The 1,066,835-nt window shown below is 46.0% G+C and overlaps 1 protein-coding gene across 2 annotated transcripts; it reads left to right on the top strand.

Annotated features, from left to right (window-relative positions):
- The first annotated feature begins 547,096 nt into the window (after positions 1-547,096).
- Positions 547,097-1,063,445, top strand: SEMA3E (semaphorin 3E). 2 transcript variants are annotated; one of them, XM_069627817.1, is made up of 17 exons: positions 547,097-547,517; positions 790,455-790,615; positions 798,395-798,454; positions 815,306-815,425; positions 895,055-895,148; positions 971,397-971,516; positions 985,168-985,310; positions 987,604-987,718; positions 999,130-999,199; positions 1,002,800-1,002,944; positions 1,011,709-1,011,931; positions 1,016,704-1,016,795; positions 1,021,638-1,021,679; positions 1,024,931-1,025,097; positions 1,030,047-1,030,114; positions 1,032,987-1,033,126; positions 1,062,470-1,063,445. In XM_069627817.1, exons 1-17 carry the CDS (start codon positions 547,382-547,384, stop codon positions 1,062,920-1,062,922), a joined length of 2,349 nt encoding a protein of 782 aa, XP_069483918.1. In that variant the 5' UTR covers positions 547,097-547,381; the 3' UTR covers positions 1,062,923-1,063,445. The 2 variants fall into 2 exon arrangements, with proteins under 2 accessions (XP_069483918.1, XP_069483919.1); XM_069627818.1 differs by lacking the exon at positions 1,062,470-1,063,445 and adding an exon at positions 1,042,792-1,044,122.
- Positions 1,063,446-1,066,835: the final 3,390 nt, after the last annotated feature.

The following is a 1,066,835-nucleotide window of genomic DNA, read 5'->3' as shown; positions in this document are numbered from 1 at the left end:
CCCGACTGCTGGGGTGTCGGCCTCCGCCTGGGTGTGCCTTTGGGACCACGGTCTATCGCCAGAAGGATCAATGGGACTCCCATCCCCAGATTTGTTGTATACCATACCAGTTTGTAAGGAAAGTACTGGTGTCATTGTTCACCATGGCGGTCAGCCTATCCATTGTATACATGTTCTTGACCTTTTTCATCCACTCTTCCTTGGAGGGTGGTTCCGGGCTTTTCCACTTTTGTGCGAGGGCTACCCTGCCCGCCCGCAACATTGTTTCCCACATCCTTGGGTATCTGTGAACCTCCGATTCCTCCGGGGGGAGGCCCAACAGCATCGTTAGTGGGTTGAGGGGTAGGGATTCCTCTATTACCTCCGCCATCCAGTCCCTCACCCTCCCCCAGTACACCTGCGCCTTCGGGCAGTGCCACCACATATGGCTCCTGGAGCCCGTCTGTCCACAACCCCTTGGGCACAGTGGGGACACTCCCGTGAACATCTTCGACAGTTTCACTGGGTCCCTATGCCACCCTTGTAGGACTTTAAAATTGTGCTCCATGTCGGCTGTGAAAAGGTTCCCGTGGAAGGCGATTTTGAAGGTTCTCGACCAGGAGTCCTCTGAGATCTCCTCCCCAGCCAGCTCATCCCAGAATTTGCGGAAGGATCTTCTCCCTTGGAGGTCATGCGTATTGAGGATTTTGTATATGTTAGAGACCGCCCCTTTCCTTGAGGTCGCTGTGTCTAACAGCTTTTCGAAGGGGGTTAGGTGCCTACTCAGACTGGTGCCCCATGACTGATCACACATTATACCTTTCAGACGGAGGTACTCGAAAATGGATAAGGATCCCTGGCCGAGTGTGTCTCTCAGATCTTCATAGGGTAGGAATTCGCCCTCCCTGAACAGCTGTCCCGCCCATTCCAGACCTTTATCTGACCAGGTTTGTGAGAATCTGAACCCTTTATTACCCAGGTTAAGGGGGTGCCCCCAAAGGGAAGACATAGGGGATGGCCATGTAGTGAGGTGCCTCGTCTGAGGGCCTTCCCTCCAAATGTCCCAGAGGACTCCCAAGGTTGGGTGTGCCCTCAGGTGTCCCGGGATCGCTCTCCGTGGGGCCCACAGGAGGTCGCGCACCTTCAGGGGGTGGGTGTCCATGTCCTCCAGGTACGACCAGTATGTCCCCATTCCCTCCTTCATGTGCTCCAGGAGCACTCTCAGCTGGGCCGCCCGAAAGTACAGGCAAAAGTCCGGGAGACCGAACCCTCCCTCCTCCCTGGGCAGCGTCAGCGTAGTCCTCCTGATCCTCGGGGTTTTCCCCTGCCATACGAAGTCCCTGGTGGAGTTCTGTAACACCCTGAAAGTCTGTCGTGGGACCCCTATTGGGAGTGCCGTGAAGAGGTACAGGAGCCGTGGCAGTACATTCATTTTAACCGCCGTCATCCTGCCATACCAGGAGAGGATCATCCTACCCCACCTCCTTAAATCTGACGTGATCCCTTTTATTATGGGGTCATAGTTCGCAGTGGCCAGCCTAGATAAATCCCGTGTGAGGAGTACCCCCAGGTATCGAATTTCAGTCTTCCCCACTGCAATCCCATTGAGCCTATTCAGGGGGTCTAGTCTCGGGTCACGGGGTCTCATGGGGAGCAGAACCGATTTCGAGGTGTTAATCTTTAGGCCCGAAAAGCGCCCAAATTCCGCTATCAGGTCCAGCAGGGGGGGGAGCGAGGAGCAGGGGTCCACCAAGTAGACCAAGATGTCGTCTGCAAACAAGGAGAGCTTAAATTCCACCTCCCCCCTGCTGATCCCCTTAATTCCTGGGTGGGTTCTGATGGCTATGGCCAGGGCTTCTATCGTAAGGACGTATATCAGAGGAGAGAGAGGGCACCCCTGTCTTGTCCCTCGAGAGAGGGGGAAGGCGTCAGTCAACTCCCCATTTACTTGGACTCTTGCCGTGGGAGCTCGGTAAAGGGCCGTCACCCAGCTCATTATGTGGGACCCAAAACCCATTTTCCTCAGGAGGAGGTCCATATACCGCCATTCTACTCTATCAAACGCCTTCTCTGAGTCCAGGGAGAGGACACTTGCGTCAAGATCTGACTGTTGTGCGTAGTGGAGCAGGTCTATGGTCTTGCGTATGTTATCCGAACCCTGTCTCCCCCTGATGAAGCCCACCTGGTCCCCATGGATCAGTTTCGGCAACACCCCCTCTATCCGCTTCCCCACCACCTTGGCCAGTATCTTAACATCGGTGTTAAGCAGCGATATAGGGCGGTAGGAGGCGCATTCCTTGGGGTCCCTCCCCTCCTTAGGTAATACCGCTATGATAGCCCCCATCATGGAATCTGGTAGGGCCTCCCCCTCTAGCACCGAATTGAAAACTCTCACCAAGTACGGGATTAAGGAGGACCGAAATTTTTTGTAGAAAAAGACAGAGAATCCGTCTTCCCCGGGGGAGGTGCCCGCTTTCATCCCACCTATGGCCTTATCCACCTCATCTTCGGTCACCGGTCCTTCCAATCCTTCAGATATCTCCCTAGGTAGAGCCGGAAGCCGGATGGAGCTCAAAAAATTCTCTATCGGGGGATTACCCTCGTTGTATTCGGATGAGTACAGGACCTTATAATATTGGCGGAAGGCTCCTCCGATATGGGAGGATTCGCAGCCTAAGGTCCCCTGGGCGTCCCTCACTTCCTTCACCATCCTACTCCTCTGGACCTCCCTCAGTTTCCATGCCAGGATCCTGTCAGCTTTGTCCCCCTTCTCGTAATACTTCTGCTTTACCATCTGAAGACTCCTCTCCGTTTTATGGATGAGTAAGTCCTTCAACTGGAGTCTACAATCCTCCAGGGCGGCCACTCGATCGTGATCAGGGGATCGATCTGGGGACCCCCTTAGTTGGAGTTGGGCAATTTTTTCACGCAGGGATCTTTCCTGGGCCTCTCTCTCTCTTTTTACCCTGGCACCTTTTTGGATGAGGATCCCACGAAGAGTCGCCTTGAAGGCGTCCCAGAGCGTGCGGGTGGCCACTTCCCCATTGTCATTTAACTCAAAGAATTCCGTTATGGCATCCGAAATCTCTTGGGAACGAGCCTCGTCCTTCAGTAGGGCATCGTTGCATCTCCAACGGCCCCTGCGTTCCTCGCACCAACCCCCCGATATCGTCACTCTTACCATGTCATGATCGGACCAGGGAACGGGATCGACCCTATAGCCCGTAACGTACGGGCGAAGGGTTTCATCCACTAATATATAGTCAATCCTCGAGAACGAAGTGTGGGTGGCCGAGTAATACGTAAAAGAGGGGACTCCTGTTCTAGGGACCGGGATTGAGTCTACAAGGCCCAGCTCGTCATTCACTCTCTGAAAGGATCGCGCCGTGGGTTCCTCCGAGGGTCTGGGGTTCTGGGGACCCACCCTCTTCCTGTCCATGGACGGGACCAACACCATATTAAAATCACCTCCCACCACTAGTGTGCCCCTCACGAATAATTGAAGCTTCTCTTTGACCTCTTCCCAGAACTGGGCCTGACCGTCGTTCGGACCATACACCACGGCCAGTGTCAAGGGGGCTCCTTGTAGGGTACCCCTCACCATTAGGAAGCGGCCCTCGGGGTCCTGCATGGTGGCCTCATTTGTAAAGCGGAGTCCCCTGGCGACCAGAATGGCCACCCCTCTTTTCTTCCCCTTATAGGATGCGTGAAAGACTTCCCCTATGCCTCCCCCTCTCATTTTGGGTTCCTTCCCTCTCACCCAATGTGTCTCTTGTAAGAACATCAGGTCCAGCTGCGCCCTCCTGAATTCGCGACAAACCAGGGACCTCTTAGTGGGTGTATTCAAGCCCCGCACGTTCAGGGAGCCCACCCCCAGGGCCGGTCGGCCGTCAGCCATACTCTAAAGCATCAAAGCTGTTGGGCACCCGCTTAGCATCACTGTTCGTTGTCTGTTCCCCTAATCGCACTGGTTGGGCATTATTTGGACCTTCCCTCAACATTTCCCCCTTCCCAATCCCCCAACAACAACCCCCTGGTAACTTCTTACCCCCCTCCCCCCTAATCGGCGTCCAGCCATTTAGTTCCGCCATTCCTGGCATTAGGCCGGACCACCAGTATGCTCTGCCCGGCCGGGCACGCTGGACTAAGCTCTTAAACATGAGCCCCTGCCCCCCCCCCATTTGTTTCGTTTTTCTTCTCCCCCCATCTTCTATCCCACCTTACTTGCTTTCCTGGGGAAGTGTGTGAGCAACCGGACCGTCCCTGGATCGACTCTCCAGAGGGCCAGTCGCCCCTGTTATCAGTCATCTGTGTCGTTGCGCTCCCCCTCCCTCGCAGCCGGGGGGGTATTTAGCTTCCTGTATTTTCTCGATCCGGTTTTCCTCTTCCTGGGCCCAGGGTGGCCCTGGGCCCCCTCCCCCAGACCCGCCGGGCCTGTCGGTCCTCTCCCAGTAGTAGGCTCGGTCACATAGTCCTGAATGGCCCCTCTTATGTCCTCCTCCGTGGTTAACGATGTTTTCTGGCCCATATATTCAAAAGCCAGGGAGAATGGATACCCCCACCTGTAGCGTACTCCTTTGTCTTGCAGCAGTTGCGTTAAGGGGCGGCACATTCTCCGCTTCGCCAGGGTGTAGGCCGAAATGTCCTGGAATATCGAGATCTCCGCGCCATTGTAGGAGATCTTCCCTGCTTTCCTTGCCTCCTCCAGGACCTTTGCCTTGTCCGTGTAGTAATGGAATCGTGCAAGGATTGATCGAGGGCTACCCGCCCTGCCGCCCGCCCTATGCACGCGGTCGAATGTCAATTCCGTCGTCATTTCTTTGGCAAAGAGAAGGGTAATTATATCACGCACCACCCGGGTCAAGTCCCTCTCCGTTTCCCCCTCCACCTCCGGGACCCCGAAAAATCTAAGATTATTCCTCCTTTCCCTATTTTCGTGGTCATCCATTTGTCTGGCTCTCTCCTCGTCCCTCTTTTCCAAGGCCGCCAGCCGCATTTCCATTTGCACTTCTTGGATGGCTGAGGACGATTGGTCGGCCTCCACCCGCAGGAGCCTGTCCTCCATCTTATCTACCCGGTTGTCCATTTTTTCCATCTTTTGTGCGATGTCTGATCGCATGTCCCGAATCTCTTGAAGTATGGATGCGAACCCCTTCTCCATGGCTGTGGTGGAGAGCGTAGGGGTTTCCGGGTGAGCCATGGCCCCGTGGAATGTGGGGTTTTCGCTATTTTCCTCAACCCCTTTGTAGCGAAAAGTTTGCAAGGCCTCCTGCCAGTTCATGCGGGCCTTCCCCGCTCCTTTTCCGTTGTGTTCCGCTTGTCCAGGGCCACGGGAGTTGGTTTTCGGGCCCCGGGGGGTCGATGAGAGCCTGCAGGCGGGCACACGCCCCACTAGTGACGAGTGGGGGCCTCGCGCCTGGGGCCGTTTCCTGATTCTGGCCGCTCCTGGGGGGCTGCTGGCGGGCACTCGCCCTGCAGGTTGTTGCAGGGGCCTCCACCTACTGTCCGATGGTTCCGGGGGGAGGGGTCGGGTCCCGTGCCCCGACGCCGTCGTCCGTCTCTACCTCCGTCGCGGGCGTCGGGGGGGCCAGGGGGGGGGGGGGAGCTCGCTGGGGGAGGGGAAACACCCCGAGGCCTCACCCCGTTCGTCCCGAGCTCTCGCCGGGCGGCGGAGCCCGCCCTCCACGCTCCGCTCCGCTACTATGGGGAGGTCGTCTGCTGCTGCCTCATCCGCGCCTGAGCCCCTCCGGGGGCGTAGGCACTGGTGGCTTTTGTCCCGCCCGGGGTTCCCTTCTCTTGGCCTTGCATCGATGATGCCCCGAGGGGGCCTCGTCTTCCGGGCCCTGTCTCCTGCGATGTTTTCGCCGAGGGAGTTCGCGGGTTCCTTCGGCGCGTGAAGCCCGTTCTCTGGCTTTTCGCGGACCCCGGAGTCCGCTCTTTCGCGCGGGGGGTGCGGGGGGGGTACGGTTGCCGGTCCTGCTCTGCGTTGCCGCCGGGGGGGTCCGGGGGGGGCTCAATCCCCTTTAGACGGCCTCGGACGGCGGGAGTGCGACGCTCAGGCTACCATCACCTGTGCGCCCCCTGGTGGCCTCCAGATGTCTTCTTTAACCAAAAACAGCAACAACCAGTTTACAATTATAAGCCCCATTAACAGGAAAAACTGATAAAACCATTAGTTATTTCATAAAAAAACGTTCTATGACACATGATTATCAAAATATTAAATTCAAGAGTTCCCTATATGTCACAATGAGTGAGCCTTTAATATAAGAGCAGCGGTAACATCCTCAGCCAAATTATAAGTATGCAACACGTCATCAAAATGAAAACCATGGCTTCTTTACTGTTAAGAAAGGAAGAAGGCAATGAATATGGCAAGGGAAATGTGCACGGAATCACACAGTGAACAACTTTGAATCTAACAACGTGCTTACAATACCCAAGACTCATGTATACTAAAACCCAGGAGTGCAATAGAGTGAAACAATAATACCAATATATGAAAAGGGATGTGGGGTAAGCACTTAGTACCTCCTTATGATTGAAAGGAAAGTCGGCAAACTCCTTACCCACTATGCTATTACAGATACTGACAACGCTAAGCCCACGTAGAGGGCAAGCAAGGACAGGATCTGTGAGCTGACACTCTGGATGATACTGAATAAGGAACTAAGAAACAGTACTCACGAGGACCGGAAAGACCACTTGAATGTCAGTAAACCCACAAACCCAGTTGATCAAACAGGGACCCTAAAGGCTATAACAGCAATGGGTGGAGGAAACTAAATACATAAGACCCAAGTCAAGGAGCAAGTAGGAATTGTGATTATAGAATAGTGAGGATAACAAAAGGCATTCACACAGGGACTAGTTACAACAGCACCCCACACCTAATAATCAATGGGAAATAAATGGAGAAGTGCAATGGAAAACATGGAATGGATCCCAATAGAAAGTAAGGATCAGGAGCAGGGAAAATGATATCACAAAAGGAAACCTTTCCCAGCCATCCAAGGAGAAAAGGCAGGAAGCTAAATCTATAAAGGGAAAGACTAATGCATCAAGTTTTTCAGTAGCAAAGGACAGCTTCAAAGAAACAGAGAACACAGGCAAATTGGGCAGCATCAAAGGGTAAAGCACAGAGACAGGCTGCCTGCAGACAGAGGAAGACAGAAAGGGAAATCCAGAAAGCAGAAATCAATTAAGCACATAAATTCGAAATCCAGGGCAGAGGAACAAGAAATAGGAACTAGGAACCAGGAACTAGGGACCAGTCACAACAGGAAACACTGCAACGATGACCAGCGCTGGACTGAAGTAAACTGAGGCTTTTAAAGCTCCTTAACGAGCACAACCCTCAGGTGTGCCGCCTGCTGCACCTGCAGCCACAGGTGTTGCCTATCCTCCACCCAAGCTTGTCCTGCAAGGGAGGAGGTGAGGCAGTGAGCCAGGCATTCTGGGAAGCATAGTCATTAGATTAACATAGCATGCTGGCTGCCAAAAACCTGGAATGGATCCGGAAGGGAAGTAACTTGGAAAATAAGGTTTTAGAGCTCCCAATTCCTCACAGCAATGTAGCATAAGGTTCGGAGGAAATGTCCAGTAGGGAAACAAACCCAAAACATGCCCCCAAGTGACAGGAACGGGAGCGAAGGGAGCGAGCCGTGACACTATACCCCCTCCCACGGCCGACTCCAGGCGGTCATCACCCGCACAAAACATCTTCCTTCCATGACAGGAGCGCTTTGTCTTCGTAGGTGGCACTGACGGAAACGATGACTCGCGGGCAAAAGCAGAGGGATTGGAATGAATAGAATCAAGCTGCAGTCTAGAAGAGCCATAGGCAGGTTTTCGGTGAGGAAGAGACTCATGGGTCGAAGAAAGGCATGAAGGACTTGCAGGACCTGAAGCAGAGTTGGAAGGTCCAGGAAGCTCAGTCTCTGGGAGCGAACACTCATACATCATTGAGGAGGGAGGCAGGCTGGTGCAACATGCCTTAGACAATGGTAGATGCTCTGGTAGCCTCCCTGCTGAGAGCGGACACACAGGAGGTGAGAAAATAGCAGGTTTCAGGAAATGTTCATGTTCAGAAAAAGAAGGTGGCGGCCGAGGTAGAGGTTTGGATCTTCTCCCATCATCCATCTGGCCTGTGGTTGAGGGTGAGCAAGGTTCGACTGCATCTGTTCCACGCCTTGGGGGCCTGGAAGTCCAATGGGTTGTACGAGGCTGGCACTCCTGGTGTCAGTCATGTAGCCACCTTGTTGCACGTGGGATACAACCGCAGGGACGTTTGGCATACCGATAGGAGTGATAGACGCAGTACTTGGTACATCAGGCACACTCGCAGCAGGAGCAATAACAGGCACATCTTGAACTGCAGCAGTCATACTCTTCCTTTGGCTACTAGCACCCAACTGGTGCTGCTGCTGGGGGGCCGTGCCCGTCCCCTGCCTCAGGCTCATGTGGGATCCAGCAACAAAAAGGCTGTCAAGCGGCTGATCCAAACCGGCCCCCAAATGCGAACCATCCAGCCCGCTATCCTGGTCGGCTACTTGTTCGGTGACTGGGCCATGGCGGATGGTATCCGTCTCCCTCTCGTAACACTCCAGGCAAGTCCAACAGCCTTGCATGTAAGGCCCTACCGAGTCATGATCCAGCTTGATGTTTCTGAAGAGAGAGCTGGCAGAAGTCTCAGACTCAGATGTTGCATATGCGGGAGGCACTGATTCTACAGTCAAGCAGTTGGGAGAATCAACTTGTGTAAAAGGCAGGCATTCTGGTGATCCCCCTGAAGCATAAGCAGGGCAGGCAGGACGTTCATCCATAAGAAATGGTTGGGATTCAGGAGGTAACTCTGAAGTAGAAGAATATGCAACATGATCAGACAGAGTAGACAGGTGCACCTCCGATATTGGCAGCGAGGCTGAGCAGGATACAGGTCTCTCATGAACTGAAGCCAAACTAGCAGTAGGCTCTGGGACCAAAGACAGGCACTCAGGATGTGCTACCGGAGGCTCCATGGCTGAAGGATAATCTGCTGGATGAGTCACTGTAGCCGAAAACAGTCATGCCAGAGGAAATTCTGAGGGCATGCAAGCTGGAGCCGTCTCGTTAGCTGAAGACAAACTTGTCAAGGTCTTTGGCTCTGACCACGTACATGGTGAAGGCTCTTGAGTGACTGGCAGACATAGCAATTGTTCATTGATTGAAGACACGTTTGACAACGATGACTGCAGAGCCGTGGACTGGATAATCGAAGAGTCAATGGTTGTAGGAGGACAGACTGAAGTCCCAGAAGTCGACAGACACATTTGTGGCTCAGGAATGGAAAACACCTTTAGGGCAGTTGACTCCTTGGCACCAGTAACCAAAGACTGAGCTGTACCCCTGCAGTCCCTCTCCTTAGTGGATGGCACAGAGTCTCTTCCTTTGTAGAAGTCAATATCAACCAGAGGAATCACCATAGTAAAGTCTCTGTTAATGAGGATTTCGTCAATTGTCCATTCCTCTGTTTTAGCTTCTGAAAGTGGCAGATTAACAATCAACAGTTCAGGAATCGTCTGCCAGGTTTTTGGTTCAGTATACTGTGGAATGAGTCCATCAAAACCTGAAATCTGTACTGTCTCTGACTGTTCGTTGTGACCAAAATTGGCAGAAGGAAGAACGAACACAGAGGTAGCATCGTTTTCCGCATCAGCTTGAACGTCTACTTCAGTCTCAGCAGCTAGATCAAGGGCAGAACCTAAGCCTACAGTAGTGACTGATTCTGTGTATGCCGCCATTGTGGATTGTGTTTGGAAATCAGAAGCATGTATGTGTTCAAGCTCAGAATTATGGCAAACTGCTACACAAGAAATCTTAGGTAAAGGAGTGGCTTGTAAATCTTCAGCTAACAGCAATTCCTGACAAATGGTAGAACAATTGTCAGAACCTGTGCCCTGAATAAGTGTTGTGCTAGAAAAAGGACTTTCACTCCCAATAGATTTTACATATTGACAAGTATCATGACGTACAAAAACCTCCGCACTCAGGGACTGAACAGTATTCACTTCATCAACGGATAAAGTTTGAGGTGTATTCAGAAAAGACTGTAAGGTTTTATTCTGCTCTTGTAAAGTAATGTATTCTTGTTTTAACTCCTCAAGTTCAGCTTTTAGCATGCCCCGCCTTAACTGTACATCCCTATCAGTAGGCACAGGGGAAGGCATGGTGGCATCAGGGCCTGATCCTGCCCTAGCCATCCGGATGTGCACTGATTGTACATTGTCATTTACTGCTTGCAGGTTTTGTGATCTATACTCTCTCTTACCGACTTGGTCTGTGTTTCCCTTAAGCAGACTACTGACATCTGACCTCTGGGCATTAGGGACTACAGTAAGTACTTGTGCAGAGGAGTAAGCAGTTGACTGAGGGCTGAAAACAGAAGATATGCAATGAACCCCTCCATTCTTTATGTTTGAATCATGAAACTGTTCAATCTGAGATAAAGCACAACCAGAATCATGGGGTTCGACAACAGAGGTACTCGTGTGTAATAAATCTAGCAGTGTGTTGTTTTCCGCTGCTAAGGCTTGTGCGGACATAGAATCTGGATCAAAATTAAAGACAGAACTAGGATCAGGCAAGGTACGATGGGCCATCCTGTGGGAAAAATACTTTGCACGTAAATACCCATTTGTGACAAGGAGTTCATTTAAGTCAGGATCAGTGATTAGATTGTCACAGGTAAACGTAAGGGAAGGTTTCTGTACAAACTTGTTAGTGGCCTTGCTGCCTTTGTTTCTTAAACTGGCCATATTCAAACGGGAATAACGGCTGGTCATTCTGTTAAGAAAGGAAGCAGGCAATGAATATGGCAAGGGAAATGTGCACGGAATCGCACAGTGAACAACTTTGAATCTAACAACGTGCATACAATACCCAAGACTCGTGTATACTAAAACCCAGGAGTGCAAATAGAGTGAAACAATAATACCAATATATGAAAAGGGATGTGGGGTAAGCACTTAGAACCTCCTTATGACTGAAAGGAAAGTCGGCAAACTCCTTACCCACTATGCTATTACAGATACTGACAGCGCTAAGCCCACGTAGAGGGCAAGCAAGGACAGGATCTGTGAGCTGACACTCTGGATGATACTGAATAAGAAACTTAGAAACAGTACTCACGAGGACCGGAAAGACCACTTGAATGTCAGTAAACCCACAAACCCAGATGATCAAACAGGGACCCTGAAGGCTATAACAGCAATGGGTGGAGGAAACTAAATACATAAGACCCTAGTCAAGGGGCAAGTAGGAATAGTGATTATAGAATAGTGAGGAAAACAAAAGGAATTCACACTGGGACTAGTTACAACAGCACCCCACACCTAATAATCAATGGGAAATAAATGCAGAAGTGCAATGGAAAACATGGAATGGATCCCAATAGAAAGTAAGGATCAGAAGCAGGGAAAATGATATCACAAAAGGAAACCTTTCCAACCCATCCAAGGTGAAAAGGCAGGAAGCTAAATCTATAAAGGGAAAGACTAATGCATCAAGTTTTTCAGTAGCAAAGGACAGCTTCAAAGAAACAGAGAACACAGGCAAATTGGGCAGCATCAAAGGGTAAAGCACAGAGACAGGCTGCCTGCAGACAGAGGAGGACAGAAAGGGAAATCCAGAAAGCAGAAATCAATTAAGCACATACATTCGAAATCCAAGGCAGAGGAACAAGAAACAGGAACTAGGAACCAGGCACAAAAACTAGGAACAAGGAACAAGGGACCAGTCACAACAGGAACACTGCAAAAATGACAGCGCTGGACTGAAGTAAACTGAGGCTTTTAAAGCTCCTTAATGAGCACACCCCTCAGGTGTGCCGCCTGCTGCACCTGCAGCCACAGGTGTTGCCTATCCTCCACCCAACCTTGTCCTGCAAGGGAGGAGGTGAGACAGTGAGCCAGTCATTCTGGGAAGCATAGTCATTAGATTATGTAGCATGCTGGCTGCCAAAAACCTGGGATGGATCCGGAAGGGAAGTAACTTGGAAAATAAGGTTTTAGCGCTCCCAATTCATCACAGCACTGTAGCATAAGGTTCGTAGGAAATGTCCAGTAGGGAGAAAAAAAAAAACATGCCCCAAAGTGACGGGAACGGGAGCGAAGGGAGCGAGCCGTGACATTTACCCATTCAAATTTCATTACTTAAAAATATACCACCTCTGCCATTGCATTCACATTGGTCGATAACACTGGCAGGTACACTTGGAAGAACCATTTGCCTGCTCATGTGTTTATTAAGAGGGAATTGGTTCAAACAAACCAATAACAACACCCTCCTACTAAACTGCATTGTTCCAAGTATACCAGAACCCTTGGTTGAACTTTCCCCAGGTTAAATCTAGCATAACTGTGCCATCTGCATAAAGAAGCACCCTGTGGGATGTATGAATCAGACACAAGCAGAATCAGCGCTAGCGGGCAGCCTTGTTGTTTGGAACAAATTGAGTATTGTTGCCCGTCCTTGAGTATTTCACTGATTCTACAGTATCTGCCTAGGTCATTTGGATTAGCTTTAATAGTCTAGGTGGCATCCCAATGTCCTGTCATTTACACCACAGAATGTTTCCTTCGATTGAGGTAAACGCTTTTTCTAAGTCGAGAAATGCTGGAAAGAGTCTTCATAATCCTGCAATCTTTCTCTGAGGATACTCCCGGTGAAGCATTGATCCACCATACTAAAACCGTGCCTGAAGTCGGCGTGTACAGGCCTCAGAATATAATTAGGCAGGGCCCACTCCTACAGTCTGGCCAATCGGCCTTTTAAAGAAAATCCTACTTGAGGTGTTGACTATGGAGGTTGGCCTGCAGCAATAAGGATCTTCCAAAGGTCCCTTTTTGAAAAATGGCAAAGTTAAGCTGCACTTCCAGGAAGCTGATAACATTCCATACTCAACATCAGTTTCAAATCGATTTCTCAAGATCGCCAACCACCACTGTGGGAACCAGATATAAACATCTGATATCAGGTCCTCGGGCCCCGCATCTTTACCGACTTCAAGGGATCTAATGGCTGCAGCAATCTCTTCCTTTGAGAATGTCATGTCACTATCTACAAAAACTGTTAAGGAATGGTCCCTTTCAATCAATTGATCATAAAAAATGTCCTGAAGTGTGTCATCCACCGAGCTTGCGAGATCTATAGTAGAATCAGTTGAAGGCTGAGGAGGATACTCTTTTTTTTAAAGGTTATATAGTACAAGCAGTTGAAGATAGATGAGGTTACTCTTGTTTGAAGGAAATCTAGTAGAAGAGGGTGAATGTAGATCAGGATACTCTTGATTCAAGGATCTATGGTAGAATCAGGTATAGGTAGATGAGGATACTCTTGTTTGAAGGATATACAGTAGAAGCTGTTGAAGGTAAATGAGTGTACTCTTGTTCGAAAGATCTATAGTAGAAGAGGGTGAATGTATATGAGGATTCTCTTGTTTGAAGGATATACAGTAGAAGCTGTTGAAGGTAAATGAGGATACTCCTGTTTGAAGGATATATAATAGAAGTGGATGAAGGTATACGAGGATACCCTTCTTTGAAGGCTGTAATGTAGAAGCGGTTGAAGGTAGATAAGGATACTCTTGTTACAAGGATCTACAGTAGAAGAGGGTAAAGGTAGATGAGGATCGAGGAAGATACTTGGAGTTTGCTGAGCCACCTTTACATAGGTCATGAGAAGACAGCAGGTATCTGTCCTTTGTAGAACTCTGATGTCCAGGAGAGGACTATACATTCTCAAACCTTCCGGTGAAACTAATACATCAGAAAGAATTGTAGCTAGATTTCTGAAAATTGACCTTGAGTGGTCTAAGTGCATGCTATGGTTGGATGCCCGTGGTAATGTACCCAAAGGAGTGACCCTGTAAAACATGTTGTGTTAGGGATAGGGCCTTCGACTGTTTTCTTTCTTCAATGCTGACTTATTACGGTATTCAGGGCCAGTTGGACACAACTGCTACATGTGAGGCAGACATCAGGGCTGCAGACTCTGTTTATAGTTTCATGATCTATTTGCTTGGAAAAGCCATAACCATGGTGGTGTCATTTTTCTTGTTGTATTTGTGTATTTTATTTCAGTGAAAGGGATGTCATTTACACCTGTGTCACTGTACATAGTACACCCACACAAAGGAGGCAGTCTTAATTTAGTATAACTTTACAGATGTACAGAGAACATGTGGGTATTGGTTGGCTGCTTCTTGGTGATAGGGTGTGGATGTTGAGAGGACAATTTACAACAAAGTATGACAAATGACAACACAATAAAATGATATAATTCATGCCAACGATCCTCTCCAATAGCACCAGGACATGTTTAATGTAAAGTTGTGGTAATGCAGGGATTCCTCTGGATATACGACAGGTGGAAGCACACATTCATCATCGTTACATTGAGGAAATGTCTCTATAACATCGATGACCACGTAAATTCCCTGAATCTAGCACCAGTGTAAGAAATATTGGGAGTGAGTCTGTCCAGCTAAAGAGCAGAGGAGAAGTGTTCACAGGGACCACAAGTAATGGCCATTGAGGTGCAACCAGTTGTCCATCCTTGAGACTGTTTTCATTTTTCTGACATTCCGTTTATGCACACTGTTCCATATTTCAGAATTTTCACGTATACATCAGACGGTCATGATTCTAGGACTGGGTGGAACCAGAATCAGCATCAGGTCAAGTTTGTCCATTGGAGAGAGTAGGATTGCAAGTTCCTTGCAGAAAGGCAAATGATCCAGAATCTCTTAAATGTATTCAGATCTGGAGCTTACCCTGGTGAATTTCACCAGCACCAATATAGGGAGTAGGCTGATAACAAGCTTGCAGGATTAAGGATGTAAAGACACATTCAATGAAAGAATTAGCCAGGCTAATTCCAACTCTAAAGAACTTTTCTCCATCCTCCGGGAAATGGAAAACCCTATTGCTCCCGTAGCCAACGTTCCCAAAGATAAACAGTGGTGTACTAGTATCCAAAATGCCTTAGCCAACAAAATTGCAACCTTGCAAACCAAAATCGCAAAGAATAAAGCATCCTTGAGCCCCACTAAGGCACACATTATCCACTCGACTAACTCACACCAAACAGCCACCCAATACAACTGCCAACCTTTCACCTTCACCAACATATCCATCCTAGAAACCGAAAAGGTGATCCTATCACTAAAGCCCTCTAACTGCCAAGGTGACAGCTGCCCTGCACAAGTCATTAAGGACGCAGCACGAGATTTAGCACCCTTCATCTCGAAACTAATTAATGCTTCATTTAAAACTAGCATTGTTCCATCTAACCTCAAAGAATCTTGGGTTCTACCCCTCCTTAAAAAACAGACGCTCGATCCAGCCATCCCTACCAACTATAGGCCTATCACCACAGTCCCATTCCTCCTCAAAATCATTGATAGAGTAGCCTATCTCCAGATCCAAAACCATCTGGAGACAAACCAATTACTAGGTACTCGCCAATCTGGTTTCAGACCACTACATGGCACTGAAACAGCCCTTATCGATCTCAAAACACAAATCGACGAGCTGAAGGATAAAGGTAAAACAGCTATGCTCCTCCTCCTTGATCTATCAGCGGCCTTTGACCTAGTGGACCACGCAGTGTTATGCAACCATCTAGCGTCTGCTGCCCATTTCTCAAGCGAAGCTATAGCTTGGGTACAATCCTTCCTTGCCAACCGTACGATGAGAGTGTTCTCCCCTTTAGCTTCAGCGGACCCAATACATATCACCTGTGGCGTCCCACAAGGTTCATGTGTCTCACCCACTATGTACAACATCTTCACTAAGCCACTCTTCGACAAATTGGACAGACTAGGGGTTACCTATACCAACTATGCGGACGATACGCAAATCCTCTTACCTCTATCTGGCAACTTTGCCGAAGACACAGCGCTAGTAAATAAGATCTACCTCATCATTCAGGCATGGATGGCCTCCCACGGCCTCTGCCTGAATGACGACAAAACTGAGATACTGATCCTGGGCTCCGACTCTAATCTTAGAAAACTTAGCCCAAACTACCGTGCCTTTAACATTGATGGCAACATAATCAAAGTGGCAACAGAGGTAAAAACACTAGGTTTCTACCTCGACTCCACACTATCTCTCAAAAAACAAGTCAATTCCCTAGCGTCCTCCACAGCCTACACTTGCAAATTAATCAAGGCCTGCAGACCCTACCTCTCGAAATCTAATTGCATCACCCTAGCCAATGCCTTAGTAATGTCAAAACTGGACTATTGTAACGCCCTCTATGCAGGAGCTAGCAAAACTGCTATAAACAAAATGCAAATACTACAAAACAATGCTCTTAGAGCAGCTCTCGACATGCCCTATAGAGCCCACATCTCTAACATCAGAAAAGACCAGCATTGGCTTAAAATCAGTGACAGAGTTCTTCTGAAGACACTTTCCCTCACCCACAAAGGCCTGAATAACAATGCGCCCCCATACATCGCGGCCAGACTGGTAAGAAAATCCTCCACTCAACACACTAGAGCCGCTAACCAATTCCTGCTCGAAACCCCCAGATTCAGACTATCCAAAGCAGGTGGGGCAAGCTTCCCGGTTAGAGCTGCGCGTGCCTGGAATGCACTGCCCACCGCACTGAGAGCCAACCTTCCCTACACCAGATTTAGATACAAATTGAAAAGTTGGCTCTGGACCAACAACGACTTACAATAGCATCAGACCAGGACCCAACCAAACTTCCACCAAACTAGGAACTTGTACTACACTTAACCGTCACCGAATGCACCTTGTACTTTGCTCTGTAATTTCTTCATCAACTGTACTCCCTGTATGTATTCCATGTATGTAACCTAAGCTTAAGTATTCTTATGACTGCTGCGCCCGGCTACCCCTGGGTTTTGTGCGCATTATTAAATAAACAATACAATACAATACTTAGGGGTAGATAAACCCATCCAAGAACCTTGCAAGAAGAAATGAGCAAAGGAAAGGTTATACTCCAAAAGAAACACAGCAATGCTGGAGTAGTGGGAGGGTGGCTACTGGGAGCTCTCCAGTAAGGCTACTGGCTGTCCAAGCTCTGCACAGCACTTCCTGTTGTCCTGAGACCATGCATATCTAGCTGCAGATCAGATGACTTGTCAGGAGTGTGTTCACAGGTGAAGTGAATTGTGTAAGGACACATGAGTAAAAGGCTTTTTAGTGGTTGCTGAACACTTGTATTTAAAAAAAGACAGCGGAATACCTATCTTGCCCCATCTCGAACAGGGGGTTCCCTGCCTCAACAAAACGAAAGGATGTCTGTGTCAGAATGTCCAGAGTAAACTTCTCTGTGCTTTGTCTGAATCCTATCTTGACCCTTACAAGCTAAACACAAGATAAAGTGAAAAAAGGGATTTAATCTTTTAACTGGTATTCTGCAGCTCTTTTCTAGAGTTGCAACATAAAGTTTCAAAAGGGGCAAAAAGAAATAAACAATCAAAGTTCCAGAATCCTCAGGAAATGTTTCCCTTCCCTTGAGTTTCCTGGGTTTATCACAATTCACAGTTTCAGAGGGTATGCTTCTTCCCTGGATCAGTTTCACAATGGAAAGAAATTACTCCTCTTTTCCTGGCTCCTTGGCACAGTTTGCAAGTTTCCAATCACTAAGGGACTGCTTCCCTTTCCTTTGTCACAATATGCATGTTTCAAGTGCCCAGGGGGAATTACTTCCTTTTCTCCTCTTGGTTAAACAGGGTTTCCAAATACTAGGGAGATGTCTCCCTTAACCATGTCACAATCTTCACACCCCAACTCCAGGGGGACATGGATTTCCCTCTGAATTTTACACACTGAAGAGGTTGTCCCCTTCCTCTTGATTTCCTCAGTTTACATGCAGATTCTTAACAAGCATGAGAGTGAGTCCCAGACCCTTTTCTGTCAATCTGATACACTCGCCACCTTTGCTTCCTTCCAATTATCAAGGGATTGCATCCCTTCTATTAATCACAATATGCCTGTTTCAAGTCCTGTGGGATGACTCACCTCTTCTGGATTTCTGAGATCTTCCCTCAGTTTACATGCACATTCTTGACAAGCATGTGAGTGAGTCCTAGACCCTCTTCTGTCTGTCTGGCACAATCCCCTCCTTTGCTTTCAAACACTTATGCTATACAATTGGGTGCAAGTCCCAGACTCACAATCACTTCACCTGGTGTACTCTCCTGCCAGGACTTTCTCAATTTGCTCACTTGTATTTGAGTGCAGGTCCCAGACTCACAATCAGATCAGATTGGCTAGTGTACTCTCCTGCCAGGGATTTCTCAGTTTGTAACAGTGCCATGCTTTTATATTTTCTTCACTCTGCCATTGAGTCCTTTACCCTCTTTCACTTGCTTCATTCACTAATTGATTTAGTGTCCAAGCTCCCCTGTTCAGGTTCACCCAGTTCATGTATCTGTCCTTCAATGGTGTGTGGCACATGCCACGAAGCACTGCAGTGTCCCAACTCCCCTCTCTAGGCTCACCGGACTCTGCTGGCTGCTTTGGCATTCTCCACGGTCTGCAGTTCACCAAGCAGCTTTCTTCCTCCTTTTGCTGGTGTCTTGTCAGCTCTCTGGCACCTGCAATGCTTTGGCTTCCATTCCACAGCCTCCTACGCTCACGACCTCTGTGCAGCGCACCTCCGGCTTCCCAACCTCTCCTTATGGAACCTGCAGGATCTCTCTTGTTACCTGCTGCATCTTGCTTCCTCTCATTTTCCAGACCCACGTGGGGAGTAGTGGTTCTCCATGTTTCCTGGTGTTTTTAAATGTCTCTGCACATTTTGGATCATCCATAAACTAGAACGTGTTTCTGGTTTTGCAACTTTAGTGTGCTGCATTGCCCTTGTGTTCCTCCTCGTCTCATTTCTTTTTCTACAGGGGTATGGAAGAATGTTGAATGTTAAAATAGGCTAGACAGTATTGGGAATTCAAAGGGTTGATGCCATACCCCAAGTGTAAATGGGATTCCATGTTCTAGCTAGTGAGTCCACCACCCTCTATGAGGATTGTATCCCCTGTATGGTCCTCCCTCAGATAGCCACCCCTAGGGTGAGGATCAGGTAGCTTCTGCCATTCCCGGCCAAATGGGAAGAGAGTTTCCCGGCAGAGGCAGTGATGACGTCGCTAGATTCATCACAATAGCTTCTTCCCAATATACTAGTAAGGAACTAAACATCAGACGGAGCTAATGATCATATTACAACTGCAGGCATAAGTCAACCTATCGGCAAAATAATCTTCTTGAATTCAGTAACTGCTGTCGCAAAAAATAAATAGCAACCCCCATTGTTGCGTTTGCCCAATAACAAAGTGAACTATGATTGACGTGGTGTGGCCCATCTGAGCTCAGTAACAGAATTCCATGTTGGTGTGTGGGTCGGTCCTTTGGAAATTGAGATACATTACGAAAAAGCTGCTTCTTTGATTGCAAACTGTGCTAACACGAGGTTTGGGCAAAAGAAAGGAAGACGGCCAACTGCCAGGCTCTCTCATGCCCAAGCTGTAAAAGAAGCAAAAAGAAACGTTAGCCAAAGTGATCCAGATAACACCTCTAATATGATGCCCTTGTAGGCCTGATATGCCTGATACAGGATGTACAGGTGTTCCTAGAAGATGTCGAGGAGCAAGGGGAGGGAACGTGCTGGCTCAGAATGTTGCTGCTAATATCCCACAAGCGTAATCCAAAGTAAAGCAACAAAGGTCCAAAGAAAACCTAATTGTCATCAAAGCAGAAAAGGGTGATCCAAATTCAATCCAGCAACCAAGTCCCAGTCCATAAACACAAAGGTATCCGAGCCAGAATTACCAAACAACAAGACACAATCCAGGAAGGCCAAGAAATCCAGGGGACAGAAGCCAGGGTCAAAGAAACACCAGAAGTATCAACTGAAGTCCAGGAACAAATGGCACTCGCAAGACCGTAGCCAATTTGAGAAGGGCTAGGTCTCTGGAGAGAACGGTTTAAATCCTCATTGCAGGGACGCAGTGTTTGAATTCCGTGGGTGGCGTCATTACGTTGTGGGTCACATGACACATGCTATGTCCTGGCTTAGGATTCTGGGAAACATAGTTTCTGATCCTGTGACCGATCCACCAGGGCAGGTGCCATGTACGCGGAACTCTGCAGAGAATGCTGCAGCAATTGACCAAGTGCTACTGTAATGCTGGTTTAGATCCCCACTCCTCCCTCTCCTTCCCTTCTTCAGGGCATGTCTCAGCCATCTGCTTAACATTTCCACTTAACGCACAGTGTAGCTGTGCTCCCGCATCAAGTGCTACTCAGGAATGTTGTGGTGTTCACAGTGGCCTTCTGCCACTCACTAGATTGTCAATACATTGCTGGCACAATCTTGACTTGCTTGTCACTGCTCCTGCAAGACCTTCTTTGAAGACTCTGCATATGGTTAAGTGGCAGAATCGTGAACTCAAGCCTGAAAACAGCTTCTGCATTCAAGAACAGGATTGTTTCACATGATAGAAGAACCAGTGGCATCTGTTTACAAAAGAAGTTGGTAAGGAGTTTCAGGTAGGAACAATGTTGGCATTCCTGATGTTTGTAACAAAGCAGAATTTGTGGTGTATTATTTTTCCTTTCAGCCTAATAAACAATGGAGATTGATGCCAGTTTACGTCACACAGGTAGGATTTGGATTTCTTTCTCTACAGGACATTTTCCAGTGAATCCAACTTTGTCACAGGATTTACTCAGAGGGATTTCTTATTTGCTCACCACAAAACGTTTCCAGAAATGAATGACAAGGATGTGTGCTTAACCCCTTAAATGCCAAGGCTGTGCATGCTCGCCCTTTTTGCATAGACTTACATAATAGCCTGGCAAGGAATTGGTAGGTCTTCACTGACTCATGGTGCAAGGTGGTCATTATTCCTCCTTTCCGGCCCAGGTGTAGGTGTCTCCCTACAGTTTCTTCTTTTAGGATACAATCTAAAAAAGGGTTACTGCCAGTTTTAGAAAATACATGCCATGATAGAAATGCAATGCGTTGTCACCTTCGTCAGCAAGGCAGGCCACTTAAGAACAATGGGTATAACCTCTGATGCCCATTCTGATCTCAAGACCAAAGGGGAGACCCAAAATTATGAAGATCTTAGAAGAAGTTATGGGGAACAAGGGATATCACCAGCTCCACGTTCAGAAAATGCTGTGTAAGGAATTACGGACAACTGTGTCATGTAGATCTAACATTTATAAGAGTTGAGTGTTGAAAAGGCAGTGTTATTCCTATTTCATGAATGCATTGGTGCAGATATCAATTCTTCCACTTTTGCCATATAGAGAAACGGAATCTGTTCCTCGTGACAAAATCAGATAAAAACCCTATTCTTCCTAAGAAGAATTGCACTGTTTTTCTTACTAATTTTAACTCCAACATTTTTGGTTAAATGATTTCAAATTCCCTGAAAATATTTTGCCATACCTTACGGACGAGGGTAAATCGGTTTGTGTCGAGGGTAATTGTGAGGGTGCAGAAGTTAGGATCAGCCACAATCATGGAATGTTTTGACAGAAACTTTTACTACATGTAAAAAGGTTGGAAAATGCCTCTGTCCCTAAAGCTAAGAGTGGGTTCTCTGCCACAAAGAACACAAAGTAAATTGTCAGAATACACAAAACTATAAAGTCTGTCACTGTTGTGTTTCAAAAAGCCTACTTCTGTCCCTCACACAAATAACTTAAACCAACAGTGCAAGAATGATCTCTTCCCAAGTAAAGTCTTATTTGAAGGTCCAAACAACACAAAAGTTCACAACCTCGCAGGTAATAACAAGTGGTAGAAATAAAGCCATGTTCAAAACTGCAGAACTCCAAGGTTGGGGGCATAGTCCTTTCCTTTAGATACCTTCCCGTAGTGTTTCTCTGCTTGCTTTTGGAACCTCTTAGGCCTGTACTTATCATACAAATGTCAGCAGGGAGTTCACAAGAAAATGCTCCTTATGTTTCTCCTATTTATACCACCAACGTGACACACTCCTTTCAGCATGCATAGCATGTGTTTTCACTTATTTTGGGTGCAGATCCCAAACTTGCATTATTCAGAATGGCTTGGTTTACTCCCCTACCGAGCAATTGTCCTCTCATGGACTGTCCCTCTTTTGGGTGCAAGTCCCAGATTCACAATATGTAGAACTGCTTGGTTCCCTCTCCGGCCAAGCAGTTATCATTTCACAAACCTCTCATTGTGTCGTGGGTCCCAGACTCACAACATTCAAAATGGCTTGGTGTACTTTCCTGCCAAGCAGTGGTCCTAGCGTGGACTATCTATCTTTGGGTGGGGGTCTCAGATTCGATATATTGTTATTGGCTCTGTTTCTCATTTAGATGTGGGACACAGACTCGCAATATTCTGATTGGCTTTTGTTTCTGTTTCTCGTAGCAAATGGGTACCAGACTTGCACTTTGTTCCCAGGGTCCCAGACCCCCGTGTTCCAGCTTCCACCTTCACCCCTTTGCTCCTCTAGACCTCCAGCACCTCTTGGATATCCCGTGTACCTGTTTTCTTCTTCCTTGGACTCATCAGCAAACCTAGCAGCTCTTGCTTCCTGGACTATGTCTGGGTTCTCCTCTGGGTTCTCCTCCTCTGTTCGTGGTGACCCTTCTGCTGGTTCTTTTCTGCTTGGTCACTGCACAGCTCATCGGATTTCTCCTTGGAGGACAATTCTCCCTTTTAATCTCAGCTGATCTGCGATTAAACTCCCCCATTGGAAAATGGAATTTCTTTGGACCAATCACATTTGTTAAAAAGCTAGAACAATCATCTGCTCCTCAAGAGTGATGCTTGGACTCCGGTTTATCTTCTTCTCAGTATAGAAAAGAGTCAGATGCAGCACAGTTTGTATTCTGTTAGGTTTTCACTTTCGTCATGTAGATAAGGTTTCCCAATACTTGGTGTAGACCCATATGCTGTATACTTTGCCTTCTCTGATGTTTGACTCTTGCCAAGTGCATTAGATCAGCTAGCTTGACCCTAGTAGACATTGGCCATGTCAAAAGAAAGGGAAGGAGGATTTAACATTGGAGAAAGGTTTAGCTGTACTAACGCGGGGGACAATACTGCATTCTCTGATGATGGTTGTTACCAATCCCATATGGGGATTCCAGCACCATGTGACCCTCCCTCAGTGCAGCACCTTCAGGGGTACTATGGTACTCTGGGTGCACAGGCCTGGCCCCATCAGAAAGCTCTCCCCCTAGGGGAGAAGGGACTTCATTCTCAGATGCATTGCAGTATATTTACCTTTTTCAAGAGTCATCTTTAATGCAATGTTTTATCTATTTGTAAATGTCCTCAAGATCCACTCACTTTACTTTCTCTAGATCTGGAAAAAGTCCTTAATCATGTTTCCTTGCCTTTGATGTTTCATACACTCAAAAGTAATGGTATTGACCCCCTACTGTTTAGCCCTCATCAAAATGATTTACTCTCCCCCTCCCACCCACACCTTTATTAATATTGCTCTCCTTTCTTTCCTATTCCTACGCGGGAACCCCATCTCTGCAGTATGCTTATAATGAATAATGAGTTTTCTAGAGTTTCAGATTATAAACTATGCCGTAATAAATAACAAATCCTTCCTCTTACCAAGGCTTGTTCTCATTCGCTTACTTATATTCACGAAATTAACTGGAATATCCATATTATGAAATATATAAGTGGCATCCAAACTATGATTTAATCAAATAGACCTTAAATGTTTAGACCTTCAATATCAGGGGAAATTGAAGAGCTAACATTTAAACCATCTCCCATCTTCCACTCTTGGTGCAGACACCTGCACTCTGTTACAAAGATGCACTTGAGGCGGCTCGCCTATTGTATGATGTTTATCTACGTTCTTGTAATGGTTGAATGAGACCAGACCAACTGGCAGAAGTGACTTATGTTGGGCGCAATGGGAGCACTAGGATTGATTGTGTCTTTGGAAGTGCGAGAGATTTGCAAGAAGTAACCTATCTTGAGGTTTTAAAGTGTAGCGAAAGTGACCATTACTCGATCAATAGTGTCATTGGTTGCTTGGGTAGTTGTGCGGCTAATAGTCAGAGTGTATCAAGTGCTACTTCTGTTAATCTATATGGTCATGGCAGGTGTTGTGTCAAGAGGTCCTCTATTGATCTTCACATCTTTAAACATTAAATATATGTTATTGCTAAATTCTTCCAGTCTGTGATTTGCCCTGAGAAAATCAATGCCTTTAGTATTTTGACAGCCTATAATAATCTGGTTATCACCCTGTCGCCTCTTTTTACCAAAGAGCGAGGAAGAATAAGCAGATTGCTCTGATGAACAAGGGGTGGTTCTATGAGAACTGCAAAGAAAAATCTATCAACATATGTAAAACATACAACCGGTATAAACAGAATCTATGAACCCTCAGGACCCATTAAAGCGATGTTAACCAGGCCAAGAAAGCTGTTTTTGCAAACAACAAACGGGACAATCTATTGTTTGCCTGAAGAGCGAGCAACTCGATTGGCTTCTGGAACCTGGTTTCAGGGAAATATTTGAATGCTCCTGAGGTTATGAAATGTCAGGTACCACCGGTTATATGGTATTCTCATTTTGGTGAACTCTACAGGCATACACAGGGTGACCCCCATAGTGGTGTGTTAAGTTGGTGGCAGCTATCCTGTTGGGGAACCCAATGTTATAATAATGGTGAAGGAGGTGGAGGAAGCCATTGAGCACCTGAGTGCGTTAAGGCCCCCGGACCTGATAACATTCCTATCGACCTCTATAAAGATAAGAAGGAAATGTGGCTCCCATACTGTCACATATTTAATTCTTCTGCTGCTATAGGTGTGACTCCACAATCTTGGCAAGAGGCAGAAATATTGCCTAATTATAAAAAAGTCAAAAGAGGCCGCCCAGGGAATTATAGACATTTCCTTGTTGGATGCAGCGGGTAGAATCTACACTACAGTGTGGCTGTTCTGACTACAAACTTGTGCTAATGAATACGATGATATTGATCACCTATAGGATGGGTTCCAGCGGGGTCTAAGCACTGTGGATCAGTGCTTTAGATTGGGTTTGGTTTTGGCAAAGTATATTGCCCTTAGTCGGGTTAAGGTTTATGCAATATGTGCCTTGGAGAGTATGAAGTGGCACATGGCGAGCCTGTGGGATTGCCCTGAAGCATGGAATGTGGGTTTTTGGGTGATTGCCAAAACTGTAAGATTTGATTCAACTCTATGCCAAATGCAGCTAGAATGTATGAACTTGAGCACCAGTCGTTTATACCTAACCCCAAAGCAAGCCACTGGTTTTGAAATGTATTTGGATGTGATCAATCCTGGGTTTGTGCATTGCAATGTATATACAGCGGTGCACCAATACCTTAAAAGTGGCTTCTTTTATAGCTAAATGGAAGCCATGTAATAACTAAAAGTGCCCGTTCTGCGCTGTTGTGGACGAGACACATATTCACTTATTAATATTCTTTGATGGTGATTGTGATTTTAGAAAGAGTTATCTTCTCCCGGTATTCAGACTGAAAATTATCAGGACCACTCGACTAGCCTTATAAATTTGAAAGGATACCAGTGACTTGAATGCTGTCTTTTTTGTTTATAAATATCTACATCGGGCATGGTTGAGAAGGTCCAAGTGGGTGCACTCTGCTAATATTTCATTTGATTTGTTTGCTCTACTTTATATTGACCTGCTGTTGCTCTCTCGATACACTTGCCCCCTCATCAGTGGGATCAGGGCTGTAATTGTGTGGGGGGTTTACATTGAGGAAGATGTGGATCTTGTTTTTTTTATATTTGTTGATCATTATGTTGTTTCCTCAAACCCTTAGACTCTGGCATGATAACAGGACTATTTTATGTTTTGTGTTTTGAAATTTACATTGTTATATGACTGGTATTGAATTAATCCTGGTAAACTGTTTTGATTTTAATATATATCTGTTTTATCTTTTAATGTTTTGTAATAAATGTGCATGCTTTTATGTCAATTGCCGAATAAAGCTATGTAACAAAAGTGAAGGCATCATGAAGCAAGACACAGACAACAGACTTAAAGTTCAAACAAAATATAATTATTAGCTTAAATGTCAGGATGGTAGAAAGCCTAACTTGCCCAATGCTAAGGTGGGTTTTCCCTACCTGAAGGACACTAAGGAAAGTCTCAGTCAAAAACTTCAATTAAAAGTATGCCTGTGTCCAAAACCTATCCTTGCCCTCACAACTAAAGCTAAACAATGTGTAGGGATATCAAAGTCAAAAGAAATGGTGTCCGATTTAAGGTTCTGAGCTTCCTTTCAGCTCCCCTTCCCCAAGCATAAGAAAGCTTCATGAAAAACTCTCAAAATTACCTTTCTCCAGTTCCAGTAGATACAGTTCAAAATCAATCCTTGGGGTCCTCTTCCCCAAGTATCAAGCCACACAATTAAAAAACAAAAGGCTCGAGACTCCATTCTCAAGAGAAGAGTGGTCCCTTAAGCCTCGGGATCTCCTCCCATAAGACTTAACCTTCACCACTTATACTTGTCTCAGTCTTTTCAAAAAATCTTAACAAAACTGCAGGTCAACCTGGCCCTCTTTCTGGCTTACTTCGCCAGTACATTTGCAGTAGTTTTGTTCAGCTGTTTCACAGTGTCCTTTTCTTTTACCATTCAGGGCTCTCTAGTCTAGGCACAAATGTTAGACCGCACAGTCCCCCCATCACAGGTCGCGCAGCCAGGTTCCCTGGGTGCTTCAGCCCACACAGGTTCCTTAGCACTTGCTCCTGTGCGCCAAAGCACCTTTACCTAGCTCTTTATATTGGCCTCTTGGCTTTGTGTATTCATGCACTCCTCTGGCTTCTCCTTGTTAGCCTTGTGGCTCTGCCACCATGTGTCGCACACCTCTTGCTAATCTGTGGCCTTGCTGCACTGCATTCACTCATAACATTCGGGTTTGTGTCCAATATGCACTTATTCTGCTTAGTGTTAGGTTTCCATTTAGTTTGGTATTCAATATACATTTGTATGCTTCAATGTTCAGTTTCCATTTAGTTAATTATTCAATATGCATTTATTTGCTTAAATGTTCAGTTTCCATTTGTTCCGTATTCATTATGCATTTATTTGCTTACTTTCAAGGACCGTTATCATTCACTGTCCCATCGAAGCGCCCTCCCAACACTTACCGGCCTTCTGTGTCTCTTTCCGGGGGGGTTCCTGCTACTTCCTCCTTGCTTCAGAAGCTGGGAACTCCACTGGTGTGAGCCCCGCTAGCCTGTGTTATGCTTCGGCAGCGCCACTCTCACCAATCTCCCTCCACATTTACACCGGCTCACACAGCCCGGGGAAAGACATCGGTGTGGCAGCGTTATCGGTTTCCATGGAGACTGTATGGACGCCGGCATCGGCATCGGCCGTGTCAGCTGACACGTTAATTACGCACAACACGCACACCGATGCTCCACCCCTTGCCTTCTTAACTCGGATCCTCTCGGGGCTCGGTGCTGCTAATTGTAGTTTACACGTACCCCTACGTGTGTAGCCCCGGTGCTATTTTCCTTCTTCAACTTCGTGAATTTGCTCTACCTTCCAACTTGTTTTCCCTAGTTCTTCGACATTGCCTTCCACTCTGACTGCTTACGGATTGCCCTGTTGTCTTTGGTTCTACACGCTGTTACGGCTTGGAACGTTTCTTGGATTGTTGGCGGCTTCCTGTCAGAAGTAGTTTTCCTACATTCTGTAGCCTTTTTGGTTCCTTCCTCAGGGGCTGCAATGGACCGGTCAACCCTGGCAATTTAGGGTTCACTTCCTTAAGTAAGTGTTCCTTCATTTCAAACTGTGCTCATTGCTTCTTGTGATTGTTTGTTTTTGGATAAACACTGCCTGCCCTCGCTGTGAAGAAAACTACACGTTACCTTGGGCATTGTGCTGGATTTGAACTCTTATCTTACAAGTGCAGTTCAGGACGCTTTCCAGTTACATGCACCAACCCATAGCTAGCGCGTCCCTCATGCTGTTCGGGTGTATCCTACCTCACTAACATCCCTGTTTATTATTTTCTCCTGTCGTTGTGTCCTTTCCAGCAGGATTTCCTTTTGCTCCTTATCCATGTCCTTCCAGGTTAGTCGTGCATTTTCTAGGGTTTAAGGGGAGTCCTTTAAGTCTGTTAGTTCCTTATTGTCTTTTGCATTGTCCCTCTAGGCTCTGTACATACTCTGCTTCTCCGAGCAACTTGATATTCAGGTATTTATGAATTGTTGATTGTCCTTTCAATTGCTATTCTCATCTTTACCGCGTATAACCCTTTCTGTGGTTTCTTTTCAGCTGTTGGGCTAGCGGTGTGTGTGTCTACCCCGCTCTTTTATTTGATTGATACCTCTGTCTGTCATATCAACACAGCAGGGGGATACATCATAGAAAAGAGCCCCTCTTCTTGAGGAAGCCTGATTCACTGAAATCAGGGGTAGCTGAGGTCGAGACTGGTTGCTCCGAGAATTCCACCACTTCCGTCTTCGAGGTCCGGTTCCAATCTTCCGATCCTTGGTGTGGTGAGTAACAGCCTGCTGTGTGTTTCTCTCTCGACAGGCCGGCACTTCCAAGGCTTCTTCCTGGATGCTCCTTCTGCTCGCTCTATATTGTGAGTCTCGCAGACCTGTGGCGAATACACAGCCCACATGTTTTGGGTCCCACAAGTGAAATGGGATAACTTCCAGTGTCCTGGATCCTTCTCCAGTCCCACCATGGCTGCCTCAACACAAGGGTCGCCTGCTGGTATCCCTGTACTTGCTTGGCTGGTCTCCCTTTATACACCTGCAGCCCCTTGACAGGCTGCAGGTGTGGATGCTTGACTAGCCCTGCTTGACCATAATTAAAGGGACATGCCTGACCCTCAAAGCTCTTTGTAGGCATCTTCCTCATCCCAGTACCAAAGTGGTGAAAGGGTGTAGTCTTTATTGCTGTTTGTTCCCTCTTCTTCGTCCCAGTACTGTCAAGTGTCACATCTGGGGAAATAGGAGGAGCTGGCTCATAGTAACCTATAAAGGTCAGGAGAATGTTAGGTTGACCCCTCAATATGAAAAGAGGATCCCATGTTTCACCTGTTCTATTCTTACCCCTTCTCTTCTTTACCCCCCTTCTAGTCCTTCTAGAGCAATACCATTTTTGTACATTTTCCAGGTCAATGGGAAAGGGATAGCAGCACCTCAAAACCATTTCTGTGATATAGGGTTCTCCCTGAAATGAAAATGTGGAATATCGTGTCGCTCCTGAGGACATATCATTCCCACTCCCCAAGGACCCTCCACCCAGGTGATCCTTCCTCGCTTTTCCACCCCCCAGGGTAGGGATCCAAGAGCGATGGCCTTTCCCTGGCCACTTGAGAAGGGGATCTAAGGGGAATGTATGTGAGGACGCCCTCAGGTTTCAAACACAACACAACTATGCTTAAGCCTATCGCTCTGTATCCATTGTTTATGCTCTTTGTTTAATTTCCCTCTTTCAAATAAAAGTAGATAGTCGCCTTACAAAAGTCTTATAAAATAAAAAGGTCTGTAGAATTGTCCTTAAGAAACTGAAGATTTTTAAGATTAAAGGTCCCTGTGATGGCCCCCTTTTATGTGATAATAAACAGGGTCTAGCTAATAAGTGTCCTATATCCTCAAATCATTGGCATAAAAAAGGCAGTTTTTGTATTAAACCTGTGATGGCATTGCACCAATAACATTTCCCTTGCTCCTAGATTGTCATTTTAGTTTTATGCATTCAATCATTGACACTATAATCTCCATCAATCTTAAACACCATTTAAATATGTTCAATCTTTACTTCTAAACCCTCCAGTAAAGCTGCCATGCTGTACGTGTTGCTTGCTTGAGATATTGGGCCTCATTCCGAGTATGGCGGTAAGGGATAGCGGCCACCGCTAACGAGAGCGGTGGCGGTAATCCCTTACCGCCATACTCCGAGTTCCCTTTGCGCCATGGAGGTTTTAACACCTGCTTTTAGCAGGTGTTAAAATCCATGGCGCTAAGGGACCTTGATGTTAATTACGCCACCGTAATTTACGGTGGCGTAATTAACGCCTTCCCCACTCCCATTATGCCCTATGGGGCAAAAATGGGAATGGGGAAGGGAAAATGGGGATTGGGGAATTACCGCCCCGCCACCCTTGGAATGGGGCGGTAATTCCGCCATCCACCAAGGCGCTGCCGGTCCGGGTACGGCGTCAACCAAGGCGTTAATAGCGCCATTGGTTAGCGCCGTACTCGGAATGAGGCCCATTGACTTTGGGAATGGTAAATCCAAGGTTGCACTGGATTGGGAAAGGATTTTACATATTTAAATATCCTCTGAAATTTAGGAAACTATTTGGCCTAATTGCTTTACTATTTGTGTTACTTCTAAGCACACACAACACCTATTTGTGTCATGCATCAAGCCTGTCTTTCTGCTCTATGAATAACTAGGTTCACCCCTGAAAGTTCTACATTTTGTTGGTCATATCACTGATCTAATGCTGATTTTACACACATGTGTGTTGATTGGAAATTCTTTTATGCTTTGTGGTCAGATCTGTGTTACATCCTACACAGAATATTTCAATGCGCAGCTCATCAATCTTTAGCCAACTACATTTCAGACTGTTTAAGAAAAACTGATATTAATGGGTTAAAAGCTAATACATATTTTGATGTTTTCTTTATTATTTCGTTTTATGCCATCTCTTGAACTCTCCATTATTACCTCGTGAGATTACTGTTCCACCCTCAGAACTTTTTCTGCTAAATCTGTCGCCTACTATATAACAAATTTAATCTATCTTAAATAAAAATGTTGTTAATAATATGGTTCATTCGACAGAAGGGTCAGTATAATATGAAAAAGTAAGTTTATAAATCTCCTGAAACGTTATCTTTTTTTATTTTTTATTGTATCATTATCCCTGTGTGCCTGTTGTGTCTCTTCCTCTTCTCCTTCTGTTGCTTCATATTTCTCACATCAAATATTATAAAAGTTGTAACAATCTTTTTTATTACTAGATGTTATACTGTTTTTCATTTAAAAAACACTATTAAACTTTCATCTAATGCAAAAAACATACAAATAACTAACAAAAATATTTTTTACAAGAGGAAAAAAAAATATTACACAAAATACCAGAATACCATGCATCCCGTTTGTCAGCAGGAGTGAGAGTGCACTTTAACCATAATCCTCCTTCACAAATTGTATCCTGCCTTGAGAATGTGTCACGATTTCTGTCATATGCACACGCACACCTGTAACGGCCCGGAATCATGTTGTCCCCAGGGCACGACCCCAGCCCCCCTTCCGTTCATCCCTTTCTCCCTCGCCTCTCCGGGACTCACGTGGATTCCCTAGCGGCTTGCACGCACTGGCGCGCCATGTCCGCAACAGAGCTTCTGTCAGGCTACGGCCATTTCTACACTGGCAGCTGCCTTGGCACCTGGGATCGCGAAGGATCGAACATCGGGCTTCCGCGTCGCGAGGCTATACGGTCGCGTGACACACTCGCCCATTCACGTGACCCAGCAGCATACCGCGTGACCAGAAGCGCGAGTACTTAAACACAGGAAGCCCGGGTGCTCGTTGTTTCAGAGCTGTGCTTTGCATCCTGTTTGGCGTTACGTACCTTTTGGACTACTGGCTACTCACGGAATCGACCTGGCTTGTTCTACTGGACTCCTCTTGGATCAACCCTTTGGCTTTGTTACCCGGATATAACTGGCTTCGATCACGGACTGTTATTTGGATTACCTCACGGATTGTCCTTCTTGCACTTGGCTCTTTGAGCTTCCTGTACCATAGCTCATAGTTGGCTACTACGCTAACAGGCAGAAAGCGGACTACTACTTCCTCTGGAATACACCAGTCCACGTTGGTCCCGGATCCGTCCCATAGGTTCCTCACCTCTTCCTTGACCTCCTTTGGTAAGACCTTTTTGCCTTATTCTTAACACTGTGGTTGCTGTTTGTTGCTTGGTACTTAACCCGCATTTTCTTGCAGCAGCTTGGGGTCCCAGAGTTTTGCGGTCCCGGACTGGAACATCTCCGCCTGTGGCCTCAACCGCTGCACAGAGAGTGACTTTGGTTTCTCTCTGTGCGGCATTTGGGGAAAGAGGCCTCTTCTGCCTACACGACACTCAAGTCTCGACAGAATGGGACCAGATCGCGATAGTAAGCTAAGCAAGAGGAGTTGCAAAACGTGCAAAAGATGGTGATACTGGGCACCTTGTAATCTCTATACCTCCACAGATGATTAGCACTGTTGAAAATAAGACAATTAAACTTGCTGAGCTGTGCACCCAGACTAAACCATCTATAAAGGGCTTGATGGTGTCCTCCTAAGGTAGCACCTTCAGGTGTTTGAATGCATGCTTGGCAAAGTTAGGGCATAAGAACCAAATGTTGAGATTATTCTTCAAAGACATGTCACAGGGACAAGTGTTGTTAAGTGCATGCACAGCTTCGATCTCCTGTATGATTCACCCACTTGGAGGGATGTGGTTGAGCACATGGCAAGGAGGTCTTATCTACCTGGGTTGATGAGCATAACCAGATAAGTCTCCAGCCTCCCTCGGTCTGCGATTCTAGGCGGGACACCCACATGTTTCTTGGTACCTATGATCACAGCACTTTTCCTTCAAATTAAGAAGGTCCTAGTGAGGCAGGAAGTCTGGGTAGTCACGTAGTTGAGTCAGGTCCAAGCCCGCAAGACCCTGCCTTGCTATGTCATAACCCATCCGGTTGGGTCCTCATCTCGCTGAGGCATGTCACACATGTAAGGAGGTGCCTGGGGAAAGCAGGAGTCTAATCTAGAAGAGCAGGAGTTTGAGGTCTAATTTGTCTTTGAGGTGATTAAGGGGCAGCACATTTGGACTCTGTGGGGTTGAGGTGGCAAGAGGAATACCAAATGGTGACAATAAAGGGCACTTTCTGCAGCCTATCAGATTGGGCTCTTTACAGAATTCCAGAGTCTGCCTATGTGCAAGGGCACTGTCACAGCCTAACTGCCGTAGATGAAGTATCGGAGTGCCCGCATGTCAGAATTTGAAGTGCAGGGTGCTGCCTGCAGCCTTTTTGGATCCAGATTACTTTTGTAAACCTGGGATTTCCACTGTCCCAATTTGGCAAATCTAATACCCAAGTAGTCAGACATCTACCTGGCCTCATCCTATGATCTCCGATTTCAGTTTTTGATTGCTTACTCCTAACCGTGGTTTTAGTTTTTGGCGTGCTGATGATACTATGTTCAACTTTGTAAATCTTGAACCCCAGTGTCAGTGGGATAGGGTCAAGATGAAAGCCGCAGAGAGTGAAAAAGGGGTGCAGATGTTGTCCATCTTTCTGAGAGCCCCAGTGATGCTCCACAACCCTGCATCAACATCCTTGATCGACCCGTTGAAGTCCTTGGAGCTATCACACAGCCTCGCCTACCTAGCTATCCTAAAGTCTCTGAATTTCTTCTGTCTTTGCTGGAACATCACTCTCTCCCCAGAATCCTCAGGCACGGTTCTTATCAAACCAATGATGCTAGGAGCCCCCCAGAGAGGATCCCTATTGATATAGTCAAAGTGGGCCTTAAGGTCCATTAATGCTGCGTATACGAAGCTTCGGCCTGGGGAGCATTAAGCATAATCTAGTTGCAGTGGGGCCAGTTCCCTATCAGAGTTCTCCTTGAGTAGGGACCAGAACAGCCGCCTGCTCTCAGTCCCACTCCTGGACCCTTCCTAAGGGAGTGTTCCCAAAGATCTCACTCCAGGGGAGATATTATACACTATAAATAGCACGGGAATATGTTCTCCATTCCTAGTCATGGATTCTCTCTCTCTTCCTGTTTCCAGGAGAGTAGAGGGAGCCTGACTGTGTGCTTGAATACAACCAAGAGAACATGAGTGCGTTTCTGCGTTCCCTACTGATTGCTTTCCTGTCTTTCATTGTTCCCACTGTTTGTGCATGTTGAGTGACGTGGTTGGTTTAAATTTAAAGCGAATTTTCGTCGGTATTCCCAGACCTAAAGAAGCGCGGGGCCATGCCTTCTACACAGCACCAGAGCAAGGTACGTGTGTGACTTTCACTCCGTGCGTTTTATGGAAAGTGTGATCAACGGACTTGAATATTCCAGCACGTGTCCCTGCAAACGTATGTGGCACTGCTCTGTCACGCAATGCGCGTGACCTGCCAGCGGCTGTGGCTGGCAGCTCAGAAGAGTGTGAACATGCAATGGTGTTTTCAGATGTCATCTCACGCAAGAGGCGCGGGCGCCTAGAAATATTCTCGCATTATTATGGTGTCTCGGGGGAGGAAGCCGGCTGACCCTTGCTCTCGGCTTTCTTTGCATTTGGCATGTTCTGGAAAGCTGTAGTGTGTGTGTCTAATTAAGCTCCCTGGAAGAAAAAGGGAAGTGGCTTTTATGAGCTGTAGTGAGTGGGCTTCAATTAGAGGCTGCCCCTTGCATGACCAAGCAGCCTGCAGTTAGCACTGCACCTCATCTCAGGGTGCGAAGCAGCAAGGCGGCGTGCACAGGTGCTTCAAATGATGCTTCGCTGGGAGACAACTCTCCCTGATAATCAGCACGTTCTCCGGCGTGATTACTATGCATTGTTTAGGTCAACAAGTGTGAATGCATTTTAGATTATAAATCTACAATAGGCATTGCCAGAAGTATGGACGTGCGGTGGTGTATCCAATGACGTCAGAGATCTTAATAGCACGCTTTGCAATATTCAGTACTAACTGGTGTTCTCCGATTATTCTTTTTTTACAAAAGAGATGTTTTTTTTTGGTCCCATGATATTCTTTAGATGTTTTATTCGCCAAGATACTTCGAAAGCATCCCCATTGGTCTATCTGAAGGCTGTAGGACATGGTCTAGCTCGAAACTCACATTTCGTCTGCCGATTGACCAATAAGAGGCTGCCTCCGCTGTAGCTGGCCGCCATTTTGTGGATCTTGCTTTTTCAGCCCAATGCTTCCTTCCGAGCGCTGGGTCTCTTGCTCCCTGCCTCGCGGCCCGCTCGGGTTCGGTTCTTCCTGAGTTTGCATCATCGCTTCTGTGGTCGGTCAACTCTTCTTTCATGCTGCACCCCAATGCCTCACCGCCCTCCATCTGCACCTCTCCGTCCACGTTTTTTCTTTGTGGCCTCATTGGCTCATCTGCCCTCCTTCTCCTTCATCCGCGAAGGCATCTCAGCACTAATGCATCCTGGAGTCTACATTGACTTGTGTTTCTAGTGTAAGATTCCAGACACATCCTAAGAAATCAGTGTCAGCTTTGAAGGCCAAACAAACTCACGACGGAATTACTGAGAGTCCTCAAAGACCGCAGCGTCACAAGAGGTCACTAAAATGAGGATCTAAAATCGGAGACCTTTCTGGGGCAAAAGGACAAAGGAGGGGAAGGCGTGATGTGATCACATGGCTGCAGAGTCTGGCGTGTAGGTATGTAGCACCGTTTACCTCTGTGTAACTGTGAACATGGAAGCCTTTTCAAAACTCTTCTAGAGCAACCCTCAGAAAAAAAGCCCTTCACCCCTCAAAGTATTCCCTTGTTTATACATACAGAGTACTGTATCTCTCTTGAAAGATTATAAATTCGATGTACAGCACATTGCTGCAATCTGTGCAACTTCCCCTATCATGGAGTATACTTATGCATTTAGGTTGCACCAGATCACCCCCCTGTTGGTCACAGAGCACCTAGGGGCTTGTCCTTGGAGTTGGGGGGATGTGCCCCAGCCAGGAGTGTGTAGACCTCAGTCTACCAGAGGAGAGAACTAGAGCCCGGAGAAGATAAGAGGATGGTGGAGACCAACAGCTACAGTTTTCTCCTAACTCATCTCTATCTACTTTTCAAACTTCTTCAATCACGGTATCAAAGATCACTGGGAATGCACTCTACGCATCTATATTCCGTTATTGCCTCTCCCCATATTAGCAAATGTTACAGAGTAGGCCGCAAATTACTATACAACCCCATTCCCCTATCTGCAACATTGCATGAACAATGCTCCCTCCACATTGTGTGTGTGCGTACGCGTACACGCGCGTTTGTGTGTGTAAAGACGATCTCTGATGCACCAAAGGCTACATTGCTGAATTTTGTGTCAATAAACTTTCACCAACCACCCCACATAGGTGGCACCTTGAACAAATTAAGGGCCTGATTCATGGAATATCTGCAGAAATCCCACAAGAGCTGAAGAGGACACTGAGCAAGCCTGCCCACAGAATAAAAAATGCACGCCCCACATATTCATGAAATTCACGGCGCAAAGTAATCATATTCCCAAGGCGTGCAGAACGCCCCGACACTCCCCGACACTAAGTATAAACAGCCAGAACAGCTACCTGTGTGTGCTGCCATGGGCATGAATACATGCACCCTTCAAACAGTGCATCTGGTCCCCCGCAATCAGTCCTGCATCTTTGGGACCCTGCGCAGGGTCCCCCTAACTGTTGCCAGCACCCCGACAACATGCACATGATACTTCATAACCTGGGTCAAACTCAGAAAATCTGCATGTGAAACGCAGTAAACCCTTCCTGCACCCCGCTACACTGCCTACGTGCACCCCTAATTTAGATCGGAACCCCGGCTGTAGTCACGCACTCCTACATCCGAGATGCAAACCCACCTCTGTGCTACGATTCCAATGCACAAGTGTCTTTACGCCTGCCTTCAGGTTGCTTTGAGATCGCAGGATTTGCGTGGCCATTACTATTGCAAAGGGCTGCATGGGTGGTTCCATGAATACGTGTCGTTTGGCGCAATTGTGGGTGTTAAAAGGATTGCGTGCGGGCCGTACCTCAGAATGCCCACTTTTTCGCATATTCTTCCCCATTTTCTGCGTTCCACCCCCTTCACATCCCTCTGCGCAAAACACGCCCACGCTCTGCGTGGTGTATCGTGCAAGGTGCTTGATGGCTCACAGAGACGTGCCGAGGCTCTGCAAACTCTATACAAATACAGGAAAAGTCCAGCACATTAGATTCCATGAATCGATGAACGGGATTTCACACGCTGTTTGGCACGCAAGTTCACTATATTCCATGCAAATAATTCCATGAATCAGGTGCTAAATATGTTATATCTTTTTATGCTGCGTATTGCAACACTTGCAAAATGTGTATCTGCCATTGGTATAGCTGTGGGATGTCTTTCTCAAGGGAGTTGCACATTTCTGAGATATGAGCAGACTAGTCTGTTAACTTGATAACAGCATTTCACATCATAAAGTTCACATGCCAGGAACATCTGTGCAGAGTGGTGTGCAGTGGACTATGTTAAGCTCTACTATATGCAACATACGAAGGTACATTGTTTTGTCTCCAGATGTAAGTGTGCATTGAACTGCAGAATCGGTCTGTGTGTGCGTGTGGGCAGGTGTGTGTGTACGTGTGTTCAGGCATTAATATTTGTGTAGAAGGTTTAAGAGCAGTTTGTAAAGTGAGCAATGCCTGCAATGGACTTGGATTTTGGATACAACAACACGTCAGACTGCCTCGCTCGATAGATGTATAACACAGAAATAATTTGGTACCACACAGCAGACTATTTACCCATGAAAGCTCTGCAGATCTCAATGTGCAAGGTGTGGTAAGTCAAAATCAGGGTGACGAGCGGGATGACATTTTGTGTGACTAGTCTGTTCATTCAAAAAATACTCCTTACTCTCCCTAACTGACTGGCCCCTTTTCTAAAGAAAATAAAGAAGTCCAAAGTGTTCACGCCCCTCCTCCAGAAAAACCTTTTCTACCCTCATTCCTCAGTAGCGGAAGCAGCTTTTGGTGCCAGAGAGGACAGATAGTAGGGTGCCAGCAGGAGGCTGGGGTGTGCGCTGGGTACCAGGATGGAGCTCGGGGGGGGGCGCAGGGAGGGAGATGAGGCTGGCTCCTCTCTACTCCTCCATCCCTAGTTCTACCGCTGTGATTCCTGTCCCTCGTGTCACCCTGACTGTCCACCACGGCCCATACATTGTGTTTTCCTTTGGCACTTGCACAGTGTTTCTGTCTGAAATGCCTATCAAAACATATTTGCAAATAAATATAATTTGAAGAACCTGCTGTAAACTCGCTTCTGTTCCCCTGGTACTTGTGCATATGCATAAGTGAATAGTGTTGTAATGAACGCATACACTATGAACGTGTGTGATTACCACTTGCGTGATTTAATGCAGTAGAAAGAACGCATAAAAGTCAAGATGTGAAGTCGATTTAGCAGGATTGTAATCCACCCCGTGTCAAGTTCTTCTCTTAACCAGCTCCGCATAAGTCACGGAGAGATGCTTAAAAGCAAATCTTGCAAAGCCGTTTAGATCGGGCATGTCTGGAAAATTGATTTTTTTTAAATGAAGTCATGGGAACTGCTCACATCATATCCAGGGCGCCATTGCCATTTCTCCTTCACGTGCAGGGGTTTCTTGGTGCCCGCTTCCTAAGGGGCGCGGGTGGAGGGTGGGAGTGGGCTTACTTTTCATATGTGACTTTAAGGACAATGTGATTATCAGGCAAATTCTTAAGCAAATTGAATGTCGTCCATTGAAGTTTCATGGCAAATGATATCATGTTTCGCAGGCTGATGCAATGGAGCGATTCTCCAGGCTAACATTAGCGGATATGAGCAAAGTCGACTCCTGTTGGGATCTATTAAAAACTCGATCACTGTTTGGGCCTTTGATTGGCTCTCCACTCCACAAGGTTGATCCTTGCGCCTATCCAATGAGATAGTCTCCGAGCCTCATTTACTGAGGTGTGTTACAATGCTGCATTCCTATAAAAAATGATTTCTGAATCAGGGGCGCTGTCTTAAAACAGGAGTAAAATAAACACTTTCACGCCATTGCTGCTCTGTGGATCACTCAGCAGATGAAGAGCGGCTCATAAGGGATTTTTACTTAGGCGCCATTTTTATTAGTTAAACATGACTTTGTTTTTCATATCCCCAAAATGTTCATAATTTGTGGCAGATGACTATAGCCTTCATAGCATTCATAAAATTTGGACAAACGGAGGGGTGACTTGCAGTAATTTTGAGGTCCGACTGCAAGTGGTCACTCTCCCAATGTCAACACTTTCGTTCTTTCTGTTCAATTTTCAAAATGTTAGAAAATCTATTTTTTTTTACATGACCAAAGAGCTACTGGATACGATGGTTCTTTTGTTTTGCTGTTGTTTGAATTGATGATGGATCCATTTACCATGTTTTTGGGAGATTTTAACTTGACAGATAAAGCAGGTAAATTAGAAACTAAATCAGACCTGATGTCCTGGTGTACCATCAAATCTGTGGGATTAGGCCACTGTCTGTGCCAGGGTTGTCCAATCGGATTCATGTCTGGTTCACAGGATGCCCCTTATTAATATTAATGAGACCATCTCAGGTCTAACTTGGGTCCCTCCTCTCCTCTATCTCCATCTCTACCTGTGATGTTCCCCAGGGGTCGAACCACTCACCCTGGCTGTTCACCCAATACCTGGCAGTTCTTGCCCACCGCATTGACGCTCTCTGCCACAACGTTCAGTGCTATGCAGATGACACTCAACTCATTTTCAGGCTCCCTTCAGCCACCTCTTCTCCCTCTCTCATCTCTGTCTGTCCGCCATCCAGGAGTGGTGTGCCGCCAATGATCTCTGCCTTAATGCCAGTAAGATGGAGATTCTCCTCGTCGGCACACCCACTCCGTTCTTTCCTGTCACTCTCTGGCCGGCCTCTTTTGGCCCTCTTTCTGCTCCCACCTTCGACTCTACACTGTCCTTCTCTCTTCACATCTCTGACATCTCTAAGAGGTCACACTACCAGCTGCACCTACTCAGAGGCATTCTTCCTTTCCTCTCCTTCCCCCAGAATCTCACTGTCTCCAGAGCTCTGGATCTCTGTAGACTGGACTATTGCAACAGCCTCTTTCTAAATCTGCCTGCTTCTACTCTCCGCCCTCTGCAACTCAACCAGAACAGGACTACAAGACTTGTCCTTGGCCTCAAGCCAAGGCATTGTATCTGTCAAGGACTGGAATCTCTGCACTGGCTCCCAGTGGCCACAAGGATTGAGTTCAAAACCCTCTGCATTGTCCACAAGGCCTTCTGGGGCCTAAATACCTTCAACTCCCTCTTCCTAAATATGTTCCTTCTCGAAATCTTCACTCATCCGCCTCCAACTCCCTAAGGGTCAGTCGCTTCTCCAAGCAACGAGTTGGTGGTAGATCTCTTTCTTTGGCTGGTGCCTCCCACTGGAACAGCCTCGCTGCCTCTCTGAAACTTGAGGAGAGCCATCTCCGGTTCAGGAAGCACCTCAAAACCTTTCTCTTTGCTTCTGCATTTTCTCCTCCTCTCCCCTGCTGAAATTCCTGACTGAAACTAAAACTGCACTGGTTACCTGGCAACCCTCTGAACTCAGGCCCAGATCCACTCCCCTCCCCTCCCCTCCTCTGCCAGTCGCACACCTGCACTGCCTCCTGGCAAACCCCCGCACTTAGGGACTGTTTTCTATATCCCTACAGTCCCACTACCAGCACTTAATACCTGATGTCTGCACTTGCCATTGCACTTGCCACCAGCTAGCCGTACTTTTACTTACTGTTTATTTATTCTATTACTCCATGTGCTGCACTGTCCCCTCCCCCTTGCAATTTTCCCCCTCCCCTTCCCCTGCACTTGCAAGATCTCAATGACACCGGGCCTAGTCGGATCGTTGTCTCTGTCTTCCCTCTGTTCCCCCTCGCTTGCCTCGTCGCGCCTTGAAACACTTGTGTATTGGCGTGTTATAAATGCCATATCATATCATACATTTGCATAAAATGTTTCTAAATGTATGCACATTTTTCCTCATGAATATTAATGAGGATATCCCGAAAACCCATCAGGATTCCGACCTTCGAGGCATGGAATTGGACATCCCTGGTCTACACACACGGGGAAGAGAATGCATTGGATTTAATCATGGCTGCATGTGGTTTTCATTACCTGGCTTTTTTTCCATTCACAGTATAGTTCACTTCCCTAAAAAGAAGGGACAGGAAAATCCTGAAGCTATTCAGATAATGTAAAGGCTGCCTGGATGCTACTTTCCACGGTGTGGAGTAACGCGCCTTCTACCACGCCTGTTGATATGCAACTTTCAATCTTAAATGATCCCCCGCGTACATAGGTTAGTCAATATGTTTCCAAGCAAATAGCCCCAAAGTGAGTTTTGAAACATGGCCCCTGTTACAATCATTGATAAGAAGATTTCAGAAAGCTGATCAGGAGCCAGAGAGATTGTGGAGCTAATGAGGCTCTTCTGGGTCTTTGACTCAGTGAGGAAAGGACAGATTAAGGGGGCAGTGCCCTCATGCTATCAGATGACAATAGAGGCAGCAACCAAGCAATTGCAAGCATTATTGAAAACACTCCCTCACTGTCAATCCATTTCAATTACAAACAATTGCTCATTACATAAACAAATCTGAGGATCCAAATGTTTACTTTCTTTGTATGTTGCACAGATTTGGGGAACATAAAACACAAGAAGCATTTCTTCTGGCATCACCTGAGTTGGTATGGATGGGTGTTCAGGAGTTTCTCATAACTTAATCTTTAAAAGCAACTATATATGTTGATTATATCATCCCATCCTGTTTCACAAAAGATTTAAAACTCCATCATTTCTTTACTAATCATCCTGAAACTTTTTCAGACTTCCCAATGCCTCAGGCTTAATATCTCCACTTACATTCTCTGGTTTCTTGCGATATTTTCACGGGTGTGTTTTCAATGTCCCAACATCAATATCGTACTTTTCACAACTTCCTTCACTTAAGGTATGCTCCCTCGGCGGCCTCTGATTCTGCATTACACACCGGTACCTTTGTTCATCGTGGGTGGCGTTACAGGGTTTGGCGCTTGCACAGGTCTGCTTTTTTTTGGTTTTTCATCTCCCAGCTGTGGGATTCACAGCAGCCCCGTTCTTGGCCTTTGAATCTGATGATGTCATCACTTTTTTTCCAGGGGCAGCCTCTTCTCATGTGGCCAGGGGGCAGCAGCTGCTAACTGATGCTGACCCTGGAGGGGGGGCTATATTTGGGAGAATCGCATGGGGGGAGGTGACCCTCAGGGGGATAACACGCAATCATAACAACCAGTCAAATACCCCCTTCCCTTTTAGGGATGTTCCCTCTCTTCCTCATGCCTTGATGGCATATTGTGGCTCTCTTCCTGAACCTCTAATCAAGTCTGCATCAAATATTCCACAATAGGTTATTAACAACTGAGACGAGGAAGAAGCGTGGAGCAGTGATGATTACTCCTAAGGAAGTGCAACGTCACCTTTCTCAACAACGCATCAGCAACAATACATCAGAAAGAGGCCAGGAGTGATGGTGATCACTCCCCACGAGAACCATGATCAGCGGTCTAGTCGCTGGGAAAGGACCATTAGCCGGACATCGTTTAAAACGGTGCTGGGAAGAGGTGCATGGAGTTCTCCAGCTCACGGCAGAGAAAGGTATCAGCGGTGTGCAGGAGTCCAGACAGCTATGAGGTGCGAGATGGCAGCCAGGTGAGCAACGCGCTTTGGAGATGCTCACAGGACACGGAGCACGTATAAGCAAGTCATGCTTCCTGAAGGCTGCCCAGGCTCGGACACTGTACAAAGTGCAGACACGTACCAAAGACGCCAACAGGGAGAGCCGCAGGAGCCATAGAAACACCTGACTCGGAGTTGGGCCTGCAGAGATGCCATAAACAGAAACTCAGTAGGCCCAGGGAAAGGGTTGGGATCCCTAAGCACTGTTGGGCAGTGTCACAAGGCCCTAGACAGTGGGACTGGGGTCTGCGACCCTCAATAAAAACCAGTGGAAGGCCAAGGAGGGAAACCAGAGAAAGACATTGTAAATTGAACCATGATGAAAAGGTCTATCGAAAAGTTGTAAAACGAGCTGAATGAACAGATGAAAAGTACCGAACATACGTTAATGATAATATGAGCACATGAGAAGTACTGATACGCAGTGTTGAAAATAAATGCATACAAGTCCTGGCAGGGGCGTAAACCAGGCAAAGCCAAGTGCAGAAAGGAAATGCCCGCAAGTCCTGGAAGGAGAGTATACCAGGCAAAGCCAAGTGCAGAAAGGAAAAGCCCACAAGTCCTGGAAGGAGAGTATACCAGGCAAAGCCAAGTGCAGAAAGGAAAAGCCTGCAAGTCCTGGAAGGAGAGTATACCAGGCAAAGCCAAGTGCAGAAAATAAACAAGCGTTTGAAAGGAAAAGCCCGCAAGTCCTGGAAGGAGAGTATACCAGGCAAAGCCAAGTGCAGAAAGGAAAAGCCCGCAAGTCCTGGAAGGAGAGTATACCAGGCAAAGCCAAGTGCAGAAAGGAAAAGCCTGCAAGTCCTGGAAGGAGAGTATACCAGGCAAAGCCAAGTGCAGAAAGGAAAAGCCCGCAAGTCCTGGAAGGAGAGTATACCAGGCAAAGCCAAGTGCAGAAAGGAAAAGCCTGCAAGTCCTGGAAGGAGAGTATACCAGGTAGAGTCGTGTTTGGAAGAAGATGCACATATGCACTGGCAGGAGAAATGGATTGGTTGAGAGTATGACATGACATGGACCTATAATAGCTCCAGTATAATGTTATAATAGGGTGCTCTCTCCCACTTCAACTTCCATCTAATTCACGTGGAATAAATAGTCCTTTACACCAGTGTTTGGCTATTTTCCTCCGCCATTAAGATAGACATTATATGATGTCCAGCGTTCCATCCATGACATTAAATCCTTGGCTCTATTAGCTCAGCTTTAGAGCATAATTAATGATGGGGACTTGAGCAGTTCTTTTCACTACGTAACGGTTCACTTCTCTAATGACTTAAACTACGAGATACATGTTTTTCAGCAATCGCTTCTTATATAAAGGAAGAAGAAGGTGCACTTCTCTATCCATCTGTATTCTTACATATCCAACCAGCTTCTCACACCGGGTCCCTATCGAAGATGGCCGCCGGGATAAATGCTGCACCAGCATGTTTTACACTGTTGTTGTTTGTGATTGAATCATATACATCAACAATGTTGTTAGTAACACACGTAGTCTAGCCATGCATTTATATATAATATACATAATGAAATTTAGAATGATTACAACATTGCTTGTTATCATTTAATAATACAGAAGTTAATCAACTCCCCTGGTTGTGTTAACACCCGTAATTATAACCAAGTAAATTATTTGTGTGTTAAAATAAGTCTAGATGAGCGAGAGCAGAAATATTAGCGATGGAGCTCTAGTCTTAACCTAACTTACTAAAAGTATACTAACATCACTATTCAAGCCAATTCAAGATGGCCGCTAGTATAACAAGTTGACTAGTTAGAACTATACAGTACGCATGTGATGCATCCGGCGTTTGTATAGAAAATGGAAGATGACGTCTGAATGCTGGTTTGCGACTAATCTCACGCGAGAGTACACAGCGGACAAGAAAGACAACAGCGGGTCATGTAATTAGCTAGGAAACTATGTATAAATGCGCCATACTCAGAATATAAATTACTCTGAGCCCTTGATACAGGCTTGGATTACGTTAGACAGTTACTATTGCACTATATCATGTATCTAGCTGCTCCGCTGTTTTTGTCTCGTTACACTTGACATATTAGGAGCATTGTGTACTTTACGACACGCAAGGCTGCACTTCCCTTCAACCTTTCAATACTTAACTAACTTATGGCCATTATCTGGACCTTTCCAGTAAGTACAGGAGTCTATTTTGTTATGACCTTTATAACATGGACAGCATCCTAATCGTGTTCATATTGTTCTGCTACGAGGCCTTGATAGCGCCCCAAATAATGTCATATTGGTTCACCCCCTCCCCCACTGTCTTTCTCACTCTAGCTTTCCTACAGACTATCATTGTAAAGGGAATTCTCTGATCACACAATGCATCTCTGTAGACTCTAATATTCGTTTTAAGAGTGGGAGACTGTCGTTCCCAGTTCAAGTGAGTGATATCTGGTGAACTCATTTGAGTCCACCAGATACCTGCATGTGATTATGTTGAGTATGCAATTTAGAATTATTACACACTAAGACCATGGTTAACACTTACAGATATATGTGTATTTACCAGACACTTAATTTACCACTTTATGCACAGTCACGTTTTCAGTAGTAAGCATAACTTAAAATATTTACTTCTTTTGAGTTATGCCAAGTAATGTATTAAATATAATAATTATATAGAGCAGCACTAATAATGACTATTGCTGCACTATGTTTTAGGTGACTACATATGTTAGAAGCTCAGACTCCATCTTTGTTGAGAATTATTAAGAATACCTCTGACCCCAAAGAGTCCTTCATGGAAAGCTATCCTACTGTCAAAGCAGATTTGTCCCCTGAAGAAGTTCTTCAATTTCTGTGAAATCTTTTGGAAGAACGAAACATGTTGGGCATCACTGTACTGTATTTATAGAACAGACACGCTAGCTACGCATTGATTGTGTTGGAGAGCTATACAGTTATAGCTTTAGGCATCGCTGAAACCTTCATTGACTGACACGATACATGAATGTGAACGTGTCTCTCAATGTAGATCTTGGATATTGGGTAGCAGATATTAACGAGCCACTGCTCTCTGTTTTACTAGTAGTTTTAGGCTACTGTGTGTACCTGCCTAAAGAACACTGACTTGTCATTTGTGTTGGTTGCACTGGTCACTTCATATCCAATAATAATTAGTATTGTGATAAAGAGTATATATATTTTGTTATAATTGTTTGTAACAAAAAAAATATATGTGTATGAATAATAGCTCTTTTCATAGTGTCATGTTAATATATTGATTGATTCTAAAATGAAGGGCTTATGTGGGTCATACAGAGCGGGTTCACCCCCCCAAACCTCGGAGGGGGATTCCTCGCAGGACCCTTTAACAAAGCATAGTATCAGAGTCCCTCAGACTATGAATAATACCCTGCACTGAAACCAAGAGTGTTTAAGTGTCAGAGAGCATGATTCAATCCTGTGTGCAAACAGCAGCCATCTTGAAGGAAATCTAATTCTGTGGCTTTATATCTGGGCAATGAACAAGGATAACCACTGTCTTGAGTTGAGGACCTTGCCTCCGGCTTTAGGGGACCTCGGGTAACTGGATCCATGCCTTCGCGCGAGCCGCTTTCACTGCGCACAGCATTCACGTGCCCCTGAATCCTTAGGCAGTGTCTGCGCAAGCGCGGCTTAATGCAACTTCTGTCTAACTTAGACTAACCTGTGTCAGGTGGCCCACGGCTCGTCACTAGACATGCCCTGAACATGGAACGCCCATCATCCCGGTGAATCCTATTCTGGCTAAAAATGCCCTTAACTTAAAAGATTTCACATTACCGCCAAAGCCTTGCATGGCCCTAATACCCAGCTTCTGTTAAGGGACCCCAGTGTTGAAATCCGAATAGAACACCTGACTCAACTCCCATGATTCCCAGCCAGCAGAGCCGGAAGTGCAGGAGCATAGCGTTTGCAGTCTTACCTCCCACCGTGCATAAGGGCCTTCCTCCTATAGACTTTATTTTGGTGCTCCCCAAACACCCACAAGGCTTCTTAGAGCAGGACTACCACTGGGTGCATGTAAAGGGCACTTATTACCTGGTCCAGCACGTCTCCAAGGTCATCAAACAGCTGTTTAATGATGTACCCCTTCTACTGGCTTTGTATGTTTATAGCATGCAAACTTGCAATAACAATTTTACAAGAATCATCTAAAAGGGGCTTAATTTCTTGATGCACTGACGATCTCTGCCACCTTTCAGCAACACGTTTCTTGTGAAGTTGCTCAAATGTGTCCTTCAAACGCTTAGTCCATTTGTTATTAATTTGCAATATTGGAAGAAAGACATATGGACATGTTAGGGTCTTTTGGCACGCCCCTACTCCTGGCCATGATTTGCCATATGTTTCTGAACCCCGCTTTAAAGGTGCAGAGTCAGTATTTACGACAGCAATATCTAGGTGGCCTTGACCCCGCGAGCTGTGCTCTCCACGTCTCTCGTGCAGCTGGTATGTTATGTGCCAGTTAAAGCAGGGTAACGGGCATGGCGTGGCGCGCGACCGGGCTGGCATATTGAGGCCCCTGTAATATAACCCCACCCGGATGTCTGACCCCCTTCCGCCCCTCTGGATTACAATCATCTGCAGGGATGGGGGGAGAGGAAATTGCAAAATGGCGGAATTTCTTCTGTGGAAGTTTGTAAAATGTTAGTAAATGAACTCATGAAATTCACCTGTTAACGTGCTGCTGAAAACCTCTACAAACATGGGTAGTAAATAGCAGCGTCAGTCCGCGCATATAATACATGGGAGTCCAGGCTTGCTTTGTTTACATCTTGAAAATATTAGGCATCGCCGCAAGACTGGGTACCAGGCGATTCACAAATGACTCGGCCATCTAACGGAATGCAAAGCTTACACAAGGCATTCAATGGAACAGAGGGAAGAGTATTTCAACACGGTGCAAGTCTGCCCTCTACCGTTTACTTTTAAGTACTAGTAGAATGTAGATGTTTTCATTGTGCTTTTCGGTGACGTTTTGCTTGGCATTGGGGATGCGTTGGGGGATGTAAAGAGTGAAACACTCGTTTGCTTGTTAATTCATTTAGAAACACACGAGTGGAGTTCAAAAGCTTATATTGTGAATCCCTTTGCAAGAACGTATGCGGGCATCGGTTGCTCTTTAAAACAGCTCTGCATCTATGCTAGAGACATTTTAGAAACCTTATAGAAAAGCAAGTAAAGAAGGTGTATTTGTGATCTAATAAATTATATTATTAGTCTATGAACCTTAACCACCATTTAATCAAACTCCAGAGAACTAAAATTATTTCTCAAAACTTGACTGAACATTGATAATTCAATGACTATTCTGGTCCTCTTTCGGTGGATACTAATTGGAACACACACATGCACTTTTTTAACTTTTTTATTCTATGTAATGTTTTTTTATATCTGTGTTATGCATTTTTGTACTATTGTATTTTATCTTGCATCTGTTGTTTATGGAAAATGTGTTTCCGAATAAACGTATTGATTCATTGATATTATTAGTGTATGGACCTTAACAACCATTTAATCAAACCATCCATAATTGTTTGAATACATCTTTTCTCCTTCAGTCACATATTACGTGTCACTGCAAAAAGGGCAGGTGTCTAGCAACCTCCAGTAGGGAGGCTCCTTGCGGAGGATCAGGGTGTGAATTAGTTATGTACATTTCGTACGCACGTTTTGATTCAATTTTAATGTAAAAAGACAGAACATATAGCACCAAATAAAGCACAATCATAAAAGAATTACATAAAACCTAAAAGACACTGTTAGGACAAGCCTTAAACATCTTGCATTGTTACGTATTAACACCCTCATATTGTCGAAGTGTCAATCAGATGACGTAGATTGCGGGTACATGCCGGTGTTCCCGGCAGACTGGTCACCTCTGCCGCCTGCTTGAGCCCTGGTCACCCCACTTTAGCTCTTCTTTTTCATGTTTGCCACTGTAGAAAAGAAAGACAGACTCTCCTCCTCCCTGGCAGCCACCTTCACTGTCGTTAAGTTGTGTGCAAAAAAATCGAAACTATTGAACATTCTGCACTGCCTACATTTATTTGCAGAAAAATGGTCTTCGCAGCCCAGACATCGTGCTAGGGCGCTAATGTCCACGAAGATTAGGTTAGCGGGCTGCACCTGGTGCTCGTGGCTCGCCATCCTTACTAAAGTCCCTCCACGTCAGGGGCGCCGAGTACGGGGGGGCTCCGGGGCCCGAGCCCCCCCCGGCAAAATCGAGTGGGGGCTGAGCCCCCCCCGGGCCGGAGAGAAGTGATGCAGTATCGATGGCCCTTTCCATCGATACTGCAGCACTTCAATCTGGCCCGGGTAAAAGCGTGAGAATGTCGGATTAAGCCCTCCCCTCTAGGACTCCTATTGGTGTATGGTCCTGGAGGGGAGGGCTTAGGGGCGAACCGGAAGCTTCTGTGTTTTGCTTCCGGTTCGCCCATGTTTAAAGCAGGAGCGGCAGCGGCAGCAATAGCAGACGTTTCCATCCAGAGAAGCAGAGAGAGCAGAACGTTCGGAAAACGGCAGCAGCAGGTAAGTGATTTTATTTTTATTTTGTTGCCATGGTTAGGGGGTGGGCGAGGTTCCAGGGCACACAGTGCTCCACCAGTGTTGCCAGGTCCGCTTATTATAAGCGACTTTGGGCTTGTTTTTGCCCAAAGTCGCTTATAATATTTGGAGGTCGCTTGTCGCGGTTTTCGTCCGCTTGTTGGACCGTCTGTGCGCGTGTAATTGGGCTTGTTTATATTGCTGTTAAGCCCATTACACGTGGCACAGAGCGTCCTGCACTGGGCTGCTGGCAGCACTTGTGTCTTGCTCTCGGGTGCGCCCTGTATTTTGCATATGCTTAAGTGTTTGGCACTGATGGGATCGTTACTTGCCCACCAGGTGGCCCATCAATGCCAAATGCCTAAACATATGCAAAGAAAGCGCACTTTAAAAGTGTTGTCATGCAGGCAGACACATGTAAAGATGTAAAGAAAGGGATTGGTTTAGTTTAGCAAGCGTCACTAGTCTATAGCAATATTATCCTGGTGATATCCCCAGTGCTGACGCATTATCCACTAACATCCTTTATTTATTTATTTTTTTTAAACTTTTTTTGCAAGACTGGGTTAGAGGATTATTGGAATCTATATACAACATTTTCTCAGATGTATTCAGGAAGGCCATGTTTCTTTTCAGCTTCCAATTGGCCATGTTACAATATTATATAGCGCCTTGGATTAAGGCGCTATATAAAACAATAAATACAAATATTTCAGGGCCGTATTATTTTGCAATCTGGGACTTCTAGTCACCATGCAATAAAATATTGTTGTTCTAACACACTATGTCAGTGTTCTGTCTATGTATGTTTTTCTTGTTGTGTTATGTTTCTTACTTTTGAGACCTTTCCACAACTTTTTAGGTGCCCGCTTGTTTTTTCCGCTTATTTGGATGGGAGTCAGCTTGTTTTGGGCTTGTTTTTGAAGGGCATTCAGCTTATTTTTTCCTTCCGACCTGGCAACACTGTGCTCCACTAGGGTAGCATCAGGGGCCCACAGCACCCCAAAATGAGAGGAAGCGGGCACTCAAAGTCCCCCAACTAGGGAGACATTTTTTTTTTTTTTTTTTTTTTTTTTTTATTATTGTTTGATCAAAAAATAAGATTTTACAATACAGACTGTAGGTTCTATCATCATCGTTGTCATCAGAAGCTTTGTCAGGGTTTTTCTCTCTTTTGTGGTTAGGTTCGCACAGTTAGTCTCTATTACAGCGTTCGTTTCATCTGATTCGGTTATCTGTTACTTTTCATTTTCATTTAATAAATTGTTTTCGATGTGTCGGACCATTTGTGCCATTGCAATTTGCCATGTTGTTTTTTCTCCTCCTATTAGTCGTGCCCACCATGTCGCTTCTTCTGCCAAAATGTCAAACCCTGCCATAGGTGCAAGATATTGTGATCTGATACTAGCTGTGGCTGAGCAGCTCATGATTAAGTGTCTTAGTGTTTCTTTTGGAGGGTCAGAATTGGTTTTACAGAAGCGGCATCCATTTGTTGTAACTTGTCCGCGAGTGTGTAGGATCTCCCTTGTTTTGTACAAGTTTAGCCATGCACGCAGGATTGCATTTCGTATATGTTTACTTGGGCATTGATTGACATATCTTTGTAACTCGTTCCTTTTTAGAGTGTTACCAGGGAGATGCAAAGTGAGTTTCAGTTTGGATGCGTTATCTATTGTCATAGCCCAATCATTGTCTTTTAGTTTTTTTAATATTCTGCACGGATTGCTTATGAGCTCCTGATCTTCACATGCGATGATCTTCAGAATTAGTTGATTTTTGTCTTGCCAGTCGTTTAGCATTTTGCATTTTCTGCTGTTCATTTCGCATTTTAGTAGCTTAAAGACTTCGTTATTGTGTGCAATTAGACATTTTCTGTACAACATGAGGGAGTTGCAGAGGACTGTACATTCTAACGATAGTAGACTCAGTTCACGCCTGATTGCTGACCCTGATACTGACGGTGGAAGATGTAATACTGTGCGCCAAAACAGCGCTTCCAACTTAGACCACACGCCTGTTGGCAAGGTGGGCATTGCTTCTGCTAGGGAGACATTTAGAATCTGCAGCGCACCAAGAGTTGAGGTTCACAGGAAAGGCCCCAGGGGCCCACAGTGCCCCAACCACGTCGGTTCCAGGGCCCCACTGTGCTCCACTAGCTGATGTGTCAATAAAAGAGCAGGTCTCTGTAGTCTTTCGTATTGCAAAAGAGGATCTTCAGGTAGAGGAGATTTTTTTGGGCTTTTATCAAACGTCTAGCACTACATCACAAACTCTGTTTGCCATTTTAAAAGATGTTCTCCTGAGGTTTGGCTATGATATGGAAAACTGTTGGGGGCAGTGTTATGATGGTGCTTCCAATATGGCTGGACATCGACGTGGTTTGCAGACATTGGTGCAGGAGGTGGCACCACGAGCTATTTATGTGCACTGCTTTGCACACAATCTGAATTTAGTAGTTCAGGATGCAGCTATGGGCACTGCCAAGTTCAGGGATCTGTTGGTTTTTGTAAGGGAATTGATTGGGTTCATTCGAAATTCCCCAAAACGGCTTGCTTGTTTTGAACGTTGTCAAGAAGAAGGGAGTGTCAAACTGCTTCCATTCTGCCCTACCCGATGGACCGTTCGAGCAAAATCTTTGAAGACTGTACTAGCTAACTACAGTTCTGCAATTAAATTTCTGGGACTTGCAGCCGGTGACCACAATGAAGCGAGAGCAAAAGCCCATGGGTTGCACTTGCAGCTCCATAAACTCGAAACCTATCTAGGTCTTAATCTTCTGTACTTGGTATTTTCCCGTGTTGAAACTGTGAACACTGCTCTACAGAAGGTCAATTTAAGGTTCCATGAAGCAGCAGTTATGATTGAAAACCTTAAGACCATAGTTGCCCAACTGCGTGAGGGATTTGAAGACTTCTTCTCAAAAACCACATCAGCGGCCAATGATTTAGATGTGGAACTAGAGGAACATTTTGTGCAAAGAAGGGCCAGGAAAATCCCACGGCGCCTGGATGAAGGGTCAGTTCCTCATGTTTTTGAGTCTCCCAAAGACCTCTATAGACAAGGTTATTATGAACTCATGGACCTTACATTGGTAGCTTTGTCAGAACGTTTCAATACAACTGCATGTGACCATATGGTTAACATTGAACAATTTGTTACAGGGAATGCCTCCAGTGATTATGTCATGAATTTTTATAAGACTGACTTCCATGAATGCAATCTAGAGTTGCATAGAAATATGTTCCTTGAACTTATACAGAGGGATAAGACTCCGGTTATGTGTTTTCAGGATGTCTTTGACTTGTTCCAAGGTGAAAGGGGTCGTCCTATGCGCAATTTGTTCCCAGAACTGGCACGACTGCTTCAAATTGCAGTAACCATCCCTGTATCCTCTTGTTCTTCGGAGCGTTCATTTTCATGCCTTCGGCGCATCAAAACCTACCTGAGGGCTACAATGGGCCAAGCTCGATTAAATGCTATTGCTTTGCTGCATGGACACAAAGATGAAGCTGCACATCTGGATGTTGAGGCCATTGCAGATGAATTTATTCAACGAACTGTTGTCCGTAAAAATACATTTAGCCTGGGGAAGGTGCTGCAATAAAAACAGTTCACCTGTTCTCCTCTACAGCAGCACTTGCTTGGTAGTTTTTAATGGGTAAACGTCTTTACTTCTCGTTTCCCTTGAATTGGGAACTTTTTTTGTGGTGGTGGTACTCCACCTTGCAGCTGTACCTTCTGTTTAGCAATCATTTCATTCTCCCATGTTGCTCTGCCTTTTGAGGGAGGGCTACTACAACCTGGATGATTATAGAGGGGTGGAGTAGGGGCAGTGATAGCTTACTGGAATGCAACTTGAAGGCTTAAATCTCCTTCTTTCTTGACTTTAGTATATGCAGTACATGCTAGCCAATGTTTCCACTGTTCTGCACTGCGCGCAACCCCACCCCTGCGCGCCATTGCACCAAGTTGGCGACAATATGCAAATTTTCGGTCATGGCCAGTGATGTCACTTCCTGTATTTGAGCCCCCCCCGGGAAATTCATAAGTCGGCTCCCCTGCTCCACGTGCTCAGGCGTATTCACGTGTGCAGCAGAACGTTGCCACTTGCTGCGGGCCACCAAAGTTTTCTTCATGGCCTAATTGAGGAGTCTGCAACTTGCAGCTCTTCCAATGTTTTGGACGAGAACTCCCATGACCCCCCACCATTTACTCTGCTGACTATTGCTGGTTTTGAGTGTGTTTGGTCATTTGGGCTAAAGAAGCTTGGCGCTGGGCCCAGCGTCCCTGGTTGAAGTTCAGCTCCTTCAGAACTCTCACCCCTCTGCCGTCCCCTCAGCCCCTCAATCCCTTCCCTTCCGCTGCCGCCGCCTGCCAGCCTGGCCGGTGGAGATGATGATCTGATGGGATCCACCCACATCCCTTCCGTTTGCTTTGCAATTGCCAAACGCGTGTGTATCCTTCCACCCTTACCCTGTCATTATCAATTTGTCATGCAGGCGAGAGTCTCGCTGGTGTGGACCGGCGGCAGCCACCGCAGGCCTGAGGTGGTGGAGCGCAATCACACGTGACGTAGGTGACAGGTGCCGCGACAGTCTGCCTGGTGCCAGTGCCGTATCATTGGTGCATAGCCATTGCCTGCAGGTAGGCAGCCAGGCGGGCCAGCCAGCCCTAGTCATGCTCACCAGCGCTCGCCTCGCTCGTGCAGTTATCAAAATCATCTCACTGTTTGAGTTTTATTTTATTTGATTGGACATTTGTATGGCACCTATGCACCTGTGTGTGCAGGTCCCACAAGACAAGAGGGGGGGTCATGGGAATCAAAAAAGTAGAACAACAAAAATGGTTATATTGGCCGTGTGGCAATCCTACTGTGCAATTGCATGACACGGTGGTAAATGCTGTGGGAGGGGTAGAGGGAGAAGTGCAGGAGTGTGGTACACCCAAGGGTAGTGCCGGGCATGTGCTGGTCGGGCCAAGGCAACAAGTGCTAGCAGAAGGGGGGAGGGAGGATGTGTGCGGTGGACAAGGAGGGCCAAGTTGGGCTAGTCTGGGGAAGGGAACCAGAGGGCAAGTGCTGGCAAAGGGTGCTGGGGGGACCAGTAGGGGGTGCACTATGGTGGCACTGCCACTTGTGCAATGGCAGTGCAGTGATAATGGCAGTGCTGCTGCTGCTGCCACTGAGCGCATTGCCATGAAAATCACACTATAGTGCGAATTATTGTTGACACTACACTCTGCAATTTCGATAAAATTTCCCCAGGACTGGGCCTGGTGGGCTAGACTAATTGGAGCCACGGCTGACCCCGCTCCAGCACTGCCAGGCACATTTGCTATTAAGTAGCAACCAGCCAGCAGAGCAGAATTAAAACAAGTGCCTGAGAGTAGTCCACATGCCACCACCATCCAATCACGTCGCAGCACGCTCAGCCTCCGCATGAGTCAACACGCAAGACGGTCACCCTTTGGTGGACACACACCTCCACAGACTCTGACTGAGAGCTAGCCTTTGTGAGCAGTGCTGTTCTGTGGCCACTGCCCAGTAGCACTGGTGCCCAGGCCTGCAGTGCCCATTGACCTGACCTTGCCTGACTCCTGGCGCCACCTGCCCCTGCACAGAGAGACCGTGCTGTATAGCGGCAGCCATCCGTTGAAGTAGGCAAAGCGTCAGGCCTCCTGTGCCAGCTGCCCGTTGTGCCCGACCAGCCCCCGCTGCACCTGCTCCTGCCCAAGGTCTGAGCAGCCCCGTAAGTGCCATGGTGCCAGCCTGGCCCCGGCGCAATTGAAAATCCGGATCGAGCTGGACAGAGAGATGACAACAACCTAAACAAGTAAGTGATCTGCTCCACTGCTGCTGCGCCTTGTGCAGCGTGTTTGCGTTTCTCCCCTCTATCCCGGTCTCCTCTCTGCTGGTTGCATGAAGCTGGGGAGCGCAGCCCTATTGCAACAGTTAGCTTAGCTACCATCATGTTGGCTTAGCTCACCGGGTTGGGCGCTAACTTGCCGCGGCGGCCTATCCCTAGACACTGATTACTGACCATTGAACATTTGGTAATAGATTTGCACAGCACCAGTCCCGGGCGGGCCTGTTCTGAAACGCGCCGGGTTGAACTGGGTCATACAATTGTCTCGTGCTCAGACTCAAGTTGCCCAAAGTTGCAAATGACAATTCATTCCTTTTGTGACAGTCTGTTTTGGTACCCATTTTGATAAAATGTGATGATTTCAAGAATATTTATTCGAGAACAACGTTCAAACTACTAGCTGCATTATAGTGAAAGAACTCATCAAAATGGCCCAAAGTGATTGGCCCAAGAAATGTCGCAGTTTAACCCAAAAAAATGGGCCCAACGCTAACATTTTCACATTTTCGGTTCTGCAATTGCCCTGCCAGTCCGAGCCTGGCAACGCGTAAATGTTACTCGTATTACAAGTATCATATGGTAACGTAAAGTTACTGCAGGCGGTGTACTCACGTGATTGCCGCTGCCAGCCTTTGCCATCAGATAACCGCAACAAGTAGTAGCAGCAAGTCTTCCTGGGCATCTGAACAATGTGTTGGCATCGATCGATCGAGCCCGCTGTATGGTGACGTCACTTATAGAGCTTGAGCTCGTCTTCATCGGTGTGAGATGAGTGAGTGAAGTCAATGAGGTGTGCAACGTACGTACACAGCTCTTACTCGTAGGTGAGCAACGGTGACAAACAATGGACATACCGCACGTTTACTCACCATGAAGACTCAATCTTCTAAACAATGGTTTGAGCGAGTGTGAGCGACGCACACACCATTGCTCAGTATGTGCTTCTTAATGTGCGACACTACGACTTTACATGTCACATGGCTCTTAGAAACAGGGCGCGAGAATGGCGTTGTTAAGATGGCTTCAAAACGCATGATAAAACGTTTCAATGTGAAAACCTTTGTAAAACGAAGTTAAAGGATGAAGTATTCTGGGACCTGTGGCACTGGCAATGCGGGTTGGCGGCATCAGCTGAGGGGTTATTTCCTTGCGTTCCTTTAGTTCGGCCGGGCCAGCCGCGGCCCAGTTCTGTACACTGGTGGTGGAAAACAGCAGGCATGTACCCGTGGGTCGGAGGGTCCTTCCCATGCCATGTTCAAGCATGCCAGGTCCATTGCCATGCATTCACTACCAATATTTTAACTAAACACCATGGCGGGCGGTTGCAGTTATATGGCGCTCTCTCTTTCTCTCTGGTTTTATTATGCCTTCAGCCTTTTCTAATATGTATATGAACTGCACTGTACTACCTGCCGTCTGTGGTGTTTTCGGGTGCACATGTGTTAAACATGATGTTATACAAGTGTTCGCACAGCAGCCGGCTGCCTCTTGCACTCCCCATGTACTTAGTCTGAGGCAGTGCGCCACTGATTTTTTCATGAGGCGGCAACAGCCAATTGCATTGCAAGCTTCCACGCAGCCTGCCCACCTGTGCATTGGATTGGGGGTGGCGTGGGTGTGCAGGCAGCTTTGCATTGAGTCATGTAGAATAATTATTTTATTTATTTTACCCAGTCACCAGGTGGCCCAGCCCCATCTAGACTCAGAGACTCCATCACCAAAAGACAGACCTTGCTCCAATGTATTTGTATTAGTATTGTACTTGTTTTGATGTTGGGGGGCAAAGTGTGCCTATATTCATTTTGGACAGAAAAGGCTGATAAGCCACTGCCTCATTGCCACACTGAGGCTCCGCCGGGCGTGCTCATGATGTGACTCGAGGGGGCAATGGTTGTCTGGTTGTCGGGTGTTTCTCCATTGGTGACTGGCACCTGCGCTTGTTCCCAATGCCGTGTCCTCTTGGCACTGTTGTATGGGCTGGAGGCAGCTGCTGCCTCTTTAGCTGGGATTCATTCCTTTTGCGAAAGTCTGTTTGAGTAGTACCCGAGCCTCTCTCTCTCTCGAGAGAGAAGCTTCTTTGATAAAATGTGATGCAAACTGTGCATTTTAAAGAATATTTATTCAGTAACACTGGTCAAAACTACTGAATATTTATTCAGTAACACTGGTCAAAACTACTAGCCGCAGAGTGAAGCAACTTATCAAACAACTCGCCCACAAATAGCTGGTTTAGGAAGGCCCCACAACAAGCCAACGTTGCCTAGAGTCTGGTGTTTTCCTTATTTGCCTTGTAAATTGAATTGAACTCTGTTAAATGCATTGCCATGAAAGAGGAGACATTGTCTGTGACCGATGATCCATTTCCCCACAGGCAATGGCTCACTAATGAATTCAGCATTCTGCTTAGCTCATCACTTTATTACAGAAAGACATTCTCGGTGCATTTCAGCTTGAATCATTGGTAAAATAGCTGTGTAAACTTAACATGCACTAATCTGTGTTCCCTTCTCTTTCTCCAGAACGACATCATGAATCCAGAATCTTTAGTCAAACCAGAAATGTCAGGAGCCATAAGACAAAATCAGGTCAGCAAACAGAAACTTGCCAAAGCCGCAACATCCTGCCAAGATAGTGTGTCTGCTTACAAGAGCCAGCCCAAAGGTTACACTGACAAGCAGGAGCAAGTGTGAGTACTTGCCCATTAAAGTAGTGCCAACGTTTTTTAACCACTGAATGACGTTATTGTAGTTACTAGATTCTTTCATTCCTTGCTTTCAGAACTCAGCAGGAAAGCTCCTCCCTCATATGACTCCAATCTTTGAAGATTCTGCCCAAAGTGGTATTAGAAAAAGGGTTGCAGGTGGATCCTCTGTGGTAAGGCTGTGGGTGGTGTATTGTCCTAGAAGTAACTGTCTGTTTTGCTTTGCATGTTGCTATTTGCTGATAAATAATATGCACTTTTCAAAGGTTTGTCTGATCCGCCAGTGAACTAGATGATACACGGCAGTCATTAGCTTCTAGATAGGGGCCATATTGGTGCAGCCCCACTTTGGCACACAGCAGTGGACTCCATTGCTGCTGGATTACTAAAATACCCGTAAATTGGCCACTGTATGTAAGCACATGTTTGGATGTCTTTCCAGACGTACTTCTTACACAAGGACCATGGGACCATATTCACTGGACATTTCATGCATACTGTGTTTCAATACAAAGTGTCATGTTCCAAATATTAGGCAACAATGATCTGTTGCTGTTCACCGCTCCATAGTTTTGCACAATGCATAGTAACACATTGCACGTGTAGTACATGAGTACTTTCCTAGGTGATCCCCTCCCATGCCCGACTCCTCCCAAAAGGTCACCCTAAAACAATTGTGGGTCACTGATTCAAAAGTCCTGTGACCATCAACATATTCATGTGCCACGCTTGGGGGAATTAACAGGCCACACTCATGTCCTCAAAGGACACCTACCTACTTTTCCACACACAGCTTCTCATAGAATACCCTCCCCCCATTGAGACTAGTAGGAACCCCTCTGAAATAACCCGTTCAACTTCCAGCAAGTGTGTTCTCTCTTAGTTGTAGATTTTCACTGTTAGGGGACAGACGTACAGGTCTCACACAATGGTGGCATAGAGATTGGCAAAGACTTTTATTTTGATATAGAGGTAACGAAAATAAAACCTACCTCATCTTATTTCTAAGAGGGGTTTCCCTGCCTCAACTAAAGGACTATGGGATCTGTCAGGATGTCCAAAGTAAAAAGTCCACTGTCCTATCTCAAAAAACAAATTACTTCCCTGCACTATGAATGAAACCAAATAACTGAGGGGGTTTTAACAGTTTGAAGCTGAGACTGTATATTGCGGTTACAGTCTTGTTCTGAAAGAATATAAAGTTCAGGGTTCACCAAGTTCTTAAAGTATAGAGCACCTTGTGATGTAGGTCTCTTCAGTCTTTCCAAGCAGGGGGATTACTCCCTCCTCTCTGTTCCCAGTTCACCAAGTAAGGGAACATCTCCCTCCCCTTAACCCTCCTCAAGGTTTCACTAGCTCAAGTCTCTGTAGGCGAACTGCCTTCCTTCCCCCATACCTATCTCAGGCTTCTCAAGTAACACACAATGATCACTGGGGGAATGTCTCCATTCACCAGGCCTTACTCAGGCTTCTCACGCAACACACAATGATTGGTAGGGCAATGTCTCCCTTCCCCTGGTATTTTTTTTATTTTATTTTTATTGGCTTTACATGGTTCAAAATACATAAACCTTTTGCCATTTTTATTACATAGAACAGACAGTTACTGATTTCAGTTCAAATTAGTTCATTTCTCTCTTGGAGTTATCTCTTCCATTCTTTTAAAAGTGTCTACCAGTAGCTTCACCAACGCCAACGTTAAAGGAATGGATTTCCCCCACAATCATTTTTGCCACCAATCTTCTACTGATTTAGCACCATAGTTCTTGCTAAATTCTGTCATAAGAATAATCCTTCTCTCTTTCATTGATGGACAAAATAACACCAAGTGGTTTATGGTTTCCACAGAGTTCTCTTCTTGACAAAGTCTGCAGATTGCATTCAATGTGCTTTTTCTCCTACGCTCAGTATCTCTCCAGTAGGGAATAGATTTAACCTGAATCTCATAAATTGGTCCTGAAAAAAACAATTTGGAAATAGTTCAAGGTATTTAGGGAGCTTGTTCAACTTCCTCGCTTCTTGGAAGGGTTTCCCATACAACTTGAGGACAGATCTTTTCTCTTGAGTCTCTTTCCAGTCCTTCCTGTATAGTTTTTTGTTTACTTAGCGGGTCCGATAGCACAGCGAGTAGAACGCCCGCTTTGACATCCGTGCAGAGCCTTCTGATGCAGGTTCGAATCCCGGCAGGGCCAAACTCAGCCTTTCGTCCTTCCGAGGTAAATAAATGAGCACCACACACCGTGGGTAATAATAAGCAGTGCTCAGATACCTGAGGTTTCGTAGCGCTATATAAATCCTAAATTATTTTTTAAAACATTTTTATTTTTTATTATTACTTTATCTGGGTTTGCCCATAAGGTTTGATCAGATGCCCCCAAATCGTCAATGATTGCTTAGCAAATTAGTTTCCAATCCGATAGTGTCACTTCATTGTTTTTTATTAGGGAATTTCTTAGAACTGCAAAGCCTCCTTTCATTGGATTGTCCATGCATTTTCTATACATGGTCAATGATTTCCAAGGGATTATTGTCTTCATTGCCGTCAGGCCTAACTCCATAAGTATCGCCTGAATCAGTGTACTCTTGGGTATCCGAAGTACCCTTTTCCAAAAAGTTCCATCAATCAAGGACCAATTGTCTGCCTCGAAAGTGAACACGGTTTCAGCTCCATATGTCAAAATTGGAAGTACCTTCATGTGATAAAACATGATCAATGGTCTTATTGAGAAGCCACAACATTTCTTCATAAGCAGCCTTCCTTGACTTGCCAAATTTCTAGCTTTTAATTTCAGTTGGTTAAGTCTTGGCATATCCTTTCTGCTTGTGTTTAGGCACACTCCTAAATAGGTAAATGCAGACACCTGTTGAATTTCTCTTCCCATTAGTTCCCATCTATTTTTTCTTTTGCGGCTTTTTCCCACTTGTGTCTCCAGGGTCATAACCCTTGACTTGGCTGGGTTGATTTTGAAGCCATTTGATTCCACATATTTCTGAAGGGCCTCCAATTGACGCTGAAGGCAACCACGTCGTCACTGTACAACAACCGTCCAATTTCAACTTGATTTTAGGTGGAAAGCATCTGATGTTTTTGAACGCCCCTTGAACATCGGAAATAAACAAGTTAAACAGTTCTGACGCCAATGAACAGCCCTGTTTCAACCCCTTGTTGGTGCAGATTGATTTTGGTAGTAAACCCGATCTATCCAATCTTACTCTTATTGATGTGTTTGAGCAAAAGTCTTGGATCACTTCCAGTTTATAATTTGGGTAGCCCCACAATTGCATCTTCTCCCACAGCCTTTGTCAATTTACCATATCGAAGGCCTCGAGGAGGTTATGAAAGCCACATATATTTTCTTCCCTTTCTTTCTTTCCACTTGTGCTTTAAGGAGATTGATAAGGAAGATATTTAATTTTGTTCCCACACCCTTAATGAACCCGGTTTGCCATCTGTCTGTGGTTGGTTTCCATGCTCTACTGTCTCAAGCTCTTCAAAATGAGTGAAGCAAAGACTTTACCAGCCACATTGAGCAGGGCTATAGGACGATAATTGCTCGGGTTTGATTTCAGACCTTTTTTAAAGATCGGAATTATCAAAGATGTTTTCCAAGAGGTTGGAATAGCTTTTTTTCCCCATAATATGATGAAATAAAGTTGTTAAGACTGAGCCCATTGCAATGGATTTTGCTTCAATTGTGCATTTATTTGTCCATCGGGCCCGGGGCTCGCACATTGTTCAACTTGCTTATTACATTCTTTACTTTCTCGAAGTTGATGTCTGGTTGATACCATGCATTACTTTTACTCTTGCAAACTGTTGGTTGAGACACCTCTTGATCAGAGAATTTTGCGAAGTTAGTTACCCACGTTGTTGCAGCAATTGGATTAGAGACCAGTGCATCCCGTGACCATCCATGGTATTAATAATAGACCACATTCCTGATGTATTTTTGTTTAATATTTTACCTAACATAGTTTCAGCATTCTGTTGCATCAAAACCTTTTTCCGATGCTTCTGCCAAGTTCAACAATGCTGTTTCAATTTGACAATCTTAATTGATGACTGGGCTGTCGCTTCTTTCTTCAAGGCACGGACCTGTTGTCCTATAATTTTCTTTTTCTCTCGGGTAACCTGATCAAAGGTATGTCGATGGATGAATCCCGGCTTTTTTCAGCTCCCTTTGGTAACTTCAAATGTTCTAAACAGGACAGTATAAAGTACTGCTTGAGCTGTTTTTTTTTTGTTTGTTTTTTTTTTTATCACTCATCAGCGTTATTACCGATCTGAGTTCTCCTGTTAGATCTGCAACTTGCTTAGTATTAATCCTCAGTCGGTTCCTACCCAGAGTCACCTCGGAGTCCAAGCTACAATGGTATTCCACCACCTGTGTAAGAGAAGCCCACTTCAAATTTAAGAGGTTATGGTCACTTTGAGACATTTCAACCACTTTCATGTTCTTAACTGCCCTCAACATGTTTTGGGATAAACAGATATAATCAATGATCTGCCCTCCCTTATTCCCTTTCCACGTTATCTTGCCCGGCATATCACCCTTTGTGATACCGTTCAGGATCTGGATACCACGCAGTTCAATAGCAGTTCTCCATGCTTGACCCCTTTTTCTTGCCTCTGTCGTTCTTACTAGGTGATCTTCGAAGTTCCAATAATGCGCATTTAAATCTCCACACAGAATAAAGTACGGGCAGTTCCATTTTACTTTGTGGTCATCGATCCAATTAACCACCTGTTCTGGAAAATCCTTTAGTTCTTTATTCACTGAGTTCCAATACATACTCATAATAGCACATGTCTTCTGTTCCTCACCCAGTCCAACAGGTAACAAACCCACCAGGGACTGGATGTATGCGTTTGGATTGTTCTCTTCCAGAATGGTAAAATGTAAGCTGTTTGTTATTGCTATAAGGAGACCCATATTTAGGTCTTCCTCTGGTTCCTTGTATAGCTTGATTTAGATGTACAGTGGGCCTCATTACAATAGTGGTGGTAAGGAAACAATGGCGCCGGTAGTGCTACCGGAGCCTTTGTTACCATGCTGCCACATTACGAGTTCTGCTCACGGGGGCCGCTCTGCACGCTTGGCCAGACCAGGCGTGCAGAGTGGCTCCTGCGAGCAGAAGTGGGTGGTTACAACGGTACCGTTATGAATGGTACCGCTGCTACCATCCTCCCCATTCCCATTGAGCCCTCTGGGGGCTCAAATGGGAATGGGGACGTACCGGTTCCGGGTCCCGCAAAAGGGTAATTACCGAGCCCGCCAAGGTTGGAATGGCCCGGTTATTCCGCTTTCGCGGGACCTGGAGCTGGACCCGAGTTTCGGGGTGGCCATGCCGGTTTAAACAGCATGGCTACCTCCAACCTCGTAATGAGGCCCAGTGTATCCTTTTAAAATTGTGGGCTCTCTCAACCAGGTTTCCTGTAAGCAAATTATATAATGGTTCCCTCTCAATAGATCTTCATTTATGAACAAATGAGAGAACCCGCGCGTGTTCCAACTTGCTAATCTTGTTACAGGCTCCTTGGTGATTCTTGGCATTATGGTTTATTAATTTTTGTGGCTAACAAGCCAGCCAACCATTTCCAATTATCTTCTGAGCCTTCTTTATCTTTACTCAGAATTGGTGAGCCGTATTCCTAGAGGCTCTGCTTATACATTGTGTTTTCCTGTTTTCTGGATCTTGCGTCCTGATTTGGGATAGGTCAGGCTTCCTGCTGGATCGTTTCCAATCTTGTAAACTCTCTGCTTTGTACTCCATTAGATCAAAGCCCATAGGCCTCAGTCACCATGCTTTCTCTATTAACTTGTGTCTAATTAATAGACTTGTGGGAAGGAGGATGACTCGATCCATTCTATCTTCTATTGAAAGTTCTATTGTCTCCAGATCATCCTTCGTTAAGAGTCTAAGATTAGGGAAATGGTGGAATAGCCTGCTATCGTCTGCCCAATTCATAATTAGACCGTCATCCATTGGAATCATTCCCTCCAATATTAGCCCCAAGGCCTGCTTGCCATGGGCTCCTTTCTCAATTTTATTAAAACGTTCTTGATTATGTCCTCTTCGGTCGGCTTCCAATGGTCTGCGTTCTCTTGATTCATCTCGGCTTCAAGGAATTCTTAATGGGGCAATTCGTTCTTCTCCGTTAGCAATTCTTTTAGATTATTCTTGCACAATATTTAGCTGAGCCTGCTCGTTTACTTCTCGATTGCTCCGTCCATTACTTGGTCTGAAGATTTTTAGAGGCAATATCACATATACATCTTGCTTTTTGCAGTTCGTTCTGCACTCCGGTTCCAATTTTAACATTACATGCTGTCCCCTCGGGTTCCTGTTATTCAATTCCTGCACTTTACTCTGACAGTTCAGTGTTTGATTGGATACGTTTCTTCTTTGAGTAATATCCTTAAATGTCATTGAACTTATCCTCCTTTTATCCACAACCTCAAGTTCTAACTGAGCCCTTTGGGGATTACAGGTTGTTTTCTCAATTTGCCGCTGAGTGGTGTCATCCTGCTGCTGCACCTGGATCTTTCTGTTATACCTCCAGTAAATAATTCCCCTCAACACCCTTGATTCTGCCTGCAGGCACAAGGATTCCTCGTTCTCCGATTTTTCATAATTTGTTGGAGCGCTGTTGGCCCTACTGGTAACTTTCCCCATCGTAGTTTATGTGCCCCGAGGGAGTCCCTATCACTGTCTGTTGAATCTGGGTCATATGTATGCTCTTCATGGCCCAAACCTGCTCCATCTACTTCCCCAGGCTCTGATATAGTGTATGGAAATAAATCCATCACATTGGTGGTAGTTATATCTTCAGTGTTTTTAATTTGATGTGAATTCTCCTTAAACTTTATTGTTGATGATATATGTTGACTCTTACCAAGGTCCTTTGTTTTGTCTGTGGTTTCTGCTTTTGCCCTCACAGGACTGATTAATTTAGGTAAGGTCATATTTTTAATGAAAACCTTACTTCCATTCGACCCATCTCTTTTGTCCATAGGAATTTTTTTGGTTTTCTTAAGTGGAATTCTCTTGTCTCCAGTCCCAGCTCTCCGAGGAGGACAATCCTCCTGTTTCTCTCCATCTTTCTGCCTTTTGGGATTTTATCTGTTTAATAAAGATGCCACATATGTTCTGTTGTTCCTTGATGTTTATCTCTATTAGTTCTTCTGGTTTAGTCCCTTTCTGGAGTTTGTCCTTTTAATGAAGATTGGTTCAGCATATTTTCTCCCTCCTCTTTGACCATTGGCTTCCCCGTTGTGGCCGAATCCTTCTTTTTATCCACTCCTGATGTCAACCGAGCGGGATCGCGATAAACGCCTATGCCCGATTTTGCCTGATTTTGAGGGGGTTTGTTGGACCAACCTCTCATTCTTTTGGCTAACCTCCTCCTCCAGATTTCCAACCAGTCTCGATCCCTTTTCTGTTCAATCTGTTTGCATCCCGATAGTTACTGATAGTTTTACATTTGGTGATGTTGATATTTGCATTTCCAATTCGTGTTGGATTCCTGAAAAAAAAAAACTCAACACACACCATCTTCGAATGTAGAAAGGACGAGCACCATTGTTTGATCTTTTAGTTGCTCCCCCAATTTGTTCATACAATTTCATGAATGGTGCTAAGATTGATGTCAGAGTAGCTATTACCAAGAAGTCTAGATCTCTGGCTGGCTCATCAGAATTTGTCTTTTGAGGTCTTCCAGGAGTGGATTCCTCCGTTTGAGTTCCTGATGAAATTGTTGTTTCTGATTTTCGGCCAGACCCCCCTTGTTCCTCAGGCAAATCAAATCTCCTCTGCGTGCCTTGTTGGTCCACGGCAAAGGTCCACGTCATAGGAGACTGAATTGGGATTGATGTTGATATTATCTCCTGTGTGGTCGTTCTCCCTATGTTCTGGTTTAAATTAGTTTTCACTGTTGATTCCAATCGGAGCTCGGACAGTTATTTTCTCGATATGATGTTTATTGCACCTCCCCTTTCCACTCCCAGGGAAGTTTCCAATAACAGCTGATCGAATACTTCACAATCCATTATCCCAGCTGTCCCACCCCACACTTTTGTATTTGATCGATCACACTGGCCATGACCCACCTTACATTCCTTTTTCAGAGCTTGGTTAAAAAAAACATCTCCCATTAACCCTGTCCTGAGGTTTCAGTCCCATCGATTTCCAGATGTTATTTTTTGATAGTCCTCTCACACTTTTTGTTTTCACCCCTTGGGTCTTGTGAAAGGGAGTTCGACATTGCTGATTGAGTCTCTGTGGACTCTCCATACGGACTCTCCATACTCATTGACGGATACCCCCTCATCGTGGGGTGTGTGTTAGGTTTGGTTGTCTGAGCAGGATCACACCCCCCCACCCTCTTCCCTAGTCGGCACAGTTTGATTTCTGTGCATGTCCACAGTTTTTACTGTGCATTCCCCCATATTTAATTCCCTACCACCCTGTTCGCTCCCATTTAAGTGCTGGAATTCCGGTTGGGCAACGTGGGCCAGCTGTTCTGATGTCTGACCAACCAACACATTTCCCGGCCCATCCCATCCCGGTCTGTCGTGGACACCAAATCTATGCTGTTTTTTCTTTCAGACTCCACCAGAGTTTTATCTACTGTGGGCTGTAAAAGTGTATTGGGGTATAAATGCACTCCACCTTGATGTTATCCATGTACATAGCCATGCTGGCTATAATCAAAACCTTGACGTTCCAAGGGGGGGGGGGCAAAGGATACCTCTGTGCAGTTAGGTGTGTACCTCTGTCCCCTGATCAACAAAGAGATCTTACCTCCTTCTTAAACACCGGCAGACATCCCGTAATTCCGACAGCTCCCACATTGGTCTCAGCTGGCTCCATCGCTGATTCAGCGGTCTCTTTACCAAGGTGTAGTGCGTCAGCTGCGTGTATTAACTCATGCCTAAGGATACAGATCGTATCTGTTTGTTCTGTACCTTTGTGCACCTCGGCGCACAGTACTACTTTTTCCACTCGTTCTTTGTGTTCCGCACCACCTCTGCAGGAAATCTCAGCCGAATGGCACGAATGGGGCTAGAGATGACTGAGGACCTTCACCCCTTCACACAGTCACAAAGTTACTCTGCCTCCACTCCGCCTCGGCTCCGCCAGCAGCAGGGTTCTTAAGGAAAACACTAGTAATGGTAATGGTAGAAAGACTACCAGCCGCTGCAGACACCACAAAGTCACTCTGCCTCCACTCCCCCTGGTATTACTCTGGCTTCTCAAGCAACAGACAATGATCACTGGGGGAATGTCTCCCTTCCCTTGGCCTTACTCAGGCTTCTCAAGCAACACACAATGAATGTCTTCCTTCCAAGTAACACGCAATGATCGATGTGGTAATGTCTCCTTTCCAAGCAACACACAATGATCGGTGGGGAATATCTCCCTTCCCATGGCTTTTTTACGGATTCTCAAGCAACACAACATGATTGCTGTGGGAATGTCTCCCTTCCCCTGGCCTTGCTGACGCATCTCAAGTAAAACACATTGATCGGTGGGGAATGTTTCCCTTTCACTGGCCCTACTCAGGCTTCTCTGACAGTTTTGAATTTCAGGGGGAATCACTCCTTCTCCTGGACTTACTCAGGCTTCTAGAGCAAGACACAATGATCAGTGGGGATCAGTGGGGAATGTCTCCCTTCCCATGGTATTACTATGGCATCTCAAGCAACACACAATGATCGGTGGGGAATGTCTCCCTTCCCATGGTATTACTCTGACATCTCAATCAACACACAATGATCGGTGGGGAGTGTCTCCCTTCCCATGGTATTACTCTGGCATCTCAAGCAACACACAATGATCGGTGGGGAATGTCTCCCTTCGCATGGTATTACTCTGGCAACTCAAGCAACACACAATGATCGGTGGGGAATGTCTCCCTTCCCATGGTATTACTCTGGCATCTCAAGCAACACACAATGATCGGTGGGGAATGTCTCCCTTCCCATGGTATTACTCTGGCATCTCAGGCAACACACAATGATCGGTGGGGAATGTCTCCCGTCCCATGGTATTACTCTGGCATCTCAAGCAACACACAATGATCGGTGGGCAATGTCTCCTGTCCCATGGTATTACTCTGGCATCTCAAGCAACACACAATGATCGGTGGGGAATGTCTCCCTTCCCATGGTATTACTCTGGCATCTCAAGCAACACACAATGATCGGTGGGGAATGTCTCCCTTCCCATGGTATTACTCTGGCATCTCAAACAACACACAATGATCGGTGGGGAATGTCTCCCTTCCCATGGTATTACTCTGGCATCTCAAGCAACACACAATGATCGGTGGGGAATGTCTCCCTTCCCATGGTATTACTCTGGCATCTCAAGCAACACACAATGATCGTTGGGGAATGTCTCCCTTCCCATGGTATTACTCTGGCATCTCAAGCAACACACAATGATCGGTGGTGATGTCTCCCTTCCCATGGTAATACTCTGGCATCTCAAGCAACACACAATGATCAGTGGGGAATGTCTCCCTTGGGCTTTCACAGGCTGCTCATGAAACACACAATGATCGGTGGGGAATGTATCCCTTCCCATGGTATTACTCTGGCTTCTCAAGCAACACACATTGATCGGTGGGGAATGTCTCCCTTCCCATGGTATTACTCTGGCATCTCAAGCAACACACAATGATCAGTGGGGAATGTCGCCCTTGGCTTTCACAGGCTTCTAATGAAACACACAATGATCAGTGGGGAATGTCGCCCTTGGCTTTCACAGGCTTCTCATGAAACACACAATGATCGGTGGGGAATGTCTCCCTTTCCATGGTATTACTCTGGCATCTCAACCAACACACAATGATCAGTGGGGAATGTCTCCCTCCCCTTGGTATTACTCTGGCTTCTCAACCAGCACACAATGATCATTGGGGAATGTCTGCCTTCCCATGGTAATACTCTGGCATCTCAAGCAACACACAGTGATCAGTGGGGAATGTCTCCCTTGGGATTTCACAGGCTGCTCATGAAACACACAATGATCGGTGGGGAATGTCTCCCTTCCCATGGTATTACTCTGGCTTCTCAAGCAACACACATTGATCGGTGGGGAATGTCTCCCTTCCCATGGTATTACTCTGGCATCTCAAGCAACACACAATGATCAGTGGGGAATGTCGCCCTTGGCTATCACAGGCTTCTCATGAAACACACAATGATCGGTGGGGAATGTCTCCCTTCCCATGGTATTACTCTGGCATCTCAACCAACACACAATGATCAGTGGGGAATGTCTCCCTTCCCATGGTATTACTCTGGCTTCTCAACCAACACACAATGATCATTGGGGAATGTCTGCCTTCCTATGGTATTACTCTGGCTTCTCAAGCAACACACAATGATCGGTGGGGAATGTCTCCCTTCCCATGGTATTACTCTGGCTTCTCAAGCAACACACAATGATCAGTGGGGAATGTCTCCCTTCCCATGGTATTACTCTGGCATCTCAAGCAACACACAATGATCAGTGGGGAATGTCGCCCTTGGCTTTCACAGGCTTCTCATGAAACACTACTCTGGCATCTCAACCAACACACAATGATCAGTGGGGAATGTCTCCCTTCCCATGGTATTACTCTGGCTTCTCAACCAACACACAATGATCAGTGGGAAATGTCTCCCTTCCCATGGTATTACGCTGGCTTCTCAAGCAACACACAATGATCGGTGGGGAATGTCTCCCTTCCCATGGTATTACTCTGGCTTCTCAAGCAACACACAATGATCGGTGGGGAATGTCTCCCTTCCCATGGTATTACTCTGGCATCTCAAGCAACACACAATGATCAGTGGGGAATGTCGCCCTTGGCTTTCACAGGCTTCTCATGAAACACACAATGATCGGTGGGGAATGTCTCCCTTCCCATGGTATTACTCTGGCATCTCAACCAACACACAATGATCAGTGGGGAATGTCTCCCTTCCCATGGTATTATTCTGGCTTCTCAACCAACACACAATGATCAGTGGGGAATGTCTCCCTTCCCATGGTATTACTCTGACTTCTCAAGCAACACACAATGATCGGTGGGGAATGTCTCCCTTCCCATGGTATTACTCTGGCATCTCAAGCAACACACAATGATCAGTGGGGAATGTCGCCCTTGGCTTTCACAGGCTTCTCATGAAACACACAATGATCGGTGGGGAATGTCTCCCTTCCCATGGTATTACTCTGGCTTCTCAAGCAACACACAATGATCGGTGGGGAATGTGTCCCTTCCCATGGTATTACTCTGGCATCTCAAGCAACACACAATGATCAGTGGGGAATGTCGCCCTTGGCTTTCACAGGCTTCTCATGAAACACACAATGATCGGTGGGGAATGTCTCCCTTCCCATGGTATTATTCTGGCATCTCAACCAACACACAATGATCAGTGGGGAATGTCTCCCTCCCCATGGTATTACTCTGGCTTCTCAAGCAACACACAATGATCGGTGGGGAATGTCTCCCTTGGTTCTCACAGGCTTCTCATGAAACACACAATGATCAGTGGGGAATGTCTCCCTTCCCATGGTATTACTCTGGCATCTCAACCAACACACAATGATCGGTGGGGAAAGTCTCCCTGTCTCTGGCCCTACTCAGGCTTCTCGGTGTTTCAGGGGGAATCGCTCCTTCCCCTGGACTTTTGCAGCGTTTGTTAGACATAGTCAAACTGGTTCACTACCCTGCCAGGTACTGTGACTATGAAGAATGATGCTGTTCTTTCTTCGACGTATGGGTGCAGGTCCCAGACTGGCTTTTCTTATTTGGCTGGCCTTGCTTAGGCGTGTAGGGTAATTCATCAACTGGTGGGGGAAAGTCTCCCTTCCCTTCATTTTAGATGTGGGTTCCAGACTTCTGCTGGAAGACCTGTTTTTTCCCCTTCCAGGTACTGTGACAAAGAGGAGGGAGTGTGCTTCTCTCCCTTACTCGTGCACCTTGTTCACTTCCTGCCAGGTATTCATATGACTGACTTCCATTAAGGTAGTCTATGTATAAGGATTTGGGTCCCAGACCCTGTTTCTCCGTTGTCCCATGCATATGCACTCGCCCCCAAAAACCCTGGTACCTTCCGGTTCAACGCTGATTCTCCTCTGTATTGGCGGGGCATTTCAACTGCTGCAGACCGGATCGAGAAGTCTCCTGAGAGGTATCTGTATCCCAGCTAGCGGTCTCCTCTGCACGCTGGACCGGACAACTTCCTGGCCCTTTGCTCCAACTTCGAGGATCTGAATATTTGTGCAGCACAGCCTCCATTTTTATATTTTCAGAATGTCCGCAAAGACTATAATGCGGTTCTAGGTTTCACGGTGCATTCCTCATTCCTCCACAGTTCTTCTTCGTCCCAGTATTGATATGTACTCCATATAGGTAGTCGATATGCTTCCTGTTCTCAGTATGTCTCATGAGGATGGGATCTTTTCCTCTGCGAAAACATATAGAACTGTTGGGTACGACAGAGGATGGTGTAGGGTAGGAAGCTGAGGGAGGAAGGGGTGAAGGATGTAAATGCAGCATTCTCCCAAAATAGTCGTCACTGGTCCCATAGGGGGTTTCCCTCCACGTGTGATCCTCCCACTCAGCGCCTCCCCTAGGCGGAATATCAGGAGTGGACGCCACTCCCCGTCCCCATGGGAGAAGTGACAATACCGTGGGATTTGTCACATCATTTTACTGTGGATGTGTCATGCTTCCTACACAGGAGTCAGACCAACATGTCGCTGAAGAGTTACCAACCGAGCGCAGTCTTGCATATAGTCAACGCTGACGTATAATGACCTGAAATACCACCCATTATATGAAAGGGGCTGCAGTGGGCTTGTAAATGGAAACCAAAGTGCTGCAAGGCCCATCAGTTAAAGTTCACATATAGTTTAGCACTGACAGAAATTAATCGGGCTGCTCCTGTGGAGGGTCATAAAGGAAAGAGATATGGGCATCACTCAATTGGCGGACCCTTCTCTGGAAAAATATATAGGACCCTCCCGGGGAGTAACTCGGCCTCCTTCAATTGCAAAGAGGCTGCCTTCAGGACTCAGTAGCTGCTTCAAAGCAGAACCTCAGGACTTTTAATCTGATTAATTGTATGCTTTCACTCCTCCTCCCCCAGCATTGGCAAGACACGTGTGGCTGAAAGAGGAGACACATTGTATAAAATGGCTGTCGTTTCAAAATCTCGACTGCTTTAATACACCTATTAGGACCGCTAACTGCGCCACTCCAATAACTCTGTGGACCATTGCACGCTGGTAACATAATAGGGTTCAGATGGGGGCCACAGGGAAAGCTTCCTGAGGGGGTTATTACATGCGCAAGCCTCGCGAAGGTCATGCCACACTATAACCCTAGCGCACATATATCAGCTTCACGTTTAGTCTTCTTTTAAACCTGTTTGTGCAGATATGATAACCTCTTTAAATAACATGTAGGAATACAGTCAGTTTAGAAATCTAACATAATAACCGATACTCATGTACTTGCTCGTTGTGCCACTTCGGATTTAAAATTAATATATTTTTTAAATATATGTCAAAAGGATTATAGCCAGAGCTACCCCTGTTGGTCAACGTCCGTATTGTTTCATGAAAAGGGAACAGAACTTCCAGGAGCACAAGGATTATTGATTAGGGAAGGGCCAGTGGTTTGTAATCTGAAAGTCCAAGTCATTATCAGACACGTGCCTTTTATTTGGACACATGCGTTATCTTGCTAATCACATACACATTTTCCTCAGATCAATAACATGACTGCTGACACCCGCAGCCATCTTTTATTACGCACCTGCAAGCTCGTGGGCGGAGAAGACATTCCCTGAGCATAGAAACATGTCTTCCGCCACGCCCACAGCATGCCGTAATGTGATCTGCCCAGCACGCCACTGCCAGAGTGAGGACCCTTCTACAAAGCAAGCTTTGTGTTATGATAGGTTATTTATAATACGCTTAATACCCAGAGGATTCTAAGCGCAGGCCCGGGGACCGAACCCATGATGCTCCGTGTCTATAAACTATACAAATACAGGAAAAATGTTGGGGTATCAAATATTGGGGCCTTCTGCCATGCACAAGTCATTTGTGGTGGGTACTATAGTGTGGGTGCAACAGGATTACAGACATGGCTCATTAGTACCCTGTGAGGGATGATCAGATTGTTACAAACGATCTGATTGGCCCTTGCTGGGAAAAATTCACCTGAAGCGTTAGGTCGAAGCGCCGAGTCCCAGATTCCGAGAGTTTCATCCCTTTCTTCCCTTGCTGCCTTGGCAAGGGAGAAGGGACTACATGTAGTCTCTTGTCCCTTTCCATGGTGGCCATTTTGTTTGTTTACTTTTTTCTTATAAATTTAAATTTTTAACGGCCACCATGGAAAGGGAGAAGGGACTACTTGTAGTCTTTTCTCCCCGATCCCTTGTAACCGTTTCTTTTTTCATTTCTTTCTCAAGTTGAGCAATGGTTGCAACGCATTACCAGTCGTGTATTGCCCCAGGAGTTACGTTAAAGTCCTCACTTAACTGGGGCTTCTACCCATCGTACTAGGCCAGACGACATTTCAGGTAGAGCTGGAGTTACACAAGGTGAGGGAGAGGAACAAAACAATTGACTAATGTACTAGGCCCAATGACATTTCAGATAGTGCTGGAGGTGTGTTGTGGGGGATGAAGGGGAGACAAACATTTGTTACCATCATACTAGGTCCAGGGACAATTCTGATAAGAGTAAGTGCATAGAAAAAAGTAAGGGGGTATGAGAGGGGAGGGAGAGAAGAGAACAGAATATCAACATTGAAAAGAGCAGAGAAGCAGAGTGAATACTGTTGCAGAGGTCAGTAATCATAATGGTGTCCTGGTTTTACGGGCCACTCAGGAGCCGGCAGGCTTGGCCAGTCCTCCCCCAAAGGCCCAATCCTGGCCCCTTACTGTTTCTTCTCCGCGACGGCGGCACTCTGAAGAGGCCGAGTGCCCTAGGCCCTGCCCCTCTCCTATCGATTTAGACCGTGTGCACCTATGTAACCAAGCAAGCATTCTTAACAGCGCCATGATGCCTGAGGGCAGTTTGTGTGCTTTACAAATGCAAATAAATAAAATAAATAAATAAATCGTCCTAGGGGGCATTGCCCGAGCCGTAATTCCCCCTCCTTATCTGGTTCTATTGCTTCAGTACATAATATTTATTTGCTGCTATAGCAAATGGTAATTAACTGCACCTGGTGGTAAACTGGGAATTGTGCAAGAAACTCCACTCCACCTAAAGAGTTGGAAAGAAGAGCAGACCTCCACTTTCTGACAAATTCTCTCTAGTTCTGATCATTCTTGCACACATTTCTCTATGTGATAGGGGGAGGGGATAGATGTCCAACTCTGAATAGTGGCATTGATGTCCTTTTCCAAACAGGGCCATGGAACAGCAAAATGACCAGCACATGCCGTGAGTCTCTGTAATACCACGGGGTTCCGCACCTTCAAATATGGCCAATTTCACACCAACAGTAAGCTGGCCAAAGGTGTTACTAATTTCCCCTCTGAACTGCCGGCTCCACATTCCTGGTTCAGCAATCACAGCTGGCAGTGTGGTGCAGCTGAACAGACTGGCAGTGGCCATGGCTTGATGCTTATGCGGTCTTCCTACTTGGCTTCATCAATAGCATCACAGGGGCACTCAGCCGGGCTGTCATGTTTCTGCCAGTGGCAGCTACCATCTATAACCTCTGGTTTTCAGTAATGTGTGGTTTGGATCGCAGACCATTGGCCATGCCTACGTGTGGCAGTCCTTTAGTGCCTGCATTAAGGGCCATGTTGCTGTGGTGTTAAACCTGATTAAGAAACCTAACCTCCTGTGCCATAATCATAGGCATTCATACGCATGGATTCTCTGCCACGTAGGACTGGACTCTAAAATGGGCATTGTGTCTTGCCCAATCCCCTAATTCTCTCAGTGTTAGTCATTGCTGATGAGTAATACTTAATGTCTGCCAGTTCTGCATCGAGCAGCATTTTCTGCGGAGTCACAAATGTGAGGAACCTGAGGGCATCCACTCATATACTCCCTCTGGATCTTCCTCTCAGGAGCCAGGGAAATCCATCGCTCTTGGAACCCAACCCTGGGGGTGGATATGCAAGGGAGGAACACCTGGATGGAGTGATCTATAGGAGAGGGGGAGAGGATGTCTTCAAGTAAGACATGCTACCCCACTTTCCCATATGAGAATATGTCATACCCCCAACCCCCGCCATCGTAGGGTATTGTCTTTATCCCTTCCTGTGAAGTCATCATTAAATATGACACAGACACTAGACTTAAAATTCAAACAAAAGATATTTATCAACTTAAATGTTAGGATGGGTGAAGGCCTAACTTGTCCTACGCTAAGATAAGATTCCCCTACCTGAGCAAAACTAAGGAAGGTCTGAGTCAAAGAGTTCAACTTAAAAGTCTGTCCATGTCCAAACCCTATCCTTGCCCTCACAACTGCAACTAACTAATGTGTAGGGATGTCACAGTAAAAGGAAATAGTGATCAACTCAAAGTTCCAAGCTTCTTCCAGCTCACAGCTTACTTTCAGCTCTGCTTCCCCAAGTACAAGAAATTATCTTGAAAAAGGCTCAAAGTTTACCTTTTCCCCAATTCAAGGCGATACAGTTCTAAACCAAACCTTGGGGTTCCATTCCTGCAGTTGTTAGACCACACGGTCAGCCCATTACAGCTCACACAACCAGAGCCCCAGGACTCCTCAGAAACACTCACACATGTCTCCTTGTGACTTATTAATGTGCACCAGGTCACCTTCACATATTTACTTTTATTGGTCTCTTGGTTTTGTGGGTGCTCTTGCACTTCCTTGGCTTGTCTTCGTTAGCCTCATGGCGCTGCTACCATGTGCTTGCCACTTCCTGCCAAGCAGTGGCCTTGTCACACTGCATTAATTCTCAAAAAGTTAATTGGTTCCCCTTATCAATACTCTTGTCTTTGATGTTTGAACCCGATTGTTATGCCAAAGGTTCAGTGTTCAAATGTGCACTTGTATTATTCAGATTTCAAGTTCTACTTTTTGTTTCAATGTTTAAGTCGGGACGGGAGGATAACTCATGGGCAACGCACTCGTCTTGCAAGCAAGATGACCTGGAGCCATACATAGGTTCGATCCCTGGGTCCGTGCTTAGAAACCTCTGGGTATTAAGCACGTTACTTATAAATAATTATAATTATAAAATTATAAAAAGTGTCCCTTTTGTTCGGTGTTCGCAGCGTTTAGTTGTTCAAAGTTTCTCTTTAGCTCAGTATTCAATGAGCATTTAATTGTTCAAAGTTAAGTTTCTCTTTAATTTGGTATTCAATAAACTCCTTGTGGTTTCCATATTGCAGACGGTATTCCATCACTCTCTTGTTGGAGCGCCATGGAACCTAACCTCAAAATGTATTTATAAATTGACAGTGTATCCTAATGTATCAATGTACAACATGTAAATGCATTTCCCAGCTGTACATACCCTGTAACTAAGTACTCTACAAGTAACAGCGCCTCGATGCCCAATGGCTGTTTGTGTGCTATACAAATGTAAAAATAAATAAATAAGACACTCACCGGCCTTCTGTGCTTTACTTGCGCAAGCCCAGATTGCCTACCTCGTACCTCTCTCTGCCACACCGGCAGCTTCAGTTACTCGGTCGGCACGCATGCAGTGTCCTCTCATCTCCCGCTCCATGGCAGCTCCTGTTGCGCGCTCGAGGGTCTGAAAGCTCCCAGGCTTGGGCAAGTAACACGGCCCAGTTGCATTGGGTCCTCCAAGTCTACTGAGCGTATTGCTGGTGTCCTGGCTCCCACAAAGGATGCCTCCTCACACATTGCTCCCCGTCTCACGCTTCTTCTCTCTTTCTCTGTCGGACTGATCTTCATTTATACACCTAGAGCCCCTTGACCGGCTGCAGGTGTGGCTGACCAATTATCCTTGCCTGACCACAATCAGAGGAACATGCCTGATCCTCACAGCTTTTAGTATGCCTCTTCCTCGTCCCGGTGCCAAAGTGGTGAAAAGAGATAATCTTCAGTGCCATGGGCGTAGGACATGGGGGGACAGGGGAGACAAATCCCCCCCACAATTTTAAGTGGGGGGGGGGGGTGTAATGTCATTTATCCCCCCCAGAATAGGTGTTTGGTGTGTCATTTAGGGATCTGTTTTTGAAGTGGGGGTTGGGGCTGCTTACTATGTAAGCTCTCCTCTCCCCCTGTCCCCCAAAGCATGGGGGCAATACCCTGGGGGCAGATGGGTGATCATCTGCCCCCAGGGAAGGGGGTCAAACAAAATGTTTCCGAAAAGAAGACACCTGGGGTAATCCACAGAGGTCTGACTTGCGTGAATTCATTACCCACAATCCCAGACAAAGTGAAAATGGTGTTTTTTCCACTAAATGTCAGACTTTGCCAGGGATTGTCGGTCATACATTATGGGGCGATTCACGCTGGTCAAACCTCTGTGGATTCCCACGAGTGTCTTCTTTTCGGAAATACATGGGGTTCCCTGTTTTCCTTCGTGGCTTCGACACCCTAGGCCCAAATCTGTAGGTTGTCCACATGAGCAAAATTCCGGAAAATCTGCTGTGCGAAAAGACTTGGGGTTACCAGTATTTTAAGCTTTTCCCTTTGCACCCAGGTAGGTACACCCACACATGTGAGGTACCGTTTTCATCGGGAAACCTGTGGGAACGTGGGAAGGTAGGCCATGTGTTGTTGGCTGCGTGTTTCGGTGGGTGACCAGAATGAAATGTGTGGAAATTGTGGGTTTTTTTTCTGTCATTTTCCCGATTTCCCCCCAAACTATGGAATCTTTCCCTACATAGTTGTTGCCTGACCTGCGCAAATCACCCCTTCCTAAACTTGGAATATTGTCTACTTTTCAGAAATGTGTGCCTTTCTGGCTTCCCATTCAGCTTTACTAACCTTTTCTTCCATTCCGTCCATGCATGTCCTTTTGGACAAAAAACGCCAAAATCGCCTACCTCTCACAAAACGGCCTATTAGCATATCAAATTATGTTATTTTGGTTTCCACTCAGTCTGTTCTTGAAAGCCTGGAAAATGGCGAATCCAGTAGAGCAAACTATTTGTTCCTAGCTCTTACGAGGAAAACACCACAGGCTTCTTTGTACAACATTTTATTGGCATTTTCTGAAAAAAAAAAACAAATGTTCTCCTTTTTGGTTATTTTCTCTCACCCCCCTACAGCAAACTAGGATTCCTGGGTGGCGGTACGACCGCCTACATGTGGGAAAAAAGAGGCCAACTTTGGCCGAGATATCTCATGTAACAAAGAAGTTACAAGGGATTGAATGGCGACATACCGAAATCACCAAAAAAGGCCTTGGCACTGGGGGGAAATTACCCATGGCAGTTAAGGGGATAAGACGGTAAAGTCCCAGAGGCGATATCATTTGTAACGTAACTCAGTTAGTTAATTATCCAAATGCAGATTGTGCACAGGAATATATAACACCTGTGTTCAGCACCTGGCTTAATCTTCCGGTGGGATAATAGTCAGAGTGAATGCGTTCAGCTTCCGATGCAACACATCATTTTCCAGGTCAATTGGTTCAGAAAAAGTGGTGGAAAACACTTACTGTTGCTTCTAATTGGCCAGATTTTTGTGCATTTTCTGGGTGGAGTTCGGGAGCCTAGTGGACACATCAGGACCCCATGTATTTCCCGCTCCACCAGACAAATGCGGCCTTACTGCCAGAATGGATTCTCATGCTGGAAATAAGGACAAGGATTCCTCTGGGATCTGCTTGGAAATGAAACCTGGTAAAAGCGGGCAGAGTCCAGAGGAAGCCATTGTCAATTCCGCCAGCAATCGCTAATTGCGAGAGGTATTTACACTCTTCCAAAGTGGAAAAGCAATGTGATTTCACCTGCCTTTTACGCTAAAATCTTCCATTTTGTGGGGTAAAAGTAAAAACGTGCGCCAATGGAAGTGGTCCACTTCATGCAGTTTACGTTGCGCCTAGATGCTTGGGGGGTTTGCGTGATGCTACACATGTAATAAATATAAGATTACATTTACCATGACCTCAGATAAATGCCAATTCGTGATCAGAATGAGTGAGCCTGGCATATCGCTGGTAAGAGGGTGTCCTGTGCTTCTTGAGTGCGTTGGCAAATGCCCTTAATTGCCATCTCGCATTAAGCAGGTGCTTAAACCCATCAGTGTGGCTTGCGCAATAATAAGTCGACAGAGGTATTTCAAATGGCCAATTTCGCTCTTTGGGTGACATGTCAAAGTGGGAGAATGTTGGCCAGCATGTGCCACTTACTCTGCGGAGTGAATTGTGCCCACCCCAACGAAGAAGTGTGAAAAACCCACAAGGTCACTGTGCCCTGCTCTTTCTGTGTGTGTCTTCCCCACAGGACGACAGATGCAGACTCATACATGGGTAAGTCTCAGGTGGCAAGCCTGTACCCTAGTTGATGTGGCAAAGGATTCCAGACTTCTGAGGCTGATAACATTAGTAGCATTGAGTTACATGCCACCTGACAGGTATGTGTGATAAAGTTGCAAAGCAGAGCTGTTAGTGGGCTAAAGCAGGAGGCAATGTCTGCCCATCCTGAAAGGGTACGTACAACCAAAAGTAATAGGCCCCTCCCCCCATCATGGCTGTAGAGGCCATGCTCCAAACCAGGGCAAGAATGCCCTCCAATCATCCATGCCCACGAGTAGGGTACCCCTCGTGCTCCAGGAACCCTGTTGAGCAACCTCTGTGCTTTCCAGGTGATACTAACATTATTTAAATCCAGAAGTCTAAAAGGTAATCGCTTAATTGCAGCTGGAAATTAGCTCTTGGCGTGATCAAAATGTCTTAACCAAGTGTGACATCATCCCCTTCCTTTATAAGCAATATGTGTGTTCTCGCGTTTCTTCCTCCACTGAATTACTGTTAGAAACAAAGGCAAGAGTTGTGTCTCTTGTGTAGGCATTAGGAAGGCAGTTGCCAGCCTCTGTCAAAATATTCCATGTTCTTCCAATATTGGCTAGCTGATGCCTGCTTATGGCCAGGTAGAACCATCATGGCAGTGACTGCCAAATGCCTTTCCCCTGCAGACAGAAAAGCAGAAATAAGAGGCCAATTCAAGACACGGAACAAATAGAAGTTAAGACAGACTGCAGCTGCCATGGTTGTGTTGGGGAGAATATGTTGAGTATTCAAGCAAGGAGGTATGTATTAAGCAAGCAAGCAGTGAGACAAGGGAGAGGCAAAGAAAGGCCAGGGGGGCTCTTTGAATAATGTAACAGGGCAGAGGACCCATGCTCTGCCATCCTAGTAACATATGAGAGAATCAAATAGATCAGGCTTTGCAGCAAATGTTAAACGAGAAAGGAATAGAGTCCAGCTCTGCATTCAGAATAACAAAGGCAAAGAAAGGCTAGGCTTTGAAGCCAGCATGAGATTGAATAAGAGGGACCAGACTCATCGTGAGAGGCTGGCCCGGCCCTCTCAGGGGTACTAGAGGGGCAGCCCACATAGCAGGCTGCCCATTTGGCCACCCCCCTGGGTCCACATACACCCCACCTACTAGGCATCCCCCGGGTCCGACACATCCGGCCGCGGACATGGGGTGTGCCTATAAGGGGGTGGGCTTTCGATCGCTCATCCTACCCCCCCCCCCACCCCGGGAGGACAGTCAAAGCAGCAACATCACACACCTGGTCCCTCTACTTCCTTAACAGGGCTTACTCAGAGGTACAAACAAGATTTCCTATTTCTTTGAAACCCCCATCTTTCCATTCCAAGAGACACACACGTCTCCTTGCCCCACACATAAAAGTAGCAACTTGTAGTTGGTAGAAAAAGCTTCAATTCCTTTATTTGGCAGGAGTCCACCTACAGGTGATCTGCCTCTTAATGCGCTGGCGTCCTAGCTGTGGCCCACTGGAAGTAATTGTTATTTCCTCTCTCTTACTATGAGCTCATAGTCAGATGAATAATACAGAAATGCAACATACAAAGACATGTTCTTTGCTTCTGCATCCTTTAATTTTCTTCTGTTTTCTTCTTTTCTCTTGTTTTATGCAGTGATATTTGTAATTTAATACGTATTGCTATTTTAAATCTAATTTTGTGAAAAGTCAAATTCTTTGACTTAAACACAATTAATAAATAAATAAAGCAAAGTCCCCAAGATGTCCCCTCTCCCCCCCAGATTGTATGCGTCTCCTACGCCCCTGTTCAGTGCTCATGCTGGTCATTTCTTCGTCCCAGTACTGTGAAGTGCCATATATGGAAGGTTGTGGGGAACTGGCTTATAATAGCTAATAAAAGGTTGTGGGAGGGTTAGTTTTGTTGTCACCAGGGAAAGAGTGATACCATGTCTCGCCTAAGGGCACCCCACTCCCAATCCTCAAGGACCCTCTACCCCAGTGATCCTCCCTCACTTTTCCAGCCCCAGGGGCCCATGGTCAGGATCAAATAATGATGGCCTTTCCCTGGCCATCTCTGTGGAAGATTCAAGGGGAGGGGGAGTGAGAATACCCTCAAGTTCCTCACATTCCATACACACAGACTGTCCCACGATCATATGCCTTTAAGACTGGGATGAGGAAGACGCAACTAGGAGTGATGCCCACACTTAGTCAAGTTCACCACTGTGGTACTGAGACGAGGAAGATGACTATTGAGGGTCAGGCATGTCCAGTTAATTGGTACAAGTGTGGTCAGGCAAAGGACTCACACCTACAGCCCATAAAAAGGCCAAAGATGCTTAAAAGGAAATCCCAACAGCGTGGAAAGTGGAACCTGCCTGGTGAGAAGGCCGCATCAGTGAGGTGAGGATCAGGTGGAGAGGACACTGTGGACGAGGAGGTCGGAGCCCCTGCAGTCCACTATGCTGCATGTTCCTAGCTGGAGCTGAGGAACGCAGAAGACTGAAGAGCCATGGGCCACTGCCGCGAGGTTCAGAAGTGGCGAACGCTGCTCTCTGGAGCTCCCAATGCTTTCCGACACATTCCCTGGAGTAAAGTGGAAGCCAGAGAACAGAAGGAAGGCACCTGGAGGAGCAGACAAGCCCCGGTGAGTGTGAGACAGCAAATACTTACACCAGGGGAGGGAATTGGACATTTGCTAAGAGCGATCGAACTGAAACTTATGAAAATGGGGTTTGGAACCCAAATGAAAGACCACTGAATCATAAACAAGTTGCCAAGTATTTTGTGAAATACAACAACATACATTGAATAGGGAATTTCAGAGAAGATGTGCTATTGTGAAAGTATTGAAAACCGTTAAGAAGCAATAATGAAAAAAGCAAAAACCTGTGATGAATATTTATGAACTAAATGAGAAGCAAGAGTGAAAGATAATTGGAATTCCTAAGAATTAAGTGAAAAGCAAGTGTGAAAGACAAGTGGAATTCTTATGAATTAAGTGAAAAGCAAGTTTGAAAGACAAGTTGCTGAACTGGAATGGACAATGTGAAAGCAAGGTGGTGGAAGAGGATATACACCACAGAATGAAGTGAATACAAGTTATGGCAAAGCCAAACGACTGCCATTACACAAGTTGTGGCAAAGCCAACAGACTGCCACTATACAAGTTGTGGCAAAGCCCAAAAGACGGCCAAGGAGATTAATACCACAAACAGTGATGACTAACACAGGTTCAGAGAGAGAGAGAGAACCTGTTTTGTGGAAAGGCTTGACAGAGTGTCTAAAATATTAATTATATCAAGGCCAACCAAGGAAACTGTTAAAGAAACATGGCATTTACTAGTGGTATATGATACAAGATGACAGAGTAGATGCACAAGTTAATAACCAAGTCATCGATTGCAAGACCTGTAATGGGTGAACCGTGTGGTTCAACAACTGTACCTAGACCGAATGACTTGTCCTCTTCTTTTGGAACAAACCAAGGGAAACGACCAGCATCATAATGTGGCAAGGGTTATCGGTTGCGTGACCTGTAATGGGTGGACCGTTTGGTCTGACTAGTGTGACGAGACCAAATAGCATGACGTGGGAAAGAGCCAAGGCAAGCCAAGCTAAGACACTAGACTCTGAGGTATGTGTTAAATTAAAATAAAACATCTGTTCGAACTGTTATAAAGTCTAAAGGATGATAAAGTGAGACTGGAAGTATTATTGAAAGTCAAGAGACTTGAACTTGGTTGAACGTGGTGTAGGGAACCCCAAGATATCCCGGAACTGTATTGAACTTGGGGAAGGGAACCCCAAGCCTTCTTATTTAACTATTTGAAATTGGGGAAGGGAAAGTTGAAAACAAGCCAGAGCTGGAAGAAGCTTAGAACTTTATTTTGAACACTATTTCCTTTATTGCTGGCATCCCTACACATTGTATATCGTTAGTTGTGAGGGCAAGTATAGGTTTTGGACAGACAGATTTCTAAGTTGAACTTTCTGACTACGACTATCCTAAGGGCCTGATTCATGAAACGTTTTCCTATGGGACTGCTCCATTATAAAACACTCCCATGAATAAGGCCCTCAGTTTCTTTAGCGAGGTTATGGGCCACGACCCTAGCCTGAGGCCGCTAGCTACGATCGAATGCCATGGTCATTGTCCCACAGTCTTTTTGTCAAATGGTTGCAAAGACATGGCTGGTGGGATCTGTTTATTTACTTGGCAGAGGGATATGTGCCACCAACAAAGATATAGCAAAGCAAAACCCTTAAAATTTGGTGAATGAAATTCAAAACATTAGTTAAGACAGAGTTAAGATGGTCGGATTCATTGCACCAAAACCCAGGCTATTCGGCGGATGTGGGAAGTGACGAACATCTTATTTCGGAATTAAGCACAGCCCATGAGCGCATACATGAGACTGCATCAGGGATCAACAAAGAGTTACAAAATGACACCATTTGGGGGGCCTGAGAGCTAAGATGGTTGCGCCTTCTGTAAGGTTATTTAGCGTGTTACAACACAGAGTACAGCACTACTGCACAGGATCAATGTGTAGCATGTTTTTTTTTTTGTTATGCAGTACCACTGCATGGGTTTGGTGCATTGCTATGATGCAATTGTTTCAAGCTATGTGTTGCCAGTGTAACATGGACATATAAGTGAGGGCAGGTTATTCAGTCAAAAATGATTTTTACATATAAAATGCAAATCATTTTTTTCACAGTTAAAAGCACACATTTGTACATTCAAAATGTGCACTATTTTTCACCTGAAATGCCTATGTTGCAAGAGACACATTTGAAAATTAATAAACTAACCTCATTAACAACTAACCTGATCATAACCCACTAATAATAATGTGTTCTCCAGTGCAACATGAATGGAAAATGACAGGCTCTGAAAGTCATTATTTAAATGCACATTCAGTTTTTTTTTTTCTTTTTGCTTTGCTGTTCTGTCCACAGTAACTGCAGGAAGCAAAGACCTTGAATAAGCAGGAAATCAGTTTGGTTACAGTTGCAACTGTATAAGCCAAGCCATTGTGTGCAGAGGGTGGTTAGGGCATGATAGAATTTTATTGGTTAGGAACCTTTGGTAGGAGGTAACCAGAATTTTCTTGTATAATCTCGAGGAAGAAGCGAGGGAGAGACATCTTGACACAGCTCGGAGAAGGACTGAGTTGATAGCTGGGGATGCCTGATTCCTAAAGCAGATTGAACTTGGTTGCAGAGACTGGGATTCCCAGTCAACAAGTCCCAATTTGAGTGACAGCAAATGCTTGTCCTTGCTGGGTGAACCCCTCCAGAAGGCGAACAGCCAAAGAAGTTACATGCTGAATAAGCCTGGTAATTATCTCGCTGAAGTGTGGGGGGTGAGTGTGTGCGGAAATATTCAGTCAGTGTAGGAAAGGAGATTCCTGTACTTTACCCACGTTTTTAATGTTGCAAATTGGATTCTTGTTCCCCGCCACTCTCTTCTTAGTGTATCACAAATAATGCTCTTACTGTGCTATTTCATTTATTTCTGTAAAAGAGTGAGATCGTGTTTAAATGCAACTTTTATAATACACAAAAATATCTGAAAGCAGACAGGTGGTGTGTTTTATTTTCTCTTTCATTTGTGCATTTACCAATACAGTGCTGATGATGTGGAGAGATGTTTAGACAGTGCAATTGTCATTTTTAAGGTAGCTAAAAATAAGATTTGGCTGCAGCTGTGTGCATGTCATTCAGTATGAGCAATTATAACTAACTGTGTGTGTTATAGTCTGCCGGAGGTCTATGAGTCGGCAGAAAGGGAGGCCCTGGACATAGCTCACCAGACGTAAATAAGTTGGTGATAAATACCACATGATAGCTCGCTGCCGTAGATAAGACAGCGAGAAATTGCCCATGGTGGCACAATAAAAATGAAAATGTGGTGTTCCTGAAATGCAAGACTGAGGTCTCTCTAGTGATTACACGAAAAATCTAAACAAAAATAAGAGGTTCTGGATATTGGGGCCACAAATAAAACAAAGGAATTATGCTCACCAAAAATACACCAACCACACATGTCTGTGTACTGAAATAATGCATATCCACTGTATTATTATTATACATAACCCAATCTGAATACAAGGAGTGATTGTTGCAAAATTATTTTTCGGCGGTAAGAAAATACCGCCAGGCCCCAAATCTACACAAAATACCCAACATAATTATGGTGCGTTGCTGGCTGGGAAAGTGATCACAGAGGACCTACTGGGCGTGGCAAGTGTGTCTCACACTGCCATCTGTACATTAAAGGGAACCCATTTCATAATAGCAGTGTGTTACTAAAAACGAATTTCAGAATGTCACAAAGGGAAACCACATTCTCAGACCTAGTGCAATATTTAGAGGCAAAGTTGTTTGCACATGGGACGTGGTCGTCGAACAGTACCTTAGAATGGCATGACCACATTCAGGGTGAGGTGCAGAAAGAAAAACTAGACAATATTTTTGCAGAAGGCAGCATAATTCAGGTCTGCCTTACAAGATTATTGAATGCAGCCGATAAAAGTTCAGAGAAAGACTGTTTAATACGGCTATGCGCCAAAATATGGTTTATTTTGAATAGGTCCCTGCGAATGCAGGAAAATGATACCCAAATAATTAACAAATAAAAGACTGAATTGGATGGGGCAAATAAAAATCAGGAAATGTTAAGAGCAGAATTTGATGTATGCCAAAAAGACATGCAATTAAAATGCAGAGATTTTGATGCTCAGTTATCCAAAAGCAAGAAACAATTTGAGGATAGTGAGCAAGAATTGGTACACTTAAAAGCCTTAGTGGACCACATTAGACAGGATAAAGATGAGTTTGTTTCAGAAATGCAGATTTTACAAAAAGAACATTTTGAGAAAGAAAGTGATCTCCAAGGTGCAGAGCAAGAAATGGTTAAAATGATTCAAGAAAAAGACAAGAGAAACAAAGAATTCAATGAATGCCAAATGCAAATGTGCGACATGCAGGAGATAATAAATAAAATGAGTGATGAAAACAACTATCTGCAAAATGAAGCACGCAGGCTCCTTAAAAAGTGCAAAGACTTAGAACAACAAATGTGCATTCCCAGGTCCCAGGAGAGGCGGCAGGGTACCACATTCAATGGAGTGGAGGTGAATTCTAGTTCTGCCCAAAGGCCTAGTGCTCCAGTGACTGGGCCGGTGACTGAACTTGGTTGCAGCGCCCTTGGGGGATTTTATACTCCCATTGGGGGCAGCCACCAATTCCATACACCTTAAACCAGGATTGAATCACAAAGTAGTGCAATTCCATGCATTGCAACAAGTAGCTCCATAAAAATAATGAAATCCATTAAAGCCCTGATCAAACCATTTAAAAAGGGAGGTGAATGCTGCATTGAGGATCACTCATAAGCGGTTCATGACATTTTTAAAGCACTCCAGATACCTAAGGAACAGTACAGACAATATTTTCATTTAACTTTAGATGCCCCGACGGCCAGCATCATAAGGGATTAAATGAACAGTAGAATATGACATGGGTGGAGTTTGAAAAAGAAATTAGGCGTCATGTTTCTCCTTTTCAGTCATTGCAGGAGGCAAAGAAAGTCGCTTACACAATCACTGCTGGGCCAATACATCCCCTCGCCAATTTTTACAAGACTTAAAAAGAGCATTTTCTCGCTTTGATGTATCTTTTGACTCAAATTCCAATGAGTTTAAAACTGCATACTTCTATGGGCTACAGAAAGACATCATATCCCAATTGGTCCGTGAATTTGACCGTGACAAGTCCCTTGAATGGATTGTACATCAAAGCACAAAACTATATGAGGTACTCTATTGTCAGGGTAGAGAAAGTGATAAAATGAAAGATACTAGACCTAAAACTAAAGAACCCTCAGCCACAGTAATGGAAATCAGGTCAGCCAAAATGTCCCTTGAGTCTGCTCAAAGCCCAGGTAAAAATAATGTGACACCTGAACAAAGGGGTAATCAACAAAGATCGCCCTTTCGTGTACCAATGTTCCAATCACATGATCCTAGTAATAGGGAGAGCTACATCAGCCCTAGGTATTTAGGGGACAGACCCCGGGTAGGATATCGGCCTGATATGTCAGGTATGAACAATAACCAGAGACAAAATCAAGATCAAAGAAATGATGGTCTCTACCAGACATTGGGGACACAGAACAGATTTGATCCCAACACCATGATATATGGTAATCAGGATAGACACCGATATGTGGATCGATTTACTGATAATGGAAATCAACATAGGGGCCAGTACCCACAATCTGAAAGACAGGACATGAGGCAGAACATGAACTACAATCCATGTCAGTACAATGATTCCCCACCAGGGGACTGTAATCAAAGGATGGGTGCACCCCGCTCCCCTCCACAAATGAATCAAGAGTTCAGAAACCATCCCAACAGACATCAATCACCTGAGAGGTATCAGAATAGATCCAATCAGGGGGAAAACAACCAATATTGACCTAGGCCAGAGAAAGAGGATTCTAGAGAGATGGAAAGGTTCCAGTGCCTTGAGGCCCAAGTGAAAATGTTAGCTGAGCAAATAGGGAAGCTCTATACAGCGCAAAAACTACCATCTAAAGAGGGGGCTGATGGCCATAGCAATGACCGGGGGGCTTCTGAGAAGTGACTAAGTACTTATGACACCTGCAGTGCCAAAAAGACAGATTGCCCTGATGTAATTTTGCATAATGACTCTGAGATGCCTAATGATTTAAAAGTGAAAGCACCAATAAATGAACATGTAACAGAAAATGCAAATACTTCTAAAAAAAGAGGTACGGTTTAACCTAGAACTAAATCAAACATTGAAGATTTGTGCAAATAAAAAAGAAACACCGGAAATTCCAAAAGTACAAAGAGACAGATTTAAGAAAAATGACTCATGCATGGGGAATACCAGTGAACAGGGAGTAAGTGGGGATGCTATAGCTCCTTCCCTGGGCAAGCAAAACAATGACCAAACACAGGCAGAAAAAGGAAATACTCAAAAGGAGGGTACAGGTCAATCACCTGAAGAATTCTTTGAGCCACATATTTTTGAAGAGGCTGAAAGGGCTGGCATCACACTAAATGATCACAAATGCACAGAATTAAACAATGACAAATTGCTGAATGATGTTGTTACACATGTTCAGTTGGAAGGTTGTAATGTGGTCCCTGATGTTACCCAGATGGATGGGCGAACAGTGGCCACACTCCAAAAAACCTTTGATCATGGAGAAATGAAGTCTCTCGCGCAGAAATGGGTAAAAAGGAGGGAAAAATGTCTTTCCATTTACCAATGTGCTTAGCCAAAAGTGAAAAAGACCTGAGAAAGGTGAGCCCTGAAATCAGTAAGAATTCACACTTCTTATGTGTATTAGAGGAAGTTGAGGACAGATATTATGCACCCATCACTGTAGAAGGAAAATGCCACACATTTGCTATGATTGACACTGGTGCACAGGCCACAATTATGTCCAAGGAGCTGGTAAAGAGTATCAATGAAGGGAGACCCCCACAGAGTCAGATCACAGTGAAGGAAAATCAAGGTCCAGTGCATAACTTTAATGGGGAGGAGGTGCCCATCATAGGTGTAACTGAGGTTGACATAAAAATAGGAAAGCACAGAATGAAACAAGAGGTATTGATCACATCTATTTGTGAAATTCCATTTCTGATGGGGACAGATTGCCTGAAAAGATTGTCTCCTCTCATGGGGTGGATGAAGTGCTGTGGTCCTTAACCAAGAAACCATTGAGACCTAAGAAACTAAAATCACAAAACAGCAACATAAATGAATGTCACACCGATGCCAAAACAAATGATGTTGTGGAGGTATATCTCCAGAATAGTTGCATACCTGGTGTCACGGTTATATTAATGTGTCAAGACACAATGCAGAGCGACAATGAAAGACTACCTGTACAAATATACTTGGACCCAAGGAAAAATTGGCAGACTGCCATAGATGAGCACACATTACGTTTTTTATTCAAAAGAGAAAACATTCAAACAGAATATTGCTCCTAAAACAGATTCAGAAAAACACATTACCACTCTGGCAGAAATACACATGGAAGATGAGCAACCATGGGTTCATGTTGGTATAAATGACTGTTTTAAAACAATAAAAGCCACGTTAGCGCTTGAACAGGAGAGGAGCTTCATTAATGAGAAATTGTTGCAAAAAATAATGGAGAGGGAGGAAATCCCGAAATTTAGGATTAAAAACCAATATGTTTCAGGGTTGGACAGTCCAGACTTTAAAAACCGAATTGCAGGCAGATGCATGCTTAATATTAGCATTGGGCAGAAAACAATTTACCATAATGTATGGATAGTGCGTGGAGCACAAAATGACTTTTACATGGGCAATGACATCATGCACAGAATGTGTATGGTGTTAGATTTCCTTAATCTAAAAATATGGTCACGCCTAGGTGGCCTGGAACCTGAATTTGAAGACAAAAGAAGGGCTTATCATTGTGCACAACTGGTTCCTTATGCAGTTGAATTACAGATGAGGAAGGATACTATTATCCCTGCATTCACCAAACAGTTTGCAATAACACTGAAATACAAAAATGGACAGCAGGTGAAAGGCTCTGATGCATTTGTATGCCTGAATGAATCCATAAAACAGCAAGGCCTGGATAATGAATACATTCCATTGGTAGACATTGGTGAAGGATCTGTAAAAATTATGGTAAATAATAAAGGTTGTCAGGATATTCATTTAGAGGAAAACTCCCCATTAGGAATGGCCATACAAAAATCACATTATACAGCAGATTTAAATAAAATGGTGATTGGAAATATCCCTGAAAAGTATGTAGATGCCAAGGGTGAGTTGCCAGAACACCTGGACTCTCAGCCCAAAGGAATATTTAAAATTCATTCTGTGTATCCTTATGATTCAAATGAGACAGTGTGCTGCCATCAAGAGGATTGCATAATATTTAATTTAAATGAAAATGAAACAGAAAATCAGCCCATTGAAGTGGAAGCTGATATGCCAAAATATTTAAAAGTGGCAGCTTTACAAAAAGACACAGCCACACAGTTAGAGGAAAGCGCCGAGATTCCCTTATCAGAAGATTTTCCAGAATTTTCCAAAATGGTAGAAGAGCAGATCTCCTTAGCGGATGAGTGTGACAGTGATGAGGATAGAAACAATCTGAGGGAGATATTTATGGAGTTTAAGGATGTATTTGCAAAAGATGCTTATGTTTGCGGTTTAACTGATTTACATGTGGCCACACTACCAGAAGGGTGTAGCAGAAGTCCAGTATTTGTACGCCAGTATAGACTACCGCTGGCATGTTTAGAATCATTAGCAGAGATTATAAAGAATTTGGAAGATCGGGGAATCATCAGGCCCATTCATAGCACATCCAATACACCTATTTTAGGTGTGTTAAAGCCAAATGGTCAATGGCGGCTATGTGCAGACGTGAGGGAGTTAAATAAAAGAGTACCAGTATCTAGGTGGCCACTACCATTCATTGATCAGGGCTTAGCTCAGGTACATGGATCAAAAGCTTTACCACATTAGATCTCACCTCTGGATATTGGTGCGTGCCATTGGCAGAAGAGATACATAATTTATTTTCCTTTACATTTGACAGGACTCAATACGCCTGGCTTAGAGCTCCGTTTGGGTACATCAATAGTGGGAGTGAATTTGGCATATTTTTGAGAAAAGCCATGCCAGATGCAGTGGAAAGAGGAACGATAGTTTATGTGGATGAAGTCCTGATAAAAAATGAAAGCCTGAAAAGCCCTTTTGATGAAATAAGACATGTGCTTGGCCAATTGCAGAAAGCAGGCGCCCAAGTGTCCTTACAAAAAGCACAATGGTGCAAGAAAAAAGTGAACTTTCTAGGGCATGAAGTGACTGAACATGGGCTAAATCCACAAAAGAAGAAAATAGAGACCATACAAAAACTAAAGGACCCTAAAAATGTGAAAGAGGTAAAAAGTTTATTAGGGATGACAGGCTATAACAGAAAGTTCATTGAAAATTATGCTGAAATTACTCAACCATTGACTAAACTGCTTAAACTGAATACACCCTGGATATGGGAAAAAGTGCAGTCTGAGGCAGTAGCTAAATTGAAGGAATGTCTTGTAAAGGCACCATGTTTAGCATATCCCATAAAGGGTAGGGATTTCTTTGTAGAAATAGGGTTCTCTGAACATTGTATGTCAGCAGTGTTATCACAAAAACATGATGTGAATCACAAAACGATTGCATATGCAAGTAAAGCATTTTCCCAAGTTGAAATGAAATTCAATGAATGTGAAAAGGCCCTATTAACCACTGTGTGGGCGCTACAACATTTCCGCCCCATTGTTCAGGGAGAAAAGGTGATTATTGAAACAAATCATCAACCTTTGCAGTTTTTAGAGAGTAAAAGAATTAGGTCAGGTAATCTAGCGCAGTCCAGAATCACTTCATGGACGCTGGCATTACAAGGTTTTCCTGTAGAAGTGAGAATTGGACAAAATAAAAAGAGCCCAATTGCTCAATGGTTAGCTGACTTACATGCCTGTGCAGCTGAACCAATACCAAATGAAATGGAAGTGGAAACTAGTTTGCAGGAATTTGAATAATCACCACCCAAAGCTTTTGATGAAAAAACATGCAAGGATCTGCAAGGATGGTTGTGCTTTTCACATTGAAAATGACAGTAATAAACAATTAGTGTCAGGAATAGGGAATGTCTGGTTGAAATGTGAAGGCATCCCCAGTGTAGAAATGAGGATTGGAGCTAGAAGCAGTCAAGTGGCGGAATTGGTGGCCATTTATAAAGCAATTGCTACTGCAGTTGATAATAAATTCAGTGAAATTGTCCTGGTGACTGATTCAGACTATGCACGAAATAGCTTTGTGGAGTATTTACCTGGCTGGAAAGCGAGAGGCATGATTACATACAACAAAAAGCCACTTAAACATGGAAAAATGATACAAGCCATAGACAAATTGGTGTCAGAAAATGATTTGACAATATACTGGAGAAAAATTTGTGGGCATTTAAAAACACCCGGAGAGGATAAGGAGGGAAATGATAAGGCAGACCGCCTGGCTAAAATTGGGGCTGTGATGGGAGAATTGCTACCTATCAATGATCTACTGGGTGAAATACAAATTGATGCAGTAACACGTTCTAAAACACCAAAGGAGACAGATCAACCACTGGTACAATGGGGCCATGACACGCCAGACCAGGATTTGATTGAGGCACAAAAGAATGATCGAATTTTGGGAATCTATTATAACCATTTGATAGATCCTGAACAAACCCTTTAACAGAAAATGAGTGTATGGGAAAAGAAGGGTTGAGGGTGCTATTAAAGAATAAAAAACGAGTTAGACTGCAGGATGGACTCATGATTAGAGAGTCTATAACAGGACAAATACAGTGGGTGGCACCCCTTTCATTCAGAGGGCTAATGCTACACCATGCACATGATGCCATAACTGCAGGCCACAGAGGTTCACAAAAAACATTGGAGATACTAAAAGATTATGCTTACTGGCCACATATGTCCCAAGATGTGGAATTATATACTAGAGGATGTCTAGTATGCGCCCAATTTAAACCTGCTTTACCAATGCATAGAGCCCCATTGATGAAAAGAGGCCTAACTCTCCCATGGTCAGATTTGCAAATAGACTATGCAGGCCCTTTAAAAAGGTCGAGCAGAGGACACTGTTACATTTTAAGTGTGATATGTTTGATGTCGAAGTGGATTGAATGTATTCCTGCACCAGATTGTAGTGCGCAAAGAGCAGCCACATTGCTGGTGAACCATGTGTTCTCAAGGTTTGGGTTGCCACAAAGAATTGAGTCAGACAGAGGAAGTAATTTTCACAAGTACTCTAATGAGTAAGGTATGGCAAATACTGGGTGTGAAAAGGAAACTACATATCGCATATCGGGCAGCCTCTTCAGGTGGAGTTGAACGGAGCAATAGGTCTGTTGTGGATATTTTAAAGAAATTTGTGGCAGAAGCAGGTTCCAGCTGGGATTTACGTTTACCGTTGGTTTTGATGGCAATCAGATCAACTCCTGCCAAAGCAACAGGTGTTAGCCCCCATGAGGTCTTGACAGGTAGGAAAATGGTGTTACCACAACACCTGTTATACAGAACATGTGGGCGGACACTTGTGAGTGCATCTACAGTTCATGAGTACATTGATGAACTGAGGAAGCGTTTGCAACATGCATTTGCTTTTGTGCAGAGAAATCTGGAAAGAGCTGCTGACAGTGCTAAGACATACTATGATAAAAGAACATCAGTGAGAGAATACAGTGTAGGGGATCAGGTGTACAAGTTTCATTTTGGAAAAAGTAAACAGAAACATTCTAAATTTCTAGCAGCCTGGCAGGGGCCATTTCGAATTATTCTTCCCACACCCCCTGGCTTTTCTGTCTACATCTCGCGTGGCGTAATTTCTTTTTTGCGCCCGTCTTGTGACATTACCGTGAGTATTCCACAGGATTTCCTTGATAAGATGACAATGTCCTGCCACAAACAGGCTTTCCAGCCCAGCCTCAACGCTGCAATTTCACATGTGGCTCTCTGCTCCTCCTCACTTTTACCCTAGTGGGAAAATACTCTTTTCCCCTCCACACATCGTATTGAGCACTTTTTCTTGCTCCATTTCTCTCGCATTTTCGTGATGATCACATGCATTGAGCAGCAAAAAAAAAGACTTTTCATTTCTGAAAGGCCTGACTTCTGCACTGCACCAGCAGAGATATATAAATAACTTTTGGGGATTCAGGGCAACCTCGGGTCCATCTAATTATTTAAAACTACTGGCCTGATTTACACCAAACAAATGAAAGGCACATCTGCAGCACTTTTTCTTTGCCTCTTATTTGGTGCAAATCCGTCTAGTGGCTTTCCATCTACGAGTGTTCAATGAAAGCACCTTTCCTCTATGGGGAAAATGAATGGGAGTTGGTTGAAAACAGCATGTTTTCATCTTTTTCTTAAACTTTTTAACCATTTACCAAATGGTCCCAATCTCTTTCCAGTTTGGAGGGTTCTGGGTCATAGTTGTTGCGAAGATGTCACACAATACTTCCACCCAGTCCAAAGCTATTAGCAAAAGTACTTTGTCAAAAGTCAATGAAAACAGGTTTTACCTAAATTACAGGTCAGTGACCGCCACCCTATATATAGACACATTTTCGGGTCCCTCGTCGTGGTAATTTTGGGGAACATTTTTGTAAAGGTGGAGAAGTATGAAGATATCATTCATCTCACGTTCCACATCCCTGTCACAAGTCGCTCTGCAATAGTACACAAATCGGATGAACCAATATCACACCTCGATGACAAGCCCCCACCAGGACCAACAGAGTGTGTGCTTTCAGTGCCTCCCACCACCTAGGGAACAGAGGAGGAGGGGGGGGCACAGAAATGATCTATGAAAGATCAGGGAAGATCAAAACATGTGGTAGCTTATCACGCCAACAATTAAACGTGTGCACCAAGTCGCCCATGCACAACCAGAAGACCTCAGAGACCACCTGTTGGATTTGTAATGTGTCCATCTTGGCATACTACGCAAGCGATGCAATGCTATCACACATTGCTGAAATACTCACAGCATAGACACCAAAGCCCTCTGCGAGTTCCACCTTGTGACTTCAAAGGGCCAGAAACCTGTCCCACACGTGTGCTACAGGATGAATAATGTTAAAAAGATTTCAGCTGCCTGCAGGGTGCTTTATTAGAAGTTCCTCTGTTCTTAACATAAAGACAAGCATACACAGGCAAACACACACTAATGGTCAGGTGAGGGGAGGGCAAACATGCCAAATTAATTGTTGTCATTAATATGTTTATACACATTATTTCACTAGGGAGTAAGTAACAGCATCATAGTGTATGAAAAATATTAAAAGTCTTGCAACATTTTGCACAGACTTTTATTTCCAGTAGTTTATTGAATGCCGGGTTAGAAGTCCCAATGGAACACACTTGTAGTTTAAGTATGTTCGTCAATAAATAGAATAGTGTTTAACTTGCTGTTGGTTGTCCACTTTTTTTACTAGTCTTTAAACTTGTTTAGGTATGTACTAATACTTTAATCAATCCAGCACATTGATTGATTGATTGATAGGTTATTTATAATGTGCCTGTACACACGTGCTTCAAGATGCAACCAGGCAGGGAGGGGAAAACAGGGGAGAACAAGACACACAATCTCACTAGGCCTAGTATCATTTAGATTGTGCAAGTGCCCAGGCAAGAAGTAAAGGGGAGAGGAAGGGGGAGAAGTGCAACAGTGCCCTGGGTTAAGTTCAAGGAAGGCCAGGTGGCAGTGCAGTAGGGCCCGAAGGCAAGTGCTAGGGACTGGACAGGGGGTGGGGGGCAGCTATCCTATATGACTCAGAGGAGCGCCAGGCAGCCAATCAACGTAACTGAGCAGGAGGAAGGGGGAATAGCAGAGGGAAGGCAGAGAGAAAAGGAGGAGGGCAAAGGTTGGCAGAGAGAAGGAAGAGGAGAAGAAGAAGGTCTTGAGGATCTTCCAGAACTTATGGGGGTCCCGCTCAAGGTGGAGAGGGGCAGGGATGCCATTCCAGAAGGAAACACCTGTAGAGGAAAGAAATCTACCAACAAGTCTCTGCTTGGAGAAGCGACTCGCCTGCAGAGAATTGGAAGTAGACCAGCGTAGGGCTCTGGAAGGAAGGTACTTAGGAAGAGAGCATTGGAGATAGTGTGGGCCCCGGCCCCAGAAGGCCTTGTGGACAATTCAGAGGGTCTTGAACTTGATCCTTGCAGCCACTGGGAGCCAGTGGAGGGATTTCAGAGCCAGAGAGATGCGGTCCCTGGGATTAAGGACAAGAATACGTCTTGCGGTCCAGTTTTGGATGAGTTGCAGAGGGCAGGGGGTAGAATTACGTAGATTGAGAAAGAGGCTGTTGCAATAGAGAAGCCTAGAGAGAACCAGGGCTCTGGAGACAGTGAGCTTTTGGGGGAAGGTGAGAAATGTAGAATAACTCTGAGGAGGTGCAGTCGGAAATTGGATTTATTGGAGATGTCTGTGATGTGTGGAGAGAACCAGAGAGTGGAGACGAAGATGACCCCAGGTTGTTTGCCTCACAAGAGGGTGAGGGTTCACTAGGGCCAAGGGACAAGGGAGTCCGGCCAGAGTGAAAGGGAAAAAACAGGAGCAGGGGTCCCAATAAGAAGGATCTCTGTCTTACTGGCATTAAGGCAGAGATTATTAGAGGCGCACCATGCCTGAATAGCGGAAAGAAATTCAGGGATGAGCGAAGAGGCCGAGGGTAGCCTGAAAGAGAGCTGCATGTCATCCGCTTAACAGTGAAAGTTAGAGGAAAAGGTAGAGATCAGGCGGCCCAGGGATGCCAGATAAACATTGAAATACCAGGGCAAGAGGACGAATCCCTGGGGAATACCACATGTTGAGAGTGTGATGGAGGAGAGGAAGGACACAAGTTCAACCTGCGAAGGTTTGTCCAAGACGAAAGAGGATAGCCATGCCAGAACCTGATACGTGATGCCCAGAGTATATCAGAGATCAGGATGTTGTGGTTCACCGTGTCAAAAGCAGAAGAAACATTGAGGAGGATGATTACAGAAGGAGTGTTGGAGTCGAGGTTAGAGAGCACATCTTCACGGATGTTCGGGAGAGCAGGTTCCATGCCTCTGGCTGCTCTGAAGCCAGACTGAAGGTCATGGAGACAGCCAAAAGATTCGGTGTGGAGTGTTAGCTGGGAGATAGCCAATTCCTCCAGGAGTTTGCCCAGGAAAGGAGTGACAGAACTTGGGTAATATTTTTCTGGGATGGAGGGTCGGCAGAAGGCTTTTTAACCACAGTGCGCTGAAGGGAGTACTTGAGAGAAAAGTGGAAACCTCCAGTGGCAAACGAGTGGTTGCATAAATTGGCCAAGGCTGGAGTGAGAGTGTCAATGATGTTCTTAATGGCTCTGCAGGGGCAGGGAGACATCTGTTTGGATGAGACTTTCATAGAGCAGACTTGTCTGGAAACCTCATCAGGTGTGACAGGAGAGAGGGAAGAGAGGAGGAGGAGGAGGGGAGGAGGGACAACCAAGGATGGCCTCAGAGGGGTAGAGGGAGGAAGGGGAGCAAATGAGAGTGAGGACAGGATGTCCTGAGTTTTTGTGGTGAAATGAGAGGCCAGGACGAGCAGAGGGCTTGGGTGGTTGTGATAGAGGAAGATGCTGTAGTAGGATTGGCCTACTACTTGCAGACTTTAAAAAGTTTGGCTGTGTTGTTAGATGCCACAGAGATGCACGCTTGAATTTAGGCCCTTATTGTTTAGAGATGATGGAGACTCTATATTGCCTTTGGAGTAGGTTACAGGCCAGTTTGTCGGAGGGTGAATCTGAAGCTCCCCACTTCCATTCAGCTGCTCTGCACTTGCTTTTCAGGGAAGCCAGGTCAGAGCCGTACAAAGAATTGCACTTTTAAGCAGCCTTCATGCGGATCCTCGTGACAGGGGCAAGGATATCCAGGCTGTTGGAGATGGAAAGGTGAAGGTTGGAAAGGGCTGTGTCAGGATGGGAGTCAGCCGCAGGAGTAGGTGGAGGCAACGGCTGCCACTGGCCCTCCCCTCATGGGTTGGATGACTGTGAAGGAGGGTGGCAGTGCTGGATGGGCCATTGGCATGGGAACAGGAAGCTTCAAGTGAGAAGAGAGGTCAGTCCAGGAGAGAAGAGTAGTGAGAGGGATGTCAGAGGAGTGTCAGGCTAATGTGTGTTTAATGTATTATTGCTCATTTAAATAGGTGCATTATTCAAAACATGGGAGAGTGCACAAGAGCCGATGAGTGCAGAGTGTCTTCTCCCTCCATCTGCACATCATTTAACTTTACTACAGTAGCAACGCAGACCCTCATTCACTTCCATGCTACAGAGATAGAAAGGGCGGGAATTCCCACAATAAGAATCACCAGCTAGGAGCTAGACGGTTCATATTGTCATCCCTGGACGTGAGCAGGTGTCTGCCTAGGCTTGCTCACATTAACTGGATGGGACCTTTCAACTAGGAAGAAGGTTGCCTGCTTACCCTGATTAAGTGATGCAGAAATGCCCTGCGCATTACGTTTCCCTTTCGGGAGCTGGAGGGCGAAATATGCATCGTGCAGATAGAATGTTTATGTGAATAATGCAGACTGACTCCTTTGATTGGATGTTTAATTTCTGTCACTGTTCTTGGATTGGATTAAGTTTTGATTGGCGGACTTTGCATCAATGTTTGAGGATGAGTTTCCCCTCCCATATCTTGCTTCTGATCAGTTGCATTGCACACACTGTTCTTTCTGAACTGTTACACAGCTGTGTCCATCACCCTCAAACCTGAACCCTTCCCAGCAGCCCTACATGCCTTGGCTCTTCATGCATCTGTACTGTGCAATGCATTCCTATGGGTCAGTTGCGTTCCCTTCTGATAAGGAGACATGTACTCAATTCTTCAGACAGCCCATCTTATTTTAAATATGCAACTAGGAAAGCAGTTTGTTATTAGTGTGTGAAGGCCAATACCAACTGTCCTGCGGACCAATCAGAATATTTGGGATGCAGTCAATAATTACTGGCATTTACCTTATTTCAAACACGGTGGCTTCATATACAGGCCCGGGAACAACCAAAATCTGCATCTCTGTTAATGAAACAGCATTTCAATGTCCCAGCTAGAGCTGTTTCAACAGGGTGCTCCTTACGCAGGAGGATTGTGTATCTTTGCACCTTCAACATGACAGTTGACATCCAATGTGATACTACAGGGTGACATCTAAACTTTACAACTCTGCTGGCACCTGTGTATAGAGAGACTGTTCACGTATGCACTATGTCTGATGCATGTCCATGTTATATCTGGCACAGTGCAATCAGTTTTACTATTGAAAAGCTTACCTTTTGTTGTCACAATTCACTCCCTTCGCTCTTGTTCCCGCCCTTGAGGGGCACAATTTGGGATCCATTCCTTATTGGACTAACATTTTCCATTCCACTTCCCTTCTAGATCCATTCCAACTTTTGGCAGCCATATGCTTCTTTATACAAAAGACTAGGTTTCCCAGAATGCCTTGGCCACTGCTTCATTTCCACCCTGGCAGGACATGGTTGGGTTGAGGACCGGGAACACCTGTGTCTGGCAGGTGATAGCTAGCATCACAGCTCAGGCATGTAATGATTAGTCTCCTTTAAAAGCCTTGATTTGCTGCACTCCAGCAGTGCTCCCTCGCTCCTCGTATTCTAGTCTTAGTTTCTAGTTCCTTGTTTCTTGATCCATGGATTTCAAATGTAGCTTCCAGATTTCCCTTCCTTTCCATGTGCATCCCTGCTTGTCATTGCGCTATGATTCTTCTCCAGAGTAAACTTGGTACTAGACACCCCTCATTGGAAAAGGTCCTATTTGTCTACCCTTACCTTCCCTTTGTGGGGGAGTGGAAAGGTTTCAGGCTAGCAATTGTTTCCACTGCTTCTGTTCCTTAACTCCCTCTTGGAGTCTGTCCCTGGGTTTCCCTTGCACTTCTCTGTTTGTCAGTGGTCGAAGTGAGCGGGAGTGGTTGGGAGCGGCGCTCCTCTACTTTTTTTATTTCGTTTTACTGTCCCTATACTTTTAGTTTAAAAAGCAACCATTCCAGAATGGTTTCTTATTAAAATAAAAGTGCACAAAGCAGTTGAAACTTGCACTTCAGTGCATTGCACTGAACGTTCCATTAACCAGCAGGTGCATGTGTTTGGGGGTTTGTATTGTGCGTTGGAGGGGGCGCAGCGATGGGGTCTGTGGGGACTGGGGGCAGGCCATCAGGTAGCATAGTTCCACTACTTCTTTTCATACACTTCAACCACTGCTCTTTGTTCCCTGTTAATTGTTAGGTGTTATCTGCTGGTGTGTCCAGCTCCTGTGTGAATGCCTCTGTTTTTCTCACAATCCCGTAAGCACTATTCCTACGTGTCCCTTGTCAGGAGTCTTATGTATTAAAGGAATGGTTCGCCCAAAGTTTTTTATTTCAAAAATAGATAGGCAATATTAAAAAAAATCGATTGGCATTTTTTTTTCCCAAGTCCCTATGTCAAATTTTGAGCAAATCAAGCTCAAAGAAAGCACATGGGGGCATCCATTTTGTGAAAGGGATGCCCGCCGCTGTGCTCGCTTTGGCTTTTGCGGCACTAATGAAGGAAAAGCCAGCCAGCTGTAGTAAACAAAAGCTACCACTGGGTGGTTTTTCCTTCATTGGTGCTGTACGCGGAGGACGGGGACCAGAGACTACAGGCAGAAAAGCTGCAGCTGCATCTCGGTAAGTGCTATTTTTTTAATGAAAATAAACACTAGCTGTGTTTTTTTTTCTAAGTTTTCCGGGCTGGAGGAGCCCGGAAAACTTAGAAATGAAACTGCAGCTTTAAAAATGTTGTATTTATGTTTGCGGTCACTTTTGAAGCGACCGCAAAAATAAATACAACGTTATTGTGTTTGAAAACACTGCAGGTTTTCTAAGTTTCTCAGGCTCCTCCGGCTCAGAGGAGCCTGAGAAACTCAGAAAGAAAAACTGCAGCATTTTCAAAAACAACCGCGTTTTGTTTCTGCCTGCCATGGCTATCGCTTTGGGTCTCATGTGCTCCCCCCAGGAGCGCACCGGAGACCCAAAGTGAAAGCCAAGGCAGGCAGAAACACAACACGGTTGTGTTTACATGCCGCAGTGTTTCTGCCTACAGCTGATTTCCCATTTGGGGCTCTCTGGCTCCATACGGGGGGCCCGAGAGCCCCAAATGGGAAATACTAAATGCGGCAGTGTTTCTGCCTAAATCTGCTTTCCCATTTGGGGCTCTAAGGCTCCCCGTGCTAGGGCTCGGGTGAGCCTGAGAAACTTAGAAAGAAAAACTGCAGCGTTTTCAAACACAATAACATTGTATTTATGTTTGTGGTCACTTCAAAAGCGACCGCAAACAAAAATACAATGTTTTTAAACGTTTTTAAACGTTTTCCAGCCCGGAAAACTTAGAAAAAAAACCACAGCTAGTGCTTATTTAAAAAAAAAAAAATAACACTTACCGAAATGCAGCTGCAGCTTTTCTGCCTGTAGTCTCCGGTCCGCGTCCTCCGAGTCCTGGCACCAATGAAGGAAAAGCCACCCAGTGGTAGCTTTTGTTTACTACAGCTGGCTGGCTTTTCCTTCATTAGTGCCGCAAAAGCAAAAGCCAGCACAGGCGGGCCTCCATTTCGCAAAATGGATGCGCCCATGTGCTTGCTTTTGCAAATTTTGAGCTTGAATAACTCAAAATGTTACATACAGACTTGAAAAAAAAATGCCAATCGATTTTTTTTTTTTTATATTGCCTATCTATTTTTGAAATAAAACATTTTGGGCGAACCATTCCTTTAAGTTGTCCTCCCTCTGTTGTTTTGCCTTTCTGAGTCCCTGTTTGATCAGCAGTGTTCGGGGTCTTCGCTGACATTTCAGAGTGTTTTTCTCGTCCTTGTGAGTATCATTTTTAAGTTATGTTATATAATACCTTTATGGGTGTTAGCTCACCGACCCTCTCATTGCTTGTCTTAAATGTGAGCTTAGCGACAAAACTACCTGTAATAGCAATTGTGGGTGAACAGCTTGCTGACTTCATTGCAATTATAGGGAGCTTCTAAGTGCTTACCCTATAATCCTTTTCATACATTTCTACCACGTTCTACCTGCACGTCCTGGGTGTTAACACACATGTATATTGGTTTCTGAGTGCATGCAGTTTGATAGGTATTTTATCACTGTGTGATCTTGAGCACATTTTCCTTTCCTATCTATTGCCCTTTGTTTCCACATGACTCTATCAACACCTCTCCTATCTTTTTGTTGTTCTAGTGAACAGCTATGCTGGCGACACCCAGATTTGGATTAACATTCATCCTGGCTCCTCTGAGACTATACACACTTTCACTGACTATGTCATAGCAACTGATCACCGGATGATACTATACAAATGGAAGTTAAATTCTAGAAATGAAGTAGTAGCATGGGGGTCGGCTCACCGCCATATCCAAGCCATTCTGAGAAATGACCACCCAGCCTGGGTCCATGACCTAGGTTGTAACACATCTGGAAATACTTCTCTTGTTGCAAGGAAGAGCTGCTGTGCTACATGTTTCTGAACTGGACATTCACTTTACATGTGTAGGCAGTGGTCATTATGGAAATGTGCATGTGCCGATTTTGTCCTGCCAAATTGTGTGATATATGTCACACGGGCGAGACAACACACAACTACTAACACTGGAATAGGCTTAGAGGGTTTTACTAAACAAAAGCAAAGCAAAAGACCATTGCATGCAAATTGGTCCAGGATGGCTGTAACATGAAGCTTCTTCTGAAATGAAGTCCTTAAACTCAGGATTATTCATAACAGCAAACAAAAGGGCATTCAGAAAGTTGCAGACAGTATATTCTTCTGTTTGGTCTCTCTCACATTCAGTCTTTATCCCTCAGTCTAGGGACCACAAGGCCTCTCCACCTCACTAGACATTTGGGGCTTTCAGGGGATGTAGCTCCCTCTTCACTAGTCTGCACCCGGGGATATACTGCCCTGCTCACTAGTCTGCACACAGGGATATGCTGCCCTGCCCACTAGTCTGCACTAGGAATATAGTACCCTGTTCACTTTCCCAGAGATATAGTGCCCTGCTTACTCTTCCAGGGATATAGTGCCCTGCTCACTAGTCTGCACACAGGGATATGCTGCCCTGCCCACCAGTCTGCAATAAGAATATAGTACCCTGTTCACTCTCCCAGGGATGTAATGCCCTGCTCACTCTCCCAGGGATATAGTCCGCTGCTCACTAGTTTTTAACCAGGGATATAGTGCCCTTTTCACTCTCCCAGGGATATAATTCCCTGCTCACTCTTCCAAAGATATAGTCCCCTGCCCACTAGTCTGCACCAAGGATATAGTACCCTTTTCACTCTCCCAGGGATATAATGCCCTGCTCACTCTTCCAGAGATATAGTCTCAGCTCACTAGTCTGCACCAAGGGATATACTGCCCTGCTCACTAGTCTACACCCAGGGATATACTGCCCTGCTCACTAGTCTACACCCAAGCATCTAGTGCCCTTCTCACTTTCTCAGGGACTTACTACCCTTCTCACTAGTATGCACCCAGGGATATCATGCCCTATTCACTCTCCCAGGCATATAGTGCCCTGCTCACGTTCCAGGGATATAGTGCCCTGCTCACGTTCCAGGGATATAGTGTCCTGCTCACACTCCTAGGGATATAGTGCCCTGCTTGCTCTCTCTTCCCTGTAGCACACCCCCCTCCTAAGTTTAAAGGACTCTCCTCTTCTGCCAAACCCACCTCTTCTGGGTGAAAATCTCTCTCTCTCCATAGTTCTCACCTCGCCTTTCTCTTGAATCTTCCTTTCCTCACTGGAGCCCAGCACTCTTCTGGAGTTTAGGGGGCAGTTCTCTGCCTCACTAGAGCAGAGTCCAATTTTGGGTTTCAGGGGGGCTCAACCCCAAATCACTGGAGCAGACCCCATTCGTGGGGCTCAAGGGGCTCTTCTCCCTCTCATTGGGGCAGACCCTACTTTTGGGTTTCTGGCGGGTACTTCTTCCCCTCACTAGAGCAGAACTGACATTTGGGTTTCAGGCTTCTCTTCTCCCATCATTGGAGTACACCCCTCTTCTGGGATTCAGGCAACACCTTTTCCCTTCACTAGAGAAGACCCCACATTTGGGGTTTAGGGGGTTATTCTCACTGTAGAAGACCCCACTTTTGAGGGTCATGGAAATGATCAGCTTCATTGGAGTACACCACTCCTGTGGGGATCAGGGGACTCCTCTCCCCTTCACTGTAGAAGACCCCACTTTTGAGGGTCATGGAAATGATCAGCTTCATTGGAGTACACCACTCCTGTGGGGATCAGGGGACTCCTCTCCCCTTCACTGTAGAAGACCCCACTTTTGAGGGTCATGGAAATGATCTGCTTCATTGGAGTACACCACTCCTGTGGGGATCAGGGGACTCCTCTCCCCTTCACTGTAGAAGACCCCACTTTTGAGGGTCATGGAAATGATCTGCTTCATTGGAGTACACCACTCCTGTGGGGATCAGGGGACTCCTCTCCCCTTCACTAGCGAAGACCCCACATTTGGGGTTTAGGGGGTTATTCTCACTGTAGAAGACCCCACTTTTGAGGGTCATGGAAATGATCTGCTTCATTGGAGTACACCACTCCTGTGGGGATCAGGGGACTCCTCTCCCCTTCACTGTAGAAGACCCCACTTTTGAGGGTCATGGAAATGATCTGCTTCATTGGAGTACACCACTCCTGTGGGGATCAGGGGACTCCTCTCTCCCTCGCTGGCACAGATCCCACTTTTGGTATTGTGGAGTGTTCTTGTCCCCCTCACTGGAGTACACGCCTCATTTCATGTTCCAGCATCTCCACGCCTCCTCCCTGGAGCCGATTCCTATTTTGGGGTTCAGGGCGCTACCTGCTCTTGCTGGAGCATACCCAACTTTTGGGGTTATGGGGAACACTTCCGCTCACTGAAATATTCTCCTTTTCTGGGGTTCTGGGAACACCTCTCCTTTCCCCTTCACTGGCACAGACCCCACTTTTGGATTTTAGGGGGTCTTCCACCCTTGTTGCAGTATACCCCTTTTTCTCATACTCAGGGCACTTTGCTACACCTCCCTGGGATGGACCCCATTTTTGGGGTTTGGGGGTGTTCTGAACTGGATTTCAGGGGACTCATACCCTAGTACTTTTGGGGTTCAAGGGTCTTTTCTGGGGGTCAGGAGACTCCCCTCACACTCACTGGAGCAGACCCCACTTTTGAGGTTTGGGGGCTTTTCTCCCCATGACTAAAGTGTACCCCTCTTCTGGGTTTCAGTGGACTCTTTTCCCCCTCACTAGAGAGCACTCCTCTGGTCCTCAGTAAACTCTCTTCAGCTTCCTGCTTTAATAATAAAAAATAAAAGATTCTGTGTTTCTTAGTCTCTGGCATAAAGCCCTCGCCTTTCCCACATTGGCTGAAGGAAACTTTTGAATTGATTGGATAATTACCTCCCCATTCCAAGCCAGGTGAAAGAAGTCTTTAAAAGGCTGGCCGCCATCTTGGATTTGTTTCTGTTGGCTTCCAAGTGCTGGAGTTGGTGTTTGTCAGCTGCTCTGTTCCTGCCTTTCCCCTGCACCGAAGTTCATTTCTGGTGTAAAAAGGGGAATCACAATAGACAGGAAAACCTCTAGTAAGTCCCCACCTGTTCAAACATTGTTTTTACTTTGAGGAGGGGGGAGGAAGTATTTCTCTATTTAAATGCTGCAGCTGCAGGGGAGGGATAACGCTGTTTTCCGTTACATGTGTGGCTGCTGACTGGAGGATGGCATAAGTTATGTTTCCCGTAGAGGATTTGCACCTCATGACAAAGGGGTCTCTCTGGATGTGCTAGTGTATCCCCAAGGCGTATCATTCCCTGAATCCTTGATAGTCTGGAATCTGTTACTGGTTGTGGGCCTGTTAACCTGATGCATCTTGGGAGATGTAGTCCTGCATTACGGATTACGTTGGGATTGATCGTTTTTTATTAGTTTGGGAATAGTTCCGGGCTGGTCCTGTCAGTTCAACTCTCTGGCAGATCGGGGGATGGATGCAATGTTTGTACTGTGTCTTTGTCACATGTACCGCCTGCATTGTGTCTAAAATGTAGTAGTCCAAGCCCTCCTGTTTGTTGGCCCTGTCAGACTGGACACACTGCAGCCTGTGCATTAGAATCAGCCACTGCCAGGCTTCTGAAAATGCCCACATCTAATGAGCCAGAGCTTGCTCTGGGCCAGTGGCTAGGAAATGTAACCTATTGTCTAGTGGCCATTTCACCGTCGGAATAGCCTAAAACACATCTGCCCTGCGTCATTTCTTAAAGAGACACACACCCATTTACCTTTTCCACTTCTCAGCTCCCACACTTAAGTGTCAAGAGATCAAAGCCTTTGGTGACACAGTGCCCTGAACAAATAGTCTTTTATAATAATCCATACAATATCATAACTTAACACATTGATCCTCGTTAAAATCGTTCAATGTTGCAAATTATTTGTTTCAGTTAGGCTTTGGATATGTGTATACACATCCCAGACCCTTGACTACTGTTCCACATTGTACCCAGAGCATTTCAGCCAAAGAGGTGGCATTTCTGCCTACGCATCACAGAGCACTGGTGCACACCTACCTTTAGCGCCGACCTGTATACAACCGAAGTATTGTTAAGGTGGCGCGCCTGTGTGTGTTTCATTGCATGCGCAAAGCCAATGAATGCTGACAACAAGCACATAATAGCAAGCATTGCTGATGGCTGGCTTCTCATGCCAGTGTCCATGCTTTAAAGGGCGCCACTATTGTATTTCAGCTGTGTGTAGGCACACGCTAAAGACACATTCATGGCCAGAGCACTGTGTTACACGAGCAGCACAGAACCTAGTATACCAGTGCTGAAGGTGGCAACATTCCCTGGCCCCATGCCATGCGCCCCATCCACTAGTGCGGGTGCAGGCTCACAAGCACAGAGGAGACTAAATGACAGCCATTTTTTAGCAAGTCTAAGTCCCCTTTTATGTGAAGGCATCGCTTTTTTAGGAGCCTGCATCCCTGTGTTTCTGGGACAATGCGTCAGGTTTTTGCAAGCCTGTCCCAATGCACCTGCTTGGCTATAAATATTCTGGGGAGCAGATGCACAGAGAGGACTCCCGAGTAATGCACGTATCTAGTTTAGGAGTTAATAGAAAACTCTTTGAACCAATGCATACATTTTGTATTTACAGAAATTAACAGATATATTATGAGTTAGATGCACAGCTGTGTTAGCAGAGTTCTGCAGTAGTCAGAGCTTTAGGTGGGCTAGGGCCCTGCCGAGCCCACCACCGACTAACTCCAGGCACGCTGACACCACAGGTAGCATGTGTAGCCGACGCGCTGCACGGTTACATGGGCTGCCTGCAGGTGTCAACACTTCAGATTAGAACAAAGAAAAGGCATCGCCCTTTGTTTTGCTTTAATCCGAAGTACTGAAACCTGCACACAGCCCCTCTAACCGTGGTTGGGCATGGGCTGCCTGATGACTCTGTGCCCAAAAACATTAGGAAGGTTGGAGAGCCTGGCTCTTCTATTATCTCTGAGTAAACAGTCATCAGGCAGCATGAAAGCCCTTTAACCATACGGTTAAAGGGCTTTCATGTTGCCTGATGACTCTTTACTCAGAAACAATAGGAAAGCCGGGCCCTCCATCCCTCCTCCTGGTTCTGAGTGCAGAGTCATCACGCAGCAGACAGACCCTTCACTCAAGGAGCCTATGGTTTTTAACCACCCTGCTCCTTGCAGGAAAGAACTGTGTCTCAGAGCTTGCGCACAGTCGTGGCAAACCTTTGGTGCGCCCAGCGGCTCCTTTTGTAAAAGGAGGGGCTGGGCGCCCCAAAAGTAATAATGCCTGTGTGCCCCAACTCCCCTGCTTTCAACAGCCCCCCCCTTATGAGAGGGAGGTCTCGCTAGTTGTGAGGCCTAAGTACACGCATAATTAGACCACACACCCCTCGATTTACCATCCCACTGAAAGCACTGACAGTACTCCTTGGAATAGCTTTGCCATCAGCAGGGTGTAAAAACAGGGTACAGGGCAAAAGTCCCCACCACTGAGGCGCAATGAGTGTGTGAGCCTCACTGTACAGCAAGGAGTTCGATTAGCGAAGCCGGCTTTCATGCACAAAGCCCTCACGTTTACCCTGGCCATGTGTGAGGAGGACACCAGCCCTGCAATTATTCCACCATTTGTATTCTGGTACTTGTAGTTTTTTCTTTCCTTTTTGCAATTTAGGAAAACTACACGGCCCAGAATTCAAAATAAAAACTGGCCTGGATGGCCTTCTCATACCTGGCCATGGGACACTTGAGTGCTGGGTGCACATGTTTGCATTTCTAACGTTATAGCATTGAGGCCTCTATACTTGAACATACGTGATTGCAGTACATAAGCCTGCAATGCAAAAACAGATATCGGGGTACAGGCAGTGGTGTCTGAAAAATGCGTCATGTACCCAAAAGCTCCCCAGAGCTGAGTGCAGAATGGAACCTTTCTCCCTTTCCCTGTGTCAGTTTGCGAGGGAGTACTAGCAATGACAGATGCAAGACAAAGGGCCCAGTGGGCAAAAATGACAGGGGGCCCGCCCCAGGTGGGGGTGTCATGGATGCAGAGCCTAAAGTGGGCCGGGGTCGCCCACCGATGAACTTTACGGGCAAATGCAACTTTTTATGTTTATATTTTTGTGTGGGGGGCTCTGACTCTATCTAGATTCAGCTTGGACCCCACATCAGATTTGGGTGGCTATGGTGATGTTATATTAAAGAGCCAGCGTGACGCCAATACTGGAAATGATGGGGGTCAAGGGAATGGAAGAGGACATTACAGGAGGTGATTTGCCGAGGATCACACATTGTGTTTAAGTGGTGAAATCAGCATTGGGACACAGTCTGTGATTTAAGCACTTGACTGCATATCTTCCCAGTGATAGGTCACACATATATTTCTTTAATGTTTGGCTGTCTTACTACACAGCAACATGTTTCTCTCATGGCATTAAATGTGCATTTTGCCTCGTGTGCATGTTATAGGCTGCCCTTTTCTGGCTGCTGGCCCCTTAACTCAGTGGCGTTCAAACGTTTTCATACTGACCCCCCTCCACACCCAGTAAAAAAAAATAATTCTGAACCCCCTCTTACCATACACCCTCCGTTGGTCCCCCATAGGCACAAAGTATGTATGGGGGCGGGGGCGGGGAGGTAGGCTCATTAAAATAACAGATGCTCTACAGCTTATATTTTTCTATTAAAAGCAGATACCTGAATACCTTTTTTATATTCAAAAGAGTCATCTTAATCTTAGAGTCTGGAGGCCCCCCAGAGCATCCCTGGGGCCCCGAAGTCTGAGGACCACTGCCTTAACTGAAGACCTTAAATGTGTGCTTGGCTGCATGTTAGAGCTTGCCTTTGATAGCATGCTGCAGTGTTTACATCTCTTTGCCTTTTTACTCTGCCTTCATCTGTGTTAGCACCTTGCTGACAGAGCAATGACTAACTTTTCAGTGGCAGTTTAGTGTTTCAGCTCATGTCTGGCTGCCTGCCCCATGAGATTAAAGTGCATTGCTTTGTATCCATTCTTATTTAAGCAACTCAAGGGTGCCACAGACTGTGCCCACACCTCCTAACTCTAGTCAATGAAGCGGGCAGGGAGGTTATATTGAAATGGGGCTCCACAAGCCCTGACAAATGCGCTAAATCACCACCGCTGGTGTTTCAAAGTGCTGATCTTTGCCTGTGTCATGTTGTAACTCTTTCAGAAAGCATAATCCAGATAAACAGTATGCACAATCGTACACATTCAAAATCCTAAAAAGGCGTACAAACATTAATGTAAAGAGGGTGACGTAGCACATTAAATGCATTCCCATATTATAAAGACTGAGGGTGGAGCTTCTCCTGCATGAGTGTGTCTATGCTTAATCACCTCCCCCTCCCAAACCCCTCCATCCCATGCAGATGTGCTTCTGCCAGCAATTACCTGTGATCCTGGGCACGTCATGCCCAGGCCAGCGAGAATCCGCGTATCGCCAAAGTGGGAGAAGTCAAGAGGGGTGATTGATGACGCCCAAACACGTCCCTAATGAGGGAGAGGCCGGCTGGCTGCAATTAGGACGAATCAGGCCATCCTGTCCAATGGCAGGTGACAACTGGAAGAACATTCAGAAAATGGACACCAGTGTGAGCACAACCCGAGGGCCACTCACCTCTCCCCACTGACAGGCGTGCGATTGCAGCATGGGCAGTGTGCTCCTGAGAACAGTAAAGGGCCGTGTGTTATGTGTTTATGATGCACTCTTTGTGGAAGAGGTGTGTGCATAGTGCTTGCTGGCGTTGTGCAGCCGTCAAGTCCTTGATGTATCGTTGAGTTGGAATTGATGAGCCCCTGGGAGCAGTCCCAGGAATCTGTGATGGACTGGTTACCAACGCCTGTTTATTACTCAGGGACTCCTTGTGTCTGCTAGAACGGTCGAGTGGAGTGGGCATGTACATCACACGTCTATATGTGGATCACAATCTCATTTGAAGAAAGGCGAAGGATTTCAAGGGGGCCTTGGCAGCAATGGGAGGTCCCACAAATCGTAGAATCACTTATTCGAATAAGAGAGTGGGGGAGAGGGGGGAGTGGGGGAGGGATCAGTGTAGGAGATAAAATGCCAGGACCGGATTTAGGTGCGAGTGAATCTTGCACCCGGGGCTCACAGAGTGGAGTGCTGCATGATTAACCCCTTAACTGCTGATCTTTAATCAAGTCTATGCAAAAACGACGAGCATACTCGTCCTTTTTACTCGTCTGGTGGTAATTCTTCCAAAATACTGCAATGGTGTGCATGCGGTTCCCTTTCAACATATGATTTTTGTGTTTACACGCACAGCCACTTCTGAGACACACAAGGGCTGCGAGAGAATCAGCAACTGGGCCATTCACCATTCTCGGTTCTTGGCCCAGCCACTCTCCCCTGCACTGCCGCCCTGGCAACCCCTGCACTGCGGGACTGTCTCTGTATCCCTACAGCCCCCCTTCCCAGCACTTGTCTGCACTTATACTGCACTTGCCACCAGCTGGCCCTTATTATTTATCTTGTATTTTACTAATCACTTTGTACTGCACTTTTCCCGTCCCCTCTACCCATGCACTTGCGCGATCTGAATGACACCTGGCCTAGTAGGATCGTTGTCTGTCTTCCCCTTGTTCCCCCCTCCCTGCCTCGTCGCGCCTTGAAACACTTGTGTATAGGCGCGTTACAAATGCCATATCATATCATATCATAACACTTATTAAACATCATACAAAAAAACACAAATATTGGGACCAAAAGTGGTGTATCTCCAAGGTCCAGTCTTCCTTGCAGTGTCGACAATATTCTGGTAAGATTAATAGCCGGTCGAGGGTTTGTAATAAGGGTGACTTCCTCAAAGTGGAGGGTGACCATGATCAGAACTTGAACAATCCTGAGAATTCCTTGTCTCTTGGCAGGAATTGCCCCCACCGGGCTGTGAGGGTCCTAAAGATGGCCTGAGTGTCTGGTCTGCAAATCAGTGATCTTTAGTTTACAGCAGCTCTTTGGCTGGTGCGATGGCGGTCGCCTCCTCTGTGTGGGGCGGTAATGGTAACTGGGGGGCTGATTGAAGAGTGATTGATCAATTGTATTACAAATCTAAAAACAGTTCCATAAAAGTCTTTCACCTACGAAACACCCCCAAATGTACAGAGAAAAAAATACAATAATCAAAACATTAGACACATTTATCACAATACACTCTGCGTAAAAGAACATATAAAGACAAAGTAAGATCCTCAGACTAATTGCACTTGTTCCAGTTTGTGTGTGCAACACTCATGTTAAGTGCGGACCGGGGATCGAACCCGTGTTGCCTTGCTTCCAAGGCGAGCACTATGCCCCTGAGCTATCCTCCCGCGGCAACGTCTGGTGGTAATTCTTCTAAAATACTGCAATGGTGTGCATGCGGTTCCCTTTCCACATGTGATGTTTGTGTTTACACGCACAGCCACTTCTGAGACACACAAGGGCTGCGGCGCTTACTTTGCGAATACGCATTTATGCGAGGAGAAAATACGCTTCACGAGTCGGGTTTCCCCACATTCTTGTGACATTTTATTTTAAATATTCTTTAAATGGCTTTCCCCCCGTGATAGCCCGATAGTTTCACTGGAATGTCCTTCTTTACAGTGCCATGAAACAGGAGTGGGGCAAAAATGCGTGCATTCTGCGCCAACTGCACATGGTGTCCTCCTTCCTCCGTGGCTCGGGTCATCTTTTATCGCCCGGATCTCATTAGCGCGAGGCACTGGGGTAATGCTTCCGGATTTGGTAAAACCTCTTTCCAAGCCCTGTAGGAAGGCAGCGCATGCATGTCTCCGTGTGCACATGTCAGGACACGTTGGTTAATAATGTACCTGGCACATACTTCGCGTGGCACGCGGGTACACGATTGTTTTAAGTCAAAGGGCCGTGGTGTTGAAACTCTGTGTAAATGGACACACTTCTCTGGATAGAAAACTGTGGACAATTGGGAGAAGGTCAGGTTCTCCAGCAAACATTATTATCTTAACAATAAAACATGTTGTGGGAGATTAGGGACTCTTACGGAACACATGGGGCCAGGCAGCGTTTTCCAGTGGTATCATTTGGCCACGCATAGCAGCAATGTATACATCCTTCCTACCCTTATAGGGGCAAAGGCCACTCCTGACCGTTTAATCAAGTCTATGCGAAAAGGACGAGTATACTCATCCTTGGCACTTAAGGGGTAGGCGGCCGCCAAGGAGGGGATGGAGGTCAGGCAGAACCTATCCCTGCAATTGATGGTTGCATTTGGATTCGGGTTAGTAAGGTGCTGACCGAACAAGTATACAGGTGCTATGTGTGTACGCGTGCGTGTCTGCGTATATGACTGAGTATGCAAGTGCAACACAAGTGCACGCATCCGTGGTTGGTGTACGCAATTATATTTTAGTATTTCGTGTTCAATCTGCAATGCGGGACGGGAATAGCTGCGTAACAGCGTCCTCTGCACGCATGGCTGCTGTGTTGCTGAACAATCCTTTTCTCTCAGTGAAATGTGTTAAGCTAGAAGGAGGCTTTCCTTACTAATGCTCTGCTATTTTTTTAACACGCCTTTCCTGTGGTGTCACATCCTGGCTCCTTGACAGCAAACATGTGTCCCTCTTCGTTAATCCCTTTTCTAAATACCTGAGCATGGTCCCTTCACTTTACTGTTTCTGCATTATAGCAGTAACGTGCTGTGACAGAGGACACAAGGGGCGGGGGCGGGGGGGGGGGGGGGGGGGTTGCATTATTCAAGCCCAGTACCTGTTCTTAGTTCAGAACGAAGGATTCCGTACTCTGCTGCTTCTTGTCTTTCTTTTGATATCCTCCACGGCTACTTTTCTCATAAACATATTGTTATTTTAAATGTTTTTTAAGGTATTACCCAAATTGTTCATTTACAATTGTTTGAATGAACAATTGACCGAATTTAAAGGGTCACAATTGACCTTTTCACAATTGACCGAATATATATATGTATATCTGTTTGGTAATATATATATATATATATATATATATATATATATATATATATATATATATATATAGGGGTTTTGGGGGTTTGGCGTTAGGTGGGGGGTTGTGGGGGGTTCCCCCCACATATATGTTACAATTGACCTTCACAATTCGCTCAATTGTGAAAAGGTCAATTGTAATTCGAGCAATTGTCAAACGAACAATTCGTATACATCCTTTTTTAATAGTGAACATTTTCCCATGTTATTCCTCTTGTGCATTTCTACCCTCTTTTCCTCATTTTATGCTTTCCTTCCTTCATGTTCTTCGTTTTCTATCATAAAGTCAGAGATTGTGTCACACTGATGAAACCAAATTTACAGAGCAATATTTAAAGTACACGTATTACACCATAAACACCGCACGTATTGCGGGTTCAAAGCCTTTACCTGGCACACTACTGTCTGACTGCTGTAGGAAGTCAGAATCACGACACAGACGAGGAGACATGATTGTCAAAGGGTTGTTCTCTCTTCTAAGTCAATAGAATTAATTGATCCCAAACTCTGATATATTAAGCCCTACTCTACACAAGTGAAGTTAACACGGGGTGCTCGTCAGTGTGTCAAGATGGTTAAGCATTAATGATGCCCTTTGTCCAGAAATACTAATGCAAGTCAAATAACGGGTAGCAAGGAGGTCGGAATAACAGGAAACTCAGTGGCTCAGATGAGATAGCGAGTAACACTATAAACTGAAGCAGCGTTACAAGGTCAGCTGCTAATTATAGGGTATGGAACGTAACGTCCGAGCACACATCACGTTAGTTGTCATGTGAACCGATCCCCGCATCTGCAACCTAACAGCCTTCTGCTGCTGCATAGACGCCGACGATAGTTTCCAAGGCAACCACCACCACTTCAGCAACAGGGCCGCCATGCAATGACCATTATAAAAGCGGAGTAGACCATAACACACCTGGGGAACACTGGGCGGGGGAGGTGAGAGAACCCTGCGTTGTAACACCCTGTCTCTATTGAACATGGGACATTGCCTATGGTCACAGTCTCCAATCTCCCCCCACCCCGTGGTTCCTTGGATCTCTCCACACAGTGAGACTTGTTTGTTTCTCTCCCCACTCTATGGGTCCACTTTGCTCTCTCCATACGGGGCTCGTCTTAGTCTCCCCCCGCCCCTATGGATCTCCTGGTTCTTTCACCCACTGTGGGGTAAAAATACATCCCCAGAGTGATGGCGATTGAGAGGCCATGCAAGGACCTATTGTGTCAATAAAGGTAGCCGAGGTTAAAACCCATTGGAATACACAGACAGTTCGAACACTGATTTCCAACATGAGGCCTAGTGAATGCAAAAAGTGAGAACCTCCCAACATTACCAAAGTGGGAAGGTAAATGAAATCAGGTCTTAAAACATTAATACGGCAGAATGTGCCTAATACAGTTGCAAAACACAGTTGTCACTGAAAATGCGGTTTTCATAAAATCTAAAAAGCTACAATTTCACTTAAAGAGACAGAAAGAAGCATGTTAAATTGACTTCACACACACAAAGAAAACACTTACTTTCCAAAATACAAAATGACATAATTTAAAAGACGAGGCCTACTTGTTGTAGAAGTGAACACTGGTTTCCTTTGTTAACTGTGTCCTAAGGGTAAATAATACTGAAAGTGAGACTCATATATTTTTTATTATTGTATTAAATAAATAGTTCATTCCTAGACAACAGGCCCAGATGTGAATGTCATGTGTAAAATACATCTTTTCCATTTTAAATGCTATTCTGTTAGAATTATATATGTGGCTTGTTGACCCCACTAAACTGAAAGGTCTGTGCCTCTGAAACTTTGACCTCAAGACCTTTGGGCTGGTTCCACCAGGAGAAGGAGGTCTGGTGTCAAACTTAAAATGCAAAGAACTATAAAGAGTAAATCAGAATTGTGGAGGGTACAGATAAAACGGCCAGCGGATATTACCTTTAAGGTCAGGCCTCCCCATTAACTGTGCATTAGCTTTGAACAGAGACCTTTGAAGACACTTTGGGGGTAATTCATAGAATTCGGTGCACGAGTGGCGCACGAGGCTGGCGTAAAGAGTGCGCATGCGCAGTCTGGGCCAGCCGCGTGCACCAAAACCCATTTAGGCGCACAGCGTATTCATGGATTTATACATCCATAAGCAGCTGTGGCGCAGAGTGGCGCATCGACCCAGCTGCAGTGCCAGTTATGCCCCCAACCCCGCCCCCGTGCGCCAAAAACATCGCACAAATACAGTACATGGCGCACAGACCAGTGGACCAGCATACAGCCCCCCAACCATGAAAAAGCATGTAAAACTCCCTGCGCACCCCTTGGAATACACGTACCCCGCTTGCGCCAGTGAAAATGCATGTAAAACTCCCTGCGCACACCTCAGAATACACGTACCCCACTCGTGCCAGCGACATCACGTGTAAAACTCCCTGCACACCCCTTGGAATACACGTACCACTCTCGCGCCAGGCCTATCGCGTGTAAAACTCCCTGTGCACCCCTTGGAATACACATACCCCACTCGTGCCAGGTAAATTGCGTGGAAAAAGAAAAGTCCCCCCTGTGGTGTGGGCTGCCTGTGGGGTATGCCCAGTGTGGATGGGCTGCCTGCGGGGCATGGGGAGGGTAAATGGGCTGCCTGCGGAGCATGGGGAGGATGGATGTGCTGCCTGCATGTATTCTGGGGGTGCGCAGGGAGTTTTACATGCAATTTGGCATTGTGGGCCCTCTTGGGTGTGCCCTTTCCCCCCTCCCCATGCCCTGCAGGCAGCCCACACCACAGGGGACTACACTACACCCCTGACCATGCCCTGTAGGCAGCCCACATGGCACCATGCACTTGTGAGCCCCGACTCATGTCCCCCCCCACCCAACCACCATTGACGGGCACCTGCCAGCAGGCCCCGACTCATGTCCCCCAAACCACCCACCTACCATTGACGAGCACCTGCCAGCAGGTCCTGACTCATGTCCCCCACCCACCCACCATTGACGGGCACCTGCCAGCAGGCCCTGACTCATGTCCACCACCCACCATTGACAGGCACCTGCCAGCAGGCCCCGACTCATGTCCCCCACCCACCATTGACGGGCACCTGCCAGCAGGCCCCGACTCATGTCCCCATCCACCCACCCACCATTGACGGGCACCTGCCAGCAGGCCCCGACTCATGTCCCCATCCACCCACCCACCATTGATGGTCACCTGCCAGCAGGCCGCAACTCATGTCCCCCATCCACCCACCATTGACGGTCATCTGCCAGCATGCCCCGACTCGCGTCCCCAAAACAACCAACCCATCATTGACGGTCACCTGCCAGCAGGCCCCGACTCATGTGCCCATCCACCCACCCACCATTGACGGTCACCTGCCAGCAGGCCCTGACTCATGTCCCCCACACACCGACCATTGACGGTCACCTGCCAGCAGGCCCCGACTCATGTCCCGTATCCACCCACCCACCATTGACGGGCACCTGCCAGCAGGCCCCAACTCATGTCCCCCACCCACCCACCATTGATGGGCACCTGTCAGCAGGCCCCGATACATGGCCCACCAAACACCATGTTCTAACAAAAGAGACCCATGGGCCTAATGCCTGCACAAATCCCCTTGCCCTCCAGTACAAGCACGCAAGCATCCACTGCCCCCACTCCCAAATTACCCATGCCATGAGAGCCTCAAAATAACCACCATGGCCATGCATAAATGTACAACAGAGCAACACAGTGGCAACACATGACTGAGGCAATGCTCATTGAGACATGGCCAAAACCAATGAGAGTACACAACACCAATAATGAAGAAATATGATGTGTATTAAAATATGTAATGAAAAAACATAAATATCAAACTTGTAAAATAAGAAATGATTGAATAAAAAAAAAAAAATCCAATGTAAGCCAAAAATCCACAAGAGGAAAAAAGGGAAGTGGTCCATTTCAAATGTCCAAATAAAGTACATGAAAAATTAAAAAATACCATTGATCCATGTGAGTACAAAATAACTAAAGTATGTACAAGTCTGTGAAAGTCCGAAGGGACCATGATGCCCAAACAAAATGAAACCTACCAAAAAACCTATAAAAATAACTATTTACATAAAGTGGAGCAAAGTCCATGGACTCCAAAAGAAAGAAAAAACAAAGGAAACCTAACCCTAAATAACTATGTGCAAAGGCAGCGGGCAAGTCCAACGGCTCACTTGTTGATGTCCCGGGCCAAGGCATCATCGAACTCCTCTTCAACGTCCTGGAGGCGGGGCTCTTCCCTGGCCCAGAGGTCTCGCAGGGATGCAGCCATGGCCTCCTCCAACTCCCTGCGAGTTGCTTAGAGGCACTCAGCCCGCCTCAACGCCCTGCCATAGTGAGCCGTGCCTCTTCCGGCCGCCGCCGCTCCGCATCTATTTGCCGGCCCAACCGCTGCCACACGGAAGACACTCCCAATCCAGGGTCCTCCTGCCCTCTGGCCGATGCCTGCCCCTGTGATGTCGATGGCCCTGAGCCATCATTGCTGCCACCTTGAGCCTGCTGCTGCCGTGCATGTGCCCTGCCTGTCGATGCCTGCACGTCGTCCTCCTGCTGGGGTCCAGTTGTTGTGGTGGCCACCCCTGCTGGACATCCGACTCCCGACTGTTGCAGGGATATGTCCTCCACCAGCCTGGCCGCTGGGTCAGGGGTAGCTCCACAGGGTGCCCAGGTGATATGTGGGCAGGAAGATGGCACAGAGGACGACTGGTGCATGGGGGTTCAGTTGAGGAGGGGGTCATTAGAAGTTCCAGCACATGGAGGAACGCAGCACTGGTGACCCGTCATAGTAGGTCGGCCCGGTCAAAGAGGCATCTGAAATAACGTGCATTGTCCTCACGAGAACCCTGCACGTCATCCCGAATGCCACGTTGACACAACACCACCCCAGCCAGGACAGGCTGAACACAATCCCGGATTGCCACATCTGCAGCAAGAGTAAGGCCAGTTGTTGTGTGCGCATCCCCTCCCTGAAAACCGGTCTGGACGAAGGCATCCCTGCTGGTGCCAGATGATGCAGTCACAGGATCGGGGACAGGATTACACACAGGCACCTCTGCGGCCGCCTGTGCTGCTTCCTGTCCCTGCCCCTGGACTGCACCACCAGTACCAGTGGAATCCCCCCTCCAGGCCCTGTGTGTGGCCCTTCCACTGCCTCCTCCTCAACCAAACCCCCCCACCAATCTGGATGACTCCATGCCATCTTCCTCCATAGGCCCCTGTGGGTTCTCAGCTGCCCCTTCTGCTGCTGAGGAGTCCACCTCCACCTCCGACCTCTGCCTCTTGGATCTACCCTCGGCAGCTGCGGCTGTGGATGCGGCACCAGACTCCTCACTCCCCGAAGAGATGTGAACCTGGGAGGGGAGCAGGGCCTTGCGTCTCCGGCTGGCGGTGGGATCCCTGCCACTGTGCTCCAAAGCAACGTCTCCGCCCTCTTCATCAGTTGACGCTGCAGACAGGGAGAGGCAGAACACAGGCACCAGGGCACTGTACATGGTCTGATACACACATGACAGTTGCACATGAGTGGCAGTGTCAAACTTCAGACATGGCATCACACTCCCCAACACACACATTATTTGAACCCACACACATGCGCAAATTAACAGGAATGATGCAGCAGGCAGCACCATCCATACACATACAACAGCATGAGCATCTGAAGGTTAGCCTGACGTCACATGCAACACGGGGAGTGCCAAACACATGCACACACGCGACCAGACATGCATGCATCTGTACATCTCCACCACCTGTCGCAGTGAAATCATCGGCACCCATGTCACATCTGCAAATCAGCCTCCTACATGTTGGTGTCACATACATCCATGGTGTATCACAGTGACACACATGTGAAATACACACAGATGCACATGTACACCATGCACATGCATGAAGGTGGAACCAGCATCCATGTGTCACACCCCAACCATGCCATAGTACATAGACAGAAATGTAAACATGGGATCACCCCCACATGCATTTGGGCATCATGCATTTGAACACATATACCATTGATGGGCCTCACACATGACTGGACTCACATGAGGCAGGCTCATGTTCCTGTACATACACATCCATACATGGGCCTATCAAGACATATGTCCAACCTGCACACTCCTGGCACACCTCAAAATGCACAGCGTCCAATCAGTATGCATGGACACTTACCGCTCGACTCCAGACGGGTCTGCCTCTCAAGGACCTGGAGGTGGAGCGCTAGGCGTATACGTTCCAGGACCCCCATCTGGATGTTGGTAAAATGGGCCCGGCACCCCTCTACATGCGCTGTCTCCAAGAGGCGCCGGGCCTTGCTACGGGTCCTGGACCTGAAGTCCTCCCAGCGCTTCCGGACGTGTCGCATGTCGCAGGCTGCCACCCCCTCCACGTTGATGGCAGCCACCATGTCCTTCCAGATCCTCTTCCGTTCTTCATTTTCAGTGCATCGTCTTCAGAAGAGGGAATCATAATGCACCACAAATTGCTCCACCAGGATACCAACTTCTCTGGCACTGAAGCTGGTACTCTGCCTCTCTGGCTGGGGGTTGCCAGTGGTCGCCGATGGTGTTTTCTGCGACATGGCATCCCCTGAGGCAGGTGTGGGTGGGCAACTCGGTCCTGGTGCTGGGCTGTGGAGCGATGGAACATCAGTCGGGAGTCTTCTGTTCCAGCAGGGGTGGTCACAGCAACTGGACCCCTTCAGATGGCTGACGTGCAGGTACCAAATAGCAGGGCACGTGGCCAGCAGACAGGCAGGCAGCAGCAGATGGCAGGTGGGAGCGGACTCGGGGTTCTGGGGGGCAGTAATTCAGCCTTCTGGGCAGGAGCGTGGTCTTCCGTGTGTTGTCGCGTGGCCAGCTTGATACGGAGTGATTTGGTATGTGAAAATACAGCACGTCAGCGTGTAATTCGAGGAAAGGCCCTTAGCGCGTAAGCACGTCTGTGACATAACGCGTGCAGGCGTTTCCCTCACGACGGGTGCATAGTGATTCAGCATGTGAAAAAACAGCACGTCCGCGTGTTAATGCGTGTAATCCGAGGAAAGGGCCTAAGCGTGTAAGAGAAGTGACGCACGCAGGTGTTTCCCTCAGCACGGGTTAAAGGTGAGTGGAGCCAGCTGTTCGCTGTACGTGCCTTTTGTGGAGACCGACGTGTGTGTTGCTACTTCGTGTAGTTTCGCACTCCATCACAACTTCATAGCGGATCAAGGACGTGTCTCTTCTTTTGGCGGGGGTATTGGCTACCCGAGTTTTTCATTATCACGCTAGTCTGACGGGGAGTCGCGCATGGTATTTTTCCCACTGCGGGTGCCCCTGTGTATCACATGCCCATTTTCGAGGTCATAGTAGCCTGCGTGGGCTACCGGGGGTTGCGTGCACGATTTTACTGCAGTTTTGGGGTGCCTGAGCATTGCTTGACCCGTCACTTTATCACCGGGGTCATATACAGCCTTGCAGGTGCACAGGGGTGCTGTTAACATCTTGTATCCAACCCCCTTCACCCCAATTGCCCAGGACAATTGTCGTGTACACCTCCCATTGGCACTACTCCATCTGTGCTGGCCCTACTCCATCTGTGCCATGGTTGGGAGGCCACGAAAGGTGAGGGGCTCCTCAGCTGGGCATACTCCATGTGGCAGGTGTGGTCAGGGACATGGCCGGGATGACGAGGGAGTAGTGGGACTCCAGGGTGGCCGCAGAGGGGGAAGAGGCAGGGGTGTGCCACTTTGGCATGATGTTGTGCCACATGTTGGTGCAGTCATGCCACCACCCCCTGTGGTTACGGGAGATGCAGTTCTTGCATCTGGCACTGGCGCCCATGTGACCCGGCAGTAGGGATGTAACGGTATAACGGTATACCGTTAAAGATACCGTGAACCACTTAATTGAACAATAATAACCGTCACATTGTTTATACCGTTATACCGTTTATACCGTTAAGTGTGCTTTTGAATCTGATTTGGAAAGGCTGCAGTAAGCAATTGCTGCGCAGTCTTGGTCTTGTACTGTTGGATGTGCCGTCTGCCAAGTAGTTTCAGTTGGAGCAGTTTTTAGTGCCATTCCATCAACCACACGTGCCTGACACAAAATCAATATGTTAGCAATAGGAAAAATAGATACAGTGTCAAGAAGCAAAAGGGTTTACTTTGGGTTGGCGGCTTTGGGGTTTATATATTTATAATGGATAATGTTCTCTAAACATATGACAATGGGGGATTTCCCTGGTTCTATCATTGAATTTACATATAATAAGTCACACTGCGAAATTCACTAATCTCTGTGGGTATTCCCTGCTGCCATACCAAAGGGTAACATGTCTGTGATTACTTAACACCTTTTGGCCCAAGCCTAAATGACCACTTAAGAAAAGCTATTCAGTTTGCTTTGCCAGTCGCCGCAGGGCTCCCCCCCTCCTCCTCTCCACACGTGTGTTTGTTTGGTGGAAGCAAGGGGTGGCATTTCAGTGGAAAGTATGTTGAAAACCCCAATTATGGCCCTGGGTGTCTGGTTTTGTTTGTGATGATAAATCTGACAATTTATGACCTTTTAGAAAATATTTGTTAAGATTAGTCAACTCCACCTGCTATACCGCGATAACCATGATATACCGTCATTTGGCAAGAAGGTTATCGTACTGTCATAAAACAAATACCGTGACACCCCTACCCGGCAGTCCGTTTCATCGACTGCTACGGGCCCAAGGGTGTAGTGGTAGCTGCAGGTGCAGCTGTGGACACCCCCACCCAGGCTCAGGGTGGGGCAGCGCATGCTGTGTTGGCACTGGAAGAGTCCCTGGATTATTTCCAGGATTTCAGGAGGCACAGGGTAAGTGCACGCAGGGCTGCCCTGACCGAGGCACATGTCCCTGGGGCAGTATTGTCATCTGCTTCCCTGAGAAGCGGGGTGTCGGCAAGTGCATGGGCAGATGCAGCCGACACCACCCCTGCTGTGAGTCTACCATCCAGGACAGTTCCGGTCAGTGACCTTAGCACAGCAGATGTTGCTGCGCAGGGTCAAGTCAGGGGCACCCAGCAGCCACCGACGCAAGTCAGGGCTTCCATCCTTGTTCCACCTGCCACTCCCTTGGTTCAATCTACCAGCACCACTGCCCATACTGATCAGGGTGGCATTTGCAGGTCAGGGTCCGGACAAATGTCCAAGAGGAGGAAGGTTGCACCTACAGTAGAGGCTGCGACCCCAGACACAGCTCCGGGCTCTGGCACGTCGAGGAAGAAGCCTTTCTGCGTGCAGGAACTGGACTTCCTTGTGGACTACGTGCGGGACCACAACCGTGATATGCTAGCGGGGCCAAATTGTCACACTACGGCTGTCCATCATATGTCCCACTGGAAGCAAGTTGCGGATTGTGTGAGTGCATTCGGACATGAGGTGCGCACAGCTCAAGAGTGCAAAAAGCTTTGGGATGACCTCCTACGCAGTGCTAAGGTGAAACGTGCCTCCAACTATGCCGTGACTGGGTTGACTGGCGGTGGGTCACCAGCTCAGGAGGAAGACCTCACTTCGCACGAGTCAGTCATTGCGGGGTTCATACCGGCAGAATTGGTCGAAAGAGTGGGAGAGATGCAGGACTTAGATGCCCCGTCCAGTGAGTGTTGTCGCGTGTTTGTCCAGACCATGTGTGTTTTGCTTGTGTGATGTGTTATGCTTGACTGCCACTACATGTCATGTGTACATGGTTCTCATGTGTGAGTCATGCAATGCTTCACTGATGTGTGCCTGCTGTACAGCATGCTGGACATGTAGCACAGACGGGGGCTGTCCTCATCACCACACTTGCACCCTGCCCACATGCTAGTCACCCGGCTACCCCTCTGGTGCATGTTCCAGCTCACTGGCCCTTCTGCATGTAGCCTGGGTTGTCTTTCCTCTCAGCACAAGTCAGTCGTTGTGGGGTTCATACCGGCAGGATTGGTCGAAGGAGTGTGAGAGATGCAGGACTTAGATGCCCCGTCCAGTGAGTGTTGTCGCGTGTTTGTCCAGACCATGTGTGTTTTGCTTGTGTGATGTGTTGTGCTTGACTGCCACTACATGTCATGTGTACATGGAACTCATGTGTGAGTCATGCAATGCTTCACTGATGCATGCCTGCTGTGCAGCATGCTGGACATGTAGAGCAGACGGGGACTGTCCTCATCACCACACTTGCACCCTGCCCACATGCTAGTCACCCGGATGCCCCTCCAGTGCATGTTCCAGCTCACTGGCCCTTCTGCATGTAGCCTGGGGTGTCTTTCGTCTCATCACTAGGACTATGTCATCGCATGACTGATGTGCATGTGTGTTCTGCCTGCTTGCGGGTACTCCACGTAGGCATGCTCCCTTGCCCCTCCACCCCCCTGCACCCCAATTTCACCATGGCACTGATGTGTATCATGTTGGAGTACTGCAATGGCCTGTTCAAGGCTACTGTGTACATGCACACTTCCCCCTGCCAACCTGCCAGAGACATACAGTGGGGTACATCCTTTGTCCTTGATGCAGGGTGTCTCACTTGGACTGTGCAGGTGGCAGATTCTCTGCAGGGGCATGAGTGCCCATTCATGCTCCATGTGCATTCCATGTATGCCCCTGTGTGTCTTTGACTAGATGATCATTGTAGTACGTGTCGAGGATGACCTACATTTTATGGCATTTCATCATCCATTCCATGCCCACTCTGGCTCAGTCCTGCATCACGCACATGTTTAGGGTGTATCAGGCCCCCTGACTCTGTTCTACTGGCGTAGTGGCTTTTGCACACTTGGGTGTACTACTGAGGGTTCGTCATGTGTCCTGCTTACTGTCCCATTATCATCTGCTGTGTTGTCAGTTGACTCAGATTATGCAATTGATGCTAGTCAACACTGTCTGCCAATACACAGGTCTCTGGTCACCCCTTTGCTGCCATGCAATGCCTCCCTGCATTTTCACTTGGGGGGGGGGGGCGTTTGCTTGTAGCCATGCAACCCATTGCATGCACATTGCACATGATGCCTGAACTTGCCCTTGCACTGCCTTCACGTTTATTTATCGACATCATATTGTACTAGTTCATGTAGATAGTGGGTAACGTACACATGTTCTGCACTGCATCAACCCACTTCTGAGCCGTTACACCGTTCTACATGCCTAATCACTGTTGCAATGTAAAAGTGACCTGGCATGCATGGTCAGATTTTCATCCCTTTTCTGTCATGAATGCCACGGGCACAGGTGCATCCTGTGACACATGTACTCAGTAATGGAACTCCCTAGTGGTTGTTTAGCAAAGTTGATTGCTCAATCTGTGGTCTATACCAACTGGCATAGGGCACAGATTGAATGTAGCCTGCCAATGGGGTTGTAATGACTGTGGAGCTGCCTTCACGTGTATATGTGTACACTTCCACATACATCAATGCAAGCAGTGTTGTAGCTGCTTGCTTTGCTGTATTGGATGTTGTTCATGTTCACAATACAGGTGTATGGGGAAAGTTTTTTTTTTAAAATGCTTTCACATGTACATATGCAAGCAGCTTCTGTGAAAACAAAAAGAAGATATCGAGGCTGAGTACCCCAAAAGGAAATACACCAAACACGGGTTACAAACGAACATACAAAAGATCTTTATTTTATACTGAACAGTTTCAAAGGACAAAGCAACATATAGCTATCGGCCCTCAGTACAACACAGCAAACTCCAGCTTGGTTCGGTGTGCTCAGTGAGTGGGGCTGTACATTAGAATAGTCACACTCTTTATACCCTCGAAAACACGATGTTCAACCCATTTCCCAGTTAATATAGGTTAATACATTATGGATCTAGGGTTCGTGCCGAGTTTGTACATCTGTACATTTAGGGTTTACCTTTAATGTATTCACTATCAAGTCTCAATGGCGACAGTGTATCTTAGGATTTCATGTTAAGCCTTCTTAAACAGTTTTATACAATATAGTCAAGCAAGTGTTCACATTTCAGTATTTGAATACATTGTGTTTAACATGTGCTTGCTGTTTAACTTTGTTAGCGCAAGTAATCCTCTACACACAGGTCAGCGAAGGACAAGGTCTCAGTTAATGACCCCAACATGTAGCCTGCAGGCAAGTTATACATTAGTTCATACACTGAGGTCAAGATGACCATGTTGCATTCGGAATGACATTGTCCACCATCTTAGAAGAGTGAGAACCTAAAATGGCGGATAGATCTAAAATGGCGGCTTACACTGATCTAAGGTCAAGACCTTGCAACGCGGATTTCCGCGCAAGTGGCTTATAACCAGCTTGGCGTAGGCCAATATACATATATTCATACAGTATAGGAGGCACGATATAATTTCCCGTTCGACACTTCAACGTTGTGTAGTGCAACATTGCGACTACTCACTTATGTGTGTGTGAAAGTGTTCATTTACACATGTGTCTTCTGCAGCTTTTTTGTTGACTAATATGTAGTTGATTGACGTTCATGCTGGTGAGATTTGTGCATTGCGCACGTTATGTTCAACTGGCACAATCCTGAAGGTTCACTGTTGTGTGCAGTATGTGTACACCCAGGCCCACTTAGCTGATATGGTGGGGCCTGGCCGTGGAGATTTTACACAAGGAATGATGGAATAGGGCACATTCATAGCACAATGTGCTCAATCAGGCCCGGAGGGGTGTTGTGGAGGCTTCATGTCCTGCAGTTCAGACCGTACTGGGCGTTATGGTCCCTCATGCCTGGTTGCAGGCACTCGCTTTGCTTGGGACATTCACTATATCTACATGGCCCATGCCACCCGGTACGGGCCGAGCTGCAGATGGATGGAGCTATTTTGGTGATGATGGTTTAGTGATGCATGTGTACATGAATATTACGTGTGTCATTGTGTGTTTGGATTCACTTGCAACAGTGGTCAATTTGCAGTTCAGACATGCTTATGGTATGTGCCATCTCTTTGTTGCCATCTGTCTTTTCTGCCTGTGGCATGTGCCTGACCGAGGTGTTGTCTGATGGAGTTCATATACTACTTTTTGTACTTGTGTAGGCTTTGCTATTCATACACATCCATTTCTGCTTTTGGGATGTCTTTGCATATCAAGGCCACTGGATGCATGCCAGGTTCTCATGTGTGTGTGACATGTCTGCTTCATGTGTTGGCTGTCAATCTAATGTCTATGTGTGTGTGGATTATGTGCTTCTAACATGTGTACTCATGTTTGTTTGTTTCCCCTTTTCAGATGATGACACAATGGAGCCAGAGGATGGTGTTGTCATGCCAGGCACAGGGTTGCTATCACACCAGCAACCCGGCACAAGTGGGGGTCATGGGGTGGTAGACCACGAGAACCCACTTGTGTTACAGACTATCGTGTCTAGGGCAGGCAATGAGTCTAGTCTGGATGATCACTCTGACGACAATGTCAAGTTGTATGTACGTCAGGTCCATTCGTCCGCGGTGAGTGATTCTGATGGGGACACTCCTCTGTCCGCGACATCTGCACTGAGGGGCCAGACGGTGCTGGGACCTCCGCCTGTGGTGGATCAAGACACAGGGTCACACTCCACACCAGTTGCTGATGTGCCTGGGGCATCACGTCAATGGAGGAATGCATTGCCAACCCAACAAGGACGGCGGCTCCTTGGGCCCCGCAGGTGTCAAGCCCAGCAATGCAGTGGCCACGCGCCACCAGGGTATACAGAGTGGGAGCAAGCCATGGTTGCCAATTCCGAACAACAGGGGGCAGCAATTGATAATATCGCTCAGAGCATGGAGTGTGTGGTCCAATCCGTGCTCCCCCCTGCTATGCAGGTGGATCTCCAGCAGCGGGCGGCACAGTCCATGGCCCGCTCTCTCAGGCTGGGCATGGCGGCCTCAGACAGGGCATGCCGGGCTGAAATGGTGCCTTTGCGTCAAGCAATTGCTGCTCACGCAGAGGCACACATGGAGGCCATGAGGGTTGACTGTGAATCCCTCAGATCTACTCTGGGTGTGCTCTTGATTTCCCAGAGGCAGCGGTCAGAGGAGAGGTTGGAGCAGCTTGAGAATACCATCTCGGCTGAGCTACTTGCAAGAGGAAGCACGTGTATCGCGCGAGGTTCTGCATGCTGACCTACGTGTCATCGCCGCACAGAACCAGGCTCACCCGTCCCTTAGACTTGCTGCTGATGAGGGGCAAGCTGCTCATAGGTGTGGTCAGGGTACTGTGCCACGTCAACCTTTTGAGCCAGAGGGTGAGGAGGTTGACTTATCTCCCACACAGGTCGGGCTGTGCAGGTGTTGAGCCCATGGAGTTTTTTTTTTTTTATCTTAACATCATCGCATGTGGGTGTTGAGGTGCACCGTGTACCTGCCCCCTCCTGGGTGCCTTCGCCCACCGGTCGTATGTGGCCATTTTTGATTTTTATAGTTAGTTTAATTAGTTAATATCGCTTTTTTACAGTTAGTTTAATTAGGTAATATCGTTTTTTATAGTTAGATTTATTAGTTAATATCGCTTTTTTATAGTTAGTTTAATTAGTTAATATAGTTAAAAATTGCTTGTTTATTGTGCATTCATGTGACGGTGTGGTGCTTTGTGACTTTTGAAAGCATCCACTGTCTTTTCCAGCTGGGTCCTTCAAGCTTGTCTCGTGTATGTGTTTTCAGCTTGGGGTCCTGCCTCACATCTGCCACTCCTGCCTCCCCTATCCATGGGCTCGCAAGGATGGTTCGGTGATACAACCATTTACACAAGGGCATTGGACTTTCGTCACATTTGTGGCCTGTCTGCTGCTGTACTACTTGTGTTAACACACCTAGTGGGGATTAAGTAGGTTTTCGCCACGGCATTTCTGCAATCAATTTTGGTGAGTACATAATTGATATGTCCATTTATTGATGTTGATTGTGATGTATGTTCTTTTCTTGCCTCTATATGTGCTTGACTTCATACTGTAGACAGTAGCCTGCACCCTTTGGCTGTCAAAGTCACACTGATGGTGGGAGGAGTTTGGATGTAGGTCTCTAACATGGCCCAGTGACAACCAGCATGAAGACACACACTGGGAACTTTCCAGCATTATTAATATCTTGTATGCCCTTTCTGCAGGAAAATGAGCCTCCAGACTACCTTTCCCAGCAGACACGGGGCCAAGTACTACTGAAACCTGGCCATGTTCGGTGGTGCACATGTGCGCATCTGTGCGCAAGCAGAGCACAGGGCTTGTGCTCAGACGTCCGACAGAAGCAGATGTGTTTCCAGGCGCCCCAAGCAAGGTGAGCAGCACAAGGGGCCACACCCCAGTTAACCTTCCACCAGGCCCCTTGCACATGCATGCTAAGTAGCACCAGTGCGGGGGAGCTTGGCCAGGCATTGGGGAAGAGGCGCACAGTACAGCTAAGACGCGTTGAGGAATAAATGCCATGTAGCTTGACAAGTTCTCAGGGGCACACGCAGGGGCCGTCGCCCATATCCTCTAGTCCCCCATGCTCCATAAAAGCTGAGTTATTAGCGCAGTAGCGTTCCTAGCCAAAAACTAATACAGCGCACGGGGGCACCCAGCGACGCACAGACTCGAGTGCAGTGCATATCATTTGCATGTGCAAATTGCTACGTGCACTACATATTGAAATCCGTTGCTGGCAGAACACGAGTTGTACTGAATTCGCACCTCACCATACACATCTTGCAGCTCACCTAGGGACCATTCTATCATGTGTGATTCTTGACACATTGGTCTTCCATTCACTGCGCGGCCACGTGCGCCTGCCTTACTGCATTGACAGTGTATGAACCATCACAGGGGCAAGCTAAAGTATACGAACAAAGCAGCAGACAAGAGTGTTTGTTTGTGGAGAAGTCACTTAGTTTGAGGCATGAATGGTGTTGTGCGTGTGTTGAAAACACACACAGAATAGTAACTCACGCTCTCTTCGCAGCATTGAACTGCTCCTGTTACTGGACCTGAGAGTGCGCAGACAGGAGGCCAGCACTCACCCCAGAGATAAGTCTCTCTTTGGCTTGCATTTGACTCATTTAGTACAATGTGCATGAAGAACATGGTTTCTCTGAATATGTGTTATTGTCAATAGTTGTATTTTGTATTTTGTCTGCTTTCCCTTGCCAATCCAACTCCCCTCTCCTGCCCCTCTTTCCTGTTATCCTGAATACCAATGCCTATCCAAACAACGGATCCCTGACCTCTTTCCCCGCCGGGTTCTCGGAGGCCTGTGTAAGTTTTACCTTGCAGGTGCCCAGACCACGGAGGGGGTGGTTGGTACGTGCCCCTCCTGCGCCTGGAGACCAGAGCTGTGACACTACCCATCAGTTTTTGCATCCTTATTTTATATTGTGTACTGAACATGGTACCCATCTTGTTGAACCATTGTTGAACTGTGCTACCTTGGTTGATCTAGCATTCTGCTTGTACATGTGCTTGGACATTTTCTGCAACTTCAAGTCATCTACTGGAGACTCTTCCAGGGTTTTTTGGTGGCTACAGGTTTTTTCCCTGGTTTGGGGGTTTGGCTCCTTGGAGTTCTCTGCGATTTGGTATTTTTACCAGTCAAGGTGGCCTCTGAGGGGGCTGTACCATATTTACATGCAAGTTGGAACATGGAGACCAAGGGGTTGGGGGATCCTGTAGCCAGGTAGACTAGAAGGCAGAAGGCTACATACCCCAGACACAGTTGTTCAGAGGGTCATGGTGATGTGTAAATGAGAGATGGCCTTTTGTTGTTCGACTGTAAGGTTGGGCTACAGTGTTTGGACCCTCTCTGACATTGTCATTGTGGGGTACTATGTACATGATGTGTTCTGCTGGTCAATGGCGGCTCCTGTGTTGTGTTTACTTTTCAGGTGTCGGGGGATTGTTGTGGTTTGACATGCTGGGGTGTACACATGGGCAATGTTTGCATGTGATATGTACAGGACACTGAGGGTCACTTGATTTCACATGCATATATTGAGTGCATGTCCCTACTGACAGACACAGTTACACAATGTTCCACCACACGTACAACCTCGCTTCCATGACCATAGGTGTGCACACAAATTGCCTTCTCTGGCACCCTGTGTCCCTTCAACACATGATCAATTACCATTTGGGGAGTGTGTACATGCGTCAATAGGTTATTTTTGTTGTTTGTCCTTTTTATGTGATGCTGAAGGTGTATCCCCAACACAACTGTGCTGTGTGCTGAGCAGTGTGTTGCAGGAGACACACAGCACACGGGTTAGGGAGTAGCTAATTTGGATTGGCCAACGTGCATGTGAACAGGCATTCAGTCTTTTGTTGATGCCGCCACCGGTGACAAGCATTTGTGTATGACTTGGTATGTGTGGGAGGTTGTTGGTCAGTCATTTCATCTGATTCCATGTCAGGCGTGATTGTCTCAGCCCTCTTTCCATTTATCACATGTCACTTTGTATGTAATTGGTCATGTATTGGGCTTTTGCTGTTGCATGCCATGTCATGGTGTGGCAGACAAGGGTGATGTGGGTTGGGAGGGTTTGGGTGACATACCAGTGATTGTCATGGCCTGTTCGGCAGGGAGTGGTGTGATACACACCTTGCATATGTTCCTTTTGGTCAAACAGGATTGATTATCTTTAAGTAGCTAGGTATGCACACAATGTAGCACTTCCGTGGCAACATTCTCAAGGTGGTAAGGTTGTGACAGTTGACAGTTGATGATTGTCACCTGGTATGTGCCAGGCCTGTGTGCACTCTGCAGGGGTGGGAGTTTCGGTGAAAAATGTGGCCACAAGCTGGGTCCGGGCTGACTCGCCATGTGCCCTTTCCCCTCCCATGGGCAGCGCCTGTGCATGTGGTTGGGGATGTGGGGGCACCACCATGTCCACCGGAATGTCCCGCCGTGTTGCAACATTGTGCAGGACACATGCTGCCACAATGATCCTGCACACTACTGGGGGTGCATATAGTAGCTGCCCGACAGAACGGTCAAGGGAGCGGAAGCATGACTTGAGCACTCCGAATGTGCTCTCCACTGTGCCCCTGGTTGCAATATGGGCAGCGTTGTATCTCACCTGGGGTGGTGTGGTGGGGTTCCGGATTGACGTCATCATGTGGTTGCTCACTGTCCCCTGGGGAGGTGATAATGGTTGTGTTTAGTTGGGTTTGTGTATTTGTCTGTGTGTGACATGCATGCAGGTGCACAGGTATTTGTACTCACCTAGGAGCCATGTGTTGCCATGCTTCCCAGCTTCCAGGGCCCGGCTCAGGCACGGGAGACCCAAGGTAGTTTGCATAGACAGAGGTGATGATTCCCTTAGCATCGCATACAAACTGCATGTTGGTGGAATGCCAGTGCTTGCGGTTTCGATAGATGTGCTCAGTGGCCCTAGGGGGACGTAGGGCCACAAGGCTGTAATCTGTGGCACCGAGCACTTTGGGGAAGTGTGCCACCCTGTAAAAGTCCTGGACCACGGCCTGACTTGCTGCGGGTGTTCTGGGCATGTATATGTACCTGCGGACTGAGGGGCGTGCAGTCATGATTGCCAACACCTGGTGTAGCTAGCGTGACTGCGTGGCCTGTGAGACCCCCCCACAATACAGTTGTCTGCTGAAATGACCCAGTGGCCAAAAAATGCAGGACATTGAGCACCTTCTCCAAGGGGCTCAATGCTTGGGAGCACAGGGATGGTGATGTAAGGTCATCTTCCCACTCCCTGACCAGATCTAGGATGATACGAGGTGGAAACCTATACCTGTCATGGACCTGGTCGCCAGGCATCCCAAAAAGGCTGATCCGGGGCAAAAAAAAAGGGCCTGGCTATTCTCCTCCTCCTGCAGTGTCCCACGATCAGTGCTGCGCGCGGGGACGCTTCCACCTGCATTCGTGTGGTGGACGTGTTGACGCCTGTTCACGTCTTTTTGTGTGCGCGGGTTTCCCGTATTCGATTCCATGAATACGTGTTGTTCGCGTGCGTGTGAGCATTCCGTGTGTTTCCCTGCAGTACTTCCCCAGTTATGCCTTCTTTTTCACACGTTGTTAGCCATTCCGTGTGTTCTTCTCTGTGTTCCGCCCCCTTTTTGGTGTGTGTGCCGACGTTGTGCGTTGCACACTGCGCTTGGGATGTTGCTGTGACATGTGTACCCGTGTGCGCCATGCTCAGATTTGGCGCACATCCCGGAGTAAACACGCGCAGGCCCTTCCATGAATCGCGTGTGCGCTTGCTTTTTCACGCTTGCGCCAAGATTTTTGGCGCACATTTGTTCCATGAATCGGCCCCCTTATGGCAGGGTGGAATAACATGAGCCAGGCAGACGTCTGTGTCATGTGACTGGGGAGAAAATAAACTTATCAGGAGAGTGGAGCTGGATGTGAAACTCAGGGGCCCATGTCATGCGTTGCCTATGATGATTAACATTGTACTGCTTTTCCCTTTATAAAAAGAAAATTGTGGATGTCAGTGAGCTCAACCAACCTCATATTGAAGGGCATAAAAAGCTGGCCAGAGCCATGTGAATATTAACCATGTGTGATGTACAGAATGTATGTTACAAAGAAAACCATGATGCTGAGGAAGTGGCAAGTTGGTGAGGTGATAGGCTGTGAAATTAATGTTTGAATTGGGAAGTGGCATTTTTTTCACTATTTCGGCACAGGAGCAAATTGCGAAAACAAAAGCTCCTCCCAGGAAGGGTTTGCTGAAGTGAAATTAGTATTTCACGATTCGCCATAAAATATAGAATTAAAAAATATATATGTACTTGCAGTTATCTGAAAACTAAAGCTAGTTGACATATAGGGAGATTTTAAAAAGACCAAAATTATAAACCAACATGTCATTTTGGAGTGATGCATTTTTCTCCTCCATTCAGTCTCCATAATCCACACGTCCCGACTCCTTGTCCTATCAGCAGGCAGTGGGCGGAACTGGTGGGAAGGGGAGGGAGAGAGGTAGCCATCCAGATCGTGGGAATATTGAATGTGTAAGTGGCATTAACACTATATCAATTTTCTATTTGAGAAGGGATTCTAGAGAGGAGCAACTAACCTGAGAGGCAAGGAGAGCTACCAAAGCCATCGGGGTACCACCTTGCCAGGAGAAAAGCTGTCTACCTGGAGAGGCCTTAAACCTTGCAGTAAATGCAGTGACAGGGAAACCTGGAAGCTAACCAGGCCTGACATTGGAGGAGCCAGATGAGGACTGGGTGCTGGTGACCATCCCTGACAGAAGCCTTTGACCAGATATGTGCTTTCCCATGTATAGCCCTACGGTTTCCCTGAGTGCCCAATAACCAAGGTCTCCCATGTAACTAGATTCATCCGGATGACAAAAAAAGTTTGGGGGGATTCCGCCAGCCTTTATCTCCTTCTTGCATAGTGAGTGGGGGGGGGGGCAAAACTGTGTAGACCCTTGCTATATTTGACTAAAAAGATAATTAAACTAATTCCTCAAATAAAAAAAAAAACTCCTATCCATTTAGGCGCAAAACTGTGTAGACCCTTAGCACATTTAATTAAAGTTAATTCAATTAATTCCCATATTGAAAAGATCATGGGATGAGTTTGGTTACAATTCAAAACTAACACATTTCATGGCCAGTGTGTTAAAGCCATTATAGACAATAAAGTAATCAGATGACCATATTTTGCTGTAACCCCTGACTTCCTTACAGAAGATGGGTGTTGTTAATCCCAAAATAAGAATCCCTAAAAATCCACCTTTCAAGTGAATGTAGTGTGTGCAAAAAAGGTGTCACCTTTTTCCCCCATGTATTCCCAAATCAGAAGCCCAGCACCCTGCATTTCATCTGAATATGTGTTGAAAAATGATGTTCCCATTGAGTTTATGTCCCAAAACCGCTTTCTAATAAAAAGCCAAAATGATTTCCCAACTGCATTCCCACTCCCTGTACCTTGCCTTCAAACTAAAGGGGTAATTTCTAATTGATGCCTGTAGGGTGGGGGTTGCTGGGAGAAAAGAGCATTGGGCTAATAACTGCAACATTGTGTATGAAAGTGCATGGCAGGCCTTTTGATTGGTTGGCAACCCTATCCAACCTTGGAATTTCGGCTCCTTAGCAGCATGTGGACAGAGTGACACCTAGGTGTACAAGCTGTGTCAACGAGTTCTCTTATTTTCCCAATTAGTCCATTGCATTTCATTGACCTGATACTTAGCCAAGGTCTATCATTGGTAGTTGATCTCGTAGTCTGCTCACTATTCTGGGACATACAAGGGACTGTGAGCACACCGCTATTTTAACTCAAGCTCTAATGAATAGTCTTTGTTTTGAGTTCGTCATCACATGTTAGAGGACCACGATGTTGTCAATTTCAGCCTCTCAATTACTGCTATTTGATTTTATTGAATGGGTTGTCATTATCCCTTTTAGCCTTTAGAGACTTGCTCACTCCATCTAAAATAGTCTTGCCTTTGTATTTGTCCAACACTTGGCATCTGCAAATGTCCTTGTCTCTCCTAATCTTAGCAGAAATATATTAGGTGCACAAGGTCTGTTCTTTCCACTCCCTTTGTGCCTTTCACCCATCTCTCGAAATAGCCTCCTTGACTTCAGGCCAACGTGCTCCCTTATTCTTCACACAAAAACAGCCTCTTCATCAATTATTCAATTTGCAATCCTAGGCTTGTATGTTGAGGTTTCTGGGTTTATTCTTTAACACTGGCTGTCATCCATTTTTTCCAATGGCTGTCCTAAACATTGTGTATATAACTCTTTTTAGCAAGCTTCTATATGTGTTTTCTACCTTGCGTTACAGCGTATTTACAGTTATTTGTCAGCAAGTTACTTCATCTTATTGGCACAATTACTTCATTTTTAGGTACATGTTTCTTTTCGTGCTTCAGTTACATCATCAGTGTTAAGTATTTTCTTATCGTTTCAACATAGGTTTGTTATCTTCTTCATGACATCATTCAACGTACACATGACCTACATATGGCACTTAGTCCATAGGCATTGTTACCTGTGATGATATGCTAACTTTTCTATTTCTTTTCCTAATCTGTCACTCCTTTGGTACACTAAGATACTGTAAATAGTTTGTACATTTTTTAATGTAAATATTGTAACTCTGATACCATGTATAATGTCTGTAAGCTTATGAAACTTGTACTACACCGAGATACCTCATGGTTTGGAGTGCCATATAAATGAATAAACAATACAATACAATTCTGTTGCCGTCAGACTTGTGCTTAGAGTTCATCTATAATTCCCACAGCTGCATTCTGGTACTTTGGCCGTGGGCATCCTGCTTGGTAACTTCCTTCCACTGTCTCAACGTGGGGGTATCTTCTGAATGGCTGTCTGAGTGCATATCGTCTTTTCATACAATGGACGCGGTATGGACATGTCGCATAAACTCATGCATGGGTTCCCAATTGTAGCTCTTCGACTGCTACTCCAATAAGACGGTGGTGAAGGGGTGGCAAGAGAAGTGACATCCACCTGCTCCTCGACACCCTAACTCGGGTATGGCTTATATTTACAGTTGTATGTGTCGCCAGGACAGCATCTTCAGGGTTATGTCGTTTCTGGAACAGGGGTGCATATATTAAATGCAGCCCCTGCTCTGCAGAGATGTGGCTGTAGCTGAAGCTGTCAAGGGGGCACCTGCGGCCTCTGAACCTGCTCTGTGCCATTGGTAGAGATGGTGCTGGCTGCCCCTCAGGATACTGACACAGCAGGGCACAAGTACCCACTATGCTTATGGCTTTAGAGTTTATGAGAGGAATCTGGTCAGCAGATCTCCCTTTCAGAGGTGGAATTACCTTCGTCATTCTATTATTTAATACACATTTCTTTTTACATGCAAGGCTTTCATACCATTGTCAGGTGACAATTCATCACACAATGTCCTTAAACATGAATAGTGAACCTCATTAGCAGAGTGGGCAGCACCAACGGGTGTATATCTGCCTGTCTCTTATGCCACATGTTTATTAGTTTGTTGGGGTGTATCTGCCTAAGCCTGTTTGTCTGGAGAGTTGGGTATAGTTAGCTATTTGTTATGCTGTGACCCTCTATACATGATGAAGACGTGTTCTTTCTACACATGACTTCTTGCTTTGCTACTGTGGTCAGACTCCCATCTTCTACAATTATGCCATAGGTCCCCTTCTGTGATGCGAATGCTGCCTCTATAAATTGGCTGTTTTTATTTGTCTGTGTTCTTAGATTTTTTCACTCGGTGCCCAGGAGTCGCAAGCAGTGCAATCTGTCACATAGCCGAGGGAGCACACACGTACTGACACCAGAATAAGCTTAAAGGGTTTAATTACCAAACATAAAAGTACTTCATGGGAATTGGTTTAGGATGTCTAACAGAAAGCTTCTTGGGAGATGGGAGTCCTTGAATTTGGGATTATGAACTACGGACATCAAACAAAGAGGCATTGAGAAATGTTCAGACAGGAAGGTCTCCTGCATAATGTGTTCAAACATTCAATCATTACCACATCTTCTAAGGAGCCAAAAGGCCTCTCGACTTCTTTTGAGATTTCGGCTTCTTCACTGTGTCAAGTGTCCCAAAAAGCCAGCTGTTCACTAGGGCTCTCCTCCTCTTTCACTCAGGGATATGTTGACCTCCTGTTCACACTTGCACACCCAGGGATATAGTGCCCTGCTCACTAGTCTGCACACAGGGATATAATGCCCTGCCCACTTGTGTGCACCCAGGGATACAGTGCAATGTTCACTCTCCCAGGGATAGAGAACCGTTCATTCTCTCTCCCCTTCTCTCTCTCTCTCTCTTCACTGTAGCACGCCCGTCATTTGGGTTCACAGGGCTCTACTGTTCTGCTAAACACCCCCTCTTCTGGGCCCAAAGTGACTCTCTTACTATTCCTCTCACCCTCTCTTCTCTTTGGTCTGATGCATCTTCCTTTTGGTCTCAAGAGGCTCTCCTCATCTCACTGAAGCCCAGTGTTCTTCTGGAATCCCACGGGCTCAACTCTTTTCTCAATTCAGGGGACTCCTTGCCCACTCATTAGTGCAGACCCCATTATTGGGGTTCAGGATGAGCTGTTCACTCTCTTGCTGGAGTACATCCCTCTTCCGGGATTTAGTGCACTCCTTTCCCAGTGGAGCAGACCCTATTTTGGGGTTTCACAGTCACGATCTCCCTGTTACTAGAACACATCCCTCTTCTGGGGTTGAGAGGTCTCCTCTCCACCTCTTGGTGCAGACCCCAGTTTTAGGGTTCAGGGGTGTCCTCCTTATCCTTCTCTCTGGAGCCCCCCCATTCTTATTGAGTTCAGGACATGCCTCTTCCCCTTATTGGAGCAGACCCCCCCTTGAGGTTTAGGGGGATGTTCACCACCTCTGGGTTCGGGGCATTCCTTTCCCCCTCACTGGAGCACATCCCACTGTGGGGATTCAGGGTAACTTTCTCCCTGTTACTGGAACACACCCCTCTTCAGTGGTTCAGGGGACTCCTCAGCCCTTCACTGGATCTCACTCCTCTTCTGGGCTCAAGGGATTCCCTTGCTGTGGGGATCTCTGGCTTCTTCAGCAAACCCTGCTCCTCGGCTCCCTGCCCACATGAGTTTCTTAGCCTCTGTCATGTAGCCCTCAATGCGTTTCCATTGGCTGACCCAAACCTTTAAATTGATTGGTTCATTGGCTTCCTACCACACGCCAGGGGAAGGAAGTCTTCAAAAGGCTTTCCAGCATCTCAGATCTCTTTCAGTTGGTTGGTGCCCATGTACAGGAGATGGTGTTTGCTCTTCTGCTCTTGCCTTGTCTCCTTGCTGTTCCCCTTTAGAGATGCTCATTGTATATGTTCCTGATGTTGAAAAGACCCTCACTAGGGACAGGAAAACCTCCAGTAAGTTCACACCTGTGCAAAATTGTTTTTCCCTTTGGGAAAGAGGAATGCAGTATTTCTCTTAAATACTGCAGCTGCAGAGGAGGGAGACATCTGTTTTCTTTCACAAGCGCTGCTACAGGGCGAGTGGGTTTGCATAAATGAGGCTTTTCCCCATTGAGGAAGAGCACCTGTCTCCTAATATATGTTAGTGTTTCCCAATAGCATATATTTCTCTGATTCCTAAAAGAGACTGCAGAATCCGTTCCAGATTTTGGATCTCTAAATTCGATGCATATTGGGAGATGCAGTCCTGAATGCCCGGTGTCTTTGAGACCTGGTAGATTATAACTAGTTACAGTCTCTGGTTTTGGCAATTGTTCAGGGCTGGTCCCATCAGTCATACTCCTAGGCGGGCCAGAGATTGGATGGGATGTTTCTACTGTGACTTTGTCACAAATGTTGCCTTATAAATGCTGAAGCTTGGACTGCCTGTTTGTTGCAGTGAAGGCTCTACCAGGTGTTTGCGAGTTCTCCTATGTACAGTAAGGCCAATTGCATGACAAGGACCTTGCATTTCATTGGCTGAGGCCACCAGTCGGTGCACTTTTCTGAGGTATGATTTCCATGCAAAAATCCACATGTCCACAGTTCCTTTGTGTCTTTGCTCAGTATCCTTTCCATGGAAGCCTCTCCTTCGGGCTGTTTCAAGTTTTCAGTGTATGACATTTTGTGGAGATTTGTACACGCTCAGCGCCATCTTTGTGTATCTGGGTGCTGGGTGCTTTCCTCATCATGCGTGTAGGTGGTTGTAGTTGGGTGTCATGTTGAATATAGCCAGTGGTTGTCCAGACACATCTGTTTAATGTCCAGCATTATTGACTGGGCAGCACCCCGGCCTGCAGACCTGATTTCGGGTCTTTTAATTTCAGAAAAAGGTTACAGAGGTCAGACATGGTCGTTTTAGACTCTAATGATTATATACGTCCATGATTTGGTCAAGATGTTACCATGTTGTTCCCACTTCTGGTTTTCTTGGAGACATTCAAAGTAAAAAGCATTCCAGAATCATTGAATGGAAGGTTGTCAGAAATACTTGGAGGTTACACAAGGTCATTGCAGACATCCTGTTTGGGAAACAGAAGTGCAGAAACCTGTCCGCTTTCGTGCCTTGCATTATGCTCGGCTTCTCCATGTTCGAGCGCTCCCACTGCTCTGTGTTGCAGTCCCACGCTCTTGCAAACTTTACCTGTTGGAAGTGGTTTAACTCCCATTCCTCCAACCACGGGTCAAGTCCTAAAAAAAGAACTTGGGGACTCCATAACATACCAATTGAATGATCACCAAAAACTAACTTATCAAGGTGCCCTCTAGCAAAAGTGTGGGGACTCTTTAATAAAAGTGTGGGGACTCCATCCACCCTCGACGTGGGCCCTGTTCCACACACTCCTAACATTAATCCTGATGTTGACCACGTGCCAACAATGTAAGGTGTATGCTTCAGGATGCAAGACCCCTCCCAAAATCAAGCGTGTGCTTTACCGGAAGTACACGGGTGGTACTCCCACTTTGCTCTTAGATAACGTGCGATCCAGGAAGGTGTTTTGGCTGCTTTTTAAGTGAATGGAAGGATTTAGAGGGGAACGACCCCCTCTGTGCAATTACTTGACATATGCATTCTTTCTACTGCGCCTCTGGAGTGAAGCGCACATTCCAGAGCGGAATGCCTCGCGGCGCTTCCAGAGTGCGGAATTGCACTTTGCACTATTGCTCATGAGCATTCGAGTAATGGTGCCCCCTCTGTGGACCGGAAGTCACACTTCTCCCCCCTGCCCGTTAATACTGAGGAATGAAGAGAAACCGCATGTCCGGGACATGGGGACTGGTATCTACAAGAAATACAAACAGAATCCGGCTTCACTGTGCCATACACAATGCATGGTTGTGCAGAAAGGGGTCTCTTCTGTACTTGCTCTAAATGTGGAATGAGCGCCCAGGTTCGGTGGAGAAGGGGGTGCAAGTAGTAGAATGAGTGCCTGTGGGGCATTGCATTTTTTTAAAACATTTTTAAAATGGGCACAGCATAAGCAGTACAACGCATGTTTAATGAGATCAGTGTGAGTTTTGGCGTTAGTGCCGGAGCCAAGGAGTGGACACTCTCACACAAGCACTCACAAACATGTGCTCCAGCACACAAGAGTGCCTGTGCTCCCTCCTGCAAACACCCACATTCACCCGCCCAGCTACACAACAATTCTCAGATACATCCAGGGGCGTGTCCTCACGCACACACTATCATAGTCTATCACTGTATACCACACATGTGTGCACTGACACTCTCAACTGACACTCAGGTACTCTGCCCGTGTTCACGTGTTTGCACGTTGTGTCTCCTTGTTGGTGAAACGTGGAGCAACGCACTCTCTCATGCGTCTTGTGGTGCCCCCACTTTCACAAAGGCAGACGGTCACAAACTGCTCGGGTAGCTTGGCGGGTCTCCACTATTACCCATGCCCTGTGCTGCAGAGTAACCATAGGCTCACAGAAAATGTCTTTCTATATAATGTTCGGTACTACAACCAACTTAAAGGCACAAGCATGGGAGCAACTTTTGCCCCAGATTTGGCCAACTTGTATATGGACGACCTGGAACAATATTCCATTTTTGATCCATCAAATCCTTTCTCCAAATCAATCATAACATGGCTACGATATATGGATGATGTCTATATGATATGGAGAGATACACCAGACAATCTGGCACTTTTTCATAAATGGTTGAATACTCAAAACCCTAACATACAGTTCACCATTCATACAGATCTACATACCATTCCATTTCTGGACCTCCAAATACAAAAAACAAATACAGGAGACATAGCAACTAGCCTCTACAGAAAACCGACAGATAAAAACACGTTGCTTAATTATCACAGCTTTCACCCCTTGGGCCTGAAAGAAGGCTTGCCATATGGGCAATTTCTGCGCGTTCGCAGGAACTGTACACAAGTAGAGATGTACAAACAGCATGGAAAATCCTTAAAAAGAAGGCTACAAGATAGAGGGTATCCCAAAAAAACTGTTCATCATGCATATAAAAGAGCACATGAATAGAACCACATGCCTAGAACCGATTCAACGGAACAAAGAAGACAAAATAACATGTAAGTACATACAGCCCTATCAGCAGCCATCTCAGGAAAATAATTAAAAGACACTGGCATATGATCAAAACGGAAGACTTTAATCCTTCAATGTCCCTTTTTGCATTTAAAAGGCAACGCAATATAAAAGACTTTTTAGTCCATACATACCCGAGACTTTCAAGGGCAATCACCACCCAAACCCAATTGTGGGGCTTACCACCGGTGGTAGGTCATCATCGTTGTGGCAATTGTTCTGTATGCGCACAGACTATGACAATGAAAAGTATTCTATTATGTAACACCACAATACAGTTGAAGACTTTTACTAACTGCCTCACCAAATGGGCGGTATATGCCATTAAATGCCCATGTGATTTAGTTTATATAGGTAAAACCAAACGACAGGTACGCCAAAGAATCTGCGAACACAAATCCTGCATTCGAAATAAAATGGACAACAAACCCCTGGTGGCTCATTATATTCGTAAACAGCACAAATACACAGAATTACTTTGGTGTGTGATCCAAGTGATCCAACCATCCCCCAAGGGCCGCAACATGGACCTCAATCTGACCAGATGTGAGCAGAAATGGATATACAACCTTGAAACTGTGAAACATGGCCTCAACATCGCCATAGAATGGAACACACGTCTTTAAGAATGAGCGTAGATATGCTGTTCGTTTGAACTAACAGATATGGAAATAGCACTCCACAGTATCATCAGACCGCACAAACAGTGCTGAGGGTGAGATACCTAACAGAAACAGGTAACAAGTACAATTTAGATCATTAATAAGCACGATTTAAGAGTGTGCTTTTTTGCTGTGCCAGTGTAGAAAACAAAACCGACCAATTAGCCACCGAGGTTGAGGATGTATCACCACAGCTATATACAGTGATAGTCATGAATGGGTTCGCGTAACTCACATTAGCGTACATTTTTTAAAATAAGTCACATTCAAGCAAATCCAGCTTCGTAAAACACACACAAGTGTAATAAAAGAACAAAAATAAACAAATTCAGGTCATTTTTCGTTTCAAACTACCAGTCCCAACATCCTTAGGGCTTGCAGTAATACACCGGTGATCACGTGATGGCAACCCTGAATCATGTGACTCTATTTAAATAAGACTTAGCTTCACTTTTGGACTTGCTGCCCGTTGCCGGAGACAAGTCCTCTTCCCAGCGCACGTTTTGCGGACTAAAAGGTAAATAAGGCTTGCGCCTTTAGAAACTTCAGCATGAAAACGTTATTCATTTAGTTTCTTGTCTTTTGACCTTGCACGAGGAGAGACAGTCTGGGTGTGTAATCAGTTTAAAGGTTACAAAAGGTTTAGATAACCTAGCAGGGGTGTCCTTTCCTTTATAAGACTGTTGTTCACAGCATCTCGGCTAGCGCAGAAGCGAACAAGGTTCAATAAAACATGACGAGATTGCAAATAGCTTAATGGTGTATTTAAATCTAACGGCAAAAAAAAAACAAAGCGCTGTGGTCTTTTAACAATGAGGCTTAAAACAGTTACAGTGAAACGTGACAAAATAGCGTGTTTCACAGCTCGAACAGAGCTCCAATTTATGAGCATTATTCTAACTGGCACATCACGCATTTATGTGCTCCCAGGCTCATTATGTTTCGTTTCCATTGCCACAGGAAATAAACCCATTCACGGCCTTTTGGTTCATACTAATCCATCAAAAGGAACCTGGCAGTATTCAGCAATGACATTAACGACCTTTCATGCACAAACAGCTGATGCCAAACTGTAAGTTATTAGTATTTTTCCACCTATCATCTAAGAGTTATGAGATAAACATCGTTATATCTAAACAGTGGTTTTAATTAACTGCAGGTGCCAACACCGCAGAGGTTAACTCAAGTTACCTTTGAGAGGAGGTTTGAGTATAACAAGTCTAGACAGCGAGACAATCAAAGAATCCTAGTCACACAAATACAAGATGTGGACATGTAAGTGCATTTAATACATGATGTCATTTTGAAAAATGTTCAAAAAAGTTAGATTATAGGGTTTCCCATCTGTTACGAAAACCTGAGACTAGGGTAGTTTCACAGTTAGTGACACCCAATGTCTGATCATTCTCAATAGTCTAAACTGTATAACATGGACTTAGTGGGGTGAAGGCAGGTTTAGAATAACATAAAACTAGCCATCGCTCTTAAATTCAGTTAAAGTTGAGATACACAATTTGTTCTGTCTTTTTTTAAACAAATGTTTTATAGTAGAGTTTTATATGAGATTAATACACGTACACTTATGTATGTATTTTTTTGCAGATGTGCGTGTGTACTAAAAGGGGAACAAGATTGATCAACCACAAAGCAATTGGTGTCCTGAAGATGGCCTATACTTATTCTAGTGACCACTGCTGACAAAAGTGGTATATTATAACTGGCCGAAACATATGTCGACTGTTTAAGGAAAATCCAATGTTTTTTTCCCATGTCAAAAATGCATACTCAGACTGAAATGTTATGCCAACAAAGATTCATATTCACTTTAGAACTCCCCTGTTAGATGAGATGAATGTAGAATGAATGATATGATTGAGTATCAATTTAGAAATGTTTTTTAAGATGTTTTATAATCATTAAAGAGATAGAACTTTTGTTACAAGTTGCAGCGTTCAGTGCAATTTTTCTCCACCGGCGACTTCCTAACCAATGACGCAGTTAGGAGGCCTTTAACTCTCATTTAAGATCCATATAAGACTAAAAGAGAGGGGTAGTCAATCTGTTTTTCATTTTTCTCCTTTATAGATTGTCCCTTCCTTCAGATTAGACCCCCCGTTAACAAAAAATAGGGATTACCCATTACTTAAAACGTTACTGTGAATGGCCATCACTTACTTAAGAGCGAGGCGACGTGGGCGTGGCTGTGGAAGCCAGAGTCCCTCAGGCTGCCCACCCCTCTGTGCATGTGCACGGGCTGGTTGCTTTCCTGCACTTCAGTCTGCAGTGGCTCACAGACCACATGGTGCAAAGGGGGTGGGGGGCTAGGGGTTGCTGGTTGCTCCCGCTGTGGAGACAGTGAGCACATTTGCAGTGTAGACTCAAGGGCTCATAACTGCTTAGGAACAGAGGCAGTGCCGGCCTTAGTGACCGCAGCGCACCAGGCAGGAAAAGAACAGTTTGTTGCACCTCCCTTCCCGTGCCGCTGGTCAATTGGGGTGGGGGCGGCAACCAAATGTTTCTTTTCGGTGGTGGGAGAAGGCGTCCTTTTGAAATTAAATGTGCTTGCAGGAGTGGGCGGCACGCTATTAAGAAGATTATCTCCTCACTACCATACTGCAGCAGGTAGTTAATCACTGGAATAGGGCGCTGATGCAAGTATCAGCACCCTATTCTAATGAAAACCGCCTGCTCCCAGCGGGCAGGTAATTATCTCAATAGGGTGCCAGCACCGTATTGTTGTTAAATGATCCGGCAAGCACATTTAATTTCAAAAGGACACTTCTCCCACCACGTCAGCTCGGGGTAGCCCTTGAAAGGCTCCCCTGAACTGGCACCCTGAGGGGCTATGGTCCCCCGGGCAGTCTCCTGGCCGGCCACGCCCTAAGGCAAGCCCTGACAAGAGCATAGCACAGGGGCAACGCAGTGGTCTTGGAAGCAAGACCATGCAGAGCAACGAGCAACAGAGGTTCAAATCCCAGATCCAACCAAACTCAGGTACGGTATTAGGCACTGTGAAAACAAAAAGAAGATATCGAGGCTGAGTACCCCAAAAGGAAATCCACCAAATGCAGGTTACAAAGGAACATACAAAAGATCTTTATTTTATACTGAACAGTTTCAAAGGACAAAGCAACAGATAGCTATCGGCCCTCAGTACAACACAGCAAACTCCAGCTTGGTTCGGTGTGCTCAGTGAGTGGGGCTGTACATTAGAAGAGTCGCACTCTTTATACCCTCGAAATCACGATGTCCAACCCATTTCCCAGTTAATATAGGTTAATACATTACGGATCTAGGGTTCTTGCCGAGTTCGTACATCTGTACATTTAGGGTTTACCTTTAATGTATTCACTAAAAAACCTAAATGGCAACCGTATATCTAAAATTTCAGGTTAAGCCTTTTTAAACAGTTTTATACAAAATAGTCAAGCAAGTGTTCACATTTCAGTATTTGAATACATTGCGTTTAACATGTGCTTGCGGTTTAACTTTGTTAGCGCAAGTAATCCTCTACACACAGGTCAGCGAAGGACAAGGTCTCAGTCCATGACCCCAACATGTAGCCTGCAGGCAAGTTATACATTAGTTTATACACAGAGGTCAAGACGGCCATGTTGCATTCGGAAGGACATTTTCCACCATCTTAGAACACAGGGTGACTTTAAGAGGGAGAACCTAAAATGGCGGATAGATCTAAAATGGCGGCTTACACTGATCTAAGGTCAAGACCTTGCAGCATGGATTTCCTCGCAAGTGGCTTATAAACAGCTTGGCGTAGGCCAATATACATATATTCATACAGTATAGGAGGCACGATATAATTTCCCATTTGACAAACCCTCCTTTTGGCCTATGCCAAGCGCTAGCTACTTCTGGTCACTCTACGAACAACTCCACGTCTCAACATCCATACACCCTGAATCACTGTCAGAAATATCTCTTGCCATTAGATCGTCTATCAAAATCTCTTCCAGCACATACTGTTTGGAACTCTTATCTGGGGAGTATACCTTGTGTCCTATTGTACCTATCGCTTGTGCGCAACATCCCCCTAGCATCGAACATATACTAGGTAAACACTGTATACAGCAACAAAGAAACAACAGAATTCCCAAAATGATCAGCAAGACCGAAAGCACCTTCCAAACCCAAGATTGCAAGAAGTCCCAGAACCAAGCGCTAAGGTCTTAGTTTCCCTCGGGAACATGCACTTCTGAACTAAGGACGTGCAGATTCTGTATTGCCTTGAAGATAGTTGGGGAGGAATCCGTTTCTGAAGGGCTACTAATCTTATTGCTTCTGTTCTAATGTCATATTATAGAGTATGTCAGTGGTCCGGTTGATGGTTCTCTCCAGTACTCTCGCTTCTCGCTAGTCTCCTGATGTCTTCAGAGTTTGCTATTTATCCCCAAAATGGCACAAGGGATTTTGCTACATCTCCCAGAACCTGTGCTGGAGTGTCACCGTCCTCGTCCCGCCGTGGACGAGCCTTTGAAACCTCTACAGTGCTGGCTATGAATACCCCGGGTAACAGGATGCCTAAATAACAAGTTCCCTGCCAATCCCTGGGTAACCATGGAAGTGCTAGATTACTGCAAACAAAGTAGACAGGTTCGCCTATATACAAAGGTCTGTCTTCCCCAGTCAAATTCGCAACGTTGGCACAACCTTTAGAATATCCCATTGACTGAGTACCATTCCTCTGTATGCAGAAAGAAACTGAATAGGGGCTATGGTTAACAGTGTACGAAGGAGGCACGGCATCCTTATTGCCTATAGGAGCCATCTTAAAAGAAATCAAAGACTGAAAAGGACGAGACAGTATCAGGTGTTGCCAATCCAAAGCCAGAGAAATCTCGACGTGTAGCCGTAGAATTCTCCCTGCCAATGTCTCCCTTTGTATTCCAAAAGGAAAACTACAAAGGTAGCAATTAGCTGAAAGACAGGATCACTGCAGCAGCTGATGAGCAGGAGGCGAAAGGTGGTTCCTTGGAAACCCAGAGGACGACAGATGAAGACCCCCCAAATGGAACTCAGGAGACAGAATTCAGATGCAACTTCACAAGGGTAAGAACAAGGGACAATAAACACAGGGACCAGATCTAACTAGGAAAGAACATAACAGTACACCAACGGACATTAAAGGAATGGGTTTGGACACTTGCCAACAGCTTTCCGATGTGTAGTTAGTGAGGAGCTCGGCACTACCCAGTCTACCCTATACCCGACGGCACGAGGACGCCTAAAGTGTACAGCAGGCAGTCTCTAGTCCATACCTGTCCTGCTGGAACGAGGACGCGTCACGAGCTAAAGCGCCAAGTGGAAATCTCTAGTCCGGGCGCTAGTTACTGGGCAATGCAGGCTCTCGCCAGGTACTAGGTCAGAAAGCTTGACAAGTTGCGGGAGGTTCCAGTTACCATGTAGAAATGAAGTCCGGGTCAGTAATGTGCGGGCACAGAGGTAACCAATTCAAGAGGCGGGGCAAGTCCAGATGGCGTTCCGAGTTGGCAATGTTCGAACAGCGAAGTACAAATTCAGCAGGCAGTTGCAGGTAAGGTGGCGTTCCGAGTCGGTAATGTGTAAGCAGCGAAGTAACCAATTCAGCAGGCAGTTGCAGGTAAGGTAACGTTCCGCGTCGGCAATGTGAGAACAGCAAAGTTTCAAATCAGCAGGCAGTGGCAGGTAAGGTAGCGTTTCGAGTCGTCAAGTTGCAGAAGGGTTCAATGGAGGATCGAGGATACAGGGCGTTTCAGGAATGGATGAGGACAAGGTAAGGAAGAACAAGGTAACAGGAGCAAAAAGGGGAAACAAGAACAAGATTTTGAGCAAAACCAGCTAGCGCTAAGATTGAAACAATCAGAAGCGGCGAGTGCGGTCACAGGGAAGTGTTTTAACGGGTGGCCGCACGAGCGTGTGACTCCTCCCCCATAAAGCACGAAAGCGTTGTTTGTGGAGCGGCAGCCATAATCACCATGGTAACGTGGTCACTGAAGTTTTGCGGTGATATTGGCATTGAGGAAGCTTTATGGCCTTACATGTAGGATACTCGGAAGAAGGAAAAGTTTGAATGGGAGCCTGCCTCGGGAAATTCCTGACAGACAGTTTATCAGAAGGCCTAATAGAAGTAATGTTGAGCTTGCTCCTATTTGCGAAAAGCGAGCATCCCAAGGGCGTAAGAACACGTTTTTCAAAACTATTCAAATTAGTACCATCAAAGTTCCCTGAGATGCTATCGTTCCATCGGCTAAAGAATAGTGCTCTAAGAAAAGCATAACAAGCAGTTGTCAAAGTTAAAGGATGAATATACCAACCTAGCCCCTTATTCCCATGTTGTGGTAAATGCGAACAGACCCAACAGTTGGACTTATTAAAAATGGCATGTGTAGCATTCATAATAAGTAACAATGTATTGTCATAATATCTCTGTCTATGCTGGGAGTCTCTAGGAGACAAAGTATGCAAATGCACAAAAGGAGTAGGGATGCTGGGTACATTTTCAGTCGGTAACAAGGTTTCGAATGGATGCACTTCTTCCAGGTACCAAAAACGTATCACAGTTACTATTATAAAACCAATTGACATTATAAAAACACAGCAGTACGTTTTCGGGACCCAACCAATTTGTCCATTCTCACTGCTGGTCACACGATCATTTATCAGCCCTGTACGAGCGGTTGCAGGCATTGTAGTCTTCAAACGAAAAACCCCAATATTATTTGCTGGCGACCTCCTGGCCGAGCGACTTTTTAATCCTTCCACAAACCTAGCCAACAGAATCCGCTTTTTCGAACAATTACTTGGCCAAAAAGCAAGCCCTCAATGATTTTCCTTTCTTCTTCGAATGCACATCCGAACCGTGCCGTAAGTCTATTTCCTTGGACGCAAATTATACCTCTTTGCCCCCGCTACTGATTGATCCGAGAACAATGTGTCGTCACTTCCCGTTGGATGTGACGTATCAAGAGCAATTGAAGATGCAAGATCCGGAACAACAGTTTCCGGAAACAAAACTTTTGGAAAGTGTGGAGACAAAATGGCTAATTCCCCAGGCCTCACAGGCTCAGAGAAAGACTCTGATGCACTCTCGTTGCTGTTTACTGCTTCGGATCGTTGGTTGCAGTATTGGTGAGGGGTTCTGTTTCTTCTGTATCGTATGGCACTGGGTGTGGAAGTCTCTTGACATGCGTTGTGTGGATCCAATTTTTTTCTGCCTGCGACATGCACCGCAGTCTGTGTGACCAGCAGGACCTGGAACGGGCCCCGCCACTGAGGTGCAAGGCGAAGATTGTCCAAATGCCTTTGTTAATACCCAGTCTCCAAGCCGGATACTATGATCTGGGCCCTCGTATCGTACAGGTAAGGCCTCTCGCACCTGGTGATAAATCCAATACAGGTTTTTAGTCAACTGGCTACAGTAATCTGAAAGAAGTACATTTTCAACATTCTTTAAGGAACGACATTTCGGAAGGTTCCAGATATTTGCAGGTCTCCCCATTACCACCTCAAATAGAGAGAGCCCAGTCTTAGTTTGAGGGGTTGTACGCATAGCTAGCAAAATGATCAGTAAGGCATCCGGCCATTTTAGTTTGGTGCCGGCACACATCTTAGCAAGCTTGTTCTTGATGATGCTGTTGTGTCTTTCTACTAATCCGGCACTCTGAGCGTGTCTGGCCGAATGGAACCGTTTGTCGATTTGTAATGCCGCACATATCTGCAGAATTACAGCAGCGACAAAATGTGGACCATTGTCCGACCAAATTACTCTTGGTAGCCCAAACCTAGGAAAATACTCTTTTAACATATTTTTTGCAGTAGTCATGGCTGTAGCGTCCTTAACAGGAAAAGCCTCAACCCATTTGCTAAAAGCACAGATGACAACTAACACATATTATAAGTTATTACACGGTTCCATTTCAATAAATAAAATCAAAGTGTATAACCTCAAAGGGGACAGAAGGTGGGCCAAAACTTCCCCTGGGAGTTGATGTTCCCTTTCCCACATTATGCTGTAAGCAGATCATGCAATTCTGAACATAACACTCAGCGATTTTAGAGATTTTGTCATTTGCCCAAACTTTCTCCAACATTTGTGTAAGCTTCCAGGCACATAGATGGGTAGGGCCATGAGCCATGATGACCATCATCATTACATATGCGTCAGGAAGTAGCCATTTTCCTTCAACTACATCCACCCATCATCATCAAGTTTCCCCAAGCCTTCTGCCCATCTCTTGGATTCTTCTAGTGTGGCATCGGCTTGGATGTCCTTTACAGAACCAACACCCTCATCCATTACATAGGCATATACGGTCTCCCTTGAAAGGGACATCTCTGTGGAAAGATTGGCGGCAGTCTATTTAGCTATCTGATCAACAAAAGCGTTCCCTTTTCCTATATCGTCTATAATCTTTTGATGTGCTGCACATTTCACGACAGCTAACTGAGTAGGGAGTGCAAGCGCTGAGAGCAGTTGTAATATTAGGGATCTTTGTACCATGTGAAGTTAAGAACCCTCTTTCTGGCCAAAATCTACCAAAGTTGTGAACCACCCCAAAGGCATACGGACTATCAGTATATATGTTTATTGTAAGCCCTTCGGAAAGTTCACAAGCTCGGGTCAATGCTATAATCTCTGCGGCCTGCACAGAGTTATGCGTGATTCTCTTGGTTTCCATGACCATGCTTAATGTGGTGATTACATAAGCAGCTGTGGATGTACCATCCGGAAGTTTAAAGCAGGAGCCCTCGCAAAACAGCTCCCCTTGTGGATTATTCAAAGGAGCGTCCTTTAAATCAATTTTACCCTTTGCCTCTTGTTCGGTAGTGTACAGACAGTCATGTGACTCTTCGTCACTGCAAGCAGTACTTTGCGGGAAAGTTAAGAGTTCAGCCGGATTAAGAACACAACACCTCTTGATTTGTATGTGGGGAGCAAACAAGATCAATTCATATCTCGTCAACCGTGCGGAAGTGAGGTGTTGCATTTGGGTTCTGTTTAGCAGAACATCTGCAGAGTGAGGCACCATCATGGTTAGATCATGGTCTAGGACCATTCCCGCAGCAGCGACAGCTCGCAAACATCTAGGCAAAGCGCATGCTACAGGATCAAGGGCGGAAGAAAAGTAACCCCATGGCCTATTCTTCCCTCCATGTTCCTGCGTTAATACAGCCAAAGCACATCCATTACATTCATGCACAAACAACACAAAGGCCTTTTCATAGTTTGGTGTGCCCAAAACCGGTCCTGAGCACAATGTGTTCTTGAGTAGATAAAATGCTTGCTGGTGCTCCATGTTCCATGGCAATGGTGAAGAAATGCCCTTCTTCGTCAAAGCCAACATCGGCTTAATCACTAGTGAGAAGTTCAGGTTCCATAACCTAAAGCAAGAAGTCATTCCTATTAAGGCTCTAACTTCTTTCTGTGTAATTGGGACAGACATGCCAGAAATGTGTTTTATTCGTTCAGTTGTCAATCTTCTTCCCTCCTTTGACAGGAGATAGCCTAAATAGGCGACCTCCTGACAACAATATTGAAACGTTTTAAGCAAAGCTTTGTGTCCATGTTTAGCCAGATGTATAAGTAATAACACAGTGCCCTCCTTACAAGCGCTCTCAGAATCAGAAGCCAAAAGTAAGTCATCAACATACTGAAGCAATGTGCAAGTAGAGGGCAATTCAAGGGTATTAAGCAGTTCTTTCAAAGCCCTACTATAAATGCTAGGACTTTCCGTGTAACCTTGCGGTGCACGGGTAAAGGTGAATGAGCGCCCCCCTAAGGTGAACATGAACATGTATCTACTGTCCTTGTGTATAGGAATACTAAAGAAAGCATTCTTCAGATCCATGACACTAAAGTAAGTAGCTGAAGCCGGAATCATAATTAATATCGTCGTTACATCAGGCACAATTGGAAATTGTGGAGCGACAACCTTTTTGATGGCACGTAGATCAATTATGGAATGAAATGGAATTGGATTATCGCCTTTTTTGTACCCGGGCAAAATTGGACTATTGCACAAACTACCTGCAAATTCCTCAATCAGCCCTCGATGCACGAAATCGGAAACAATTCATTTCAAAGCTTGTCCACCCTCAACTGAAATCTTATATTGTGGAATATGTGGCAGCTTTACTCCATGTTTCAGAACTATTTTAACAGGCTCAATCTGCAAAACACCAACATCATTGTTGTCAATTGCCCATTAACTCTCTGGTACATCACTAAATTCTGGCAGAAAAGGTCTAGTCAAGAATTGCGAGACAGAAAGTTGCTGTGGTGAAATCGTCAAACGCACTCCGTCAGAAGAACAATGAATTACCACCTTTAATTCCTTCAACAGATTCAACCCCAGCAAATTCTCTCCACAATTTGAAGTCAAAAGGAATGGACAGTGGTCCATAAAGCTACCCAAAGAAATAGGTACCGGTGAAGAAACTGGACAAACAACTGGTGTGCCAGAGAACCCTACAGAAACATTGGTTTGCCCTGACAGTGGAATGTTTGGAACTCGAGAATGATCAATGGAGCACTTCTGTGCCCCTCTATCTATTAAGAATAGATGCTTCCTATTTCCCACTATCATCTCGACGTAGGGACCTTTCTGATTAACGGGAATAGGCGTTGGTTCCAAACCCTGCTTCGGGCAATCCTAACGAAACAGAATATTATCAAAGGGAAGTTCTTCAGAGAGGTAAGCAGCAGAAGGATGGTCAAATATGTTTCTAGTATCCACACTTGGTACCTGATTATCCTGTGAAAAAGGTTGCTGTGGATACTGTGCAAACTGACCTCTACCATGGCCCCCTACACCCGGGCGCCCTCTGGATCGTCTATCCATATTTCCAAATGCATTTTTTGACCTTTGTCGAAGGATCGGGCATTGTGCACGCCAATGACCCTCTTGCCTACAATAGGCACACTGGTTAAGGTTTACAGGACCCAAGGGCACATTTCCTTGTGGAACATACTGACCTCTAATTTGCGAACTAAACCCTCTGGGACTTCTAACAATTTTCTGCAATAAAACTTTTGTCTTCAAATCACCTTTTTTCTTCTCAATTCTTTCCTTCTCATTATTGACATGATTCTCATAGTACAGAGCCATGTGCAGCACTTCGAATTGAGACTTTGCTTGCCAAGAACTCTCAGAAGACATAATTTGCGACTGGATGTCAGGCAACAATCCACGCACAAATTTGTCTACAAATTATATTTTCTCAGACTCTGTGCCTATGTCTTGTCCACTGAAATCCGAGAATACCTGTTTTAACCGATTAAAGAACTCGGTAGCACCCTCAGACTTCCCTTGGACACAGGGCGTAAGCTTGTCCCAAATAATTCTCTTTTCAGGAATTATAGTTTCCAATTTCGCAACGATTCTAACAAGTAAAGTTAGTATCACCTGAGGCGGTCTCTCGCCAGCTGGCCTTTCTCCATCAAGTGTAATTATGTTAGCCCATGTATCTCCTAACCCTATTACATCATCTGTAGTCCTAACTTGCTTCCATAAATCTACGGGTAGGAGTACAGGAAATAACAGAACAATATCTCCTAAGGTGAATATTGAAGATTGCAAGACAGACTCCATTTCTTTATAGAATCCTGTCGGATTTTTCCTAATGTCGGGAATAGATTGTCTAACGGTGTTCACTTCCTGTCTTGAGAACAGGACGTGAACAAACTGCCACACATAATATGCAGGAATTTCTCGAGCAGGTGTACCTGCTACAGCATTAGCCGCAATCTCAACTTTCGGAAAATATGTCGGAGGGACCTCTCTCATAGGCAACTGAGAAGTAGGCAACTCCGAACGCTTACTAAGCAACAGAGCCAAATCGAGCGCTAAAGCAGTCGAAGAAGTGTCAAGTGAAAACGCTCTCTTAAAAATACTCAATAACTCTGTGGGACAACTAATCTTCCTTTTTACACACTCATCCTGCAGGTACTCTACCATTACCTGTATCACTTTCCTCTGCACTTTTGGTGTATACTGACTATACGTGTCATATACTTCAACTGGAGTTGTCGATATGTCTGAAATCCATCTAATCGCATCTTTCACACAAATTTGTGATTCTTCGGATATCGATTTACGATGAGGAAGGAACTGTTTCTTTACATACATACTATCCTCATTATCATCCTCATTCTGTAACCTTTCCAACTCCTTCCTATACTCAAATGTCCTCTAAACATGCTCTGGTACTTTTTCCACAGTGTCTCTAGAAAGCGCTAACGTGTTCAGATCCCTCGTCCCTTGTGGGAGATCTGTATTGCTTAGTGTGCCCCACATTACACATAAGTGTATCCCTAATCCCTCAATAAAAACATTTTTTCCAGGAAAATTGTCCATATTAGACAGTGTGGCAAAAACATTAGCTCGATCATCTCTCTCCTTACAATGCTTAACCCATGCAATCAAGTTCCGTTTCATCTCTGGAGGTACAGTATTACGAGTGACAACCCTTGATCTCACTCCTTGATCAACTACAAGCGGGGCCGTACCACTTGGAAGATGGAGAGCTGGCAAGTTCAATGGAGGTACTATTACTGGTTCAACAGGAAGAGGTGGAGGAACAGGTGGAGGAACAACGACTGGAGGAAGAGGAACAACAGGAAGAGCAGGGACAACAGGCACAACAGCAGGAAGAGCAGGAAAAACAGCAGGGAGAGGCAAAGCAGCAGGAAGAGGAATATACGGAGGTGGCGCAGAGGCACCAGGCCTTCGTTCATTTAACAATTTATCAATACATTTATCAGAGACATGAAAGTTTTTAGAAGGATAGATTTTCTGAATACCAAGTGAGAAAGCCCTATCCATATTAATAGTCGATTCAGAATGTTTATCTTGGTCATATAAAAACGCTTTTTCGGCATTTGTCTTATGACGGTGCACATGTTTTTCTCTACTCTTAAGCTGTGCCAAAGCTTCTTTCTTCCAATTCTGTAAAACATCGAATGCTGCAGGTCTAGCCTTTTTCTTTAATAAAATGAATTCTAAATACTCAATGCGAGGGATTTCAAAAACCATTGATCGGCCACTGAAGTTCGGAAGCAAGTCTGGTTTGTCTGTGCCAAATATCATTAAACACTATACTACCAATGCCATGCTTACAGTACATAGTACAAGCGGCGACCCCTCTTGTGGTGCCAGATTGCTAAATTCCAAAGATTGCCTATCACTGCGGAATAACGCCCTGAAGCAGGTAGACAATTTCCCAGGCATATCAAAATACTGGTGTTACCTGGTCAATAATTGTATTTGCAGATACAATGCGCCAAAACAATATATCAGGATACTTAAGAATCGGGTCACGACTCACCTGATCAATCCTAAGGAGGTCCAATCAGATTACAAAGATTCTTTTCTAACTAACCTTACCTCGTGTTTGGTGATTTCGGCAAATCTGCCCGCCTCGAAAAGTGGACCCTTGTCAAGATGCCGTCTCAGACCACAAGCTAATCGTCCAGGGATCGGGTCGTGCAGCGCTGCTGAGGTGTCGTGTCTTTTTCAGAAAGGGCCCCTTTATTTTGTCACAACATCCGATCCCGGTCCGATAGCGTGTGTCAACCTTCGATGATACGGCATTAATCTTGAGGGTCCCTATTCGGGCACCAACTGTGAAAACAAAAAAAAGATATCGAGGCTGAGTACCCCAAAAGGAAATACACCAAACGAAGGTTACAAAGGAACATACAAAATATCTTTATTTTATACTGTACAGTTTCAAAGGACAAAGCAACAGATAGCTATCGGCCCTCAGTACAACACAGTGAACTCCAGCTTGGTTCGGTGTGCTCAGTGAGTGGGGCTGTACATTAGAATAGTCGCACTATTTACCCTCGAAATCACGATGTCCAACCCATTTCCTAGTTAATATAGGTTAATACATTACGGATCTAGGGTTTGTGCCGAGTTCGTACATCTGTACATTTAGGGTTTACCTTTATTGTATTCACTAACAAACCTAAATGGCAACCGTATATTTTAGGATTTCATGTTAAGCCTTCTTAAACAGTTTTATACAATATAGTCAAGCAAGCAGGACTGGACTGGGAACTAAAAAAGGCCCCGGAAATAATTACTGGGGACCAAAAGAGGCCCTGGAAATAAAGTTCAAAGTGGCCCCATATGACACATTTTCAGCAAGCCCAATGCTTTTCCTATGAGAACATTTGAATATACCACAGAAAAGAGGCCCAGGGTGCAGAGGCCCACCGGGAAATCTCCAGAGTTCCTTATAGGCCAGTCCACCCCTGCAAGCAAGTGTTCACATTTCAGTATTTGAATACATTGCATTTAACATGTGCTTGCGGTTTAACTTCGTTAGCGCAAGTAATCCTCTACACACAGGTCAGCGAAGGACAAGGTCTCAGTTCATGACCCCAACATGTAGCCTGCAGGCAAGTTATACATTAGTTTATACACAGAGGTCAAGACGACCATGTTGCATTCGGAATGACATTGTCCACCATCTTAGAACACAGGGTGACTTTTATAGGGAGAACCTAAAATAGCGGATAGATCTAAAATGGCGGCTTACACTGATCTAAGGTCAAGACCTTGAAACTCGGATTTCCTCACAAGTGGCTTATAAGCAGCTTGGCGTAGGCCAATACACATATATTCATACAGTATAGGAGGCACAATATAATTTCCCGTTCGACAGCACGATATAAAAAACAATTAAATAAATGAATAAATAAAATAAATATGCCTACTTTGCCACTGGAAAAGGCCAGAAAACAGAAACTGTGCTTCAGTGCAACTGCAATGTTGCCCTGTTGCAATGGCACTAGGGTGCTCTCGTTTATACTATACATACATTTCCTCACCTTTTCATACTTCCGAGGTCGATACATTTGAGTTTATGGCCCTTGGAACGTGCATCTATGGTTGGATGGGATTACACCAGAATAATTCTGAGTCCAAATAACCGGACAAACTCGAAAAGGTGGCAAGTTGCTGTTTTATTAACAATTATCTAAAACAGGGAGCCTACAACGAAAATCAACAGATGTACGGTCATTCTCTCCACGATTTCTGCATTAATTATATATACCTTTTTCGTGCGTCAGAATGATGTTAAACTACATGGCAATAGTGAAAAACCTATCAAGGGTGAGGATTGTTTAAGAGACACATCTAGATGTACAATCATATAGGAGTTAAGTTTGTTATTGGTTGCTCAATATCAGGTGGACAACACATGACTATGTCTTTAAACGTGTCATATTAAGACAAATCAGTTAAACACTGCTTCATTGGTTTCTCAAGCTATAAGGTCCTTCATCATATGGACTAATACAATTGTTTGGCACACTTGTGCCATGTCTGGAACATTCAGTTCAATTAGCAGCACGTAAGCCAAAACCCACGTGCAAGTAGATAGGACATGAGGCTGCCCTACCACCCAATTAGCCCAGCATCTCATCACCCATGCCTTCTGCCATGACATTGACTTTGTACTTGGCCTCGCAGAGTATTCTTGTCCTTGGACTGCAATGGGAGTGAGGGCACTCGCTATCGTATCTGGAACTCCAGGGTCAAGCCCTATTTCCATCCTCGACTCATGTGACGAAAGACCACGATTCTGTTCATTCTGCAAGTTTTTAAATGTTTGAAATTAATTAAGACTTGGCATCCTTTGTGTTCTTCCTTGCACCCTAACGTGAAAAGACTCATCCTCTGCACACATGTTCCTCCTCATTGCAGATAGCTGACCTCACGATCTCAGTTCTTGACTTCAGGCACGACGGCCTCCCAACGCAGCTCCAGCAGCCTGTTATTCTACTGCGACACAACCTTTCATTCTCTCTCATGATTTCTTGGCTTAGTTAGTTCATGATACCGATTTCCAGTTTCTGTACAATGGCGGCTCTGCCTGCATTCTATTTACTACTTGTAACTGTCTATACGATGAGTTGATCTACCTTGCGTTTCAGCATCTGTAATTTCATTAAACTTCTGATTTCTGCAGCACTTATTGACGCGTAATCTTCTCGTACACTTTTAAGGTTCACTTGATTCTTTACATCAGCATTTCTGCTCTAGGATCCATACATTGTCTTCATTCAGTATTTCAGGATGTCGTACACACTTTCTTATGACGTCACCAGTCCATGTTCCTAGCCCTTGCTGATATTCCTCAAGGAATTCCTCCTGCAAACTATCATCAACTCGAGGGTGCATTCGGTATGGTCGTCTTTATGGATACCGTCTTCCATATGCGCACTGTATTATTGGTACAGTAGCTGATGTTGGACAGGGCATAGTCTCATGTCTGCAATACAGGGAAGGTAGGGGGGTAGGACCTCCTGCGGATATATACATCTGCTCCTCTGCACACTGAGTACCACTGTGTGGGATAATAATGTCTTCTGTTATTTCAGCGCTCCGAGACCTACGGGTGTGTAGCACTATATAAGAAATACATTATTATTATTAATATTATTAAAGCATATAGCGCCCCCATGTGGTCCCTCTAGGAATATGCACCCAAGCAACTTGGGAGTCCTTCATTTCCCACTCGCTCTCTTTAAAGCACCACTGGAGAGTCCCCTGTCACACTTGGGGCACAATTTTGATTGTGCTGCAGGGACGGTGTGAGGGGCATAGGATATGCTGCCCATGTGCTGCAACGCTGGGGCAGGGCATATTGTAATCCTGCTTTTACCAGCATTCCTTTGCAGCCCATGTAAGGGCCTGATGCTGCCAAACAGTGCACCACAAGCTCAGGTGCCAGATTAACAAAGGACGCCCCCTCTGCAAATTACACCATGCATCTTTGGTGTATTAAAGTAGGAACAGATGGCCCCAATTTGTAATAAAAAATTTGCCCTCAATAGGTTACTGAAAGTGCAACTAAAAGGTGGGCTTGAAGGATATCATTATAGCCGGTCAGATAGCACAGTGAGCGGGGCGCTCGCCCCTGATATATATGGCAGCCTTCTGTGGCAGGTTCGAATATTGGCAGGGCCAACTCAGCATTTCATCCTTCCGAGGTCGATAAATTGAGTACCACTCTGTGGGATATTAATATCTTCTGTTATTTCAGTGCTCTGAGACCTATAGGTGTGCAGCGCTATATGAGAAATACACTATTATCATCCGGCAAGCTGGCTTCATGGCGCTTTTGTTATTTGCAAACTGACGAGCTCACTGGAAGTACTCTTTGAGTTTTTGAGCTATATAACAAAAGCCTGACAAAGCAGAACCAAATCAATAGGGGGGTAAACTGTGATAAGATCAACTTTAAAGTATTTTTCAGATTTGTATCTGTCTATAGGCCCAAATGCACTTCACACAGTCTACACAATCATAACATTGAATCCTGTCTTCACTTGTATTTTCGGCAATTCTTAGTTTCCCATTTAGTTTTGAAGTATGTAAGGTGTATAGCGATGGAATGTTATTTGTTTGCTGCACACCTTTAATAATGCTTTTTGATTTACTGAGGCGGCACGTCTTCTTTTTCATAGTGGTATTTTTCATGGTTGCCTTGCACGCGTTTTGGATTGTCTTTGTGTGTCTTTGTCTATGTGAGAGAGAGAGAGTGTTTGTGCTTGTGTGTGTATGCGTGCGTGCGTGCGCACCATCCCACATAGCAGATATCAGATGCGACCCCGCTTGGGTGGTGGTGGTGGTGGGTGTGACACAATGGCTTCTTATTTGTGCCCTGGAGTACAAGGATTAGTAGTGGCTCTACTGGCTGCTCAGCCCTCACACTTCAAGAGTGACCCCAATCATAAAGGCGAAACAGGCCCAGTTTAGAGAGATACCGCTTTTGTCTTTTGTGGTAACGTGGGCCAATGGAAGGCGACACTCTCAAGAAAGGTGTAAATGTCGTTCAGTAGCCACCCAAACAGCGAAGCAGAAGTGTCCAAAACAGGAATTTCCAATCAAGGTTCTATGACAATATATATACTTTAATTAAACATAATAACAATATGCAATAAAAACTGTACTAGAAAAACACTAACAAAAGCCATCCCTGCAAAGCAAGACAGTGAAATGACAGGTGTAATAGATGGAAGCTCTCACAATCAAGTACCGCAATGTTCAAAATGGATATGCTTTTTATTTGAACGAGCACAAAAAGGGTCTTAGCCACTCTCTACGGTATGAACAAGTGGACCAGTGGAACTGGGGCCTACCAAGCAGTAACTTTTCAGTACTTGGCAGTTTGGTGGCATTGAACCAGGCTTCTCCTCGTTGGGCAAGCAGATTGAACCATGTTCGGGTACAACGAGTTGTAGTTCAAAGCACCAAAAAGGCACTGAGTCAGCTTGAAGCAGCTTCTCAGAGCAGTTTGAGTGCAGCGTTCGAAAAGACAGTTTGGAGGACTCACCAGGGTCAGTTCATAGATCCGGAGGGTTTGTGATGTGGTAACTGCTGGTTGGGGTTGGTAGGTATTCTCGTGGCTTGGGCTGACACACATTTGGAGCCGGAGTACCCATGGTGGCAGTGCTAGCACAAGTCTATATATCCTCAGAATCCATGTGCACTTCAGCAGTGTGCAGCAGTGTGTTCTTGTGGGCCGTGGGAACAGGAACCCCCAAGTGCTCTTTTATTCAGTGTGATCGGCTTCAGTGACGTATACACTTGATTTTGTCAGTCATTCTGGGCCGTGTGGGTGAACGGTTACTGCTGCGCCGTTTAACAGGCCTTGTTGTCATCTAAATAATACAGTAAGTGCTTTGGCCTGTAGTTAGTCCTGAGATAACCTGCTCTCTGGCATTAGACCTGGCTGTGACTCCTGCCTTTAGAAAGTCAGTATTAGTGGTCATCGGATGTTGAACTGGTGACAGTGTGTTTTAAAAATGTTAATGGTGACTGTTGGCTGACTATTATTGAATAGAGAAGCGAGCGGAAAGCCTGAAGGAACAGTGCCGTTGTACCTGTTGCACTCTGAGCGCTACTTTGGTCTGCAAACGTTGTGAACACTTAATGCCCCACATGGTGCGGAGCGCCGTTAAGCGGAATGCCTGAAGGAAGATTGCATTGTCGCTCTTAAAGACTGGGTAGCGGCATGAAGGGGAGCATTGTTCTTACACTGGTACTGACACCCAGAAACCATTAATCGTATTGTTGCACAGCAGGTTGTCAACGGCCTGGGCAGGAAGATTCTGTCTTCAGGGTCGGCTTGGTAGTTTTCTTTGAGTCCTCGTGGTCGCCCCAGTGAGCAGTCTGCGCTGGAGACGGTGGTTGCCACACAGTGGGACGTTTTGAGGGTTTAGCACTGGAGATGCAGGTGAGAACATTTCCTTCAAAATCCTGCAGTCTCATAAATTGATTCCAAGCAGACTCACCTGCCATTCCAAATGATTGCTGGACCTGTCATCAGGAGAAGTGTAACCGGCAGGTTGTCTATGACTGTATTGTAAAGAGGGCTTGAGTTTATGTGGAGCAGCCTCTGTTTAGGACTTCGATCTTCGGGAGTATATACTACAGAGACTGCAGGGTATTACCCTTTGATCTGTAATTTCAATCCACTCATTGATACTTAATAACATCAGCTCCCATTGACTAACCTAGAGAGGGTCTGTGACTTGCCTATTGTAGCTGAAGTAGCTGCTGAGGTTTTATGCCTTGCCGACCCTCATAGAGTTTATTTTTTTTACAGAGTTTGTACTTTTATATACTGCCTGAAGGATGGGCTTGGCACATGAAGTGGGCACGACTACAGAAATATGTCTTGCGTAGCCCGAGTGCACGTATTGGTAAAAGGTTTCGCAGTCCGTAACCAACCATATCCAATTCAGTGGGATTCCGTGTCCAGAAATGGACTAACAGGATTGGAGCCCAGAAACACAAGGTAAGATAACAGGCTATTTTGGGATGGTTGACAAGGCAAGGGAAGGCGCAAGTCCAAATCCAATAGATGTACGTACGGACATCAGCATATGCAGGTCTGAAAATATAGCAGCGTTCTCACCTTCGATTGATAATGGCAATTCCCCATTGAGTCTAGTCTTGGATCTGCAAAAGAATACTCTAGGAGCAGTTGATGGAGTATGCAATTCTTCGAGCAATTTTAATAATGTATTTGGTACCCAATTATCAGTGATTCCTAATTTTGAACAATTTGTGTTTTTGAGTTCCTCTGATATGGACAGGAACGGTGATGTTGATACCTCGGTGCAACTGTCTCGACCTCCCCGTTCCTACCCTGAAACAAAGGAGACATAATTTCTCACTCTGAAGCTGTGCCGGTATCAGTTGACGCCTTATTCGTTTGATGTACAAACATGGCCAAAGACCAACAAGAAATAAGACACATCCTGGCCAGAGTGGTTGATGCTACGCTGGACTCTTATGCGGAGACACGTAACCAATTAAAGGTGCAACAGGATGTGTCATGAACTATTGCCTCAGCGAGGCAGGACTTGGGTGTGGACATTTTGGAGCAGGACATTGATCTGTGTGAGGATCAGCCATTGACGGTTAGTGGCAACACAGAGGTGCAGTCTATGCAAGTCAATTCTGAAATGTATCCTGTAACCAGTGTTAGACTGGTAGGTAAAATGAAAACGCATTAAAGGAAGTATCACAGGCGGCAGCCGTTTTTGACCCAAAAACAATTTGATCCTGCACAAATAACACATGCAACCGCAGGACATCTCAGGAACCGTGAAGTGTGCCCACACAGACAATTTTAGTTGCAATCAGGGTGCAGGAAATTTGACAGCATCTCACATTGAATCTTGGAAAACCATTATTATCAACACTCTTGCTGATGGCTCAGCTAGCAGGTATAACTTAGTGGGTCCGTTGATAAATGGCCAGATATTTTGGGAACAACCAGCAGCTCCCTTAGCCTCAAATAGCACACACGATTCTCAGGTAGGCCCTAATCAGCAACAGATTGGAAGGCTGGTCGATAACTATTTGGTAATTGAGGGAACACATGTGCAAGGTAGGCAAGAGAGGTCCAATGTGTGGGTGATAACCCCAAATGCCAACTCAGGAATAGGAGTTGTTACCTCTGCAATAGATCTATCCTTGGAGAAATGGGCTAAGTTGGAAGCGATGCAACCAACTAGTGATATCCTGTTTATGACCTGAGGCTTCACTCTTTCAAGCTATCCCCAGCCTTAATAACATAAATAGTGAAGACATTGCCCAAGTGGAGTTGCTGGATATTATAATTGCCACTAATTGGGCATTGATGGAATTCATATCACCTGTGGTGACCGCTCTTATACGTTCATGCCATACAGAACCTAAAACATTGGGTTTTCAGTTTACAGTATGTTGTAAGCATAGCCTTCCATCCCGCCCAGCAAAGTGTCTGACGCTCATGTAACTAAATGCTATTCTCCTAACATTATTGTCATGCTTACTTCAGAAAGATTAAGTTTATCTGGCAACAGCAATCGATTCCACAGCATCTGTACTAGGTTCTAGGGTTGTAAACCAGTGGATACTGGACGTTTTTGAGTCTCGCAACAATTGACGTGTTACACGGGGATACCGTTCTTTCCTACGTAACCCTTTGGGACTATATTTACTTGTGTCAAATGATGTCTTCTTATTACAAGAGACTTGGATAATTGACAACTTTTTCATTGATGGTTACACTATATTGTGCAATTTTGCTCAGCAATATTCAAGAGGCCGCCCTACTGGAGACCTCTCTATTGGTGCTAGATCTCAGTGCATACTTAAACCATTTCCATCTGGCCCTGTTTCTCCAAATGTACTGTCGGGTATATTGTGTGATCCTCTAAAACCACTTATCCAAATACTGATGATACATTTGTATGATCCCCCAGGGGCGGTGTCTTCTAGCTCGGTCCAAGGCAAGGTAGAGGAGCTACTCTAGCTTTGGTGTGATCTTCATCCTGAAGGCCTGGCGATGGTGGCCGGTGATTATAATGTCTACATAACAGAGCAGACATCGGCATGCACCTTGGTTCCCACCACTGGAAATACATGTATTGAACAAATGCCTGAAAGGGAAGGACAATGGATGGGGCCAATGTTTCGATCCTCTTGATTTAATCTGCCTCAACTTAAAGGGTAGAAGGGGTGAACCCCTGGAATATACATGGTCCAATCGAACTTCTTATTCCTGTCTGAACTATGCCATCTTGAATCGGGACCCATTTATAAAAAGTCGCTCAGGCAATATCGCTATTCATTAAATAGCGCAAATTGAAAGTACCTTTTTAGAGGATTACGCAGCAAAGACAATGGGACAGTTTGGTCGTATTATAGATGCTATTTTGCAGGAAATACCTCACAGGAACTAAACTCTATATCTGAGAAAGTTTGGATTAACCATTTTACCTCACTTTATTGTGACCAGAATGTGGTTTGTTGTCAAATAGCGATTCTGAAAGAAGCGATTGTGCCAGGCGCATACACACCCACCCAGAACATTCAAAAACACACATTACATCACTTCTCATTCACCCAATAGTCATTCTCAACCTCTCTTAAATCCAATCATTGCCACATGTCACGGCCAGCTCCAACCCCTATTGAGTGTCTCCCCGGCCCAGCATTCAGACGGATGGGTGAGGACTGGGCCGGGGACCCACCAGACTTGTTTTTTTTTTTTTTCAAAATCTTTTTTTCTTTTTAAATTTGGTGTTGTAACGGAGTGCCAGGTGTTGCAAATGACGTCACTGCCTGTGCTGTATTTGATTTAGCTAAAACACAATGCACTTTAGCTTGAATATAACATTACTTGGGCGTGCATTTTTTATTTGATTTTAACAGTTAGACAAGTTAATTATTAGAAAATAAATAAGTACAAGCGCATTCTGTTTCCAGATAGAATTCGCAGGAACCCTTTTCATGCAGTGACTACCTTCCTACTCAATGAACCTAAATCTCTCAGAAGCCCAGTATTGGGGAACCGGGAATCTGTGGAGAACCCCAGCCACATGCCTTTCCCATTGTGCACAGCATCTGGCCTTTATATTATGAACACACAGACTAATGAAATGTTATTTATTAAATGGCTGTGAGGCAGGGCCTTGCCGCAATCCTTTAATAACCTCCAGTTATGAGAAGAGAGCGACCGCAGCTGCTGCGCGTCCGCGGGGCCCAATTTTGCATTTCCTCCAGTTGTGATTTCTCAGATTACAATATGAAATATACAATGCAATCAAGGGGAACATCGCTGGGCCAATCAAAACCATCTGAGGAAAATACTGGAAAAGACACTCCTCAACCCAACCTGTTTAAATAATGGGTGAAGAATCGTTGAGGGGAACACACCAGGGGGTTGACCACTGGTTGAAATATTCTTCATGGAGTTGGCTAATTTAATATTTGACTAGATTATAAATAGTTTGCTGAGGTCTTTTGAACAACCGTCAGGCAGCAGGTGCAAAACGAGTACAGCATTTAACCTAAGCAAGGCGATATAAAAGTGAATTGGCACACATGTATGATTTGTGGGCTTCAAAACCAAATAAAGAGTCTTCAGCCTGAGTTCAGGGAAATGGGAGGAGGGTTTTTTAAATATTTTGACAGCACATTTTGCCCAATATTCAACACTGGCTTGAAAGCGAGAGGGGGCGATTTAATGCACACATACATGTGATTCACTTGAAAAAAAGCCTTGTGGTCATTTGGTTTTCTGGACCCCATGTTAAGTGCCACCTTCTCACATGCTCCCACTGCGTGCAATACTATGCATGTTAAACCGCAAAAAAGGGGCTCGAGGAACTGGGGGAGGAAAGGAAATGGATTGACATCTCTGAATACATTAAAAATAACACTTGAGCTGGAACATAGTGTCTTGAAAGGAGAAGGGCGGCCTTGGCTCAGGTGGGAAACCAAACATATTCCCTCAAAGGCGCTTGACCGCCTCTTTCTCCCCCAGGGAGAGCAGTAAAGGGTAGTTTGAGCAGGCCTTTCTAATGTGACGAGCGACTATTCCCTCTAATTTGAGCCTAAACACAAATATGGAACATGCTCCAAACTTTCAGCTGGTTATTGATTTGTAAAATAATATGAATTTGCTTATCGCCCAATCTACTTAACTAGGAACTACTAAACAACGCCCTGGAACCGTCTTACAAGCATTTTAGGTGTGTCCCCCCATACGAAAGAGTGCTGTGTCCTCATTAGATCCAACATTCTCCAGGAAAATGGAAGCACTCTGGGAAAACGTGAGTAACTGATGAAATCCGTACACATTCATTTAAGGTTTCTCTGCTAGTGTGTACTCCCGCCACCAGGTCAGTGAGGTAATGTCCGCAAGTTTCATCCCCAGAAGCTTGACTTGCTGCAGTCTTTGGTGCTTGGCCGAGCTACGTCAGGCCATGTGAATAAGTTTCACTAATGAGCTAGGAACCTGCTATTAAATATTGAAGCCAACATTATGCGCCAGTTACTAAAAAGGGACTGTTGCAATTAGAACATTATAACTTGATGAATTTCAGCAGGTTATGGTGATGGTTCTCGCAAGAAATTGACTCAGTTTACATCCCAAGGACTTTAATGTTAAATATCTCAGAGCAGCCTCTCTAGTTAAGTATGGACTTTATCGGAGGCCCCGTGTTCTAGGGACATAGAAAGAGGCAGCCAGTAAAAACCGGCTAATGCCAGTAAGATGTCTTCTCATTGGCCAATTAGGATTGCAATCTCTGCTCAGGCATTCAAATCGATCAGAAGTTTTTTTGGGTAGACCCATTTAAAGAGCATTCCTGTACATGGGCCAAAACATGGAATTAAGCAGGCCCACCCGGCCTGAAAATGAGCAAGTAGTACTATTCTGTGCCGGTACCATAGCGGAATAAAAGACCGCCCGAACAGGGACGTCATCTGTGGTGCCAAATACTGATGCTTTATTGCCAGAGTAGTGTAAGGTGTTGGAGGCAAAACAATGTGTCACAGCGCACTCATGGTCGCGGTGGCATCATTGGAGAAGGATCCATGTTTGTGTTCCCTTATGTTTTGCCGCAAGGACCACTTGTCAGTCTAGTTTATTTTCCAAGATGGCTTCCAAGTGTCCTGCTTAGTCCTCTGAGAAGTGCAGCGCCAGTCCGTTGCAACTCTGGTTTTCTGCCCGGGTCAGGCACTAGTGTTCTTTGCTTGTCCTGTGGATGCATTGCCCTCTCGGTTCCCTCTTCCTGTTAACTGAAGGACGGCAGCCTGGGACGCGAAGGAACACAAGTTTGTGAAGACAAGAAGACGTGTCTCAGGAACCCTTACACCCTGAAGATGAGACCACTTCTGCTAACTCTGAGACAATGCTTGAAAACAGGGAGAATAACAAGAATGACTGTTTGCTTCTTATTAATAACACTTAAGATTACAATTGTGGATGGAGGATTCTGCAGCAGCCCACCACCAACATTGTAAAGAGTTTGATCATTTTCAATGGATCCAAAGGCATGGGTTCTGATGTGATCAGTAGCACACAAATAAAATATATACAACTATAAAGACATTCCGATCAATTTCTAGAAAAAGGTTAGATCATAAGTTATAAAAATATTAACGTAAAACTGACCAGATAAATAACATGTTCATATGTAAATCCTCCCAAATGAACCCAGAACATAAAGAGAAAAAACACATATAACAATAGACACACATGATACACACACGATGTACAGAATGTCCTAACCTAAATCTATAGATAGGATAGCAACTTAGAGAGCATTTTAAGAAGCAAATAACATGCACACACCAACAACATACCCATACTAGAAGATGGACTAACATATTAAATACATGCAATTTCCGCAGTGCACAATGGGTGTGATCTTCATGCATTTTTAGAGTTGTATGTATTTATATACAGTAGGAACAATGCTCTTTTGATCACAAAACAACGTACACTAGATAAGTTATCAGATTTGACGGGAAGCACAAGTTTCTTACAATGAGGTGAGTTTGAGGGTCATTCTGAGCACGTTGCGGAGGGGAGTAAATGGAAGACCTTGCTAACACCTAGCTTATCTTTTCACACCGGAGCATTGTTTCCATGAGGCAAACCCAATAAACCTGGCGACACCTATTTGAACCTTCACCCAACATGAGTGGACAGAGAGATGATCAAGTCTGACTTAATGCCTTTCAGTCTTTTCAAGTAGAATGTGTCTCATGCCCCTAGCGTATGTTACATTCTAAAATGTCAACAAATATATTAATCACTCCTATGTACACCCCGTACTCAAGAAGCCGTCTACCGATCCTACCTGCCCGGCAAACTATCACCCAATTTCCATCACCTCTTTCCTGGGCAAACCGTTGGAAAAGATGGCCATCTCCCAGATTACTCTCCAAACTGAATCTGTTGGTTGTCCCCATGACCATCAGTCTGGCTTCAGAGTAGTCAGAGGCATGGCAATTGTGCTCCTGAGCACACATGAAGATCTGCTCTCTAACCTTGATAGCAGCATTTCTTCTGTCCTCATCCTTCTTGATCTTTCCTCTGCTTTCGATGCGGTCAACCACGCCATCCTGATCAATCGACTCTGTGAAAACCTGGGCTTCATGGATCAGGCTCTGGAGTAGTTGGCCTCCTTTCTCTTGGACCTCCCCTCCCAGGTCCAACTTGGTCCCTTTCTCTCCAAAACCTCTCTCCCTACCTGTAGTGTTTCCCAGGGCTCTATCCTCTCACCATGGTGTTTCCACCTCTTTCCGGCTCATTTGGCCCACCTCATCGCTACCTTCTCCTCTAACTTTCAGGATGATACTCCGCTTTCCTTCAGGCTCCCCTCAGCCTCCTCTCCTCTCTTGCTCATTCCTGACTGTCTATCCACGATTCAGGTTTGGTGTGCCTCCAACGATCTCTGCCTTAATGCCACTAAGAAAGAGATCCTTCTCATTGGGACCCCTGCTCCTGCTTTCCCTATCTCATTCTGGCCACCACCTTGGACTCTCTTCCTTTGCCTTCCTGCAAAGCAAAAACATTGGTGTCATCTTCGCCTCCACTCTCTCTTTCTCTCCTTACATCTCGAACGTCACTAAGAAGTCCCACTACCATTTGCACCTCCTCAAAGGGACTCTGCCCTTTCTCACTTTACCTGAGAAGCTCACTGTCTCCAGAGCCCTGGTTCTCTATAGGCTGGACTACTACAACAACCTCTTTCTCAATCTGCCTTCCTCTACTCTCTGCCCTCTGCAACTAATGCAGACCAGGACTCCAAGACTTATCTTTGGTCTCAAGCCCAGGGACCGTATCTATCCAGCCCTGAAGCCTCTCCACTTGCTCGTAGTGGCTGCAAGGATCAAGTCTGGGGCTGGGGCCCACACTACATCCAATGCTCTCTTCCAAAATCCCTTCCTTCTTGATCCTTTCGGTGAACTACCTCCAACTCGCTAAGGTTTAGATGCTTCTCCAGGCAGAGATTGGGGGGTAGATCTCTATCCTCTGCAGGTGCCCCCCTCTGGTATGGCCTCTCTGCCCCTGTCAAACGTGAGCCAGACTACCTGAAGTTCCAGAAGCAGCTAAAAACATACTTCTTCTCTGCTTTCTCTCTCTCCCTCCCCTGCTGACCTACATGACCTACCTGTCTGCTGTACTGACTGGTTGCTTGGCTACCCTCAGATTCTCACTCGGTACCAGGCTCTTTCTTGATCAGTCACCCTTGCACTGCCTCTGGGCCTACCATGCACTTAGGGGCTGAAGCTGTAAGCCTACAGTCCCTTGTTCTCCTTGCACTACCCAGAGCTGCACTGCCCTGGCTGCACTTACTCAGAGCATTTCTATCCTGTTTTCCCCTCCTCTCTCCCTCTCCCTTTCCCCTTGCACTTCTCATTCTCGCACTTGCACAATTTGAATGACACAAGGCCTAGCATGATTATTTGTCTTGTCCTCCCTCTGTCTTCCTTCCCTTGTCTTGTCGCGCCTAGAAACACTTATGTACAGGCGCGTTGTAAATGACTTATCATATCATTACAGATGGACTCTTCTGTTCTATGATCATAGGTACAAATTCAGGACAAGTGTTCCTGAACTGCAGGACTTTAATTGCCCATTGAAAACGGTTCTTGTTTATATTTGAGTTTAGAAAAATGTGAGATCTATGGGGACACAACATCCAAATAGGGCACCGAGAGTGAACTTCAGACAAAAGTCCCCAAGAGTGGTGGGAACACAATGCCTATACACTGTTCCAATCCTAAACTTCAGACATAAGGATCTGAGGAATGGTGGGGGCACAATAGCAAAACACTGTTCACTGCCAGAATATATGTGAGGTTATCAAGAGTAGAGGCAGGACATTGCAAATAATGCAGCTGGAAATCATTTCCCAGACAGTCAACATAGTTTAACCTTGTGTAAGGGTGCAGAAGAAGGAGGCTGACACAAAGGTGCCATGCTTAGGGGTAAAGACTTTTATAAAATAAGAAAGCAATAAGAAAGCAGGAGAAAACCTATTTATTCCTATTCCTAAGAGGGGGTTCCCTGCCTTAACTTTAGATCTAAGGTGACTGTCAGGATGTCTTGTCAACTCAAAATGTCCACTGTCCTGTGTTAGGAAAGCCTTACTGCTGTCCCTTAAACGAGAAACTGAAGAATAAGAGAAAACTGTTCTGGTCCCAGGAGAATGGCTCCCTTCTCCTTGGTTATGGTTGCTGGTTCTTTGAAACAGGTACCTGATCTTAGAACAGTCTCATGTCTCACACATTGTCAGGGGATTGGCTCCCTTCGCCTGTTTGTAAAATTCCAGACACTGCGTTCTCACGGGTTATTAGAGGACTGGCTATCTTCCCCTGATGGTAAAGTTCAAAAGCAATACTCTCTTGGTGTGCCATGAGAATGCGTCCCTTCTCCTGGTGTCCAGTCTTAGATAGTCCACGGGAATGACTCCTTTCCCCAGGCCTGTTTGGACCTTACTGTCAGTTCAGATTACCAGGAGAATAACTCCCTCCTCCTGGTATGCTATTATCAGTTTCTTACTACCAGGGTGAATGACTCAGCTCCCCTCATCTTCTTTTCATTAGGATTCACACCTACAACACTGAACTCTGAGTGTTAGGAGGATCTGCGACCCTAGCTTCTATCCTTCTTTGATCTGACGCTCTTGATTCACTCCTCTACCAACTACTGCCACAAGGAAGACGACTCATATCTCTTTCTTGCTTCGGGTTCCAGACCCTGGTTTCTCTGCCAGTGGGTTTATCCCTGCCACCATCCTAAGGGACTCTAACTCTCATATTCTCTTTATGGTGCCTGGGTCCTGTGGCGAGTCAACTTCCAGGGCACCTGTGGTCCATGGATGAATATTGGTTTCTAAACCAACATTCAGCTCCACCACTCTAGTACACCAGAGGGGATCCAAACAGATTGGAAACACAAGCAAATTATAAACCTCCAAGTCCAATTTTGGTAACGTGGATGGAACGGCAGGCTTATCTCCAAAAAAGGTTGTGGATTGTTGGTTAGTTGCAACACAGCGAAAAAACAATGATAAAAGGGACTGTCCAGTCAAGGTTGTATACAAATATCTACTTTATTATTATTCAACAGACAGTTCTAGCACACTATAAAATACAACCCACCCTGTAAAGGAATGCAAACAACAAACAGTTTCAAAGAAGGAAAAGGGATGCACTCTGGATTCTGACAGGCATGTAGTTGGTATAGTAAATAATCGTAATTGTTCAAGGATACTTGGTTTCAACACAAAGGGAGTAATGTGTTGTCAATTGTCACTAGGGGCCTTTGGAAAAGGACCAGGGCGACAGAACCACAATGTACCTTGTGCTTGTAGAAGTTCTTGGTGCTCGACAGTGTAGAGTCGGTTTCAGAGTGCTTTGCCGCTTCTGCAACAGAGTTCAAGACGGGTGTTAAAACGGATTTCTGAACTCTGTCCTGGTGGCGCAGAAGTTCAGAAGGCCAACCTAATTACTTGGAACAGGGTAACCTCTGGACAAGCCAGACCAATCAAGGTAGCGATCGCGGCGGTCAAGACTAGGTCTCAAGAGGGGTGAGGGTGACTGAAAGCCCGCTATGAACACACAAAGCAAGGACACTTACAAACTACTCCAAACAGGTGCTATATTAAAAATATATACACATTTATTCCAAGGCCTTTAAAACAATGACCGTAGCGAGAAAGCACAATACAACTCTAGTAAACCAACACATACCATACCAATACAATATATATACAAATACAACAAGTCTCAAGCGTTAGATGCACGAAATGTGTAGTCCACCCAAAAGGGAAGGAAAACAGGCAGTGCGAAATAATGCTTAGACCCAGTCCGCCTTAACTAAAAGGAAGTCCGAGCCCTACGAAGCGTGGAGCCTTGTGCTCAAAAGTACCTGCACACGCTGGTGCCAACGGGCAAAAGGGGAGTCTCTTCGAGGGAAATCAGGCAGTTCAGTTTAGTGCACAAATGAAGAAGAACAGAGTTCCGCGACTCAAGCGCAGCCTCCACTGTGGGCAGAAGCATAGCGCGAGTACGGAAAGGCGTGCTGTTTTGACACAGCAGAGAAAAGCTATGGGCTCCTGCAGGAGGGCGACCAGTTCCTAGCTATGCTACTCACCGGTCCCCGATGCAAGCAGACCCAGGCTTGTCCGCATCAGTTTCAGTCGCTGGCAGGTTCAGAAGAGCAGGGGACGTCTCGTTGTCATGTTGAGTCTGCAGCAGCAGAGTTGAGTAAAAGACGTCCCAAACGAAGGATCCCGCACAGTTTGTTACCACAGCAGGGCAACGGAGCGGCCGTGTGTATCTGAGCCAAATGTACACTACTCACTTCAAACCTGGGAACGCCAAGTGTACGAATCGTGTGAGAGTGACAAGGACTCGAAATACTACACAACCTGGCGGCGGTTACAGAGCAAGACTCCTGTGTAGGCTGGTCAGTCTGCTGGATGGCCCAGAGTTGCTTCCAAAGGCTTACTAGCAGGAGATGGTGAAGATGCCGAGAATAGCTGTCCCCGCTATTCCAAGGGTCGAAGTACCAGTACAGGCCTTCTGGTTCGATCAAAGGTGAAAAGGGTTTCACAAGGCGACAGCAGTGCAGAGGAGCAGTCCTTCAGCGGGTCACCAGCGATTCCTCGGTTCAGCCTCTTGGTTGCAGGATACTTGGCTCCTGTATTCCTTCGTTCGTGAGAACTCAGGAGATCGACATGGTAGTGGTGTTTCTAGCCCCCTCTTATCCACGGTTCCCTTTGCGCCAAAACGGAGGGAACCCAATGGGAGATCCGCTCATCAACACTCACACCATACGTGGACCTATCACGGACCACGGTGGTCCCAGGCATTCACACCACCCTAGACTCTCTGGCACCCAGGATGTGTATTGGGACCAGACATCCCAGCCCACATCCTGGAGGCACACACAAGACATGTAGAAGCCCGCGAAAGCATCTGTGTTTCACGGGAAAGTACATGCCCAAATAAGGAAGGCCCCGGGTCGGCTCGACCTGGGGAAGGTGAAGGGAGCAAGACGGTCAGCGGATAGGACAAAGGAGCCTCGTGGTCTGGCCATTTTGGGAGCCAGGCCACCATTTTGGGTTAAGTGCGAGAAACGCGCTTAAAGCGCCAAAAGGAGCTCAAAACACAAGAAACGATCCCTGCCACCATTCCCGTCCGTGGATCACTTACACCGATCAGTTACAATCCTAAATGAGTATCCAGGGCCTGTAGAAGGCTAGAGACCCAAGAGAGCAGTAACTTAGCTTACAGTGCCCTCTTGTGTCATGTTGCACGAAAGCCGCAACATGATAAAAGAAACTACGGAAAACAGCGTTTCCCGGTACTGACTGTCTTAAGGGCATGTCAGTTTCCCCGTAAGAATGGAGCGAAAGCGCAGAGGAGTGCGGCAGAAGGCTGCATTTCTCTGGCAAAGTCGAGAAGAAGGTGAAAAACAACAGCAAAAATTTTAGGGGTTGCCACATGGAAGGAAAATTACCTACAATTACGAAATCTTTCCTAACAACGGGAGACAGCTTCGGGTATCAGGCAGCAGGCAGTTCAGTGAGCGAGGCTGGATGGATGACTGCAGGCTGGCCTACATGGCGGATCAGGGTACGAAATCATTGTCTCATTGCTGGTTAGCAGTTCTGAAGCACTGTTCGAGGTGTCCCGGACAGCTATAGCGACTGCGGTGTAACAACAGTCCGTGGTGCAGTCGGTTGCAAATGTCCATTAAGACGGATGTCGGTAGATGTTTGTCAATGCACTCCTCCTAGCTTCTACGCTGTGCTCGTGTTATCGTTTAAGGCGGACAGTCAAAGCTGAGAAGAGTGTTGCAGGCAGCTGCAATGTCCTTAGTTTGGTTCAAAGACTCTCTGGCACTTCACACCTAGGAAGTTTGCTCCAAATCCTAGTAGTGCCCACTGTGTGCTGGCTCGGGACCAGTTTTGTAGCTGCTGGAGGGTCCTCTGGAGTCTTTATCTCCCTCTGTTCTCTGGGGGATATTTAGCAGAGGGATCTTGCTTCCCTCTTGGAACACCTGGCCTTCCTTCACTGGGGGAAGATGTGAGGTAGAATGAACCTTCAACCTGAGTCCAAATGAGTCCTTCTTCTTACTCCTTTCAAAGTCGTCGGATGATCTGTCAAGTGAGGGGTTCATCCCTCTCTTAAAGCCAAATGGGCCCCTGTGATTGGTGCAGGCTAAGTCTACCTTGCTGAATTGCTTCCAGGTATCTCAGGCGGTCCTCTTGTCTCCTCTTTGGCTTCTCGTTTGGTCCGCTGGTGAGGCATCCAACCTGTCAGCCGGTCCATCTTCGCTTTGGTTTCTTTTGCTCCGTGCGGCTCCTGCTGCTCCCAGTCACAGGGCGGCAGCCGCTTTGGATTTGGTTCTTCCTCACACTGTCCAGCTGAGCCTCTGTGCTGCGATTCAGAAACTTCTCGCTTCTGGCGTCCTTGTTGGCGTTCACACACTTTGCTGACAACCTCACGCTCTGCCACACTCTCTCTGCATTGCTATCAGCTGTGGCTGTGTTAAACTTCCCGGCATTAGTGAAAAGCTTCCAAAGGCTACGACGCAGCATGGGCTAACCGCTTCAAGGCATCTTCATTGCTCCATCTGTCTTCCTCATCTCAGTACTTAAATGGGGCGAAACAAACAAAGCAATTGACTGGAAAAGTCTAGGGTTTCTTCCTCTACATTACAATAGGCCGTACACGTGGGCTGGAAAGGTGTAGCTGTATCATGGGGATTTATGATTGCCAGATTGTGTTGATCTATGATGTTGCAACCTTTCTGGAGTTTGGCTTCACCCATGTGATCCTCCCACAGACAGCCACCCCCAGGGTGTGTTAGGTAGCTTCTGCCCTTCCCAGGCCACATAAGGGAAGTTTCCCTGCAAAGAGTCAATGGTGATATTGCTAGATTTGGCACAGTAAGGTACTGCCATAAAAAAGGATATTGGGGAGCGATCGTGACTTAACTAGTCGCGATGGCCCAAGTGGACTGGTAGGGGAGGGGAAGTTCAGTGTCTCAGTACCCGGATTGAGTTCTTGGTGAGCTGATGCATCAGACCCAGGTTCGAACCTTGATGAGAGCTGATCAGGCTCAGTCAGGCACATAGGATCGTGCACACGCTGGCAGCATGCAAGCATCGAATAGGGTTGAATGCGGGTGCTTTGTGCGGTCAAACAGTGGCGATTAAATGATGCAGGTCAGGGTGGTCCCAAGAACTCTTTACAGTTGGCCAGGCTGAGTCAGGCTTTGGCCACTTGGAAGAGGTTGGCGAGTGACGCTCCGGAAGTTCAGTCGGCGGCGACGGTCATTAAAGTGATGATCAAGGGTACCTTGATGTGCTGTCAATGAGGCAACAATTCTTTGGCTAGCTGTGCCGAGCCATGGTTGTAACCTATGTTCGAATCAGCAAGTGACCCTGATTTGGTGCGGGGTTCCGGCATTCAGCAGTTGCTTTGGGCCTAGCCAGTGACATACTTTGCTAAAACACAATGCAGTGTTGAGCTGGTTTAGATGCAATGCAATAGTTCAGCTGGTTGGAGGAACACAGACAGCAGCAACAGCACCTTCCCTATTGTACAGGATGCAGGGAACACGGAGAAACCAGTTTGGTGCAATATAACAGGGATCTTAGGCTGGTCTGGCCCTACGGTTTCTTTGAGGCCTTCGCAAAGGACTCAAGAACAGGATGCTCCATTTCAGGGTCTGCTTTTCTGGCACAGAAAATCTGTAGCAAAATGGTTGGTCCCGGTCCACAGCACTGGTCACTCCAATGTTCCCTGGGAGTGGTTAGGGAACACATATTCCTTCTGTCTTGAATGGCTCTTTCTTCACCACTGGTGGAGGGCTTTTGACAGTGCAACAGACTCAAAGGAAGAGAATGTTCAGAATGTCTCTTCGGCCTTGATGGAAACTTGAGGAACTGAGTGAGTTCTGCTGAAGTGGTGCAAGACTCCTTTTAAGCATACATTCTTAGGTGAGTAGTCTAAAGCTAGCCTGCTTTAGTGAGGACAAATCCCTGCTCCTGGCTGCGGTGGACTTTGCCCTGTTGATCTTATACCCAAAGTGCTTTGCTCCAGTGGAAGTGGAGGAGACAGGGAAGAGAAAAAGAGACAGTGAGAAACAAGATGGTGGAAGGCTCCTTCCAGTGCACAGAGCACTCCTGCCCCCTTACCCCATACTGACAACAAAGACCTTTGAATATGCAGTACCCTGGTGTGAGGCTACTCCTCCTTAAAGGGTGCGTTCCTATGATACCTGGGCCGAGGACAGCTGTCTACTGTGCAGCTGTCTCTGGAGGAGGGGGTCACCGTCCCTCGCAGGGAGAGAGGCTGAGTCCTTGAGGTTTCTGTCCTACTGTGTGTCATTATCGGCCGATCTGACCCGAAGAAACATTCCCTTCCAGAGCAGAGTTGACTCACAGGAGCCGACACATGTGCAATATCACTCCAGATGTGCGGGACATGGTCATATGTATCGACATGCACTATGCGTAAACTCAGGCATAGCTTATCTTTAGAGAGTACCCTGCCACCAGCGTGGGGGTTCCCATGATCATTATAGTTTTGGTACAGGGGACATATTTAAAATGTTGCTGCAGTGACGTTGCTGTTGCTGCGGTGGTGAAGTGGGCATCTTGTGACCTTTGAACCTGCTCTGCGCCACAAGCAGAGTGGGTGAGGTGGATGAGGCTACTGATGCAGCCGGGCACAAGTGCTTTATGCTTTTGGCGTGGAGTTGTGACAAAGGGGGATCTGGTTAGCAGATTACCCCTTTGGGGAAGGAATGACCCGCATCATTTTAGGTATTCATATAAATAAAAAAAAAAACAGGGCTTTGCGCCCTTGCCTGATGGCACCTTCTATCGCTCCCACTGCAAAAGTGCTCACTGCCACCACATGTGTAGGGTGGCTGACTGAAGCCCTCACACACACACACGGATCAGTGAAGAAATGCACATTCCTATATCTGGCATGTGCCTGAAACTTAAACATGCTTACAGGTGCTGGGCGTGCATCCCCCCTTGCCCCTACAGCTGGCCCGTCATGCAACTCCTAACTCCCCAACATACATCGAGCACTTGGTAAGTGAGATCTGTGGGCTGAGAAGTGCAAGAGTGCACTGCCTTCTCACCTCTTGACCCAGAAGCTCAAGCCTCTGGCCACCAATTAAATGGATTACATTTGAATGTATTTTAGGGATCTGAAACATACAGGTCTCCAGGTGCTGTGAACTACAACTCCCATAAACCCTCACCATTGACTAGGCTGGTTCTTCTGATGGGAGCTGCAGTCCAACAAATCCATCTGGAGAGCCACAGGTTACAGGCCTGAAGCTCAGCTGACCAGGCGTGATGCTCCATTAAGCCGAGAAAGTGTAAGGTAAGGGGTGGTCTACAATCGGTCCACGCCATCGAAGATTTGCTATATACTGACATGGTGGGTATGTTTCAATCTCATTTGTAATCACGGGAGATGGGAAGGGGAGATGTCATGGAGCAGTGATGAAAGACTGACTCCAGCTTCTTGTATTTAATGCTCATGTGCTATTAACAGTTTTCACACATTCAATAAAGCAACTGGCCATATCTTCATAATATCCTACTGCGCCTTTAATTAATTAATCTTGTATTACACGCTTAATACCGGAGACCAACCAGTCTGTATGCCCGGGACTAGGATTTGAACCTGTGTTGCTCTGCTCCAAGACACCTGTTACCCCTGAGCTATCGTCCTGGCCAAAGGGGGGAGTAATATATTATGAATTATTGATTGTGTAATTACAAGAGCTGATTATTCAAGCACACATATATTGTGACACCCACTGCTAAGTTCTACACATCTGCATTCATTCCTGAAACCATAGCCAACATATTCGCAGGGTTTCATTAACTAATGAAGAACAGCTCTGAGAAATGACCCACGTATTAGTGTATTATTGCACACTTCCATGTTGGTAAAAGAAATAATGGGCAAATAAAAAAAAAAAACAATCTGAGTCCTTTCATATGAACATGGCAGTAACAACATATTACATTATGTCGTCTTTAGAGTGCATATATAAAGTTAAAAAGTCAAATGCATCCAGCAAGTCCCAGAAGGGCTCACGTGAGTTCGTTCAGCCATCGTTGGCAAGCATGATCTCACACTGGGAATCAGAGGTCATCTTCCACCAAAAAGAGGTTTTCCAGCTTTATGTGAAAATTGTTTTCAGATTCCAGGCAGAGAAAGATCAGATGCTATCAGGCTCCCCAGTGGTGAGATTCGAGGTTTCCAAGCTAGGAGCAGGCTGAGTTAAGGAGAGCCCGGCCTCCACCACACCATGCTGTAAAACTGCGCCCTGCTTGAAATAAGCCAAGTCACCGAGGCCAGGGGTGGACTGGGAACCAAAAGAGGTCCTGGAAATAACGTTCAAAGGGTCCCATATGACACATCTTCAGCAAGCCAAAGTATTTTCCTATGGGGATAATTTGGAAATCCCACACAAAAGAGGTCCAGGGTGCAGAGGCCTACCGGGAAATCTCCAGAGTTCCCTGTAGTTCAGGGCACCCTTGACCCAGGCTAGAACATTTCAGCTCCTACAGTCATACATGCGTGTGATTTTGTGTTGCCAGCCTTTTAAGGCTAAACATAAGTTTCCATGATCTGTTGAGAGTTTGTTGTTGAACCTCCTTCTTATAATATCCGAAATGCTCAATTTTGAGGACGTTTTAAAGGGACTATATTGATAGGGAATAGCTGCATGGATTGCAGGGCGTTACCAGTTGATAATGGACCGTCAGCATGAGTTCCAGTGCCGCGAGGGCCAGCCAGTAATCATGGCCGCTTGAACCCCAGGAAAAATATTCTAGGTGCGAATGGTACATGCTTTGTTTTGATGAAAAGAGGGTCATGCAGGCGTCTTTCATTAGGGAAAAACGTTCCCAAAGTTTATGACCTTCATGGAAAACAGAAAAGACCCCCCCTTGATATTTCCATGTCAGGGAGGAAGGGGATAGAAAGTCTGACAGGAGCGAGCAGGCAATTGAGATCTCATTTTTATTTGTATTGCTGTAAAGTGGTGTCTGAAAAAGCCCTGTCGAGCCAGCTTTAGACTGGGGAGAAATACCTTCGCCCTCCTTATCTATCCTTATCTCTGCGGTTGGCCCTCACATAGATCTTGGACCCCAAGATTTGGGATATGACCCTGCAGGGTGCCATTTGTCCTGGGGTATCCCTGCCCAAAGGGGACCCCCGCGGGAGAAGGAAGAAAAGTTCAGTAAAGTGATGTGAAATGCATAGTTGATCCCGAGGGTAAATGTGGCAGAAGGGTTCCCCTCAAGCGCAAATTCAAAGCGGAGAAGAATCCAGGCCACATCCAAAGCAGTGGAGAATCCAGGCCACATCCAAAGCAGAGGAGAATCCAGGCCACATCCAAAGCGGAGAAGAATCCAGGCCACATCCAAAGCGCAGAAGAATCCAGGCCACATCCAAAGCAGAGGAGAATCCAGGTCAGATCCAAAGCGGAGGAGAATCCAGGCCACATCCAAAGCGGAGAAGAATCCAGGCCACATCCAAAGCGGAGGAGAATCCAGGCCACATCCAAAGCGGAGGAGAATCCAGGCCACATCCAAAGTGGAGGAGAATCCAGGCCACATCCAAATCGGAGAAGAATCCAGGCCACATCCAAAGTGGAGAAGAATCCAGGCCACATCCAAAGCGGAGAAGAATCCAGGTCAGATCCAAAGCAGAGGAGAATCCAGGCCACATCCAAAGCAGAGGAGAATCCAGGCCACATCCAAAGCGGAGAAGAATCCAGGCCACATCCAAAGCAGACAAGAATCCAGGCCACATCCAAAGCGGAGAAGAATCCAAGCCGCATCCAAAGCGGAGAAGAATCCAGGTCAGATCCAAAGCGGAGGAGAATCCAGGCCACATCCAAAGCGGAGAAGAATCCAGGCCACATCCAAAGCGGAGGAGAATCCAGGCCACATCCAAAGCGGAGGAGAATCCAGGCCACATCCAAAGTGGAGGAGAATCCAGGCCACATCCAAATCGGAGAAGAATCCAGGCCACATCCAAAGTGGAGAAGAATCCAGGCCACATCCAAAGCGAAGAAGAATCCAGGTCAGATCCAAAGCAGAGGAGAATCCAGGCCACATCCAAAGCAGAGGAGAATCCAGGCCACATCCAAAGCGGAGGAGAATCCAGGCCACATCCAAAGCGGAGAAGAATCCAGGCCACATCCAAAGCGGAGGAGAATCCAGGCCACATCCAAAGCGGAGGAGAATCCAGGCCACATCCAAAGCGGAGGAGAATCCAGGCCACATCCAAATCGGAGAAGAATCCAGGCCACATCCAAAGCGGAGAAGAATCCAGGCCACATCCAAAGCAGAGGAGAATCCAGGCCACATCCAAAGCAGAGGAGAATCCAGGCCACATCCAAAGCAGAGGAGAATCCAGGCCACATCCAAAGCGGAGGAGAATCCAGACCACATCCAAAGCGGAGGAGAATCCAGCACACATCCAAAGCGGAGGAGAATCCAGCACACATCCAAAGCGGAGGAGAATCCAGCACACATCCAAAGCGGAGGAGAATCCAGCACACATCCAAAGCAGAGAGGAATCCAGACCACATCCAAAGCGGAGAAGAATCCAGACCACATCCAAAGCGGAGGAGAATCAAGCACACATCCAAAGCGGAGGAGAATCCAGCACACATCCAAAGCGGAGAAGAATCCAGGCCACATCCAAAGCGGAGGAGAATCCAGGCCACATCCAAAGTGGAGGAGAATCCAGGCCACATCCAAAGCAGGGGAGAATCCAGCACACATCCAAAGCAGGGGAGAATCCAGCACACATCCAAAGCGGAGAGGAATCCGGGCCACATCCAAAGCTGAGGAGAATCCAGGCCACATCCAAAGCTGAGGAGAATCCAGCACACATCCAAAGCAGAGGAGAATCCAGCACACATCCAAAGCAGGGGAGAATCCAGCACACATCCAAAGCGGAGAAGAATCCAGGCCACATCCAAAGCGGAAGAGAATCCAGCACATCCAAAGCAGGTGAGAATCCAGGCCTCATCCAAAGCGGAGGAGAATCCAGCACATCCAAAGCAGGTGAGAATACAGCACACATCCAAAGCAGGGGAGAATCCAGCACACATCCAAAGCGGAGAAGAATCCAGGCCACATCCAAAGCGGAAGAGAATCCAGCACATCCAAAGCAGGTGAGAATCCAGGCCTCATCCAAAGCGGAGGAGAATCAGCACATCCAAAGCAGGTGAGAATACAGCACACATCCAAAGGAGGGGAGAATTCAGCACACAGAAAAGAGCTGAGTGGCCAAAGCCAGGGACACCACAGAGGGGTCCACGAGATGCAGTGGAGCTGTGGAAGGAATTATGAAGATTATGAAGCCTTAGAAACCCAGAACCTATGCAGCGGACCCACAAACATGAGATCCTGTAGAGAGGCCCTAGAGATCACCAATCAGTGCCCACGGTGGTGCTGAACATAAGGAAGGAGGCATATGCAAAGCTGGGGCAAACTAGGGATCACACAGGAGGCCATCTGGGAGTGAGGAATTGTGAGAGTCAGAAATCACCACCAGGCTCCACCAGTATGAGGGAGCCAATAGAGCTGGGACACCAGTTCAGTAAGCCCTGGAGGAGCAGGTGGGCTAGAGAGGCTTGGAGGCCTCATCAAGATGTTGGGATTACCCATGCTGAGTGTGCAAGCTGGGCTCTAAATCCCTGAGCGAGCTGTACACCATATCACTGAGCGAGCTGAGCAATATATCCTGGAGCGAGCTAGGCACTATATGCCTGAGCGAGTCCGGCACCATATCCCTGAGCGTGCTGGGCACTATATCCCCGAGCGAGCTGGGCTCTATATACATGAGCGTGCTGGGCACTATATCCCTTAGCGAGCTTGGCACCATATCCCTGAGAGCTGAGCACTAAATCCCTGAATGAGCGGGGCATTATATGCCTGAGTGAGCTGGGCACCATATCCATGAGCAAGCTGGGCACCATATCTATCCTTGAGCAAGCTGAGCACTATATCCCTGAGTGAGCTAGTTACTATATTCCTGAGTGAGCTAGGGACTATATGCCTGAGCGAGTTCGGCAGCATATCCCTGAGTGAGCTGAGCACAAAATCCCTGAAAGAGTGAGGCACTATATGCCTGAGTGAGCTGGGCACCACATCTCTTAGAAAGCTGTACACAATATCTTTGAGCGAGCCAGGCACTATATGCCTGAGCGAGCTGGGCACCACATCTCTGAAAAAGCTGAGCAATAAATCCCTGAATGAGCGGGGCATTATATGCCTGAGCGAGCTGGGCACCATATCTCTGAAAAAGCTGTACACAATATCTTTGAGCAAGCCATGCAGTATATGCCTGAGCGAGCTGGGACCATATCCCTGAGCGAGCTATCCACTATATCCCTGAGTGAGATAGGCACTATACGCCTGAGTGTGCTTGGCACCATATCCCTGAGCAAGCTTGACACCATATCTCTGAGCGAGCGAGGGACCATATCTCTGAGCGAGCTAGGCACTATATGCCTGAGCATTCTAGGCACTATATCCCTGAGCAAGTTTGGCACCATATCCCTGAGCGAGCTGGGCACCATATCTCTGAGCAAGCTAGGCACTATATGCCTGAGCATTCTAGGCACTATATCGCTGAGCAAGCTTGGCACCATATCTCTGAGCGAGCTAGGCACCATAACCCTGAGCAAGCTGGGCACTATATCCCTGAGCGAGCATGGCACCATATCCCTGAGAAAGCTGAGCAATAAATCCCTGAATGAGCGGGGCATTATATGCCTGAGTGAGCTGGGCACCATATCCCCGAGCGAGCTGGGCACTATATGCCTGAGCATTCTAGGCACTATATCGCTGAGCAAGCTTGACACCATATCCCTGAGCGAGCTGGGCACCATATCCCTGAGCGAGATGGGCACTATATGCCTGAGCATTCTAGGCACTATATCGCTGAGCAAGCTTGACACCATATCCCTGAGCAAGCTGGGCACCATATCCCTGAGCAAGCTGGGCACTATATGCCTGAGCGAGCTGGGCACCATATCTCTGAGCGTGCTGGGCACCATATCCCTGAGCAAGCTGGGCACCATATCCCTGAATGAGCGGGCATTATATGCCTGTGTGAGCTGGGCACCATATCCCTGAGCGAGCTAGGCACTATATCCCTGAGCGAGCTAGGCACTATATCCCTGAGCGAGCTGGGAGCCATATCCCTGAGCGAGCAAGGCACTATTTCACAAAACATTGAAGTGGCCACTAACTCACTAAAGGTTGAGAGGAGCACAATATCCCTGGGAGCCTGATAAAGTCAGGTGTCAAAGTGGCGGGGAACTAAAGGGTACAGCAACTTTTTGAAAAATGCATTTTTTTTAAAATGTCGTCCTCATTGGGGGCTCGAACCTAAGCCCTGCTGATTTCAAGCCTGTGCAACATTTCCCTGCGCTATCTCGCAGGCACTGGAAGAGAATTCTTTATTTCAATGGACTGCTTGCGGTACAAAACCCATTCCCAAGCAGCCAAAACGCCCAGTTAGATCACAATCAGCGTATGAATGGCTGTAGGCCCAGACGTGTTAGCAGCCAATTGGAGGGTTGTGTCTGTGGCTGGCCATAGTGCAAATGGTGGGCGGTGAAGGTGGGCGAGGGGGCTGCATGAAGGTGCATGCTGAGTGGGCCAATGAAACACTAATGGATGTCATTTAAAGGCATTTTCTTTCATTGTGTTTTTTGAGTCTAACTAGAACAATGTTTCACAATGTTGTGAAACACAATGTTGCAGGGTGGAGTGGAGGGAAGGAAGGACCCAGGTTTGAATATGGTCAGGGGGTGACTGTGCAGAAAGGGGCGCGGAACAGAGGACTTTGACCACTGGAGAAAGTAAATGAATACTCTAAGCTTAGGTGCTTTGCATTGGGAAAACATAGCGCTATATACCTGATTATGATTTAGGAAAGAAGTGAGCCAGGCACTAGATCCTTTGAATGTAATGTGTGCAAAAAAGGTGGTTTGGGCGCTATATACCTCAGAACATTTACAGACAGGAGATCCAGAGGCAGAGGAGGATGGCCTGGGGAAACACCTCTACCTTTCTAGATTAACCCTTCATTAAACCTTCGGCGTAGATTGCTCCTGGATTGGAACACAATTTCGATTACAGAGAACCCCCTCTTTCACTTTTTTCTCCCCATCACCCCTCCTAAAAAACAATATAATACTGAGGACAACGTTTAGGGGGTTATTCCTTTGAGAACCTATGGATGAGCTCATGTCCCAGGCGAGATCCTTTTCATCAGTAGACTAGCAGCCCGTGCATGCAGAGGCATTGCTGGGGGGGGGGGTTGGGAGGGCTGAGGGGGCTATAGGCCCAGGTCTTTTGGTTGTAGCTCTGGATAGAAGCTCAGGGGCTACAACCAAAAGGATAGCTAGCCCCCGGGCCGGACATTAGCGTAGCCTCAGATCTTTTCCAGACCTAGCAAGACCCCTGCGTGCACGTATAATTGAGCCATTCCTGGTGCCCACTCCTTAGGCACTTCCGAGATGGGAACAAGCTTCTAAATGTTAGATGCACCCTAATTCCCCCAGGCGCTCTTGCCAATCCGAACTCGACAAGAAGGAGGGTTGGAACAGCTTCCTTTGATGCTGTCTGCCTGGGGTGGGAGGGAGTGAGTGCAAGGAGGAGGTGAGTAGGAGGCAGGTGTGGTGGCCGTCAACACTCGGGGCATAAGGGTGATGGGAGCAAACGAGGCCCATTTTTTGAGCTGTTTTGGACTACAGCTCCCATGATCCTCAGATATTCATGGCAGGTGATGACAATGAGCAACAGACGCCTGGCACCATTAACAGTCTAAAGAGACACAAGGCTTTTTTAAACCGTTTTTTATTTGGGGGGGGGGGCTGCAGGGTGTGAGCCGTATGCCAATTGACCTGCAAGGTCCTGAAATGGCCTCACAGTGAAACACGGCAATCTTGCACATACGTATTGCTTCTTTCATCTTTATGACAATACTCTACAATTATTTTTTGAAACACATTATTACAAATCAGTGGTATTGTTGTTAAAATGTCTTGCTTTTCCACAAATGAATTTTTGCTGTGAGCAATTTATGATTATAACATTACCAATTTAAAAATAATAGCCAAAGCTGGGAGTGCAGCAGAGTTCTGTGCAAATTATATTGCATGTGAAAATTTGCATGAATCTCTTTTGAGTAAACATAATTCGCCCAACTCTAGATTCAAAGCAGCATCCCTGTGCTTTCGCTGACCTCCCTTTACATCGGAATGTGCCCTTATGCCGTTTATTTGGCGAAACATCCATCCAGTCTAAGTGTGTTTTAAGGACACACAGCAAATTGGGGCTTTAACTCACACGCGTGTGCACATTTGCAAATATTGTACACAAAAAAGGTCTATTTTATTCAACGTTACTAATCGTAACAAAATAGAAGTTATGTTCATGACAGCCACGAAAAGTGCGAACAAAACACATAATCTTGCTGAACAGTTTGTTCTTAAAGCGCCTTCACTGTATGTTGTAAACTGTGCTTGGAAACAACGTCTCGATAGGGGTCGCTGTGCGCTAACTAGCCCCTGTTCACTGCAGACACGGCGTGTTCGGCGCGAGGCCTCCTCTGCGTCTTTCCACACTTTCCATTGCGTTGTGACTTTAACAGGAAGCAGGTCCCCCCCCCCCACAATCCCCAACCCCCCCACCTCCAGAGCCAGCTTCAGCCTTCAGCTGTGCAGGTCGCCGCCAGCGGCCTGCTGATGACTGACGCCCACAGGCCATGAAGGCAGATGACAGCAGGATGTCTGTGCAGGCATCTTACTGAATGATACATGGCAACTATTCAGTGAAAGCAGACACCGCCGGGAGACCTGCGCAGTGTGTCTCGGGCAGAAGACTGCACATCAGAAGATAGCAATGGTAGGAGCCATTTTCCAAGAACTTTGCAAGTTCCTCTTCTCCTTTTAATGGTTCCAGCTTTCCTCGCTGTCTGGTGAAAATCATCGGTCTGTTTTGGAATTTTGCGCAGTGGTGCCAGTACCACGGCGTAACAAAAACTTCAACTCACCAAAGCGAAATAGGGTATTCCTGGATCTCAAACACTTGCTACATTGGTGCTTAACTTTTTGTACATCAGTCTATTCAAATGTTTTTGTATGTTATCCTATTGGTTTACATACAGGTGCCAGATCACACGCGTGCTTCATTTGATCACAGCCAAGATATAACGCCATGTACAGACTATTCAGATTCTATTCGGGTTTGTAAGCAAAAAGTTTCAAGGTGTGGTGTTTCCCTTTTAAGAACATGCATTGCCCCTTTAGGGAAGTGTCCTGACAACGTCATTACTGACTGGAAATAAAAGGAGATTTCGCGCGCACATACGTTAGGACAGCGGCAGACTCCATGAATGGAACTGTGTCTTTGTATTTCATTTTATTGGGCCGGCAGGCCTCCGCGTGTGATCACGGTCTGGCAGCCCTGGTGATCTGGGTGCCCCCAAATCAGCATGTGTAACCTGGGGGCCCCCAGAGCACAGTCCCTCAATGTAACCGCAGGCAGCTGCAAGTCCAGGAGCCCCCAGCAGGCAATAAGTGTGTGCTGCGTGCCCCCAGCAACACTCGGACTGGCCCGTGTGCCTGTGAGCCAGCTCATAACTGTCACTTCTGAAGAGTATGCTGGGTGCCCCTAACGATGGTCCAACTGGCCTGCGTGACTACAGGTCCAGTCATAACAATGGCGACAAGGGTTTCACGGGCCTGCCATGTTTTTGTTGGCTGCCCATCATCCTGTCCCCACCAATGCTGTTTTCATCTGTTGCTCGAAGGTGCCTCACTTAAACTTTCTGTGTGATGTGCGAGAAACCTGAGGGAGTCCTCCCTTCCTTCTCCTCAATATCCTCTGCTCAGGTGGCCAGGGAAGAGCCAGCGCCCTATATAATGTCATCTTTTTCCCTTTTCTTCTGATACTGGAAAAGACTATTAAGGTAGTGACAACAGGAAGACGTTGAATAAGAGGATGTCTTTAGGCAAGCAATGGGATCTACCTTTCCCTTGTGAGAGCAAATCTTACCCTCCCCCTACCTATACAGGTGGTTGCTGATCACTTCCATTTATTTCCCCTCAGTCACACCACTTTAGTACTGGGACGAGGAAGATGCAACTAGGAGTTGTACACAATAACTTGCAGTTACACCACTCTGGTACTGAGAGGAGGAAGAGGCATGGAAGCTATTGTGAGGGTCTGGCATATCCAGAGAACAACAGTAAGTGTATTCAGACAATTGCACTCAAGGGTTCTCACCTGCAACCTGTTAATAGGTCACAGGTGCATAAAGGCTGGAGCCGACAGCAAGGAAGGGGAAGCCAGCAGGAGAGATGCCGGGCCAGGAGATACAAGCCTAAGAGGCATGAATTCCTGCAAAGAAGAGAGCTGCCAAGTAGGGTCCTGCCTGGATGCCAGCTTTAGCTGTAAAGAAACTGTGACAGTGAGGCCCGAGCGGGACATGAAAGGACCAAGGCTGAGAGAGTCCCTGCTGTCAGGTGCCCACAGCCAGAGTTGTGGGGCACAGAGGACTCTGAAGCTCTGCAGGCCACCGGTAGCATCCACGAGTGAGAGGCGCAGCTAACTGCAACCCACAGCAAGATTCTTAGCAGGCGAACGCTGCTCACAGACACGCAGAGAAGTGTGCGCAGAGCCGCAAAGAGAGAGAGATAGAATGCCCAGAGGAGCCGTCGAGGACCGATGAGTGCATCCAAGAGAACACCCGTACCAGGGCGCTCACGGGCTACTCCAAGTTATATGGTGAAGCGGGTTAAAAGGAAATGCATGGGCAAGTAACCGTGAACCCAAAGAAAGGAATGTTTTGAATTCTACGAACAAACGCTGAACTTTAAAGTGAAGTAACGTAAATGAGAATCATGTATTATTGAATACCGAACTGAAGGAAAGCTTTGAGAAGCACATGGATGAAATAGAAACAAGTGTGAAACACACATAATGAACATTTAAAGGCAAATAATGAAACATTATGAATAAAGTGGAAAGGACGTGATAAACACTTATGAAGTTGGTGAAACAAGGTGGTGGAAGAGAGTGAGCACCACGGAGTGAGTTGTGTGGAAGAAGATACTGTGGCAAAGCCAAAAAGGCTTTTAAGGAGGATTCTGAGTGAATGCAAACTAAAGCACAGGTGTGGTGAAAGAGAAACCTGTGCAAGGAAGAAACATGGGGCTTTCGATTGCGTGACCTGTAATGGGTGCACTATGTGGCCCGACAACTGAGCCTAGACCGAGGATACCCTGACTGGAAAAGTCAAGGAAAGATAAAGAATCTTCACTTGTGAATAAGATTGCTGATGTGAATGGAAAGATGGCACTCTGTGTCAACTGAAGCTGAAGGAATACCAAGGTGACCTGAACTGGTCGTGAGAATGAAGAGACTTGATCTGATTATACATTGGCGAGCTGGAAGAGCTGACGCCTTGGGGAAGGGAAATGAAAGACATTGTAAACTACATGGTTCTCTTAGGGAAGGAACCCTGAAGCCTTTTTGAAACTGTGTTATCTTCATCGGGAAGAGAACCCCAAGGTTTTTCTTGGAAACTGTGTTTGAACTTGGGGAAGAGGACCCTAAGGCTTTTGGAACTGTGTTCCAGCCTTGGGGAAGGGAACCCTGAGGCCTTTTTGAAACTGTGTTGTCTACTTGGGGAAGGGAACTCTGAGGCCTTTTTGGAACTGCTTTGAACTTGTGGAAGGGGAGCTGGAAAGGAAGCCTAGAGAAAGAAGAAATTCAGAACTTTATTTGGAACCCTATTTCATTTGATGCTGACATCCCTACACACTGTTTAGCATTAGTTGTGAGGGCAAGTATAGGTTTCGGACAGAGACAGACCTTTAGGTTGAACCTACTAACTCACACTATCCTTAGTTTCCTTAGGTAAGGAAATCCCACCGTAGCATGGGGCAAGTTGGGCCTTACTCCATCCTGACATTTAAGTTAATAAATATATTTTGTTTATACTTTGACTCTGTTGACTGTGTCTTGGTTCATGATGCCTTCACTGAGGCCACCCTGCTGGTAGGCCGTGGACGTATACGGTCATATAAAAAAAACAGGGTTTTGGGGGGGAACCCCCCCCATTAAAAAAAATAAAAATAAAAAAAAACATTCAGAAAATAAACTTTGGCAAAATTGAGTCGAGAAAATAGCATTTGAAAATATTACATTCGAAAATATCACGATAAACCACCGTGGACAGTGAGCGCCCCTCCGATGCATGCCCAGGCCGCCAAGTCAGTGAGCTGCATAAACTCTGTGAACAGAGTTGGAATCAATGCAGGGTCTGAAGAGGCAGTGCAGTCATTGCCGCACTGCAGCAACTCTGAGGCTCGCCTGGGGGAGAGGGAGAATCAGGCTTGCTCCGCGATCGGAGCGTTGGAATAAGAAAATATGGAAGGTGAGTGCCAGGCCCGGCTCCCACCCCGCAAGTGGCTGTGTTAGCCTGTGGTTCGCCGCCAAAGTCTTCTGAGTTAACCCGAGCCAACTGGCAGTGAAAAGTGCAGTGCTCTGTATCGTAGCAATGAAGGATTGATAATGTGGCTGCCCACATTTGATGGGGTACACCAGTGGCAAGGCATGCAAGATCTTTGCCATGCCGGCGCTCGCCTGATGTTCCTGGGCCAATGGGCAGTGAATAAGGAAATGCTCCATGATCGGAGCTTGGGAAAAAGGAAAATCGAGTTGTATGGCTGCCCATGCTTAGTGGAAACACTGGGCAGTGCCTGCTTGCTGTGTGCCTTTCTGGCAATTCCCCATGTGATGCGCGACCAGACCAAGTGGTGGTGCGTTTCAGGAAAAGAAAAAAAGAGGTGTATGTTTGGTCCATGGAGCATTGGGAGACGACGGGTGTGCGCTCTGGCACAGGAGTTTGAAAAAGGGAAAGTAAGAACTGAACTAGCACCTCCATACCAAGGAGACCCTGCACATGCCCCATGCAGGGGCACAGGAGGGTTGCAGCTCTGTTTGAGTGCTTGTGCACCCTCCACTGCCAGCAGTGTCATGCCTACAACCCCTGCATGGGGGAGTGAAATGCATCGCCCCAGACACCCTGCCACACGTATCTTGTTGCTGCCTGCCCCACCATCAAGGGATGAAGCCGCTATGGTCCCCGGTGCCTCCGAGTGTGGCTTTGCCGGCTCCTGAACTGTGCAATCAACTCTCTTGGACTTGATACAAGTGTACGTTTGAACTGGTTTCCTGCAGTCCCGCAAATGCTCAAAGAGCACTCAGTAAACATGTGCATTGATGCTGTGAGCGTGCATGGTATTGCTGTGCTTAAAGTGGTCCTAGCAATGATATTTATGTGACGCTGTGCTCCTGCTGGTGGTCGGCATAGTCTAAATGGTGCCAGTAGCTGACAATGGTGTCATTCAGTGGTTGAAGTGTTCCGTTCTCCCATGGTGAATAAAGGTTCCCTCAGAATGCGGTGGAACTGCCAACATGCCACCAGCAGTCTGCCATCCCCTGACCATCAACCTCAATATTTGTACAGAGCGCTGAGTACATGTTTTTATGTTTGCAACTGCCTGAGTCCCAATGTGTGTGGTAAATGTTTTATCCTACAATCCCCAAGTGGTCCAAGTATGGGCGTTTTGTAACGGGGGGAATTAGTTAATGTGTAGTGGTATTGGTTTGTTTTGTTTTTTTATGTAAAAGGAGGAGTGTGGTGTTTCCCTTTTAAAAATATGGATTTCCCCTTTAATGATGTGTCATGACAACACCATGACTGACTGGGAATTAAAGCAGCTTCTGCATGCTCCATGAATGGCACTCTGTCTCCATATCTCATTTTGGTGGGCTGGGAGGTCTACCACGTGTGATCACGGTCCGGCGGCCCAGCTGATCTGGGTTCCCCCAAATCATCATTTGTAACCTGGGTGCCCCCAGGCCACTGTCCCTCTGTGTGACCACAGAGCAGCTGCAAATCCGGGAGCCCCTGGTAGCTGGTGACTTGCCCTGTGACCACGACTATTAGGATGTTCCCTGCAATAAGTGTGTCCTGGGTGTCCCCAGCAACCTTCGGTCTGGCCTGTGTGCCTGTGAGCCAGCCCGTAATTGTCACTACTGAAGAGTACGCTGGGTGCCCCCAGCGAAGGTCTGACTGGCCTGCGTGACCACAGGTCCAGTCGTAACACAAGGCACAAGAGAGCACATCCCACAATTGCTAAGGAGACTGGGGGGGGGTAGGTAGGTAGAGAGGGGTTCAATGAAGGGAGGGTAGGGCTGAAATGACAGTAAGTGAAGTTTACTGAAAAGGAAATGTGCTATAGGGTCTGAAAGCGCATATCAGGTAAGTGCTATTGTGGTCAAAAGAGATGGATGTGCAGTCATGTGACCAATCTGTACCTTCGGAACCCGAAAGTCATGTTGCAAACAGCTGGTGTGCAAAGGAGATAAACATTGTAGCAGGTGTAAAATGTTTGTGATGGCATAAGAGGGAGTGCATAACAGTGGTTTTTTTTAATTCTTATTTTATTTTGAACAGCATACGTTGTTCTTTTCATGATGCAGTTTTTAAGGTAAAGAGTTATAACAAATATGGGCTGGGACCACAAAGCAGTAACTCCATATTTGCTATTTGTCCGATGTTTGGATGGGAGGGAAATAAGGGCTCAGAAGGCCGCGGAGCTATCGATGATCAGCAGACCCTGATGGCGTTCCAGTAGAAAGGTGCACCGTGGTCATTGATCGCCTTTTTGGTCAGGTAGAGTGTCTTCAACTTGATGCAAGAGGAGTCAGGGAGCCAGTGAAATTGTGGCACGGGAGTCATTGCATATGTGTGTAGTTTGAGATGTATAGAGTATGCCAGGAGTATTAATGTGCATTGTGGAAAGGTTAGTAATCGAGAATTGCCGATGGCCGATGTATAGAGGGACTTATAATCACCTAATCTATAAAGAATGAGATGAAAGCGGGAGTATGGGAGTCTATTTTCACAATTGATTGGTCTGGCCTGGAAACGAGGAGAATTCAAAGATTATAAACATACTAGAAAGGAAGAGGCGATGGCCCAAACGCAGGAGGGCAAGTGGCAGAAAGTAAGGATGAGTGGGGCCGGCGATGAGGATTGCTGCAATGATCCCTATTTGAGAGTATGTGAGCTCTAACGCTACCATACCTGGGCGTGAGATGCTCATAATGGGCAGGGATGTTCCTGATGTTTCCGGTGTTATCCTCCCTGACTCTTAATGCCAAGCTGCATGTCTATAACATCTGGAAGGGACACAGAGAAGGCCAGCAGCATGCCGTAGCTGACCGATTAAGCAGATGATCGAAGGACCGATTTTCACTTGCTCCAGTGAGTCGGTTAGAAAATACCTCAGCAAGATGAAGGTAGCAGCAATAAAGTCAAACCATGGCTAGAAGGGTTCAAGAATGATATTGTGGTTAGTGGTGCTGAACACAGCTAAAACATCGCAGTGGATTAGAAGGATGGGCTCACCTGCAACAAGTTCTCTAGAAACCTGCCCCAGTCCTCATCATGCTATGCCCAAAAAGCCTGGCTGAACATATATGTTTGAGAGCAAGTTTCTGCATAAACTTTGCTGATAGCATATATGAGCAAATTCTCCAAACACATGTTTAAAGCATTTGCCATATCCCAGATGTTCTGTTTCAAAGCACACTTCGGGTTTTGGGCAAAACAAATACAAATTTTCTTTGTCTCTTTTTAAAAAGTGACCACGTCAAAGCTCACTTTTGTATCCTATCAAAAAACATTCCTTCTAGTGCACATAACGGAATGGTTTCAGGATGTACTGAGGCGCAATGGATTACGGAGGCTGATGAGGAGATATCATTTTGGCTATAGACTTTTATTAAATGAAGTAAGAAACCTATCTCTCCCTACTACTAGAGGGGAGATTCTCCTAACTCAACCTACAATAACTTGGGTGCTCATCAGGATATAAGACAAAATAAATGTATATACCATTCTCTGTCCAAACCAACTACTCTATGCCTGCCACTAAGAAAGTAAACCAAAAAGCATTCGATAAAGTTTTTGTTCATTGAGTGTATTTTTGCATTTAGTTGAAAGTCAAACTTGAGTGTATTTTTGCATTTAGCTGAAAGTCAAACGTGAGTGTATTTTGGCATTTAATTGAAAGTCAAACCTGAGTGTATTTTTGCATTTAGTTGAAAGTCAAACCTGAGTGTATTTTTGCATTTAATAGAAAGTTAAACTTGAGTGTATTTTTGCATTTAATTGAAAGTCAAACTTGAGTGTATTTTTGCATTTAGCTGAAAGTCAAACGTGAGTGTATTTTGGCATTTAATTGAAAGTCAAACCTGAGTGTATTTTTGCATTTAGTTGAAAGTCAAACCTGAGTGTATTTTTGCATTTAATAGAAAGTTAAACTTGAGTGTATTTTTGCATTTAATTGAAAGTCAAACCTGAGTGTATTTTTGCATTTAGTTGAAAGTTAAACTTGAGTGTATTTTTGCATTTAATTGAAAGTCAGACTTGGGTGTATTTTTGCATTTAGTTGAAAGTCAAAACTGAGTGTATTTTTGCATTTAATTGAAAGTCAGACTTGGGTGTATTTTTGCATTCAGTGCATTTAGTTGAAAGTCAAACTTGAGTGTATGTTTGCACTTAGTTGAAAGTTAAACTTGAGTGTATTTTTGCATTTAATTGAAAGTCAAACTTGAGTGTGTTTTTGCATTTCGCTGAAAGTCAAACCTGAGTGTATTTTTGCATTTAGTTGAAAGTCAAACCTGAGTGTATTTTTGTATTTAATTGAAAGTCAAACCTGAGTGTATTTTTGCATTTAATTGAAAGTCAGACTTGGGTGTATTTTTGCATTTAGTGCATTTAGTTGAAAGTCAAACTTGAGTGTATGTTTGCATTTAGTTGAAAGTTAAACTTGAGTGTATTTTTGCATTTAGTTGAAAGTTAAACTTGAGTGTAATGTTGCATTTAATTGAAAGTCAAACCTGAGTGTATTTTTGCATTTAGTTGAAAGTCAAACTTGAGTGTGTTTTTGCATTTTGCTGAAAGTCAAACGTGAGTGTATTTTTGCATTTAATTGAAAGTCAAACCTGAGTGTATGTTTGCATTTAGTTGAAAGCTAAACTTCAGTGTATTTTTGAATCTAACTTTGGCCATTGATTGTAACCTGCAGCCCAGTGGCTGCCCAGTGGCTGCCCAGTGACTGCCCAGTGACTGCCCAGTGACTGCCCAGTGACTGTTCAATACTGCTTCACTTGCTTACGCCTCCCTCTGCCTCCTCTCTTTTCCACTCATGGCGCTCTCTGTCTCTCTTATCTATTCCATCTGCTTCTCTATCAACTCTCCTTCTCTTCTCACTAAGTCTGGAAAAAAGAAATTTAAAAAGGATATCTTGGCCCCAACCCTTTTCTCCCTATTTCTGATACACGTACCAGCGCCTCTTCCAAACAGACCCTTACTGACATCCTCTTTGTTGTCCCTTCGCCGGATCTATGGACTCCCCATATGATCCCTGTGCTTTGCCCTGTCTCCTCCTCTCCCATTAATGGTGGCACTCGCTGGGGTGTCCTCATGGCTTCTTTCGACTCCTCCAGAGTCATCCTTAATGTCTACCTAAATGGCACTGTCATGGTCCAAGGCCCTCATGCCAATCTCCTCCTCTTCGATAGGCGCTTCCATCGCCTCAACAACTTCCTCTCATCTCCAGCTGTCCCCTCCTCTCACTCCTTGGCTACCTTGCCCACTTTTTACTCCACCTGTGCCACTCTTCAGGCTACCTTCACAACTCTGCAGGGCGTACCTCTCGTTTTGACCACCCCCCCAGAAGGTCTTTAAGACTGGCAACCTTCTTCATCTTGCCACTCTCAACTCTCGCTCTGCTGTCAAACACTCCTCCATCTGCCACCTCCTTGAAGGATGGACCTTGACATCCTCGGTCTTACGGAGACATGGTTCACGGCCAGCTCTGTCACAAGCTTTGACACTCTACTCCCTGAGGGCTACAAGATCCTCTCTGCACACAGATACACTTGACTTACAGGGGGCGTAGCCCTGATCTTTCTTGAGTGGATCCTGCCACTATCATCCCGATTCAGATTTACTCCTCTTTTCAATGTCTTGTTTCCCTTACTCTGGCCTGATGCACTCTGCAGGACACACACTTGATGTCTTGATCTCCCCTGGCCTCCCCTCTCTATCCCTCTGACCACTCCACTCTCCTGAAGTGACCACTTCCTTCTCTCCTCCCATCTCTTACTCTCCACCCCCCAAGCCAACCGCACCCCAACACTGCCACTTACTTTCTCGGACATCCAACCTATGAAGCGTGTGTCAGCTGAGGCTTTTGCTGCCACCTTCTCTCCCCCTCCTCCTCCTCTGGCTGACTTACACCCCGACACAACCCTATCCTTCTCTACTCTTCTATCTCTGATACTCTTGATGCTCTTGCCCCTGTCATGAGGATCCGCTTGAAGTCCAAAGCCAAGTGCAATTCCTGGCATGACTCCGACCAAGCTAAGCTTAAACGTAGGTGTAGGGCGGCTGAGAGGAAATGGAGGGCTTCTTGTTCATCCTCTGACAAACTGGCCTGTCACCTGCTCCAAAGGCAATACCCCCTTTAACCACCCCCCCCACCGTCCCTCTCTTCCTTTCCTATTTTCTCTTCTGACGAGGTCACTAGACAAGTCCGATCTCTGAAAGCCTTGTCAAAACAGGTTCCTCCCTGTTCCTCTAAAACCATCAAGGACCACATTGACACGCTCGCTCCAGCCCTTGCCAATTTCTGCAACCACTCCTTTGCCTCAGGATCTTTCCCCTCCTCTCTGAAGCACTCCCTTGTGCATCCTCTTCTCAAGAAACCCACAGCTGATCCTTCGTGTCCGATCTAACTATCGCCCAATTTCCATTAACCCCTTTCTGGGAAAACTCCTGGAAAAGCTGGCCATCTCTCAGCTTAACCTTCATTCAGATTCTGTTGGCTGGCTCCATTACCACCAGTCTGGCTTCAGAGCGGCCAGAAGCATGGAAACTGGTCTCCTGAACATCTGTGAAGATCTGTTCTCCAACCTTGACTCTAACATTCCCTCTGTCCTCATCTTCTCTTCTGCCTTCGACATGGTCCACCACACCATCCTGCTCAACCGTCTACGTGATAACCTGGGCATCACTGATCAGGCTCTGGCCTGGCTGACCTCTTTCCTCTCTGATCAACCCTCCCAGGTCCAACTTGGGTCCTTCCTATCATCTACCTTCCCCTCTACCTGTGGCAACTCTCGCCCACTGCATTGCCATTTTCTGCTCAAATTTCCAGTGCTACACTGATGACACTCAACTCATTTTCCGGCTGGCCTTGGCCACCTCCTCTCCCTCTCTCATCTCTGATTGACTAACTGCCATTCAAGATTGGTGTGCCGCCAATGATCTTTGTCTGAATGCCAGCAAGACGGAGATCCTCCTCATCGGCACACCATCTCCATCCTTCTCCCTCTCCCTCTGGCCGTCCTCCCTTGTCCCTCCTCCTACCCCTACCTGCGAGGCTAAGAACCTCAAGGTCATCTTTGAATCCACACTTTCCTTCTCCGCCCATATCTCTGAGGTCTCTAAAAAGTCAACTTCCTACTGCACCTCCTCAGAGGTACTCTGCCTTTCCTCTCCTTCCCTCAGAAGCTCACTATCTCCCAAGCTCTGGTTCTCTCTAGGTTGGACTATTGCAACAGCCTCTTTCTAAATCTACCTGCCTCTACTCTCCGCCCTCTGCAACTTATCCAGAACAGGACTGCAAGACTTCTCCTTGGCCTCTAGCCCTGGGATCGTATCTCTCCAGCCTTGAAATCTCTCCATTGGCTCCCAGTGGATGCAAGGATTAAATTAAAAACCCTCTGCATTGTCCACAAGGCTTTCCGGGGCCTGGGAACAAAATACCAAGAGCTATCCCTCCGCAAATACCTCCCCTCTCGAGCTCTTCACTCCTCTAGCTCTAACTCCCTCTGGGTCAATCATTTTTCAAAGAAACAAGCTAGAGGTAGATCTCTTTCTTCGGCTGTGGCCTCCCTCTGGTACAGCCTCCCTGCCAATCTAAAACTTGAGGAGAACCATCTCCGGTTCCGGAAGAACCTCAAGACCTTCCTCTTTGCTTCTGCCTTCGCTCCCCCTCTCCCCTGCTGATCTGTTCTCTCTTGGAATTGTGCACCTGGCCACCCTCTGTCCCTTTGGCCCAGGTACCTGCTCACCCTGCCACCCTCCTGCACTGCCTCCAGGCCCCACCGTGCACTGGGGACTGTATCTGTACCCATACTGCTCCCCTCCCATGTTTCTTCTTTTTCTGCACTTATCAGACTTACCCAGTCTGCTGCCTTAAACACAGCACTTGCCACTTGCTGGCTGCACTACCACTGTTTATTTCCTCCATTTTATAGTTATTATTTATTATTATTTATCTGCTCTCCTCTGCGCCGCACTTTCCACTCTCCCCCTTCCATGCACCTTTTCCCCTTTCCCATGCACTTGCACGTTTTCAATGTCACTGGGCCTAGTAAGATCGTTCTTGTTGTTGTGTTCTCCACTGTTCCCCTCCCTTGCCTAGTCGCGCTCTGAAACACTTGTATATGAGTGCAATACAAATAAAATATCATATCATATCGTAACCACCAGGAGAATGACTCCCATATCCTGGTAAAGTACTTCACTGTCAGGTTGACTCAACAACAGTATCTTGCAATAGAGTCTGATTTACCAACTATACTTAGACCAGGAGAAGTACTCCCTTCTCCTGGTCCAGAAGGAAAAGTTCCGTAAACTTGTTCTTGGTGGTCTTTCACACAAGTTTTGAAAAGTCTCTTCAGTTCCTACCAGGGACCTTTTAACAACAGCATCTAGGCATTATTCACTCTTCTCCTGGTTATCAATACTTTACTGGGTAAATAACTTTCAGACAGTTGTTTAGCCTTGCGTGGCTCTCATATATTTTAAAGGTTTTCACTGTGACGAGGGAGCTCATTCCCAAGGCACTCTTGTACTTTGTGACTATTCATCTTCACACTACAGAGGGAGATCACACCCAATAAAGACTTGACTCTTGCTTCTCTGGATATCAATGTTGTGATGAGGTATTTCACTCCCAAAAAATATATTACTCTTGATTCCTTGAGTATCTCTACTGTGACGAGGAAGTTCACTCTCCAGGAATAATTGACTCTTGGTTATTTGGGTATGACTACTCTGATGAGTGAAATCACTCTTGAGTACTTCATGCCTTTTGGTACTTTGGGTTTTACAACTTTGATGAGGGAGATCAATCCTGTCTACTGTGTGACTCTTGGTTATTTTGGGTATCACTACTGGGACGAGGGAGATCACTCCCCAGGAATAATTGATTCTTGGTTATTTGGTTATGACTACTCTGATGAGTGAGATCACTCCTGAATACTTCATGCCTTTTGGTACGTTGGGCTTTACAACTTTGATGAGGGAGATCAATCCTGACTACTGTGTGACTCTTGGTTATTTTGGGTATCACTACTGGGACGAGGGAGATCACTCCTGAATGCTTCCTGACTCTTATCTTCACTTATGCACCTCCCTGGACCCCATCTGGGTCTCCCGCCACTGCTGTTACCTTAACTGTGGCAAGGGCAAGTCACCGGTTCTTCCTGGGGTCTCAGATTGGTTCTTCTGCATGCACCCTCTGTGTGTCTTCTTTCAGCTCCTCTGTTCTTGGTGTGGCTCCACAATGTTGTGGCTTTCCCGGTGGTCTCTGCACAGTTTATGGACTACACGGCCCACCTCATAGAGGTTGTGCCACCACCTAGTTCCTTGTCACTGCCAGGGGAGTCAGGCCTGTACCGACTCACGGAAGGCTTCTCTGTTCCGCGTGCAAGGTCTCCTCGTTTGAGGACCCACTGTCTCTCAGGACTTCCTCTGTTCCGGGTTTGCTTTTCCCGGGCTGTAGTCCAAGAAGGCCACCTTCCCTCATGGCTCTCCCTGCTTCTCCACTCTTCTAGTCATTCTTTAATGTCTACTTTTTACAGCAGGGCCCGCCGAAGCGTAATGCCGACTTTGGCCACCAATGTCTCTGAAGTGATCTTCCCCACATCCTGTGGCCACCTCGTCACAGTTCGTGGTTGATTCCCCCAATTGTTAATCTGAATGTTTATTTGGTTCTTCTTCGTCTCAGTGCTATTAGGATTTACAGATGAGACAGTAGAAACTTTACAATAGCACACTATATTATTCTCTAGCAATGAAAGGGAAGGAGTCAACAATGTTAAGGCTTCTATGGGCAAGGGTTTAGGTAAGTCTCCATCATACGCAAGTCCCCATCCCTATGAGGTCCTCCAACTTTTTACCACCCCCAGGGGGATTATTGGTTTGACTTCACCTCCCTAGTCTCATTCGGAGGGGTTCCTTTCTGGGGCAAAGTGACGGAGCTGGTGAATTGCCACAGTACACTGTGTTATCCGTCCTGAATGAAGTTTGGGGACTATGCCTTTTGCCGTTTGCCAGTGTGCCCATCATGAAAGATATCTTAGCCTGTGAGGAGCAAAATGGTAGTGAGTACTTTTTCCAAGTTATGGACCACTGGCAGGATTGTACCAGCCTTTGGAAACAAGATCTTACCAGGCTCGTTTCAATGTTAACATAATTCCCTAATGTGAGCTGAGAAATCCCTGGCATGTAAAGACTTGATTATGATGGACGTGGATTCCATAGTGCATTCAAGGTAATCCGGGCACCATTCAGGAGACCCTTCACAAATACATAACGGCCACCGGGATCAGTCAAGACCGTTGCCACACGGAAGGCCAATTTGGCAGAGACCAGGATCGCCACCCCCCTCTTTTTCCTAATATAGAGGCTGCAAACACTTCTCCCACTTCCCTGGAATTTAAACGGGACTCCCTTGCCCTCTGCCAATTTGTCTCCTGCCAACACAACCAGTCCAGTTTAGCCCTCTTGAACTCACAGAGAACTATTGACCTTTTGCATGGTGAACGGCGCACTCGTCCATTGAGGGAGCCGATAGTCTTTCACCCAGAGATACTACAATCACGCTGACAGAATATCACACTATTGCCCATGCTCTTGAAATATTCCTCTCGAAGTGCCCACATCCTCTGGGCCCACATGGCACAGGACCACCCCTGCAACAACTTCTTATGGAATTTACTATCCCTTCCCAACATGAACTCCCCCATCCCCAGCATCCAACCTCGCCCATAGACATCACCCAAGATAAGATCAAATCACCAATGGTCCCCCCAATCCAAGGACCTGCCCCATAAAGCTCTTTCCCCTGAGCTCCCCTCCCCAAGGGCATGTCTCAAAACTCTATAATTTACCCCCTCCATGGCACAGTCCCACCCGCCCCGGAGAAACCCGGCCAGTGCGAAAGTAATTGTAATTGTAATAATACCCAGGGGTTTCTAAGCGCGCACCCAGGGATAGAACCTGTGTTGCTCTGTGTGGTTTTACTTCCAAGCCTCTCCAAAATCCAGTCATCGATTACTTTTACCACGCGGCGGGGTGTTAAGCTTCGTTAACTTCCCTGTTTTTTCGAGGTTTTCTGCCTGTCCCTCTGCCATTTGCTACTGGTTGCTCCAACCAATGAAATGAAATGATATTTTATTTATATCGTGCTCGTACACAAGTGTTTCAGAGCGCGACCAGGCAGAAAGGGAGGGGAACAAGGAAGATAAAAAAAAAACAGAAAACAGCGATCTTACTAGGCCCAGCGACATTTAAGAAAGTGCAAGGGAAAAGACAATGGGGGAAAAGTGCAGTTTGGGGGGGAGTGGAAAGTGCGAAGCAGAGTAGAGAAAAACATAAATAAATATTAAATAGAATAAATAATAAATAAGGGCTTTAAACCATAGTAGTGCAGCCAGCAAGTGGCAGGTGAAAGTTAGTCAGAAGGGTATATCTGAAAAGTGCAGATGAAACGTGGGGGGGGGACTGTATGGGTACAGATACAGAAACCATAGTGCAGATGGTGGCCTGGAGGCAGTGCAGGAGGGTGGCAGGGTGAGCAGATACCTGGGCCCGAAGGAACAGAGGGTTGCCAGGTGCACAATACCATGAGAAGAAACAGATCAACAGGGGAGAAGGGGGAAACAATGTTTCCTCCTATCTGCCTGGCTTCTTCCGGGCGTCCCTGATGAGCTCAGCAGAGACTCACTGGATATCATGCTTGGTGGCAAGTCTTCTCTGGGAAATAATGGAATCTCGCCACTACCGTTCCCGGGCCCCTGGAACTCCCTCCTGCTCTGTGAACTCAATCGATTGTGGGTTCATCGATTACATGAGAACCAAATAGAAGCCTCAACATCTCCATTACGGACCGCTTAATATCGCTCTGTCTCCCCCTCCCTCTCTGTAAAACCAAAGAAGGTTGTTCCTTCGCTCCCTATTTTCGAAATCATCCATCTTGGGCTTGACTTTGGATTCCCTTCTTTCCAGTTCCGATAGTCGCACCTCAATCTGCATCTTCATTGTGTCTAGGGATGTTTGATTATTCTCTAGGCCCTGGACCATGTCATCAATTGAGTCCATTATTTGGTTAATCTTGTCCAGCCTCTGGCCCAACGCTCTGACTCTTATTTCGACCATGAGAGCCGCCATGTCCTTTTGCATGGACACTGGGTCCTCCTCCATATTTACCCCTTGAACGGGCTCAGCTGCCTCAACACCCCCAATGGACGGCTGGAATTGGAATTTCTCTAGCTCTGCCCCCCAGGGCATCAATCCTAGGGCGTCGCACTCACCTCTCGGGGTCCAACTCGCACAGATATCCCCTGCTTCAGTGCCCGTATCTCTTGGCCCACTGTTTAGAAAGTCCTCCCTCTCAGAGCTCTCCATGTCTTTACTCCTGGGCCCGGGGTGCTCCTCACTGCAGGGGCTGTACGTAGGCCTCAGGTCACAGGTGAGTCAGGAACCACTGCAGGGGTGTTGCCATCTACCTTCCGTGGCCGGTTGCCCTACGGCCACCCAGGGATGATAGGGGCCCCCAGGATCTGGAGCCTCAGGCTCCACAACGTAGCTGCTCTGTTGATTAGATCACAGGGGGGGTGCCATCAGCAGAGAGACAGCCCTGTGAGTCCTCTACGCCCCCGTATTGTTTCCACCCTGCCAGGCAGGGACCTCACTCACTGTGTCCTTGAGGGGAGTTGCTCCATGTAGCAATCCCTGTGATGCTGCCGCCTTGCTCCACCAACACCTGCACACTGATCCTCTTATTACCCTCTCTGCTCTCTCGTGGGATGCGACGGGGAAGGGGCCAGGAAGTAATTCCCACTGTCTCTGCTCCAGCACACACTGTCGAAGAGCTGATCAACTCGGGGGCTGAAGCCTCACCCAGAGCGAGCTTGGTGGGTTCACTCCCAGCTCCCCAGCAGCTTGGCCTTCACCATCTCGCCTCCCTGCTGCGCCGCGGCCTCAATTCAAGCAGCCGGACCGGTTTCCCGTGAGCCCACAACTGAGGATCTGCCCTGGCTATCTCGGTCACCTGCACATCTATTGGCTTCGAAATCACAGAGCGGGTGCTTCAACCACGCATCTCTGGGGGCAAGCTTCAAATCCTGCCTTTGGACGGGTGAAAGGGGGCACACTGGGATCTTTCCTGAAAATGGCATTCTGCAGCATGTGTCACATGGCTGAGGAAACACACAACCACTGACGCCTGGATGAGTTTAAATGTTTAAAAAAATAAAAATATATAAGTAAAACATAAGGCTATTGCGTGGAAATTGGTTCAAAATGTCTGTAACATAAAGAATCTTGGGCGATGTAGTCCTTGAAATCAGAATAATAAATGAAGGAAAGTAAATAAAAAGGCCTTCAGAAAGTTCCAGACAGGAAAGTCTCCTGTTTAGATTGCTCTAGCATTCAGTCTTTATGGCTACTCCTGGGGACTGCAAGGCCTCGCCACCTCCCTCTGGATTTAGGGCTTCCTCCCATTGCCAAGTGCCCCAAATGCCCGCCCCTTTAATGGTCTCTTCTTCTTCCTGTTACCTATTCCCCTCTGTGCTTTTTCTCAGGTATAGTGTTGCCTGTACACCCTTCTACGCCCTGGGATACAGTGCTCTGCTCATTAACCGGCACGCAGGGAATACAGTGCCTTGCTCAATCTACCAGAAATATAGTTTCCTGCCTCCTACCGCTTCACTGTAGCACACCTGTCCTCTTCTACTACACATCCCCTCTTCTGTGTGCCAAAGTCACTTTCTTTTTCTAATTCTCACCCCTCCTTTCTCTTGAGGCAGGGCTCTCTCTCTCTTCTGCTCTCAAGGTTTTCTCCTGTCGTTCACTGGCGCACACCCTGATTTGGGAGTTCAAGGGGACTACTATCCCTCTCTTTGGAGCAAACCCCACTGTGAGGTTCAAGGGGGGCTCTTCTCCCCCTCACTGGAGCACAACCCTCGTCTGGAGTTCAGGGGGCCTCTTTGTGTCACACTGTAAAGTACCCCTTTTAGGGGCTAAGGCGGGGTTCTTCATCCTCCCACTGGAGCCAGCACACCACGTCTGGGGTTCAGAGGGGCTCTTCTCTCCCTTACTGTAGTGCACGTGCACCCCCACTTCCTGATTCAAGGTGGCCTCCCTCTGTACTCTCCTACATCATCAGCAAACTCCTCTCCTCAGTTTCCAGGCCACCATTCTCCCATTCACTGAGGCAACGTTTAAAGTTCATTGGTTAATTTGTTTACTAATCCAACCCAGGGAGAGGACGTCTTTAATAGGCTTTCTGCCATCTTGGATTCCTTTCGGTCTGCTTCTGCTGCTCTGCTCCTGCCTTGCCTGCCTGCACAGAATTTAGTTTGTTGGGTTAATGATGTTAGCTTCATCACAATGGAAAGGCAAACCTCGAGTAAGTTTTTGCCTGTACAAAAATAATGTCTCCTTTAGGTAGGAGGTGGGGAGTATTTCTCTCATTAAATGCTGCAGCGGAAGGAGGGGGGGGCTATTCTCATCCACAAGCGCTGTAGCTGTATGGGGGGTTGACATATGTTAGGCTTTCCCCATCAGGGATTGATTAACTGTGTTTAAGGGGGGTCTCTCTGGATGTGCTAGTGTTTCCTCATAAGGTATCTTTCCCTTAAATGCTGACAGTCACTCTGGAATCTACTGCAGTTTTGGATCTTTAAACCTAATACATCTTGGGGTATGCTGTCATGAATACCCTATTTCTTTGGGCCCTGGTCGTTTCTAATTAGTTGGTCTCTCGGGCAGACTGAGGCTCTGCCACTCAAAGGCCTGTGGCATTCATTGCAAATGCATGGTCGTAAAATGGCCGGGCAGGTAGGAAAATGGGTACTTCACCCTTTTCTCCACCTGCACAGGGGAACCCCCTTTGCCTGAGCTCTACTGCCTGGTGGGAAAAATGAACATCCTCCAAGAGGCCAGGGGTTTACAGGTTGTTCCCCCCCCTGTGTGCGGCACCACATCCCCTTAAGAACAGGGCAGGAGTAAATCCAGTGTCTGGATGCCTGATGGCTCCATACAGTGAGCGCAGACAGATTGCGTCATTTCCCCGCCCCCCATGCATTAAAGCCCCTCACTCTCTGGAACATTCCACTGGCAGCTGCTCTGGGCTGAGCTTATCCGCCTCGTCAAAGGAGGATATCTAAGTGGCAATTATTTGTTCCATAACACACCAGTAAATTGCTCCTTTATAAATGGCCCACTTATGGAAATGCATCTGGAAATGTTCTATCAGAACGAAGTTTTTCTAGGTGATTTAATAATAAAATATTGTCTATTGGTTACATTTGATATTTGTGTTTCTATTGCCTTCATTTGGTAATACGGAAAAGTTATTCTTTGAAAAGTCGGAAACTATGCAATGCAGATGTTTTCCAGTATTCTGAAATCGGTGTTCACGTGGATGGTGCCTGTTTCTGCAATATGCTTAATGAATCTGATTTTGGAGCATTATACATGTAATTCATGTCGTGCACCAATCTTCAAAAAATAATGTATTTCCACTCTCAGGAAAAATGTTGGAATCTACGTTAGCGCCCGGATTGTAAAATTGGCTGTGTCTATCCATCAGAATCACTGACCTGTGCTCAATAACAGCTGTTATTTCAGAGCCTTTGCAATGATCCTTTGGCAAACACAAGAAGCAAGCAAAGCTCGGTGTGGGCGCCTTCTGGTCCCCCCTAAGCACCCATTCCACTTTGTCTGTGGCTTCTCGCCTGGACGTGTTCTCTGCAATTGTCTTCATTCTGACTCTCTGGGGTGGGCTTGGTCCTGTAGGCAATGCTGCATGTCCACCTGCACTTGTGGTTGCCCTTGTTGCTGCCACCTCTTTTACTAGTGTGTAAGCAACACTCAAATGGGACCTCCCCAGTTGCCATTAGATGCATCTGCAACAATGCTCTTAATGTGATATGATATGATAGGTTATTTATAACGCGCTTAATACCCAGCGGTTTCTAACCGCAGACCCGGGGATCAAACCTGTGGTGCTCTGTGTCGTCTAGCTTCCAAGGCAAGCGCGTTTCCCCTGAGCTATCCTCCCGAGATGCTTTTTCTTCACTCTGGAGCAATTTAGCAAAGGGTTGTTTGAACCGATCAGGTAAATTACCTGTTTTTATTTGTAACCCTCTTTCAAGGATGGGGCTCTAAGAAAGTACACAGACTGGTATACCAAGCCTGAGTGCTTCTATTTGGGGGACTGTGATGATTCACCAGGTCTCGTCACTTCTCCCCAATGGGGAGAACTTCCTCCATCTGGTATACCAAGCCTGAGTGCTTCTTTTTGGGGGCTGTGATGATTCACCAGGTCTCGTCACTTCTCCCCAAGGGGGAGATCTTCCTCCATCTGGTATACCAAGCCTGAGTGCTTCTATTTGGGGGGCTGTGATGATTCACCAAGTCTCGTCACTTCTCCCCAAGGGGGAGAACTTCCTCCATCTGGTATACCAAGCCTGAGTGCTTCTATTTGGGGGGCTGTGATGATTCACCAGGTCTCGTCACTTCTCCCCAAGGGGGATAACTTCCTCCATGAGGCTAGGGTGGTGAGGCTGCTACCCAATAATCCCGCTACGGGTGGTAATATGCCAGAGGACCTTATAAGGAAGGATAAGAACAGCCATTTGGGAAAGCACCCCCCACTACCCGGTCATAAAACACCTCACCCCACAACGCCTTACCCTTGTCTCCTCCCTCCTATTCAATTGACAGTAATACTATTTGTTTTGGTACTATGACTGCGATACACAGAATTGGTAGTACTAGGATGAAGAAGTGTAAGAGAAACATGTGGAGCAACAGTCTGCAAAACCACTTAAGTACTGGGCGAGGTGGCTATCAAGAAACATGAAGATCACTTCATTGATAGCAAGGAAAGTCTTGATGAACTTAACACAGACAAAGAAAACAGACTTAAAAGGAACCAGCTGTCAGGGATAAAAAGCGACAAAGGACTACAAGAAGAGAGAATCCAGTGTACAGCATGGAGAAAGGGAGACCATGAAGGAGCACGCAGAGGCCAGCAGCATACAAATCCTGCCCAGGAGATTCAAAACAGGAGGTCCAGAGACCTGGAGAAGCTGTTCTTCCAGGCGGAGGCCGCAAAGAATGGGACACTGCTACAACTTCCCCGGAGACGGCTGGGAGCCGACTCGCCAGAAAGCAAGAATCAATTGAGGTGGTGGCGCGACCACAGAAATGTGGACTCTGAGGTTTGCAAAAAGTGCCGAGACCCCTAGCTAGAGCTTCCCGCGAAGCTGGGCTGGTGTCAGATAATCATAGAGGACGGAACCTGCGACACTGGGAAGAACCATAACCGTGTCCCAACAGAGAACAAGGTAACGGGAATGGTGGGAAGACTGGGAGGGGTCAGAGAAGCCAAACCAAGAAGACAAAGTGCATCAGGAGTTATCTTCCTCGGCACGGTGGTGACAAACCAAACCCTATCATTGAGCCAGAGTGCATCAGGAGTTATCTCCCTCGTCACAGTGGTGACAACCCGGACCATACCTTTGATCCAGGGTGTTTCAGGAGTTATCTCCCTCGAGCCAGTGTTCAGCCATTACCACTGCTCAAGCAGAGTGTGTCAGGAATCATCTCCCTCATCACACTGGTCAGCCAAATACCACTGCTCAAGCAGAGTGTATAGAGCATATTCTCCCTCGTTGCAGTGGTCAGCCAAACACCACAGCCCATGCAGAGTATATCAGCAATCATCTACCTTGTCGCAGTGGTCAACCCAATACCACTGAGCCAGTAGACTGTGTCGGGAGTCATCTCCCTCATTGCAGTGGAATGGAGGAGTACAAGCGACTAATTCAAGGTTTCTACAAGAGTGCTTAAAGACCACTATGGAGAACATTTATAGGGGTACCACGAGAAGGGAGTCCTTCCCCTGATCCTTTCTAATGGAACATTGAAGAAGTTTCTTCTACTATAATGCTGAAGCAAGAAGCCAGGAAAAGGGAGTCATTGTCATGGTGTAGGAAACTGGAACTGCACTTTAAGACTTATTTTTATAGTGTTATAGTCAGATTAGTTGGTTTCTGACACAGGACGGAGAACATTTAATGTTGACGGACATTGTGACAACTAACCAAGGTTTTCCCAGGTTGAGGGAGGGCAAGCCACTTAAAAGTAGGGAGAGAGAGGTTTCTTTATTGATTTAATAAAAGTGTGTAGCCCACAAGATGGCCGCACCTTGTCAGTCTCGATCTTCTGCACCCTCACAGGACAAGCATGCAAGCCTGTGTCAGGCACATCTGTCCCTATTGCACATTCTTCTTAGCCTAGATTGGTAAAGGTGTTACAGGGTCTGTTTGTGCCAAACCAAGCATCTTCATATGGGTAAGGGATGCTCTCTATGTGTGCCATCTGTGCCCCTGGCAGAGCCAACTGACTGCATATACCACAAATGGCAACAACCTACTGGGGCAAATGCTCCCTTTTGTGAATATTGCCAAAGGCAAAATGCAGGTGTTTTCCTCACGTGTGTGAGCACTTCGCACAAGTCACGTGGTACACACCAGTGCACATCTTCCCTATTGTGGGATATTTTGGATTCCAAGATTTGGAGCTTGAAATCTAACTTATTGCAATGATACCATAATGTTTGTGTGTTTTGGGCTATGGCCAATTTCTTCTCCTGAATGAATCATGCAGTAGGGCTTGCATTACTGAGAAGAACACTATTAGCTAAACCCCTTGGTGCCTGGAGCTGCAGGCTGTGGATTCCTGTAGGTTGCAATAGAGTTGCTGCATAGGAGACATAAAGACTGGTATTGTATTTATCCTGCACCTCTCAGGGAGGTAATGCTTGTGTGAAGTGGGTGTGCTTAATTGATATTAATAAGAGAAGCAGAGAGTTACTTTGTGGCAAGCTGCCATTCTGTATTATCTTATAGGTCCAGTTGTCTCTGTGAGAAACCTGAAGGTGTCTCACCCTCTATTCCCCGGGGATATGGCATTCAGATGGCCAGGACACGGCCATCGCTTTTGGATCCAGTTCCTGGGGGTGGAACAGTGCAGGAGGATCACCTAGATGAGGGGCTGTTCGGGGAGTCGAAGTGGGACACCGGACGGCGAGACGCTGTATCCACTTCCCTGTAACACATTTCCCCCATCCTACCAGGTAGGATACCAAGGGATTCAACCCAACCTCCCTCTCCCCTTCCCGACACAAACACTTTCTCATGGACAGCTCACCGTGAGCGAAAAACGGACTAACACCAGAGTTATATACATGACATATCCCAATAAAATGGTCAGGCAAGGTCAGGTAATTACTGATAATTACGCACATCTGACTCCCATCACACTTCCCCAAACAGATAAAAGGTGGAGCACGAAAGCACACTCTGAGCAAGGCAAAACACGCAAGGAAGAAGCAGCTCCAAGATGGCAGTTTAATACAAGGAAAAAGACAGCAAGAATAGAGAGGGTTGCTCAGAGGGAAGTGCCCTTGGGCTTTCAGCCCGTTACTTTTGTGAACCTTGGAAAATAAGAAACCTTAGACCGGGCCCTAAAGCAGAAGAAGCCTGCATTGTGTGTCGGAGGTACCTGGGGCTCTCCCACGTCGATAACCAAGGTAGGGAGGAATGGTTGCTGATGTGGTACTGTCTGTGGCTCCTACAACAAAGCAGCACCCGTAAAGACAGCACAGCCGGTGAGTCGGAGAGACTGATAGCAGACCAGCTTGTGTTAGAACCAAGGTTGTAAGCGGCAGCATTGTATGAAGAAATCTAAAGAGAACTGTGTATGAAAAGTATGTAAGGAGCGATACCTATATAATTGAAACCCAGAGAAGTGACTGAACTTTTGGAAGCCAAGAAAGATACAGAGTGATCTGTTGCCACATGGGTGGTCATTCAAAGGTCTCTGTTAGGTATCCAATGGGTTTGCAACTGGGAAAAGGTAAATTAGAGATCGAAGTGGTCCTGCAACTGGTCAAGCTAAACCCTGTGCACATTTAGTCTTCGAAAGTTTAATGAAAACTGAAATCGGTCAAAGTCCGGCTGAGGGGGATCCGGGTTGAACCGTGAGTCACCCAAGAAAGAATATTGACTGAACATTGTGAAAAGTGGGATCTGAGCCCAGAAGCGGGGGATTCACAGTAACGATCATGATATAAAAAAGGGTCTCAGCCCAGCTGAGGGGATCCAGGGTGAATCACAATGAATTGAGTACGTAAAAGAGAAAAGGAACTTTGTGCTTTGTTTTTGGTACTTCAGTCCCTCTGAATCAAGACATTTTGAAATAAAGAAACTTGGGTACAGAAGGCCCTGATGCTGGTAATGGAACTGTATCCTTGTGCCGAAGAAGCCAGTGTGTGTGCCTTGGTCGAGTGAACCACCTTGTCCCATGCTGAAATAATGGGTAACGGAGGCCAACGGCCTGAACATCCTGACATATCATTTTGTGAACACTTCCTTCTTTTTCATTAACACTACCCAGCACTGTTTTTGTATTTAGCGGTAAGGATTGGCAATAGTTTATTTTTATTATAGGCCCTTTTACTTTGACAAGACTCCACTAGGACTTCATTATTATTATTTGATGGTCGTAGCTTGCCCCCATCTGTAGATTTAGGGTTATATAGGTGTTTATCACACCATTGTTGAAGTTCAATAAACACTGTTGAACTGTGGTCACTCGTGTCTGTCTTACTGTTGATACCATGCCGTCCTTACATCTCACATATAGTTAGACGTCTCCTCCTTTTGTCAGGATCACTGAGTATCCGGAGTCTGATCTTTTCTCTCTTCTAAGTATTGCCAATCCTGTTCCCTTTCTCCGACTCTTTCACAATTCTCAGCCATTTGTTATACTCAGATACGTTCATCTTTCTCAGTAACCCTCTACGGCTCAGGCATGTTTTAATATTTGAATTCTAGGCTGCGTTCAATCTTGCCAGAGCCCATCTCAGCCTCTAGGTACTTTCTTCTTAAAGTTCACAGTGTCTCCCTCACATTCTAAGCATCTTTCATATTTCTCAGAGACCCTCTCAGATTCTAGAATCTTGGTCACGGTTCTCCGCTCCCCTCAGGTTGCAGGTATTTTTCAGGGTTTTCAGTATCTCTCAGGCTTTTGCTGCTTTTGAGGGTCTCTGTACTGTCTCAGGTTCTTGGTTCTTTCAGTGTCTCTAGAGGTTCCCCAAACATTAGACTTGTCATGTGACAGCCAGGTACTGGGAGTCAAAGGCTGCCTCTATCAGGCTTTTGTGATATCATCTTGCTGAATCCTCCTCCAGTGCCAGACGATGAGTCCTCTCTTTAAGGTATTTTATTGGAGTTTTATAAGGAACTACAATTGCGAGAGGGCTGCTCTGATGGGCCGCATGTTAAATGTTACGCAATGCTGCTGGCTTCTGCAATAATCCTGCCACTCACAAGTACAGATTAGGGAAGGACCCATGCCCTCTTCTGAGGTGAATAACCCAAATACCATTACACTGGATCAAAACAGGTTTTATTCTGACCAAAACAGATTTATTTTTAACCTTGAGCCTATTTTTTCATCTTTTTTTCTTATCGACCGACAGAGGTAATCTGGCTACCCTGCAAAGGTTTGGCTTGTAAGGATCTGGAACATCTGAAATCCAATGGAAAGAATCAAATTGTTCTGGACTACTAAGGGCTTGGGACTGTCTGCAGTGTCGTAGAGTCTCTCAGGCATACACACATAGGCTCTCCACAGAAGTAACTGAGGTGGCTCAGGCGAAATATAAAAAGGCCCTTCGTCAGGGCTCACGTGAGATGCCCAGCTCCTCAGAAGTGTGGAAAGCGCGGAGGTCATGGTGGTGAGATAATCAACTATGGGCCAAAGCTTTTACTTGATGAATAGTTCATGGAGCACTTCTTCAAAGGGCCAGGCACATGCTACAGTGCTGTACCCCTCTGACACCTTCTGCTGCCTCGAGTAGAAGCAGTGCAAAGTTTGTACTGCCGCAGTGGCTGTATGTGTGAGATAGACAAAGGAAGGGCTTTGTGTGTTTGTGTCCTCTATCACTCGAACATACACACATGGGATAAGGGTGAGGGACAGAGAAACCATTTACTCCTAGCAGAATTGAACGATGAGCATTTTTGTTGGAATGTACATGTTAAAATGACAGGGGATGAAATTGCAGGCGATGAAATGACATGGAACCTGCCCACCATGGCCCTCTAAAAGCCATCTACCAATGATCATCACTGGCAAGCAGAACATCAACCACATCAATTACAACCATCGGAGAGAACTGATTGGTTGCTGTCTCAAGCATGCATCATTTTCTAAACTGCTTGCATCAGCTGCAAGTCAAGCATGTCCGACACTGCAGCCTAATGTCGCTGGCTGAGAAACTCAAGTTATCGGGTGACCAAGATAGCTTTCTCAGCCCAGACATCTACAAGCTGAAGCCAAGAAGTGCAGCAAAGGCACAACGAGAAGCAGACTTCCTGCAGTGCAACATCTGGAGGCAGCTGCAACAGGCAAGCTCAGTCCATATGAGATCTCAGTGAAGAACTGATAACTGCATGGTTAGAAGACAACACCTCATCGACACCCGAAACACACAGGTCTTTCTTTCACGTGTACAGACATTTGATCCTTGTGAGTGACTGCAGGCTATCACATTTTTAAGAGCTTCACATAATTACAAAAGTAATTTATTCAGAGTCCAAGTATGAAAGGTGAACCGTATGCAGACATGTTTTTCTCTGTGGAGAGTGCAGTGCCACCGACCATATTTCTTTCTGCAGGAGTGGAATCGAAAGCCTAGTCAACTATAGCCTTCATTTCCTTTATGCATGTTATGAAAAGTGCGGCTCATAAATTGGATTAAAGGCCGGGCTCATATTTCCTGGACTGGTTTTGTGGGCCAGTGTAATTGACTTCAGCTATGTCAGCTTCACGTCATGACTAGCGGCCCGGCATATATTGCCCTCTCTACTGGGAGCATGGTTTTTAAATTGGAAAAACAATTTGTTACAACCTACCTAAAGGTCTGTTTGTCATTCAGGGTAGCAGGCCTTCCATTGGCTTGCTATCCCAGAGTGGCGGCATGAGCGACCAATCCTGTGTGTGTAGGAAGTGATGCTTGTACCCTGGATAGCTCAGTCTTAAAACGTATATACCCTGACGGCACTCAGTTAGAGCAGCTACCCAAAATATATCTCCAGGCATATCACAGGCCAGAAACATTCATCATATCTGAACATGCTCTTGCGCACAGCAACTGGATTAATCAGAGCCGTGACTGCACCCACCAGTTTTAGTAGTGCTTTATCCTTCCTATGCTAAGTGCCGCCCGGGATTTCAAATGCAGGAAACAATCCACAAACATCTTCCTTGGGTCTTACTACAATTTTCGTGGTCATTTTGTGTTATTTCTTTGTACTATCGTTAAGCTCATTTGCCAATGCTGCCACTCGGTCCTGTGGGATTATGGGTAGAGTAATAGCAGTGTAATTCTGAGCAGTGCCGGGGCTAATCAAGACGTCCACATACAACACAAGAACTGCAAGCGGCTTCCTGCTTGCCCCTTTTATTGTCAACCACCTCGTGAAAACGTATGCACCCCTGGGTGACGTGCTTTCAGCGTGAGCACTACCTCATGCCAAGGCAAACCACGCAGCACAAACTACACTTATATGCACTGTAGATATTAGCACTGATAATTTACATGTATACAGATGTAGAGTTGGCTCAGGGGTGATGTAGAGACGACAGAGCACTGACGGCAAGTCTCTGTACAGTAGGGTGGGTGGAGCACTAGAATTCGCAGAACACTGCCCTGATCTTATGAAAGTAAGCAGAACCTGTTGCCGGAGAGGGAGTTCTTGCAAGGCATTGCTCTTCTGTCTCTGCGAGGGATAGAGTGAATTTGGGTTGAAGAACCGGTATCAACCGAGTGCTGATTCAATGAAGTAATGACTCTTTGTATGATTGTATACAGTTTTTACAAAGAATTCAAGCAGTCTTGTCACTTTATATTTGTCGGTGATTTATTAACACACTCAGCCGACACGTGTTTCGACCCAACATGGGATTTTTTCAAGGGTGTGGTGACAGAACAAGGTGTGATGCATATGCAGTTTAGGAAAATAATCACCCGAGTGGAGGTGACCAGTGCAGTGTTTTGGACAGTGAATTTATATAGTTTAGGTGAGAATAAGATATTGTTGCGTCATACTTCAGATTTCAATAGGCAAATTTACCGGCATGGTGTACAAAGTTGTGTGTATGTAGAGGAGGTCCCAGATATGACCCGCACCCCTGCCCCATTACGAGTTGCCAGTAAGGTACTCGCCATGGTACGTGACGTATGAGGAGCAAATGAACCAACAGAGAGCCGCACTGGGACTCTGCCCCTTGTACGTAAGGAGATCAATACCGGTTGAAGCAGCCATAAAGCGACAACCCTGGGCAGCACGATACCCTATCAGACAGCCATACCAGCCACTGATACGAAATGAGGAATACCTGCACACGGTCCACGAGGAGACCCCTAAAGCCTTAATGGAAGGTCAATGAAAATAAACCAAGGGCCCGAGCAGCCCGAGAACAAACAGAATTGGCTACTGAAAGCACGAATGCCAGTACTAGTAACTGCAAGGATAATGATAATGGATGCAGGGGAGAGACACTGTTAAAACGTAAGAAAATGGTGTCATAAGACAAGATGGAAGCAACCGCCCTGCTGAATGTGTGTAAATAAGCTTGAAATGCAAGAGGCTAAGAAATCGATACTGCTTGCAATGCCTAGTAGAAGAGTAGAGCGGCAAGCGCCAACCATATATCTACCTCAATACTGCACAATGTACACGTGCGACTCCATTTTGTGAAAGCAGAAATGTACCCAGGCGGCCAAAGGCCTGACAGGCTGAGTTTAGAAACCCAGCAAAGACCAGAGAAGGAGCGGAATCGAAACTCAACAAAGAGAGGCTTATGCCTGGGAGATCGAGGTCAACCAGAGAAGGGGAGGTGAGCATGAGCTCACGAGACTCCAACTACAGAGAATACCAGCCCGTCCGTGATGGTCAAGATGAGAGAGGCCCATGCAGGTGGCCAAGCGCACACAGAATTAAATGCACAAAAGGTTGGAAACTGAAGCAGATTCACGGTGGACCAGCACGTGACCAGACAGGCGTGAAGATGTACCACCGCCTGATGTCATCCAGAACCAGAGGGTGCCATAACTTTCCTGATAAGAGACTACAGATCTGAGGCCATACCCGGCCAGCTAATTGACACATAGCCCTAAAACACTGATTGATGGAAGGGAGGAAGGGTGAATCTTGGGACAGTAGGAACCTGGGTATCTATCCTGCATGCTGCTAATTAAAATGGAGATTTATGTTTAGGGGTGTAACTTGCCCAATCACAAGGGACCATGTAATCTAGGGTCCTATAGACACTGTAACCAATGAGACGTCGTACTTGTAGTAACGTCAATCACGTGTGGTTTAGAGGGTTGGGTGTAGATGCCCACCCGATAAGAGTTATCCAATCCACTTGCGGTATTTCCATATACAGATATAGCACCTATACTTAAGTTACCTTTTCCAACCAATCGTATTGCATGATGATTTTTTGTAGAATTAGACGTCAATGATGATGGATTTTGCACATAAAAGAGGCTGTTGTACTGAAGTTCGGGTAAGTTGGGGTGAGGCAGGTGTTCGGGATGCTGCTGATTTCCATAAGCTGATGTATGTATCATTAAATGGACTGACTTCCCTTTGCCAATTTACTGAGTCCTGATTATTGAACCTTGCTGGAGTATGTGAATCCTGCACCCTGTCCTCACATGGTGCAGCTATCATGCATTACTAGTTTTCGAGGGTGAGTACTGACCAATGGGCCCATCAGTAATTTCCTCTCCTCGTCAACATGTATACAGAGTGGTGTGAACCAGGTATATATTGGTGGTTGTGGGTGACATGAATACAGTGATTGTGAGTTGTTACAGTTAGGTAGGCATGTAGCATGGATGATTACATATGCTCCGCAATGAAACATGTTGTATTAACATTGTATCGTAGCACTGAGGAAGGAAAAGAGGGAAGGAAGAAGAAATTATGTTGCGGTTAATAATAGAGGGATTCATGCCAGGCCGTATGTTGACGGGTACTGAGCGGTGATGCTTGTGTTTTACCGTGTGTGGTGATCACAAAGCATATATTATGTTTGTTGAGCTCTTGTTGTATAAACCTGCAAAAGTAAATTGAGGGTGGGGACCCAGGATTGGTTCATTAAGGTAGGCTCAGCCTGCACCAGTCGGTGGGGGCCATGTGGCTTTAAAAGAGGGCTGAATCCCTCACTTAGCAAATTATCCAACCACTTCGAAAGGAGTAAGAAGAAGGACTCATTTGGAGGAGGAGTTCCAAGAGGGAAGCAATATCCCTCCCCTAACCATTTCCCAGGGAAGAAAGGGAGATACCAGACTCGGAGACGCTACCCAGACCAGTACCCAGCCAGCCCACAGCATGCCCTAACAGGATCTGCCTGCAAGCTTTCTGGGTGGGAAGTACCAGAGAGTATCTGAACTAAGGACAAGACTTTTGCCTGCAAACACTCTCCTAAGCTTTGGGCCATCTGCCTTGAAAGGACACCACAAGACCTGCAAAGAAGCTAGGAGCATGCCAGACAAGCATCAACCAGTGTCCATCTTTTAAGGACATTATCAAGACAGTTGAGTCCTCGAACTGCAACCAGCTGCACCACTGACTGTTGTCACCCTGCAGTCACTCAAGCCGTCCGAGATGCCTCGGCCACCGTTCCAGATCTGCCAACCAGCTCAGAGACAATGATTCTTGACCCTGAGCCACTGTGTATGGCAGCCTGCAGCCGTCCATTCAGCCTTGCTTGCCAAACTGCCTACCGCCTGATACCTGCAGCTGGCTCCTGTCGCAAACTCTGTCTTAGGAGCTGCCGAGCACCCTGGAACTGCCTTGACGCCGTCAACCATCAAGAACATCTTCAGCACCAGGTACATTGTGGTTCTTCCCCTGGTCCTTCCCTGAAGGCCCCTAGAGACATTTAAGACCCTTTGCCCCTTGGTGCTGACACCAAATAAACTTGAAGAGTACGACTGATTACTTTACCAACTACCCTCCTGTCAGTATCCCTTTCCTTCGTGAAACTGTCTGTCCTCTGCATTCCTTCACAGATTGGGTTGTATTTTGTAGTGTGCTAGAACTGTCTGTGGTAAAAAAATAATAAAGTAGATCTGTTAATACAACCTTGATTGGACAGTCCCTTTTATCATTGGGTAATAATTGTATTTTTGCTGTGTTACAACTAAACAATGATCCACGACCTTGCAGAGATGAGCCTGCCGTTCCATCCATGTTACCAAAATTGGACAAGGAGGTTTATAATGTGCTTGTGTTTCCAATCTGTTCGGATCCCTTCTGTGTACTAGAGGTGTGGGGCTGATTGATGGTTTAGAAACCGGTATTCATCCCTGGACCACTGGTGCCCCGGGGGCTGATTCGTCTCAGTCCCATATGCGGATAATACGTGGGCTTGAAGTGAAAATGTGTTCTGCCTACAACTAAAAACCTCTGCACGTGCAGTCATTTTACATGAGCCAGACTGGTACTAATCGGCGGAAGAAGTGTGCGCTAAATAACACTGACACCTGTGCAGTTTACGTCATCCATCCCTGAATATCCTCACCCATTTATGAGAGAAAGAAAAGAGGAGTTCACTCCCATAGTATGTAGTGGTGACAGGATCAAGTCGAGGCGACTGCTTTTAAATTATTGGCGGACGTAACATTCTGCCTGGTAAATACGTTGTGCACAGGGCAGTCATTCTGGAGGCTGCTGCCAATTGCTTCTAGGAGGCTGGCACCTGCAAATATCAAGAGGACTTCAATTAAGAAATGGCACAACTGATTATTATTGTTAATGCCTATTAGGTAGACTAATAAACCGGACAGGGCAAGTTTGACATCTATTAGGCAGACTCGAATCCCCCAAATTACATTCACTAACAGCTGCCCAGACACGTAAACAATATACTGTTTCAATACAATCATGAATTTTTAACACAAATTCCGCCTAGTTAAAGCTAGATAGTTGGGGAATGTGTCTCTCTCCCTGCCAAACATGACTGCGTCTTAAAAAAAAAACAGAAACAATGTTAAAGAGTTGATCTGTAGCAGAAGCAATGCAATGGCTGCCTTTCTTTAAAAGTCCCATAACACTAAAGTTGTGAGGCTCGTTGCTTTGATGTGTGTGTTACATTAGTTTAGTAACTCGTCACAGGGCAGCTCAGATTGTATCTCCCGTCAAAAGCCCTTATCCTGTTCTAGTCACTTGAAGAGAATGGCGGCGGGGTGCCACTGCATTAAACAGCCCCCGCCCCCCGCCCTTGAGGCATGTCCCGAGGGAGAACCTCTCAGATCCTGACACCGAGTTGTTGTCCAATTGAGATGGGGATTAGAAGACGCCGAGGGTGTGACTGAAGTGATAAGCCTCGACCCTAACCTTCTGACATGTGTATTTCCCATTGCACTTCAAAGAACCCAAGGCTGGAAGGCGGGGGGGAGGGGGGGGGGGTCAGCACGTGCATCTGGGGAAGAAAAGAACGCAGATGATATCCAGCACCTATATGCCTCCGGGTTGGGTAGGCTAAACAAATTGCACAATAAATAAACACACATGGCATTGAAGTGCCGGAAACTGGTATTTAGACAAGCACAGGCGAGTGCTCGTCATCACATATGAAGCGCCTATTTATAACTGTTATACATATATGCAACTTTTTTTGTAAACTCTGAGTGGCTACAGGGCAGGTAGCCTTGGCTTGAATGGTCCTTCTTCCCTTACTGAGCTGATCAAGTTTGGGGTACTTGCTTTCAATGTCACGATTTTCTTTTTTTGTATTGTTTTTAATCGTTTTGAAGCATTCAATAAAAAATAAATGCAAAGTTGTATTAGCTGTGCATATGTCTGTAATTCTGACATGTGGCCTTGATGCGCAGAAGTGTGTTATAATGATGCAATCCCATTGAAAAACGCTGTGAATCGGGCCTGCAGTGGCGGTTGCCCGTTGCACTCACTCTAAGGGATTTGGCTCAATGGGGAAATTTGCAGACCCCATCAATGAACATAGACCAACAGAACTAACATGTTTCTGTTCAAATGAGGCTGAGTGCAGGTGGTGTTACAGAAACCTTAGTCCTACTGAAGGTTTCACAAGTTGTATTAATACAGTGCAAGGGTTGGACTGTTTCTTGAAACAGATCCTTCAGCCGGCAGATAGTTCAATAGGGTGCACCGGCTGGAAAAGTGGTTTGGGGAGAGTAAGGAGGCATTGTATCACAAGTATGACAAGGACACAATAGGTACTATTTGTAAAACCTTTATTGAAGTTTCTGGGGTTGGAACACTCTTACTCTGCCCTATAACTAAGATGGGAGTAGTCTCAACCATCAAATGATAAACAAAATAGTCATAGTAGAGTCTGTAAAGTCAAAATGGCCTGTGCTAACACAACCTCATGCCTGCCCTATCACTGGTACAAAAAAAGTGTATATAGGAAAAATGTATGCAAAGGGAAAATCAGTGTTCAAAATATTAAATATGGCTGAATCAGCACTCCTCCCCATATGCAATATTCTTTTCGCATATGAAAGTTTACTTGATTATTAACTTCGTCATCAGTTTCTGTAAAATCCATGCATTCTCTCCAGGCAGTATCCTCAGGGCGACAGCTCCTCTTTTTGCTCCTTTTCATATTCCTTCAGGGAGCTCCTCCCTGAGATTATCGTCTCTTAGGGGATACATTTGATAGGGTTTTCTCAGTGGCTACCTTCTTTCGAATGCTCTCTGTGGTATGGTCACAACTACTGGTGACAAGCATGGCACAATCTCAAAATTCTAACATATAGCAGGTATGGGGTGGGATTTCCTGCAGAGGCATGTAACTGCTCCTCTACATTCCCCCCTCTGGTCTCGTCATCGACCACCTCTTCAATGGTTTCCACATCTTGATATATTTTCTTGATAAAAGTAATGTTTTGGATTCCAGATCTTCATCACCCCCCTAAGGGTGCTGGCTGATCTGACATGCTCATCTACACGCCTGCTCATGTGGTTGCACTGTCCATTCGGACTACAATAGAACCATCATGATTCTTTAGATACCGGAATGTTGATCCCTCAGGTGCTACAATTCTGGCCTCTATGTATTTTCTGACATCTTCATCAGTCAATTCCATTGGTCCAAACCCAGATTCGACATTGATTGTGATCTTCATTCCATCTGCTTTCTTTGCTGTCTTCTTCCATTGGGCGATCACTATCCTGATTACACAGAATCTAAACATCACCATCACCAATATTGCTCCAAGAAACTTGAAGATGTTTGCCATCCACCGTGGAATCCATGAGAATATAGAAGCAAACCAACTGTCATCTGTAATGTCCTCTGTCTCGTCTTCCATCTCGTTATGCAGGTTCGTTAGCAATGTTATGGCCTCTGTCAAGGTCCCATTCTCATCATCGTGAGAATGTATGACTGTGCAACATGATGGCGCAATTTTGGCGCAAACTCCTCCTCCCATCGATGTGATCATGCCAAGGACATATCTGTTCTGCACGGACATTGTCGTATTGCCTTCAGCTCTTCCTTGATAGCATTGAATCCCGTTATGGTAGTGTTGATCATCAGTAGAAGCTCCCATCTCTAATTTGCAACCACTTGGCATTGGCCATCGTCTAGATCTCAGGCATGAATATGGTCGTAAATATTGAAGCAGTCTTGCTGAACACCCTGTGCTCATACGGAACGACTCATATGGTGCTATTGACTTAGCTGAGAAGTAATTTTCTCTTTGGGTTCGATTGAGAAATTCAGGTGATCTGCTTTTTTCTATATTGGTCATCTACTTTTGGAAATTCTCCAATGTTCAGGTCACTTTTAGGAATCACCAATGCTGGAACATGGATGAGCACCAAGGAGCATGTCCCTCCCCAATCCTTGGGCAGCTTCATGTAGGCCCTAGGCCCACAAGCCCAATATCGATCCATAAAGACAGCTGTCCCTGCGCCCATCCTAGAAACGTCAACTGTAGTTTAGAAGCCTTTGTTATCCCCCATATGCTTCTTTCCTTCTCTTTGGAAGCACAATGATGCATTCGCCAATGGAACCACAATCATTGGACCTGATTCATCTTCTGCCCATGTCAGTAGTTTGGCATGTTTAGCCCATGACTTCAAACATCCATTGTTCACTCTCTGCATCTCTTGTGCATATTCTGGCTTCAGCAGATGAGCGGCACAGGACATTAGTCCTCCGTCCCAAAACTTGAGTTTGCTCCCAACATCCAGGCAATCCAGCTATTTCTGTTATCAGGACAATCCATTCTCTTCATGTCTTCAATGACTACATCTTCCTGCCCTGCTGCAGGATACACAAGCATCTTGCTCTCCAATCCACGTTCCTTTTCCCTCTGTTTAGTCTTGATATTATCATCCTGTAATGGAAACAACCATTTCGATCTCCATCGTAAAGTGACCCAACTTCCCCGGAATTGTCCTCTGGTCATACATGCTGGAAGGTGAACAAAGCACCTGGCTTCGTGCTCTGGGACTTCTCTGGAGGTGAAAGTTTGCACTGTATTCATGGCATAGGGGATGAGAGCGCATTTTTAATACAATCATTACATTTCTTTACGCTTGCAGCTGTAAAACCTGCTCAATTATTGTGATGAGAAGCCTTCTTATCACTAGGTCATTTTTAGGATCCTGTAAAAAAGTGTGAATATCAACGTCTCTTCTGACGAGAGCAGGACAAGCTTGAAGTATATATCCAAAAACAGCAAGCACAAGCCAATGAACATCCTTGTCAGTAAGTACCATATGTTTAACTGCTTAGAACAGGTTTTCACCATGAAATGAATCCGGATACTGATCTTGTTTCCGATTTCTGATCAAGAACTGACATTTAGGCATAACTGATACTTAAAAGTGTTTCTAAAAGTTCATTTGTCAAAATTCCTGTAATTCTCTGCAAATCTTTGCACTCCTGCTAAAATATCTATAAGGAGTGTCCTTTTGAATTTCAGTTAGCTGATAGTTGCTTTATCGTCCTTATTCTTCATAATCGATTGAGTCTGCAGACGCTAAAATTCTTCTTCTTGTCTTGCCTGTGGATCAGCAACGGTGGGAGGGCGGGTCCCACCTTTTATACGCTTTTACATCACCCAGGTGAAGCCAAGCTTGTCTTCCTTGGACCTTTACAGCCGAAGGTGTTTTATTCTCAAAGCAAAAGGGACCATTGTATCATGGTTTATGTCACTTTCTAGTAAAGTTTTTAATGAGAACTAGGACTCCAACATATAACTGAGGTGCCGATAGTAGTTGAATTGGCATAGTTGTTGAATTGTCTTCTTCTGAGTTTTGGGACCAACCCCCTTTGCACTTGACTTGATCTAAAATGAGAGAGATGCTAGAGGTCATACATGTCAAAGAGTCGTGCAATTCATCACCTAAAGTTTTAGCTACACTCTGGGCATCACTTTTACTCCTAGGTGGAGGTGTAAGGGGCATTCTTGTATGCCGTCGTTCTGTCACTAGTTCATGAGGGGTGAGGTGATGGTCTAATCCTGGCTGAAGCTAGGGGTAGGCAACATCACCATTTCTTCTTCAAAGTTAATCAAATCTTGGCAATCCTTTCTTTAAGGAGGCCGCTTGCGGGTGATAAGCAGAAGAAAACGTGTGCTTTATATTCAATAAAAGCCCTATTTGGTCAAATAGCTCATTAACAAAATGTGGGCCATTGTCGGATCTCAGCACTTCACACACACCCCACCTCGGGAAGACTTTGCACACTAAAAATGTTGCTGCGCAAGTGGCATCAGGGTATGTACATGGACATGCCTCGATCCACCTAGAGAAGGGACACACCACCACTAATAGATACCTATATCTATTACATACTTGCAGCGTATCAACATAGTTGATATGTAAATGCTGAAAAAGACAATTTGTTTGAGGTATTACCCCGCTAATTGTTCGCAGTATATGTCCAGCAGTAAACGTTTGACACACGATGCCATTTACCATAAATAGTGCAACGTGTTCCACCAAATTCGGAATAAACCAGTCTTCCGCAAATGTAGCAGCAAGACTCTCCCTAGTTATATGCACAGGGTAATGCCGCTGTACAAGCGCAAACTTTGATAATTCTATTGGCATCACCGGCTTCCAGTACTGTCTTGTCGCCATAATGCTTTTGTTGGGAATAAAGAGCACTGCATTTGCGTCCATAATTCCTGCTCTTCCTGCGGTGCACTCAGTTGAATATCCATTAATTGGTTTATCAACAATGCATTAAAACCTTCTTGCACTAACATGATTGTAAATACGTTTTCTTTAATACTCTCAGTATCAAAACTCGAAATATCTGGGGAATATGCAACCCTTTTGGCTTCTTCATCTGCGGCTTTATTCCCGTAAGAGATAAAATCCTTTTGCTTAATATGCGTTGCGCATTTAATGACTGCGATGGCCACAGGGATTTGTGGTGCTTTAATAGACCTGTCCAATAAGGATGTGTGCTGCACTGGAGTGCCATCTGAATGGATTTAGCCCCTCCTTTTCCAACATGCTAATCCTGCATGTATGATTGATGTCACATAGTTGGGTTTACTGTACAGCATCACTTCTTGCCCTTTGTGTTTCTCGAGCATGAGAATAAGTGCTACTAATTCTTCTGCTTACACTGGAAAGTGAGACCGTAGCCTTCCACTTGCTACAACTTCAAATTCTCCATTTAATCTGTGTCTCACTACTACTACGCCTGAATGCCTTCCCCACTAGTCTGATCAATTTTCAAAGAACCATCAATAAGGAGAATGTCCCCTCCCGCCAAAGCATTCTCGTTCACTCTGGGTCTATCATCATAGAATTCACCATAATTAGCAGAGTCATGCATATGATCGCCTTCTTCTATTGGCTCAGCTATAAATGTGGCAGGGTTCACTATTTTACATTTTACAATTTTAATAGTCGGATTAGAAATCCTTACCTCATAAGCTGAAGCTCTTTAGGATATCAATGTGAATTTGGGTTTCTCTTAAATGGCAAATAGAGCATGCTCCACGAAAAGGGTCATAGAGCAGCCCATAACAATACTTGTAGACTTCTCAATTGCGAATGCAGCAGCTGCCAATGACTGTTCTCAAGGAAAGTGTCCTCTCATAACTGGGTCCAAAATCCCACTGTAATACGCTAAAGGCTTGTACCCCAATGTAGTTCTTGGCATAAGCAAGGTTGTCTTGACTGTCCCATTTGTGTGCAAAAACAAATTAAATTCCTTGCATAATTGGGAATTCCCAAAACAGGGGCTGTACTGATTGTTTTTTTCAGCTCCTTAAACCCTTCCTCCATTTCTTCAGTCCATTCTATTTTTACTTTTTCCACTTGTGATTTCTTTAAAGCTTGCAAAAGGTGTCTTGTGTATGTACTGTAATCAACACCCATGCTCTAACATAGTTGCATAACCCTAAGAACTGTTGGATCTGTTTCACTGTATTTGGCTTTGAGGGTTTCATAATCGCCTCAGCTCTTTCAGGTGTCACCTTCTTTCCTTCATGTGAAATCAGCTGCACGATGTATAACACCTCTTCTTGCCAGTACTGTAACTTCTCCTTCTCTACCTTATCTACTAGAATAGTCATCAACGGAATAGAATCTTGTCTAAACTCATCTTCTGTGGTGCTACAAATTAAAATGTCATAGACTTATTGTATCACTGCACTCTTAAGATCAATATTGCCTAACTAAATCCATCTGTATGACTCTGTTAAATATCGATGGGACGTAAAGGAAGTCAAGTCTTTGTGCAACTGGATCGAGAAAAACAAATTTTTCAAATCGATCACCATGAAATATCGAGCTTCCACCGGGATACTGCACAGTATTGTCACTGGGTTAGGAACTAAAGAAAACTCTGCATCTACAATCTGGTTGATCGGACTCATATCTTGTATACATCTCCACGACCCTCCTTTAGATTTTCTGATTGGATATACTGCAGTATTACACGATGATTCCAGTGGCACCAGAATCCCTTGTTTCATCAATGCTGAAATGGTCTGAAATATACCTTCATCGGCTTCTCGAGATATGGTGTATTGTTTTGCTCGAGGTAAAATCACTTCTGGCTTAAGCTTTATTTTTACGTCCCCTATTCCCTTTAATAATCCTACGGCATAAGGGCATGTGGTCCAAAGGATGCTTGGCACCTTCAAGTCTTCCTGAAAAAATGCTGGACGCTGCCGCATTATCGCCATTCGCTGTAGGACTTCCCTCTTTTCTATCCTTATTCAGTATGTCATGCTCATAAAGAACACCACCTCACCATTTGTTTGGTCTTCTCAGAAAATGTCATCAGTGATGTCAGTCAATCTGTACCATTCCTCGAGAGCTATTACTGTTCTCCATGGTCTACCCTCATTGTCTACTCCTTCGAGCATTGCCATTTCCCTTCGTACTATGGCTGCTTCTAATTCTATAGGGATAGTCTGTCCCCCCTCTTCGGACATTGGTATCCATGGTATAAATAAAAACTCATCAGGTATCCTCACAGTTTTATCCACTAAGCCAGGTAGCCATGTCAATAGAATGCTCACTCCATAAAGAAAAATCTCTGGATCTATTGGAACGCCTCACAGAGCCGCTTGCCCTGTGAACGCCAGTATAGATTTGCCCACATTTAAATAGTGTATTCTTGGAGTGGAGCACACTACCCCTTGATCAGTGAATGAAATCGTCACAGGTTTTGGCATTAAATCTCTTCCCAAAATGTTAACCGGTGTCTGTCGTGAATATAACAAAGGAACAGACATGTCACACTCTCCTATAGAGACTGGTAATTCATTAGTAAAAAGAACTTGACTCATAGCTCCAGAGATCCCTTGAGCGGTCATGGCAATTCCCAACATTGGCTATTTTCCCTCTAGTATACATCAACGAGCAGCTCCAGTATCTACTAGAAGAGAAAAAGATTTTCCCCCTATCGTCCCATCAACCCTTGGTTCCTCTTGGAGGTATGGTGTCAAAGATAGTACAGAACACATCAAGTCACCCTGTGAGCTGTCCTATTGTGAGTACAGGCTAATCCCCATCCCTGTGAAAGGATGCCCTCCTACCACAGTGACACCTCATATTCTGGGTGTCAGCACTTGTCCTGTGTTTGCATACTGCGGTGTCTGCATAGGCGCTTGTTGCGACTGCCCTTGTGGTGGATTCATTTGCACTCGCTCTTGTTGCTGTACCTGCTGTGCTCGTGGCACTTGTTGCTGATAAAATATGTGATCTTGGGATTACCCTTCCGTTGTTTGTGTGCTATATGGTGGAGGATAAGCTGTCCCCCACTTGAAAATTGTCCATTCTCTACATTCCCTTGGCTCCCTGAAATGCATGCAATGTGGCCTGTCATCCCACAATTCCAACATAATGGGGGTGCCTATCTGACAAGTCCCCCTTGGTTGTATCATCCCTGGGTACTCTGATTGTGTTTTCTCTCACAAGTGGTTGAGGGGGGAGGACCCAGGATGTCTGTCCAGAGTGGTGGGAATACAACAAGCAGGAGTCCCAATGAGAAGGATTTCTGTTTTACTGGCATTAACGCACAGATCATTGGCAGAGCAACATGCCTGAATAGCAGTTAGGCAGTCAGGTAGGGGAAGGCAGCTTGAAACAGAGCTGTGTGTCATCTGTGTAACACTGAAAATGAGGGGGGAAAGTGGAGATCAGGTGGGCCAGAGGGGCCAGGTAGATTTTTCAAGATACAAAGCGATAGGGTAGAGCCCTGAGGGACACCACAGGTAGAGAGAGAGGTGGAGGAGATAAAGGGGCCCCTTTGTACTTGGGAAGGTCTGCTTGAAAGGAAGGAGTTTAGCCACATCAGTGCCCGCTCTATGATGCCATGGGTATCATGGAGACGGTTTATGAGTATGACATGGTTGACTGTGTCAAAGGCAGAAGAGAGATTGAGGAGGATCAGAACAGAGGGGGTGTTAGAGTCCAGGTTAGAGAGTAGGTCTTCAGTGGTGTTAAGGAGAGCGGTTTCAGTGCCTCTGGATGACCTGAACCGGACTGGTGGTCATGGTGTCAGCCAGCCATTTCAGTGTGGAGGGTCAGTTGGGGGATGACAAGCTTCCCCATGAGTTTGCCCAAAACATGGTGATAGAGATAAGGCGATAGTTAGCTGGGCAAGAAGGGTCAGCAGGTGGCTTTTTTAGGAGAGGGTGCAAACGAAAATGATCTCTGGGGGGATTTCTTTGTCTGTTGGGGTAAACGTGGATGGGGAGTTGAAAGGAGTTTGTGCATGATATTCTGGACCTCACCTAGCGTGTGTGGAACTGTGTTCTGAGCAGACCAAGAAAGGGAGTCATTCTCTCGGTCATGAAATAGAAGTCTAGTTGGAGACACCAGGAGCAGTGAGTCAGTCCCCCTGGCCTTGTTGTGCATTGTGTTAAGCCATACCAGGGAAGGGAGTCACTCTCCTGCAAAGAATGTTGTATACATACTTTTTGGAACCTGAAAATCGGGGGAAGGGAGTCTTCACTGTTGTGTTTGTTTGAAGGAGCATTTTTGTTAAGCACAAGTCCAGAAACAGGAGACAGGACCCACGCTCCTTCAAGAAGGAACTTTGTTAGGTTACTATTTAGTTACATAGTGTGAGGTAAGGTGCTTGACTCAGGACAGTTGAATATACTTGACAGACATTCTTACAGACCTTTTAAGTATTCATTTTGAGGCAGAGAAACCCCTCTTAGAAGTTAGGGATAGCACAGACCGCTTTTCCATTTTCTAAAATAAGTCTCTAACCAAATCATACCACCTTTGTGTTAGTCTCCTTCTACGACACCCTTATAGAATCCTTGTACAGTTATTATAATTAAGGTATTTATTGAGAGCAGACCAAGCTTCGGGAAGCAATGGAGAGCCTTACAGTCATAGTGGAAAGAATACAGTGAGTGAATATCACCTTTAGGTGTTTCTGAAGTCAATTCAAGAGCCCGTGGACATCCATAATGTCGATGTATCAAGCATTCTTCCATCTCTGGTGAAGGTGGATCCTTACAGCAGTTGTATAATGATGGACTGAAAAGATAAGGGAGATCCCTAACGGACACCACTGTGTAGACTCTGGATAAAGATAGAAAACACAAGGTTCTCCCAGGGCATCACCTCCAAGACGATTGAAATGTCTTAGTAGGAAAACACACATGTTTAGATGGGAAGGCAATCCAGTAAACTTATATGCAGATGGAACGGCATTCGGGGGCTCCAAGGAGGCAGCGGCAGAAAAGGGAGAACGGGAGCAGATGAGCAGGGAATGGAAGTGCCATGAGTAGAGGAGATGTAGAAAAGTGATGAAGAAAGATCAAAAGGAAGATAGTTTGGGGAAAAAAGGGCTGGCAGAGTCTTACCTCTAGTGGAGGGCTTGTGACATAGTGCCCAGCTCCGTGATCAAGTGTTTATGCAGTGCTTTAAGAAATGACGTCTGTCACAACAGGAAAAGCATAGAGCATGCATTTGAGGTGAAGGCATCGTCCCTGCTTGGCGCTGCTTCCAGTGTTGCCATAACGACCACCTAGAGGTGTTTGGGTGACAGTGAAGCAGAGATATCCGGGAGCTAACACATGGAAGGGTGGGCAGTTTGGGAACAAGGGATCTACAGACACATTGAACATTTTATTAAATTAAAGGGTTTGGATTTCTTTTTCCAAAAGAGAGTTTCCCTTCCTAGGAAACCAAAGCTAAAGATCAGTCTTTTTAAATTATGAAAACAGATTGTGTCCAAAACATATCTGACCCTCACACATAAACAAACAAGTAAAGTTATAAAGTAAATGTTTCTGATTTGAACTTAATAAAAAGTGTATGTAAATCAAGCATGAAAATTCACCAAATAATTCTAGAATCGAGGAGGGGTTTCCCTGCCCCTGGATTATTTCAAGTACAAAAACAAAAGTGTCCTCCTTAAAGCCTGGTCCTTTAAGAGTAGTTGAAATGTCTCTTTCCCAAACACCTCCTTAAGGATGGCAAAACGTGTCTTTTTCGAAAAAATGATTCCACAGAAATAGTAGAAATGTCTTTTCCCACAACACTGTTTGGAGGATTGCAAAAATAAGTCTCTTCTAATTTACAGGATGGCAACATGTCTATTTTAAACAACTGCTTCATAGATGACAGAGTGTCTTGTTCACAGAACTGTTCCACAGATTATTCAAATGATTATTTAGATCTCCTGGTTTACTCTCCTGCCAGGTATCGTTCAATATGTCTCTTTCTTTCATGTGCTTTATGGATTACCTGGTACAGTACCCTGCCAGGAATCCCCCTTCTGGATCTTTCTCACGACTCACCCCAAGTTCCCCTTCACTCTAACCTGAAGAGGAAGAGGCGGATGGATCTGGAGGGCATGATCTGGCGTCCTCTGAATGCAGCTTGGAGCCACCCTTCTTATCGAAGAGATAGGGTCTCTTCCGGGAAGTCACCAGTATGCCCTGTGAATTTTATTTTATTTATTTATTTTGGTTGGCTAATTAAATTAACCTTTCAAAACAAAATTATTTTTACAAAACATATACAAGGAAAATAATTTATTAGCAATAAAATTAAAATTAAGCAACTTGACTTAAATATATTAAATAAAACAGATAAAAACATCATACTATATCAACTTATGATTAATATAACTACTCATCCAAATCAAAATCAAAGGCAACACATCAAAAACAAATATGAACACACTGTATACGGGTAGGTATCAAAGTATTAAAAAGTAGTAAGAAAGCCATAGTTTACATTCATTCTCCCGTTCACCAGACATCAAGTTACTCACTAAATTACAGTGAGCACAGTATCTTGTTTAAGAATTGGATAGTGGCTATTCTTACTGTGATCTTTGATGTCGCAAATAGCTCATGCCATAGTTCATCATTGGAGTGTCTTATACAATGGTGCCTTGTTAATTTGCTAATAATGTCTTTTCTCTGCATTTTTAAAGCAACACATTCTATTAATAAATGTTTCAGATTTTCTTTAGCTGTTCCATCATTGCAGAAACGACATAATGAGGAATCTGGCTTAATAATACCCCTCCTTAACAGGATTTGTTTTGTTGGCCATAAATTTAGGCGAAGCCTCAATATTTGATTTCTGAGAGTATGTGAGGGACATTTTAATAAATAATCAGCCGTATGTCGAAATTTTTTATGCCCAAACAGAGCTCTGTCAAAGTCCTTTAATTTCAGACAGTTCTGTTCAGTTAAGTTCCAATCCAATTGGTATAGTTTAGTTTTGGCTTTAGTAGGATTGGATAATAAAAGATCTAGAGAGATGTTCGCTTTCGTCAAATCTAACATCACAGCCTCTCTCCAATTTGATGGAAATAAGTGGTCAGATCGTAGTAAATAGTCTGCCAGAATCTTAAGTACACTATTACTAGATAGGCCAAGAACGCATTTCCGAAATAAACAGCATCTCTTCCAAGATGCTTGTATGTTCACTGAGAGAATTCCCAATTCAAAACGAAGCAGTGCCATTGGGCTAGAGTTTGGAAGATTCAAGACTTTCTTCCAAAACCTTGCCTCTAATTTGTTCCAATAACAGGCCCTCAAGGGTGACCATGCCTCGGACCCATAAGTAACAATAGGAATTACCTTTTGCTGATAAAAGATAAGAATGTGCTTGCACGAGAACTTGCCATACTTATGTTGTAAAATCCTCGCCTGTGATATCAAGGTTGACAGTTTACCCTTTATACTGTCTCTTTGAGGCATGTTTGTGGGCGAGTTACTGAATATAACACCTAGCTATTTATATTCATTAACTACATTTAACTTTTGCTTATTCAAAAACCAACAATACTGTTTCCTTACTCTTGACTTATATCTCCCCAATTCCATTACTTGAGTTTTCTCCAGGTTTAGCGTTAAATTATTCTTTGTAACATACTGACTCAGTTTATCAAGCATGTTCTGCAGGCCACTCGACGTCTGCGAGATAAGAACTAAATCATCTGCATACAGAAGCCATGCAATTCTCTGGTTCCCAAGTTTAGGAGCATCCTTCAATACATTACTAAATTCGCTACCCAGGTCAAGTATAAACAAATTGAACAGTGTGGAGGCAAGAATGCAGCCTTGTTTCAGGCCGCGCTTGGTGAGAATCTCTTCAGACAACAGCCCTTCCAAATTCATTTTAACCTTCATTGAGGTGTTAGTGTGAAGTAAATATATTAAGCTTACAAGCGAGGATGGACAACTAAATTTCAACAATTTTTCAATTAGCAGGCTCCGGTCTACAGAATCAAAGGCTACTCGAAAATCAACATACGCCAGATAAATTGGTTGATTTCTTGTAGCACACAACTCTTTAATTGCATTAAGAGTCGTTATGTTAATGCTGGTTCCAAGTCCTGCAACAAATCCCGTTTGAAATGGATCTCGCTGATTCTCTTCCGACGTCCAAATATTAAGATCTCTCGAGACAATTCTACTGAAGATCTTACCAGGGGCGTCAAGAAGAGAAATCGGACGATAACTTGCAGGATCCGCTCGATCACCCTTCTTATAGATAGGCACCGTAATGGCCTTGCACCATGATGAAGGAACTGCTTCTTTAATTTGCAAAGCTTGGAAAACTTCGTAAAGAATGGATGCCCATAATTCCGGATTTTGTTTTAGAACAAAATTTGACAAACCGTCTGGCCCTGGAGCTCTTGATGCACTAGCTTTATTTATGTAGAATAACACATCTTCTCGATCAAAATTAATCTGAAAAGATGGGTTAATAGATTCCAAATTTAGTTGTGAGATATTATTGTTTGGAAGATCATAGATGCCAGAAAAATAAGTAACCCACCTTTTTTCCGACACACCATTAAGTTGAGCTGTTAATTAGGAGCCAACTGCTCCATTATTTATTAACTTCCAAATTTGCAATGTATTTTTAGTTTTAGCCACCTGTAACCACTTTTCACCATCATGCTGAAACATAACTGCCTTATGACATCGGACCCAATTCTTGTAATTAGTCTTCAATTTGCGTAAGGCAAGCTCTCGATAATGTACCGGTAAATAAGCTATTTGTCTTTTCTGTTTTCGATACTGCGCCTTTCTCTCTCTGATGCCTTGATCAAATATATGGGTGTGACACTTATTACTTTTTTTAGTACCTGAAGTTGAGACGGAGGCAAAAAGATGCATCTTTTCATGATAATCAGCTGAGTCCATACCTCTCAGCAGTCGTAGGTGGTCATCTGTTACACTGCACGCAAATGCGTGCAGTGCATCACCTGACCATTGTAATCTGTTCCGTTGTGGATTTATAGCTAGATTACTCAGTTGATGCTGACAGGATCGTGGTTCATCCTTAGCCTGAATTGAAAACTCAGCCCTCAGCATCCAGTGATCACTCGCTATGGTTGGAATAACCTTAAACTCGGAAATGTTCTCAAACAATCCTCTATCAACATACATATAATCAATTATAGCATTTTGGGCTCCACAGGTCCAAGTATGAGATGGAGGATTGTCAGTCTCCACTGCTCCATTTAGCATAATTAGATCCCACGTATTGATAAATGCCTTCCAATATGAGACTCGATCCATGTTTCTTTTGCCAGGAGGTGTATATTTAAATCCCCAGCTAAAATTACATGTGCAATATCTGTGATGGTTAAAGTGTCTTCCATTAGTGCATTCAGTTCATTAAAAAAAGTAGAGGTTAGAATTGCAATTGGGTTCCAATAAATATTTATAACTAAGAATTTCAATTTTTGGAACACTATTATTGAGCCTTGCAAATAAGAATTTGGATTGGGCCCGTCTGAAATAATACTTGTCGTGGACACATTGGAAATAGTTGCCAAACCAGACATAGGTCTACCTTTTTGTCCCTTAATGGCTGGTACTAAGTGGACATAATAGTTGTCCCACGATAGTGGGACAGTTAGCCAAGTTTCCTGCATAAGAACTAGATCACATTCTTTCAAACGGCAATTATCGTTATTTAGCAGGTGTTTGTGTCCCCTAGTATTCCAGCTCATAACTACCAATTTCTGAGATCGAGCATCGAGATCATCTGTTCTTAGTTACGTTTTCCCACAATTGCATCCTTTAACTGAAATGCAGTCACCATCAGTTCCCTGACTAGCAAATTTGGAAGCAACCTCAACCGTTAGGGTTTCTTTTGTGGTTGGTATTAAATTAAAGCCCAAGTCAAAAAGGTCAGATCTAGCAGACCAAATGATGTTAAAAATGATGCAAGATCCTATCCACAGACAGGACACTGTTGGATCATTATCATCGGGGAACTCTACTTGTACCACATCACTAGAGGAGATATCCTCCAGAGTAGGAATATCTGAAAATATTTGCATGATACTCCCTCTGTTCATGGTGTACGTTGGGAGGGAACCCCCCCGACAACTAAGAAACAAGGAGAACAACTGGGAGGGATTTTTACTCTTAGATGTTACTCTTGAATCCGGACCTCTCTGCTTATTGGGTGTATCTATATGCGCGCTGCATTTTGTCTCCTCTACTGGGGATTTAAATGAAACACTCTTGAGAGTGCCTCTTTCATCAGAAGCTTTTACCACATCAGATTGACTACTAATCACTGCTTTCAGGGATGATTTAAGAGTTTTTTTGTTCTGAAGTCAGAGCAACTAGACAGTCTTTGATTGTGCTTAAGATATTATTTTGCAGATTGTCTTGAGCATCTGATGTTAATTCTGTTACTGATGAATCATTCCTGAAAGACTTTACTTCTTGATTAGAGAAGGCCCTCTCAGCATTTGTGTTCTTATCATACTCTAGTTCAGGCTTTTTCATGATTGGAGTAGAAATCCAAGTTAGGGGCTGAGTCAGAGACGGCTTCGGATGAAATTGACTCATATATTCGTCTACTGCTTTCCTAAGATCCTGAGTGTTAACTATTGAATTAGATACTTGGCCATCCTTCACTTGCTTCTTCTTTAAAGCAGATAAAACTTGAGTCTGAGCTGTCACATTTCTAGATCCGCTCTCTAGCTTCTCCGCAATTTGCACTAACTCATCTAGAGGAGCATGAGAAGGAATCACATGGTGGAGGTTTATACCCTTGTTCATCATTCTTTGTCTTTCTTGTGATAAGTTCTGATATTTTTTTGTGATCGCATTAGAGGCTAACATTGAGCACCTATCTGGTTTAGACAATGATTTAAAAAATTGTTTTGCTTGCCCACTCGGAGCCATTATCCTGGACTTTTGATTTTTTGATTTCTTTACATTTGCCTTCGATTGGTTAATCAACCCTTTGGAATTTTTAGCAAATATCGTGTAAGCCCCTTTTAGCGGCTTAGCGTTGTTTATTTTTAATTCGTCAGCATTAGGGACTCCTGCCTCCTCTTCACTCGACACTAACTGGTCGGATGAGAGAGCCATTACTGTCATCTTCATAGGATTTTCCCCCCTCTCACCCTCAACAGCGGGTTTAACTGTTGCTGTTATTGGGCCCGTCTGCAATACCAAAGGTGCATTCTCAGTCTTCTCTGCTATTGTTTCTCTTATAATACCCTCGACAAAAGGCACAGCAGTCTTATAACTTTGTATGTTTTTTCCAGCTATAGGTAAACTTAGTTTTCCATCTAATTGGACATCTATATTTTTACATATTGACAACAACAGACCCAGTTGTTTTGAGAAGAGAGCTGCCTGTTCGGCATCAGACTCATGTTTTTGGGCCAAGGACAGAGTAGACTCCTTCTGTAATCTCATAATGTTTTCAACATTATCTTGAATGAAATTAACCTTTGAGTCTAATGCTTCAAATAATTTGGCAAGGGACATCATGGCCATATTCATAGTTTCCAAAGTCATAGGAGTTACTTTTTTTGTCGCGAGGCCCAGATTAACAACTGAACTGTTTCTATTTGGTCTCCTGGGGGTCGGCGGAATAAATGAAATGGAGCTTTCAGATTCGGAAATATTTCCAGTTTTAAATAATGCTGGAGACTTAGACAGATCAAAATCGTCCTCCTTGGCCACAAAACAAGAGTCCGATGACTCCAGCTCTATAATTGCATCATCTTCAGCTTCATCGTCATCAACAACATAATTTTCCTTAGTCAGGGGCTTTAAATTGACAACCCCAGACCGAGCATTCTGCAACATCATTGAATCAGTCAAAGATATATTACATGGCTGCTCTGTCATCTCATTACCACCATTGGTGACCTATGCCAACTGTGGGCTCAAAACGGGTTTCTGAACAGGAACAACCCCCTGTTCATTACAGAGCGGCAGCGCCTCTACATTTGATACACTTAGGTTATTAACTTCAGTCATTCGTGCCAAAGGGCGTGGCGAGCGTCCGAGAGCAAATCCAAAGTCTCTCAAATCACCCACGACGAAATCAAGTCGTGACCTTTTCTTCTTTACTCGCCTATCCCAAGGCGCACTTTTTACAGAAGGACGCACCGTTTTTGGAGTGAACGCTGGACTGTCTTTTGAAGTCGACTCCAATAAGGCACGCACTCGTTCTGTGCATGGCATGCCAGTTCGAAGAGTATACATGTTGAACAGCTTTCTTACTTCACTGTGGTACCTCTACTTGAACACCACAAAGTTTACAGAATATTAAACTTAATTCTCCCGCGCTAACCGCGTTGCCGCGGCGAAGCGGCAAAGCGGGGCTTAACAGGGCTTTACACGGGTGCGCGCGCGCCCCTGAGCTTATATAGCTCCGCCCAGCCCTTAATGCAGTGAAGCCTAAACAAGAGAGAAATATATTAAAATCAGTTTCGTAGATAGTATAGCTCGTATTCCTGCACAAGTTAATAGTTCTTTCTTTTCTCTCTTTACCTGCTGGGGCTTGTAGTTGATGCAGTAGATAAATTCACAAATCCACAGGAAAGCGCTGAAACAGGGTCTGCGGCAAAGCGGGACTTAACGGGGCTTTACACGGGTGCGCGCGTTGCGCGCGCCCCTGAACTTATATAGCTCCGCCCAGCCCTTAATGCAGTGAAGCCTGCTGGGGCTTGTAGTTGATGCAGTAGATAAATTCACAAATCCACAGGAAAGCGCTGAAACAGGGTCCGCGGCAAAGCGGGACTTAACGGGGCTTTACACGGGTGCGCCTGTGAATTTTAATAAAGGGTGTCAGAGGCAAACCTCCCAGAAAAAGCCCAATAGGAGGGAAAAAGCCAGGGGGTGCAAACAACCTGATGGTAGCACCAGGTGAGCAGGAGTGATTGAAGTCCGTAGATGGCTGTAGACAGTTGATGTAGAACACAGAGCAGAATAAGCGGCCATGCGGAAAAGGAGTGGAGAACTAAGCAAGATGAGCAAGCGTCGGAGCATGAGAAAAAGTGTAGCAAAGTATGCAGGAGGAATCCAGGGAGGCAGAGCAAGAGACGAAGGGGGTGGGGGATCAGGAAAACTAGTATTGGTAACCAAAGTAGAACAACAAGTGTTGCAATGAAATGAAGGGGGTGTAGCAAGCCATAGAAATAGCGATCACGTGACCAGAGGGTAGAAGCTAGTCCGCGATGGAACGTTGGCAAAGGAGATGTGGCGGAACTTCAATGGCAGAGTTTCCATTTAGCCCAAAGCTTCCAAGAATGTGTATTCATGACAATCTTGCAGATGGCCTGGTGTACTCTTCTCCAAAAAGTTTTCACTGCCTGATGTGTTTCTTTCACCAGGTCCTCCTGCAATGTTTACTTTCTTTCCCAGTATATCACAGTTGCACTCCTTTACTGTTATACCTCATTGACTTCAGATACTACTTGTTTCAACTTCCCCCAATATTGGCATCCCTTATCTGGAGACTTCTTCAAGTTCTGTCAATCAACTTCTTCATTAGTATTTCTTGACTTTTGTCAATGCTTGTTCCAATTTTCCCCAAATTGACAATTCACATAAGGAGAGTTGTACAACTTTTGCCTTTCAAATCTATTTTGTCCTTATACAAAATACTTATTCTATTGTACGTACATTTGCTAGCACTGGCAAGTTTTATCTCTGGGCAGGCATCCCCTGTCATAAACACTCTCGTTCGGTTCCCAAGTCAACTTCACCACCACTTGCCGATGGAAGTCAGGCATCCTCACAGGACCGCATCTACTACAGCCTTGCAGTGGCTGTCTGCGTTCCAGTGCTGCTTTCAAGATAACTGCTGCACTTTCACCAGACTCCCGTTCTTCTGGTAATGTATACTTCTAGGTGGTTGCCTGCAAGTGTCTGGCTCTTCCAACACAGCTCGTCTCCATATGCCTGCTTCTGCTGCTGGGTCCACTTACCGCTTTTCTTGCTCTACATCTCTCCTCTCCTTAATTGCAGGTGTTCTTCAGGTTTAAATGTCTGGCACAGCTGATTGCTAGTATGACAACTAGTCCACACATTTAACTTGATGTTAGCTTCATTCCACATTGACTCCTTCCTCCTCTTCCTCATCTCAGTACTTGAGGCTTTTGAGTTACATTGCTTTACGTCTTTGTTTAAATAACAGCCATCAGAAACAGGAGGTGTTAAATGTATTTTACGGGTGTTGTGTATATATGAAGTGTGAAGGGTATGTTTGACAAGAAGGGGTTTTAGGGTTTTACAACTGAAGGGATTTGTATAATACAATATGCCATCAGGAACTCTGGAATTATAGGGTCTTCTTCACATGAAAGGGAAGAATAATGCGTCTCTCCTGATGGAGTCACCACGTCTCCCTGACAGCCAACTTCTCCCATGTCATCTTCCCTCATAATATCAGCACCAGGGTCAGGATCAGGTAGCGGCTGCCTTCCCCATGCCACATGAGCAGAGATTTTAGGCCGGGGATCAGTGATGACTCCATAGGATTCATCACAGTGGGGATTGGAGTGTGTATGGACCGAGGTGTTTGGGAGGAGCTATTCCTTGAATTGGGTGGTCTTCAGCTCCTTCCTGGGGGTACGTCTGATATTAACAGGGAGGAAGTTCCAACGTCTTGAGGACAGAGAAGGCCTGTCTTATGGTTCATTCCATACTGCAACAGCAGAATTCAAGTCTGCACACGTCCTTACGTCTGATGGATCGCCGGCCTCTGGAGATGCTGAGTTTCTCAGTAAGGTAGGTTGGGGGCTTCACGGTGGCTGCCTTGTAGGTGATGAATCAGGATTTGGACATATTTTGGGCTTGCAGTGGAAGAGAATACAGTTTGGTGAGGGTCAGGTGAAGTCGTCACCTTTGCGGTGGAGTGCTTTGATGACTCATGCTGCAACATACAGACGCACTTCAGGGGAGCAAGGGTAGTCAATGGAAGGTCTTCCAAAATGCATTGCCTCTATCCAGGTTGGAGAGGACCATGGCTTGCACAGCATTCTTTAAGTTGTTTTCCAGGAAAACAAACTTGATTTTCTGCAGGAGAGAATGTCAGTATCAGGCCCTCTAGGTCTTCCTTGCTATACATTGTTTAAGGGAAAGTTCTCTGTGGATGTCGAGTCCCAGGGCCAGTTGGGGTATGAAGCACTAGAGGTGCACTAGACATCCACGTCTCAGTCGATGTGAAGCAGCCCTTGAGCCTGTGGATATCTTCGCTGAAGGATATCTTGAGGTACAGCCGCATGTCATACGTGTATTGGTGGATGTTGTGCGGAGTGAGAAGGTTTCCAAGCAGTTCCACTTAAATAAGGAAGATCAAAGATTAGAGGATGTATCCTTGATGAACTCCACAGGTGATGGGTGAAGTTGGTGATCTGGGGGAATCCACTTGTATGAACTGGCGGCAAGGTAGGATTTTAACCAGATGAGGATGATCTCACTGATTCCCATGCAGCTTGTTGGTTAGTGTCTGGTGGTCTACTGTGTCAAATGCTGCTGAGAGGTCAAGGAGAACTGGGATGCAACCATGCCACCATTGAGGATTTTAAGGGCATATTCAATCAACTTGATAGTAGCTGTTTCCGTGATGCACCTCAGTATGAAGCCAGATTGGTAGGACTGAAGGTGGATGTTGACTTTGATGTGCTGGACGAGTAGCATGGCTTCTGCTTTCTCAAGAATCTTATCTAGGAAGGGAAGATGGGTGATTGGGCAGTAGTTTCTAAGGTCTTCAGGGTTTAGTGTTGGTTACTTGAGAATCAGGACGATTTGGCAGGTCTTGAGGTCAAGGGAAGGTGACTTGAGGTAAAGAGCTATTGATGATTCTCAGGTAAGGAAAGAGTGTTTAAATCAGAAGGGTCTTGAGTACAGAGGATGCCGCCCAATTCCACGGATAGACGAACTACTGGAAAACCTGGGGTCAGCAAGGTAATTAGGTACTATAGACCTTGCCAAAGTATTTTGACAAATACCACTACATGCATTTGTAGCACCGCAAGGGTTATACCTGTTCATCTTATGACATAGTGGTTTTAAGTAACGATTTGGTCTGATCATTGGTAACACTTAACACAAGTTATTAAAGTTTTAGGTGAGAGGGGTCTCAAAATTAATTCCTGTAAACCCATGTTAGGACCCCATCGAATGAAATATATCCGACATCTGGCAGAGAAAATTACAGCCACATGTTTTGTACCTTTCCATCCAACCAAGAAGGTCTGGGTATTAGTTGGCTACTATAGATGGCGTATTCCCAACATTGTACCCATTGTTGCACCTCTTATGGAATTTTTGAAGTTAAAACCCAAGCCAGGCCAGGACAGACGTGAAGGCACTGTTGCAGCTTTTCAGATCTTGAAAAATGTCTTCACCCGGCACCCAGTCATTAGGTGCTTGGGCTTCAAACTGCCCTTCAGGTTACGAACAAACACCTTGGGAGCTGGACTTGAGGATGCTCTATGACAGGAAAGAGACAGTTCATCCACCTCATTGTGTACTTCAGTAGAAATCTCCTGCCCCACAAGCTGTCCTACGCAACCATTGAGCGAGAATGTTTGGCCATTAAATGGGTCTTTGAGACATTGAGGTATTATCTTCTGGCATGGCATTTCTCTGTGTTCATGGACTATCCTACATTGACATTGCCGGCAGCTAATAAGGCTAGTAATCCCCACATCCTGCTTTAATTCCTGGGAAAACAGCCATTGTCGTTCAATACGGTGCAAAAACTTGGCTGACTGTTGGTCGCTGCAGATTTCTTTTCCCGCTGTCATACCCATGCTGAACGGCAGGTCTTGGATTGGAGATTGTGTCAGGAGCGGGGTGTGGAGCTGCCGAAAGTGACCAAAGGGGCTCGCAGAGAAATTGCGTACACAACTGAAGTAGCTAGGGACGAACACCATGATGGGAAGTTGGTACCTGAGGTCGCAAGGCCACGGAGGCGGAATGCCCCACCGTACATTGGCTGTAGATGACTCACCCGCTTACTCCCCACTAGGAAAGAGACTGATCGTCCCATAGGAACCCTGAGAGACAAGATGCATAAGGACATCTCATTTTATGTTAGGATCAAGACGGAAAGAGAGCCTGGCTCCAGCTCAAGGGCTGTGAAGGACAGTGGAACAGCAACCACTCTAACAAGACCACAGCCCAGATAGAAGGAGGGGATGAGCTATGCAATTCATACAGACTATCACCCTTGAGGACCAGATGGGGAGAAGTACCAAATGCCTACCACACCATAGAGGTGCCTGCAATAACATTGAGTGGAGCACAGAATCGGAAGTCTGTCTTCTCTGACTATGCGCAGTGGATGTCTTCCATGGCACAGCGGTCTAAAGGAAAAGCTGATGGAGCTTAAAGGAAGGTCATTGGTGGTGAGTGGCATGGTCGTCTAAAGTGCACTGTAGTGTAGAGGAAATCACCGCCTCTGGAAAGCAATGGGGTGGGGGGGGAGTAGTTTTAGATACAGAGGTACCTAGGAGTAGCAAGGGCAAGACAAGAACCCCAGCACTAAACCAGGCGCTGATGACAAAAATCAGGACATAGAGGCAGAGGACTAACCACAGACACTTCAACCCAGCATAGCTGATAGTCCATTGAGCAGAAGGAGCACAGAACAAGGAGCAGAGGGGGCAATGTATAGAAACAAGATGGGAGCAATGATTCTGCGGCAGAATCCATAGGGGAGTTGGAGAACAGACTGGGGGAAAGTCCCCCTCCATGCCCTAGACAACAGTAGCATCGCCCTGGCTGTGGTGTCCAGTACAGCCAGCAATGTAAAATACCACAGTGAAACCTTTCCTAAACTGCGACAAGTGTGTCAGTCCTGCATATGCAAGCTTCAGGGCCAGCGACCTCCCAAACACTCTAAGGATGATGGGGAAAGAAAAATCGCGTTTTCATTGTTCCCTGGCAACCACATTTCCTTCCATAGAAATTATGTATCCATTTTCTCATACAGCCAAGTGGGCAAACATACGAGATGAGAGGAGTTCTAGGACTTAACCAATGCATTCCTACCTCTAACTTGATACACTAGCGATGAGAAGGCCCTCGCCCTGTGCAGACGGCCACAGGTTGGGGCAAAGAAGCATTTGAGATCGAAGCTTATGGCTAGTTGAGATATAGGCGTTGAGCCCGGATCAGCCCGCGCTACTTCCAGAGAATCCAGTAACTCACAACCTTCCCTCAATACCCCATCACAGGTGGGGTCAGACCTGCAGGGAGAGACCCAGACAGGGGGAGGGAGGCCAAACTATAACAGCAATCCCCAGCTGATGAGGGTGGGTTGTTGGAGCAGAGGGATTGTTAAACGAATCTTCACGGGATCGTGGTTTACCTCTTTTTCCTGTAGACCGTGGAGTTGAGGTTGCCAGTCTGTCGAAGTCTTGATAGCCGATGAAAGAGTAACGCGAGGAATTAGCCCAATCCCCTCCTGACGGTATATGACAGGATGGCACTGAACCAACTCCCAACGCCACGGGTGGCACTTCTCAGGATTAGCGTGACGTCGGGACAGTGTTTCCACTGGCTGAGAAGGCTTGATGAAATCACCGATGAAAACGGAGAGGAACTCAGGAACTTCCAAGGCAGTAAGGCACAGGTACCGGCAGGGCACAAGACAGGCAAAGGAAGGCAAACTGCAAGAAGAAGCAGTACTGACAGGGGTCCCCACTACTACTAGGAACCCAGACGAAACCTCCTCCACCCTGAACCAGGGGCTGGCTAGTAACGAAGATAGGGGAAGAAAGGGTAGGAGGACCAGAAGCAAGAAGGAGTAAGGAGAAAAGGCAGGACTGAGCAGGAAAGGCAGACCTGGAAACTGGAGGGCTGAAAACCTAGCACCAGGGCTCCAGCAGCGCATACACAGTAACAACCGCGTTGAGACGCGTTGTCCCTGTGTATGCGATGCCTATTTATGGTCCGGGGTCAAAACGAGGCTTGGAACGCATGTTCCGATGCTGCGCATGCGCGGGACGTCGAATACTGACGATCCGCGCATGCGCAGATCCTCGCAAGATGGCGGCGTCCACGGCGCCCATCCGAACCGCGGGTCGGCGTGAAGAGAGTCGCCACCGCGGGTACAGTCTCCATGAAGGAGGAGACTGCTGCGGCCGTGGACCAGGAACCCAGGTAAGTGGCGCCGACGCCCGCGAGCGAGCGCGCGGCGTGACACCATACCCCCTCCCGGACAACCCCGGAGCACCGGGTTTCCAAGGAAAGCGGAGATAGAAATCCCGAACCAGGCGCGGTGCATGCACGAAGGAGCGCGGTTCCCAAGTGCGGTCACAAGCTGGATAACCCTTCCAGCTGACCAGGAACTGCAGAACACCGCGCCGTATTCGTGAATCACATATCTCCTGCACCTCAAATTCAGGGACCCCCCGAACCAGTAGCGGGGCAGGACGGGAACAGGTACGACCCATAACATCGGCACATAGGGCTTTAAAAGGGAAACATGAAAGACAGGATGGATCCTCCAAGAGCGAGGCAAAGACAAACGAAAGGCAACAGAGGAAATACGCTCAGAGACGCGGAAGGGACCAAAAAAGCGGGGGGCTAGTTTCACAGGTAAGTTGCGTACTGGTAGATTCTTGGAGGATAGCCAAACCATGTCCCCAACATGAAGGACAGGCTCCGGGCTCCGTCTCTTGTCAGCCTGCTCCTTCATATGTGCTTGTGCCGCTGCCAAGGTACTGGCCGCCAGACGATGTTGATCGCGGATCAGGGACACCAGGGCATCTGCGGAAGGAACGGTGCTGGAATACGTTGGATGAATAGGCAGCAGGCGAGGATGAAGACCAGTAGAGCAATAAAAGGGGCTGAGTCCAGTAGCGGAATGAACAGCGTTGTTGTAAGCTGCTTCCGCGGTGTCCAACCATTCCGACCAGTTGTCTTGGGTAGCATTGGCATAACAACGTAGGTATTGCTCAAGGGTCTGATTGGTACGTTCTGTCTGTCCATTAGTCTGCGGATGATAGCCGGAACTCAGGGCTCGCTGAATGTCCAAATGCCGACACAGTTGACCCCAAAAGGAAGAGATGTATTGAGACCCCCGATCTGACAAGATCTTCTCCGGAAGACCATGAAGGCGATACACCTCATGTAGAAAACATCGTGCCATCTGAGATGCAGTGGGCAGCTTAGGAAAGGGCAAGAAATGAGCCGTCTTGGTGAAACAATCCACCACCACCATTATACAGGTAAATCCACCGGACAAGGGCAGGTCAACGATGAAATCCGTGGCGATGGTATGCCAAGGGTACGGAGGCGTAGGCGTGGGTTTCAGAAGGCCAATTGGCCTTTTGCGAGGAATCTTGGTCTGGGCACATACAGGACAGGAGTCCACGTATTGCTTTACCAGTGTAGCCCATCCAGGCCACCAGTACTGTCGTGCAACCAGTTCTTGTGTTGTGCGGACTCCACGGTGACCGCAAACGACGGAATCATGGCAATTCTGTAGAATGATTTTCTGGAGTTCCAATGTGGGAACGTACAGACGATCCTTGAAGAACAACAAGCCGTCACGTTCCTTAATGTCGGCACGTTGTAGTATCTGTGCTCTTGTGGGATCCGTACGTGTGGCCTCAACAAACTGTTGGAGCCGGGGAGTCAGCATCAATAGAAAATGTTTGGATGCAATCAAAGGTTCCGGTTCATTGACACCTTCAACGTTATTTTCCAAAGAACGAGACAAGGCATCAGCCTTCGTGTTCTGGGAACAAGGAATGTACGTGACAGTGAAATCAAACTGTGAAAAGAAAAACGCCCAACGAGCATGACGGGAAGTTCTGCATTGCAAAGAGCGCAGGAACTGTAGATTGCGGTGATCTGTGCGAACCACCACCGAGTACCTCCCACCCAGCAAGTGATGTCTCCATTCCTCGAAGGCAGCTTTTATTGCCAGTAGTTCCTTTTCTATCACTGCATAGTTTCTCTCGCTCACTGACAATTTCCTTGAGTAATATGCCACCGGGTGCTCTGTTCCTGTGACTGCATCTTGCTGTAGTAAGACCGCACCGATTGCGTAGTCAGAAGCGTCTGTCTCAACCACAAATGGTTTTTCATCATCTGGGTGTCTAAGAACAGGAGCCGACATGAAAGATTTCTTTAATTCCAGGAATGCCTCCTCGGCCCGCGTGTCCCAGATAAACGGCACCTTGGTACTGGTCAGGCGGGTTAGACTGTTGGCCAGTTTAGAAAAGCGTGGGATGAAACGCCGATAAAAGTTGGCAAAGCCCAAGAACCTTTGAAGCGACTTCACGCCATGTGGTGGTTTCCATTCTTGTATAGCTTGCAGTTTTGCGGGATCCATCTGTACTCCTGTGTTGCTGATCACATAACCCAGAAACTCCATGCTTTCCTTATGAAATTGACATTTTTCGATTTTGGCATACAGGCCGTTGTGTATTAACCTCCGGAGGACTTCCTGAACATGCACTACGTGTGCAGTACGAGAGTCAGAAAAAACCAATATGTCGTCAAGGTAAACCCAGACAGAAATCCCAATAAGGTCAGAAAAGACATCGTCCATGAACCGTTGAAAGACTGCCGGGGCATTGCAGAGTCCAAACGGCATCACCCTGTATTCGAAGTGACCAATAGGCGTTTTGAAGGCCGTCTTCCACTCATCTCCATTCTTAATCCGCACCAAGTGATAGGCCCCTCTTAGATCCAGTTTGGTGAAGATCTGTGCTGATTTCAGAGATTCGATGATGTCCCGGATGAGTGGTAACGGGTACCTGTCTTTCCTCGTGATTTCGTTTAATTGACGATAGTCGATACAAGGGCGCAAAGTGCCCTCTTTCTTCTTGACGAAGAATAACGGGAATCCCGCAGGGGATTTGGAGGGTATAATGTAGCCTTTGTTCAGGCAATCCGTAATGTACTCCTGTAGGATGCCTTTCTCGAGTTGAGTCAACGAATAAATCTTGCCGTGGGGAATGATCGCACCAGGCAGAATGTCAATGGAACAATCAAAGTACCGATGAGGTGGTAATGGTATGTCCTCAGGCTTGGAGAACGCCTTGTGGTAGTCAGCATATTCATGAGGTACCGATTGAGTGGCACATAGAAGAGTAGACACGTCAGCAGGATTGAGGGACTCCATAACTGCAGGAAAGGTTTCATGGATTACGCAATCACTAGGGCAACGTGTCGAAGTAAACATCAAAGAGCGAGCGGTCCAGTCGACCTGGGGATTGTGATACAACAACCATGGTAACCCCAGAACCACCGGAAATGAGGGGGATTTGATGACGTCCAAGGAGATACGTTCGAGATGCCCTTCTACAGAGAGCCACAAGGGATCAGAGTGTTGGCAAACAGGACCCGAAGACAAAGTAGAACCATCGATCACCTCGACCACTGTAGGTCGTTCCTTGTTATGTAAACGGATCCCCTTGGCAATCGCAAATGAGGCATCGATGTAGTTGCCGGATGCTCCGCAATCCAAAAGGGCCCAGGTCTGCACACATTTTCCAAGCCAGGCAACACCGATTTTCAGGATCAACAAAGGTACTGAGTTCATGGGAGGAAGGACGGAATCAGAAGGGCGGCCCGTTGCTGCCTTCGCCTCAAACAACGGGCCTGTTAGTTTTCCTGTTTCTTCAGCGGGCGCAGCGGACAGGTGCCTAAAAAGTGGTCAGAACCACCGCAATACAGGCACAAATTCTTCTGTCGTCTTCTTTTCTTTTCGGTCTCGGACAACGGACCACGGACGGCACCCAACTGCATGGGTTCTGGACCTACTTCAGTAGAAACAGCTGGTCCGGGGTTCTGTGCAAGAGGAATCGATTGATACCTGGCAGACCTGCGGCGTTCACTCCGTCGTTCGGTCAACCTGTGGTCAATGCGTAAGACTTGTTCCACCAAAGCAGGCAATGTTTCTGGCTCCGGAATGTGCAGTAATTCATCCTTGTACTCCTCTCGTAATCCCCGACGAAACAAGGTTTTTTGAGTAATTTCAGGCCATTGTGAATCAGTTGCTAATTGTCGAAACCGACTGATGTAGCGGATTATGTCATCTGACCCTTGCTTGATCTCCATTAATTGATTCTGAGCCATGGCTGCCAAATTGGGTGGTTTAAAGACGTCCAAAAAGGCCTTCTCAAAGGCAGTGAAATCACTCAACAGAGGACTGTTAGTAGAGACTAGAGGTGCTGCCCAGGCGAGTGCATTGCCGGTCAGATTGCCAAGGATGTACCCGATCTTGGCCTTGTCTTGAGCAAAATGAGTCGATCTGAACTGGAAATGGATCCGACAATGAGTACAGAACTCAGCCACTCGACGCGGATCACCATCATACTTCATCGGAGTCGTGTAAGCCATGGAGTTCTCTGGCGGTGTGACAGGTTGTGCGGGACTAGCCAAACACCGATCCAATGCCTGTCTGAGGGTGTTGTTCTCCTGGCGGAGAGTGGTCATTTCAAGACGCATGGCACGCATTTCTTCACGTAGTTCCTGTATGTCGTCCATGTCGGAACTGGGGTTAAGGCGTCTCAATCTGTTAAACGAATCTTCACGGGATCGTGGTTTACCTCTTTTTCCTGTAGACCGTGGAGTTGAGGTTGCCAGTCTGTCGAAGTCTTGATAGCCGATGAAAGAGTAACGCGAGGAATTAGCCCAATCCCCTCCTGACGGTATATGACAGGATGGCACTGAACCAACTCCCAACGCCACGGGTGGCACTTCTCAGGATTAGCGTGACGTCGGGACAGTGTTTCCACTGGCTGAGAAGGCTTGATGAAATCACCGATGAAAACGGAGAGGAACTCAGGAACTTCCAAGGCAGTAAGGCACAGGTACCGGCAGGGCACAAGACAGGCAAAGGAAGGCAAACTGCAAGAAGAAGCAGTACTGACAGGGGTCCCCACTACTACTAGGAACCCAGACGAAACCTCCTCCACCCTGAACCAGGGGCTGGCTAGTAACGAAGATAGGGGAAGAAAGGGTAGGAGGACCAGAAGCAAGAAGGAGTAAGGAGAAAAGGCAGGACTGAGCTGGAAAGGCAGACCTGGAAACTGGAGGGCTGAAAACCTAGCACCAGGGCTCCAGCAGCGCATACACAGTAACAACCGCGTTGAGACGCGTTGTCCCTGTGTATGCGATGCCTATTTATGGTCCGGGGTCAAAACGAGGCTTGGAACGCATGTTCCGATGCTGCGCATGCGCGGGACGTCGAATACTGACGATCCGCGCATGCGCAGATCCTCGCAAGATGGCGGCGTCCACGGCGCCCATCCGAACCGCGGGTCGGCGTGAAGAGAGTCGCCACCGCGGGTACAGCCTCCATGAAGGAGGAGACTGCTGCGGCCGTGGACCAGGAACCCAGGTAAGTGGCGCCGACGCCCGCGAGCGAGCGCGCGGCGTGACAGGGATAAGTTTTGGGAAGGCTAGAATCTGGAAGATGATAAGACACAAAGCAAGTGGATTAGACTGGAAAGGTGGCACCAGAGGCTAGCTGGGGATGCGGTGAGAGCTGAAATGCTGAGGAAGTCGTTAATGTAAGGAGTATTGTGTATGACGCTGACATACAGCCATCAATTGATATAAAATGGCTATCAAAATTAGAGGGATGTGTTTTAGACTACCTTTTTATGACTACCACAAGTTTTAGGGTAGATGCTATTAGAACTAAATTGAATATAGCATCTTTGTATCGATAATTGTGAGAGATTAAAACTGGATTTTAATAGAGTGAATATATGTAATTATAAGACTAATGTGAACACAATAATATATTTATGGAAATGGTGCAATAGTTTTAATCATATAATAACATGGAAGAGTTTGATAGAAAACAGCAACTACTTCCCCAATTATCAGAGGTCTCAAAATGATATTTTAAAATGCCCGGATTCCCCTATAGGGGAGTAGGAGGGGATACGATCAGAAGTGGACCCGCGGAAGTAGCCCGGAAGAAGGTGGAAACCAACAAGGAGATAACATTAGAGGAGGGCAAGCAGAATCAAGTGGTGGCTCTCCAGAAGAGGGGTGGTACAGAGGCATAGAATTGGAAAGGGGAAAAGAGAGGACTCCCAGGCATAGAAGTGGGTGCATCAGGGACACAGAGTGAAACAGAGGATGTACTAACAGGAGAAGATGGGACCTTGAGAAAGCAGATTTATAGTGTCATGCTCAGAAGTCCACACTCAAGGATATAGTGCCCTGCTCACTAGTCCACACCAGCGATATAGTGCCCTGCACACTAGTCCACACTCAGGGATATAGTGCCCTCCTCACAAGTCCACACCAGGCATATAGTGCCTTTCACACTAGTCCACACCCAGGGATATAGTGCCCTGATCACTAGCCCTTACCTGGGATATAGTGCACTGCTCACTAGTCCAAAACCAGTGATATAGTGCCCTGCTCACTAGTCCACACTCAGGGATATAGTGTCCTGCTCACTAGTCCACACCCAGTGAAACAGTGCCCTGCTCACTGGTCCACACCCAGTGATATAGTGCACTGCTCACTAGTCCACAGCAGCGATAAAGTGCCCTGTACACTAGTCCACACCAGGCATATAGTGCATTTCTCACTAGTCCACACCCAGGGATATCGTGCCCTGATCACTAGCCCGTGAAAGGGAATATAGTGCCCTGCTTACTAGTCCACACCCAGTGATATAGTGCCCTGCTCACTAGTCCACACCCAGGGATATAGTGCCCTGCTAACCCTCTCTCCAATTACTGCAGCACACCCCTCTTCTTGATTTCAGGAGCCTGCCTCTTGCATTGCACATCCTGTCTTTTGGGGTCAAATTCCCTCTTTCTTGCTACTACTCATTCCATCATTCTCTTAGGTCAGGTGCTTATTTCTTTTGGCTGCAAGAGCCCCCCCCCTTCACCGCAGCACAACTCTCTTTTGGGATTTAGGGGAGCTCCTCTTCGCTTTCATGGAGCACCCCCTCTTTTGGAGATGAGGGGCTACTCTCTCTCCCTCACTCCAATAGACGCCTCTTTTGGAGTACAGTGGCTCCTCTCTTCCCCTCGCTGGAACAGACCCCTCTTTTGGCGATTGGGGGGGGGGTCCTCTCTTCCCTTCTCTGGAGCAGACCCTCTTGTGAGCTTCAAGGGGGTTCCTCTCTCTGCTTCACTTAAGCAGATCCTTTTATGTTGGGTTTAGCTGGGCTCCTCGCTCCACCTTACCAGGGCAGGCTCCTCTTGCGGTTCAGAGGGAACCCTCCTACCCCTGTTGTAAATAGCTCTTTTGTGGTTCAGGGTGTCTTCTCTTCCCTTTCACTGGTGCAGGCCCTTTTTTGTGGGGTTAAGGGGGTTCCCTCCACCCCCTAATGTAGTAGAACCCTGTTTCGGGGTCCCCCCTCCACTGTAGCAGAATCCTCCTTTTTGCGGTTCAGGGGTCTCCTCTCCCTCCTCTGTAGAAGACCTCTCTTGTGGCGTTCAGAGGGGCTCTTCTCCTGACTCAGTGGCAGACTCATGTTTTGGGGTTCTGGGTGCCCTCTCCACCCCAACTCCATTATCACCTTTTGGGTTTTTGGATGGTTCATGCCCCACTGGAGCAGAACTCTGTTTTGGGATTCAGGGGACTACACAACCATACCCCGCTTTTGGGATCCAAGGGGGATCATCTGCCCCCCTAGAGCTGGTCTCACTTTTGGGGTTGAGGTAGTCACTGGAATTGACCTCTTTTGGGGTACAGGATGGTTCACAGCCCCCACTGTAGTAGACCAATCTTTTGGGGTTCAAAGGACACCTTTCCTCTCACTGGAACACACCCCTCTTCTGGGTTTATTTGACCCTCATGCTGTCTCAATTCCAAGATGAACAGACAGTGTTTTCATTTTATTTATTTTTAGCCTCAGTTATAATGCCCTGACTGTTCTCCCATTGGCTGAGGCAGACTTTTGAATTCATTGGTTAATTGGCTTCCAATTACAAGTCAGGGGAAGCAAGTCTTCATAAGGGTTTCCTCCATCTTGGATTTCTTTCAGTTGGTATGGGAGTGTGGGAGCTGGTGTGTGTGTGGGTGCGGCTCTGCCTCTGGCCCCGGCCCCCTGCCGAGAAGTTTGATTGGTCGGTTTCTGGTGTTAACAAGGCCATCATATTGGACAGGCAGCCTCCAGTAAGTTCTCAACTGTGCAAACCTGTCTTTCCATTGGGAGACGAATGGGGATAGTATTACCCTGTTTGAATGCTGTAGGGACGGGAGAAAACAGTTATCCTGTACACATGCTGCTGCTTGGGTGGGGGAGGGGGTTTAAGGTAGGCTTTTTCCCTGTGAGTATCTGCCCCTGTTCACCCTTTGTGTTTCCACGTGAAAAAGAGACCTTTTGGCTGCGTGCTCCACTTTTAACATCACATTAGACATAGTCCTAAAATGAGCATTGCACAGAGTGATGTATTTCATCCAAACACAGGACGTGGGGTTCCTATGTGCTCCCACGACTCTTCAAACATTGTAATATGGGGGGGGTGCTGGGTAGTAAGCAGCTGTCTTGTATTAGCACATGTGGGGGGCGGGGGGGTCGCTGCAGCCTGCGAATGACAGGCGCCGTGGTCGGAACTGGCTCTGGACAGAGTTGCAGGGTGTACGACGCCTCCCTCGTGTTTATAAGCGTGTCCTGGTTACAGGCAGGACACACGCCTTGCTTCGGACGTTTCCATAAGTGTTCTATTCCCAATCCATACACACCCCGGGCACACAGAATAATTACTGCAGCCGATGAAAGACCACCTTTAAACCTGTCCACTGGGAACCACTACAGCACAACACTGCAGCACTTAAACACAACACGAGTTGCGTTGCGTTGTCATTTTGAATGAAAAAGGCAAACGCAGCAATACTCTATTCATGTCATTTTCTGGTTTCATGTATTCTGTGAAGCAACGATTGAGGATTACATTTAAAATGCTTCCACTTCGATAGATGTTCTTTATAGTCTTCTTGGCGCTTTACAAGTCCGCGGCAAGGGGAGACGCTAGGCAGGGTGTGAGCGTTAAGAAATGTTTAAAGGCTTTGGATAAGCAGTGTGTGTTCCCGCTGTGGAACTGGTGCGTGTTACAAGACGAGTGCACGTGCAGGGCACGCCCAATGATTGTGGCAGCCTCGGGCGAATTGGCAATTTGGCGCCGCTCCCTTTCGTGCAAGCTTGCAGTTTTGATGCGCCTTCGTTAGGCAGCGCGAGGCTCCCTGGTGCCCCCCTCCCTCAGCTGCTTACCAGTGCCTTATTGCAGAATCCCCTCCCCCTTTAGATCACACACTGGCGCATCCACAGACCCGCAAAGATCATTGTTTGTTTTTGTTTCTGAGGAAGTGTTTGATTGGCCGAACTGGAGGCGCCCTTATATGTTAGAGAAGCACCAGGGTGCAACAGGGAACAGACTGAATAAACTTTGCACGGGTGCAAAGTTGCAGGGTATTCGCTCTAGGGCAAAGTCTGCTCTATTTCTAAAAACATTGGGACGTATTAGAAAACCATTGCACCATGGCAAGTGCAGTTTGCATTATCTAAGCTCTAGAGCAAACATATCTCTAATGCAAAAAAAGGTAAATATTCACTGCATTTTTGCGTCAGGGCAAAGTTTGCCCTGGTGCGAATACCGTGCAACCTTGCACTTGCACCGGTGCAGAGTTTCTGTATTCCAGGGTCAGGTGTGCATACGCAGCTGTGCACAGAATTGCCCTTTCTGTCTGTGATAGCGTGCACAGCTCGGTTGCACGCACAGCACTCTTTCCCTGCAGGGGGAAGTGCACAAGGTCATCGCTAGTGCTGTACACACGCGTAAAGGAACCTCGCGCCCCAGTTGTCTGCGTTGTACTGGACCTGAGTTAAATTAGAGTTTGCTGTACTGCAGTGCGCGGGGCCGCACAGAGTGCAGCTGGCCCAGTGTGCGGTGGATTAGTGCAACGCTGCTGTGTTAGAGAAGGTTGACGGACTACCGCCAATGCTCTGGTAGTTCAGAATGAGGGAAGGGTACCAGTTCTCTATAACCCCTGCAGCCGTCCATTTGCCTTTACTGCCAATTATTCTTTGCGCATGCCCCCCAATGCATTACTCCTTATCCCCACAAAATTGGCATGACACAGAATTTCAAATGGCAAACTTGGCCGCAGTTTTATTTCTATGACAACAGAATTATTTGTACACATTTGTGAACTTCATTCTGTCCGTGTGGCGCTTGCTTGCCGGATTTCCTTTGCTTCCCCCTATACTTGGTATAGTAGGCCCCCAACTCCCCCGACCCATTGTACCTGTTCCTATCCTGCCCGTGCAGGTGTCCGTGGGTGGGGAGAGCGCCGTTTGTTTTTGGGGGAAGCTGAGCCTTATTTGTCCCTACCAGACGCCCCCGCCATTTAGGCCCCCAAGAGGCGCTGGTCCGGAAGAGCGAAGACCCATTCCGTTTCCTTCTGGCTCGTCCGGAGTCTATCATTTGTGCTTGGTTGCCCAAACACCGCCACGCCACTGAGTGGGTTCTCGCCCACTGTGGCTCCCCTTCCTCCTGTCTCCTTCTCCCATTCCAGCAATTTGGTAGAGATGTCCCAGAAAAAGAGCTCCGTTTCCTTCGTGGACAAGTTTTCGTCCGTCCGTTTAGGAAGTACTCGGGTGTTTTCCCATCATTACGCCATGCCTGGTCTGATGGAAACCCCTGACCCTGCAGAATTTTGCAACGGCCCCGTTCAGCTTCCTCCTTGACTTCTCAACTGCTGCCTGGCTCTCTGCCCCCCTCCATTGCACCCAGGGAATAGCTTCCGACCATCCAATTTCAGTTTCGCCCAACTGTGCTGCGATTTCCTGCAGTGAGCTCGTAATGTCCCTCAGCCGGACACCCCTCCCCAGGCTGATCAGGTCGTTCCCTCCCAAGTGTATTACCAACACCTCTGGCTTCTGCCGCCTACTCAGCAATTCCATAGTTGCCCCTCTAGCTGAGCCCACTTCATCCCTGGCACCCCGTGCCACTCACTCTTGAACTTGCCGGCCGTCAGCGCCTCCTGCTGCTGAGTCCAGCTCGCCTTAGCCTTTGAGATGAATGAGTGCCCCACTACCCACACGGTACGTTTCCTCCTTCCTTGTGCTGCTGTGAAATGACAAAAGGAGGGAACAGGATGGTTAACTTATATTTTTGCGGGCCTGATATATCATTTGTAACATCCTGAAGACCATCTCCCCCATTTCTTGATGTCTTCCGGCCATGCCTTCTCGGGGACACTTCTGCCCCTACCACCTTTCCATCTTGCTCCACCTTAACCAGGGTGGGCCTGCTCCGGGACACTTCTGCCCCTGCCACCTTTCCACCTTGCTCCGCCTTAACCAGGGCGGGCCTGCTCCGGGACACTTCTGCCCCTACCACCTTTCCATCTTGCTCCACCTTAACCAGGGTGGGCCTGCTCCAGGACACTCCTGCCCCTGCCACCCGCCACCTTTCCATCTCGCTCCGCCTTAACCAGGACGGGCCTGCCCTGGGACACTTCTGCCCCTGCCACCTTTCCGTCCTGCTCTGCCTTAACCAGGGTGGGCCTGCTCCGGGACACCCGTGCCCCTGCCACCTTTCCCACTTGCTCCTCATACTGCACCCGTAAGTGGTTCCTCACCACTTTTATTCAGCAAAAAGCTCCCCAACCAATTTAACTTTGCTCTGCCTGCCCTCGCAGGAGTTACCCTGTTGGGAGAGCACCATTCCTGGCGGGTGAGGTTGAGCTGAATTCCTTTTGCTTGATTTTCCAAAACCACTTTGCCTCCAATGCCCCTTCTCTCGCTCTTATCCCTTCCTTTCCTTTAACGGAAGGCTCTACCTATCCATATTCCTTATCATGTTGGCCCAATTCCCCTGACCCCTACTCCTTAACGGGTTGCTTGAGCTTTGTTCTTGATATAGTCAACCGATACTTTAAAATGGGAGGTTCCCCATTCCATTGTCATCTCCGGCCCATTTCCTCCTTCTTAATCATCTGCGGATGGGACCTTTCCTTTCCCTCAGCCGGCCAAAGCTCTCCCGCCATAGACCCAGCAGCCTGCCTCCCCGCAGCTGATAATAGGCTGATGGGGTGCTGTTCCCGACCCCCACCATCTGACTTGTCCTTGCCTCCCGCCAGCCACCCCTGGCCCACCTTCTGGCATCTAAGTAGCTTCTTATTACAAACCGCTCTGCTATCTACCCGATGAACCATGAACATTGTTACTTGTTTTTCGATCCCGGAGGGGTGAAGGCTGCGCTGGCCTTGCTGCCCAGGTCAACTAAAACCCCACTCCCAATGTTTAACGATGTACCCCGCTGTATGCCTGATGGTAGTGGTAATACCTGCCTCATGGCCCTCAATCACAACTTCAAAAACCCGGCTGCCCCCTGGGCCAGCTGCCAATGCAAAAAGAACCACGTTTGTCAGTGTTTTAATCTCCTACTCGCGCACACTCTCCAGTTATCGGAGTCCTTTCAAGACTCAAAACAGAACTGGCCCTCCTGACAGTTAACTCGTAGCCGCGTACGGCATGCCTCCTTTCCTTACACCACTGTACTCAGTGTGAGCCATGGGTTCTACCCCAAGTGTACCCTCCACCATCTACTTTGCTCGATGGGGCGCGTACCTGATACTGCCCTTAAACTCCGCTATTAAACCCTGCCGCCCGCTTCAGACCCCGTCCCGAAGCATGTGACCCCTTGCGGTATCGAGCCCTCACACAGGTTATTAATATTGCGGCCTTGCCGCCGGTCAATCAAGTTCGTAGTCTATTCAACCATGGCATTGCCGCTGGTCCACCCACGGCTGCCCTAGGGGTCTGTTGTACTTGCACCCCTTCCGTCTATGAGAGCCCCAACCCTGTTTTAATAGTGCTAACCCCGCAACCCCTTTTAAAATTCCGTGCCTCCAGAGGCCGGGCTCACCTGATCTAAGGACACCTTTTTGACCAACGAACACGTCCATTAGGTGTTCCAAAGAGGCCTTAATCCACACAACTGCCCTCAAAACTCTGGCGGCCTGGTTGTGTTACCTGGCGTACCTACACCCATAGAAGTACCCTTTGCACGGTCCATGAGTCAAGTGTGCATAAAATAGCCCCCCTGCCGCTTACCAATGTAAGGACCCTCTACTGCCACGTTTCCCCTATTGAGTGGAGCTGAGGCCATAAATCACCCAAGGAATACCTTACCCATTACGGAAAACCCCTACGCGCCTCTACCCCAAACGTGCTGAAAGACCCCCATAATTTAGCATTTATATAGCGCCACAAACCCTCGGTTATTTGAGCGCTGCTTATTATTACCCTCGGCGTGTGGTGCTCATTTATCGACCTCGGAAGGATGAAAGGTTGGGTTTGTCCCTGCCGGGATTCGAACCTGCGCTAGCAGGCTCTGCCCGGATGTCAAAGCGAGCGCTCTACTCGCTGTGCCACTTGCCCGGCTCTTTGGTAAATACCGCACCGTACCGCCACTGAAGCTTGCAAAGCAGGTGATCACACCTGTCCCCCATTCAGCTCGTGCGCCCGTGCGAGAGCCGCCCCAAGTCATGGAAACTCTTAACCCTTGCAGTTCTACACCACTCCTCCACACTGCCATACCCATATTGTCCATCTTGATAACCTGGTACCTTTCCAAGATACAAACTGAGTTGCACAAATGTCTTTACGTACACAAATGTTTTTAATTATCTCCAGGTGATCTCCCGGAGTATGAACCTGACGCTGCTGCGCCAGGTGCGTGCAACCCCATACTTGCGTGCCCTCTACCGTATGTTCCACTTAAGGAATTACCCTGAGTTACAATCGTGTCATTAGTAATCCTCGGTTTGAGCTCCTCTGATAGCTCACACTACTTGTGCCCCACAATGCTGTCCCCCAAAAGACCTTCCAAAATTTAAAGCCATGCCTAGCCCTTACCCTGGTCTTCCCAAACCTCTGTGTGTTTGTCTTACGAGTACGTGTTTGCCAAGTTAATCGGCACCCCCGCTATGGCCTGGCGACCCCCATTCAAAAGGGGGGGAGCCAGGGTGCCGCCTGTGCAGTAACCGCACCATTACACACTGCTGATAGCGGCAAACGCTTACTACCTAACATATGGTACCCGCCGTTCTTGTACGCAGACATGACCGCATACCTACTCCTTTATAACAATACACCGCAGCCTTATAGAAGTATCCGCCGGACAAAGGGAACAATCGTGCCACCCAATAGATGTACTAAAGACAGCTCCCCAAAAGCTTCCCGGGCCGACTTGCCCTTCTCAATTGCATCGGTGGAGCCGCCTTGCAACTTTTCCCCCTACAAAACTTGTATATGGCACCATCTTGGTAGCACACGCCTCGCTGCGCTCGCCTGCCACCTCATCCTGCCCAGACCCCGGGGTAAATCCCCTAAATGCGAATCGGACCTTCATCGGTCCATAACACGTGCCCACCTAACCTGGACAAATGAACCCTTTTGTCAGTAAGCAAACGTAATACCCCTACAGCGCCAACGCTTGATGAGCGGCGTCAAAATGCCTTCCTTACAAATTACAGCCACGCTCCCGAGGGCTTACCGGGCACCCTTGCCCGTCCTGGCCAAATCGGTGAAGTCGCCTTGCAAACCTTTTCCCCCTTTTCAAACCTGCACCTAGCCCCCTATTTGTAGCACATGCCTCACGGCCCACACCTGCCCCCTCTGCATACTCCGGCGTGCCCGGACCACATGGTAACTCGTATACCTGTTTTCGGACCCTCCTCTGTCCATAACACTGTTTCACTCCCCCTTCCATTTCCCTGTTTCACTGAACAAGGGAAATGGAAGGGGGTGCTCACCCCAACCTGCTTCCCCTTCATCATTGACTTTCCATACGAGACTGTTATCAGCACAATGGGCAACCTAATGTTTATATCTAGTGGACTACCTGCCACTTGGAGCATTTCAGCGCATTCTCATGCACCCCGTACCTCCACTAGCTAATCCTCGCTTCCAGAACAGGCACAATGGGGGCATTATAATAACTGGCAATAACCAACTGCATGTCGCCAAGCCACAATGCGGTATACACGCCATACACGTCATAGTACCAAATCAACAGCACACTGGAATCCCCCATAGCTCCAGTACAGCACAGAACGCCAACAGTGATGCACAGACGCCATGACCTATAATAGTGCAAGCAGCACACTAGATTGTACGCTGAAAAATCCCTTCTCCCAGCTACTACACAAGCCGTTACCGTCATAGTCTCAGGTGACACTGCTACAGCAATTTCCCACATTTTGTACCACTGTGGAATACAAAGGTTTCCATCCTTCGTAATGAAGCGGTATTCATTATGTGCATCCGGGAAAGGCCTTACGTTTAAATCAAGGGTTTTGAATAGAAAGCCAGCCCACTATTTACGCCGCCTACTACGCCTTACCACTCATTGGCGCCGTCCCGCCAGGGCCTAAAACCCAAAACGGCACGGGACGGGCCCACAAGGTCCCCTAAGATTCCTTAACAGTGCCACACAATTTTCCATGCATCTATTTAGCGAGTGTTACAAGGCCCTTCTTATTGCCTCAAACCATACACATCCCGGAAGGTAAAGGCAGAATACGTTCCCAATCACAAGCAGGGCTCAAAGCGGGCGGCACGGCGACCGTCCTTCCTTACTGCATAGCGACTGCTCTTTTGCTTTACAAAACAACCGCCTCGGGTACCCTGCATGCAAATGCAAGCGACCCTCCGTAGTAATACTCATTGCTGCTAAAATTACTGTAAAGCCCACAAAAACGGCACAGCCGCACTTTTCATCCCTGAGTGAACACTTATCCTTCACTAATCCCAACGGTGCAGTCATTACCTTTGCTTTCTCTGAATCCCTCGAACTCCTTCTCTGCCAGCAACCGAATACACCCTCGCTGGAACACTGGAACCTCCATGCTGCACCACACGAACCAGAGCCGCCTTCCTTCCATCTGGGCTGCAAAACGAAATTTCTTCCACCTGCGAGGCGGCGACCGGGTCCCAGAGCAGGAGCGAGATGCCTGGCACCCCGGACCCGCCTGCTTAAATCCTGATGGCCCCGCCCCTTTTCCTTTGTTCAGCCCTTCGCGGGCTTTTGGGCCATTAAGCCTTTGGCGCCGTTCCGCCCCTCGCCTTTTGACCCCCAGGGGAGGGTCCCAGGTCCTGGCGGCATGACCCCGCAGGGGTTACCCTGCTGCCTCCTCCATCTTGAGCTGATTTTTCCGTCGTCGGCTCCATTGCTGCCCGTACTCTGCCTATGCATCAGCGATGCTTACTCGTGTGTGCTGTGTTTGAGCTGTGTGTAAGGGAAGATTGCACGGCTGTTCCTTACACTGTAGAACGTTCTACTTGTTGCTGTCCGCAGCCTGCCCTTGCTGTGTGTAAGGGGTGCGTGCTCTGCTGTACCCATAATGCCCCTCAGTAAAGCTTCCGCTTTCTGGTGGTGGGGGGGGGGTCCACACTTCTGCATCTGCTTTTCTTGATCGTGTGAGAGTTGAGCTTTAGTTGACACTGCCCATACTGGTTATGTTGGCATGTATTTGTGTCAGAATGATTCACGGACGGAGGTAACCCTGACTCTAAGCCTTTTATAGTGCATAGTGTGTGTGTTGCACGTGCCCTTAGCCTTCCATATGTGCTGGAGAACCATGCACAGCTTTAATCTATGCATATTCATGCACTGCCTGCTCCACCTGTGTAGGGCTCATTTTCTAAATCTCAACCTAATCTAGATTGCCATAGTTTACAGAAAACGGGGGGCTACCAAATCCAGCACAGTCCAAGGCTACTCTCTAATCCACCTAGAGTGCAGCGATACAACTGGTGGCAGAGTAGCCCCGACCGATACACGGAAACTCACCGCACTACAAACACATGCTCGCAAGCATTCTCCATCTTGCAGCATGGGGCATGTTGCAGGGTGAAAAGAAAGATCTGATACATCGGGTAAGTAGGTAGGAAGGTGCACAGGAGACATCCATCGGCCTCCCCTCTCACAGGCTGCTTCACTCCAACTGACGTTGATGGAGCTCACACAGGCCTTCACACCACAACATTCCATAGGCATAACATTCCATCAGGCATTCTCTCAGGCTCACCTGTCAAAGGACATAAGTTATTTTGTGAACAACACAAACACCACACCACATCACAAAGCAGACGATTGTATCTTAAGGATTCATTTTCCTTGGAGATCTTGGTGTCACGGGGGAGACCAGGATGTCTAACTGGATCCATCGTCACAACCCTCTTTGATAGTGATGATGTTGCTGATTTTTGTAGCTTTCCAGCCTTTCAGGAGTCTACTGCTAACTCTCGGCCCCGGTGGGTCAGTTCATCAGACCACCCCCAAAGTATGGTCCCTTTCTATTAGGACGGAGTAAGATGCAAAGGGAAACCCACAGCACTCAATAGCTGGGTGAGAAACATCAAATGAATCTTCTTTACAAAATGCAAAGGATAGTGACTGTGTCTAGCCCAGAATTAAAATACTGTGGGTGTGCGCATCCCCACAGCCGTCTGCCACAAAGCTTTGTCCAGAACCTTTACACAGGGTCTAGTCAATTTCGCTGCCACTCTTAAAAAGTATTTGTTTTAAGTTTTCAAATAAAACACATAACAAAACAAACAAAACATTGCCAAAGCTTGGTTACATGGTGTCAAGAATATCGCATCAACAAGTACAAGATCACGGTTACTCAGGGAGGTGTCCATGTTGGGTCGCAGATCAGTCTTGTGCATGATGGGAAGAAAACAGCAAACAAGAGAGGTGCATTGACTGTCACTCACTCCTCTCCTACCCACACCACACTTTGTGGAACTTCTGTGCACAGCCTCTGGCTTTGTAAATGCGCCTCTGTAAGGATGCACATCTGTCGACCTCTGCGGCCGCTGTCGACCTCTGCGGCCCAGCGGCTGAGTCTTGGTCTTTCTGCTGAGCCCCACATTGCAGCTATGAGCATCTTCCCCAGCGTTACAGAGAGGAACGCTTTTTTATACCTGGTAAACCCTGCTTCCCCACACCGATCCCCAATAGCACCACTTTTGGGTCTTATGGAACCTGAGACCCCAGCACCCTTGATAGCCTACGAATGCACTCCCCCCAGAAGACCTGTATTGACTCTCAACTCCACAATGTGTGGAAAAAGGTACCCTCTGCCCTCCCACACCTTAGGACAATCCAACACGGTGCTATTGCCGCCTGAGAGTGATATGCCTGTACTAATGTTTTATAATGGATTACACTGAGCCTGGTGGTATTTCTGATATACCATGGAAACAGTAGTGCTTCAACCCAGTGCTCGGACTCAAGTGGACCAACATCCCTATCCCATCTTTCTTTGAGTCGGGACAGCTCTTGGGCTCCAAACGCTGTCAGTACCTGGTACAGCGTGGAGGTGACTTTAGGGTGTATACGCTCCCGGAAAAAATTGGCTTCCAAAGGGAGCAATTCGGAACCTCTTCTAAGACGGGGATCTGAGAACCAATGGTGTGCGTTCGTTGCAAGGTTCTATAGTGTTCCTTGTTTGGGAACTCAAAGGTGTCCTGCAGTACACTGAACGTGTGCAGTACATTTGGCCGGTCTGATAGCACAGCAAGTAGAGCGCTCGCTTTGACATCCGTGCAGAGACTGCTGACACAGGTTCGAATGCTGCAGTGCCAAACTGAGCCTTTCATCCTTCCGAGGTCCATAAATGAGTACCACACACGTGGGTAATAATAAGCAGCACTCAGATACCTGAGGGTTTGTAGCGCTATATAAGTGCTAAATGATATTATTAAATTATATTATTATTATTATTTAAGGCCCTAAGCAGAAATCCCCTTCAAACAAAAAAACGCATTGAAGCAGTGCTACAAAAATGGCAGTGTTTGTGTCTTCCTGGCACATGTGTGGCGGGCATTGAACACTGCCACCCAAAGATTGGCTCTGCATTGGCTTTACTTTCAAGTTGAATCATAAGGAAAAGACCTGTGTTCTGAACGGCTCTACATTTGCTGTTCTGCCCTCTGAATACTAAAGCTGCGCACAGCATTCAAGACGGCTGTGCAATTGTTCTTTATTTCATTTAAAACACCACCAAATTGTGCACTTCATTGAAACACACCCCTGTGTGCTTTATTTCATCTGATTACCAGAAAAGTAGGCAATCTATCCCCAGAACGGCATTGTCTACTGAGAAATCACATGAGGGGCACAGAGTTCTGTTTTCCACTCAACACAGCTTTTGTTTCCTTTTGCTGTGAACCATCGCGCTCAAATTGCAGTAAATGAAATAACTATGTGGCGTTTTTTTCCATGTCAATATCAAATAAATCCTGCACAGCATCCTTTTGTGTCCATAAACTAAGAGTAGATGCAACCCCCCCCCCCTAAAAACACTCATTGGAAAACAATCCTGCGTTGCAGAAACCAAATGTGTAAACTTGAAATGAGCACACATGTGAATCTGCTCTTTTGAAAATAAGGAAAATGCTGTTTAAAAGTTAATGTCAAATGATAGCTTTTACTTCCACAGAAATATGATTAAATTGAGGGTGGGGGTTTGGTTATATTATGTACATTATATTTGTCCCCAAAAGACTTGGTTACTTAGAAAAGAGTCAGAAACCAGTAAAACTGGGTTTTTGGCCCAGCCACTGAATTCAACGGCCATCCCTACCTCCCACTGCAAAGTCACATCCATAAGTGAACCGGCCCACAATTGCGTATGAAAAGGTTGAGAGTGTGAGGATTCACAGCCCTGCTAGACTAGCAGGCAGCCCTGGAAGAAGGAGCAATGGAAGCCAGTGGGGCTGGTGCATGACCAAGAGGTGAGATTTCCTCCAGCACGCACTCTGAAGGAGGAACTGTCCAACTTCAAATGCCATCATAAAAGTTCTTTGTTGTAAGCCGAGCCTGGCAGGGACAGTTTGCTGTGGGGGTATGCAGCACTCCCCACACATTTGACAAATCCACCGATTGACATTAAATGACTCCTGTATTTTAATAAATTTTTTCCCAGCACCCTGAATAAATAGTAATTTTGTATTATGCCAGTTGTCCATGTGGTTTTTGGACAAATGTAGAGAGACCAAGTACATGTTTCTACCACCTGGTGAACTGAAATGGCCACAACAGACGTATTTCGGGGGGAGTTATAAATGGGAAAAATATGAAATTAGGTGGGATGATACAAATTGTTATTGGGAATATGTGTAGTCATTGGCAGAATTTTAAATATTATGCATTTCATAAAAACTAGCAAAAATATGCCAAAGCGTGATGCGACCTTGCACAGAGTCGGCAACCGGATTGTCCAATTCCCTGTGACTTATTGAATCCACATATCTACTTCTCATGGCGGTAGCTACTATAAATGTGGAGTTTTGATCTATAACTCATTTTTGGTAAAAAAGTAGGCTGGAGAGACAGAGAGGCCATAAATGCAAACACATAAACAATGTCATTTCCTCTGAACCAATCGGCCGAGGGGGAGAAGGGAGGACTGGTAGGCTGTCCTATCCCAGTAGAGTCATAATTCCAGAGCACCTCCCAACCCCCCAACCCAGGTTGTAAATTCAATGATTGTTTCTCTGAAAGACACAGGGGACCCCACACTTTGGATGGGAGTATTACTTTAAATTTGGATAACGGAAAGACATCCAAAGGAAACGATTCAAGAAGTATGGTATCAAGGATTTTATTAAACCTGATATTAATTTAATATATCAACCAAATCGTGATTAAATCTGCACTTGTGAAAACAATTTACATAGCAGGAAACAACTTTTATTAAAAAGAACACATCTATATAATAAAATACATCGTATTCACTCATCCAAGCATACAACCTCATCCATCCATTAGACAAACCACTCATACTAAACACCAATCAATATACAATGTAAAATCTATAGGAAATTCATCACAATTAATTCATCTGAAATATTTATAGAAAAGAGTATGAAATCAGAGCCACAACAGGTAACATCAGTGGCATGAGTAATTGAGATGGGTCCCAGAATTTTTTGACCACGACCTCATCTTAGTCCAAACTCAACCGGTTTCGACGTGTATACTTTAGTGTAGTGACGTCTTCATCAGGAGTAACAAAAGTATATTCTAACATAAAGAAAAGAAAGAAACACAGATGGGACACATCAATATATGAAACCCCTAAACTTGGAAAGAGAACATATAACATCAATAATAAAATTGATATATATAATGGAAAAATTTAAAATTTTTTAAATAAAACAATGGGTAATCATGTGCAAGAGCCTGCTCCCACCCCGTGGTAACTCTGGGATGGGCCTGAGGTGTCTGGTAGAAAGTAGTGCTACCCTCTTATATTGGTGTCTCTGGAAAGCAGATACGATGTAAAACCAGGTCATGAGCAGAGTCACAGATATACACACAAATGACAAGGCCAATGTGTAAAACCTTTCCTATTGCGGCCCGTGAATAGAACACAAAACTCACATACTTAAGATTGTACCAGTGGTGTAAGGGCATGACCGCAAAGAATATAAATATAAACTAACCTTCATTCATATAGTAAAAGGCTGTACGTCTCTGCCTTTAATTAAACATTGGGTCCACTTGTATACACTAGATAACAACGTCCCAGTCGAAGTTCCTGCAGTTATTTTTAGTGCGTGAACACCAAAGTGCTTCTCTGCAAAGTGTAAACAAACATTTACACAATTGACTCCCACTGTACAGATCATAAATTAAAATTTAAAATGTACAAGGGTGAGCTAACAGGTCTTACCAGGAATGTCCAAACACTCGTTGAGCCCGCCGCCATAGGTGTGAAAATGAATCCCCGGATCCAGGGAGGGCTGCGCCTGATATTATATGGGCCTAAACACGACACAAACAATTAAGTGTGTGAAAAAGTTCCCAGATTGTTCTTACAATTATATCATTCACTAGACTTGAACGGAAGCTACCGCAAATTAATCAATTAAGTGCATAAACCAAAACCAGCTAATATGTGCAATATCTAATTATTTCCACAAATACGGTTACTCGAATTAAGCTTACTGAAAAGATTACTTTTTTAAAAAACTAAAATTGCTCAATCTATCTGATTTCACACGAATTTACTTTGCTGGGGTATCGCCTATAGAAGACCCAAAGATATGGGGCTCCTTTCTGTAGTAAAGGCAAAAGACGATTCGAAAGAACACCCATGCAGCTGAGTATTTACCTTAAGCGAAAGAACTCTCCGGTTCTCGCAGTAGCTAGTCAGCCGTATAGCAGCTGAGTCCAATTGAAAGTAGCGTGCAACAGAGTATCACCGTTTCAAAGATGTTAATATACGCGTGGAAAGCATCATGTGATCACGTAGTGAACCACGTGACCACAAACTGAACTGGCCTACGTGCTGCGTGGCCATACGATCTAGGAGGAAAGACACGCAAAATTGAGCAACAAATTGGTATACTACACGACGTGTCCACACGATCGTGAGGAAAAGACCGTAATTAGAGCATGACAGGTATGGAAATAACGCACACTGTGGAAAAGCATTTGGAAGAAGACGATCTCTGTTATATATGGGCAAGATTTTAGTCTATGCACATTATAATGAGTGCTGAAAATATTGTAAAAACAACATTTAATGCCTTTCTTAAGATTAGAACGGTCCAAATATGTCAGATATTGTGGCGAGTAGTGTTTAGTTACTCGAGTTCCATGGTTCCAGGGTATTAAGGCCCAATGTTAATGTTTTTAGATTAAATATCCACATTTGTTCTTTGTAATCTAAGTTTTTTAATAGTTGGGATTGATTTTGTGCATATACTTTTTCTATGCAAAACCATTCCACCTGGTCAGCCGTATGACCCATCTCAATAAAATGGATTACCATTGGAGCATTGAGGTTTCGAGTTCTAATCTTAGAACGGTGTTCGTTAATGCGGGTACTCACTTCTCTAGTTGTTTTGCCTACATAAAACAACTGACATGGGCAGCGAATGGCATAAATGACATTCTTACTTTTACAAGTGGTAAAAGTGCGGAGGGTCCACTTTCTAGTCTGTGTTTCAAATGACATAGTTTTTTTAGAAAACTTACATGCGACACATGAAGTACAAGGGAAGTGTCCCACCACTGGGTTGGAATTAGTATCGCGAATTGTATGCACTTTAGGAAAAGTTCTACTGGCACGAGTAATCTTTTGCTTCAAATTTTTACCTTTTTTGAAAGCAAATAGAGGTCTGGGTATGGATGTTCCTGAAGTATTAAGGATTCGCCAGTTTTTTAGAATAATACCTCTAATAGCATTGCTATGTTGGCAAAAGGTTGAGACACATACTAGTTCATCTTTCTTTTCAATGTCTCGCTTAGGTGTCAATAGAAGATCTCGGTTGGTATATCGAGCTCTCTTTTTGGAATTTTTTATAAGTTTCTTTGGATATCCCCGTTCTAATAGTCTTTTTTCAAAATCGCTGCATGTTTAGCAAAATCTGCGATATCTGTGCAATTACGGCGCAGCCGTAAGAACATCCCATATGGTAAGTTACAAAGTAAACTAGCTGGATGTTGGCTCTCGTATTTCAACGTAGTATTTCTCTCTGTGGGTTTTCTATGTAATTCTGTGCAGAGGTGCCCTTCTTTGACAAAGATAGATAAATCCAAGAAAGGAATTCTGTATGCTGAATATTCAAAAGTAAAATGAATATCTAAGTCTATCTCATTAAGCCATTGAACAAATGAAATCAATGATGTTGATGAGCCTTCCCAAATCATAAATATGTCGTCGATATATCGACGGTATAGCTTGATTTGACCCCTAAATGGGTTGAATGTTGACAGAATGTTTTCTTCCTCCAAAAGTGCCATGAAAATAATGGCAAGGTTGGGTGCAAAAGTACACCCCATTGCTGTCCCTTTACATTGCAAGAAGAATTCCTCCTTAAATCTAAAGAAACTGTTCTTAAGAACTAACTCTGCTGCTTTACATAGGAATTCTGTAGGAACCAAGTGTGGTTGCACCGCCGGTCTAGCATTATGCGCAAGCTCTCCACCGCTCTATCCTGAGGGATATTTGTATAAAGCGCTTCAATATCAAGCGTGACTAGAATTTGAATGCTGGAATCAAATGTTTTTGTTTCCACCAGATTAATAACATCTCTTGAGTCAAGGAGAAAAGTGGGCGTGGCCATCGCCAGTGGTTTAATGAAGAAATCAATATATTTCGACAGGGGTTCAAGTAATGAACCACATCCCGAGACTATAGGTCGTCCTGGGGGGTTCTCAATGTCTTTATGTATTTTAGGCATAATGTAAAATAAAGGTATGCGATCTTCCGAGAGGTTGATGAATTCAACCTCTTTAGTGGAAAGGAACCCCAATTGGTTTCCTTCCTCGGTGAGTTTAAGTACCTTTAATTTAATCATTTCTGATGGATCTTTCATCAAATTAGAATAGTGCCCAGGGATGTGTAGAAGTCTCAGGGCTTCTTGATCATAGCGATCAGCATCCCAGACAACTATCCCACCACCCTTATCTGCAGCCTTGATGACTATGGACTGATCCGAGGCTAATCTCTCAATAGCTTCGAACTCGGAAAGCCTCAAATTGGGTCCTTGTCGGTTTCTTGGGTGGCGGATAACTTTTTCTATTTCTTTGAGAACTAATTTTTCAAAGATCAAAACCTCTGAGGGCAGATCATTAGAGTTGGGAGTAAAGGTGGAAGGTCTTGAAAAGCCTGAGATATTAGGTTCTCTAGGAATCATATTATTCGAAAAGAAGAACTTTAATCTCACTTTACGCAAAAAACCTTTCACTTCACTTATGATTGACATTGCGCTTGGATTTTGAGTAGGAACAAAAGATAGACCACATTTGAGAATTGATGTTTCCGCAGGTGTTAATGTACGGCAGGATAAATTAAAGATTGGCATTGTTTCATTTACCACCTGTACGCTCGATTCCGGGTCTGGAAATCCCGGTGCATCATCCCTTGTCCCGGAGTGCTCTGCATCGGCATGTTGTGTGTCATTTGACCTTGGGAGATATTTCTGCGGCCTCTTCGGCCGCCCCTTCCTCGAAAAGGGTGGTTACCCGAGGCTTGATTGCTCGATTCCTCATTGCCTGAATTACTGGAAGAAGTATCTGAAAATGTCACCCATCTTTTTTTATTTGTATTATTGGGTCCCATATTCCAATTAGTATTAGTTTTCCAAGCCGTCTGGGGATTAAAATCTTCTGCTAGATAGGGATACACCAATTCTTTCTTAAATAATGAAATATCCTTTTTAAGTTTATTAGTCTTTTTTTCAATAGTAAGCTTCTTGAATTCCTGAAAAGATTTCTCAATCTGTTCAAACTTTTGTTTAGATTCCACAATCAGAGTATTTGTCAAAAAATATTTTTCTTGTTCGGCCAACGTTTCTTGTATCTTCCCACTAACTCTTTGGGCTGTGGTTATGGTTAATACTAGTAAATCACGGCTGCATTTGGTCTCAACTTGACTGAAAGCCACTTTATAGTCATTATCATCCAGAAAAAGGCATGGGATAATTTTAACCTGTAGACCTTGTGGAATAATACTGGATCTCAAATATTCCTTAAGTATATGGCCATGCATTTCTGTGCGGAATTGCTTCTTCTTTAAATTCAAAAGGGCATCTCCTGTGGCGCCTTGATTTGATATTGGTAATTGTAAATTTTCAAAGAATGATGGACCTTGGATAAGTTCTGTTATTTGTGCCTCCGAAAAGGAGATGGTATCTGTTTCTGCCATGACCTGGGGAAATCCACCAGTCCGGAGTACACCAAAATGACACACCCAGTGCAATAAATGTGAAAAAAGTAAAACTATCCTAAATAGGAAAAAACATTACAGTGTTAAAGAATATATATATAACCTGTACAGCCGAGGGCTGGAAATATATGTTTCTCTGAAAGACACAGGGGACCCCACACTTTGGATGGGAGTATTACTTTAAATTTGGATAACGGAAAGACATCCAAAGGAAACGATTCAAGAAGTATGGTATCAAGGATTTTATTAAACCTGATATTAATTTAATATATCAACCAAATCGTGATTAAATCTGCACTTGTGAAAACAATTTACATAGCAGGAAACAACTTTTATTAAAAAGAACACATCTATATAATAAAATACATCGTATTCACTCATCCAAGCATACAACCTCATCCATCCATTAGACAAACCACTCATACTAAACACCAATCAATATACAATGTGAAATCTATAGGAAATTCATCACAATTAATTCATCTGAAATATTTATAGAAAAGAGTATGAAATCAGAGCCACAACAGGTAACATCAGTGGCATAAGTAATTGAGATGGGTCCCAGAATTTTTTGACCACGACCTCATCATTGTATATTGATTGGTGTTTAGTATGAGTGGTTTGTCTAATGGATGGATGAGGTTGTATGCTTGGATGAGTGAATACGATGTATTTTATTATATAGATGTGTTCTTTTTAATACAAGTTGTTTCCTGCTATGTAAATTGTTTTCACAAGTGCAGATTTAATCACGATTTGGTTGATATATTAAATTAATATCAGGTTTAATAAAATCCTTGATACCATACTGTAAATTCAATGATGCCATTATGGCTGCATAAGGGGGAGACAGAGAAACACAAGGGACTCACTGACTAGGACTCACTCTCAAGACTCAATGACTGAAGAATCCAAATCCATTCAAGATCCAGGAAACCAGATACATCCATCCAGGCAGATTCATCCAGATCCTGGCACACCCAAGAATCTGCCTAGCTGTCCAGCATCCCATCCAGGAGAGCCCAGTGACCAGATCCCTTTGTCCAGCTGTCCAAGTGACCAGATCCATTGGCCCAGCCATCCAGAGTGACCAGATCCCTTGGCCTAGCTGTCCAGAGACCTTCTGACTTTCCAGAATCCCAAACTCATGATTACATTTTAAGTAGCACATAACCCCAGTTCCCCAAACTTCATAACCCGCTCTTTGACCCTTACAGCCGATTGAAATCCCATTCAAGTCCCAAATTGCCAGTATAATCTGCTCACCTTTCCATGGACTAATCTGTATTGCCTTGTGTGTGTTACATATCAGCGGAATGCGCATGCATCATCGTTGTGCAGACGGTTCTCCCATCTAAAATGAAAACGACAGGCAAGGTCCTCTGTTTGGCATCAATGGAGGTTACCATGGGGATTATCCACAAGGACGAATTACCCATGTCTCATGGCTCGATTAACCCGTGTCACTTGATTTGTCAGCTGTTCGCCGATCATGCGTTACATGTAAGCCACACCTACCCTCTGTTTAAATCTGGCGCTGGCGTTTACACATCGCTTCCAATTGTGGCGTTACTTCAAAACTAGATTTTGCTAAACTAATTCTGACCTCGATTTTGTACCCAGATTCCTCTCCGCTCTCAATCCCTTTCTCTTCACGCCTGGAATTCCAGTCTTCGGATCGGTTACGGTCTGCAGCATATCCTTACGCGCAGGTCTTATCCAACCTTCTTGGTTACCGAACTCGGACTATATCTTGACTTCCTACTCTTTATGATTCTGCTTATTCTTGAAACCTTGTTGCCGACCTCAAACTACTTTCTGGATTGCCTGGCCATTTGAATCATGTAAAACCTCCCTGCATTTACAATCTGTTTTCAACCGAGTCCAGTTAATTTACCTATACTCGTACACAGCGTGTCACTCTAACTCTTGCACATTGAATGTCTGAATCCTAAGGGAGCGATTCTTTTTCATTAAGAGTGTTCTGTTTTTGGGAATAAATCAACGTGCCTACTGATCAGAACCTTCATTTTGCATCATATTGTGTAAACAAACTGTCCATAACTATCTTCAAAAACAAGTGCACTCACAATTGCTTTGCTGACTAGTGTACCAACCCGTCACTAATGCGTCCCGCATGCCGCCCAGGTTCATTTTCCTATACTAACTTACCTAGTTGTTATTTTATCCTTTTGTTGTTTCCATTTGGATTGACTTATTTACCCCCAACTCATTACTTCCTTAGGTAAGAGACTCTTAACCTAATATTCAATCTACCAGTCAATTGATATCTAGCTCAGGTTTTCATATGACTTTATCTTCCTTAGGTTCTGTTTCTTCTATTCCTCTTACCAAGCCATATACAACGGGTATTACTGTAGTTTGTCCCAGGGGGTTACATTGACCTATTGCATTGTATTGCTACTAATCATCTGAGTGGTTTCTTGCAGAATTGGTTTGGCGGTGCATGTGTTCCCCGCTCTTTTATGCAATCAACACCTCTGTCTGTCTTTGTTCGAACAGTAGAGGGGTATATCGTAGAGAAGAATTGCCTCAAGTTGAGGTGGTCTAAATTCTTTTTGGATTCAGACTGAATAGTGTTTCGGAAAGCATCGACTCGCTACTCTACACCTTGATCCACTCCTTTTGATTCGAGGACGTCTAATCAACGCCCCGAGCAGTTCCGGTGTGGTGAGCAACAGTATGTTAGTGCATCCCTTTTCATAAATCTTTCAAAAGTCTGTATACATCTTTAGCATTAAATTCTAGTAAATCAATTAATTCCCCTACAAAGAGGTTCAAAGTGAGTTGGTTGGCATTAAAAATCAACCACCGCATGTCAAGTGCCTTTCTTTAATAATTATAGACATTAAAATATAGTCTCCACAAAACTAGCCTTTATCTAACAAAAAACGAATTTGCCCGTGTATTGTGTGTGCTTTCCTACCAATTCCGTATTCCTACTGTGCATTTGTCCCATAGAAAAACCCAAACTGTAGTCCAATTAAGAGTCATTTCTATCAGAATCCCATCTGTAATGCGCCTCTATTTCTTGTCCTGAAAACCGTCTTTAAATTTTGACAGCCAAGCCCTTTCGTGGCTGCCTGTCATCACAAGTCCAGTGTAGGAACGAATTTCCATTCTGCCGTGTGTGTGTTTTCTTGTGTGTTTGTTTTTCATTTTAAAAAAACGATTTTCTTACCTTGTGTTCACGTTGCCTTGGTGCCCTGCTTAGTAATCTGTAAGCTTTCCTTATCTCTCAAGTGTAGCAAAACAAATTCATGTCCTGGCCCATTCCACTCAGTTGCAAACTGCTGTGCGAATAACAAGTGAAATCTGATTATGCCATTTTGCTCATAAATGAGGTTTTCATTTTGCTTTCCGGCCTCCCATCTTAGGGTGGTGGTTTGAATTGTAAATCTGATTTTCCCTCTTCCTACTGACTCCTTGCCACTCCCTTCCATCCAGAAAGAATTTAGTTAGAAGTTGTTTTGGAGCGAGTGTTGCAGGGGAAGTGCTTAAACTGAATGCCATCTGTTGCTTTTAAAAAACAATTTCTCTTTTGCTTGCTATTAAAGGTCTCTGTATATTGTGTTAGGAGTTTGAATTAACTGTGTTTTGGAGATTTTTGCATTTGTGTTGCCACAACCTTGTTGGCTGCTGCCCAGTTGTTTGATTTTGCTTGATTTTTCATTTGACCATCAAATTAATAAATATCCTACTGTTACACCCCGGCCTGGTTCCTGGTCGATTGCGACACAGGGTGTTTAAGGTGGGTGCGAGACGAGTTGGGGGCCTACTCAAATAAAGAATCCGTGGTTGATTAAAAATAAAACGCGGTTTTATAGTGCGCCACATTTATGGTCAGTGGAAGGAGTCCCTGGCTGGAGTGTGCCGTGTCATAAAACCATTATAGACGGAATGAGCTGACCATCCCACACTATATCTGCAAGGGCCCACACTCCCCGTTCCTCCCAACTCGCAAAATGGCCCATTTTTAGAGTTTCAGGGATATACCTGTTCCAGAAGGGCTGATTCAGCATAGGTTTCCCTCCCAAGCCAATGTGATGATGAGCGTCAGCCCACATTTACTGGCTATGTAGCGTCATCCCGGGCAGGTCTGCGGTCCCCTCACCATCTCTGTACAGTGCTTGCATGGGTGATTTCTGTGCCATTCTTCTTTTCTCCCTCTCTATTTGGGGAAGCCTGGGGTTGCCATGAGGCCAAACATTAACTATCCCAGTTGCACCGCCCAGTAGTAGCTGCAGAGTTAGGGTAGACCAATTGCCCCCTCCCATACCGAGCACTGGAGAGTTTTGAATGCAATATGTGGATGTCTTCCCCCTCCCAGAGCAGCACCCGAAGTATACAATTAATGGTTGTGAAAACCGCTTTAGGGACCAAGAGTGGGGCTGTTGGCATCTGGAAAAGGGCCGCCTTTCCCAGCAGTGGAAGGGAGTACCGGTGTACTGCATCTTAAGAGAATCTGTCTTTCACCGGGTTCAAGTTGAGTCTAGGGAAGTGCACGGGGTTTGGGCTCACGTGAATGTCCAGATACTCAAGGTCAGAGATCGAGATCGAGAACGAGCACTGTCTAGGGATCGCCTCGCCTTTCCAGCCCCCGCAGGGGGAAGCAAACATATTTTTGCTTATTGATCTTAAGTCTGTTAAACCGCTGATATTCTGTTGGTATGTTTGTTACAGCTGGACAGGAGACCACGAGTTGCACATATAGATGAGTAGATTGTCAGCTTAGAGTGAAACCCAGTCCTCCTCGCACACAACCCATGGCCATGAAAATTCCACCCATTCCGGTGCGGTTCTAAGTTTTATGGAGTGAAGACTCTGGAGGACACCCCATTCACTTGAATCACCGCTTCCTGGGACTCGTACAAAAGCCTGACCCATGACATGAAACCCCATTCAACCCATTATGTCCCATAGAAAGGCTCACCCCACAGTCAAAGGCCTTCTCGAAGTTGACAACCAGGAGCCCCAGTGGGTCTGGTAACACTGAAACCTGTCTGGTGGCACACTGTACCCTATGCCGGGTCATGCATGGTGATCTAGTGGGCATGAACCTGCATTGGTCCGGTGTATTAGGGAATCCATCACCGCCAGTAGCCCGTTGGCTAGGACCCACACCAGGACCATTTTCTCTGCAGTGATTAGTGAAATCGGCCTGTGGGAGGCACAGAGTTTCCGTGACTTCCCTGGCTTCGGGAGCACCACAATGCATGTCTTCCTGAAGTCCGGGGGCGGGCGGAGAGATCCGTCCTGTGTGCATTGCATGAACAGGCGCTGTATAGGGCCTATCACCAAGTCTCCCAGTAGCTTCCATGTTTCCACCAGGAATCCATGAGGTCTCGGGGTCTTGCCGGATTGTAGCTGGGTGAGGGCCGCCACCAGCTCTTCCTTTGTAATCTGAGTCGAACCCTAGTGTCTCTTGTTCTGTGAAGCGGCAATCACCATGAGGCAAGGATATTTGGCCTGTCCAGTGGGGGCCCCCAGCAGGGGGTGATACAACTCCTCATGAAATGACACAACTGCCCCAGCAATATCTAAGTCCTCTGTTAGCATTCTCCCCCTGCATCTTGTATGGCCCTTTTGTAATCCTTGCCTCTGTTTCGCCTCTCGAGCCAAGCGAGGAGTTTCCCTGCCTTGTCCCTTGAGTCATGAATTTGACTGCACCATCCAGTGAGCCGTTCTCGCATTGTCCAGGGCCACATTCCACAGGGCTTCCTGTGCTCTCAGTAGTGACTCTTGTGAAGCCCGGGACCCTGATGCAAGGATTTTTTCTTTTGCCCAAACAGCGAGCAACACAGCCTACTCTATTTCCCGGGTGTGCTGCTGGCGTCTGGCTGCCATAAGAGAGAGGGCCTCCTCCCGAAGCTTCGCCTTATAGCCCTCCCATAGCGTGACCGGGTTGTCAACCATCCCCTCATTAAGCTAAAGTATTCAGTCGTCTTTTGGGATAAACTCTCTAATACCTCGGGGATGCCCAAGTAGTATGTATTAAGGTGCCATGTCACCATAGACTTCGTCCGCCCACTTTTAAGCTCTGAGGAGTGGTCCGAAATGCCCCTGGATGGGAATGTTGTGGACAGCAGCCTGTGTGCCATGCCCTTTGGGACAAAGAAGTGATCAATCTGCGATAGGGAGGCATGCGCATTGGAGAAGAACGAGAACCCTGATTCTGTCGCTTGCAATGCCCTCCATACGTCCACCAACCACAACGCAGCTGTGAAGGAAAGTAGCTTGGTAGGAAGAGTCTGGTTTCTGTAGCCAATTTGTGTTCTGTCCATGACCGCATCCATGACCTCATTGAAGCCACCCGCCCCATCACCCACATGTCAACTTGGTCTATGATTATTATTATCGCTTGAAGGTCATTCAACAGCTCGAGCATCAGAGGGTGTGGTGCATACACCCAGCCACAATACCACATCTGGTCCCCCACGGTTCACCAGTCACTATGACAAATTGCCCTGTGGGGTCCATCCAAAACCTCCCACAATTGAAATGGTACCCTTTTGTATATGAGGACTAGTATTGCCCTTGCCCCCCCCTTGAGACACAGCATGGTAGTCCAGTGTGTAATTAGACCTTTTAAAAAAACATGCATTCTGTGCCAATGAAGTTCGTTTTTGTCAGGAGAACTATGCCCGGTGAGTATCTGTTAAGAAACTGAAGAACCAGCCTTAATTTGATGCCGGAGCCTAACCATTGACGTTCCACTTCAACAGAGAGACCACCCTGTCGTGCCATCATTCCCTGGGAATTGTCTTGAATATTAACTCCCTGCCCTCCCGGCTCCCAAAGTGTTCCTTGAACCATGTGATTCATGTCCCACTCCACCCCCTCTGGACATCCCAAGCGAGGCAGAAAACCAAACGTAACCGCAACCAGAACCTCCCGAACCCCCCACCCCATAGTCCCTCCCGCCCCAAACCAGAAGCACCTGTTGCCTTAACACCACATCAAATGGATGTGGGGTAACCGTTAGAGCGGCTCTGACCATCTCCTGTTCCCCGCACAGGGTTACCCCATGACAAAATCCTGCTGGTAGAATCTGATTTCATTGTCTTTTGCCCGTTAGGCTGTAGCTCAGTCATTGTTTGTTGACTCCGAAGCCACCAGAGCGTCAACCAGGGATTCCATTGGTTGAGTCTCGTAAAGAACCAGCAAGGACCCAGGCTCCCGCTGTGGTCTCCCTGCCGGCTTTTGAGGTATCGCTGCCAACAGTATTTTCATTTCCAACCAGTTCCATGCCTCCTTGGGGTTATTGAAAAGCTGCACCTTACCCTCATGGTATACCTTTAGCTGTGCAGGGAAGAAAAGGGCATATTTCATACCCAGAGAAATCAGTTGGTTTTCGACCGAGTCGAAGGACTGGCAAGCCTTCTGAACCTCCCTTGTATGAATAGGAAAGTACCCAATTCATAATACATTATATGTTATGGGGCCCAAGGCCCTCATGTTCTGTAGCAAAGCTCCCCGGTTACGAAAAATCCAGAATCTGGCAATTATGGAGCGGGGAGGAACCCGGGCACCGTCCAGCCCATCGTAATCCTTTGGGCCCTTTCAATGGAGAAACAATTGGTGAACATCTTGGGGGCAAAGAGCTCTGTGACCCATTGTTCTAGGAAAAGGTCAATACTGGGCCCCTCCTCCTTCTCCGGCATACCAAGGATGCGCAACTTGGTACTCCTTGACCTCCCCTCATTGTCTTCGGCTCTGCTTTCTAGATGGGTGAGTTTCTAGGAGACCATTGCTAGTTGCTTCCCATTCATTTGAGTGCATACTCGGAGTCCGAAATGTGCTGTTCTGCTTCTCCCACTCATGATGCGAGGTTCCGTAGGTCCTGCCGGAGGAATGACACCTTGATAGAGAGGCTGTCGATCTTCTCCTCGATGGATGCTCTGGACTCCCCAATGGCACTCATAATGTCTGTAAGAGAAATCTGCAATGCTTGTGTCTTCTGTCCCATTGCGAGCAGTGCTGGTATAGTGGTCACCACTGGTCAAGGTCCAGTCACTGTGTATTGGTCGATCTTATGCTGGGTCGCCATTCTCTTAACCTTGTCTTTGTGCATGTTTTCTGTGGCCCAATGCTGGTGTCCAGCAGTCAGTGATCCCTCTCCCCGACTGTCCTGGCTCTTCAGGGCCCCGCCTCTACCCGGCCCAGGACTGATGTGTGTCCACTAACAGGCTCCCGAGGAGTGTCTCCTATGTTCTCCGCACCACACCAGACCTTTGCTGTATCAGCTGTCTTCCTCTGTCAGCTTCTCCATGTGTACTGTCCTGACGTTCTCAGTTAATTCCGGGGCAACCAGTCCCATTCCTTGCTGCAGTGACTATTCTGCATGCATGTTGGGGCTGTCGTACCTGCATTGAGGCTCCAGGTCTTCCGGAGCCGGGTGACTCTCCAGGTCCTCCCCTTACCAGAATCATCTGTGGTCTGCTGACAGCTTGCCATGCGCTGATCGCTGGCCCCCACGAGCCTGTCTTGGCCGTGTATCCACCCCACCTGTCCCTGCACCTCTGACTGCCACTATGAATGCCCTGGGGCGCCAGCTATTGTGGTGCCCCAGGGAGTCCAGTTCTTGTACACAGCAGTCACTGTGCACCCCTGTAGGGGCTTTCTTGCCAATTCAAGCCTATTAGCACTACGTCAATGTATAAGGATTTTGGTTTGCAGGATTATTCAGTCTTTTAGTGTGATGTGAGCTTCCAGCCCTGTGGCGCTGCTGTCTTAGGCACTGCTCATGAAAGTTTAGGCATTAATTTTACGCAAGGAGAAGACGGCTAAAGAGCTAAGCAGGTGAGCACAGGGGGTAAGCCAAATGGTAGGCAGTGCCTTTTTTTTCCTCAGTATATTTATCTGACTGGTCTTTGTATTGCTAGCTTGCCGGTGTTGTTGCTCCTCTGCACTGCATTCCCTGCTGCAGCCGCATTCCGTGCCGGTCAGCCCTACGTTGGTCCTTTCCTTGCTCCAGCTCCTCTCCCCAGGGGACCCAGTCCTTTCAACCTGCCCCACCCCTGGATGCCTCTGGGACATGTGTCCCCCCCGGTCTCCGACGAGCACACTTGCCCGGTGCCTACAATCTTGCACGGAGGCCTGCTCCTGCCTTCTCTGCCACAGTACAGCCAGCGGATGGTTCCTGTGCCTCACCTTGTAGTCTCTGCTTGTAACAGCAGACGCACAGGCCTACGCCATTTCTGCGCCTCAGTCTCCTCCACAGCAGCAATCTCCTCCAGGCCAACCCGCTCCAGCCATTCCGGATCCCTTCAGTACTTCAGGCACTGGTGCCAGGGTCGCACTCACGGCTACCCTGCCTTCTCTTCTCCATGCTGCGCCTGGTGTCGGCAGGAGGGTCTCATCCCTTCTACTCAGCTGCTTCAGCACAACGGCCTGCTACACCCAGGTACCAAACAACACCAAATTGCGTCCGCCGTAGTCAGCTCGGCCTTACGTGGTCACCATACATCAATTTTCCTGGGGCTTGCAGCTGGATGTAATTCCGCTTTCTCCTGCTGCCTCAATTTAGCAAGTTTTATCACAGTAAACCGGATATTTAAACAGGATTTCAGCAGTCCCAGCAGAGCAGCTAAGGCTCAGGTCCTCATCCGCTCGCCGCGCAACAGCGACCCCTTAAAAAGTAGCATTGAACATGCACTGTCCTTCTATGGGGTTCCACTGGGGCAAATTGGGGCCGCAGTGATGTGATCCATTTTTTGTTGCATGAGAACAATCGGGTGTAAGATATCTTTCTCTGCTGTGACATTGGAGGAGGGGGTGGGCGGGCGTCAAGAGGGCCGAGGGAGGCCTGGAAGCAGATGAAGTTGAAGGGAGTGGTGTACAGAAGTTAGTGATGAAATGAGAGGCCAGTGCAGTGGGCCAGGCAAGGCAGAGGAGAAATGGAGAATACGGTAGGATTGACAGGTTCCTTGCAGATTTTGAAGAGTTCAGCCGTGTTAGTGGCTCCAGAGATGCAGGCTTGGATATAGGCCCTCTTCTTCGAGCAGGTGGAGAGTCTGTATTGCCTTTGGAGCAAGCATTTGTGATATCGGGGGGGGGGGGGGGGGTAGTGTATCCTTCTTTTTGATAAGGGGGGCCTAAGTCAAGAGGGGTTATGACAAATTAAGGAAAAAAGGAACTTGGGCTTCCCCACCTGTCTAACACTGGCCTGGTTGTGGACCCAGCACACCTTCTACAGATCACTGCAGGTTGTCTGTATATACAAGAAACACCCAGTGTTTTTGAAATACAATTACACTTTTTTATTTACGTGGTTTAAAAATAGCATAACATAGCTATTAACAAAGAAGAGAAAAACAACAAAAATGTTTTGCTTGCCCGTGATGACCGGGGTTGTTTAGTATTTAAGGCATATTAATTAACCTCATACATTGATTCTTTACAATCACTGATTTCTGGTGAGGGTTAGTAAAGATAGTGATTTAGAATGTGGTCCGGTTGACCTCACATCTGTCTAGTCGACACAAAAATGGTGTTTATGGCACTCAGAGGCTAGTTGGGATACTGGTGCCGTCTTCAGGACGAATCTAGTGGACTTGAGACTCACTTGATGTACCGCTGTGTTAGGGCATCTGAGCCGTAGCTTTTCTGTGTGACAGGTAAGCACGGAATCTGGTTAGGGTTCTTTGCTTGAAGTGCCTTCTGTGCGCTAGGTTTAGTAGAATCCTGATTATCTAGGATGTAGTAATCGGCTCAGTGGCTGCGCGTTCCGTGGCTACAGCTCGCTGGAAAAGTCGGCGGTCGCCGACTTTTCCAGCGAGCTGTAGCCACGGAACGCGCAGCCACTTAGGAGCAAGCAGCAATACTGATTGTCAGAGGATGTGCTCGAATGCTGCCACTTTCGTTTCAGAGAGGCCAGGTCAGAGTCATACCAGGAGTTGCACTTGGAGGTAGGCTTTATGCGGATCCTCGTGACAGGGGCTAGGATGTCAAGAGTTTTGGAGATGGAGAGTTGAAGGTTAGTAATAGCTGTGTGAGAGTCAGAGGAAGGAGTTTGGGGGGTGGGGTGAAAGTGGCATCAAAAGCAGCAACTGACACTCGCTTCACTCACTTCATAGATCGATTGACGGAGAATGAGACTGGCAGTGCAGGAGAGGGCTTAGCCGAGGGACCCAGGAGGTCCAAGTGAGAGGACAGGAGAGTATAATCAGACCAGGAGAGAGGCATTTATTCATTTATTTGAATTTATTTAAAGCGCACATCAGCCCGGGGGCATCGTGGCGCTGTTACAGATAAACATAATCTGGTTACAGTGGAAGGAAAATGGTTACAAGGCAATTTTCATTACAGGACACATTTCCACATTTCATAGCAGACGTATCAGAGCAAGTGTACGTGAAGGAGGGAGAGGTTCATTGAATAGTGTGGTTTTGAGGGATTTGCGAAAGGTGTACAGCGATGGTTCTGCTCTGAGTGAGTTGGGGAGGGCATTCCAGAGCTTAGGTGCTATGTGGGGAAGCCAATGCCGCCGGCTTTGGCTCTTCTTACAGTGGGTACTCGGAGTTGGTTGGCGTGATGGCTTCTTCTAGGACGGGTGGAGGAGTTCTTTGTTATCGTTTCAGATAAGTAGGGGGGTGCTGTGTGATTAATGCACTTGTGTGTGAGAGTGAGAATTTTAAAGTTGATTCTTTCCTTGACTGGGAGCCAATGGACGAGTCTTCTGGCCTGTGAAATATGGTTAGTTTTGGGGATGTGTAGTGCAGCGCGGAGGGCATTATTTTGCACTATTTGGAGCCTGCTTAAGTTTTTAGTTGATGTGCCTGCTAGGAGGGAATTGCAGTAGTCCAATCTGGCTCCTATAGTTGCTCTGGCTATGGAGAGGCAGTTGGGTGTGGTGAGGTAGGGTTTTATGGCATAAATGAGTTTGGTGGTCAGAGCAGATGCTGAGGCGATAGCGCTGATTTGTCTAGTCATGGAGAGTGTGGCGTCTGTGTAGACTCCTAAAGTTTTGACGGCATAGGAGACTGGTATGGTAATACTGTCGATAGTCAGGTGAGAGTAGTTGGGGTTGAGTTTAGCTAGTGTTTCACTGGGGGCTAGGATGAAAATTCTGGTTTTATCTCCGTTTAAACAGAGACCATTGATAGCCATCCAGGTTTGGATAGTGGAATAGATTTTGAGGCGGGCTTCTGAGTCTTGGCCGTAGTCTCCGGATAGGGGGAGGAGAACTTGCATGTCGTCAGCGTAGTTTGTGTAAGCTATGTCAAGGGAGTCCAGTAAGTCAAAGAGGGGTTTGGTGAATAGGTAGTAAAGGGTTGGTGCAGTGCAAGACCCTTGTAGGACTCCACAACTGATAGTGGTGGGGGGAGCGCTGGCCTGGTCCGAGTACACTTTCATGGCCCTCCCTTCAAGGAAAGATGTGATCCAAGTGGTTGCCTTGTGAGCGAAGTGTGCAGCATTGGAGAGGTGAGATGTGAGCATGCTGGGGTCGACCAGGTCAAATGCTGCAGAGAGGTCGAGAAGTAGGAGGAGAGTAGGTTTGCCTGTGTCCATTATCTTGGTAATTTGATTCTTTAAGTCTAGAAGGGCAGTTTCAGTCCGATGGCCTTTGCGGAAACCTGATTGTGTTCTGCCTAGGATGGTGTGGGTTTCAAGGTAGTGTTGGATTTGGTTGTGTGCAGCTTTGTCTAGGATTTAGAAGAGAAAGGGGACGGTGGTGATGTGGCGATAGCTATTGGGGGAGGAAGGATGAAGAGAGTGTTTTTTTCAGGAGCGGGCAAGCCCAGGCTTCTTTTAGGCATTGTGGTACGGTTCCAGATGCAAATGAAGCATTGATGAAAGCTGTGATGATGGGGGTGAGGGATTCTGAGCACTCTTTGATTATGGAAGGTGGGCAGATATCCCCTATGCAGGTGGAAGGTTTTATTTATTTTTTTATTTTTTTAGGAGGTTGGTGACTTCCTTCTCTGAGACTTCTCTGAAAGCGAAACGGGGTGTCTGTGCGAGAGTATTGTTAGTGGGAGGTGTAGGAGAGCAGGTGGGGGTGTTGAGAGCTTTGCGTTGGGAGGTTATTTTGTTTTGGAGTGTGTTGACGTTATTGAGGAGGGCAGACTGGATGCCTGTGCACCATGCTTCATCCTTGATGATTTTGTCTGGGCTGGAGGCAGGTGTGGTGAGTTCTTTGAATATGGAAGCTCCTGGAGCACAGCCTTCCCACTTCCTTGGGGCTATTTATTGATTTGTTTTTGTGTGCACCCATAAGCCTTCGGGTCCTTTGTGCACGGTATGAATGAAAAGTAAATTAGAGAAGTAGTGAGAGGGTTCTAGATGCGGATGTCAGCAGAGATGAGAGCATCCAACGTGTATCGGCTGAGTGCGTCGGACCAGAGGAAAGAATGGAGAGAGAAAAAGTGTCAGAGGTTGTGGAAGAGTCCAGAAGCCACATCAGGGGAGTCAAGGTGAATATTGAAGTCTATGAAGAGGGGAAGCTTGGAGGTGGAGGCCAGAGAGAAGAGGTGTGGTTCGACCACTCTGAGAGAACAAGGGAGAGTTGACCAGGTGGCCTGTAGATGGTGGCAAGAGTAAGTGAGAGGATAGGAGACACACCAATCCTGCAGATGAGGCATTCAAAAGAAGAATAGGAATGAGTGGGTATGATAGTAGCAGGGATCCATTAAGGGAAGATCTGGGTCACTCCACCCCCAGACAGGTTAGTCCTGGGCTTGGAGAGGATCTTGTAGCCCTCTGGGAGGAGTGTGTCAAAACTTGTGACGTAGCTGGCTGTGAACCACGTCTCAGTGAGAGCGAGTATGTCGAGGTTGAAATCCTCAAGGAGGAGTATTTGACAGCAGAGTGAGAGTTGAGGGTAGCTAGGTGGAGCTGGTTGCCAATTTGAAGTTCTCCACGGAGGGGGACAGGAATGTGGTACATCCGTCGGTGACGGCAGAGCGGTGGAAGAAAGAGGAGAGGCAGGACAAGGGAGGAAGTTGATGAGAGATGGTAGAAACCTATCAAGAAGGAGGAGGTTGGGCTGAGAGCCCTGGACTATGACAGTGCCAATCGTTATACAGCCCCTGTAAAAGATGTACAAAGTATGATACCAAGGAGAGACAAATTGGGAGAATTCCAAAAGGGGCCAAAGGAATGGAATGTTGGTGCTATAAGTTCATAAAACAGTAGCAACGCCCTCCACCATTGATCCAAGTCAATGTGCCAGTGAACTGGACCCACATTTGTCTGGGTCAGGGTTGCCTTAATGACAGTTACTGCAAGTGGAGGGGAGTTAAGCAATGTGGGGCTTTCCTTTGAAAATCTTTGTTCCACGTTCTGTGCCGTGTGACACATATTCTGGCAGCAAACATGCCAGGCTGGCGCCCTTGGGAGGCGCTGGGGCCAGCCATGTGAGAGAGGTGTAGAGGTAGATCAGGTGCCGGGTGGCGTGTGGATTCAACATCGGGCGCTGCCGCTCACCGGCGGACGTCCACAGGAGTGCTTCCAACATGGAGGGCGACGGCCCTGTCTAGCTGTGTTTCCCACCCACCAACCATAATGTTTCAAGAAAGGACAGGTGCGGCATGGATGTCATTTCACCAAAATGCCAGGTGTAGTGGAAATGATATCACATGGTCCTTGACCTCTGATGACATAACAGGAAGTGATGTCATTTGACCCCACCCTGAAGTGACATCACAGGGAGTCATGGAACACAACCTTTAACCCCCTGACAAAACAGGAAGTGGCATTACATAGCATTGTTCCTAAGTACTCTAAAAAACATATGGTTATGATCTCACTGTAATGTGGTATACATTTCATACAAAAATGTATCACCTTATCTATCATTAATATCAGTGTGTATAGATCCATATTGTCAAATTACTGTGAATGCAAGCAGACATCCAAGGCCAAACGATAATGATGTGTTATTATATAGCACTTATGCTTAAGCGCTCTACATAGAACAAATATACATACAATATCACCCAACCTCTGTTGGTATTTATTTATCAACCTCAGAAAGATGAAAGGCTGAGTTGGCCTTATCAGGATTTGAACCTGCAACCTGCAGGTCACACACACATCCCAGCAGCCTGCCCTCAAACCGACTGAGCCATCTTACCAGCTATAGTAAAATGAGCATTACATGTCTGAATGTTCTCAAAGTCAGAGAGCAAATGACACTCTTTAGTGGATACCATTAAACTGGTAACTGAGATTTACCAGCAGGCCAGTTCATCTGCAGGTCTGGTGCAAAGTTGGCCACATGTGAAGCTGCCTGGATCTACTTTTCAGGCTTCAGAGGTTGGTAAAATACATAGCATTGGGATGGTTCATAACTGTGTATTAAAGAATTTAGAGTAGCGCAGGGAAGCAACACACTCACACGGCTTCCAGTACTCTGGATATTCGGTACCTCAAATATTCAAACCAAGATCCTGACCAGCATGCCAGGGAGATGGAAAAGATAGACACATTGCAACAAAGCATTCATTGTGGGACAATGAAATCAAGGGCCACTTTATGTGCTATGGTCAAACATTTCTATACTGTACAGAAGCTTTTAGGCACACAGATTTTGTCAAGTGACTGTGTACACCGAGATGGAATGATCGTAACTGAGACAATGACAGAAAAAAACATGCTATAACTTGCAAAATACCTAGTCCAAAATGGATGCTTATTCTACTCTAAATGCTTTTTGCACGTTTTTGGCTGCATTGTGAATTTGAAGTGTTTAAGAACAGACTAAATTGGACACTCACCCCTTGAAAGAAACCTTTGGTGAGTCTAGCAATTATTGCATAGCTTTCCAGAAAGTCAAATTATTTGTTATTCCTATTCTTTCTAAATTAGGGTTGTAGAGGAGGTCCCAGACATGGCCTGCAACCCAGCCCCCCATTTTGAGGTACCAGGAACATATGTGCCAAGGTATGTGACGTATGAGGAACAAATGAACCAACAGAGAGCAGCACTAGGCCTCTGCCCAGTGCCCATCAGAAGAGAAATACCTGTTGTAGTGCCGATAACCAGACAACCATGGGCAGTTTGGTACCCGCTGAGACAACCATACCAGCAGCTGACAAGAAATGAAGATTACCTACAGACTGTCCACGAAGAGACCCAAAGAGCCTTAATGGAAGGCAAGTGTGACGACACACGGGCCCGGACAGACTCACTGATGAATGGAATGACGGCTAAAGGATGACACACAAGACGAAAAGTTATGAATAATGGAGCAACAGACTTAAAAGAAGAAACAACGCTGCAGCACAGAGAGCGTAACCATGAAGGAAGGATGAAAATACGCAACTGAATAAATACATGTAAATAGGCTTGGAACGCAAGAAGCTAAGGAAACGATATGGCTTGCAATGCTTAGTAGAAGAATAAAGCGGCAAGCACCAACTATATATGTACCTCAATAAAGCACACTATACAAGTGCGACTCCATTTTGTAAAAGCAGAATTAAGCCCAGGCTGCAAGGGGTAAAACAGCCGAGATTCGTACTCCAGCTAAAGCCAGAAGGGAAGAGCGGAATCGAAACTCAGTAAGAGGCAGCTCATGCCTGGAAATTCGAGGTCAACCTAAGGAAGGGAGGAGAGCAGCAACCTCGAAGAATCGAAACTTCAGAGCATAGCAGCCTGCCCCATGAAGGTCGAGATAAGGAGGCCCAGGCAGGTGGCGAGGCTAAGTAAGAATCAAATACACGAAAAGAAGTAAAAATGAAGCAGATTCACAGTGAACAGACACGTGACCCGCCAAGCGCGAAGAGGTACCAACGTCTGTCACCCAGAACCCGAGGATGCCATAACTTTTTCTGATAAGCTACAGTTTCGAAGCCATCCTCAGCCAACTAATTCACACATAGCCCTAAAGTACTGATTGATGGAAGGGAGGCAGGGTGAATCTTGGGGCACAAGGCACCTGGGTGTCCATTCTGCATGCTGCTAATTAAAGCAGAGATTTATGTCTAGGGGTGTAACCCACCCAACCACAATGGACCAAATAATCTAGGGTCCTATAACTAGAAGAACCAATAAGACGACGTACTTGTAGTGACGTCTATCACGAGTGATGTAGAGGGATGGGCGTAGAAGCCCACCCGATAAGTTATCCAATCCTCACGCTTTGTTACCATATACAGATATAACACCTATACTTAAGTTACCTTTCCCGACCAATAGAATTGAATGCACTATAACTAGTGCTGTCTGAATGAAGAATTCGGGAGTTGAAGCGAGACAGGCGATCACATCACTGTTGATTTCCATTTGTATCCCGTTTTTTTTATTTGTCATTAAACGGACTTCCCTTTGCCACTATTGAGTAGTCCTTTATAGATTTGTGTTGGAGTAAGAGAATCCCGCACCCCATCCTCCTCAAGGTGCAGCTATCTCGTCTTAAAGTACTTGAGGGTGAGCTTTGATCCCATGGGCCCGTCAGAGGTCGCTCCGCCCTCCTGTACAGAGTAACTGCTCAAAGTGTTACACTTGTTGAACCATCGTTTTTTTTTTAACCCTGTAACTGCCAAGGACGAGATTGATAGTCCTAGGTGCATGGTCAATCCCATTAGGCTCATTTTGTTGGCAGTTAAGTGAGGACTAAACGGAAAGCCAGCCACCCTAGAAACAAAGAGCCCCATGGGTCTGGGCACAGCCCAGAGGCGTACATTTAAAGAAACAAAAAACATTTTAAACACTTTTTTTTTTAGTGGTAGAAAGAAAGACCACGGCGGTAGCAAGGGAGACCACAGGGGTCACATTTGCGACCCCCAAATGACGTCCCGGGGGTGTGGATCGTGCCTGGATATGAGCTGTTGTTTTAACACATTGCATTGAATTTACGCTTGTCTTAAAAATGTATTTATTTGAATTTGTAGAGCGCACTACAGCCCGCAGGCATCGAGGCGCTGTATCGGAGCTTAAGAAGGCTTGATTAAGGGTTACAAAGAAGCCGCCCAATGAAAGACTTGTTTACATTTCAGAGTCAATGGTTACATAGTATCACAGACACTGGTAGACTAGTTCGGGCGGGGGGGTTTGTGGGTGACGCACGGCGGGGTGCAGTGAAGCTCTCATGGCCGGCGCGCAGCGAGTGGTGGATACCCGACATGCACCCAGGGGCTGGTAGAATGAAATTGGCGGTGGTTTGGTAGGTTTATGGGCGCTGGGGGTCCCTGGTCTCTTCATTCCCCCATGACTGTTCGCTTGGTGTGGAGGAGCTGGAACCACGTGAGTTTGGGATGGGATTCACAAGAGGGCTGTTGAGTGTATTATGTCTCTGGAGGATAGTTCAGGGGCAATGTGCTCGCCTTGGAAGCAAGACGACACGGACCAACACAGGTTTGATCCCCGGGTCAGCGCTTAGAAACCTCTGGGTATTAAGTGCGTTATAAATATCATACATCATATGTGACTTTGCATTCACTTGGGTTGCATTTTGTAAATAAATGCAGCCAAATGCCTTTCAGGGTTAGTCGTGTCTTTGTCGTTGCATCACCCATCTTTTGTCCTGAAATTGTCTTATGGCGATGAGTTTGATGAGGAGCTACACAAACCTTAATTGTTTTTAAGGGTAAAATGCCCAATTTTCTCTTGAAAATGATTAATGCAGTGTGAGTGATTTTCTTTCTATCATTTTGGGAGTCAAGATTGGTCCTTTTCGAACGAGTTAACAGTTAAGACAGGTGAAAGACTAGGACGGATTGCCATTTCTTCCAGTCGGTTCTGTGTTCACTGGACGCGCCCTACCTGCACACGGATGACCCTGTGGTGACATTCGAGGGGTGCACAATAGCCACGAGACTGGCTCGCGCATGCCTGAGTCTGAACGCCCTGGGAACACCTGGCGCGCGAGAGGACTCCATTCAAGTGATGGTTTTGGACCTGACAGAGGCAGTGAGGGCTGTAACTGGCAGGAGATTATGGGTGCTTTGTGCAGGGGTCTCACCCAGCTGCCCGCATGCATCTCCCGCCTCACCCTGTGCTTTCAGGCATTCCTGGGTGACACGTCTTCTGAAGTTGTCACTAACGCAACTTGACAAAAACATGTTTTTTGTGCGTCATTACGGAAAGGCGGATTGACGTGTGGAAAATGAACTAAACGTTTAAAATCTGTTGCAAATCAGCCACCTGGTCACCAGTGGAGGTCCCAGGGTGCACTGTGATTGACAGCCACTGATTTACGGATAACCATATTCACGAGGCCAGACCTCCGGCGCTGCGCAATTTGAGAATATCAGGCAGCACTGGCTGTTGGGTGCAAAATGGCGCCTTTGCACTGGTCAGTCAGCGCCAACGTCATATTTCAGTCAACCACTCCTATTGCATGAAGACAAAAAACAACAGCGGCCCTTAACGTAACCACAAACAAGTCACATGACGTCAGCAGAATTGGCACCAGTTTTCATCTACAGCTCAGTGTAGTCTCTTCCATAAAAGCCACGGTGGCAGGGAAGAGTCTGCCCTCGCCCCCAGTGTGGTTCAGCCCTCCTGCATTCTCTGACAAATGGCCTCCTGTGTCTGCGCCTGTGTGTAGGGCTGGGAGCATTGACAAGTTAACTGTTTCATCTCCAGGTCACCGTCCTCTACTCCAAACCGTGTGCATTATGGGCTTTGTAGTTATCTCGGATGGGTGTACTGAGTCGGGCAGAATGAGTGCACCCGGGACATGAGCCACCTCATTGCAGCAAGCACTCTACATATACTAGGAGGAGCCAGAAATGAGACGCGCGCCCAGAGGACTCATTATTGATGTAATGGTCAGTAACACACTTATATTAAATTAAAAGAGGGGTGGAAAATGCCTCACTGCCCCTAATCGAGGAGGTGATTCCCTAACTGAACTAAAACAAATGGGTCTGTCCTTTGTCAAGATGTCCCAAAGTATTGCTGACATGATTCGCCGGTCGCACTCCCATAGAGGGTTGCGCACAGCGGGCCTAGCCGACATCATCTCCCTCTACGCGGACGACGCTCTTCTGTACATTCGCTCGCCGGAAACCAATCTTGCCCCTATCCTTGCGGACGTTGCCCGGTTCGGTGACATATCGGGATTGAAGGTAAACTGTTCCAAATCTTCATTATTCCCACTTACAGACTCTACACGACCCCCCTCGGATTTAATGGGCTTCACATGGTCTCAATCGAGTATCACCTACCTGGGGGTAGAAGTATCCCGTCACACCGCGAAGCTGCGCGAAGACAACTATTTGAAATATTTGTCAAACCTAACCATTAAAACATACAGTTGGACTAGGCTCCCTATTTCACTAGCAGGTAGGATTGGAATTCTCAAAATGCTAGTATTACCCCAACTCTTGTATCGTTTCATCAATCTACCTATATGGCCAGGAGACGCATTCTTCAAGTCACTACGCCATATTTGTAACAATTTCCTCTGGCACTCAGGTGCTGTCCGGCTTAAACTCTCCACGCTGACCACCCCTAAGGAATTGGGTGGATTTGGTGCTCCAGACTTCACTAGGTATTGGGTGGTGGCTCAATCCCAATTCGCCTCCCATTGGTTCAACACCACCAACCCCCCCCCCCACATGTCTGACTGGAGAGGCTCACTGTTTCCGATTGAGTCCTTGGTTCACTCATCCTCAAACCTATACCATCCAACCCCGACTCTGCAGACCCCGTGGCTACCACATCCTTGGCACTTACCAAACTTTGGGCTTTTGTTAACACACCGCACCCATTCCATGGAGACTTACCACTGTGGAACTTCTTCCCTGACGTCCCACCTATCCCGCAATCTATCGTGACCTGCTGGGCTGACGCTGGCTTCCTAACACTTCGCAATGTATACGAACAAGGCAACTTCATTGAGTGGTCGGACCTCCCTCCGTCCCTCAAGCACCGGCCCACTGCATGGTTGCAATGCTCCTCCCTTCGGAGGAACCTCCAATTCAGATACCCTGATTTCCCTACACTACCACCTGACAAACCCATAGTTGCAGAACTCTGTTCCTATCTATCCTTTAGAGGTAAAGTGTCAAGACTATACTCCCTATTGCAGGCTGGGGCAGCCCCTTCCTTTACTAAGTTGAAACACAGTTGGAAGGAGGACCTAGAGGTCGAGATCACTGACGAAAGATGGTCTCGAATGTGCGCTCGTACTCAAGATGTGTTGTATAACTCGAAATTCAAGCTCATACAATTTAAAGTCCTGCATATATATCATCATACACCTAAAAGATTACACCGTACGTTCGCTGACTCCTCCTCTAGCTGCCCCAGGTGCAGCATGGATCAAGCATCTTACATTCATATGCTCTGGCAATGCCCTCACCTAACCCAATTCTGGACCTCCATCTGTTCAACGTTATCGGACATACTGGAACACACTATTGCCCCCACCCCACTACGCTGTCTCTTTCACAACTTTCCCCAGCTGGGCCGGAGATCAAGGAAACTGGCGGGACTCTGTATGCTACTGGCGGTCCGCTGCATATTGCTATGCTGGCTCCGGCCTAGGGCACCTGTGTACTCACAATGGCTTAAATCGGTTACATGGGCACACGACACCGAAGAGACCTGGAGCGCAATGCAACGTCCGCATGCAAGGCCAAGGGACATCTGGCAAAGGTTCCGTGACTACATGGCCTCTTTGCCCTCTCCCTCAGACTCTGCTCAATCCTCTCCTAGATGTTCATCATAATGTGATTACCATGTTATTTGTATGCTTTTTTTTTTATTCAAATGCCGATACCTTGGTTGTTCCCTGTTCCCCCCCTACTCTCCACAGATAATCCGATGTATATTGCTGTAGATGTATGCTTTCCTTTATTGATGCTGCTGCCATGTGATTGCTCCCTGTTGTTTTCTTCAAGTGTGTTGTCAAGTCAAACAATAAAAAGAGTTAAAAAAAATGATGTCCCAAAGTAAGACTATGTCCTGTGTACCAAATCCTATCCTGGCCCCCACGCTCTAAAACTAACTCTAAGGTGCAATGGATATTGTCTCTTGTTTTCAAACGTGTGCAAATGTTCGAATAAAACACAAAAGGTATAAATCCAACCCCAAAAGTTCCATATGGCCAATGTTCACAGTTGCAGTGCATGGCTCCCTCCCCTAGGTTTCTTTTTATCAATACCAAAATGTCCAGAATAAGAATAATCAAGTTTCTTAAAGTTCAAAAGGATAACTCTCTCCTTTGGATACTGCAATCCACTCCCAGGGAAATGGCTCCTTTCCCCTGGTTTCTCTTCACAATCAAAGCAGGTTACAATCCTAAGGGTATGAGTTCTCCTTAGAATTCTCCTTTCAATGTTTCACAAACTGGGTGCGGATCCCAGAGTCACAGTGCACCTAGTATACTGCCCTGCCAGGTTCTTTTCAGGTTTACAACAGCTACCAGTCTATCATGTATGAATCTTCCTTAGGCATTCTTTCTACAGCAGTTTATTACCCATACTGGACTATGCCTGGTGTACTCTCCTGCCAGGTATTGGATATAGTCTCTTTCAATGCTTTTCATATGGTTAAATTTGCCTGGTGTACTCTCCTGCAAGGACTTGTATGCCTCTCTTTTCAAACACTTGACCCTCCTCGGTTTAGTCTCCTGCCAGGCATTGTATGGATTTAACACTATGTATCAGTATTTCTCATCTGCTTATATTAACATTAATGTGTGTTCAGTACTTTTCATCTGTTCGTTAAGCTTGTTTTACACATATTCGGTAGACCCTTTCATCATTGTTCAACATGCAATGTCTCTCTCTGGTTTTCCCTCTATTGTCTTCCCCAAGTTTGTATTGAGGGTCCCACCCCCTGCCCCCACCAGTCCCATTGTCTGGGGCCTTCATGCCACGGCCCGACAGTGCATCAGTGTCCCAGCGCTATCCTTGGGATTGCCGGCTTTCTGTTTATGGCTTCTTGGTATTCTCGATTTCAAATCCGGTGTTTCTCCAGCTCTCCTTGTTTCTGTCGGCGTCTTCGGTAAGCACCTGCACTTTGGACTTTGTCTCAGCCTCTGCAGCCTTCAAGAACCACGACTTGCTTCCGTGCCCTGTGAGTCTCTCCAAAGCGCGTTGATTACTGGGTTTCCCACTCTCACCTCTTAGCTGTCTGGACTTGTGCACTTCCGCCTGTACCTTGCTCTGCTGTGAGATGGAGATCGCCATGCTCCTCTTCTCGGCATGATTTTAAACCATGTCGGACCAATGGTCTTTTCCCAGCGACTAGACTGCTACTCATGGTTCTCGAGGGGAGTGATGCCCCCCTGGGAAATAGTGTACTGATGGGAAAGCATTGTAATGGTACAGTAACCCATTGTCTACTAGAAGTTGAGTCTGTGAACACTACGCTTCCCCTTGCCACTCTTAGGCCTTCTCTATTATCTTCAGCCGCTATGCAAGAATTCTGCCACCAATGCAGAAAAAGAGCGCTACTGTCTCATTCACAGTGGGGGGGGGCGCTCTCCAGCCCCTTCCTGCACCATGGACAGTGGCATGATGTAAACCAGGAGGGACCTGTATTGTGACCCCGCCTCCCCAACTCCCTTCACGACAGGGGCATGAGCGGTGTGCATGAAGGCCCTTTACATAAGTAGGCGGTCCCAGGATAACGCCCCTCGGACATATGGTCAGGAGCCACAAGGAAACAAGGGGGCTGCTGGGAGTTTCTGTACTACCGACCTATATCCTGGGTTAGAGTCTCAACAAGAGTATTTAGCTCACCATCCTTTCACAGAAGAGAAATTTCCACTACAGATCAGTCTTTGTCCTGCCCTGGGGCAGTCCAGCACCGAAATGCCAGGCCATTCTTTTCTGAACAAGAGTACCAACAGCAACCCCAGACATGTGTTTCGGCCTGGTTGGGCCTCGTCAGTGAGGTGGAGCTGTGCCTCTCTAAGAACAGTGAGCAAGGTAACATGATTGTGGGGACTTTGTGGAGCACACCCTAATCTCTGTATCGGGAACCTGAGTGTCTGCAGTGTGTAAGCCAGATGTTCCAAAACTGCCGCAATATTGAGCAGCACACCCACCGCTATAGTAGTTGTTACAGTGAGCAGGTTACCGTGATGTACAGATCTGCATTAAACATGTGTCTTCATGTCATCAGTCATTGCATTGTGGATGAGCTCATCCAATGATGGGTAATAATCAAAATAGCAAATTCCCTAAAATCATTTTTAAAAGCTCAGGTGGAAAACTCAATCAGCATTCAGGATACAGTAATTCTGCTTACGTGCTACCAACTCCTATTCAGATGCATCAATGATATCAGTGTCGCTTCTTTGACCCTTGACATATCAGCCTTCCTTTATGATGAGGATAATCAAAACTTGTTTTGGGCAAAGGCCACATTTTCCTGTCCTGCATTAACTTTTACAACAGTTCAGCTGTTACTAATCCTATTTAAATGTTTACAACTCAAAGGGATGCAAAAAAGGTTTTGGGGAAAGGAAATTGTGCTGCTGTTCAAGCTCAGGATTGGCCCATTTCCCACTGTGCAGACAATGGCGTTACAAGATTAAGGACAATAAAGTCCCGGAACGCTTAAAAAAGGGAGGTACGTCTTTGTAACTGAAGACATGTGGCGTTTGATGAATGTAGCTGTGGTTTCAGATTTGCTCAGAGAACAACGAGGCGATTCAAGCAAAGCTTGTGTAACAATACGAGTTGGGTCTATTTGACCTAAATCATTTGACCTAATCACATTCTATCAAATTTATTTGACCTTTTTTTCCAGTCTAAAATGCGGGAAGAGACCCCCTGCAGCCCCCCACCCCCTTTAACCCAATATATACCCTTACCCACCTCCTTATATATATTTAATTACGTTTGACCAACAAAAGGTCAGAAAAATTCGATCAAATGTTTTTAGTGTGTGTAAAATGCAAAAGAACTGTGCACAAGTGCAAACTATCATTGAAAGAACCATGTGGGAGATCGCAAGGAAGGGGCCGCCCCGCCATTTAATAGTAATGCTAACTATTGAACATGTGATTACTGTAGAACGCTGTTAACCAACCTCTCAACGACTTGCATTTCGTGTTTATTTTATTTTTATTTTGCTCAAGTTCCTTTTCTGAAATATGATTTTCCATGTTCATTAATGATCAGGATTGGTTAAATACATTTTAAATTCCTGCCTACTTTTGGAAACGGAGTGGTAGCCAAAGGAATTGGTGGTTAATAAGAAAAACACAAATAACCATCTTTGACAAAGTTGGCTGTTCTGTGTTGTGAAAAAATGTTATTCATTCAACACTTCACCAGAGCCATATGAGTTTTCTGGAATATATATACTTTTCTAAAACTGCATTGCAGTTTAGGCAATCATGAATTAAATTGACTTCTAAATGTCAGGTTGAAATCTTGCCAAATTTGACTATAGTTGTAGGACTTTCCAGGAGACGGACTTTGCCTCATGGGTTATCCCGGTACCCTTGTCAGACAGTGGCCTCACAGCTCATGATTGTATATCCCTGGAGAGACTTTTAATCAGGAGAAAGTCACCAGGGTGCTGTCTAAAAGATCACTCCATAGAGTGTTACTAACCATTACACCATTTGCATTATACCTCTATGGTTGCTGGCGGCAGTTCTCCCTTTTCAATCCTGTCCCAACCTCATTTGGAAGTGGTTATGTAGAACTTCATAGAATAGATCGTAGCAGGTGGGCGGAGTCCCTACTCTGCGTGTAGTCTGAACAGTTTGGGTTACTTGGAACTACTGAGTAATCAATGCCATGTATTGTTTTCGTTCTCTCATTTTTATCAGTTCAAATCTTTTTGGGGGATAAACAGTCCTGGATCCCTACCAAGCATATGTTGAATCCCACCCTCGGAATTACTGGCAGGTAAACATAAAAATATGACGAAAGGAAAAGGCCTACTTTCATGAAACAGTTGTGTGTCGCTAAGACGTCATCCGGCGTAACCGAGCTACTCCTGGGGGAAAACTGTTCAATTCACAAAGATGTTACCTTCCGTAACTCTGGCTCACTCCTAAATTAATATTCCAGAAGCAAGTTTAGAATACCTTGTAACTACCCCTGGAAGCTACTTTGATTATTAAATTGTCTCTATGTATCGGGTCGTAATTCCAGGGTAGCTCGCAGTTAATATAAGTACATTTTTTGTGAATCAGCCACTGACATTTTGGGCTGTGTACCTGGCAGATCACATAGCATCGACATAGCATCGAAGCAAAACCAATGGTATTTATTTTTCATTTATTGACGGCAATGCTTACCCAAAAAAAGCATTCACTCTTGTATCTTACATTTGTACAATTTGTCACAACTTGTCTCGGGAGGATAGCTCAGCGGCAACGACGACATGGAGCAACACAAGTTCGATTAGTGGGTCCGTGCTTAGAAACCTCTGGGTATCAAAATAACCCATCATATCATCATAACTAATGTCTGTGGAATAATGGGAGTAGCCTGGCAACGGTGATGGAGATTGGGTACAACAAGCAAGTTGAAGTTCATGGAGAGGTCTGTCATAGAGAGAAATTGTGCATCCAAAGAAGAGTGTTTCAGTGAACAGGTCCTGGAAGGAACGGCCTGCCCTGTTTTGCAGAAGACGACTATTACCAAGAACATTTTGGAGGTTGAAAAGAGTTTCAGAATGTACTATACTATGGAGATGAGCCTTACTATCCCAATATTACCATCCAGACAGTAGAAGCAGGCACTTCCTGTACTGTTACAGTCTGTATGAGGCTCTAGGAGGAGTGATGGAGATGTTTAAAGTTGGCTCCTGGCGTGTGTACTGTCTGTATCGCTTGAGTGGGCACTACTCGACACAGGGTCTTGATGTATCTATGGTGAAGGTACCAGTGGGTCCTCCTCGCCACACTTTCGAGAGTACCCCTCCATTTTGAACTTTGCCACATGAGACACCTTCTACAAGGACCAGGATATGGAAGAATGCACAGGCTAATACTAGAATTCCTCACGAGGCCACTTCCAGTTTGAAGGGGCTGCAGCGGCATGGCCTCTAGTTTCTGCAATTAATCATTTGCTACGTTCATCAGGATGACGTAGTAGCAGCTCTTCATGGATCCTCCCAACTGATCACTAGATGGCGACAAGGTCACATTTTAAATATGGCTTCAGGAGGAGGCTTATGACTCTACCTCTTTTTTATAATAATAATTGGTTGTTTATAATGCACTTAATACCCAGAGGATTCTAAGCGCAGACCCCGGGATCGAACCTGTGATGCTCTGTGTCGTCTTGCTTCCAAGGTGAGCGTGTTGCCGCTGAGCTATCCTCCCGAGAAAATTGCACTCATATATCGAACCCCCACCCAAATTTAATAACACTTTTCAAATTACATTTTCCAAGGTTTTCTATGCTTGGCGGTTTGGTATTTGCCTATTAATTCCTGTGTTCCATGCATGGTGTCACACGTTTCAAGAACAATTGTATACTAGGAGGGGGGAAAGAAAGAAAGAAAGAAAGAAAGAAAGAAAGAAAGAAAGAAAGAAAGAAAGAAAGAAAGAAAGAAAGAAAGAAAGAAAGAAAGAAAGAAACACAGACAGACAGACATTTTTGGTTCGTTTAGAGCAATTATTTTGGCCCTCTTGAATGTGGTTGCCGTGTGGCCTGCGCCTCTGCACCAGTGAAGGCAAGCCGGGGCGCTTTTCCGCAGCGCGCTGCTTACATATACTATGGGAGCATCATAAAGAGACATCCATCGTCGCTTATAATATCGTACATAATATTAATCACGATTATAGAAAAGTGCACATGGTAACCCTTCACAGAGGGTTACTTAAGGAGCTGAGCCAGGAACCATTTGGGAAATTAGGCCATTGGAATAATGGATCATTAATCGGCCCTATTAGTAATTTGAGAATTCAATTCTGGGGCAGTTGACCTCTGAATTCTTTTGGAATTTGGTAATTGGAATAGGTTGGCTTGTTTAAGGAGTAATTTGAAATTTGATTTTATCTTATGAGCCATTTCAAAAACAGGTAATTGGATTATGGTTGTTTTCTTTACAAGCCATTTGGGGATTTGGTAAGTGCGCCCGGGGGCCAGTGACCTTAGGTACCATTTAGAAATGGGAGTTTAGCAGAGGAAGGGAGAAAGACGAGGCAGTGTAGCAACAGCCTTGAAAAGCAGTTCACTTCCCTCGCAGGAGTGAATGTCTGCTCCAGTATTTAACTGATACACAGACGAACAGACTAGACAAATGGGGTACTCCTACATCTTCACATTAAAAACATGATCACCTCTAACGAAACGTTCCCGAGTTGCAGGTTGCCTGGAAAGTGTGGTGTGAATGCACTCGTGCTGTTTTCATTGGCTGTCTATCACAGCTTTATCCCGCCTCTGTCTATGGTGTCTCGTGAGAGACCATAATAGAGGCCTGCACGCGCTTATTGTGTTTACTAAAGAAAGCTGTAGCAAAGGCCGTGAGCACAGGCAGCCATCATTATAGTCCATGTGCAGGAGTTGAGTGTGCAATGTCCCTGTCTATGCCCATTGCCGCAGGAAACAAGGACAGGCATTCCACCTGTCCCCTTTTTACTTCTGTTGTGGGTTGCAGCCTGGCTGCTAGGCCGGTCTCCTTCAGGACTGGCCTTTACTGATGGCAGCAAACTGGGCTCTGCTGCTGTGGCAAGAAGGGACTACAAATGATTTACAAAGCTGCTTAATGAAACCAAAAAGACACACTTCGGGAAGATAGCTCAGGGGTAACGTGCTTGCTGTGGAAGCGATACAGGTTCGATCCCCTTGTCCACGCTTAGAAACCTCTGGGTATTAAGTGCTTAAAAAATAACCTATCATATATCACCTGCAGATATAGTTTAACATGCAAATCTCTTTCCATTCGAACATCAACAGTGCTGTTGGTTGATTTGTGAGCCTTGCTTGGATAAATGAGCAGGAACAACGCCCCATTGGCAAACACTAGACCCCCTGAAGTGACTCAGACCTGAAGTGACTCAGACAGACTCTGCTTCTTCAGCTTCTTATAGAAAAGTGGGAGCCTCTCTTGAAAAAAGGAACAGCAGCACACACACACACCTCAAGGTTCATGGTGCAGCCCCCTGTCTAAGCATATATGCTAAATTCACGTCTTACAGGGGACTCTAATCAGCTTTAGTGTATTTGACGTTCATGCGTTTTAATGTAATTCTATCCAAGCATTGCTTCGTAACCTGCTATGTGTTTGACCCCAGTGGCTCGCACATTTAAGATGGCGCCAGTTTTAAAAGTCAGCGAAGCCCGTAAGGTTTCAATCTTATACGAAGCTGCATACATGTGTTTAAGGTTGTCACAATAATCACATCACTTAATAAATACGTTTCTTACTTGGTATTTATACCAAGCAAACGTTCCAATAGTGAAGTCAGAATGTATGAATTCAATCTTAAAAGTGACTCCCTTTTCTTTGCTTCGCAAATGTTCTACTTTGGAGTCGCTTAAGAGTGATTTTAACCGACGTGGGTTTTATCAAATCCACGTGGAGCTCAGTTTTGACTTTGGAAAATTGCTGTAAAATACGTCGTGACAAATGCGGTTTTATGCGCCACTTAAATAACGTATGTAGCTCTAAAGTGTGTTGTGTGGAGAATGGCACACCTGGTGTGCCGGTGCAGGGTTCAGCAATAATCTACTTGCGATTTGTCGAACGTGGAGTCCGCCTCGAGGTTTCCCTGGAAGACCCCTCACACCTGTCATGGGGCTGGCAAGGTGGGGGCTATCGCGTGACATTGGCATCGCCGTCGCTTTGGGCTCAAAAAACATGTTAAGGATCCACACAAATTGCTGACAAAGATTCCGAAAACCATTTGCTTAACCCTGGACACAAAGCGACCCACATTAATGTACACTTAATTGTTCTAAAAGACAAACTGTCTCCCTGCCCGAAGTCACAGGCTATTAACTCGACAAACAAGCATTGGCAATGCCAACAGTTCTGACTTCTGTATTGGCACGGGCAAGGCACTTGCCAGGCACTGCCATAGTGGGGTTAACTGGCCGTCAATCGGGCCGTTCGTCGACTCAAATCAGCCGCCCCCTCAGATCCAATCCCTCTGGTCACACTTAAGGCAATTATGCCGGCCTTGCTGCCTTTATTTTATTCATATAGTGTGCCTAACCCACAGGCATCTGGGCGCTTTTCTTGCATAAAAAGTTACAACAGTTTGCATGGTTACGTATGTGCATGGTAAGTGACCATTTGCAGTTACAGTATTGTTTACATTAATATATACATTATTTACATACTTGCTTGGCGACGTCCCCCAAGGTACTTGTGACAGTGCAATACATACAGAGACCAGTGTGAGTAGTTTAGTTATTCAGGCATTGAGTGAAGAGGTGTGTTTTAAGCTGTTTCCGGAAGGTCCAGAAGGATACTTGGGCCCTACGTTTGCCGGCAGGGTGTTCCATTGTTTACTGCCGAAGGTGGGAAAGCTACTCCCACCCACTTTCTGGAGGCTACATCTCGGAGTGGCGCACATGTGCATGTCGGCTGCTTTAGTGAGTCTTTTGCTATGAGGCTTAGAGATTTTGTATGACAGGTATAATGGGGCTGACCAGTGGAGACATTTGTGAGTCAAAGGAAGGGTTTTGAACATCATCCTTTCTTGTACCGGAAGCCAGTAGATGTTCTGTCTGGTTATGGAAATGTATGCTGTTCTGGGGATATTGAATGCGGCTCGGAGGGCATTGTTTTGCAGTACTTACGATGTTCTTATATTTTGACTCTTGGTGCTGGCATATAAGGTGTTGCTATAGTCCCGGTGATGCAGCTATCAGGAGACCGGAACAGTCTACTGGCATTAATACGTTTACATGTGTAGGCTGTTGCTGATGAGTTGGTGTTTACCTGTTTGTGCGAAGAGTCCAAGTAGAAGCCGAGGATTTTTCCTCATTGGAGACTTTGATGATGTTACCATCAATGATAAAGGATTTGTAAGAGTCGTTTAGTTTGGATAACCGATGCTGTGATCCTACACGGAGCACCTCGGTCTTATCTTCATTCGGGCACAGTGCGTGGTGCGCCATCCATGCTTGAATCGTTAAGTAAATGGCATTGAGTGTGGCAGTGTCAGTGGCATGATCACCAGTGATGGGTATGAGGATTTGAGTGGCATCTGCATATTTAGTGTAGTTGACACCCAAATAGTTAAGATGGTCCAATAAAGGTTAGGTGAACATAGTATATAAAGTAGGGGAAACACATGACCCTCGAGGTACTCCACATGTAACCGCTGTGGGTTGAGCTTGCGCCTTTGGGCAGAAGACTCTCACTGTTCTATCTGTTAAGAAGGACTTTATCCATTGTGTGGCATTCAAGGAGAAGTGTGCAGCTGAGGCCAAGTGTTTGCAGAGGATGTTATGATCCACGAGATTGAACGCCGCTGACTTGTCCAGGAGGAGCAGAACGGCTAATTTTCCTTTATCTCTAATTTTGTCTATTTAGATTTTTATATCCAAGAGGGCTGTTACTGTGCCATGTCCTGGGGGTACCCGGACTGACGTAGTCCAAGAAGGTTGTTAGTTTACAAGTGCTTTTGAATTTGAAGACATGATACCCTGTTTATAATCTTTAACAGGAATGGCACTGTTGTGATTGGGTGGTAATTAGTCTGTATGTTTGTGTCCAGTGTGGGCTTCTTTAGTAAGGGTAGTACCCAAGTGTTTTTCTAGGTCTGTAGGAGCATAGTTGTTTCTGAATGAGGCATTGATGAGACTAGTAATGAATGGGAGCATTTTGGATGCTAGAACACCAGTTTGTATCTTTGTTTCAACTTTCTGCGTGGGGGACCAGTGATTCTAATTCTCTAAGAATTGAGAAGAGTTCCTTAGTTTTGAAATTGGCCTTGGCGATTCTTTTGTTACTTGGTTACTGACGCTATGAACCATGCCTTTCAGTCAGTTCTGATTCCTACGGAAGTGAAGCAAGCAGCAGCCATCCCTCTACTGAAGAAGCCTTCGAGGGGTTTGGGTCCTCCGACGTATTCCATATCTATGACAGTAATCACCACAGCTGTGCTGCTTTGGAAAATCTTTCGGCGTCCTGCGTCGATGACGTCGATACGCTGTCCTCGAGGGCCTCCATCGAGCCGACGTCACCGGATGTTATAAGTAGGATGCACGACGCCCGTAGCCTCAGTTCCATTTTTTCCGCGAACGTGTTCGCTTCGGAGATCTCGGCGTGCCTCGGTTCTACTGAATCCTGTTCTTTCGGTTCTTTGAACCTGTTCGTTTGTGTATTGAAATGATGTCTTCGGCTTCTTCCACCCTGCGGTCGGGTTTTAAGAAGTGTCGGGTGTGCCGGGTCCAATATGTCGTTGACGGACACGCACAATGCTTGCCTCTGGTGCCTTGGGGAGGACCACGATACGGATGACTGTCGACTGCCAGTCGCTTACATCAAAGGCCTTGCGGGAGCGTAAGAAGAAGCTGTCAGTGGGTAAGGTGGCCAAGCCCTGGAAATCGCGATCCACTGGACTTTCTACGGACGATTCGAGGGGCGACTCTCCACATCGTCGTCGTGAGTCTGGGGGGGTCTCGGTCTAGGAGTCGGTCTCGCCATTCCTCTGCCTCTTCGAGGCACTCACAGAAGCGCGGTCACATGTCGCCTTCCCTGTCCTCATCCGAGGACTCCACCGGTCGGCGGGTTGCTTGTCCCAACAAGCATTCCACTCCTCAGGAATGGGATTCCTTCCAAAAGGAGATGACGGCGATTTTTCAATTGCAGGGCTCTGGTCCGTCCGCGCTGTCGAAGGACGCCGGCTGTGACCGTGCTAGAGACACCACCCGTACGCCTTTGGACTCGAGTGGTCGTCGCGACCACCGGGCGCCTTGAGGTCCCGGTCAGACAAGGACTGTCACTCTAGTCATGCCCGTTCCAGGTCCCGGTCTACGATGCCCTCGAGACCGCATGAGCCTGTGAAGTCTTCGAGGAAGACATCGATGCCTGCGGCGCCGAGGAACTCTCTCAAGGCTCCGCCTCTGAGGAAATTGTCGATGCCATCGGCGCTCAGGCTGTCGAAGAACACGCTCGGGGCTCTGCCCTTGAGGCCTGTGTCGACACCGTCAAGGTTGACGGCGCCTCGCTCGATGTCGACACCGATTCAGTCGACGCCTTTCGAGGCTGCTTTGTCGGAGGTTCCCCGTGGCATGGTGGAACCCCCCAGAAAGGCTCTGGCCAAGGCTAAGAATGTCTTTGTCCCTTTTTCTGTGCCCTCTTTCCAACCTCTGGATTTTATTTCTGAGGGGGAGGAGGGATCTGAGGAAGGTTTGGTGCCTGAGGAGGTGCCTGATGAGATTTTGTCTGGTCACAGCAAGATTGAAGACCTGCGTCAGTCACTGCATGACGCCAGTGGTCTGGACACCTCTCCGGAGGTGGAGTTCTGTCGGCCTGAGTCTGGCACCCATGCCGAGTCCTCGTACAAGTGCCTTATGTCGAGGGTCACAGAATACTTGGGGTGGTCTGTGCCACCTGTGGATTTTCTGCAGGATGACCTGACGAACATCCTCGACCAAGGTCCTCCAACTGACCCGATACTGCCATTCCATATGGCTTTGCAAAAAAGGGTGGCTGCAACTTGGACTGCTCCGGAGAGTCTCCCGGCAGTGAGCAAGTCTTTGCCGCGAAAATACCATCCAGCCAGTAGTGACCCCTTCTATTTGACCACGCAACCCACTCCGGAGAGTTTGGGTGTGCATGCGGCTACAGCCCCAGCAAAGCAGGCCTCGTACCCTACCATCTCTCCTGATAGGGACGACAAGCGTTTTGATGGCTGGGCGAAGAAAATGTTTTCTTCAGGGGATATGGCTTTACAGGCAGCCAACTCTTTGCGTGCCCTGTTACGTTTCACGCACACTCTGTGGAACTGTATTTCATTGGCGGCTGAACATATTCCCGAAGGGGTGGAATGGGATGGTTTTCTTGCTATTGTACAGGATGGCAAGGATGCTAGGTGTGAGTCCGTTCAGTCGGGTCTGGACATGGCGGATTGTGTCAGCCTGTCCATGGCGGCGAGCACCGTAATACGCAGGTTTGCATCGTTGCAGAAGTCGGGGTTTTCTCCTGATGTGCAAGCCCCACTCCTCAACATGCCCTTTGATGGTGAACATCTTTTTGGCAGCAAGGCTGACGAGAGCCTTGAGAGGTTGCACACCTCAAAAGCTGCAGCAGTCATTGAGCGCTGCAGTTCGCCAACCTCTGCCTTTTCGTCCTAGGGGACAGCAAAGGAGGGGAGGTTCCTTTCGATATTACTCGTCCTTTAGTAAATCGAGAGGAGCTGCAAATCAAAGGGTCCACCGTAGGAGTGCCAGATGTGGAAAACGGGGTACTTGAGGTGCCAAGACCGCTCGGGCAGTTGCCTCTTTGCCCTCAGGCACTGCCGCAGCCGCTTCAGCTCAGTCATGAGGCCATGTCCCATGGTTCGCCGGTTGGGGGAAGGCTGGCACAGAATCTTGTAGAATGGCGTGCCATTACTTCAGATGTGTGGGTTCTGGAGATCATAGCCCACGGCTACTGTCTTCCTTTCCGGCAGAGGCCTCATGACAATCCACCAGGGAATCTGTCTTTGAATTGTCCGGATCCGCTCCTTGCACAGAAAATTCAGTCCCTGCTGGAGAAAGGCGCCATAGAATTGGTGCCTGTAGTGGAGAGGAACAAGGGATGGTATTCCCCTTATTTTTTGATTTCAAAGTAAGACGGGGGATTGGGACCCATCATGGACTTGCGCGGTTTGAACAAGCTTCTCAAGAAGGACAAGTTCAAGATGGTTACTCTCTCTCAAGTCCTCCAGGCCCTTCAACTTCAGGACTGGTTGGTGTCTCTCTAACTCAAGGACGCTTATTTTCATGTGCTGATCCATCCCAAGCACAAGAAGTACCTGAGGTTTGCGGTTGGAGACTCGCACTTTCAGTTTCGGGTCCTGCCGTTCAGATTGACCTCCACCCCACCAAACTCATGGTGGTGGTGGCAGCGCACCTCAGGAAAGGGGGGGATTTACGTCTACCCCTACCTGGACATTTGGTTGATCAGGGCGCGCTCTCCTGTGCAAGTCCCGGATCATCTGTCCATCACCTGCAACTCCCTCCACAAGCTGGGCTTCTCCCTCAACTTAAAGACGTCCCATTTGATGCCAACCCAGCGGCTCCAGTACATCGGAGCAGTGCTCGACACATCCCTGGGGCAGTGTTTTCCTCCCCAGGTGAGGGCTCATCACATTCGGCAGATGGTGCACAAGTTTCAACACGCCCAGAGTCTCCCGGCTTTTGAGTTCTTGGAGTTGCTCGACCTCATGGCGTCCTGCGTTCTTTTTGGTGCTAGAGGCCCGGTTGCGGATGAGATCTCTGCAATGGGCACTCAAGCTCCAGTGGTCTCAGTCCTCCGGCAGGATGTCGGACCCCGTTCAGGTGCTCCCCTCGGTCCCCAGTATTTCTGTGGTGGGCCGTCGAAGGCAATCTGATGAAGGGGGCTCCGTTTTGGCTACCCTGACCGGAGGTGACGATCGTGACAGACGCATCCCTCATGGGATGGGGAGCTCATGCCAACGAGTTGACAGTGAGCGCCGTTGGTCTGTCGGAGTCCAGACTCCATATCAATCAGTTGAAGCTGCGGGCTGTCAAGTTTGGCCTGAAGGCTTTTCTGCCGACTGTGCGAGGAAGGAATGTCCTGATTCTGACGGACAACACAGTGGCCATGCACTACCTCAACAAAAAGGGGGGGCAGGGTCACTTCCTCTGTGCAGGGAGGCGATGCAGCTCTGGTTCTGGGCCATCCAGCAGGAAGTTTCGATCTCAGCAGTTCATCTTCCCAGAGACCAAAACGAGACGGTGGAAGCTCTGAGCAGGCAGAGCGCGATCTCTTACGAGTGGGAGCTGGCTCAGGAGATGGAGATTCTCCTGGACATCTTCACCCTTTGTGGGACCCCTCAGGTGGATCTCTTCACCTCCAGTGTCAACCGGAAGTGCGAGAGGTTCTGCTTGTGGGAATTTCCTCCAAAAGGAGCCTTAGGAAACGCGTTCGTGGTGGAGTGATTCTTCCCACTGCTGTACGTGTTTCCTCCAGTCCCCGTCATCCCGCAAGTGTTGCAGAGGTTACGGAGGTTCGGTTCCCGGATGATCCTCATTGCTCCTGCTTGTGTTCGGAGGACGTGGTACCCGGACCTTTTCGACTTGTCCATCTGCCCTCCACGTCGTCTTCCCTACCGAGACAACCTGCTCTCACGGGAAAGGGGTCAGGTTCTCCATCCAGAGGTCGGATCCCTCAACCTTCACGCATGTCTTCTGAAAGGTTGAGGTGTAAGTATTGGGACCTCCCTGGAGGTGTTGCTTTCAGCCAGACGGATGGCAACAAAATCCCTGTACCGTTGCCATTGGAGAAAGTTCTGCGACTGGTGCAGGGTTAAGAATGTGGATCCTTTTTCATGTGACATTCCTGTGGTTCTGTCTTTTTTTGCTTTCGTTGGCCCACATGGGCCTGCAAGTGGGTACTGTTAAAGGTTACCTGGCGGCGCTGTCTATATTTAAGTGCTCGTCTGAGGAGTGTTCTTATTTTAAAATTCCTTTAATTTCTCAGTTTCGAAAAGGACTCACTAATGTGTTTCCGCCGGCACCTTTCCAGGTGCCCGGTTGGGATTTGAACCTTGTTCTGAAATTCCTTATGGGTGCTCTGTTTGAGCCCTTACATTCTTGTCCATTGAGGCTGTTAACTCTTAAAACTGTGTGTTTAGTTGCGGTCACTTCCGCTCGCAGAGTGAGTGAGTTGCAGGCACTTTCAGTTAAGCCACCCTTCACTGTGTTTTATAAGGACAGGGTTGTCCTTGGAGTTTGTCCTTCCTTTCTTCCGAAGGTGGTGTCAGAATTTCATTTAAGCCAGAAGGTTATTCTTCTGGCATTTTATCCTCCTCCACATCCTGGTAAGGAAGAGGAGAGGCTCCATAGGTTGGATCCTAGGAGAGCTTTAAGTTTCTACATTTCTCGCATGTCCCGGGTGAGAGTGGGCGATCAGCTCTTTATTGGTTACCCTGGAAGGTGTTTGGGACAAGCTGTGACTAACAGACTTTGTCTAGATGGATTATCTTGGAAATTTCTGAATGTTACCGCTTGGCGGGTAAGGACCCTCCGGTAGGCTTACGGGCCCATTCTACTAGGGGTATGGCTGCCTCTACTGCCCTACAGAGGGGTGTTACTATTCATAACATCTGTGATGCAGCCACTGGGCTACGGTCCATAATTTTGTACGTCACTTCTCCCTCGATTCTATCCATGGGCAGGATCTGGCCTTTGGCGAGGCGGTCCTTTACTCTGCAATTTGATTGGGCATTCTAAATTTCTATTCTCTAAATTCCTTTGCCTCCTCCATACGTTGGTACTGCTTTGGGAGTCTGTCATAGATATGGAATACGTCGGAGGACCCAATCCCCTTGAAGAACAAGTTACTCTCTTACCTGGTAACGTTCTTTCGATGGGATGGTCCGACGACGTATTCCATATCGCTCCTTGCCTACCTGCCCCGCTAACAGAATTTCTTATGCGATTGCAGCTTACGTTTCCATAAGGCTTTCTGTGGTCATATTGGCAGTGGTTTGGTGCCACACGTTCTGGGGAAAAAACTACAACTGAGGCTACGGGCATCGTGTGTCCTACTTATAACATCCGGTGATGTCGGCTCGACGGAGGCCCTCGGGGACAGCGTATCGACGTCATCGACACAGGACGCAGAAAGATTTTCCGAAGCAGCACAGCTGTGGTGATTACTGTCATAAATATGGAATACGTCGTCGGACCATCCCATCGAAAGAACATTACCAGGTAAGAGAGTAAATTGTTCTTCTCTGGATATTATAGTACTAGCTAATTTTCAGCCTATTTCCCTCCTTCCTTTTTCTATGAAATTACTTGAATCACCAGTTTCACCCCTTCCGCCTTCTTTTCTGGAATCGTCCTCAATTGTTCAACCCTTTCAGTCTGGCTTTCGCCTGGGGCGGGGTACGGGAGAGTGTCCTGCTGTTCATGGTTGAGGATTTGACCATGCTGGCAGACCAGGGTGGGAGTGCAGGCCCTGATTCTGTTAGATCTGTCAGCGGCCTTCGACACTGTCGACCACTCATCCTGATCTCCCGGCTAGCTATGGCAGGCCTCTCTGTGTCCATCCTGGCATGTTTCACTTCCATTCGGTCTGAGAGGAGCCAGTCATTACTACTCTCACCCTTTCTATCCTAGGTACATGGTCTCATCTGTGGTGTTCCCCAGGGCTCTGCCTTGTCCCCTCTGCTTTTTAATATCTATGTCCAACCGCTAGTTCGCCTCATCTGCTTGTTTGGATTTTGTTGTCACTCCTACCCAGACGACACCCAGCTCCCTGGTCCGTCTTTACCGGGCTGGGTGATTGTCAGGCCTCTGCAAATTCAACAGGACTGAGGCACCCATGCTATCACAAAACATTCTTGCCCGGTCCAACCCCCCCTCCATGAGTTTGAAAGAAAGTCTCCTCCAAACAGATGCTCACCTGCTCCTCCAGAACTATCAAGGACAACATTGATTCCCTTGCTGCAGCCTTGGCTGATTTCTGCAATCACTCCTTTGCCACTGACACCTTCCCGCTACACCTCAATCACTCCCTTGTTCACCCTCCCCTCAAAAAGTCTTCTGCCAACCCCTCCTGCACAGCTAACTATGACCATATCTCCATTAACCCTTTCCTAGGCAAACTCTTGGAGAAGCTGGCCACCTTCCAGCATATCGACCACACTGAATCTGTTGGTTGTCACCACGACAACCAGTTTGGCTTCATGGCAGTCAGAGGTGCAGAAACTAGACTCCTGAACACTCGAGAAGACTTTCTCTCAGATCTACATTCCAACTCTCCTTCCATTCTCATCGTTCTTGACCATTCCTCTGACTTTGATACAGTCAATCATGCCACTCTTATAAATCGACTACATGAAACCCTTGGTATTGCCGACCTGGCACTGGATAGGTTGACCTCCATCCTCTCTGACCGCCCGTCTCAGGTTCAACTGGACCGGTTTCTCTGCCCTATCTCACACTCCACGTGTGGCGTCCCTCAGGGCTCTCTCCTTTCGCTGTGGCGCTTCAACATCTACCTTGCCTTTCTAACCCATGTGAAGGCATCATGAAGCAAGACACAGACAACAGATTCAAAGTTCAAACAAAAATGACTTCATTAACTCAAAATGTCAGCAAGGTGTAAGGCCTAGCTTGCCATATACTAAGGTGGGATTTCCCTACCTGAACAAAACGAAGGAAATTCTCATTCAGTAAGTTCAACTTAAGTCAGTGTCCAAAACCTATACTTGCCCTCACAACTAAAGATAAACAATATGTAGGGATGGCTTACTTTCCAGCTCCCCTTCCCCAAATTCAAAGCAGTTCCAAAAGGACTCTGGGTTCCCTTGCCCAAGTCCAACACAGTTTCACAAGGATTCAAAGTCACAGTTAAATCCACGTACGTAATTTGCATTTTCTTTTCATCACTTAAACAACTTTTAGGCCGACCAGCCTCAGCCTCTTGACTCTACCTGGGGTACTCGAAAGAAGGGTTCCTCGTTCTAGGCGCAGTTGTCAGACCACGCGGTCCACCCATCACAGGTCACGCAACCAATACGCTCTGGTGCTTTACCAGAGTTTACACTTTCTCTTAGGACTTCCATGACAACACAGGGTTCCTTTTGCATCTGTGTTATAAGTCCACTTGTTCCTCTGATGCACTTTAATGGCCTCTTGTCTTTATCCACATGGGACTTTCACCCATTTTCCTTTGTGGTATTTCTGCTGCTTGCCACCTGCTTTCACACTATCCAATAGTGTTTTGCTTCCCCACATTTTTCATTATGTTTGCCAGTGCGGTTTCTTTAATTACAGCTTGTTCTCCGAAGCACATCACATTCTGTTTCGTTCATGCAATATTCTCATATCTTTTCTTCATTTCAGCATTCAGACTCTTTACAAGCTTCTCAGCTTTTTCAGTATTCAATATTTGAGCTTTGGTCTTCTGACCCATTCATTATTCTTGAAAAACGTATTCATATTTGGCAAATTGTTTGGTATTCAATAGTTTGTTTTCAGTCTCCAGACTCCTTTTCCTTGTGTTTCTTTTTGTTTGGCATTAGCGGTCATCCAAACCATGTCCCTGGAGTGCCCCAGCCTGAGTGAAACTTCCCTGTCATTCACCGGTGTGCAGATGCTCCTCCGGGTGCACTGGTCGACTTAGCAGTTTCCCGTTTGCTTCTCTCGCAGTCCAGCGGGGCTCCAGCAAGCACCGCTCACACTCTCTGGTCTCTCCTGCAGCGGTCAGTGGCTCCTTGGTGTTCCCCACTCCCAATGGGGAATACACAGCAACAGGCTTTTCCCAGATCCTATTGCGGCCCACAATGGCCTTGGCGTCTTTTTCTGGCTTTCCTTCTCTCTGTATCCTTTTCACCAACCCATGTATTGCCTGCTCCACCTCGAATGGCTGCGCTCTCCGACACAGCTGGTTCCCTGCTATGGTGCGTGTCACCCTTTTTATACACCTGCAACCATTTAACAGGGTTCAGGTGTTGAGGACTCAGTTGCACTTTCCTGACCATAGATATTGGCACATGCCTAAACCTCGCAGTACTCCAGTGGCTTCTTCCTCATCCCAGTACCAGAGTGGTGAAATGAGCTGCAAGTGTTCACTACTTTTAGTTGCCTCTTCCACATCCCAGTACTATCATGATTTAAATTAGAGGAAAAGAGAAAATATGGTGTACAAAAGCCTATAAAGGCAGGGGGAGGGGAAATTGATACTCATCAGAAAAGGGGGATACCATGTGTCGCCTGCGAATAACCTCTCCCCATTCCCCAAAGACACTCCACCCAGTTGATCATCCCTCACATCTCCACCCCCAGGGTCAGTATCTAAAAGTGATGGCCTTTCTCTGGCCACCCGAGGGGAGGATCCAGGGGAGTAGGAGTGAGGATACCCTCAGGTTTCTCACACCTATTTGATCTCTGCCTTCTCTCCTCACTTCCAGTGTTATGCAGATGACATGCAGCTCTCCTTGAAGCTTCCCTCCACTGCTCTGCTTTTTCCTCTCATATTCCTGACTGTCTGTACGCCATCCAGGAGTGGTGCGCTGCTAATGATCTCTGCCTTATTGCCAGTAAGACTGCGCCTGCTCATTGGGACCCGAGCTTCCTCCTTCCCCTCCTACTCTCTGGCCGCCAATCATGGCCTGTATTCCCTCACCCTCTTGTGAGGCAAAAAAAACCCTGGTGTCAGCTTTGACTCCTCTCTCTCCTTACATCAAGGACTTTCCCAAGAAGGCCACTATCAGTTGCAACTCCTCAGAGGTATTCTCGCTTTCCTCACTTTCCCCACAGAAGCTCAACGTCTCCAGGGATCTGGTACCCTTTAGGCTGGACTACTGCAATAGCCTCTTCCTGAATATGCCTAAATCCTCCCTTCGACCCCTTGGACTAATCAGAATAGGACTGGAAGACTTATCCTTGACCTCAAGCCCAGGTACCAGATTTCTCCAGCCCCAAAATCTCTGCACTGACTCCGTTTTTGTTGCAAGGATCAAATTCAAGATTCTCCATCATTCACAAGACTTCTTGGGGCCTGGGACCCCGCTACATCCAGCTCTCTCTCCCTAAATATCTCCCTGCTGGAGGCCTTTGGTCTTACAGCCATACCTGTCTGCAGATCATTGCTTTTCCAAGCAAAGAGTGGGTGCAGATATTTAATTTCCACAGGAGCCTCACTCTGGAATAGCCTCCCTGCCCTTCTCAGGCTTGAGCCAGATCTCCTTAAGTTCTGCAAGCTTCTCAAGACCCTCCTTTTCTCCCCCACCCCTGTTAATGTCCCCTTCTGCCACATCTGACTGGCTGCCTGGTTCCTTTTGATTCTTACACGGCACCGGGCCCTCCTCGTCCAGTCTACCCGAGCACCTCGGTCTACCCTGACCCGCGCCAAATCTGCTGTTGCGCTACCGGGCACCCTCACCCTGTACATACCTGGTGGGGCATGTGCCCCTACTGAGCCCATCCAGCCCAATCCTTGCACTAAGCATGTGGACCTTCATTACCTGCACTCCCTGCTTTACCCTGGCACTTATCCACCTGGCCTCCCCTTATTACTTACCTAGACCAGGTGCCCTCCCCCACCCTCCCTCTTCCCCCCAGCACGTACACGCTCTCCACTATGACCTGCACTTCCTTTACCTCCTTAGCATTAGCGCGTTCCGCTCCGACTGGCTCCCCCCCCCCTGCACCATTTCCCTGCACTTCCTGTTGCTGCACTTGGATAATCCGTATGACACAAGGCCTAGTAGGACCATTATTGTTATTCTTCATCCCTGCACCCCCTCCTCTTTTGTCTCGTTGCCCCTTGAAACACCATTTGCTCTATAGGTGCATTATAAGTACCGAATAAGTAAAATAAATAAATAATCCTGACATTTTGTTTATGGTTCAGCTTAGTAGTAGGGTCAGATAGCATTCGTTTTTGGATGGTGGACTCATTCTTTTTGGATATTTCAAGACGACTGGCAAGCACCTTAGTTAGTAAAGTAGGTAGGGAATTCGCCATAGCGATGGGAATACTTGCGTGTTCATCATATCATTTAATAAAGTCATTCGAAAGATGCCCTCTGATAGTCTGCTGTGTCCTCCTGATCTGACACAGCAGTCAATGGGTTGGTAAATAGCCAAACAACACCTACATGCTTTGTGTACCCCCTCATGTGCAATTTCTGCCTCGTGTACTCTGATGCAATACTTTTGCTTTATAAGTGGCGCTTCAGCGCCTCCGAATAGCCAAAAAGGAAAAAGGGTCAGTGGATGAGGTTATATTTTCGGGGCACACAGGGCACTGTGGGTGCACGTGCTCCCTTCTTATAAACGAAGTCAATGTGAGTGCTCTTGAAGAAACACCTGTGAATGTCCCTGTTCAGTCAAGCAGTCCACTGCTTGTATGGACTCAGTACAGGTCATAGCTTTAGGCCCAGGTTTTGTTGAGACCTCAATCCTCACAAAGGACATTTCGTGTTGGACCAGGGGCAAAGGGATTCAGTGGGACCAGTCAGTTGACAGAGGCTGAGCAGTACCGATGGTGGTCTTAAAGATGGAGACACAAGCTAAATAAATACATGGAGAGCGTGACTTATTGACCTTGTCTTTGAATGCTGTCTGAGGCTTCAAGCCTTCTGTAACGGATTACCTTTGTGAATCCTGTACACAACTACTGTCATTAAAAAAGAACAGGGGAATATGGCAATGATTCTTACATGTATTCTGTGGTGTTTCCTTTTTATGAAGGTGTGAGGGCACAGGGCTCATTTTCGATGTTCTATAGGTTATCCAATGCAGACTCATGGAGACTGTGCCAAGAGAGGAAATGGCAGGTAGAGAGGGCCATCAATTGCATGCAGTGCCGAGGGCAGAAACGACAGGTAGAGAGGGACATCAATGGCAAACAGTGCCGAGGGTAGAAACGGCAGGTAGAGAGGGCCATCTATAGCATGCAGTGTCGAGGGTAGAAATGGCAGGTAGAGAGAGCCATCGATTGCATACAGTGCCAAAGGTAGAAATGGCAGGTAGAGAGGGCCATCAATGGCATGCAGTGCTGAGGATAGAAATGGCAGGTAGAGAGAGAGCCATTGATGGCATACAGTGTGAAGGGTAGAAATGGTAGGTAGAGAGGGCCATCGATGGCATGTAGTGCTGAGGGTAGAAACGACAGGTAGAGAGGGCCATCAATAGCATGCAGTGCTGAGGGTAGAAATGGCAGGTAGAGAGGGTCATCAATGACATGAAGTGCTGAGGGTAGAAATGGAAGGTAGAGAGGGCCATAAATAGCATGCAGTGCCGAGGGCAGAAACGACAGGTAGAGAGGGACATCAATGGCAAACAGTGCCGAGGGTAGAAACGGCAGGTAGAGAGGGCCATCTATAGCATGCAGTGTCGAGGGTAGAAATGGCAGGTAGAGAGAGCCATCGATTGCATACAGTGCCAAAGGTAGGAATGGCAGGTAGAGAGGGCCATCAATGGCATGCAGTGCTGAGGATAGAAATGGCAGGTAGAGAGAGAGCCATTGATGGCATGCAGTGTGAAGGGTAGAAATGGTAGGTAGAGAGGGCCATCGATGGCATGTAGTGCTGAGGGTAGAAACGACAGGTAGAGAGGGCCATCAATAGCATGCAGTGCTGAGGGTAGAAATGGCAGGTAGAGAGGGCCATCAATGACATGCAGTGCCGAGGGTAGAAATGGCAGGTAGAGAGAGAGCCATTGATGGCATACAGTGCCAAGGGTAGAAATGGAAGGTAGAGAGGGCCATCAATGTCATACAGTGCCAAGTTTAGAAACGGCAGGTAGAGAGGGCCATCGATAGCATGCAGTGCCGGGGGTAGAAAAGACAGGTGGACAGGGCCATTGATGGCATACAGTGCCAAGGATAGAAACGGCAGGTAGAGATGGCCATCGATAACATACAGTGCCGAGGGTAGGAATGGCAGGTAGAGAGGGCCATCAATGGCATACAGTGCCGAGGTCCATCAATAGCATGCAATGCCGAGGGTAGAAACGGCAGGTAGAGAGGGCCATCAATGGCATACAGTGCCGAGGGTAGAAATGACAAGCCGAGAGGGACATCGATAGCATGCAGTGCCGAGGGTAGAAACGACAGGTAGAGAGGGCCATCAATAGCATGCAGTGCTGAAGGTAGAAACAGCAGGTAGAGAGGACAATCAATAGCATGCAGTGCCGAGGGTAGAAACGGCAGGCAGAGAGGGACATCGATAGCATGGACTGCCGAGGGTAAAAATGGCAGGTAGAGGGGGCCATCAATGGCATACAGTGCCAAGGGTAGCAACGACATGTAGAAAGGGCCATCAATGGCATACAGTGCCGAGGGTAGAAACGGCAGGTAGTTAGGGCCATCAATCGCATGCAGTGCCGAGGGTAGAAACGGCAGGAAGAGAGGGCCATCAATGGCATACAGTGCCGAGGGTAGAAACGGCAGGAAGAGAGGGCCATCAATGTCATACAGTGCCAAGTTTAGAAACGGCAGGTAGAGAGGGCCATCGATAGCATGCAGTGCCGAGGCTAGAAACGACAAGTGGACAGGGCCATTGATGGCATACAGTGCCGAGGATAGAAACGTCAGGTAGAGATGGCCATCGATAACATACAGTGCCGAGGATAGAAACGGCAGGTAGAGAGGGCCATCAATGTCATACAGTGCCAAGTTTAGAAACGGCAGGTAGAGAGGGCCATCGATAACATACAGTGCCGAGGGTAGAAACAGCAGGTAGAGAGAGGGCCATCAATGGCATACAGTGCCGAGGGTAGAAACGGCAGGTCGAGAGGGCCATCGATGGCATACATTGCCGAGGGTAGACACGACAGGTAGACATGGCCATCGATAGCATGCAGTGCTGAGGGTATAAACGGCAGGTAGAGAGGGCCATCGATAGCATGCAGTGCTGAGGGTAGAAACGGCAGGTAGAGAGGGCCATCAATAGCATGCAGTGCTGAGGGTAGAAACGACAGGTGGACAGGGCCATTGATGGCATACAGTGCCGAGGATAGAAACAGCAGGTAGAGATGGCCATCGATAACATGCAGTGCAGAGGGTACAAATGGCAGGTAGAGAGGGCCATCAATGGCATACAGTCGCGAGGGTAGAAACGGCAGGTAGAGAGGGCCATCAATGGCATACAGTGCCGAGGGTAGAAACGGCAGGTAGTTAGGGCCATCGATCGCATGCAGTGCTGAGCGTAGAAACGGCAGGTAGAGAGGGCCATCAATGGCATACAGTGCCGAGGATAGAAACGTCAGGTAGAGATGGCCATCGATAACATACAGTGCCGAGGATAGAAACGGCAGGTAGAGATGGCCATCGATAACATACAGTGCCGAGGGTAGAAACAGCAGGTAGAGAGAGGGCCATCAATGGCATACAGTGCCGAGGGTAGAAACGGCAGGTCGAGAGGGCCATCGATGGCATACATTGCCGAGGGTAGACACGACAGGTAGACATGGCCATCGATAGCATGCAGTGCTGAGGGTATAAACGGCAGGTAGAGAGGGCCATCGATAGCATGCAGTGCTGAGGGTAGAAACGGCAGGTAGAGAGGGCCATCAATAGCATGCAGTGCTGAGGGTAGAAACGACAGGTGGACAGGGCCATTGATGGCATACAGTGCCGAGGATAGAAACAGCAGGTAGAGATGGCCATCGATAACATGCAGTGCAGAGGGTACAAATGGCAGGTAGAGAGGGCCATCAATGGCATACAGTCGCGAGGGTAGAAACGGCAGGTAGAGAGGGCCATCAATGGCATACAGTGCCGAGGGTAGAAACGGCAGGTAGTTAGGGCCATCGATCGCATGCAGTGCTGAGCGTAGAAACGGCAGGTAGAGAGGGCCATCAATGGCATACAGTGCCGAGGATAGAAACGTCAGGTAGAGATGGCCATCGATAACATACAGTGCCGAGGATAGAAACGGCAGGTAGAGATGGCCATCGATAACATACAGTGCCGAGGGTAGAAACAGCAGGTAGAGAGGGCCATCAATGTCATACAGTGCCAAGTTTAGAAACGGCAGGTAGAGAGGGCCATCGATAGCATGCAGTGCCGGGGGTAGAAACGACAGGTGGACAGGGCCATTGATGGCATACAGTGCCGAGGATAGAAACGGCAGGTAGAGATGGCCATCGATAACATACAGTGCCGAGGGTAGGAATGGCAGGTAGAGAGGGCCATCAATGGCATACAGTGCCGAGGTCCATCAATAGCATGCAATGCCGAGGGTAGAAACAGCAGGTAGAGAGGGCCATCAATGGCATACAGTGCCGAGGGTAGAAACAGCAGGTAGAGAGAGGGCCATCAATGGCAAACAGTGCCGAGGGTAGAAACGGCAGGTCGAGAGGGCCATCGATGGCATACATTGCCGAGGGTAGACACGACAGGTAGACATGGCCATCGATAGCATGCAGTGCTAAGGGTATAAACGGCAGGTAGAGAGGGCCATCAATGGCATACAGTCGCGAGGGTAGAAACGGCAGGTAGAGAGGGCCATCAATGGCATACTGTCGCGAGGGTAGAAACGGCAGGTAGAGAGGGCCATCAATGGCATACTGTCGCGAGAGTAGAAACGGCAGGTAGAGAAGGCCATCAATGGCATACAGTCGCGAGGGTAGAAACGGCAGGTAGAGAGGGCCATCAATGGCATACAGTGCCGAGGGTAGAAACTACAGGTAAAGAGGGCCATCGATGGCATACAGTGCGGAGGGTAGAAACGACAGGTGGACAGGGCCATTGATGGCACACAGTGCCGAGGATAGAAACGGAAGGTAGAGAGGGCCATCGATAACATGCAGTGCAGAGGGTAGATACAGCAGGTAGGGAGGGCCATCAATGGCATACAGTCGCCAGGGTAGAAATGGCAGGTAGAGAAGGCCATCGATGGCGAGCAGTGCAGAGGGTATAAACGGCAGGTAGAGGGGGCCATCAATGGCATGCAGTGCCAAGGGTAGTAATGGCAGGTATAGAGGGCCATCGATAGCATGCAGTGCCGAGGGTAGAAACGGCAGGTAGAGAGGGTCATCGATGGCATGCAGTGCCGAGGGTATAAACGGCAGGTAGATAGGGCCATCGATGGCATGCAGTGCCAAGGGTAGAAATGGCAGGTAGAGAGAGCCATCGATGGCATACAGTGCCAAGGGAAGAAATGGCAGGTAGAGACGCACATCGATAGCATGCACTGCTGAGGGTAGAAACAAGGGTAGAGAGGGCCATCGATAGCATGCAGTGCTGAGGGTAGAAACGACAAGTAGAAAGGGCCATCGATAGCATGCTGTGCCGAGGGTAGAAACGGCAGGTACAGAGGGCCATCGATAGCATGCAGTGCCGAGGGTAGAAACGGCAGGTAGAGATGGCCATCGATAGCATGCATTGCTGAGTGTAAAAAAAGCAGGTAGAGGGGGCCGCGAATGGCATACAGTACCGATGGTAGAAACGGCAGGTAGAGCGGGCCATCAATGGCATATAGTGCCGAGGGTAGAAACGGCAGGTAGAGGGGGCCATCGATAGCATGCAGTGCCGAGGGTAGAAACGGCAGGTAGAGGGGGCCATCGATAGCATGCATTGCAGAGTGTAAAAATGGCAGGTAGAGAGGTCCATCAATGGCATACAGTACCAAGGCAAGGGTAGAAACGGCAGGTAGAGAGGGCCATCAATGGCATATAGTGCCGAGGGTAGAAACAGCAGGTAGAGAGGGCCATCGATAGAATGCAGTGTTGAGGGTTGAAACGGCAGTTAGACAGGCCATCGATAGCATGCAGTGCTGAGGGTAGAAATGGCAGGTAGAGAGGGCCATCAATGGCATACAGTACTGAGGGTAGAAACAGCAGGCAGAGAGGGGGCCATCAATGGCATACAGTGCTGAGGGTAGAAACAGCAGGTAGAGAGGCCCATCGATGGCATGCAGTGCCGAGGGTAAAAACAGCAGGTAAAGACGGCCATCGACGGCATACAGAGCCGAGGGTAGAAACAGGTATACAGGGCCATTGATGGCTTACAGTGCCGAGGATAGAAACGCCAGGTAGAGAGGGCCATCGATAGCATGCATTGCTGAGGGTAGAAACGACAAGTAGAAAGGGCCATCGATAGCATGCAGTGCTGAGGATAAAAATGTCAGGTAGAGGGGGCCATCAATAGGATGCAGTGCTGAGGGTAGAAACGACAGGTGTATAGAGGGCCATTGATGGCATGCAGTGCTGAGGGTAGAAATGGCAGGTAGAGAGAGAGCCATTGATGGCATACAGTGCTGAGGGTAGAAACGGCAGGTGTATAGAGGGCCATTGATGGCATGCAGTGCTGAGGGTAGAAATGGCAGGTAGAGAGGGCCATCGATGGCATGCAGTGCTGAGGGTAGAAACGGCAGGTAGAGAGGGCCATCGATGGCATGCAGTGCTGAGGGTAGAAACGGCAGGTAGAGAGGGCCATCGATGGCATGCATTGCCGTGGGTAGAAATGGCAGGTAGAGAGGGCCATTGATGGCATGCAGTGCTGAGGGTAGAAACGGCAGGTGTATAGAGGGCCATACATAGCATAGAGTTATGTGTGGTTTGCAATCGACTCTATTATTTCACCTCAGACTTAGGGGTGTATCTGGCACAACTCAAGCATCCCTCTCGTTGCCGATCAGTGTCCCTCGGAGCCCCTCGGTATAATAAATCCACGTCGCTGGTAGCTACACATCTGTAATTCTATATGTTATGAATGCAACATAACTCACCCTTACCTAATGTTCACCAAGGAACATCAACAGCCCAGGTAGCTCCTCACATGGTTAAAGCCTCTGTGCAAACCCAGATGTGCACATCATTCTTGACCGTGCATGACCTGTGGATGGTTTCTTATTAGTGCAGCCCATTTTCAATGCTTTCTAGAAACAAGGCAATCAAAATCCGGAAGCGTTTCCATCATTTGATGTAAGGAAGACCTACAACACATTCACTTGTGCTTAGTTGAAAAAAGCAATATTGCGCTCACTGAACACATTTGCAAGTTGCTGTAAGAAAATGTTTCTTTGGTGTAGCTTTAATAAGGGCTGTCTGCACTACAGTAGTCATGCCAACATTATCCTTTCCTTTCAGGAGGCACCGGTCCAGTCTGGGTTTGAACCTTGCATTGTGGGGCATGGAGTGGGAAAATCCAGGACTACAAGTACCAGAATGCAAAGTTAAAATCAGAACTGGGCAAGTTTTCCCCAAAAGGAATGTATAATGTTGGCCTGCATGCTATGTTTAAGAGTTATGCAAAGGTGTCGAAGAAGGAGGCTGACACAAAGGTGGCATGATTTGGTTATAGAGTGTTGTTATTATATCAAAAAGGTCTGTAATAGCCCTATTTTCTGAAAGGAGTTTACTTGCCTCAAAAGTAATACTAAAAGAGTCAGTCAGAATGTCTGCCAAATTAATCTCCACCGTCCTGTCTCACAACTTACTTCTATCCCTCAGTCTAAAACTAAAACATAAACTATCAGAAAGGTCCTCCTTCAGGAGAATATCTCCCTTCTCCTGCTTCTAGGATAGTGACCAAAAGAGTGTTCTTTCTTAACAAAAGTGCAAGGGGAATGACTCATTTCCACAGGCTCATGGGCTACATCCAGTCTTTGTGAAATTTCATGTCCAGGAGAATGACTCCCTTCCCCGGGTGTCTCCAGCACAATTCTCACCTCAACACCACGAGAATGCTTCCCCTCTCCTGGTATGGCCTGGCACAGCTTTAACACACCTCCGGGATTGATACCAGGAGAATGCTCCCTTCCCCTGGTATGGTTTGTGCAGTTCCTTCTCAATGCTTTTAGCTTGATGTACACTTTGCTGCTCTGTCTTGTTGTTAACAAAGTACAACCTTTATTGGGGTGCTAGACCCTTCTCTGTCGGTCAGTGGGTTTCTCTTTCCCACTGTGACGAGGACGATTTCCTCTTATGCTCTTGGTTTCTGATTTTGGGTTCCAAGCTCTTCTCAGGTTGTACCAAGTAGCGCAGTCCCCAGCACTGAGGCGTGAGAGAGCTTCATGGACCAGCCTACCTTCTGCCGTCACATCCCCTCCGGGTCTCCCATACCTCCTGTTACCTTGTGTTGCATTGTGGTATGTCGCTGGGACTTCCTGGTACCTTTGGTCTCATCTCTGGTTCTGCTGGTTTACTGCCATTGTTATGTGGCTGAGTGGTACTTCCCTCAGTTGTTCTGCAACTCCGCTCTCTTGCTTGGTGTTCTGCCCGGGGTCACTTCTGCAGAACCCGTGAGAAATTCCCACAGTCCCCTCCACACCTGCTGCCAGACTCAGCAGGGTTTAACACCACCATGCTAGACATGGCTGGGCTTGACTCATTCGATAATCCTTTGTTCCTTTTTATATGTGGTATCCAGTTCTTCAAATGCAGATTTGAAAAGTCCTTCTTCTCTTTTAGCAACTTAATCCTCATACCTCCTCAGGGCCACCTTGTACCAGTGCTAGCGCAGTCAATGATCTCCATGTCTCCTGTGCTCTTCCTCGTCCTAGTAATATGGAATGTATCTTCAATGTTACAACAATGTATAGGCTTGCCTTCAATGCAGAGGTTCTAAACATTGGGGAGGGCTAGGGAATGTTGGAGAGTGACAAAATTCAATGGGGTGTACCCCAGGTGATTGTCCTTGTTTCCAGAGGGGGAGTCCCTCCCCATGAAGTCCCCGTGCATAAACCACCCCTAGGGGGACTATGTGCTAGAGGCTGTACCTCCCTAGCCTCATTAGAAAGGGCTCCCCCATGGGGAGAAGTGTGAAGACCTTGTGAATCATTACACTTTACTGTTCTATTCCCTCCCAAGGCATGCTGTTGGAAGCAGGGCTACTTTTCAGCCCAAGAAAAATACCTGCACACGCAGAGCATACAATACAGCGCGCAGTTGTTTTTTTGTTTGTTTATAGAAATCATCCACAGTTCCAAAGTTAAGGAGGTTTACTTTCAACTTTTCCAACATGGAGAAAAAGCAGCACAAGTTGCTGGCAGGGATCTCTCGTGTTCCAGCCTCCCATCACTTCCGATACAGGGCTGTGTGTAGAGCTTACAAATTATAAATACTTATTTTACAGCAGCCTAAGAAGATGACTTGGAGCTGTACGAAAGGAATCGCAGTAATTCTGACCTGGAGTGCCCCACAACCTTTATTGGCCTAAAACCTGTGCAGATGAGCACGTTGTAGTGTATTTGAAACGACCACACAAGGCCGCCGTTTCCTCAGCAATCTGCCGAAAATAAAATGAAATGCTGATCATGGAAAACTAGCACTAGAAAAGGGAAGGCTTCTGTTGAAGTGCTGTGTACCTCTGCCTCCCCTCTCCTTTCTCGCTCTCGCTCTCTCTCTCTCTCTCTCTCTCCCTCTCCATCTCTCTCTCTCTCTCTCTCTCTCTCTCTCTCTCTCTCTCTCTGCTGCTTGTGAAAATAAAATGGTGAAATTCACCTCCTAATCCATTTCACCGTCACAGTTGATTTTTTTTTTTGTTACTCATTTCATCCGTTTTTAGGCACATTTATTTCCAGAAATGCTATTTTCAAAAACTTTTATTTGTTGCCCAAAACATTTTTCAGCCCTTAAAAATGCATTTACAAAACTAAAATACAATTTTGTTGACAAAAAGTCCAAAACAATGGGCCTCATTATGACCCTGGCGGACAACCGGGCCTGCAAAACAGGCACGGCTGCCCCCGAAGTCGTTTTTTTCCCGGCGCCCTGGAATGGGCAATTATCGGGGTATTACAACCTGGTGGACCCGGTAATTTGCCCAAATTGCGCCAGAAAAAATTCCTACGGGGCTCAAGTGGGAATGGGGAAGCCGGATGCACCGGCACAGTTCATGAATGGTGCCGGTGCATGTGGCATGCAGTGCTCGTGGGTGCCGCACTGCCCGCCAGCTCCGACCTGGCGGGCAGAAAGGCACCCGCGAGCACAACCCGTAGTTTGCATTTGTAAAATTGCATTATTTGCTTAAGATTGTATTTTATTTCAATGTGTACAATGACACTATGGGTGTTCAGTTGTACGTATGTTTTCTTAGCACCGGCCATCTGTTTGGATCATCCAGCATTTTCTTCACTACTTTGGAAGATGTGTGCTTCCCCCACAATGTTTTTTCTTTCTTCTGTTCAGCGGTTGTGAGTCTGGGATTTTTTTTTAGGAATACATTTCCCTCTGTACAATTTATATATTTCTGTTCTTCATCAAGTGCTCTTTTTAACATGTTTCATGCTGTAAGCTTTATAGGTTTCCTTATGCATGATGGCACCTGTGGTGTTTAATGAAGTGCTCTCAAAAGGTTCTCTGTTCCTTTGCTTCTGTTAATTTTCTCCCCTGAAGGATTATCAGTTACAGATTTTACAGAGGCTTTAAAAAATCCAATAAAACACTTGTCAAATAAGTCTTTTATTTGTTAGGAGACACTTCTCCGTTAGTACCTTCTTTCAGCTACTGACAATGCTGATTTTTTTTCTTGTGTAGATGTTATTTTTACTTCTGAAGAAAAAAAGTTGCACAGGTGGTCTATTTGCATGTGTCACTCCAGTTGAACAGAAAACTCAATAGGTGTAAGCCATAATTGAGAGTTATGTCTCTTTCTAGGACCTCAACACTGAAGGGAGTAACATATTAGTTTGAGTTCAGACGCCAACTTCCTTTACAAAGACTAATAAACCTAATAATACAACAGCACCTTCATGTGTTCAAAGATGAAAAGCGTTTCATGTTGGTATGTGTATTGTTTTTTCACTCTCCACTAAGTTTGTAAACTTTGGAACTTTTTCCTAGTCTGTTAAAATACATCTGATCTATGTTGCGTTCTTTACATCACAACCTAGATTAGCACCCTGTCAAACTGCACACAGCTGGTCACTTAGACGTGCAGATTAGTTTGAAAACCTCCTTTGAAATGTATGGATTCAGTTATGTACTTTCCATGCTGACAGCTCTGCAGTGTGGATGGGCAGGGATATACATCGATTTGCACCAGCCTCTGCATGTTGCTGGCCATTCGGCAACGCCAGCAGGGAATGGTGGGTGCAAGACGATTGCTCTTAGATCGGTTAACCCTCTGGCTCCCGTAAAACAGAACTCTCCAAGTCCAGTTCTCAAAAGTCATATCCACTCCATGTTTGCAGGATATCCATGTGAGTGAAATTTTGAAACCCCGAACTCAAATGGGGGTTATTTATATAGTCAGTGATTATTTGGAAAACCTGTTGTGGTCCAGACTGTCAAGGACTGCACTTGGGGTAAAAACCCCACATTGTTTTCAGGGTCCAGGTTTCCTAAAAATAATCAGATTTTTTTTCTTTTTTTTGTTTGTGCCTAATGCTACACTCCAGTGTGGATGGTATAATGTCTCTTTCTGAACGCATGTTTTTTTTTTTTTAAATGAATATTTAGAATGGATCCCAGAAAGCCCTGTGCTGTACTGAGATGTGCTGCAGCACTGAATCTGTGTGTAACTTTTAATTTTAAATCAAATGCAGACATACTTTATGGAGATTTAGAATTTGATTGTTTGATCTATTAATGAATACCTTTTCATGTATTTGGTATTTGGCTTTTGAGTTAAAGAAATGCCAAAAGGAAGCAATTAACTTTTCACCTACTCGAAAACCTGTATGTATGCAGAACCCGATGAAGTTTCTGATTTTTAAAAGAGACTCGGGCTACAAATATGTTTTCAATAAGGGCAGTCGGTGAAGGACAGTATCAAAATACAAAGCCTCCACCATGGACCAATAGGCTCACTTTGCCCTTTAACCACTTAATGCCATCTTTCTTGATTACTCATGTGCACTTCTGATTAGACACAATAATGGGCACTCATTACCCATTTTGGAGACTACTGCCTACAGCTGCAATAAATAGGAAATGAATTATACAACAGATACGTAACAAATACACTGAACATATTATTAAACACCTGAACACGTTTCTTACAGTAATCATTATACATCACGATGTAGTCACCCTTGTGTTATCGATCTACTGTATGTCCAATTGGGTGTTTGGTTGTCCTAATGGGAAACCTATGATTGTCTGTATTGTTTGTGTCTACTGCTGCACCTGTACTGTTAATTCTAGCTAGCACAATGTCGTCAATGTCACCCTGTTTCAATATCCTCAGTGATCCACTGCCCCAAAACGATCAGTGAAATCCCAAGATCATTGGTCCATCCTCACACCATGGGTGCTGCCCTACCCCAAACACTATCGGTGCCACACTTCCCCAACACCATTGGTGCAGTGTGTGTGAGACAAGCATGGTATCAAGAGATGACACAGACAACAATGTTTAAGTTTAAACAATAAACACTATATTAAAGTCAGGATGGTGTAAAGCATAGCCTGCCATGTATCTGGTTTGGGATTTCCCTCAACTGATGTAACTAAGGAAAGACTGGGTTGGTTCCTCCAAAACAAAGGTTTGTCTATGTCAAAACCTATCCGTGCCCTCACATGTAACAAAACATTGCGCAGGGATTTCTCTGGCTTAAAAAATAAAATACTGTTAAACAATGAAAGGAAAAAATAGAGTTCAGCTGGAGCTTTTCTCTAGCTCCCTTCCCCAAGTTCAAAGTATTCAACTTCACAAAATTAAATGGATTTTCTCAGGGCCCCCCTTCCCCAAGATTAAAACACAGTGGTTCACAATATTCAACAACTCTCTCTTCGAAAGTTATAAGTCTTTACCACAAAACTCAACAGTCATATAATTAACTACGTTGTTCACCAGCAGCCTTTCTGCATCTTCTCCTCAAGTTTCATAAACGGGGTTGCCGCCCTCTGGTCGTGGCTCAGTTGACAGACTGCACGGTCCACCTATCACAGATTGCACAACAATATTCCCTTCACTTTTCCTTCTCTGCTTTTTCACTAACATCCTTTCTTGACTTCATTTTCCTCTGCTTAGCTTTATTTAATCTCCTTTATTTGCTCAGTTTGCTTGACCCACCTTTTCTGTGCTTCGGTATCTTTCTTCGATACTCACAAAGGCTTATTATATATTTGCTCAGTTTGCTTGACCCACCTTTTCTGTGCTTCGGTATCTTTCTTCGATACTCACAAAGGCTTATTATATATTTGCTCAGTTTGCTTGACCCACCTTTTCTGTGCTTCGGTATCTTTCTTCGATACTCACAAAGGCTTATTATATATTTGCTCAGTTTGCTTGACCCACCTTTTCTGTGCTTCGGTATCTTTCTTCGATACTCACAAAGGCTTATTATATATTTGCTCAGTTTGCTTGACCCACCTTTTCTGTGCTTCTGTATCTTTCTTCGATACTCACAAAGGCTTATTATATATTTGCTCAGTTTGCTTGACCCACCTTTTCTGTGCTTGGGTATCTTTCTTCGATACTCACAAAGGGTTATTATATATTTGGTCAGTTTGCTTGACCCACCTTTTCTGTGCTTAGGTATCTTTCTTCGATACTCACAAAGGGTTATTATATATTTGCTCAGTTTGCTTGACCCACCTTTTCTGTGCTTCGGTATCTTTCTTCGATACTCACAAAGGCTTATTATATATTTGCTCAGTTTGCTTGACCCACCTTTTCTGTGCTTCGGTATCTTTCTTCGATACTCACAAAGGCTTATTATATATTTGCTCAGTTTGCTTGACCCACCTTTTCTGTGCTTCGGTATCTTTCTTCGATACTCACAAAGGGTTATTATATATTTGCTCAGTTTGCTTAACCCACCTTTTCTGTGCTTCGGTATCTTTCTTCGATACTCACAAAGGGTTATTATATATTTGCTCAGTTTGCTTGACCCACCTTTTCTGTGCTTCGGTATCTTTCTTCGATACTCACAAAGGGTTATTATATATTTGGTCAGTTTGCTTGACCCACCTTTTCTGTGCTTCGGTATCTTTCTTCGATACTCACAAAGGCTTATTATATATTTGCTCAGTTTGCTTGACCCACCTTTTCTGTGCTTCGGTATCTTTCTTCGATACTCACAAAGGCTTATTATATATTTGCTCAGTTTGCTTGACCCACCTTTTCTGTGATTGAGTATCTTTCTTCGATACTCACAAAGGGTTATTATATATTTGGTCAGTTTGCTTGACCCACCTTTTCTGTGCTTCGGTATCTTTCTTCGATACTCACAAAGGGTTATTATATATTTGGTCAGTTTGCTTGACCCAACTTTTCTGTGCTTCGGTATCTTTCTTCGATACTCACAAAGGGTTATTATATATTTGCTCAGTTTGCTTGACCCACCTTTTCTGTGCTTCGGTATCTTTCTTTGATACTCACAAAGGCTTATTATATATTTGCTCAGTTTGATTGACCCACCTTTTCTGTGCTTCGGTATCTTTCTTCGATACTCACAAAGGCTTATTATATATTTGCTCAGTTTGCTTGACCCACCTTTTCTGTGCTTCGGTATCTTTCTTCGATACTCACAAAGGGTTATTATATATTTGCTCAGTTTGCTTGACCCACCTTTTCTGTGCTTCGGTATCTTTCTTCGATACTCACAAAGGGTTATTATATATTTGCTCAGTTTGCTTGACCCACCTTTTCTGTGCTTCGGTATCTTTCTTCGATACTCACAAAGGGTTATTATATATTTGGTCAGTTTGCTTGACCCACCTTTTCTGTGCTTCGGTATCTTTCTTCGATACTCACAAAGGGTTATTATATATTTGGTCAGTTTGCTTGACCCACCTTTTCTGTGCTTCGGTATCTTTCTTCGATACTCACAAAGGCTTATTATATATTTGCTCAGTTTGCTTGACCCACCTTTTCTGTGCTTCGGTATCTTTCTTCGATACTCACAAAGGCTTATTATATATTTGCTCAGTTTGCTTGACCCACCTTTTCTGTGCTTCGGTATCTTTCTTCGATACTCACAAAGGCTTATTATATATTTGCTCAGTTTGCTTGACCCACCTTTTCTGTGCTTCGGTATCTTTCTTCGATACTCACAAAGGCTTATTATATATTTGCTCAGTTTGCTTGACCCACCTTTTCTGTGCTTCGGTATCTTTCTTCGATACTCACAAAGGCTTATTATATATTTGCTCAGTTTGCTTGACCCACCTTTTCTGTGCTTCGGTATCTTTCTTCGATACTCACAAAGGGTTATATATTTGGTCAGTTCATGTACACTTTCTTTGTGTATTCTCTTTTCTCTGCCTCAAGAGCTTTCCTCGATATTTGCAAAGGGCTGCCGTTTAGAGACCTTCAGAAACGTTTCTTCGGTGATCCAATCTTTCACTCTGTTTTACTTCCTACTGTCTTTCTATCATTTAATGCATGGTTCACATTAGGGTGCCATGTCCTTGCCTTAAGGCTGTCGCCTTCCCTTGAAGGCTTTTAAAAACATGTCAATTACATGTGACCTTAATGGGTAAGTCAAACTCAGGTGGTGGACGAGAGGTTGTGGCGCTTAAGTCGTCTTTATCATAAAAGGAAATAAGCACCATCTTTTCCCTGTATCCAATGAGGTCTTTTCCATAGTCTTACAATTCATTTTTTTTTTAAAAGGTGCTCTTTGGGATGTTTTAAAATTAGAATCAGTCCCCTGCCATAAGCGTACTCTACTGGACGTCTGTCCCTACCACTAACAAGGAAGGGTTAACATCAATTCTACCAGAACAAGTCTGGAAAGAGATTTGTTTCTAAATCTCATAGTCTAGGCTGATTTCTGACCCACACCCAAATTCCTCTTGGGTGTCTTTCCAGCTGCACAGTTCAATGTTCCTAACAAAAAACATGGCTCTTTACTTGGGTTTCTTTCAGGCCACGCGCCTGCCTTTACAGTTCCAACTTCAAATTGTGTTTTTCTCCCTGTCTTGATCATTGCTTTCCGGTGGTCCATCATGGACTAAAGTGCTTTTCACCCCCACTTGGGGAATATTATGTCTCAATCCTTTCTGGCTTGTACTACTTCGCACTTCTTCTTGGAGTCTTTTGGCTTCCACCCTGGCTTGGGGCTCTTTCTCTCTTTCCCCGGTTTCGAGCACTTTCTCTCACCCTTTCTTCTGGGTGTTTCTCTCTCACCTTGGCTTGGGGCCCTTTCTCGCTCATTTCTGCTTTGGGCTATTTCTCTGTCACTCCAGTTTGGGGAGCTTTCTCTCATATCTGTGCTTGGGCTTCTCTTTCCCTGGTTTGGGCTTGGCTGATGCTCTCTGACTCCACCAGCTTCCCTAGATATTTCAAAAAAAGGCAGCAGGCACTCCTCTCCAGAAAGACCATGGCATGATAACCTGTTCGGAGATGAGAGTTTGCAGCACACGCTTTTTGCTCACTGTACCTTTCACAGATGGGAAATAACCATTTGCATATCAGTCTTTGTCCCGCCCACATGGGCAGTCCAGCACCGAAATGCTATGGCAATTCCTCTCTGAACAAGAGTACCAACAGCAACCCATTACACATGTTTCCGCCTTGTTGAGCATCATCAGTGAGTGAAACTGAGCCTCTCTAAGCACAGTGAATAGGGAGTCCACATCTCGTTGCCCCCAGGTAACCTAGGGTGATCAACCCCAAGTTCCTTCAGAGAATTCAACAAAGGTAGCAGGCGCCCCTCTCTCAGAAGAACAAGGCATGATAACCTGTTCAGGGGTTGTTAACCACAACGAGAGTTCGCAGCCATCTGCTTTTTGGTCACTGTACCTTTCACAGATGGGAAATATCCATTTGCATATCAGTCTTTGTCCCGCCAACATGGGCAGTCCAGCACCGAAATGCTATGGCAATTCTTCTCTGAACAAGAGTACCAACAGCAACCCCATACACATGTTCACTCATCAGTGAGGTGAAGCTGAGCCTCTCTAAGCACAGTGAGCAGAGAGTCCACGTCTGGTTGTCCCCAGGGAACTCAGGGTGACCAACCCCAAATTCATTGCAAATATTTCAAAAAATGGTAGCAGGCACTCCTCTACAGAAAGAACATAGCATGATAACCTTTTCTGAGATGAGAGCACACACTTTTTGCTCACTGTACCTTTCACAGATGGGAAATATCCATTTGCATATCAGTCTTTGTCCCGCCCACAAAAACTGCATACCGTGGTTGCTGTGATGGTGTTCATCCAGGAAGGCGGTCTCTTGGCTGGATGCAGCACTGCGGCTCAGCTTCCTTCCTGATACTCTGCATCTCTTAATCGGGCTCAGCTTGTTCTGTCGGTGCTCAAACGGTGTTCGATAAGCTCGGGACCGCAGAGAGGAGAGCAGCATTACACGTATCTCAGAGCTCCTAAACTCTGCAAAATGTCTGCGTCTGGCAGTCTCTAGACTCCACCGTCCGGTTGGAAGTGTCTATAAGCTGCTCATTCTGCAGGAATTCCCTCTCTCTCTTCTTCACTCACACGTTTTTTAAACTCCATGTTGTAACAACATTGGAAAAAATCCTATTGTTGCGAGTCTGACACTGTCCTTTAAGGGGTCAGAAACCATAGCAGCCGTGACTAAAGGAACATGCATACAACTGTCCACTTTAATTAGCATATAACCTACAAATAAATGTAGCTTTCCAGAAGAGGCTCCCCTTGGGGAGAAAGGAGGAATTCCCTTGATTTGTCAGAACTGCCTCAGGATAATCAGTGCATCCTTGCACAGGCATCCTGAGTTTCTCCCCAACCAATACCATAGTTGATTCCCTGTATCTAGACCAACAGTGCAGCTTTATACCATGTGCCCACCCCCTAAGTTCCATTGTGCCCCCGCACCATCAGTGCATAGTGCGGACCCTGAGTTCTCCTTGTGCCAATGCCCTGAGGGCTCTAGTTCTCTAGACACCTGTCCAGCACCCATTATTAAAAAAGCCGCCAAAGACCTAGCTCCTTTCATCTCCAGATTCATCAACTCCTCCTTCCAATCATGCTCAGTACCCACCAATCTCAAAGATGCCTGGGTACTACCACTACTAAAAAAGACCACTCTTGACCCTAGCATCCCCACCAATTACAGGCCAACCACAACCGTGCCTTTTCTGTTTAAAATCCTTGATAAAGCCGCCTACGTACAGATTCAAGCTTATCTTGAGATTAACAACCTATTAGGCACTCGTCAATCAGGCTTCAGGTCTAGACACGGTACAGTGACGGCTCTCATCGACCTGAAGAATCAACTAGATGACCGGAAAGTCAAAGGAGAAATCTCCATTCTTCTGCTTCTGGACTTATCCGCAGTGTTCGACTTAGTTAACCCTAATGTCCTGTGCAAACACCTCAAAACAGCTGCCCATTTCTCCAAGGAAGCAGCCATTTGGATAAGCTCCTTTCTGGAAAAGAGATACATGAGAGTCTTCTCACCCTCCGCCACAGCAGACCCAGTCCCGATCACCGGCGGAGTACCTCAGGGCTCCTGTGTCTCCCCTACACTGTATGATATGTTTACAAAGCCTCTTTTTGACATACTTGACAATCTGGGTGTCTCATATACCAATTATGCTGACGGCAGCCAGATTCTCATCCCCATCCAAGGTGATTACGACACAGATGTAACCATGATTAACAACATCTACATAATACAAACATGAATGGCTACTCATGGCCTATGCCTCAATGACAAAAAGACTGAGCTTTTAATCGTTGGGTCCTCCAACAAGTTATCCAATCTCTCTACTCAATACAACTCCGTCGTCATTGATGGAATTAAGATCAAAATCTCCAAGGAAGTCGAGACCCTAGGCTTCTAACTGGACTCTGCTCTCAACCTCAATAAACAAATCAACGCCACAGCCTCTGCCACCAATTACTTTTGCAAACTGATACATGCATGTAAACCTTTCCAGTCCACAGAAAGCTGTATTACGTTTGTGAGGGCCCTATTCCTCTCTAAGGTGGACTACTTCAATGCCCTATACTTGGGCACTAGCAAATGCAACACTAATAAACTCCAGACTATCCAAAACAATCCCCTAAGAGCAGCTCTAGGCATCCCCAAAACACAGCATCTCTCTCACGTGAGACGCTCCACCAACTGGTTATTCATAAACGACAGAATCAAGTTCAAATCATTCAACCTCATGCACAAATGTCTCTCCAACAAGGCTCCTCTATGCCTCACTGATAGGTTGTGCTGAGGTGTGTTTGGTGAATCTATCAGAAAAGCACAATCCAACAGCCTCAGAATTCCCAACATTAAACTAAAAGAAAAACAGGAGGCACAAGCTTTCCAGTTCTGGCTGCGCCATTATGGAACTCTATCCCTGATTCAATGAGAGCCATATCGCCCTTCCACTCTTTCAAGACTAGCATCAAGAGATGGCTCCACTCCCGAGCCTTGTAAACTCTAGCGCAAGTATCCTTGTCCATCTGGCTGCGCATGTCTGAGCAAGAAACTGTAAGTAACATTTTTTTTCCGTAAATATGTACACTGCTGCCACAAATATTTACCACAAAATCTCTGCTGTATGTATCTCGGATGTACCTCACATCCACGTCATGCGTAATCATGTAACCTGTGTACCCTAAACGTATATGCATATTTCTGTACCTTTTTTTATTTGTTATTTTTTTTTTGTGTCATGTGTAACTATGTAACCTGATGAATAAACAATTACAATTAAGTATGGATCCAATCCATTAATTGTACTGACACATTCCTCTCCTGGTACCAAATACTCTCAAGAAGTAGCATTTCAATTATTCTGTAAAATGGTCATGGTTTTCGTGACATCACCACGTCATACATTGCTTTATGTTGCTCAGGGGGCTATATTCCATTTAATAAGATATATCAGAGACGTAATCGCTTCCCCAAAGATACGTAGGTGCCAACTGCACAAGGAAACTCAAATTCCAGATTTGGGGTTTATCCCTTCATCACTTGAAGTTTCTTAAGCTGAGTATCTTCACTATAAACTATAATAACTATTTTGATATACGGACACTTAGAAGCAGGAACATTCCAACATAAATAGCTGTTTACAACTCTATACATTAAAGAGTCTCTAGAGAAAATACTGTAGTAATGTAATGTAACTATTAACAACTTAAAGTACATCAACCAGAGACATCAGATTCACATAACAGTCTGTCTCTTAAAAGCTCTTCTGGCAGCTTGCAGTTTTAACAAAAAATCCAGGGTAAACAAACTACGTACGTGTAATGTACAATAGTGGGCATCACGTCCTTTTATCGACACCTGTTTTAACAGGATTTTTGCTGCAGGGTTTTTGCTGAAAAACTTCATTGCAATTTCTTGGGTGGGGGACTAAAGGGTCAGGGTGTCGGGAATAAAAAGACTAGTTAAATGAACGGGGATTGGTGGATAACACCCCCGAAAATCATTTTAAAATAATTTATATTAAGTTTTTTTTAAAAAAAACCTGCAGCAAAATACCCGTCGTAAAAATGGGTGTCGATGAAAGGACATATAACCAAGTAGTAATGATCATCTCCATCGAGCGGAGAACATGCACACTACTTAGTTCAATGTTATCCCACTAGAGACCTTCAGATCAGAAATAAAGCTTTCTGCGAGTTAGTGTGTCGACAGTTCTCGCTGACTTCAGAACGTACTCGATTATTCGTGAGAAGAAGCTTTGAGAACACCGACCGACAGTACCCGACGTCTGCGTTGTTAAATTCGTTTTTCTGAGTTATTGTGAAGTTTGATTAACTTCACCGTCTAATGTATACCATAACAGAACAAATCTATCGTGTTCAGGCACTTTTACACATTTTTGGCGGAGACTTCTTTCATTTTCTTGAAAAAAGCGTAACTAATGTTTGTTGTCGCTCTGTTGAAGGTAATAATGTCAGCGCTCGAAATGAAGAGGTACCAAAGGGATGCAAAACATTTAAAATGTATTAGGAGATAATTTGTGAGGGGGACCCCAACATTTCGACTGCCTAGGTGCCCCCATTGGGTTTGATCCAGCACTGATTGGACACAATGGATGGTCTTGGGAAGAATGTGGTTTGTCCCTGTTACCAGCAAAGAGAATTCATTAATAAATAACACAACCTCTTGTAGATGTGGATGGATCCTTGACTGCCCATCTTTTTAGGTAGGGCTGAAGCTGGCACATTACTCGCAGAGACTCATTTCTGAGCATGCCTCCTTCCTCAGGGGCATCTCTTCCGGGGATCATGCCCTGCGAGAATGCCACAAGCTGATTCTGCCTTTCTCAAGTCATGCCAACTTTTCCATTTCCAAATGGAGCGGGCCAAAAGGCTGCCCTGCGGGTAGAGTCCTGTTCTGGCATTAATGTGGGTTTTCATTTTTCTTAGTGCCAAGTGAACTCAGTTCAAATGAAAGATGGAACTAGCCAAGAGCAGGAGAGAAGCCGAGCCTTACAATGATTTCATATGTAATTCAGCACAAGAATGCAAGCCTTTAGCAAGTATGGGGTCAACACATAGAACAGTAACAGGTTTCGGTATCCACTTTCACGAATATATGTCGCTTTGGATTTTCCCGCTCATCCCTACTACATTTTCGTTCATCATGAGCAATTATATGCAACTCTCGGAAGTCATGATTCATCGAGTTTCCAATAAAGTCTCAAAGAGAAATGGACGATTTTTTTACAGCATGTACTTTATTTCGCTTTTAAGGCCCCATTTAACTTTTAACTCTGCCACAATGGAAAGGGTTAAGATTTAATGGTGTGAAGGTTAAAGAAAACACAATTAGTCCCGACCTCTGCCCACCCCACCACCGTCCCTAAAGGAATGATTTGCGAACTCTAAATTGAGCTGGACTAAGCTCTTAATTGTATTTGTGTAACCCAAGAGATTTCTGATAACCCTTTGGCAAAATTCTCGAATATGCAACAGAAACTGCAGACCAGGGAATAAGCTCTGAACATTTAAGAGAAATGCGCATCGCAAACAAACATGTCTCCTGAAAACACAGTCAGGAATAATTCCGTATCCGCCGCTTAGAATGCGGCAAAGGCGCCGCCTATCTTCCTTCCGGCCCGGCTGCGTTTCATTACCTCCATCGGAGGCTGCTTTCCCTTGTCCTTCCTCTGTGTTTAGCTTCACCACCAGGTGCTATTGAACAAGAGGAGCCACTGAACCAAACAGCTGATAGTGCTCATCTCCCCGTCTACTTGAAATAATATGATAGGTTATTTATAACGTGCTTAATACCCAGAGGTTTCTAAGACCGGATCCGGGGATCGAACCTGTGTTGCTCCGTGTCGTCTTGCTTCCAAGGCGAGCACGCTGCCACTGAGCTATCCTCCCAGGACTTGAGCTGGAAGACCTACCTCCACCTGAGCCCCTTCCCTTATCAAATGACGGCTTTATGGGGGCTTGTACAGGATGGGCTTTTTGTGTAATAGCTCTGCATACCCTCACGGTGGCCCTTCCCCATAGTCCTGTTTTCTACATAGGGAGGACATTTTTCCACATATACGGTTATGGACTTGTATTCAAAAACTGTGTGTCCGTGCAAGGGTGATTTGTGCACACTATTAGTCCTACGGCAACCAATCCTTTAATGCAGGGCTGCCCAACTCCAGGCCTCGAGGGCCGGACACATGTCGGACTTTCAGGATGCCCCTCATTAATATTCACAAGATACATTTGCATACAATGATTCTAATTGCATGCAATTTTTGTTATGCCTATTAATGAGGGCTATCCAGAAAACCAATCAGGATTCCTGCCCTCAACCCTGCTCTAGTCCACATCATGGATTCCTTCAATGTATTTTAGCACCAGAGTGATGCTTGTCCTTGTGCTAATTGGACAACTTTGTTCTTAGCAGGCTTTTGGCTTAATTCCTGCACTCACTACGAGTGACCTACTCTCCACCCCTGTATAGGCCCACCCTCACCCTATGTATTACATAGGACTAGTAGCAGGAGTAGGGAACCATTATCGCCCATCCCCAAAGCACAGCTGTTTGGGCCAAACAGACGTGCTGTTTACCTCTTAGTGTCTTGCACTGTAGTGCTTTCCCTAACCCTATGGATGACATTAGTGTGGGCCCCACAGAAGATCGGGTTTACTGGTGCGTATCAAGCGAGATATCTGGCGTTGTGGAAGCACTGAGTCTCTCACTTGGACTTGACCAACAGTCCAAAATGTTCAGCAAGTCTCTGATCTCCCCACTTGTGGCAGAGTTCCACCCAACTACTTCTCAAAAAATAAATATACTTCCACAGTTTATCAGTGTCAGCAAAAAATGCTTTGTCAGGATGTTTTGCAACAGTTCACTATACACTTCGTGACCTTGTCACCTCTTCTTCAACATTTTAACCACACCGCACCACAGTACAGTACTTCAATACTTTTCACCTGGTCCACTCATCTGTCACATTTACAACTACAAAGTCTCTTGCCCTGGTGTACTCGCCTGCCAGGACGAAAACAACTACTAACACGATTACAAGTACTTGTGTGACTACAATTTCTGGGAAAACATGAGACACATTGCTGCTGTTTGTTACACACACTTGTGTTTGCCACATGTAATGCAGGTTATGCTGCTCTCCTCATGAATACCTTCTGTCAGAAGGGAAGCTTTCATGCCACTCTTGTTTTCGCACTCTTGCATTATCCAAGTACTGATAATGGCTTTCTCTTACTCAAGCACTTTTTTGGCTTTGGCAATGCTTGTTTAGGTCAGTTTCCCCTATTGCTTCTTTAACCCTCTGACAATAGGGTCTATAAACAACTTGCTGTCTAATTGCCCTCTCTTGGCTTTGGCAATGTTGGATCCTTTTAACTTGCTTTGTAATTGTGCTCTTTTGGCTGTGGCAATAGTTTCCATCCACTTCTAATAATATTGTGCTCTCTTGTTGTGAATTATTCTGACCTCCCAAAACACAATGGGCCTCATTACGACTCAGGCGGTAAGGGGTTTACAGCGGCGTAAACAGCGCCGACCCTTACCGCCTGATTCCGAGGTCCCTTAGCGCCATGGAGGTTTTAACACCTGCAGGTGTTAAAATCCATGGCGCTAAGGGACCTTGATGTTAATTACGCCACCGTAATTTACGGTGGCGTAATTAACGCCTTCCCCACTCCCATTATGCCCTATGGGGCAAAAATGGGAATGGGGAAGGGTAAATGGGGATTGGGGACTTACCGCCCCGCCAACCTCGGAATGGGGCGGTAAGTCCGCCAACCACCATGGCGTAAACGTAGTTTACGCCATGGTGGTAAAGGTACGACCCAGGCGGTAACTTACCGCCTGGGTCGTAATGAGGCCCAATGACACTTTGCTGGCACGTTCCCCAAATTCTTATGCTGCCATTTTCTCCTCTTTGTATCAGCTTGTCATTCAAAATGATTCATATTCTGCTTTACATCAGTTTGTTATTCAAAACACTCATGGGTCTGCTGCTTTACTCTTTTAACATCAGTTTGGTATTCATAGTACCCAGATATGGCCAGCAGGCAATCGCGAAGCATTCGAGGGTCATAATATGCAAGTGAACTCGCCAGGTCTGGCGTGCACATCCACTCGCTTTGCTGCCTGCTGGTCTTCAGCTTTTTCTTGAATGGCCGTCTAGCAAACCACATGTCTCCAGTTTCCATGGCCCGTGCTGGTCATAAAAGGAGCACTCGTGCTCCAAGGGCTTTCTGGTACTCGCCTACACCCATAGTCCATCTCACATTGGGGAAGGCTTCTGAACTTCCCGTTTTCCACTGAACAACCTCTGCAATTAAGGTCTCTGAAAGTAGAAACCCTCTCGGAACTGGCATCCGTTCGGCAAACAATGGCGTCTCCGGAGTCTATGCTCTCCTCCAGCTGCAACTGCAGTGTGGAGCTACTGCAATCACTCCACCTCCTTCTACTACTGCTGTGCTCCAAGGCCTGCACCTTAGGGGGCCTTTTATGGCTCCCAGTTTTCCTCACGTGTGGGTCATTAAACCTATTAGTCCGCAACTGGCAGTGTTGTGCCTCTGCATCCCTCATCTTCGTCACAGTACTTTGGGTATTGTGGAACGTGAAGTCCCCAGTGTCCCTACTTCTTCTTCTGACAGGAATATTACTATCAACTTATTTTCTATCCTTACTTACAACTTCTAAAGGAGTATTACACAGATTGAATGAGTGGTTTGCCTTTACAGATGAATTAAGGTTTTCAGAATCTGAGATGTTAATATTTGAAGACTCACATGTAACATTCCCTTTTTGATCACAGGCACTTTCACCTCCATAAATGTAAATCATTTTATGAGGGGAGGTCGTTCTCCCAATCAACGATTGGTTATGAAAGATTCCCCTACTATCTGGATAATTTGCTTTTGAGAAAGATTTCCTCCCTCTGACAACAAGCCACTGCATATTCCGGTATCACCGACACTCCCTCCTCTGAGGAAGACAGATACTGCGTCTCTCCCAACAGAGTCCTCCCGGTCCCTTGGGGAGCTGCACCTCCCAGGCGATCCTCTCAGCTAGAATCACTCCCAGAGTGGGTATAAGGTAGCAGCTGCCTTCCGCTGGCCACCTGGGAGGAGACTTTAGGTAGAGTTCCTGTGACGACTCTGCAGGATTCATCACAATATCTAGGAGGGGCCTGGCTCATGACTGTAGGCTACTCCCTAGGACACGTGAATGAAGGCCTACCCTAGTGGCCAGGTTGGGTGTTTGCAATTGGCCTGGTGCAAGAATGAAGGCCGGGCCGAGTGAACACAACATATGGTAGCATGTTCTGCTGACGGCTTTTTCAGATGCAATGTGACCAGTGGCCTGTGCCGCCGGTCATGCACCAAGCAAAGTCATTCCTGCTATGAATTAAAGGGCTGTGGCCATACCCGATGGGCACACGGCATGTCTCGGAGGTGCCTGGCTAAAAGGCATTGCCTAACTAACCAGCCCCTGGTCATGGCCACAGATTCTCGTTAGTGGATGGAATTGGTAGTATGAAGGTGAAGGGGGATTGCCTGAGGGTTAAACCCTATCCCAGGGTTGTGCAACTCCAGACCTCGAGGACAGAATCCTGATGGGTTTATAGAATATCCCTCAATATTGATGAGTAAGGAATGTGCATACATTAAGAATCACTGTATGCAAATGTATTTTATGAATATTAATGAGGGGCGTCCTGAAAATCAATCTTTTTTACGGCCCTTGAGGCCTGGACTTGGGCAACTCTGCCCTACCCCAAGTTCCCATTTGGCCTGGCCACAGGGCTCAGTTGCACTACATAGGATTGGTGGGGCTGGGGGGCCTAAGGAGGAAGGCATCCCTGTGAAATGTCACAGGGCCTTTTAACATAGCATGTCCAATCCTGCTGATATTTCAATATGCCTTCAGGTTGTTTTAGTAGAAACATTTGTCAATTAAGAATGCTCAAGGCCAGTATCTTACCTTTAAAAGGTATACCATACATTCCAGATCAATTTACTGGCAATTTTACTCCACTGGTACCATTATTGCTATTTTTGCATAGGGTGTAACCCCCTGGAACATCCTACCCCACCATTTATCCATTGATGGGCTTACCTTTTACCCCTGAACAGGCGGTTCACATGAATGTGTTTTACCAAAGACCACATCTGGCCGGCAAATTAATGGAATATCGTTTGCTTGCCCGATCTGGCCATGATTTCGTTCCACTGTCAGGGCTTTGAACTAAACCTTGACAAAACCTATTGTGCAAGAAGAGAAACATTCACACAGTGACACAGTTTGTTTCTTCAAAAATTCCACACAAATCATATGTTTCACCTTTAAGTATAGGCTTCGCTGTCCAAGGGTTTGATAGTCTCAGTCAAATGAGAGACTCCGGGGGAGGAAACAGCAGTGGAAAAGAAAATGAAGATGTTGACACTAACATAGAAACTGGCACGACAGACGAATCGCCCCCAGGGATGGGTTCCTCTGAAAGGAAGACCCACATTGCTGATCTGAACACTCACGATGGAAGGCGTCTTGTTTATTGCTACACAACTTTCCAAAATCCTAAAGTGTTGGAACAGTGTTGGGCCAGGCCACACGATAGGTTTGATTCCGTTCTTATGGCTCTATGGGCTGTGATTTATTTATTTGTTAACGTATACATTTTTAGGAGCGCACTAAACTCGTGGGCGTCTAGGCGCTAGTTACAGGAGATGAGGTTACACAGTTAAACAGATAGCAGGCGGTTAATGAAACAGGTGAGTTTTTAGTCGTTTCCGGAACAAGGTGATGGGGCTGTCTGTGCGAGTGGGTAGCACCTGAAAACTCTTGAGTGGTTTTGTCTTAACCCCTTAAATCTATTAGAAATGTCCCACAACATGCACGTTTTTCTGCTTTAAACAGTGCTACGTTTGAATGCAGAGCAACCTCACCTTCAATTAAAATGCGGATGGAGATTGAAACTCTGGGCAGCGAGTAGATGTTTGTTGCATGAAGAAAAAAAAAACATGCGGTATTTCTCAAATGTCACAAGTAAAAGCATGCATCTTCCGAAAAGTATCACAATCGACCGTGGTGTTGCTTATTTTCAGAGGTTTGTTCTGCAGGAGGCATTAGTGTTGCTTTTTAGCAGTGGGCATGGTCTGTGTTGTCATGAAAGATGTGAATGTATTGAGGCGAACCAGAAGGAGGTGTCAGACTACGTTGTGACTTTTTCAAAGGTGTTTATCTGAAATAATAAGGGAAACGCCCCTCTAACCCTGCCGCCATGAGGGAAGTTCCCGGCCTAACCCAACTCAAAGTAAGGGTGCTCGTCAAAGTCCACAATAAACAGCCCTTACTCCAAATCCTATTAGCTAACGGACTCTACCATTTAGGACAACATTATAAAAAGGGAAGCCAAAGCAATAGCCTCGGTCCTTGGGCTTTGCTAACCCCAATACTTCCATCCCTTTTCCGAGAAGGCTTGTTTAGAAAAGTTTATCAATTTCTCACAATACAGTCCTCAGCCTCTGTGTAGGGTTTTAAGACTATACCTATATTCCATATGCTTCCCTTTTCCCAGGAAGACCAGGTTTTCTTAAACATTTCAACCATCTCTTACTTGGTGCTGGAGGGTGTCCTTGTTTTGCTTTTAAGCACTGGAACCCTCCAGGTTCTCTCTCCTCCCAGTTCTGTTCACTCGGTTTCATGTTTCCAGGATTGCCCAAAGGCCTCGACCCCTCCGACAAGCTTACTTTTTCGGAGCCTCGTGCAGCGTTTACCCGTTCAGGTTTAACTGGTTCCCACCCTAGCATATGAATGTGTCTGTTATTGTTTAATTGTAATGTGCCAACTGTTTCGAGCCGCAACAAGTCTACGGGTGGGAGAACAGGGGAGACAAAAAGTGGTCTTGCTAGACCATGTGACATTCAGATCGTACAAGTGCAGTAACGAGACGTGCAGGGGAGAGGGAGAAGTGCAGGAACAAGGCAGTGCGGCCCATCAGTGGGAGAGTGGCTGAGAAGGCCAGGAGAAAGGGGCAGGGGAAGAGAAGAAGGGGAAGGGGAACACAGTGTGATTGAAGGGGGTTAGAATGGCTCTAGGCCATCCAGTTATGTTCAGGGGGACCAGGAAAGGCAAGTTCAGAAGAGGAGGGGTGAGTGAGTCAGGGGATAGCAAGTGCAGACAGGGGTTGACTGGACAGGGGTGGGAGACTGGTGCCCTGTATGACTATGAACGAGCCAGGCCACAAGTCAAGGGCAGTGGAGGAAAATTAGCGGGGGAGAGGGAAGCAGGAGGGGAAAAGGAGGAACTTGAATAGCTTCTGGAACTTAAGGAGATCCAGCTGAAGTCTGAGAGGAGCAGGGAGTCCATTCCAGAGCGAGGCACCTGCAGATGAGCGAGATCGACCCACACACTCTCTGCTTGGAAAAACATCTGATCTGCAGAGAGTTGGAGCTCAATGACCAAAGGGCTCTGACAGGGAGGTGTTTCGGGATATAGTGTTGGATGTAGCAGGGTTCCAGGTTCAAGAAAGCCTTGTGGAGGATGAAGAGGGTCTTGAAATTAATCCTTGCAGCAACTGGGAGCCTGTGGAGGCATTTCAGAGCTGGAGAGATGCGGTCATTGGGCTTGAGGACAAGGATATGTCTTGCAGTCCTATTCTGGATTAGTTAAAGGGGGCGGAGTATGGAGTTAAGCAGATTGAGAAAGAGGCTGTTGCAGTAGTCCAGACTGGACAGAACCAGAGCTCTGGAGACACTGGGTTTCTGGAGGAAGGTGGGAAAAGGCAGAATGCCTCCGAGAAGGTGCAGTTGAAAGTGGGCCTTCTTGGCAAGCTCATAGATGGGAGGGAAGAAGGAAATGGAGGCGTTAAAGATGACACCAAGGTTTTTAGCTTCACAGGAGGATAAGCGGAGGGGGCAATGTAGGAAGGCCAGAGTGTGGGAGGAAAAGAGGGATCAGAGGTCCCAATGAGAAGGATCTCTGTCGTACTGGCATTAAGGCAGAGATTATTGGTAGTGCACCACGCTGAATAGCAGAGAGGTAATAAGGGATGAGGGAGGAGGAGGAGGAGGAGGAACAGTAGGGTAGTTTGAAGGAGAGCTGTGTGTCATCAGCAAAGCACTGGAATGTAGGAGAGAAGGTGGAGATCAAATGGGCTAGAGAGGCCAAGTAGATATTGAAGAGCTGGGGAGAAAGGATAGAGCCAAGTGGGACTCTGCAGGTGGAGAATGAGATGGAGAAAAGAAAAGTGCCTAGTTGAACCTGGGAACGCTGGTCAGAGAGGAAGGTCATTCAGTCCAGAGCCAAGTTAGTGATGCCAAGGGATTCACACAGTTGATTTATCAGGGTGGCATGATTGACTGTATACAAGGTGGCGGAAAGGTCAAAAAAAGATGAAAATGGAAGGAGAGCTGGAGTCAAGATTAGTGAGCAAGTCATCATGGGTGTTCAGCAGGAAAACAGTTTCTGTGCCTCTGACAGCTCTGAAGCCAGACTGGTGATCGTGTAGAAAACCAACAGAATCAGAGTGGTGGATAAACTGGGAGATGGCCAGCTTCTCCAAGGGATTGCCCAATAAGAGGGTAATAGAAACAGGGTGGTAGTTAGCCCGACAGGAGGGGTCGGCAGAAGTTATTTATAGGAGAGGGTGAGCAAAGGTGTGCTTAAGAAGTGAGGGGAGGGCTCCAGTGGCAAATGAGTGATTGCAGAAATCAGCCAAAGATCGAGCAAGGGAGGCAATGTTGTCCTTGATAGTTCTGGAGGAGCAGGGCAGCAACTGCTTGGATGAGACTTTCATGGAGCGGATTTGTCTAGAAACCTCATCAGGTGATATGATGGAAAAAAGGGGAGAGGGAGGGTGTCAGGAGAGAGCAAAGGGTGTCTGAGAGAGGGTGGTGAGGTAGTGGGGTGTGGAGTAGAGAGAGAGAGGAGAGGATGTCCTGAGTTTTGGACAAGAAGTGAGAGGCCAGAGAAGAGCAGAGGGCCGGGAGGGCAGGGGAGAAGTGGAGATTGCAGTAGGGTTGGCAAGTTCATTGCAGATTTAGAAACGTTCTGCCAAATTGTTAGAGGCCGTGAAGATGCAGGCTTGCATAACGGTTCTCCTCTTAGAGCAGATGAGTCTGAATTGTCTTTGGAGCAGGCGATATGTCAGTTTCTCAGAGGATGTTCTAGAAGCGTGCAACTTCCACTCAGCCACTCTATTCTTGCGTTTCGAAATGGCCAAGACAGAGTCATACAAGGAGTTGTACTTAGAGGGCGGCTTCATGCTGATCCTCATGATGGGGCCAAGGATGTCCAGAGTGTTGGAAATGGAGAGATGATGGTTAGTTAGGGCTGTGTCAGGATGAGAGTCAGAATCAGGAGTAGGAGGGAGGGGTGAAGGTGGCAGCAAAAGCAGCAACTGACGCTCGCTTTATCGGTCGAATGAAGGAGGCTGGCAGTGCGGGTGGAGGCTTAGCTGGGGGCCCGAGGAGGTCCAGGTGAGAAGAGGAGGGAGTGGTCAGACCAGGAGAGAGGAGTAATGAGAGGGATGGAGATGACAAGGTCTGAGGAGATGAGAGCATCCAAGGTGGGATCAGCAGAGTGCATAGGACCAGAATGAAGAATGGGGAGTGAAAGAGAGTCCCCGAGGTTGCGGTTGCAGAAGTGCACATTGGCTGCATTAGGGGAGGTGAGGTGAATATTAAAGTCTCCAAGGAGCCAAAGCTTGGAGGAGGAGGTTAGGAGAGAAGAACTGAGGTCAGCCCATCCCGGGAGGCAAAGGGAGATCTGGCCAGGGGGCCGATAGATGGTGACCTGAGTAAGAGAGCGGACAAGAGAGACATCAAGCATGCAGACAAGACATTCAAAAGAGGAAAAGGTATGAGTGGGTATGATAGTAACAGGGACCCACTCGGGGAAGATGAGGGCATCACCACCCCAAAACGGCAGGGCCTGGGTTTAGAGTGGATATTGAAGCCCTCAGTGAGGAGAGTATGAAAACTCATGACAGAGCTGGCAGTGAACCATATCTTGGTGAGGCCTAGAACATCAAGGTCAACATCCTCAAGGAGGTGGCAGATGTCAGAGGAGTGTTTGATGGCAGAGCGAGAGTAGCTAAGTGGAGCAAGTTGCCACATTTGAAGGTCTTCCAAGGGGGTGTATCAGTACATGGTACACCAGTTTGGGGAGGTAGAGGAGGTGGAGCAAAGAAAGGAGGAGTGGCAGAATAGGGGAGGAAGTTAATGAGAGATGGAAGATGCCTACAAAGGAGGAGGAAGCTGGACTGAGAGCACTGGGCCATGACAATGGACTCTGCACTTAGTCTCTGTGATCTTCCCTTTCTCTTCCTCTCCCATTAATGAGGGGCACCCACTGGGAGGTTCTCTTGACTTCCTGCCTATCCTCTAGGGACATCATCAATGTCTACATGAATGGAAGAGGGCTGGTGAAGGGACTACAAAGAAGATGTAATTGACAGTCTGTCTGGAGGAAGCATTGACATAGGTGTCAGAAATGGGGAGGCCTGGGTTGGAGACCAGGAGGTCCTTCTTGAACTTGTTCCTTCCAGATTTAGAGAGGGGCATAGTAAAGGTGATAGAATAGCAATTAGCAAAGATAGGGGAGATAGAGAGCACCATTGTGCGGGGAGCGGAGAGAAGGCACAGGGGCTTAGAGGGGAAACTGCAGAACATGATTCAAATTCACAAATAAGCAGTGAGGTAGACAATAAAGGGTGAGAGGAAGAGGCCTAGAATGCAGCAACAAGCAGACCTACAGTTGTGGGACTGGCACATTCAAAAACCCTGAAGAAAGGTATACAAGCATACCCTTGAAACAGGGAGATTCAATTATAAACAGGCAGTTTCGATATCAGAAAGAAATGGGATACTGTGAGAACAAAGGGTTTCTCAACCACTAGTCCCCGGGAATCTCTCTCAGAGGTGGCTAGGACACGGCCATCACCTTTGGATCCAGACCCAAACGGAACTTTCTTTCCTACAGGAAAGGTTTATCCACATCTCTGCCTTGTTTGGTCACCAAGATTATAAGTGACATGTGCAGAATGGAAATGATCGGCAATCAAAGCAAATGGGGGGCAAGGGAACATATTCCCAAAACATGTTCATTACTGACAAACATTAAATCAACCATAACCAACTGTACACATTATTACATTCAATTCAAAGGTAACCCAACTTAACTTGTGATGATATTGGAGACAAATGTGTGTGAAATGTTTGTTAAATAGTCCCTGCCCATCAAGACAACTTTACAAGTTTGTGTTTTGCTACTCAAATAGCTCAATATGCTGATAGACATCTACCCGCTACTTGTTTATGCATCAAAGCAAACCTCTCTCTGGTTGCTCTGCAAAATATATTCATCCTGCATTGAAGCATCTGTTTCCAGAAGCAAAGTCTGATACCTGCTGGTTCTTTACCCTCAGTCTATAATGACGACTCAGTAGAATGATTACCTCCATCATGGCACCAATTGTCATTATCCTTTGCCCAACCTATCATTAACATGACTCACTATATGTTAGTAAGCCTGTTTACATTGCTGATACTGCAGCAGGGTTATCTGGGAAATACGCAGAATGCCTGGAACACCTGAACATTCTCACATTCCAAGACTGTGTTCAGTATAACTCACCTATTGTGCTTCCCACAATTTTCTGACATCTTTGTTTTGGCAAAACATCAACACCTCAGTAATTAGTTGTTTGTGTTTGTTTTGAAACCCAGTGAGGTTTCTGGTTAGAATGAATGGGCCAGATTGCATTAACATGTACTATCATCATTTTTGCAAAATGTTTCCTACAAAGCTCCCTGGATAGATTTCACAGTATTTATATTGTGTTTGTTAAGCACATGCTATGAACATAGATTCCTTTAAAATAGCATTGACTTCAATATTAACCAACAATTCCATGGGGGCTGAAATCCCCACATTATTTTCTTTAGGTCATTTGTTGTTTTATCTTTGCACTTTCAATAGGAACATTATGGAGTGTTGACACCCATATCGGTAGCGCCCACTTCTCATCACAAACTTTTCTTCACATTTTCATCCGGCTGGAAATGTGCAATATGTGGCCTGATTCAACATCTTGATCACACGTGTTGTGCAGTGCTAACCTCACTGTTTTCCTTTTTCATCATGGCCGCCCTCATCTGCGGCGCTGGAGTGCCTTTTAGGGTTGCCACACCAACAGAGTCTCATTGTAGCAGATTGGTCAGTCACACCTGTTTCTTGGGCTACCAGGAGCTGGCAGGTGAGAGAGCCGGCCCGCAGCACCAAGGCCCACATGAAGGCCCCTGCCTGACCCTATCTGAAGCTGGAGGGAGCACCTCTCCCTGCAGGTACTTAGCATCACACCCAAAGGATTCATACAGACATGGTCCCCCACACACTCTGACCACAAACATATTCTTGACTTTGCTTGCCCTGCTAAGCAACTATGGATCACATTGCTCCCCTCACCTTCCTTGACACTATGACTGCTCAAATTGCTACTTAAGACTTTCACTCCCAGCCGATCTGTAACCTCTAATTGCTGCACCAAAAGTACTATGCATTGTGATGTGCCTTGTACCGGTTGCTTCTCTACTGCTCTCTAAGTGCCCTGCTTTATAATAAAAACAATGTATACCTCCTTTCTCTTCTCTGTGCCTCCAACTGTGGACCCACCTTTTGTGTACTGCTTTTGAGTGTTTTCTGCTAAATTCGAATTTAGGTGTACTGTTTTATTAAGCTTTGTAATGGATACATGCAGAATATAATCAACAATTGACCATTATAAGACGTGCCAACCAATAATCTAAGGTAAAAAATTAAGTTGAGTTAACAATGAAAAGGCACAACATAGTGTATCAAGGTTATGATAAATGTAGAGATTCCCCAAATGTTCCTTGCAAAACTCGTAACATCATGAGAAAAATAAACCTAAAAGGACGACAGGAACACAAAAGATCAACAAAACAGACAGGACAATACAAGACACAAGAGAAGGAAGAACAAACAAATCTAAAACTGAAGTAAGAAATGAAAAGGACTCTGCTGAGGAGGCATTAAGATATTCGATCCGTGGACTCCACTTTTGATTATATTTGCGTGTCAATTAGAGAAGCGGCGCAACCCTTTTCTATTCTGTGAATGTAGCATATATAATTCCACCAAGTACCATAAGATAATCGATCAAAACAGTTCCAGTTAGAAGGTGTTAGATGAAAACCAATGACGACAAGTAGGTGAAATAACCTGGCAGAGGAAATATTAGTTAAATCAGAGTAACCATGTGATCTAATAATTAGATTGTCAAGATTGAGTTATGCTGTAAAATGAAAAAAATTTTGTAGTTATCCAGATTCTTTCCCACAATTAAAAAAAAAAAATTATAGTAAAAAATAGTGTTGAAAATCAGCCGTACCTTCTTTGCAGGACCAGCATAAGGTTGTCAAGTTGGAATCAAATCTAGAAATACGTCTAGGAGTAAGCTAAGCTCTACTCAAAATAAAAAAGGTAGTGAGTTAGATGTGTGGCTTTAGATATGTTAACATTTTGCACTTGTACCTTTTGAGGAATGCCGCAGTGCTTTTCCCTTAGCACCATAAACACCGATGCTCTTCAAACATTCAAAAGCACACCGTCATATTCCTACTCATTCACCCGCCAGTCACTCACACACACACACACACACATTCTCTTACATTGACTCATTGCATTCTCTGCACAGGCACACACACATCCACTCATTGCATTCTCTACACATGCACACAACCACCACCCACCCAGAACATTAAAAAACACACATCACCTCACATTCACCCACTCACCCGTCACTCACACCTTCTCTTACATCCACTCATTACATTGTCTACTCACGCAGACAGCCACCCACCACCCACTCAGAACATTCAACAAAACACATCACTTCTTATTCGCCCACCAGTCACTCACGACTTCGCTTGCATCCATTCATTGCTTTCTCTATACAGGCACACGTCCACCCACTCACCCACAACATTCAAAACACATATCACATCAATTATCATTCACCCACCATTCACAGATATACATCTGACACGTACTTCACATATGCAAAACACACATCATATTACAACAAAAAAATCCTTCTTACCTTTTTCTTGCAGCTTTGGTCCATCCTTCCAGGCCCCCTTGGCTCCTCTGTGCTGCTCACAAACAGGAACCAGGGAGCTACAAGAGCTTCCTAGTTCCTGTATGTGAGCTGGAAAGAAGCAGAGAGAGAAGTGGTTGGAGATGAATGTGGCATGTGACTTGTGCCACATGTCACGGTCAGCCCCAACCCCTACTGAGTGCTCCCCAGCCCAGCCTACATCCTGATGGGATCGCAAGGGAGTTCCCAAGGGTTACAACTGTGGCCCCTGGCGAGCCCCAAATGACGTCCCTGTCTTTAGCCTAATCCATGCTTTGGTCTCTTCACACTGATAGACATCTTTCCAGTATTCATTCTGCTCGCTGCTTCCTCTGTCTTGTTGGTTTAGTCCGGTGTGTACTTGGCTGAGCCAGAAAAGCCTTGGATGTCCCATCAAGTTCACATCTGTAGGACCTTCTCAGCTTCTCACTCTCCATGGCATCCCATTCTCTGGGGGTTCAAAGATCTTCTATTAATCTTAAGCTTGCTACCACTCATGGGCCCTGTGTCGGAGATCCATCGACTCTCCACTGCTTGGCTTGTCGTCTTGGAACCTCTAGAGTTTGACCGGATACACTAGCACTGCATCTTTACCTCGACTTCTGTCTCATTTCTTCCTGCATCTCTGTCCTGAGGACCCTGACAGTGCAGCTAGTGGCAATGACCGGTGAGTAAATGCTCACGATCCTCCCTTTGCTTTGATGTGACAGAGGTCACTTCACCAGCAACCCTCATCCTTACTTTCCTTCGGCTATACTTTCTTTCTGTGAGCACAATTCACATCTCATCAAGTCTTAAAGTGAGGGAATGTTCAAGAATAGAAACAAAGTGGACCATGGTTTGGCAGGTACACAATCATCTTGTTGAAGGCAACTTCAGCCTTGTGCCCTTTTCACCCTTTTCATGGGATATTAGCTTGTCATCCTCTGATATTTAATGTCTATTCCCACTCTCTTCAAGCGAGAACCTCACCCAGTGCAGGGCTGGTGCCCACAATTCTATTGTACATTAAATGTACAACTGTATCCAAAATGATGCTCACCAGTGTCTCGCCGTTATACTCCTGTCACCAATGCATGTAGACCTTTTTATAGCCTTTTTTTTATTTCTGAAAGTAACTTTGTGCTAAAAGCTATACAATGTATGCATTCATTAGTCACTGTCACACACGGGTATCATTGTATTTTCTTATTTGTGTTGCAAGTGCTTAGGTTACAGAGGACAAGCAAGCAGATAGACTGCTGGTCCAATCGGAAGTGAAGAGGAGAGCGTGGTGTGTGGTAGCCCACTGGGAGCACTGAGATTCTTCACTCCCTAAGTAGATCACAGTATTTTAATTCTGAGAAAGGTTCTATATAATATACAATACTCTCATTAAGTTTAGTGCATATCATATCCAAGGACTGTGTTCATGGTTTGAATCTGTCATGCCTCCAACTTCTTAATTTAATTGTCCCATGTGTGGTTCATTGATGAGATGACCTTTACTAGTTTACTTCCTTTTTTCTTTTCCAGGGATAACTCCCACTCTTCCATCCTTGTCTTATAGATGACCTCTACCACCCCTAAATCCCTGCAAGTGGTTTGCTCCTGTTGCCCGCAGCTAAGTGGGTGTAATGATTGCACAAGGCACAGCTCATCCACACGCATATTTCACTTCAGTAATGTTTGCACAGGGCACAGCTCAGCCACGCACAGATTTCACTACAGTAATGCTTGCACGGGGCACAGCTCAGCCACGCACAGATTTCACTACAGTAATGCTTGCATGGGGCACAGCTCACCCATGTGCAGATTTCACTACAGTAATGCTTGTACAGGGCATAGCTCACCCACGTGCAGATTTCACTACAGTAATGCTTGCACAGGGCACAGCTCAGCCACGCACAGATTTCACTACAGTAATGCTTGCATGGGGCACAGGTCACCAATGTGCAGATTTCACTACAGTAATGCTTGCACGAGCACAGCTCACCCATGTGCAGATTTCACTACAGTAAAGTTTGCATGGGGCACCGCTCACCCACCTGCAGATTTCACTACAGTAATGCGTGCACGGTTCACAGCGCACCCACACATAGATTTCCCTACAGTAATGCTTGCATGGCGCACCGCTCACCCACACACAGATTTCACTACAGTAATGCTTGCACAGGGTTCCGCTCACCCACGCACAGACTTCACTAAAGTAATGCTTGCACAGGGCACCGCTCACCCACGTGCATATTTCACTACAGTAATGCTTGCACAGGGCACCGCTCACCCACGTGCATATTTCACTACAGTAATGCTTGCACGGAGCACAGCTCATCCACACGCATATTTCACTTCAGTAATGCTTGCACGGGGCACAGCTCAGCCACGTGCAGATTTCACTACAGTAATGCTTGCACGGGGCACAGCTCAGCCACGCGCAGATTTCACTACAGTAATGCTTGCACGGGGCACAGCTCATCCAAGCTCAGATTTCACTACAGTAATGCTTGCACAGGGCACCGCTCACCCACGTGCATATTTCACTACAGTAATGCTTGCACGGGGCACAGCTCACCCATGTGCAGATTTCACTACAGTAATGCTTGCACGAGCACAACTCACCCACATGCAGATTTCACTACAGTAAAGTTTGCATGGGGCACCGCTCACCCACCTGCAGATTTCACTACAGTAATGCGTGCACGGTTCACAGCTCATCCACGCTCAGATTTCACTACAGTAATGCTTGCACGGGGCACCGCTCACTCATGTGCAGATTTCACTACAGTAATGCTTGCACGGGGCACAGCTCAGCCACGCGCAGATTTCACTACAGTAATGCTTGCACGGGGCACAGCTCATCCACGCTCAGATTTCACTACAGTAATGCTTGCACGGGGCACCGCTCACCCATGTGCAGATTTCACTACAGTAATGCTTGCAAGGGCACAGCTCAGCCACGCGCAGATTTCACTACAGTAATGCTTGCATGGGGCACAGCTCACCCATGTGCAGATTTCACTACAGTAATGCTTGCACGAGCACAGCTCACCCACGTGCAGATTTCCTTACAGTAATGCTTGCACGGGGCACCGCTCACCCACGTGCAGATTTCACTACAGTAATGCTTGCACCGGGCACCGCTCACCCACGTGCATATTTCACTACAGTAATGCGTGCACGGTTCAGAGCGCACACACGCATAGATTTCCCTACAGTAATGCTTGCATGGCGCACCGCTCACCCACACACAGATTTCACTACAGTAATGCTTGCACAGGGTCCTGCTCACCCACGCAAAGACTTCACTAAAGTAATGCTTGCACAGGGCACCGCTCACCCATGCGCAGATTTCACTACAGTAATGCTTGCACAGGGTACCACTCACCCATGCACAGACTTCACTAAAGTAATGCTTGCACAGGGCACCACTCACCCATGTGCATATTTCACTACAGTAATGCTTGCACAGGGCACCGCTCACCCACGTGCATATTTCACTACAGTAATGCTTGCACAGGGCACCGCTCACCCACGTGCATATTTCACTACAGTAATGCTTGCACAGGGCACCGCTCACCCACGTCCATATTTCACTACAGTAATGCTTGCACGGGGCACAGCTCAGCCACGCACAGACTTCACTAAAGTAATGCTTGCACAGGGCACCGCTCACTCACGTGCATATTTCACTACAGTAATGCTTGCACAGGGCACCGCTCACCCACGTGCATATTTCACTACAGTAATGCTTGCACAGGGCACCGCTCACCCACGTGCATATTTCACTACAGTAATGCTTGCACGGGGCACTGCTCACCCACTTGCATATTTCACTACAGTCGTTCGTCTTTTGTATGTGGTTCCCAGAAGAACGTTTACACCAACCTCCCCTTGAGCACAAACCTGCTTTTTGAAGTGCAGTTCTTGGAGTAAACCTAGACTCCTAACATGCGCAGCACTTGGTGCGGGGAACTAAATATTCTGACGTCAGCTCTCGCAGGCAGGACCCTTAATTGAGTTGAATGTTACCACACCCTTTGGTCTGGGCTTCTGTAATTCACCGTGTCAGCTTCCGCAGTGCGATTTTGACACGATTCCTGGCCAATCGCACTTACAGTAACTGGAGCAGGGTGATGGCACGCGTGAACCACCGTCCCTAATTACCTCCCGGCCGCCTTCATATCCAGAATGCAGACGTGAGATTATATTTGAGCTGCTAAGAACGTCCATGCAGGAGGAGGGAGAAGTCTGGCTGTTACCACTTCTGCCTATTACCGCCGAGATTATGTGTTCCTGGGAGAGCTGAAGCTCTCATTAGATGGCATGAATTATTTCAAGGTTTGCCTGGCACGTTCACCTGATCCTAGTTTCCCGATCTGTCGATTCAAAACAAACAAATATCTATGAAAGATCAGATACATGTGTCGGTTGCACAGAGGTCAGACTGTTTACTGAAAATAATGCTTTATAATAATTCCAATTGACTTGTATGTCGGTGCTGTTTGTTTGATGGCTTTGAACATTTGCAGTACATACCAGAAATTATAAAAGCAGCTATTTAAAGGCCTACTATTTAGCCGTATTTACACGGTTTGCTTTGACAAGAATATGTGTGTATATATACTCCAATGTGTTTATGCCATGTCCCTTTGGGATCTGTACAGCTTGCATTTCATTCCCAGCTGGGTGTGCAGAAAACATGAGAAGCGATAACCAAAATCACAACTGCAGACAGAGGGTGCAAAAACACATTGTGAACCGAGGATAGTTCAGAGGTCAAAGTGGAGTGCTAGTTCTGATCTAGGGAAGTGGCAAAGTAGAAGTAACGGAGACCGGGTGTCCATTTGTGAACTAAAGCAGAATTTGTGTCCTGATTGATAATAGTTAGGCTTATTTTTTATTTTTAGAATGTGTTATTATTTATCTGGCATTTGGTTAACAATTACAACCTTTTTACCAATCATTACACATACAAAATCAGTTCTTCAGAGTCAGTAAAAACAATCCGCAAAACCACAAAAGATAAAAAGGAAAAAAGAAAACGCAAAAGGAATAAAGTTGTGGGCAAGGATAGTAGTAAAAGAAAAAGGTGGAGAAGGGCAGAGACAATGGTTCCAATCCATCTCCATTGTGATAAAAAAAGCACGCCCTCGCTTTGCAACATCTCATCTGCTTCATCTTCATTAAACGCTCCACATAAGAACAACTCATGTCATAGATGGACCCCTCTAAGAGTGACAATATTGTATGTAAATGTGCAACCAGTTCTAGTAAACGTTCTCCCTAGGTTAATGCTGTCCACCATTGCTCTGGGCATCTCAAGCTCCTGTTACTCGTACGTTTAGCCTGAAACTTTGTTCTCAGGGCAGTCAATGATGTGCAAAACAACTCCATCTCCACACTAGGCAACCTGCACGTCAGATTGCAATTTGATTCCCTACTGTGCGTATTAAGTATCTATTTGGTGGGGTAAAGGTTTAATCTAAATCTCATGTATTGCATACAGTATTTGCTGTCTGGAAATGTCATTAAATATTGTGGTAAGCCGTTGTGCCTCCGAGTCTCAGGGTTCAGATGTCTGAACAGTCTATAGGACTGCCTTTGATCCTGCGACTCGGTCCAGTCCTTAGACCATAGTTTGTTCTTCACAGAAATCTGGTTTGCCTCCAATGTCTCTTCCGAAACATTTAAAACGTTTAAGATCTCTTTGCAAATAAACCTCCATTCATGTAGTGTTTGGTAAGAACCCCTCATTGGGGCCCCCTTTATAATGGCACACCCACTCACTGGATCGGACACTATACCTGGGTATCACCGGCCAGGCCCTGGCGTTGCTGGCTTCTTTCCTCTCTGATTGACCCTCCCAGGTTCAACTCAGGTCCTTCCTCTCCTCTATCTCTACCTGTGGTGTTCCCCAAGGGTCTAACCTCTCTCCCTGGCTGTTCAACAAATACCTGGCACTTCTTGCCCACCACATTGCCACTCTCTGTCCCAACTTCCAGTACTATGCGGATGACAGTACGCTCATTTTCAGGCTACCTTCAGCCACCTCTTCTCCTTCACTCATCTCCGCCTGTCTGTGTGCTATCCAAGAGTGGTGTGTCACCAATGATCTCTGCCTTGATGCCAGTAAGACTGAGATTCTCCTCATCGGCACACCCACTCCCTCCTTCCCTGCAGCTCTCTGGCCGGCCTCTCTTGGCCCTCTTCCTACTCCCACCTGCAAGGCTAATAATCTTGGGGTCTTCATAGACTCCACACTCTCCTTCGCTCCTCACATCACTGACTTCTCTAAGAAGTCACACTACCAGCTGCACCTCCTCAGAGGTATTCTTCCTTTCCTATCCTTACCCCAGAAGCTCACTGTCTCCAGAGCTCTGGTTCTCTCTAGGCTGGACTATTGCAACAGCCTCTTTCTAAATCCGCCTGCTTCTACTCTCCGCCCCTTGCAACTCATACAGAACAGGACTTTGAGACATGTCCTTGGCCTCAAGCTCAGGGATCGTATTTCTCCAGACCTGAAATCTCTGCATTGGCTCCCGGTGGCAACGAGGATTAAGTTCAAAGCCCTGTGCATTGTCCACAAGGCCTTCTGGGGTCTAGGGCCTGGGACCTCAATACCTTCAACTTTCTCTTCCTAAATATCTTCCTTCTCGAGCTCTTCACTCATCCGCCTCCAAATACCTCAGGGTCAGTCGCTTTTCCAAGCAACGAGTTGGTGGTAGATCTCGATCTTCGGCTGGGGCCTCCCTCTGGAACAGCCTCCCTGCCTCCCTGAAACTTGAGGAGAACCATCTCCGGTTCCGGAAGCACCTCAAAACCTTCCTCTTTGCTTCTGCATTCTCTCCCCCTCTCTCCTGCTGAATTCCTGGCTTATACTGAGACTGCACTGGTTACCAGCCCACCCCTCTGATCTCGGGCCCAGGCCCTGCCAGTTGCACACCTGCACTGCCTCCTTGGCAACCCCTGCACCTCGGTACTGTGTTCTGTATCCCTACAGTTCCCATCCCAGCACTTATGACTGCACTTACCTTGCACTTGCCACCATCTGGCTGTTTTTTATTTATCTTATTTATTCTATTATCCCATGTACTGCACTCCCCCCCCGCACTTTTCCCTTTCTCCCTTCCCTCTTCCCATGCACTTGCGTGATTTGATAGACACCGGGCCTAGTAAGATCGTTGTCTGTCTTCCCTCTGTCCCCACTGCCTTGCTGTGCCTTGAAACACTTGTGTATAGGTGTGTTATAAATGCCATATCATATCATATACATTTCCTATACAGCATTAAGGATTTCTATACTACCATAGCATTCATCGATATTATCCCCAGCTCTGTTCTTAATGAATTGGTACACAGTTTGGGAATGACAAAACTCTTCTCCAAAATAAACCCTCTAATGTTGCCCAGACCCCAGCTGGCAGCGATAAAAAGCTGCCGCACCATAGCTGATAAAAAGATAAAACTGGCATCAACTGAAGTTTTCCCCACCTCTTCAGGATAATTGTGCCCTGGAAAGCTATATTTCTTGCATTGGAACACAAGGCCTTCTCTCTGGCGGCATCTCTTATGCTCCCTCCCAAGTGCCTCCCCAAGCATCTCTACTTTGAAAATACGAATCCTGAAATGTTGGTTAATTTATGCAGTTTGTGCATTTCAGAGTAACCTTATGCCAAGGACCTGCTGATTTTCTACCATGTTCGTTTATTTCTGGCAGTGTGTGCATTTCAGAGTTACTTCATGCCAAGGACCCGCTGCTTTTCTACCATGTTGGTTTATTTCTGGCAGTGTGTGTGGTTCAGAGTAATCTTCTTCTAACTCCCGCTGTGTTTCTCATGCATCCCTTTGTCGATCAAGCCTTTTCTGTGGGTATCTGACTCTTCCTACTTTCACTAATTGATAATCGAGGGAGGGAGCCTTGAGTAAGCCCTGCGCTAGCAAAACATCAGGTCCTTCGCAATTGGTGAGTGACAATGTTTTCCGCTGTTTTGAGCAGGGCTGAAACTCTTCAGAGCCTCCCCTTTTCATCGTCATCATTCACATTGTCATTTGAAGCTTGGAAAGTGCTCTAAGGGATCCCGAGTAAGACTCGGACACAGCGGCGTGTTATGTGTTGGTTATAGGCTTTTATTTCTCATGAAAGAAGCAGGGGTTTGAAGAAATCCCATCTACCCTTAATCCACGGATGGGTTTCCCTGCAACAACAAATCAACGGCATGTCAGTCTCAGAATGCTAAACCAAAAAGCGCCCTCAGTCCAGTCTCCAAAAACCCCTAAACCGACCCGTACAGGCAAAACCCAATATAAGGTGCATCACTGGGATTTCTGTTAGCTCTACGATTATAGCTTCCTTTCAAAGTTCTAAAACATGAGGTTCTAAGGTGCAGAAAAGAACAGGAATAAAGGTCCAGCAGGAAAGGTGTCTTCCCTTCCCCTAGATTTCTTATGGTGGTTTGAAATTCTCTTTCTCATAGTTTAAGTTCGTTCAAGTGGGAAGACTCTTTCCTTGAGTCTCCTTTATGCACACAGTTCTTTTGCATGTTTCCTTCTCTCACACTCTAGATCTCAATTATCCTTAAAGGGGTGTGGTTCTTACATTGTCGACTGGTTTTCAGGGTTCCACAATTTCAAGGAGGGCTTCAGACCCCTGAACTTTCTTAATCGCTTTTCCACCCCTGGTGTACTCCCCTCCAAGGATGTTTGCAGCTTTGTTACTTATCCTTAAAAACTGGTATGGTTCTTACCTTTTTATATTGGTTATCATTATTCCACAATTTCAGGATGGGAGGGGTTACCCCTCACTTCTCTTCTTTCCCCTGGTGTACTCTCCTGTCATGGTATCACACTTAGGTGCTGGTCCCAGACTTGGGCACTGTCTGGTTTATTTTCCTGCCAGGCTTTGTATGTCCTCTCAAAGGGGGAGTCCCAAACTCACTGTTTGACCAGTTAACTATCCTGTCGGGGCTTTTCATTCTCCCTTCACTCTCTCTTGCATCCAGGAAATGGTGCTTTTCAAGTACTGGGTCACTGACCCATTTTTAGCAATGTTTGCATTTGTATTTCTATTAACTATTCCATGTCCTTTAATTATGATCTCTTGCAATGACAACGGCATGCAGCTTCCGTCCTGAAGTGTCCCATTCACTCTCACTGGGCTTACCGGTCTTCACCGGTGACTTTGGATTTCCTTGCGTCTGTTTTGCTTTCCGAAAGCGTGCACAAATATATTAATTATTTTCTCCCCGGTACACTAAACAAAATAACAAGCTAGTGCGCTGGGAGACAATCATCCAAATATACACACACGTAGGCTCTTCTATGGACCATTTATTCACCAAAAAACATATACAAATGATAAATGCAACAAGAATAATAAATAAATATGTAAAAAGAAGTCTAAATAAAATACATCACCCTTGATAGAGCGTCAAAGAATGCCCTCATCTCCCCAGAAAGACTGCACTGGAAAGCTCCCCAACAGGCAAGCAGTGAGATCTTATCAATGGACCTGGAACGATGCATCCATCTTCCAGCAAAGCTTCCTCTGTTTTACTGCTTGGATGCCCCTCTTTTTAAGCCATCGCAAATACATGATGGCATTTTCCATCTCTCTGCCAATTCAAAAGTTACCTTGGGCCCCCGGCCGGAGTGACCCATAGCATCCCAAAAAGGCAAAGCTTTTCCCTTTCTCATGAAAACAGAAACAAATACTACATTCCATAACAATGCTATCAATTACCAGCCGACACCTGGCTCAGTCTTAGCTGTCTATGCATGTAGCTTCTCTCCAACGTGTACTTGAAGCATTACAAAATAAAATAAGCACAAGACAGCACTAAAAACATGTTTACGAATGGAATACGATAAAAAGAGTTTGCATCAAGTGCAGCTTCCACTGAGGTCTGAACAAATGTCCATTATATCTCTGGGTGCATTGCACACAAACACTATATTTTGGTAAAAAGTACACAGGGGTGCTATGTTTTAGTAAGAAGTGCACGTAGTCTATGTTTTAGTCAATAATATTAGTGTCTCACCATCTTTTTTGCTCTCTGCCCACTAAGTGCGAGTGCATCCTGTTAGCCCCTTGGTTCCCTCTTTGCCTTCCTCTGCATTTGTAGCTCCAGCTGCCCATGGCAGACATGCAGTGAACTTCTCTCAGCTCTGTTTCACTGCACGCCATTCTCATGAGCCTCCATGCTGCGTCCTGCAGTCTGCTCATCTCTGGTGTCCCAACCAGGATCAGAACAAGTTGGATTCAGCAGGAGTCTTTGTCTCTCTGTCACTTTCTGTTCAGATGTGTCAGTTTTAAATGCCCCAGCATTGGCTAGCTTTTTCCAAAGACTAGAATTCAGCCTTTGCTTATCGCTAACTGTCATCCTCATTACTCCATACTTCTTCGTCATTTCAGTACTGTACAAGGATGGGGGGTAAATAATGTTTTTGGCCATGAGAACCCAGGCACTCTCTATCTATATCCCAATAAGCCATAAAGGAATGTTGCAAAGATTCATGGGTGTCATTAAGAATTACAGCTGAATGATTATTCGTATTCAGCATTCTTCTGTCTGCCTGCAGTTTGTCCTCGACTACGTTGTCCTCCCGCAGATAGCAACCCCCAGGGTCAGAGTCAGGTAGCGTCTGCCTTTTCCTGGCCATGTAAGAGAAGCTTCCATCGGGTAATCACTGAAAATGTTGCTGGATTCCTCACATACTCTACCCCTAATGCGGCTGGTTTACTCTGTATTTATTGGAAAATAGGAAAGGCAATTTACTTTTCCTTGATCTATTCCTTTCCTGTGTTCAATAGTAATACAATAAGGTTTTAGATCTTGAATTCAGTGCATTACTCAGACATAAGTATCCTTCCAGAGACTGATCCAGGTTACGGGGGAATGATCAGTGACCAGTCCAAAATTTCTCCCCTTAAGGTACTATCGCAAATAAGTCACTTCCCATTTAATAGCTAATCCTTCAAGTTCAATTTTGGCGTAGTTCCTCTCCCTAGGAACGAGTTTCCGACTGATGTACACAATCGGGTGTTCAATACCATTATACTCCTGGGAGAAGACCACTCCCAATCGGACTTGAGATGCATCCGTCTGCAGGATGGATTCTGTGCTAAAATCATCTACTGTCAAGATTTGTTCATTGCAAGCTATCTGCTTGAGTATGGAAAAAAAGGCTTGATCTTCTTGGGTCAATTTTAACTTTTGGGGCTCTGCATTCTTACGTTTGTCGGTAAGGCAGGCTGTTAAAGAGGAAACTTAAGGTATACACCTTCTATAGTATCCCACCAACCTTGTGTCCAAAATAGAGATAAACATGCTAATCTGAGGCCCTTGTCCCTGTAAATGGCTTTTATGAGGACTCAACACATGTACACGAGCATTAATTGAAATAATATAGGTAGGGTAAGTTCTGGTGCCATATATTTGCAGGCATGGTATAGTAATATTTATTTCTAAAGTGCCTATACACAAGGCAAGTGTTTCAAGGCGCTCAAGGAGGGAGGAAACAGGGGAGAAATCAACAATCATTCAGAGCCCTTGAGTTTCTGAACAATAACCAGTCTGCCCAGGCAGATTAAGTGCATGTAATACAGTTAACAGGGTAGATAACCACCAATAAGTCCGACGACGATTCCGCAGTTTTTCCAAGAGAGTAGAGGCGCCACCATGCAGGAAGAGAGACGTGGAGGAAAGGTTAGACGATCTTCAAGGCATGGTACGTTTAGATCGTGCAAGTGCAGAATGGCAGAAGATACGTGAGGCAGGCACATTGTTTCATGCAATGATAGACCACTAGACATTGCTTCAGCCAGTCCGGTAGCACAGCGAGTAGAGCGCTCGCTTTGACATCTGTGCAGAGACTGCTGACACAGGTGTGTATCCCGGCGGGGCCAAACGCAGCCTTTCATCCTTCCGAGGTCGATAAATGAGCACCACACACTGTGGGTAATAATAAGCAGCGCTCAGATACCTGAGGGTTTGTAGCGCTATATAAATGCAAATTATTATTATTATTCATAATACATGGCGGCTTCATCATAGCATAGAGTTCAATTGCAGTAGGGGGGCATCATTTTCGCACCCTCCTGTGGGGGTGGAGGGGTATCTGCTAAATCCAAATCATTTAATCATCGGATAAGTAATGCAAACTCACAAACCAAAGAACTCTTCACCATATTTAAGGAACTCACGGCTCCCTCCACAAGCGCAGACGAAATTGTCAAGGACGGAGCGTGGTACGCAGTATCCAAGCGGCTATGCTAAAAAAAAATAGACCTCCTCCAAAATAAAATCCAGGCTCACCACAAAGCTCTCCAAAATCAAAATAGGACCACACAGACCACGCCTGAGCAGAAAACGCACACCTACCTACATTTTCCTTTAAGGACATCCTCAAACACCTTAAACCATTGCTCTGCAAGGGAGATACGTGCCCCCCTAACATTATAAAAGAATGTTGAGAGGCCCTTGCACCTCTTCTCACGGCCTTCATTAATGCCTTGTTTGCTACAGGCATCGTCCCTGCCAACCTTAAAGAGGCTTGGGTGCGCCCTCTTCTGAAAAAACCCACGTTGGACCCAGCCCAACCTAACAACTACAGGCCTATAACTACTGTCCCATTTCTCCTTAAAATATTGGACAAAGCGGCTCATAATCAGATCCAACTCCATCTAGAGAATAACTCAGTTTTAGGAAAAAGACAGTCAGGTTTCCGCAAAGGGCATGGTACCGAAACTGCCCTATTAAACCTAAAAAATCAAATAACCCAAATCTTGGACAAGGGTAAGCCTGCCCTCCTCCTCCTCTTAGACCTATCGTCAGCCTTCGACCTGGTCGACCATAAAACTCTCACCTCACTCAAGCAGCACTATTCTCTAAACAAGCGACTTCATGGATCTCCTCCTTCTTAGAAGGAAGATCGATGAACGTCTTCTCTAACATAGCAAACGCAGCACCTACCACCATTCACTGTGGAGTCCCACTCGGATCATGTACTGCGCCAACGCTTTACAATCTCTTTACAAAGCCCCTTTTTGACAAACTGGGCGCACTTGGGATCGCATACACCAACTATGCGGACGATACCCAAGTTCTCCTACCACTAACCGGCTCATACGAGCAGGATGCAGCCACTCTTAGCCAAATCTACGCCACCATCCCAGCTTGGATGGCAGAAAACGGTCTATGCCTCAATGCAGACAAGACAGAGATTCTCATCCTGGGGCAAAAAACACTCAAAACAAATTAGACTGTCTCTACTCCAATTTCAACATTGACAACTCCGTCATTTCCATCCTCACAGCTGTCAAGACACTAGGGGTTCACATTGATGCTACTCTTTCCATGAATAAGCAAGTCAATGCCATAGCCTCTGCGTCTGCCTTAAGCACCAAGTTCATCAATGCCATCAAAGTCAAACTGCCTCTCAATAGCCAGAGCCACCATAGGTGCCAAGCTAGATTATTGCAACGCCCTCCTAGCAGGCACCTCCATAAACAACTTAAATGGACTCCAAGTCACCCAAAACAATGCGCTAAGAGCCGCACTCAGCATTCCTAGAAGAGACCGCATCTCTCAAGCTAGAGAGTATGTCCACTGGCTCCCAGTCAAAGACCGCATTACGTTTAAAATTCTCACCACAGCCCACAAATGCATCAACTCCACGGCACCTTCCTATCTATCAGAAACTCTGAACAGAACCACTTCAGCTAGACCTACCAGAACATGCTAGACCAATCCACTCACTATCCCACAAATCAACAAGGCCAAAGCGGGAGGGTTAGGCTTCCCCTACATAGCACCGAAGCTATGGAACTTACTCCCCACCACTCTTAGAGCTGAAACCTCACTCCCTGCATTTCAGAGAAATCTGAAAACAGCACTTTTCAACTAAAACGTCCACACTCACATCATACCCACCTCCATCACCCTCCCTTAACTTGTGTATAGTCTTTGTCAAAATGCATATATGCTGCTACTGTAACTAAGCCTTGCCCACCTTCTTGTAACCAGCGCCACGATGTCCAAGGGCTGATGTGCGCTCTATAAATGTGAATACATAAGTAAATGAATAAATAAGGAGTAGGGGCAGCCAGGAAGGAGGCAGAGAGGCTATAAGGCAGGTGAAGTCAAACAACATTGAATCGTGCCACTCGCCCCCTGGCAAGTCAATGTACCAGAAGTGAATAATCAGAAAAGATGAGGGCGAATGGCATTGGCAGGGACACTGGCTTATACGGCCAGATTCCGCCTGCATTCCCCGGTAGCCTGGGGTGTTGCTAGGTCTGGGAAAGATCTGCGGCTACGCTAATGGCGCAACTGTCGGGACTCGATCCTGTAGAAGGGACTGAATACAGTTTTACCTAAGGAGAAGTGACCACATTTATTTCACCGAAAATGGTAGGCATAGTGGTATATGTATAGTGCATAATATGCTGGGGTGGGTTTAGGGTATAAATTAGGGTCGGGAGGTGTGGGGGGTTCTCCCACCGCATTATAAAAAATAAAATAAAAAAGTTAATTTAATTTTTCAGTAAAATACATTTGGTCACTTCTACATTAGGTAAAATATTTTACAATAAATCATGGAATTCCGATGGGCTGTGGGGCTAACTATAGCCTTTTGGCTGTACACCCTGTGCTTCTATCTAGGGCTTCAACCAAAAGACCTGTGGCTATAGCCCTCTCACGCCCCCCGGCAACACCTCTGCCACTAGCTGATTGCATGATAAGATATGATAGGTTATTTATAATGCGCTTAACACCAAGCAGTTTCTAAGTGCGATCGCGTCGTCTTGCTTCCAAGGCGAGCACGTTGCCCCTGAGCTGTCCTCCCCGAGACATGTGGCATGCTCGGAGTGTGTTCATGAAATGATGCTTCGTTCCACTCACTTCTTGTTTCATTCATTTTGAGCAACACCAGAGGTTGTGTTGTAGTCATTGCATTGAATTAATAGGCACCGAAAGCTACACTTTACGCGCTTTAAATCATATACATTGTCAAATTCATGAAACAGACTACTGTGGAAGGAGCAAGTGGGACAGACTTTGATCAGATAAGTAGTCCATTTACCTTAATTATGACACATGTAACTACGGACCAAGGCAATAACTATACCTCGAGGTGGGGGGCGTGGCTAACCGCCATGTAGGAAGGACGTGTTCGGCGCAGCTCCGCTCGATACGATTATGGATCCGCCACCAACTACCGCTTAAACTTGACTGCAGCCACTTGAAAACAGAATATAGGTCGTGTGAAGGAGTGTTCCGCCTGTTGACGAAGTTTGGGAGCCTCACGACCCTCTGAGGGCCCGCACCATCGAAAAGAAACGGAACGTCGTGCGAGGACAGAAAATGGCGGCCATGATGATGCCCAGCCTGACGCTGTAGCGGAGCCCTGTGACCGACCGGGAGGAACCCGCAAGGGGCCAGCCTTTATGGAACTCGATCTGAAGTGGCAGAGATTGCCTAAGCTGAGACTTGTGCTCCTGTGTCCCGAAGAAGAGCAGCGAGGAGACGAATGGGGGAGCGCCTGAACTACACCCTCACCGGGCCCTGCTGAGCGGCCCACTGGCGTAGCCCGGCGGGCGGCCGACGCACAACCCTCCCCACGAAGTATCCCCAGCACGGCGCCATCGGACACAGACTGTGTAGTGCCTGCCGAGGCCTGACGGACCACGAAGATAGGACATGACCACTAAGGGCGCCCGAAGCAGACACCGCCAAACTACCATGGAGTCCTTCGCGGCCGCTGGAGCGATCGGACCCGCGGAGGCTTCTGCCCCTGTGGAGGTGCCGGGCGCCGCGAGACCCGAGCCAGCCAACTCCCAACTGCTAGAGGCCACTCCAGAAAACCATGGAGGACAAGATTGATGCGGTTGCGATCGACCTGAATTTACTGAGGCAGGATGTGCGCTCTATCACCGGCAGAACGGACGCTCTCGAGATCCAAGTCCGAGAAAATACCGATGCCAAAGCTCAACTTTTAAAGGATGTAGACATTTTGGCGCAGAAAGTGAAGAACCTAGAGGACAGGGCTGAGGAGGCCGAAGGAAGGGCCCGCAGAAACAATATCAGAATTATCGGCCTGCCCGAGGGCATCGAGGGCAACGACCCTACTAACTACGTCGAGAACCTGCTCATACAGGAAATTGGGGCCGGGAAACTGTCGCAGGGCTTCACTATTGAAAGAGCCCATCGCTCCTTAGCCAGGAGGCCCCCACCGGGGACCCCACCAAGACCCATAATAGCCAAAGTCCTCAACTATAGGGACAGGGAATCCATTTTGGCCTTCACCAGGATGGGCGGATCCATACAGAGGGACGCCGCAAAGATAGCAATCTACCCTGACTACACCCTGCAGGTTCAAAGGAGCAGGGCCCAGTTCCACCACACCAAGGCGAGACTCAAGGAAGCAGGCCTGCGCTATCTACTCCTCTACCCGGCTAGACTCAAGGTCCTGCGCAACAACAAGGCCCACTTATTTGATAACCCAGCAGAGGCCTGCGAATGGATGGACAGAGAACAGATCCCGGACATCGAACGGAAGCAGCGCGGGCCCTAGCCGCCCGCAACAAAGGAACTTCTCCACTCATGGACTGCAGTCGCCGATCGTACATTCATATGACAATAGACGTGGCGACACTGATGGAACCGGAGCCGCGCCGGTCGTGGCGCACCTCCTGACAACACCTTCGGAGGCAGCCCCTTTCCTATCCCCAGGATACTTTGGGTGAGTTCACCCGCCCGTAGGGCACCGGAAGACCCTGGTCTGATGGGGCAGAAACGGGGATGTCAGAGCAAGGGCAACCTCGCTAGACGTGTTATGTTTGAAGTTGTGTTTTTTGTTAAGTTAGACGTTGTTTGTGGGGGTTTGAACCCCAAGTTGGGATCGCAGTTTGAATTGGACACAAACCGGACCGGGACCAAGCGCAGCGGAATTGCAACCAGGACGACCAGGTTCGTCAAACCCCTCAACCTCACGCTTCCCACAGCCGCACGACCACACACAGACCATGGCTGAGAGGATCAGAGTCATGTCCTGGAACGTCAGGGGGCTAAACAGCTATATCAAACAGCGCCGCATCCACGCCTACATGAAACGCCACAGGGTCGGAATCGCCCTCCTTCAGGAGACCCACTTATGTGGCCCTAAGCTTGCAGCGTTGGCCAAGGTCTGGCGGGGCACCCTAGTGGGCTCCCCCTACTCCACCTATGCCAGAGGCGTCTTGATATGGATCGCCCCCTCTGTCCCAGTCAAGCTGACCTACACCAAAACGGACAATGAAGGTAGGATGGCCCTGGTTCAGGGCACCATAGAGGGGCGGGACGTCCGCCTGATTTGCACCTCTGCCCCGAATCATGATGCCACTGTTTTCTTTCGCTCGCTGTACGCTCGGCTGACCCCGAGTAATGAATGCATAACGATATGGGGAGGTGACAACAACTGTACCCTGAACCCTCGCATAGACAGGTCGGATGGTAAACATGGGGACCCCTCCCCACCCGCCAAGATATTGAACGCCCTCACACAGCTATATGCCCTGAAAGACCTGTGGAGAGTGCAAAACCCTGAAACCAGAGGCTACTCCTTTTACTCCCCCCCACATAAGGTCCATACCAGGATAGACTGCCTGTTCATTAGCGAAGAGCACGTGGCGGGATTTGAGGACACGTAGTACCTAGCCAGGGTACTTTCAGACCACTCCCCTTTGATGACCTCGTGGGTGACCACGACGCCCAGGCCCCCCATCCCCACGTGGAAATTGAGGAGCGAAGCGCTGTTAGACAAAGCCTTCAGCGAACAAATCAGGGAGGGTTCCACACATTACTGGCAGACCAACATTGATAGCGTCAGATACTTAGGCACAGCCTGGGAAGCCTACAAGGTGGTAACTAGGGGGGAAATGATAGCCGCGGCTGGAGGGGCCCTAAAATCCGTCACGTCCCTGCTAGCGCATGCTGAGACTGAACTCCAAGATCTCGAAGCCACCCCGTCCCCTGATCCCGCCCACCTGCAAAAGATGATTGATCTCAAACAAACATGCCTAACACACTGGGAGACGCTGGGGAAGTTGAGCTATACAAAATTCACGGAGAGGAATCATGCCCTGGGCGATAAACCCGGGAAGCTTCTTGCATGGCTTTATAAACGAGAAACCCCCAAATACCCCATTTGCTCCATTCGTAATACAGACGGCCTGACCCTCCACACGCAAGTGGGTATCAACGCAGTGTTCAAACAATATTACCAAACCCTTTACTCCGACCCAGCCCCGCCCCCTGACCACGCGATCGAAGACGCCCTAGACGCCATCTGGCTCCCACGCCTGGAGGACCACTTGGCAGATCCCCTCGGAGCCCCCGTCACCCCCGACGAGGTCACAGCCACCATTAGGTCATTGCCCTCGGGTAAAACGCCGGGACCGGACGGTCTCCCGAGCGAATTTTATAAGGCCTATGAGGACATACTGGCCCCCCTGTTGTCCAAAGTATATAACGAGGCGTATGACATAGGTCACCTCCCCGACACCATGACTGAAGCCACCATCATCCCCTTACTTAAGCCCGACAAGGACAGCTCTGACTGCGGCTCATACCGCCCACTATCCATGTTGAATGTAGACAACAAAATCCTCACCGCATTACTGGCCAGAAGGCTTCGTGCAGCCGTCCCGTACCTCATACACCAGGATCAGACGGGCTACATGCAGGGTCGCTCTATGTCCGAGAACCTGTGAAGGCTGCACCACGTGATATACAGCACAAACGGCATGCCCGGCAAATATGCAGTTGTGTCCCTCGACGCCTCTAAGGCCTTTGATTCGGTCCGATGGACATGGCTTTTAGCAAAGATGGGGATCGGAACGGCTTTCTTGAACTGGGTCAAACTCATTTACACCAACCCCACCGCCAGAGTGCGTACCAACAACACCTTTTCTGAAAAATGGAGCCTGGCCAGGGGCACTCGACAAGGGTGCCCCCTATCCCCTCTACTATACATCTTAGCGATTGAACCAGTGGCAGCATACCTTAGGCAGGAATACGGTGACGGGGGAATAACGATAAATGGTGTGAACCACCTTGTCTCCATGTATGCGGATGACATGCTCCTCTACCTGAGGGATCCCGAACACCTTCTCCCCTACATCCTGGAAACCCTAGACGGGTTCCACAGATGCACAGGGGTCCAGATTAACCACAGCAAGTCTTGCTTATTCCCCCTGGCTGCACTTAGTGGAACCAAGGAAGAACACCTCCCCCCTCTGGCCCTTAAATGGGAACCCACTACGTTCAAATATCTGGGCGTCGTGATCCACCGGGACCCTGAGACCGAACATGTTCTGAACACGGGCAGGGCTAAGGAGGGACTGGCTAAATCAATCGACCTATGGTGCAAATTGCCCCTTTCGATGGCTGGTAGGGCGGGACTCCTTAAAATGGTAGCACTCCCCCGTCTCCTACATTTCTTCACCAACGTCCCCTACAACATCCCCCAGCGTTTTTTCAAAGACCTGGCCATGCTATGTAGGAAACTCTTATGGCGGGAGGGGAGGCACAGAGTTGCCCTAGACATTACTCAAAGACCGTACGAGAGGGGAGGCCTGAACACCCCTAACTTTGAGCTCTACTACATAGCGGCCCAGCTTAAGCACGTGATCCAGTGGATGGCTGATGATGCCATGACGGATACACGCCTATTGCAGCCCCCAGACGCACCATGGCTGCTCAGGGACCTCCTCTGGATCGGACCAATGCCCAAAACGCTGGACGCGCACCTCATCCGCCTAGGCACTCAAATTTGGAGTCGGGCCTGCAAGTTGGTCAAGCTGTCCGACCCCTACTCCCCACAGATCCCTATAGCCGCCATCATGTCCACTAGGCCGGAAGGCGATCCGGAACATATGGGAACCCTCCGGCGTCGCCACTCTGGGCGATCTGGTGGACGACCAGGGCATCCACACATTTCCCGAGCTGCACGAATTGACTGGGGTCCCACTGGGTCAGTTCCTTCTATATGGGGCGGTGCTGGATAGACTTAGGAGGCGATGGCCGGATGCAGAATCCCAATGCGCCGGACACGAGGCCATAGAGAACCTGATAGGTGTGGCAGAAGGGGGACACGAAACCTCTAGGCTTTATGAGATCCTAATTGACAACACCACACATAGCGAACTCACATGCAAGAGCAAATGGGAGGCCGAGCTGAACACACTATTCGGCGACACGGAGTGGGAAACAATAACACACTATCACAAAAAGGTTTCTAGGAATGCCCGATTCCAGCTTATCCAATTTTACATCATCCATAGGGCCTACCTTACCCCAGCTGTCATCTCGAGATTCAATGGCGCTGGTGTGGTGCGGTGCCCCAAGTGCCAAGAACCCGCGGCCTCCCTGACCCACATGTTTTGGGCCTGCCCGAACATACGAACCTTCTGGTCGCAAATTCAGACCAAGGTAGCAGAGGAGGACATAACGCTAGACGTGCAATCCCCCAAGGCATGTCTATTGGGCTCGTACCCACGAGGGAAAAAAAACAAACCTCTCAACAGGCTCAAAGACTTGATGTACATCCTCGCAAAAAGGCGCATCGCAATGGCCTGGAAGTGTCCCAGGGCCCCTAAACTTGTAACATGGTGGGAGGACCTTTGCAGATGGACTGTGGCTGAAACCGGGGCCTGGGAGCTGGCGCAAAGACAGCAAAAAATAAATGACTCGGAGGACCTCCTGCAATGGATTGCCCTCACGACGGCCCTGTTCAGTCCAAAGGAAGCCAGCACCTCAGGCGAGGACCCGGACAGCCCGGGCTCACCCTAATGCCAGCAGCAGACTGCGCAACCCCGGTCCGGGTTCACTTGGGGAGGGAGGGAATGGGAAATTATTGTGGATATTTAATTGATTGTCGTGTTGATGATACTGGTTGTATGTTTTCTTGGAAAAAACAATAAAAATATATTAAAAAAAAAAAAAAAAAACTATACCTCGAGGTGTTGGCATATAGCATAGCCGGCCACTCACCCCTAGCACTGTCTAAAAGGTGAAGATAACCCACTGGTTCCTACTGGTGCTGCCCAGCAATGATGCCAAGAGCAACATCATATGCAATACGCCACTTCACACTCTAAAATGGATGCCATTGCATACCTGCAAACCACTAACTACAAATGGGCTCCACTGCATGCATGCGCACGCATGGACACGTACAGGTCCTTTCAGTGTCAGGGCAGACATGTTTATTGTCTGGCAGAAGTGCTTCTTTGTGCAACTTTAGGAGAGTGCATCTAGCCTCTGTTAGTGACTCTGGTGCACGCAGACGGCTGCATGTGCACAGTTCTCGCCGCGGCTTTCTGATAGAATGTCTCCATGGGGGTCGGTGGGGGGGGGGGTTAGGGGGTTAGGGCTGTGTGAGTGGGCTTTGCGCGGGGGGAGGGGTGCTGAAGGAATTGTCAGAAAACCTAAGACTTCGTTTTCAGCAATATCAATGTGCGCACTTTAGTTCCTTCCCTCCAGGACAGTTGTATTTACTAATGAACTAAACACGCTTTACTGGAAGTCGCACACACGTGGGCGACGCTGTGGCTACACATGCATGTGCTGTTGTGTGCATGTTGCTGGGAAGAGAGCATTACTGGTCTGAATAAAGTCTCCGATGTTGTTTCTCCATGTTGGGAAATATTTATTCATTTTATTTCATTTATTTTATCGCGCACAAAGCCCAAAGGCTGCTAGACACTTCATTTAAAATGATCTCATGAGGTCTCCACGATGAGAAGCATGCATAACGACATGCTACATGCATGCCACAGGAGGCGTACACTGCACGCACACATGAAATTACATGAAAAGTAAAGAATATCACAGATTAAATTCAGAACTTCACGAGAAGTGACAAATGAAAAATCTACACGTAAAAAACAAAATGCAATATCTTTGCATTACTCTTGGGGGTTTAACCCCGCCCGCTGTAGCATAATGGGAAGCAATTCGATGGTCAGGCATCCAGGAAGATTCTGCGATCATTCTGTTCACTGTTATTTTATACTTTGTTTTCTCTGTCGGACAAGATAATATTCAATTTGGGTTTGGAGTTAAACCTCTGCATGGATTTATGTGAGTGGTGACATGACACAGAATCTATTAAGGAGCTTAGATTCTTCGTGATTTGTTGGTGGGCGCAATAAATTGGTTCCCCGTATAACTTATTCCATACTCCTCCTGGGTGCTCCCAAAGAGGGCCTCTAAGCACAAATCATCTTCACTTTCGGGCCTCGAGGCAGGCCAGCAATCTAGAGACTTCTAGAAACATGTGGATGAGATTTAGGGCAACTCGTAAAGGATGGGGAATTTGAAATATGGTCATGGGATGGCTTCTGTTTGCCTTCGGAGAAAAAGAAAACAAGCGTTTAGCGTACCGCCCTGCACGGCGCATATTCATGGTAGTCTCTCTCCAAAAGCCCACCTGGCTCGCGGTAACATGTGTTCTACAGTGGAAATTGTGGCATATCAAATGTTGGAATCAATTGCAAGTTTCACGAGCAAGTGGCGGGGAGGTGTCTGGGTGGTCCTCACATCTACTACCAATCCTTATTTAATAGAGTGCTATATGATCCTTTGGAGTGACTCACAGTTTTCACTCACTCACTCCCTGACTCACTCTGGGGATTTCCTATATTTAAGGAATGCCATGCGTTCAGCAAATGCACTATACACTGGCGTTGTGGGGTGGCCAGGAACTCTAAACTTGCTGCCTAGGTTTGGCACGGCGTGCTCGCTTTCTCAAGCTTTTCAGTCCATTGATCAGCTGTGGTCAGGCTGAAGTTCTTATATAATCATGGGCTCTTCTTTCAGCCACTTTCCGAATGGCCTCTGGAACCTTTGCATCGTGCCCCAGTTTACAGTCCCTTTCCCAAGCTCTGCCTCAGTTCAGTTGCTTTTATGAACTGTGCCTTGATCTTTGAGCTTACAATGTGTCTACTTTTGATCACTTTCTCAATGTCTCCTGCAAACTTTGCCCTCAAGTTTCAGTAATCGGTGTTCTAGCCGCTGGTAACTGTCTCTACTGATGCTATGAACCTTGCCTTCATGTTCCAGCATGCAATGTTTCTGCCTTCCATCACATTCTTAATGGTGCTTGGAACTTTGTGCGGGGATTCTGCCGAGAAAGGAAGGGGAGCACCAGCCCTCTAAGGCCAGGATTATAGCTGCGTTTGATTTGCTGGGTGCAGGCGCCATTGCGTGGTTTACTGTTTCTCTGGTAGTTGGAATGGTCTTTCTAGCAAAACAATCCATCATTTAACCTAAAAGTTGCCTTCAATGCTTTTGTGGGCTGGCATGGCATTGCTACCATCTCGGAGGAGTTCACCAGGAGCTTAATGAGTTCAAAGCTGCTGGCGTCTAATTCCCATCAGATACGATATGGCATGATAGTTTATATATATAGCGCCTATACACAATGTGTTTTAAAGTGCTTCACAGCAAGGGAGGGAACAGGGGAAAGATACGACTACATTCTTATATGACCATCAACAACAAGAATGTGAGACTCGGACATAAGGACAACATTATCTGCATACATTTGTGCGCCAATTCCTTTGCCGCATCACACTGCACACCCCATATCCATTGGAGCAAACCATGTATGCGCATTAGGAAAAGCGGAGGGTGAGCACACAGCTCTGTCTCACCCCAGCGTCAATTGACTGGATGACCTCTCCATCGCCTCCAATCACCTCTTTGGGAAAAATCCTAGCAGGAGTTAGTCACATTCCAACAAATTCCCAATCTTCAAAATAAGCACTGCCCCTTCAGGATCACTAATGTGATGTTAGTGTGGGGGCAAGTTCCCAAGACAAAGGCAGGATATGAATGCAGAGGCAAACTGGCTCCCTCGTTCTGCAAGAAGTCTGATCGACGTGCACACCGGACGCGCAGCAAAGTACAGGACCAGTAGACCTGCAGCCAGCCCCCCACTGCACTTATAGGTGTTGAGCGCTTGCTCAACACTGATATCTGCATTGCCCGCTGCACCTACAGTGGGGCAGGCATGGTGTCATTTCTAATCAGATTTATCTGCTCCATTCCTCAGGGAGATCAATTCATCAAAATGCCAGGGGCAGTGGAAGTGACATCACAGACCTGATCTTCAACCCTGATGGCATCATGGGAAGTGGCTCGCAGGCATAAACAATAGTACATTCAAGTAAACATTTTAAAATAGCCAAATAGTTACTAAAGCAGACAAGAATATTTTAGATACCAACCACATTTTAAGAAGGGTGCTGCCTTCGTATGGCATGGGCGGGCTCATGATTTGGTAGGGTTAGACCCAATAGAACAACATAGAATGAGGCACTGCCATAGAGGTGCCACTTCAGCATTATATGGTGTGAGGGGTCAGAAATGTGAGCCGGACAACTCCGAGATCATTTATCATAATATGTCATTTGATTAAATCATGAATGTTATCAAATACCTCTGCATAACTACTTTGACGAGTATTTCCCTGCGCAGCACAACTAAAGGGAAACACATTAACACAGGACGTCTGGCCCTCACTCTTAAGCATCAAATACATAAAGAAATGAATGGCAATTAAAAGTAACATTAACAATGATAGTCAAAGCCTTGCTCAGTAAACTGGGTGAATACCCCTTACCCAGGTTCAAGGTAAATTCAGTTACAATGTTCAACTAAAAGACACAAGGAAATCCTGGGTTTCTAATAGTTTCAATTCAGTTCTTGGCTCCTTCAATGCTAAAGTAAAGTTCTTGTAGAGGAGCAGCTACATGTCTTTGCTGGAAATCCCGCTCCCCTACCTCCTATATGTTGGAGGCCGGAGATCAAGCCATGTTTGACAACAGCAGTTGTGTCAATACCGCAGCGGATATTAGAAAGAAGGTACCCACTGAGAAAACCCTATAAAATGTATCCTCAAAGAGACAATCATCTGAGGGAGGGACTCAGTGAAGGAATATGAAAGGAGCAAAGAGAGACGCTAGTGACGTCACGAGAGGTGCGCGGGACGCCCCGAGAGTACTGGCTGAAGAAGAATGCATTGATCTTACAGAAAATGATGACAGTTAAGAATTTAATAAACTTTCATGTGCAAAAAAAAGATGGCATGTGTGCGAAGTGCTGCAGAAAATCAACCGTTCAATATTTGTACAGATGCTAAAAAACAAGTAAACTAAGTCATCATAGAAGCTGGCTATGTGTAGAGAATAGGCTGCAGGCAAAGCCACCATTGTACAGGAGATGTACATCTGTGTCATGAATTTAGTAAGCGTGGACCCATGAAGTGGAAAGGCCAAGAATTGTGTTGCAGCAAGAAAAAGCTGAGATTGTGGAAACGCCTGGCCAGGTATCAAAACTGAAGCATCCAAGATCCGTTATCTATTCTTGAAAGCAGTGAATGTGCGAAGGATGAATAATTCCTTGTTAAGGTGCACAGAAAGAACACCTAGAGTGCAAAGTTTTATTCATTTAAGACATTTAAATGCTGCAAAATTGACTAAATCGTAGTCTCGTGTCACTTGGACCAAGGATGGAAATAGAATTGATCTTGGAGTCCTAGAACAACGATAGTGAGCGAGTGCACTCTCATATATTCCCACAGACAAGGATACTTTGCAAGGCCAAGTTCAAAGACAATCTTCATGGCAGAAGGCATGAGTGATGAGAGTTGTTGAGCTAGTTAGGTGGGAGGTAAAGTCAAGTCCACCTACTGGCACCTGGGTCTGATCTTACGTGCTGCTAAGTGAACCGAATGTTCCAGACATGGCAACAGTGTGCCAATCAATTGTAGAGGGCTATATAACGAAGGGCCTTATAGTGTGGAGACCGATGATAAACTCTGTACCTGATAGTGTTAAAGATGGCAGATTTTTAGAGGTAGGCATAAGTTGTCCACCTGACAGTGAGCAACCAATCACAATTCTAATCCCTATAGAAAGTATATTTAGATGTCTCCCTTAACCAATCCCACGCCTTGATAGATTTTCTATTATTTGCTACCTAGTATGACATCACTGCTGATGTATTTTTTGCATATAAGGATGATTTTATGAGAAAATAGTCGATAGCTGAGCGAACGTCCATTGATGTCCGTTGCAACCTCCCTTTTTTAGATAATTGTTAATAAAACAGACTGTTTGCAATCTTCCTGATTTGGTTCGCTTATTTGGATTCAAAGTTATTCTGCAACCCCACCCATTGCATGCACGTTACTAAAGGGCCAAATGTCAATTCTGTTAACCAAAGTTTAAACAGTCTTGGTGACTTTCCACTTTATCAAAACATCATCAATGTTATTCCCATCCACAATGCTTTCACACAACTTCCAGTTGTCCAAGAAACAATGCTAGAATTCTCTGTTAGGTTAAAGTAAATACAACTTCTGCAAATGTTAATGAAACGCAGTTCTTGGGTAACACTTACTACATATTTCCTTATAAGATTAAGAGTCACGGTTTGTATCTTTGTCAGGACGACTTCACAGCACTTCTACTTCCACTTTAGTAACCCTCAACTTTGAGCAACTTCTGCTAGAGTTCACCATGAGGGTCTATTCCTCTGCCTCATAGTATTCCAACTTCAATTGTGCTACTGAAGTAGCCAATGTACTGACTACCAAATACGCCACCACAGCTTCAGTACTTTGTGACTTTAAACAGTGTTCAGATATGACAAGATTCACTTGCTGGAGTTTCAACACCTTCAAGTAAGCAAGGCACTCTTCCTCTGAATATTCTTTTTCGAGCAGCCTCTTTGCCCCTCTTGTCTGTCTTCAACATCAACCTAAAATTGCCTTTAGTACACACTTCTCTGTCCTTCCTACTGGCATTGTAGGTTGAATAAACTTTAAAGAAAACTCATAAGTAGCAATCTTCCCTTCCCCAAGCTTGCCTTTATCCCTCTGTTTACTGTTAGCCAGGATGATTATCCAGAATGCTTTGTTGCCACTCCATTGGCTTCAGGTAATGCGTGCACACTCTTGTCTTAGGCAGTGCTGATGTTCGATTTGTCTCACAGTAATTCTTACACAATTTGTGGGCTCTGGGACAGGCTGCTTTCAATCTTAATTGGGAAAAAAACCTGTGTTCAGTCTTCGCTTAGGCAATGCTTGCTCTTTCCAACTTAATAACAATGTTCAAACACTTAACTTCAAGTGTTAGAATTGTTTAACAGATTCAGTAAAGATTCAGAGGTAACTCTTCCTCTCTGAATCTTTATTAGGCACAAGCAACCACTATGTTATTACAAGTTTTATGTCCCACAAAGGAGTTTCACTGCGTTTCTTCCTTCCTTATGCGAGTGAAAGAAAGAATGTCGGGCCATACGCGAGTGCTACAATTCAAGTATTCCATTGTTTGTAACGTAATCAATGATCACATTCGCTCATATGCAATTATATTTCTGTACAGTGTTGCTGGCAGTGTTCGTGCAAGGAATCAGAATGCTTGGTCAGACTCATCAGCTTCTGTATTCCTTTCTTCGCTGGCTGCACAACTTCTGCGGCTTCTGGCTTCACTTTGGACCCATGCCCTTCCTCTCAGAAGGCATCTCTGGTCTGGCCTCATGATTAAGGAGCCATTCTCGCTTCTGAGCCCCTCAGCTCCACAGCAACCTCTGGCCACGGTCTTTAGCACACTTCGTGCTGCACAATCTCTACAATTAGGCTCATATGGGGAAAGGCGGTCTTACTCCATACCTTCATGACTTTTCTTGGCTTATAGTTTGTGTGCACCTGGCTAACAATGGTTGGTTCTGCTCGTCTCAACTTTAAATAATCTGAGAGTATACATCTGTGGCCTGGGAAGTTCTATCTCATGCCTTCTCTGCAATGTTATGACCCTCCCTTGTTTTGCAGTAACCTTGGCTCTGGTTGCTGGCTACTGCCTGAGCTCTGCACAAATCTGTATTTTAGCATCTTGACTACTCGTGATGTCAACGGGAAATGATATCATGTCTCCGATTGCAATGAATACATGTATATTGACTTAAGCCAAGCTGCTTATAAACCACTTGCGAAGAAATCCGTGTTGCGAGGCCCTGACCTTAGAATCGATGTAAACCGCCATTTTAGGTCAAACCTCCATTTTAGGTTCTCGCTGCAAAGTCACCCTGAGCGCTAAAATGGTGGACAGTGTCATTGCGAATGTGATATGGCCGTCTTGACCTCTGCGTACCACTAATATATAACCTGCCTGCAGGCCACATGTTGGGGTCGTGAACTGAGACCTTGTCCTTCGTTGACCTGTGTGTGAAGGATTACTTGTGCCAATGAAACTAATCCGCGAGCATATGTTAAGGACAATGTATCCAAATACTGAACTAAGAACACTTGTTTAACTACATTGTATTAATGTTTGAGAAGACTCTATGAGGAATCCTAAAATACACTGTTGCCGTGTAGACTTGTTGGCAAATGTATTAAAGTCAAACCTTGAGCATATAGATGTGTGAACTCAGCATGAACCCTAGATCAGTAATGTATTAGAGGAATATTAACCCGCAGCATGGTTGAACATCATGTTCGCAAATAGTATAAAAGTGCGACTAATTCTAATGTACAGTCCCACTCGCTGAGCACACCGAACCACGCTGGAGTTCGCTGTGTTGTACTGAGGGCCGATAGCTATCTGTTACTTTGTCCTTTGAAATTGTTCAGTATAAAATGAAAGATCTTTGTATGTTCCTTTGTAACCCGTGTTCGGTGTATTTCCTTTTGGGGTACTCTGCCTCTATATTTTCTATTTGTTTTCACAGTGAAGCCTTGAGGCCTTTTGTTTAATTAGAAGCATGTTGAGGCTTCCATTTTGGAAAATATGGCTGTCCATTACTTTTGCGTTTCTATGTTAGTGAGCTATAGTCGCGTGTCGTTTGTTTCATTTAGCTTATACATTGCTTATGTTAATCATCTTCATGTATAAATGCGTATATTACCTAGTGCGCGTGTTGTACATGTTGCGTGCACATTTGCTTTGTGTCTAATGCATGTGCATGTATTGTCACAATGTTATTTTGATTACTCGTGCCATCTTCAGCTTAGATCGTGTGTCCATCTCCTGCTGTACCTGCATGGGATAAGGGCGACACAGTTGTGTTAGAGAGTAATGATTCTTACCTGTGCGGTATTGGGCTGGGGGGAGGGACAGAAGCTATTGATGAGGCATGTGTCTGCCTCTCACCACCACCATAAGAAAAGATGTCAAAATTGTCTGCACAATGTAGGCCAGACACTTAATAAAACTTGTCATGTTTGATGTATCCTTGATAAGAAAATTAAGGCACCACAGTATTGATTACCCCTCTCTTTGTCCCTATTATTCAGTTGGACAGTGCACCACTCCCACTATTATTTAGTTGGAGCGTCATACAGAATCTCCACAAGGAGTTTTTTTTCTTTTTCTCAAAAATCTAGAACATTTTATTAGTACATACAAAATGAGCTAAATCGTTTATTCAAATTCACAGTAAAACAATGAACTAATAATATACAAGTGGGGTCAGTATGTGACTTCCGTTCTTCCGGAGTATCAGTAACAAATCAAAAGGAACAAAACCAGATATAAGTCAAAAGTTGTTCAATGGAAGACCTAAGATGAAGTTTTCCTAAAAAGATGAAGCTAGATATTAGCGCCTCATGGATAGTTTACATATGTTTCGGCTTTTATATTGCATGCAGCACTATCCCTGGTGCCGGTTTGTGATGTTATTGGCCTTCTTCAGGACATTAAATAGCTTTTTTCAGAAATTCAATCACAAACCCATTCGATATTTTGGTCATTTACACACTGCTGAACAGGCAGAATCTTAAGGCCTTGAGCTTTTTTGAACCAACAGTTTCTGATCTCTGGTCTTCACAGGGGCCTTATGGTTACCGAAAGGTACAGAGGACAGATGTGACGCTGTATTTTCTTCATCATTCATTGTTAAATGGAATCATTCTTTATTGCACCTCCATTTCCCAGGCGTGCCTTATTCATGAAAAGGTGGTTCCCCTGGCGTATTAATCAGGACCATTTGTTGTTTACGGAATAGTATGCTTCCTCCTCTACAGCCGTTCGCGTGTATGAAATTCTTCTACATAGGTGTATCCTTGATGATGCACAGTAAAAATGCCATGCCACAGTAAGACATAGGTCCTAATTACGATACTGGCGCTAAACCATGGCGCTATTAGCACCATGGTTGGTGCCGGTATCATAACGAGTCCGCCAATGTTCAATGGGGAATTACCACCCCATTCCAAGGTTGGTTGGCGGCGGTAATTCTCCATTGAACATTGGCCCTTCCCCATTCCTATTTTTGCCCCATATGGCTCAAATGGACTGGGGAAGGCGGTAAGTACGGTACCTCAAATTGCGGTACCATACTTACCTCGAGAGTCCCTTTGCGGGTCCCTACTTTAAAGTCTGGTCTAGACCAGCTGTTCAGGTTGGGTCCCGCAAAGGGACCTCGTAGTAAGGGGCTAAATGGTTAACGGAGCTGCAGCGTTTTACGGCGCCGTTAACCACTTAGCGCCAGGGTCGTAATGAGGCCCATAGTTAGTCTGGCTGCACCAAAATGCCAATCTAACCACGTAATAACACTTATAATGCTCACTTTATCATAGATGCACAGTAAAATATACAATGGCACTGTAAGGGCTGGCTGCACCCAAATGCCATTCTAGTCATAGAATTAGACGTAACATGATTACTTTATCAGAGATGCCCAGCACAAAATGGCAAGCCACAGAAAGAAATGGCTAGTCTAGCTGCACCAAAATGCCAGTCTAGCCACTAATAACCCATATCATGCCTGCTTTATCACGGATGCCTATTATGTTTTAGCGCAACCCCCCTCCTCACATGTCCCAGTTCCCCCATCCTCCTCCAAACCCCAAAATCAGCTTCTTGGTGGCCAAGCATTACCTCTACCTCTCTCTTCCTTTAACAATGAATGACTCCTAGGAAGAGAAGGAATAGGGGTACTGGTAAGTAATCCAGGCATATAACACAAGCTCACACATTCATTCATCATTCATGTGCTCATTTACACGTGCACCCATTCACGCACACCCATTCACTCCTACATCATACACATTTTATATCATACAACATATACACACACACCCTTGCATGCACACACACACACATTTAGAAGAAAAAGAAAAACATGTTCTTACCTTTTCCAGAATCCGTTTTCACTCTGAGGATCTCATCTGCAGGCAGGCCTATCTGTCTTCCATGCTCCTCGCACTCAAGGAACCAGCTCTGGTTGCTGTCATGTGCAGAGCATAGGAGCCGGAGCATTCCATGTCCTGTGGGGGTGGGTGCCTCAGACTTGAGATTATTCCCATTTTGGAAAACAATAGCGTAAATAATTCCTTTCTGAAGACAGTGTCACTTCAAAAATAAATTAAACGTAAAGAGGGCTCTCATCTGAGCCCTCTTAACTTTTGGTTTCTCTGTGCTTCTACAATCCTTAAACAGGTGTCGCAGAAGCAGTGCCACGGGGGTTGCACGGGAGTTACCAGTGGTCCCAGATGTGACCCCTAGTGACCCCCAAATGGTGTCCCTGCCATTGCTGTCATTGTCATGTTTATCTATGCACCCCAGTTTCAGGAGAGTAAATCTAAAAATGGAATAGAAACTCAAGGTTCACGTCAGGATCAGGTGAATGTAGGAGACCGTCTAAGAGGACTGTTCTCTGCATTGCTCTTTCCCCTGTGCTCCCCTCAGACATAGCAGAGCAGGTGCAGTGTAAAGTGCAGCAGCAACAGTTTCACCCCTGAGCTCACTCTTCATGAAACAAGGAAGCGCTCTGGGTTGCATATGTCCAGATCACCCCATGTTGTCTCCATCAACTGCATTAAGGGGTGGAATGTTTTCAGTCTTACATTCTGCACGAAAATAGGATTTAAGGGTATTTAAAAAAAAAAATAAGAACTCCACTCACTCTATCTCTATGATGGTTTCCTAACCTAAAGGAACAATACAAGAAAGGTTTTTGTCGGGATGCCTCACATACATTGTGTCCTCTTTCCAGAACCTGTTATATCCTATGCTCGCCCTACCACTACAACTAAAAAATGGACTGGCCTAAATTGGTTCGGTCTGTGACAGTTTAATTGCTTGGTCTCCCTTTTCTCCCCCTTCTGTCGAACTCTCCTCACCTGAACTGCCGGATTCGCTGTTGGGGTCCTGCAGACGCCGTCGAAGTAGATAATCCTTCTCCTTTTTCCGATGAGCTTGCTTGTCACCGAGGGAGGCCACCGTGACCGCTGAAGAGAACAGCTGTCCGAGGACCTCCCTTCCGGAACCAAGCCGAAAATAGGGGAAAAAACCCTGAATGGGGAAAAAACCCTTGGACTCCTCTGGTCTGTAGCACGGAAGGTGTAGTTCCAGCAGAAAGTAGACTTTCAGATGGGTCGGAGGACAATAGTAGACTGTATCCGTAAGTGTGACTGAAGGCAACACAGCAGCGGAACAGGGGAGTCCTGTCGTGGGAGCCGGAACACCCACCAGCCAAGGCCTCCAGCGGGGCGAGGACCGGAGGAGAGGAAGCAAAGGAGAAAAGCGCCAGGCAAGTAGCAGAGAGAGAAAAAAGAAAAGCGCAGGGAAAAGGGCGGCGTCTATCCGCGGGGACGGGGCCGCAAGAGAAGACAAACAGAAACTGCCGAGGCGCGGCGGCAGCAGAGAAAACTGGAGAGGAGAGAAAGCAAGAAGAACACTCGCTGGAGGGTGCGAGTGAATGGAGCCTGAACAGAGCGAGGCAGGTGCGAAGAAACCCGGAAGAGCGAGAGCTTCCAAAGGATAGTTGCAACGCAGGGACCGCTGGGCCGGGAGAGAAGATATACTCCCAGCGGCCCCACGCTACAAGGAGGAAACAGTAACGGACACAAAGGAGGGACTAGTACCTCCCGTACCTGTGTCCCAAAACCCAGCGCGGAAGAAACCGCTAGTCGGAACGCCTGTGGGTGACAGTATGCCCCCTTCCAGTCCGCACCACCCCAGGCTTCCCCGGGTGCAGGCGGTGGAACCTGGCGAGTAAGCGAGGAGCATGCACCTGAGAAGCAGGTTCCCAAGAGTCCTCCGACTCCGGATAACCCTTCCAGGACAAAAGGTATTCCAACCTCCCTCGGTAGAACCTAGAGTCTCGAATGTTGGGGACCTCAAATTTTGCTTGATTGGTTGTCTGAGAGGGAGTGTGTCTGGGCACTGGTCTGTGATGGGAATCGGAATAGAAAGGTTTAAGGAGAGACAAATGAAATACAGGGTGAATGCGATTTAGAGAAGGAGGCAGCCGAAGACGGTAAGCCACAGGATTGATTTTGAGAAGAATGGGAAAGGGACCCAGAAAGCGAGGGGAGAGTTTAGAGGGCCTTGTCCATCTGGGTAAAAACCGAATGGACAACCACACCTTGTCGCTTGGCTTCCAATCTGGACATTCTTTGCAGTGTTTATCTGCTCCGATCTTCGATCGTCTCCAGCTGTTCTCTAAACTCCGCAATGCCGTGGCATGGGCCTCCTTGATCTGATCCAATACCTCTTTGGCCGCTGGGGAGTTGGTGAAACTGGGAACCTCCGGAAGAATGGACTTAGGGTGGACCCCATAAGTACAAAAGAATGGCGAGAGACCAATGGCAGCGTGCCTGGTATTGTTATACGAGAATTCTGCAGTAGGCAGTAGAGAAACCCAATTGTCTTGATGCTGAGTGACACAACATCTCAGATATAGTTCGAGAGTAGCATTCAGACGTTCTGTCATCCCGTTGGATTGAGGATTGAATCCCGAAGAGAGTGCTCTCTCAATCCCCAATCGGTTACACAGGGCTGTCCAGAATCTCGAGGTGTACTGACTACCCCGATCAGAGATGATCTTGTCAGGTAAACCGTGAAGTCTGAAGATGTCTCGTGCAAACACCTCAGCCATCCTGGTGGCTGTAGGAACACCAGAAAGAGGAGAGAAATGTGCCATCCTGGAGAACGCATCTACTGTGACCATGATGCAGGTACAGGATTCGGATACCGGTAGGTCTACAATGAAATCCGTAGAAACCAACCCCCAGGGGCGAGTAAGCATCTCAACTTGAGTAAGTAACCCCAACCGTTTCCCTTTAGGATATTTAGACCAAGCACAAATAGGACAGGTCTTCACAAAGTCCAGGGTATCTCTTCTCACGGTGGGCCAGGAAAAATTCCTCGAGATGAGCTCCAGGGTGTTGATTCCCCCGCGGTGACCTGCAAGGCGAGAAGTGTGACACCAATCCAGAATCTTCTTCCGCAGCGGGCCTTCCGGAACATACAGTCGTTTCTTGAAGAACAGCCAGCCGTCCTTCTCCTGGTAAGGAGAGTCGGAGTGTAGCGGTAATTGGGGAATTTCCTGAACCACAGCGGCTTTAACCTCTTGTAGAAAAGAGCTAACAAGGGCCAATATCCGGTTGCGATGAAGCATGGGTTCAGCGGATAACGAAGCCCTTTCCTTGCTGGAGTCCTTGCGGGATAGGGCATCTGCCAGACGGTTTAGTGACCCAGGAATGTAAGAAATCTGGTAATCATATTGCGAGAAAAGATGGGCCCAACGTGCATGCCTGGAATTAGAACACTCCATTTCCTGGAGGGCTTTCAGGTTCTTGTGATCAGTCCTGATAAGGAAGGGATGTCGGGCCCCCATGAGCAGATGGCGCCATTCGTCGCAAGCCAATTTCATTGCCAACAGCTCCTTTTCTGGGACAGAATAATTCAATTGACTGGGTGAGAGTGTCTTGGATAAGTAAACTACCGGATGTTCCACTCCACCGACAGCCTGAAGTAGTACCGCTCCGATGGCAATTGCAGAGGCATCGGTTTCCAGGATGAAGGGCTGAGTTTGGTCTGGGTGCCGGAGAATCGGAGCTGAGCAGAAGAGATGTTTGAGCAACTTGAAACTGTTATCGGTATCGGTTGACCAGCGGAACGGAGAGGCCTCCTTCTTGAGTAGGCGAGTGATGGGGGTACACCACTTCCGAGAAGTTGGGGATGACCCTTCGGTAATAGTTGGAGAGTCCCAGGAACCTCTGCACCTCTCGGACAGAAGTGGGGGCGGGCCATTCGAGAATGGCCTGAACCTTCCTTTGATCCATGTCTATCCCTTCCTCTGATAATTTGTACCCCAGATACTGCACAGAAGGTACCGCAAATGTGCACTTCTCAGCTTTAACCAATAGCTTGTTCTTCTGTAGACGTTCAAGAACTTGAGTGACATGAACGATGTGTTCCTCTAAGTTCGAGGAGTAGACCAAGATATCATCCAAATAAATGATGACGGAAGTGGAAAGCATGTCGGAAAACATTCTGTCCATAAATCTTTGAAACGCTGCAGGAGCGTTAACCAGTCCAAATGGCATCACCTTATACTCGTACAGGCCGAATGGAGTGCGGAATGCCGTCTTCCATTCGTCACCCTTGGAGATTCTGAGCAGATGGTATGCGTTTCTGACGTCGAGTTTGGTAAAAATTCTGGCTCCTTGTACAGCCTCAATGATATCGGAGATCAATGGCATGGGATAACGATCTCGGATAGTCACCTTATTTAGACCTCTGTAGTCTATACAGGGTCTAAGTTCAGTGGAATCCCTTTTCTTGATGAAAAATAAGGGAGCCCCTGCAGGGGATTTCGAAGGCTGAATCAGCCCATTCGTCATATTTGTGTCCAAATAGTTTCGTAACACAAGCTTCTCCGTAAGTGTTAAAGAGAACATTCTGCCGAAGGGAACTAGTGCATTGGGTACCAGATCTATGGTACAGTCCTCGGGCCGGTGGGGTGGCAGTTTGGAGTGAAGGCTTTCTTGGAATACTTCGGAGTATTTCAAACAAAAATTGGGTAGTGCAAAAACCCCCACACAGTTAGAGGTGTGAGCCGTAATAGATTGAAGGCCCTTCTGACTCTTCGGTGGAAGACAGTGTTCGGTGCAGTATGCAGAACCGAAACTCAGCTGGTTATTTGTCCAATCGATTTGGGGATTGTGTCTGCGAAGCCATGTGATTCCCAAAATTATTGGAAAATGTGCAGCCCGGATGATGTCGAACCTTCTCACTTCTGAGTGCTGAAAAACTGTTAAGGATAGCTCTTCAGTGGTATGGGTGATGAGTCCGGATGATAGTGGAGAGCCGTCAACTCCTATCTTCTGACCTTCCTTCCGGGGTATCCTGCGTAGACCGATCTTATCGGCCCTTAGGGTATCAACGAAATTTCCTGCTGCTCCGCAGTCCAATAATGCAAGAGTCTCCACCTTCTCACCTTCTATCATGATGATAGCTGAAACTACCATGAGTCTGGAATCTTCCTTGGAGTCAGAAGAAGAAACTGTTAGAGAAACATAGGGACGAGTAGACAGAACTGGAAACCCCCGGACACTAGTCCCTATTGATGCCGAGGGTGATCGTTTCCCTGCCTCTTGTTAGGCAGTTCTGTGCAGTCTTTTAGAAGGTGTTGATCCGACCCACAGTAAGTGCAAAGTCCTTTTTCTCTTCTTCGCCGTCTTTCGGCAGCAGTCAGAGGTGCTCTTGTAGAGCCAATCTGCATCGGTTCCTCTGAAGTGGCAGCAGGAGAATGACTAGGGGGAGAGTATGTCTGAGAATCCGGGAAGAATCCTGAGCCTCGTTGTTTGTGTCTTTCCATCTTCCTTTCCTGTATGCGATACTCAATATGTAGTGCAGCAGTTAGCAGGTCAGAGAAAGTAGGTGAGCGAGTAGATCTGGCTAACTCATCCTTAATCTCCTCTTATAGACCCCTCCTGAAAATGGCATACTGTGCCGGTTCTGGCCAGCCTGCGCCAGAGGCTACTGTTTTGAAAGCAGAGATATACGACAGGACGTCCAAAGAACCTTGTTTTACATCCAACAACTCTTCAGAAGCAGTAAATGACAACTCTGGGCGTTCGAAAGTCTGTCTCAGAGAATTTTGGAACGCTGCGTAATCTTGGAGAATAGCATTGTTGCTTGTGACTAGGGGAGTGGACCAGGTCAGAGCGTTGCCTGTCATGTTCGAGATTAGGAAGCCGACCTTCGCTTGGTCTGTAGAGAAAGTGCGGGGTCGGAAAGTAAAGTAGACGGTACACGCCTCTAGGAATTCCTTCACTTTCTTGGGGGCACCATCAAATTTTCCCGAGGATAGTGTTGTAGGCGGTAGTTCTGGAGGGGGAGGTTCCCGGGCGGATACCATTTGTCTAAGGAGGGCGTTCTCAGCTTTGACTCCCTGAAGTTCCTGAGACATAGCTTGAATTGCCTTCCAAAGTTCTTGCACTTGCCCTTCGGCTGACATGGTGTCTTTCTTTGGCGTTGCAATCTGTGACAGTTTAATTGCCTGGTATCCCTTTTCTCCCCCTTCTGTCAAACTCTCCTCACCTGAACCGCCGGAATCGCTGCCGGGGTCCTGCAGACGCCGTCGAAGTAGATAATCCTTCTCCTTTTTCCGATGAGCTTGCTTGTCACGGAGGGAGGCCACCGTGACCGTTGAAGAGAACAGCTGTCCGAGGACCTCCCTTCCGGAACCAAGCCGAAAATAGGGGAAAAAACCCTTGGACTCCTCTGGTCTGTAGCACGGAAGGTGTAGTTCCAGGAGAAAGTAGACTTTCAGATGGGTCGGAGGAAAATAGTAGACTGCATCCGTAAGTGTGACTGAAGGCAACACAGCAGCGGAACAGGGGAGTCCTGTCGTGGGAGCCGGAACACCCATCAGCCAAGGCCTCCAGCGGGGCGAGGACCGGAGGAGAGGAAGCAAAGGAGAAAAGCGCCAGGCAAGTAGCAGAGAGAGAAAAAAGAAAAGCGCAGGGAAAAGGGCGGCGCCTATCCGCGGGGACGGGGCCGCAAGAGAAGAGAAACAGAAACTGCCGAGGCGCGGCGGAAGCAGAGAAAACTGGAGGGGAGAGAAAGCAAGAAGAACACTCGGTGGAGGGCGCGAGTGAATGGAGCCTGAACAGAGCGAGGCAGGAGCGAAGAAACCCGGAAGAGCGAGAGCTTCCAAAGGATAGTTGCAACGCAGGGACCGCTGGGCCGGGAGAGAAGATATACTCCCAGCGGCCCTGCGCTACAAGGAGGAAACAGTAACGGACACAAAGGAGGGACTAGTACCTCCCGTACCTGTGTCCCAAAACCCAGCGCGGAAGAAACCGCGAGTCGGAACGCCTGCGGGTGACACGGTCTCACTATGCTTGGTTTCGGGTAGCTGGTTTCTGACCCCTCCTCCCACCCCCCACCTCCCACCCACTTTTCTTTCTGGTGCTTCTCTCTCTCGTGCTTCGTTCTCTCTCAGCCTCAGCCTGAGGATAATGTTCAACCCAATGAGTCTTTTCTTCTTCCTGTTGATTGGTACACAAGACACGCATGAAAACTGTCTCAATAGTCAAGAGTTTGTTTATAGAGGTTGTTATTAGATATGTTGCTTTATATGCTCCTCACAGTACGCCTCTTGTTCACTCTGGTATAATTGATTACTGTCCTTGTACCTCGTAGCTCAGTTTCTGCTATCTGCTCCTCCGGCTTCTAGTTTCTGTATCTTCTTTTACCCCTCTAGGAGATGGTCAGCATTAGCCCTTCGTAGGCTTTCTGGCCTCTCTAGCCTTAGGATTCTTGTATTATGGTCACCCCTTCTGGGATATTCTCAGTATTAGCCCCTCATGGGCTCCTTCGTTTGGTTTCACTCCACTATTGAGTATTCACAATCTCGGCCCCTTGTGGGCTTATTTAGTGCTTTTCTGCCCTCCTACCCTTCCTGTCCCCAGCTGGATATCTGTGTTTCTGTGGCGGTGAGGGGCGGGGAGGTGCTTCTTCAGTTGCTGCAGAACTGCGACTCCGTCTGCACTGTCGGGTCCTCTAACATGATTCTTCCTGTCTGCGTTGACAAGACTTGAACATTCAGTTTGATGGATGCTGGCAACCTGCTCCGACTGTGGTCGATTCCTCCTTCTTTCAGGAAGTGTAAGGCTCTCTGGCTTCCTCACTGGGTTCGGTAGCATTCTGCGGGCTCTCCATCCCCCACACCTGCAACATGGTCCTATGCCCAGGTTGCTCCTCTGTGCTTTGACTTAGACTGCTCAACCTCAGTGACGGATTGGCTCTCTCCTCTCAGGCCGGGGCCAAAGCCTTTTCAGTTCCTTCCCTGAACAAGAGAGTAGAGACCATCCTGGGTTTCAGATGGGAGAGTCACCAGAACAGGGTCGGCAACCAAGCCAATTCCCTTTAAATGGCTCAGCATATTATGAAACAGTTAAGCCGCCTTATGTCTGACAAACCTTTGCGACTCTTTGCAATAGGGAGATATGGAAGCAACTCTGATTTGTCTCATAGTGGGGTGGTCCCCATCATTGATATCCCTCTCGCCCTGTCTCCTAGGGAGTATATTGCATACGAGCTCTTTTCCCAAATCCAAAAGGCGGTGGCTCCCATTTGGGGACAAGGGGCATGTTCCCAAGACTCATCACAGTGTACGCTTGGAAAACCAAATTGGTGAAAACGTTGGTGAAGAGGCCTAAAATGTTTTTGTTCTGATAAGTTGCAACTCTTAAATGCCATCCTCGACAGCAAACATTTCCCACCCTAAAAGACATAATGGACACCGTGGACGTTCTGATTTGATTTCCTCAACTTCAAATAAATCCATCTCTTTAATCATGACTTGTGCCTCTGAACCTGACACCTCTCTCTGCAGACCTACTCCACTTCTTTTGCATAGATTGTATGTGTATTTATTTTATTTATATTGTGCACCTGGCCAAGAGGCATCTGGGCGGATTTCTTCAAGAGTACATTGTTACAACGAACAAGCAGTACAAATATTGCAAGGTGGCGAAGGCTGCCTAAAATACATGATAAAATTTACAGGTAAACAAGAATAGAGTCACAGAGGTTGAAGAATTACATATAGTGCAACATTGGCATGGAAAAGGTTACAAGCAAATACAGACATAAATAACAGGGGTTGTATGTATAGTACACCAAATTACAGTAGGGTACATAAGTGGTGCAGTAGAATGTACCTGGTGATACAGGTTGGGGGCATGGAGAAGCATGGTCCTGAGCAATGAGCCACGTTTTACCCTTACTCTTGAAAGGGTGGTAAAACAGTTCAGCTCGGATTGAGTTGGGAGGGTGTTCCATAATTTGGCAGCGAGGACTGGTAAGCTAGATCCACCTGCTTTTTGTCTCTTAAATTTAGGAGTTGATAAGGTGTGCGCTTGGGCTGATCTCATCGGGCAGGACGAAGAGTGGGAAATGAAGTGGTTAGCTAGGTAAGCAAGGGCCATATCGGACTGGCACTTATGGGCTAGTGCAAGGGTTTTGAGGGATATTCTGTGAGCAACCGGGAGCCAGTGTAAACTGTGCCTGGTTTCAGAGAAGTGAGATTTCCTAAGAATGTTGAGAGCCGCTCTAATGGCATTGTTCTGCGTTACTTGCAGCTTGTTAATATGTCCTTGGCTAGTCCCCAGGTAAAGGGCATTACAATAGTCAATTCTAGCCATAACAAGAGTTCTGGCCAGGATGATGCAGTTAGCAACAGTGAGGAAGGATCTGCATGCAGTGATAAGTTTACATGTGTAGGCTGAGGCCGAGATCACAGCATTGGTTTGCCTCGTGAGGGATAAGGTAGAATCCAGATAGATACCTAAAGTTTTTGTATCGTTGGATACCTTAATAGTATTGCCATCAATGATAGATGATTTGAAGGCAGGATCTAACTTGTTAAGACTGAGGTGGGAGCCTAGGATGAGTAACTCAGTTTTTTCATCTTTTAAGCAGAGCCCATGATGCGCCATCCAAGCCTGGACAACTAGATAAACATCATTGAGGGCTTTCGAGTCAGTCGCGTAGTCACCAGAGACCGGCATGAGTATCTGGATGTCATCAGCGTAATTGGTGTAGGTGACAGCCAGATAGTCAAGGATATCCAAGAGTGGCTTTGTGAAGACATTATATAGTGTGGGCAAGTCACAGGACCCTTGAGGGACCCCACACAAGATTGGAGAGTGTTCGGCAGTCGCAGATGGGGAAAAACACCTGCATAGTTCTGTTTGCCAGAAAGGATCTAATCCAGGATGTAGCTTCATCAGAGAAGTGGGCAGCATTTTTGAGGTGGTGGCAGAGTATTTGGTGGTTGAACAAATTAAATGCTGCCGATAAATCTAGCAGCAATAGGAGGGCCATCTTGCCATTGCCATTGAAGTCTTCAATTTGTGATTTTAGGTCAGTGAGGGCGGTTTCAGTTCCGTGGCTTGGTCGGAATCCAGATTGTCGGAGGCCAAGGAGTTGATTTTCTAAGTATTCCAAAATTGTAGATATGCGGCGTGGTCCAAAATGTTCAATAAGAAAGGCTCTTTGGTAATACGTCGGTAGTTGGAAGGGTTACTTTTTATTTTCCAATTCTTTTTCCATATGAAGTTCACGCTTTTTGTGCAAATTCCCAAATAACCATAATTGGTCAAGTATTGCCGATATGTTCATCCGTAACCCTCACTTGTGTGGAGGACTATTCCTATGCAAATATTTTAAACAACTTTTAGGTAAGAAAGCTATATTTACTTGATTTCAAGGGCTGTCGTGATCTTTACTATCTTTGGTGGTCTTCACAATTTCACGCAGATTCATCAAAGAACATTATCCTTATACAGTTCTTTTTTGTTGCTATATTTTCCTCTTGCAGAATATTATCAACCATTTGGCGTTTCACCATCTTCTTCCCTCTCAAGATTCAACCTCACAAGTCTCTTCTCCAAGTCTTTCTAAGGTCTTGACATTTCTCGTAGCCTGTGTTTGTCATCTCATAAGATGCTGCTGTGACCTCGGGTGTCCGGTGCCATCCATGTCTACTTTGCACATTATCTCCTTGCTCTGATCAACAGCCCACACTCTGAGTATATTTGCAGTTAACATTTCTTGTGCTTCACAGTAGTTTGTCCATATAATGAAATGATGGTCTGTGTTTTACACATGAAGCGTTTAGTTTTAACTGGCTATGTGGCTCTTTGTATGGTCTTGGCAACATTAGGGAGTTGATGATTTGAACTTTTCTAAAAATAATTCGATTCTTTTATTTAGAAGGTTTGATTCTATATTTCTGAAATAGTATGTTGTGTTATTATGCTGGAAGCTTCTACATTTTTACCACAGCATTAAGATTGAGCAGCAATTAATATTTAAAATTGAATTGTCACATGGCCAAAGGAACACACAACTTCTGACATCTGAATAAGTTTATAGGGTTTTATTAACCAAAATGATCCAAAAGTAAAGGATACAACCTTTGCAAGGACATTGGTCCAGTAGGGCCATAACACAGATTACTGGGAATGTAGTCTTTGATATCAGAATTATAGACGAAGAAGAACAAACAAAAAACCATTCAGGAAGTTCTCCCATTAAAGTCAATCTAGCATTCCATTTGTATTAGTTATTCTGGGGTCCACAAGGCCTCTGCACCTCTAGGATTCAGGTCTTCCTCTCTTTGACAAGTGTCCCAAAAGTCCTTCCCTTGACTGGGGCTCACCTTCTCTTTGGATTTGAATACCCTTACACACCCAGTGATATAGTTCCCTGGTCACCCTTCCACATCCAGGGATACAGAGTCCTGCTTACTCTCCCAGGGATTTAGTGCCCTGCTTACCCTTCCACACAAATAGATATAGTGCCCTGCTCACCCTTCCACATCTAGGGATATAGTGCCCTGCACACCCTTCCACATCTAGGGATATAGTGCCCTGCTCACCCTTCCACAACCAGGGATTTAGTGCCCTGGTTACAATTCCACATCTAGGGATATACTTCCCTGCCCACCCTTCCATACCCAGTGATATAGTGCCCTGCTTACCCTTCCACAGCAACGGATAGAGTGCCCTGCTCACCCTTCCACACCTAGTGATGCATTGTCCTACCTGCTCCCCCAGGGATATAGTGCCCTGCCCACCCCTACACACCCAGGGATATAGTACCATGCTCAACCTTCCACACCCAGCGGTATTGTGCCCTGCTTACCCTTCCACAGCCAGGGCTATAGTGCCCTGCTCACCCTTTTGCACTCATGGATATCGTTCCATGCTCACCCTTACACACCCAGGGATATAGTTCCCTGCTCACCCTAAATGGTACAGCTGCAGGAAAGGGGCTAAACAGTTCTCCTTCACACACACAGTTGCTGTTGTGGGGACATACGTTTCTCTTCTCGTGTCTGCACATGTTGACTAAGGGGTATTTCTGAATGTTTTAGTGTTTCCACATAGCATATCTTTCCCTGACTCCCTCAAAGACGATTCAGAATCCAGTCCAGGTTTTGGATCTCCAAACCTGATGCATCTTGTGAGATGTAATCCACAATATCTGGTTTCTTTGGAACCTGGTCATTTCTTATTGGTTGCTGTCTGGAGGCAGTGTTTGGCAATAGTTTAGGGCTGGATGTGTCCGTCCCACACTCATGCGCATCGGGAACTGGATGCAATGGTTCTACTGTAACTTTGTCACAAGTAAAAATGTTATATTTGTGTTGCTATGAAGCCTTCAGTTTTCACCAAGGAAATGTACTATTTCAGTTGAATGTTGTTTTTTCTAAAACATGATCAATGTATGTGTTATGCTATGAGGGGGCTTCTCTCTTCTTTACTTGATGTGATTTCTTGAGTGCATGCAACATTTAGGTCCCAATAATTTCAATGTTGAATTCATAAAGGACAACAGAAACAATTGTGTGTGCTTGCCAAAGCGTTGGGTCTTGGTGGTTTAACTCTTAACATGAAACCTAAGATTCAGCTCGGACTGCCCAACACAACTGTCTTAACTGTGAATGTCTCATTCTGACAGCTTACACTGAGTTTTTCATTTTTATGTCATTCGTGTGGTTTCACAGTTTCACTTGCTCCCATGACCTTCCGAAATCAAACATGGGGGTAATTATAAGGCTGACGTGATGACAATACTTTGAGTGCGCATCAGAACATAAGCAACTCCCAGCCATTCATAACAAAGCTGTGGTATTTCACTGATGGGCACCCTTGCGTCCCAAAACACAAGACCACAGGGAGCGAAAGCATGCTGTGCTTTGCTGATCCAAAGATGAGTCATTTCCCCAGAACACCTTTTATTTGGCTTTCTCCCGCGACCCCCCTCCCCCACTCCTCTCTTCACCCTGTCTCCCCACACTGAAGCACACACTTTTAACACCAGCACACTCTCGCCTTTATTGTTGGTACTTCCTTTTTCATATGTATGTCTAAGGATACACAATCTACATGACGGTAACTTGACTTGTGTACGAGCGCGATAGAAATAAAATATCACTAACTCCGCACATCGCCACTGCAGTGGTCTTAAAGTGCTGAAACCTCGTCCAGTTGGGCGAACTGTGACGTCACCCAGCGTGTACATAAGACCGTGGTCTCTCAAGTAATAAGGTAACTGGGGAGTGGCAAAGGAGGACTTCTGAGAACAGAACAGACATCTGTCACAAGAGTAAGGGAAAGATAGCATACGGTTGAGTGGTAGTGATTGCTTAGTAGTATAGCTTTAGACTATGTAAGGTCATTACAGGAGTCAAGGAATGTCCATATTGGACTACTCACTTAACCCCTCAGCAGTGCAAGGTGTGATTCTGGATGTATGATGGCCTTGCAATGTGCTGAAGAGTTCACGTGAGTTGTCTGGCCCTGGAAAGCTGGTCTTTGTAATGAGTTATGGCTTAATCGGCACAGAAAAGTATGCAGATTTGGTCCTTGACTCTACGGTTCATCCAATACCTCAGAAGGTGACTCCCCAAGGCCTCAATTGTTCCAATCACTTGGATGATGCCCAAGTGGTGTTCTTGATATTGCTGTTATGGTTATGTACCAAGGGCCATTGTCCCAATACCAGATTCAAATCAAAGGCTTGAGCATCCCAGGCAAGATGAATACTGGTGAATTGGTAAACAATATGGGACAATCACAATGTGTACAACTCAAACTGCAGCCATCCCTGTGCGCTCCTAATGTGAGGATATACACAGATGGTGGTGATGCACTAATTCCTCTATGTGTCATGTTGCACACTGAGATTCACAGTTCGACATTAGCACTCGGTGCAAATTCTACGTCGTAGTGTCCAGCCCTTTGAGGCAAGTCGGCTCGACCTAGCCAAAGATATGGAGCTAATTAATTCTGTATGGGCTGTATATGAGGACGAACTGGAAGAAATTCTGCAGGAAATTGGTGACGTGTTCCAGGTAGCTGTCAAACACAGGAGAGTAGCATTCCACTGTGCATCAAAGTGTAGAAAGAATTACAAAAGCTTGAGGAAGCCGCCAAAATGTATCAAGTCCTACTAACAATCCCATGCGTATCTCCTACTGTTTTATTCTGCAAACCAAAGCAGCAATATTTGGTCCAGTTCTGGAAAGACCTGTTTCTACACAAGAGAAGTTAAGAGCACTATGCCATGTGTAACATAGATGGCATAATTGCATGGATTGAAGGCACAAACAATTCCACCAAAGTTGACATTGGTGCCGTCTACTACCAAATTCCCATGCACAATGGCTCCCTCTAGAGCGCTACATTCTCACCTAAAGTTGGACTTTACAGTTATGAAAGAATAAGCTTCATGTTATGTTCACTAACTTTTAACTATTGGAAAAATATGTTTAAATAAGATTTATGCTTAAAGCAAAACTAGATTAAAACTTCAAAAAAGAAGGCATTCCATGAACTTAGTTGCTTGCTCATCCTTTGCTGCAAATTACCCATCCTCCCATGTTACCCTCCTGGTACTCCCCCGTCACACCATCCTGTCACCCCTGTTACCCTCCCTTTTATCCCCCTGTTACCTCACCTTTCTAACCCCTTGTTACTCCTGTTACCCTCCTGTCACCCCTGCTACCCCCCCGGGTTCCCCCTTATTTACCCCCCCGGCTTCCCCCTTATTTACCCCCCTGTTACCCCGATTCCCGCCCTCAGTTACCACCCTGCTACCCCCCTCTGTTACCCCCGTTGCCCCCCTGTTGCCCCCTCTGCTACCTTCTCTGCTTTCCTGATGGAGTTCTTCCCTTTAAGACTGTGAAGCACTCTGTTGCTTCCTGAAGCTTGCCCCACCCTCCATAAATACCCCAATACTAATAAGAATAATTAAAATGACAATCGCATTTCATAAAATGAAGGAAAGTGTAACATAAAAGAGGGAAGGTCGAAACACCCAGAATAATCATGTTCCTTTCCTTTCCATAACCATCTCCTTTTCATCGCGTTAAATGATCAATTCACAACATACCCACTCGTCTTTGTAAAAATCACAAGTTGATTATATGCAAATAATAATAAAAACATAATAATAATAATTAAAATAATAATGCACTTGTAATGATCAGCTATTGACATCGAATGTGCCGGTCAGATAGTGCTGCGAGTTTAGCACTTGCCGCTGAATTCATTCATCCTTGCCAGACTGATGCATTCAGTATCTTTGAATTGGGTAAAAATGACACCTTTTTCACACTACAGGATACTATTCACTTTGTAGTTCCTTCTGTAGCCGTTAAATATAATAATGACTGGAGAATAATCATTCATTGTATAATTATGATGGTATTCAGAAGAGTATCAGATACTAGTGCACCTCTGCATCTGACCAATTGTAGAGTAATGATTTGTAATCTGGCCTTTGACCTATGTGTTGTAATGTTCGGATGAGATTGGCCTCCTATTGGTGCTGTCCCATTGTCCAATATGTTTTGTTTCTTCTTGGCAATCTGCCAGCATCCTGAAGCACTGTATTATGCAGGGTTATGTCCTACACTCGACATCGGCAGGCCAGCCGCCATCTTGGAGCTAACTATTTTAATTGTGTTTTTACAAATTCCATATATTGTAAAGTGGCTACACGTGAAACATGTTATAACTTGCATTTCACGATTGCATCTAAATTAGATGCCAGCACTAAAATGTTAATCAAAATCAAGTGTAATTGGATAAGCTTCAAAAAGTGATCCAATGCAACAAGGTCGATGGAGATAAGGCAGACATGAGAACAGTCCAGATTCTGTATCAAAGTCAACGCACTCTTATAAAAAAGCACTTCCATATGTGTCTATATTATATAGACACATGAACATGCAAAGGACAGCAAGTGGATAAACAACAATAATAGACACAGAATGGAAAACATGTGTTTCCAATCTCAAGAAAGGCCAATCCTTTCCCTTGTGGAGCTGCACTTCCATTCCACAAATGGAGCTCCTGCGCCGCTCTACCCACGTGACCGCTGAATACATTCAAAACCATGAAAGGTCGGTGGTTCTTGTTTTTCAGTCTTTATTTCAGAACTATCCAACTGCATCACAAAGAATGTATAAGGGGTAAACCTAGTTACTTTTAGGATACTAACTCTAACTTACTTTTGATTTTTCTTTTCTTTTTTTCTCAGCAGTAAACTACGGCCAAGTTAGTGTTTATGGTAACTTTGTTGTGACTTGAGGACTCTCTCTCCAGGAGTAGAGGACAGTCAGGGCTACTACCTGTAACATATTTGTGAATCAGTCCCTATTTGTCAGCGAGGGTGTGCAGTGCACTCCTTTTATCCATCAGCTCTGGCACATATGTTTATTTGGACGAGTAACAATGCATGCCCTTGCCATTGTTGGATCTCTTGTGAATTTAGATGATTTAAACGGCATAAACAACTCATGTGCTCGCTGCTCCAAACAGCATACACAGCACATGTTCTATGAGCTCAAAACCAGGGATGACAATTCTCCAAAATGCTTGGGGTAGTGGAAGTGACTCACATGAACCTTGTCCTCTGATGACCTCACAGAGAGTGATGTCATTCGACCCCGCCCTCAATTGTCATCACGGGAATTGATGGCACACAACCGTCATATGCGTCTAGCACCTGTTGTTCCACCCAGAACATTCAAACACACACTATCACATTCCGACTCATTCATTCACCAGTCAATTTAAAGTAACAAACCATGTGGGAGGTCCTAGCATCCTTTGCATACAACATACATCAGTGTGATGTCGGAACCAGTATTCTTTTGTACCACACATGTTTACCGAGATTTGTGATACTTGTCTAAAAAACTTCATCTTTGTCTTTTATCTTTTGAAGCAGTTGGGGAGCGGACATGTTTAAAAAAAAAAAAAATGGTTTTACTGGGTGTGCAACTCCATAACATAGAGTTGCTAGCTCAATTTTGAACAGGAGGTGGAAATATATTCTGCATTTTGTCTGAATCTGGAGTCTTCAGAATACACTTCTAAACGCTGACATTCTGATGCATAAATGTGTGTGGACCTTTCATCATTTCTTCCTCCTTTTCCTGTAGGAAAGAGTAGAGGAAATAAATGTGCTTCTACACTTTTCTCCCATATGCTCATTGGGGATCCTTTGGCTTGACAAATTTGATACGTTTCTAATGCATCTTCAATGGTGTCTTTGGAGTGTAGTGGGTGAATTGTCTACTGGCCTAAAATGCTGGCTGCAATAACAGGATCTACACATTCAAATTGTCCAGTTGCTCGTGAATCTTTAATTATTTGGGTTTTTTATCTTAAGTTTTCCTCTGTTTATAACTTTGTAGTATTCATTGTTTTCTTTCAGATATTGTAGGGCTTGTCTAACTTTGTTTAAGTCTACTAGTTGTTGCCAAATTGTTTTTTCTTGTGTTGGTAAACCATTAACTAGTACACAGATTGAGCTATTGCCCATTGTACTCCTAGAGTGTCTACATTTTCTTTAAGATCTAATGGCAAATTTTCTACTTTGCCACAGATGCCTTTTAGTAACTCAGATGGAGGCACCTTGGCTGTTTTCGGTGGAAGGCATATTAAAGCTTGGAATTAGTGTACTGTTTGGATTATAATGCTCTCATACAAAGTAAATTGTTGGAGAGCTTTTAGAAGTAGGAATATTAGTGATAGCAGATGGTGGCATTTGATTATTGTCAATTGTTGTATTTCAATACGTACAAACTATTGAGGGGTCAGCTAGTTTGTATTTATTTTCTGCTGATAGATATAAAGCTAATTGGAACCATTGGGATTCCTCATTGACCTCTATTTTGTAGGTCATATCGAATGTTTGTGTGCTCTTGTGTTAAAAGGTTCTGCAGCAACAGACACATACTTGGTCTGGTATTTCAGCAGATGTGTTTTGAAACTTTACTATTTCTTTTTGTAAGTGTTTGTTAGGAAGTCAGTGTTTGTGAGGTTTTTGCTAATGTTTACTGAAGTTACTGAATTTTTTAAGTGAACTTCAGTTCAAATGTATTTGCTTTGGATGTGCTCTATTTCCCGAAGGAGTTATTTGGCTGTTCCATGTAGGAGAATGTTATTTAAATGTTGCAGTTCTAGAGTAGGTGTTTTTGCATCGTATAGTCTATGCACAAGATTATGTGTAGCGGAATGGTGTGTTGCTAACATTGTGATGTGGTGGAAGGTGCATTTGCAAGCAGTTCCTGAAATGCAGGCTAATGAATGTCCTCGAAGTCCAGTGTGGCTGTGCACTGGACGCGAGTCCATGGTTCGTAAAGTTGACATTTTAGTTTTGTCTTTTAGTTTCACATAGTGTTTGAGGAATTGTCAAGATTGAAAGGCGTGTTGATGTATATTGCATATTGAGCTTAATGTACATTTATACACTGAACGGTTGGTTTGGGCGAAAGGAATATTTGGTGGAAAGTTTGTTGGGGATGTTTTCTTTTGCCACAATGTTGCCTCATACAATGTCCATGGCAATTGGGTTGTTTTGTTCTTGTTTATAAGCATCTTCATTGAAATATGGTTCTGTGCTGGTTGTGTGAACCCATTAACCTTCACAGAAGTTTGAAAAATTATCTATAATGACACTGGGCATGTTTAGAAATATTTTTTGTAATTTATTGATTGATTTAGTGCTTTCATTCTGTTTAAAATCAATATAGAAAACATTCCCTTTAGTATAAATGTGCTGTCAATTAGAGCTTTGAGTATTAGTCTTCTGCAGTAGATTTTAAGGGTAGATGGTGACTTTTCAGACATCTTTTGAGATTTGGAATAACTCTACGATGCAAAATTTGTTATAAAATGATTTTTTGGGAATGATTTACTGGGGCAATATTCACATTGGTAGATATAGTGTTATGTTCATTAGTAGTTTAAAATAAGGGCAGGGCAGTCTGTGTCCAGTTGCGCTGAGACAAATTTCTGATTTTCAATATTTCAAAAAAGCAGGCCAGCCGCGTGGCTAGTGGTCTGTGGCAAACCCTAAAAACATAGAACTCGTATAGTGTAGTGAAAACCCTGGCTCTTCGCGCTTAGCCTGAATAAGAAGATCAATAATGTATCTAGGATAGTTCCAAGGTATATACAAAATTGCAATCACAATCTGTCTCAAAAGGAAATGTTTCTAATTCTTTGTATTCTTGATGTGAGTTTTATTCACTCAGATTTCATCATGCATTGAAACAGCCAACACATGTTTCGACTCTGTCTTTTTCAAGGCTGTATGTTCATCAATTACATTCAATTTACATGGGTAACATGCCATTCTTTTTTAAATTAGATTGAAATATGGGCAAAATGCATATGGTAAGTGCCAGTACACTCAAATGCAAAAAAGGTTCATTAATACATATCAATGGATGGGATTCAGGGAGAAAGGGGAGAAGTCAAACACACATCTGTCCTTATTACTGAGACCATAGATAGTCATGTGAACGAAATAGTTTCCAATGATTCTGAAATAAATTATAGTTGTTGTGCCTTTCATGCTGGCTGATGCCCAAAGAGACCTTGTATACAGTACATAGTAAGTGGTTATTGTAATATCTCATCTAGTACAATAACATACTCATAACAGTGTTACAGGTGCTCCAATAGTGCAGCAACTAGGTGAGTTGTGCATTCACACACCATAGTTGGTAATGTCCAATATAGGTGTTTTGGTTGTTCACTAGGCAGTGGTTATTCAACTTCCCTATATGTATCCTGTGCATACTATTGTTATTGTGTCTGAATATCCAGAAAAAAGAGATGCTCACCTAATCTTCTCAATTGCTGCACCTACCATATGTCACAAAAGATAGTATTTTCAGAAAAAGTACTCACTGAGAGAAGAACAACTGCCTAGAAGTGACTTAACAATTACAGATATTGAGAATACCCACCTTCTCATGCCTTTAGAACAAGAGGAATACATTGAACAGCAGACACTTTTTAATGCTCTGGGGATACACACTAGAAATGTATAGATCCTTGAACTAAAGCCAAAATCTAAATTTACAACACAATTGCCATCTAAAAATGTTATTGATACTTTCCACAAAGTGATGATTAGGACATTCATCACCATTTGGATGTGAAAGTATCTAAAAAAGATGGAAAATGTAAAGATCTGAGTACCAGAGAACGTCTAGAACTGACTACCTTAGCCAATGACCAGCATTTAGTGATAAAGGAAGCAGACAAGGGAGGCAATGTAGTGATCCTCAACACCTCAGACCATCCACCTAACCCAGGCCCCTGCAACAAGCTGATTGGCTGCCGGGCCCATATCCAACCTCATTGGCTGCCGGCAGGCAGTGCCGGCCCACTCCCTCCAAGGCCCACGGGAGGCAAGGCCAGCTCCTGTTTTGAGCCTGTTTTGCCGTGGTTGCCGTCTGCCAGCCCCCCTGGCTCCTGCACCCGCCCTTATTAAGGTAATACTACCTCCTCTCGCATGGAATGCCTACTTGAAATTTACCTCCACTATGGTCTGCACCTATGCGCCAGCATCATCGTTAATACTCAATGTCTATCACAGTGAAGCTATTCACTCTGCCTTTTGACTGCTTACAAGTCTTCTGCTACTCTTTCACTCCGTGCTCCCGCACTATCCTGCCGGCGCCTGTTTCAAGATCGCTGTGACAACAGCTACAAATACACGGCTTCTAGTCCCACGAACTTGACACCAGCCACAGTATCATGCATGAAGCATATGCTCACTGCACTACGCTGGGTATCTCCATTATTACTTGTGCATAGACTACTTTCCAATTGCCCACAAATAACACTTGCCTATACTGTTCTATATCCTTTATGATCACCAGGCCTTGCTGCACATTCATTGCCTTACGCACGATCTGCTACTTATTATACCTTGGGCAATTGTGTACCGTGTCACTTGGATCACTCAGTAGACACCTTTCATCTGTGTACCTCCCAATTACATCATTTGTGCCTGCACTTTACTCTCCTGAGCATAAACGCACCGCCTGCTAATATAACTATAATCACTGCTGACCAGTGTTAGCCTACATAAGCCTTGCTCTTAACCTGCCCTCTATCAAATTCCACTACTTATTTGACGCTGCCTGCCAGTCTCTGTTGCCACTAATGCATGTCAGTCATTTTGCCCGATGCCCAGGTGCCACTCGCTGCCTCTAGCCACTTTTGCCTCATCTAATTTAGATGCTACCAGTGTATTCTTGTTAGTGCATTTTAGTCACTCTGCCTAATGCTACCAGTGTATTCTTGTTAGTGCATTTTAGTCACTCTGCCTAATGCTACCAGTGTATTCTTGTTAGTGCATTTTAGTCACTCTGCCTAATGCTACCAGTGTATTCTTGTCAGTGCATTTTAGTCACTCTGCCTAATGCTACCAGTGTATTCTTGTCAGTGCATTTTAGTCACTCTGCCTAATGCTACTAGTGTATTTCTGTTAGTGCATTTTAGTCACTGCCTAATGCTACCAGTGTATTCTTGTTAGTGCATTTTAGTCACTCTGCCTAATGCTACCAGTGTATTCTTGTTAGTGCATTTTAGTCACTCTGCCTAATGCTACCAGTGTATTCTTACTAGTGCATTTTAGTCACTCTGCCTAATGCTACCAGTGTATTCTTACTAGTGCATTTTAGTCACTCTGCCTATTGTTAAATCTAGGTGTAACTCATTGCCTATAGCCACACTGTTCTATCTAACTTAGGCGTTACCTGTGTACTCTAGTCAGTGCTCTCTAGTCATTCTTTCTAATGTCAAATTTAGGTATCACCTGTTGCCTCCAGCTATTTTTGCTTTATCCAATTTAGATGCTACCAGTGTACTCTTATTAGTGCATTCTAGCTACTTTGCCTAATGTCAAATTTAGCTGTCCCTCACTGCCTGCCTCCAGCCATATTGCTCTACCTAATACAGGTGCTACCAGTGTATTCTAGACACTCTACCTGACACCAAATTGTGCTGTTACTCACGGCCCTCAGCCCTATTGTATTATCGCAAATCCAGGTGTCACCAGCGCATCCCAGCCACACTGCCCAATGCTAATCTAGGAGTGACCTACTGCCTCTAGCTATACTGCCTTATCTTAAACAAGGACACTACTAGTGCATCGTAACGACACTTTCCTATCCCAAGCGAAGCACCTCATCTCTTCAAGTTAACCTACCCAGTCTTATCCAGGTGTCACCCCATTGAAACTTAGCCTACCCGTGATATCCTAACTAGGCACCACATTAACACTGACCGGCCTAACCGGCGTTAACTTAATCATCGCCTCATCACCAAATACTCTCGCCTTACCACCGAGCATGTGTATATCAACCACCCACTTGCTTGCCTACACTCTGATCCTCATCAATACTGCACTACGGCATAGTATGGCTCCTCTGCCACCTAACGTGCGAGACCCATCCACGTCCAACACCAAGTCCTCATACCTAGATCTAAACTACCCACAACCACTACAACGGGCCAGTCTCCCTCGCTCTACCATCAACAGGAACCTAGGACTTAGAGCCAGACTAGCCAAAATTTATGAGCCCTTAGCCCGCTCACTGCCCTCCTTACAGAATGCCAAAACCTTACCGAGGTCCCCCACTAAAAAATTGAACCCGCCCCATAATTCCAACCTTAAACCCTCACTCAGTTCCCCTACTCAGATTATTCCTGAGTCCACACAAGACAAGTGTCACATTACCTCCACCAAAATCACAATCAGCCCCAAAATAAAGGGAGCCCTGATCAATGCCAGATCGCTAGTAGCTCACGCCACTGAAATTGCCGATCTAATCCTCAATGAAGACCTTGACATCCTTGCCATTACTGAGACCTGGTTGCACCCAGCAGCAGGCCCCATGCTCATGTTGGCAGTCCCAGATAATTATTCCATCCTGAGACAAGATCGTCCTAACTCCAGAGGAGGAGGTGTTGCCTTCATCCATAAATGTAGTCTCATCATGAGACTTGCAACACCTACTACCGTCCCATCATGTGAAACACTCTCAGTCAAAATCCCACTGACCAACACCCAAACTCTCAACATCCACCTCATCTACCGCCCGCCAGGCCCCATTGGTACCTTCGATGAAGATATCAGTACCATCCTCTCAACCAACCTTACTAGTTCCACCCAAGTCCTCATCCTGGGTGACTTCAACTTGGGCCACAATGATCCTGAAGACCATTCCGCCAGCACCATAATCAATACTCTTTCGGAACTAGGTTTCACGCAAAGAAGCAAGGCACCTACACATGACAAAGGCAGAACACTCGATTGGGTGGCCGATCACAACTGCCTAGCGAACATTACTAACATATCACCCCTAGCCTGGACTGACCACCACCTGGTCTCATTCCTGCTCTCTACTGACAGACCCCCTCCCCCACCCACTATCAGGGCCCCGCCCACCCTCACAGACCCCCTCCCCCACCCACTATCAGGGCCCCGCCCACCCTCACAAGAAATAAGAAGAATATGACAGCTGAAAGACTTTTACCGCACTTACTCCCTACCCTCAACTCACTCCCAGACAACCTAGAACCTGAGACCTTAGTTGAAGAATATAACAAGACCATGGCCACCTCGTTGGACCTAATTGCCCCCCTCAAACTGAGACCTAGCAAACCAAAGACGCATCTAAACAAATGGTACACCCCATTCCTTAAAAACTTAAGGCAGCAAAAAAGGAATTGTGAGGCCACTTGGAAAAAATCCCCCTCAGATGCGAATAAACTTAAACTCTCCAAACTAGCCACACTCTACAAAAAAGAAATCTACCTGGCTAAACGAACCTCCTTTGACTCTCGCATATCCCAAGCAAAATCAAACATGAAGGAACTCTTCTCCATCCTTAAAGAAGTTGAAACCCCTATAGTACCTCTCGACACTTGCACCAAAGATAAAAACTGGTGCTCTGAAATTCAAAGTGCCCTAGCCAACAAAATTGCGACCCTCCAAAGCAAAATAGCCTGCAAAAAAGTGTCCCTCAACGGCTCTCTTCCCTCCAAAACACCAGACACGCCCACACACACAGATCTCCCTCGCTTTAACTTCTCCAAAGTCACGATTCTCGAAGTAGAAAAAATCATCCTGTCTCTGAAACCGTCCAACTGTCAGGGAGACCCATGCCCAGCACAGCTTATTAAAGATGCTGCCCGTGACCTCTCTCCCTTCATCACAAAACTGATTAATGCCTCCTTCACCTCTGGCTCTATCCCCACTAACCTGAAACAATCCTGGGTACTTCCACTATTAAAAAAACCCACACTCGACCCAGCCACGCCTACAAACTATAGACCCATAACGACTGTTCCCTTCCTACTAAAAATCCTGGACAAGGTTGCTTATGTACAAATTCAGAAGCACTTGGAAGAACACCGTCTACTGGGTTCCAGACAATCAGGGTTCCGCCCTCAACATGGAACTGAAACTGGCCTCATTGACTTGAAGGCTCAGATCGATACGCTCAGAGACAACGGCCAAGCCGCCCTACTTCTCCTCCTCGACCTGTCTGCAGCCTTCGATTTGGTTGATCACTCTGTCCTATGCACACACCTCCACACCTCAGCTCACTTCTCATACGCTCAGAGACAACGGCCAAGCCGCCCTACTTCTCCTCCTCGACCTGTCTGCAGCCTTCGATTTGGTTGATCACTCTGTCCTATGCACACACCTCCACACCTCAGCTCACTTCTCGGCCGAGGCTATCACCTGGATTACCTCTTTTCTTAATGATAGAACCATGAGGGTCTTCTCACCTACAGCGGCGGCAGACCCCATACCCATCACTTGTGGTGTCCCACAAGGTTCCTGTGTCTCCCCCACCTTATACAACATATTTACCAAGCCCCTTTTCGATGATCTGGATCATCTCGGTATCACCTACACTAACTACGCAGATGATACCCAGATCCTCCTTCCGCTTTCTGGAGATTATGGAAAGGATTTGGCCTTGCTAAATAGGGTGTACATCATCATCCAGGCATGGATGGCCCTACATGGACTATGCCTGAATGATGATAAAACTGAACTCATCATTCTAGGCACCACATCCAGTCTAAAGAAACTTGGCCCTACCTATAACTCTTTCATGATCGATGGGAACAACATTAAGGTTGGACATGAGGTCAAAACTCTGGGCTTTTACCTGGACTCTAACTTCTCCTTCAGAAGACAGGTGAGCTCATTGGCCTCTTCCACGGCATATACATGTAAATTAATCCGCACAGCGAAACCATTTCTGTCTGACACTAACTGCCTTACCCTCGCTAGAGCCCTTATTCTATCCCGCCTTGACTATTGCAATGCCCTTTATCTCGGATCATCAAAGGCTACCACTAGCAAACTACAAACTCTCCAGAATAATGCCCTCAGAGCGGCCTTGGGCATCTCCAGAAGAGAGCACATCTCAGGACTCAGCGAACAGAACAACTGGCTATCCATCAACGACAAAATTCTCTTAAAAACTGCATCACTCACCCACAAATCCTTAAATAATGCTGCCCCTACTTACCTTATAAATAGATTCCACAGACAACCCTCCCTGAGACGCACCGGAACTGCCTATAAAGACTGCCTCACAGTCCCCAACTTCAAACGAGCCACCATAGGGGGCAATAGCTTCCCAGTGAAAGCAGCCAAACTGTGGAACTCATTGCCACCAAATCTCAGAGCAGACCTACCCTACCAGAAACAAACATATAAGAAGGGGTACCACGCATGAAGAATCACCCGGTTGCAACAAAAATCTGCTTACAGACCCAAATAAAACTATAATTCAAGCATTACATGCAATGGTACTAGAATGGCACAGATAACGAAAAAACATTCCTGAGCATCAAAAAACCCATCATGCCTGCAATATTTATTTTTGCCAAAAATCCACAAGACTTTTGACATGCTACCAGAAGTCCAGCCTATTATGAGCGGCACTAGTGGGGCCACAGACAGCCTCTCAAATACATAGATAACACAATCGGGGAACCTGTTTTTTGCATACCTTCTTGATATGATATGATAGGTTATTTACACCGTGCTTAATACCCAGAGGTTTCTAAGCGTGGACCCGGGGATTGAACCTGTGTTGCTCCGTGTCATCTTGATTCCAAGGCGAGCACATTGCCCCTGAGCTATCCTCCCTAGACATCCTCTTAGATTATAGACAGTACTCATGTTGTATCTATTTTGCAAAACTTGATATGGAAAGAGGGTTACTTACTAGCCACCCTAGATGTTTTCTGTAATCTATACTTTGATAGAACATGGGCTAGCTATCAAGACATCAAATACTCCGCATCGTATATGCAACATGTGCTAAAGATTAGGAGTTCTTGGGATTTACACTCAGTAACAATGTGTTTTTGTTCAGTGACACTTAGTATTTTCAGACTAAGGGGATAGCAATGGGGCAAGGTTTGCACTTGCTTTGGCCAATCTGTTCATGGCACACTAAGAGAACAAACATGCACTACACAATAATTTGTCAAAAATATTGTTATGTGGAAACTATTTATAAGATTATATTGTGATTGTATGGAATGGGACTCAAGACGGTTTTGGAGACTACAGACAATATTTAAATATAAATTATTTTGGATTGACTTTGACAGGACACTGTGATACAGATAGCATTCATGTTTTGGACTTACAGATCTATATCAGTAACAACCAAATCGAAACTTATACATATCATAAGAGTACAGAAGTAAACTCGACATTACACACCAACAGTTGCCACAGAAGATCAACAGTTACCAATAGCCCACAGGGGAATTCTATCGGGCACGAAGGAATTGTAGCCAAAATGAAGAGTATGTAAAAAAATGTGAACTCCTGTCCGAGAGGCTTTCGGAAGAGAGGGTACTCTGCTAAAATCAAAAATATGGCACAAAACCAAATCAAAATGACTAAAGTATCAGGCATGATAGTCTGTGCACCAAATGTCTGTGCAACAAAAGCTCAGGACAGCAGCGATCAGATCAATATAGTTACACAGTACTCTAAAGATTCACACACACTGCACAACATTATCTGGAAGAATTGGCAGTTGCTGGATATGGACAAGTATGTACTACCCTATATTGACAACAGACCCAAACGTGCATTCACTAGAGCCCCGACTCTGAGAAATAAACACTGTCCATCATTTTTAGACACCAGCGGAGCTGTGACTGGTAAGGACTGGTTAAAAACAGCAAAGGGCTTCCATGAATGTGGATCCTGCAGCATGTGTAAGTATGCTCACAAAGACAGTGGTAGATATAAATATAAAGGGGATTTAGAAATCCATATCAAAGACGTTATCAGTTGTAAAACAACATTTGTGATATATGCCTTTACATATATATGCAATAAGCTGAATATAGGAAGTACTTTTAGGCAGCTTCTCATATGTATACAGGAACACTTTACAAATCTTGTTAGTCAAGATCCCAAATTACCTTTGGTGTTACATTGGCAAGAATGCCATCAAATGCACAATAGAATAGATCTGAGATTCATTGGACTAATGAAAGCTAAGTGCACCAACCGTGTAGGTGATCTTACATTGAAACTAAGACAGATGGAATCTAAATGCATTTGTCTCCTAGGAGGCACAACAGATAAGTTAATCAATGAATATATAATGAAAGTGTTTTTACAATCGACATAGTATGATTAGAATGTCTGTTAGGAAATACTTCAATGCATACTGTGTAATGAGTTTTGAGGATCTCTATATATTAGCTTCTGTTGATATACTCAAAAAAGATCATGTATATATATATATATATATATATTCAGTGAAAAAACTTTGTTAAAAGGGACGTTATGGTTAAGTTGCGCTACTACAAACCTATCGAATTGAGTAAAAACACTTTGTTAAAGGGACGTTACGTTATGGTTCAAAGTAAAACCGAAAAACCCCTGAAATTCGGCAGTTATGGTAAGATAAGCAACCATAACTCGCGCCACCGTGCACTGCTACCACTAACACCCAGGACATCAAAGATGACATCACACATGTCATTGATGACATCACTGATGACATCACATGTGCATTTACTTTTCATGAAAACTCTGTAGGAGGGATTCTTATAATGGTGACCAAAAAGTGTGAAGGATCATTGGAATAAATATCATGAGCTAATTAGTGCATTAAGCAATGCATTGATATAAATAGCATTCTATTATGAAGTTCTATCCAGTATACTAAGCAACTCATGGAGACACTTAGGCAGTGTGTGCAGTATATATGATGATGGTGCCATATTCATAATCTAACATGTAATAAGTAGCTAATAAAACCCACTTAATACATAATTACACTTAATACAGAAAAAACACAAAGAGACAACAACACATACAAATATGAGTATATACAGGGACAGAGAAGTAAGCAAAAAAGCAGAAGTAGTAGCAGAAAGAGTTCATAACGTAACTGATTATCTTTATGCAGAGAAATGATTGCTCTGTTTCAAAGCTGCTACTTACTGTATGTATGTGTATCAAATGATGTCAGTGAACCCTAAGGAAAGGAGTGTGAGTACAATGTATACATATATGAGCAAATACAGGGAAGGTATAGTAATAAAAATAGAACTATGAGAAAATGCTGATAACTCTAATGATTATCTTCATGCACAGAAAGGATTGCTCTCTTTGAAGCCTGTGTCTTCCGCTATATATATGTTTCATATGATATGACTTGACCCTAAATCTACAAATATAGTACCTTTTCAATTTGTACTTCCTGACTGTTACTGAAGAAAACTATGTGGCTTAGATATGTCAGTAAAGGAAAAAAAGGGAGAGACAGCCATGTGATGTCATCAGTGATGTCCTCAATGACATTTGTGATGTCATCTTTGATGTCCTGGGTGTTAGTGTTAGCAGTGCACGGTGGCGCGAGTTATGGTTGCTTATCTTACCATAACTGCCGAATTTAGGGTTTTTTCAGTTTTACTTTGAACCATAATGTCCCTTCAACACATTTTTTTTACTGAATTTCATATGTTTTTAGTAGCACAACTTAACCATAACGTCCCTTTAACAAAGTTTTTTTTCCTGAATTTCATATGTTTTTAGTAGCACAACTTAACCATAATATCCCTGACTTTATATACATGTAACATAGAACATACTGAAACCCTAGCTAATGATTTCGATGTCCGCGGACTACCGCCATGTCCGCGGACATATCAAAAATCTGAGCATGTTGAATGTAAATTTAAATAGTGTGCCCCATTTCCCCTTTGAGGTTGGCTCTGAAAAGAGCAGTTTTTTTTGTTTTTTTTTGCAGATGCTTGACAGACACCTGTTGTTTTGTATTTTTTTTTGTTTTTCTTATTTTACTCCTAAAATCTTCACATAACCTTCTCCAAAGCAACCCTTACATTCCAAAACAGAATGGCATTTCCCATAAAAGATAAGGAAATGCCATCTTCTTTAAAATAAACAGCATTACTGGAAACAATATTCTCATTATTACAGAAGAACATACCAGCTGTAAGCATGAAGGCACACATGCCTCGGTTGATTACACACCTAGCATTGTTTTGCGGTGGACAAAAAACTGAACTATTGTCCCATATTGCCCTAGGTACTAATCCAGAAAAAAATTACTTTGGCATTCGGAAGGATGTTCATTACTGCTTGAACCAATTGTTCCAAATCTGCCAACAAAGTAGGGGCACTGACGTAGCCCAAATGGAAAGCACCATAGTGCAAAACTACCACATGGGGACTGTTGATCCTGCCCATATCTTCAGAAACTTGTACAATTCCCTGTACATTGCAATCAGGCACAGTGCTCCACACCACTTCCACTCCCTTAACATCAAAATTCTTTGCAACATGCCTGCATTGAGCATACTGTTGTAAACCATGCACAAACATATCTCCGAGCACCAACACCCTGACTTTATCCACTTCTGCCATCTTCACTACACACAGTCTCTTTGAACACAAATCTGCAACCTCAACATCTGATTGGCTGATCCCTACAGTCTTCTTTCCATGCTGGATTTGCTGGAAAACCCCGGATGTAGCACGCCCTGTCCGCAGACCGCATAACTCTTAGACAGCCCTTCTACCATTTCCACTTGATTCTCTGTGCCATTCCTCATTGGATACAGCTAAGCAGGCACACAATACGGAGAACGTCCTCAGAACACCCCCATTTTCTTAATGTACGAACATTTCAGGACACCGCAAGTGTTGTTAGAACACTTTCAGCTTGACAATGAACAATACAGACGTCTTCAAGACACCCCCTGCAAGCATTCCAGGACCCCACAAGCCTCCTTAGAACACTTTCAACTTGACACCGAATCCATTCTGTTTATTTACGAACATTTCAGAACAGCCGTGTTGTCCGCAGAAAAATCGGACACAACAAAAGTGTCTAGCACATAAAAAAAAAACAGAACATTGAACCTATCTCATACTCCCCCCCCCCCCCTCTCCAAACACTCTTACACACCAACACACTCCACTAAATACAATTTTTAATCCAGGTTTCACTGCGCTGTCCGCGGTCGTCCGCGAATGCAAGATGGCGGGCGCCACTGAAACCCTGACGCGCTTCACGCACCACTCCATCCAATCAGCGAACACGTCGCATGTCCGCGGACATCACACAAGCCGCTCGGCCAATCAGGGCACTGTCCGCGGAGCTAACCGGGAAGTCCGTCCGCGGAGCGAACGGAAATATCACACATTTTTTTGCCTTACATTTTGGACATTTTTTAAAAAACTACTGGACGGATTTACACCAAATTTGCAAAAGCATGCTTTCGGGACCAAGCCCCCCACTCCTGCCGGCGTAAATCCGTCCAGAGGTTTGGGCTGTAGGCGTGCGCAAAGTTTTTTTCCCAATATGTCTATGGGAAAAAACAAAAGTTTTGGGACCCCCCCTATAACTTTGCCCCCCCTGGACCAAACCTCTCCAAACTTTGCAAAAAGATTCAGTGGGCCATATACTTTTTTTTGCAAAGTTTGGTGAGGATTCGTCCAGAGGGAGCGAAGTTATAAGCCACCCAAAAAATGCTCTTCCTATGGAAACACCAACTTAACCATAACTACATGGACGCTACTGCGTCCATGTAATACAGGCTTTGAAAGGACCGATACTGGTGCTTCATTTTCTGTAGCTTCCGACTCAAGGCGCAAAGACCCTCATGAATGTTAGTAATACAATACATTGGAAACATATTGAAATTCAGCATATGTGGTCTTGTGAAAGAAAGTAGGATAATGGTGTTGAAGAAAAAAAAAGGCTGACATACAGCAGGGATTGAGCTGCTGCTACTGCATTAATAGCGCCGCGGGATGCCTTGTGCACCCACAACACTTATCCCAAACACATTCAAACTGCAACACCTAAATCACCGGACATCAGATTATCAAGAACAATTAATGCGCAAAGCTCATTACGGAACCATCAACAGATAATTGTTCTCAATGAAATGAGCATGTAAAAAGCAACGACTCCCAGTTGGCAAAGGGCATGGGACTCCCGTGATGTCATCACATATTCACACGGACCTCTGCCACTATTAAACAAGGATCAAAATGGCAGCTGCATGCCAAATGCATGCAGATCACTAATAAAGTGAATCCAGACAGGACACCTTCAATGCAAACAGTACGTTTGAAGAGGGCATGCCACCTTCTTATATATTTCTCATTTATTTTCTATATACTGCTACATAAGGATCTATTTAGCAGTAACAGCAACTTAATACCCTATGCCCCTACTAATGAAAACACATAATTACAGGACCTCAAGCCTATAAAGGCTTACCGACATATTTGGATACCTGAACCCGAGTCATGCAGAAAATGATGAAACATCTCAAGCTCACCTACTGTGGTATTGCTGCTAACCTATGATTTATTTGCCGATTGTCTTTTTCTGCCTAAATTGGTCAACCGGACATGTTTTTTAAGCCTAGGAGCTCACCATATTACTTACAAATCACCTTACTTTGCTGTTTTTTCAAAAAATACCATCTTTTCTGACCTATGGTAGGTTACAGCAATTGAGAACATTAGGTGAACATCTCTCTTTTTTCTGGCTATTCAGACACAATGACTATATTATGCACAGCATATACATTGGGATGTTGAACAACCACCACTTGGTGAACAACCAAAACACCTATATTAATGGGACTTTACCAATTATGGTGTGTGAATGCACAACTCGCCCTGATCCTGCACTTTTGGAGCACCTGTAACATTGTAATTTTATTGTACTTGATGAGATATTACAATAACCACTCACTATGTACTGTACACCAGGTCTCTTTGGGCACCAGTCAGCATGAAAGGCACCACTACTATAATATGAGAATCATTGGAGACTATTACGTTCACATGACTATGTATGATCTCAGTACAAGGTTAACGTCTAGATATATAGCACCTTTTTTAATGTTATTATTCTGACTGCCAGTGAACAAAACCACCTGGCCTATATATGTCAATGAACAAAAAACAAGTGGCCCAGATATGTGATGTCATCCGTGATGTCATCAATGACATTTGTGATGTCATCTTTGATGTCCAGTGTGTTAGTCTTAGCAGTACATGGTGGTGGCACGAGTTATGGTTGCTTAGCTTACCATAACTGATGAATTTCAGTGTTTTTTCGGTTTTACTTGGAACCATAACGGCCCTTTAACACAGTTTTTTCATTGAATTTCAAAGGTTTTTACCAGTACATGCTATTTTCCTACAACTTATTAATATCATACCTACCCAATATAGCAATATTTGGGTCCAGTTTCCAAAGTTTCACCTTAAAATTCTGCCATTTCCGAACATCTGGTATAATTTCTAACACTTCTATACACTTTTTGCAACTATTTCAACTAGTTTTGCATCCATAGACATCTACAAACATTTGACTTCCTAGCAGACCTTCCAGACAGTGCCACATGACCATACGCTGGCGTGCGGCATGATGACATGTCCGAGAACCCGTCCGCACTTCACAATAAGATCTCTGCTTGGCGGAGAGTTCGGAACTGCATTTTCTATTGATCTAGGAACTTTCCACTTCAAAATTTCCGTTGCACAGCTCCAACACCTATTCCTACTCATTATCCATTAACAATCTTGTACACAGTAGATACTTTTAGCAAAACTGCTATTTATCTTGAAATGCCATCAGCTAATGCCATCCCTCCTCCCCAAGAGCCACCACCACTGCTGTAATCAAGGAGCATGAGAAACAGTTCCCCCTAACTTAGAAATAACAGGCACAACATTTTCCCTTGTCCACCTACCCCTCCATATCAGTGTTTGGTTGCTCTTCCCTCATTTCCCTCCCCAACTTTCGTTCTCCGCTCTCCTGCCAAAAATAATATATCCAAAAACAACAAAAGACATATTCCTTTTAGGAACCACCTTTCACAGTTAAAAAATAGAACTAAAAAAAAAAATGTATAGACTCCATCTACTTTATATTTCGCAGTAGAGTACATAGACTAAATAAGATTTTCCAACATTTCCATTTGCATTTTGTGTTATGCTAATGGAAATATTGTGGCGTTCATCCTCTATTCCAGGGACTGGAACGGTGGATACCAGCCCAGCTGCCAAAGTTATCAGCCCAAGCAAAGCGAGGGTGCATAACGAGGTCTCTGGACCATTATCCCTCCATTCCAGCCACTGAAATGGGGGATGAAGGCCATTAGCACCCTAGGTTCCCAAAGCGGGAACCTGGGGTGGTAAAAAATAGGATTTTTCTTCCAACACCAGGACGCCAGCGGCCCCATGGTGTAGAAAGAAAAATCCTTTTCCAAGATGGCCACCATGAAAAGGGAAGGCGAGGGTTCCATACAGGGCCCCTCTTCGCTTTCCATAGCAGCCTGCAGAAGGCAAAAAGAGAACCCTATGACCATATATGCCTCGATGCCTGCGGGCTGTGTGAGCGCTTTATAAATGTAAAAAAAAAAAAAAAAATATTACCACAAGCACATTTTTCTTCACTTTCAAATCTATCCTAATTCCGAATAACTTTACAAAAAAGCCAGTCCCAGGTGGACACGGCCACTTTAATCCTATGTTTTGTCCCTTGTGGTCATGGCCAGTAGCCAGATTGTCCGGAGCATGACCTTATTCCATGACCCGGACAATCTGTCCACTGCCCGTGGCCACAGGCTACCCCTCAGTCAATAAAGATATACTGCTATTTTTTGTAGCTACATTATGACCCTTGTCAAATAATAAAACACTGGCGGCACATTTGCAAAACCATGCTTGTAGATCCTTGCCAATGCTCCTTACGCAAGTTTGCTGGAAATCCATCCATGCTTTATTTTTTCAAAAGTATCAAATGTATGCACATACAATCGTCATATAACCTAGCCCCCCCCACTTGACAAAATCCATTCAGACTTCATGAAAACCTCTACATCTAGATCTATAATCTTTTTGCAAACTTTTTTGTAGATTTGTCAAATTGCACCACATTTTTAAGCCTTTACAATATTTTGGGACCCCCTTCTAATTTTGCTCCCTCTTGACAGAATCCCACCAAACTTCGCAAAACATGTATATCTAGATCTATTACCAGTTTGCCAAATTAAGTGTAGATTCGTCAAATGGCATTTCATTTATAAACCTTTACATTATTTTGGGACCCCCCCTCTAATTTTGACCCCTCTTCATAAAATCCCACCAAACTTTGCAAAAGCATTCATATCTAGATCTATTACCAGTTTCCCAAATTAAGTGTAGATTCGACAAATGGCACCTCAATTATAAGCCTTTACATTATTTTGGGACCCCCCTCTGATTTTGCCCCCTCATGACAGAATCCCACCAGACTTTGCATATTCACTCAGAATCAGGTCAGAAATATACATGCAAAATGTCATGCTGTTCTATTACGTGGTGCCAAAGTTATAAGCCATCCAAGAACTGCATTTCACCAACCCTCTAATGCTGAGGTGTCCGCAAACTTCTCAGGACTGTTCGCAAACATCCGAACTGTTTGCAGACTTTCACGGCAAAAAAACACAATGTATTTTTAAAATGTTGCTTTTTAGGAGCATTTTTATGAAAGTTAAATAATGCAGATGTGCATTTATAACAGCACTGTGTATCTTTTTTTGTAAAAGAAAAGCAGATGGCAGAGGCGTTGCTGGGGTGGGGCGGTCTGAGGGGGTTAGAGCCCCGGGTCTTTTGGTTGTAGCTCAGACAAAAGCTCAGGGACTAAAACCAAAAGCCAAGCTAGCCCCGAGTCCCGGCAGTCTCGGACAGAGCATAGCCCCAGATCTTTCCCAGACCTAGCTACACCCCTGAAAATATGTGTAGCACATTTTAAGTGGCAATTGGTGTGTGGAAGTTTAATATGTTGGCAGTACACGCATACTTGCTAACATGATCCATTGCAATATGTAGATGCTCATGAAGTCTTGTATTTTTCTTTGTATTGTGGGAGTTGTAGTTGCACTTTTTCCATTAGAAAACGTGGACTTCAAGTCCCAGAATTCATAGAAGAAAGTAGGACTGGATAAGCACCTACAGATTGGAATGGGTTATGTTAGCAAGTATACATATTCTGTGAAAATATCAAACTTCCACACACTAAGTGGCACTTAAAACTGTTGCACAAATGATTTGCATTTGCTTTTTCTTTGTTTGCTTGTTCTTTGTTTTACAAAGAAGTTTCACAAGGACACATGTAAATGTATACATGCATTGATTAACTTTTGTCAAAATTATCCTAAAAATAAATATTTGTAAATGTGCAGCATTTTCCATGGTTCAATTAATATAAATGTGACACTTTTGAATCTTGCAGCGCAGGCCTGTTTATTTTTCTTTGGCATTCTGGGACTTGTAGTTCGAGTTGTGTAAGGGGAGAAGTGGTATTACAAGTCACAGAATGCAATGAAAGAAACCAAGACTTAATAAGCAGCTATGGTTTGAAAAGGGGCATGTTAGGCAAGTATGCATGTACTGCCAACATATTAAACTGGCACACGCCAAGTGCCACTTAAAAATGGTCAACATATATTTTCTCCTTTCTTTTATAAAAATAGGTTGCACACAGTGCTGCTGTAAACGCACACAAGTATTGTTTAAATGTCATGCTAATGCTGCTAAAATTAAACATTTTTAAATGCTCAGCATTATAAGCAACTGTCACGTGACGAAAGCAGGTGTTGAATGCTGCAATATGTGGCATTTACTAGAGGGGTTAAAAAAGAGAATATGATGATTGAGAAGCTTATTAAAGGGTTAGTAGCTGGAAAACTGTATATATTCATTTGTGAAAGAGTTGAACAAAATACTTTAAAAAAAATATAAGCATACCTGTTTTATGTCTTGTTACATGCAGATTTTCAATCTGAAAATAAAAATCTTGTAGCGTTTTACAGTAGTTGTTGGTGCAGGAGGCTGTGAGCAACAGGAGATATGTACTCTCAGAGTTAGTGTACATCTGAAGTGTTGAACTGAGATGACAGGGTTAGGTGTAGAGTTTTAGGAAGTGATTGGTTTATGGATGTATGACTATTTGAAAGTAGCCAATGAGGGAGTGTTAGAAACAAGAAAAAAGAAAGGGTAAAAGGGCTGTCCTGTGGCAGTCTGTGGAACCCCCTGGAATCCACAGACATTGCATGTGACATTTGGGTCTTTTAAGGCTGCCTGGCATGGAAATAGGTCTGCGGAGACAGTGGACAGTCATGATATCTGTGGATATGGGGGGGGGGCAATCGGGTTTCCTGGGTGTGGTGCACAGGTAGAAAGGGTTGGAGAGTGTTCTGAAGATGGTAATGGATATGTCTTTGAGGAAACAGAGTGTATGGATTCTGGGAGATTTTTGGATCCATTGGCAAAAGGTGCATTCTGAGCACTGTGGATTGTCTGACAATCTTAGAATTGATCCATTTCAAGTTTCATGGTAAGGAGTTTGAGGAATGAAGTGGGCGGAATTCCTCCCAATCAAAAGAAATGTACAAGTCAAAAAGAAAAAATGCAAAGGATATTTTAAGAGCCACTATTTTTGAATGAAAAACAAGTTAATTGATTTTCATTCCCCCGCCCCACGCCTGGGATTTTCCAGATGTCTGCGGACTACTGTGCTGTGTGAGGAATTTGTAGGCTCCAAAGTGTCCTGTGCATTTTCTTCTGTTCTATATATATATCTATATATATATATATATATATATATATTTTTTTTTTTTGGGTATTTTTTTCTGGGTTTTTTCAGGAGAGGTGAGTTAAGGGAGGGAAGGGGCACCAACCACAGAGACGAAGAGGCAAGTGGACAGAGAAATATGTTTGGCAGGCCTTAAACTTAAAGTGGGGGCAGTGTTTCTCGTGCTCCTTGAATGCGGCCTCAAAAGCACTACAAAATTGTCCCTCCCCTGCAGATTGGTACATCGCAGTACAAACATAGTACTGTGACCCTCAAAAGCTAAGGATCAACAGCGTTTTTGTATGGCCTGCGAGGCAGCCGCTGGGATCCCCTGCCTCACAGGAGTAGTCTGTGTGGTGACAGGAGCAGTCAAGTAAGATGGGGTAGAGGCCATCAACCTGCAACTCCCTGGAAAATATACACTTTTCAAATACCCGGGTGGTTTGATCTGGTGTGACGGCGCATGGAGCTGGTCCTGTAGGAGTACATCCCAGGTTTTCCATGACCGACTACAACTTTGCACTCAGTTCCTCTAACCTTGGCTTCCTGAGGCTTTGGTACACCCCCAATGGAGGTAAAAAACCGCCACACCCAGTACTCACTCTGGGTGCTGGAGGTAGGCACTTCCTCTACCTCGTCTGCCTCTTCCTCCTCTCCTGCATCCTCATGCCTGTTATTCTTTCCAGGCCCTACAGGTGATGATGGTGGTTGTGCTGGGGGTGGCTCGGGAGGAGGTCTGGCCATGACAGATGCCATTGGAGCAGGTTTCAGAAATTCTGCAAAGCAGGCCTTCTTCTGGTGCTCTCTCCTGGATAGTCAGGTCGAGAATGAGGAAAAGTAATGGATGGGTCCCTTCAGAGGAACCGTCGGTGGAACGAGCAACTGTTTGCAGAATACTGAGTTGAAAATAGGCCTTGGAAAGTTGTAAAAAGTTACCAGATCAACTCAGAATGGGTCTAGGAGCTCTGGAAGGGTAAACGTTCATCTTGAAACACCATAGATTGTTGAAAAATTCAGTTTTGACCCGTCTGTGGAGCGCGGACAACGTTAGCGGTCAAAACCGTCAACCTACACAAGTGTGGTAACATGATTATGTCCAGGGACGTCCACGGTGCTGACGGCCCTCTGCGAACACCCATCGGGTGGGAGACGCAGGACACATGTGAATAAGTGTTTGTAGAAAAGGCAGACTGTCCAAGGACTCAATAAAAAGTGCATCATGAGAGAAAGGACATGTCTGGACACAGCGTCCTGTCCGCAGACACCCCCATTCTGAGAGCGTACACCCCGGACAGTCATATGGTCCGCAGATTATTCATTGGATTTTGAAAAAAAAGAAGGCAGAACAATATAGAAGATATTTATAGTATAACAAATACATTGATTTATTAAAGGGATGGGGTATCGGAATGGGAAACATACATGGGAGAGTTTGGAAATTCTGTAAAGTGATAATCAGGGGAGGGAGGCAGTGAAGCTTCATCAAAGCATCTTTCATTTATATTTTGGGAATTTGATGGGGATGATTGTTGGGGACAAGGGGGACAGGTGCAAGAAGGACAGTGATAATCAACGTTTCTAATAATGATTTTTAAGATTATTTAAATGTTCCTTAAAGTCATTACTAAGTTCCTCCAATTTTGCAGACAAGATGGTGATTTCATTATGTCCAGTTGGGGATAGAGATTGTCGTTATGATTCTTGGGATGTTCCTTCATTAAATTGGGGTGTTGTTTCTTCATGTAAACTATGTACTATAAGAAAAAAAGAAACTATTATTTCTCTGAGGTCTATAGAAATTACATTATTTATTTATTTTAAAAGATGTATTGTTTACCATTAGAGATGTTATCACTAATTTCTTCTGTTGGAAAGTTTTCTTCTAACCACTGAAGTGTGTTTGCCATTTCTGTTAAAATAAAACACATATAATATTTGCTTAAGAGAAATGTTTATATAATGAATGGTAATAATAGAGAATTAAATACAGTGTACTTATTATTTATGAAATTGTTTTGGAATGAGTGCCTGCTGTATGTGAGTCTCTATGAAGAGTTGTATTGAAGTGATAATGTGAGGTGTACTGTTATGGTTTGTGCTTGGTGCATTCCATTATACCATTATATTGTCTCATAAGTAAAAATTAATGTGTACATCTTGAAGTAATCATTTGTACAAAATGGTATATTTTGGTGTAGTAAATATAACTAATGTTGTTTTATGTATATGCATTTGTTGGTTGATGGGTAGAACATTTACTGTTCTCCCCTGTTCTTCTGGGCTTTGTGAATGCTACCGCCTGTCTACGGACTACCGCAATGTTCACGGTTTCTGCAGCAGCTACAGTGAGGATGAGTATAATATAAGGGTGCACTGGTAAAAATCTATATAATTCAGTGACAAAATGTTGTTAAAGGGACATTATGGTTAAGTTGCACTAAAAAACACCTATGAAAATCAGTGAAAAAAACATTTGTAAAGGGACGCTATGGTTACAAGTAAAAGCGAAAAACCCTTGAAATTCCCCAGTTATGGTAAACTAAGCAACCATAGCTCGCGCCACCACCTTGCACTGCTAAGACTAACACCCAGGACATCAACGGGGGAATAGTTTAGGGCTGGACCTGTCAGTCCATCTCACTGGGAGACCTGCTGGTGTCCTGGACTCTGGTCCCCCCTGGAGAGGGTGAGAATCATGGCGAAGTGGGGTGGTTTGAGAAGTGGCTTCTTTGAAGATGATGAAGAAACGTCACACCAATGAAAGTGCAGATTAGCGCAGCACTTCCGCCAGGCCAAACATTGTGATTCTGGAGAACTCACTTCTTTCAATGCATTTTTCAGCAGGCAATGTTTGCAGTGGTGCTAATATGAAGAATACAAAGTTGCGCTAAATCAACGTTTGCTGCAGTGCAGTCACACACAATTGAAATTGTATGGTTTCCTTAATCAAAGCCCCCGACAAACACCTGAAGGTGGAACACTTCTTGCGGTGCTCGCCAGGTGTTTAAAGATTCCCAGAATCCTCCCACACTAGAGCGTCCGGCGCGCGGGAATAGGATCCCGAGACTCTAAGATACACAAGGGATGTTTATCCGGATAGTGACAGACTTCCCCGACCTTCACTGGGCTGCTGCCGTTTAGTCTCAATGACCCTTACCAGCACTCAAAGAAAATACAATTTGGAGCCGTTTTTTTGCCTCACGGTGCAGCCCATAATTGAAGGCAAGTGCGCTGCAGCCTGGCGTCCCCTCCTTGCCGACTGGGGCACCGATACTGTTGTTCTAAGGATGAAGCACGACCAAACCAGGAACAGATGGCTCGTTAAGACCTTTTTTTTCCTCCAAGGCGGCCCATGACCTTCCGAGCACAATCCAATATTTGATATCAGGTTCACCAGGAGCCCACCAGGACCGTGACCGAAGCACGAAGTGCGTGTTTTCTTTCAGAACTCAATTTCACTAACTATAAAAAAAATTAAAAAAGACTATACCATGATGTATTTAAACTATGATATAGTCTTTCTTTCTGTGTGTTTATTGGTTATATACAGTGGAAACAGAATGATGCCAGATAACTGGAAACGGATGTTAATGGAATGGCAGTTATCCGAACTGGACAACAGATAACAAACCTTCCTGGAGTACATTCTCTGTTCTCCGACTTTAGAACTCGGGCATTTCACTGACCCAGACCCGTTTGTGTTACATGCAAGGTCGGCCGAGCGCTACCGTGAACAAGGTGTTACTGTAGACCTAAAACAAGTTATTAAACAAGACCTAAGGTGTTATTGCTTCGAAAGATTGTGAACGCAAAATGTATTGGGGAGGGTCACAATAAGAAGCGGTCACTCGCTACAAAGGAATTATTTCCTTAATACCAAGTCCATCCCACTACAAATTAAACCTTCACTCACAAGACACCACTACTACCCCAAATTCACTTTGAGGAGTGTGTGGATAAGCTGCCTCCTGGTTAAAGAAAGTGCAGTTAAAATGTGGTTGCCTGATGCTGCAGAAGGCCAGCTGAGATAAACCAATGCCACAATTTGCCATTGGGTTCAATAAACATATGTATGGTGTTATGCCTGATGTCCTCAGGGAAGATACGCTTGCATGCTTTCGGTGCCTGGATGCTATGGTGGGGTTGGCGGGAAAAGTGGTGTCTCTCAGTCCTGCCTCTGTGGTCACATAGGTTGTGGCCAGCGATCTCATTTCTGGTTGTATGCGATGGAATAATGTTTAGTATTTATGTCTGTTTCTCTGATGCTTCCAGTAATCACCTGATTCATTTTTGTCCGCATCGTTTTCATGCCTCTCAGTGAACAGCACTTATCAAATTCTGCTTTCCCATGTCAACGCATGCATTCCTTCTGAATCCCCCTTCCCTAAATGTTGCGCTCAAAATGGGACATTTTCGGTAGGTCTTCCTGCACCCTTCTCCGCCAGCATGGTAAGTTCTGCCCCGGACACCATAACGCTTTGGCCCTTTCTGTCTCTCAGTAGGGGAGGTTGCATCACCCATCTGTAGACCTCTTTTCCAATTGTGAATGGATTTAGCATCTCCTCCACGGTCCAGAGGCTGTTCTATCAAAGTGCCAGATAAGTGCCACACTCCCCCTCGCCGCCACGTGTTTCCGGGTTCAGCTGCTTTTCCCCTGAGAAGGTACGTTCCTCTTTCCCTCTTGTGAATGGACTTTGCATCTCCTCCATGGTCCAGATGCTGTTCTATCAAAGTGCCAGATAAGTGCCACACCCACTCTCGCTGCCACTTGTTTCCGGATTCAGCTGCTTTTCCCCTGAGAAAGTACGTTCCTCTTTCCCTCTTGTGAATGGACTTTGCATCTCCTCCATGGTCCAGAGGCTGTTCTATCAAAGTGTCAGATAAGTGCCACACTCACTCTCGCTGCCACTTGTTTCCGGGTTCAGCTGCTTTTCCCCTGAGAAGGTACATCACCTCTTTACCTCTTGTGAATGGATTTAGCATCTCCTCCATGGTCCAGAGGCTGTTCTATCAAAGTGCCAGAGCTGCCCCACTCACCCGCCGCCACCCCTTGTTTCCGGGTCCAGCTGCTTTTCCCCTGAAAAGGTACTTCCTTGTCTGAGGGGTCAAGTGGGTTCACTAGGGAGTGGCATTTAGATCAGGTGGTGTCACTGTGCAGGTTCCATCCTATGACTTCACCCTGGTCAGCAAATGAAACCAGGTGTTTCGCGTGACATCCATAATTCAGGACATTTAGGCGACACTAGCTGTGATACCAGCAGAAACAATTTCTTAGAAGGGTTTGGGGTGGGAGGGGGGTAACGTTCAATTAGCACCTTTTCTTTTTGCAATTCATGACAAATAAGAGTTAATCTGACTTTTGTTAAACCATTTTTACTTGAGGTAATAGGCGTTCTAATGTTGACACAATGTTCATTTGGCAGTATTAACTGTAACGTTAACCCTTTATAAAAAAAAGAAAACCTATTTTTTCCAAATAATTTCATTTGTTTTACATGGTGAAATAGGTTTGAGGATTGGATTGTCAGAAAATAAAATTCAGCAGCCTATAACCAATGTGAATTGTACTGCATAGGTTGAAGGTTGTATGCACGTTGTTTAGTCACAAAGAAAGTTGTGGGTCATTTTCAGTCATTTGATCTCCCATATTATACGTAATTGTGCTCTTGTCAGATGGAATTACCAATAAGATCTCAGACCAAATAACCGGACAGACTCAAAGAATACTTGCTGTATACTGTATTTATTTATTTATTGTGCACTTGTTAGGCGCTTATACAACAAGTAAATTGTGTTTCAAAGAACCCACACGGCAACAGGGAGGGAACATGGGATTGAAAACAATATATACACTGGAGGATAAAGACGAACCTGCTAGACCTTGTGATTATTCAGAATGTGCAAGTGCAGAGAGAGAAGAGGGGCTAGAGGGAGTTCGTGGGGTAGGTGCTGGAGTGTCCGTACTTGTGAGTGAGCAGCAGATGTAAGTGCCAAGTAGAATAAGAGCAAGGGGGGGGTGAGATGCAATAAGTAGGTAAGTGCAGGCCTATAGTGGCATAGGCCTAGTGGGGGCCGAGGCAAGTGCTGCGTGTAGGCAGAACCTGAGGCGATCGGGTGTGGGAGGCCAGGCCAGAGGAAATGTAAATTCCCTGATCACAAATTACACCAACTGTGAGGATAGCAGATGAGGGAAGGAGGAAGTGAAAAGGGAAGTCGTGAGGAGCTTTGGGAATTTGAGGCGGTCTGGTTCAAGACAAAGAGGAACAGGGAGGTTGTTCCACAAGAGGCAGCCAGCTGAAGCAAGAGATCGGCCTCCGGCCCTCTTTTTAGTGAAATGCTTCACACACAGACAGTTCATTTCAGAGGAACTTGGAGGTCTAGAGGGAGAATATTTAGTGATAACAAGTTGCAGATAGTGTGGTCCCCAGCACCCGACAGTCTTGTGGATGATACAGAGGGATTTGAATTTAATCCGTGCAGCAACGTGGAGCCAGTGAAGCATGTTTAGGGCAGGAGAGATGCTGTCCCTGGGCTTGAGGTCAAAGGTAAGTAGTGCTGGCCTATTCTGGATTAGCTGGAGGGGCCGTAGGGAGGAGGATGGGAGATTCAAGAGAAGGCTATTGCAGTAGTCAAGCCTAGAGAGAACCAGAGCTCTGGTAACATTGAGCCTCTTGGGGAAAGTGAGAAAACAGTGAATTCCTTTGAGAAGGAAGAGTTGAGAGTTGGACATCTGGCAATGTCCTGGATGTGAGGGAGGAAGAAGAGAGAGGAGTCGAAGATGACTCAAAGGTTTCTGGCTTCAGATGAAGGAGAAGGGGAGAGCCCATGGAGGAAGGCCAGAGTGAGGTGAAGAAAGGAGGAGACCGGGTCCCAATAGGAAGTATCCCAGCCTTGATGGCATTGAGGCAGAGATCATTGGAAGAGCACCAGGACTGGATGGCTGATAGGCAGTCCAGGATGATGGAAGAAGCAAGACGGGCAGGAAGAAGTTTGAAGAAGATATAAGTGTTGTCTGGTAGCACTGTATGTTGTGGAGGAGGAGGAAATGATGCTTGCCAATGGAGCAAGGTAGGTGTTAAAGTTCTACTTTATTCGCAATTAAATAAAGCAGGGTCAACTGGCAGACATTAAACGGGTGCTTGCACACTCACACACAAACATGATTACACAGAGGTCTTATACCCCAATATTTGTCATCTATGATGTCATCCTACATGGCAAACCATAAAATGTATTAGCGAGAGGGATTGGTTAGGGGAACATATCTATTTTTAAAATACATAGGGGTTAGTACACCATTGGCTGTCTCTTATCTGTGATGCCCACCTTCAACTACATCTAAATATGTATAATACTGATTATAGCAGACAAAATGGCAACAGATTGGTCTATCCAACATTGTATAGCAGGCTGTCTCATAGACCCACTGATTGGTTGGCATTCTCACCCAACCTTGGACTTTCAGCTTGGCTAGCAGCACGTAAGCGAAATGAAAACCAGGTGCTTGAAACATGTCAGATTACTCCCCATTGTCCCAATTATTCCATCATCTCTCATCAGTCCAGCCATAAACCAAAGTTTCCCATCTGTAGTTGACCTTGTAGCCTGCTCTCTGTTCTGGGACATTCAAAGGAGTATACGCACTTAACTATCTTCATCCAAGGCTTAATGTATAGCCTGTGTTGTCGACTTCTGAGTCACATGTGAAGAAATCACAAATTTGTCAATTTCAACCTCGCTATTTGATTTCATTATACTGAGTGTCATTGCTGTTCTTGGCCTCTAGAGATTTGCTCACTGTACCTTGTATATATTCTATACACTTTTAATTGTCCAATACTTGGCTCTTGCAGATGTTTTCTTCTTCTTTTTTAATCTAAGAGAAATATGTCTCGTCCATGGCGTATCCGTCGGCCGCCCTTTGTGCTTTGCAGCTATTTCTTAAAAATAACATTCTTGATCCCAGGCCAACATCGACTCCTCTTTGTTTTGCACTCACATCTGTCCTTCCAGCGTCTCCTGACTCTGCAACCCTGATTGGCTTCCGAGGTAGCTGAATTGAATATTAACACGAGCCAGCATCCATTTTCCAATTACGGCCGTCCTAGTCACGGTAGGTATTCCTCTATAGCAATATTCTATGAATCTCATCTACCTTTTTATTTTTCTGCGTATTTACACTTATAGGTCAGCAAGTTACTTTGTCGTCTTTTGCATTCACGATTACTTTATCGTTGTGTACATGTTTTTCTTGTCACATCAGTTATATCGTTATTCAGTATTTTCAAATCATTTCAGTATCTCCTCGTGTAGCTTCTTTATGATATCACTCTGCCCTCATCAGTTTTCGCTCAGCGCTCCATGATGTCCAATGGTGCATGCTGACATCGTTACACACTTTAAGTGCAAGGGTACATTCGATACAATTGTCTGAGTGTATATCGTCTCTCGTAAACTCGATTAGGTATAACATTGTCGGGGGGAAATTCTCCCGGGGTCTGCTGGCCGCCCGCGGACCCCCGGGCAGGGAGGCCCAAACTCCTCCCGCGTATCCCAAAAATGAGTATGAGGCACACGCAAGAAGCAAGGTGGTTCTGCTGTTTATTAAAAAACGGCAGGGATGGGTCAAGGATCGTACGCGTCCGTCCTGACTCTCTCTCAAAATTCGTGGGGCTCGCAGGCCCTTTTTACCTCAGTATGACGCGCTACTCGCGTCACCTGGGAAAGTTAGCAAAAAACCTATCGCCACTCTGGATTGGTTCCTCGAGTGGTAGGGTTAGTATAGCATACGTATATAGAGCGCTGTTAGTGGTTGAGGGTCAGTCAGGTGGTATACTTGGGTTGTCCCTTCTATTAGATACATGAAAATTGTTACATGAAGACCCCTGAGGATTGGCTAATGTTAATGGCGTCAGTGATAAGTTCCCCATGTTCAGATTGATCCACTCGTGAGCCCCCCAGTCTGGGACCATCGTTGTTCCCAGCTCGCGGTGCACCTGTCATCTGCAACAATGTATAACTATGGGTATGTGCAGACAATGCGAGGATTTGTTAATATGCTGGAGGGCAGACTACTCCCACCGCCGCAGATGTCCATTGAGTCGCTTCATTGTTGCTGCCTGTGTCTCAAAACGTGGGATCCAGGCGCCTCCTTCCTCCTGGGTCTGGCACCATGTCAGGTTCGGCTTGGTCACGTGAGGAGAGACCGTGGTTGAGGCAGAATTCTGCACATTTGATATTGCATTTTCCACTGTGTGTCTGGCTTAGTTTGCAGGTGTGACCTTGGCTTCGGCTTGTGGCATGCGAGTTTGCAACATTGTGCCCTTGACTGTCTGTTCTCACCGGGCTCATTCTGCAGGGTCAGCAATTGTACTCTGGCTCGTTCAATGTTCGTGGAGGCTCTTGCTTGCGGCCTACTTGGGCCTGGTGCATAGGTGGGGATGTTTGATGCACAGCGCTTTAAGTTACGGTGTCATATTGCTTTATCCCCAGTATCATGTCTTCGTTATATTTCTCATTGCAATGCATGGGTTAGGGGAAGCGTCAGCAAGCATTTTAGATGAGTTTGTTGTGCGTCTTGCGTTTCTGCATTTTAAAAAACCTATGTGAAAAATAATAAAGATGCGCGTCAGTGGGTGTGTCCGTCACCTACGTCATAGCACTGAATATGTTCTTCGTGTGGATTGGTGTGGGAGTGTCCAGTGTGCATGTTGCACGGGTGTTCTGACCGTTGGCTAGGTTGTCATGGCATCTCTAACGATGTGTTTATTTACTGTTGAATGGTTCAGTCGAGTTCATCCATGCCGCAGGTGTCGGTTTGGGCAGGGCAGGCTGGTGGGCAGGCTGGTGGGCACATCCGTATGTTCCTGTACCAGGGTATTTGGTCGTCTGGTAGATAGGCAAACTCCTCTCGTGGCGGGTGTCTGGGCCGCCATCCTCTAGGCCAGGGGCGTGAGGGGATTGGTGGGAGTCTTTTGTTCCATTCTCCCACTTCAGTCCCCCCTCTGGTCGACTTGTCGACCACAAACATATCTTTTTCCTTATCTCCTCTTACTCTCCATATTTTAGTTACTCCTCCCAAGTGTCCATAGTAGTTGACATGGTCTTCAAATGACCAATACATATATACACAGGTTCCTCCAGGTGTGCAGTATACCCATTTCCCTATGTAGCTCCTTGGGTTTCTTGGGTTTTCGACCTTCACAGATGGTGGGTCCAGGTGGTTGGTGATGATCTGTTTGCGCAGTTTTTCTCTTTCTTTTATTATTGTGTCTGTGTGCTGACCATCATCTGCCGGCATCAAGGGGTGCATACCAACCATTTCGATCATTTCGTCTGTAGTGCGTGCCTTCCGGGCCTTCCAAAATCTTATTATGATCAGTGCAGCTCCAGTCAGTATTATGAATCCAACTATAATTTTCAGTCCGTCCGACAGCCAAGATGGCATCCATGACCATAACATTGAAAACCAGCTGTTATCCTTCTTCACTCCTTCACTTTCTTCCATCATTTTGGAGTGCATCTGGGCCAGTTGTGATACTGCTTCTGTCAGTGTACCATTGTCAGCATCGTTAGCAGGAATAAATGTGCAGCATGATTGTCCTATCTTTGCGCAAACTCCTCCTTCCATTGCTGTAAGGAGATCTAATACATATCTGTTCTGTAGTGCTACCATCCTCACTGCTCGCAGTTCCTCTTTTATTGCGTTGAATCCATTTACTGTAGAATTAATTGTCATCATTAGCTCCCATCGAGTTATCTGGAGCCATTTTGCGTTTGCGTAAGCTTGTAGTCCCGGATGTATTATTGACGAGAAGAACATTGCTGCTCTGCTGAATAGTCTGTGTTCTGGTGGGATTGAAGTGAGTGCTGTTTCCGACCTTCCCCATAGGTAATTTCCTGTCAGAGGTTCTCCTTGTCTCTTCTTTCTATTCAGGACATTGTTGTTGTTGTCGTTTTCGTTCTCTGACCCCTTCTGATGTTTTACAGATCTCTTCTTCCTCTTGTTTCCTTCATCTATTTTAGGGAAATTCGCCATGTTCACATTTTTCTGGGGCACCACTAGTGATGGTACATTAACGTGTACCATTGTGCATATACCATTCCACAGAGGGGGCAGTGTGTGGTATGCCTTGTTTCCGCAGGCCCAGTAATGGTCCATTAATACTGCTGTTCCTGCTCCCCCCTCAGGTAACTCTATCACACTGGCACAGTTGGTGTTGTATCCCACGTCCACTTCTCCTCTATGTTGGTAGCATACCTTAGGTGCAGACAGCGGCAGTATGCTTATTGGGTCTTCATCCTTCTCCATCCATGTCAGCAATGGTACGTACTTGCCCCAAATCGTCCAACATCTGTTATTGTGTTCATCAATAGTTGTAATATTTTCTCTTGTTACCATGTTGCTGCCAATCACTCCTATGTCCCATTTGTTGTCCATGTACACCTTCCCTGTTATTGTTACCAGTGGTCTTTCCCAACATCCTTGTTTACCAGGAACTTCAGTGGCGTACCAGTCACATGGTAGGTATTGTAGTGTTACTTTCTTCATTTCTCGCTATTCAGGACCATTTGTCATGTATCTGAATGCTTCAGCATGCAAACTGCTCTTGTGATAACTCAGATAAGTCTTGAGGAAGTTGTTTTCGTATGGATATGTGTCTCGCGTTTTCCACACCAGTTTCACCACCGTCCCTTGAAATCTCCCTTTCGTTTGGAACAGTGCCAGGTATATTATACATCGTGCTGTCTTCATCTATTTCCGTGGCAACGAATGTTCGAGAAGCGCTCATGGCGTATGGGATCAATGAGCAGACGTAGCAGCTGTCTTCTGTTGTCTGCTTACCTATTTGGGTCATGTGTTGTTACCACATGTTGTTCGAGACGTGTGCTGAATCTGTTATGTAATTATCAATACCTTTATTATCTGAGTATGTGCTGCGTTTAACTCTATTTCCCTTATGTGGAATCTTGCTAGTACCACCTGACGTAACACCTGTTGCAGCCGTGGGTGGGGGTACATTAGGTTTGGGTACAGCCAAAATATTGATAGCATAACTTTTCTGCCATACAGAGGCAGCCAAAAACCCGGTGATCATCAAAATCCCTATCATTTTTATTACAGAAGCTAGTCTCACCGGCATTTTGCTCTTACCTTGCTGCAGTCCGGCAGCTTATTCTTGCGACGTTAAAGTTGCCCGCCTGAAAATTCTCAATAGGCTTGTTATTAGTGTTAGTTGTTGTTTTCAAGCTCTCCCTATAAAGTAGTCGTTCAGTGCCCAGGCGAAGAGCTGTTCCCACGCCAATCTAAGCGATCTGTCTCTTAGGGCAGGCAAGTGTTGGTGAAGATGGGGCATTGATTGTTCTATGGCCAAGATAAATGCTGTATAGTAGACACGTACCCTCCTTCTTTTTAGGTACTTTGGCCTTTTTATGTGATAGACAAATTGGTGTGATAGGGCTTCAGGGTAGTTATCGTCTGAGGGTAGCATCTACTCCTGGGCAATGAACTTTGTTAGTTATCTGTTTTCTTAGCAATACAATAATACGCGGTACCTGCATGTGCGAGAAAGAAAAAAGAGAACATTCAAGTGTTTTGTTCATGTGTATATGTGCAAGACAATGTCCTTCAATTGGGTGGTTACTGTAGTGGGTAGGAGGTCGATGGGCAGGGGGTTTGGGGTTCAACTGGCGGAAGTCTCTTTACTCCTTGATCGTGTGACCATGGGGTGGGCGGTATGGGAATTACCAGTTTCTATTTCATTGTTTGTCTCTGGGGAATCTGGGGGGTGGCAGGGTATGGAGACACTTAGGTCGTCAGCTGTGGTAGAAGTCTCTTCCTCCGTGGGTGACGCTGTCGCTGTTCTTCCAATGGCCCTGTCGGTGACGCTAGGGCGGGTCTGGAGTTTGCAGATCTTTACGTCGTGTAGGTGATTCCAAGCACGCTTATCCTGCAACTTTACTGCTCTCGTAGATACCTCCTCTACAAGGTGGGGTCCAGTGAAGCGTGGGCTGTTCCACTTTCTATTGAAATTGCGAAGTAGCACGTGGTCACCTTTAGCAATTTGGCACAGTTTTTCCTTTTCCGATCCTTGGTCCTCGTCTTCTTGCTGGTAACTCTTAGACCCGCCCCGCGTGCTCTCGAGCTGTTGAGACACAAACACTACACTAGTAATCAAAGAAGACACATATTGGTACATTTCATCACCAAGAACAGCTGCAGTGTTTTCATAGTCTGTGAATGCCCTTGATGTTGGCGTTAGAGGAAGGCGCATTTGACGTCCGGTCACCACCTCATGAGGAGTGAGGTGGTGGTCGGAGCCTGGTCTATTCCTCAGCTCAAATAGAGCTAGCGGAAGGCAATACAACCAACTCTTCTTTGTTGTTTGCTGTATCTTTGCAATTGTCTCCTTCAGTAGGCCATTCAGGCGTTTGCATATACCGTTGGCCTGTGGGTGATATGCACATGCAAATTTATGCTTGATGTTCAGTAAGGATGTGATGTGCTGGAACATTTCATTGGCGAAATGTGGGCCATTATCCGACCGCAGTACCTCGCACACTCCCCACCTGAGGAAAACCTCCCTCACTAGAAATTTAGCTGCTCTAAATGCATCTGGATGTGAGCAGGGTCCTGCCTCAATCCACCTGGAGAATGGGCATACTACTACAATCATATACCTATTTCCTTGACATACGTTGATCATATCAACGTAGTCAATATGGACGTGCAGGAAGGGTCCCTCTGGCCGGGGTATAGTACCTTTTATCACTTTCAGCGTGTGACCGGCCGTAAACTGTTGACATGTGAGACAATTGCTGATAAAATTTGTCACATGGGAATTTAACTCGGGACAGAACCAATCTTCCCTAATTCGTGCTGCAATAACTTCCTTGCCTGTGTGGGCTGGGTGGTGGAGTTGGCTCAGGGCGGTGTTCAATAGTGCCAATGGCATTACCATCTTTCCAGTGTTGCCCTGGCGCCATAGTGCGTCAGTTGGCGACATTGTACATCCTCTTTTTACCCATATTTCTTTTTCTGCCATTGGTGCAGCCGCTTGTAACTCCATTATCTGTTTGGCTGGGAGATGGGTGTACCCTTCTCTTATCAACATCTCTTTAGATATCCCCCTCCCTCTCCCTGACTCTGGGGGGTTCCATATCTCACCAAAATATGCAGCATACTTCGCATTTGCGTCTGCTGCTGCATTGCCTTTTGAGATATGATCTTCTCCATTAGTGTGGGCGGTACATTTGACCAAAGCTAATTCTTGGGGGTCATTTATTACTTCAATTAATTCAGCTAATGAGAGCATATTGCACTGGGGTGCCGTCAGCTCTCCTAAACCCTCTTCTCCTCCATTTGGACAATCCTGAGTGGACAGTAGACGTGACATATGTGCTGTCAGAATATATAGTCACTCTTTTGTCAAAGCTTTCCTTCAACGCCAAGATCAGTGCAACCAATTCTGCTGCTTGAGCAGAGTAATGTTGTGGTAATTGTATACATTTCACCGCCACACACACCAATTCCTCTGTCATTTTTACCACTGCTGCCCCAGTTCTCCTTATCCCATCACTTTGGTCTATTGTTGATGACCCATCAATGAACAAGAGCTCTCCTCCATTTAGCACGTCCTCTTCAACTTTTCTAGTACATGAGTATATTTCGGTAGTCTGCGTACAATCATGTGCATAGTCTCCTTCCTCAATTACTTCCGCTATAAACCTTGCAGGATTAACTGTGCTGCATCTAACAATTGATAATTCTGGTCTAGATAAGATGATCTCATAACCTGACACCCTCTGGGTGGTTAGTGTGGACTTAGGTTTGTTCAATATTGCAAAGAGTGCATGTTCCACAAATAGTGTGATTGGGCACCCCATTGTAATTGATGATGCTTTCTCTACCGCGAAGGCAGCTGCGGCGAGACCTTGTTCGCAAGGGAAATGTCCTAACATTACAGGATCCAAGTGACCGCTGTAAAATGCTACTGGTTTGTAACCCATGCTTGTTTTTTGAGCCAACACTGCTTTCATTACTGCTGAGTCGCAATGTGAAAATATAAAGAATTGTCGTTCATAATCTGGGGTGGCCAGTACCGGAGCAGTTGATATTGCATCTTTCAGTTCATCAAAGGCCTCTTTCATTTCCATTGTCCACCCCAATTTTTTCTCCCCTTTGTTAGCTTCTCTTAATGCCTCAAGTAGGGGTCCTATGTATGAGCTGTAATCAAATACCCAAGCTCTACAGTAGTTGCACAGTCCCATGAACTGCTGCAGTTCCCTCACTGTTTGTGGCAACGGCGTTTTTGGTATGGCCTGTGCTCTTTGTGGTGCAATCTTTCTTCCGTATTGGGATATGAGCTGACCAATGTATAGTACCTGTTCCTGACAGTACTGTAACTTTTCTTTGTCTACCTTGTAACCCTTTTCAGCCAATATTGTCAGCATCTTCAATGAGTCCTCTCTGCATCTTTTTTCGCTTGTGCTGCAAATTATTATATCGTCAACATACTGCAACACTGTGCTTTCCAATTCAATGTTTCCCAAGTCCATCTGTATTACTCTGTTGAAAATTGAGTGTGACTCGCAGTACCCTTGTGGCAATCTGGTGTGTTTCCATTTTGTGTTTCTGTACGTGAAGCTTGTTAGATCTTGTGAGTCTGGATGCAGGGGTATTGAGAAAAAAGCATTTTTGAGGTCAATCACTGTAAATCGTGATGCATCTGCTGGAATGCCACACAATATTGTGGCCGGGTTTGCTGCTATGGGGTATTCTGCTTCCACTATGTTGTTCAAGGGCCTGAGGTCCTGGATGAAACGCCAAGACCCTCCTTTAGCTTTGCGCACTGGGTATACGGCTGTGTTACATGGTGATTCTGATGGTACCAATATGCCATTATTTATAAGGGCCGTGATTGTTTCATATATGCCCTCATCTGCCTCTTTTGATAGTGGGTATTGCTTCACTCTAGGGAGTATTGCACCTTTTTTCAATGTTATTCTTACTCCCCCTATACTCTTTATGCACCCCACGTCATAGGCACTAGTAGTCCATAATGATGTTGGGACTTTTGCCATATCCTCCTCAAAGAAGGGAACCGGGGTGGATGTGGGTGTTTCAAGTGCCATTGCAATTTTCTGTGCCACTTGTTTGTATGTCACTCTTAGCCATATTTCTACACTCATCATAAATACCATTTCACCTTCTTCCTTTTCTTCTGAAAAGAGCTCCTCGTCTGACACCTGGGTGAGCCTGCATCCCTCAGCTAGGGCTATCACTGCCCTCCATGCTATTCCTTCTCTGTCTTGGGCATGTACTGCGATATAATCAGCAGTTGCTATAATGCTCTCCATGCTCACTGAAATCACCTTTCCTTCTGGTTCATTGGCTGGTGTTTCTGGTCTAAACAAATAGGCTGTTGGCCTCCTCCAGATCTTTCCTTCTATTCCTGGCATCCATGCGAATGCCATGTCTGTTCCGTACTGGAACAGTTCGCCATCTACTGGCTCAGCCCTAATCACTGTCTGTCCACAGTATGCTTGCATAATTTGTCGTGCAGTGAGCATGTTTATTCCTGGAGTGGAGCAAATTATGCCGTCCTCCGTAAAGGAGATCGTCATATTCAACCTGCTCATTATGTCTCTCCCGAGTATGTTTACTGGTGAGGCCCTAGAATATAAAAGCGGGACGGACATGTCATAATCCCCTATTGATAAGGGAATGTTATCAGTAAAGGGAACCAACCCCCTAGCCCCAGAGAATCCTTGGGTGTTCATGGCCTCACCTGACATCTTAAATTTACCTTCCCTTATGCAAGACCGGGTCGCTCCGGTGTCAACAAGGAATGATATCGACGGATTGCTATGGAAGCTGTTGGCTGCCTGATGAAGGCCTGCCCTGCTCTCCAGTGCAAGGTAGGTCATGCACAGGTTCCTCAAGTGTTGTTTATCTCTACTTTTGTGGACTGTCCTCCTTGTGTTTTAATTGTTAAAAGCTTCCTGACCTGTCTTTTAATTTGTTTGGTCACTATGGGCCTTGTGATTGGACTGTTACATGCTACTGGCCCTGTGAAATCATTGGTAGTCACAGTCCGCCAATCCCCATTCTTTAACCTGTGACCTCATGAAGCTACCCATGTAGATTTCAGCTTGGAATGTCAAAAGGTGCACATGAGTTAGGCTCCCACCCTGGAATGATCCACCACCTTCATGTCTGATGGTACATACTGACCATTTATACATTGCACACCACAAAGTCCTTTGTTTCCTTGCTCGCTCATAGTTCAACCCTTGAGAACCATGGCCACTTAATATTCTCTGCTATGTCTGGATAACTGTACGTTCCCTGCAACCTCTCATGTGTCCCTGCCATCCATGATATGAGATAGGCTTGTTGTTCATTGCTTGCAACATGTCTCCTGTTCACATCTTGAGCACTTTTGAAGAATCCTGCAGGTCCCACCCTGAAATCCTGCCTAAAGTATCCTCCCAGGTGGCCAAGGGGTGGCAGACACTTCCCGATCCTGGCCTTGGGGGTAGCATTCTGCAGGAGGATCACCTGGGAGCAAACAGGGCCCAAGCTAGAAAGGAGTTTCCACGTGATGAGACCCAGTATGTATCCTCTAATGGGGAGACTCTTGCCACTATGCCAAAAGAGGTTATGGCTTATTGTCATTGTAATGTTTCTCAACCTCCTATTAAACCAATGCTGGATCCAAAGGCTGTAAAAACAAAACTTACTATACCAAAAGAAAGACTCTCTTTGGTTTTTAACATTAAATGACCCCCTAAATTCAAAGGGTACATTACAAGGGATGGTGCAAATGTCTTCTCTAAACCAACTTGCTCTAGAATAATAATATTATTATTATTATTAACCTGCAGCCCATCTCTTAACATTACTAAGGGAAGTAAATCTACCCTTAAACATAACCAAGCAGTAGAAAAAAACCTAACTTTAACGGAACACACTACATGTTCCAGAATCCTAGAAGAACTGAGACGAGGAAGAGGCTGAAGAGGCATGTAGATGTAGTCAGACAATTAGGCCTAATGGCCAATGCAGCAGTCAGGCAATTGAAACTAATGGCTCAAACCTGTAGGGCAGAACAGGCAGCAGCAGGAGAGGAAAGAAGGCAAGATCTGGAGCAGGAGTTGGAAGGCTGGCAGTGCAGGTAGAAGCATCAGGCTCCCCAACAATGTGGCTGGAATGGAGACACCCGTGTTGCAGAAGGGCGTGGATCCCCCCAAGTGTGACCAAAGCTGTAGTAGAAGTTGAAGTCAGGAAAGTGGAGCAACCCGCAACCTCAGTGTTCCTGGAGCTGGTCAGCAAAGCTCAGTGTTAAGGTTCACTCAGAAATCCTTGCTGGTAATTGTAACCAGCTCTAAATTAACTTGCACATGTTTAAAAGCGAGCATAACCTGTTTTTGCTTTGAAAAGCTTCCCTAACAATGGACATGTCACAAACACACTAATACTGAAAGCCGTAGTGTTTGTGTAGTCATTATAAGAACATGATTTCCATTGTTGAACCTATTAACTGTTGCCGGAGTGGTTGCATGTCGTTAATTGAAGAGAGAACACCTGATAAAAACAAAGGTTTTGTGCGGCCAATGTTGTTTCCCAAAAGGAGTTTGAAAGCATCACTGTGATAATACACAGGAATACACTTCGTTGCAGCCTTTTATGGTTAACGATCTATATTAAAGAGTGCTCGGTTTTCCCTTTGAAGACTGAACCTTGTAGTATTCTGAACAATCTTTATTCAATTATACTGAAGATGAGAGAAGAGAATCAAGCATTTCCCAGCCAAGATGCAAACCCTTTCTATAGTGAAGCAAGACCTGTTCAGATCCATCCACCTGATCTGCGAGGTTGTTAAAGGCCCTGTGTCCTCTGATACAAGTGGGCCTTGTTACCTGATGCTGGGAGAGTGGCAATACAGCTTCTGGATCATTACTGGAACCAAGCAGGTGTGAACAACACTGGGGAAGTGAGTTGAGTGCTTGTAAGAATAAGAAAATAACTTGTAATGCTGAACACTGCTGAGTTAAGAGCGAGTCAATCTTGGGGCAGAGGCAGGCGTTACTTGTTGCAGTAAGGCAGGCGGAAGAGGCAAAGAGGCTGCCCTTTTCTTGAAGCATAGGAAAGAAGAGTGCCATGCCGACCCATAGAGTTTGCAGTGTCTTGTCATTATAGGACCATTAACTTTCTTATACAAAACGGAAGCAGAAGTACCTGAACTGTGGTGGTGTAAAACTGTCAGTGGATGTCACATTGCAGTGGTTTGGAGTAGTCACAAAGCTGATTGTTCTCATTGTAACAATAGTAGAACGGTTATTCCTAAGAGAGAAGCAGCACCCAACTAGAAGCATCTTTAGAATTATGCCAAATGTACTGCAGAGGTCCTAACCAATTGTGAAGTTGTAGAATATGATGATGTTTCTATATTCTTTAAACTGTGGCAAACAGTCCTGGAAAGAGGACATCCAGGATTACCATTGGTGCTATTTTCTTGGCTGGAATTGGAAGGGGATCTTTTCAACAGAAACCGAAGAATTGTTACAAGTGGATTTTTGTTTGAACTTATATTTTGACTTGGAACTTCCAAGAACTGGTTGAAGACTTTTTATATGCTTTGAATATTTTGAAGAACTGATGAGAACTGGTTCAAGACTTTTCTTTTTCATTAACATGTGGAAGTTGACTTTGAAACCCCGGGGAAGGGATCTACCAGGACAGGTGAACGTTATCCATATACTTTTCAATTATTGTTTATTATCTGATTTTATGTATAATTACCTTTGCATGTTTTGTGTGCCAGTTTACCTATTTTAGGAGTTATTCCCTTAGCCTTTAGACTAGGTAGGGGATTCCCTAATAGAGTAGGGAAAGCAAGGCTTTATTTGAAACATTTACTTTAATAAAAAGGTCTGATCTTGAGAAAACTATAAGCAGTTGCCCGTCTCGCATTACTGACCCCTCACAACTTCCACACCCTAAGAAAGTTGCTAATCTGAGTGCTGACTCTATTCTGGGGTATGTTTAATTTTCCATTTGTCTACAGATCTGTGACCTGATTTGCTATTACATCCCATTTACACCAGTACACACTTACGGACAGACTGCTTATTTCACCCATGTCATGCTAGTTGCTTTGTTTTTTCCAGTTCAGCTTTGATGCTTCTCTACTGCATTCCTTAGTTCTGGATATCTGTCTCCACAACCATATAGTTCTGAGGCCCCAGGAGAACCGATGCCCCATCTGTTTTCTTTTGAGCGTATTCAAGCCATTGTATTTTCTAGTTATCAGAGGATGTGAGATGAGTGTGCATGTAGATTTCTGAGAGTATGTTGGATGATAGATGGTGGGACTTGACTAAGAGTTAACATGGATGTAAGCAGGCATGCACTTAAGTATTGGTACCTCAATAATGAGGGTTTCTGGAGTTGTGAACTCCCTCACACCTCTTGCCTGATGCAGGTGAGTGGGTATTGTTTTGGAGGGGAATCCATATTTGATGAGGGTGTCCACAGGTTGTTGGATCGAGTGAGTGGTGTCTGGGGTGAATGTCACTACACAATATGTTAATGTTAAAGGACATTTGTTCCACGCACTATCACCACGGGAGTGGTCCCCTGGCGGCTCTGAAAGTGGAAAGGAGGGTGAGGTAGTGGGAGGAAGCTGGAAAAGTGCAAGAAAGCCGTGATGTGCTGTTGGCGGCCTCAGCCCGTTTTGTTCGTTGGCTGGGCCTGAGGTGTTTGCAGCCGCTAGTCGTCGTGTACTGTTGTGCTTTTTTTTTTTTTCGTTTTGTTGTTGCAGTTTAGTGACGTTTGTGCAGATTGTTGTGCTGTAGGTTTGTGGTTGTGTCTGGTTTGGAGTTTGAGAGGTGTATGCAGAGGGGGGAATTGTTGGTGGAATTGGTTAGTTGTCATCTCTATCCTGAATTGGCGTGTTGGGCTAGCATAATCTCTCCAGATTGGATGGGACAACCTGCGCCTCTGTCCTGATCTGGGCCTGTCTGTCATTCAATGTCCCTTTCAGATCTCGCTCCTACCTCCACCAGCCTCCCTCACAGCCCCACCTGTCCTTCCTATCCACTTAAGTGTCCAGTGCACCTGCCAGTGTCCACAACTCAATTAGTGTGGTGATTGGGAGTATCCCGATAATTCCACAACACTGTGGTACCTATTAACAACTAAGGGGCGGGTGAGGATGTTGGATGGGATCGGCAGGGGTTGTTAGCTCTGTCTCTATGGGTGTCGCCTGTGTTCCGTTCTACCAGACGTCACCCGCCCAGGTGCCGTGGGTGCTTCTCAGTCGGTTCTGGGAGTTTGTCAGTGTCCTTTTCGGTTTAGTCATTCTATTTTTCCTTTCTGTTTCCGTTTTCAGTTTTTAGTCTGTGGTGTTGAAGAGCCAGGTTTTTAGCAATTTTCTGAATTTTAGGTGATCTTTGGTGTTTGTTAGTTCTTTTGGGATGATGATCCAGGTTTTTGCGGCTAAGTGGTAGAAGGAGGTGCCTCCAAGTTTTTTCTTAATGTACGGTTTTGGTTCCAGGTGGATTTCGTTGCTTGACCTGAGGAGTCTTGTTGGCTTGCAGATTATTTTCTTTTGTAGGAATTCTGTTCCTTGTCCAGAAATTGCCCTGTGCGTTATGCACATTGTTTTGAAGGTGATGCGCTGTTTTACTGGGAGCCAGTGTAGTGTTTTTAAGGCAGGGGTGATGTGATCTCTTGTGGATAGTTTGACAAGTAGTCTGGCTGCTGTATTTTGGATCCATTGTAGTATCTTCAGGAGGTATTCTGGTGTTCCGAGGTAGAGGCTGTTTGCATAGTCGATTCTTGACATGATGAGTAAGACGATAGTGAGAGTTTTGGGGGAGCAGGAGAGGAAAGGTAGGATTCTTCTTGCCGTGTGGAGGAGGAAGAAACATTTCTTGACAGTTGCATTTATTTGTGGTTCTAAGGTTAGAGTGTTGTCCATCAGGACTCCCAGATTTTTTACTAACTTAGACGGTGATGGTGCGGTTCCCATTTCCGTTGGGCACGGGATGGCGGTTTCGTTTTCTTGGTCATTGGATATGATCATGATTTCTGTTTTTCATGAGTTGATTTTCAGGTTGTTGGCATTCATCCAGTTGAAGACTTCTTTTAGGCAGTCAATTAGGGATGAATAATCCGGTTGGGTGTCTTTGATTTTGTAGATGATTTGAGTATCATCTGCGTAGTTGTAGCATGTAATGTTGTATTTTTTTGAAGATTCTGATAACTGGGGTCTGGTAGATGTTGAAGTACAGCAGTGATAGCGAAGACCCTTGTGGTACTCCACAGTCGTCAACTCGTGGGGTGGATTTGAAGGGTTTAATCCATACGGTTTCTGTTCTGTCTGCTAGGAATGATATAGTCCAGCGTAGTGCTGCGCCTGTTATGCCTATGTCTTCTAGTCTTTTGGTTAGGGTGTCATGGTTAACTGTGTCGAAGGCTGCGGAGAGTTCGAGCAGAATAAGGGCTGAGGTTGTGTTTGTCTGTGTTGGTTTTTAGGTCATCCTAGATGGATAGTAGTGCTGTTTCCATTCCTCTTCCAGGTCTGAAACCGACTTGAGCTTGGTCCAGCAGATGGTGTTTTTCTAGGTGTACTTGGGTTAATTTGTTTACATAGGTTTCCAGATGTTTTGCTGGGTAGGGGATGTTTGAGATCAATCTGTAGTTGGAGAGGTCTTCTACATCGCCACTTGTGTTTTTTAGAAGTGGTTTGATATATGCTGATTTGAAGGTCCTTGGTACAGTTTCTGTTGCTAGTGATAGATTTAGAAGGTTTCTGTAATATTCTGCTGGCGTTCCAGGGATCCATGGGTGAACCAGCTTTCTTGCTGTGTTTTACCAGCATTGCGAATGCCTCTGCTGATATTTCAGGAAAGTTTTTGAGTTTGTGCTGAGGTTCTGTGATAGGTTTGCTTGGTAGTATGTTGTGGTCGGTTGGTATGTTTTGTATGGTTTGTTTGATGTCATTTTTTTTTTTCTTGAAGTGGTCTGCCAGGTTGTTGCATAGTTTCTCTGAGGGGGTTGGTGTGTTATCACAGCCTGGTGGGTTTCTCATTTCTTTAATGATGTTAAACATTTCTTTTTGTGTGTTGGTGGCATTGGTGAATCTGTCATCATAATGCCTTCTCTTCGCCTTTTAAATTTCCTTCTTGTATGTGCGGATTTGTTTGTGGAACAGTGTTTTTTTTTTTTGGGTTGTATTCTTTCCTCCATTCCTGCTCCATCTTCTTGGTGTCCTTTTTCATGGTGCTTAGTAGTGGGGTGAACCATTTTGGCGTTGCTCTTTTTTTGATGGGGTGAATGGTTTTTCTGGGGCAAGCTTGTCAATTGTATCTGCAATCCCTTTGTGTAATAGCTCTGCTTTCCCGTCTAGGTCAGCTAGCTCTAGTTCTGTAGTTGAGGGTTTGGTTAACTCCAGTTGTTCGAATAGGTTGCTTTCTTTGAGGTCCTTCCAGTTTCTTTTTGTAGTGGTTGTAAGTTTGGCAGGTTGGATGCAGGCTTGAGTAGTCAGAGTGATCACGAATGGGATGATGAGATGGTCACTCCACAGTATTTGTATCGGCGGTGCCATGGTGATGAGTTTTTACTTGGCGAAAATTGTGTCTAGGGTGTGTCCTGCCAAGTGTGTTGCCCCTTTTACTAGTTGTTGTTTCATGGTAGTGTGTTACAGCAAGGGTGATGCATAAGATCACTGTGCTAACCCTCCTTATATAATGTTAAGCATGTAACATCAGGGTCTTCCCGTGCTCACAGCCACCACCTTGGTGGCTTCAATGTCCATGAATATGCAAGAAATGAGAAGGGATCCGAGGATTGGTAGTGGGAAAGAATAGGCGGCAGGTGCAAACCCTGAGGCAGTGATGAGTGCAGGCTGCCAATACCAGCTTCCCGAGTGACATTGTGGTTTTGTGGTGGCCTTCGGGTATCTGTTCTATAGTAACTGGAGAGTCCAAGTTGTGATAAATCATGGGGCATCAGGAAAGAGTTAATATCGCTGGGTAAGTCTGTGCTACAAACTTTGCCATTGCAATGGCTAGTTCAATGGGATCTGTGAGAAACCTGTGGGTATTCTCCCAGGTCGACCTCAAGAATCCCATATTCAGATGGCCAGGTAATGGCTGGCGCTCGCAAATCCCAACCCTGGGGGTGGACAAGCCAGGAGGATCACCTGGATAGGACAACCCGGGGTTGTACTCTTGGAAATGCCCCGGGTGAGACGCAGTACTATGCAGGGAAAGGAGAGGCAAATTATATCTCTCAGGCCTTCATAGGCTATAACACATCTGCCTCACCTCCTCCCTTTAAAGCTCTCCTACCTAGATCTAATGACCCCTCCGTACGGAACCAATCCCCTAGGATTTCAAACCCTAGAGTTTGTTTATCCCAAAATCCCTGTTTCACTGTTCCCTACCAGACTACTCCCAGTCATTGCCCTTCCCATTCTTCTTCACGTCCCTCTAATTATTCTTTTCCGAAACCCCAGTATACTGCATTGACAACACACAACCATTCCCACAATCACCCTGATCAGTTTATGAAAAAAAACTTCTATCATTTTTGTTCACTCAACAACCCCCATTAGTCTGACTCTTTTCAATTTACCAAAACCCCTACGACAAAGGCTATAATTACATACAACACCTCTTCCCCGTCCTACCACGCCGAATACTCAAAACCTCTACCTCTCTGGTTTTCCATCTCAAACACTTTTCCCCGACATGAAAAACAAACGACTTACTCTAGAGCTCTGTACCTGACATTTCTCAAACCCAGCGTCGGGCAAGGTCAGGCAGTTAACCTGAATCACAAACACCTGACGGCCATTTCCTTTCCCCATAGGGATAAAAGGTGGAGCAAGTGAGCAATGTACAAGCACCACGAGACAGCTATTCAGATCTGGCAGCTTAAGAGTGAGAAGAAGGTGACAAATATTGAGAGGCAGTTCAGGAGGGACACGACCGTGCCCTTTTCGACAAAAGCCTGCGAATTTTCAGCTGAAAGAATTGTAAGACCGAGGACAATATCCCAAGTTTGCTGCAGTAGATGTCAATGGTACATGGTCGTATCGAGTATGATAAGCCAGAGTGGGGGAGCCTCCTGCTTCCATTCTACCGGCCTTGACTCCAGTAAAGAAGAAAGCCAAGCGGTTCATCACAGCCGGTGAGTTGAGGCGAGAGCCAATAAGACTCTTATTGTGAAGAATGAATGTCTCAAAGTGCGAGAAGTTTAACATTGAAAGGGGAGACCAGCTGCAGAAGGGAACCAGTACCACGTGGGTGCTGCTCCAAGAAACTCTGCTCGATCCCCATCTGAGTAAAACTACAGATTCCAGAAGGCTGTTGGAGGGCTGCCAGCATAGGTCAAAGTGGTCATACAGGAGGTCAAGGAAAATCCCTGTAAAGTCTAAAGCCATTGACCTAAGAACTATAACAAATGTAAGGGAAGTGAATCCTGTGAACATTGAAAGTAAATGTAAATGTGAAGTTGGCAAGAGTGAACCCGGAAGAGGGATGCTGACGAGAAAATGGCAAGTCTAAAGTCCCAAGAAACAGTGTGTTGACAAAGATGAACCTGGCTGAGGGATGTCCACTCGAACTGTTTAAAAAGACATTGAGATTTGTGAATGAAGACAAAGCCATGGTGAACCCGGTGGAGGGAGGCTGAAAGTAAAGAGGGGTCTGTGCCTGGAAGAGGGGGGCCCAGCGGTGAATCCCTCACCCAAGAAAAGCCATGGTGAACCTGGTAGAGGGAGGATGAAAGCAGAGAGGTGGTCTGTGCCCGGAAGAGGGTGACCCACGGGTGAATCCATCACCCAAAAGATATTTAAATGGGGGCCAGGATATCACAACCCCCCGAAGGCCTTGATCTCAAAATTAACTGTTTTAGGATCCAAGCCCAGAAGAGGGAGATCCAAGGGGTGAAAAACAATCACCCAACACCAGGAGGAACAGGGGTCAGTGCCCGGAAGAGGCGTACCCGGGGGTTAAGAACCCTCCCCCCAAGTAAAACCAGAAAAAAAACGTACATTTGTTGAAGAAACTTTTTGGCCATAGAGGTTCCTGATGAAATGAAACAGAACTGTTGACTCGTGCTGAGGAAGCTTGAGTGTGTGCTGTGCTCCAAGATCCCACCTTACCCCCGTGCTCAAAACGTGGGGGAGACCCACGCTACTGCATCCTGACATATTATTTAAGAACACTTCTTTATTTTTTCTTGAAACCCATCCCACACCCTTTTTGTATTGTTTGTAAGGTTTGTTAATATGTTTCTTAGTATAGGCCCTTTTCATTTGACACAACACCACTCGGACTGCCTTATTTTAATGTGATTGTCGATACTTGCTCCCATCTTAGATTTAGATTAGGCGTTTTTCCAACCTGCATACAATGCATGCATGCATGCAATAAACACCCTTGAACTGTTATCACTTGTGTCTGTCTTTACTGTTGCCACCATGATTGGTAGGCATGTGATATTCCGGTTCTATGGTGGTGGAGGGGTGAGGGTGGTGGTATGTGTGTGTTGTGAGGTGGAGGAGATGTATATATGGGTCAATTTGTAGTTTTGATGAGGGTGTTTGGCAATAACTTACATTCCGTGTGTGGTTTTAGTGCTAGGATGAACTGTTGTGGCATAGAGGCGTGGGAAAGAGATAGCTGAAACCAGAGTGGACATTAGTAGTTTATTTGTGGGGGATATTATGCACCAGTTGTATGGCTCTTTTTTTATTCTATATTTTTCAGAATAAATCTTGTGAAAATGTCAGCTGCAGATGTTTACACATCACTAATCAGTCAAGTGAACAAGAACATTGAAATCATCTTTCAGGTAAGTCGGTGACTAGATGGGTATGCCTAAGCTGTTGGCACTGTGTGGTGACGTGAAACAGCATGGCATACTTACTAGGAATCCATATTTTGTTTTATTCTTCTTGATGTATAGACGCAAATAGTTATTACCAGCTTGTTTTCACAATGTCACATGTTGATTTAGAAACGGGATCGCCACTACACTAAGACTCTGCAGTTTGCTTAAATCCAACCCATCCATCAGAGTGCTTGCTGGGATGGCAAGAGCACCCCCATGCACTCCCCTGGGTGGCTGGTACTTGGCAAAACCATTGCAGCCGTGTTCCTCCTGCAGGTGGATCCACACATTGTCTCCACGTGGTGGATGGCATAACCACTGCAGCCGTGTTTCTCTTGCAGGTGGATCCAGATATCGTCTCCTCCTGGTGGACGGCAAAACCACTGCAGCCGGGTTTCTCTTACAAGTGGATCCAGGAATCGTCTCCTCCTGGTGGACGGCATAACCACTGCAGCCGGGTTTCTCTTGCAGGTGGATCCAGGCATTGTCTCCTCCTGGTGGATGGCAAAACCACTGCAGCCGGGTTTCTCTTGCAGGTGGATACAGGCATCGTCTCCTCCTGGTGGTCGGCAAAACCATTGCAGCCGGGTTTTTCTTGCAGGTGGATCCAGATATCGTCGTATCTTGGTGGATGGAAAAACCGCTGCAGCCGGGTTTCTCTTACAGGTGGATCCAGGCATTGTCTCCTCCTGGTGGATGGCAAAACCACTGCAGCCGTGTTCCTCTTGCAGGTGGATTCAGATATCGTCTCCTCCTGGTGGACGGCAAAACCACTGCAGCCGGGTTTCTCTTGCAGGTGGATACAGGCATCGTCTCCTCCTGGTGGTCGGCAAAACCACTGCAGCCGGGTTTTTCTTGCAGATGGATCCAGATATCGTCGTATCCTGGTGGATGGAAAAACCACTGCAGCCTGGTTTCTCTTGCAGGTGGATCTAGGAATCTTCTCCTCCTGGTGGATGGAAAAAACACTGCAGCCATCTTTCTCTCGCAGGTGGATCCAGGAATCGTCTCGTCCGCGTGCAGCATTACAGTCCAGGGATCGCCACTAGAATGTGCCTCTGCAGTTTGCTTTGATCCAACCTGCTCATCAGAGAACTTTTTGGGGTTGCGAGAGCTCCCAATTGTACTCCTCTGGGTGGCAGGTGGACAGCAAATCCACTGCAGACGTCAATCTCTTGCAGGTGGACCCAGGCATCATCCCCTCCACATCCAACGTCGCAGACTAGGGAATGCCACTAGACTCAATAAGTCGATCCACTTTATAGCTGAATTAATTCACAAGTATATCATTTGTCGACAAGTTGCCTTAAGTAAACTTTGCATTTGATGTTCACTATGGATGCTTTCTTTTTTTTTATTTCACAGAAGACTTGGGTTATATGGTAACGGGAATAGGACACAGCAGAACGTTGTTCTGGTGTGTGGGGGCTAGTAAAAAACATGATCCTTGGAGTTCCTCCGGAAGGAGAGAACCTAAGGTGTGGATGAACATGGAAGCAAAATTGATGGGGGTGACAGCACCATTCCCCGCCTATATTTTTAGTTTACTCCAAATACCACGTTCATGCGGTTTGCCAGATGTGGTGTGGGCTGTTTGATTGCTAAATGTGTGAAGTGGGATCATGTGGGGCTCACATGCTGTTTGACACAGAGAAACGTGTGTTCCTTTAGGCTGGGAAGGAGCATACATGAATGGGCAGAGGTGCATTGCAATATATTCAGTGTGGTCTCGAACATTTAGCTGCCATACATGTCTGTCATTCAGACCCTTTTCTAATGAAGGTGTGGTGTATTTTAAGGTATCCAGTTAAAAAGTCTAAAACATTTGGTTGAATGCAAAAATGTCGGAAAAGAAATGTTGAAAATAAATTAGCGAATGTTTTTTTTTTTTTATTTGTATGTTTTTTGAGGTTTAGCTAGTAGAAATAAATTGTAAATAAAAGAAAAAAATGGGGGGTTGGGGGAGAACTGACATTTTTTTCCCCACATTTTTGCATTTGACTTATTCACTATAACCCGTATTTTAACTGTTTCATTTGGAATATATGTTTGTGTTGCCAATGGGGAGCCTGTTGAACACCCTTCTTGGGTGGAACACGTACTGCTTTGATGCATGTCGGGTTGCAATAGTGAACAGTCATGCTCATGTGTGGTTTGTCTGTCCATCAGAACATGAGATTTTGTTGACCTATTGTCTCATATCAAATATTTCTTATCTAGCTAAAATAATTGAAAGCATTGTCATAAAACAACTACTAGCAACTACAGAAAAAGAAAAGCTACTTCGTCATCAAGTTGTGTTTAGAATTGTGCACAGTACAGACACAGTAGTAATCTCTATGACAGATGATAAGATGGTAGTGTCTACACCCTAATTGTGTTGGATTTCCTCTGCGGCTTTAGAAATGGTTGACCACCAGCTTCTCTTTAAAACTCAAAGTAACCTGGGTATTATCACCATGCCCTTGAGATGCTTTCAATCCTTTCTCAAAGAGAGGAGCTGAACAGTGGCCGATATGACCTGTCTCAATCTCCTTTCCATCCTCTTGCCTATGGACTGCCAAGGGACTCTGCCTCGTCCCAAACTTTCAATGTCTCTATTCATCCCTAATGGAGATTCTTACTTTTATCATATCCCTGACTTGTGTTATGCGGATGATACTGATCAAAGCACTAACTGAAACAGACACAGAATGTATACATTTCATGATTTGTATGTCTGAAATTGATTGATTGGTGATAGGGCATAAACTGAAGCTATATGCGGATGAGACAGGAATGAGGTATAGTCAGTGTGGCAATGAGTGTTAGCTGTACTACACAGCAATGCCTCCTTCATTCAGTCTCTGCTACTTTAGCGACTGTCTTTGCTCAACTGGGATGGGGAATGATTGTGACATTAACCCTAGGTTGGCTTTTTTTAAGTCCAACAACTGGCAGCGACTTTGGAAAAGGATCCAACGAAGGCGGAACATGTTTCCTGCTATTTTTATCAGATTATGGAACAAGTTGTCAATACATTTAAATGTTATTCAAAATGCAGTGCACTTTAGTAAATTGCTAAACAAAAATAAAACATGCTAGTTTACTACTTATATTTAATGCCCTCCTGATTCTTTTGTACGTATTTCTAAAGTGATATATAACATTGAGACCCCTCCCTGGTGGCCACACTCACTATTGACAGATCCTGAACATAACATAACAGAACATATGTGCCATTTTGTGTGTGGCCTGCCACTGCAGGCTCCCATTAATCATTCATTGTACTGTGGCACAGGGTGGCTTTGCATAGTGTGGTGAAAGGAAGGTAGTCTGTTGGAATTTCTCAAGGGTTAGTGTAACTGTAGCAAACCGACAATACCTCGGGTGTTGGTCACCAATGACCTAATTGATCCCCTTGGGACTGTGTGTGACACTTCAGTTTGGCTACAAATACACATCTCTGCACCTTGGAAGGTTGCGTATGCATTGCATAAAAATGACAACACCAATTCAGGAATGAATGGATCCAATAGTCGAAGAATGATGATGTTTCCATTGGCCTGCTCATGTAAGCGGACATCAGCTGTTGAAAGTGATGTGCCAAAGATCAAGCGTGACGGGCTGGAAGTGTGACAGTGGAGTGGGTTAGCTGCAGTGTGGGCAATCGGGTATGATATTCCGTGCTTCATCACCAAATGCTTTCATTGAGTGTTGGGTAGCCATGGTTACAATAATGCGGTAGATGCAGAATCTCTATAGGAAACTACTCCCCTAAACCAAATGAATTCAGAGACATTGAAATATATATGGGTTTCAGTTTTTATATTGTTTTTTGTTAAGGGCTTAAAAAATTGTTGAAATTTTACTTAACATGTAAACAATACGGAAAGCAGAACTGTCTAATTCCAAATGTGGTTGGAGCTCACTTCATACTGGTGTTGACCCTAGTTTGCTAAGCATGGTAAAATGTCAGAATACTGATTGGAAGAGAGATTTGTAACCTTTGCAACGGGAAAGGCGCCCCTGCCTGCAAATGTGGCATTATGGAGACTGACCCACTGTGCAGTGCAGTTCTTCAATAAACCATAGGTACCCACCAGAGCTATAAACACCCTCTCTACCAGGATACACCAGACCCAATTCCAAACACACCTAATGACAGAAGCGAGCTGTGGACCCCATGTGGATTTCCACAATGCAGTAGGTTAAAATTGAAGATTTGATGTACGTTTGGGGAACTTTCTCTTAACAAAGAAAGCATTTGGTTGTGTTTGACTTTTGTGAGTATTTTACGACTGCAAACATTGTTTCTATTTACCACAAAAATGCGTAACTCGATATCAAATTATCATTCCAAAGGGAAAACTGTGAAATACATATTTAAACATGTATGAAACCATGAAATGTTTTTATCTAGTCAAGTGCTAAACATTATTCTTTTCATGAAAGTAAGTGTGATCTACTTAATCATGTGTGTGTGGGTTACATATAAACATACAGTATGTACACATTCAGAGAATCTAATCTCTATGCTGAAGCCTGTGTTCCCCAAACCTTTTCAAGATGACACACTTGATACATGAAGTGGTCTGACGTGTGTGTGATGTGGATTATTTTGCCACATGTCGTCATGGGAGGAGGCAGATTGCTAAGGTAAGGTCTGTCCCCACTCAGTGGAAAGTGACCCTCGGCCACCAATTTCTAATCGGCATTGGACTCGACGCCTGCACCACAGTGAGAGACCGCATCAGCAAAAGCACTCTGCACTTCTGCCAGAAACAAGGGCCTTGCGGCCGGCGATGCCAACACCACTGCAGATGAGAAATTGGCTGAATGCTCAGCCCGGACTTCACACAAAGGATGCTCACCAGCAGCTGCTATAAGGTAAGATTTGAGACACTTGTTTGATGAGTACCCAATGAAGGAGGGTTTTTTTTTTAAGAGAGAGTTGAGAAATTATAGCACAACCTGCTAAATTAGGATCCACTGGGAATACCATATAGGACTACATTTTGCATATAAAATGTGTTTAGATAGTTTTATTTGTGTAGCCTTTTAAAGAGGAAAAGGGTGGGCCTATCTAAAGATGCATTTCCCCAGACCGAAGGATGTAAACAATGGTAATATTACTTTTCAGCAAGAGAATGTGGGCCTGCGTCAGTAAATATAGCTTTTTTTCCTCCTGTGACGTTTGCATGTTGTCCTTGTAATCCACATTACCAGCCAGTTGGATGTGCACAGCCAATCTGTTGAGAGAGAACAGAGTCCTGATCAAAAATGTTAACCAGACTAAGACAAGATTTGAGGAGGGAAGAGCAATTACAAAGGGTGAGAGAATTAAAACAAATGCTAATGGAAGCCGAGAGAGGTCCTAATAGAGGAAGTCACCAGTACCTATTGTATTCCTGCAGCCACATGGACCAAAGCAGAGATCAATGGGGTGGACAGGAGGCTACTAGATCTGGCACTGGAGTGGCAAGAGTGTAGTGGTGTGAGCCAAGTATTTACATCAGACAGCAATGTCACAACGTCTTCCCTCTGTAGCCAGAATAGTTACATACACTCTGAGATATGCTCACATCGCCCCCCGCTGCTCCCCCACGGCACTCCTCCGTAAGATGCATCGGTTGCTTATTAAGAGTAGAATCTCTTCACTCTTAACATTAGGAAAAAATGTTTTGCATGGATCGGCCCCACACTACAAATGGCAGATGTCAACCAGACTGTCGCCGACAATCACCGCTAACCTTATGTCCATTCCTCATGTCAAACGATCAAGAGCACTTGGATAATCATCCATGGAATTGACTGCTAAGCTCTGGAATCCCCTCCTGGTAGAACTCTACAAGATAGGAAAACTTATATTATTTCCCAAAAGCCTAAAAACTCTTGGAAATGTGTGGCTTTCTCTTCGTCTCCTTGCTTTCTCTTTGTCTCCTTGCTTTCTCTTTGTCTCCTTGCTTTCTCTTTGTCTCCTTGCTTTCTCTTCGTCTCCTTGATTGATTGATTGTTTATTTGTATAGCGCCTATACACAATGTGTTTCAAAGCGCTTCAAGGAGGGAGGGAAACAAGGGAAAATACAATATATTCTTACAAGTCCTTGAAGCAAACCAGAATGTGAGAAATAACTATCATATCATAACTGATAGTACAAGTGCATGGAACAAATAATGGAGAGTTGAGGGAGGAAAAAAGGAGACAATACAAGCAGTAGCATTACTATGCCTGACGGCAATTGTTGCAGTGCAAAAATGACAAAGGAGGGGGAAGAGGGGAGAAAGTGGGGGAGGGGAGGGAAGGGAATGGGAGGGGAGAGGAACAAACGGGTGACTATCTTAAGGGTCAATAAACAATCAAGGTAGTGCTAGGGGGAGGGGAGGAGAAAAACACAAAGGAGGAGGGGGAAACAGACAAGCTCTTTATCAGAGGTCAAGGACAGCGATAAGAGTAAGTGCTTGTAAAATAGAAGGAAAAAAGGGGGGAGGAAGGGAGGATGAAAGCATAAAGTAGGCGCTACACTTAATATGCCTGACGGCAATTGGGGTAGTGCCAGAGAATAAACAGAGGGGGGAGGGAAGGGAAGGAAAGGTGGGGTGAGGCGGGAGAGGGAGACAAGAGGAGGAAAAGGCGGAAGGGAAGGGAAGGGAGAGGAAAGGAAGATGAGCCAGAGGGGGAATCAGAAGGATACGGGGGGGCACAAAGATGAACATGTGGCAGGGGGGACCAGCAACAATGGATGCAGGGGCAAAATGGGGGGACCACATGCAAAGACTCATGAGGCAGTGGGGGGGGCAAACACAGATGGACGTAAGGGCAAAGAGACAACAGCTTTCTCTTCGTCTCCTTGCTTCCTCTTCGTCTCCTTGCTTCCTCTTCGTCTCCTTGCTTCCTCTTCGTCTCCTTGCTTCCTCTTCGTCTCCTTGCTTTCTCTTCGTCTCCTTGCTTTCTCTTCATCTCCTTGCTTTCTGTCTGTTTCCTTGTTTACCTTTTGATCATTGTGGAACCTCTTTTGGCAGTAGTGCCTCACCCACAAAGAAATAGAAATAGAAAATACAGTCTAGATCATGGCTCTGGGATGGGGTAAGATTGTACACATTTGGACAGTAATATCCATGGCAAAGAAAATGGGCGGAGCTTACATGCATGGCAACACCAGTAGACACTCAGCCCCTCTTGTATACCATAATCACAAACACATATGCCCCCTTTACAAGTGCACAGTACAGAACCCCCATACGCGACTCAACCACTGCGCACAGAGCAAAAACTACTTTTAGAAGCAAAAGCTAAACGGGCTGCGATATACAGCTCATAAGAGTGTTAGAGGTGGATTTAGCTTATCATAAAAGAATGAAATATGTAAAAGGAACAAAGGAGGAGACAGAATAATGGTGATAATGATGGAAAAGGGAGTTATGTTCGGACCGAGAAAGTAACGCAAGTCTCCATTTTATTCCCGCAGCCAATTAGATGAAAAGAGACCCACCATTGAAAACTGAAGACTCCCAGATCTGGAGAAAGGAGTTGTGAAGTTGGTGATCCTGGATGGGCTTTCAATCATATGAGACATGCATACGAGGAATTTACTACTGTATCTTGTCCTCTTTACATCAATGCTGTAGGGGAATTTCCTCTATAGGGTACATGTTTGGCAACCACTGGACAACATCTTTTGGTAGGAAAAGTAGGTTGAAGCTATTTGTAGCCTTAGACACAGCAGCCCACATAATCTTTAAGTTGTCTTCTCAAATCACCAGCCACCAAACCCTCTCTCGCCTAGACCACACAAGAGTGCTCGCCACAACTCATAGTCTGTGCACTTTAGCTTCTCTAATGTATCTGTATTCTAGTCTCAAGCCACGTGATGAACAGGAAGTCTGAATGACTACTGATGCATACAGAATCATGACACTTTGTCTTTTATAATGGGTACGTGACATGTTGATGGCATTTTCAGATGGGTCCATTTGAGCCCGGAGCTCTATGCAGAGTCTCTTTTCCAAGTCCATGGCCTGTTAGGACACCGCACCCACGAGCGCATTGCACTGAAAATAGAGGTCAGTTGGGGCCTATGTGGCAAGTGAAGGAGGAGGAACGCGGGAGTTTGAGGCAGGTGCGGGGATGTTTGGTAGTGGGTCGAGGCTGCAAGTCAAGCAGCTGAAGTAACGCAGTTGTGAGCAGTATCTGGCTTGCTTCGGACGCAGGCGTGGAGCAGTAGATTCAGCCTGCTTCCACTAAAAGTGGATTGGTTGGCAAGTCTGGTCTTCTACTTCTTCAATAAGTGAATCTTTCTAACCTATAATTCACATAAAACTCTTATTACAGTTTGATTAATTACATTATCCACATAATTCATGACCTTTTTTTTCTCCATACTTTATTTTAATAATGCCACTAATGGCCTTAATAACTTGGGGTACCCTGGAATGTAAAAAGATTTTATTAAGTATCACTGAAAAGTTATATTGACTGTTTTTTCTCTAAGTCTATTCAGCATAGAACCCAGTAGATGGTTCAAAAGAGCGCCCCACCAGGCTGGAAGAAGGGTTTGGTGAGGGCTCTCGGACCATTCCTCTCGCTCTCCTCTCCTCTCTTCCATGGGAACTCCGCCTCTAATCCGGGCATTCGTACCCCCCCCCGAGTACTGCTACCAAATTGTGATCCCTACTGTCTGAGTGCTACCTTCGGCTAAAGATGTCTCCCTAAAGGCAGGATTTCTGATCTCCCTCAGGGACTTCCTAGCTCGCGCGGCACTACTATTGGTTAGTTCTAAAGGGTGGTGTATGTGCGTGCCGTTGGACACTCTATCCCGACTAGATATCCTTGCTACACTCTTTCTCCTCTCCTCTGTCCACCTACACCCACCTACTCTCCTCCCCGCATCTCTCTCCTCTTTCTCTTCAATGGGTCTCTCTCCTTCAACCATCTAAATACGATGCCATTACTTTTTAGATCGCAAAACACTTTTATAATTAAAAAAATGATTTTTAAAAATAGTGTGGCCACGATTGTTCCGAGATCCAAGGTCAAATGGCATTCCAGCTCACATCATTTGACTCAGACATTTAAAAATGCATGTCAAAATCTTTCTAAAGACGCCATGCATGTTTAACTCCATTCTAAGATTCAGAAAAAGTCACGTTTTGCAAATAATGTTTCTCATGTCAAAGGTCAGATTGATGAACCACTCGCCATGCGTTCCATTGATGGGAAAGCACATGTTCAACCTTTCCGGTGACCCTTGCTTGTTTAAATCTACTGAAATGTTACTAAAAAATAACAAAAAGTAACACATTTACATTTTGAGAATGTCTTTTTCAAGGTCAAAGAATCCTGAACGTTTACACAATTTTACATATCGATGGAAAAGTGCACGTAATGGCCATATCTCTTATGTAGGTCAATGGTTGTGGAGCAAAACCAAAAACCCACTTTTGGGTGATGGACTGTGAGGTCAAAGGTCAAATGCCAATGCATCTCAACTTGTACGTTTTATAGGAAAAATGCAGTTTTGTGAGTTCCCAAAACAGGGAACCCCCGTCCCCTGCACACTAGCTTAGGCTAAACGCCAAATAATTGTACATATATTTTCATTAATGATTTCTTGTATTTAAATAAAAATTATTTTATGACAACCAAATCTTTCAAGTAAGACAAATATACATTAATCAATTTGCTTGTCCAATTTTTTTTTTTTTTAAAGTTTTCAATATAGTAAAAGAAATAGTCCCAACGTGTTTCTAGAATATCTCTTCATCAGGGGAAGTTTTCAATATGTTTGTATAGAAATAATCCAGTAGAAATGGTAAATAGATATCTATCTCTGCACAAATCATTTTAAAAGTAATTGCATACGGTTTGCATAATGATATAGGCAATTTTGTAACAAATACCTTGTGAATTCCAGTGTGTCCCAAATTACGCAATTATGTTGAATTTCTAATCACTTGTTTAAACAGTTGTCGTTCCTATTGTGAATCAGATCATCAGAATTAGATAAAACAATTGTAATTAGGAGGTTAATTCAAACTAATGCTGTGATCTTAGGCTACATTCATTGATGAGCCATGTAGAGTATTTGTGGGAGGTATTAGCATCCTCAGCTGTAATGCCGATGGGGTGGAGTCAAGCAGCACACTGTCATCTACGTACTCCAGCCATTGCACGTTCCAGCCCCCCAGCCGCAGAGGTGAGGCCTGCAGTGAGTAAAGAGTACTCAATCTGTCCACAATATGTACATTCTATGAAACTGAGGCAACGCACTCTTGTATATGATCGTTCTAGGTTTCTGTTGGACAGGAAAGGCGTCCTTTTGTGTCAAGTGGACAGGAACAGAAGTGTTGTCATATAGCGCAACTATCATTTTCTGCCGCCCACCTGGAATACCCCAGTCGGGTGTTTCTGCCAAAAGGAGCTGTTGATTCACATTGTCAAAAGCTAAAGGCAATTCCTTGGCACAGCATCGCCTCAAGCATTGGCAAGCTATTTCTCTGCGGTGTATCTTGCCTTCACTCCAAATACTAATCTCACCCATAGTTGTTTCCGCGCCAAACTGCCCTGTTCTACTCGCATGCCCCACTAATACTATTACAATGATCTGCAAACCTATTGCCCTCCAGAGGGCTTGGTCGGCAACTCTCAACAGCCCTATCTGGCCTAGTCAGTGGTGAGGTATCATGGGAGCCATTACGAGTGAGCTGATCCGGAATTAACGTTACCGGCACCTTTTCAGGTCCGGCTCACTCCGAGTCTGCCAGTAGAGGGTGTGAACTACTGGCAGGCCTGACCTGCGAGTAGTTCAGGCTCCTACTGGCATATAATTCACTCAATCACTGGCACAGTTACTAATGGTTCCAGTGCGTCAGTGTTCCCATTCCCATGGAGTCCCCAGGAATGGGTACTTACTGTTTCCTCACCGCTAGTAACATCCCGGTATTACCGGGATATTGCGCGGTGGAAACGGTACGGCAAGGTTGGCCTTCCGGCAACCTCGTAATGAGGGGCCATAGTCCCAAGCATGCAAAGCGCTACAGCATGCAGGCCCCTGCTATAACTTATTATCCGAGATCAGCGTACAAAGTACGTCTTGAGGGAATCCCACTGCTTCACATGACCATTCCCTGGTTCCTTATCTTGGCATTTTATTTCCCGATTCAAAACAATTTAGGGATTTTATTTTGAGCTTTTCAGTAGCTTAGTCTCACCGCACCCTTCGCCAATTAAGCTTAAACAATTTGATATGTATAAACATGAACACAATGCATTCGTCTTTGGAAATAATTAAGTCTCAAAAGATCAAGAAAATTCGCAGAATAGAATGTTAAGGTTTCAAGTAGCCACCCAGCTGCGTCTTCTGTAGAACATTACGTTTACATCCCATGTAAGCTTTTAATTATGCCCTGTTATTCAATAGCCTCGGCACATCCTAGAAAAATACAGGGCTCGCTTTTGTAAGTGCATGTTCCGCTGAAAAAGTCATAATTTAACCACTGAAGTGGCTGAACCCTGTAAGCTTCTCTATACGTTTCCAGTCTATGCAATCTGCGTTATCAGGGGTGCAGGATCGTGCATGATACAAGACAAGATGGAGGCTGGCTATGGGAACTCTGACCTGGTTATTGCGGACTACCGGTGTTTGTACGAGGGGCAGAAATGAAGGTCTTTCAGTGCGGGGCTTGGTATTGGGGTGCAGCTTTCACTCACCCAAGTTTTAGTCAAAGACTATTGAAGAAATCATTTCTTTACCCGCATAGTGCTCATTTCAGCTTAAAAAGTAATTGCCATTTTTAGAGGGCGAGAGAGATACTTGTATTTGGAAACTAGCAATGTAAGACTTTATAAGACTATCCCTTGGCAATACAGAAGTGCAACTCTTAGTGTAGGCCTGTACCACTTGAGGTACTGGTAACGGCAGAGCAGTCAGGCTCATTTTAGGAGGGAGAGAGGCAGAGGTGTTGCTAGGGGGGTCTGAGGGGACTATAGCTCTGGATCTTTTGGTTGTATCCCCAGATAAATGTTAAGGAGCTACAAACAAAAAGCTGGCTAGCCCCGAGTCCTGACAGTTCCCACATTATCGTAGCCCCAGATCTTTTCTAGACCTAGCAACACCCCTGGAGACAGGGCTGTAGGAAGGTACATAGAACGTGTAGCATGGATATGATGCAAACTTATGCAAACAATGTAAATACCAACCTTCAGCCTCAGTCAGACAAATGCTCAAACTATGACCGGATCACACAGCGAGAGCAAAGATAAGCTCCATCTTAGCTTAAGGTATGTATAAACGGACCGCTAAGGTGGAGTTGGTCCATCCACACACTTAAGAATGCAGCTACAACTAGGACAAATTAAGTCTAGCTGGATACGCAACGGCTTCGACCCCTTGAAACACTTGTGCATAAGCGCGTTATAAATGCCATATATCACCAGACCTGCTGCAACACTGCTGCCATTGTAATACAGCGACAACCTATGACAATTTTCAGCATAGCCGTCTTTTCTTTGCACTAGCGCGCTGTCGTGACCTCCCTCAGGACCCACCCACATGCCTGACCTCTTAGGTTGCTTAATGGAGCCTAGCCACCATACCAAATTCCTAATATTGGTCAACTGCCCACAGGCACTTTTAGCCTGTTTTACAACTTTCCCATAGAAGGCCTTCGGTCCCCGTGGGCATATCTACCACAAAGCATGTTGAGGCCATACACATTGGAAAGGTGGTATATAAATGACAACTGCAATACACTACTTTTACATACCGGCACTGGGAGCTGTTGCGCACTTGGCAGCATGCAAGTCTTTGCATGAGCTCCACTGGTATGCCGGAGAACCTGGCATACTTTTGCCATAAAACACATCCAGTTTGTCACTAGATTGCTCTGAGAGAAGTATTAGGAGGGCTGGCACATCATGGACAAAAATTGGGGACATTGCCCTGACAACTTCAGAGATACTTGAAGAAGTCAACGATCAGCCAGGGCCGCGCACTTGTGAGATGACATGCTGGCCGTGTGGGGTATTCCAGCATGGAGTGGCCAGACAGCTACCAGAGAACATCGCAGATGAGCTGCAAAGGCCCATAGCAAAGGCTGAAACTACTGCAGAGCTGGCGTTTGCTGCCCACACTCTGTGACGAGGTGAGGAGGATGCAGATCGCAGACGTAGGCGGATCTGGCACAGCCAAATTGGGTGGCACGGGTCCTGGCATTTGCCCGAGCGCCAAGCCTCCCGCTTCTGTAATGGGTGACGAAAAGGGCTGATGACTTTACCCGGCGCAGTGCCGCCATAGCACGCGCTCACACGCGGTGAACACGGACCACAATGTAGAGGTACAGTCAGACATCCTCACTCCAAGCTCCGCCCCTATGTTGCCTATAGGTTGGAAACCAGAGATGACGACATGTGCAGGACCAGTCAGTATACCAATACCGCAGAGAACCTTCAAGACAAGATATCCTTTGAGGAAACCCTACCTAAATGCACAGAGACATAGTATTCTTTTGGATGAAGTACTGGAATAAATGTGCATTTGAACAAAGAAAGGAGTCTGACATCACAAGAAATAGGAGTTGACGTATCTAGAGACTGGATGGAAAGAAGAATCATAACAGTATTCTCTAGGAATTGAAGAACAGGTGGTACAGATGAGCAATCAGTTTACACGTGTAAAGTTGCTAAAAGGCAAGTAGGGAAAAGTATTCATGAGGGTTGCTACGTAGTAAATTAGATTGCGGCGATGCGCCAATGTATATACATAGGAATGTATAGAACCTGGATGTTCCACGACGCACTTTAGCAGGCCTGAAAACTCATGAACAAGAAAAAGACTTTCAAATGAATGGCGCAGTTGGAAAATACTGCTGTCAAGGCAAGTTTCAGAGAAGATGGGGATGGCCCAGAACCAAGCAGGTAAGACCACAGTGAAACTGATGCCTGTCAAGAAGGCTACCTACAACAAATGTGAGGAAGGAACACTGTTCTGTGTGAAGCAGCATGAAAAAACACTAAAGGTTTCTACAGTTCATCTTTTAATAGGATTAAATGCTGCAAAAGGCTTGCAAAGAGTAGTCTTCAAGTCACGTGGGTGAGATCGAAATAGCTTGGGTCAGGCTGTGCCGAAACTAGAGGACAGAGTGCAACTGTATATCTTTATTTCTCAGACAAAGTCAACAGTTACAAGGCCAAGTTCAAAAGCTAAATTGTCTGATAGACTGATGGAGTATTGATGGATGTGATGCTGGAAATGCATCGGAGGGACAGGGCCTCTGTATCCTTGTCCTTTACTGCTTTTTATCGTGTGTTCTGTCGTGTTTTCAGTGGAGGAGTTCATGTGGGACTCCTGGCGGTGCAGCTCTCTTTTGGTTTTGGTGAACCAACCCATGGGATACCCCTATGGCACCCATCATTGAGGGTACAGCCCTGTGCCCCTAGTGTATGTTTTTGGGCACATGTGAGTGGCCCCCAGAGCAGGGTACGGGCAGGTGGCAGCTCCATGCTGAATTGACTGGTACGCTGAGCGTCCTCCATTTTAGGATGCCCAGGCCCTGTCATTGGAATTGGTAGATTCCTGATGGAGACAAGATGGCCCCCGTGGCCTCTTGCCTTCCATCGCCTGTTACCTTGATCTTCCCAAAGTCCCAGGAAGCCCTGACTCTGTCCCTTCCCCCTGACTGGCTGTTAGATGGAAGTTCCATATATGGTAGTGTGGGCAAGTGCCAAACAGACAGGCTGGAGTCTTCCCAACGACCGTATGTGGTGGGTACACCTGTGGGTGGGGCCTGGGTGAATGGAGTGTGTGACGAATATGCACTTCTTGTTGTGGATGTCTGGTTTCTGGTGTTTGACACAATGACTGAGACAGCCCTGCCCAAATCTGGTGTGAATGCAGTGTGTAGTGTTGAATGGCAGAGTGCTTGTCCGAATCGACATTCTGTGTTGTGAGTGTCTGGATGGAGAAGAATGGCCTGAATGCACAGTGTGCCTGATTGGCTGACAGACTGCTGAATGCCCTCCATAGTATTTGGATGCTCGAGTGTGACCCAGCAGAATGAATGGGAGATCAACTAGTATATCTGGGGGCCTCTCACTGCTAGAATTTGTGTTCAGAAGCTGAAGAGAAACTGGAGTTGAAACTGAAGCTTAACCTTGAAGCCCTGCTGTAAGTGAAGAATTGCTGTTGCTCTCCTTCATCAATCTGAAAGCTACTGCGTCTCCAAGGACTGACCCAGAGAGGACCTGGTATGGTGCCCTCTTCCCGAGCTACGAGGGACCATCGTGCACCAGCTGATCTTTGCCAAAGCTCCCTGGTAGACAGACCTACGACAGGCTGCCGACCCAAGACAGGGACTGCCACGGAATCCCAAAGAGAAGTGCCTGGACTGTTGTCCACCACCGTCGCCGGCCGGGGCCGCAGTGCTCCCATTGCCTAAGAACTCTTGATCCAAGGACGCTCTCGTCTGCATAATCGCCCGTCTGATACTGCTGGAGAAGGCCAGGCCATCGATGGGCCGAGGAGTATCCGCTGGTGGGTTTCCCACCACCCAAAGACCACAGAGACGCTGACGACTCAACGCCCTTGCTGGGCCACAATTCTTCAAACTCTTTGCGGTCCAGAACTATCGACATTGAGGTGCCCCGCACGCCTCTTCCTTGCAGAACGTTTACGCTTCCCCGTCGACGAGCCCCGCTAGGAAAGAAGCTGCCACTTCACCGCCACAGTTCACCCTGTTCTCCATCGGACGTTCGATGATCCATGACTCCTGTCTTAATGGGAGGGCACTCGAGAAGGGCCGTTGATTCCCCGACGAGGAACGCTACAACACCAGGTACTTTGGGGTTACAGAACTATTGGAAAGCCTCTTGTGAACAATATATGGACTGGGCTTGTGATATAACTTTATTCTCCAGGTTGCCCAGCTGGGGGGGATCTCCACACAGAACTGTATCTAGGTATCGGGCCAGTATTCTGCCAATTGTTCTCACTAACTGCTTTCCTCTTATCTATTGTTGGTTTCCTTTATGGACTGATTTGTGTGACATTTAATTGTACAGTTGATGCACTTTAAAGAGATCTAATTGTGGTACCACGTAGAACTGTATATTTGCCATTATAGATGACTGAGTACAGAGTGAATTATTGTGATATTGTACATAACCTTAAATATTAATTCAATACAGACTGTGTTTTAACTAATACAGTGTGCTGACATTCCTTTGTGGGTGCTTACAGACTACACTGTACTTAAGAACCAGCCCGCATCACCTCCTGAGAAGTTAGGCCTTGATTGCTCGACCACTTACCAATAATAGAGAATCTTGGCTGGGGTCCTCTGTGCCTCTCCTCTACCATATAGAGAGCAGAAGTACAGACACCCCCCTCCGGTCCTTCACACTGGATAGTGGGTTTATTGAAGGGGCGGCATGATCACACTGAGCTTCCATGCACCTGGGATGATAGTCTGCATTCTGATAGCGTGTGGAATATTTTAGAGGGGTACAAAAGTGCCAAACCAATCATAGTGGGCCATGTAATAAGGAGCCCTATAGTATGACCAGTTATTGGGGGTGGGTTTTGATGCCCACCAGACGTAGGTACCCAATCATAACCAGTGGCTATATAGAATGTATACATTGATATTCACCGAGAGCCAACAACAGGTACTCATAAATTTAGTAGTTTGCCACATCGTAGGATGTCAGCAGTGATGAATGTATGTTATAAAAAATCAGTTTTTATGAAATGTTTTGAAATCGAGCTGTGCAGCGTCGGATGATGCCCATTGTACTTCCGTTTTAGATAATTGATATTAAAACAGAAACGCACTTTGCCAAATGTCCTGAGTCGTTTTAATTATTGCTGTTTGAGTAACTTCTGTATTGCTACCTCATTTTAAAGAGCTCTTAAAAGTAAGAGTTCACTTGGTAGCAGAGAGAGGATGGTTAAAGGCGCATCGATCTACTAAGCTTTGGGGTCCCGGTAATATCGGGCGTCCTCTGCCATTTAGCTGAAAGAACATGAAGCTCCCTGTAGGTAGCGGTTTAGATTAAAAAGCAAAATCTTGCAAGTATAGGTAGGACGGGTCACGCGAAATCGCCTCCCGATTTATACGGGAAGCTGAGCGGACAGAAGGCTGAAGCAGCTGAATGAGGAGGAGACGATCCCGAGATAAGGAAGTCGACAAACGAATGGTGATTAGATTGGGAAACGTGGCAAACTGTATGCATGGGGAAACTAACAACGGGAAAGGATGGCAGGGGGTTGGTTGAATGGACGTAGAACGTTCCATAGGTTAGCCCAGAGGCCTGCCTGAGGAACGTCAGGAGAAGATATCTTAAAATCTAAGTAGATACATAGGAGACAAATGGACAGGTCTATTAAAGAAGATATCTTACACCACCCATCAGGGGTAAAAATTAGGGGCAATAAGAGAAAGCCACGAGGAGCGTCCGGTGGAAGATAAATGTGGGCCGGCCAAGTGTGTTTAGATGTTGTGTATGTTGTGTATATAAGTCAAAAGAAAAGTGATGTTGAAGGGCGACAAGAGAATATTTGTTGTGTTTAAAAAAGAGAATTGTTTATTTGTTCAGAATATTGATTAACCCTTTAAGTTCCATGGGTTTTTCCACCCAGTGCCAAGGCCTTTTTTGGTGATTTCAGTATGTCGCCATTCAATGCCTTGTAACTTTTTTGTTACACGAGATATCTCAGCCAAATTTGACCCCTTTATTCCCATATGTAGGCGTTCATAAAGCACCCAGGAATCCTATGTTGCTTTAGGCGCGTGAGAGAAAATAACCAAAAAGGGCAAACATTTTGTGTTTTTTCAAAAAATGCCAATAAAATGATGTACAGAGAAGCTTGTGTGTGTTTCCTTGTAAGAGCTAGGAACAAATGGTTTGCTGTGCTGAATTCCCCAATTTCCTGGCTTTCAAATAACAGGTTGAGTGGAAACAAAAACAATTTATTTTGACGTGGTTATCAACCGTTTTCTGAGAGGTAGGCGATTTTGGCCATTTTTGCCAATTAGATATGCGTTGGCAGATTGGAAGAAAAGGGTAGGAAAACCGAATTGGTGGACAGAAAGGCATACATTTCTGAAAAGCAGACAAAATCCAAGATAAGAAAGGGGTGATTTGCGCAGGTCGGGCAACAACTAGGTAGGGGAAAATGCCATAGTTTAGGGAAAAAGCGGGAAATGACAGAAAAAAAGGTATGTGGTGGACATGGTTGGCTTGGTACGGCAATGGCTTCTATGAATTTTGAGAAAAACAATGCTCCGCTACATTCCCCCGATTCTTGCAATTAGGAAAGCACACATTTTTGTAGTGTTTCACAAAACCAGCAATACCACAAGCTAAACACTGAGCCATAGTACACAGGAGTTTTACGCTCACGGCCTGAACAGATATACTTAGCATTTGTAAATCAGGAAAACAATGTGGTGAGAAATGGCAAGCATACATTTTTTTGAAAGAGCAGAGTCAGACCAGGTGACTTGTGTAGGTTATAAACGTGTATGGTGCCTAAAGCAGCGAATAAAAGTAGGGCACATTTGGGAAATGAAAGGGTTGTGTGACAAAGGGCACCAGCAAATGGGTTGAAACGTTATGAAAACCACACAAACACAACAAATGTCATACCTCCCCACGTTCCCACACATGTCTCTTTGAAAACGGTACCTCACATGTGTGGGTGCACCTACCTGGGCACCAAGAGGAAACCCTAAAACACCCCTAACCCCAAGTCCTTTCCGAAAGCTGAATTTCACGATTTTTGCAGACAGGCACACCATACAGATATGGGCATCGGGTGTCCAAGCCACCAAGGAAAACAAGGAACCCCATGCATTTTCAAAAGGAGGACCTCTGTGGAAATCCGCAGAGGTCTGACTTACGCAAATAGGCCCCGAATTTATCAGCCAGAAACCCTGGCGAAGTCCGAAATGTGGCAAAAAAATACAATTTCCGCACATTTCACTCGGCTCACCCACCGAAACACACCGCCAACAATACATGGCCTACCGTCCTGCGTTCCTACAGGTGTCCCGATGAAAAAGGTACCTCATGTGTGGGTGCACCTACCGGGCACAAAAGGAAGAGGGTAACCCACTGGTAATCCCAAGCCTTTCGGCACAGCACATTTTGTTTGTGTGGGCAACCTACCGATTTGGGCCTAGGGTGTCGAAGCCAGCAAGCAAAACCGGGAACCCCATGCATTTCCCAAAGAGGACACCCGTCGGAATGCATTGAGGTCTGACTTGCGTGAAGCGGCCCAGAATGTATTACCCAGAATCCCTGACAAAGTGAACATTGTGTTTTTTTCCCCCACCAAATATCACAATTTGTCAGGGATTGTGGCTAATAAAAACTGGGTCAAATTGCACAAGGCAGACCTCTGTGGATTCCCACGGGTGTCCTCTTTTCAGACATGCATGAGGTTCCCTGTTTTCCTTGCTGGATTCGACAACCTAGGCCCAAATCTGTAGGTTACCCACATGAACAAAATGTGCTGTTCCGAAAGGCTTGTGGTTACCATTGGGATACCCTTTTCCTTTTGCGCCCCAGGTAGGTGCACCCACATATGTGCTGTACCGTTTTCATTAGGACACGTGTGGGGACGCGGGAAGGTAGGCCATGTGTTGTTGGCGATGTGTTTCGGTGGGTGGCCAGAGCTAAAAGTCTGAGAATTGTCTTTATTTCTAGCCAATTTCAGAGACATTTCCCTCTGTCCACTCACCGAAACACGTTGCCAACAACAGATGTCATACATTCCCGTGTTTCCAGTAGTTTCCCAACGAAAACGGTACCTCATGTGTGGGTGCACCTACCGGGTGGCAAAAGGAAAAGGGTAACCCACTGGTAACACCAAGCCTTTCGGCGCAGCACATTTTGTTCATGTGGGCAACCTAAAGATTTGGGCATAGGGTGTCAAAACCAGCATGAAAAACAGGGAACCCCATGCATTTCCCAAATGAGGACACCCGTGGGAACGCGCAGAGGTCTGACTTGCATGAAGCGGCCCAGAATTTATTACCCAGAATCCCAGACAAAGTGAACATTGTGTTTTTTCCCCCCACCAAATATCACAATTTGTCAGGGATTGTGGCTAATAAAAACTGGGGCAATTTGCGCAAGGCAGACCTCTGTGGATTCCTACGGGTGCCCTCTTTTGCGAAGTGCATGGGGTTCCCTGTTTCCCTTGCTGGCTTCGACACTCTAGGCCCAAATCTGTAGGTTGCCCACATGAACAAAATGGGCAGTGGCAAAAGGCTTGGGGTTCCCAGTGGGTTACCCTTTTCCTTTTGCGCCCCAGGTAGGTGCACCCACACATGTGAGGTACCATTTTCATCAGGACACGTGTGGGGACGCGGGAAGGTAGGCCATGTGTTGTTGGCGGTGTGTTTTGGTGGGTGGCCAGAGCGAAATGTCTGAGAATTATCTTCATTTCCAGACAATTTCAGAGACATTTCCCTCTGTCCACTCACCGAAACACATCGCCAACAACAGATGTCATACCTTCTCGCGTTCCCACAGGTGTCCCGACGAAAACTGTACCTCACATGTGTGGGAGTACCTACCGGGGCACAAAAGGAAAAGGGTAACTCACTGGTAACCCCAAGCCTTTCAGCACAGCACATTTTGTTTGTGTGGGCAACCTACAGATTTGGGTCTAGGGTGTCGAAGGCAGCAAGGAAAAGAGGGAACCCCATGCAATTCCGAAAAGAGGACACGTGTGGGAATCCAAAGATGTCTGACTTGTGCAAATCTCCCCAGAATGTATTACCCACAAGCCCCGCCAAAGACCCACATGGACGAAGGGTGCCCAAGGCCAGGGATATTACTGCCGACTTTGCTGGAGCTCTGGCTGGCCTGCGTTACAGCTACTCCCCAACAGGGATTCCCGGCAGTGTGCCAATACCTCCCTGAAGGCAAAAGCTGTAATGCAGCCGAGCCGCAACTCCAGGACGGTTGGAAGTGATGTCCCCAGCCTTGGACATCCATGCACCATGTGGGTGTACCGTCCCCTAAGCACAGCAGCAGCTCCAGGGATCCTCCTTCCTCCCCGGAGGTGACACCTGTAACGTAGCACAGCCAGAGCTGCAGCCTGGGGTTGCAGATGGACAACCCACATGTGAGGCATCCGCTCCCATGGCAACACCAATGTTCTGCTGGCATGGGGGGCAATTTGTGGATTGCCTCTGAAATTGTGTCCCAGCCCACCAAAATATCTGCCCAGATGGTCCATTCACACCCACACCACCAACAATCCAGCCCCAGTCTCACCCACCCCACTGACAGTGGACCCTAACCATAGAACAATAAAAAAACAGTGCTTGCATAACGTTGCAGCTGCTCGCTTACAAAAAGCTGTAAACAAAACAAAAAACATGTGTTACTTACGGTCACACACGCAAAAACAAAACAATACTTTCCAAGCATGCCCCCACCCCTTGCAAGCCATCCTTGGTGGTCTACTGAACCTCACCCCCCCTAGTGAAAACCCATTTGCCCCTTCCTACGGGCAGAGAGCTGAGATATCTGGGCTGCATGAGGTGCTCCCCCACACTCCATTTGGAATGGGGGGAGAAGCCCACCCCAAAATGTTGGACAGGCCCCCCCAATGGATGGGGAAATAGGGTTTAGGCACCCTGGGGCCAGATTGGCCCACCAATGTGCCCCTCTGCGCCAAGGCAAGTTTGGTAAACAAAGAGAAAAAATTGAAAATGGCAGGCTGCAATTTTGGGGGGGGCTGAGGGGTATCCTACACCACCGGGGGATTTTGTAAGGTGAAGGGGGGTGCACCTCTCCACCCCCACCCCCGTTGGAGGGGCGGCACATCTCATGTAGCCCTCCCTGGGGGCAGATGGGGGGCTGTACTGCACTCATCCCTGGGTTCAAGTGTCCCTTCCTAGGAGCAGATATCTGGCCCCCAAGGAGGGTTGCATAACATGGCCCCCACTCCATTGTTGAGGGTCACCATTCCATCCCATTGGAAAATTACCAGTCGGTTTGGGGTGCCCCACAACCCCCCTTAAAATGCGGTCCACCATTTTCACTTTTTTCCTTTGGTAACACAACTCCCCTTTGCGCAGAGGGGCACATTGGTGTGCCAACCTGGCCCCAGCGTGTTCAAACCTTACTGCCCCACCCGCTGGGCGGGGCCTGTGCCACATTTTCTGGTGACTCTCTCCCCCTAACCTCAAATGGGTGGCGGGTGCGCCTCATGCAGGATTCCTTTGGCCTCCTACAAACGGCTGTGTCAGGTACACCCACCCTCCATTTGGGGTGGGGAGGAGAGGTCCACCAAAAATAAAGGGACAGGCCCCCCAGTGGGTGGGTAAGTAAGGTTTGGACACCATGGGGCCAGATTGGCCCACCAATGTGCCCCTCTGCGCTAAGGCAAGTTTGGTAAACAAAGAAAATATTGAAAATGGCAGGCTGCACTTTAGGAGGGGCCGAAGGGCACCCTACACCGCCAGATAATTTTCTAAGTTAATGGGGGGTGACCCTCTCCCCCCGACACCAAATGCAGGAGGGGGCCTCTCATTCAGCCCTCCCTGGACAGATAAGCGGGGGGGTTCTCATGCAGCCCTGCCTGGGGTTACATGCCCCTTCCTAAGAGCAGATAACTGCCCCCATGGAGGGCTGCATGACATGACCCCAAGTCCATTTTGGGTTGGGGGTACAACCCCTTTCCAGTAAAAAAAAAAATCCCTTGTGGTCCATTGGGGGAGGGGGCACTCCCCCCAACACCAGCCATGATATTTTTTTTATTTTATTTTATTTGTCCCCTTCCCTAGGAGCAGACGGGCTCCCATCTGCCCCAGAGGGGGTGTACCCTGCAGGCCCCATCATTTGAGGGGCCTGCCCACACTTTGCTGGTGGCCTTCTCCCCCCCACACCATTGGATGGGGGCATCTCGTGTACTCCTCCCTGGGGTGAGAAATCTGCCCCCAAGGGAGAGGGACAAGGGGTCCGCCCTTTCCACTTGGGGTGGGAGGGAGAGGGCCACCACCATTTCATGTCCTAAAAAGAATCTGTGGTGGCTAGTGGTCCCCAACCCCCTCCCCCTCCCCCTTCCCCTTGTGGTCTACTTTTTTTTATTTTTCTTTCCTATGCCGCCACCCCTGGGAGGGGATGGTCACCCATCTTCCCCCAGGGGTCTCCATACATGTTGCCCCATGCTTTGGGGCCTTGGGGGGGGGGTGGGGTGGAGGGGGCTGCCGACCTAGTAAGCAGCGCCTCTCCCCCTGCTTTCAAAAGATATCCTTGGTGTCTAGTGGCATTGCTGCCCACGGATTGAGCGCCCTGTGCCCGATCCGGGGGCAGCAATGCTTACACAAATCTCCCCTTTCCAACGACACCATCACAAAAACAAATCCCTGGTGCCTAGGGTCCCCAATGCGGTCTTTATTATTTTTATTTTTTTGCTCCCCACCCCTTGGGGCAGATGGTCACCCATCTGCCCCCAGCGGTCTCCATACATGTGGCCCCATGCTTTGGGGCCTGGAGGGAGGGAGCAACTTACTTAGTAAGCAGCATCTCTGCCCCCACTTTCAAAAGAAATCCCTGGTGTCTAGTGGCATTGCTGCCCAGGGATCGAGCGCTCTGCGCCTGATCCGTGAGCAGCAATGCTTACACAAATGGTGTTGTTGGAAGGGGGAGAATCTGCTCTTTTCAACGGCACCTGCCTCGATCTCCGGCTTGAAATACAGCCGGAGATCGAGGCCGAGGGAGAAGGGCACTCGCCTTCTCTCTTCACAGCGGCAGCCCGAAAGGCTGCCGCTGTGAATTTACTTTCAGTTTCCTGCCGGAGTGCATTATGCACGCCGATGTGAAACTGAAGGTAATCCAGCCCCCTGGCAGCGAGGGGGGACCTCCCCCTCACATAGCCCGGGGTTTGGATTACAATTTAGAGCGATCCCTGCTTTGAAGGGATCTCTAAAAACAGTGCCAAAAAGGACGAGCTATCTCATCCTTGGCACCCTGGAGGGAATCCCAAGGACAAGATACCTCGTCCTTGGCACTTAAGGGGTTAATTGTTGAAGTGAAACGAGATATAGAGTTTTTCAGCTGCAATGATTGGTGCAAAATGAATGTTTGATTAAAATGTTGTTTGTGTGAAGCATGTTAAGTATCGAAAGGCAAGTAAGCCTTGTCACAATGAAGGATATTACTCCGCTCGCACACATGTGCAGGCAGTTGCCAAAACACGCACCCAGACTTAAACAGTATAGCACAGAATGGGTTAAGGGAACAGCAAATAAAATGTGCATGCCATGGCCACACGGGGGATCGCTGTCAAAAGTGGTTTTGCAACACATGACCAGATATTTGCACGCAGCATAGACTGGAGAAAAGGCTAGCTAGCTTAGAGCTTTGGAAGATGTACCAGGAGGAACGGGAAGACCTGCGTCCTGAGCACTGGATACTAAGCCAGCGTAAAGAGGGGGTGATGAGCCTTCTGCTCCCCCCACTGTGCCTGAAGTAAATGGTGATGATCCAAAAGATGGCGGAGTGTATCCACTCAGAGAGCTTAAAGCAGCAGCAGGGCATAGTAACCCAATGTATGAACCGCCTGCTTATAGCAGTGATGAAGGTTAGGAGAAAGCTCTTGAGAAAGACGTGGTCTCTACAGTCCCACGGGACAAAGAGAGAATTGACCAACCAGGCATGACCCTGGATGTAGAAAGGGAAATAAAGAGATGGAAAGGAGAAAGACAAAACTGATGAGATAGCGCTCATGCAAAATGAGTGGATGGCAAGTCAGATATTGCTCAAACTCGATGGAGGTACGGCTAAAGGAAGATCAGGGTGAACAAGACAAAAAAGACAGGGAGAGAGCAATGATTGAAAGAGGATGAGCTTAAACGAAAGGACAGAAAAAGACGAGAACAGCTGTATCAAGAAGAGCTGAGAAGGAAAGAAAGGGCAGAAGAGCAAAGGACATAAGATGATTGGCGGAACATTCTAAGGAGCACCCTCTGTTTTAGTTGAAGGTGGAGAAACTAGTAGCAATAGGGCCAGGTGAGTCCGCATCTTCCTGTTTCACCAGGTCAGCGGCATGACTCCTGCTACTGGCATATCACAAACTTTAATGAAGTCTTTCCCAACCAGGCGATCCATGCAACAAAGCTCACAATTCTATGACATCCAGAACAATTGCTTACCAATATATTGATCTGGTTTGTTACCTAGTAAATGAAGGGCAACGTTTAGACAAACCACTTGCAAACTTAAGTATCATTAGTAAAACATCGGCACATGGAACTTGGGGCCTCAATAATTCATTCAGTGCAACAAAATGATCTAACCGAGTGGCTGTGAATTATATATCCCCTTTCTTAAAGTTTCATAAATTCCATTTATTGCTTCATGTTTAGTGGTTGTTTGGAAATGAGCCCTTTAGATTGGAGTTTATATGTGAACCCCCAGCTATCAACCCACCTATTCCCCTGTTGTTTTGTCCGAACAACAACTGGCCTTCTCGTTTGTTTTTCCTTCAAGCAAGGCCCAGAAATGCTGTAGCCCCTTAATGTTTCCTGTTACGCCTTCTCTTACTGCAGATATGCTGTAGACCCCTACTGCTTCCTGTCACACCTTCTCTTAGATATGCTACAGCCCCTAACCGCTTCCTGTCACAAATTCTCTTACTGCAGATAAGCCGTGGCCCCCTACCCCTTCATGTCACACCTTCTCTTACTGCAGATATGCCGTGGCCCCTAACTGCTTCCTGTCACACCAATCTAACCAAACAGGTTAATAAAACTGCCTCAGCCACTGCCTACACGGGCAAGCTGATCAGGGCTTGTAGACACCTACTGTCTCCTAACAGCTGCCTCATACTGGCTAGAGCACTTATTCAGTCCAAACTGGACTACTGCAATGGCCTATACGTAGGCGCCAGCAAATCCATAATTAACACACTACAGGTGCTGCAAAATAATGCACTCAGAGCTGCACTAAACATTCCCTGAAGAGAGAACATATCAGCAACCAGAAAGCTATACAAATGGCTCTCTATACAAGAAAAAAAATGACTTAAAAACCATCTGCCACACCTACAAAGCCTTCAACCACCATGCCCCACCATATCTCACAGACAAATTCACTATGAAATTGTCGACCAGAATCACAAGATCTACTAACACATCTTGCCTGGTGGTGCTCAGGTACAACCTAAAAAGAGGTGGCGGAACTAGTTTCCGGTTTTAGCCGCCCAATTATGGAACACTCTCTTCCACAGGACATCAACACCATTTAAACCTTTGAAAAATTCAGAAGTCACGTCATCACATGGTTACTGAATAATAACAAACACTACTTACCTTACACCTACTCTTTACTCCCCTTACTTCATGTATACGTCTTTCCCTATTTCGTATCACACACCCTCCTATGCTCCCCACCTACCCTTGCTTTCTCACTGGTTATTTCAACTCATTATCTGCAATCTGTATTTATAACTGTATCATGTAACCACTTCCTTTACCTAAAGTGCCCAGATACCTCTGGGTCAGGTGTGCTATATAAATAAAACAAACAAACAAACCTTCTCTTACTGCAGATATGCTTCATCCCCTTACCACTTCCTGTCACTCCTTCTCTTACTGCAGATATGCCACCACCCCTTACCACTTCCTGTCACTCCTTCTCTTACTGCAGATATGCAGTGGCCCCTTTATTTATTTTTATTTATTTATTTGCATTTATAAAGCGCACAGAGCTGCCCTGAGGCATCGTGGCGCTGTTACAGAAGGCTTGAGCTTAACATAGCAAAGCATTAACATAGGTAGGTTGCAACATTCGGTAGCAGTCGTGCAGTGACAGGTGTTAGGAGAAGGTTATGCTTTGCTTTGGGTACAGTGCAAGCATAACTGTGCATGTTGGTTTGAAAACATTAGTGGAATAGAAGGGTTTTTAGGTTTTTGCGAAAGGTGGTGTAAGATTCTTCGTTCCTTAGTGACGTTGGCAGGGCATTCCAGTTTTTGGTTGCGAGGTGTTGAAAACTAGACCCTCCAGCTCTGGTTCTTTTGAACGTGGGGACATAAATCTAGTTGGCGCGGTGTGCTCTGGTGGGTCTGTTGGAGGTGTTGAGTGTGATTCTTTCGGCGAGATAGGGTGGGGGATCTAGTGTAAGGCATCTATGTGTGATAGCCATGGCCTTACTGCTTCCTGTCATGCCTTCTCTTACTGCAGATATGCTGCGGCCCCTTACAACTTCCTATCACTCCTTCTCTTACTGCAGATATACCACTGCCCACTTACTGCTTCCTGTCACACCTTTTCTTTCTGCAGATATGCCCCGGCCCCTAACTGCTTCCTGTCATGCCTTCTCTCACTGCAGATATGCTGCGGCCCCTTACAGCTTCCTGTTACGCCTTCTCTTACTGCAGATATGCTGTGGCCCCTTACTGCTTCCTGTCAAGCATTCTCTTACGGCAGGTATGACAAGGCCCCTAACCACTTCCTGTCACACCTTCTCTTACTGCAGATTTGCAGAAGCCCCGTATCACTTCCTGTCAAACCTTCCCTTACGGCAGATATGCCACGGCCCCTTACAGATTCCTGTCACACCTTATCTCACTGAAGATATGCAGTGGCCCTTTACCACTGCCTGTCATGCCTTCTCCTACTGCAGATATGCCCCGGCCACTTACCGCTTCCTGTCACGACTTCTCTTACTTTAGTAGTTAGGCGAAAATAATGTAGTGCCCTCGATTCATGAATAACAGAGCTCTTTCATGTGGTCTGCATTTCTTTGTTATTTGCAAAGACATTGCAACTTTTATTACAGACAGCATCCTGCCAGATCCAGAGGATTCTAAAAGAATGTCTTTTATCCCTTAAAGATGAGTGTATTCATCACATCGCCCGAAGGCGCACTTCAACTCTGCGTGTGCTGCCCCGTCCCATGATGATATGGCTTCAGAGTTCTCCATCCGTCAGTTAACAGGTTAATTGAGTCTCTACCGTGGGGTCCTGGTGCTTCTCTTTGATCATGAATACAGATAATGGTGACACATGCACGAAAGAAGCCAACCTGTTGACATCCGGTGCTCTTTAAGGACTCTGCTCAGACCGCCTGTTTCTCTATTTCCGCATTGACGCAACACGCCCTCTTGTCTTTCTTACATCTCAAAGGCCTGTTGGTATATGTTTTGTGAGCAGTGAAGGCTACATAAGCTTTCTTGTCGCAGAATTGTTCTTGAAAGGTGAACATATGAACTGTAAATTAAGTGTTTGAAGGGGAGGAGGAGGGAGAGTATCATGTTAATACTGAAACTAAGCCTTGTAAGAAGATTGTGAACCACCACCCCAAAAGTTACACATTATATAGCGCTTCATACCCCTTTCTAAGCCCACAAATATAAGCTTTGGTTGCTGCACCGTTCAGTACCCACGTTGCCCTCTCCAAGATGGCCGGCACATTGGAAAGTGACGTTTTGTCACGTCTGGGTGCCTTTTCCGCCAGGATTCTTGGGGGTGTTGCTGTGGGTACCAGGTGCCTCGCAATGATCCAGGTGGTTCTCCCGTCGTGGCCAGGCTACCTCCTGCGTTCGGTGTGCCATCTGCCTTCCTCTCTCCTGCCACTTGATCCCGCCAGTTGGCCCGCCTTTGCTGCGCCTGCTACTCTCTTGCTGCTAACCTTCCTACAGCTGCTCTTCTCATGATGCAGCTTCTTCTAAACCCCTTACTCAGGCTGCTTCGCCTGGATACCCCCTCCTCCTTCTTCAGACACGCTCCATCTCCTGATCCTCCACTGCAAGAGTTTGCTGCCTACAGAGGACACAATCATCTACCAGGTGGTGATTAAGGGGTTGGTGCCTTCAGGTTTTCCGCAGGACTCACTGCCACGCAAGCTACTTTGATGATGTTGCTCGCAACTGCAAAGTGGCTTCTGGGACGGGCCCCCCTTACCTTCGTAGCACCGCCCTGAAGCATAAGGTAAGCAATAACTTGAGGCCCACCATTAACATCATCTAATTTAATTTAACTCCATGAATCTCGAAAGGATCAAGAACTGAGTCGGCCAGGGTCTAGATTTGCCAAGTGGCAGCTTGCCTCGCGTGAAAGGCGAGCACTGAACTTTTGAGCTGTCTATCCTGAGGCGGGGTCCGGATTACAGCTAATAGACCTGGATGCGGCCACGTTTTGGACTACAACTCCCATCAGCCTTAGCCAGCAGAGACAATGGTGTGGGAGTATGGGCGTTAGAGACCGAAACATCTGGAGGGCTGCAGGTTCAGGACCGGCGCCATAGATGGGCCAGAATGAGTAGGTTATTGGGTTCCTCTGGCGCTTCGTAAAGTCTGGCTATTACGCAGAGCGCAGGAGAGCGTGAGAGGCGAATGGGACCTGCACTTGTTGGTGTATTCGTCGACCTTCTGGCTGAATCTTGGATATGATATGGCAATTATAACGCGCCTACACACGAGTGTTTCAAGGCGCAATATAACAGGTTTTCTGGTACGTTTCAAGGTTCTTTTGGGAAATGACTTTATTTTAAATGTCTTTCTCTTGTATAACGCTTGCATTCTTTTGGTGAGGAAATCTATCATTTTCTAGCAGATTCTTACTTTGAACAAATGGGCAGAAAAACGTGGCCTTTCCCCTTAGAAAGTGTTTGTGTTCAACGAATAAAAAAAAAATACTTTTTCGGGAAATGCCCGAAGGACGAACTCACCTGCTAGCGTGGCCCACTTTGTGGGCCAGGTTCATAAGTTAATACACGTGCAGCTGGAAATATGGACTCGTTTTATTAAAATCCAGCATTTTCTGCAAGTTTAACTAAGGATGGCACCTCTGGGTACGATTGCAATACTTTGCAGCAAGAAGTAACGAAGAAGTAACGAAGAGGGATGTGCAATTGTGGGCCACAATGTACGACGCTGGCAGGGACAGGTGTCACAGATGGCTAAAGAGGAGGGGGTACGATGGAGCACCCCCTCTAACGCACCCACTAAAATACTCATCCATCTGCTTAGACCGCTCAAACTCTAAGCAAAAGGCAGCAATGCCACTGCAGCACAACAAACCGTACGCGCTGCACTGCACCACAACAACGAGACATGCCACACATAGCCCCGCACAACAGCGCATGACAACTACCCACCGAATAATCCGCTCAGTCCTACTAACTTACCCTACGCTCTTGCTTTTCAGATCTGCCAGAGTGGTAGGGGAGCACTCAGGTGGTGATAGTGTGCGGTATACATAACCTTTAACATAACCCATCAGAGCATAGTGATGTGGGGAACTTGTTGTGACCCTGTGTGTGTTTCTTAGACACAGGTTTTAATGATGATGTCCCTGGAATTCGGCATTTCTTTCCAATAAGCAGCGTTGCTGGGCTTTGCCGCCTGTCTGTTAGAGGCCCTCGCGGCCGGGCCATTACCATAATTGGCGCTGGCCCTGAATCTCCGCGTGACGGCGGACCTGTCTCACGCGCATCAGTGAAACGTGTCTGCGGCCGATCCACGCTTGCCTGTCAAGCAGACGGAGGGCAGACAATGTGCCCTGCGCCCCCCTGTCATCCTATTATCCCCACAAATGCTGCCAAGTTCCTCTACAAAAGGAGCCGGTGGCGGCGGCTGCTCGGCCAAGGAGGCCCCCGCTCCAGGATGAAGGGGAGGCCAGTTCCCAGCTGCTTCCACTTAACCCTGACGCCTGATTGGCTGACAGGAACATTTCAATCGCTGTAATGCAGCCCAGCGCCTCGCCCTAGTTACAGGGAACAACACGAGGGCCACATGAAAGCGTCTCATTCGCTTACAGCGCTGTTAATACGTTATGTCTTAATATGGGTTATAAATGACGTGTTGACAGTACCAGCCACTGCATGTACAGTTAATGATCAGTGCAAGGGGGTGCCAGGTGGCTGCCTGCCACTGGGGACACCACAGCCCGCTGCTGAACCCCCATTTCACTGTCACTTGCATCTGTGGTTCATTTCCTTTGACTGCATTGGACTGGAGTACAAGTCAGCTGCGAGCAGTGCATTATGGGAGCTCGACTCCAATTCTCGATCAGGGTGCACGCTCTGGGCATGTTTCTGTAAAGGCGCAGTGGGGTGTGGTGGCTGGGCATGGCGGAGGCGCCTTTTGCTAAGCGCTACCTCTGTTGTAGTGTCTCTACATTTCTGCAAGTCAGGTTGCAGGGGCTTTGCAAACGCTCTTGATGCCGCAATGCTAGAAATCCCAGGCGAACCGACATCCAGGCCAGAAGTGCTTTGCGGGAGCTCCATGGGTGTCCCAGTGCTATATCACAAAAGCCCACTGCAGGACCAGCAAAGCGCGAATTGCAAGAGTCCCTGGGCTGTCCCAATACGAGTCCTAGTGCATGATGTAGCTGTGATAGACGTGCACTGAGAGAGCTCCGTGACTGGCTTGCAACTATTATAAAGTGCTTACTCTAGAGCAGGTCAGGATCGAGGTGCATCAGGCGAGCTCGCCTGATGGAGATTCACGCAGGAAGCTGGGAGGGAGGTGCAGAGTACAAAGATGTGGGTCAGGTCTCTGAACCCCCTTAGGCATGTGCAGCTCTGAGAGTGCTGCAGCCCAGGCTGCACTCCCAGAGCTCAGGGGGGGGGGGGGACCTGGGGGGTGAATGCACACACATGATTCCATCACCACGTGTAACCAATGCATGCTCAGCTGTGCAGATGCGCAGACTGCCTCTGCTCCAATCAGCAATGGCGACAGGGGCATATCGCCCTATAGAGCTTGCCAGCTGATGAGGGTGACTGGACTTAAGACCCTAGACACATGCTCTGGCAGGTGGACCTATCGGGCGCAAGCTTGGTGGAGAACGCGTTGCACACACACAGTTGTGTGTTCATTTAGCAGTTGTATGTTATTGTTTGAGATTGTATGGACACATTTATGCACTGTATGATCACATATATTTTTGGAAACTGATTCATGAATGTGTTGTATGATGTATGCCTTGTATTTATATAGTTTAATATAACTTTTAAAAAAAGTGGATAATATGTTTGCAGGGGCTGTCCTAAGTCTCCCCCCGCACAGCCCCTGTGCCAACAATGATCCAAGAACCAGGCCGGGGTATAGAAAGAATATATATTTATTTAAAAAATAAGTTCAAGGAATAATACGTTTGATTAATTAACACAACTTCGATTACAAAACACACTTTGCTGTAGGATGCTACTTTTGAAAGCACTTTTTCTGCATTTTACTTTTGTCTCACAACCATGGACCCAGGCTAAATAAAGTGGTCAAAACTCTTTTCCCTCGAACCCCGTTGTATGTTGAATTTCAAAAGAAATAATATGGCACAATACTAGCACATCATCTTCAGCATGACTTGCTGAGAGTTTAGTGTTAAAACACAGTCTCAATCTTCATTTTATGCTAGTTCACCTTCAAGGCTTGACGCATGAGTTCACTGCGCACGCAAAATGCTAGCAGTTTGAAACTACAGATTTATAAAAGACATGTGGCAAATAGAACCCCATTTCCTTCTCACCCAAAAGCACTGCCAACATTTTTCTGCCATGAGGGTCACTTACCCACTCGCATGAGAGAGTGTATATTGTTCAAGGGAGAGTTACTTTGTTGCATTTCACTTGGCAAAACACTTCTGACCCCCACACCCAAAACCCAGGCAGCAAATGCATGCAGCACCCCTCTGTTTAAAGGCCAGGTATAGGGAGTGGGAAAAGTTTAGGAATAAGGGTTCCCCTTGACTGAAATGCCAGGGTTGAACATTGGGGACTGTTATTCATTTAGTTTTTCAGACCCCCTTCACTTAAAGGCCCTTGTTGGGGAAGTTGGACAGTAAAATGGGAAAGATTATTAACTTTATGGGGCAAATGGAGCACCCCTTTGTTAAATACAATGTTGAAAGAGTGGTGACAGTTGGGATTTTCGTTTTAGGGACAAGTATCTTTGGGTTAGAAGGGCAAGGTGTGGGGATGGAACAAACACTTTTTCTGTTTTGAAGGCAAGATGTGCGGATGGTGACAATTAATTTAATTTTGTTGACAAGGATACACCAATTACTTTAGGTGCTATAGCATTATTCATGCTACGAGAGAGGGTTGAATTTTCAATTTTTTCCAAGCTCCCCCCGGCGTAAATCTATTTGGGAGTTAATTAAATTAATATACACTCAAATATGCAAAGGGTCTACACAAGTTTTTCCCCCACCCACTAATGGAAGAGAACTCACTGATGAAATGGAATAGGTTAATTAAATCGATCCCCATGCTGACATTGTTGTTCAGTCTACTTACGTATGGAAATCTCTGGGGTTGGTACTCATGGAGACAGAGCAGGGCTTTGCTCTTTGGGGAAAAAAGGATTCTGGCCAGCAATTTTGTCAATGGGATCTGTGAAAATCCTGAGGGTATTCACTCCTCCTCCCCGTGGATCCTCTGCTCAGGTGTCCAGGGAAAGTCCATCATGATAACCCGGATGGAAGGTCCTTGGGGGAGTGGGAATGAGATTTCCTCAGGAGAGGGACGGCATTCTGAATTTCCATTTCAGGGATAACCCTATATCCCAGAAGTATGTGGTTATGGGGTGTTGCTATCCCTGTCCCACTAACCCGGAAATTGCCCAAAGGTGCTATCACTCAAGAAGAATCAGCAGAAGAAGATTAAGGAAGAGAAGGGGTTGGAATAAAAACAGGAGAGACGTGGAATCCCCCTTATCCTGTTGACACTCAACTTAACCCTTCCCCCGACCTTTATAGGTTATTGTGAACCTGTTCTCCTCATTTCCCCGTATATGACAATTGACAGTACTGGGACGAAGAAGAAACTAAGAGTAACTGACACTACACCCTTTTACCACTAAACGTGTGGCTCTTTAGTAACGTGCATGCAATGGATCCGGTTCGCAGAATAACTGAGTCCAAATAATCGAACCAACTCAGGAATATGGCAAAGGTTGCTGTTTTGCTAACAATGATCTAAAACGGGGAGGTTACAATGGACATCAACGGACGGACGTTCGTTCAGTTCTCGACAAATTTCACATGTATGCAAAAAATATGTCAGCAGTGACGTCATACCACGTGGCAAATAAGAAAAACCTACGAGGGATTGTGATGAGTTCAAGGGAACCATCTAAGTATACTTTGTATAAGGGATGGGATTGTGATTGGCTATCTACTCTCAGGTGGACAATTTATGCTTACCTCTAAAACATGTCCTCTTTCACACTTTTAAGTACACAGTATGTCATTAACTCTCAAACTACAAGGCCCTTCGGTATAGAGACTTCTACAATTGGTTGGCATGGTTGTGCCATGTCTGAAACATTCGGTTCACTTAGCAGCACATAAGTACATACCCAGATTCCAGGAGGTGGACTTGACTTTACCGCCCCACCCAATTAGCCAAACAACTCTCATCACCCATGCCTTCTGCCATGCAGATTATCTTTGAACTTGGCTTTGCAAAGTATCCTTGCCTGTGGGAATATATGTACAGGCTTTCACTATCGTTGTTCTAGGACTCCAAGCTCATCTCTATTTCCATCCTCAACTCAATGCAGAATAGACCAGAATCATGGTCTGTCACATATTTAAATGACTTAATTGAATAAAACTTGGCATACTTGGTGTTCTTTCTTTGCCCCTCGATAAGGGATGATGCATCCTTCTAACGTTTATTGCTTTCGAGAATAGATAACCGACCTTGGCTACTTCTGTTTTGAAGCCAGGCCAGACAGCCCTGCCAGGCTCTTCCAGAATTTCAGCTTAATCGTGCTGCAACACAATTCTCGCTGTTTCTTCTTCATGGTTTTCAGCTTAGTAAAATCCATGACACCAATGTCTAGCTTCTATACAATGGCGGCTTCGCCTGCAGTCAGTCTTTTCACTACGTATAGCCAGCTTCCATGATCACTTAGTCTACCTGCGTTTCAGCATCTGTACAATCATTGAAGGGTCGTATTTATACAGTACTTCGCATGCATGCAATCTTCTTTTCTGCATATTAAAGTTTACTCGATTCTTAACTTCGTCATCAGTTTCCGCAAGATCCATACATTGTCTTCAGCCTGTATTCTCAGTGCATCACATTCGTCTCTTGTGAAGTCACTGGCTTCTCTTTCATTCTTTTTCATATTCCTTCACGGAGTTCCTCCCGCAGAGTGTCGTCTCTTCGGGGATACATTCGATAGGCTTTTCTCAGAGGATAACTTTTCTGAAACACTCGCTCCGGAATTGGCACAAATGCTGGTGTCAAACATGGCACAGGCTCCTACTTTCACATATAGGAGGCAGGGGGGTGGGACTTTCTGCAGAGGCACGCAGCTGCTCTTCTACACCACTTTGGTACTGGGAGGAGGAAGATGACAACTGGGAGCTATGAGGGCCAGGCATGTCCCTTTAAATAGGTTCAGGCAAGTCTCGTTAGAGAGCCACACCGGCAGCCTGTCAATGAGCTGCAGCTGTATAAAAAGGGATGAGTGGAGCAGCGCGGGGAGCAAGAGGCAGGCCTGTTTGGAAGAAACCAGGAGGGGACAGTTGTGGTGGGAACGGACGAGGAACCAGGTCACCGGAAAACTTCCCAGAAGACTTACACAGTCCTTAGCCAGTGAATACTGCACTGAAGAGAACTTTACAAATAAGCAGCATGAATGCTTATCGCGCAGTGAATTGAATGACACCCTGACATTGAACATTCTAAGTGTTGAATGGAATAAACCGAGCAAATAAAGTGAATATCCCAAATGACCAGGTGAATGAAAATTACAGAAAAGGCCCAAAGACTGGAAAGGATGTTTGACAAGTGCTGGCAAAGACAAGAGGCTGGTAAGGAAAAGCCAGAATATTGTAAAGCAACACACAAAAGCCAAGAGGTTAAAAGTCAGGGATCCTGGTTGCGTTGTGGAATCAGAAATATACAATATTAAGGCTTTTACACCATGCAAAGGAAAATACACCGACACAGGCTCGTAAAGATTCCCAGAATCTTTATTACAAAACTGAACAGTATCGAACAAAGTACACAAATGGCTATTTGGCTGTCAATACGTCACAGAGACCACCAGCAGGGTTCAATGTGAGCAGTGAGCAGAATTTGCTCGCTGGACATCAGCGTATTTATACAGTTTGTTATAATGATGTCCAGCCTCTTACAAGTTAATTATACCCTGGGCTAGGGTCGCACCAGGTTTGTTTCCTAATTTACATATCTCGTGCATGCGATTTACTTTTTAATACATTTACTAACAAACATTATTATTCTCTAGTTTGACGTTACACTCTTTACACATTGCTTTAATACAGATCCATTGCTTTAATACAGATCAAACAAATGTTTTGCATGTCGTATTTGGATAGCATTATTGTTCTTGTATACTTGTAGGTTAACATCGCCGATTCAAGTAATCCCCTGATCCCGAGGTCAACGAAGGACAAGGTCTAAATGACCCTAACATGTAGCCTGAAGACAGGTTGGACATTAACTCTCCTACAGAGGTTGAAGAGGTTAAGGCAAGAACAAGAGCACATGAGACGGCCATTTTAGACTACAGGGTGACTTTGTACAATAAACTAAAATGGCGGCTCTAACCTAAAATGGAGGCTTGATTCACTTGAGGTCACGATCTTGTAATACAAATTTCCTCGCAAAACGACTGGGCATAGGCCAACATATACAATGAGGATGAAACAATATTATATCGGTTCTAACAGCGTGACCTGTGAAGGGTGGACCTATTGATCTGACAACTGTGCCGAGACCAATTACCCCTAAATGTTGCAAACTCAATGACATTGTGATGATGAAGTGAAAGTCTTGGGGAAGGGAATCCTAAGACATTAGGAGCTACAATGTGTGATCTTGAGAACAAAGCCTCAACCTATTTTGTTTTGTGTACTGTGTTGCTTGGAACTTGGGGAAGGGAACCCTGAGGATTGTTTTTGAACAATATTGAAATGTATTACTGTGAACTAGAGAATGGTAATCTTGAAACTATTTTGTGAGACATTCTTATAGTTGGTGAAAGGGAGCTGAAAGAAAGCTTTGAGCTGGAAGAAGCTCAGAACTTTGAGTTGGAGACTATTTCTTTTGGTTTTGACATTTCTACACATTGATTAGCTTTAGTTGTAAGGGTGTTGGGTGTCCTGACCCACGTTTGGACTATTATGCTGCAACATTTGGTGTTGTGGGCTTAGGAAATCCAAGATGAGGTAAAAGCCCACATTTGCGCCAGAATCCAGGAGAACCGTGCAGTTTTTGCACACACTAAAACGGTCCCTTTATCTGCCACCCACCAGTGCAAAGAAAGATGGTTCTGTTCAAAACCCGTTTTTATTAATGTCAAAAATTGCTAAGATCATGGGCCAGAAACCACCAAACAAAAATCCAACTATGGTTGAGTGTTTTACTTTACTCTACTACAGATCCACATCAATGCCATGTCAAGCAAGGGTCATATACTATCAAGTAAAATCCTTTCGTTTTGAAATGTATTAATTCAAGACAGCTGTCAAAAATAGGTGCAGTACCGGCATTGGACACTGACCGGCGCTGGCGCTCTATAAATCCTGACAGGAGAGCTGCCTTGCAGAACTGGGCAGTGAACAGAAGAGGGTCTTATGTAATTAAAAGTTAAAAAGACTGGCCTTTCCTGAGAACTCTTAACACCCCAGAGACCCACATCAGGAGGCAGGATATCACATGGCCCTGTTGATTGAGAGGGAGGGGACTTCCCTGCAGCCTGCTGGACCCAACACAATAGACCCTTGCAATTGAGTGGGGTATGCTGATTTTGGGTGTGGACTGTAAACAGAGCTCTGCCTGGAAGGAGAGACATGTGATCCCTGACTCCCCCAGTTCCTAGGGGTGGGCCAGACAGGACTGTGCATTCATATTGCAGCAAATATATTTTTAGGTTAAATGCTTCTAAAATCTTGCATTAAGCTCACAGAAATGTACAATTTGGGGATCCTGAAAATGAAAAATGCCCTCACGATTTGAGCCCAAATTCCACTGTGTACGGTGTTCTGGGACCGAACCCCGCTATTTATTAATATTGCAGACACTGTGTTTAGGATAGAGACATAGTAATTTCCAGTAATATGCTCAGGGAACGGGTGCAGGTCTGTGTAAATTTTGAGGAAAAACCAATATGGCGAAAGTCACTAAAAAGCACAAAATGTTGCCATTTGTGAACCCAGGCTCTGAGGGGGATCAGAGTTGGGTGAGAGTGTATCTTAAATTAATCTGTGAACTGTGTATGTAATTTTAACGACGTGTGTATCTGGGAAACCTGTTAGTTATGAAAAATTCATTTTCTAAGTAAAAGCAAAGGGGAGTTTCTTCAATAGACTGTAAAATTCTGACTCACTCTGACACACTATCCCTTCAAAAATCAGGTCACAGAGAATCCTGACCTATCAAATCATGAGAGGGTTGGGCATGCAGAATGAGCCGACCCACCCACTTTCAAAACACATAAAAAGAGACTGCTTGGACAGGCAAGACATTCATTTTTCCATTTTCTTGCGCAGCATTTTGCCGGACCACAAAACATCTAGAAGGAACATCCAGAACTTAGACTCCAGATAGACTACAGAACTTAAAGCAAAGGCCTACCCCAGAAGCTGAGAACTCTTCTCAGCAGGCCTTCAGAATCCAGCAATCCAACCAAACTCTTCTACAGCTGTGGATGCTTCGCCAAGAACTTTTGCCAGAACTGGTAGTAGACCCAGAAAGCAGAGCGTTATCCAGAATCCACTTGATCCAGACCAGCAGAACCACAGATCAGACCGCTGTGAAGTGCCGACAGCAGAACCAGAGAACCAGTACCAGAAACCGCCCGGTGTCCAGTCCAAACCTGCTGACCAGACCCTGACAGCCTATTTCAAATTCATAGTGTGAGTACTCAGCCAGAACTGTGCAAAACCAATCTCTTAGTTTAAGATAATCTAATTCTAACTATTTTAACCTATTAGAACTGCATCATAAGGAATTGTGTGTCCATCCTGTTGATTCAAAACCTTCCACAGCGCATCCGTCATTCTGAAACTTTCATTTCATTTCTGAAATTCTATCTCCACAAAATCGTATCGTAGTTGCTAGGAACGTGATTTAACTTTCACCTTAAAGCTAAGATTCTAAGCTTTCCAACAAGCCTAGAAGCTACTTGCTACTCCTTATAGTTCCTCTGTAAACGCAATCGACACAGTCGGAAAAAAGTGCCGCAAATTGACAGTTTGCTTCATTTCAACCACGTGTAAAAATATCTGTCTTTTGCTTCCATTACTGAATCCCGTTTTCAACCTGATAACCATCCCTGAATCATTGGTAGGGCTGACCTGAACTGATTTAAAGTATCTGTCACTCACCCTGAACCTCTAGAGGGAATTAAAAGCATTTTCAGCATATTTTTCACTTCATTGCCACCACATTTAAAAGGATCTTGCCTACTTTAAAATCATACCTGTTTTCCTCTAAGCTCGCTAGGGGGAACTGGAAATTCGTATTGCATTTGTATTCCTGAGAATTGTGTGCACTTCTTCCATCTCCTTACCTTGCATGGGGGGGAGGGAATTGTCAAAGAAAAAGTGATCATATTATCTTTTGTTGAAATCATATCAAGTTTATTTCTGTGTGCATTTTTCCCTCATTGCTTTCCTTGAAACCATAAAAGTATTTTCTGCTACCTTATAGTTCCTATACTAACTCCTCATTGATTGTAAAGAAGTGTGCTAGTGTCAGAATATCAATTGTTGATCACGGTCACATTCATAAGTGTGCGATCAAATATTAATTTTTTTATAAAAGTGTAATATATATATATATATATATTTTTTAATTTTTCCAATACATTTTTAAATCGCAAAACAAACCTACTTCTTGGCTCAGTGAGATCAGGGGGATTCATAGAAAGGGGTGTTATATAAGGGTTCATCATCCAGAGTATAACCTTTCATAAAAATATATAAATAAGGGCTTCCTTTGAGCAATCCTAGACAAGGCACTGACTTAGTGGGAGTGCTTGATTGGAGTCACTTAACAAGGACAAGTATAGGTTTTGGACACAGAGTTTTAAATTGAACTCTTTGATTAAGACTTTACTTAGTTTCATTGAGTTAGGGAGATCCCACATTAGTGTAAGGCAAGTTAGGCTTCTACCATCCTGACATTTGATTTGATAAAGCATTTTATTTTGAACTTTAAGTCTGTTGTCTGTGTCTTGCTTCATGATGCCGTAAGAGATTCTACAGCAATGCTCCCCTTGTGGCTACAGGGAAGTATCACAGCCTCTGTTTTCTGGTCTCCCCAGCAGTGGAAATAACTGACCCTCTTCAAATATTTCCACCCAGATGATATTTCAGCAGATCTCATTTGGTGATATTTTTACCAGCTGTCCCTCCCATTTAAAGTAAAAATTAGGCGGTGCTAACTTATGATCTCGCATCCAGGATTGGCTTTTTTACATTTCTCTATACCCCCAAAGTCCAACCCCGCTAAAAGAATTAGTTCAGGAGTCCAGAACAGAAATCTTACAACTCTCCTTTAAGATTCACATGCTTTTCAATGTCCAATTTTACCAAACGTGTCCCTACATAACCACATTATGTACTGATAAATGCCATGATGTATAGATTTTAATATTCCCCTTCTCATGATGGATTGGTGAAGCTTAATTTTATTTTGGCACCTCATTGCCTGGGCGTGCTATGATTTTCCACCCTTTTCACAAATAGTATGATAGTTATGAACATGAAATATAAACCTCAGATACCTAATTTTATACCTATCAGCTGGCCAGTTCTTAGATTCAGGAATTTTTCAGGGCAGCCACAAAGGCATTTTAGCTTTCCATTACAATTCCATAAGCAGCATGTGGATAAACTTTGTCACCAAAATCTCCTTGATATGATCTTTACCCTTAAGTGCAAGGCTATTATGCAAGTCTTTGCAAAAAGGACAAGCGTATTCATCCTTGGCACTTAATGGGTTAAAATGACATATGAATGGACGCAGTGCAAATTATCTTTGCTGAGAAAGTCATCCATTATGATAGTCAATTTAAACTAATGGGAAATACAAACATGTTATACAATTCCAAAACCTAATTTCTCTATGTAAGTTTCATTTCTCTTCAAGAAATGTGCCCAGAGTCTCTTGGCGGAATGTTGGTTTAAGGCCAGGGTAAAAACCATTAGCCTCTTGTTGATGGGCTGAGGAGATCATCATCATGCAGCAGACAGTTCACCTCTGCCCTGTGATGCCATGAGGCAATTCTGACATCTGTCATTTTGTCCTGTAATTTGAAGTCAACCACAATTTTAATCTCAAACTTTATATTTCTTAGCATGTTCCCCATCCAGGGCTGGGTCTGTGTTGATCTGGCCCTGTAGTAAATACTTAGGTGTGCATCAGCTTCAAATAGATTTCCCTTCCAGATAAGGAGCTAGTCAGGCCTTGAGAATTTGCCCAACAACAAGAAACAGGGTCAGTCGTGGGCCTAAATAAGATATAAATGCAACCTATAGAAACAAAATAGCCTTTTTCAATTGTTGCCAGTATTTTGCATGTGAAGCATATTATACATTTTAATATGTTGCATCTCGCCAACACACAATACATATTTTCCCTGATTTATTTATTTTAGCAGGGGATGTTTCTTTCTCATGTCTTGATTTAAAACTGCAAAATGCACATGCAAGGCCATTTTAGTTTCAGTATTTGAAAACCCTCCTTTTCATGTAGAAGGGGCGTTGATTTTGTCTTGCAAATGCAAATTAAAGGCTGCTTTTTTAGTTGAAACATTCACTTTATAATGAAAGATAGGCCTTTTGATTTCCGGTCCCTGGCCATTTACACAGCATTTCCATTTGATCACAACCTGTCCTTGTGTTACTTGCAGAAACACACAGTCTGCATTAATGGACCCTTTTTCAGTGTGGAAGTTTTTGAAGGCTGGCAGGTCATTTTTCAAGTGGGTCTTTTAGTTATATTTGTTTGGACTGTGATTAAACCCCACAGGAAATATTTAATCTTCAAAAGTTAATGTACACGTGGCCAAAGGTTTGCACGTCCCATTTCTGTTAGATCACTAAAACCATTTAAATAACTTATTTTTAAAGAAAAGTGGCCTATATTTTAAAAAAAGTGCTCTATTTTTAAATGAGGAAAATGTCCTGGATGCAAATGCATAGAAAATTAATAATGTGCCTTTTATGAAAGGGTTCCAAGGTACACAACAAGTAAAACTAGAGGCCACTTTACAAGTATTGCATTAACGGTGAATCAGATGATATTTTGAATGTACACCTGTTTCACTTCTCTGCACTATTAGGAGTTTGGAAACCCATATGTGCTAAAAACCACCCACTTATAAGGTAGGGTATTGCCGCTACTACTCCACTGTCAGTGGTGGTATAGTCACATGCAGTATTATCGATAACAGCAATACCACATGTACCTATTGGAGTCCTGAGCGACTCCGGAAAGGGAAATATGTTGTGTGGCTGGAGGATCCTAAAAAACGTGACACGTTGCTATTACCGCATGCAGTGGCATTCATTTAGTTTTGTAGAATTAATGGAGGACGTACTGCCAAACGTTTAATGGCACCCAAAGTTTCCACACTGGCTAATCAAATTGCCCCTGCACATCACAGAAAATTAAGCTAGAGGTGTGCAGTGGCCAGTTTGCTAACCCGCACCCACTAAGTTTCTAGTCAATGCAGAAACATCTTGGAACCTGGGTATCCTGCATCAGACTGTCAACCTTACTCCCACCTCTTCCTCCCTGGCTCTCATGAGCAACACAAACAAAGCGATAGCTTATTGACAGTGTCATGTGCTCACAGTCCTGGAGACTGTGGGACCGATGAAGCACGAGGCACCATCGAAATGTGCTATTACGCTATTCCCCGGCACTTCTGCCGCGGTCTAGTGTATTTTCAACATGGCTGCCGCCGGGCTGCATTTAGCTTTGCATTCCCCGGCGGCCGGCGCGTTTTCAAACCATGAGCTTTTCCTCACCCTTGGGTTACATCGCTGTCCTCCTTGGCTCTGCTGATCCCAGCCCCTGCCTTCTGTTCTGTGTCCCTCTCAACGCCCCTTCCCTTCCTCTCCTGTGTCTCCTCTGCTCGGCAGCTTCCCGTTGCAGCTTTAGTATAGCTGTCACTCACCTGACTGTTCGCTTTCTTCCTGCACGGCGCTCTGCTAGGCTTAGTTTGTTCCTGTCCTCGGGTGCCCGTGGCGCTCTTTGTCTCTCTCTTTCCTTCACCCCCTATTTCCTCCTTTCTGCTTTTTTGGATTCCCGTCTGGACTACCTGCCTGCGCTGCAGTTCTTTTGGGACTGCCCCCCCCCTTTTGCTGATCCAGCCTGCATTCGTTGTTACCTGTTGGAAATCAAGTTACCTCCACACAACACTCCTGGGAAACTACAAGATTCCATCCAGACCATTCAAGGTTTTTTTTGTGCCTATCCGGCTTTTTCCCCTGCTCGGCTACCCCGGGAGCTGGTCCACTGTGCTACTTATTCATTAAGTAAGCACAGTGGCAGCCTCCCGTGGTAGACCATACCTTCAGAAGAAGACTGACATCCGACGGAAGAAGACTCCAACCATCAGCTCTGGAAGTTCAGGTGAGGAGTCGGGGGAACTATCAGAAAGCGATCACGACACAAAGTAAGAATGCAGGGACTTGTATCTTCCTACAGTGCCTTCATTGGCTCATCTCAAGAGCAGAAACATTCCGTCTCCAGAGGAATCTTGGCTCTTGCAGCTGGAGAGGGTGGCCAGATTTCCAGGCATGCGCTGAAGCTTCTGAGCTTGATGGGCACGAAGGCAAAACAGAGAAGATTGAGCAATACCTCAAGGCTTGAAGGAGCAAGATTTCTGTGCATCTGTTCATACATTTTAGTTTTTTTGCTGCCACTTGGCTCTGATTTGATGTTTAACTTAACAAACCCCACCGAAAGATTAACTCAAATCCTTCCCAATTTGCACATAATATCAGAGTGGATGGGGTGCAGGGTCCGTATTAGTAAATTCAGAAATCCCATTAGGTCTGATCATGATTTTGGAGGTATTACTACCCCCTAACCATTTGTCTCTCTACTCCACATGCCCTCCTTACCCCCTTCCACAGTTCTCAAGACATAAATGCCAGTGCATTAAAAACAAAACCTTGTCTACAGATAAATATCCACAGACAATGCATTTCATCTTGCCACTTCCACAGTTGAACGATGAGTCGGTGCATGGTGCAAGCAGGAAGCGGTGCCACGGCAGCCATTTGTGGAAGACTTTGGGAGAGACCTTTGCCGCCGCTTTCCATCTTATAGCCACATGGTGTGCTAGTCATGTAGGTGCACCGCTGAAGGAAGTTGTACTGGAGGGTCACCTGCAAATTGAGAGCCCCTATATTCTCAGGTTCACAGACCACCCCTAATGCATGCTGCCCTATAACCGAGAAGCCCGCCTGCACTGTGTGCCCGCACTACTTGTGCTGTGGTGGTGAGGAGGCGGGACCATAATGCAATTGCATGATAGTTGGCCATTTATGATTGAGGGGACCAGGGTTTCCAGTCACCTAATTTACCCCAAAAGACTGTTACCATGTAACAAAGAAAATCCCCTGTTCTTTCGACCCCCAGCCATTTGCCTTCATGGCAATGGGGATATAGTGTGGTTTGGGGGTGCCCTTGATGGAGGTTTTAACGCTGGTTGATAATTTGCTAATGTAGTGTTTGCAGGGTTACAGTTCACCCCAAAAGCCTGATTATTGCTGAAGCATAATGTCTACTGTGCTGTCCACCACTCGAGCCATCAGTGCAGCTGTGCATTAAATATTTTAGGCAGGTGCCAGATGGAGGTTTTAAGCTGGTTAGGCACATGCCTTGGGGTGGTCTCCCAATACAGGGGAGCTCCTACTCCCCCTACACACCCCCGGCTAGGTCAAAGTGAAGTCTTTGCTCACACTCAATCACAAACAAAGCTGATTAAATAGAAGATTCATCCTGTCTTTATTTTAACATGTTATTGCAGTCCCGGTGCGTGAAATATTAAGAATTAGAAAGCATGTTAATCTGAGTGTGAGTATTAAGGTTTGTCGAGGTTGAGTTGATAAAACGCACTGTAGTATGATGCATTATTAAAAGTCAATCAATCGGGGGATCCACCAGGGGGCGCCGAGATGTACTAAAGCACCTCCGTCTGTCTTCTCTTACAGGCCGGCAAAAAAGGGATTCGAACCCCCCATAGTACCCCCAAGAGCGATGGGCCGACCCCACTGGAGGCTGGGGGACCCGCTGGTGCATCGGTTGGATGAAACCCCGACCTTCCTGAGTGTGGCGTAGTCTGAGAACGAGCCGCGTTCTTTACTGCAGTGCTCTGTGGACTTCGGCGCCCGCCTGCGGCTCCACGTCTCCTCTGCTTCTGTTGGGGTGGGGGAGGAGATTTGGGCCTGTGCCGCCAAAGCAGAGGCTCGTACCTGTGTCCCCCTTCCCCCACCTCACTGGTGCTGCCGGGGCCATTGCTTTCGCCTCCCCTCGCCCGCCCGCTGGAGTGGAACGGTGAGGTGCTGCGAGTGCAGGGTCTGGGGCCGTACCGCTCCGCCCTTCCCTTGAACTGTGGGTCCTGCTCCCATCTTGCCTTTGGAGTCATCGTGGTGGGGGGCCTGGAGTGGGGCTTGCCTTGCCCCGCGCCTTGTGAGCCTGGTAGCTGAGGGTGCCCGCGGCTATAAAAGCCCCCTCCCCCTCTGCTGTGGATGTTTGATGAGGTTTGTCACTGTCTGGTGAGGGGATCCGGCGTCTGGTCCCCGTGTGTCTTCTTTGGCCTTATAGGGGCTCTCCTGGAGATGGTGTGAGGCCCATTCTTTGGATGCAGTCCTGAGGTCCCTCAGCCTTGTGAGAGCACCTGCAACCGGATTGAGAACGGCTGATCTGGGCCCCGTGGGGAGTAAGTGGTCCTGCCCCCCTCCAGGGGCTTGCAACAGGGAACACCCCCTTGCTTCGCCAGCCGGGGTGACATCCGTGGAGGGAAGATATCCGGGACTTCAAGCTACGCTCCACGCTGTTGAGTTGGGGGCAGAAGGAAGAGTTGTGGAACTGTGTCCTGTGGAACCACCTGCCTGCCATGCTGGTCTCACTGTGCAGCCTGCCTCTTAGCCTCTTCCTATGAACCGCATGAGGCTGATGTTGTGTCCCTTGGGCTCGCCAGGTGTCCCCCCTTGCATGTAGTCTGTTGGCTCAGCGTTGCCCCCCCCCACGCAGCTGCCCTTCGATCCGGTCTGCCGGGCACTCTATCACCTGTCCGAGCCCTCTCTCCGCCTGGTAGGTCTTCGCTGACCAATTTCCTCTGCTGAGTTGGGACCCTTTGGAGTGGAGAGGCGCATCTCCTAGTCTGCCGTCACTCCTCGCCTCCGTGCTGCTTTGCTCCGGGTTTCCACGTTGTCCACTCTTGACTAAGTTGGGTGGATACCCCGACCTACGCCCTTGGTAGGCTGTGGCCCTTATGAGCTGGTCAGAATCCCTTCAGAAGTTCCGCCATACACCCTCCAACTCTCCGCTCTCTCCTGAAATGGCAGCTCCTGCACAAGCAGAGACAGTGGATGCTAATTTCGTAGCCAAGGGCATGACCGGCCTTCTGGAGGAAATACGTGGCTTTAGAGCGGACATCACTGTGAGACTGGATAAAAAAAGTTGACACCATCGAGGAACGAGTCCAAGCCCTGGAAGCAAGTGCGTCATCAATTTACGTCCTCGAAACCCGGCTAGAAATGCGTCTGGCAGAATTGGAGAGAAGGGAGGAGAAATGCGCATTGAAGCTGGATGACTTCGAAAACAGGGAGTGTCGCTGCAATCTCCAATTCTTGGGCTTTCCAGAGCGTGAGGGTGAGACGGAGGTGGATATTCTCAGAGCAGTTGGCGCAGTGGTTAGTCTATTATTTGAGGGGGCCAACACCAACGAGCCAACGATTGACAGAGCGCACAGAGTATCAATCAATTGTTGGCAGTGGTCTTTTTAAGCTACCGTGGCTTCCGGAGGATAAGGGTTCTATAAGGTCCTACATGGATAATTATTGTGCACAGAGGCAGTGGGTTGAGACAGATAAAACAGGCACCCTATGTCATGATCTCTGCTTCCAAAAGGTCAGGGTTTTCCCAACTCCCTTGGAAGCAGATCCATAACCCAGGTTCCGAGTGCCAACCAGTCCCAATTGGGACCTTTTGGACCCAGTCCTGGCGCCAGTGGCACCAGGCTCATAAATATGCCCAGTCCCAGCGCTGGAAGCGCCGGGCTCATAATGCTTGGGTGGACTTACCTGCAGCAGACCATGCTGCTTACTTGCCTGCCAGTTGAGCCTCTGATCCTCTTCTGTTTGGAACTACTTTTCCTGTTGGGTGGGGCAGGAGCCACTCCCTAGGTTCAGAACACTGGAACTCTTCTGGAAAGCAGGAACTCTTTTCTTACCTAGGCGTGGCTGTGGAAGGAGACACCTAAGCACTACAGGAGGCTATTTAAACCACACCCGATGGATGAATCTTGCTTTGCGTTATTCTGCATCCTCTGCAGCAGAACGCTCATCGTGTCTTCTGCATCTGATCCTGGGCCTAAGGAAAAAGGCTTACCATCCTGAATCCAGTCTTCAGCAACACCTATAAAGACAAGAAAGAACAGGTTAGCATTACAGTCTTCAGTGACAGCGCTTCACTTACCTGGTCCATCGGCTGTCACCAACGCTTCGTACTGCATTCCGGCATCTGAAAGACAAAGGCTTACCTACTCTTCGTGCGCTCCAGAGGTCTTCGCACTGCATTCCGGCATCTGAAAGACAAAAGCTTACCAACTCTTCGCACGCTCCGGAGGCCTTCGGCGCTGCATCCCGCATCTGAAAGACAAAACAAGGTGCGTTTAAAGACATTGGGGAACTTTAATACTCACGTGCTATTACTCCTTTCCACATCTAACCCAGTGGGTATTCCGGCACCCTGCAGCCGCTCCGAACTTGTACCTGCAAAATAAAAAGACAGTTAGAGCGCATCGTGAAGCAGGCAACAAGCGCTTACTTACGTGCTTCCAGGCGCTTCTATTCATCACACGGGCTCCATCTTCAACTCACTTCAGCCCGTCATCCGCCATCGCCGGAACCCTGCAAAACAAGAGACATCATTACTAAAGACTTTTAAAGACATTAGAATTACTCGAAACTTACCGTTCGTGCAGTAAACGACGGACAGCAGTCCTCTGAAGTCAAGAGGCCTGCTCCCCTTATCCAGTGAAGAAACTGGTTACAGCACCCTGCCCCGAGGCAGATGGAGAGCACGGCGTTCACTTACCTAAGGTGAGAGCGTTAACCCTTGGGGTTCTACAGGAGAAGAGAAAGGGAAGAAGAGAGAGACATTCAATAACCCAGTTCATTAATCCCATATTTTCTATCTGCAGACATCTTACCCTTCGAGTCAGACATACAGTGCACAGAGGACCAGCCCAAAGAGCCAGCCGTGTGTTACACATCACCTTTGAAGATACGGTATACGCCCAGTCAAGACCGGCGCCTCTACGGGAATCAGGTGAGCGTTACACCCTAGTGGGGGCAGAGAAATATTTCCATCTTTTCAATGGGTGACTCTCTTCAGTGTTTGACTATGGGGTCTCTGAATGTGTGGGGATTAAACTCTCCTACTAAGAGATCGCTGGTGACGAGGGAATTAACTAGGCTCAAACTTCACTTTCTCTTTTTGCAGGAAACCCATTGGGTTAAGGGGAAGGAACCAAACTTCAGGTTTAGGGCCATACAGCACTTGTTTAAGTCCCCCTAGTCCGCAAAGAAGTGCGACGTTGCACTCTTAATCTCCCCAAAGCCCATTTCTCTCTCCCAAGGCACATAGATCTGACCCAGAAGGACGCTTTATTATGGTCAAGGGAGTAGCGAGAGATAGGTTGTTGTGCGTATATGCCCTGAACGAGGCACAAGACATTTCTTGGGAGGGGATGGGGGAGACAATCTGGGGATTCGCTGAGGGGACTCTATTGGTGGGCGGGAACTTCAATATGGTTCTCTGTCCAGATAAAGATAGGAAATCCCCTAACCCTTGCCCCGATCTGCGGCTCCAGGTGAAGTTGGTGGATTCTTTCTGTCGGATCAATGGGGAATTGGGCTTAGTGGACTCACACCCCCCTGGTCAGGACCACGAACCATACTTCACTTTTATTCTCTAAAGCTCATTTGTCATTCTCGAGGATCGATTATATCCTGATAGATTACCCGGTCCGGGACTATGTTTCAGAATTTAGGGTAGAAGCTATCCCGTGGTCTGACCATGACTTGGGTAAGGTCAGTTTGGGTGTCCCCTATCCCTCCCCATCTTGGTCTCGGTGTATGTGTAACAACACCTTGCTGCAGGATAAGGAGTTGAGACAGTCCCTTCTAGTTGCTATCAAGGAATACTTTGTACTCAATGATACTGGGGAAGTGGATGTTATGGGTGTTTGGGATGCTTTCAAAGCCACTATCCGAGGCTCCCTCATGGAGATGGATTCGAAGAAGAAAGGGGATAGGGACAGAGAGGAGGTAAAGTTAAGAGAGCAAATTGACACAATTCAGCCAGGGGGGAAACTAAAGTCCCAGATGCTCCCTGGCCAGTGGGCGTAACTCCAAAAACTCAGGGCGAAATTGTCCGTCCTCCTGGTAGGCCAGATGGAAAGAAAGCTAGCCTTTTTAAAACAGAGGTACATGGAGAAAGGGGAAAAGGCGGATAGGATTCTAGCTTGGAGCCTTAGGGAGCTTAGAAACAGTAGAAGAGTGAATTCCATCTCCTCTCCGGTGGGGGAGAAAATCATGCAGGATGGCCTGATAGCTGAACAATTTAGGCAGTACTATGAGCACCTGTATGCATCAGAGTACTCAGGGGATGGTACTGATGTGGACTGTTTCTTAGAATCCCTTCCCATTTCTCGTCTAACCCTTGAGAACGCTGATTCCATAATGCCCCAGGAAATAATTGATACCATCTCCTCTCTAAAAAGCAAGACTGCTCCAGGGGATGACGGTTTCACAGTTCGCTTCTAAAAGTTGTACCGCTCCACACTGGCCCCTTTCCTGGCTAAAATGTTAAATTCCGCCCTTGACACAGGTTCCCTTCCACACTCAATGATGTCTGCTCTTATTGTGGTTCACCCCAAAGAGAGGAAAGACCCTTCCCTCGGTCAGTCCTACCGGCCCATCTCCCTTCTCAATACAAACATTTTGGCTAAAGTCCTAGCAAATAGATTTGTGAAACTCCTTCCTTCCCTGGTGCACAGAGACCAGGTTGGTTTCATTCCTGGTCGCCAGGGTTCCGACAGCGTGAGGAAAACTCTGGATCTCATGCATGAGGTTTTGAGCTGGGATTTAGAAGCCTACCTCCTCTCTTTAGACTCAGAAAAGGCCTTCAACCGGGTCAAATGGCCTTATAAGGGTAAGGTGCTCCAGAAAATGGGCCTGGGAGACAAATGGTAGTGGGTGAGTCTCAGTCCTATACAATGGCCCCATGGCAAGGGTTCTGGTTAATAACTGTACCTCAGCACTTTTGCTGCTTTCCAGAGGTATCCGCCAGGGGTGCCCCTTGTCCCCCCTCTTATATGCTTTGGCGATGGAACCCCTCACTATTGCGATCAGGGCCGAAAGCGGGATCTTGGGGGTGCAGTGTAGGGACTGTGAATTTAAACTATCTGTTTGCAGACAACATTTTGGCTTTCTTGACTAACCTCCAGGATTCCCTTCCCCAAATGCTTGGCCTCATTGGCCACTTTGGTTCCTTCTCAGGGCTTAAGGTCAACGTGACCAAATCCTGCATAATGCCGATGGGTGTGATAGACCACGAAATTAATGGCAAAGCTGAGGTGCTGGGAATGAGAGTAGAAAGGGAAGCCACCAGATATTTAGGCACCGCCATTCCCAGAGACCTAGGTAACATTTTTTAATCTAACTTACCCCCCGCTTATGGCAAAGATTCGCAGTGACCGTGGTTTGGGTGCATGGCCACGGTTAAAATGAACATACTGCTCCGACTTCGCTATCTCTTCTCGGCCCTCCCCAGCATTGTCCCAGAATTATTTTTTGAACTATTACAGTCCTGTGTTCTTCATTTCATTTGGAATTGCAAGAGGGCTCGAGTGAAATTTGCAACCCTAACTCATCCAAAAACTTTCAGAGGCTTTGGCCTCCCTGATTTTAGATAAGGCAGCCCAGTTGCGTGTGATGCTAGAACACATGAGAGATGACCTAGGAACTTATTGGACTTACGTGGAGGATGTCCCGACCCACCCGAAAAAAGTCAGGGATCTTCTATGGGTCCCCCGAGGTCCCTTCCATCACATACCAGATCACACCCAACGTTAGCTGCCCTATGGGCATCCCGGAAACCAAACAAAGATAACAAACAGCTCTCTCTTGGCCTTCCCCTTTATCTTCTCTCTGGGGCCCCTCGTAAAATCTTGGTTCTAGGGGTTTCCGCGAATCGCAATTGTGCTCTGATCAGGGGTTGGAAAGAGCAGCTCAGCTCTTTCGCCAGGGTGTTTTCATTGAATATGACCAGCTGTCGGAGGCGTTGGTGGACAACCCGCCCCCCATCTTTGAATATTTGTGTCTCAAGGGGATCCTTACTCAGGCCGGTTGGCTGGCCGATATGACTCACCCCTTGACTCCCTTTGAAAAGAATTTTGTGGAATCAAAGAGCAGAAGGGATCTCTTTCTAAGATTAATAAGGTACTGGTCACCTCTAATTTAGAGGGCAGACAGCCGTTTAAAGAAATATGGGAGGAAAGAATGGGCCTAGCCTATGATTCTACATGGAAGGAAATCTTTAAGTCAATCTTCTCGGGGACGTTATACACTTCAGCCATGGAGCATAGCTTCAAGATTCTCCATTCTTGGCATCGTCCCCCGGTCACCCTATCTAGAATGTTTGCGAAAGTGTCTCTTATATCCCGAGGATGTGCTCAAAGCGTGGAATCTGGTACCATATGTGGTGGGAGTGTCTGGTTATAAAAGTCTATTGGTCTGAACTGCTCAGCTGGATCAAAGACATAGTGGGAACGAGCCCGTCCCTTCTCCCCTTGGAGATCCTCTTGGGCACACCCAGGCCCGAAGATGAGCTTTTACCTTCCCAAATGTGATAGGGGCTATGTTGAGAGTGGGAAGACTAGCCCTAGCCCAAAAATGGAAGAGTACCTCAGCTCCCTCTAAGGCAGAATGGCTTAACAAGTTATTAGCTATTTTCACCTACGAGAAATTGTTAGCCATCACTAATGATACACTGTCTTCTTTCTTACAGGATTGGACTGTTGTTCTTTTGAATGACTGTGATGCTATGAGATTGCAAATTGGCTGTGCTTCTGTAGTCTCTACATTCTTGTTTGTATTATTTGTCACCCACTCTTTTTCTGCATCTCTTAACGCTGTGGTAGGCCTCACTGTCGTTGCCTCCCTGAAAAGTTTTAATCGGAGTCTAGTTCTATACCTATTCCTATACCTATGCCTATTGAACCTATTTCCTAGTGAAGCCTGGTATGCCTTTGTGTTGCGGGGAGGGAGGGAGCCGCCGGGGGGAGGAAAGGGGGTGAAACTGATCTGCATTGTTTCTTCAATTGTTGTAGTTGATGTTTTTCGCCGGGTATTTGCTGGCGGTTCCTTTGTATGTTAAAATGCTTAATAAAAACAAAGTTTTAAAAAAAAGTCAATCATTCATTGTGAACTGTCACTCAGGTGGTGATGGTCTACTCTTTAGATTTCACCTTAATAACCTTAAGTGCTTCATTGGCGTGTTATTTGCAGTAAATAACTGACGAGGGTACTTCTGTCTGTTCATTGAATGGCTTTGAGTTTGACTGTCCTCTTAATGTGTTTGTTTTTCTTTCTGCACTCTTAGCCACTTTCACTGTTGGCCTCCCTCTATCACATCTTCTGCACACGAGGTATCGTATAGTGAGCTGCTGGCGGCTCCCTTGGCGCATGGAGAACAGTTCTTAAGAAAGAGGTCTTCAAACTTTTTTGGCCTGAGCCCCCCCACCTGCTCCCATCACAGTCGCTGGGCTCCTTTATCCCACTTGTACGCAGTCCCTGGGCTCTACCCACCCATCACACACCATAGGATCTGCCCATCCTGCTCTCACCAAAGTCCTTGGGCTCCCCGGTCCCAACACAGTCCCAGGGCCAATGGGAGCAAGCAATTTTATGTGGAGGGGTATAAATATTTCCCACAAAAATGCCATAGCAACCGAGAGCAATGAAGGATCCCCGAACCAATGAAGGGTTGGTTCGGGTATCCAGCAATGAATTTCTTTTAAATAATGGCTTAAATTATTGCATTTTAGCGTATACTTTTAAAAACAAAATGGTTTGCAATTGGTACTGGGGGGAGGAGGGGGAAAGCATGGCATTTTTTACATCTATGATAGATATCCAGTAAATAAAATACCATTCCTCTCCCCTGGCCTCCACAGCGCCTCAGAAGGAGAGTTACGTTTGGCAGGTGGGCAGGGGGATTGTGCAACAAAGGCTTTTTAAAATGCCTTTGTTGTACAACCCTCCTTCCTCCAAACTCGCCAACATCAGCTCAACGGACCAAAACAAAGACACACACCCACACCCATCACCCTATCATTCACACACCCACACCCATCACCCTATCATTCACACGAGCACTCCTCACCATACACCTACTCACAACACAAGCATACATGTATCCATACACATATTTAAATAAAAAATAAATCAACATAAACATACCTTCGGCAGGGGCCTGCGTGTGGGTGCTGAAATGCCCCGCTCTCGGTTGCTCTGTCTGTATGTGCGTGGAGGTGTAGGAGCTCCCCCTCACACAAACAGACATGCATTTCCCCAACCAGCATTGCCAACGAGCTATGAAAGGCTGGCAAAGCAAAACACCCCCAACGTTGCATGGATCAGTGAGCATGTACAGCTGGGGAACTTAACTGTCAAAGGGAAACCGTCTCTCCCTTTGACAGTTCAGCCAGCCCAGGATCACTCCCTCAGCTGGAAAAAGCAGCTGAGGGAGTGCTCAGTGCATGGGTGCAATTTGGGGGGGGGGGCAGGAGTGTTTGCCCCCCCAACTTTCATGGCACACCATTTTGCCACCATTCATTTGGCTGGGGCACCTTTTGTTCAGATGTCATGCCCCCACCAACATTTTCTGCCAAGTTACTCCACTGGGTTAGGGATGAGCTGCCAGGCGATGCCCATGCAACAAAAAGTAAAATGCTAGTGTAGGCCAGTCAAAATGGGCCACTTTTTTGGCCAATGTGGGCCAATTTGATGAGTTATTTCACTATGCAGCTAGTTTTGAACATTGTTGCTGAATACATATTCTTTAAATATCACAATGTTCTTACTTTTTAAAACAAAAACACCCCCTTGGCTACTATTGAAACAGTCTGTGACTAAAGGAATGAATATCCATTTGCAACTGCGGGCCACTTTTTCATTGGTGCCCGAGACAGTTATATGGTCCAGTCCGACTATGTGAGCCGCCCCTGGACATTTCCTCCAATCTTAAAAAAAAAAAAAAGAATTTGAAAAGTTTTTTTTTGTTTTGTTTTTATTTACATTTCATGCTGGGCTCTTGCACCCAGACCCTAGGATGCAGCTGCACCCCGCTCGGCCCTACAGTTTGGAGACCCCTGTCTTAAGCTCTGATAATCCTTGCGTGACCTGGAGTTGGTCCAGATGCAAATGATAAAAATCATGAGCCTGGACATTAACTAAGTCTTTCCTTGACTCTTTCACTCTATCACGTTTTCTTGCTCAAAATAGCAATTCTGGTCCATTATTAGAAATGCACACATTGTACAAACCAGGGTTTAAGGAGTTGAGCACAAGCGTGTGTGCGTGGGCAGGGCCGGCCCTAAGATTTGCGGGGCCCGGGGCGGCTAAAGATGGGTCAGGCCCCTTTATTTGCATCGCAGAAAATGTCGTCACAAAGTTAGTCATTAATATCTGTGGGGATCAAATAAACTGGCGTTCAATATCTGAATTTTAACTGTTCATATTGCTGTTATTGCAATATCGGGAGTGAGGCTTATTTTGGAGTAGCCGAACGAGTGAGCTGTATCTGTAGAGATGGGGACCTCAAAAGAAAGCACTGTGCTGAGGAAGAGCAGGACAAGGAGTAATGAAGATCACCGGTAAGTAATCCAAACATACCTAAAGCGACAGCACGTTCCAACGATATAAGAGCAGGGATTTGCCCTTGGCCAGACATGGCAAAATACTTTTGCTGCAGGATGGTGCAATCGTAAAGCCTATTTACAGGAACAGTACTGAGGCAGTCAGAGTAAGTAATTCTACAGGTCTTGAAATTAATGTCATCAATAGGACTCAAGACCAGAACAGAGTGGGGGGGATCATTGACATATGCACAGGGACTGAACATATCCAAAAGTAAAATGCGCACATTTAATTCAACTGGCCTTCCCTAATGGAAGAACATTCTAAATAGATCCGAGCTTTGCCTTTCTCAAAATTAATCATCAATACCCGGGAAAGAAAAAACATTAGAGATTTTCCTAGAACACGGCTGGCAAAGTATAAAAGGTGTGCACCCTTTAAAACCAAAAAAATCGATATTGAAATATTCTGTGGGAAGCAAAATACCGAGACATGACGTGTGCTCTGAAGACATTTCTGTCTGGTTTTGTGGGTTAGTGGGTTCAAATCCTGGTGGGTGAATACTTGAGCAATCCAACGTTTTGCATGCTGGTCTCACACCCAAGGGGAATGGAGTCAGCATTGTTGGAAAAGTAGGTGGACGCTGTATACCCACATGTAATATCAACGTGTACCCTGAAAATCTGCACAGGGCCAGGTAGTACATTTTCAGTCCAGCGGCTTCTCTACCCACACCCATGGACCTGGTGAATCATCACAACCAATGTACCCTCTGATCCTTCCCCCTTCGCACCACGACGTTTGGCTTTCAACAATACTCTTTTACAAATTGCTATTGAAAAGTACACACATCAAAATTTAAGTTTTACAGCAATATAGGAATCCTTATAGAAATATGTTAAATAAAAAGAGTACACTTTTTGAGTTAGTTTCAGCCAATCTTGAAGACTACAAGTACCAGGATGCAGTTCCACAAATTATAATAAATGGCTTGTAGGCTGCCTTTCAAGACTTAATCATAGCAACAGATAATGTGTGATGTAACCTGTTGCATTGTTTGACAAAGGCATGCTTCATATGATGCTCGTAGAAATGTGACATTCACCTCCCAAAAAATGTATTTAACGCACCAAATGCAGGCCTATTGTTCCCTGGACCCACGGCGAGAAATTGACTTCTGAAACCTCTTCTGAAGGTCAGCTTCTTCTACTAGCTTTCTATTCCCTCTCCCCACACTGGGCGACCTCTCACTTTACCTGATCCGCTCTTCGTCGTATCTAGCCCTGCCAGGAACGGAATGTGTCACCTGTCCTGTTTTAAAATCGAATTTAGCCTGTCTAGTGTTGCTGCATTCACCTGCCCTGTTTAAAAATCGGATTTAGCCTGTCTGGTGTTGCTGCATTCACCTGCCCTGCTGGAATATTAATTTTATCTGTGCTTTGCAGCTGCCTGTGTTCTCACAAGGCTCAACTGCCTCTGTGCCCCCCCACCTCCAAGTGCACAAGTGCTTCAGCCATGCAAGTGTCTCCTCTCCCTCCACTTCTACCTACCATGTGGCTATCCATCTCTCCTATCCTCTCCACCTGCTTCAGTACCACCTATCCTTCTATCACTAAATCTAGTTGGAAAAAACATAAAATGGACACTCTGGCCTCGAAGCCAGGCCTTCCTATTCCAGACACGTATGTCAAGACTTCCGCCAGAGAGACTATCACTGACATCCTCTTCTTCGTTAACTCACCTGAGCTATGGACTCGCTATATGGTCAGCTTTCTCTCTACTATCACCCCTGCTCCCATTAATGGTGACACTCACTTGGAAGTCCTCCTCGACCTCTTCACCATCTCCAGAGTCATCATTAATGTCTATTTCAATGGAACCATCATGGTTCAGGGTCCTCAACCCAACCTTCCTCTCTTCGACACGCTCCTCCCTCGCCTTACTAATCTTACGTCCCCCTCTGGCCAGGCACACTTGCCCACTGTGCCTTCCTCCTCCTCTACACAGTCCCCTTACCCACTATGCCTTCCTCTGTACAGGCACCTGGGCCTGGTCCTACTGTCCCGGCTCCCTTGTCTGAATTGACTCCTCCATCCACTACCATACCTCTGGCCACCCTTGGCAGCGTGGGGGGACCACTGTCCCATGTGCTTCCCCGCGGAAGACCTTTAAGGATGGCAAACTGCTCCATATTGCCAGCCTTACCAAGCACTCTGCTGTAAAACACTCAACCGATAACTGCAACCTCCTCGAACTCATGGATCTTGATGTGCTCGCCATCACTGAGACATGGTTCAAAGAAAGCTCTGTCACAAGCTTTGACACTCTCCTCCCTCAAGGCTATAAAATCATATGTGCCCAGGCTAGAGAAGGCAGGTGGTGGAGTAGCACTGATCTTCCCTGAATGGATACCCATGTCTATTATCCCTACTCAGGCCTACTCCTCCTTCGAGTGACTTGTCTGTAGGCTCTCACTCTCTCCTAATTTTTATCCCCTCATGGCCACTTTCTATCGGCCTCTTGGACCGCTCACTCTCTTCCTTTCAGAATGGGCCGACCTAGCCTCCTCTCTATTCTCCACTCACTCAGCGGGTCACACGTTGGAGGCTCTCATCTCCACTAACCTCCCGTTCTCTATCTCTCTCACTACCTCTCTCTCTTGGACCGACCACACTCTTCTATCAACTTACCTGAAGCTCCTCTCTCTTTTGGCAGCAACTCACCTGGCACAACCATTTGGCATGAAGGTTACCAGATACATGAAAAAAGTGACAGTGACTGCCTTTGCCTCCACCTACTCTCCTCCTCCCACTCCTGCGGCTGAATCCCACCCCGACACAGCCCTCACTATCCTTAATCTCTCTATCTCCAACACTCTTGATATCCTTGCCCCTGTCATGAGGGTCCGACTGAAGCCTTCCAAAAAGTGCAACTCTTGGTATGACTATGACCTTGTTGCCCTTAAACGGAAGTGTAGGGCAGCTGAGCGGAAATGGAATTCGTCGGGTGGACCATCTGACAAATTGGCCTGCAGCCTCCTTCAAAAGCAATATCGATTTTGCATCCGCTCCAAGAAATGTCTTTATTCAAGCCTTCATCTCTGTGGCATCAAACAGCACATCTGAACTTTTCAAAGTCTGCAAGGAACTGGCCAACCCTGCAGCAGTCTTCTCCGCTGTCCCTCCCACACAGGACCTCTGCTTCGCCCTGTCAGCACACTTCACAACAAAAACCCAAGACATCCTCTCCTCCCTTCCCCCAAAACCACTGCACACAGCAGCACCTGTGCCTCCCTTGGCCCCACCTCCATTTCCATTGTTCTCCCTCTCTCTCCCATCACTCCTGCTGAGGTCGCCAGGCAAGTCCGGTCTATGAAGGCCTCATCCAAGCAAGTGGACCCTTGCCCTTCCAAAACCGTCAAGGACAACATTGACTCCCTCGCATCAGCCGTGGCTGACGTTTTGGAACCTCTCCTTTTCCACTGGAGTTTTCCCAACTGCTCTAAAGCACGCCCTTGTGTTCCATCTGCTCAAGAAACCCTCTGGAGAAGCTGGCTATCTCTCAGCTAAACTGAATCATTCAGTTGTTTACACGATCATCAGTCTGGCTTTAGAGCATCCAAAGGCATGGAAAGTGATCTTCTGAACACCTGTGAAGACCTGCTTACAAATCTTAACACCGACACCCTCTCTGTACTCATTCTCCTTGATCTCTCCTCTGCCTTTGACATGGTTAACCACAATATCCTGATCTCATGGCTTCATGACACAGTGGGATTCACAGGTCCGGCTCTGCCTTCGTTAACCTCTTTTCCCTCCAACCGCTCATCCCAGGTTGAACTGGGTGCCTTTCTCTCAACTATCACCCTCTCAACCTGCAGCGTTCCCCAGGGTTCTAACCTATCCCCATGATTCTTCAATGTCTACATGGCCAGCCTGGCATGTGTGATTGCCGCTTTCACCTCTAATTTCCAGTGTTGCACAGATGACACACAACTATCCTTCAGGCTACCCTGAGCCGCCGTCTCCTCACTCATACTCGACTGTCCGCTATTCCGGCATGGTGTGCTGCAAACAACCTTTGTCACAATGCCAGTAAAACTGAGATTGTTCTCATTGGGCCCCCGGCCCCCGCTTTTCCCCTCTCCCTCTGGCCAGCATCCCGTGGCCCCGCGTCCACCCCCACCTTTGAGGCCAAAATCCTTGGGATCGTCTTCGACTCCACTCTCTCCTTCTCGCACGTTTATGACATCTCAAAAAAGTTAACTATCAACTACACCTTCTCAGAGGTATTCTACCCTTTCTCACTTTCCCCCAGAGGCTCACTGTCTCCAGAGCCCTGGTTCTTTGCAGGCTTGACTACTGCAACAGCCTCTTCCTCAACCTCCCTGCTTCTGCCCTGCACCCTCTGCAACTCATCCACAACAGAACCGCAAGACTTATCCTTGGCCTCAAGCCCAGGGACTGCATCTCTCCAACACTGAAATCCATCCACTGGCTCCCCGTGGCTGCAAGGATCAAATTCAAGACCCTCTGCATTGTCCACAAGGCTTTCTGGGGTCTGTGACCTAGTTACCTTCAACGTTGCCTTTCTAAATACTGTCCCTCCCAAGCCCTCTCCTCATCTACCTCCAATCTTCTGAGAGTGAGCCTGTTCACCAAGAAGAGATTTGGAGGGAGATCCCTTTCCTCAGCAGACGCCTCCCCCTAGAAGAGCCTCCCTGCCACCCTCCATCTTGAGCCTGACATTTTTAAGTTCTGGAAACTCCTCAAGACCTTCCTCTTCTCCTCTTCCTTCTCTCTCACCCTGCTAACCTAGCTCTCTGCTCTTCCCTCTCTCTCTACTTTCCATACATGTCACTGACTGGTCGCCTTGTGTACCCCAGTGTCTCCAGGTGACGGGCACCATTCCAGTCCTTCTACACTTGCCTCAGGGCCCTGCATCACACCCCTCACTGCACTTGCAATAAAACCTGAGAGCGTCTCTCTCTGCACTTGCCCAGCCTCTACTGACTGGGTGCACTTGGTCCCCTGCCCCGCCCTTGTCCTGCCTGCACTTGCCTCAGGGCCCTGCATCCCACCCCTCACTGCACTTGCAATAAAACCTGAGAGCTTCTCTCTCTGCACTTCCCCAGCCTCTACTGACTGGGTGCACTTGGTCCCCTGCCCCGCCCTTGTCCTGCCTGCACTTGCACTACAGCTCTGCCTGTAGATCGTTCTGTCCTTCCTTGTCTAACCCCTTAATGTGCACTTCAAAAATCAGCAGAATCGCCGTAAGGCCTATTTGTTGTAGCTTAACTATTAAATGTACCATATTCTCTTAGTCTGCCTGTGCAGACCGTTATTGCTTTAGAAATTCAAGGGCTCTGACTGACTGTTGTTTTTTCCCTGTGTTCCCATCCCCCTTGAGCGCCTTGAAGCACTTGCCTGTGTATAGGTGCTGTATAAATAAACAATACCATATGAATACTACCAAGAGAGTGCACAGCTCTTTTTTGTCAACATATTTTAATTGTCTCTAAAGAAGACAGATTTGGGCACCAACTAGTTTTTCTGTTTGTTTATTCAGAATGAAATGCCCTTTTTCAACCCCTTGTCCAAAACAAAGGTTCTTAAACGGACCATTACTTTACACAAAGAGTGTGATAAGCCCTAACTGTGAGGCCCCACGTGTCTGACGGGCTACTGGGAGGTGGCCGTGGGAAGTATTTGTCTCTAGATGGGCATCACAGGGGGTTGGGAGCTGACAACATGGCCTCGCTAAAACAGACACAAAGAAAAGCCCACAACAGCATGTAGTGCGGGGCCCCAAGAGCGTGGGCCCCAGGTGACGGCACAGACTGGCCATGCTTCGGGCGGACTGAGTGTGTGCATCTACGCACATGTGTGTGTGTGTGTGTGAATTCCTATCTAGTGCTCAGTGCATACTGGACACTTAGATGTTCAAGAGGGGATGGCCTGAAAAGTTCTTGTGCAAGCTCACCAGTTTTTCCTTTGTGCAAAGTTCCCCTTTATGAATGCGGGGCTGCCTTCAGGCCTAGCACGTGGCAGGGTAACTCAAGCAGCTCTTTCCTAGAATCCTGACGTCAGCAGTGCTGTTTCAGGCCCCACGCGAATACCCTGCTGCCCGCGAATAAAGAACAGGGCATTTTGCTCTCGAGGAGGAATTTGACAATCATCAGAATTTTGAGTCCGGAATTAATCTTTAATGCTGGGTTCCTCAGCTGCGATTGCAGAATGGTAATCAGGTGCCCTGAGTGTCAGACAGCACTCACATGAACTCCACACATTCCGCAGCCCTTTCCCCGCCAAGGTGGGTGGAGGGGGATGGCACCAAATTAGCAGGATCCGAGAACATGCAATGCGAGAAAAGTACTCCTCGCAAAATGGCACCCCTCCTCTTCCTAGACTTTGAGCCCCTAGCTGAGTTGGCTGAACAACAAAACTAGGTTATGGCAGTAAGCGGTCATTAAAAGGTCAAGAAGCACCTTCATCCTTCAATTAACTTGATTTAAATTATATCCACAAAAGATAAGCTATTTGAATACACAGGCAAAGAGTATTCATGAGCTCCGCACAGGGTATGCTAACACATCGCTAAGCAGGTGATTTTCTGCACACATTTTTCTTCATTTCGACACCAAATTTTTGGTTGTATTTGGATGAAAGAAACGCCCTCAACATCTCCTTTAAAAATTGTGTCTTGCCGTCTCGGTCTAGAACTGATGATCCGGATAGCAAAATGCCACCTTTTATTTGAAAAAAACTAAAATAAAAAATAAATAAAAAAGAAAACACTTAGGGCTCTTCAGTTATTCATTGGAATCTCCTAAAAATGGAAAAGAAGCTTTATTTTGGGATTGTGCGACTATGCAAAGCCATCTTTTATTACTTCCAAATGCATGATTGAGCTGGCGGGTCAGTTTCGTTCTCCTCTTCTGTAGCGGAGACTGGGTTAATAAGAGGAACCCCGGGCAGATGATTGTCCTGCCTACGTGGTGCAATGGGCCTGATTGGGCCATCTCCGATTGCTTCCTGTTTGTGATGAGTGGAGCCGGCGTAGCCTGCCGCTCCACAAATAAATTACTTTGGACAACCCCATGCGTATAGGTGGAATTGAAGGATGATTGCTTTGCTTAAAGACATTTCCCAGAATATGAGATTCATAATTATATAAGCAAAGTCGTCTTATATTAAGGATCTCTGATTGAAGTTGTCGTAGTTGTTTAGAGGGTTGATGGAGACGGATAGAGGAAGGATCGGGGCGAAGGCCCCAGTCCTCTTCGTCTACATCAGAACATCAATTGTGTTACTTCCTCAATCCTTCGTTTTGATGAAATGCTATAATCTCTGTAATTGACGCTGTATATGATCTTCACCAGGAAACAAGAGAATGTCAACTTATTTACATGTTGGAAGAAATTGTTCATGAAATAATGTGTCTAAATATTTTAAATGAAATAAATATTCAGAGATGAACAATTGTAACAGCAATGCTGATATTTCCATGACAAATATGAGAACCACAATAGAAGGTGACGTGGATCGGGCAATCAGTCGACGTAGCATAAACCTTCTCAGTTGAGGACAGACCATCCCATATCACTGGCACATTGTAGCACGCACTGCATAACTAGGCCTGGACGAACTATTGTGTTAGAACCTCCAATAATCACATTTTGGGGATTCGACCAGGCGAAACTTCAGTCAAACTTAATAGATTTGACCACATGGGCTATAAAGGGGTGCGCGTGTTTGGTGGTCTGCTTTCATTTTTTAAACAAGAAATTTACCCTTACTATTTTTTCTATGACCACAGAGGTGCAAGAAGAGCAGGTCAAAACAGTTATTTGGCCTGATCTCTTGGGCTATTTAGAAATAAAGAAGTGAGTTGCTTAATTATAGCAATCCCTAAAGAAATCAACCGTTAAATGTATATTACCACCCACTCGGGAGGTTATTTCTAAACATCTCAAAAAACAATCAAACATTTGAGCAAAAAATGATAACACATGTATAAGAAGTAAAAGAAATTAAGTCAAGTGTTTTTACTGCTGAATGTGATAACAACTAGAACATATAAAGGTAGAGATAATTCAAAACAATCAATGGTTACAAGTGCTAATCTACATTAAAAATCATCAGCAGATTGTGAAACAAATTATGAACAAATGGTACAGACACGTTTCATATATTAGAAGTAGAGTAAAACAACTCAAAAAGAATAGTGCTTCAGATTCAATTCAGTAGCAGAAACAAAGTATAAATGCATATGCAATTTAGCAGTAAATTCATTGCAACATGAGTCCCCTTATTTGGTACAGTAGTTACTCGTTGGTGGAACAAAAGTTTTTTAGTAGGAACATCAATGAATCATGCAGGGTCTTTCGATGCAAGATATCTGATCAATTGCCGACGTGGTTGAATGCTAGTTGGTAACAGGGGTTCCAACAAGCTAAAGTACAGGTTGACCACTGTTCCCTGTAGTCTTCACGTTTCGGCGGTAGTGAGTGGATGTAAAGTCCGCCTTCATCAGGGCTCCGAATCAGGGACCTTGCCGGTGTGCATTATCGCAAGTGCGTTGGTGCTCCCACGCATTTGAAAGGAGAAGAACGCCAAACGCCAGGACCAGTTGCACAGGTGCCGTGCCGAATGAGAGGCTTCGCAGTTAATGCAGAAGGTTCACAGGTAATCTCGAGGCTTGTTTTTCTCATGCAGGTAGAGAGACGGCGGCAGCTGCTCGTGTCGGCTCTGCCTCTGTGCGAATGGTTCGCACTGACGCTCCTCCAGGAATGCGGAAGAGGAGAGGCAGGATGTTGATGCTTGAAGAAGGATTGTGACACGTGGGGAAGGGTTAAGAAACGAGTGGAGTTAGGGTAGTGGGAAGGATAGTGAGAAACTGTGATAGACTGCATTCTCATAGTTCTATTTACGGTATCTTTTCTTTGTTATGAAGCAGATTGAATGGTGATTTTAAATTTGGTGAAAAACACAAATGCCATCTGTTAGGGAGAGAAAATACCTGTGAGAGAGTGTAGTTTACCAGACCTTGTTATTGAGATATATATATATATATATATATATATAGAGAGAGACACACACAGAAACACACACCCCAAGACCCCCTTCTTCTTCTTCTTCTTCTCCTTCTTCATCTTCCTTTTCTTTTTCTTCTTTAAAACAATACCTGCATGCTGCTTGCGTGCGACTTATGCAGCTGTGGTTTATGTGGGAGACCGTAGCAGAGATTCAAGAATGTGGGAGATAATGATCAGTGTTCACCTCGTGAAATTAGCAAATGACACACGTACCAGCACATGACACTTGGGAGGAGGAAAGGAGCAGACAATCTCTGAGGGCAGCTTGTGTGATACTCGCCCAACGTGTTGTGCTCAAGCAGTGACTTAATTGGAGGCAAGATCACTTAATGTTGGTAGGTAGATGTTTCCATGAAAATATCAACGTTTCTTGGCATTTGGTCTGACTGTATTGTTATAGCTTCAAATCAGAAACATGATCCTACAAGGTTCCTTTTCATTCCCGCCAAACTTTGGTTGGTCTTATTAATGTCTCCACCCTTTGTTTAAATGATTCGACCAAAAATGAGTAACATTCTTACGGTCGCGCCCCCTAAGCATGTCCAAATTAATTTCATCAGCAGTAATTGATGTCTATATCCAGTCTTCTTTTCTTATTGGACTGCATGTAAGAAGATTCAATTCAACACTACAGCTAAGTCAATGCCTAGTCTGGGATACTGAATGGAAACCCTTATTGATATATCTTTATGTCCAGTTCATGAGTTCTGGATGACTACCCCTATATAACACCCCTTCTTAGAATCCCCCTGACCCTACTGAGCCAAGAAGTAGTTCTGTTTTGCAAGTTTAAAAGGTTTATTTGAGAAATAAGACAAAATATAGATACCACGCTTTTATAATAAGTTAATAATCGATATCGCCCTTATAAATATAATGTTAATCAACAATGGGTAATCTGACACTAGCACACTTCTTTATAATCAATGAGGAGTTAGTATAGGATGGATCAAGTAGCAAAAATACTTTTATGATTTCAAGGGAAAAGCAATGAGGAATAAAAGTCAGTACAGAAATACTTGAGATGATTTTAGCAAAAGATAATATAATCACTTTTTCTCTGGCAATTCACCCCCCTCCCCTATGCAATGTAAGACATGGAAGTAGATGGAAAGAGGAGCACAGAGTTCTCAGGAATGCAATCAAATACAATACAAAATTCAGTTCCCCCCCAGCAAGCTTAGAGAAAACCGGTATGAGTTTTAAAACACAGGCCCAAGTGCTTTGAATGTGGTGGCAATGAAGTGAGAAATATGCTGAAAATGCTTTTAATTCCCTTTAGGAGGTTCAGGGTGAGTGAGAGATACTTGGGATGAGTTCAGGCTCACTTTAGCAATGATTCAGAGATGGTGATTAAGAGGCAAACAAATTTTTAGCAAGGAAAGAAATGATTGCTGATGGTTACACATGGCTGGATTTTTAACCAAATCGCAAATCGCGGTAAAAGTCGCGAGTGCGTGAATCGTGATTGCGGAAAAAGTATAAGGAGTAGGAAGTCAGTTCTAGGCTTGTTGGAAAGCTTAGATTCCAAGCTTTCACAGGAAAGTTAATAGCTCTCCGGTTCCAGAGATATGAACCATTTTGTAAAGGTTGTTTTTCGGATTTAAAGTAAACTCAAAATGACAGGTGACAGCTTTGCAGCTGCAGAATTGACAAATGACAGTGGTGCAGCTTTACAAATGACAGGAGGCAGTTCTACTTAGGTTAAATAGATTGAATTATATTACTTTAAACTAGTAGATTTGGTTTTGCCCCGTCCTAGCTGTACTCGCAATATATTTGGAAGGTCTGGGTCGCGCCACGGATCTGTCAGGTTTTGGACTTCGGTTCCGGTCTCGCCACGGACGGTCTCTGAGCACAGCGTCTGGTCTCTGCTCTGCTGGTCTGGTCTGGCATGGGTCTGGTCTGTCCGGATACAGCGGTCTCTGCACGGCTCCTGGATCTCTGCACTGGTCCTAGCAAAAGTTCTTGGCAAGGGATTCAAGCAGCTCGCCCGGCTGTGAGTAGCTTGCAATGATTTGAGGCCTGCTGCAGAGCACTCAGCTGGTGGTTTTAGGCCTCTGATTTAGGTTCTAAATTATAAGTTCTAGGTTCTGGAGTATGTAGCAGGAGTCAGTCTGGAACTGGTATCTTCTGGATGTTGTGTGGTCCGGCAAAACGCTCCGCAGCAACTGGATTTGAATCTCCTCTCTAGCTTCCAGTGGCTCTTTTTATGTCTTTTGAAAGTGGGTGTGTGCGCAGCATCACTAAGCCAGCCCCTCTCTCAACTGATCATTGGTTAAGCTTTTCTCTCTTCCTTGATAGGGGAAAGGAAATGTGAGTCATGGTGATGCTGTTTTATGGCCTGCAGAAAGGACACTCCCCTGTCAAATTGCACATAAATCTATATTTGACCCAAATACATGTTCCACAGTTACACAATTGTTTGTCATTGCATACACACATCATGCATTACTGATGGGAGGCACTGTTCCGACCCAGGCGTTTCTAGGAGCTTGGGTAAAGAAATGGTAACTTTTTGCACTTTTTAGTAGCTTTCCCCATATCTGATTTTTCCCCAAATTTATACAATTGTGTGCAAGGCATGTGGGCATTTAGATAAGGAAGTGTCAGATGTTTAACCTGCATACATTTAGAGTACCAACCTCTTTTCTGCTCATAAACCCCCAGATCATACCAGCGGGTCCTAAAACCTCTTAAACTGTGGGCAGAAAAATCACAAGAATTATGGTATCATTTAGATAATTTTGACAAGTCCGCACCATGAGTTATACATCTTTCTTAAAATCATATTCTGGCCAACAGGGTTGTGTCTTCCCAGGTCACATGGTGGAGAAACCAGTCTATCCACTGTCTTTAAGCTCAGCCTGTCCTCAGAGGGGGCTGCCCCTCCCTGTTTCTGCCAAGAGGAAGCCACTTTTACGACGTCCCCAATATAACATTTGCCTGAGTCAAGGAAGGGCTTTGTTCAAAAGGAAGCCAGTTACGACCCCCCTAATAAACATCTGCCTAGGCCCTTTGTTTAGTTTCTTGCAGTCCCCTGGTAATTCAATCAGAGAGTGTGTGACCTCCTTTTGGCAAGGGCAACAGAATGCAGCCAGGCCTGGGAACCTGTCAGGCAGAATTGGAATCTCTTTAAGCCAGTTTTCAGCTAAAATGTCACTTTTTGTTCCCCAGTTTAAGTCAATACAATTTGTACATATGCAGCTAGAATGCTGATTCTAAGTTCAAAACTATGACATTTTAACAGTTACAAACTATGTGACACTCAAAAGTAGGTCACTCAGTTAATTTAAACATTTCGATTTTGGTGGTTTTAATCCAGTTTCAGTTAGGCTGCTGACATGCATAGCTCAGCCACTTTTGTTATGAACATTGTTTTGGGCTCTTCATCTTCCCAGATTTTGTATGCACACATACTTCATTCTGCCAGATGTCCGCTGGTGTTCAGTGAGATTTTTGGATGTGTTGCAATGTTTGAAAATAGGCATTTTGAGCTGGCATTCAGATAAACCAAATGTAATTTTAAAGCGTTTTTGTGCTAACAGGCGCTGCTGTTTTACCTTTGGCACCCATTCCACTTATCGCACCCTGGCCCATCATGCTCGCACTGGTGGGTGGCAAGTTAGGCAGCCATTTTGGTGTACGCACAAACTGCGTGGTTCTCCTGGATTCTGGCGCACATGTGGGCTTTTTGGCCATCTTGGATTTTCTAAGCCCACAGCACCAAATGTTGCAGCATGATAGCTCAAACGTGGGTCAGGACACCCAACAGTACGGATCTGTAACTTTTTCAATTAGAAAACCCTCTGGGCAAACATCCATTATTAATCAAACACATATTTACCAAAGACCATCAATCCGTGTTCTTGAACTAGATAGTTTGATAAGTGTGATGAGCCTGGTTAAAATATGCATGTAAAACCTTATACACACATTTTTACAACAAAACATATAACAAGAAAATTATAATGGCTGTTCACCTTTTACCACATTTTTTCTTGTAATGTTAAATGATGGATTCTAGTTCTCATCAGGAGTAAAATCTCTCAAAGCTTGGTTTAAAAATTAAATTGATGTATATTTTGGTTTGTGTGATCATCTTGCACACCGCCTTCATCAGGACAAAATAATTCATGAACAACATTCCATATCGAAAACAGAGATATCAAATAAAAATATTAATTCTATTTATAATGATAATTTATAGTTTCCCCATTACAATTTATTTACTGTAGAAGTGTGCCTGTGGAAGACCATTCAACTGGAAATGACATTCTCAAAGATTTCAATGTTTGTTTCCAAAGCTTTCTTGGAATAAAGAAACCACTACTTCTAATTCCAGAAAACCCACCATAAACCAATCTGTTTTTTTATCTGTCAGTATGTGAAGTTTGCATACAGTAAAATAAAAAACACACACTTCCAATTCTACTTTGAACATGTTTTTTTTTAGTACAAAAGTATTTCCTATGTACTAAAGTCTTCAAAAACCTGTTGGTTGTAATTCTAATATCCGGGATATACAATATCTAGAAATGGCCTGTTTCTTTTTAATAGAGTTGTTACAAACAGAAAATACTCCAAATGTTTGGTACTGATAATCCCTCATGTAGGACAATGTAGAATATTGTCAACACATGTTGGCTTATAGGTTCCCCTCTTTTCTGAAGGAGAATTTATTTACAGTGTAAGCATTCTTGAGGTCAATCTATGACTACTTGGTACAAATGAAAGAACTTTACTCAACGGGGTCATTTGATCAGCTGAACGATCGGGCTGAGCGGTACTATATCCACAGAATTTCTTATTATTGAGAATGGCAAGACTTGTCGGAATTGAAACAATATTATGCCTCCTATTGCAGCAATTGTATGTGTATTGGCCTACGCCAAGTTGTCTAAACATCATATGCGAACAAACTCCGCGGCAAGGTTTTGACCTTAGAGAAAGTAATGTAAGTCGCCATCTTGGATTAAGCCGCCATTTTAGGTTCTCTTGTAATGTGGAAGTCACCCTGAACATCAAAATGGAGGCCGAATGACATTCTGAGTAATATTCTGGCCATTGTGACCTCCGTACACACGAATAATTAATATGCCTGCAGGCCACTTGTCGGGGTCGCGAACTGAGACCTTGTCCTATTGTTGACCTATGTGTAAATGTACAACTATATCAGCAAAACTAATCAAAATGCATATATTATAGGATTGACTTGGCTAGGAACCCATAGGCCCGATCCCTAGAATGGTTCACCCGCGAGGGGGTTGGCCAAGGGCTGGATAAAGAGTATAAAAAGCCCAAGTATTCCAATGTACGGTCTCTCTTACTAATGCATCGAACCTTCGTTGAAGTTTGTTACGTTACTCTGAGAGCCGAATAGCTATTCGTTTGTCAATTGACTTTGGTAACTGTTGTAGCTTTTAAATAAAGCACGTGTATGTTCTTTGTAACCTGTGTTGGTGTGTTTCTTTTTGGGCTTCCCGGCCTCATATTATTTTTATGTTTTCACAGTTGGCGCCCGAATAGGGACCCTCAGATTGATGCCGGATCATTGAAGGTTGACGCAGACTATCGAACCGGGATCGGACAGTGTGATACTGCGGGCCCGACCGAACGAGACACGATACCTCGGCAGCGCTGCACGATCCGTTCCGTGGACGATAGTCGTGTGGTCTGACACGGCATCTTGACGAGGGTCCATTTTTGAGGCGGGCAGATTTGTCGAAACCACCAAACACAATGTAAAATTCGTTAGGTAAATTCTTTGGTAAACCGTACGGTCCTCCTTAGGTTTGGTAAGGTGCAGTCATGACCCGGCTCTTAATTTAACCCTGACAATTTGAATTTGGCGTATTGTATCTGCAGACACAATTACTGACCAGGTAACACCAATTTTTTGTGAAATGCCTGGGAAATTGTCTAGCTGCTTTAGGGCTCTGTTCCGCAGCGATCGACAATCTTTGGAATTTAGCCGCCCGGCACCACAGGAGGGGTCGCCGGCATGTACTATGTACTGTAAGTATGGCATTGGAAGTATAGTATTTAATGATATTTGGCACAGACAAACCAGACATGTCTCTGAATTTCAGTGGCCAATCAATGGTAGTTTCGAGATCCCCCGTATTGAATACCTCGAATCGGTCTTGCTAAAAAAGAAGGCCAGACCTGAAGCATTTGATGTTTTGCAGAATTGGAAAAAAGAAGCGTTGCAGCAGCTTAAAAGTAGGGATAAACATGCACGCCGTCATAAAAGAAATGCTGAAAAGGCGTTGTTATATGATAAGGAAAAACATTTGGAGTCAGTCAAAAATATGGATAGGGCTTTCTCACTAGGCATCCAGAAAATGTATCCCTCTAAATATTTCCATGTTTCTGAAGAATTTATTGAAAAATTGTTAAACTAACGCAGGCCTGGTGCCTCTGCGCCACCTCCGTATGATCCTCTCCCGGGTGCTCTGCCCATTCCTGCTGTTGTTCCTGCTGTTATTCCTGTTCCCCCCGTACAACCTACTGTTCCTATTCCTCTAGTTGTTGTTCCTCCACCTATCGCACCGCCCCTTCCTCCTGCGCCGATAGTTGCACCCTCATTGAATTTGCCCACACCTCCGCTCCCGAGTGGTTCTGTATTGACTGAAGTTGATCAAGGTGCGGGGTCAAAGATTGTCAGTCGTAATACTGTTTCTGCAGACAAACGGGAATTATTTGCATGGGCTAAGCACTGTATGGAGAAAGGTGATTAAGTTAACATTTTTTCCACATTATCAAATATGGACAATTTTCCCGAGAAAAATGTTTTTTTCGAAGGTTTGGGTACTCATTTATGTGTGATGTGGGGTAGATTACAAAATTCGGATCTCCCACAAGGGGTGAGGGATCTAAATGCTTTAGCACTTTCGAGGGACACAGAGGAGAAAGTACATGGTCATGTTGGGAGATTGTTTGAGTATAGGAGGGACTTTGAGAAATCACGAGATGAGGATGATGAAGACGACAGTATGTATGTGCAGAAACGGTTCCTTCCGTGTCGTAGATCGGCACCTGAGGAAGTACGAATTTGTACCAAAGATGTGATTCGATGGATCTCGGATTCATCGATACCGCCAGATGAAGTATATGTTACATATAGTCAGTATACAGTAGAAATGCAGAGGAAGGTGATTCAGGTAATGGTACAGTGCCTGCAGGAAGAATGTGTAAGGAAGAAGGTTAGTTGTCCTATAGAGTTATTGGGAATTTGTAAAAGGGCTTTTTCGCCCGACACTTCTTCGACTGCCTTAGCGCTCGACCTGGCTCTGTTGCTTAGTAAGCGGTCGGAGTTACCTATATCTCAGTTGCCTATGAGAGAGGTTCCTCCGAAATTTGTCCCAAAGGTTGAGATTCCCGCTAACGCTGGGACTGGTGCACCCGCTGTGGATATCCCTGCACATTATGTATCACAATTTGTTCACGTCCCGTTTTCACGACAGGAAGTGACCACTAATAGACAATCAATTCCCGATATCAGGAAAAACCCGACAGGATTCTACAAAGAGATAGAGTCCGTTTTGCAGTCCTCTGTGTTCACCTTAAGTGACATTGACTTGCTATTCTCTGTACTCCTGCCCGTAGATTTATGGAAGCAGGTTCGAACAATAGACGATGTGCCAGGATTAGGAGATACGTGGGATAACATGCCTAGGTTTGATGGGGAAAGACCAGCTGGTGAGAAACCACCTCAGGTAATACTTACTTTGCCTGATAGAATTGTCTCAAAATTGAAAACCATAATTCCTGAGAAAAGAATTATTTGGGACAAGCTTACGGCCTGCGTTCAAGGAAAAACTGAAGGTGCCACCGAGTTCTTTAATAGATTCGAACAGGTATTCTCTGATTTCAGTGGACAGGACTTGGGCACAGAGTCTGGGAAAAGGTTGTTTGTGAACAAATTTGTACGTGGGTTGTTGCCCGACATCCAGTCACAGATTATGTCCTCTGAGAGCGCTTGGCAGGCGAAATCCCAATCTGAAGTTTTGCACATGGCTCAGTATTATGAGAACCGTGTGAATAATGAAAAAGAGAAAATAGAGAAGAGGAAAGGAGATTTGAAGACAAAAGTATTGTTACAACAAATTGTTAGAAATCGCAGAGGAGGTACGTCACAGATCAGAGGTCAGTATGTCCCAAAAGGAAACGCTCCTTTGGGTCCTGTGAATGTTAATCAATGTGCCTATTGCCGCCAGGAAGATCATTGGCGAGCACAGTGCCCCGTCCTTCGACAAAGGTCAAACAATGCGTTTGGGAGTATGGGTAGACGACCTAGAGGTCGCCCTGGAGCAGGGGGCCCTGATAGAGGTCAGTTTTCACAAGATCCTCAGCAACCTTTTTCACGGGAAAATCAGACTTCGAGTGTGGACGCAAGAAACATATTTGATCACCCTTCTGCTGCCTACCTTTCTGAAGAGCTTCCTTCCGATAACATTTTGTTTCGTTAGGACTACCCGAAGCAGGGTTTGGAACCTTCACCTATTCCCGTTAATCAGAAAGGTCCCTACGTTGAATTGTTAGTGGGGAATAGGAAACATCAGTTTTTGATAGACACTGGAGCACAGAAGTGCTCCATTGATCATTGCCGGGTTCCAAACAGTAAACTGTCAGGGCAAACAAATGTTTCTGTAGGGTTTTCTGGTATAACAATTGTTTGTCCGGTTTCTTCGCCGGTGTCTGTTTCTTTGGGTCCCTTTACGGACCATTGTCCCTTCCTTCTGACTTCGAACTGTGGAGAGAATTTGCTGGGGTTTAAATCTGTTGAAGAAATTGAATGCAGTAATTCATTGTTCCTCTGATGGAGTACGACTGACGGTTTCACCACAGCAACTTCCCAAATCTCAGTTTTTGACTCGACCATTGCCTTCTGAGTTTAGTGTTGTTCCAGAATGTTTATTGGCGGTTGACGACAATGATGTCGGGGTGCTACAGATTGAGCCCGTTAAAATAGTTTTGAAGCATGGAGTTAAACTACCAAGCATTCCGCAATATAAAATATCAGTTGAGGGCGAGCGTGCTTTGAAGTGCATTGTCTCCGATTTTGTGCATCGAGGGGTGATTGAAGAGATTGCAGGTAGTTTATGTAAAAGCCCAATTTTGCCTGTATACAAGAAAGGAGACAATGCAATCCCATACCGTTTTATAATTGATCTTCGTGCTATTAACAAAGTTGTCGCCCCACAATTTCCAATTGTGCCTGATGTAACGACGATACTAACAATGATCCCTGCTACAGCTATGCACTTTAGTGTTGTGGATTTAAAGAATGCTTTCTTTAGCATTCCTATACACAAGGAGAGTAGATATTTGTTCGCGTTCACCTTGGGAGGACGTTCATTTACATTTACTCGGGCACCTCAAGGGTATACTGAAAGTCCAAGCATTTATAGTAGAGCTTTGAAAGAGCAGCTCGACACCCTTGAATTGCCACCTACTTGTACACTACTTCAGTATGTCGATGATTTGCTTTTGGCTGCAGATTCTGAAAGTGCTTGTAAAGAAGGCACTGTATTGTTACTTATTCATCTGGCCGAAAACGGTCATAAAGCTTTGCTCAAGAAATTTCAATATTGTTGTCAGGAGGTCACCTATTTAGGCTACCTCCTGTCAAAGGAGGGGAGAAGATTGACACCTGAAAGAATAAAACGTGTTTCTGGCATGTCTGTTCCAAATACACAGAAGGAAGTCAGGGCCTTAATAGGTATGGCTTCTTACTGTAGGTTGTGGATCCCGAACTTTTTACTAGTGATAAAACCGATGTTGGCTTTGACAAAGAAGGGCATTTCTCTGCCGCTGCCATGGAAATCGGAAAATCAACGATCATTTCAGCTTCTCAAAACCGCGTTATGCTCTGCACCGGTTCTGGGTACTCCAAATTATGACAAGGCCTTTGTGTTTGTGCATGAATGTGATGGATGTGCTTTGGCTGTGTTAACACAGGAACACGGAGGGAAGAATAGGCTGTGCGGCTACTACTCCTCCGCCCTTGATTCTGTCGCATGCGCTTTGCCAAGATGTTTGCGAGCTGTCGCTGCTGCTGCCGCGTCTGTAAAACAGAGTGAGGGAATGGTCCTAGGCCATGATTTAATTTTGATGGTACCTCACTCTGTAGATGTCCTATTGAATAAAACCCAAACACAACACCTCACTTCTGCACGGCTCACAAGGTATGAATTAATTCTGTTTGCCCCTCACATTCAAATTAAGAGGTGTTGTGTTCTTAATCCGGCTGAACTTCTACCTTTCCCGCAAAATACTGTTTGCAGTGATGAAGAATTACATGACTGCCTGTATACCACTGAACAGGAAACGAAGGGCAGGATAGATTTTATAGGTACTCCTTTAGGTAATGCAGAAGGGGAGCTGTTTTGTGATGGCTCCTGCTTCAAACTCCCAGATGGTACATCCACAGCTGCCTATGCAGTTACTACGTTGAGTATGGTTGTTGAAACTAAGAGAATTCCGCATAACTCCACGCAGGCCACAGAGATTATAGCCTTGACCCGAGCTTGTGAACTCTCCTAAGGGCATACAGTAAACATATATACTGATAGCCAGTACGCCTTTGGGGTGGCTCACAACTTTGGGAGGCTCTGGTCGGAAAGAGGGTTCCTAACCTCACATGGGACCAAGATCCAGCATGGTCCCCTGATAGTGCAATTGCTCTCGGCACTCTCACTCCCTAGGCAGTTAGCGATCATGAAATGTGCAGCAAATTGTAAGGTCATAGATGATGTGGGAAAAGTGAACGCTTTTGCTGACCAGATAGCCAGGCAAACGGCTGCAGACCTTAGCGCAGACATGTATGCTCTAAGGGAAACAAAAGATGCTTATGTAATGGATGAGGGTATCTGGTCTGTGCAAGATATTCAAACTGATGCCACAATAGAAGAGTCTAAAAGGTGGGCCGAAGGAATGGGGAAACTGGATGATGATGGGTGTTGGGTGGATACATCTGAAGGAAAATGTGTGCTCCCTGATTCATATGTGCTGGCAATGGTTACGATGGCACACAGTCCTACGCATGGGTGTGCTCAGCAGATCACAAAAATGTTAGAACAAGTATGGGTGAATGATAAAATTTCGAAGATTGCACAGCGCCATGTTCAGAATTGTATGATTTGCTTACAGCACAATGTGTGGAAGGGGACAGTAACTCCAAGGGGAAGCTTTGGGCCCCCTTCTGTTCCCTTCGAGGTCATCCACTTTGATTTTATTGAGATGGAACGGTGTAACAATCTAAAATATGTTCTTGTGATTATTTGTGCTTTTAGTAAATGGGTTGAGACTTTCCCCATTAAAGATGCTACTGCCATGACCACTGCAAAGACTATGGTAAAAGAATTCTTTCCACGATTTGGGCTTCCGAGGGTAATTTGGTCGGACAATGGTCCCCATTTTGTTGCAGCAGTAATTTTGCAGATATGCACAGCGTTACACATTGAAAAACGATTTCACTCGGCTAGACATCCTCAAAGTGCTAGGTTGGTGGAGAGACATAACGGCATTCAAAAGAATAAGCTTGCAAAAACATGTGTTGACACCAAACTGAAATGGCCAGATGCCTTACCTATTGTATTGTTAGCCATGCGTACCACACCTCAAACTAAGACTGGGCTCTCCCCATTTGAGGTAGTGATGGGGAGACCTGCTAACATTTGGGGCCTTCCGAAGCCCAGAACCTTAAGGGAGGTAGACAATGTATTGCTTGTAGACTACTGTAACCAGTTGACTAAAAATCTGTATCTCATTTATCATCAGGTCCAATCAGCTTTACCTGTATGTGTGGAAATCGATATAATATTATGACCCCAATCGCATCGTTTAAATGTATGTTGGCCTACGCCAAGCTGTCTAAAGGATACTATGTACATAGGTTCCGCGGCAAGGTCTTGACCTTAATGTATCGTGTAAGCCGCCATCTTGGATCTAGCCGCCATTTTAGGTACTCTTGCAGTGTGGAAGTCACCCTGAATCACAAAATGGAGGCCGAATGACATTTCGAGTAAGACTTCGGCCATGGTGACCTCCGCACACGTGAATGAATAATATGTCCGTAGGCTACTTGTTAGGGTCATGAACTAAGACCCTGTCCTCTGTTTAACCTATGTGTAAATATGTAACCGTATCAGCGGAGCTGATCTAATGTATGGAAATTGTGTGTTCGACCTGGCTACGAACCCTAGACATGGTTCCAGAAATGGTTAACTTGTAAGAGGGCTGGCCAATGCAGTACTAAATGTATAAAAACCCAAGCATCCCGATGATCGGTCTCTCCCACTTTCAGTGCGAACCTAACGTTGAAGGTTCGTGTGTTAGTCAGAGGGCTGAATAGCTATTCGCATGTCAATTGACTTTGGTAACTTTGTAACTATGAAATAAAGCGCTTTGTATGTCCTTTGTAACCTGTGTTGGTGTGTTTCCTTTTGGGCTTCCCGGCCTCATGTCAATTTCTCTGTTTCCACAGTTGGCGCCCGAATAGGGACCCTCAAGATTGATGCCGGATCATTGAAGGTTGACGCAGACTATCGAATCGGGATCGGACGGTGTGATTCTGCGGGCCCGACCGATCGAGACGCGATACCTCGGCAGCGCTGCACGATCCGATCCTTGGGCGATAGTCGTGCGGTCTGACACGGCATCTTGACGAGGGTCCAATTCCGAGGCGGGCAGATTTGCCGAAACCACCGAACGCAGGTAAAATTTGTTAGTTGAAGTCCTTTGTAAACCGTACGGTCCTCCTTAGGTTTGGTCAGGTGCAGTCGTGACCCGGCTCTTAATTTAACCCTGACAATTTGAATTTGGCGTATTGTATCTGCAGACACAATTATTGGACCAGGTAACACCAATTTTTTGAGAAATGCCTGGGAAATTGTCTAGCTGCTTTAGGGTTCTGTTCCGCAGCGATCGACAATCTTTGGAATTTAGCCGCCCGGCACCACAGGAGGGGTCGCCGGCGTGTACTATGTACTGTAAGTATGGCATTGGTAGTATTGTATTTAATGACATTTGGCACAGACAGACCAGAAATGCCTCCGAATTTCAGTGGCCAATCAATGGTAGCTTTGAGATCCCACGTATTGAATACTTAGAGTCGATCTTGCTTAAAAAGAAGGCTAGGCCAGCAGCCTTTGATGTGTTACAAAATTGGAAAAAGGAAGCATTACAGCAGCTTAAAAGTAGGGATAAACATGCACGACGTCATAAAACGAATGCCGAAAAGGCATTGTTGTAGGACAAGGAAAAACGATTAGATGAAACCCAGAAGATGGATAGAGCTTTCTCGCTCGGGGTCCAGAAAATCTACCCCTCTAAAGATTTCCATGTTTCCGAGGAGTTTATTGAGAAAATATTAAACGAATGGAGGCCTGATTCTTCAGCGCCACCTCCGTATGCTCCCGTTGTGGGCACCTTGCCCGTTCCTGCTATTGCTCCTATCGTTATTCCTACTCCTCCTGCGCAGCCTACTGCCCCTAGTTCTTTGGTTGTTGCTCCTCTGTCTATTTCGTCTATTACATTACCTCTTTCCCCTGCACCCTTGTTAGGTTCACCTACACCTCCGATTCTGGGGAGTCCCGTGTTCACTAAATCAGATCCCGGTGCAGGGTCGAAAATTGTGACTCGTAGTACTGTTCCTGCGGGCAGGAAACAGGAACTATTTGCTTGGGCTAAACATTGCATGGAAAAAGGTGATCAAACTGATGTACTTTCAACATTATCTAATTTGCACGATTTTCCCGAGAAAAACGTTTTTATTGAAGGACTGGGGATTCATTTAGGTGTAATGTGGGGTATATTGCAGACTTCGGATCTCCCACAAGGGGTGAGAGATCTGAATGCCTTGGCACTTTCGAGGGATACAGAGCAGAAAGTATATGGACATGTTGACAGATTGTTTGAGTTTAGGAGGGATTTTGAAAGGTTACAAAACGAGGATGATGAGGACGACAGGATGTATGCACAGAAACGGTTCCTTTCGTGCCGAAGTTCAGCACCTGAGGAAGTACGAATTTGTACCAAAGACGCGATTCGATGGATCTCGGATTCATCGATACCGCCAGATGAGGTGTATGACACATATAGTCAATACACGGTAGAGATGCAAAGGAAGGTAATCCAAGTGATGGTACAGCACTTACAGGAGGAATGTATAAGGAAGAAGGTTGGTTGCCCCATAGAGTTATTGGGTATTTGTAAAAGAGCTTTTTCGCCCGACACTTCTACAACTGCTTTAGCGCTCAATCTGGCCTTATTGCTCAGTAAGCGGTCGGAGGTCCCTATATCTCAGTTGCCTATGAGAGAGGTCCCTCCGACCCTTGTCCCAAAATTAGAAATCCCCGCCAACGCGGCGACTGGTGCTGCTGCGGTGGATATCCCTGCACATTACGTATCAGTTTGTTCACGTCCCGTTCTCTCGACAGGAAGTGAACACGATTAGACAATCAGTCCCTGATATCAGGAAGAACCCGACAGGGTTTTACAAAGAAATAGAATCCGTTTTGCAGTCTTCTGTGTTCACCTTAAGTGACATGGATTTATTGTTTCCAGTGCTTTTACCTATTGATGTATGGAAACAGGTACGAACAATAGATGATGTGCCGGGGTTAGGGGATACATGGGTAAACTTAACTAGAATAGATGGGGAACGACCAGCTGGTGAGAAACCACCCCAGGTAATACTCACTTTACCTGATAGAATAGTTGCCAAATTAAAAACTATAATCCCAGAAAAAAGGATTATTTGGGACAAGCTTACGGCCTGCGTCCAAGGGAAAACTGAAGGTACTACTGAATTCTTTAATAGATTCGAACAGGTGTTCTCCGACTTCAGTGGACAGGATTTAGGTACAGAGTCGGGGAAGAGGTTGTTTGTGGACACAAAATTGGATTGTTGCCCGACATCCAGTCACAAATTATGTCCTCAGAGAGCGCTTGGCAGGCAAAATCTCAGTCAGAGGTCTTGCATATGGCTCAGTATTACGAGAATCGGGTTAATAACGAAAAAGAGAAAATCGAAAAAAGAAGGGGTGACCTAAAGACTAAGGTATTGTTGCAGCAAATTGTCAGAAACCCCAGAGGAGGTACGACACAGACTAGAGGTCAGTACATTCCAAGAGGAAATACTCCTCCAAATTCTATAAATATTAATCAGTGTGCTTATTGCCGCCAGGAAGGTCACTGGCGAGCACAGTGCCCTGCCCTTCGTCAGAGGTCAGGAGGCACATTTGGAGGTATGGGTAGGCGACCAAGGGGCCGCCCCGGAGCAGGGGGCCCTGATAGGGGTCAGCTTCTACAAGATCCCCAGCAACCTTTTTCACTGGAAAATCAGACTCCGAGTATGGACTCGAGAAATATATTTGATCACCCTTCCGCCGCCTATCTTTCTGAGGAACTTCCCTTTGATGAAGTTCTGCCTTACTAGGATTGCCCGAAGCAGCGTTTGGAACCTTTACCTATTCCCGTTATTCAGAAGGGCCCCTATGTTGAATTATTGGTGGGGAATAGGAAACATCAGTTCTTGATCGACACTGGAGCACAAAAGTGCTCCATCGACCATTCGAGGGTTCCAAACATCCCACTGTCAGGGCAAACAAACGTCTCTATAGGGTTCTCTGGCATACCAACTGTTTGTCCGGTTTCTGCGCCGGTATCCGTTTCTTTGGGTCCTTTTACAGACCAGTGCCCCTTTCTTCTTACTTCAAACTGTGGAGAAAATTTGCTGGGGTTGAATTTGTTGAAGAAACTGAATGCAGTGATTCATTGTTCCCCTGACGGAATAAGATAAACAGTTTCACCACAGCAACCCTTTAACTCCCAATACTTGACCCGACCTCTACCTCTCGAATTTGACATTGTCCCAGAATGTTTGTGGGCAATAGACGATAATGATGTCGGGATATTGCACATCGATCCTGTTAAGATAATATTGAAACATGGGGTTAAGCTACCGCGCATTCCGCAATATAAAATTTCAATTGAAGGAGAGCGCGCTCTGAAATGCATTGTCTCCGATTTTGTACATCGTGGAGTGATCGAAGAGATTACAGGTAGCTTATGTAATCGCCCGATCTTGCCAGTATATAAGAAAGGCGACAATGCAATTCCGTACCGGTTTATAATAGATCTTCGTGCTATTAACCGGGTGGTAGCCCCACAATTTCCAATCGTGCCTGATGTAACAACGATCTTAACAATGATCCCTGCTACGGCTACACACTTTAGTGTCGTAGATTTAAAAAACGCCTTCTTTAGTATTCCGATACATGAGGAGAGCAGGTATTTGTTTGCGTTCACCTTGGGGGGACGCTCGTTTACATTCACAAGGGCACCTCAAGGGTATACTGAAAGTCCTAGTATCTATAGTAGAGCCTTAAAAGAGCAGCTCGACACCCTTGAATTACCATCTACTTGCACGCTGCTACAATATGTAGACGATTTGCTCCTGGCTGCAGACTCTGAGAAAGCTTGTAAAGAAGGCACTATATTGTTGCTTGTTCATTTAGCTGAAAATGGTCACAAAGCTTCACTTAAGAAATTTCAATATTGTTGTCAGGAGGTTGCCTATCTAGGCTACCTCCTGTCAAAGGAGGGGAGAAGATTGACACCTGAACGAATAAAACACATTTCTGGCATGTCTGTCCCAAAAACACAGAAGGAAGTCAGAGCCCTGATAGGGATGGCGTCCTACTGTAGACTGTGGATCCCGAACTTTGCCCTAGTGGTAAAACCGATGTTTGCTTTGACGAAGAAGGGCATTTCTCTGCCATTGCCATGGGAATCGGAACATCAACGATCATTTGAGCTTCTCAAAGCCGCGCTGTGTTCAGCACCGGTTCTGGGTACATCAAATTACGATAGGGCCTTTGTGTTGTTTGTGCATGAATGTAATGGATGTGCTTTGTCTGTGTTAACACAGGAACATGGAGGGAAGAATAGGCCGTGCGGCTATTATTCCTCCGCCCTCGATCCTGTTGCATGCGCTTTGCCGCGATGTCTGCGCGCTGTTGCTGCTGCCGCTGCGTCTGTAAAACAGAGTGAGGGGATGGTCCTAGGCCACGATTTAATTTTGATGGTACCTCACTCTGTCGATATTCTATTGAATAAAACTTAAACACAACACCTTACTTCTGCCCGGTTGACCAGGTACGAATTAGTTCTATTTGCTCCTCATATCCAAATTAAAAGGTGTTGTGTTCTCAATCCGGCTGAACTTTTGCCTCTCCCGCAAACTACTGCTTGCGGCGATGACGGATCACATGACTGCCTGTATGCCACCGAACAAGAAACAAAGGGCAGAATAGACCTCTCAGATACTCCTTTGGAGAATGCGGAAGGGGAGCTGTTTTGTGATGGCTCCTGTTTTAAACTTCTGAATGGCACGTCTACAGCTGCTTATGCAGTTACTACCTTGAACAAGATCGTAGAAACTAAAAGGATTCCGCATAACTCCGCGCAGGCCGCAGAGATTATAGCGTTGACCCGCGCTTGTGAGCTCTCCCAAGGGCATAGAGTTAACATTTATACGGATAGTCAGTACGCCTTTGGGGTGGCTCACAATTTCGGAAAACTGTGGTCGGAAAGAGGGTTTCTGACCTCACACGGGACCAAGATTCAGCATGGTCCCTTAATAGTACAACTACTTTTAGCGCTCTCACTCCCTGAACAATTAGCAATCATGAAATGTGCAGCACATCGCAAGGTCATAGACAATGTGGGAAGAGGAAATGCTTTTGCAGATTTGATAGCTAGACAAACAGCTACAGACCTTAGCACAGACATGTACACCTCGAGGGAAGTGAGAGATGGTTGTATAATAGATGAAGGCATTGGGTCTGTGCGAGATATTCAGACTGATGCCTCTGTTGAAGAATCTAGGAAATGGGCTGAAGGCATGGGGAAATTGGATGACGAAGGGTGTTGGGTGGACGCATCTGACGGGAAATGGTTGCTTCCTGATTCTTATGTATTAGCAATGGTCACGATGGCACACGGTCCAACACATGTGTGTGCCCAGCAAATTGCGAAGATATTACAGCAGGTTTGGGTGAATGATAAAATTTTGGAAACTGCAAAAAAATACATCCAGAACTGTATGATTTGCCTGCAGCACAATGTGGGTAAAGGGACAGTGACTCCAAGGGGAAGTTTCGGGCCCCCCTCTGTCCCCTTTGAAACCATTCACCTTGATTTTATTGAAATGGAGCGATGTAATAACTTGAAATATGTTCTTGTTATCATTTGTGCTTTTAGCAAATGGGTCGAGGCTTTCCCCGTCAAAGATGCTACCGCCATGACCACCGCAAAGATCTTGGTAAAAGACTATTTTCCTCGATTTGGGCTCCTGAGGATAATTTGGTCGGACAACGGCCCCCACTTCATCGCAGCCGTAATGTTGCAAATATGTGTTGCCTTAGGGATAGAGAAACGTTTTCATTCAGCTAGGCACCCTCAAAGTGCGGGGTTGGTAGAAAGACACAATGGTATTTTGAAAAACAAACTTGCCAAAACATGTGCCGACACTAAATTAAAATGGCCAGATGCTTTACCTATTGTGTTGTTAGCTATGCGCACCACACCCCAGACTAGAACTGGGCTCTCTCCATTCGAGGTAGTAATGGGAAGGCCTGCTAATATTTGGGGTCTCCCTAAACCTAAAGCCCTGAGGGATGTGGAGAATGTATTGCTCATAGACTATTGTAATCAATTGACTAAAAATCTGTATTTCATTTACCACCAGGTGAATGCTGCCTTACCTGTACGGTTTACGGGCTCAGGACACGATATATTGCCCGGCAGCTGGGTCCTGGTGAAGGCCTACGAAAGGTCTTCCTGTCTCGCGCCTCGCTGGCGTGGACCCTACCAGGTTTTATTGGTCACCAGAACGGCAGTGCGGGTGGCAGGAAAGAAGAACTGGATACATGCAACACATATCAAGAAGATCCCTCACCCGACGCCACACGTTACAGAAGAAACAGAACCCCTCGCTGGTGCTACACTCTCTGATCTCGGAGTAGCAGGCAGCGTTGTGAGTGCGTCGGAGAAGTTCTCTGAGCCTGAGGAGCTCGGGGAGCCGTCCATTTTGTCTCCGCACTCCCTTGATCAATCACTTCCGGAAAACCTTGTTTCGAGCTCTGCGACTTCCGTCGCTACTGATACGACGCTCCCCTCAGGGAGCGACGATACTTTGCTTTTGGATTCAACAAACTTGGGTACCATCCGGTACAACCTTCGACCACGCAAATAAAATCGCCGCACGAGTATCGTGCATCTGGAAGAAAAAGGAGTGATTGAAATACTATCGTCTTCCCCTTTTTTTTTGGGAACAAAGAAAAGGGGGGGTTCTGTTGGCCAGGGTTGGGAAGGACTAAGAAGTCGCGCGGCCGAAGTGCCGCCAGCAACGAACATTGGGGCCGTCGATCGGGATAACCATGATGCCTGCCGCCTTCACCGCTGCTCCTCGTATTGAACTATTAGATAAGGAGGTGACCAATTCGAACAATGGACAATGTGCCTGGGCCCCGAAAACGTACTGTTGTGTTCTCGTTTTGATTATTGTTAGTTTTGCAACTGCTGCCGTGGGACTTTGGTACTTTGAAGAAATTTATCCTTTGAAGCCTCTGTTACCGACCAAAATTGTACCAACTGTTTTGACTCCCTCTGTACACCTTTACACTCTGTCCCCTAGGGACTCTCGGCATAGACAGAAATATTATAATAACACTTTGATGATAGTGATGAATGCTACGCATGCAATTTTTAATAGGAGTAATTGTTGGGTCTGCACTCACTTACCACAACATGGGAACAAGGGACTGGGATGGTATGTACATCCCTTACCTCTAACAACCTCTTGCTATGCCTCTCTTAGAGCACTCTTTTTTGGCCGATGGAATGATAGCATCTCAGGGAACTTCGATGGGACTAATTTGAATGAATTTGAAAAACGTGAATTGACTCCCCTGGGATGCTCGCTTTTCGCAAATAGGAGTAGACCTAATATCGCTTCTATTAGGCCGTCTGATAAACTTTCTTTTCCTTTTCAAAATCTAGTTTCTTTCAAGATGGCTCCGATAGGCAATAAGGATGCCATGCCTCCTTCTTATTCTGTAAATCACAGTCCTGATTCTGTCCCTTTCTGTGTACAAAGAAACGGCACTAGGCCAATGGGAGATTTCGAGCCTTGTATAAATATTGTAAATTTGACTGGGGAAAATAGGCCTTTGTATGTAGGGGGACCGGTTTATTTTGTGTGTGGTAGTTTAGCTTTTCCCTGGTTGCCCAAGGATTGGCAGGGGACTTGTTATTTAGGGATATTGTTACCAGGTGTATTTATAGGCAGTACCTTAGAGGTATCTAAGGCTCGCCCGCGACGGGATAATGATGGAGATACCCCTGGACAAGTGTTCGGGGATATAGCCAAATCAGTAGTTCCCTTCTGGGGACAAATAGCAAATTCAGAAAACATCAGGGGATTAGCGAGGTTGTTGGAGAAAACAATCAACCGGACCACGGACATACTTTACAATATGACCTTAGAGCAAAAGGCGATAAGATTGGTAGCACTTCAAAATCGAATGGCATTAGATGTCATTTTAGCTGAACGAGGTGGAGAATGTAAATTAGTGGGGTCCGCTTGCTGTGTTTTTGTACCAGATTCTTCACCAACAATATTCAAAGCAATTCAGAATTTACACACTCTTAGTTCTGAAGTCCATATCCCTGTAGGAGACTGGAGCCTTAGTACTTGGTTTTGGGATTCTCTACGATCTTGGGGGTGGAAGGTGCTTTCTGTTATTTTAGGTATTTTAGGGACTCTGTTATTCCTTTGCTGCTGTTTCCAATGCCTCCCGAGTATATGCGGAATGATAGGGGGATGTTGTGCCCAAGTTATGAGCGCAATAGGGCGTAGAATATATACCCCGAAGACAGCATCTAAAGAATTCATGTTGCAAGAAGTTCTTATGAACAACTTTATGGCTATTGACATTTCAGACAATGATGCGGAACCTATGGATGCTAATGCCCTCAAGTATTTTCAAAAGTATTAGGAAATAATGTTTTAGCACTTGGCATAGGCCAAAAGGAGGGTCTGTGGAAATCGATAAATTATTATGACCCCAATCGCATCGTTTAAATGTATGTTGGCCTACGCCAAGCTGTCTAAAGGATACTATGTACATAGGTTCCGCGGCAAGGTCTTGACCTTAATGTATCGTGTAAGCCGCCATCTTGGATCTAGCCGCCATTTTAGGTACTCTTGCAGTGTGGAAGTCACCCTGAATCACAAAATGGAGGCCGAATGACATTTCGAGTAAGACTTCGGCCATGGTGACCTCCGCACACGTGAATGAATAATATGTCCGTAGGCTAATTGTTAGGGTCATGAACTAAGACCCTGTCCTCTGTTTAACCTATGTGTAAATATGTAACCGTATCAGCGGAACTGATCTAATGTATGGAAATTGTGTGTTCGACCTGGCTACGAACCCTAGCCATGGTTCCAGAAATGGTTAACTTGTAAGAGGGCTGGCCAATGCAGTACTAAATGTATAAAAACCCAAGCATCCCGATGATCGGTCTCTCCCACTTTCAGTGCGAACCTAACGTTGAAGGTTTGTGTGTTAGTCAGAGGGCCGAATAGCTATTCGCATGTCAATTGACTTTGGTAACTTTGTAACTATGAAATAAAGCGCTTTGTATGTCCTTTGTAACCTGTGTTGGTGTGTTTCCTTTTGGGCTTCCCGGCCTCATGTCAATTTCTCTGTTTCCACATATGGTTTATGGGCCCAGGACACGATATTCAGCCTGGAAGTTGGGTCCTAGTGAAGGCCTACGAAAGGTCTTCCTGTCTCGCTCCTCGCTGGAGGGGACCCTACCAGGTGCTGTTGGTCACCCAGACAGCAGTGCGGGTGGCTGGAAAAAAGCATTGGATCCACGCGATGCATGTCAAGAAACTTCCTCACCCGACGCCACACGTTACAGAAGAAGCAGAACCCCTCGCTGATGCTACAATCTCTGATCCTGGAGTAGCAAACAGCACTGTGAGTGCGTCAGAGAATTTCCCTGAGCCCGTGGAGCTTGGGGAACAGTCCATTTCGTCTCCGCACTCTTTGAAAAAGTCATTTACGGAAAACATTGTTTCAAGTTCTGCGACTTCCGTCGCCTCCGATACATCGCTTCCCTCAGGAAGTGACGTTACCTTGTTTCCGGATCAAACAGTTTTGGGTACCACCAGGTACGACCTTTGACGAAGAAAATAGAACTACGGCACGGGTCTTTCCGTGCATTTAGAAAGAAGAAGTGATTGAAAGTTTTCTCTTGTAAAAGAAAGTTCCTTTTCGAACAAAATGAAAAAAAGGGATTCTGCTGGCTAGGGTTGGGAAGGACTAAGAAGTCGCGCGACCGTAGTGTCGCCAGCAACGAACATTGGGGTTGTCGATTGAGAAACTACGATGCCTGCCACCTCCACTGCTGCTCCCCGCACTGGACTTGTAAATAAGGGGGTGACCAACTCGGACAACGAACAATGTGCCTGGGCCCTGAAAACGTATTGCTGTGTTGTGTTAATAATAATTGGAATTTGTGTAATTACCGCTGTGGGACTTTGGTACTTCAAAGAAATGTACCCTCTAAAACCTCTACTGCCAATTGAGATTGTACCTACTGCCTTGACTCCCTCTGTACACCTTCACACCTTGTCACCTAGAGACTCCCAGCATAGACGAAAGTATCATAATAACACTTTAATGATAGTAATGAATGCAACGCATGCCATTTTTAATAAGAGTAATTGCTGGATTTGCACCCATTTACCGCAATATGGGAACAAGGGGCTAGGATGGTATATTTACCCTTTACCTTTAACGACTGCTTGCTATGCTTCTCTTAGAGCACTATTCTTTGGCCGTTGGAATGATAGCGTCTCAGGGAACTTTGATGGAACTAATTTAAATGATTTTGAGAAACGTGCATTGACTCACCTGGGATGCTCGCTTTTTGCAAAAAGAAGTAGACCAAATGTCGCTTCTATTAGGCCATCTGATAAACTATCTCTTCCTTTCCAAACTCTAATTTCCTTTATAATGGCTCCGATAGGCAATAAGGACGCTGTGCCCCCTTCCTACTCTATTAATCATAGCCCCGATTCAGTCCCCTTTTGTGTACAAAGAAATGGCACTCGGCCAATGGGAGATTTTGAAGGTTGTGTAAACATTGTAAATTTGACTGGGGAGAACAGGCCTCTGTATGTAGGGGGGCCTGTTTATTTCATTTGTGGTAGTTCAGCATTTCCCTGGTTGCCCAAGGATTGGCAGGGAACCTGTTATTTAGGAATCCTGTTACCTGGGGTATTTATAGATAGTACATTGGAAGTTTCTAAGGCTCGCCCATGGCGGGACGAGGATGGAGATACCCCTGGGCAAGTATTGGGAGATATAGCGAAATCAGTTGTGCCATTTTGGGGACAGATAGCAAACTCTGAAAATATTAGGGGACTAGCAAGAGTACTGGAGAGAACCATCAACCGGACCACGGATATACTCTACAATATGACACTAGAACAAAAGGCAATAAGTTTGGTAGCACTCCAAAATCGGATGGCATTAGATGTCATTCTGGCAGAACGTGGTGGAGTATGCAAATTAGTGGGGTCTGCTTGCTGTGTTTTCGTACCAGACTCCTCACCGACAATTTTCAAAGCAATACAGAACTTGCACATCCTTAGTTCTGAGGTGCATGTTCTGGTGGGAGATTGGAATATTAGCGCCTGGTTCTGGGATTCTCTACAATCCTGGGGTTGGAAGGTGCTTTCTGTTATCCTGGTTATTTTGGGAATCCTGCTATTCCTTTGTTGCTGTTTCCAATGTCTACCTAGTATATGTGCAATGCTAGGGGGGTGTTGTGCTCAAGCGGTGAGCACAGTAGGGCACAAAATGTACGACCCAGATACAGCATCTAAAGAGTTTGTGTTACAAGAGGTTCTGATGAATGACCTAATGACTATAGACATTACAGATAATGATTCAGGATGTATAGACGACAATGCATGGAGTTATTTACAAAAGTATTAGAAATGATATTAGCACTTGGCATAGGCCAAAAGGAGGGTTTGTTGGAATTGAAACAATATTATGCCTCCTATCGCAGCAATTGTATGTGTATTGGCCTACGCCAAGTTGTCTAAACATCATATGCGAACAAACTCCGCGGCAAGGTTTTGACCTTAGAGAAAGTGATGTATGCCGCCATCTTGGATTAAGCCGCCATTTTAGGTTCTCTTGTAATGTGGAAGTCACCCTGAACATCAAAATGGAGGCCGAATGACATTCTACGTAAGATTCTGGCCGTTGTGACCTCCGTACACACGAAAAATTAATATGCCTGCAGGCCACTTGTCGTGCGTCGCAAACAGACCTTGTCCTATTGTTGACCTATGTGTAAATGTACAACTATATCAGCGAAACTAATCAAAATGCATATATTATAGGATTGACCTGGCTAGGAACCCATAGGCCCGATCCCTAGAATGGTTAACCTGCAAGGGGGTTGGCCAAGGGCTGGATAAAGAGTATAAAAAGCCAAAGTATTCCAATGTACGGTCTCTTACTAATGCATCAAACCTTTGTTGAAGTTGGTTACGTTACGCTGAGAGCCGAATAGCTATCCGTTTGTCAATTGACTTTGGTAACTGTTGTAGCTTTTAAATAAAGCACGTGTATGTTCTTTGTAACCTGTGTTGGTGTTTCTTTTTGGGCTTCCCGGCCTGATATTATTTTTCTGTTTCCACAAAGGAGTCTCTTTAGGTATGCAGTAGCAATTCTATGGCAGTTTACGCTATGGAAGGTAAGGTAAAGTGGCAAGGGCTTTCTGGAGTAGAGTGATTGCTCTACACCCCGTCCATGCCACACTCACAGGTTTGTTGGTGTCTGGCTTTCTTTGCTTCCACAGCGGACACCTGCAGACACATCTCAGAGGCGCCAATGCAGGAGCCGCCGTTTGCCTTGGGGCCCCCAGCCCCGTGGGCTGCTGGGCAGAGGGCTGCCAGGAGACATCCAGCTTAGGGAGGGGTGGGCCAATAGGAGCCTGGGGGAGAGTGAGGGAGGCGGGAGAAGGCTGGGGGAAGCGGCGGCTGGAGCAGGGAGGCCGCGAGGGACACGCTGGGGGTGCGGGACCATATTATGATAAAAGGGGGTCAGGAGCCACCCCAGAGGCCCACGCTTACCTGAGGCCTGGGTGGAAAGGCTCAGGAAGCGATGGTGCAGCAGGCTTGACCCACGCCTGCATCCGTGTGGAATTAGCCAATAGGAGCCTGGGAGAGGGCGAGGGAGGCGGGACAAGGCAGGGGGAAGCGGCGGCTGGAGCAGGGAGGCCGCGAGGGACACGCTGGGGGTGCGTGACCATATTATGATAAAAGGGGGTCAGGAGAACCCCAGAAGCCCACGCTTACCTGAGGCCTGGGTGGAAAAGGCTCAGGAAGCGATGGTGCAGCGGGCTAGACCCACGCCTGCATCCATGTGGAATTAGCCAATAGGAGCCTGGGGGAGGGTGACGGAGGCGGGACAAGGCGGACAAGGACATGCTGTGGAGCAATGGAATCTGCACTGTATGCAGATGTGACAGACTCACTGCAGGAAGCCATGACAGTCGCAGGAACCTGGAGTCCACCTGGAGTCTCATTCATGTCACTGTGGCATGCTGCGGAGCAAGGAAATCTGCACTGTATGCAGATGTGGCGGACTCACTGCAGGAAGCCATGACAGTCGCAGGAACCTGGAGTCCACCTCGAGTCTCATACATGTCACCGTGGCATGCTGCGGAGCAAGGGAATCTGCACCTTATGCAGGTGTGGCAGACTCACTGCAGGAATTCATGACAGTTGCAGGAACCTGGAGTCCACCTGGAGTCTCATACATGTCACCGTGGCATGCTGCGGAGCAAGGGAATCTGCACCTTATGCAGGTGTGGCAGACTCACTGCAGGAAGTCATGACAGTTGCAGGAACCTGGAGTCCACCTGGTGTCTCATACATGTCATCGTGGCATGCTGCGGAGCAAGGGGATCTGCACCTTATGCAGGTGTGGCAGACTCACTGCAGGAAGTCATGACAGTTGCAGGAACCTGGAGTCCACCTGGAGTCTCATACATGTCACCGTGGCATGCTGCGGAGCTAGGGGATCTGCACCTTATGCAGGTGTGGCAGACTCACTGCAGGAAGTCATGACAGTTGCAGGAACCTGGAGTCCACCTGGAGTGTTTCATGTCACTGTGGCATGCTGCGGAGCAAGGAAATCTGCACTGTATGCAGATGTGGCGGACTCACTGCAGGAAGCCATGACAGTTGCAGGAACCTGGAGTCCACCTCGAGTCTCATACATGTCACCGTGGAATGCTGCGGAGCAAGGGGATCTGCACCTTATGCAGGTGTGGCAGACTCACTGCAGGAAGTCATGACAGTTGCAGGAACCTGGAGTCCACCTGGAGTGTTTCATGTTACTGTGGCATGCTGTGGAGCAAGGGAATCTGCACTGTATGCAGATGTGACAGACTCACTGCAGGAAGTCATGACAGTTGCAGGAACCTGGAGTCCACCTGGAGTCTCATTCATGTCACTGTGGCATGCTGTGGAGCAAGGGAATCTGCACTGTATGCAGATGTGGCGGACTCACTGCAGGAAGCCATGACAGTTGCAGGAACCTGGAGTCCACCTGGAGTCTCATTCATGTCACTGTGGCATGCTGTGGAGCAAGGGAATCTGCACTGTATGCAGATGTGGCGGACTCACTGCAGGAAGCCATGACAGTTGCAGGAACCTGGAGTCCACCTGGTATCTCATACATGTCATCGTGGCATGCTGTGGAGCACGGGAATCTGCACCTTATGCAGGTGTGGCGGACTCACTGCAGGAAGCCATGACAGTTGCAGGAACCTGGAGTCCACCTGGAGTCTCATACATGTCACCGTGGCATGCTGCGGAGCAAGGGAATCTGCACCTTATGCAGGTGTGGCAGACTCACTGCAGGAAGTCATGACAGTTGCAGGAACCTGGAGTCCACCTGGAGTGTTTCATGTCACCGTGGAATGCTGCGGAGCTAGGGGATCTGCACCTTATGCATGTGTGGCAGACTCACTGCAGGAAGTCATGACAGTTGCAGGAACCTGGAGTCCACCTGGAGTCTCATACATGTCACCGTGGCATGCTGCGGAGCAAGGGAATCTGCACCTTATGCAGGTGTGGCAGACTCACTGCAGGAAGTCATGACAGTTGCAGGAACCTGGAGTCCACCTCGAGTCTCATACATGTCACCGTGGAATGCTGCGGAGCTAGGGGATCTGCACCTTATGCAGGTGTGGCAGACTCACTGCAGGAAGTCATGACAGTTGCAGGAACCTGGAGTCCACCTGGAGTCTTTCATGTCACTGTGGCATGCTGCGGAGCAAGGGAATCTGCACCTTATGCAGGTGTGGCAGACTCACTGCAGGAAGTCATGACAGTTGCAGGAACCTGGAGTCCACCTGGAGTGTTTCATGTCACCGTGGAATGCTGCAGAGCTAGGGGATCTGCACCTTATGCAGGTGTGGCAGACTCACTGCAGGAAGTCATGACAGTTGCAGGAACCTGGAGTCCACCTGGAGTCTCATGTCACTGTGGCATGCTGCGGAGCAAGGGGATCTGCACCTTATGCAGGTGTGGCAGACTCACTGCAGGAAGTCATGACAGTTGCACGAACCTGGAGTCCACCTGGAGTGTTTCATGTCACCGTGGAATGCTGCGGAGCTAGGGGATCTGCACCTTATGCAGGTGTGGCAGACTCACTGCAGGAAGTCATGACAGTTGCAGGAACCTGGAGTCCACCTGGAGTCTCATACATGTCACCGTGGCATGCTGCGGAGCAAGGGAATCTGCACCTTATGCAGGTGTGGCAGACTCACTGCAGGAAGTCATGACAGTTGCAGGAACCTGGAGTCCTCCTCGAATCTCATACATGTCACCGTGGAATGCTGCGGAGCTAGGGGATCTGCACCTTATGCAGGTGTGGCGGACTCACTGCAGGAAGTCATGACAGTTGCAGGAACCTGGAGTCCACCTGGAGTCTCATACATGTCACCGTGGCATGCTGCGGAGCAAGGGAATCTGCACCTTATGCAGGTGTGGCAGACTCACTGCAGGAAGTCATGACAGTTGCAGGAACCTGGAGTCCACCTGGAGTCTCATACATGTCACCGTGGCATGCTGTGGAGCAAGGGGATCTGCACCTTATGCAGGTGTGGCAGACTCACTGCAGGAAGTCATGACATTTGCAGGAACCTGGAGTCCACCTGGAGTGTTTCATGTCACCGTGGAATGCTGCGGAGCTAGGGGATCTGCACCTTATGCATGTGTGGCAGACTCACTGCAGGGAGTCATGACAGTTGCAGGAACCTGGAGTCCACCTGGAGTCTCATACATGTCACCGTGGCATGCTGCGGAGCAAGGGAACCTGCACCTTATGCAGGTGTGGCAGACTCACTGCAGGAAGTCATGACAGTTGCAGGAACCTGGAGTCCACCTCGAGTCTCATACATTTCACCGTGGAATGCTGCGGAGCTAGGGGATCTGCACCTTATGCAGGTGTGGCAGACTCACTGCAGGACGCCATGACAGTCGCAGGAACCTGGAGTCCACCTCGAGTCTCATACATGTCACCGTGGCATGCTGCGGAGCAAGGGAATCTGCACCTTATGCAGGTGTGGCAGACTCACTGCAGGAATTCGTGACAGTTGCAGGAACCTGGAGTCTACCTGGAGTCTTTCATGTCACCGTGGCATGCTGCGGAGCAAGGGAATCTGCACTGTATGCAGATGTGGCAGACTCACTGCAGGAAGCCATAACAGTCGCAGGAACCTGGAGTCCACCTGGAGTCTTTCATGTCACCGTGGCATGCTGCGGAGCAAGGGGATCTGCACCTTATGCAGGTGTGGCAGACTCACTGCAGGAAGCCATGACAGTCGCAGGAACCTGGAGTCCACCTGGAGTCTTTCATGTCACTGTGGCATGCTGCGGAGCAAGGGAATCTGCACCTTATGCAGGTGTGGCAGACTCACTGCAGGAAGTCATGACAGTTGCAGGAACCTGGAGTCCACCTCGAGTCTCAAACATGTCACCGTGGCATGCTGCGGAGCAAGGGAATCTGCACCTTATGCAGGTGTGGCAGACTCACTGCAGGAAGTCATGACAGTTGCAGGAACCTGGAGTCCACCTCGAGTCTCAAACATGTCACCGTGGCATGCTGCGGAGCAAGGGAATCTGCACCTTATGCAGGTGTGGCAGACTCACTGCAGGAAGTCATGACAGTTGCAGGAACCTGGAGTCCACCTGGAGTCTTTCATGTCACTGTGGCATGCTGCGGAGCAAGGGGATCTGCACCTTATGCAGGTGTGGCAGACTCACTGCAGGAAGCCATGACAGTCGCAGGAACCTGGAGTCCACCTGGAGTCTTTCATGTCACTGTGGCATGCTGCGGAGCAAGGGAATCTGCACCTTATGCAGGTGTGGCAGACTCACTGCAGGAAGTCATGACAGTTGCAGGAACCTGGAGTCCACCTGGAGTCTCATACATGTCACTGTGGCATGCTGCGGAGCAAGGGGATCTGCACCTTATGCAGGTGTGGCAGACTCACTGCAGGAAGTCATGACAGTTGCAGGAACCTGGAGTCCACCTGGAGTGTTTCATGTCACTGTGGCATGCTGCGGAGCAAGGGAATCTGCACCTTATGCAGGTGTGGCAGACTCACTGCAGGAAGTCATGACAGTTGCAGGAACCTGGAGTCCACCTCGAGTCTCAAACATGTCACCGTGGCATGCTGCGGAGCAAGGGGATCTGCACCTTATGCAGGTGTGGCAGACTCACTGCAGGAAGCCATGACAGTTGCAGGAACCTGGAGTCCACCTGGAGTCTTTCATGTCACTGTGGCATGCTGCGGAGCAAGGGAATCTGCACCTTATGCAGGTGTGGCAGACTCACTGCAGGAAGTCATGACAGTTGCAGGAACCTGGAGTCCACCTCGAGTCTCAAACATGTCACCGTGGCATGCTGCGGAGCAAGGGAATCTGCACCTTATGCAGGTGTGGCAGACTCACTGCAGGAAGTCATGACAGTTGCAGGAACCTGGAGTCCACCTCGAGTCTCAAACATGTCACCGTGGCATGCTGCGGAGCAAGGGAATCTGCACCTTATGCAGGTGTGGCAGACTCACTGCAGGAAGTCATGACAGTTGCAGGAACCTGGAGTCCACCTGGAGTCTCATTCATGTCACTGTGGCATGTTGCGGAGCAAGGGAATCTGCACTGTATGCAGATGTGGCGGACTCACTGCAGGAAGTCATGACAGTTGCAGGAACCTGGAGTCCACCTGGAGTCTTTCATGTCACTGTGGCATGTTGCGGAGCAAGGGAATCTGAGCAGTGCTCAGGCTCTTTCTATTGGATCCTGCAGCACAACAAGAAGCCTCAAAGTTGCTGAAGAACTGATCATTGTTGGTATCAATTTTTGCTCCCCAGATGTTTTACCATCAACAGACCATGGGTGCACCCATTGCGCCGCGTCATCATTAGTTGGTATGGGTGCTAAAGTATCGAAAAACGATGGTACCAAAAAACAAAAGCTAGAATGTTTGAAACATATAGGAGATTGTTTTTCAGTAAAACTTTCTTTGCTAACTTTGTTCACATAGCATTCCTAGGAACTCTACTACACACGTGCACAGTGATCTATAATTGTTCTCAAAAATGTTCTGCCCCATTACCTAAAGCGAACATTAGGACATTGCCGTTTTTAGATATGTGACAAAACAATGTGGCCTCCTAGCATATAGCCCCTGCCTGGTAACTAATTGATGGAGGCAAACTTTGCAGGAGGATGTTTGGAAAACCACAGAACAATCAGTGGGGTCGGTCTGCGGCCCACCCTGTCCAGAATTTAATTCAGTCAGGAAACATTCAATCGTCATTCAGGTTAAAGGGCATTGAAGGCGTACCCTCCCCCCTCGCCCCCCATCCCCCTTTTCCACATGCCACCCTTTAGTAGTAGTCTCTTCTGGAATGAAACGAGAGATCTGTTTGAATGCACACATTGTAAGCACATCGCTAAGACGGGTAACTATGTTCCATTGAAAGCACGTGCACTGTTTGCTGTGTATATCTCTCACGCGCGCCACTCCCCCTTTCGCATTCTTAACGTTATAAAGTGGTCTCTGAGTGCCCACTTGAAGGCAAGGGGTAAGGTGCTGGTGAAGGAAGGCGCAGCTGAGTTTGGGTTGACAAGTTGCAGTTAATGTTTAATAAATCAGATGCGGGGTTTGCCCAGACCTGTTTCTCATTCATGCTTGCATACATGTTTGGGCAAACGCCTAAAACCGAATCGCAGCTACACTTTAATTTTGGGCGGGCAGCGGCTTTTCTCGGACTCCCATGAAGGTACAGCAATATCGCGATCTGAAATGCACAAAGACGTGGCAAATACATACACGTCCTTTTCTAAAAGCAAAATGGGTGATACATGCGGGTATATTAAATGGATGAAAACATTGCATTTTTAAAGGACCTGTTGAAAGTGGTGACTGGAGGCAGTCCTAAACATGCCTGACTATGTGCAGGTGTGCCGTGGCCCTCTGTGGTGTGATCATGGTGCCTGGTACCTCAGGAACAGTGCCCCGTGCTTTGTCTAGTGCATTGCGGTAGCCAAGTTAGGCGTTTCTTTAGAATGTAGGTGGTGGAGTGATTGAAACACAATGACTACTGCTCTGCAGGAGTGCAGGGATGAGTAGTGGCTGAACCGCCTACTCAGCCTCACACTACTAACAAGCACACAGTGACCCCAGTCATACAGGGGAAGAAGAAACAGCACCGCGTGGTCTCGCTAAGAATGGCCTGAAGACTTTCTCAGCAGCCAAAATGGCCGTCCTCCAAAAAGATGTTCTCTTTATCAACCAACCAGATTGACTATAATCGATTGGCCAATCTGGTTGCCTTTTACTGCAGCAGTCGCCCGTGTAAGGCACACACAGGCCTCAGCTAGGGTCTATGGACAAAAATAAGCCAATCGCAAGCTATAAATGTGTGCAGTGGGTTCTCGGACTGTTTCGGCAAACTCCTATGCCACTGATTGGTTTGGTCACTTTTGCTTTTCTAACTGCATGGCTTTCCAACCAATTTATGAAGCATATTTCCAGGCTGAGGTGTTGCTAGGGGTCGGGGTAAGGGGACTATAGCCCCAAGTCTTTTGGTTGTACCCCGGATAGAAGCTCAGGAGTTGCAACGAAAAAGGCTAGCTAGCCCCCAGTCCCGACAGTCCCAAAATTAGCGTAGCCCCGGATATTTTCCAGGCCTAGCAACACCCCAGGACTCGGCGGAACCCCCCTCCCGAAAAGTAGTCCTGTGATTTGGCCAACAGTGGAGAGAAAGCCTTTGTTTAGAGGCAATACATTGACACATGTACATTGTGGGACCCCCTTTGACGAATCCTCAGAAAACTTTTTCTGATCTTAATTTTCAAATATATGTTGTGAAGATTTTTGGAACAGTTCAACGGTTCATTTATTTGTAATCAGTTCATAATTGAACTTGTACAAAATCGATTAAATACAATATGATAAGCCTGTGAATACAGATAAAGATGAACAATTAGCTATTTTGGATGAAATAGTGAGGGACTTTTTTCCCTTTTTTCCCCTTTTTTCTTTTTTTATATTTAACTTAAAAGTTGTGACGAAACTTGAAAGTTAAAGAAGCTTGAAATGTTTTTGAATAAACAAAATAATGTAGTTTGAATTCAAACTAAATCATTAAATAAAAAAATATTTACATTATACAAATTCAAATATGATATACAGTGCCTAATAATACAGCAAATAAAGGTGAATACAGAAAAAACAGTTCCAGAGTTGAAATCTCGGGGGCGCGCACAGGTTTCGAAATGTCTTCTTCGCGAACCCGCTTTCACATGTTTGCAAGCAGCAGCGTGGTCCTCGCAGCTGCCATATAAGAGATGCGGGACTGGCCTGCTGGTTTGCCTTCACCCCCCACATGTCATGTATTGGGGGTGCATGTATTGGCATGAGCTGCAGCCTGCTCAGAGGCCTAGGGGTCTCTGCGCTGTTGCAGGTTCTGCCCCCTTTCTTCACAGCACTGCTTGTTGGAGATTAACGTTCCGTTTGAGAAACAATGTTTGCAGAAGTTACAGTGCAATTGGAGATGTGTGTGTGTGTCAATACGAAATGATGGCGCTATGCTGTTTTGTGTTGCTTGGATTTATACAGCGCGCCCCTGCCAGATGCATGGCCTCCAGGCGCTTTGGCAGAGCTGAGAGGGGAGGCGTGTGTTAGTTAATGGCGCGAGAGGGAAAATGCAAGATAGCTTTGCAATGTAACACCAGGCTAATGACGTCATTAGTAGCCGTCATCTGTTAACCATTTTCTATGTGCATTTTTTTTTGGTTTTTAAAACACCACATGTAAGGCAGCCCGAGTGGGAGTATTCTCAGATTATAATATCACTGAGTGTGCGATATCCCATTCACTGCCACAGTATAGATATCCCATGCACTGTGATATCCCACGCACTGCACAGCTGCAGAGCAACGACAGAGATATCCCAAGCACTGCCACAGCATAGATATCCCACGCACTGCCACAGCATAGATATCCCACGCACTGCCACAGCATAGATATCCCATGCACTGCCACAGCATAGATATCCCAAGCACTGCCACAGAATAGATATTCCACGCACTGCCACAGAATAGATATCCCACGCACTGCCACAGCATAGATATCCCACGCACTGCCACAGCATAGATATCCCACGCACTGCCACAGCATAAATATCCCATAGATATCCCACGCACTGCCACAGCATAGATATCCCACGCACTGCCACAGCATAAATACCCAACACACTGCCAAAGCATAGATATCCCACGCACCGCCACAGCACAGATATCCCACAGCATAGATATCCCAAACACTGCCACAGCATAGATATCCCATAGATATCCCACGCACTGCCACAGCATAGATATCCCACGCACTGCCACAGCATAGATATCCCATAGATATCCCACGCACTGCCACAGCATAGATATCCCACGCACTGCCACAGCATAAATACCCAACACACTGCCAAAGCATAGATATCCCACGCACCGCCACAGCACAGATATCCCACAGCATAGATATCCCAAACACTGCCACAGCATAGATATCCCACGCCCTGCCACAGCATAGATATCCCACGCCCTGCCACAGCATAGATATCCCGTGCACTGTGATACCCCATGCCCTGCCACAGCATAGATATCCCACGCCCTGCCACAGCATAGATATCCCACGCCCTGCCACAGCATAGATATCCCACGCCCTGCCACAGCATAGATATCCCACGCCCTGCCACAGCATAGATATCCCGTGCACTGTGATATCCCATGCCCTGCCACAGCATAGGTATCCCATGCACATGCGCTGCCACAGCATAGATATCCCACTCATTGCCACAGCATAGATATCCCACGCACTGCCACAGCATAAATATCCCACACACTGCCACAGCATATATATCCCATGCGCTGCCACAGCATAGATATCCCACGCACTGCCACAGCATAGATATCCCATGCCCTGCCACAGCATAGGTATCCCATGCGCTGTGATATCCCACGCACTGCACAGCTACAGAGCCACGACAGAGATATCCCAAGCACTGCCACAGCATAGATATCCCACGCACTGCCACAGAATAGATATCCCACGCACTGCCACAGAATAGATATCCCACGCACTGCCACAGCATAGATATCCCACGCACTGCCACAGCATAGATATCCCACGCACTGCCACAGCATAGATATCCCACGCACTGCCACAGCATAAATATCCAACACACTGCCAAACCATAGATATCCCACGCACCGCCACAGCACAGATATCCCACAGCATAGATATCCCAAACACTGCCACAGCATAGATATCCCACGCCCTGCCACAGCATAGATATCCCACGCCCTGCAACAGCATAGATATCCCGTGCACTGTGATATCCCATGCCCTGCCACAGCATAGATATCCCACGCCCTGCCATAGCATAGATATCCCGTGCACTGTGATATCCCATGCCCTGCCACAGCATAGATATCCCACGCACTGCCACAGCATAGATATCCCACGCCCTGCCACAGCATAGATATCCCGTGCACTGTGATATCCCATGCCCTGCCACAGCATAGATATCCCACGCCCTGCCACAGCATAGATATCCCGTGCACTGTGATATCCCATGCCCTGCCACAGCATAGATATCACACGCCCTGCCACAGCATAGATATCCCGTGCACTGTGATATCCCATGCCCTGCCACAGCATAGATATCCCACGCCCTGCCACAGCATAGATATCCCACGCCCTGCCACAGCATAGATATCCCACGCACCGCCACAGCACAGATATCCCACAGCATAGATATCCCAAACACTGCCACAGCATAGATATCCCACGCCCTGCCACAGCATAGATATCCCACGCCCTGCAACAGCATAGATATCCCGTGCACTGTGATATCCCATGCCCTGCCACAGCATAGATATCCCACGCCCTGCCACAGCATAGATATCCCGTGCACTGTGATATCCCATGCCCTGCCACAGCATAGATATCCCACGCCCTGCCACAGCATAGATATCCCACGCCCTGCCACAGCATAGATATCCAGTGCACTGTGATATCCCATGCCCTGCCACAGCATAGGTATCCCATGCACATGCGCTGCCACAGCATAGATATCCCACGCACTGCCACAGCATAGATATCCCATGCCCTGCCACAGCATAGATATCCCACGCCCTGCCACAGCATAGATATCCCACGCCCTGCCACAGCATAGATATCCCACGCCCTGCCACAGCATAGATATCCTGTGCACTGTGATATCCCATGCCCTGCCACAGCATAGGTATCCCATGCACATGCGCTGCCACAGCATAGATATCCCACGCACTGCCACAGCATAGATATCCCACGCACTGCCACAGCATAAATATCCCACGCGCCGCCACAGCATAGATATCCCACGCACTGCCACAGCATAGATATCCCGTGCACTGTGATATCCCATGCCCTGCCACAGCATAGGTATCCCATGCACATGCGCTGCCACAGCATAGATATCCCACTCATTGCCACAGCATAGATATCCCACGCACTGCCACAGCATAAATATCCCACACACTGCCACAGCATAGATATCCCATGCGCTGCCACAGCATAGATATCCCACGCACTGCCACAGCATAGATATCCCATGCACTGCCACAGCATAGATATCCTACGCACATGCGCTGCCACAGCATAGATATCCCACGCACATGCACTGCCACAGCATAGATATCCCACGCACTGCCACAGCATAGATATCCCACGCCCTGCCACAGCATAGATATCCCACACACTGCCACAGCATAGGTATCCCACGCACATGCACTGCCACAACATAGATATCCCACGCCCTGCCACAGCATAGATATCCCACGCCCTGCCACAGCATAGATATCCCACGCACTGCCACAGCATAGATATCCCACGCACTGCCACAGCATAGATATCCCACGCACTGCCACAGCATAAATATCCCATAGATATCCCACGCACTGCCACAGCATAGATATCCCACGCACTGCCACAGCATAAATACCCAACACACTGCCAAAGCATAGATATCCCACGCACCGCCACAGCACAGATATCCCACAGCATAGATATCCCAAACACTGCCACAGCATAGATATCCCATAGATATCCCACGCACTGCCACAGCATAGATATCCCAAACACTGCCACAGCATAGATATCCCATAGATATCCCACGCACTGCCACAGCATAGATATCCCACGCACTGCCACAGCATAGATATCCCATAGATATCCCACGCACTGCCACAGCATAGATATCCCACGCACTGCCACAGCATAAATACCCAACACACTGCCAAAGCATAGATATCCCACGCACCGCCACAGCACAGATATCCCACAGCATAGATATCCCACGCCCTGCCACAGCATAGATATCCCGTGCACTGTGATATCCCATGCCCTGCCACAGCATAGATATCCCACGCCCTGCCACAGCATAGATATCCCACGCCCTGCCACAGCATAGATATCCCACGCCCTGCCACAGCATAGATATCCCGTGCACTGTGATATCCCATGCCCTGCCATAGCATAGGTATCCCATGCACTGTGATATCCCGCGCACTGCACAGCTACAGAGCCACGACAGAGATATCCCAAGCACTGCCACAGCATAGATATCCCACGCACTGCCACAGAATAGATATCCCACGCACTGCCACAGCATAGATATCCCACGCACTGCCACAGCATAGATATCCCACGCACTGCCACAGCATAGATATCCCACGCACTGCCACAGCATAAATACCCAACACACTGCCAAAGCATAGATATCCCACGCACCGCCACAGCACAGATATCCCACAGCATAGATATCCCAAACACTGCCACAGCATAGATATCCCACGCCCTGCCACAGAATAGATATCCCACGCCCTGCAACAGCATAGATATCCCGTGCACTGTGATATTCCATGCACTGCCACAGCATAGATATCCCACGCCCTGCCACAGCATAGATATCCCGTGCACTGTGATATCCCATACCCTGCCACAGCATAGATATCCCACGCCCTGCCACAGCATAGATATCCCACGCCCTGCCACAGCATAGATATCCCGTGCACTGTGATATCCCATGCCCTGCCACAGCATAGATATCCCACGCCCTGCCACAGCATAGATATCCCGTGCACTGTGATATCCAATGCCCTGCCACAGCATAGATATCCCACGCCCTGCCACAGCATAGATATCCCACGCACCGCCACAGCACAGATATCCCACAGCATAGATATCCCAAACACTGCCACAGCATAGATATCCCACGCCCTGCAACAGCATAGATATCCCGTGCACTGTGATATCCCATGCCCTGCCACAGCATAGATATCCCACGCCCTGCCACAGCATAGATATCCCGTGCACTGTGATATCCCATGCCCTGCCACAGCATAGATATCCCACGCCCTGCCACAGCATAGATATCCCACGCCCTGCCACAGCATAGATATCCTGTGCACTGTGATATCCCATGCCCTGCCACAGCATAGGTATCCCATGCACATGCGCTGCCACAGCATAGATATCCCACGCACTGCCACAGCATAAATATCCCACGCGCTGCCACAGCATAGATATCCCACGCACTGCCACAGCATAGATATCCCACGCCCTGCCACAGCATAGATATCCCACGCCCTGCCACAGCATAGATATCCCACGCCCTGACACAGCGTAGATATCCCACTCCCTGCCACAGCATAGATATCCTGTGCACTGTGATATCCCATGCCCTGCCACAGCATAGATATCCCACGCCCTGCCACAGCATAGATATCCCGTGCACTGTGATATCCCATGCCCTGCCACAGCATAAATATCCCACGCGCTGCCACAGCATAGATATCCCACGCACTGCCACAGCATAGATATCCCACGCCCTGCCACAGCATAGATATCCCACGCCCTGACACAGCGTAGATATCCCACTCCCTGCCACAGCATAGATATCCTGTGCACTGTGATATCCCATGCCCTGCCACAGCATAGATATCCCACGCACTGCCACAGCATAGATATCCCACGCACTGCCACAGCATAGATATCCTACGCACATGCGCTGCCACAGCATAGATATCCCACGCACATGCACTGCCACAGCATAGATATCCCACGCACTGCCACAGCATAGATATCCCACGCCCTGCCACAGCATAGATATCCCACACACTGCCACAGCATAGATATCCCACGCCCTGCCACAGCATAGATATCCCACGCCCTGCCACAGCATAGGTATCCCACGCACATGCACTGCCACAGCATAGATATCCCACGCACTGCCACAGCATAGATATCCCACGCCCTGCCACAGCATAGATATCCCACGCACTGCCACAGCATAGATATCCCACGCACTGCCACAGCATAGATATCCCACGCACTGCCACAGCATAAATATCCCATAGATATCCCACGCACTGCCACAGCATAGATATCCCACGCACTGCCACAGCATAAATACCCAACACACTGCCAAAGCATAGATATCCCACGCACCGCCACAGCACAGATATCCCACAGCATAGATATCCCAAACACTGCCACAGCATAGATATCCCATAGATATCCCACGCACTGCCACAGCATAGATATCCCACGCACTGCCACAGCATAGATATCCCATAGATATCCCACGCACTGCCACAGCATAGATATCCCACGCACTGCCACAGCATAAATACCCAACACACTGCCAAAGCATAGATATCCCACGCACTGCCACAGCACAGATATCCCACAGCATAGATATCCCAAACACTGCCACAGCATAGAAATCCCTCGCCCTGCCACAGCATAGATATCCCACGCCCTGCCACAGCATAGATATCCCGTGCACTGTGATACCCCATGCCCTGCCACAGCATAGATATCCCACGCCCTGCCACAGCATAGATATCCCACGCACTGCCACAGCATAAATACCCAACACACTGCCAAAGCATAGATATCCCACGCACCGCCACAGCACAGATATCCCACAGCATAGATATCCCACGCCCTGCCACAGCATAGATATCCCACGCCCTGCCACAGCATAGATATCCCACGCCCTGCCACAGCATAGATATCCCGTGCACTGTGATACCCCATGCCCTGCCACAGCATAGATATCCCACGCCCTGCCACAGCATAGATATCCCACGCCCTGCCACAGCATAGATATCCCACGCCCTGCCACAGCATAGATATCCCGTGCACTATGATATCCCATGCCCTGCCACAGCATAGGTATCCCATGCACTGTGATATCCCACGCACTGCACAGCTACAGAGCCACGACAGAGATATCCCAAGCACTGCCACAGCATAGATATCCCACGCACTGCCACAGAATAGATATCCCACGCACTGCCACAGCATAGATATCCCACGCACTGCCACAGCATAGATATCCCACGCACCGCCACAGCACAGATATCCCACAGCATAGATATCCCAAACACTGCCACAGCATAGATATCCCACGCCCTGCCACAGAATAGATATCCCACGCCCTGCAACAGCATAGATATCCCGTGCACTGTGATATCCCACGCCCTGCCACAGCATAGATATCCCACGCCCTGCCACAGCATAGATATCCCACGCCCTGCCACAGCATAGATATCCCGTGCACTGTGATATCCCATGCCCTGCCACAGCATAGATATCCCACCCCCTGCCACAGCATAGATATCGCGTGCACTGTGATATCCCATGCCGTGCCACAGCATAGATATCCCACGCCCTGCCACAGCATAGATATCCTGTGCACTGTGATATCCCATGCCCTGCCACAGCATAGGTATCCCATGCACATGCGCTGCCACAGCATAGATATCCCACGCACTGCCACAGCATAAATATCCCATGCGCTGCCACAGCATAGCTATCCCACGCACTGCCACAGCATAGATATCCCACGCCCTGCCACAGCATAGATATCCCACGCCCTACCACAGCATAGATGTCCCACGCCCTGACACAGCATAGATATCCCACGCCCTGCCACAGCATAGATATCCTGTGCACTGTGATATCCCATGCCCTGCCACAGCATAGATATCCCACGCCCTGCCACAGCATAGATATCCCGTGCACTGTGATATCCCATGCCCTGCCACAGCATAGGTATCCCATGCACATGCGCTGCCACAGCATAGATATCCCACTCATTGCCACAGCATAGATATCCCACGCACTGCCACAGCATAAATATCCCACACACTGCCACAGCATAGATATCCCATGCGCTGCCACAGCATAGATATCCCACGCACTGCCACAGCATAGATATCCCACGCACTGCCACAGCATAGATATCCCACGCACTGCCACAGCATAGATATCCTACGCACATGCGCTGCCACAGCATAGATATCCCACGCACATGCACTGCCACAGCATAGATATCCCACGCACTGCCACAGCATAGATATCCCACGCCCTGCCACAGCATAGATATCCCACGCCCTGCCACAGCATAGATATCCCACACACTGCCACAGCATAGATATCTCACGCCCTGCCACAGCATAGGTATCCCACGCACATGCACTGCCACAGCATAGATATCCCACGCCCTGCCACAGCATAGATATCCCACACCCTGCCACAGCATAGATATCCCACGCCCTGCCACAGCATAGATATCCCACGCCCTGCCACAGCATAGATATCCCACGCCCTGCCACAGCATAGGTATCCCACGCACATGCGCTGCCACAGCATGGATGCAGAGAGCTATGTTTTCCTGAATGGGGAGAACCTCTCTGGGTGTACAGCATGAAACATTTCGCTATTGAGCCGGGTGTTATGCACAGCACGCGGACGAGGGGCGCTTCCTGGAGCGCTGACTGGCCAGTCCCGTGCCAGTAAACCAGCAGCATGACAGCTCCGCGGGGGTGTTGCCTCCATCCCTCTAGGAGGGAGGGGGGGGGGGGCGGCAGCTCTTATTGCCTCTAATTATGAAAGGTGAAAGGGGAATTAAAGCGGGCTGCCTGGCAAGTCCGGGCAGGGGAGTTTAAAGTGCTGCAGGAGGGCGCTCTGGGAGGAGGCGCTTAGACCCACAGCCTCCGGCACTGGCTCGGGAGGCGGACATTTCACAAGCACTGCTGGGGGAGCCCTGGAGAGACATCTCGGGTTATAAACAGCCACATATCATGTCCGGGGGCACCCCTGCGTGACGGACGCATGCGACCAGGGCCGGGCTATTTCGGGCTGTGAAGTGGAGGTTTTAACCCGCGACATCCTGCGCCCTCTGTGGAGGAGTGGACTGCGGCGTAATCCCGGGGCTCCATCGGGGCAGGTCGGCACTGCCGCCGCGACCCCCGCCGGCGTGATGGCAGCGCCCGGTGCCAGGGCTGTTCTCAAGGTGGTGGTGCTGCTGCCGCTGCTGTGGGCGCTGTTCATGCAGCGCTTTCATGCCCTCTCTGCGGCGGACGCCAGGCAGCCCAGGCTGCGCCTCTCGCACAAAGGTAACGTGTGCTACCAGCGCCTAGAAGCCATCCCTCTACTGTGGGAAACCTGGTGTTTATCGATCTCTCATCGCCTTATGTTGCCTCGTTTGTCTACCTAAATGCCTACCTTTCTTTCCATCTGTGTACATATATGGCCTTCTGTTGCCTCGTCTGTCTGTCTATATACCCACCTATCCTTTCCACCTGTCCATCTCTCTCTCCTTCTCTGTCTCTCTGTTTCCCCCACTTCTCCAGATTGGCGTTGGGATTTTAGCCGCCTTTATTTGCCATTAATGGCTGTTAATCTCTAACTCGCCTGGTTCAGAAGCATGGTAACTCACACCATGTTCACGAACATGTCACACGTGGATGCCAGTGTTATCACCGATGTAGTGCTTTTCATCACACATGCCAATGCCGCAGAACCCGGATATGCAAGAATCTACTGTTATGTGTTCATTTCTACCAGACACCATTGCCGTTTGCATGGTCTCTAGGCGCTGTGGCAGATCTGGACGTGTATGGGTTGGTGGTCTCTAGGCGCTGTGGCACATCTGGGCGTGTGTGGGTTGGTGGTCTTTAGGCGCTGTGGCAGATCTGGAAGAGTGTGGGTTGGTGGTCTCTAGGCGCTGTGGCACATCTGGGCGCGTGTGGGTTGGTGGTCTTTAGGCGCTGTGGCAGATCTGGGCGTGTGTGGGTTGGTGGTCTTTAGGCGCTGTGGCAGATCTGGAAGAGTGTGGGTTGGTGGTCTCTAGGCGCTGTGGCAGATCTGGGCGCGTGTGGGTTGGTGGTATTTAGGCGCTGTGGCAGATCTGGGCGTGTGTGGGTTGGTGGTCTTTAGGCACTGTGGAAGATCTGGAAGAGTGTGGGTTGGTGGTCTATAGGCGCTGTGACAGATTTGGACGTGTGTGGGTTGGTGGTCTCGAGGCACTGTGCCAGATCTGGAAGAGTGTGGGTTGGTGGTGTTCAGGCGCTGTGGCAGATCTGGACGTGTATGGGTTGGTGGTCTCTAGGCGCTGTGGCAGATCTGGACGTGTGTGGGTTGGTGGTCTCTAGGCGCTGTGCCAGATCTGGAAGAGTGTGGGTTGGTGGTGTTCAGGCGCTGTGGCAGATCTGGAAGAGTGTGGGTTGGTGGTCTCAAGACGCTGTGGCAGATCTGGAAGAGTGTGGGTTGGTGGTCTCTAGGCGCTGTGGCAGATCTGGGCGCGTGTGGGTTGGTGGTATTTAGGCGCTGTGGCAGATCTGGGCGTGTGTGGGTTGGTGGTCTTTAGGCACTGTGGAAGATCTGGAAGAGTGTGGGTTGGTGGTCTATAGGCGCTGTGACAGATTTGGACGTGTGTGGGTTGGTGGTCTCGAGGCGCTGTGCCAGATCTGGAAGAGTGTGGGTTGGTGGTGTTCAGGCGCTGTGGCAGATCTGGACGTGTATGGGTTGGTGGTCTCTAGGCGCTGTGGCAGATCTGGACGTGTGTGGGTTGGTGGTCTCTAGGCGCTGTGCCAGATCTGGAAGAGTGTGGGTTGGTGGTGTTCAGGCGCTGTGGCAGATCTGGAAGAGTGTGGGTTGGTGGTCTCAAGACGCTGTGGCAGATCTGGACGTGTGTGGGTTGGTGGTCTCTAGGCGCTGTGGCAGATCTGGAATAGTGTGGGTTAGTGATATCGAGGCACTGTGGCAGATCTGGAAGAGTGTGGGTTGGTGGTCTCTAGGCGCTGTGGCAGATCTGGAATAGTGTGGGTTAGTGATCTCGAGGCACTGTGGCAGATCTGGAAGAGTGTGGGTTGGTGGTCTCGAGGCGCTGTGGCTGAGCTGGAAGAGTGTGGGCTGGTGGTCTCTAGGCACTGTGGGTTGGTTTGGTTAGTTGAGAGCCGAGGGAAACAGCAAAAATGTAGTCAAACACTGAACACGACACACAACCAAGAGGTGTCCTGCTTTACCGCACAGTGGTGTGTAATTGGATTTTGCCATGCATAATTCACGCAATATCACACACAGATGGTAGCAAACACTAAATCACACATGTACACCGCCTTGCCCAAACTCTGTCTATGTGGAGGAACCATTTAACTCTTAGAAAAAACCTCAAACTCGCAGCCTGGAAGAGACCGTCTCGCTCACGTGTATGTGTTGTTTCTGAGGTACTTTCCCTGTTGTCATCTTTCTTATTTAATTGCGTTTGTAAATGACATTTCACGCAGTATTTCTACAACCGTAAAGCAAAGCCTTCTGTCGATGTTAAATTCTAGATCCATGTGAATTGACATGTTGAGTGCGAGGCGTCCGATCCAACTCCTCAAAATGCAGGCCGTAATAGTGGCGTAACGCCCTCTGGAATGGCCCGCAGAACACACCTCATAGCAGGATCAATGAGTGAGGGTTCTGGCAGCCTAGCTTAGTCATGCATTAGCAGTATTCCAGACCATACAGCCAGTGAATAATGCTAGCAATCGCACGCGCCTGTTCATTCAATAACCGTACATTATGGCCTGTTCCATATGGCCTCTTATTGAAATGTATTCTGTTTCCTGTCACATTACGAGCTCGTGAAATCAGAAGCAGCACCTGGCCATTAATGGGGAACAGAAAATAATGTACTAGCATTTTATATCGCGCTTAATACCGGAGACCAGCCTGTAGGCGCAGGGCCGGGATTCGAACCCGTGTTGCTCTGTGTGAACCTGCTACACTCAGCAAATCTGACTTGCGCCTGACTTTCTCGTAGAGTTAATCAGGCGCGCGTTACAGTCGCACAGCGTGAAATAACGCTTACTCTTGCACAGACAGAGACAGACGCACCTCCCGCCAGAAAGCACCCAGGCCTGCCACTGCGAGTAGGTACAATCAGAGGGGTGCCCCCATTCTGTATATTAGCGCCTCTAATTACACCGCGGGAAACTAGACGAGCAGGTCTTGCGTTGTTCAGGAGAGCTGCGAGTGGTTGTAATGCTGTGGAAATGCAGCGTGCGCTGGGCGTGCACACACGGTGCACAGCAGCCCCGAGAGCAGGTGGCGCGCGCGCAGCTCATCCGTGTGCTGCCTCCAGGCTGTGCTAATGTGTGCATACTCCCAGGTAGTAGACAGCCAGATCTGGATGCCTCGGAGGGCTTTTGTTTTGGGCAGTGGTCGAAGTGTATGAAAAGAAGTAGTGGAGCTATGTTCCATGCTGGCCTGCCCCTGCTCCCCACAAACCCCATTGCCACAACTCCTCCCACACACAATACACCCCCCAAAACACTTACACCTGATGTTTAAGGGAACGTTCAGTGCAGTGCACTGAAAGTGACGGTTTCAACTTCTTCCTACACTTTTATTTTAAAAGAAAACCATTCCGGAACGGTTTCTTTTTAAAATAGAAGTATAGGAGCTGTAAAAGGTAATTTAAAAAAGTATAGGAGCACCGCTCCCGACCGCTCCCGCTCACTTCGACCACTGGTTTTGGGGCAGTACATATAACGCCCTGTTATTTGGTAGCCTAGCAGGGAGTTTGCACATCCAGAAGGAATCCCAGGAGCATGGCTGCTATGCAGAGAGCTGCAGTGGCTGCCAAACTACGCCTCGGCCTAATAGGCAGGCGTGTGTAGGGAAGGGCGTGTGCTCTGCTGGCGAGTGAATTGCCAAATTCTGATTTCACAAGGCTTGCTCATAACGGCATTGGATCCAGGCTGTGCTGGGGGCGACCTCACCCTGGATTTTAAATAAGCTCCAACTCGTGCACCCCACGTGATTCTACACTGGCATGTTCAATTTCTGCCAACGTGCTTTGTGCCTGCACGCAGTGTGCACCAACACCACTCTTTTGTGTCTGCTGTTTTGGAGTGACGTGGCATATTTTAATACAGGCACATTTTGTGCCACGATGCAGAGCGGTTGCATGTTTCGGTCCTTATGCATCAATTTTTTGAAACCACCTTAGCGCCGACACCCTCAGTGGGGGCACGGTGGCCGCCCATGCTGCTCCCACTAACCCCCCCCAGCTCTCATTCCACATTCCGACTCTCACTCGTTCCCAACTACCCTCCTCCCAAAGTAACCCAACCCCCATCCACCCAAAGGATAGGCAGAGACCAGTAGGATGAGTGGGAGAAAAATTGCCACAGCAAACTTTATTACACATAAAGTCAGGAGTTAGCTTACAGGTGTTCCGTTCACGCTCAGGATTTTCTACTCTGAGAGCAAGCAACTTTCCCCCCCGCCTCCTCGGGTCCTTGGGGGACCCGACGCGGGAGCCCAGTCCCTTCCTCAGCAGTCCCTCTCTACCCTTTGGCCATTTCTTTCTTTTGCAATTTTTTTTTTTTTTTTTTTCATTTTCTTTCCCCAACGCTATTTAAGTGCAATTTTATTTCGTGCTTTACCTTCTTTCCATTCTTCATTTCCGCTTAGGCTCCTTCTAAAGGATGCGTTCCGGTCTCCTTTTCCCCTTCTTGCTCCCTTTTCCCTGGATTCCCTCTTCCCATTTCCCCGGGTTGGCTTATTAATCATAGTTCTTTCTCTCCCCAAACAGGTCTTCCTCCAGCCCATCCTGCCAGGGAGCCCCTCTCCCCCTTTCAGCCAAGACCCCGATCAGCCCTGGCTCTCCCCGCCGCCTTCGTTGTCCCATCCCCTCCGGCCCCCATTGCGCCCTCCTGATCTAGAGAGCCCCCCCCATCCAGCGCATACCTATCCCCCAGAGCCCCAACGTCCTTCTTATCCCCCTCCTCTTCCCCTGTCTTTTGCAAAAGGGGGGGTCCACCCCAACTAACCCCCCTGCTCCTCCATGCCCCTAGCCCCCGCACTCCAAGCCCCCCCCGGTTTCTTTTTGATCTCCTTAAGCTGCCAATCCCAAAGGGCCCCCTTCTCTTGAGCCCCACCTATCATCCCCCAATCTCCCAGGAGCCCCCCTTCCCCTCAGTTCCCAACGTACTTGCCGGAGCCCCGTTTACAGTGCAAACTTTTCAATTCACCCCCCCCTTGCTGACTTCATTGTTGCTTTGCCATTTTCAGTTTCCAAAGATGCACTTCCCATTTCCCCCACCCACTTTTGGAGTTGGAAAGGTCTTCCAAACCCCCCTAACCCTCCCCATTAATGTGGGCCTCCCCTGAGTCTAATACTCCTGGGCGCCGTTCTTAATAAACTGATGGCTGTGCAGTTCCCCTTGTGGTATCCGCCAGTACTTTCTAACGGGAACACCAGGTAACATCCGCTGGGCTTGTCTGCAAGAAAAAACATCACACATCAGTACAACATTGTAAAGAGGGAGGGCAACGTAGGAGGGAAGCCGGCAGAGAGAGACCCTGCGTCTTCCGACCGGGTGTATTTAAGCCCCAAATGGGCGCACGGGTGATGACGTCACCCACCCCTCCACTCCCTCGCCCGGGTGGAGTGATGCCTGGCGCACACCCCCCCTCGCACCCCCCCGACCCCTCGCGCCACCGTGCCTTGTGAGGCAGTCGTCACTAAGGGGGGGGGCCCCCGCCGAGGGGCCCTCCTTCGTAGGGCGCGGGAGCCCGTCGTAGCGCCGACACCCTCAGTGGGGGCACGGTGGCCGCCCATGCTGCTCCCACTAACCCCCCCCCCCCCCAGCTCTCATTCCACATTCCGACTCTCACTCGTCCCCAACTACCCTCCTCCCAAAGTAACCTAACCCCCATCCACCCAAAGGATAGGCAGAGACCAGTAGGATGAGTGGGAGAAAAATTGCCACAGCAAACTTTATTACACATAAAGTCAGGAGTTAGCTTACAGGTGTTCCGTTCACGCTCAGGATTTTCTACTCTGAGAGCAAGCAACTTTCCCCCCCCGCCCCCTCGGGTCCTTGGGGGACCCGACGCGGGCGCCCAGTCCCTTCCTCAGCAGTCCCTCTCTACCCTTTGGCCATTTCTTTCTTTTGCAATTTTTTTTTTTTTTTTTTTTCTTTTCCATTTTCTTTCCCCAACGCTATTTAAGTGCAATTTTATTTCGTGCTTTACCTTCTTTCCATTCTTCATTTCCGCTTAGGCTCAGTTCCCAACGTACTTGCCGGAGCCCCGTTTACAGTGCAAACTTTTCAATTCACCCCCCCTTGCTGACTTCATTGTTGCTTTGCCATTTTCAGTTTCCAAAGATGCACTTCCCATTTCCCCCACCCACTTTTGGAGTTGGAAAGGTCTTCCAAACCCCCCTAACCCTCCCCATTAATGTGGGCCTCCCATGAGTCTAATACTCCTGGGCGCCGTTCTTAATAAACTGATGGCTGTGCAGTTCCCCTTGTGGTATCCGCCAGTACTTTCTAACGGGAACACCAGGTTACACCCGCTGGGCTTGTCTGCAAGAGACCGGTCGCTGCGACCGGTGTCACCGCCACGACTCACAGCGGGCCACCGGCCGCAGTGAGTTCCCCCTCATGCACCTGGTCGCCTTAGTACCCTAGTCCCCAGTTGTCCTACCAACCTGCTCCTTATACCCCCCATTCATTCCAACCGTAACAGACGTGCAGGCCCTCCGGCTATAACCGGTGGCGTGATGATGCCGAATGAGGTCTTCCCTTGACCGTTCCGTTCCCTTAACGGAGGCCCCCCCAGCCACGGTTAGGGAGGGAGCGTTTCGGACCCTTTAAAGGCCTTCCATCGTTGACCAAGCCCAATCAGAGCCAACTCTTGCCCCCCCCCTGAATGGCCTCCGCCGGCAGCTCATCTGCAGCCCATCCCTTCCAGGGCATCTTTTAAGTTGTACACCATCACCCTTACCCCCACTTCTGATAAGTGGACTTTGTCATCGCCGAAACAACCCGGAGTTTTCAAACTAATCAAGGCGTGCTTGACCCAACCGAAGCCCCTGCTGATCAGGAATTTTCCTAGTTTCGTATTCAATTTTCGCCTGGATTCCTCGATGCCCCCCTGGGAATATGCCCCCCTCCAAGTCTGCCTGGGTATGATCTCCGACCATGCCAATGTCGTGCCACGGAAACTGTTTCCAATTTGGGTGAGTCCGGCCCTCATCCCCGCCAGCAGCCCCCTTCGCCCCCTGTCCACTAGGTCATTTCCCCCCAAGTGTATCACTATTATGTCCGGGCGTCCGTGACGTCGTCTGCAATCATCCAGCACCCCCCACACATCATCCCATCTCATCCCTCCTTTGTATGCCCAGCATACTTGGGTCCGCACGAAACCCATATGCATATCACGGTATTCCTTCTTCGCGCCCCTTGCTGCTCGGGCCACGAATGAGTGGCCGATAACCCACACCGACTTGCGTTCTGTGGAGAGATAATGTTCTGGGTTGGTAAATGTCGCGTCCCCATGTCACCCCTGGCTTCCAAGGCTTCACCCCCCTACCCCTTTCCCCCCACGGTGCATCCCCACCTATAAACCTTCCGGCCTTATGTAGAGTTTGTACTTGTCGGATTGCCACCTCCCAATCCTCTTTATGCTCTCTTCCCCCAGTCCCTCCTGAAATGCTGTTGTCGCCGCCCCTATTCGAAAAGAGTGAGGCGTGTAGTGCCCGCTGATACCCCTGATGCCGGCGAGAGCCAAAGCCATTACCTTCCTAAATTGAAATTGCGTGAGGGGGGAGCCGTCCTCGTGTATGAACAAGTACCCCTGGCCCCCATTCCTGGCCCCCAGGAATGCCCCCATGGTCATGACCGGGCAGTAATCCTCCACCCCCAAACACCCCAGCACCAGGCTCCTTCCGGTGCCCCGCTGGTCGGTTTTGGAACTCCTTATCTTCACCCTCAGTGCTCCCTCTGATATGCTTATGTCACCCCTTCGTAGCGCCTTGAATTCCCGATCATGCTTGGAGCGAGCGATCAATTCACTGGGGCGTAGGGCTCCAAAGAAGGCCAAAGTGAAGCACGCTTTGAAAAGAGCGCACTCATATGGGGAAAAACATATAAAGTTGACTCGAGTGAGCATCTGTTTCAACAGTTCGAAATGGATAGGACGTCTTTCGTCCCTGCTAGGGGGTTCTCCCCTGTCCCAACCTCTCAAGGCTGCCCTTACTAAGAAGCCCTTGGTCGGGTCACTGCCGCCTGCTAGCTGGCTGTGGAAGGCGATGGCGCATAAGTGCCCTGCGAGCCAAGGTTTGGACTTGCGGTTCTCCCTGGCCCATAGTATGAACTGTTGAACCTTGGCTTCCCCGAGATCATTGTTCCAGTCCCCCGTGACTTTTAGAAAGGTCTTAAAATCCCTGCTATATCTCTCCCTTGACCCTCCCGAAAGTGCCCTGTCCGCTAGTGCCCTCATACCCCTTTCCAGGTCACTAGGCTCCACCACTCGCTGTTGAACGGTACCATGTCCTTGTTCGCCCCTGGATGTGCTTTCCGGAATCGACCCATCTGCGAACGAGAAAGTGCATCCGCAGCAATGTTAAGGACACCTGGAATGTGGCGCGCCCCCAACTCTGTGTTAATTCTGAGCCCTATTCTCACCATGTGGCGCAGCAGGCTCAGGGTGGCTGGACAATGGGCCACCTGTGTGTTTATACCCACCACTACCGCCATGTTGTCTGACCATACCGTGAAGCGCTTGTTTGCTAAACTGCTAGGCCAGAGATGCAAGGCCACTAAAATTGGAAACAATTCAAGTACGTTGATGTTCCTGCACGATCCCTTCCTGGCCCAAGCCCTCGGCCAGTCCTCTCTACACCATTGTGCGCCCAGAATTACCCCAAAACCGTGCCTGCCGCTTGCATCGGTGAAAAGCTGGAGCTCGTTGCATGTTACCCAGGGGGCCCTCCATAAGCGCACCCCATTGAATTCTGCCAAGAAATTCTTCCACATGAGCAAATCGTCCTTTATACCTGCGCCCAAGCGAAACCTATGCCAACCTTTGGAGGCCCGCCCTGCCGCCGCTGTTAACCGCCTTGCAAACACTCGCCCCGCCGGAATCACCCTCCCAGCAAAATTCAACCTTCCGATCAGAGACTGTATATCTCTTAAAGATACCCTGTGGCAGCTGAGCACTGTGTCTATGTGTGCAATGCATTCCGCTACCTTCCCCTGGGGCAGCCTGCATAGGCCTTCCGTTGTGTCGATCTCTATCCCCAGGTAGGTCAAACGGGTGCAGGGGCCTTCTGTTTTTTCTGCGGCCAATGGAACCCCTAACTCGGCGGCTAGACCGATGAATTTATTCAATAAGGAGCTGCAAATGTCCGTGCCCTTCTCACCAATGAACAGGAAAACATCCAAATAATGTGTTTTGACCCCCCTGCTTTCTAACACATGTACTGCCCATTCCAAGAATGTGCTAAATGTTTCGAAGTAGGCACAGGATATGCTGCATCCCATCGGCATACATTTATCCACATAGATCCCCCCCTCAAACTGGAAACCCAACAGGTGAAAACTATCAGGGTGGACCGGGAGCAATCTAAAAGCCGCCTCTATGTCCACTTTGGCCAGTAGTGCGCCTCTCCCCAAACTCCTGGCCCCGTCCACCGCCTGGTCAAAGGACGCGTATGACACCGCGCATACCTTTTCATCCAGCCAGTCATTCACTGAGTTGCCCTTGGGGTGCGATAAGTTATGTATTAGTCGGAATTTTCCTTGCTCCTTCTTGGGCACCACACCCAGGGGTGACACTATGAGGTTGTCCAGGGGGGGGGCACGTATGGGCCTGCCACCCTCCCCAAACCAAGCTCTTTCCTTATCTTGTCCCGAACCACCCCGGGGTAGACTTTCACTGACTTGGAGTTGTCTGCTGAGCGTGGCATCAAAGGCCCTGCATATGGAATTGCAAAACCCCAAGTGAAACCTTTCAACAAGATGTTCCTCTCCCGTACTGCGGGGTAGCGGGCTAACCAAGGCAGGAGTTTTGGTAGTAAGATGGGAGATGGCCCCTTTTGGGCTAGGTCACCCCCACTCCGGGCAATGAACGTCGCTGCCCCCCTTAAAGCGCACTCGCCACCCAATAATGGGTTCCTCCCCTGACCTCCGCCCCTAGCCGTGTGGCCGCGCACCCCTGTCCTAAACACCCGTTTACAGTTATTACCATTGTGCTGGGGTCTCCCTGCGCCGGTGTTTAGGTATGCGTGGTGCTCCCTCGAGTCAAATGAAACACGAGCTGTGTTACCTTAAAGAGAGATACATTTTATTAGTGTATACACATGGCATGATCTGTTGAATAACGAGCAGTATCGGGGCATCTCGAGTATTACATGTTGGGTACACCGCCCTCTTTGTGAGGCCACGTATTCGGGCCCGGTCCCGGAGACCTGCAAAATTTTGCAGCGTGTGCCATGCAGCCACATGTGGAACACTCGTGCCTAAAACGGCAATTGGGCACCCAATCGCAGTGCCCTTCATTGAAGTTTCTGCATGGTTGGGCCATGCGCGCCAACCCTTGCGTGCCTACGCCCCCTCTTCCTCCTCTGGAATTTCCCGGCTGTGAGCTTAGCAACCCCCTCCCCCCCACAGGCCCTGAGGGGGCCTCAGTCTGTTGAAACTCCCTGCGCTCTGCCCTTGGAGTGGATGGCGACGCTTGCTGCGCAGCGCGCGTTCCATCGAAAGCTTGCCCTACAATGCTGGATCCCCTTGTGATGAGACTGTCCGCTGAAACCGGCCTTGGATCCAACCAATCCTCCACTAATTTGTGTTCCCATTTTAGCTTGGGGTCGACTTCCATTCTTTTCCTAAACCTCTGATCCCTCAAAAGCCATGCAGTGCCCCCCCACTTCCTATGCTCTTCAATTACGCATTGGCTGTAATTGTACAGCGCCGGCCCCTGCTCAGGCTTGGACAGAACTATGATTTGTGCCAGGATCCTAAAGCCTGCCACCCAGTTTTGCAGATTCTCCTCAGGCCTCACCCTCTTCCTCGCTTTCACCCCCTCCCTGCTCCCACTAGCCTGCAGGGTATCGTAACCTTTGGTTTCATGCTCTAATAGTGAAAAGGTGTCTATGAACCTTCCTTTCGCAAATCTCCTTTTGCACACAGTCCGGTATGTGCCAACATAGGTAATTGTTCTCCGTGATTGCCGGAAGCCCTTCCGCTGCCCTACCCGTGAGGGAGGAAGGCTCTGCCGGGTGTTCGCACTTCGCTGTTCCCCCTGCCCTGCTCTCTTCGCTCCGTGCCGCCCCAGGGACAGTGTTTTTTGCCGAGGTCTTCTCCCCGGCTGCCCACACCTTGCTGGGGCCTGTCGCCCCTTCCCCCCTGGTTGATCCTTCCCTTGCGCAAGAGCATTCCCGCCGCGCAACACATCCATTATAATATCCATTTTTGCTCCCCAGTCCAACTCACCCTCCAAGGCGCGTCCCTTGGCCGGGGGAGCCCCAAAACGCCTGCTTGGCCCCGCCTCGTCCTGTGCCTCGCCATTGGGGTGAGGGGGTCCCGATCTGTTGAGGCGATCACCCGCCGGAGAAGTTGACGCCTCCCTGTCTCTCCCCTCCGCCACTAAGGCAGTCAGAGCGGCCAAATCCTCCTCCAGCTCTCTCTTGGGCCCTCATTACGACCCTGGCGGATTTTTTCCGCCATCGGCGGACTTTTCCGCCATGGCGCAAAGTCCCTTTACGCCATGGCGGATGGCGGACTTACCGCCCGATTCCGAGGTCGGCGGGGCGGTAAGTCCCCATTGACCCATTTACCCTTCCCCATTCCCATTTCGGCCCCATAGGGCTCAATGGGAGTGGGGAAGGTGTTAATTACGCCACCGTACACTACGGTGGCGTAATTAACACCGAGGTCCCATAGCGCCATGGATTTTTACGCCCGCAAAAAGCGGGCGGAAAAGTGACCATGGCGCTCTGGGAACTCGTAGTTGGCGGTAAGGGGTCGGCGCAGCTAACGCTGGCGTAAACCCCTTACCGCCAGGGTCGTAATGAGGGCCTTGGTCTTTCTTCCCCTGGGGCACCCGCTCATTTTCGCTTGTCTCTTGCGTGAGCCCACTGACTCCCCCAAACCGGAAGAGGACTGAGAGTCGGAGCTGTTATTGGGGGAAGGGGAGATGCTTGCTTGCGTGAAAATAGTGTCGCCGGTAGGCTGGGGGGCCCCCATCTTGATCATCGCCGCTTCCCACCCTACAGATTTTGCAAGCACTGAGAATGTGGCCCATGCTTCCGCGTTCATGGTCTGACCCTGTGCTGGCGAAAGGGCTGTCTCCACCTCGACTGTCCCTTCGTCCAATTGCGTGTCAGCGATTATCTCCATATCTGGGCCTTGCGTGTGGAACATGGCGACCTGTGGGAAAATATAATGTTGTCACATCCGGCCTGAAGTACGAGAAAATTCACCGCCCCTCTAACCCGGCTTTCCCTTGGCTGCTCCCGTCGCCACCCCGTGCAATGCTTAGTGGCCCCATTACCTTATGATTACACGACTGTCCCTTCCGGCTGCGATGGGCCTGGCTCTGTCGGCCTTCTCCGCCCTATGTGTCCTGGGAGATGGGAGAAATTGCATGAGCTATGGGAAAGCCAACCGTTGCATTGCCTCTTTGATAGACCCGCCCTTTTCGCTTAGAATGATATGCTAGTTTATGTAATATGGCGCCCCTGACCCATGTGTTTCGAGCCGCTCCAAGGCGAGGGGTGGAACCAGGGAAAATACAACGACATTCATCCCACGCAGGCACAGTAGGATGTGAAAATAACTATCCTATCCGCCTGACCACCTTTCCGGTAGTACCAGAGGAAGAGGGGAGGGGGGCGGGAGGAAAATGGAAACAGGACTGCCCTGCAGAACCCCCATTGTTCTGCTGACCCCCCACGGACAGCTTGGACGCCGTTCTAACCCGGGCTGTCCAAAATTGGGCAGCCCCCGCCCGGAGTAACCCCACCCCCCCTGTCTGCCCGTACCCCACCGTGCCATGCCACCAGGGCATTAGATAAACGTAAGAGGGGTGCGTCCCATGCCTCGCCCCTCCCTGCCCGCCCGCCCATACCGGGGCCCCGAGCCAGGCCATCAAGCTGTGCTCAAATCCCTTAACCCCATTCGGCCCCTCTGTTCGCCAATGCCGTGCCCCGAAATGCGGGACCTCCAGCCATTCCTTTGCAGTAAGCGCCCTCCCCCCACCCCAAAGGGGGTTACTCCTTTCACTTTGTGTACCCACATATCCACCATTTCATCCCCAATCTTCCCTACCCCATTGCAAGTGCCATCACATAACCCCCTCCCACACCCAATCCAACTGTTTGACAACACGACCGGTGCCCAGAGCACAGACATGGCAGAGAGATGCTGGACCCACCGCCATGGCACATCTGGTCTAGGTATTATTTTATTTATTTTTTTTATTGACCCCAGGGCCTCTCCATGGCCTGGCCCGCTGCCCTTCTCCTTTAAGTAGCAGAGTGCGACCATACGGCTGTCCGACCCCCTCTTATGCACCACTATTGGAATAAGTGGTCAGTTACTCCCTCTACAGCAGCACCTTGCACTCTGCTCCCTCGCAAACAAGCAATTCACGGCCGAGCAGGAGGAAGGCAAACAGATCCCGGGGCCCCTCCCAAGGGGCAGCCGTCATAGCCGCGACATACCCCAGACAGTTGGGCTTTTAAGTGGGCACCCCCTGCCCGCGCAGCTACAAACCGCCCGTCCGCGAAAGAGCAGGGCGCCATCAGCGTAAGCGGCCGCATTTCACAAAATTAGCTCTCCCTTTTGGGCCACCCATCTCTGAATCATTACGCTCGACTGTGGGGCACAGCCATCCCCCATCGTGTGCAAAAACTGCCGGACAGCGCTGGCACCCCCGCAAAACCTGTCCCCAATATTCGACCTCTGCTGATTCCCACCCCCTGTTCCTCCATTGCAGGTATTGCCCTCCCCACTCACTACGCTGCACCAGGGAAAGCAACGCCACTCGAAACGTGCCTGGTGGAAGCGACGCTCGCCTACCGCCCTGCTGCCCTAGGACACATCGCTGTACCCTGACACACCCAAAAGGATTACATTCGGAATGCCAGATGAAAGCCCATGCATTGCTTTCAAATAAACAACTCGAGCCTCAGGGTGGTTTTGGACCGGTTCCTCACAGAAGCGTTTGGCAGGGGCCTAAGAGGGAGGGACCCTCCAGAAGGCAAGTGAGCCCCAAACATCAAAAAGGTCCACAATAGCGATTCCTTACATTGTACCATTTAAAGTGAGACTGCAATTGGTTTAAAGTGCCAATATAATCAGTGCATCATGTCAACGTGCATGATTAAGGGTGTCTTGATGGACAGTCAGGGTGAGCAGTGTTATCCACCAGAAGACAAGGCGAGGACTCAAATATCCTCTAATTTCCTCCAAAGCCTTCCTGAGGGACATAGGTCCATAAAACAGTGGGACAATGGCGCCATCTGTGAGTTATTGACCCGAACGCTGCCGGGCTGACATGGCTGCTCCACACCACCGCTCCCCCCCCCGCCTTCTCCCCCTCTCTTTCTTTCTCACTGCTGTACTCGCCCCTGCAGGCCTGTCCTGCTCAACCTGCCTCGCACGGCAACCGGCCTACCCCAGACACCTTCGCTTCGTGCACCCCACGTGTGCGCAACTTCGTCCCCTGTAATTGCCATCGCGCGCGAAAAAATTACTGAACACCGATGGGACCCCGGCAGATATGTCCCCAATATTCGGCCTCTGATAATTCCAACCCCCCTGCCCCTCCATTGCCCTCCCCACTACCTGCGCTGCACCGCGGCAAACTACGCCACTCGAAAGGTGCCTGGGGGAAGCAACGCTCGCCTACAACCCTGCAGCCCTAGGACAACATTTTTTTTTTTTTTTGCGCCGCCCACGCCCCGAGCAATTCCTCGACACTAATCCCGGTCCGCCATGCCCGGCCCAATGTCTCCATGGCTTGCGAAAAGGCTCAGCGGGGGCCTGCCCAGGTCGTAATTGTACGACATACCGCCATGCGCGTGCATGCCAACAAGCATGCAAACCCAACCCCGTGCCGTTTCGGGAAGCAGTGGCGCCGACGGCAGAACCCCCGCGCCCAGCTCCGGCACCTGTATGCCTTGGCTGTGCCCCCCCGCCATGTGCCACCGGCCCTGCATGCCCTGCCCCCCCCCCTGCGCACAAGGCACCGAGGCCGCTTCCGCTTCCCCCCTTCAAATTGCCGTTCCTGGGGGCCATCAAAACCCCCACCCGACTCATCAGCTCCCTTTTGCTCCATCCCGACCCCTGTGGGCTTACAGTAATGCACGCCCGAACCCAGCTCTGCCTGGCGGACGATCGCCCCTGCTCCCCACCACCCCAGTACATGTGAGCCTGCCCATACTTCCCCCGACAGCGAACCGCGCATCCCGAGCCCCCCGCCACCACCCTGGGCGAAAGACTCGGTGGCGCCTGGACACCCTTGGCCCCCACCAACCCCGGACCGACCGTGCACCCCACCTTTTGCAGGTCAAAAAGAGTTCTAATATGGCCGCACAGAAACCAGTGTCACTGTGTGCGGTGCTGCAGACAACCAAACGAGTGCCTTGAGCCTTTAATTGTAACCCTTTTTGAGTCTGCTGTGAATGCTTTATTTGTTTCTAGCATTGCTTCTAAACTTCTTTTTAAACAGCCTGGAGGTGGGGAGTCCCTCCCACCCTGATATACTTCCCATCCTTTAGTGCCCAGCTGCCCTCTGACCCGTGGTGACAGATTCCCTGGGCTATCTTGTTAGCAAAGAGGGTAGGAGTCGCGCCCTCCAGCGCCCCTCTGTGATCCCCGGGAGGATTCATGTATCACTCTCCGCTCAGCGCAGTTGAGGTTCCCACACCTCTTTCCGCCTCGCGAGGGACTTCCCTTCGTGTCCCAGAAGCACCGCGATGGCAGCGTGCTCGCAGGTACCTGCTTGGGCCGCTCATCTCGAACATAGCACACAAGAGATTTTCCTGTAACATTGCCGGCAAACTATAAAAGGTGTTAACCTTTTAAAACCAAGAAGCCTAATCAAAATATTCCCAGCAGAGCAAAATCTAAATATGAAACCGTAAGGTCAGGCTTCCATGCAGTCGTGTGGGCAAGTGCCTGGCCTGAGAACCTGCGACAACACACACTAAAGCAATAATTCAATCAAAGAGAGCAACTGGCGGCCTCAAAAACACCCCTGGGAGTGGTGGGGGAGTGGGTGAATGCCCCGTGTACCCTAACTTGTGCTGTGCATGCTGTTAAACACCAACTAAGATGCATGCAAAGGCTACATAAAATGTCCGGACAATCGCCCCCCCCCCAACGCAGCACCCATAATGTACCCATTGCCCCCAGCTCCCCGTGCAACATGCTGCCGACAGATAGGCAATGGAAACTGATTGCATGAAACTCCATTTCGGCTCGACTGCCGGCTACCATGGCGAGGCAATCCCATTAATTACACCCGATGCCATTTAGAATTAAACCCGAGGCCCGTGCTCCCCGACCGCATGCACGCTGCAAGCTTTACCGCCCGGGGCCACGCAGCCCCCAACCACCCAGCCACCATCCCTCAACATCCCTACCCCTCGTGCGTATTCCTGTTCCCGTGGATAGCCTTAATGTGGCTGCCAAGACCGCCCTGCCTTTTCGACGTGCCCCCGTGCACCCCCCCTTCGCATGTACCCGTCGAACCCACTATGGAACCGTGGCCCCTCCATACTCGCTCACCCGTACTTTGCTTTGCTTCTTTTCCGACTGGAACCGGATCAGCTTGCACTGGACAACCGAAGCTTCGATCTCCCACTTCCACTCGAACAAAACAAGGCCACGACTGCTCCCAACACAGGACAGCAACAGGACAACAGCAACGTAGGAGGGAAGCCGGCAGAGAGAGACCCTGCGTCTTCCGACCGGGTGTATTTAAGCCCCAAATGGGCGCACGGGTGATGACGTCACCCACCCCTCCACTCCCTCGCCCGGGTGGAGTGATGCCTGGCGCACACCCCCCCTCGCCCCCCCCCCGACCCCTCGCGCCACCGTGCCTTGTGAGGCAGTCGTCACTAAGGGGGGGCCCCCGCCGAGGGGCCCTCCTTCGTAGGGCGCGGGAGCCCGTCGGACTTCATCAGCATCATTCTGATAATCAGTGCTGGGAAATGGAGCGGAACCACCCGGGAACGCACTGTTTATCTAAACTTCAACCGATGACGGAATGTGACTGTCGGCCAATATGTGCCAGTCCTGGTCCTTCACTTCTCCGTCAATTGCTTCTGGGAGTTGTAGTCTTGCTAACATGTGCCCGTCTGGGTCTTTCATTTCTCCTTCAGTTGCTTCTGGGAGTTGTAGTCTTGTCCACATCGATGAAATAAACTGAACTTAAGTGAAACTCACATGAAGTGATTGCCCAGGACTGGGGTAGGGTCCAGGACCGGAGTCGGGCACCCCCAATACCACAGGGGCACCTGACCTTCTCTACATTTGGGGATTGGGATGTGTTTGAAGAGAATAAGGTTGGGGTTTGCTAGGGTCTTGGTTGAAAGTCCCTGGCCCCACATAGGCTGCCTGGTGAAACGCCCCCTTTCTGCAACAAGCTCGATAACGTTTTAGTGTGATTAAACTACTATATCTAAAAGGGGTTGCTGTACTCTCACGGTGTGATACTAGCAACGCTTTTTAGCCGGTCTCCTTTACTTAATTTGGGACTGCATTAGGAGTTCCTCCATACATTTGATTCGATATTAATGCTGTTTCTCTTTGTAATTTAATACAATCATTAATTCTGAAAAGGGTGGCAATACCTTTGGAGAAGCAGAAACAGCATGTCTCATTTACCTGTAATGCAGCACGTCCAGCCTGTTGGGACATTTCCTGACCTGACAACAGCTGGCAGCAGCTTGCTTCGCTACATTGCTAGGACACAGCTTATGTATGTCTTTCACATTTTAAGAACATATCTGAAGGCCTGGATGTTTTGCAGCAGGCCAGGTCCGTCAGTTCAGAAACTGGCTGATATTCTACAAGCATTTGACAATCATTAAGACTGGATCACTTTGTAAATGTCTTGCTCCACTATTTACAATCAGAAGTGTATGTGTGTGTGGCTATCTATCTTCCTGCCTGTCTTCCATGGCAAACCAGGTGTGACATTTCAGGAATGTAGGTATGCTAGGAAACCGAAGGAACTGAAACTAAATGGCCTGTCCCGCAGGGACTGCGGAGCATGCAGGAATCAGGAAGTTCCTGCAAGAACAGACCTGGGTTTTGGACGGGGCCCAAAGGATTGCTTCAGTGCTCCGTGTGGTATGTTACGTTGCTATGCTTTGTACTGCACCAAATCACCACTCTAGTAGTTTCAAAATACCAACCCGTGTACGTGGGAGATTGGGCCCCTGCTAGTGGATGCAAGACCTTAGTTTGCTGGGATGGAGAGCAAGGGCGGGAGTGAAGTCAGCAGATGCCGAGAAATGAAGTTCCCAGGTCACAGACTGCTGTCCCTGTAGTGTGTGCTTCATCCCTTGGCAAGATTCTTGGAACCAAGAGCACTTGCCTGTTCACTCAATAAGGGAGATTCCAGGATCTGACTCTGAACTGATCCTGCAGTGTGTCCATTTTCTCATTTGGCTACAGTTGCTATTCCCATGCTACGTCAAACAACTCCTATTGTTTGGTAGCAGGGGCTGAGCAGTAAGGCAGTTCCTTAAGATAGTGAATGCTGAAGACTAGATCAAAGGAAGATATTCACAGTTAAGGATTGACTGGCTGCTTTGTCAGCTTGGATAAATCACTTTGGGACGATGCTCCCCAGCACAAAGTCTTTTCTCCATGTGCTGAAACATTTGAAACATTACTCCGGATTATATCCTATACTTAATATTGTCCTCCACTACTTCTAACTTTGCTTCCAGTTTCCAAGGTTCAATGCACTGCTCGCTATCATCCTCCTTATCTGGTCTGCCTGCTGTAAATATACACAGTCACGTCACCAGTTGGATCATCTGCAAAATAGTGCAACATATTGTGAGGGGCTAGAAATGTGGGGCAGACAACTTTGTGAAGAATTTTCAAAAGATGCCTTTTTAATAACTCAAAAATGTGGATAAATGCTTCACTATCCCCACCCTGATGAGGATTTCCCTGCCTAAAATAAACTAAGGAAAACACTAACAAAAGATTTCTGTCCCCACACTTGTACATACACCAACTCAACAAGGTAATATAGGGCAGTTCAAAAGCAAAATATAACCATTCAATTCACTAAATGATGACTGATTCAGGAGAATTCTGCTCAATAGTTCCACAAGAATAAGGACATTCTTCCTGTAGCAAAGTTCCATTGTAGTCCTTTTGATTTCAGAGTAACAAAAAAAGCTGTCACACTTCAGGACTGTTCAACAAGGTTTCTTTCTCTTCTAATTGTCAAGTTATAAAAAGCAACCTTCTCATAAACCAACATAATTTCCTGAATTAAGTAGAATTAATATAGATTGTCTTTGTCAGGGTTATTCTTTCTGCAACCACATATCTATTCAGAAACAATTATACACTTCTGCAGCATTTCATTCAACATTTTCTTCAGCAATGAAAGTTTGTCAGGATGATTCATTAATACAACTTTATTATTCGCACTTTGAAACACTTGTGTGTATAGGCGCATTATAAATGCCATATATCATACATCATGGCACTTCATCAACTTCCACATGGTTTACTTCCATACCAGGCCTACTACTTCAAAGTTTTCTGTTCGGGTATACTCCCCTGCCAGAACAGCATAATGTGCCATTACAATCTCCGATCTGGTTTAGTCCCCTGTCAGCTCAGGAAATTGCAAACAACAAGTGCCTCTGTAGTTGAGATCAGCTTATAACTACTTCACAATGTCCCCTGCTTCACAACACCAGGTTTTAAGTAATTATTATGGGAAGTCAAGATTCCCATTGGTGTTCTTTATAACACTTTTGTGACTTCCAAAGCCTCTGCATTTTATGATCCTCTCCTTCTGAATAATCTTTAGTAGAAGAGCAGCCTTCTTGCCACTTTGATTTCCCCACTTCTTCGTCACAGAGCTCTCCGTTGAGCAATAGCTTGTTGAACTCTCTGGTATGGTGTGCGCATCAGTTTCACTCGCTGTTCCCACGTCTTCTGTCTCAGCTACTCCTCACATTCAGGCAATCTGCTGCTGCCGTGCCACTCGCACACAGAGCTTCCTTTTGTTCCAAAGGCTCTCTGGTGCTCACCTGCCACGGGAGACAGCCTTGTTAAGGGGGAAGCTTCTTAAACTTTCAATTCCTGCTGCACAGCCTCTACAGCCCAGCTCTCAAGGGGTCAAGTGTCCTTCTCTGATGCTTCCTCCTGCATGACCTCTGCAAATAAGGCTTCTTGGAGCAAAGAACCCTCTCAGCACCGGCTACTGCTTGACATTCGACAGTGGTCCTAGCGTCTTCTTTCTCCTCCAGTCTCTGCTTTTGATGCAACGTGCAGAGTTGACCAGTCCTACACCTATGACTACTGCTATGCTCCTCCTTCCTACTTATGACCTGCACCTGAGGGGGCTATTTAAGGGAGTTAGAGTCTATAATGCAAACATTATTTTTTCTAATGGAAATGTTGTTTTCATGCTAATTTCTTTTCCTAATTATATTCCTTAAAGGAATATCATAAGAATAATTTGATAGACTTGGTTTTTATAGAGAACTAAGTCTAAATTGGTAGTATTTTCAGACTTTTCTTTACTATACCTTTGGGGTTTAGAGGAGCATATTTTTTTATGATTCTCCTTGTTTTGAAAAGGGTTTTCTTTTCTTCCAATGCCTAAGGGTCTATGAATGTTTTAGAAAAAGGCAGGCTTCCGTGTGATGCGAAAGTGGAGAAAACTAGCGTGTGACCATAGAAGCAGAGCTAAGACGGTTGCAACGCACAGACCGCAAAGAAAGCTGGGAAGAAATACTTCCGGCTGAGGCAGGCAGGAAAACCACTAGAACGTTACAGCAGCAACGTGAGAGGCATGATGGCACCGATCAATGGCGGCGAAGCCGTAACTGTGGTAACCACCGCCATCCGAACGGGTTCATGACAGTATGCCCCCTCTTAATACCACCTCCACCAGGTTTCCAGGGATGTAAACGGTGGAAACGAGACACCAGTCTGGGAGCTTTAAGGAAGTGCACTGGTTCCCATGAGTCTTCCGACCTAGGATATCCTTTCCACGATACTAGGTATTGGAGTTGCCCTCTGAAAACCCTGGAGTCACGGATCTTGGAAACTTCATACTGGTCTTGGGTTTCGCCTTGTGGCAAGATTTGTGACTGACCAGGTCTGTGTCACATCTCGGGATGAAATACTTTGAGAAGGGAGGAATGAAAAACTGGATGTATGCGCCTGAGATGATGCGGAAGCTTGATCTTATAGGCAACAGGGTAATCCTCTCCAGAACAGGAAATGGACCCAAATATCTGGGGGAAAACTTAGAGGGTCGGATCCATCGAGGTAGGAATTTGGTAGAAAGCCATACCTGTGTCCCTTTTTCCCATTCCGGGGTTTTGCGCCGATGAGCATCAGCCTGTCTTTCATATACGCTCAGGCTCCTTTCCAAACTGCTCTTGGCTGTTTTATGGGCTTCAGCAATCTCAGATATGATAGACTCCACTGTAGGGGAATTGCTTGGTAATGAAGAGATGGGAAAAATTGCCCTGGGGTTTACACCATAGTTGCAAAAGAAAGGGGTCATACCTGTAGCTGAGTGCTTAGAGTTGTTGTAGGCAAACTCGGCAGTGGGAAAGAGCTGAACCCAGTTGTCTTGCAGGTGGTTGGTGTAACATCTGAGATATTGTTCGAGGGTGGCGTTAAGTCTCTGTCTGCCCATTTGTCTGTGGATGTAAACCAGAGGACAGAGCTTGGTTAATGCCCAACCGTCTGCACAGCGCTTTCCAAAACTTAGAGACGTACTGACTCCCTCTGTCCGAAGTAATCTTATCCGGGAGCCCATGCAGGCGAAAGATGTCTCTGGCAAAGACTTTGGCCATTCTAATAGCAGTGGGTAATCCTTCCAAAGGAGAAAAATGGCCCATCTTTGTAAGGGAATCCACTGTCCCCATTGTACAGGTACAAGATTTGGAGAGGGGAAGATCCACAATAAAATCTGTGGATAGATGCTCCCAGGGTCGTTGAGGAATATCGGGTTGAGGGAGTAGGCCAAATGGTTTGCCTGTGGGATTCTTATACATGGCACATATCGGACACGTCGATATGTAGGATCGGAATTCCTCCTTGAGGTTTGGCCAATAAAAAGAACGTCCAATGAGTTCAGTAGTGTTCGCTTGGCTCCTATGGCCTGCGGTTAAGCTGTCGTGGCACCAATTTATGATCTGCTTGCGAAGATGACCCGATGGGATATATAAGCCATTCTTGTAGAACCAGAGACCATCTTTGAGTTGATATTCTTGTGAAGGCGTTTGGTTAAGGTTCAAAGGCTCCAATTCCATGGCCTCCTTGACCTCTTGGAAAAAGGTGTTGATTTGAGCTACAATCTGATGTCGTTGAAACATGAGTTCTGGAGGAAGCGGATCAGATTCCGCAGTAAGCTCTTTGCGAGATAAAGCGTCCGCCAAACATTCTGTGAACCCGGAAGGTAGGTAATTTTGAAGTTGTATTGTGAAAAAAATATGCCCATCGGGCCTGGCGAGAGTTCGAACATTCCAAAGATTGCTGGACCTTGAGGTTTTTGTGGTCGGTTCGAATGACGAACGGAAGGTTGGCACCAAGTAAGAGATGACGCCATTCTTCACAGGCCTGTTTCATGGCCAACAGTTCTTTTTCCAAAACCAAATGGTTCCTTTGGCTGGACGTGAGAGTATGAGAGAGATAGGCCACAGGATGTTCGACTCCTTCTCTTCCTTCTCTTTCTTGGAGTAGGGCTGAACCTATGGCTGCTGAAGAGGCATCCGTCTCAACAATTAATTGTTTCGACTGATCCGGTTGTAACAGAATGGGAGCAGAGCAGAAAAGCATCTTGAGATGCTAAAAGCTGTCTTCAGCTGATGATGTACACACAAACGGTCGGGATGATTTCTTGAGGAGAGAAGTTATGGGTAGTACTGTTTCGGAAAACCTGGGAATAAATCTTCTATAGAAATTAGAGAGACCCAGAAATCTCTGAACCTCCTTGATAGAAGGAGAAGGCCAATCTAAGATGGCTGATACCTTGTGGGTGTCCATAGAAATACCGTGTTCTGATAATATGAATCCCAAATACGGAATGGTAGTCACTCCGAAATAGCATTTTTCGGGTTTGGCAAGAAGACGGTTTTCCTTGAGACGGTTCAGTACCCTCCGAACCTGTTCTTCATGTTCTTCCTTGTTGATGGAGTATACCAATATATCATCCAGGTAAATGATTACCGAAACATACAATAGGTCGGAGAACATACGGTCCATAAATCTTTGAAAGATTGCTGGGGCGTTAACCGATCCGAATGGCATCACTCTATACTCGTACAACCCGAAAGGAGTACGAAAAGCAGTCTTCCATTCATCCCCTTCAGCTATGCGTAACAAATGGTAAGCATTGCGCAGATCCAACTTGGTGAATACCTGTGCCCCTTGTACTGCCTCTATGATATCCGCTATGAGGGGCATAGGGAAGCGATCTCTGATCGTTACCTTGTTGAGACCCCGGTAATCCATACATGGCCGCAGATCTTTAGAGTCTCTTTTAGCTACAAAAAACAATGGAGCTCCAACAGGAGATTTTGAGGGTTGAATGAGGCCGTTATGTAGATTAGCGTCCAGATAGGTGCGTAAAGCACTCCTTTCTGTCTGGGATAATGAGAATACCCGGCCAAACAGAACCAAAGCATTGGGCTCCAGGTCTATTGAGCAGTCCTCCGGCCGATGGGGTGGTAATTCAGCAGGTCTAACCTGTGTGAACACCTCTTGGAAATCATCACAGTAATGTGGCAATGCGTGTATGCTTGAGGTTTCTTGACATAAAGCCGGAGCGGGTTGTAGCTTGGTGAAAGACTGGTGTGGAAGACATTGTTTCTTCCAGTAGTCTGATTCAAAGCTTATTTAGTTAGAGACCCAGTCAATGTGAGGATTGTGTCTCCTTAGCCAGGTTATTCCTAGAATGACCGGAAAATGGGCCGCCCTGATGATGTCAAATCTTATTCTTTCGGTATGCTGAAAGATCTTAATTTCCAGGGTCTCAGTAGTCTGCGTGATGAGTCCTGAGGAAAGTGGGGTACCGTCCACTCCTTCCACCTTCTGATCTTCCAAGCGGGGTAGCCTCTTAAGACCCATCTCGTCAGCCCATAGAGTATCTACGAAGTTTCCTGCAGCTCCGCAGTCCAGGAGAGCTAAAGTATCCACCAGTTTGTCTCTGACCTGGATATTGACACTGACCACCATCAACCTGGAATCTTCTTGGTTTACTTTAGTAAAAACAGACAAAGACACATAGGGACTGTATGCATTTGAAAACCCCCAGACACTCGTCCCTTTTAGCTCCGGGGTTGTTCGTTTCCCGATCGTCGTTGAGGCAGTTCAGGACATTCCTTGAGAAGGTGCTTGTCTGAGCCACAGTAAGCACATAACCCTCTTTCTCTTCACCGTCTTCTTTCTTCAGGGGAGAGTGGAGACCGAGTGTTTCCTATCTCCATGGGTTCATCCCGAGAAGCAGACATAGGTGAGAAAGAACTTGGCGGAGGCTCATTGCTTGCTACACCTCCTCGGTAGCATCTTCTTTCATGACGTCGTTCTTGTAGATGATGTTCTATCTGTAGTGATGCTGATAACAAATCGGAGAATGTTTTAGGACGAGGAAATGGGGCTAATTCGTCCTTTGTCCTCCTTAAGACCTCTACGAAAAATGGCATATTGAGCCTGTTCTGCCCATCCGGCACCTGCAGCTAAGGTCTTAAAGGTGGTGATGTACGAAAGAACATCGGAGGACCCTTGTCTGACATCTAGGAGGTCCTCGGTAGCAGTGTACGTGAGTTCTGGTCTCTCAAATGTATCTTTAAGAAGGGTCTGAAACCCCCCAGAGTCCTGAAAAACTGGGTCACCTCCTGTCACTAAAGGAGTAGCCCAGACAAGAGCATTGCCGATCATATTAGAGATGAGAAATCCCACCTTTGCCTGATCAGTAGAAAACATTCGGGGTCTGAATGTAAAGTACACCGTAGCCGCCTCCAGGAGTTCCTTGACCTTCTTTGGAGAACCATCAAATTTGCCTGACGATAGGGCAATTGGAGGTAGCTCAGGAGGTGCCTGTTCTCGGTTAGAGATCAATTGTTTTAATACCACATTTTCAGCCTTAACTGTCTGTAGTTCTTGAGAAAGGCTTTGTACTACCTTCCACAATTCTTGCATCTGTTCCTGAACCTGTTCTGGGGTGCCCATTGTAGGTTTTTGGCATTGCAATCTGTCAATGTCCTCCCTCGAATCACCACTCTCCTCACCTGATTGTTCGGAGTCTGTCTCCTTGATTCCTTGTAGGTGAGCCAGATAGTCCTACTTCTATTTAAATGCCTGGATCCTGTCACAAGAAGAAGCCGTGGTGGATCCCAAACTGGACCACTCCACGACTTCAGTCCCGGAAGCAGGAAATGTATGGGGGAAAAAGCCAAAGGCGGAAAAAAACCCTGTGAATATCCCTCGTTGCTGGCCAACAGGTACAGTTGAATCCGAAGTCCAAGGCTACGCCGAATGTAGAACCCCGTTGAAGTGGAGTCGGAGGCTGGTAGCAGTATGAGGAAGAGAGGACAACAATGTGCGGAGCAGTGTCTGACACAAAAGTTCCACTACAGAGCGGAAAGGAAATACCGAGCTGGGGCAAGCCAAGGCGGTGGCAGAAAAGGAACAGAAAAGGGTAAATGAGCTGAGCAGGTACAAGGCAAGAGGAGGAAAGAGCGGAAAACTCGCAAGGCAAGTGTGCCGAACTGAAGGGAAAAGAAGGGCAGAGAGAACGGGTACGGAAATGAATAGAGAAAGGCAGGCTTCCGTGTGAAGCGAAAGTGGAGAAAACTAGCATGTGACGTAGGAGCAGAGCTAAGACGGTTGCAACGCACAGACCGCAAAGAAATTTGGGAAGAAATACTTCCGGCTGAGGCGGACAGGAAAACCACTAGAATGTTACACCAGCAACGTGAGAGGCGTGATGGCACCGATCAATGGCGGCGAAGCCGTAACTGTGGTAACCGCTGCCATCCGAACGGGTTCATGACAATAACATACCGTAAGAATCTATAATTCTTATTGATAGCACCATTCCATAAAGACAATACAAAGGGAAATCCACATTTCATTCTTAGTTTACATTCTTAAGGGGATAGCCAATTGGAGAAATTAGTAGGATGTTCATGTTGTGAGTAAGTGACGAGAACCTATCACAGGATCTGTCCAATGTAAATGATGCTTCATGGGTGAAGTTTGCTGTGTACCTAAATTCAAACGCATAGGAAGGGAGGAAAGATATTTTGGGAAATCAGCAAAGTAAGAGAGCCTTCCTTGTAAGGGTTTTCCAACTGCCGTACCTGGTGGAATTTCTCCTTAACTAGGCCTTATACAGAGGGAAATGAAAGAAGAGCCCATACCAACACAAAATCAGATTGCCTGAGAGGGATTTTAGGAGCAGGTGGACAGACTGAAAGTACCAGCTTGCCTGGCAGTGTTGCCTAGAGCAGCCATACATGTCCTGTGTATCTGAAAGACAAGCCATATGTGTGTACAATAATTCCAGAGCATTTAAACAAATGTCCCAAGAATTAATATATCCCAGAACTTAATTAAGAGTTTTTTGGAAGAACCCTTCTTATAAGCTTTATTTCTGTAAGGGGATATATCATACAAAGCATATGTGCTTTTTTATTATAATTAAAATTATAACTTAAACATAATGCTTTTCTCCTGCGATCTAGGATCTCAGTAGGAGGTCAATATATGGAATGATGAGCCATGGTGATGTGTGTCTGCCCTAATCAATAAAGTAATTGAAATCTATTCCTTAATGAACATGTTCAACTGAAGTTTTAAGGAGGTGGACGTGACACCTAGGGAATAGTCACAGAGTTAGGTGTTAATGACCCAGCGTTCCACAAAGAAATATCATTCCTGAACCCGAGGCCTTGAGAGTAATTGAAAGGAAAGTTAAGCCCACAAAAGAGCCCTTCATCCATGTCCAAGCTAGAAACAAATATTGTGTCCACATTTTAGAGTTGATCGATCCTAGAAAAAGAAAGTAATGTGTTGGGCCATTTTTGTGCTCTGATGACAACACATGTCGATAGTTTCAGTCAATTGCTTTGTTTCAAACTTTATTTAAAGAATGGTTTTATTTTGTATTCAAAGCAAACAATGCAAATGTGTATATTTATATTGAAGAGGCTTGTATTCTGATGTCTAGATTAGTCCTTTATATTTGTTTATATACATAGGGATGTTTGCGTGTATTGTGAAATGTAAACCTGCATGAGATAACAGCAGACATGTTGTGTTTCCTTTCTGTAGACGGGTTGCCTGTGTTTGTGGAATATTGTGGTCGTTTTTCCCAGCACTTAATGTCTTGATTTATGTTCTTTAAATAAAACTGAATATTCCAATTAAAAACAACCTGTTTCCTTGTCCAAGATTCTGGAGTGGGAATGTTGTACTGTGGGGTGTTAGACCAGGGATGTTTCTCCATAAAATGATTCTGCTATTATTAAATGTAAGTTAAATAATCCATAGATGAAGGACCTCACAGCACTGCTATGAATTCCTAATCATTCCATCCCAGGCTGTATTTCTGAGAGGTCTTCCGAATGGTATGTATGAGACCCTCTTACATGATTATAAAAAACAGAGATGTGAGCTGTGCAGGGGGAGATGTACTTCAGTCCCACTCTGGATTCCATAATGCTTAGGATTGCCCCAATAAAGGCATGCCATGAGATCTCTGTTTTCTCCAATCTAATTCTTATGGAAGCACCTTGTGTTGCTGTTAGGGAAACTCCCTCAAGTAAAGGGTTCAAAGCTTAGCCCTCAATTGTACACTTAATCCCGTGGATCTAGTCTGTTTCCCCAGGGATAATAACCCCATGTTCATCTTCTGAATATAAAACTTTCAAAAGTTCTGACCCCACCATGAGGTCTGACAACAGTTTTACTGATCCATACGGTTAACACATGGAACAGTGTGTGAATAGGGTGGGACTGAGTCCCAAAGGCATTTGCGCACGCACACATCATTCATGAGTACACATGAGGAAAATGGGGTATATTTATAAAATGAAATATGCATGCAAATGTTTGTTGTCATATTACATTAGACTGCACAATGTGCCCAAGTGCAAACATTTGTAAAGAAATGTGTGGGTCGAGTCTGGAACTATTAATAACAATGTGCTTGAGCAAAATCAAAAGGGATGAAAGGGCTGACAAAAACAAGCAACACCAGTGGGTGTTTCAAGCCCATGACAAATTTGATGAATGGAAAAACAGGAGAAGATGTTGCAAGGGGTCAAGAGTAAAGACTCAAACACAGTAACACATTTCCGATTGAAATATAGCTTTTGTTGTCAAAATAATAAGAGGATTTGGACAAATCCTACCTATTGCTAATCCTAAAAGGGGTTTCCCACCCTCAACATAAACTAAGGCCCATCTGTGTCAGGATGTTAAACAAAAGAGCGTCCTCTGTCCTGCCTCCAACTCACTAAACTAACCCTTACACGCCAAACTCAATATAAAGTGCAACTCTCAGATTTCTGCAAGCTATGCACTTGTGGCTTTCTGTCAAAGTTCCAAACATAAAGTTCTAAGGTACAGAAAAGAAAAGGAATACAATTCCATCTGGAAAAGGGGCCCTCCCTTCCCCTGTGTATCTTCTGGTCTTCCAATGTCTATCTGGTACCGGAAAAAATGTCTATAATGTCACACTGCTTTACAGGGGGATGAGTCTTCCCTGCGTTTCTCCTTTCTTACAATGTTTTACTTCACAGTTTCAAGGGGAAGGGGGCGACTCCACACTTGAGTCTCCCTTAAGCACACAGTTCTATTGAAGGGTTCAATCTCTCACTCTCTGGATCTCAATCGTCTTTAAAGTGGTATGGTTCTTCCCTTTTCCATTGATTGCCCTTGAATTCTCCAAGTAGGCCTTTCTATTTAATGTCAGTTCATTTGTGAAAAGCATGTGTCTTTTTCCACTTGCGCACTTGTCACTTTCAGTAGATTTTACCAAGGCACATTTCCTTCCATGTCACTTGCCATTAAGTCAGAAAACAAAGTGTTTCGGACTAGCCTGTGTTTTCCAATGGATATCACCAGCCAGCTTCACTCTTAAATCCTGGCCTGCAATGGCCTCTTTATTTTTGACGTTCAGGGGCTATATTTTATTCCTCACACTGGTCCACAATTTCAAGAAGGGGGTTTGACGACTGAGCTTTCGCAATCTTTTTTCTACCCCCGGTGCACTCTCCTGCCAGGGAGCTTGCAGCTTTATTACTTCTGTCATTCTCTGGGTTTCAAACATCTTTCAAAGGAGCATTGGTCTTCCCTTTTTATGAATCCTTTATCTCTTAACAATTTAACTTTCATGGGATATGAGACTTCACTTGTCTTTCCCACTACACCAAAACAACAATATTGAGGTTCCTTAACTTCATGGAGCTGTCATTCCTCACTCACCTGTTTCCTATGGTAGCAGGAATCCGTATGCGTTCAGATCGGCAGCAAGACTGTTCTATTCTAGGTGGAGTCTCTTTAACAAACTCCCCGCAAAACGGCGTTGTATTCCGGCACCTAGGATCACGTGATCACGTTGGTTGCGACATCAGTCAAGTGCTTTCTCAGCGTATTTAGGTCCATTCCTCTAAGCGCTCCTCGCTTCTGATTGTTGCTACTGTGTTCCGTTCCTGAATCGCGGTTATTCTTTTCATTGACCGCGTCCCAGAGCCTTATTTTCAAAGGCTGTTCTTGTTTACTGCAGATTTGTCTTCCGAGTCTTGTTTGGTTCATTAAGGTCCGGGATGCGGACCCTCTCCACGTGTTAGTACTTGGCGTGGAGGCACTTTGGCATTTCAGGGAAGCCATCTTCAATTCATCTCGCGGAGGCTTCCTGAAACCACCGTCAGCAAATCACAGAGGGTTCCTGAACCGCCTTCAGCAATTCATATCAGAGAGGTTTCCTTTCCTTGCCAGACGTCAGGTGAATGCTTCCTTAGCGCTTGCTTGCTACCGCTTTTCTCTAGATGCATTAAACATTCAATTATTGTTTGACTTGGACTTCCAAGTTACGGGAGTTGGACTTTCTGAACATTCGACCTCACATTCATTTCCAAACTGGTCCACTTGCTGAGCACTCATATTAGGACTGCATCCCAGGTGGGATTATTTTTCTTTCCAGTATAATTTCAAGGGTAAATTGAGTACTACAGACAAGACTGAAGAATTTGGTTTTGAACATTTACGGATATGCCAGGATTATGTTGTGTCATACTTTGTGCACAGAACTAAAGGACGCTATCCAGAGTGCACCTACCCGACACTAGTTCGACCCTCGTTCCATTCGGGATTAATTTCCTACTAACTTCCCCTTTCCTTGTTGTTGTGTCTTATGTTGGATTATTATTTGGAGTACCGCAGTTCACCTCGCCATTCAGCAAACTCCTCCTAAAAAGGTTAGTGGGGAAACTAGTGGAAATATAAGGAACTCGGCTGAAATGGATAATTACTTACCTTGTTGTTTTCTAATACACAGATTGGAGAGTGTGTTCAGTTACTCGCCCTTTGAATTGATTCCTCGCTCTGCAGAGTTTCTTCCATCGGGCAGTGGGTGTAATCAGTGGAAAGGGTTCTTCCTTGAGGATCTTTCAGTGAATTTTAGGAAGAAAGAAGTCATCTGGATCAATACTGTATCCTTTGTTGATTATACTCCACCTGTATCCTTTGTTGGTATAATGCAAGTGTGTCTATGGTCTAGAGATTAAGGGCGGCATTACAGGAGCTTTCCCTTCTCCCGAAATATAATTTCAACACATTCCATTTTAAAGGTATTTGGGTTTTCACGTGTCCTTTCATGGTTCACAACGTGCTTCCTCTCTTCACCTACTATACTCTCCTGCCAGGACTTCTTAACTTTCCAACATAAAGGTTTCACCAATTTAAGGTGGGATTTAGCTTCTACTTTCAAGGGGTTATGGTTACGGGTTACGGACTTGCACACTTCCTGGTTTACTTTGCTACAGGGGATTTTTATGTCCTCTCATGGGTGAGAGTCCCAGACTCACTGTTTCATGATTATACTAGGGCTTTTCCGTTCTCCATTTGCTCTCTTGCATACAGGAAAAAATGCTTTTCAAGTATTGGTTCACTGACCTTTTCATAACAGTGTTTGTATTTGTATTAATTATTTCAGTTCCTTTAATTAGGCTCTCCCACACTGTCAATGGTACACAGTATTCTCTGTGAACTGCTCTGTTATCCCATTCACTCTCCCTGCGCTTACCAGTCTTCACTGGTGGCTTTGGTGCTCCGAGCGTCTTTCTGTCTGCTCTGCTCGCTGAATGGCATCCCATTAGCCGCTAGGTTCCCACTTTGCCTTTCCCTGCTTCTGGGGGCTGCAGCTGCCTGTGGCAATAGAGCAGTGAACTGTCTGCATGCAGTTATTTCAGCCTCCATGCAGCGTCCTGCAGTCTGCTCGCCTGTGGTGTCTCAACCAGCATCAGAACAAGTCGGATTCAGCTGCAGTCTCTCCCCCTTCCTCTCTCTTGCTTTCTGTTCTGCTGTGTCTGTTTTAAACTTCCCAGCACTGGCTAGCATTTTCCAAAGACTAGAATGTGGCATTGGCTTTCCTCGTCCCAGTACTGTAGAGGAGGGTGGGGGTTAATAAGGTTTTTGGCTATGAAAACCTGGGAATTCTAGATGCACATTACAGCATTCGCGTATGGCTTACTGTAAAGGCCCATGGGTGTCATTAAGAATTACATCTGAAGGATTATTTTGATCCATTATTTTCCTACCTCACTGGAGTTGGTCCTCCCCGACATGGTCCTCTCGCAGATTACCACCCCCAGGATTAGTGTGTGGTAGCTTCTGCCTTTCCCTGGCCACGTAAGAGAAGCTTCCCTCCAGGGAACCAGTGACGATATTGCTACATCATCACATTGCGTCTAGAACGCTTGTGACTTGACCCAGTTCCAACATGGCATGCGTGACATTCAGTATTGGTGCCGATGCGGTGAAACTTCTTTTATCGGTATGTCCTAAGTGTAAAAAACTCTCAGACCGCAGCGCACCTTCATTGAGGTGTGTTCATAACATTTTTAACACATGGCATTTGACCAACAGGAGGTTTGATGCTTCTTTGAGCGTTGGGAAACAGAGTACCTTTTCCTTGTTTCACACACATCTCAGCTACACAACGTTCCAACTGTGCACAGCAGACCATTTGTGAATAAGGGAACATGCACAGTGTGTGACCAGTCCCACGTGCAATGGCGACCTCCCACCATTACCTTGCTTGACTTTCTTTTTCCAATCAGTCCCTGCTTTCTACACAAGTAACTTCTCCATTTCCCTGACAATAATATAAAGTGGAGACACCAAAACCTGCTTTTAATGCATGTTGAAGTTACTGTTGGGGGTATGCTGGGTTGAGGGGGGCGGGGGTGAATTTCTCAGTGGGTGGAATACGCAAACACATTTAATCTAAACCATATAGGGCCAGAATAAGATTCAGGCCCCTGGTAGAGATGTGCCACCCCACATCGTCTAAACTCCGTGACGCATCCCAAGAGCCGACCGACCCCCTCTGAGCACGGGAAGCCCATCTGTTGCTTCATGTTGGCGATGCATGATGGTAACTGAGTAAACAATGGGGCAACAGTGTGTATCCAGGCTCCACATGCACCGCAGGGACTCCATCCTGGGGGGCAGCTTTTTAGTCAGTTTCATACCAGCTGGACATCTAGAAAGGCATATTTTGCACTTCTGTGTGCAACAAATACACTTTCAGAGTCTATAAGTATGTTTTGATTATTTTCTTGTCTGACACTTAAGTAAGTTTGCTAGAAGTTTGGGTGTATTCCTGTGTTTATTAATGGATTAAATCCTTAGGTTCTCTGCTATTTGATTATTTATCTCAGGTCTGCAATCCTTATCGAAATTCTGCTTATACATAAACTGTTGTTTCTTTAAGATGGCAGTGGAATGTGATGCTTCCCAGGGCTGACTAAAGTTAACGTTTTTTAAAAATCCCAGCTTCAAAGCACCAACACCAGTTGGCCTTCTCCACCTTTGCCTCCTTTCCTTTTAGATCAACATTCTCGTGCCCGAGTATCGGCCGTGTTTGCTTTGTACTTCCGGAAGTCCTGGTTATTGACAGCTTCCGGTCTATCTAAGACCTCGGCTGTTTGTCTCATTGTTTTATGTTTTGTTTCACTTTGATTATTTTCTTCCGGTCCATGCCAGTAAGTATAGGCTAGATTTGATTAGAATGATTAGAGTCTAATATTTCTGAACCCGTTGCCAGAGCTTTTTAATAAATATTGTGGGAACTTGTTGGTGTGGCCTGTGGTCTGCACAGTCCACAGCAAACTATTCAGAGCAATGTTTGGGTCTCCAATTCTGGGGGCTGAGCTCGCATGATTTGGCAGAGCGAGTGGTCCATATGTGCAAATGTGGTGGTTGTGACAGAGCGGCTCAGGCAGTGTAGTCGGACCCTACTCTGAAAGTCAGCACTGGGTGATGTCCAATGTTTACATAGGATCAAGTGGAGGGATGCTGATCACCTATTGAGAACACGTTTACAGAACATTAGGGAGATCTGGAAACCTTCTGCAATTCTCCTTCTGGTCCCTGTTTGTCATAATAAGCAAACAGCAAGCAATTCAGTGTGAAAGCTTCCTTGCACGTGCATCTTTTGCATCCGTGTTTCCACAGCACGGTTGTTGGAGTGGTGGCTGGCATGGTGGGGCTAGCAGAGCTGCACGGAGGGTCGAGTGTACTGGAGGTCCAGGTGGTCATCCCCATGGATCGGGAATGACAAGAAGTCCAGAGGGGCGCAGGGGGGCAATGAAAGGGTAGGGATTGGTGGGGTATACACCAATAAGGTCAAGAGAGCAAGAAACTGCAGGAAGCTAAGAACACATCGCTTGGGAAGCAGGGCAGAGTCCAGATTCTGAAGTAGAATCCGTGTGATTATCGATTAGCATGCGACGTGTATACATGGGATCCGTCTTTTAGCTGCGACCCAAGAACAATGCAGGCCATACCTTTGCAAGTTAAATGCTACCTATAAAATGTCAAACTAAGAAACACTCCTCAGAACTGCCACCACCCATTGAAATGCAGAAAGAAACTCGATCCACACTCTGACTTACCTGAACAGTCCAGATCCCAGCTGCTCTCCAACCAGTCAACTGCTACACTAAGCAAAATCCATCGACGTCAGTAAGACCTCCTGTGACGACGTAATCAAAGAACTGCACCTTGTCAACAGCTCCGTGTGTGACAACATGTCCGACTGTATTCACAGCGATGCGTCATGGAGGTCCATGTTATGGTTGGTTCGGTAATAACATTACATACAAGGGAGCAGACGCACCGGCCATCCTATCATCCCAACTCAGGCCCAGACTGACACTCCTAGAACATTCCCTCACAGATCCACACAACATGCTACAGAGCTGCTCATTCATACATCAACATTCTGATAGCAAGCAGTGCAGGCCAGTGACAAGACAAGACTAAAAATATAACAGTCCACTTTGACTTCTGCCCCATTTTACTACCCTAGTAGTGTTTGCTATGTTTTGGTAGAATATATACTCAATTGTGGCTCCCTCTCTTCTTGCCAGTGCCCGCTGTTGTCCAATATCTGCTATCCCCTTTCTCTTACCCATCTCCCATTCCCCAGTTCATTTTGCCTTCTGTCTTTTTATCTCTTCTCCGTCCACCCCTGACTTTTTCCTCTATCATTAATGTTGATTGACCTTTCGTTGCGATGGTCAAGGAAACGACATAGTGTTACGTTGGATTTTGGTTCTTTGAAAAGTGTGCTGATGCCCATGGAGTACCTAGTGCCCCTCAGACTTCCAGACTTGACATTTAATTTTGGCCTCCACAATAACCTGAGGGCTTTTCCACTTCTTCTTGGGAGGGGGGACCTTACTCATGACTACCGCTCTTCCTGCCAATGACACTCTTCTGCGTAACATGCCCCCTCCCACTTACCAGCCTCCACTTCCCATCTCAATCTTTCTTTTTCTTCTTTGCCCCCCCTTTTTCCACTTTCTGCTTTGCTCCTTCCACTGATCTTGGGCTGCATAGGCACCGGGATTAGCAGCGTCTGCCGCGTGTACTTACGCCAGCCTTTGCCTTTGTAACTATTGAATGCTCTTTAATGAGTAATAGGCAAATCCCTTCTGCAAAACTATGCAGGTCTGGTCATTCGCACATGTGTATAATATGCTACATCAGTCATGCATTTGCAAGTGCCTTTGGTTATGCAAATTAGCTCTTTGAGAACACATTTTAGGGTTCTTCTGCGGCAGTCCAGTGATGATGTAAGTAAGTTTAGGAACATTAGGACTACTTTACACCTAGAAATGTACAGATACCTAGACACTCAACCATACTGTTAGAAGAGTGTGGGAAGCATAAAGGAGACCCAGTAGTTGGCAGCCAACCATACTGGGACGAAGAAGAGCCTGCACAGAGTCACTAGTTCTCATCAGAAGATGCCTGGTTATGCCTGACCTAAGAAGGGAAGGAGGACTCTTGACGAGGGAAAACATATCCCAGGAAACACAAGCCTGGATAACAGAAGCAGAAGATTGAATTTCAGAGAGGTGGGACACTGAGGGTCAGCAGACAGAGGCACGACAATTGCAATGGGCTAGCCAACATACACAAGGTGGTCCTGGAGGCGGTGGCACGACCTAGGTGCGGTGGACTAGGCAGTCCAACAACAGTGCAGAGACTGTAATGGAAAACCCTGCATGATGAATTCTACAGACTCCTCACTAAGTCCCCGCCTAAAGTCTCCTCCTAGATGGCCAGGGAAAGGCAGATGCTTTCTGATCCTGGCCTATGGGGTGGTGTTCTCTGGGAGGATCACCTGGAAGGGGAAAAGGCTTAGCGGAATGAGAGGACTCTCTGGAATGAGATAATGCCAAAGTGGGTGATGGCTTGTTGTAAAAGCCATCTTGCTGTGTCACAAAATACACATGTAAACGGGGGTAAACACTCACAACCTCATAGGCCTTAGAAGAAATAAAAGTCCTTTCAAAGTCCCAGAGGCTTGTAAAAGTAAAGAACTCTGTTAGACCCAATGGTACAGTTTAAGGGAATTTATGGATAACCTAAAATAATGGCCTTTCCCTCTTCAATTAGGTTTAGTGACTAATCCTTATGATATCCCTTTAAAGAGTCTGATAAAGAACAAATCTAGGTGTAGAAGTGAAATTCAAACAACAGAAATAAGAAAACTTAACTGTCATTGTGGACTTCAAGTCCCATAATCCTCTAAGTACTGTGATGAGCAAGATGGTTGAAGAGGTGAAGTGTTAGAGGAGTGGTCAGATGATTAATGTAAATGACCCACATCCGAGGGAAACCGAGCGGCTTAAAAGGCCCACTCAGGCGGAGGCCATTTGTGGGAGGAAAGGAGAGAAGAGCAGCAGGAAGCAGAAGCAGCGTGGTTGGCAGTCCAAGCAGAAGCTGGAGGAGAGAGAAGACGCCAGGACCACTGCGTGGCAGAGAGCAACTGCTGGTCCTGAGAGGGCCTGTGCCTCTTGAATACTAAAGTGTGCAGAGGTTGCGCAGAAGGAAGGGTTCAAGAGGGAAGCTTGCCCTCTGGTGACCTAATCTGCAGAGACTGCGTAGAGGGAAGTGAAGGCGAGGAAAGTTTTCTCTTCCCAGAGGCTGTCTCTGGTGGCTGGCGTGCACCATAGAACCTCAGGAGCAATGAGGGCTCCATGTGCAGGTGGCTCAGACAGTGGTGGACTGAATGAAGAGGTTTGCTGAGTCGTGAGAAGCCACAAGAAGAGAAATCATGTAAGTGGTGAGAGGAAGAGAAGAGCACATCTTACCTGGTGAATTCACAGCTTGTTTGTCACCGTGGAGCAATCTTTCCCTGCACGCGTATGCAAGGGAAGTATCTGGCTAGTGAGGAATACTTGCATATGAATGACTCGTAAAGCATTTTTAAATATTGTGCTAATGAAATGCAGCAGTAGAAGCAGCACACACGAGTGAGCGAGAGGGATTCCCAAAGTATACTTGAATACTGAAGTAATAAAAAGCAGCAACATTGTATTATGAGAAAGTCAAACGACTGTAATTTGTACAAGTGTGACTCTATGGAAACACCAACAACCTAGAAGGGAACATTGTTGAAAGTGAACACCTACAAGCACTGTCCAAGCCCAGAAAGTAACAACAAGGCACTTAAAATCTAGTAGACATTGCCAACAATGGCAATGTGCCATTGGCAGATTTGTAAGCAGTGAAACCTGTTGCCCACATTTTGTACAATCTGTGGTGAACGCTGTTGTAAACTCACATTGTCTACACAAAGGGAACAGAAGTAAAATACCCTTTCCCTATCAGTCATTGGTTACTTGTGTGGTGGGGAAACAAGAGTGGTAAAAAGGCTGCCCTTCTGAGAAAAAAGATCCAGAAGAAGAGGAGCATTATTTTCAGAAGAGTAGTAAACAGAGCTAATTTAAATCTTGTTTTTTCTGGAGAGTTGTTAGGAGTTTTGAAGCTGAAAATTGTCGAATATTATGAAGTGGTTGTGAAAATCCTGTCAAGCGAACTTAACCCAAAAAGCACTTGTGAAACACTGTTCGGGCAGGGGAGTATACCTGGAAGGAAACTGTTGGAGGAGTGGGTCTGGCATGGGAGTAAACCTGTTGGAAGTTGAAGAATTATTTAAAAAGGGGTACTGACAATGGCAGTGTATGCTTATTGTGGTGTTACATGTATTTGTGGCAAATCATCCTGACAAGACAATTATTGTTGCAATTGACAAACTGAGCATTTGTTCAAGGAAGGGAACAGGCCTTCTATTTTCTGAGTCAGAACTTTTTGGTGACAAGCTGAAGCCACACCAATCTAAATTGGAACTTTCTATTGACAAGTTAAAGTGGAAGCCTACTGTGGTTGAACATGATTGCAAATCAGGATTTCCTTGTATTTGTTGAACTGTGAAACAGAATCAAGTTTGAACATGAGGAAGGGGAATTTGCCCAGGTTACAAAGAGAGACTGTGGTGACATTACACATTCAATCATTGCTGTTTGTTTGGAATTGCCACATATGTCCTTGTTTATTTGTTGTATGTAGAAGTGTGAGGGACAGAGAACCTTCGTTAGCGTGTTTCCTTTAGTTTATTTTAGGCAGGGAAATCCTTGTCAAGGTAGGGATAGTGAGGCATTCATCCAACCTTATATTATAATAAAATGGCATTTGTTGAGAAGTCTTCAGTTGTCCACCTTCCATTTTGACCCCTGAAACCTGGAGGTGGTGGCATGACCCAGGAGGCATGGACTCCAGCATTCCAGCAATGGTGCTGAGGCCGTAACGGTGAAGGCTCTGATGGGCTGCATAAGCAGAGAAGAGGAAACCTCCAAAGCAGACAGCAGACCAATGGCTAGCCCCCATGAAAGAAACTGGCAACATCTGCTTGTGGAGTAGAAGGTAACTGGAGCGGTGGGTGACCCAAGTGGGAGACAGGCCGGAACAAGATTATCGATTGTGAAGGAACTAATCCTTCTCGTCCCAGTGATTTCAAATACCGTCAAGAGAAGGAAGATTGTGACAGAACACATTTTTCTCATCCAAGTGGTCATATATACAGTCGATCCAAAGAAGAGTGTGAGAATTGTAGAGATAACAACCAAACTATCACTTTTGAACATTGTGAATATCCTCAAGTGAAGTCAGGGTGTCAACAGACAAATCATATTTGTCCCAATGTTTGTGCATACCACAATGGTGCCCTTACAGGCCTCATGAAAGGGAGGCATTCTGAACATTATAGGGGAGATAACATTTGCGAGAACATTGATTGTAAGACACCTGGAACTAGGGCATATTGGAAGATTAGCAGAGTATTCCAGAATAACAGCTTAAGAGAGCAGTACAGCCTGAGCATGGCTCCTTGTAAGAATCATTCAGACTACAGACTAAAATAGAGAACTTTATAAAGAACTGTTGCAAGACCCAGAGGAGGAACCTCAGATACATTGCTGTCGTAGGAAACAAAGAACTTTGCAGAAATTACATCTAGAGGAAGCCCAGGAGGGTTATAAGTTCCCTTGAAGAACTAAGAAAACTCATACAATCCATAAATAAAAGCTGCTACAACTATAAGAGCCCATCAAGGAGAGGGCAGTTCCTTTCCCGAACCTCTCCTTCCTTTGAGTTGTCATAATTACAGGAAGGGATAGAATAGGATTATTTTGGATGGGAGACCGACTTCTGTTTGGACATCACTGGCGACAAGCACCATAGTTCGTTTCTGTTAGGTAGGGCAAACCCCCTAGAGTTAGGTATAACTAGGCTTTTTCTTATTATTTAAATAAAAGAATCTTGTACAGATGTCACCACTTGGATCGTCTCCTCTTCTTGGCCTACCACAGTACTTTTCATGTTGTGTACTGCACGAAGCTCAAGCACTTTGCTCAGTAGTCCTTCCTTTATGTCTGACGAGGAATAGAGTTTCAGTACTGATGGATTGTTCTAGACTGTTAATGGAGCTGTGATTCACATCTCACCTTCTTTTTCCTGTTAGGCGAGTGTATGCTGTAGTGTGTTGTAAGCGCGATGGTTGGCTGTATTATTGTATATAGATGTTATTAGAATATTGTGTCGATGTATGTTTTGTGAAAGGTTTCAATTGGAAACCATAAAACAATGAAAAAAAAACATTAAAAACCTAGTTTTTAGAAAAAGTTTTTGATAGATCATTAACCAAGCCCTAAAGTAGACGGTGGCGATTTTGAAGCCGCAGCGGCATTTCGAAATGTAGGTATTGTAGAACTAAAGCGTGTGGTGTGTGGAATTGGGACGCCTGCACAGGATGGAGCGAGCGGAAGCATGCACATGGCACAATGCTCTGTCAGTTCTTGTTGTTGTGATTTCTATATCTTAGCTCTTTTTTAGAGGTAAAGGTGATAGCGTGAGTTGTCCAGCATCACACATTGGAATTGTCCACGAAATAAACCGAAATAAACTCCTGCCTCCAATGTTCAGGGCCAGCTAATTAACCACTGGACCCCAAACATTTATTTTTACTTTCAGGATTAGCCAGAAGCCCCTGTGCCTTTAAACCCCACCGGTAGAAACCCCATCCATGCCAGCAGGGCTTCTCTGCCATGGGAGAGGAGTTGCCTCTTCTTGAGGTTATGCAAGGCGAGGCGATTTCTCAAGAGTTCATGTACATTGTGGAATTTGAATCCCCTGCTCCGGGTCTACATTCCACTTGGGTCAAGTGAGGTGGGGGGCGGAAGAATGTAAACAGAGCTGTGGAGGGAGAGGGGGCACCTGCGCTTTGCACAGTCTGGTGGGAGGCGGGAAGCTGCTCAACAGATTTGAGTTAAAATTAACTAGTTGCACTTTAAACCCCAACGATACATTTTTTTTAAACAGATCCAGACAATATAGAATATTACTTTTTTTTTTTTAATTGACCTCCCTGATACGAAAAGCAATTGGTGTGTAATGTATTTATCTCATGGTGCCTAGATACCTCTGGGTTTTGCGCGCTATATAAATGTTCAAATAAATAAAGAAATGGGTCTGGGAGTCATAGCTGGAAAGTGACTGCTTATCGGAGGCCAGGCCTGCTTACTTAAGAATACCTTGAAAAAGGGCACTTTAATTGCTGTCATGCCAGATGCTCCATAATTAATGCTTTTACAAGGACCCAAATATATACTACAAAATCTAGCTATAGTTTATAGGTTGTGTGGTTTAAATGATCTTAAGCCTCGGTCTAGCTGGAAGGGTCGGAGCGGCAAGTGTTCTGGAGAAGGCAACACTTGAGGCCCTCCTGCCACATCGTTGTGTGGGGAACGGGTACCGACCTTTTCATTATGCTGATAGTTTTTATATTTTTAATATTGGCGATTTAACTTATTTATAACAATGACTGTTAGCAGCAGCAGTGATAGTAATTGAGTGGTGCTTCTGGTATTAGGAGAAGTTGTGGTAGTGATTCACAAGCGCATCAGTAGTTGTGCAAATAGTAGCAGATTGTGGAAAGTAGCTACAATTACCATGTACCTAGAAGTAGGCCTGTCTCAAGGAATCCTACACAGTTCCACTTAAGATATCTGACCCAGGCAACAATCCCTAGAAACATCAACACCAATGGCTGTGCGACATTAATGCAATCTTGCAAAGTTATGGTGGGCTAATAAAAGCTTGAAAAAAGACTTCCAACTGAAATGTCAAAGGAGAATAATTCATTTCAGCTACCTCCAACTTGACTTGCCACAGCAATACCCCATAGCCAACACTGGTAGTGCACCTCCAGTTCAGAGCCACATTAGCAAAGCATTGTGGGCATGCAAATGAGCTCCCATAGGAGCAAATAAATACATGCAAAGAAATAAATGTCATTTTACACACAGCTTTGTCAACCGAAGACAGACCACTCTCAAGGATGTAGTCACATACATACGCGTGTCTCCCTTAAGGGCCGTCACTGTGGAGTATAGTCTGACAGCCTTGTGATGGGAACATTAGAACATGTTAAGCAAACACCAGCAAAGTTATGGGGACTTTATACAAGGTTTAAAAACAAATGCTGATTAATACAATTCTGAAACTGTTCACCTAATTACCCTTTTGCTGCATTTACCCTTACAAGTCTAACCTATTTCTGGCGACGTGCTTTCAAGAAATGTTTTCCACTTTCATTTATTAAAATTTAACATCATAGCACTTTTTACCCATGGATGACTCTTTGGATTTCTTTACCCTTTTATAAATCTAGGGTGTTAAGTTCGATGAAGCTTTACAAAACGTAATACAAAATATTATAAATATGTGTTCTGATCTTAAATTGGTAGACTGACATCTCTCCTTTCTAATGGACTCAACATTACAAGTCTGACATCACCTTAAAAAAGAAATCGCTTTTGAGTAAAGTGGTGTCATTGCAAAGAGGGCGGCAATGTGAAAGGTCAGGTAAGTAATTCTCTCAATCACACAACTCTAGGGTAGGCCCAGGAGGGCATCCGTGACAAGACACCACCGATCTAGATCATAAAAGAGAGAGCAAGGTACTAGACGTTAAACCCATGGAACCTTATGGAAGATGGGAGGGGAAGATAACAGTTAACTTACCTCAATTTTTCCCGATTTCTTCAGAGACCCCTGCTGAGGTTCGGGATTCCATTGGGGACACATTTGTCTGTGCTTGGTCTGGTCAAGGGAAGCCCAAGGGTCGCGAGTGCAGAGGTTGGTTCAGAAGCAGTCTTAAGCTTTAGTCGTCCAAGGAGCTTCAATCGCGGTGCAAGGCATCTTCCAGCTGAACACCCATGGGATCTAATGAGATGGTTCCTGCAGAGCAGGCAATCTCAGGACACCTGTAGGAGGCAAAAAAGAATGATCGCAATGGAAGTCGCCATGGTCAGAATGTGACAAGCGATCTTCCATGGATGAACAATGGAGCAGGTCTTGCACTATTTCTGCTTATGAAGAAGGCTGAACATGCAAGAGCAGGTGTTTCGTTGTACAAGCTGAAGATCCCCCAAGTCCCAAGGATGCACTTGGTCTGCAGCAGGAGAGAGCTGGTTAGTCCACCAGTTGGTGCAGGACAACTTTGGAACCCTCAGAAGGCCCAAATTGTTGAGCAATAATTCAGACTGATTATTCCCACTGGCCCAGGGTTTGCGGCAATGACTAGGGAGTAGAACTTCACTGGAGTTGATGCTGGTCAGCTGCAACTCTCTCCATTGGGTAGTCTGTGTCTGCACTTGTTTGTTGGGGTCTTTGCTTCAATGATTATCTGTACAATGGCTGGGGGAGACCTCTTTTTATCCAAGATTCAGACCAGAAGCTCACGGCAGTCCATCAACAGTAAGTGTCTACACCATTGAAACTGGATGTGGCTATCCAATCATGCATAACCACTGGTCACACAATCTGCTGGGCAACAGATGTTCAGGCAGCAGGATGTGAACTGGGATGAGAAAGTCCTGTCTCTCACCTCTGGGACAGACACACACACATATGCATGCATGCATGCACACATACACACGCACCCACATACACCTCTACATGCACACACACACACCTCTACATGCACACAAACACCTCTACATGCACACATACACACACCTCTACATGCGCACACACACCTCTACATGCACACACACACCTCTACATGCACACAAACACCTCTACATGCACACAAACACCTCTACATGCACACATACAGCTACACACATACACAGGAAAAGACATACCATATGAGGCAATTAGAAGACCAAAGAGCAATATGCCAAAGGACAGGCACACATTGTATAGCACAGACATCCTCGGGTGCTGGCCACCTTGAAGTAGCTATTAATGGTAGATGTAAAAGTGAACAAGTAAAATGTTTCAAAAACAGTAAACATATCAGTGTTGTCACCAGTTTGTCAGAGGCACATTGTAAAAGTACCCAAAACAAGCTATAAGGACACAAAGTATTATAAATGCACTTCACTGGAAGGTGCTGTGTGCAATTGTAACAATACAAGAATTCACAAGAGAGACATAGGCTCTCAGTACTGATATTCTTAGGGACTAGTCACTTCCCCCAAAAGAAAGAACAAAAAGACAAGGAAGGTCCTTGCCACCAAAACCTCAGGACAGGGTTCAAAAGAAGCAAAAAGAAAGGGTGTGTCATAGAATTCTATGGGAGGAAAGCGGCAAAAAGAACATATTTCCTAACACCTGCACAGGGTGAGTTTGGATGTACGAGTAACAAGTGAGGCATTTTTTTCTCTGCAGATTGTACCCTTGAAGTGGACTTCCATAAGTGCTCTGATGTGTAATGATTGTGTGGGTTTTGCCAAGTTGCCAAAAGTTAAGTGCTTTGAACTGGAGGAGTGTCAGTCACACTATTGAGATTGTGCTGGCTTGTGTCAGGATCTGATTATCTCTCGCGTCTGAGTGTTGGATCACTTTTCAGCGCAGCACAGCACGATTCCCTGGTATGAAAACTGCTTTCATTTAAGAATCTGTTATCTGCCTCATTCTTCACACAGTCAGTTCATAAAAACGTTGCAAATCCAAATCATTCCACAAGTTAATTATGATTTCTGGTTATATGATCTGTTTGACACAGCAGTTCAAGCGATGTCAGTGGTAAGGGATCACAAGTAAGACTCGGACACAGTGGCATGTTAAGTGTTGGTTAAAGACTTGTATTTATCAGAAAATAATGAGAGCGGCTGGGGGAAGTCTTCTCGATCCCCAACTCTAGGAGGCGAGTCCCTGCCACAACAAAACTAAGGAACGTCTGTGTCAGGATGTTAAACAAAACGGCGTCCTCCGTCCTGTGTCCAAAACCTTGAACGCTGAGTCTTACAGGCTAAACTAAATATAATGCGTAAAAGGGGTTATCTGTTAGCTTATGTACTTGTAGCTTTCTTTCAAAGCTCCAAAATATAAGGTAGATGAAGGAATACTTTTCCACCGGGAAAGTTTTTTTTTTCCTTCCCCTGGATTCTTCTGGTGGATTGAATGTCAATTCTAGAGGGAAGAATGAACTTGAAACAACCCTTTCTTAGCAATGTTCACACAATGTTCACATTTGTATCACTTTCTCCAATTGTGCTCTCTCATGCTGCCAATGGTATGTGGTATTCACCCTGCAGCTCCCCGGTATCCCATCCGCACTCCCTGTGCTTAACGGTATTCACTGGCAGCTTTATCGTTCCTCGCATCTTTCAGTCTTCTTTCCTTTCGGTCCGGTGACGGGGAGTACGTCCCGTAAACTGCTTGGATCCCGCATTGCCTTCCTCTGCTTCTGGCTGTTCCAGCTGCCTGTAGCAATACAGCAGTGAGCTTCTCTCAGCTGGGTCTATGCATGCCGTTATCGTCAGCCCCTGTGGTGTTTCCTGCAGTCTGCTCGCCTCCGGTGTCCCGACCAGTGTCAGAACATGTTGGATCCAGCTGGCTGCAGTCTCCGTCTCTCACACTCATTATGTTCAGCTGTGTCAATTTTTAATTTTCTATGATTGGTTGGCAGTTTTCAACTAGTACTGCCTTACCACTTTAGGTTATCCTCATTACTCCATCTCTCTTCCTCGTCTCAGTATCATAAAAGGGGTGGGGAGGTAAATACGTTTGTAGAGTACGAAAAACTGGGAATTAATTACAATAGGCCATGCAGGCATGTTGCAAAGGCACATGGGTGTCATTACGAACTACAGCTGAAGTATGAGCTTGCTCTAGTCTTTTCCTGCCTCTTTGGCACTTATCCTCCCCCACGTGGTCCACCTGCAGATAACCACCCCCAGTATCAGTGAGGTAGCTTCTACTTTTCCCTGAAAGTTCCCTTCAGAGAATCGGTGATGGTGTTGCTCGATCCGCCCCATAATGTATCGTGACCAATCAATGCATGTCACAATAGTCCTACCTAAACGAGTTGTCTTGTCTCCCTGTTGGTCATGAGATCAAACAAGACAGACATAAGAAGTGTACTGTTTCCCTGCTTCTAAGAGAAGTTGCTGAATATGATGTGGGTGGACAGTGAATGCACGAAGGTTGTGTTGTCCTTCAGAAACCAGAAGCACACTTGTTATGCTAGAGAATCTTGTGTTTAGGTTTGAGGGGGCAGGAGGCACTTCAAAAGAACATGCCCCACTGGTGCAGTCAACAGGGACTGAGCTACCATGAGACATGTCTTGTTGATGACAGATTTAGAAGGTTTGTTGGGAACACTTGCTTGGTGGCCTGACCCTTTGAGCCAAGTTGCAGCGCCTGAAAAGCACTCTGCACTCTTATTCAAGCGGCACGTGCAGGGTGGACTGCTTCGGGGTGCTGTCATGAACCCTTTGAATCGTTAGTCGTCATTTAAACCTCGGGAAGCGAGGCTCGGTGCACACATGCTATTTTTATGACCAGAAACGTTGACTATGAGAAGCTAAAAATCAGCGGTGTTGCGAAGGGGGTCATTTTCGTGGATTCTCTTCTGTGTTCAGCTGCGAGTGTGTGCATTGCATCCGAGCGCGCCCGTGCTCCGCTCCCACCCATTACTCATCTCGGTGATATTAATGAGACGGCGCGTGCTCCCTGCGTCTGGCGAGGCTGGTTGCTGTGTGATCGTCAGCAGAATTCTAATACATCACGTTTCTGGAATGCCCAGGTCAGCACTTTCGGGAGGGGGGGGGGGGCTGTTTTGGAAACTGCCTGCCAGCCCCCATATATGCATCGTTATCGGTGTAATAATGTTGCCACCTGTCGAAGCATCGGCACGTTTCCCAGAATGCTGTTTCCTGATAAAAGGGCTAAACAATATAAGGAGTGCTATTGTGACGGTCCGTTTCACCTTTGGAGAGGAAAGTGCTGTATTTCACTACATAAGCTCCTATGAGGCACCCGAACTAACTTGGCGCTGTAAACACAGCTGCTCGTGTTACCCGATCTAAAGGTAATTACCCGGTCATCGCTAGGGTAAACACACTGCACCGCTGCCACTGCCGCACATTTTGAGTGTAATCACAGTGGCCCGCACTCACGGACTGTGTGACTTCGGGGTGGAGTCTCAATCAAGTGGCGGAAGTGGGGTGCCCCTTGAAGCTCCCCACTAGGCGCAACCTGGAGGTAATCAGGTAGAGGCAAGCGGGCCTCTCTCCGGGGGGCGACAGTGTGGACTTTTTCGCAATATATGCTCGAACAATCAGGTGGACTTCAGAGTCCGCGCTTTCCCATCTGAACCGGGCTTCGAGGCGGAAGTTTGACCTATGACGGAAGTCAATGTTATTTCCACATCGCCAGGGAACTTCCCAGTAATGTACCCCCATTATAGGGCAATTAGTACTAAGCTAGCAGCAAATGCAAAAAAGGGGGCCCTTTTGAACCCTGTGTTCAAACCTTTCACCCTAAGGTGAAGCTACTGCGAATTATACGGTAACGGTAGAACTGTTAAAGAAACACATATGACCAAAAAAAAGCAGGTTGTGAGTGAAGGACTTAGCGTGGCGGTATTCACCCAGGTAGAATTATGGCACACGGTAACTGAACATACCTGATAGGGCCCCGCAATGGGGTCTTAGACTAATCCTAAAAGATGTGGTAAATTAGCACCAGCAAATGCTGGTAATTTAGTTGAGAGGTACTGGGGAGACCCCCGGCCGGCCCATAGAGCCGAGGTTTAATCAGAAGTACTTTAAGACGAGATAGCTGCATCTTTGAGATGGATGGGGTCGCAGATGTATTACTCCAACACCAATCAATAAGGAGAACTCAATGGTTTGACAAAGGGGAGTCCATTTAATGACAAGTACAAAAAAAGGGGAAACCTGGAAATCAACAGTGATGCGATAGTCCGTCTCGCTTCAACTCCCTCGAACTTCATACAAACAGTAACATTTATACCCAAAACTCGTCATCATTGACGTGTAACACTCAAAGTTAACATGCAATTATATTGGTTAGGAAAAGGTAACTTTAATAGAAGTGGTATATCTGTATATGGTAACTGAGCGAGGGATTGGATAAACACTATCAGGTGGGCGTCTCAGCCCTTCCTTCTAACAGTACTCTAGTAGACGTCACTATGAGTACGACGTCCCATTGGTTCTACTGACTATAGGACCCTAGATTATTTGGTCCATTGTGATTGGGATGGCTTCAACCTCATGCATAAATCTCCACTTTACTTAGATAGCACGCAGAGTGGTCAACCAGGTGCAGGGTGCCCCAAGATTCACCCGGCCTTCCCTCAATCCATCATTACTTTAGTGGCTATGTGTCAATTAGTTGGCTGTGGTCGGCCACAAAACTGTTTCTTCTTGTCAGGAAAAGTTATGATATCTCTGTCTGGGCGACAGCCAGGCGTAGGTGTGGACCTGTGCCTCTTCTTGTTCAGATGGTCACGTGCTTCTACACTGTGAATTTGCCTCGTTTCTCTCAATTTGTGTATTTGATTATCGCTTCACCTTCTTATCTCGATCCTTCAGAGGAAGGGTATTCTGTTCTTGGCTTCAATAAAAGGTAACTACTGTTAATGGCCTCTATTGATATGACCTTGGCTTCCTGGCATGAGCTGCCTCTGCCGAGTTTCGATTCAGCCTTCTTTCCTAGTGTTTGCTAGAATATGAATCTTCTTGCGTTTGGCCTATAATAACCTGGGTTGGTTCTGCTTTTAGTGCAAAGTGGACAAGCACTTATATAACATGCTTCGTTTTGAGGTAGATTGTGTACAATGGCGCTTGCCGCTCTATTCTTCTACCTAGCATAGCAAGCTGCACTATTTTCTTAGCTTTCTTGCGGTTACAAGCATATGTACAGGCGTTAGCTAGTTGAATATCTTCATCCTGCTTACAGTTTAAGCTCCCTTGTCTTTCATCAATGTTCTCTTTTTTCAGTTTCACAATATCTTTATTCATGGCATTTCGTCTCTTTGTGTCATCCTTGGGTCGTCGTATCTTATATGGGTGTGTTAGTCCAGGCCCTCGTGATGTCACCATTCGTCTTCCATTAAGGACCTTTTGGTTTCTTCCTGGACAGTACTTAAGCAATCTTCATTTTGTTTCATTTGCTGGTAGGGTTTTCTCAATGGGTACCTTAGTATCCATGGTTGTCTGGTTATTGGTACTTCAATAGGTATTGTTCTTCTGATAGGTACTGGGCAGAGCCCTACTGCGGCTCTCTGCTGGTTCATTTGCTCATCATACGTCATGTGTTTCGGTGTGAATGTTCCTGGTACTTCAAAATGGGCGACTGGAGTGCCGGCTTTATTTGGGACCTCCACTATAGAGGTATGTGCAAGACTAATAGCGGCAACCTTGTAATGCAGGACCATCTGTGTGGCGTTCCTGTTCATTTTGGATTCTCTTGTGTTGGGGTGTAGTTGCTTGCAATGTGTTTCTCTAACCCCTTGCTTCAGCGTCAATGGCTTTTTTCACCCCTTCTTCTCCCTCCTAGTCTGTTGCTCTCCTGGTCTGTTGCTCTCCTGGTCTGTTGCTCTCCTGGTCTGTTGCTCTCCTGGTCTGTTGCTCTCCTGGTCTGTTGCTCTCCTGGTCTGTGGCGCTCCTGGACTGTGGCTCTCCTGGTCTGTCGCTCTCCTTCTCTCCTAGCCTGTTGCTCTCATCTTCTCCTTCCTATTCTGTTGCTCTTCGGGCAGCGGCAATCGCCAGTTTCTCGTTTCCCTCTCAAGACTGCCAGATGAGCGTTTGGGACTCTCAGGAGGCAAATTAAGGAAAGGCATTCTGTGTGTCAGTGAGGCTATATTTGCCTCGCCTCCTCAAAACTCAGTTGTGCACATTGACACACACCAAGATTAAAGGACTTTTTCCTGGAAGCGAAGCCTCCACCTTACCTCCAAACTCGCAATTCTGACATTCAGTAAAAGAGGTGGCAATTCCATGACCGCCCAAAAAAGTGATGGCACCAGAATCCCCGCCCACTATTTTTACTGCCCCACCCTGTAATTTGGCTCCTCTAGCTCATTTGTTTACTGCACCTGCACACTCATAATGAGGCACTCTGTGTGCCCTTGGTTACACCAAGAATCAAACTGGTCAAGTGGCACAGTGAGTAGAGCGCTTACTTTGACATCCGTGCAGAGCTTGCAAACGCTGGTTCGAATCCCGGCGGGGCCAAACTCAGCCTTTCATCCTTCCGAGGTCGATAAATGAGCACCACACACTATGGGTAATAATAAGCAGCACTCAGATACCGGAGGGTTTGTAGCGCTATATAAGTGCCAAATTATTATTATTAAACACCTAATAGCTATCGATGAAAAAGATACCACACCAATGTCTTAATAAGATTGCACCTTGTGCTGCCAGTGAGGGCTCCAAAGTCTGTGGTCCGGGGAACAGTCATCTGGACCCTAGGTGGTTGTAGCCCAGATAGACATATGGGGCCTCGCAGCCTTCATGGCTACTCGGTTTCAGGCCCTTCAGAAGTTGGAAACTTTCCATCCATCGGATAAAAGGCCCACAGACCCCACCATATCACACCCAGCAGATGCTCATTTGCATTGTGGTCTAGTTTTGAAAATCTAACTTTACTGGATTTCACATTTGACGCCACATGTACATTTCAAGTTCTTGACACGCGAGTGTAAAATGTGTGGGTTTTTTTTTTTGGTGATAGAGAGCAGAAAACTGCTTACAGTTTTCATACATTACAACTTCCTGTAAGGCATTGGTCCCCCAAAAATGGACAGTATGTACAAATGGCTATGAACTATTGCGTGCTGTCACTGCACCCCACTCCCAGTATAGTCCATAGGCTCCCCCACCTGCTCCCAATACAATCGTTGGGCTCCCTCATCCCTGGGCTCTTCCCACCCCCACCCCATCACAGTCCCAGGGCTCCTCCCACCCCGTTCTTAACACAGTCCAAGGGCCAGTGGCAGCTGGTGAGTTATTTAAGTGGAGGGGCATGAATATTTCCCCCAAAATTACCATATCGACCGAGCGCAGCAAAGGAGCCGGAACCGATTTAGGGGGGTTCAGGGGGTTTTCCCCACGTGAATTTCGCTAAAATATGTAAAAATATTGCATTTAGAGCATACTTTAAAAAAAAAGGGTAAAAAGCCAAACAGTTTGCAATTGGCGCTTGGCGGCCCAGGGGGCAGCCATGATATTTTTTACTGGACATCTATGATGGATATCCAGTAAAAAGATACCATCCCTGTCCCCTGGGCCCCACTGGGCCTAATACAATCAACATGATTGTGTGTATGCATGGGGCTCGGGCGCCAAGGGGTAGAGCATTGTATTTTTGACTGGACTTCTATGATAGATATCCAGTAAAAAAAAATACCACCCTGTCCCCTCAGCTCCACAGCACCTCAGAAGGAGAGCTGATTTTGGCAAGTGGGTAGGGGGATTGTGCAACAAAGGCCTTTTTAATATGCCTTTGTTGTACAACCCTCCTCCCCCCTCTACCCCCACTCACCTAAATCAGCTCAATGGACCAAAACAAACACACACATTCACACAGCAATCACTCTATCATTCACATGAACACCCATCAGCTTTCACTCACTCATAACACAAGCATACACACATCCATACACATATTTAAATAACAAATAAATGAACATAAACATACCTTCTGCAGGGGCCTGCGCGTGGGGGCTGAAACGCCCCGCTCCAGGTTGCTCTGTCCATATGTGCGATGAGCCCCAGGAGCTCCCCCTTGCACATACAGACATGCAGTCCCCAGCCAGCATTTCCAATGAGCTATGTAAGGCTGGGGAAGCAAAACCCCCCCAGCCTTGCATGGCTCAGTGAGCATGTGCGGCTGGGGAACTGAAATGTGAAAGGGAAACAGTCTTTCTCTTTGACAGTTCAGCCAGCCCAGGAGCACTCGCTCAGCTGGAAAAAGCCACTGAGGGAGTGTTCAGTGTTTCACTGGGATGGCTCCTCTGCTCCTCTATAATGGATGAGGGGCCACTGGGTGGGCACCCCTCGCCATTATGGATGAGCTGCCAGGCTCGGACTGGCATATAGGGCAATGCCTGTATCAAAAATGCCAGTGTGGACCAGTCAATATGGGGCACTTTTTAGCCCAATGTGGGCCATTTTGATGAGTTACTTCATGCTGGGCTCTCGTGCCCCTTGGTTTGAAGACACCTGCTGTAAGGGGAGGCACAATGCTCAAAGGCAAGGCGAGTGCCTCGAGTGCAGGGAAAGTAGGGTGTACATTATCACTGATGGAAACTGGTTTCCACTGGAGGTACAATTGCTCTCCTGGAACCCTGCTGGCCTGGCAAACAATCTGGTTGATGAGGGATGGTCCAGATGTATGAAACACCTTCAGATGGTGTGTTTCAGGAAACCAGGCCAACTTCTCCATTTAACTTAGAGGGATATGCCTCGTTTGAAGGACAAGGAGCCCGGCAAATTGGGGGTTGGGGAAGGGTCTCGGTGGATTCATCCATTTACGCTGCAACAGATGAAATAGGAATTGTCTGCAGGGATGTACAAGGTCTGTTAAGTTTTGACATGGCCAGGATTTATTGATCAATCTACAATAGACCACAGCCTGGGAATGGAATGCTTGCTTTCAATCTTACCAAGCGCTGGGTTAAGGCGTGGCCAGGACAGTCATGGAGCCAATTCGAATATTATTGTTCCCAGTGATTTAAATGTACAATATGAGCACTGAGACGTGATCAGGTCATATGGGACATACCAGAACTCATGGCAGAGCCGTCTAATGGGAGAAAGCAGAATGCACTGGAAGTGGCTAGTCTACTGGCCTCTCAGGCTCAGGGCTTGCAATGGCTGGTTATCTGGAGATCGTCCAGCACTATGGCAGAAATAATTGCTCTATATACGAAGAGGGGCGAGAGGACCATAGCCATTATCGTCCAATTTCATAAATGGATGCTGCAAGGGCAAGATATTTGCAAGAGCAGTCTTGACCCACCTGGAAAAATGTACAGAGGAGAAAGGCATTTCAAACCATCTACAGGCCAGTTTACGTTCTATTGGCCAAAACCTACACCTGCAAATCCTTCTGGAGAAATACACAATAATCTGGAAAATGAACCTTTGTTATCTCGGCCTTTGAGCGCGTCCCTCGCGTAAAGTTATGGAGCTCCCTTAAAAGTGTAGATATGTCACCAGCCGTGCTCTCTGCCGGGCAACTCTTTCACGGATAACAAATCAAATGTGAGAGGAAATCTGAATGGTCAGTTTAAGTTTCAAAAGGATGTTCACCAGGGCTGCATGCCAGGGGTGCACGCCAGAGCTGCATGCCAGGGCTGCACGCCAGGGGTGCACGCCAGAGCTGCATGCCAGGGCTGCATGCAGGGGTGCACGCCAGGGGTGCACGCCAGAGCTGCATGCCAGGGCTGCATGCAGGGGTGCACGCCAGGGGTGCACGCCAGAGCTGCATGCCAGGGGTGCACGCCAGAGCTGCATGCCAGGGCTGCATGCCAGGGGTGCACGCCAGAGCTGCATGCTCGCACCAAAGTTTGTTTTGCTTCTGCATCAACAACCTGATGGACCACATCTTGGCCACTCTACCAGAAGCAGCGTCATCGGATGATGAAAACTGCCCTACATAGATGTTCGAGGACGATGCTACTCTTATACCATCTGACGCTATCCGGGTTAGTGACCAAGTTTGATCTATTTAAACAGTTCTGGCAACTAAATGGCCAGGCCTAACACGCTGTGAGAAACAAACTATGGGGTTCACAAGAAAAAGAAAGAAGGCCAAGCAAGTTTTCAAAAAATTGGAGGAGGAACATAATGAACAAGTGAAATGCTAGGGTTACCTTGGGTTCATGGAGAGGCCAGTCTGAAAAGGCAGGGGTTGTGCTTGCCAGATACAGTGGGGCCATTGCCAGGTTCACAGTGCCAGGCACCGTTGTACGCAGCTGAATTATGGGGGCACATACATTGCAATGCCACAGAGATCATTGCCAATAGATTTGTACAGGATATATTAGGCTTGCCTAGTAGCTCCCCAAGTAATCCACTTTTTGGGTAAATTGGTATCAGGGACTCGAACGTTTCAATAAAATTAAACATGTGGGCTATTGTGTGAGAATATTGCCTGCCCCCAAATTAGGAACACATAGAGACAGCAGTGACAATGCTCGTGCCCAGGAGGAAGCCTCCAATCTAGTATGGTGCACATACATCAAAGAGATACTTTGCAAGATAGGCGATGGAGAGTCACGCAGAAGTCCTGATTCAATGAACAATCAGTCAAGAAACACCTTCAAGAATGATAATAGGACTGTTGAATAGGACATTCCTGTACACAGGGTTTGAGTTTCTAGGAGTCCGAGTGCTTACTGGGAAAGGAAAATGTAGTTGGTCAATTGGTGGTACCTTAAAACCTAATTTGCTACGTGCTCTCTGTATTAAATTTAGAATTGGAGCTCTACCACTCACTGAATTGATGAATACATGGAATAATGATACCTCAGGCGAATGCTGCTTTTGCAAGACGCAAGTGGAATATATCTCACAATCTATGGTGTCTTGCCCGGTGGACTTGAATTTAAGAATTATATTTAAGATGTAGATTTTTGGGATCATTGAATTGGAGACACAAGTCAAGTTATTGCATGCTAAATAGGACTGATGTTGCTTTGACTGTATGATCTGTGGCGAAATTCTTGCACAGAGCCTTGTTAAAGAGACTTTCAGTGATGAACTTGGAAAATTGACTGTTGAGCAATTTTATAGTAACACTTTTCTCCGCTAGCATGACCTATATATAGGTGCTGTGGACGAGCTAGTGATGCATGAATACATTGTGTTTTCGGCGAACCTGCTAGTATTTTGCACACTTTCTAGACTATTTGCAAAGCTCAGGAAGTGTTGAAAAGGGCACCATGGATGTTAAAGCTGGCAGCTTGAGTCCTGGGAACACACAATTATCGTCGACGTTGCTCCTAATAGCGCCACATTAAGCAGTGCATTTAAGCCACTAAACAAATGATAATCATTCCCATAGCTCCCAATGTCACATCAATTAAGTTGGTGATGTGTTTAACTAGCCCTTAAAGTTTGCAAGTGTTTTTACTTAATCCCTTGCATCTGTCTTGCCGCTTATTAAGGTTCAGACGGCATTGTTTGCAGGTTCTTTGTAGGTTCTGCTGGTAGGAAGGACCTTTCCCCACTTTGTCCCCTCTCCTTTGTAAGTGGAGGGCTTCTGTGGGCTGCTGACCCTAAGAGCTAAAGCAGCCGACGACATGTTTTCAATTTCCTCATTATGGCTTCTGACGCATGCAGTCAGCATGGTGCTCCAGCATGCGGCATATATCATACGTTATAACATATACTGTTGTGTAGGGTTTCTACATTCCTCCCTGCCTGCAAAAACACACGTCTTAGTCTGTCTTCCATACACTGGATTAATTGGACAAACACTTCTCCCTTCGGAACGCCGCCAGCTTTCCTGATAGTTACGGAGCTTCTCCGACGTTCATCGATATTGCCCTGAAATGATATCATGTTTTCAGTTGCTCCACTGAACTGAGTGCTGTGCTGTCAGCACGTACAATGTGGACAGTATTACAGAAAACTTTGCACTACGGCAAACATTGGGCACTTTCGTTCACAAAGTGGTTCTTTAAATGCATGTTTGCACTGCGGAGGGTTTGCAACCTAAGCCTCTCGGTACCTTTTCAGGACGTCTTGGCTTTTATCAAACGATCATACATTATTTACCAAATATACTGCAGGTTGACTGTAAAGATTGAAATAATGCATACAATAACTTGTGTATTTGCTTTAAGTAAATGTGTGCTAGTTTGCAAACAAGTGTGAAAAATCCTTTGATGTCGTCACTTCTCCCCAAGGGGGAGCCCCGCCCCTCTGGGACCAGGAAGGTGAGGCCACGACCCGATATTTCCCCTGGGGTGGTACTCAGCAGGAGGATCTAATGGGGAGACACTCCCCCTCTAGGGAAAAGGGCAAAAATCCAAAGCAGAAGTGATATGCCTCACCCACCACCTCATGCACCTCACCAACTTGTAAGTGCAAAACCTATTCCAATCTAACCTATGTATTTATGTAGATATAGAGACTTTACTTCAACTGAGACGAGGAAGAAAATGGACTACCAGAGGGAGAGTAATAAGAGAGGTACTGGGACGAGAAGGAGGCACAGAAGAATGATGATTGTGTACTGAGGAGCGGGGTTTCACTGACGGGCACATAGATCAGTGCGCACACTCTAGTACCTTTCAGACAAGATAGCTGCACCATGTGAGGACTGGGGGTGCAGGATTCACTTACTCCAACACGACTCAATAACGAGGACTCAGTAGTTTGACAAAGGGAAGTCCGTTTAATGACAAGTACATCAAACAGGGAAACAAATGGGAATCAGCATCGTTGCGATCACCTGTCTCACTCCAACTTCCAACATCTCCATGCAAACAGTAACCTTTATAGCAGATTCTTGTCATTATTGACGTCTAACTCTACAAAACTCGTCATGCAATATAATTGGTTAGGAAAGGTAACTTAAGTATAGGTGCTATATCTGTATATGATAATAGGGCATGCGGATTGGATAACTCTTATCGGGTGGGTGTCTACACCCTTTTCTCTACATCACACGTGATTGACGTCACTACAAGTACGACGTCCTATTGGTTCTACTATCTATAGGACCCCAATAACTTGGTTCCTTGTGATTGGACGGGTTACAGTGTGAAAACAAAATCAAAATATCGAGGCTGGGTACCCCAAAAGGAAATACACCAAACACAGGTTACAAAGGAACATACGAAGATCTTTAATTTATACTGAATCAGTTACAAAGAACAAAGCAAAATCAGATAGCTATCGGCCCTCAATGCAACACAGCGAACTCCAGCGTGGTTCGGTGTATTCAGTGAGAGACGCTGCACATTAGAATTTGTTGCTCTTTTATACCATTTGCAAACACGATGTCCAACCCTACTACGGGTTAATATTCTTCTAATAAATTACTGATCTAGGGTTAATGCCGAGTTCGCATATCCACATGTAACTAGTTTGCCTTTAATACATACGTCAACAAGCCTACACGGCAACTGTGTGTTTTGGGATTTCCCATACAGGTCTTCTCAAACATTAATACAATGTAGTTAAACAAGTGTTCTCAGTTCAGTATTTGAATACATTGTTCTTAACATATGGTCGCGGATTAGTTTCATTGACGCGAGTAATCCTTTAAACACAAGTCAGCGAAGGACAAGGTCTCCGTTCACGACCTCAATAAGTGGCCTGCAGGCAAGTTACATATCAATTACACGCAGAGGTCAAGACGGCCATGTTATATTTCGGAATGACATCGTCCACCATTTTAACTCACAGGGTGACTTTACAAAGCAAACCTAAAATGGCGGATTGACCTAAAATGGCGGCTTACATTGACTCTAAGGTCAGGACCTTGCAACACGGATTTCTTCACAAGTGACTTACAAGCAGCTTGGCGTAGGACAATATACATATATTCATTGCAATAGGAGGCACGATATAATTTCTCATTTGACAACACCCCTAGCCATAAATCCCCATTTTAATTAGCAGCATGCAGAATGGACACCCAAGGGCCTTGTGTCCCACGTTTCACCCTGCCTCCCTTTCATCAATCAGTATCTTAGGGCTATGTGTCAATTAGTTGGCTGGGTATGGCCTCGGAACTGTAGCCTCTTATCAGGAAAGGTTATGGCATCCTCCGGTTCTGGATGACATCAGGCGATGGTACCTCTTCGCGCCTGGCTGGTCACGTGTCAGTACACCATGAAGCTGCTTCAGTTTGCAGCTTTTATTGTATTTAATTCTACTTCGGCCCTGCCACCTGCCTGGGCCTCTTATCTTGACCTTCACGGGCGGTTGATATGCTCTCAAGTTTGATTCTTGCGAGTTGACGCTCTCCTCCCTTTCTCTGGTTGACCTCGATTTCCCAGGCATGAGCCGCTCTTTAAGTTTCGATTCCGCTCTTCTCCTTGACTCTGGCTGGGTTGTGAAACTTGGCCTGTTCGGCCTCTGGCAGCCTGGGCCCATTTCTGCTTTAAAAAATGGAGTAGCACTCGTATAACGTGCTTCTTGAGGTAGATATATAGTTGGCGCGTGCCGCTTCTAATATTCTACTAAGCATAGCAAGCAGTATCGTTTTCTTAGCTTCTTGCGTTCCGAGCCTATTTACACACGTTTAACTGGTTGGTTACTTTCATCTTGTCTTGCAACACGTTTCCTTACATTTTAACATCGTCTCTTTCCTGTGTCCATTACATCGATTTTCATAACAGCTTGTTGTAGCGTGTCATCTTCAATAGCTGACTTTTTTCACTCACATGCTGGTTCTGGTCCTTGTGTCATTTCCGTTGGCCCTCCATTAAGGCTCTTGGGTTCATCTTCATGGACCGTATGTAGGTGGTACTCATTTTGTATCAGCGGCTGGTATGGCTGTCTGATGGTGTACCGCGCTGCCCAGGGTTGTCTGGATATGGGCGCTTCAACAGGTACGGATCTTCCAATGCACACTGGGCAGTGTCCCAGTGCGGCTCTCTGTTGGTTCATTTGCTCTTCATACGTCACGTACCTTGGCGAGTACCTTCCTGGTACCTCGAAAGGAAGGGCAGGGGTGCAGGTCATGTCTGGGACCTCCTCTACAATTGAAAGGCCATAGACACTGACAAAGGACTTGGTATATTATGCCAACCATTGCCAATCAACCAATATAAACATAGATGAAGGACTCAATGATAGGACCCAGCCAATCAGCCGGAGAGGTAGTCCAGCCCTGGAAGTTCAACATCTGAACTTCAAGGAAGCTGCAAGCAACCTGCTTCCTAAGCCAGGAGGCTGAAGTGGAGAACCCTTGTCCCGGTGGTGTGGAGCCATTCCAAATTGGAGCTGGGGCAGAAATATGGTGGTGTGACCCAAAGCGGGTTGACCATGGGACCAGAGAATAATTCTGTGGCTACCAACAAAATCCTGATGCAGAGCCGCACAGGATCTCCAATTGCAGAGAAGAGCAGCACGAACAAAGACCAACTGCCCCACAGAGATCTAGTGAAGAGCTCCCTAGAAACAGGTAAGGGGAGAGGAAGGAAGTCCAGATGTGAACCGGGTGGGAGAGTAATGGTTAGGAGTGAGAAAGAGCATCAGGAATAATCATCCTCAGCACAGTGGTTGGTTGCAGACCTCAATTAAGAACATGACTGAGAAATAATTCATCAGGAATAATCATCCTCGGCACAGTGGTTAGTCGCAAACCACAATTGAGAGAGAGTGCATCAAGAATAATCTTCCTTGACAGAGTGGTTAGTCACAAACCACTCCCAAAGTAAATGGTGAAAGAGAGTACATTGGAAGTTGTTTTCCGTGTGGTAGTACCTGGCAGGAGAGTGAACCGGTCCAACAAAAACAAGTTATAGAGAAGTTTGGGTCTGGGACCCACAAGAAAAGTTTACAAACCCCTTTTCGTGTTGTAGTATTTGGCAGAAGAGTACACCAGGTGAAACTGGAGAAAGAAGAGAAACCAAGGTCAGGGACCCTTATCACAATTTGGTCTTTGTTTATTAAGAAAGGCCGGGGGAAGGGAGTCTTTCCCCGCTGGTGTTGTGAACAGTGAAATAGAGCTTTTGAACGGCCAAGATAAGGAAAGCATTGCCTCTGGTATAGTGAACTGGGAAAACCAAATTGACAAGGGCCAGGAGAAGGGAGTCATTCTCCTGGGAATCCATCCCGCAAGGATGATCAAAGCAGGATCCCTGGGGAAGACACTCATTCCCCCTGGGATATAAAGTATTGAACTTTGTGATGCAGAGTGTTGGAGGATATGCATCCTTTTTGTTTGTGCATTGCTGTAATCACTGGCAGGGAGTCATTCCTTCAGCTGGAGAACTTTCAGCCAGAACTGTGCTACCTACTCTTAGAGGAGGGAAGTCATTCTCATGGACCAAGAACTGTGATACAACTGTTTAGTTACAAGTGTAAAGGACAGAGAGAGCAACATTTTGACACAGGACGATGCACTCTTTCAGTTAATAAGACATTCTGACAGACTCAGCACTTTAGTTGAGGCAAGGAAACACCTCATAGATATAGGGCACGGTAGGTTTGCTCTTTTATTTTCATTGCAAATAAAAGTCTATAGCAAGCACTATGCCACCTGTGTGTCAGTCTTCTCCTTATGCACCCTTACAAAATGTAAGTTGTATCGTTTGTTATTAGTTCAATGATAGCTGACAAAATTGTGCCGGAGAATAGCCTGCACAAAAAAAAATACAAAAATCGTATACATCTATTTGCATGCATAGTTTCAATACATTAAAAATAATTAATGCACAAAATGGCTTTAAATCATGTGCAAGCTATTTATATTTAGATGTGCACTGTGGTATTCTCACATTGGGATGCAAAAATACTAAAGCAATGCACTATGCTCGTTCTAGTGGAATGAGTTGCTCTGTTTATTTGAACTATTGTGTACACATGTGTACTTTTTCAACTTGGATCAATTTTAGCCGAAATAAAGGATTGATTTATTATAGCTGAGTGCCACAAAAAACGTGGTCCAGCTTTTGACACTTTGGCACCTCACCCGTCCCCTCGCCTTTGCAATTTGGGCTGCTGTTAGAGACCTCGCCATTCTCAACCTGCCTTTCCATTGGCAATAAATGCACACCCACATTTGACCACGCCCCTCATTCCATTTCAACTCCGACTACAGTCTTGCAAAGGGTGTGTGTCCACCAGAGCACTTCTAGGCCATACCAATGGCAGTACGCGTGATACAAATATCACATAACGTAACATAAACTGTGACAATGACGGATGGCTTTTCAAGACTGGTGTGCAGATAATTGGGGTGGAGTGGAGGGATGTGTAGTGTGGGAAGATGGAGTTTACCATTGTCTGACTCGCTATTCGGTTGTCTAGTTTCCAGAAGTGTGGTTGTAGGAATGGATAGATTACTAGGTGGAGTGTTCCATTGACACATACGTAGGGGTGAGTGAGACAGTTTGTGTAAAACTCAAACCTCCCAAATGTTGGGTGCTTCAAGTCCCACACACCTTCATAACTTCCCCAGTTTTTCATGTGGAGGAGTTTGAGGGTCCCACAGTGGTAACAAATGAGGGTCTTGGAGGGAAGGCAGCCTTACCTCTCCCTCCCGCTGAGCTCTCTAATGTGGCCGCCTCACCCTACTGAAGCCTGGGTTGTCCATTCTGGTCAATGCAGCATCTTTCCGTTTTCTTTTCTTTTCCGTTTTCTTCACTCTTGTTCTGCCCATAAAGTACAGTTTTAAAGTGTTGTTGGTCTGTTGGGGAGTTCTATGGAGTGCAGAGGATAGGGGATGGAGGCCATGGGTGGCAGTCTGAGGTGGGCATGGAGGCTGGTTCATCCCCCCCAAAAGTAACCCGCAGAGTTTTGTGAGACACCAAACATTTGGATAAGTGACCTGTGAAATTTCATGTGTTGCTTTTGGAAGAATGCAACGAGGTGCTCTACTTACATTAGCTTTGCATTGTAGGCATGCCATCCCATCACCTGGGTGCCCAGGCTATGCAGGGTGCACAGATCATAGTCCACATGTTGGTATGTGTCCATGCACCCCTATGACCTAAACCATATGCATGGCGTAGCCATCCAATGTCCAGTCACTCCTGCGACCAGGTAGTGTCATCAAGTGGACAGGCAATCCCAGCACATGCTAAGCATTTCCTTTACATGCCCAGAGCCTTCTCTCATTGCACATATAAACATATAGCCAATGAGGGGAGTACCTGGGCCTGTGGTATGCCAATTTACTCAAACCATTCTTTTGCAACCTCTCAAACTCCCACACTAAAACACAGACTCGGATACAAACATTCTTCATGACATGCAAAGGCTTGCACGCACACACACACACATGCACGCACACACACATGCCCACACACACACACACACACACACACACACACACTGACACACTAACCCTCACTTTCTCACAAACACACTCTTTCTCACACACTTCAAAGTATTGGCAATTTGGCAAGGGTGCAGGGGCCCTTGCTTTTTGGTTTGTATTACCTGCCAAAAAGATTCCTCTTTCATATTCTCCACGCCAAAAGCATAGCGTACACCTGTGCCCTGCTGCCACATAATCTGTATCTGCGGTGCCTGCTCCACCAGTGGCACAGAGCTGGTTCTGCATTTGCAGCTGCCTGCTTCACCACCACAATAACAGCTCAATTTAAGATATGCTCCCCTGTATCCAAAGCTTATGCAGATGGGTAGCCCATGCTGGTGGCAGGGTAAACTCTAAATATAAGCCAGGCCTAAGTTAACGCATGGTGAATGGCACTGCTCATAATCAGTGCAGCCACATCCAATTTGATATCATGTGTGTAAACTCCTGTGAGCCAACTCAGCTGTATTATGGCCAGACAGGGTGCTCCTGCCAAGTCTTAGGACAGAAACCTGTATGGCTATGCCTTTCCTTGATCTCTTTGTAAGGGTCGGTAACACCCTCCCCCAGAGACAGCCACCCAACCAAATCTGTCCTGGGCCCAGGAAACAAAGGAGCACACCAATTGAAAAGGAGTAAACTCACAATAGGGTGCGGCATGGCAAAGGGCCTTTCATCCTATTGAGAAGGGAAGGTTTTGGGTTAGTGTTTAGGCATGGTGAGCTCTGTACAGTTAGGGGAAGGTTCCACCATCTTGTTGCCTCTACCTCCTGCCCCCCCCTCATCCACTTCCTCTACAACAACGCACTTTGGGTCTGATGTCACAAGGGCAAAGCCCATTTCTGTCCAGAACAAGTATTGGTCCAAGAAAGCAGGCTAGCTTTAGTACAATTTCTTGTAGGCTTTTACCTTTAAAAGGAGGGCTTGTCACCACTTCCTTGAATCATTCTTTGGACTTCAACCATTGAAGAAGACTCTGTTGGGCCCTGTTTGGAGAGCAGTCCTTTCCAAAGTCCTACAATTATGAGGTGAAGACAGGTGTTACAAGGCAGAGGGAAGGTCTGTCCCCTAACTCTCCCCACGGACCACTGTGCGTGAGCCTCCTGCTGGAACAAGACCTGCCTCTCTGCCAGCCACATCAGTACCCAGGACCTCGCTGTGTGCAAGGACCCCTGCAGGTGTCTGCCAGCCACAGCGGTGCCCAAGACCTCGCTGTGTGGAAGGACCCCTGCAGTTGGATGTCAGTCTCCCATGTGTCTGGGAGCATGAGAAAAAAACTCCACTTGTCCCTGGTCCCAAAGCACCCTAAAAGTGAAGACAGCTGGGATCCTTGTGCTTTTGACTTTTGGGAGTGTGTTTCAAGAACTGTCCAACACATTTGAACCTCTCGCACAGGTCAAGAAGTCTGGTTCAGTGCCGCCGCACAGCCAAGAACTGCAAAAATGTACGAATGACTATTAACTGCCACCTTGGCCCAGTTCTGGTTCCTAGAGACTGGTTAGATTGTGAATTCACATATTGCATCTAAGAAACATCCTTATACAAGACAATTGTGTTTTTTACTGGCCTTACACCCACAATTCATTACTCGGAGTGCTTATTCTCTGTTCTTTCCTCAGGGGGTTGTGTTTTGTGTAGTGTTGATCTATTTAGTTATGTTTTGAGATGGTGCATTTTATTAAAGTATATCTACTTTTAAAGAACCTTGATTGGAGGTTCCCTTTATTTTGGACTGCTATACTTCGCTGTTTCGGTCGCTACTGAATCACCTTCCCACCCCTCTTGCGTGTATAGCCTTCCCTTGAGCCACGCTACCACGATAGGGGAAGGAGGAATGCCTCTTGACCATGCCTCTGCTCCCGTTGTGATTGTGTTGCCTCTTGGTTTATAACAGTGTGATGGATCAGTGGGCATTTTAGCCTCAACTCACCTTTCTACTTCGGCAGGGCACAAGTATATTTGTGACGCACAGATTCTCACACAGACTCTCACACACTTAACACTCAGAGGCACACTCTCTCTGTCACATACAATCTCTCCCTCTCTCACAGACGCACACTCGTCCTATCCCCCCTGCCCCCACCCCTCTCCCTCTCCCTCCCTCCGACCAGTATTTTCATTAGGACACACATGCATTGAAAGAATGTTAGTTGCTGTGGAGCACTTTCTCCCACAGTGCTGATACGATGCAATATCGGACCAGCACTGGTGCACTTACTCTCTAATGAAGCTGTCCAGGTTTCCCACTCTGTAGAAGGTCTGTTTTCACATATGCTATTCACATTGCATGCGTTTTTTCTTGTGTTTGCATCAACTATCCTTCATTTAATGTCTCTAGAGTGGATGTGTGAATGAATGTGGTTTGACGGGGATGAACGTGGCAGCGCTTCCGTTTTGCATCACCGTAGTTTAATGACGGTCTCTCGTTTTGGTTGGTTAATTGCCACTGTGAATAATCTATGCCAGGGACTGAATACACCATACCAGTAGAAGACAACTTTTTGAATGGAATGTGTTTGCTGCATTGTGTCTGCTGGCCGCATGCTCACTGTGGCTCCTTCCCAAACTAACATGAGAGGACCCCCTCTCAACCCCCCGCCCCCAGCAGGCGACCCTATCATAACACTGGTACAGGACGCTGCACCTCATCTTTTGGGGGTTATTTTGTTCCCATAACACACTCTGTGCCGGTGCCGCCTTCAAATGGCTCTTTGTGTGACTCACTGACTTCCACAGTGGGGCGCCTGGGCTCACTTCCTGGGAAGTGCCCCTGTGTTCCCCCCTTTAAGCGCAGCGGCCTCCACGCCTCCCCCGGCGGCCATGAAGGGTGCATTGTACCTTTGTCGGGAAAGCGCAGCGAGGCTGCCACGCGGAGCTAGGAGCTTCAAGGGCGCTCACGCAATTACAAGAAGAAAAAACACGCGAGGAGGCAGGAACGATTTAGCATGTGTCGAAGGTTCAGGCAACGCTGCTTCATTGCCAAATGTTAGTTACGTTTGTAGAAAACGTTTGTGGCGCTTGCCTTCACAGTTTGGGGGACCAAACCAGGCTTGGCTATCCGTGCTCACCTTTTAAGAAAATAACGATGGCACTAATAACACACATGCAAGTTTTAGTATAAATGCTAGTTCTGATCACGTGATGCTTTTACCTCCCTGAGCGCCATGCGAGGAGACATCTGCGCCGATGTAATACAATGTTCAGTCATAGCAAACGATTAAACCAAATGTCCCCCCACGCAGCTCCAGGACTGTGTGACATGAGGCAGGTAGCAGCTCCTGACTCCTGCCTCCCCACTCTCAAGGTCAGCGACTGCACAGTCCTCGGAGCGGCAGCGTGTAAACACGCCAGAAAGCGTGCAGGCGCAGTGTCAAGGCCTCCAGATGTGGACCTGGCGCCAGCATTCTTCTGGAGGGTTCCACGTCTTTCATGCCTCCCAAAAATGTGTTCTACGTGATGTACATAATTGCCAAAATGAATGCAAAGGTATACACCCTGCGTAGTATGTTGTAGTGCATGTTACGCGTACGAAGCAAAGCATGTGCGTTTCTATATGTGCCGCCTCTACACATCTAACTAATGGCAGCAATAAGAACGTACTCCTGTACAGTTTTTGGAATCGGTTTACGGCCGTCCTTTATTTGCTATTAAGGACTCACACACCCATCTACAGAATTGCCATAGACCCCTCCCCTTTTTTCATTTTTATCAATAAAAGAATTTCAAACACATTTATGAAAAACAGAAGCTGCTGGAGCGATGTGAACGAAAATAAGCGATTTGTCTGGAGTCCTGATGTAGGTTTTAGATACAGCACTTATTCGTATGACATTGCTGAACAGGTACATACAAGGTGCGCACCCCCTTCTAGAGAGGGGCGCTTGCTACCTTTTTTACATTTTTGTAAGGAACTTGAGGTTGGTCATCCTTACGTACCTGGGGGAACGCAGACGTGGACCCCCTGCTCACTGTGCTTAAAGAGGCACAGCTACACCCAACTGATGAGGCCCAACAAGGCTGAAACACGTGTATGGGGTCTGTTGGTACTCTTGTTCAGAGAGGAATTGCCATAGCATTTCGGTGCTGGACTGCCCATGTGGGCGGGACAAAGACTGATATGCAAATGGTTATTTCCCAACTGTAAAAGGTACAGTGAGCAAAAAGCGATGGCTGCGGACTCTCAATGTGGGTAAAAACCACAGAACAGGTTTTCATGCCATGTTCTTTTGAGGGAGGGGCGCCTGCTACCTTTTTTCCGATGCCATGAACTATTCCGGCATGGCAATAAATAAAACAAAATATTCGTGCATGCGCAGCTCTGACTGTGACATAAGGCAGGTAGTAGCGCTTGACCCCAGCCTCACCACCCTCAAGGTCAACGAATGCACAGTCCTCGGAGCGGCAGCGTGACACAGAAACTATGCTTGGTGTAAACACGCCAGAAAGCATGCAGGCGCTGCGTCAAGGCCTCCAGATGTGAACCAGCATTCTTCTGGAGGCTTCTGCTTCTTTCATGTTTCCCAAAATATGCTCTAATTTAAAAATAGATATATACATATCTATATAATTGCCAAAATGAATGCAACAGTATTCACCCTGGGTAGTATGTTATAGTGCGTGTTAAGTGTATGAAGTGGTGACGGGAAAACATGCGTGTTTCTAGATGTGCCGCCACTACACATATAACTAATGGCAACAGTAAGAAAGTGGTTCTGTACAGTTTTTGGAATCAGTTTACTGCTGTCCTCTATTTGCTATTAAGGCCTCATGCACCCATCTACAGAATTGTACTGCACCCCTCCCCCTTTTTTTCTTTTTTATCAATAAAAGAATTTCAAACACTTTTCTAAAAAATAAAAAAAAACAGCAGCTGCCGGAGCGATGTGAAAGGCATAAAGAGATGTGTCTGGAGTCTGCACAGTAAGAAGTCCAGAGGTAGGTTTTAGATACAGCACTTATTCATGTGCCATTGCTGAACAGGTAAATATGTGCACCCCCTGGCACTGCATGAAGAGGGGTGGGGGCGAGATGTGTTCTAGTCATTCATTACTGCAGCTTCCTCTCTCTATGTCTCAGGCACACAGCTGGCCCAATCCATTTAAAACATGTTTGGTAACACAAGTGTTGCCATTTCATAATGAAAGTTAGAAGTGTTACTATTTTAGCTGCCATCCTCATGTGCACATTCTTTCTTCGCATCAACAAAACATTGTGTATATATATACACACACACACTCTCTCTCTCTCTCTCTCTCTCCCCCTCTCTGTCTCTCTCTCTCTCTCTCTCTCTCCCCCTCTCTGTCTCTCTCTCTCTCTCTCTCTCTCTCTCTCCCATCTCTCTCTCTCTCTCACCCTCTCTCTCTCTCTCTCTCTCTCTCTCTCTCTCTCTCTCTCTCTCTCTCTCTCTCTCTCTCTCTCTCACTCTCTCTCTCTCTCTCTCTCTCTCTCTCTCTGTCTCTGTCTCTGTCTCTCTCTCTGTCTCTGTCTCTCTCTCTGTCTCTCTCTCTCTCTCTCTCTCTCTCTCTCTGCAAAACTTAACTCACAACAAGTTGGACCGCAGCCTCTGTGCTAACACAATAATTGACACATAATGAGAATACTGAGGCTAACTCATTTTTTTTTCTTTTGTGGCTTTATAAAATTAAAACATTCAGAAAATAACCAAACAGGTGCATTATGTTGTGCTACTTTTACAGTAATTTATACTTGAACATGGATAAAATGTGTTTCATTAGAGAGCTTGCACACATTAGATAGATTTAATAGTAATAAGCTTAAACTACACATGTGTTGCTGGCTGGCTAAGACACAGTCTGATGTAACCTTGAATGTTGTTCTCACAATTTCTGGCAGCTATGTGCCTCTTGTCTTAACAAAAGTTTGCTTCATAAATGGGAATCCACGTAAAATGAAGACCATGATTTACTTTAAGAAAACAAACCTATTTCTATCTCACAACAGCCTGTAAAATATTTCTCTCATCCATTGCACGCTCCTCCATTTACTGCATAATAAACTAGATCTGTTGGGGTGCGTAGATTGTCTGACCACAAAGGTCAGGCTAGACCTTCACTGCCTTTGACCGGCGTTACTCCCCCTTTTTCGTCTTCTGGACAGGACAGGAGAATTCTTATCACATCCACTCCCTTTTCACCTGGAACGAGTGAGCTTAACCCTTCAGCTCCCAAAGTCAGCGAGAGGGAAAGAGCCCTGGAGTCAGCTCTCTCGCTGCCAGTCCTTCTGCCCCCATTTTCCAGTGAGTGAGTGAATGCTCCAGCCCTTTCTGCTCAAGCCCCTTTTCTAACACTCACATGTCCTTCAAAAGAACCCCTCCTTGATAAACCAGCCCGTTAAATAGCACATGATTTCCTTTGCACCTTTGACTGATATTCAAGCTGCGGCACTGAAGGGAAAATGTTACATTCATCCGGCGCCGTTTCCTCTTTCTCCAGAAAATGAACAATGGAGCCAGTTTAAATGAATCACCTTACATGTAACCCTGTCACGTATTCACCGCAAAACAAATCTAACTCCACATCTCCAGTAAGCTTTGCGCAGTTCAAATATCTTAACATTTTATGAAAGGTGCCACTTTACCCCAATGCACCAATGTTTTGCACTTATAAGCAATGGCCTAAATTGCATTGAATATTAATAGGGGAGTAGTTTATTGGAACCTGGCATTTTAGTAGGATTAATATGTTGATTTTACGTTCATTGCTTTTAGTCCATTTCTGTGGTGTGGTGCAAAAGTGTTGTGCAGGGTCACATTCAAATTGGCTGGCATGAGATTTATGTATTAATACTGACTATTAGGCACAGCTTGAGCCTCACACATGAGTCTCACACCCTTGGCCCTAGTTAACATTCAAACCTTTGCTAGAATGTGGATGATGAAATGTGGAGCCACCCTTGTTGACAATCAGAACAGGAAAACATTATTCCCTATTACATTTCCCTACATGAGGGATGGCTGCGGCGAGTCTCCCCCATATATAAGAGCATTGACATGTGCAGGGGAAAAAAGATTATTTTCAGCTGCAGGATTTGTTTTAAAAAAAAAAAAAAGATCAGAATGATCTGTTTAAAAGGCCCCACAGCTGGATGGTAAGTAAAGTAGAGCGGTGTGTGAGGTTGGCAGGGGGTGTCCAGGGATGTTGTGGAGAAAGAGGGAAGAGGAGAGAAGGTTGAGCGGGAATTTAGAAGTGGGGAGCCACCCAAAATAAAAGGTGCACCCGTGGCTGTGAGATCACAAGAAGACACTAATTGATTGCACACTCGTTCCCAACCAGCCGATTGGCTGAGCACCGTTCACCTGCTGTGAATACCCAATGTAATGATACTCCCATGAAAATAGACTTCCTGTACCCAATATTGACTCAAACATTCAATAAATATAGATATCTTTAACTACACTCGCTATGTAATCATTCAGTTGGCAGGATCTGACCTTTCAAAGGCTTGTATATATCTCGGAAGGTGGAGTTCAAAGGGAGAGGGAGTTAATTTCTCTGGACTCCCTAGAGCCCAGGTTTACTCTAGACGTGTCATTAGTTTATCTGCATGAGTGAGTTTACACAGACACTCAGGTTCTGTAAAATGAACAATTTTTAGGTGTTTATTTTTTTTCATTTCAATTATGGGATCATTTGTAGGGTTGTTTACGGTCTAATGAATGAAACACAGGCATGTGCATTCCATGAAGGGGTTACAACAAGCATTCATTTAAGTTAAGCAAGTAGCAAGAGGGTTCTAATATTGGTAAAGGAAGTTAAAGTCAAATCTAGTCTGAATTAGAACACCTGACAGCAAAAACAGATTCACATATGTTGTCCTAGATTGACTCTACTACGTGCTTTTCCGAGAGAATCCAAAGTCCTTTATAAACTGGTTTAATGCAGTTGCTTAATCAAAAGCCCATTTGATCTGTAGGGCCAGAACATATCATCAAAACTCCCTGAATTCCCGCTGCAATGAAAAGTAGCCTGTGACTTTAGATTATTTGTATTTTATTTGTATTCAGTTATAGCCCTTTAAACCAAAGCGCTGTACAATAAAAAGATACATGAAAAGACCAATTAAATCATCATAAAGAAAGAAGGTGATCCTTGAGAGGGGATCTGAACGGAGGATAAGAAGATAGAGAGCGGAGAGTCAAAGGAAGCACATTCTAGTGGAGAGGAGTTCAAGATCTAAAGCGGGATTGGTCACAGGGGGTACGAGGGACAATAGGACGAAAAAGAGATAGTGAGTAGGGGGAGATAACAGGAAAATAAAGAACACATTAAAGAGAGATAGGGAGGAGGGGGATTATGCAGTGATTTCAACACTAAGCATCATTAGTAGAATTTGAGTTGAGTGTGAAACGAGAGCCAACGAAGAGAAGAACGAGCAGGGAAAATAGACTCACGGGTGGACAGAGAAAACAGAAGATGAAAAGAAGAATTATAAAAAGAACGGAGTGGGTGATAAGTGGGAGAACGGAAGACCGAAGATCAAGGTAGAACAGTAAAAAAGTTTGGAGAATATCAGAGAGGAGATTGAGAATTTAGTAGAATTAAAGATGAGAAAAGGACGAGTTTTGCAAATATTAAAGAGATGGGCCTGACCAGATCGAGAAAGAAAAAATATTAGAGTAGCCCAAAGGAGAAGAGTCAAACTAAAGCACAAGATAACGAGCAGAAGAAGAAAACTGCAAGAGGGTTGGACGAAAGGCTATCGAAGCTGGCGAATAGGAAATAATAGTAGAAGCAGGAAAAAATAGAATCTCCGTTTTAGGGGAGTAAAGAACCGGAGAGTGTAGGATTTGATTGCCGACAGCCAGGAGCAAATAGTGGTGTAGATCTGTGGAGAAAAGAATAGAAGGAGTTGAGTGTCAACAGCAGAGAAATTGAGAGAGAGCTATAACAGCAAAAGGGGTTGGGTATACAGAGAAAAAAAGAAGAGGACCAAGTACAGAGGTTAGGGGGACTCCGTGTGAGAGGGGAAAGGAAGAGGAAATCGAATAGGTGCGTGCTGTCAAATAGGATTTCAACCAGGCGAGAACTTTACCAGAAAAGCGCATTGGAAACAGAAGTAGAGAGTGATCTACAGTGTCGAAAGCCGCCGATAGGTCAAGGAGAATAAGAATTGCAGAGTGTTTAGCATAGCATACAGAGAGAAGAGAGTTGGAAATGGAAAGTAAAGCGCTCTCAGTAGAGTGATAGGGATGAAAACTAGACTGGAGGTGAAGAAGTAAAGAATTTGATGAAATGAAAGAAGACATTTGAGAATAAACCACACATTCAAGGAGCTTAGAAAGATAGTGAAGAAGGAACATTCGATGAAACTAGAAGGATTACATGGCTAACCTTTAAAGCAACCTATTGTAGTCTTTGTGTGTGCCTTTATTGAAAAGAACATTTGATGCAAGATTTTAATAGAAAAAGCAGTAATTTCATTTTTTTTTTCTGAGAATACCATTTCCAAGAAAGCTAAAGATGTATAGTAATGTATCTTGAAATGGTAGCAGAATATATTGGGGTGCACCACTTGGTGGGAAATTAAGATGAAGATGTTTGCCACACTTAGGAGTGATATAGACGTACTTCCAGACGTGTAAGCATGCCCAAAAAAACATTGTACATGCTTATGGTAACATAGTGAATTTAGTGGGACAGATGTTATCTAATAAAGCAGAGTCACAAGTGACTTTGCTCTGGAATAAGTGGCTTTCGTCAGAGTGTATATGGGACAGAGCCTCTTGAAAATCAGTGCACATGGCCACGCCTGCTGATTGGATGGAGATATCCCAGCAGACATCTTCAATGAACACTAAAAAGAAAACAAAGGAGAGTGCCTTGTTATTATTGGAACTGGCTGTAGATAACCAGCACTCAAGGTTCTGGCAAATGGGTTACCTGTGGTCCAGAGGGAGGCAGCAACAATTCAATGATAATCCTACCCCCCTACACCAATTTATCCAACACTTGGAGAATATATATATATATGAAAACTGGAAGCATGAATTTAATGAGAATTTGCCCCAAAATCCTATGGAGGAGAATGTAAGGAGCAATGGAGATGAGAGTTCATGCCTGAAGAAGTTCTTAAAGCTTTTAACTCCCAAAGGGGACGGGGGACCAGGACTTGATTGCATGTCAGGAATATATATTCTCAATGGATAGCAAATCGTGGCCTGTAAACTTAGTCATAGTGTAAGATGTGGTAGGTAGTGGTGCAAATATTCCACAGTCGTCCCTTTCTGCAGTTGATATCCCAATATATAAAAAGGGGATATTTCGGTCGGCGAGGATTGATACACAAGTGTTTAGAAGGTTAAAGCTGCGGCCATTGCATCGCTCATGGCTAGGATTTGGGGCATTGCTGATTGGTCCGATCCACAGATGGTTAAAACTTCAAGAATTAAGTTCTGTTTTCTTCCGCCCTCTGCCCCCTCAAACGCTGTCCATGCACTTGGTCTGACCCATGTCACAGATGGGATCTGTATTGTACCAGTGCAACTTTATTTAAAAACCAGTGGGTCAATAGCAGAAAAAGGGTTTCTCATTAATTATTAAATCATTTAAGTACATATAATGGCTACTTAAATAACCAGTGGAGTAAAACTGTTCGATGTGGATTAAAACCTCTTTCAGGTCAATTAACGATGCCCAACGGTTAGTAAATCACAAATCTTTAACAATGTCAATACTGTCCTACATAGACAAAGATGTATTGTTCCAAATTGACAAGCCCAAGTGGAACAGACTAAAATTAGTCATTTTAATTATTGCAGAATTATGATGGCTAAAGGTAATTCTGCAGATTACTTGTCCTATGCTCTTACCACTTCTAGCAGACATTGGTTGGTGAAATTGATACTTAAACTGTTACCATTGAGAACTGTAACTGTAATCTGGTCATAGTTTGAATTATACATTCAACTATTTCCAGGTTTCTATTATGCTGTGTAAATGGTACTGAATTTTGGTTTGCTTATTGTAGCTTATGATGTTTGATTGGACATACAGAAACTGAAATTTGTTTTTTTCCAATGTCATGCTGCCCTTCTGTACCTGCATATGATGTGTGACCCACATGTTGCCTGCCCTTGGGTCCTATATCCAACAATCACATTAGATGCATAGCAAGAGAATTCTAAATAAAGGTATTGCTTCTGGAGATGCAGGACTGACTAGTTATGTATTTTGTTATTTTAAATCTTTGCATAATTAATTTTGTGTTGAGCATTTGTATGATTTCTGTATCTGATATAATTTGAGTAGCCCATCCTAGTGATATATGGGCCTCTATTACAGATACAATTAATTATAGTAGGTTTAATTACATTATAGGACAACTGGAATATGTTGCATGTATTTTGAAGGTATGCTGTATAAATTAGCTTTATTCTTGTGTGATGATATTATGCACACTTTGATGGATTGTTTTTACTTCATGATTGATGGATTATGATGATGGAAATCCATTCTATGGGGTCCAACATTTACCAATAATTTACTTTTCTTTGTTTAAGACACCTTTAAGAGGTTTTCTATTCTAAATTACTTAGTTGTTTTTACTTGTTTCATGCTGTATTGAAACAGTTGAACATTCTCATATAAAAGCATCTTATCTAGTAAAAACTAAAGCCGCATGTTATCTTCTCAAGTGATTGTGACCTCCAGTTGATTTCATCTTTCGCTATCTATCAAAGTGCATACATTTTATACTTTTGTTTAGAGTTTTTTATGAGTTTTAGTTCATACGAAATTTTCACATAAATATTTGTATAAAGAAATATTCACTGTAATACATTTAAAATAACCTACACATCTAATACAAATTGGCAATACAAATCCTACATTTCAATACCTTTACATGGAATATAGAAGAAAATCTTCATTTCACAATACATCTAAACCAAGATGCCCTAGTGGATCAAATGAAGCATCACCTTTGATTTATCTCATATACGATGCAATCCTTTCGTAACATGTGCATATACAATGGCTCCTAAGGTTTCAAATCATGCCAAATTCTGTAAATTGCAACATGCAGGGGTGTGTTCTCTGCATTTAGACACTATTGTCAACAGTTGCTACTTTTAATCATATCGTAGCTAAAATTGCGCACACATAGTTTCTCCAACACCTTACAAGACATGTCCATTTGTTTGGAACATTTGTGCACATTTCTAAATCCAGCAAATTTGATTCTCCTGAGGGATGCCAAGTAGTGGACCACATATTGCTAAAGTAGGTAAAAGGTTCAGTCTCAGCAATAGCACAAATGTTCTCCGGGCGGGAGAAGGATTTATCGTCAGTTACTTTTGCATCCTCTTATAATGATGAGTCACTTTGGCGTACGCTTAAATTGATTTTAACATGGCTAAGTGTTCATAATTATTCTTCCAATACCACAGTCTTACTTTTTTTCCCAAATGTTTGTTTCAAAGTCCGGAAAACAGAGCTACTCCTTGTTGGCTCTGAACCGACTTTGTGCAAATTGGATTCCATATATGAGTGGTGTGATATTGCGGACTGTCGAATTACGGTTGCGGCCTGAGTGAAAACGCTGGGTGTCTATTTTGACTCACAGCTGCTCTTTTCAAATCATGCGGTGCAACTTAGAATCACGTGTGGCTAGATCGACCAAGTGCAGCGCCAAATCCATCCATATCTTTCATTGGAAAATAGAGCCCTTATAGCCACTGCCCTCATAAATTCCAGGCTCGACTGGTGCAATAGTCTGTTTATCAGCATTTCCAAGAAAAGCCTGAATGAGTTGCCAGTTCTTCAGAATGGAGAAGTCCGGCCATTTATGGACTAGGTAAAGCGGAGCATGTTACTTCGTTAAAGTGCGCCCTTCCTTGGCTCACCGTGACACATCAGACACAAGGTGATGTCTGTGACACAGAAGTGTATCCACAGTGGTGCCCCCCGACTACCTTAGTGCTCGTCTGCATATGAAAACTATCATCAGACCCTCCGTTCCAACAATGACATTGTGTGCTTTGTCAACCTGGATACAAACGTGTTAAGTTCGGAGGCTCACGTTTTGATACCTGGACCCCAAAAACTTGGAACGATCTTGCAGCCGATCTCCTGAATCTTTCTTGTACCAAGACATAAAAAAATAGAAAATCTGAAAACCTTGCTTTTTAAGAGAGGCATTGATTGAGCCTGTCCTCGTCCCTTTTTATTCTTGATGTTTGATTGCATGTCCAGCGCCCTGAGACCTTTGGGTGTGTGGCTCCATATATAAAAATGTTAATAAATAAATAACATTGCACAAACTTCAAATCCCAATCGGATAACCACCCAATAGATTGGAACAGTTTTTCATCTAGATTTTCAAAATCACTTGGTGCAAAATATGAACCTTTCGGCTGGGGTGAGGTGACTGACACTATTCGGAGTATAATGCTATACTTCACATCTTTTCATATGGCATCAATGTTTTATGTTTACAATAATATTGAAAAGCACAAGTGGACGCTCTTGTATTCTTGTATTCCTACATTACCACTCAGCATGAGTGGAAGGCTGAGCCCTAACCGCCAGTGTATGCACGTGTTTCAGGACAGATGATTGCTACTGTACCGTGCACCCGGATCCAGAGCGCTGTCATCCCCTCTGTCTTCTTCCACCGACTGAGGCGGTCCCTCTGCACCCCTCCCTGACCATTCACTTATGTGGTGACAGCAAACCTCATCATAGCCACACACACTGCATCTTTCGTGTGCGCCACCATGGAAAGCGAGAAGGGATTAACTTCTGAGCCTGGTTCCATGGTGGCCATCTTAAAGTGGGTTGCTTGACAGCATGAGTGCCACACCATGCATGTCCATCTTTCAAAGGAAATATCATTTTTTATACCATAGGTAAAACATTTGAGCATCCAGCAAACAAGCTGTGTGTGAACATCAAACGATGTATTCTGGTGCAGCTTTAGGTGAAAGAGTACTAATCCCTCACCAAAACCCTTGCTTGGCTCGGGATAGAGGGCTGGTAATGCCATAGACTATGTTGGAATGTAAGACATAATGCTACACTAGTTTTATATGGTATATTATATTCCCTTCTCCGTTCCCCTCTGTTGATACCTATTTGCCAGCGGTGCGGCAGTCGGCAGGAAATGATTCCCACCCGCCATTTACTACAAAGTTACAAAACATTGTTTCCTGATTGCCGTTAGCTGATCAATTGGTAATGTGTCCAATTCCACTTTATGGAACGAAATGATAATCGCTGTCATCTTACACTTTGTGTATTAAATAAAATGTGGGACTTGGTCTATTGAATAATGCGTGCATGAACTGCCGTGAACCATCACTCAATAACAATTTGACATTTGAAAGCTGCTCTGCTAGATGCCACATCTGCAGTTGCTCCGGCCACTGAAGTTTGAGTTTGAGGAACATGTGTGTGCTATTTCTTTCATCACTGAGACATGGTTTACTGACACACCCTTTCACCACTTAGTACCCGAGGGTTACTCTATACAAGTGATAAACCGTGTTGGGAATAGGGGTGGAGGTATAGCAGTAATTTATGGATCCACATTGCAAATATCCCATTTAGATTGAGTAGGGTGGGACGATTTGTGACAAGTTTTTCAACTGATTGTTTGTATTACGCCCACTTTTTCATTGAAAATCTTGTTTGGGTACAGAAGCCTGGGACCAAGGCCAAGGTCTTTTTAGATCACTTTGATTTATTCCTTACGTCGACAGGTAGTAAATCTAGGGAATTTCTGTGTTTAGGGGATTTGAATTTTTGGTTAGATAATTGTTCTTCCTCAGACTCTACGGAGCTCTGCAAAATGTTACAGTCAAAATCTCACACCGTTGGTGGCGTCTTTATCTCATTATAATGGCCATTGTTTCATCATACTACTGGAACAAGTGTGATTCTGACTAATACTTCTCCCATTCGGTGGTCAGACCATTTTGATCAGAGGTTTTCATTAAATTATTGTATTACAAAGGCACTTCCTAAGAGTGGTAGGTCTATATTGTTATCTAGTGATTTCATCGCTGTAAATAAACATTGAGGGGGACACAATGTTTTTTTAAGCCGCTATCTAGCACTTTCCCCATATATTCTAGGTATAAAACAAGAGGGTTCCTAAGTTACTAGGGGAATCCAGACGTGGACCCCTTGCTCTCTATTCTTAGAGAGGCACAGCTCCACCCTACTAATGAGGTCCAACCAGACCGAAACACGTGTCTGGGGATGCTGTTGGTACTCTTGTTCAGAGGAGAATTGCCAGGCATTTCGGTGCTGGACTGTCCTTGGACAGGACAAAGACTGATATGTAGTGGAAATGTATCTTCTGTGAAAGGATGGTGCACTAAAGACTCCGGTTGAGACTCTAACCTGGGATATTGGCCGGTAGTAGAGAAACTCACAGAACCCCCCCTTGTTTTCCCATATACTCTAGGACTCAAGCTTGTTTATATAATTGCACCAGTCCCAAAAAATATTTGGAAGGGTCGCGATATTCAAAAGCGAAATCTGATAATGTACATGAGAAAATAATTGCAGCAAAAAAATCATCCCATAGAATTGTTCTGTTATTTCAAAATGTTACTGCATTGTGCATCTTGATCTATTCTACGTGCTGCAGCACAAGCAAATGCATTCAATATCTTTCCTAAAGAAGAAATAGAACTAATTCAGGAACAAATGTCTTCACACCTACAGTAGTCTTCAAATACAACTCTTTTATACAGACAGAAAGCTTGGCTCTTGCGCGACTGTTCCGTTTGATTTCAGACCAGTTTCGGAGGAACCCATTCAGTCTTTAATAAAACAACTTAATCCCACCAATGATTTCCTTTTTCCTATGCCAGCGTGTACTGCGAAACACTTGGCCTTGGAGATTTCTCCATTTATGACACAATTTGTAAACCAATCTCTCGATCAGGTTGTAGTTTCCTTTTAGTCAAAGAAGGCCATTTTATCCCTCTGTTAAAAAAACGAATCCCAATCCAGCCAACGTTCAAAACTACCAGCCAGTAGCCAGTCTTCCATGGCCAGGCAAAGTTCTTGAGAAGGTAGCCATGACCCAACTGCAGGGATATGTGGAGAAGGAGTCATTACTGGTTCTTTTCCAATCTGGATTTTGGCTAAAATTCAGAACCAAGACCGCATTGTTGGCTGTTTGGGATTTCCTTTTAAGGGTTGCAGATGAGGAAGTATTGTCATTGTTGGTAACGCAGGATGTATCATCAGCCCTTGCTATGGTTGACCATTGCATCCTACTGTAAGGAGTCAAGAGTATGACTCTGATAAAGTAATATGTGTTGTGTTAACTTTGAACTTGTATTTATCATAAAAGAAAAGGGTGTTGGGGAAGTCCTATACATCCCTAACCCTAAGAGGGACTTCCCTGCCTCAACACAACTAAGGAGCATCCGTGTCGAGATGAGTGAGAAATGTGAGGGTATCACACTCCTACCCCCACTGGATCCTTTTCTCAGGTTGCCAGGGAAAGGATTTTGACTTTGGGGGTGGAAACGTGAGGAAGGATCGCCTTAGTGGAGGGTCCTTGGGGATTGAGAGAGAGGTACTCACAGTCGAGACATGGTATCCCCCTTTTCCCATTGAAGATCAACCTAATCCCTCGCCAGCATTTATTATTGTATAACATCTCCCCTCACTTACCCACACTTTACCTATGAGAGTACTGGGATGAAGAAGGGCCACTAGGAGTAATAAACACTAGCTCCTTTCACCATTTTAGTACTGGGACGAGTAAGATGCCTGCAAAGTACTGTTAAGGTCAGGCATGTCCCTGTAACTATGGTCAGGCAAGATCAATTAGGTGCTTCTACCTGCAACATGTTAAGTGGTTGCAAGTGTACACAAGGAGTCCACGGAAACAACAAGGCAGAAACTGGGGAGCCTGTGTGAGGGCTGAGCGAGGGCCATGTGGGATGCACTGACCCACTAGGCTCTGCCCTGTGACATCACTGTGTGTTGGTGGCACCAGAACCAGCGAAAAGGCCGCAACAACCCCTATGCGTGCTAAACCTCTGAAAATTGCCCTGTGAAACCAGAAAGTCGGCTGCCAATCTACTCTGCCTGTGTCAGTGGGGGAACAGGAGACCACATCGATAAAACCTGTCACTGGGCTGCCCACAGAGTGAAAAGGGAAACTACATGAAAGGCAGTGCTTCATTGCAAAGAAACCCAGAAGTGCTCTGAAATCCGTTTTTCCTTGGTTGTTGAAATTACAAAATAATGATTCCAAGCATCAGAAAATATCCAACATCCTTGCTGGGTGTTACCCGTCACTTTATTTAAAGAATCCACATAAGCACACAATGTCAGGAAAAGCAGATTCCAACACAAGGTTATCCACATTAAAAAGTGTGCTTGTCTGTAAAAATCTGTCAGAAATGGGCGCAGTACCCCCGGCTGCCTGTGTGACACCTCTCAGTTAATGGCATTGGAAGCTTAACTTGTGCTGTTAAAATCACATGGTTGAAATGAAGTGACTTGCCATCAAAAACAATATAGGTTGCAACTATTTAATCTTTATGCTTAAAAAGACTGGAATTAGAGTTGTTTGCTATTTTGAAAATGTAAGTTTATTTTATCAAATACATTTTTAAACAAAGTGACTTTAAAGTAACCTCTGATGCCAGCCACAGAACTTCAAAGCAAATTCCACAGCGTGCACCAAACAAAAGGTACCTTCCTCATGGTCTCTGCCCCAGGAACTCCCAGTCATGTGTTAATGAAGAGGGGAGGGGATTTTGCTCTGCTGCTCTGGGGAGAGACAAAACACTCCCTTGATTGAAAAGATATGCAGATGCAACTGTCAACAGAAGCCCCTGCCAGGGGAAAGAGGCCGGGATTGCTCTTGACCCACCAAAACCTTGGGGGCAGGGACAGACAGTTATGTGTATTCTTAAAGCACAAGAAAGTATATTTTTGAAAAGGACTGACAGAGGACTGTGCAAAATTGTAAACATTTGTAAAATGACAGTATTGTTAATGTGAAAATTCTGGTCACATTTTAAAACTACTCAGAACTCTGTACTATGTTCAGGGACATGACTACAGACTTTGTGGTTTTGAGGCAATTGTGGTGATGCCAGAAACGTGAAACTTCACATGATTATGCCCAGGTGTCATGCACACATGTGTGTAAAAAGGTTGACAAATCTGACATTGGGTACCAGATCAAAAGTGAGAAAAATTGCCAAATCTAGACCCAAGCTCTCATCGTGACGGGCTCGGATGAATACTTGCTCCAACAAATATCTGATATAAATATGCTATTGGTATTAAGGTTGCAAAATTGTAAATATGTCTTGTATGAAAAATAGATTTCATGTGCAGAAACAAAGGGGAGGTTCTCCCTGGAACATAAAATACAGCGTCATCATGACACTCTGTTTTCTTCTCAAATCAGGGGAGAGGAAATACCCTAACCAATAGAATATATAGGGGGTGTGCCTAGTAGAAGTCAGCATACCCACCCATTTAGAAAATACATAAATAGAGATAGCTTAGGACCTAGGGACACACACATTCACCCACCATCCGATTGCTGGCGGAGCACTTTGCAAGAGAAATCCATATTTCAGACTCCAGAACTTTGAAAGCAGTAAGGCCCATTTCCAAAGCTGAACCCTTCTCAGCTTGGCCTTTAATAAATCCTGAAACCTGATTTTACCCCAGATCTTTAAGGGGAACAAAAGAACAAAAAAAAAGAACAGCCTGGCTGAGCTGTGCTGCTTTCTTGCTAAGAATTCTTGCCAGAATCCAGAGATCCGACCCAGTAGAGCAGAGCTGTGACCAGATAGCTGCGAACCAGAACCAACCCAGCAGATCCAGTCCAATCCCGCCGTGCAGTGTCCAGAGTGCCGTGCTGAGTGCAGAACCAGAGCGCCTTGAGTCCAGTCCGGTGTGCTAGCAGAATTCCAGTCCAGAAAGTATCCCTGACCAGATCCCCGACGGGTCCATTACAAACCTTGGTAGTGAGTATCCATAGCATAGGATTGTCGCTAGCAAATATCCGATCCATAAGTCATCCTATCCAAACCCACTCTCCTATATCCAGAACTGCATTGTAGAAAGTCTTTGGTCTTACCTGAATCTTTCTCTCATCCCTACAGTCCTTTGGTAATAGTAATGTTAAAATCATCTTTGTGCTAATATATTTGCTGAGAAAGGAAAGCGTCTCGGTGGGCAAAAACCATCCAGAGGCGTCACTGGACTGGTGGTTGTGCTGTCATGTAGTTTGTGGCTTCTTACCTTGTTTGTTATTGTAAAAAGCGCGACCACCTTTTACAAATTTTGACTCTTTGTGAATAAAACCGACCTCTACAAAAACCTTCATAACTTCTACGCTGTGTATGCTAGAAACAAGTCCAATTGAAGCTAACATCCTCAGCTTTCCAACAAACCCAAAACCGCATCCCAACTGCTTATAGATTTTCCGCAATCGCGTTTATAGCACGCAGAAATGTTTGCCGCTAATTTTTCATTTGGCTCAAATCTATCACGTGTGAAACCGCTGTACATTGCATCTGACCTCAGAATTAAGTTTTCAACCTGCTAGTTACTCAATAATCATTGCTAGTGTTTATCTGAAACTATACAAAGCAGCTCCCACTAGGATTGAATCCATTTTAGTGAATTAAATCAATGTTCAGTATTTTTTTTCCCATTCATTCAAAGTCACATTCAAAACCATTTTGACAAGTTGCAATCATTCCTGTTTTTCTCCGTGTTTGCTGTGGGGAAATTGGGAATGATACTATATTGTTGAAACCAGAATTTTCTGAAACCTGTTTTCTCTCCTTCCATATGTTTATACTGCATATTGGGGAGATTGAGTAGTGTGCAGGGGGAAAGAGTGATCACATTGCATTTTGATTGAACCCATACAAAAGTACTATTTCTATGATGCATTATTTTTCCTATCATTACCCTGTGTGATTAAAGAGATTTATTGCAACATCACCCCATTGGTGATCATTATATAAACCATTAAATAGTGTGATATATATATATATATATATATATGTATATATATATATATATATATATTGTGAAAATCCATAAAATACATATTTTAACTTTGCAAAACATCCTGCTTCCTGGTTCAGTTTGACCGGGGGGGATTCAAAGAGGGGCGTGATATAAGGGTACATCATTCAGAAATAAAATAACTTATAGACATATATAATTAAGGGTTCCAGCTGTGCATCACATGCTAGGCATTGACTAAGGTGGAGTGACGGGTTGAAATCACTTACAGCCATTACATTCAGCGGCAGGTGTGAACGATCTGAAGCACCAGAGATGTGGTAACCATGAGGACTGTGGAAGACCGAGCAAGCTCTCTGGAGCAGAGCGCGCCGGGAATTAGGATCCTTGGACCTGTGAATCCAATCTCGTGAGTGGCCAAGAAGCTCATACACCGTGTGGCAGAGGTCGCGCAGCAGAAACAATGAAGTGTCAAAAGTGGCAGTCTGAAACCCCGGTGGGAAGCCAGAAGCAGCAGCCGTCCACCTTGAGGTGTGCCATGCAACCCAGCCACTTCAAAGAGGCAGCGTTTCTCAGAGTCCTGGAACACTATGCAGGTGAATGCTGAAAAGTAACGCTGCAGTATTGTTAAAGAAGTTCCCGTTATTTGAACTGACACGCAAGCTGAAACTAAGTAACAGACCATTGCGCGAGAATTTTTTTAAATGGCAATTAGAAGGCAAGTTGCATGTGAGGATTTTCAGAACTGGTAGATCGAGTTTTTGTAACCGATGATCAATGAAAGTGGTATTTTGTGATTCGAAGGGAACAAGTGAAACACTAATTATAAAAGAAGCTTATTGTATACAAAACTGAATGTAAATTCACAGTGAAATTTCATGCATTGAATACCAAGTTCAAGGAAACATTGTGGGCTGTTAGGGATTTTGTCAGAGGGCTATACCTAATTTGGTGGTATTTCAGTGGTGGTACAGTGTGGTTATGGTGTTGCCCTTCATGGGGTGACAAGCCTTAAAATGTGCTTAAGGTGCATTCCATTTGCTGTCTGTATATTTGTATTCAGTGTACTGCCTCCTCTGAATATAATGGCATGGCTCACTTCCTGCCCCTCACATACAATATCCCTACATCTCCATTCTCTCTCCCTGCACATCTCCAGTATCTCTTCTCCTGCAGGGCAAAGCTGTTCACTGATGAAAGTCAAATGGGAAAGTGCCCATTTGAAAAAAACCTGCAGAAAAAGCCACGAGTGTGGAAATGTGTGACAGAGGGGTGGGAGATTGATAAGACCAATGCTAAGTGAACTATATAAATGGAGATAGTGTGGCAAGACCAAAGATCGGTATAAATTGTGCAACTCCTTTTTGGCAAAGCCAAGAGGCTGACCAGGATAAGCCAAGAGTGTGAAACTCTATTTACTGTGGGGGCTGAAGAGCCTAGGGTTCCTGGTTGTGCGACCTGTGATGGGTGGACCATGCAGTCTGACAACTGCGACTAGAACCTTGAACACTAAAATGTGACAACTAAAGAAATCGTGAAAACACCAAGAAGGAACACTGTAAGTGAACTGTTGATAGAATCCAGAGGAAAGGTCAAGTTGACCTGGAGTTGTGTTGAACCTTTGAAAACCAGAGACAAGTATGAATTGCTATGTTGAAGCCTTGAGGAAGAGAGCCCTGAGACTGGAAGAATTGCGGATGCTGTCTTGAAGACCGAGCCTCAAGATCCTCTTCTTATTGAACTGTGTTGTCTTGAACTTGGGGAAGAGAATCCCTGAGGATTTTGTGCAACTGTACAGTTTTGAACTTTGAGAAAGTTAATCTTGAGACTTTTTTGTGGAACTTACTTGAATTTGGGGAAGGGGAGCTGAAAATGAAAGTGATGAGTTGGAAGTGGTGCAGAACTTTGTTTTGATCACAATTTCTTCAATTACTGATGTCCCTACACATTGTTTAGCTTCAGATGTGAGGGCAAGAACAGGTTTTGGACACAGACAGACATTTAAGTTGAACTCTTTGACTCGGATGTTCAGGTAGGGAAATCCCCCCCTTAGCATAGGGCAGGTTAGGCCTTCTACCATCCTAATATTTGATTTAATGAATCATTTTATTTGAACTTTGAATCTGTTGTCCTGTGTCTTGCCTCATGATGCCTTCACAGATGTATTAAAATGAAATGTCCTATGTTCTGTGTTAAAAAACCCTAAACTGATCCTTCCACTAGGTTTTGCCTGGTTTTCCCAGATGTTTCGTTACTCTTCAAAATAAAGCAGCACACCTAAGTAGCATGCTTCTTCCTCTTTTCACACCTCCAGTTTGTTCTCCACTGATGGATTTCTTACTTTACTCAAAAAGGTGGGGTTTGTTTTTCTATTTCCCCCGGTTCACATTTAATGTTTCAATACTTTTTTTTAATTTTTATTTTTTTTAATTTGTTTATTGGTTTAATAACATGAGGCAAAGAAAAAACAAACCAATCTCATTAGCGATTGGTCAAGCATATCAAGGAAATAGCCAAAACCCCACCCGCCCTCCTCCCCCAGCCCCAAGACCACGGTTAGTTCACTGTTCCTCTCAAATCCGTGCCCGCATCCGGGCAACTCTCTCCACTCCGCTCCGTATTATCCGCCTCAGGGCGGAGCAAGGGCACCGTCAGGGCCACCCAAGGGTGTAGTTCCTCACTGGAATCTAGTCTTTGCACATGGATAGCCGTTTCCCATGCAGCAGTTTCAACTATAATCCACTTCGTAAGGTCTCCCCACCATAGGGGCATATGTGGACCTCTGGGGCTTTTCCACCCCATGGCAATACGTCTTTTGGCTGTTATGTATATAAGATCTGTGAGCGTGGTTAGGGGTTTGTTCTTCATGCTTCGCCTACATCTGCCCAGGATACAGGCCGTAGGTTCGTCCAGCTCAACTTCGATGTCTGCGCGGGCCACTCTGTCCTTCACCTGTGACCAGAACTCCCTGATCACTGGGCAGCCCCAGAACATGTGAGTCATTCCTGCACTGGGTTCACTGCATTTGGGGCATAATTGGGTTCCAGCACCTGTGAATCTTGATATGGCTTCAGGTGTGAGGTACGCTCTATTGGTGATGTACAGCTGGATAAGCTGCAAGCGGGCGTTCCTGGAAACTTTCTTAAGGTAGTGGGTTATGTCACCCCAATCTTTGTCTTCAAAAACAAGGCCCAGTTCAGTTTCCCACTTACTACTGCATTTAAGGTCTCCCCTGGTCGTACCCCACAACAGGGCCTCGTAGATTCGTGAGGTTTCATGGCCCTCCTCAGCGGAGTTCAGAATCGTTTCGATGCATTCATTTTCCTCAGTCAGGTTGGCTGCGACCGGCCATCTCTTGTACAAGGCCTGTACGACCACCCTGTGCAACAGGAACTGTCCTGCCGGAAGGCCCGTGGCCTCACAGAGTTCCGAGAAAGTTAGGATTTCCTGTTCTTGAATCAAGTCCCCAAGCGTGGCCACCCCGAGGGGCTCCCATTGTGTGCGTGTTTCAAGTTGCCCCCAAGAGTGATTAACCATAAGTGCAGCAATGGGGATCTGTGGGGATAACGGGTCGTCCAACCCAACCAGCTTGCAGGCCCTTTTCCAAAGCTGGATCCCGAGCTTGGCGAGGTAAGGGCAGTGTCTCGTAGCACCCTCCCCAGCCCACAGTATGTCTCTTAGTAACAACCGGGGGAGGGCCGGTTGGAGGAGGTGAGTGTCCGTCGTGCTCTCATCGGCCATCCATTGCGTGACATGTCTCAGCTGGCTGGCAAGGAAGTGCAGCTCAAAGTTGGGGATCTTAAGTACGCCCCTCTCGTATGGTCTTTGGAGAGTCTCCAACGCCACCCTATGCCTACTTCCCTGCCAGAGGAAGCCCCTACAGAGTTTGTGAGATCTTTGGAGAATAAGGGGGGATGTTGAAGGGGACGTTAGTGAAGTTATGTAGCAGGTGGGGAAGGGCGACCATTTCAAGGAGACCAGCCCTCCCGGCCATCGAAAGCGGGAGCTGACCCCAGAATTCCATGGATTTCATGAGAGAGTCTTTGGCCCTTACGGTATTAAGGATGTGTTCCGTGCCGGGGTTGCAGTGTATGGTTATCCCCAAGTATTTGAAAGAAGTTGCCTGCCATTCGAGATCTAGAGGGGGGAGGGATCTGTATTCATCAGTGTAAAGTGCTGCAAGGGGGTAAAGGCAAGATTTGCTCCTATTAATCTGGATGCCGGTGAGCTAGTGGAAGCAGTCCAGGGTTTCCAAGATGTAGGGCAGGAGGTGCTCAGGGTCTCGAAGGTACAAAAGGGTGTTGTCAGCGTACCTAGAGATGAGGTGGGTCACCCTGTCTATCTTAATACCTCCATCCCCATATTCTTGTCTCAGGTAGGCCGCCACTGGTTCTGCAGCAAGAATGTATAACATGGGGAACAGAGGGCACCCCTGTGTCGCGACCATTTAGCGGAATAGGTTTTGGTAGTGCGTACTCTCGCGGTGTGGTTAGCATATTAATGTTTCAATACTTATTGGGTTTTGATCTCACACGTTCCTTTTCTCTGTGTCTCTGATATGATTTCTTCGCAGTTCCACTTTGTTCAAAGGAGAACACTTCCCTCGATCCTCTTCAAAAGTGCACAGTTCTCTTGAATCAAAACTCAATTCTCTTGTTATTGAATTCTTAAAGGAGCATGAGTCTTCCCTTTTCTGTTCCCCACTTTCATATATAGGGATTTTTACCCCTGAGCTTTCTCATCCTCCTTCCTTTCCCTGGTATATTCCCCTCCCATTATTTTGTGACTTGTTCCTGGAAAAAGGAGTATGGACCTTCCCTTGTTATCACTGTTTCTTCTTAGCCCTGGTTTACAAACCGGGCAGGGTGTTGTCACTTTCTTGCTTGGGTGTGAGTCCCAGACTCACTGTATGCCTGGTTCACTAATCTGACAGGGCTTCAATGCTCTCGTTCATTTTCACTTTTATCCAGTTTACAATACTTCTCCAGTATTGGCTAAGCAACCCTTTCTTATTAACTCCACTTCCTTTATTTAGGTTCCTGCTATCAATAATGTTTGTGTCTGCAATAGTTTATCTGCCTTTACTCAGGCCCTCTCTCTCAACAATGTTTGTATCGGTAATGGTTGCACTGTCTTTACTTGGGCTTTCACGTATAGTATGTGATGCCCAGCAATTGCCCAGAAGTGCCCTGTGTAACCCATTCACTCACCATGGTCTTACTGGCTGTGGAAACTTCTCCTGACCTGGTTCCTCTCCTTCACATGAATCAATCCCTCTTCCTCCCCTCAGTACCAAAAAGTGGGAGAGCAGTAAATGGGATTCTGGGCTAGAAGAACCTGTGAAGTCAGCATCCATATTACTATAAGCCATGTAGGGATGTTGCAATGGCACATGGTTAGCATTACATGTTATATATAACTGGAGGGTTGTCTTGACTGAGTCTTTTCTTGTCTCCCTGTAGCTTGTCCTCTCCCACATGGGTCTCCCAGCATCCTATATGTAAGGAGTGCACTGAGTAAGATACAGAAGGTGGAATGTGGAAGCTGGAAGGGTAAGGGGTTGTTGTGTGCATTCCTTTCAGTCGGAAAGAGGCTGTGTACAAGAACCCTGGGGTACAAGTATTACTGGAAATTATAGAATAAACATCCTCTATCCACATCTATGCGTGTTGGGGAATCCTTCAGGCCTCCCACAGATAGCCACCCCAAGGGTCAGAGTCAGCAAGCTTCTACCTTTCCCTGGCCCTGTGAGAGTGACATGCTTCCAGGGAATCAATGACAAGGTTGTCCGATCCGTCACAAAACTTAGTATCTTGAGAAAGATGGGAAATGTTTCTGAAAAAGCAATCAAATGATTCATATCCTTTCTCTCAGACCGCCAGCATCATGTGAAATTTGGAGGGTTTCTTTCAGATCCACTAGCCTTGGATGTGGAGTACCACATGTTTCTTCTCTATTGCCTTAATTATTTCATCTTTATTTACACCCTTTAATGGACATCCTGGGGAGCATAATGTTAATTTTGGTGAAGGAAGAGCGAAGATGCATTAAAAACTGTTGCAGGAAACTATCCAAAGTTATTTCAAGGTTGAACCAATTGGACCAGGAGAATGGAGTCATTCTCCTTGTTCTTTCATCTGAATTGTTGAATCCGAAACTAAGGCAGAAGGTTACTAAAACATAAGCTTGGAGGCTGACCAATTCTCCTGGTGTTCTCTACAAATGCAGAACCTGAAATATTATCTGACTAATAGACACACGCCATAGGCCTGATCCCATTGCATCAGGAGAAGGGAGACATTCTCTCGACACCCTTTGTGTTAATGTCTTTTGTTAGTGGTAGGGCTAGAGTAGGTTTGTTTGAACAGAGGACAGACAATTTGTGTTGACAAACCACCCTGATGACGAGCACCCAAGTTCTTCTTTTCTTAGTGAGGGAAAATCCTTTAGAGATCGGGAAGATGGGCCTTTTTTTCATAATTTATTAAAGACAGATTGTGTAAACATGCCACCCCTTTGTCCGACTCCTTACTACAGCACCCTGCATCTCTTCAATCTCAACACCATATCTCTCTCTCACTCTCTCCCTCCCTCTCACTCTCTCCCTCTCTCTCTCGGCTAACATGTCACTCTATGGCTTAGCTCTCCAATGTATGCCTATCAACCCCCCCAAAGCTAACCATGGTATTTTACCAGATCTCGGGATGTTCCTTATGGATAGGATACACCCAACTTTAGAAATCAGATACTGTTGATTTTTAAGGTGCCAGCCAAAATGAAAAGATTGCTTTGTTTTGAAGAAGGGGGCGGGGTGTAAATAAGGGCAAAGTGGGGGCACAGATAAAAGCTATTCCCAGTCCTTTGAACATTGAAATGGTGTGCGAGTTGTATGCGTGTGTGTTAACAAGGTATGGAGGATGCTCTGAAATGTGTATCACTCATATGACTGCATACACCAGGCAAGCCTCACAGAAGGTTTAACCCCTTAAATGCTCAGCTCTATCAATTTCCATGCAAACAGGACAACCCTAGTCGTCCTTGGCACATAAATGGAATGCTATTGGATAGGTAAAAATAGAACATTTTGCCATTTCAAAACCTTGACCAAATCTGCCTTTTTATTTTGTACAGCAACTAACTACATGCATGCAGTGATGGCATTTGTTTTTTATGCTACCCCTTTGCATGGGGGCGTCTGATTTTTGTATTGAACATATCCCAAATGCCAATATTACATCTTACATTAAGGGATTACTAGCAAAAATAAACTAAATTGTCTGAATGACTTGGCCAATGAACTAATGTCAGAATAGCATTTCCTTGGAACCACGCCAACACTAATTGCTCACCCCACTTTATCGTCTTTTGCTCAAATTATGCTCAATTAGGAAAAATAAATGCTTTGGGAAATCCATGTCGGACCATTAGGCCAGCCTGCTGAACCTGGATGTCAGATCTGTGCAGTCTCACACATGTAGGACACGCATTTTTAAATGGAGAATAATGTTCAGAGGCAAGCTCAAAAAGAACATTGTTCTCGCCATGCACAGCTAGGCATATTTCACGGTGGAACGGAGTATTTACCAACGTGGTGGTTTGTTTAGCACAACCCAAGGCGCAAATAGTGTTGCTTCTTCTAGCAACTTCTGCACAATGACGTGAAGAGAATTGAACGTGTGCTGCCGGCCAGTTGCGACACTCGTAGGGCAGGCTTAGCATGAAGGCAAGCAGTGAAGCGGCACCTGAAACCGACCGATCTCTTAGTCTACAACTCCCATGATCCCTCAGCAGCTATTATGTTGGCTAGGGCTGGTAGGAGTTGGAGTCCAAAAAATATTTAGAGCCAAAGCTTGCAGCCCACAGCAATAAGAACAACAATACAGACCTCAACCGTTGCTTGCTTGTGAAGGCTATAATCTCTATCGACACCCCACATACATGCTTTTAGGTTGGCCAGTGGGGGGAAAACATTTTCCCCAGTAATATTATACTTGTCACAGTAGCACGTCCAAAATGTGTCTTCAAAATGTGACAACGCCCACTGTGGGATTACAATATGTTGAACAACTCAAAATGTCAAACTACGCACATTTACCAAGGATAAAATGTAGTTCACCCTGTTTGATTAAGGTACTGGGGTTAATTTGCCCGTGAGATGAGTTTTCTGGGAAACAATAAACACTGTTTTGGATATGGACCGTGCAGCTATGTACCCAGAGGAAGCGTCTCTCCCGAGCATTTGCGACTGGTTGGCAACCAGAGTTCTGTATGAACATGAAGCTCAAGGCTTGCTAATCCTCTCGGAAGCTTGCCTCCAACCTCTGCACCACTGTCCAGATTTCCAAATGTCTTTTGGACTTTGCAATGAGTATGCGGTTAACAGTGGGTGCACAGTACAGTCACAGTACTCTCAGGGTCTACTTTGCCTTCAGGGTTCCCAGTGCTTTTGGAGTCCACTACTCTTTTGGGGTTCAGGGATTCCTGGAGAATTTTCCCTAACACATGCAAGTCTTCACTTCCTCCCTGGGCCAGAACCTGAAGTTCTATTCTTTCCCACACACAACTTCCAAGGTCTGCGTACAGCCTGTCCTTCCTGGCTAACCACCTGGTCAACCTCTAACAGCCTTGCTTTTAAGGTACATTTTCATGCTTGTGATTTCTAGTGACTTGGCACGCCCTTTTCTTTAAAAATAAAAAATCTCTCTTTTCCCAGAGTTGTTCATTCTCTCTCCCCCCTGTCACATAACATGGGTCAGGAAGAGGATACCTTTTAGATCTGTGACTTAGCATTTCATCAATATGCCTTTGTGTATTGAATCAACCACTTGGAGAACTTGGATTGTCCAGCATAAACTCTGATAAGCCATTGTGGTAAGTCAACATATTGCCTATACGGGCTATGGGTGATTTTTTTCCCACCTCCCATTCACAGATCAATCAATGTTTTATTGAATAATTCAGCACCACTTTGAGGTCATGGTTGGAGGCACCGAGCAGACCGTAAGGAGTGGGAGATACACCAGCACAGCTTACACCATGGTTGCTCATTATGTTGTCCGCTAGACATTTTTAACCACCATACCCAGGATCCGTCACTACTGACTATTGTAAGGGATCAGTAATGCGAGGCAGATACTGCTTGTAGATTTCTCAGCATTTGACATTTTATTTTAAACACAAAATGCAAATAAAACCTAACTAAGCCTACTCTACCAGTGAGTTCTCTACATAGTCTAGGATCTAAGGGAAAATCTCCTAGCAAACACACAACTAACCTCACACTAAACTATAAAACAGTCAAAACAAAGCATAAACAACATAAATACAAGATTACCAAATAACCAGTGTCTTGGATGAGCTCTACTTGTCCTGTGTAGATCTTGTTTCCCAGAAATGTCCAAAATCAATTTCTTCCAAAGAGAAATTGGGCCTCATAACGGATCTGCGGTAACCCTGCCAGTGCTATTGGTGGGTTGCTGCCAGGCCTGTAACAAATGACCATCTCCGGACTTCCCGGTGCCACCGAGTTCTTCCAAGTCCGGCGGCCGGGAAGCCGGCACCGGTAACTTTTTTTGTTAGACCCCATTCCCATAGAGTCCGATAGCACACAAACCTCGAGTGGATACACAACTTCAGCTCTGCATTCACAGCAATTAGACGCACCTGGAAAAACTGCTAGTTTTCCCCAGTCTCTTCTAATGCTCCCACAGCCAACCAGAGTTTGTGAGAACAGGACCAACTCAGAGACTGCAGGTGGAATCTGGTGCTCTAGTGTCCGTTCAGTGGTCACACTTCCTAGTGAACTGCGACCTTGTGCTCTTCTTCTGCTGACCTTCCAGCTCCTGCTCCAGTTTCTTTCTACTCCCACTTCCTTCTGCAGCCTTTTATGCCTCTGTGGTGAGGCAATTGGCTTCCGGTGCAGACCCTTACAGTTAATTGGGAAATATATATAGGGGTGCCTGATTAGGTCTTGATCTTACAGGCCTACAAAGTATGGTCCTAAATGGTGTCTCAAGAAATGTATCAGATAAAGCTGAGTCATCATATGTAGTTAGTAAGTAAGTAAGTAGTTGTGCTTGTGATACTGGTGTTGAATCCCGCAGCCAGCGACTGTTAGACACAACAAATCTTGGCTCTCTTACTTCACACTGGATAGCTGAGACTATACTGGAAAGACCCTGCTGGTGAATCCTTGGAGGTATGATGTGGGCTAATCTATAATGGAATAAAACATTACAAGATAGGTGAGAAAGCTTTGTCTCACATAAAGGGTATAAATGAAGTGAACCAATTGTTTTCCCATAGAGTTCGACATCTGACTCCTGTATCTTTTGTCCATACATGTACTCGGACAACAAGCAGCCAACACAAGTAAATGCAGGCTGTGATGAAAATAGTCAAGTGCACGCAAGTCACATAATGTATGCTCCTCTTTCACATAATTAATTTGACTCATTATTGATAATACATGATTAAGTCATTCCTAAACACGGTTGTACAGACAGGAATCTTTAATGGATTGCAATGCTTTTGTCGCAGACACTTTTTGAACACCGACGTTTGAGAAAGGAGGGCAGTCAATCGAGAAGCCATTCCTTGTCCTGATGATGGCGACAGCAGGATTTGGCATGAATCTGAAGCCTACGAGCCCCACTTGAAACACGTGTTGACAGACAAAAAGATTTGCTATTTGTCAAATATTGTTAAGTTTACGTGATTATTGCCGTGTAGAGATATGGATCTAGGCAAAATGAATGTGTATGGATGAGTCATGTATGGATTTAGTCAAATGAATTAGGGTGAAAGTTGTTATAGATATGTTCAGATAATATTTTATATGATGTTGTAAAGTGGGTATTATTGCAAATTGAATTAATTAATGAACAAACAAACATTAACTTTCCAAAATCAGCCTAAACATGAAAACTAACTCCACTCCAGACTCAAACTCTTGCGAAGTGTGTGCTATCAAACTCCCACTTCACAACTCCCAGACCATGACTACCTTATTTATAGGCCCCCCCCCGGCCCGGTGGGTAAATTGGAGGAAGATATTAACTGCCTATTATCTACTAATCTAAAAACCTCCACACAAATACTCATTCTTGGAGACTTTAATCTAGGCTATAATAACCCATCAGACAAACATGCCTTTAATGTGGCCAATACCCTCACTGAATTAAGACTAACCCAAAACATTGTGGAACCCACCCATAATGGAGGGAGAACTCTCGATTGGTTAGCAGACTACAACTGCTCCGCCTCCATTACCTCCATCTCCCCACAATTATGGGCGGACCACTACTTGGTAACCTATGATTTATCCACCACTAGGCCACTCCCTCCTACAGCCTATATGGCCCCTTCATGCCCTACCAGGAACAAAAAAAGTATCACTAAGGATAAAGTAATTCCTGCTATTCTACCCATCCTAAACCAACTCGATGAACATCTAGACCCAGAGATGCTCGTTGAAGAGTATAACAAAATTATACAAACCACTCTTGACAACATCACCCCTCTAAAATGTAGACCAAGCAAACCTAAAGCCCACCTTCATAAATGGTTCACCCCTAAACTGAAAGATCTCCATCAACTTAAAAGAAGTTGCAAATCCACTTGGAGACTTACCCCATCAGAAGACCATATACACAAACTCATAGAAATCTCCTCACAATACAAGAAGGAAATGAACCTGGCCTAACGCAACTCATACAATAAGCGTATCTCTACAGCCAACTCAAGTACGAGGGAGATGTTTTCTATCTTAACGGAATTAGAGTCGCCTACTCCCATTCCAGATATATGCACAAAAGACAAAGTCTGGTGCACAGAGATTCAACAAGCACTGGCCAATAAAATCACCATGCTCCAAAAGAAAATAGCAGTTAAGAAAGCAGCACTTAATCAACCGGAAATCTCTAAGGCCAACCCACCCTCTATGGAGCAAAACACAACTATCCAATTCAGATTTGCAAAAACATCTATCCGGGAGGTGGAGAAAGTCATACTCTCTCTTAAGCCGTCCAACTGCCAAGGTGACTTGTGCCCTGCACAACTTACAAAAGATGAACTTTCCCTCTTCATAGCTAAACTTGTAAATGCCTCATTCACCTCAGGCACTGTGCCGTCCAACCTGAAACGATCATGGGTACTGCCGTTGCTAAAAAAACAAACCCTAGACCCCTTCATGCCTAGTAACTACCACCCCATTACGACAGTTCCCTTCCTGTTAAAAATACTGGACAAGATTGCATATACCTAAATCCAAAAATTCCTAGAATACATAGCTTCTAGGAGCAAGGCAGTCTGGCTTCTGTCCAACTCAAATTGATGAGCTAAGAGACAAAGGTCAAACAGCCCTCCTCTTACTCTTGGATCTCTCGGCCGCATTCGACCTTGTAGATCACAAAGTCCTCTGTAACCACCTAAACTCTGCTGCACACTTCTCTAAAGAAGCCATAATATGGGTTGAATCCTTCCTCAGCGAAAGGACCATGAGGGTGTTCTCCCCCTCAGATGCAGCAGACCCGATCCCCATTTTGTGTGGCGTTCCGCAGGGCTCCTGTGTATCTCCGACACTATGCAACATATTTACTAAGCCCCTTTTTGGTGATCTGGACCTTCTTGGTATCACCTACACTAACTATGCAGATGATACCCAGATCCTCCTCCCACTTTCAGGGTATTACAATAAGGATGTGGCATTGGTAAATAGGGTGTGTATCATCATCCAGGCATGGATGGCAAATCACGGTCTATGCCTGAATGATGACAAAATAGAGCTAATCATTCTGGGCACACATGCCAATCTAAATAAAACTCTGCCTTTGAGATCGACGGCAAGACTATTAAAGTAGCCAAGGAAATGAAGACTCTAGGATTCCATCTAGATGCCACCCTCTTCTTCAATAAACAGGTGACCTCACTGGCCTCAGCCACAGCTTACACATGTAAGCTCATCAGAGCAGGTAAACACTTTATTATCTGAAATGACAAATGCATGATTCAAGCTAGAGCTCTCATTCTATATAGACTCGATTACTCCAATGCCTTATATATTGGGACCAACAAATACATCTTACACAGAATACAAATTCTAAAAAATAATGCCCTGAGAGCAGCTCTTGGTATCTCTAGACGATGACATATTTATAAGATAAGGCGTAATAACAACTGGCTGTCGACTCAAGACAAAATCCTTCTGAAATGTGCCTCCCTTACACACAAAGCCCTGAACAATGTGGCTCCTCCCTATCTAACTGATAGATTTATAGAAAGAAGATCCTCCAGACCCTCCAGAATCTCCAATGCCAACACACTGACCATTCCAAGATTCAAATTGACCAAGGCCGGAGGCCTGTCTGTCGCACGCCAAGTGAACACTCCTTATTTTCCTGATTAAACATCCCCTACACTGGCGTTGCGTGGAATTTTCCTTCACAATTTCTAACGGATGTAATTCGAAACAAAATTCAGCATGTTGGCAATTTCGACAAGTACATGTAGACTTGTGGAATTTACATTTCTCAAATCCTTAATATTAATGCATGTGCAGAACGTCTGGGGCAGAGAGGCTGACCTCCTGACCTCTTGGTTGTCTTACACCATCCGATGGATGGACCGGACAACTGCTTTAAGAGGGATATTTAGTTTACCCCCTGAAGGTACAGTTAAGTCGGAGAGAAAAAAGTGTGCTTCTTTCTTTGAAAATGTGTAAATTCACATGGAAGCGATTAAACCCCGGGACTGGCTTATTTCTGGAGGATAACCTTTCTGGGGTTCTGTGCCTGGCCACTGCATGGCAGCGCTTGGGAGAGAAGGTAGTTGCAGGGGGGTGCCCTTGGAGCAAGAAGCGGGCTTGCCATGTGGCCTGAAATCCTCGTCAGTGTTTGCACTAAATGCACGTTGCCCTGCTTATTCCACGTTGTAAGGAAACACTTAACCTTTCCAGGTCAACACTTCTCTTCGGCGCATCAGGAAAACATGCCTTGACACAACACATGCTTGCGAGGTCTCCAGAAACCATGTGTGCCTCTTCCCATAAAAGGGCTCCGTGTTTAAGCAGCTAACATGGCCTCATGTGCGCTTTTCGTTGCTAATCCTGTATATTTCATCAGCCTTTTGAAACTTGCTCCTAACATGATTGCCTTATGCATTCCCTAGACCCCTGGCAGATTTGCAAAGAGTGCTGTCAGCGTGCATTACTACTAAATGCATAACTGGCTCGTTCCTGCATAGGCCCAACCTATCGAAACTCTGAGGCCTTTCTGCTTCTGCGCGGTCATAACGAATGCATTACTGTTCAATGTGTAATTGATCGTGTGTACAACAGTACAGGGCTTGCAACTCCCCGGGTATTTTGGACTACAACCCCCACGATCTCCCACATTGACTTTGCTGGCTAGGCATGATGGGAGATGTAGTGCATTGCATTTGTGGAGCCGGGGTTAATTTAGTCGGCCCTATGTTAGCAATACAAGGACACTCCGAATTCACTGCTGCGGTGCCAGGCTTTGGCAGTAGTTCGCCATCGCTCAGTGTGATACCTGCAGCACTCTCAGCGTTCTAGCTTTTGAGAAAGGTGTGTAAAGAGGTGTACTAGGTAGTTAACAACACAACCTTTTCTTAACCATAATGCATTTGAAATATTTTATTCTTCTTTTTTAATGTGATAAAGATATGTGCTTAAAGTTTGTAACTTAACCGAATGCATAAAAACAAAAAAAACACATTTTTTTTATGTGATTGAAAAGAAAATAGTATTTTATCGCATTTCCATCTAAAACTAAACTGCGGCTTCAAACTTTCAATTAATGATATTCCAAATTGTATTTACCATTTCATTGTCACGTTGGAACACAATGATCTTTGAGAGAGATGGGCCAGGATCAGAAGTGCTCTCAGACCCAGGGTGATTAAACTGGCCCATTAGATGTTACCATTCCAATAGTGCCATAGGTACTAGCGTCCATGCAGGGGGCACGTGGCATGTTTGGGGAGTGCCTCTGGCAGAGCAGTGCATATTTGCAAACCCATGGTAGCTTCCGAGCCGCAACATAGGGCACAAATACCAGGTTCCTTTTGATTTCACCCGGAATCCTGGGAATTTCCCTGGTACCATGGAGTGACATTCCACTGTACTTTCCCACAAGGCCCTCCGTGAAAAGAAGAGCACGCGTGAGTGATAGCACAGCACACATGAGTGATTTCACATAAGTCACAGGACAGGAGAAGTCGAGACTGTGGCGGGGATAGATTTATAGCAAACATTGTGGTTGGATCAACATTCCACAGATGAAATGTGTGTAGCATTCACAGCAAGGATGCCATGTTCTCCGGGGAGAAACAACACAACCGTGCATGGATGCACAAGCGAAGCACTGGGATTGGTGAGGCAAAGAAACAGTGCAATTGTGCCAGGAAGATGCTCGCAGCACTGCCTCCGTGCACTGCAAGGAAGCACAAGTCTGACTCCTTGAACAGGTTGCACAAGGCACTGGGCAGCCACCCCCTACTTTACTAGTTCTAGATTTGGTGTAGCGCTAATCGCCACCACTGTGTGGCTTCAAAGCTCTATTGGAGAAAGGGAAACGGAGAGAAGGTGAAACGAGAAGAAAGATATAAGCAAATCCCGAGAAGCCCAGCCCAACCCCTACCGAAAAACGAATAGAGTGTTCAACCAGGAGCTTTTCACTATTGCTCAATGCAAGTGAAACCGAGCCTCATTTCTCGTGCAAATTAAGCTCCTCCGCTTCAACCAATGCTTGTGAAAGTTGAACCTTAAGTGAGCCTCAACAGTTGAGCCTTTGTTGAGCCTCAGAGATTTTCACATTTGAAATAGACTGCTCAACTTCAACTAATGTTCACTGAAATTGAGCCTTCACTGAGCCTTATTGCTGCTCAACACAATTGAGTATTAGTTGAGAGTGACAGGTTGAGCATTAGCTGATCTTTAGCCTGGACTGTAGTTGAGTATTAAGTGAGCCTTAATGCTGCTCGCTAAAGTTGAGCATTACTTGGCGCTCAATTGCTATGCCCAGCTGCAGGTATAACGAGCATCCTGTTGTGCCTCCTGCATACCTTGCTTACCCCCCTCCTCTTTCACTCCCTCCTACACCCTTGTGTGCACCCACCTCACCTTGCGACCCACACCCATGCTATGATGGCATACACACCCTGAATAAGGGTTGCTAGAAGACTAAACTTCAATAACACCCACCAACCCAACCTGTCGTCATCCGTGATCAAAATCACATTTTCTAAAAAGCAAGTATTTATTTGGTATTCAAGTACTCTGAAGCAACTTTGGATTGCAAACAATGGATTGCGACGCGTGTACCAGCTGACGCTACTTAAGGGTGTAGTACTTCAGGTTGCAATTGCCCATCAAGAGTATATTTGAGGTTCTGGAGAATTACCCTACTGCAGTAGCATTTTTCATTCATGGCCCTGCAGAAGTCTTTGCTAATAGTATTTAATTTAATTAGTACATACATGTCCAGTGCATCAACTAATGGTTTCAATGTTGCTTGTTGAAGAGCAGTAAGGTCCCCCTCCCCCCCCCGAATCCCATATTGCCATGGAGTCATTAATCCATTCATCACCTTCGTCATGACATTAAAAGGTTCTTTGTATCTTAAAGCGCCTAATGTCTTCACCAACCACACAGTAGGCGCAGCCACGAGGCACTGTGGAGGCACTGTGGAGCGAGATACTGGTAACCGTTGGGCATGCTCTCTTCATCAGTCACAACTTCAAGGTCCTCCTTTGTAATTGTCAGACCTGTTTTGGGTTCATATTGTGCAGCACCTTGTGTGGCTATGGGTTGCTGGTCAAATTCCATGCAATGTTGATTCTCAAGTTCCTGCTTTGGCATGCCTAGCTCCCCTTCCAACCTTTTATGCTAATCTTTCAAAACACACTCCCCACACTCACTATTAAAAAGACTTCCAAGATAGGAGAAGGTGGTATTCCTTGGATTCTCTGCTATGGATGAACCTGAGGTCGCTGGTCCAGTATACATGTTTCTAGTGTTTTGCTGTGGATACGAATGGCTGTAAAAGGTAGAGTTTGCAGTTTGTAGGGAACATTGGTCCAACTTATCAAATTCGCTCCTTTGTGAAAGGTCTGTAAATGGAACAGGGCATACATGTTGTGATGTGAATGAAGTGTTATATGGTGGTATAGCAGGTTGCAATCCAAACCCTGAGAGGAACCAGCTTCAGAGAAAGATGCTTGAGTACCATTACCCGAAGGAGCACCTTGGTTAATGCTTGCGGTCGCGAGCATGGTGATTGGCAGGAATTGCTCAGAACACCAAAGAGGAGTTCTGACAAATTCTGATGATTGCAGCTTTTCAGGCAATCTTCTAACGGGCCTAACTGCATGCGCAGAACCATCTCCAGAAAGAGCATTGCCAGCTGTCATATCCTACATGGTGCCCTAGTGTGAGGGGCATAAGACACATATGCAGATACACAAAGAGTTGGAGTATGACTCTAGAGTGCGGGCACTGGAGGGTTTGAAAATGAGGGGAGCTGGGAGCTATTTAGTTCCTGCTTGTAGCCTTTGTTATGACCAAAACAGACACCAGGTGTTACCCTTAGAACCTCAGGCCAACTGATGCGAAGCAGACCTACCTATGTGATATATCTCTGTGTGTTTGGGACACTCTCAACAAGCATTAGAACACATGCTTTATCTGTGACATAGATAAGGGTTCCTAAGTAATGGACAACACGTTAGGGTGCATTTTGGTAGAACTTTGATTTGGGGACCCCCATGTACTAGCTCCTGTTCCCCAGTGGTAGCTATTGGACTTACAGGGGCGAACAGGGAAACCAACGTCAATATGCACTCCACATATCCTTTATGAACACTCCATCAATGCTCAATAAGACATTAAATTAAGACAAACAAAGCTACATTGTTCAAAGGCTCACCTGGTCCTCAACTGGAACTTAAAAGCCACACTCAATCTGTGCTCAACTGCATCTAGTCCTTGCAAGCACTCGATCAATGCTCAACTGTACTTGACAACAAAAAAAACAGCATATTTGTAGGGATGCCATTTACATATTCAAATACTCATCTGGACCAATTGAGCGCTTGTTGAGCATTAGTTTGGCAGAAGTGCTCAACTCCGAGTGCTCAACTCATTTGACCATTTCAATGGGATTAACCGGTGTTCAACTTGTGAATAAAACCTTGGAGAGCGCTTGTTTAAAATGCCTGTATGGGGAAGATGCATACATTCAAACTAGCACGTGAGTCTCCAGTGCTCTTCTATGCTTCCTATGGCCCAGTTTCAGTGATGTCACAAGGTGTGAGACTGGGGCAAAACATGTGGTGATTCCGTCCTTAAGATGTTTTACCCTCAGAGCAGTGGCAGCGCACACAGGAGACGTGAGAAATCTCCCCTGGAGTTTATTATATCTAAAGGAACCTGAATATGGTTTGTTATTACGCCTGAAACGCAACTACTGCTAAATTGTGTTTCTCTACTAAAGAAAGCTTTATTCCCGACTCAGATTTTCATCATATGCAAAAATGTATATAGAACGGCATGACGAGGTGTGGTGCGTGACGCAAGCCTTAAGTTGCGCCCTGTCCATGTGCACATGTGTTAAAACACACACAATTCGCAGCGCCAGGTAGACCGTGGCGGCTGGTGAATGTTTGAGCTAGAGTGACTTAAATGTTGCCGCCAACTCTGCGGGGTCGACAGAGTACAGCGAGGGAGCCTAAACCAAACAAGGGGTGTTTGGGAGTACTTCTCGCCCCCAAAACATTTTTTAAGCAATGGGTTTAAATGGTGCATTTTTTACAACATTTTCTTTGAAAAAATTGGGTAAAAGGGCAAACAATTTGTGATTGGTTTTGTATGGTAGCAACTGGGATGGCATCCGCCTTCTGCAAACACTCTTCACTTGTGTGGCAGCATTGTGGTACTCATGCCCTCTTCTCTAAGCACACACACTCATTAGGGGTCGCTTGGCTCCTCAAGAACTGTGTGCACCCGACAATGCAGCCCAGGGAATTCACTGGCCAGTCCCCCTTTCTGCAGCTGAACTCTATTCATCCATTCCCTCGAAAATGCCAACTCTGAGTCCAGTCACTCACTTCTGCACGAGGTAAGTGGCTTTTTCGAGGCCTCCCCTCTGTACCTTAGATTTGCTCGTCAGCTCTTCGGGCAGTTTCTCTTCATTCCCGTGACACAGCAACGGGGTCCCTCCATATGAAGAGACAGGTTGCAGCTGGGAATCTGGGAGATAACTGATGGACGGCCAGGGTCCGATGCGCGGGCACTACCGGGCGGAAACCGTACCTCGGGAAATGCCACAGCCCTGTCCCGCCTGTATTGTAACCGAAATCAGTAGCCCCACCCCAAGGACTAGTGTCAGGCCTAGAGAGACTGCAGTGCTCCAAGCAGAGCCCCTCCTCCATTTCCATGGCGGGCAGGGATGTGGAAGAGGCGGTGATGGTCGCCACGAGAGGAATCAAGTAGGAGGGAAGGAGTGGAGAATAGACGATGATAATCCAAAGCGCGTGAGGGAAATGATACACGGTGGGCTCCAACCTTGCGCAGAACACCGCCTTAGATTGTGGGTTTCAGTCTGGGGATCGAGCAAGCTGAAAGGCACTGCGCCCACCCCAGGGGCTAATATTTAATGAGGAACATTACATTTAATCAGTAAATATTTTACAATACACAATCTTATTGAGCACTATAGATTTTATATTATATATGCAAGGACTCCTTCCCTGCCCCCTGGAGTTTGCATGTGCTTATTTTCTTTCACCTTGTGAATTGTCCATACTTACATTGTGATGCAAATGCTTGAGAGACACATTGCATTTTCTAAGGAACACCTCTCTGGCCTGCACTGGCAATGCTTGAAATTTAAATCGAAATCTGCTAACGTGCTGGTTTGGCGTTAATTCACCCAAGTTGATTATTATATTGACGTGTCTTTCTATCTTAACATGATATCATCTTGGAAACCTGCCCTTGGCATCCAATTGTGACTCCACTGTATCTTATGCAAGTCACTGGGGCCTGCTCATTTCCACACGTCTACATCATAATCTCGCTCGTCTTGTGTTGTGTACACAATAATCTAGTATAATCATGGATTGTTTGCTTTTTTAAATTCACATGATTTCCACACCAGGCCACTTTAATAAGCTCTGGGCGCGTAGCCTTTTTATCCCCCTTGCCTTCACTGAATCCTGCCTGATGATCTCACTCATAACATTGACTGGAATGTTGTGAAATATCCTTGCAATGTCGGTTTGATGCCCGGCTGCACCCTCCTCATAGCAGGATAACTTGCTCTGAGTGAAGTGCAGTGAACATCTCCATAATCAGATGCCATGTGTTTGAATATCACAAACTGTAGCTCATCCTGGAAGCATGCACTGGACACTGCAACTCATTTCGAACATTTTCGAGTGAATCTGCTTTCAAAATTGATGGCCAGTTCCACTTCTATTGTTCAGAGGCTGTTGCGAGCCCTTGCATTGAAATTCCACTTATAGAAACGTCTTGCTGCCTACTAAAATGATGTCTGATTATATCCACTCATTGTATGCAGGGTGATTTAATTTACATGCGAATTCGTTGGGAGCATTACACTCAAAACCTTAGTGTTTGCAGAACAACTTCCCCAGTCACTGGCACAGTGCCTCCTCTTGGAAGGTTACACTTGAAATATTTCTCTCCCATTAATCTTTTGAAACATTAGCAACTGAATTACGGGTGAAAGTCATTAGCAGCAATACTCTGAGTGCCATAGTGTATCTGAGGGGCGACTTTAGTTTCTGTGAGGGGCGATTTTCTCATGACTTAATTGCCATTGGTTTACTCTGGGTTGGAAGGTGTTGAATACATGTAATACTGTCTACCCACTTATCATTGGTGTAAGATAACATATGAGTGAGTGCATTACTGATTGAATGGGTGAGTGAATATCTGACCAACTTAGTAACAGAGAGAGAAAGTGAGCGGCTGAGATGTTTAAGTCCAGTTCACTGTTATTGCAGAGCCTTGAAAGGTTGGTTCGTTGCAGTTCTCTAACCCTAGAAGATGACGTTGAATCACTGTTAATGTGTGGCACGTCTGATTGCCAATGATCTTTTCTTCCTTTAGTTCATTATGATATGATATGATCGTTTATTTATATAGCGCCTATGCACAATGTGTTTCAAAGCGCTTCAAGGCAAGTGAGGGAACAAGGGAAAATACAACCACATTCTTACAGGCCATGAACAGTAAGGGTGTGAAATTAACTATCGTACTTGGCCTGACGACATTTCAGATAGTGCAAGAGCTAAGACATAGATAAGGAAGGAAGGGGGCGAGTGGTAAGGAAATGGAAACAGACAGGCGACTACCCTACTAGGCCTGACGACATTTCTGGTAGAGCCGGAGAAAAATAAAAGGTGAGGGAGAGGGGTGCAGAAAGAAAGGGGAGGAACAAAACAAGCGACTATCATACTAGGCCTGACGACATTTCAGATAGAGCTGGAGGGGTGGTGGGGAGTTGAATTCAACTTTAGGTTCTTTGGAGGATCCGGCCAAATGTGCATTGAAAAAGGGGAGGAGATAATGTGTTGAGTCAAGACATCCATCAGTGTAGAGGCCCTCCCCTTTCAATCAGCAGCTTGCAGTGCTTCAGGCACATGTCTGCTATTATCAAAAGATATCCCAGGCTCAGATATTCAATGTACAAAGTCATCATTTTGTATATGCCATTTTAGAAACTGTTTGTTAAATGTTGAATGTCTCCTGTGAATCCAGAGTGGTTGCAAGCTAATATTTATTGCTACTGGAATAATGTGGCACAGACTGCCTTTTGCATGCCTAAGAGAACAATCATTGCAATACTCTTATTAAGAAGTAGATTTAGGAAAATACCGTGCCATGGTAACGTAAGCTCATTTAATGTTTATTATAGACACATTCCAGAACTCACATGTTTATTAAAATGTCGCTCCACTAATTTATAACTTTATAAAGGGAAGATAAGCTTAAAAACATGATCCCGGGGAACTAATCAAAGAGCCTGTGAAATCAATCCAACAATCACACCTGAGATTGACTGCTCATATTTTTCTTCAAAGTGATTCCAGTCCTGAGAGAATTTGTTAAGTCTTTCATTTTTTTTGTTTTGGCCATGAGGGAAAACTCAATGTTGTGTATATGAGCATAGTTTACACAACATGTCTGCTTTGTTTAATTTTCCATCTTTCTTTGTTTGCCTCATTTAGCCCTTTCAAGGCGGGCTTACAGCAGTCGAGTGCTGTTTTATATTTAATTAATGATAGGCTCAATTCTATACATTCTAAATGGAGAGATGTGCATGTAAGAGAGATGTTAGTATCTGCCAAAAGAAAAAATAAAGTTTATTTGAAGGCAATTAAGACGTTCCAAAAGGCAAAATGCTTGACATCCTGTGATGAATACATTAGTCTCCTTGGAATATTTAGAGTGTGTGTGAGTGACGAGAAGAGGAATAGGATATTGTTTTACCTTCATATTAAGGATATTAAACATATTATTCTGCTTGCTGAGTTTATTTCACGATTGTTAAACACAGTAAATAAGCTTTAATATATGCACTCCAGCTCTGTTAAAACTGGACATTTGTGAAACAAAGACAAATTGATCCCCAATTGTGCATTTAATAAACTGAAAAACAGACCGCATTTCAGCTGTTGGTCCATTCTTAAGCATCTTGGTGTGAGAGGAGGTTGGCCTTTGGCACAAATGTTTGGAGGGAATGTTCTGCTTATGCAGGTTATTTGAAGGTGTATTCATGCACAATGCAAATATGACCTTTGAAAGTGTTTTAATTTGTCATCCATTTACAAGTTACACATTTTGATGTCCTTGAGCTCAGATGTGAGTTGTTTTTAAGAGATTTAAAGTCCACCATTGTCAAACCTCTGATGACACTAATCAAATAATTCACCAAATCTGTACATGCTGTTGACTGTATTCCTGGACCCAATGCAAGTTGGCCATTTCATTTAATAACTTTCCTAAATCCTCCCTTAACCTGGGAGAGCTCAACCCTGAATCAGGTTATGTTGCCGTAGCTGTGAAGATCATTGTGTTGAATCTTGGTGGTACCATAGTCCAGAGGCACACAGGCAGCTAAGGCTGGTAGTGAGTGTGATGGGACAGTGCACACAATCTGAGCAACTGTAGCCTGTGTGATTTAGTGATCGAGTGATGATTTAATGGTGAGTTGAGAGATGGATGGGAGGGGCGTTTCTTTCCACATTTTGACCCTCTGAGTGGGAAACCAGGGGTCCAATCGCTCCATGTGAGGCAACCTTCCAAGGTGTCGTTGAGGAGAGAGGAACAGGAGCTTGTGGGCACACATTATTGCAGAGTGTAGGGAAGGCATGGTATCACAAGTATTGACACTGACACAATGGATACAATTTTTAAAACCTTTATTGAAAATGTTGGGATTGGAGAAAGTCCTATTTTGCCCTATAACTCAGATGGGAGCAGCCTCAACCATCAAACGATGAACAAAACAGTCCTAGTGGAGTCTGTCAAATCAAAATGGCCTATGCTAAGAAAGCCTAATGCCTGCCCTATCTCTTCTACAAAAAGTGTAGAAAGGAGAAAATGTATGCAAAAGGAAAAGTCAATGTTCAAATGATAATGTGGCTGAACTAGCTCTCCTCCCCATGTTAGGTCTCACGGGATAAGGTGATCCTTGCTGGCAGGATGACACACTCTGGCTCGGCTTCCAACACAGCACACAGTTCAAAACTGTGCATCAAAGCCTGCCTGGCCTTCCACATTCAAAGTTCCTTTCTATGACATCCAAAATAATGTTCAACCATAATGTCCACCAACGTCCCCCTTTGCCGGGCTCAAACCTTTGAGCACACAGTTCTCGTAGGTCCCCCTCTGCCGGGCTCAAACCTTTGACCACACAGTTCTCGTAGGTCCGCCTCCGCTGGGCTCAGAACTCTCATGATACAGTTCACACAAAGTTGCAAGGGGGCTCCCATCCCCAAGCTTAATATACCTTGGGGCTCCCTCAATCGGTCTCAGACCACTTTAAGATTTCAAAGTCTTTTGAATGTGCGTGGCCTTATTCACAGACCACCCTGACTACTTTCTCTCAACGTTCACTATTTATTAACACTCTTGCTGTTTGTTCGCCCTTTGGCTTCAAACAATGCACCTTTCACTGAGACTTTCAAATGGGCTATGTACTTTCACCGGACCACTCCATTACTTAGTATCACTGATCTGGCAGCTTTATTTCACTTTAAAGTTATTTCACGGGTCTGCCTTTCCTTGCGTCTCACCCACACGCGTGCAACCTTCACTGGTGATATTAAGTGGCTACTTCATTCACCTTAACACACACTGGTCTCTTACGTTGCTTGCCAACTCACCGGCTGTGTGCGCCTCTTTCCTGTTTTGCGTTTTCCAATTTTCGAGTCAAGGTTAACACAAGCTTGACCTCGCTCCCCCCAACTCTGCTGTTCACCCGGGGGGCGTCACTGCTGTTCTTGAAATCTAATGCAATCTTCACTTGTGGGATCTGGCCTTCTGCACGCGACTTTCGAGGCCTGTCGGAGGCAACAACCTCCAGTAGGGAAGCCTTAGGGTTTTCGCCCCACTGCTCTCATCCCTTGGTCTGTTGCTCTGTTCCAGTAGGTGTGCCTTCATCCCAGAAGTTCTGCTCACTCTCGTGTTCCGCCTTGCTCAGAGTGTGTCTTTAGGTGTTGACTTTTATTTGTGTGAGGAGAGCTAGTTGGTATCAGGTGTATGCACTTAGAGTAAAGTTCCTGAGTTTGCCTGACCCAATTAACGGTTGTATACGAATTGTTCGTTTTACAACTGTTCGAATTACAATTGACCTTTTCACAATTGACCGAATTGTGAAGGCCAATTGTAACATATTTGTGGGGGGAAACCCCCTCACAACCCCTCCAAAACTGCTATATATATATATATGTACACGGTCAATTGTGAAAAGGTCAATTGTTACCCTTTAAATTCGGTCAATTGTACATTTGAACAATTGTAAACGAACAATTTGGGTAATACCCAATTAACAGGACATGTCTAGTACAATGTGAGAGAGTTAGCCTGGTTACTCTGTCACCTTCTTCCTCAGCCCAGTGTTTGTGTAAAAAAGGAGAGGGGGGAGGTTGGGACTTAGGAAATCCTAAAAAAATGGACAGGCTAAATTAACAAAAAAGGGGGGAATATCGCATCTCACCATCGGCTATCTCATCCCCACTCCCTGAAAACCCCTCACCCAGGTGATCCTCCTGCACTGGTCCACCCACAGGTCTGGATCCAAAGGCGATGGCCATGCCCTGGCCACCTGAGCGCAAGATCCCCAGGGACTAGCAGGGGAGACACGAGTGAGGGAAGTTTTAGATTGGTGCACAACTGTTATGGGAAATACACATCTGACGCACAGAACTTCTGAAATTACTGCTGACTGATGGTGCCTCCGATAGCCAGAGAAAAGCCGACACGTTCCCTTTCCCTAAGCTCAACTCTGTTGTAGAGGAACCTCCGGTGACCAAGTTCGCAGGAGCTGTAGTGCCCATATTGCCCTTCCATGTAAACATACCTAGGGGAGAGCCATTACCAGTGTGTATTTAGTCTACTCTGGCTGACAAGAGGTTAGGATCCTCAGACACATGATGCTGTGGACACCTGCAGAAGGTAGTGCAGATAGTTGGTCTGGCTGCTTGGAACCTCAGATATATTCCCTCTCTTTCCAAGGCGGGCGAAACAGATTCAATGAAAGGCAGAATCAACCACAATGTAACTGGAGGCACACATTGCAGGGACCCTGTGACAGCTGTGCAGCATCTCACTCCTGAAACTAGCGATAGCCCACCACATGCCCCAGACTGATGTTTGCCCAGCAAATATTTGATTTGGATTATGATGTACGAGCTCTGGGCAATACTGAAGCGGAGCGCTGATGTGTCTTCCCTTTTCATTTCCCTGATGTTTCTTCCATTAATGAGCTTCAGATCTCCACGCTGATTTGCTACCACATGGCCTGTCCCTCAGTTTAATGTGCCATTGTACGTATGTATGTATGCATGTATGTATGTCAATTTGTATAGCACCGGCAGCCCGCAGGCATCAGGGCGCTCCAACAGACAAACACAAAGTTATGGAGCCTCCTGTAGCTGTGTGCAAGGCTCAGTATATATCAAAGGAGAAAGGCCGATGTTTTCTAAAATTAAGGTGGTTTCCTTCTTGTCTGAGTGCCAGCGGGAGTCTATTCCACTGCTGCGCTGCTAAGACAGTGAAAGATCTACCCATACCTGTCTTAAGCTTGTATTTGGGTACTATTAGTATTCTCTGTCCTTCAGAGCGTAGCTGTCTTTGCGATAGCTAAGGGCTTTCCCGAAAAGGCACTTATGAACAAGTGTCATAGCCTTAAATGTTATCCTCTCTTCGACCCTAAGCCTGTGTAGTGATTTTCTGGCCGAGGTGATGTGGTCCCCTCTCCTAAGATTCTTAACTAACCTCACTGCATCATTTTCAATAACTTGACATCTGGCCAAGTCCTTCGCAGATGCAACGGTGAGTAGGGCATTCCCATAGTCCAACCTGGATAGTACAATGGCCCTTGCAATTGTGGCCATGTTGCTTTAGTTGATATAAGGACTAATAGCCTTCATAAGGCGGAGGTAATAAGCTGTGTTTTTATACAGGTAGTTTAACTGTGCTTCTGAATTGACCAAGGAGTTCACCATCATACCCAGGGTTTTGGCCTGGTTCGAGACTTGAATTATGGCTTAATTTATCTGAAAAGTCTCGTACTCCTTCCCCAGCTTAGCTAAATTGCGACTGGACCCAAACAACATAAGTTCGGTTTTAGTATCATTAAGACACATCCAGTTTAGCTGCATCCATTTATTTATTTTGTCATATACCTTTGCAATTTTCTCGCTATCCTGAATATGTGAACCTACTAATTCTAAGATGAGCTGCGTATCGTCCGCATAATTGGTAAAGAACACTCCGGTTTCCACCAAAATCTTACACAGACTTTGCATGTATATGTTGAAGCGCATTGGCGAGAGACTAGCACCCGAGGAGCTCCGAATAAGATGACATTGGATCGGAGAAGTTATTTCCCTAGTGCACTTTGGCTTAGCGGTCAGTGAGGAAAGATGCCAACCATTGCAGCGCGACCTCTGAACAGCCCACATTGTCTCTCAGTGCTTTAACTAGTAGCTTATTATCAACGAGGTCAAAAGCCGCACTGAGATCCAGCAGCATCAGAATCCCTATTTTTCCTTTATCGATCAGACCCAACATGTGATTTTGGAGATCCAACATTGCTGTTCCAGTACTATGAGAAGCCCTGAAACCAGACTGTTGTTGATGTAAGGAAGTATGTTTTCTACATGTTCTTGCAGCTGCAAGGTGGCAATTCTGTCCATTATTTTAAGTATGAAATTAGAGTTGGTGATTGGACGGAGATTGCCTGGGTCCTTAAGATCTAGCCCGACTTTCTTTACCAACGGTGTGATAGCGACCTTCTTTATCTCTGCTGGCACTAAATCTTCCTTAAATGAGGCATTAACAATTCTCAACAAGATAGGTGCAAAATGTTCCTTATGTTGGCGAATGATGTTGGGCAGTAAAATGTTTTTGGCGCAGGACGTAGGTTTCATTTGACCTAAGACTTCCAGTATCTGTGCCTCGGTAATAGTAACAAAGTTAAAGTGCTCGGGTCCACCATTATTGCTATCTTCCTCTATCAAAGGTTCCTGATGCGGGGTATTCCTAGCATTTATTGTGTTTTGTCTTGCTTTCGCTATTTTGGCAGCAAACGCATTTTGCACAATATCACGATCTTCCCTGGAAGGTGAAAACGGCGGGATAAGGTTTTTTGGTTTCTCAACACTTTTCAAGATTTCGAAAAGTTTACTGGTGGTATTGGCTGTGGCTGCTATTTCTTCATTGAAGAAGTTTGCCTTAGCTAACTTTGTTGTTTCTATACTTCTTATTAGCTAGCTTCCATTTATCTCTATTTTCCGTAGTTTTGTCTTGGAGCCACTTTCTTTCAAGGGCCCCTTTTTTTCCTTTTTCATTGTGTCTAGCTCCGTATTGTACCATTTCTGGTTATTATTGTCTTTCCTGGCTCGCTTGGTTTGGAATGGTGCCACCTTGGATTTGTGTGGTGTATTTATTTATAGGTGGTTTGGGAGAGTGGTCTGTGGCCGGGTGTTACATCACTCGCAGCTCTGGGAGATGGGCCAGTGGGGATGTTATTGGTGCCCATTGAGGTTTTATTGCAGCTCTTGCTTTTGTGTGGGATCCATCCCACTCAAGATAATCTTTTTCTTATATCAGTACAACAGAAAGAGGACATGAGTGCAAGTGGCAGCTGCTTGAAGTCCTCTTAGTGAAAACATGAAAGTGCATCTGAATGCAAGTACATCATTTTTAGTGGAGTGTTCCTGATGCCAGTCTTAAAGGCAATACCAGTAGGACATGTGAACCCATTCCCCAGCCTCTGCTCAGCGATTAACCTGTCCAAACACATACACCCAACAACTGAGAGTCATAGGTTGACTATCGTGTGGCAGATCAGGGTGTGAGGAATTCAACCATCCACACAGTGTGTACATGTTCGACTGGGCTTGTTTGAACATTTTAATGGAATTGAAAAATGGTAGATCAACCTCTGATAAATGTGTGGGGCTAATCAGCACACATTTTCCTATGTTTAACGCACAACATATGCATAGACCTGTGTTCTTTGGGTAGACACAGCCTACAGGCGCAGACCCCCCTGCCAGGATTACTTGGGATATGACAGCTAGGAGTACACCAAGTCATCCCACAAGGGGGAGGGCCAAACCTTCCCCCTGTTATGGGCAGCCTAATTAACTAACAAAGACTCCATGGATACACAGTGTCATTTTGTTGAGCATTGTAGCTGGTGGCAGCATTTGCATATGATCTTATATGGCATGTATAACTTGCCTATACACAAGTGTTTCAAGGCACAACGAAGCAAGGGAGGGGAAACAGAACGGAACCGGAGACAACAATTCTACTAGGCCAGGTGACATTGAGATCATGCAAATGCAGGGTAATAGTGTGGGGGAAAGGGGAGGAGGCAGTGCAGTACATAGGATAACAGTCAAATAAATAAAGACAATAAATAAAAGTGCGGCCAGCTGGTGGCAAGTGCTGCGAAGTGCAGACATTGGGTGTTGTCAAGTGCTAGTGGGGGCTGTAGGGATACAGAAATAGTCCCCAGGTGCATGGGTTGCCAGGCGGGCAGTGCAGGAGTGAAACTGGAGGGGATGGGACCTGGGCCTGAGATCAGAGGGCAGCCAGGTAACCAGTGCAGTTTCAGATTTAGCCAGGAGATGAGCAGGGGAGAGGGGGAGAGAAAGCAGAAGCAAAGAGGAATGTCTTGAGGTGCTTCTGGAACCGGAGATGGTTCTCCTCAAGTTTCAGAGAGGTGGGGAGGCTAATCCAGAGGGAGGCCCCAGCAGAAGAAAGAGATCTACCACCAACTCGCTGTTTGGAGAAGCAACTAACTCTATGGGAGTTGGAGGCGAATGAGCGAAGAGCTCGAGAAGGAAGATATTTAGGAAGAGAGAGTTGTAGGTAATGAGGCTCCAGGCCCCAGAAGGCCTTGTGGACAATGCAGAGGGTCTTGAACTCAATCCTCACTACTACTGGGAGTCAGTGCCGAGATTTCAGTACTGGAGAGATACAATCCCAGGGCTTGAGGCCAAGGACAAGTCTTGCAGTCCTGTTTTGGATGAGTTGCAGAGTGAGCGGAATAGAGGCAGGCAGATTTAGAAAGAGGCTGTTGCAGTAGTCCAGCCTGGAGAGAACCAGACCTCTGGAGACAGTGTGCTTCTGGGGGAAGGACTGGAAAGGCAGAGTACCTCTGAGGAGGTGCAGCTGATAGTGTCACTTCTTAGAGACATAAGAGATGTGAGGCGAGAAGGAAAGTGTGGAGTCGAAGATGATCCCGAGGTTCTTAGCCTCACAGGTGGGAGCAGGAAGACGGCCAGAGAGTGACAGGAAAGGAGGGTGCAGGTGTGCTGATGAGGGGAATCTCGTTCGTACTGGCATTAAGGCAGAGGTCATTGGCTGGCACAGCACTCCTGGATGGCAGACAGACAGTCCGAGATGAGATAAGGAGAAGTGGTGGCAGAGGGGAGCCGGAAAATGAGTTGTCATCTGCATAGCACTGAAAGTGGGGGCAGAGAGCAGCAATGCGGCACGCGAGGGGTGACCGGGTATTGGTTGAAAAGCCAGGGAGAGAGGTTAGACCCCTGGGGAACACCACAGGTAGAGATGGAGATAGTGGAGAGGAAGGACCCAAGTTGGACCTGGGAGGGTCGATCAGAGAGGAAGGTGATCAGCCAAGCCAGGGCCTGATCAGTGATACCCAGTTTATCACAGAGGCGGTTAAGCAGGATGGCATGGTTGACCATGTAAAAGGCAGAGGAGAGATCAGGTAAGATGAGGACACAGGCGTATTGGAATCGAGGTTGCAGAGCACGTCTTCACGGATGTTCAAAAGAGCAGTTTCCGTGTTTATGGCAGCTCTGAAGCCAGACTGGTTGTCATGGAGACAAACAACAGATTCAGTGTGAAGATTAAGCTGGGAGATGGCCAGCTTTTCCAGGAGTTTGCCAGGAAAGGAGTGATGGAGATTAGACGATAGTTAGACGGGCAGGAAGGGTCGGCAGAGGGTTTCTTAAGCAGAGGGTGCACAAGGGAGTGCTTGAACAGGGAAGGGCAGACTCCAGTGGCAAAGCAGTAGTTGGAGAAATCATCCAGAGAAGGAGCCAGGGCGTCAATGGGGTACTTGATGATTTTGGAGGAACAGGGGTGAACCTGTTTTGATGAGACTTTCATAGATCGGACTTGTCTAGAAACCTTGTCTGAGGAGAACAGGGAAAAGGCAGAGAAGGAGGGAGGAGAGGTGGCTGTAGAAGAGCAGGGAATAGTGGGAGGAGGGGGAGAGGAAGAGAGAGAGGACAGGATGTCCTTAGCTTTAGAGATGAAATGAGAAGCCAGGGCTGTGCAGAGGGCCTGGGAGGCAACAAGGGAGGTAGAGATTGCAGCAGGATTGGCCAGCTCCTTGCAGATTTTAAAGAGTTTGGCTGAGTTGTTAGATGCCGCAGAGACCAGGCTTGGATGTGAGCTCTCTTCTTGGTGTGGACAAAGAGCCGGTATTGTCTTTGGAGCAGTCGGCAGGCCAATTTGTCAGAGAATGTACCGGAAACCCCCAATTTCCTCTCAGCCACCCTGCACTTGTGTTTAAGGGTGACGAGGTCAGCATCGTACCAAGAGTTGCCCTTGGCTTTGGACTTCAAGCAGATCCTCATAACAGGGGCAAGAACATCGAAAGTATCACATATAGCAGAGTGGAGCATGGAAAGGGCTGTATCAGGGTGGGAGTGAGCCAAAGGGGGAGCAAGGGGTGAGAAAGTGGCAGCGAAAGCCTCAACTGACGCACGCTTCATGGGTCGGATAACGGAGAAGGTAGGTGGCAGTGCTGGAGTTGGCTTGGCCCGAGAGGTAGAGATGGTGAGATGTGAGGAAAGGAGAAAGTGATCACTCCAGGAGAAAGGAGTGGTGAGAGGGATGGAAAGGGGAAGGAATAAAGAGATCAGAACATCCAGAGGGGGCCCTGCCTAGTGAGTTGGGCCGGAAGAGAGAATAGAGAGCGAGAGAGAGTCACAGAGGTCACAAAAGAGTCCAGTGGAAGGAAAGGAAGCATCCTGGTGGATGTTGAAGTCCCCAAAAAGGAGGAGTTGAATGGTTGAGACCAGGAGGGAAGAGGAGGGGTCTGCCCACTCAGAGAGGAAGGAGGAGATCTGGCCAGGTGGGCAATAGATGGTAGCCACAGTAAGGGAATAGCCACGAGAGAGAGAGAACCTGCAGACGAGGCATTCAAAAGAGGAATAGGCCTGCATGGGATTGACAGAGGCAGCAATCAACTCAGGGCTACACCCCCTACAGAACAGATGGATCTGGGCACGGAGAGGATCTTGTAGCCATTAGTAAGGAGAGTGTCAAAGCTTGTAACAGAGCTTGCCATGAACCATGTCTCAGTGAGACAGAGGACATTGAGGTCAAGTTCCTCCAGGAGGTGGCAGATGTCCAAGGGGTGCTCGACAGCTGAGGGAGAGTTTAGGGTGGCAATATGGAGATGGTTGCCATCCTTGAAAGACTTCCGGGGAGGGGTACAAATCAGAGGTACGCCCTGCGGAGATGTATAAGAAGCCCAAGGGGTGGGTGGCAGAAGAGGAAGGAGGAGAGGGCAAGGTAGCCAAGGAGGGGACAGCAGGGGGAGGAGAGGAGGCTGTGGAGGTGAGGGAGGGGAACGTAGGAGAAGAGAGGAAATTGATGAGGCACAGAAGCGTCCATCAAAGAGGAGACGTTTGGCCTGAGGGCCTTGGACCAAGAAGGTACCATTTAGGTAAACATTAATGATTACATTAGAAGAGTGGAAGGAGGCCAGGAGGGCCTCCCACCAAGTACCACCATTGATGGGAGAGGAAGAGAAGGGAGAGAGCACAGAGACCATATGTAGAGTCCATAGGTCTGGCGAGGGAATGACAAAGAGACATACAGTTCAGAGTTTGATTCAAAAAGGCCCACACGGGGCCTGGCTGCAGAGACTAACAAAGGAGACAGGAAACCCCAAAATCCTTACATATTCACTATGTCATCCTGATACCAGCTCCCGCCCTCAGTATCGATTGACAGGGAAATTTCATGTCTGGGACTGTATGTTTATAGTAGACATCTCCAGAGGGGGACCCCATTCAGGAGGTACAAGTATGTTGATTGATAGAGCCAGAAACTCTAGTCTCACTGCCGCTCCAAGGGAGACCTGCCGATTTAATCAGGAACAAAAGGGTGCTCCATTAACCAGAGGGACAATTTGATACACGACAGACAGGAAGATGGGCGGGACCTAATATTACACATTTTACCTTTTCTGTTGCAAAGCACTCTGGTTATGACTTCATGCATTCAGGAGATAGTTGGTGGGGGACCCACAATTGGTTCATTAAGGTAGGCTTAGCCTACACCAAACCATGTGGTAGATTTGGCTTTAAAAGTGAGCTGAGCCTCTCTTTTGGCAGATCATCTGAAGACCTATCAAGGAGTAGCAGGAAGAACTCTGCATTGGACCCTGGCGGAAGGTACAGTCTGCCTTACATCTTCGGCCAGTGAAGGAAGGCCAGGACCTCCAAAAGGGAAGCAAGATACCTCCCCTAAACATCTCCTGGGGAACAGAGGGAGATACCGAATCCAGAGGATCCTCCAGCAGTTCCAGAACCGGTACTCAGCCAGCACAAAGCGTGCCCTGCTAGGCTCTGCAGCAAGCTTCCTAGGTGGGAAGTGCCAGAAAGTGTCTGAACCAAACCAAGGACAAGGCAGCTGCCTGCAACACTCTCCTCTGCTTTGGGCCGTCCACCTTAAAGGATGGCAGGAGCCCTGTGAAGAAACTAGGAGGAGTACATTGACAAGCATCTACTGGCGTCCACCTTAAAGGACATTTTCAAGTCAATCGAGCCCCTCGGGCTGCAACCAACAGCACCACTGACTATTGTTACGACGCATTCACTAAGGTTGTCTGAGACGCCTCGGCCAGTGCTTCAGAACCGCTGACCAGCACTGAGACCATTCCTGAACCTGCGCCGCTGTGTAGGCCAACCTGCAGCCGCCTGTCCAGCTTCACTCGCCAAACTGCCTTCCACCTGATACCCACAGCTGTCTTCCTTCTTGAGCTCTGTCGCAGTAGCCGCAAAGTACCCTGGAACCGACTCGACCCTGTCGAGCACCAAGAACTGCTACAGCACAAGGTACATTGTGTTTCTGTCCCCCTGGTCCTTCTCCGAAGGCCCTTAGTGACATTTTATGATCTATTTCACCCTTTGTGCTGAAACAAAGTGTCCTTGAACGATTGTGATTATTTACTTTACTGACTCCCCTCCTGTCAGCATCCAGAGTGCATCCCTTTTCTTTGTGAGACTGTCTGTCCTCTGTGTTCCTTTAGAGGGTGGGTTGTATTTCGTAGTGTTGCTAGAACTCTCTGTTGTGATAATAATAATAAAGGGGTTATTTGTATAAAAATGTTTGATATTTTTATACAACCGTGACTGGACAGTCCCTTTTATCATTCGGTAATATTTATTTTTTTCTCTATGTTGCACCTAACCAACGATCCACGATGTTGCAGAGACAAGCCTGCCGTTCCGTCCACGTTCCCAAAAATGGACAAGGAGGTTTATAATTTGCTTGTGTTTCCAATCTGTTTGGATCCCTTCTGGTGTACTAGAGGCGTGGGGCTGATTGTTTTAGAAGCCGATTTTCATCCCTAGACCATTGGCGCCCAGGAAGCTGATTCGTCACAGGGCAACACATTGTTAAAAGTTTGATCAAAGCATAATGAAGGCGATTGGCACAAAACAAGACAAGGGCCATGACAATCACGTAATATATTTTTAGCAATGGGACAATGTATTGGAGACGACACAGGTGAAAATGGGTGATCTGCATAACTTGATATAGCTGCAGGTAGAAGGAAAACACAGGGTTGAAGGGGCAGAAGTGGCAATGGGTGGGGAGTAGTCAGATGGACATGATGTGGTGCTACTTTAAAAAGAAAATACAGGACAGGCCATAGACACAGAAGTAGGACTACAGTAAACACAATTAGGACTCTGATAAAACGGTAGTCCAACTTCTATGTCTCTGCCCTGTTGTGGGGAGTTTGCTCACAGGCACATTTCTCTCATTGGAGGAGAGCATCCAGGGAGAGGAAGTGGGAGGAAACGGGGAGCTAAAATCATTCACGCCCCCATTCACACGCAGGAACAGTCACGCCGTGCCCGATTTGGGATTTTGGAATCGGTTTCTGGCAAAAACCAGGACCGTAGCCTCCCACCCATCCAAACCCAGGATGGGTTTTATAAAAACTAAAACACTCCCAGGCCCTCGGGATGGATGGCAATTTCCTGGTAATGTCACAGGAAAACCAGGACGTCTGGTCACCTTATGCCATTTGCTCTTAATAACAGAACCTCAGACTTAGTCAGGTGGTGCCTGCTAGACTGCACGCACTGTTGGACTACTGAGCAGGGTATTTAAATAGTTAAAGTATATTAGACTCCTTGGATATGATGAGGAAGATTTGGGTATCATCGCCAGTGTATCCAAATCACGAGGATGAAAGCGAAGACATACATAAACCCCTTGTAAAGTAGTGGAGAAGAATTAGGCCCTTGAGGGACTCCACATGGGACAGTTGGTTTTAGAGAAGTATCAAAATGACCCAGTTTCAGGCATTTGAGTAGGAAAGATTTAGACCATGCGTCTATTATAGATCATGTGTAACATAACAGTGGCATGGTCCCCTGTGTCAAAAGCAACATGTGTGCCTTTGCTTTCTGGGCAGAAGCAGTTCATCCTTAACATCTTCAGGGCGCGCTCTAGTCTTCTGACGCCAGTGCATGGTCTGATGAGTTTCAAGTCTTCAGCCATTTTAGGTTATTCCTCAAGAAGCAGTGTAGTTAAATGGCGCGCATTTGATTGAGTGCTTGGCGAGTGCAGCTGGCAGCAGCAGAGGCTCCGTGGAAGACCTCTGCTTGCACCTAGAATAGACATTAGACCCTGAATTGGATTTTATGAAGGATTTGATCCATGGATTTTCTTATTCCAAGCCCTAAACTGAACTTCCACCTGGAGTATTTCTTCTCTCTCCATTGATTGATTGTAGTTCTTGCTCTTTTGAGGTCTTTAGAGATTTTAAATGCAAGTGCACCCACCTGCAGAAGACCCTGTTCTATTAGGGCGTGCTCGGTGCAGTCATCCTAGATTGTTTGACAGTCAGGCAAGGCTCGATTCCCTAATTATTCTGAGGTGTCTCGGGAGATCTATGTTGTATATGTCCTTCCATCACCTGAAATCCATCAGTAAATGAAATTTTAAGAAAATGCAGGCAACTGAATTTTATTTATAAAGAAAACAAAACCAGGCAGACCAAGGATACAGCAGTCCAGTGTTTGTGAGCTGTCCTCCATGACACGCCTGTCTCCTGATCTACACATCGGATCTGCATGTAGGCAGTAGGCCGGGCGGCAAGCACTGGGATCTCGCAGATCGCCCCTCCATGCATATCTAATGTCTGAGCATGTGCCTGACATGTATGCATGGTGGGAAATCTGAGGCCAGCCGTCCACCCGTCTGAGCGCTCCGTGTGCAGAGTTAGATCATGACGCCACCAGGTTCCTTCCCCTGAGCACTCCTTGCTCCCTGATCATGTATCAACATCTGTCAAGAACTTGCTTCATTGACAATCCCAATCCCCACAAGAAAAGAAGCCCAGAGATGCTGCTTCCATAGCAACGCACTGGTGATGTCATCACAATGATCTAAGTGTGTTACAATGTGGCATTGAATAAAACCTCTTAGGTTTGCAGTTCATGAACCAGAATACCGCACAGCAACATCGGATCCTCACTCAAAGCAAAACAGGGCGGAAGAATGTGTGTACACTAGAGAAAAGGACCTACTGATCACAGCTCCCTGACGTCATTGCGCATTTCCAGAGTTAGCTTGTAAAGTGCCAATCGATCAAAATGCACTTTTTTAAGAGTAGAAGTACTCGTGCTTGACATGAGCTTTTCTACGCGACGAGATATGAGTGATCACTGTTTGGCACCGTGCATTTTTGCGGTGCCAGGGCAGCCGGGTGCAATGGAACATTTTGCATTCATGTGTTATGGATACATAATGCCCGTGGGTATGTGTTTGGCCCTCCAGCGGCATGCCCACACGTGTGCATAGAGAGATGAGTGCACGCAGACTGTGATTGGAGTGAGGATCACTCTGCCTTCGCTGTGCAGTGGTTTCTTGCAATATTTGGTAAATCCGTGTTTTGACCCTGGCTCATAAGATGCCCCAGCCTGAGCTGGAAGACGCACACTGAAGGCTTTGGTTGGCAGGATACACACACGTCACCGCTTCTACTGGACAGCCGCCTCGCATCCCATGTACTCAACGTCTTGCTGCAGTTTGCAAGCACTGGCCTGTGCCGGCTAGCAGTGCAAAGACACGCTTACCTCGTTCCGCAATCAGGAGACAGCTTGACAACTCCCCCGGGCCTACCTTTAATTCACGTGTGACCCGGGTCAGATTTAAATGCCTGACCTCAGGTGAAAGGTTATGAACCCTTTGTTCGACTCTAGATGAGCCTGGTCCGCCCTGACAATCACACGTGTGGCAACATCTCACTCGCCCCTTGTGAAGCCCGCACCAGACCTCAGGACCCACGCACCAGACCTCAGGACCCACGCACCAGACCTCAGGACCTACGCACCAGACCTCAGGACCCACGCACCAGAGGCCTGGCCTTCCGTGCTGGGTGGAGTGCGAACCCGAGGCCACTCCATTTAGAGATGTTTAAATCCTTGGTATTTCTATGGCCCATAGCCTGCAGATGGCAATAATGACAGACTCTCTCCATGCCCTCCAGCAGTCTGTCCCTTTTTAAAGATGGCTTCCTAATTACTTGAGGGTCTTGCAAAGTTCAAGCTGAAACACACAAAACATTTTTATTTTTTATTTTGCGGTGGTTGCCAAGCATTACATCACTCAACACAACGGGCTTGCAGGGTGCAAAGCCAGCAGTGTGTTCGTGGATTTTTAACAGCAGTTCATCTTTGACAAACTTCGACACAGGAATCGCCATTTCTGAAGCAAGTGCTATGTGTGCTCTTTCTCAACTTAAGCAGCCAACAGTACCCTTTGATGTTCAATTGTATATGTACAACTGAATTCTTCACAATACAATTGCCAATTAAAAACGTGTGTTTAGCCTTTCATTAAATAAGTATACTTTTGTGACTTGTGTCCAGCTGCCTGGAATACTTCCCTTGCATTCCTGATTGCGTGGGAGCAGACGGTCTGTTCATCTTTCTATCAGATGTGCAGGGCATTCTCTGTGTACAGTGTGCAGGCCCGGCACAAGGTGACCCCCCCCCCACTTCCTCCCTCTGATCCTTGGCATTCCTTATGCGTTTAGGAGATTGTTTTCTGCTGGTGGCCCTTCGAGTGGGATACTTGAGGCAATGTCCATGCTATTGGGATGTGTGCTGTTTACAACACACAGCCTTAGTGTGTTTGATTTGCTACGCCTGCTCTACCACTTGTGGCCCGATTCATGGAATTACTTGCGCGTAAAATAGGGAACCTGCGCACCAAACTGCATGTACAATCCCGTTTGTCGATCCATGGAATTGAATGTGCAGGATTTAATTTTGATTTTGCGGTGGACCGGCACACTCCTGCGATCGGCCAAGTGCCTTGCGTGAGACACTACGGAAAACGTGGTTATAGATTTTGCAGAGGACAGGGAAGGGGGCGGAAAACCGAAAATGGGGAACAACATGCAAAAAAGTGACCGTTACGAGGGACAGCCCACAGGCAGTCCATTGCACGTCCACTGTTGTGCGGAACAATGCGTATTCGGGGATTCGGCGATCCGACCAGACAACCTTCCCGGCAGGGAAAGTGCCATGCAAAGCCCTCATACTATTGCAGTGTAGCTGGCCTGCTTGCAGGGGATTTCACGCGCTGTTCTGAGAGTGCATGTATTTGTGCCCGGGTAGCACGCAAAAGTGGCAGTTTCTGGCTGTTTTTGATTTGCGTGGGGGTGTGTTGGGTTTGTTGGGGCAGTTCCTGGCCTCGACTTGCATATACGATTACTTTGCGGGAACAATTCCAGGAATATGTAGAGCACACAGAAAAACATCTGCGCGCAGGCTCGCGCAGTGACGTTCTCGGCCCATGGGCTTTGTAGGATTTCTGCACACTTTTCCATGAATCAGACCCCCTTAGGGCCCGATTCATGGAATATTTCCCCGGTTAAAAGTTAATTTGCACTGCTGAAAAGTGACTTTGCACTGCCGACACAAACCCTGATTCATGGAAACGTGCAAAGTGTTTTTCTCCCTGAAAATTCCAGGCAAAGTCAGAGCATAGTCATTTTTGTAGTACAATACGACTTTGCACGGCAAAAATATACTTTGCACGGTTCCATGAATCACAGTTTGTGTCGACAGTGCAAAGTCACTTTTCAGCAGTGAAAATTCACTTTGAACTGGGGAAATATTCCATGAATCGGGCCCTTAGTTTCTAAATTATGTTTTTGATAATGCATATTTAAATGAGACTTTTTACAGGCCACCCAGTGCAATATGTCCTGATCACATAGAACAGGACAAGCACACGTTTATTTGATTTTGTATGCATGTGGTTGGTGAAATATTCCCACCAGAGGCACCGTATGAATGCATTTTATTTTGCATTTGTCTGGTTGAGGGGGGGTCAGGCGTGTCACATATAGAGCACAAACAGAGCCCAGTGGCAGTCCCTTTTCAGCGTTCCTTTACAAAGTTTCAGAGATTACATTACAAGCGAGCTGCGCAGTGCAGGGATTATGTATTGCAACGTTAAAAAAAAGAGGGTATGCATTAATATAGTGCACATTGAAGCCATGGGCCGATAGTTACATGAATGCATGTTTACATGTATACAATGGCTTAGCATCGGGGTAGGGTGGGCAGAGTGTTGGGGCAGCACACAGGGCAGGTAGAGGGTGGGGGGCGCATTCCAGTGGTGGGGAGCATAAGGGTAAGGGTGTGGGAAGCAGCACAGTGGAGAAGGGAGGCAGAGAGGTTGGTGAGTGCAAAGTCTAAGCAGGAGAGTATAGGGGACGCAAACTCGCCCAGTGGCAGTAGAAGGGCCATGGCTGCCATTATGGAGCTGAAGAGGGAGACAGTCTGCATTCAGAGCCATCTATGGAAGACAGCCATCCGTCAACAGAAGAGCACGCCCAGGTTCCACGTCCCCCACTGTCTCCCTCTCCCACCCGTAAATCACTCCCAAACTGATTGCATTCGTGGCTTTCCAACATGTTTGACAGTACATCACGTTTTACAGCAGTTTAGTTCATAAGAAGCTGCAGTTTGTCAAAATGTTGACAGTTCTGCTGGTTGCTGCGTGGCATTATGGGAATGTCAGTGCTTCCAGGATTTAGCATTGAAAACAGAAGTGCAGTCTCCATCAGGTAAGAGGGGGCGGGGGAGCAGATGTGTTCCATGTCACTCGAGATGCCCTCCTGGGCTGCTTAGCAGGAACATGTAGCCATAGGCCGGTGCTGTTTACTTGTCCCTTTCTGACACGTTTCTTTACATTGCTGCAGAAAGCGCACATTCTATGAATGATGAAACCGATAGAAATGTCAGAAGGCTGCACAGGGCTCCCGACCGCAACGTATTAATGGAGAAACCTCAATAATGCAGAGTTTTCTTAAAGCATAATTACCTACCTGGGTCCTCGTGGATCTGATTCAGATTAAAGGCCAAACATTTCTGCAGTGCAGGTGTGAGCACCAGTTGGTCTTGGTTTGCCGCCATAGTTTACTTCTGCACACAGTACCACTCTGAGCTCCATGCCCCTCCAGAACTGGCATGCTACCCCCCTCCCCCACAGAGAGCCCTTGATCTCAAGGTGGACATTGTAAAAGGCCACAGCTCTCAATCCTGCAACTCAATAATTTAGGCAGCCTTTGTAGAGCGAAATATTGTCAACATTGGCCAAAGAAAGTCACATTTTAAACGAGACCAACATCATTTTGTGTATTGGATAAATTAAGTGCACCCCTGTTCCTCCAAAACTATCAAGGACCATATTGACTCCCTGGCTCCTGCCCTGGCTGACTTCTGCAATCACTCCTTCGCCACTGGAGTCTTCCCATCCCCCCTTAAGCACCCTCTGCTTAAGAAACCCTCTTCCTGTGAAAACATAAAAATAATATGAGGCCGGGAAGCCCAAAAAGAAACACACCAACACAGGTTACAAAGAACATACAAGTGCTTTATTTAAAAGCTACAACAGTTACCAAAGTCAATTGACAAACGGATAGCTATTCGGCTCTCAGAGTAACGTAACGAACTTCAACGAAGGTTCGATGCATTAGTAAGAGAGACTGTACATTGGAATACTTGGGCTTTTTATACTCTTTATCCAGCCCTTGGCCAACCCTCTCGTGGGTTAACCATTCTAGGAGTCGGGCCTATGGGTTCCTTGCCAGGTCAATCCTATAATATATGCATTTTGATTAGTTTCGCTGATATAATTGTACATTTACACATAGGTCAACAATAGGACAAGGTCTCAGTTCGCGACCCCGACAAGTGGCCTGCAGGCATATTAATTATTCGTGTGTACGGAGGTCACAACGGCCAGAATCTTACTCAGAATGTCATTCGGCCTCCATTTTGATGTTCAGGGTGACTTCCATATTACAAGAGAACCTAAAATGGCGACCTAAACCAAGATGGCGACTTACATTACTTTCTCTAAGGTCAAAACCTTGCCGCGGAGTTTGTTCGCATATGATGTTTAGACAACTTGGCGTAGGCCAATACACATACAATTGCTGCGATAGGAGGCATAATATTGTTTCAATTCCGACAAACCCTCCTTTTGGCCTATGCCAAGTGCTAATATCATTTCTAATACTTTTGTCAATAACTCCATGCATTGTCGTCTAAACATCCTGAATCATTATCTGTAATGTCAATAGCCATTAGGTCGTTCATCAGAACCTCTTGTAACACAAACTCTTTTGATGCTCTATCTGGGGCATACGTTTTGTGCCCTATTGTGCTCACTGCCTGAGCACAACATCCCCCTAGCATTGCACCTATACTAGGTAGACATTGGAAACAGCAACAAAGGAATAGCAGGATTCCCAAAATAACCAGGATAACAGAAAGCACCTTCCAACCCCAGGATCGTAGAGAATCCCAGAACCAGGCGCTAATATTCCAATCTCCCACCGGAACATGCACCTCAGAACTAAGGATGTGCAAGTTCTGTATTGCTTTGAAAATTGTCGGTGAGGAATCTGGTACGAAAACACAGCAAGCGGACCCCACTAATTTGCATACTCGACCACGTTCTGCCAGAAAAACATCTAATGTCATCCGATTTTGGAGTGCTACCAATCTTATTGCCTTTTGTTCTAGTGTCATATTGTAGAGTATATCCGTGGTCCGGTTGATGGTTCTCTCCAGTACTCTTGCTAGTCCCCTAATATTTTCAGAGTTTGCTATCTGTCCCCAAAATGGCACAACTGATTTCGCTATATCTCCCAATACTTGCCCAGGGGCATCTCCATCCTCGTCCCGCCGTGGGCGAGCCTTAGAATCTTCCAATGTACTAGCTATAAATACCCCAGGTAACAGGATTCCTAAATAACAGGTTCGCCGCCAATCCTTGGGCAACCAGGGAAATGCTGAACTACCACAAACAAAATAAACAGGCCCCCCTACATACAGAGGCCTGTTCTCCCCAGTCAAATTTACAATGTTTACACAATCTTCAAAATCTCCCATTGGCCGAGTGCCATTTCTTTGTACACAAAAGGGGACTGAATCGGGGCTATGATTAATAGAGTAGGAAGGGGGCACAGCGTCCTTATTGCCTATCGGAGCCATTTTAAAGGAAATTAGAGTTTGGAAAGGAAGAGATAGTTTATCAGATGGCCTAATAGAAGCGACATTTGGTCTACTTCTATTTGCAAAAAGCAAGCATCCCAGGGGAGTCAATTCACGTTTCTCAAAATCATTTAAATTAGTTCCATCAAAGTTCCCTGAGACGCTATCATTCCAACGGCCAAAGAATAGTGCTCTAAGAGAAGCATAGCAAGCAGTCGTTAAAGGTAAAGGGTGAATATACCATCCTAGCCCCCTGTTCCCATGTTGTGGTAAATGGGTGCAAATCCAGCAATTACTCTTATTAAAAATGGCATGCGTTGCATTCATTACTATCATTAAAGTGTTATTATGATACTTTCGTCTATGCTGGGAGTCTCTAGGTGACAAGGTGTGAAGGTGTACAGAGGGAGTCAAGGCAGTAGGTAGAATCTCAATTGGCAGTAGAGGTTTTAGAGGGTAAATTTCTTCGAAGTACCAAAGTCCCACAGCGGTAATTATGCAAATTCCAATTATTATTAACACAACACAGCAATACGTTTTCGGGGACCAGGCACATTGTTCGTTGTCCGAATTGGTCACCCCCTTATTTACAAGTCCTGTACGGGGAGCAGCGGTGGAGGTGGCAGGCATCGTAGTTTCTCAATCGACGACCCCAATGTTCGTTGCTGGTGACACTACGGTCGCGCGACTTCTTAGTCCTTCCCAACCCTAGCCAGCAGAATCCCTTTTTTTCCTTTTGTTCGAAAGGAACTTTCTTTTACAAGAGAAAACATTCAATCGCTTCTTCTTTCCAAATGCACGGAAAGACCCGTGCCGTAGTTCTATTTTCTTCATCGAAGGTCGTACCTGGTGGTACCGAAAACTGTTTGATCCGGAAACAAGGTAACATCACTTCCTGAGGGAAGCGACGTATCGGAGGCGACGGAAGTCGCAGAACTTGAAACAATGTTTTCCGGAAATGACTTTTTCAAAGAGTGCGGAGACGAAATGGACTGTTCCCCAAGCTCCACGGGCTCAGGGAAATTCTCTGACGCACTCACAGTGCTGTTTGCTACTCCAGGATCAGAGATTGTAGCATCAGCGAGGGGTTCTGCTTCTTCTGTAACGTGTGGCATCGGGTGAGGAAGTTTCTTGACATGCGTCGCGTGGATCCAATGCTTTTTTCCAGCCACCCGCACTGCTGTCTGGGTGACCAACAGCACCTGGTAGGGTCCCCTCCAGTGAGGAGCGAGACAGGAAGACCTTTCGTAGGCCTTCACTAGGACCCAACTTCCAGGCTGAATATCATGTCCTCGGCCCGTAAACCGTACAGGTAAAGCTGATTGGACCTGATGTAAAATGATATACAGATTTCTAGTCAACTGGTTACAGTAGTCTACAAGCAATACATTTTCTACCTCCCTTAAGGTTCTGGGCTTCGAAAGGCCCCAAATGTTAGCAGGTCTCCCCATCACTACCTCAAATGGGGAGAGCCCAGTCTTAGTTTGAGGTGTGGTACGCATGGCTAACAATACAATAGGTAAGGCATCTGGCCATTTTAGTTTGGTGTCGGCACATGTTTTTGCAAGCTTATTCTTTAGAATGCCGTTATGTCTCTCTACCAACCCAGCACTTTGAGGATGTCTAGCCGAGTGAAATCGTTTTTCAATGTGTAACGCTGTGCATATCTGTAAAATTACTGCTGCAACAAAATGGGGACCATTGTCCGACCAAATTACCCTTGGAAGCCCAAATCGTGGAAAGAATTCTTTTACCATAGTCTTTGCTTTAATGGGGAAAGCCTCGACCCATTTACTAAAAGCACAAATAATCACAAGAACATATTTTAGATTGTTACACCGTTCCATCTCAATAAAATCAAAGTGGATGACCTCAAAGGGAACAGAAGGGGGCCCAAAGCTTCCCCTTGGAGTTACTGTCCCCTTCCCCACATTGTGCTGTAAGCAAATCATACAATTCTGAACATGGCGCTGTGCAATCTTCGAAATTTTATCATTCGCCCATACTTGTTCTAACATTTTCGTGATCTGCTGAGCACACACATGCGTAGGACCGTGTGCCATCGTAACCATTGCCAGCACATATGAATCAGAGAGCAACCATTTTCCTTCAGATGTATCCACCCAACACCCATCATCATCCAGTTTCCCCATTCCTTCGGCCCACCTTTTAGACTCTTCTATTGTGGCATCAGTTTGAATATCTCGCACAGACCCGATACCCTCATCCATTACATAGGCATCTTTTGTTTCCCTTAGAGCATACATGTCTGCGCTAAGGTCTGTAGCCGTTTGCCTGGCTATCTGGTCAGCAAAAGCGTTCCCTTTTCCCACATCATCTATGACCTTACGATGTGCTGCACATTTCATGATCGCTAACTGCCTAGGGAGTGAGAGTGCCGAGAGCAATAGCACTATCAGGGGACCATGCTGGATCTTGGTCCCATGTGAGGTTAGGAACCCTCTTTCCGACCAGAGCCTCCTAAAGTTGTGAGCCACCCCAAAGGCGTACTGGCTATCAGTATATATGTTTACTGTATGTCCTTCGGAGAGTTCACAAGCTCGGGTCAACGCTATAATCTCTGCAGCCTGCGTGGAGTTATGCGGAATTCTCTTAGTTTCAACAACCGTACTCAACGTAGTAACTGCATAGGCAGCTGTAGATGTACCATCTGGGAGTTTGAAGCAGGAGCCATCACAAAACAGCGCCCCTTCTGCATTACCTAAAGGAGTATCTATAAGATATATCCTGCCCTTTGTTTCCTGTTCAGTGGTATACAGGCAGTCCTGTAATTCTTCATCACCGCAAACAGTATTTTGTGGGAAAGGTAGAAGTTCAGCCGGATTAAGAACTTGCAGAAGTGAGGTGTTGCGTTTGGGTTTTATTCAATAGGACATCTATAGAGTGAGGTACCATCAAAATTAAATCATGGCCTAGGACCATTCCCTCACTCTGTTTTACAGACGCGGCAGCAGCAGCGACAGCTCGCAAACATCTTGGCAAAGCGCATGCAACAGAATCAAGGGCGGAGGATTAGTAGCCGCACGGCCTATTCTTCCCTCCGTGTTCCTGTGTTAACACAGCCAAAGCACATCCGTCACATTCATGCACAAACAACACAAAGGCCTTGTCATAATTTGGAGTACCCAGAACCGGTGCAGAGCATAACGCGGTTTTGAGGAGCTCAAATGATCGTTGATGTTCCGATTTCCATGGCAGCGGCAGAGAAATGCCCTTCTTCGTCAAAGCCAACATCGGTTTTATCACTAGTGAAAAATTCGGGATCCACAACCTACAGTAAGAAGCCATACCTATTAAGGACCTGACTTCCTTCTGTGTATTTGGAACAGACATGCCAGAAATGAGTTTTATTCTTTCAGGTGTCAATCTTCTCCCCTCCTTTGACAGGAGGTAGCCTAAATAGGCGACCTCCTGACAACAATATTGAAATTTCTTGAGCGAAGCTTTATGACCGTTTTCGGCCAGATGAAAAAGTAACAATACAGTGCCTTCTTTACAAGCACTTTCAGAATCTGCAGCCAAAAGCAAATCATCGACATACTGAAGTAGTGTACTAGTAGGTGGCAATTCAAGTGTGTCGAGCTACTCTTTCAAAGCTCTACTATAAATGCTTGGACTTTCAGTATACCCTTGAGGTGCACGAGTAAATGTAAATGAACGTCCTCCCAAGGTGAATGCGAACAAATATCTACTCTCCTTGTGTATAGGAATGCTAAAGAAAGCATTCTTTAGATCCACAACACTAAAGTGCATAGCTGTAGCAGGGATCATTGTTAGTATCATTGTTACATCAGGCATAATTGGAAATTGTGGGGCGACAACTTTGTTAATAGCACGAAGATCAATTATAAAACGGTATGGGATTGCATTGTCGCCTTTCTTGTATACAGGCAAAATTGGGCTGTTACATAAACTACCTGCAATCTCTTCAATCACCCCTCGATGCACAAAATCGGAGACAATGCACTTCAAAGCACTCTCGCCCTCAACTGATATTTTATATTGCGGAATGCGTGGAAGTTTAACTCCATGCTTCAAAAATATTTTAACGGGCTCAATCTGTAGCACCCCAACATCATTGTCGTCAACCGCCCATAAACATTCTGGAACAATACTAAACTCAGGAGGCAATGGTCGAGTCAAAAACTGAGAATTGGGAAGTTGCTGTGGTGAAACCGTCAGTCGTACTCCATCAGAGGAACAATGAATTACTGCATTCAATTTCTTCAACAGATTTAACCCCAGCAAATTCTCTCCACAGTTCGAAGTCAGAAGGAAGGGACAATGGTCCGTAAAGGGACCCAAAGAAACGGACACCGGCGAAGAAACCGGACAAACAATTGGTATACCAGAAAACCCTACGGAAACATTTGTTTGCCCTGACAGTGGAATGTTTGGAACCCGGGAATGATCAATGGAGCACTTCTGTGCTCCAGTGTCTATCAAAAACTGGTGTTTCCTATTCCCCACTAACAATTCAACGTAGGGACCTTTCTGATTAAGGGGGATAGGTGAAGGTTCCAAACCCTGCTTCGGGCAGTCCTAACGAAACAAAATGTTATCGGAAGGAAGCTCTTCAGAAAGGTATGCAGCAGAAGGGTGATCAAATATGTTTCTTGCGTCCACACTCGAAGTCTGATTTTCCCGTGAAACAGGTTGCTGAGGATCTTGTGAGAACTGACCTCTATCAGGGCCCCCTGCTCCAGGGCGACCTCTAGGTCGTCTACACATACTCCCAAATGCATTGTTTGACCTTTGTCGAAGGACGGGGCACTGTGCTCGCCAATGACCTTCCTGGCAGCAATAGGCACATTGATTAACATTCACAAGACCCAAAGGAGCGTTTCCTTTTGGGACATACTGACCTCTGATCTGTGACGTACCTCCTCTGGGATTTCTAACAATTTGTTGTAACAATACTTTAGTCTTCAAATCTCCTTTCCTCTTCTCTATTTTCTCTTTTTCATTATTCACACGGTTCTCATAATACTGAGCCATGTGCAAAACTTCAGATTGGGATTTCACCTGCCAAGCGCTCTCAGAGGACATAATCTGTGACTGGATGTCGGGCAACAACCCACATACAAATTTGTCCACAAACAACCTTTTCCCAGACTCTGTGCCCAAGTCCTGTCCACTGAAATCAGAGAATACCTGTTCGAATCTATTAAAGAACTTGGTGGCACCTTCAGTTTTTCCTTGAACACAGGCCGTAAGCTTGTCCAAAATAATTCTTTTCTCAGGAATTATGGTTTTCAATTTTGCGACAATTCTATCAGGCAAAGTAAGTATTACCTGAGGTGGTTTCTCACCAGCTGATCTTTCCCCATCAATCCGAGTCATGTTAGCCCACATATCTCCTAATCCTGGCACATAGTCTATTGTTCGAACCTGCTTCCATAAATCTACGGGCAGGAGTACAGGGAATAGCAAGTCAATGTCACTTAAGGTGAACACAGAGGACTGCAAAACGGACTCTATCTCTTTGTAGAATCCTGTCGGGTTTTTCCTGATATCGGGAATTGATTGTCTAATAGTGTTCACTTCCTGTCGTGAAAACGGGACGTGAACAAATTGTGATACATAATGTGCAGGGATATCCACAGCGGGTGCACCAGTCCCAGCGTTAGCGGGAATCTCAACCTTTGGGACAAATGTCAGAGGAACCTCTCTCATAGGCAACTGAGATATAGGTAACTCCGACCTCTTATTAAGCAACAGAGCCAGGTCGAGCGCTAAGGCAGTCGAAGAAGTGTCAGGCGAAAAAGCCCTTTTACAAATTCCCAATAACTCTATAGGACAACTAACCTTCTTCCTTACACATTCTTCCTGCAGGTACTGTACCATTACCTGAATCACATTCCTCTGCATTTCTACTGTATACTGACTATACGTGTCATATACTTCATTTGGCGGTATCGATGAATCCGAGATCCATCGAATCGCATCTTTGGTACAAATTCGTACTTCCTCAGGTGCCGATCTACGACATGGAAGGAACAGTTTCTGCATATACATACTGTCGTCTTTATCATCCTCATCTCGTGATTTCTCAAAGTCCCTCCTATACTCAAACAATCTCTCAACATGACCATGTACTTTCTCCTCTGTGTACCTCAAAAGTGCTAAAGCATTTAGATCCCTCACCCCTTGTGGGAGATCCGAATTTTGTAATCTACCCCACATTACACATAAATGAGTCCCCAAACCTTCGATAAAAACATTTTTCTCGGGAAAATTGTTCAAATTTGATAATGTGGAAAAAACGTTAACTTGATCACCTTTCTCCATACAGTGCTTAGCCCATGCAAATAATTCCCGTTTCTTGTCTGTGGAAACAGTATTACGAGTGACAATCTTTGACCCCGCACCTTGATCAACTTCAGTCAATACAGAACCACTCGGGAGCGGAGGTGTGGGCAAATTCAATGAGGGTGCAACTATCGGCGCAAGAGGAAGGGGTGGCGGGATAGGTGGAGGAACAACAACTAGAGGAATAGGAACAATAGGTTGTACAGGGGGAACAGGAATAACAGTAGGAACAACAGCAGGAATGGGCAGAGCACCCGGGAGAGGATCATACGGAGGTGGCGCAGAGGCACCAGGCCTGTGTTCGTTTAACAATTTTTCAATAAATTCTTCAGAAACATGAAAATCTTTAGAGGGATACATTTTCTGGATACCTAGTGAGAAAGCCCTATCCATATTTTTGACTGACTCTGATTGGTTTTCCTTATCATATAACAACGCCTTTTCGGCATTTGTTTTATGACGGCGTGCATGTTTTTCCCTACTTTTAAGCTGCTGCAACGCTTCTTTTTTCCAATTCTGCAAAACATCAAATGCTGCAGGTCTGGCCTTCTTTTTTAGCAAGACCGATTCTAGGTATTCAATACGGGGGATCTCGAAACTACCATTGATTGGCCACTGAAATTTGGAGGCATGTCTGGTTTGTCTGTGCCAAATATCATTAAATACTATACTTCCAATGCCATACTTGCAGCACATAGTACATGCCGGCGACCCCTCCTGTGGTGCTGGGCGGCTAAATTCCAAAGATTGTCGATCGCTGCGGAACAGAGCCCTAAAGCAGCTAGACAATTTCCCAGGCATTTCACAAAAAATTGGTGTTACCTGGTCAGTAATTGTGTCTGCAGATACAATACGCCAAATTCAAATTTTCAGGGTTAAATTAAGAGCCGGGTCACGACTACACCTGACCAAACCTAAGGAGGACCGTACGGTTTACCAAAGAACTTACCTAATGAATTTTACCTTGTGTTTGGTGGTTTCGACAAATCTGCCCGCCTCAAAAAAATGGACCCTCGTCAAGATGCCGTGTCAGACCACACGACTATCGTCCAAGGATCGGATCGTGCAGCGCTGCCGAGGTATCGTGTCTCGTTCGGTCGGGCCCGCAGTATCACACCGTCCGATCCCGGTTCGATAGTCTGCGTCAACCTTCAATGATCCGGCATCAATCTTGAGGGTCCCTATTCGGGCGCCAACTGTGAAAACATAAAAATAATATGAGGCTGGGAAGCCCAAAAAGAAACACACCAACACAGGTTACAAAGAACATACAAGTGCTTTATTTAAAAGCTACAACAGTTACCAAAGTCAATTGACCAACGGATAGCTATTCGGCTCTCAGAGTAACGTAACGAACTTCAACGAAGGTCTGATGCATTAGTAAGAGAGACCGTACATTGGAATACTTGGGCTTTTTATACTCTTTATCCAGCCCTTGGCCAACCCCCTTGCGGGTTAACCATTCTAGGGATCGGGCCTATGGGTTCCTAGCCAGGTCAATCCTATAATATATGCATTTTGATTAGTTTCGCTGATATAGTTGTACATTTACACATAGGTCAACAATAGGACAAGGTCTCAGTTTGCGACCCCGACAAGTGGCCTGCAGGCATATTAATTATTCATGTGTACGGAGGTCACAACGTCCAGAATCTTACCCAGCATGTCATTCGGCCTCCATTTTGATGTTCAGGGTGACTTCCATATTACAAGAGAACCTAAAATGGCGGCCTAATCCAAGATGGCGACTTACATTACTTTCTCTAAGGTCAAAACCTTGCCGCAGAGTTTGTTCGCATATGATGTTTAGACAACTTGGCGTAGGCCAATACACATACAATTGCTGCGATAGGAGGCATAATATTGTTTCAATTCTGACATTCCGACCCCTCCTGCCCGGCTATCGCCCAATCTCCATCACTCCCTTCCTGGGCAAGCTCCTGGAGAAACTGGCCATCTCCCAGTTTAATCTCCACTTGGGTCCTTTCTCTCTAACATCTTCTTCTCTACCTGTGGTTTCCCCCATGGATTTAACCTCTCTCCCTGGCTGTTCAACCAATATCTGGCACTCCTTGACCACTGCATCGCCGCTCTGTGCCCCAACTTTCAGTGCTATGTGGATGATACCCAGCTCATTTTCAGGCTACCCTCGGCCTCCTCTTCTCCTTACCTCATCTCTGACTGTCTTTCTGCTATCCAGGAATGGTGTGCCACCAAGGGCATCTGCCTTAATGCCAGCAAAACTGAGATTCTACTCATCGGCACAACCCCTCCCTCCTTCCCTGCAGCTCTCTGGCCGGCCTCTCTAGGCCCTCTCCCTGCTCCTACCTGCAAGGCAACAAACCTTGGGGTCATCTTCGACTCCACATGCTCCTTCTCTCCTCACATTTCTGACGTCTCTAAGAAGTCACACTATCAGCTGCACCTCCTTAGAGATATTCTTCCTTTCCTCTCCTTCCCCCAGAAGCTCACTATCTCCAGAGCCCTTGTTCTCTCTAAGCTGGACTGCTGTAACAGCCTCTATCTAAATCTGCCTTCCTCTACTCTCAGCCTTCTACAACCCATCCAGAACAGGACTGCGAGACTTGTTCTTGGCCTCAAGCCCAGGGACCGTATCTCTCCAGGACTGAAATCTCTTCACTGGCTCCCAATGGCTGCGAGGATTAAGTTCAAAACCCTCTGCATTGTCCACAAGGCCTTCTGGGGCCTGGGCCGAAATACCTTCAACTCTCCCTTCCTAAATATCTTCCTTCTCGAGCTCTTCGCTCATCCGCCTCCAACTCCCTCAGGGTCAGCCGCTTCTCCAAGCAATGAGTTGGGGGTAGATCTCTCTCCGCGGCAGGGGCCTCCCTCTGGAACAGCCTTCCTGCCTCCCTGAAACTTGAGGAGAACCATCTCCGGTTCCGGAAGCACCCATAAACCTTCCTCTTTGCTTCTGCTTTCTCTCCCCCTCTCCCCTGCTAAATTCCTGATTGAATCTGCACTGAATTGGCACCGGACCTCTCTCACTGATCTCGGTCCCTGGCCCTGCCACCTGCCCATGGCACTGCCTCCCTGGCAACCACTGCACCGTGGGACTATCTCTGTATCCCTACAGCCCCCCTCCGAGCACTTGTTCTGCACTTACCTTACACTTGCCACCAGCTGGCCCCTTATTTATCTTATTATTCCACTATCCCATGTACTGCACTTTCCCCCCTCCCTTGCCCCTAGCACTTTCCCTTTCCCCCCTTCCCATGCACTTGCACGATCTGAATGACACTGGGCCTAGTAAGATCGTTGTCTGTCTTCCCTATGTCCCCCCTCCCTGCCTCGTCGCGCCTTGAAACACTTGTGTATAGGCGGGTTATAAATGCCATATCATATCATATATCGCCTTCTGTACTCAAGATTGTGTGTAGGTAACAGTTTATTGAGCGGCCACCCTCAACACAGAGATCCTTCCCTCCCCAATCTAGGTGACACAAAATAAATGCTTTAATGTCAGCTGTTATCATATTCATCTAATACTCCTTGGATCCCTCCCACTGAGCTACCAATGAGCCAAGAACCAGGCCTCTGTACAGGAAATGTATTTGTATATATTTGAATGAAAAATAATAGAGATCACAGTAAAATAACACAAGCTACCATCTGCGTATGTCACAAGCTTCTTGTTATACAAATAAATCACACCAGTTTGGTTGGGAAAAAGACGTATCCCGATACTTTACTTTCGACAGATTTCAATTCAAGAAATATTCAAACTGGTCACTGAACAAAATCAATGACATATGCAATTTCGATTTTCCTGCATGCTTAAAAAAGCTATCAGTTTAGTTTAGTACCGATTTGTACAAATACATATGGCAGTTATTATTTCACCCACAATTTTGCTTTGAATTAAACACAGGGTGATTCAACAGTTAGTTCTTCAGACTCCCCCTCACTTTGGTCTGTGTTGGGGAAGTCGGACAGACAAATTGGGATGATTTGAGAATTTTGGTTTCAGACCTAGCTCCACTTAAAGGCCTGTGCTGGGCAAGCTGAACCAATAGGATTACAGAATTAAATTAGACTATAATTTTCAGTGGACACTTGGAATGAGCTTTGTTAATTTCAAATTATAACAAAAATCACCCTGTGGTGTTCTGACAAAGGGGATTTAATTAAATTAATATTTTTTGTAAAAATTTGCTAAGAATCTACACAGTTATACTCTCATCCCCACCGATTATAAAGTGAAAGGATCTAAGGCAAGCAGGTTCCCCTACCTTTTGGTTTCAAAGGGTTAAATTCTAAATACATTGAAAACCTCTGTTTAAAGTTTAGGAAATCTGGCTGCATTTCAGGACCCTCTTGGAAGACAGGGCAGAGGTCTGGTCTCTCCACTCGACAGGATGGTCGCCAGCTCTATGCCATGGGGCACAGTCAGCTTTTTTTGGCCTCCCCATCAATAGGCAGCTCAACCCAGATACATTCTCATCAATCTCCTCTGGTGTTACCTTGCGGCTGACAAATCATAATTTTCAGTAGCTCTGTCCCTTTTTTTCTCGTTATGCATCCCCTGCATATACCAGTGATGACACCCTCAATATTTCAATATTGGGCATTGCCTAGCAAACGTTCATGCAACCAGGATTGGACAGTTACGCTTCTCTCTCCTCCCAAATACAGCCCCTCTCTAAGGATTAGTTTAGGTGACTGTAACAGCCATGTGGCAACTACCATGTGAAATCCCCTTTTGTTTCCATGTGTACATTTTGGAGAAAAAATAGTTATGAGGCAAAACTTTGTGTTTTAATAGTAACTGCCATAATGTATATATTTTCTGACTGAGCTAATCATGGGGAATTAAATAAAGTGACAGCTGGATTTGCACCATTTTGCACAGGTGTTTGCCAATTTGCTGCCTTATTTACAAAAGGCATAATTGTTAGGAGCATGCCGTTTACTCAGCACATTCCTAATTTTACCCTTAACCAGTTTGCCACTCTCAAATTCGGGCCATGCTCAGAGCAGCCAGGAACACCTTTTAGCTGGTTATTGCAATTACCTGCATTGCAAGTGGATGTATTTTATATCAACAAAATTGCCTGGAAATTATCTAAAACGTGACACAGAAATGAAGGGAGCACAACTTATGGTTGCTGAGAAAAATGCATAAGTTATAACAGTGCATTTAAATAAACAGGAAATCTTAATGATATGCAAATGTTCTCTCCTTCCTTCTGGGCATTTGCCATTCTGTTGTTTGAAGTTGATAGGCGACCACTCCTAATTATGTGGGATTTAGCAGCAAACAGAGAGATCCCCTACTGCAGACATCTGGCATCCTGTCCTCTTACCTGAAGGTGACCTCCATTTCGATCTGAAATGCTTCTAATCATTGTTATTTTTTCAGATTTCAGCCTTGATTGCAGCCCCTGTTTTCACTACTCCTCCCAAAACCCCAGTCATGCACTGGCACAGAAATGTGCTTTCAGAGACACCAAGTCTAGGCAAAGTTTGTTTTCTACACCTCTTAGCAGTCACGCTTTATTGCCGTTGTAAACAGCTGGGAGGCAAGCCAGGCTTAAAGTGGGGGATGCCAGTTGCACAGCCTGCCCAACAACAAGCCAAAAAAGGTCTTCCTCAGGCCTAAATTAAATCTTCATGTGACCCATGGAACAAAGTTTCTTTTTACTTGTTACCAGTATTTTGCACGTGAAGCAAAATATTCATTACTTTTTGTTTACGCACACCAAATTTCTTATCTGAATTCTTTATGTTGGCATGGGAAAATTGTTCTCATGTCAAGCTTTAAACTGCAAACACCCATGCAAAGCCATTTTGGTGTCAATGTTTGAAACTCCTGTTTTTCATGAGAAAGGGATCTTTGAATTTCTTCTGCCACTTGTGAATTCAAATGCTGCTTTTCCTTTTGTAATGACATGTAGGACTTTTTCACATGGCCCTTCTTTGTGTTACTTGCAGAAACCCCACCGTCTGCCTTAACATGCCCATTTTCAGCGTGCTGCCTTTGTTTTATGAAAGCTGGCAGGTCATTTTTCCAGTCGGTCCTTCAGTTTTGTTGGCTTGGGGCCTTTCATTACACCCCACAGTAAATGTTCAATCTGTCTGCAGACAGTCCGATGTGAGGTTATATGATATGATAGGGTTTTTATAACACGCTTAATACCCCAAGGTTTCTAAGCGTGGACCCGGGGATCGAACCTGTGGTGCTCAGTGTTGTCTTTCTTCCAAGGCGAGCACGTTGCCCCTGAGCTGTCCTCCCGAGATTAATGTAAATGAAGATTCACCTTCAGCAATTTCTTGCTGCCACACACATCTCAGGCCCTCACAGTGTCCTGTACCCTTAAGAATTAATCCACACCCAGCCAACCCTCTTCCCATCAAGCCCAGAGTACTGTTGCCTGCTCAAGCTTTCTGTCATTCATTTTCTGTCACTGTCAATAATATTGCATGGTCTGGCATGGGGATGTCACTGCATTTAAGAGGTAATGCTTACCTCACCTGAATGTTGCCTGTTATGCCCCACCCCACTAAGAGCCCCAACTTAATTTTGCAAAGCGGCCAGGCCATGGCCTTGTGGGCAGCTTCAGTTCATGTACATTTTTCCTGTCTTAATTGCTGCCTTTCCCTGGAGATGCAGGGATCATGCCCCTCTGGCCTGGGGTGTGAGGGGGATCCTCCCTCATCTCAGTGAATGGGATGTCTGGCAGAAGGTCAGTGACACAATAAAAAAACAAGGCTTTTTGTTGTTGCTGTAACGCCTGAAGGTTTTACTTACACGCGAGCGCTTCAAGCTTTACAAAAAAAAGTTGTCGCTGACCCTTGCCAGGCAACCCTTCCATTACAGATTCAGAGAACATGACCCCTGCATCTCGAATGAAAGGGGTGCCTGGAGGGGGTCAGGAAGGCGACACAATGAAAATGCGAGGCTATTTTTCTAAAAAACAGACGCCTTCGCTTGCACGCGAGGGCTTCAAGCTTTAGAAAAACAGCTTTGTCTTTTATCAGCCTGGTGGTCAGAGGTTAACAGGGGACTTGAGGGAGCCCTGGCAGGGCCCTGGCTCCCAAACAGTATTCGGAACCCTCTCTGGCATCCACCGAGGCAAAACCCGGCCCACTTGAAGCCCTGATATTACCCATCATCCATTTACTTAAACATTTCAAAAAAGCCAAGGTGAGCCCACGCCCACCATTTTGATGGTCAAATTCCTCACACACGGAGAAGGTACATTTTGCTAAACTAGTGCATCTGAAATAAGTGGGTCAGACTCTCCAAATAGGGGCCATGTGGACAAATAAATCCCCACACACGTGAATGTAGTGCCGAGTACAGGAAATAGGACATCAATGTCTGGCACTCTTTGGGAGCTGGGTGAACTATTTGGCTCCTATTTTCATCAGATTGTTTATTTTATTTTTTTATTAAACAGTGCTTTTAGTATATAAATACCATACACATAAAAGAAACAAAGCAATTCACTACACAACAGTCAACATAAAAAATACTGCGGAGAGCAACACACCAATATATGATAAACAGACACATTTGCACAGTACGGCGGCATCAGCTACTACCGCTCTACAGGACCCGCCCAATGCAGATAAATTCTGTTTGTCGTCGACAACAAATCTTTTATCACAATATGCATAAAACCTGATCATTTGAAAGAAAATGTTATTAAAACATATTAACTACAAGCCTGCAGCGCTACCCAAACCAGGTGCTTTGTGCGCATTGGTTGAGATCTATCTTCACTTGATCTGTCTCACCGACATAGTGTCAGTAATTTCATTAGCGTGTAGCACATTTTCAAGATTTCTTCCCTCATGCATATCAATAATACTATACTTTTCAAGTTTGTATTATACATGTCACACATTTCTTATTTAAAGTGCATTGTGCATCAGTCCAGTTAGTAGACCCTCACCCTAGTCTTACACTTTCAAGGGCTGCAAATATATTCTTTAGAAGGTTTACTAATGCAGGTAAAAGAGGAGTGCCGGTACACGTCATTAGTCTCATCCCTAGGTCCTTTCCTATGATTGACGATGTGGAGTAAACAATAGGTGCCAGTGTTGTAAGTCTAAAACAAACCGTTTCCAGACACTTTAACACAACATGGAATAATGTTTCCAGCGTGTGAGACTTACAGACGACACTTACGAAGCTCGTATGGTATTCCAAGACTTGGTCCAATTACCTCCATTGTGGGCAGACAGTTCAGATAAAATCTGAAATACCAGTCTCTGTACCTCTGGGATGGAAACCTATGCAAGTACGGTCTCCTTTCTGTTGTGGGATCATAAAAGATTCCTCTGTCCATTTAGTTTCAATCTCTAGATCTTCCATGTCAATGAATCTGTCCCACTGTTTGATCTTGTTTTTAGTGGTCTGTTCAGAATCAGTGTCCACAATCTCCAGCAGACTCATAAACCTTGGACATTGCTTATTAAACGTACGTTGTCCCTGGAGGATAGCTTAGTGGCAATGTGCTCGCCTTGGAAACAAGACGACACAAAACATAGATTTAATCCCCGGGTCAGCGTTTAGAAATCTCTAGGTTTTAAGCTTGTTATAAATACGCAACTAAGACATATTCCTGTAACAGCGCCTCAATGCCCGCGGGCAGTTTGAGCACTTTAAAAATGCAAAATCAGTAAAAATGTAAAAAGTACATAGAAAAGGATATGATTCACTTACTAACATAGTCCCTCAAAAAAGACCCAAGAGTGGGTTTTTCAGATTTCTTAACCTTCAAATACATTGATATCGATTTCTTTATGTACTACACCCACCAGAATAGTAAGCCTAATTCCAACCACACAACGCTGATGGGCACTGATTTTGACAGACCTAAAACTTGTTTCAAGGTTTTTCCCTCCAGTGAGTCTAAGTACTTCCTAGTAGAAAGGTTTGCTAGCGCCATGTGGGAAACCTTCAGATGATAAAACTCGATTAGCGGATCTTAGGAGATGGCATAAAGGCTGCTTTGTATTGCAGCAACTTGCATGAAAAGTAAGAATGAAATACCTGCCCAAAGCTCGATGTTATCTTTTAACGAAACTTTGGTAATACCATCCAACGCACAGGCACATGCATTTTTCAGGTTTGCAATGATGATCATGATATCCCACCTGTCAAGCGGAAAAGTCCATTTGGACAGTGCAGTTCTACTTACCCAAAGCATTTCTGTCAAATGAACCTTCCGGTAAAACCAGCCACTGATGCGCCTTCTGACACACACAAAGACTGGTGTGTTACCTGCACCCTGTATTCATGATTCAGCCTCCACCATATTGCTTGTACATTCTTATTAATGATCTTCTGTAGTAGCTCCTAATTGTATCCTTATTGTATTTCAGCCAGTTCTTATCTTAAATTTCCTTAGAAAATAACTTTTAGTGATTTTAAATTCTCTCCAATCTAGTTGTTTGGATTTCAATATCTCTAATTGAGCGAATGACCTCACTTTTTATGTCTGATAACTTTGTCAAACTGTTTTCTCTTGATTTCTGGAAAAAACTTGTTTTCCCAGCTTACAAGCGACTTATTTGAGTTTTTCAACATTAATAATATATTTGGAAATCAGAAGGGAGACAATGTAAATGTTTTTCCTCATCACTAATTTAGTCCCACCACTTTAATAAGTCAGTGTTTACTTTATTTAAGATGTTACTAAATTGTGTTACTCTATTCTTAGAAACATTCAAAACAAGGTATTTTCATCCAACCGTTCATCAATATTTACATACATGAGAAAAGAAACTACCGTCATTGCATGGTCGCTCTTTTCGGGTGCTGACTGTCTCCAAGTTTAAGTCAGAGATTTCCACATTTTCCATGTAAATATAGTCAGTCGCAAAGGAGGATGAGAAACCGAACAAGATGGGCGCTGGTGGTTCACAACAGCTTCAAGACTGTGTTTGTCTGACAAAACCCCCACCTGGTCAGGAATCCAGCACACACCTTCCCATCCTTCAACTTCGCACACCCTGTTCTTCATGTTTTTGCACACATGGACTGTTTCTATGCTCCTCAAATGCAGCAACTGAGGTTGTGCACGAGGAGTTAAAATCCCTGGCTAATATAATAGGCCAACTGCCATCATCACTCATCCGTTCAATCAAGATATTTTCAATTTCATCCACCAGTTCATCCACCTTCTGGAACACTGGGTTGAAGTAGATGTTCATTATTAACAACGTCTTCTCTGTGCCCCCTTGATTATCAACAACTACAGTTGCTAGGACTGCTTCTGACACCTGTTTCCCTTTACACACAGTGTGACCTTGTACATCTTTTATCTCTGTAAGAATACCGCAATATGGCCTCTCCTTAGTGCCTTTCATAACTTTTTTAATGTGTAATGTATACCCATCACAAACAGGGTCCACATTAAGCCAATTCTCTAATATTAAAACGTAGTCATAACCTACAAAATATTCCCTCATGTTGCTATTCAGAAAGCGAATGTATCCTCTTGAATTCCAACTCAGGAGATGGTTTGCTTGTCCTAAAACTGAGAGAAACCTGAGGGTATTCAATCTCCTGTTCCCCTTGAATCCTCTATGCAGGTGGTCAGGGAAAGGGCCTTGAATCCTCTATGCAGGCGGCCAGGGAAAGGGCCTTGAATCCTCTATGTAAGCGGCCAGGGAAAGGGCCTTGAATCCTCTATGCAGGTGGCCAGGGAAAGGGAAATGCCGTCGCCTTTGGATCCTAATCCTAGGGGTGGATGAGCAATGGAGGACCACCCGGGTGTAGGGACCTTTGCGAGGGGAACTGGGGGGCCCTTGGCCAGGACATGGTTTCCCCTTTTCCTAATGACAGCCCACGTAATCATTCTCCAACCTTCATGGGACATTGCTGCCCACCTTCAATTGTTTTGTCTGTCATGTCACTCTAGTACTGGGACGAGGAAGAGGCAACTAGGAGTCATACACACTAACATGCACCTACGCCACTCTAGTACTGAGACGAGGAAGAGAGTCTCAAAGGAATACCACTATCAAAATCAGGCATGTCTCACTGATAAGTCTAACTATGGTCAGGCAATTGAAAGACATGACTCACAACTGCAGCACATTCATAAACCCCAGGTCTATAAAAGATGCTTAACCAAAAGAGCAGAGAGAGGGAGAGAAAGGAGAGACACTGCTAGGAGCCGTTGGATGCAGAGTTGCCGTGTAACAAGGGTTGTAATTCCAGAGGCAGCAAGTGCTGGCGATCCGACTCGGGATGGTGCGAGAACAGGCACAACTGCACGGCACAACTGCACGGCAAAGGAAGGCAGAATTCTGAAGGGCCACCCTTCTACTGAAGAAGCAGGGTGCTCATACTCCTGTGGCGCTGCAAGAGCGCAAGGGTGTCTCAGGCACAGAGGAAAAAACCCTGGAGACAACCAAATTGAAGGAAGTCCAGCGCTGTATGCAGAAAGCTTGCGGAGGAAGCCAGTGGGTTTCAGAAGTCAGGAAACCCGGTGTGAAACTGACTGCGAGCGCCATGAATCATTCTTCAGTAATTGTAGCAGAGTGGTCGTATGGGTCTGAATGGAACAGAACACATTCTCATAAGTCTCAGTTGGAACAGGTCATTGAAATTAACCATTATATAAAATGTTAAAGGAACTGTGCACTATGAAAAAGGAGAAGGGGCAGTTTTGCACAGTTACGCTCTGGGAAACAAACCTTTCAATGTTGAGAATATGTGTTGATCAACTTTATAAAATACCTCTTTCAACTTCAAATTGAATCAAAACATAGCAGATGCCTTTTTCCTAAATATTAGAGTGCAACAAAGATAGGGAAGGGTGCCCCATTGAAAACAATGAAGGGGATACAACCAACTCCAACTATAATTGAAGTACAATAGGCAAGCACTGCTTCCATTGTGAACAATTCTGAACTTGGGATAGGGAACCCCAGTGCTTACAGTGCAAATTATTTTGATCTCGGTAAAAGGAACCCCGGTGCTTTTGTTGGGAGCAGTTTTAAACTTGGGGAAGAGAACCCCTGGTCATGATTTTACCTATTTCCTTTTTCCATGGTTTTCAAAGGAGAATTTTGAGGATTTAGCTATTTGAACACGTGAACAGAAGCTGTGAGCTGGAAAAAGCTCAGAACTTTGGGGGTTAAACAGTTGTTTTTGTTTACTGATATCCCTACACTTTGAACAGAATTAGTTGTAGTCCTTCATGATGCCTTCACAAAACCCAGGTTGTGTTCTGGTTGAAGTGGATTATGTGTTTGCCAGCTAAGGAGAACAGCCTGTCTCTTTCTCAAAACAAACCTGCCTCCGTCCCGCCGTTATTAACCAAGCAAATTAAGTTTGTTCAGTCGTTAGTGTGTTTTCCCCAGTTAGACTGCTTATCTGCCTTGTCCCACTTTATATAGTAGCTTTCAAACTCATTAATCAAAAATTAAGAGACTAAATTAGCAATTAGTTTGGAATGTAAATGTACCACACATTTTCCCATTTGGCTTTCCGCAAACATATGAACAAACTTAATGTCGGATGACGAGATAGACCCCAACTCAGTAATTAATTGAAAAACAGACATTATACTTGCTCTGTTGAGTGGCACATTGCAGTCATTCCTGAACACTGATTAAACGTTGGATGGCTGGTTGAGGTCATCCACAGTCACCCTTCAACTTGTTAAGTTGTTAGTTTTCTCTGCCTCCTCCTTAGGGCAATTCGTTGTGGGCTTTCGACTTGTAGGAGGTCGTCAACGTGTCTTTCCAAATGAAGATGAACCCTATTTTCAACGTCTCTACTTCTTAGTTGCTCGCTACCTCCTTAACGAGTCAGTGTCAAATCTGTTTCCGGGAGTTGGTAGTGTCCTTTCCTTCTCTTCTACTTTTTCCACTTGTTTGTTCCCTGAGTCAACCTTTGCTGGGGGACATGTGTTGGACTAGGCACATACACTGTCACAAGGTCACACTGTTCCTTGTCGCCTTGCTTCTTTATTGTTGAACTCTTCGGACTGTCTTTAATTTCGATAATAGACTGAGATCTTCCTCCTGAGTTTTTCCCTGATATGTCTGATTGCTCTCCCGTCTTACTTGCCATTAAGATCTTTAGCAGGAATTTTCTTGATCTTCTATTTGTGGACTGAACACGACCTTTGATGTTTTTGATTTCTTTTTCGTCCCTTCACTCACAATGGTTGTGGACTTTCGAGTTGCTTTTTGAGTGGACACTGTTGTCTTACAATGAAATCTCCTTTGAACCTCTCAGGTACTGTCAGGACATTCGTTTTCACTAACAGGTCAATGTTTTCCTTTGTTGCACTCAAATACATGCCTGGCCCTCCATTAATAGCGTATTCTTAATTTATTTCAGGATGGCCAAGTTCTCCCTTACTTGCAAGACAATAATGTCATACAAACCTATAAAAGATTGAAGAACATGATTCAAGGCCGCTAATGGGCTCTTTCCACTTTCAAATGAGTGTCTACTAACTATGTCCCACAGGCGTTGCGTAAATACTGCATGTCCTCACCTCTGTTACGTAGACAGTAGGTCACTCATTAGCATGTACCTCTCAGCAAAGATAATGGCAAGGTTCCCGGAAAAAAAGTACAGCAGCTGCCTGGTGAGCACTTTACTTTGCAGGCAAAGATCTGTGCTGGCTTACACAACGCGCACCAGGGGTCTAAGAAGCACAGCTCAATGTTCTATTTACTCACAATGCACTTGTGGGGCACTTTAGCCCGCTGTAACTTATTAAGCACATCTGAGGGATGTTCAGCTTGTGGTCCTGGTACGTGGCTGGCGACCCTCACCAACAGGCAACCCTCACTTACCCTTTCTGACCCGCCACCACCGAGACAGTGTGGGCAGGGAGCATGGGGTCTCGGAGAGGCAGGCACAGGCCTGTGGGTTGTGTAAGGATCCTGTACCGTGACTCTGTTGCAGCCGTGCACCACAGTGTATGATCAGCTCCTTTCCTCCGGGTCAACTCTCTGCTCTGCTCCATAACTGTGTCCTGAGGAAAGGACCTTACGTCAAAGCACGTAGGATTGCCAAGCCGTACGGAGCCGCTCGGTCAGCCGCTCACGCCACTCTGTTTCACCCAATTCACTAATCTTATGCATTGTTGCGGATGCCATGCACCAGTGTGCTTTGCACAGTCCCCGCCCACCCATGAACAGCTTTTATTTAAAATCTGGATTCATAATGTTGGCCTTTTGACTTCATTGCCTCTTCTGTTTCGAGCACAGGCATGTGCTCGGCCTACTATGGTTACTGAGAAGTTTTCCACATGCGTGCCCGTCTTTAGCGTGTGCACGTGCACTAGTATATACTTATCATGAATTGCTTTACACATAGTGCACGTGTGAACGTGGGCCGTGTGAGATCTGATTAAAGACATTTGAAGTGAACGTTTTTTTCCAAGAGATTGATGTTTGCCGGGCGAGGGGTCCCATTTAAGTCTATGGACATGTTTTGCTTCCTGGGACGGTGAAGAGCAGTTGAGTGGTCCCCTATAGGTGCCAGTAGTCCAACATCTGCCCACACGTCTAATGTTTATGCAGCCAAAGGTCGGCGGTGCCTGCGGGCCGCATAACTGTGCCTTAAATGTAATGCGCAGGCTCGTGCATAATGTATACACTGGGCCATGATTGCTTTCCTTTCAGTCTGGTCCTAATCTGCAGCGCTCAGGTCAGACATTTCTCCCTGAGCTGAGCTGAATGTTATCACTGTGTGACTCGGGCGGAAGTGTCTGTGAAGGGAGCACTACACAGGAGAATGCCACACAGGGCCAGAGTGCGCTTAATAAGCCGGGACCGTGCACGTCAAGGTACTGCTCCATCATAGGACAATGCGGAGAGGCTGCAAGTGCCTTGCCCTCCTGGCACACACACACACACACCGAGCACTTAACCTTCTGCGGCTTATCCTTGGCCATTAGGCCAATATTTCATTTGCGTGAGTGCCCCCTCCAGGAGTGCGCGCGTCTGTGAGTGTGTGTGTGTGCGTGCGTGCGCGTGCATCCGAGCTCCCACCACCTGCTACCTGTAATGCTGCCTTGGCACTGCGGGCAATTCTCCTTCTTAAAGGATTGAAAGTAAGCCATTTTGCAAGTAGCCGAGCTCACAAACGTTTCCAGGCTTGTAAGATTGTGCAAACAATTGTGTTTTCTTTAACAGCAATTAATGTTCACTTTCTATAAGCACGTGTTGCTTTTGTTCCCACTTTGCATCTGTGTGTTGACTGATTTGCCTTAAAGTGTCACATCTAAACACACAATGCAAAGTTATACTCACATATGTCATGTGAAACTCGTTTACACTTGGCCTAGACTTTGACGCTTTGGAAACTCTGCTCTTGCAATGTTGTTGCGGTTATTTTGTTATAGCGCCAGGTGGACAGCTTGCTAGTTAGGCACTTGGTTCTTAAATGTGGCTTGTCCACGCTCTGCAAATGCATGTTGCGGGCAATGCCGATTCAGCTCTTTTTGTTAGTGCGGTCGATATATTGAAAAACATTTACACGGGTGGTAAAAATAACAATAATATCTGTTATTACAGTGCTTAGAAGTGGGAGGACACAATATAAACTGAAGATGGCATGAGTAAAACCAAACTAACGTTGTGACATTACATGTGCATGCATTAGACACGGAGCAAATGTGCACTCAACATGAAGAACGCAAACACTAGGTAATATATGCATTTATACAGGAAGAATATTAGCATGACATCCAGAAGATAGCAAGAACACTAACATAAGCAATGTATAAGCTGAATTCAACCTGGACAGTGCGCAAATACAGCTCACCAACATAGACATGCAAGAGTAATATGCATCTTTTCCAAAATGGAAGCCGCAGTATGCTTCGAAGTGAATGAAAAGCTTTAAGACTTCATGAGAATCCAAAATGCTGAAATTACAAAAATACAGATCCGTGCAGAACCCAGGCATTAGTAGCTGGTAATCGGAGCCAAGGTTACTGAGAAATTAGGGAGGGTCAGAACTTTGCATTCAAAACACAAGATAGTAATTCACAGGACAAAAGAAGAATACCCCTCATCTAATTAAAGTCTGGAAGAGTGCAGTTGACCATTGTAAATCAGGTGCGAGCGAACCATAAACCTAAGATGCCCCCACAATAACAAACTCAATGTCATAGGTATCAGGCAGGTAGTTGGGGCAAGCTAGGTCGAGGCTTGGCAGGCCTGGCATAGGCTCACAAAGAACCCATAACACATCCCTCCTTTCATTCCTTCCTAGTGTTTGTAGTAACTTCCTGGTTACCACTTCCTGTTGCCAAACAGGAAGTGCATGATAACTCATGAGCTCTCTAGTGTTTGAGTGTGGCTGGCTATATAAGCCACACCCAAGGTTCTTCCAGTGCTCCGTGTTGCTTACTGTAAGCTGTATCAGCAACACACTTGCTGTGCTCTGGATCATCCTGCTTCTGCTTACCTGCTCCGGATCATCCTGCTTCTGCTTACCTGCTCCGGATCATTCTGCTTCTGCTTACCTGCTCCGGATCATCCTACTTCTGCTTACCTGCTCCGGAAGAACCTCCGTTCTTACTCCACGCCGCAGCTATCTCCAGTCAAGAGGGGACTTCTTCACTCGCACCTTTAAGAACAAGAAGAACTGCGTTAACACACACACATCAGTAACGCTGCGCATACTCACCGACTCTGCCGCGACACCGCAATCCAGGTCAGTTGTCCAGCGCACAAACCCCTGCAAATGAAAGAGAGACAATATTAATTGCGCTTGCCCCAATAACGTGGACACTTATTATACTGCGCTTGCGGTGCATACTTACCAAAAGCCTCCGTGTATACTTAACCAACCACCAAGTGTCCCGTAGCGCTAAACCCGGACTCGAGGCGCTAATACCACATCATTTCTCCTGCAAGGGAAAGAGAAAAACATTACCAGGCATGCTCAAATTGAAGGCACTGCGCAAACCTACCAGCAGCTAGCTTCTACACGCAACACTACTCACCCACAAATACCGGCAAACAAAGACAATATGGACAATTTTGGACACGCAACATTATCCGCGCAATGTTCATTTGTGGGAAGGATTTTCTAGCCTGTGAAGAAACTGGCGCCTTGAACACTGGGCCTTGCTGTGATGGCATAAAACAGCGTTTGGCATCTGAACTCAGCCTACAGACATTGGCACCAATCACATGAGCGAATCGCGCCCCTGCAAATGCAGGATGGAGTGCACACCCTACTAAAGACCAAGGTAAACCCATAGGGGGACATCACAGTAAAGAGAAGAGAAGGGCCCAGGGGAATCAGGTGAATTCAGGTCTGAGTGTATACCTTGTATTTGACAGGTATTCCTCCGGGTGAAACAGGGGAAGTGAAGACTCGGGTCAAGGGAGGCTCGTCCATCGCGCCTGCAGAGACACAGGTGAGTGTGACACTCAAGAGGACACCGAGTGGCAAAAGGTACCATACTACTCACCCTCAAATTAGCTAAAGTCCCAATAAATGCAGAGTGAAATGATTCAAAAGGCGTTCTCATCACAGTTGACCCATCCCATAATTGAAGAATACTCTCTATTAATTAGTAACAAACACAGATAGGAAACCTGCCTCACTCCTCATGCATATTCCCAGACTCGAGGCTCTGCACAAGGCCAACTACAAATAAATCACTCTGGCTCATTGCCTAGGAATGAAGGATGGTATTTTCTTACCCCTGTCTGGATCATGTCTTGACGATATGCCAGTGGCCGAAGGTTGGCAGTTGAAAGCCAACCAATCAAAACCGCCAATGCTATGCCGCCAAGTACATATTAGGCCAACCAATAACCTATTGTAGAGATGATGTCTTTTTATTATGTATTTAGAGGTGGTCTCAGGAGGAGCCATCTGATTTGTTGTTACCCAATCAGAAGTTTAACCCCTTCAGAATGTATATGTAGTCAATCTCCTTAACGAATCCCCTCTTTACGTAGGTTTTGGTAACTAAGTGTATGATGATGTTGTTGATGACACGTGTAGTAAAAAATGTGGTGACTTTGACAAGCAGGCTGAGAGTATGGAGATTTTTTATGCGTGTGCACTGTCCCTGCTTTGAGGATAAAGCTGGGGTTTGCTTTGCACTTTGTCTATTTCTGTCATTGAGTCTGGTTTGATCTGGCTCCAGATACTCTGCATAATTTGGGGACGTCCCAGGTTGCCTAAACAATAATAACAAGGCTTAGGACTGAGAGGAATTCAACATGAAGCGCTAGATAGAATGTATTATTATCACCATCATCAATCTGATCATCCTGACTTTCTTCTTTCTGGTGCAGTTCAGAAGCTTGCCAAATGCTGGCATTGTCTCTGTGTCACATCCCGGGCTCCTGGCTGGCAGCGCCGAGGGACACCTCGTAACACCTGGAGGTTACCCTGGCGGCTGTCCTAGCGTTATTGAGCACACAGAGTCCATTAGAACTACATCTCCCATCAATCCCTTTATTTTTTGTAGTCACATGATATGCACGCAACGCGGTTTTGCGTCTTTCCGTGACTTGTACTTTATGCCTGTTGCTCCATTCATCGGGTGCTCCTTAACTGTGTTAGTAACGAGCAATTGCATTCAGGTATTTTCATTCTGTTATCACGATTCGGATTCCGTATTTAGACGTTGCCTCTGCCTTATCCTTGTCTGCTCTCTCGACGCTCGTCTCCCTCTGCTGCATCCCTTCTGGAACACCGAACTTAGCTACGTTGCATCGATTCTAATCTCTCTCTGACCGATTTTGTTGTGGCGCTTTTTCGATTTGTGAACATCGTTTTCATAGGGACTCGCGTGAAGTGAACGCTGTGTTCCCTGGTTCCAGTTATGTCTATGGAAAACTCCCATTAAAACCCCATAGCTCACCAGTCATAGATTCTCTGCTGCTACCACACATTGGATTGCTTTTCACATACTTTTGGGACGCTCTGCTGCTACCACACATTGGATTGCTTTTCACATACTTTTGGGACGCTCTGCTGCTACCACACATTGGATTGCTTTTCACATACGTTTGGGACGCTCTGCTGCTACCACATATTGGATTGCTTTTCACATACTTTTGGGACGCTCTGCTGCTACCACACATTGGATTGCTTTTCACATACTTTTGGGACGCTCTGCTGCTACCACACATTGGATTGCTTTTCACATACGTTTGGGACGCTCTGCTGCTACCACACATTGGATTGCTTTTCACATACTTTTGGGACGCTCTGCTGCTACCACATAGGTGATTGCTTTTCACATACATTAGGGACGCTCTGCTGCTACCAAATATTGGATTGCTTTTCACACATTGGGATTTTCATTCTTCGCCCAACCCTGTTACCCTTCTCCTTGACTACAAGTAGGTTACTGGTGTCCTTCTTCACGGAGCAGGTAAGAGTGGGTACTCGTAGGTGGTGGTTTGCTGTATTCCGGCATTCCTTTTGCTGCATTTTTTGAACTATTGCATTGTTCTTTATTCCTCTAGCTCTGTTGTCGCTGCTCCTGCCTTTTCACTCAATCCCCCTGCTTGACAGAGATTTTGAGTTCTGTGGGCTGCGCTCTTGAGGGGGGAAGTGTTTAGCATATCACACTCAAGGTTTTCACAAGAGTGAAGAAACACCTAAAACAGGAGTTTATCTGCAACATCTGTATTTTGTCTCATGGTGTGACACTTTGGCCGAAGCCTGTTGGAAGTCCATGTGGAAACTGAAAGTGAAAGTAAAATACACCTCTGAGTGTCCTAGGTGCCACTATTCTATAGCCCCTTTGCAAACAATGGCTCCAAAAAAAGCAATGATCTTCTTCACAAATTTACTGAAATAAGTGGTTACAATGACCAAAGCACACTCGGGCCCGATTCTCATCTTGATGCAGTGAGCGTGCTAAATAGCACAACTCACTGCGCCATTTCTTGACGCCCAGGCAGCACTTCTATTCTCATGTGGGCCTGGGCATTTACGCAAAGCACGACAGTGCTTTCGCTGTAATCCGCCTGTTTGTAATGGAAACAGGCGGATTGCAGAATCTCGGCAGCATTTTCGTTAAATAACGAGGGAATCGTTATTTAACGAAAATGCTGCCGATACACCAAAGTGAGCAGCTTCAACATTGCAGGATGTTGAAGATGCTTACTGTGGTGTATTGGAAAGTGTTCATATACACCCGTGTGGTGTATATGAACACTTTTATTTAAAGCGAGCAGCTTCAACATTGCATCCTGCAACGCTGAAGCTGCTGGCTTTGGTGTAAATGAAAGTGTCCACATACAACACAGGTGTGTGTGGACACTTCCATTTACACCAAACAAGGCTTCTTGTGGCACTGCTCCAGTTTAACGGCACCAAAAGGGTACCATATATGTGCGCTAGTTTAGCGCACATATTAAACTGGAGCAGTGCCACAAGACTAGGCTTCCAAAAAGCCAGTTTACAAATGTGGCGGTTGCTAGGTTTGTTTCCAACCCATCCTAGCAACTGCCAAATGTATTCTGAAAGTGGCGCATTCCTTCCAACTTCGGAAGAATACGCAACCTTCAGAATAGGTCTTAAGTACCAAAAAGGTTGTTAACCCTTTTAACGTCCTTTTCGGTACTTAACATCTTGATGAGAATTGGGGCCTCAGTTTACACTCTCACTCGACGTGCAGTTAGTCAGTAGTAAATCTACAGTGAAGTCCATCTCTGCAATCTGTCTGCTCATTATCGTCATATGCACAGGTTTGTATGGTTTCTCCTGGGATTCTCCAATCAAAGGGAAAAGTCCTTAAATGTTGCGTGGTGGTGAGATCATTTGCAACATACTTTGAAGATAATGTCTACATATTTAGGACTCTGCAGCTTTTGATTAAAAGAATCAGAGACATTTATGTATGCATGCTGTTCATACATTTACTTCCACTGGAATATAGTGGTGGTTTGTAACCAGAGCAACTTCTTTGCAAGGAGGCCACCAAGGTGGGAACTGCACAGGAGACAGGATGCTGAGAGAAGGGAGACCGCAATAGAATGTGGAGCCCAGGAGTTGATGGCCTGCAAGAGAATCACAATTGGAGATGCCTCAATGGTCCAGGGTGTGCCGGCGAAGCGGCGAGCATGGTGAGAGGAGGGTGAGTGCACGTCAGCGTCCATAGAACACCGGAGCTGCCTGCCACAGCAAAACCAAAGTGCTAGCAGGGCTCGCAAACGAAGGAAGTGACCAACAGCATCCACAGAAGGGAAGCGGAGCTGCCCGGTTGTGTGCACAGCAAAACAGAAGTGCGAGCGAGTGCTCGTGAACTAAAAAAAACCTGCAGGCGAAAGTGTAAGCACGGTGCACACCTGTCCTGTGGAGTCACTGAGGAAAGGTGAGGGCAGACGGGAGACTTTCGAGCCACGGCACTCCTGGGGCTGTATGGGAAACCTGAAATGGAAGCTGAATGAATGAAATGCATGCACATGAGAAACTGAACTGGAGAAAATATTAAGTCATTTAACCTATAAGCGGTGGGGTAAAAGATTGCAGATTGAATATTGAACTAGATGAAAGCTTTTGGGAAAAGCTATGAGCCTGTGGTGAATGTGCATGAACTAAAGGTACTGGCCATTTCAAAGCCAACTCTAACCCTGTATGAATCCCGAAGGAGCGCAAAGATGGGAAATTGAATGTGAACACAAGAACAAAGTGGCGAAGAAAGCAAAATATCCATGAAAGTGAAATATAATGAGGAATACCTTGTGACGAGGCCGAAGACTGGCAAAGGAGTCGTGCCACTTCGTGGCAAAGCCAGGAGGCTAACCAGAAGAACCTAGGGTTCCTGACTGCGTGACCTTTAGTGGGTGGATCGTGCGGTCTGACAAACGTGCCAAGACCAGAGAACCCCAACTGTGAGAACCCAAGGAGGGTGCTGAAGCAACCTGATGGACTGGTAAGAAGCCCAAAGCAGCATAACGTTGATCTGGAACTTATCCTGAACTTTGAGAGATTGATAACAAATACATGCGCCTGTTTCAACTCTCGAACGCGTGGAATGGAACCTGAAGGTGTTTGTCTAACTGCTTGAAATCAGGACTCTTTGAAAGAACATTCTTGAACTTGGGGAAGGGGAGCTGAATATCAAGCCCGGGGCTAGAAAGAGCTTAGAACATTTTTTGAACAATGTTTCTTTCATTATTGACATCCCTACACATTGTTTAGCTTTAGTTGTGAGGTTTTGGACACACAGACGTTTAAGTTTAACTTTCTGACTCAGACTTTTCTTAGTTTCTTTATGTAGGGAAATTCCACCTTAGCATAGGGCAAGTTAGGCCTTGCACCAATCTGACATTCGATGTAATAAAACCTTTTTGTTTGAATTTGAAATCTATTGTCTGTGTCTTGCTTCATGATGCCTTCACAGCACACAGAGGTGTTACTCGGCTTTGCCAGTGACTTTATCTTCTGGGTGCTGGCCCAAACACCTGCCACAGAGGCCTGTGTGTAACCTGCAGGTGACTGGTCTGATTCCTGGCAGACCTGACTCAACCTTTGACTGACCCCCACACTTCACCCAAGGTCTATTAAATGAAATTGCCAAAGTTCTCCCAGTCAACTTTCCATATCATCAATCTATCTGCTCCCCCATGGGTCTGGAATTGAACTGTGTGATTGACAAGGAAGATGAGTCGGCTTTGAATGTTCTATAGCGGTAGTTGCTGTAGTGTGGGAGAGGGGCTGACTGAGGTTCGGCTGCGGATTGAAGGGGTGGGAATGTTGCCAGACGAAGCTGAAGTGACAGCCCATAGGCGAAAGACTTGGCATCCATGTTTCGATTATATTTGAACAAAGGATTTGGTGAATTGTGGTAGCAAGCTTCCTGGTCTCGTGGACCTACATGGTTACCTGATAAAGACTTGCATTCTAAACAATACATACTGGCTGACTAGACTGTGGAGTCTGACTGGACTTCACCAACCTATTTCCTGACAACTTTAAAGACCAGGATATGAAATCCCGAGATGTGGGGATACTGGGATCTGGCTCCTTAAATGGTGTGCATCTGGATAATATAATATATTATTGGTTATTTATAAGGCGATTAATACCCAGAGGTTTATCAACGCGAACCCGCGGATAGAACATGCGTTGCTCTGCATCCGTCTTGCTTCCAAGGCGAGCCTGTTGCCCCTGAGCTGTGCTCCCGAGACAATGCATGAACAAGAAGCCCCACTCTAAGCAATCACAAGTCCTACATGTTCAGGATGACTGTGGAAAAGAGGAGAAGGGTCAACATTGAGACATTTGTTTTAAGGTTTGAATGTAAATATGCTCTGCAGTGGAGTCCATTACACAAAGGCTCTCTGCGCACTGGTGGAGGATTTCACTAGACTTTTCTGGGAGGTGGCTCATTCCGGGGGGAGTGAGAAAATAGTTTGGTCAGAAAATCGCTGACAAATCTCCAAAATGAGTCTGGTTGCCTTGCACCATTGTTCAGTGGGTCCAGTCCAAACGTGAGAACCATCCCTTGGGAGAAGCGACCACGGTAGAATAGGGAAACAGAAATCAAAGCCTGGTTTTAAATGAATAACATACATCCTTTAAATAGAAATTCCACACAAATGATGTTAAACCTAAAAAAACTGCAAGCAAGTCCATGGCCACCTCTCAGCCAGGAATGATCAAGTGTTAGGAAGAACATATGGTCATAACAACGAATCCCACTACCCATTTATATTAATATGAAGATATTTCTTCCTGTCCCTGATTAATTATCCCTGATTCTTGCCCCAAGGACGTAATACATTTTCTGATGCGAGACCTCCGTGAAGAGACGCCCGGTCCATTGCTTACTGTTAATGTATGGAGTTGCTGCGGTGAATCGCCCATTGCTAAATGAGCTGTACTTGGACTGTGCAGGGTGAAGGGTGGCCATGGTTTACATACTTAACAAGGTGCTTAGTTTGGATAGACGGGTGGTGTTTGGGTTGAATTGGGGGGGATTCTTTTTGTTTGTTTACTTACTTATGCCCATTGTTTAGATCTGAAATATTATAACTTTTATGTGAAATATAATAAAGATTTTATACACATTTAACAAAAAAAATGGCAGGAATAAAATGGGGTGCCCATGCAAGTATATTAACTTTTTTCTTAGGAATCCTAAGAACATGGCATAAATTAAACTGTCATGTCTGCTGGTTTCCTAAAATACCTTGAACAGTAAATGCCCTCTCAGCAATTAAAGAGCACATCTGAATTAATTTCTGAGTATGGTGTGATGGGTCAAGAAACACAGAGTCAGATTCTGCCATGCTCATTGTGTTTTTATTATTAGGCAACTTATAAAAACTCCCATGTACCCCTATGCTAAAGGTTTTCCCGGCCTAACCAAAACTAACTCGGGTGCTCATTCTTCAGTGTTACTTGAACGAGTACGAATGAGCAAGTAACAATTCACACTTGTATTCCACCCCTTTGTGTTACTGGGATGAGTATTATTGAGCCAGTAATGAATCACACTTTGATTCCACTCTTTATCTCCGTTTTCCCTCCTGGGTCTCCCGCCATCCCCTTTTCTTCCATTCATCAGGGTTTGTGCCACCGGGTGTGTTTCCAGGACAGGAAACTCTTGTCCTCTGCAAGGTTGGCTTCCCTCTACTCTCCTCCTAGCGCTCTCCCTCGGCATCCATTCTCTGATGCGAGAGAGTCCGTGATCTTGGCACAGTTGCTGGAGTGTACGGTCCACGCCCCAATCATGTCACCATTCACTCTTGGGCTTCTTCGCTCTAGAGATCCTCTTTCCCCAGCTTTCTCGGGAATGCGCTGCTCCCACGTCCCATGTCCACACCAGCTGTCCCTCCGGTCTGAATGCTGCACTTCTCGGCTTCTCTCAATGTCAGTAACTGCCCCGTGCGAAATGCAGCAGTCTCTCCCTCCTCCTTGAGTCCTCCTTTTCTATTTTTATGACGGGCAGCTGGGCTTTTCCATTGTAGTAGTCTGGTCCTTCCTCACTTTCCATTGAGCCTTCTGTATGGTTCGCTCACTCTTCTTCTCGGTATTAGTTACACTAGTTTGAATGTTCTGTATTACTCACTCGCTCACACTTCTTCTCAGTTCTAATGATGTCAGATTGTTTACTTTTGACCACTGGTTTTATTTCCCAATAAGGAATCGTGTTTCTTCAGGGTCTCTTTGGCGTACAAGTGTAAATGGTGGATTGTGAGGGAATGCTTTAGGGAGTTTCCCTTGGACTCGGTAATCTTTGTCCCCAAGAACGGAGTCTCTCCCGCTGAGGTCCCACTTGCCTCTACCACGAGGGAGGGTATCGCGTAGTGGGCTCCCCTCCCTAACTTCACAAGGGCTCCCCTTTGGGGAGAAATGACTGAATCCCGTGATTCGCCAACAAGGCCTTCATGCTTATAATAGCAATTTTTAAATAGCACCCCCTGCCAGATTCCTACTGCTTTGCAATAGGCATTATCATTTCCCAATTTCCTGGTACTCCTTTCATCAGCCTCAAAAGTATGTTGGACTGGGTTCGCCCTGCCGGGATCCCAATGTGAGCACAGCTAATTGCCATGTCTGATACCCAATAACTTTGCATCAGACATTGACGTCTAGTCCATTCGCCATAGGTCCATCTGACCATCACCCACATTGCACGGGCAATCGGACGGGGGGGCTTAAAATGTGACTGACTTATGAAGGTACATAATTAAGCAGTATGACCCGAACGGCGGGGGCATTACAAACTCAGGTAATGCCCCGGGGCCCGTAGTTATAGGCCCCGGGGCATTACCAGAGTCGGCAATGCCCCCGCCGTGAGGGTCATATTGCTATTAGTACTCCGGCCTGCAATATCTGCGTGACCGGGGCACTAAAAGCATTTTTTTCTGCCCCGAAACGCTCTGGCGTTTCGGGACAGAAAAAAAAAAAAAAACAACCAAGAGAATGGGTGCCGAGAAAGGGAAAACAGAGTCAGTTTTCCCTTTCCATGGCGGCCAACACAAGTGTTCCCAGCGCGCCCGCTCCCGAAGAAGGACCAAAAAGAGGGTAAGTGGGGTTGGGAGGGTAGGAGGGCGGGATGGAAAAAAAAATGGTGGTATGGCCCCGCTCCGAGTCTCAACGTGGCTGGAGGCTGCCATCGTCCCCCACTGGGGGCACAGGAGCAAGAAGGTAAGTGGGGGTGGGGGGAGGAAAGGGAATAAAAAAAAAAAAAAGCCTTACCCGAGTCCCCGGCGGGGACGCGGGAGGTTCTGAGCGGGGATGGCCCCTCTTCCAGCCTCCTCATTGTCTGAGGGGCTGCCACGCCCCCCGCCGAGCACAAGGTGGCCGGGTAAGCAACCAGCGAGCGCCAATAAGAATGCGTGTTGCATTCTGCTTGACTCTTGATTGGTACTAATATGTAATCAAACACAGGTTGAATCAATGCGTGACAAATTAATTTGATCAATCACACACGAGTGCACGGAATATATTTCGATAATGTTATGCTGTATGGCAGAAACGCACACACAGTCTCTCTTATTCTCTCTCTCACACGCACACACTCACACACTCTTCCCACAATTATAACAACCCCTGGCACTGGCAGCTGTGCGAGGTATACATTGCACGAATATAACATTTCATAATATCCAAGAACTGTCCTAGTGGCAATGGAGAGGAAAGCAAACCAGAAAACATGTTTTTAACTTAAGATGTGATTTTAAGTAAGGAATACGTTTTACTTGAACTCAAATAGTTAAAACTGAGAATTCCAAGATTAGAATCCAGCAACATTTCTTGCTAAAATGCAGTGCCAAGCAGTGCACGCGACCCAGGGGCGTATCCTACTTGGCATCGAAAATCGTAGCTGCGTGTTAGACTCCTTGGACAGGAATCCATTTTCCAATGCAGAAAAAATGCACAGATATAAGCTTTTAAAAAAAGTATTTCACGTCAGCTAAAAATTGCAATTTTGGAGGGGCCCGCGTCTGCATTCTGTGGGTCTCCTGCAGGGGACAGGTTGAGCCCGCCTTTTATCTTCCAGAAGAGAGCAAAATGAGCGCCATTGAGTTGAGTCATACCGCTTCCAAGCACTATATAATATTGTCAGGAAACAGCCCAGGTGGCGCGGTGCGCCTTATAAGTGACCTGGGGTACTGGAATGTATGATATGGCATTTGTAACGCGCCTATACACAAGTGTTTCATGTATATGAAGTGCAGTACTGCACGGCTTATGATAACACATTGCACACCTTGCAACAATGGACTCTTTGAGCGCATTGCGCAAGATTTCAACCACTGCAATTTCATAGCAGAGAGTAATTTGACTGGATTTCCCAGAAGGTGCAGGGCGTTTTTGTGCTTAACCAGAATTCAAAGTGAACCAAATGTGGCCGCCATCCTAACACCCCAGAACACAAGGCGCGCGCCTGCGCTAACCATTCCCAGATGCCCGCACATAGTTCTGCTCTAGGAAGTACAGCAGAAGGCCTCTTTCCTTGGCCCCTGACTGGACAGCTCAAGGTCACACAGTTGGAAGCAGCATTGGAATGTCATCTCTGATCTTAGCGTGTAAAAGGCTTTAATTCCAGTGCACATCTGAACTGATGTGGGGTGCTGGCCCCTCCAGGTGATAGAATCTGACTCCCAGTCATTATTTATAGGTTCCTCTGCTTGTGATTTACTGCAGCTGCTGGAAAGGCTTGATAAAGCGGGTCCACGCCATTTAAAATTCAGTACAGCTTTTTATTTTGATCAACGGTGGTGTCCACGCGCCTGATATTGACTTCCCTTTTTCCCCTATCCCGGACTCCTTGCCTCCACATGTGTGATTAATGACATTGTGTGATACAAGCTGATGCTTTAAACACCTGGCATCCCTTTGGGATTTGCTGAGTACTAGCATATTAGGTGCTATGGCCCACCTGCCGGACCACGTATCCGCCACTCCAGGCTCATATCTGGCCCGCGCGCTCAGCTCAAAACAGAAGCACGACTCTTGGCTCCAGAGTCATAATTTCATTCTTTGGAGAACATCCACAAGCAGAATCCGAAAAAAAGTCAATGTTTTCATAGGCCCCTGCTATGATCCAATTAAAGTATATTGAATTAAAACAAATTGCATTCTAGTGGTCTGGGTTTTATTAAAATGGTGGCTGGTTTCACCCGCGCGCCCCTCCCTTGTATGGACCCTGCCAGGGCCTTTTCTTTGCGCTGTCAAGGCCTCATAGTGAAAGATGTAAAAGGCAAGTGTTTTTAGGCTGTGGGTGAACTGCATAATTACATTTGATATTAATATCCTAATATGCTGTGGGGCTTAATAATTTATAATGGGCAATATGTGCTCCACCGCTTCATACACTTATAATATTAGATTTGTCTGAGTAAACACTACCATATGCCTCCCAGGCGGCCGATTCTGTAGTACGCCTTATGCCAGGGCTCACGGCACCCGCCAGCATTTCATTCAGGGCGAATGGCTGACAAAAGTTCAGAATGTTCTAAAGGCGTGCAGCACATCAAGCACAGGCAGCAACAGGTGAATTACTGCCCCCCCCTCCAAATGTGTCAAATATTTGGTATTCAAAACAGCCTTCTTCCTGGACTACAACAACCTGTGTGATCCTCTACAATCAAACACTCCATAAAATGGCCCTGACCCACACCTCCAATGCCCTCACCACTCCTCAGCACACAGAAATATCATCCACCCTCATCCCTCCTGCCCTGCGTGTGTCTGTGTACCGCTCTACTCGCCCCCACTTACTCACACTGGAGTGATGTGTGCATTGTCTGTATTACTGGAACCTGTGGTTAAGTGCTAAGGTGGCGTATCATCCACACAGAATCAATAACCCCCCCCCCCAACCCCACCCACCCCCTTACACCTTACGAGAGTCTTCCTGCCAGATAGCCATTTCCCACCTGGTATTTCTTTGAGGGATGCCCTCCTATGTCCCTCTTTGAGTGGCAGCAGCCTTGTGGCTCGGCTGGAAGAGCTGCTACACTGAGCTGCAGTGGTGGGCCTGCAAGGCTTCAAGGGTGCAGTCGAATTTCCCAGGGCACAGGTCATGACCCCAGGTATAGATCAGGAAAGAGGGCTACCATAAACATCAGCTATATGTGTACCCGACAGGCTGTCCCATGAATGTTTTTGTGACCATCTCAAACATAAGCTGCATCCATTTTGTGAGAAATAATTTTCAGGTAACCATCAATATTAAGCAGAATAACTGAGAAGGAAGCATATATGCATGGTGGCTGGTAACTGAGAGCATGTGTGCAATAATAACTTGCATTTAAACAACACCTGTGTACATGAAACTATTGTCACTCCTAACAGCAACAGGACACTCTCTAGGGTGCAACAAGTGGCACCATATTTCTGCCATGACAAGTGGCACCAGATTTCTGCCATGAATGTAGCCAATGGGATCGACGGGTATGAATGATTGTCAGAAAATGGTCTTAAGTTAAAAAATCGTTTTAAAAAAAACTATTAGAAGAAGGCCGATTTCGAAAGACTGCTCTGTGACTGCACATGTGACCTCCCATTGTCCTTCCTTGAGAAGTGTCCTTCACCCAGCCGCACACCTCAATGGTCTACGCAGATACGACCACATCACCCCAGCCCTCATCAACCTTCACTGGCTCCCACTGCACGCACAAATCACCTTCAAGTTTTGCTGCATCATCTATAAGGCAGTGACCCTAAAGTCACGAAGCTACCTCGCAGAGAAACTCAGCATCTCCGACGGACAGTGCAACACCAGAAGCCGGGACACGTGCAGACTTGAAATCCGCCGCTGCAAAAATGAATGGAGCAGAAAACAGGCATTCTCTGCCTATGCCACCAGACTATCAAACCTCCTCCCCATCAGCATCAGACTTGCCACCACGCTCCTACAATTCAGAAAAGAACACACCTCCCACCTCTTAAAGGAGTCTCTCCTCTTCAACACCTAGGCCATCACATCACCCCCGCGCCACTTGACGCGCTAGACAGCCCCTCTACCACTGTACAGCCTCTGTGCCCCTCTGTATCTTACCCCTGCTGTATATCTGTTCTGTTGTTATCTCTAAAAAAGTGCCCTGTTATGCATCTGTGCTGTTGGATACCTCTGCAAAGCGTTCCGTGGTATAGCATCTCCTTAACGTTTATTCTGATTCCTCCATTAACAAGAAATACAATAAATCAATACACATTTAGAGAACTGCATAACAAATATTCAATCAATTAAAATATAAAATCCTGGCTCAAAATCCAAATGAACCAACACCACCAAATCCCCTGAAATTCCACCTTAAAAACACGCTCTAAAATGTGTTTCCAGAGCCACATTTATTTTAAGTGTTCTTGCTTTTAGAGCCTGATCAAAGTACTTAATTAGGCCAATAAGAAATTGTGAATCGGTGCAGTTACAAATAAAAAACATTGTTTTCTTGCAGGCTCTAATATTATGATCTAAAAAGTGAGATTTTAACCACCTTACCCTCTCCATTTTATAAAATGAGTAGATCAAAATAAAGTGAACCAGGTCTTCATCCCGCCGCGTATCACATTGACATGTGTATCTGTATTGGTGCATAACTCTGTAAAGTGCCCGGTGCTTCTCAAAACTAGGCCGGTGCAAAACAATTACCATAAGAATGATTCCACTTGTGTGACTTTAATCTCCATCTCTCCTCAACACACGCGTCTGTTCCTTTAATTCCTTCTTTCGAGTCCTATTGCTCATTCCAAATCCACCCCCTCACACCTCATGCTCCTCTTTGGACCTCATTTGTTCAACTATCCTGTCTCGTCCGCAGTCTGCTTTACGGTTCCATCTAATTTAATCAACTGTAATAACTTTGTGGTCATTTAATTTTTTTTTTTTTGTCTCTGATTATTGACTTTCAAAGCTTTTCTTTGTCTGGTATTCCAATGTCTCTACGGTCTCGCTCCCTCTGCCCCCTCTCTTCCTTGGTCTCTTTTTAGGCTCCCTCTCGCTCCCTTCATTCAAAGTCTCTTTTCTCTTGTTCATCATCCACCATGCTCTTCCTCTCGTTCCTCGATCCTTCTCCCTCCCCGCCCCAAGGCACTGGAATGCCCTCCCTCTGTCTATTTGGTCTTTGGCTTCTTTCTCTCTATTTAATACTCGACTGAAAGAGCACATCCTCTCCAATAGATTGTATATTTATCAAGTCCCTTTTTGTACTGTTTTGACCTTTGTGAAGCGCTAGATAAATGCAATTTGAATTGAACATTAAGTGCTATATAAATGCAAGCAGATATTCCGATAATGGTCCTCACTTTCTTGCTCAGCCTCTCTTAGCAAGAGGTACTAGGACACCTCTGTCAGGCACAGATAAAGAAACTGGCCACCACAGGAGGACGTGTCTGTGAATGTGCTCAACAACTACCTCCTTTTATGAACACCTACAAGATGGAGGTGGACAGACAGCAAAGGAGTGGGCGAACAGGCGTAGACTGCCAACCCTAAAACCAGAATGAAGCAAAGGAAATTTGGTTAGAACGGGGATAGACCTAGAGCCCCCGCCCGGATAAGTAATCCTAAGTTCCTATATATGGTTGAAGACCGATAAAGAAGGGTCCTGAAGAATCCAGGAAGAAGGCAAAAGTAATGATCCAAACAAGGTAAAAAAAAAAAAGATTGTCAGAATCCACAACTGCAGTAGAACAAAAATAAGGGAAAAAAAAGGAGCAAAAATGCAAGGACCTAACAATTGCATAAGGGACACTCTAAGGGACAAAGAACATCCAGAGAAGGCAATTTCAAAGAAAAGGAATAGGTCCAGGGAAGTACAAGTCACAGTAGAAGACAAGCAATGCGAGGAAGGCAATCCAGTCTGCAGTATATAGCAGGCAGGGTAAATACAGCCATGGGAGAAAAGCAGGCACTATCCAGTAAAGTCGGCAGAGGTTCGGTTGATGACAGGTTTCCAATAGATAATCGGAACAATAAACAAGCAGTCTGATAAGCATGCAGGGGTTCTGGTACACAGGAGAATGCAACACCCAAGTCAGGGAGCTCCTTCCTCCACAATGACTGTGGTGTACAATTAATCACTTTTGTTGATATTAGGTTATTTTTGATAAGCCCTCCAACCCGTCTCGCACACAACCCCAACAAATAGCCGGTGCCACAATGGACTAGGAACCACGCTGGTGCGTATTAAGAAAATATTTATTAATTTATTTAGCAAAATATCACAACTAGATTATATCAGCCACTAATGTTGTGGCAACACAAAAACAAAGTAACTCCTGTAAAGGCACTAACATAGAGATGTGCTGTCACAACAGATTCCTTTTAGATCTCCCACCAAGACAGAAGAAACAAACAGTTCAAGGAACACAGTGAATTCAAACAGGATTATGCTTTTCTCCCAGCACCCCCCACCCTCCAAACATCAAATAGGATTGATTACTTTGAATGGAAGGCAGTGGCCGGAAGTGGGAACACAATGGCAAAATCAGATTTTTAGTACTCTTGCAGAAACAATGTGGGAGACAGAAAGGCAATGGGAACATTTGTTTTTCTACACCGAAAAAGGACAGGCAGGCCTTTGGGATGTTAGTCATCACACAACGGGAAGAACGTTTTTTTGGTTGTAATGACAGATGCAATGTGAGAGAAAATACAAATGGAAATATTAGTTTTGCAGAGCACAGTGGGCACACACGGGCATATGCGCAGGCACTACTGGGCTTCCCACTTCAGGTTTAACATGAAGGGGTTCATTGGGGAATTTCATCTTTACGCCCTGCGCGCACACGCGGAAGCAAGTTTTTGGGGGGAGGGTGATTCTACTGGCAAATATGTATGACTATACCGGCTTACAACACACTGGGAAAATATTGTTGGTTTTGAATGCCAACAATACAGATCCCGTGAATTAAACAGGGGAATTAATTGATTTACTTTGGTAAATAAGCTAAGGATCTACACAGGCACACAAGGGACTTTTCAATGGGAAAATAACTAAAGCAATGCTGAAAGAATACAGGGCTTATGCAATCTATGGCTTTTTGGGGTCAGTTCTACTTACAGGAGAGGTCTTGACTTGGCATCAGGGTGCATCAGGGAACACCGCTGGGACAGCCAAGGGGGTTAGTCAAACTGCTTCCACTGCAAGATTAGGCCTCTCTCTGCTGGGATGTTCTCGCCAGATTTCGGCAGAAGATCACCTCTTGGAATCAATGGAAGAACCCTGCACTGAGGCAAACTGGCTTAGTTACAGGACAAATTACATCACAATTTGTCATGATTCTCGCACAAGGGATTGCTTGATTACCCATACCCACTCCCACCTGCGTGCTGATAGGACAAGGGATGGGGGCGTGCTTTGGGATGGCTATGGGAGGAGAGAGCTTCATCCTCTCACTTTGACAGGTTGGCTCGGCATGCTTTTAGGACATCGAAATCTCACTACATGTATGAATACATTTTTGACATCTATATTTTAAGGTGAACCAGATGAGACTACTATTGACTGCACGTCCTTTTTGTGCAGAGATGCAGTTTTTCTTCGTTTACTCAGGAACCACATCAGTGAGTAATATGCGATTTTACAGGTGTCATATTAATAATAATTTCCATGCGTTTATCAACTTTTCACATCTCTGGTAACATCAGGAAGACCCAAATCACATTTTCATTAATAACTTTAGTTGTGTTTATCCCACCAAAATCGTTTTAGCATGGTTAGAAGAGGTTCATTGTCACATTTAATACAATTCTAGAATGACTGTTGTGCGATGCACATTGGGTCTCATTACGACCCTTGCGGAAATGGAAAAATGATGGCGGAAATGCAATACCGCCATCGAACACCGCTCGTTGCGATCATGACCCGTCACCGTAAAGTACGATGCCATTAGCGACACCGCAGTGAACGGCAACGCTAACTGCACCAAGTACGCGCATGCGCGCCTTGCAAAACCGGAATCACCGCCATGGCGCAACGGTACGCGAATTCTGACCCTAGCGGACATGTACTGAACGCCATCAAGCACGTCGTAAAGTACCATTCCGCCATGGCGAGAAATACGGCAACGCGAACCAACCGTAAATGGCCCACTGAGTGCCTGTACTCCACTCCCTGGCCTCATTGCACAACTCCTGGCAGGCGCAATGTACTCACACTATGCAACCAGTGAAATCCACTATTCACCCATGCATGCCAACGTAGAAAAGCATGCAGGGGCTCAAAGCGCCCCGTGAGTGGGCATCCATGTACGGCATGTCACCATAGCCGTACTGACGCAGCACAGGCATGTGAAGGTACAACACATCAAAATGAAAATCAAGAACACATGACACAAAACAACAGTAGTCCCCCATCGCTTGCCACCAGCGCAAGGCAACATCCACAACAGCATCCTGAGGGGGATTGCACCAGCCCTGTACTCATGCCAGTAAACAAACCAACCATCAGCAGAAGCATGTACCACACAAGTCGGCAGAGTGACTGAGCAGCCAGGCTCATCCCAAGAGGGGCCGATGGGAGCTGCAGGGCACAGATGGCATCAATACAGAAGCTATTCCAATGGACATGACCCCAGTCCCCCTCCAACAAACGCACGCAAACACAGTCACCTGTGACCAGCCACATTCTGAACAACCCATCATTCCACCAATCGACCTGGCTGACAGGCACCAGTCGGCCAAAAGCCAATCCCCCGCCCCTGAACAGCACATCATGTAAACAGTCACAATGGCAGCCTCTATCCGTGACCATACTGTGCTACGTAGGCAAACGCGGCCAGTACTGTACCACACAACTCAACTCAGAAGGCGGAACACAAAGCAGATCATCACGCAATACATACCGCCACAAAGCGAAAATCGCCACATCACCTGCAAAGAACAACGCAACACGACAAATATCGGAATACAATTTAAATGCCCATCCAAATGACAAAGGCCCCACATCAATTTGCAAAATCCCACCAAAACAACCATCATCACCGAGGGCTGCATCTGCAATAAATGACCGGCTTCCACTTGTGTGACGCCCTGTACCATCATGGCACACAGGGCTTACATCAACGTTCCAAAAGGCAACATGGAAGCGGCAAGAACCGCAGGTCCGTCCCATGAGGCAGGCACTAGTCGAGCTGAAAGGCCGAAATGTTGCACCTAGCCACCAGTACAGCGTAAGGGCATGTGGCCCATTGGCGATCGTCCCATATGATCGAAATGGTGCTCCACTGATTCACCCGAAGCTGCAGGAGTCGAGAGTAAAAACCATCTGGAGGAGTGGCGTAGAGATGGCATCTGCAATAGGGCAGGAGATACCTGTCACCCAAAAGAAACACAAATCAACCGATTGCATTACGGGTCTCATGATGCATTACAATCTTCATTCAACACACCAAATCCACACCCATATGCATGCTAGCCCACTCCAAAGGAATATACACACCCCTAATCCAGTATCGAATCACAACGAAACCAATCGAGCTAAATACACCATTGGCAACGTCGGTTACTGTGCATGCGTCCGTCAAGATAGAACCCATGACATGGGATTAGTAACGTGCCTAGACACAAGTGTATGAAGGCGCGTCGAGACAGGGAGGATCCGACAAGGGCAGATAGACGTATGTCCCACTATGGCAGCCTTGCATCACATAACGCAGGGGAAGGGGAGTGAACCAAAAAACCCATGTACATGGCAGACCCTAAACGGATTCATCAGTCCATGCATCCACACATCATTCCCTCATCCCGCAATGAAAACGCATGAATATTCACTCACATAATATGTGAAACTTCCATCGCGTCTGTGCGTAATGCAGTCCGCAAAAACCACTGTGCCCCTGGCCGGATCTGTAGTGTTGTGAAGCAAGATGGATTTGGGAACGTCCTGCCTCATCGTCCACTACGCTATTGCGCATCCCATTCAATTCATATCATTCATTGCCTGCTCGTTATGGGCCATGTCCCAAGGACATTCTACAATAGAACGTTACATTTCCAGCCAGACCTGTGGGCGTATCCTCGCCGCTACTTCAAAACCCAAAATGCTGGCCTTCGAATTCCTCACTTGCAACATTACGTCGAAAAGGCTTCTGTGAACGCTTGCATTCACAATTACATCAATGTAGTGCGGCTGTGTGTCATGATGCTAACTGGCTGCAATCACAAATGGGACGCCACGCCCGTCGGTGAAGTACGTTACTGTGCTGCATGAGGGTCGGCCATCGATCGAGCCCTACATACCACTGACTCTTCACAGGTATGTAAGCGGCTGCAATCATAGCATGTGTAACAATGGGAGCATAGCATGAAAATCAGTCAAAGTACATCACACTGCCATCGGGATTTGATACATGATTCCAATCCCAAGATGCCATGCGGCCAAATGCAGCCTTACGTGCGGGCCGTGCTCGACCAGAAGGGATTGCATCTGCCACAGATTCATTCAATCAGCACAGGTGGAGGCCATACAGGCCGACAGCACATATATTGCAGACCCAAACCCCTCCCACAACCACTCCCACTCCAAAATGCTACCGGCAGGACTAGCGATGTTGGGCCTGGGGTACCAGATAGCACTGCAAGTGCTACAACTACAAGAAGACGACGAACAACAACAGGTACAACAACCGGGCGCACAGGGGAGACGGAGGAGAAGGAGGAGGAGGAGGGCAAGGCAGGGTCAGCAAGGCCCACAAGCACTGCCACTACCACCACGCAGGCGGCCCGCAATCCCACGCCTCCGAGCCGATCCGTTCAACCTCACTGCTGAGCAGATCCACACCCTCTACCGTTTGGACCGGGACACCATAATCGCCATTGTGGACATGACACATGCTGACCTCGTGAGCATGATAGATAGCCCAACCGCCATCCCACCCCTACTGAAGGTGGTGTCTGCACTCCACTTCCTGGCCACAGGCACCTACCAGCACACAGTGGGACAGTTGCATGGCATTTCACAGCCACTGTTCTCACGGACACTCTTCCAAGTGCACGATGCCCTCCTGAAGCACGCCGACGACCACATCACACTACCACGCACGTACCAGGAGATTACCAACGCTAAAGTGGGATTCCATGCACTTGGCGGCATCCCGGGTTGCATTGGTGCCATCGACTGCACCCATGTTGAATTGGTTGTCCCACATGCCATGGAGGTCCAGTACCGCAACCGGAAACAATTTCATTCAATCAATGTGCAAATGGTGTGTGACTCCAACAAGATATTTACGCATTGTTGTGCCAGATTTCCAGGATCTACCCATGATTCTATGGTCCTGAGGAACACAAGAATACCACGCTACATGGAGCGACACGCAGGGCACAGATCCTGGCTACTCGGTGAGTCTCATTCCATGCATGACATCGTGGCCCATTTGATGCGTCAATGACCTTGCAGGGGGGGGGGGGGCTACTTAGCACTATCATTCCACTGACACCCTTTATTCGTCTCATACAGGTGATGCCGGGTATCCACTGAAGAGATGGCTCCTTACACCAATCCGGAACCCACAGAACGAGCATGAGGAGGACTACAACCATGCCCACTCACGTACCCGTGTGGTCATTGAACAGGCATTCGGCCTACTGAAGGCTCGTTTCCGCAGCCTCAGCAGGTCTGGCGGGGCACTCATATACAGCCATGAGAAGGTTTCTAAGATGGTCATGGCATGTGTCATGCTGCACAACATGTGCATACGTAGGAATGTGCCCATGCCCCCTGACGCTGTACTGCATGCACCTGAAGATGATGATGATGATGAGGGTGGGGATGTGGAGGCACCTCAAGGAGTCCATGAGGCACAGGATGCACGTGCAATCCGACAGAGCATCATAGATGCATGCTTCTAGCAACCACGCATGGTGCCTATTACACGGAAAGGGGACCTGTGGCACTGTGTGTGTGTAGTACAGGCACATTGTGGACTGTACGCCTATGAAGGCCTCGTACGCAAATATCAATGTCCACACATGTCATTGGATGATAATGAGGTGCTGTATTGTTGATGTGATTTGATTTATACACCCTATGGACCCGCCACCCAGTGAAGCCCAACACACCCCCTCCACCCTACTACCTCCCCCCCCAACACCAGTGTCCAAATATGCATGCTGTCCGTGGGTAGACGCTATTGCAAGCCCCCTCTACGGGTATCAGGGGCACCCCTGCCCGTGGAGCGCAGGTTCCTGCCAGATCTGCGTTGGGGGCTGCCCTGGACGGAACTTGCCACGGATGAGGTCTCTGCCTGCTCGCGTCCATGCATGTCTCTGAGGGTTTGTGAGAGCTCCGAGAGCACACGGCGCACAGCAGCAAGTTCAGCACAAACGTCTTTGGACGTCGCATGCAGTTCCCCCCTCAGGCTCTCGGTGCTTTTCTCCATTTGTGCTCTCAGGCTCTCGGTGCTTCTCTCCATTTCTCCCCTGAGGCTCTCACTACTTTTCTCTATTTGTGCCCTGAGTGTCTCGGTGGATGTTTCCATGGCTGCCCTGGAACCCCCGCATTCATTTGCATGGTCCTTGAGTAGCGTGGACGCTTCCTGCTGTTGCTCGATCAGCAGGTCGAGGGACTGTTGCCTCTGCTGGGCCATGGACATTTGCGGTGGTGTGACAGGGGGGCTGCTCAACACATGTTGCCTTGGCACAGGACTTGTGGGGGTTGGCCAGTCGTCGTCTTCAGGGTGCCCCTGCGTGGTTTCGTCATGGTGTAGGGGATGGAACATGCAGGGGGATTGGGAAAGGTCATGGATGGTACCTACGTCGCCAGCACTGTTTTCCGTGTCGGAGCATGCTGGCATGACAGCTGTGTCACCTATGGTGCTGCTACCACCAGAGGCAGTGCCATCAGATACGTTCTTTGGGGGGACCTGTGGTGCTGGGGTTGTGGACTTGCTGGCTGCTGGGGTGCCTGTTGCAGTCCCCTCCAGTGTGCTGCCACTTGATTCCTGCTGCTGCCGTGTCTTGATCCTTGCACCTGAGGTGGAGGCTCTTGGGACGTTGGTCCTGGCCCTCTTTGCAGGCGTGCTGGTAGGGGTGTCCTGCAGCTCGTCGTTGGTATCGGACCCTGTGGTGGAGTAAAGAGGGGCGAGCGTTAGTTATGGGTCTGTCGGATTTGGAATGGCAACGTATCAAATGCATTGGGGTGGTACATGAGGCTGATTTGGGACTGGGCCTTGGAGGTGGTCTCATTTTCGTGTGGATTGAGGATGCATTCATTTGGCTGCCTGCAGTTAGGGGGTGCATGCTGCACATGTAGGGGTTGTTTATGGCTTCTTGATTGATTTGTTTGTTCATTCTGACTTTTAGAGGGCGCTGTCAGGGCTAAGTATGTATTGCACTATGGGGTCACATGGTACTGCACATGTTCGTGGTTTGTGGATTTCGCATTGTTTCTCTTGGCCAACCTACCTGATTCTCCGGATGTCGGCACTCCTTTCTCCATCCCTCCGACTCCCTCTATGCTCTCCATTCCTATGGTGGAGGCGCAGATTTCCTCCCAAGGGGTCAACTTGATGGGCGACTCTGAACCCCCCCCGGTAGCTGTGGCGATGTTCCTGTTCGCAGAAAGTATGCTGCGTACGCGGATCCGCAGGTCGTCCCACCGCTTGCGACATTGCTGTGGCGTGCGGGGTGTTGTCCCCACCGCACTTACGCGCTGTGCCACCAGGACCCATATGGCCTTCTTGTTGGCAAGGGCCGTCCTGGTCATTTGACTGGAGAAGACGACGGCGGAATTTTCCTGTAGGGTCTCGGTGAGCACGGTCAGTTCCTCTCGGGAGAAGTGTACCTGCCGCTTGCGGTCACACGCTTTCTTGGCTACCTTTCCCATATTTATTTTTTTAACTGGGGTTGCTAACGGGTTGGGATGTGTGTCAGGGTCGGATTTTTTATGGTTGTGTTGGGATTCGGATTTTATAGTTGTGCGGCGTGCTGTTTCCCGTTCCGGCCACATGCTTTTACTTCCGTTTCCGTATATTTACGGTGGCCGTAATTTGCGGTGCACGCTCGTTACGGTGACCGCTCATTACGGTGACCGCTAAGATGGGTGGCGGTATTGCACCTGGTGCAGCGTACGGCGGCGGTAAGGGCCGTTTTGGGGTCATTTCCGCCATCGCAGCCTTTCGGATTCCGCCATGGCGTAATGCTCGTGCCCGATGGGTCGTGATTGGCCGCACTTTGCTCCTTCGTGCAATGGCGGAAACGCTATTTACGCTGTTGCGGTCCGGTCAGTCAATTTCCGCCAGGGTCGTAATGAGGGCCATTGTCTTTTTTATGCAATAAAATGTGATTCCCCCATTTAAAAGCAATGTGCAGTTTCACTCCTCAATTGATAGACCCCACCTTTTTTTAAGTTTCAGGTCGCTGCTTCAGGCATATGACAAAAACCGAGGGATCTGTGTTTAGATTGTGCCTCCCCCTTCAAGGTTTAATGGCCACTAATGGCCATACTAGTGCACTTTTTATGGTACTCAAATGCTGCAGAACAGACCTAACCTTATCTGCTCCCCAACACATTTCTGATCTAAGAAGTCATTCTTTTCTTGTCTATTTAAGGAATGTTTCTGATGGATGAAGGTAGCCAGGCATGAATATCCAGGGCAACAAAGGGGCCCGGAGTTCAGTTATACATCTGAAGAAATGACCATCCATGTACCTTGCCGCAAACAGCCTGTAAACTCGTTCATCCATGCAATTTAAATCACTTGTTATAAGGCACACAGTTTCCAAAAATCCATATGAGTTGCTTAAAATTGTCCATGTAGATGAGCTTGTGATAGGCCGAAAAGAAAAGTTCACATTATGAAAGTCATGCAAAAGTTTTGCTGAGCATATTATTAGTCTAGGTGAGGGAATAACGAAATGTCATGTTTTTATATATTTGACATGAAAAATGCTTAGCTTCACTGTGGCTGCTTGAAAACACAATTATGGAATCCGTGCTGTGCACTGAGGTTCCCACATGTGCGGGTGCAGATTTCCATAATTTGTCAAACATCATTGCCACATGTTTTTCTTTCTGTTTATTAAATGCTTTGCACACATTTTAGCCTCTAGCAGTTGAGGCCCACTTTCTTTCCTTTTTATTTGGGTTCACTAGGGTTTATGTCTGACATCATGTCTGCGCTAGCCTTTAATTTCGGGGCATGCACACCAATGACTCTGGCCTCTTGATTTCCGGCACCCAAGGCCTATTCCGCCTCACAAGACAAAAGGACAATTGATAGGCAGTCCAGTACACAAGCAGGGTTTGGTACGTGGGTAGGAAGCTCAGAACTAGCAAGACAAATGACAAGAAAAGCAAAGAGAGGACTCACAAGGTGGTGTGTGGAGCCTCGAGCTCCTGGTCAGTGCAGAGTAAATAGGAATAGGGTTTCCAGCTGCACGTAACGTCGCATGCAGACGTGATCCTAGGTCAGGTGATCACAAGGCACCTGGGAAAGGTAGGCCGGGTTCCAAGGCCCCATGGCAATCACCAAAGCACCCAGTGGGATAGGCGCTGCCATCTACTGCCGTGAATGCAGCTCAGGTTCTCGACAACGTCCCACTGGCAGTAATGGCTTCTTTCCCTAACGGCATCTGCCAAAAAAAATGAAATTAAATTAAATGTTATTTATATCGCGCTCTTACACAAGTGTTTCAGAGCGTGTCCAGGCAAAGGGATGGGAACAGGGGAGAGCAAAAACAACGATCTTACTAGGCCCAGTGACATTGAGAATGTGCAAGTCCATGGAAAAGGGAAAATGGGGAAAGTGCATGGAAGAGGGGAGAGGTGGATAGTGCGGAACAGAGGAGAGAACAGAATAAATAAATACGTAAAATAAATAAATAATGGTGGTAGTGCAACCAGCAAGTGGCAAGTGCTAAGTTAAGCAGATATGGTAAATCCGATGAGTGCAGAAGAAAAGTGAGTGGCAAGGGGGGGGCACGGAGGCAGTGCAGGAGGGTGGCAGGGTGAGCAGGTACCTAGGCCTGAATGACAGAGGGTGGCCAGATGCATGATTCTGACAGAGAAAACAGATCAGCAAGGGAGAAGAGGGGCAAAGGTCGAAGCGAAGAGGAAGGTCTTGATGTGCTCCCTGAACTGGGGATGGTTCTCCTCAAGTTTCAAGGTGGCAGGGAGGCTGTTCCAAAGGGAGGCCCCAGCCAAAGACTGAGATCTACCACCAGCTTGTTTCTTTGAAAAACGACTGACCCTGAAGTAGTTAGAAGTAGGGGAGCGAAGGGCACGAGAGGAGAGATATTTACTGAGGGATAGTTGGAGGTATTTTGGACCCAGGCCCCAGAAAGCCTTTTGGATAATGCAGAGGGTTTTAAATGTAATCCTTGAATCCACTGGGAGTGAATGAAGGGATTTCAGAGCTGGAGAGATACGATACCAGGGCTTGAGGCCAAGGGCAAGTCTTGCAGTCCTGTTCTGGATTAGTTGTAAAGGGCAGAGAGTGGAGGCAGGTAGATTTAGAAAGAGGCTGTTACAGTAGTCCAACCTACAGAGAACCAGTGCTTGGGAGACAGTGAGCTTCTGAGGTAAGGAGAGGAAAGGCAGAGTACCTCTGAGGAGGTGTGGTAAGAAGTTTGACTTTATAGAGATGTCAGAGATGTGTGCGAAGAAGGAAAGTGTGGAGTCAAAGATGACCCCAAGGTGCTTGGCCTCGCAGGTGGGGGTAGGAGGAGGGACAAGGGAGGCCCGCCAGAGAGTGAGGGCAAAGGATGGTGAAGGACTACCAATGAGGAGGATCTCAGTCTTGTTGGCATTTAGACAAAGATTGTTGGTGGCACACCAATATTGAATGGTGATTAGGCAATCGGAGATGAGGGAAGGAGAGGAGGTGGCTGAAGGAGGCCTGAAAATGAGTGAGGGGTCATCAGCTTAGTACTGGACATTAGAGCAGAAAATGGCAATGCAATTAGTGCCCTAAAAGCATGCGTGTGGAACCCATCTTGCCACCTCACTAATATTTACTGCGAGACTCACGGAGTGAGGGCCATGAATGCTGAGCCTATCGTTCCAATGTCACTGCATCACAGTAAACACAGATTCTCTGATTGTGAAGACACCCATCCCACTGCAGGTGGGGAGTTAGCCCTTCATGAATTTGCTAACCCTGCAGAAGAACTCAAGCATTCCATGCTTAGAAGGGCCCATGGCACTTGCGGACCCTTTCTGTAACAACACACTACACAGATATCACATAAAGTAGCTTTAGTTTCTAGTATGGCCGGCTCAGTGTTTAAATGATGGTTTAATGTGACGAAAGCATTCCAAGTAACACGAAAGATCAGAAGAATAATACATGGTAGTACATGGTGCTTAACAGTTATTTACATTAATGATCATAAAGCAGATGTTTTTAAAATAGAAGAACACGCTTTGAGCATGGATTTGGGTTGTTTAACAGTGGTAGAATGGTTCGCTGCGGAATTCACTGTAGTAAATTTCGCTGCGAATACCATTTTACCACAGCCAAACAAACCAAACCCATGTCCCCCCAATTACCCAGTACATCCCCCAAACCCCTCTACTTAGCTTTTCTCTGTCCCCCGCCTCTCCTGTACAGTGCAGCGTCAGTTCCGTCCCTCTAACGTGGATCAGATCTGACCTGCAGAGTCCCCATTTATTTTATTTCATCCCCTGCCTCCAATATTGAGGAAGCGGGGGACACCTCTGCACACCCACGAAAACCAAAAATACCAAACATGAGGGGCAGGGGACACCCCGCAACCCCATCGCTCTGTTTTCGATATTTTGAAAAATCGATCCGATGGTACAGGCTGAAATCGTTCAAATGTACCAATCAATCAAGTTGGCTAATTCCTTGAATATAGACCAGTTTGAAAACCTTTCTATGCCCCGTTGGAACATAAATGCCTGCAGAACAATTTTTCAGACTTAGCAAACATCTGCCGGGAAAGTTCTGACACAATGCAGATATTCAGATCTGTGTATTAACATTCTGAAGACAAAATAGACACGCAGTCTGTTATTAATATTGACCTGATCAAAATGGTACCATTGTAAATATCAATTGTTCTAAGATATTTATGTTCATTTATTTTTCGCAGCATTTCTATTCAGATTACTTCCCGAACCCACAAATAGCGGTGTAATTAAAATGAGTTTGAGTTAGTAAAAAAGTCATTTAATTAAAATGCCCTTGTTTTACAAATAAGTGTTGTAAAATGGCAGCTGCAGGAAATAGGGCGGAATTGGGATAATCGCGATTATCAATATACCCGCATATTGGCAAACACTGTGAAACGTATTGCCAGCAGAATAATTACTTACTTTTTGAAAATTGTCTATAGTCTCAGGCGGATAGCTCGGGGGCAACGTGCTCGCCTTGGGAGCAAGACGACACGAGAAACTCAGGTTCGAGCCCTGGGTCCGCGCTTAGACATCTCTGGGTATGAAGCTGTTATAAATATCCTATCATAACCTCAAAACATCTTTGTAATTTACAAATGTACTGTCCTGCTATTGCACAGACCTGTCTACTATGAACAGTGACTTGTGCAAGTCAACACTTAGTAACTCTAATACTCCACTGTCCAACTATTACACCGTATGGCCGCAAATGGACATTTCAATATTAACAACACATTGACTGTACTGTACAACTATACAGACGTGCGACTGCTCTGCTCGATCTTTGCAGCCCAATGACCGTTCAGAGGAAAATGAAATTTCCACGGTGTTGCCTGTGATTTTGTGATGACATAAAATGTTTCCGCTAAACTCAAGGCAAACTCAGACCCGCAATGTTTATTTGAACAAACTCTGACTCACGACTGAACACACAAACTCTGTTAGTGCACTGCTTGCTATCATTCACAGAGTTTGTTTTTCAAACATGAGCTGTCTTTTCTCCAACTAAACATTTTGTCTCCCTTAGCTATACACCTATTGAGAAGGATGCATGCTGCCGCCTCCGCTGCCACCAACCAAGGGTTGTCCCTCTAAACAACAACCTTTTATAGTAACCAGCATCACAAAACCTTTCTGAGTTCCAATCCTCATGCAAACATGTGGACTAGTATTCATATTGCACTGGGTATAAAGCACACACAGACGGGATCTTGCGGAGTGAGAAACCAGGTTCAACATCGTCAAGCTTCACAAGGAACGTTAGAGGTACACTTGGTAGGAAGCGCCACCTCAGAGATAAATACATGGGCATGAGGATTCTAAAATGCATGCATGTGCCTCATCCATCCATGCATATGTATTTCAGCTGTTTTTTAGAGTTGTAAATATATCGCCTAGCAGATGCTTTATTGATGTGGTGCGTGTGTGCGCAACGCGTGCGACGCGCACATGTGTATGTGCTCCTGATTCTGCAGTATTTGTCAGAACCTGGATTGCAACATTGTGAGCGAAAATGTTATTCAGCAAAGTTTTGATTTTGGGTACACGTCTGTTGGTGGATTACAAGTTAAGGTACCTACTAATCCTCAGATCAACGAGTAGAAATGAATAGAATTGGGCCACAAGGCAGTTCGATACACATCCTACGTTTGCCTTTCTTACCGAGCACCTGCTTAGGTCCTTACTAGTGGATTTTGTGTCAACTTTGTTCTTGTAAGTATAGTAAAGTAGCAAACTAAATCTTCATTTTTCCCCTTTGAGTCCTCATTAGTTAAAGGGATCCTTAATTTGACTGTAGGGATTCTGGCGAGTCTCTCGCAAGTAAGGTGGGTAGGGAGTGTGTGTATATCTATGTATCTCTGTATGTATATATATATATATATATGTGTGTGTGTGGCTGTCTGTGTCGATGCTTTTGCTTGCATACTATTGCAGTTGCCACACTTTACCTTGGCGAAGTGATTACACAATGCGTCTGCATAAATATTGTAACAATTTAATTTAAAGAGTGTTTTCTAATTGAGATGTTATTTTTTGTAGAAGCATACACACTCTTCACCTGTCCTGCCTTCTGTATGCACACAGATCTTGAATGGCCTCCAGCTTTATTTTGGCTTGATCCCTTTCTAAAGCATTACATTATGTATTTTGGATTTTATTGTTCATTTATAACGGCTTAATACCAGCAAGTTGCTTCTAAGTGCGGGATTGGGATTCGAACCTGGTTGCTCGGCTGTGTTTGTTGCCCCTGAGCTATGTATCACTCGGTGCCAGAAGGTGGAGTGACACATTCAACTATGAACTGATCTAATAACAGTGCAATGTATTGAACTAAATTGTAATGTATTATTTAAAAGTGTTGATCGAATGTGCTCTTGTAACACACACCTGACATGTTGCCATAGCTCTTGATTTCATGTGGTGTTTTGTCACACATGTGCATTGCGGGCTTACAGAAAAGCCAACCTGTGAGCAAATCCTCAGCAAAAGTAAATTCTGCTAACAATGTTCTCTACTATAATATTTGCAATTGTGCTAGAAATAATGTTTTAAATGTTGTGGGCAATTATTTATCCTAATAAATACATTCCATTACATTTTTTAAAGTTACTTCGTCGTCAGTTATTTCTTGTAAAATGAAACAAATTGAAAATCTTAATCCAGATTGATTGGGGTCCTCCGTATGCTGGCTCCTTGGGGATCCTGCTGTTCTTACAGTCAAACTGTCCTACATTCCAGCTGCAGTTGGAGAACTGAAATCAAGTTAGACTAATATCATTTATGGGTTTCATTATCACGGGTTTATTAGCCCGCCAGTGTGTGCTTTGAGAACCATTTCACATTTCCTATACGTTTATTGACTCTTATAATTCTTCTTTCCCACAAGGAATAAAAACTTCTCCTTATCCATGTGCACTGGCATGCCTGTAATGATTACACTACATCAACACGTGTCACTCGTTTCTATTCTACAACATATTCCATGAAATATCGGGCGAGGGTGTAGGCACAAAAACTGATTACTGAAATACGGCATTTAGCCAAAAAAAGATGGCTCCAGTTTCCAACTGTAATATTGAACTCATTAGTTTATTACTTTGCGAAACATGGAGCATACACAAGTTTTGGTGGTTGTTGTCAATTACAAAGGAAGTAAACCCATTTTGTTTACGTCCGTTTTTGCTCAAAATGGGTTCTCATTTCCTTGTTTGGCGAGCAGAAAAAAATAGTGCACTTATGGATTGGTTAATTTTTCCCTATGGAAAGTCCTTTGTATTTTACCTGGGCCAATATTCAGGAACACCAGTCTGCTCCGTTCCTCGGTTTGCAAGCACCGGTGATGGAGTAGAATGCTTCTGTCTGTTTTTGCTGCTTGCGTATGATAGCTTTGTGTATAGCACTGAGGCCTTTGAGAACGATCAGTCAGAAATCAGTCTTTGATAGCAGGATGCTCACATCTCACTGGCTCTTGGAGCTCTGCAATGGTTGCCTCTCCTGCAGTGAACAGACTAGAGAACTCTCCAAGCCACGCATTTGACATTTTGGAGGATTGGTTGCCAATACCTATCCGACTTCGCCCAACTGTCGTTCTCCACCAGGAACCAGCTGTGCATCAGCAGATCTCCTCTTCACCCTTAGAAGACCAAGGACCACCTCCTGCAACGACACAACATGCTCTAAAGCTTTCCCCTTCTTCAGCAAGCCTTCGAACCGTAGATTTGTGACTCTGCAATAGGCCGTAACTTTGAGTCTGTGTGCCTAGCCAATAACAGACTACTGGTCCAAGCCTGCCATACTTCAACAGGTGTGTACACAAAACATCCACTGCACTGAGATCATGGGTTCATACCCCTAACTCGCGATAGTACGATGTGTGCTTGCCTATTGTAACAGTAATGCAACATCTACACTGCTGTTGAAGAAGCCATGACATGCTTCCTCTATGCTGCTGCTTCTTCTTATGTTTACCCCTATTTTTTTATGTACTCCCCTCGTGCCCCACTACTCCCTGCAATCAGATGTGTTATGCAATGAATGTAGTGTGTTTGGTGAATCCTACGGACCCCTCACTAAACCCCTGTCTACATTCTCCTCCGTGGTGACCAGGGACAGACAGATGCTTCCTCATCCTGACCTTGTGAGTGGTGCTCTGCGGGAGGATCACATGGGAGAAGAGACGGCCCTGCATAGTGAGGAGATGCTGTGGAATGAGACATAGTATTTGTCTTTAAAAGGGAGAACCTTTTACAGGTACCGGGGCACGTAATGACTTATTGTCATTATGATGTACCTAAAATACACATTGAACCTGGGTAAAAGTATACAAATCCCAAAAATACAAAGGCTGTTAAAGATTTCCAAAGTTAAAAACCCTCCTAACTCTCAGAGGTACAGTGGAAGTGAATTTTCTCCTTTTCAAAAGAACTCTTGTTATCTTTCCCTGAATACATTTAGGAGAAGTAAGCTGCCAATTCAAAATAGAACCCAGACTGAAAAGCCTAATTCTGGTGCTGGGGACTACAAATCCTATAATCTCTTAAGTACTGGGATGAGAAAGAGGGCCCAGGAGCAATGTTGCAGGAGTGGTCAGCTTGTTGAGCATAATGACCCATGCCTGAGGGAGGAAGAGAGGCTTTAACAGCCTTCTCAGGTGCAGGCCATTGGAAGTAGATGGAAGTGGAGTGGGATTGGCAGCAGAAGCAGTAGCAGAAGGGAAGCACGTTGTTGGCAGTCGCAGCAGAAGATGGTGCAAAGAGAGGGCGCCGGGACCACTGTGAAGCAGATTTCAGCTGCTGCTCCTGAGAAGGTCCTTTTTCACCTGAATCTGAAGTGCAGAGGTTGTGCAGCAGAGAGTGTAAAGGAAGACTGCTTTCCCCCATGTGAACCTGATTGCCGAGATAGTGCACCACAATGGGTACCGGAGATGTGGCTGGAGGTTGGTATGCAGCCGAGACTCACGGGAGCTAGGCGAGTTCCATGACTGCATGGCAGGAACAAAGACACCTTCATCTAGGAAGGATGCACGTTAAACAAAGTCCGAAGCAGTGGAAGTGCTGTTGAATGCGAAGGAAGCGAAGACAGGAGCTGGTGAGTGTTACCAAGCATTCTAACACAAGAGGAACTTTAAATCGGAGAGAGGCTCGTACCGAGGGACGACAACCGATACACTGAGGCGAGGGTTTGCATTCTTCCTGAACGGTAAGTCAAGGTCGCAGGAGAGGCAAAGACAGAGATAGAATTATCTCATCGGGTGGCACCACCACAAAGAAGCTGTGGTGGGCCGGCAGTCCTGTAGCTGACATAGAGACCAGACTGCCTGATGGAGTCCAGGTCCCCGAGCTTCTCACATGTTGTAATGTAGCCATCAAGCCAAGTAGCAATGGGGAGAGTGAACGATGGTCACGGGTGCCTGAGAAACCTGACAGAGACCTTGACTGAAGGCTATCAAAGCCAACACGTTTATGGGATATATACAAAGAGGGGAGCCACTCTACAGTGGCAACGGTCCGCCCCTTGGGAGATGTAACAGTCTGGGGCACAAGTACATTGTATCAAGACAAAGAGGTGCTATTATGTCGAGGATTGGCCCTATTGGCTTTAAATCATTTGAACACAGTTACCTGGTCCAATCCTGTTGTACAACAAAGTTTCCTTTCTACATTCAATCATACAGAACAAAAGACACCTTATCAGCCCCAAGTCTATAAAAAAATCAATATGTTATTATTGAAAACATAATCCTACCAGAAGAAAAAATAAATAAATAAGATTTTTCGTGTTACAATTGCAGAAAGAACAGAAGAACTACGGTAAAGCCCAACATAAGGGGCACATTGAAATGACATTTGCCTCAACAAATACACATTCTTGACCATAAACATGAGGTGCATAACATTAGCACAAATCAGGAATCAATGCAAGAATCATTAGCTAAAGAAAGTATAAATCCAAAAGCAATTTATATAAAACCCAGTGAAAAAATGAGGGAAAAAAAGAGAGACCAGTTCCAATTGACCGGTAGGTGCGGTAAGAAGGGCATGTGCAAACTACATGCTCAGTCCGTCTTTTAATTAGAGAAAAGGCTATTTTTTGAATCCAGATATTGTTACTGACTCAAAATGAACCTTTTGTTTAAGATCCGAGAAGGAAATGGATCCTCTTCTCAGGTTGTAGGGAAATCCCAGAATTGGAAATGATTCTCATCTGGGGTTGGGTCTTAAGTGTACGGGAGTCTGAGAATGAATGTCTTTGACATGCTCAAGGTTTTTATTAAGTTATTTTACATCATTTTTTTTTTTTTTTTTTTTTTTTTTTTAGAGAAGGTCATTGTTTTAGCCTTGTCTAAATTTCTGGACAAGCCCATTTCTTTAAAACAATCCTTCAATGATTGACTGCCTAGGCATTAGATTTGTTGTGATCAGCAGATTACAAGAGCGGAAAACACACTTCCGAGGCATGGTGGGGCCATCACTGAGTATTCCTGTAGCTATAGAGTTGGCTCAGTGAGGCTGATATTACAACTTTACAGAGCCCAGGCCAGACAGGTAGCTATATATGGAGCTGAACTTTGGGGGCACTCAAATTTCAATACACTTAGAACAGCTGAGAATTGATTTTTGAAGAAAAACATGGGGCTCCCAACAGGGACCACCACCATCTTAATCTATGAGGAAATAGGCCTAACTAACATAGGGGATGTGGTATCTCTCATGTCTGTCATGCACTGGATTGGACTCTGGAGTAGCGGTAGCGAGGAGCTGCTTAAGTTTGAAGATGTTATTGATATTTTCGCCAACCTGGTTTCATCATGTCAACACCTGGTTGAGGGTTTTAGGATACGATGGGTTATGGCTTTCTCCATCTGTCAATCTAACTAATGAGGAGCAGCGAGTTATGGAGAGCTACTGGCAGAAAGTTGAAGCAGCGATCTGGAGTAGCGATCGGCTGTCCCTTTCCCTTAGAATATACTTGCAGAATATACTTGCATAACAAAAGTTGTAAGGGTTATCAAGTTTACCTGGATAGTATGTGACCAAGGTCATTACATTCACTGAATGTACAATTTAGGTTTATTATTCTACTTGCGGCTGCAATACGTAATGCACGGAAACCGAATGGTCAGGGTTGGATCTGTGGAGTATGTTTTTTCATGCATGTCTCCGGAATTTATTTGAAATCGAGCTTCCAAGAGTTTAATATTAGGACAGCCGTGGAAGCTGTGTCTCTTTGCAGAGGAACTGATAATGGGCCATGTGTTTTTGCTGTCGCCAAATAGATTTCCAGAGGAGAAAAGATCTGCATATTGAGTTGACCTTGCATGGAGTTTGTTTTTTTATTAATGCATAATTGACCTCTTTATCTTTTGTGCTGCTCTGAGTGTGTCTGGTTAGTGCAATATGAATTGTTTTTTAATTTGTTTGTATATGCACTTTGGCGTGTGCTTTTGTTTTTGCAGTCTGTTTTTTTTCTATGGCAATGGTATTGTCTACGTGTTGATTGTATTGTGTTAGGTTGTGGCGCACGGCCGAAATAACGTTTTTTGACTGACTAGTGAATCCATGTAGGAACGCAAATATGTTTCTCAAGACACTATAAGATTATACACTCCTTTAATTTTTTTGTTCTGAAAAATTAGGTCACAACTAGTTGTCTGAAGTGTTGAAAATATTTCATTTAAACAACTATAGTTGTATATCAAGATTATAACAAGGTTCTTCTCTTTGTATTTTGACAATCACAGTAAATATGGCATCTTCTGCTTCCGAATCCTAAATTAGCCCATATGTTTGCACAAAGCTCGTCCCGCTGCAGCTTCTTCGGTTTAATTCTCGTGAAACAGTTCACGGGCATTGGTGTAGATGCCAGCCGTCTATATGTTCAAAATAAATAAATTACTTCTTTGAAGGGGGTCATGTTTTACCAAGTGTTAATTGCATGCAAAGGACCACCAACGTTGGGCTCTGCATACATGAATGTAATTTTAGGGGGCAATGGGGGTGTTTGTCCCCCCCAAATTTCATGGCACACCATTTTATCCCCATTCAATTGGCTGGGGCACCTTTTTTTCAGATGTCATGTCCCCCCCAAAATTTTCAGCAAAGTTACTCCACTGCCTGCATAGCGAACATGTAAAGTTTAAACACCATTTACAATGAATTCCTATGGAGTCTGCCTGCTTTTATTGTGGGCTGAAAAGAGTCAGGATGCACAGGAATCCAACGTCTAATTGTCTGTCAGAATCTCTTGCAGCATGCGTGGGTCTTTTGACCACCGGCCTGGAGGATAGCTCAGCGGTGAACTCGCTCGCCTTGGAATGAGCCGATTTGAAGGAACACAGGTTCGATCCCCGGGTCTGGCTTAGAAACCTCTGGCTATTAGAAGCGTCATCAACACCAAATTACAAACTCAGCAGAGGAGCACAGGGTGGACATTTTAATTCCATTGTGTGATCCTTGTCCATCCCCAATTCTCTCAAATGAATGGAAGTGTAAAAGTAATGTGTCCATGGAGAATTCCTTGTACACACTCTAACAAAAGGGAACACGCAAAAATGATGGCTCGTTTCCATTTTGATTTTGATGTTGTATATTCATTTTTATATTTTAATTAATAAATTAAGAAAAAACAAGAGAAATAGGCACTAGTGGTTAGTTGTATGTTAAGCTGGAAAAAATCGTTAGATTATTAGCAAATAAATGACAAGTGATAAATGCCATGCTCCGACAACGGCCCCACATTTAATTATTGTTCAGCAACCCCAGGCACCAGGACCACCTGCAGCTCAGGGTGTTGAAATGATTTGCGCAATCACTCCCTTTGAAGAAGCGGTGTTTTCTTAATGCCTATTGAAATATGGCAACAGTTAATTACTTGATGGAATCTGTAGTCTTGGCAATGATGGCAGCCCTTGTCTTTATAATGACATTGTGTGTTCTGTACAAAAAGGCTTTGCACAAATTTTCAGTTTTGATAACTTGTTTTAGACCAACTGAAAATATGTTGCAATGGTAAAAAGGTTTTGCTTTCAAAGTGTCCATCTTCTCCCCATGTTCTGAAAAAAAACAACAACAAATAAACCTACATTTCGAGAGTGTCATATGCGAGGCTGGCATGCAAGACATGTAATGCCATGATGTCTTATCCATGACTTGTAAACCTACACTACTGAGCCCTAGTTTACAGACAGAGCTGGTGGAAATATTGAAGTGCTTAGAAGAATGCTTGCGTTTACATATGTACAGAAGTTGTCGTGTGCGCATCTTCATACATGCGAGTTGTGCTTTTTTTTAACAAGGGACCTACTGAATTTCAAAGTCTTGTAGTGTGGGTGTTTGCATAGGCACCTGAAGCATGTGTTACAGTGTGCCTGTCTAAGGGCAACCCTAAAGATGATCATTCCTGTGGTGCTATTGGTCAGAATCATATGGAGTGTAGCTTATTTGATACCAGTATTGCTATAAATGAAATGTGGGCATCCCCTGATCAAAGGGAGTGTGTTATGACCCGTGCATGCCCGTGGAGCAATGTGGCATAGGTCCTGAGTGACTGGCATATCACCCAATCACAGTCTGCTTCCATTGTTTTTTTATATCTCACCATAAATAGTGCTTCAGAAACTTACTACATAAAGTACATTTGTGTCCAAAATATCAATTGGAGTTTATAAGGGATTTATAAAGAGCTAATTTGTGGTGGTGCCGTTTCAATGTTCCTGGGAAAAACCAAACTGTAAATTTAGTATAATACATACTACATATGGTTGTATACTAATTGACCTTTTCATAATTGACCTTGGGAGACTTGACCTTTGGGAAAATTGACCTAATTTAAAAGGTCAATTAGGACATATGCGGGGGGAAACCCCCCACAACCCACCACCGAATCCAAAACTCCCTGGCAACCCCCCACCCAATACCCTTATATTATTTATAATACAAAACCAACCCAATACATATATAACATACCTAAAATACCATAAATGTCAATTGTGCAGAAGGTCAATTAGGACCACTATAATTAGGTCAATTGTGCAAAAGGTCAATTGTAAAAGGTCAATTTTCATAATACCCTACATATGTGTAGTGGATATCAGAAATCTGAACTTACACTTGGGTTACATGGTATGCGTGAAGCATTTGCTAACCCACTAGTGGTTACATCATTGTGGTGCATGCCGGTTATTAATATTACAACACACATTAAACTTGTGCATAGGAACACGTCAGAAGGGCCAAGGCGGGCCAATGCAAAGTTACCAGGTAATGACTAACTGTGGCTGTGGGGAGGAAGCACTAGTCATACGTTATGCGTGCAGTAGATTTGAGTATAGGAGTCATTTGAAGGAGAAAGGATTATGTGCTTAACGTATATAGGCATATCAGAGTTAGACTTTCTGTTCCTTCAATTTTCAGGGATTTGCAGATGTGAAGAATTTCAAACCTAATGCTTCAAGTGATCTCCCTTATATGTCTTAGTCTTTTAAATATCAATGCAGTTAGGTTAATACCCTGTGATGAGTTTAGCAGTCTTACGGGTGCATCATAGTTATGTAAGAGTACAGGTATTCAGGAGCAGTGTTTTGAGGGATTTATAAAGTAATTTGGGTGGATTTGTGTGGTGGTCTCTTTGCAACGGGTAGCCAGTTGAGGTTCCTTAGGGCTGGTAAGGTAGGGTTTCTACACCTGAGCCACAACAAAAGACTCGCAGATTAATTGTAGATATGTGCAGTTGGATTTGTTTTTTGTTTTTGTTTAGGTCTAGATGCAAACTAGTGTGATAGTCTAAGTGAGAAAGGGGAAGGGCTCGGGTCGCCTCAATTGGTTTTAATTTCCAAGAAGGGGACAGTTTTCCACAGAATGTGGAGTTGGAAGTGTGATTTCTGGGCTATCATGTCTATTTGTGGTTGCAGTAAGAGTTTAGGGATGACAATGATATCCAGAATATTAACCTGGTCCAGCAGGCGAGTGACGTAACCTAGATGGGTGGTCTTTTAACAGGTGGTGTTACCCGAGCTGGGTTACCAGGTAAGATAATCTCTCTGTCTTCGAGGCATTAAGGTGCAGAATATTATCCATGGTACAGTTCTAGATTCTCTAGAGGAATTCAGTTATAAACATATATTTGTTTGCAAGGTTCTAGGTTAAAAGTGCCTAATTATCATCCATGTTTGATGGACAGATTTTGAGAAGTTTGAATTAAGAAGGATGTCTTCTATGGGTTAAATGTAAACATCAAATGGCAATGTGGATAAGATGGAGCCCTGGATGACACAAAAACGTAGGAGGAAAATGGTTCAGTCAAAGTCTGCCCCTTTAGCCCTTCGGTCACGATCGTCAATTTTATTGGTTATCAACTTGATGAGAGTACCATCTATTCCCAACAAACCTTTACTCTTTGTGTTCGTACTTGATGATATATATCTGATAGGAAGCAAATAGAGCAGGAGTACTAGGGCTGTTGCTGTTTAGTTTTGAAATGCTTTCAGAATGTCCTCTTTTGTGAAAAGGGCCTTTCTATCAGTACTGCCTGAGCCAAAACCAGATTGGTTTTCAGGTTGTCTTCTCTATGCAGGACCTGTTGATTGGCAATGATCTTCTGCATGAATATAGCAGTGAAGGCAATGTTCGAGATGGGTGTTTAGTGTTAGGAGGGGGGGGGGATATTGTAACAGCATTTGTTTATGTCTGGATACTGAGTGATAGAAGTTATGAGTAACACAGTTTGGTCAGTTGCTTAGCTATGTTTTTCTTGATCAAAATGGCTGAGCGGGTGTCAGCTTTTTCAACTGAGGCATTTACCTTCTTAGTGATAATCAGATCTTTAGTTGTAATGAAATTGAATTCCATAAATGTAGGTGGATGTCCCTGATCTATGATGTATGTTAAATGAGTTAATTTATGGTGATCAGTGTTGACTTCGGTGTTGCCATTTTTATCCTGAAATGCCCGTGCAAGAGATTGGGAAAAAGGTAGCAGGCGCACCTCTCTCAAAAAACATGGCATGATAAACTGTTCTGTGGTTTTTACCCACTGTGAGAGTCTGCAGCCTTCACTTTTAGCTCACTGTACTTTTCACAAAGGAGGAATACCCATTTGCATATCAGTCTGTGACCCGCCCACAAGGGCAGTCCAGCACCAAAATGCCAGGCAAACCTCCTTTGAACAAGAGTACCAACAGCAACCCCATACGCGTGTTTCAGCCTTGTTGGGTCTCATCAGTGAGGTGGAGCTCTGCCTCTCCGGGCACAGTGAGCAGGGAGTCCACGTCTGGTTGCCCCCAGGTAACTTAGGGTGATCAACCCCAAGTTCCTTACACAATTGCAAAAAGATAGTAGACAACTCTCTCTCAAAAGAACATGGCATAATAACCTGTTTTGCGACTTCTCTTGAAAGTCTTTAAGAAGCTTCTGGTCCGCCTCCTTTTCACTCTCCATCTTGTCCAGGCAGCCACGTGCTCTGTCTGCTCATTTCTCCTGGGTTTCTCTCCAAACTTTGATGTCTATCCTCAAACCAGTGTTATGGAAAATGTCTGAGTCTTCACTGTTCCTCTGAAGCCTCTTTCCATTCTCCTATTTCCCTGGGGTCTTCTCGGGCTGGTGGGGTATTTGATTGTTATTGCATTCCTTTTGGGAATGAAGCATTCCAGTCCATTCCAAACTTTATCACAATTTCCTTCCCCTGTTTCCAGTGCAGGTTTTCCAGGTTAAGCCTAAATGCATTCTGGGAATGGTGGTTCCAGTCACGTGTTACTTTTTCCTGATTCCTTGGCTTCATGACACCAGTGAGTTGTTTTTTTCTCTTTTCTTTTTTTAAACAGGTGTTAGCTCTTCACAGGTTGTTTTGTGTTCTGAAAAAAAGCAGAAAGAGGACTTGGCCAGGACAGAGACTGACTGACTGGTGTTGAGGCAGGGACTGTGCTACCATTGTCCCTGCACATATTCAAGCACTCAAGGGAGCCAGAGACTGGGGTCCCTCTCATATCGAACAGGCCACTACTGGAGCTGGACCGACTCTGGCTGTAACCCGATAGGCGGCCCACTTCAGGTTGAGAAGGGTCCATATGCCATACATGACCCTGTCACAATTGACAGACATTCTTTAGTTATTTACCATTAACTGTGCCGATTCTTAGAGATGTGATTTCTGATTTCTTGGGGCAGGGGGTGTGGGGTTTAGCTAGAGCAGGGTTTCATATAGTAGGCAAGGCTACCCTGGAATTCTTAGTGCTCAGGCCCCGAGGAGACTTTCTTAGATTACGTGCATTTCTCCTTGGAGCAGTATTCTGGGTGTTTCCTGTGTTGGGGGTTGGAACAGTGCTCTGGAGTTTTCCTGTGTTGGTGTGGTGCACGTTTTCATGGGATGTCCTGTGTTGGGGTGGAGCAGTTTTCTGGGGGTTTCATGCATTGAGGGTGGAACAGTGTTTTGTGGGTTTCCTGTGTTGAGGGTAGAGCAATATAATGGGAGTTTGCTGTGTTGGGGTGGAGCAGTTTTCTGGGGGTTTTCTTTGCTGGGGATGGAGCAGTGTTCTTGGGGTTTCCTGTGTTGGGGATGGAGCAGCTTTCTGGGGGTTTGCTGTGTTGGGGATGGAGCGATGTTCTGTAGGTTTCCTATGTTGCAGGGGTTGAAGCAGTGTTCTGGGGGTTTCCTGTGTTGGGGTGGAGCAGATTTCTGGGGGCTTCCTCTGTTAGGGGTGGAGCAGCGTTCTAGCGTTTCTTGTGTTGGGGATGGAGCAGTGTTCTGGGGGTTTCCTGTGTTGGGGGTGGAGCAGTGTTCTGGGGGTTTCCTGTGTAGAGGGTGGAACAGTGTTCTGGGGCCTTCCTGTGCTGGGGTGGAGCAGTTTTCTGGGGTTTTCTTGTGTTGGGGATGGAGCAGTGTTTTGGGGGTTTCCCGTGTTGTGGTGGAGTGCGGTTCTGGGGGGGTTTCCTGTGTTGAGGGTGGAGCAGTGGTCTGGGGGTTTCCTGTGTTGCGAGTGGAGCAGTGTTTTGGGGGTTTCCTGTGTTGGGGGTAAGCTGATTTGAACATGTGTCCTCAGTTAGTGGTGCTGCCCCGGAGTAATCTGAAACATTCAGGCAGTGTATCATAGAGTGCAGCGAAGGTTGTGTTTTTAGCCGGGACTGTAACAATTCCATTACTGTACGTGTTTATGATCAGTTTGTGTTTTTTGTGTGGATGGGTGTGTTTTGTGAAGATGTAGACTGTGGAGCATATAACTTTGGATTTAGATGGCAGTCTATTTAGTCATGCACTGTTTCTGTGTCTTCCCAGTTATTACAGCTTTGAACAGACCCTAGTGTAGTGCATTATGTATCTCCGTGATATGTTCTAGTTTTTCTGGGATGATACTGTAATGTGCAGAAAAACAAACACGTGGAACCACCTAGAAGGTTTAATATTAAGTTGGCAAAAGACCCAAGTCCTTCAATGAAAGGCATCTGTCAAATCATGAACACGTTGACCTCAGGGTGACCCTATATTTAGAATTGAAAATCATTAGTGAGAGGGGACAATATTTTGATGTTATGTTTGACCCGCTCATGTGGCAATGTTCCCTTGGCATTCTTCCACAGAATATGACAGCGCGTCAATTGAACAAGGCCGATTTTAGCAAGGGAGTTGTTGGACCTTCGAAGAGAATTTGCTGGTTTCCAAATCCATGCTTTGATAAATTATCCAAAGTATTTCTTATTGCAGGTTAAATGGCTTAAATCCTTGCCATTCACTGAACACAAAAGGTACCATGGTGGCCAAAGAACACAGTTTCTCTGAATGGTCTGTACTGTTCCAAATTAAATATGGAGAGCCTGACGGTTATGAGGGTATATACAGATAGCTAAGTAAAAAGATAACATAGTTTTGGGGAAACTCCCCCAAACGTCGCTGTAGCACATCCTATATTAAAATCCCTAATATGGAAACACACATTGTAGAAAAAGCAGATTGTTCTAAATTGGAGAGTCTCCTCTGTATTGTTTTGACTTTTTAAGAGAAGAATTGTTTATTTCTGGAATAGCGGGAAACTACGCTGCCAGATTCCACTGAGACTGCCTATTTTTATGAACAGCATAGCCATTTGCTGTAACATTTTGAGGCACGCAATATCTCAACTTTTGTCTGTAAGATAACTGTTTTGCATCTGGAGTGAATCATAAAACTCTTATGATCCATGCATCAAACATCAAATGCAAACCTTGGACATTGGGATAGTGTTCAAAATGTTCGGATTATGAATTGGCAGCATTTTTTGTTGAAAAATGTAAATGTAGATTATTCATGGTGGGAACTTTAAATCATAGCTCCCAGACGACACTGGAGAAAGTGAGCTAGAAGAGAGCCGCTGCAAGTGCATGCTGGGCCATAGCTTTGAAGATCCTGAAGAGCTCAGGAAAGCAAACGAAAGTTCAAAGGTGGCTTGGTGGGTTTAGGGGTCAGGGGTGAACAGGAAGGCAAAACTTGAACTACCTCCATTTTGGATGGTCAGTGCCACCCAACATTTAAAAGTTCCCTGGTTCATACCGAGGAGTTTGTTTATCCAGGGGTAAGAACTGGGGCTATGAGAGAGATGGCTGGCCACTGACTCCATCACAGGTCCCTTTTTCTGGCCCACTGTCTGGATCCGGTAGCCCCCTGAATAGGGTTGGGGCATGTTAAACTCAAGCACTAGACATAGGAGAATTGTGCTGACCATATTTTTGGGGTTGATGGATGCTTGGAGTGGTAGCATAGAGGGTTTGAGGCTATGGGGAACAGTGTAGGTTTGAGGGGGCACTGGGTTACTAAACCAAATGTGACCCATGGAATGTTGTTGGTGACCAGAGTTTTGCATAAGTAAACCCATCTGTGACTGTTGGGAGTGTCCCCCCCACCTCCCCACTGTCTGGTGACATTTTCCTGAGAAGCTTAGGAACGCTCTTTCCAAATTAGGACTACACCCTGGGGCTGGAAGCCGCAGGCATTGGTTAGGTGTGTCCTTCATAATTAATAAACTAGAGATCCATACCACCCGACAAACCTAACTGGTCATTCTTTACATACAATTAATATCCGCCAATTCACTTCCTGATGGGCAGATATGTGTCCAGGGAGTGGGCTCGGGTGCCACGTGCCCCCTGGAATATGATTGGCCACCCCATTATCCTAAACTATGATAGTTATATGTGTGAGCTTGTATTTCATGCCAAGCCTGCATAAGTCAGTGTCCCCACTTTGGTCCACCCCAGCCAAAAGTGTCTGGGCACGCCACTGCTGACGGGTGCATTTATTTTCGGATTTCTTACAATGTGTTGTGTTTTAATGCCAGCCGATGGTGCTTCCTCGATGCAGCAACTGCCTTCACTCTCTCTGGCATGGCTCCACTCTCTCTGGCATGGCTCAGACACTCTTGGCTAAGTTTTGAAGACAAACTAACATTAATATGATTAGCACAGGTGCTCCACAGGTTGCGCCACAATGATTTAAAGTAAATTGATAAGTGTAATCGAAGTCCCAAAGGTTTTATTTTTTATTTTTTACTGCATGAGAGTATTGGCCAGGATGTAAACTATCAACACATTTTGCAGGAAACCGCTTAACACAATATCGATGTATAATCCAGAGGTCTACGACATTTGACTTTCCAGATGTTTTGGACCACATCAGCCCTACTCAGCAGGATTTTGGGAGTCCAAGCCATTTCTATATGCAGCACATATAGCCAACCTTCTTTCATCCATATGAGGTGGCATAACCAATAAAATGTGTGCTCATTTGAATATATTTCGCCCTTGTTATATTTTCAGTGAAAACATGGACTTGATGCATTGAAACGCACGTTGGAATAAATAACGTGTGTTCGATGGAAAGTGAACATGTCTTGTGAGCGATTTTCATCTTTTGGAAAAGGGTAACCTATGTAGTGGGAGCTATTTTTTATGTGCCCTTTGAGATGAGTTCAGGTCTTGTGTCTAATGTGGCAAACTATAGATCTGGGGGACCAGAGTGTAATCCCAGCTTCCCAACATGAATCCATTGTGAATTTGTGGAGAAGAAACTTGGGACAGCGGCATACATGTTTCTCTATCCTTGAATCTCATCTGCACGTGGAATCCATGCGTGATTTATGGACAAATCACTCAGTGCACATGTGTAACGCGTGCGTACAATCAAGCACATTACATAAAAGACACGCCTACCCTGCCAGTGAGATTTCCAAACTCCCCTGCAGAGGTAATTTACACCTCAATGGGTCCTACAGACGTCCTAGTGCCAGTCTCTGGACCTGTACTACTGACTGGACATGCGGGGGGACAGAAAAGGGAAGGCCTGTGTAGGCAAGAGAGAACTTGTGAACAGAAGCTGTCCATGTTAGCTTTCTTTCTGTGTTACTCAACACATGCCCGCTGTCTGCATCAGCTACATCACTCAGAGATTGGTGCAATGGTGTAGCCTTCTGCACCCCCTTTTCAGTTATGAATTTCATGCACAATCTCTTCCACGTGTAATTTGGAAATAGGTTGCACATGGCTCCCTGGGAACACTGTGTCTTGTCGTGATTTATGACTACAGAAAGGGCACACATACAGGTGGCATTAATCACACGTGTACACGCGTGCCTACACTCTTGAATATGGTTTTGTTACTCGGTTCCATTATCTCCCAAATCTGAAACACCTGAAAGACTCTTAATTCTATCAATAAATTGCATGCACAAAATCTAACCATGTATATATTAAATGTGCTTTATTGAAATGACTAGCAAGCGAGTCAAGGAGGCACTGACTTGCATTGTGTAAGGACCTGCCAGGATTTGTGATTATTTGGTGCAAATGATAGTACAGAATGTACCACTGTTGCTATGGAGATGATGTATTGGAATGGATACACCAGGCTAGGTTCCCAATCTCCTTTTGTATTGTATTAGACACAATCTTACATGTATCATGTGCACCTGCTGTTTGGCTCGTATAGGAGATTAATTCTGATTTCCTTTTACCCTGTTAATGGTTTCTTGGCTCCATTCATTTTAATGGAATAGGATAGGACAGTGCATATAGGAGTGGTTTTACAACATGGCCGAGTCATTGTTTTTAATGTGGATAATGTAGGGTTTTTTGTCGGTTATGTGCATGTTTTGAGATTGTAACTGTGATTCTAGATGGGAAACCAGAACATGTTTTAATGATGATGGCAGTTCTTTTGCTTGGGTGCTTCAAACAAACTTTTCTTTTTTTTTTTCTTCTTGTCCTAATGATGTACAATATAATTTAAAGCAGAGGGCCCTGGATGGAGAATGCTTATCTAACATGAGAAGTCCTGATGAAGCTTCATGAATATAATTTAATTGCACTTTTAGATTTAGGGGATTAAGATTTCCCTTCCAATATATTTGTCTAAAATGTGAACTTCTATATTGCTAATGCTTTGATAACCTTTCAACAGAATTAGTCCAGATGACGAAAGGCTGAGCACTCCGGTTTCATGGCTAATAAACCTCATCATGAACTTAGAATTTGATCATAGCCCGCCCGTGGAAACAAGCTAACGGGGCAAGTGATGCGGCGCTGAAAGGATCGGTTTCCTCCCGGCTGCACATTGAGTTAAAATGGGCACTTAGAAAAATATCATTTTTCAAAGATTCCCAATAAAATGAGTTTAAGTCTATAAAAGTGTCTGTATCCATGTGTAGCCTTCTCGGATAGGCTTCTGTGTCCTACATGCTAACATGACTGACGAAGAAATGTTCTCACACAACTACTTCTCTTGTTCTTTTTTTAAAAACGTTTCTTTTCTCAATTGCTTTCTGATCCATCTAATTTCGGAAAGGAGCCATTTCTGGAAAATATGTAGCTCTTCGCAAGTGAGCCACACAGCGGCATGGCGCGTTTATAATCTGTTTGGATAACACATGCGTGCGCAGTGTATGATATCCAGGTTGAAAAGGTATTGGGTGATATTATCCCCAGTAATAATATCGCTATATATATATATATATATATATATATATATATATATATATATATATATATATGGTCGTGGGGTAAGGCAATAGGCAATATTATTACTGGGGATAATTTATGGGGTTATTAGGACCGGGGATTGTGGGGGTGTCCCTCACTCCATTAAAAATATTATGAGGGTCGCGGTGGTATCCCCCACAGGTTCATTAACTCATGGAAAGGCTGGAAATTATGTTAGTCATTTAAATATTTGTTTTACTATGAAATAAGACCTACACAGTAACACAACTCAAAAAACAACCTCATTTTATATCGGGTTTTTATTCACAAATGTCAAATAGTGTCTGCTTCACAAGTCAATACATTCTCACAATAGAATGTCCAATTGAAGTATCGGGAGTTAGTGAGTGAATGAGCAGAATACTAGTAACTCTTACCTCAGTGAGGCAAGTGCTCGACTCAGTAACCTTGTATCCTTCTGAAGGTCTCTGTTTATCTTTGCCTTGTCCCATAAATTGGTGGCGGCTCGTTATCTCAGGCGACATAGACCCCTACTGAGGCCTATATGGCTATTTGCAGATGGGAATTAACACAGGGGGTCCTGGGAGTCTCTCTGCCAAACATTAGTCCTGGTTGCAAGAGACTTACCCAGAGTCTTTAGCTCACTATCTTTCACAGAGAAGAAATATCCCAAACATATCAGTCTTTGTCCTGCCCTGGGGCAGTCCAGCACCGAAATGATAGGCAATTCTCCTCTGAACAAGAGTACCAACAGCATCCCCAGACACGTGTTTCAGTCTGGTTGGGCCTCATCAGTAGGGTGGAGCTGTGCCTCTCTGAGAATAGTGAGCAAGGGGTCCTCATCTGGATTCTCCTAGTAATTTAGGATGAGACCCAAAGTTACTTAAATATGCAAATTAACCAGGGGGATCCTGGAAGTCCCTCTGCTGGACACCCACCCCCTCCTGATATTTTAGGTTCTACAGTTTCACACTACCAGGTAGAATGACTCCCAACCCCTGGTCTCTTTTGGTCCTTCCTTTGGGAGTTTTTGCAGCAGTCAATACTAAACGTACCGAGGGTCCCATACCCAGGCTTCTCGAGTTTCACAGAACCAGGGGCAATGACTCCCTTCTTCTGATATCTTGGTTTCAGGGTTTAACAATGCCAGAGGGAAAGCCTCCCAGTCCCTGGCTTCTCTTGTATTTGGTTTCACAGTTCACTACACCAGGGGGAATGCCTCTGTTCCCCTGGCTTCTCTTATATTTTAGTTTTGGCAGACTTGGTTCACTTTCCTGCCTGCGGTTCCTCCAGGGAGGGCTCGACATCCCGCTTGATAGTGGTTTGCCATCTGCTCCTCCTCCCTTTCTCTGTCAGTCCATCCTTCCTTCTTATTTTCCAAGTTTTCTGGGAAACAGTTTGAAATGCTTTTGTTACTTTCCATTATGTTTTCCTTGTGGCTCCGTGCATCCTCCTCGTCTCAGTATCAGGGTCAGGCTGTGCTTTGTGGTTGACCGGGATCTACTTCATCTCAGTGATGCAGATTACATCAAGATGTTCTACTCCACAAAAACAGACATACAGATGATAGGATGGTTTGAATTTATGTAAAGGTCAGATTCATATGGAGGGGTCAAATGAGCTAGGGTTGTGGTGTGACTTAGGGTATACCATAGATAGTCTCATACAATCATGTGCTCCCCTGCTCTTCCAGAATTATCAAGGACAACATCTCCTTGCTCACCCCTTATTTGGATCACCTCTGTAAGCACTCCTTTGCCACTGGTTCTATCCCACTACCCCTGGAGTACTCTTGTGCACCCTCTCCTAAAGAAGCCATGTGCAGTGCAGACCCTTAATGCCAGGCTAACTATCACCCCTTTCTTGGGCAAATTCATAGAGAAGTTGGACATCACACAATTTACCCACCACACTCAATCAGCTAGCTGTCTCCATGACCACCAGTCTGGCGTCGGAACATCCAGAGGCACGGAAACTGCTTCCCTGAACACCCATCAAGACCTGTTTTCAAATCTGAACTCAAACTCTCCCTCTGTTCTGATCCTTCTCTATCTTTCTTCTGCCTTTGACACAGTCAATCATGCCATTCTCATAAACAGTTTCTGTGATACCCTTGGTGAACCTGTGTACCCAACACTAGGCCCTTTAAGACGAGGTAGCAATACTTTGAGATGGATGGTGATGCAGAATATACTCCAACATCAATCAACAGACTGACTCAGGAAGTTGGCAAAGTATGTCTGTTTTAATATCAATGATCTAAAACGGAGCTACAATGAACATCCGCTCCATCTTCTCACTCAACAATTTTCATAGAAAATACAGCATTTATAGTAAAAACTTGTCATCATTGATGTCAATTTATGTGGCAAACTACAAAAACCTTCTTGGGAAAGTAATTGGCTTAACAGGAACATCTAGGTATACGTTCCCTACTTATTGGGAAGGTTATTGGGTCTCTAACATCAGGTGGGACAACTAAGCCCTCCTCTAGAGTAAGTCACTACGAACGTCGTCAAATACACAACATCCCATTGGTTATGCAACTAAAGGGTTCTCTATTACGTGTCCCTCTACAATTGGTTGGCACCCTTGTGCCCCACTGTACTATTCCACACACGCTTGCAGCACGCAGGCTGGCAGCCAGGTGCTGGTGGGCTTGTGATAATCATAGCTTCCCACCTCATTAGCCTGTCATCTATCATCACTCTTGCCGCCTGACAGTCAATTATCCCTTTGATCATTGGCTTTGGAAATGTTCTCTGTGCCTGACAATAAAAGGGAGTAGAGGCATATTCTGTCTCTTGGTTTTGATACAGCTCAACTCAGTATCTGTCTTCATCTGACTACGTGACTAGATACCATGTTTCAGAGCTTTTTATTATTTGAAATACGATTAACTGATGAACCTCTGATGTCTTTAATGTTCTTGCTCCTCACCTCAACCATGAGTTGGTTCTTTGCACACATTTTGTAGCTACTGAATGAAAGTCCAAGCTCACGATGACCTTTACTAAATGGTACTGGGCCAGCCAAGCACTCCTTGAATCTTCCTCCGGTATTAAGTCGTTTTCCAACTGTGCCGCACTGAAAAAGCCTGTTTATTTACTGGGCCAAACTCTGCTAATGTGCGTTGTGGAACATCCATAATCTTTACAATCGTATGCATATACATTGGCGCATTGCCGCAATCTATTCAGTACGTATCCAGCCTTTAAGAATACTTTGTGTATTTGCGTTACTCCATCTGTAAAATTGCAAAATTACTTGATGTTTTCTTCATCTTTTCTTTCGCATGAGCATCTTCATCTCGAGCCCGAAATGTTGTTCCTCTTTAACACCTCCTCCTTAGATCTTCATAGAATGTTACATTCTTCAGCCTCTTCTCTCTTCCCTGGATACGTCCGCTCTGCTTCGCATGACGTCATCAATCTACTCTTTTGCTCTTTTTTCACACTTCTTCCGGGGATTTCATTCAAATGTCCATCATTTTATCGGGAGGGCATTGTAACGCTCACCTGACTCCCACGGAGGCGCTTGCCTGGTTTGGATTGCTGTGGCCTCTTCTAGGGTGATGCGCAGGACTCGGAAGATGGATTGGGCCGGACCCCCAAATCTGGCCTGTCTGGCTCGTAGAAATATCATTCTGTGTGTGAAAAGGGAGTATTAACAATCTGCGGGATATTATGTAGGCCTCCCACTCCCCTTCTCACCCTCCACGAAACCCTTCTGCGATTCCCCGTGAAGTCTCACCTTAGGGTCTGAAAGGACGAGCTCTCCATCCTGCTTCTGATGCAGGGGCGCGTTGTTATCCAGTTACTTCACTGGATCTCGGATTGGTGAGAGTTCAAGTTTGCTTGACTTTTCCGGTAAGGTATCGTAAGAATTCTGTTGCAAGTTCAAGCTTTAAATAACCATTGTCTGTTTTCTCTATTTCAGGTGCTGAATGAAGATTCCGAGTTAGGGAATGGAACCGTCGAAGGAAAATTCAGGTGAGTTTTTGATGAGTGGTTCCTCTAGTGTTCTTGCATTAATGCACTAATGCTTGTGTCTTTTTCCCCTTAGGGGCCGGGGTTCGGAAATGCCGAAGAAACGGCGCCGACCCGAAGTGAAGAGGGATTGACCCAACAGGTAAGTCTTATGGTGGAAATTAAGCCTTTCTTATTCTCTTCCCTAGCTCACCTTTGTTCTTGTCTTTTTCTCCTTTAGGCGCTGAAATGCGGCGGAAGATCCAGATGGTCGCTGATGGGCAAGAAGGCGCCTAGTAAAGGTGAGTGGAATACTGCGCTGCAGCGAGCTATGCGATGTGCTTTTAAAAATGAATGTCTTCTCTTTAGGATCGTCGGCGAGATGACTCTGGAATGCGGATTAAGCAGGTAATGTCTCTTCTTTCTCCTGTTCTCCTCTCTTCTCCCTTTACAGGTGTTCCAGGATGCTGTCGGGGGTGGCTGGAGTCGGGATGCAGGAGCAGACACGGTGAGCGTCCAGCTGCTAGGTGCAGAACAACGCGAAGCGTGAGTTGCTGCTTGGGCGTGGCTTAAATAGCCTTCAAAGTAGTACCAGGTATGTATTCTTCCTCTAAGGTATGTATTCTTCCTCCGGCCACACCCGTGTGGTAAAGTAGTCCCATAGGTAAAATAGTCCCATTCAGGCCTCTAGGTGGCCTGGATGTTGCAGCACGGTCTGCATCAGGTAAGTTCACACCAAGCACTTCTTAACACAAAGTCATCCTTTATGAGCCTGGCGCCAAAGGCGCCAGGACTGAGTCCAAAGGGCCCCTACCTGGGGCTGTTGGGACTTCCCTCGGGAACATGATGTCTGCCTCAGGGGTTGCTGGGCCCGGTCTGGCTCCTTGGGGGCAGGCATCATGACAGGCATATATGACTTTCCCAATGGGTATCTTCCAGGATTCTTTTTGGTATAGGTACTCTCACTGGTGGTGCACATGTCTCACACTCTGGCTCCCAATCTATAAGCATAATGGAGGCAGAGCTTTGAGTGGGGGTACTTGGCTCCACCTCGATACTGGCATCACGGACCAGGCTCTGGTGTGGCTGACCTCCTTCCTTTCAAATGAACCCTCTGAATTTAAACTGGACCATTTCCTTTCCTCCGTATCACTCTCTTCCTGTGATGTCCCTCAGGGCTCTATCCTACTGCCATGACTCTTCAACATCTACCTGGCCTACTTGACCTCCACCTTCTCTGCTCAGTTCCAGTGTTATGCTGACGACATTCACTTTCCTTTAAGCTTCCATCCTCTACCTAATCTCCTTCCTCTAGTCCTGGCTGCCTGACAGCTATTCAGGTGTGGTGCTCTTCTAATGATATCTGTTTTAATGCTAGTATGACGGATATTTTTCTCATTGGGACACATGCTTCCTGTTTCTCCCCACTCACCCTCTTGTAAGGCTAAAAATCTCGGGGTCATCTTTGACTCCTCTCTCTCCTTCTCCCTGCACATCATGGATCTTGCCAAGAAGTCCAACTTTCGGCTCTACCTCCTCAAAGGCATTTTCCCTTTCCTCACCTTTTTCCAGAAGCTCAATATCTCCAGAGCTCTGGTTCTCTCTAGGCTGGACTAACTACTGCAATCGCCTCTTCTCCATCTGCCTCTCTCTTCCCTATGCCCTCTTTACCTAATCCAGAAAAGGGCTGCAAGACTTATCCTTGGCCTCAAGCCCAGGGACTGTATCTCTCCATCTCTAAAATCCCTCCGCTGGCTCCCTGTGACTTCAAGTATCTAATTCAAGATGCTTTGCATCCTCCACAAGGCTTTCTGGGGCCTGGGACCTCCCTGCAGCTTTCTCTCCCCAAATAAATCCCTTCTAGAGTTCTTCAGTCCTTTAACTGCAACTCTCTGCAGGTCAGATGCTTCTACAAGCAGAGAGTGGGAGGTAGATCCCTCTCCTCAACAGGAGCCTCCCTCTGGAATGGCCTCCCTGCCCCCCCTCAGACTTGAGCCGGTTGTCCTTAAGTTCCCGAAACTCCTTAAGACTTTCCTCTTCCTCCTTCTTTCCTGCCTCCTCTGCTAATGACCCTCTTCTTCTGCTGTGACTAATGCCTGGTCCCTTATGAGTCTTACAGGGGCCACGGCACCCTTGACCAGTGCCCCACCAGCATCTCTGCCCCGCACTTGCCCTCGGGCACCCTTCCTGGACTAGCCTGATTCTGGTGCACCCCCCATTCGCACTTCTCCCTTTACCACCTGCCCTCCATGGCTCCCTGCAGCACTTGCCCAGACCTGGGCTCCCCACTCCTGCACTTTGACCCGCATGCCCCACTCCCCACAACCCTCCCCCACCCCTTCCTTGCTCTTGTTATATATGATATGGCCTATACACAAGTGTTTCAAGGCGCAAATGTTTCTGCACTTGCACGGTAAGAATGTCACAAGGCCTAGTACGATCATTACTGTTGATCTTTCCCTATGTCCCCGCCACACCCCTCTTTTTTGTCTTGTGGCGCCTGGAAACACTTGTGTATATGCGTCATACAAATGACCAATAAATTAAACATACATAAAAAATGGTCGTCCCTGTTCCTAGAGACGCAGTCTCTCTCCATGAGATTGCTATGCTGTTTACGCCCCCAAGGGGGACTGTCGGGTTGATGCCTCACCTCCCTGGCCTCGTGGGAAGGGGCTCCCCCCTTTGGGGATAAATGATGATGTCTGGGGATCCGTCACATATTATACACTTGATTATACTTTGAAATACGCTTTTGCAATTTTATATCAATTTTTCGATAATGGAACTGCTTCGTTGCGTAGGTTGATGATGGTTGGACCAGTTTGGTGAAGAACCGGTCACATTTTTAATGTCATCTTCTTAATAAAAGAAAAGTATGTCTGTGCTGAGATGGCGGTGCATAGGTGGCAATTACTGAACATGTCTGAGGAAGCAACTTCCTTGCACGATCGTAACATGGAGCCATACTATTGGCCTCCTCGAACCCTGCGTGCGGGCTTGCGCTGAGAAGATGGCGTATCCGTCACCCGTAGGAAATCACTTACCATAGTCCTGTGCTTGGTAAAGTGGCTCACTAATTGTGATGTTATTTGCACGACTATTTACAAAACAAATGATTAGAGAACAGTAATTATAGCGATTGCTTTTGATTAATGCGGTCCTAACATTCCGCCGTCTCTTAACCTTAACATGTTCCCCTAAACTTTCCTTGGTGGTGTGTGTTAAAACAGAGGGCAAAGCTGTCTTGCAGTAATGGCTCTTGAGTTGGTAACTTAAACATAATGTCCCATTGTCGACGACATCCATCATAATTAAGCGCTACCATCTGGAAGCCAAACACAGGCTGGTGGGTGGGGGTTTCTCAAAGGAACATTTTCAGTGAACCTTTGGCAGATCTCTGCAAGTTGCAAGCTTGCAACAGCCAAGTCATTTAGAGGGACTGCAAGAAGTGTCCCTCATTCCTCAGAATCCCAGAGTAGACCAAAAATGTTCCTCTCGGGGTACCTAGCTCTTTGTGTGAAAAGGTGACCAGGCCCTACTGCCACACCACCTCCACAATTCACATACACATAAATATATTGTGGCATAATAAGACCGCTGCTTTAGGTCCTGCTAATGGGTGCTTTCACTCTCTCGCGCAAAGCTTTTGAAGAGGTAACTCAGAAGGACTCTGGGGTTACTCAGCTACTCAGCAAAAGCCTGAATGACCTCTGGTTGGTGTCTCTGTTCCCGCCTCTGTCCACGGTCTCCCATTCCATTGCTTTCTGCCACACACATGCTGCGAATTGGAGAGACAGGTCTTCCACGTGCTCAGAAACATGCACCATGGCACAAAGAACTAGAGTACATTTATGTGCATGGTCATCTTTGAGGAAGGGAGCATTCATGAAAGAAACGTCTTGTTCCAGTGCCCTTGCCCCGGTACCTGGCATTGTGAGAATGTGGCACTGTTCACCTGCACATTCACAGACACCGCTCTGCCGAGTGGAGGCCATTGGGAGTATTTCTGGTCCGGGATCTCTTGTAAGGACCTCGTGTAAACTAAATGAGACATTGGCCACTCAGACCTGCCCGGCGACGGCACCACTGCGCAGAGGCAATCGGAGTTCTAGCGCTTCTAGCGCTTCACTGATCCCTTGCCAGGTGCAGGACAAACCACGAGAAAGATGGCTTCCAAGAACAATCTACTCAAGCAGTTTGCATCGGCTGCCATTGCTGTGTGAGTGGGAGTCTGATAACATGTACATCCTCAGACATAGCGCTGTGAAGCATAGGCTAGTGAATATATCGATTCCCAAGGGTCTCTTGACAGGAACTTTGATTGGTTACTGTAAACCATTGCCTAAAAAAAGTGGAGGAGCAGCTTTAGCAACGTGTGGTTTATCTGAATGATAGCGTGCTGGTGGTGTGTCCATCAATCACATTGCAAAGCCACCTGAACACATATTACAGTTAACTATGAAAGGGAATTCATCAGAATGGTGCCCCATGTACCTAGCCATTAAAGCCAAGCTCCCCCACAAGCGGTGACTTTGGGAGGTGCAACGCTGGAAAGGGTGACCCGCTGTACAATATGTGGGGGGTTGCTGGCAGTACCCAACTACCGGAGCACAGCATCTGGAAATGCAAAGCTTAACAATCACACAGCGCTGCCCTATGCCACTTGGACATGTACTGTGGAAATGGCTGCTGTGCTGCAGAAGCGGGACTCCTCCTTTTAAAAAAACATCTTGAAGAAGGCATAAAGTCCGTCTCGCCTTTGCCACACAGGGGTAAGTGACAGGTGAATATGTGAAGGGTCGAGAAGAGGGTGGACCGTTATACACACGGCCTTTATGAAAGAACTAATTACCGATTCGAACTGTGGGCCCCACTCACACAAAGGAAAGCCTCATACAGCCGGTTTTGAGGAAAAAGAGGTCTATACAATGTTTCCTCGCCTCCTTTTATTAAATCAGGATCACAGTTCAAAGGATGGCAGCAACTCTGGAGAAATTCATTAGAAAAGCCTTCTGCATTAAAAGTCAGTTCGCAGACTCAGCTACCAGTAGAGACTGGGTTACTGGACCATTAGCACGTTTTCCCATCAGGTCACTCTATCTCCCATGGGGGCATAAGTAGGGGAGGAAAATATTCTACAACTCAATAAGTAAGTGTTTGGTGGAGATAGCACTGCTACTTCTTCCAAACTGGAACACTGTGACCGCTGGCAGCTTTGACACGTTCCTTGGTCCCCATTATGGGGTCAAACAGACTCTAGTGGGGAGTGAAGGGTTTCCCACCGCCAATGCATCCTCCAACTTTCTCCCAAAGTGATGCTTGGAAATATATGTAATTATGCTAGTGCTTTACTCTCCTCATAGCGAGACTTGAGGCATCGATACAAGGGATGACCACGCGTCTCCATGGAGATTGTTAATATTTTATAAAGGTTTTTACACATGTCTTTTTTGAACGTTTACGTTGAATAAATAGTTTGAATTGTGTTTTGTGGAATATGGGTCTGCCCTGCACTTTCATTGACACATGTTTCAGTACCATACGTCTACCGACAGTGGTTGCGTGCAGTAAACCTACCCTAACTCGCAAACATCTGCTGCGGCTTAGCTGGTTTGTCACTGTGGTAGAATTTACGGATTGTCATTTGCGTGTTTCTCTAGAAATGTTCTTGTTGTTTTGGTCAGTTTCCTCGAAATTCCATCATTTGTGCTAATAACAGGGCAGCTGGGCTGGAAACCCATGTATTACTGCCATTACAGCCGGCGTGAAGACCATGTATTACTGCCATTTCAGCGGGCGTGGGCGCTATGTAATGTTTGCTCTTTGCAAGTCTTTCCCTCATGACTCATCCACTGGCCATGACTCACTATTAATACATAAATCTGCCCGCTGAATAGAATCTCTTCCTGCAGAATTGGGATTATATGATTTTGTTTCGCTGCCACTACAAGCAAGAATTGCGCTATTTTCTATCTGGATCCATCAGCTTGCAGTTATGGTGGTTGTGTAAGGATGACGCAGTGTTTCTAAATGTCATCTATTTTCCTACCTTTCCCCAAAGAACTGGCATTCGTTTTTCTTCTTACACTGACAAGGTATTTTATGTGCATTTGTGTCCTGTAAGTTTCCCTCTAGGATGTACTAGAGTTAGTACTAGGGACTCATTATTATTAATGTATTTATTGAACACTGACCTGGCTTCCGGAAGCCCGGCAGCGATTTACAACCAGAAGAGGACTAGAGCGCAGAGGAACAAGGGAGTGAGGGCTCTAACAACAGGGGAGGAAGGGCAACAGTCAGCAATGGATCTACAAGTAATGCTGGGAGGAAACAGTGGGGATCAGATCACCCAGTCTCAGGTAGGGAGGGGAGTGGATGGACTATGGACCTAGTAACCAGGGGAGGAAACAGTGGGGATCAGATCACCCAGTCTCAGGTAGGGAGGGGAGTGGATCGACTATGGACCTAGTAACCAGGGGAGGAAACAGTGGGGATCAGATCACCCAGTCTCAGGTAGGGAGGGGAGTGGATCGACTATGGACCTAGTAACCAGGGGAGGAAACAGTGGGGATCAGACCACCCAGTCTCAGGTAGGGTGGGGAGCGGACGGTGTGTGGACCTCAGTGTTCTGAAGGAGCCATTTCTTGAAGAGGGCAAAGGCCTACATTCTTTAATTTCCCTACAATTCCATCAACTAAGTCCAATTTTACTTTTCTACCTGTCTATCAATGAAATCCTTAGTGTCCCTCAACGAGAACCTATTTTCTTTTTCTTTCTTTCCCTCAACTCATTCCAATGCATGGTCTAACTCGCCCTCATCAAAAGAATGTTCTCATATCTGCTCTAAAACGTCCTGCCTCTCCCACTACTTGAGAATACTAAAACCTGCCTGCCATTTGTATACTTGTTTAGCAGAAACCACTCAGAGACCTTTGCCCAGCCACTGGTAATGTTCAGACCATCCAAGTGTATCCCAAAGGACAGTATTAATTGGCCTGTTTTCCATCTGATCTGTCTGGCCAATGCTTACTCGAACAGCCACAATTCAGATAGTTTCAGCCATGCAGAATTAGTTCACCCAGGCCTCCGTGATAATAGCTGATGGCCTAGTAAAGTGGAGTCATAGGGGTCATAACTGAGTACTCTTCTCATTTAGTATTCCCAAGGCAAGCAGTGCCTTGTATTTCTAGCATGTTCATGCACATTATTTACAACTGAGCCATATCCCCTCCTCCCCCCATGAGTATCTACTCATATGTGTGGCTGCAATCTTATTTGTACCCTGCTCTTTGATTGAACACAATTTAACTGTATTAGGAGTTGTGCCCTTGCCATTTAAAACAGATTGGAAAGTGTTGCTCTGCGAGGTTTGCAATTATGGCTCTAGAATTGCCGGTATCAAATGAAGCCCAGTCTTGGGAGGATAGCTCAGGGGCAACGCGCTCACCTTGGAAGCAAGACGACATGGAGCACCACAGGTTCGATCCCCATGTCCATGCTTTAGAAACCTCTGGGTATTAAGCGCATTATAAATAACCTATCATATCATATCACTTCTCCGGCTGCAGTTATCAAATATTAGCAATGCCCAATGTATTTGGTTCTACTCGAGTGCCAGTATTCCTACTCAACAGTTTAGCAGTGCGGCAGATAGTGTCCTTTCACCTCAGAGCCCCGGCCCTACTTTCCTGAAAGAGCTGAAGCCTAGGGCCCAGTGTCTCCTCTTTATCAGTGAAGGGAAGGGTATCAGAGGCATACTGCTGCTTTACTGGCTTGGCTGAGGTTCTTTCTCCCCTGCTCCGTCCTTGTGATAATTGATATTGTCTGCTCTCTGCTTCCTTGCCAGTAGGACACCTCTCTTTGCAATTAAGGATCTTACAGGCAGCTACTAGCCAGCCATAAACAGTCACTCACCACCTCAATTCTATGCATACTGACAAAAATGCATAACAAAAAACAATTTTTTAGATGGTAAAGGGTTTAGTTTAATACAATGAGGTTTAAAGGTTAAAAAAGGAGGTTTAGGGGGGACTCCCCCCCCCCCCATTAAACAAAAATGGAAAAAAAATGCATTAGATGCTTTGGCTGTTGATAGAATGACTATAAAACGTCTTACTCACAAAGAGCAAATTACCAGCAGTGGTGATTGCAAATGTTGCACTCTGTAGTCTGCACTTTCTTGGTTTGTGGGCACATAGGAGATGGTTCATCTTCAACTCAGTTGTCTGAATGTCTATCAAGGTCGACATAATGTTTTGCAGCCCATTGTGACCCCAACACGTTGAACGTGCGAGCCAACGCAAGCAGACGTTTGGTTATCGGACTCCTGGTTGTTAACACCCAGAGACACCAGGAGACTCCCTGATGCGGGCCCGGCAGAGGTGTCACCATTCTCAGAATCACTAGTAGGTCTCACTTGTGTCTTCTGTGATTTCTTGCTGTGTGTCTTTCCTTGACGCTTTCTCTGTGTGGACTGGGTTTCATGAAGATGGGGGGATCCTCCCCAGACGCCACCCTGCCTCTAAGGTGTTGCTCAGGCCAGGTGATCCCTGGAGAACCTGCCAAAAGGCACTGGTGAAAAACCTGTGTGATTGGCCATCCGATTCCAGAAAGGTAGCATGCAAATGTGCTGGCAGTGTTGAAGAATGGAGGGCGAGTAATCCAGCAACTGAGAACAAAGTTGATAGAAACAAAGGCAGAGTGGAAGGAATGCAGGCACCAGGCAGGAGTAGCAACAAGGGCAAGGCAAGCAAAACAGAGCAGGAGTAGCAACAAGGGCAAGGCCAGCAAAACAGAGCAGGAGTAGCAACAAGGGCAAGGCCAGCAAAACAGAGCAGGAGTAGCAACAAGGGCAAGGCCAGCAAAACAGAGCAGGAGTAGCAACAAGGGCAAGGCCAGCAAAACAGAGCAGGAGTAGCAACAAGGGCAAGGCCAGCAAAACAGAGCAGGAGTAGCAACAAGGGCAAGGCCAGCAAAACAGAGCAGGAGTAGCAACAAGGGCAAGGCCAGCAAAACAGAGCAGGAGTAGCAACAAGGGCAAGGCCAGCAAAACAGAGCAGGAGTAGCAACAAGGGCAAGGCCAGCAAAACAGAGCAGGAGTAGCAACAAGGGCAAGGCCAGCAAAACAGAGCAGGAGTAGCAACAAGGGCAAGGCCAGCAAAACAGAGCAGGAGTAGCAACAAGGGCAAGGCCAGCAAAACAGAGCAGGAGTATGGAGATGATAAGCAAGGGAAGCGCTGAGCAAGGGAAGAAAAGCATGACCGAACGTTGAGATGTGAGTCCTCCATGTGGGTGTTCCTAATAAGTAGATAGGAGACGCGATCAGCAGCCTGCTTTGTCATAGCTTCTGTATGGGGCAGACGCATGCTATGTTGGAAGGCAAAATGGTGCTCGTGAATCTCGGTGACCGCTTCCAGGAAGACCACAATGACCACATCCTGGGTTTCATGACAAGAGTTTGATAAAACACCAAATTGAGAATCCTCAATCAACATTACCTATGGCGTGAGTGGCGTGAGTCCTGATGGACGTACAGGGGACATCATAAAGACATACCAGCGCAGGGTGTTTTGAATTCAAGATTCGTAGGATGTGCTCCAGCAGTTTGTGCATATCGGGCACTGTGATGAGGTTCATCCAATTATTAGATGAAGATGAAGGTGGGTAGAGAGATTCTCTGCTGAAAGGCCTCAGTAGAAGCTGGTGTACATGCAGACAAAATACCGATTCGGCAGATATCATTGAGTGGAGACATAGATCAATGTAGACCCTCAAATGTTGCATACCCAGTCTCTCAAAGAATTGAGAGGTCAGTGTAGACCCTCAATAGTTGCAGACCCAGTCTCTCAAAGAATTGAGAGGTCAGTGTAGACCCTCAATAGTTGCAGACCCAGTCACACAAAGAATTCAGAGGTCAGTGTAGACCCTTAATAGTTGCAGACCCAGTCATGTAAAGAATTGAGAGGTCAGTGTAGACCCTTAATAGTTGCAGACCCAGTCATGTAAAGAATTGAGAGGTCAATGTAGACCCTGAAATGTTGCAGACCCAGTCACACAAAGAACTGAGAGGTCAGTGTAGACCCTCAATAGTTGCTTACCCAGTCACACAAAGAATTGAGAGGTCAGTGTAGACCCTCAATAGTTGCAGACCCAGTCATGTAAAGAATTGCGAGGTCAGTGTAGACCCTCAATAGTTGCTTACCCAGTCACACAAAGAATTAAAAGGTCAATGTAAACCCTTGTTAGTTGCAGACCTAGTCACATAAAGAATTGAGAGGTCAATGTAGACCCTCAATAGTTGGAGACTCAGTCATATAAAGAGTTGAATGGATAGCTTGTTCATTAGGTCTATTTCTAATTATTATTATTATTTTTTATAATGCGCTTAATACCGAAGAGGTTTCCAAGCGTGGACTGGATTCGAATCTCTGTTGCTCTGCGTCGAGTGCGTTACCACTGAGCTATACTACCCGTATATGATCAGAGATCTGCTCTCTTAGAAAACATCAATATTGATGTGCACTTTATTGATTGCATGTAGTGTACACTTTGCACTTTAACTTCACATGAATTGCTGTTAGAAGATTTATGGTCAGTGCACTCATTTGTATATATGTTTAGTTATGTATTTAAATAAATACACATATGTGTTGTTTGGTCTTTTTTAAACATGTGTGACTACAAACCACTTGGCTGCGGATCTCGCAATATTGGAGAGGGATCTCCAGCCATTGGAATTAGCAAGCCTTTGTGTTTTATGTTTATAATTTTTGTATATAGATGTTCTATTGGTGTAAAAAATAAAGTACTACAGATATGAGTAAAATAAATACAAATGAAACAATGGATCATTACACGTTATTGAAATGTGAGTGACAACCTATGAGGCTGCCAGAGTTAGTTGTCTATTTACTCAGCTTTGGGTACAGAGGACACACATCATTATTAGATAGAAGAGGCTAGGAGCACTTTCTGGTAATATGAAGGTGATCTCTGTAGCAGCAGAGTAGCTGCAAGTGTAGTACTTAGGAAACCGGTCTAGAGATACAGGAGGGGTAGGGCGTACAGGGAACCGGTGTAGAGATACAGGAGGGGTAGGGTGGACAGGGAACCGGTGTAGAGATACAGGAGAGGGTATGGCGGACAGGGAACCAGTGTAGAGATACAGGAGGGGTAGGGCGGACAGGGAACCGGTGTAGAGATACAGGAGGGGTAGGGTGGACAGGGAACCAGTGTAGAGATACAGGAGAGGGTAGGGCGGACAGGGAACCAGTGTAGAGATACAGGAGAGGGTAGGGCGGACAGGGAACTGGTGTAGAGATACAGGAGGGGTAGGGCGGACAGGGAACCAGTGTAGAGATACAGGAGGGGTAGGGCGGACAGGGAACCGGTGTAGAGATACAGGAGAGGGTAGGGAGGACAGGGAACTGGTGTAGAGATACAGGAGGGGTAGGGTGGACAGGGAACCGGTGTAGAGATACAGGAGGGGTAGGGCAGACAGGGAACCGGTGTAGAGATACGGGAGGGGTATGGCAGATTTATCAGTCGTTCAGGGGTCAATGTCCAAAAGGGGAATTCTTTGACCAGGAGGGTCTTCAATTCATACTTGTAATGTGGGTGAGTTTGGGCCAGGCTGATGGGTGGAGGTTATTATTTCAGAGTTCTGACGCATTGCAGGAAAAGGCCGGCTTTCTTTTTTGATGGCCAAGCAAAGTCATGGCTTCTCGCAGTGCATTGCCTTCCCAAAATGGCAAGTTCTGCGGCCAGGTAAGAGCCTTGGAGGTCAAGATATTACAGAGAATGCTAGTTGACTGAAAAACAGATCCAAGGCTTGAGTCGATTCCAGGGCAGTTCATCAAGGGGTCGGGTGATGTAGGCAACTTTCCTTTGCCTTGTGATGATGTCACTCGATGCCCACCTGCTGAGGATTAGTATCTCTCAGGAATGGACGATAGCAACGTGGCCTATGCCTTTATCTCACCACCCTGCCACCTTCTTGCACACCTAATGACCCTTTTTTTTTACACTTCTTGCCATGTTTTGACACCTAGCTTTACCAGGCATATAATGGAGTATTTGAATCAAGGTTCCGGCGTTCCTTAACAGGTTGCACTTCACCATATCATGCAGTGAGTTGAATCATGAGATCCTGGGTGTTTGTTGAAACAACCTGATGTGCTCCGTCGTGTACCATGGCACTGCAGCTGCCACCCCTGCACATCGTAGACCGCACACATTTACATTTGGATTTCTCAGGAATCTATATTTATTCACCTATATCAGCCTCCACAATTAGACAAATTAACCTAACGATGCATATGACATAGTGCGACGCGAGCACTGTAGCATCATGTGCCAAGCAGAAAGATTCTCCAATTAGAGCGTGTGGTTTCACCCATTCTGGTTCTTTTAAATGTGAGTCCATGAAAGGGCACAGGGCATAGCATGCTTCGTGTTACAGCTTAACAGCAACATGTTCCAGCTTCAATAATGCAAAGTGAAAAGGGCACAGTCTCCTCCGCAGGATCGGTTTGCTGTTCGGCACCGCCCCACCCTTGATCGGGATCCGAGTGGTCTGAAAACGTTCCCCTCTACTTCCCACCCTACCTGATGCTGGGTGATCTGCTTGCACCTGTTTCCTTCCCTGGTTGCTTGCAGACCTCTTGCTGCTAAATGGTACCCCCACCCCTGTTTCTAATTCCCCGCTCCTTTGTATGAATGGCTCCATTGCTTCCTGAAGCTAGGTCTGCACTCCATATATTTCCTCAAAATAATAATAATAGATTATAATAAAAACTCTCAGGATTCAAACCTGAACATTCAGGATGAATGGTCGCAATAACTACAGTCAAAAACACATCTACCAGCTAAAGCAAAATATATGCAATTGGCAACATTGTTCACCGGAAGAAGAGTGCACACGTGCTCCCTGGACCTCTCCCGGCTGACAGTGCTGGACGGAGTGGAGAGTTGTTTAATCTGGAGAGTGTCACTCACTCACCCACCACCCACGCGCTTGACGTTCTCTTCTCTGTTTGGCTTCTGTGCGGCTTCCTGTTCCAAATGGATCCAGGGGTCACGGTGCTCCTTGCTTCCAGACCTGCTTCTGATAATATTTGCCATATGCGATTTCTCTTTCTTCAAAAACATTTCTAAACTCCCCCCCCCCCTTCCAAGTAGCCCCCTCCCAGTTTCCAACAGATCGTGCCCCTTCCACTTTATTCAGAAGCATGCTTGGATCATATGGTTGCTGATTTGAAGCACATTTCGTCAATTGGTCGGATCCTGGCGCCGTGGAATGGGGAAAGGGAAGTGCGTCTCCTTGCGGGTCACACTTTTGGCCAACGGAAAGAAAGAGCAAATGCGTGGGGTATTTACGCCTCCTTGCGTGCAAGTGTGTGCGTGTGTGTGTATATATATATATATATATATTGCTTCTTTGCAATGCACACATTACATGTGAGTCGCCTTTGCAGAGCCTACACTGCAGGTTGAGAGAGTTGTTTTTGAAGCAAACCCTAGGTCTTGCTAATTTGCAGTCACTGGCTAGAAAGGGGCGGGCCACCCTGCCAAAGCTCACAAGTTGATCAATTATTTAATACTTTTTAAAGCGCTAAATACCAGAGGCCCGTCTCTAAGCGCGGTGCTCTGCGTTGTCCTGCTTCAAAGACAAATAAATTGCCCCTGAGCGATCCTCCCGGATTCGTCCAGTTGCAAGTTGGTCTTTTGTTGTTGGGAATTGATAAGAAAAGCAGTTGGCACGGGCTTTTGTGTGTGCAAACATGTGCTTGTCCAAAAATGTAAAATCTTATATAAAATCAAATACTTAATTGGCATTCAAGTAATGTTTTGCTGGCCCCAGGATCCCACATCGGTTTGAAGAGGTGGTTAGTACCTATATGGTACATGTGTTTATGTATTTTTGTCAGAAGGATGCATACATGTGTTCACTTTACTTCTGAATATATTATCTAAAAACAAAAAGGTTTTACAAACTGCTCTAAAGAAGGACCTTTTCAATAGTCGAATGCATCAGTTGGCATCCTGCCAAGAACCTTTATTATTAAAGGGAATCATTACGCCCATCCGGGGAGATGTCAGCTTTTGTGCCACAGGAGAAGCTATGCCAATACACAGAGAAGTGCGGCTTGGCAGAAAACTTTACTATCACCAGGCATAGGCGGGCAGACATGGAGCTACACTTCAGGGATGTTGGTTGCTCTGTTATACACCTCGAACGGGGTAATGAACCTGTCAAATATAGTACCTGTATCGCACAAAACAAAAAAACAAAAAACTGGTACACGGCTTAGGTTTATACTTATTTCAATGCATGCTTTCAGTGTGTTCCCTTTCACTCCCCCTGCTAGGAAGAACACTCTGTCCCTCTGGAGTGTACTCGCCCTAAGTAGCGCTGGTGTTACGCCTATCTAAAAGGGATAGAAAGAATCTCGCCCTACTACTACAATGAGATCATTGTGTAAAAAGATTTTTCATGAAAGCACAATCGCGGGAGTAGATCCTGTGTGTGTATGACGGATAGGACAGGCAGTTCCCGTGGGAATTGCTTCTAACTGGTAAAATAACTGTCATTTGTATTCAACCTCCGAGAGGTATGCTTGTCCTTTCCGTTCAGTTAGTCGCATAAAACAGTGTTCAAAAAGGTTTTCTCTTTTCAGCCGTTTTTAATTGTGCTGTCTAATGAGACACTGAGTTGTAGTTAATTAATTCCACAGAGTGGTGATGTTTTTCTTATTGGGTGACTTGGATCATAATTGAAAGAGACATGATGAGTGCCAAATGGTCCAGGTGTCCTTTCTTATTTAGGCTCTTGTCAGTTGTCATCAATATTTCGTTCTGGTGAGTGAGAGAGTGAAAATCAAAGCACATTGGCGCCATTCATTGAAAAAATAATACTTTTTATAAAGTTATATGTTAAGTACTTTAGTAATAGTTCCTGGATGCTGATCTGAAGCACTCAGGCCAACCGGCGTAAACTGGTTTGATGTAATTTCCCTGGAAACTTTGGATGTTGTGATTCTAAGTTGCAAGCATTAGGCACACCTCGTGTGACATAACCCTTAAGTGTTCCACATACCTGCTTACAAAGGGGGCTGTACAGTATATGCTCATCCGGCAATTTCATAACAACCCTTCCACACACGTGGGATTCAGAAGCCATGCATCTGATTAACTGTTTTGTTAAAGAAATTGTACTGACATTTCAGAGATCATTTTACAAAAGATCATATACTGAAATGGCTCTAAAGACCTCAGAAAAACTTGCCAGACTCTCTAAAAACAAGTTTCATCTCAACAATGAAAACAATTGTGATATGCCGAATCCTTGGAGGTGAGAGCAAATGGTGTCCACGGGTGAAACTGAAAGGGGTAGTTATACCTTACAGCTGAGAAACAGGCTCCATTTGTGCTGCCCCTTTGAACTAGCAATTGCCCTATATAGAAGAACCACATTAAAATTAAGAAAAAAAACTTGTGTACAGACAGGCAAGTGATTTAGAGTCTGCAATAGCTACCAATTATAAAAAATAATAATTAACGCCCAGTCAAATGTAGGAGAACTTTTTAAAATATTAGCCGAATTTCAAGATCTCCCAGCTCCCCAATGGTGATCTCATAAAGAACTCGGCTTGGTGCCAACAAGACCATAATGGTTTTATGTCCAAAATCACAGCACACAAGGAAAACATCAGAAAAACTCTCAATTCCCGTGACTCGGGTAACCCGGAACATATGTCCAATGTCGCTAACAAGCAGGACAATAATATCCCCTTGTTTGGCTTAAGTCACTTCTCAGAAGAAGTGCGTAAGGTTGTCCATGACATTAAGGTCACCTCATGGCCTGGTGATGATTGTCCTACTGACATCGTCAAGGACTCACTAGATCTTCGTGTGACCTGCCTCACCAGGCCAATCAATCTATCCTTTGATGAGGGTATCGTTTCAGCCTCTCTGGAAACTGCATGGATTACCCCATTGCTTAAAAAATAAAACCTGGACCACTTAATCACAGACAACTGTATGCCCATAACTAATGTAGCTTTTATTCGAAAAATTCTTGATCGACTAGCCTATATCCAACTTCAGGCTCATGTGGAAAAATATAACATCTTAGGCACACGACAATCTGGCTATAGAGCCTGACACGGAAACTGCCATGCTTGACCTTAAGTCCACCCTGGCTGGCATGGCAGACAAAAACCACTGCGCACTTCTGATGCTGTTGGACCTCTCTGCAGCCTTCGATCTTGTTGATCACGCACTGCTGCTGACAATGCTTGGAGAGGTCGCCAATTACTCCACCTTATCCTCCAATTGGATTTCTTCCTTTTTGGGACCCTGCACAGTACGGGTCTGCGTGGGGAATGATCACTATGCCCTCATTACACAAACCTGTGGTGTCCCTCAAGGTTCCTGCTTGTCGCCGCTCCTTTTCAACATCTATATTCGGCTGCTGCTTGACCTGTTGAACAGCCTGATGATACCCAGGTTGTTCTTCAGCTCAGTGGACACTACAAGCAGGATCTTACCGCTCTTAACACCATCTATGACACCATACAGCAGTGGGTGGCCCACAACTCCTTAGCCCTTAACAACACAACAACCAAACTTATGATTGTTGCCACCAAGAATATGCAGAGTAAGCTTACTTCCGACTATTCCGACTTTCTGATTGCGGACCAGACTATAACGTTTCAAAGAAGGTGAAAACCATAGGAGTAATCCTAGATGACGAACTATCAATGAGGCCACATGTATCTTATGTCGTCGGCATGTGCCTTCATTAACAAGTACATACAATATATTCAATCTTTTACAACTGCTGAAAACTGTGCTTTGCTCTCCACAGCACTAATTCATTCCAAGCTAGACTACTGCAATAGTCTGTTGGCCGGTACTACCACTCTGAACATCAACGCCCTTCAGGTTACATAAAATAATACTGTACGTGCCATCTTCGGGCTTACTCGTCGTACACGTATTTCTACTTTCAGGAAAACCCTACATTTGCTCCCATTCAGGCAAAGAATATCTCAACAAATCCTCACCTTAGCTCACAAGTGCTTCACCTTCTCATGCCCAGTATATCTATCGGAACGTACTAAGAGCAAGACGTCCACCAGAAATCTTTGTTCATCTGTTGCACCCACACTGATCCAGCTAAAATTCAAATTGGTACGTCTTGGTGGCACACGCTTCAAAGTCCAAGCTCCACTTCTCTGGAACTCTCTTGATGCTTCCATACGCCTCACCAACAACTATGCCTCTTTCAAAAAGGTTATTAAGACCCATCTTTTAAATGCCAGTCCTGATTAGGCTGTCTGTGATCTCTGCTTCCCTGGTTTGATCTTATTGCTTGTCTGTACGTCTCGTCTGGTTTCATGTGCGCCCTGAGGCCTATGGGCATGCGTGCGCGGTACAATAATTAAAGTAAATAAAATGAATGAATGAAATAAAATGATCAATATGTAGGAACGCCTCTGAGTTGTGAAATACTCCAGAGAAACGAAGTTAATAGATGATCCCTTATATCATGATGGGCATCAACGAGAGGGTCACCTTTCACAGACACACCTGCTGTGTGTTATCCCGAGACACACCTGCTCTCTGTTATCCCAAGAGACATATGTATGTTTAGACGATTGTATAGAAGATTGTTGACAACGTCATTGTGTGTTGGTGAACTTGTGGTGTAGTTTCATTTGAAATACGTTTCTAAAACAAATGTTTTAAAAGCAACAAGTCACCTCCAGACTTTACAATGTGTGGTAGTATGTGGTCCTTCCTTCTCTAAGACACATGCCGAGCTCCCCAGGCTGCCCACTACTAGCCCTGAAGAGGCCTCTCTTGGAAGCATGAAATGCATTAGTAAAACGTAAGTACACATAAGTAAAATGTGCAAAACAGGGGGTTGAGGGAGGCAAATTGGCAACACACAGAAAATTGCTCATCAAATTGTAATACAGCAACGATATTTATTAAAGTGTTGCCAAGAACATTGTAGCCCCAGATCTTTCGGCCACTCTGGTTTTCTATAACTAAGAAGGAATTTGTTGATTGCATCTGTGAAAAGAAAAGCAACTTCAACGTGTGCCTGATATGTGAGCCTGTACACCATGATGTGGACAACTTATTCTGAACACATTTCATTTTGGTCATGTGCTTATGTTCGACCCACTGTTTTTGTAGGTTTATGTATGTGAAGGTAGGAAGAAGGGGGGCACATGGCAGGGGGTGGTGCACTGGGAATCAAAAGAGGCCCTGGAAATAATTTTCAAAGTGGCCCCATATTACACAATTTCAGCAAGCTCAACCCTTTTTCTAGGATAACATTAGGAAAGACTTCACAAAAGAGGCCCAGGGTGCAGAGGCCTACCGGGAAATCTCCAGAGTTCCCTATAGGCCGTCTACCCCTGGTGGGGGAGTGCACTATGCAGCAGGGTATGAGGTGGACCCCCCCTATAATGAAACAAAAGACTGGTTGACCTTTGGTTGAACAAAAGTGCATGACCAAAGTTTCATTCAAAACATGAAGAACCCTGTGATATCAAGCTGACTTTCAGGGTGATTTCAAGTATTAGCTGCGAAAAATATCTCTACATATCAGTGTTTGCGGGGCTGGGGTATTAAAATGTTGATATGTAGTTGGTCTAAGACCACATCCGCATGCATTATCGACACACCACCATTTGTCAAACAGAGCAAAAATCACACTAGAGACCACCAGAAACAGCAAAGACCAAACCAGCCTTGTTGATAAGTTGATTCTAGCTGTTGAGTTCCACAGAATGCATGCTGTCCTGTTGCAGGGGTCTGCAACCTGCGGTTCACCAGCTGTTTTGACCACACTTCCCATGGTCCCTCACAATAAACTATGGCGGGCTCGGCCAATGGGAGTCGAAGCCCAAAACTCCCGCAAAGCGAACAATTGCAGACCTCCGTTCCATCGTGCACCGTTTGTGGAACACAACCCAAGTTAATGCAGATGACACTCAAAAAAGAGGAGGGTCTAAAACAGCACCGCAAACAGACACCGAGACTGACTACAAAGTTGACTTCTGCCCCAGTCAGTGCTCCATAGAACACGTGGGAGCACTTCACCTCTTGTTCTTTGAAGTTTGGAGTAAGCCACCTTTTTTTGGGAAGTAAAACTGTAATTTCAGTTCCCAACTGACATATTTTTGTTTTGCGTGTACAAATATATTTGAATTCAAACATAGAAATATATTTTGTTATAAATACTTCATTGCAGTGTGTGAATTAAAGGATACATTTGACCTTAAAGTTCCTCTTTAAATGGGGCATTAATCGTATTCGATCTGATTTTCTGGCACTCGCATACTAGCACTGCTGGTCTGGCACCCATGCTGCAACCTGCCCGGAACTTCCTCTTTTTTAGGAGTATTTTTATCCCCTATTTTTTGTTGAGAGTATTTGCATTTTTTATGGGGCTGCTTGTCTCAGCTTTAGGAAACACTTCGGAAAGGGTGCACTCCACAGCCCACAGGACTACTGACTTTTCTAGATCACACAGTGTCATGCTGCTTCTTGCCACAGCCCCGGGGCACATGGCAGGGGGGGGATCAGGCCCAATAAAGAGTAAACCCGTGGTGTAGAGAGAAGGGGAGGAGCCACGCCACTGCACTTAACTTCACCAATCAATGGCCCCGGAAATGACTCTTATGGGGTCTGTGATGCCAGACGATCCTAATCTCTTTCAATCTTTCAAGTAATTTTCCCGCCATTTTCTTTCTTCATTTTGGATTGCATCTCCAGAACTGTGACCTCCAGGATTATACAATGCTGATAAACTCCCTACTAGGTTTGCACTATATAAACCCTGATACATCTGCTACCTGGCTGGCACATCTGATGGGTGTTACACAAGGATAAGGCAAAGGGGGCGACATTTAGCCAGCTGGTTGCCCTAGCCTCATGCCCAGTTTGTCACTCAACAAACAAAATGGGTATTTTTCGTAGAAAAAGTTTTTTATTCCAGTTTTCGTTTGTAATTTCATGGAAGACCTTTTTTACTGCATCGCCATTTTCCTAATAAGCCCCCTAATTTACACACCTCACAGAAAGCCTGCTCCCGATGCTTGCTTCTGGAATGCAGTGAGGCTTACGCTTCATATGTTTCAAGGCCCGACCTGGGTCAGAGGTTACTATGGAAATTACACGGTTCATGGTTTAGCCCAAGTGCAGTGGACACACTTCCCCTTTAACTGTCCCAAGAACTTGTCTCGTGTTATCAATTATAATGGATTTTTGCCAATGGAGGAAAAAATCTCGTCAGACATTTCACTTGAAATATTTTTTTTTTTTAAATATTGGTTATGTGGCTAATGGAATCAGTCATACTATAACTGGGTGATTATATGGCCAGCATGCAACACACATACCTTGGTAATAATATTACTGTAGGGAATCAAGAAAATGGGGCATAACCCCTTAAACAGTCACATGGGACTAACTCTAGGCAGTCGTTAAACAGTGAAGTGGCACCATTCATTGTTTCCAGTGGATCCAGCTGTGGTTATCCCATTGGTGAAGCCCGTTACATCTCATAACCCGACTAGCAACACATCTGAACTTTACTTCTTACAATCATTATTACACACAGTGTGATACTCCATTTATCAGCTGGGAGGGTGAAGGGCTGTATCGACCTGACCGAGTATCGAAACCAAGATGCACTGCATTGTCCTGTTACCAAGATGAACATGAGGTGTGCGATGAATCCCTCTGTGTCGCCAATTTCCCCTCGTGAGGGGACCCTTCCCATGGAGCCAGGGATGTGAGGCCACTACCCGCTGGTCCCACTGCGGGTGGTACTCAGTGGGCGGATCTCCTCTCTGGGAGAAGTGAGGGATGTCGAGGGACAAAGCAGTATACCCGCCATCATGCTCTTAGACATGAGACCACCAGCTCTACATGTAGGACTCAGATTCTCTCAGGTGACGATGGAAATTCTGAATCCTCTTCCTGCGCACCCTTCTTTTTGCATCTTCTTGTTCCATGCTTCTTCACGTTCTTAGTGAAGAGATAATGGCGACTCCTCCGGAGGCCACCGTGCCAGGATGAGGAACAAGCTAGGCAGAAGAGACCCATCGAACCAACCCCTTGACAACCCCTTGACAGGGAAAAAGCCATTCGGACAAAAACACTCTGATGGTGTAACCGATGTAGATGGCTGGAAGAAGGTGGAAGAAGGTGGAAGGAGTCCAGGTCCATGAATAGGTCAACAATAGTCGATGGTAAACCATTCCCATAGGAGTGTTCCAACAGGAAGACAGGAACACAATGCAGCATGGGCAGAAAGAAAAGAAAGGATTGCAGAAGCAAGGAGGGCCAAAATAAATAAGGCAGGGTGAAGAACCGAACAGGGACAAACAAGAACCGAGGAATGGCACAGGAGGATAAATGAACAGAAGCAAGGGAGTGGAAAGACAGAAACCACTTACTTGAAAGCAAGACTCGGCAGCGTCTGACCCAAACGAGGAGGGTTGCAGCGCACCAAGGGGGATGGCAAGCCGGAACATAAACAATTGACGGCCATCTTGGGGGAACACTAGTCTGGGGATGACTGTAAGCGAGGATGTGGAACTAACCTCTCCGCCAGCATCTCCATAAGCTCCAGCGGTTCGCCGTGACAGATACCCCACCCTCTCTTGGTCCTCTTGCGTCCACTAATTTCCTAAAACATATTTATTGTGTTTTTGAGAAAAATAACACTTTGATTAGGAAGAGTGAGGGAAGAATTAATACGGATCATTTCAAAAGTACTGTCACGAGGAAGATCAGGGCAATGCAGAGCTCTACTCGGAACCAATATGAGCATCCTTGCTCTGGAAGCTAGAAAGCAGTCAGGACATACAAACTGACTAGGACATCCCCTTCAAGTCTGTCCAGCCCCAGTGCAGCTTCCTGATGGGGACGGGAATGCCATTTAGAAGTCCTGCAGCAGACCCGACCGTCCTGTAACAGAGAGGCAGAGAATGGCAGGGCCGGGAAGCACCATGACTTACCTGGTTGTGGGATCCAGTGTCCGGTGGCAGAAGCAAAGCCGCCCGAGTGGTCCAGGCTAGGTAGAACAGCTCTTGAACACTGCAAGAGCCCAGGGTTAGCCGCAGAAGCTGCCTGTATTGCAGAGACCCGGAACCCTTGCAGACCAAGTACAAAGATATGCAGTGGGGGACTGGAAAGGCACAGTAATACTCCAGAGGCTGTGGTTGGGAGGAAGTGCAGAGCCATCTTACTCATCCCAGTGGGACCGAAGAGAGAGACAAGTTAACAATGGCCGGTTTGGGGGGGTGAAATAGTGCCCCAAACAGACTCGGAGAGAGGCCTGGCAGGATAGTCACCACACTACCTTGTAGAGAAACTCAGCCTCTCTGGCGTACAGCGCACCACCAGAAGCCAGGACACATTCAGACTTGAAATCCACTGTTTCAAAAAGGAAAGGACCAGAAAACAAGCCTCCTCTGTCTATGCCCCAAGACTGAGGAACATCCTCCCCATCAGCATGAGACTCGCCCCAATGCTCCCTCATGTCAGAAAAGTACTCAAGACCCACCTCCTTCAAAGAGTCTCTCCACCTCTAGGCCATCACATCACCCCTCGTGCCACCTGACTCATTAGTTGCTGCCCGCCTGTCTCCTCAATGCCACTCAATAAAGCAGTAGCCCTCCTCTGTGCCTCTCTGTATCTCACCCCTCGCTGTATATCTGTTCTGTTGTTAAATCTGAATAGCACTCTGTTATGCGTCTGTACTGGTGTATACCTCTGTAAAGCGCTCTGTTATGCGTCTGTACTGGTGTATACCTCTGTAAAGCGCTCTGTTATGCGTCTGTACTGGTGTATACCTCTGTAAAGCGCTCTGTTATGCGTCTGTACTGGTGTATACCTCTGTAAAGCGCTCTGTTATGCGTCTGTACTGGTGTATACCTCTGTAAAGCGCTCTGTTATGCGTCTGTACTGGTGTATACCTCTGTAAAGCGCTCTGTTATGCGTCTGTACTGGTGTATTCCTCTGTAAAGCGCTCTGTTATGCGTCTGTACTGGTGTATTCCTCTGTAAAGCGCTCTGTTATGCGTCTGTACTGGTGTATATCTCTGTAAAGCGCTCTGTTATGCGTCTGTACTGGTGTATACCTCTGTAAAGAATAGTGAACTGGGCCTAGTTAAGAAATTGCAAAGCTGAAAGAGGGGTCAAGCACCCAAACATCAAGAGAGACAAGTTGAGAAAGGGCGGAGGGGGGTGGTGAAAGAGCCCCCCAGAGAGACTGGACGAGAGGCCTGGCAGGAGAGTGAACCGGGCCTAGTTAAAAGACATTGGGCCTCATTACAAGTGTTGCGGTGAGGCAACAACGGTGCCGGTAGTGCTGCTGGCGCCGTTGTTACCTCGCTGCAACATTACGAGTTCTGCAAGCGGGGCCGCACTGTACGCCTGGTCAGACAAGACTTGCAGAGCGGCACCCGCGAGCAGAACAGGATGCTAACAACGGTCCCGTCATTAGCAGGTCCATTGTTAGCATGCTCCCCATTCCCATTTAGCCCTATGGGGGCTCAAATGGAAATGGGGACATACCGGGTCAGGTCCCGCAAATGGGAATTACCGGGCGCACAAAGGTCAGAATGGCTCGGTAATTCCCAATTTTTGGGACCCGCACCCGGACCCGAATTTGGGGGTAGCCATGCTGCTAAAAACGGAATGGCTACCTCCAAACTCGTAATGAGGCCCATTGTACAGCTGAACCTTTAGTACAGAGTACGAGAAGTCCAGAGGAAGAGAACCTTTGGTATAAAGTACAATAAGCTCATGAGAAAAGAAACTTAGACACAAAACAGAAGGAGTCTCCCAAACAATCATAACAAAAGTGCAGGTTTGTAATATAGCGTAAATACACGGAACCCAGTGATGTTTGCACATAAAGTATACATTAAGATATTACACACCTCCCTTCCTTATACATAACACACTGAACATTATAAATATTAGAAAGATTGACTTTCATCTCTAACAGCCTGTACTAAAATGACATCAAGAAATAACACACTACCAACCATACTAAAAGTTTGATACAGCAATTGGATAAATGCTACTTATAACAGAATACTCAAAATAGTGAAATAACGTAATACTTAATCCTATAGTATTACCAGCACATGTGTGTACATGCAGGGCATTTCATTTGTGCAAAACAAATCAATGTAAGAACATACCTTACCTCGCATAATGTTTTGGATATGAAGGTTTTCCACATACACGTTTGGTACGTTTGACCACCCTCTCCTGTATTAAATTTGCTTTCCATTTTTTATTGCTATTTCCAGGGTTCACACATCTATCATTTGACTCAGCATTCCTGAACCTTTGATTAATACTCTTACAAACCCTGTTGACATTCCAGACCCTACCATCTGCTACTTTCACAGATCTGTGAAATCTCTCCATCACTTGTGTAGGTTCTGACCTCTTAGGATATCCACCTGCACATATTTGGGGAAGTTTAATGCATACCCAAACCCCTACTTTCACATCACATACTTTCACGGCCTTCCTGGCATCAAAATATTTTTTTTCTTCCTGTGTGTGTGTAATATTTTCTCCTCAACATCTTTGAGATGAATGTCTTTTAATTGAGCTCTGTCCAACCATGAAGGACAAACCCTTTTATTGGGTTTCCTACCTCTCAGCATCTCAAATGGTGATTTACCCATGGTGGTATGTGAAGTAAACCTATGAGCAACAATAGTCTCCTCCACAGCCTTTTTCCAGTCACCATTTCCTGCTAGGGCCCCTCTAATGCTGTTCTTTATCACCTTATTAAACCTTTCATCAATCCCATTAGTTTGGAGATGATATATGGAACTGGTTTTATGTTCTACTCCATTTTCTCTGAGAAATTATTTCATCTCCTCAGATACAAGCGGTACGCCATTATCAGTAATAATCGTGGTGGGATAACCTCGATTCAGATGGTAGGGTCTAATAACTGTAGTTATTTTCTGTGTGCAGTTGCAGAAGATATGGTTGGATTGGTTATCACAAGGTGGTGTACTTCAATTCGAAGCACCCATCACAGTTTCTGAAGGCTTGTTTCATTACAATGTAGTGATAGCATTTTATTGGTCACTTTACTACCGTAATTGTGTATACAATAAAATTATTCAGACCATTTGCAGTGAAAACAAATGACTTGTGAAAGCAGGCATAGAACTGTTCTTCACTTTAATTTGGAAACCATATTCTTGGATTTGAGGCGCATATGAAACTTCTTTATGGATAAATGCGCGCAAGAAACAAATGACTGGCATACAAAAAAACTTTTGTAACGTGGTGTACATAAAAACTTCTTTATGAAATTGTCATTTTGTTGCATAATGCATAAAACGAAAGCTTTGTTTAATATTCATTGTTATGCAAATCAAAGATGGCCATTGGACGTAATATGACGCAAAAGGTGCCTTTTTCTAAGCTTCCCTTTATCAAGCACTACGTTACGTTTATTAACGTGCTGGCTGCTCTCGATGCTCGCGTGAAGGAAAACAAATGATACCCGTCCACTCGTGCGTGCAGGAATTAGAAATGATGCTTGTCCAGTGGTGCGCATGCGATCAATGCAGGTATGGCCTAGCTCGGCCTTTATGCAATGTCCTCACTGCTTTGGCGATAAGAATATGTAATTCAATTTTGCTAGTGGCGTTTCTCAAAGAATATGCTAGTATTTCACAGTTCGCAACATAAGCGGACTTACTTTCTTCGTTCCGTAGTGTCGTGATGGATGTTCTCTATCGCCAGCTGCAATTCAGGTCCACAAAACTCGCAGATCACATTGCAGTTCTCCCTTTTGCCTTTGGCACGTCTGGCATAAACGTCCTCTGGTTCCGCATTGTAAAGTGCCTGCGATTGTTACATTCTCGTCAATTTTGTTTCAGGGTGAACAACTACTCAATGGGCTGCTGTTCATTCATTATCGCATCCTCATCGCCATTGAAATGATGGGCACTTACACCATTCAAAAGGATATAAATGTTTTTTATTTAAGTGCAATTGTAAGCCCACCGGCTCTGCCAGCACCACAACAGTTATGATCATTAAACATTCTTCCCTTTACATTCCATGTTCTGTGTTCTACAGCTACTGCAAAGATGAAGCATAGAACACAGAACCCAGGGATGGTTGCACAATAAAGTATACATTAAGATATTACATTATGCCTACCTTACCCTATTTCTAAGAGGGAGGTTCCCTCAATGAACTAAAACTAAAGGTCCTTATCAAAATGAAAAGTCTTCTGTCCAAATCCTACCTCCTAACTGGCCCTACCACATTTTAAATGAAACGGAAAGGAAGACACAGGGACCCGGCCTCTGTGTTGGACATCTTTCTGGCCCAATGATGTAAGTTTTTTAAATGTTCAAGATAATCTCTCAAAACATCTCTGGTCTTCTCCTCAGACATAATTTACCAAAAGAAAAGGTTCCTTAATCCAATTGATTCTTTTTCAAGTTTTGTGTGAACAAGTCTCTTACTCTCGGACTCCCCAAAGTCATGTGGCTCTCTGGAAGACTTGCTATTGATTTGCTATTAACTATGGATACAAGACTTATTCAATCAAGTTCTTCATCTTCTTGTAACCTTGTCGGCTTCCCTGGCTTGGATGCAAATTCATCTTCAATTCGCTCAATGGTTTATGCAGGATTCTGATCTTTTTTGATACCTTAGTTTCTCGTACAGGAGTTGGCTTCCCGAACCTGAATGTAGAAAGTTTATCTTAGATTCACCTGATTCCTATGGGCCCTTGACCCATTCGACTTCCTTGTCTCATTTGGTATCTTTCATTCTCATAAGTTAGTTGGCTTCCCCAACTTGGATACTCTGTGAAACCTGAGGGTATTCTCCCGAGTAGACCTTGAGAATCCCTTATTCAGGTGGCCTGGGGAGGGCTGGTGTTCTCAGATCCCAACCCTGGGGGTAGACGAGCGTGGAAGGATGACCTGGGTTGGGGAACCCGGGGTTGTGTTCAGGGAAATACCCCAGGTAAAATGCAGTATTATATCGGGGAAGAAGAAAAGGAGGACAAGACCCGTAAGGCCTTTGTAGGCTGTACTACATTTGCCTCCCTTTTTCCATTGAATCGCTCTGGCCCTGATCCAACGACCCCTCTGTATACATCAAATCCCCTTGGCCCCCAAACCCTGTTACACCGAGAAACTATCTCTACCAGAATCCCTGTTTTCCTGTGTTCTACCTGAATACTCTCCATCATTCTTTTCTGCGTCCCTCTGGTCATTATTTTCCGAACTCCCAATCAGAATTGACAAAACACTACGGTTCCCATAACGCCCCAATCCAAATCACAAACCCCACATTTTCACTTTTCCGAGTTAACCAACCAACCCTTTCCTTCTAACACCTTTTCCCCAGCCTACAATGTAGGACACTCAAACATTCTACCTTCCCCTTTCCGACACAATCACTTTTGCACACCACAGAAGATGACGGACTAACAAAAGAGCCGTTTACCTGACGTGTCCCGACACAAGGGTCAGACAAAGTTAGACGATTGACCAGAATCACACATACACCTGACAGTCCTTTCCCTTCCCCACAGGGATAAAAGGTGGAGCACGAGAGCACAATACAAGCAAGGCAGACCGCACAATGAGAGAGCTATCCAAACATGGCAGTTCAAGCGGAGGAGAAAGGCAGCGAGAAACGAAGGGGCGACCAGTAAAGAAGCGACCTTGTCCTTTCCGACCCAGACCCGCAAAGCGTCCTTGGAAGGAAACATAAGAACGCAAACAATAGCCAGTGTGTGTCGCAGCAGATGTCAATGGTACATGGAGCATGCCTACGCTGATAAGAAAAACAGAGAGAGATGCCTGCTAGCGTGGTGCCATCCTTGAAACCAGATCAAGGAAAGCCAAGCGGTTCATCACAGCCGGCGAGTCGACGGGAGAACCGATAAGAAAACGAACCGTGTTGAATTAAAGTGGCAAATTAAGAAAAGTACAAAGAACTGTGAACATTGGGGGAAAACCAACTGCAGAGGGATCCGGCACCACATTGGTGCTCACTAGAGACCCTGGTTGATCCCACATTTGTTGAACTACCTAGCCCAGAAGGCCCTAGATGAGCTGGAAAAAAGTCATAGTTGTCATACAGGGGGTCTAGCAAAACCCCTTGTACAGTTGAAAGTCTTTGACCTGCACTGTAGTGAACCTGAGGGAGGAAGACTGAGATTTGAGAAGGGTCTGTGCCAGGAAGAGGGGGATTCAAGGGTGACAAGTTGTCACCCAAGGATTTGTGAAAGCAAAAGGTGAAAGCATGAGAATGAGAACCATAGTGAACCCGACCGAGGGAGGCAAACATTCGAGAAGGATCGGAATCGGGAAGAGTAGGATACAGGGGTGGAAAACCATCTCCCCACTGACACATGAATGCTACAAAGAAGTCTTTTAAATACAAGCCAGTGTGAACCCGACAGAGAGAGGATAATATTTAAGAAGGGGGCTGAACTTGGAAGAGGGGGACCCAGGGGTGAAGAATCATCACCCAAAGTACATGCTGAAAGGAACTTTTGTTTATTGTTTCGACCATATCAAGTTCTTGGAAGCCAGGGACCTTTTGTAGAAAAGATACTTAACCATCAATGGTCCCGATACCTGAGGGCTGAAATCTTGGCTCGTGCTGGGAAAGGTTGAGTGTGTGCTGTGCTCAACAGTCCCACCTTGACTCTTGCTCAAAACTTGAGGAAGGGAGACCCCCGGCTACCGCATCCTGACTTATCATTTGTGAACACTTTTTTCTTTCCTGTGAACCTTATCCCACACTCTTTGTTTGTATTTAGCGTAAGGACTGGCAATAGGTTTTTCTTACTATAGGCCCTTTGATATGACGAGACACCACTAGGACTCCCTTATTATTATTTGATGGTCGTAGCTTGCTCCCATCTTAGATTTAGGTTTAGATTACAGGTTTTTCCAACCTACCTATACAGTTTAATAAGCACCCTTGAACTGTGATCACTTGTGTCTGTCTTTACTGTCGCCACCATGAGTTCCTTACAATACAAAGAGTGTCTCTCTCTTTCAGCTTGACAAATACCTTAGTTGGTTTCCCCAACTTAGATACAAAGGAGTGCCTCTTTCTCTCTCAGCTTCACAAATAGGTTAGTTGGCTTCCCCAACCTGTATACAAAGAGTGTTCCTCTCTATTTCACTCACTTCAACGTATTCATACTTTTCTTGCCCAGACACAAATCGGATGTTTGTTTGTTCAGGATTCTCTGGCTCCTGTGCCCTCGTAGGTTCTCTTATTCTTAGTTAAAATAGTCAATTCCTCTCAATAGTGCCCTCTCAGTGTGAGTGTTTGCTTCACTTAAACTGGGACTCTTGACAGTAGACTGCCAGAGCATTACAGATTCTCTCACTTTGTCTTGGTAATGTCCCTTCCCGGACACTTATCGGGTGTCTGCACGTTACTGAACCTGTTTCCTGTTTCCTGTACCCTTGTAGGTTCTCTCAATCTTGTTTCACAGTATCTGTTCCTCTTGACAATAATCTCTCTGCGAGATATGGAGGTTGGGATTAGTATCTCCCTGGTGTTCTGGCCTCGGCGTCGGTTGACATGCCCCCGGCCTACCTCATCATCCCTGTGGGCATGCCACTAGAGGAAATGAGGGTTCCTCTGTCTCATCTTCTCCTTTAGACATTGGCTGCTTGGTCGAATGGGACGCCAAGATTCCAGCGTTCAGCTACCATTCAGCTTGCTGTGCACACCATGGCCAGCTCTGCGGTGAGGCATGGCTCTGCCTCTCCACAAATTCTCTTCCACAGGGGTGCGTCTCTGCATGGGACTAAGTCTCCTCAATCAGTATCTTGGGGCTATGTGTCAATTAGTTGGCTGGGCATGGTCTCAAAACTGCAGCCTCTTATCTGGAGAAGTTATGGCACACTTGGATCTGGGTGACATCAGACGTTGGTAATTCTTTGCTTCAGTTTCCAGCTTTTAGTGTATTTAATTCTGTTTTCGGCCTCGCCACCTGCATGGGCCTCCCTTATCTTGACCTTCATGGGGCAGGCTGGTATGCTCTGAAGTTTGAGTCTTGTTAGCTGACGCTCTCCTCCCTTTCTCTGGATGACCTCGATATCCTAGGCATGAGCTGCTCTTTATTGAGTTACGATTCCGCTCCTTCTCTTGACTCTGGCTGGGTTTATGAAACTTGGCCTGTTAGGCCTCTGGCAGTCTGTGTACATTTCTGCTTTACAAAATGGAGTCGCACTTGTATAGCGTGCCTTATTGAGGTAGATATAGTTGGCGCTTGCCGCTCTATTCTTCTACTAAGCATTGCAAGCAGTATTGTTTTCGTTAGCTTCTTGCGTTCCAAGCCTATTTACACACTTTTAACTGGTCGGTTGTTTCCATCTTGTCTCGTAGCAACGTTTCCTCACATTTTAACATCGTCTCTTCTCTGTGTCCATTACATTTATTTTCGTAGCTACTTGCACTGGCGTGCTATCTTCGATGGCTGTTTTCGTTCATTCGTGAGTCTGTCCAGGCCCTTCTCATTTCCACTGGCCTTCCATTAAGGCTCTTTGGGTCTCTTCATGGACCGTCTGTAGGTACTCTTCATTTTGTATCAGCGTCTGTCTGATAGGGTACCGTGCTGCCCAGGGTTGTCTGGTTATGGGCGCTTCAACAGGTATGGATCTTCTGATGTACACTGGGCAGAGCCCCAGTGAAGCTCTTTGTTGGTTCATTTGTTCCTCATACGTCACATACCTTGGTGAGTACTCTCCGGGTACCTCGAAATGAGGGGCAGGGGTGCAGGCCATGTCTGGAACCTCCTCTACACGTTCTCAATGTCAAAAAATAGGAAAAATGAGTCACTTCTCAAAGCATTCATCTAGTTTACCATGCGCTTACCTCCATGACAACCCCTTTGACTAAGAGGAAATTGCTGGACTATACTGCACTAAGCATCCCTAATAAGGGTGCAACAAGATAGGATAGAAAAATAATTTTTAGTGCGCATATCCGAAGAACCAAGCAAGAAATTGAATCTGGGTGTAGTTCATATTTAAGAGGATACCGTCAGCAGCAGCAGCAAACATTACTGAAAGAGATAGGTTTTCAACTCTTTCTTGAAGGTAGTAAAGGATTTGATTCTTGGTAAATCAAGTGGGAGTTTATACCAGGTACGCGGGGGCATACATGAAAAACGTCTGTTCCCGTAAGTGGCTGACTTGGAAAATGCAACCATGAGAAGGCGTCCTTCTGATGACCTCAAAGCTTGGCTAAGTTAATGGAGGACAATTTTAGCTGAGAGATAGGCTGGTGCTGAACCATGGATGCATTTGAAAACTTGAAAAGAATTTGTTGTTGCACCAGAGCCAGTGAAAGTGGGAGATCAATGCACGGTCACACTGCAGAGTTTTGGCCGACCTATTGCCACTGAATCTGGTATTTAGGAATACCCAAGAGAAGAGTTTACAAGTGCTCCGACCACTCAGCACCAATCTTTGTCTGCAATAAGAGGGATTAGGTGTTTCAATAATTTGAAATAGACTGTTTTAATGGTTATATTAATCTGTCCATTACAGTTCATATTTGATTACCAGATGCAACCAAGATTCTTTACTTTTTGTGAATCGTTTGTATGAACATTAAAGAGAGAAGGACTGGGGACTGGCTTCCGATTTCCTACTTTTTTTGTTGTTGAGCCAAATACAATAATTTGCGTTTTAGACAGATTTAGTTGGAACTTGTTCTCCAGCATTCAAGTTTCCATTTTTTCAGCACATAATAGAATGTGCGCAGTCAGGTCCGCAGAGCTTTTTAGCCCACATAAATGTGTGCGTCGTCCGCATAGGAGAAAAGCGATTCATTAGTGGGTCGGAAGTAGCTGTCCTGACAGCCTTGCAAAATGTCTGCCTTGGGTTCATTAGGCAATGTATAAAGTAGCACTGTCTCCTCTCAGACAAAGACTCTCTCCTGGAGAAAAATGGTTGCAGTTGGACTTATTTGCATACCCACAATGCCTTGCTGTTGTGGCTCTGAACCGGAGGTGAACTTCCAGCGATGGCTACTAGGGGCGCTGTGGAGTGTGCGACATGGCTCCAATGGATTTTCCTACATACGTGTGTATGAAGCCTTAAGCTCATTTTGATTGATGTAATGCCCCAGAAAATGAATGAGCCTTGATTGGCTCTTAACTGGGACATCACTGCTGGTCTGCAAGCCACACCCTCCGCAACCACGGATACTTCAAGGGCACTGTTGTCTACCTGCCTGGCATCTGGAAATTCAGCCTTCTCTCCCTTGTCACAGCATCTCCTCTGCGATATATAGACACTATGATTCATGGAACGTTTTCCTATGGGATTGCGACTTTATAAAACACTTCCATGAATCGGGCCCTGTGTGCAGGGTGAATTGGGCACAACTTAATCACATGTAGTGTTTTTTTTTTCTTTTTTTTTTTAAACAAGAGGCGAGTAAGACCCCCGATTAAGACAATACATGATTGCAATTTGCAATGTCTTATCCTATAGCATCACATTTGGCAGGTTGGATGCTTAGTTCAAAACGTGCATTATTTTGAGCGTTCTTTTTAGAAAACTAAATTGGCTTTGCAATGTGTCCATTATGTCATGTTTTTTCTAAGGTACACATGGAAATGATCCCAATGTTTTTTCTCCTTTTTGCAAAAGCATGCTCTCTGCATGTAGCCCAGTGTGAGGTTTGTTGACATTCCTTTAGGATGTGTTCAGATTTGCTGTAGGCGTGCCCCCCTCCCAGATGAGTTGAACAAGGCAGGCCCTGCTTTTCTGAGTGACGGCTTTATGTGTGCATGCAGTGCGCAAATAAAGCGCTACGGCTCTAAATAATTCTAGGCGCTATGGGCGTGATAATGATATTAACCCTATTTGTCCTTGACAATGCCTTCGTGTTAATTACATGTTAAATGAAACATGTACGCTTCACTTAATCCTAACCACAACCCAGGCATTCGGTATCACTTCTGGTCTTCAAAGGTGGTCTTATAGGGGCGTCCATGGCTTGCTTTACCAGAGAAATGTTCTAATACGCTTGAAGAAGTCATAAGCACTGTTTGTCTTCCTTCTGTTGCATGACTGGAGGGGAAGGAGAATGTGCAACTCAGTCTCGGTGCTACTGAAACACGAGCACTCCAGCAGGAAGTCAAAGATTGCATGCCTTCTGCACGAGCTTACACGCACACTCAAGCGCATTGGCCAGCATTAATGAGGTGCAGCTTAGGCCAGTCTAGCAACAGCAAGTTTGGAACTCAGGTGTTGGCATACCCGCCACACTTAGGGAGACCTGGGCAAAGCTAAAGGTTGATGGCAGCCAAGTTATGAATTAATCATAAGCACTGGCACCGCTCTGTGCAACTCCCCCTGGACCATTGTTTTTTCAGCCTGACATGCATTAAAGATGGGGAATGGCAGCCTGAGCTGCTAAGTCCTATCCCTTCTGCACAAGGTCACAAGCAACTCCAGACACGTGTTGGCCTAATCGGTTGTCGTGAGTAAGGTGTAGCTGGGTTATCTGGGTCTTGCAGGCTCGGGACTCACCTCCTAGGTTTACCTGTCCAATCAGTCAACATCACAAAAACGTACGATAGATGGCCAGAAAGTTCTGAGTAAATCCTAGCCATTGCCATTGGTCAGGTTTGCATATTTGTTTTAATAAAGCAATATGCCCCTCGCGGCGGGGGCATTACCGACTCAGGTAACGCCCCAGGGCATTACCAGAGTAGGTAATGCCCCCACCGCGAGGGCCATATAGCTATTAGTACCCTGCCCCACAAAAACGGTGTGACCGAGGCACTAAATGCTTTTTTTTTTCCTGAAACGCTGCAGCGTTTCAAAAAAAAAAAAAAAACACAAAGAAAATGGACGCCGGGAAAGGGCAAACTGAGTCTGTTTTCCCTTTCCATGGCAGCCATCGGGAGCGGACCAGCTCTGGAAACAGAAGCGTTTCCAGCTCGTCCGCTCCCAAAAAAAAAACAAGGTAAGTGCGGCTGGGAGGGCGGAAGGGAGGGGGAAAAAAAAAAAAAGTAGCTGGGTCCCCGGCGGGGGTCAATGGAAGCCTCCAGCCGTGTGGAGGCTCGGAGGGCGGATGGCCCCGCTTCGAGCATCCTCACTGGCTGAGGGGCTGCCACTCCCCCCGCCAGGGACAAAGGCCATGGAATCCTGACAGAGGGATTCCCTGCCTGGTAATGACTCGGCGAGGGCCAATCAGAATGGCTCGTTCATTCTGATTGCGCCCTCGCCGGGTACTAATATCCATTATGTGGACATTGTTCTTTATATCTGCAATGTGTCCTTCTTTGAATGGCAATACCTCCCCAAACCTCTGCTGGAGTAAAGGTATGCCCTCTGCTTCCTGAAAGAGGGTGGCCTCTTTTTTCTTTCCAGACCGCTTAATAATGTTTCATTTGATCCGAGTTTCACCTTGTTCTGCACAGCCATATCCCGCCATTATAGCAACACAGACTGGCAACGTGACTAGCAGGGTTCTTGCCATTTCAGCAAGGGTAAGACCCTGGCAGGGCCATTGGCATGCCAATTCTAGAAATTGCAAATCACTATCACTATATATATATATCCACGCAAGGATACAGCTCAAACGGAACCAGAAGTACCAGAATCAGGATACAGACCCCATTAACCCAACCCTCAACTTTCTGCACACTCGACCCACAGAAAACTCTCTCAACCATTTCTCTCCCAGCAATCCGCATGCACTTTACCACACCAACACATAAACAGCACCTACAGCACACAAGGTCTTGCCCGATCCGATACTAGCACCAAAGCCCAGCATCCTTTGTACACCGAGCTGAAGCTGCCAACAGCACACCACCTCTGCCACTCTCCTACTCCCCTCCTCCCGACTAACCCTACCTGCCCTCCTTCCTGTTTACAGAACCGCCAGAGCACCTGGGGACCAATTCCATTGGTGACAGTGCGCTATATAACATAACATAACATAGATTGCCAAAAAATTCACCGACTGGCTCAAGGACACCAGGACTGCAGTATTTCAACACTGGGAGTTCTCTGGGAAACTTGTAAAGGTCTCCCTCACAAAGCTCTGCACTGCCATCTTCTTTCATATTAATGTACAGACATGTGCAGGCGAGGCCACCACCAGGGGGCAGAAGGCTGTGTCCTTCCCATCGTGCTCTTCTATGCAGCTGTGTGCATGTGAAGTCTCCGAACACAGAGCTCAGCGCTTTAACCTCATGGCTTTCTCTCGTGCACACAGTGCAGAATACCCAACGCACATATCTGTGCATGCATAGATTAGCTGTATAATTGTTGCTGTAGAACAGAGGTTTGTACCCTATGGCTCTCCAGACGTTGTGGACTTTAACACCCATGATCCCTCACCATTCACTATACTGGCAAGGGCTGATGGTAGTTGTAGTTAAATACATCTGCAAAGCTAAAGGTTGCAGGCCCCTGGTGTAGAAGTTATTCCCCCCTTGGAGCAAATCTTGATTTCAATAATTCAAATCAGTGTGATATTATTTCACTCAAGTGTGCATGTTTCATTTTATTTTACGTAATCTAGTATCGTTCTATTCTCCAGCAACACAAGCATTTTTGGTTTAATGTATATCACATTTGTATATAGTAATGTGTACTGAATTCCTACTGCCCTGCCCTAATTGGTGTTATCGCCAGATGCGTAACTACTGAACCTGCCAAGCTTATAGGATGAAGGCATGAGCTAGCTTGGGTGGCATTTGGAAGTCTGAGCACAGATGTCCCTGGCAAGCATCCATCTCTCTGGCATCATCTCGGGTTTCCTTCCAGCCTTTAGTTCAGTATGAAGTGCTGATGCCTCCGGTTATATGTGAGCTGATGTTCACGTCTTCCATTGAGTCACCTCCGTCAGCTCCAAGAGTTCCCGTCTCCTTTCCACGGGTGACTGGTTTCCATTGCAGTGTAATTATAATCGGTTATTTATAACACACTTAATACCCAGAGGTTTCTAAGAGTGGACTCGGGGATCGAACCTGTGATGCTCCGTGTCGTCTTGATTCCAAGGTGAGCACGTTGCCCCTGAGCTATCCTCCCAGACTAACCGGAGGATGGAACCGTTTTCCATGGTTGCTGAGATCCATCCCAACCACATAGACACATTTCAGAAGATTAATTGTGAATCTGCTGGCACTACTTTGCAGATTCAAAATACATTGCAATGCAGCGGTCTTGTGCGGCATCACAACCACAAAGGTTGAGAGTTACCACCTGCCAGTCAAAGCAGAGGCTGCACAGACTGTTGTATGAACGCTACTATTGATAACAACGGTTGGGGTCTATTTGACATAAAACATTTGACCTAATCACATTTGATCAAATTTATTTGACCTTTTTTTCTGTGTAAATAGGTCAATTATGCTAATACCATAACAATGATACTATTGAAGCAGTTTTCTCCGTATTAGGTCTGAGAAAAGCAAAGACATTCTTGGCCTGTGTTTAATCAGTTCACTAAACAAGCATTGGCAGAGCCTAAGTTTAGCCATTGATATAGGCTTTTTCAAAAGAAGCGAGCAAGGGGACAAGCGATGAAGATTTGCGCAGTGGGGGTGGGGAGGGGATTTCGGGTGCGGAGGGAAAAAGGGACAGATGGAAGGAAGCCAGAGGGTGTGATAAGTAATGTAGAATAGATGGGGGGAGCAGGGAGGGAAAGAGTGGTGCACACAAGGCACCGTCTGTAAAGGAATAGGCTGGAAGAGGGAGGGTGATTCAGAGCAAAGGGAGAGGTCAATGGATAAAGTATCTGAAGTCCCCCCAAGGAACCCTGTAGCTTCATATGTTTTGTGCGTGTGGCATTTGGGTTTTGAGATATTAGACTGAAGGTCAAAATGCATTTTAATAAAAATATACCATAAGAGATACATTCTATTGAATAACCTTTCCATGAAATGAAAAGCTTTTAAAGTCAAGTGCTTTATTATTTCCTGTAAATGTTTACTGTATGCTGTCCACCTCCTTATGCAGGTTTGGGCACAGTCTCCCGGAATAATGTAGGTTGCTTAATGATAGAAACCATCAGAAATGCACCCAAATACAGCATATAATTACATTCTAAATGCCTTAAGTGTAAAAGCTGTTTGCTGATGCACCAAAGTAAAGGTGTTCCCCTTCCGCAGCACATTGCCTTGACATACATCTTTTCAATGAGCTATGGGAGTAGCACGAGATTATGTTAATCTGAGCCACAGTATATCCTTCAATGTCTTGCACTTGAAACATCTGAATGAGGACTTCCAAGGTCCAATAGTTGCTGCTCGCCATGACCTCCTGTGATGGAGGCTCCCAGCACCTGCACAGCACATATGCCTGCCATGCTTTCATCATCACAATGGAGTTGGTGTTAGGATATGCTTAAATGTGTGAAGCTACACTTACTTGTGTGCCAACACCTAACCATGCAGGTTATGGCTGTATTACGCAACCTCCCAGGTGTGGGAGTCTACACCAGGCAGAGAATACATTTGCATGGCACGGACCCCTGATGTTTGGCCCTTTCTTTCAGCATTGCAGTCTCCCTGATCTTTGAGGGAATCCCACACAGTCACAATGAATACAGGTCCGTCCAATGTGTTTTGATGTACATACATATCCCTAATTGAACTCCCACAGTTTTCCTTTCTGCCTCGAGATCCCATTGTCTTGTTTACTGTTCATCGCATCCAAATGTGTCTGGCACACGTGTACACATTCTGCAAAAAGAGTACCACTGTGTAATGTTGCCAGCCATGTAAGGAAATAGGCTGCCGGCAGTATCACACCTTGCCCAAACTGTGCTTCCTATTCTAAGCACACAGCTGCAAGAGGATCAGGAACACACAGTGTGGCCTTACTAGAATTTACACTCCTAATAATGTAAAGTGGTGTTCAGCCCCTGTTCCAAGGGCTGGAACGGGGGGTGGAGACGGTAACGGCCCAGCAGCCCATGTTATCAGTCCGAGCGAGGGCCATTAACGAGGGCTGTGTGCCATAAACCCTGTTCATGAGGGTCCCAAAACCCCCATCTGCTGGGCATTGGCATCTCTTGAGGTCAAAAAGGAAGACTCTGGAGAAAGCAGGAGACTGAGGCAGTTTTCAGAAGTGATCAGTTTATTTTCTTCCAGCAGGCAATACACTTCATTCTTTAAAACACTTGGTTTACTCACCCTTATATACAGTCCTAGTGAGGTGAGCTAATGGTTTGGTCATAAAGACAACCCCTTCCTATCTACGATTTGTTAACTCATATGGCATTATCAATGAGCTGTTCCTATTTCTACTTTGTGATTGGCTAACCTCTCTGCCACTCGATTGGCCCATCTGCCACTCGAGCCTAGTCTAAATTGGTTCTGCTCACTCCTAGCCCTTTCCTTTGTCCTCCGATCCAATCCACCATTTTAGGAATCGCCTGACTCTGCCGGACATATCACAAAATGGTGGATTACCCTATTTCTGGTCATATCTTGACACCTGGTCCGTTTCAAGTCTAGTTTTTTGTACAATATACTAATTATGTACTACTTAACACGCCTTCCATTATTTAAAATATGCTGACCTTATAAACATAAATAGTTTTTTACAGCGCTTTGCTGCAAAGCACTATAATTCTAGTTTTCTGCACATTTGAAGGCATAGATCACCCCACCAAGTTATCTACGCGTGAGTTAAGGGGGAGGGGGTCTATCTCCACTACATTCAGTTTGAGTGAGGGGGAATAGGCATTCCTTTACACCCCCATTCCAGCACTTGGAATGGGGGCTTAAGGTCATTAGTACCCCAGACTACCAAAGCGGTAACACAGGGTGCTATAAAAAACGTATTCTCCTTCCTTCAAAGGGACACACACAGTGTCGCTTTGAAGGAAGGAAAATACTTTTCCTCGTCCTTTCCATGGTGGCCTGCGGCAGCACTCTACGCTGCCACAGAAGTAAGGTAAGTGGGGGGTGGGTAGTGAAAAGAATGAGAAGAAAAAAAACCGGATGGAGGGTTGGTGGAAGCTGGCAAGGGGGGAGCCAGCCGTCAGGTGGGATGGAATACAGGCTTTCACCACGCTTCAAGCCCGCGTTCCTAGACACCTAATTGGCTGGCTCCACCTGCTAGGGTACTAACGATCATTATAAAACATGGCATGTATGCACGCCCTCCCAGGTGGTAACATTTTATAATTCCTTTTGTCTGGATGGATTTCAATTCATTTCTCTCTCTAAATAATGTATTAAATATGTTACACTAAGAAAATATGAATTTTTGTGGAAATAATTTTCAGAAAACAGATGGGATAGTGTAATAATAGCACACCATGTGCACACCATGTGATCAAGGCAAGACACATGATCTTCCTTCCTCCTCTGTCCTGCCCTCCATGCCATCTAGGGGAGTGATCTCCAAACCTGCGCCACGGAACAATTGCATTTGCCATCTGTGCATTTGAAAACATCTCTCTGGGGTCCACACAGCCGCTCCAACCCTCATAATCCGATGCACACGCTTCAGGGCGGTGCAGCGGTAATGGTTAAGGAGTCTGGTGGTGGTTCTGCAGATTTGCCGCCGATGACCTGCGTAATTCATGGTGAGGCCCAGCGATTGCAAGTCCTTCAGCATCATCTTCCTCAGTGATCTTCCTGCCACAATCTCATCCATGTCCTATGGCAGTGTGCCTGGATGCTTCCCAAATGTACATGTCTTTCTAGTCAGCTGAAAATCATTATTCAAATGTGTGTTGATCTTCTATCAGAACATAAGTTATATAGTTAGTATAATACCTGGTGGTGTGCTTTGGAGTCTTGCATTTTAATTAGGACTACATATCATTAGAAATATTAATTGTACAATTAAAACAAAACATTCAATGTACAATCTTAGACGTGTTAACACATGTCCTTTAATAGCTGCTTCTGCAGGAAAATACATCCCGAACTTGTGATATATTTGTTTCTTTTTTAATGCAGCTGTCAGCAACGGCTGGGGTGGCTCTATTAAAGGCCAACCCAACTACCCGAATCATAACGACATCAGAGTCAGAGACATAGAGAGAGAGGGAGGGAGGCTGAGCGAGAGACGGAGAATGGGAAAGAGAGAGAATTAGAGAGTTAGCCAGAGAGAGAGAATCATAGATTGTAGGGGAAAGGAGAGGTAAAGAGGGAGAGAAGAGAGATAGAAGAGAGATAGATCGGCATATGGTATGCCAGGTACATTTATTCATTTACTGTGCTGCAGACACAGGATTTGCTATTGCGCCCATATGGATACAATCTACCACTATTTACTTTTTAAGCACCATTCCATATTACAGAATGAAATCAAATTCAAGTGCTGGTGTTGTCCCCCTCCCCCACTACAAGTGGGGGAATGCCCATTGTCCATGCACATCAGCTTATTATTGTATGGGTGGCAGGGCAATACGCCTCCCGAGAGGGCAGCAGAATATAGAGCATCCAGTAGGTAGGTGGCCGGTGACTGTGCCACCCAGGTCACAGGGTGCCATGCATGTGCCAAGCACAGGCTTGCCCCAGAACGTTCTGCCAATGGATCTAGGTCTTTTAATGGAATGTGAGCGGTGCCTTGGGGGCCCCTGTTATTGTGTGGCCCTCACACTGACCCTTAATGAATGTTGGAATGAGTGCCTATAAACCTCGAATAAAAGGTAAACGATGGGGAATGACCAGATAATCCCATTCAGCACCCAACGCCATCAACATTTCATATAACCTAATAAACCTAATAATAAACATATTAGACCATCACAGCTTTAACGCAATACACGTCATGCACACCCAGTAGAACAGAAAATCCTTTCTAAAATCACGAAGTGAGCAACAGGCAGCTGATTATTACAATGACGATTACATTCAGTAACTAGGAATACATCAGAAACCAATTCTGAACAGAAACGTGTGTATTAAGAGTGGCCACATGTTTCACACGGCCCGCATACAGAGCCAGGTATGCACTAACTGTGTGTCAGACTGAACCCTGATATTCCACAAGCCTTCATGACCCGACAAGTCCTCAGGAAGTGTGTGTGGTCATCACCGCCTGTTCATGACTGGGCTCCTTCCATTCCAGGCAGGGAGGCAGAGGACTGGACTGCGAGCAATCACCATGCGATAATAACTTGCAGAATACATGGGAGAACAGTAGAGTGCAGAATACTCCTGAAGGTAGTGCAGGGGCGCAGACGTAAGGCTCGGACACCATAGTGGCATAATGCTGGGTATAGACTTCTATTAATCAGGCCTCGCTGTCCCTAAAGCTATGAGGCTTTGCCCTGCCTCAAATAAAACAAGTACTATTGTCAGAATGTCCAAAAGTAAAGTCTGTCTCTGTTGTGTCTCCAAAAGCCTACTTCTGTCCCTAACACTAAGAACTTAAACAAGCTGGACAAGGATGCTCTCTTCCCAAAGTAGAGTATTCATGGAGGTTCAAACAAACAGAAAAGTTCCCGGTCTCTCAGGCAGAAAGACAATCAAACAAAAAGAATGATCATAATGTAAAACTTCAAAGCTAGGGTTCACTTCCTTCCCCCTAGATTTCTGCTTGTGTCACTTACCTTCACTCTGGGCTTGTGAGCCCTTTTATCCTCTTAGGCAAACATCACAGGACAGTATGTTGCTTGGATTTGCAGTTCTTTATCCTAACAACTTGATGCAGTCGGTTATCAAGTGTAGGGTTCCTTTCATTCTTCCTCTCAATGTCTCACATGGGTGTAGGTCGTTGACTCGCAATACAGCTTGGTTCCCTCGCCTCCCAGGCTAGTGTCCTCTCAAAGCTCATGTGGGTGTGGGTCCCAGAAACGCAGTTCGTTGTCATATCTGTTCAGTTCATACTCCTGCCAAACATATGACTCCTCTGTGTTGTTTCTTCTTGTGGTATCATGTGTGTCCTTGGTTCACTCTTCTGCCAAACCTCTGATTCCACTGTGTTATTTCTCAGGGTACCAGACCAATGACACTTCTGTTTCTATCAAAAAAGCATGGTTAACACCCCTCCTAAAAATAAAAAAAAAACGACCCTTGATCCTTCAATCCCCACCAACTACTGACCAATTACCACAGTCTTATTTCTCAACAAAAAAATTGACAAAATATCATACTCTCAAATACAAAACCACCTAGAACACCACCAACTACTGGGGGACTGGCAGTCAGAATTCCGCCCTAACCACAGCAGGGAAACGGCCCTACTCGATTGGAAAATCCAAATGGATGCCACCAGAGAAGCAGGCAAACTCTGCCTACTAATGCTACTAGATCTTTCGGCAGCCTTTGACTTGGTTGACCATGACAAACTGTGCCACACTAGCCAATAACTTTAACCTGTCGAAAAATGCTACTGACTGGATCAAATCTTTCCTAGTGATAGGACCTCGAGTGTCCATCGGCAAAGAATCATCAGACCCCATACCAGTTCCTGTATGCGTCCCGCAATGATCATGCCCATCCCCCACTCTCTACAATGCCTACACCAAGCTGCTTTTTGCAGCCCTGGATGCCTGATGCCATAATTTTGCAGATTACACCCAGATCCTCATCCCACTAACAGTTAACCACGAGCAAGACTCACTGCTCATCAACAAAATCTACTCACTAATCCAAATCTGGATGGCCAATAACAGCTTATGTCTCAATGATGACAAAACAGAGCTACTTATTATATTAGGATCAGCCTCCAAAATTGACTCTCTACAACCTACTTATACATCTTTCATCATTGATGGCACCACAATCCCAGTGCTCAAACAAGTTAAGACACTTGGTGTCTACCTTGACGCTACACTAACATTGTCTAAACAAGTCAACACCATAGCCTCCTCCACACCCCACACATCCAAACTCATTTCCCTTAGTCGCAAATTCCTCACAGCGGATAACTGTATCATATTAGCAAGAGTGCTTATACTATCCAAACTGGACTACTGCAATATCCTCTTTCTTGGCACCTCTAACCCTAATGTAGCCAAACTCCAACTCATGCAAAATAAAGCCCTCCAAGCTGCATTAGGCATAAAAAAATGTGAACACATATCTAACATCAGGAGAGACAACCTCTGGCTCCCTATCAAAGCCAGGATACTCTTCAAAATCCTACGTATCACTCATAAATGCATCGCCAACAAAGCTCCCAAATACCTTATTAATACAGTCATGAAGAAAAATCACACTAGACTCCTCAGATGCAACAATAACGCAAACCTCGAACTCTCACTCTACAAAAGAGAAAAAAGCGTGGGGCAGTAGCTTCGACGTCCTTGCACCCAGACATTGTAACAACCTATCTACTAAAATCAAGAATGAAACGTTCTTCCGCTAATTAAAAAAATCACTGACAACTTGGCTATTCAACCAATACCACTACCAATACTAATGCTAACCATTACCACCACCCACCCTGACTAGACCCTCCCACCGTTTGTATATAAAATGTATGTGTTGTCATTTGTGTTTTACTGTTTCTTTTAAAATATTAAGACAGTTTTACCCATTGTCTGTAACTACGCTGTGATACCACCGCATCTGGGCGTATAACAAATGTAATAAATAAAATGGGTGCAAGTCCCAGACTTGCAATGTCCCTTCAAGGTCCCAGACCATCCTTTTCAAATATGTGTAGTTACCTCCTTGGTTCCCAGGACCTCCAATGCCTCCTGGGTAACGTGCCTACCTGTTTCCTTCCTCTTGGTAGGTACCAGCATTTCCCCAGCTGCTATGTTTTTCTGCGAGGCTCCAGTAACGTGTGGGTGACTGTCAGGGTCTGCAGCGATTCTGCAGGCGTTTGTCTCTGCCCGGCGGCACGTCCTTCCTCACAGGTGGTTCATCAGAGCCTAGGATGCCCAGAGGCACGTCTCAGCAGCAGCTCGAGTAGTGCTTTCTGCTTGGACTAAGTTCAAGCTCTCCTTCCCCACGGTTCACGGATCCCGTTTTGGCGTGTCTCTGCCGACTCGGTGCACGGCTCCTGCCGTTCTTCCTCAGAGGCTCGTTCTCCCTCTGTCTCCCAGCTGAGCTCCTTTTGAACTATCGTGCTGGTTTGGTGTATTCGTTTGGGCAAATTACATCGCTTGAGAGCCTAGACTGCTCACTGTAGTTCTTCTGAGTGATCCTCAGACTCTGCATCATCTTCTTCACAGTACTAATTTAAAATCCAGATGCAAGATGCTTAGTATTCTCTTGTATCTTTGTCAAGTATATTACAGTGTCTGATCTGGTAACAGAGCACATTTGCTCTACTTAGAGGTGGAGGAGTATTTGGTATTTATGAAGGGGGTGGATATCAAAGGTTGGTGGCATATTGCGGAATCAGAGAATTGTTGTCCCCAATTCCATAGGAGCCATCCTCCCTCAGTGCACCACCCGCGAGGGGGACTATTCTACTGTGGACGCGCCATCATGGTGAGCCGACGGCCCTTTGGAACATGCATATGGTAATGGATTGCATTACACCAGAATACTTCTAGGTTCAAACAATCTGACAAACGCCAGAATATGGCAAGGAACTGTTTTTATTAACAAGTATCTAAAACAGGGAGGTTACAACGAACATCAAAGGCTGTGTGCTCGAACTCTCGATGACCTCCACAAAAAATACAATTCTTATACTTATTAATGTGTCAAAGTGACGTCGTACTACATGGCAATAGTGAACAACCTATTAAGTGTCAGGATTGGTTAAGGGGAACACCTAGATATATATTTATATAAGCGCTAGGATATTTATTGGCTGCCCGATATCAGGTGGACAACGTATGCCTACGAATCAAAACATGTCATTTCAGAAACATTAGATGCACAGTTTGTTATTGGTCTTACGAACTATAAGGTCCTTTGTTATACAGACTAATACAATTGGTTGGCACGCGTGTGCCATGTCTGGAACATTCAGTTCATTTAGCAGCACGTAAGCCCAGACCCAGGTGCAGGGAGATAGGACATGAAGCTACCTCACCACCTAAATAGCCTCGCTGTTAAATTGCAGCAGTGAGGAGACAGCCTCTTTGTTGGAGACTCCGGTGAGTTGCAGGAGACTTGGTTGGCAGGTCTGCTGTCAGCAGGTGGAAAAGCCTGGCAGCACTGGGCGTCCTACTCTGGAATGGTATATGATGGGTGTTTAGTACCCAGAGGTTTCCAAGCGGGGACCCGGGAATCAAACCTGCTGCGCTCCGTGTTGTCTTGCTTCCAAGGTGAGCATGTTGCCCCGGAGCTATCCTCCTGAGACCAACAGAATCAACTTCTGTTTTCTCTTTAGGCAGAGTTTACAGGCTGTAAAAAGCTTTTTAAAACTTTTGTTCTGGACATATATTGATCTCAGTATTTCTCACTATAGTGGTTGTTCATACACTGTTTTCCGTTCCAGCAGCAACAGTTTCTCACTGGCCGGTTGACAGTGATTTATTGCCTTACTGTTGTTGGCTCTACATACACTGATATTACTGATGGTGATCCATTCTTGTATGAAATGTATATCTGATGACAGTGATATTGTGACCATCTTTTTCTTCGTGTCCTGTAACAATATCTGATGCCACTTCCTGTTTTGTTAAGGGGTGAAAGGTCATGTGACATCACTTCCTGTGATGTCAACTGGAGGCAGGGTCAACTGACATCACTTGCTGCGATGTCATCAGAGGTCATGGTCATGTGATGTCACTTCCGCTACCCCTGTCATTTGGTGAATTGACATCCCTGTTCGCAGTCGCTGCACATTCTAGTCTGAGTTATAATACACCCCGGAACCTTATTTAGTTATGAAAAGTACATTACTGTTGCTCATGATTTTTCTGTGATCTTTTTTAAAATAAAATTCAGATCCATGGTGTGAAAGGGAAAGACGTGTGTCGACTAAGAATAATCATTTAAAGTTGTACATATGTATTTACAGTGGAATTGGTTTATCTTTCAGAGCTATGGGACCTAAACAGAACGTCCGTCTTCCACAGTCCTTCTCGAACCCTTGACCTGCGCGTCATGCTTTTGGACGAATATCAAGAACGTTTGTTTGTTGGCGGCAAAGAGCTTGTGTATTCTCTCAGCTTGGACCAAGTCAGCGACAACTACAAAGAGGTAGGTTGCACAGGTGCCTAAAACAGTGCATGGGACTCTGATGGCAATGCTGCTGCTATTACGATCTGGCCTCACAGAGTAGTGAGCAGCAGCATGCCCACATCTATTGTGTATAGTACTAGTGTAGCAGGGGATAGTCTACACTCGGAGTGTTCCAGGCATGGAGCAAATTGCAGAGCCATTCCAGAGAGTGTCGGAGTCCATCTTACCCTCCAAAATACACATTTCATAGTTGGCTTCAAGCCACCTACGTAAAACGCAGCTCTGGCCATTCTATGGCAAAAGTCGCCAACTTTGATCCTGAAGAACCGGATCCGCACCATGTTTTTAAGATACCCACACAAGATACAGTTCAGTACAGTGAGTCAGAATGGATGGTAGCCGCATAGTAAATGGCTATCCTGAAAAACTGGTGGGACATCGAAGTTAATATCTAGCAAAGCAAATACAAACCATTTCCCCCAAAGTCCCAGAGTGCTCCACTTCTGGTACCCCTCCATGATGTGATCTGCTTCGGAGAGTATAGCGTGTAAATCACAGTTTAGCTGCTTTCAGGCACTTAATCCAGGAAATGGAAACCAAAAGGCAAAACGGCCTCGACATGTCAAGCATCATAAGTACACAAATATGAATCCAAAATACATGGACTCCTTGTGAAATATTATCGTAAATAAGACCTATGCGATGAGCTCATTGTTTGTGTCTCTGCGTGTGTGTTTGTGTTGAAATGGTGTAAGACTCAGACACAGTGGCATGTTGAGTGTGGGTTGCAAACATTTATGTAACACAAAAGAAAAGAGGTTTGGAGGAATACTAACTGCCCGTAACCCTCACAAGTGTTTTCTTCAACACAACTAAGGAGCGTCCATGTCAGGATGTTAAAGAAAGAAAGTGCCTTCTGTCCTGTGTCGAAAACCCTAAACTAACCCTTACATGTTTAACTCAATACAATGTGTAAACTGGGATTTCAGCAACGTTCATAAACCTAATTTACTAAAGTCTCAAATAGAAAGCAATAAAGTTCCACGAAGAAAGGGGGCTTCCCTGCCCCTAGATTTATTTCAATGGTTCTGATAATGTTATCACAGTTTCATGTTGTTCAAGGGGGGGAATCTTCGCTTGAGTCTCCTCAAAAGTACACTTTTCTCTTGAATCAAAACACTTTTCTCTTGTACACACTTTCATATTCATAGGGTTTTTGACCACTGAGCTTTCTTAATCCTTCTTACTTTCCCTGGTATACTCTCCTGCCAGGGTATTGTTCCTTGTTCCTGAAGAAGGGATAGGGACCTTCCCTTTTTGTCCCTTATCTTCTTACCCCTGGTTTACTCACCTGCCAGCATATCCTCACTTGCTTGCTTGGGTGCGAGTGCCAGACTCACTGTTTGCCTGGTTCACTATGCTCCCCTCTCTGTTCACTTTCTCTTTCATCCAGCTCACAACACTGCTCCAGTATTAGCTCAGCGACTCTTTCTTATTAACACCAGTGCCTTGATTTAGGCTCTTGTTCTCATGAATGTTTGTGTCTACAATAGTTGCACTGCCTTTACTTAGGATCTTTCTTTCACAATGTTTGTATCAGTAATATTTCAACTGTCTTCGGTTGTGTGTGGTACACAGCTTTCACCCAGAAGCGCCATGGTATCCTGCTCACTCTCCATGTGCTTGCCGGCTGTTGGTGGTATCTTCAACATTCCTTCCATTTCCCTGGCATCTACGCTCCCGCTCCACTGACTGAGTGCGCCTCAGTAGTTGTGCACTTTCGGCTTTGCCTTACTCTGTGTTCGGCTTCTCCCGCTGCCCCTGACAGAAAAGCAGCAAACTTCTCCGACCTGGCTCCTCTGCACACCGTGCCCTCTGGCCTCTGCACTGCGCTCTGCAGCATGCTTGCCTCTGGCGTCCTTAGCAGTGTCAGGACAAGTCAGGTGCCTCTCCGGTCGCTGGCTCTCTCGTTCTCCCTCTTTTGTTCACGTGTCCCTTTTAAATCTTTGCAGTTTCCATTTAGAATGTGGCGTTGGCTTACTGTGTCTAGTCATCCTCATTATTCCATCACTCTTCCTCATCTCAGTATGAGAAAAGGGTGGGGGTAAACCTGGGACGTCAGTATTTGAATTACATTAAGCCATGTAGGAATGGTGTAAAGGTACACGGTTGTCAATACTTGTTATGGCTGAAGGGTTGTCTTGATTGTCTTTGTTTATCTCCCTGGAGGTTTTCCTCTCCCACATGGTCTGCTTGTCGACATCCATCCCCAGGGTCAGAGTCAGGTAGCTTCTGCCTTTCCCAGGCGACTTAAGAGAGGCTTCCTTCCAGGGAATCATTGATGAGGTTGCCAGATTCGTCACAGTGTGTATGGCTACTGAAGAAAATAAGAAATGAGTCGAGATTCAATATTTGCATTTCTCATTGGGTTTCATGAAGATCACCCAACAATAAACAGTATGAATAGATACAGCTATAGAGATGTCCCGTAAGACAATTGAAATACCATCAGCCACACCGCCCTAGAAGAAGACATATGAACTGTTAAAGTTTAATTCTGTACTTAACTTTGCAAAGAAATGGCAACAAATGGTGGCAAACCAGAAGGAGTCTGACTCAAGGGTGACATTTTAAGGCTGTTTATATCTCCCTACTGTTAATAGGGATTGTCCCTACTGACAAAGCCAATGCTACGGGTGCTCATCCATTGTCAAAATTAAAAGTAGTCATCGGTCCAAGCCTAATCACTACCTGGCCCTACTACTGTGGAAATATAATATAGAAAACATAAAAATATAAGCCAAGGCAATAGCCTCTCAGCCTGGACTATGTCCGACAAATATTCCTTTGGATCCCTCTCTGGAGAACGTTTTCAGTTCATATAAAAATAGTTCAGAAAAGAAGTGTCTCAGCTCTCCAGTTAGCCTCTTTAGATAGACTTATAAGTCTCAATATAAATCAAATATCTCAAGTTTGTTACATGGAGGGATTTTTCCCTTGTTCCTTGTCCACCACTGTGGCCACTTTCTTTCTTCGGGTTCTGTATCTTGAACACTTAGATTGAACCCTCCAAGGTCCCTTCTCCTTAATATTGCACCAATCTCACTTATTTCTTGAGGACTCTCAAGGCACCTCTGGCTTTTAAGTTTCCTAAACCTCTCTAGTTGCATATGTGCTTCTTGTCAGTTTCTTGGTCTATATTTGTTTCTGCTCACCTCACTCCACCCTGGGCAACCCTGGTACCTTATGTGCCTTCAGGTGTGCTACACTGGGATGGCATCCGAGCAGGGGTGTTGCCATCCGCCAATATCCATGGCGTCACCAGGATGTAAGCTTCAGTTTTTCTTTTTCTGTCTGACTCAGTAGTCTTGGCAGTCTTCATGGTCCAAGTGGAGAATTTGTCCATATGGCCTGTCCTGGCCTTGGTATAGTTTCTCGGGTCCCAGACCCATCACAGGTGCAGTGTGGTCACGCCACCAGGTAAGACTGTCCTTCCATTCCCGTCTCTGACTTGGCTGTATCACCTTCCTCAGCGCCGACCATCCAGCGTCTCTGCTTTCTCTCTGTCTCTCTACGCTACCACTGGCTGTGCAGTGTAGCGTTGCTTTGCCCCTCCAGGATATCTGTACATCATAGGATCACCTTTGCATAGGATTCCATCTCCTCCATTCAAGTTTATTTTTCCTTTTATTCTCACTGCTGATCTTTAAAAGGGTGTGTTGCTTTTCGTCAGTTTCTGAGTTCTAGGAAATGTCAGTATTACCTTGAGCCAACTGATACAAAAGCAAAGTCAGTATTTGTTGGATGCTGTTAGTGGTTTTGTCAGAGGGCTATTACATAATGTGGGTGGTATTTTAGTACTGTGGTAAAACAGTGGTCAAATAGTGGTAATGTGGTGGCATAGCATATTTATTGTGATGCACTGTATGATGTGACGAGACTCCCCTCTAATATCTGTATTCTGATTAGGGTGAACTGTAAGCGCAAGCTAGCAGGCTTTGTACCAGCAGGGACACGACAGCACAAACTGTCACTCCAGTCACTTGTTTACGAGATTGGACTACTGTCCTGGACAGATTCGCTCATATGAGACTTTTCAGTATAAACAATGATTCACAAAGCACACATATATCATACATTTTATAACTTGCTATGGATGTTCCCAAATTCTACCTCCAGCTCTACCACCTAAAGCTGATTACCTCTCTTGACACACTGGGCTCTTACCCAGTAATTCTCACACCCTCTTTGTCAGTGAATACACTGATACACAGAAAACGCAATCCCACTGATTCAGTTTAAAATGCTTTTCTTTTGTAGGCACAATTATTTAAAAACAGGTTCTGTGGTATACACATTATTAAAAAATAGCACTTCTGCGTTAGATACATAACCAGCCTGTGTTCATAATGAAACATTCACTTTTCATTTCTTACCCAGACCTTGAACCCAGAGACAGTTGGCAGAATGTGCCATCTAAATGAAGAACCAAAATGGCTAGCACAGCAGCATGCCAATTTTCTTTTTCCCTGTTAGACTTCAGCACATGCTCCTCAACTTTTACCAATAATCGCATCCAGTGTATCAGACTTCTTTGCCGTTATCACGGAGAGCCCTCTCTGAAGTGATTTATCAGCACACGGGAGTATCACCATTCCGTACAGCTTCACCACCCATGGGAACAACCCAATGCACCAGCTTCATGGAAAATCTTGCACTGCACGGCTGCTGACAGCTACACTCCTGTTCTCCTCTGGGCAGCAACTCACCCCCACCTCTTCTCTCTCCTACATTTATAGGTTAGCCGTGTCACTCAAATTAAAACTTGCCCTTCTTCCTGACGTATACAATCACCAAAGCTGTTTGTCATCTCTTCTCTCAGAGAACCACCTCCCGGGCATTTTTGTATCAATTGCTTACTGCAGAGCATACAATAGCGCCTTCTGAATGAAACCACAGCCGATGCACTCTACCTGCACGTTCAAACTTCCACTGAAAAAAACAATCTGTTATCTGGAAAATGTTGCACTGCTTTGTTAAAGGGCAAATTATGAATTACTGGGAAGTGTTATTTGATGGAAAAGTGTTAGTTGATTAATTTGGGTTAACATATATATTCAGTGCAAACTGGACAGATGGCCCGTTCATCACAACATTGATCATTTTAGCATGCTTTGTATGCATTCCATCTTTCATACACAGTGCTACTAAAGCATTCACTTTACTGCCTCCACTGAAAATAATGTCATGTATTACAGCATTCAGTTTACTTTCTTCCATAGATTTTGTCACTACATCTCCACTATCTCTCCCTACACATCTCATTCTACAATGCACAACATAAGTAACATCATTCCTTTGCTATTTGGTGCTGAATATTCAGGAGCCAGTACATGCTTTTTGCTGCATGTTTTCTTTTTTTTATTTCTATTCATTAAATTGTTTAAAGTGCTGACCTAACTCGAGAGCAGCATAGCGCCGTACAGAGTATGGTTAAGCAGCATTTGGGCTGCTATCTTTTAACAGTAGCGCAGTACTGTGAATTGCGTTCTGTGCATCGGTATGTGTGTCCATTGGAATTCGTCCTTAGTCAGGTGTTGTTGAAAAAGTCATGTTTTGAGAGATTTGCAACATTGTAGATTTGTGTGGGGGCATTCCAAGCAGTTATTGGGATTGAGTTCCAGAGGGTGGGTGCTTGACAAGAGAAGGATTGATTGCTGGTCCTCTCCGTGCAGACGAGTGATTAAAGTTGGTTGTTCGATTTGCTGCACGAGGACGTCTCCAAAACCCTGCTGCTGGTTTCTTCCCTTTTTATACACTTGCAACCGCTTGACAGGCTGCAGGTGTGAGTCCCAAATTCTAATTGCCTGGTTGCAATTAATGGAGCAGTTGAGATTTGCCTGACCTTCACAATACTCTGCAGGCCTCTACCCCATCTCAGTACTAGAGTGGTGAAATGACTTACTAGTGTTCACTACTCCAAGTTGCCTCTTCCTCGTCTCAGTACTAGAGCAGTGAAATTACTTACTAGTGTTCACTACTCCTAGCCGCCTCTTCCTCGTCTCAGCACCGTAGTAGGTCGAATTAGGGGTAATAAGGCAGATGGTTTACAACAGCCCCTAAAGGAGGGGAGAGGGAGAGATCTGTTCTCATAAGAGAAAGGGGATACCATGTCTCGCCTGCATACCTCCCCTTCTTCGTCCTCCATCTAAAGTTCCCATATTTAGAATATCTTGTGGTGATTTTCTGGGCTGAGGAATAAGGATAGCAATATCCTACAAATGCAGATAGAAGCAAAGATTAATCTGGAAATGGAAATGGGGTTACCTCGTATTACCCAAGGATGCCCCCTGCCATTCCCCAACTCTCCTCCGCCCAGGTGATCCGCCCTCACTTCTCCACCCCAGGGGTTGGGATCCAAGAGTGATGGCCCTTCCCTGGCTACCTGAGCAGAGGATGATGGGGAGAAAGAAGTTAGGAAACCTGCAGGTTCCTCACACCATGTCTCAGAAATTAATATTGAGCTTGCTGTCGGACTACTACATTTCACATTGAGAGCATTCCGTTTTAACAAGCCAGGAAACATGGGAGGTGGTAACACTTCCTGTCTGCATTGTTTTTGCACAGTTTAACCAATGGGACATGAGAATCTTTGCCCGGTTGATGAAATGACACATCTCCTCGACCATGAATGCCCATGACATAGCAACAGGGGTATGTGATAGAGTGGGTAGGGACCTCTTTCCTGAAGTATTGCAGAGCACACAGAAGCGGCAGAGGAGCCAGACGAGAGGACCGGAGAGTGGCAGCGAGGTGCAAGGAAGGGCCTGTGGAGATGAAAGCCCAATGTTATGGTGGCACAGGGGTCATGAAGAGTAGGTGGGGATATGGGCAGGAATTTAAGGAGGTGGCGGTGGAATAAGAGAACATGAAATGTAGTGGACAAGGGTCAAGGGTGGGGATATAGAGGGATATAGGGTAAATGGTGGAATGGGGAGTAATCAGACAAAAAGAGGAGCAATCGGGGGCAGGGGGACAGGAAAGACACTTGTGTGTGACTGTTTCTTGGTATGGAGCATATAAACCTCACTGTTTTGGTCCCTCTGTCTCTGATGTGCATGTTTAAAAATATTGGGGTGCTTTTTGTTCTGTATAAAAGCTATAAACTCGAGCTTGGCTGATGCCAGCATGAAGGGTTTCTATTCTGCTGATGTATGCCAAACATCTTGAACATGTTTGAGGTACTCTGGGCTAAACAGTGCATTTTTGCAACAAATGTATGTTTTCTGTAATCTTTGTAGGTGTAAAAACCTTTGATGAAACTTCTCCAAATGTGCCATTCCTGTTCTCAGTTGGCTAGATTAATGGTCTGAGTAATTTAGTGAATTTTCATGGATGGGAGTGAAGGCTACCGAGGAAGGCGTTGCTGAAGTTGCAAGTAACATTGACTATTGGGCAACTCTATGATGTCGCCCTAATTATGCAACTCGCTTCCCACATGCGATAAGTTCTATTATTTATGTGCCTACTATGCTTCTTATCAATAATAGAATATTACCACCTGCTCTACTATTGCATGTACGGCATGGTATATTGCCATGTCAACCACAACCTTCCTCATGTTTCTGCCTTCAACTAATTGCCTTTTGGTTCTGACAAAAAGCACCCATCTGTGTCTCGCTGACTGCACCTGCAAGTGTTCATGCAAGGACCCCGGATTCTGTGCTAATACAGTCAACATATTTCTTTTCAAATTCAATCAAATCTACATTACAAAATGATTGTTTTATTCTCCAGATACACTGGCCCACTACTACTCAGCAAGCAGAGGATTGCAAGAGGAAAGGAAAAGAAACCGTATGTTGTTTTAATTATCTCTAAAGCCAAAATAACCGCGTCATAAAACTGTGAATATGAATGTAGTAAATACAGTTGTGACCGAAGTAAAAGCATGTGTATTAGTTGTGCCATGTCCAAAAATTGTTTTCTGTATGTTAATGCACACTAGACGGGGCTGTTATTAGGCAATAACAACCGGCAGTATTTCTATCAAAGTATCACTGGAATGGAATGGCAGCCCCCATACTACCTAATAATTCATCGCATTAAATACTACTTTCCTTTCAATACAATGAATACATTTTTACAGACATGTCTGAAGTTCATTTCCTTTCATTGAAACCATGTTCTATGATTCATTTTTAGGAAATTGTGCCCTCACTGTTCGTTCGGATGTAAAATGCATGAAAACTCCCCACATTCTAAAACATGTTAGATTTGGATTGTTAATGTTTTTTTCTGTAGCTCCGTGCAAAATCCAAACGTTATTTGCATCACTGATACGTGTTTTTTGCATGCTTACTCTTCAGACAAATCCTCACAAGTTCTGTCAGCTAGAAAATTAAAGAAGTAAGCCTAAAACCTAACACATCGTTGTATTTGGTCCCATTAATCAGTGTATTCTTGTTGTACAAAAGTGGTATAAAAGTGTTTTAAGACACTTGAGCATGAGATCAATTTCTTTTTACAATAAGCATTCCTTTTTTTCAGTTTGGTCAGGGCTTTTGTCTTTTCCTTAGTATTATATACACGGTTGTCCTCATCAGAACATAAGATTGCAAATCTAGCTAATAGTGAAAGGGACATGGTTACCCAGCCTCTGTCAGGCGCTTGTCACACAATCCACTATGTACCTTTGTTGTGTACTCTTGATCAGAAACGTTTTTTGCTCATGAAACTTTGGAGAGATACCAGAGTTCAGTACTGTTTATGCAAGCATGTAGAGCATATAGTTCACAAGATCACACCATCAATGCATCGTTATCGGTGAGTCACAGTATATGCCAACACCATGTGCCACAATCTCAATTATGAAATGATTTTCTGAGTTTTAGATGCTTACTGAACTGAATGCGAATCTTGCATATTTGCAGGGAGCTTCTAAATGAAAGTTCTCCAATCGATGGGACTTGATTATACATTAGCACCCTGGGCAGGGGAGGCAGCCAATCAGGTGGCTAGGAATGCGGGCTGACACTACCAGTGAAAGCCCATGTTCTATGCTGTCTCATGGCCGGCTCCCCCGCCCGCGATCTTCCCCCACCCACCCTACTTTTTATTTTAAATCCCTCCCACCAATCACAATTACTTGTCTGATGCTGCGGCGAGTCCGGCCACCGCAGCTGCTGTTGCTTCCCGTCCACGCCATGAGAAACATACCCCAAAAAGCAAAAAACCCTAATCACACGAGCAGTAGGAACACTTGCAAAAAACAGGAAGTCTAAGAAAATAGAAAGTAAAGGGAGGAAAAATAGGAGTTTAGGACAAGTGGAATGTAGAAGAAAGCAAAACAAATGGTGATATCAAATTATACAAATGAGTGGGAGCATACAATATGATAGCTCATAAACCTTTTCAAAATTGATGCAAAAACCTCAGAAAGTGTGCATCAATGACTTTCAGGTGCTTGTCCTAAGCTGAATATGATCAACTATTCCGCAAAACAAGGATGTCTTTCCCTTCATTACCCTCAACAAGTGTCTTTGCAAAATTGATACTCTTTTGGATACATCCAAAATAAATAACATGAAGAAAGATTTCAAAATACACTTTTAACAATGAAATGAGAGGGGTTTACAACTCATAGACTGCATAATTATGGGGGATGATCCAGGGAGTCATAGTCCAAAACATTTGGAGACCTCTAAAATAGGATGTGTCATCAAGGCATGCCCCCTAAAGATATTGCCATGCACATATCAACTCACTAGCCTAAAAACTAGACTAAGGGTGCATGTCCCTTGTCTAAAGTCCAAAAGTCCAAGGAAAATGGCAGCCGTCCAAAAGTTCCTCCGAACTAGCCCTACCGCTATAACTAACAACTAAATACGGCCAAAATGTTCCGCTTCTGGTACCTTTCCTTTAGACTGACTCACTGGGCTTTTTCTCAAGGTGAACGTTTGGTGCTCCAGGAAACAAAACAAAGTTCTTGTAATCCAAAATAAAGCAGTTTAAAATTAATGAAATTAAAAGTCTCTTAATCTCTTGTAGGGTACTTCTCATACGACTTCACAATTCTTGTTATAGGTTAATGGGTTTTACACTCTTAGGGGCTCTTGATTCGTCTTGTATCCTGCTTGCATCCCATTTGGCTTTTATCTTTTGATCTTCTCCTTCTCACTTTAAATCCCCCAGATTCTATAGTTTTCACACTGTCTCTTGTTGGGGCATTCTTGATCCTCTTGATGTACAACAACTTCTGTGGCATCTCCAAAAGGCTTGAACTTCAGGTTTCCTAGGTTCCCGTAACTGACCTTATCGTTTACTTTGGTTCACTTTCTTACTGTTTCTCGTGGAGTGATCCTATCCTTTTTGGATTTATGTAGTTAATATTCTTGTTCTTTCTTGCAAGGTCCATATTCCAACATTTCTCATGCTCTCATAAGCACCTTTCACATTCAAGTCAAATACTCTTGCATTGTCTCTAATAGAGAGTGGTCAGGCCTTTTAAATCCTTGTATCATTCAACTTTCCTGGGCTTCCCAAATGTCTCTTTTCAATGTCTCTCATAGGATGCTGTCGACCACCTTCAATCCTTATACCATACAACTTGTGTGGCCACTACCAAAGCTGAAACTTTGTGTCTGTCAGGGTCTCACAACCCGGGACTATAACTTGTTTTACAGTTCATTAAATCCCAGTTGCCTCCCCCTTTCCTGAATCGCCTGCGTACCTTCTCCTGAATTAGGATGGTTCACAGGGCTTGACGTCAGGCAGGGCCATCTTAGGCACTTTTGGGGCCCTGGGCATGGAAATCTTTGGGGCCCCCTCCACCAAACCAAAGGAATTAAGGGATCAAGAATACTGGTCGTGCCCCCCATGCCTCATCCGTCGCACTCACAACCTATAGGTTGATATCCTGTCTTGCAGCATAATAAGCACGTTTACTCCCTTTAAGTCCCCTTGCCCTCTTCATTCTTGCTCTAATCAGAATGATAAACAAGTAGCATTTGAAGACCAACATGAGCAGTCTACAAAGGGGTTACTGTTCTAGTACATACAGGATGCTTTTTACCAAGAACATCCAGGAAGGTTTGTTTGTTTGTTTGTTTTGTTTTATTATTTATAATGCGAACACAACCACAAGGATAACAAGGCGCGAACATAGTAAGAGGGTTGTATAGCTTAGTTACATACAGCAAATTAAATAACGTCCCGTGGAGTTACAATAGGGATAAAGTGGTAACATGGGTAAACAGATATCAAAGACATTTTATCTAGTGCAGTTTATATAGTAGCAGGAGGTAGCGGGGGTACACTGAACAATAATACAATTGGTGATGGCACTGATAATGGCATGAGGAGCCACCAGGGAGTATTATTTGTCATGGTCCTTCATCCATTGTATAATGTATGTCCTGAACTGAACGTAAGGGATGTCTTTCCTTAGAGGTGGCGGTAGTGAGTTCCAGTGAGTAGCTGCTTTAACAGGGAAGCTGTTCCCTCCAGTCAGGGACCGTTTGAATCTTGGGACTAGTAGTAGATTGGCGTTGGCACTTCTGGAGGGGCGGTATGAAACCTGTCTAGAGAATCTTATCGGATATTTCGGGGCCATGTCATGAAGGCATTTGTATGTCAGTGAGACAGACTTAAGGAAAATGTTGTCTTTCGTGGAAAGCCAGTTAACAGATCTTCTGGTATCTGAGATGTGGGCTTTCTTGGGGATACTTAGAGCTGCTCTTGGAGCATTATTTTGAAGGATTTGGATCTTGTTTATGATATGTTTGTTACTGCCTACGTAAAGGGCATTACAGTAATCCAGCTTAGATAGGATCAATGCTCTGGCCAAGGTAGTGCAGTTATTAGGTGTTAGGAGTGGTTTGGCAGCTCGGATGAGTTTACAAGTATAAGCAGTGGCGGAGGCCATTGCGTTTACCTGTTTGTTAAATGATAGTGAGGAGTCTAGGTAAAACCCCAAAGTTTTTACCTCCTTGGCCACAGTGATGATGTTATCAATTACGAATGATGAATAAATTTGGCCGAGTTTGTTGATATTGGCTGAGGTACCAAGAATGAGGAGTTCTGTTTTGTCATCATTCAGTCATAGTCCGTGTGAGGCCATCCATGCCTGAATGATGAGGTACACTCTGTTTACAAAGGCCAAATCCTTGTCATAATCCCCCGACAACGGGATGAGGATCTGAGTATCATCTGCATAGTTTGTGTAGGTGATACCCAGACCGTCGAGATAATCGAAAAGGGGCTTTGTAAAGATGTTGTACAATGTAGGTGAGACGCAGGAGCCCTGAGGCACGCCACAGGCGATGGGCGTGGGGTCAGCAGCCGCTAATGGTGAGAAGACGCGCATTGTTCTATCACTGAGGAAGGACTGAATCCAGCCTATAGCCTCATGGGAGAAGTGTGCGGCCGACTCGAGATGTTTGCACAGAATCTCGTGGTCGACTAAATCGAAAGCTGCTGAGAGGTCAAGGAGCAGCAGTGCGGTTTTGCCCTGGTTTCTCAACTCGTCAATTTGTATCTTAAGGTCAACCAAAGCGGTTTCGGTTCCGTGTTGGGGTCTGAAACCAGATGGTTATATTCTAGGTATTGTTGGATTTGTAAATATGCCAATTTGTCGATGATTTTAAGCAAGAATGGTACTGTGGTGATAGGACGATAGTTCGTGGGTATGGCGGGGTCTAAGTTTTGTTTTTTGAGGAGTGGGAGGACCCATGATTGTTTCAGGTTATTGGGTATTATGCCTGAGTTGAAGGATGCATTTATTAGTTTAGTGATGAAAGGTGATAATTCACGAGCTGCATCTTTTATAAGTTGTGCTGGGCATAAGTCCCCGTGGCAGTTCGATGGTTTAAGAGTGAGGATGACATTCTCAACCTCTTTGATGGATACTTTGCGGAAGTTGAAGTGGGGGGTGGTATCAAGTGAGGGGGTCAGGATGGAAGGTGTCACTGTCACATCGTTAATATTGGATTTCGTAATGGCGAGAAGGGTAGCCTTTTTATGGTGGATCTTCGTTTGCAAGGTGGTGATTTTATTAGACAGGGCATTTTGAATGTTTGTACACCAGTTTTTATCCTTGGTGCAGGAGTCTGGGGTTTGGATAGGAGATTCTAACTCCTTCAGAATTGTAAAGAGCTCTATAGTATTGGACTTAGCTTGGGTGATTCGGAGGTTGTAGGAAGTTTGTTTGGCGGAAATTATTTCTTTTTTGTAGAGGGCTGATTGCTTACTTAGGTTGCGCTTATTGGTCTCTGAAGGATCAAGTCTCCATATTTTCTCACAACGACGTTTCTCACGTCTGAGTTTTTTTAGTTGTGGGGAGAACCAGGAGTTCACATGTTTACGTTGTTTGCTTTTTCTAATCTTTAAGGGAGCTATGGCATCAAGGGATCATAGCATCACTTTATTGTACACGTCTACCATGGTAAATGGGTCAGTGTTGTCTGGTATAGAATTGAGGGTGGGTATGATCAGCGGGATGAGGTTTTCTGGCGTGATGTTTCTTTTATTTCTAGTGGGGACTGCTGGGGCTACATTATCAATGAGTAGCGCAGGTGGGGCCTCTAAGGCAAATGTGATCAGATAGTGGTCTGACCAAAGCTGAGGTAGTGTGGATAGTACCAAGATGGGGCAATTGTGCACAGCAATCCAATCAAGGGTTCTGCCTTTAGTATGAGTAGGGCATATAATATTTTGGGTGAAAACTAGTTCCTCTAGGGAGTTATTGATTAGTGTGGCATTCGAGTCTCGGGGGTCATGGAGTCCTAGGTTGAAATCTCCTAGTACGAGTTTTTGGGAGGTACTTTTCAGATTATTAGATAGGATATTATTGAGATCTTCTTCGAAGAGTCCTATAGGGCCTGGTGGGCGGTAGATAAGGTGGATAGTTACAAAATGTGAGTTAGTTATGGATAGCTTGGATGTGAGTACTTCACAAGAGTTCGTACTAAGAGATGGATCGAGTTTCAGTGTGAGATTCGTTTTATGTATGATGGCAAGACCTCCACCTCGCGATGTGGTACGGTCTAGTCTGAGGAGGGTGTAGTCATCTGGGATGGCTAACAAAATTGCTGGGCCGGCTGTGGGGTGGAGCCAGGATTCTGTGATGGCTAGAAAATCCAAGTTTCCATTATGTAGTATGTCTGCAATCTCCGTTGCGTGGGCGACCATAGAGCGTGCATTTATGTACGCCCCTTTTATCGTTGGTTGAGCTGGTGGGGGCAGTGCCTTGGGAATGGCCTTGGGGGGTGTAACAGTCTCTCTGAAGAGTCTGCTGTTGAGTTGCAGGTGATGTCGATTGGATTTACTAGGGCCAGTAGTGGTGTTAGATACTGTTTTAGGTAAGTAGTCATGCAATCTTGGGAGTCTTGCACGTAGTTTAAGATTCCTTTGTATTAGAGTGCATGGTCTGGTGAGCTGCTTGGCCGAGTAATGTACAGGAGCCAATGGTAGGGTATGTTGAGGCATGGTGAGGTCTTGTAGCGTGATTATGTAAAGGAGGGCTCTTAGGAGTGTTGTGTAGAGTGGTGGTAGGTACATGTTGTACGATTACGAGTATGTGCAATGGACCTGGAAGCACAGTTTCAGTATTCAGGACTGGGGTGGCGAGCACAAAGTAAGCTAGGTGAGAGGAGCAAAGCTTCAGTCTATCGGGTGGCTTAGTGAGGTGCAGTAGGGCTGGAAGCTAGGCGATTACAAGGCAGAGGTGATAAGGGTAGTAATCAGTGGCAACAAGCTGTAGAGCACATACGTAATAGCTTCAGTCTAGTAAGACACAGTAATTAGATAGAGTTGATTGCCGAGCTATAGAGACTGGTGACTGAGTGTTCATATACGTTACGTTTAACAAGGTCATAAACTGTGGCAGCATTATCTATCAGATGCATACATTATTAGTGCATACATATGTAGTATTAATGCAGGGCCGTATGTAACAGGTACATGTAACCCAGAACAGACAGATAACTCACATTAGCTGTCTTACAGAATGCAAAAGTGCTCATGCATGGATAGAGCCCACCAATTGGAAGGAAGGAGAACGCTAAACATACCGTAGCATGGATAGTGTAGACTGATTGGAAGCTGCCAGAAAGGTGTCTTTATCCAGACAGACCGAGATTAGAAGTGGGATATGGTTTTCAAATAGTGTTGCCATTAGATATCAAAGGAACAATGCCTGTGGTGTTTGATATAAATATGCTCACTATTAACACAGTGAAACCATGAATAAGGCTTTTATGAAGATCAAACCATGAGAAGGAAATCACTCGAAGGGCTGATCATTTTGAACGGTTTAGGGACTGGCAATATTGAGAGGTTTAGCCAAACAAGATTGAGATGCCCAGGATCACACATTGGTTAAGGCGTGAAGGGGTGAAGCTGGGGTTTGTGCCAACTCTGCAATTTCTGCATTTGAACACTTTCTTTTCCAGTTATTACCATGAACTAAAACAATCTCATTTTATAAATAAATGGACTTGGAAAGTATACAAATCACATTACCAAACATGACCATTTTGAAACAAAATATTATAGAAGGGTGTTATGCAAAATGGGAATGATTCCAGCTTCATTCTCTGCATCATCAAAGGAAGTGTATGAGAACCAGCCTAGCAATCGATGTGATTTAACAAATTTAATCTGGGTTTGTCTTTTGTATTTTAAAGCTTTAAATACTTCCAAAACAATGGCTAGTGACATTTTCATTTATAAACATGCATAAAAGCTTTGACTTTACCAAAAAGCAAAACGTTTTTTGTGTCAGACAAGCAGACCTTAAAATACGCTTGCCCGAGGCCTGCAACATATGGTCCGCTCTCTTCTGTCTACCAACCTGTCCACCCAAATGACCTACTTAAGAAGAAAGATCAAGTGATGGGCTGAACAATACCAGCAGCATACAAGAAGGCAAATCTCACAGAAGACAGCACACTAATGAAAGATTTATTAGATGATTTGACCAGGATCACTGGTCCTCTGGCTGCAAATCCAGGATACAAACATGAACGGTGTCGTTCCATAGTCTTGAAATTTGATACTTATTCACCTCTTTGACCAACAGTTCATGCCATCGTTGAAGGTGATTGCCTTGGTTTTACAACATCCCATCTGAACAAAGCAATTTCTAGGCCTTCACCATACGGATGATATGTTAGTGTTTATAGCAACCCCTATCTGGTGCAGGCACATTGCTGATAATAGCAGATGTTGTTCTGCAAAACCCAGTACATATGCAGGCAGGTTTATAAACTTCAGACATAGGAGAGGCTCAGCCAGCATTGCTGGAATGAGATATTCAAATGTTTCATATGAACACATATCTCTGCAATGGGTGCTTCGAACACTGAGATAACTTCTGGACCATTGTGACACTGATTTTATCAATATGCATTTCACTGTTGCCTATTGCATATGATCAACATAATTCCCACAGGAAGGAAAGGATGCTACAGAGTTCTGCCATAAGGAACACACACGCTATGTACACCACAGTGAACACAGAAAGCAATACATGATGAATTGATCAAGGCAGAATGCACTTGCCAAAACAGAAAGGCAATGGGTTTAGAGTCTCGGCAGCACCCCATAAAATATCCTGACGTGTGCTATTTAGGACTCGTGAACAATGGAATCTTACTTCTTCAGATCAGCTAGCCTTGTGGGTCCCCTCCAAGGTGGGGGCCCTGGGCAAGTGTCCCTTTTGCCCTCCCATAAAAAGGTCTTTGACGTCAGGAGATGGCAGCTTTACCTTCTATCAGTCTCTACTTTCTTGGGTCTATCGCTGACTTGCTCGTATTGTCTGCTCACTTTGGTAGGCTCTGCCCACGATGGCAGAGGCAAGGTTTCATTCCTCCAGGTTTGGTTGGTCTCACTGTTGTTTAGAATACCTGGGCCCACCTCTGCTTCCTTGCGGTCAGGGCACCAAACAGGATGGTCTCTGTGACTCTGTACCAGCAGTGGTTGCTCCACTGCTCGCTACAGTGTGCTTCTGACGTCGCCTTGCTCTGAGGCTGTACCCAAGTCAGAGGCTCTCCCTTGTGTAAGGATCTCCCTCTGCCATTGAAAGCTTTCCTTGGGTTTTTGTACGTCCTTCGAAACAATGGGGATATGTCTTTGCTCTTTGTCTGTGGAGCTCAGCTGAGTTCCAGGATTTCCTGAAACCAAAGAGATTGAGGAAATGTCACTGCTTGGTGGATTCAGAACAGAAGTATTCAAAGCTGAAGGAACAGATTTGTCCGTTCCCATTTAGGAATATCATGTTCTCTACGGTATTCCGTTGTCTCATCCAAGGTGTTCTTTCAATGGAGGGTAAGGTGTACAAGATGTGGGGATGGAGGGTCGGGGTAGGGTCCATAATTAAAGAAAGGAGAGGTTTGAGAGGTAAAACAAATTTTGATGAGTTTTTTTCGAAATCGTTTCTTTGAAATACAATGGCGATGTAGAGACATAGAACAGTTCTCTGGACAGGATAGTTCCTTATCAGATTAGTAGTCCTTGTCCCCAATGAGGGGAGTCACTCCCAGTGAGGCCCCGATTTCCCAGGCCCCTAGTGATGGTCCTTCTTAGCGGGTTCACCTCCTTAGCCTCAAAGCAGGTGGCTTTTTTACAGTTATATTCTAAAGCTTTAGAGTGATACCATCTACCACAATAATGTATAGTTTTTCTTCTGGCAACAGATTGATTAGTTGGAAAAACATCCTGTTTCACTTAACATTGTAAAAGAAATGAGTTCCACGCCAATAGTCTAGTTGTCAGCATCCATGTTGAGCATCCTTAAAAAATATAATTCTGCTGCCTGGGATGGCAACCATGGGACGGCAACCATGGGGTTAATCATGTCAGGCATTACTTTCTTTAAGTTTTACAATTTCTGGTTATTACAACCTGTGCTTATTTAATACTGTCTTCTTTGCCACTAGTTTAGTTAAAAATTGGTATTTTCTCACTTTATTTTCAGTTGTGTGTTTAGTGGCGTTTTAACTATGGACATACAATGTACCATCCTGTCAGCTTTACTTAAATTATTAGAATTCATTTGAAGTGATGTATCACAGGAGTGGCCCCAAGAAGGTAACACGAGGGAATGTGAAATTGTGTCAGGAGATACAAAAATATGTCTTCTAGGTTAGGGGTCTGCAACATGCGGCTCTCCAGATGTTTTGGACTACAACCCCCTGGATCCCTAACCATTACCTATGCTATTTAGCAATCATGGGAGTTGTAGTCCTAAACATCTGGGGAGCCAAGGGTTGCTCTGTGTTGTTCTAGGGGCTCACACGTGTTCAGCATAAAAGGGATAGTGAGTATTTCTAGCCAGGTGCAGTGTTTGACAATGTCTCATAGTGAACTATCAAGACGACAACGAAACATTGGTTTAGATATGAAGCTTGTGATCGCAGTTCTGATTGGATGAGGGGCTGCAGGAGGAGGTTAATATTAAAAAGAGTGGGTTTAAGGATTAACAGAAGGCTGTGGATGGGGAGGGAAGAGCCCACCCCTTCAAGAAGACTTTTTATAATGCTCCTAGAGGCACTCTTCAAAGCCATTGAATGCCTCCTTTGGCTTTGGAAAACAGAACAGGCAGAACCCGGAAATATCAGAGCAACAAAAAACAACCCCATAACTGTTGGAAGAGATGAAAGTGCAGAGCTCCTGCAAACAAAATAAAATTCAACCCTGACAACTGAAATGCATTTTCGTGCAAAGCAATGCCAACATTGGAAACTGTTGGCAAATTGGAGTCCTGGTTAATGATTGGAGAGTGCAGTGGATATGGGTACTGTGCTCTTGTAAAATACTCTGTGTGTTACAGTGTTGTGTGAAACACCTGAGTAAGGCAAGTTGTTATACCTCAAAACAGGTTATTGTTGAGCGCACACATTACTGTGTCCATTTTTGGTTGCCTGAATTCGGTAAATACTTTCATGAGAAAAATCAAATATCGTTTTTAAAATGATCATTCCACGAATGACCCTCTGCATTTTAGAAACACTGCAAAATGGGCAGTGTTTCTCAAATGATCATTTAACGCCTCTAAAACGGAAGCAGAGGGGCGACAGGATAGGCGAACAAAAATGGCTGAAGTTATTTAGGTTTGCTAAAGAACATACAGAAAATAAATTAGACCAAGAAAACATAAGGTATGTTCGAAATGCAGGGACAATATTCTGAAAATGAGCCCAGCCAACTTCAGGAATAGGCTTCCTGCTGAGACTGTGTACATTGCTAGAACCCCTAGTAAGTTAGGTGGGGGTGCGAGCGTGACTTCCGGGCTCTCTGCAAGGCATCCCTGCTCTGTTGGCGTCCACCCACCGGCCACCCACTGGCCTGCATCCAGAACGCTGTACTTAGAGCTCATCTTGTCAGCATGTCCTCGCTTGACCTCGGATCAATTCTCAGCTCGAGATAAATACTGCTGTTCCCCCTCTATTGCACATTTCAGGAATGAATGCGGGCACACCGGCCCCCGGGCTGCTGTCGCAACTCCCCTCTATCTTGCCAGCTCCAAGAGCTCATTCATCCGGTGGCCGATGCCATTTCATCTTTTCGTTCTTCGTCGTTTTTTACTGACATTGGCAGAGCTATTCTCAAGTTCTGGGTCTTTTCGGCGACATTGGAATGCAAGGGGTTAAATCTCCAGCCATGGGATTACCATTTACTTCCCCTCTACTTGGGGTAATGGATAAGGATATGAGTGTTAGGGCAAGGAGGGCTAAAGGAGAAGCGGGGGTAGTAGCCAGCATACAAAAAACATGTGGGGCAACCCCCCCCCCCCAATGCCCCGCCTGGCAGTATTACTGTTGCGATGTAAAATGCAGCATTGACTCATAGATTAATATTTTCCGTGTTTCTCTTGGCTCCCTTCATAAATTAAATATTGTACTGCGAGCCACAAATGTTGTTGTGCATGTATGCTGCAATGTGTGTCTATGTGGGTGCAAAGCTATGGGTCAATGCACTCGTCTTGGAAACAAGACAGCGCTGAGCAACATGGCTTTGACAAAAACACCAGCAAGTTCTATGAGTAGTGATACCAGGTGCCCTACTCCTCCTTCCCATGTTATTGGGATGTTACATGAATGGCATTGGACCTTCTTCCCCGTGCTGTAGGGTGTTTTACACAGTCTGAGTAGAAGGGCTAGACTTGTACTACTAGTCATTACACCCATTAAAACAAAAACACCTACACAATTTACCAGAGAGCCGCATTGATATGCTTCCCATCAATCATGTTTTGCTGAACACTTAAAACCTGTTATCCCCCCTCTCACTAGTTCTGGCAGGAGGAAGCTCAAAAGGGACATCCGCGTCTCCAACCCAGGACTCTCTCATCACTGCTGCTTACACCAGTGCTTCCTCCAGACAGACCCTCACCTACATCCTCTTTGTCGTTCCCTCTCCAGGTCTATGTACCCCCCATATGGTCTCTGTTCTCTCTCCTTTTTCCTCTTCTCCCATTAATGGTGGCACCCAAAGGGGCGGGGGAGGGCCTCGTGGACCCTCTTCAATTCCTCTGCTACCATCATTAATGTCTATTTAAATGGCACCGTCTTTGTCCAGGGCCCTGGGGCCAATCTCCTCATTTTTGATAGACGCTTCCCATGCCTCATCAACTTCCTTTCATCTCTTACCATCCCTACTTATGCCTCTCTGGCTCCTCTGCCACCACTGCCTTCTTCTGCCACCTCTCCAGTACTCTCTGTTGCTTCTTTGGCCACCCTACTGCCTCCTTCCACCGCCACCTCTCTGGCACTTTGTTCTTCATCTCTGACTACCCTGCCTTCTCTTCCGTCGTCCTCTGCCCATCCTCGAACACCTCCAACACTTCCGCAGGGCACACCTCTGGCCTGTACCCTTCCATGGAAGTCCTTCAAAGGTGGCAACCATTTCACATTGCTACTCTCAACTCTCGCTACGCTCTCAAACACTCCTCTGACATCTGCCGTCTAATGGAAGAGCTGGATTTGGATGTACGTAGTCTCAATGAGACTTGGTTCACGGCAAGCTCTGTAATGAGTTTTGACACGCTCCTTACTGATGGCTACAAGATCCTCTCCAAACCCAGAACCAACCGTCCTGCTAGGGGTGTAGCTTTGATTTTCCCAGAGTGGAACCCAGCTTCTCTCATTCCAATGCAGGACTACTCCTCCTTTGAATGCCTGGTCTGCAGACTCTGTCTCTCATGGCCTCTCTCTCACTGTGGCCCGACTCTACAGGCTGTCTGGCCAGGTCGCCCTCTTCCTCTGAGTGGGCTGACTGCTCCTCCTCCCTCCTTGCCTCTACTTCTCAACTTCTCCTCAGAGACCTGAAAATGAACCTTGATGCTACTAGCCCCTCTTCAGGGCTCTTTCACAACCTCTGTGACTCTCTCTCTCTTTCTGTATTCTTCCCTCTGTCCCAACTTATTCTGCATGGCACACCCTGGATGTTCTGATCTCTAAAACCGCCCCTCTCGAACACTCTCACCACTTCTCTCTCTTGGAGTGACCACTTTCTCCTTTACTCCCACCTCTCTCTACCCCTTCATCCAAGCCTGCAAGCCTGCATCACTGCACCATCAAACAATGCAGTCAAACCTTTCAAAATCTGCAAGGAGCTGGCCCATCCTGTTACATTCTCTACCTCTCCTGTCCCCTCCCAGGCCCTCTACAAGTCTACAAGGCAGTGGCTTCTCATTTCACCACTAAAACTCAGGACATCCTGTCCACTCTCTCTATTCCTCCTCCTCTTCCCCCCCCCCCCCCCCCGGCTGTCTTCGGCCACTTCTCCTCCTCCTTTCTCCTCCTTTCCCCTTTTCACCCCTGACAATGTTTCTAGACTAGTACAATCTATGAGTGTTGTCAAAGCTGGTTCTCCCTTGCTCATCCAGAACCATCAAGGACCTCAATTCCCTGGCTCCTGCCTTGCCGATTTCTGCAATCACTCGTTTTGCCACTGAAACCTTCCCATCCCCCCTTAAGCACTTCCTTGTGCACCCCCCCCCTTAAGAAACCCTCTGCCGATCTTCCTCTCCAGCTAACTATCACCTGATCTTCATCACTCCTTTCCTGGGCAAACTGCTGGAGAAGCTGGCCCATCTCCAAGCTTAATTTGCAGACTGAATCTGTTGGATGTCTCCACGAGTACCAGTCTGGCTTCAGAGCTGCCAGAATCATGAAAACTGCTCTACTGAACACCTGAGAAAAGCTGCTCTGCAATTTGGATGATTCTAATCTTCCTTCTGTCCTCACTCGCCTCGATCTATCCTCTGCTTTTGACACGGTCAACCGTGCCACCCTGCTCAATTGCCTCAGCAACAACCTGGGTATCACTGGTCAGGCTCTGGCCTGGTTGACGACCTTTCTCACTGATGAACCTTCCAGGTCCAACTGGGGTATTTCCGCTCTTCTATCTCTACTTGTTGTGTTCCCCATGGCAGTAACCTTTCTCCCTGGCTCTTCAACCACTACCTGGCACCTCTTGCCCACTGCATCGCTAAATTCTGCTTTAACTTTCAGTGTTAGGCAAATGACGCCGAGCTGCCTTTCATGCTCTCCTCGGCCACCTGTGCTCCTTCTCTCATATGAGACCAGACACAAATCAGGAATGATGTGCCGCCAATGACCTCAGCCTTAATGCCAGTAGGTCTGAGATCCTCCTCATCGGGGCACCTGCTCCCACCTCTCTCTGGCCACCCGCCCTGGGCCCTCTTCCTGCTGCTTCCTGTGGGGCCAAGAACCTCGGTGTCATCTTCAACTTCACCCTCTCCTTCTCTCCACTCATCGCTGACGTCTCTAAGAAGTCCCACTTTCAGCTGCACCTCCTCAGAGGTATTCTTCCTTTTCTTGCTTTCCCCAAGAAGCTCATTGTCTCCAGAGCTCTGGTCCTCTCTAGGCTGGAGTATAGCAACAACTTCTTTCTAAATCTGCCTGTCTCTACTCTTCGATCTTTACAACTTATCCAGAACACAGGACTTCGAGACTTGTCCTTGGTGTCAAGCCCATGGATGGTATCTCTCCAACTCTGAAATCTCTTCACTGGCTCCCTGTGGCTGCAAGGATTAAGTGCAAGACCCTTTGTCGTCCACAAGGCGTTCTGGGGCCTGGGACTGCACTACCACCAATTTTATCTTCCTAAACATCTTTCTTCTCGAGCTCTCTGATCATCCCCCTCTCTGAGGGTCAGATGCTTCTCTGAGCAGAGAGTGGGGAGTGGGGGGCAGATCTCTTTCCTCGGCTGGGGCTTTCCTCTGGAACAGCCTCCCAGCCTCTCTCAAACTTGAGCACAACTACCTCTGGTTCCGAAAACAACTTCCCTTTCTCTTTTCCTCTCCCCTGCTGTCGTCCCTGCTCCGTGCACTGGTCACCTGGCCACTCACTTTACTCTGGCCCAGGCTCCTGCATGTCCAGTTGCCCTTGCACTGCCTCCTGGCCCCTCCCAGCACTTAAGGGTCTGTATCTACAACCCTACAGTCCCTCTTCACTGCACAGATGAGCCACCCGCTGGCTGCACTTATTGAGTTACCTAAACTTCTCCCTCTCCACCCACCTAGCACTTCTCCCTCCCCACCCACCTAGCACTTCTCCCTCCCCACCCACCTAGCACTTCTCCCTCCCCACCCACCTAGCACTTCTCACTCCCCACCCACCTAGCACTTCTCCCCTCCCTCTTCCCCGCAATTGCACGATCTAAATGACAAAAGGCCTAGTAAGACTGTTGTTTTGTCCTCACTCTATTTCCCCCTCCTTGTCTTGTCACGCCTAGAAACACTGTGTACAGGCAAGTTATAAATGACATCTCATACTGATATTTGTCATATTATAATCGTTTGGTGACATACATATTCATTTTTTTTCTTAAGGAAAGCGGATACACAGCTACCAGGCCATGTGGACACACCCATTTCAGTTACACAAGAACCATCGTTCACAGACAATATTCTTCTCACACAGCTGAAGACGCACATAGGCTTATCCGAGGGAGTAGCCCTACATTTTTCACATCGTTCCTAAACTCTTCACTGCCCCGACTTCAGTGCTCTCATGTGTCAGTTAGGACATACACATTTTAAGAGCAAGAAAAGGGGATCGCTCGTTCACTTGCCCACTCCTAAATAGTTCATGAAGGTTTCTTGGACAGAAGGAAGAGGACTTCCACACTAATCAAAGCACAGATAATTCCACCTGCGAGTGCAAAGTCCAAGACGATTGAGAGATCCCTTGGGCAAAATATTGGAGTCTTGCAGTGTTCCACTCCTTAAAGGTAGTTCAGTGTGTAGAGTGCATGTTTACAATCTTACACCGGTGTCATTTCAAAGCAGAATCCCTGCCCAGGATATATCCCAAAGTTTCTGACTGATAGCTGGCAGCATTGTAAGTATTGTGAAATCAAAAATGAGCAAAGAATGCACATATATATATATATATTTTTTTGGTTCTGCCCACCTCTTAAGGTCATAGTGGTGTGACCCCCATTAAAAATGCAACATATGTGAATTGAATTTGAGACATATTTTCTCTATGGTGTTTATAGATGTCAGTAATATGGTTTACATTGTGTTGAAGTCTATCCAATGCAGAGTATGTTCTGTGTGGTCCAGAGCATGGCCTATGTTGAAAGTTACACATGTTGAGTCAATGTTTTAGTGAAGATAGAGCTGGGAATTGGAGACACTGCGGCTTCACCCATCATGCCCTTGCTTTTCCACAGAATGAATGTGCAAACTTTGTCCGGGTCCTTCACCATTACAACAGGACACATCTCTTAGCCTGTGGCACTGGAGCCTTCGACCCCATCTGTGCATTTATACGCGTGGGACTCCGCTCGGAGGTAAGTGGGAAGCAGCAGCGCAGATGTCCTTCGGAAGAGCAACAGCCTAGTTTAGATCATTTTCATTTAGCACGTGTGCATTAGGCTCTTCATGGTTAAGGGAAGAGTTCTTTGTTATAGTTTGCAAACATCTGGATAATACTTGTTTGATATAAACATAGACATATTGCGTATTTGCAAGCGCGGCACACTCGTCAAGTTACTGCATATGCGTTTCTTTAAATATTGCATCGGTCGAAACTAATCTTCAAAGACGTACATGCTGTTGTTCTGAGAACGGGAACATAACCATGGCCCTCATTACGACCCTGGCGGAAAGGGGTTTACGCCGGCGTAAACCATGGCGTACCTTTCCGCCCGACTACGAGTTCCCGTAGCGCCATGGTGATTTTTACGCCTGCTTTTTGCAGGCGGAAAAATCCATGGCGCTACGGGACTTGTCGTTAATTACGCCACCGTAATTTACGGTGGCGTAATTAACGCCTTCCCCACTCCCATTATACCCTATGGGGCAAAAATGGGAATGGGGAAGGGTAAATGGGGATTGGGGACTTACCGCCCCGCATAGGTCGGAATGGGGCGGTAAATCCGCCAACCCCCATGGCGGAGTTGGCAGCTTTGCGCCATGGACCATGGTGCAAATTGCACCATGGTTCTCCGCCAGGGTCGTAATGAGGGCCCATGTGTTTAAGGGCACAAAGGCCTCTTCATGATTTATATTCCGAAAGGTCTTTATTTAACATTTATTACGATGACTGAAAAACTGTGCAATAACTAGACCCAATTACAGTGGCTATTTATTTTGGTATTCAGCTGCTTGCATGTAGATTTGCACATGTGTGTTTCATGCATGGCAGATGTACAATGTATGCTGCATTTACGAAGAGTTGAATTAATTCAGCTGGTAATGAAAGTAGTTCTGCATTAATAGAGGATTATTTATGATAGAACTGACGGATTTGATTGTATATTAACTATTAATAAATGTTTGTCCTCGAATATGTATTGTATTGTATTCCTTTGTGTGTATATGCAAAGCCAGTTCCTGGGCATATGCATGTTAAATAATGACATGTATACGTGGACACGCTAAGTAAGTCTATGTTATCAAAGTTGTCGTATTGCGACACGTAATTGTGTCTAGTAGAATTATGTGGCTCTGCCTATTTTGTAACACCACAACTCTGGTGAAATGTAGGAAGAAGAGTTGTCTCCTTTGCATGTGGTTTTACTCATGGAAACGAGGGACTCCTTAACTGTTCAGCTGCCATCCCCTCTGCATTACATTTCTAGGGGTACTTTTCTCCGGGAGCATGCATTGGACATCTCCATGGAATTGTGGTTGTGTCCTATTTCAAGGGTTTTGACCCATGTTGAATCCTTAGACTGGGTAGATGTGAGGATGAGCTGTCGCCACCCATTATTCTATCCCAGAACAAACTAAATCAATAGACTAGGTGGATGTGGGGATGAGCTGTCGCCGCCCACATTCACGCCAGAATCCAGGAGAACTGCGCAGTTGGCACAAGACCACTCCAAAGATACAACCTTCTTGTGGGGGGTTCCACATCGCCACTCTACTGTAAGGATGCCATCAAAACAATGTTAAGCAAAAGACCACGCTATTGAAATGCAGTAATTCAAGACAGATCCCAAAAATGGATGCAATACCAGTACTCACCACTATCAGAAAGCCGGCGTTTTAAAACCACCAGACTTTTGTGTAAAACTGAACAGAGGAACCCAAACCAGGCCAAGGAAAGACTTGCTAAGTAGTGGATACAATGTAAAACTATATTCTGAAATGACTTGAAGGAAGTAATTATTTAATGTATATGTAAAAATTGTAAGTTTTAATTTAAACTGGGAACTAAAGTGACATTTAGCTGAATTCTGCCTGACAACAACCCCCGACAGGAGTTGAAACTTGATCAAACTGCATTCCCAGGCCTGGCTGCCTCCTGCTTCCCCACCAAAAGGAGATGACACCTCTCTGATTAGATTAGGGGAGGGGCACCGCAGGAGGTTTAAAAAAGCACTGTCGTGGGCTCAAGCAAATGTTATATTGGGGGGGTCGTAAAATAGCTTCCTCTTGGGGGAAGTGGGAGGAGAAGTGCCTCTGGGAGCCACCCGAGCTGGAGGCAGGGACAGACAGAAGCTTCCCCCATGTGCTTTGGAACCTAAACCACATCCATCTGGGCCAGAGCATAATGTTAAAAAAAGATGGATAATTCATAGTACGGACTTGTCAGAATTATAGAAGTAATATCATTATTCTGGTGATTTTTCTGTGCACGTTTTAAGATGTGTTAGGACCCTGTGGTGTATTCTGGGGGATTGCTATCGGAAAATAGGGTCTTACTCCAAATGTCTGCATGTTAAAAATCTGACACTTCATCAATCAATGTCCATACTCCTTGCGCACATTTGTGTAATTTTTGGTAAATGTCCGATATTGGTAAACCAGTCAAAAAGCGCAAAAGGTTGTCATTTTTGAATGCAAGCCCCCAGGAAGATCAGAGGCGGACAAGCATGGACCATAAAGAATATATAATGGGTACATGTATTTTCAACAAATTGTGTATCTGGGAAATATGTATTTGAATCAAATATAGACTTGTGGGCAAATTGACCAGGGGAGGATCCTCTGACCGATAAACAGACCTCATCATGATGACAATCCATTTCCTTCCCCCAATCAAGGGAGAGGGGAGAATTGGGCCAATGACAAGTAGAGAGGGGCAGGCCCAGTTATGCCACGCACACACCCTCTTCCAAAACACATAAAAAGAGACTGCTGGGACAGGTAGAGACATTCATTTTCCATTTCTGCGGAGCATTTTGACAGCCGACATCCCATCCAGACAGAGACCAGAACCAGGGACCCATAGACTACAGAACGTTGAACCTAGAAGGCCTACTGCAAACAAAAGTATTCTCAGCAGGCCTTCAGAATCCAGCAAACCTAACCAAACTATTCAACAGCGAGCTGTTTGAAATCTTTGACAAGAACTTTTGCCGGAACCGCAGACCAGACCCAGACCGCTGTGAGCAGAACCAGAGATCCGGATCGCTGTGAGCAGAACCGGTGCCTGATTGACCCGCCGAGCAGAGAGAACCGCCGCTGGACGTGTTGACCAGATCCGTGACGAGGCCCATTCATTTCAAAATTAGGAGTGAGTATCCGCCAGAACTGTGCAGAACCCAATCTCTTAGTTAAAATAATCTAATCCAAACTATTTTAACCTAATTAGAACAGCCTCCTAGAAATCGTGTCATCTGTCATTTTAAAGCTGCACAACTGTTAGCTGTCAATTCTGCAGCTGCAAGCTGTCACCTGTCATTTTGAGTTTACTTTAAATCTGAAAAACTACCTTTACAAAATCGTCCGTATCTCTGGAATCATTTATCCTAGGAACGAGATTTAACTTTCCTCTGAAAGCTTAGAATCTAAGCCTAGAACTGACTTCCTACTCCTTATACTTTTACCGCAATCGCGATTTACGCACTCGCATAATTTACCGCGATTTGCGATTTGGCCTGATTTCGTCATCTGTAAACAGATAGCCGCTTTTGCCTGAACTGCTAAAATTCGTTGCAACCTAATAACCATCCTTGAACCATTGTTAGGGCTGACCTGAACTGATTTGAAGTGTCTGCTACTCACCCTGAACCTCCTATAGGGAATTAAAAGCAATTTTAGCATTTTTCACTTCCTTGCCACCACATTACAAAGCACTCTTGCCCGTGTTTTAAAAAGCATACCTGTTGTCTAAGCTTGCTGGGGGGGGGAACTGAATTCCGTATTGTATTTGATTGTATTCCTGAAGACTGTGTGTGTTACTTCCATCTCCTTGCATTGCATATAGGGGGGGGGTGAATTGCCACCAGGGGAAAAGTGAACATATTATCTCTTGTGAAACCATATCAGTTTATTTTCTGTACTGCATTTATTCCACCTTGCATTTCCTTGAAACCATAAAGCATTTCAGCTACCTCATCCTCTATACTACTTCTAAGTAACCAAATCAGTTTACCAGTAGAACATTATCCATTGTTGATCACTGTCATATTTTAAGTGTGATATCCAATATTAATTTATTATAAAAGTGTGATAGATATATATTGTTATATTTCTCAAATAAACCTTTTAAATTTGCAAAACAGACCTACTTCTTGGCTCAGTAGAGTCAGGGGGATTCTAAGAGAGGGGTCCCAGACTAGGCATTGACTTAGCTGTAGTGTTGAAGTGAAGCCACTTAACACCTAGCTCAGAGAAATGCATCAATGCCAGGAAGGCACATTGTCGGCGAGAAGGGCCTGCACTTTTCCCCTCCAGAGTGCGATTATAGGAATTTGCCATAAGATACTCCACTGCCTGCCAGAACGCCTGCCTGACTAATCCAGAACCTACCAGGGCTTCAGGTCCGTCGCAGGAGCCTTTTACTGGAACCTAGTACAGACTCATGTTTGGGTGTACTGCACATGACATTATACAAATCGCCTCACTCCTATGTGTGTGTACCACATGCATATGTGTATTGGCATTGTTATACGTGTGAGGACCTGGACTCTATCACTCAATGGAAAACTTTGGCATGGAGCACGCACATTCTGGGTACATCTCTGTGAGTAAAATGTGAGTTCATTAGAATCCACGAAGACCTGTCAATATTGAGACCATATGCTCTAAATTACTATTTTAATAAACTACGCGCACACATCCTGTGCGTTGCTATTCTTAGTAAGCACTTACTTTGTGCACACAAGGAAATTGTGTCAGCCAGGTCTACACATATAGAATAACAAACTCAGTAATCACTGTTCAGTGTGGCTTCTTACTAATACAACAGGGAATCACTTTAGTGGTTCGAATCATACAGGAGTAAGAATCGAGGGTTAGAGTGAGATGTAAAGAGAGGGGGAGTAAAAAAAGAATCGTGTGTGTGTGTGTGTGTGTGTGTGTGTGTGTGTGTGTGTGGGGGCGGTGGTGGGGGAGTTGGTTAGGTTGGTGAACTAGAGATATAATAATGTTAACATATCTAAACCTAGCCACTGGTTATTCACCAATTAACCCGAACATAATTCATTGAATGCCAGAAAACAATACTGGCAAATCATATCTTGTCTTGTTGTGGATATAAATGTGAACCTAATTGATTGAACAGTTCTGTTAAACCATAGACGAATGTGCATTGCCAAAATAGTTCATCTACTCCATGTTGGTTTGGGTGTAGTTGTAGGCAGACTAAGTGGGGGGATATAAAGGAACATAAAATATCTTTAGACTCATTACAGGAAACCTTAATATATACCACATAACAAGCCATTGCATGTATTTATACATGATGGCAGAGTATTACACGATTAGTCGCACATACTTACTGGCCCTGATATGTTAGTTCTGATCATTAGGACACAACATTGTGGAGAGACGTACATCGTGATAGGTACAATAGGCAAACAGTCAAATTAAAGGAGACTTGTGTGTGCCAACAATTCACAAACCCCAGAGGTGTTCTCACATAACTGTAGCACTGTCAGGTAATACACATCCCCAAATAGAGGCAGGCCCAGGTGGGTGGTCATGTCCTCTTCACACGTGATGTTCCTACATATGGGCAGTCTTCCAGTTAGGTGGTATCCCCTGTATTTGAGATACCAAGCTTGAATGTGCACGTCTGTCAAGGCCTGCTCATTGTAAACACCATCAATGCTTTCAATGCACCCTGTGCAGCAATAGCCGCGTGCTGCGCAAGTGCAGCATATGCAGACACCTCACTCCGTGCTGTTGCAGCTTGAAGGACATAGTGGCAGGGATGCTGCCTTCATAATGTGGAGTTGGAGTAATGCAAGTGGGGGAGCTGAAGTGTGTTGATTCTTAACTCTGATGGGTCTTGTCAGTTGCTATACATTGATCTCCCATAATATTCTCTGCGAGTGGTGGGAACAAAACCATATTATAATCATTTTTTTATAACACGCTTAATGCTGAAGAGGTTTCTAAGCACGGACCTGGGATTCAAACGTGTGTTGCTCTCCGTCGCATTGCCACTGATCTATACCACTCGTTCCATCCTACCCTACCCTCATTGCTCTAATATGCTGGGATTGAAAAGACTCCTAACTGTGGAAGTATTGTTAGTCATAGTCAAGAGTTTACAACCTGCACTTAGTGTATCTTGTTCAATTCTCTCAAATGAATCCCAACATCGTCCTGGTATATTTATTTTGCTACGTTCGCGGAGAGTGGTTTTTTGGTGGTCAATTATTTTTTGCACGGACATTTAGTGGAGTCATTATTTCTCACGCCATGATTACTCCCTTGAAGCTTCATAATAGAATCAGTGACTTTGAGAACCCAAGGATAGTGTAGTCCAATGTATCACTCGTTGGATTACGTTTCTTGGTATATAGACGGAGCATTGTTATTGGTTATTTACAACACTCTGATTTATTGATCATTGGCTTTCAATACACACTTTGGTTTCCTCACTCTGTGTTCTTATTTCTGAAGCGGCACGGATGGATGTACTTGTGAGGTGCAGTCGTGGAGAGGGTCTTATCTCAGGATATTTTAATATTGTGCAGACATTGACATCTGATTGTACTTTTGATATCTGTGTAACCTATCTTTGTGCGAGATCCCAACCATTTTCAACTCCTTTTTTGTGATGTCTTTCCTTATACAAAGCAGCCAACAATCCTTACCTACGAAATGTACCCTGTCATGAGAGTAAGCAAATGGTTGGGACGCACAAACAACAATACATTATATGCATTTATTATTAGTTTATCCTAAGCAAGGGTGGAAGTACGAAGATGATCTCATCGCCACTTTTGCAGGTCACATGACTTTCCTTAATAAACAGATATGGGTGGTTTGCCCGAGGTCAATACTTTTATGGCGAAATTAACCCTAGTCAAATTCGTCGCAAATCTATTTGACTTTCAACCAAAAAAGCCAAATCTCTGGCTTGCCAGTAGCTCTATATCCATCCTCCCTCCCCTACACACCTTATTTCCGTCCACCGGCGCTTCTCTTACACCCCCTACAGCGTCAGTTCCATCCCTGCAACGCGGTTGGAACTGATACCACAGGATCCCTTTCTCTTTTTTTAAGTTCCTCACTTCCAATGTCCCAGAGGCGGGTGACACCCCCGTTCCCATTATAGCGATCAAGGGGAGCAGGAAACACCCCCGCAACCCCATTCCCCTTGATTGATATAATAGAACCGTATGGCCTAGTTGTACGAATTTTTGGTTGTACAATCATTTCGTACAGCCTAAACTCCATCAACTACGCCATATTTTAATTTGTTTTCGGTCAAATTAGATAATTCCTTAATAAGCTAATAAGAAACCTTTAAATAATTTCATTTTAAGCCAAAACCAACTCTTCAACCAAGAATCAGGATGGCTTTGACTTGAGCTTCAACAAGAAGGGTCATAACCAGCATCCTACGGCACCTCCCTGGGAGTTATCATCACTCATTAATGAAAAAGGCATTTGAAACTCAGCAACAAAGGTACTTTGCCTTGTAGCTCAAACAGTTAGTTCTGGGTGCTTTCATAATACTCAACCCAGAAATCCCTTTCTGGGATATTCTCCTTTTGCAATCACCCACTTGCTGAGGATTGTTTTCGGTTTCTTAGCTCTTTTGGATTGGTCTTGTCTTATTCTGGTACACTCCTTCACCCGAGTTTCAGGGTCCCATATGTGCATGCACATTACTCCTGGGTGGTGAAAAAAGGTAGAAATAGGAACTGACCCGCTAAGCCCCAGTGTTTACTCCTGGAGACTGGCGACCTGTGCCACCTGGAGACTGGCGACCTGTGCCACCTGGAGACTAGCAACCTGTGCCACCTGGAGACTAGCAACCTGTGCCACCTGGAGACTGGTGACCTCTGCCACCTGGAGATTGGTGACCTGTGCCACCTGGAGACCGGTGACCTGTGCCACCTGGAGACCGGTGACATGTGCCACCTGGAGACCGGCGACCTGTGCCACCTACAGCTTGGTGACCTGTGCCACCTGGAGACCAGAGACTTTTGCCACCTGGAGAATGGTGACCTGTTCCACCTGGAGATTGGTGACCTGTGCCACCTGGAGATTGGCCACCTGTGCCACCTGGAAACTGGTCACCTTTGCCACCTGGAGACCAGCAATCTGTGCCACCTGGAGGCTGGGGACCTATGCCACTTGGTGACTGGTGATCTGTGATTGTCTGCAAGATGAGTCTTGTGACAATCCCTTCCTTTGGGTCTTAGTTTCCTGGCTCTATTCTCCAACTTGCCCGTCTTCCATTCTTGTTTGCCTCCTCAATGAGTCCCTGTGGTCTTGAGCTTATGGTAACCTCTCCTTACTGTGACAAATCCAAGGAGTTGGTCCCCTCTCCTCAAGGGAGAGCCCACCCCATTTGGGACCAGGGAGGTGAGCCTGCTATGCCTAACACCACCTAGGAGACAAGGCAAGTGGGACCCCCTGGTGGTGATCCTCACCCCCTCTTATGGGACAGGATATTCCCAGAAAGGGATAATAGTTATCCCCCTATTACTTAAACTCTAATACTTTTGTGGGCGTTGAAACATATAACGTAAAGTTCCCTGTTAGAATGGCTGGTTTGGTTTGCTGACCCTAAGTGTCAGCAGTTTCCACTGCAGAGGGCACCCCCGGAGTGCACCAGATAAAGAGTCAATTGGAAACAGCAGACAATAGAGATGCCTGTTGAGCTTGAAGAAGCAAGGACCCTCCTAGTGAGAGGTGTGACAATGCTGCCAAAATATAAATTTAGAAGGGCAGACAGCACCACAGAGAGGCTGCAGCGCCACCTTGCGAAGAACTGGAATGGCCCGTCCTCAAAGAATAGAGGCGAGTAATAGACTGGCAGGGAGGAAAGCCGCTGTCAGAGCCTTGCTGGAAGCCAGCGGGAAGCGAGTGCCAGTCCAGTCCGATGGCGGGACCCAGTTAACATAATAAATAAGCAGCTCTGCGTCCAATGGACAGACCTTGGGAGCAATGCAGAGAAGCCACATGTAGACAGTGGCTCCAGCGAACCGTGAGGAGAGCAGTGAGGGCAAAAAAAGAGAGGGGGAGGAAAGCCCACAGAAGCCCGTAGGTGGGGTGGACTCAGAGAGTCCCAGAGGTGGGGTGGACCCAGAGAGTCCCAGAGGTGGGGTGGACCCAGAGAGTCCCAGAGGTGGGGTGGACCCAGAGAGTCCCAGAGGTGGGGTGGACCTAGAGGGTCCCAGAGGTGGGGTGGACCCAGAGGGTCCCAGAGGTGGGGTGGACCCAGAGGGTCCCAGAGGTGGGGTGGACCCAGAGGGTCTCTGAGGTGGGGAGGACCCAGAGGGTCCCAGAGGTGGGGTGGGCCCAGAGGGTCCTCTAGGTGTGGTGAACCCATAGATTCCCAGAGGCAGGATAACCCCAGAGGCAGGGTGGACCCAGAGTGCCCCAGAGGCGGGGTGGACCCAGAGGGTCTCTGAGGTGGGGTGGACCCAGAGAGTCCCAGAGGTGGGGTGGACCCAGAGGGTCTCTGAGGTGGGGTGGACCCAGAGGGTCCCAGAGGTGGGGTAAACCTAGAGAGACCCTGAGGCATGGTGAACCCGGAAATATCGCAAACCGGGGTGGGACCCAGTGAAGACCCAAGACGGAGTGGGTCAACAGGGACGCCAAGGTGGGATGAGCCAAAAGAGACCTCAATGCCTGCTTCTACTCTCTGCTCTGTCTAGACTGCCTCTGTTCGTCCCTTCTCTCTTTCTGCTCTTTCCTCTATCGCACACACTCTACTCTCTCTTCTCCTCTTCAAATCTTGTGTTCTTTACAATTTTCTCTCCATTATCTTCGACCGTATCCATGGTCATGCTCCTCTTTGCCTCACGTTACTTATCTCATTTTCTTCTCTTCCCCATGACCTCCGTTCCCAGAATCAATGTCTACTCTCTGTTCCTATATTCCCCTGTGCGTCTTCTCATTTTCGCTCCTTTGCCATCCGTTCTCCCAAACATTGGAACTCTCTCCCTCTATTTCTTCTTCCTCTTCTTTTCGTATCTTTCAGACTAATCTTAAAAGTTGTCTTCTATCCACTCTCTCCAACAATGAATTTCTCTCTTCTCTCCCCTCTTCTGATTTACCTGCAATGTATTGTTCACTTTTATTGTACTGTTTTAAATTTTTTGTATAGGCACTTTTGGCGAAAAGCACTATATAAATAAATTTTTTAAAAAACAAGGCTGTGAGAGCACAAAGAGAGCCTGAGGTCGAAGAGCAGAAGACGGCCCCAGAGTGGGGTGAATCACGAGAAGCTCTAATGTGGGGTGGGGTTACAAAAAACCCCATGGTGGGGAGTGAGAGGAGAACCCCCGGAGAGGAATAAAGTCCCAGAGTGGGGAATGAGAGCAAGATGAGATCCAGAGGATCCGAGTGGGAAAAGATGAGCGGAAACAACCTCAGAGTTTGGGAACGCGAGACTAAGACAGGCAATGCTGATAGTAAGGACTGAAAGTGAATGCACAATAAATGCACATTACGGACTGCACATCTAGGCAAGGAGCCTATATTGAAGAGACGTCAGGTTAGGTGTCAGAATCCAGCCACTTTGTTCAGGCAATGGCCCAAATAGGTTTGTTCACTTTTGTATTGATTTGTAGTGGTAGGGAAAGAGTTTACGTTAGACTAGGTTTTTGACTGTGGACAATGGGCTTAATGTATGTAAGACGTCCTGATAAGCACCCTTTTACATATTTGTTTTTAGAGTAGGGCATGGAACAGTACGATTAGGGACCGCTTCAGGTCTCAGATTTTGGTAACAATAATAAGAGGCATTGAGACAGCACGCCTCCATGCCCAACTCCTGATTCTGACCTGCCACTATACCTTTTCCTCACCTCTTTGTTAGGAGGCAGGTGAATATGTCAGCATAGCTTCTGCCCCACCCCCAATCCATTACCTTAAAGGTGAGAAGTGTTTCTCACTCAGACTGCCATACCGCCCCTATCCCAGGCAAGTACGACAAGACATAGAGACAACCTAAGATGAAGATGGCAAAAGCAGTCAAGTTGACGCTCTAACATAATGTGGCGCAGGCACTAGACATGAAGTAGATATGCACTCCACCCGAAGAACACATACACTCAGTAAACTGTGCATTTAGACATGAAAAACATTAACATAGTGTGAAAAACCAGAGGGTGTTTCACTGCCCACACCTCAGGGATCCCTTGCTCGGGTGGTCATGGCATGGCCATTGTCTTTGAATCCAGACCCTGGAGGTGGACAAGTGCTGGAGAATCACTTGGTTGAGGGGACCTCGGGGAGTGGGTGAGGACCACCGTTTAGTGAAACGCAGTATTCCCCCTTTTCCAATGCCCCTAATCGATCCTATTTTCTGGGATATTCTAACCTTCCAGATCCCCGCCCCCTTTCCTACACAAATAATGAGCTGAGGAAAAGATAATCTAAGGCTGAAAGTATTGCCACCCATGCAATATAGTGAACATGTCCCTCTAACGAGATCAGGGACGGTCAGGCACTTGACTTTAATCACGCACACCTAATACCTTTTTACTCCCCCACATGGTTAAAAGATGGAAAACTGAGATGCACCTTGAGCAAGGCGGTGCACAAGGAGGAGGAGTCCCTCCAGCGTGATGGTGAACCAAGAGAAGGAGAGCAACAAACCAAGGGGTTAATCCATAGGGCAGGAAGCCATAGACCCCCCGGCAAGAGATTGTTATTTCCATAAGGACATGAGGATTGCACAAGACAACCCAGCTGGAAGCTGGCAGTGTTAACAATCTTGACTCCTACATCAAAGGCGCGAAAGGCAGAAAGCATCCTAACACGACAAGTGAGTTGAAGGAAGCAAAGAAAGCCTGGTCTGTGTTTAATTCAAATGCTTGTGACAGAGTCTGAGGAATGAACATTATGCGAGTGCCGATAAGCTGCGAGAGAAAGTGAATACATTGTTAACAACTGTGAATATGAAATACAAAGTAGCAGAGTGGTCTGGCGAAGTGAGATTGCCCAATCAAAAGTCTCAGTGAAATGTTTTGAAGCTGCAGAGGCAACGGGAAGAGAAAGATAATGAGCGTTAAGTGAAAAGCTCACAAACTGTTGAACTTTGTTTTGTTGACTCTGCCAACGGAGCGAAAGGAGGGTCCAAGCGTGACCGAGGGAGACCCATGTGAAAAGCAAGAGAGTGTCTGAGCCTGACCGAGGGAGACCATGTGTGAAAGTAAAAGGAGGGTACAAGTCCGACTGAGGGAGACCCGTGTGAAAAGCAAGTCATACATTTTCTAGATGACATTGGAACACAAGGAACATATATAAAGTTCAAGTAAAGAGAGAAAGGAGGGTCGAAGTGGTCATGCCGAGATGAGAGCGAAAATTCCTCCCAGTTTCAGAAGTCTTCAACAGCAAAATCAAAATACAAAAAAGGAAGTTTGAGCCTGACTGAGGGGAACCTATAGTGTGGAATGTGAAGAAAGCTTGGGGAAGGGAAACCCACCAAGGAAAACATGTTTTAGCCTGATTGAGGGGAACCTATAGTGAACAGTGATCGAATACTGCACGTAGAAACTGCTTTGCTGAAACCTGGAAATGGGTGATGGGAACCAGAGAGGTTAAACACGTGAACTTGTGACTCTGACTTGAAGGGCCAAGAAGGCTCTGGAGGGCAGAGCCAGTCGTCTAACTGTGTTCAAGAGCCAAAGTGTGTTCATCCATCAAGTGTTCCATCGAACCCTGTGCTATACAACAAGGGGACGAGAATGAATACTGATTTCTATTGCTATTCTTTTGTTTCACCACTATTTTTTCCTTTTGTAGATACGTATCCCCATATCACATTAGAGTGTATTAGGGCAGGCATTAAATTGTTGTTAGTATAGGCCATTATTGTTTGACTAAGACTGACTAGGACTATTTCTTTATTATTCAATGGTTGAAATTACTCCCATCTTAGTTATAGGGCCAGGCAGGAGGTTTTTACAAACCCCTTGAATTTAAGAATAAAGGTTTTGAAACTTGCAACTCTTGTGTCAGTGTCTACTTGTGATACAATGCCTCCCTTACAATACCAACCAAAAGACATGAAGAACACTAACATAGCCACTGTATAAGGTGAATGCAACACGAAAGACACACAAGTATAACGCTATAATATAGAAATAATGGTGTAATAGGGCAGTCGTCTTCTTTGAAGTTTGTGCCGAGGCATGCTTTTAAATAGATAAAAGCATGAAGCCCTTCTGAACACTCAAAAGGCTGAGTCTGCAGAAATACAGAGCTGTGCAGAGTTTGGGAAGTAGTTAGCAGTCAGCAACAACGCCAAGGAGATAGATTGAATGGGAACAGAGGATGGACGGCACAAGCTAGTGATTCCTAGGGCATAGACAGGGCACTCCCCAAATAATTCAAGTATACAAAAGCACAACCAACCCTCGTTAGCCAAAGGCCATGGCACAGTGTGCCAAAAGGCCCCCATGGCGAATAACTTCAGGGAGTCCCCATAGGCAGCAGAAAACGCGGCACACACATTAGTAATAGCTAAAATCCCGATAAACAGGCGGCAATTCCAGCCAGAGACTTGGCTGAAGGCAAACATTAAATGTACCTTAATGAACAAGGAAAAGGATCTTTTTCTTCAAGAAAAGAGACGGAAATAACTGAGACAAGGAGACTGAATGAAGAGAGCATGCTGAGGAGAGGCAAAGTGCAGAGAGAGATGGAGAGAGAGATGTGTGTAAGGAGGAGCAACACCTGCCATAATTGGTTGCAAAGAGGACAAAGAACGAGGACAGGTCACTGTAGTGTCAAGATGGACGAGTAGCCGAATGGAAGAAACCAACCTGAGCTAGTGCAAGGCCTGAGAGCATTCCCCTGCAGACCCCTAGGTAATGGGGAGAACAGGAGTACCGGGAGGCTGCCTGGACATTGATATAAAGAGTGAGAAACTCATCTCAATGGCATTGATGAGTTACTAAACATACATTAATTTAAGTGGAACTGTGCTAGAGAAGTTATAAGGACTTGGGCCGAAATACCCTCGGAAGAGGGGAAAGGACCCTGAGGATTGAGATAAAGAGTGGAACAATCTAAAGTAAGTATTCCAGGAAACGGTGTCCAGTCAACTCGTCGAAAAAAAACTGGTCGACTGCAATTTGGTCGACGCAATTTGGTCGAAAACCAAATGGTCGAATTTTTTTTTTTATTTATATATTTATTTTTCGGGTTTTCGTTTAGTTAAAAAAGGGGTTTTTAGAGAAAAAAAGGGGGTTGGGGGGGACCCCCCCCAAAAAAAAAAAAAAAAAGGGTTAAAATAAAAAAAAAAAAAATTTCGACCATTTGGTTTTCGACCAAATTGGTTCGACCATTTGTCTGGTCGACCAATTTTTTTCGACGAAATGTCTGGCAACCCCAGGAAACTGAATGCAAGTGAGTCAGATACGGATGAACAAGTAGAACAACCCCAGAAGAGGGGGAGGCTCAAACCACAAGAGGTAGATCCCATCTGAGGCAGTATGGGTTACAAGAAACAGGAAGACGTACACGCCTCGGTCAAAGTATAGGAAAGAGTGAGCTAAAGAACTGACGAAAAGCTACCAGAAAAGCAGAGATAAAACACAAGACCATTGTGAAAGAGTTACAAGAACTAATCCAGAAGGTGGCAAGAGACTATGCAAAGATTGCATGTTAAAGGGAACTTTAAAATAAAGAGAAGACATTCTCCATCAGATAAACTATTTAAGTTAATTAAAATAGTGATCGGGTTGTTAAGAACTAGTTTTGGGCTGTGGACACATTCCTTTGTAACTTCCTGAGGACGTATTTACATAGGCAGGGATATTCCACTCTAGAAATATGGAAAAATGGGCCTTTTCCTTACTATTTAAATACATGTTATTAAAAAATGTCCCTCACGTGTCTGCCTCCTTCTTCTGACCCACCACAGACCCTTATTATGTAAGTGGTTTTGTATTGTGCCATTCTGCCTCTATTGGTGGCCATGCTGCATGTGGCTATGTAAGAGTAACGAGTGGGTGGTGGGGGTCGTTAGTGGGGGAGTGACAGAGGCAGATGTGAAACTGTGGCGTTGATGGTTGCAGGCTGGGAGAAGCCATCTCATTTGCTCCCATCTGCTTTTTACGGGTTGGCTGAGAAACGTTGGAGTATGTTATCCACGGGAAATAACCCAAGATATGATATGATATGTTATTTATAACACGCTTACTATCCGGCGGTTTCTAAGCGCAGAACCGGGGATCGAACCTGTGGTGCTCTGTGTCGTCTTGCTTCCAAGGCGATCCCGAGAGGATAGCTCAGGGACTAGATAGTATGATGAACTAGAGAGCTTTGTGTCTTGTTAGCCACCGATTTGGGAAAGTGTGATAGAGTTAAATAGGAGATTGTCGTTGTGGTTTGGATTAGTGGTGATGTGCTAGTTGCTAGGCCTGTAGCAGTCATCTGTCGAGGGTCTGTGTGTAGTGCAAGGTTGTATGAGATCTTAGCAGTGAGTGAGTGAATGGTGGAGTAAGCCTTACAGGTAAACCGACCTGCAGCTTCGCACATGTACTCCCGGCCATTTGCTGACCGGTTCCATTTCTTTAGTTTGCAATGCCACCTGTCGTTCCCACAATCTCAATCTCTTTCTCACTCTTTGTCAAATAGATATATTGGTCCAATGAGGAACACAAACAAGCCGCCGTGAGTTGGCAGAAGAGAGGGGGTGGGCATTGTGGAACCCCCCCACTCCATTCTCCCGATCTTCCTGTTAAGGATTATGGAAGGCAAAAGCTCTGGTCCAGAGGAAGGGTTGCTTGAAACTTGAGGGCCACAGTACCGCATTTCACCTTGTTTAGCAGGTTGGTTGGCAAGCTGTTAGATGACTGAAACCTCACTCTAATGTGCTGAGCTGCTGTGTTCAGTGCCCTGCTGGGAAATGCACCTGAGAAGGCATGTGTCAGGCGTTCATCAGGCACTGGTCAGGAAATTAGGCTAGCATCTCTGCTAGTTTATTCCAGAGGTCTACCTTGCTGTCTCCCACAATCGTCAACCTCTTCTCATACAGTCCAAAATGAAAATGTTTCCCACTGTCCCCAGCAGCCACAACTCGCCCGTTCTGACATGGCACGTGGACCGTTCTGACATGGCACGTGGACTGGGGTATCGGAGTGAAGCTGTGCCCTGCAGGGGTTTTTCCTCAGGATGAACGCAAGGAGCAGAGTGGATTCATCCAAGTGTGCAGCACCTTGGCCCTGAGAGGGTTGCTCGGGGGGTGGAGACACAGCTGTAGGAGAGTGGACAGCAGTCGGCTGGCAGTGGCACGAAGAGACTTTGGGTGGTGGATTGGATGACTTTACGATAAAAAGTCAATCTTGAGTTTGCAGTCTCCCTGGCCTCTTGCTAGGAAGATGAGGGTCTCCGGGGGATGTCCTAACAAAATCGTGTGCCACACCTAAATGATTGAGGTTTATTTATATATTTATTTATAATGCGCCCAACAGCCCGCAGGCATCACCTCATTCACCACCATTGAGGCGGATGTTAAAAACAGGCAGTATTTGATCAGTGTCCTGATTGGACAACTGACCACCGGTGTACTCAAGCGTAGGTTTCTCTGTCGCCTTGCTGTCTCGCAGGCCCAATACTGTGCTCTTGTGTATTTGGGTGGCTGCAACTAAAGCGTTTGTCCTTGTCCGGGCCTGGCATCTAAACCTTCAGCGATGGGGTCCTTTTATCAGCATGTTGTGTAGCTTAGTGGGTTTACTTGTTTACTTGAGTTGCGCAATGTTGCTGCCCATAGCGTTAATGCACCAGTTATTCTTTCTACTCAACTGCTGAGTGATTTTCGTTGGCAGCAGTTCAGTGTTATCTGAACCACTATTGGTAAACACTGCTTTTCTCCTGCCATTGCCAGCCTTCAGAATAGGACATCTTGCTGCAATGCACAGAATGTCCGTGTCATTACGTTCTGTCTCACCCCTGTTTTGATGTAATCTGATCTAAACATGCATGAACTATTTCTCCTCACAACATTAATGTAAGATTCTGCCAAGTGGGCTCAGGGGTTTAGTAACAAGGTAGGTTGAGAGGGCACAGCTGTAATCTGCGCCATGTGTATGGATTGATAAATATCAAGTAATGCCATTAGGGTTGTACATGGAATTGTGTTGCCCTCATTCTTTGTATAAACCCAGCAATATTTCACGTTGACATTGTTTAATTCTTCAACATGTTGCAGACAATCAAGCAGCTGCAGGGGAACATATGTCTCCCACATATGTGTGTAAACTCAATTTGCAGCACATAAACATTTTGACAGGTTGCTTACATATGAATTATTTAAACAAAATGCAAGCACATTGTAGGATGTGATGTTGCCCGCCAAAAGCTATAACATTGATATATTTAAGTCTGACTCCTTTTTTAAGTGGATTGCATAGCAGTTTTAATTAGTTGTTTTGTATATGTACTTTACAAGTATTTATTTAATGCGTGTATAAAATATAAATCATTTACCCTATTTGTGTCAAACAGTACCCAGGGAACTTGGAGAGAGTGACAGAAAATAGCAGTTGAGAGAGCAAGAGGTGAGGTGGATATTAAAAGACAAGGACAGCAGTTTGATTGAAAGTGATGCATTGAAGCATAGGAAGAGGTTGCAGAGCACAAAGTCAGGGTTTTTGCAACCTTTGCATCTCCATGAGCTAGGACTTCAACTTCCTTTAGCCCTATCCATAATAGGCATTGGTGGGGGATCGTGGGAGATGTAGTCAAAACATCCAGAGAGCCTCAGTTAGCCTGTCCCTGCAGTTAGGGGACGTGACACCCACCATGGGGGGTTTGAAGTCAGGGTGATGATTGATGGATAATTTAAAGGGATACAGGGAGCTGGCAGGCAATATGTTACAAGAGGGCGTGCTTTAATTGATGGGTGCCAGGAGGGAGAATTGTTCCAGTGGCTTCTCCAGGTACTGGGGTATTGTTGGGTTAATAGTTGAAAGACCCATTTCTGAAAACACAGGGTGTCAACAAATGCACACGTGTTCTAAAGGCACACACATATGCATCTAATGCCTGCAGAGGGATGTGCCGCTGCATGCAGCCTACACCTCCTGACACTTATAACAGAAGGGTGTCCCACCAGGCTAGCCTGTGTGCACTGCTACGTGCAGTACTCTGAGAATCATACATGACATTTCATGTCCATTTTTGTAGCAGTCCGGATAACAAAAATACCAACTGGGGGCCTGGGCATCACCCACACACATGTTGTTTCTTCTCCTCATATCTTCGTTCTGTGTTGGCCACAATGTGCATTATTTATAGAGGTGCTGTTTTCATTGTTCTGCAGACTTTGCCTGTGTGCCTCTTCCATTCAATGCTGGCATCATCTCTCAAGAACATATAAACATGGTCCAGAACATACAACACACCATCATGTGGTGCTTACCTTCATTGCCAGTGTTTGAATAACGTTCTCAAAAGCGACACCGAAAACCACGTGCAAAAACACAAACCCTTTACCAGGTTGTAATTAACAAAGTGGAATGAGTGTATCATGCATGTGTGTGAAAAACACACACAAGTTACACGCATTAGTGTGGAGTAGAAGTCTTGACGTGAGGCACTGCCTGTACCGTCTGGGCCTACATGGGTCCCATGCGGTCCTAGCGGCCGGGGCTCCAAAGGCTTTCTGGTTATTGAGGCAGATTAGTTATTTCAAAGATCAGGTGTCGCAGGCATGATCATGTATTCATGTGCGGTCTACATCCTGGCTCAACATAAAGTTCCATACAATTAGCAATACATCTACAGTATATTGTGTTGTAAACTTTTTACTCCTAATTAGAATGGTGGCATAGAATAGACATCTATGGTCAGCCTCCAAAACCTGTTTCTATGCATTCGGTGGGATAGACTATTGTGCAGGAGAGAATGTCCCTAGTGTTCTGGAGGAGAGGAATTCGCTGACAGGCCTATTGGTCAGCACTCACCCTCTAGAACTTGTAAGACAAGATAGCTGCACCATGTGAGGACAGGGGGGTGCAGGATTCACTTACCCCGACACGACTCAATAACGAGGACTCAATAGGTTGGCAAAGGGAAGTCTGTTTAATGAAAAGTACATCAAACAGGGAAAAAAACAGGAATCAGCATCGTTGCAACCACCTGTCTCGCTCCGACTTCCTCGAACATCAGTTGGACAGCACTTCCTATAGGCAGAAATCGTCATTACTGACATCTAACTTTACAAAAATCACAATGCAATATAATTGGTTAGGAAAGGTAACTTAAGTATAGGTGCTATATCTGTATATGATAATAGGGCATGCGGATTGGATAACTCTTATCGGGTGGGCGTCTATGCCCATCCCTCTACACCACACATGATAGACGTCACTACAACTATGACGTCTTATTGGTTACAATATCTATAGGACTCCAGATAACTTGGTCCATTGTGATTGGGCAGGTTACACCCCTAGACATACATTTCCACTTTTAATTAGCAGCATGCAGAATGGACACCCCTGTGCCTGGTGTCCCAAGTTTCACCCTGCCTCCCTTCCATCAATCAGTGTTTTAGGGTGACATGTCAATTAGTTGGCTAAGGATCGCCTTGAAACTGTAGTCTCTTATCGTGAAAAGTTATGGCATCCTCGGGTCCTGGATGACATCAGGCGATGGTACTTCTTCGCGCCTGGCTGGTCACGTGTTAGTTCACCATGAATCTTCTTCAGTTTCCAGCTTTTAGTGCATTTAATTCTGTGTCAGCCTAGCCACCTTCATGGGCCCCCCTTATCTTGACCTTCATGAGGCAGGCTGGTATGCTCTGAAGTTGGAGTCTTGTGAGCTGACGCTCTCCTCCCCTTCTCTGGTTGACTTCGATTTCCTAGACATGAGCCGCTCTTTGTTGAGTTTCGATTCCGCTCCTTTTCTTGCCTTTGGCTGGGTTTCGAAACCTGGCCTGTATGGCCTCTGGCCGCCTGGGTACCTTTCTGCTTTTACAAAATGGAGTCGCACTTGTATAGTGTGCCTTATTGAGGTAGATATACAGTTGGCGCTTGCCACTCTATCTTCTACTAAGCATTGCAAGCAATATTGATTTCTTAGCATCTTGTGTTTCAAGCCTATGTACATACGATAACAGGACGTTTGCTTTCATCTTGTCTCGTAGCACTGTTTCCTCACGTTGTAACATTGTCTCCTCTCTGTGCCTATTCCATTCAATATCGTAGTTACTCGCACTGGCGTGTTATCTTCGACAGCTGCTTTTGTTCATTCACGGGTCTGTTTAGGCCCTTGTGTCATTTCCACTGGCCTTCCATTAAGGCTTTTCGGGTCTCTTCGTGGACCGTGTGTAGGTACTCCTCATTTCGTATCAGCGGCTGGTACGGCTGTCTGATAGGGTACCGTGCTGCCCAGGGTTGTCTGGTTATGGGTGCTTCAACAGGTATGGATCTTCTGATGTATACTGGGCAAAGTCCCAGTGCAGCTCTTTGTAGGTTCATTTGCTCTTAATACGTCACATTCCTTGGCGAGTACCAGTTGTCGAAGTGGGCGGGAGCGGTTCTCCTATACTTTTTTTAATTAAGTTTTACTGTTCCTATACTTTTATTTAAAAAAGAAACCGTTCCGGAACTGTTTCATTTTAAAATAAAAGTGTAGGAAGAAGTTGAAACTTGGCCTTTCAGTGCACTTCACAGGACGTTTCCTTAAAGAGCAGGCACGTGTTTTTTCGGGTTGGGAGGGGGGGCGGCGATGGGGTCTGTGGGGAGCGGTGCAGGCCAGTATGGAACATAGTTCCACTACTTCTTTTCGTACACTTCGACCACTGGCGAGTACGCTCCCGGTACCTCGAAATGAGGGGAAGGGGTGCAGGCCATGTCTGGGACCTCCTCTACACTAGTGCAAGACTGGGGTCTAGCGAGCAGAACGCGCATCATCTAACTTTAAATGTGTCTTTTCAGATAAGTTGACACTGGGCAACCATCAACTATAATTCTATCGCGACTGCAACCTCACCTCTGCCCCTTTCCCATTGCAGACATACATATGTTACGCAGCTGGCAAAGTTGGTGCAACATATCTTTTTTTAAATAAATGGTGAACATGGGCTATTTAGAAGGAGTACATGACATAAGCAATTACATATGCAGAACGTATGACATTATAAGGGGGGAGGGGTAAACAGTACACGGACCAGTGAGGATATAATATCATGTTTTGTATGTAGCGCTCCAGGAGGGATTCTGTCTGCTTCTATGCGGTGTAATGGCTAGAATCAGTGGTATCTGGTCATTGCATCGACTACCATAACATTGAAAAAAATACATTAAAAAAAGCATTGAAAGCATTTTTTTTAAATGGTAAAGGGTTTAGTTTAATAAAAATGGGTTTTAAATGTTAAAAAAGGGGGGGTTGTGGGGCAACCCACCATTATTATTATTTTTTAATGCATTTGATGCTTTTTTTCCAATGCTATGGAATTCGATGGTTTGGCAGTTGGTGCAATGACTGGGAACCCTACCCAGTGTATTAACCTCGGAAGGAGTGAGAGACGAGGCTTGTGGTTGTGGCCTGCCCTGTGCCAGAGGGCAACGCTTTACCGGGCAGAGCTTAACCTGGCACAGTGTTGTGTTTCAGAGACTTGGGCGGACGCAGGCATGGGTTCTACTTTAATTTTGGACGCACACTTTCGGAGGAGGTGGCGGCCCAGAGGCACTCTCCGTGTAGGGCAGGGTGCACGCGGAAAGGTGTCCACACGGCCTGCGGTGATTGACAGCTGAGTGTGAGCAGGAAAAGGCTCACTTGACACTCAGGGTGTCTGTTTTCTCCCCTCCCTCTGATGTACAGCGCCCTCTGGAATGCTGGGTATTTAGTCAGGTGAATATCTGCTTTACTTGATGTCAAAGAGGACGAAAGCACTAAAATATGAAGTGATATATAGTGTAGGCAGAGACACGTAATATTTCATTTTGGAAATCCTACTTTTCCTAAATGGTGTCCATTATTCTTCGTGCAGTAGAACTTGGCCCATAGCAATAGGGTTATTGTTAATTCAAATAGCAAACACGCCGTTAACAAGGAGGTTCACCTTTTGAGTACTTCAAAACTTTCAAAAAGGAATATTCTAAAAAGGCTCGCTTATTCCAGTGCTAAGCACAATACACCGACTGCTCTAGCCAGCATGGGAGCCTCTGCGCAGGCGCGGCCTGACCCCGAGATGGGAGCTGAGCCATCTCAGCAGGGCACCCCTGCTGCTGATGAAAGGCAGATGGCCGACCCCAATGGGCAGCCAAATAGGAAGAAAAGAAAGGAAACAGCGCAGCTCCGACCAGGGCTGAGCAAGAAGACCCCCTGCATGCAAGATGAATGGGGAGGAGGTAACGTGTTGCACAAGGAACATGATTAAAACAGCAAGCCACCTAAAGCACCGCAGTGCGGGGATCCATCAGGCAGCCTCCCCCATCCCCCCACCAAGATATCGCTGTCCATCAAGTGGTTATTGGCTTCAAATTGGGTGAGTTTGCATTCCGGTGGCTGGAAGCCTCTGTCATAACATTATGGCTTCATGTAACAGTTATACTGTTTGCTCTTACATTGCTCTTCGTGTGGATCCGTCAGACTTCTAAGCACAATAACAACTGGTCTTATTATCCAATGTATCGACCAGGGAAGGGTGTGTTTCCTCTGGGATTTAAATGTATGTTGTGCGGCCTAGCCCTGTGTCAGAGGCGGGCACTCAACTCAGAATCTACCCAGCAGGACAGGAACTTTCCTGCAATTTTTAACTCGAGGACAAGCACCTTAAAGGCCTCTGTATGCTCTGTATGTATTATTAGTATCCGGCAAAGGGACAATGAGCTTGTTACAAGAAAGCTCATTGGCCATTGCCAGGGCGTTACCCGACCGGGGATCCCTCTCCCCTAAATGTTCCTATCCAGTGGAGGAGTGTGGCAGCCACTCAGCCAATGTGGAGGTTCGGTACGGTACCGGGTAGTCCCTGTTTCAAGCCATCACACAAATGGAAGCTGCCATTTCCCCCGCTGGGGATCGATGTAAGTGTTTCTACCCTCTACCCCCATCCAAAGAATTCCCTCCCTACCCGATTTAGCTTCTTTTCTGTCCATTTCGGGAGTGGACATGCTGGGAACAATTCGGTCCCCACCGCGTCTGCTCCCGATGTGCGACAGGCTATCGTGGAAAGTAAGAAGGGACTGCACATAGTCCCTTCCCTTCTTTCCATGGTGCACATTTTTGTTTGTTTACATTTTTCCCTATTTTTGAATGGTCTCCAAGAAAAGGGAGCAGGGTCTCCCTTTCCATGGCGGCCATTTTGTTTGTTTGCATTCATTTTCAATGGCATCCATGGAAAGGGAAAACTGACTTTGTTTTCCCTTCCCAGGCGACCATTTTTTGGACCAGGCCGGGGTACTAATAGCAATAGGCGCCGAGCAGGGGGGCATTAGCAGTTCAGGTAATGCTCCGGGGCCTTTGTTAAGGCCCTCGCTTCACTCTGGCCTGTAACTATGGGCCCTGGGGCATTACCTGAAGTGGTAATGTCCCCCTTGCCTGGGTCATATTGCTTAATTAAATGTACTCTTCATATTTGCATTGGAGGAGCATCAAGCTGAGGTGATGGAAGACCACTTCATAAAGGAACGGTGTGTGATGGTGAAATCATGGTCTGTTTTAGAGAAAATGCTCAGTACGTGCTTCTTTCACAATCTGGCTGCTCATTCTGACCTGGCAGTGTTACCTCTGGTACTATCGCCGAACTTGACAATTTAGATCACAAAGACTTTTTAGTCCCCGTTTGAGGATCCATCGGACATCGTGCAGTAATACCACGTCTGTTAGCGCATGTGTGTGGAGGCAATGCTGAATGCCTCGGGCTTTGCCCTAGGTCCTGCTTTGTATGTATCAAGACAAAAAAAATTGGATAAGTTTTGGATGACTCCATTTTGTGAAGACTTGCTTGAAAGACAGACTCAAGATATTTGGTTCCAAGTCTCCGCTGCCGCTTTATGGATCCGAGATGGGGTGGATACACTGCCACCTACAAAAAAGGAATGTGTGGCAGGTCTCTATGGGATGTATTTCCTCCCCCGGGTATAAAGAAATAAAAATAAATATTCATTGCATTAATGTGGGAAGAAGCACATCAGTTCGTAAGTTCTGTCTGATGCAGGATTGATCTGTTCATGTGATATTGAGGTACTTTGACACATTGTTTCCCCCAATATCTAGCACTGTTACCCCACTACATCTGTGAATAAAGCAAGATAAATATTGCAGAAATCCATTGTGCTGTCATAGCTCTGTAATATGCCGCGTATAGCCCCAGTGTATCATGTTTCCCTAATCCGCCCCCACCGTAGCACTCGTATCTCATCTCTTACCTCACTGTAATAAGTATGTATCAGTATTGTGGTGGGTCGGAAGGAGGAGTTGGACACAACATGGACATTTAGATCTTGTATTTAAGTGATAAAGTAAAGGCTGAGCTTGCTCTATCCCTATAGGGCAGGGTTGCACGACTTCGGGCCTCGATGGCTGTAATCCTGACGAGTTTTCAGGATATTCCTCATTACTATTCATGAAGAAAAATATACATACATTTAGTATCATTGTAATCACATGTAGCTCAGGACTAAAAATAAGGGATATCCTGAAAACCTGGCATGGATCCTGCCCTCAAGGGCTGGATTTGGACATCCCTGTTATAGAGGCTTGCCTAGCCTAACTAAAGTAAACTAAAGCTGCTAGTCTATTGTCAGGAAGTCAAAAAACAAAATGTCCTCCGTCCAAACCTAAATCTACCTGAACCTACCACTAATAAATAAGTCAGCTGAGCCAAAAGACTGTCTCTCTTCTGGTGGCCTCCCCTTTGCCTTTTTATCTTGGGGCGTTCCTTCAGGTTTTTCTTATTCGGTACAACTGTTCAATCTGCAAATGTCTCTATTCGGAGAAACTGCTCCTGATAAGGGTTTATGGTTTTCTTTACTAGCTCTCATGTAGGTCTTCTGAACTATTCGTGGATCTTGCCTTCGAGACCATATAACCCATATCTTGGTTCACCTTGCGATAGTACTTGCTTTATCAGCTTTGCGAGTTCACCAGCTCTGGGGTCCCTTTAATGAACTTTTTGCCTCCTTTTTTATCTCTCTCTATATTCTTAACTCCTAACACGTTCAATAACTTCACTAACTTCTCGTTAAGTGGTCTCCACACTTTTCAACACGTATCTCTCTTTGAGTCAGCTCCTGTTGTTCTCTCTCTCTCTCCCAGGGTCTTTGTCTCCACTTTCTTAATGCTTCATAGTTTTATACTTATTGTTTAGGGTTTTGCACTGTTCCTTCGTTATCTTGTGATGCTTGTTGTCTATTTCATTATTGCACTTATGGCCATCACAGTTTCTGCTCTTTCTTACAAACTCTCCCAGCGGCGTCCTGCTACTCCAGTCCACCCCGGTACCTGGGATTGTTGTGGGTGACTTTCATGGGACTTGTCACTCACTCAGGCAGGTTAGTCTGTTCTCAATTACTCTTTTCAAGCTTGTCACTCGTTCCGATCTCGGCGTCTCTGCGTCTTGCCAAGAACAATGGCGAATGGGAGCTTTCCACGTTCCTGTCTTCCAGGTTTCTGTGATATGTGGGCACCAGGGTCCACTAAAGCATCTCTGTGGTTGTGCCACCTCATGGGATGGTTTCTCGCTCCCCGTCCTGATGATGACTTCCTCACTCTCTACTTTGCCAGGGCTCTGGCATCTGCGAATGGCGTCCTCTGCTTCTGCCTGCTGTGGGTTCCACAGCCATAAGTTGCGCCGCCTTTTCACAGCACTGTGGTATAAAGGGGCTTCCCCTGCATACCAATGTCTCCTCAGGCCTCCTCTGTCCATTTTCCGTCAAACATTTTATTAAATGGGTTGTACTTTTTTGTGCAGAGGGCATGCTTGATTTGACATGGTCTGAAGCCAAACAGAAAGTGGACACATTGTTTTGGATGAGAAGCAGTGCCATGTATGCTGATGAAGGTCCCTGCATATAGAGTTCCCTTTGGGATTGGAAGTCTTTGTCCCCTAAGGGGGAGTCACTCCCAGTGAGGTCTCACCTGTTCAGAACCCTAGGGAGGGTCTTGTATAGTGGGATCCACTACCTAGCCTCAAAGGGTGTGGCTCCACCTTGGGGAGAAGGGACAAACACTTCTGTTTGGTCACATAGGTCACTTTGCTGCCTACGGGTCTCTCCTCTACCCACAGTGCATTTCCCAATTCCCCTCATGCCGCCCCCGACCTTCCCTATTGTGTCTCTTGTGGTCCCCGAGTGCCCCTTCTCACCATTGTCAGAGTTTTGCACCTCTCCGCCCGATGCATAACTTAGCTCATCTACCATGTAGTGAAGGCTTCATGGGTTAAGTGCTTAGTACAGGCATGAGGCGAGCCTACACTTTGCAATTTCGAATCCCTGCAGGGGGGACTTGAACACTTCACCTTTCCAAGGTCTGTAAAATAAGTGCCATTAAATTGGGTATTAATGAGAGCTATTATTTATGCACTTAGAAGCAAGAGGGCCCTGGCATAAAGCACTATAAAAGCACCTTCCATATCTCTGTCCTTTGCATTCTCAGCTTTGTGACTTATTTCTGCTAAATTTCCTAATTCTGTTAACTTCAAGAACGGTGCTCCCTCATCTCTCCTAACATCTGTCTATCTTCTTTGCTCATTAACTTCTACCCCCTAAACATGCACCTTCAAATACAGTCCGCTCTAGCACACTAATCTCACTGTTAGCCCTTATGGATGGCTTTGTAGCGTAGTTGTACATTTTCTATGACCCAGTTGTTGATTCCCTTTTCTGTTTTTTGCCAAGGGTGCAGACATTTCATTCCAGGGGTAAAGTTGTGGTAATGGCCCAGGTGTGCTCAAGGCATTGATGGAATAAATGCCCCTTTCCAGATGACACCCAAATCTCCTTCTCTTTTCCTGAACGCTCCCCTGATCGCTCTTTTAAACTATCTCTCTGCCATCAAATATTGTAAGGCTTTGCACTCTCTGGTGTTAAACTCTGCTAAAAAAGATGTGCTCTGTTTCCCTGCAAAATACTTACTCTCACCTTGTCCCCTGTCTTTCGAGTTCCCTCCTGACACTGCCCCAATCTTCTCCACTACCATCCTCAGAAACATCTCCAACACTTCCCTACATTGAGCTCCAAAACTGCAATGGTGGATCGTCTGAACTTCCTATTATAGTATTATAATATTATATTAGGAAAATCAGGCACATCCTTCCTTTCAACACCCCAAGCATATCTTGCCTACTCTTGTCTTCTCTAAACAGGACTTCGGACAGCACCCTCTTTGGTCTCCTCAACTATGCCTTGTGTCTTCTCAACAAGATTATTTATTTCACCACCAGGACTCTGAGGAATTGCGGGACACATTCACTTCTCCCCAAGGGGGAGCCTTTCCTTGTGAGGCTAGGGAGGTGAGCCCACTACACGATACCCTACCTGGTGGTAGAGGCAAGGGGCATGTCACCGGTAGCGACCCCCCCATGGGGACAAGGACATCAGTTTCAAAGGGAAACTCCATACATCACTCATCCACAACCTGCCTTTAACAGTCCGTACACAAAGAAGCAAGAGGAACAATTTAATATTTGTTATTGTGGTACAGAAACCTTAAATCATCAAGAAAAGGAAAATATTTCTCACTGAGAAGAAGATGGCGTGAGTGATAGAAAGCACTCCAGCAAAGAGAAAAAAGGACTTTGCCGCTCTGCAGGGGAAGTCCCAGCTCCATGTCATAAATGGAAATAGTAGCAGTCCAGGAAGAGGAGAGAGAATCAGCTGGGTGCTGTGGCGTGATTGAGTTAGGAGGCATGGGATCCTGGTTATAAACCTTTATTCAAAACAGAAAAGAACCTACCACACCCTACTTTTAAAGGGGCTATCCTTAAACAAAGTACCTGCCACTGGAAAATAACAAAAGTAATCAATGAGATTCTTGACAGAAGCACCAGGAGAACGACTCCCTTCTTCTGATGAAAGAAACCAGCTTAAGGTTATTTGACAAAAAAAGAACACCAGGAGGATGACTCCCATCTCCTGATGGAACAAATCAGTCTTGATTGTTTGACAGCAGTCTCCTACAACAGGGTCTGAGTTACCATGGACCCTGAGACCAGAGAATGACTCCCTTCTCTTGGTCCATCTGGAAGACTCGTACAAGCCTCTTAATAGCCTCTTTTACATCTTCACAAAGTTTTGTAAACCACTGAGTTAAGTCTTTATCAACTTGTCTTCTCTTATTTATTTTGCTCTCAGGGCTTGGTACATCCTCTGTCTTTACTTGACTGTTAGATAGATTGCTGCCAAACAGTTCTTGGCCTTCTTGATACCATACACCTTTTTAGATATTTGGTTCAGCACTGTGATGAGGAGTTCACTCCCGAAGGCACTCTTGAGATTTCTCACTTCTGTTGTCAGACCTGAGATGAGGGATCTCACTGCTGATACACTCTTTACTTGACAGATTACTACTGTAATAAGGGCGACAACTCACACAACTTTCTTGTCTCTTGGTTCTCTGGATATAACCACTAGAATGAGGGTGAATACTGCCCGAGGAATATTGAGCTTTGAGTGTCCCCACTGTGGCAAGGGAGATCACTCCCAAGGCACACTTGACTTCTGCTTCTCTGAAGATCACCAATGTGACGGGGGAGATTACTACCGAATCATGCTGTTCTCTGACTTCTCTGGTTGTAAACACTGTGACGAGGGAGATTACTCCCAAAGGATGTTGGACTCTGTCCTTGCCCCAAGCCCCTATTTGGACTCCTGCTAGTCCCGTTACCTGTAGAATGTCAGGACTGCATCACCGGTTCTTCCTGGGGTGCCGGCATGACTCGTATCAGTTCTAAGCTTTTCTCTGTCCACTCATGCTTCGTCCTCGCAGCTCCACAGAGACTTGAGCCACACGGTTCCGGCGCAGTTGTTTGACCACATGGTCCACCTCCCGGGGGTCCTGCAACAATAGGATTTTCTTCCAGTCTTCAGCAGCGAGTGGTTTCCCATCGGCTCAGAGAGTTTTTCTGCTTCTTGCCCAGAGACCAATTGTCTCCCGCGGCTTCGGCTAGCAGGGATTCAAATGTCCCGGGCTGTGCAACAAGGATGCCAGCTTCCCTCAAAGCTCCACCTGCTTCCCACTTCTCTGTCTTATTCAGCTTCTACTTTATGCAGCAAGGCCTGCCTAAGGGTAACATCAGTCTCTTTCCAGCAGTTCCATTGTGTTCTGTATGCCTCATCGCAGCCACTTTATCACAGTCTCTTGGTAATCCACTGCATGTTTCCTTGGCAGTACTTGTCTCGGTTATATCATATCTTAAAGGTGAGGCAGAAAAGACTTCACAAAAACACACAATAGCATTCTCAGGTGGATTATTTAATGGATTTTCTGGGATTCTGTCTTGTGAGGAAAAGGGTATAGGGGGGTCCTTATCCCCATGAGAGGAGTCTCTCTGTCTGAGGTCTGCTTTCCACCACCACGAGAGGGACTATTGGGTAGTGGCCTCACCTATGTAACCTCAAAGGGAAGGGCTCCCCTCAGGGAGAAATGATGAGATCCCATAAATCGTCACAGTACTAAGAGCTGGGAGAGATTGGGATGCATACCCTTCAACTGAGGGAGAAAGCTGGCGAGTGCAGGTGACACAAGGAGCACCTGAAGCGAGGACATTTGGGAAAGGAAACCTCAGATGAGTTACCGAGTTCTAGGTTGTGGTGTGACCGAGAGATGGTGGATTGTCCAAGAATGACACGTAGACCACGTAGACCACAGATCAGTATTCCACACAGAATGGTTACCAAGCCAGAAAACGAGAAGCAGAGAACCACAAGCCAACCTGACGAGCCGATTAGAGGAGACCATCCTGATTTCAGGCCCGGTGAGGCTATCCCCAAGAGAAGGAGGTAACGGGGAAGGCAGGAGAGCTGGAAGGGATAACTAATATAATGAGTGTAAGAATCGTAATCGTCCCAGTGAGAGGTTGAAGTTAATGCTCCCCGATGAGAATGGTAAGCCCTATAAGAGTTATAATCTGAAACCGGATACGGATATCAATAAGGAAAGAACAGTAAAGACCCATGAGAATATTTACTGGTATCTTCCTGCGCGTCATAGTAACTACCAAGTAGAAGAGAAAGAGGATAATCATTACTGGAAAGGTCATACTCATCCCAGTAGGAATAAAGAAGTAGAAACAAGTGAGACTCGTTACTGGAACAATCATCCTCGTCCCAGTAAAAATAAAGTAGTGGAAACAAGTGAGAATCATTACCAGAACTTTTGAATTCATCCCATTGAGGATAAATAAGTGAGGTTAAGTGCAAAGCAATATTGGAAAGCTCATACTTGTCTCAGTAATTGCCACGAGAGACAGGAAAGTAAGAACTCTTTGGAAAGTCTTTCTAACTGGTCCAGCCAGGGGAAAAGGTGCATATTGTATAAAGAAAAATAACAAACTTGATAAACCAAGAGAGAAAGAACAACAGCCTCAGAAGCGGAAAGCAAAGAGTGAAGGATTCAACAGGGACATTGAAAAGCCCTATTTCTGAAATGTATGAACTGGTCAAGGTACTTGCCAAGAACTACCTCCTCATCGGTTACTACCGTGACGATTCTGAGAAGCAAACCACAGAAGACGGGAGTCCTCTTCCTGTGCCTTATTTGGTTTTGAGAGTGATAGGGACAGAACAGATTAGCTTTGGACAGAGGATAGATCTTTATTTATTTATTTTATTTATTGGTCACTTATTAGGCGCTAATACAATTAACACAACTGTTTCAAAGTGCCCATAAGGCAAGCAGGATGGGGTCAGGAGGAGGTAGAGAATGAATTACAGCAAGGATAAATAATTTCATTAATAGTACAAACAAGTCATGAGAAGTTAGGGCACAGGAGACAAACCTACTATGCCTTGTGAGTGTTCAGAAAGTGCAAGTGCAGAGGGAGAAAGGGGGAGGGATAAGGTGCCATGACGCTCATGGAGAAGTGCCCAGGGTAAGTGCTAAGAGGAGAAGGACATAAGTCCACCAACCCATGGGTAGGGTGAGCCCAAGTAAGTGCAGTAGAAATATGGTGGCTGAGATGAGACACATGTGGGTTCAAGGCCCCGAGGACACATAAGGGACCTGCACATTAGTCATCCTGCTGTAAAATTAGCAGGGAGGAGGGAGAAGAGTTAAAGAGAAAAGTCTTGAAGCTTTTTCTGAACTTAAGGAGGTCTTGCTCAAGACGCAGAGGGAGAGAGAGGCTGTTACACAGGAGCGAGCCAGCTGAGGAAAGTGATCGACCATCAGCTCTCTGTTTAGCAAAGTGCTTAACACGCAGGGAGTTGGTGGCGGAGGAACGGAGGAGTCTGGAAGTGGAGTATTTGCTCAGGAAGCATTGAAGATAGAGTGGTTCATGGCCCCAGATACAGAGGGATTTGAATTTAATCTGTGCTGAGACCGAGAGTGAGTGAAGGCTTTGTAGGGCAGGAGAGATGCGGCCCATGGGCTTGAGACCAAGGATCAGATTTGCTGCCCTATTCTGGGTTAGCTGGAGAGGTCACAGGGAGGAGGAAGGAAGATTAAGGAAGAGGCTATTGCAGTAGACTAGTATGGCGAGAACCAGAGCACAGGTAACATTGAGTCTCTTGGGGGGGGGGGGGTTCCATGTAATAATGTTGCCACAAAAATATCGCCATGCAAAAATATCGCCGAAAAATGGTCGTTTTTTGTGGCGACATTATTGCATGGAACATGCGGGAGACCCCCCCGCAACCCCTACATTTTTTTTTGTTTATTTAAAAAAAAAAAAAAAAAGTTTTTTTGTTTTTTTTGTTGCCCCTATCGCCACAGATATGGTCACCCAAATAATATCGCCACAACATTTTCCCAGCAATATTATTTACGGCGACCATACAATTGGCGATATTAATACCTGATACCTGATACCTCTGGGGGAAGTTGAGGAAGAGTAGAGTCCCTTTGAGAAGGAAGAGCTGAAAGTGGGACTTCTTAACAATGTCCTGAATATGAGGGATGAAGGAAAGGGAGAGGTCGAAGATGACTCTGAGGTTCCTAGCTATAGCGGAGGGACAGGGGGTGGGGGTACCATGGAGGAAGGCCAGAGTGCAGGGAAGGAGTATGGTGCAGGGGACTCAATATGGAGATTTCTGTTTTGCTGGCATTGAGGCTGAGGTTATTGGCAGTGCACCAGGCCTGGAGGGTTGAGAGGCAGTCAGGGATGAAGGAGGGTGCAAGGGCGTCAGTGGGAAGTTTGAAGAACAGTTGTGTATCGTGAGTGTAGCATTGGAAGTTGGGGGAGAAGGAGGAAACAAGTTGTGCCAAAAGAGAAAGGTATATGTTAAAGAGCCAGGGCGAAGGAATGGAGCCCTGGGGGACGCCACAGGTAGCAGAGGAAGAAGGGGAGGAAAAGGGCCTGGTTTTGGAGGAACGGTCAGTTTCCTTTTGGAGTTACCGACGACTGACGAAAATCCTAGCTAGTTTGTGTCAGGTAGATAAAACCAAAAGATTAGGTATGGTCAAGAGCTAATATGATTTCATTTTGTCTAATAAAAATACTATGAATGGAAGATCCTCTGTCCTACTTCTGACCCACCAGAACTCTCTGTGGACTCCCACACTTCCCACCTACTTCCTCTTTCTGCTGGATGGCTGACGATGCAACACAGGGCCAGATTTAAATATGTTCTCCTGGTTCACAAATCTACCCCTGTAAGGCATCACTGGATCTATCCAACTCTACAAGCCTTCTGGTAGCCTCTGCTCTACCTCCTCGACTACGCTTGTGGCACCTCGCTGTCCTTGTGCTTCCTCTCACTTCTGCGCTTTCTCTCTTTTTGCTCCACTGGCATGGAATTCTGTTCCCCCAGACATCTAAGAAATAGTCCACATGGATTTGTTCAAAACAAAACTAAAATCCTACCGCCTCGCCTCCTTGTTAACCCCTTAACCTTACACGCTTCTGCCTTCTAGCTAACATTTTTCACTCATCTCTAACCTGCCTCCTTCCCTCACTTTCTCTGCCTCCACGCAAGCACTTCATCCATCATGATCACATCCCTAACACAGCAGGCAGAACCATATTCCTCCATTTAAAAATGTCTAATAGTGGTTGCCCTTAATTGATGTATGTCCACCCGTGTATTGTCCCGGTGACTGTTCCATTTCCTCCACCCCACCCTCAACATCCTGGTCAGAAGGTCACTCAAACTCATCCCATTGGAGGAAGCTCACTGCTCACCCATCAAATCTGATTTCTTATCTAGTGTGCCTAATTTTGTAATCAAGAGTATTGTTCCTCCCTGTATATATACATACATAAAAGCAGGAACATGGTTCTGATATGCCTGAGTGCTGCCACTGAATGCCAGGTACACTACATATACCAATGCACAGCCACGACATGTTAACTACAGCATCCAAGACACAGGTGGTGGTTTTCAATGTGTTGGGCAGCCTCTCAACCTTGTTTTTACACCCTACGCCAGGGCAACCTCGTATGCCAAGTGTGGCCTCCGTATGCTCTGCCCCTGCAATCATATTGTCAAGTAATGCTTTCATTTCTCTGGATGAGAAACATCAGACCATGTATAGCCATCATATGCCCAGGCACCACCATATTGTCCCATGATATCCTCACACACCCATGCCCTGTTAGTACCAAGTAGGTACTCATAAGTGCCAGTACTGACATTATTTGCTGAGCTGTATCCTCAAATGCCTGCAATGAGTTTCTGAGCCAAGCCTCCGATATCAATTGCAGCCGCCTACACCACGGTCCATGCAGGTGTCCTCTGGTACAGTATGTCCTAGCAACGTGTTATCATTCTGTGCCCAGGTAGTGCCATACTATGCCCGCTAGAGACTCCTATGTGGAGCTAGGGCATCACTCTGAAGGTACATCATCGAATGACGAGTGCCCAGGGTGCACTTCTATCCCGTTCCAGGGGCCGGGGGCTGTCAAGCCACTACTAAGATCCTTTGAGTGTTCACCGTCGTCTTTTCTATGAGTCTAGCTTAAGGGATAGTAAACTCTTATACAGGGTATCGATTGCCCCCCCCTTTTTGAAGACCACCCTTTCTTTTCAATCAGTTTCACTGCTATTCGATGCTTTGAATCACACCTTGCCTGCGGGTCTTCCAGCCATGGGAGTAGTAACCCAAGATGCTTCTCAATGCTGCTCTTTGGCGCAAGGGTTAAGTCAAAACATTTCCTTATGCTGGATCTCGTACCCGGACAGCCCCCACTCACTTAAACCCCCAGAGTATTATTTCTGCTAATTTACAGTGAACGATTCAGCCCCGCCCTTTTGCACCTTTGACAGTCATTGTCAGTTTTCAGAGGCCAGTCCATCCAGTCTCCCTCTAGTTAACTCTTCAGTCGCTACAGCTTCAGGCTGTTTGCAAAGTTGAGTGGTTGGAAAACTTGCAAGGTGGGGCAGATATGAGGCTTTGACTATGACATAGAGCACAGTGCTGATGTCGGCCATATTTGTTTTGATTGCTCCCCCTGGCAGTAAGAGGCAGCTACGTTTCCACGGGTGCAGAGCTCATCCTTCAACCTCTCCCTTATGACAACATAATGGCATTGCCCAGTTTGTGGAACGTTCCATCACTCTGAGCACCCGTAGTCATGCTAGAGTCTAAGCCCTTAGGTGTGTGCAGTGCAAGCACAGTTGCAATTAAAAAACAATGGAACAGGTTAAAGCAGCAGCGAGCATGCCAGGGCAGTCATTCAGGGTATTTCAAGTGTGCACCTAGGTTGTTCCGTCTCCTGTTCACACACAAAATAACATACCCTGGCTTTTCCCGCTTATGAAGCCAGAGGTATATTATTAAACTCAAACATGTCCTCTTTTGTCATAGGTCAATATTTAGTTTATAAGTAAAGCCATCTTGTCTAGCGCCTGGCTACCATGTGTTGTTGGCGCTCTGCTGGAAGAGAGACCAGGGTTGTTAGTGGAGTGGCGAGAGAAGCAGATGTGGGCGTTTTGGTGTTGAAAGGGGCAGTTGGCCAGTAAATGGGTCCTGTGTGCCGAAATGCTAATACGAGTTTGGGGGAGACACGTGGGTACCCTATGCCAAGGTGCCTCATGATTTGTGGGGCTAAGCATGCCTGGGGTACTTCTGTGATAAACCAGCAAATTCAATGTTTTACATTCGAGAAAGTTCTGTATTTCGTGACGCTCTGATTTAATTTGGAACCATAAAAGTGATGGGTGAAAGGTTTTGAATTAATCTGAACCACTGGCATTGCTCTGTGCAACCTTCCACACCACTGTCTTTTAGTCTGTTTGCACCATTGCAAAAGGGCTCCAGCCATATGCAAATCAGTCGGGTACTTACACCAATGGGAGCAGCCCGGCCCGAACTGCTAGGCCTGGTCCCCTCTGCACAGAAACACAAGCAACCCCAGGAATGTTTAAGCCTTGATAAATTAATGTGGGACTTGCAACAAGCATGCACGCTCTTCAACACATGTGCATAGCCATGGCGCACTGCTCTGTGGCTCTAAACTGGACATGAACGTCCAGGGCCGACCCCTTAGTGGCACTGCAGCACATGTAACCTATTCTAACCTCTGTGCCACAAGTCCCTGCCCCCTGCAGAAGGCACCTTTCCCCTATAAAGCCGAGTCTGTACTCGGGCTTGCCAGCTACCCGTAAACGGGCATCCCCTTTCAGAGACTGGGCAAGGCTTTCTGAGTTTAAAGTGAAGAATGCCACCCTGAATGCTGGAATTATACCCACAAATATGAAATAAATGTCCTGGTACTTGGAGCTGTGTATGGTTTTTGGGTCACCATATCAATCATCCTGAAAAACGCTAGAAGAGCTGCCACCAAGCGTTCCAGGGAATAACCAACTACCCTCACATCCGGAGTCTAGGGTCCATTAAGAGATATTGTGGCCTTTCTACACTCGAATATTCAATTCTCTTGTCTGGCTGAATCCTAATGCATTGCCAGTAAATCCTATTTTAAGCATCATTTGGTGCACACTGGAGGCCATAGGGTCAAGGCTCTGTCTGAGCCCTTTACCAGGCACAGCCCAGGCAGGGTTCCTGCCCCATATTAACATTTTGTTATATTTCCGGGTAATTTTATCTGCTACAGGTAAGTTCGGGGAGGGCATAGAGTAGGAACACCGGGCATCTCATGCTTTTGGTGGATGAAAGGGTCCACCTGGCAGGTGCCCACCAGCGTTCCACGATATCACTCACGCCAGGGACGCCAATATTCCGCTCCTGCGGGAGCGAACCGGGCAGAACAAGTTCCCTAGCACTGCCATGGCGCTTGCCAGAGCGACACCATCGCTAGCCTCTGGCTCAAGCGTGGTGTGACTGCATGCACCTTCTCTACTACGGACAGTAGGACATCAAGTGGGCAACAGCAGCCCTGCCCCACAGGGGGCGCAGTCTCTCACTGCTCAACCCCTTAAGACCACCCCCGAGAGGGTCCAGTGTCTATGGAGCGGTGCTCTTCAAGCGCAACACCCCGTGATTGGTGCACAGGCAGGTGGCATGATGGTCTGCTGAAAGAAACCAATGCACCCGGGCTTCAGGGATTCCCTCTTTGGAATTGGACAAGCTTCTCTGTGAATGAAGAAAGACCCCCATTGAGGCAGACGTGGAGCTTAAATCTAATGGATCAGCTTAGGGTGTACAGATGTGCAACGTGTGACCTATCAACATGTATGCGCATTGCTAATGAGAAAGAAGTGAACAAGGAAACCGACTCATCCGCAAGGTCCGAGCACTGCTGCGCCAACGCTGAATCCCACCGAGCACCAAACAAACTGCGCAGCGCCCACTGTGGCGCGACCTGTCAGTCATTATTAGTCTCTGCAGGGGGTCCTGTCAAGCCATCTCCGGTGGAACCTGAGTCACTCATCTGCAGTCTTGACCACCCCAGACATTTCACTTTGCCTGGAAATAAGAAGCAGCACATGGGTGTTGCTGACATTTCCCGCCGGGTCTTTGCAGGGGGGTACTTTTGAAATAACACCTTGGCCATACCCAATGTCACCACTTTACCAAGATGTGCAGACTAAGCCCCATACCATGTCAAGGGCATGTTTTGACTTGGGTGCCACTGTACATGTTATTGTTTTTTCTATCATGGAAGTGAAATATTTCACTCAGTGTTAGCGGCCCGGGGAACAATAATCAAACACGCCGCTCTACCCTGTCGAGCAGAATTCGTTGTTTCAATTTTTTTCATCAGAGGATCGCCAATTTTGGCTCGTTTTACAAAAGTGCGCCATTCTTTAGTATACCCGGACATTTTATACTTGCTTGAACCTGGGTGAGAGATTCATGCGTAATCTGAATTACTATCGGTCTAGCCAATTTCCCTGGCATGTGTTCTAGCAAACCTTCTCTACAGTTTGGCCACATTATTTTAGGTGGATCCGGCCAGAATAATACGAATCGGTCATGTGGGATTTGATCTCAAAATCAGACTTCTTCAGGCGGTGGCTCGAGGTATCTGATCAGATGAGAGATGATGCTTTAGATGAAGAAGAGACGGAACATAATAGCATAGTCATCCTCATAGTAGAACATTAACGTAGGATGTACATAAGGGAGAGATGCGCAATTAAAATAGGCTTTTAAAGATGGGCGCTATACAATCAAAACAGGATTTATTTCAGAGAGAGAGAGAGAGAGAGAGAGAGACAGACAGACAGACAGACAGACAGACTGCTTGCGATTAGTGCCGATCATGCAAGACATACACACGTGTCCTTTCGTTTCTGAGTCAGTAGTATGTCCCAGAATTATCTGGAAGCAGGTAGGAGATTACGTTCAGTCGCTGTAACTCAGTGTGTCATATTTTCGTGGTGAGAAAAGAAAGTTTTATAATTTTATTAGTAGGCGGGAGGAGATTAGATTCCATGACAGTAAATCTGCGTTGCACCTTTTTTTTGGGTGCCGGGAACAAAATAATTCAAGCAAAAGTCTTATAATTTCATTTTGGCCGGAGGTGATTATGTGGAGTGACCGCGCCTGCCATCGTTTGGTGAGAGGAAGCACAATATATCATGATGCTTTTTTTGGAAAAAGTCTACATTTGTTTGTAGGCAGGAGATGATGTTGGGCATAAATGTGTGTTCCATTGTTCATGGTGAGACACAATACGTGTTGCTTGTAAAGCTGGCATTACACATTCTTAGATTTCTCTTTAGGCGATATAGTACAGAGCGTGGTATAATTCTGTGTAGGCAGGAGGAGACTATACTCCGTGGCTGTGAATCAGGGTGGATGGAGTGTCGACATATCCAGAGTAGCTAAACATGCAAGGGGAGGGCATGCAACTGGGGCGTGTGTTAGCCCAGTCGCAGCAGCTGATGTCTGCACTGGGAGGCCAGTATTGTGTGTAGAATGTTCACCAAGAGATAGTCATACATGCTCAAGTTTTGCAGTCGGATTGAGAGAAGGAGTCCAGTCCTTTGTCTGCGGCTAAGAAAGGGGAATGGAGAAGATTACTTATTCCGAAGCGGCGGAACAAACACACAGTGTAGTGGAGCGTGACACCACACACCACGTACAGGAAGCGTGGTGAGGTGTTGCAATGGACACATAGTGGAGAGTTGCACACTGTGGGAAAGGTCTGAAGATCAAAACTCACATCAAGTGAGTACACGACACATGATGCTGATGACGAGCACTGCAAATATGATCACCCGTCTGACAACTGGCAACAGCCAGAGTGGACTCTGAAAGACACTTCCACAGGTGAGGAGATTGACATCTTTGACCTGTGTACAGTGTCTCCTGAATGCAGTGTGTGCGATCTGGAGGTGAAAGGGAAGAGTGTGCGCTAGCCAGACCCCCAGCACATCACTACAAATCCCCACCGCGTTCTGCCTTCAGATTGCTACCCCTACGCGTCAGCTCATTGTTTTGCGAGTTTTTCATCCGTTTAAAAAATATCATATGACATGTGTCATAGAATGTGAGACGTCTTCCATTATTCCTTTGTAGAAAACTCTGCTATTGATTGGTCCATGAGTGAAGTCCATTAGTGCTTGGCAATTTCCAGACGATTTGACTGCTCATGCAAGGCTGTTGCAAGAGTTTTAGGACGAGGACCTTGATGTAGAGGGGCAGGAATTGGATCGGTCCAAGATCCAGAAGGTTCACTTCATCATGGATGTGATCACCAGTGAGGAAATCAAAGATCACATGTTTGTGAGCACATGCTGGGTGACATGTGCTTTCCCCTGCCAGCCTGAATAATATATGATCTGCTTTCACCTGCAAAGGTGTCCAAGTAGCCAGAACAGTGGATATGTGAGCCTTCTGGCATAACCGTAAGGCAGCATTTTGTTGTAATGTCGTCATACCCTCTACACTCCCCCTGTCTGACTTTGTATGACATCAGAGTTATAACCTTCCAGTTCTGAGTTGTGTGTCCTGAACTAAACTGTTTCCCTTGACCCATGACATTATGCATGTTTTTCAGTTCACAACATTGAGCATGACATGGAGAGGAAGTGTAAGGGGCACGGATTTCTTCAGATGGAACAGGGGGCTGGGGGTGTATGAGTGGCCAGAGATGGCCTGGACCTCGGGTTCTTGCATGTTCTTGCAAGCGAGGTGAAGACTGTAGAGAAGGATGAAGTCAAGGAATAAGCCATGAAAGGAAGGCAGGGTGTTGGAGCGGGATATAAGTTGGCCAGGACCACGGTCTGGAGATATTTCCAGAGCCCTCCTATTTACAAGTATCCTTACTAACTTGGGAACTTGTAGAAAACATCCACAACCCTCTTAACATAGATGTTCCAGCCTGCAGACTCCAATAGCCCTCATAAAACAAAGTATACTAAGAAAATGTTGCCGCTGTTGCCTTCAGTGAGAGGTTAGCAATGAGAGAGCGGACAGAAAGAGATACATTTCTCAATATTAGTCATTTTATTAGCAGAAAAATGTTTAAGAATGAAGGCCTAACTTTCCCTATCTTAAAGTAAATGTTCCTTCTTATCAAATTAAAGCTAAAGCAGGATGACCTTGTGTCCAAACTCAATCTGACCCTCAAACTAACATATAAAAGCAAACAGTGCAAGGGACATGTTTCAAAGTACAACTTAGTAGAAAAGTGCAACAACTCACTCATATAACTTCAGCAAAAACAGTTCTCGTATCCAGGCTTAACCCTCTCCCCCTGGATTACTTTATGTATAAACGGTTTACAATGTTATTGTATCAAGACCAGGCTCTTAAAGGCATTACACATATTGTTCACAGAACACTTTCCTCAGGATGACAAAAAACGTGTTCTTTTCAAAACACTGGTTCACATAAAGCAAGGAAACATGTTTACTACTTTTCAGAAAGGCAAAGCAAATGCCTTTTTTAGAAAAGTGATTCAAGTATGGTGAAAGGCATCTCTTTTCAAAGCGAGTGGTTCACAAAATGTCCAATTTTAACAAGAACCTAATACGACAATAAATATCTTTTTAAAACCACAACTCAAAATACATTTTGCTGTTACACTCTCCTGTCAGGAAACTTCTCAACTTAAACTATAAGAACTCTTAATATCCTGGTTTACTCTCCTGCCAGGTATCTCCTTCCAAAAATGCTTCCCTACCTAATATCCTTATCAGGCTTCTCTGCAACATTCACTCTCTTCTTAAAAATTCTTACAGTTGTACCTCTCCAGTAGCAGAACCTTCTTTGACTTCAGTTGGCACTTGCACCAACCTCCCTTACACTGGCATCCCTTATATGAGGGTTTGATCAAGCTCCTTCTGTCAACCTTGTATACAATCTCTTGGCAATGCTTGTTCCACGTTTCTCCCAACTGACCTCTTATGCCAGGAGAATTACACCATATTTCTCTTGTTCTTTAAGCAATGTATTTTGGCACAGACAATGCTGGTCAGAGGTCCCGCCCCTCCCCCCCAAGTAACATCCCTGGAAAAAATCATTTGTTGTATAGGCGCCTTACAAATATCCAATAAATAAGTAAATAAACATGCACACTTTTTGCCTTTTTTGTTAAATTTACATTTGCACATTTGTCAAAAGTACTTTCACAATACTTCTTAGCATGTGAGCATGTTGCCGGTGCACTCTTCAATACCAGGCTTAGGAGCCGGTTCACCGTGCGATGTCTGAGATGTGCTCACAGGCGCCCATCTTCCCAGTGTGGCAAGTCTTTCGCTGGGTCTCCGCGTTGGCTCCCCTGGCTTAAGCTACCAAGACCTGCTCAGCCACGCAGGACCATGTCTCTTACGGTCCCGCTGCACCTCACCTGCTCTCTCTCCTGGAGTTCTCCTCTATTCCTGATGGATGCCAAACTGCTTTGGCCGGGTGGCATCTCTGTCTCTCTTTCTCTCTCTCTCTTTCTATATCTCTCTTCCTACGGTCCTACATAGGTCTTCCTTTGATGCCAGTCACGCTTACTACTCTGCAGGGTTCCTTCTCGCTTGCTCTCTCTTTCTCTCTTCAGTCCTGACATTCTCCTGGTCGTCTGCCTTTCCACAGCTGATCGTGGGAATTAAAAGTCCCATGTAATTGACTGGGTTGTTTCCAAAGTCACATTTCCTCCATATGAACTCCTTGTGCCGCCTCCTCGTCACAATACTTGGAGATTTCTGGGACTTGGAGTTCTCATAAATTTGAAATGATTTTGGATCACATTGATGAATAGCTGTGTTTGAAATACAATCATCACATTTGTAGAGAGGCTGATGTCCATGCCATCTATATAGCCCACCCCCTCACCTCCGTCATACTGGAAGAACAGCAAGAAAGCACTGTGCATGGCACCTGTTATCATATCAATACCACATCGAAGGTATACGAGATGGTATGCACTCGGCCAACCGTACCAAATGTACCCTTGAACTGAAAAGGTAGACATGAGTCTGTAGACATAGAAGAACTACGAGTAAAGTTGGACAGAAGAGAAGTGACGTCATGAAGGGAGAAGATACATAGACACACTGAATCTGATGAATGAATGTCCAAAGAATAAAGGATGCAATTGAAGCAACAAAGTAAACATATATGCCGATATGAAGAAAACCACATGCACGTTGAAGATACATGAAGAGTTGTACTAGATGTATATACTCAGAAACGTGAGGTAGATAAGACAACGTAGAACCTTGCCAAAGTAGGAAATATATTGGAAGTAAACCAGCCATGATAAGAAAATGGACGTTGGCAGTGTATACTACTAAGCAAGACATTTTGAGATCGATACTAAGGCTGCAGGGCTGAAAGCGCCAGAATATCGCTTTGTGCACAAACAAAGGATATTTGCTTGGCTGAGGATCAAGGATACCACAGCAAGAAGCAACTTGAAGGAACAAAAGGAGTCGAAGAAAAGAGGCCATGTAGAGAAGATCTATTTCTCTTAGATTAAGTAAAGATTAAGTAAAGGAGTGAATAATTATGAGTGCTAAGTATTGAACAATCAAAGATGCAAAAAGGACATGCAAGATGGAGCCAGCGCGTCTCCAGAGACCGAGGAGAGTGATAGCACCCAATATATTTGAATCAAATAGCACTGAATAGAAGGACAGAATGGAATGGATAATATCATGGTCTCCTCACATGTGGTGTAAAACCAGAAAACAACCCCATGCATAAAGCTCCAGATGACGATAGCAATTTACCTTCACTCCCTTGAAAGTTTAGAAGTAGAGAACAGCCAATAAGGTCAACTACAAACAAGAAGCCTTGGCGTAGGGCCTAACTGATGAGGTATGGTAGATTAATTAACTAAGAAAGGCAGTTGTCTGACGTTGTTCCCCTGCACCTGGGGTTCGTTGCTTACGTGCTGTTAACAAGCTGGATGTCCAAGGTTCGAAGAGAGTGCCATCCAATCATTAGGGTCTATGTAATGGCGTATTATAAATTGTTGAAGAAGCATATCCGCTGCTGGCAGCATGCTGTTATCAGTATTTTATGTAGTTGCAGGTGTTTAAGGCGTGCCTACCAGATAAAGGGCAGGCAATGATGTTACTACCACTTATTCAGAATTTAGGTGTGTGTGTTCTCTTAAACCATCCCACCACCCGATAGGTTGTATAGTTTGCCACGTAGGATGACATCATAGCGGACCTACATCGAGGTATAAAGCCTTTTGTGCAATGGAAATGCGATGAGAGTGTGTGAGCTACAATCTGTTTGCTCAGCAAGGTTCCCTACTTCATTAAGCTGATGATAAAGTAGTATTTTGCCATATTCTTTGAGCGTGTCTGGTTATTCGGGCCTGAGATCCTTTATTTGGTAATCCCTTACGGCACATGGTACACGCCAGGTGCTATTGCACAAATGTATCAGATATTTTATATACTCTGTTCATCATGCACAAATGGAGATTGAATAGGGTTCTTTTTAAAATTAGTTTTCAGAGTTTTACAATCAGATGGTGTTGTGTAATGGCAGCAAGCCTTAAAGAACTCTGGAATTAAGGGATTTTCTTCACAACAAAGAGAAATATACGGCTTCTCCCCTTGCTGAGTTACCACTCTCCCCCAACAGCCATCTCCTCCCATGAGATCCATCCTCAGAATACAACCCACTGGGTCGGGATCAGGTAGCTGCGGCCCTCCCCTGGCCACATGGAAGGAGACTTTAGGCTGGGGATCAGTGATGAGACTGCCGGAATCATCACACTCCTCTGTGTAACTGCTGCCCTCTTTTTCTGCACAGCCCTTTTCCAAGTCTATTTTCTAAGCCATTTCCCTCTATATGTCGTAAGCCTATTTTCAGTCCGTTTCTGTAGCGTGTGTGCTATTTCCTAAGTAGCCTGTGCACTGCGCATCTCCTGGACCTGTGTATTATCCACTTCCTGCACCTGTAAATGACCCACTCCCTGAGTCCATGCACGATTTATTGTACTATGCCCATTTACGGAGTAAGTAAACCGTTCTTTCACATAACTATTTTTGCCAAAGTTAAACCCTCTAAATTGGAATTCCTCACCTTCCTCTCTGGTAATTTGTTATCCTCCATTTTGAATCTTGCACAACGCCCCCTTACCTGATGCCCACTCTAAAAATCTATAGGTTCCACCCTGGCCGTATATATTTTATTCTGAAATGTCATATTGAAAAACTATCAACTTCCATTTGCATTCCCTGTGTTCTTATTGGTGGGGTATCCAGAAGACACAGTGTGGATGTAGCTCTTGATAGCCACCTTCGAGACCGACCTCTTTTCTAAATATTGCATGATCTAAAGACTCCCACCGCGGATTAGGGAAGACCGGGCCTGCATCACAAATCCTAAAACTGCAGGTAGACCATACATGTCAAGAACGTTATTCTACAACTAGTCATTGTCCTCATTTGTACAAGACAATAATGTACCAAGTTGCAGTCACTGGAATATAATGCGGTCCTGCATCAAAATAATTCAAAGATGTTGCCTTTTACAAGCAGCCACTATTTTGCCACATTACAAAAAAAATAGGGTCCGTTACAGATACGAAATAAAATCTCCTCCTGCCGACAAACAATTCTAGTGGCTTCATTTAGAGTTTTACAGTTTTTGCTCTTGAAATACCACCAAAGGCAAATACTGTTACCACTAACCTTTGAGTTATCCTCCATTTTGTACTCCTTTGGGCATTACACATGCTGCATGCGTTAGCAACCACACTTGGTATTGTCATATGCATTCATGATTGTGTGTGGGTGAAATTTACTCCACACAATCAGGAGGTTTTGTCAAGTGCTGGAGGTGCCGTAAAGGTGGTGATCATTTCATTACCACCACTTTTTTTTCATCACACCATCAAACTTTAAATGAGGCCTAAAACCTTTTTCTCCACGATTGGTAGTTTATCGTCTTACAAACATATGAAACATTCAGTTCCGGCCACTTCATGCACGCTCCTGCTTCCCACCAATATTAAGATTCCAATAGACAGTGCTACAGTTGTGAAATGAGGCTCATTGAGCCGCTGGCTGAAGAATGTTGCGTATATATATATATATATATATATATAGTTCAATTTTGCACTTTGCAAGACCGGGCTGTTCCGCCTCTTTCTGTCGATCACTTCCTGCCAGATGACGCAAGCCTCACTGCGTGCGAGCTGAAGTTCTGACTTCCCTGAGCCTTTAATCCCCGATTATTCTGCTGCTTCTCCTCTAATCTCAGCTCTTTGAGATGTGAGATTGAATCATGTCTATCTGCATTCAGTTCATGGCACTCAATGTGTAATATCTGCACACGAGGGAGGGTGGAGACTGTCTGTCAACCCTCATCACAGATTTACTGCAGGTAAATGCACACACCATTTTCTCTGTATTTCTGCCCGAGCATTATAGGTATTTTCTTGTTTCCTGTTCGAGCAAGTTTGCTGCATTGCTGGCAGTTTGTCATTGTTTTTGTTCACAATTGAACGAATGGCTTTTGTTTTCTCAATCGCCTCTAAATCATTATCTTTAGGAAACATTTGTTATTCATTAAATACAGATGGTAGAGAGTAATCCCATGAGAAGTTAAGTGTTTAGAAATGCTCTTCATAACGTTTGCTTTGAGCCCTTCTTGAATTCTCGTCTAGAGCTTCTCTTTTCGAAGGCATGTGAACTCGCTTTCATGACTGTACCTTTACTACACTTCGCCCATTATCATTCAAGCTGTCGCAAATAAAACATGACAACTCAGGTGGCCAGGGAAAGGCCCCCGCTTTTGAATTCCTACCTTAGGGGTGGAGAAGTGAGGGAGGATCATCTGCGTGGAGGGTCCTCAGAGTTTGGGAGTGGGGGTACCCTCAAGCGAGGCATGGTCTTTGCCTAATATTGACCTACCAAACCCTCCCCTGACTTTTATGGGCTACTACAAGACTGCTCCCAGAATTTCCCCACATTTGGCAGTTAAAAGTACTGGGACAAAGAAGAGGCGACTGAGAGTAATAAGCCCTGTATGTACCTTTCCGAAACAAGTACACTATATGCTGATTGAATACTGAACTGAGCAGATAATTGACATTACATTTTCCAAATTAATTATAAATGCCGAACTGCATCAAAACTTAAAATTGGGCATAAAGGGTGCATCATAATTACCAAACTGAATGGAAACTTGAAATTAATCCTAAAACTGCATTTTTAACACTGAACTAAATGCAATGGTCAATTAAACATAAACGAAGTATATTGAATACCAAACTGAATGAAATCCTGAAATTAGATAAACCGAATACTGAATGCACTTAAACCTTTTTTCGGAACAAAGCAAGCCTTGAAGGACAATTAAAGTGCCTATGTGAAAATAAACTGCTGAAAAAGGGCATAAGTGGGAAAGGGTGCCACAGATGGTGAACCAGGAATAAAACCCCACCAATGTGAACTTGCAGCAAGGCCACAGTCTGGCGAGAAGTGTATGACACATGACGGCAGAATCAAGAGGTTGACAAGGAGAAGCCAAAAAAGTGTTGCACATAAAGCCAAGAGGCCAGCAAACTGGAATTGAGTGGAAGTGACTGTGTACACAGGGGCAGGAGCTGAGAAACCTGTGACCTGAGAATCAAGGGATCTTGCTTGCGCGACCTGTGATGGGTGGACCGTGTGGTCTGCCAACTGCGCCCAGACCAGAGAACCCTGAATCGGGTGTGAAGCAAACCAAGGAGCAATATAGTGAATAAACTGGTGAAGCCAACAGAAGGAGAACCAAGGTGACCTTGTGTTTTGTTGCACTTATTGAAAGACAAAAATACATCTGGCCGACAGTTGAAGTCTTGGGGAACGGCCACCTGAGCCTTGAGGAACTGTAAATGCTGTCTTGAGGATGAAGCTTCAAGACCCCTTTACTTTGTGAACTGTGTTGCTTGGAACTTGGGCAAGGGAACCCGAGGATTATTTGGAACTGTGCTGCCTTGAATGTGAAGAAGGTTACCTTGAGCCTTTTTGTGTAACTTTCTTGCACTTGGGGAAGGGAAGCTGAAAGAAACATCCCTACACATTGTTTAGTTTTAGCTGTGAGAGCAAGAATCAGTTTTGGACACAGATAGACTTTTAAGTTGAATTATTTGTCTCAGACTTTACTTAGTTTTGTTCAGGAAGGAAAATCCCACCTTAGTATAGAGCAAATTAGGCCTTAAACCATCCTGATATGTTAAGTTAACAAATATCTTTTTTTTTAGTTTAATTATGTTGTCTGTGTTTTGCTTCATGATGCCCTCACACTTGTCCAAATATTCCATGGTAATCTAAGAGGGCATCTCCATGCATGGAAGGGATATTGGTACAGCCTTCTTCAAGGAGAACATTGTGTGCCAGCATGTTATATCTAAATAGATATGTCCAGGAGACTGAACACTGTGCATTACTTTGTGCAGTGACCCAAAATATTCCTCAACTGGAGCATTCACGGACAGCCAAGCCAGTGTCCTTGTTTAAGACTCAGAAAATAAGCCCCGAGCCTGTGGCCATTACTGCATAAGGTAATGCCCCCGGGGCCCATAGTTACAGCCCCGAGCATAGCGAGCGCCTTAACGAAGGCCCTGGGGCATTACCTTATGCAGTAATGGCCTGCCTTAGAGGGGATTATTGCCATTATTACCCCGGCCCGTTAGACTAGGGATCTAATGATTTTTTTTGTTTTATTTTGGGAACTAGATGCGCTGCGTTTCCCGCTAAAAAAAAGAAGAAAAAAATGACCACTGCGGATTGGAAAATGCCATCCGTTTTCTATTTACGTGATGCCAATATTAAACAGAGAAAATGGCCACCATGGAAAGGAGAAGGTACCGCTTCTCCCTTTCCATGGCGACATTCCAGAATAAAGTCATATCAGGACCGGAGCGAGCTGCACACCGTTGTGTGCTTGGGATTACCTTCCAGTAAGGCTCAGAATGTAACCAATCAATGGAAAGGTATTCACAGGTTTTTGCTGCTCCGGGTTCTAATCTTCATTAGTCTCAGGACCATGATACAAGTGAAATAGTCCCCGCACAGCTCAAGAATTATTTGAAGATTGTTCACATACCCATGAACAAGGCTGAGCAGTTCGATCTTATCAAATTCTTTAGTTAGAGGTACTTTTCAAAGGTATTTGCTGTTAGACTATTGACCTTATAAATGAAGTGGGTCTAGAGCTTGCAGTAGTTATTTAAAGGACGGGACTATTAAGAACATGTAAGCCCAGATCCCGTGGACTGTACTGTATTCTGTGTTTGTACAGACAACATTACTGCTAGGAAGGATTTCCATTTATGGGTAATTGTCCCTCAAGTTGTGTACCCCCCAACTCTTTGCTGTTGTCACCATCCTAGCCTGACTTTTGCCAGTGGAGCAGAGCCTTCTGCTGTACTGCGCTGGGCTTTTGCTCATTTTGTTATGTGAAACCGACATGCCCGTAAGACTGTCAGTACTGGAAGACTTGGTTTCCCTTAGTCTTTAACTTTGTTGCTATTCTTTACTAACATTTTATCAACGCTCAAAGTACCTTACAGTACAGTGCGCTGGGATCCCTTTTTCATTTTTAAGGCCCTACACACCCTCGAAGGATTTTTGGTGAATGTACAAGTGAGCCTTGGACAGAGCTGGTGGCAGCTGTTACCTTTTATGTGTTTTCAACTCCTTTCAATGGTCCATACCTTATTTACCGCAGGACGGTGGCCAGAGCCTAAAATGGCCATGCCACCAGGTCCTTTGTTCTGTCCTTTGGCCATATTGTCCCTTTGCCTTCCCCAGGTCGAGCAGACCCAGGAAATTCCTTATTTGGTCATGCAGACCCCAGCTCAAACCGAAACTTTCAGAGTCTTCTGCATACCTTGTGTGTGTGCGCCTCCAGGATGTGGGTTGGAGCTGTCTAGTTCCAATACACGTCCTGGGTGCCAGGATGTCTGGTGTGTTGGGATGACTGGGACCACCCTGGTCTTGGGTTGGTCCACGTCTGGGATGGCTGTATGTGAGCAGATCTTGGATTGTTTTCTCTTCCTTTTGGCATGAAGGAGATTTTGGATAAGGGAAAGCATCTTAAACCCGTTCCAGCTCGATCTTCTGAGTTTACACCGAACTTAGTAAAGGAGCCAAGTATGGTGAATCAACAAAGCAGATCCGCGGAACCGCTGGTGACCCGCTGGAAGGTTTGGCACCCTGAGCATGCTGTTGTCCCGTCGGACCCCCTGTTTTTGATTGAACCTAGAAGGCTGTTAGGACGCTTCGACCCGTTGGAATAGTGGGACCAACTACACTCAGCACCTCCAGCTTAACCTGTAAGCAAGCCTTTTCAGAAGTGTTCCTGGATCGCCCAGTGACCAGCTCGTATGGGAGCTTTGCCCTGGAACTGCCGCCATCTCAAGTTTCGACTTGAGACTTTGGAGATTGTACGTTCTGTGCATAAGGCACTATCCTATATAGTTTTGTTCAACTAGCATTCATAGGTCTGGAATTGGGAGAGTCTGACTGAACCCGAGCATACACAGTCACTGTGTTGCCCAGCTGTGGTGACAAACTTGGTGGGTACCTTGCTGCTATGCCCCCCTGTGTCCTCAGACACTGTGCAGTGGAATTGGCCTGATTCATTAATCGGGAGCAGAGAAATCGCCACTGTCCCGCCACAGAATCATCCCTGAAAGCCGCAGCCTTTGAATGAACCTATGACCGAAGTGGACTTGACAGCCGAAGTTTGGTCCGAAGTTTGCTGAGGGACAGCAAATACTTGCAACCCTTACCGGTGGCCCCTGGTGCATCCATCCATTTTTACACATCAGTGTCCTCTGAGGGCCACTTTACTTTATTGAGGTAGCCTGTGCTACCGAGCTATTCCCAACTCTTGGATTCTGTTCTGCCCTCTTGGGGAGAACCTCCTCGAATGGCAGGAACGTATTCTTCATTGCCTCACCCACCTTCCTGAGTCGCTACAGCCCCTTGAAGCGACCCCATTTTGACTTAATCTCATGATCGCGTGTGCCAGCACTGAAAGTACTTTTGAGCTCATGGGTCCACTCTTCTTAGGAACTGGACTGCCTCTTAGTTAGGGTTTGAATTGTGAAGGACTGCCTAAACGATATTCACACTGTGTGACCCCATTTCTTTGCAGGTTGTGGATCAATACTGTGTGCTATTCCTTTAGGCCATTGGTTAGTGTATATATGTTTGCTAGATTAGTGTTGTGTTGGTCTTGTTATTACTGCTGAATAATTATTTTGTGTTTTGACTTAAAAGGCCTTTAATAAATGTGTGTGTATATATATATTGTTTTTTTTTATATACACCACACTGAGAGTAATTTGTGATTTTGTTTACTGTGTGTGCTCATTGTGGCTTTCCATCACCCTCACCCCTCCTGTGACCTAGTCTGGACCGCCACCAATGCTACCGTGATTGGTCTGGCTTGTCCAGAAGGTTACCCTGTTCCAAGAAAGTAGGCTGAGGTTGGAGCTCAGAAATCCACCTTCACAATTACATTTGCATCACATCGGATCTTGTACACATCCACAAATGCATGGAGCACATTAGAAAACACATTTCGATCCAACAGTTTCTTTACTGTTGCCCTGGTTTTATTTTAATCATGGTAAAATGCAGGCATTTTGGGGGTTCCGTAGTCAATCACCATCTGAAAAAATTAGGGTGTTCTACAAAAGCAAACCGTTGTTTATTTTGCTTAGAGAGTCCCTCACAGGTGGAAACACATGAATATTATGAGATAATTGAGTGGGAGGATCAAGCCCACAGATCCCAAATCTGCTCACTTCCTGGGAATTGTTGTAACCTCTGATCCACAAATAACCCCCCCAGCCCTGACTTGTGCCTGAGTGTACATGAGCCTACTTTCAGACAAGGATGCCGGCATGCTTTGTGGAACGAGCACACACTTGCATGCCTCTTTAAATGATAGTCTCCTTGATTGACAAGACATCATAATGTGGTACGATAATAGTATCTGACTCAGATGTATTTCTATTGTATCCAGGATTAATGATGCATGTTTACTGAAATGGCTGTGTTCAGGGGGTGAAAAGAATGTGATGTGCCCTCATGACGCTTTCAGGTTTAAAGTCAATAGTCCAGAGCTTTTACTGCTTAGAGATGCGATCTGAGGATTACAGACATAAATCTATTAGATGTAATGTAATGTAATTGTCATTTGTGTAGCGTTGTTTCTCATTGGTATGGCCTCAAAGCACTATTGGTTGAACGCCCTCAGGGTCCCAACGTCCAGGTATGGGAAATTCGTTAAGAACGTGTGTGTGCATTTTAGCCAATGCAAAAGTAGTTGGGGGTGGCCAAGTCCCAGGTAGATGGCAAACCTGATTTTCGATTGATTTGAAGCTGGAGTGCAAAGCAGCTCTCTTCCATGTCCTGACCGTTCAGCTTTAAACCAGCAGGACTGGATTGCTCTATTGCTCAGCAAGGTAATAACTTGTTGTACGCTGCCACTACTGAGTTACATGCGCCAGTTTTCTTTTAACTGTAGGATGTGTTAATCCCTTTTAGTACGATGTCAACCATTGTAGCGTGTGCAGCTAGCTCTTGACTACACATATGACATCTGCGGTAAGTCAGACTCAGGAGTAGGACACGGGTTCATGTTGCGTAAAGCCCTTTTGTCAATGGAAAACTAACCTATCTTGCCCTAAGTCTTGCCCTAAGTCTATGGATGTCTTTGCCCTGGTCTACAAAAAAAGTCAGGGTGTTTTTACAATGAAAATCATCCCTCTGTCCCAACCCTCGTCTACTCCAATCTGTCCCTACCACTAAGAAAGGAATAAAAGATACTCTCCCAGAAGCTGCCCAGAAAGGAACTACGTCTCAGCCCTATGAGTTTTGGCTGATTTGTGATACCCAAAAGTGTCTTGCTGGCGTCTTTGCAGTTATACAGTGCAAAGTTACATGTGTAAAAAAAAAAAAAAAACTCTTTATTCAGATTTCCCCCAAGCCACGTGCTGGGTTGTGCAGTTCCCAATTCAAAAGTATATCCTCTTCCCCTTCTCTGGGTTTGCTCTCTGGGACTCCACCGTAAGCTATTGTCACTTTAAACACCAATCCCCACACCGGGAATAATATGTCTTCTCTCTTCCTGTGTGGTAGTGGACCTCACCCTTTCTTGGGTTCTGTGTGTGTCCACCCCTGCTGGGGTTACTTTCTCTTTCTTCCTGGCATGTGGATCTTTCTATCTGGACCCTGCCTTGAGGATTCTTTCTCTCGCCACCCCGTTCCCTGGAATAGACACATACCTTGGTTGCTGCAGTAGTGTTCCTCCGGGGAGGTGTTCTCCTGTGTGGACGTGGAGCGCAGCTTGGGTTCCTCCTTGGCTTTCTGCGTTTTCCTATCAACACAATTTTGGGTCCCCCTTGAGAAGAAGGGGCGAATTCTATGACTTTGTCACACATCAAAAGGGATTTCTTAGGCCTGCTCTTGATTTTATGAACTCTTTTGGATCTTGGAGCCTCCATCTTTAACTTGTTCACACAACAAAATAGGCCAAAAGACCATGTACCAGAATCCTCTAGTGCCCGATATCCTGCACACAGTAAAATGCAGTATCGCTTTAAATTCATGAAAGAACTAAAATGACATAAACCTGTCAAAATATGCACTGTACATTCAAATGAGTCTACTATTCCTCTACTTACTGTTACAAATCGCAGATATTCATCCCATCTTCCCAATGGGGAGCCTCCACCTTTGAGGCTAGGGAGGTGAGCCTGCTCCCCAAGACCCTCCCTAGGGGACAAGTGTTAGGAAAGATTTCTTAATTGTGGGTAGTTTTCCTTCAATGTGGCAACCCCTAAACTTTTTGCTGTTGTTTTCACCATGTTCTCGACTTTGCCAGAGAAGTGCAGCCTTCTGCCGTATTCCTCTGGGCTTTTGCTCCATTCTTACGGGGAAACTGACATGCCCTTAAGACAGTCAGTACCGGGAACGCTGTTTTCCGTAGTTTCTTTATCATGTTGCGGCTTTCGTGCAACATGACACAAGAGGGCACTGTAAAATAAGTTACTGCTCTCTTGGGTCTCTAGCCTTCTACAGGCCCTAGATACTCTTTTTGGATTGTAACTAATCGGTGCAAGTGAATCACGGACGGGAATGGTGGCAGCTATCGTTTCTTGTGTTTTGAGCTCCTTTTGGCGTTTTAAGCGCGTTTCTCGCGCTTAGCCCAAAATGGTGGCCTGGCTCCCAAAATGGCCAGACCACGAGGCTCCTTTGTCCTGTCCGCTGACTGTCTTGCTCCCTTCACCTTCCCCAGGTCGAGCCGACCCGGGGCCTTCCTTATTTGGGCATGTACTTTCCCGCGAAACACAGATGCTTTCGCGGGCTTCTACAGGCCTTGTGTGTGCCTCCAGGATGTGGGCTGGGATGTCTGGTCCCAATACACATCCTGGGTGCCAGAGAGTCTAGGGTGGTGTGAATGCCTGGGACCACCGTGGTCCGTGATAGGTCCACGTATGGTGTGAGTGTTGATGAGCAGATCTCCCATTGGGTCCCCTCCGTTTTGGCACGAAGGGAACCGTGGATAAGAGGGGGCTGGAAACGCCACTACCATGTCGATCTCCTGAGTTCTCAAGAACAAAGGAATACAGGAGCCAAGTATCCTGCAACCAAGAGGCTGGACCGAGGAATCGCTGGTGACCCACTGAAGGACTGCTCCTCTGCACTGCTGTCGCTTTGTGAAACCCTTTCTACCTCTGATCGAACCAGAAGGCCTGTACTGGTACTTCGACCCTTGGAATAGCGGGAACAGCTATTCTCGGCATCTTCACCATCTCCTGTTCGTAAGCCTTCGGAAGTGTCTCTGGGCCATCCAGCAGACTGACCAGCCTACACAGGAGTCTTGCTCTGTAACCGCCGCCAGGTTGTGTTGTATTTCTAGTCCTTGTCACTCTCACACGATTCGTACACTTGCCGTTCCCAGGTCTGAAGTGAGTAGTGTACATTTGGCTGAGATACACATGGCCGCTCCGTTGCCTTGCTGTGGTAACAAACTGTGCGGGTTCACTTCGTTTGGGACATCTTTAACTCAACTCTGCCGCTGCAGAATCTACACGACGACGAGACGTCCCCTGCTCTCCTGAACCTGCCAGCACTGAAACTGACGCAGAGAAGCCTGGGTCTGCTTGCATCGGGGACCGGTGAGTAGCATAGCTAGGAACTGGTCGCCCTCCTGCAGGAGCCCATAGCTTTTCCCCGCTGTGTCAAAACAGCACGCCTTTCCGTACTCGTGCTCTGCTTCTGCCCACAGTGGAGGCTGCGCTTGAGTCGCGGAACTCTGTTCTTCTTCATTTGTGCACCAAACTGAACTGCCTGATTCCCTCGAAGAGACTCCCCTTTTTGCCCGTTGGCACCAGCGTGTGCAGGTACTTTTGAGCACAAGGCTCCACTCTTCGTAGGGTTTGGACTTCCTTTTAGTTAGGTGCCTCTGAAGGCGGACTGGGTCTAATCATTATTTTGCACTGCCTGTTTTCCTCCCCTTCTAGGTGGACTACACATTTCGTGCATCTAACGCTTTAGACTTGTTTGTATTTGTATATATATTGTATTGGTTTGGTATGTCTTGGTTTACTAGAGTTTTATTGTGATTTCTCGCTACGGTCATTATTGCAAAGGCCTTGGAATAAATGTGTATATATTTTTAATATAACACCTGTTTGGAGTAGTTTGTAAGTGTCCTTGCTTTGTGTGCTCATTGCGGGCTTTCAGTCACCCTCACCCCTCTTGAGACCTAGTCTTGACCGCCGCAATCGCTACCCTGATTGGTCTGGCTTGTCCAGAGGTTACCCTGTTCCAAGTAATTAGGTTGGCCTTCTGAACATCTGCGCCGCCAGGACAGAGTTCAGAAATCCGTCTTAACAACGAGGAAAGTGGGGCCTCACTGGGAGAGACTCCCCCTTAGGGGACAAGGACTTCCGTTCCTATAACGAATTCAAGCCCTCCACCATCATGGCATATATGGGACTATTGGATATGAAGAATATTTCAACGGACAAACACTTGGCTGAAGTTAAAACTGAAATAACCTGTTATGCACAAGGAGAAGGGTATACCTTTTTAAGAGGAGGCACACAAATAATGGAGACGAGGAGGCTAGGAGTGGAGAGCACACTCAGCCAAGGCACAGTGCGAGCAGACAGAGAAGAGTGTAAGCAGGAGAAGCCCCCTTATGAGGTTACGCCGGATGGAGGCACAACTCTAGAGAGCCACGGAAACCTACGACGTTTGAAGGAGTCCTGAGCAGTTTAGTGAAGCGTGAGCAGTTGGGTGTTCCCAGGAAGCGGGAACTGGATGAGAAATTAAACAGTACACAGGTGGTGGCATGACCACAATAAATCGATGGTGGGCAGACCGCACCTCTAACACCGTCATACATGGTCGCCGCGAGAAAGCAGATTGAGTGTGAGATACCGACATGCAGGCGATGCACAGGAGACCGAGACCAAGAAGAGAACCCAAGCAAAGGCCCAGCCCGAAGGCATCCCCCTCCAAACACAGAGGTAACTGTAAGAAAGGGGATACTGGGAGGCCACCAGTGCATCATTGTCAAACAAGAGAAACTAGTCCCAGTGAAATGTACGACACATTACAGTTAGATGCCTTAAAGTCGAAACAGGACAGACAGGTTCCAAGAGTTACAAATAAGCCTGGGAAAGCAAGTGTTCAGAAGAGGATACAACAATCCCAATAAAAAGGAGGAAGTAAAGACATTAAAGAGTAGTCTGGAATCACTAGAGATCGAGAATATTCACACCAAAATCAAACAGTAATAAGGAGTGGTACCAAGTCTTGTGGAAAGCCTTCCCCAAGAAGGGAAACCAAGCTCAAGTACAGGGTAAAGGAACTCCAAGTTCTGGGTAAAAAGGTGGAAAGAGATTATGCAATGATATCTATGAGAGCGAAAACTATTGGTTGAATAGACACATATTATTATAGACACAGATTGAATAGAATAGACACAGATTATTACAACAGGGGAGAGGTTCTCAGAATCTTAATTAAGTTAGTTAACTTAGTAGTACTGTTAATACAACCTGGAAAGTACCAAAATTACACAGTAGTTCTGGAGCCAGATCAAACCACACTCAAGGACGGAAATAGACAAAGTGTGGGGCAAACCCCAGCTTTATTAACATCCAAATAAAGCAGGGACAGCAGACAGTCATAAACGTCGTCACTCTCAGCGTGCTTATCAAAAACAGTTGCTTTAATACTACAATTGTGTCATCAATGATGTCATAACTTAATATCAGTTTATAAAACCTACGGGGAATGGGGATTGAATAATAATAGTCACTAAATATACATTCTGCAGGGGTTAAACCTCTGATTGGGTAACAACAATCTGATGGCCCCATGAGTCCACCTCTAAATTGATAACAGTAAAAAGATATAATCTCGACAATAAACCCATTGGTTGGCCTAATACATAATGGGTGGCCTAACATTGGCGGATTTGATTAGTTGGCTTTCTAGGGACTAATCTTGGGCAACCGACAGGTCATCAAGATGCGAGTCAGACAGGAATAGGGGGCGAGAGGTCAGCAGACTGCTTTCCCTTCAATCAAAGAAAATACCATCCCTAGGCGATGAGCTAGGGTGCTTTCTTTGTGTTCGACCTTGTGTAGTGCCTCGTGTCTGGGAATATGCGTGAGGAGTGAGGCAGGTATCCTATCAGTGTTATTTGCTAATGAATACACACTGTTCTTCAAATATGGGTCATCTATGATGACGCTGTGTTTGGAATTATTTCACTCTGCATTTATTGGGATTTTAGCTAATATTAGTGCAAGTGTTCTGGTTCCTTTTAACATAGTGGGCACTCTTGAACTATTTCCCATGGGGTCTTTGGGCTTTTAATAGTCCTGCGCCTGGCTCACAAAGACTTCTTGTTCTCTTACGTACGACACTTTAGCTGAGAAGTATACTTCTTCCATTTTAGCAATTTCTATCTCATGTTTTAATTGCATCGTTCTGACCCTCCCTTAATTCTCGATAACCTTGGCTGTGGTTTTCAGCCACTGTCTTAGCTCTGCACCGATCTGTAGTCTGTCATTTCAACATTTTGAGTTCTCATGAAGTCTTGAGACCTTTCATTTATTTAAAGCATGTTGCGGCTTCCATTTTTGAAAAGATGGCGGCCCATTGCTCTCCCTTTTCCATTTTAGTGAGCTATAATTTTGTGGTGTGCATGTTGCATTCAGCTTATACATTGCTTATGTTAGTGTTCTTCATGTCTTATGGATCCCATGTTAATTTTCTTTATGTATAAATGCATATATTACCTAGTGTCGCGTGCGTCATGTTGAGTGCAGTGTCTAATGCATTCACATTGTCAGTTTGTTTATTCTTGCCATCTTTAGCTCAGATCTCGTCCATCTCCTTTTGTTCCTGTCTAGGATATGGGCGGTCGGTTGCCTTACTGAGTAACGTTTCTCACCTGTGCGTTGTTGGGCCGGGGTAGGGGCTGTAGCTATGGATGAAGTAATCTTCTGCCTCCCAACAGTAGGGTCACGTAAGCGTAATTTTTTGATGGAGGACCCTTTTCAGTCTGGACTTCCTGGTGAATGACAAGTACCGTAATTATTTATATAGGCTGGGAAACCCCTCAAGTCATAGGGGAAATTAGGCATTATTAATATTGTTGTTATTATTAGAATAAACCAAATTCACAGTGTCCTCCAAACCTTCGCCTCCTTTTCCCTAAATTTGTTCTCTAAGCCGCATGGCTCTATATTATACCACGTGCCCTGTATGTGCACGCCCCCTAAAGAGTTAAAAGAAGATCGTGTGTGCATCAGCATAGTGAGGCTCTTTATGGTAAAATGTTTTTTTTTTTGTAGAATTAGTTGCTGTTGGTTTTCGAGACCACATGAAAGAGCCATGTGTTAAAAATGCCAGTTAAAAAATATGGAATGAGATTAAGCAAGGTGCCCTCTCTGCAAGATGGTGTGGGCTTGCACACTCTGATAAAAAATACAAAAATATAGATTTACAATTTCTGTTACATGTATTAACTGTGCAAGATTCCAAAATGTTTGTTTTTGCCAGTCAATTACTGACTCACAACTGCAAATGAGTCACTAGGCTTCATAATGAGGGCTATGAGGCTCGCATTCATAAACCGGATCTAACTCCATTTGACCATGTGGAAAGTGTCAGTTCGGATGCTCGAAGGGATGACTCAGTGGCCACACTCATAATTGCCAACAGCCATGCCCCGGTCTGTTGATTTTTCCTAAAGACGTCAAAGTTGAAAAGGCCCGCAAGCAAGGGTTTCCACGCAATCATTGCACCTCTTTTCGCACTCATCTGCTCATATTCTGAAGTGCAGGCCCCGCCCGTCATCCCAGGCATTAAATTCTACTGTAAGCCTCGAGGGTGGCACAGCGACATACATAAATCCATCCACGCTCCCCGAGAAGGACGCCTCATATATGCAAGACATGGAATGCCAGCTGTTAAAACACGAACACAGTGTTTTTCAATAGGTTCAAAGAAAGTCCCCTATTTTCAAATAATCTCCTATCTCTACCATCAGGGGAAATGTATTTGTATCAACTCTAAAAGAGCTAGGTAAGTAAATAATAGAACAAATCCTGGTATCCTATGGGAACAGTTATACCTCTTGACATGAACACAAAGATCCAAATTCAGGGGCCAATTCACAGAGAAATTACCAGCAGTAACTCTGAGGTGCTCCTCGTGTGCTGACTTTTACTCTGAAGAAGGGATGCATTTATCAACAAAGTGCAAGTGGCATCAAAATGGCGGCCCACAGGTCTATTCCTTCTGTCCATCTCTCCAGAGTTGTGCTCCTGTGCATTTTTTAAAGAGCTGTCTCTTTTCTTTACTTGTGTTATTTGTAATAAATGTACTGTTCGTTTAGATGTTAAGTTAAGTGTGGTCACCCCGAGTGACCCTACACTGATGCAGGAATTAGTTTGTCAGTGTTATTATTAGTTCACGCTATTCTGACTGTAAACATTTAATGTCAGGAGAAGCAGATGCAGGCGAAATCGATGACATACGGAAAAAATCTACACCAATGATTTCTGACTATGGCTCGAACGACAGAAAACAATGCCCTCTACTGGCTGCAAGAGCGCAGAAGCAAGGCTCGGACACAAAGGTGACATGAACCAGTGAAAGGGTTGGAGAAACGACCTCTCTGTCCCAAAAACTAAGAGGGGTTTCTTTGCCTCAAGGAAATCTAAGTAAAATGTCAGGATAAGAACCCTGTTTCTGACCCTAAAACTAGTACATTAAATCTAATGTCCAAGGACCCTGTCTTCAGAACTAAAGTGATAATGAAAAGTCTTGCCAGCAGAAAGTTCCCAATGTCTTGGTTGTCCAAAAAAAACTAAAAAAGGTGTTCTTTTGCCACCATGTAGCATTCCAGGATTAGCTTCTTTCCCTGGATTCCTCCTTGTTCTTTTTGAGAAGTTAGGAGTTCTTCTCCTCCTCCTTATGTGATTTCCTCTACTTTGCAAAAATAACACAAAAAGAAAGCACAGCATTTACTCAGCCAGGGGACCTGTCTCCATTTCCTTGGACTTTCAAGGCTATCCCAAAGATTTGCAGAAAGTTTCCAGCTTTCCCGTGAAAACCTCTTCAAATGGATTGTGTCCTCGAACGTATTCCACATCTTTGACATGTCCTGCGTCAATGGCGTCGGATCGATGTCCCTCAACGGCCTCTGTTGAAGGCGACGTCACCGGATGTTATAAATGGGACGAACGGCGCCCGTAGCCTCAGTTCTGTTTTTTCCGTAAACGTGTTTGCTTCGAGAACTCGGTGCGCCTCTTGTATTCTTTGTGAATATGTCTTCTTCATCTACCCCTCCAACTATGCAGTCTGGCTTTAAGACTTGCCCGGACTGTAAGTCTAAGATGTCGAATACAGTCCCGCACCACATTTGTTTGTGGTGTCTGGGCGAGAGTCATGACACCGACGACTGTTCAAAATGCCAGTCGCTGACTGCTAAGGCCTTGCGGGAGTGTAAGCGAAAGTTACAGGTCGGGCGGGGTGCTAAACCCAGTAAGTCCCCAGAAAATCTGCAAAAGGGATGTGTTTGATGATTCGAGGGGTGACTCTCCTCGTCGAAAGGGGTCCCTGGGATCTCAATCCTGGAGTGGGTCTCCTCCTCGTCCAGGCACTCCTGGAAGCGGCGTCACTGGTCGCTTCCTCGTCGGATGATGGCGCTGCGAGGAAAATGGCTTGTCCCAATAAGTCATCGACTCCGGAGGAATGGGAGGCCTTCAGGGAGCAGATGCTGGCGATTTTTCAATCCCAGGGCACAGTTCAGTCCGCGCCTTCAGTAGAAGCCGGCAGGGAACAGTCTCGGTCCGATGCTCGCGTGCCTTCGGCCCGGGTGCTCAGCGCGATACTCATTGAGAACCGTTGAGGTCCCATTCGGACTAGGTTCAGGTTGATTGCCAGAGACATGCTAGATCCAGGTCTCGGTCTTCATCCCCGGTGAAACCGCAGAAATCTGGTAAGGGCTCAAGGTTGGCATTGACTCTGTTGGCGCCGTGTCCATTGGATACGGAGGTCGACGCTTTGCCGTCTTTGTCAACGTCGATGCCGAAGCCATCGGTGCCCTCGATGCCTTCAGGTCCTTTTGGCTGGATTTTGCCGATGGAGGTCCCTGGTACTATGGATCCTCCAAGGAAGGATAAATCCAAGTCTGTGAAGCCTGTTAAGGAATCCAGATCCACTTCTGTCCCTAGGCAGGAGTTGTTTCATCCTCTGGATGATATCTATGAGGATGAGGAAAGGTCAGATTTGGAATTTGACCTTGTTGAACCTGATGAGGCTCCTGTCTTTTCCGGTGACAGTCAGTTGGAAGACTTACATCAATCACTACATGATGAAAGTGGCTTAGACACATCTCCTGGGGTGGGGTTTGGCAGGCCTGAGCCTGGGGCTCGTGCTGAGTACTCCTATAGGAGACTGATGGCTAGGGTTACTGAGTATCTTGGTTGGTCTTGTCCTCCGGATGCATTTGTTCAGGATGAATTGACTGATATTTTGGATCAAGGTCCATCCAGTGACCCAGTGGCAGCTGCTTGGCAGACCCCGGAGTCTCTTCCGGCGGTTAACAAGTCGTTAACTAAAAAATACTGCCTTCCAGTAGCGACCCCAGCTACTTATCCACTCACCCCACTCCCGAGAGTGTGGTGGTTCAGGCGGCTACGGCCACCTCGAGGCGGGTGTCGTACCCTACCATGCCTCCTGATAGGGACGACAAACGCTTCGATGGTTGGGCACGCAAGGTGTTTTCTGCGGGGAGTATGGCGCTGAAGTCAGCCAACTCCACTTATGCCTTGGCAAGATTTTCACACACTCTGTGGAATTGCGTCTCTCAGACGGCTCAACATATTCTAGAGAGGGAAGAAAGGGATGGGTTCCTTGCTCTCGTGCAGGATGGCAAGGATGCCATGTGTGAAGGCCTTCAGTCTGTGTTGGACACGGCCAACAGTGCTTGCTGGTCCATGGCTGCGAGCACCGTTATACGCATGTTTGCGCGGTTGCAGAAGCAGGAAGTCGGGCTTTGCTCCAGATGTACAGGCCCGTCTTCTGAACATGCCCTTTGATGGCTCTCATTTGTTTGGCAGCAAGGCTGATGAGAGCCTTGAGAGGTTGCAGACCTCCAAAGCTGCTGCTAAATCTTTGAGTGCAGCAGTGCGTCAACCTCCGCCTTTTCCTCCTAGGGGACAACAGTGGAGGGGAGATTCCTTTCTTTACTACTCCTCTTTTGGTAGGATGAAAGGAGCCGGCAATCAAATGGGTCAACAAATAAGTACCTGTGGTGGTCGGGAAATAGAGGTACAAAGGCCGCTCAAGCAGCAGCCTCTTTGCCTTCAGGCGCTGCAACAGCGACTCCAAAACAACTATGAGACCATATTCCATTGTTTGCTGGTGGGGGGCAGACTGTCTCAGCATCTCGAAGAATGGCGAGATATTACTTTGGATGCGCGGGTTCTGGAGACAATAGCCCACTCTATTTCCTGCCCTTCCTAAAGCGGCCACAAGACAATCCACTGGGGAGTCTCTCTTTGAAGCGTCCAGACCCACTCCTTGTGCAGGAAATCTTAACCCTGCTGGAGAAAGGTGCTATAGATCTAGTGCCTGTAGCAGTGAGGTACAAGGGATGGTATTCACCATATTTTTTTATTCCAAAGAAAGACGGGGGACTGAGACCCATCTTGGACTTGTGGTGGTTGAACAAGTTCTTCAGGAAGGACAAGTTCAAGATGGTTACTCTTTCTCAGGTCCTCCAGGCCCATCGACCTCAAGATTGGCTGGTGTCTCTGGACCTACAGGATGCTTACTTTCATGTGCCGATTCATCCAAAGCACAGAAATTACCTGAGGTTTGCGGATGGCAGCTCACACTTTGTTTCGGATCCTGCCATTCGGATGGACCTCCACCCGAGGATCTTCACCAAGGTAATGGTGGTGGTGGCAGCGTATCTCAAGGGAGGGGGGGGGATTCACGTCTATCCCTACCTGGATGACTGGCTGGTCTGAGCACATTCTCCCGAACAAGCTCTGGATCATCTCAGTCTCAGCTGCCGCTCCCTCCACAAGCTGGGCTTCTCCCTCAATTTCAAGAAGTCACATCTGACACCTTCTCAACAGCTCCAGTACATCAGGGCTGTGTTGGACACGTCCTTGGGAAAGTGTTCGCCTCCCAAGTTGAGGGTTTGTCACATTGTACAGATGGTGGACAAATTTCGACATGCCCAGAGTCTTCTGGCTTTCATATTCTTAAGGTTCATGGCATCCGGCATTTTTCTGGTGCCAGAGGCCAGACTGCGGATGAGATCCCTGCAATGGGTCCGCAAGATGCTGTGATCCCAATTCTCAGGCAAGATGTCGGATCCCGTTCAGGTTCCGCTATCGGTTTGCAGGATCTTCTTTGGTGGGCCAGCGAAGGGAATCTGATGAAGGGGGAGCCATTTTGGTACCTTGTCCAGAGGTGACGGTGGTGATGGACGCCTCACTCACTGGATGGGAGGCTCATGCCGACGATCTGATTGCCAGTGGTCATTGGTCTCCGTCTGAGTCCAAACTCCACATCAACCTGTTGGAGCTGAGAGCCATAAGGCTGGCCCTGAAGGCTTTTCTGCCATCTGTGCGGGGGAAGAGTGTCCTGATCATGATGGACAACACAGTGGCCATGCATTAGCTCAACAAAAAAGAAGGGGTACTGTCACTCCTGTTGTGCAGAGAGGCAATGCAGCTCTGGTTCTGGGCAATCCAGCAAGGAATTTCATCTGGCCGGAGACGAAAACGCGGCGGCGGACGCTCTGAGCAGGCAGAGCACAATCTCTCACGAGTGTGAGTTGGCTCAGGAAGTCCTTTTGGAGATCTTCGCCCTTTGTGGAACCCACAAGTGGGTCTGTTTGCGATCAGTGCCAACCGGAAGTGCGAGAGATTCTGCTCAAGGGAATTTTCTCTGAGAGGAGCCTTATGAGACACATTTGTCATGGATCGGTCATTCCCACTTCTGTATGCGTTTCCTCCGGTCCCCGTCATACCTCATGTGCTAAGGAGGTTGCGGAGGTTCGGATCCCACATGATCCTCATTGGGCCAGGAGAGCGTGTTACCCGGACCTTCTAGAGATGTCTATCTGTACTCCACGCCGTCTTCCCTACTGAGAGGATTTTCTCTTGAATGAGGGGGGCCGGGTTCTCCATACAGAGGTCAATACTCTCAACCTTCACGCTTGGTTTCTGAAAGGTTGAGATTTAAGGATTGGTACCTCCCAGATGACGTGATGGAGGTGTTGCTTTCGGCCAGGCGGCCGGCAACCATATCCCTGTACTGTGCCGTTGGCGTAGGTTTTGCGACTGGTGCAGAGAACACAATGTTGATCCTTTTCAATGTTCCATTCCCATGGTTCTGTCTTTCTTGCTTTCTTTGGCCCACAGGGGTCTTCAAGTGGGTACCATTAAGGGTTACCTGGCGGCGCTGTCTATATTTAAGCGCTCGTCTGAAGAATGTTCTTACTTTAAGATTCCTTTGATTTCTCAATTTCCTAAAGGCCTGACTAATGTGTTCCCACTGTCCCCATTTCAGGTGCCGGTTTGGGATTTGAATTTGGTCTTGAAATTCTTGATGGGTGCTCCGTTTGAACCTTTGCACTCTTGTCCTTTGAGACTGTTGTCTTTCAAGACTGTTTTCTTGGTTGCGTTTACTTCCGCTCGCAGAGTGAGTAAATTGCAGGCACTTTCACCTAAGTCACCCTTAAATTTGTTCCACAAAGACAGAGTTGTACTGAGGGTACGTCCATCCTTTCCACCTAAGGTAGTGTCTGAGTTTCATTTAAGCCAGAAAGTGGTACTTCCTGCTTTCTATCCTCCTCCTCATCCTGGTAAGGAAGAGGAGTGACTCCATAGGTTGGACCCTTGGAGAGATTTGAGCTTTTATATTTCAAGGATGTCCGGGGTCAGAGTGGACGACCAACTCTTTGTGGGGTATAATGGACACTGATTGGGCCAGGCTGTTACCAAGCAGACCTTTTCCAGGTGGATTATCCTCACCATTACTGAGTGTTACCGATTGGCGGGCAAGGACCCTCCTGAGGGTTTGCGAACTCACTCCACTGGGGCGTGGCTACTTCCACTGCCCTACAGCGGGGAGTTCCTATTATAAATATTTGTGATGCAGCTACATGGGCTTCTATCCACACCTTTGTCAAACATTACTCCCTGGATACGCTCCATGGTCAAGATATGGCCAGATAGAAGCGGTCCTTTATTCTGCCATCTGATTGAGTATTCTAAATTCTTCTTCCTCCTCCTTTTTCTGGTACTGCTTTGGGAGTCTGTCAAAGATGTTGAATACGTTGGAGGACACAATCCATTTAAAGAACAAGTTACTTATCAACTGGTGACATTCTTTTGACTGGATGTTCCTCCAACCTATTCCACATCGCCCTCCAGGCCTGCCCCTCTAGAGAATTTCCTATGCTATTGCAGCTTCCGTTCCTTTAAGGCTGCGTGCAGTCAAGCAGGCATTGGGTATGAGCAGGTCACACGTTATGGAGGAAAAAACATAAACTGAGGTTAGGGGCGCCGTGCGCCCTATTTATAACATCTGGTGACTTCGCCCATGATGGAGGCCGTCGACGCAGGACGCCCTCTGGCGAAAAATTTCCAAAGTAGCATAACATGTCAAAGATGTGGAATACGTTGGAGGAACATCCAGTCTAAAGAGCGTTACCAGTTGGTAAGTAACTTGTTCTTCCTTGTTCACAAAGGGCTTATGTCTGGTTCACTCTCCTGCCAAACACACCCCAGGTAATTATAACAGATAGTCTCTGTTCATTTCTTCCTTTTATCTCCTTGGTTCCAGACCCCGTGCTTTCTTGAATGAGATTCACGTTATTCTTAGACCTTCAAATGGGTGCAAGTCCAGACTCGCAATTATGTATTATACCAGCATGGTGTACTTCTCTGCCAAGCATATGTTTTCTTTTTGTCTCTGTCCTTTCCTTTCAGGGTCCCAGACCCTCTACTCTTTTTCTCTGACTCTCATATGGCTGCGGGCCCCAGAATTGCAGTGCGGTATCACATTAGCTTGGTTTACTCTCCTGCCAAGCATATATTTCTTCCTGGACTCTCTCTCTCAGGGTACCATACCCTCTTATTCTCTGTCTCTCATATGGGTGCAGGCCCCAGTCTCGCAGGGTCTCTTGCATGCTTGGTTTTCTCTCCTGCCAAGCATACACTTGTTTATTTCTCTCTCTGTTACTCTGAATCTCAGTCCCTCTTATTTTGTGCTCCGTAGTTGTTCCCCGATTCCTCCTGGACTTCTAGCACCTTGCGGTCTGCCCCCAGACCTGTATTTTCTGAGTGGCAGTGCTATGCTGTGAGGCTCCACTGCTTTCGGGTACTTTCTTGAGTCGGCGGCGGCTCTGCCTGTTACTGTTTCTTTCTCGGGCTGTGGTTTCAGTCTCCAGTCACGTTCGGATATCTACTCTCATCAGCGGTTGCTCCGTCGGTCACTGCTTAATACTCGGGCTGCTGTTTTGCTATCCAGCAGCTCCCCGTACTTTGGGACCCCCAGAGGGTTACTTGGGCAATGGTTGCGCGAAGTTCCTTCTTCCTGGACTATCTTTGTGCTCCCATTTGCCTCCATGCATGGCGCCTCGTGGTGCGTTTCCCTGTTGTCGGGTCGACATCTCCCGGGTTTTCTCCTTGGAGGCTGTCTCTCTCTATGTTGGGTTTCCATCTGCTATTTTTATTGCCTTTGTCCAATCAAGTGTAGTGGGAGACTAGACCATTCACTTCGGTGCTCCGGAGTAATCTTCATACTCCTGGTCATCATCTTCTTCACAGTACTTGCATTGGAACTATATGGAAGGCAAACTGTGTTCTCTGGTGCCTTAGTCAGGTCTAACCAGTGGTCGAAGTGTACGAAAAGAAGTAGTGCAACTATGTTCCCTACTGCCCTGCACCGCTCTCCACAAACCCCATTGCTGCACCCCCTCCCATGCACAATACAAACCACAAAACACATGCACCTGCGGTTTAAGGAACGTCCAGTGCAGTGCACTGAAAGTGTAAGTTTCAACTTCTTCCTACACTTTTATTTTAAAATGAACCCGTTCCGGAACGGTTTCTTTTTAAAATAAAATTGTAAGAACGGTAAAACCCAATTAAAAGAAGTAGAGGGGCACCGCTCCCGACAGTTCCAGCCCACTTCGACCACTGGGTCTAACATACTAGGTTGGCTGACTTTACAATAAAAGATATTGGCACTGATTATAAAGGGGGAAGGGAAGTTTGGCTTTGGGAAAGAGGAAGGGTGTGACAAAGCGGAGGTATTCTGTGTTCTCAGGGGATGGTAGTCCCTAATCCCATGAAGGGTTTTCTCTCCCATGTGACCCTCACCCTGTGCATCACCCCCAGGGGGACACTTGTAATGTGGGTGCACCACCATGGCCCCATGGAAAAGGTCTCCCCCTAGGGGAGAAGATACGCTATCTGCAGATTTGTTACATGGTACATGTATATACTGAAGTGGATTACATGTACATGGCTGCGGTTGTTTCCGCTACCATGTTAGTATAAGCCAACTGCATTATTTGTGCGTCATTTCTGCAAATATTGTCAGAATAAATAAAAATTCAAGTTCTGCGTGATCTTCTCCACTCGACCCTACTCTACTCTTGGGAAGCACTCAAACGTATAGCCTTCTCTAAACATGGCATGGCAACTAACCATCAACTCTATTAGCACGAGTCCCGCTGATGTGTGCTTAGTTACTGCCAGCACTACAAGACTGGTACACAGGACAGAGCAACGATGTATGTTTTCCAAGCAAGGGGATGTCTTGGCACCACTCCCTCTCCTTAACAGTGGGGGCAGAGGTAAGGCCCCAAATGGTTTCCCAAGCGCCCTTCTGACTTTGTCGCCCTAGGCACCCGCTTGTTGTCAGATTGAAGCCGCACCCTGTTGGTGGCCTATTCTGATTAACACTCATATGATGTGATATGTGATATGATTAGAGAGGTTATTTATAACGTACTTAATACCCAGAGGTTTCTAAGCGCAGACTCGGGGTTCGTACCTGTGTTACTCCGTGTCGTCTTGCGTTCAAGGCGAGCACGTTGTCCCTGAGCTATCCTCCCGAGACTATCGTTCAGGAAAGCTCTCGGACTCTACTCGTTCCCATGCTGTGCACTTCCCTTTCTGGGGCTCTTTGAAGCTACGGATGAATGCGATACCGGCGCTGCTCTGCAATGAAGCCAGCATTTCTGGGAGTGTGTGTTGGGCCGATCCCTTTGATCTTTTGATGAGAAATTGAGATTTCATTTAGCAAGATTCTATTTTGGGTCTATTTTGAACTTCCTGCAAGAATCAGAGAGAGCATTGCCTTCATGTGGTGCACGAAAGAAAAGCAAGCACTGGCAAAGCCTGTGTATTTTGTCTGTCCCAGGTAAAGTGCAGTCACAAGTGGACCAATGACCGTCACGCGTGACTGAAGGACAGCAGTACAGCGCGTGTAGTCACAAGGCAGAACACCGAATAAGCACGCGCTTTAGGCAAGCGGCATAGGGCAACATAAAGACGGTCATGTCAAGCCTAGACTCTTTCCATCAAACTGAAAACCAAGGCACACCTGTGCAGCTGTAGGTCGGCATGTTTACCTTTTACACAATCGTGATGCTAGAAACACACAAAGCGAAGGGATAGGAATACATGACAAGGGTGTTTATTCACATCGACCACTCCCCATAGCAGTAGATCCTACTCCACTGGGTGTCCCACAAGGGCGGCCTAAGGGCAAGCAAATGGCAATATAGGCCTGCAGGGGAATTAGAAGTGGGATACAGGGTAAACACCAATCGGGCTCCCGCTGGCTCGCTTTACCAGCTATCATTGGCAGATCAGGATTTGGCATAACCAAGGGTGGCAAAATGCACATTTTACATTTAAATGGGTAAAGTAGTGTGCTGGCAGTATTTGTAATGTATTTTCCTTATTCCCACTTTCCAGTAACTACCATGGTACTAGGTTTCATTTTAAATAAAAGCACGTATTTTTCCAGGTGTGCTTAACACTTCAACCAGTGCCAAAAAATACACAGACGGGACTGTTCTTGAAGGTTGGAGGTCTGGTGTCTTTGAACCTTAAAAACTTGGCAATGAGTGCGAGATCTGACAAAGGAGCAAGCATGGAACCTGAGGACAAACACAGTTTTGGAGAAATAATTGGTCACCGGCCTCATATCCGCCATAGCTCCAATCACAACATTGTGTGACTTTGTAGCGCACGACTACGCAAGACAACATCTCCTAAAGTTTAGAAAACTACAGCACCACATGTCCAATTAGCCTCTGGAAACTGTTGGCATTTCATGAAACAAGTCTAAGAAAGTACCTGCTCAGCACTACCGCTCCCCACTACAACCTTTTATAAGGCACACGGGGCATTTGGTTACAGGCTTTTCAAACTGTGTTACTTATTTTGTGAGATGGGAATTCTTGATACAGTGTTGCTGCAGGGCCAGATGCTGGTGGGGGCCAGTTTGTGTGTGTGTGTGTGTCTGTGCACGCGTGTGCGCGCAACGCACATTTTAAAGGATTTGATGTATCTCGAACATTGCAAGGGCTTCACTGTGGGGCACACATCCACACAATTCATACTGACTTCCCAGCACATAATTCTTATAAGAAGTCTGGAAAAAAATGTGTTGTTGCATGCCTTATTACAAATTAAATTAATCACAAAGAAAATCCAGAGGACAACATTTATAAGCATCACAAATGTATAATTTACATTGATACAAAAATATATATGAACTAAATCATGAATACATCATAAAGGACAATAATTCAATTCAGGTGAAACAACAGGTATATAAGGAAAACAACGCAAATCACTCTCACATGTGCGCTGTGAATAGTCTGCCCTCATCCTACCATTCATATCCACATTTACAACTCGCATTCACGCAACTCATTAATTACAATTGCAGAACATCACAATAACATGGACAATTTAAAAAAAAAAGTCTATGCTACTCTCTTCCTTCTAGAGTTCATCTTAATTGATTTTCGATAAGACACAATCACATTTCCAGGTATGACAGGACCGACCGGTTTCGACGTAAATGGTACAATTTCACCACGTCTTCATCAGGGAAAATACATCATTCTAACACGCTCTGCGGTCACTTCCTTCTCAGCAGATAAAGACCAGAATTAGAAAGAGGGCAAAGTTTTTCTTATTATAGAGCAGGATGTATTTCTTTAACACCTGCAGCCCTCAATCTCAATAAATATTGCCGCTTCATGTTCTCAATATACGTTATTCTTGCAGTGCAGATACCTTCATGGATCTCAATCTGCTCATGAACGGCCAACATCCCTGCAGTGTGATCCGCAGTCAAAGAGCTTTCAATATCGTGCGTACTTGAAGGTTCTCCATAGTCATGTGACTGGTGGAGTTCCAAGTCATCACGTGCTACACGACTTAAAATGTTTCTGGTACATTGCAATGTCTTCACTGTGGGGTACACATCCCCACTATTAATTCTGACTTCGAAGCACATAATTCTTATATTAAGTCTGGAAAAAATGTGTCGCTGCATGTCTCAATTACAAATGCAATTGTCAAAGATAACTGAGGATGTGGTGCTGGAAGCACACAAAGTTGGATGCCAACAATCATTTTTTTTTTTTTTTTTAAATTTCTTTATTGGTTTTACAACATCAGAAAAATCAATCATTAATCAGTGCAATATTCGTAGGCCTGAACAGCAGGTCTTAACTATCCCAACCACCCCGTCCCTCCCCCCCCCACCGAGACCCCATTGGAACTCTCAAGAGAAAAGCGTCTTAGGCTCGTATCTCGTCAGGGCCACTTGGACTGTTCGGGGTGCTATCCAGTGACACTGGGTGGAGTAATGGCGTCGTTAAAGCCACCCATCGGTTCAAATCTGCGCTAGAGTCCAGTCTCTGTGTTTGGATTGCCGTTTCCCAAGCCGCCGTCTCAGCAGCTATCCATTTTTTGAGGTCATTCCACCAGAGGGCCCTGTTCGGTCCCCTTGCACTCTTCCAGCTCATGGCGATACGTCTTTTCGCTGTTATATATGCCAAGTCCTTGAGTTTATTTAGGGGCTTGTTCTTGCTGGTCCGTCGGTAGCTTCCCAATATACAGGCTGCCGGCTCATCGGTCACCAGCTCGATCTCAGCGGTCACCATTTTTTCCCTTACGCCGCTCCAGAACTGCTGAACTGTCGGGCAGCTCCAGAACATGTGGGTCATTCCCGCCCTAGGCTCATGGCATTTGGGGCATGTTTGAATTGTGGCTCCCTTGAAGTTCGATATAACTTCGGGCGTGAGGTAGGCTCTGTTGGTGACATATAGTTGTATGAGTTGGAGGCGGGCATTCCTAGAGATTGCCTTGTGGTAGTGTGTTATTTTCCCCCATGATTTGTCCTCAAATTCGATCCCCAATTCGCTCTCCCACCTACCCTTGCTTTTCAATACGTCATTTGTCGTGCTCTGCAGGAGAGTTTCGTATATTCTGGAGGTTTCATGGCCTCCTTCAGCAGCGTTTAGCAACAGTTCGATAGCCTCGTTTTCCTGAAACCGATTGGCGGCCTCCGGCCATCTCTCCTTCAGGGCTGTCATTACTGCTCCATATAGCAGGAACTGGCCCGGTGGCAGGCCAGTGGATTCGCAGAGGTCGCCGAAAGCCACAAATTCTTGCTCTTGGATGAGGTCCCCGAGCACTGCTACACCATATGGTTCCCACAGCGTGCGTGTGTCCACGTGACCCCATGAGGATTTCGCCATGACAGCTGCGATGGGGATCTGTGGGGAATACGGGTCCGCTACCCCTATTGCCTTGCAAGCCCTTCTCCAAAGCTGAGTCCCAAGTTTGATCAGGTAAGGGAGGCGTTGCGTGTTTCCCCATCTAACCCAGAGTAGGTCCCTGAGTAGCAGTCTCGGCAGGGCTGGCTGGAGGAGTCTAGTGTCAGCAGTGGTCTCATCTGCCATCCAGTGCATTACGTGCCTTAATTGGCTAGCCAGGAAGTACAGCTCAAAGTTGGGGATTTTTAGTCCCCCCTTCTCGTAAGGCCTCTGAAGAATGTCTAGTGCCACCCTGTGCCTGCCACCCTGCCACAGAAATCCCCTGCAGAGCTTGGACAGATCTCTAAAGAAGGTAGAGGGGATGTTAAAGGGTACATTGGTAAAGCAGTGCAGTAGGCGTGGGAGCGCCACCATCTTGAGGAGACCCGCTCGCCCGGCCATTGAAAGTGGGAGCTTCCCCCAGAACCCCATGGATTTCTCTAGCGCGTCCTTTGCCCTGACCGTATTAAGAATGTGTTCAGTGTTTGGGTGGCGATGGATGGTGATCCCCAGGTATCTAAAGGACGTGGCTTGCCATTGGAGGGCTAGCGGAGGCAGGGAGCCATACTCCTCACTGTGGAGAGCAGCTAGGGGGTAGAGACAGGACTTGTCTTTATTTATCTGTATGCCCGTAAGTGTGTGGAAGCAGTCCAGTGTCTCTAGGATGTAGGGCAGGCGGAGCTCGGGATCATGCAGGTAGAGCAGCATATCATCTGCGTACATAGAAATAAGGTGTGATACCCCATCTAGCTTGATGCCTCCGTCCCCGTACTCCTGGCGGAGGTACGCGGCCACCGGTTCTGCGGCTATGATGTAGAGCATGGGGGACAGGGGGCATCCTTGCCGTGTACCTCTGTGGAGGGGCCATTTACCGGAGTAGGTCCTGTTAGTACGGACCCTGGCAGTGGGGCGAGTGTAAAGCAATTGGGTCCATTTAAGGAAGGCAGGTCCAACCCCCATCTTGGCCATGGTGGCGTACAACCAATCCCATCTGATCGAATCAAAGGCCTTAGTGGCGTCGAGTGATGCCACAGCGTACTTCTGGGGCTTCCCTTCGGTGCCATGTATGATGTGATGCAATCTACGTAAATTTTCGGTGATGGAGCGTCCTGGCACGTATCCCGTCTGGTCTTGGTGGATCAGAAGGGGGAGTGCTCTGCGCAATCTGCTTGCTAATAGTGCCGCGAGTATTTTGCTATCGACATTTAGCATAGAGAGCGGTCTATACGCTCCACACTCCGTCCCATCTTTGCCAGGCTTTAGTATAGGAATTATTATTGCCTCGCTCATAGAATCCGGGAGGGAGCCCCGCTCAAAGGCCTCGTTGTATACCTGTGCGAGCAAGGGGGCGAGGGTCTCCTCATATGTCTTATAAAATTCCCCGGGGAGGCCGTCCATACCCGGCGTTTTACCCGAGGGTAGTGTTCTGATTATAGCCTTCACCTCGTCAGGTGTAATGGGGTCGTCTAGGGCTTCCGTCATCTGTGGATCCAATCTGGGTAACTGTATGCAGTCTAGGGCGTCTTCGATTCCGGTGGCCGACGAAAGGGGGGTCTGGGAGTAGAGGTCGCGATAAAACTCGGAGAAAACCTCATTGATCTCTACCTGTGTGTGCGCAGTGCCGCCATCAGGTTTACGCACGTGACAGATAGGGGCGCTGGGGGTCTCTCTTTTATATAGCCAGGCAAGGAGTTTGCCAGGTTTGTCTCCTAGGGCGTGTGACCTTTCAACGTGCTTAGTGTAACTCAGTTTCCCGAGTGTCTCCCAGTGGGTCAGACAGGCCTGTCGCAGTTGAATCATTTCTCGCAGGCTCTCGGGGGTTACGTCCGCTTTGCTTTCTAGCTCGCCCAGTTTCCCCTCTGCCTCCGCCAGGGAGTTCGCGACAGTTCTCTGGGCTCCCCCCACCGCCATCAGCATGTCCCCTCTCATGACCACCTTATATGCCTCCCACGCGGTACCAATGCTGTCTACGCTACCCAGGTTAACCCGCCAGTATTCATCTGTGCTGTTCTGTATGTGGTCCCGGAAGGCTACATCTAGCAGGGCCTCAGCTCGTAGTCTCCACGTGGGAACCGGGGGTCTAGGCGGGTGCATCTCCCATGTGACCATTAAGGGGGAGTGGTCCGACAGGACCCTAGGCAGGTACTGTGCATCGCTGAAAGTGGCCTGCCACTCGCAACTGACCAACATGTAGTCCAGCCTAGTGTAGACTTTGTGTGGTGGGGAGTAGAAAGAGTACTCACGCTTCTCCGGGCCCAGCTCCCTCCACAGATCGCAGAGCGAGAGTTGAGTCATTAGCTTAAGCAACACTTTGGCTGGGGGGGACGGGCGGGAGTGTTTGGCATCAGATCTGTCCCTGAGCGGGTCGAGGGTGCAATTGTGGTCCCCACCCCAGATCACCGTGGAATTTGCGTGAGGGCCTAGTCTGGTGTATAGGGAATGGAAGAAGGGGGTGGCATCATGGTTTGGGGCATAGGTGCTAACCAGGCACAGCTCCCTCCCCTCCACTGTACCCCGCACCAGGGCCATCCTACCTTCATCATCCGTCTTGGTGTCCGTTATCCTGAAAGGGACGGTCGGGTCTATCCATATCAAAACCCCCCTTGCGTATGAAGAGTAGGAGGATCCAATCAGGGTCCCTCGCCATGTCTTGGCCAGGGCTTTCAGTTTCTCCTCTGTTAAATGTGTTTCCTGGATCATGGCAATCCTGACTTTACAGCGCCTTAAGTATGTGTGTATCCTGCGTTGTTTCACGTAACTGTTCATGCCTCTGACGTTCCACGTCATTATTTTAATCGTTCCGGCCATGAGCATGGTTGGGTCCAATGTTCCCCCACTGTCTCGGGCGGGGGTTTAGTTGGCAATGTATCTGTGATAAGGATGTCCTGGGGTCTCGGCGTTTCCCTTTCAAAGTCCCAACGTGGGTGCAACTCCTCCGCGATTCCCTCCCCCCCAATAAACTTCCCAAACAAAAAACTGGTCTAACGGAGGGAACCCCGTCATGACTGTCCCGTTTCCGCTCCTTAGGACCAAACATGGCCGTCGGGTGCCCTACGGGCGGGTAAACGTACCCTAAAAGAGGAATAGAACTCCAGGGGGTTGAGGGAGCTGGTGCTTCGGTGTTCCGCGTGGTATGATCCGTTCAGTTGCTTGTAGGGCGCGATTCCGTGTCGTTGTGCATCTGTGGAAGAGCTCTTTTCATTATAGTTACGATGGGTGGTTCAGTTCTGCTTACGTCTCTTATCTTCGATGTCTGGCAGTTGTTGCTCGTCCATCCAGTCACGAGCGAGTGCCGGGGTGTCGAACAGGAGGGCCCTGTTGTTGTGTAGCACCTTTAGCCTGGAGGGGTACAGGAGCATGTATTTCACCCCGGCCGCTTTCAATCTAGCCTTAGTGTATATGAACTGGGCCCTGTTCATCTGTACTTGGAACGTGTAATCCGGGTAGATCGCAATCTTGGCCGAGTTCCTCTGGATCGGTCCTCCCGAGCGCGAGAAGGCCAGGATGACCTCGCGGTCTCTGTAATTTAGCACCTTCGCTATCATGGGCCTGGGTGGGGCGCCCGGTGGCGGTTTCTTAGCGAGTGATCTGTGGGCCCTCTCTATGGTGAATCCCTGTGAAAGTTTCCCCGCTCCGATCTCTTGTAGCAGGAGATTTTCTACGTAGTCGGTGGGGTCTGAGCCCTCTATGCCTTCAGGTAGGCCTAGCAGCCGGATGTTATTTCGGCGGGCCCTCCCTTCGGCCTCCTCCGCCCTGTCTTCCAGATTCTTAACTCTCTGCCGTAGGCCGTCTACATCGTGTAGGAGTTGGGCCTTTGCTTCAGTATTTTCTCGTACCTGGGTCTCCAACGTCTCGGTCCTGTCCGCTAGCGCACGGACGTCTTGGCGCAGGAGCCCCAGGTCGATGGCCACGGCATCTATCTTGTTCACTATCGTTGCTTGGAATGAAGCGATGGCCTCCATAAGTTGGGTGTTGCTGGGTTCGGTCGGCGCCGCGGCGGGGCCCGGGTCCTTATTAGCCGTTGTTGCTTCGGGGCACCCAGGGGCTGGGTGGTCGTTGGCCGCATACACATCCAGGGTGGTCTGTCGCTGTTTAGATTTGGCTCCCCTGCCCGTAGATCTGTCCAGGCTGGCCATGTTTACAGGTCCCCGGCGGGAGGGCCGCGCGCCTGTGTTCTTCCCTCGCCTCAGCGGGCGGGCCCGGTTCACTCTCCAGTCCCCGTCGGACCCCACCGCGGGGCCGCTATATATGCCCTCGCAGGGACCGTTTCGAACCCAGCGAGGCCTCCCTCGATCTTCCTCCGGAGCCTCTTCTCTCTCACTTGCGATGGGGGCCCGTCCCCTTCGCGGATCTCTAGGCCAGCGCGGGGCTCCACGGGCTTAGCAGGAGGCGGCCGCCATCTTGGTCTCAGATTACGCCGTTGTTCGCAAGCCGCGTTTGGGTCTTTTAGGGCCGCGATTTCCTTGTATGAGAAGTCCAGGGGCCTCCTGCAGGCTTCCACCACTCCTTCGATGTTTCTGCGGGCTCAAGTGTAGCTTAAGTGTCCCGTAAAGCAGCTTATCGATGTCCTTCGAGCGGAGCTCACCGGAGACACGTCCACTCTACATGGCGGTTAGCCACGCCCCTCGCCAACAATCATATCTACATGTTTACACTTTTTCTGCTTCCAGATTAATTTGATTCTGAATGTGCCGTAAACATCTCCAACTAGTACTTCCCAATTCTAATCGGTAGTCCTGGGCAAAGCAATTTGGATGTAAATCCTACCAACTTTCACACCTTTCATGACATTTTTAAGGTTAGCCCATTGGTCCACAGTTGGCCACCTGTGATGGAGCGTGGGGTGCTGCATTCATAACGCACATTCTCCACAAACGAGCTCTGCTGCCCTGTTGTAGCCTGGCATGACATCACAACACAATGAGGGTTGTTAAACCGTTTTTTCTCTTTTGGGAGCTCAGGAGTTGGTGATAAAAAAAACAAAAAAAAGGCATTTCTTTTGGTCATGTTGGGGTGGTAAGGACGTTTGTGGGTGCAGGTTTGGGAAGGGGGATATAAGGGTGCTTTTATGGGGTGGTGATGAATGGTTTTTCCCCCGAAATGTAACTCATGAATATTGTTTTGAATCAACCCGCAAATGTTAATGGGTCAGTTTAATGGAGGTGCTCCCGGATGTGATGTGTGAGAGAGACACACACAGACACACACCCCGCCCTCTCTCTCTCCGCTTCCCGATACTATTAGGTGACATCAAGTTGATAATACTCATTCACTCCCTACCTTGGCCGACTACATAACTGTGATACAAACCCTCCCAAGGCACCAAAACAACCAGGTTCGACAATGCCTCTGTCCAGCCTGTCCTTTAGCACCACTGGCTCGGTCGTGCTACGGTTCTGCGAGATATATCCCAACCTATAACCAGTATCCTGCCAAGACCTACCCTCTAACCAACCATAAACCACAACCAGGGACCCGGAAAATGGGCTCCCTGATGCACAGTGCTTATGCTAAGATTAATGACCCTCTGACCGTGCAAATCGTAAGTTACTCTGGTCCAATCTGTGAATCTACTTCAGAGTACCGCTACCGCGAAAGATAAGGACGATCACAGCCAGCTCATCCAGATCCAGAAAGTAACCAGGAACACTGGGTTCCTAATATTACACCATACACTCCAGATCCTCACCTCTCCTACCTCTACGCTCACTCTCCACTTTACACCAACGCACAATAGAGCACAGCTACACCCCTCAATCAATTCAGCCAAGCTGCTCACATACCTTTACACCGCCATGAACACCTTAACAACCTGTTGAAACACAGCTATGCCCCATGAAAATAATCGGCCTAGCTACACACACAAACATCCTACACAGGCCTAATGGCACAAGAATGCAGTCTCTGAGACCACCCACCTGACTGCACACATTCGACTGATCTCTCACTACCACCACACATAGTTTTAGGACGCAGCCAGCATCACGCAAATCACACTGGCTGCACACATACTCAGTGCACCCAAGCGCTGTATTCTACTCTACTCTCTCGACTGACCTGGACTACAGTCCCCAAGGGCATTCAACCCACAAGCGCTTTGAGATCATACCAATGATATAAATGGCGCTATATAAATGCCAAGTAACATAACATAGCCAGGCTGTCCCTCGAATCAACAAGAGTTTTCATGTGTTAACATAACTTCAGTCCCCTCTGCCAGGCACAGCTCCCCTCTGCCAGGCACAGCTCCCCTCTGCCAGGCACAGCTGACAGCTCCCCTCTGCCAGGCACAGCTCCCCTCTGCCAGGCACAGCTCCCCTCTGCCAGGCACAGCTCCCCTTTGCCAGGCACAGCTCCCCTCTGCCGCGGACAATGTACAGTGGGTGTATTATCTTGAAAGCTCTGCCATTTTTTGCTTTCTTTTTCAGAAGCCACCTATGTGGAAACACAGGTTATTGGCCGGGGATGAAGCTGACCTCCTTTTCAAGCAGCCATGCACACGAAGGCCATTGGAATAAGAGTTCTCTGTTCTTATTATGAAGGTTGCAATGGGTTATATAGAGAGAGAGTTTGAAAATGAGGAATGAGTGACGGGTGTAGAATCGCCAGGAAAACGGACAGTGCCCTTTTCTCTACTGTAGAAGTCTACACCACTTCGAGGTTAATACAATGTGTTCCTAAACTTATTTACATATGTGTACAGTTGTTAGCACATCTAAGCAGGCTTACTGTATCACGAACAATCAGAATAGTTTGTGGTCAGTAACTGACAACAGTGACTGCATTCTGAGCGGTCAGATGTAGCCCACGTTGTCAATCAGCCGCTGTTTCCATCACTCAAATCAAAATGTTTTCCAGCGTGGCTCTTTTTTCCACTGATTGTCCTGTTGACCTTTCTCCAACCGCTGGATTGCAAGCCTCCATAACCCTCGCCGCTTTTCACATCCAGACCCGTTGACAAACACTGAAAAGAGTTCTTTTGTGTCTCTTTACATAGGATAGCGGCCATCTTGGCTTGGGAAATCTACAATCTTTCACCCTCTTTCTTCTCCAATGGTGCACGAAGAGGAAGAGTAAAAATTCAAACCTGAGTGGGGGTAGGCCTACAGAACTCTGGAGCGGTCACGCTTGCTAATGATAGGACCTTTCCATAACTCATAGCCCTCAGCTTTGCCAGAGGCAATAACTTGAGGGGAAACTTAAGCAACAAACCAGACCCATCCCTCTGTCTGTGAGGTTTCATTTCAGGGAATTTCTCATGAAATGATATGTGCCCCCAACACAATGGGGCACAGAGTCACCAGAAGGGACAGGAAATTACATGAAAAAGAACTGAAGCTTTTCCAAAGTGTTTTTTAATGTTTTTTTTTTTAATCTCCTGCATTGAGGGACATATGGTAGATAATGATTGGATGATTGTCAAGAAAATGCGATCTGGTTCCATTCTGACGTCTTTGCGAGTGATGCTGGGATGACTATGAAACTTGAATTACACATTATTTGAAAGCTTATTCCGATTTTGTGCAGAGACCCTTTTGAGACAGACACCGGGATGCGTGCCAAGGTCCTTTAAACTAATTCTTGTCGTTCAAAAGCATTTAGGAAAGGTACGTTTCTACATGGCGTGTGTATTTCTTAAAAGCAAACACGCGTTTCACCAAATAGCTGTGCTTTTCCAAGGCTAGCTAATTGATTTAGACATCATTTTTTTTTTTGATCCGCTGTGCAGTACCTTGGTTACCGTGGCCACCGCCATGATGCGTAGACTCTGGAGCATATGTATGCGTCTATCTGCAATATCAAAGGGTGTCTAAGAGCAAAACACACTTTACTGTATGATAAATGTCTTTTTATGTCCCTTAGGAATAAGGGAAACCAAAAAGAAATCGTCCTAGGTAATTGGCGGATTTAGAACTTTGAATGATATGGAAAATAGCGAAAGCTTTAATATCGCAATAGGGTTTGGTTTGTATTCAATATCAAATTCAAGGTCAACAGAGCCCTCACTGGGGCCTCTCTTCTCTAATTATGACCCCCCAGAGAGGCAGCAGTGATTGGACGGACAGCTTTTCATAATCTCGTTTCCAGATGTTCTTCTGTCATACTTGGAGTAGGATGAGCAAGACCTGTCACTGTACACAGTACACAAACTGACAGACACCAGTTGCACCACATAAACAAGCAAGAAGCGCCATTTTGAATAATGTATCCCTTATGTTATAAATGTTTTTTTTCTTCTTTTTTTGAAGGAGAAAATCTTTCAACTTGAAGCTCACAAGATGGAGAGAGGGCGAGGAAGATGTCCCTTTGACCGCAGCTCCTCATTCGTCTCAAGTTTTATTGGTAACTATTTTCTTGCAATATGATGTGGATCTCTATTCTAGTGTCTTGGGGACCCTCGTCACTTTGCTAGCGCCTGCCCCGACTCTCTCCCACTCTTAGCTTTTCATCCTTTCTCATAGTCGCTCCTGGCCGAGGTGGGGCTGTGTTTACCTTCAGGATAATCCCAAGAATGTGACGCCTCACACGAGTGCCTCCTACACAGAGAGTAGGATGTCGCTTCGAGGAACATTTCACAATCGACACGTGTAGGCCTTCCCAGTGACACTGGGCTCTCAGGAGTCACGGGCAAGGACATCACCTCTTGTGCAGTGAAAGGAGACGGGCAACTCACATCTCACTATCTGAATATGCATTTCAACATGTTATGACGAAATACATTGCTGTGAACAGAATCCACATGTATGATGCTTGACACTATTATGGTGTAGCGTCAAGAGTCAGACCAGCCCCTCCACTGTAAGATTTGGTCAACTTATTTGACAAACGCTGGCCGCTCTTCTTCAGAAACTTCTTACTAAAACACGGAAATAAATAATCAACAAACATTAAAATTGGTTAATCAGAGAACGATGATCACTTCATTAGGTTCCTGGTTCAAACATGTACTGCTGGTATCTCTTGGTTTACATGTCTTGCCAGTGGCCTATGTTAGACTAGGATGTTACGTATGTGTCTGTATAAACATGTTGACCACAGGCTTGATTACATGGAACCACACTTAACTCACTCTCAAACAGGTCAGCTATCTGGACAACTTTGATCACAAAGACATCCTGTTAAAGCATTAATGAGACTGCAAGCAAATATTCTGTGCACTGAGCAGAGGAAAGATGCGACAGAAATAAGAACATTGTCACAGTGCAGTCTTGCCAAAGAGGCAACAGTCGGCCATTTTGTTCATCAATTTGATGTCTCTGGCTCTTAACACTCATGCAGCAATGGCCACCATGGAAAGGGATAAGGGACTACGTGCAGTTTCCTTCTCCCCACTCCATGGCTGCCATCTTGTTTTGTCATGTTTTTCCAAGTTGAGAAACAGCAAACACGCCATTTCTCAACATGAAAAAAAAACGGCAGTTAGTATCCAGGTGTGATGTGCTGGGATACAAATGGCAATAGACAGCTCTTGGCAGGTGCATTTCCGGGGCAGGTAATGCCCAAGGCTATATTAAAAGCCCCTATTGTCTGGTTTTATTGCTGAAGTATGGGATCAGAGCCATGGGCACTCTAGAGATGGAGCCTCTGGTGCAGGCGGGGGAGAGACAGAGGGGGCAGACATAGCCAAGGGGTCATAGTTTGAGCTTCTGCCAACTGGTGAGGATGACAGAAGCATTCTCTTCATCTTTGACCCCAATTATTGCCTGTGGTAATGTGGCACTAGGCAGTCAGCTCATGTACTGCCAGATGGGGAACCTCGGCCTATTACCGGTATCCCGAGGAAGAGGGGAGATCTGGCATCGGGCACATCACGTGGCAGAGGCTCCTGTCCAGCTCCGCTGGCAGTGCGGGCCACATTCTCATACAGCACTACACCAGGCAACTGGTGGCATCAACCCCTGGTGTGACCAATTATTTCGGGTCGTAGGTTGTCAGTGGGGTTGGGAGGTATCAGCACTCGGATTTAGTCCGGTCTTCAGTGGATCTATTTGGGAGGTGCACGGGGTGGGGGGGCATCCATATGATGGTTATACATCCCATGGGATATCAAAGGATCCCAGCGGCCATGGTCCCCCTTCTAGAATGTGCCAAAGAGGAGCCGTTACTCCCTTTCGCTGCTGGACAGGAAATGATCCTGAGCTGGGAAGCGATTGCTCCTCTCAGTTTCCTCCCAGCTTTGTGGAGAGAATTCCTGTTAACACTGGTGGGAAGACAGTTCTACTGGAGAGGTGGAGACTATCGGCCCCATTACGAGTTTGGAGGTAGCCATGCCGTTTTTAGCGGCATGGCTACCCTCAAACTCTGGTCTGGGTCCTGCAAAAGAGGACTTACCGGGCCATTCTGACCTTGGAGGGCCCCGTAATTCCCTTTCTCAGGCCCTGGTGCGCCCCCATTCCCATTTGAGCCCCTATAGGGCTCAATGGGAATGGGGAGGATGCTAACAACGGGCCCGTTTTAGCATCCTGTACTGCTAGCGGGTCCCGCTCTGCACGTCTGTTCTGGCCAGGCGTCCAGAGCAGGACCCGCTGCAGACCTCGTAATGTGACGGCCCGGAATGAACGGAGCTGGTCCCTTACGGGTACCATTCATTCCGCGGCCACCAGCCTCATAATGAGGCCCTAAGTCTTTGCTACCACTGTCACCTTCATAGGAGAATTTGTACTGAAGTTTTGCAAGGTGTTTCCCGGGCTCCATTCAAATGCTCTGTTCTTGGCTATGGATAAGCATTGTTTTTCTCTCTTCTGTCGCTGTGTAATAAACCATCCTACTGACGTCACACTCCGATTTCCAAACACTTTGCTCTGTCGTTGCCTGGCTCCTCCTTCTTTGTTTGTAAAGCACATGCTCACGCTTCTGTCTTCCTCTGCTTCTTCGACGCCAAGTGCTGGCCCACTCCTGACTTCCTCAAAGTGTTGAGGAGTGTGTAGAAGCATCCAGTATTACATGTCCATGCTTTGCAAGACCTGTCCAAGCTTACACGAGGGATCTTCTCTGAAATTTCAGTGGGTGGATGTTCGCTGTATACAGAGAGAAGAAATGCCTATGTTGACTTCATTCATACATTCAAGATTTAATAGCTGACAAATATGCCTGGCAAGAGTAGGAGCAACAGAGTGTGAACATAATCTAAATCCAGCAGCGCGTGCCTTCCGAGTGCCCCTTTGCTGAAGTATGCAGATGCAGTATTAGGTCTGATTTAAGAGGGCAAGTATGTGGCTATGTGTGGGATTAAATAGTGCAACCGGAGCTAGGCATTATCAGTGCACTTGTTGTGTCCTAGTGGGCATTGATGGTGAGGCACTCGGTAATAAAGACCAGGTATGTCGTATTGGACATATACAAAACGAAAAGGTGATGGCTCGAAGGTTTTGAATAAATCATAACCACGGGCACAGCTTTGGGCAACCCTCCAGACCATCGTTTTTCAGCTTGCCAAGCCATTCCAGAAGGGGAAAAAACATATGCAAACCAGGATTGGTCCTACCCCAAAAGGGGAAATCCAGTCCAAACCTCTAGGTCGCATCCCTTCTGCACGAGACCACAAACATCCCCATCACCTCTTTGTTTTTGTATTGGACATATGTACAGTTGCTGTAGTGTTCCAGTTCCTTTTTAGTATTTACGTTAAGAGACTGCCCACTCGCCATCCTCTTGCACTCCATCTCAGACTCCCAACTGACAGTCACAACTCTCACAGGCAAACACTGCTCAACATTCCCCTCAGCCGTCAATCACTCCAGCACATGGTCTAACGGTCAGTCCTAGACCCTAGATTCATAAATGTTCTCTCGAACAGCAGTGTTCCCGAAATCTTTTACCAGTAAACCTGTAAGCACAACTTTGCATTGACCAAAACAATTCTGAAATGTTCTTAGTTGTAACCTACCTTTAAGGCCACAACATACACGTTCATCACAACAACACAATGGCCTTGAAACAACCTTTAGTAATTTGATCCTAACCTGCACTCCTTAAAGTTAACATTTCTGGCATGTCCTGCTGGGGGGCATCATGGATACACACACTGTACTGTTGCCTCACAACCTAAGAAATACACACATTTCCCAAAAGCAAATTACATTCGACTTGTCTCTAACACATATAGATGTTACTTTAACGTCCCCATGGCGACTTACTTATTTAACTAAACTTCTGACAGTTTGTCAAATGCTGGTGTGGCCAAAACCAGCATTTCAACACTAAAATAAAGATGACGGTACTTTTTGGTAGAATTTAAAATCAACTTCACTTTGCATGTAAACTCCTCCTTCCTTCTGCGTGTGCATCTGCCTTCATTCTCCTTACAGAGGTCAAGGGAATGGATCCACTCCTTCCAGGAAACCATTTCAAAGGTCCAGTTCCTTTTCTCGTTTCTCGCGCATTCGAAGGAACTGAAGAAAGTGTCTCTTCTGGTCGTCTGGAGATCAATGATGCTCTTCAGTGACGTGTGCACTGGTGCGCCATTGTTGGGAATATGAAGCCGTTGGAGGCACACAAAACATCCAGTGACATCATCATTCGACATTGGGCAGTGCGGCCTTGGTGCTCCAGCACACAACCGAGGACCTTATCCACCTCATGACACTCCTGCAGCACCAAACCTCTCATTACTTCCTTACAAGATGTAGTTGTTTGGAGAGCCTATACTAGAGTGGCTGCGTTTACCTCAGAGAAGCAAGTCTTAAGGGTCCCCGAAGAGCAGGGTCTTGAGTGTGTTCCTGGACTTAATGAGGACAGGAGTGGTCCTAATTGCAACCGGAATGGTGTTCCAGTTGGCTGAGGCACTGCAAGAGAAGGCCAGTTTCTGGAGTGCCAGCTTAGTATCAAGCGTCGGATCGTGTGGTGCCATAGGAGCACTTTCCGTCTGAGCCCACGAGTGAAAGCGTTGAGATCCTGAAATCGAAGAACAGGGTGATTGTGATCTGAAATTCAGTATTGTATTGAGGAATGAAAAGGCAACAGGACTGTGATCATGGACGCTCCCAAGAAAGTTATCAACATGATCATGATGGATACAACTGTCCGTTCTATGCCCATGGATACGCTCTAAACTTGAACACCGGGACACTTCATTATTTTTCTAGTACACATTTCAGGCACATCACAATAAGACAACTATCTGCATCACGGACACATTGTCCTCTCGAGGTCCAAACCACTCTAGCTCTTCTGGAAAACCACTATGTAAATATCTTTAATTTAGATCCACTGTGTTCTAATGTTTGAGGTGTGAATAGTGTACAAAACATAACATCTATTTGCTCTTTTGGGGAATGGAATTTAGGACACTTGACCTAGACAAACTCCACATCACCGCTATAAAGGACTTAGGATGTCTGCAGGAAATGGCCTCAAGCACACACCTTCATCACAATGTGTGGGCAGAGTTCAATAGATAGCAGTCTGGTTAAACGTGCAACAGTCCTGGCACAGGAACTGCTAGATGGACATGTTAGAGATTTGTTGGTGTTACTATAATATACTATCAATGCAAACATGGTGATGGGTCAGAAAAGCCACATGGACAGATTCTATTGGGAACATGGTTTGCACCATTGTTGCTTCTTCCAACCCTGTGAAATGAGACATCAAGAAGACATCAGGAGCCAGGTCACAGAAGCATTGCACCGGTGCACAAGCAAAGTTGCACCATATTAGCACTACTTTTAAAAACAAAGGAACCTATTACAAAACCTTTGCTGCCTGACAAGAGCAGTTTGGCATGGGATAAGCACTAGGGCAAACATTACCATATTACAAACAAGTTACATTTTGAATGCATGTTTGCGCCAGGCCAAAGTTTGCCCTAGTGCTTATACCAATCCGTTTGAGCACTAGGGCAAACTTTGCCCTGGTGCAAAACGGCATTGAAAATGTATATTTTTTGCACAAGGGCCATTTTTTTCTTGGTGCTTATAACATGACAAACTGCACTTGTCACGGTGCAACAATGTTTGTGTATTAAAAAATAGGATACACTTTGCCCTAGTGCTAATACCGTGCAAACTTTGCACCAGTGCAAAGTTTCTGTAATCTGGCCCCAGATGTTTAATGTTACCTGACCTTATTGTGAGCCTTTAACTGGCGTAGTGCCTTGTGCATGTTTGCACTTATTGGCACTAGTTCCTTTTCTGCCGTTCTATACTTTCTTGTGAGCATGGATTTCTGTTGAACCCGGGGAAAACGCATGCATTTCCAGTGAGGGCTGTTAATTCTCGCATGTGATTAATACATGTTTTATCCTCTCAATGTTTGAATGCATATTTGCAATAAGCCCTCTCTAGGCATGCTGATTAATTTAAAGTAGCAGGATAAATCAGCTGCTTTTAATGTGGGGCCTTATGGCCAAAGATAAGGTTTGCCGGTATGCTTTCTAATAAAATTATGAATTAAGAAGGTAAAGTGCTGATTAGCACTAGTACAAATCACCGTATCTCTTCCAAGTTATTACAACTTCAAAGAGCCTATGGAGCGCTTAATTTCAGTAAAGCGTGTACATATCGGAACTGGGATGGTTCGCCGTCCATAAAAGGCGATTACTCCCTTGAAAAGTTAATTCAGTATAAATCACATTCAAGTGTGTCATGTATATGATATTGCAGTTAAGAGAACCCATGTACTACGCCCACCCCTTGCCCCCACACAAGCACTAAATCAGGCGCACTTTAAAATAGGGCAGATTAAACAGCGGGGAAGTGTTTAATCTCTACTTCAAAGCAAACGCGCACATTACACGATCATTGCAGGAGAAATTGACTTCTTTCATTAGTGCTCAGAAGCTTTTTTTTATGAGCCGCGTTTTTGAGCCCTGCTTGCATGTGTGATTTGGGCCCTCGTGCCACTCATAATTGTGTGTATTTTGGACTCTTCCCAACAGCCTTTGGTATCCTTCCCACACGGCTGTGCTGCTCTCTTTTCATCTCAGAGCAAATGCAGACGAGGCACCTGTGGCTGCCCCCCTCATCCTCTCATTGCCAGCAATGAAGAGCACAGCGCTCCAAGCAGGTGTTGCGCTTTAATGCACGACGTCCGGCGCTGTGAGATAATTCCGCTTTATAAAGACCGCACATCAAAAAGACCGATTTATTTCATGTATTGAAAAGTGCCTTTAAAAGTGGAAATAGCAAACTACTGGGGGGATTCCCCTCCCCCTCAATCGCCTCCAGGAAGCCGTACACCTGGCAGACCCCACCCCATAACACAAACATGGCCGCATACACACTCACGTTTGCCAACGCCCCCTGGACCTCCCTTCCATATGCCACAGACATTCCTCCTCCCCCCACACAGGCACACGCCCACTCCTCCGCTGAGACACCAAAAACGCTCACCTTGTGCAGCGGCATCTCTTCTCTTCTGGCCGGGCTGCACCCGTCAGCCCCTGCACGCACTCATGTGTGTCGGATGGGCTGACAATAAATCAATAATTTCTCCCTATATCGATAATTTGGTTAAAAAATAATTACAATTAAAGTGAAAAAAAACCTCGACCCCACTAGAGGGTGTGCTCTGAACTCCTCCGCTGACTCCATGCAATGGAAGCAGCTCCACTCAGACTAAACAAAGGGGGCTGTAACCAAAAATCGCTTGCCAGCTTTTTCTATCTGTGACAGTTTCCGTGTGGCTTTCAATATGTGCTTGTAGAGGAGGCGCCAAGAACCCCTACTCCAACTGCCGGCCTTTATTATCTGTCTGTTGGAAACCAGAGTATGAAAACTACACGGAGCAGTTTAACAGACAAAGAAAAGAGTATGGACTCTCTGCAGTACCAGTGAAAGTGCCAGTACCTAAGAATATCTGGGAGGCAAGGCACCCATTGATAAAACCAGACCTGCATACAAGAAACTATGATGGCCATTTGAATGAGATTCCTGAAGAAGCAAAGCAGATACATGGCAAAGATGAATGGTGACGTCACACAGAATCGAGCCGACGTCTGTAGCAGAGATGCAAAGACCAGAGAATGCAGACATTCTATAAGGCATCAAGAAAGCACCAAGGATAAGTGACATCTTGGGATCAAGATGAAGAGGCTTATGCCAAAGAAACAGATGAACAGATGCAAAAGAAACGCAAGCTGACTAAGTAATCTTGAGGCTGGCTTTATAGTGAATAGATTGAGGCAAGCGCCAATATATATATATATATATATATATATATATATATATATATATATATATTCAGTGAAAAAACTTTGTTAAAGGGACGTTATGGTAAAGTTGCGCTACTAAAAACCTATGAAATTCAGTGAAAAAACGTTGTCAAAGGAACGTTATGGTTCCAAGTGATGTCATTAATGACATTTGTGATGTCATCTTTGATGTCCTGGGTGTTAGTCTTAGCAGTGCACGGTGGTGGCGCGAGTTATGGTTGCTTAGCTTACCATAACTGGCGAATTTCAAAGGTTTTTCGGTTTTACTTGGAACCATAACGTTCCTTTGACAAAGTTTTTTCACTGAATTTCATAGGTTTTTAGTAGCGCAACTTAACCATACCGTCCCTTTAACAAAGTTTTTTCATTGAATTTCATAGGTTTTTATTAGTGCAACTTAACCATAACGTCCCTGTAACATTTTTTTTTAACTAAATTTTAAAGGTTTTTATAAGTAAAACGTGACCATAACATCCTTTTCAATAGATGAAGACCACTAACATCTTATGTCCTCAAAGTGGGAATTCCGGGTAGTAAAAAAAACAAAAAGATTTTCCTTCCTACGCCGGGACGCCTGCGGCGTCTCGGTGTAGGAAGGAAAATCTTTTACCAAGATGGCCACCGTGGAAAGGGAAGGCGGGGTGTATAAAGAACACAACGGCGCATGAGCGGGGTTGGGGGGGCACAGGGGAGACACATGGGCATGAGTGGGGGGTGAGAGGGAACGGGGCATGAGCAGGGAGTGTCGGGGAAAAGGAAGGAAACACAGGGCATGAGCGGTGGTGGGGGGAACACGAGAGAGACACGGGGCATGAGCAGCGGGTGGGGAGGAACATGAGGGAGACAAGGGATGTGAGCAGGGGGTGGGGAGGAACACGAGGGAGACACAGGGCATGAGCCGGGGAGGTACATGGCACATACGGGACATGAGCGGGGGTGGGGAGGAAAGGAGAGAGACAAGGGGCATGAGTAGGGGGTGGGGGGAACACGAGGGAGACACGGGGCATGAGCGGGGGTGGGGGGAACACGAGGGAGACACGGGGCATGAGGGGGGTGGGGGGCAACAGGAGACAGACACGGGGCATGAGCAGGGGGTGGGGTCAACAGGAGAGAGACACGGGGCATGAGCGGGGGATGGGGGGAACAGAAGACAGACACGGGGAATGAGCGGGGGGTGGGGGGCAACAGGAGACAGACACGGGGCATGAGCGTGGAGTGGGGGAATGCAGGAGACAGACACGGGGCATGGGTGGGGGCAACAGGAGACAGACACTGGGCATGAGCGGGGGGTGGGGGGAACAGGAGACAGACACGGGGCATGAGCAGGGGGTGGGGGGAACAGAAGACAGACACGGGGCATGAGCGGGGGAGTCGGGGGCAACAGAAAAGAGACACGGGGCATGAGCGTGGGGTGGGGGTACAGGAGACAGACACGGGGCATGAGCGGGGGGTGGGAGGCAACAGGAGAGAGACACGGGACATGAGTGGGTCGGGGGAACAGGAGACAGACACGGGGCATGAGCGGGGGGTGGGGGGCAACAGGAGGGAGACACGGGGCATGAGCGGGGGTGGGGGGAACAGGAGACAGACACGGGGCATGAGCGGGGGTGGAGGAACAACAGAGACAGACACGGGGCATGAGCGGGGGGCAACAGGAGACGGACACGGGGCATGAGCGGGGGGTGAGGGGCAACAGGAGACAGACACGGGGCATGAGCGGGGGGTGGGGGTGTGGGCAACAGGAGACAGACACGGGGCATGAGCGGGGGGTGGGAGGGAACAGGAGACAGACACGGAGCATGAGCGGGGGGTGGGGAGAACAGGAGACAGACACGGAGCATGAGCCGGGGGTGGGGAGAACAGGAGACAGACACGGGGCATGAGCGGGGGTGGGAGAAACAGGAGACAGACAGGGGGCATGAGAGGGGGTTGGGGGCAACAGGAGACACACGGGGCATGAGCGAGGGGGTGGGAGGCAACAGGAGACACACGGGGCATGAGCGGGGGTGTGGGGGGCAACAGGAGAGAGACACGGGCATGAGCGCGGAGTGGGGGGGTACAGGAGACAGACACGGGGCATGGGTGGGAGCAAGAGGAGACAGACACGGAGCATGAGCGGGGGGTGGGGAGAACAGGAGACAGACACGGAGCATGAGCCGGGGGTGGGGAGAACAGGAGACAGACACGGGGCATGAGCGGGGGGTGGGGGGCAACAGGAGACAGTCACGGGGCATGAGCGGGGGTGGGAGAAACAGGAGACAGACAGGGGGCATGAGAGGGGGTTGGGGGCAACAGGAGACACACGGGGCATGAGCGAGGGGGTGGGAGACAACAGGAGACACACGGGGCATGAGCGGGGGTGTGGGGGGCAACAGGAGAGAGACACGGGCATGAGCGCGGAGTGGGGGGTCACAGGAGACAGACACGGGGCATGAGCGGGGGGTGGGGGGTACAGAAGACAGACACGGGGCATGAGCGGGGTAGTGGGGGGCAACAGGAGAGAGACATGGGGCATGAGCGGGGGGTGGGGGGGTACAGGAGAGAGACATGGGGCATGAGCAGGGGGTGGGGGGCAACAGAAGAGAGACACAGGGCATGAGCGGGTGGGTAGGGGGTACAGGAGACAGACACGGGGCATGAGCGGGGGGTGGGGGGCAACAGGAGAGAGACACGGGGAATGAGCGGGGGGTGGGGGGCAACAGCAGAGAGACACAGGACATGAGCAGGTGGGGGGAACAGGAGACAGACACGGGGCATGAGCAGGGGGGCAACAGGAGACAGACATGGGGCATGAGCAGGGGGGGTGGGGGTTACAGGAGACAGACACGAGCATGAGCGGGGGGTGTGGGGGTACACGAGACAGACACGAGCATGAGCGGGGGGTGTGGGGGGTACAGGAGACAGACACGAGGCATGAGCAGGGGGTGGGGGGCAACAGGAGAGAGACACGAGGCATGAGCAGGGGGTGGGGGGCAACAGGAGAGAGACACGGGGCATGAGCAGGGGGTGGGGGGGAACAGGAGACAGACACGGAGCATGAGCAGGGGGTGGGGGGGAACAGGAGACACACACGGAGCATGAGCGGGGGGTGGGGGGCAACAGGAGACAGACACGGGGCATGAGTGGGGGGTGGGGGGCAACAGGAGACAGACACGGGGCATGAGCGGGGGGTGGGGGCAACAGGAGACAGACACGGGGCATGAGCGGGGGTGGGAGGAACAGGAGACACACGGGGCATGAGCGGGGGGAACAGAAGACAGACATGGGGCATGAGCGGGGGTGGGGGAAGGGGAGAGAGACACACGGGGCATGAGCGGGGGTGGGGGGAGGGAGAGAGACACACGGCGGGTGGGCGGGAGGGAGAGAGACACACGGGACATGAGCGGGGGGTGGGGGGAGGGAGAGAGACACACAGGGGGTGGGCGGGAGGGAGAGAGACACACGGGGCATGTGCGGGGGTGGGCGGGAGGGAGAGAGACACACGGGACATGAGCAGGGGTGGCCGGGAGGGGGAGAGACACAAGGGGCAAGAGCGGGGGTGGGCGGGAGGGTGAAAGACACGGGGCAAGAGCGGGGGTGGGCGGGAGGGAGAAAGACACGGGGCAAGAGCGGGGGTGGACGGGAGGGAGAAAGACACGGGGCAAGAGCGGGGGTGGGCGGGAGGGAGAAAGACACGGGGCAAGAGCGGGGGTGGGCGGGAGGGAGAAAGACACGGGGAAAGAGCGGGGGTGGGCGGCAGGGAGAAAGACACGGGACAAGAGCGTGGGTGGGCGGCAGGGGGAAAGACACAGGGCAAGAGCGGGGTTGGGAGGGAGGGGGAAAGACACGGGGCAAGAGCGGGGGTGCGGGGCAAGAGCGGGGGTGGGCGGGAGGTTCGAGAGACACACGGGGCATGAGCGGGGGGTGGGTGGGAGGGAGAGAGACACACGGGGCATGAGCGGGGGTGGGCGGGAGGGTGAAAGACACGGGCAAGAGCGGCGGTGGGCGGGAGGGAGAAAGACACGGGGCAAGAGCGGGGGTGGGCGGGAGGGAGAAAGACACGGGGCAAGAGCGGGGGTGGGCGGCAGGGGGAAAAACACGGGGCAAGAGCGGGGGTGGGAGGGAGGGGGAAAGACACGGGGCATGAGCAGGGGGTGGGGGGAACAGGAGACAGACACGGGGCATGAGCGAGGGGTGGGGGAACAGGAGACAGACACGGGGCATGAGCGGGGGTGGGGGGAACAACAGACACGGGCATGAGCGGGGGGTGGGGAGAACAGACAATGGTGCATGAGCGGGGGGTGGGGAGAACAGGAGACAGACACGGGGCATGAGCGGGGGGTGGGGGGAACAGGAAACAGACACGGGGCATGAGCTGGGCGGTGGGGGGCAACAAGAGAGAGACACGGGGCATGAGCGGGGGTGGGGGAACAACAGACACGGGCATGAGCGGGGGGTGGGGAGAACAGACACGGGCATGAGCGGGGCAGTCGGGGGCAACAGGAGACAGACACGGGGCATGAGCGGGGGGTGGGAGGAACAGGAAAAAGACACGGGGCATGAGCCGGGGTGTCGGGGGCAACAAGAGAGAGACACGGGGCATGAGCCTGTGGGGGGACCAGGAGACAGACACGGGGCATGAGCGGGTGGGGGGAACAGGAGACAGACACGGGGCATGAGCGGGAGGGGTGGGGGGCAACAGGAGATAGACACGGGGCATGAGCGGGGGGTGGGGGGGAACGGGACACAGACACAGGGCATGGGCGGGGTGTGGAGAGAACGGGAGACAGACACGGGGCATGAGCGGGGGGTGGGGGAAGGGGAGAGAGACACACGGGGCATGAGCGGGGGTGGGGGGAGGGAGAGAGACACGGGGGGGGGTGCGGGGGTGGGCGGGAGGGAGAGAGACACACGGGGCATGAGCGGGGGGTGGGCGGGAGGGAGAGAGGCACACGGGGCATGAGCGGGGGGTGGGCGGGAGGGAGAGAGACACACGGGGCATGAGCGGCGGGTGGGCAGGAGGGAGAGAGACACACGGGGCATGAGCGGGGGGTGGGCGGGAGGGAGAGAGACACACGGGGCGTGGGCGGGAGGGGGAGAGACACAAGGGGCACGAGCGGGGGTGGGCGGGAGGGTGAAAGACACAAGGGGCAAGAGTGGGGGTCGGCGGGAGGGAGAAAGACACGGGGCAAGAGCGGGGGGTGGGCAGGAGGGAGAAAGACACGGGGCAAGAGCGGGGGTGGGCGGGAGGTCGAAAGACACGGGGCAAGAGCGGGGGTGGGCTAGAGCGGGGGTGGGCGGGAGGGAGAAAGACACCTGGCAAGAGCGGGGGTGGGCGGGAGGGGGAAAGACACGGGGCAAGAGCGTGGGCGGGAGGGGGAAAGACACGGGGCAAGAGCGGGGGTGGGAGGGAGTTGGAAAGACAAGGGGCAAGAGCGGGGGTGGGCGGGAGGGGGAAAGAGACACGGGGCAAGTGCGGGGGTGGGCGGGAGGGGAAAAGAGACACGGGGCAAGAGCGGGGGTGGGCGGGAGGGGGAAAGACACGGGGCAAGAGCGGGGGTGCGGGGCAAGAGCGGGGGTGGGCGGGAGGGTGATAGACACGCGTGGCAAGAGCGGGGGTGGGCGGGAGGGGGAAAGACACGGGGCAAGAGCGGGGGTGGGCGGAGGGTGAAAGACACCGGGCAAGAGCGGGGGTGGGCGGAGGGTGAAAGACACGGGGCAAGAGCAGGGGTGGGCGGGAGGGAGAAAAACATGGGGCAAGAGCGGGGGTGGGCGGGAGGGAGAAAGACACGGGGCAAGAGCGGGGGTGGGCGGGAGGAGAAAGACACGGGGCAAGAGCTGGGGTGGGCGGGAGGGGAAAGACACGGGGCAAGAGCAGGGGTGGGCGGGAGGGTGAAAGACACGGGGGTGGGCGGGAGGGGGAAGACACGGGGCAAGAGCGGGGGTGGGCGGGAGGGGGAAAGAGACACGGGGCAAGAGCGGGGTGGGCGGGAGGGGGAAAGAGACACGGGGCAAGAGCGGGGGTGGGCTGGAGGGGGCAAGACGGGGCAAGAGCGGGGGTGGGCGGGAGGGGGAAAGAGACACGGGGCAAGAGCTGGGGTGGGCGGGAGGGGGAAAGAGACACGGGGCAAGAGCGGGGGTGGGGGGTGAGGGAGACAGACACATGGGGCAAGAGCGGTGGTGGGGGCGAGGGAGACAGACACACAGGGCAAGAGCGGGGGTGGGGGTTAGGGAGACAGAAACGCGAGGCATGAGCGGGGGGTGGGGGAAGGCGAGAGACACGCGGGGCATGAGCGGGGGGTGGGCGGGAGGAGGAGAGACACATAGGGCATGAGCGGGGGTGGGCGGGAGGGGGAGAGACACACGGGACATGAGCGGGGGGTGGGCGGGAGGGGGAGAGACACACGGGGCATGGGTGGGGGGAGGGAGAGAGACACACGGGGCATGAGTTGGGGGTGGGGGAAGGAGAGAGAGACACACGGGGCATGAGCGGGGGGTGGGCGGGAGGGGGAGAAACACACGGGGCAAGAGCGGGGGTGGAGGGGAGGGAGACAGACACACGGGGCAAGAGCGGGGTTGGGGGTAGGGAGACAGACACACGAGGCATGAGCGGGGGGTGTGGGAAGGGGAGAGACCCACGGGGCATGAGCGGGGGGTGGGCGGGAGGAGGAGAGACACACGGGGCATGAGCGGGGGGTGGGCGGGAGGGGGAGAGACACACGGGGCATGGGTGGGGGGGAGGGGGAGAGACACACGGGGCATGAGCGGGGGGTGGTGGGAAGGAGAGAGAGACACATGGGGCATGAGCGGGGGTGGGCGGGAGGGGGAGAGACACACAGGGCATGAGCGGGGGTGGGGGGGAGGGAGAGAGACACACGGACTTGAGTGGGGGGTGGGCGGCGGGTGGGGAGAGACACACGGACATGAGCGGGGGTGGGCGGGAGGGGGAGACACACACGGGGCGTGAGCGGGGGGTGGGCGGCGGGTGGGGAGAGACACACGGACATGAGCGGGGGTGGGGAGAGACACACGGACATGAGCGGGGGGTGGGCGGCAGGTGGGGAGAAACACACGGACATGAGCAGCGGGTGGTAGAGACACACAGGGGTGGGAGAGACACACGGGGCAAGAACGGGGTGTAGGCGGTTGGGAGAGACGAGCGGGGCACGAGCTGGGCATGAGCGGGGGGTGGGCAGGAGGGAGAAAGACACACGGACATGAGCCGGCGGTGGGCGGGAGTGAGAAAGACACACGGACATGAGCCGGCGGTGGGCGGGAGGGAGAAAGACACACGGACATGTGCGGGGGGTGGGAGGAACAGGAGACAGACACGGGCATGAGCGGGGGTGGGGAACTTACTGTGCAGGTGGGATAGAAAGCCTCTCATGCGAGGAACAAAGATGGCGGGCGTCTCTGAAGCCAGACGCACTGCACGCTTTCACGCATCCAATGAGAGAGCACGTCAGATGTCCGCGGACATCACGCAAGCTGCTGGCCCAATCACCGTCCTGTCCGCGGAGCGAACAGGGAAGTGTGTCCACGAAGCGAACACAGATATCACTAATTTTTTTCACTTACATTTTTGTCATTTTTTTTAAAAACTACTGGACGGATTTACACCAAATAAAGCAAAGCACGCTTTTGGGACCAAGCCGCCGCTCCTGCCGCTAATTTGGTGTAAATCTGTCCAGCGGTTTGGGCTGTAGGCGTGAGCAACGTTTTTTCCCATTATGTCTATGGGAAAAAAAAAAGTTTTGGGACCCCCCCTATAACTTTGCCCCCCCTGGATGAAACCTCACCAAACTTTGCAAAATTCAGAGTGACCCAACTACATTTTTTGCAAAGTTTGGTGAGGATCCGTCCAGGGAGAGTGAAGTTATAAGCCACCCAAAAAGTGCTCTTCCTATGGAAACAGCAACTTAACCATAACTACATGGCCACTACCGTGGCCATGTAATATACGCACATTGACTAGTAAAGGATGGATGTTTCCACTATGCATTATGAGCAGTGCTGGACATTAGTGAGAAGGCCTCATTTCAGTGCGTTGCAGTTAAAAAAGCAAATTGAATTACAAAATGAATCTTGGCAGAAGGAGTTGGACGAGCCAAGAAGCCACGTCCTTATCAAACTGGAGTGAACTGGCATTGGATACAATTAATTTGAAAGAACAGAACTCCTGTCCAGAAGGCTTGAGCAAAACAAAAGACGTTAGAGGACTTAAAAAATAGTATTTTAATACACTAAAAGGCTTGATTTCATGGTTTCCAGTCACATGGAAGAATGAAGTTGGAAGAATGAGGTGGTCACACCTACGCACAAGGGAAGGGTGTACCCACACTCCTTAAATTTCTCAGAGCACAGTACAAACTCAAGGTCAGGTTTCGAAGCCCTAAATGACACTGCCCCATTGAGGTGATGATGCATTGATTTGCTAATTGGTGGGAAGCTGGTGTTAAGACGAGCTCACATGCACCTGGTTGTTCAGTCTGCATGCTGCTAGACGTAGGTGGAAAAGTACTGGCGGGGGTTAGAAGCCAACCAATTGTAGAAGACCACATAATTAAGGGTCCTATAGTTTGTGTAGCCAATGGGACGTTGTGTATTTAGTGACTTTCATAGTGGCCATTTTAAGGGGAAGGCTTAGTTGCCCCACCTGATGTTAAGTACCCTATCACGTTCCTTCACTGTTCTATACTGATATGGAACTTCCACGTAGATATTCACTTAGAGCCTATCACTTCCCTCAAAGGGTTATTGTAGTTTGCCACGTAGGATGACGTTGGTAATGACGTAGGTCAACACGCCAAAGATGATGATTCTGCTTAATATATCCTCAGTTTTTTGTAAGATTCGTTGAGTAAGAGGATTGAGTGAGTACTGATGTTTGTTGTACTCCCTGTTTTAGATACTTGACATTAAAACAGATTTCCTTTTGCCGAACTACGAGTCATTTCGATTATTGATGTATGAATAAAATATGCATCCCCATCCATCTCAAGGGTAATTGCTACTCATCAAAGGAGATGGGATATCCAGTTCACTCTCTTCACCTTTTGACGCTGCAAAACGTGTATTTACACCACCGAGGACACATTCTAGTTATTTGATTAAGTCAGATGTGTTCTCAATATTGGATTTAAGTTGTTTTTGAAAATGCTGCCCCAATGCTCCACAAGGCAGTGACAAAATGCACCTGCATTTGTTGAAACCGGAAGGCTTTTCTTTTTTCCTCATCCTGACTAGGGTAATTCTGCAAGAATTATGATATGCCCTCTATCACCGATGCACCTGTGGTGATAACATGTGTGAAGCCAGTGTGCTGCTTTCTGCACATGGAAGCCCTTGTGAGAAAAAAAACTGCCCGGGTGGATAGCTCAGCTGCAATGTGTTCGCCTTGGAAGCAAGATGACATGGAGTAATACAGGTTTGATCCCCAGGTCCGCTCCCCTGGGTTCGCGATTAGAAACCTCTGGCTATTAAGCACGTTATAAATAACAAAAGGTGTTTCTGGCTTCCAGCTGCAGTCAGCTCTGGTAAAAACTTATAATAGTAATATTATGGTATTTATTGAGCACAGTCCCACCTTGAAGAAGCAACAAAGCAGCATTTGGGTCACAGGGGGAAGAACACAGTGACAGAAGCAGGTCACTAGGGATCAGCAAAAGGAAGCAGGCAGCTAACAATGGGCAGCGGGGTGACAGACAACCAAGAGGACAAGAAATAAAACATCTTGCCAAGCCACAGGTTAGGTGGTGACTGTAGGGGAGGTGGACCTATTTGTTAAGGAACCATTCGTTAAAAATGAGGGTGTTTAGCTCCTTCCTGAAATTCAATGTGAGGAGTAAGTTTGATGTTGAAGGGGGAGGAGGCTTCAAGAGTGTGGGGTGTTGAAGGTCTGTCTTCTGGTTCTTTACTTCCTGCATCAGTGGAGTTCATATCTGCACATGCCCTCTACTCTGGTTGGTTGGAGGCCTCCGGAGTTGCTGAGTTGCTCAGTGATGTAGCTTGGGTACTTCACTGTGACAGCCTTGCAGATGATGCAGCAGGATTTGAGTAACAGTGGGAGCAGTTCAGTTTGATGAGTTTTGGGGTGTTGTGGGTTAATTTGCTGACACTCCTTTGATGAGTTATGCTGCAGCATGTAGGACGCCTCCCAGGGGTGTCACTTTGGTCTCTGGAAAGTCTTCCAGGAGGTCATTGCCAACATCCAGGTGGCATAGCATCAAGGCTTGGACAGATGATCAGAAGATAATTGCTGTGATGAAGGGCTTAATTTTCTGCAGGATGGAAAGGTGTGCCTTCCTTGTTATGTGCTTATTGATGGACAGGTGTCTGTAGAACCCAAGGGACTTGGTGTAGGTTGCCAGCTGGGGTTTCAAGCCCTCGAGGTTCATACCAGAGAGCCAGGTCCGGATTTCAGGGTGTTTGACATTGCTGCTCAGTAGTAGTTATTTGGTCTTGTTGGAGTTGAGCTTTGCAAAAGCAATGGACATCGAGGACAGGAGCAATGTGAGGCATGCTTTGAGGTAGATGTATTTGATGGAGGATATTATAAGGTATAGCTGTATGTCTTCTGTGCATTGATCGATGTGTGGAACAAGGAGGGTTCAGAGTGGTTTTATGTAAAGGTTAAAGATGAAGCTGGAGGGTATGGATCTTTGAAGGACTCCACAGTTGATGTGTGGATTTGGTGATCTGGAGGAATCCATTTGGAAGATCTGGTATCAATTAGTGAGGTAGGATTTGAAGCAACTGAGGACAGTCTCTCTGGTCCCCATGTGCCAATGTAGCAGGTCATTGAGGATGTTCAAAACATTATTGATCCCCTTTATGGTGGTGTTTCTATGGTGCATTTAAGACCGATTTGCTAGGACTAAAGGAGGTTATTGGCTTCCCAAGTATTGGAAGAGTTTCTTTGCGACTATTGTCTCAAGGAATTCACCTATAAAAGGGAGATGTGTGATTGGTCAGTAGTTGTGGATGTCATCTGGATCCAGTCTTGTTTCTTGAGATGTGGGAGGAGTTTGTCCAGTCTTGAGGGTCAAAGGGAAAGTGCCTTAATTGTGAGAGGTGCTGATGATTGCCAGGTAAGGGAGGAGTGCTTTAATCGGAAGGGCTGTGAGTATGTAGCAGCAAAGATTTTGTCTGCATACCATGTGATCTTGAGGGATGCTAGGTGATTCTCATGATGATGTGACTTAAGTTTGCTTTTTGTGGACCTTGATATTGGCAGCAAACTTTAGTCTCTCCACAACATACCACAGACACAAATGATTATGGAACTTGTAACGGCTGTCTGGGCCCGGGGACCACACTATCTTCAACATTATCTCACTAAATACTCCCTCTCTAGACCACTTTGTTCCTCTGGCACTCATTGTGTGTAAAGCATTTTGCTAAACAGGGGGCTGCTCACTTTCCTCTGTGGGCTCTCTCCTCTGGGATAGCCTCTCCCCCCACTCCTCCTGTGCCTTGAGCAGGATCTTTTCAAATTCTGGAAGCTCCTTAAGACTTTCCTCTTTTCCTCCTCCTTCCAGCATTCTCTCCTCTTCTATTGCCACAGTTTCTGAATCAGTGTCCTTGGCCCTAATGCATCCTCGGGGCATTGACCTACAACAATTTTTCCGAGCTCCTGTCTAGCCACAGCACTTTGCATATGCACGTCCTCTGCTCAATAGGCTCACACTTGCACCTCCTGATGCCAAGACCGTGTAGCAATCAACATTCCTAGTGAGCTTAGGGCCCTTTAGGAATGTGCATGCAATGGATGGGTTCACAGAATAACTCTGAGTCCAAATAACCCAAACCAGCTAAGCAAGATGGCAAAGTACTGTTTTATTAACAATTATCTAAAACAGGGAGCTAAAACGAACATCAACAGATGTACGCTTGATATCTCTCAACAACTTTTTCACACAACATAGACTTTATACTAAAAATATGCCACAGGTGACGTCACACTATGTGGTAAATAATGAAAAACCTCCTGGGGATTGGGATAGGCTTAAGAGTACACATTGTACAGGAACCAGGATTGTGATCGGCTGCCCACTGTCGGATGGGCAATATATTCCTACCTCTAAAACATGTCATCTTTAAAAATATCAAGTACACAGTTTCTGATTGGTCTTAAAATTATAAGGTCCTTCATTATATGGACCACTACAATTGGTTGGCATGCCCGTGCCATGTCTGGAACATTCGTTTAATTTAGCAGCACGTAAATCCAGACCCACGTGCAAGCAGATGGGCCTGATTCTACCACTCCACCCAATTAACTCAGCATCTCTCATCACCCAAATCTTCTGCCATGAAGATTGTCTTTGAACTTGTCCTTGCAAAGTGGTCTTGTCTCAGAGTACACGAGAGTGTGGTCACTCGCTATCATTGTTCTAGGACTCCAAGTTAGATTCTATTTTCCTCCTCGGCTCACGTGACAGGAGACCACAATTTGGTCCATTTTGCAGCTTTGAAATGTTTTAAATGAATACAACTTGGCACTCTTGGTGTTCTTTCTTTGCACCTTAACAAAGGATGATTCATCCTTTGTATGTTCACTCCTTTTTAGAATAGATAGCTGACCTTGGCTGCTTCAGTCTTGACTCCAAGCCAGACAAACTCGCCGTGCATTTCCATAATTTCACCTTATCCTTGCTGCATCACAATTCTCCCTTTCTTCATGGGCCCTGGCTTACTAAATTAATGAACCTGATGGACAGCTTCTATGCAAAGGCTGCTTTACCTGCATTAAATTCACTATGTATAGCCAACTTCTATGATGAATTAGACTACCTTGCGTTTCAGCATCTGTACAATTATTGAACGGTTGATTCTATGCAACGCTTTGTGCACTTGTAATCTTTATTTTCGTATTTGAGTTCATTCATTGAGTTAGTCATTCGTTTCTATAGGTTCCATATATACTCTTCAGCCAATATTCTGAGATGTTGTCCATACTCTTATGATGTCACATACGTCGTTCCTCCCTCAGATTGTCATCGTTTTGGGGATACATTCGATAGCGTTGTCTCAATGGGTATCTTATTTCAAATATACACTGCGGTATTGACACAACTGCTGGCGTCAAACACGGCACAATCTCAGGCTTCCAACATGTAGGAGGTACGGGACGGGATTTCCTGCAGAAGCACGCAACTGCTCCTTTACATTCCCCCCTCTGGTCTAGTCCTCAACCACCTCCTCAATCATTTCCACATTCTCATATTTCCTTTTAAAGACATGTTTCTTTGGAGTCCATGTCTTCATCACCCCCCTCAGGGAGCTGGCTGATTTGACATGTTCATTTGCACTCCAGGTCATGTAATTACATTGTCCCTTCGGGGTACAATAGACATATTATCCCACATACTTCTTATGATTCTTCGGATACAGGAATTTCATTCCTTTAACTGCTACAATGCTGGCCTCTATATATTTTCTGACAGCTTCATCAGTCAGCTCTCTGTTGTTAGTTTCAGGTTCGCTATAGATCATGATCTACATTCCTAACACCTTCTTTGCCGTTTTCTTGCCTTGGTCAATCCCTATCCTGATTACACAGAATTCAAACATCATCAACACTAATATTACTACAAGAACATTGACTATATTTGCCAACCATTGTGGAGTCCAAAGGAACAGGGAGGTGAACCAACTGTCCTCTTCAATGTCATCTGTTTCATCTACCATCTTGGTATGCAGGTCTATGAACAACGTTATGACCTCTGTCAAGGTCCCATTTTGCTCAACATGAGAAGGAGTGAATGTGCAACATGATGGCCCAATTTTAGCACAAACTCCTCCTTTTATCGCTGTTAGCATATCAAGGACATGTCTGTTCTGGAGAGTCATCAGTCATATGGTCCTCAGCTCTTCCTTGATAGCATTAAATCTCTCTATGGTAGCATTGCTTGTCTGCAGAAGCTCCCCTCTGGTGATCTGTAGCCACTTGGCATTTGCTTCTGTTTGGTCCCTGGCGTAAATATAGTCCTAAATATTGTGGCAGTCTTGCTGAACAACCTGTGTTCCTCAGGAATGTTCAGGTTGTCCTGAGGAATCACCAATGCTGGAACATGGATGGGCACCAAAGATCATACTCTGCCCCAATCCTTGGGCAACTTTAAGTAAGATCTAAATCCACAGCCCAATATCTGTCCATAAGCACGGCTGTCCCTTCACCCATCCTAGGAACGTCAATCGTGGTTTTGCATCCTTTGTTATATCCAATGTCTTCGGATTCACAGTGTCCCATTAACCAATGTGATTACAACCACTGGGCCTGATTCGTCTTCTACCTAGGTCAGTAGTTTGGAGTGTTTGGCCCATGACTTTAAACACCCATCATTCACTTTCTCCACCTCATGTACATAATCTGTTTTCGGCAGGTGAGCTTCATAGGACATCATTCCTTCTTCCGATCCCTTCTTGGAATTCACTCGTCCATAGATCAGTAGTTGAGTTTGTTCCCAACATCCAGGTGATCCAGGTATTTCTGTCACATCAGGGCAATTAATTCCCTTCATCTCTTCAATGATCACCTCATCCTGTCCTTCAGCAGGATACACAAGCATCTTGCTCTTCCATCCAGTCTCCTTTTCCATTTGTACCGTTTTGATATAGTCATCCTGGTATGGAAACAACCATTTCGATCTCCATCGCAAGGTTGCCCAGCTTCCTTGAAATTGTACTTGAGTTGTACATGTTGCAAGATGACTGAGGCACCTTGCATCATGCTCTGGAACCTCTCTGACAATGAAAGTGCATACTATATTCATGGCATAGAGTATGAGAGAGCAAACGTAGAAACCCTCCTTAGATGCTTTCTCCCCCACTTTTCTCATGTGTTGGTACCACATGTTATGCCTCAGTGAGGTGTGTTATTTAGATAGGTGTTTATCCCTTCACTGTCTTGTTCTGCATCTGTTTAGTATCTCCCAAAATCTGTATAACACTCATAGAGAAAATCAAAAGTAGTTTTCAAAGTAGAGAGAACCATAGAGACTTCTCCTTCAGCAGGAGTACTAACATGGTAGAGACTGTGAAAGATGGGGAACAGAAAGACAAAGAGAACAATCATGCAAGCGTATGTTACGCATAAGAACATAGGCATCCAGCTCTCGTGTCACCCTACTGTTCATTGCACTTGTTCATTTTCTAGAACCATGCCACTCTCTTCATTAATAATGTCTCGTACAATCAACAAGTTTCTTTGTTTGCAAGTGTAAAATCTGTTCAATTATAGCAATAGGGTGTCTTCTTATCATGGGGCCGTTTTTAGGATCCTGGAAGAAAATATGAATATTAACATATTTTCTAACAAGAGCAGGGTAAGACTGAAGTATGAAAACAAAGACAGCAAGCACAAGCCAATGAACGTCCCTATCAGCAGGTACCATAGGTTTGATCACTTAAATCAAATATTCTCCATGAAATTAATCTGGATACTGATATAATTTCCAATTTCTGATCAAGAACTGGCGTTTAGGCATATCTCGATGCATAATGTTCTGCTTCAATATGTATTTCTAAATGTTAATTTCACAATTACTGGAATTCTCTGCAAGTCTTTTCACTCTCTGCTAAAATATGTATAAGGAGTGCCCATTGAATTCCATTACAAATGAAGCATGTATTAATCACTCATTTAATGGTCCTCCTTCTTGGTCATAGATAGGGTCTGCACACGCTGAAATTCTTCTTCTTGTCATGCTTCTGAATCGGCAACGGTGGGAGGGGAGGTGTCGCCTTTATAAATCTTCACATTACACATGTGCAGCCAGGCCCTTCTTCCTTGTACCTTTGCAGCAGAAGGGGGCACTTCTTCAATGATAAATGGGCCATGAGAATGTGGCTCATGCCACTTCCTGGTAAACATTTTAATTAGCACTACGTCCCCAAAATTTAACGTATTTGGTGATAATAGTTCACTTGGATTGGGTGCTGAATTATCTTCTTCTGTGTTCTTAGACTGACCCCCCCGCCCCCCCGGCACTTGACTTGATCTGAAATGAAAGAAATACTAGAGGTCCTGAATGAAAAATAATCCTGCATCTCATCACCTAATGTTTTAGCTACGCTCTGGGCATCACTTGTACTCCTAGACAGAGTTGGAAGGGTGTTCTCATTCAACGCCCCGCGTAACTAGCTCATGCAGGGTGAGGTGGTGGTCTGATCCTGGCTGATCCGAAGGGCATATAAGGCTAGTGGTAGGCAATACAGCCATCCCTTTTTCAAAGTCAATTTGATTTTGGCAATCCTTTCCTTGCATAGGCCGTTGAGTCTCTCACATTACCCGCTTACTTACAGGAGTGAAGACAACTTGTGTTTTATATTCCATAAAAGTCCTATCTGTTGAAATAGTTAATTGACAAAAATGCACCCCATTATCGGATCTTAGCACCTCACACACACCCCACCTCGGGAATACCTTGGGCACTAAAATCATAGCCACGCAAGAGGCATCAGGGTGTGTACACGGACCTGCCTCGATACACCTAGAAAAGGGACACACCACCACTAAATAGATCCCTATATCCATTACATGTCTGCATCATATCAACATAGTCGATATGTAAGTGCTGAAACGGACCATTTGGTCAAGGTATTACCCCTCTAATCATACTCTGTGTATGTCCAGCAGTAAACACTTGACACACAATTCAGTTCACCATAAATAGTGGAACGTGTTCCAAAAAATTAGGAATGAACCAGTCTTCTGCAATCGTGGCAGCATGACTTTCTCTAGTTACATGAGTGAGGTAATGCAGCTGTTCAAGCGCAACTTTATTGAAAGTTACTGGCATCACTGGCTTTCCAGTGCTGTCCTATCACCATACTGCTTCTGTAGGGGATAAATAACACCCCCTTTGTTTCCATAATTATTTCTTTTCCTGTGGCGCACTTCCTTGAATCTCTATTGATTGGGCTATCGACAATTTATTAAACCCCTCTTGCACTTGCATTGTTGTAACTTTATTTTCTTTAATACTCTGTGTCAAAACTCTATATTTTTGCAGAACATGCAACCCTTTTGGCTTTGTCATCTGCAGCTTTGTTCCTGCAAGAAATAAAATGTGTTTGCTTAGTATGTGTTGCACATTTAACGACCGCAGTAGCCACTGAGAGTTGTAGTGCCTTAATGAGTCTATCAAATAAGGATGCTGCACTGAGAGCCATCTGCATGGAGGTAGCCCCTCCTTTTCCAATGTGCTAACCCTGCGTGTACGGTTGATGTCACGTAGGCAGAGTCACTGTACACCGTCACTTCCTACCCTTCATGTTTCCCAAGTGCGACAATGAGCGCTATTAATTCTGCTGCTTGTGCGGAAAAATGAGTTGATAGCCTTGCACTCGCCACTACTTCAAATTCTCCATTTCACCTGTGTCTTATCACTGCAGTACCCGAATGCCTTTCCCCACTAGTCTGATCAATTTTCAAAGAACCATCAATAAAGACTCTCCTCTTCCGCTAAGATATTCTCTTACATGGGGTATATCATCATAAAATTCAACGTTATTAGCACAGTCTAGAACATCATCACCTTCTACTGGCTCAGCTATGAACGTGGCAGGGTTCATTATTTCACATCTTACAATGTTAATCGCTGGGTTAGAAATCAATAACTCATAAGCTGATGCTCTTTGGGATGGCAATGTGCCCTTGGGTTTCTCTAAAATAGCAAATGGAGCATGCCCCACGTAAAGGGTCATAGAGCAGCCCATGACAACACTTGTGGACTTATCAATTGCAAATGTGGCGGCCGGCAAAGATTGTTCACAAGGGAAGTGTCCTCTCATAAATGGGTCTTGAATCCCACTGTGATACGCCAAAGGTTTATACCCTAATGTGGTCCTAGGTATAAGCACTGCTGTCATGACTTTCCCATTTGTGTGTGAAAACAAATAAAATTCCTCAGCATAATTGGGAATTCGTAAAACAAGGGTTGTGCAGATGGCTTTTTTCAACTCTTCAAATCCTTCCTCCATTTCTTTAATCCATTCTAGTTTGGTTTTACCAACTTGCACTTTCTTTAATGCTTGCAGAAGTGGCCTCGTATATGTGCTATAATGAAACACCCAGGCTTTAACATAGCTGCATAAACCCAAACACTGTTGCATCTGTCTCACTGTGTTTGGTTTTGAGGATTTTATAATTGCCTCTGTTCTCTCGGGTGTCACTTTCTTTCCTTCATGCAAAATCAACGGACCTATATATAGCACCTCCTCTAGGCAGTATTGTAGCTTCTCTTTGTCTACTTTATATCGCTTGTCTGCTAGAATAGTCATCAACTGAACAGAATACTGGCTGCGCTCATTTGCTGTGGTGCAGCAAATCAAATGTCGTCTACGTACTGTATCACCGTGCTTTTGAGAACAATATTGCCTAGATTCATCTGTAGGACTCCGTTAAAGATTGATGGGGACTCTAAGTACGCTGGAGGCAGCCTTGTATGTTTGTCTTTTTTTGGGCAAAACATTAATGAAGTCAAGGCTTGTGAGTCCTATGCAACACGATTGAGAAAAACACATTTTTCAAATGGATCACCATAAAATATCGGGGCTTCTACCAGGATACTGCAACATAGTGTCACTCGATTAGGAACTAAAGGAAACTCAGTGTCTGCAATCTGGTTAATCAGTCTCATATCCTGGATAAATCTCCATGCCTTGTCCCCCTTTAGATGTCTTAATTGGATACACTGCAGTATTACACAATGATTCTGATGGCACCAGAATCCCCTGATTCATCAGTGCTGAAATAGTCTGAAATATACCATCATCAGTTTCTGTAGACATGGAGTACTGTTTTGGATATCTGGCGATTCCATCGAATACAATGAATGCAAAAGCATTGAACGCAAAAGTCTCGAAAAAATGCATTTTTTCATAGGTAAAGGTTTTTTAAAATTAAAATGGGTTTTAAGGGGTACAAAAACAGGGGTTTGGGAGGACCTCCATTAAAAAAATGAAAACAAAAAAATGTCAATGCATTTTTTTTCTCCAAGCTTTTGCATTCAATGCTATCACTGTAAACCACTCTTTTGTTCGAGGTCAAATCACTCCTGGTTTAAGCTTTATTTTAACCTCTCCTATCCCCTCAATAAACCGGTGTCATAAGGGCCTTCCAAATCTTCCTGAAAAAATGCTGAGAGATGCCGTAGCTGGAGCGGACCATGTGGAAAGCGTGGGCCAGAAGAGATTGAGGCCTGGGACCGGCCCAGCATGAATGGAAGTTCCCTGGAGGTAGGGGCTAGCTTGTGGGGACAGAAGAAGGGTCTGAGGCCCTGGGAAAGAGACTTTGAATGAATAATTGCAACTGAAAAAAAGGGCCTGGGAACCCCAATTACAGAAAGGAAAATATAACAGTTATATGGGCAGTAGAAGCACCTGAGAGGATAGTGAACCAGGTCTGCTATATAATCAGCACAGAAGCCTGAGAAGGACCAGGGGAAGAGAGTAATTCCCCCTGGGGTTGTGAGGAGGTGGGGAAAAGCCAGGGGAAAGGGAGTCCTTTGCTCTGACATTGTGAAAAGCCTGAGAACGGCCAGGGTAAAGGAGTCATTCCACCTGGCCTTGTGAACATTGTAAGAAGCCGGAAATAGACCAGGGGAATGGAGACATTCCCACTGGTATTTCAGGAAAGCAAGTAAAGAAAGAAGCGTCAGTAAAGCCAGGGAAGGGAAGCATTTCCCCTGACGACGTGAACTGTGCTTAGGAAGACCCAGAGAAGGGAGAAATTCCTCCTGGTAATAGAAACAAGGCACCTGAAGAAGGGAGGCAGTCCTCCTGCCTGGTAATAGAAGCAAAGGACCTGGAGAAGGGAGGCATTCCTCCTGCTAATAGAAGCAAGGCATCTAGAGAAGGGAGGCATTCCACCTGGTAATAAAAACAAGGCACCTGGAGAAGGAATGCATTCCTCCTGCTAATAGAAACAAGGCACCTGGAGAAGGGAGGCATTCCTCCTGGTAATAGAAATAAGACACATGGCGAAGGGAGGCATTCCTCCTGGTAATAGAAACAAGGCACCTAAAGAAGGGAGGCAGTCCTCGTGCTTGGTAATAGAAGCAAAGGACCCGGAGAAGGGAGGCATTTCACCTGCTAATAGAAGCAAGGCATCTGGAGAAGGGAGGCATTCCTCCTGGTAATAGAAACAAGGCACCTAAAGAAGGGAGGCAGTCCTCCTGCTTGGTAATAGAAGCAAAGGACCCGGAGAAGGGGGGCATTTCACCTGCTAATAGAAGCAAGGCATCTGGAGAAGGGAGGCATTCCTCCTGGTAAAAGAAATAAGGCATCTGGAGAAGGGAGGCATTCCTCCTGGTAATAGAACAAGACACCCGGAGAAGGGAGGCATGCCTCCTGGTAATAGAAACAAGGCACCTGGAGAAGGAAGGCATTCCTCCTGTTAATAGAAACAAGACACCTGGAGAAGGAGACATTCCTCCTGCTAATATAAACAAGGCATCTGGAGAAGGGAGGCATTCCTCCTGCTAATGGAAAGGAGGCACCTGGGGAAGGGAGGCATTCCTCCTGCTAATAGAAACAAGACACCTGGAGAAGGGATTCATTCCTCGTGCTAATAGAAACAAGGCATCTGGAGAAGGGAGGCATTCCTCCTGCTAATAGAAACAAGGCACCTGGGGAAGGGAGGCATTCCTCCTGCTAATAGAAACAAGGCGCCTGGAGAAGGAAGGCAATCTAGAGGACACCCATGGTGAAGAACGGCAGTGGGCAGTAAGGAATGTTGATGTTTTGGAATTGGAACATGGTTTTATAAGTGAATTGAGGCTTTGAATCTGCAACTTAGTGTTGTGCCTTTGAAGGGGATTGGGACCTGGTGAAGGGAGTCATTCATTCAGGGCATAGTCCCCTCCAGACAACTGGCACTGTAGTCAACTCTCCAGAAGACAGGAGCCATTCTTCTGCACCAAGGAGACCAATCCTTTAGTTATATGTTTACGGGAAGGAAACAGGTTTCTGACACAGGATGGTGGACCTTTTATTTTCCAGGACATTCTGACAGACTCCTTAGTGATGTTGGTCAAGGCAGGGAAGCCCCTTTAGAAGATGGAGAAACCTGCCTTTTTTCTTTATTTTCAGAACAAATAAAAGTTTATAGCTAAAAGAATTACACCTGTGTGTCAGTCTCCTCCTTCCAATCCCTTACAATATGTATGAGATGTTTGTGAAGGCCGCCTGCGTGTTTCCTGCTCCATTTATTTATTCCGTTCCTCCCCTTTAATACAGTACCTGGGATATGAAGTGGCTTCCACTGTAGCTTGTTAAAAAATACTACTATATATTATTTCCCCCTGGGAGAAACGATTCAATCAGGTTTGCTTTAGATCTATCAAAAAATAGAATTCTGTATCTGTTTTGAAATGTGATCATTTGCTGAATAATGATCAAGCATTAGATTGTGTAAAAAGCTGTTTCACTTGTTAGGTCTTTGCCCTTCAAGCCCTGATCATGTGTATATAAGACTCCCATGCAATATTTACTCTACAGATTGCTTCAAGTGTAGTTCTTCTAAACCAAACCAAAGTATCATTTGTACAACAATCTGTACAATGAATTCCGACCAAAGTTACTTATAAACCCATTAAAGATTGTATGAGTTGAAGTTCAAATTGGACTGTTGCCAAGATGCCACAAGAAGCAACCCCCTCCCTCCACCACCGTCTGAACTTATCCAAAACCCCCCATCGTTTACATCAAGGCCATTTTTATGCATTTACCTCCAATTCCATGTGGATGGGTTTTTTACAAGAACACCATACACAGTTAAGAGCCATAGGAGGGTTGAAGCTTTAGCATAAATCAATCCTATTCAACAATGACTGATCATATCAGAGAATCTAAGGTTTTACAAGACTGGTGGCAACGAGCCACCTTGCCTGGCCGTCCGGGCTGGGAAGGAAGGAAGGAAGGAAGGAAGGAAGGAAGGAAGGAAGGAAGGAAGGAAGGAAGGAAGGAAGGAAGGAAGGAAGGAAGGAAGGAAGGAAGGAAGGAAGGAAGGAAGGAAGGAAGGAAGGAAGGAAGGAAGGAAGGAAGGAAGGAAGGAAGGAAGGAAGGAAGGAAGGAAGGAAGGAAGGAAGGAAGGAAGGAAGGAAGGAAGGAAGGAAGGAAGGAAGGAAGGAAGGAAGGAAGGAAGGAAGGAAGGAAGGAAGGAAGGAAGGAAGGAAGGAAGGAAGGAAGGAAGGAAGGAAGGAAGGAAGGAAGGAAGGAAGGAAGGAAGGAAGGAAATCACTAGCTCTACATGTATGAAAAAGGTGAACAAATTTAAGTGTGTTTATTTATGAAGTCCAACACTTGTAGGTAGTAGATTTTGTGAGTGCCCTCGGAGCACACAGGGATGATGGCGGGAACAACTGTTGTTTCTTAGAAATGGTAGTTTGTTCTGCAAAAGCAAAGGTTTCAGGACACACGCATGATATAATAAAAGGGGACGATGCAAAAACACAAGCTACCAACAAATACTACACAGACAATCGGGAAACAATGGTGATCCGGACTAATGAGAATCTGATACATTGTGATGCACAGAAAATAGTTTTCTTGATGCTGTGGTATCTAAATAACGGGGAAGTGACTATACGCCGGTTTGCATTGGACTCGGGTCATAGGTCATCTAAGGTGGATGGATGGAGGCTGCACAGAATAGGCAGACAGGCTCCTGAGAAACTGTGGCAGGCTTCATACGTCCTGGGGAATTCCTGTGTTTCCAGGCTGAGAAAGACCAACTGTGCCATCCCAGTTTCCTGAAAAGCCACTAAAGTTAGAAAATAATTTGAGATACTTCACAGTCCAAATATTTCCTGTGCTGAAAATATCGTTGCACTTGAATGCTGTGCTGTTCTGTGACCTGCTGGAAATGTCAGATGATATTGACGGCAATGACGACACTGGCCTAAGTAATTGCTCATGACATGAAACAAAATTGAAATTCTAAAGAGCTGAATGATGCCTTCTGATCCAAAGAAAATATAACAGGCTACCCCAGCTGATTATGCCCAGAGCTTGGTACCCTGCATGAATAAAGTTTTAATATTTTGGGTGATCATACATAGACTGCTAAACAAACGGATACATTGCATCTTAAAATTGTTGTGCATGGAAAGAGATCCATCATATTGACTTGTTTGAAAGTCTGCTTTTGCCGCCGGACAATGTTAATAACATAGGTGTTTGGGATTTCATTGGAATTTGTAAAATTGCACTGCAAAACACCTGGATGTGTTTTGTATCTTTGAGGAATGAAAACAACATTTTGAAGCAAATGTTTACTTAGAATTTGATTGTGGAAACACGTGCCCAAAAGAACACCTCTGGGGTCGAAAGGCAAAGGGCACCAGATTTGCTAGAAATACCCAAAATGTCTGATTTGTACTTGCTGAAACTTGGATTAGAAACACATGGAATATCCTATTGTGCAAACATCACTCCATAAATAAGCCGACTGCACCTTGTCGTCCTGGATCCCTAATTTCTGTAATCACAGTCTTCTGATGCTTTCATGAAACGTAAACCAGATCGAGGAAGGTGGGGGCAAAACTCGACTCTTAATTCCCTTTAAAATTCACACTTCAGACCCATTTACTCTTAATTCGGGCTGGTGCTCGGAAAATCGGCATACATGAGTCGGCCAGCGCGCGACGCGTAAATTGCTTCAGATTCCAAACTGCGCAACAGCGCCAGCTGCGCCGGCATGCTGTTTAATGGGAATCTGAGTGGGAAAAAGCTCTTGCAGGAATAGCCCGGAGTTGCCAGAAAACCTGAAATGTTAGTTCTCGTGAAACATTCAAGTTGAGCTCAGCACTTGGTCTCTCAAGTGAGATTACTTAAATCATTAAACGTCCGATGAGGAGTATCTCTTGTCACGCAGAAAATACTCTCAACGCGGAAATCAGACCGGTCTGAAGTGAACATCACCACAAATTACTGCCTGAAAGTGGTTCAAAATGTACACGAGAGGTCCCGCCTTTGAGCATTTACTGAGGAATAAAATTGGCAAATCCATGCAGAATTACTAGCTAATGTGACAATCAAACTGCATTCCACAAAGCTCCCCACAGATCCGCGGAAATCAATTTCAGGAGATTTCAAGTTCTCTATTTACAGTGTCTCTCTCCAAATGTATGACAACTTTAAATATCTAATCCTACTTTTATCCTGTAATAACGTATTGATTTGTCTGGCTAACTGATCTGATCCTACTATTTGCCTCTGGGGCGATTCATATTTCAAATGCTTCATCAGATTGCATTTAAATTAATTGGTAATATTAAAATGTTATACAGTCTGACAAAGTATACCGGTTTACTGCACACAGATGTAGAAGAAATGAGTCTTGTGTTAATTTCAAAGAGCGCATGACCCTTTGAGGAGAACCTCAAGATATCGAAAAAGGGGGCACGCAAGAAATGGTTGCCTGTGGTGAGATTACTGGATAAGGGTGGGATTGCTTGATGAGTGAGAGGACTTTGGCGTGTAAGGACAGAGAGCAGAGTGAGCATACGAAGAACACAGGCCGGATATGCCTGTACAGGAAGATTTCCGAAATTCCTGAGATTTGAGGAAGAGCCAGCACTGTGACCCCGGGGCTTTATTTCCATTTTCTTGTTCCGCTTCAAAGGAAAAGAAGGCGGAGGAGATGATGAGTGAGAGGACACATCTGCCGAGAGGTCCAGAGAGGCTGACCGAGCCCATCACTGCAGACACAGAAGCACAGACTCACAAGTGAGGTCATGGGAGAGGAGGCAGTAAAGGGGTGAGGTGGTTCCCCACCGAGCTCTGGTCCGGAGGAAAAGGTAAGTGGAGAATGCCATGAATACACACCCGGAGCGAGACATGGAGAGTTGCGGAAAAGATATCAAGATACGTTTTGGGATAACACTTTAAGCCCTGAGGGTCTACATAAGAGGAGGGCAGAAAGCCTAAAGGCACATAACAATTATACATTGAGCGAGACCCATTGAATTCATGTGGGACTGGAGTTGTGGTTAAAACAATACAAGGGGTGCAGTCATGCTTAGAAACTGTCACCAAAAAAGAAGAAAGACTTTAAGGAAATAGTTGTTTAATTAATCACGATTTGCTAGAGATCTGTGATCAGATATGTGTTTCTTGTTTGTAAGATTGTTGTTCTCATTTAGTGAGTGGCTATGCCGCCGTGGATCTGTGTCGCGATTACGCTTGCTAACAGGCGGAATGTAGGGCGCCATTGTGTATTAGTAATGCAGTTGGGAGCAATGCATGTGTGTCGTGATTTCCCTTGCTAACAGGCTGGATCTAGGGCGCCATTGTGTATTAGTAACGCATGTGGGAGCAATGCATGTATGTTGCGATTGCCCTTGCTAACAGGCGAGGTCTAGGGCGCGATTGTGTATTAGTAATGCAGTTGGGAGCAATGCATGCATGTCCTGATTGCCCTTGCTAACAGGCGAGGTCTAGGGCGCCATTGTGTATTAGTGATGCAGTTGGGAGCAATGCATGTATGTCCTGATTGCCCTTGCTAACAGGCGGGATATCGTGCGCGATTGTGTATTAGTAATGCAGTTGGGAGCAATGCATGTATGTCGCGATTGCCCTTGCTAACAGGCTGGATCTAGGGCGCCATTGTGTATTAGTAACGCATGTGGGAGCAATGCATGTATGTTGCGATTGCCAGGGCCGGTCTTACACCAGATTGCACCCCAGGCGGGAAGCATAATTGGCTCCCCCCCACCCCGAGCCCTAAAAAAGACAACCAGAAAAATGTTTTACAAATGTTGTAAATAGGGCGCTTCATTAAGAACCTGATGGAAATACAAATGCGATAGAAAATGCATACATTAGACACTAGGTGACAGTCTTAGAATGTTACCTGTATTATGTGTGTGCATTAATGGCGTTCAGAACACCTTAACAAACCCGAATCAATGCAAGTTTATCGTGTAAGCCAATATAGGCTGCTGTGATGAATGGCCGCAGCGTTGATTGCTTTTGGGGTGGTGGGGATGCGTAGTTTATATACTTTGGAACGTCAGAAAGGACTCAAGGGTTAAACTTGTAGTCAATCAATATATGTATGTTGTAGAGTCAGAGGTGGCTAATGTGCAGTATTTGTTAAGTTGCGCTGCCATTAAAACACTCTCTGTGACGCACTCTAGGCCAAGACTGACCAGACATTGTACATCGAGGTGAGGGTTTTAGGGCTGGTTTGGAGAGTTTTGTTGTAAATAAAACCGTATTGGGACCATATCCTGGTAAACTCATCCCGTGTACCCACCACTCAGCTGTATGGCAATACTTGCTTGCACGTTTCAATATTATACATGCACATGCAAGACAACACCATGACAAACAGCATACTCTGGCACAAACACGTTAAATACAATTATGCACAGTTCAGAGTGGTCGCAGGTGAACAACACACATATGGGCTGAATACAACTCACCACAATGGGCCAAGGCAACGCGATGTTCAACTTACACCCGCAGAAGGCCATTACTGCAGAAGCCCCACAGAAATTTGGCACCCAAAACATGCATGGATCATATACTTAATGGAGAAAAGCTCTTTATTCCAGACCCCATTAATGACCAGTATGCTCAGACAATAGGCACAAGTGGATACAAATTCAGTATAAAAAACAACCCCAACTGGCACCAAAAACGTGCAAGGTCTGTACTGTAGTCATAATGGCAGAAGAAAATGAGCCATAAGGGGCCTAGACAAAACAGGCAGCGCAGGGCCTTTCTTAACTCAACAATGCTTGCAGGACTGGTAGCAGAGGGTACCGTAGGTGAACACACCACCAGTACACACACTTGCACAAACCTGAACACAGATTGTCGTGGGCACCAGCGATGGCCGATACTAAGCCCGGTGCCTGCGAGCATGCGCACCTTTCTCCGCGTGCAGCCATGCGTGTGTGGGGGCAGAGAGGTTTAATAACCTGCAAACTGCCATGTGCCTGCACACAAAGGGAACAGCCCACAGCAGAGTGGCTCCATCACAAGCCAACAGTGGGGGGCAAGGCCTCTCCTGAGACCATGGTAGACTATATCTAGAGGCTTTAGCTAGGAGGCCCTTAGTTAGGCGGTGGCACGAGCACACCCCCACCCACCTGTCACCACCAACAGGCCAGCAGCAGCCAAAGGAGCTGCCAAGATCACCTGCACCACGGGCCATCGCCACAGGCCCGGCAGTGCCCCCAGGGGGGTCAAATTATACTATATGCTAATTGCATGCAGGAGACCACCAGCTCTTGCACTTAAATGTTGCTGCACCCTACATATAATTCTCCACACTCACAAGCAGAGTGTAAGCATGTAATCGTGAGAGTGAATGAACGCAAAATCATCTTTTCTCTTCACTTTTACCCTCCTCTTTGCTGCCTGAAAGCAATGCGTTGCTGGCGTTGTTTTACAATGGATTCCTATGGATTGCAGCTGCTATTTAGCAGGTTTAAATGCTGGGCGTATTTTATGGGAATCCTTTGGTTTTATGCCTGCATGACAATCTCATGCAGGCATAAAAGCAGTTTCTCTTTTTAGATAACTTTTACAATTCCAAGACATAATTATTTTCATTCTAGACCTTTTAAATGTGTTTCTATTTTCTCCCCATTTCATATTTTATTTGGCGCTGGTGTGAAATATAGGTACATTTTGAAAACATAAAATAAAAACCTCATTGGCTTATTCAATGTTAAAAATGTATGTGGAAAGCACCATGCACTAATTCTCGAAAACTGAAGCAGCACATTTCGCATTCCAAAAGCACACTTGTGTGGGTCTATGGAACACACAATGCAAACACATATGTCCTTACATTGTTTTGTAATGACCACATCCTTCAAAGGTCACCAGATTTGGCATGTGTGTTCGGATGTTCTCCAACCATCTGCGCAATTTGGTGAAATTGCGCGGCTTTTCCCATTGTGCTGTATTGACACACATGCGCATTTGTGTTACTCTACTTTCACTAAAGACACGTTTCCGCTTTACCAAACACCAAAGTGAATGCTGCAATCCAGGCGCGTGACTGATCAGTGAATGACCAGGCTTCGGCAAATGCTCAATGTCCTTCTATCCCACACACCACTACCTCAGTTGCCTTTTGGTGCTGTGGCCACAGCTGCTGAGTGGTCCCCTGCCTGGTAACCTATTAATGCTCCAATGCTTAAGGATGCTAGGCTGTATTTTGGTGAGCCATAGGTTGCTGGCAGGGTCGGACTGGGACAAGAAATAGGCCCGGACACCCAAAAAAAAGTGGCCCACACGCCGCCTCAAAAAAGTGGCCCACCCCTCGCCTCAAAAAAGTGGCCCACCTCTCGCTCCAAAAAAGTGGCCTACCCATTGCCCCAAAAAAAGTAGCCCTCAAACCATCATCCGTGAATGGCGTCAATTCACAACTTTACAGAAAATGCTGCTTATGGAGGCTTCATGTGTCTGTTACATTACAACACAACTCATAAAATAACATAACTTTGCATACAGTTCTGTGACAGGGCCACAGCTTGTTGAGCCTCCATCCAGGGCCATAACGAAAAGAAGACCCGGGGCTACAGCCTCCCCAGATCCCCCACCCACCAGCAACGCCCTCGCTCATGGGAACTCCTCGAGCTCACCCCAATCAGGCCCATCAACAAACCTTGCATGCAAAGTGCCCCCGCCAGGACCTTCCTCAAAGCCGTCCTCTGAGAGCCAATAGCTCAATTGGAGTTGCAAACCGCTACTGGTGCAATAAAAATGTCTTAACCAGGTCATCCCAGAGCCACTCGACCCATAGGCATTCTGTGTGACCTGCTCTGAAGTCCTGTCGAAAACAAACACTGGAAAAGCCAACAGCCCTGACCTGTGCACAAGTGGCATTTCTCAGGCACTGCTATAATATGCCCAAGTACTTGCTTGCACCATTTTGCACCTGCTACCATCAATGGGCAGGTAATACCACTACAACCGTGCCTGGCAAGTGCCTTGGCCATGCCTACACAGAAGCCCAAACTGTTGGTAATGCCAATGTCTTACACTTGCATACAGAATGCAGCCCAGGACCACTCCCATTCTTCAAAAGGCCTTTGAACATTTAACTCAAATCCAAGACTTGTTACTTTACTGGCTGAAACCCTTATGAATGCGATTGGCAACCGCATAAAACAACATTACAAATTCAAAGAAGCAACACCCCATGGGCCACAAGAAAGGGAGCGCCCTCCTGCCCCCTAGGTCACAACATCCGACCACATCTCCTTCAAAATATCACAAGGACAAAAGCTTTGCCTTTAAAATGACTGTATTTGTCAATGGGGGTCTGAGTAAGTATTTTTGGTCCGATCAAACCACTTTATTCTGATGTTATCTTTTCACTGCTAGCACGTCCCAAGGCACCAATGGTAGCAACCACTGGCACCCAATGACCAACTTGGTGCCCCGTCATTCCCCCCCCGTATCACCTCCACTCACTGTACAAAGATCCATGCCACCTGCCTTTTGCCACAACTGCTGCACCCACCCTACCTCTGCACGTTCTCCACACAAGCACGTCACCCCACACAACGCTCGTATAAATCTACAATAAACAAATACAGCGTGGGATTTTCAGCAAGCACAGCTGCACTTACTCCAGTGATACCAGGGTGACTACTAGCTGCATTCCCTCTATTGATAGTGAGTGGCTCACACCTGCACTCACTACAGTGGCACCCGAGTGACACACAGCTGCACTCACTCCAATGATACCAGAGTGACTCACAGCTGCATTCAGTCCATTAATACCCAAGTAAGAAACAGCTGCACTCACTCAATTGCTCACAGCTGTACTCACTTCAGTCATATCGGAATTGCTCAGCTCTGCACTCACCACAGTGGTACCCGAGTAACACACAGGTACACTCACTACAATGATACCAGAGTGACTCCAAGCTGCACCCACACCGTGATACAGTGGTGATTCACAGGCGCATTTACTCAGAGCGCTCAGGTTTTCCGTGGTCATGCGTGAGAAGGCAGTCCAGACCTGTTTTACTTGGAATTCTGGGGGTTGTAGTTTTCCATCTTTCAAATCAGAAATAAAAAAACGAAAAGTTCCAGAACTCAATGGGGAAAAAATGGGACTGGATGGCCAGGGGGATCTTGAGAGCTCTGGGTAAATTGCACTGATGTCCGAATAACTGCAAACTCACTGGCTGACTGAAGGCACAGCTGATCAAACCACTAAAACAGAAGTAACCCACAAATACTCTCACTAGTGCACCCTCCCTCACCTCCCACAGTAGTGCCAGAGCACCTCATAGCTGCGCTCACTCGTCCCAGTGATTCTGAGGGGACCCGAAGCTTCCCACACTCTGCAGTGATTTACAGCAGCTAGGAATATACCAGCGTCCCAACCCCCCCACCTTGAAGGCTGGCATCAGCTGAAGACTGACTACTACTCCAGTGCTGCTTCAAGTTGTTTTGGAAACAGTCACGGTTACATACTTACAGTTAGTTACAGTATGCTTACTTTGCTTGCTGTAGGAATACAGGATGGTGATAGCTAAACAAGCAAGATTGGTACATACAGTGAGAGAAAATAATTGCACGTATAGCTAATCCTATAGAGATATACACACACAGAGCAAACCATCTGTGCAGATTGTGGCCTCAGCGCACATGGCCTTTTCTCTGCAGTCTCCTCTCTGATGCAGCCTGCGTGGACCTGTCCAAAAGCCCTGCCAACATGCCCCATCCTACTCAGATGGCAGTCCAGTTCTGTTTTCCCCCTTCCATTTTCCTGATTTGTGGTCCTGAAGTTACCCAATTTCAAATCAGTGCTACAAACCATCCCCTGAATGGAATGGGTCGTGTTGACATGTATGATGCGATTAGTCCACACTGCTATTGAAAAGTCTCGAAAGTCTTGCAACCTTGATTCTAGGGACATGGTGAGCAGCTATTGGCCTATATTTACATATCAATAGCATACGTGCATCTTCAGAATCCCAGTTTCTGGTCACGTAGAAACAGCCAGCGAGTCAATCACAGCTAAAGTGAGAGTTTCGATTTGGGCAGAAAGTAAGAGGCCACTGCCCTTGCTTCGGCAGGTAATATACATTTGCAATATCACCAAGTTAAGAGGTCGAAACACGCCTAGCCATCAATCAGCGGGCCACTCTCCTCTGCATGTAATTACTGCTTTCTCCCTTGGAACCAAAGCGATTTCTCATAACCAGTTATTTGCGCTAGAAGGGAGCCGCCCCCTCCCTCCTCATGGGAACAGCCTCCCCGGTCCAGTGCTTGCCGCATCCCCTGAGGACCACAGTCCAGGAACCGAAGGGGAATCCGAGGAGCCTGGCCTATGGAACAGTGGCAAAATTGCACGCCAGGCCTGTGTTTCTGACACGCTGGCATGCCAGGCTAAGATAAAGCTATGGTTCTGGCAAAAGCATGCAAAGAAGCTGCCTGTAAATTCAGCTCAAGCCACCCTGGCACTCACCCAAGCGTCAGTTACTTACAAAAATAAAAAGCACCTCTAAAAAATAATAAACAAACACACACACAATTTTCCTGCTCCGGTCTCCTCGATTCTTTGGAAGGGGGAGGGCAATGGTATTTGAGGGCCTTACCTTCTCCTGGCCGGTAGCCTACATTTCCAGGAAAGAAGCAGGCCCAGAAACAGCAGCTGAGGCATCAGCTGAAGGCTGACTCTCTGCACATGGGAATGACCAAGGCCAGACCCTGGGCTCCTGGGTCCAGGATCCCTGGGCTGAAGGCTCGACCAGCGCTCGATCAGGCGAGATGTAGGGGCCCAGATGGGAAGCCTTGGATGCTGGTCCACCACGCAGCTCACTGCTTCAACTTGTGGCGGGCACTGGAGGCGGTCGCCGAGAGCAGAATCTGTGTAATACAAAACACTGGGAGGGAGCAGGCCGGGCTGAGGCAGCACCGCCCAGCCCTGCCGCTCGCTCCCAGTGTTTTGTAACACTGACTGCTGCTGGCGCCAGGGTGTCGCGGGCCGCGGCAGTTGGCCGCCGACTCACCGCATTTATCAAAGAAAGGTAACACTTCAGTGTTACCTTTCTCTGCATCTGCGGCGGGCCGGTGGCGGCGGGCGCGGGGCTGCAATTGCAAAAGATCTGTAAGTTGCTTACAGATCCTTTGCAACTTGCATCCGTCCGGCAAGGCAGAGGCCCTGGCCTGGGGGCTGGTTCCTTAAGTGTGAAGCCCATGCCTGGGCCGAAACCGGCCCACGTGGGCTTCAGGAACCGGCCCCCAGGGTTCTCGCCATGATTTTGCATCGGCCACGGGCCGATTGGCCGACGACCCAATCCGACCCTGGTTGCTGGGAGATAGCAGGTAGGAAGAGGCCTGAGTTGCCTAGTGTCAGTTTCATGAGTCGCAGGGAAAGCAGTACCAGAGTAGAGGGCGGAGCATCGGTAGAGTTGCATGTCAAGGTTATTCTACACTTGCTGCCAGCTATCAGAGGGCTATGCACACTGTGTCTCTCCAGATGTTTGGGACTCCGACTCCCACGATCCCTCACAGTGGACTATGCTGATTAGGTAGGATGGTTATTTGTTGTCCAAACATCTGGAGAGCCAACGGCTGCATATCCCTGAGCTATCATGAGGGTTTCTACATTTGGGGTCGGTGAATGGATGAATTAATTCATTAATTAATAAGAACATTTATATACCGCCTTATTTTGAACCTGAACTCTCTCAAGGCACCGATCAACAGATGACATTATGTCATAAAACAAAGCCAAGAGAAAGGAAAGGGGCTGCCAAATCAAGAGGGACACGAGTTTGACTCAAAACACTCGTTATTGAGGACAGAGTGGAAAGAAGAATAACCCCAGAATGGCTCCAAGAGTGGAAGGGAACTTGGTCCAGAGTGAAAGGACACTAAACGCTATTTCTCTGTCTGCCAAAGCCAGGTCGGGTCAGAACATGCAGGGTTTCCATAACACTTGAAGAAGGTGCATCACAGATCAGTATTGGGAAAGTATTCCACTGCACCTGGACAATTGCTGAGAAACCACTGTCCAACATCCCTTTACTTTTTTGTACATGACCTGGAACTTGCATAGAAATCAAGGGAGCAACTGCATTCAGACCGGGACATTCTTTCCTCAAACACTCAAGGTGAGGCAGGGGAATTTGATTCTCACAAGCAGTAGTCCTCAGCCACAACTCATTACTGGCTAAACTTAATGAAAGGTCGCCTTTAAAAAAAATCAAATGTATAACCCTAATGTTGCACTCCTGGTCCTGGGGACCTGCACATGTTTGCAATTTCCGAACTCGAACACATTTCAAAAACCTGCCATGGTGTATACATTTTACACCATGTTGAAAGAATTCAGCAAATCTATTTCGTTCATAGGTCAGGCCTTGTGATGGCTTCTTGCATTTCTGGTCCCTTTTAGGGCAGCAGAGGAGAATCGTGTGGCTGCAGCCACTAGCAAGAGCATTTGGGAACACATTGCACCTATACATCAGAAAAGCCCAAACAATTACTTGCTGCGCACCCACTCGCTCCCCTTTCCTCGTTATGGCGGAGGCCTGACAATGCTAGTGATTCCTGTGTCACTGTCATGGCCTGGAGGAGGGCCCGCCGCATCGGCGCCCATGTGCCTGGCTGGCGCCACCGGCACCACTGCCACTTGGGGGAGGGGGGGAATTGAATAAAGCAACAAATGTTGCTAATTTACCAATTGCTGCCCTGCCCTGCCTGAGGGCCGAGGCTGCAGTGCTGAATACGTATATACGTATACCTTCGTACCATTAAATCAATGTGGCTGGCTGACGGGTGCATGCGGGCCGGCCTAGGGGTTAGTGACGGATTTGCATTGTGTTTGTAAAAGGGTGTGCCTGGCTTTGAAGGAGCACCGGCTCGAGGTGAGCTATAATAACAAATGCAGGAGTCAGACTAGCGCCGCGGACTGCTGGTGCAGCGCCCCCTAGAGGCTGACTGACGTCAGGCAGCCGCCTGAGCTGCCTGACACAAAGACCGGCCCTAGCGATTGCCCTTGCTAACAGGCGGGATGTAGGGCGCCGTTGTGTATTAGTAATGCAGTTGGGAGCAATGCATATATGTCGCGATTGCCCTTGCTAACAGGCGAGACCTAGGGCACCATTGTGTATTAGTAACGCATGTGGGAGCAATGCATATATGTCGCGATTGCCCTTGCTAACAGGCGGGATCTAGGGCAACACTGTGTATTAGTAATGCAGTTGGGAGCAATGCATGTATGTCGCGATTGTCCTTGCTAACAGGCGGGATCTAGGGCGCCATTGTGTATTAGTAATGCAGTTGGGAGCAATGCATGTATGTCGCGATTGTCCTTGCTAAAAGGCGGGATCTAGGGCGCCATTGTGTATTAGTAAGGCAGTTGGGAGCTATGCATGCATGTATGTCGAGGTCTAGGGCGCCATTGTGTAATAGTAATGCAGTTGGGAGCAATGCATGTATGTCGCGATTGTCCTTGCTCACAGGCGGGATCTAGGGCGCCATTGTGTATTAGTAAGGCAGTTGGGAGCTATGCATGTATGTCGAGGTCTAGGGCGCCATTGGGTATTAGTAATGCAGTTGGGAGCAATGCATGTATGTCGCGATTGTCCTTGCTAACAGGCGGGATCTAGGGCGCCATTGTGTATTAGTAAGGCAGTTGGGAGCTATGCATGTATGTCGAGGTCTAGGGCGCCATTGTGAATTAGTAATGCAGTTGGGAGCAATGCATGTATGTCGCGATTGTCCTTGCTCACAGGCGGGATCTAGGGCGCCATTGTGTATTAGTAAGGCAGTTGGGAGCTATGCATGCATGTATGTCGAGGTCTAGGGCGCCATTGTGTATTAGTAATGCAGTTGGGAGCAATGCATGTATGTCGCGATTGTCCTTGCTCACAGGCGGGATCTAGGACGCCATTGTGTATTAGTAATGCAGTTGGGAGCAATGCATGTATGTCGCGATTGTCCTTGCTCACAGGCGGGATCTAGGGCGCCATTGTGTATTAGTAAGGCAGTTGGGAGCTATGCATGCATGTATGTCGAGGTCTAGGGCGCCATTGTGTATTAGTAATGCAGTTGGGAGCAATGCATGTATGTCGCGATTGTCCTTGCTAACAGGCGGGATCGAGGGCGCGATTGTGCATTAGTAATGCCCTTGTTTTCCGAAGCTTGATTTCCGTGGTGGTGTGTGCACAAGTGAAATGTACACACGTCATACCGGGGTATATACATGGAATGCATGCTCTTAAGAAGTGTTCCTATTACTATCGATTCTATTCTCCCTTTGTATGAAAGCTCTCCCATGTTCATGGTAGAAGCGTGTCTGTAGGCATGTCACTAGTGGGGTGCCACTGAACCAGCTCCTGGTGCACTGAGGGCAAGAGCAAGTCACTGATCAGGCCCTCACACTTACTGCTGAAGTGGGAGGACAGGACATTGACGGATGAGTCTAACCTACTTGACGAAGGACGGAGAGGTGTTTGTAAGGACACACGTCTGTTCCGGCACATACGTTGCTCTATAGCAACGTTCATGTGTGTCCTTATTCCGGCGAGCCGCATGCCTTTGCGGGACAGCTCAGATGGAGGCGGGCCTTATTTTAGTATTTTGTCAGGAAAATGGGGTTACAACTTAAGAACTTTAAGATATGAAAACAAGTCTTCATCATTGCAACATCTTTCACTACATGTGACAGCGGAAAGATTTGTCTTTATTCAATGGAGTCAACATAGCCTTATTCAATGTGAGGGGGGCTATTATCGTAGCATAATGGCCCACTCCGAAGCTTTAGACTTCGCTGAACCAGAGGGACATACACAGGGAAAGGTCACTATCCCACACAGTGGTCGAAGTGCACGAAAAGAAGTAGTGGAACTATGTCCCCTACTGGCCTGCACCGCTCCCCACAAACCCCATTGATGCACCCCCCCCATTCACAATACAAACCCCAAAACACATGCACCTGATGTTTAAGGGAACAGCTAGTGCAGAACACTGAAAGTGCAAGTTTCAACGTGTTCCTACACCTTTATTTTAAAACAAAACCGTTCCGGAACGGTTTCTTTTTAAAATAAAAGTATATGAACTGTAAAACCTAATTAAAAGAAGTAGAGGAGCACCGCTCCGACCGCTCCCACCCACTTCGACCACTGATCCCACGTGATGAAAGACCCCTATCCATACCTTTTAATTATTACCAATAACAATGTGCCTGTTGGATTTCTGGTGCCGAAGTAATAACATTACTTTAATCGCTCAGTAAATACGTGTTCCCGAATTCGATGTTTTTTTTTTCTTCATTTTACAGCATTTAAAAAAATAAAAAAAAGGGTGTATTTTGTAAGCATTGTAATGGCAACGGAAGTGAAGTCGGTTTTAAAGTGAGCATGAGCTATGTGCATTGTAACCGGAGCCTTTTTTCTGCAGCGGAAGGCATGCTTCACATGCGCCAGCTCTCACTTCTGGTCTACACTGCACGGTGCATGCAATGCCAAAGGCGCTCTAAAGAACACATGTTTTAATCAGTTCATGAAAGGTCCTAGAACTTGACAAAGGGGTCATACATAACTCGATGAAACATGCTGTACATGTATGTGGACATTGATAAAAAAAATCATGCCTCGTTAGTCGAGTGAAGAACAGTCTCATGAAAAAGTATGTGTACTAGCATTGCAAAACAAGGAGGGTTCTGGGAGTCCCTCTACTGGCAGCAACATGGCCCATTGACCTGTTCTTGGGTGGATGGCCCCCGGGAGAGTCTCAACCAAGTCTTTAGCTGCCTGTCCCTTTCACAGAGGAGAAATATCCCTGCATATCAGTTGTTGTCCTGCCCAGGTGTAGTCCAGCACCGAAATGCTAGGCAATTCTCCTCTGAACAAAAGTACCAACAGCAACCCCAGACACGTGTTTCAGCCTTGTTGGGCATCATCAGTGAGGTGAAGCTGTGTCTCTCTGAGAACAGTGGGCAAAGGGTCCATTTAGTACCCAAAGTTACTTAAATATGCAAATTAACAAGGGGAGGTCCTGGGAGTCTCGCTGCCAGACATTAGTCCTGGTTACGAGAGCCTTACCCAGAGTCTTTAGCTCACTATCTTTCACAGAGAAGAAATATCTCAAACATATCAGTCATTGTCCTACCCTGGGGCAGTCCAGCACCGAAATGCCTGGCAATTCTCCTCTGAACAAGAGAACCAACAGCAACCCAGACACGTGTTTCAGCCTTGTTGGTCCTCATTATGGAGGTGGAGCTGCTCCTATCTAGGATCCAGCGAGCAAGGGGTCCATGTATGGATTCCCCTCGTAACTTAGGGTAAAACCCAAAGTGACTTTATATGCAAAACAACATAATTGAACATTAAAAAAGAGGGGGTGGATAGTTCCCCCAAATTCGAGTGTGCATGTGAGCAGGTAAATAACGTTTTGGAAAAGTATATAGCAAAAACAAACACAATGAGTAAAGGACTTTTACGAAGAGGGAGGGTCCTATTTTGCAGGCAGGGGAGTTGAAGGAATCAGGAACCCTTTCCTGCAGCTCTGAGCTCTGTTGCACAGTTTGTATTGTGTTGGTGTCAGTATTTTCTTCTGTTTCACATGTGTAGAATGTGTTGTGCAGGCAAGTGGTTATGTTATGTTGTGTTTGTTTTTTGCGTGTTTTTTATTTTATTTTATGCAAAAGGGATGTCTGTTGTTTCCTTGTCTGTTTCTGAAACCAGAAGGCCCAGAATGCAGTCAATACCAGTTATTGACTATTCTGAGCATTCTGATTGGCCAATAGCAGGTCAATAATGGCCTCCATGTGCTAATATCAATTAATGTAGTCACTCCACTAGATATTAAGATAGGCAGGAAGTAAAGTTTCTCATAATGTGTGTTTATTGCACGTTGTTGTATTCCACGGTGCAGCTTTTCTCTCGTATCCCTTTTATTTTAGTTTGCGGGGGACAGTGTGTGTTTTCTAATAAGCTCTGTTACAGGCGCCTGGCCCGTGGGTTGCTCGTGTTGCTGATAGCGAGTGAGCGGAGCTGGCGGCTTCTGTGGTATTTAGAATTCCAAAGCTGTGATGAACCCAGAGCGTAAGTGTGAGGCTTACAGCATCGTACAAAAGCAGAGCTTAGTCCTAAATTATATGCCCTGCAAAATCAAATGATTGCACTTAACAATAATTGCTGCTTGTGCGGTCGTACTTAAAAAATAAAAAAAAATAAAAAAAACCTTTACTGCAATTTGAAAACACATTTTGACAAGATTTTGTTTGTAAATACAGTCCCTCGTGCCAACTATTTATTAAATGGCGGCCTTCCTTCGCCTTGTAGAGCCGTGTGCTTTCCAAACCTATCAAAATTATGGTGGCCTTAAATATATGCAAGACCAAAACCCTTGTTAATGTAATGGGGGTCTTGAAAAGGATGCCACACCGCCAACTAGTAGCTATCACTCAAGTTCACCTCCAGTGCAGAGCAACAGAGCATGGCCCTGTGCATATCTGGATTAGCTGGCAAGCTTGCATGTATGCCCCTTATGGTATAATTGTCCTGACCTTATAGGGCAGCACTATGCTACATGGCGCTCACAACGCAAAACCAATCAACACCTCACAGAAATGCAACCACATAGGTGTTTTGCCATCATGGGTGACATCTTAGTAATTGGAACATGGGGGGCATATTCTACAAACATCATTACTATTACGGTGGGATGGAAAAATGCAAGAATACCAACAAAAGTGCCTGTAATGTGAGAGCAGAATGGACAATTTAAGATAACAAACTACACATGGCATAGAGCCAACTAGTGGCCATCACTGGAGGTACACTTCCAGAGAAAAGCACTAGTTATATGCAAATTAGTTGCAATGCATGCATGTTTCTCCACATGAGATATGCTGATAGTCTTATAGGCAAGCACAGCTGTACCCATAGCTTTGTCAGCCCCACACCACAGCTCTCAAGAATGCAACCACCACATACACATCTCACCCCATATTGGGGAGCAGCACTGTGGAGTATTGCACATTTAAATCAATTGCATCAAAACTCAACAGTGTTCCATTCACATGAAATGTGGCAACAATATTCAATAGGCTAATATACACATACTTAAACTGGCATCAATGTGTATGTGCTGCTGGCATTCGCCCATCCCAGCCGAGCGGGACAGGCACACACTCCGTGCGCTAATGCCGCAACAATGTGTGCTGACCTAAGTGCGACCTGTAAGGCTAACGCCCAGTCCTTGGTGGCCTAAGGTTCTCTGCATTGCAGCATGCCCTGCTCATGCAGCTTGCTCACCACCACTCCACACAAGGACCGCACTGCCTTTGGACACCAAGAGGGAGCACTCCCTGCACATGTTGAAGGAGATGTTTGCTACACAAATGACACAACCTCAATAGGTCTGCCATCCTATTATACTAGATCATGAGATTAGCAAAGGAATGCAATCCTGTGTCTTTGTGCCCGGCCAGAGAACGGGTACCATTTACAATGGAGTCGAAGGCTATAGCAAAATGACACTGCTTGCTTAGAAGAGAGTGCATACATAAAACCCAGACTGGGTTGCAGCAAAATGCAAATCATATCCATGCAATTAGGAGCACGCCATACAGTTGTAAAACACCTTAAAACATGAATGTTATATAAACAGCAGTATTGCTTTTTTGGGTATTGAGTTCTTTTGCCGACAGTAATTACTTTGTGGTACTTTACTTTTCATTAATTGTTTTAGGGAATTGTGGGGTACGTGGTAAAAAGGGGGTGGGGAGAGGTTTGGGGTAAGGGCAGTAACGAAGTGGAAAATGGGGTATGGGGGGAATCCTCTAAATTGAAAAGAAATACAATTGATGAAAACATTTTTAAGTCATTAATTTGCACTAATGTATCACAAAGTATTTACTGTCAACAAAAGACCATGACAAACAACTTTTATAGATTTCACGCCGTGGCTGAGGGGTGGATATAGGATTTAATGGCCTGCCAGCGTCGCAAGGGCCTCGGTCAGGCTAACCCCATATCCGGCCCACAGTCTGGGCATGAAAGCTCTTTGCACGCTGGGATTTAATGAGGGTGTGGATTGTTTTTTTTTTTAAATCTTAGGGTAGCAGAGCTCAGCACAAGTGCATCTCCCAGCAAAAAAAATAGCCACTGCCCTTGAAATGGAAAAGGCGCTATGCCTCTTTTCAGATGACGGCGGCCATGGAAAACATGCCCCAAAATGGCCATCGTTATCCGAAAAGTTACCTGGCCATTTTTCTATTTCGATGATGGCGGCCAGAGGAAGAGCATCGGGGACTGTAGCGCAAGTCTCCAGTCCCGCACGTAAGTTTGGAGTGTAGGGGGAGGGGAATTGGGGTTTTTTAACATGGGAAGTCAACAGGGAGAGCCCCCCTGTTGTCTCCCCATGTTAGATAAAAAACAAAAAAAGGAAAACGAAACACCTCCCTGGGAAGGGCCTCGTGTGGCTGGAACAATGGACAGGGATTGTGTATTCTTGCAAGCTGTTCCCGCCACCTAATTGGCTGCCCTTCCCCGTGTGTGAATCCGCTTTACGAAACTGGTGGACTTGAAAATGATATTATGTTTTCACTGGAATATAATGTTTGTCAAAGTCGGTTATCTACTTAACGAGAACAACCAATCATCTACACAATGTTTACACCAGTTGGTGTGTATTAACTAGCACACTACATTGGCAGTATTACAGAAGCAATGTGGCCACCCCCCCCTTAGATTGGGCCACTGTGAAAGCAAATGTGTACTATTACATTCGGTAACTTATGTGGATAAACGATTGCTGTGCCAAATAAAACATATAGTTATTGCATTGTGCATGAGCTACAATGCACATATTCACTAACTGTTTACTGAAGCTGATGGTGAGCATCCAATTGTGCATGCTGTGACGATCCTTCAGATAGCGTCACATCTCCCCAGGGGGGAGCGCCTTTCCATGAGGCGAGGGAGGTGCGGCCACCAACCTATAGTCCCCCGGGGGTGGGGGATAACATGCAGGAGGATCTCATGGAGAGGAACTCCTCTACTGGGGATAAGAACGCAATTGGAAGACACATCCCCTTTAAACCACAACCCCACAGGCTGATGTTAATGCCCAACTGTTCTACACAAAAGGTCACATCTAAAACTATGTGTTACTGTAAAATGTCAAACCATCCTGATGTCATAGGTATAGGGACTATGAAGATCTTGAGAATGCTACAATCGAGCTTGACAAAAGCTTGAACAGCGTTAGGTTGGCACCGTCTCCACTATTTAAACTGAGCAGCATAGAAAGACTAGCTTCTTCATCATCTTCTGACCTGACCGGCAGTGGCCCGTGTGGTTCTGGTATGCTAAGAGCTGTTGTGTGCCCAGAAGGAGACCTTGGTGATCGAGGGGGCTGCATCAAAGCCTGTAAGGTTGAACTTGGGCTATGGGATACTGCAGCAAGGCACGTCTCCAAAGCTGGAGAGAAGCCGCGGGACACCCGAGAAGCATCTTATGAGTCACTTGTGAACTGGCACAGTGAACTTGGAGTGACAGAAAGGTGGTGGCACGACCTGTAGTGGGTGAACTGTCCGGTCCCACAACTGTGCCAAGACTGTCTACCGTATCCTACAGCAGAGCTGTGTAGGCAAATGTGTGAAGGTGTGCAAAAGACTGATGGTGGCGTGACTTGTTGTGGGTGGACCGAGAAGGCCGGCAACTGCGCCGAGACTGCCAGCAGTAACTGGGCATGGAGAAAAGCAGGCCACAGAAGTAGCGTGAAAGCAGAAGTTGATGTAGAGAAAGTGGACCCACGAACCCTGGCAAAACTGGCGTGGAGTTCACTGGGAGAAGGTAACAGGAACAGGTAGAAGTCCAGAAGGGGGCTGGGGAGAAGTGGGACTGTAAACCTTGAAGAACCAGATGAACTAGTGAATCACTTTGTAGCACAATTCCCTGGACAGTTCCACACAAGTGTGGTGCTGTGGAGTTGAGAAAATACTCCGGGAGCATCTTTGTTGTCCCAGTGGCAGCAGAAGAAAGAATATGTAGAAAGTGAAGAAAGTCGAATGTGTGAAAACATCTGTTTCAAGCTTTGCTGAAAATTGGGGAACCAGCTTAGGGACGGGAACCATTCTCCGAGCCCCATGAGGATACTGTGGTACTGTTTTGTATTGGGGTTACACAAAGCCTGGAACTTTTATGGAACTTTTACTTTGAGAAACCTTGGCGTCTTGGGGGCAATTTACATCCAAGAGAAGGCGGTCATTCTCCTGGGTTACGATCAAAACCAGAACTGTACTATTGTTTATTGTAGTGACAGGGATCACGTAGGAGCCTTTTTGACTGGGATGGTGCCTTTTGATTTGGACTCTCACAGGCTTCCTGATGAGCACCCGAGTTTCTTTAGTTTAGGCAGGAAACCCCCATTAGAGTGAAGGACAGATAGGTTTATCTTTCCTTTGACTACAAGTTGATAGCAATTATCATGGCACAACTTGGTCAGTCTCTTTTTTCCTTGCGCCACAATGACACCATACTAAGGTCAGGCTGGCGGCCAGCAACTAGGATTGGACAGCTTCCAACTCTGCTAGAAACCGGCCATGGTGCATAAGGTACCTTTAAACCGCTGTTAAGTGTGAAACAGTAGGTACTGTGGTGGGTCGGAAGGAGGAGTCTGACTCTTGGAGGACGTTTCCAGATTACTTTTATTTAAATGATAAGAGAACAGCCTAGCTTTTCCTAGTATAAAGGGGTTTCCCTACCTATCTAAAGTAAGTAAAGGTACTTGTCTGTCGTAAGGTGTCATTTATCTAGCAGACTCTTCTTTATGTCTTGAATTAACTCTTTTAATTCCTTTACAACATTCTGGAATTTGACATTCTTTTGAACAAAGTACTTAGAGCAACATTCTTCGTGATACTTTCTCACCTGTTGGTTGAAGGTTCTGATCCGGGTTCTCTTTAGCGCCACTTTCTGTTCTTGACAAACTTGTCTGTCATCCTCTGTTACCAGACTTTGTCACAGTTTCTTCTCTTTGCAGCTTGTTGCATATATAATATATTCCCTTTGTTACCAGGTTCTGGTTTGCAACCTTCGTAGACTTCCAATCCAGGATTATTGAATTCCCTGCTTCTCAGCTTTATACAGTTCCAATTATATAGGTTTATATTAAGTAACTCTTTGTGAGTACTGGGACAAGTTCCTCTTCTCGTTTCCATTGATCATTCGGCTACCTGGTTCTCCCCCTTACCTCTCTGCAGGCTGGGGAACATTTCAGGCTCTTGTGTTCTCTCGGGTCATCTTCTCCGGTACTGGGCTTCTCCTTCCCTCTCTTTATTGTGCCATCGTCACCGGCTGTCCTTCAGCCGTATGTTGAGTGGGTGATTGGGGAGCTGCTCACATTCTCAATAACATTAATTTTGTGTTCTCGTTGTTCTCCCGTTCTCAGTTTCCCTCACGCAGTACATAGGCTTTACCGCTTGCAAGTTGCTCATGCTTCTAGTTACCATCTCAGATGGTTTCAGTGTGTTTGGTTGGATGCCCTGCCCACCACAGTAGAGACATAGCCGTGCCAACACCTGCAGCATAATTCTGCTTTCCTGCAGTATAACGGTTCTCCCGTTGTTCAATACGCCGAGTCTCCAGTGTCTCACTTGGGCATTCAACCACTCTTTCAAAGTCGCGGGCTCTGCTACTGTTCTCTGGTCTGCCTCCTCCAGGCGTGTTCACATCAGGGAGCTTCTCCAACTCCCTCCACTTGTCCCAGTTGCATGACCTCTTAAAGAGATGGTCTCATTCCCTTCTTCATGCTGGTAGACTGCAGCATTACCTTCAGCCAAACAGGCATAGGGAACATTAGTCTTTGTAGCAATAAGTCACATGTTTGCTCCTAGGCTGAGGTCTTTCAGAGTTCCTCACAGTAATGGGAGTCCTTGCCCCCTAAGGGGGAGTCTCTCCCAGTGAGTTCCTGCTTGACCGGACCCTTAGGAAAGATCTTGTGGAGCTGGCTCACCTCTCTTGCTTCAAAAAGGTAAGTTCCTCCTTGTGTGAGAAAGGATGAATACCTTCGCTTCATCACAATGCCTAGCTTGGAAACTATGGTCACTGTGAAGCAAAGAAAAATTTCAGTGATTGTCATGAACCAAGGAGCCAATTTTTAACATCTTCATGTTTGACTCCTCATCACTGAAAGATATGATTAGATTAACTACTTGTGTAGTCCCTTCTTCCTTTCCATGACAGCCTGTCGCAGATCGGGAGCGGACGTGATGGCGACAGAAGTGTTCCCAGCGTGTCCGCTCTCGAAATGGACAGAAATGAAGGCAAGTGGGGGTGGGAGGGCAGGGAGGACATTCTTTGGAGGGAGGAGGAGGGAGGGAAAGACTTACCTGATACGCCGACCAGGGGAGCGCCTGGCCACCAGCCCTGAGAAGGCTCAGGGTGGTGGGATTACTGTCTGGTAATGCCCACATTCTGAGCCTTCCCATTGGCTGGGAGGCCACCACACCCCCTCGCCGGGTACTAATATATTAAAAAGCAGGATTCAGTAAGGCCTACATTGCCCTTTGCTAAGGTGAGATTTCCTTACTTAAAGAAAACTAAGGATAGCCTGTGTCAGGAAGTCCAAATCACATGTCTATGTCCAAAACCTATACTTGCCCTCACAACTAACTGTATATAATGTGTAGGGATGTCAGCATCAAAATGAGTAGTGTTAAAAAAAAAAAGAGCTTCTTCCAGTTCTTTTCTTGCAATCAGGTTCCCCTCTCCCAAGTTCAAAATAGTTCAGGAGATACTGGGGTTCCCTTCCTGAAGAGTTGTAATCGTCCAACTTTCTCAAAAGAATACAGTTCTTTGGGACTCTTCCCAGCTCGTTTGATATTCGTTCTTTTCACCAGTTCACACAGGCAATTCAATATCTTATCTTGATTTCAAAATCCCATAAAAGGTTGAAGCAACACATGAACCTCTTCATGGATTCTTGCAATGGCTTCTCCATACAGGGACCTTCAGTCTAGGCGCAGTTGTCGGACCACACGGGACACCCATTGCAGGTCACGCAGCCAATACCCCACTCTTGGCTGCTTTCCATCAACATTTAGCCACTGATTACTTTTGACAGTGAAGCTTGGTTCTTTATTCAGTGTCACACTATTCTAACACTGTACTGTGGCTTGCTGGGCCACCATGCACTTTGTTACCCTGTGTGTATTCTTCTGGCTTTTGCCAATACAGGTTTCCTCTTAATCTGCATTTCCTTGAAATAGTTTTGCTTTGGCCAATGCTTTGTTTCTCCTCTCATACCTTTCTTGGTATTCTCTTGATTTTGCCAAAACGTGTGTCTCTGATAACGCAGTTTGTGCCTCCTGCTACATTCACCACCTTTCTTACACACCATTCACGAGTACGCACAACTTGCTTTTACTCTATTCGACATTCAAAATTGGTTACAATGACTTTCCGTTAGTTCAGTATTAAAAAGTACTTGTTTCAGCATTCAAAAGTACTTAAATGACTTTGTATGTTTAGTATTCAAAAGTTTTTCGGTTTTACCTGGAACCATAACGTCCCTTTTAACAAGGTTTTTTCATTGAATATATTTATATGTATGATCTATATCATGTGAGACTATCCATATAAATGGACAAAAACAGATGGACCATGTTGAAACCTAATTAGGTTAAAATAAAATAAGCAGGAAAAAAACAAACCAGTAGAACACAGGAAGGAGAAAGGTGAAGGTAAATTAATTGAATACATCTGAAAGTCTGAGGAGATGGAGTTTGGTTTTTTGGCTAGGAAGAAAATTGAAACTGCTATTACCAGACAGCCTGACCCTTTGAAAGGACACAGAGAAAGCCCTGGTAGGGCTGACTCGCATTGCAAGCACTGAACCTGTGCAGAGGCTGCAGAAGTCCTGAGAATCCGGGTATTACTGGACAGCCTGACCCTGTGAAAGGGTGGATACCGTACTGAGTCTCACTACAAACAGTGCACCTGTGAAAAGGCTGGAGAAAGCCTTGACCCTGATGAGTCTCACTGCATTGGCTGGGGGAAGCGCGGAGTCGGCGGGTCCTACTTTGAATCTAAGTAATTGATAACAAAGTAAGACGTAGGTAGATACTGTTCTCTGAGTGAGCAAACCTAATTCAGATTTCTAATGGGTTGAATAATACATGCATTTATCATGTATTCATTTCTGAGTAATTATTGCAATAATACAGGAACTGAAGGAAATCTAATGATCCAACATGTATGTATTTTTTTTTCGTATTACATATAGCAGTAATGCCTTGAGCACATGCCATTGGGCCAAGTCCATTGGCAGAAATACTGTTTGTTTCTGTAAACTAGTCCACCTCAAAATAAATACTAAAGAAATAACTCCCATGGCGCTGCAATTAGTACAAATGTCAACAGTTCCCAAGTCGCCGTCATGTTGCTTCTTCCATGAATTGTTAATGTGACTCGACTTTGAAAAGAAACACCCCACTGCTTCACACCTGTATTCCAGGCCATTTGGCGCATTGGTGACCTGGCTCTCGCTGCCGCCATGTATGATTCATGAAATGTATTAGTGTGTCATGCCTACATGTGAGAGTACACAGAAAAGAAGAAGCCCTCCTAAGAAAGTCTTGCACCGGGTCTGCTACCGAACCCTCCCTACAGGTCACACTTGCCTGCGTGTCTTGCCCCGGGTCTGCTACCGAACCCTCCCTACAGGTCACACTTGCCTGCGTGTCTCGCCCCGGGTCTGCTACCGAACCCTCCCTATAGGTCCTACTTGCCTGCGTGTCTCGCCCCGGGTCTGCTACCGAACCCTCCCTACAGGTCCTACTTGCCTGCGTGTCTTGCCCCGGGTCTGCTACCGAACCCTCCCTACAGGTCCTACTTGCCTGCGTGTCTTGCCCCGGGTCTGCTACCGAACCCTCCCTACAGGTCCTACTTGCCTGCGTGTCTTGCCCCGGGTCTGCTACCGAACCCTCCCTACAGGTCCTACTTGCCTGCGTGTCTTGCCCCAGGTCTGCTTCTGAACCCTCCCTACAGGTCACGCTTGCCTGAGTGTCTTGCCCCCGGTCTGCTTCCCAACCCTCCCTACAGGTCCCACTTGCCTGAGTCTCTTGCCCCGGGTCTGCTACCGAACCCTCCCTTAAGGTCCCACTTGCCTGAGTATCTTGCCCCAGGTCTGCTTCCGAACCACCCCTACAGGTCACACTTACCTGTGTGTCTTTCCCCGGGTCTGCTACCGAACCCTCCCTACAGGTCCTACTTGCCTGCGTGTCTTGCCCCAGGTCTGCTACCGAACCCGCCCTACAGGTCACACTTGCCTGCGTGTCTTGCCCTGGGTCTGCTTCCGAACACCCCCTACAGGTCACACTTGCCTGTGTGTCTTGCCCCGGGTCTGCTACCGAACCCTCCCTACAGGTCACACTTGCCTGCGTGTCTTACCCCGGGTCTGCTACCAAACCCTCCCTACTGGTCCCACTTGCCTGCGTGTCTTGCCCTGAGTCTGCTACCGAACCCTCCCTACAGGTCACACTTGCCTGTGTGTCTTTCCCCGGGTCTGCTACCGAACCCTACCTACAGGTCCCATTTGCCAGGTGTCTTGCCCCGCGTCTGCTTCCAAACCCTCCCTCCAGGTCACACTTGCCTGAGTGTCTTGCTCTGGGTCTTCTACCGAACCATCCCTACAGGTCCCACTTGCCAGCGTGTCTTGCCCCGGGTCTGCTTATGAACCAGCCCTTCATCTCTTTTCACTGAAAGGTTGTCAGTGGCAACAGATGCTTCAGCTTTTGCACGGGAAAGAAAGCAAGTTGTACCTAAAAACACTAGAGGAATGCATTCATTGTGCATTCATTGCTTTGTTTCTTAATTCAAACCAATACCTTATTCAAAAACTGCAAATATGATAACATTTGGGGACAAATCCCACACATTGTTGGATGGGAAGAGATTTTTTTTTTGTTTTGTTTTGAACGGTCTCCACATCTCCCTTTACAGCCGTCCCATTTCTACAATGTAAGGAAAAATCCAATTAAGACTATATGCCAATTAAAGGCCAATTAAAATTAAAAATGATCTCGTATTAGAAGTGAATTTGAATGAAAAACTGTCAAAAAGAAAGAGAAGTGAGCAAGCTCACACTACCCCAGATTGCTTAAGATGTCGGCGATCTCCAGTGGCCTTGTTGCCAGAGTGTCTGGCTTCCTCCTCCACTGGGCTTTGGCATCAAGGCAATAATACGTGTATAGAAAACACAACGCCAAATTGACACACTCCTGCAGAGACATAACTTTGTGCTGGAAAATCAGCAATGATCTTGCCTTCCACACGGCTTCTTTTACCAAAGATCTCCTCCAACTTACCCCTCCCTCTTGAAACCCTGCGAGTACTAACTCAAAGGAAAGACATTGTACACCTGTGAGTGCGAAAAACAATGGTTCAAAAATCTCCCATACTTGCTTGGCAAAACTACAGCACCACAAAAAGATGCAGAGATGTTTCATGTTGTGCACATCCTTCCCTGGGGCACTCTGCTGACCTAGTTAGCCTCCTTCAATGCATGAAGGCCTTCAGCGGGAGTGCGTTTAGTAAGTGTTTCTGAATCACCTCTAGGGTTAGTCAGTTTCATGATTACCTGCATCGTGCAGATGGCGCGGCCTCTTCTGGCAGACATCTTGAAGTGGAAGCAGGCAGATTCTGCTGTGCACCATGCTTGTTAGAAACAGAGGAGGGCCTGTGTTGTCACTCATTTATTTGTTGACCGTATGAAGATGCCAGAGAGGAAGGAGTCAGACTATGTTGGAACATAATTTAACATCATATTGTGTACATAATGTGTCTAGTTTGAACCCGTCACACACATTACGTAGGATGCGTGTATCATGTGGTTCGCATGCACATATGTGGGCTGGTGGGCACTCACAGAACCCCTGCAGCATAACAAGGTGAGCCCTGTGCAATACCTACTTAAGTAGATGTATATTTAAATGAAGTATTCTGATTGGCCTTGTCCCTCTGTTTCAAGCCCCTCTGTGTTGTGCAGTTGTTGTATCTGGATGCCACACTACACCTAGTCTACAGCACACATGTGAGACTATACAGAAACCCTCAGGTGGCACATGAGTGCCAGGGGACCACTCTGGTGGTGATAGTGCGTGGTACAAATATCCGTTAACATTAACATGAGCAGCTCAGTTAGGGGCACCGGAAGCTCATCACATTTCTTTAAGGTTGCCCAAGAGCAGCGCCCGTCGTTACACCCCATTTCAGCATGGCCAATTCGGCGTGGACTGGTTGGGCATGGCCTGATAGGCGCGACCAGACTGGCGCGGGGATGTTTTGGCCCGGCAGTGAATAATGTTTAATAAAAAAAATGCACGCAGTCCGTCCTGATCCCTGGACTGCAGGGCTGCGGGACCGTAGGCTATCGAGATGTTGTTATAGTTAAAGGCACCAGTTACTTATCTTAATACAGGTCATGAAGTAGCGATTAGCTTATGACGCTTAATATATGTAACTTGTGCATATAAAGTTGATAAGATCTGTATGGACTTGTGATTAACTGTAAAGCCGCGCAGCCCTACAGCCCAGGGTTCGCAATAACCTTGATTGTATCTTTATTTTTTATTGTATTCAAATTTCAAGGTTAATTCAAGATCTAGAATTGAGCCGAAGTGGCCGTGCGTAACAATTCGCACCAAGCCGGCTCCTGCAGTCAAACGTCTGCGGCAAATCGGCCCGCGCCGAACTGGCTGCACCAAAATGTCCTGCTCCGGTGCCGGCCCTCAAGCATGGCTGGGTGTAGCAAATGAAAAGAGACTGGCAGGAGCGAGGTCCTCTCTTTGTAAATATCTGAGCTTCTAAGAGATGCTGGAAGGGGGTGCAGACCAGAGTTCTAGCTGCACTCGTACCCATGAATAAACGCCGTACTGGACCCCACGTCTGCTACATTTTTCATCCCTACCCACTCGAATGCCCAATATTTCTCTGAGACCCCACCCCCACTTACCTCCCACCCTCCCCCTTAACTAACACCCTCCCCCTTCCCTCACTCATCCTCCACCCCACTCACCCTCCAGCCTTCCTCCACTAACCCTCCACCCTTCCCCACTCACCCTCCACCCTTCCCCACTCACCCTCCACCCTTCCCCCACTCACCCTCCAGCCTTCCCCCACTAACCCTCCAGCCTTCCCCCACTCACCCTCCCCCACTCACTCTCTACCCTCCCCCACTCGCCCTCCACCCTTCCCCCACTCGCCCTCCACACTTTCCCCACTTACCTCCCACCCTCCCCCACCAATCCTCCACCTTCCCTCACTCATCCTCCACCCCACTAACCCTCCAGCCTTCCCCCACTAACCCTCCAGCCATCCCCCACTAACCCTTCAGCCTTCCCCCACTCACCCTTCCCCATTCGCCCTCCACCCTTCCCCATTCGCCCTCCACCCTTCCCCATTCGCCCTCCACCCTTCCCCCACTCACCCACCACCCTTCCCCCACTCACCCTTCCCCCACTCACCCTTCCCCCACTCACCCACCACCCTTCCCCCACTCACCCTCCAGCCTTCCCCCACTCACCCTCCACCACTCCCCCACTCACCCTCCAGCCTTCCCCCACTCACCCTCCACCCTTCCCCCACTCACCCCCCATCCTTCCCCCACTCACCCTCCATCCTTCCCCCACTCACCCTCCACCCTTCCCCCACTCACCCTCCACCCTTCCCCCACTTTGAGACCCTTGGCAGACGGCCAGGAAAAGCTACAGTCCGGAGAAACCCCAGGACCAAGGACCCCATGCTTGCGCATGTTCAGTGGCGCATCCATGCCGTGGATGATGAGAGCGCAGAACGTTCCATGCCATCGCTCGCGGCCCATCCGCCTCCTCCTCAGAGCCACATGTGCCCCCTGGGCAGGAGCTCGCTGAATGATGACCCATCAGCACGCAGTTTCCAGAAATACCCATCCACAGAGCAGATAATAAACATGCCCCTCACTCCGGGAAGGAATGTTTTCGTTTTTCCGCAAACAAAGAAGTGTGGAAACGCGGGATGGATGTGACGGCACGTAGAAGGTTTCCTACACACAGATGGCGCCCGCATCGCGGCCATTTCTTTTTTTTTTAGATGTAAAGATGAAACTAGTAAGAAAAAGAAAGTTTCACTTTCTCATTTGTTTCATTCTATTTTTATTCTTTTCTGTTTTTGATTTTTTTTTTTAATAGGCCGTGCCAGGTGCATGTATTAATAACTATTATCTGTGCTGCGTGTTGTCTCCATTGAGCTTAAAGAGCGTTTTATTCCATTTTTACATGAACTACACGAAACTATGGCATAGCTGCCCGCGTTTGCCAGCGGGTGACCATCGCATGTATTCGCCTCGTTTATGAAGGAGTTAACTATATGCAAACTAAGACTTTCTCGATTTGAAGTTGTGCTGCATGTTAAGGCCCAGAACACGGGTTCGGATTTCTATTTGCCTAAAACGTTCCGACATGTGAAGAGACTGTGACGAGCCAGTCACTGCAAGCTTGCCCTGGGAGCAGAGATCCTGCAGAACCGGCGTTTATCCAAAGCTCTGAAAAGGTCACAACAATTATTTATTAAAATGCCAGCCACCAGTCTGCTGGGTGTATCGACCTCCCTTCCCACCTGGGTTTGCACGTTATAAATCCTAGACATGCAACACTGTGCACCTGATTTACCACGCGTTTTCAATGGGACTGCACCATTGTAACACGCTTTTGTAAATCAAGCGTTGTGAGTCAAGACTTTCGTTGATGACGATGTTAATTGGTTATTTATGACGCACTTAATACGCAAAGGTTTCTAAGCGCGGCTCTGGGGATCGAGCCTGCGGTGTTCGGCGTCATCTTGCTTCCAAGGCGAGCACGTTACCCCTGAGCTATCCTCCCAAGACTTTGTGTTTCAGACTTTCAGTAGCCTCTGAATAACATCTATTTGTTTTTTGTCAAAAACCTCTCTAGAGTGACGATATGGATTTCTAAACACGCTGAACCCTGGTTCAAAGTCTAAAATAAGAAGTTGTGTGCAAACATACTTAGCATTAGGAACTCTACTGTGATCATTTTCCTGTCATCCTAGCTCTTGATGGGGAGTGCCACCGGAATACCGGGTCATTAACCCGGAATAGAGCACTGACTTGGTAGGATGGAATTCCACCAGAATTGAGGCTGCCCTGGTAACAGCACGCAGGATCTTCTCTGCCTTCCACCACTTCTGTGGACAACATATGAGGGGATCTAGAGAAATTCCTACAATACGAGGGGCTTATCGCCCAGATCTCTGAGAGTGTTACCATGGTAAACAAGGGAAATAACTGGAGGGCTGCGGACCACGCCAAACTTCATAGACAGCTTTGACAGAGCAATCCGTGATAAAAAGAGATCGATTTGTGCAGAATTGCGAAAGTTCTCGCACGAGGCTGTATATCCAGCCGGGCATGCTCAAGGCTGGAGGCTGATTACGGCTAACTACACTAAGTGGCTTGGAGCCCAAAAGTTCTCCAGGACTGCCAGAAATGGTGTGCTCTGGTGATGACAACTATTGACCAAAATGCAAGAAAATTGAGGCGGATCGTCAATGACCAGAGCTCGCCTCTTCTGGCCCTTAATGGCGTCCCGGAGCACGAGTGCATTCCATACATCTAAGCTACACTGGGTCACCCTAACTCCAGACAGTCCTATGTGCCTCGGGAGGCCGGTACCTGGACATTTGTAAAAAGTACACAAGAGGTTGCCAGGCTCATCAGCGCCAGGAAGTCTTCTTGGGCACCAGGGCTGGATAGTAACTATAACCTATTTGTATTGCTGTCACCCAGGTTCTCCCTCGTTCCTGGCAAAACAGTATTTTAGTGGCAGTTCATGAGAAGGGTGCACCCGCCGACCATCGTAACTATCACCTACTGGCAATGTCGGACGTTTCTTCGAAGGTCTTTGCTGGGGTCTTATTGGACGAACTGACGAACCGTGCAGAGGCTGGGAACATCATCCCCTGGAAGCGAACAGGCTTCAGAAAGGGCTGCTCGACTTCTGTCAACATCTAAGCCCTCACCACTATCAACGAGCAAGCCGGTTGATTTGTGAGAGACCTATCTTTGCATCATTTGTAGATTACAGTGCTGCATTTGACACGGTCGACCGTGCCAAGCTCCGGGGGAGTCTGCTAAAAATGATTATGCTGCTACACGCTGAAACCTTTAAGATTTGGTTGGAGGGAGATGGGGGGAACATCAGCCTGGACACATACTGATGTAGACCTGAAACAAGCTTCCATCTTAGCCCCCATCCACTTCAACCTTTAACTTTTTGACAAAGGGTTCGGTCTGGCTGATCCAAAGTGCCTCCCAGCTAAGCTCAGCAACATGGTTGTATTGTGGATGGAATACACCAACAACATTGTGATTCTGGCCCTTACGCCAGGTGGTCCCAAAGCACACTTGACAACCTTAACTCCTTCTAGGCCGTGAATTCTCTCAGGGTCAATACTACGCATACAAAGATCATGGTCTTTGAAATCCCCCGTCGACGCAGACTCAGAATTGGTTGGAACCTGAACGACACTCCGATTGAGGTTGTGTCCCTGTACGTTTATCTTGGGATCACCGTCGAAGTCAATCTTGGAGGTGTATCCCATCTGAACGGCCTAAAGATGCAGCGTGCCATACCTGTGGGGGCTGTATGCTCTTTTGCCAGAAGGGGAGGAGGATATTCAGCGGGAACACCGCTCAAGTTGTACACTGGTAAAATTGCTTCCACCTTTTGCTATTTAGCCGAGGTCTGGGCCCTGGGATTACTGGGGGTTCTTAGAAAGATTGAAACCAAACTGCTCAGGGTCTTCTGAGACTGCCCTCCTACGTCCCTGCTGAAATGTTTGCTCTGCAGTTTGAACCCTTCCTGATTCGAGAGTGAATTATGCTAAGCAATCTGGCCCTCTATTGGAAGTCAGCAAACCCTCAAGAGCAACACTCTCACGGGGATGCTATTCGATGCCTTTTCCACCAAGGTACCATACATGAAGCTGTCCACAAATGGAGGCATACAGCGTCTTGCTGAATAGGTGCTTGTCAGCTCTCGGGAGGCACTTCTGATGTTGGGTTTGAATCATTTTAAGCGCACAATGAGGGCAAGTTGGTGAAAAACAACCAAGACCAAATGATTGTCAACTTGGCCTCTAAGCCCACCGCTGATGGGTTTTTTCTGTACGTACTTGATAGGCTGACGATTCCTTTATACATTAGCCGGTTCCTCGGAAATCACATTGTGTGGGACTACCTACGACTTAAATTCAATGCAGTTAACACATATGAGACCGTAGGCAGGGGGTCCAATATTCCAAAGGGGGCTAAAGACTGTTGATTCTGTGGTGAAGATGAGGTGGAATCGGCACGTGATCTTCTCTCCGATTGTAATGCCTTTGTTCACCTGGGCAGTAGGGCCCTTAGAGACTCAGGGTTTGAATTCTCGGGTTCTCCCGTCGCTCTATGGGAGTATTTTATGTCTGCCTCTCATGAGGGTTTAATGACATTCTTACTGAAAAGTGGAGGCGTATAGTATAATTCTAATGTTAGAAAACTGAACACCTTACACTGTGTTTTTTTAAAGCTGTTGATATGATGTGTTATGATTGGTTATTTATAACACACTTGATACCCAGAGGTTTCTAAGCACGGACCTGGGGTTCAAACCTGTGTTGCTCCGTGTTGTCTTGCTTCCAAGGCGAGCACGTTGCCCCTGAGCTATCCTCCCAAAACCTTTTGTGGCCCATCCAGTCGGCTGGTCATTTTGCACATGTCTAATGGACTTGCTGATATGTATTAAAAGTTATTCATTTAACGGTATGATACAATAAAAACAAAATAAAAACTCTACTACTGTGCTTCTGACACAGTCTCATAAACTGATGAAGTTCTGACTTGATCAATGCCCTCAATTGCCCCCTCCTCCTCCTCACCTGTACTGGTTTCTTCACTGGAACTCTCTGTGGATATTGCTCTTTTTTCCCTCCAGGTGGTGTCCTGTCTTTTTTTTGTGAGTGTAGGACGAGCTCCACTGGAGACCACCTTGCCAACTAGCTAACTGCCAGGCAAAAGGACCCTCACAGAGCCTGCCCCCTAAAACCAAGGAAAAGCGTAGCTAAAAAACCCTGGAGGACTGGGAAGTTGACAGTACTGTAGATGTCTTGGAAGGAAGGCTTGAAGGTGTTGCCTGCAAAGAGAACTCCAGCTCCCAGAATGCACTTCAGGAATCCGAAGGTTGTAGTACCAAAGAGGACGTAAGGATGCGGGGCAGACTGGAGGCCCCCGGAGCCAGGGACAACAAGGAAAAGGACTCCTAGGAGGGGGTGCGGAAAGAGGATCGGGCACCGCTAAGCAGAAGGTGGGCGGAACCCTGGACAACAGGAAGGTAGGCACGGAATGGAGGCTCCCGTGCCGAAAGGAACGAGGCTCGGAACACACGGTAAACACAGACAATGGGCGGGTGGAGGGTAGGCAAACAGAGGGAAAACAGAAGCGGATAGGAAACACTCAAGTTCGGGAAACCGAAGGAGGGTGTATCACAGCGTGTTAACCCGTAGAGGAAGCAGGGTTGAAACGCACCGGCACTACTGATTGACGCTTACTTGTACGCGTCTCTCCGTGCGTGCGTAAAAAGACTAGACGGCTGCCTGCGGAACCAAGTCAGCCCTTCTTCCATTGCCTCCACAGATTCCATGGCGTGCAAGTCATGACACATAGCCAATGAACTCTTTAAAGTCATTTAAGAATTAATTTCCACAATGTTTAGATAACAAAATGCAGCCATGCTTGTTCTTGTCCCAGGTTGGGCGTCCGGACGGCCAGGCGAGGGAGCGGGGTCATGAATATTAAACTGATTGTTGCACTCATGGGGTCATCTGGCAATTGGCCACCTCGATACATGGTAGACCCTGACCCAGCCATCCTTTTAAAGTGGACAAATATAGTTGTGTTCCAAGGAGTAATACTAACAGCTATTAGTACAGTGCCTAGAAGTGTGATTTGTATTATTATTATTATAGTAATAGTGATATATTTATTAGAAGTAGTAGTAGTACTAGGAGTAGTATTACTAGGAGTAGTATTAGTACTGGGCACTTTGAAACATAATCTACTTGATGTACAAGTGCCTCACAAATGAACAATACATGCATTGTGGTTGCCTGGTAAATGCAGAGTTCAGTACATGTGTTGTCTCCATCATTGTGTGCCAGCTGGCTGGTGAGCATGTGTTGTTTGCAGTGTTTGACAAGTGAAGCTACCGGTTGGTTGGTCTCTTTGGACAGATGTACTGGACAAGGCTCTGTCGGCATGTTTTATATTGTCTTGTATGTTTGTTCCAGGTATGAGTCCCGTGTTCTCTGTGGGTGGTGGCGTGGGAGGAGTCAGTTAGGCCGGAATCGTGGGAATACTTAATTTTGAAGGTTTATTGTGTTGTTCCCTAAAAAGGTGTTTTAAAAAAACCTTTCATTCAATTTGTTGAAACTGTCTCACTAGTAGAAGCTATGGTAGTTTTGTAAAAGCAAAAGAGAAATATTAAGGCTGAGTACCACAAAAGGAAATACACCAAACACAGGCTTATAAAGATTCTCAGATCTTTATTCAAATCACTGTACCGTTTAAAAAGAAACAAAGTATCAGATAGCTATCTGGCCCTCGGTACATCACAGCGAATACCAGTCCTTTCGGTGTGAGAAGTGAGAGGTACTGGACGTCTAAACACTTGCACAATTTATACATTTCCAATTATAATGTCCAGCCCCTCTGCAAGATAATTATTCTCAGACTAGGGTTTGTGCTGAGTTCGCCTCTAGTTAGTCCAACTATATGCATGTGGATTACGTCTAGTTTATAAACAACAAGTCACAATGGCAACAGTGTATCTTAGAATTTGACATTAAGCCTTGGTACATGTTTTATACAATGCAGTTGAACAAGTGCTCACATTCAGTATTTAAACAACATTGTATTCAATGTATGCCCACAGATCAGACTTTTTGTCGTGAGTAATCCTTTGATCATTTGGTCAAACATAGGACATGGTCTTATTACACGACCCAAACATTTAGCCTACAGGCAGTTTAGGCATTAACCTGTGTAAAGGTCAGGATGGCTAAGGTTACGAGCAGGAGAACACTGTCCACCATTTTAGAATACACAGTGACTATGAGGTGGAAATCAAAATGGTGGATGTTCCCAAAATGGCGGCTAGGTCGATCTAAGGTCAGAACATTGCAACGCGGATTTCTTCAAAGAGTGACTGGGCTTAGGCCAATATATACAATAAAGGAGGCACAATATGATATCCCGTTTAACAGTCTTATTAATAAGTCACTTGGATATTAGTATTATTATTATTAGTAGTAGAAGTAGAGGTAGTGGCAGCAATAGTAGTATGATGGTTTTTTGTAATATTAGTCTCTTTTGTTGGTTATTAGTAATGTTACTAGTATTAATAGTAGCAGTGATAGTAGTGGCAGCAGAATTATCATGATCAGTAGTACTAGTATTAATAGTAATAATAGTAGCTGTATTTTTAGTAATGGTAGCAGTACTTGCATTAATAATAGTATCAGTAATATTCATTGTATTATTATTACTAATAGTTATAGAAACATTGAAAGTAACATCAGCAGTATTATCATCAGTAGTAAAGGGAGCAGTATTATCTTCATCAGTAGTAGAAGGGAGCAGTATTATCTTCATCAGTAGTAGAAGGAGCAGTATTATCTTCATCAGTAGTAAAAGGGAGCAGGATTATCTTCATCATTAGTAGAGGGAGCAGTATTATCTTCATCAGTAGTAGAAGGGACAGTAGTATTATCAGTAGTAGAGGGAGCAGTATTATCATCTGTAGTAGAGGGAGCAGTATTATCTTCATCAGTAGTAGAAGGGAGCAGTATTATCTTCATCAGTAGTAGAGGGAGCAGTATTATCTTCATCAGTAGTAGAAGGGACAGTAGTATTATCAGTAGTAGTGGGAGCAGTATTATCATCTGTAGTAGAGGGCGCAGTATTATCTTCATCAGTAGAAGAAGGGAGCAGTATTATCTTCATCAGTAGTAGAAGGGAGCAGTATTATCATCTGTAGTAGAGGGAGCAGTATTATCATCTGTAGTAGAGGGAGCAGTATTATCATCAGTAGTAGAGGGAGCAGTATTATCTTCATCAGTAGTAGAAGGGAGCAGTATTATCATCTGTAGTAGAGGGAGCAGTATTATCTTCATCAGTAGTAGAAGGGAGCAGTATTATCTTCATCAGTAGTAGAAGGGAGCAGTATTATCATCTGTAGTAGAGGGAGCAGTATTATCTTCATCAGTAGTAGAAGGGAGCAGTATTATCTTCATCAGTAGTAGAAGGGAGCAGTATTATCTGTAGAAGAGGGAGCAGTATTATCATCTGTAGTAGAGGGAGCAGTATTATCTTCATCAGTAGTAGAAGGGAGCAGTATTATCTTCATCAGTAGTAGAAGGGAACAGTATTATCATCTGTAGTAGAGGGAGCAGTATTATCATCTGTAGTAGAGGGAGCAGTATTATCTTCATCTGTAGTAGAGGGAGCAGTATTATCTTCATCAGTAGTAGAAGGGAGCAGTATTATCTTCATCAGTAGTAGAAGGGAGCAGTATTATCATCTGTAGTAGAGGGAGCAGTATTATCATCTGTAGTAGAGGGAGCAGTATTATCATCAGTAGTAGAGGGAGCAGTATTATCATCTGTAGTAGAGGGAGCAGTATTATCTTTATCAGTAGTAGAGGGAGCAGTATTATCATCTGTAGTAGAAGGAGCAGTATTATCATCTGTAGTAGAGGGAGCAGTATTATCATCTGTAGTAGAGGGAGCAGTATTATCATCAGTAGTAGAGGGAGCAGTATTATCGTCATCAGTAGTAGAAGGGAGCAGTATTATCATCTGTAGTAGAGGGAGCAGTATTATCTTCATCAGTAGTAGAAGGGAGCAGTATTATCATCTGTAGTAGAGGGAGCAGTATTATCATCTGTAGTAGAGGGAGCAGTATTATCTTCATCAGTAGTAGAAGGGAGCAGTATTATCTTCATCAGTAGTAGAGGGAGCAGTATTATCTTCATCAGTAGTAGAAGGGACAGTAGTATTATCAGTAGTAGAGGGAGCAGTATTATCATCTGTAGTAGAGGGAGCAGTATTATCATCTGTAGTAGAGGGAGCAGTATTATCATCTGTAGTAGAGGGAGCAGTATTATCTTCATCAGTAGTAGAAGGGAGCAGTATTATCTTTATCAGTAGTAGAGGGAGCAGTATTATCATCAGTAGTAGAAGGGAGCAGTATTATCATCTGTAGTAGAGGGAGCAGTATTATCTTCATCAGTAGTAGAAGGGAGCAGTATTATCTTCATCAGTAGTAGAAGGGAGCAGTATTATCTTCATCAGTAGTAGAAGGGAGCAGTATTATCTTCATCTGTAGTAGAGGGAGCAGTATTATCATCTGTAGTAGAAGGGACAGTAGTATTATCATCATCATTAGTAGAAGGGACAGTAGTATTATCATCTGTAGTAGAGGGAGCAGTATTATCTGTGGTAGAGGGAGCAGTATTATCTTCATCAGTAGTAGAGGGAGCAGTATTATCTTCATCAGTAGTAGAAGGGACAGTAGTATTATCTGTAGTAGAGGGAGCAGTATTATCATCTGTAGTAGAAGGGACAGTAGTATTATCATCAGTAGTAGAAGGGACAGTAGTATTATCATCTGTAGTAGATGGAGCAATATTATCGTCTGTAGTAGAGGGAGCAGTATTATCTTCATCAGTAGTAGAGGGAGCAGTAGTATCTTCATCAGTAGTAGAAGGGACAGTAGTATCATCAGTAGTAAAGGGAGCAGTATTTTCATCAGTAGTAGAGGGAGTAGTATTATCATTACTAGCAATGGTGGTAATTGTTTCAGCAGTGTTTTTCTCATCTTTGGTATGAATAGTAGCATTAGCATATTATTAATGTGCATAGTAGTAATATTAAAATTAGTAGGGGAGGGAGGATTGCTCAGTGCAACACTCTTGTCTTGGAAGCAAGAAAGGTTTGAATCCCGGTCCTGCGCTTATGGACTGGTCTCTGGTACTAAGCGCGTGATAAAATATTCATGAATTGGAAGTATTGGCAAAAGCATTATTATTATATACATCAGATTTAAGGTTCTGTTTCAGTTATATCATAGAAAAAGTGTGTTCATATTCTGGGACTTCATTTCACTAAAATTCAGGGTTAACTGAAAAGACATCACACGACCCTTGTCCTCCCTGATGACCTCATAGGAAGTGATTTAATGTCATTTTACCCTGCCCCGAATGACATCACAGGAAGTCATGGCACAAGACCCTTGACCCCTTAACATCACAGGAAGTGCCATCACATAGTCCCTCAGTACACTAAGAAAAATATGGTGACAATGTCACTGTAATATGATATACATTTCATACAAGAGTAGATCACCATATGCAGCGTTTTTATCAGTGTGTCAAGGCCCATATTACCACAAGAAGTGTGTGAACCTAAATCCCTGCTTTTTCTACATGGCAACACAGCGTGGTCACATTCTGGAAGGAGCAATGGGGGGTTACAGGGGTTGAGGAAAGCCCAGGATAGCAGGAAAGAGTGGAACTATTTCACCACAGAACATTTGTTCGCATGGTCGATGGTACACAAAATACAGTCCTTAATGGTTTGGGAAGGTACCTTCAGCATGTGTTAGTCATTCGGCAAGTTACCTTCAGGGTTACCTCTCAGTAGCATGTGCCCTGTTGTGATGCACTGTTTGTGGTTCTTTCATCGACTACGTTATTTCTGCAAAAAACAGCCAGACATCTCTGACATTCCTTTACTCCAGAACCTAGGGCTACGTTTAAAATGGGTTTCATTAGTGCCTTGGCAAATACTGCCACCTGATCCTTTACCATTATCTCTTCTAAGTGCCTGCAGAACTCAAGAGGAGCAACACATCAAGTACTTATTTCTAATCAATCAGAAGTGGTTCCTGGCTTCCCCACCCTGATAGGCTGCTTTCTAAAGGTTCCAATCCGTATAAGATGAGATGCCATCCCCACCCCTTCTCCAGCTGTACCACTTAGAGGGCCGGAACCCCCCAATCAAATCCCGTATCCATCCTGGCAATGGGGTCCCTGCAGCCCCTTCCTGCTCACATGGCTGCTCGTGGAGTGCTGTGTGCCACAGAGAGCCTCTCCCCTCCCCCCTACGACATGTCTCCAGTTCCACCCCCTGCCATGGTGTTTCTCCCCTGGAGCCGCGGCGGCCATGGAGGCTGTGTCTGCCAGTGTAGCTGGTAAGTAATGGTGACATGGGGATTGCGGTGGTTAGAGGACTCGAGGGACTGCTCTCCCTCCAACGTTGGTCCGGTGGGCAGCGGATGGGGCATTGTTTCTCCCTGCATGCCGCCGGACATCATCAAAGAAAGAGGGTGGTTTTGCCACGCCGTTGCCGAACCTGGCACAGACGTTTCCAGCGGCCGCGGCAAGAGTGAGTGCCGCCCTGATGTTGCAGAACCTAGCAGACTCATTGTCAGGGTCCACTTCCAAACTGCACCCCTAACAGGGCTGACTCCTGTACCATCTACTATACCCTCATAAACTCTTATCTCCAGTTATTAAGCGCGTCATAAATAACCAATTATAAATAATTGACACACCGGAGTCTGGATGGTGGCACTTCTGTGAACTACAATAGCAGACAATGATATTAGATTTAGCACACACCAGTGCAGACTCAGTTATTGCGAACATTGTGCTGGTGTACACATAGAAATGGCTGTTAAGATGATGGAACCCCCATCCTTGCTGGGATGTCATCATTTAGGGGTCACCAGGGATCGCACTAGCAACCCCGGATGTCTCTCTTGCTACCCCTTTGGTCTCCCTTGCTACCACTAAAATAAATTACTAATTTGATGGGCAATGTTCAGACTTAAAAAAAATAAATAAAAATAAAACCAGGGGGTTCCAGAGTGTAACACTCTGAGCAGTGACCCTAAATAAGAAAGAGTAGGAATAACAAATCATTTGTCATTCTAGATTTCTGTACAATAATTGCTAGACTCATTAATGGTTTATTTCAGGCACACCTCAGGGGATGAGTCACTGATTTAGTCTGTCCTTAAACACCTCAAATTCACAATGCAGACAAAATACTCCAAGAAGCCTTAAGGGTAGAATGCGCGTCCATTTTGGCCTCTGTATTTTGCTTTACGCAAGTTGCAATGATAGCATGTTATTTTCTGCTGATACATATGGTGATCCATTCTTGTATGACATGTTTATCATGTGACAGTGGTATTGTAACCATATTTGTCATAGTGTACTTCTATCTATCTATATATTTTTGTATTGCGCCACCAACCCATAGGCCTCAGGGCGCTCACAAGAGGAGGAAAGGGACAGAAACAACAGAAAACAATATCAGACAAAGAGAACGAAAAGACATGAAAACTGGTGAAATCTAAACCTCATAAGGACCAGCAAAATGAGGAAAAGATAGCGGAAGACTGATTTCAAGTACCGAGAGAGCTACGCTAAGAGGACAGAAGAGGACCTATCCTTTATCACACAGGAAGGTCTTCCATTTCTCACTATTAGAGAGGTATTTAGGGAGAGCATTCCAGAGAGCTGGAGCCCAAGAGTCAAAGCTAATATCCCCAAATCTTTTCAGGATAGATGGGGGCTGAACCAAGACGGTGTTGCTACTTGAGCGCAAGAGACGGATGACAGGTTTCTTTTTGATCCTGGTAGCGACATAGGATGGAGCTTGGCCATGAAGGCATTTAAACACAGTAGTAAGGCCTTTGTGGTGTAAGCGCTGTTTCACAGGGAGCCAATGAAGGCTACGCCTGGCGTCAGAGACGTGCATATTGCGTTTAAGGCCCATTACTGCGCGTGCTGCGTTGTTTTGTATGATCTGCAAGGTTTTGATGTTGGCCTGGGAGGTACCGATCATTAGACTGTTACAATAATCGAGCTTGCAGTTTACAATGGCGGCTGCAATCACAGCAAGGTTCTCTATAGACAGATAAGGACGGATCTGCCATAAAAGTTGAATATAATAATGACACGAGGATTTGAGATAATTGGCCTGACGGGTGAAAGATAGCTGCGGGTCAAAGTAAACTCCTAAGGTCTTTACGGACTTAGATACGGGGATTGTATGCTGGCCAATCAGAAAGTTGTCATATTTTGTGTCAAGTTTCTTCAGATTTTTCTGGGTACCTAAAATCAACAGTTCTGTTTTTGCATTGTTGAGGGCCAGTGAGTTTAGAGCCATCCACTTCTGGATTTCAGTGAAGATTGAGTTGATGTGCTCAACATCTTTTTGATACTCACCAGTGAGTTTAATAACAACCTGCGTGTCGTCAGCATAATTGGCAAAATAAATGCCTAGGGCTGACAGAAGAGCGCAGAGAAGACGAGAGTAGATGTTAAAGAGAAGAGGCGAAAGACATGAGCCCTGTGGAACACCACATAATAGTAGGGATGCCATGGAGTGAGCATTATCCTTAGTAACTCTCATGTTCCGTGGTCCCAAAAAAGATTTGAACCAGGCAGAGGCTTCAGGGGAACATTTGCCAATTGTGATTAGTCTATCCGCCAGTAGTTGATGATCGACTAAATCGAACGCAGCGGATAGGTCTAATAATAGTAACAGGGCGGTATGCCCTTTGTCAATAAGGCCAGCAATGTAGGATTTTAAATCTAGCAGTGCAGTCTCGGTCCCATGATTGGGGCGAAACCCAGATTGTTGAGAGGCTAGAATATCATGTTCCTCGACAAAAGTTTAGTATTGACAGTAAGCGATTTTATCTATGATTTTCAGCAAAAAGGGAACATTAGTGATTGGGCGATAGTTTCCTGCCTCTGCAGGATCCAGATTTTCCTTCTTAAGCAAAGGAGTGACCCATGCTTCTTTTATGCTTTCGGGGACATATGATTCACTGAAGGATCTGTTAACAAAGGTAGTAATCCATGGGGCAAGGGTATGAATATGATCTTTAAATAAGGAGGCCGGAAAAACATCTCCCCTACAGGAAGTGGGTTTGAGTTTTACGACGATGTCGATAACTTCGGCTGTAGAAACGGGTTTAAAGGTGAAAACATGAGAATCATTAGGCGAATCCATGTTATCAAAAATGGAGGAGGTATTAGTCAATAATTTGACCTGAGAAATAATATTGTTTTGATGAGTTAGAGTTTTTTTGGTGAAGCTGTTATGGATGTTTTGACACCAAGCACTGTCTGCCGGGGGCATTGACATGGTAGTACAACCTTTGAGCTCCTGAAGAATGACAAAGAGCTCTTTGGAGCTAGATTTGGCTTTAGAGATCCTAGAGTTAAGATGCAATTCTTTCGTTGAACGAATAAGGGATTTATACTGTAAAAGCGCCTGCTTATAGGCGTACAGACTGGACTCGGATGGTTGTCTGTGCCATTGTCGTTCCATTTTGCGTTTTTTAGAATGGGCCTCAGTAATTTCAACTGAGAATGGAGTATAGGGAGCGTTTTTATCCTTTTTTTTTTGGAGGGTTTCAGTGGGGCTAGTATTTCTAAAGTGTTGTCAAGTGCGGATCTTATGTTAGCTACAAAGTCGCAGAGTGGCATGGTCATCTCTAAAGGGGGTAATAGAGGAATGACCGTAGTACGAAAGGCTTCTTGGGTGACTTTGCGTAGGTTCCTTGACATAACAGGAATAGTAGGCTGATTATCTTTTCTCAGAATACAATTGTGGTTAGTCTGAAAGATTATGGAGAAATGATCTGACCAGATGCATGGATTTACATCCATGTTGATGATAGGGACATTTTTTGCTATGACCCAGTCAAGTATGTTGCCACCAGTATGAGTGGGGGTTTTAACGTGCTGAGTAAAGGATAAGGAGAGCAGGGAATCTGCTAGGGAAGTGGACAAGGCATCCAAGGGATTGTCAGCCCAGAGGTTAATATCACCCAGAATAATAGTAGGTGTATGAGGTTTACAGAAGTTGCCAATAAAAGCCAGCAGTTGTTCTTCGAAAGAAGGAGTATCAATAGGTGGTCTATAGAGCACTAAGAGGTTAAGAGAAACTGTAGCAGAATTTGAGAAAGAGAGTTTCACATTGATCCAAGACTAGTTTGACAGATTTGTGTATATTAATAGTACTTCTATAGATCACTGCCACACCTCCGCCACGTTTTTCCAGTCTATCGGAATGGAAGAAGGAATAACCTGTTGGAGTGGCCAATAATAGGGAGTGGAGAGCGGTGTCATGCAGCCATGTTTCGGTAAGTGCACATATATCCACTGTTTCCTGAACAATGAGATCTGCTACCTCATGACAGTGCTTAACCAGGGAGCGTGTATTAAGTAATAGGTATTTCAGTCCAGTCCCAGCAGATGCAGATGTAGTTTTTGCAATCTTAGGATGGGGATTAAGTGGACTTTGGGGTGGTTGATCAGTAGATTCCACTGTTAATGTCTGCTTACTTGGGACCAATGCTATGTGATGTCATTTTCTGTTTTGTCAAGGGGTAAAAGGTCGTGTTCCATCGCATCCCGTGATGTCATTTCAGGGTGGGGTCAAATGACATCACTTCCTGGGATGTCATCAGACGTCCAGGGTCATGTGATTTCACTTCCACTACCCCTGGCATTTTGGTGAAATGACGTCCCTGGGGCGACCTCATTTTTGAACTGCTTGTTTAAAAATAGGACAGCACGTTCTGAAAGAATAAAAATTCGAATATGTTTGTCAAATAATACACAACTGCCACCTAGTGGTTAGAAAGGTGGCAGCCGTTCAAGATTGTTTTAATTTCCTTAATAGTTAACTATCTCTACCTTCGTAAAATTCATGAAAATTTAAATATTTTTCACGTTTTCAAAAGTAATTTTATCTTGTTATAATCGACGTGCTGCTCTGAGGGCTAAGTACTGGAGGGGCTTCAGCAGCTGGGTGTACTTAAACACTATCTTTTATAATGAGTGAACATGTTATGTAGCTTTTACCAAAAAAAAAAGGCTAGGGTTGGAAAAACAGTGCCTGGACAAGGTGAACTGCATGTCCTTCTGCAAATGATGATGTATTCAAGGTGTGCCTATTTCCTGGCTACATCAGGGTGTCATTTGGTCTGCTTGCTTTGTGTATTTCGGTGAGAGAGCCAGTGTTTGGTGTGTCCATTAATTCACACGTGCATTATTTAATGTGAGGTACATTTATTTGGGTTCGTTTATCACTAATATACCATGTGAGTATCCCTCGAGACTGCGTGATCCCAAAGGGGCATCCAGAAAGACGGTGAGGAGACATACACGGCCTGAGAGGAAAGGCGGGTCTTGAGGCAGTGCTGGGCGCCGACACTGAGGTGTGTGTGTGTGTGGTGGCGGGGGGGGGGGGATAGGTGGGAGGTTACATCACTTGCTGGGAACAGGCGGGTCTGTGTTGGCCCCCTGCACACTTGCTGCCCGTCTGTCCTGGGAGTTGGTGGCAAAGTTTCAAAGCCTGGCTTGAGAAAGCACGAGTGCCTTTCCTTGTGGGCTGGGCTTTGGGTGCTACTAGAAGCCTTTGGTTTGCTTTCTTGAGCACCTGCTTCACACCCGGTCTTCCGAGACACTGAGCATGGCTGCATGGTGCATTGCGATGCCGCACACATTCTGGCTGAATGGTAGGGTGTGGAAACCTCATTCCTGTCCAGTCTCGGTGCAGGTTTAGCACTGGCTGCAATTCCCCCCTGAGCCTGTGGCCGCAGGGAAAGGAGCACGTGGGTGAAACCTGTTCATCCACCAGGAAGGCCGATGTGGGCACACAGCAAGGGGCAAAAGCCTGACCGACCGTTGCCTAGTAGCATGGGGCTCCTGACAATGGTGTATTCCCCCAGCTCCTTACTTACCCACACGAGAGACAGCGGCACATTGCATGCCAGCCTTTGCATGGGCAACCCATCCACATGCCAGCCTGTTCTTTGAGCTTCCAAAGTCAGAATACTCTAACTTCAATATAGTAGTCTCGGTGCCAGGCACGAACTTGCTCTCTGATGCAGCTTGTTTGCACTGTTGCAAACTACTCTGTTGGGAAAGAGCAGTGCTTCCGAGGGCTTTCCGAACACCCAGAAGCCTTTCTGTGCTAACAATGGAACTATCCCATGCATGGCATGAGCGTTTCTATTTATTTGCAGTGATGTGCCCTTTAAGGAACATCACTCTAGTTGCACAGTCTAACCCCATATCGGTTCTAGGGTGATTCTGCCCCCCCCCCCCCCCACCTCTCCAATGGTTCAATGATCCATTGTATACCTAGGTATTAGGAACACACTGACAGTTTACCTGGCGGGGGGGGGGGGGGGGGTCGCTGTTGGTCTCGTGACCCCATAGCCAGCTCCATAGTCTTTGTAAGACCACTCCGTCAATTAGAGGCTCGTGCATTAAGACCTGAAATGCAAAGACGCAAGGAATAAAGTGAACCTCACACTTAAAATGCATCTTTCTTAAATTGCCCCACTGATTGCAATCGCATACACAACCTACCTCCATGTTACCCCCATGTTCTAGCACAGGTTTTCATATGTTCATGCACAGTTTATTCCTGTGAAGAATACATGCTTGAAAACCTGTGCAGGGCCTATTGCTACTCTTTCCTATTTCAAAGACTAAGTGCTGTATGTTGCCATAGAAACTGCATCCACCCAACCCTGCCTGACATATTGTAGGTGCAGGAAAGCGACCCTGCTACCTGTTGCCTGCCTTCCCTCAGAACAGCTCTGCCACCGGACCCAGGGGGAAGCAGCTGCTTTGCCAGAGCCGTCCAGGCATCGGTGCAGACGCACCTGCTGTGCTTTTGAACGTGGTCTTCTTGGGAGTAAGATTCTGTAGCCTTCACAGATTAAGTATAGAAGACTCTCCAAAGGAAGGCCGTAATGCTGATATTAGTTCAGTTCAAACATTCATTACAATGTATTCAGCAACGTGTTCTTTACTACATTAAATAGTGACGTTTTCTTCATAGTAGAATCAACAAAATAATTGAAAATGTGGGGCACAAGACAGTTCACAATGTCAAGAACAAATGACACACCACTCCTTAACTGCACAATGTTTAATAAATCATTTAAATAGTCATAAACGCTATGCACTGTGTTGACTGCTCTCGTAAAATGTATTCGTTGTGGGCCCTCACTTTCATGGAAGCCCCGAGCAGACCCTAAATGCCAACATTGTGGAGTGTGTCCTATTTTCAGTGTGCAGCCTGCTCACCTTGTAGCCACAGTCCTGTGCCCACTTTCCTCACCCGCACCTCCATCTTCCATGGTGTCTCTGTAGCTTTAGAAAGGGAGGCTCAGGAGGTCAATGCACTTCTTGGGATTCGGATACGAGATAACAACCTTCAAGTGTACATATAATGTGTTGCCCAGTGATTTACAAAGCATACCAGCCTCCACTGACCTGTTCGATTGTGTCTTGTCTCTAGGTGGCGAGTTGTTTACTGGGATGTACAGCGACTACTGGGGGCGCGACGCCGCCATCTTCCGATCCATGGGGGGCGTGCCACTGATCAGGACAGAGCACGACGACGAACGCTTGCTGAAAGGTAACACAATCCATTATTGGGATCTTACCAGCTGTTTGTGAGACTGTCCAACTACACAATATACACATGTGCACACACAAAGAATCTCGGACCGTCTCTGCCATTTATTTTCAATATGATTGAATTTCATTTTCATAAGAATATGGAGTGGGGGGGGCATAAACATTGGCAGGAGAGAATGAATCATCTCATAGCATCAAATACAGCTTCAAACTATTCAAAAGAATATCCTCAACACTGCCCCTGACTTCCTATCCTCTCTAGATGCCACTCTTCTTTTAATTTAGGTAACACAACTCTCCAATTCTGCTCCCAAGTCGTGTGTGGCTGAACGCATGTGTCTCATCTATCAGACCACACAGCCTCCGACAACCTCACAAACACTGAAGTGTTGCATGTTGGCCAGTATCCAGCCTAGTGTAACAGCCTCTATCTAAATCTTCCTGCCTCTACTCTCCGCCCTCTGCAACTCATCCAGAACAGGACTGCGAGACTTGTCCTTGGCATCAAGCCCAGGGACCGTATCTCTCCAGGTCTGAAATCTCTACACTGGCTCCCAGTGGCTGCGAGGATTAAGTTCAAAACCCTCTGCATTGTCCATAAGGCCTTCTGGGGCCTGGGGCCTAAATACCTTCAACTCTCTCTTCCAAAGTATCTTCCTTCCCGAGCCCTTCGCTCATCCGTCTCTAACTCCCTCAGGGTCAGCCGCTTCTCGAAGCAACAAGCTGGGGGTAGATCTCTCTCCACGGCAGGGGCCTCCCTCTGGAACAGCCTTCCTGCCTCCCTGAAACTTGAGGAGAACCATCTCCGGTTCCGGAAGCACCTCAAAACCTTCCTCTTTGCTTCTGCTTTCTCTCCCCCTCTCCCCTGCTGAATTCCTGACTGAAATTGCACTGAATCTGCAACTGGGCCACTCTCACCGATCTCGGTCCCTGGCCCTGCCACTCTTCCCCTGTACTGCCTCCCTGGCAACCCCTGCACTGCAGGACTGTCTCTGCATCCCTTCCCAGCACTTATTCTGCACTTACCTTGCACTTGCCACCAGCTAGCCCTTATTTATCTTGTTATTCACTACCCCTGTACTGCACTTTCCCCTCTTCCCTTCCCCCTTGCACTTTTCCCTTCCCCCCTTCCCATGCACTTGTGCGTTCTGAATGACACCAGGCCTAGTAGGATCGTTGTCTGTCTTCCCTATTTTTCCCCCCTCCCTGCCACGTCGCGCCTTGAAACACTTGTGTATAGGCGCGTTACAAACACCATACCATATCATATCATATCTAGTGTTCTGTGCATTATTGTCTTATGTTAATTTAATTGTAATATTTAATTGTCGATTTACTAAAGAATTTCCCTAGTCAATCCTTTTTTTATGTGTAGGCTATTGCTGCATGGATGGCCTTTTGCCTAGGCTGCTGTAAAAGCAGAGTGAAACATACATTCCAAACAAAATGATTTTAATTTCCCCTATGCATAGGCATTTAACCCCCAGATTTAAATAACCAGAACATATTAGAAGCTTTGATGAAAGTGAGTTTGTGAAAGACTGCCGCAGAATTAATCAGACTGTGGGGAACCTGGAAACGGGAAGGTTCCTTGTCAATGTAAATGTGTTTTCTGGTGGCATCCTGCCTCTAACACTTCCCACGGGAGGCTGGACCGCAATTTGACCCTAAAGTAGGTTTCAGTGGGAGATGGCAAAAGCTATGCACAGTGTCTCATCATAGCTTTCCTCTGTAGAGCCACAGGACACGGTTTCTTATCCACTCTGCCTTACATCTGTATCACCAAGTCAAATATCTTGGAGCTCCATTCTGGAAAGTTCTGTGTCCAACAAAACATAGCGAAAGCCCTAATTGCAGCAGCTCCTTGAGCCATACCTTGCTCTAGCTAATGTGCTTGGCACCCGCAAATAATGGCGATGGCAGACTCCAGATCCGGGAATGTTGGAGTTGTCAAAAACAGTGTGCTGTTCTTTGTGTAGCAGCTTCAGGTTGCACGAGTTGCAATTCCAGTAAATCTGACCCATTCGTTACACCTGTTGTGACAAAACGATGCGACCCTTAATACATGAAATTATCTTTTTGAGCAAGAGCAAGGTTTCAGCTCATGGACTCACAATAATTTACTGGTGATTGTGGATATGTGCAACACAAGACAATTGAGCTGTGTGCTCAGGCCTTAGTGATGAGGACTTACTTTGTACCCTGGCAAACTACTAAATGTAGAGTCAGGCAGAGTTAGCGGCAAGCATGTCATGATTCCCGAGCCACAATATGTTATCTCAATGCCCAGGTCAGCTTCTTTCTCAAATAGCACTGGACTGTGGCTCAAAGGGTTAGGTTCATTGTTCCTCACTTTCAAGTGACTTTCGTAATAGCCCCCCCCCCCCAGGTTCCAGAATGCAATGCTTTTCTGCTGAATTCCTTTGCCAAGAGTCCTCAGCACTTTGCCTGCAATACCCAACATGTAGCATTTGTCTGCACAGACATTTGCTCAGTTAGCTTCAGGAATCTTGTAAATGAAAAGGAACAGTGATGCTTCTGTAATGGGACAGGTGAATACACGGGTAATACCCACCTCCCCTACTCAGATGAATATACAAGTTCTGATTCCAAACGCTGCCCCTCGCAAGTATCTTCCAGGTGAGAACCATTACCAGTTGAGACAGCTCTGCTGCCCCAAGGGCCCACGGGTGGAAACTGAGGCCAACTAAACCTCAAAGTTACTCTCATGAATAAGATAGATGAGTTGACTAGTAGATTGACAGGTAGTTGTTACTATATATAAAGAAGGAGATTGAGTAACTAGAGGACTATACATATTGTAAGGGGTCACAAACATGGGGCGGACAACTTTGAAGATTTTTCAAAAGATGTTATTTTATTTACTCAAAAGGTTTGATAAATGCCTCACTCTCTTTACACTGACATGGATTTAAAGGAAACACTCTAACAAAAAGTTTCTATCCCTTGCACTTGTACATACAATAACTCAACAAGGTAACATATAGCAGATGAAATATAACACTTTTAACAGTTAGATTCACAATGTGATAACTATCTCACCTTATATTCTGTATAGATTCTCCTTCCCCAGATTAAACCACCATTCTATTTAACAGTTCCCAAAAAAATAAGGAAATCCTGTCTTGTAATAAAGTTCCAACTCAGGTCTTTTGGTTCCAACTTGACAAGAAAGGTTCCAATACCATTCTGTTTGTTTTGATTTGAATTCAACCAACAGTTCAAATTAGTTTAACTGGGCTTTTACTCTTTTCACTTGTGACAAAGAGCTAAAAGTAACTTCTTCTCAAAAATCAAAAATGCGTTCATAATTCATAAAGATCAACACATCTGTCTTTGTCCGGATAATTCAGCAACAGTTCACAAAACACTTGTTTTAACAATCATAGATGATTCTGCAGCAGTTCCTTACAACACTTGCTTCCGAAATATTATTTTGCCAGAATTATCCTGTAATGGCTCAAAAAGATGCCTTTGTGGTTCTGCCTTGTCTTCTTCAAGACTTTTAATCACACCACAGTACTCCAATGACTTACACGTGGTCCACTCACCTGCAAGGCCTACTACTTCAAAGTCCTCTGTCCTGGTGTACTCTCCTACCAGGACAGAATAAACTACTAACTGCAAGTACTTCTATGGTAAAGGTTAGCCTCCAACAAGCTATCAATGTATCTTGCTTCACAACACCAACTGTATTTCTTCTGGGAAAACAAGAACTACACTGCTGCTGTTTGTTAAACACTTGTAATTGTCACACACAATGCAGGTTATACTCCACTCCTTCTGAAAACCTTCTGTCAAAAGAGCAGCCTTACTGCCACTCTTGTTTACCCACTGACAATGGTTTTCTCTCACTCTTACATTTCTTTGTCTTTGGCAATGTGGGTTTAAGCATGTTCCTCTGATGAACTTCTTTATATATGGGCAGTTCGTTTTCCAAACATTTGGATTGTCACTTGCACCCTCGTGGATTGATTTGGTACTCCTGCTTTTTATCTTGTCTTGTTCTAGTTCTCTTTTGGCTTTGGCAACAGTTGTTTGCATTGGTTTCTTGAATTATTGCCCTCTCTTGTTGCTGGTTTTTAATCTGACCTACAAACATACAATCGCACAACATTTCTGGTCTGATGATTAAGTTCCTATTATTCCACTTGCTCCTTTTTAAGTCAGCTTGGTTTGCAAAATAATGATTAGTCTGATTTATTTCAGTTCAGTATTCAAAAACACATTTTGTTTTCTATTCCACTCTGCTTGTACGGCTTCTATGGTTAAGGCACCCAGACTTGGCAAGCAAGTGGTGTTAAGATGGATTTCTGAACTCTGACCTGAAGGGGCAGAGGTTCAGAAGGCCAGCCTCGTTTCTTGGAACAGGGTAACCTCTGGACAAGCCAGACCAATCACGGTAGCGATGGCGGTGGTCAAGACTAGGTCTCAAGAGGGGTGAGGGTGACTGAAAGCCCACAATGAGCACACAAAGCAAGGACGCTTACAAATTACTCCAGACAGGCGTTATATTAAAAATATAGACACATTTATTACAAGGCCTTTGTAACATCGACCATAGTAAAGAATCACTGTAAAACTCCAATAAACCAACACATCACAAGCAATACAATATATATACAAGACCAAGGGGTCTAAAGAGTTAGAAGCACAAAATATGCAGACCACCTAGTTGGGGAGGAAAACAGGCAGTGCAAGTAATCGTTGGACCCAGTTCGCCTTCAGAGGCCAACTAACTAGAAGGAAGTCCGAGCCCATACGAAGAGTGGAGCCTTGTGCTCAAAAGTACCTGCACACGCGGGTGCCAACGGGCAAAGGGGAGTCTCTTCCGGGAAATCAGGCAGTTCAGAGAGGTGAAAAAAACGATGATGAACAGTTCCCCACTATTCAAGCGCAGCCTCCACTTGTGGGCAGAAGCAGGGTGCCAGTGCGGAAAAGGGTTGCTGTTTACGACAGCGATGGAAAGACACAGGCTCCTGCGGGACGGTGACCGGTTAGGGTATTGACTACTCACCGGTCCCTGATGCAGGCAGGCCCAGGCTTCTCTGGTTCCGTTTTGGTACTGGCAGGTTCAGATGCATCAGCAGGATGTCTCGACGCCGTGTAGATTCCGCGACAGCAGGAGTCACGGTCGAATGTGTCCCAAATGCAGCGAACACGCAAAGGTTTGTTACCACAGCAGGGCAACTCGGCAACCGCAGGTATTCTGATCCCAAAGCACGCGTCTCACTTCAGACCTGGGAATGCCAAGTGTACGAATCGTGTGAGAGTGCCGAGGACACGGGATTAGCAGTAAGCCAGACGGCGGTGACAGAGCAAGGTTCCTGTGTAGGCTGGTCGGTCCACTGGATGGCCCAGGGACACTTCCAAAGGCACACGTACAGGATTTGGTGAAGATGCAGAGAATAGTTGTTCCCACTATTCTAAAGGGTCGAAGCGCCAGTACAGGCCTTCTCTTTCGATCAGAGGGGTTTCACAGGACGACAGCAGTGCAGGGTGCCAAACCTTCAGCGCGTCACCAGCGATTCCTCGACTCAGCTTCTTAGTTGCAGGATACTTGGCTCCTTATCCTTCATTCATGAGAACTCAGGAAATCGACATGGTAGTGGGGTTTTCAGCCTCCTCTTATCCAGAGTTCCCTTCGCGCCAAAACGGAGAGGACCCAATGGGAGATCTGCTCACAAAACACTCACACCATACGTGGACCTATCTCGGACCACGGTGGTCCCAGGCACTCAGGACACTCTAGATTCTCTGGCACCCAGGATGTGTATTGGGAACAGACATCACAGCCCACATCCTGGAGGCACACACAAGACATGCAGAAGCCTGTGAAAGCTTTGTGTTTCGCGGAAAAGTGCATGACCAAATAAGGACTGCCCCGGGTCAGCTTGACCTGGGGGAACGTGAAGGGGCAAGACGGTCAGCGGACAGGACAAAGAACCTTGTGGCATGGCCATTTTGGAGGCCAGGCCACCCATTTGGGCCAAACGCGGGAAGCACGGTTAACATGGCAAAAAGTGGTTCAAAACACAAAGAAACGATAGCTGCCACCAGTCCCGTCCGTGACACACTTGCACATTTCATGATAAGTCCAGCGAGAGTTTCTAGGGCCTTGGGATGACTAGAGACCCAAGAGCGCGGTAATGTAAGTTACGGTGCACTCTTGTTTCATGTTGCTCAAAAGCTGCAACATGAGGAAAGGACTAAGGGAAACAAAGTCTCCCAGTACTGACTGTCTTAAGGGCATGTCAGTTTCCCCTTAAGAATGGAGCGAAAGCCCAGAGGAGTGCGGCAGAAGGCTGCGCTTCTCTGGCAAAGTCTAGATCAGGGTGTAAAACAACAGCAAAAAGTTTGGGGGTTGCCACATGGAAGGAAAATTACCTACAATTATGAAATCTTTCCTAACAAGTGGTTCCAGAGGGCTTGGGTGTCACTATCTCTTAGTGAACTCACCAGGTCTTGAGTGTGCACCCGTTCACCTCACTTCCTCCAGGTCCTCTGCTTTTGCTTTCATTCTTGGGCCAGAAGCCTCTGCTTCTTGGCTTCCTGCAGCCCACGCAAGTCAATAGAGGAGCTATTTGTGCTACCACGGCTCGGTTTGACTGCCACCAAGCCCGACTCACAATGTGGGAAACCTTTTAAATGGTGTGCTTCCCACTGCGCAACCTCTGCAATTAAGATCTCAGAAAGAAGAGACCTTCTCAGGACCGGCATCCGTTCAACTCATGATATTGGTCCCAGCATCTCTGCTCTCCAGTAAATTCTGCTGCCTCGTGGAGTTGCCACAATTACTCCATGTTCTACTATTGCTCTTCGTCATGGCCGGCACCTGAAGGGGGCCTTTTATGCCTCCCAGTCTCCTTCCGGTGTGGGTCTTTACCACTAACAGGCTCCACTTTGTAGTTTTGTGCCTCTACAGGCCTCTTCTTCATCCCAGAACTTTGAGAATAGAAGGACGTGGAGTCCACAAGGGAAACATCAGTTTCTCTGCTAGCTTCTATTTTACTATAAGCCGTTAGACTGGTGGCGTCTCGGGGAAAGTTACAAAAGGGAGTTTCCAATTCCTAATGACCTACTTGTCCCTTCATGTGATCCTCCCACATTACTCTACCCCCAGGGTCAGGAACAGAAGTCGTCTGCCTTTCCTTGGCCAGGTTTTCTGGGGGAATAATTTCTGTTTAATCACAATATACACACAAACTATACATAGCAGAAGTGCATGCATTAGACACGAAGAACACATGCACTCATCATGAAGTACACGCACAATAGGAATTTATGCAGTTGGATATGAAGAATACAAATATGGCATCCATGATATGATATGGCATTTGTAACACACCTATACACATGTGTTTCAAGGCATGACAAGGAAAGGAAGGGGGAAGAGAGGGAGGAAAGAGACAACGATCTTACTAGGCCAAGTGACATTGAGATCGCGCAAATGCAGAGGAGGGGAGAGGGGAAATGTGCCAGGGGAAAGGGTGAGGGGATGTGCTGTACATGGCATCCATAAGACACAAAGAACATTAACATGATCAATGTATAAAGTGCATGCAACATGAACAACACGGGAATATAGCTGGCTAACAAGGAAGCAATAGTGTAATTGGGCAGCCATCTTCCCAAAGATGGACGCTGCAATTTGCCTCAGACTGAGCACAAGCCTCAAGGCCTTGGAAGACTCAAAAGGTGGACTCCACAGAAAGACATATTTGTGCAAGTACCCAGACAGTGGCTGGCAACACGTGCCAAGGATCAAGGGAAATGAGGGAGGATTGGGACAGCGAAACGAAGACACGAGATAACAGTTGTCAAAGCTCAAGCACTACATTCCCAGATGAATTAAAGTTTCAGAAAGGCAAACACTGCCTTTGATAGTCGGGTGCAGTAGAGCAGTGAGCCAAGAGACTCCAGGAAGAATAACCAAAGTGTGTCCCCAGTGGCAAGAGAAAACACAACATGCATGTTAGCATTAGCCAAAACCTTAATAAATCAATGGAAATCAACTCTCAACACAGTCTCCTAGCACGTGACCCAGATATGAAGAACACTGCCTATTCATTATCTGCCAAACATAGATAGACCATGTGCGGAACTCCCTCAGTATGCACACAGACACCAGATAGCGCACAAGGACAAGTTCAAAGAATAAAGGGGGTCTCATCACCTTGGGATGATTAAGGGGATACTTTAACTGGAAATATGGCAGACCATGAAGCTTCTTTCCCCCCCTTGTGTGTTGCTCATATCTTGATGTCTTGTCAAAATATCCTAGGTTGGTATGCTAGGTGCCAACCCAAAACAGATCCCCTTACCACACCACCCATGATGGATAGCAGCAACCAATCAATATGCCCTATAGTGATTTATTAGACCACGTATCTGTAGGAAGGATGGGCCCAGGTGGAGCCATCAGCTAGGTATCCACCAATTAAGTGACTAACCCGTAAACATTCTATGAGTAGTTCGATATATTTACTGAGCCCATTCCTCCGCAATGTTTTGTAAATTGATTACGCAACGCAACGTTATTTCTGATGCAATTGTTTAACAACACCTGCCTTTAATCGTCTGGAATACAAGAGCTACAAGAGGAAATGCTTGCATGTTGTCCTGGGTTAGATTCCTTGTTTGAATTAAGAATGGTTTTGAAATGCACCCAAGTCCTCCATCATTCAGTACTTTTCCTGACTGATTGTGTGATCCTCTGCACCTCCTCAACACGTATCTGTTTAATCACTTTCTCAAGTGTCTGTAGGCACTTTCCACCAGATTTCAAGCATACTATATTTATCTATTAAAACACTTTGTCAAGTGTATGTGTGCTTGAACTTTGGAGAAACGTGCCTTCAATGTTCCTCAATTAAATCACTTTTTCAATTGAATGAAGACACTTTCCTCAAAAGTATGAACGGACAACATTTATCCATTAACACACTTTCAAGTTTATATAGGCACTTTTCACCAAAGTTCAAACGTCCAATGGTCATCATTTACAGTAAATTGGTCAGGATTATATGCGTGTTTGTTTGAACATATTAGGCCCTTGCAACGATAGGGTCCCCTCAGGGGTTTTTCCATGGAATTCATGCATTGTCGTCTGTGCAAAAATAAGCGGTTGAGTGGAACGCTAAATCATTTCCCGATGGAGTGCCCTGCCATCTCGCCTGTTTGAGAAGTTTGTGAATCGGCACGACGATACATCGACGCAGATTTCCTGGGAGCGATTGATGAGTGTGTATTTATAATTGTCTAACTATTAATTATTTTAAGTGTAGATCAACTTTCGTTTTTATGCGTACATATCCTTGTTAATGTGCACATTACGAGGTATGAATATTAATCTTGCACGTTCATGTTATAGTTGTCTTTGCTTTTTTGCATCTTAGTATAGAAGTTTAAATGCACTAATAAAATAAATAAACCAGCTCACTTTCTCATGTGCATTTTACTTTGTTCCAAGGCCCAGAATGCAGCATTTCTACTGTCAGTCACTTTCTCATTTGGCTTTAAGAACTTTACCAATATGCAGTATGTTCCATCTTTCCCTCTGCCCTGGCTCCTGCATTGACTCCTTCTCGTAACGCTTTTGCTTGGGGCTGTCAACTCTTCCCAGCCCCAACATTAGCCTGTGACTGCATATCTCCATCCACTGAACATTTAATGGTGCAATTATAGTGTAACACAATACACGGAAGGTGCTAAGAAACCTCTTCTTTTGCAGGTGTTAAGCCACAACACACATGAGCAAAGAGATGGCTGTTCTTGAAACTGTTAGTGTGTTGATTTGCTGATCTGTATAATATTTGCAAAACCTGCTCTTTTCTACTGTTCTTTTCTCTTCCTCTGAGCAGATAGATCTATTAAATCTGTATCTTCATGATGAAGCAACACATCTCGTGTATACACCTCTCACCTTTAATTGCTGGGATTTCTGTTATGCATTGTTTTACATGTGTTTTTATCCATTTAAATGTGTTTTTATCCATTTAAATGCACTCAATGTATTGACCCTGGAAGGGTGAAGGGCAGGATTGGCCCGGCCAGGGAGTCACCCATGAAGGGCATGCGTGAGCCATGTGGTAGGCAGGTGCTTTAACTCCTGAGCTATCCCCCTCATGGATTCACATAATGTTGATAATATTTCAGTGTGCCCATAACCTCTTTATCACATTCATCAAAAGGCGAAAGCTAACACAGCCACCACAAAGTGTTTGGGAATGCAAAGCTGCTCGGGGAACCATTAGCAAGAACTTTGCATGGACATGAACAGGTTTTTAATAACAATATATGTTTTATTCATGTTTCTAAAATAATCCCTTCACACTGACGAAGAGGTGAGGACATGAGTATTTACCGTGACCAATGTCACACATATAAGTCACACATGCCTCTTAAACACCACATGATGTCATTGGTATAGGAGTTTATTTAGGAACAGGTGGAGCCTATTTACAGACACGTTGCTATGAGTAAGTTGGAAATAAATGTGTAACTTATTTCTGATTTTACATGACCTCTGCAGTTGCAAATCCAAGAGTACGTATGAGTTCCTCATACTAGTTTTTGTGTGAAGGAGCCCTTGAGTGAGTTCTCAAGTTCAAAATGATGTCTCTGTTGTCCAAATTAAGTATGATACTGAAATATAAATCGCTTAGAAAAAAACGCCTAATCTAAACCTAAATCTAAGATGGGAGCAGGCTAGGACCATCAAACAATAATGAGGCTGTCCTAGTGGCGTCTTGTCAAATAAAAAGGCCTATAAAAAAACTATTGCCAATCCTTACAACTAAGTTAACTAATTAACTTAGAAAACACTGCGGAATAATGTTCACCAGGAAAGAAAGAAGTCTTCACAAAATGATAAGTCAGAATGGTAGGTCTGGGGTCTCGCTTCCCCACATGTTTAGAATAGGACAAAGCAGGACTTCCGAGCAAAGAACACTGCTGGGCATCGCCAGCATGAGCTTATAGTCCAGTTCCAAAATATCAGGGCCTTCTGTGGCCAAGTCTCTTTCACACAAAGTCTCTTACTTCAGAGGTTCTGATGTGTAACCATCAACAAAACAAAAGTTCCTTTCAGCAATCTTCACGGGGTGATTACTCGTTGCCTTAGGAGCCCCCTCTGCCGGGCTCTGATCCTTCATGTAATGTTGGCCTCCGTCTGTCGGGTTCACTTTGGTCTTTTGTTCACAATGCAACATTCAAAGTCTCAATGTCTTTTTAAACAACCATTCACTGCAGACAACCCTTAGCCGAGTTCACTCTTGTTGACACAATGTCCACAAGTGTATTCCTATTCACTTTGATTTGCAGGCATCCCTCAGCCGGGTTCACATTTGCCAAACGCACATTTCACTTTGCTTTATCAATATGCGGGATTCACTCTTCTTAGCTTCCTACTTGGCATCCCTCCATCGGGTTCACATAGCCATTCTACACCAGGCTCATTCTCATCAGAAAGCGGGGGTCCCCTTCCTTTAGCTTTCTTCCGGCATCCCTCTGTCGAGTTCACACTTGCCACAGTTCCCAGTGTTCACTTCAGACTACTTAGGTTACCTTCTTACCTAAGTTCAGTTCTCAGCCCCCAGTCAGGCATTCGTTAAAGCCCCAGCCAGGCTACACACAGTTCTGTTAACACACCTTACTTTGCTTTCCTTCTTGTCAATGTGTCAGAGACTTTCAATTGCACAAGGGTTTTGACTCGACCCTTGTATGACCCCTCTGAATCTTTACACAGGCCTCTCCTAGTGCATTCTGGTACTTCCAGTGTCAACAAAGGGGACCAGCCAGAGTCCTTTGAATGATCACCCACATGGTGCATGACCACTCTGCAGTTGGTCCTTCACTGTGCTTTCTTCCAAGCCCAAACACACAAATTATGTATTTACAAGTTCATACAGTGTTGCCGTTCACAACCTTGGGCTCATGACAGTCTGGTTTGCTATGAGCTCTCTCCGACTCACCGGCTGTTTTGAACCCGTTGACTTTTCTTGCCTCTGGAGTCCAGGACGGTACCATGGTAGCAAGCATACCTCCCTGGCTGGGTTATGAATTTGGGAGGACCCTGTGCACAGTTGACATTTGTAACACCACACACCAGCTGTAAATCGCGGTCTTATGATTCTTTTCACAGAGGCTTCACAGGACTGGGTTGAAAAGGGCAAGGGCACTTCCATCCTTGTTGGTCTGTCAGGTTTCACCACCTTTCTTCTCTGTTTGAACTGCCGGCTTGGAATGACTGCTTCCACATGCATTTGGCCTTGCTTGAAGTGTGCTTTTGTGCTCTGTCTTTTATCCCTGTGGGGAAGGGAAAGTGCTGTCAGGTCTGTTTAGTTATTATCAATTGCCTGACTCTGCCTGACACTGGTGTTCGGACATGCCAGGTAAACTGCTTGGGGTGTTAGTCCGTTGTCTGTTATAGTGTAGGAAAGTGTTTGTGTTGGAAACGGGGGCGGGGGAGCAGTAGAGCATCTACATATCCTATGGGGTAGGATGTGGAACAGGTGGTAATGGGAAGGGGGTACAACATCTCACCGGTCGGCATCCCACTTCCACTCCCCAAAGACCCCTCATCCTGGTGATCCTCCCACACTGGTCCACCCCCAGTAACTGGCTCCAATACTAATGGCAGTGACCTCGCCACCTGGATGACAGATCCCCAGGGACTAGCAAGTGAGACACCTTCAAGTTTCTTACAAGGGATAATCAAAAATGGCCACTCATGATAAAGACAGAATGTACACCACTAGGCAGAGGGTGTTGTCATTATGGCATGTTGTTGTATATTTGTAGAGTGCTCTACCACCCAAAGTTATCCTGGCGTTAACAATTGAGAACAAAAAAGGGAGCCAGTAAAGTCATGACCGGAAGGCCATGGGGAAGATCGATGAGTAAAGGTCAAATTGTTCAATGCGAATGTCAGAGTTGAAATCCAACGAGTCTGGTGTTATCTCGGTGGAAAATCCGCTGAGATGCCACCATAGTGTAATACCGCTACCGCCACTTGGTCCAGCATTCTTACTGCCAGATTACAAGTGGTGGTGGCAGTGTTAGTCCCCATTTAATTGGAGTCGATAGGACTCCATGGGGATTTTGATGGAATTACCACATCATTAATTCCACCGACATTTGGTAGAAAGGTATCGGATTAACTTCCAGCTCTGAGCTGGAGGTAAATCCTCCATCTTTACGCCAGATTTATAGATGGATGATGCGGTAATACAACGGTATTACCGCCACATTTTACCCATACCGCCCAAATCGTAATATATCCCAATTAATTGTTTTCAGTCCAAATATGCTGCTTCTCTTAAAATAGAGGACAGGAGGATAGCTCAAGGGCAACACACTGGTCTTGGAAACACAACAATGCGGAGCAGCACAGTTTGATACCCGGTCTGTGCTTAGATGCTGAACTCCGGCATGAAAAGTGATATAAGAAAACTATTTATAAAAATCACAAAAGTATGTAAATATTTCTACATTATATATGTAAAATTCTGAATATTGAAGTGTACCACAATTCAATGTAACATTTTTGAGGTTTCCTCTATAACAGACGCAGATGCATTCAAAGTATTCAATAAAAACACTGTGCTGAATTTTTCTTTCGACAGAGCCAAAGTTTGTTGGCTCGGGAATGATTCCCGATAACGATGATCCCGATGACAACAAGGTGTACTTCTTCTTTACGGAGAAAGCGCAAGAGAGTGACAAGGACAATAACGCTATATACGCAAGAGTGGGCAGAGTTTGTGCGGTAAGACGATCATGCTTATGAACAATCTAGGCTAAAACATATTGTGAAACTGAAAATGGCATTAATAATTTCCTTTTGCCAATGCCTGTGTTCCTAAATATAATGAACGGAATCTCCCTTCTAAAGTCAATATTGTAAATGCATCAGAACCCAGGCAGCTCCACTGTCACAAGGGAAGGAAGAGATTCATTGACGAACTAGCATAACCCTAGATTTGGTGATGATATTCCGGAAATTCCAATTCCGGAGCCACAACAGTTGAGGGAACTAGTCCAAATGTTTTCTTGTTGCTTTTCTCCTCACAAATCCCATTTAGAAGAGTACCAGTGTTTATCACAACATATTTAACAGAACTGCTGTGAATATATATGGACTTTTAAACTTTTCATTTATATGTAAATGCTAGTTGGGTGATTTGTTTCGAGAAAATCTAAAACCATCGGACTTTTTGTTGGTTCATGATCCCTCAAACGTTCAAAAAGATTTGAAACATTACTCAGAAAAGTTGAGTTCTCCCATAACCGGGTGCTATGAGGGGGCACTGGCTTCCTTCATTCCTGGAGTCCAGTCGCCTGCCCCACTGCACTGCTTGGGCTTGACATTTGCCACGGAGGGTAGTGGAGCATGTTAAATGACGTGCAGAAAATTTAAGAAAAAAACATGAGCACATATTTTATTGTTTATTTTTAAGAGTCCTTAATACCAAAAATGTTTTTGTTTTGATATCCTACCCACATTACAAAATTAAAAGCACATCATTACTGTAACACCTATTATTACAGTGCTTAGAAGCGGGAAGAACCATGCATCAAGTGGGACATAACGCATTATTATTATCCTGAGAAATGGATATCGCAGTTCACGTCTTTTGAGTTCTGTATGGAAATTCCACTTTCCCTAGAAGCCGACCCTTGCATATATATTAAATATTGGCTGATGATGTGCCAGCGTGACAAGCAATCATTCATCCGTTGGGCAGAGAAGTGGACCTCGACTTACAACCAGATCATGCGGCCCCAGAGACCAAGCTGTTGCCAGCATGTGCCGCCTCCTTTGCTTCCTTCTTAGAATCTCTCTGGGGCAACCATTGAATATTCCTCTGTTCCTTACTGCTAATGGTTGGTTATAGGTCTACTGCACTTCCAACTGATGCCTTGTAGCAGTCTGAAAAATAGCTACTGTGCTCTTGTTTCATCTAAATTCAATACAATGTCATAAGAAGCTAGCTCGTAGCTACTGCAGCACCCTCCCACCCCCCACATCTTCCTCAAAAGCTGGCTTCCTGACAAAGACCGCCACATTTGAGGAGGTCGACACAATGTCTTTGTTCATACTACAGCACCTGTGAGTATTTCCAAACTCTATCCCAATTGCAATGCTCAGAATATCTTCTTCTGCGGCAAAATCACACTCTGTCGGTGTTTGTGATCAACGACTAAATAGCTTTAGACGCAGCAATTTAATCGTAAACAGAACTCAAATCTGAATCTCCATCCAATTGGCAAAGCTGCTAGCGTGCTGCCAGCCTTTCACCAGTGACGGTGCCGGACTAACCCTAACCCCAATGTCTAACACTACGGTTAGCCCTACGACAAAGCTCTCTGCTGAACCCGCTACCCCTGTTGATATTGACGCATATACCCAACATGCAGGACCTTGATAATACTGTCTGTCTCTTGCAACCTGCTAAGCTTCCTTCACATAATGCAAAGATTCTGAGAGACTGGATTTGCTATTAGGAATAAATAAAGTCTGGATTCGGCCGGCTCAAGTGAGAACCTGAGGTAGAGCATTTTTTTTGTAGACTAGGAAATGTGACAGATCACAAGCTATATCATTGGCATATATAATAACAGGTTTATTTCATTTAATAAGTAACCTATATAAGTATTCTTAAGGTATTCTGTCCCCCATCACCCGTCTTTATGCGGATGGTCGGTTACAGTGTGACCTCATTGACATTTTTAATATATGAATATGTTTATTGGTTAATATGTGGTCAAGTGCTACAAAGTATCAGAAAAGTAGAATGTATATAGTAGCATTGGTATTGAGGTTAAAGTTCATGAATGGATCTGCTGCCCCCTGCCCACGTGACGAATGTGGCGGCGGGAACGGGTGACCTTGGGGCGGATACAACAGACGCTCCACAGTAGGGACGTCCCTCTTGAATGTGGAGTGCGGCCCTCTCTGTCTGTCTTGTTTTTCAATTTAATTTACAGGAAGTTCACGTAAACTAAAGAGTTAATCTTCAAAATCCACAATAAGGTTTATTTCTTTGCGTTCTTTGTAGAACGATGTTGGAGGACAGCGAACGCTCGTCAATAAATGGAGCAGTTTCCTCAAATCAAGGCTTCTTTGCTCAGTACCAGGGCCAAATGGAATTGACACCTACTTTGATGAACTAGGTAAGTATAATAAGGAAATAATGAGACAAAATAACATGTATTTAAAAACAAGTAATGCAATGTATGTATGCAATATTGTACTTTTTCTACAATTACAATATTAGACCAGAAACTGTTTGTTTAAATCAACATTTGAAGCTGAAGCTGCAATCGTTTCTTTGCAGTGAACCACCTGCTCTGAGTGCCAGCCTGTTCTCTTTGGGCATGGTTTAGTTTGCAGCATAGGCTTGGGTACCTGTGTGCTCATGACGCACACTGAGCAGTCGATGCTCTGCATGATGTGTGAAGATGTGTGAAGTGGTGGCACAGGAACGGATGTTGCCTGTAGTAAGAAAGTGCTGTTCACTTAGAAGGCTTGTAACACAAGTCTGTCTTTCTATCTTTGACTAGGCAGACAGGCCCCTGATTAGGTGTGAACGCGGCCAACAGCCGGCAACAGTTTAACAATAATATGTGATGTAATATGACACTTATACAGTGTGAGAAACCTGAGGGTATCCTCACTCCTCCTCCCCCTGGATCCTCCTTTCAGAGGGCCAGTGTAAGGAAGGCATCTATCAGGTAATAAACACAGACACAATGGATACACGTTTTGAAAACGCCCTAATTCTAGAATGGGAGTAGTCTCGACCATAAAACAACTCGCAAATGCGTCCAAGCCAGTCTACTCAAAATAAAAGGTCATGCACTAAAAAAAGGAACCGTGTACTCCTTCTCAAGATGGCAAATGTGTTGAGGGAAAACAAAAGGAAAATAGTGTCTCAAAAGAAATGTCAGAATGTCTTAAGTAACGACTCCCTTCCCCACGTTCAGCACCACGGGGTCTAGAGAGTTTCTTAAAAAGGATAGGTGCGTGGCACACAGTTTAGCACACTTTGGCTTACTGGTACGATACAACAGTTGGGTCTTGGGCATCAGACATCTGGTAATTCAAACACTTCCTAAGGCTTCACCCGCCTTGTCATCAATACTTTATTCACATTCACTTTCCCAATTTCTCACAGTTATGCACAGGTTGTCCTCTGCCGGGCACAAGCCTGTCCTCTTTTTCGTGGGGGTTCCCTTTCACACATTGTATCTTAAATATCTTTTCACTGTGAAAGACCTTAGAAGCTGCAACGATTGCACATAGACCTCTGCATGACCACTTCGACCTCAGCAATTCCACAATTCACAATCTTTTCTCATCTTGCAACACCAATGCCTTGTGGTACTTGTAGTTCTTATTCTCTTTAGATTGCCTTTTCCATAGTTCATATGCTTTGCCCTCTTGGCATATTCAACTTTCTTTTCTTATTGCGGTTTCTTTTTTTCCATTGTTTCCCACTGTAATATCTTTCAACTCATAACATTTCACAGAGACTTTGAAATGTGTGTCTCCCCTCATAGGACCACTCCGTTACTGTGTTTCTTTTCCATTTACTGTTTAACAATTGTCCTTTCCATTCTATCTGCACACGCGCAATGTTTCAACTTTCATCTGACAGCTCACTATAGCTTTAAACGCCAACCAGGCTTTTGTTGTCTTCAATAACTAACTAATCGTGTTTCTCTTTTATCTCATTCCTGCAGCAGTAAAGGCTGTTACCAAAACCACCTCTACTCCACCCAAATCTGCCATTCACCCGCGAGGGTCACAGGCTGCTCTCTGGCAACCTCAAGGTTTCTTTCTTCCACACACTCAGCTTTAGACTTGGAATGCTTACTGCTTCCCGATAGTGTGGATTTCTCACCTGGCTCTCTCTCGATCCTTGCAATTGCTGATCATCCCGTTGGCCTTCCAACTTCCACAGACTGGTTTGCATTAGCCCCGAAAAAGCTGTTCCTTCTCATGCCCATCCTCGCTCTTAGTGTGCATGTGTGTGCCACCTTTTATCCCTACAAGAAGTGTTAACAAGTGGGAGATGTGCACTGTTAAGACTATTTGCCTGACCTCATTACGGGGACAGAGCCAATGCAAGTCAGTGGAGGTAATTGTTGTAACTTCATTCCTCATCTTCCTTGGCTCAATATTGTTGTCAGTGTTAAGAGAGTAGGAATTATGGGAGCTGTAGTTTCCCATACAATAGGCAGGGTTAGGGGTTAGATGGGGGTATACCATGTCTCACCATTGGGTGCTTCTCACCAAGGACCCCCTACCCAGGTGATCCTCCCTCATTTGTCCACCCTCAGCATTGCAAATCAAAGTGATGGCCTTTACCTGGCCAACTGAGTACGGGATCCCCAGGGACAATGTTGTGAAATACCCTCTGGTTTTTCATACCAGGGAAAGGCCATCACTTTTGTATCCTGACCCTGGGGGTGGATGACCGGATGACCTGGGTGGAGGGTACTTGGGTATTTGGAAGAGGGTACCCACAAATGAGACATGGTATCCCCTTTTCCTATTGAGAACCAACCTAACCCTCCCCCAGCCTTTTTGGGCTATTGTAAAACATCTCCCCTCATTTTCCCACATTCAACCTATGACAGTACTGGGACGAGGAAGAGGTGACTAGGAGTAGTGAACACTAGTCAACCATTTCACTGCTCTAGTTCTGGGACGAGGAACATGCCTGCAGAGTGCTGTGAAGGTCAGGCATGTCGCTCTAATTACAGTCCGGCAAGTCCAAATGGGAACTCACACCAGCAACCTGTCAAGTGGTTGCAGGTGTATAATAAAATGGGTAAACAGCAGCAGAGAGACAAACGGAGAGGCCTGTGTGGGAGAGACCAGCAGGGGATCCTGTTCGAGAGGAGGCAGCCGTGGTGGGTCCTGAAGGGGCAGCCAAGACACCGGCAGACAATCCTGAAGACCTGTGGAGCCCAGGGAAAGATTGGCTGTCAGAATTGCAGAGGTTTTGGAGCCTTTGTGGTCATAATGCAGCAGTTGGAACTGCGGGCAGATGAACAGCAACAAAGCTGCTGCCGGCATCTTCGGAAGAGAAGCAGAGCTGCCGGCGAATACAGACAAGCACCAAAAGTGCGAGCGGGGCTCGCAGTCAAAAGCAGGCCAGCAGATGGAGCAGAAGTGGGACATCTCATCTACGCGAGAGGACCGCCGGAGACCAGTGAGTTAAAGGGAACATCACTTGAGACTGGGGCACTCCGAGGGAACCATGTATAAGTAAAACAAATGTGCAGAAAAAGGTGCACAGATTAAAATCAACCTGAAACCACAGGTTGAATGGAAATCCAGCAGCAAAATAAATAATAATGAATATTGAATGCCAAACTGAATGGAAACTTTATGGTCCAAGCTACGAGCCGATAACTGATGAATGGGAAATTGCCCAGTTGAAAGCAATATATGACATGAAAAAGCAATTATGAAGTTTGCAAAAGAGCATGACAGAAAGATGGGGAGAGGTTAAACCACCAAGAAGTGAACTTTGTGCATGAGTGCAGTACTGCAAGGCCAAAGACTGACAAGATGCAACACATTGTGGCAAAGCCAAGTGAATGTGAACCTACATATAACACCTAGAGGCCAACAAGGAGAAGCTAAGTGAGTGTCAATCTGTACACACGGGCAAATACAGAAGAACCTGTGTGGGCTGAAGAACCTAGGGGTCCTGGTTGCGTAACCTGTGATGGGTGGACCGTGTGGTCTGACAACTGCACCTAGACCAGGGAGCCCTGAATTTTAAAAAAACCAAAGACACTGTTAAATTAAACCAAGAAGGAGAATTTAGGAGAACTGTTAATTCAATCCAGATGGAGGGTCAAGTTGACCTGGAGTTGTACTGAATATTGAAATCAAGTATAAGTTGGTAATTTGAAGTCTTGGGGAAGGGAACCCTGAGAGTTGATGAACTGCAATGCTTTCTTGAGGACAGAAGCCTCAAGAACCTGTTCTTTGGTACCCTGGTGCCTTGATCTTGGGGAAGGGAACCCCAGGAATTTGTGGAACTGGGTTAAATATGAGAAAGGTAATCTGAAGACGTTTGTGGAACTTTCTTGAACTTCGGAAGGGGAGCTGAAAGGAAGCTTAGAAGTGGGAGAAGCTCAGAACTTTGTGTTGATCATCATTTTGTGTATTGCTGACAGGCCCCTACACATTATTTAGCTGTGAGGACTCAGGATAGTATTTGGACATGGACAGACAGACTTTTAAATTGAACTTTCTGACTCAGACGTTCCTTAGTTCCGTTCAGGTTGAGAAATCCCACCTTGGAATAGGGCAAGTTAGGCATTCAGCCATCCTTTGTCATGCAACGCATTCCTACCTGCCGTCTGTGGCCCCGATTCCGATTACGCACTTCCGAATTCCTGTCTCGTCTTTCACGTCACAGCCACTTGACGGTCTAGTCTTTCTCCGTTTAAGCAAACGTGGCGTTATTTAAGCCACACCCTATCTTCCTTCTGTGAGTTGCAACCCTTCCGGTCAGCTGTGCTTTCTTTTGCTCCCGCGGTTTGCTGTACGCTGTATTCTGGCTCCGCTGAGCTTTCCTCTCTCTACTCCTCCTCGTCCTTTTAGGCTCCGATTCCCGGGACCTTTCTCTCTCTATTTTCCTTCTTATTCTTTGGTTCATTAACCATCCTGTCTGCTTGCAGTTTTTTCTGTTTTATTTGTTGTGGGAGTTATTGCATTTCCTACACTTCCTGTTATTCCTTCCTCGCTTACTATTACTGAGAATTGACGCTTTCCGTTGAGTTCAACTGCTACAACCTCCATCAGGATTCCCACCTGCCGTTGTGAATTCCTGGGGTTTTTGCCTACACTTGGCTTTTTTCCCCTTTCCGGTCTCTCCCGGGAGGGGGTCACGGTCAGGGCGTTCCTATCGTTCTCACTGTGGCTTCTTCTCGTGGGAGATATCCACAACAAAGAAAAAAAGAAAAGGACTACCGAGCGCATCGAACTCTCAGATCTATTGAAGAGGACTCTGATTCAATAGGTGAGGAGGTTGAAGAGGGAAACGGGGATATTCACATCGAGATTGTTGACATCCTTACATTAGAGTTAATAAACCAATTTAGTTTGAACTTTGACTCTGTTGTTGTCTGTGTCTTACTTCATGATGCCTTCACAATAGTGCCTGCTCCCATTGTTATGGCTTCAAAGCGCTGTAGGTGAATGCCCTTGGGGGACTGAAGTCTATGGTATGGGATCATCGTCAGAGGAGCTTAGAATGTAGTTGTGCATTTTAGCCAATATGAAGGCAGGTAGGGGTGGCCAAGTCCCTGCTAGCCATCCATGTCGAGCAAGCATGTGGATGGGTGCTGTGAGATTGTCAGGAGTTTATGCAAGTCCAGGAGACAACAATCAAACATTTAATAAAGGTATGTATGATTTTAGCAAACCTAATTGTGTCCCAATGCGTTGAATACATTTTATTGTTGATAACGAGTACCTAATGTGTATTATATAGTGTCTCCAAAATATAGTGCTGATATGATGTCATTAAATTATAAACCCGTGCTGTGAACAGAATTCTGTACAGTCCCGGCACTAATAGTTAAACCTCATACACCTCGGAGGAATTGATGGAGGACCATAAGTTGAGGACCAGCTATTATCCCATGTACTCATGATCTCCTCAAAAAGTCTTTATGGCTATTGGCCCATGGAGCTCTGCCAATGAGACCTTGCAAGAAATTACCTTCCTGACATTGTGATTGGCTGAGAGGAGATTGATGATGCAATCCATGTACTAATTAAACCTTATACACCACTCAGAGGGCTGTATGGATCTATATGGTCCTGAAGAGCGAGTTCAAGGACAGCGAACAACAGTGGTGTTTAATGAGGTTTGTCGGCACAAAACATAGGGTACAGCCAGTGGATTGTGTCTATAAAGCCGTAATAGTCTGTGTTGCACTTTGTATAGAGAGGTGTTTGTTTTGTGTATAAATCCGCCTGCATGGTCGCAGGGATTTGGCTAAGGATACAGTGGTCACTGCTGGTGGCTTTGGAAGCAGTTCTGGATGAACTTGGTGCAAACCTCTCCTGTGGGCCCTTGAACATTTTGTGAAGGCTTTATCCCTACAGCGGTTAAGGTACAGGTTCAGTGGACCTCCGCATCTTGCCTGTTGGTTCATCACGTCCAAAGCCTCAAATCTCGCGTTGAATCTCTGGTTTATTTGTTGAGTTCATCCAGCCAATACGATCTGTTTGGGGGAGAATCATCAAGTTTGTTCAGCAAATCAGAGCCCTCGAATACATTAAAGTATATTTCACCCTCTACAAAGACCAGTGGCTGTGTGTGGGTATTTCTAGGTTGTGAGAGAAGGTGTAAACCTATTTGGATGATACTCAGTGGGTGTTTGGTGGGGCTTTGGAGCATTGATGCAGGGTTTTGAGTACTTTTGCCCAGTTCTCTTTGGTGTTGATTATTTGTCTAGGCTTTTGGTCTCTATTGTGTGTTTTTGTAGAAAATCGTTTTGCCACTTTGTGTTTGTTGACTGTATTGTTAGTGTGTATTAATTTACGCTACAAGAAGAACAAAAAGAATGTTGCCTATTCCTCTAGTGCTCTTTCCCTTTTTCATTCTGTTTTAAAATGTATACAAGAAAATGGTGGTTAATCTCTAAAAAACACAAAAAGGCTGTAAAACGGACATAGTTCTAGGCAGCTACTCCTCCACCCCCCCCCCCCAAAACCCGGCAGACAATGGCTGCTACAGTATTTAAAGCAGAGTGCCAGGAAGACACGGTTAGTACCGCTTTTGGCATTGTAATTGCAACTTGCGCTGTTTTAAAAACATTGTTTCTTAATATTGCAGCTTGCGCTTTTTGAACATTGTACCTCAATATTGTGCCTGTAACTTCCATTCTTGTTTGTGGTGCTGTTTAAAATCAGTGAAAATGATACCCGGGTCGATTGAATTGAATTGCAGTGCTTTTGACAGTCTACGTGACTTGAATTAGAGTTTCCTCTCTGCACGTGTGACTATATAGACAAGAACTACAATCCCCAGAAGAATTGTAGTTCTAGGCAGCTACTTCCCACCAAACCCGGCGCGCATGTGCCGGTGCGCACGAGCAGGCACAGTCTGCTACAGTCTGTGGAAGGAGTGGAGGAGCAGCTACACGTTTGCAGTTTTCTGAACAGAAAAGCCTTTTACATCCATAATTAATGTTGCTCCTGGACAACAATATAAATGGTGAGCTGTACAACGGGAGCTTGGACCTTAAACAAAGGGAAAGAGAGGATCCCCCCAAGGGCATTTCATCCCACTTCCTGCTGCACCATACAATTAAGGTAGGATTGCTAAACATCAGATTCATGTGCAAACACGCACTCAGCATAGATGAGCTGATCACTGAGAAAGAAATTGATCTACTTTGTATTACTGAAACGTGGCATAAAGACCCAATAGGACCCACCTGCGACATTGCTGTACCAGAGGGATACACAGTGTATAATACTAACAGGGAAGGTAGCTAGGGTGGGAGAGTGGCTATTGTAGCGAGAGAGTCATTGAAACTATTCAAAGCAAATTTCAGTTGTCACAGATGTGAAACCCTGCAGCTCAAATTAACGTTTACACCTAACGACTGCATCAACATAATAGTCATTTATAGACCTCCATCGTTCGTCTCAGACTTTGCAAATGAGCTTAGCTCACAACTCATAAACTTAAAATCACCTAATCCATCCACATTGTTAGTAGGAGACTTTAACCCCTGTAGAGGTAATAAGGTGGATAAAGAAGCCATCTCACTCGAGAAGACCTTAACACATATTGAATCTTGATTACGTTGTTATGAACAACGAACCCACAACCCCACAAGGCAACCAACTGGGCTGGGCCTTAACGCACAACCTGCAGACTCAGAGGGTTGTCACGGAACCGTGCATATGGAGTGATCACTATATGGTGTCTTTGCGGCATTATTGGCTAACACCAAACATCATCATCATCATCCTCCTGATATAAAAGTACGGAGTAGAAATGTTAAAAATGTAAGACCAGAACAACTCAAACCCTGTATCACAAGAATCCTGAAATCCTTCCAAGAGCAAGACAGTTGTGAAATAATGCGGGACAAATCCCTTGCACAGATTCAGAATCTGGTGGAACAGGAAGCTCCCAGGAAAACTAAAATAGCGAGGAAAAATAGTAATCACCAGAAGTGGTTCAGTGAAGAACTAAACAAACAGAAAGTAGAAAAAAGAGCGCTAGAAAGAAAATGGCACCAGAATCGCTCCAAGGAAAATATAGACAACTGGAGTCAAGCCAATAAAAAATCCAGAGAAAACATCGAGAAACTAAGGCTAATAATTACAATAACGAAATAGCAGCAGCATCAAATGCTACAAGAATAGAAAAACTGAAAGGTCCTTACTACGCCCTTTTCACTATCTAAGGGAGACTGCGATACAGTCCAAAAGGCCTTTGCATCAAACACTCAAAAGGAAAGAGACAATATAGTTATAGCCAGAGAACAATCAGCAGAAGTCATTCCAGAGAAAGACTGTTTTAATCAGGGAGTTACTGATTCCTTTAATTTCCCATCAGTCTCGGAAACAGAACTTCTGGTGGTACTAAACAAAATGAAACCAACATCAAGTGCCAAAAACATACTTCCTTCAAAAATTATACTAGAAAATAAGGACATATTTGCACCTGTTTGGTTAAAATAATTAACGCATCTTTTAAAGAAGGTTCAGTATCGAAGAAAATTAAAAAAGTCACAATAATGCCTTTGGTTAAAAAGGTTGGTCTTGACCCCAAAGACCCAGGTAATCTACGTCCCATTACTAATGCTAACTTTGTCCTTAAAATATTGGACAAAATAGCTACGATCCAATTACAGAAACATATACAGGCATTACTCCATCAACAACAATCTGGCTTCAGGGCGTCCATAGTACGGAAACGGCCATGTTAGACCTGCAAAGCCATATGCTCGAGTTGGTGGAGAGAGGCAAAACTGGGATATTGATGCTGTTGGACCTTAGCGCAGTCTTCGACCAGGTAGATCACCAGCTCCTGGTAAAAGTGCTAAATAAATAACGGGATGCTCCCCGATTGCCTTGGACTGGCTCATATCCTTTCTTTCTGAGCGTCAAGCCAGAGTACACTGGGGGGAAATGTTTTCCGAGGCTATCTCAATTATTTTCGGTGTACCGCAGGGAGCTAGCCTATCTCCATTGTTGCTCAACATATATATGAGAAGTCTGTGATCTGTTGGAGGACGTCAGTGTCTTTTTCACAAATTACGCCGATGATACGCAACTGATATTAGAACTAGAGGGCGATGACACAAGAGATACTGTGAAAATAGTGGAAATCTACAACATAATAGACCAGTGGATGCAGCAAAACTGGATGTGCCTAAATAACACAAAGACAGAGCTCTTGATCTTTGGAACCAGCGCAGCCAGAGCCAAACTGGGAGAGGAGTATCATTTCTTCTCTATCAAAGAGTCCGAAATCCAAATCTCGGGCAAGGTTAAGACCCTGGGGATGATGGTAGATACCCGGGTGAGCTCAGAGGCTCAGGTCAACTATTTACACAAAAACAATTCATACCATATACTCCTCATTAAAGCCATTAGACCCTATCTGAGTGAAGAGAATTATGCAACTATAGCTAGAGCAAGAGTACTATCCAGACTAGACTACGGAAATGCATTGTTGTTGGGAGCAACTAAAAAAAGACATTGCTAGATGTCAAGTCATGGAAATTGACGCGGTTCGTCTAGTGAAGAAACTAAAAACTAGGGAGCACACAATGGAGGCAAGGAAATCATTGCATTGGCTAAGAGTTGAAGACAGAGTGAACTGGTGTTCCTTTGGAGAGGCCCCGCTATACTTCAAGAAACAATTTACAAGATATAGCCCCTCGAGACAACGACGCTCAGCAGATAAAGGACTGCTAAACGTTCCAAGATACAAGCTCAAAGCGGGCATGGGCAGATCCTTCACTGTTTGCGCGGCGCAACAGTGGAGCAAACTACCTCCTAAATTAAGGTTAGGATAGAACTATCAAATGTTTAGGAAGAGCTTGAAGACTTTCCTCTTCAAGTAAACTTTAATGCTTAGCAAAATAAGAACCCGGTGAGACAGATGTTAATTCCAAATGTGACCATTACATGTTGTTTATCATCAGCGCACTGATGCCTGAGGGCTGCCGTCACTTTATAAGCACCCATAACATAACATAACATAACATAACATAGGGGCAATACCCGTGAATGCACCAGATCTGGTGCGTATACTCGTCCCGAGTGACGTGTGACGTGGATATGGAACGTGAAGTGGATAAGCCTCTCATGTGATCATGCACCATGTGCAATGCTGAATCTTTAACAATGAGACACTGACTGGTGTGACGCCCACAGTGCTGTGTCTCCTGTGTTCCCTTCCAGAAATATCAGACAAGCATGACTTTCCACCAGGCTGCTTTCAGTGACTCCTGGCTCTCCTCCTGTTCCTACTGCCCTGTGCTTCCCAATGACACTTTCATCTCTTGTCCACTCACTTCAGGAGAGGGTCACCATGTGTTGTCCTCCACCTCCTAAAATCTCTGGGGCTTTACCCCACTAAAATCAGGTGAGGGCGATTCTTCCACAGGCATCAGTACAGGAAATCAAGAATGACGTTTGCGTGTGCGTGCGTGTCTGTGTGTCTCTATATCACAGTCACTCAAACTGCTCTTTCTTTCAGGCACTCCCTCTCCCTAAACTCTGCCCATGTGCCACTGTTTTAGCCACCTACCTTAAAGCACAGAAAGCATCACACGGCATTGCATAAGCAAACTAACGCAAAATCTGACTCGTACTAGTTCTCAGTCACACACTACCGCTCACAATTCTTCTTCCTATTCATTTACTCCAACTCCATTCCAGTTTGCTAATCCTTCCCTACATTTCCTAAGCCTGTCTTTCAGAAATGATGACTTGTATCTTTAAAAGCCGCTTGAGATAGAAAACGACCGGCCAACACCTATACCTCTTTTGCCCACGTTCAGCCTTGCCACAACCACTTGACAATAGAGTGATTTGAGATCCCTGTGGGAAGGTTTGTGAACACCTACTTGGAATCTACCAATCTGGTTGCTCTGTGGACTGCACCAAGCGATTCAGGCCCACCTCTTTTAGGGTGGGACCAAGCCGAATTTGTATATGGTCTCTTCTCTTCTGCAATGGCTCGGCAGGCTGAACAACAATAGTTTGGAGGATTGAGCAGACTAATACCAGTGGTTATGATTACTTCAAAACCTTCAAGCCATCGACCTTCAATTGGGCTAAAATCAAACAGTCTACCATGATGAGATATGGCCCTGGCAATTCTATGTTAAGCTTCACCAATCAGTCTCCTGATTTGTTTGTTGTTTTGCTTTCTACCAATGCTTTCTAAAAACCGCATGCATCATAGACTAGTATAGCATTTGTATTATCTTCATAAAGTACCTGTAAACTTCATATGCTTCTATTGCTGGAGCAAATTGCAACTTGTACTTCTATTTCTATTTTACAGAGGATGTATTTTTGTTACCAAGTCGTGACAGCAAGAACCCAGAAATATTTGGATTATTCACCACTACCAGGTAATCAATAACATATCAGGAAAGTAATACAAACAGTGAAGGCAGAAAAAAGTATGTATTACTTTCAAGCAAAATCAGCTTTATGAAGTTGTACAAGCACACATAAAAGAAATAGAAACATGTCTAGTATAATTACAGAACAGTGCATTCATATACAGTAAAAGACCTCTGACTATTTAAGGGGCAGAACTTAAAATGAATAAAGAAGTCAGCTTAAAAAACTCTCGACAACAAAAAGGGCTCCTATAGTATGATTTTAAAGAGAAATGGTGAGATGTGTGCACTAATTATCACAGGAAGATTATTCCTTTAGCGACAGCCCAGCACCTTGGCATGTATTCCTCCTGGACCGTGCGTGTAAACGTAGTCGCTGTACGCGTGGGTTGCCGGCAGGAACATAACTTTGAAGCAGGTTAGAAAGATGTTCATTTGCAGCCCCTTTGACTGTTTTGCATATTTTCAAAAATACTCGGGTATGTATTGTGACGGGTCAGAAGGATGATGCAGACACTGAGGGCATTTTAGGCAAGCTTTATTGAATAACCGGCAGAAAGGCCATCCCTATGGCTATGGATTGTTCCTTACCTAAAGAATAACTAAGGTGCTCATCGGTCGTCTTTTTCTCAATGTCCAAAAAGAATCTGTCCACCCTTCAAAATGACTTCTATCTGACCCGATCACGATTGTAACAAAATAAAGGAAGGCAAATTACTCTTTTCTCCTGCTCCGTGCGTTCAACACCTGTCTTCTTGGTATGCTCTCTTCTTTGGCAACTCTCTGTATCAGTTCAGACAGTTCCTTTCTCACATTAGACCATTCATATACCATTTTAGGAAAGTCTTTGCTTTGTTCAAATTGTTTGCTTGGTGGCCAGGTGGGCCGTTAACGTCCGATATACTCCCTTTCTTATATCAGACCATTTTACTTTGGGCGGCTCCCATTCGCTCCTTTCTTTGCAGGATAGGACTATATTTTCTCTGGTTCAACCCCTCATTTGAGGTTTTCAATATCTCTCTCTCTTTTACTCAACGTATTCACATTCATTAAGGTTATCCATGGGCTTGTCTCACGTTCATATAAACCTTCCCCGTTGGGAATTTTATTCTTTCTTTCCCTGTATTAGCAGAGATCACTTTTAGTAAAAGTATTACATTTCTACTTTCATCCCGTCCACGGAACAGCATTGTTCTTTTCCCCAAATTATCACAGTTCACATTTGACAATAATAATGCACTTGTATTCAACTCTCCATCAATAAGGCTTATGGGGTTCATGTTTGTTTTGTCACAGTTCCAATATAGTACCCCTTTGTTCTTATGTGTACTGAGACAAGTTATGTGTTCTATATTATGGCAATAATCGCTGAGTGTGTACCCAACGCAATACATGCAAGTGCGTCCACGGGATTACACTGTGGTATAGCTCGGAAACGACCAATCCACGTTAAGTGTATCCCATGGATTCTTGCTGCTGGGTACTAATATACTCTGTTATTCTTCCTGTGCCGCCCTGTTCCCCACTTTACCTTAATTCTGCTCAGGATATTGCCCTGGGACTCTAACGAGTCTGGTGTCAGTTCAATTTCTTTGCTGCGTTGCCTACTTCCCATGCCTGCGGTCCTAGCACTTCTAATTTCCTTGCTATCTCATCAGGGAGTCATTTTACTTCTAGTGGCTTCCCTCAGATGGTTTTCGTGCTGTTGCCTGAGCCAGCTGCCCGCCCTGGATCTCTCAGGGTAATGACACCACTCATTATCCTCCTCACAGGCTCTCTGGTACGCTGACCGTTCAGCATTCGTTTTCTTGGTTACCAGCGAGTATGGAATATGAGGGTTCCATGTCCCACAATGGCTCCATCTCTTCCCATGCTCACATCAGTGTGCTTGGAGACACACTGCTCTTTCTCTCTTCATCCTAGTTCTCTCCCTCGACATGAGTGGATTGATTACTTTTCCATGAAGAGACATTTTCTCTTTCTCTTGAAGAATAGCATCCCTCAGCCTCTTCTCCAGCCCAGTCTTGATACTTGATAAGAGTTGGTTGTCCCTTGTATGCGATTGTGTTTATTGGTGAAAGGATTTCCTCACAGGAACAGGAGTCCTTGTCCCCTAAGGGGAAGTCTTTCCCAGTGATGTCCTACTTGACTCAGGCCCTAGGGAGGTTGTTGCCAAGTGGGCTCACCTCCCTAACCTCACAGGTGGGGGGACGGCTCTACCTTGGGGAGAAGGGACACATTTCCTCAATTTGTCACAGTACGCTTCCGTCCATAATCATCCAGCCAATGGTCCACAATGCATTTCAAAAACAACCAAATTGCCTAAGATAATGAGAGTGTCCATAGCCCTATTTTAACCTCTCTGCAATTTAGCCAGCGGTTTCTAAGTGAAGAAGTATTGCACATTTACTCTGGTGGTTACCGTGAGGTGGCATTTGGAGAGGAAGGAACAACATCACTGATGTTTAAACAACCACATCAAGCTGGGGTGACGAGGATATGCGGTTGTCAAAATTGATAAACAGATTGCAGACCAATTGCACAGGAGTTGGCAAGTGTCCAAGGTAGATAGGAGAATGCAAGGGGCAGCATGTCTGAGGATTAACAACCAATCAGGATGACCTTGTTCTTGTCACCATTCTGGTACAAATACTTGTCCTGCATTCACTGCTCCATCCCCTCCCCCCGATTCCCTTTCTTTGGAGCTGAGCACGTTCACAGACCCGATCAATAAATATGTGGGTGTCTTCAGTATCAGAGTAACGTTGTCAGTGGAAACATCACCTGTGCAAGGGGTTACATATAGTTGTTAATTATTTCTGGGGAGCGACACAATCTGTGGAAGACTGGAGGGGACTGGGCATGTGGCTGAGCTTTTCTTACCCAGCCAATCCATTTGAGTTTGTCCACTGCCACCTCACTTGTCTAAATAGTGTTCCTCATTCATATGGCCATCCCTGGAGCGGGGTCACTGCACCACCAGTCTCAGACCATTTGGAGCTGGAACTCTTAACTCTGCTTGGCTGCTGGGGAAAGTGCACCCATTTAGGGGGGTGGGGGGAGCAAAACAGCACGGCCTGTGAAACCTGATGGGTGCACTTGTGTAGTCTGGCACTCATTTCTGTAGTACCTAGCACAGTACACAGATAGCTGGTTGAGATCACAATATGGTAACACCACATAGTACTGGCCCACGGTGGTGGTTACGTACACCCAGGCTAAAGTGCTTGGGAGAGATGAGTTACCTGGTAGTACATCAATAGCTGTGTGCATCTCTCTCCCACAGCAAAAGGTGATTTGCAGAGGTGGGCAAGGAAATGGGTGCAATACCCATCTCTTGCTTAATCAATGATGGACCACTGGTCACAGCTAGAGGAGCATTAAACTGTTTTAGTTGATTACAAACCAAAATGCATGCAGAGCACTGCCATAAACTGAACTAAGAAGACCTGTCGCTCATGCCCCTGCCTGATTACTAGAGTAACGACACCCTGGTATCAAGCTGTACATTTGCTTGCGTACAGAGACATTGGGACAATTCTATGGTAAACGAAATAAACACTGGAACTTAACACGTCTCTTTTGATTGATGTGCTTGTTTTGCAGCAATATATTTAAGGGATATGCAATATGTGTGTACAAGATGTCATCAATCCGGGAGTCGTTCAACGGGCCCTATGCTCACAAAGAAGGACCCGAATACCATTGGTCGATGTACGAAGGAAGGATTCCATACCCAAGGCCTGGCTCTGTAAGTACTCCCTAAGCATCTTTTGCTCCATTACATTTCCAATGAAGCAGTACCTTTTGGATAAAATAGAAATTAAAACAACCTAAAAGCAACACTTGTGTAGGCAGAGAACGACCAATGAGAAACAACAGTTGCTGTGTGATGAGTAAGTGGGTGTGGTTATACATGCAACGACATGCCCTAATTTAGCCGAAGTATTAAGCAGTGGCATTTTTTTAAATGTTGTATTATTTATTTTTACAGGTTATAGATTGTGTTGAATATCTGCAAAAATGTGCGTATGCAACGAAGCCAATTGGGGCACATTTTTATAGGGGATACAGGTTTGCTGACATTTACATTGGTACATTACATTTACATTGCTTCTTTAAAAAAAAATATTAATAATTGTAACAAAAAGGGCACATCTATTTTATTTGGAAACAATGTGGGTTCAATATAAATCCATGTACTTGTAATACGTGTTTTTCTCAGAGGAAAATTTAGAGGAAATAGGGTGGTTTTGGAGCACATTTGCTTCCAAAGTTGACCACTTTTGATTTTTGGGTAATTAAATGTGTTTGTCCCTATTGAGAATAGAGAATCGTAAAAGTGTGTCCAGTGGTAAAACAAACAGAGGAAGAACAGAGGGCAGTTCACTATTTGTAAGGTGCTTATGCCTACGGAATTATCAACAGGGATACATTTTGGGATTTTGGAGATGTGAATGAATAACTTTCATTTAGCCATATATGTAGTTTCCTGACTAATGATCACAGGACTGGTTGCAAAGCACACACTTTTTTTAGGTTGTTCATTCTGTCTTTGGACAGGTATCCATGGGGGAGGTATTAGCACACGGCCTCCAGTCAGCAGAAGAGATGCACCTTGTTGTGCAAGTGTATGCAGTCAATTGGAACATTTTCTGATTACAGTCCGGATAGAAAGATGCATAAACATGTGCAGGTGTATTTCAATCTGAAAATGGATCAACAAGGTGAAAGGTCCCAAATCAGAGGCAGTTGTACAAAGGCCACGACCAAAGAAAAATATCTACCTGTGGGTTCAATTAGTGTCGACTCGTAGTCAGGGCCTTTCGCAGGACATTGTCCCCACCACAGGGTACATCTAGGAAGATTTTGGTGAAGCGATAATCGCTTAAACACCATTGATATCCTTTACTAACAAAGGTCACCTTAATACTTCTCTAAAATGTGCATTCTGTTGACCTTTCAAGTCACCTAATGTCAGATCTTTATATTCTGGCACACACATGTGTTTTATGGCTTTTTTAACATTCACATGTATGTAAAGTGATCCCTGTTAGGTTACCCCTTTTTTTCCTTGAAACAAATCTGTTAGTCGTGCTCTGAAAATGTCTACATTTTACAGTAATCATTTTAATTTACAGGAAACAAATTGTATTTGTGGGTTTGATTTTTATAAAAATGAGGCAGCAATATGAAGCATGAAGGAAACTTGTGCTCAAAATTGGTTTTGTTCTAAATAAGTACTCAAAGATGGAGTATCTGAAAAAGAGTATTGTTTCCATAATTGCATACTCTTGTATACAGTTGGGCATTAGTTCTTGTAATTTCCAATTATTTACAAGTGTGCACAGCCAGATCCTCATCACACCAGCGGGTCATCTGTACATTATTTTGTAATAGGGTAACAATCGATGAGGTGTGATTCACACCTTGCACATGGTTTTGGTTAAGAGAAAATATACTTTTTGTAGAATTTGTACGCTTAAAAGATTGGAATTGAATGTTATTGAATCAACAGTACCAAGCTTTATTTGAAACCTCGTATTTAATACAGAATCTGATCAGAAGTCGACATGTTTCGCACCTTCTTGGAAATTCTTCATTGATTGTAGCCACGACAGTACAGAGACCAAAAATGCTATGTGTGCACTTATTGATGGTTTTCATGAGAACATGTTGACATTTTATTTTAGTTTATGAATGATGTAAAGTGAGGACCAACTTAAGTATTCAAACGTACAAATAGACCTCCAGGGGTGCTTTCAAATTGTCATGATTCCTGCCCCTCATATCCCCAGCCCTCCAAGATGTCAGGCTGGAGCTAGGCCACGATCACCTACATGGTCTTCAAGGGCCTATCCATCCCTCCAAAGACCCACTTGGAGTCAGACTTGGCGCTTGTGGCACCAGACTCACTCACTCCCATAGAATAACATTGGGGATTGGACTTGTAGTGCATTGATGGGGACAAGATGGATGCCCCCACATATTTCGGTTCCCAGAACTGCATGTGCAGTCTTGTCTTTTGGGTGTGTTTCAGCCCATACACACCTGGGATACCCAGAGACTATTTAAGCCACGCCCAGGCTGAGAAACATGCTTTGTGTTTTCTCCACCTGCAGCGTGACACTCACCGTGTTCGGATCGGTCTCCAGTAGGCCTGCATCTTTCTTCTGCGCTCAGCTCCTGCAAGAACAAGAAAACCGTTAGGAACAGCCTTACCTTGCGGCGCTTCTGCCCATCATTCATCACTTCTTCTGTTCTGCAGGCATCTTCGGTGGTGTCATTCCCATCCCGGCATGCCGCTTCCGAGGGAAAAGAACAGAAAAAAAGGCATTAGTAAGCATTCAGCAAATCTTCACTTATTTTTAAAGACTGTACGAGCTTCAAACGCTTACCTGAATCCCAGCCGCTCTGGGGGAACTCTGTCTCTGGAACTTCTCATCCATCTGCAAGAGGGAAAAGACACTCCAGGTTAGCGTGGAAACATCTAGAGGCGCTGCATACCGCGCTTACTCACCGCATTTCTTCTTCATAGCCGGCATCCACGCTGAAAACGTCGAGGCACCTAAAAGACACAGAAAAAAAACTAATACGAAAGGGGCGCATCGTGCTCTCACTCACCTTCAGCACTACTCATCTCAGCAGCATGTTGCCATCCCCGGATGCCGGCCATCATCTAAGGAAGGAAAGGAACGAAGTTAGAGAACTGTTCAAAAGACTCATTATACTTACCTGTCGGACTCTTGCCAGTGAAGTAACTAGGCAGCAAAGAGCCTGCATCAATCAATGCGCCCCTACACTGAAAGCAGGATGGAGAGCACACTTTCCATGAAAACAAAGTGAGCTGTGGATCAAAGGGAAGGGTTGGACCCTGTGGAAGAAGGGGTTCAAGCACACAGAGACAATAGGGAGTTAAACTCTACCAATCCTGTGTTTCAGGCCCAGTCTCCATTCGAGTAGACTCCAGGGAAGGGTTCTAGGTCATAAGAGGTCAGGACAGACTGAGTGACGTCCCCGTGGATACCAGGTGAGCGTTACACAAATATAGATAACATGGAAACTGAGTTTATCCGTTATTTTTGTAATCCTCTTTACAGATACCAGCTTGGTAAATGGATAAGAGTAAAGGCTCAGGCTTCATGGCACTGTTACCAGCCAGAGGATGGGGTAGTGGCAAGGACCAGTCTCCATGGCATTGTTACCAGCCGCATAACTTGACAGAAGTTTGGTTTATTATCTGAGACACTGTAATCCGAATCATAAAAGCGAGTGTGGTGAGATTCAGTTTTTGTGGTGCAGTTACCCATCAGATAGGTGGCACAGTGCAGTTAGCATGTCATAGTTAAGTGTTGTAACCCAGATAGTAGTACAGTTTCCTTTACCATGTAATATTAATCATCATCATGCCTGAGGTAGTGGCAAGATTCCCTCTCCATGGCAGAGTTGATATCTGGGGTACGGGCAGTTTTGCAGTTCTGTGCTACAAGACGATCGAATATTTTCGCCACCCACGAAATGGTAGCTCTGAAAAGGAAGCCCAGGCAAAGTCACTAGTATGTTTATCTTGCAGCGAAGCGCACAGTGGCAAAGAACAGGTTCACTTGAAGAATGCAGTGTTAGATGCAGGGTATGATTCCAATGAGGCACTGAGCAGTGTGCACCTGTGTCTTATACCCTCGTGAGCAACCCGGAGGGCGCGTCTGAGCGCTCTTAGTGTCACTTCCCATTCACCATCGACTTGCCATGGGATGGTTGCACCCCACTCCAACATGAGGGTGCATATGATCTGCACCACAAAGTCATTGCTCATAACCTTTCCATAATTAATCGTAGGAAGGTAATGGCCGTGACTTTCAGAGCTGTGCAAGAAAGAGTTAAACTGAAGCCCATACAAAGTCTTCTGAAGAGATCATAGGGCTGGCAATCAAGACAAGGGCACATTTAGTGGCTAGCAAGCAAACCAAAGATCTGGTTTAGGACAGGCGAGCTTGTGATGAGGTTAACCAAAGCTTTGTAAGATTGGAGAAAATGTCCTGGCTACCTTGCACTGGTATATTTGGAAATCATGAATTTCCATGCTGTGTGTGGTTGACCTGCACAACCTCTAAAGGGGGCCCAGCTGGGGCAACATACCCACACCCCCTAATTCGGACCTTAGCCTTGATAAAGACCCTCGAGGTTTAAACGTGTGTCGGCTAACGACCACTCAGACCAAGAGTCTTCACTGAAATACACTTGCACCATATCAACCGCACTCAGCGTGCAAATTCAGCCTTTCCAAATATACCAGTGCAAGGTAGCCAGGACATGTCCTCTGAAAACAAAAATAGTCATTGCATTCTGTCACTGGCCATTCTCCCTCTGGCCTTCACCCACACGCCATCATACACATATACACAGCACTAATTTGCATTTCTTCATAAAAAATACACAAAAAACACTCCGAGATGCATACACATACGTGTGCATGTTCACACTACACTCATTCAAAGACACATGCACACATAAGCATTCACAAACATAATCTCTTGCATGCCCCCACACACATGCACATCCTGTGAGAAACCTGAGGGTATTCACACTTCCTTTCCACATGGGTCCTCTGCACAGGTGGCCAGGGAAAGGACATCGCTTTTGGATCCTCATCCTGAGGATGGACTAGCGAGGGAGGATCACCTGGTTGGAGGGTCTTTAGAGATTAGGAGTGGGATGCCCTTGGGAAAGACATGGTATCCCCCTTTTCCTACTGATGACCAACCCAACACTTCCCCGGACTTCATAGTTTACTGTGAATCAACTCCCCTGACTTCCTCATATATAATCACTAACAGTACTGTGACAAGAAAGAGGCAACCAGGAGTAATGCAGACTAGGTGCTTTTAACACTCTGGTACTGGGACGAGGAAGAGGCATAGTGAGAGATGTAGAGGTTGGGCATGTTCCCTTAATAAGGCTCAGAAAGGGCTGATTGCACATTCACACCTGCAGCCTATTAAAGGGCTGCAGGTGTATAAAAGAAAGCCCAATCAAATTATGTCAAAAAGAGAGGCAGTGACGGTGAAGCAGCAACAGAGAGTCCAAGAAATGCAGCGGGTATGTATGTGTGCAACACGCCGGCTGTTCATGGGAGTGCGGCCTGGAAGCTGGAGCTCCGTGGAACCGAACAAACACTAAAAGAGGAGTCATGCAGGAAGGCTGCGCCTTTTTCTGGTGTTGGAAATGCTTGTTCTCCTGGGGTGAGAAGCTGACCCAGTTGTGCCTAAAGGGCAGAAGGTGGAGCACTGAGGCAGAGAACAGAATGCTGAGAGATCTGGGCTGTGGGAATTTCCAAAGAAGCAACCCGTGAGTTTCTATGAGAGAGGAAACCCGGTATGCGAGTGTTTGAACTTACGCAGAGGATTACTTTGTATTAGAGTGGTCGAGTGCATGATAAAACACGTTTTTGAAGGTCTCTGATCAGAATCCTCATTCATTATTGAACAATTAAGAATACTTTGTAGCAGAGTGGTCGTGTCTACATGAAAGCACATTTTCGAAAGTCTCCAAGTGCTGGACACATCATGAATGCAATCTACAAAGATATATAACAACGAGATGAACGGTATGAAACCTTTAACAGTTACTGAATTCTAAAATGAATGAAAACTCAATAAAATTAATGGAACTGGTACATATGAAGAATACAAATGAATGCAGCTTCAACATTTCTGTGTCAAGCGCAAAAGTGAACTGCAACTTCAAAGTAAAATTCATATATGCTGAATCTACAAGTCCATAAACTTTGAACCAATGAAATCACTGCGCAGTGAACTTTCAAGTGAATAACACTTTGATAATACAAGTGATCCCAAAATATATGGAATTCCAGGATGAACGGAACCTTTGGATATTAACTTTACCATGTAAACCAAAAAAACGTGTATTAAACAACAGAGTGGGAGAAATCATAAATAATAAAATATACTTGGAAATCTCAATGAACAGCAACCTTCCGTCAAGAAACGTTTCTACAAAGACCCACCATACAGAGGGCGCAAGTGTGGAGCAGAACATTAAGAAAAATTAAAAAACATCATTAAAATGAATCTTGGGGAAGGGGAACGCTGAGGTTTAACCTGTTTATTGACCTGAGGATAACGTCTATTTGTGTTTGGAACTGTTTCCTGAGACTTTTGTTGGAACTTCTTTATAGGGGAAGGGAGCGGAAAGAAAGCGGTGGGCTGGACAAAGCCCAGAACCTTATGTGGAACACTATTTTGATGGTTGCTGACATCCCTGCACATTGTATGGATGAGCTATGAGGGCAGTATTTCGTTTGGACATAGACAGATTCCTACAAACTATTTGAATTTGATTTTCCTTAGTTTTGTTTAGGTAGGGAAATCCCACCATAGTGTAGGGCAAGATGGGTATTTTCCACCCTGACTTTTATGTTCATGAAGTGGTATTGTCAATTCAGAATCTGGTGTCTGTGTCTTACTCCGAGATGTCTTCACAATGCGTACACGCATATATATTCAATGTTTTCATTCTTTGTCTGGTTATGGGCCCCTCAGACCAGATCTACCACTGCCAGCGACTGTACATGTAATGGCCCACCTGCACCTCTGCAGGATTCAGGTTTCTCCACACCTTCCCCCGATCCAGCACAAGCACAGATGTTTGAGCGTTTTGTCCAGAGTCTGCCAGGAGCAGTTGAGAGTTGCAGAAACGATAATGGTTACTGAATGTGGGTGCATGGGTAATTTGGTGAGATTGGAAGTTAATGGTTCTGTGAGTGAGTGGGGGAGAGAATGGCAGATACTGGGGGAGAGAGAGAGAGAGAGAGAGAGAGAGAGAGAGAGAGAGAGAGAGAGAGAGAGAGAGAGAGAGAGAGAGAGAGAGAGAGAGAGAGAGAGAGAGAGAGAGAGAGAGAGAGAGAGAAGAGAGAGAGAGAGAGAGAGAGAGAGAGAGAGAGAGAGAGAGAGAGAGAGAGAGAGAGAGAGAAGAGAGAGAGAGAGAGAGAGAGAGAGAGAGAGAGAGAGAGAGAGAGAGAGAGAGAGAGAGAGAGAGAGAGAGAGAGAGAGAGAGAGAGAGAGAGAGAGAGAGAGAGAGAGACACTTGCAAGGGAGGCTACAGGGGCAACACCGTGCCCTTCACGAGCAGAAGGATGCACTGAGTAGCAAGCAAGGAAAGTGCCTGTGGACAATGCTCTGAGCTAAGCATATGTTTTCAGGTGCAACAACTGATTGTCACAATTAATGCAAAACCTTCACTCATTGGACTAAATGACACATGCAATGATACATTGTACTTTTTCCAATGCATATCGAATGCTTTGCGCTTACCACCCCAAACAGATGTTCTGCTTTCCACCAGACCTTTCTCTGCTGACCTGTAGCCAATGATTTGTCCAGATATTGTAGTACAACACCAAAACATGGAGGCAAGATAAATTCTCAGTCCTGTGATGGGCAAATAAGAATCGGCACACATGGAGCTTAAACCCCATCAAAGAGGCAAACGTAGAAGGGTACTGCGTTCGCATTGAGTGCAACAAACTTGCTAAAATCACAAAGTGTTGCATTTATGATTCTCAGTATCATAACTGCAGTCTTTTCATGGTTCATGAGGCATTGTGATACCTAAACAAATTCATTAATAAATTGTGCGAACATTACTTCATCTTTACTTGAAAGAAGTACAGAATGCAAGAAAAATGTTGCAGCTCTTATGAAATCTACATTTGTGGATAATGTCTCTGCCACAATTTGATTCTTGTTGCACCACCATACATGACTTTTATTTAAAATATAATTCTAACGCATGGGATCATTTAAAACAACACTGCACTTGTACGTGTTTATTTCATACTGGAAAATGCAAGGACTGCCCACCTGGACTGAGAAAATAATCCATTAGTTGAATCAATGTGATGGTTTCCAAATCAATGTTCACACATTTTGAGGTCAGCATTTATTTCCTCCTGATGCCAACTGTGAACCGTGTATAATATTATCAGATTCAACTTTAAAGATTTATTTTGGTTATTTAGAATGTTCACGATTATTAGCTTTCCCCTACACGTGTTTCGCTCATGGGTCTTTGCTAATGTATTCAAGACCTAACAGTGAGCTTCATCAGGGCTAATAGTAAATACTTCATAACTGAACTGCTCTGAAACTTTCTCTTATATTCAGACTTTATGGGTTAGCAATTGTTCACGTTAATATAAACGGATTTCATGTAATTATGTACACAATTATAAATGTACTATTTACAATGAATATTTGATACGGTAGAAGGAGAAAGTAAACACAATATAAAACCTGTTGGTCATCTTTACCATTTACTATTTTATTACTAGGTGCAGACTAATGACCAACACTTAAATTGTTTTTCAAGTTTAAAATGTTCTATGTTGATATTTGTTACTTCTGAATTAGTGTCATTCTGTTGCACAAGAGCTTCGTGTTGTTGTCTTAGTTGGAAGCAGATGGTTCAATTGACCACATATCAAATCTCTTTTTTAGTGTGCCAGCAAAGTGAACGGAGGGCACCATGCCACCACCAGAGACTATCCCGACGAGGTCTTGCGGTTTTCCCGAAGCCACCCACTGATGTACGAGCCGATAAAGCCCATCCACAGGAGGCCCGTCCTCGTGAAGACAGATGGAAGGTACAACGTCAAGCAAATAGCCGTGGATCGCGTGGAAGCGGAGGATGGGCCATACGACGTACTCTTTATTGGTACAGGTAAAACACATTCTCCTAATTTCTGCCCATCATCCCAGAATGTGGGATTCATTTATGCAACTATATTCACCTCAAAGCCCAGATGAGTCGTGTGTAAATACCACTTTAAAGCAATGGCGGGGTGTGGTAATTTGATAGCACCATTGGTAAATAATTTCGCTGTATTCCGATTCTGTAAAATCCTGGATCCTTCTTGCAGCATTTCAGTCAGCTCCATATCGTCCATTCACCCACTGATCCTGATTACAAATCTTCCAATCACGTTCACCACTAGGGCCAGTCCATGGAGCATGCAAAGCAGTTGGCTGCTTGGGGCAGAAGTGATTAAAGGGCACAGGATCACATGCTCACTGGGCTTTCTCCATGTGGCTGTGATTACCTGCCAACTAAGAATTAGGGGGGTAGAGTTGGTGGATAGACTCTTCCGGCATGCATGGGCAGGTCATCGGTGTGTGAGAGGAGCTAGCACTGAGATGACGACAATGTGGAACTAATGAGGAGGGAGAGAGGGGGGGAGAAGGGGGGGAGGGGGGGGGGAAGAGGGGGGGGGGAGAGGGGGGGGGGAGAGAGAGGGGGGGGAGAGAGGCATTTAGCTCAGGAATCTGGGACAACAGCCCATCCCCCGCCAATAAGCACACAATTAGGTCAGCCAGTTAATGGGTCTCCAAGACATGCGGGTCCACTGTGACAAATCCAGTGAGTTTGTCCCCTATCACCAAGGAGGGGCCACCGCTTTGGGACTAGGGAAGTGAGCCTACTAGGCGTAACACCTCTTAGGGGACAGGGTAAGCAGAGTCCCACTGAAGGTAGCTCCCCTTTAGCGGACAGAAAACCGATGGAAGTAATGAAGTCACCATCACTACCCCCCAGACACGAACACTTTTAATAGGATAAATGGGAGCTGAAGGGTTTAATAACCCTATGATCCTTGCAATGACTAGCTCAGATTTTAGTTTAAACTTCATTAAGCCTATGTGGGAAACAGAAGGGCGATGGAAGTAATAGCCTCTGGTAGGCACGTCATGTACAAAGACAATCACAGCAGAGCATCTGATAATCCCACAGAGTTTAAGGGGGTGTGGCCCACAAGAAAGCGAGAACGGGAGATGAGAAGTCCTTGACCATGGTGTGGACCTAGCAGGTCCAGCCAGGCCTTTCTGACAGGGAACCAAAGCCGCCTGGCCACACACCACGATTGAAAGCCCAAAACCTAGGAGAGCTGATGACCGGCCCCAAGGAGAAGCCTCCCACCGGTCGTCCACCTGAGAGAGAAGGGAGGACACCAGCTGGAGCGGAGCTGCGGGTCTGTCTCGCATCAGCGGCTCTGCAGAGAGAGGAATGCTGGATAGGTTGTAAAGCCCGAGCTAGGAGCACCACTAATCACCAGAAAGTCCTGGGTGGCTGCAGCAGAACAGAAGGTGGGCGGAACATCAGTGCAGAGAAACTGAAGCCCCTGAGCTGAGAAAGCACTAATAGCCCCAAGGTGGTGAGATAGGGAAAGCCCAGCTACAGAGCAGAGACTGCACAGAGAGGCCCGAAGGTGGGAAGAAAAAGAGAGTGACTGAGAAGCCCCAAAGTGTGGGGGAAGACATAAAGAGGCCCCGGGGAAAGATTAGTGAAACCCATGAGTGGGGAGAGAAAAAATCTCGGGCAGGGAATGGTCCAAAGAGCCCTAGAGTGGGGGAGATAAATAGAAAAGCCCTGAACTGCAGAAAACTCTGGAAAGCCCCATAGTGGAGAGAGAGGGAGAAAGAGGGAAAGCTGTAGAGTGGGGAAAACCCAGTGAGAAACAAAGCAAAAGATTGAAAAAAGCTTGGATTGTGGGAACCAGTGTCAAGCCCCAGAGTAGGGAGAGGTAGGAAAGGTCTATAGTGGGGACAACACAGTGAGAGAGAAAGATTGAGAAAGGATTGTGGAAGCCACCACTAAGCCCCAGAGTGGAGAGAGAAATAGAGAGATAAACAAGGTGAAACACAAGAGTGGGAAGAAAGGAAGAGACAAACTCCTCTTTGGGGAAAGAAACAAAGAGAACGGTTGAGATAAGACCCCGGGAGTGGGGAATATTGAAGAAAAAAACTAGTGTGGAGAAAGAGACTAAAAGGATCCTAGATTGGGGAAGCCCCACAGATGAATGTTTTGCCTGAAAGTAGAAAAACAGTGAGAAATCCCATTTAACAGAGAAGCCAGAGAGACTTGGCTGGAGTCCTGGGAAGCCACTTCAGCAGTTTGAGGCTGTGAACACAGGCAGGGGCCTATGGTAGACACATGGAGTGAGGTCACACCCACATCCCATTCATTGGCTAAGGCACAAAAGTAGACCTGGGTGGTTTTACGTTTTCTTTTGGAGCCATAGGGATAGTGAACAGGTCAGAATAGGTTTATACACCAAGGACTTAATTTGCCTTCAACCATCTTGATATCCTGACTGGAACCCTCTTGACCTGTCCTTGAATACAGTAGGGCTTCGTACCTTAGAGTATGGAAAGACTAGAGACAACTTGCCATCTTGTCGGTCTCCTGATTCTGACTTACTGCACCAGGCATGTCACTCCTCCTTGCTCAAAAGGTATGGAGACTGCCTGATAATATAAAAAAGCCAGCAAGCTAAATTAAAATGTGGGTCGTGGAGAATTTAATGGAGATGGTTTGATAGTCAAGGCATTCAACCAATGGTACAGTTGTCAAATCAAATGAGAATGGGCCAATCAGATTACCTCTTTGGCATTATTAGGTAGTCAATTATATGGGTCTCCAAGACACCACTGCCCCAAACAAATTGTCAGTCATAATTAACATATCACTATTCAACGACGTTAATTGAATTCAAAGCTAATTGTTGAAGCAGTCTTTCAACACAGACTGCACAAGCCTGTAGGTGATACTTTCGTGGTGTGGCAGTAAATATATTGCAGTTAAAAAACGTGTATCATTATAAAATCAGTGGGCCTCATTACGACTCTGGAGGTAGCCATGCCCGTAATAAGGGCATGGCTGCCTCCAAAATCGGGTCCGGGTTCCCTGAATGGGGAATTACCTGGCCTTTCTGAGTTCGGAGGGCCCGGTAATTCCTCCTACAGGAAACCCGGCCCTGGACCTTCCTCATTCCCATTTGAGCCCCCATAGGGCTCAATGGGAATGGGTGCTGGAGCTAACAACGGGCCAATTACAACCGGCCCGTTGTTAGCTCTTTGGTCCCCTCGCAGGATCCGCTCTGGACATCTGGTGAAACCAGACGTCCAGAGCGGGTCCCACGAGGGGGACTCGTAATATTGCGGAATAGGTTTAACGGCGCTGCCACCATTAGTGGCGTCCGTTAACCCATTCCGCAATAGTCATAATGAGGCCCAGTTTCATTCTCTCTTTTGTGATGGGTTGTTCATCTGCATTTTCAAATAGATATTGAAGGCGGTTTAGGATTTTAAGATTTCAATCCTATCCCATCTGAGAAATGTAATTATTAAAGCTGTAGGATTGGGTGTGCAGAGGGGCTCAACTGGTCATGTGAAGAACATGGCACTAAATGGATATTGGCAACATGATTGCCCTGCACATTGTATGCCTCAACAAAATATTATAAAATCCTAAAACAACGTTGAGCATGGACAAAGGGGCATGTCCTTTCAAACCTTTAACAGATTACACAGGAACAATTTTCTTCAGAAAGCTTACCTTAATAACACCTTCATTAGAAATCAACACAGATAAAACGTATATTAATCATCAATAGAAGAGTGATTACATTGAATGGCATATATTAGAAGGTTTGGGGCAGTTGTGACAGACTCCGCTCCTGGATGTTGGTGTTAGTTACGGTAACCTCCTGTAACCCCAGGCGGAAGATCAACCTCTGGGTTGAAGAGCGTGTGATGGTTTTATTATGGATGGTAAAAACCTAAAAGATTGGGCACTTTCTAGAACGTCTGAGGAAATCATGTGATGTGAAACTTATTCCAAAAATGACATTTGAAGGATATGTTATCACGCCATTGTTACGAAATACAATTCTGGTCAACTTTCCCATTGTGAGATTTTCATATCAGTTACTCAAGTCTTGAGATACATCAACAGTTGAGAAGTGGACAAGTCAAGAACTTGATGGAGTTTGACTACGCCAATGCTACAGTGTGCCTCGGGATTGTAGGATAAAGTTCACAGCTCATAGACTCAACACCATTATGCATTGGCAAGCTCTCTCTGGGTGTTTATATGGACTAGACAGTGACCGAGATCCCTGGTCTGAAAACCAAAGAGAAACAAGGTTCTGTGTACAAATCGGCAAAACATTGACATACAATACACATATAGTGGGTTCCTTTGTGCAAATACTTTTCACATGTTAACCACGTGAGAAACGGTCCCATCTAACTTAATGGAGCGAGTTGTAATTTTGACTTGCAAAGACAGGTTGGTAATACACAACCATCTTTTATTTGTTTGACTAAATTGCAAAAGGTCATTGAGAAAATATGTTCAAATGTTTTCCGTACCCGACTGCTAACATGTGAGATTCTTCCAAAATATAGGACATCCTTGATAGGCATTGTTCAGTGAACAACCAACAATTATTCATTTTTTGACCGCACATCTCTACTACTACTCTGTTATATGATGCGAAAATTGACTTTTATGTTCAAATAGAAAAGCCAACGTGTGATTAGGATTGTTCTGTTTTATGTCAGGAAAAGAAACAATATGATGGTTTTAGTTGAAATTGTGAAGTCTATGAAAACAATGATTTTACGCTAACACAGAACTGTTTGCCTTGTGTGCAGATAATGGCATTGTCCTTAAGGTGATTACAATTTACAACCAACAAACTGAAATTATGGAAGAAGTGATTCTTGAGGAGCTGCAAGTATTCAAGGTAGATGTCTTAGTAGTTTATGTCCATCTGTCACTCTTGTTAATGTGGTGTGGCAGCAACAGGCCAGACTCCTGCAGATGCAGGAAGAAGCCGCAGAAGCCTTCCAATTCCTACATTCAAGTCGGCCGCAAATGTATATTCTTTCTACAGATGGTAAATGTGTGCCTTCCTCTTCACATGGACACATGTAATCAACACACGTTTCTATGTAACCTTTGACCCTCTTCCATGAAAGTTCTGCATATTTCAAAAGTTAACTGCTCTGATTTTAGGAAGTTTGATCCTGGTTTTCATGAAAAATAAGAACGTTGAAAAGGGTGCTTTTTTAATGGGATTCCGAAAGACACACTGACAAGCTGCGGTCCACATGCATATCTCTGTGGCTGATCGCATTTTCAATGTTCACAAGTGCCAAACTTTGGACTCAAGTGTAAATCTTAGCATGCAGAGTAAGTCTGGAGTAAAACCAATGTGTGTGAATAAAAGAAAAGAGTAAAGTGAGGAATAAAAACACCACAAATCCTCAGAGACTATAATAAGCTCCAACGGAGCAAAACATCAGTTTTTGGAATGAATGGATCCATGCAGTGCAGGTCTGGAGTGACAACATGCACCAATAGAAAATGTACATTCGGGAATGAGTGGATCACATACTGACATTTAGTAAATGAAAAGTAATGAAACACCAAACTGCAGAGTGAGTGGATGAAAAGACCACACACGCTAATCAGGTATGCACATATGCACAATTGAGAATGAGGTATGCCCATACAGACGCCATCACCAACATGAAGGCATCCTAAATACTTTGGCCAACAATACACAGAGAGCATACACAGGGAATGAACAAACATGTGCGGATTGAACCTACATACACACACTCACCTACAAACAATATGTAGAGCAACCATCACTGGGTTGAAGATGTGGACACACGTGATCAAGATGGAATTAAGGGAAAGCATAAGGGGAACACGAGTACTCTCGCCATACTTAGGCAATGAACAGGTAAATAGAAGAAATCAAGGCAAATCAGTGAAGAAAAACAAGATGTTAAAAAGAGTAATGGTTACTATCTGTAAGATGGTAAATTCTGCAAATGTTAAGGATTGAAGACTCAATAAGAATAAACTTTATTTTGGAAAAGATATTTTACATAAAAGCAATACAAAAATCTGCATAATACACTAGATGAAAAGGTAATATTTTAAAACCAATTTAGCTTAAGATGTTAACATATGATCATTAATGCACAATAATACCATGCAGAACATACGATAAAAAAATTAACAGCAGCCAATTCATCAGATAATTCAGTTTCAATGTTTGACCTTATTTTGACTTCTTGGACTAATAAATGTCCATCAGTCAAACATGGAAGCAGAGAATTGCACTTACTTAAAAACAAGAGTGCAGGGTGGAAGTTTCCTAAAGTGTAAAAGTAACTTGTTTTTCAATATTTTGTTTTGGGGACAAAACAGCACATAGTAAATATATCATCCTCAGCAACATTATGACCACACAAGCATTTATCATCGCTGGTCAGAGGATTTTGCCATTTACTGTTGTGTGCCTTAAGGGGCAGGGTGCCAAAACTAAATGAGAAGAGAAATTAAACAAGGGCTTACTACTTATCTGTGCTCACTACCTTACTACCTTACAATTAAGAAAAAGGCACCAATTTCTAATTTAAATAAACTCTACTTTCTTCAGAATCTAAGGGCAGCAATGTTTTAAGATTTTGACTCCAACCCAAATGTCGCATCAAATACTTGTTTCAAAACGTATGTATCTTCCCGATGTGCTAAACACAGATTGTATAATAATTGTTTCACAAAATAGCTTTTTAATGTTTTTTTCACTAAAATTGGTTAGTGAAACATTGTTTGCTTTACAGCTTCACAGCTGCTGCCAACACATGTTTCGACCTTTAACTATAGGTCTTCTTGAGGGCAAATGCATCACCATCAAACACCAAACATTTCAACATATACATGAAAATTATATTAGATAAAATAAAAAATCAATATTACATACGCACAAATCAGAAATCAGGCCAACGATGGGTTGCATAAAGGGAAGAGAAGTAAAGAAAAAACAAAAAGAAAAAAACACTGAAAATGATAAGACATCGCGTTTTACAGTTCAGCTACTCCGACTAAACTCTGCTAATTGATAATCACATTCATGCATGAATTCATCATAGTGCACACATTTAAATGTCAATGTACTAGTGTATTCTTATGTTCACCAAAAATACTCCATTTACTGTGTTAATCAAGGCCTCTGTTGATAAACTGTTGTCCCTCTAACAATTCCTTTATTCACAATGTGTGATTTTCCTTGATAGTTATATAATTGGAAATCCTCAAACATTAGAAGTAATATTACCATTCAAGTTCCTCTTAATCTACCAATCTTTGAAAAATTCTAATTTTAATCCTTGACCAAAGTGTCAAATTCTTGAGACCTATACAAATTCAAAAATCACGTATCCATTGTACTGAACCAAGTTGCTACAGCTTCTTTTTGACTAGTTACACGTTCGCCTGATAAGCGTAGGAACACAATTCTTACCCAATAGCTCCGTCCCGGCCTCACACACATGCTTTCCTCTCTACAGAATACATGTGATAATGTTCAACAGGATCAGTTAGCAACTGCTCAGGCCCTAAAAACAATAGTTTTCACAATCTAATATCAGTGAATGTCTACTGCCCACTCTTAAATCACTCTAAATAGATGAGTATATGCACCACTTACAACAAACATTTTTGGAGATTTTAATGTGATGCATCTAGCAATTCTTTTCACAAAGTACGAGTATCAAAATTTCCTACTTACATCTATCAACCATGGATACGCTTTAGGCCAATGTGTGGCAACAGAATGCAGCGTTCCGCGTGGTGCGAATGCGCCATCTTATGATCTCAAATATTAAGGGACAGTGACATCAGATGTCAACGTCTTATGTTATGCGTCGCACGCCTCATTACCATTAGGAGACATTGAAATTGATCTTAACAATATACCCAATACCTCGCTCTCAGTATTACTGCATAACTGTCATTATTGCGGCTAGCAACTGCATCCTCAACACTGTTTAGGACATGGCGTGAGATGGCAAGGTCTTTCTCTTTACATCTTTCATGTCATTCCTTTTTTGTAAACAATGTGCTTTCTGCACTTATGAACCATATCCTATTGCTTTTATCTTTTTTGTTAACCAACAAGGTTCCACCACATAATGATAACATTGTAACTAGTTACTTGCTGGAAGTCCTATTGATTAAGAAGTATTTTAGGACGTATACTAAATCATGAAAAAATAAAAATATTCAATGGTGCATAGCCAATTTCGCACACATTGGATTTGATTGCTAAATAGATTCCAGTCTTGGTGATGGACAAAGACATACACCACAGCACGTTTAATAAAAATTCATACATCTGAAAATACTTCCTTTAATACATTTAAAATATCTATGTTGGTTAGCTATTTGCTAAATTCCCTCTCAACCAATCAATATGTTCATTGATAACATCAATAATGCTTATCATCCACCAGTGACTCCTTTGTGACTCCAACAAAAGTTCTCTGTTATGTATGTTAGAGTCCATATTCTAACATCCATCACAACTTGACTTTTCGCACATAGGTGTTTTACAGTTTTTTTTTAACCAAAAAATGACCAATTTCATGATCTGAATTTAGACCTCTGAGTACAGTTAGATACTTGTATATCATTTTGGCTTCCAATCTCCGAAGCACCTTTTCCTTGTTGCCACCTCTTGGATCTTTATATACTGTTTTAGGCCAGTGAATCTTAATCCTGCCTTGTCACCCAATTGATGGCATTTTTGCCATGACTGCTAATGGCAGCCTCATATCCTCTTTGTGTAATGCGTTTTGGATGTTCCCTAATTCTTATACCAAGTTCTCTTATTGTGCTTCCTATATATATATATATATATATATATATAAAAAATTACACAGACAAACAATCTACCAAAGCTGGATCTAAAGGTGGAATTTCCTAATGTTTAGACATTAGACCATACAGCCTTTGGCTTTCAGCTGAAAATTGTCACCATCCTAATTTATTGATTATCACGCTCCTCTCTCTCGTTGGATTCAATAAATCTGCTCTGTCTATATGGTCTAATGTCTAAACATTGTCAAATTCTAACTTTAGATGCAGATTTGGTAGAGTATATTGATAATAGACCTAATGTAGTCTATTTGAAAATCACCAACACTAAAAAAATTATCTTTGTCCATCATTTCTAAAACCAACACAGACTACATGCTTGCAACATGTAAGTGAATTCCAGAAATGTGGTAATTGTAGTATGTGTCAATACCCTAAAGAATGTCAAAGGTTGAAGATGAACATACATGAGGATTTACAGATAAAAGAATGTATCAATTTTAGGACCAAATTTGTTTTGTATGGAATTATTTGTGTATGTAATCCTTTATTTATAGGAAGCACAACACAAGAGCTTGGTATAAGAATTAGGGAACATATAAACATATGTTTGCCTGTAGAAGTGCTTCGGGACATTAAGCTCAAATTGCAACAGGCAGTGCATGGACTAATGCGAGAGATAAGCCGATTGCCTGTATGTGAAATATTTTGATATTGTCAATTGATTTCACTTTCTGGATTGTTTAATGAATGAATAAATTAAATGAGGGACTGCATGTGATATAATTGGTTTAGTGAATTGATCAGTGTGCGTCTCTTACTCTGTTGCAAGTGTTCTTTGTTATAGTCAGTTGGAAATGTGCAACTGTGATTGCGGGATGCAAAGAACACTTTGCTTTTCTTTTTTCAGCTTCCAGTTCCCATCATTTCCATGGAGATCTCAATGAAGAGGGTATTCCTTTTTATGTTATTTATGTTTACTTTCACACGTCTGAAGTAGCACTTTTGAGTAAGTTGGCTGAGCCTTTACAAAAGGCAAATGCCTATTTCTCATTCTAAATGGAAGAGATTTCTAGAAACAAAAGCTATGTGCATGTAATGTTTGTCTTGGGTCTCAAGCATGTATAGTATGTTGTGAATTTGACATGCCGTCCCACTGTATGCATGATTGCGTAGCTGCCTTAGTGGTTAAGGTGTTTGTACACATTATTCATATGCTGGCTGACATTAGCAACACCCTCTGTGAAACAGAAAACAGACGCTCATTTAAATAAATTTGGCTCATCACTAGCTGCTTTCAATAGTAAAATATATGGTAAAACTCAAGCTGTTTTATTAAAAGGACACAACCATGACAATGACCTTCTAGGAACTTGTAAGTAAAAATTCAGCCCTCTGCAGACCTGAAATAAATATATTAGGAGTTATAAATGTTGTTCCATTTAAATGCCAATTTGGTTGGACAGCTACTGGTCCGAGCATGTGGGTAATGCCCAGTGCAATCACTCTGCTTCATACATGGTCATTGTGCATCTTACATATAATGGACTATAAATGATGTCTTTGCTTTGTTTATCAAAACTATATCCATCATGTTTGTAAATGTGTAGCGAGGGGGCTCATTCCCCTGTCTTATCACCATTTTTCAGTCACTGGTTTGATATCGATGTAAGTAGGAGCGTGGTAGCATGTGTGCTGTTCCCCCCCCTGCCTGCCTGCTGTATCTTCAAACCTCTGATTTAGGTATTGAGGGAGTGAGGTGAGGGCCTCTTTCAGCCCGGCCTCCTCCAAGCTTGAGGCCTCAACCCAATTTAGAGGCAGATCCCCCCCCCCCCCCCCCAGAACCACACTCTTTTGGCGTGATCACCACCTCTGCCTGGTCTCCTCTTTGAGAGTGAGCACAAGAATGCTTTGTGATTCTTCAGAGTTGGGCACAGTCTGGCGGATGGAGTAGCCAGTGGAGGCCCGGGGCTATTAAGGGCTACGTTAACGTTTACGGGTGGAATCCCTGAGGGTCCCCTGAGCTCGTGGAAAGGGTGGAAGAAAGTCCAGGGGGCAGAGGGACTTGGGCTACGTTAACGTTTATGGATGGAATCACTAAGGATTCCCTAGCTCGTGGAAAGGATGGTAGAAAGTCCAGGAGGCAGAGGGACTCGGGCTACGTTAACGTTTATGGATGGAATCACTAAGGATTCCCTGAGCTCGTGGAAAGGGTGGAAGAAATTCAAGGAGGCAGAGGGACTCGGGCTACGTTAACGTTTATGGATGGAATCACTAAGGATTCCCTGAGCTCGTGGAAAGGGTGGAAGAAATTCAAGGAGGCAGAGGGACTCGGGCTACGTTAACGTTTATGGATGGAATCACTAAGGATTCCCTGAGCTCGTGGAAAGGGTGGAAGAAATTCAAGGAGGCAGAGGGACTCGGGCTACGTTAACGTTTATGGATGGAATCACTAAGGATTCCCTGAGCTCGTGGAAAGGGTGGAAGAAATTCAAGGAGGCAGAGGGACTCGGGCTACGTTAACGTTTATGGATGGAATCACTAAGGATTCCCTGAGCTCGTGGAAAGGATGATAGAAAGTCCAGGAGGCAGAGGGACTCGGGCTACGTTAACGTTTATGGATGGAATCACTAAGGATTCCCTGAGCTCGTGGAAAGGGTGGAAGAAATTCAAGGAGGCAGAGGGACTCGGGCTACGTTAACGTTTACGGGGGAATCCCTGAGGCTTCCCTGAGGTCGTGGAAAGGGTGGAAGAAATTCAAGGAGGCAGAGGGACTCGGGCTACGTTAACGTTTATGGATGGAATCACTAAGGATTCCCTGAGCTCGTGGAAAGGGTGGAAGAAATTCAAGGAGGCAGAGGGACTCGGGCTACGTTAACGTTTATGGATGGAATCACTAAGGATTCCCTGAGCTCGTGGAAAGGGTGGAAGAAATTCAAGGAGGCAGAGGGACTCGGGCTACGTTAACGTTTATGGATGGAATCACTAAGGATTCCCTGAGCTCGTGGAAAGGGTGGAAGAAATTCAAGGAGGCAGAGGGACTCGGGCTACGTTAACATTTATGGATGGAATCACTAAGGATTCCCTGAGCTCGTGGAAAGGATGATAGAAAGTCCAGGAGGCAGAGGGACTCGGGCTACGTTAACGTTTATGGATGGAATCACTAAGGATTCCCTGAGCTCGTGGAAAGGGTGGAAGAAATTCAAGGAGGCAGAGGGACTCGGGCTACGTTAACGTTTACGGGGGAATCCCTGAGGCTTCCCTGAGGTCGTGGAAACGGTGGAAGAAAGTCCAGGAGGCAGAGGGCCTCTGCCCAAGAGATGTTTGTTCCCCGTATATTGGCAGAGGGGAACCCTACAACAGATCCACCCAAATAACACATGAGTGCCTTGAAAGGCAATCTGGAAATCCCACATAGCCATGTTTTTGATCAGACTTTGTGGCATAAAAAAAATGTTTCTCACAAAATGTGCAAAGCAAAAATGAACGATTTGTATTAATGCCTTTTGTTTGACTTTCTTTAAAAATAAATCCAAAAAAACACATTAACCTTGGCATCAGCATACTTTTTAAGGCTACTGCGGTTCTCCATCATATTCAGGGCATCTAATATGAACTTGTGAGGCTCGGTACCAGTGAGCAATACGGAATGCAGACCCGCAGGAGCAGCCTCATTCTTGATCATAGCGTTCATCTCTCTATTATCCGGTAAAGAAAGGAACTGCCCATAGACCAAAGATGGGCGTGAGGTCATCCCGGTGACCTTTGCTGGCACGCTCCTTTTCTGGTTTCACTGCTTCCTGTTCAGCGTATCTCGTGTTCTCTCCGTCGCTCCTGGATATCGTACCTTCTCATTGGCACATGATCACGGGGTTCTGGAGATCAGAAGGTTCCATGCAGTGTAACGGTTATAAAACACAGTCCCCCCTGGTAAAATCCAGGGTTATAGTGCCTAGAACACTTCCAGGGATATAGTGCCCAGAACACTAACATGGATATAGTGCCCAGAACACTTGTGGACAGTCTCAGGGGTGTAGTGCCTGCATCGCTATCACGCTCATAATAGGAACACAAAGGTGTTCATTGTTAAGCTATGGTTAGATGTGGGGCCATGTTCCAGTCATATATTCCAAAGTTCGTACAATGTGTTCTTCTTAGATAATGTGTAAATTAACTCTGTCTCTCTCTCTGCCCTTCTCACAGCAACAACTATACATTGGTTCTGAGTGTGCAGTCGCCCAAGTAAAGCTTCACCAGTGTCACATCTACGGCTCGGCCTGCGCCGACTGCTGCCTGGCGAGGGATCCCTACTGCGCTTGGGACGGGGTCTCCTGCTCCCGCTACTATCCTTCTGGAGTACACACTAAAAGGTAGGGACTGTGAATGTTCTCTCTTACTTCTAGGCTGCATTATACAAAAGAGGAATGCAGAGCCGAGAGGTGATTTGGTTCATAGTGTGGGCTCTATAAACTAAGGCATTCATCACTGACTAACTCACCTCTTCTTTAATGTACAGGTTTCTGTTCTGGTTTTCAAAATGAAATATTTTTCAAATCCTACTGTAGAGTCATACATGTATACAAAATATTAGTTTAAGAAATTGACCACAATAATATATTTTTGAAAGATATTTGTTTGCCAGGAGGCAAACAGGTTTGTACCGTTCACCACATAGAACAAAATATTTCACAGTTTAAGGTTCTAGCTAAAAGATCCAGAGGAACCTACGACCTCCCCACCCACACATTGTGAAGAAATAAACGCCAACTAAGAACACCCCCAGCACACCATACCTGTAACTTACCAGCACGTGTCAATTGGACATGAAAATGAGGAGTAGTAATCTGTGTTGATGGACCTAAATGAAATGCTTCCCAAACATCAAGGTAACTAATCTGAGCTCAATCGAAGCGAGGGACTCCTAGCTGATATCCGCCAAGTCCGCCCTGTGTCCAGGTCCTTAACACTCGGGGCATTCCTTTGGGTTGACAATGTTTTTTTTTTTCTAGGGAAAACTATTTCATGGCTACAGCACAAGCCCAATTTCCTTTAAAAAACCTGCAAAACAAGATAGCCATCACATAAAATATAAAAGGGTGTAAGGCCTCTTTTTATGTGACTGACAGTTATCTTAGGAGGTGGGGAGCAAGGCAGCGTGGCAACAACCTGCAGGTAAACCCGGTAATGGGGGGAGAGGCATTCTGGAACACATGTTCTGCTTCTTAGATTGAGTTACTGGGCTTTATAGAGCACACTAATGTTATTTTCGAGGTTTCTTGGCACTCATAAATATGTCCCTCTCACTGTGGACATATTACATATGTGTTTAACGGTCTACATATAAAACCATATCAAGTGCCTGTTTTTTCGAGGATAGTTGACAGAGTTTGGAGCAGAGCATTGATTCGGCGGGCTGGCTCCGGAAGACATTATTTAAAAGGGAGAGCTTTTTAAAGTATCCCCTTTGTGGGAGCTGTTAATTGCTTCACCACTCTGGAATTACAAAAACAAATGACCTTTTAGACCTGAATACGCTAATTCTATCACCGTATGAGCTTTCCTGGACAATCACAGCAAATCATATTAAAAGGCGTTCTGTTAGTTGTATGTGTTACCCAGTGTTCGAAGTGAGCGGGAACGGCCCGAGTCATTCTTTCCAGGTACCAATATAAGGCATTCGTGTCTGACGTCTGCGGTGTGGAGAGACATTCCTGCAGCCTGTTCAAGCAGCTGCGAGCAATTTGTTTCCTTTTGAAAGTGTATATATGTGAACCCAGGCCTGCTCGTGACCTGTATAATTGATGAAATGCGTGCTTTCGGATGAAACAGAAGGCAGACCTGAGGCTGGGAATCGGAGTAACCGCGGCTCAGCCCCGGTTCAGTGGCGCTGTGGTTAAACATACCATCTCCACAGACCACAAATGGCGAAAGATGACCAGTTCTAGCCCTTTAACACGTCAAACCCGCTGCATTCTAGGGAGTTGGACAGTTTGCTAATCCCCCCCCCCCTATAGGATTTCATAAAGTCTGGATAATTTCACGTAGGCGGGGCCGGGCAACCTTGACTGCGCAGCACCTATAATGGTGTGACGTTGCAGAAGCCCAAGGAGGGCTCTCCTTTGTGGCGCTGAGAATGGCTCGTGCAGCACGCTTGGCATGTGAGGTCCAGGGTGGGCATGCTTGCTGGAAAGCAAAACGATGGATAGTTTAAATCAGGAAGCTGTCTTTTCTTGGAATGTTTTAATCAGTGTTGTAATCAGTGTTGTGGCTCATTCTTAATCAGTTATAGGCAGTGTCTCATGCACGATTGCTCCCACCTCTGTAATAATATTTGCTGTTTTCATGAATACACCCCGTATTGACCTCTGACGAATGGCAAGTTGAGTTGGCTTTGCCAGGATTATAAACTGTATTTAATAGGTTGAACGCATCAGGGTGAGCGCTTAACCATGACAACAGAACATTCCCCTTTGCATTGCAAAGTTATTGTAATTCTTACTCAATTTCCAAAAAGGCCACTTTTACAGCAGACATAGTCTGCAGAATTAAGGGTACTCCCGTGCCGTAAGTGACCGGGGAACTGAGTAGAGTGGCAGTTGAGTCCAAGTCCACACTCGCCATGAGCTACAATGGAGGAGTCTCACCCAGGTAGAATATGGCATCACCCGGTTTAGGCTCCCAAAAAGAGTTAGAATCATGTTAAAAGAAATGTGCCAACCATTTTACCAAAACAATCGGGTGAGATGCAGTACATGTGTGGTATTGATATGTTGGCATTTTCTACCACGTTACCCCTCCAGTAAAGGGCCTTCATCCCCAGTGGTACCCCTGGCCTGTCTCCCGTGTGTAGAGTACACATGGGGCCAGGTCTGGGAAGAAAACCAGACTGGGAACCTTGGAAACTAGAGAGAAGACAAGAACGCCCCTGATGCCTTGTGCCACCAAAGACTTGATGACGTTGTAAGCAACATTAGCTAGTTTGCATAGGAACAATGTATATTTTTATAATATGACAAAATACACACATAGTGAGGACTTGTACAATGGCAAATGCAAAATCGATAGCAATTCTTCAAAGCACCTTATGACCTAAGACTGATGAAAACCAATACAATCAAAAACTGCGACAAATTCATCAAAACAACTGAAGACATCACAAATAACTTGCAAAAATGAAAAACAATTGAGTTGAATTACAAAACCCTTAGCATAAAATTTCGAAAAGCTATATATGAAAGAGACAATTGCAATCCCAGTTGCATATATTTTCATACAAGCATCATGGGACGTTCATATCCCAACATGTGTCAACCCCCATTTGGGTTTGGGGTTTCGTCAGGGGAAAAGAGGAAGTAGGAAGTGAAGAAACGTGTCCATCTCCACGTATGATTGTTCTTTTAAAAACATTTTTGATAAATTGTTTTCCATTTTGGACCTGCAAAAAGAATGCTGGGGGCTGACCATAAAACGTGTTCTTGCTTTATAATCTGATTGATAGAGACGTGGTAAACATTGTGAGAGTGTGTTTAGGGTCAGCGTGCAGCAAGGAATGTGGAAGGAGGTTCCTATAATGGAACAGAGCTTGCTGTCATGAACTTTCCAGAAGAAACACACTTTCTCTTTTCTCTCTCCCTAGTGGGCCATGCTATAGATTTTATTTTTTATAAAGCAAATAATAACGTACCTGAGTTCGGTTTCTAAGCGCGGATCCAGGATTCAAGCCTCTGTTGCTCTGACTGGTCTTGGTTCCAAGACCAGACGTTGCCCCTGTGCTGTCCTCCCTTGACATCGAGACATTTGATGCACAGTTTGAACAAGGATCCAACTGTTTCCTCTGTCCCTCAGACCATTGGGCACAATTGGTTGCACATGAGGGATTCTGGCACAATCTTACTTCTGTTCCCAGTGCTAACATCATACGCCCCCAATTCCAGGGTGGGCTGGCGACTCGTTGGTAGATGATTGGTAGATGATGTGCACATTTGCATGTATAAAGCGTGCAGAAATACTGTGCGATCAGCATGCTTCTTAAAGCAGTATTCCTGTGAAATACCTGCACAATTTTGGTTCCATGTAATACTGTCCCCTCAAAAATATCGCTATGCAAATAAACCGCGAAAAATTGTAGTTTTTGGTGGGGACATTTTTACATCAAACATGCAGGGGGCAACCCCCAAAACCTTTTTTTACTTTTCATGGAGTGCGGGGGACACCCCCGCAACCCCTGCTGCCCCTGTCCCTATATATATGGTCACCTATATAATGTTGCCACAACCTTTTCCCCGTGACATTATATACGGCGATCATGTATGTATATATATATAAATATATATATATATATATATAGGGATATTATTACCTGAGACCCTCATTTTATAAAAGCGTTGTCATTAATCTTATAAAAAAATGTGTATTTGTAGTGGAAGCATACGCTTAAATTATGGCTCTTTAAACATGCAGATATGATCTACAGGAGCCTGTGATAAAGTTATGTTTTAAAAAAAATAATTGTTTTACTGTAATATATGTAGTCCATGTCAAATTCACCCATCCACTATCCTAGGGAGACGTGCCCAAAACATCATACGAGAACACTGAGCTGGCCCTGGACTTGCGCCCTGCTTACCCCTACTTTGCCACACATTTTGTTGTGCTCATGAGAAGTTATGACATCTTGTGACGTTCTACCTTTGCACACCAAACAAGCAAAGAAGCGGTAACTGAGAGAGAACCTTTGCAATGTCCTCACTTCGGAAAGTTGTTTGTGCCGATACAGCAGTAAGGATAAACTGGCGCACGCTTTTTGAAAGTGGAGGACGGCGCACACCTCTGATAATCTCTGTTCTGACAGTTTCCTTGGCACCAATCGCCTAATCTGGCTAGAATGGAGGTAGTTTTCATGTGGGTACATTCGAGGCTCAGTCACACAGAAAGACATATGGCCAATTGATTGCCAGTTTTTAAATGCCAACGTGCAAGCCCTGAATAAGCATTCATATGTGTTTTGTTTACGAAAGGCAAAATCTAAGAGGAATATTAAAAGTTTGAAGTGTTTTGGGGCCATTCATAAAGAGGTTGCCAGTAACATCATTGGGTTATTTGTGATGTAATCTTCTCTTTCCAGAAGTAAGTGAAGAGAAGGTCAGAGTGAGTACCGGTAACTTCTTAGTGCATTCAATAGTCTTTCCAGTTAGTACCAGTTAGTACCAGTACCTGCTTTGCAAATAATGCGCTTTGTTCTGATGTCAGCTATTGTATTGGATGAACAACTTAACAAACATAACTTTTTATAAACTTGCTGTAAATATTTGTCATTTAGGCGTTTCCGCCGACAAGATGTTCGCCATGGAAATGCAGTCCAGCAGTGCTTTGGGCAACTCTTTAATGGTAATATTCCCAAGTTTGATGTTACTGACTGAATAAAAGCCTTCAGCAGTAGTGCTTCTATCTGTGAATGGTTGAGTTTCTGGGATATGAAAGTGAACACGTGCATGTATACTGTTGGTCCCCTTGCTCCATAAGCTCTTTAGGCCACTCACAGAACTGTCTATATTTACAGGACAGGAACCCCTATTGAAAGTAGTATTAGCAAATGGGACGCACACGGACCCCGTAAGTCACCCACGTTCATTTCCCTTGAAATGTAACACGTTTGCAGTTTCACTAAGCAGACTACGAACACCAATGCAAAGGCGAGGAATTAGTCTTCTGAGCCTAGAAGACTAGTATCATTGCCCTATTTTACAACAGACAAGCCACTTATAGAGAGACAATACAGGGCACGAGCCAAGCTGGGGGAAAAATGAAAGGGACACAAGAATAGATGCCAGATGGAAAGAACTAACAAAAGACCATAGAGTCCAACAACCACCACCACCAAAGCAACACACCAGGAAACAATTGGACATTAAAGTGTAAAGTGTGCACCATGACTGTCTTGAACTCGACTCTGCTGTCACATGGGATAAGCATTGTGGTCAATATTAGTCCATTCCTGTAGGGTGTAACTTGACATCTCACTGCCAACTAAATATGTCTGGCAAACAGACATGGACAGCCCTTCCTACAGTTAAGCAACTAATCCTGATGAGCAAAACTAGAGGTATGGAGTTATCTGAACGTGAAAATCACGTGATCTAACTTTGAAGAAAAGTCTACATTTAAATACCAAAACACCCTGTCCATCTCAAGAAGCTGATGGAAGAGAGTTTAGACATTCCCGAACATCGAAAGTACACACCCTGATACAATAAGTAACTTGAATTACTTTGACAATTGTCCTACAGACTGATATATGAATGTTTAACCGCAGACCAGGATGAAGGTTCTTGCTCAGTTACCAAATACAAACGCACAACATGTTCTGCCGCTACTGGACCCAAAGAAAATATGCAAACTTAGATTGTGTCTTTCAGTCAAGATCTGGAACTGCAGATTAATCACAATCACTGACTTTGCCGGATCTACGGGATTACTGTGTATCGGGATATTGCGAATCCCAAAAGATCGCCACCCCGCCACCGCCGCTTCCCATGTTCGCCATTATAGGCTTTGATTCTTTTATGCCGAGCCAACTCTGCAATATTCAGCTTTTTATCGAACATTTCGAGGGATAACAATATGCAATGTGCTTGAATTGCACAGCGCTGATCACAGGCGAGAAAGCATCAATCTGATTTGTTGACCTGCCCCCAAAACTCAAAAGAAGCAATAAAATGACCATCCTTTGAAGGCGAAATAGTCGATACCATTGTGCAGGAAAAGGGTAGCAAAGCAGTTGTCTCTCTGAAATTGGAAAAGTAAATAATGAAAAGCAGAGTACGTGAGGAATAGAGTTGTGCAGATAGGTCAAGGGTAACGTGCTTTTCTTCGCAACAAGATAACCCTGTGCAACAAGGATTTAATACCCGGTAACATGCTTAAAGGCTGGAGTCCGGCATGAAGTGACATACAAGAAGCCAAATTCACTTTTTCAAATTAAAAATAGAACAAATTGGAAGCAACTGAGGGACTCGCATTCATGCTATGAGACAGTGAGGGTACCTTTGGGTACATTTGGCAACATTCGGTGCAATTACACTCTTTCGAGAGTGGATAACTCTGGAAATCCTCATGGAAAATCTACATAACTAGAGCCTCAAACTAACAGTTCCTGTTCACGCCTGAATTTGGAACCTCCCAGCATGTTATATTTTGGTTGAAAACTATGTCTCCCCATAAGAAAACCCAAAACATGTATTGATCGACTTTATTTCCGGATCCACCAAAAGTTTTGGAAATTATTACCAATACATTGTGTGTAGATACAAATAGATTTTCAGGACAACACTACAAATAGCGATTGAAAATTCCACTTGTGCGACATACCAGTTAAAAGCACTAGAAGTATAGAACCAACTAGATCGGATGTTTTCACGAGCGAAGTGCAATAAAAAAACGTACCCACACCACTGCCTCTCCTACTGGTTAATGTAGTTTTTTGTCATATTCTTCATGGATTCAGATAAGACTATTAATGCCACTAGAAGCCTATATCCTGAAGAAGCACTCTATGGCACGAAACATGGGCTGTGAACTAAATGTTTACAGCCTAAGCATTAAAGTCGAAAGTGAAATAAATGTGTAAAGCTGTGAATTCTAAGTGGAAATATGTGTTTCAATCGTGTGCAGAACCTCCAGCTATTTAAAAACGTGTGAATAAGGAACTTGGAGTGAATGCTGTATTCTTCTTGGAAACATTCCCAAAACACACAGGGAGGTGTCTTAACAAGCCCTGGCTTCACAACAGTCATACACCATTACTATTGTGACCACGTAGGATAGAAGCATTGTCACCCACGTACCTCTTTTGTCTAACATCTGGTGCAATCTGTTACATCAGGTGACAATGGTTAAACATGTTGCAGAAAGACTTCTAGGACCTGCAATTTTGGTATAAAGATCATTTTTATTCAGTGTATTACAGCAAGTAGCTTTAGCCCATGTGAAAAAGCAGATGCCCGCTAGACCTTTACTTTACATACCATTTTCACTCAAACCTGTTTCACGAGATGTTATTCTTGTGTGGATGGGTTAGTAAGAATGCGAATCCTCGTTTTTGCCAACCCCTCTTAACCAATTCAATAAGGAGGCGGATTTTAAGACAATGAAAAGTCCTTCGTCTTTCATTGGGATATTTTAGGAACTATGAGCCCCATGACAAGAAACACGTATGATGTAAATGCCAGTAAATGCATAGTAACACGTGCTTTATTTGCAGAAGAAACACAAAACAAGATGGAAGAACAGCACGTTTACGGCGTAGAGAACAACAACACTCTGCTGGAGTGTACGCCGCGATCCCTGCAGGCGAAGGTTCTTTGGTTCGTGCAGCGCGCACATGACGCGCGGAAGGAGGAGGTAATTGCGCCACTGTTGATTCGAACAATCAGAATCGCCATTTGTAAATGCTACGCCTAAAACACAGACTTCTAGTTACGTGCCTGGTCTGTGATATTAGTGTAATTCGAGAACATGCAAATATTGGATGCATGGTAAGCAGGAGTGATTGAGGGGTAAAGACGTGGAAGAGGCGGTCGACTATCAGTGATGCGGGGGAACCAGGCTGAAAGAATGAGATTGAGTGAAGCACTGAGTAGGCACATGTGTTGGCATAATTGATAGAAACCTCTCACTGGGCCTTATTACGGGTCCGGCAGTAACCGTGCCGTTAATAACCGTGCCGGTGCTTCCCTAAAATCTCTGCGGGCGGGTGCTGGCCCGCCTGGCAGCTCTGTCCTGCCGGGCGGGCTGTACCCACCAGCAGAGTTGTAGTGTGTTGGTCCGGAAACAACTGTACCGGTAAGCCTACCGGCACTGTTGTTTCCAGCCAGGCACACACAGAATGAGGCCCACTGTCTCTTAAGGAATTTAACCAACCACAGGATTACCAACGTTTTCCACACCTGCGAACAGTAATTGCGCATTCCCAATCCTAGTGGACCCAGTGCAAATTCACATCCGCTGTATTTGGAGCAGTGCCAACGTGATTGTAAATGTGCAACACGTACCAGAGTACCACACCTGAATGCCTCTCGCAAGTACTGAAAACAATAGCAGCTCTCTGTTACGGGGAGTGATAGCTCCGGGGTAACGCGTTTGTCTTGATAGTGCAACGCAACACTGGTTTGAATCCCGATCCTGTTCTGAGAAACCACTCGGTGGTATTAAGCGCGTTATAAAAGAACAATTATAATAATTATTAGTGACTTGCACCTGATGTGGTTGCAGTGCCAGAGTAACGTCTTTGTAAAATGGCCCCAAAGTCTGTTCTAAAGTAGAACTGTAGGTAGGAGAGCTCTCTGCGGGGCCTCAATGCTGCTTTGTTGTGGCGGCCCTGTCCCCTCTGCACTGAGGCATTCATGCGCCCTTCTCCACACCCGAGTGCTAGGCAGCAATTCCCAGCCTCGTGCATTGCTCTGCCTCTTTCTGCGTGTGTCACAGCTCCCATGCAGGCGGGACGCTACGCTTAACCTTCTCAAGAATGGAAAGACCTGTCACCTTAAGATGGTCCATTTCGTGTAGATTGAAAGCACACATCTTTTGGCACCAGGCAATGTGTGATATGTTTTAATATCAGCTTCTCTGCTTGCCAGGGACCACTTCCTGTTTTTCCTTCTCTTAGTAAATGCAGTGCAAACAGCATATGCCATTGAGAGCACTGGGAAACCGTAACAGTGGGAACTTGTCTGGACACCTCTGACAATGTTCTTTGGAGAAATCGCTAGTGTATTTTGCTGGCAAGTGACGAGGACGGGCAACGCGCACCACATATGACTGTGCCATCTTGAATCTGAATCTGCTGCTCGTGAGGATGCTGTGCAAAGGGAGGCTGGGCACTGGCTCATGGCACCTCTCATGCAGTGGTATTTACTGGCAGTGGCAGCAATGTTTCACTGGCGGCAACACATGTGTGCTTGATTAGCACATGCTCTTTCCAGAACAGAGGTTGGGCCCTCTGCAGGTAAAACGATAAACAAGAAGTGTCTCCACCAGGCCCGGCTACAGCTGAGGGGCCAGGGGGGGCCAAGCCCCCCAAGAAACTGCTCTGGCCCACCCTAGAAATGAGACTTCTGACCAAGAGTTGCTTGTGCACAGTTTTCTTTTCGTTCCGTTTATGAACAAAAAGAAAACGGTACACACTCTGCAGACAGAGCGCACAGTGGTCACGAGCTTAGTGTAGGGTTAATTAGGAGGCATACAGGCATGCTATTAGATACCAATGTCCTCGTACCATTCTGCACCAAATAGCCAGTTAATACCACTACAGCAGTGCCTGGCAAATGCTTTTCCATGCTAGCACAAAAGCCCAAACTGTTAGTATTGCCAGTGCTTGTTTTGCTTTGGACCGGCTTTCCATCGCTCAGGCGGTTGGCTTGATTTTTTTTCCGCTTCCGATTGATTGGCAAGACACCTTGTGGGGAGGAGCTTGCACAGTGCCCATGTGGAATGACACTCTGCAGTGCTTCGATCTCTGGACAAGTCAGTTGTACAAGTCTGAATTTTTTTGTAATCAGGCTTGTCAATGTCCTTGGGTTCTTTACAACCACACAGCCACGTAGTTACTCACACAGTAGTTATTTGTATTTCCCCCCACATGCACATGGTCACCATATTTTTTTTTGCCCCACACGCACGGAACACTGCGCCATCCCGGACGCTTTAGAGGAGCTCATGATTTTCCAGGACTCCGAGACTTGTGGTGCAGGGTACAGGTGAGCCGAAGAGTCTTGAGCTCTATTTGAAATGTGCAGTCTTTCTTTTGAAAATGGCAGTTGGATATGTGTGTGCATTTGCAAGTGTTGCAGATTTCGGGTGCAGAGGAAATGCCCAATTTTGGGGCTTACTGACATCTTTAAGGTATCACTTCCGTACTTTGTCACTGTTCTGTACCAAACAATAAGCAGCACTAATAGGAAAGCGCAGAGCAACACACACATCAAGGAGGCTGGATCGCACAGCCTTTGCTCACGCCTTTGCATTGATTGAGCAGTGACATTCTGTGATTTCTGCACATGCCCTCACTATGCGCAGGCGTGGGACAAGCGGCAGCGGCCAATCCTAAACACGCTTGCTGGCACAATATCGCACTGCATGCAGTCACGGGCCAGCTGCAATGTCTACACTTTACTTTGAAACTTGGCTGAGGTTGGAGTAGGAGTTGCAGGTAGATGGTCAGACGGAAGCTTGATGTGTGGCCAACTTCTAGGAGCATTGAGAAAAAGCTTCTTTTGCGAGTACGCAGATAATCCAAATTCGAATGAGAGCACACAAGAACAAAATACCCTTTTCCACGGCTCCTACATGGCATGGCAGGAGTGGAAAAGAGTATTTTGTTCTTATGTGTTCTAATTCGAATTTGGATTATCTGCAAGAGAAGCATTTTGCTTATCCACGTTGATACGTTTGCTTGATTGAAAGCACACGCAAAGTGACAGGCAAACTAATAATGGGTAGTTTCAGGCCATTGGCTCTGGAGGCCTGGGGCTCAATGTCCGATAACTGTGATTTGAGTAGTTGAATACAAGCGAGGCTTGCCAGTTTCTGTTTGTTTCTCCCGTGGCAAACCGCACTCTGTCTCCTGCACACAGTGTGGTGTCCTAAAATATAAGTTGGTTGCTGGAAAAGTCCTGGGCTCATGGAAACCTTTAAGTACTTGTCAGCGGTGCCGTGGCTAATGTCCACATAGCTGTACTGACACTGATTAATCCCTCGTTCACTGAGTGAGCCAAGGAGGCATCCATCTTGTTGCATAGGGTTTTAAGAAAGCCCATACTGCATTTGACTGCATCTATGGTAGTGACTCCTGTCCCAGGTGACTGTCAGCGGAGGTTGATTTACCCGCTGCTGTCACAGTTAGGGACACAGTCACCACCCACAGCCTAAGCGGAGGAGCTGGCACCATCAGCGACACTGGGAGTAGAGTGTAGGCACTGTCTGCAACACTGGGGGGAAGGCACCTCCTGCAACTCTGGGAGGGGAGGTGCAAGAACCCCATGCAAAATGGCAATGGATTGGCCTCAGACTTTCTCCCTTACTCGTGCTCCCTCCGATAATCACATGATCACCCTATTCAGTCTCCTCGGCTCCCCCAGTCCCTCCTCTCTTACTTCCAGCCTCATTCACTTTATCTTCCCTGACTCTTGTTTAAACTCTTTTTTGGCTGGAAGATATTTCCCCAAACTCTTCATACACTCAGCAACTGGAGCTTGTCTCTCCCTGCCCCATCCTACTCACCCCCACACGTATCCATGTTTGTGACCTCTTCCTGTTGTCTTGCTAGCCCCTCTACACTGCTCCTCCTTCTTTCTACACCTGCTATCCCTGTGTTGTATGGACTCGTGTTCACCCTGTCATGTCACTCCCTTTGCACCTTGCCTGTGCCACTTTATCCCATTATTCATGTAGGTGGAGGGGGGTGCATGCATATCCAGGGGTAGGGCAGGGGTCACGGGGTCACACCGACTGAACAACTTAAGCTCCTAAAAAAAAAACACCCACCGTTGAAGGCTACTGTAGAGAATACTAGGAAATATTGCAATCCCAAAAGACCCATACAAACTGCACCAAACTTACCGCTATAGCTAGACTCAGTACCACGCACCCCAACTCTGAAAGCCACAAACATCATCTCAAAGCTGCACTTATAAACCTAGGTCTCTAGTCGCACACGCAACAGAGATCTCAGATATCATTCTCGCAGACAACCTCGATTTCCTGGCTATCTCAGAATCTTGGCTTCATGATGCGGCAGGCCCTGCCCTATCATTAGCAGTTCCCGACAACTATACCATCTTATGAGCAGACAGACACACCTCTCGAGGTGGAGATCTAGCTATCATAGCCAAGATCAGTCTAGACATGAGAATTACCACAACCCCCGCTATGAAATCCTGTGAATGCCTCACGGTCAAAATTGCCACCTCTAGCTCCCAAACATTAAACCTCTTCCTTATCTATAGACCTCCAGGTCCTATTAGAACCTTCGCTGAGGATCTCTCTACAACCCTGCCCAATAACTTAAAAAACATCTCCCAAACAATAGTGCTAGGGGACTTCAACCTAGGCTACAATGACGTTAAGGATATCCAGTCTACAGCTACTGCCTTGATCCTAAAAGAACTGGGATTCTCCCAGAAAGTTAACCTTCCCACTCATAACAAAGGTTGAATCCTTGACTGGATAGCGGAACACAATTGTGAAGTAACCATCACAGACACTGTACCCCAGATCTGGACTGACCACCATCTACTATTATTTACAGTAGCAACGAACTCGGCCACGGCCCAGTCCTCACTTGCCCCTCCTATGCCCACGAGGAAGAAAAAAACTTATGACAGCGGAAAAATTGCTGCCCATCATACTACCACAACTGAATTCGCTCCCAGTCAATATGGATCCCAATGTGCTAGTTGAACAATTTAATGAAACGATACAGCCCTTGACCATATAGCTCCGATTAAACTACGGAACAGTAAACATCTTAACTCATGGTGCACTCCTCATCTAAAAAATCTCAGGCTAATTAAAAGAAAACCTGAAACTATTTGGAGACTTTCTCCTTCAGCCGAAAATAAACTCAACCTCGCCAAGGCATCTTCCCAATACAAGAAAGACATCCTACTAGCCAAACAGGAAACGTATAACACCAGAATATCTCAATCTAAATCTAGTGTCAGAGAATTGTTCAGCATTCTGAAAGAACTGGAAACACCTATTGCTCCCCAAGAAAACTGCACCAAGGATAAAAAATGGTGCTCCAGCACACAGTCTGCCCTAACCAACAAACCAACAAAGTAGCCAACCTACACACTAAAATTGCCCTCAAAAAAGCATCTCTAACGCCTCATATCCTGCAGATTATAGCACCTCCACCAAATCCCGAACAAGAACCGCGTTTCTGCTTCTCCAAGGTATCGACCATCGAGGTAGAAAAGGTTATTCTGGGACTTAAACCATCCAACTGTAAAGGCGATCAATGCCCTGCCCAACTGATTAAGGATGCTGCGAGAGAATTATCGCCATTCATAACTAAACTCATTAACTCATCCTTTACCACAGGTACTGTGCCGAATAACTTAAGAGTCTTGGGTACTGCCACTTTTAAAGAAGCAAACACTTGACCCGGCCATTCCCACTAACTACAGGCCCATCACGACCGTGCCCTTTCTTCTAAAAATTTTAGACCAAGTGGCATACATGCAAATACAAAACTTCCTTGAATCCAACCACCTACACGGAACACGCCAATCCGGATTCCGCCCACAGCATGGGACTGAGACAGCCTTAATCAATCTCAAGGCCCAAATAGATCAATGCAAAGACAATGGCCAAGCAGCCCTACTCCTCCTATTAGACCTCTCAGCGGCATTTGATTTAGTCGACCATACAGTCGTATGTAGCCACCTAGACTCTGCAGCCCACTTCTGTAAAGAGGCCATAATATGGATCAAGTCTTTCTTGAGTAACCAAACTATGAGAGTCTTCTCTCCATCAGCCTCAGCAGACCCGATCCCCATAACATGTGGTGTACCTCAAGGATCTTGTGTCTCACCCACCCTCTACAATGTATTCACAAAGCCGCTCTTTGATGAAATGGATCATCTGGGTATCGCCTACACCAATTACGCAGACGATACCCAGATCCTAATTCCGTTTCAGGAGATTACGTCAAGGATCTGGCCTTAGTGAATCAAATCTACAGCATCGTTCCGGCATGGATGGCGACACACGGCTTATGCCTGAACGATGACAAAACTGAGCTCATCATCCTAGGCACCCCGACATACATATCCAAACTTAGCCCTGACTACGCCAATTTCATTATCGATGGGAATAACATAAAAGTAGCTAAGGAAGTGAAGACCCTAGGCTTCTACCTAGATGCCACCTTGAACTTTGCTAAACAAGTTAACTCTCTAGCCTCAGATACTGCATACACATGCAAACTCATCAGAGCCAGCAAACAATTCCTCTCTACAAACAGTTGCAACACGCTTGCCAGAGCCCTTATACTATCCAAATTGGATTATTGGAATGGACTATACATTGGGGCTAATAAACAGACTATCCATAAAATCCAGGTCCTCCAGAACAATGCCCTGGGAGCAGCTCTCAAGATGAACAGTAAGGAGGATATATCTTCGGTAAGAAGAGAACATAAATGGCTATCCACTTCTGATAAAATTCAACTCAAAATTGCCTCCCTTACCCACAAGTGCCTCAACAACAAAGCACCACCCTTCCTCAAGTACAGGCTACATCTAAAAACCTCGAACAGACCCACAAGAACAGCGAACACCAACTGCCTACAAGTCCTGCGATTTAAACTTGCTACTATAGGAGGGCACAGCTTCCCAGTCAAGGCTGCGCAGCTGTGGAACTCACTACCCCATGGCATTAGAGAACACCAGCCCTTTGCGAAATTCAGGCAGAACTTGACCAATTGGTTGAGAGCAAATGACACCTAATAACCCTGAGTTGCTTGACTTGACTGTATCCACTGGCGAACTAACCTGAAGTTCTACTTGCACCCTTCTACCAGGATATTTGAATCCGCCTCTCTCTTCCTGCACTGCAATGTTCCTGATGGCTGTTTATTATTATTGTATATATTATTATTTTATATTCCCCTCAAGAATACCTGCACCTGTAAAACTTTGTTTCTGGACTTAGATTGGCCTTGTATATATCCGCCTACTGTAAATTGTATGATGACCCTGTACTGTTCCTACTTCCCATGTACCTGTAACTAAGTTGAGCATATTCCTGTCTTGTGCGCCCTGATGCCCCAGGGTCTGGCACGCTCTACAAATAATAAACTAAACTAAATTAAACACCAGCAGCAGATGTGATGCACAGTCAATGCTGGAGAAGAGGCATGCAGCCTTAAAGGGGCGCAGAGGGGCACCCCTTCTATTCTAGGAACACACTTCAGTGTGCCCCGAGCCCACTCCTGCCTTCCCCTCATCCCTGGGCCCATGCGTTCCAGCGCTCCTGCATTGTGGGTCATCTTCAAAGAGGCCACCAAGAGAATGGGCAGGAAGGAAGCATGAGGCGGAGAGATGTGTGAGTAAAAGGATGAGCCAGGCAATGGTGAGTACAAGGATCGGGGGGCAGAACGAGAGGGGGGCAGCGATGAAGAGAAGGATACATGGGGGCAGGAAGATAACAGAAGTAAGAAGCAGCAATAGAGGGTTGGGGTAGAGTAGAGCGGATAGGCACTGAGGATGCGAAGGATGGAAGGAGAGGCACAGGGCAGACAGAGAAACAGAAGGGATAGGCAGGATGTGAGAGTTAGAGCTGAGTGAAATGAATATGAAGGAAGAGAAGGATGGGAGGAGTTGGGCATTCAAAAAAAAGAAGGAACAGTCAGGAAGACAGGGACAGAGGATAAGAGACAAGTAAGAAGGGACAGATGGTGCAGGAAAGGTAGGAAAAAGGGGCAGGGAGAGGTAGAACAGGCAGCAAGAGAAGGAAGAAGGAGGCAGTAAGAAAACAGAAGAGAGAGGCAGAGAACAGGTAGCGAACCAGACTAGTGTTCTTCTGGGTCGGGCCATTCAATATGCCATGGGTGCACAACACATGCGTGTGCCTACGTCTCTGGCATGCACGCACACACCCACCCCTAGGGCAAGATGGTGAGTATGGGCCGTGTTTCAGTGCTTCCTGTCGTACGACTTACTGGAGGGTTTCTGACCAAACAAGTGTGGAAGATGCCCGGCCAGAGGATTTCATGGCTGGGACCTGGCCACAGGATGTCATGGCTGGGACTGTTTAGCTCATGCAGTTTGGGTAACTGTCCATAGTGCCTGTATGGAAACAGAATGTAACCTGTGTATTGTTTGTGCCAGAGGATTGCAAGGCTATATAAAGTAACTCCGGGGCTGGGTAGGCTACTCTCACACCAACTGGAAATTGGGCCCCCCAAATAACACCTCTCGCCCCCCTAGATGATACATTCTGGATCCAGGCCTTATTATTCTGTTTCAAGATCCACTGCATAATGGCTGATGGTGTTTTTGGTTACAGTTTGCAGAATATTAAGAGATCATATTCCTCACTTGGAGGGTGCGGGGGGAGGGTGGTAGCAAGCCATGTACTGTACAGTGGCCAGGAGTCTATTTGTCTGGCATGCTGTTTGTCCGCCTTCTGCAATTGGTGGGCCAATATAACTAGAGTAGGTTGCTTCTGGCACCAGTGGTAGCTTAAAAAACATTTCAGGAATGAGGCCCAGAAAGTCTATGCGGAAATTAAGAGAGAAGGGTGTGTTTTGAAGAATGAGTGCTGGCAGTGGAAGTTAGACCGCATTCCATTGCACAGGTAGAAGGGATACCATTTAGTGTGAGCACTTGAACAAGCATCAGAATATTGCTAAATCCATGGATCATTTCACAAAGATGGCGCACGTGCTTTTTCTCATTCTCTTACATTTGCATTGAAGGGATAATGTTGACATGGCTTGGTTTTTTCACTAAGCAGCCATCACTAATCTTAACATTCCCTTGGATAGAGCCCGTCCCCACAATTCTGACAAAAGATACTATGTTTGATTAAATCTCACATGTATTAAATACATTACATGAAAGGTGGTCCCCTTACTTTATGCAGGTGAAGCCAACTCAAATCATCACGTAGATATTACATGGCCCTATTTACCCAATTCAATTTCTCCTGCCTGTGACACTCTAACGTATTGTCATTACACAGATTCCTAAACACTACAGAACTGTTCATAATATTTTTACCCATTGGGGGGAGATTTGCTCAGGGTAATATTGAATTCTAAATCAGATTTTCATTTTAATAATTCTTTTTATAGCAACCTTTCATATTGATGAAACATGAATTTTGGGATTCCTCTGGCCCACGTGCGTGCCTGGATACACAGCATGGATGGATGGAGTTACTTTCCATAAAGTTATCATTATTAATAACTCTAAGAAATATTAAGCCTTTGAATGTAGTTCATATGATAAATGCATGTATCCTGATAATAACACAGTTTTCTGTTTCATTTGGTTGAGGGTGTAGAGGAGCAGCTGACTGCCCCTGAAGGAAGCACCCCCCCCTACTACCTGTATGCTGACAGCCTAAAATTGTGCTATGCTTGACACCAGCAGTTGTGACTATTCTGTGTCAAATCTTCGAGAAAATGTATCCACTGAGAAAACCCTATAAGTTGCAAGCGTGACGCACTGAGAAGACAGGCTGAAGAAGAGAATGTATGGACATTATAGAAACTGATGACGAAGTAAAGAATGGAGTAAACTTTCATGTGTGAAATTAAGATTGCACGTATGAAGAGCATTGTAGAAAATCCAAATCGTTCAATAACTGTACAGATGCAGCAATGCAAGTACATAAAGTGATCATAGAAGCTGGCTATACGTAGTGAATAGAGTGCAGGCGGAGCCACCATTATATAGAAGCTGGACATCGATGTCGCAACTTTAGTAATTTCAAACCCATGAAGAGAAGGACTGAAAGCTGTGTCGCAGCAGATAATTAGCTGGGAGCATAGAAGAATCGAGAACGGCTGTCTGGCCTGGTGTCAAGACTGAAGACAGCCAAGACTGGTTCTCTATTCTTGAAGGCAGAGAATGTGAGAAGATGAATCATTCCTTGTCAAGGTGCAAAGAAAGAGCACCAAGAGTGCCAAGGTTTATTAATTCAAGACAAATGCCACAAAATGGGCCAAATTGCAGTCTCATGTCACATACGCGCAGGATGAAAATAGAGTGGGTACGCAGTTCCACAACTATGATAAGCGTATGCTCACACTCCTTTATATTCCCAGAGAGGTGAATACACTGCAAGGCCAAGTTCAAAGACGATATTTGTGGCAGAAGGCATGGGTGATGAGAGATGATGGGCTAATTGGGTTGGGAGGTAAAGTCAAGTCCACATCCTGGCGCCTGGGTCTGAGCTTACATGCTGCTAAGTGAACCGAATGTTCCAGACATGGCACGAGCATGCCAACCAATTGTAGAGGGCCACATAATGGAGGGCCTTAAAGTTTGAGAGTAAATAAGGTACTGTGTTTCTAATAACTGTTGAAGATGACTTGCACTAGGGGTGGGAAGGAGTTGTCCAACTGACTGTAGAGAACCAATCACAACCGACCCCTTATAGAAAGTATACTTGGATGTTCCCCTTGAGCCAACCACAACCCCCCCTAGGTTTTTCTTTTTTTGACACGTAGTATGACATCATGTATGATGAGTTTTTACTATAAAAGTTTTGCTTCTTTATGAAATGCTTTGAGAGAACTCTGTGGCAACATCTGTTGATGTCCGTTGTAACTCCCTGTTTTAGACAATTGACAATAAAACAGTAAATTAACTTTGCCATCTTCCTGAGTTGCTTTGATTATTTGGTGTAAAGAGTTACTCTGCAACCCATGTACTGCATGATGCGCTACCCGCCAAGGGCCCTAAGCTCGAGGGTTTATACAAAAAATATATTTTAAAAATGCAAATACAATGTTAATTTTAATGACCCTTCATCAAATAATGCTCCAACTTTGAGTTTCGTTTTCTGGGATAATGAAATCACTGCTAGCAGGCCTCACAATCAATAATTAACATGCACCTGCTAAAACGGGGCATTCTTTGTTTGGGTTTTCATTAAGCCAGGACTCTGATTGGCCTTATGGCTTTACTGAGGTCAAAGGTGATCTGCTAAATGCAGAATGTGTCTGAGGCTTGGCATGAGGGGGACAGACCTGAAGATGACCAGGCAGCACCCCCTATTTGAGTTTTTACTGGTATATTAACTTCTATATGTAAGAATATTGTGTCCATAAATGGGCTTGCAAATTTGGGCTGCTCTTTAACCGAGAGGGCCTGTTCACAGGGCCTTTGGTTATGGGAATTCAATGGGGTTTCTTAATATGATAAATGTACACCCTGGGTTATGGAAAGTTCAAACCCGGTGTTTTGTTAACTATAATATCCAAAAAGGATATTGAAATTGAGACAGCCATGTTAAAAACAATAGATTTCTCATACGCTTAACTATAACTTCTGATTTTTAGAGCACACAATGTTGCTATGACGTTTCTAAAATAATCCGACAATTGTTGGAAAAATACATGGTTTACATTTGTTGGTTTCACCTGCTTTACATAAAATGCATTGGTATATTGCAGGGGGACCTTATACACAGTAATGATGCTTTTGCATTTTCTGCCTGGGAGGTGCGCTTTTCACAACCTGTGGCAACAGTCTATGAAATTACAAAACGGGTCACTTAACAGTTCACACTTTAACGTGCCTATTTCTGTAACACAGGCCATGGTCTCTTGCTTTCTTAATTATATTGCGAACACCTTTGGACTTTGGCATTTGTGGATGCGCAGGTCTGTGATTGGCTGGGAATGAAGCTGCATCTTTTGAGATGTCATGATGGTTTGCATCTCACCAATGCTTCGGGTGTGTATATTGCTATAAGTCACATGGTTCCTTTGCAGCAGGCACAGTTCTCAATTAGGTCTTTGAGTTGTTTTTGTTTTACATTGGAGCCTTCAGCATTTGCTGCTGTCAATGCAAAATTCTTCAAGCCCCAGTTTTTCAGGCAGTCTCTATACCTCTCTCTCTTGGAACCATATAACTGGTGGTTTTACATTTATGTATGACTTGTGAACCACGGATAAATGTCAATACCGTTATGGTGCCTGTTATATGGTGTTTTATTATTGTTATTTTCCACCTCTTGCCAATTTAGTGTTTTCAATTATTAGTATAAACATTGTGGGGATGACACAGGGAAATAAACAGGAAACGGGCCTTCTCTTGCTATGCCCGTGCCAATTTGGAACATCCTCCCGTTGGCACACCGGACTGCACCAAAACTCTTGCAGTTCATGACAGAACTCAAGGAATTGCTCTCCAGTCAACATCCAGTGCCAACTAGGCTCCTTCTATTCTTCCATGATATCTCGCTCGCATAGAGGGAACTTCACAGGCCACATATTGCAATAGCCCTCCTTACCTCGTATGTTACCCTCAATGGCATGGATCGTGCAGCATTGCCTCTGTAGTTAGGTTTGTGGTCTATACAACTCCAAATACGAATTCAAATGCTGATTTGCAAAGAGGTGCCTCCTCCTTACCTGTCTCTTTCCTTTTGTAAATTGGAATTCATTTTGGCAAATACTTTATAAATTGAATAGACTTTCCAGGAGTACTTCACAGGAAATTATTGGTAACCTATTAATGATTTGAACTGTCTTTAAAGGAGTAAGTCAGGAGTATGACAAATGTACTCCTGGTAACCCCTTTATGAATTAAATTATCTTTTTACAGGAGTAAGTCAAGAGCAAGTCACGGTTAGCACCAATAGCCTATTTGTGAATCAAACCATTGTACTTAAAATAAGTCACATTTTATAACAAAGAAATTGCATGAAAATCAGGGAACTTTGTAGAAGGTCATGAAACAAATTGAGAGAAAAATATAATGCAAATTGCAACATTTGCTTGGTACAAACACCATAAGACATTGCACGGCTGTAGAAGAGAGTGCCGCAAGTTCAGCAGTTTCTCCAGATATAGGTTATGCGCTGGCAGGAAGCAGGTCCGAATCCCAGCAGGGCTGGGCAATGCTGCATGGGCATCCTACAAGCGAGGCAGGGTAACTGCTGTTACCATCGACAGCTGGGAGAGGGGCAGACCCAACCGCCCCGCGCCTGCTCCTCTCCTTCCCCCCAGCTACGGAGACACGCAGTCTCGGCAGCACAAAAGCCACGGAAGGGTAAGGTGCGAACAGTCATCACACCCTTCCTCCAAACAGCAAGGTGCTAAGCGCCTTAAGGGAAACAACCATCAGGCAGGGCCGAGGTTCAAAGATCTGCCCCCACCAGGGGGTCAGACAGTTGGCTATCCAGCCGGGGGCTGCGACAACAGCAGCCCCCACCACATACACAACAAAGACCCAGGGCCTCCTGGATCCTATAAATGAGAGCAGCATGCTCAGGGTAATCACAATCTGTTTGTGGACCCTGAACGGGGACCCAAGCAAACAGCAGGTTCACTATTTACTCAGTGTCTTCCAAATCTTCTTGCTTCTTTAGCAATTCTTGAAGTTCGCTGTACATCGCAGTGTCTTTTTCCTTCCTGAACATTGCACTGTTCAAACCAATTGCAATGCAGTTTTAACGAAGGAAGAAACGGCAACTGAACGGCCAGCGCGGACGCTGTCAGCTTCAACATTTTTTGGCATAGACCGAAAAGCGAGCGGCGAGCGTGTCCAATCCACAGCAAACAAAGACGCGTGCTGCGGAATCATCCACAAAACCAGTGCGAACGAAGGAGAAGCGGCAATCGAACAGCACAGCGTGGACGTTTTCCGACCCAACACTTTACAGGTGAGCCACCGCGCTGGGGCTACGAGGGAGGAAAAATAGACCTTTATGTCCAGAAGAGATACATTGTATTACAGTGGACCGGAACCCCAGCGTTATAAGGCAGACGGGGCAGGATAACACAAGCCAATTTTAAACTGGGCAGAGTCACAAACCAGCTTGGGAGCTCGTCTTTGCTTGACAGCCACACAGAGCTAGCGAACACATTTCCAAGCTCAGCGGGCCCAAAAGATTTAAAATAATTTCTGTGCGAGCTCACAGCGAAACCAATAATTTAAATCCAGTAAATCAAGCCTGGGGGGCTGCCCAATTTTCTGAAACCCGGGCAAGAAGGCAACAGTCAACAGTTACCCAGCACGGGCAACAAATAGAACAGGCATAAAGAACTCGCTGATAACAACGGTTTAACTCTGTGATAAAACCCTTTTTCATTTTCCTATAGCAGGCATAGAAAAACATGGGGCCCAAACGGAAAACACGGGCACCCCAACACCAGCGCAGAAGCCCAAATCACCACAATTGCTAGCAGCCATTGAAGCGGCAGAGCACTACGGATGGGCATGGGTTAGAGAAAACATGTATGGCCTACCCAGGGAAGGAATTACCAGCCCACCCAGCCAGGAGGAGGTTCCTGCACCATTAAAAAAGAGAAAAATATCCGAAGACGCCAGAAAAGGTACCAAAAAATTGTCAAAATTATGCGAGAATATAGCGGAATTGCAGCAACTAATGGTAGAAATAAGGGGGAAACAGACGCCGCCCACAAGGGAACCTGGGGCCTCAAACCCCTCCATCACAATAGAACCTACTATAACGGTTGTCAACCCACCGGTAACACTACCTATAGCAATTGCGCCAGGACAAGTACAACAGTTGCCAATAGCTGCCACAGTTATAAATACAACAGCCTCCACAATTCCAGCAACTGATCCAACAGGTGCCCTAAAAGCATGGACAACGCCAGGCGCAGACAACACAGGCGCGACAGGGACACCCGGCAGCAATACAACTGACAAATATCAATCTGGAATGCGCAATTAGAACAAAAAATGAAATCTTTCCAAACAGAGATATTAAATAGATACAAAAGATGCCTGGCATGGAACATTGATATCACAATCAAAGAAGCCATATGGGCCAAAGAATTTATAGAAATCTTTTCCCTAATAGAAGCACAGCGCAAAGGGAAAGACGCTTTTAGAGATCCCAAAAAAATAAAAGGAAAAGCTATTGCCCTGAACGCCCAGGTCGAACAAAACTGGGACAACTGGTTACAGTCCTTTGCCATACAAACAACAATATATGAAGAAAAATTCCCCATGCATGGTAGGAAGATCTGGGCATACGTTGATAAAATAAGGGAAGTAAAAGTAACACAGAAGGGGGCGACATGGCTTGCATACGACATCAGATTTAGGAGGAGCATGTCAGAAAGACCGGCCATTGAGTGGGATGAAATCCAGAATGATTTATACACCGTCAACGCCGAACCTCCCCAGAAAGAAGATACCATGCATTATTCTTCCAAAAATAGCAAAAATTCGCAAGTAAGCAAATCCCATGACAATGATGAATCCAAAAAAGGGGAGCAGCCCTTTCGGAGGAAGCAGCCTGGGGCGGCTAAAACTAATGCTCACAGACAGAACAAACAGCAGACTGTCAAATCCAACAGCCCATGCAGAAATTTTGGGAAAAACCAGTGTACATGGGGCAAAGAATGCTGGTACAGAAACGCCTGCACAAACTGCAACGGCGACCATGCAACAAGCAATTGCACCAGACTACCAGCCACAAAGAATGATATCCCAATTTTAGAACCAGGACAAACGCCCATCAACCTGGGCAATTTTAGGGACGCTCTAATCAGCTATCCAGACACAGAAACCAGCAGGATAATATTGCAGGGTTTCACCAAAGGGTTTTTCATCCCATTTAAGGGCACTGGGTCACAGAACATCCCGATGAACCTAAAGTCAGCCAGGGACAACCCCCAGATAGTAGAAACCAAAATCAAGAAAGAACTGCAACTGGGCAGGGTAGCAGGTCCTTGGGACGCCATGCCTCTAAAGGACTATTTAATATCTCCACTAGGGCTGGTCCCCAAAAAAGAACCCAGAAAAATGAGACTAATCCATCACCTTTCCTACCTAAAAGGCCAGTCTCTAAACAATGGCATCCCACACACAGAATCCGCTGTAACTTACGCGCATTTCCAAGAAGCGGTAAGGCTCATACAAGAGTGCAGCAGAAACGCCTTGATGGCTAAGCTGGACATCGAATCTGCTTTCAGACTTTTGCCAGTCCACCCAGAGTCACAGCAGTGGCTAGGTTTCACCTTTAACAAATTCTACGTAGATAGATGCCTTCCCATGGGGTGCGCAGTATCCTTTGCACTATTTGAGCAATTCAGTTCCTTTTTTCAATGGGCTTTCCTAAAGCAGAGACCAGGGACAAAAATAGTGCATTACCTAGACGACTTCATGGTCATAGGGCCACCAAACTCAGGGGAATGCGGCCGGGCTTTAGCAAAACTGGAGCACACGGCCGCACAGTGGGGAGTTCCCCTAGCGGGGGAAAAATCCACCAAACCAGACACAAACATAATCTTTCTGTGCATCGAAATAGACTCAGCAAAGGGGCTCTGCAGAATCCCCAAAACAAAAATATCAGAACTCCTGGCTAAAATACAAAACCTGATGAAGAGAGAAAAGGGGACTGTAAAGGAAATACAATCCTTAGCAGGCAGCCTCAATTTCGCATCCAAAATAATACCTCAAGGGAGGATATTTTCCAGAAGCCTAGAGTTCAAAATCAAATCACTCACCAAACCACACTTGCATATCCGGCTAGGCAGAGAGGTGAAACAAGACCTGGAAACATGGGGAAAATTCCTCAGAGATTTCAACGGGTCTTTACTTTGGCAAACGTCTTTAAATACCTGGTCAAACAGGGTCCTATACACCGACGCAGCTGGGAGCAAGGGGTTTGGAGCCATGCTAGACTCCGAATGGGTGGCAGGACACTGACCCAATTCATGGCAAACTGCAGGGTTGACAAGAAACATCACTTTAATAGAAATATTCCCCATCTGGCTAACATTACACATCTGGGGCAGGCGACTAGCGAATACGGGACTTTTGATTTGGTGCGACAACATGGCTGTAGTGGGCTCCATAAACAGAAGGTCTACGAAATGCCCTTTAGTACTAAAAGTATTACGAGCCATTACAACAGTCACACTACAAGTAAACGTTGTACTCAAAGCGAAGCACATTTCAGGGGCAGATAATAACATTGCTGATGCCTTATCTCGCTTCCAGTGGACAAGATTCTGAGAGCTAGTGCCGCACGCCCAAGAACAGATGACGCCAATACCAGCAGAATGCTGAGGAATAATGGGAAGACAAGAATAACGGCATCAACGCCAACGCCAGAGAGCACAGGCTGGGATGCCCAACGAAAACCAGGCACCTCTAAAACGGGTGCCAACAACACATTGGCATCAATGCCAGCACCAGAGAGTGCAGGCCGGGATGACCAAGACGGGCACCTCTAAAACGGGTGCCAACAACACATTGGCATCAACGCCAGCACCAGAGCGTGCAGGCCAGGATGACCAATACAAAGCAGGCACCTCTAACAGGGTGCCAGCTACACATTGGCATCAACGCCAGCGCCAGAGAGCCCAGGCCGGGATGCCCAACAAGAATCAGGCACAACAACAACGGGTGCCAACAACCTCACAGGCTTCCTAACAGAGATGGCAGAGAGGGCGGTGGCAAGCACCACAGCAACACAGTACAGTAAGTGTTTGCAAACAGTATTCAACGCCACAGGTTTAAACCACGTAGAACTAATAACGATTAAAGATATAGAAGTATTTTTAAAATGGGCTCGGGGAACAAGGTTTCAAAAGGGATTGGGCTAATAGACACCTAGTGGCAATCTCATACTTTACGAAAATACGGGGCGATTCAGACCCCACCCAGAACACCCTCATTTCTTATGCAATGAAGGGATGGGGCAGATTAGAGGGGCCGCAAATGGACACCCGCCGACCCCTTGATTTCACCAAACTGGTACAGATAGCAAGCCATTTGGAAGCCATATGTTGGCACCCTTATGAGATAATGTTATTTAAAACAGCCTTTTTCCTAGCCACTTTGGGGCTTTCCGGGTAGGAGAACTCATCGCTTCCAGCACCAAGGCCACAAACGGCCTGGGCGTCATGGAAATCAGGGTGAGACAGGAGAGTGTTAATATAGAAATGCAACAGTCGTAAACGGGTGCAAAAAGAACCATCAATATTTGTTGCATCGATGAGGCAACAAACTGCCCGGTGTGCATCACCAATCTCTATTACACACAACGACCTAAAGTGGGGGGGGTTTAATCCACAAGGATGCATCGGCCCTAAACTGCTACCAATTTAAAGGAGTGCTGATGAAAGCAATCAGCAGAGCAGGGTGGGATCCCAAACATTTCGGCACTCATTCCTTCAGGATAGGTGCCGCCACCGCAGCATGGCAAGGAGGTTTAGCACCGCAACTACTAAAAAACATAGGGGGATGGAAGTCAGACTGTTATAAAATATATATCAGACCGCAATCGATATAGCCATCCGCCCTAATAATTTCTCTTGCTTTCCCCTCCCCCCACCACCACAGAAAAAACAGGCGAATCGAGGATCACACTCCGATCAGCATGGATAGTTGGCCACTCATTCGTTTTCAGGACAGGCAGATGCGCAGAAGAGACTAAAGATGGGCCACCTTTCAGAAACTCCATTACCCCATGGTGGGGATACAGAGGTCTACATTGGGCCGACGTCCATGAAACACTAGCAGATTTGGTGGCATACAGGGACCCCCCAGAATTCCTGATCATTCATCTAGGGGGCAACGCCCTAGTCAACACGGCTAGACGCATCCTATGCGAAGAAATCTGCTCCTCCCTAGCAGGCATTTCGCACAACTGGGGGGGGGGCGGAAATATACTTCTCAGCCACCTTACCAAGAAAGAAATGGCTAGGGGCCAACTGCTACAAATCTATAGACATATCCAGAAGAAAACTGAACAGGACTATAGAGAGATTCTGTATGACAAAAGGACTGGGTTTCATAAAACACCCAGCCATTACACTAGGCAACCCAGACCTTTTTCTCAACAACGGCACCCATCTGTCTAGCCAGGGCATGGAGCATTTCTTTCGGGAAATCAATACAACACTTGCTCACAGGGGCTGTCTCTAGGGCATACTCTTGGGGAACACGGTCAGCCGGCAACCTGCCCGCGTGTGGCGGCACGGGTCCGGGGGGGTAACCTCAGGACCCGGTGCCCAAAAGTATGATACCATCATGATATGTGATATTGTTATTGTCATAACCCATATCTGTATAATAAAATCCTACGGCCTTTTTATTGCCAACACTTGAAACAAGTTGTGAGCCTATCATTACGGGAGAGGGTTTGGGGTTCGGCCATTACTAATGCATGCATATGGGTTCAGCAGTTACCGCTTATGAGTTTGAAACATTGATTAGTATTAAATTGGGTAATTAATTAGCCGGGTGGATAGCTCAGGGGGTAAGACGTTTGTCTTGCAAGCAAGACACTGCATAGCAACAGATGTTAAAATCCTGGTCCCGTGCTTAAAGACTGGTATCCGGCATTAAGCATGTTATAAATGATGAATTAATGTAATTATAGCAACTATTATTCCAGTCGTTAGAAATGGGGGCATTCTGGCATGAAGCTCTACAGTGTCTCATTATGTATTTTTATTTTTGTTATAGGTACATTGAAACACAACACTGTAGCTGCTTCAAAGCTCTAAAATACATGTATTAAGAATATTTAAGCAATAACTCCCAACGGGCAAACCCGTTAGCCAATCAGGTAATGCTCTAGGGATGAGTTATAAGCAGCACAGGCGTAGTGAGGGCCTTAACTGTGGTCCCAGCATTACCAGACCCCGTAATGACCCCAATCGGTCTGGGTTTATTGCTATTATCATCACGTCGTTTTCCAGAGATGCCAATCGTTTTTTCTTTTTTTTTAAGTTGAGGAACGGTGTGTTTGCCATTTCTCAATGTAAATCAAACTACAAAACAAGATGGCTGCAAGGGAGAAGAGAACTACAGATACTCCCTTCTCCCTTTCCATGGTGGTCATTACCGCAACTGGAACACAGTGTTCCCAGTGCCTGCGAGGGACAAGGAAGCTCCGGATAAATGGTGCAAGGTTTGGAAGGCATCTGGGAATTGGGAGTGGGAGGAGCGCAGAGGACGCTTACCTGCTGCCACAGTGGGGAAGATGGCGGTCTCCAGCCTCTGGGGAAGCTCAGAACTGGGGCTTTACCATGAGTGAAATCGCCCATTCTGAGCTTCCTGATTAATTGGCTAAGAGGCCACCTGAGGAATATAGGCCCGAGAACCCTATGCATGCAAAGTGCCTTTTTCAGAGCCAATTTAATGGGCATTCATTCCTGCACAGTATTTCCAATGAGCACCCTATCAAGTATGGCGCTGCTGCAGGACACAATAGCACTGATGAGTTTCCTGGCCATGTTTACACGTCCTTATCCCATGCAGGTATCATTCAATTTCCAAACATTGTGCTGCAAGTTTTCTGAGCCAGCTTTGCGTTGCCGATAAAAGCAATTCATACTTTCAAAATATACTATAACAGACTGCTTTCTGGCGCTCTTTGGCAGACATATCGCCTGCCTCAGATCTCACAAACCATCTGCTGAGTAGGGCTCGCTTCTCATTTTTTCAAATTGTGAAGGAAATTGAGCAATCTTGTTCATAATGTCCTTTTGATTCAATTTCTTGTTGGCAAGGCATCAGCAAGCTGCTTCCCTTCGTGAGCGCCTCCTATTTATACTCCGGCCCGTGGGGGGTGGGATGGCGGGGGGACTGGTTCCCTGTAAAAGTGCATATATTTTCAGGGCTCCTGCAACGAATTGAAGATGCTTCCCTCATTTGTGCAGAGGCTCAGGTAGCTCAAGGGAGTACTGCTTTTCATGAAATGCAATAATTGTCCTCTTTTGTTAGCATGTTTGTCTGTATAATTCCCCTCCTTTGGCAAAACATATTTCTGCGTAGATTCTACACGGCTGGACATTGCATTCTCCATGTAAAGAGAGACTATGCATGTTTATGTCTATGTCTATGTGCTTGTAACGCGCCATAAGCCTGCAGGCTATCAGGGCGCGGTTATGCATGCATAACTGACGTGTTTAATGAATGCCAATGTGCAATTGGAAAAATAACTATTTTATCATAAAGTGGAAATTCAATGTACAGTCTCTTAACACTGCTCAGGCCTAGGAAATATACGCCATCCTCTGGTGTGACTTGCAGTACTTGTTCTGGGCAATCCAGCCCACTTGTGATCAGAACGAATTGAAAGGGTCACCAGTAACATGCAGGTGGCTCATGAATATTCACCCACCATTTTAGGCTCTAGACGCCCCCTCGCACCAGCTCACGAGGGACTATGGGACCAATATTAATGCAGCTTCACAAAGACTTTGCCGGTATTATCTCTGACTTACTCCTGACTTCATTGTAACTCTGATTTACTCCTGCAAAGAAAAGAGTAAGGGCCCGACTCATGGAAAAGGGAGCATCGATCCTGCACATCCTGCACGTCGAGAACAACTACGCACAAGCCAGCGTGCAGAGGTTTTTCTGCACGCTCTGCATGTTCATGCAAAGTAACCGTATAAGCAAGTCTCTGCAGAAACCCCCAAAACACGCCCCCATGCAAACCACACAATCTTTGCCCGACCATCCAGCACCCCTGAGAATTGCATTTGATCAACCATTAATTTGCGTGCACCCAAGTTACGATCTGCAGCACTTAACTTGCATGAACCAAGTTACGAGGTTTTGATCCTAACTTTCAGAGGGCATGCAAGTTACGAGTGCTCTTAACTTGTTGCACCCCTGCAATTGTACGTAACATCACCCGTATGATCAGCGGTTTGCATGCATGTTGTTTCCTGTGGGCGTTTGGGCTATACACCTGCTATCATGTGGCGTATGGATCCTGGGATTTGTTTGTGATTTTTTTGGTGACGTTCTGAGTTCAAATCCATGAATACTGTTGTATTTGTGTTGGTATGGGCGTGCGATTACTTGGCTGTGGACCGTCCCTCAACACGGCCACATTTTCACGTGTTCTTCCACATTCAGTATGTTCCGCCCCCTATTTGGGTCGCTGCGTAGGCCCGGCCCATACTGTGCTTGGAGTCTCGCGCAAAGCGCTCGTTCGTTCGCAGAGATGTACTGGGCCTGCGCAGAATCTACAAAAGTCCTGGAAAAGTCCTGCACATTCGGTTCCATGAATCCCCAAACAGGGATTTGCACGCAGATTGGCATGGAAATCCCTGACTTCCCATGCAAATAATTCCAGGAATTGGAGTAAAAGAAGAAAACGTCCCCCCTCAGGCACTGAGGGTTGGGGGGCTGCTACTCTGATGCGCAACCACATAAAATATTTCTCTAATGATCAACACAAGAACGTCTTTGCTGCAGTATTAGCCTGTAGCAAGAAACCACAAGAACCACATAACAAGAGCCACCACCTGCCCCCTAGAGGCTGAGAATTTAAATCACCCTAGGAGAGCAGCTCTAAAATCCACTTTGGGTGCACATTTTACAAATGAGCAAAATGCACCTGATTCACAAGATGAAATGAAAGTGCAAATTGCTCAATTCTTGTAAATGTGTGCTTTGGGTTTCCTTTCGAATGGACTCTGAACAGGTTGTGTTAAGTAATTTGTTATTGTTTTATGTATTTTGTTATTTTCCAATGTGCACTCTTTGTGCAGATGGATTGCGCATGTGCAGTGGGTGTGAGTGCTGCTGTACGTTACTCGCCCCAGAGTATGTCTTGAAGGAGACGACATGAGTGCACAGGAGATCAGGCCCAACAGAGAGAAGCCATTCACTCGCCGTGTGCAGGGTGTGACTGGGTGCCGAACTTAATTGAGGGGGTTGTTACCGTTATATTTTCTGAGCAAGGCATCTCACCACCTTGACACGACTGCCAGTGCGCGCTGCTCATTGTGTACATTTCTTTGTATCAAGTTTGATGAAAGTGTTAAAGGGGTGTGCTGATAAGAGTGTGTGATGCATGGCTACTGTGCTGCAGGAGTTATAGGGAGGGAGTAGCTGCAACCCCCCACTCATTCACACGCTACTACTAAACCAGCAGTGATCCCAAACATAAAGGTGCAGCAGGCACAGCCCGAAAGGTACACATCCTTTAACTCTTTTGTTATGTTATGTTGTGCTTCTAATGCACCGTAGCCCAGCATGCATCAGGGCGCTTTTATAGCAGGCAAGCTGAGGACAGGCTATATGTTCCAGGGTTGAGGTTATGGGGGGCGAGTGAGGGGGGGAGCGAGCTGATAACAATGGCAACCCTAACAGCTTTAGTTCGATGGTTGCAAACTATAAGAATTTCCGATTGATGCTCTATACAAATATTGGCAATTTAATTCAATAATAGGATGCAACCCAGCTAGATAAAAATCCTACCCCTCGTTCCTGTAAAGGGAACATAGATAATGCAGACTTCTGTGTGAAAGGGCACTCTGAGCTGATATCAAGGGGTGTTCCGGCAGTGACTTTTTTGTTTGCCAATGCGCAAGGATATTTTCTTATAGAATGAGATAGGGAAGGGGACTATAAAGTTATATGGTCCCAAAATAAAAAGTGGGCTGGGGGATAGGGCCTTCTCCCAGTACCTGGTCGCCTTGTCTTTAATGCTAGGTAGAGTGGAGCTGGGCCATCAGGCAATTTCTCTGGGGTGAAGCCAATGTCAAGGCATGGGGGTCCATACGGTTTCACTGGCGGTCAGGCCAGGGGAGTTGCTAGGTCTGGAAAAGACCCGGGGCTAAGCTGATGTCGGAACTGTTGGGACTGGGGGCTAGCTAGCCTTTTGGCTGTAGCTCCAGAGATTCTATCCGGGGCTACAGCCAAAAGATCAGGGGCTATAGCCCCCTTAGCCCCCCCCTAGCAACGCCCCTGCGGTCAGCATCAAGTCAGTTCGACGGTGCAGCCTCATGATGGCTCGAGATGGAGTTTGTGACAATGGATTTTAATGGGTCAGGGTGACAGTCGAATCAGCAGCAAGATGATGTCTCTACTGCATTAAATGAGTGCTCGAGACTTTCAGCAGTCTAAAAACAGGTCAAGTCAGTTGCTTCCACAAAGAGAGGCCACAATCGAGGCCATCCACAGCTGTTGGTTGAGCCAATGCCTGGATGGCACAAAGTGCAGTAACCAGGGCATAGGTTTGTGGAGAAACCAAAGCAGCACTGCATGTCCTCCCGTGACTCAAAGTGTGCTGAGCACTGTCGAGCTAGCTCTGAGATGTCTCGATGCAATGATGCTTCTGGGTTGCTGAGACCTAATCCAAGGTCTAAAACACAATGTGGGTGCTTCAGTTCTACGCTTCTACCCCAGAAAGGTGGCTGGCACCTGCAGGGATCACTTACCCTCCAATAGGCAGGGTCCGGTGCAGCCCTTTGCCTTCTGACATCATACCCAGAGTGCCTTGCTGCCTGCAGGAAATGATGGGGTAGTAGCAGCAAGTGCTCGAGAGCTCTAACAGAAACCTAGATGGTGGAACCCCTCTCTCAGCCAATATCTCCCTTCTGACTACTCTAACTCTACCCCATCCAATGTCTTCTGACTTTAAAGGGACTCTCTGGTGGTCAGCACCCCGTGTCAGTCCTGCCCTTGGTACTGATTCCTAGAAGCTATCCTAGCACGGGGTCCTGTGTACTCGGATAACAGTGTTGCCCTTCTGCAGGAGGATCATAAGTCAACAGCCTGGGTATTGTCCCACTTTGCAGCTGTGGAGACAGACTACACACTAATAAACATCAGTCCTGCTCGGCTCGCTGAGCTCACACAAGTGTCATATAACATTGATGTGGCTGTATAATTGAGATCCTAGCAGCCATCATGCCGCAACTAGCTACGGTTTATTTTGTACATGTTTGCATGCGATGAGGCTGACTAGATTTCACAATTAACATTTTGATCAGAAGTGCATACAGTTAAGAAGCCAACTCTGCCTGATGGACCATTGTGTTCCAGCAGCAGTCGGGAATTCACATGTGACCTTTGGACCTACTCTGTGCCACGAGCAGGACTTGTGTTGGCGGCACCAGGAGGCTGCCTCGGCAAAGGCTCATGTATGCTCTGTCATTGTGGCGTCCGATTAGTAGTCCTCACTTTCAGAAAGAATTGTTCCTATTATTTCATACCAATAAACATGTATCAAAAAGATCAGGCCTTCCCGCCTTAACCAAATGGCCATGTTGTGACAGAATGCACCGGTTTCCTTGCTGCAGCAGTACGCCACAGCCTGCGAGGCAACGGGTTGTGCTGTCCCATGCTACCAGTAAACACACAGGCTGATATGAACATTGAAGCAGAAGTGTGTTTCCATGCTTCCCTGTCTCCACAAAAGTTCCATGTTTGCCACGTTTGATTACAAGATCATCATGGATCCTCTACTAGTTATTGCACCGATCGGATTATGGCCCCGATATCCCAGCACTCATCAGCTTCCTCAAAGCAAATACTATTGTATTTCAGAGCACACAAAAGTATTCCATAATACTTAACAAACAGTACATCAACCCCTTAACTGCCAGGGTATTATGCAAGTCCAAGCAACACTACATGTGAAAGGACTTCTTGTAAAAAAAGCTAACCAGACCCAGGCATTGTGATAAGTCAATATAAATAACACCTCATACACTCCTGCCATTGAAGAGGAATGCTTGCAACCGTGTGCAGAAGGCTTCAGGTTCTCATTGAAGAAGTTGCCCCAATAGGCAATGACAGGTGCCCGGGGCAGTTCATGCTCCATAGAAAAAAAACAAGATTCAGGAATGAGCCGGAGGTGTTGCTAGTTCTGGAAAAGATCTGGGGCTACGCTAATGTCGGGACTCGGGGGGACTCAGGGCTAGCTAGCCTTTCGGTTGTATCCCCTGAGCTTCTATCTGGGGCTACAAACAGAAGGCCCAGGGAAAATGCCCCCCGCCCCCCACCAGGACTCACTAGCGACGCCTCTGGAATGAGCTGTGTGTCTCCTGTGGGGTTGCCTAGCATGGACAGAACGTCCCCTGTGTTCCTTGTATTCCGTGTAGCAGTCTAGAAGGGTTTGTGTTGTACCCATGGTCCTTAGCATGAGAACGGCGTGTTCAGCATATGACGGCATGGGCCATGTGTGGTTCCTTGTATGTCATGATTTTCCCAGCCAAAGTGAAAGGACTGCTCCGCCACTCCTGCACTTCAGGGAAGAAGGAACACGCCCAGTGTTTAAGGAATTCCTAAAAGAGCTCCGTGGACTATTCTACGCGATCACACAGACCCTCTTCTGCCCACCTGAGGCCAGATTACAGAAACATTGCACCCTGGCAAGTCCATTGATGCACAGGCAAACGTTGCTAGGGAAATGCTGCCCTACTGCAAAAACCATTGGTGCCATATTAGAAAACATTTGCACCCTGGCAAGTGCAATTTGGCACTAATGCAAACATGGTCGTAGTGCACAAAACATGTACTTTCAACGCATTTTTTCACCTGGGCAGACTTTGAATGAGTGCTAATACTATTCCAAAGTGCACCTGCCATGGCTCAAATGTGTTCTAATTAGGCTTGAATGTGTTTTGCACTTGGGCAAACAATGCCCTAGTGCTAATACTGTGCAAATGTGCTCTTCTGTTATTTGGCCCCTGATAGGTAATGCCACCTTGTAGCCATTGATATAATTTGAAGCACCCTCAGGTAGGTTTCTGCTATGTAAACATCATGCATACATCCAGAAGGCGGACTAAACGTGTGAAATAGCACAGGCTGGAGTATGCATCCCGGATGTGTATTGGTCTCTCTATATGTTATGCAACATTCTTGCTTTCCCTCCCATCTCCAAACACTCTTAGTGCTCCGCCGCAGAATTGGCATAAATCACCCTTCGAATTCAATTGACTTATCCTGAAAAGCACCTAGAAACTGGGAGGCGCAGCACTAGACACAAATTATAACTACTGAAGTAAATGGCTGTTAGAATTAGGGGTGGGCGAAATGTCCACCTGCAAACCCGAAAAAAGTGCAGAATCCGCACTGGAATGCTCTCAAGCCCGCAAAATCAGCATTATAGTTCCACCGCCATTTACATTTTGTCTGGTTTTTTTTGCGCGGTTTCACATGGAGCGTGGTGTATTGTTCCCATGTTGATACCTTGTAGCGCAAGAAGAAATTTGACACACAACTTCTTTTTTTATTCGTGCAGCAACATGAGAAACCTTTCATGGTTTTACGATTCCTGACAGGTTCGCAGAGCAATGCAAGAATCTTTGTGCGCGTCTCATCGATCCGTGATTGTTTCACACGGCAATATCAGAAACTTAGCATGGTTTTTCCAAATCCATACGAGCTTCGGATTGCAGCACGAGAAATATTGCGCAGGTTTTTTCGAACCGCATTAGGTTTGCGCAGCAGCACAAGAAACTTCCTGCCGTTTTTATTTGATTCATGGCAGCTTTGCACAGCGGCACTACAAACATTGTGCAACATTTTTCTATTGGTGCATGGTTCGTGCAGCGGCATGAGAAACTTCTCTCTGCACTTTTTGATATGTGGAGATGGTGGAACGGCAGATTGGGGCTAAGCGGATCGAAATCAGACAGAGTTCACTTCTGTGGCTGACGGAACGACTATCTAAAGCTAAACCTAAGATGGGAGCAAGCCATGACCATCACATCATAATAATAATAATAATACAGTCCTAGTGGAGTCTGTGAAAATAAAAAGGGCCTATACTAACAAAAATCATATTGCCAACCCTTATCGCTATGCTGAAAATAGTGTGGGATAATGTTCACAAAAAGAAAGAAGTGTACACAAAATGATAAGTCAGGATCTTCAGGCTGATGGCCTCCCTCCCCCACGTTTTTAGCACAGGACAAGACTGGTCACTTGAGCACAGCACACTCTTGGTCTTCTTCGGCACAAGGTCACAGTTTCTTTTACCAACATCAGGGCCTTCTGACATTGGACAATTAGCTTCTCTGTCGGGTACAAACCAACTTCATTTGCAGGCATCCCTCATTTGGGTTCACATTTCCCACAGCAGTCTTTTCTCAGTTGTCCACCAAGGATTCCCCTCTTCTAGGCTCAGAACCCTTTTCAACAATTAATCTCTGTCAGCCCAGAAAAGAACCAATTTGTGCTTACATACAATCAAAGACTTTCGAACGTGCACAGGATTCAACTTAAGCCGCTGCAGGACCACTTCAATTTCACAGTTCAATAATTTGTTTTCATGATCATGAGGGTATCAAACAGAGACCTCAAGTGAGCACCCAGGTGGCGCTGGACCACTCTGTATCTGATACCTATTTCGATTTCAGAAAGTTCAATCATATACAAGTTTTTTCTTCATACAATGTTGCCACTTGAAACTTTGAGCATAACACAGTCCGGTCTGCTATCAGTTTCTCCAACTCACCGGCTGTGGGGAAGTGTGATGGAAGTCAGGAGTGTGTAATTATCAACAATTGCCTGACCCTTGAATTGGGACATGTCAGGTATACGGTTCTGGTGTTCGACTGTTGGATGAACTGTCCGTGAGGAAGTATTTGTGTCAGGAACAGGGGGGTGCATTTCTAGGTATCCTGGTAGGATGGTGCGTCTCACCCTTCGGTGCCCCACTTCCACTCCCCATCCAAGTGACCATCCCACACTGGTCCACCCCCAGGAACTGGATCCAGTAGAAATGGCTGTGTCCTGGTGACCTGGATTACAGATTCCCAGGGACTAGCGGGTGAGACCCCTTCAGGTTTCTCACACAGCATACAAAAACACACTGTAATACTGGCATATCAGGCGGCAGGAACAGTAAAGGCATTTGTCAGTATCCCAACGGAATTACGGGCGGGATACCGGCAAACGAGTAATGAGTTCCACGATCAGGTATTTCTGCATTTCTCAGAAATGTTTCCAGGTAAAGGAAGCCATGTCTAGAATGGTGCAGGCTTGGGCCATCAAATGTTTTTGGGAAACTCCAAACAAGATTTACTCCTTTTGTGATCCATGGACTAAAGGTATGACTTGGGGCAGCAAATGAGTAAAGGTTGTGTTTATTTAACCCTGGAGAGAAAAGCATCATGTGTCATTTTTGAAAGTGAGGTGGGAAAGGGCTAAATCTGGGAGGTGAATATATGCTCCGAGAGGAGATTTCAGACACTGAATATTAGTGCCAATACTGAACTCCGCTTTTATTTTCACTTTGGTCTTTTAGGTGAAAACAGACGAGCGACTCGTGAAAACAGACTTCGGCCTGCTTTTCCTAAAGCTGCACAGAATGGATGCGGGAACCTACTTCTGTGAAGCAGCTGAGCACAACTTTGTTCACACTATCAGGAAGATTTCCCTTGAGGTCCTGGAAGAAGAGCGCTTGGATGAGATGTTTAACAAGGAAGAGGAGGATGACGCTGCCCACCGGATGCCCTGTCCGGTGCAGAGCAGTATCACGCAGGCCTCTAAACCATGGTACAGGGATTTTCTGCAGCTGATTGGCTACAACAATTTCCAAAGAGTGGAGGAGTATTGTGAGAAGGTCTGGTGCACTGACAAGAAGAAGAAGAAACTGAAAATGTTGCCTTCAAAGTGGAAATATGCCAACCCGCAGGAGAAGAAAGCACGGACCCGATCAGAGCACTACCGCATGCCAAGACACACACTGTTCTCCTAAAGGAACTCGCATTTTCACTTACAAATATGTGCTAACTGGACCAACATAATCAAATGGAAAACTGATGAAAATGCAATCCTTTCAAGCCTCTATACTAAAAATTGTACATTGCATCTTTCATATTATGTACTCTCTAGGGGCATGTGATGTAATATGTATCCAACTCACCATAACTCCATATTTTGTATGTAAGCTGCATCTTCTCAAGACATGAAGACACCCTTGGCCCCCGTAGTAAGTGTTTGAAAATTCGTCTCTAACTATCTCCCAGATGCAAGCAGTGTGGACAATATTCTTTTTACAGAAGTAGAAGTCGGACATTTTGACTGGTACACTGTTTGGAATGGAAAGCACCAATATGTCGCACGACTATTATCTGAGACAAAAACTCTTTTCTGGAGGAAGTTCTAAAAATCCATTCTGTCTGATCTTTGATACTTAAATGTTTTAACAAGCATATTTGTTTGTTTTACTATGCAACATGTTTCAAAATATTTAGTAAACCATATTTATTTTTAAAGTTTTCACTTGGTAGTTGTGTAATCCATTTCTGAACTCTTGTATCTTGCATGAAACGTTCCTAATCTTTTTTTTAGGCGTTTGGGTGACATTGATTGTGGTGTTTGGGATGCACTCTGGATGGGCGCTAGTCAATCAACTTGTGTTGTTGAAACTGTAAGTCTATGATCTCACATAAGTCACATTTTAAGATAACGGTGTCCTTCGATAAACACAGAACTATATAATCTGGCAGTAGTTATTTAGTTGTTTTCCATGCGTTAACAGATGTATTCATTTAAGCTGCAAACAATCTCCTCAAACCGACATTTGATCCAATCTATGACTTAATGTTAAATGCTTTCCTTATCTAGTTTCAAATTAGTTTTCAATCAATCAAACAAGTTTATTCGGAAATATAAAAAATTCCATTAAACGACAACAAAAAAAAAAATAGATTATACATTTTCAACATTAAAACAGGACTCAACCACTTTTCCCCATACACAATTCATCGTAAAAATTAGTGGCACTAACTGCCCCCACCTTGCAGGTTTAATAAGTTCTTTCTAAAATACATCGCTCTTTTTAAAAAGGTCAACAGAGCCCAGGATGTAAAAACTGACTCGGCACTCAAAAGAAACTCGAGTGCGACCTTATGTGATTGAATCTCCGTTTTCTTGAGGGCGGGGACCAGGGTCATTCTGCGGATACCCGCATAACCTGTGCAAAAGAACAACAAATGCAAAAGGTTCTCACGCTTGTGGCCACAGACTGGGCAGCCGGCATCACTGGGGAAACTTTTCCAGTTGCACGTATTTCCCTGTAGCCGAAGACAATCGAAGCGGGCCCTCGTAATCAGCCACCTGTCTGTTTTAAAAGTGCTCCTAATCAAATATGCTTGGATTCCAGAGAGATTGCTGATGCTAGAGTGAAAAGAATCACGTTTCTGAGTGTATCCCAGGAGAGTTTTTTTCCTAGCTACAATTTCTCCCAGTTTAACCTTATAGGCTGCCCCCTCAGGCTTAGTAATTAAAAATTCAGGCGGAAACAGGGCACTTAGGTTAACTTCCCCCAATTTAGCAGAAACATAGGCTAACCATGGGATTTTTTTCCATCCTGGTCTGCCCAACACAGTACGTAAGATAAAATGGCACAGAGTTGCGTGTTCATTAGCCCACAGCCGAATCCAAAAGAGTAGAGGTGCCATCGCCCACTGATCCTCCCAGAACTCTGCCCCCAGTTCTCTATGAATAGCTATTCCGGGGGCGCTGGTCGGTAGCCCCAGCAGGTTTTTAAAGAATTTATTTTCTTTACCTTGAATTTCAGCCGCGTTTTGGAAACCCCAAATGGCTGCACCATACAGGGTGGTTGCCAAAGTTTGTGCACCATAAATTTTCAAGATCACGTCAAGAGGCTGGGCTCTACTTCTTGACGCAAATCTAAAAAGTCCACCTATCTGTTGGCTCATTTTTACCGATTGCTTCGCCACATGAGCCCTTCCATTTAGGGCCTCTGAGAAACGAATCCCAAGGTAGTCGAACACCTTAACTCTAGGGATTGTTTCCCCAACGCATAGCATGGGTTTCATTGGTGCTGAACGTTTCCTTCCAACACATGCCATAACCGCTGACTTTTTAGTGTTGATTTTTAGGCCCAGATTGTTCATAAAGGTTGCATAGGCATCGATCAAAACCTGTAGTGCCCTTGGCGTTCTGGCTATTAGGACTGTATCGTCCGCATAAGCCAGAACCGGAGAGCCCCTTCCCCCCAAAACCAAAAAGTCTGCCCTTACATCAATGAGGTCCCGCGAAAGACCATTGATATAGAGGCAAAAACAGATGGGAGCGAGCACACACCCCTGCCTTACACCGCAACCCACCCGGAAACAAGCTGTACAGTGCCCACCCGGCCCACTACGTACACAGGCCTCGTTATCCGTGTGAAGGTCAACCAAAGCCTGCAGAATCTCCCCAGGACACCCCAAGGACCCAAGCACTGCCCAGAGCTTAGCTCTATCCACTTTATCATAGGCAGTGCTTAGTTCCATGAAAGCCAGATATACTGACTCACCCAGACTAAATACCGAATTCGCCACCAGAATATAAAGGTTAAGGCTCTGTTCAATGGTGCCTACACCAGGGCGAAAACCAAATTGGATATCTGACAAGATCGACTGTGCCCCAATCCAGTTTTCGATTCGGGCTAACAGAATTCTCCCGAAGATCTTAAAGGAAGAGTCCAGCAAGGAGATTGGCCTGTATGCACCTGGACTGGAAATCTCTCCTTTTTTGAAAATCGGAAAAATTATGGCCTTTTTCCAGGACGGGGGATACTCCCCTAACTCTAAGCAGGCATTAAAGACCGCTGTTAGAAGCGGTGCCCACAAATCAATAGGGTCCTGAAACAGGTCCGAAGGGATCAGATCCGGCCCCGGAGCTCGGTTGTGTGCTTGGAGCTTTATGGCCTTTACCGTCTCCTCCACCTCAAATTTCAAGCAGGCGTCTGCGTGATCTAAAACAGCCTGTGCACACTCTGACCCAAATAAATTCCCAAAATGGGATAACCAAGCCCCTTCTTCCACATGAGTACCCCTTCCTTCGTGTGAGCCGCATCCCTCTTAGTTTTCTCTAAACCATTTATATTGGTATCACATATCGCTGCGATTGCCAGGCAAGTGACCATACTTCCAGGAAGATTTGATATCATATTTTGTTCATATTAAACATGTTCCATAAATGAGAAACATTTTCTCTGTAGAATTATACTCTTACAAATTAGTATGATTATATCATTTGTTATACAAACAATACCTTGATGTACTTATAACATACATTTACCATACTCCAGTCAAGAATAACTATGATGATTGGGCAGAGGTCATCAAGAGGCTTGTTCCGTACCCAGCGGCTAACATTCCGTTGAGAGTTTGCATATGGTAAGAATTCCAAAAGTTGTTGACTTCCCCAAAGTCAAAATAGTATTTTGAAAATAGGAAGTTTTCTAATGGTCAATTCTCCCTCCCAGCTTTTATAGAATATACAACCCTAACCCTATAGTGGTTGACTTTGTTATTAGTTAAATATTGGTATGTCATGGTTTGAGATGGTTAACGTAAGGTTGCCAAACATTATGTAGCCGATACCTTCATATACACCTCCCTCCTCCCCAACAGTAAGCAGGTTGGTTTTCCTATCCATCACTAGTCCTTGTTCCCGTTCATCAACAAATTCTTTAAATCCATCACTGCTCTTTCCTCACCCGCCTGAACCTGAAAATTATTAACGATCTACAGAGCCGCACCACCTGAGAGAAACTAGTTTGCATCATCCAAAACCACCCTGTGCCCCCTCTTGGCTCAGCTCCTTTTTGATCCCACTTTCAACCACTCGATTACCCCCCTGCCACTGAAATC

Source organism: Ambystoma mexicanum, chromosome 12 (genome assembly GCF_040938575.1).
Source record: "Ambystoma mexicanum isolate Mex_15411 chromosome 12, UKY_AmexF1_1, whole genome shotgun sequence".
NCBI classification, from domain to species: domain Eukaryota; kingdom Metazoa; phylum Chordata; class Amphibia; order Caudata; family Ambystomatidae; genus Ambystoma; species Ambystoma mexicanum.
This window is presented reverse-complemented; position numbering and strand designations above follow the sequence as displayed.

Bases quoted from the DNA above. Each gene is read 5' to 3' on its own strand.
- SEMA3E (XM_069627817.1), top strand. From the start codon at position 547,382: ATGGCAGCGCCCGGTGCCAGGGCTGTTCTCAAGGTGGTGGTGCTGCTG. The intron at 790,616-798,394 runs GTAGGTTGCACA...TTTATTCTCCAG, and splicing joins TCAGCGACAACTACAAAGAG to ATACACTGGCCCACTACTAC. The intron at 985,311-987,603 runs GTAAGACGATCA...CGTTCTTTGTAG, and splicing joins GAGTGGGCAGAGTTTGTGCG to AACGATGTTGGAGGACAGCG.